The following is a 1,153,433-nucleotide window of genomic DNA, read 5'->3' as shown; positions in this document are numbered from 1 at the left end:
TAGTTTCAGGTTCCATTATTTAAATCTGCCCCATTTCATTCCAATGAACTTTCTTAATGCCTCCATTTTATATATAAGATTAAGTCACAAAATGAATGAACTCAAAAATACCTCACTGAAGTTGTCCTGCTTGAGATCACCGTCGCTCACGAGACCTTGCTTGTGCCTGAGCCTACTGAATGAACTTCGATACCACAATGGAGGGGAAAGGAGAAAAGCGCAGGCAGGGATTCAGACATTGCATTGCTTCCTGGGTCTGCTTCTGACACTCGGCTAGATGTTCCACATGCATTGCTTCATTTAATCCTTACATAAACCATGTGAGATAGTCAATATCCTCATTTTACTGAAGAGGACGCTGAGGTTCAGAAATGTGGAAGAATTTGCTAACAGCCTCACTACTTGGAAGTATTGGTTTTTGCAGTTAGAACTCAGGTATTTCCTCCAAAGGCCGGCCTTGGTCCTGTTCATCTCATTGATAAATAAAGCTTTGCAGGGCAATGGGAGGCTACAGAATTTGGGCTAGTCAGGGACTAGAGTATGGCACCTGGCTGAATGATAGATAAAGAACAGTGAACTGCTGACATTTAAGTGTCTTTCCTCACTAACTATTAACTTTTAATAAAATTATAGAGGACAAACTGATGAGCTGTAGAACAGGTATTAGCGTCTTCTCATTATGCTATAATCATAACCAGCTGCCTGAAATAATTACCAAATTTCTAGTAGTTGGATGCCATTTGATATACTCAGGGCCCTGTTGTTTAAACTTGAATATCTGTAAAGTGTTAGTAGCATCACTCCCTCAGATATGTGAGGTTCATTTATAACACTCTGTTTTCTAAATTTCATCATTGTAAAAAAAGAAGAAAGAACTGAAAATATGAGGCAACATACCCATTGCAAGCCATCTGCCAATGCAGGCTCTTGGAAGTATAGGCACCACCCAAGCTATCCTCTTTAGAGCAGCAATAATCCTGGAGTCCATTTTCCTAAAGTCCTAGAGGCAGAACATGGAGGTATTTCATGTTAAAATACCTCAATTCAGTAGAGAAAAATCATTCACACTATATATGAATGAATGCGAGAATTTCTTGAATAATCCAAATGTCATTGCTTTTCTTTTTTTCTCTCTTGCCGTGCTGCCAGGCACCTTTTAATTTCTAAAATATTTGTAAGACATGTTTAGAAAGTCTTCCTTAACATCTTACTTCTGACAGATGCACTGTGATCATATACAGTGGGATCCAAATTGTTTTTATTATGGAAGAAATATGTGGATTTGAGAAATACCATTTCTTCTTTAGAGTAAACCACGGGAAAGTTTCAAGGATGCTGGATTTTTTCTTGTAAACAATTTCAGCTTTCACTTATCTGACTGCCAATAACCTGGGCTACTTCAGTGAATTGAATGGAAGTTTACTCCTCAAAATTAACTCTTTGGGACTATGGTTTATCACCTTACTGCCAAGACAGAATCAATATTCAACAAATTTAAATTAGTTTTGTAGCTTTACATCACACTTTGCTTGGAATCAAAGATTTTTAGAGGGCTATGCATCTAAAGAATTATCATGTCTGATCATTTCAATCCGTGAATGTGAGAGACAAATCCCAGGAAAAAAGTTGCAATATGTTTTGTTCTAAATCACGAAACAGGGAAGTGGCAGAGCTGGGACTAGACTCACTTGCCAACTTTGGTGCTGAATTCATTCCTCTATAGCATTCCTTCACTGTCATGACGGGGTTACACATAAAATGCTGAGTTTAGTTGAAAAGACAAACGTACAGTATGTTTAGAAATAGGCAATACTATCAAGTGAGGCTTTATTCTTGTCTTCTACTCTTTCTTAAGAAAAAGCCCAAACACCATTGCTTTGTATTCAGTCTACTTAACAATTTTAAGTTTCCTCTAAGAATGTAAGTCTCAGTCTATAAATTCTTTTCAACAGAAGTCTTTTATCTAGGATGGCATTTTCATGGTTTACTTGTAGGTTATTTCTGATTATGCTCCTGAAACAAGAGAAATAAATCATTATTGTATTGATAAATGCATTCAATGATGGAATGCCAGAAAGAGAAAATTGTAGTACATTCCACTCTTATGTCTTACACTTGAGTTTGTCTCTTCTTAATTTCTTGGGATGCAGATAAAACCTAGGGTGCCACCAAATCATGACACCGTGGCCTGACAAACGAGGGTCACATTTCGCACAGAGAAATTACACTGTGGTGAGGACGCAGAGGTTCTCATTCTGCCCTCTCCCCACTCAGCCTTCTTGAGTGTCCATGGTCTGCTTGCTTACTAATCAGGCATTTTTCTCCAGCTTCATGGGAACCTTCTTGATTTTTCCAGTTCATAACATAGACTTGAATTCTTGCATCCTTAAAGGGTCTTAAAATTTAATTTAACTAAGTCAGTTTTATATTGATGTTAAGGAAATATTCCTTGATATTAGAAAAATAAGTATAAAAATAATAAATGTAAGAAAATCTTTAAAATAACAAAAATATACTAAATGTCCTACCTTCAGGGAATGTTTAAGTACATTCTTGTACAATCATTCAATGAAATTTACACAACTACTTAAAAAGTTTGTGAAGACTGCAAGAACATAGAAAAATGTTTGTTTTATAAAAAGTGAAAAGGCAGGACTCACAATTTTAAATCAGTGTGATAATTGTGGAATTGAAAGAATACTTTGTGTAAAAATGCTGGAAGGATTTACACAAAATATTTACAGTATTTTCACATGGTTATTTGTATTTTGGATGATTTAAAAGTACTTCCTACTTTCATATATTTCTCAAATTCTATTTAAGTTATTCACTCGACAAATATTTATAGAACACAAAATATGTCAAGTTCCCTGCTAAATGTTATTGAGACAGGCAAAGGAAGTTAGCTAATTTCTTTCAAGGACTAATGAAAAAACAATTCAAATGCAACCAGAGCATAATGAACTAAGAGCAATGATGGAGGAAGCCAAATTTTGTAAGGAAATATAATGAAGAGTACCCCAAATTTGTAAGGAGGTTAAGGAAGGGAATACTGACCAGGAGACTCTTCAGCTGTAAATAATAGAAACCATGATGCAAAATGTTTTTAAAAATAAGAAATATGTTGGTTCATGTGGGTTGAATTGTGTTGTTGAAAAATATATGTTGAAGTCCTAACCCTTATACCTATAAACCTTTTTTGGAAATGGAGGTTTTGCAGATGTAATCAAGTTAACCAGGTTTAAAATTGAGGTAATTTGTGGTTAGGGTAGGCCCCAAATCCAAAGACTGGTGTCTTTATAAGTAGGGTGAGATTTGGAGATAGAGACCCAGAAGAGATACACACGTACAGAGGGAAGCAGACCATGTGAAAATGAAGGCAGAAGTAGGAAAGTTGCAACTCCATGCTCTGAATGCTGCAGTGATAGACACCCTTGGGTATAAAAACTATACAGGTACCCCAGGATTGGCTTAAGAGGGCTCATCTGGCTCAATTCATAAAATGCCCACATGCTTGGAACAATTAGGCCATGCAACCCACCGCACCTCTCCCCCACCGTATCTCCATATATTATATAGTAACCCTTTCTATTGTTGTTGTTTTTACTTCCTCTCAATATCTTCCTGTTCTACTGTCTTCTACTTAAGCAATGTGCTTGAGCCATACTTCATTGCCTTAGGGGAGGCATAGGGCAAGGATAGAAACCAGAAGAGCACACAGTATTTTAGCTTTGTTGTTAAAGCCTAATTCCTTAGGAAAATTGATGGAGTATTATTCTGATGGGTGGTGTACAAGGAAGAGGGAATGGGATTCTTAGACATACAGAGTCCCTTGATGATACAAGAAAGGAGAGGATTTCCACCAATTGGAAACCTCTTCACTGAGACAGTGAGAGAGAAGGAGGAAGAGAAGTAAGGAGGGAGAGAGGGACGCAGATAGAGATCTGAGAGTTTCAAGTGGTTAAAGAGAACTAGCATCAAACTTCTTTCTTCTTAGAAGCAGTGCCAGGGAGATGTCAAGACTCTAAAAACTGTGTATAATGATGGTATACATCTGGGCAAATAGGACATAGGAACTCTCACCAAAACATAGACCCTCTGCTGGTAAAGAAGCAGCAGAACTGCTGGGGACTTGAAGAGGCCATGCTGGTAAGCACAATGACATCTCCTTTCGATCTGTGTGAACCAGAGACTGAGGACTGACAGTTTCCCTTATTCCTTAATGCCATACACAGCATAAGACTCCATAACTGTGTATTAAACTTGACTGGGAGGAAAATTGGGAAAGGAATAGTTAATTTTTTTATCCTGCCACCTAGTAGAATAATTAAAAAGTCACATCATTTGCACATCTGAACTTGTGGTCTAAAATTCATATACACGTGACATTTTAAAGAACCGTATTATCAACTATTTCAACTTCAATGCTATTATCAGGACTTGAACCATATTTTTCACGTAGCTTGTATTAACCTGCTAACAGAAAAATTATAGCGTAAGCAAGCAGATTTTTTGTTTGTTTGTGTTATTCATTTTTCTCAAAATAATGAGAGAGACATTTACAGGTATTGGATTGAGACATTTAGGGATGTCATCTGGTACCAAAGCATGTCACTTTTGCCATACCTACTTTGTTGGTGCCACTATCATGCTTGTCGTGTCATTACCATAACCTCAGACATCATGTTCATGTTCAAAGTAAGTATAAAAGTGAAGGTAGATGCCAGGTATGCCTGAACCTCTTTACTAGAAAAGAAAAAATCTCACTGGAAGCTCCAGTTCATCTCATTGAACATCTAATGGTATGTCTACCTGTAAGGGATATTGGAGCTGATTATATTGCTGTAATAAATAAAATCAGGATTATATTATAAAGAATCTTAGGGACTGGATATGGGTTATGCAACTGACAGTGTTTTCAATTCACTAATGCAGAAATAAGACAAGGAAAAAGCCTTTCCTAATTGTTTCCTATTACTTATCAACAATCTCTCTTATTCACAAGCCCAAAGTTTACTTGGAGACTTCTAGGACAGGACCATAAAATGAGTAACTTAATACAGTTGTGCATTGATGATGGATTTCATGTTCATTATTTGATTGTTTTCTTACTACCATCTCTGTTTATCAAATACTGATTGGTATCAGACCTCTAAGCCTCTAATAAAAAAGAAAGAAAGAAAATCTTGGCTCTTTTTCTGTTTATTTTCTATTTATACTTTTTGAATTAAAATAAACTTTAGCCATGAGTGTAAGCCATGTTCTGTCAGGGTTGGTGAGTTTTGATAATAGTGGACAAATCCTAAATTGAGAAGGTACACTTGAATGCTGATTATGAAGCCTAAAGGCATAACTGCATAAATCCCTCTATAGTCATTCCCATATGTGAGGAGAGGGGGCAGGGAGGGTGGGACTTGGGGACAGTCCTTTAGATGGCTTATTTAGCACCCTCTCATTGATGATGGTATGTTAGAATGCCTTACAAAGGTGCAAACTACAGGCAAGTAAGAGGAAAGAGAAGAGAGATGGTGTGCTTTTACCAAGTCCGTCTTCCTAAGCTATCTAAGAGCTTAGGTGTCAGCTCTTAGATAGCTTTGATGTCAGCCCTACAATTAAAACTGATTTAGTATAAGTCCATATATTTTACTCCTTTGGGAGGACAGAGTAGTCCAGTAAAATCTTTATCATACTTTGACTTACTTTGGTATTTACTTTTAAGCCTAAGGTCACATTTGTCTGATGAATACCAAGCCCCTCCTTGAAAATGTAGACTATCTAACCATGGCCTAAATATATTAGATCATTTAAATTGATTTTTTATTTGTTGGCCTCTATTCAGATTCAAGCCATAATGAAAAGATATTCAAAGAAGGCTCCGACCTGAACTGATACAGCTCTTTGTGCATCACAGCCTGGCACCAATCAGAACATGTGAACATCACACCTCCTCCCCACACATAGAAATAGTACTTCACCTAACCTAGTTTTCCTCCCATCAGTCTCTATCCTACACTTGTAATTGTGAGTGCAGAAGACATATCTTCATCAGATTCAGAATAAGAGATGAAAGAAGAAAAAATAGGTCAATGACCTTGTAAATATAACTTGATTTTAAGTTCCTAGGGCAGTGATAGCATATCCTCTAGTTTCTGTAGCCCCAGAATCTTCCAAGGGTAAGCTGAGATGAAGTGAGAGAGTGGCATGGACGTATGTATACTACCAAATATAAAACCGATAGCTAGTAGGAAGCAGCCGCATAGCACAGGGAGATCAGCTCCGTGCTTTGTGACCACCTAGAGGGGTGGGATAGGGAGGGTGGGAGGGAGACACAAGAGGGAGGAGGTATGGGGATATATATATATGTATAGCTGATTCACTTTGTTATAAAGCAGAAACCAGCACAACATTGTAAAGCAATTATACTCCAATAAAGATGTTAAAAAATAATGTATATATCAGAAATGAAGCTCATTCCTTAGTACTTGGAATTCGTTGCATTTTTATATGTCTACTTGCTCTTATTCCTCCATTCTTTATTCATTTACTGAACCAATATTTATAGGTTTACAGGAAACTTGAAGAATTATAAATAAGTTGCCGTACAATATTTTGCAGTTTTCAACTACAATTATTAATCTCGAAGATAGAACTTTCATTGGAATGCTAGAGGTGGAAGACAGATTGCAGGGATTTCCAAGGAGAATAAAAGAGGAGTAAAGAAATGAATCATTCGGCAGACCTTAGTCATTCAACCAGTTATCCAAAGACAGGACCTCAGTGTTTTAATGAGTCCTGAGGCTCATACTTCTCATCGCTTCTCTTTGACTGACCTGAATTTGGTCCTGAAGGCTATTTTCACTGAGCTATGTGCCTCACTTCTTCCCTGACCCCTACTTTTAATGATCAAAAGACTCTAAGTTCTGTCTGTCTCTCAAAAGAAAGAAAAACAATCTCCTTTCAGTAGAGCTTCTCTCTTTGTATTTTTGTCCTTATTCAAAACTCCATGATTCTGTACAAGAAAAACACAAACCCGCTTATGGGTCATTTCAATATAATCATTTTCACCCTCTATCTACATTGAAATTTAATTGTCAATAGGAGGAATTAATTCAAGAAAGCAGGCTTCACGGAATCTTTTGTCAATCTGCTTTAGATCTCTTGTGTCATATGGTGCTATCTTGAAGAATTCTAAGTTTGAGTAAAATGTGTATAAAATATTTGGACAAGCCCACAAACTGAGGAATTTTTTTAACACCTTTAATGGACTATAATTGCTTTACAATGGTGTGCTAGTTTCTGCTTTATAAAAAAGTGAATCAGCTATACATATACATATATCCCCATATCTCCAACCTCTTGCGTCTCCCTCCAACCCTCCCTATCTCACCCCTCTAGGTGGTCACAAAGCACCAAGCTGATCACTCGGTGCTATGTGGCTACTTCCCACTAGCTATTTTACATTTGGTAGTGAATATATGTCCATGCCACTCACTCATTTCGTCCCAGCTTACCCTTCCCCCTCCCTGTGTCCTCAACTCCATTCTGCATTTCTGCATCTTTATTCCTGTCTTGCCCCTAGATTCTTCAGAACCATTTTTACTTTTTAGATTCCATATATATATGTATTAGCATACGGTGTTTGTTTTTCTCTTTCTGACTTACTTCACTCTGTATGACAGACTCTACGTCCATCTACCTCACTACAAATAAATCAATTCTGTTTCTTTTTATGGCTGAGTAATATTCCATTCTACATATGTGCCACATCTTCTTTATCCATTCATCTGTCAATGGACATTTAGGTTGCTTCCATGTCCTGGCTATTGTAAATAGAGCTGCAATGAACATTGTGGTACATGACTCTTTTTGAATTATGTTTTTTTCGGGGTAAAAGCGCAGTAGTGGGATTGCTGGGTCATATGGTAGTCCTTTTTTAGTTTTTTAAGGAAACTCCATACTGTTCTCCATAGTGGCTGTATCAATTTACATCCCCACCAACAGTGCAGGACAGTTCCATTTTCTCCACAGCCTCTCCAGCATTTATTCTTTGTAGATATTTTTATTATGGCCATTCTGACCAGTATGTGGGGATACCTCACTGTAGTCTGCAGATCCTTTCATGGGTTTGTTGGCAATCTATATATCTTCTTTGGACAAATGTCTATTTAGGTCTTCTGCCCATTTTTGGATTGTGTTTTTGGTTTTTTTTTTAATATTGGGCTGCATGAGATGCTTGTAAATTTTGGAGATTAATCCTTTGTCAGTTGCTTCATCTGCAAATATTTTCTCCCATTCTGAGGGTTGACTTTTCGTCTTGTTTATGGTTTCCCTTGCTGTGCAAAACTTTTATGTTTCATTAGGTCCCATTTGTTTATTTTTGTTTTTAATTCCATTTCTCTGGGAGGTGGGTCAAAAAGGATCTTGCTATGATTGATGTCAGAGTGTTCTGGTATGTTTTCCTCTAAGAGTTTTATAGTGTCTGGCCTTACATTTAGGGCCTTAATCCATTTTGAGTTTATTTTTATGTATGGTGTTAGGAAGTGCTCTAATTTCATTCTTTTACATGTAGCTATCCAGTTTTCCCAGCACCACTTATTGAAGAGGCTGTCTTTTCTCCATTGTATATTCTTGGCGCCTTTATCAAAGATAAGGTGACTATATGTGCATGGCTTTATCTCTGGGCTTTCTATCCTGTTCCATTGACCTATATTTCTGTTTTTGTGCCAGTACCATACTGTCTTTATTACTGTAGCTTCATAGTATAGTCTGAAGTCTGGGAGCCTTATTCCTCTAGCTCCGTTTTTTATTCTCAAGATTGCTTTGGCTATTCAGACTCTTTTGTGTTTCATACAAGTTGTGAAATTTTTTGTTCTAGTTCTGTGAAAAATTCCATTGATAGTTTGATAGGGATTGCATTGAATCTGTAGATTGCTTTGGGTAGTATAGTCATTTTTCACAATGTTGATTCTTCCAATCCAAGAACATGGTATATCTCTCCATCTGTTTGTATCATCTTTAATTTCTTTCATCAGTGTCTTATAATTTTCTGCATACAGGTCTTTTGTCTCCTTAGGTAGGTTTATTCCTAGATTTTTTGATGCAATGTTAAATGGGAGTGTTTCCTTAATTTCACTTTCAGATTTTTCATCATTAGTGTATAGGACTGCAAGAAATTTCTGTGCATTAATTTTGTACCTTCCTACTTTACCAAATTCATTGATTAGGTCTAGTAGTTTTCTGGTAGCATCTTTAGGATTCTCTATGTATAGTATCATGTCATCTGCAAACAGTGACAGCTTTACTTCTTCTTTTCTGATTTGGATTCCTTTTATTTCTTTTTCTTCTCTGATTGCTGCGGCTATAACTTCCAAAACTATGTTGAATAAGAGTGGTGAGAGTGGGCAACCTTGTCTTGTTTCTGATCTTAGAGGAAATGGTTTCAGTTTTTCACCATTAAAAATTATGTTGCCTGTGACTTTGTCATATATGGTCTTTATTATATTGAGGTAAGTTCCCTCTATATTTATTTTCTGGTGTGTTTTTATCATAAATGGGTATTGAATTTTGTTGACAGCTTTTTCTGCATCTATTGAGATGATCATATGGTTTTTCTTCTTCAATTTGTCAATATGGTGTATCACATTGATTAATTTGTGTATATTGAAGAATCCTTGCATTCCTGGGTTAAACCCCACTTGATCATGGTGTATGATCCTTTTAATGTGCTGTTGGATTCTGTTTGCTAGTATTTTGTTGAGGATTTTTGCATCTATGTTCATCAGGGATATTAGCCTGTAGTGTTCTTTCTTTGTGACATCTTTGTCTGGTTTTGGTATCAGTGTGATGGTGACCTCGTAGAATATGTTTGGGAACATTCCTCCCTGTGCTATATTTTGGAAGGGTTTGAGAAGGATAGGTGTTAGCTCTTCTCTAAATGTTTGATAGAATTCGCCTGTGAAGCCATCTGGTCCTGGACTTTTGTTTGTTGGAAGATTTTAATCACAGTCTCTATTTCAGGGCTTGTGATTGGTCTGTATATTTTATATTTCTTCCTGGTTCAGTCTCAGAAGGTTGTGCTTTTCTAAGAATTTGTCTATTTCTTCCAGGTTGTCCATTTGATTGGCATATAGTTGCTTGTAGTAATCTCTCATGATCCTTTGTATTTCTGAAGTGTCAGTTATTATTTCTCCTTTTTCATGTCTAATTCTATTGATTTGAGTCTTCTCCCTTTTTTTCTTGATGAGTTTGGCTAATGGTTTATCAATTTTGTTTATCTTCTCAAAGAACCAGCTTTTAGTTTTATTGATCTTTGTTATCATTTCCTTCATTCCTTTTTCATTTATTTCTGATCCGATCTCTATGATTTCTTTCCTCTGCTAACCTTGGGGTTTTTTTATTCTTCTTTCTCTAATTGCTTTAGGTTTAAGGTTAGGTTGTTTAGTTGAGATGTTTCTTGTTTCTTAAGGTAAGATTATATTGCTACAAACTTCCCTCTTAGAACTGCTTTTGCTGCATCCCATAGGTTTTGGGTCGCCATGTTTTCATTGTCATTTGTTTCTAGGTATTTTTTTATTTCTTCAGTGATCTCTTGGTTATTAAGTAGAGTATTGTTTAGCCTCCATGTGTTTGTATTTTTTAGAGTTTTTTTCCTGTAATTGATATCTAGTCTCATAGTGTTGTGGTAGGAAAACATACTTGATAGGATTTCAATTTCCTTAAATTTATTGAGGCTTGATTTGTGACCCAAAATGTGATCTATCCTGGAGAATGTTCCATGAGCACTTGAGAAGAAAGTGTATTCTGTTGTTTTGGGATGGAACGTCCTATAAATATCCATTAAGTCCATATTGCTTGATGTATCATTTAAAGCTTGTGTTTCCTTATTTATTTTCATTTTGGGTGATCTGTCCATTGGTGAAAGTGGGTTGTTAAAGTCCCCTACTATGATTTTGTTACTGTCCATTTCCCCTTTTACGACTGTTAGCATTTGCTCCTATGTTGGGTGCAAAAATATTTACAATTGTTATATCTTCTTCTTGGATTGGTCCCTTGATCATTATGTAGTGTCCTTCTATGTCTCTTGTAATAGTCTTTATTTTAAAGTCTATTTTGTCTATTATGAGAATTGCTACTCCAGCTTTCTTTTGATTTCCATTTTCATGGAATTTCTTTTTCCATCCCCTCACTTTCAGTCAGCATGTGTCTCTAGGTCTGAAGTGGGTATCTTGTAGACAGCATATGTACAGGTCTTGTTTTTGTACCCAGTCAGTCACTCTATGTCTTTTGGTTGGAGCATTTAATTCATTTATGTTTAAGGTAATTATTGATATGTATGGTCTTATTACCATTTTCTTAGTTGTTTTAGGTTTGTTTTTATAGTTCCTTTTCCTTCTCTTGTGTTTACTGCCTAGGGCAGTTCCTTTAGCATTTTTTGTAAAGCTGGTTTGGTGGTGATGAATTCTCTTGGCTTTTGCTTGTCTGTAAACGTTTTAATTTCTCTGTCGAATCTGAATGAGATCTTTTGTGGGTACAGTAATCTTGGTTGTAGGTTTTTCCCTTTCATTACTTCAAATATGTCCTGCCACTCCCTTCTGGCTTGCAGAGTTTCTGCTGAAAGATCAGCTGTTAACCTTATGGGGTTTCCCTTGTATGTTAATTGTTGTTTTTCCCTTGCTGCTTTTAATATTTTTTCTTTATATTTAATTTTTGATAGTTTGATTAACATGTGTCTTGGTGTGTTTCTCCTTGGATTTATCCTGTATAGGACTCTCTGTGCTTCCTGGGCTTGATTCCTTATTTCCTTTCCCATATTAGGAAAATTTTCAACTATAATCTCTTCAAATATTTTCTCAGTCCCTTTCTTTTCCTCTTCCTCTTTTAGGACCCCTATAATCCAAATATTGGTACATTTAATATTGTCCCAGAGGTCTCTGAGGTTGTCCTCAATTCTTTTCATTCTTTTTTCTTTATTCTGCTCTGCAGTAGTTATTTCTACTATTTTATCTTCCAGGTCACTTATCCATTCTTCTGCCTCTGTTATTCTGCTATTGATTCCTTCTAGAGAATTTTTAATTTCATTTATTGTGTTGTTCATCATTGATTTTGCTCTTTAGTTCTTTAGGTCCTTGTTAAAATTTCTTGTGTTTTCTCCATTCTATTTCCAAGATTTTGGATAATCTTTACTATCATTACTCTGAATTCTTTCAGGTACACTGCATGTTTCCTCTTCATTTGTTTGGTCTGGTGGGTTTTTACCTTGCTCCTTCATCTGCTGTGTGTTTCTCTGTCTTCTCATTTTTTTTTAACTACTGTGTTTGTGAGCTCCTTTTTGCAGGCTGCAAGTTTGTAGTTCCTGTTGTTTTTGGTGTCTGCCCCCAGGGGGTAAGGTTGGTTCAGTGGGTTGTGTAGGCTTCCTGGTGGAGAGGACTGGTGCCTGTGTTCTGGTGGATGAGGCTGGATCTTGTCTTTTTGGTGGGCAGGACCGCATCCAATGGTGTGTTTTTGGGTGTCTGTGACGTTATTATGATTTTAGGCAGCCTCTCTGCTAATAGGTGAGGTTGTGTTCCTCTCTTGCTAGTTGTTTGACATAGGGTGTCCACCACTGTAGCTTGCTAATCATTGAGTGTATCTGGTCTTTGTGTTGAGGTGGAGATCTCTGGGAGAGCTTTTGCCATTTGATATTACATGGAGCCGGGAGGTCTCTTGTGTACCAATGTCCTCAACTCAGCTCCCCCACCTCCGAGGCACAGGCCTGACACCCGGCCTGAGTACCAAGACCCTTCAGCCACACTGCTGCATCACTGTCACCCAAGACAGACCACTCAGCACCTAGAGAGTCCACCTCAGGCTGTGATTTCTCTAAGAAACATGAAATTAGGTACAAGCTAAGCAGGCAGAAGCCAGACTGACACTGCCAAACTGAGCAATTTTAATGTATGGTTACATTGCAGTATAATTCTCTTACTTGAAAAATGAAAGAAATTTCAGTACTGTCTTAAATAATGACTTCATGCTAATCCAAGAATGATAATGGTTAAGAATTTGTTTTTCTACAAAGTATGTTTCTATCTGTATGAAAATATTGTTCAGTTCTGTGTTCACAGTTTGATTAAAACCTACTTTTGCTTACCAAAAAAGAAAAAAAAAAAGAATTTGTTTCTCTAGAGCTGAAATGACCTCAAGAGATTATCTAATTTAGCCACCACCTTCAGGCAATAAGTGATTATTACATGTTATAGAATGCAACTGAGGCAGTAAAGGTTAAATGTATTGCTGACGGTCACAGCAGGATTTTCTAGCAACTGAGGGTTTCTGGACTCCATTTCTTTTTTTCTTCATCGTTCTAACTTTCCTGGAAAAACTTGCTTTTTGACCTCACATTAATTTATATCTGAAACCTTGATTTACCTCTTACTAGCTATACAGCTTTCTGTAATCTGCTTAATATGTTAACTTGAATATCTTTATTTTGTAAAATGTGAACTACTCCTATTCTGAAGGGATGCTGTAAGGATTGGAAATTATATATGTAAAGCTCTTTAAAAAAGATGCACAAATAATTATTGTCATTTTATATCATTTAATACATAATATTTATTGAGTACTTAGTCTATGAAACAATACCAGACATTAGGGAAATAAGATAAGACACTGCCATGTGTAAGAGGAACTCATGGTCTCATGGAGGAGCAAAAGCAACATACAATTACTATGCAGTAATCCCAGATTCATAAAGCAAGCCCTTCTTAACTTCTGTTTTGGTAGCTGCAGTGACATCTAGACATGAGAGTAGGAACCTGCTTTAAGAACTGTGTGTTTCCCATAAAACTCCTAGAAGAAAACATAGATAGTAAGGTCCTTGATATCAGTCTTGGCAATTATTTTTTGGATTTGGCCCCAAAAACAAGGCAGCAAAAGCAAAATAAACACAGAGGACTACATCAAAGTAACAATCTTCTGCACAGCAAAGGAAACCATCAACAACATGAAAAGGCAAACTACTGAATTGCACTGGCATTTCCATTTCGGACCATTAAACTTTAAAGCATGGTGAGGACCCTGAGCCAACCTGGGAAAAGTGTGCCCTTTCTGGTCCAGCACCTGCCTGTTTGCTCAGTTCCATAAACTGTCGACTTATAAGACCTCCTCACACAATGTGCTAGTCATCCAATTATTGAAGTTTAGCTGAGAGAGCTTATCCCAAACAAGGCAGTGCACATTGGCCTTCAAAAGAAAGGGGCCAGGCAAGGGGGCAAGGCAAGACAAAATCTTTGGAGCTACCAGAGCAGCAGTGCTGAATGACTGATTAAATTCTTTTCGTCTTTTCAAACAGAACTTTCACATAAAGAGTAAAGAGCATCTCTACTTGCTGCAAATCTGAGTGTCTTGACAGCCAGATTTAATTCAGTCTCGCTTTCTGCCTGATGTGGAGTGACATGCCATACAGGCTGGACTAGCCCAGCAGATGGATGGAATTGCACGTGGGGCCCTTCAGCCTCCACCTCCTCTCTCTTTCTCAATCTTAGGCAAGCATGGAGGTGCAAGGTACTGCATCCAGGTCCCAGGAATGAAGGTGACAGTTTCTCTCTGGAGGCAACTCCTAGGAGCAGAGAGTGGAATTGAATTGACAGGTGATATTACTGCTCAGTTTTACTCCGCAGTTCAGAGTCACGGTAAAGAGCACAAGTTCTGAATTGGGTTCTGCTCTTCCCCCTTGGTGCAGCCTGATGAAAATGATTTCACACCTGTTAGCCTGAGTTTACTCATCCCTAAAATTGGGAAAGTATAGTTCATACCTCAAAGGCTTATGATGAGAATTAATTCCTACCATGTTCTTAGCAAAATATCTGACATAGACTATGGACTTAATTAGTGTTTGCAGTCAGCAAAATATGTTGTAATTTAATAATAAAAATAATAATACTGTTAATAGTGTGGACTGTTCTGTGGTTCCTAGATGAAAATAATTTAGGCACTTGGGTGACACTAGCATTATAGATTGTCTGCCTAATGAAAATTGTAACTTTGACTTCTAAAAAGCCATCAGACTGTCATGCTTTATTTAACATAAATGAGATTAGCATTTTGCAGCAGCCTCTGTGGAGTCTGTTATATTAGCCTGTGAGGAATCAGAAGTCCCTAGGAACCAGGCAAGTTGGGCAGTTGCCACGGAAGTCCAGATAGAGATCCAGGTGGGGATCTGGTTGAGTGTAGGGGCAAATGATTATTACTGAATTGACGCTCCAAGAAAATGATGGGAAGGGCAGACGCTAGGGCTAATCTTTCACCTGGATTATTCCATTCACGGTGACACTTGCTCTTTAAATGTCACAACACATAGCTTTAGTGAAGGGTTTATATGGTAGCAAAGGGGAGTAATATAAGTCTAGAAATCGATGTGAAACTCTAGGGATTATGTTTCTTCAAATCCAGAGGGAACGAACAACTTTGGGAAACAAATGCATTTTTCTGACTCTTAATATTTCTGCTTCCTTAAATTGGCATTAAAAAAAGGGATAGGGCTTTCCTGGTGGCGCAGTAGTTGAGAGTCTGCCTGCCGATGCAGGGGACACGGGTTCGTGTCCCGGTCTGGGAAGATCCCACATGCCGCGGAGCGGCTAGGCCCGTGTGCCATGGCCGCTGAACCTGCGCATCCGGAGCCTGTGCTCCGCAACGGGAGAGGCCACAACAGTGAGAGGCCCGCGTATTGCAAAAAAATAAAAAAATTTAAAAAGGATATAAGAATTGGGCAGACTAAATAGAAAACAATAGACATGGATGTGAATTTGTATGAAAATTGTATTAGAATGACATGAAAATATCTTCTTGTGATATACTTGCTTTAATGTGTGTGTACCTAATATGTATGTAATATGATGTCTCCACCTCCACTGGCTTTCTAGAGTTATTATTTCCTATAATGTCTGCATTCTGTGCACCTTGGGCATTCAGAACTTGCTCAGGTGGGCTTGCATGCTTGTGAATCCTGGCCCCAGAGATTCTGTTCTTAACTGTTGAGAAGCCCCCAGTGGCTTCTGCTTTCTTTCCTCCCCAAACCACTGCTCACCCCACTATCCATTTTCCTCCCTGTTTTTGCACAATACATTACTGACACTTGGTTGATTCAAGAAACAGACTTTTACTGAGACTGGCAAACAGTCCAAAAAAAGTAACAGTCTCAAAAATCGCTGTCCTAAAGTACCTCAGTCTTTTCTAACATGGTAAATTTTTACTGACTTTTGTTCTATTTAGCCTCTTACCTGCCAATAAGTTACTGGAAATTCTCTCCAACCATCTAATTGGATCCTTTTCTTATTTTCTTCCTCTCCTACTTTCTCCACCACCACAACCCCTCTCTCCACCCCCATTTTAAGGAAGAACTGAAGTCCTTGTTACTTCAATATGAAGTGCATTCTAGCTCATTTTTTCTACCAAGTTCCAGAACCTACATATGTATATATATTTTAAAAGTTGCTAACATACTATGTAAACCAATAAGCTCATCTATCTTGGGTTTCAAATTATCCCACCCCCATTTAAGTCTTATTGTGGTCCACATTTCTAAGAAAGCATCCCTCCCACAACAAATCCCAGAGACAATGTGTGGATGTGGAAAGATCCCTTTCATTTACAAGAATGCAATATATGTGTCTATGATAATTGCAACCACTAACACTTGTAGAGAGCTTGCAGGATACCAGGCACTGTACCAAATGCTTTCTTTGCCTCAATTAGTAAGTCCTTGCAAAAAGCTTTGGAGGGAAATGGTATATTTTCCATCTGAGGAAATTGAGACTTGGAGAAGGGGAGTAATTGACTAAAGGTTGCAGTGGTTAAGTTGGGGATGAAACCCAGATGGTCTGACTTGGGAGCTTTCATTGCTGTCACTGAGTTGCTTCCTGTGTGTTACTGTTAACCTGACCCATGGGAGTGTCACTGGACCAGACAGAGGAATCTCCGTCCATTCATAATGGACGCAGCCTAGACTTGTGTCTCAAAGTCAACCAAATTTATTTGCCATTTGTGTTCCAAGTTTGGTACAGGAGGGTGTTTGGTGGAAGGAGAAGCAGAGAGAACCACAGACACAGCAGATACATTACATTAGAAAAATTTGTTAATATACCTGGGTCTAATTTTTTTCATCTAGAAATTGGGGGAACAATAATTTTCCAACTCTCTCCTATATCATGAAACACCAAAGTTGAATTTGAAAAAAAAATGCAAAATTTCCTTGAAATTTGAAAACTCTATAGAAATGCCTGGCACAGGCTCATTGTACAATTATTATTATTACTCTTTTATATAGTTGCGTATGTTCACATGTTACTGCAATCAACCAGTCTGTCCATTTCCCTGTCTCTCCAAGGTCTTGTTGTTGCATTTAAAAATTACCATTCAATTTACATTATATTCAGCAGAATGTGAAAGATTTGCAAACTGATTTACAAAGAGAAAGCTACTTAGGCACTGTTTCCCTAAAATTCGATACCATTTTTAATTGTGTCAAGCACTCAGTAAAGGGCATAGTTTATACTGCTCCTTGTGGAACGACTGAGGAGAAACTGTCACCAGAGAAGTTTCTGGCTCTCCATCACTCATATTTTTAGTAATTAGCCTATGGAAAACCTCAGTGTAAGTGCAAGTATGCTATCAGTCTTGGGGCTGATCTGAAGCTATCCCTTACGTGTTAGAATTTTGGAATCCCTCTGTAGACTTTACTTTCTGGGATGAATTTCAAAGCAGATTCATTATCAAACATCTGCCAGGGTCACTTTGAGTGTGATGTGGGTATTAGCATTAAGTCAGCAATGAAAAATCAAAGACAGATGCCCCCTTTTTTTATTTTAAAGGAAAATGGATTTTTTATTTCCCTTAAAAACTAAGTTCATAGCACTTAATTTTATTTCTTTTTAAGCAATCAATTTATCCCTTCCTATTGGTAGGAAGCAGAGAGAAACCCAAAATTCAACCCCAATAGTCAGAGCTATTTCTATCAAATATACTATCTCATGTCTCTAGGGGCCATACGTCCGGACTGTAAATCTTCTTTCTTGATATGTCCATGTATGGACCAGATTATATGCCTAATAGAAGCACTACAGCACCAGGTTTGGGGGTGCCCAACACTGGTGTTAGTTTTGGTAGCTGAAACTACAGAGTGGCTCAGAGGGGAGTTGGGCAGAATGACAAAGCACCTTCACCAGCTAGTGACATAAAAGACCTAAATCATATCTGAGCACCAAACAGAAGAGCAACAAGGGAACAACTAAGCTTATCTACTTAGCAATATTTTCCCATCACTGTGTACTTTATCTGGTACTGAGCAAACCTTCACTAAATGATATATATAATAAAGTAAATTTACGAAAACAATGATTAAATGAATAAATGATTAAATAAAATAAAGGGCAATTAAATCCTTATTTCGACATTCCACTCTCAAACCGCATCCTTCCGTTCTATGGTTTCTTCTTCCCTTGGTTTCTCTTCCAAAAGAATCTTGCAGTTAATTTAAAGCAGACAAAGCAGAATATACACACACACACACACACACACTCAAATCTGAACTAATCAGGTGGGCAAAGAGCATGCTGGGATTTGTCCAATAGCATTCATGACCTTAAGAATGAACTTGGCTTTGCCCCAAAGCACCTAATTCAGCAGCTGCCATCACTGTTCAGTCTTACAAAAACCAACTCAAGTAGAGGAGAAACAGTGTGTATTTTCTCAGCTGCTAGTTTCAAAATCTCTACTCACCCATGGCTAAAGCCAGGAGTACGACCCCAGCAAGAGCCCCTCTTTGCTAAAGATAATAATAAGAATAATGAAGGTAAAGGTTTGAACACAGAGGATGTGGCCCTTGCTCCTCTGGCTTTCACACATACCATCCTAAGTAAGAAATGCATACACAGGTCACACTTTCTATTACAATTTATTCTCAGCCAAAGGGCTATAAGAAGGAAAAAAATGTTCTTTAATGGGATTCTCTAGAAACGCTCAGACATAGAAACCTGAGTTGGTAACTTGTTTCAGAAGACTGAAGAATTCTGCTCAAGGTTTTTTGTACTTCTCCTTGGAAAAGACTTGCAGTCTTTAATCAGAATTATAATGTTTAAGTAGAGAAATACATAATTGTATATTAGAAGATATAGATGCAGATATAATATTATATACATATATAGTAAATAATATGCATATACATGTATATTTATATTTGCACGTATAAAATGGTTTTAGTACTTTAGCAACTTCTAGCCTCTTTTGTGAGTTTTGTAAACAAGGGCCAATGGGCTTCCCTGGTGGCGCAGTGGTTGAGAGTCCGCCTGCCAGTGCGGGGGACCCAGGTTCTGGCCCTGGGCCGGAGGATCCCGCATGCTGCTGAGCGACTGAGTCCATGTGCCACAACTACTGAGCCTGCGCCCTAGAGCCTGAGAGCCATGGCTGCTGAGTCTGCGCACCATGGCTACTGGGGCCCACGCACCTGGAGTCTGTGTTCTGCAGCGGGGGAGGCCGACACGGTGAGGGCGCCCCCCCAAGCCCGATCCGCGGCGTGAGTGGCCCCCGCTCACTGCAGGTGGAGGGGGTCCACGTGCAGCGGCGGAGACCCAATGCAGCCAAAAATAAAAATAAGTAAATAAATAAATTTATTAAAAAAGAAAATCAAGGACCAATTTGCCTCACTGTATTAATGCTGGTAGCTATACTTTTAATCTTCCTTGTTTTTTTTTTCTTTTGAACAATGACACTCTCCTCTTTTCCACTCGATCTTTCTCCATTTCTTGTGTTCCAATGAAGCAGCCAATCATGGTGCCTGACATCCCACAGCCATAAGGATGGGGTACGTGAGCCAGCAGCTGCCAGCCACTGTGATTCACCCCCTGGATTGCTCTCCCCACGATGACATCTGGAATGCACCTGTGCTCCAGACAGGCTCCAGACTCCTCATTTAAACTTTCCCCAGAAAATTCTGGGATGGCTAAGAGACTTCAAAGGCCACTATCTTCTCTACCTGTGGAGAGACTCTAGGAAGCACAAAGCTTCAGAGGAAGAAGAAGACATAAACATAACACTCTTTTTTCACCCCTGAATCTTTGCATAACATTTGATCTGAAAAGAGCTTCATTCCTACCTGCAGGAGCCACAGCAACTGAAGGCATTAAGGATAATATCTTGGCAACAGTTGAGTAACTTAGTGGAAAGTTCTGTGGTCTTGGAGTTGAGTATCAACATTTCTTCTTTATTGGGAAAAGAGCTTGATGAGCCTGCTTGGGGTAAGTCAGCTTGAGCTAAGATTTCTGATTGGGGAACAATTACTCTGCAGAAGAGAGAAGAATGTTCAGCATGTGGGGTGTTCTGGGAAGGAGGGCATTAAGAGGAAATAGAATAGGGAGGAAGGAAATGAGGAGGAGACTCAAGTGAGCACAAGAAGGGGCATGTAACACATGGATTACCCTTCCCTGCCCTCCTTCAAAGACAGTAATGTCCCTAAATCCATTGGAGTTTTGAGGTGTGTGTACTTTTGTATAAAATGTTAAAGGGTGATAACTTTCGCCTTAGGGGCATGAGAAGTAGCAAACGTAGCACAGGTCTTCGCTGGTCCTTCATCATCAAATCCTAAGTCTTAGGAAGGGAACAAAAATAAATATTTGGGAAGAGAGTCGGATTTTCCCACACTGTAGAAGTAAGTCCTTACTAATTATACACAGATTTCCAAGTTCTCAGCGTGCACCAGCTGACTCCTGGGTTACAGTTGTAAAATGAATGGATAATACCTTCAGCAATGGAAAATGAGTAGGGCTGCCTGTTTCTTATTTGAAGAAACATCACTGTCCATAGGCCCATTTCCAAGACTGTGCTACAGGATTTAGGTCCTTTTCAAACCCTTATGAATAATGATGCTGTAAAGCATGATAATTCTTGTAGCTTTTTCAACTTTAAATAAATGCCTTTGAAGATGTTGCTAGCAGATGATACACTGGGTTCTGGACAGGAATTCAAATTGCAGAGTGCTTAACCAAATGTCCACACTGTTCCCTAACAGTGGTGAAGATTTGGAGCTGTCTTCCCCGACCTGCTCATGTACATCTTCCTCTCCTCAAAATGCATGGTTAATCAAAGCTGAGAAGAAAAGGACAGAACTAGGGCTGGTCACACCACTGTCAAAATGTGAGGCCAGTAAAACCTCCTTCCTCCTCTTCCCACTAAATGTATCCCACTGTTATCAATTTCTAGTAACATTTTAACTGGGCTGAAGAATTTCATTATATGGGACGGTCACACTCTACAAGAAGACTAAGCTTGGTAAGAGAATATTTTCTCTAATAAATCTGATCATCACTCAGCTCCCACCAGCTCTTACGGACCCTGTAATCCTCTCCTCATTTTCTGATTTGCTCATACTCTGTTGGACCTTGAACTCCTTTTCTCGGCACAGATGCCACGTGCACATACACAATGAGCACTCATAATTTATAACTTAGTGAAAATACCACCTCTCCCAGGAGCTTTCCCGCTATCTCTTACATCTTCTGTGTTATTGATGCAATTTTCCCTCTACTTTACTATTCCCATCAGCACTCAAACATGCAGTAATATTTCCTTACATAATTTCCATGTCTCACACCTGCTCTCTGCTATTATTCTGCTCCCCTGTATAGTAGAACTTCATGAGCTACTTGTCTATACCAGCTGCTTCTATGGTGTCTTCTATATTCCTTAGTCTACTTTGATCAGTTTTTCATCCCCCCACTTAACTGAAAGCTACAGGTGATCTGTACCCTATACAATCTGTTTAGTTCTCAATTCTTTTCTTACTAAACCTCTCCACACCATTGAAGTTGAACAATCCCTAATCTATAATGGAGAACATTAATAATATACACACTGCTATATATAAAATAGATAATCAACAAGGACCTACTGTGTAGCACAGGGAACTCTACTCAATACTCTGTAATAACCTAAGTGGGAAAAGGATCTGAAAAATAATGGATATATGTATCTGTATAACTGAATTAATTTTCTGTACACTTGAAACTAACACCACATTGTAAATCAACTATACTCCAATATAAAATAAACATTTAAAAAATAAAATAAAGATAAGGAAATTCAAAAAACTAAAAATAAAAAAATAATGATACTTCTCACACATATAATACTAGCTATTGCAGGGCTGAGGATCGAATCAGGCAGCAAAAGTAAAAGTACTTTGTAAAAAAATTAACCGCTATGTGCAAATTAATTTATTGAGAATATTATACAAAACCCAGTTCACTAAATTATCTTTAAAACTAGCAGAGCTGAGGAAACACATATGACCATATGCCATCCCTTAATCTTTATAATCTCGAATCTGTGGCATGAGATTTTATTTTCTCTATTTAAAAAAAAACAAAAACCTTAGTTTTACACCATCTTTAATTGTTTCTTTGTCTCACTCTCATTTTGGAAAGCTGTCCTATAATGAAAATAACAGAAGAGTATGAAAGTAGACGTCATCTAGCTCTCAGGACAGTCTGTGTCAAGTTCGTGGTTACGATTTTATGTTTAGGTCTCCATTCCTATTCCAATGGCCTCAATATTAATCTTCCAATTCTTACACTTTAAAAAATAAGACAGAATGTTCCAGCTGGAAGGACACTCAAGAAAAAACAGTTTAAATTCTTAATTGGTAGATAGAGACTCAAAGTATCATAACAAACTGTGGAGAATGGGAACTACTATGACTCATGGATATCGTTTCTTGAGACTGTCTTTCCTTTACCATCCAGTCTGCCCTCCTAAGTGCCAAGATTTCAGAAGGTTTCGGGTATGCTAAGTAACTGGCAGTATATTAAATAAAAATAATTTTTCATAGCAGATTCTGGACTAAACCCTCAAGCCCTTCCTAATGTAACTGTAGTGCTTTAATCATAAAGATCATCCTTTATACCAAATTCTTTCCAAGAAGATCAATTCTATAAATTTGGATGTTTTGGAGTAAAAGGACAGAAGTAGGGGGAGACATCACCTATGCTTTCTTCTCCCACCTCTGCATTCAAGCAGGACACTCTGAAGATTATCTATTTTCTTCTTTAGAATAGATGCTGCTGGGATTGAGCATGATAACATAGCCTCTTTAGATTGTGACTTGGTTGCCCCAGGCCCCTGTATTTGATTGCTTTCCTTCCGGCCATGTGCAAAATTAATCAGTTAAGTCAGTTTCAAATTACCAACTGGAAAGTTCAGTCCTAACCGGAGTCTCAGACCTATTTGTTCCTATTTGTACCTGACTGATCCCTAAAGAGTGTTACTGAATCAGAGGGTTATTGATCATTGGCTAATCTTAGTCCCTAAGATCTAGTTGAAAAGATAAAGATCTACAAGTCATCGTTGACTCAACTGATTTTTCTTACTTTGCACATAGTGTTTGATATTCAAACACAAAATGCTTTTCCAATCAGATAACGGTAACCAGTAAGTACAGAGATATATTTGATGACAATGAATCTGAAAATAAATGTACACCATATCTATCCTTAGCCTAAGTAATGTGACTTTTCTGTCTCTTTTTTCTAAGAGGAACAGTCATAACAATATTCTGTAAGAAAATTCCCATTCACAGGAAGATACTTCATTGTCCTTTTCATTATTCTGCAGATGAGACTTTTAAGAAATCGCCACATTGTGACAGCTGCTATTATTGTAGCTGTTGTTGCTTGTGAGGGCGGTCTAAGGGAGACAAAGCCAGACATTAGTAAAAGGTGGTAAAGGCAGATTTTATTCAGTGATAACTACAGAAGTAGGGAGCTCAAGTGAGCTCCAGGGTAAACTGAGCTCAACATCACCAAGACAAAAGGCAGGAGACTTTGTAAATGCTGGATGTGCTAAAGGAAAGACAGGAAGGCCATTGAGGAGGAATGGGCCCATGAGAGTCAGTCATCTGTGTTTGCTAATTGCTGCTTATCCAGAGGAAAAACAGACTTCTCAGGTCTTGTGACAAAAGGTAGTTGTGCAAGTTACAGCAGGGCACCCACTGAAATTAGGCCTTTACTTTCCCAAAGGGACTGCAGGTGAGATCTGTCCCCTAGAATGTTTGCATTTCAGAGACTACCCCTAAGTCCTTGAGAAGACAGTTCTGGGTGGTAAATTTATGTTTCAAAGGGGCAGAGAAAGGATATATAATTGCAAACTTTCTAATGTAACAGCTCTAAGCAGGAGTTCAAGGGTCTGTCTACAAAGTTTCAGCTAGAATAAACAGTAACTTCTCCGGGCAGTGCTGAGCCTTCTCAGGCAGCATTTTAAGGGCACCTGGCGTCATCCTAGGACTATGGCCTTAAGCTTCTGGAAGCCATGTTAGAGTTTGGTCAAGTCTCTTAGTGTAGGAGTTTGAATAGAATCATTTTGTGCTGAGAGTTTTTTGCAGTTCTTAGGGCCTACTTTGAATCAGGTATAGAATTTCCTGGAATATTGCATGTAATATTGCAGATCATTCCCCAAACCCTGAAAAAGACTATTTTCAATCCCTTTCAACATCTGAATTAATTTAGGTTCATAGAAAGACCACATGATTATTAATTGGTAGGCCTAGGAGTTAAGCCAGTTATGTCTTCAAAGGCAGAATCTTACTGATTCTCCAAAATGTAAAATCTATAAACTTGGTCAGTTTTTCAGATTCTTGTTTAAAGAAATGTTTCTGATATAGTATTTTTCTAAAATTACTTATAGCTTATTTTTTTGGTGGGTTTTCAGGCTGAACACCTTGCACCATCTCTCTTTTAAATTGAATTAGATCTTTGAGTAAAGCAAATTGAAGAGAAAATGAAATTGATCGTATTTTTTATAATTTTCTTTATGTTCCTTAACTTTATTTTCTCTATGCATTCATGTTTTTCTTTGTTAGGAGAAAAGGTGGTAAATAGCAGAAGAAAGAGAAAAATGAGAACATAATTGAATGAAAGGAACAAACTGCATTTTAAAAATTCCGCGAAAGGAGGCAAAATGCGGAGATTCTCTATCTCGACATTATTAACATTTTGAACCAGGTAGTTCTTCATTGCGGAGGCTATCCTGTACCTTGTAAGATGTTTAGCAGCATCCCTGGCCTCTTCCAACTACATGCCAGTAGCAGCCTCCCTGTGGTGTGATTACCTAAAATATCTCCTGATATTGCCAAATGTCCCCTAGGAGGCAAAATAGTCCCAGGTGAGAATTACTGGATAAAAGGTTCAAAAGAAGATGCAAATCATTCTACTTAATCTGTGTCTCAACTGCTGTCCTGTTTTGGTTAGTAAAGTCTTCTGAATTTCACCATAGTGTTTTTGGAGTATGACCTACTTCAAACACTGGCTAGTCGACCCACAAACAATTTGGTCCCAGGTACCAGTTCATCACTGAATCGTTGCTTTTTTGGTTTTTTGTCTCATACTCCAATGTCATTTGACCCAGTTTTTTTGTTTTGTTTTGTTTTGTTTTGTTTTGCGGTACGCGGGCCTCTCACTGTTGTGGCCTCTCCCTTTGCGGAGCACAGGCTCCGGACGCGCAGGCTCAGTGGCCATGGCTCACGGGCCCAGCCGCTCTGCGGCATGTGGGATCCTCCCAGACCGGGGCACGAACCGGTGTCCCCTGCATCGGCAGGCGGACTCTCAACCACTGCGCCACCAGGGAAGCCCGACCCAGTTTTTTTCTTTTTTTTTTTTTTAACAGCGAAATAGCAACATTTCTAGGGACTAAAGTACTGTTCTGCCTCTCCAGCTTCCTTGAGTGAAATCTTCATTTCACCTATTTAGCCCACAGCAGTGTTGGTCACGCACCTGCTGAGGCATTACCCACCTTGCCTGCTGCCAAACACTTTTGAGGCTATGAACAATTTTTCTGCTTAAACCTCTAATATACACATGCTACTTCATGAATAAAGCCGCTCTCATTCAGATATGCTTCAAAAATGAAAGTATAAGAGCCAAAATCTAAAAAGAAAGAAAAAAAATCCTGGAAAAATTGCAGGGACTGGCAAAAAAGAACAGAATTGATTTACAGAGGAAAATATGACAAATTTAGCCTCAGTGAGACCACACATTTCCACAGAAACAACTCTCAGGCTGTACAGTATAGCAATCAGAGAAGCAGCATTGATTTTTAAAAAAAAAACCTTTGAAAAAGACCCCACCCACCCACTAGTTAATTTCTCTTTCAGTCACTTTACTCTTTTCCCTTTTCATATGTTGGTACAAATCCCTTCACTGTTATTAGTAGTCTTCATAGTTTTGTTAGGTGCCTTACATATGCTCTGTGGTAGTGGGATGTCTTTAGAAGGTCTTTGTTCTCATTTCCCCGATATGATTGGATGCACCATATTATTAAACAGCAGCTAAATAGATCCCTCAGTTTCAGCTCTTGAATGGATTGTGGGTAAACCAAAGACATCTTGATGTTTTTTGCCTGATTTCCTTTTGAATGAGGAGAGGATAAATCTGTTTTAATTCATAATTCAAAGTCAGAAAATCCTAGGAATTAAATCAACAATCCCAGGAATTAAATCAAGAAATAAGCAAATCTTCCATATGCAGCCACTTTATTTCAAAGCTGCTATCAGTTTCTAGCCATACCTACCTGGTCACCATTCCTTTACCTAGCAAGCACTTAAGGAAATTTATGTCATCTAGTGGGAGCCACCATTATCCTAGTCTTTCTTGATTTAAAGCTAGCTATAATAATTCAATTTAACAGAAACTCCATCTTCTAAGGGCAGGCAAATAATATACCATTTCTTTTGTACTTTTATCTGAAAAGTACATGGAGATACTTAGCAATCCACACATGTTTATTTCATGTTTACCAGAAATTCCTTTTCCATAACAAATTTAGAACAGAGTACCTTATAGATACTCAGTGCACTTGAACTAAATATATTCAGAAAACGCAGAGTGGTTTGCAGCAATTGTGTATTTTGCAAAAGATATGTTTTTTTTAACGCTTTAGAAAAAATTCTGTCCCTCTATCAGTGATGGGCTCTAATTGCAAATACTAGGAATCTAAAATTGGTGTTTTATTTATTTTTGACGTTTCATTATTGGTTACATTAGCTTATTAAGTACATTTCTTGTTCAGAAAACTGCATTGCTCTATGTAGTCTGAATTAGGTTTCTAGAGAGCTTATCAGATCTTTTTCTTCCAAAAATAATTAGAAATCATTTTGTGATGTCATAAACTACAATAACACCAAGTATACATACTGCCTGAATTTATTGATTGGATTCTGTAAAACGTTTCCTAATATTTCTTTGGTTAACTTGGAGTTGTCATTATTTTTTGGTAGTGTATTTGATTTTTGCTGTTATATCCACATATATTGCTCATTAGACTATCATAAGAGAAATAAAGTAATTTAAGCAGAAGATTCTTGGATATATTTGGAAGAAGAGCAATATTTCCACTGCTGGTCAAGAAGATAAGAAGTAGCAGTAAAATAGAATTTCTTAAGGGTCAAAAAAGAAAAAAACAAAACATAATAATACGTTTGAAAAAAAATTCAGCGTGTTTTCAAGTATGGCTAGAGTTGTGCTTTTAGAGTAAGTATGGAAGAATTTCCCTGTTCCAGAAACTAAATAAGAGCTAATTAAAACATTCAGTAAAACCAACAAAGGCAAGTCTACAATGTACAAAGGGGAAGATTTAGCTGTGACTTTACAACATGAACATGAAGAGAAGGAAAGATTCATGACCAAGGCACAGGTTAGAATGACTTACTATCACTGTCATCTATAAAATTAATAGATGACATTAATTTATAATGTCATGTTTGTCATTTACAATAGATGACTGTCAGCATTAAAATTAATATTTAATTTTGAACAGATTCTTAAATTCTACATACATACTGCTGAATATCTAAACTTTATAACAATTGTTTGTTGGAATTACAGGAAATGTTAGTTTTTCCTTTTTTCATTTTCTGTATGTGAATTGTTTACAGTAAGCATGCTGATTTATAACACATAATATGTATGATATATAATACAAAACCAGTAAAATTTCAGCATGTATAAAAAATTACAGTAATTACAGTAATTCTTTCTAGTTGGTGGAACCATGAAAATTTTTTAAAAATTACTAAATTTTATTCATGTATATATGCCACACTTTTGTGTGTGTGTGTGTGTGTATGTGTGCTTTTAATTCAACTTATTTAAACTAAAAAGAACAAAACAAAAGAGTCCATTCATTTATCCCACCTCTAGTCCTCCAGCTCTGGCAACCACCAATCTATTCTCTATGTCTTTGAGCTTGTTATTTTACTTTTTAAGTTTTTTTTTTTTCTTAGATTCCACAAATAAGTAAGATTATATGATATTTGTCTTTTTTTGACTTATTTCACTTAGCATAATGCTGTTAAGGCCCATCCATGTTGTTGCAAATGGTAAGATTTCATCGCTATATATATATATATATATATATATATATATATATATATAAAATATATACACACACACACACACACACACACATATATATATATATATATATATATATATACACACATACTGCAATTTATTTATTCATCCATCGATGGGCACTTAGTTTGCTTCCAAATCTTTGCTAGTGTAAATAATGCTGCAATGAGCATGAGGGTGCATATACATTTTTGAGACTGTTTTGTTTTCCTCAGATAAATACCCAGAAGTGGAACTGCTGGATTGTATGGTAGTTACCTTTTTAATTTTTTGAGGAACTGCTGTAATGCTTTTTCCAGCTTCTTTTAAATGATTGCAAAGAGCAAATTCTTTCCGTGCCCTTAGATGAAAACTTGGAAACCACCCCAGCAAAACCAATGGTTGGTTAATTTAAGTCTTAAAACATAATCACAATCAAGTAACAAAAATATCCATTCCCATGAAATAATTAAGGTCAAAATCTGATTTAAAATTAAGTGAGGCTCTTTTCCTTTCCCACCTAAATCTGGAAGAATCTTGAAATTTGGCAAAGAAAGCAATAGTTTCCTTTTTTCCCCCATCCTTCCTCCCAAGCTTACTAACTTGTTTTTCTCTTTCCTGTCTATAGCAGTCCTACTCCTTGCCTTCAGCATCTGGAACAATAACAAGAGCAGAGGTAAAGGATAAAGAAAACTTCTCTATGGACACTGGATTAACCGGTGCTCTCTGAATTGGGTATTTGATATTCAAAGTTGACTCACTTTTACGGCTCTTCAGAAACCCTCCTCATCCATTTTGAAGACTTAGTTACCTGCAGTCCCCCTGACAGGAGTAAATGTGCCTTTATCCCTGCTGGTCCCTTCATCTTTCTTCATCACTAAGGATTGTCTCCTCCATTTTTTCCTGACTGAAGCCTATTTGTCCTTCTAGACTGGGTTTTGGACAAGACCTAAAATGACCCATGGAAGTTCTTGCTCATTATTAGCTCACAGCTGGCTCAGGAGTACTGACAAACTCTTGGAGAATCCAGCTCAACAAGCTCTTCCTTTACTATGCCTTCAAAGCAGCTAGCTAAGAATCTCTTTCCCTTAGATCTTCCAGGTGTCAGTCAGACCTCAGCCTTTGCATTCTATAACCTTCAGTTTTAAGTTTTAAGTGTTCTCCCTGAATCCTCTTAATTTTGTTAAAGGGGAATTACCTCCAGTGTTGCATTCCTTTTTGAATACAGGAGAATCCTAGTCCACAAAAAAATGTCTCTGCACATAGTCTTTGAATAATTTCTTGGAAGTTCTTATAACTGGTTTTGGAGTTTGGAGGTAGCCACCAAACTCCCCTACCCCTTTGGTGGGGCAGGACAGGAAGAGAGATTTACAGCACAACTCATTCCAGATAAATCTTTTAAAATTCTCTCTCACATTCAAAATCTTATCATCTGCTATATCCTTGTTATGAGTGAGAGGGTCAAAGTTTATCTAATGTATTTCAACAACTATTCTAAACCTTTCATTGTTTTTCAGTATCTCCTTTGGAATATACCTCACCTAGCTTAATATTTTCTTCTGTATTCTGCTTCAAATAAACTGTAGGTGTTCTTTATAGTTTTAGAATTGTACTATGAAAAACTCTTATTCATTTATATAAATTATTACAGTAGCACAATTTCTTTCATTCATCTTTTGTTATGATTGTTAGTCCTATTAAATGTTCTGAGAATGTTTTTTTCCTTATATGGGCTCCAGCTCTCTTAATCTTCATCAAGGTAGTATCGTGTCTCATTACCAAAACAAGTCATTTTCTTTTAAACTCTTTTATTATTCTCTTTTCTCCATTAAAACACCATCAATCTAATCCTTAATTCGAAATCATTGTGAGTGAAAGAAAAGTTCATCCAACTTCTATAGGCAAGTTACAAAATTAATTACAATTTTGTCAATGAAAGATTGATATAAATTAGGATGAATATATAAAATGAAATGATATTGAAATGATATATGCAGTCCATTGAGTAATATTTGATCCTGCTAATTTTCTGTGACCACTCATACTCCAATATTTAAATTTCAAGCAATGACACTTGAGATGAAGCACATTTTATCATCATGGATAACTCTTGTTATACGATTATCATTTAAGAAAAGAGTACACCTAGTCATATTTCAAATCTTTCTAATATTGCATGCTATTAAATTTAGCTGTTTTGTTGTTTAAAAATTTTGGACAGCTTTCATGAATGTATACATGAGTAAGGAAGATTCTCTTACTTTGTTCTGAGGTTTTGCTTTAGGGGTGGAAAAGAAGAAATATTTTCTTTCTTGTCCTTTCCCCATCCTTCCCTCTCTTCCTTTCCTCCTTCCTTCCTTTCAAGACATATTTGCTTTAAGTAAAAAGGAAGTTGACATATGAATCTGTTTCTCCTAAATCATTCCCATTAGCAATGTACATGGCATCTACCCTAAAGTTTGTTACAATTACATATCCTCAGGCCATCTACCATTTGAAGTTAATTTTTGCAAGCCAGAGAGAGAAGTAACAACTAATACATGCCATACCCCTTAATTTCTTTCTTCTACATAGAGAAAAGACACAGGAAAGAGTTTGTTCCAAGTGCCTCAAACTGTTTAGTGTTTAGGGGGAAGAAAAAGGTAATTGGGAAGTGCTTTTAAGGGAAATTAGTTTCTCTTGTTAACTGCCATCAAGATGAATTACATTCAGCTTCATAGCAGAAGCAGAAATGAAATCTAACATATTTGCAACTAAGACAATAGTGGGCATATTTTTAAATTTCATCAGGTAGGGCCTATTATTTAAGATTCGTTGCTACTGTCATTGTCATAACATCCTACATTATTCAAACCAAGCATCAATTCCATTAGTCAGTCTCTCCTTTGCTGTCAAAGATGCAAATACAGGTTTGTGTTGCTTAGAGTAAATGCATCCTCTGAATGGAAATGTGTCAGGAAATATTAAATGATGTAATAAATAAAAATTGTGAAATAAAATCAAATAAATAGATGAATTCCTCTCTCTCCCCAAAAATCAAATAAATCAAATAAATAGATGAATTCCTCTCTCTCCCCAAAATGGAAAATTCCTTATAAAAATCTGTAAGATTATGAGTTCTTTGTAGATGAGGAGGGTATGATAACCATCTCTGTATTCCCAGTACATAAGGTAGAGTTGGTGCTCAATGGTCTGTTACTTAACTGGTGCCCAATACATATTTTTTTAAACAAATTACTCAATAAGTAGTTGAATGAATAAAAGAATGAAAATCAAAGAAGCTTTGCTTAATATGTTAACAATACACTAAGGAAAATCATTTGGCCTTAACATTTGAAACCATTTCAAATTTTCAAATATTCTATAATGAGTCATTTATGTCAACTTGTACACTTGGGGGATGGCAATACTTCACTCTGCTGAACAAGACTGAAGTGCTCCCATAATTAACTATATTTGAATAGATTTTCTCACATGCTCGCTACTTGCTTGATTTCATCAGTACGCATATCCAGGGGTCCAAAACACCAGGGGGAATTACATTTTTTGTCAGTGAAAATTATGAGATAAAGATCCATTTCATGAGTTAAGGATGAAACTTACAACACTTTCCCCAGAGGCTAGACATCAAAATTGGATATTGGTCCACTGCTTTAAAGGGTTTTTAGTTCAGGATTTCCCTGGTGGTGCAGTGGTTAAGAATCCACCTGCCACTGAAGGGGACACAGATTTGATCTCTGATCCAGGAAGATCCCACATGCTGCGGAGCAACTAAGCACGTGCACCACAACTACTGAGCCTGAGCCCTAGAGCTCCCGCACCTCAACTACTGAGCCCACGTGCCGCAACTACTGAAGCCCACACACTTAGAGCCCATGCTCCGCAACAACAGAAGCCACTGCAATGAGAAGCCCACGCACCACAACGAAGAGTAGCCCCTGCTGACCGCAACTAGAGAAAGCCCGAGCGCAGCAACAAAGACCCAACACAGCCAAAAGAAAAAAGGTTTTTAGTTCAAAGGTCACAAAAGTGATTCTGTTGAAACATCAAGACTGTCAGTTGAATTTAATCAGATTAATAAAATAGCATATTTACTTTGCTTAAAAAGTTTAAGTAAATGCTATGTGTTTTTATTTATTTGATGGATGATCTAATTTTTTCATACCATATCTATGTAGTTAGAAAACACCATGCTTATTTTACTTTACTACCACTATTTATTACATGAATATTATGCTAACTACTTGAAAATTCACATATAATGCCTCACGGAGTCCATGATAATTTAAGCTATATTTGAAAAACAGAAATTGTTTGCAATACTAAGTACTAAAAACAGCAATTATTTATTACGAATCTGTTATGTGTCATGTACTTTAATTTTACTTCATCTTCATTTCAACTCAGTGATTTTGGTATTATAATCCTTATTTCATAATTAAAGGATACAGTCAAAAAGATTGAGTAATTTGCCCATGTCTAGACAACTAATAAGTTATATTCCCAGCTTACCCAGTCTTTCATTATGCCAAACCTCCACTTATGACTGAATGAATTGAAGGTTCTCTCATTCATCAACATCACTGCCAGGCTAGTCCTCTTTGTATTCAAAGCGATTCCATATTTTCTCATTAAGTTCTCTACTCAAATAAAGGTACAAAAGACAAGCAAATATATAAATAAATATGTAGAGTGTTATGGGACAATGTGGATTCTCCACTCAGTAGTTTCAACCACATGAAAGAAGCTCAACTCATAGTGCAACATTTCTGGCCCTTCTTTTTTTCTTTACTTATCTTGGCCCAGGAGAAGTGTAGTCACTTCTCTGACTAATACATTTGGAAAACTAGATTTGGAGAAACAAAGTTTGGCTCAGTAACTCCCTTATTTCTCTTAGGAGCAAGCTACCTACTAGAATTGGGAGTTCTCCTCTGTTCATTTTTTTTTCTTTTTTTTTTAAGGCAATTATAATTATGTTTTTAATCCACTTTTGTATCATTCTTCTTGTTTTCATCTTTATTAAATTTTATATATATATTTTTTAATATCTTTATTGGATAATTGCTTTACAATGTTGTGTTGGTTTCTGCTGTAGAACAAAGTGAATCAGCTATACGTATACATATATCCCCATATCTTCACCTTCTTGCGTCTCCCTCCCACCCTCCCTATTCCACTCCTCTATGTGGTCACAAAGCACCCAGCTGATCTCCCTGTGCTATGTGGCTGCTTGCCAATAGCTATTTTACATTTGGTAGTGTATATATATCCATGCCACTCTCTCACTTCATCCTAGCTTACCCTTCCCCCTCCCCGTGTCCTCAAGTCCATTCTCTATGGTCTGCGTCTTTATTCCTGTCCTGCACCAGGTTCTTTAGAACCAATTTTTTTTTTTTTTTAGATTCCATATATATATATATGTTAGCATATGGTATTTGTTTTTCTCTTTCTGACTTACTTCACTCTGTATGATAGACTCTACGTCCATCCACCTCACTACAAATAACTCAATTCTGTTTCTGTTTATGGCTGAGTAATATTCCATTGTATATATGTGCCACATCTTCTTTATCCATCCATCTGTTGATGGATACTTAGGTTGCTTCCATGTCCTGGCTATTGTAAATAGAGCTTCAATGAACATTGTGGTACATGACTCTGCTTGAATTATGTTTTTTTCGGGGTAAAAGTGCAGTAGTGGGATTGCTGGGTCATATGGTAGTTCTATTTTTAGTTTTTTAAGGAACCTCCATACTGTTTTCCATACTGGTTGCATCAATTTATATTCTCACCAACAGTGCAGGAGGGTTCCCTTTTCACCACACCCTCTCCAGCATTTATTGTTTGTAGATTTTTTATGATGGCCATTCTGACCAGTGTGAGGTGATACCTCATTGTAGTTTTGATTTGCATTTCTCTAATTGACAAAGGAGGCAAGAATATACAATGGAGAAAAGACAGTCTCTTCAATAAGTGATGTTGGGAAAACTGGACAGCTACATGTAAAAGAGTGAAATTAGAACACTTCCTAACACCATACACAAAAATAAACTCAAAATGGATTAAAGACCTAAATGTAATGCCAGACACTATAAAACTCTTAGGGGAAAACATAGGCAGAACACTCTATGACATAAATCGCAGCAAGATCTTTTTTGACCCACCTCCTAGAGTAATGGAAATAAAATAAAAAATAAACAAATGGGACCTAATGAAACTTAAAGGTTTTGCACAGCAAAGGAAACCATAAATAAGATGAAAAGATAACCCTCAGAATGGGAGAAAATATTTGCAAATGAAGCAACTGACAAAGGATTAATCTCCAAAATATACTAGCAGCTCATGCAGCTCAATGTCAAAAAGCAAACAACCCAATCCAAAAATGGGCAGAAGACATAAATAGAAATTTCTCCAAAGAAGACATACAGATTGCCAACAAACACATGAAAAGATGCTCAACTTCACTAATTATTAGAGAAATGCAAATCCTTTGTTCTTTAATGTCATAAGTACTACCTGGGTAAGCCTCACCTGTGGCAAAGCCAGCCTTATCCAGTGCTCTCACAGATATGCTTGCCCATACCTACCTGGGACATTTTTTTCACATGCTAAGCTACAACTTCCATCCCTGTCTCTATCAGAAATAACAGTGAAGTTTGGCCAACATTTAATATTCCTTTACCTTATTTCCCAATTTGTATACATTTGGATTTAAATAAAAAAGAATGTTAATTTTTAGGCCCCCTCATACCCTTTAGAGACCGTAGCAAATGATAACAACTTTGTAAATTTACATACATATACATATATATACACAAGCACACAAAACATAAAATTAGGAAAAAATTACATTAAAACCATATCAATAGCTGTTTTTAGGTATTACTTTGTTATAGTAAGCCAGTAATGGGCCTACTTTTACTGGTCTAGTCTTGTTCTCAAAATTCAAGCAAGCAAAGAGAAAGTATGAGTGATAGAATGAGTAGTATGAATAGTATTGATACTGTTCCTTCTGTTTTTCAAAATTATAACACATATGTGTGGTGTTTTCTTTATTAAAATCAAACCAAAAATTTTTTTTGAATGACACTGTCATCATGTTTTATCTAAGCAGCAACGTGCTGTATCATAAACCTGTGAAAGGAAAAAGTTGCTACATACTATTTTTTCTTTTTGAACATATGGGAAAACATACATTTAACTACAAATAACATAAATATTGACATAAAAGTGCCTATTCCTATGTCTGGGCATGAAATATTTAATTTTAATGTCCTAAATATTTTACATTAGCATCTGTTTTTGCAAGCATATGCTTATAAATTACGCTGACATTCTGAATAAAGTATCTTCTTAAATAGCAAAGTTAGGTAATCCATAGGGACCCACAATATAAGTGTTGTGTTTATATTAGAGATGTCTCATATTTTTCTCAGCTAGTCTTTTGATTGAGAAACTATATTTTAAATTAACTTTATAGTAATAGTATAGCACCTTTAGGATATACATATCTGTATAGCTAGATTTTCAACACCAGAATAATTCACATCAAAAAATTAATTCTGTCTCATTTCTGGTATCTGCCTCTAAAACAAGAGTGGAGACAAAAAAATCAAAAATATAAATATGACCACTCGTGAAATAAGGCAACTTACTCATCAGGTATAACTATGCACATTCTTTTGTTTCAGCTCATCCAGTTCTCTACTTTTCTAATTCCAGCATTTCAGCTGACTGGGTATATAACATATAGACTAGAAAATCAGCCTTAGTAACTCTAATTTTTAATGCAAGTTTTGGCACTTGAGCATTAAAGCTGTCCAAAAATAACTGTTTGGAGAGTAAGAATAAAATGAAATTTTAGTAAAAATGAATATGAATCTTTCCTAGGTGACTTTATACATCATAGTATACAGTGGAATTCTTAGGTGACCAATAAAATTATGAAAATTGTCTTTACTCATAAAAATACATCACTTTTATTCTTTCTGTGTATTGAGAATAATAAGGCCAGTAAAATAGACCTACCACAAACTTTCTATATAAAATCTACAGGGGAAAAACAAAACTCCCAGGGTTTTGTAAAGATATGGCATGTGGGCATGCATAAAATGAAAAGCACATATAAACTAAAAAAAAGTCTTCTAATATGTAAAATGAACAAGAATGAAAAAAGATATAATCAAGGGATTTTAAAAGACACTTTAAAAATGAACTTTATTTCAGGAGTGGAGGAATTTTCATATCAGCTCTTAAATGTTTAAAAGAGATCATTGGTTTGGCCAAGATTCAGTGATGATTGCCAAAGTTAATTTCTCAATTCAGACTGTTACTGAGGTGGACACATTACAGGCACCAAATATTGATGACATTGGATGACAGACAGCAGGGCTGTGATCCTTAAAAGAAGGGAAACACATAAGATGAGCCACATATTCTCCCTGGGATTCTGTCTGGGATTCCCTTTCTAAACTGAGACAATGGAGCCCAAAAAGAAAGCAGTCATCTTGCATGACAGAGGAAATGGAAGTTGGAATTCAGGGATGCAAAAGAAATGGAATGAGACATACAGGATACCAGAGAGGAGGGAGCTGCACAGAAAAGAGACTCTAGCAATCTGCACAGGGATCCCCTTAAATATTTAACCAAATATAATGAGCTCTTTGTGTACAAGGAAGGACCTAAATCTATCATAAATAGAGATATAAAATTCCTTAATACAATTTAGTAAATTGAATTCAACAGTAAAGGAAAACATAACACATTAGAAGCAAGTGGAATTTTCTCAGAAATTGACTAATTATTAGTGTAGTGTATGCACACACTATCGAAAAAAGGAGACAGATTATATGATCATCTCAGTAGATATAGAAAAAGTACTTGAAAAAATTCAAAATCTATTTATAATAAAAAAAAAATTCAGCATAGTGGAAATATAGAAAACCTGCTCTAATTTGATAAAGGTCATCGATAAACAACCTGTAGCTAATATCATATTTTATGGTGAAAGGATGAACATTTTACTCCTAAGATTTGAAACAAGGCTGGAATGTGTGAAAATGCCTTATTGAGCATTATCTGGTAAGCCCTATCTAGTGCAATAAAGAAGAAAGAGAAATATGAAGAGAAGGAAGAGATAAAGGAGAGGGAATGTTCAAAAAAGAAGTAAAATCATTCTTTGAAAAAAAAGGTTACATGAATGTGTGCATGTAAAACACTAAGGAATCTAATATGAGGGAAACATCATGCTGTTGAATGATTAAGAACACGGATTATCCACCTACTATTTACAAGGACTACAGCAAGTTTTGTTGGTGTCTCACACGATCCTTTTGCCGACAAAAAGGACCTGAGAAGTCTTGAAGCCCTAAATGTTATAGGATGAATAAGATAGACAGGGATAGATGGAGAGATACAGGTATATAGATACAAGAATATATAAATATATATAAAACTTTGAATAATCAAAACTAAACATATTAAATAAGCATGTATATGCACATAACTATCTGTTGGTTTGCAAACTGATTCCCATATACAAAGAGCAAGAAGAGATTGAAGAAAAAGTCAGACCACTTCATATTGTTATTGTGTAGGTTTAATAAGCAAGGGAACTTATATACCAAGCTTGTCTTGGGCAGCCTCAAGAGTAGTAGTAGATCTCCACACCCGTCAGAATCTTAAAAGTTTATATAGAGGACTTACCTGGGTTCAGCCGTGTATGCAGCCCAGATGGTCTCAACAACACATTGCTCTCTCAAAGCTGTGTCCTTGAAAACTGCTCTGGTTCTGGAAACAGTGGGCAGAATGTACATTCCAAGGACAGGGGTGAGGGTGCAGACCTTAAGACTGACCAGGTCCAGCTGGCAGGTCAACTGGCAGTCACATCCTCTACATGACCCCTCCAACACTATCTATCTATGTATCTATCTATCATCTAAATATCTATCTAAATATCTATCTATTATCTGTCTAAATATCTATCGATCTAAATATCTATCTATCCATCCATCTATGTCTATCTTTCTACAACTCTAAGCATAAAAAAGAAATTTTGCTACGATTGAGAATACTAAAATTAATAATCAAATATATCTCATACTTTGAAAGCTTCTGAAAAAATAAAATAAGAAATAACAAAGTTACCCTCATGGAAGTAAACATCTGGCTTCTAAAAGTGACTACTCTGAAGGGGAATTACTGATTTAGATGCGAAATTTCTCATCTGCCTGCAGACAAAGACAATTCATTGTTCTTGTTACATATGCTAAATTGATAATAATCAATTGTCACAAGGAAGATTGCCCACATAAAATAAATATATGGGGCTTCCCTGATGGCACAGTGGTTGAGAGTCTGCCTGCTAATGCAGGGGACACGGGTTCGAGCCCTGGTCTGGGAGGATCCCACATGCTGCGGAGTGACTAGGCCCGTGAGTCACAACTACTGAGCCTGCGCGTCTGGAGCCTGTGCTCCGCAACAAGGGAGGCCACGGTAGTGAGAGGCCTGCGCACTGTGATGAAGAGTAGTCCCCGCTTGCCACAACTTGAGATAGCCCTTGCACAGAAATGAAGACCCAACACAGCAATAATTAATTAATTAATTAATTAACTCCTACCCCCAACATCTAAAAAAAGAAAAGAAAGATACTGGGAAAAGCATTTAAAAAAATAATTTAAAAAATAAATAAATATATGGTATATCTTAAAGATCCACTCAATATGTTTGCAAAGTATATTAGGTTATCAGACAGTCATCACTTATCCCTGTGCTTTGAATCATGCATATTCTGAATAAAAATTATGCCTTAAATCCAAGTATCTTCACTAATTAATTAAATTAACTTTTGATACTTTCCACAAGAGTATCTACAAAGTGATTAATTACAATATGATAGCAATAGTTTTTAATGGTAATATAATGCAGAATAGAGATAATTTTTGAGTGTGAGCAGGGAATTTATTCCAGAGACATTATTGTACAGAGTCTTAAGAGCTCTGCATTGAACCAAATTGCTTTGGCTCAAATACTGACTGTGCTACTTAGTGTTTTTTTGTTTGTTTCTTTCTTTCTTTGACCTTAATAAAGTTAACTTACCTATGCCCTAGTTTCCTCATGTATAAAATTTTAGCCATCATAGTACACCCATTTCATTGATTTATTGTGAGAATTAAATGGAGAATTTAAATTAAATTTAAATTAAATAATTAAATATGGAAAGTTTTAACTAATATAAGGAAAAGTTACTTTCTGATCCATAGGAAACTCTCTATAAATGTTCACCTGTATTTTTTTTTTGCGGTACACGGAGCTCTCTCACTGTCGTGGCCTCTCCCATTGTGGAGCACAGGCTCCGGACATGCAGGCCCAGCAGCCATGGCTCACAGGCCCAGCCGATCCATGGCACGTGGGATCCTCCCGAACCAGGGCACGAACTCGCATCCCCTGCATCGGCAGGCGGACTCTCAACCATTGCTCCACTAGGGAAGCCCTTCACCTGTTTTTTTATATCCTCTTTCACAGATCTGTTGTGAGATGCCCTCTTATAATTGGCCAGTCTTGAACAGTAGTTTTGAATCCCATACCTATTAACATTATTATAATTATATTAGTTATGATTAGTTGATCACCCAACATATACATGCTACTGTGGTAAACACTTTATTTTACCTTATTTATTCCTCACTGAAGTCCTATAATATGGCTATCATTCAAGTTTAGCTAATGGGAGAAATGAGTTTCAGAGAGTTTAATCAATATTACTTTCAAGAGCTGAGATTCAAACTCAGGTTTGTCTAAATTTCAAATTATTCTTTGTTACATTAGCATTACTAATTTATCACATTCTCACTCTCTTGGCCTTCTAACCTCATATATTTCTAGTTATGAAATTAAAAGTTACTGATAATGTTGTGAATGACAAGAAAACTAGAAGTAAAGTGTTTTTTCTTGTTCCTGGGTCTACGCTATATAATACGCTGCCAAAAATATGATATCAATATTCTAATTAGCAGCAGCTGGTGTCTTTATTGTGGGTAGGTAGGTCACTTTTATAGAAAAAACAGGAAGAGCTATACTAAAAACGATATTGATTTCTCAATTAAAAGCATAATTTATCTAAAAATATTGAAAGTATAATTGTATTTGAAAACAAAATAAAACAAAACTAAATTAGCTGTACTTTGCTAAGAGATCCAGAGAAAAGGCCAAGTTCATGTGTGTTACGGCACACAGCTCCCTCTCTGTACCAAGCGACCTTCTACAACCCCTCCGAGTGGCTTGCTCTTTGCCCAGGTCTCTTCTCTGATAATTCAAAGAGGAAGGGTGACCTTTCCATGGAAGTCCCCATTTTCCAGTCATAATTAGTATGATTAAGACATAAAGAGAAAAAAGCATCCTTATTACGGGACTCTACACCAAACTGTGGATGAGTTATAGCTCTGCTTAACCTCAGGTAGTACTGACATTTAAAAAATTGAACTTCTCAAGACACATATATAAATCTCTAATGTTGGAATTTCAGAAGAAATGTTTTTGAGCAAAAGCTTCCTCCTGGAGCCAGTAAAAGTGTTACATCTTGGGTGAGAACAGTCATGATTCTTTTTAAAGATAATGTTGAGTTTCAGTGGACAGTTTTTCATGTTCAGCTGATGCTGTCCTACAATACCATTACTTGCCATTAAACATCATCAACCAGCCTTTTCCAGCCCTCTCTTGCATTCAATCATTCAACAGAAGACAGAAACTCTCTCTATTGTTCTTGCTATTTGTTCAAAACTATTCTCAAACTTATATTGCGTATCTTCACAAAGGCAATTTGTGAGTACTATTATATCTCCCTGAAATGTTTTCTTCCCTTCCTACTTCACACAGCCTGGCTAACTCCTTGCAGTCACAGATGAGAGGCCACTGACTGCAAAGGACTTTTCAAGAATCAATAAAGTAATTTTGCACTTCAACAACGTATTCAAAATGTATTCCCCTCAAAAATATGTACTTCTTAACGACAACAATCATGGCATGCCCACTTTTGTATGCACAACACGGAGAAAATATGTGTAGAGTGAATTACTGAGAGGTACTGTGTGGAAGACAAGGAAGGTGGCAGACTATCAAGGGGCTTTACCCTTTAGTAGGGATTATACTATTGGTCATTTATTACAACATAAGAGTGAAAAAAATGACCTCATAGGTCAGGTGCAGATAAAATTTTCTGGAAATGTTTAACATGTTCTATTTCCAATCACAAATCTGGAAAAGTTAAAGAAAATATAGTCTTCCTCATCACAAATTTTTCACCATTTTACTTGTTTACAGGAGCATCATAACATTAAATAGTCTTTGGGAAAAATAAATATGAATGTTTATAACATTTAGTACTTATTTTCTACCAATTTCTGTAGATTGAGAACCCCTGGGGAAATTCTGTCAGGTGTTTTATCATCCATGGTATATAGCTTGATTGCACAAACACAGGAATTGTCAGTGGTTATTGTGAAGTACATGAATCATAAGCCAGAGACATCCTACTGAAAAAAAGATAAAATGTATAATTGATGAGACATTAATGTAAGTGAGGAATTAAGATAAATTAAGATAATTGCCCATCCTACAATATGGGCCAACACATCTGGATGGCTATGTTCTGGTTCATGTACCTTATTTGAAATACTAGCATACGTCTTGAGATGAACAATCTGTGGATGGGAAATCACAAACATCAATGTAAAGTGGGGTTGATAGAGAATTATGCATCCTCATATACTCAGATGGGAAATATACTGTCATTGTCTGAGAAAACTGTCAAAAGTACATGGATCCATTTATGTAAAGTGGGAAAGATATCATGGTTCTATTTGTTTTCTGATGTAGTAAATATTACTAAATTTCCATGAACAAAATAAAATGTCAAAGAAAAAAAACCGCAAGTACTAAGAATAGTTAAACATAAGTCACCAAATGTCCATATTTTCGAGAAATAATTTTGCCTCTATGACGTTTACCTTTGTTGGTTGAAAAAAAAATAGTTCCCAAAGTGAAGGCACAGGGATACACTACCCATGATTCCAGACTAGAGATCAGCATTCGAATGGCAGAGGAAAAGACTTGGGCATTTTCGTACATCCTGTGGGCTGTGAAGACCTAGATTTGTCTTGTCGGATCTTAAGAAGTAAAACAATTGTATCAGAGAGCTTCAGAAGATGTAACGGCAATAGCATCCGATGGCACGGGTGTCTTATTACCACAGACTGCTTTAGCACAAGAACCCTGGAGACCTCTATTCTATGAAGCTAACTGGATACAAACCTGGCACTTACTAAGTGCAGTTAGGTATTCAATGGCAGCAAGCTGCCTATAGCCAAGCAAATGACAATCATTTCAAATTATACCTCTAAGGTCAATTTTACTCCTTTAACTTAGACACAGCACTGAGCCAAAATTCATACTAATACATTAATGTAAAGTTTCATCATCCACTTTTAATTTAGAGTTTCAGATTTTGATTCATTTAGAGGACAGTCAAGTGACCTCCCAGAAAAATGTTTATTAAGTAGTAGTGTTTGCTGTGGGAGTTCAGAACCGAATCACAAATTATCTTTTGGATCCCTATCAATGTAAAGACCTGAAATCCAGATCAATGATTGTGAATAAGCCACTCTCTCACAAGCATGTCTCTTCCCGCTGCCCACACACACATGCTTCTCAAGTCTCCCTAGATCTAAACTGAAATACACGTCACATGAGAACAGTTCTAATAAAAATATAATAATAATAGCCAATACATATTGAGTTTTCCCTAAGTTCAGGCAGTGTTGTAACAATTGTTCTAACTTTTAATTTTAGAATACTGTTAGATTTACAGAAAAGTTGCAAAGGTAGCACAAAGAATTTCCATATACCCTGCATCTGGTTTCCTCTATTGTTTAGCTCCTATATTAATATGATACATTTGGCACAATTAGTGAACCAATAGTGATACATTATTATTAATTAAATTCATAATTTATTTGCATTTCTTTTGTTTTTTTCCTAATTATCTTGTTTCATCCCAAGATCCCACCCAGGGTACCATATTACATTTATTCATCATGTCTCGTTAGGTTCCTGTGTGACAGTTTTTCAGACTTGCCTTGACTCTGATGATGTTGATAGTTTTGAGGGTACTGGTCAGGTATTTTACAGAATTTCTTTCAACTGGGATTTGTTGGATATTTTTCTCACAATTAGACTGGGGTTATGGGTTTTGGGGAGGAAGACCAGAAAGGTAAAGTGCCATTCTCATTACATCATATCAAGGATACCCACTATCAACATCCCTTATCACTGTTGATGTTAACCTTGATCACATGGCTGCAGTAGTGTTTGTTAGATTTTCTCTACTGCAGGGTTCTTATTTTCCCCTTCTCATACTTCAGTCTTTGGAAGAAATGAACTATGTACAGTCTGTACTTAAAAGGTAGGGAGTTATGTTCCACCTGATTGAGAGGTGTTGGTGCATCTTTCATGAATGGGCATATTGAATTTTCAAGATAAATACTATGAGGTAGGTGATATTATTCCATTTTATAGATGAGAAATCTGAGGTATAGATGGGTTTAAATAAAGTAAAAGTGCCCACAACTGCATATCTAAAGTTGGTTGATCTCCAATATGAACTTGGACACCCCAGTTCCGGATCCTGAGCTCGAAGTCAAATGTGCCTTTGATTAGCTCAGACAAGTGAAGTCGAAGTGATGATGTGAACATTAAAGTGAAGTGGCTGAAAGCCCACCATATAGAAGAAACTGTATATTTGTACTGGGTATTCCAGAAAGGCAAAACTAAAACCAATGGATGGGATACACAAAGAGAAGTACTTCAACCCAAAATGTTGAGTAATAAAATTAGAATTAATAAGCTACCTGAGACTAGCAGCACTTGGATGACAGAATTATTTCAGAAAGAATAACATAATAGGAATGAAAACATATATCACTTAGAATGGTTCTCCCATTCTTATAAGTGTTTTAAATGCATTTATTCATACAATAATCACAACAACCCCACAAGGTAGCTAATGTGATTATCTCCATTGTACAAAGATAAAATTGAGGCACAGAAAGTCTAAATAACTTGCCCAAGCCCACACACCTAGTAAGTGACAGAGTAAGATTCAAACCCAAGTAGTCTTAGTTCCACTGTCCTTGGTTTTACCACTGCAGACTGCCTTCTGCATGGGGCTGGAGGCTGATGTAGCCCTCACTCAAAATCTGCTAGATGCTGTGGTGTCTTCAGTTTTCCTAGAGAAGTACTTTCCCCTTATCATTATAAAATTTATAACTTTTATTAATGCATGTTAATGCTTATAATTTTAAGTTATAATTTCCTTGGATAAGTATAAAGACAGACCAACTCCTTCAGTCTTATTTCAGGAAGTAAATAATGAAATCGGAGACAAAACAGGAAGCCATCAGCTTAGAAAAGTGAATATATATTCCTATAAAGAAAAGAGCAATAAAAGGGTTAAATAATATACGTCTTTACAATACCACAATACCCAATGATTTTTTTTCTAAGTGTAATAAAAATCTTGCTTCTGAAAATTAAGAGTCTTTATTTTCTTACTTGTGTTTTGTAAAACAAATAACAAGATCGGTTCATTCATTTAACAAAATAATTATTTTGAGCCAACACAGAAACCAGGGATGGCAGCTGGAATTTCCTTCCAGTTCCCTGGAGCTAAGGGTTTAAAGAGATGTTCAAAAAAAAGGTTAAAAAAATATCTCAGTTCACCAAACTGAGTCTACTTAACTTGGTAAATTTCCAGTCTTTGTCAAGAGAAAGAGTAAGAGCAGAAGGCTGAGAACTCAGCTAAACTCAGGAAAAAGCACTGCTTTCTCCTAGTCAACATCATGATTACACACAATTAAAAGGGTGAGAAATCTGAGTTTAAGGCGGAAGAGAAAAGGAGAGAGGAGTTATGTTGTGAACCTCTATCAGCACTGAATCGTGGCCTGAGCAATGTAACAAGCGGAGACAATAAATGCAATCCTGTGGTTCACCTTTCAGATTTCCGAACTGGAACATTAGTTCAGGTATACAGAATTGATCTGGGCGATGCCTGGAAACCGGAGGTCTCCAGGAAGTGTGGTAATGAAAGGCTTTGTCTCCACCCACACGCAGTGAGCTAGGCTGCTGACAAAGTAGAATCTGCTGGGTTTTTCCTGACTGACACATGTGGTTAATCGAGTGTCATATTGTGTTCATGCTACCTCTGTTCCGAAGCACACAACAAGAGATCATCCCTGATATGTGATAGCTCAGAGCAAGCATTAATAAAGCATTTCATTGATCTGGCAATGGCAATAGGTAGACCCCATGGCCCATCTGCTTGACAACCATTGCAAATCCTTTTTCCCTCTCCCTGCCTTTCCCAGTATGATTTAAGCACATGGTCATTTAGATTGATTTACGGGCCACTAAGATACCGCTGCTTTATCTACACCCGGATTGTAAGCCTCCAGCCTCCCAAGCCACAGCACTGTACCCCTGCCCATGCCTTTGCTTCATTAAAAGTTTGCATTTCAGGAAGAAATGCTAGAAGTACTTCTGCAAGGCTGCTGGATGGAGTCACACATGAGGAATCAATAGTCTTTTTAAGGGGATCTAAAAGCTCGTGGGTTGAGAAGTGGGGGGGAGAAGATGATAAGGAGAAAGGAAGGTGCAGAGGTTTAATTTTAATGCTGGTTAAATACTATAAGCCAGATGTTGTCCATCAAGCCCTGCCTGACTCTCCCAAGCAGTGCTTGTCACATTAATCATCTGTGTTACCACAGCAACTGAGCCTATCAATTTTACTATATAATTACCTTTTTGCAAGTAGACTTCTAACACCAAAGTGTGTGCTTTCTGAAAGCTATATCCTCATTGTTTATTATAGGAGCTGTACAAAGCAGAGCAAAAAGAAGGCCTTAACTAAGAATTTGGCCAAAGAGTGTAACCAAAAGTTGGGGTCCATCTGCTTGCCACTCAAAAGCCAATAAAGAGGCCAGGTTGGTGGAAAGGAAAGTTTGCTTTATTTTGGATGCCAGCAACTGGGTGGAGGGGGAATGGATGCCTGTCCAAAGGCTGAATCCCCCAACTGAGAATCAGTGGACAAGAGCTTTTATAGGCGGAGGGAGGGGGCTACATGCAGAAACAGCACAGTCAGCTCTGACAGTCATCTTGAAGTTGGTCATGCAGTGGTCTGATCAGTGTCATCTTGATTATTTTAAGTACAATTAATCTTCATTTCCAGGGTCAGTTTGTTCCCATTTCCTTGAGGCCAGTTCTCAGAATTGTGGCAGCCTATGTCATGGCTACAGCCTGGTCATCATGTAGTTAACTTCTTCCCGCTGCTGTGGGTTTCATCATCTATAAGACAGCTCACAGGATACGGCTCAGAATATTATCTATAGCCCTTAAGGAGGAACTAAAAGCTCTTGACTTTGCTTAATGACTAAGCTATCACTATTTGGTCTCCTTTGACCGTTTTCCTTTGTTTCTGCATTTTCTCATTCATCTGATTAAACTTATTCTTTGGCTAAAGTTTCTCCATAGACAAAATGCAGGCAGAGGGCATGGCAGGGTAGGACTTTAGGGTTCTGCTCCCTTTCAAGAGTATGCGAGTGATGAAAAAGTCAGTGTTAAGAAGAATGTGTAGTTTATTCATTCACATAAATCAGAGGCTGTTGAACATTTCAGCCTCAGGACCTCTTTACACTCTTAAAGTGTTAGCCACCCATAGATCTTTTGTTTATGTGGATTATGTCTAATAGTATGTCATATTTAAAAGTCTAAGGTATTTTTGGAATATTTATTTATTAATTCACTTTAAAAAGAAGAAATAAACCCATTATATGGTAACATAAATACTATATTTTATGAAAACTATCTATATCAACAAGAAAATGATTTTATGGGAAGAGTGGACTTTTTTCTGTTTTTTTTAGTTTTGCGCATCTCTAACATTTAACTTAATCAAAGACATTCTCATATTGGTCTCTGCAATCACTCTGTTGCAAAATCACGTGTAATGTGTAGCCCCTCGAATACTCACTGTACATTTTCAAGAGAATGAGAGTGATAAAGGCAAACGACTTTTTAGTGTTATTATGGAAATAATGTTGAGATCATGGAACCCCTGAAAGGATCTCAAAGACCCTGGGGTGTCCTGGGATTACTCTTTGAGAAACTCTAATAAATGTTTTTGAAACTCTATTCACTTTCAGTGACCACTAATTTCCAATAAAATGTTGCATAGAAAAAGATGAGCTAGCTCTGTGACATTGAACATGAGGGACCTATTGGTAAGTTGTAAAATTTTACAAAAGTGGGTCTTCACATTTAACTCTTCCACTCACTTCCTCCACTTCTATAAATCCCATACTTAAAAATGATTTTGGGGCTTCCCTGGTGGCGCAGTGGTTGAGAGTCTGCCTGCCGATGCAGGGCACATGGGTTCGTGCCCCGGTCCAGGAAGATCCCACATGCCGCGGAGCGGCTGGGCCCGTGAGCCATGGCCGCTGAGTCTGCACGTGCGGAGCCTGTGCTCCACAACGGGAGAGGCCACAACAGTGAGAGGCCCACGTACCTAGAAAAAAAAAAAAAAAAATTTTGTCACAAAGCAATGTCTAGCCATTCTCAACCCTCTCATCCAACAACTTCCCGATCAGTACCCCTTTTTGCCCACAGAATAACATGGAGAGACAAGACAGCATCTTGTCTCTCCAGCAAATCCTCAGCTGCTTCTAAAATATCAGAGAAATAAAAAAATTGTTCCTTTCTCCAAAGGGTTGGGAAATAAATAAAAGATACAATGCCTATTTTGAAGACTAAGCATAAACAAGGATTAAAAAAAAATTACCTGGAAGCCTGCAAATTGCAGCTGCCAATCTTGGCTCTTTGATACTGTCTAAATCTAGTTCCAATTAGATAAGAATGTGATTTCCAATACCCTTAACAGCAGAATCATATGGCCTTACAGCCAAGTAATGCTTAAAAAAGAAGGAGCAAATCAGAAACTCCCACCCAAGGACACGGAAGCTAACCCTATTGAATGGACTATCAATAATTAAGGGCTTTGACGCCTGGAATCATTTAGATAATAAGATTGCTTTGAAGTAAATAAATATCAAGTTAGGATTTGTGGCAGTCACAGGTGTTTGGCAGGGCTAGCCTATAATCACAGAGAAAATGAATGCATTTTATTCAGGATAATTAGAAAAAGAAATGAAGTTTATATGCAAATTGTAAACCACTTTAGTCAAAGATAACCGGTCAGACTGCTTTTGGTAATTTAAACTTTCATTTAGATGAGAATTTGCAGAGTATCTATTTTCAATGCAATTTGAGTGCAGCTGGTTGCACTCTCTCAGTCAACTGAGAGAAAAATTTAAATGTCCCTCATAACCCTCCAGTCCTGTTTTGGTGCTGACAGAACAACATATGCATTTTTTAAACTTGACTTCTCTCACTCTTGTCTGTATGGATGTCAGTTCCAGAAGCTTATATGGAATTTTTCAGCACCCAGCACCGACCTAAAAGGATCTTGTGGGAGGGAGGGAGCCAAGATGGTGAAGATGAAGAAAAAGAAATGTGTTTGAATGCATGTAAAATTTAACTATTCTAAGAACAAATTAGGAATGTAAACATCGTTGGTGTTTTTCTTTTTCCTCAGATAGTGCTACATGCTTCTGAACTTTTCTTAATTTCTTTCTTGTATTCTTCTGCCATATTGTAATATTTACTTACTTGTCTTATCTTCTTCCTGTTAGACTATAAACTGCCTAAAGCTAGGAATGTTGAGCTACTCACCTCAGTTTTGCTTTAGTAGCCTGGACCATTATCTGCCCTACATAACTTCTTTTTTCTTTAATTTACAATGTTGTGTTAGTTTTGGGTGTACAGCAAAGTGATTCAGTTATACATATATATCCTTTTTTCAGATTCTTTTCCCTTATAGGTTATTACAAAATACTAAGTAGTTCCCTGTGCTATACAGTAGCTCCTTTTTGATTCTTTATTTTATGTATAGTGGTGTGCATATATTAATCCCAATCTCCCAATTTATCTCTCTCCCCCCTTTCCCTTTTGGTAACCATAAGTTTGTTTTCTATGTCTGTGAATCTATTTATGTTTTATAAATAAGTTCATTTGTACCTTTTTTTTTCAGTTCCACATATATGTGATATCATATGATTTTTGTCTTTCTCTGTATGGCTTACTTAGTATGATAACCTACAGGTCCATCCATGTAGCTGCAAATGGCATTATTTCATTCTTTTTTATGGCTAATACTCCATCATATATATATATATATATATATATATATATATATATATGCCACATCTTCGTTATCCATTCGTCTGATGATGGACATTTAGGTTGCTTCCATATCTTGGCTATTGTAAATAGTGCTGCAATGAACACTGGGGTGCATATATCTTTTCGAATTATAGTTTTCTTCAGATATATGCCCAAGAGTGAGATTGCAGGATCATATGGTAACTCTATTTTCAGTTTTTTAAGGAACTTCCATACTGTTCTCCATAGTGGCTGTACCAATTTACATTCCCACCAACAGTGAAGGAGGGTTCCTTTTTCTCCACACCCTCTCCAGCATTTATTATTTGTAGACTTTTTAATGCTAGTCATTCTGACTGTTGTGAGGTGATACCTCATTGTAGTTTTGATTTGCATTCTCTAATAATTAGCAATATTGAGCATCTTTTCATGTGCCTGTTGGCCATCAATAACTTCTTGATAAATATTTGTAAAGTTAAATGGAATCATTGACCTGTACTAAAGGCAAAGCGTTAATTTAAGGAAAAGTAGACATTCTGGAAGGGAGGTAATGTGATATTTTAAAAATGGCAAATTATTTTTTTAACTTATAATTTTTAGTTTTAGTTGTTTGTTTTCCCCCCTGAGGAGTTGCTAGCATTATTTACAATTGTCAAGATATGGTAGCAACCTAAGTGTCCATCAACAGATGAATGGATAAAGAAGATGTGGTATGTATATATAATGGAACACTACTCAGCCATAAAAAAGAACAAAATTTTGCCATTTGCAGCAACATGGATGGACTTAGAGGGCATTATGCTAAGTGAAATAAGTTAGAGAAAGAAAAATGCTGTATGATATCATTTATATGTGGAATCTAAAAAGTACAACAAACTAGTGAATATAACAAAAAGAAGCAGACTCACAGATACAGAGAACAAACTAGTGGTTACTAGTGAGAGAGGGAAGGGGAGAGCAATATAATATAAGGGTATTGGGAGTGGGAGGTACAGACTATTGGGTATAAGACTACAAGGATGTATTGTACAATGTGGGGAATATAGCCAATATTTTATGAACACTGTAAATGGAATGTAACCTTTAAAATTATATAAAAAATAAATTAGAAAATAGTTGCTAGTTAGATGCAATATGGTAGCTCTGATTTCCTATTGCACCTCTGTTTCTCTTATTTCACTCATCACAGTCAACCACAGCTAATTCGTCACCTGTTTGAACACTCTGATACTAAATCAGTACACTCTTATCTTAGTGCCTTTTACAAATGTTGACTAAGTATTGTTAAACAAACATCCAAAATCATCATATTTACCTTGAAAGAGGCATGTTCCATATCAGTGCTTTAAACTTATGGTGTAGTATAGCAACCCTCCAAATTAAATGGGGTTCAAAATCACCTAGGAGTTTGTTAGAGATATAGGTATCTAGGCTCTGCACAAGATCAACTGAATCAGAACCTCTGAAAATCAACTAGATTACCAAAGGGTAGTAAGCATTAAGAGGAATTAATATATGAAAAGCACCTGACACAGTGCCTATGATAGCAAGTATTTATATATATTATCTATTGTTATTAGATATTCAACAAATGTATAAATGAAAACAATAAACATGTGAATGAAGGCCCAAAGGAATAGATATATATGAGAAGAAAAGTGTCAGAGTAGATGGTCTAAGATGGTAAGATAACCCCTGATAAGTATCTGGATGACAATACCATCTCTGTTTTCTTTCTGCCCGCTTTCCCCTACCTATTTTGCACAGAATCTCACTTATAGCAAGGCACATCTAGAACAAGTTTGTAACATTTATTCATATAATTCACATACAGAGGTTGGTATATTTTAGCAACATGCTCCCAAAAGAAGATGGCCTTTGTGGGTCAGAGCCCAATCAGTCAGATGCCAGCTACCTGAGAGCCATACATATTCATTTCTTCCAATTGTGAAACCTGGGTCTTTCAGGAATAAGCCACAACTGGTTGTCCAGGAAAATCTTAAGGACTGGGGTACTCTTGATTAATCCCCCTTTTCCCCTACTTATGTCTTCATTCCTGAATCTTAGCATGGATAAACAACATGTAACCCAAGAGAATAAATCTGTAATGAATATTGTCAACTGAGACAGGAAGATGCTTGCTATTGTTGTTAGGTGTATTTGTGACCTGTTAGTGCACTACAAATTACTCCAAAATGCAGCAGTGTTAAGCAATAAATAATATTATTTCACTATATGTGTAGGTCAGGAATCAGATGTGGTTTAGCTGGGCTTTTAGGCTCTGAGTCTCTAACAAGACTTCTGCTAAGGAGTCAGCTGGGAATGCCATCATCTTAAGGCTCCATGGGCATAGAACTACTTTTAAGTTTACTCAGGGTTCTTAGACTGAGGCCTGTAGTTCTCTACTGGCTGTTAGCCACAGGGTGTACTCTTCCTGGCCACATAGACCTCTCCATAGGGAAGTTGCAATATTTCTGATATATAAAGTATAATCAGCATAAATTAAATAACGTGACACAGGAATGCCAAAATAACACTTTCTTTCTTTCCTCTTTTTTTGTGTTGTTTTTTATGCAATCTGGAAGCTCATATTCAACATCAGAATGATTCTTTTTACAATATGAATATTTTCCTTTTACCTGTGTTCACTTTTTTTTTTTAACAAAATCAACACCTAGGTAGCATAGCTCATTGAGTCCTTAACTTGATGTGAATGGGTTTCTAAGCTGCCATCCCTTCCAACTGGAAAGTCTGGGTTAGTCAGAGAAATGGGCAGGCTGAACAAAATGTGGGAAATGGCAAGAGCAGAGGTGCAATAGTACTTTCAGAGTTTGGTGAAGAATGGCTCTGGTCAGAAACCACTCTGGAAGCAGATGCCCTGAGGGAAATCGTGTTCAGTAAAATCCTTTCAAAGTGCTGTCCTATAGAATCATTATTTCTCCTTTTAACCTAACTCTGCTGGGGTTTTGTTCTTCTAAGCATCTCCTCATATCTAAAGCTGCTGACCCTAACTTACTGCCCAGAATTCATTTTCCAGACCAATACTGAAACATGTTGCCATTTTAGACTCTTTTTGCTATTTCCCAACTGATTAGGCAAAATCCAAAATCTTCCGTAATTAATCTTTCAGCACATTTTTTCCTACTAAATAATTTTGCTTATTAAATTATACTTTTCTCCTGAGCTGTAGTCTTTGCTTAATTAATACATGCAAATATTAAAAATAGAATAATTAAAAGATTATGTATAATGCAAAGGAAAAACTGATGCAGTAACTATGAAGAATTTCTGTTATTAAACCTTATTTGCAAATTAACTCCTTCTTAAGGTCCCCTTTATAATGTCTACATTTTCAGAGTGTTTATTGTAGAAGTCAAGTCTTATTGGGTGTTTAACACCTTTGCCTTTCATAGTTTTTAAAGTAATTCTTAACTCCTTAGCCCTACCCTCTGGCTGCCAATCTTTTCTCATTATGATGACATGGGAGAAACCTCACAATAGTCAAAAGCTACCAAACACCTATGTTTCATAGATGTAGGAGTGGATAATTTACATACCTTAATGAAAATAATAGCTTATTTTTGTTTGTGTCTGGCTCTATACAAAACGCTTAATTTTTTTTTACCAAGTGTTAGCCTTAAAATAACTCCAAGAGGCAGATAATATTACAGTATAAGTTTACCGCTGAGGAAATAGACAGATGGTGAGGGACCCGACTTAACCAGGGACTGTACATCCTGGACTTCCCTCAGCTTATCAAATGCCATATTCCAAGTTCTCACTTCCTACTCTGCTCTATTTCCCAGACTTAGTCCTAGGATCTCAGGAACAAAGCCTCCATCGAGAAGCAATATGCATTCTGATTTTTTTTAATTTGGGTAGAATATACTATAAGCTCTTAATTACCTTTGGAGACTGTACATGTTTTTAACAGGCTAAGAGCTTCTCACCCAAATTATTTTCTTATTGTCTTAACTGAATTCCAAATTTCTAGTTTATTCTTTGGACTAAGATTTTCTTTGTATCTGTGCTGCTTTAGAAGGTTAACCTCTTACAGACCTTAACTTTTTAGTTTGAATGAATTTATTTATTTTTCTTTCCAAGACCAGAGAATCTGAGAAAACTGAAGTGCCTATGCATAAACAATGAGCTGCAATTCTCTGAGTTTGATGGTAAAGCCTAAGAAAAATGCAAAACTTCAGCAGAAAACTGTATGCACACCATTTTCATGTATTTCTATATTAAGATAATCTTGCAAGGAATAGGAAATAATCTAAATACACTTTGATAATATGGAAAAGGTGGTCCAAATAAATGCAAAGGTTGGCATTGTTAGAAAGGGTACCGTTGTGTATCTTCCTTTCCCACTTTGTTTAACCTAATGCAGACCCATGTGACTTTAAAATTCCCTTCTTTTTTGTTCCTTGTTCTAGGAATAGAACATTAATTTCCAAAATTATCATGGGACTGTGACAACACAAGACATGAATCTCTATTAAATGTATTGGTCTTTTCCATGGACCTGCTATAGTATTATTGTGTTGTGTGTGTGCATGTGTGATGTCTGGCTGACAGGTAAAGCTTTAAAGGAAAACCTTAAAAGCAGAGCATCCTTTTTTGCATGCTCTATTCTAAGAATGTTCAATGTAACTAACTAAAATTGTGTGTTAAATATATTTAGGTTTTTTGTTTTCTATCTTTGTTTTTATTTGTTTTTGGTTTCTGTATATTTGATTAACTGTGCTGTTTTAGTGGTTGAAGGATAAAATGCACTGGTGAAGCAAATGTAGTGCCAACAGAAGGTGATTTTCCAGTTGTGTATGTCATGCAACATTTGAAGGCACTGTGCATTCTTAAAACAATCACAGTTGTTTCTAAACCAGATTTCATTTCTATTATTGTTTTGCCAAACCCCGAAGTGCGTTGGGCTTGAATCTCTGAATGCTGTGGACCCATTAGAAGACTGTTTTGATTGTCACAAATTGTAGTGCCTGAAAATATTCTTAAGGTAATTGTCTTAAAAAAGAAAGAAAGAAAGAAAGAAAGAAAGAAAGAAAGAAAGAAAGAAAGAAAGAAAGCTCTCCAAAGACAAGAGCAATTATTATAACAGAAAATAATTATGGCTGAAATCTCTGTGGTTCCTTAGAAATGCTGTGCTTTTTGTATTTTCCATCATTAGTGCAGTTTGAACGAATGTGTATAGTTCAGAGGTCTTCATGTTTGCATTTTAAATTTAGGTAAATGAACTCATTTTTCAAGCTTGAATTCATTTTTAATTTTTTTTCATTTTTAAAAAAAATATTTATTTTTTATTGAAGTAGAGTTGATTTACAATGTTGTGTTAGTTTCAGGTGTATAGCAAAGTGATTCAGTTATATATATATATATATATATATATTATTTTTCAGATTCTTTTCCTATATAGGTTATTACAAAATATTGAGTATGGTTCCCTATGCTATACAGTAGGTTCTTGTTGTTTATCTATTTTATATATAGTAGTGTGTATATGTTACTCCCAAATTCCTATTTTTAATTTTATTTAATATAATGTGTAGACAGTTCCCTGTTCTCTGCATTTTGAAGTATAAACAATATAAATCTGTTAATTCTGTAATTTTTATAAATATGATGTAACTCTATCCTATTCTTAAAACAACCCTTTATGTGCCAAAAAAAAAAAAATGTTGATGACTTTTTCTTCACTCTTGCAATTTCACAGCAATTGCATTTCAGGTGAAAGTAAAACACCATAGTTTTCCTTTTCTTCTCTTCTGGGTACTTTAGGCTTTGTGTTATTGAAGAGTTGGCTGGATCCTTTTCTCTTGTGAAATGATGTTATTTACTTATGTATATTTTTAAAAATATATTTACTAGCTTACATATATTTTTACCTGCTTATTTTGGTTTATAATCTGGATAGCTAAATAGTCACAATTCCTTCAGTTTCCTTGAAATAGTTCATGTTATACCATAAGTGCCTGTGATTCTAATGCAGCAACATAAATTTGACGAGATCAGGTGCGTTCAGGGTGGTATGGCTGTAGACCAGCAACATAAATTTGGCAATTCTATAGCTTCAATCATACTCAGCGTTAAGAAGAGATTATGTTTTAAGCCTGCTGGGAATATTATTTTTTGACTTTATATTTGGCAGAAAAATGTTAAATTAATATCTGGGGAATGTTCATTGTAAAGATCAACTGATATTGTGAACTTTGAACTCACCAGTTTTCTTTACAGCATAATTTGGTCTCAGAAAATGGTACCAATAAAAGTTTTCTGATAAAATATTTGTATATCAAATCAGGTGAACTCAACTCTTGGAAGGCATTTAGTTTATTTTTGAATTTTTAATGGATTATTAAGGAGATCATCAATTTGATTCCAGCTATTATTTTCCCCTCTAGATCAGGGGAAACATGAAATAGGAGAAGGCAAGAGCAGAGTAGACATACATGAAATAGGAGAAGGCAAGAGCAGAGTAGATCATGTAGTAATGATAAGTCAAAGTATTCTCATAATACCTGATGAAATCAACAGAAACTTTTTAAAACATTAAACAAATCACCTTCAGCAATCAAAACAAGAGTACAGCCTAATACTACATATATAAGATAGAGCTATTATATACATACATATATATATATATAGAGAGAGAGAGAGAGAGAGAGAGAGAGAGAGAGACTGAGAAAGGACAGAGATAGAGACAGATTTTAGGACTTTGGCATGGAATTTAGACACATTACCTTGACCCCCAAGCTTTGATGGCAACTGCTAAGAATTCTAACAAATGCCAACAAGTCTGAGAAAGAAAATTGAGTTACTGTCTACATTTTCATTCTTCTGCCTCCTGAGGGAGCCAAGCAGGGCACAGAAGTCTTGAGAGGGCAGTTCCATAGGTTGACACTAGTTGAAGGTCAGGTCAGGGAAGGCTTCCTGGAGATGACAGCCTTCTTCTTTCCTTTCTTCCTTTTGTCATCTACAGGAATATTTTTCTTTCAAAACTTTTTTTTTTTTGATGATGATGATGATGATAGGGAAGAGAACATATATTTTCTTGGTTACCATGATACTCTTTTTCCATCTTACTTCATCTTGTATGTCTTTGTCCAGACAGTTTGCCTTGTGCCCGGCCAGACCCCTTAAGAGCTCTGAAAAGCCACATGTGCCTGGGTCTGCCTGCAGGACAGAGCCTGATGGAAAGTCCTATGTGAAGTACCAGGTATTTGGCAAGAACCATAGTGCAGTGCCCACCCACTTCAAGGCGCTAATCTGTAGGTAGCAGGTGAGAAAACTCTTCACCTATGTGATGCCCAAAGCACCTGTGGATGAGGCAGTCCTCCTGGTGAGCACTTTCTGGACATAGTGGAAAATGATATGTGAGTTTCTAGTGGAACTTTGAAGTGGGAAACACTATAAAGTTGCTAATGCTATGATGGGAGAGAAGACTCCAGAATCTGAACCAGGAAAAATGATCAGAAGCTTTAGCATGGAATAATCAGAATTCACTCTTCCCCCACAATTGATGAGAACCCTGGTACAGACTTTGGAATACCTCACAAGGGAGAGAAGATGCCAAATAGTCAAATATCGTATACAATTTTGTTTGATACATCCTCCTTCTCCATGTCCTCAGATTACTTAAATAATGTCAAAATACAGTATATTCAGAGAGAAGAAACAACAGGTTTCTATTCTGATATTTAGAAAGAGAGACAAAAATAAATCATCCACATTATATCAAAATGAACAGAAGGTCTGGACAAAGACATGCAAGATGAAGTAAGATGGAAAAAGAATATCATGGTGGCCAAGAAAATATACGTCCACTTCCCTCTCATCATCATCATAAAAAAATTTTTGAAAGAAAAATATTCCTATAGACAACAAAAGAAAGAAAAGAAAGAAGAAAAATAGCATGATAATTTATATGGACAAAATAATCTTAAATAAAATATAATGTAAGAATTAAGGTGAGGGCTTCCCTGGTGGCGCAGTGGTTGAGAGTCCGCCTGCCGATGCAGGGGACACGGGTTCGTGCCCTGGTCCAGGAAGATCTCACATGCCACGGAATGGCTGGGCCTGTGAGCCATGGCCGCTGAGCCTGCACGTCCGGAGCCTGTGCTCCACAGCGGGAGAAGCCACAACAGTGAGAGGCCCACGTACTGAAAAAAAAAAAAAAAAAAAAGAAAGGAAAAGAATTAAGGTGAAAAATTTTAAGAGATGATTTAGGCTGTAGAAAAAACTTATTAAAAACATAAATTCAATAAATACATAACTCAAAAAGATGATAAAATAGCAAAATGAGACTGTAATGGGCTGAACTGTGGCTCCCAAAAATATGTTCACGCAGAAATTTAGACTGTGATGTTATATATGGAATAAGAGTCTTTGCAGATATAATAATAAAGGTAAGGATCTCAGACGCAATCTCTCTCCATTAGGGTGGACCCTAAATCAAATGAAGAGTGTCCTTATAAGTGAGCAAAAAGACACAGAAACACAGGGGAGAAGCAGATGTAGAGAAACAGGAGAGAAGGCCATGTGAAGATGTAGGCAAAGGCTGGAGGTATTGCAACTACAAGCTAAAAAATGCCAAGGATAGCCAGTAGCCAGCAGAAGCTAAGAGAGAGGCATGGAATGAATTCTCTCTCAGAACCTCTAGAAAGAAGCAACCTTTTTCGCAACTTGATTTCAGACTTCTGGCCTCTGAAACTGTGAGAGAATACATTTGTGTTATTTTAAGCCACCACTTTTGTAGTAATTTGTTACAGCAGACCTAGGCAACAAAAACAGAGATGAAAAGTGAGATTGCATAGCTAAAGAAGCAAATCAAAGAAGAAACAAGATTATTACAGAACTAATAATTAAATTAGAAGCAGTGAAGACAGATAAGCTAAACATTAAATTAATAACAGAAAATGAAGCAAAAGCTCTCAGTTTTCCCTAAATGCCCCTACACCCATTTCCTTGAAAAGAGAATTCTCTCAAAAGATATTTCCTGGTCTCCGTTGCAACTGGATGGCAGGGTGTTACTTAAGTTCTGGTCATGGGGTAAAATAGAAGTGTATGTATATTTTCTAAAATGTCATTAAAGAAAGAATGCATGCATTAATCTTTCCACTTGCCTACTGGTTGACTTGTGAGGGTTATGGGTGGAAACAGAGTCACCATCTTGGACCTAGAAATGGTCCATGATCAGGCTAGTAAAGCAACAAAATTAAAGCCAATTGTGTTTCTGACAGCATAGGACTTTCCTTTCCTATCCATGAGTGGTTTATACCAGACTTGTTGCCTGAAAAACAAATGAACTTCTACCTTGTTTAAATCACCTACATATTTGAGTTTTTGTTACTGAAGCCATAACTTCCATGTTAAGTAATGTATCCAATTATAATAGAGATATATTTGAAATTATATAAAAATATATTAATAATTAATATCGGCTTAACTTTGTATAATATCTATTTTTATTTATGGAAAAGAAAGACAGCTGACTTTGAAATTAAACTGAGACTTAAACTATTGAACTATTATTTGCCAAATGATCTTAGATGAATCGTTTCACCTATCTGAACCCTGATTCTTCATCTATGAAATAGAGATAAAACTACCTATTTAACTTTCCTTGGCCTTTGTTTTCTAAACTATACAATGGGAATATTAATATTTCCTCTTTCATAAGGTTGTTTTCAGGATTTATTTAAAGTGCTTAGAATAATGTCTGGCTCACATTAAGCACTATGTGATTTTTACTTTTCACCATCATCATTATTGTCATTATTAATATTATTGCCTGGTAACGTGTGAGATTTAAATGTGATAAAATATATAAAATATTTAGCTTAATGCCAGACAAATAACAAATGCTATGTGATAGTCATATTATTTCCACTATTATTTAGTAAGCAAGTTAAGATGTGTTTTCTCAGGGAGACCTTCAAGATGGTGGAAGACGTGAAGACCACCTTCCTCCACACAGATACAACAGAAATATATCTACATGTGGAACAACTCCTAAGGGACACCTACTGAATGCTGGCAGAACACCTCAGACTTCCCAAAAGGCAAGAAACTCCCCATGTACCTGGGTAGGGCAAAAGAAAAAAGAAAAAAACAGTGCTTGCCTGGTGGCGCAGTGGTTGAGAGTCCTCCTGCCGATGCAGGGGACATGGGTTCGTGTCCTGGTCTGGGATGATCCCACATGCCATGGAGCAGCTGGGCCCGTGAGTCATGGCCGCTGACCATGCGCGTCCAGAGCCTGTGCTCCGCAAAGGGAGAGGCCACAGCAGGGAGAGGCTCATGTACTGAAGAAAAAAAAAAAAAGTAAAAACAGAGACAAAAGAATAAGGAAGTGACCTGCCCCTCTGAGAGGGAGCTGTGAAGGAAGAAAAGGGAGGAAAAGTTTCCACACACTAGGAAGCCCCTTCAATGGTGGAGATGGGGTGGGGGGGGTGTTGGCTGAGGGGAAGCTTCAGAGCCACGGAGGAGAGCACAGCAACGGGGATGCAGAGAGCAAAGCGGGGAGATTCCTGCACAGAGGATCGGTGCCGACTGGCACTCACCAGCCCGAGAGGCTTGTCTGCTCACCCTCTGGGGCAGGTCGGGGCTGGGAGCTGAGGCTGGGGCTTCGGAGGTCAGATCCCAGGGAGGGGACTGGGGTTGGCTGCATGAACACAGCCTGAAGGGGGGTAGTGTGCCACAGCTAGCCGGAAGGGAGTCCGGGAAAAAGTCAGGACCTGCCTAAGAGGCAACAGACCATTGTTTTGCGGTGCGCGAGGAGAGGGGATTCAGAGCACCGCCTGAACGAGCTCCAGAGATGGGCGCAAGCTGTGGATATCAGCGCGGACAGCAGAGATGGGCATGAGATGCTAAGGCTGATGTTGCAGCCACCAAGAAGCCTGTGTGCAAGCACAGATCACTATCCACACCTCCCCTCCTGGGAGCCTGTGCAGCACGCCACTGCCAGGGTTCTGGGATCCCAGCGACAATTTTCCCGGGAGAACACACGGTGTGCCTCAGGCTGGTGCAACTTCATGCCGGCCTCTGTCACCGCAGGATGGCCCTGCATTCTGTTCCCCTCCCTCCACCTGCCCTGAGTGAGCCGGAGCCCCCTAATCAGCTGCTCCTTTAACCCTATGCTGTCTGAGCGAAGAACAGACACCCTCCTGTGACTTACATGCAGAGGCGGGTCCAAATCCAAAGCTGAACCCCAGGAGCTGGGTGAACAAAGAAGAGAAAGGGAAATCTCTCCCAGCAGCCTCAGGAGCAGTGGATTAAATCTGCACAATCAACTTGATATACCCTGCATCTGTGGAATACCTGAATAGACAACGAATCATCCCAAAATTGAGGAGGTGGACTTTGGGAGCAATGATATATATATATTTTTTCCTTTTTCTCTTTTTCTGAGTGTGTATGTGTACACTTTGTGTGATTTTGTCTGTATAGCTTTGCTTTTACCATTTGTTCTAGAGTTCTGTCTGTTGTGGTTTTTTTGGTTTGTTTCTTGTTTTAGTATAGTTTTTTAGTGCTTGTAATCACTGGTGGATTTGTTTTTTGGTTTGACTGCTTTCTTGTTTCTTTCTTTTTTTTCATTTTTTATTACTTTTTAATATTTTTATTTTTAATAATTATTTTTTATTTTAATAACTTTATTTTATTTTATTTTTTTCAATTTCATTTCTTCTTTTGTCCCTTTTCTTCTGACCCGTGTGGCTGACAGTCTTGGTGGTCCGGCCGGGTGTCAGGCCTCTGCCTCTGAGGTGCAAGAGCCAGTTCAGGACATGGGTCCACCAGAGACCTCCTGGCTCCATGTAATATCAAATGGTGAAAATCTCCTGGAGATCTCCATCTCAATGTTAAGACCCAGTTCCACTCAATGACTAGCAAGCTACAGTGTTGGACACCCTATGCCAAACAACTAGCAAGAGGAACACAACCCCACCCATTAGCAGAGAGGCTGCCTAAAATCATAATAAGGCCACAGACACCCCAAAACACACCACTGGATGTGGACCTGCCCATCAGAAAGACAAGATTCAGCCTCATCCACCAGAACACAGGCACCAGTACCCTCCACCAGGAAGCTTACCCAATTCACTGAACCAAACTTAGCCACTGGGGGCAGACACCAAAAAGAACAGCAACTACAAATCTGTAGGCTGCGAAAAGGAGACAACAAACACAGTAAGTTAAGTAAAATGAGAAGACAGAGAAACACACAGCAGATGAAGGAGCAAGGTAAAAACCCACCAGAACAAACAAATGAAGAGGAAATAGGCAGTCTACTTGAAAAAGAATTCAGAGAAATGATAGTAAAGATGATCCAAAATCTTGGAAATACAAGGGAGAAAATACAAGAAATGTTTAACAAGGACCTAGAAGAATTAAAGAGCAAACAAATAATGATGAAAACACAATAAATGAATTAAACATTCTCTAGAAAAAATCAATAGCAGACTAGCTGAGGCAGAAAAAATGGATAAGTGACCTGGAAGATAAAATAGTGGAAATAACTACTGCAGAGCAGAATAAAGAAAAAAGAATGAAGAATTGAGGACAGCCTCAGAGACCTCTGGGACAACATTAAACAAACGAAATTTCGAATTATAGGGGTCCCAGAAGAAGAACAGAAAAAGAAACAGACTGAGAATATACTGGAAGAGATTATAATTGAAAATTTCCCTAATATGGGGAAAGAAATATTTAATCAAGCCCAGGAAGCACAGAGAGTCCCATACAGGATAAAACCAAGGAGAAATATGCCAAGACACATATTAACCAAACTATCAAAAATTAAATACAAAGAAAAAATATTCAAAGCAGCAAGGGAAAAACAACAAATAACATACAAGGGAATCCCCATAAGGTTAACAGGTGACCTTTCAGCAGAAATTCTACAGGCCAGAAGGGAGTGGCAGGACATATTTAAAGTGATGAAAGGGAAAAACCTACAACAAAGATTACTCTATCCAGCAAAGATCTCATTCAGATTTGACAGAGAAATTAAAACCTTTACAGAAAAGACAGGCTAAGAGAAGTCAGCACCACCAAACGAGATTTACAATGCTAAAGGTACTTCTCTAGGCAGGAAACACAAGAGAAGAAAAAGACCTACAATAACAAACCCAGAACAGTTAAGAAAATGGTATTAAGAACATACATATCAATAATTACCTTAAAAGTAAATGGATTAAATGCTCCCACCAAAAGACATAAACTGGCTGTATGGTTATAAAAACAAGATCTGTATATATATGCTATCTACAAGACCCACTTCAGACCTAGGGACACATACACACTGAAAGTGAGGGGGTGGAAAATGATGTTCCATGCAAATAGAAATCAAAAGAAAGCTGGAATAGCAATACTCATCAGGCAAAATGCACTTTAAAATAAAGACTACTACAAGAGACAAAGAAGGACACTACATAATGATCAAGGGATCGATCCAAGAAGAAGACATAACAATTGTAAATATTTATACACCCAACATAGGAGCACCTCAATACATAAGGCAAATGCTAACAGCCATAAAAGGGGAAATCGCCAGTAACACAATCATAGTAGGGGACTTTAACACCCCACTTTCACCAATGGACAGATCATTCAAAATGAAAATAAATAAGGAAACAGAAGCTTTGAATGATATATTAAGCAAGATGCACTTAATTGATATTTATAGGACACTCCATCCCAAAACAACAGTATACACTTTCTTTTCACGTGTTCATGGAACATTCTCCAGTATAATTCATATCTTGAGTCACAAATCAAGCATCGGTAAATTAAAGAAATTGAAATCATATCAAGTATCTTTTCTGAACACAATGTTATGAGACTAGATATCAATTACAGGAAAAAAATCTGTAAAAAATACAAACACATGGAGGCTAAACAATACACTACTTAATAACCAAGAGATCATGGGAGAAATCAAAGAGGAAACCAAAAAATACCTACAAACAAATGACAATGAAAACACGACGACCCAAAACCTATGGAATGCAGCAAAAGCAGTTCTGAGAGGGAAGTTCATAGCAATACAATCCTATCTCAAGAAACAAGAAACAACTCAAATAACCTAACCTTACACTTAAAGCAATTAGAGAAAGAAGAACAAAAAACCCCTAAAGTTAGCTGAAGTAAAGAAATCATGAAGAACAGATCAGAAATAAATGAAAAATAAATGAAGGAAACAATAACAAAGATCAATAAAACTAAAACCTGGTTCTTTGAGAAGATAAACAAAATTGATAAACCATTAGCCAGACTCATCAAGAAAAAAGGTCGAAGACTCAAATCAACAGAATTAGAAATGAAAAAAGGAGAAGTAGCAACTGACACTGCAGAAATACAAAGGATCCTGAGAGATTACTACAAGCAATGATATGCCAATTAAATGGACAACCAGAAAGAAACGGACAATTTCTTAGAAAAGCACAACCTTCTGAGACTGAACCTGGAAGAAATCAAAAATATAAACAGACCAATCACAAGCACTGAAGTTCACACTATGATTAAAAATCTTCCAACAAACAAAAGCCCAGGACCAGATGGCTTCAGAGGTGAATTCCATCAAACATTTAGAGAAGCACTAACACCTATCCTTCTCAAACTCTTCCAAAATATAGCACAGGGAGGAACACTCCCAAACTCATTCTACGAGGCCAACATCACTCTGATACCCAAACTAGACAAAGATGTCACAAAGAAAGAAATCTACAGGCCAATATCACTGATGAACACAGATGCAAAAATCCTCAACAAAATACTATCAAACAGAATCCAACAGCACATTAAAAGGATCATACACCATGATCAAGTGGGGTTTATCCCAGGAATGCAAGGATTCTTCAATATATGCAAACCAATCAATGTGATACACCATATTAACAAACTGAAGTATAAAAGCCATATGACCATCTCAATAGATGCAGAAAAGCTTTTGATGAAATTCAACACAGATTTATGATAAAAACCCTCCAGAAAGTAGGCATAGAGGGAACTTATCTCAACATAATAAAGGCCATATATGACAAACCTACAGCCAACATCATCCTCAACAGTGAAAAACTGAAACCATTTCCACTAAGATCAGGAAGAAGACAAGGTTGCCCACACTCACCAGTATTATTCAACATAGTTTTGGAAGTTTTAGCCACAGCAATCAGAGAAGAAAAAGAAATAAAAGGAAGACAAATCAGGAAAGAAGAAGTAAAGATGTCACTGTTTGCAGATGACATGATACTATACATAGAGAATCTTAAAGATGCTACCAGAAAACTACTAGAGCTAATCAATGAATCTGGTAATGTAGCAGGATACAAAATTACTGCACAGAAATCTCTTGCATTCTTATACCCGAATGATGAAAAATCTAAAAGAGGAATTAAGGAAACACTCGCATTTATCATTGCAACAAAAAGAATAAAATACCTAGGAATAAACCTACCTATGGAGACAAAAGACCTGTATGCAGAAAACTGTAAGACACTGATGAAAGAAATTAAAGATGATACAAATAGATGGAGAGATACATCATGTTCTTGGATTGGAAGAATCAACATTGTGAAAATGGCTATACTCCTCAAAGCAATCTACAGATTCAATTCAATCCCTATCAAACTACCAATGGCAATTTTCACAGAACTAGAACCAAACATTTCACAATTTGTATGGAAACACAAAAGACCACAAATAGCCAAGGCAATCTTGAGGAAGAAAAACGGAGCTGGAGGAATCAGGATCCCTGATTTCAAGACTATACTACAAAGCTACAGTAATCAAGACAGTATGTTCTTGATTATGGCAGAAAAACAGAAATATAGATCAGTGGAACAGGATAGAAAGCCCAGAGATAACCCCATGCATATATGGTCACCTTATCTTTGATAAAGGAGGCAAGAATATACAATGGAGAAAAGACAGCCTCTTCAATAAATGGTGCTGGAAAAACTGGACAGCTACATGTAAAAGAATGAAATTAGACCACTCCCTAACACCATACACAAAAATAAACTCAAAATGGATTAAAGTCCTCAATATAAGGCCAGACACTATAAAACTCTTATAGGAAAACATAGGCAGAACACTCTATGACATAAATCACAGCAAGATCCTCTTTGATCCACCTCCTAGAGAAATGGAAATAAAAACAAAAATAAACATATGGGACCTAATGAAACTTAAAAGCTTTTGCACAGCAAAGGAAACCATAAACAAGACAAAAAGACAACCCTCACAATGGGAGAAAATATTTGCAAACAAAGCAACTGACAAAGGATCTATCTTCAAAATTTACAAGTAACTCATGCAGCTCAATATCAAAAAAACAAGCAACCCAATCCAAAAATGGGCAGAAGACCTAAATAGACATTTCCCCAAAGAAGATATACAGATTTCCAACAAACATATTAAAGGATGTTCAACATCACTAATAATTAGAGAAATGAAAATCTAAACTACAATAAGGTATCACCTCACACAGGTCAGAATGGCCATCACAAAAAATCTACAAACAATAAACAATGGAGAGGATTTGGGAAAAGGGAACCCACTTGCACTGTCAGTGGCAATGTAAATTGATAGAGCCACTATGGAGAACAGTATGGAGGTTCCTTATAAAACTAAAAATAGAACTACCATACAACCCAGCAATCCCACTACTGGACATATACCGTGAGAAAATCATAATTCAAAATGAGTCACGTACCACAATGTTCGTTGCAGCTCTATTTACAATAGCCAGGATGTGGAAGCACCTAAGTGTCCATCTACAGATGAACGGATAAAGATGGGGCACATATATACAATGGAATATTACTCAGTCATAAAAGGAAATGAAATTGAGTTATTTGTAGTGAGGTGGATTGACCTAGAGTCTGTCATACAGAGTGAAGTAAGTCAGAAAGAGAAAAATAAATACTATATGCTAACACATATATATGGAATCAAGTAAAAAAAAAATGGTTCTGAAGAACCTAGGTGCAGGACAAGAATAAAGATGCAGAATTGGAGGATGTACTTGAGGATATGGGGAGGGGGAAGGGTAAGCTGGGATGAAGTGAGGGAGTGCATGGCCTTATATATACTACCAAATGTAAAATAGATAGCTAGTGGGAAGCATCCACCTAGCACAGGGAGATCAGCTTGGTGCTTTGTCACCATCTGGAGGGGTGGGATAGGGAGGTTGGGAGGGAGAAGCAACAGGGTGGAGATATGGGGATATATGTATATGTATAGCTGATTCACTTTGTTATGAAGCAGAAACTAACACACCATTGTAAAGCAACCATACTCCAATAAAGATGTTAAAAAAAATACAAAACTGAACCCAAATTTCAGAGCATAAAAAGTGTTTTCTGCTTTATTTCAACCTTCCAAGTCTCATGGTAATTTCTATCACAGTTGACCATATTTTGAACCTAAAGAGGAATTTTTCAAAATATTATTTCAACTTTGGTAGGCTGGCAGAATACAAAGCCACCACAGTATCTAATGTTTAAAAATTATATTGTATTGGGTTTTTCATGATAAAGTAAATAATATTGAATTTAAAAAAAAGATGTGTTTTCTCATTAGTATCCTCCTGTCATGCTAATTGAGGTCACTTAAGGTAGAACACAATCCTGTTTCCTATTTAATATTTTGATATTCTTATCTCTCACTCCAATTCATTTTAGCCATTTCTGTCAGATTAATTCTTTTAAAGCTTGGCTTGGTAAAATCATTGTCTACTATGCACTGAAGGTTTGTGTCCTTGCAAAATACATGTTGAAGGACAAATCCCCAATTTCATGATATTAGGAGGTGGTGGCTTTGAGATGTAATTAGATCATGGAGCTGGAGCCTTCATAATGGGATTAGTGCCGTATTAGCAGAGATACCAGAGAGATGATCTCTTTCTCCACCATGTGAGAGTAGAGTAAGAAGACCACTAACTGTCTGCAAGTCAGGGAGACGCCTATCACTAGACACAGCATTAGCTGGCACCTTGATCTTGGACTTCCCAGCCTCCAGAACTGTGTGAGATAAATGTTTGTTGTTTAAGCCGGTCTATGGTATTTTGTTATAAGAGCCCAAGCTAAGATACCATCATTCTCCTTGAGGCTTATAGAATCAAATAAAATTGCTCATTCTGTCTTAAAAATCCTTTCATAATATAATTCCAACATTCTTTTCAGTTTTACACTTTTGACTTTTATACCTGTGTTCTACACTCAAGTCAAATAGACAAGTCATAGTCTCCAAATATTTCTCACAACTTTTCCTGCCACAGCTTGCTTATGCTATTGTTTTCACTACTTGGAATGTCTTCTTTTCTTCTTCCTATATACACAAACATTAAAAGCCTTTCTAAGTATTAACTCCTCTACCAAGTCTCTCTCAGCATTTTTGATTGAATGTAATTTTTCTCTCTTCTGATTTTTGAACCTCTTTATATAACACTAGCTGTGTTGGATGTGATGAGGATTGGTACCCAAATCTGACTGTTCACTTTCTTCCCTACTGGCTACTACAAAAAAATTAGCTACAGACACATAGAAGACAATAGTTAAGGGGGAAATGAAGTACTTTCTCCACTAGCTCCCCACTCCTACTACGTTGCATAATGAAACATAGACAAAGAAACCAAGTAACTCCTCCTTTAAGCCCAGGCTTAAATTCTTAAAATTAAAAAGAAAAAAAATGTGAATATTGGGATTATTTAGCCACTGATTTAACATAAACACTCATTACTGACTATTGCAACTGAATTAATTAATGTGCATAATCTGTAATACTTCAAACAGAGAGGGGCAAGGGCCTACTGATTTGAGCTTAAAATAATAAAAACTTCTCCTCTACATATTATTCCATAGGTTATAAGTTTTCATGGTCTTGACAAGTTACCAGAAACTTTTATGATGGATGTCATATATTTCAAAGCACATACATAATGTGAAGACAAACTCTAATGGTGGAAAACATAAGCCTTTATGTTGCAGAATAGGTGACATCAAACCAGGTGATTGATTTGATATGCTGACTGTAGAATCCTGGAAGGCGTTCTCTACACTTCTTTCTCTGTGAGGCAGGGTGCTAGATAAAAGTGATATAAAGTTAAATAAGATAACTCTTTCATGCCAAAGAGGATGGACTCTAGGGTAAAAGACAGAAATATAAGCAGGTACCAGTAATTTGGAGGGTTGGCAGGGGAGAGAAGTCCTGTATCTGTTGGAGTATAAATAACAATCAGGAAAGGCTGCAAGAGAAGAAAGGCATTTGAGCTATGACTTGAAGACTGGCTAGAGTTTTGCCAGGCAGAGAAGGGGAATGTATTCGTCAGAGTTCTCCAGAGAAACTGAACCAGTAAGACATTTTATACATTTATTTAGTTACTTATTTATTTCATTTCTTAATTATAGGAATTGGCTCAGGTGGTTATGGAGACTGAGAAGACCCACAATCTGCTCACGTTGCTAAGGGTAGATCTCTTTACTCAGTCCACAAATCAAATGCTAATCTCTCCCAGAAACATCCCCAGAGACATACCCAGAAATAAGGTTTTCCCAGCTATTCTGGATGTCCCTTAGGCCAGTCACATTGACACATGAAATTAACCATCACAGGGAGGAAAAAATATCCAGGCAGAGGGACAACATTTACAAATCTCTGAATCCTAAGGGATGTAGTCTATATAAAGAGTCATGAGAGGCTCCGCCCAAGTGGGTGGTAGGGAATGGCAAGCATTGCCCATGAGGCAGGAGAGCTCAGGGGTTAAGAATATGGCTCTGGTCTTTGATTCCTTGAGTTCAAATCCTGACCCCATAGTTTATTATCTGCACCTCATTGTACAACTGATTTCACCTCCCTGTACCACGTTCTCCTCAACTATAAAATGAAAATAACTTTCTCATAGGGTTATTGTGAGGAACACATGAGTTAATATTTGTATTGTGCTTAAAATAATGAAATGTCTCTAGTACAGAGTAAAACCAACAAGAAGTGAGCATTAAATGTGTTTCTGCAAGATCTGTATTGTATGAACTGCATATGTGTGTGTGTGTGTGTGTATGTGTGTACACATATATGTAATGGAGAGAGAAGATATATAATATATAATATAAATGTGTATATTTGTAGAGGCAATGAATATGTTTGGACATATATACATATATGTATGTGTGTATGCATGTGTGTGTGTGCATGTGTGTGTGTGTATAGGAGGGGTGCAGGGAGAGAAAGAGAGAGAGACTGAGAGAGAAACAAAGAGAGAAAAGACTGATATCAATACAATTTTGTAGACAAAAGCCTACTTTTTAGATCATGGCTTTAAAACAGCTAAACTACAGAAATGCTTTAATATTTTTTAAAGATGGATTTTTAGTTAACTGCATATAAGAAAGGGTTATTCAAGAGAGAATAAAATGGCATTCCAGTTAACTGGATTAATTCGTAAAGCCACTAGGTAAGATCATGGACTCAGAGGATCATAAAGATAGATTCGAACTCTCTCCAGCTCCTGCCTCCTATCCCTCTTTCTTGACCCCTTCCATGTTTCATCTCAGATCCCTCTAACTCTATGCCCCACCCACCAATATCATATATACCCCATTTTGCTTGTTCATTTCATATTTTGAAAACTGAATGTAGATGAAAGAAATTCTTAGCATCTGTCTTTGGTTACTTACTGGGCCAGCCCAAGATCCTCCTGTTGCCCTAAAACTACTCTCACTCATTCACATCACTTCCTTTGGCCTCTCCATCATTTGCTCCATTCCTTTCATGAGAGATTATACCTATTGTGTGTATCCTCGAGAAAGATGTGGTTACTTAGCTATTCCCTTAGAACAACACATGATGAATGAGATCACTCTGAGACATTAACAGTGGACAGTTGCTTAACATGTAATGACAGCCTGGTATATTTGCATTTTTACTTTCTTTATTCCACCTTAGCAAATTCCTGAGCCTGGATGCACCTTATTCTGATTGGTGGGAGAGTCCCTCTAAAATCACAACTGTCCATGGACTCCTATGAGTAAGACTAGTCATGTTGCAAGATCTTTCCTTAATGCCATGTATCGCTGAATATAATGCTGTTGCTTCTACTCATAGGCGAGCTGAATTGAAACCATGACTTAAACCTTTTTTTTTTTTTTTTTTTGCGATACGTGGGTCTCTCACTGTTGTGGCCTCTCCCATTGCAGAGCACAGGCTCTGGACGCGCAGCCTCAGCAACTATGGCTCACGGGCCCAGCCGCTCCGCGGCATGAGGGATCCTCCCGGACCCGGGCATGAGCCGGCGTCCCCTGCATCAGCAGGCGGACTCTCAACCACTGCGCCACCAGGGAAGCCTCATGACTTAAATCTTAACAGATTTAACCTTCAACTGGGATTGGGCGGGGTTGAGGGTGGGATTGATTTCTTCTGTCCTTTTGGTATCTTAGTTTGAAAATCATATTTCTGTTCAAAAATTCTTTCTTAATAGAATAGAGTTATACAGATCACAAGGGATACAAGTGTTTTTCCTCTTAGTGCTTTTATTTTTTCTTTTTTATCATCACTGCTTTTGCCATCCTTTTTAATCTTATTATAATTAGTTCCCTCTGATGCTACTCTGCATCCTTCAAAAACTTTATTATCTTTTTTTTCCTCAAAACAAGAAGGGCATTGATTGACCTGTAATGCTTGAATGGCTTACAATGTTGCAATTTTCTTATTAAGAGAATCTCATGTCTAGGAACATCCACAGAGAGCCTTGGTGTTTTCAATCAGACTAGGAATGAGGAGCTCATTTGCTGTGCTTTTTGGTTCTCTGTCGTTCAGTTTTGAGGGGAGGAAAAAGGCATACAGGGCTGCGAAGACTGACAGAAATGAAATGAGGCTGCTTAGAGTTTGAGGCATTGCAAACTTCACCCATGCTTGTAATTGTAAGGACATTTTAACTTCCTTTGGTGTGGATTTAGTATACAGCTAGACACTGGGAGAGGCACAATATCTGGCACATGAAACATCTTTCAGGGACAGAAGAAGAAGGTGAGTTATATATGAGAGAACACTCTTAAACAGAATGGGGACTACTATCAGATCTTTGGTCTGTAAGCTCTTGTAAGGTCAGGAACCTCATCTAATTTGGGGATTGCATTTGGCTTTTAATAGATGGTCACACAGTCTCAGGCCTGTCACTAACACTTAAACTCTGTCTCAATTTCTTTGTCTGTAAATGAAACAGTTACACTAAATTGACTGTATAATCCTAGAATCTTCCATGATTCTTGAAGTAAGAATCATACAAGACCATGAGCCACAGAGTGCCCAATCAAATATAATACAGATCCTTTGTGGGTGAAAGACAAGTCTATGTATGAATAGGAAATGGGGAAATAAGCAACTGCAATGATTGAAAAGTCCTGTTAGAGGATGCAGAAACTGACCAGTCTTGAAGTTAGGCAGAGGGTGGATGGCCTAACAGAGAGGAAACAATGGAATCAGCATATTTCATCAAATGTATAATGTCATTGATTATAAGACACATTATTATTTTATGCATCACTAACAGGGAAAATGGTACCAATTGTGTGCTTTGTCATCTCTGATTTTTTAACTTTACATTTATTTAAAAAGCTCGTTTATACTCATTTGGCTATAAAAGAAGACAGATCGTCAACAGGCACATGAAAAAGTGCTCAACATCACTAATCATCAGGTAAATGTAAATCAGACCCACAATGAGCTATCACTTCACACCTGTTAGAATGGCTATGTGTTGGTGAGAGGATGTGGAGAAAAGGAAACACTTGTACGCTCTTGGTGGCAACATAAATTGGTACTGTCACTGTGGAAAGTATAGCGGTTCCTCAAAAAATTAAAAAGAGAACTACAATGTGATCTAGCAGTTCTACTAACTTGAAAAGATATCTGCACCCCCGTGTTCATTTCAGCATTATTTACAATAGCCAAGACATGGAAACAACCTAAGTGTCCATTGATAAATGAATAGAAAAAGAATGTGTGTATGTATACTACATACACACATATATATGTATATATGTATGTATACATTTTTCAGCCATAAAAAAGCCAACATTTGCCATTTGTGACAACAAGGATGGAGCTTGAGGGCATTATGCTAAGTGAAATAAGTCAGAGAAAGATAAAGTGGACAAAATAGGTGAAGGGGGTCAAAGGTACAAACTTCCAGTTGTAAAATAAGTCCCAGGGATGTAATGTTCAGCACCACCATGGTGACTAGTTTACAATACTGTATTGTATATTTGAAAATTACTAAGAGAAGATCTTAAAACTTCTTATTGTAGTGATCATTTTGCAATATACACATATATCAAATCATTATGTTGTACACCTGAAACTAATATAATATTATATGTCAATTATATGTCAATATTTTAAAAAGGCTCCTTTATACTCATTTGCATATAAAAGACCACACGAAGAGCTATGACCCTATGACCAAGTTTACCGAAAAAGAGTTAATGACAATTTCACCCTAACTGCCACCTGGCTAACAGAGATGATAGTATACTATTGAATGAAAGGCAGCCAATTTTCAGAGATGTTAAAATGTGGCAAAATAAATATGCATCTAAAAAATCAGCAAAATGAAGTAACATTCATTTTATGGGTGAGAGTATGGGAAGAAGTTCAGCAACCAGCATGGTAAAGGGTGTGTGTGGATGTGTGGACATTGTTTGGAGGAAAAGTCACAAGGCCCAGAACTGAAAAAGCTGGGGGCAGGACATGTAAAAGAAGATGTAACACTAAGAACCATGGCAGATCCAAAGAAGTTCTTTTAAAAGGTATACATGTATGTATAAAAATTCCTAATGAATTGTTCTAGTCAGAGAACTTGCCAGATGTGAAACTGGGTTCTGAAAGACTCATTATAAACTAAATAACACCTCCAGTTAATAACTGAATATCAAATGACCCAGGTTTATACAAAAGTAGCATTCAATTACATGTTATATGCTTTCATCTTAGTTCTTAGGGAGAGAAATAAAGGACTTTATTAAATGCCCTCAGGTTCACAGAGTAAAGAAAAAAAAAAGGACATTTCCCTCTGTTTTCTCACTGAAATAGCTGTGATTCATTTTGAATTTCATTTAAATCTTCCAAGTGAAGGTACTTATACAAAATCTCCTCCAGAAAACAGCAAACTGCCTGCAAGAAAATTGAAAGAGAATAAGCCAAAACGAGTATGACTCTTCCCGTTAGGAACAATATTTAAGATTCTTATTTCCCACCATCTTTACCAAACAGACCACGCTGCAGCGGTGACTGGGGAGTGGATTTCATTACTAAACCTAAGGTCACAGGTGGTTTTGCACTGAAGCATAATTAAATTATGCAGAAAGAATTAAAGTGGTTTAGCAAATAAGGCCTCCTTATTCAGGCTGAATAGGACAGATAGAATGCAGTGCCATGTCCAGGCTACAACAAGGCAGTAGTTGGGCCCAGAGAAATGAATCTGGAGAGCAATCACTTGATGATTCCTGACTATGAATACTTAGTTGAAATTATTCCTCAGTCACTCTGGGATGAGAAAAGCAATTACTCATAATTAACAGGTCACTTTTTTTGTAGGAATATTTATGCAGGGCACGGAGAGGGTGTCATAAGAGAAAACCCCTCTTGTTTAGGGAAAAATTGATATGTGTGCTTGGGATGAACATGATGATCAAAAGCTATTAAAGAGAAAAGAAACTTATTAAGGATGAAGACATCTACTTAACTGTATATTTCCATGTGTGAATTTTGGCTTTTGGGGTGATAAAGAGTACCACTACCGGGAAATAGGTAGCAGAGTGGTGAGAGGAGCTTTTCTCACTTTGAGAGCAATCAGTTCTCTTCAGCTAGGTTTTGAGGAAAGACACGGATAAACACATTTGATACTGACTTGTTCCCCAAAGAACAAGGAAATCTAAATATACAGAGAATCCTATGCCCTCAGATTGCAAAAAAAAAAAAAAAAAAAAACACACACACACACACAAAAGACAAAAAACCTATAAATATATCCCCAGTTCTGTACTGATGTGTCATTTAAACCACTACTACGTTACCCCAGTTAGATACTTGTTCAGTCAAGGAATTAAGATTTTCAAAGTTACCACCTAAAGCTGAACATTTTTTTTCTGGACAATGCCTTCAGAACATATTATGCAATATTGATTTATAATAAGATTTTATATGCATTGTATGTACATGTGGAGTGTGTGTGTGTGTGTATGTGTGTGTAGTATAACTATCAAATAAATCCATGAGCAAGTGGGAGAGACCAGGTGTTGCCTTACTGGATAGGAAAATATAATAATTTTTTACTAGTGTACCAGAAATACTTGAATAAAAGGATTTGTATGATTATTTACCAAGCAGAGCTTTTGAAAAATTCAGGCCACCAACTGGATTACTTAGATTGTCGAATTCTAAATTTTTCAGTAGAGATAAATTATACTACTGCTTAACTGCTAGTCAGAAACAGAGCTTAACATAGTTATTAATTAGTTAATTTATTTTTTAAAATACATGTTGTTCTGGTACAGTACAAAGAATTCAAAGTATATAAGTACAAACTCAAATTTTTAATACTGTTTAATTGCCTCCCATTTAATTCAAATACCTTATTTCAGGTCCTCATCCAGTAGGTGATGAAAGGTAGGTTTTGGGTAACACAATTAGATTAAACTAATCTACTTACACATTAATGGCTGATACTAATTTACCTATGCAAGAAATATGTAAAATTTAAGGTAGATTCATATTAACCTAAATAGATGTGTTAAGCAAATCAATATCTATAGGTAATAGTTTGAAAATATTCAAGAGGCACAGGTATATTTTGGAATTGAAAACTATTTTTTTAAATAAATCTTTATTAGAGTATAACTGCTTCACAATACTGTGTTAGTTTCTGTTGTAAAACAAAGTCAATCAGCCATATGCATACATATATCCCCATATCCCCTCCACCTTGAGCCTCCCTCCTCAGCCTACCTCCCACCTCTGTAGGTCGTTGCAAAGCGGGAGCTGATCTCCCTGTGCTATGCTGCTGCTTCCCACTAGCTATTTTATGGAATCTAAAAAAAAAAAAAAAAAAGATACTGATGAAGTGGCAGGAATAAAGACGTAGACATGAAAACTATTCTTAACATAGTCCATCCTCTGCCTTCTTGGCCAGCTTTCTTTACCTATTATTACTTTACCCAGCTTCATTCTCTATTTACATATATTTAGAGTATTTTTTGTTTCTTTTTTATAAAAATACTACATGTGTGTTTGTACATCTGTGTGCACATTCTGTCTCTAAGTAGCTGAAGAGAATTAATCATGAGTTGAGAAGGACATCCTTTCCAAGAGTGGATCTCATACTGACATACCCTATATTGTCAGGATTATAAATAAACGCAAGCTACTTCCCAGTTTGCCTGAGACAGACCCTGTTCACGGCTGTTGCCCCAGTTTCCAGTCCAGTTTAGCATTTGCCCCTTTTTTCATTTGAAAACATGATTCAACTCACTTTCCTTCGGAAGACTATCGAGAACTGGGCTGGGTAGTGCCAGGTCTCCAACATGCTGCCCCTTCCTTCCTTGACATCGCGTTTTCTACCCTTTGGTCTTTATCTATCCCATCCCTGAATCGCCCATCAGCTGGGTTCTCCAGGTGGCCATACAGAGGCCCCAGCCGCGGTAACGCCCTGCGCCACGCCGTCACGCTACGTAGCCGCCCTCGCTGCGGGCGTGCCCCTCCCATCGCGGCTCCGGCTTTTTCCGGACTCGCTGAGGCGGAGGTGCGGTTGCCGTCGAGGGAGGCGACAGAAGCTTGGTGTGGGGAAGAAACACACGTATTGGAATTGGTGTCAGAATCCTAGTTGGTGAGCAGATTTGTATTATTATTAATAGTTGCACTTCGATAAGCCGCGATGAGTTTGGTCCACCTCCAGTTTAGATTTTTCATCTAGCACTGTGTGAAGTGCATGCACAGGAAACGAAGTTCCTACTTGAACATATGGTAAAATGTGAAAGACGAACAGAGATGACTCATATCTTTTTCTCCCGACCCTTTCCAGTCACATATGTGTGCACGCATAAGTGTATCCTCCACTTCTTTTTCAGGGAACAAATACAGTGTGTTTGTTAATTAAAGTAAGTGCCCTTGAAACAAGGGGCCAGTGACATGAGTGTTGCCTGCTGCCCTCCTCTAGTCGCCAGGTGCTTGGTTTAGCCACCAAAATTGCCTTAAACGGTGCACCGTAACCTTTAGCTGTGAGCAGGACATCAGTCTCCCCATGAGCACTTTTAATGGGATTCAGGAAATTAGAGGATAGCTTTACATTAAATATGTTTTGGAAACATACTGGGTTGCCAGTAGCTCAGTCTTGCAGACTCAGATAAATAGGTCAATGTTTTGCCAAATATATACACAGGCAATACATTATGTTATCATTTATTGAACATGCACGTACAAATAAGATGCAGGCATTTCTTAAGTATGAATTGCATTTTCTTTCTAACTCTATTAAGTTAAATATTTACATTTCATTCCCAATTCCAGATTTTATTTATGATACCTTTAAAACAAGGTGAATAGACCCTGAATTTGCCCATTAGAAATGCTGAAGTAAGAATTCAGTAGTAAATTGGGAAAAACAAAACAAACATATTCCTGCCCACCTTATTAACCCATTTACCTCTTCATGTGCCAGTTAGACAAAGCTACTTTCTTTGTTGTTATTTTTTGTAAGTAGGCTTTATTTTTTAGAGTAGTTTTTAGCTTCACAGAAAAATTGCACAGAAGGTATGGAGATTTTCTATATACTCCCCATTCCTACACATGCATAGCCTCCCTCGTAATCAACATCCACTACCAGAGTGGAAACAGCTATTTTTAATCTATGATTTAAGATACATTTAGCCTAACTGTGTGTTAAGAGTAGAACTTTTGTACTTTTTTTTTTTCCTTTTCCATTAAAAGCTTCTTAGCTGACTTTCTCCCCACTCTCCCTTAGAGCTTAGCTAGCAAGTTGGTTTAGAGCAAAGGATTGGTGAGCAAGGCTTATTCTAGCTTTCTTTGTTGGCAGTGTTTATACTGCCAAAGGCATCCCACCCTCTGCTAACTATTGATTTTAATGGATTTTGTTGGCCATTCCTAGTCCATCTGTCTGCAATAAAGCAAAGATCCCTTAAACCCCTATAGGAATTTCAGAGCTATGAAAACTCAGAAAATGCCACCTGGGAGATTACTTTACCCCCCTTTTTGTCAAAGATTAAAGTGTTCTTACAGGATTGATTTGTGCTCATCCAAGATTTTGAACAGCTACTTTTCTCACAACTCTTTAAAAAAATTTCCTTTCCAGTGAAATACCCCCTTTCATGAACCCAAAGATGCTGGGATAATGATATTTGAATACATGGACTAATGAACATCTTTCTAAGGAGAATTGTTGTAGTAGAACCCAATTTACCTTCAAAAACTCTGAGACAACAGCCTTGTACCTCTTCTTCACTTGCTCTGAAAGGGCATTTCCCTTTTGAACCCTCTATTCATTTAACAACCTCCAATAAGTGCATACTTATTGTTTTCCTTCTATATGTCATTTCACTAGGAAACCAAAAGAGAATAGAAGGATGTTAATTCTGTGGATTCTTAGGCTAAAGTCAAATCTTGTTCCTCATTTCTTAACCCAGGTTTTAATTCCACAATGTTTCTGCCCTCAAATCTTGGAAGATAGAGGGGGATATTTTCTTCTGAATTACCATGGAAACCTCCCAAAGTCTTTGGGCAGATTATCCCAGGGCAAAAACAGTGGGAGCCTGAAAGTTTAGTAACAGGTGTAAATAAATTTCGGTTCTTCTATAGAGACTGAGACTCTGAAAACAACTCCAGGTTCTCTCACTTGCCTCTTTAATTCTTGCTTCTTACAGCTCAGTGGGAGCAAAGTTGACTCCTGGCTCCAGAGCTGCAAGCTTTCAGTTTCCAGAAAACTTGTGGATTTAAGCTCAAGGAAAACAAATGCCAAGATGCTGTAGCCGCCATGATTTATATCTCTATTCAATCTTGATAATATTTTGCTTCTCTATCATAAATGCCTAGAAACTGTCACATGCAATCTAAGGAATGTTATTGCCCAAACAACAAAGGGAATAGAGAGACTTAATGTATTTTGTTATTTTATAGAGGCAAACTAAAGTAAGTACCATGCATCATAAAAAGAACCATAGTTTTAAAAAGCCAAGTAGAGAGGTGCTAACAAAAATGAAAGCTTTCTTAGTTCACTCAGTCCCCTGCGGAGAAAGAAAAAGGAAGCATTGAAGCTGAGGGGCTTGGCTGAGCCAGGAATCATGCACAATTGCTTAGGTACTGCTTTTCAGCCTTCCCTTCGAAGGTCAAGAGGGAAACATGCCTGTATGGGATAACTGAGACCATCCTAACTGTCTGGAGGATTATGGCAACTGATAGAAGATGAGTAAAAGAGGTGCTTGGGGCCGGATATCTTCAACACGAAAGGTCTGTTGCTTTTCCTGGCAGAGCCTGTCCCCAGCCAGGTAATCTCGCAGCTCACTTTACCAAAGCAGCCACTGTCTGTGACTGTTGCCATTAGAAACACTTCCAAGTTCCAGACAGGGATTGCTCTTCTAGCTGCTGATCAGAGAAGGAGTAATTAGGCGTGCATGGTTAACTGACAGTGGCTGCAGAGAAGACACTGGCTTCCTTCTGGAGGGAATTTCCAGTTGCCCTACCGTTGTGACACACAAGAAATATTCTGTCCTCCATATGGAATGAAGAAGCAAAGACAGTCAAACCAGTCTGATTTAGGACTGTGAACCAGGATTCCTATGGAGATTTCAAAAGAACAGGGTCAAGACTTTAGTTTGAAGTAATTTAGCATTGCTTTTTCTTCAGCTGCAGATTTCCCTCGGGTTCCTCTTTAATGTTAGGGCGTCTATGGGATTGTACTCATAAAAGAAAAAGACACAGATGTTTCTCTTAATGCCCTGAATACAGAGTTGACTGGTCAGCTCATCATATTCTGTATATTTAAAAACATGATGTAGTTTTTTTAAGGAAAAAAACTCCATTAATAGTTCACTGAATATTTTATGTTACTGATTTTCATGGGAGAATTCTCTGATTAGTGAAATAAACTCATGTGTGTTGCTGCTGACTTGCAACCTACCAGGAGTAAAAAGGAGAAGTAGACAGTTGAAAGAAACTAAGGACAGGAAATACATCTGAGGAGGGAAAAAGTGGAATGCCGTATGTGTGATGAAACCACAGGGAGTTAATTTGGATTTCATATTGAAAAGATTTTCTTTTATCTTTTCCTAAGGGAGTGCAATAGAACATATTTTCCACCAAAAATAAAACACAGAATGGATTGAATGGGACTGTGCATATACTTGTGTGTTGGAGGCTGGCATTGAGAAATAAAAGGGTGTATATAGGAATAAAATTTTAGTGTCTTCTTTTTTGGAAAAAGTGATAAATTTTGGAGGAAAAAAATGAGGTATTCTTTGGATTAATGAGCTCCATTTCCAGCTTTAAAAATGCAGTTTCATATTTGGCCAGCAGAAGGTATGCTGCACAAAGGACTGAATTACAAACTAGCCTGGTATATGGGACCATAAATCAGTTTGGGTAGTCGGTTGAGTTATGTTCTTAATCATGGAAGGATACTTTCGCTTGAAACTATTCTTTCTCATATTTCTAGTAGTTTCTCTTATTTATGGGCATGCTGGAATCTGGCCAAAGCTTTCCCCTAGGTAAAATGACAACAGCTTAATTAGGAATGTTTGGTCTGTGGCATGAGTTGCCAAAGAGCGGTCCCATTGTTCTAAACACACAGACATCCATCATCAGCCTGCTCCCAACGCCCATAGCATAGTGGTAGAAGCACAGGGCTGGAAGACATCTGAATCATTTTTTGGATTCCAGCACTGTCTAGTTATATTTTTAAAAAGGCAAATCATACTCTCTCTGGAGCTCAGCCATATCACCTTTCAAGTGGCTATCCCAATTCCTAGTAGAACTGTGAAAATTAAATAAATTTAAATCAAAGAAATAACTTCCCCCCAAAAAAGGCAGGGGATAAACAAATGTAAGGTAATGTAAATAGTAAATAGACAAGGTCTGGAGCAAAGTATTATAATTCTCAGATGAGTAAAATAGATGTTATATTATGATTTTAGCTATTAATTCCTTAGCAATATAATAGAAAATGTGAATCTCTTGTAGGCTTGCAGGCTACTCATCTTAAAAGCCACAGAGAATGCATGTTATGTGCTCAAGAAGTATTTGTGAATGCAAAGGAGAAGACTTCACAGCAAAATAAAAACAAGCAAAAAAGCTAACTAGAAATCTGCACTCTAAGAGTAGTACTGAATACCCATAAGAGGTGCATAAGAGAGGAAAACTTTCCCTTTGAGTATCTGAACATTGCATTATAGCTTATAAGAAAATGAGCAAGGATCTAAGAAAAATCTCAATATGTTATTTCCAACGTCCCAGGTGTAAAGGAACAGAAAACTGTTTCTTGTTTGTTATATATCTTCTAAGAATTTCTTTGGACTTTAAAGGAAACTTAAAATGGTGTTTGGGGGTCTTCCCTGGTGGCGCAGTGGTGGGGGGTCCGCCTGCCGATGCAGGCCGGACTGGGAGGATCCCGCGTGCCACGGAGCGGCTGGGCCCGTGGGCCATGGCCGCTGAGCCTGCGCGTCCGGAGCCTGTGCTCTGCAACAGGAGAGGGCACAACAGTGAGAGACCCGCGTACTGAAAAAAAAAAAAAAAAAAAAAAAGATGTGTGTGTATGTGTGTGTGTGTGTGTCTTCTGTGTAGGATCGTGTGTGTGTTGCCAGAGGCGCGAAGAGTTCACAATTCGGGCAAGCGTGAGAAAGTGCTGGTCTGCGTCAAATTGTAGTGCTTCCAGAAATAAGGAGAATTTGAATTTTCTGAAACCCACACTACGCTACACATCTTATGACAAAATATTTTGTTATTATGAAGATTGGCACTTGTCAAACTTCATTCAAAAGTGTTTTAATCTTCAGGCCTGCCACCCTTGTCAAATCCTTTAGAAGTGCAAAGCAAATCTTTCTTAAGGAAGATGTAGGCAAATAGGAAGACCTGCTCTGCTGCCACTAGGTAAGAATGTTGAATTTTGAAAGAGCTGTCAAATCATGCCCTGAGTCACAATAGAAAATGATTCAAAGATCAGAAACGTTAAGGTATGTTTTAGATTAAGAACACCAACCCCTTATTAGTAGTGTTGTCAAATCTGGTACCACTTACTGGGATGTCAATAGCTAATGAAATGCAAGTGGTATTTTGTTGAATCTAAAACATTTGAAAGATTAAAAAAAAGTAAAAGAAGGATGCCACTTCTGCTGTTCTTCACTGATTTCTGTTGTTCATTGTTTTCAAAGATTAAATGGCTTGTCACTCTTAACCTTTCTCAAGAAATCTTTTTTTTTTAAGTGATAGCCTTAAGTGTTCTTTATCTTTTTCAGGCTTGTTATTTTCAAATAGCTTAAGACTCACAAGAAGTTGCACAAATGGTACAGAGAATTCCCATGTACTGTTCACCCAGCTTTCCTCAGTGATAACATCTTACATAAACATAATACATTGTCAAAACCAGGAAATTGACATTGGTACAATTATATTAACTCAAATACAGACCTTATTCAGATTTCACTAGCTTTTCTATGCACTTTTTTTTTCTCTCCCTTCTGGGAATCTTGGAGTTACCTAAATCTCTAACTGGTTATCAATAATAAATATTATGTGATACAGAAACAAGTCATTGACCAGCAGTGACACTTAAAATGAACAATGCTAAAGCATAAGTCCCATCTGTTTTCACTTACTTCAGAAGGTTCCTGTGTTTAACCTACTTAATCATTCCTACCCGCTTCCCTCTTCAGACCTCCCTCCCAAGACCAGGATTCAGATAGCAACTGCCTAAAACAAGATTTGACAGTTTTGAGTGTTTTATCTTTGATAAGCTCAAGGGGGTCATTTCTGTAAATTCTACAGACGCTTTCAGACATTAATACTGACAAATTAAAGAAATGAAAGCAATTTGTAAATCTAAGAGCTTGTCAGGGATAGAGGACATTTATTTATTTCTGCCTGGTGAACACCTGGGTTCAGCTTGCTAAGGAACAATGAGCACCATTGTTTGGAATAGAAAAGTCAGTCTAAAGGAGACTCTCCTACTGCTAATGGGCACCAAGGCAATACTTTGGCACACTTGAAGATGATATACTTTATGTGTCATATTTAAAAAATAGAAAAAGAGATCATAGCCATTTGTGACCATTAAATACATCATACGTGTTCTTGTGGTTGAATTGTTAAGCATCGTTGCAATTTAGTATATCATCAAGAAGGATTAAAAAAGGTTTACAGAAAGGGATAATAGGCCACACAGACATCAGTGGGTAGGTGAGAAAATCATGACCATTGTGCACAAATGGAGGAAAAATTGACCTACTTACCTAAAATTATATAAGCTAGGTTGATAGTTTATTAAACAAAAGATGGCCAACTTATGGCCATTTCTCTAAAATTCTTCAATGGAAAAACAAAACCAGGGCCACTTTTTATAAGCCATCAGCCTAGTGACTTAGACAAAAACAAGGAAGTCCATATGATGAATACCTAAATGTTTTTTAAACTCCTAGAACACTAAAGCACTTTTTTGGGAGACATATAATCTCCTTTACCTACCACTGATGTACCCAACTAATAGAGGAAAATTAAAAGGGATGTAATAAGTTGCTCTACTTTCTCAACCGTGCTTTCTCTAAGTTCTCAGGTTCAGATCAGACGAGTTAATAGCATCTGTTTTCACTTCATTCTTTCTGCCATAAATGAAGGCGGATGCTATTGGGCTCTGGCCTGAGTGGGTAATGGCTTCTGGGGAAGGGCAACATGAAGTGAGTGGACCCACAAGGTTAGACTTATGAGTATGGGACACTTAAGTTGTTTTAAGACTACACACTGGAAGGAGCTTCCAGGTAACAAAGGATAATGCATAGCTTTGTAGAGAGATTTTTTTGCCTACATTATGGTTTTATTTTCTTCTTTGCCCTAAATGCTATTTCTGATAAGGTTGTATGAAAATATCCCAGGCATTAAGGACATTGAAATAGAAGAATGATTGGGCATCTTAACACTGAAAGGAAATATACAGAGCACTGTTACCTCACTGGGCCTCTGTTCCTTGTGGGAACTTTGGAGTCTGCAAAGATACAGAAGGATAGGCCTTCTATCACTTCACATGTGCTCTCACAGAAGTTTATCCAGCTACTTTTATTGGACTATAAATATGGGTGTGTGTGTAATTGCTGGGATCAAGAGGTCGTATATTTCAAACTATAGAATTCAATTGTGAAATAGAAAATTGTCGAATATTATCTGAAATCTAATGATTAGCAACTGGAAATCATTTTTGGATAGGACAGCTATGGCTGTGATAGCCTTTAGATTTGTGCTTGTGAAAATTAATGTATGTAGGTTCCTTTTATGAAGATATATTTATCAGTTTTTAGTCATTAAGTTAATGATAGTTAACATATTAACTTAAAATAGTTAAAAATCAGATACTGAAAATAAATAATTCTTTATATGCCAGAGTTTGCAGTCTGGGTTTAGATAGGCAAGAAAACATGCAGAGTTCAGTAAAAATGGCAATACAGGATGCCCTGAGAGCACATAGACAGGTTCCTGAACCCCAGAGGGAGAGAAAGGGATGCAGGGCCTTCCCAAGTTTCTGTTACTCTGATGTTCATCACATGCACGTGAAATGAAACCCACCCTCAACGCTTTGTTTATAATTATCTCTCCTGTCTGATCTCAGAGCAGTTGTTGTCTATAGCTTTCATGGAGCATTTGCATTATGTTATATTTTCATGTGTATTATTCTGTCATCCTTGTTACATGGCGAGCTCTTTGAAGGCAGAAACCTGCTACCCAGGCCTCACCGGCTGTGAGTACAAATGGGGTCATGCTAGCAACAAATTTCACAGTGCTCCAACTGTGTAGTAGCAGAGAACCTGGTACATAACTAAAATTCTTAAATGGTGAGTTCTGAATGTTCTTGGAGATTTTTTGATAAAAATTCACTTACAGTTCTCTCATGTTATCCCCTACACACCCACCCTCTGTCAGCATTTTGCCCCCTGCTGCACCACCTCTGCAGTATCCTTCCACTACTGCTGGTACCTGCCTGCCAATGACGCACCAGCGCCAAGGAGGCTGTCTCTTAACATTGCCCACACCACAGGCATCCTGCTCTCAGGTTTCCCTCTGCTCCTTGAGCACTGATGCTGATCCCATTATGGTCCATGTGTCTCTGAGTCTCAAGTGAAACAGCTCTGCACCTTCGCATCCACTGTCTTCACATGCTTAGTGCTTGAGGCAGAGCCTGGAGACTTGTACCATACTTTCTTCTTCCACTCCCTGTCTATTCCTCAAAGTCATAACCACTGCTGAATCTAGCAGCTTTCCTCCCTCCTGTAAATCAGTTCATGCAAAATTAACAGCTGAGGGCCACTCTATGCACTGCTTTCTTAGGCACACTCCTTAGGCTCTGCCTGCATGCCTACTACATTACCATCACTGCTCAGGGTTGTCTATGAATGATCTGCTCCCAATCAAGAGAAATGTTTACTAATGGATTCATAACCACATCCACTATGAGATGGCACCACCTAATATCAGGCAGTTGGAAAAAAGAACACTTTTTCCTATTCTGGAAACCAAAGCAAATATATGTGGCATGAAGAAAGAAATGCAACCCACAGTGGCACAAGACTGACAATATGACAGTAGTATGTGTCTGCCCAACTGCCATCTCCACAAATTAATTTTTCATTTTATCTCTGGATTTACTGTCACACTTCGGCTGGGAGTACAGTTATGACTGAATTGAGATTCATTTATGCTCATTCCTCATGCTACAATATAATAAATATTTTTATCACCAAAGTTTTCTTGCATATATTATTAGAAATCACAGAATTTGTCTCATAGTTGATTATATGGAATCAAAAGAAGTAACATTCTTTAAAGTACAGGGTACCTGAAGGAGGTTCACATAAAATCCATATGAATGTATTAAATGCTGTCAAACATGCACACACACACATACACACACGTGTGTGCGTGCACGCACGCACGTTCAGTCTCTAGTGCTTTACAAGTGAAAATGGTTCCACTGCTTGCTTTAGAGTCTATCTCGAAGTTTCCCTAAAATGACTTAACTATCCTTCATTAAAAAGTTTCCATGAGTTGTTGATATTGATTGAAATGAGAAGCAGAATATTGGCCCCCATTTACTGAGGGATTTGGCATTTGTACATGAGTGTGTTGAATATAATAGTATAAAGATAAGGATAACGCTTAAAGTAATGTATGAGAATTCTTATACAATATCCATGCAAGTAGATTAATATTAACGGAGAGTGTGACAGATTAAATAACTGATTTTTTTTTTCCTCATGGTGATGTCATTTCTGTCGTTTCTGTGTCATCCCTTGGGCCAACACAAGTTTAAGTGGTCAAGCTCAGAATCAAGTGATGGAGAAGTATACTCTGCCTGTGATAATTCCTTGGCAAATGTATGGAACAAGGGAAGAATGAAGAATTTAAACCAATAGATCAGTCAGTCACATCACCATTTCCTGTCATGTTTCTATTTCTAGCCTGCTATTTTGATGAACAAGCGTGATTAGAAAACTCAGTGTTTGATTTAAAGTCATCCTTAAGAATGAGGAAAAATACCTATTGTAATGGTTCTCCAAGGGTAATATAAGGTCCACTGATGGGCTACATGGAGCCTCTTGAAAAACTGCAAACACATCCACCATCTCAAGTCTTTTTTTTTTTTTTCAAGTGTTACTGGAGTGTGACTGCAACTCTATAAACTTAGTTTTGAATAACATTAAGAGAGCACATATTGGCAAGCCATCAAGTGGGTTCTTAAAGGTTACTAAAAGGAAGTCTTCTGAAACACTGTTGTGCATGGTTGATGTTTTAAGTTCAATGCTAAAAGTCTGACTGTCATACCATATTAGCCTTGTGAAGCTCCAAACACATAAAGGGAAAGTAAGAATCCCCACCATTTGGGGCAAGAATGCTTTGATATCAGTACTGTTTTGAACTGAAAATGGTTTTAAATTGCTGCTTTCCTTTTCAGTTATAAATAAGTGTTGATGTATCTCAATCATCTTTAACTTTATTGTATGCTTACCATTGGTAAAACTTATTTGTAGCAATAGTATTTTATATTTTAGACTTTTTAAAAACTCTGTTTTAAGGTACATAGATATCGTGGTTCAAATAATGATCACGTATAACTTTGTTTTTATTGTAATTCTGCTCACACACAGACATGCCACAGACACACACACATACCCCTGGAAGATAAGGTACAAAATGACAATTTTCATGATAGAGTAACTTTTCTGATGGAAAGTAGGAGTGGACTGATTAGAATAGGGTGCTATAGAATTGTCTGTGCAGCCTAATGGGATTAGTTTCAGAGTTATTAATCTAAGTCAAAGTATATCATATGATTAGGACTAAATCAGGGAAGGTTGTATTGAATAAATGAAGCTCAATATCTGAAACTGCCTTTATTTCTCTCTACAAAGTGGCCCTCATTTGACCTCTCTAGTCTCAGGTACTATAGGGAGCATTCCTGATTACGTGTTTAATATTCCAGTAACCTCGTAGTATGTAGCATTAGAGGGTATTACTTATCCAATTCCTAAATTATTAGTGAGAATCCAATCATTTGGTCAGTTGTCCAGATGTTCCTAACCAGACAGATGCTTCTAAACCTGTAGATGTTTGATATAAGTGGTTGAATTTTTCACTTTTGATCCAGTTGTTTTGGTGCTGATTAGTTGTCATTGTTATTATGAATCTGATTTTTCCAAGTGCTGTGGTATGTATATTGGGAAATCATATGTCTTCTCTCTTCTCCTTCTTTTACTTCAAGAGTAGGACACCCACAAAGATTTAAAAGGATAAACTGAGATTTGTAGTTTCTTGACAAAGGCAAAGAATGATGCTAACAGTATATAATAGCTTGGATATTTATTTATCTTTACATTTTATTACTAGATACTACATAGTATATTTTGAACTGACTTGGTAAAGTATTACTTTGAGTTTCTACCTTAATTCAAGTCTTTCAAAACTTGTGTGGACTGGTAAGTTACAAGCATAAGATTTGCTATGTTGAAGTCTCAGAGCATTAAATTATCTATTAGAGTAGGTGGGTATAATGAAAAAAAAAAAGTCCCAGGCTTTGGAGTTAGGGGGTAATTCTTCAAATATCAGTTGTAGAATTGTGTATTGTATAATGTGGGCAAGTCACTTAGCTTTGGTAAAACATAGCTTCCTCACAAATGACATGGGAAAAAAAATGTCTACCTTGTAAGATGGTTGTAAAGATTAATGGTGGATATGAACAATGATTTTTATTAATTTCCCTTAATAAACAATTGTTTAAAATTGATTAATTTTGCTTCCTTAAGTTGGGAAATGACTAGATGCTGCATAGGAAGTTACCACATCAGTTCCATGAATAAAAGAATGATGGAATTATGTGTTAGAATGGCTGCTTCTGCAGTTTGCTCCCTGCATGGCTTCCAGATCTCAATCTTATAACAGTTAGCCCAGAAAATGTCATGATGATGACAGGTGGATTATACTAAAGAGAAATAAAAAGATAATGGGAGATGGAAATGAAATTGGGTATGTAAGCAATTAGAGCCATTATTGGAAGGGAAAAGTTTGAGGTTATCCATAGTAAAATCAGTGGGCTCTAGTGACTACTCTCTTTTCATTCCCAGAAAATCATAGGTTAACTCTCAAACCTTTGAGGATGGGGGCTCACCAGTACAAAAGGGCTAATTTTTTTTTTTTTCACAAATGTGCTGAATTACTAGTTTACAACTGGAGGGAGTTTAAACAAAACGTTAACATTGGACTCTATCTTTTTGTAACAGAAATATCTTAAAAATTCCTTTTATGTGAAAAAAAGATTTGATATTAATTTTCAACTTTTTAATGTTTTGCATAGTGAGGAACTACTGTACAGTGGGTCATGAGGGACAAGTTATGGTGATTGTGTCAGTGTTTTTGAATTTTGCTTTCTGAAGTTTCCCAAACAGTACAACTAAAAGTAAAAATAATCCCACCATTATTTTAAAAGAGTGCTGAGATACTGTAGTGATCGATACCATATCACTGTAATTGATGAAATGATTTTAATCAACTGATAAACTTATAACTGGTTACTAATGAGTTAATGAAGTTAATCAGGTTGACCCAGCCTTTGTGTTTTTAATAATATTTTTCTAATTATATATAAACACTCATACATGCATATACACAAATGCATCTACAAATACATATAAATAGTATTTATGAAATAGAAATACATATATTTATTATATGTCTGTTTTCCTTCAATAATTTATTCATTCAGCTGATGTATCCAGTGAATTGTGACTTTACTCTGTTTTCCTAGAGTATGATTCTTCTTTCAGTTATCTAGTGCCATGTAACAACACACTCCAAAACTTACTGATTTAAGAAACAACTGTTTTATTTGTTCATGATTATTCAAGCTGACCTAGGCTTCTGCTTTATTTTGCTTTATCTTTGATGGTAAGACAGGGGAACATAAATGCATGGACACTCCCACAAGAATGTTTGGTTGAGAGTAGGATATGGGGAGACTGGAGACATAGCACTCAGTAATTCACAGAAATTCTGAAATCTAGCCAAGTATATGGCACCATCTCCCATCCTCTCTTCTGGAATGGGGGATGTAAGTTGGTTGGGACCCATTTCTGTTCCACTTCACCTAAGAGTGATTCACTTCTTGGCTTGATTTTGAAATCTGGACCGTTGACTCTTAATGATTAATTTCCCATAAGAAATGGTTAATGTTTGCATCTGGGTAGTTTTCTCGACTCTGCTTCTTCACATTAGAAGTTTTGGAATCCAGAGGCTCATTTGTGTTTTGTGCTATCTGTCCCTTTTAGACCAAGCTATTCTAATTCCTTTAAAAACTTTGAGGACCTTTTAAGATTTAAATTGCAATTCACTTCATTAGACAAAAGCCATGCCCACAAATCTCTCTTAAGATGGGCCCAACTCCACCTGGACCTAGAGTCAGGAGGCCGTGTAACAATATAATTAGAATTTCCAGAAGTTTTCTAGGTGAGAGTGTCTATGAGGCATGCTTTTAAGACCATTAGAAGTCCCTTTTTCTGTCTAAAGGGTCTGAGAAGCTCTGCTATAAGTCCTTTTGAAGTCTTTACAAAAGTCTTATAGTCACATCTTTGACTTGATTTTACTCCTAAGTCCACATTTGGTTTTTGTCTTGAACTTGATTTTTGCTCTGGAGCCATTTCTATTTTGAGAACCTTTTGCTAGATGCAGACACTATGAATTAAAAGTTTTTATTTTCCAACCCAGCAAGTCCAGATTGGAAATGTTTCCTGTAGATTCTGTTGGAAAAGGAAACAGTTCCTTCTTTAGCTTATTTCTATCTGTAATTTCTCATAAAAAACCAAAGAAGCCAGTAAACACTTGCAGAATTCTCCCTAGAAATCCCCTTAGCAAAATTCTTTAGCTTATTAGGAACATTTTCTAATTACCATAGGTGACAGTTTATCTGATTATTCTGTCAGTAAATAATTCAGATCTCCTTTCTTCAGCCTCAAGTTAGGTTTCTTATTGCTTTCCCAGCCTCCAATAATACTCTCCTTGGAGTCATTTGTAGGGGAGCAGAATTTGCCACCCCAAAAGATGCCTTTGGGATAAGTATTATTTTAGGCTGGTTATATTTAAAGAAAGAACAGACCTAGGAAGAGCTCTGAAAACCAAGCAGAAGTTACCCGTTTTTAAGAGACATTTACATGTCTAAGGAAAATTTTCATTTGTAAGGGTAACTTTCTTGCTGTGTAGGTGTACCTTGGAGATATTGCTGGTTTGGATCCAGACCACCACAATAAGGGAAATATCACAATAAAAAAAGTGACTAACATGAATTTTTTGGCTTCCCAGTGCGTATAAAAGTCATGTTTACACTATATTTTAGTCTATTAAGTATGTAATGTATTATGTCTAAAAAAAAGGGTACATACTGTAATTGAAAAAATGATTGATTGCTAAAAAATGCTAACCATCTTCTGAGCCTTCAGCGAGTTATAATTGTTTTGCTGGTGAGGGTCTTGCCTTGATGCGTACGGCTGCTGACTGATTGAGCATGGTTGCTGAAGGTGGGGGTGGCTGTGGCAATTTCTTAAAATAAGATGACAGTGAAGTTTGCTGCATTGAGTGACTCTTCCTTTCGTGGATGATCTCTCTGTAGCATGCAGTGCTGCTTGATAACATTTTGCCCACAGTAGCACTTCTTACAGGATTGAAGTCAATCTTCTCAAACCCTGCTGCTGTTTAATCAACTAAGTTTATATACTCTTCTAAATCCTTTGTTGTCATTTCTGCAGTGTTCACAACCTCTTCATCAGAAATAGATTCCATCTCAAGAAACTGATTTCTTTGCTCATCCATAAGAAGCAAATCCTCATCTGTTAAAGTTTTATAATGAGATTGAAACAAGGCAGTCACATCTTCAGGCTCCAGTTCTAATCCTAGTTCACTTGCTATTTCCACTACATCTGCAGTTACTTCTCCATGGAAGTCTCGATACCTTCGAAGTCATCCATGAAAGTGAGAATCAGCTTCTTCCAAACACCTGTTAATGTTGATATTTTGACCTACCCATAAATCAGGAATATGCTTAATGGCATCTAGAATGATGGATCCTTTCCAGAAGGTCTCAACTTACTTTGCCCAGATCCATCAGAAGACCCCCTATCTGTGGCAGCTATACCCACATGAAATATATTTCTTAAATAATTAGACTTGAAATTCAAAATTACTCCTTGATCCATAGGATGTAGAATGGATGTTGTGTTAGCAGGCATGAAAACAGCATTGATCTCATATATCTCCATCAGAGCTCTTGAGTGACCAGGTGCATTGTCAGTGAGCAGTAATATTTTGAAAAAAATCATTTTTTTCTGAGCAGTAGGTCTCAACAGTGGGCTTAAAATTTTCAGTAAACCAGATTGTCAATAGATGTGCTGTCATTCAGGCTTTATAGTTCCATTTATAAAGCATAGGCAGAGTAGATTTAGCATAATTATTAAAAGCTCTAGGATTCTTAGAATGGTAAGTGAACATTGCCTTCAACTTAAAGTCACCAGCTTCATTAGCCCCCTAATAAGCAATCAACCTGTCCTTTGAGGCTCTGAAGCCAGGCATTGACTTCTCCTCTCTAGCTATGAAGGTCCTAGATGGCATCATCTTCCAGTAGAAGGCTGTTCTGTCTACATTGAAAATCTGTGGCTTAGTGTAATCACTTTCATTAATTATCTTAGCTAGATCTTCTGGATAACTTGCTATAGCTTCTCCATCAGCACTTGCTGCTTCACCTTGCACTTTATGTTATAGAGATGGCTTCTCTCCTTAAACCTCATGAACAAACCTCTGCTAGCTTCAAACTTTTCTTTTGTAGCTTCCTCACCTCTCTTAGCCTTCTTAGAATTGAAGAATTATGCTTTGGCTTAAGGGAATGTTGTGGCTGCCTTGATCTATCTAGACCACTAAAACTTTCTCCTTATTAACAATAAGGCTGTTTAACTTTCTTATCATACGTGTGTTCACTGGAGTAGTAACTTTTAATTTCCTTCAAGAACTTTTCCTTTGAATTCACAACTAGGCTACTGTTTGGTGCAAGAGGCTTAGCTTTCAGCCTGTCTTGGCTTTTGACATGACTTCTTCCCTTAGCTTAATAATTTCTAGCTTTTGATTTAAAGTGAGAGACATGTGACTCTTCCTATCACTTGAACACTTGAAGATTATAGCTTAATTTCAATATTGTTTTGTCTCAGAGAATAGGGAGACCTGAAGAGATGGGGGAACATCCAGTTGGTGGAGCAGTCACAACACATACATCATTTATTAAATTTGCCATCTTATATGGGTGCAGTTCCGGGTGCCCCAAAGCAATCACAATAGTAACATAAAAGATCAGTGATCATGGATCACCATAACAAATATAATAATATGAAAATGTTTGAAATATTGCAAGAATTACCAAAATGTGACACAAAGTCTCAAAGTGAGCAAATGCTTTTGGAAAATGGCTCTGACAGACTTGCTGGAGGCAGGGTTGCCACAAAACTTCAATTTGTGAAAAAACGAATATCTGTGAAGCATACCTAATGCAAGCACAACAAAACGACATACGCCTATACTGGGATTACAGTGGGGGGTGACCTTATCTCTAGAAACTTATCAATGGAGAAGGCAAGGACCCACATCTGCATCACAACCTTACCCTTGTTTACTGTGCTTTTCCTGACAACCTTCCTTAACTGACTCCTCACCCCCACCATCGTCTTTTGTCTTTAGCTGAAAATGGTATTTAAGGTGGTAACTTTGGCCATTTTGGCAATTTACTGAATTTTCCTGGGTCTCTCCATGTATATATTTTATTAAACTTTTGTTTGGTTTCCTCTTGTTATTCTGTCTCATGTCAATTTAATTCTTAGACCAGCCAGAGGAACTTAGAAGGGTAGAAAATTTCTTCCTCCCTAGCACTTTCGGTCTTCTCCTTGGCTGCTCAAAAAGTCAGTGCCACAAGTTTTAGGTTTTGTTTTGACAACCCCCTATTGCCAAGTACCAACTTTCATTTCAATTATATATTGGTACATATCTAACCACCCCCAAATCAGTGGTTTAAAATAACATCATTTTATTCACTCACAAATCTTCAATCAGGGCTCAGTCCAGCTAGGCATTTCTTTGGATGTTCTTGTCAGTGGGCTTTGTGTAGCTTCATTCGGCTGTCAGGATCCGGGTTCTGGGCTTACCAAGAGGGCTAGGATTGGCTAGGTCTCTGTCTTGCTCTCCCTCTCTCCTGTCCTTCCCCCCCTGCTCCCCTCCCATTCTTCCCACGCCCCCCCCCCCCCGGAGTACATAGTTTCAGGAACTCTCCCTCTCCATGTGACCTCTCCATTTGTTCTGGAGCAGAATAGCCATATTTCACACTGGAGACTCAATGAGTCAGGACCTAAGAACACCACATGGAAGTGTTGGGAGGAAAACTAATTTTTTCTCTACCTTTCTAAGTCCGTGGCTGAGACCCCCCACTCCCACCACATAAGGACAAATTACAGGATAAAAATAAACACAAGTTTAATAATGTGTATACTTCGTGTTTACATGGGAGAGACCCAGAAAAACTGAGTAAATCCCAGAAATGGCCCAAGCCATCCCCTTAAATACCATTTTCAGCTAAATATGAAAGATGTTGGAGTTGGGGGGCACCAGTTATAGGAGGCTATCGTTGGGAAATACCAGGTAAACAAGTAAACAAGGGTGAGGTTGTTATGCAGATTTAGGTAATTTCCTTCTCTGTTAATAAGTTTCTAGAGCTTTAGTGTCATCCTTCTCCGTTCAGAGAGGGAGACACCCTTACAAATGGAGATTGCCCTTATAAATGTAAATGTCTCTTACTGTTGACAAAAAAAAAAAACAGTCAATCTAAGAAAGAAATGGAAAATTTTATTTGAGCCAAATTGAGGACTGTAACCCAGGTTTAGCCTCTCAGAGAGCTCTGAAAACTGTTCCATTAGTTAGAGGTCAAAGCACAATTATATAAGTTTTAGAGACAGAGGGCTGTATATTAAATGAGGTATTATTGACAGGTTATACGGTAAGTCCCCTACATACGAACGACTTCCATTCTAAAAACATGTTCATAAGTCCAGTTTGTTTATAAGTCCAACAAAGTTAGCCTAGGTGCCCACCTAACATAATCAGCTATATGGTACTGTACTGTAATAGGTTTATAATACTTTTCACACAAATAATACATAAAAAACAAACAAATAATAAAACATTTTAAATCTTACAGTACAGTACCTTGAAAAGTACAGTAGTACAGTACAACAGCTGGTGTACAGGGGCTGGCGTTGGGTGAACAGGCAAGAAGAGTTACTGACTGGAGGAGGGAGAAGAGGTGGGAGGTGGTAGAGCTGAAGGATCATCAGCAGTAGGAGATGGAGAGCAAGCTGCAGTTTCACTCACGCCTGACGCTGATGGAATGCATGTTCACATCTTTGAAAGTTTGCAAGTTGAAGGTTCGTATGTAGGGGACTTACTATACAATCTAGCGGGCAGTGGGTCATGGGGAGGTGTGGTCAATGCATAACACAGATACACAATGTACAGTAGAGGCACAAGAGGAAGCCAAAGGATGGAGAAACTTTTTTATGTTTGAATTTTTTTTTCCCATAAAATGTGAATTTTATTTCACACTTACAAAAGGGTAATTTCTACTTTTTTTTAAATAACCAGCTCAAAATAATCCATATTCTGTTCCCTTTCAGATGCTTCCAGGCATTCTTTCAGCTTAGTCCTAGAAATGGCACAACATCACTTCTGCTTCATTCCATGCTTAAAACAAGTCCCAGGATCAGTTCATATTCAGGAAGGAGGTGAATCCAGGAGGCAAGCTTCATTGTGGGCAACCCAGGTAAGAGAATGTCATATGTCTAAAGCAAAACCATTCTTTTTCCTCTGAGTTGGAGCCACTCTTCTAAAGTCTTCTTCCTATATTTGGTGTGTTGTTAGTCGTAGAGAAATCTACGCTTTGATGGTTTCTGTATATCCTCTCAGGGAACTTGAGGTGTTTGGACCACCATAATCCAAACAGAGAAGAGTCTTGTGAGATGCCTCTCAAACTGTCAAAACAGAGCCATTCAAATCTAATTTACATGACAGTGAAAGCTGCTTGGGGGGTGGGTAACAACCAAGGACAAGAAAGATTAATTATCCTTTTAACATTTACATAGCTGAGAACTACAGCTGCTCAGACATCCCTCCCGAGTAAATATTGGTCTTTTCACCTGTAAGTATGTGTGTGGGGGTGGGATGAGGTGGCAGTAGTTAATATTGATTAGAGAGTAGAGGAGCAGAGCAGAAATGGAAAGAGAAAAAAGAGGGGTCCAAGAAGCCCAGAGTCCAAAGAACTCTTGTCTATACAAATGTTCTAATTTTGAGATACTAAAGCACTTGTGCAACTTGTTTTAAGTTACAAAATTTCTTTTAAGTAAACCAAATTAAATTACTAATGTTTTAAGTATACTATTGATATACTTAATTTTAAGAATGATGGCAGAGATTGTAAAATTGTTTAGGACCTATTCAAACTCCTTCCTTCCTCCATATACCTCTCTGGTTCTCCCCGCAGTTCCCCAAAGCTTCAAGATTTTGGAGGAGCAGGGGTGAGGTCAAAAGGAGAACTTGGTAGTTTCTTAGTATCATGGCATACATGTGGTAGGGTAAAGTCTATAAAAGTAATTGTAGTGTAGCAAAAAGTTTTTTCCTGGATAATTTAGATGCTAGTGCAGCAAATACAGATATAGAAAGTCTTGATTGTATAAGTTTGGGAACTATGATATTAGGAAAAGAAATTCCCTTCCAAACTTAGTCAAAAGTCTTTTGGCCTAACTGAAGTATTAAACATATATTTAAATAATTATATATTAAGTTTTAGAGGATATTACCAAGGATTTTATGGCTAATTCAATGTTCCTCTGATGTACAGATGCATATCCTAACTGGATACTTCTGGTTTGGCCATTTACACGAGAATGGTGTGTGTCTGAAGGCCTTACCTCAGCTATACCTTTGAACAGTGTCATTCGTATTAGTTTCACAGAGCTATTGTGGTTTGGGGAACTGAATGTCTTAATTTATAGTTTGCAAAACAGGCTTTATTATTTCCCACCTATGCTCTAATTGTTACATTTTACTGTTTCATTTGGAGGTAGGTTTTACTTTATAAAATGAAAATTTAATGTTTCATATTGTGTCCATATTTGTATAGATTTCAAAATTATGTTAATTTGTGCCACTTATGTTGGTAAAGCTTAAATACACACTTACCAATGGAGTAGGGTTACCTAAGCTACTTTGTTTATAGAATTTTAAGGATGAGCATCCAGAAATTTTTGTAGGAAGGTATAAATGGAAGAAGCGGGAAGATATTGTGAATAGGCCCCCAGACTTAAAAAAAAAGGAAAACCTTTGCCAGATTTAAAGACATTATTTTGAGTCTTTCAGTATTTTAAATATCTTTTCAAATAAAGTTCTTGAAAAGTACCCAGTATTGTTGGATTTAATGTTTTATGCCATTACTGATTCTTGATATTCAAGAATTTTTAAGTTAGCATATTTTTCTTTTTTTCCCATCATTAACATTTCATTTGAAATGCATATCCTTTCTGAAATACCTTATTTTTAGCATAAATGTTGTACATTTTATCTTAGTGCTTGGATTAAACCATTTGTGTTATTTAGCTTTCTTTTATTTGTTTGTATATTAATGTACCTTTTATTTTCCAGTATGCCTACTTTTTTGTATTGTACAATAAATTTATTTTAAGCTGCAAAAAAAGGAATGATGGCAGATGGAAATGATAGAAACAATTTGAAAATATCAGGTATTTCTTTTCCCAAATGATCTGACCTGTACTCTGTTATCAATAAATTTTTATTGGAATAAAGACACACTCATTCACTTTTGTGTTTTCTATGGCTGCTTTCATGCTACAATGGCAGAGTTTTAGTATTTACAACACAACCGTATGGCTCACAAAGTGAAAATATTTACAATCTGGCCTTTTACAGAAAAATGTTGCTGACCCCTAATCTAGTCAAAGTCGTGAAAGAGAAAGAGGTCACTTTTGAAAACCTCACTTATTGAACCATCTTCATACAGCTCAGTTGACTAAAACACAGCTCCATTTTTTTATGATCTTGTTATCCAACTAAAAAGTATATGACAAACCAATCCAGGAAAGTGTACCTCTTTGGTATTTGGAAATTCAGTCTTTAATTCAATAAAACAAATAGAAAAAGACTTTCATAAATACTGTGGGTGATAGAATGTCCCAATTCATAATTTCATCTAGGAATCTTAAAAGAAGGTTACATTTTAGGCACATGGCCTTAAAACAGCTAATACTCAACTCCATTTGTAACAGGGAAGAACAAAGTCTGACTCCATGTTGGGTTTGTTTCTTTTACTTTAATCTTTGCTCTCTGTTGCTTTTTGTTATGACAGTCGCTAAAAGGATGTTGTCTATAGCTATTTGCATACATAGTGGCCTCCCTTGGGGAACCCTGCCCCTCTGCCTAAATGTTAAACCAAAGTGCCTTTGTTCAGCTCACAGGGCAACATTCTGATCCTGCCCATCTGTGAATGGCTGCAAGAAACAAGAAATTAACACATCCCCTCCTTGAGGCTGGCCAAACCAAGAGATGTTTTGCAAGACTTGTGGCCTTTTTACTTTACTTCCTCACCTCCTCCCCCTCTCTGTTTCATAAAAGAAACTAGCATTCAGACCTCAATAATATGGTACTCAGGACATTAGTCCGCCATCTTCTCGGACACCCAGCTTTCCAAATAAAGTCACTATTCCTTGCCTCAACACCTCGTCCCCCAATTTTTTGGCCTGTTGTGCAGTGAGCAGAGCAAGCTTGGACTCTGTAACACATTGGCAAATTAATAGAGTTCATTGAAAATCTGTTCAAAATCGAATTCGTACTTTCTTTTCTTTCTTTTCTTCCTTTCTTGGCTGCATTGGGTCTTCATTGCTGCACTTGGGCTTTCTCAAGTTGCGGTGAGTGGGGGCTACTCTTCGTTGCAGAGCATGGGCTTCTCATTGTGGTGGCTTCTCTTATTGCGGAGCATGGGTCTAGGCGAATGGGCTTCAGTAGTGTGGCTCTCAGGGTCTAGAGTGCAGGCTCAGTGGTTGTGGTGCATGGGCTTAGTTGCTTGGGGGCATGTGGGATCTTCCCAGACCAAGGCTCAAACCCATGTCCCCTGCATTGGCAGGCAGATTCCCAACCACTGCACCACCAGGGAAGTCCCCTAATTTCTTCCTTATTTTCCACCTTTAAATTGATAACTGACTTCCAATCATTAATAATTGAAACACCCAAAACACATATACAAATATCATGGACATAAGAATAAGTACAAGAATAGTTTTTATCATCTTGCCAGTTTAAAAAAATATATACTTGGTAGCGAGACAAACTTGGGTCCACTTGCCCTTGCACAGTAAACCCAATCTACTGACCCCAGGTTTGGTGAAGAAAAGTGCAGCATTTATTGCAGGGTGCCAGGCAAGGAGTCCAGGGCAGCTAGTGCCCAAACACCTGAACTCCCCAGTGGGTTTCAGGAAAGCATTTTTAAAGGCCAGGTGAGGGAGGGGCATCTCAAGGTTTGTGATCAGCTAGTGCACAATTCTCTGATAGGTAGATGTTGAGGTAACAGGGTGGTGTTACAGGGGTTAACATTATCAACCCTTAGGAGCCAGTAGGTCTGGGGGCTATGTGCTCATGGTCATCAAGTAGTTAATTTCCATTTGGTGGTGCTTTTAGCATCTGTAAAACAACTCAGGAAATGTGCATCAGATACTATTATCTAGGTACTTCAGGGAATAGCTAAAGCAGAGGATATGGGGGAGGGGTCTGTCCTGGGAAGGCCCCATAGGGTCCTGCTCCTTTACATACTAATGTTTTCAACAACCCCAATAATAAAAATAACATCTGCCAATTAAGTCATTACATTTTCATCAGAATCATTAGTACAGGCAGAATTTCATAGATAGATCACCATTATTCAGTAGTAGAGAATAGACTTACATCAGCCAAAATGATTATCATTTATCTTGAGAAAACTTGATTTAAAAAAAAAATCTATGATAATGGCAACACTTTTTGAGAAGTTGCAATGTGCTAAGCGCTGTGCATGAAGGATATATTTTATTACTCCACTTTATAGATGAGATTTATGGATCATAAGAAATTAGACAAAAGTCAGAGAATTACTGCTAGATCTGAATTCAATATCTGTGCCCTTAACACCCAGTTTTGCTATCTTTGGAATTATGTGAAGAAAGGAATGAAGATACCTTGCCACAAAAGAGTATATTCATGTTATGAGGAAATTAGAGTATTTGTTTTAGAATGTAGATTCTAAGAGAGAACCTCAGTATGTTTATTTTTGCTTTCTCATAGCTTATTTTATTATACCTCCTACCAACAGGATGGTTGATAAGTGTTTGCAGAAGTGAGGGAGTCCCTTTGGTTTTATATTAAAAAATTGTATTACTCTACAACCTTTCAAGATTCACATAAGCAGTGAGGCTGAAGGGGAGCAAAATTTGTCACCCCCAAATATGCCACTTTGGCATAAGGATTATTTTGAGCTAAAGGTAATCAAAACCCAGCAGATTCAGGAAAAGCTCTTTAACCTCCCCTTTAACTGCCAAAATTTACATTGGAAAAGGAGCCTGTACCAGGAATAGAGCTATTACCAGAGACACCTTTTTCCTAAGAAACATAACTACAAAACAGGGCAACATTTATTTTCTAAACAGTTCTGCCTTCCTGTGAATGGCTTTCCTCTCCCTTGTATCCCTAGAACCCCGCTCCTTTACTTAGCTCCGGATGTTATATAACATTCAATTGCCTGGCTGCCTTTTGTGTCTTCTTATTTTTATGGGGCTCCCTTATGTATGTAATTTTCCGTGTTGTTCTCCTGTTAATCTGTCTTATGTCAGTTTAATTATTTGACCAGCCAAAGAACCTAGAAGGGAAGAAGGGAAAATTTTTCCAACCCTACAAGGCATATTTTGAAAAGGTGTATTTTTTCTTTTTTTCATTCCAGATATTTCACAAAGTTATTCTAAAAACATATTAAGTTATTAAACTGTTGAACTTATTTTACAGGCATTGTGTAAGGATCATAGTTCATATGTCTTCTTCCTCGATCCTCATTAACCTGGGTGATAATTTACACCTGAGGTGACTGTCAGCTCCCTTGTATTTCCGGACATTTTTCTGTGCCAGCCTAAGGTTTATAACACCTCTTTGTAATAATTTTTCCTTTCATATATTGAATCACAAACTATGCGAGGGCTGAATACTGTCTGTATATTAATTGGAATAAAGTTTGACAATTCCGAGGCCAGACCCAAGGAGTTGTCTTTGTCCTTAAGGTTGCAAAACCCACATCTGGAAAGGCTCCTCTTACCACTTGGTCTAAAAGACATTCATGGATGCAAATTTTATGATTGTTTCATAAAGCTGCTCCCAAAGCCCAAGGTTGCATCTAGCTCTGCACTTTTCAATCAACTTCAACACATGTTCCTTTATCAAAATACATAATCCTTCACCTCAATCCTTTAGTTGTATTTTCTTCTAAATAAAATCCATGTCTCCAGATGGAGTGATGAGATCAGATGATTGAGTCTATGGGAGAGACTGCTAAGTACACACCAAAATGATTTACTCTTATGGACATGTAGCTAGATTACATTTTCCAGAATCCCTGTGGGTAAGGGTGGCCATATGTAGAGTTCCAGCTAATGCAAAGTGAGTGGAAGAATGTATGCCGATTCGAGGCCTGGTTTATAAACACCTTCCTGTGTGATCTGTCTTCTGTCCGCAGGCTCTGGCTAGTTGGCAACATCTGGGAAACCTAGGAAGCTGCATGATGAAGATGGCAGAACTTTTGGCAGCTTGGGATACTGAATGATTGCAACTGCATGGAACAGGAGAACACCATGCTTCTGAATGGATTTAACATGAGTAAGGAATAAACTTCTATGTATTAAATATGGTGTTTTGTTATTAGGAAGTTAAAATAAGCATTACTTTATTCAGAGACTTAAAACAGATTTTGCCAAATTAAGATTTTTTTCCTTTGATATCAAAGGAAAAAGTTTAGGGAAATATTAATTGGTAAACATTAATGGCTAAATTAATCAAATGTATGCATGAATAAATAATTAGTCCTATCCTGATTTATGTTGCTTCTCAATCTGGATTCTTATTATTTTTTTAACTTTTTAATTATATTTTTAGTGTAGGAGAACATAAACGTAAGACTTCTTTTTTGTTGTTGTTTTTTAACATCTTTATTGCAGTATAATGGCTTTATAGTGGTGTATTAGTTTCTGCTTTATAACAAAGTGAATCAGCTATACATATACATATATCCCCATATCTCTTCCCTCTTGCATCTCCCTCCCTCCCACACTCCCTATCCCACCCCTCTAGTTGGTCACAAAGCACGGAGCTGATCTCCCTGTGCTGTGGGGCTGCTTCCTACTAGCTATCAGTTTTACATTTGGTAGTGTATATATGTCCATGCCACTCTCTCACTTTGTCCCAGCTTACCCTTCCCCACCCCCATGTCCTCAAGTCCATTTTCCAATAGCTCTGCGTCTTTATGCCCGTCGTGCCCCTAGGTTCTTCATAACCATTTTTTTTTTTAAGATTCCATATATATATATGTTAGCATAAGGTATTTGTTTTTCTCTTTCTGACTTACCTCACTCTGTATGACAGACTCTAGGTCCATCCACCTCACTACAAATGAGTCAATTTCATTTCTTTTTATGGCTGAGTAATATTCCATTGTATATCTGTGCCACATCTTCTTTATCCATTCATTTGTCGATGGACACTTAGGTAGGTTGTTTCCACATCCTGGCTATTATAAACATAGCTGCAATGAACATTGTGGTATATCACTCTTTTTGAATTATGGTTTTCTCAGGGTATATGCCCAGTAATGGGATTGTTGGGTCGTATGGTAGTTCTATTTTTAGTTTTTAAGGAACTTCCATACTGTTCTCCATAGTGGCTGTGTCAATTTACATTCCCACCAACAGTGCAAGAGAGTTCCCTTTTCTCCACACCCTCTCCAGCATTTATTGTTTGTAGATTTTTGATGATGGCCATTCTGACCGGTGTGAGGTGATACCTCATTGTAGTTTTGATTTCCATTTCTCTGATGATTAGTGATGTTGAGCATCCTTTCATCTGTTTGTTGGCAATTTGTATATCTTCTTTGGGGAGATGTCTATTTAGGTCTTCTGCCCATTTTTGGATTGGGTTGTTTGTTTTTTTAATATTGAGCTGTATGAGGTGCTTGTAAAATTTGGAGATGAATGCTTTGTCAGCTGCTTTGTTTGTAAATATTTTCTCCCATAGTGAGTGTTGACTTTTCATCTTATTTATGGTTTCCTTTGCTGTGCAAAAGCTCTTAAGTTTCATTAGGTCACATTTGTTTATATTTGATTTTATTTCCATTTCTCTAGGAGGTGGGTCAAAAAGTATCTTGCTGTGATTTATGCCATAGAATGTTCAGCCTATGTTTTCCTCTAAAAGTTTTATAGTCTCTGGGCTTGTATTTAGGTCTTTAATCCATTTTGAGTTTATTTTTGTGTATGGTGTTAGGGAGTGTTGTAATTTCATTCTGTTACATGTAGCTGTCCAGTTTTCCCAACAGCACTTATTGAAGAGGCTGTCTTTTCTCCATTGTATATTCTTGCTTCCTTTATCAAAGATAAGGTGACCATATGTGCGTGGGTTTATCTCTGGGCTTTCTATCCTGTTGCATTGATCTATATTTCTGTTTTTGTGCCAGTACCATACTGTCTTGATTACTGTAGCTTTGTAGTGTAGTCTGAAGTCAGGGAGCCTGATTCCTCTGGTTCCGTTTTCCTTTCTCAAGATTGTTTTGGCTCTTCGGAGTCTTTTGTGTTTCCATACAAATTATGAAATTTTTGTTCTAGTTCTGTGAAAATGCCATTAGTACTTTGATAGGGATTGAATTGAATCTGTAGATTGCTTTGGGGAGTATAGTCATTTTCACAATGCTGATTCTTCCAATCCACGAACATGGTATATCTCTCCATCTATTTGTATCATCTTTAATTTCTTTCATCAGTGTCTTACAATTTTTTGCATACAGGTCTTTTGTCTCCATAGGTAGGTTTATTCCTAGGTATTTTATTCTTTTTGTTGCAATGATAAATGCGAGTGTTTCCTTAATTTCTCTTTTAGATTTTTCATCATTCGGGTATAAGAATGCAAGAGATTTCTGTGCAGTAATTTTGTATCCTGCTACATTACCAGATTCATTGATTAGCTCTAGTAGTTTTCTGGTAGCATCTTTAGGATTCTCTATGTATAGTATCATGTCATCTGCAAACAGTGACAGCTTTACTTCTTCTTTCCCGATTTGTATTCCTTTATTTCTTTTTCTTCTCTGATTGCTGTGGCTAAAACTTCCAAAACTATGTTGAATAATACTGGTGAGTGTGGGCAACCTTGTCTTGTTCCTGATCTTAGTGGAAATGGTTTCAGTTTTTCACCATTGAGGATGATGTTGGCTGTAGGTTTGTCGTATATGTCCTTTATTATGTTGAGATAAGTTCCCTCTATGCCTACTTTCTGGAGGGTTTTTATCATAAATGGGTGTTGAATTTCATCAAAAGCTTTTTCTGCATCTATTGAGATGGTCATATGGTTTTTATACTTCAGTTTGTTAATATGGTGTATCACATTGATTGGTTTGCATATATTGAAGAATCCTTGCATTCCTGGGATAAACCCCACTTGATCATGGTGTATGATCCTTTTAATGTGCTGTTGGATTCTGTTTGATAGTATATTGTTGAGGATTTTTGCATCTGTGTTCATCAGTGATATTGGCCTGTAGATTTCTTTCTTTGTGACATCTTTGTCTAGTTTGGGTATCAGAGTGATGTTGGCCTCGTAGAATGAGTTTGGGAGTGTTCCTCCCTCTGCTATATTTTGGAAGAGTTTGAGAAGGATAGGTATTAGCGCTTCTCTAAATGTTTGATGGAATTCACCTCTGAAGCCATCTGGTCCTGGGCTTTTGTTTGTTGGAAGATTTTTAATCACAGTGTGAACCTCAGTGCTTGTGATTGGTCTGTTTATATTTTTGATTTCTTCCAGGTTCAGTCTCAGAAGGTTGTGCTTTTCTAAGAAATTGTCTGTTTCTTTCTGGTTGTCCATTTTATTGGCATATCATTGCTTGTAGTAATCTCTCATGATCCTTTGTATTTCTGCAGTGTCAGTTGTTACTTCTCCCTTTTCATTTCTAATTCTGTTGGTTTGAGTCTTCTCCCTTTTTTTCTTGATAAGTTTGGCTAATGGTTTACCAATTTTGTTTATCTTCTCAAAGGACCGGTTTTTATTTTTATTGATCTTTTCTATTGTTTCCTTCATTTCTTCTTCATTTATTTCTGATCCGACCTTTATGATTTCTTTCCTTCTTCTAACTTTGGGGTTTTTTTTGTTCTTCTTTCTCTGATTGCTTTAAGTGTAAGGTTGGGTTGTTTATTTGAGATGTTTCTTGTTTCTTAAGGTAGGATTTTACTGCCATAAACTTCCCTCTTAAAACTGCTTTTCCTGCATCCCATAGGTTTTGGGCCATCATGTTTTCATTGTCATTTGGTTGTACATATGTTTTGATTTCCTCTTTTATTTATTCAGTGATTTCTTGGTTATTTAGTATCGTATTGTTTAGCCTCCATGTGTTTGTATATTTACGAATTTTTTCCTGTAATTGATATCTAGTCTCATAACGTTGTGGTCGGAAAAGATACTTGATACGATTTCAATATTCTTAAATTTACCAAGGCTTGATTGGTGACCCAAGAGATGATCTATCCCAGAGAATGTTCCATGAGCACTTGGGAAGAAAGTGTATTCTGTTGTTTTTGGATGGAATGTCCTATAAATATCAATTAAGTCCATCTTGTTTAATGTATCATTGAAAGCTTCTGTTTCCTTATTTATTTTCATTTTGGATGTTCTGTCCATTGGTGAAAGTGGGGTGTTAAAGTCCCTGACTTTGACTGTGTTACTGTTAATTTCTCCTTTTATTACTGTTAGCATTAGCCTTATGTATTGAGGTGCTCCTATGTTGGGTGCATAAATATTTACAATTGTTATATCTTCTTCTTGAATTGATCCCTTGATCATTATGTAATGTTCTTCTTTATTTCTTGCAATAGTCTTTATTTTACAGTCTATTTTGCAGGTATGAGATTTGCTACTCCAGCTTTCTTTTGATTTCCATTTGCATGGAATATCTTTTTCCATCCCCTCACTTTCAGTGTGTATGTGTCCCTATATCTGATGTGGGTCTCTTGTAGACAGCATATGTATGTGTCTTATTTTTGTATCCATTCAGCCCATCTATATCTTTTGCTGGGATCCTTAATCCATTTACATTTAATGTAATTTTTGATATGTTTCTATTACCATTTTATTAATTGTTTGGAGTTTGTTATTGTAGGTCTTTTACTTCTCTTGTGTTTCCTGCCTAAAGAAGTTACTGTTGTAAAGCGGGTTTGGTGGTGCTGAATTTTCTTATCTTTTACTTTTGTGTAAAAGTTTTAATTTCTCGTCAATCTGAATGAGATCCTTGCTGGGTAGAGTAATCTTTGTTGTAGGTTTTTCCCTTTCATCAGTTTAAATATGTCCTGCCACTCTCTTCTGGGTTGCAGAATTTCTGCTAGAAGATTAGCTGTTAACCTTATGGGGATTCCCTTATATGTTATTTGTTGTTTTTCCCTTGCTACTTTTAATATTTTTTCTTTGTATTTAATTTTGATAGTTTGATTAATGTATGTCTTGGTGTGTTACTCCTTGGATTAATCCCATATGGGGCTCTCTGCGCTTCCTGGACTTGATTAACTGTTTCCTTTCCCATATTAGGGAAGTTTTCAACTGTAATCTCTTCAAATATTTTCTCAGTCCCTTTTTTTCTCTTCTCCTTCTGGGACCCCTATAATTTGAATGTTGGTGCGTTTAATGTTGTCCCAGAGGTCTCTGAGACTGTCCTCAATATTTTTCATTCTTTTCCCTTTATTCTGCTCTGCAGTAGTTATTTCTACTATTTTATCTTCCAGTTACTATTTTATCTTCCTGTTACTTATCCTTTCTTCTTCCTCAGTTATTCTGCTATTGACCCTTCTAGAGAATTTTTAATTTTATTTAATGTGTTGTTCATCATTTTTGTTTGTTCTTTAGGTCTTCTATATCCTCCTTAAATTTTTCTTTTATGTTCTCCATTCTGTTTCCAAGATTTTGGATCATCTTTACTATCATTACTCTGAATTCTTTTTCAGGTAGACTGCCTATTTCCTCTTCATTTGTTTGGTCTAGTGGGTTTTTACCTTGGTCCTTCATCTGCTGTTTGTTTCTCTGTCTTCTCATTTTACTTAACTTACTGTGTTTGGGGTCTCCTTTTCGCAGGCCGCAGGTTTGTAGTTCCTCTTGTTTTTGGTGTCTGCCCCCATTGGCTAAGGTTGGCTCAGTGAGTTGTGTAGAGTTTTTGGTGGAGGAGATTAGTGCCTGTCTTCTGGTGGATGAGGCCGGATCTTGTCTTTCTCTTGGGCAGGTCCACGTCTGGTGGTGTGTTTTGGGGTGAATTTTTTTTTTTTTTTTTTTTTTTTTTTTGGCGGTACGCGGACCTCTCACTGTTGTGGCCTCTCCCGTTGTGGAGCACGGGCTCCAGATGCGCAGGCTCAGCGGCCATGGTCACGGGCCCAGCTGCTCTGTGGCACGTGGGATCTTCCCAGACCTGGGCATGAACCCATGTCCCCTGCATCAGCAGGCAGACTCTCAACCACTGCGCCACCAGGGAAGCCCCCTTATTATTATTTTAATTGGCCTTTCTGCTAGTGGGTGAGGTTCTGTTCCTATCTTGCTAGTTATTTGGCATAGGGTGACCAGCACTGTAGCTTGCTGGTCATTGAATGGAGCTGGATCTTGGCATTGAGATGGAGATCTCTGGGACATTTTTGCTATTTGATATTACATGGAGCTGGGAAGTCTCTGGTGGACGAATGTCCTGAACTTGGCTCTCCCACCTCAGAGGCACAGGTGTTACACTGGCCGGAGCACCAAGATCCTGTCATCCTCATGGCTCAGAATAAAAGGGAGAAATAAATAAATAAATATAATAAAATAAAATAAAGTATTATAATAAAAAATAAAAATATTTTTTAAAAATTTAAAGAAATTAAATAGTAATGAAAAAAACGAACCAAAGAAAGAAAGAAGCAAGCAACCAAACCAAAAAACAAATCTACCAATGATAACAAGTGCTAAAACCTATTCTGAAAAAAAAAAAAGGGACATACAGGACCCTAGGACAAATGTTAAAAGCAAAGCTATACAGACAAGATTACACACAGAAGCATACACATACACACTCACAAAAAGAGAAAAAGGAAAAAAATATATATATATATCATTGCTCCCAAAGTCCACCACCCCAATTTGGGGTGATTCATTGTCTATTCAGGTATTACACAGATGCAGGGTACATCAAGTTGATTGTGGAGATGTAATCTGCTGCTCCTGAGGCTGCTGGGAGAGATTTCCCTTTCTCTTCTTTGTTCTCACAGCTCCTGGGGTTCAGCTTTAGATTTGGACTCACCTCTGCGTGTAGGTCGCCTGAGGGCATCTGTTCTTTGGTCAGACAGGATGGGGTTAAAGGAGCAGCTGATTCAGGGACTCTGGCTCACTCAGGCCGGGGGTGGGGAGGGAGGGGTACGGAAGCGGGGTGAGCCTGCGGCGTCAGAGTCTGGCGTGACGTTGCACCAGCCTGAGGTGCGCTGTGTGTTCTCCCGGGGAAGTTGTCTCTGGATCACGGGAACCTGGCAGTGGCGGGCTGCACAGGCTCCCCGGAAGGGGGGTGTGGATAGTGACCTGTTCTCGCACACAGGCTTCTTGTTGGCTGCAGCAGCAGCCTTAGCATCTTATGCCCGTCTCTGGTGTCCATACTGATAGCCGCGTCTCGTGCCCGTCTCTGGAGCTTGTTTAGGTGGTGCTCTGAATCTCCTCTCCTTGCGCACCATGAATCAAAGAGGCAAGAAAAAGTGTCTTGCCTCTTCAGCAGTTCCAGACTTTTTCCTGGACTCTCTCCTGGCTATCTGTGGTGTACTAGCCCCCTTCAGGCTGTGTTCATGCAGCCAACCCCATTCCTCTCCCTGGGGTCCGACCTCTGAAGCCCAAACCTCAGCTCCCAGCCCCCACCCATCCTGGCAGGTGAGCAGAGAAGTCTCTCCGGGTGGTGAGTGCTGGTCAGCAGTTATCCTCTCTGTGGGAATCTCTTTGCTTTTCCCTCTGCACCCCTGTTGCTGCACTCTCCTCTGTGTCTCCGAAGCTTCTCCCCCCACCGCCACCTGCCGTCTCCACCAGTGAAGGGGCTTCCTAGTGTGTGGAACCTTTTCCTCCTTCGCAGCTCCCTCCCACTGGTGCAGGTTCCGTCCCTGTTCTTTTGTCTCTGTTTTTCTTTTCTTTTCACCTTCCCACATAAGTGGGGAGTTTCTTGCCTTTTGGGAGGTCTGAGGTCTTATGCCAGCGTTCAGTTGGTGTTCCTTAGGAATTGCTCCACATGTAGATGTATTTCTTATGTTTTTTTTTGCTGTACATGGGCCTCCCCCGTTGCAGAGCACAGGCTCCGGACGTGCAGGCTCAGCGGCCATGGCTCACGGGCCTAGCCGCTCCGTGGCATGTGGAATCTTCCCGGACTGGGGCACGAACCCGTGTCCCCTGCATCGGTAGGTGGACTCTCAACCACTGCGCCACCAGGGAAGCCCTCTGATGTATTTTTAGGGAGGAAGGTGATCTCTACGTCTTACTCTTCTGCCATCTTGAAGGTCTCCTGGCATATTGAAGTGTAGAAATATAAAATTTGTAGAGATAAATAGTACATTTAAGATATGTAACTTGATAAAATATTTTTACACTGTATAGACAAATATATATTTAAATAAGTATAGGTTATGTTATAATTATAAATGTGAAAATGTATATAAGTGACAAATATACTATTTTAACTACTGCATTGAACTGCTATGCCATGCACTGTCCAAGGTCCTGCAAATATAACAAGAAACCACTCAGAAAAAGTTATGCCTTTGTGGGTTTTACATTCTAGTGGTGGAAAAAGAAAGTTATTTTAACATGTCAAAGAAATATTTAGTCTTATTATTAACTACTCAAATAATTTGTTTTAATATATTCATATAGTTATATTCTTAGATCACATTTTCAGACTCGATATAAATTTGGCTAGCCCACAACAAATATTCATTAATCATGTATATCTCTAGTCTTAAGAACAACATTCACAGTTCATTAATTTATTTTAAACCAATCACATTTATTTACTTCCTATAACTCTGTACTGAGAATATATGGTAGTTGTTGTACCTTTATGTACTATTGTATTAGCTTTGTTGAAGTAAATAATAATTTTTACAAATAAATTTTAAATATAAAATCCTCTTATATGGAGAAGGAAATATATCTATATAGTTATTCAATTGATAAAGAAGGAATTGAATAATTCTCTGTACCTGCCCATCTTCACATATTACATTGATATTTCTGGTTTTATCAGACATATATTCTAAATAAATATTATTTTGAAATGACTTACACAGTTCCTGTCTCTTGCCTACATATTGAAATCCAATATAGGCAAATATAGAAAAATAGATCAATGGAACAGAGATAAACCCACGCACATATGGTCAACTAATCTATGACAAAGGAGGCAAGAATATACAATGGAAAAAAGACAGTCTCTTCAATATAAGGTGCTGGGAAAACTGGACAGCTACATGTAAAAGAATGAAATTAGAACACTCCCTAACACCATACACAAAAATAAACTCAAAATGGATTAGAGATCTAAATAAACACCATAAAACTCATAGAGGAAAACACAGGAAGAACACTCTTTGACATAAATCACAGCAAGATCTTCTTTGATCCACCTCCTAGAGTAATGGAAATAAAAACAAAAATAAACAAATGGGACCTAATGAAACTTAAAAGCTTTTGCAAAGCAAAGGAAACTACAAACAAGACGAACAGACAACAGTCAGAATGGGAAAAAATATTTGCAAAAATGTCAACAAAGGATTAATTTCCAAAATATATAAACAGCTCATGCAGCTCAACATGAAAAAAACAAACAATGCAACCAAAAAATGGACAGAAGACCTAAATAGACATTTCTCCAAAGAGGACATACAGATGGCCAAGAAGCACATGAAAAGCTGTTCAACATCACTAGTTATTAGAGAAATGCAAATAAAAACTACAATGAGGTATCACCTCACACCAGTTAGAATGGGCATCATCAGATAATCTACAGACAACAAATGCCAGAGGGGGTGTGGAGAAAAGAGAACCCTCTTGCACTGTTGGTGGGAATGTAAATTGATACAGCCACTATGGAGAACAATATGGAGGTTCCTTAAAGAACTAAAAATAGAATTACCATACGACCCAGCAATCCTACTACTTGGCATATACCCAGAGAAAACCATAACTCAAAAAGACACATGCACCCCAATGTTCATTGCAACACTATTTACAATAGCCAGGTCATGGAAGCAACCTAAATGCCCATTGAAAGATGAATGGATAAAGAAGTTGTGGTACATATATACAATGGAATATTAGCCATAAAAAGTAACGAAATTGGGTCATTTGTAGAGACGTGAGCACATATAGAGACTGTCATACAGAGTGAAGTAAGTCAGAAAGAGAAAAACAAATATCGTCTATTAATGCATATATGTGGAACCTAGAAAATGGTACATATGAACCAGTTTGCAGGGCAGAAATTGAGATATAGATGTAGAGAACAAATGTATGGACACCAAGGGGGGAAAGCGGCAGGGGGTGGGGGTCGTGGTGTGATGAATTGGGAGATTGGAATTGACAGTATACACTGATGTGTATAAAATGGATACACATCATACAAATGAAAGACTAATAAAATAAAATAATAGAAAATAAACATTAAAAAAAGATAGGTGTGGTCATATGATTGAATTTTATGTAATGGAATGTGAATAGAAGTGATGGTATATTTCTGGTCAGTTAATTTTAAATAACAAGTGTACTCTCTGACATCTTTCCATTTCTGCTTGCAGGATGAAAATGATGACAAAGTCTTAGAGGATAATGGAAACACAAGATGGAATAAGCCTAATCCCTAGAATACCACTTGGGGAAAATCTGACAGCTGAAGAGAAAACGTGAGTATAGAAATCTCTAAAGTATGTGAGCTGTTATACACACCATATAATGTTCCTCTGACTAATATGATACTTACAGTTGTAGCTCATTCATTTTATTGTTCTAGTTCAAGTATAAATAGACCAAAATTATTTATTTATTCTTCGTTAATACACATTTAAATTTTTTTTTTCATTCTTATGAACAGTGTTGCAATAAATAATGTCAGGTACATCTCCTTGGACACAAGCGCAAGATTTTTATAAGGGTGGATGTATATATATATGTGTGTGTGTGTGTGTGTGTGTGTGTGTGTGTTTGTATGTATATATATGACTGGAATATTGGTTGAAGCAAAATTCTACTACATCTTCAAATTTACTAGATTTTGTCAAAATTGATCTCCATAGTGCTTTGACATCTTAAATCCCACTGGCTTTTTAACATTTTTAGGAATGTTCAGACTCTGAAAAAGCCTAAGTTTCTCTTTTGAGTTCCAGATCTTAATTTTTATATATTTTTATCACTAATGCTTCATTGATTGTGGAGTGGGATAGAGGGGAAACACTGATTAATAACTTATCATTCACCAGTTATTTATCTTTGCATATCATCTAATATTCTCATCAATTCTGGACGGTAATCATGAAATCATAAAAAATTTATCTCAAGAAAAAAATGGAAAATGATCCAAGTTGATAAGTTAGTGATTATACATGGAACAATGAACAGAGCAAATAATACATGTATGGATATGCATATTCATTGTATAAAATAATGATAGTATGCAATTTATATAAATACAAAATACAACATAGAACCATAGTGTCAGTCAACCAAGTCAGTTAGGGGTCTCTTGTAATTCTAATACTCCAAGGTTTTGTGTTTTTGTTAATATTTCAAGAGGAAAAATAATAACATAAGGATTTGTCAGTTTAGTGGATTTATGCTGTTAATAAATATGTAGGGTATTTATTGAAAAGAATAGGAACTTATTTGTAACTTCAAAACTATGAAAAATATCAATTTAGTAGGTCATTCTCAGCATTTTCAAAGAAGTAAATAAGAAGAAAATCAGTATATGTAACACACATACTTGGTAAATACTATTTTATAAAACATTTGTTTCAGAAGTACCATAAAGGGAAAGCTCTACAGATTTGGTTGTATTAAGTTTAAACATTTCTCCGGAGAAACAGATGTCCAAAACTAAGTCAAAAAACATACCAGAAAATTATAAAACAATTTAAACTTTTGTGAGAAACAGTATATTGCTGTTAGTAATATACTAATGATATCCATAAATTGATGAGAAAATGATAAATTACTGAATAAAACTGGGAAAACAGATCATTCACAGAAGAAAGGACAGTCAAATTTCAGTTGAACAAATACAAATATCCTAATCTCACTGATAGATTTAAAACAATGAACAATTAACCTTTTACTACTGTATTTCTTTTACTCAAATAAAATAATCTTTAAAGTATATATGTTCAGGAAAAATTATGGGGAAATAAAATCCTAATGAATTGCTTGAAATTGTTCAGAATATTTTGGGTAGGTTACATAAGAATGCTGTAATAATGGTTACATTTTGGAAGTAGAACTTATTTTCTTATGAGAAAGACATTTTCATCATGCACTCTTTGTTCTCTGTATTATTTTTATTACGTGCATGTATAAATTTTTGAATTTGGTACTTTGGTGCTTGAATTTTCATTTAATTAGTAGCAAAAAATGAGGTGTATTAGCTTAATATTGCTGCATAACAAATTACTACAAACCTAGTGACATAAAGCAACACATATTTATTACATAAACATTTTTGTAAATCAGGAGTCCAGATAAATCTCAACTGGATCCTCTGCTTTCATTCTCACAAGGATATAATCAGGGTAGTGATTGGCCTGTGTTTTTATAGGGAGGCTGAATTAGAGAAAAATCTACTTCCAAGCTCACTCAGGTTGTTGGCAGAATTAATTTCCTTGAGGTGATAGGACTGAAGGCGCCAACCTCCTGCTGGCTGTTGGTTGAAGGCCAGCCACACACAGCTCTGAGAGGACACTCGCATTTCCTTGCCACTTGGGATTCTTCAACATGGTTGCTTACTTCATCAAGCCATAAAGAAGAATCTCTAGGTTGAGTTTGAGATTCTTTAGATAGACATTGCTAGCAAGATGACATTTTATATAATGTAATTACAGGAATGACATCTAAGCATCTTTGCCATGTTTCACTGGTTAGAACCAAGTCACAGGTCTCACCCATATTCAATAGGAGGAGAATAAAACCAGAAGTAATACCAGGAAGTGGGGATCATAGGGGGCTTAGAGTTGATTTACAACATGAACAGAATATTTAATATAATGAATGGCTTCCATAATAACTATTTTTTAAAAAGCCATAGCTAAATAAACAAAGGACCCAAACAATATCTAAGGTTTCTTATATGTAATAATCTTACATATAGTAATCCATATTGAATGTGTTATATACTTTAGAAAAGTTATTTCTTTACTTTCCAAGATTGTCTAAAATGTCTTTATCTACAAGATAGAGTCAGAATTTTAAGTAGGAGCTGATTCTCCAAAGATTTGGAGACCATTCATCAGATATTCATGAAAAATTTGAACAAATTCCTAGTTGCTTCCTTTTTAATCAACCATATCACATAGCTCTTGGATACTACAGAAAGGCAGATTTAGATATTTTTGAATTTAAGTTGTGCTGAGATATATTCCAAGTCAGCTGGAGACATAACTCAGAGAAGTTATGTAAATAATTAACCTTTGGAAATAACACTTGCTAAGTGAACATACATATCAATGAAAATAATTACCAGATTCTATTTACATTTAGCCAAAGATTGCAGTGGGTAATTTAAAAAACAATTGAAATATTTGCATACCATTCAGAGTGTTATCTTTTCTCTGGTTCTCAGTTTTAATAGACCAAGCTAGCAAAACTTCTGTATGTATGTAAAAAGGGGCACAGTGATTGTTTGATTAACAAGCAGTAACAGTCCTCTCATCAGAAAAACAATATTGGGCTTTATTTGGATGGCTTAAGACAATAAGCTGATTTCATAAGGTGTCAATGTTAGTCCTTAAATGATAAAAAGACAAATAGTCTGACAAAGAGGAAAATGTGTTGCTGGAAGAATAGAAGATTTGTCATGAGCTTATTTGTTTGTCATTGTGAGGTCTTCACAAAGAGTAAAACAGGAATATAAACAAAAGCTTTTTTTGGTTGTGAAGCTTTCAAATAGTCCTTTAATTATCCAGTCTGTTTTAGGCACTACTGAATTTCTCTTAGCTTTTTAAATTCTTTCGTTAGTAGATTTAAAATAACCATTATCTTCATGCCCTTGAATGTATGATAAATGAAATTGTGATGCTTCCATTGTTGAAAATAGTCTCCATTCTCCATGACTGAAGAATATCATACTCTTTTATTGCAAGGAGACATCCACCAAAGGTCCCTATGGCTTCCTTTTGAGATTTTTGACAGTCAATTTTATACCCAAAGACTTAATACAACTGATCTATTTTCATTGCATCGAGGTATTGGGGGGAGGGATTATATTTATTATAATGTCACAGATTAGTTAAATGATACATTGAAGGAAGGGAGAAAAGTAGCCCCAACATGCAGGTGTTGGTTTTATTCTCCATTCCCATCTCCAGTCTAACCTCCTCTTCCTCAGTCTCCAGGCTCATACTTTGTTACTCTTCCATCAGGAATGGATGCTGTATTTTGAGTAAATACATAATTCTCTCTGTCAGATATCCTAGGTAAGATGCAAAGTGCTAGCTTCCCATTTCTCTGGAACCCTGCTACTCGCATACCCACCTGTTCTAAATCTGGGCTTCCTGCCTACACAGATGATTCTTACCAGGAGGCTGACATGGTAAAGAAATATATGAAATATTATATATATATATATATATATATACACACACACACACACACACACACACACACATATGTATATATATGGACAATACAGAGAGCTTCCTATCTTATAAATGCCACCCCAATTAATCCATGCTTATATTTTACTGAGATATTCTAACAAGAATGACATGTTGGGGCTTCCCTGGTGGCGCAGTGGTTGAGAATCTGCCTGCCAATGCAGGGGACACGGGTTCAAACCCTGGTCTGGGAAGATCCCACATGCCTTGGAGCAACTGGGCCCGTGAGCCACAGCTACTGAGCCTGCGTGCCTGGAGCCTGTGCTCTGCAACAAGAGAGGCCACGACAGTGAGAGGCCCGCGCACTGTGATGAAGAGTGGCCCCCGCTCGCGGCAACTAGAGAAAGCCCTTGCACAGAAATGAAGACCCAACACAGCCAATAAATAAATAATTCTTCAAACTTATAAAAAAAAAAAAAAAGAATGACGTGTTGTCTGCATGTTACTAAAATGGTAAATAATGATAGCAATGATAAACTTTTTGATTATGCCCTGTATGCTACATCTGGGTGCTGGGTCTGGGTACTTCTCACTATAGAGAGCATCTCTATAAGAACCTGATAAGAACATGGGCTTGTGTGTTAGATTCTCCGCTTTCCCATCCTGGCTCTATCACTTCCTGTAGTGTCAGTATGTGCAAATGACTTAACTTCTCTCTACCTTGAATTTCTTCATTTGTAAAATGGGAATGATAATTTAGCTATTAATGACTTAATTGAGGCATTGAATAAGTTAATGTATGTAAACCACTTTAAAAAATGCCTGGTTCAGGGCTTCCCTGGTGGTGCAGTGGTTGAGAATCTGACTGCTAATGCAGGAGACACGGGTTCGAGCCCTGGTCTGGGAAGATCCCACATGCCGTGGAGCAACTAGGCCCGTGAGCCACAACTACTGAGCCTGCACGTCTGGAGCCTGTGCTCCACAACAAGAGAGGCTGCGATAGTGAGAGTCTCGTGCACCGCAATGAAGAGTGGCCCCCGCTTGCCACAAGTAGAGAAAGCCCTCACACAGAAACGAAGACCCAACACAGCGAAAAATAAATAATTAAAAAAAAAAAAAAAAAGCCTGGTTCACAGTAACCATTCCATAAATGTTAATGAATATTCCTAATTCTAGCCCTCACAGCTACTCCACTTTACAAATGAGCTCTCTGAGAAGCAGAGCCTGTGATGTAATCTTATGTTCCCTCAAATATAAACTGTAGCCAATAATGCAGTTTTCTGTTTTCCATTGTTATATGGAAATATAACACTGAGATAATATATATGGTTAAATAAATATTGAGTTGAACAAATTAAACAAACAAGGAAGATTTTAGTTGAGACTGTTGAAATAGGGAAGAGAGATTGAACTTAATGGAGTTCAGTACAGGCTATCCCAAAATACGGCATCCTGGCATGTTGAATATTTTAAGCTGAAGGAGTTTGAGAAAATGTCAGGAGCAGGATGGTCATTCTGCCCTCTTTCTCTCTTCACCCTTCTTCTTTGAACAGGTCATAATATCCTCCAGAGAGAGGTGCCCTCCCATCCTTCTTTCCAAAAATAAAGGGAAGCCAAGAAGAATCCTAACAGGGCTAAGTTTCTCCCAGCTTATAATACCTTACTTCTTAACCTGTCATATTCCTCTACAACTGTTTACTCTACATCAAATCTGGCATAGAAATACACAGGTCCAACTTTTTCTTTGGGCTTTTATTTCCTTATAAAGCCTTGTCATGTAAAACTTACATTAAATAATTTTTATGCTTTTCTTCTGTTAATCTCTCTTTGTCAGTTTAATTTTCAGATCTAGCCAGGGATCCTAAGAGGATCCATTTCCCTCCCCTGCAAACTCAGCTCTGTTGAAAGAAATGATGGGAGAGTGTTTAAGAGCTGAGGTGAGCTAGTGGAATAGTACTGGAGGACTTGAGGAGGGCTGACAAGGGGGGTGATTAGGCCATCTGTGTTTGCTATTTGATGTTTATCTAAATTAGGCTCCTACCCTCTCATGACTTGCAGATCCTTGAGGAAGAGATTCCTAAAGTGTAAAATAGGCAGGAGGCTGAGAGAAGATTTACATCTCAAAAGACCAAAGACAAAATTTATATTTTCAAGTTTTCTAACCTAAGTGATCTAAGAAAAGGGAAGTTAGGATCCTGTAGTGAAGAAGAAACCTATCTAAAGTTTAGGAGAGCTGAGGGGAATGTTAAGGCCATCTTGCTCAATATGATGTACTTTGTTACAGATGGTTTACATTATGCCAAAATCTAGACTTATTCATAAACATGAAGATGATGACGATGATGATGATGGTGACGACTTTGAGTAGGCTTGCTGTCCTTCTTAGGTTATTTAATTTCAAATCACAGGTCAAACGTTGTGCAATGTAGACAAAGAAACGACAGATATTTAGAGGAGACCTAGTTCAGTTGCCCTATTGTGTAGTTGAGGAATTGATGATCTGTTACAACAATGTTGAGTAAATACATCCTTGAATAGAAATTTTGACACACAAATCATTTCTCATGACAACACCTCCACAGAACATCAAAACAAAAATTGTATTGATGAAGAAAGAAAGCAAGTAGAATAAGTGAACTTGGAGAGCTGTGCTGGTGTAGTCATGTTTAAAAATTAGCCTAGTATGAGTTGCTTGGTTGCATTCCTGTATCCAAATTGAGTGGCCTTTCAGATTAGTGGAAACTTATGTTTCAGAGGGAAAATAAGTTTTTGTACTCTGGTTTCTTCTCAATCCTACTGGTAGCCCCTGTTTAGAAAAGGGGGGAGGCAAAATTATAGGATAAATAGCCAACTGCCTTAAGTCCATTTAACTTCTTTGCAAAATGGAAATAAAACTTCACAATGTCATTTTTTCCACCAGTTACCAGAAAACAGAGGATTTGGGCTGTTGGTTTTACTAAATCACAGTATAACTTCTGAGCTAAGAATATGACAATGTCATAAACCTGTGAAATCCTTTTAATTTGAGACATTAATATTTGAATGCTTTTCCCATGCAGTGTTATTTGGCCCTGAATAAGCCTTTGTCCTTTCCATTTTCTTTGTTTTTAATTATCTTTTATTCTCACCCGGAATGCTTTCTTTCATGACCTGCCATCCAGGTATATGGGAATAGAAAGAAGACCATCATTTGGAGTTTCACTTGGAATTGAGCAAACTGTCAGTTCAGATTAAGCTCACAAAATATCAAAAGCATCCAGTGGATATTACTGTCATTATTTTCATTTTGCATTTGAGGAAACTGAACTTCAGAAATATTAATAATATGTCTGTTATCCTTGACACCTCAATAATGATGACACTCTGGACCAGCAAGCTGTTCAGTCTTCAGTTCATCAGGGTTTAATTCAAAACAACAGGTAGGACCAGTTGGCCCTTCAGCCATTCTACTTTCTCTTCCCAGCAAGGCTTGCCAGAGTGCCCTCCTTGTCTTATGTGGGAGTGTTTTCCCCCTTCCACTCTCATGCATAAGTCAGGTGAACAAAAGAAGGGCGTGAGAGATGCTCCAAGCCCAGTGGTTCTCAGAGCTTTAAGAAAATACCAGAGAGAAAGAGAGGAGCTTCCAGATGGTGGAAGAGTAAGATGCAGAGATCACCTTCCTCTCCACAGATACATCAGAAATACATCTACACATGGAACAATGCCTACAGAACACCTACTGAACGCTGGTAGAAGACCTCAGACCTCCCAAAAGGCAGGAAACTCCCCACGTTCCTGGGTAGGTCAAAAGAAAAAAGAATAAACAGAGACAAAAGAATAGGGACGGGACCTACACCAGTGGCAGGGAGGCATGAAGGAGGAGAGGTTTCCACACACTAGGAAGGCCCTTTGCGGGCGGAAACTGTGGGTGGCGGAGGGGGGAAGCTTTGGAGACATGGAGGAGAGTGCAGCAACAGGGGTGCAGAGGGCAAAGCGGGGAGATTCCCAACAGAGGGTTGGTGCCAACCAGCACTCACCAGCCAGAGAGGCTTGTCTGAATAGAATGGCTGAATGGATACAGAAACAAGACCTGTATATATGCTGTCTACAAGAGACCCACTTCAGACCTAGGGACACATACACACTGAAAGTGAGGGGATGGAAAAAGATATTCCATGAAAATGGAAATAAAAAGAAAGCTGGAGTAGCAATTCTCATATCAGACAAAATAGACATTAAAATAAAGACTATTACGAGAGACAAAGAATGACACTACATAATGATCAAGGGATCGATTCAAGAAGAAGATATAACAATTGTAAATATTCATGCACCCAACATAGGAGCACCTCAATGCATAAGGTAAATACTAACAGCCATAAAAGGGGAAATCAACAGTAACACAATCATAGTAGGGGACTTTAACACCCCACTTTCACCAATGGACAGAACATCCAAAATGAAAATAAATAAGGAAACACAAGCTTTAAATGATACATTAAACAAGATGGATTTAATTGATATTTATAGGACATTCCATCCAAAACCACAGAATACACATTCTTCTCAAGTGCTCATGGAAACTTCTCCAGGATAGATCATATCTTGGGTCACAAAACAAGCCTTGGAAAATTTAAGAAAATTGAAATCGTGTCAAGTATCTTTTCCGACCACAACACTATGAGACTATGTATCAATTACAGGAAAAAAACCTGTAAAAAATACACATACATGGAGTCCAAACAATACCATACTTAACAACCAAGAGGTCACTGAAGAAATCAATGAGGAAATCAAAAAATACCTAGAAACAAATGACAATGAAAACACAACAACCCAAACCTATGGGATGCAGCAAAAGCAGTTCTAAGATGGAAGTTTATAGCAATACAATCCTACCTTAAGAAACAAGAAACATCTCAAATAAACAACCTAACCTTACACCTAAAGCAATTAGAGAAAGAAGAACAAAAATAGCCCAAAGTTAGCAGAAGGAAAGAAATCATAAAGATCAGATCAGAAATAAATGAAAAAGAAAAGAAGGAAATGATAGCAAAGATCAATAAAACTAAACACTGGTTCTCTGAGAAGATAAACAAAATTGATAAACCATTAGCCAGAGTTATCAAGAAAAAAAGGGAGAAGACTCAAATCAATAGAATTAGAAATGAAAAAGGTGAAGTAACAACTGACACTGTGGAAATACAAAGGATCATGAGAGATTACTGCAACCAACTCTATGGCACTCAAATGGACAACCTGGAAGAAATGGACAACTTCTTAGAAATGCACAAACTTCCGAGACTGAATGAGGAAGAAATATGATATATAAACAGACCAATCACAAGCACTGAAATTGAGACTGTGATTAAATTCTTCCAACACACAAAGGCCCTGGACCAGATGGCTTCATAGGTGAATTTTATCAAACATATACAGAAGAGCTAACACCTATCCTTCTCAAACTCTTCCAAAGTATAGCAGAGGGAGGAACACTCCCCAACCCATTCTATGAGGCCACTGTCATGCTGATACAAAAATCAGATAAAGATGTCACAAAGAAAGAAAACTACAGGTGAATATCACTGATGAACGTAGATGCAAAAATCCTCAACAAAATACTAGCAAACGGAATCCAACAGCACTTTAAAAGGATCATACACCATGATCAAGTGGGGTTTATCCCAGGAATGCAAGGATTCTTCAATATATGCAAATCAATCAATGTGATACACCATATTAACAAATTGAAGGAGAAAAATGATATGATCATCTCAATAGATGCAGAGAAAGCTTTTGACAAATTCAACACACTTTTATTATAAAAACCCTCCAGAAAGTAGGCGTAGAGGGACTTTCCTCAACATAGTAAAGGCCATATATGACAAACCTGCAGCCAACATCGTCCTCAATGGTGAAAAACTGAAACCATATGCACTAAGATCAGGAACAAGACAAAGTTGCCCACTCTCACCACTGTTATTCAACATAGTTTTGAAAGTTTTAGCCACAGAAATCAGAGAAGAAAAAAAAATAAAAGGAACCCAAATCGGAAGAGAAGAAGTAAATCTGTCACTGTTTGCAGATGACATGATACTATATAGAGAGAATCCTAAAGATGCAACCAGAAAACTACTAGAGCTAATCAATGAATTTGGTAAAGTACCAGGATACAAAATTAATGAACAGAAATTTCTAGCATTCCTATACACTAATGATGAAAAATCTGAAAGTGAAATTAAGAAAACACTTCCATTTACCAATGCAACAAAAAGAATAAAATATCTAGGAATAAACCTACCTAAGGAGACAAAAGACCCGTATGCAGAAAATTATAAGACACTGATGAAAGAAATTAAAGTTGATACAAATAGATGGAGAGATATACCATGTTATTGAATTGGAAGAATCAACATTGTGAAAATGACTCTACTACCGAAAGCAATCTACAGATTCAATGCAATTCCTATCAAACTACCAATGGCATTTTTCACAGACCTAGAACAAAAAATTTCACAGTTTGTATGGAAACACAAAAGAGCCTGAAGCCAAAGCAATCTTGAGAATGAAAAATGGAGCTGGAGGAATGAGGCTCCATGACTTCAGACTATACTACAAAGCTACAGTAATCAATACAGTATGGTAGTGGCACAAAAACAGAAATATAGATCAGTGCAACAGGATAGAAAGCTCAGAGATAAACACATGCACATATGGTCACTTTATCTTTGATAAAGGAGGCAAGAATATACAGTGGAGAAGAGACAGCCTCTTCAATAAGTGGTGCTGGGAAAACTGGACAGGTACATGTAAAAGTATGAAATTAGAACACTCCCTAATACCATACACAAAAATAAACTCAAAATGGATTAAAGACCTAAATGTAAGGCCAGACACTGGAAAACTTTTAGTGGAAAACATAGGCAGAACACTCTATGACATAAATCACAGCAAGACACTTTTTGACCCACCTCCTAGAGAAATGGAAATAAAAACAAAAATAAACAAATGGGACCTAATGAAGCATAAAAGCCTTTGCACAGCAAAGGAAACCATAAACAAGATGAAAAGACAACCCTCAGAGTGGGAGAAAGTATTTGCAAATGAAGTAACTGACAAAGGATTAATCTCCAAAATTTACAAGTAGCTCATGCAGCTCAATATTAAAAAAAAAAACAACTCAATCCAAAAATGGGCAGAAGACCTGAATAGACATTTCTCCAAAGAAGATATACAGATTGCCAACAAACACATGAAAGAATGCTCCACACCATTAATCATTAGAGAAATGCAAATCAAAACTACAATGAGATATCACCTCACACCAGTCGGAATGGCTATCATCAAAAAATCTACAAACAATAAATACTGGAGAGGGTGTGGAGAAAAGGGAACCCTCTTGTACTGTTGGTGGGAATGTAAATTGATACAGCCACTGTGGAGAACAGTATGGAGGTCCCTTAAAAAAACTAAAAATAGAACTACCATAGGACCCAGTAATCCCACTACTGGGCATATAGCCTGAGAAACCATAATTCAAAACGAGTCATGGGACTTCCCTGATGGCGCAGTGGTTGAGAGTCCGCCTGCCGATGCAGGGGACATGGACTCGTGCCCCGGTCCGGGAAGATCCCACATGCCGCAGAGCGGCTGGTCCCGTGAGCCATGGACACTGAGCTGGTGCGTCTGGAGCCTGTGCTCCGCAACGGGAGAGACCACAACAGTGAGAGGCCTGCCAACCAACCCCAAAAAAAAAAAAAAAAAAAAAAAAAAAAAATCAAACAAACAAACAAAACCGAGTCATGTACCAAAATGTTCTTTGCAGCTGTGTTTACAATAGCCAGGACATGGAAGCAAGCTAAGTGTCAATCATCGGATGAATGAATAAAGATGTGGCACATATATACAATGGAATCTTACTCAGCCATAAAAAGAAATGAAATTGAGTTATTTGTAGTGAGGAGGATGGACCTAGTGTCTGTCATACAGAGTGAAGTAAGTCAGAAAGAGAAAAACAAATACTGTATGCTAACCCGTATATATGGAATGTAAGAAAAAAAAAAATGGTCATGAGGAACCTAGGGGCAAGATGGGATTAAAGACACAGACCTACTAGAGAATGGACTTGAGGATATGGGAAGGGGGAAGGGTAAGCTGTGACAAAGTGAGAGAGTGGCATGGACATATATACACTACCAAACGTAAAACAGATAACTGATGGGAAGCAGCTGCATAGCACAGGGGGATCAGCTCTGTGCTTTGTGACTACCAGAGGTTTGGGATAGGGAGGGTGGGAGGGAGGGAGATGCAAGAGGGAAGAGATATGGGAACATATGTATATGTATAACTGATTCACTTTGTTATAAAGCAGAAACTAACACACCATTGTAAAGCAATTATACTCCAGTAAAGATGTTAAAAAATAAAAATTAAATAAAATAAAAATTAAAAACAACAACAACTACACATACCTACCATGTGCCAGAAATAGTGATTGGAGCTCTGAAATACAGGGATGATTTTGTTTTTGTTACTGTGGTATCCTTGTTCTCTATTTCACTGTCTCAGCTTATGAGGGTTTTTCTAGTTTGTCTTTCTGACTTCCTGATTCTTAGTTATCTTGAATATCAATTATCTGCATGTCCTTTGGTCACCCAGGTTTCTTCCTTTGTCATCATGATCACTGGTATATTGTTCTTTTCATTCCTTTCTGTTTATATAGACTCATATATATTTTTGGCCTACTATGCTGACCAATGTGTATCATCCATGTTACTGGTACCATCTCCTTACTTGGTCTTAATATAGTCCTTGATATACTCGTTCATTAATCAATATTTACCATTTGGAAGGAAGAAGGAAGAATATTCTTATTGCTTTTTTACTGTGAGTCTTTGGACAAGTACACTTCCCTCTGAGAATTTCCTCTACCTTCCTTTTCCTGCTCACAATCTAGGAGACAACCAGAGCAGTTTGCATTCCCCTACTGAAGCACACAACAGATCCTTTTGGCAAGTATTAGTGATAGAATATAGAAGAAAGCATTAGCTTAGAAAAGTCAATAATGGTATGCAAAATGAGCCTCATTTTTAATTTCTTCTTTTAAGGTAATGAGAGTAAATTTAGCCCAGATGGGTTCCTGATGTCTGGTTTATTTTAGGGCAATTTAAGTAATAATTCTCTACTGTAAGGCTCATGTTCAACTTTGAAATCATTAGTTTAGCAATGGTGAGCTGTTATCTGCAAGTTAATTCAGATTCAATTTCAGTGGTTAAAGATACAAAGTAACCCAAATTGCCATATTCCTGGTTCACAGATAATTCTGGGAAAATTGGAGGCTAGATGACAGGAGAACGTTTTTCTCTAAAGTTAATTTATATTAACAGATTCCATTTCATATGTGTTATGAGTGACCTGAATTTCCAGATGGGGACTGTAACATTTTTTTGTTTGTTTTTTAGTGAGGAAAATTTCTGTTGGCATTTTTTTTTAACATCTTTATCAGAGTATAATGCTTTACAGTGGTGTGTTAGTTTCTGCTGTATAACAAAATAAATCAGCTATATGTGTACATATATCCCCATATCTCCTCCCTCTTGCTCCTCCTTCCCACCCTCCCTATCCCAGCCGTCTAGATGGACACAAAGCACCAAGCTGATATCACTGTGCTATGCAGCTGCTTCCCACTAGCTATTGGTTTTACATTTGGTAGTGTATATGTGTCCATGCCATTCTCTCACTTCGTCCCAGCTTACCCTTCCCCCTCCCCATATCCTCAGGTCCATTCTCTAGTAGGTCTGTGTCTTTAATCCTGTCTTGCCCCTAGGTTCCTCATGACCATTTTTTTTTCTTACATTCCATATATACAGGTTAGCATACGGTATTTGTTTTTCTCTTTCTGACTTACTTCACTCTGTATGACAGTCTCTAGGTCCATCCACCTCACTACAAATAACTCAATTTCGTTTCCTTTTATGGCTGAGTAATATTCCATTGTGTATATGTGCCAGATCTTCTTTATCCATTTATCTGTTGATGGACATTTAAGTTACTTCCATATCCTGGCTATTGTGAATAGAGCTGCAATGAACATTGTGGTGCATGACTATTTTTGAATTATGGTTTTCTCAGGGTATATGCCCAGTAGTGGGAGTGCTGGGTCATATGGTAGTTCTATTTTTAGTTTTTCAAGGAACCTCCATACAGTTCTCCATAGTGGCTGTATCAGTTTACATTGTCACCAACAGTGTAAGAGGGATCCCTTTTCTCTACACCCTCTCCAGCATTTATTGTTTGTAGATTTTTTGATGATGGCCAGTCTGACCAGTGTGAGGTGATACCTCATTGTAGTTTTGATTTCCATTTCTCTAATGATTAGTGATGTTGAGCATCCTTTCATGTGTGCATTGACAATCTGTATATCTTCTTTGGAAAAATCTGTATTTAGGTCCTCTGCCCATTTTTGGATTGGGTTGTTTGTTTTTTTGATATTAAGCTGCATGAGCTGCTGGTATATTTTGGAGATTAGTCCTTTGTCAGTTGCTATGTTTGCAAATATTTTCTCCCATTCGGAGGGTTGTCTTTTCATCTTGTTTATGGTTTCCTTTGCTGTGCAAAAGCTTTTATGTTTCATTAGGTCCCATTTGTTTATTTTTGCTTTTATTTCCATTCCTCTAGGAGGTGGGTCAAAAAGTGGCTTGCTGTGATTTATGTCATAGAGTGTTCTGCCTATGTTTTCCACTAAAAGTTTTACAGTGTCAGGCCTTACATTTAGGTCTTTAATCCACTTTGAGTTTATTTTTGTGTATGGTGTTATGGAGTATTATAATTTCTTTCTTTTACATGTAGCTGTCTGGTGTTCCCAGCACCACCTAATGAAGAGGCTGTCTTTTCTCCATTGTATATTCTTGCCTAATTTATCAAAGATAAGGTGACCATATGTGTGTGTGTTTATCTCTGAGCTTTCTATCCTGTTGCATTGATCTATATTTCTGTTTTTGTGCCAGTACCATACTGTCTTGATTACTGTAGCTTTGTAGTATAGTCTGAAGTCACAGAACCTGATTCCTCCAGCTCTGTTTTTCTTTCTCAAGATTGCTTTGGCTATTTTGTGTTCCCATACAAATTGTGAAATTTTTTGTTTTAGTTCTTTGAAATTTTTTGTTTTAGTTCTGTGAAAATTGCCATTGGGAATTTGATAGGGATTGCATTGATTCTGTAGATTGCTCTGGGGATTATAGTCATTTTCACAATGTTGATTCTTCCTATTCAAGAACATGGTATATCTCTCCATCTGTTTGTATCATCTTTAATTTCTTTCATCAGTGCCTTTGCATTTCTGCAGTGTCAGTTGTTACTTCTCTTTTTTCATTTCCAATTCTATTGACTTGAATCTTCTCCCTTTCTTTCTTGATGAGGCTGGCTAATGATTTATCAATTTTGTTTATCTTCTCAAAGAACCAGCTTTTAGTTTTATTGATCTTTGCTCTCATTTCTTTCATTTCTTTTTCATTTATTTCTGATCTGATCTTTATGATTTCTTTCCTTTCTGCTAACTTTGGGGTTTTTTTGGTTCTTCTTTCTAATTGCTTTAGGTGTAAGTTATGTTGTTTATTTGGGATGTTTCTTGTTTCTTGAGGTAGGATTGTATTGCTCTAAACTTTCCTCTTAGAACTGCTTTTGCTGTATCCCATAGGTTTTGGGTCGTCATGTTTTCATTGTCATTTGTTTCTAGGTATTTTTGATTTCCTCTTTGATTTTTTCGGTGGTCTCTTGGTTATTAAGTAGTTTTAGCCTCCATGTGTTCGTATTTTTCCAGATTTTTCCTGTAACTGATAGCTTGTCTCAAGGGAGTTGTGGTTGGAAAACATACGTGATACGATTTCAATTTTTCTAAATTTACCAAGGCTTGATTTGTGACCCAAGATATGATCTATCCTGGAGAGTGTTCCATGAGCACTTGAGAAGAAAGTGTATTCCATTGTTTTTGGATGGAATGTCCTATAAATATCCATTAAGTCCATCTTGTTTAATGTATCATTTAAAGCTTGTGTTTCCTTATTTATTTTCATTTTGTGTGATCTGTCCATTGGTGAAAGTGGGATGTTTAAGTCCTGTACTTTTATTGTTATACTGTTGATTTCCCCTTTTATGGCTGTTAGCACTTGCCTTATGTATTGCAGTGCTCCTATATTGGGTGCCTAAATATTTACAATTGTTATATATTCTTCCTGGATTGATCCCTTAATCATTATGTAGTGGCTTTCTTTGCCTCTTGTAATAGTCTTTATTTTAATGTCTATTTTGTCTGATATGAGAATTGCTACTCCAGCTTTCTTTTGATTTCCATTTTCATGGAATATCTTTTTCCATTCCCTTACTTTCAGTGTGTATGTGTCCCTAGGTCTGAAGTGGGTCTCTTGTAGACAGCATATATACGGGTCTTGTTCTTGTATCCATTCAGCCAGTCTATGTCTTGTTGGGAGCATTTAATTGCTTTACATTTAAGGTGATTATCGATATGTATGTTCCAATTACCATTTTCTTAATGATTTTGGGTTTGTCACTGTAGATCTTTTCCTTCTGTTGTATTTCCTGCCTAGAGAAGCTCCTTTAGCATTTGTTGTAAAGCTGGTTTGGTGGTGCTGTATTCTCTTAGCTTTTGCTTGTCTGTAAAGGTTTTAATTTCTCCTTTACAGGAGAATGAGATCCTTGCTGGCTAGAGTAATCTTGGGTGTAGTTTTTTCCCTTTCATCACTTTCAGTGTGTCCTGCCACTCCCTTCTGGCTTGCTGAGTTTCTGCTGAGAAATCAGCTGTTAACCTTATGGGGATTCCCTTGTATGTTATTTGTTGTTTTCCCTTGCTGCTTTTAATATTTTTTCTTAGTATTTAATTTCTGATAGTTTGATTAATATGTGTCTTGGCATGTCTCTCCTTGGATTTATCCTGTATGGGACTCTCTGTGCTTCCTGGACTTGATTATTTCATTTCCCATATTAGGGAAGTTTTCAACTATAATCTCTTCAAATATTTTCACAGTCCCTTTCTTTTTCTCTTCTTCTTCTGGGACCCCTATAATTCGAATGTTGGTGCATTTAATGTTGTCCTAGAAGTCTCTGAGACTGTCCTCAAGTCTTTTCATTCTTTTTTCTTTATTCTGCTCTGTGGTAGTTATTTCCACTCTTTTATCTTCCAGGTCACTTATCCATTCTTCTGCCTCAGTTATTCTGCTATTGATTCCTTCTAGAGAATTTTTAATTTCATTTATTGTGCTGTTCATCATTGTTTGTTTGCTCTTTAGTTCTTCTAGTTCCTTGTTAAACGTTTCTTGTATTTTCTCCATTCTATTTCTAAGATTTTGGATCATCTTTACTATCATTATTCTGAATTCTTTTTCAGGTAGACTGCCTATTTCCTCTTCTTGTGTTTCGTCTGGTGGGTTTTTACTTTGCACCTTTGTCTGCTGTGTGTTTCTCTGTCTTGTCATTTTGCTTAACTTACTGTGTTTGGGGTCTCCTTTTCACAGGTTGCAGGTTCATAGTTCCTGTAGTTTTTGGCATCAGACCCCAGTGGGAAGGTTGGTTCAGTGGGTTGTGTAGGCTTCCTGGTGGAGGGGACTGGTGGTGCCTGTGTTCTGGTGGATGAGGCTGGATCTTCTCTTTCTGGTGGGCAGGACCGTGTCCGGTGGTGTGTTTTGGGGTGTCTGTGAAGTTATTATGATTTAGGCAGCCTCTCTGCTAATGGGTGGTGTTGTGTTCATGTCTTGCTAGTTGTTTGATATGGGGTGTTCGGCACTGTAGCTTGCTGGTCGTTGAGTGGAGCTGCATGTTAACATTGAGATGGAGATCTCTGGGGGAGCTTTTGCTCTTTGATATTTTGTGGTGCCTGGAGGTCTCTGGTGGTCCAATGTCCTGAAGTCAGCTCTCCCACTCTTAGGTGACACCCTGCTGGAGCACCAAGAACCTGTCCGTCACACGGCCAGGTACATGGGTAGTTTCTTGCCTTTGGGAAGTCTGAGGTTGCCAACGTTGAGTAGGTTTTCTGTAGGAGTTGTTCCACTTGTAGATGTATTTTTCATGTATTTTTGGGGAGGAAGGTGATCTCCACATCTTACTCTTCCGCCATCTTGAAGCTCCTCTGGGGACTGTAACATTTAAACAGAAATCCCACCCAAAAATTATTCTCTGCACTGGCACACAATCTTGGTAAAATCATCTCTGAGTAACAGGTCAACACAGGTGCAATGGAATATAATCAGCATAATTTTCCATGACAGATGTGACTTTGCTAGGAATGTAGGAAGAAAAGAAAGGCATTAGTGAAGATTTCAAAAGTACCAGTATTCAAGCAGATTCATTCCAAATGAGAGCAATATTTGACAATATTGCTCTTGGATGAAATCAAATAAATATATTACTAGACAAGACTAAAGCCGGCAATCCAATGTGAAATAAAGAATGTCAAGAAACCTCTGAAGTGTTTATAAATATTACTTGATATATAGCTTCTGAAGAGGTTCCTTTACCTCACTTTTACAACTATTTTATAACTTAAACATAGCAATTTTTTAAATTTTAGAAATGGGGAATTCTAGATTTGAAAATATTTGATTATCTGGGAATAATTGAGGCAAGATTTAGGTGACAGTAACTAAGAAGGAAAAAAATATTTACATAAAATATACAGTATGATTCAGGATTACATATGTGTTAAGACGTAAACACTCACTCACACATGTGTGAGTCTCTATATCTTGGGTTGTAATATAAACTTTATTTTGTCTTTAAGATAAATTCTATCACACGTTAACCTATAGTCAAACTATAGCATTAGGAAAATTAAAAATAAGATTGCTGTTTAAACATCCATTCTATGCCAATTTCACATACATTTTCAAATCAAATTCCAAATTGATATTTAGTCATTGACATCCTTGAGGCAACAAGTCATAATATGAAAAGTCTGTCCTTAATCTTACTAATAATACAGAATTTATTTTTCAGAGTCATTTCCTTCAGTTTAAACATATTCATGTAGAATATTTTTTTTTATTCTGTCTCTTCTTTGTACATGTCATCACTCTCACTTCATAATAGGTCAGTAGAAAATCAATAGACCAAAAGGGCTGTATATTGCTGAACTTGTTCTGATCTGTACTCTCTAATCTCCCTACCACCAGGAACCTATGTTATCATTTCAAGTGGTGGCATGCTTTGTTACTACCCTCTGACATCTATATGGTAAACAAGTCAACAGACCAACACTCACTACAACTCTCATACGTGGTTTCTGTCTATGGATTTCCCACAGAATCTTCTAGCATCTTTAATACATGGGTAGCAGACCACTTATAGTAGCTGGTTTCTAAAGATGGCCATCAGATCAATTGTTCTTTCCAGTATTCCTGTACTCCTGTGCTTTCTTCTTCTTGAATCTGGGTTGCCCCTTGAATTCTGAATCAAGAAAATAGATTGTTGTGATGTTTGAGGATTTCCAAGGCCAAGTTAGAAGAAGCTTTGAGGTTTCCAGCTGATCCCTTTGCATTGTTCTTCTTGGGGTAATATCTCTTGGAAACCAGTCTCCCTGATGTGAGCAGCCAAGGACACACGGAGAGGCCAAATGCAGGTGATTTAGGCAATATTCCTAGCTGAACACCCAGTTAACAGCCACTGTCTTCCACCAACCATGTGACTGAGCCATCTTGGATATCCAGCTCAGCCAAGAATCTGACTGTAACCGTGTAAGAAATCCCATATGAAAACTGCCCAGCTGAACCCAGTGAAGCCACATATTTGTGAGAAATTAAAAATAAATTGTTGTATTATGACAGTAAAGTATCAAGGTGGTTTCCTACCAAACAAATAGATAAACAGAACACCAAGTAAGGAAAATAACAGTTCTAATATTTATACTAGTTAAATTAGCCAAAAATCTAACAAATATACATACATTTAGCTACTAACACTGAAAGTCAATTATTTTACTCAAAACAGTTATTCAGCTAATTCAGAAAATTGTCTCAGTTCTTCTTGCCAGCTCCTTTGCTGACAAGACAATGAAATCAACAGATCTCTAATAATGGCAGAACAGGCCCAAGGAAGTAAATAACTAAATAAATATTGAGACCAACATACTCCATGACCTATTGAATAAAGTAGATGTATCTGTTTGTAACAATGTCAAAGTTATGCAAAAGTCAGTAAAAGTAAGTTAAATTGATCATTAACCATAATTTATATCAAATAATGTGTCTGGGTATCTTTAACATATTTGAGCTATTCCCATTAAATTTAATTGAAAGGGTGTTGTTAAATGTTATTTAGATGACCTGCCTAACTATATATCCTCACTATAGCTCAGATGTTGTTTCTTCATACCCCTTATGATGATACTATTTAAAGTTTGCATGCACATGCATCCACACTGTGCATGCATGCACACGCATCCACACTGTTTACAGTTTCTGTTCTATGTCTTTCACAACATTTAGCATTTTCCAGAATGATTTTATTTATTTCCTAGCTTCTTGTTGTTCCCATAACTTTGGAATATAAGCTCCATGAGAGGAAGGATTTGGTGTGTCTTGTTACCCCTAAGTTAAATATCCCACTATATTTCCTAATGCTTAAATGTTGTTGAGACAGTCTAGACCCTCAAAAATACTTGTTAATGCATTAATGAATGTTAATACATTAAGAAATGCTTTATGTTTGGGTTTCTATATTGCAAGCAGGAAAAAAACAAAACAGAAACAAAAATCTCTTACACTAAATAAATGCTTTTTTCCGCTTGCTCTGCTCATTTATTGAAACTGTATCTTCAAAATATTCTTCTCTTTAGTATTTTCCAAAAAGTTTAATTATTTGATAGAAAAGAAGTGTAAGAAAACATGGGATCTGGGTCCTGATTGGAGGTTTCTGACATAAGTTGTGCCTATGGTCAAACCAAGTGGTAGAATTTTGCTTCATTTTAGTATTTTCATAATTACAACATGTAAAGTTATACCTGGCTTTGTTGTTCTGAATATATAACAAAAGAGTTTATACAGGTATTTTGAAAAGTTAAAAGTATTATAGAAAAGTAAGGTAAAATTATTGCTTACTTTTAATATTATCCCTGTCAAACTTAAAATATATTTTTATTACCACTCTTTTCACTGTTTGTGGTAATTTCAACTGGTTTTATATAGTAGACATATGTATATGTAACCTAATGAATTTTTCACATGTAGCTACATTTTTCAGAAAGAAATAGCTCCACACACACGTCCATACATTTATACATATTTATGTCATTACGTGTTCATAACAACAACCCTAACCCTGTGAAGGATACTGAGGGACATGGTTTAATAACTCCTTTCCTTTTTCTGGCTGTGTTGCGCGACTTGGAGACCCTCAGCAGTGAAAGCATGGAGTACTAACCACTGGACCACCAGGGGATTCCCCTTCTTGAGGTTTAGACTTGGATTGTTATAAGTAGTTTAACTTAGAATGACAAAAATGGCAAAGGCTTAACATTTCTCAGAGTTATAGGCCAAGAAACAATGAACTAGATACCTGGATTTTACAGATTACTTGTTTTCCTTTGACATTGAAAAGTTGGAGTAAAATATTTGTGGTTCCATCTTTCTAGTTCCCATGAGGGATTCTCTGGATGTCTATAATTAGAAGCATTAAAACTCTATAGAGGGGCTTCCCTGGTGGTGCAGTGGTTGAGAGTCCGCCTGCCGTTGCAGGGACACGGGTTCATGCCCCAGTTCGGGAGGATCCCACATGCCGCGGAGTGGCTAGGCCCGTGAGCCATGGCTGCTGAGCCTGCATGTCCGGAGCCTGTGCTCCACAACAGGAGAGGCCACAACAGAAACAAAACAAAACAAAACAAAACAAAAAAACTACAGAGCATTTAGTGAAATCAGTGTTGACATACATTCTTTGTATACTTTTAAAACTCATCAATCACATAAGATATTTATGTGAAACTTGAATAACTGTTAAGGTCTAAGCAACATTGGTTCTCAGAAACTGTTAAGGTCTAAGTAGCATCGGTTCTTACTTTTCATAGCAAAGAAATGGGGACTAGTGGGGATTCTGTCATTCCCCACTGTCCTGAAAAAATATAACTCAAATTGAGGTAGCCCTAAGAGAAGTACCTTGCTAACACATATGTAACCCTCCCCCCAAATGCTCCCTTTAATATATAGCCATTTTGACATATATACACTACCAAATGCAAAATAGATAGCTAGTGGGAAGCAGCCATATAGCACAGGGAGATCAGCTCCGTGCTTTGTGACCACCTAGAGGGATGGGATAGGGAGGGTGGGAGGGAGACACAAGAGGGAGGGGATATGGGGACATATGTATATGTATAGCTGATTCACTTTGTTACACAGCAGAAACTAACACACCATTGTAAAGCATTATACTCCAATAAAGATGTTAAAAAAAAAAAAGCTCCAGTTAAAAGTGTAAAGTGTTGCTTTCATGATCAACCTTAATATCTTATTATGAGTTTATCAGTCACACAGTAGAATAGATTAAATTCTATATGTGACAATTCTCTGTAAATTTTTGGGCCCTAAAAAGAGTTTGTCAGTAGTTCTTTGCCATTTAAACTTCAGAGAGGATGAGGCACAAAGATTTTGATGTGGTGGCTGTAGTAAAATGATGATTTCATTAAAATCAGCTAATTCTCTGTATACTGAATGGAGCATCAGCTGAAAAACTGGGTAGTGGAAGGATGTGGAGGACAAAGCTCTAAACAGAAAGCTAAGACAATGGAAAAAGATGTGGAAAGTAACTAATAGGTGCTTCATACATGTCTATTTCCCTTTGCCCTACTTTATAATTTTGATTTAAGTCAGCAACTATCAAGATCAACATCTTTTATATACTTGCCTTAGGAAGGGTTCGTGAAAATCAGTGAAGAAACCTTTGAAAAATGAATATTGCTTCATAATACTAGTAATATGGTGTCAGTCAGGAATACAGTGTCCTTGGAGTCAACATTATATACTCAGGTTCACCTTATCTTGCTGCATTCTACATATTCATAGTCCTTTTGGTACATACTCACCACTGACAGCTCAACTCATTATAGCAATCCAAGGCAGACAGAAAACATAGTGCAAACATATATCTCAGGCCCTGCACTGTCAGTGAAGGACAAAGTAATAACAGGGAAATTTCTTCTTGCTCAAGTTGGGTAATATTCAGCCCTATGTGTCCAATTCTGTTTTAAGTTACATATCAGCATATAGCATTCTGAAATTTTGAGTCCAAAATTTAAATAATTTTATATAATACATAAAAGTGAATAGAAAGTAAAGCTCAAATGGAAGGATGTAAAAGGCAAGAAGAATTATTAATTTAAAAAGGAATCTAAAATCGTTATTTTGGTGTGGCAAAATACAAAGAACAGGAGTCTTTCACAGTTAGATATAACTAATAATAATAGCTAATGAAATAATAATAAATGCAATTAATATCTTAAGACTCACAATAGGAATATTAGCAATTAGCTCACAAGGGGCAATAGACTCACACCACACTATTGTCAAGCACTCAAATTGAAAACAGTGTTTCTTGGGGGAAACAAACAAATAAGCAGAGAATCAGCAGAATACACATGGAATCCCAGCTTTCAGTATACCATGGAGAGAAAAGCTTATGCTTGGCAAAGCCAAGCTGCATGTGCCATGGCCAGGATTCCAGCAGAAACTACATCTGTTCTGTATTTTTAAGGATGCAAACAAGAAACTTGGGTGTGAATCTGAAATAATGGAAGTTCCCTGATCAAGGTCATGGAGGATGTGGCCTTGTTAGAAAGGGAGGTGTTTGAGGCTCAGGGGCTTGTTCTTTCACTGAATGTAGACCTCATCATTTCTACTGACTAAAGTGGGGAGATGAGCCTTCAGATTGTGATTTGTCTATCCTCAGTAGGTTTTATAAGCACTTTTATAGATGGGAAAATAGACATTCAGAGGTTAAATAACTTACCAAAGTTAATATAGGTATTTAATGATGGAGTTGAAGTATTAATAGAAGATGGACCTATAATTTTGTTTTATTCATCCTTTCATATAATGAACTGGGAAGCTTTCTTTGGTATCTTCTGAAATCATTTGGGTAAGATAAGAGTTTTCAGTTTCTTGTGGGTTTTGTAAAATTCATATGAGGAAAAAATTGAGAATTTTTTTGTTTTAGTTTTATTTTTTTAGTTTTTGTGTTTTATTTCTGCTAGGAGGTGGTCAAGGATTAGTCGATTAACAATTCAATTTCTTTGTTATTTGTTTGGGTTTTTTATTCTTGAATTAATTTTTATAAGTAGTCTTTCTAGAGAAATTTTCATTTTAATTATTTTTTCATCTGTATTATTATAAAATTATTTTTATAATTAAAAAATCTCTACTGATCTGTATCTATGTTCATTTTTCATTCCTTATAGGGTTTGTTTTTATCTTACTTTTTGTTGATACATCTTCAAATTTGTGTCTATTTTATATATCTTCTAGCCATGTCCTCATTATGATTTCTTTAAGTCTTAAACATATTTTTAATTGTAGTTTATAACTGTTTTAAAGTCTATTCTGTTCAGTCCACCATCTTGCTCTTTCTGGGTATATTTCTTTTTTTTTTAACTTTATTTTATTAAAGTATGGTTGATTTACAATTGTGTGTTAATTTCTGCTGTAAAGCAAAGTTATTCAGTTAAACATATATATACATTATTTTTCATATTCTTTTCCATTATGTTTCATCACTGGATATTGAATAGAGTTCCCTGTGCTGTACAGTAGGACCTTGTTTTTTATCCATTCTCTATTTAATAGTTTGCATCTGCTCATCCCAAACTCCCAGTCCGTCCTTACCCCACCCCAACCACCCCTTGGCAACCACAGGTCTGTTCTCTATGTCTGTGAATCTGTTTCCATTTTGTAGATAAGTTCATTTGTGTCATACTTTAGATTCCACATATAGGTGATATCGTATGGTATTTGTCTTTCTCTTTCTGACTTACTTCACTTAGTATGATAATCTCTAGTTGCATCCATGTTGCTGCAAATGGCATTGTTTCATTCTTTTTTATGGCTGAGTATTATTCCATTGTATATATGTGCCACATCTTCTTTATCCATTCATCTGTTGATGGACATTTAGGTTGTTTCCATGTCTTGGCTATTGTGAATAGTGCTGCTATGATCATAGAGATGTATCTTTTTGAATCACAGTTTTGTCTAGATGTATGCCCAGGAGTGGAATTGCTAGATCTTATGGCAACTCTATTTTTAGTTTTTTGAGGAACCTCCATACTGTTTTCCGTAGTGGCTGTACCAATTTACATTCTCTGGGTTTATTTCTGTTGGCCAATTTTTCTACTCTGTTTGGGTTATATTTGCTTCACATGTCCAGTAATTTTTAGTGGATTTCTGACATAATGAATGATACATGCTTGAGTGTATGGGATTTGTTATTTTCCTTTAAAAAGTGTTGAAGTTTGTTTTGTTCAGGTTTGATCCTTTCAAGACTTGTTTTTAAGCTTCTTTTAGGGCAAGACTAGAGTGCTGGGGCTAGTCTAGTTTTACTCTTTAAATTGACTCTTATGCAGTTTCTGTTGATTGCCCTGAATGTTCAGTGAGATTTCTACAGTCTGGCTGCTTGGAATTTAGAGGTCTCTCAGCCCTTCTTGAGGTCTGGAAATTGTTCACTTACAGCCCTCTGCATTTGCTATTTGCCTGGATTCATAGACTTTCAACTTTACATGCACAAATTAGTAGGAAGTCAAAAATTCAAGGGCACCCAATAAAGATTTCAGGAGTTAAGTCTCTGCCCTGCCAATTCCCTCTGCCTCAGCCTCTTCATAAATATGCCTCTTCAAATCAGTAATCCCATCATTCTCTGCTTGCCCTCCACATTTCTAAGCCTAGGTCCAGAAATTGCCTCCAGGCAGAAAGCCAGAGCAATTGTAAAGCTCACTTGGTTTCTGTTCTCTTGAGGAACACAGTCCTGTTCTGCCCATTGTGCCATGTCTGAAAACAGTTGTTTCTTACATTTTGGCCACTTTTCTAGTTTCCTTAAAGGTAAGGAAAGTTCTCTTTTTGTTATTCCTTCATGATTGGGAGTAGTCCTACATCCCACTAGTTTTGATAAGACTTGTGCATTTTTGTGGTTTAATTTTTAAAGGCCATGTAATTTTCAGTATTTTTTTAATATGTAATTATTTAGAAGTGGAATTTTTAGTTTCCAATGGTATATTTGTGCTTTTGAAAGGTTATCTTTGTTATTGCATAGTAAGTGTATTTCTCTCTTATTGGTATTTGTTCTTGGAGATAGCATACAAAATGTGGGTGAAATAATGCGTTTTACTTAACTATGTTTGAAAGGTTCTGTATATATTAATTATATATATTACTATTGAAATAATTCAACCTGCAAAGATTTGGGTTATTTATTCTATCAGTTTCAGATTGAGGAGTTTAATAACCTTCTAATATGATTATTTGATGTGTTTATTTCTCTTTGTATAATTTTTTCCAAGTAGTAAGTTACATTTAGGTTCAGAATTTTAATATCTTTCTACTGTATTAATTGTCTTTGGGCAATTAATTTTTCCCTCTATTTATTTTTTTTTCTGTTACTCTAAAATCTTTTTATTTTCACCCTAAATGAAAAAAAGTTAGAATTAAAAAGAGGCTAATACATTTTCTCTGCCCTATTTTTTTAGGTGAAGAGTCTTTGTACTGTTAAAATAATGTTAATTTACTTCCTGAAAGAATTTAAAGTAACATTAACATCAATAGATAGATCTTGTAGCCTTCACTATTCACATAAGAGGTGATAGCAGGTGAGCAACAGAATTCCAAGATCTCCTGCTCAGGAATTAGTCAGTTAAATTCTCTACTGAGAGAATGTGTATCATTTGGTTTCACTATTATGTTACTTATATATTTACCTCTTTTTTTCCTGCAGTTTCCAATGCTAATATTAAGCGAGTTCAAAGAAAAAGTAAAGGAATATATAAACTGAAGAAATATTGTGGGGATTTACAAACTAGTTGCTGCCTAATTTTAACTTTCATTTTTATTATCAGAGTACCAGAGACTAAATTCAGTGGGAAAGCTGGAATAACAAAGATTGAAAGTAATAACTTAAAATTCTGCTTAAGACCAGAGAGTAATAATAGCATTTCAGCATTTTTTTTAATATATTCGACCAAAATTTGCAATTTATTGGCATTTAAAGAGATCTTACTAAAAATCACCTTCCCATTTTGGGAAAATGTTTTATATTTTACTCCTGCTCTCAGATTTAGTTTTAAAAACAAAAACCATAGTGGAAAAACAAGAAAGACAGCTGTGCAGTATACTGGGTCAGGAGGAATAAAGTTTTATATGGGAGCATGCTGTTAAAACCAAACATCTCGCCACAGTGTTGGAGTCACAGAGTAAAGGCATAAAGTCACATTTAGTCATGCTGACTAAAAAAAAATTGCACAATGTGAGAGTTGTGAGTTAAGTTTTATTTGGGGCAAAATGAGGACTATAGCGTGGGAGACAGCATCTCAGATAGCTCTGAAAAACTGCTCCAAACAGATAAGGGGGAAAGTCAGTATATATGTGATTTTGGTGAAGGGCAAATACACGCAATCAAGCACATAGTTTTTGCGGAAGGTTTCTGCTAGTCTCGTGAAGGTTACTGCTAGTCACGAGGAGCAGACATCACCATGAAGGATTTTAGTGCTTTTCTAGATATGAGGAGATACAAGAATTGGGCTTGTAAATTATCTGGGATTAGCAGATTCAAACTATTATTAGTTAGTTGAAAATAACTAACTACCTGAAGACGTGTTTTGCCAGTTTTTCCCAGAGCACAGAGTGGCTCCTTTCTGATCTCCACCCTGAACTCCTTTCAGGGGGTGTTGAAAGTCAGCAGCTGCAGCAGCTCATGATTTAATCCTTGTAGAGGTAGATGGCAAGTTCCAGTGGCAAGTGCCAATTTTTAGTTGACAGACATTTCTTCATTCATTCAGTTCACAAAAGGCATGCCCTCGTGGTTACATTCTAGTGGGAGAGGGAGTCAATATACAAGTTAAAAGAAAAAGAGGGAAATAATATGTGTTATATAGGGATACATGCTGTGAAAAAGTATATAGTTGCAAAGAAAAGCTGAAAGGAGTTGAACTTCTATATAAGTTGGAAGTGTCACTGTCACTGAGATGTTACAGAAACCATCTGAAAGAAGTGCTTGAATGAGCCTTGTAAATATTTGGGGATGGTCATTTAGAAGAGCAGGTGAAAATGCTCCGAGGTAGGAATATACCCACTGTATTCACAGAACAGCTTGTAGACCAGTGGGGCATTATGTCAGAAAGCAAATGGGACAAGAAGAAGGACAAATAATACAGGACATTGCAGGTATTAATGAGAAATTTGGGTTTTACTATGGGTGAGATAGGAACCATTGGAGGGATTTGACCAGATAACTGACATAATCTTTTTTTAAAGGGATGTTTGGATGTTGCATGAAGAGTAGACTATATGAGGGCAAAGGTAGGAACTGTAAAACCAATCGGGGGCTGTTGTAAACATCAAGAAGGTGGTTGCTTGGACCCTGGTGATAGCAGTAGAAAGAGTGAGAGGAAATCAGATAAGTGATACATTTTGAAGAGTGTGTTGGCTGCATTTGCTGATAAATTGGAAGTAGTACGTGAGAGTCATAAAAGAATAAAGGGTTTGAACTGAGCAATTAAAAGGATAGAATTATTTCTCTAAAAAGCTTAATCTAGATACATGGTAATTCAAATAATTCAAGCCAAAAAATTAGTGTGTGGAGCTGGAATTAATTACAGTGGTTATTGCCAAACCTGGTTGGACAACTGAGTCACTGAGGGGCTGTATAAAAATACAGATTCTTGGCTGTGTTTCTAGAGGATCAGATTCATTATGTCTGAGGTAGAGTTCATGAATATCTATCTATCTATCTACCTATCTATCTATCATCTATCTATCTATCTAAACAACCAGGTTGACAAGAGAAAGAAAGTAATATTAATGGTGTTTTATTTTGGATACCCAAATATAGAGGTATTCTGTGATAGCCAAACTATTGCTTACAGGCCAACTGCCTAGTTGTATAAATAAAAATTTTTTTGGGAACACATCCATACTTGTCTATGTATTGTCTATAGCTGCTTTCTTGCTACAAAAGGAGTTTTAAGTGGTTGAGACAGAAACCATATGGCTTACAAGCCTAAGATATTTATCTGGTCCTTTAAAAAAAAGCTTGCTGACCTCTGCCCTAGAAAATGGTTTCCATAAAAGAACTGGTGCATTTACATGGTAAAGAAAATGATTTGATGGATTAAATTGAATAGCTCAGAACTAGAGATGAACATCTGAAGCTGGATAGTAGATTTTACTCCCTGATTTAATTGAATCGAATGCAATTCAATAAATAGGCATTGATCGCTTACTTTGAACTTGTTCTCTGTTAGGTGGTCTAGTCTCACGGGCAACATGGTTGCCATCAGGACCTTCACAGATGTACGACCATTTAGATTGTACACTGAACAACTCTGGGGTGCTGTTTGCATATTACATTATGATATGATTGTCCTCTATCCCTCAAGCGTTCCTCACTTAATTCAGTGTAACAACCTCAACGTTTGAAAATAAGCTTGAATTTCTGGGTAACTTCTAAATGAAAACTTCTCTTACCACCACTCAGAAACTTCAATGAAACATCATCCTCTGGGGCTATGATGTATGAGAAACTTCTTTCTTGGCCTTTTCCCAGCACCTCCAGAATGAGCCTGCATTAAAATGACTTTTGTGACCTAGAAAATTCTAGACTGTGGTGTTTTGCTTGGCCTACCTTTACATAATGGGAAAATAAACACTTTGGCAGGAAACAGATCAGTGAATAGTTAGTTATTTCTCAACATAATCTGACCACTTAATGTGGTTCACCAAAGCATTTTTGTCCTGTAGAAGAAAATTGCAAAAACAAATCATAAAAGCTAATGAATAATCTGTGGCTCTCTCAAGGTTATTTACATAATGTTTACAAATAAAATAAATCTTTTAAATCCAAATAATTCATGTTCTGTTGTTAGCCAGTCGGTGTCCATGCTAGATGAATTAAGGAGAGTAGGTGTAAAGAACTAACCTGATTGAGTGAGGGAGCTATGCCAAAGGCTGCTTTATCCTGTGAGCTATGTAAACAAATAATGTGTCAAGCTCTCAAATCATGCTCATTTCATGAAACCAGTAAATATAAAGGAAAACATTTTTTTTTTAGCACAAACTCTTAAGAGTTTATTTACTCTCCTATTGCTTAGGCATGCACACCTGAAATGCACAATCCTTATAAGCACCTTACCCTTTGGATGAATGGATAAAACTGTTTCTTCAAAAGAATGTAAAAAACAATTACATGCTAACAGCTCATCTTGAAATGCCGATTACGTTCCAGTCACACAAGACCTTGAGACCCACAGCATGTGCCTCAGTCAAGGTCCTCTCAGGAAAAGAATTCACACTCAGATGGTACAAAAGACTTTTTCTGAGGGACCCAACAAGAAAGGGTGAGGCAAGGCTCTTAGAGACTAGCAATAGCAGAAAACAATTACCCCTCCTGTGCTGAAGGCTAAGAGGAGGAAATGGAAGTATCAGGGGGGCTGCCTTTAGAAGCTGCAAACTGGAGAACACAGCCACTGCCATCAGCTCAACACCAAGTCAGAAAGGATCCAGGGAAAAGCATACTGGTCCTCTCTCACACTCCATCCTCTGAGAAGTTTCTAGTGCCCCACATTTGACAACACCAACCAGAAATCAGATTAAAGGATCCTGGGGAGGATGAAGTCCCAGGCAGAAAGCAGGGAGGAGAAGGGTGAAGAATGGATTGAGAACGATGAGTGGGTGAAACAAATGGAGAATAAACAGCACATCAAGGTTAAAAACAATGGGGAAAACACTTCTTCAGTTGAGTATTTTCTTTGGTGTATATTTTTTTTTACACTGTCTTTTGTTTTTCCTTTTTTTTTGTTCTAATATGTACATTGTAAAATTTTGAGGGAAAGTTAATTAACTAACACTAGAAATTCATTTAGTTTCTTATAAAACATGCATACTTAGAAGGTCTCAACAAGTGTGACGTAACATTTACAAATCACTATATTCTGCCTGCAGAACATCAGGAAGCCTGCAAAATGAAATATACCTGGTGAAAAGTGCCTTGAGTAGAGCCTAATAAATCTTAGACTAGTAGACAGTTGAAACAGGAAGACCTGCTGAGCACTGATGTGGGAGAGTCTAATCCCCTGGATAAACTGTTCCAAGAAGAACTCATCCTTGTGAAAATATATTATCCTTATCACAAGACCAAGGCCATCGTCCAAGGCAGTTATTGGCTGTGCAAATGCCAGTAACAGAAATGAAATATACCAGAGAAGACTGAAGGTGAAGAAAGAAATAGGTGATCAGATAAAACACAGAGAGAGAGAGAAATGCCTACATCAGTTCTGCCAGTCTTATCTCTAAGACATGACATTCCTGTGATCTGCCTTGGCTGGTACCACTAAACACTGTGTTCAGATGTATTTAAAAGAGAACTTAAGAGAATTTCCTCAATGTACGTTAATAACTGTATCCTGGGATAAATCAACTCAGAGGCCACAAGAGGTCTTGAAAGGAATGACAGTAGCAATAATAATAATAATAACAATAACATAAAGATCAGAGAACAGAGTTTATCATAGTCTTGCAGAGGAAATCTTGCCTTTTGCTTTACAGCTTTAAAAAATTACTAAAGCACTTTATAACATTTTAATTTACTTGAGTTACTCCTGCATATATAAAATAAAATATAAGCCTAGTTAATTTTCTGGGTGACTCAAACAAAAGAAAGTTGAAGAAAACAATTTTGCTTTTGGTAGGTGAGGGCTGCTACTGATGAAATCAGGTGAGAGACCTATAATCACTGACGCATCTAACTATTCAATCTTCCTTTTACCAACCCAGATACAGTTTTAGAACCTGTAGTTTGTCAAAGCAAGGAGATGGATAATCTCATATTAAATTGAAAATTGTAGTAACCCTCTGGATATCTTCAGTGAAAATATCCACAAAGCAAATAGCTGGGGCTATTTGTCTAACTGGATATTGTATTTGTGTTCATAAAAACTTGTAAACCAGTCCCCAATAGCTGATGAACATGTGTCACTTGAAGGCAGGAAAGGATTCCACCTTGAGAGTGTGTGCTCAATAACCCATCTCGGAGGCACTATCAGTGATGCGGTTTGTCTAACTCTAGTAATCTCAATGTTGTATTCATTGGCCTCTTTCCTCTAAATCACCGCTTTTCATCTTTCAGGGCATTTTCATGCAATAGAATAGTAGGGCGGTGGTTAAAAAGGCCCTTTTTAACCCTGGTTCTGATACCAGTTCTGTTACTGTATGGCAGATCTATGTTATATCCATGACAACTTGTTTCATCAATTTATGCCTCATTTTATTTATCTGGAGATGATTTATCTGTATTTCATTACTAGTAGGGTTCTGTGGATATACTCTAGTAAATATATCAAAGGGTATTTTTATAAAGACTAAATAATTGGTACTAAAGAGGAAGAGTCAAAATCTTTAAAAGTCCTTTACTATTTATTTATTTACTTTTTAAGATAACATTATTTTTTCTTTCATTTTTTACTAAAAGCACAACACTTTTTAAAATTTTTGAAGTAATACATGTTCACTAAAGATGATCTGTAAAGTACAAAAATATGAGGAGAAAATGAAACTATGAATACATAGTCTGGTAGATTTAGTACTTTTCTAGACATACACATTCTCTCACACACACAGAAGATACACTATTTTGTATCTTCTATTTTGTTATGACATATTGTGCCATTCTATTGACATACCACAATTTAATAAATAATGCCCCTATTTTTAGAAATTTATGCCTTTAAATGTTGTCTTTTACTTGTTCTTAGAAGCAATACTGTGATGAATATCAGAGGGGGGTCAGAATCTATGTGGGCACCTCTGTTAATTTTAGGGCCAGTTTTTTTAAGTGGACGTATTGAGTCAACACTTAAAGACATTTTCAGGTTTTGATGCATTGAGCCAAATTGCTTTCCTAATGATTTTCACTAGTGTATGCTCCCACCTGCATCAGATATTTGCTAAGATTTCCAACAATTATACACGCTTTCCTTGTTTTGTGTTACTTTGCTAAATAATTCACTAAAAGTAGTTCAGGATGAGTAGATAACATCAAAAATTATTACATCATATTGAATCTCAGGAGAATCCAGTAAGGAATATGTACATACACATACACAAATGCACACAGAATTTACATATATATATGAAATATAAGCATGCAGACACACGTATACATATATGCACAAAACAAATATACATAAATCAAAGTTCCTACTTTAGTAAGTGCCAAGAAAGGTCTGGGATATTATTAAGAACAAACAACTAATACGGTTAAATATCTGATTAGAAAACCTAATATTTTTTTATTGCTTTTCTGCTGTAATGTAGGTGGGTTTTATGGGGAATATAAAAGTGTATGATCTGGCTGTCTGACTTTAGGACTATGAACATCACATTGAACCTGTCAGCTTAGCAGGTATTTTAAAAGGCTAAAAATAGCAAGTATTGACATAGATATGGGACAGTGTGAATTCTCAGGCACGGCTGGAAAAGTAGAAGTACAAAATGGTAAAGGGCAGAATCACCGTGGACAGATTTCTTTGGCATTAGCTCACAAGATGAAGGTGTGCAAATTCCTTGATTAAGTAATCTCTCCTCTAAGTATCTATTTGAAGGAGTTAATCACATGCACAAAGAGACATTATAAGAATTTACACCACAGCACTGATTGCTTTTTTTTTACAGTTTTTTTTCCTTTTTTTTTTTTGTTCTAATATGTACATTGTAAAATTTTGAGGGAAAGTTAATTAACTAACACTAGAAATCCATTTAGTTTCTTATAAAACATGCATACTTAGAAGGTCTCATAACATAACATTTACAAATGTTATGTGTGTGTGACATAACATTTACAAATCACTATATTCTGCCTGCAGAACATCAGGAAGCCTGCAAAATGAAATATACCTGGTGAAAAGTGCCTTGAGTAGATTACATTGGTTAATCATAAAGGCTCTTTGGAAGGAAAATGCACTAATAAATTATTACATATACACAGTTCTCACAATCAGCACTATATAGTAGTTAAATTTTTTTTTAAAGTGTGCATGAGATTGATTTAAAAAGTAAACCCAGAAGAGAAGTTACCTTTAAAATGGGAGGGAAGGGAAAAAGATCAGGGAGAGATATAAATGGGGATAGAACATTACACTTTACTATTTTAATACTTTAAACAAGGTAAAAGTAAAAATAGGGCAAAATGTTAAAATTTGATAAAATTGAGAGGTGAGTACATGAACGTGCCTTATCAGAAACAGTCTTTCTGTGTGTTTGAAACATTTGTTTTTGATAACCTATTGAAAACTGCTGCTGTATCATCAGACAAAACAAAGGGTTTGATTTCTGTAATTTTTCTCTTCTCATCTAAACACACTCCCTCACCTTGCTTTGTTGCTTTCCTTGCTCTATGCCTCAGGAGGAGCCAGTTGCGAAGTTTTTATTTTATCTTCACTTAATATTTCCCAGGACTTCTTTGTTGCCAGAACCTCATAATACGAAGGCCCATCCTCAAGTCTAAGCATCACTTCCTACTTTTCTTCATCATCTCATTTCTGAGTGGTTTTTCTGCCAGATTCATCTTCCCTCCTGAGATCCTTATCAACCTACCATTCCATCAGTCTTTTCTTGATCTTGCAGACTTCCCTAGTGAATAAAACTATTTTGAACTGGTTTTCCTATTTTCATTTTAGCTCTACTCATCTTTTAGAATGCATGTTCTACCCAACACCTGCAATGATCTTTTAAAATATTGAATTAAAATATCCCTTTCCCATTCACACATTGAAGTGACTTCTCATTTTTCCTAGAAAACAATCCAAATTTGTTTCTATGGTCTACAAAATTCTGCATGATCTGGCATCTCTGACCTCATCCGCTATTCCTCTTCTTGTAGTCATTAAGCTCCAACCATACTCACTTTTTTTCTTCTTTGGACATAAAAGGTTTGTTTATTCCCCTGATCTTTGCACCTTTTTACCCCCTCTGTCTATTATAATCTTTATTTAGATCTTCATATGAATGGATTCTGTGTGTCATCAGTATATCCCATCAAATGTCACATCCTCAGGGAACCCTTTCCTCACTATTGTATCTTGTCTCCATTCCATCCTTTTTTCTCATGGTCTTCATCATTATCCCCAAATTTTTACTTTTACACTTGGCAATTGCTTGTCTTCATACTACAATGCAAGCTCCATGAAAAAGAAGACCATGCTTTTTAAAAAATTGTAACCATAGTCACAAGACTGGAAAAGTGTCTGGCATGTAATTGATATTCGATAAATATTGTTGATTGAATGAATGAACGAATGACTGTATGCTCTCCATGCCACTGAGCAATGCCTGATATTTTTTCAAGTTGATTCTTATCTGATTCACTAACACAACTATTTCAAAGCTTTTCTGGTTCCCAAAACTTCCAGGCCTGACTTTGCTTCTCTCATTTTCAGATAATCACTGGGTTGCCTACTGGACTGTAAACATTAGGCCATTTAATATTTTCTCCACTTCCTCTTACATGGAATTCTCCCTGTTTCATCCTTTATATTCCCTAATTTCCTATATTTCTCAGGAGGACAACTTTTTTTCCCCACTTTGCATAGGGTTAATCCTTCCATCTTCTGCATGATATTATAAGTCTCTCCATCTGTCTATTCTTCAGTTTCTTTGTACTGTTTCCTATCCCCCAGCAAAGGTGCTAAATTGGCTATGTCCCACACAAAACAGTACAACAGCAAAACCTCCTCTAATTCTGTTTCCTCCTCAAAATAGTGTTATCTTTGCTTCTAGCCACCAAAAGTTTTCTTAAGTGAATAATTTTCTCAAGCTGTATTCACTTCCTCTTTTCTTATCCATTTTTCTTTCCCTTGCAGTTTGGATCATCTCTACTACCCCTACTTTCTCAAAAATCTTATTCCAAGAATTACCAATTACTTACAGTCACCAAATCCACTGGCTGCTTCTAAGAATTTATACTGCTTGTTGGTTAATACTAAGTTCCATCCCCACCCTTCTAAACCAATCCCTGAAACCCGGGGGCTGAATGTCTGTGAACTATACCTCTACACTTCCTTGGTTCTCATTCATTTCTGCCAGAGAGAGACAATACTGTGAGCTGTGGCGGACTAAGATAAAAAGAGGCCATAACTTTCCCGAGGCAGTATGGAAGTTAAGACATGGAATTCTGCTCTTGTTTTTGGGTGAGTAGCCTTTTGAGAATCACCCATATCCTTGATGCAGGTAGCTAAGATGTTTATCAGTGCTTTTAGGAGCTCTGGACATCCCCTTGAAAATCATCCAGACTTTACCCAGCCTTCCAAGGATTGCAAAAGCCTCCAATTATCAGTTTTAAACTCTTTACTACATGAGGTAATTCATGCAGGTTATTTTTTCAAGGCTGAATTTTATGGATACAGTCACCATATTTTTAGAAATATTATAAAGTGTTGTTGTTTCCTTTCTCTCAAAACTGTCTTCTCTTGATTTCCGAGCCTTGTCACACTCCTTTATATTCCTCTTCCTGGTCTTCATGTTATTCTTTCTCACTAGCTCTTCCTTTTTCATTTACTCCTGAAGTGAGAGCACTTCCTATAATAATCTTCTCAGTTCCTTCTTCTTATTAATATATGGGCATTCCTCTGTTTACTTCATGCAGTCCCATAGCATCACTTCTCAAAAGTGAATCAAAAATTTAGGCCTCACCTTGCTTCTGAATTCTGGACTTTCACTGATACCTGCTATTAGATATCTTTATAAGCATATCTCACAGGACTTTACATTTTAACATATCCATCAAGCCTTCCTAACTCCTCCTAGGCTTGTGTTCATTACTGACACCAACATTATCTCAGTTATTCAGGTTCCATGTTGTTTATACCTAAACTCTACCTAATACTCTTTTTTTTTTTTTCAATGCATCTTGCCTCTATCTCTTTACTTTCTCATGTTACTGTTTAGTTCATTTACTCATTGTCTTTGGTCCTGAATGGTTTTCCTACTTTCAGTCATCCCTTCCTACACATTGCTCTAATAGCCCTTCTCTCAAAGCTTCCTTCTGATCGTGGAACTACCAGGCCCAGTCTTCTAAAGCATTACATGAATGCAAAACAAAATTTCATATCCTCTGCCTGGAGTTTAATGTCTTCTTACATTAAGGACTCAACTTTTTAGCCATACTTTTCTTCATATAATCTTCCCTGCTAGATGTTCACTCATTTGTATCCTATCCTTCAAGAGCAACAGATTATTTACCATTCTCCCAACATTTACCATTTTTACCCTTATAAATGTGTGCAATCCAATCTGAAATACACGTTAGTGGCAAATTCATATTTCTAAGTCAATTTAAAAAGGCTGTTTCTGTATAAAGATACTTTTTAGACCTCCCAGTAACAGTTAATCTCTCCTTTTGGCTAGAGTCCAAATTCAATGCATTTTTGTTCCTTTGGAAAATCTATTTCATTGGTTTCTTTAAATTTATGCATTTTCTTGCCTATCTTTCTTACCAGATTGTGAGGACCAAAAACTTAGAGCTGATTTATCTTAGCTTCCCTCTTTAGCACCTCAAAGAGTGGCAAGCACATTGCAGTCATTCCATAAATGCATGTTGGATTTAATTGAATTCCACTGAAACTTTAATCAGTGAACACTCTATAGGACAGTGATGATGACACAGTGGACCTCTTCCTGTCAGCAGCCAGGCCTTGAAGCACCTTTTCTGGATCACAGCTGGATGATAGCAGCCCAAAGGGAAGTAGATGAAAGGAACCAAAGGGCTTTCCTAAGTGGCAGGAGCAGCACACAGAGGGCAAATATGTGTCCTCTGGGTGTGCTCGCTGCCCTGAGCCACTCCTCCAGTGCCTGAGAGGCGGGTGGCAGGTGTAGAATTACCAGCACTTGAGTATTTGAGTGTGTTGGACAACAGCCTGCTTTGGGACCTGGCTGCTCTGATTTTTTTTTTCCATTCACTTTAGGCTCATTGAAGGAGATACAAACGATAAGGGCAGTCAGCAACATCCAAAATGATGATTGCCCCAACGCTTGGAGACTGCCTTATGTCGGTGTGATTTTTGTATTTTGAAATTTAAATTAGGTAGCCAACAAGTAATGAGAAAAACATCAAACAGAGCATATAGAGAAACTTGTACTTAGCAAACCACTTTCATGTACATGGCTTCATTTAACTTTCACAATTCCCTTAGGGGGCTGAGAGGGCATATGGTTTTATATTTTTATAATGTGCTGCTTAGTTGTGAAGATTGAGGGTTTTAGAATCAAACAATCATAGATTTAAAGTTCATCTTTGCCAGTTACTAGCATGTACCTTTGGACATATTACTATACGTCTGTTTTAGTTAGTTTTATGTCAATTTGACTGGATCAGGGGATGCCCGGATATCTGGTTAAGCATTATTTCACTGTGTGTCTGTGAGGATGTTTCCAGATGAGATTAGAATTTGAATCAGTGGACTCAGTAAGGTAGGTGGCCCTCCCCAGTGTGGGTGGGCAGCAACCCATCCAGTGAGGACCTGACTAGTACAAAAAGGTGGAGGAAGAGGGCATTCTTTTCTTTTTCTGCGTCATTGCTTGATCTGGGACATCTCCTCTCATCTTTTCCTGCCTTTGGACTGGGATCCACGTTGTCTCTCCTAGTTCTCGGGAGTTAGGACTCTACTGAAGTAACACCACTGGCTTTCCTAGGTGTCCAACTTTCAGACAGTAGATCATGGGACTTCTCAGCCTCCACAGTCATATGAGACAATTCCTCATAATACATTTCCTTTTATATCCTATTAATTTGCTTTTTCTGAAGAACCCTGACTAATAAAATATTCTCCATCTCTTTCTCTCTCTAGAAAATAGATACTAACAGCATTAATTGCCCATAAGGATGTCTTGAGGATTAAATGACTAAAGATATTTCATAAGGTTCACTTGGCTACATCCAGATAGTAGAGGAAGTTGGGGATTATGAAAGAAAAGAACTTTGTGGTGAGAGTTATGTTAAATCATGACTCTGATTGTGGAAACTTGAGTATATCACAGACCATTTTGAGCTGCATTTTCATTATTTGCAGAATTGGGGCTGGTCCTTGCTGTCTTGGCTTGTATGAAGATTAAATGATGTAATAAATTTGAAAGTTACTACCTGGTAGGAGGCTGTGCTTGCAGGATTCATTCAACAAATAATAGTTTCCTCCGTATTTCAATAAACCTCCTTTTATTTTTCATTTGTGAAATAAGAGATAAATAATACCTTGCCTGTCAGTCTCAAGGATTTATTTTTGAGGTCAAATTAGATAATGAATATGCTTTAATGAAATTCTAAAGTGCTTAGTTTATATTAGGTTTTGGTACTTCTTTGATCAGGTTTTTACTTACCTATCAATACACCCGTTAGGAAATTTTGACTCTCTCTTCAAAATATGCCAAGACTTTTGTCACTTCTTACTTTCCCCACTGCTCCCACACTGTCCAAATCTCTTCCATCTTTCACCTGGGTGACTGCTTCCATCAGTGCCTCTCATAGGCTCTTCTCATCGCCGCCGTGGGGGTGAGCCTTGTACATTATTGTGCATGTCATGTCATACTTCTGTTCAAACCCTTGAAAGATGCTTTTCACTCAGGGAAAGAAAGAGACTTACAGTGTGATGCTTTAAGTGATCTGTCCCCCCACAATCAATTATTTCATTATCTTTCTGGTCCTTTTAACTATAGTTTTCTGCCTTGCACATTCCATTTAATTTATATCTGCCTCATTGATATTCTTTGATTGTGTCCAGCTAAACTCCTGGTTTGGACTTTTTATAAGGACTACTCCCATTACCTGGGACTCTCTTCCCTCAGATATCAGCATGGTTAAGCCCCTCACCCCTCATTTCAAGTCTTCATGGAAATGTCACTATTTCAATTAAGACCATCTTGACCACACTATTTAAAATTATATCCCTCTTCACTCTTGATCCCCTGAATTCTGCTCCACATTTTTGTCCATCATACTTATCAACTTATTTATTTGAAATGTTTTACTGTCTCTCTTATCCTATGGGAGTATAGTTTCAGCTAGAAATTTAATTTCTGTTCACTGATGAATTCCAAGCTTCTGGAACAAGCCATCAATAAATATTTGTTGAATTGAAATGAATTGATAGAGACAGGGGTACCATTTTTCAAAGAATTCAATTTGCAGATTATTGTCAAAGGACTCAGTTCCTAGCACAGCATTATGCACACATGGAGCCACGATCAGACCATTATCACTTATATTTGCCACATTAATTTCTGGTCCTTACAGAAGCAGCCTCTCTCTCCTGTAATTGGAGTTGCTGTTCACAATTGCATTGGTGTCTCTAGAGAGAAATAGAAACTTGGAGCTGACTTCTCAGAGTTCTGATAAAAAATGCATTGCTCCATGGCTGAGTGCACTTAATTTTCTTATATATTAGAAGCTAATGTTTGCATCCCACATAAAGGTAAAAGCCATATGCCAAGTAGCTATATACCCCTGGAGAATGGTCCCCCAAATTGTAAGCTAGTTTGCATTTTAAGGATGCTAAGTTATCAAATTCTACTGACAGAAATGTATTGAATATTTTTTAAAAGGAAACAAACATACTGAATTCTCAATAGGAAACTAGTCTGCTATATTGCAGTTTTTAATAATTAAAAATCAAGCATACCTTTAGATATATTTTATAAGTTGTGTTAATGCTGATTGTTTGTGAAGCATTTCTGACTTGAAATACATACGGTTTTGCCGTATCTGGATACTGAGCCTACCCTGAGGTGCTTAGAGTGAAGAAATATTAAAAAAAAAAAAGAAAATTAGGGGATTCCCTTTTAGCCATGAAGCTCCTCTGTAAGGATTATAGGTTGAAAATGTCAGAAGAAGCAGATAGTGAGACATTAAACTACCCAGGGTATAAAGAACAAGACAAAGGATGAGCACATTGACACTGGAAGGGATTTAATACAGGAATCAGTGACGGGATTCGGAACAAACACAAGGTCTTCTGACAGCTTTTTTTTTCTTATTCACATCTTAAGGTGATACTTGCATACTATTTGTCCTCTCCTTTCCTCTTTGTTCTGGTCCAGTTTTGTGTGCATGTTTACGGGAGTGTGAGTTTGTGCTTCTGTGTGCGCGTGTGTGTGGGGATAGGAGTGGCGGTAATGATCAAGTTTGAAGACAAGTAGGAAAAGGAAGTATTGACAGTGATTTATGGAATTGTGGCAGTATTTTTAATTAATACATCTTGATTGATCTTTCCTCTGCCTCTCTTTTTCTCATCTCCTCATTTCCATATTCTCAGGACTGATCTGAATTTTCTTAATAGTAGACAAACGTGAACACCATTGATATGACAGCATGTCATTTCTTCCTCTCCCAAAAAGCAATAATCCCAGTGAACAATTTTCAGGAATCTTTGGAAAAACAACTTGTTTTGATTTCTTATATCTTCTTGGACCAGAATTATTTCAGAAGAAATAATTAGTTAGACATAATAGGAAAAATAAACTACCATTTTTTAATCCTTTATATCAGGTTAAAACAGACCCATAGACCATTTTATTTTTTATTTTATTTTATTTTATTTTATTTTATTTTATTTTTTGGCTGTGCCTCACAGCTGTGGGCTCTTAGTTCCCCTACCAGAGATTGGCCCCTGGTCACAGCAGTGAAAGCTCTGAGTCCTAACCACTGGACCGCCAGGGTATTTCCCCAGGCCACTTTTAGAAGTAACCATAAGCATTAGGGAAAGCTGTTATCTTCAAAAGCCATAGGCCATTTAGTTGATGTTTTTAAAATAATAACAGTGGAAGGGAGGTTACAAATGCAGATGGGTGTCACTGCTGACATTCTTTTGGGGGTCAGAAGCTCAGAGAGATCTGGAGCTGCCTCACTGAAGCCAACAGCACGATAGCACTGTCAGTATGACATGCATAGGTCTCTATATAAAGATGAGCAGAGGACAGAGGTCAGCGTTACCATGGGACTTGTCTCACCATAGGCAAGAGACCTCTGATAATATCCATAGATATATTGTTTTAATTATCTGAAATAAGACTTTGTTTCATGTTACTCATTTTCCTGCAGATGTTTAGAGAGAAGGGGAAAAAGATGAAAACAGACAAGACAGGGACAGAGAACAAATACAAACATGCCCTTAGTCAAAAAAGGATTCTTATTAGACATCTTGATTAAAGAAGTAATAAACAGATGGTGGAATCCATATATTGGAGAATTCTCAAATCTATGACCAACAGTGCAAGTGACTGTAGGGCATGTATTTATGAAGTAATATAGCAAATATTGCTAAATGTCATCTTTCTTAAATAGAAGGAGCAACATTCTCATTGCCATGGCAATTTAGAGGGTAGAAGTAGAGAAAAGAAAACTAACTTGTGTATCAGATGTATTGATTGCCAAGATGAGAAAACTGAGATGAATTACCCAAATCTCCATGAGAAAAAAAATTTCTAAGAATGAGATTTGTAGGATTGTGGAAAGACGCTATAAGTCAACCGCAGCTAGGTATTTTCCAACTCTTCTCACTAGAATAATTAAACCATGTGTATTTGCGAATTAAGGTGATAGCTCAAATAAAATGCAGCCTTGAAAAATCCATATTTCAAAACATAATTAAAGGACTGTCAATACACAATGCAAATTGCAAAGCATAGTGCATTACTCTGAATGTTTGATGATTTGCAAAATCTTGACAGAATTGAGGGCAACATTTCAAAATAAATAAGATGGAACTTCACTTAAATAGACATAAAATAAAATATCTGTGAAAATATAATGGGAACTTATTCCCTCTGAGTGCCTCATATATCACTACAAATTCTTCCTCACCCAGAGAATCTAGTTTAATGAGGAGGAGGAATTCAGCTCTGTGGTTTATTTATAAATTCCTAGAAGAAAGCCAATAACAATTAAAAAAAAAAACAGCTTTAATATTTTATTGAACTTTTTTTTTCTGTACTTGTGAGATAACATTAGCACCAGTTCTTTAAGCCAAATAACTTATGAAGTAGTGATGGACTTTAAGAAGATCATGGAGAATTTAACTACTAGATACTAAAACTCAGTTACTCCACCTGCTTCTCATATATACATGTGTGTGTATGTGTGTGTATTTGTGTACATATGTAACACTATTTTTCTTCATGTAGCTATAGTACATTTATAAACCATTTAATCGAAATATTAGCTCATAGAGATGACAATGAGATCAAAATTAAGGTAATGGCTTTGACTGTAGTTTAGACCAGTAAAATTAATTATCTTCCTCAGTCACTTAAACTGCCATCTCTTCTTACAGCATCTATACCTATTTATACCTACTATAGGTACTGAGCATATACTATATCCCAGGTACTTAGTATGATTTACATGCATTATTATAAAGCTTAATGACATTTCTGTATTGAGTGTAATTTAATCTAAGTTTTTCACATAAGGAAATTGAATCTCTGAAACTAAATATTCCATCTCTTTTAGCTAATATTTGGCAGAACAAGATACCTAAGCAAGCCTTCTTTTACTATAAAGCCTACACTTTACCACATTGTCTCTTGAAACTGTTCGTCATAAGTAAGATTGTACCAAATTTAGGATTAACTCAGAAATTATTTTTACATCTCTTCGATAAGTAAAATGAAATTCATAACCAATGTGTTAGATGTAGATTTCAAGAAATTGGCCAGACTTTTTGGAGAAGGCTATGTCTGCAAGCAGGTGAGTTGGTGTTTCAGAGTAAAGTTCTGGGGTCTCTAGTCTAAACAGATTAAAAAAGGTAAAGAGACGTTAAAGAAAATGAGAGAAAATATGAGCAGATGATTAATCAAGGCTATTTGACTATAGGAGTTTTACCAAGAAGGAATAAAGAAATGGGAGTGAGATAATAATAAAAGTAATGATTATAGAACGTATACTAGAGATAATGAGCACACAAATTATTTATTGAAAGCACCCATCAAATGTCATCAGATGAATGGGGAAATACTTCAAGAAACTTCTGGCTAGAAGGAAAGAAGGAAGGAAAGATGCTGAAAGTTTCCAGAGAGAAAAATAATTTTATACAGAGGAATGAAAGAGGCTTCAGGGTTTTTTGGTTTTACTCTGTTTGCTTGTTAGTGTTTTGTTTTTTGTTTTTAGGAGCAAGAGTGGAGGCTGGAAAAAATAAGGAAATCCCCTCAAAGTTCTGAGGACATATAATTTTGAATCTAGAGTCTATATTAAGCTAGAAAAGCAGTCAAGGGTGATGACAAAGCAAATGTTTTAAGACATTTACAAAGACATAGTCTTAGATTTAATGAATATATTTTGAGTTACTGCTGTGTGCCAGGGATTCTTTAAGGCACTGAAGATAAAGTAGTGAATAAAGCAGGCAAGGTTCCAGCTAAATGAATCCTAGGTTTCAGAGGTAGGAATTAGGGGGAAAATCAACAGGAAATGGTGATGGATAAAAGAGAAAACAACACCTCAAGTTCTCTATTGATAAAAATATCAATATCAAAGGTCTTGCCTCATATCATGGCTGTTCTTAACATCCCAATTCTATTTATAACACCAGGTAAATCAAAACTTCTCTGACAGGTTTGTAATATACTTGGAGGTGGTTTGTGTGTCTCTCTCTCCCTTTTTCTTTGTTCCTCTTCTTTGCTTCTTTTCCATGTTCAGTTTATTTGAATGTGTGAAAGTTAAAGTAATGTAAAATCTCTCTTAAATGAGTCTCTCTTTTCGTGTACCATTAAACAGCTGTTCTATACTCTTTGCTACTATTCTCTCTGAACAAGTCCTAGGGTAGCAACTGACTTTGTAAGTAAACCATTTTGTATTACCACGTCTCTTCCTGAATTTTACTTTGTTACTGTTACTATGAGATTTTCTTTACCTCATTATTTCATCCTTAACATAATTTGTGGTCTACTATTTTCTTTTTAAAAATTAGTTTCTTTTTCTAACTCTTCATAATTCTCTCCCATTTTAGTGTCTGTTTGCTATTTTGGGCCATGCATGCCCTTGTCCTTCCTGCTGAGATTCATAATGGTTACTTGGCAGATGAATCTTGGCATGCCTAATCATTACTCCGAACTTTCCACAAGCCCAATTAACAAACAGTAGTAGTGCCGGGGGTGCTTCTCAAGCAAACCTCAGAGCCGTCCTTCATGAGGTTTCAAATTTTCAGTGACTCACTATAGATATAGTTTTTCATAATTATAAATCATTTGTGTCTATAGAAGCTTTAATGATATTATATTATCCTTATTCCTCTGAACATAGATGAGGCCAGTGGAGCATTGACCTAACTTGGTAAATATTTGCGAGAGATTAGTTAGTGGAATTTTTAATATTGCAAGCAAAGACATCTTTGATTCAAGGGAGATGGAAACAACAGAGGATTAAAACTTACCAAAAGCCATTTGCAAATAATATCTTAATAGAGAGTAGTTTACCAAATGAAGAATACAACAATGAAAGGTTATCAGATCTATTTTTCTCTTCCCTACATCACACTGCTATCTATGTGTGAAAAGTTCTATTTTAAAGATAACAATTCTGTATGGTGTATCCTTCTCAGATTACCCTGAGGGTTGATTTTCCAAGTATGGCTGAGTTGTTTTGGGTAGTTTAATTTCTCTGTATCAAAGTATACTCTTCACTTTTGATGCTTTATCTGGCAGGGATACAGTGTGGTATAGTGTAAAGTCATAGGCACAGAGGTGGAGAAACCCATATGGGCATCCTGACTGTGCCATTGATAGTTGGGCATTCAACCATTGGGGAAATTGCTATTATAAATCAGCTATAGGTACCCAGTATAGGAGTAATAGTGTTTGCCTTGCAGGACCTTTATCGGGGTTGAAGATGATGTGGGTAAAGCTCAGTGACACTACTATGTAGTTAACAACTGGCAGTTTATCTGGGGGAGTTTGTTGTTAGAAAACAGCGGTTCAAAGAAAAGGAGAGAGAGATTTATTAAGGTTTTGGTTTATTTCTTATTTGACTCTCAAACAGTTAAAGAATTTAAAGACTGCAGATTACTATGTGTAGGAAAGCAATATAGTGTTTCACTGTGATCCAGGAAAACTTGCTGCTCTAAACTTGTTTAAACTTTCACAAAGATGGAAACAGCTAATAGTAATTGTTGATATTTGGTAATTACCTCTCTTTAAAATTTATTTGTGGCTGTGTTGGGTCTTCGTTGCTGCACGTGGGCTTCCTCTAGTTGCAGCGAGTCGGGGGCTACTCTTTATTGTGGTGCGCAGACTTCTCATTGCGGTGGCTTCTCTTGTTGCGGAGCACAGGCTCTAGGTGTGTGGGCTTCAGTAGCTGTGGCACGTGGGCTCAGTATCTGTGGCTCGCGTGCTGTAGAGCGCAGGCTCTGTAGTTGCGGTGCATGGGCTTAGTTGCTCCGCTGCATGTGGGATCTTCCTGGACCAGGACTCGAACCTGTATCCCCTGCATTGGTAGGCCGATTCTTAACCACTGCGCCACCAGGGAAGCCTGGTAAATATCTATTGAAGAGACATTGATATAGATTCGGTGCAATCCCAGTTAAAATCTCAGCAAGTAGGGCTTCCCTGGTGGCGCAGTTGTTGAGAGTCCACCTGCTGACGCAGGGGACATGGGTTCGTGTCCCGGTCCGGGAGGATCCCACATGCCGCGGAGCGGCTGAGCCCGTGAGCCATGGCTGCTGAGCCTGCGCGTCCAGAGCCTGTGCTCCGCAACGGGAGAGGCCACAACGGTGAGAGTCCCGCGTACCGCAAAAACAACAACAACAACAAACAAAAAAACGCAGTATCTATGAAGTACAATAAAGTGAAGTGTAATAAAATGAGGTATGCATGTACGTGACATTTAATTTGATGTCCAAATATGTGACAGGTGCTAGGCAATGCATACATATTCTTGATATGCTGTGTCAGATTTTGTGAGTTGCATAAACTAGCCATGAATTTCTTTGAGCTAAACTGTGAGTAATTACTTTCTGGGTTAACTAAGGCAATACTGACACAATGTCAGAATGAATGATTATGGAGAAAAGTAAAAATAACAGTTAAATTCTGTATTTGTCTGAAAAGATGCTATATCTAAATAAATATTTTAAATAAGTAAATATTTTATTTTCATTTTTTGAATTTATACTCATTAGTTTGTGTGTGTGGACATGATTGGACTAATGTAATGATAAAACTGACCAGCATTTGTGTATGTGTGTGTGTGTATATATATATATATATATATATATATATATATATATGCGCCAGACACTAGGATAAACACTTTACATGCATTAACTTATTCAATCTTTTTTTATGGTTGAATTTGTTTTTTATTTATTTTTTTATTGGGATAGAGTTGCTTTACAATTTTCTGTTAGTTTCTGCTGTACAACAAAGTGAATCATAGCACGGGGAGCTCAGCTCATTCAATCTTATGATAACCCATGAGTTAGGTAAAATTACTATCTGCATTATACAGATGAGAATATTGGGGTTTTAAATTACTCCTTTCTAATCATTCATTTATAACATCTGATTAATTTTCTCCCTTTCACTATGATGTAAGTACCATGAGAGCAGGTGCCATGTTCATTTTTACTAGTCATTGTATTTCTGGCACATATTACAGAGCCACACACATAGTATATGTTAAATACACATTATGAAAATTATTTATATATTTCATAGTTATTGTTAACAGTTTTAGTTGTGAATTCACTAGAGGTGTTGGCTTAATATTACTGTTTAAAGTATAATCACCTTTTCCCAAAACCTTGAACAAAAGGTGGGTGATTTTGGAATCTATGTTAACTTTTTGTGGTGACAGCCTACCATTTATTGAATTGAACAAGTTATTTAATTAAAGGAACTAACAGTTTATGTTTATTACTTTTGCTGGTTTTCAGTGTGATTTTTTCTTTTTTTGGCGGTAAGCGGGCCTCTCACTGTTGTGGCCTTTCCTGTTGCGGAGCACAGGCTCCGGATGCGCAAGCTCAGTGGCCATGGCTCACGGGCCTAGCCGCTCGGTGGCATGTGGGATCTTCCCGGACCGGGGCACGAGTCCACGTCCCCTGCATCGGCAGGCGGACTCTCAACCACTGCGCCACCAGGGAAGCCCTATGGTTTTTCATATTCTGATATATTTCATGTACTGTGTCTCTGGCATTAAATCTGTGAAAAATATTTGGTGACCTAGAGGACCTGTGTGATTTTAGATTGATCCTTAGAATAAATGTGCATGAAACTTTCTTGAGGAAAACTGGACAATCAGAAAGGCTGAGGAGAACAAAATTTCACCTTTGTTATAGTGACTCTTGCCACCTTTCTCAGAGGTACATAGGATTATAAAATATACTGATGATAATCCAGTGTCCTTGGAAGGCTTCCAGAATGAGACTCAAGCAATGTTGCTCTTTAGGACATATTGCCCCCAAGCTCAAACAATGGTGCCTACCACACCTAATTCTCACTGTGATCCAGTTGGTTCCTGTGATTCAAAGTAAGGCCCATCAGGTTATTTAACTTCAACTGCCATCAGTGAGGTAGTTTAGTACTATGGAAGGACGTAAAGCTAAATTAGAACCTGGGTTTCTGAGTCAACCTTGTGCTGAGAGCTTATTTAATCTTGAAAAAGGTACACATATCCTCATCTATAAATAGAAGTCTTTCCTTGACTGTCTCAGACTTTGTTAGGAGAATTGAAAGAAGTGTTCTATCTCTAAGCCTTTTGTAAGCTATCAGACATTATCCAAAGGTAAGGCAATTTTTCTTTTTTGGCTTTCTAGAAGACATGTAAAGGTTTTTTTTTTTTTTTTTTAAATTCTGTGTAACATAAGCAACATTTTTAAGTCATTGAATTTTTAAGAAGTTTCACGTTTTGATTCCTTCCACTGCCAGTCACCTTAGTTCCTCCAATGTTTGAGTCATAATCTTCAAGATATCCCTTTCAAAAAAAAAAAATGTTGCTCAATCCACAGTTGTCAGTCAGTCCACAATTCTTCTACTTGTGCTTCTTTGGTCTCCAATGGGATATGGATGCCCTTCAAAAATTCCCCACCTGTAATCTTTGGGATCCAATTTCCTCAAGCAGTTTTCCTTGGGACTGCATTTAGGGTCAGAGGAGATGGATCTGCCTGGTTCTGAATTTTAGACACACCCTAAACATACATTAAATCTAAATCATATTCACTCCTAAGCTATCACACCTTAGAACAGTACAAATCATTGGGATATGTCAATACCTAAGATTAAAAAAAAAAAAAATTGACTGTTAGGTTTTTCATAGTTTATTTAGCAGCTCTGCCTTATAGTTCTTTCCCACAGATCTAACATGTATTTCTGTCAGTAAAGGAAACCATAGTTATTCTTTGAGGTGTTTCCAGTGATGTGGGTCTACAGAAAACAAAGGTAAGGCATTTTTTAGTAAGCGTGAGTGCAACAAATGGACCTAAGCACAGAACAAATGTGGACAATTAAAAGGAGAGAGAGAAAATAATGGGCTGGGCAAGAATGGGGTGGTAGTGGGTGTGTGGGGGGTAGAAGAGGTGTAGAATAGAAATGCATAGATAACCACATCAGGGACCTTGAGTTCCCTTTTCTAAGTATTTGTAACTTTATATTAACCCTTTAGTGAAGAAAGGGCCAGTATATAAAAAAAGAATCCAAGTCCTAAGGATGTCTCTTTGACACACTGTCTTATTATCTTCAACTAGCATTTCTTAATTGTTCACCCTAGCAACATGTTGTGTTCAGTATGTCCCTTCCATTATAAATAACCCCAAACTTTTTAAAAAGCAGAGTATTTGGAAGGAAAGTTAAATACTAGAGAACTTTCTAAGGTTAATTGCCAATTACAGAGAATGCTCTTAGAAAAGAAAATTCAAAAAAGCACTCCATTTCTCATTTATGGAGCTGTTTGAACATAGCTCCAGCAGGTCAGGATCTGTTGACCTAAATTCAGGATATTCTCTGAAGATAGAATCTTCAGGGTAGAATCTCTACCCTGCAGAGAAGAAATCAAGAGAAATGTCACATTTCAAAGGAGAGAATGAGTTCTGTTTTTCCACTCAGTTGATTGCTAAAACTTTGGTTGTGGCTGGTTGGAAGAAGCAAACTTGCTATTGCATATATATCTAGTATTGTTTGCCAGTTACATATTCTAAGTGCTTTAAATGACTAGTCACTAATTTTTAAATTTTTACATTTTTAAATAACTTGTGTCAACCACTCTTAACATTCTCTTGTGTTTCTTTCTGGAAATGTTCTCTGAATATATAGATACACATGTCAGGGAACAGATAGTACATGCTCATTTTCACTTTTTTCTTACACTTATCAAAATATAGTCCCTATAAATCTCACTCCACAAATTCAGATTTTCATGAAATGTAGCTTTGTTAACATGTCCACTCATGTTTTATTTAAAACATCCATTCTGCCTGGTTGCAGAAACAAAATCTTGCCAAACTTAGGGACTCTTCATTGTTTCCCCTGAAATGGCATCTCAGGGACATAGGAAGTGTTCAGCCTGAGAGGTGGGAAGGGAGTAGGCACTGGACTTTCTTCTCTGTGTGCACTATGTTGCTACCTATCATCTAAGAGATAACATCTCCACAGGTCACTACTAAGCTATCTCTCATTGCTGTTTGCCAGGCTTCTTTGAGTCAGGCTCTATGTATCTCCCGAGGTCACAGGAAGCATTTTTCTGTTTTACCATGCTACTTTAGTGTGGCCAGTGATCACTGATGCTGTCTAAGGTGATTTTCTCTTCTTTGCTACAACTTGCACGCACCAGAAATTATTCCATTGATCCCTGGGCCATGCTGGGGCTTGCAGAGGTTTGCCTCTGCAACACCTGCCCAGATGTATCATACAGTCATTCTTTCTACCACTCCTTGGTCACTCCATGTGAGCATATGTGGCGATGGAATGGAGAGGCTGAAACTTTGATGTCTTAATGGCTTTACCTGGAAACTGAGACTCAGATCTTGTGTCTTCTTGGTTAACCTCAGTTATCTTGGGGTGCTGTTGTTCCATAGCTGATGGGTAGTGTATTAGAGTAGAGGAGTGAGAGTCTTTCTAATGCAAAATAATTCGCATCTCCTGTTATTCTCATTGCTCTAGGGAAGGAGGGTATATAGGCCTTGGCATTTTAATTGACTTCTTAGTTTCTTGTGTTCTCCCTTCCCTGGAACCAGGAAGACAGAATGCCTTACAACCTAAATCTTGAGAAGGTAGGGGAAGTAGGAAATTTGGGTTGGGGAAGGGGATGCTACATGGGTAAATTTAACCAAAGAATGTATGTCCACAACTGTATGTTGGAGACCTTTTCATAGACATACTATTTTAAAGTAGTTGATAGTATTGTAATAATTAAGTATACTGTATTTTATGTATTTAATACTTTTTCTATTGAAAGACATTTATTTTTTGCCGATATCAATAACACCAAAAGAAAAGCCTCATGCATTCATCTTTTCGCACATATGTAAATATATCATTCTAGTTAAATCCATAAAAATGGTATTCCTGGGTCACTAGATAAATGCATTTTGCATTTTAAAAGTCATTGCCAAAATGCCCTTTGAAGAGGTTGTGTCAATTAAAAATCTCATTAACAAAGTGTCACCTGATATTATTTTAAATGCATATTTCATGCTATTGAATTAATTATTGCTCATAACCTTGATTTTATAGAAGGCATAGAATTCAGGGGATAAATTGGACATATATGTTCAGTTACTTAAAATATAAATGATGGTAAGAGTAATCATCGTATTGTGTTTGTGTTTTGCAATGAATATCCCTACACAGTCTCTTTTTTCTGTTAGAAAATACATAAAATTGTTCTTAAAGATTAGCTAGACTAGAAGATCTATGAGACAGGGAGCTGGTCTGTCACTTCAGCTTATGGAGAGGATCTGAATATATAAATATTTGTTAAATAAATAAGTAAATCACAAAATTGATAAACAGTTGTTCCACTCTGATCTTCAGAAATGTTATACAAAATAAAAGCATTGATGATTTACTTCTCCTTATAGATAACTGTGTAGACATGATTACCTGAACAATGAACTTTTTAGATTTCTCTTCGTAATAGCCTTTACTAATTCAAATTAAGTTGAAAACCTTAGGACACATCTTAGCAGGAGAGATGAGGAGATATGGGGAGTAAGGCATAGTACAGAATTAGAAATCATCTATAATACTAACCTTACCTCCCATTCCTGAATATATTCTATTGATAACTTCTGTTACTCTGTAACTCACAGAGAAGTTACTACAGAGTATTCTATTTTATTTTAGGAGAGCAATGACTGTTAGAAAACTTTTATGTGTATTAAGATGAACTCTGTCCAAATTTGACTTCTCCATTGGTCTGCAGGATTCTTGTAAAGACTATATTTTACCTTTTCTATATTTGAAGAAATATTTGCATTTCCCAGATTCTCCTTTGGTTCTATCATCCAAGTTAAATAACCCCATATCCTTGTCTCTTTCACCATGGTCATTTCCATTTACTCTCATTGTGTCCCTATCTTCACTCTTTTGAGTTGGTAGGAAGGAATCTCCCATAAAAATAATAACAAAGTAAGCTCTGCATTTTAAGTATGTCTGTATTATCTTGAGATCTTTGGGAGAGAAGGAGGATAGATAAGGCCTAAATAAGGACTTGGGTTTTAATACCTATATGGGAAAAACAAGAGAGAGCATACCATCCAATTGAGCTGGAGTAGTGTGTTAAGAATGAGCATGTTTCAAGCCAAGAGACTCAAAATGCCTTCTCCTGCAAAATGCCTTCTCCTTCTTATTCAAGCTGGTGTCTGGGTAGAAAGTGAACTCTCCTGAGAATTTGTAATTACATTTCTCCTAAGATTGAAATTATACACCCCATGTGGTCTGGGAACCCCCACACCAAAATCCTTACAGATTAAAATAAATTAAAATGGTCCTGGCCAAGGATAAACCTGGAATACTTGTCAGAAACAGAAACAAAATTAGCGTTGAAGTTTTATATTCTCAGTTATTGACACACAGATAAAGCACTGCTGAAGATAAACTGAGTCTGAATTAACTTAACAAGTAAGGGAGTGATGCAGCATGCATGGGAGCCAGGAGTTACAGTAAACAGTGGGGAGAACCTCAAATGATAAAACTATAATAGGGAGGCTATAAAATAAGTATGTTACAGGGGACTTCCCTGGCGGTCCAGTGGTTAAGACTTCACCTTCCATGCAGGGGTTGTGGGTTCAAACTCTGGTCGGGGAGCTAAGATCCCACATACCTTGTGGACAAAAAACCAAAACGTAAAACAGAAGCAGTTTTGTAACAAATTCTATAAGGACTTTTAAAAAAATTGGTCCACGTCAAAAAAAAAAAAAATCTTAAAAAAAATAAGCATGTTACAGTGATTGAACTTATAAAAGGAAATAATTAAAAACTTCAACAAAGAACAAAACATTATCAAAATAAAGACAGTGGAATTTTAAAGAATCAAATATAATCCTTATATACAAAACGTTAATGTTTTCTAACGTTTAAAATAAATTATTTTAAATGTGTTTTAAATAATTAAACTGAAGAAGAGATTACTATCTTGGAAGAGCATACTGAGGAGATTCTATGAAATGAAGCATAGGAGACAGAGCTGAAAACTATAAAAAATGATTAAGGTATCTGGATGAGCAGGTCTTTTGATGATTCAGAGTTCATTTATTATGAGTTTATTATGAGTTACAAACGGAAAGGTCAGGAAGAATGCTAGAGTGGTAAAAATGGAGTAATGACTCATGAGAAATTTCTACACCTGATGAAGGTAATTCTTAGTTCCTAAAACCATAATGAAGTTCTAGCAAGGTAAATACGTGCCCAATGCATAGTGTATTGGTTATCTATTGCTATGTAATAAATTACCCCAGATTATCCCAAAACTCAGTGGCTTGAAATAATAGCATTTATTTTCACAATGTTTGTGTGGGTCCGTAATTTGTGGGCTGGTTCTGGCTTAAGATCTTTCAAAAAGTTGCAGCCATTATATCAGTCAATGGTCACAGACATCTGAAGACTTACATGGGAGCTGTATCCACTTCAAAAATGGCTGCTCACATGGCTGGCAATTTCTACTCCACAAGAGTCTCCCAGGAATGCTTGTGAATTCTCATGACATGAGGACTGACTGACACCAGAACAAGAAAGAGCTGTTTACTTTTTATCATCTAAACTCAGAAGTCACCTAGCATCAGTTCTACCACATTCTAGTAGTGAGAATTCAGATACAAAGCCTGTTCCACATTCAAAGGAGTGTCAAAAATTTGCAGACATATTTTAAAACCACCACATCTAGATGTGTTGAAATAACACTGCAAGTCACCAAAGTAGACCAAAGAACCAAATACCAAGATACGTTCATAAAATATTCAAAAGTGTATATAAATAAATAATAGACAGACACCCTTAAAAACAATAATAAAATTTGGGAGGCAATTAAATGTCTTCAAAGAGTTGAGAAAACATAACGGCCAACATATAATTCTAAAACTAGATAAACTATGATTTAAAAATGAGTAAATAAGATAGAAGTTTCAATCAGAAAATGAGCTTGAACTAACTTACCATCATAAGGCCTTTCCTGAAAATACTAAAGAAATACTTTGGGAGGGAGAAAATTGAAGTTAGGAAAGGATGGCGAATAGAAGAAAAAAATAAGTAAATTCATGGTTATGTCTGGATACTTACAGAGTGTTCAAAACTAATTTGGTAATTACTAGTTTGTTATGGGTGAAACCAAAGGAAAGTTAAATACAAAAATAAGACAGAGGAAAGGAGGGACTGCTCAAAGTTAAGGTATTCTAAGATCCTGGAATTGTTTGGAGATGGCTAATGATTTTTATTATTTTTGGTGATAACTTCATGAAATAAAATAATTCAAACAGAGTACAGACATTGAAATTAGTGTAGAAAGAAAAGGGAATAATATTCTTAATATTTGTAAGAGAGGGCAGCCTTAAAAAAACACATATCTAAATACTATAAATGGAAAACACAAAATATGATGGAAAAAAACTCATATTAATATATAATTATCACAATCAATATAAGTTGACTAAATCTGCAAATTAAGATCATCTAATGGACAATCTCCATTTATAATTTTCATAAGTAAAATCAAGGAACAAAAAAGTAAGAAATAAAATGATTAGAGGGATATCAAGATGGTAGAATAGGAGGATGTGGAGCTCACTTTCCCCTACAAACACATAAAAAATATGGAGCAATTCTCACTGACAATTAACTGGAGACTGGCAGAAAGACTCTTGCACAACCAAGGCTGTGAGAAAAATCCATATGGAATAGGGTAGGGAGGGAGAGAAGTAATCTGGTAGAGACCTGTGCACCTGGAGGGGACAAAGAAGAGGAGGGGGATCACACAGGCAATGATACTCTCTGTGGAGTAATTTGAGCCATATATTGGGGTCCCAGTCCTGGGGTCCAATATCAGGAAGATGAGTCCTCTTTGCTGGTTTGAAAACCAATGGGACTAACAATGGGGCTGTAAGAAAAGAAGCCTAGACTCCACTCGTAAAGAGCACACACACACTTGTTTACTTCCAAAACTAGGCAGAGGAAGCAGATTGAAACTTCTTGGGACTCTGGCTGGTCTCCCACAACTGCCCTGGCACGAGCACCAGCCTGAGCCAAGTGCCTGCTCCAGTCCCCACTTGTTCCATGACACAGTTCCACAGTGGGCTGAGTGCAGCCATGGCCAAGGGGAGTGCTCAGTTGTAAGGAATATAGCCTGCCTGGACCCAGAATGGCATCTGAATGGGTGAGGGCAGCCATTACTGGTACATACAGCAGATGCGCACCAGAAGTGGTCCAGGACAGACTGGGGCTAGGACAACCCCAGCCAATTCCCAGACCCACAATGAGTGCTCACTCCAGCCCCTCCTGCTTCAGCACTGCACCCCTCTGGGGCAAGGATGCTGGTGCTGGGAGGGGGAAAGCACACAGATAGAATGGAGCCAGCTCAGACCCTACCCTCAGGGCTTCTGTTCCAGCAACTTGGGACCTGTCACTACCCTTGATTGGGTTATGTTGGCTACTGCAAAGAGGAGAAGCCCAGCCACACCTTACTCTGGCTCTAGCCATTCCATCAACAGCCCCACTTCCTACCGTGGTGATAGTTGCCAGGACACTGTGGGGAAAGATGTGACTCATGTTCATGTCAGATCTGTCTCGCCCACAAAGCCACTGTGCACATGCAGATTTTATAGGGACACTGCCCCACAAAAACCACCCTTTCAAGACCAGAATAGGTAACAGAGTCACCCACTTTAATAAAGACAGAGAACTAAGCAAAATGAGAAGATAATTTGTATCAACTGAAAGAACAAGAGAAAATCCATGGAAAAAACAGCTAATGAAACAAATGAGTAATATACTAGATAAAGAGATCAAAGCATTAGTAATAGGAATGCTAACTGAATTAGGAAAAATAATAGATGAACATAGTGAGAATTTTAACAAGGAACTAGAAAATATAAAAAAGAACCAGTCAGAACTGAAGAATACAATAACTGAAGTTAGAAGCAAAGAAGCAAACAAACAAACAAGAAACACTAGAAGGAATTAACAGACTAGGTGATACAGAAGAACCCATAAGTGATCTGGAAGATAAACTAATGGAAATCACCCAATTAGAACAGCAAAAAGAAAAATTTCTAAAAAATGAGAATAGTTTAAAGGACCTCTGGGACAACATCAAGTGTACTATGCATAAGATAAATAAGCAACAAGGGTATAATGTACAGCACCAGAAAATATAGTCATTATTTTATAATAATTTTAAATGGAGTACAATATATAAAATATTGCATCATTTTGTTGTAGATCAGCTATACTTCAATTAAAAAAATAAAATGATTAAAGAGGTAGACTACATATTAAGCAATAGAACACTGAACAGGTGACAGTGATATGAGAAATAAATAAACTTTAATACAAAATTATTTGTTAAAAGATGATTTTTATGTGATGGTGAAAATTTCAGTATATCCAGCAGATATAAAATTCTAAATTTGTATTACATCTTTAAATAATCTCAAAAAGCCAGTACTTTTTTCAAAATTACCAAGAAAAACTGACAAATTGTCAAGCATAGTGAAGGATTTCATCATCTCTCAGTAAACAATAGAAAAAAAATAGAAAAAAAAGTTAGTAAAGCTACTGAATATTTGAACAAGACAATTAAGAATCTTAACCTTAAACCTATGTGGACTCCGACACCAAGCTATTGCAAAATATGTATTTTATTAAATTACACTTTGGAAACTTTACAAAAATAAACCAAGTATCATATAATGTAGGAATTCTCAACAAATATCTAAGAACTGCTATTGTTTTTTCTATGTACCTAATTCAACTCACAATGAAATCAGTAATAAGTTTAATATAAAAATTAACAAGGAAAACCCCATATATATGGATATTTAAGAATCATTCTACTTTTCAGATAATAAGATATATTCTAAAATTCTATCATTTAATGTATTGCTGTTTTGGAATTAAGTTAGAAAACTGAACAAAGGAAATACAACTGAAAGCCCAGGAACAGACCATGCATATGTGAAAACTTGAAATATGACAAATAGGACATTGTAAGTTAGTAAGGAAAGAAAAACCTATTCAACATGGTGATGAGACAACTATTTATCTATATGACAAATAAGCTGAGAAATAGCCAATAAATATTCATTTGTTATCATAAATAAAAATCATTTCCATATGAATTAAAGGCATAAATCTGAAATGAAAATTTTATGCTTTTAGTGGAAAATAAGAAATTATAATCATGGCCTATTGGTAGGTATGGAATTCTTACACAAGAAAAAGAAAGAAAAAATAAATGCAGGTTAATAAATGTTACTGTGTCAGCATTTAAAACACCAGTATGAAAAATGTTAACATAAAGAAAGGGAAGGAAGACATTGTAGAATAGAAAAAGAAATTGTCAACATATATAAACAAAAATACATTATTTTTACAATGTATTAATGACTCCTACAAATCAAAAAGAAAATAGAAACAACTACAAAAATACACTGTAACAAAATAGACATTATATATGAAAAGAAATTCAAATGGGAAGAAACACACAGGTACATTTCAATATCATTAATACTCTGAACAATGCAAATTAAAACAACAAAGTAATACCATTTTCACCCTGTAAAGCTGTCACAAAATCAACACACATATACCAAGAATAATGTAGAAGAATGTCCTTTTCATTATTGTTTATGATAATAAAATATTGAAGAAAATCAACAGTAGAATGGACATACAAACATTTTCTGTGAAGGATGATTGGCATTAAAGACTGGATTGATCAATTTAGAACAGTAACATACAAAATCTAAAGTTACTGGACAGAACAATTTGTTAAGGTGTGACGTGTACACATGATCAATTCAGTTTTTATAGAATATTAAGATTTACATAATGTCATTTGACAAATCTATGTTTATTTACATTTTGATATATTCACTACTCATGTAGGTGACCTATTATGAAACATTACAACTTGACACCCTCTCTGAAATCATTTAGCTTTTTATTAGAGTTACACTTTTTTTTATTCTTGTGAATTTGTCATTTTAAATTTTTATTACAATTGTTTTCGCATGCCTTCTATTTCTAACAATTATGTCTTACAAATCAATAAAGGATTTGCCCTCAGATTTTCTTTATAGTCCAAAGCACTTTTTACAAACTAGATACTTTAAAAGTGTTTGCTGGAGGACAGGCTCTCACTCCCTCTTTCGAGAACACCAGAATCACAACTAAATTCTGAACAATCATCAGAAGGAAGACACTGGAACTCACCAAAAAAGATACGCCACATCCAAAGACAAAGGAGAAGCCGCAATGAGATGGTAGGAGGGGTGCAATCACAATAACTCAAATCCCATAACTGCTGGGTGAGTGACTCACAAACTGGAGAACAATTATACCACAGAAGTCCACCCAATGGAGTGAAGGTTCTGAGCCCCATGTCATGCTTCCGAACCTGGGGGTCTGGCAACGGGAGGAGGAAATCCTAGAGAATCAGACTTTGAAGGCTAGTGGGGTTTGATTGCAGGACTTTGACAGGACAGGGGGAAACAGAGACTCCACTCTTGGAGAGCATACACAAAGTAGTGTGCACACTGGGACCCAGGGGAAGGAGCAGTGACCCCATAGAAGACTGAACCAGACCTACCTGCTAGTGTTGGAGGATCTCCTGCAGAGGCGGGGGGTGGCTGTGCCTCACTGTGAGGACAAGGACACAGGAAACAGAAGTTCTGGGAAGTACTTCTTGGTGTGAGCCCTCCCAGAGTCTGCCATTAGCCCCACCAAAGAGCCCAGGTAGGCTCCATTGCTGGGTTGCCTCAGGCCAAACAACCAACAGGGAGGGAACACAGCCCCACCCATCAGCAGACAAGCAGATTAAAGTTTTACTGAGCTCAGCCCACCAGAGCAACACCCAGCTCTACCCACTACCAGCCTCCCCCATCAGGAAACTTCCACAAGCCTCTTAAGTAGCCTCATCCAGCAGAGGGCAGAAAGCAGAAGCAAAAAGAACTACAATCTTGCAGGCTGTGGAAAAAAATCACATTCACAAAAAGATAAACAAGACGAAAAGGCAGAGGGCTATGTACCAGATGAAGGAAAAAGATAAAACCCCAGAAAAACAACTAAATGAAATTGAGATAGGCAAGCTTCCAGAAAAATAATTCAGAATAATGATAGTGAAGATGATCCAGGACCTCGGAAAAAGAATGGAGGCAAAAATCGAGAAGATGCAAGAAATATTTAACAAAGATCTAGAAGAATTAAAGAACAAACAAACAGAGATGAACAATACAATAACTGAAATGAAAACTACACTAGAAGGAATCAATAGCAGAATAACTGAGGCAGAAGAACGGATAAGTGACCTGGAAGACAGAATGGTGGAATTCACTGCTGAGGAACAAAATAAAGAAAAAAGAATGAAGAGAAATGAAGACAGCCTAAGAGACCTCTGGGACAACATTAAATGCAACAACATTCGCATTCAAGGGGTCCCAGAAGGAGAAGAGAGAGAGAAAGGACCTGAGAAAATATTTGAAGAGATTATACTCAAAAACTTCCCTAACATGGGAAAAGAAATAGCCACCCAAGTCCAGGAAGTGCAGAGAGTCCCATACAGGATAAATCCAAGGAGAAATACTCTGAGACACATAGTAATCAAACTGACAAAAATTAAAGACAAAAAAAAAATTATTGAAAGCAGTGAGGGAAAAATGACAACATACAAGAGAACTTAACCATAAGGTTAACAGATGGTTTCTCAGGAGAAACTCTACAAACCAGAAGGGTGTGGCATGATATACTTAAAGGGATGAAAGGGGAGAACCTACAACCAAGATTACTCAGCAAGGATCTCATTCAGATTTGAGGGAGAAATCAAAAGCTTTACAGACAAGCAAAAGCTAAGGGAATTCAACACCACCAAACCAGCTCTACAACAAATGCTAAAGGAACTTCTCTAAGTGGGAAACACAAGGGAAGAAAAGGACCTACAAAAAAAACCCAAAACAATTAAGAAAATGGTCATAGGAACATACATATCAATAATTACCTTAAATGTGAATGGATTAAATGCTCCAACCAAAAGACACAGGCTTGCTGAATGGATACAAAAACAAGACCCATATATATGCTGTCTACAAGAGACGTACTTCAGACCTAGGGACACATACAGACTGCAAGTGGGGGGATAGAAAAAGATATTCCATGCAAATTGAAATCAAAAGAAGGCTGGAGTAGCAGTACTCATATCAGATAAAATAGACTTTAAAATAAAGAATGTTACAAGAGACAAGGAAGGACACTATATAAGGATCAAGGGATCAATCCAAGAAGAAGATATAACAATTATAAATATATATGTACCCAACACAGGAGCACCTCAATACATAAGGAAACTCCTAACAGCTATCAAAGAGGAAATTGACAGTAACACAATAATAGTGGGGGACTTTAACACCTCCCTTACACCAATGGACAGACCATCCAAACAGAAAATTAATTAGGAAACACAAGCTTTAAATGACACAATACACCAGATAGATTTAATTGATATTTATAGGGCATTCCATCCAAAAACAGCAGATTACAATTTCTTCTCAAGTGCACATGGAATATTCTCCAGGATAGATCACATCTTGCGTCACAAATCAAACCTCAGTAAATTTAAGAAAATTGAAATCATATCAAGCATCTTTTCTGACCAGAATGCTATGAGATTAGAAATCAATTACAGGGAAAAAAACATAAAAAAACCACAAACACATGGAGGCTAAACAATATGGTACTAAATAACCAAGAGATCACTGAAAAAATCAAAGAGGAAATCAAAAAATACTTAGAGACAAATGACAATGAGAATACGATGATCCAAAACCTATGGGATGCAGCAATAGCAGTTCTAAGAGGGAAGTTTATAGCTATATAAGGCTAGCTCAAGAAAAAAGAAAAATCTCAAATAAACAATCTAACATTACACCTAAAGGAAAAAAGAGAAAGAAGAACAAACAAAACCCAAAGTTAGCAGAAGGAAAGAAATCATAAAGATCAGAGCAAAAATAAATGAAATAGAAACAAAGAAAACAATAGCAAAGATCAATAAAACTAAAAGCTGGTTCTTTGTGAAGATATACAAAATTGATAAACTATTAGCCAGACTCATCAAAAAACAGGGAGAGGGCTCAAATCAATAAAATTAGAAATGAAAAAGGAGAAGTAACAACTGACACTACAGAAATACAAAGGATCCAAGAGACTACTACAAGCAACTCTATGCCAATAAAATGGACAACCTGGAAGAAATGGACAAATTCTTAGAAAGGTATAATCTTCCGAGACTGAACCAGGAAGAAATAGAAAATATGAGCAGACCAATCACAAGTCATGATACTGAAACTGTGATTAAAAATCTTCCAACAAACAAGCCCAGGACCAGATGGCTTCACAGGTGAATTCTATCAAACATTTAGAGAAGAGCTAACTCCCATCCTTCTCAAAGTCTTCTAAAAAGTTGCAGAGGAAGGAACACTCCCAACTCATTCTATGAGGCCACCATCACCTTAATACCAAAACCAGACAAAGATACTACAAAAAAAGAAAATTACAGACCAATATCACTGATAAACATAGATGCAAAAATCCTCAACAAAATACTAGCAAACAGAATCTAACAGCACATTATAAGGATCATACACCATGAGCAAGTGGGGTTTATCCCAGGAATGCAAGAATTCTTCAATATATGCAAATCAATCAAAGTGAAGAATGAAAACCATATGATCATCTCAATAGATGCAGAAAAAGCTTTTGACAAAACTCAACACCGATTTATGATAAATACTCTCCAGAAAGTGGGCATGCAGGGAACCTACTTCAACATAATAAAGGCCATATACGACAAACCCACAGCAAACATCATTCTCAATGGTGAAAAACTGAAAGCATTTCCTCTAAGATCAGGACCAAGACAAGGATGTCCACTCCCACCACTATTATTCAACATAGTTTTGGAAGTCCTAGCCGTGGCAATCAGAGAAGAAAAAGAAATAAAAGGAATACAAATTGAAAAAGAAGAAGTAAAACTGTCACTGTTTGCAAATGACATGATACTATACATAGAGAATCCTAAAGATGTCACCAGAAAACTGCTAGAGCTAATCAATGAATTTGGTAAAGTAACAGGATACAAAATTAATTCACAGAAATCTCTTGCATTCCTACACACTCATGATGAAAAATCTGAAAGAGAAATTAAGGAAACACTCCCATTTACCATTGCAGTATAAAGAATAAAATACCTAGGAATAAACCTACACAGGGAGACAAAAGACCTGTATGCAGAAAACTGTAAGACACTGATGAAAGAAATTAAGGATGATACGAACAGATGGAGAGATATACCATGTTCTTGGATTGGAAGAATCAATATTGTGAAAATGACGATACTACCCAAAGCAATCTACAGATTCAATGCAATCCCTATCAAATTACCAATGGCATTTTTTACAGAACTAGAACCAAAAAATCTTAAAATTTGTGTGGAGACACAAAAGACCCCGAATAGCCAAAGCAGTCTTGAGGGAAAAAAACAGAGCTAGAGGAATCAGACTCCCTGACTTCAGACTATACTACAAAGCTACAGTAATCAAGACAATATGATACTGGCACAAAAACAGAAACATAGATCAGTGGAACAGGATAGAAAGCCCAGAGATAAACCCACACACCTATGGTCAACTAATCTATGACAAAGGAGGCAAGGATATACAATGGAAAACAGACAGTCTCTTCAATAAGTGGTGCTGGGAAAACTGGACCGCTACATGTAAAAGGATGAAACTAGAACACTCCCTAACACCATACACAAAAATAAACTCAAAATGGATTAGAGACCTAAATGTAAGACTGAGCACTATAAAACTCTTAGAGGGAAACATCGGAAGAACAGTCCTTGACATAAATCACAGCAAGATATTTTTTGATTCACCTCCTAGAGTAATGGAAATAAAATAAAAAATAAACAAAGGGGACCTAATGAAACTTAAAAGCTTTTGCCCAACAAAGGAAACCATAAACAAGACCAAAAGGCAACCCTCAGAATGGGAGAAAATATTTGCAAATGAATCAACAGACAAAGGATTAATCTCCAAAATATATAAACAGCTCATGCAGCTCAATAGTAAAAAACAAACAACCCAATCCAAAAATGGGCAGAAGACCTAAATAGACATTTCTCTAGAGAAGACATACAGATGGCCAAGAACCACATGAAAAGCTACTCAATGTCACTAATTATTAGAGAAATGCAAATCAAAACTATATTGAGGTATCACCTCACACCACTTAGAATGGGCATCATCAGAAAATCTACAAACAACAAATGCTGAAGAGGGTGTGGAGAAAAGGGAACCCTCTTGCACTGTTGGTGGGAATGTAAATTGATAGATCTACTATGGAAAAGAGTATGGAGGTTCCTTAAAAAACTAAAAATAGAATTACCTTATCACCCAGCAATCACACTGCTGGGCATATACCCAGAGAAAACCATAATTCAAAATGACACATGCACCCCAATGTTCCTTGCTTCACTATTTACAATAGCCAGGTCATGGAAGCATCCTAAATGCCTATCAACAGATGAATGGATAAGGAAGATATGGTACATACATACAATGGAATATTTCTCAGCAATAAAAGGAATGAAATTGGATCATTTGTAGAGACGTGGATGGATCTAGAGACTGTCATACAGAGTGAAGTAAGTCAGAAAGAGAAAAACAAATATTGTATATTGACGCATATATGTGGAACCTAGAAAATGGTACAGATGAACCAGTTTGCAGAGCAGAAATTGATACACAGTAGAGAAAAAATCGTATGGACACCAAGGGAGGAAAGCGGCCGGGGTGAGGGTGGTGGTGTGATGAATTGGGAGATTGGGACTGACATGTATACACTGATGTGTATAAAATGGATGACTAATAAGAACCTGTTGTAGAAAAACATAAATAAAATTAAATAGATGTTTTGTTTGAAATTATGGCACCAAAATATGTTTCCACTAGGATTTTACAAAATAAATGCTTTGGAGATTTGGAGAAGGGTACAGCTAGGAAAGAAAACTTTCAAATTTTATTTTAACATTCAGTTATCTGTACTAGAAGAATTCCGTCCCAGTACACTATGACAATCACATCTGTCAAGCCCCTTTTGGATTCATCTCAGTCTTGAATGCAACATTATAAAATGCGCACAAGGGTTTTGATCCTCTCAAAACTGTGGAGATGCTCCTTAAAACATTGTTACTTTCTTGAAATGTAACTAGACCAAGATGTATTATCAACTATACCTTGGACTCCCTTGTTCAAAAAATGTAGAACTACAGAATTAATCAACTAAACAAAAATGTATTTCCAAAAAAAAAAAAAGTGCTGAATAAAGTACTTATTATGTCCTTGGATTGTTTGCAAGATGAATGCTTTTTCCTAACACAGGTGATTAAGAAAAACTAATTAAATGTCCCATCCATTATTCAACCACTTTGGAGACAGTAAAAATGGTAGAGGCCCACTTTCCAATCAAAGCAGAGTTATAAAGGGCTTTCTTACTTTTCTCCTATTCATCTTAATTACCAGATAGAATTTCTATAGGATTTGGAACACCTCTCTGCACTTATCTATCATTAAAAACATTTCATAGGTTTTTCCCCTGAAATTTAGCCTTCAAGAGTTATCACTAGGGAGATTGTGATAATCATCTCTGCCTTGATAATATGCCCTAATGTTTTTCTCAACCAACTGTACATTTTATTTTTGGTTCATAAAATTTCCATTCGATAACTTTTAATGACTTAAAATAGCTTTATGTAACAGAATTGTGAGGAAATGTTATAATATTGAAGTATTCTGAAGATTCTGAAGTGATCAAAAGTAGTTTGGTAAATCTATCTGTTATCCATTTCTTTTTATTCTCCTTCCAGTAACACTAAGAAAAACGAACTTTTTTTTTTTTTTTTTTTTTTTTTTTTTTTGCCGTACGCGGGCACTGTTGTGGCCTTTCCTGTTGGGGAGCACAGGCTCCGGACACGCAGGCTCAGTGGCCATGACTCACGGGCCCAGCCATTCCGCGGCATGTGAGATCTTCCCAGACCGGGGCACGAACCCATGTCCCCTGCATCGGCAGGCGGACTCTCAACCACTGCGCCATTAGGGAAGCCCACGAACTATTTTTATATATTTTTTCTTAAATAGGTTTAATAAGCCAATTTTAAAATTATTGTACTTACTAGGCAAAGAAGTTAGGAAATTTCAGAAAAAAGAAAAATAATTCACAGTATACCAGAAGATAAAAGATTGCTGTTTTTAAGTATATAATCCTGGTAGCAAGTAGACACATTTGGGGCTGTTCTCACAACTTAATATACCACTTCATCTTGGAACTAATCTTGCCTTTGTCTCCTTCTGAGAATCATAAACATGTACCACTGGCAACTGTGTTTTCTCTGTGTGACACTGCCCCTTGCCCTGTTGGCCTGGGGTGTGAACAGCTGACTCAGGCAAAGCCAGTCATATCAGTTCTCCAGGAATTTGGAACTAGGTCAGAGATACTATATCAGGTTCTCCATGTGGTTATAGACTAGAAATTAGAGGGTAGCTATATTATGGTCTTGTTTCTTAATGGAGTCTTCCAGTGAGTCTCAGAAAACTAACCTCGAAAAATAAGAGTACAGAATTAATGCAAAGTAAAATTGAGGTTAGTATAAAGCTAGACATTTATTTTGTGGAATTTTCTATAAATATTTAATTTATTTAATTTCTATAAATTTAATTTCTATAAATATTTAATTTATTTAATGATGAAAATTTATAAAGCAGTAAATAAAAACATTTTATAACATTTTAAAGTTGGAACTTCTAGATGAAATAAACTCTTAGAAAACAAAACTTATAAATACAAAAATAAAAATAAATAGAAATTCTGAACATATATAGTAAAAAAAAAAAAGCGTCTGAAATAAAATTCCTTTCCACAGGTAAAAGTCCAACTCTCAGATAATTTCATCAGTGAATTTGATCAATCATTGTTTAATAGAAAAGTATTTTTTTATTTAAAAAACAATTTTATTGAATCAAGGATTCTTTAGATTCTATAGTGCTTTACAGTTTTCAAAATTTTCAGACAGATGACTTCATATAATCCCATAATAACCCTTTTTTCCCCCTACCCCTATATTGCCCCTCCCCCCCCTTCCCTTTCCCTGCTGGTACCACTAGTTTGTTCTCCATATCTGTGAGTCTGCTTCTTTTTTGTTTTATTCACTGGTTTGTTGTATTTTCTAGATTCCACACACAAGCAAATCTTATTTGTCTTTCTCTGACTTATTTCCTTAGCTTAATACCCTCTGCAAATGACAAAATTTGATTTATTTTTATAGCTGAGTAGTATTCTATTGTGTGTGTGTGTATATATATATATATATATATATATATATATATATATATACCACAGCTTCTTTATCCATTCATCTGTTGATGGACACTTAGGTTGCTTCCATATCTTGGCAATTGTAAATAATGCTGCTATGAACATTGGGGTGCATGTATCTTTTCAAATTAACATTTCTGTTTTTATAAGGTATATTCCCAGGAGTGGAATTGCTGGGTCATATGGTACTTCTATTTCTATTTTTTTGAAAAATCTCCATACCATTTTCCACAGTGGCTGCACCAACTTACATTCTCACCAACAGAATAGGAGGGTTCCCTTTTCCCCACATCCTTGCCAACATTTATTATTTGTGTTCTTTTTGACGACAGTTATTCTGACTGGTGTGAGGTGATATCTCATTATGATTTTGATTTGCATTTTCCTGATGATTAGTGATGTTGAGCATATTTTCATGTGCCTGTTGGCCATCTGCATTTCCTCTTTGGAAAAATGTCTATTCAGTTCTTTTGCCCATTTTTAATTGTTTTTTTTTGTTTTTTGATTTTGAGTTGTATTAGCTGTTTATATATGTTGGATATTAACTCCTTATCAGTGATATCATTGGCAAATATCTTCTTCCATTTAGTAGACTGTTTTTTCATTTTGTTGCTGGTTTCCTTTGCTGTACAAAAGCTTTTAAGTTTGATTAGGTCCCATTTGTTTGTTTTTGCTGTTGCTTCCTTTGTTTTAGGAGACTGATCCAGAAAAATTATTTCCATGTTTTATGTCAAAGAGTGTTTTGCCTATGTTTCCCTCTAGGAGTTTTATAGTATGTGGTTTTACATTTAGGTCTTTAATCCATTTTCAGTTTATTTTTGTATATGGTGTTAGAGAATGTTCTAATTTCATTCTTTTACATTTAGCTGCCTGGTTTTCCCAACACCACCTATTGAAGAGACTGTCTTTTCTCCATCATACATTTTTGTCTCCTTTGTCACAGATCTATTGACTATAAGTGTGTGGGTTTATTTCTGGGCTCTCTATTCTGTTCCATTGATATGTACCTGTTCCATACTGTTTGGATTACTTTAGCTTTATAGTGTAATCTGAGCATGGTTCCTCCAGCTCTTTTCTTCTTTCTCAACATGGTTTTGGCTATCAGTCATTTAAGGAAGAAATATACTCTTTTCAAAAATTTCTAAAGTTAAAAGAAAAAGAATAGTATTCAACATTTTATGTGGCCAGCATGACCTTGATAATAAAACAAAAATAGAATTACACACACACACACAAATACAGGCCACCTTTTCTCATGAACATAAATGCAAACAAAACAAGTCTAAACTTAACTTTGACAAACCAAAATTAGTGATACATAAAATAGAGCACGTTTTGTATATTCCATGAAGGAAAGAATGAAAGTTTAGCAGTCAAAAGTCAATATCAATGAAATAATGTATTTTAAAAATTATTAAAATAACAGAATTAAAATGTATAATTAATAGATAGTTCCAACTGATTATTTATTGATAATATTAATAAAATTTATAAAGTGGAATTTCTACATTGAAGAATAGTTGGTTTACATTATTTTATTAGTTTCAGATTTATGAAATCTTATTGTCCATCCCAATTAACTTCAGTGAATTTTATAAATTTTAATGCTCATTTTGATTAAAACAAAAATCTCTTAGCAAAAAAGAAATAGATGGAATCGTCCTCAGTCTAAAAAAAATGGTTTTATGAAAAATTACAAGAAAAATCATAATTAATGTTGAAATATTAAAAGCTTTATCTCTGAAAGCAGAATAGGATCAGAATTCCTAGTTTTTAAATTTTTCTTCAGCATTGCATTGGAAGTCCTAGTCAGTGCAATGAGGCAAGGAAATTAAACACATTTATTCTTAAAGATTGGAAATTAAATAATAGGTCTTCCTCTAAATACATACAACATGGTTATCAATACAAAATTTTTAAATCTACATATTATTAAAAAATTTAAATGAATTTATCAAGAATTCTGGTAAAAAAAGACCATGACATAAAAATTAATTATACTTCTATATAGCAGCAACATACAATTAGAAATGGAAAAATATTAAATGATTCCATTTTAATAGTATAGAATTTGAAATTCTTAGATAAAAATTTTCAAAAAACCACCACTTCTACACAGACAATTATAACCCATTACTGAAAAAAATATGAAAAATCCTATATAAATTGAAGGATACACCATGTTCTCAGTTTGGAAAGCCAATTGAAAAAATATCAGTCTTCCTCAAATCATTCTGTAGATTTTATGTAATCCCAATAAAAAATAATCCCAGCAGCTTTTTCTCCCTTTGTGATGATTAATTTTACGAGTCAACTTGACTAGGCCACAGAGTGCCCAGGTAGCTGGTAAAACTTTTTTTCTGGTTGTATATGTGAGGGTGTTTCTCAAAATGATTTGCCTTTGAATCAGTAGATTAAAGATGATCATCATCACCAATATGGTTAGGTATTCATCTAATCCATTGAGGGATGAATAGAACAAAAATGTACAAGAAGAACAAATTTGTTGTCTGCTTTAATTAGAACATCCATGGTTTCCTGCCCTTGGATATCAACACTCCTGATTCTCTGGCCTTCAAACTTGGAATGGGATTTACACCACTGGCTCCCTTGGTTCACAGTCCTTTGGATTTAGCCTGGAACTACACCACTAGCTTTCATGGGCATTTAGTTTTCAGATGGCAGATCCTGTGACTTCTCAGTCAATCACTCATAATAAATACATCTCTCTCTCTCTCTCTCTCTCTGTATGTCGATAGATAGATAGATAGATGTATATATCCTATTGGTTCTGTTACTCTGGAGAACCTTCACTAAACATTATTTTTTGATGGGAATTGAAAAGCTTATTCTGAAATTTAGGTGGAAGTGCAAAGGGTCCATATATTTTTAGCGATGAAGAGCAAAGTTGGGAATACATCCACGTCCACATAGAAAAACTTCATGTGTTGGAGTACTATTACAACAATGAAAATGAGTAACCTACTGTTACTTGCAGCAGCAGGAGGAGACTCACAAGTATAATGTGGATTGAAAAAAGCAGAGATTTTGTGTGATAATATAATGAAAATTTGATTGAAAATATATACTTTCAGGTTCCTGGTTATGTTAGGAAAGGAGAGAGAGGGAAGTGACTGAGAGAGGGAATGAAGGTAGTTTCTGGAACTAGTAATATTCCATTTCTTCACCTAGATAATAGTTATGTAGATATTTTGTGATCACTTGGTGATTTATAATTTGCCCTTTTTTCTGTATGTGTTATGTTTCAATTAAGAAAATGAAAAACAATAAAAACAATCATATATTTCCCTAAGCCCCTTTGGCTTAAAGTCTCCATTCCTAAGCAAAGAATACCATTTAACACTACAATAAATATAGGTGCATAGACACATTATACCCAAAATACATAGAGACTAATATACCTCAAATTGCTTGGGAGTCAGTAACTAAAGAGTGCCAATGTAGAAACATGGCCACAGAGCCAGTGAAAGTGTATCCTTCATTGGGCTGTTATATGACTGCCTTAGTCTTTGTTGGAACTCTTTTCCCTGCCAGCCTCCATAACTGAGAAGTGGCAAAGCTGGCAGTGAAAATGGACTCTCTCATACCCTAATTCCTGTGAATTTAAACAGCCACACAGGTCATCAAATCATTAGATTTTAGAGATGTACATCAAAAATCATTTTGCTTATTATTTATGCATAATCAGGAATAAGAAAAGAGTTTAACCAATACCAGGAGGATCAGACCCTCTAACGTTAATTCCTATGACAGCAGCTGTAAATATTAGGCATCCAACCTAAAGCATTGACATTTTTGTTAATTTATTTTTGTTGTTTTATTGTGTTTGTCTTGCGAGCATTGCTGATTGCCAGTAGACCCTGGCATCCTCTCAGGGCTTTGAGTCAAGGTTTCAGTTCCAGGAAAAGTGTGCTGATTTTACAGAAATTCGATGGAGAAGCTTATAGAGAGTTAAAATTAAATAATTGGTCAAGTAAATAGTTTCCCTTTACACAAGAAAAAACAAAGTAAAATTGAATAAAATGTACCTCTTCTCAATCACTCGGGAAATGCAGGCATGTCCACATTTGGAACAGGTGTTTCAGAACCATGCCATCTGTCCTTCATGTGAGGCTGCAAGGGAGAAAGGAAAAAAAGTGGACACTGATTTATTCATGAAGAGGTTTTGATTTCCCTCCATATACTTAGCAGTGAAGGAAAATACTGAAAGACAAGGCAGTAATTCAGCAATTATCCAAGAGTATCTCATTTCATCCCTCCCTGCTGTTGTTAAGTGAAGGCAAAGAATCCAAACCCACCATTGGCAGATTCAGGACACACTGATGGAACCTGAACATCCATACACTGGCTTTCTATCTAGTTAAGTGCTATCTTAATATCTGATTGTAGGTAACTAACTTTATTTATGCCATTTCTATCTAATAGAAAACATCAATCACTATGGAAAGTAAAATGTCAGAAATAGTTATTAGTGGTAGTAGTAAGAGTCACATTTGATGCTCTCAATTACTGGGAAGTACTTATGGACTGTATTAATTTTAAATTTAGATTAATATATGTAAAAATAGCAATGACATATATTCTTTAATGCTTTTGTAAGTAAGGAGAAAACAGAAGCATTTCCAAGAAGGTTTTTTGTTTGCTTGTTTATTTTTAATATTTGAGAACTGAATCACAAGGGGAAATTTAAAATGTGTAAGTATCCAAGCCTTACACTTATCCAGTGTTTGGCAAGGATCAGGTACTTATCCTACTAATTTTTAAAACTAAATTAAAACAATCTCTGTAAATATCACAACTTACTTTGTTGGGGTTATAAGAAATAATACTGAAATCAATTTTAACTTAACATCAACCTCACGATGAATAATGAAACATGTTATTTCTCAATAATGCATTTTTCTTACTTTAATTTTTGGAATCATTTTTGATTCTTTCTATACATCACTTCCGAATACTACTTCATTTTCAAATCCTATCTGTTTGAATTTCAAACACATTCTATTTTTAATGAAACCATCATTGTTTGAACCCTCTCATGATTATTACAAGAGCACTCTAATTTCTTTCCTCTCTTTAGGGCTCTTATTTAATCCATTACACCATCCAGAATAATCTTTGTGATTAGGTCACTCCACAAATAATAGGTAGAATTTATTTGGAAATTATTGTATTTCAGACATGGAAATGTTTATTAAAAAGTATTATTTAGTCCACAATCACTTCAAAGTTAGCACTAAAATCGCTACCATTTTATAAGATTATTAAAATTAGGTTTAGAGAGGTTAAGTATGCTTGAACCCAGGCCATTTGGCTTCAAAGAGCATGATCCTAATTCCTGCTTTGCGCTACCTCTGCACCATCTTCTTGCAAAAGGATGATATAACAAACTCCCGTGTATTCATCACCAGCTTCAAATATTATCAACTCATCGCCAATCTGATTTGATCTATAACCCCAACGATTTCTCTCTTTTCACACTATTTTGTAGGAGATACTAGACATCCTTTAATTTCATCTGAAAATATTTCAGTGTGTATTATAACTCCACATATAATGAATCTTCTTAAAACAAAGCTATAAACCATTTTCACAAAAATGTCTTAATATCAGCAAGTAATCAAACTTTTTATTGCATCAGGATCCAAATAAATTTCCGTCAGTTAACATTTGCCTTGCCTCTTTAGTTTGTAGAATCCCCTTGCATATTTCTTCTCTCTCATTCCCTCTCCAATTTTTGATTACTTTAAAAGTATTTTTTCTGTCATCCTCTTTCATCTCCTCTAATTTGGTGACTGCAATTACATATATATCAGACAATTTAAGTTGTTCTGCTGTTCTCTGATGCTCTTTTTTTTTTTTTTTTGCGGTACATGGGCCTCTCACTGTTGTGGCCTCTCCCGTTGTGGAGCACAGGCTCCGGACGCGCAGGCTCAGCGGCCATGGCTCACGGGCCCAGCCGCTCCGCGGCATGTGGGCTCTTCCCAGACCGGGGCACGAACCTGTGTCCCCTGTAGCGGCAGGCGGACTCAACCACTGTGCCACCAGGGAAGCCCATCTGATGCTCTTTTAATGTTATTGAATTTTTATTTTGTACTTCCCATTATTATGTCTTCAAGCTCACTAATATTTACTTTTGCAATACCTAATTGTTCACTAATTCCATCCATTGTATTTTTTATCTCAGACATTGTAGTTTTATCTCTAGATTTTTATTTGTATAGTTATAACATCTTGATGTTATAAGAACTGTATCATACTACCTATATAAGTTCTTTGTCTGCTACTTCTAACATATATGTCAGTTCTGGGTTTCAACTGACTTATTTTTCTCATTAGGGATCAAGTTTTCCTTCTTTTAATTCCTCATAATCTTCAATAGATACCAGACATTGCAAACTTATGTTGTTGGATGCTGGATATTTTGGCATTGCTACAATATTTTTTTGTAAGTCATAGTTAAATTACTTATAAATAGTTTGATCTTTTCAATCTTGCATTAAAACGTGGAACCAGAGCTGTGTTTAATCTAGGGCTAATTATTTTCCACTGCTAGGCAAAACTGTTATAAATACTCTACCCAAAGCTGTGTCATTCATGAGGTTTTCCTATCTGACTGGTGGGAACATTCACTATTGCCCTGCATGTGTCTGGGTACAGTTCCCTCTAATCCTTTCAGAAGGTTTTTCCAGAGCTTGACTCACTTCCCCACCTGCATGTACTGATCAATATTCTATTGAATACTCACATGGAATCCTCTGAAGATTTCTGGAGTTCTTTATGTAACTTTCTCTTCTCCAATAGTCTGTCTTATGAACTCTAAATGCGTTGGTCTCTGTCTTAGTTTCCTTGGGCCACTGTGACGAATTACTAAAATTTGGAGGTTTACAATAACAGATTTTTATTCTTTGGAGATCAGTTCTGGAGGCCAGAAATCCAAAATCAGAGTATCAGTTCCTTCTAGAGCCTCTAAGGGACAATACATGCCATGTCTCTCTCGTAGTTTCTGCTCTCTGCCTGGCAATCTTTTGAATTCCTTGCCTTGAAGATATGTGACTCCAACTCTGCCCCATCTTTATATCATCTTCTCCCCTGTGTCTTTGTGTGTCCTGTCTCTTATGAGACCAGTGAGATCTCACCTCAATCCTTAGCTTACTTATCTATGCAAAGACCATATCTTCAAATAAGGTCACATTCAGAAGTTCTTGGTGGACATAAATTGTGAGTGACACTACTTAACCCTTTTTAATCTCCCAGGACTCTTAACTCTGTCTCCTATACTCATGGGTTCCTCAGGACTTTGCCTGAGTTTTCATGCCATACACTTCGGTCTGGAATCTCTTGAGACAGTAAACTGGAACAATACTTGGGTTCACATTATTTGTTTCCTATTTCTTGGTGACCACTGTTCTTCATTGTCTGTTTTCTAGTATCTTGAATATTTTCTTATATTTTGGGAGGAGAATATTTTAGGTGGGAGAATAAATATATTCCCTATTACTCCATCTCGGCCAAAATTAGAAGGTTTTCTGTTGGTTTGTTTTTTAGATTTATCTTGTGATTAGCAATGTGACCATATATTCTTTTAAAGGCACCTATATATTTTGCATTAACTAAATTCAGGTGACATTTCTTTTTTTTTTTTTAATAGAGTTTATTTATTTTTTTATTTATTGGCTGTGTTGAGTCTGTTGCTGCTCAAGGTCTTTCTCTAGTTGCGGCGAGCTGGGGCTACTCTTCGTTGCGGTTTGCGGGCTTCTCATTGCGGTGGCTTCTCTTGTTGCAGAGCACAGGCTCTAGGCGCACAGCCTTCAGTATTTGTGGCATGAGGGCTTCAGCAGTGTGGCTCACGAGCTTTAGATTGCAGGCTCAGTAGTTGTTGCACACGGGCTTAGTTGCTCCACAGCATGTGGGATCTTCCTGGACCAGGGCTTGAACCTGTGTCCCCTGCATTGGCAGGCGGATTCTTAACCACTGTGCCACCAGGGAAGTCTCAGGTGACATTTCTTGATTACAACTTTGTTAAAGCCACTGGATATTGAAAAGTTTTTTATGATTTTTAATAGACAAAGAGTCAGTATCAGAAGAGGCATTGACAGAGATGAAAAAAAGAAAAAGAAAGAAAGATCCTGTGTCCATAAGGCAACAACAGTGAAATGAAATAATGTTATATATGTGTATATACATATTCAAGTTTTAAAAGTTATACATCTTTTCAAACAAATGTTATTAAAAAGTGTTTGGTGTTTAAAAAGAAAAAAACAAAACAACAAAAAACCAAAACCAAACAAACAAAAAAAACCTTCCAACCAGTAAAGTTATCATTCAGAAGTGAAGGAAAAATAGAGTTTTCCAGACAAGCAAAAGATAAAAGAGGGACTTCACTGGAGGTCCAGTGGTTAAGACTGCACTTCCACTGTGGGGGCATGGGTTCAATCCTTGGTTGGGGGATTAAGAACCCGCATGCCACGTGGTGTGGCTAAAAATAAATAAATAAAATGTTAAAAGAATTCATGATGATTATACTGGCCTTACAAGAAATGTTAATGGAACTTCTATAAACTGAAAAGGCAGGGCACTAATTAGTAACAAGAACACATATGAAATAATAAATCTCACTGGAAAGGTAAATATATAAAAAAGGTAGTGAATTAATAACTTATAAAGCTAGTATGTAGGTTATAAGACAAAGCAATAACAATAACTACAATAATTAGTTAAAGGATATACAGGATACACAAGATAAAAAGATATAAAATGGGACATCAAAAACATGATAGGGGAGACTAATAATGTTGAACTTTATAATGGAATTATAAAATTATAACTTAAATTGTCATCAACTTAAAATGGACTGTTATAGGTATAAGTTGTTATATGTAAGACTCATGGTAACCATGAAGCAAAAACCTATATTAAACACACAAAAGAGAAAGAGAAAGGAATATAGATATAGCACTAAAGAAAGTCATCAAACCACAAAGTAAGAGAAGAAAAGAAGAAACAGAGATGAACTGCAAAACCAGCCAGAAGACAATGAACAAAATAGCATTAAACACATATCTATTAGTACTTACTTTAAATATAAATCGACTAAATGCTCCAATGAAAAGACATAGATTAGCTGAATGGATTTAAAAAAAAAAAATAGACCCATCTATATTTTGCCTACAAGAGATTCACTTTAGATCTAAGAACACACAAGCTAAAAGTGAAGGGATGGAAGAAGATATTCCATGCAAACAGAAAACAAGAGAAAGCTGGAGTAGCTATACTTATATTAAATAAAATGGACCTTGAAACAAAAGCTATAATAAGAGACAAGGTGTGATATACTGATAAAAGAGTCAATCTAACAAGAAGATATAACATCTTTAAATATTTATGCACCCAACTAGGAACACCTAAATATGTAAAGCAACTATTAACAGACTTAAAGGGAGAAATAGACAGCAATACAATAATAGTAGGAGACTTCAATACCCCATTTACATCAATCAATTGATCGTTCAGACAGAAAGTCAATAAGGAAAATTTGGCCTTAAGTGACCCATTAGACCAGATGGACTTAACAGATATTTATAGAACATTTCATTCATTCAAATAAGTCTTAGTAAATTGAAAAGGATAGAAATCATATCAAGCATCTTTTCTGACCACAACCACAACTAGACATTAATTATACAAAGAAAACTGGAAAATTCACAAATATCTGGAAATTAAACAACATGCTACTGAGTTTCTTTGACCTGTGGGTCAAAGAAGAAATCAAAAGAGAAATTTAAAAAGTACCTTGAGATAAATGAAAATGGAAATATAACATACCAAAATGTATGGGATGCAGCAAAATAAGTTCTATGAAAGAAGTTCATAGTGGTAATTGCCTACCTCGAGAAACAAGAAAAGTCTCAAGTAAAAAACCTAACTTTACACCTTGAGGAACTAGAAAAAGAGGAACAAACAAAGCCCAAAATTAGTAGAAGGAAGGAAATAACAAAGATTAGAGCAGAAATAAATGAAATAGAGACTAAAAAGACATAGAAAAATTAATGAAAATAAGACCTGTTTCTTTGAAAAGACAAACAAAATTGACAAACCTTTAGCTAGACTCACAAAGATAAAAGGGGACTCAAATAAAATTTAAAAAAAATATTAAAGAGATCTTATAACTGATACCACAGGAATACAAAGGATCAAGAGAGACTACTATGAACCTAACAAACACACTGACAAATATACACTAAAAAATACACTAACAAATATACACTAACAAATTGGAGAACTAGAAAAAATAAGTTCCTGAAAACATACAACTACAAACACTTAATCTTGATGAAACAGAAAATTTGAACATACTGATTACTAGTAAGGACATTAAATCAATAATCAGAAACCTCCCAACAAACAAAAGTCTAGGACTAGACAGCTTCACTATTCCACCAAACATTCAAAGAAGAATTAATACCAATTCTTCTCAAACTCTTCCAAAAAACAGGAGAGGGAACTCTTCCAAACTTATTTTACAAGGCCAGCATTAACTTGATACCAAAATCAGACAAGATACCACAAGAAAATTATAGACCAATATCCCTGATGAACATAGATGCAGAAATCCTCAACAAAATATTAGCAAACCAAATTCAGTAATACATTAATACAGGATCATACACCATGATCAAGTGGGATTTATTACAAGGATACAGGATTGTTTGACATTTGCAAATCAGTCAATATGATACACCACATGAATGAAAGGAAGGATAAAAATCATATGGTCATCTCACAGATGCAGAAAAAAATTGACAAAATTCAACATCCATTTATGATAAAAAACTCTCATCAAAGCAAGTATAGAGGGAATATACCTCAACATAATGAAGGTCATATATGAGAAGCCTACAGCAAACATCATACTCAATGGTGAAGAGCCGAAAAATTTTCCTCTAAATCAGGAGCAAGACAAGGATACCCAGTTTCACCACTTTTATTCAAAATAGTATTGGAAGTCCTAACCAGAGCAACCAAGCAAGAAAAATAAATAAAAGGCATCCAAATTGGAAAGACAGAAGTAAAGCTGTCACTATTTGCAGATGTCACGATATTATATATACATAACTCTAGAAAGTCCATCAAAAAACTCTTGGAATTAGTAAACAAATTCAGTAGAGTTGTAGGATACAAAATCAATACTCAAAAATCTGTTGAGTTTCTATACACTAATGATTAATTATCAGAAAGGGAAATTAAGAAAATAATACCATTTATGATTACATCAAAAAGAATAAAATGCCTATGAATAAATTTAACCAAGGAGGTGAAAGACCTGTATATTGAAAACTACAAGACATTAATGAATGAAACTGAAGAAGACATAAATAAATAGAAAGATATTCCATGTTCATGAACTGGAAGAATATTGTTAAAATGTCCATACTACTCAAAGCAGTATACAGATTCAATGAAATCCTCATCAGAATTCCAATGACATTTTTCAGAGTAATAGAGCAAAAAATCCTAAAACTTGTATGGAGCCATAATAGACAAACAGATGGACAATATGTGCATGAAAAGATGTTCTATATTATTAATCATCAGGGAAATGCAAATCAAAACCACAATGAGATATCACCTCATACCTGTTAGAACGGCTATTATCAAAAAGATTAGAAATAACAATGTTGTTAAGGATGTGGAGGAAAGGAAACACTTTTTCACTGTTGGTGGGAATGTTAATTGGTGCAGTCACTATAAAAAATAGTATGGAGAGACCTCAAAAACTTAAAAATAGAACTACCGACAGAGGACCTTCAAGATGGCGGAGGAGTAAGATGTGACAATCACCTTCCTCCCCACAAATACATCAAAAATATGTCTACATGTGGAACTACTCCTACAGAACACCTACTGAATGCTGGCAGAAGACCTCAGACTTCCATAAAGGCAAGAAAATCCCCACGTACCTGGGTAGGACAAAAGAAAAAAAAGAGAGACAAAGGAATTGGGATGGGACCTGCACTTCTGGGAGGAAGCTGTGAAGGAGGAAAAGTTTCCACACACTAGGAAGGCCCCGCATTGGTGGGGATGGTGGGGGGAGCTTCAAAGTCTCAGAGGAGAGCACAGCAACAGGGGTGCAGAAGGCAAAGCAGAGAGATTCCTGCACAGAGGATCAGTGCCAACCAGCACTCACCAGCCTAAAACGCTTGTCTGCTCACCCACTAGGGTGGATGGGGGCTGGGAGCTGAGACTCGGACTTTGAAGATCTGATCCCAGGGAGAGGACTGAGGTTGGCTGCATGAACACAGCCTGAAGGGGTCTAGTGTGCCACAGCTAGCCAGGAGGGATTCTGGGAAAAAGTCTGGACCTACTGGAGAGGCAAGAGACCATTGATTCACAGTGCGAGAGGAGAAGGGCTTCCTGCTGCATGTGCCCACAGATGGCAGAGCACTGCCTAAGTGAGCTTCAGAGATGGGTGTGAGCCACAGCTTTCATCTCAGACCCCAGAGGCAGGCACGGACCACTACCAGTGCCGCTGCTGCTACCAAGGGTCCTATGTGCATGCACAGGTCACTACCCACACCACCCCAGGAGCCTGTTCAGCATGCCCCTGCCAGGGTCCCGTGATCCAGGGCCAACGTCCCTGGGAGAACACACAGCATGCCTCAGGCTGTTGCAACTTCACGCCAGCCTCTGCCCCTGTAGGCATTCCCTGCAATCCAACTGTGACTATTGTACCCCTCACTCTCCCCTGCCTGAGTGAGCAAGACAGCCCTAATCAGCTGCTGCTTTAACCCCCTCTTGTCTGGGCAGTGAACTGACACCTGAGGGCACCCTACACGCAGAGGTGGGACCAATACCAAAGCAGAAGCCCAGGAGCTCCATGAACAAAGAAGAGAAAGGTAAATCTCTCCATGCAGCCTCAGGAGCAGCAGATTAAATCCCTGCAATTGGCTTGGTAAACCCTGCCTCTGTGGAATACCTGAATAGACAATGAGCGTTCCCAAAATTTAGGCTGTGGACTTTTGGGGCAACTATGGACTTGTGGGTTGGCTTTCTGTGTTTGATTTGTTTTGGTGTTATGTTATCATATTTTAGCTTTTAATGTTTGTTTTCATTTGTGGGTTTGTTTATTGGTTTGGTTGCTGTCTTCCATTTTTTTCTCTTTTTGTGAGTGTGAGTGTGTATGTTTCTTTGTGTGATTTTGTCTGTTTAGTCTTGCTTTTAACATTTGTTTTGGGGTTCTGTCTTCGTTTTTGTTTTTTTCTTCCTTTTCTTCCATGCTGTGCAGCTGGCAGGGTCTTGTTGCTGCAGTGGTGTGTCAGGCCTAAGCCTCCGAGGTGGGAGAGCTGAGTCCAGGACAGTGGACCACGAGAGACCTCCCAGCCCCATGTAATATTAATTGGTGAGAGCTCTCCCAGAGATCTCCATCTTAACAATAAGACCCAGCTCCACCCAACAGCCAGCAAGATCTAGTGCTGGACGCCACATGCCAAACAATTAGAAAGACACAACCGCATCCATTAGTAGACAGGCTGACTAAAGTCATACTAAGTTCACAGACATCCCAAAACATACCACCAGATGCAGCTCTGCCCACCAGAGGGACAAGATCCAGCCCTACCCACCAGAACACAGGCACCAGTCCCCCCATCAGGAAACCTACACAAGCCACTGAACCAATCTCACCCACTGGGGGCAGACACCAGAAGTAAGAGGAACTACAAACCTGTAGCCTGTGAAAAGGAGACCTGAAACACAGTAAGTTAAACAACATTAGAAGACAGAGAAATATGCAGCAGATGAAGGAGCAAGGTAAAAAACCATCACACCAAGTAAATGAAGAGGAAACAGGCAGTCTACCTGAAAAAGAATTCAGAGAAATCATAATAAAGATGATCCAAAATCTTGGAAATAGAATGGAGAAAATACAAGAAACGTTTCACAAGGACCTAGAAGAACTAAAGAGCATATAAATGATGAACAACACAATAAATTAAATTAAACATACTCTAGAAAGAACCAATACCAGAATAACTGAGGCAGAAGAATGGATAAATGACCTGGAAGACAGAGTAGTGCAAATAACTGCTGCAGAACAAAATAAAGAAAAAAGAATGAAAGGAATTGAGGGCAGTCTCAGAGACCTCTGGGAAAACATTAAATGCACCAACATTCAAATTATAGGGGTTCCAGAAGAAGAAGAGAAAAAGAAATTGTCTGAGAAAATATTTGAAGAGATTACAGTCGAAAACTTCCCTAACATGGGAAAGGAAATAGTCAATCAAGTCCAGGAAGCACAGAGAGTCCCATACAGGGTAAACATAAGGAGAAAGATGCCAAGACACATAATAATCAAGCTCTCAAAAATTAAATACAAAGAAAACATATTAAAAGCAGCAAGGGAAAAGCAACAAATAACATACCAGGGAATCCCCATAAGGTTAACAGCTGATCTCTTAGCAGAAACTCTGCAAGCCAGAAGGGAGTGGCAGGACACATTTAAAGTGATGAAAGGGAAAAACCTACAACCAAGATTACTCTACCCAGCAAGGATCTCATTCAGATTCAATGGAGAAATTAAAACCTTTACACACAAGCAAAAGTTAAGAGAATTCAGCACCAGCAAACCAGCTATATAACAAATGCTAAAGGAACTTCTTTAGGAGGAAACCGCAAGAGAAGGAAAAGACCCACAGGAACAAACCCAAAACAATTAAGAAAATGGTAATAGGAATATATATATTGGTAATAACCTTGAATGTAAATGGATTAAATTCCCCAACCAAAAGATACAGACTGGCTGAATGGATACAAAAACAAGACCCATATTTATGCTGTCTACAAGAGACCCACTTCAGACCTAGGGAAACATACAGACTGAAAGTGAGGGGATGGAAAAATGTATTCCATGCAAATGGAAATCAAAGGAAAGCTGGAGTAGTAATACTCATATCAGACAAAATAGACTTTAAAATAAAGACTATTAAAAGAGACCAAGGGCACTACATAATGATCAGGGCATTAATCAAAGAAGAAGATATAACAATTGTAAATATTTATGCACCAAACATAGGAGCACCTCCATATGTAACGCAAATGCTAAAGGACACAAAAGGGGAAATTGACAGTAACACAATAATAGTAGGGGATTTTAACACCCCACATGAACCAATGGATAGATCATCCAAAATGAGAATAAATCAGGAAACATAAGCTTTAAATGACACATTAGACAAGATGGACTTAATTGATATTTATAGGACATTCCATCCAAAAGTAACAGAATACACTTTCTTATCAAGTGCACATGGAACATTCTCCACAATAGATCATATCTTGGGTCACAAATCAAGGCTCAATAAATTTAAGAAAATTGAAATCGTATCAAGAATATTTTCCGACCACAATGTTATGAGACTAGATATCAATTACAGGAAAAAATCTGTAAAAAATACAAATACATGGAGGCTAAGCAATACACTACTAAATTACCAAGAGATCACTGAAGAAATCAAAGAGGAAATAAAAATACCTAGAAACAAATGACAATGAAAACACGACGACCCAAAACCTATGGGATTCAGCCTAAGCAGTTCTAAGAGGGAAGTTTATAGCAATACAATCCCAACTCAAGTAACAAGAAAAATCTCAAATAAACAATCTAACCTTATACCTAACCAATTAGAGAAAGAACAACAATAACAAAAACAGTTAGCAGAAGGCAAGAAATCATAAAGATCAAATAAGAAATAAATGAAAAAGAAATGAAGGAAGTAATAACAAAGACCAATAAACTAAAAGCTAATGATTTGTGAAGATAAACAAAATTGATAAACCATTAGCCAGAGACATCAGGTAAAAAAGGGAGAAGACTCAAATCAACAGAATTAAAATGAAAAAGGAGAAGTAACAATTGACACTGCAGAAATACAAAGGATCATGAGAGACTATTAAAAGCAACACTGTGCCAATAAAATGGGCAACCTGGAAGAAATGGACAAGTTCTTAGAAAGGTACAACCTTCTAAGACTCAACCAGGAAGAAATAGAAAATATGAACAGACCAATCACAAGCACTGAAATTGAAACTGTGATTAAAAATCTTCAAACAAAGAAAAGCCCAGGACCAGAGACTTCACAGGTGAATTCTATCAAACGTTTAGAAAAGAAATAACACCGATCCTTCTCAAACTCTTCCAAAATGTATCAGGGGGAGGAATACTCCCAAACTCATTCTACAAGGCCAGCGTCACCCTGATACCAAAAATACACAAAGATGTCACAAAAAAAGAAAACTATAGGTCAATATCACTGATGAACATAGATGCAAAAATCCTCAACGAAATACTAGCAAACAGAATCCAACAGCACATAAAGAGAATCATACACCATGATCAAATGGTGTTTATTCCAGGAATGTAAAGATTCTTCAACATATGCAAATCAGTAAATGTGATACACTATATTAAAAGACTGAAAGATAAAAACCCTACGGTAATCTCAATAGGTGCAGAAAAAGCCTTTGACAAAATTCAACACCTACTTATGATAAAAACACTCCAGAAAGTGGGCATAGAGGGGACCTACCTCAACATAATAAAGGCCACATATGACAAACCCACAGCCAACATCATTCTCAATGGTAAAAAACTGAAACAATTTCCCCTAAGATCAGGAACAAGACAAGAGTGTCCACTCTCACCACTGTTATTCAACATAGTTCTGGAAGTTTTAACCATGACAATCAGAGAAGAAAAAGAAATGAATCCAAATTGGAAAAGGAGAAGTAAAACCATCACTGTTTGCAGATGACATGATGCTATACATAGAGAATGCTAAAGATGCCACCAGAAAACTACTAGAACTAATCAATGAATTTGGTAAAAGAGTAGGATACAAAATTAATGCACAGAAATCTCTTCCATTCCTTTATACTAACAACAAGAAATCAAAAGGAGAAATTAAGGAAACACTTCCATTTACCATTGCAACCAAAAGAATAAAATACCAGGAGTAAATCTGTCCATGGATACAAAAGACCTGTATGCAGAAAAGTATAAGACACTGATGAAAGAAATCAATACAAACAAACAGAAATATATACCATGTTCTTGGATTGCAAGAATGAACACTGTGAAAATGACTGTACTACCCAAAGCAATCTATATATTCAATGCAATCCCTATCAAACTACCAATGGCATTTTTCACAGAACTAGAACCAAAAAATTTACAATTTGTATGGAAACACAAAAGACTCCGAATAGCTAAAGGAATCTTGAGAAAGAAAAATGAAGCTGGAGGAATCAGGCTTCCTGACTTGAGACTATATGACAAAGCTACAGTAATCAAGACAGTATGGTACTGGCACAAAAACAGGAATATAGATCAATGGAACAGGATAGAAAGCCCAAAGATAAACCCACACACACGTGGTCACCTTATCTTTGACAAAGGAGGCAAAAATTACAATGAAGAAAAGACAGCCTCTTCAATAAGTGGTGCTGGGAAAACTGGACAGCTACATGTAAAAGAATGAAATTAGAATACTTCCTAAAATCATACACAAAAATAAAATCACAATGGATTAAAGACCTAAATGTAAGGCCAGACACTATAAAACTCTTAGAGGAAAACATAGGCAGAACACTCTACGACATAAACCCCAGCAAGATCCTTTTTAACACACCTCCTAGAGTAATGGAAATAAAAATAAAAGTAAACAAATGGGACCTAATGAAACTTAAAAGCTTTTGCACAGCAAAGGAAATCATAAACAAGATGAAAAGACAACCCTCAGAATGGAAGAAAATATTTGTATACGAAGAAACTGACAAAGAATTAATATCCAAAATATACAAGCAGCTCATGCAGTTCAATGTCAAAAGAACAAACAACCCAATCCAAAAATGGGCAAAAGACCTAAATAGACATTTCTCCAAAGAAGATATACAGATTGCCAACAAACACATGAAAGGATGCTCAACATCATTAATCATTAGAGAAATGCAAATCCAAACTACAGTCAGAATGGCTATCATCAAAAAATCTACAAACAATAAATGCTGGAGAGGTTGTGGAGAAAAGGGAACCCTCTTGCACGGTTGGTGGGAAAGTAAATTGATACAGCCTATGGAGAACAGTATGGAGGTTCCTTAAAAAACTAAATATAGAATTACCCCACGACCCAGCAATCCTACTAATGGGCATGTACCCTGAGAAAACCACAATTCAAATAAAGACATGTACCACAATATTCAATGCAGCACTATTTACAATAGCCAGGACATGGAAGCAACCCAAATGTCCATCAAAAGATGAATGGATAAAGAAGACGTGGCACATATGTACAATGGAATATTACTCAGCCGTGAAAAGAAACAAACTTGAGTTACTTGTAGTGAGGTGGGTGAACCTAGAGATTGTCATACAGAGTGAAGTAAGTCATAAAGAGAAAAACAAATACCATATGCTAACACATATATATGGAATCTAAAAAAAGAAATAGGCTTTTATGAACCTAGTGGCTGGACAGAAATAAAGACACAGGTGTAGAGAATGGACTTGAGGACACAGGGAGGGGGTGAAGGGGAGGCTGGGATATAGTGAGAGAGTAACATTGAGATATATACACTACCAAATGCAAAATAGATAGTGGGAAACACCTGCAAAGCACAGGGAGATCAGCTCGGTGCTTTGTGACCACCTAGAGGGGTGGGTTATGGAGAGTGAGAGGGAGACGCAAGAGGTAGGGATATGGGAACATATGTATACATATAGCTGATTCACTTTGTTATACAGCAGAAGCTAACACAACATTGTAAAACAATTATACTCCATTAGAAATGTAAAAAAAATAATAAAGGTACTTTTTTTCACTAAAAAAAAATAGAACTACCATATGATCCAGCAATTCCACTCCTGGGTATATCTGAAGAAATGAAAATAGTAATCTGAAAAGATATATGCCCCCCCATGTTTATTTTAGCATTATTTATAATGGCTAAGATATGGAAACTACCTAGTGTCCACCAACAGGTGAATGAATAAAAAAATTATGGCATACATATACACACAATGGAATATTACTCAGCCATAAAAAATAGTGAAATCTTGCCATTTGCAATAACATGGATGGACTTCAAGGGCATTATGCTAAGTGAATTAAGTTCAACAGGGAAAGACAAATATATATTTTCTCTTATATGTGGTATCTCTGTATTTATGTGAAGCTCATATATATATGGAGAGAATAGATTTGCAGTTGCAGATATGTGGAGGTGTGGTTGAAAGAAAAAAATGAGTGTATTACTTTTTAATTTAAATAAATAGAATTTAAAAAATAAAGCTGTGAGCTACTGAAAAAAAAAGGTTATATTCATGAATGGTTGGGTCAAAAACAAAGTGCTTCCACCTGAATTGATTCTATATTCCAACTATAGCATATATAATGTAAATAATACAGAGAGAGAGAGAGAGAGAGAATATTCATCCAAAAACATGTTCTTCACACACATAGGTGCTACTAGAAGTTCAGAATTATAATGTATTTTAATCCCTCTCAGCTACTCTTTTCTTTTTCCAAACTACAAAAAGTGAGCTATATTCTTCACTTCTCATAATGTTCATATGTTCTCTAATTAGCATAGATAATTTATTTTTTTTTCCTCGTATGGTTTACAAGCAGGTCCAGTTGTGAAGACGTCTCTTCAGTCTTTTTCCATCTTCTCCTTCCCTTTTAAAAATACATGTTTTGGTTGTGTATTTTTGTGTTGATAAAATGTCCAAGCATTGAATTACAAGCATACCTCATTTTCCTGTGCTTTGCTTTATTGTGCTTCACAAAAGGCACTGCATTTTTTAAGAACTGAAGCTTTGTGGCAACCCTGTATCAAGCAAGTGTAGCAGCGCCATTTTTTCCAATCGCATTTGGTCACTTTGTGTCTCTGTCACATTTTGGTTAATTCTCATGATAATTCAGACTTTTTCATCATTAACATATTTGTTATGGTGATCTGCTATCAGTGATCTTTGATAATACTATGACTTGCTGAGGCTCAGATGATGGTTAGCATTTTTTACCAATAAAGTATTTTTTAATTAAGGTATGTACATTGTACACTCCAACATAATGCTATTGCACCCTTAATAGACTACAGTATAGAGCATACATAACTTTCATATTCACTGGGAAACGAAAAAATTCGTGTTTATTCATTTTATTTTGATATTTGCTTTATTGCTGTGGTTTGGAACCCAACGCACAATATCTCTGAGGCGTATGCCTCTACTGTATCAATATCTTCCAGAAGTCTGGATTTGTTTTTACATTTTGAAAAATATTTGAATAAAGCTCCATAATCACTGGTTTTCAAGACAAAAATTATCCTCAAAAACATCTCGAGAATTAACCTATATGTTATAGTATACTTGTGCCATAACCTGTGTTGGTAGACACAGCTTTGTTGTTTAACAAACATAAATGTAAACTCATGAGCTCACCTCAGCAATTTTTTTAAGACTTTTTTTTTAAAAATGTGGACCACATTTTAAGTCTTTATTGAATTTGTTACAATATTGCTTCTGTTTTATGTCTTGTTTTTTTGGCCATAAGGCATATGGGATCTTAGCTCCCTGACCAGGGATCAAACCCACACCCCTTGCATTAAAAGGCAAAGTCTTAACCACTGGACCGCTAGGGAAGTCCCTCACCTCAGCAATTTTGAGAGGCTTTAGCATAAGCATCATTTCACAATTCGCTGATAAGAAGAATAGTACTTTTCTTACCACTTTAAAGCCTCATTATGTGTCATTTAGCCAATGGCCTCTCACTTTACCATATGTCTAAATCATCATGGAATTTATTACTCTATTTTGAAATCATCTCTTCATCATATCCCCTGTATTTTTGAGCCTCATTCCTTAGACTAAGCTCTTTGAAAGCAGGACCCATATGTTTTTATTTGTGTCCTTAGCACCTGGAACATTGAAGATGTATGTGTAACGTGCTGAGAAGTCATACTACTTCTCTAGAAATTTGTCTTGTATTTCACCAGTAATGAAACTATATTTAACATAGCAGGGTTTGTCTCTTTAAGGTAGAATCAAGAACACACCTTCAGTATTTCTCAATCTTGTTGTTCGCTTCTTTATAATATTGGAAATCATTAAAAAGTGGTTTCTAAGAGAACTTAATTACATGTGGGGAATTAGAAATAGAGAAAATCATCTGTCAATGACACCAGAAAAGGGCAATTATTTTCTCTATTCCAGTTCTCATATAGAAGCAAAATGTTCTCTTCTCTCCTTCAGTAAAAGAGAACAAAACAAAAATGACAAACACGGGAACTCCAATTTCTAACTGTATGGAACAGAAACACTAAAATTATAAAATATTTCTTAAAAGCCAGGTGTGGGATGCTTCAGTTTGATCTCATGAATCAGAGAGAATTTTTGTATTAACTTAATATGGGAATAGACTCTGTGACAGAACTGAAAAAAAATCTAGCTCACATAGTGTTATTTTCTTCTGCATTAATAGGAGGCATTTTGACTGCAAGAGTATTAATGAATGGATTTCTGTAAAAATATGTATGCACACATCAGCAGTGATACAATTGGTCTTTGAAAATTAAGAAGTTCACCCTATTCCCCATTAGAATGGAAATCTGCATGTAATCATAATACACATCATAAAACTGAATGTATAAAATCGGGTCACAGAGTCTAGTAAACCTTTTTTTTTTTTTACGGTACGCGGGTCTCTCACTGTTGTGGCCTCTCCCTTTGCAGAGCACAGGCTCTGGATGCGCAGGCCCAGCGGCCATGGCTCACGGGCCCAGCCACTCTGCGGCATGTGGGATCTTCCCGGACCGGGGCACGAACCCATGTCCCCTGCATTGGCAGGCGGTCTCTTAACCACTGAGCCACCAGGGAAGTCCCAGTAAACCTTTTTTGTATAATACTTAATTCAGATAAAATTAAGCTTTTTCACTCAGAGTGAGATTAGAGTACAATTACACGTTAACCCTTCACTGCTCTGTTCCATTGCGGAAAACCTTTGAAAGTCCAACTGACTTTTATAATGACAGATTTGGAACTCTGGATTTCATCACTTAGAGATTTATTTTATTTCATGCAAAAGTTACTGAGACATTAAATTAAGTGTCTTTATTACGTATTTAGGTAAAACATCTAAAATAATTTCAAGATATTTGTCCCAGATTTTATTTTTTGTTATCCTTTTCTTAACCACTCCAACTCCACCCCAAACTTTTCTCATTCAGTAACTCTTTTATTAATATTGTGTCCACCATAGTCCCAGAATATAATCACATTTTTTATCACACATATTTTTATCATCATTTTGTAGTTTAAGGCAGATAGACCAATGAAACATTAACCAAGAAGGAGTAGGAGTGGCTAATATTCTTCATCCAGTTGACAACAGAAAATCCAAAGCAAAAAATACTTCTCAGAATATGTTAACCTGTTTTATGCCACTGTATACTCTTATAGCATATGGTTATGAGCAGGTACTCGGCAGTCAGACCACCTAGGGATGAATCTGAACTATACCAGTTAATGGCTGCATGACACTGTGTAATTTACCTACTCTATCTAACCCTCAGTTTTTTCACCACTGAACTGGGGATAATAATAACAGCTATGCCATTATGTTGTTTTGAATATTAAATAAGTTAATACATGTTGACGATTTAAACTAGTGGTTGTTGCATAATAAGCTCCCAATAACTCTTAGCTGTTACTAGCCTGCCTTTGCTCTGAGTATCCCCTGATGCATGCACTGTCCTACCTCGTACATTGTCAGTATTTTAGCAACTCAAGATCTGGGAAAATCGTTTTTCTACGATTACGTATCCAACACCTCGTGTTAGTCCTGTAACAGTCGCTTAGGAAACACATGTTTCAGACGCAATCAAATTTCATGAACCAATCTACAGTGACCTCTTCATTCATCCTAACAAGAAGATTTTATAACCTCTTTCTTTGTGCCCACCTTACTTGCCACACTGTTCTCTCATAGTACTTTTAGCACTTTATTTGTCGGTGTATTAGCTCTCTATTGCTGTGTAGCAAATTATCCCACAATTAGGAACTAAAATCAACACAAATTGTTAGTTCTCAGTTTCTGCATGTTAGGAGTCCAGGTACAGGTTAGTTGAACCTTCTAGTCAGGGCCTCACCACACTGAAATCAAGGTATTAACTGTGGCTGCAACCTCATCTGAGGCTCAGCATTCTTTTCCAAGCCCACTGTTTTTTGGCATAATTCATTTCCATGCCATTGCGTGATTGATGCTATGAACCATTTTCATGCTAGCTCTTGGTGAGGGGCTGCTCTCAGTTTTTAGAGGTCACCCTCAGGTCCTTGTCATATGGTCCCCTTCTCTCACAATATGGCATCTTACTCCTTTAAGGTCATCAGAGTAGTGCCACTGCTGCTGCTTGTCTCCCTTAACTAATTAGACGAGGCCCACCCAGGATTATCTCCATGTTGATTAACCTGAAGGCAACTGATTAAGGGCCTTAATTACATCAGCAAATTTCTGCTAATTAAAATATCATGGGAGTGATATTCCATTATATTAAAAAAATCCAGTCTACGTTCAAAGGGAGGGGATTATACAGTGTGTGTATAATCTTGAAGGTCTTAAAATTCTGCTTATCACACTTAGTTAGTACCCTGGGAAATAATGAAATGGAGACATCACATGCCATTTTTCTCTGTATTTCCATCACCTAGTATAGTATACAATGAATATATGTTGGACAACAGCAACAACAAAGAACAGTTGAATGAATGAATGGATGAGTGAATATTATTCTTATGGTAATTTGCGTATGCTAAAGATAATTTAGATGTTGCCAACATACATTGAAACCACTAATTTTGTTGAGATTTTGGACATTGAAGTATGGTAAAAGTAGCCATTTTGAATTTTTTCCTGGCTTGATTTTAAGGAGCTTGTTATGGTCCTATTTTTCCCCATAAATCAAAACTAATCAGAATTTTTATGGTTTCTCTACATAAAAATTTACTAGAACCAGGTTATTTTTTCAAGCACATCCTCAAACTATTATCATTGTCTGAAAACTCATGTCAATCTGCCCTCACAACCCCTTTGACTGAAAGTAGGGTTCCGGCATGTTCTAGGAGGTGGCTGGTGTCTAATTGGTTTCCCCTCAGAGCATAAGAACTAGACATCTATGAATTTTGATAGATGGGTTTGCAAAAATAAATACATAATTATTATTTATTTGAATATTTCCTAAGAAACATCAAAATGGAACACAACTGAATGCAACTATGTTGATAATTTAAAGTAGGAAAGGACTAGTTGCACCATATAAATGATACAAATTTCTACTATGTCCTATACTACGTACATGTGGCTGGAATCAAGCCTATAAGTTTTAATGTTTCCTAAATTCAAAAGAGCTGTTCTAAGTTTTTCTTTTCTAAGTAGTCAGAATAGCTTTTACACATAAGGAGAATGGAATATTTTAATTTCCCAGCTGTTCTGATCACCTACAGGAGAGTTCAGGAAAGTGCTAACTCCCTTTTCAGTTTGACCCTCTTCTCCCTGAGATATTTCATTTGCTCTGGTTCATAGGTCAGGGTCACTATTATTGTTTTATATTTTGAGGGACATTCTGAACCTAAATACCAATGACATAGACCAAACCAATTTGGAACAATGTTAAAAAAAAAACAATAGCACTGTAACACAAATAAAAGAAAGGGCAATAGTGCATGAAAGTGCTTTTTATTCATGCTTTTGCATATTTTTTCTGCATAATTGGCAATTAACCTTTGTTATCCCTCCAGTCCTTTACCTTCAAACTTATTTCCTTTCCGAATGGGGGGGAGGCACTGGTTTTTTTTTTTACAGTGCGTCCATTTTGGCCCTCTTAAACTTTTCCCAGTGAGAATAACTAGTATTTCCTAGTATTTCCACTGAAGAATATGCATTAGGAGTTCATTCCTACTAATTTGCATGTAGAAGAAGCCACTTGGGTAAAAATCAATTTACTAGAAGGGTATAGGTTGCACCATGACTTTTGCTTTAGGATCTTTATCTAAAAGAGTTTTCAAAGAGGGACAGCTATGAGGTTGCCTGCAATACTTTTAAGAACTGTTGATATTTAGAGAGATCTAGACTCTGCATCTTCTTATCCACATTTACTTATTTGAAAATTTTGCTTCCAGTAAACTCAACACTACATGACAAATAAGTATATCAAAGTTTCTTGAAAATCCTGCAAAATTATTTCTTAGGTCTTCCCTTGAAACCTTAGCAAATCTGGTTTAGAATAGATCTTTAAATAAGCTTGGAAGCTTGAAGGAGTAATCTTTAGTTATCCCAATAATGCATATATGGGGCTAATCCCATTTCCAAGTGATTCTTGAAATGATTACTTAATCTGTATTTTTTTTTTTTTTTTTTTTTGCGGTACGCGGGCCTCTCACTGCTGTGGCTTCTCCCGTTGCGGAGCACAGGCTCGGGACGCGCAGGCTCAGCGGCCATGGCTCACGGGCCTAGCCGCTCCGCGGCATGTGGCATCCTCCCGCACCGGGGCACGAACCAGTGTCCCCTGCATCAGCAGGCGGACTCTCAACCACTGCGCCACCAGGGAAGCCTGACTTAATCTGTATTTTTGAACTGCTTTGGCAAACAGAAATACAAGTTTGAGGCATATGGTAACTCAGAAACATCTTACTAATAATACAGCTTGTTGCATTAGGTCTTTTTTTTTAAATTCTTTTTTAGGATTTCTCATGACTAAAGCAGTACTTCTAAACACTAGATGCACATCAAATAACTTTATTATTATTATTTTTAAATAATACCTATGCCTAGTCTTTATACCATACCAATTAAATACGAAATTCTGCAGATAAGACTAGCTACTAGTATTTTTTTTACAGTTTCCCAGAAGATTCTAATATGAAGACAGGATTTATAATCATTGGAATAAAAATAATGATTTCTTTTTCACGTCTTTATTGAAGTATAATTGCTTTACAATTTTGTGTTAGTTTCTGCTGTACAACAATGTGAATTGGCTATATGTATACATATATCCCCTCCCTCTTGAGCCTCCCTCCCACCCTCCCTAGCCCACTCCTCTAGGTCATCACAAAGCATCTAGTTGATCTCCCTGTGCTATGCAGCAGCTTCCCACTAGCCATCCATTTCACATTTGGTAGTATATATATATGTCACTGCTACTCTCTCACTTTGTCCCAGCTTCCCCTTCCCCACCCCCATGTCCTCAAGTCTGTCCTCTACGTCTGCATCTTTATTCCTGCCCCACCACTAGGTTCATCAGTACTGTTTGACCAACAACACATGAAAAGATGCTCAACCTCACTAATCATTAGAGAAATGCAAATCAAAACCACAATGACGTATCACCTCACACCTGTCAGAATGGCCATCATCACAAAATCCACAAACAATAAATGCTGAAGAGGGTGTGAAGAAAAGGGAAACCTCCAGACTGTTGGTGGGAATGTAAACTGATACAGCCTCTATGGAGAACAGTATGGAAGTTCCTTAAAAAACTAAAAATAGAGCTATCATATGACCCAGCAATCCCACTACTGGGCATATACTCTGAGAAAAACATAATTCAAAAAGAGACATATACCACAGTGTTCACTGCAGCTCTATTTACAATAGCTAGGACATGGAAGCAACTTAAATGTCCATCAACAGATGAATGGATAATGGATAAAGAAGATGTGGCACATACAATGGAATATTACTCAGCCATAAAAAGAAATGAAATTGAGTTATTTGTAGTAAGGTGGATTGACCTAGAGTCTGTTGTACAGAGAGAGTGAAGTAAGTCAGAAAGAGAAAAACAAATGCCGTATGCTAATGAATATATATGAAATCTAAAAACAAGAATGATTTTGACGTGAGTGCACACACAATTGAAAATCACATTATAATCTATATGTCCACTTTCGGGTAATGCTTTTATCAAAAATATATGTAACATTTTCTAAAATATATTAACTCAGTGAATCCAGGAAGACATTGGGAGAAGGTAAGATGTTTTATATGCAGCCATAAGGGCAAGGCAAGTCAAGAACAGAGTCTGGGGCTCATATGACTGAGTTATGAGAATCCTTTCTCAATATTATCCAAATACAATAATTTATCGTAAATAAAACTACAGGGATCCACAAAAACTAGATGCAATTCAATACGTCTAGCTCAGTGGTCTTCCAACTGGGACGCACACACTTCTGAAAGTACACAAAGATTTTCCATGTAGACAGTCTTTAGAAAATAATTTCCCAGACAGTCAGCTTCCATGTATACCCTTCCCTAAAATGTATCTTCAAGAGAATAACATCTGCTGCTTCTGCTTTCACACCTCTTCTCTTATTGTACTAAAGACACTCAACCTCCCACACAACCTGAATCTTGCTTTCACAGTGCATTGACCCAGTGTGTAAAATACCAAGTGTCAAAAAAAAAAAAAAAATTGCTATTCAAGAATGCAGATCTCCTGAGTGAGAGTTCCTGGAAGTAAAGCAAAGCAAGGAGAGGTTCTGCAAAAATAGTAACTGGTTTTATACAAGAAACACTCATGGCAAGACTGTGTCTAATTCTGTTTATTTTTCTATCTATCTATCTATCTATCTATCTATCTACCTATCTATCCATCCATTAGATTTATATTTTAGAAGTGAGATGACTGTCATATAGAGTTGTATTAACTTATTTATTGTAATTGAAAAAAAAAAAACTCATTAGGGTGTATTTTCTACAGAAAGTCTGATCTAATGGCTTAACAATGAGGTCTAACTTACTGTTGGAATTATGTGGCAGCAGATGTTCTCCATAAACTGAATTACCTAAATCAGCCCCTTCTAATTTTGATGAAGATATATTTAAATTAATATACAAACAATTCATCAGACATCATATTTTATTATAATTTTATGAAAATTGTTAAAATGCCAACCGAAAGCTGTTTGAAGACCACTGGTCTAGTTCATGCTACCTTGGGAGACTGAGATGGAAATTCAGGGTGTTAATAAAATGTATAAATAAATCCAAATGAGATGGACTTTTGCTAAAAATAAGAGATTTTTTTAAGCTTTGAGCTTGTTAAAGACTATCTAGGGTGTTGCTGACATACAAGGAACTGGGAAGTGCAAAGTATTGAAATGCTAATCAATCAACATAGCCTATCTGTTCTAGTTATTTGCATCTGCAAGGAAGGAAACATCGAAGCTCATTTTCCTGAGTTAATGTCTTTAAGAATAGGTTTGTGGATAGCAACTGAGGCAGACTACTGGGCGGCAGTGTTGCCCTGTTGGAGCAGGCAACACGTTGGTTTCCACTGGGTACTTTGCTCCCACTAGAATCTGCTACCTCTTGCTTAACGGTTTTGCACAAAAGTTCTTAAGTGCCAGTGCTGGGAGTTTGTTCGGGAGCTGGGGCAACTTTCTCTCTCCCCTTTATGTTAATGCTATTAAAACTGTTCAGCTTTTTGCACAATTTTAGAGAAATAGTACTTTGCTTTTATTTATTCTCTTCCCATTTCAACAGGCTGTGGAGCTGGGTCAAGGATACACATTTGAGCAATAAATATTAAACTTTATTCGGAATCATCCCTGCTCCCCAGTAGTCCCTAAGGATGAGTTCTCCTGTTGTAGCTTCCTTAGTCCTTCTTGCAAATTGGCTAACTGGTAAGGCTTGGCTGCTGGAAGACTGTTAGACACATACCTCTGAGTCTCAGTGATAGACACAAAATGGGTATGAATTGAGAGCCCCATGACAAACATAAAGAATCTAGAATAGTGGATGGCATATAGTAAAGGCTCAACAAAATTAGGTTTCTTTCCTTCATCATTTCATTTTTCTACTGCGAATTCAAAAATATTTTAGGAAAAAACTTTCAAAATTAAGCACATATATAACAGCATTATTTCTAACAGCAAACATCAAACACATAGTAAATGTTCAACAACAACTGAACGGTTAATTTTGGCAAGACATAATTTTATCCTTTAAAATGATGTACACTGACCTTTTTTTTTTTTTTTTTACACTGACCTTTTTAATGATAGGAAAATACATAGACTATAATTCTGAGTAATAAAGCAGGATTCTGAATTACAAATATGTTATGATATCAAATACATGTATAAAAAAATACATGGATGGAAACATGTTTCAGTTGATAATGTTTCACTGGGTAGTGAGATTTTGCATGGCTACTGTTATCTTTATTTATTTATTTATTTATTTTTGGCTGCCTTGAGTCTTCGTTGCTGTGCATGGGCTTTCTCTAGTTGCGGTGGGGGGGGCTACTCTTCATTGTGGTGTGCGGGCCTCTCATTATGGTGGCTTCTCTTGTTGCGGAGCAGGGGCTCTAGGTGCGTGGGCTTCAGTAGTTGTGACACGTGAGCTCAGTAGTTGTGGCTCCCAGGCTCTAGAGCACAGCCTCAGTAGTTGTGGCGCACGGGCTTAGTTGCTCTGTAGCATGTGGGATCTTCCCAGACCAGAGCTCAAACCTGTGCCCCCTGCATTGGCAGGTGGATTCTTAACCACTGCACCTCCAGGGAAGTCCCTGTTATCTTCTTGTAGTACTTGAGAATATCTTCCAAAAAATTCAGGAAGGAAGGCATGTTATCTTTGTGTTGGAGAATGAATAGTTTGATTAAACAGACATCCTAAAAGCAGCCTATTTGCTGGTGCTCTCCAGAAGGAGGAATTTTCCTGATGATAAGTTCTTAGGAAGTCTTTCACTGAAATATTCACCTTTCTGCTAACTCCTCAGCTATCTTTAGGACAAGCATAGTGAATATATTATTTTAAAAGTCCTCATTCCCTTAGCCCATGCCTAATTTGGGAGAGGAAGGAACTTCTCTCCAGTCTCCTCAAAATCTTGCTTCATCAAATAAGCTGTTTTTCTATGGGACTTTCTATTTCTTTTTTCATGATTAGAAGTCTTATCTTGATTCCTAGGTATCTCATTATTATTTCTAAACAAATCAACTTCACTGTGGTACGCAATATTTTACAATCAGGGCTTGCTTAATTTAAACCTTGTTTTTTTCTTTGTTTGTTGTTTTACAATAAGCCTTATTCAAGGACATTTGAACTATTCACTAATTATACCCTCTTGTGGAAGGAGGCTTCTTCTTATTTTGAAATCCAGCTCCTGAATCTAATAAATTCTGTCTCTTCCTCAATAAGTAATTGACAACTATAGTTGGAGAGATACATATTTCACTCATCTTGGTCAAAAGCAAAATTAAACTTGGCTGCCAAATGTGATCAATGCAAGCCTGCCTGCCAAGGCACAAAGGCTCATGACAGGCTACATGGTTCTCTAGGCCCATCCTCACTTCCCTAGTGTATATAGGCAACTCTCTGCCTCTTTCTTCTCTTTTATCCTCCCTTTTAGAAATCCATCTATTTATAATAAATCTTAAATCATTATGAATTTATTTCTGAAGCTCTCAGTGTCTGAGACTTAGAAACAAATTAATTTCCTGCTAAGAAAACCATACTGCATAATAATGGCTTTAGGTTAATAACACAGTTTTTGTAGTCAGTGTTCCAAAATGTTTAAACACATTCACTAACTAAAATTACAAATGTCATCAATTTATGAATAATGTTGCATAACCAAGAATTATCATTTTTTATTGAGTGATTCAAAAATATGTTAGCCTGTAGGTCAGCTGGGTCTAAATAATATAATGTCTCAATTGAATGAAAACATATATTTTTGTTTCATTTTACAGGTTATCAGTAGAGAAAGGAAGGTAGAAAGAGCTTAAGTGGATTTTTCTGGGTTTTTGAAACTCAAAGTACTTATCAACATGAGGGGTTTATGTATGGTCTATGGAGTGGTAATTTTATGTGGCTGCCTGGGGAGAAAAGGCAGAGGAGACATATTGAAGGGGAGTAGAGTACAGATATTGTTCTCTAGCCCAACTACAAGAGATAGAACTGATGCCTCACAGAAAGAAAGGTGCTTCTGGGATAAATGTAAGGGCTCTCCATTCTCTAGAATCCACTTAAGACTCAGAGGAAAAGGCGATATTGCTTTGAGACAGAGGTAAATGATACAACACATTGCTTGCTGGAGAGATGTTCATTGATGCATGAGATTCAGCATCACAGTGAAAATGGAAAATAACCCTGTAACATTTAACAGCTATGGTATGGCAGCTTTGGTGGCAATGGGAAGCAGCTCCTCAGATGGGAAGACAAATAGTGTTCCCTTGGAGAACACTCTTCCCTTGGAGAGCAGCAGCAGCAATGAACTGTGCCAGCAAGCGAAAGAACATGGACCAATGTAGCTGGCCACAAGGATGTGTGAGATAAGCCTGGGCTGCTCAGAAATCCCTGATGAGGCTTCATCTTCATGGATATTTGAACGCTTGTGGTATCTTACATAAAAACCTTATTCTTATTCGTAGATTCCTGAGGCTGATGGGCATTGATTTTCCACAAATATCTGCTAAAAACCTGATTTTTTTCAATCGTCGCAGTCCTATAGTGAATGCAATAGTGTTCTCATGTTAATACAAATGAATTTTATCTCAGAGAGACCAATAAATTGCCCATTCTCACCCAGCCAGCAGTTGGTAAGACTGGGTTTGAAACTCAGCCCTTTAATCGTAGATCCCAAATGTTTTCACTGCACATACTAGATCTTAAAGTTTTTCTGACTGAAAGACAAAGATGCTATATCTTCATATTCTAGGATTATTTCTAGGATTAATTCAGGCCTATTCCCTTCTTTTGCATGAATAAGCCCTTTACTCTCCCTGAAAGGAATAGCAGTGGTGGTTATAATGCAGGTAAGTAAGACAATCATACATTTTCAAGGTCAAAACAAGTAACCAATGTAAATGGAGGGAGGTGAGGAGTTACACGTGCAGTTTAGCTCAAACATAGATGCTTGCCAGTCACTTCTGTTTGCCACTGTGCTTCATGACCCATGCAATAGGACTGTTCTCTGGTCCATCAAGGCACCTCTGATTTTCAGAACCTCGTTCACTGACAACTCCTCTGAGACTGAATCTGGGGAACCATTGAAGCCAAATCTTTCACTTTCCACAAATACAGGAATTTCATATATTTTAAAAAGTACAATTATATTTTGCTGAGCCAGGGCCAGAAATTTTTTTTTTTAATTAATATACAACTGAAGAAGCTGAGTCTGAAATATGATGAGTTTGGTGCAAGTTCATACAGCCAGCAAGAGACAGAGTTGGCAATATCTCTTAAGGTCTAGTCACAGCCTTCTGTATCTTCCTGGACAGCAACTTTCAATTGAGTCAAACTACCCATCTAGCCAGAGAAAAGTAATACATTCAGGGAAGTTCTTTCTGTATCCCATTAAGTCATTTCATTAAGGAGTTTTTATTAGCAACATCAGTACAAATCACACACCCAAGAGCTTCCTGACTTAGAGCACCACCGTTTCTCTAAAATTCGAAGTCCAAGAATTGTGGCATGGTCTTCTGATTCTTTCAATACTTAGAAAAGTTAGCATTCTTATTCATATTTTGCTTGTTTACTTTTTTGTGTTAGTAAAGTCATAAGTACAAGGTTGATATTTTCTCAAAGAATGTTGCAAGGTTCATTTAATTGAGAAACAAGGCATTAACTGTGATGATCTTTTAGTGGCTCGATAGGGTCAATAAGAGTCCTTGATGAGGTAAAAGGAAGGTTTATAGTCATCTATATTATTTATTTTGCTTTAAATACTCATCAACTTGTAGGGAGAGGGGCTATTAAAGAAGTATAATAAATGTTTGTAGTTAGCATTCCCAACATCCATTGCCACTTCTTTTAACAAGAATCTCAATTTTCACTTGAGAAATCTACCCTCTTCAACTCTTAACTCAAGCTGTCTAAGTGGAGTTTCATCCCCACATGACCTAGGTCAAGTCAGGAAGTGCATTGCATTTTCCTGACCAGTGATTGGCTTAGGCGTGGTAGCAACATATCCCAATTCTATCAAAATGGCTAGGAATTTTGTGGGCTCATCTTGAAAACAGAAATATTGTTTGTTGATGATATTAAACATGAGAGGATATGAGACTGGGGCTATTATAATAGACATATTATCATTGGGATGCAATAGTCTATGGTACTGGGGAACTGCCAAATGAAGCCTGAGAATGAAACCAACAGAGAAGGCAGACTCATGCGAGAACCTAAGTCCTAGTGGCTTTGTTTGAGCCCTGAACCAAGACCCTTCAATTTTCGCGTATTTGAATTAGGATATTTTTTTCCTAAATCATCAAGCGTGTGTAGTGTGTGTGTGTGTGTGTGTGTGTGTGTGTTCTTGTTAAAAATAAGTAGTCTTAACTCATAAAATAAGGAAACTAAAGTTATTTACAGGTTGGATAAATGTGTGCTTATCCATCAAGGCAAATACATCATACCTGATGGTTCTTCCTCCTCTGAAAAAAGTATTGTAGTTGTTGAATATTTTGGATAAGTGGTTGTCATTCTGAGATACTCTAATCTTGTTATTCCATTTCAGGTTGTCTGGTTTGGAATAGACAAATTATAATTTTTAAAAGATTGTATTTCTCAGTTTTATTAACACTGGAACAATTTATTAAAGGTATCACCAGTAATTTTCAGAACATTTGAAGAAATAATTTAACTTTTTATTAAAAATTCTACATCAAGAGAGCAGGAGTAACTTATATTTGCCAAACACTTATAACGAACTCTCATGATAAACATTTCTCCCCATTCAAAGAATAAAACAATAAGTAGGCAATTTTAGAATCTGCCAAACTAGATATGTAGTAGATGTTGCTTATATTTATAAATTCATGGAATATATTTGGTTGAAGAGACTGTTTATATGTTCTTAGTAGAAAATCACTACTAGAGTTTTGGGAATTCTAGGTGAATGTGAAGGAAGACAAGAGAATTTGATATAATTCAGGTTATTTTCTGTAAGTAGCAGCTGTGCAATCTATGCCTAGATGGAAAGGAATTGAATCATGCACTCATTGCCAGCTTTAATTCTAGTAACCACAGCATCATTAGAGCTCAACATTCTTCACAAAAGGTAGCACTAAAATTAAATTGCTTACCTAAATGTCCATAGACAGATGAATGGATAAAGAAGATATGGCAATATATATAATGGAATATTACTCAGCCATAAAATGAAATGTAATTGAGTTATTTGTAGTGAGGTGGATGGACCTAGAGTCTATCATACAGAGTGAAGTAAGTCAGAAAGAGAAAAACAAATACCGTATGCTAACATATATATATGGAATCTAAAGGGAGGGATGGTTCTGATGAACCTAAGTGCAGGACAGGAATAAAGATGCAGATGTAGAGAATGGACTTGAGGACACGGGGAGGGGGAAGGGTAAGCTAGGACGAAATGAGAGAGTAACATCGACATATATATACTACTAAATGTAAAATAGATAGCTAGTGGGAAAGCAGCTTCATAGCACAGGAAGATCAGCTCGGTGCTTTGTGACCTCCTAGAGGATGGGCTAGGGAGGGTGAGAGGGATACACAAGAGGGAGGGGATATGGGGATATATGTAGACATAGCTGATGCACTTTGTCATACAACAGAAACTAACACAACATTATAAAGCATTTATACTCCAATAAAGATGTTAAAAAATTAACTTGCTTGTTTCTTCTGTGCTTGAAATTGGAATATGATGTGATTCTAAAGAAAAAACAAGTTCTATACAACACAAACACACTTCAGGTGAAATGTACCCATGGATAATCAGTATAGATCTAAAAGAAACAGGAATCTTAAGGTAATTCTAAAAAGAAAAGAAAAATCTCTACTCGCCCCTTGGAAAATTGTCTCTTTTCTGTGACTCAGGTTAAACATTTGATGCTTCAGCAGTTTCAGTAATTCCCAAAGCTCTTTGTAACACAAAGTACAAGAACCACAGAGAAGGTAGTACTTTGCACACTTCTTTAGGATGAAGCAACAAAGTGCCATGATCTACTTGAGGTGTTACAGCTCTGTCACCATGTTAGCTCTGTGATAGAAATTTTCTGAATTTGAGGGCATGTGGGAAAATCCTTTAAAAGCCTTCAAGTGTAGTTACTAAAGTGTTCACAGATCCAAGATAAATTAATGCCCTTGGAAATGAGAACAATACTTATGACTTGAAATATATTTTTGCCATTACTATAAAAATATTTCTTACGTGCACTTCCTTAATTTCTAAAACAATAAATAATCTCCGAAAACACTGAAAAACTCCAAATGAAAAAAAAAAGGTTTATAATCTCATCACCTAGAGGGAAATATTTATAATATTTTCTAGTTTGGCCTCAGTCTTTTTCCTGTTGTACCTCCACATAAATGAGCTTCTCTGTGTGATGGCTTGTATGTAAAAAAAAACTAAAGTGATATACGTTGTGCATATTATTTTGTATTCTGTTTTTCTTATTTACATGAGAAGGCCCAAGTTAATGAATATCAGTTGATCACATGATTTTTAATGGATACTTAGTACATATACACATGTATTCAAACAATCATATATTGTTGTACGCTTAGACATTTCCAAAGGTCTCCATAATATGGTAAACCATATTAAGCATCCTTCCTTTTTCTGATACTGAAATTCTTTTTATAAATTTTAAATCTGAATCTTACAACAAGTCAGTTAGAGATCAGTGATGTCGAATTTCAGTAGGAATACCCCAAGAATATTTTCACTCTTGATTTGTTGATCAGTTTGCTTCTCCTATTACTATATAGTAACTGATTATTTGCTTATCTCCTTCACTAGGCTATAAAGTCCTTGAAGGTAAGGACTATGTTTTCTTCAGCTCACCATCATATCAGAAGCATCCCTCGCAGTATATGGCACATTGCAAGGGCTCAATACTTATTATTAAGTGAGAGAAACATAGACTAAATTTTCTGAGACAATAAGAAATATGGTAATAAGAATGTTTCAATGGTAAAATAATGTGTTGAAACCTATTTTTCAGATACTACAATGTTTTAAGTACATTATTGTATTTAACACAAGTCAATGATGTATTACAATTCATATTATAGATGAAGAAATATAATCAAGCATGTTAAGCAACTTGTTTAAGTTTACAGAGACACTAAGCGGAAAATTCATGATGCAGCATACAGTCATCTAGTTCAGAGTCCATGTTCTAAATGACCATGTTGTAGTAATGGTTTCCAACTGTATTAGCATACCTATTCCCAAGCTGCCTCAAAAGATCTAAATTGATATTTTTTACTAAATGTTTCTATATGCAAATAATTTTTATAAACAACTAATTAAATGAAAATTTGTCTAAATTTTTCTCTTGAGGAACACTGAAAGCATTTCCTACAATATTGTGCATAGTAAACCATTATCCCTCCTCTTTCTGCACCTACCCTTCTGGTCCCCCAGCTCCCACCTTTTGAATATGTGCTATAATGGTGCCATTACATATCTTATTGAATCTACATTTTTTGGCAGATATAGTCTTGTTTCTGCAAGGCTGGAATGTAACAGAAATGAAATGCTAACCTTCTTTGTTGCAATTTTTTTCTCTCTCCTTATCTTCTTAAAACTTCTTTCATTAGAGCATAGGGTATATAATTTAAGACTCTGTCTCTGGCTCTGACCGCACATGAGGTCTGCCTCCAACCCCATTGAGAATCTCTACATTTTTTCATTTGTCATTAACATATTAGTGTTGTCAAATTCACATAACTATAAGATCTACAGCCAAATGGGTGGAATTAGCAGAAACAGCAAGTGCATGATTCATATCAAATCAACATATTGGGGAACGCTTATTATCTGCATATAGAGGGTGAATATCAACACCTCTAGAAAAACTGGTCACAGATAGGAATTTCCCACAGTGCAATATGCGAGCCATGAGCTTTCCGTGTCTTGTGTTACTGCTCCCACTGCAGGGTTTTAGGTTGCCTCTGTACTCTCTTAAAATTTCAAGATTTACTCTAATGAATCCTCCTCATTTTTCTCAGACAAGGGCCTCTGGCAACAAGATCCAATCAACAGTATTGGCCTAGGAGGTTTCTTGGTAAAGAAAAATCATCCACAAATGCAAGGTGCCCAGTGGACCTAGCCAAGTCAACTGATGGTCCATTGCAAGCACATACCTTGAGATTAAATTCTGTGGCTTTTATCCTTACCCTTATCCCAAAATAATGTGTGTGTCGGGGGTATTAATAGACGGTTTAATCAAGATTTATTAAATAATTTTATATTGAATAAAGTTCATGTTGAAGAGTCCTGTAAAAAATGTTATTTGAACAAGTTGCCTGTGATTAGTTTCCATTTATTACTTCAAAGCTAGCAGAGTGAATGCAGCGCAGTTCACTGTTGGTTCCTGGATCCCTATGGTTTGACTTTAATATGTCTAGTAGTCTGGAAGGCCCAGTAAAGGCAGTTCTGGGACTGAAGCAACCCCTCTCTGGAGGGCCTCATTATTTTGTAAATGTGCTAAGCATTTTGGGAGACCACCTCCACCTCTCCTCAGGGGAAAGCTTCAGGTGGGTGACTCTCACTAGCCCCTCTAAGCAAGTAGGTAGAAGTTCTGCTGCTGGGAATTATACTTGTCTCTTCCCACAGACTTGCAAGATCTAGACCGGACTTAACTCATATAGGAAAGTTAAGAACAATTTTGTTGGTGGTTTCAGGGTTGTGTGAAACATTGTGTTGCAACACTCAGAATCTCACTTTTGGACTGAAGCACTAATTTCCATAGCTGCTGAGAGGATTGGTTGCCACAAGCTTGTGTCTGGGTCCAGAGGTTCTCATTCTGGAGATTATTGTCTGAGTTTGAGAGAGCCATTTTGCCCAAGGTCATGCCCCCTTCCTGGAGTCAGGTCTCATTCAATGACTGGTTGATATGGGGATGGAGGCCTAGCATCCTCACACCAATTACGCCACTCTGCAATGCCATCCAGATTCAGTACTCTGTCCAATCTCTTTCTCAGAGTCTGCTTCCTGGGGAACCAAACATGCTCCAAAAGAAGGCAATAGGTTTCCTTTGGTTCTACAAAACAAGCCATCTCTCAATTAGTCAAAAGACTTCTCTAAATTGGCCAACCTACATGAGCAGTGATTTATATTGGGATTTGGGTCCAAAGACTAAGAGTCGTAGATAGAATTCATTTACTAGCCAATGTTCACTGCACAAATATTTTCCCAGTAGATATCATGAGAAAAAAGTAGCTGAGAAAAAGAGAGAGAATAGAAAACTTTTGGCAGTTATAGCAATGATGGGAATTTTTTTTTTTTTTTTGCGATACCCAGGCCTCTCACTGTTGTGGCCTCTCCCGTTGCGGAGCACAGGCTCTGGACGCGCAGGCTCAGCAGCCATGGCTCACGGGCCCAGCCGCTCTGCGGCATGTGGGATCTTCCTGGACCGGGGCACGAACCCGTGTCCCTCTGCATCGGCAGGCGGACTCTCAACCACTGTGCCACCAGGGAAGGGATGGGAAATTTTAATGTTACTTTTAGCACATACACTCACCCCCCACACACACACCCCGTTCTAGTAAGAGGTACTATTTGCAGCAATCCATTTTTTCTCTTCAACTTTGTACTTTTCTGTTCTCTCTTTATGGAACATTCTCTACGTCTCAGCACCATCTTTCCTTTAAAATCTGTCCCATTGTGACCCCTTCTAAGATGGCTTTCATGCCCTGTCCCTGTATTTCCAGAGCATAATATACTCCAAAACCTCAGTGTAAATGCGTTGTTACATCTGTTTACTATATCTCCTCCACTAGACTATGATCTTTTGACACATAAATTTCTAGCCCCCTATACCATGCCTGAGAGTAAGCATGCACTCTTTTGAGATAGACTCTTTGTGAAAGTCCCATTTGCAGTTCCTTATATATTCCCTGTAGATACTGTGAATTCTGCAGATGATGCTTACTGACTAGTATTAGCAAGCTCTAAATATCTAAAAATATGATACCATGTGGTATATTCTCCAGCCAAATATTTTGAACATCAGTTGCTTACTATTAAAATAGTCATGCTGGGGCTTCCCTGGTGGTGCAGTGGTTGAGAGTCCGCCTGCCGATGCAGGGGACCAGGGTTTGTGCCCCGGTCCGAGAAGATCCCACATGCCGCGGAGTGGCTGGGCCAGTGAGCCATGGCCACTGAGCCTGCGTGTCCGGAGCCTGTGCTCCGCAACGGGAGAGGCCACAACAGTGAGAGGCCACAACAATGAGATGCCCGTATACCACAAAAAAAAAAAAAAAAAAAAAAAATCATGCTTTTCTATCCTTGTGTTCTCAACTATATATCATTGAACAGAATTATAAACTGTTGTTTTCTTCGTGTACTTTATTCTTCAAAATAGATTATAAGCTTTTTATGGGCAAGGTCAGAAATTTATACTCCACTTTCTTACCCCACTTGACTAGTACCACGTTAAATCCATAGCAAAATTTTCATTTCGTAATTTGTTTTCTGACCAGATGTAATGGGGTATCTTTTATTTTCTTTTGTAAATATACATATCATCCAAATTACCTGTACTTTTAGGATAACTAAGAATCTTATTTTTGTTGTTAACAAAGGGAAAGTGGCTTTGGTATTAACATTTTTCTTAAGTTTCTACAAACTCCATTTATTTCACCGAGACAAAATAGTCATAGATAAAAGCTATTTTATTTTTACTAACATTTGCCAAATTATTTCTTGCAGCAAAAATATTGCTAATTGTCTTAGTTTTTATGAAAAATCTCATTAGTCATGATTTTATTTTGTAATTTACCTAGAAGTCTGTCCATGAATACTGAAATGTGAAGGCTTTAATATTCTTCTAATTTGCTTCCCTAATTACAGTAAATATCATTAGCTGTGATTTCACATACTCAGACCTTTAAGATAATTATATGTGAGCTAGCCTGATCTTTATTTTGGCACTACTTATAAGGAACCATTGTGATGAGAAAGTATAAACAGGTTGTAGATGCAACTATGCATACTATCTGTTATGAAAGAACAAGTGTTTTAAGGGTCTTACAGCTTTCAGTTACTCTTATATGAAGGACAGATATTACCCACATACAAAAGAACCAAGAACCTGGATAAAAGCAAAAACAGACTCTGAGCAGCCAAGTTAGAAGTCACATATTTTCACATTTGTAAGTCACCTTTTAAGACAATCACAGCAAGTCTATTCACACAATTTAAAAGGCTCCATTGCTTATGGTCCCAGTTACACAACATAGAGGACACCACGACATAATGAACAGAAGTACCACTAGAAGCAGGTGAATCAGCAGGAGACTAAAAATTCCAGCTGGCAGGTAGACACCAAGTTGGGGGATCTTAAGTAAGAAAAGGGTAGGTATAGGTACATGAATCCAGGAAGAGTCATTGTGTGCTATTAATGTAGAGGAAAACAAATATATGAACATAACTGTTTCTTTATTTGATAAAATACCATATATTTGCCTAATGGTAACAAACAATTACTAATGATAGAATTTTACATTTAAAAAAGTGATTTTAGTAGATGTTCAGAGCTGATGGTCAGTGTCCATTCTGATTGGATATTCCCATTTCCCTACCAGTTTTGGAAAAGTCTAGTATTATCACTGCTTATATTAACTCTTTTGACCTTTAAGTAAAATCCCTACTGCAGTTGTAACAGGTTGCTTTCTGTTGCAAATAGAATTATATACAAAGCAGATTATCTGGGTCCTCATGCTTATCATTCCAGCTACCACATAGGGTGACAGGATAAGTTCTAACCCAACAAGAGGTAGTATGTCTCACATGTATAATGTGAGAGATAGGTAGGTGTTCTCCAAAGACTTGTGCTCCCAGTACATTAGTAGAATATTTGCTAGGGAATGGCTGCTCAGCCAAGGATTCTTCCCCCTCTCCCTGCTTTCAGTACTTTCCTCTTCCCTGACCTGACCCCCTTCATATCATTTTTTTTTAAATGATTTAATTTTATTTATTTTTGGCTGTGCTGGGTCTTCGTTGCTGCGTGTGGGCTTTCTCTAGTTGCGGCGAGTGGGGGCTACTCTTCATTGCGGTGCGCGGGCTTCTCATTGCGGTGGCTTCTCTTGTTGCGGAGCACGGGCTTTAGGCGCTTGGGCTTCAGTAGTTGCAGCAAGCGGGCTCAGTAGTTATGGCACGTGGGCCCTAGAGTGCACAGGCTTCAGTAGTTGTATCTTGTGGGCTCAGTAGTTGCGGCCCAGGGGCTCTAGGGCGCAGGCTTAGTAGTTGTGGCACCCCCTTCATATCTTGCTCCCTCATTTGTGTTACTTCCAGGCTGAAGTGTACCCAGGTGTGCTTGCTTCATATCACCATACTCCCATTTCCTATTCACATTCCTAGATACATAGAATACAGTAGAAGTACCAGTGAATACTTGAGACACATATAGAAAGGGTCTGGATATCTCAAGTGCCATGCAGAAATAGAGGCAAGGAATATATTCTAACATGTGAGTAAAGAATATATTCTATTGTGTCAACACCATAAGTTTGGAATTTACCCCATAATGTTTTGGACTTATTGCTTAAAGTAGCTGGTGTTTAACCAATACTCATTCTATTTAATTAGATTGCAAACCTTTTTTCAGAAGCTGCTAGCGGACTTCTTGTAAGTAATTTTCAAAGACAGGAGTACATGCCCACACCCGTAGGAAGAAAAATAGAATTATAGATTTAAAACTCATTTATTTAGCGCCAGGAAATAGGCTAGAGATAAGTCATTTCTAACATTCACTACAATATTAAGTTAGGTCTACTAAACCCTCCAATATTAAGTTAGGTCTACTCTTGTCTTTATAGATAGAACAACTAACCCAGTAGAGCCCAAACCCCCGTAGAGTCCAAAATCTAGTTAAAGCCTGTTCTAGATTTTAATTATCCTGCACAGCATCTCCCTGTTGCAGTCACCAGAAACATGAATATAAGCTATAGAACTTCCTCTTCATATTAACTTTTATTTTCCTGCAGGCCTTATAAAAGCAACTCTGAGTTTTCTGACTTTCACAAGTTCAATGATATTTTTTTCTTTCATTTGACACTTTCAGATAGTCTTCCAACTCTGTCATTCTCTAGCTGTGACTTTATATGGACATGTTACTAAAGTCCTCAGGCTTTTGTTCTTACCTATAAAATAAAAGAATTTGATCCAACTGTCTGTAAATTGTCTTCCAGCTACAAGTAATAGAGAATATGTTTTTAATGTGTGTGTATTTGTATATAGCAAATTTACAGAATATCAGTCCCCTTTCCATTTGTGTCATGTTGATAAATGTCATCTAGCTTTTTAGTAGGGATACTTTCTGCTCTAAGTATTCCTGGATAATGTGTAGATGGTTTTTATTTTCTGTTCCTTTTCTCTTTCACTGTACTCCAACCTTAATCGGAGGCAACTGTTAAAACTTTCATGGCATTCACATGTGCATTTCCAGCAATGTAAAGTGTTGAGCAAGGTTAAGAACAGTATTGTAGCCTACACACATACTTATATGCCTCCACCCTCCATATACACACACAGATCCATTTGGAGTGTGTGCTCTTTCTATTTTGCTTTAGAGTAGAACATTTTAAGAAGGACTAAATAAAGTTATTCAACTTCCTCTGTCATAAAAAGATTAAATTATGTTAAACCTCACCTAGAAAATTAAAAAGAACACCTTGTTGCCCAAGCAACAAAATGCCTTTTTAAAAATTTGTAATTGGTTTGAATAGGGCTCTCCAGAAACATGTTGCATTGTTTAAGTGGCTTAATCCAATGAAATTCCACCATTGAGTTCTTGAGAAAATAACATGCTTAAAATACTCAGACCATAGAAATGGGTGTACAATTGCTTTCTAAGAATGAAAAACTTTGATCTACTGAGACAAGCACAATTAAGCATTGTATCTAATGCTTAACTCAGGCAAAACTGAAGTGAAGTAGCCACCCAAGATAAACCATTGTTAGCAGTGTTGATCATAAACATTAGTAATGAAGGATTATGAAAGCCGTGAGGGAACGTTTGGGGGTTATGGAAATGTTAACCATTTTTCTTTTTGTGAAGATGATCATGAGTGCAGATATATCATAATTTTTTAAATTGTACACTTAAAATATGTGTCATTTATTGTATTTCAATATTCCTGAACAAAGATGTTAAAAATAACGGTAGAGAATATTGTAGAACAAAAGATAAAATGAATTAATTTAATTTACTTTAGAAAATTATCAGCAAATGTTTCTTATTTTATGTTTCTCTCATTTACCAAGCAAACTATTCTAACAGACTGACATTTGGGATCCAGAGGATAAATAACAGAGGCCCTATAATAGGGATTCCAACCCAGGGACTTTTGCTTCAGTGTCAGTGAGCAAAGGGCATTGCTCACTACTTAATGGCAAAATATCTCACCTTACATGACTCAATTTCATTTTATATAAAATGGGTTACATTCAAGAACATGAAGTACATTGAAATTGCTCTAAATATTAGCTCCTGTCCATGCTCTGAATTGTTAGGAATTCATACACATTATAACACTATTGCTTTAATACATACATCTTAAAACAAATAACAGCACTTTGTAATAACAGTGTAAACAAGATCTTATATATGAATTTGCACTTATTATTCCCTGCTGTGTTTGAACATCAAGTTTACAACTCATCTTTGTAATTATTATTCATTATTGTAATCACAGTAGTGCATGGGATAGATACTCCCAAACAGAATAATGTAAAAACCACTCGTATTTGATTTTAGACTACTGAGGAAGCAAGGGTAATATGTTTAGATTAAAAATGGAAATCCACATGTAGACAATCACAATTAGCTGTGTCTAATCTACCATAGAGTTCCTAACCTAATGTTGGGCTTATTGAGTTAACTAATGAAGCTGCAATGAGGGAGTTTTAGTATATCAAAAGCATATTTAAGACTTTATTAAATAGGCCGAGGAATGGAGAAAGTGCACAATTTTCCATATTTCTAAATTCTTTAAGTACAACTTTGATATGGCTAATGAAAACCACTTTGACGAGTCAAATTGTGCAGTAAGTTTCAAATAAGGAGTAAATGATAGTTTTACTTTATTTTAAATGTTTAATTATTTCATACACAATGTTAGGCCTTGGGAATACAAAATTGAGTAACATGTACTTCCTGCCATGATCTCCTGGTTGAGCACTGGTGATGCTATTATTCAAGAGAAGATAATAATTTAGTGCAATTTAAATTATCTTTCTATCATGAAAGGTAAATTTTTATATAACTAAGGATGTTTGTCTTTATTAGGAAGGGCACTTAACAGCTGAATATCATTTGAATTTCCTAGTCTTTTAGGGTAAAATTCATGACCCTTATTATGTACTTACAACTGTTAGGGCAGCAAACTTTATTGTTATAAGACTCCTATTAAAGGTGAAACCCATATTTAATTTCATTGGCATGGCACAATAGAAGAGGGACATATATACAATTATTGGCTATGCTAATAGATTTTCTTACCCTTTAAGATCATTGATTAGGTAAATACCTTGTTCAAAAGTGGAAATGAAAGAAAGGCATAGAAACGATAGATCTTGCAACCATGCTCCATATGCTACCCCTAACCTAACCCAACACACATTCTCTCATTCTCTCTCTCTCTCTCCCTCTCTCCCCCTCTCTCCCTTTCTGTTTTTCTCTTGCCATGTAACCATTCATTAGTTTTTGTGCACTGATCCAAAGATTGCTTATAACAATATAAGCAAATAGCACACATGTACTTATTTTATACAAAAGAAATAGTGAACTTTGTTGTCTATCTTGTTTTCACCTGATAATACACTTTTTTTTTTCTCTCTCTCTCTTTTTTTTTTTTTTTTTTTTTTTCAGTACGCAGGCCTCTCAACTGTTGTGGCCTCTCCTGTTGTGGAGCACAGGCTCCGGACGCGCAGGCTCAGCGGCCATGGGTCACAGGCCCAGCCGCTCCACGGCATGTGGGATCCTCCCGGACCGGGGCACGAACCCGTGACCCCTGCATCGGCAGGCAGACTCCCAACCACTGCGCCACCAGGGAAGCCCCACCTGGTAATACACTTTTAAGATCTTTTTATACCACTGCATAGAGGAATCCTTCACCTTTAAATCTGAAAGTTATTCAGTTATATATATACATATGCACTATGTATATATAACATAAAGCATTCAAATAACTCCTATTGGTGGTCATGTTGGTCATTTTTAATCAATATTGTGAAAATGACTATACTACCCACAACAGTCTACAGATTCAATGCAATCCCTATCAAATTACCGATGGTATTTTCACAGAACTAGAACAAAAAAATCTTAAAATTTGTGAGGAAACAGAAAAGACCCCAAATAGTGAAAGCAATCTTGAGAAAGAAAAACAGAGCTGGAGGAATCAGGTTCCCTGAGTTCAGACTATACTACAAAGCTACAGTAATCAAGACAGTATGGTACTGGCACAAAAACAGAAATAAAGATCAGTGGAACAGGATAGAAAGCCCAGAGATAAACCCATGCACCTCTGGTCACCAAATCTATGACAAAGGAGGCAAAAAAATACAATGGAGAAAAGACAGTCTGTTCAATAAATGGTGCTGGGAAAACTGGACAGCTACATGTAAAAGAATGAAATTAGAACACTCCCTAACACCATACACAAAAATAAACCCAGAATGGATTAAAGACCTAAATGTAAGACCGGACACTCTAAAACTCTTAGAGGAAAACATAGGAAGAACACTCCGACATAAATCACAGCAAGATCTTTTTTGACCCACGTCCTATAGTAATGAAAATAAAAACAAAAATAAGCAAATGGGACCTAATGAAACTTAAAAGCTCTTGCACAGCAAAGGAAATCATAAGCAAGACAAAAAGACAACCCTCAGAATGGGGGAAAATATTTGCAAACGAAGAAATGGACAAGGGATTAATCGCCAAAATATAGAAACAGCTCATGCAGCTCAATATCAAAAAAACAAACAACCCAGTAAAAAAATGGGTGGAAGACCTAAACAGACATTTCTCCAAGAAGACATACAGATGGCCGAGTGGCACTTGAAAAAATGCTCAACATCACTAATAGAGAAATGCAAATCAAAACTACAATGAGGTATCACCTCACACCAGTCTGTATGGCCATCATCAAAAAATCTACACACAATAAATGATGGAGAGGGTGTGGAGAAAAGGGAACCCTCTTGCACTGTTAGTGAGAATGTAAATTGATACAGCCACTATGGAAAACAGTATGGAGGTTCCTTAAAAAACTAAAAATAGAATTACCATATGACCCAGCAATCCCACTCCTAGGCATATACCCTGAGAAAACCATAATTCAAAAATACACATGCACCCCAATGTTAATTGCAGCACTTTTTACAATAGCCAGGTCATGGAAGCAAACTAAATGCCTGTTGACAGATTAATGGATAAAGATGTGGTACATATATGCAATGGAATATTACTCAGACATAAAAAGGAATGTAATTGGGTCATTTGTAGAGATGTGGATGGACATGGAGACTGTCATATAGAGTGAAGTAAGATAGAAAGAGAAAAACAAATATCGTATATTAACGCATGTGTGGAATCTAGAAAAATGGTACAGATGAACCTGTTTGCAAGGCAGAAATAGAGACACAGACATAAAGAACAAATGTATGGACACCAAGGGGGGAAAAGAGGGTAGGATGAATTGGGGGATTGGGATTGACATATATACACTAATATGTATAAAATAGATAACTAATGAGAACCTGCTGTATAGCACAGAGAACTCTACTCAATGCTCTTTGGTGAACTAAAAGCGAAGGAAATCCACAAAAGAGGGGATATATGTATACATGTAGCTGATTCACTTCGCTGTACAGCAGATACTAACACAACGTTGTAAAACAACTATACCTCAATTAAAACAAAATTTTAAAAAGTAACTTTTCTGTTACAAACTGATGTATATTTGCTAAGTATAAAATAATATATAATTTTGTATATGGGCAATGTCTTGAAAATGAAGAAACATTTGTAGGGTAAACATGCAGCGGTAATACCTTGCTAAATTGCCATCTATCCATGTTGCATGGATTTAAATTACCATCTGAAATATGTAGAATTCTGGTTCTTCCTAGCATGTATTGTTGAACAGAGTGTGTTTTCAAAGCTGAATCTTTGCCAGTATCCTAGTTTAAACAGACATCTTAATGTAGTTTTAATTTGCATTTTTTTTTCTCACAGTGAGAGAGGTTGAGCATCATTTCATAAGGAGCCATTTGTATTTGCCTTTCTGTGAACTATTTGTTCAATAGGTCATCATTATTTTTCTTTTGAGTTGTTTCTCTTTTTCTTATATGTTTTTAGTATCACTTTATATGTCAGGGATATTTTCCTACTGTGAAATGTGGTGCAAATACTTTTCACAATTTAACTTTTTCTTTTGATTTTGCTTATAACATTATTATGCCATGTAGATTTTTCATGTTATCATTTATATAATTACATGTATTAGCATTTTCTTTAGTTTTCTCAACATGAAGGTGTAACAACAAAGGTGTTCTTATATAAAACATATAAAGGAATATTACTATGGTGTTTTGTTGTTTATTAATATTATATCGATTTTTACATATAAATATTAATAGTTTTAATATTTGAAGTATTATAGAATTCATCCTGCTGTACAATATAGAGCCTTAACTTTTTTTGTCAGATGGTAACTTAATTTTCCAACATCATTTAGTAAAAAGTTCTTCCTATCAGCTGGTTTAACATGCAGCATTTATCATAAAGCAAATTTCCATATGTATTTGGATCCACTTTGAACATTTTTATACTTTTTAATTTTTTTGTGAAGCATTTTTTTCTCTCATGGGCCAGTACTACATTTTCTAATTTTTTTTTTTTTTTTTTTTTTTTTTTTTTTTGCGGTATGCGGGCCTCTCACCACTGCGGCCCCTCCCACTGCGGAGCACAGGGTCCGGACACGTGGGCCCAGGGGCCATGGCTCACGGGCCCAGCCGCTCTGCGGCACGCGGGATCCTCCCAGACCGGGGCACGAACCCGCGTCGCCTGCATCGGCAGGCGGACCCTCAACCACTGCGCCACCAGGGAAGCCCTACATTTTCTAATTTTTAAGGTTTGTGATATATTTAAGTATCTGATCGTGTTGGTACCCCTGTGCTGTTTTCTTTTATTCTATTTTAGCTTTCATGCTATTTTTCTTATTAATTTACATCTAAACAAAATTGTTTAATTTGTTATTGATTTTTACACTATTGTTTTTACTTAGTGTGTCTACATTTATAATGATATATACATGTACAAAACTCACAAACGTGAGCAAGATTTTTCTATAAACTCCTTCTGAACAACAAATTTTCCTAAGTTTTGTGGGCATTAATGATACCTTTTAATCAATATACATGTCCAGAGTACTCCACGTGGTAGGTTTTTCTTATTGGCCTTACAGATGTGGAAGTAGGCAGTAGTTCTCAGCATTTAGAATCATAGGATCAGGAACCAGATTACACGAGTTCAATTCCAGTGTTGTTGTTTTCTACCTTTGTGATTGGGAAGAGCAACTTGATCTTCCAGAGTCTCTGTTTCCTTTTATGTAATTTTCCCTCTTTACAGAGTTGGAAGAAAAAGTAAATGCGACTTAGCAGAGTGGCTGAGATAAATATTAGCTCTTGTAATGAACACCAGGTACTGGAGGGTCTAGGGGGTTAGCAAAGATGGCACCCACACACTTCCCTCTTTTTAGCAGTATCCAGTTTCCTTTTGGGGAATTCTTTTGATGGTCGCCTTACCACCAATAATCTGAGGGGTCTCTGGTAACTTTTGTTCGGCTGATTTTATTCTGACTGGCACACCAAGGAGGAGGCATGTCACATAAGCAGGTGAAATAGATTCTTCCAGCTTGCCAAAACTGCCAAGTAGAACCAGGGGCAGAGGAAGTGGGTCAGAGGGAAATAACAGTTGGAATAATCATTTCTAGTGGCCCCTGGACAGGAACTGTGACTCTACTTTTAGTACCAAGGACATATATCACTTCCTCTAGCCTACCTCTTCCAAACCCATTTGTCTTCCTACCTTTTTATCCTATGAATTTCCTGTATCCTTCAAATAAAATCCTTTTTAGATTAATTTAGCCAGAATTGGTTTCTTTACGATGCAAAGATTAAATAATATTCCCCAGTTCACACAGCTAAGAAGTGTACTACGCTCTACCATTAAACAACAAAACCTAAGTTGATGTTTAAAAGAGATGATTTGTAAGTCACTTTTTTAGAGGTCTCTTCCAGGAAACTGCTCTGAACTCAAGGTCTTGAATTCTGCTACAGGTCTGGCTACAATTCTGTTTTATTGAATACCCTTGAAGGATATCACCATAACTATTTTTGTTAAGAAATACATATGTGGGGCTTCCCTGGTGGCACAGTGGTTGAGAGTCTGCCTGCCAATGCAGGGGACACGGGTTCATGCCCCGGTCCGGGAAGATCCCACATACCGCGGAGTGGCTGGGCCCGTGAGCCACAACTACTGAGCCTGCGCGTCTGGAGCCTGTGCTCCAAGAGAGGCCACGACAGTGAGAGGCCCGCGCACCGCGAGGAAGAGTGGCCCCCACTTGCCACAACTGGAGAAAGCCCTTACACAGAGATGGGGACCCAACACAGCCAAAAATAAATAAATACATAAATTAATTAATAAAACACATTAAAAAATAATAAAAAAAGAAATACATATGTATTTCTTGTCAAGACAGCTATTTGCTCAGAAATACTGTATGGAAAACCTTCACAAGCAAATTTTATCTATTTCTGTTGTTGTTATATTCTGGTAAAATCTTAAACATTTGACTGGAGTTGATCTTCATTAGTGGATTTAACTTTTTTTTTTGCCGTATCTTCACCTGCCATTTCCAGTACGACCATTCAGTATGCCCAGTTACAGGCACTCTATTTAAAATGAAGTCAGAGTCCCATTAATTTGCTAACGAACTGATATTGACTTATTTTCTGCAAGCTGGTGATGCTTCAGAAAGCAGTTATCTCGTTTTCAAAATGAGCCCTGATGAATTTTCTCTGCTGCAGAAATGTCAAAAAAAATCAATTAAAAAATCTAATTGGTTCAATAATACCTGGTTTTAATTACTATTCTGGCTTGGAGCCAATGCTCCTGACCCTCAGGAGGTTTGACTGTATGCTTCCCTCCAGAGAGGATCTCTCCTGGTGCAGGTGAATAGGAGACCCACAAAGAAACAGGACTCCCTGTTTAAGGAGTAGTCAGCAGTGGGTCCCCCCACTCTGCGTTTCCAAGCACTGCCTCAGGTCATTGGGTTTTGATGCTATAGTACAATTCAATTATGTAAATATTTTGGAAAGCCTGCTAAATAAAATTGTGAGGAAATAGCTGGGTAATTTTTCCCCCTGAACATTGGCTGATTTCTCTTGTGGGTAGTCAGACAAATTATCTAGATAATTATGGTCCTGTTGACATCTCCCAAAGGTGCCTTTTTCTCAGCTGCCTAACATTTAATTACTGTCAGGTGTGTTAACTGGTGAGGCGAGAAAGTTAAGACAACAATAGAAAGAAGGCCAAACATCAGCCTATAGAAATGCTTTAATCTTTACTTCTGTTACATGCACATTTGCAGATGCTACATGGCAGTTCTTGAAGTCAATGGTTTTCCTTACGTGCCACCTGGGACTATGGTAGGTGATGTTTATAGTATAGATCAGAATCATCAGGGGCCAAGTTTAATTCTAAACAGAAATATACTATTTATGTTAGAATCAGCCTCATCCACTCTTGAAAGCTTTCCAGGTGAATTCTCTGCCTAGCTCTGATTGAAGAACTACCCATTAGCAAAGAGAACAATTTAAAACTCCCTATAATGATAACTTGAGGGGAGATGAAATAAAACCCCAGGCATAAAGCCCCATAGAAGCCAAGTCAGTCACAGCTCTACAAATTAATAATTGTTATCTAATTTCTATGAGCCTCCATTTTCTCTTCTGTAAAGTGGAGAATAAGATCTGCTTTGAAGGACATTTTTGAGGATTAAGTGAAACATTTGTAAAGCACCTAAAATTGTATCTAGCTCTTAGATGTGCTTGTAGATATTTTTCCCACACAGTCTCATAATTTATTTTAAAAAGGAAATAGAAAATCTACCGTAAATATTTCAGACATAATAAAATAGGTGCTGTTGTTAATTTCCTAAAAATTTAAATCTTTTACTGAGGATGGCCCTTCCAAGTTCAAATCTTAAATCAGCCACTTGCAGAATTATAATGCAGTTTAGTCTCAGAAGATATACAGATGGATGAAAGTCCAGGATAGGAGAATGTTAATGGAAACTGACAAGTAGATTATTGACTTGTTAGTCTTCTTTAAAAAGAATAATGCTTATATATTTTGTTGATCAGCCAGATACAACTTTTTCTGAGCAAATAATTCCAAATTTGGTTGTAAGGTAGAAAAGGGTCTGCAAACTCCTGTTTTGCTTTTATACTAATGTTGGATTTAGAAAACATAATGATTTGAATTATTCAACACTGCAGGTGTCCTCAGATATTCACAATTGTTATAACCCAAAGACCCAAACAGACTGAAAATGAGACTTCAGGCTCCAAAGTAATTACAAAGATAAGTCACAAATATGTAATGGACAGATAGCAGGAAAAGAGTAGGATGAGCATGTGATAGCTGGCATGTGGCAAGACAGGATCTGAGAAATGAGTTCCATCAAAATGAAAGATGAAAAAGGTGATATATTTTATAGCTACCTATTTTTGCTTTGAAAGATTGGATGGGGAAAACTACCATTTCTTGGTTATATTAGGATGCAGGAAGTAGATATTCATCTATGAGTTGATTCAACCATTCGTTTAGCAATGATAATAAGAGGTGCTACTGACCAGTCGTTAAGAATGTAAGATCTTGAATGAGAAAAAAAAGGGCTGTATTTAAAGGTGTTTCTTCCCTTTCTGGTGTTTCTTCATGACTATTCCTTTGTTTCAGTTTTCTTATCTGTAAATTGAGAATGCCTATCTCATAGGGAACCACCCTCCTATAATTAAAAGAAAATGATAACTAAAGCATTTAAAGTGCTTTTAGTCTAGTAACACAGTATGAGCTCAATAAGTAATCAGATAATTGTTACTGTTTACTGAGTTTCTACTATGTACTAGGTACCATATCTAACATTTTATATGACTTATGTCATTTAGCTTTTACATCTTTGGTTTGGTAGAAAACAATTAGTTTTCTTTTGAAGAGAAGATACGCTGAGACTCAGAGAACTTATGTAATTTGTCCAAATTCACCCAAAAGTGATAGATCCTTGAATTGAACCCAAAGCTTTCTGAGCTTCAAGTTTTAGTACTACCATTTTTTTTTTCTTTTCCCTATGCCCTTGCTACTATTCTATCCTGAATTTCTCATTTTAAAGTCTTAATTGCTTTTTCTGCAACGATTATTACAAATTATTTAAAACTACTTTATAGTATTGTTCTCTGGAGTTTTCTACATGTTTGTCTTCTCCTACAGACACTTCACTGATTTTCCTAAAGAAAGGAAGTGGGTTATAAAATATTTACATTGCCATTTCACTAAGGACAGAACCAACAGGTGCATTATTAGAGCTGCTGAATAAATAGCAAAGTAATACAGCATAGTCTATATTTTGCTAAATTATAATGCAGGTTAGGATTTACATTTAGCACATCTTTCAATCTTCAGTATTCTAGACTACCTAAATGAAGAGGAAATAATTCCAATTTAACTAAGTGAGCAACTAGCCCCAATTAATTATAAAGATTCCTTTATTCCAAGACTTTCTAATGAAAGAATTGTTTATAAAATGTCTTCCCCCATTTAAAATTCCCTCATTTTTCAAATAATCGACATTCTTTTCTTTATATAACTGAAACTTCTGGAAATGGGAAAATAATCTTTACATCAAACAATACTTGTTCAAGTATAGTAATTCTGACTTACAGTGAGATTGATTCATTTCTTACATTGTAGTTTTCTCCCAACATTGAAGTTGACTTATATGAAGTTCTTGCAATGAAAATAGAACAAGCAGGGTCTTTGATCTACCCAACTCAATTTCAGATTTGGGTTCCACCACTTACGTGATGCTTTCTTATAGAGAACAGTCAGAATGACTGGACTCTATTTTGGAGAGAGCTAGATGCCTAGATCATCTATACTTGCAAAGAACTACAGTAGAAATACAGGCATCCATACTTTGTGTGTATTTGTATGTATGTGTTTGTGTGTGTGTATATGAAAAGTTCTCTTTAGTTACTTTCCAATCAACTAATCAATAAGCATTTATTTAGTACATGCTTTATAGCAAACATTGCTAAATTCTATTGGAAATACAGACAAATATATAACATAGTTCTTGCAATATAAACTTATGCTAACGATACTAAGGCTTGAGTAAAAATATATAAAAACTTTAAAAGTATTATGATTTTTAACTTAAGGATATAACATTTAGCATGATTAATTTCCTGATAAATGGTGTCAACACTAACTTCAGTAAGTGTTCATAAAAGTAGAGACCACTTTTGGCAAAGGATTTTATGGAGAAAATCAGAGTATTTTTCTCCCTTGCTTGGCTAAATCCACTTCTTTCCAATGGTTCCTCGTAATCAACTCAGGTGCTGTTTCCCTAACAAACCTGCTTCACATGAACTCTTCTAATTTCCTATTGTCTCACTTTTTGGTCCTCCCATTCTTCACTGCATCTTCCCATGAATTTGTTACCTTGGATCTTCTCTAGCTCTCCAGCATACGGGTCCCCACTGATAGTTAGGCTGGTTGTGTTTTGCACAGTGTTAATCATAATGGCTATTGTGGATTTATCCCAGGTGGATGCTTTCTCTGCCTCTTTCTCAAAATTACATGCTTCCCTTTGAGAATGAAATAATTCACTGTCTCTGGATTAAACAGTTCTAGGATCAGGCATACTTCCCTGGTCACGTCTTAAACCATACTTTGACCAAGAAAAATTAACTTAGCTGCTTGACCCAGGAAATACCTGCTTCTGAAAGACTAGACTGAGTCCACTAACCAGCTTATCATTTAAGACTAAATGACTAACAAGTTTTTTTTAATCAAACGTTGCTTCTCAAGACTCTCACCCTACTTTGCCCACCAATAAATCTTACTCAATCCCAACCATTTCCCTAATTTCCAAGACACACATTAAAATCTTTCAGCTCAGATTTGAAAACCCTATAAACACCTTTCCCTAATTTTTTTCACTTTTGAGATACTAGCAAGACTGTCAAGTTGTTCTCCATTACTACAGTAGACCTAATAAACTTAGCTTTTTTGAAGTCAGCAGTCAATACCTTCTAAATGCGAATTCCTTTCTACTGCTCTACCCTCTTCCATTTGATTTGATCTCAGATGATATTATACCCAAACAATTTAAGCAGTAGAAATTCTAAAGATTATAGAATGATGACGTCCTAAATCTCCATATGGAAGAAAGAAAAATAACTCATTGAAATTCTAAAATCCATAAGTTAAGTGGCTGTAGATTCTGGTTTTAAGAATGAATTCTTTGCTTTTGAGTCTGCAATTGCAAGATTCCATAGGTACTTGAGCAGTATTTCCTCATTAATTTGATACTTAACTCTAATCATTACTAAACTATGTACCAGGCATGAATCTAAGGATCTTACATATATTATTTTATTTTATCTTTACAACAAATGTTTAAGTTTAAAAGAAAAGTTTATGACTAAGAAAACTGTCACAAAAAGACAGAGTAACTTGTCTTTAGGCACAAAGTTAGTAATTGGCATATACAGAAATGAAATCCTTGTGGTATCACAGCAAAACTGAGCCTTTATGCCTCTATGGTGTACTACCTTCTTGAAATATATGAAGTTCTGATTTGTCTTAAAGTGGCATATGGACACATTGATTGTGACCACATTTGAAACATTCACCAGACAGGTGATAGGTGATTTATTCTTCTCATATTATGAATTTAAACATAGTTTTATAGCTCTCATTGTTATAAATTGTTCATGCTAATTTCTTATATAGTAATTTTATGTAAAATGCATGAGTACCTTTTGTTTGAAAATCTTGAATGTCTCCATATATTAACACCGTTTAACATTTTGTTTTTATTTCTATGTCAAATTTGAGTGGTTTAAGATAAAATAATATGTATTTTAAAACCCTTGATTGTAGTGGTGACTATAAAATGCTTAGTTATTTTTAAAAACAAGGAGAGATTATCTAATAAAAATTACTAGAATAGATATAGTAAAATTATTTTTGTTACCCTGGCCTCATTTCCAAGGTTACCTTCCCTGGTGTTATGATTTTAATTGTCTTTATGTTTATATTACTAGACATGATGGATTAACAAAATAAACCACGGCTGAGATTAAGGTTTGAGAGGATGGCTTATATTTAGTATTAGTAAAGTGTGAAAATATATACACAGTACGGTCATCATTTAATATATAGAATTGCATCTCTGTAGTATGAATATTTTATGATATTTTTAAAATGTTTGAATTGTAATTTATCTTTCAACTTACATTTAATGTTTGGTAAGAGAAACATAATTCATTTTTGGAGCAATAATGTAGCCTGTGCTCATAAGACAATGCTCATGTTTTCTTTTCTGTGTATTTAATACTTCCTAACTAATCTCCTTATCTCTAGTTCTGAATTTCTCTGTACACTGCTGACAAACTGATTTTCTTAAAATGTAAGAATAATCTTAAACCTGTTATTAAAATCATAAATTTAAATTTCCTTTCATGACCTTCAATGTCCTCCACAATTGGACAACAACTACCTGATATTAAAATCACTCAGGATTATTTTTTTTTCCAATGGGCAAAATTCTTTTTCATTGATTTTATTTATTTCCATGTTTATTGAGGTATGATTGGCAAAAATTTTATAAATTTAGGTTGTACAATATGATTTTTTAAAGTTGTACAACATGATAATTTATTATTTGTATATAGTGTAAAATGCTTACTAGATCAAGTTAATTAACACATTCATCACTTCACAGTTACTATTCTTTTGTTCATTTTTGTTTTTCATGGTAAGAACACTTAAGATGTATGCTCTTAGCAAATTTCAAATGTACAATACAGTATTATTAACTGTAATCACCAAGCTGTATGTGATATCCTCAGAACTTATTCATCTTATAACTGAAATTTTGTACCTTTTGACCAATATTTCCCCATTTCTCTCACTGCCCAACATTCTACTCTCTGGTTCTATCAATTTGACTTTTTTAGATTCCACATATAAGTGAGATCATATAGTATTTATCTTTCTATGTGTGAATTATTTCACGTAACACGATGTCCTCTGGATTTATCCATGGTGTTTCAATGGGCAAAAACTCTTCAAAAAATGTGACAACTGTATATTTACATGCAAAAGGATAAATTTGGGCTCCTACCTCACACCATATACAAAAATTAACTCAAATTGATATTGATTAAAAATGAATAACATAGAAGTTCTGATGAAAAAACTCTCCCAGAAGACTCTAGCAAGTGATAGAAATATATAACAACAGAAAAAAGAGAAAGATGAAGAATAGAGTAAAAGTGGTGATGAATATTAATATTCCTAGAAGGAAGGAGGGGAATAAGTAAAAAAAAAATCGTGATTTTTTTGGGTCTTTTTTACTTTTGTTTTCTGTGATTTCATACTTCTTTCACTGACAAATTGCTTCCGCTGAAATATGTATCTGTACCTCTAGATTTGTCTTGAAACCTTAGAAGAGCACCACAAGGCATAAGGGAAAGGAATCTGAATTTGAGAAAGTTGTCAAGACTTGAGAAGGTGCTTTGCACCCCTGGGCTCTCAGTGATTAACTGAGCTGTTCCTATGCCCTATATGTGGATGCTGGTCACACCCACATTTTAAATGTCTTTGTCATATATTTAAGAGCCTCTGTGTATGAAGTTGTATCCTTTATGCAAATCTGTGGAACTGCTATCATAATTCTCAATCTAGATTTTTTTAGCTTTATTCAAGTGTAATGGCCAATTAAATATTGTGTATATTTAAGGTACACAACTTGATGATTTGATATACATATACATTGTGAACTGATCACCACAATCAAGGTATTGACATATCCATCACCTCACACAGTTACCTTTGTATGTGTGTATGTAATGAGAACATAAGATTTAGTCTCAGCAAATTTCTTGTTTTTTTAATATTTTATTTTATATTGGATTATAGTTGATTAACAATATTGTGTTAGTTTCAGTTGTACAACAAAGTGATTCTGTTATACATATACATGCATCTATTCTTTTCAAATTCTTTTCCCAATTACCTTGTTACATAATATTGAGTAGAGTTCCCTGTGCTATATAGTAGGTCCTTGTTGTCTATCCATTCTAAATATAGCAGTGTGTACATGTCAATCCCAAACTCCCTAATTATCCCTCCCTGACCTAGCCTTCCCCCCTGCTAACCATAAGTTCCTTCTCTAAGTCTGTGAGTCTGTTTCTGATTTGTAAATAAGTTCATTTGTATCATTTTTTTTTAGATTCCACATATAAGTGATAGCATACGCTATTTCTCTTTCTCTGCCTGACTTACTTCATTTAGTATGACAATGTCTACATCCATCCATGTTGCTGCAAATTCCATTATTTCATTCTTTTTAATGGCTGAGTAACATTCCATTGTATATATGTACCACATCTTCTTTATCCATTCTTCTGTCGATGAACATTTAGGTTGCTTCCCTGTTTTGGCTATTGTAAACGGCGCTGCAATGAATATTGGGGTGCATGTATCCTTTTGGACCATGTTTTTCTCCAGGTATATGCCCAGGAGTGGGATTGCAGGATCATATGGTAGCTCTATTTTTAGTTTCTTAAGGAAACTCCATATTGTTTTCCATAGTGGCTGCACTATGGAATTTACAGTCCCACCAACAGTGTAGGAGGTTTCCCTTCTCTCCACACTCTCTCCAGCATTTGTTGTTTGTGGAGTTTTTGATGATAGCCATTCTGACTGGTGTGAGGTGATATCTCATTGTAGTTTTGATTTGCATTTCTCTAATAATTAGCAATGCTGAACATCTTTTCATGTGCCTCTTGGCCATCTGCATGTCTTCCTTGGAGAAATGTCTATGTAGGTCTTTTGCCCATTTTAGGATTATTTTCTTTGTCTAAATTAATATATTTATTTGATGCCCTTGTGCTTTGTTCCTCTTTTTCCTTTAGCCTGGCATTTATTCTACTGTCTTGTCTGCTAATACCTTTTATTTTCTAGGTCTACTACCATTGAAAGCTGGAAGATATCTACCTAGTTAAAATTAGGTGTTTGGGCTTCCTTGGACCTTTTCATATCTCTTCACTGAGGCTGTGATTTTTTTTTTCTGTAGTATTGACCTAGGGTATTACTTACATCATTTTTTTTTACTTTTGAAAGTAGGAAAAGATTTAATCATCTTACATCCAAGACAGGTAACCACAGTGCCTTCAAAAGTTAGGTGTTTTATTGTACTGAATGATGTTAATTGTACTGAATGATATTAATTATTTCATTGTACTGAATGATATTAATTATTTCTCAGGATTCTATGTAAATAGTATAGCATATACTATTTTCTAAATAATGTCTAATCCTAAAGGATTTTTAAATATTTGTACTATGAAAAATGATATTAAAACTAAAGTGGATTATTTAACTTAAATAAAACATAAAAGAAATTAAAACTTTCCAGTTTCTAAAGTAAATATAGAGGGCAAAATCATGAGATATTTTAAAATAAATACATTGATATGAGAATAAGAATGTGAAGAGTTTCATTATGTATTATAATTCTAGGAAAGAAAGCCAAATGTCAAAGTTAGAATACATACTTTCAGAACAAATTAAAAAAAGAGTTTGCTATGCTAAATAAATAAGCATGTAGCATAGGTGACATAGCAGCTAAAATATGTGTAAGTTCTAGCAAAATTTAGACAAATTTTATGGATCATGAATTCATGTGTAATTTAAAAATCAATTAAGAAAATGTATTTAAAATCATTTTTGATAATATTAAGGATATCTACAAAAGTAATGTAACATTGAAAGAAGCCTTAATAATAGTACTAATATTAGTATTTAGAAATTAAACCCAAATTACTAGTAATCAATATCATAAATGGGATAACTCCCAGGGAGCCCAAAACAATGGCGGCCTAAATCCATGCCTCCCAATATCCTTCAAAAACAAAACAGAACATCAAGAAAAACACATAAAACTACCAAAAAAAAAAAAAAAAATCAAAAAAACCCATAACTGGAATGTAACTGGAAAATAAAAGATGCCTAGGGGCTTCCCTGGTGGCGCAGTGGTTGAGAGTCCGCCTGCCGATGCAGGGAACACGGGTTCGTGCCCCGGTCCGGGAAGATCCCACATGCCGCGGAGCAGCTGGGCCCGTGAGCCATGGCCGCTGAGCCTGCGCGTCCGGAGCCTGTGTTCCGCAACGGGAGAGGCCAAAACAGTGAGAGGCCCCCGTACCGCAAAAAAAAAAAAAAAAAAAAAAAAAAAAAAAAAAAAAGATGCCTAAACTTTAAATTACCTGCATATTAAAAGAGCAAAACAGCAAATCCCAACAAGCAATCTTTCACACTTTTGTCACAGCCTTTGTCATGAACAAGGATAGTCCAAGAAAAACTGCACATAAAAGAAAAGAAAGGACCTAGCAGCATATCTCAAATTGCGCTATAACTTCTCCATAAAGAGACCTCCATCCTATGTGTGAAAATACCAAAAGAGACAAAAAAATGTTCTGGTAGGTCAGATCACTGCTTACAGGGCTTAAAACATGCAATTTGAGGTAGTCGTCTTTGAAAAGTATAATTTTGGGGAGGTGGGAGGAATGTATAAATAGGTTCCATTGGAAATTGAATGGTTAAAAGTAAAAGAAGAAAATGTGGAAATTCTAGGGCTCTGAAAAATTCTTTCAAAAGAACACAAAGAAATGAAGTAAATGCAACTCCTGTCCCCAGTACCAATTAAAATAATATAAATTAAACAAATTGGGCCATCCTATTCTGACAGAAGAGAAAGTGTCAAAGAGACATCGGAAATGCTTTTGCTTCTGGCCAGACTGAAGTAACAAGCAACTGGATTTAACTTCCTACCTTAAACAATAACAACAACAAAACAGACAATCTATGAAATAATGGTTTGAAGATACTGGATATGGAGAAACGAATGACAGTGACCCCTGATAGATGGGAAGTAAATGAGGTGAGTACTACAATTGCCCCAGCTTACTACCTTGAGATAGTTTCCAGGCCATAGCTGAGGGAGGGGAAACTTAGAGCTCACAAGCCTCCTAAAGTGAAGGATATGTAGCTGAGAATCTAGGGCAATTAAAATGGCTAGAGATTACAGAGACTATTGCTGATGGATCTGTTTGAGGGTTAGGGTATGCATTCAAGGTCCTGGCAGTATACAAGCACTCCCCAGCTTTGACTTTCTGCTGAGCTGTCCTCTTGTCTTCTCTGCTCTCGCACATGGTCTCACATTCAGCCAGGGATGTATGGATAACACTCCCAAGTCTCCCCCAAGAGTGTGTGCAATCTTGCTCATGACCATAGTCTTCCAGACCACTGCAGTTACATGTGAGCTCTTCAAAGCACAGTATGCCTGTCTCATTCCCCAGAATGCCCTGATCAATTTCAGACTATTCTGCCAGCTTCTCGCTTTTCCCAGTCAGGATTGCAACCTGCGGATAGCTGCAGCACTGACCTTCTCCATTCATTTTCCATTGGTATTGCTATGGTTTCTAATATCCAGGGGCATGGAGTATTTCTGCTCCACTCCAATTTCAAACAGCTCCTTCCTGCAGCAAACTCTGGTTTTCAACACTACTTAACCAAAGTAGAAGTTGGTGGGGAGGGTAGAGGGAGAGTATGGAGCAGCCGCAGGCTAAAACTCAACAGACACTCACCATTCTTAACTGAATTTCAGTCATCTGTCTTGAATAAATGCCTCTCAACTTGTTGTTTGCCTCCAGACCTGTTTTATATCATTTCATTTAGTCTATCATTGATTTGTGAAGAAAGTTTTTTTGTGTGTTTCTCTGCCATTCTATAATCCTTTTTATCAGAGTCACTGTTTTCTGTTTCCAGATTGTTTGGCTGAGATGGTCGCAGAGAACTCCCTGGCTGCCCTTTTCAGTCATCATTGATAATAAAGCAATAATGGAAAAACCTGAGATGCCCTTAATTAGGAGAAATCCAACCATCAAATTATTTATAATAAAGGCTTTATGTATACAGCTTGAGAGGCATCATATTCATCTGTAGATGGCTGGTTTTTTTAGTCCCAGCTCAGCTCCAAACGATATATGTGGCATAGGCCATTCATGTTTTATCTCCAAATCTCAATTTCCTCATATAGAATAGAGGTATTTGCCTAGATTTTTTAAAAGCTTCTTTCATCTCAGAAATTCTATGGTCCTGTGAGAAAATAGCTAGGATGTCAGTTTTACAAGAAATACCTGGCAAGATTAAAGTAAATGTGGTTGATGAGGGAATTGTCCCTAATCTAGGGAGGCAGAAAATGGAGTTGAACACCTATTGCTATATGTGAATATTACTATTGTAATCAGTGTTTAATTTGAGATATATGTTGTTGTACATAATTAGCCTTAGATGTCAATCATGAAAAAGGTTGTACTTGCCAGAAATATTTTTATTCAAGACATTTTAAAAGATGTGGGAGAATGTGTGGAAAGGTACTGGGATTATATGTTAGACGTAATGACATTGAACTGGCAGGAGACAGGCTTTTGGATGTTGAAACTCAGTGCTCCCCAGGCTGGATACTGTGAGGCTCGAATATCATTAAGTTGAACAATTTTCCTTCAAAAATTTCCTGAAATGAATTTAATTTTCTTAATTAAAGTGACTAAATGTAAAATCATATGATGTCTCAAAGGTCAAATTCTTGCTCCATTTTAAGACACGTAAAACCTGCCAAATTGAATGATTTATTATAAAGGAAATTAAATTCAATTATTCATTTGCGGAAACTGCAGAAGATTATCTTTGGTATTTGTAGGCACTCTTAAATACTGGCACTTAATACAGAATTTGCCCTAGCATTGGTCTCTTGACAGTGACACAGTGTGATACACGAACATAATTTTTATTGTAAATGCCCAAGACTGAAAGAAGTCAAAGTTTCCTAAATCAGATTCCAGAAGTGGCTATAATGAGAAATAAATAATATTTACATATATTTATATTCTGCATTAAATCTCTAATGACTACTTTCCACAATAAAGAGGAAAAATATTACTGTGTAAAAATGTAACGTAAGCATAAAATACACAAAGGATCAATACAAGTCAATGGATAAAGTGAACAGATAAGCTTAACAAGCTTTTTCAGTAAACAGTCAGCAATTATTATTTGGGTTCCTAATGAATATTTATTAGTGGGCAGTTTTTTACATACCATTGATAAGGTGTAAATGATACAAGAGTTAAATTATTTGTAGTTTAGTTAAAATCAAGTTAGGATTTGTAGTTTGTGTTTTCTATCCATTGACTTTAATGTGCATATTAATTATCTGAGGATTTGTTAAAATGCAATTCTAATTTAGTAGATCTGGAGTAAGGTCTGAGATTCAGCATTTCCAACAAGCTTCCAGGTGATGCCAATGCTGTTGGTTCAAGAACCAGACTGTAACAAGAGCTAAAATGTCTTCAGTGTTCTTACAAAAGATGTCTCAAGTAGTCATTTTTAGAATATATGAATTGATGATCATACTTGTGTGGAAACTTTACTCTCTTATACCATATTCTTAATGAATGAATGTTTTAGTGAGACAAGAAAGGAAAAAAATAGCAATAAATTATTCTTCAGTATACTTTAATTTTGTATTGTTTAATATTTGTATGTTTAGTTTGGTCTTTCCATTTTTTTTTCTTTTTTCTTTTTTTTTTTTTCTTTTGCTGTACACGGGCCTCTCACTGTTGTGTCCTCTCCCGTTGCAGAGCACAGGCTCCGGACATGCAGGCTCAGCGTCCATGGCTTACAGGCCCAGCTGCTCCGCGGCATGTGGGATCTTCCCGGACCGGGGCACGAACCTGTGTCCCCTGCATTGGCAGGCGGACTCTCAACCACTGCGCCACCAGGGAAGCCCTGGTCTTTCCAATTTTGAAAATGCATTTTACTCAGTTATCATATCACGTTGTATTTTTTTATTTCCCAAATAACTAACTCATTGTTTTATTGTTTATTGTTTTATAAATAAGCATTCTTTGAGGGGTTGAATGCCCACCAAATGCAGAGGAGTTCCTTTGCCAAAATAGGCATGAGGAATGTTGGAAGGGACATTAAATAAACCAAGTTCAAAGAAATTATTTTTGTGCCAAAAATAAATCAATGTAGACATTAAGAATAAGTCATTAGAAAATGTAAAAACTAGAGTGTTTTCCTAATCTGAAATGAACAACTTTAAAAAGCTTTAAAAATGTTGGATGTGTATCCCCTTTAATGTTTGTCTCGTTAGTTTCTTATGTTAAGAATGGTATTTCTGTTGAGCACTACTTTGTCATTGCTTAGACTATATTTTTTACTTCTACTCTTTCAGGAACATTTAAAATTTTTTCTGAATCCAATCAGTATTGGCTTTCACCTTTAACTCCCATCTCTTTTCTTCCCTTCTTGCTGGCTTGGGCACTTTCCTATGGTATTCCAAATCCTAAATATCACCAGGCCATTCATGAAAGGATTTTCCTCTTGGATTTCATCTTGATATGAAGTATTAGGAGAGCAGACACTGAAGAAAAAGAAAGTAATATGAAAATCAAAACTTCATTAGAGTTAGTTTTTCTCTGGGGATGGGTAATCACTTCAAAATTTGTAATCATTGCAAATCACTAAAAATGTTACTCTTAAACAAGTTGATTATAGACAACAGGAAGTCATGGGGCAACTTCCCTAATGAATGAGTTCACTTTACGTCCTAGCCAACCACAAGTCAGAGGAGTTGTAGGGAAGTAACCCTTTCCTGGCTGATTAAAAGGCTGACTTTATACTTAAGACCCCCTGAAAGATCTCATTAAAAGAAGCAGGTGGGGGACCCCAAAAATGCAAAATATCACAATATGGAGTGGAGCAAAGACTACTGAGAGAAACAAATCTTCTTCTTTGGGAAAAAGAGGACAATTGTTTGAAAATGAATAGATTTTTACAGCATTCATTACTCAAATTAATTGTTTTCAGTTTTTAATTCAGATGCATGCAATAAAATTTTTTGTGCTTCACTATGCAAGATGCAGGATACCTGAGGAAAATGTTAAGCCAGAAGGTAGGACACTCAGGTCAGAAGGGAAGAAAACCCTATATTGGGGTAGAAATTTTTTTTTTTTTTTTTTTTTTTTTTTTGCGGTACGCGGGCCTCTCACTGTTGTGGCCTCTCCTGTTGCGGAGCACAGGCTCCGGACACGCAGACCCAGCGACCATGGCTCACAGGCCCAGCCGTTCCGTGGCATGTGGGATCTTCCTGGACCGGGGCATGAATCCGTGTTCCCTTCATCAGCAGGCGGACTCTCAACCACTACGCCACCAGGGAAGCCCTGGAGTGGAAATTTGTTCCTTCAGGCAAAGAGGCATTTTTTATTGTTTGCATAGATCTAACAAGGCATTGAAATTCGCTATTATGTGAAAAATCTGCTTGGTTTAATGAAATCTTTAACACATACTAATAAAGAGACATATACAGAGAGAAATTATTCTGTCAATCATCAAAAAAACATAATGCTATTATAGTCTTTAAATGGAAAGAGAAGAGCAAGAGGTGAGATCTGAGTGAGCAATTTGCATTACTGTTTATGCAGTAAATGACAAGGGGTTATAAGAAAAAAAAAAAAAATGCAACTGGTATTTCAGGTGAAAGCAATGTGTTTTCTTCCTCTAAGCGAAAAGTACCCATGGAGGTTAGGCCAATCTGACAGAATTAGGTCAACAACTGGCTTGATTCAAATGTCTGCAGGGTCATTCAGGTGACATTAACCAGTAAAGCAAGCCAAATACATTAAGGCTTTGTTCACATATGAAAATATCTGTATGAATGTTATTCAATTCCATATTACTCATTGTTTATTGGGGGATGGCAGAATTCTGAAATGTTCCACAAAATTCCCACCTTTTTGCAGGCTCTGTATAATCTCCTCTACTTGAGTGTGGGCAGGGCTGTGAGCATCATGGATTTCATACACATAATTAGACTATGTTTTATGTCAACGTGAAGAGATTTTGCAAATATAATTATGGTCCTAATTCAATTGATTTTAAATTATTCAAAACTGAGATTATCTAGATGGACCAGATCTAATCAAATGAGCCCTTCAAAAGGACTGGCCTCTTTTCGAAATCAGAGACGTTTGAAGCATGAGAGAAATTTTCCTGCTGGCTTTGGAAATAAAAACAAACAAACAAACAAAAAAAAACAGCTAAGTTGTGAGAGGGTCTATAGAGGAAATCCTGTGTCAAGGAGCTGTGGGCAGTTTCTTGGAGCTGAGAGTGACCCTCAACCAACAACAAACAATCAAAATGGAACTTCTGTCCTACAACTGCAAGGGTATAAATTCTGCCAACAATCTGAATGAGTTTCATGAGAATATTGAGCTTTAGTTGAGATCCTAGCCAGGCCAACATATAGATTTTTCAGCCCTGTGAGCCCCTAAGTAAGAACCCAGCTAATATATGCCAGACTCCTGATCTATAGAATCTATGAGATAACAAATAAGTATTTTTTTAAGCTTCAAAATGGCATTACCATTTTGGATGACAGTTTAGCAGTGTCTTAAAAAGCTGGATGTAGTTTTACCATACAATCCGGAAATTGTGCTCCTTGGTATTTACCTAATTATTTGAAAATGTATATGTACACGAAACCTTGTATCCAAATGTTTATAGCATAGTTATCCATAATTGTTAAAATGTGAAGCAATCAAGATGTTCTTCCATAGGTGAATGGCTGAACAAACTGTTATGCCTTCATATGATGCACTATTATTCAACAATAAGGAGAAACGAGCTATCAAGTCGTGAAAAGATATGAAGGAATATTAAATGCATATTCCTCAATGAAAGAAGCCAATCTGAAAAAGCTAAATAATGTATGATTCCAAATATATGAGATTTTGGGAAAAGTAATAGTCTCGAGATAATAAAAAGTCCAGGGGTTGCCAGGGGAGGAGAGGAGAGGTGAAGAGGTGAAGCATAAAGGATTCTTAAGGGGAGTGAAACTACTCTGTATGTGGATACATGACATTATGCATTTGCTAAAATCCAAAAACATAGAACTGAAGAACACAATGAATGAACCTTAACTTAACCTATAGATGTTAGTTAATAATATTGTCCTAATATTGATCCATCATCTGTAACAAATGTACCACACCAATGCAAGACGTTGATAATAAGGGAAATTGTGTACATAGGGAGAGGTATATGAGAACAGTATTGTCTGTACTATCTGCTCATCTTTTCTGTAAATCTAAAACTGTTCTAAAAACAAAGTCTATTCATTTCAAATGAAAAGTAGCATTTCAAATGGAAGAATTTTGGCCTCAGTGAGAGGGCGTGGTGAGTATGTGACAAACTTTTTCTAAAGAATGCTCCTGCTACTCAGCTCTGGGATTTTTGACACAGGAAAATGAGGCCAGTATCTCAAGATATTCTGATTTCTCAGGAAAAGCAAGAAAAAAGTGTATTTCTCAGTAAATATTCTGATTTTGAAATGTTAGAAATATATTCAATTAAAATTTTTTAAACATTATTTTGGAGTTAGATCTAAACCAAATAATTTCTACCTTTGATATAGAAAATTCACTGGTTGGTAAAATGGCAAAAAATTAACAAACGACTGTGGCAGATTTCATTTTGTTTGATACTTTCCACAGATGAAAATTCAGTGCTGAAAAAAATCAATGTATCATGTGTCAGTGTCCTGTCTTACACAGGCTAATTCTCTATAGGTTGATCACCTTTGAAATAATGATCCAAGAATGCTGTCTGAGTATTTTTTGTGGGGGGGAGGGGGCGGGGAAGGGAGATTGTTCAAAAAAAATCTAATTTAGTGGCAAGGAGCCTTTTCCCTAAGTACAAGAAATGCCCTTCCTCTGTCACACAAGTAACGAGTTCAGCAATTAAAAAGGATATGTTGTAGCTGCATTAGTCAAATGGTAGGTATAGTGCAGACTAAAGAGACATTTCCAGAATGTATGGTGGCCTTTAAATCACTTAATGTCCATCTTTATATCAGTTAAGCAATAGTGCTATAGTGCAGCCTACCCTATTACTGTATTTTTCTGGCTACAGAACTAATAAAAGAGAAGTCCAATCTCAAATGATGAAAATCCAAATTGCAGACTATTTTTAAATAAATGAAATTTTACTTCCAAGCACATAAAAGAATTGTAGGTAGTAAAGCAAGGATTCTTAGCCTATAAGCTGTGGTGGACAGGTAAACATGAATTACAGAAAGTCATGGACTAAAATGTGTGTAATTATAATAGATGATCCTTAAAATTTTGAAAATATATGGTACTTGGTTGCACCTTAAATATGTACTTATGTAAATACAAGTAATTCTAAATTAATAAATTCTTAACAGCAATCTTTAAAATGCTTATAATTTGATCCCTAAAAAATGTTTACTGAATATTTATTGTGAAAAATAACTGGGTGAGTTTTTAGATAATGTCACAATAAGATTTGATACCTTTTCTCAAAGAACTTGTATTTTACAGAAGAGACAGGTATGTGCACAGTTATGTTAGGACAGAAGTTGAGGAAGAAACATGTTTTGGGGACCCCAAAGGTGGAGGCACAAATTCCAAAGAGAGATGAGAGAAGGCTTTCTTAGGAAGAGTTAACATTTGAGCTTCAGTAAAAATGAATGGGGATATGGGAAGTATTTAATACATATTTAATACACTTAATAGATGAGATGAGGAGTGAACACAAATAATTACATAGAGTTTGGAAAATACAAAGTTTTGTGTCCTAGACAGATAATGTGTTTGGTGAAGGCAAGAAGGTGCATTCAGAGAGGAAACTGGAATTTTATGTTGTTTCAAGGTAACATTTTGTTATAAAATAAAGTCCAATTCTTTAGTGTAAAATTTTACTGTGTCTTTCCTGATATCTATGAGATCTTGGGCATTTATTTTATGTATTTCCAAAGATGGTGCCATAATTAAACATACATGACAAATTTTAACAGAGAAGTTTCATCATCAATACGAAACTAAGATGATGCTTTCTGGGAAGTCCTGGGTACAAGACTGTCAAGGTTTTGAATGGTATATATCTCAACAAAATCTAACCCAGAAAGGACATGCTATTTTCAGATGTACAAGAAACCTAAGAAATGATCTCTTCAGAATCATTGGCAAGGTCCTATCTACTCCAGAAGCTTGGGGACCATAAAACTGGACCCCTTGGCTAGTATGAAATGTTCTTGATCAGTCTAGGAATGAATCAAGTGTGGACACATTTGTGTACTGTAAAGATTATAATAGCATACTCTCCTTCCTCACCATTGTGGCACTTAGCTGCTAAAGTCAGTGTTATGCCAAACACAAAAGTGTTTCCAGATGCACATCTGAAAGCAGTTAGTAGGCCAAAAAATCGGATTTATAGTAATGAGTAGATTCTGAGAAATAAAAAGGATGCAGATAAAGTTCCTAATATTCAAAATTTTCTATTTAAATTCTTGTGTTTTTCATACTACCTGCATATAGTTAAATGACATCTGTTAAAATGTTACTAAAGTTAGTGGTAGTGGCAGGATAAATGGATTCCTTGATTTATATATTTATTTTAGAATAATGTATATAATCAATATGTGTTTACTACTCTGCTCTGAAGAATACAAAAAGGTACAAGAAAGGAAGCAAGAGATTATTGAAAATTCTGTTACTGTTAAACAACCAGTATTAAAATTTAGTGGTCATAATTTTAGACAATAACTGTTGCCAAAATACAAAAAGAAGGATGAATGGCAGGATAGATGCGAAAATAGAAAAATACTTTTAAGAATAGGATCAGGGGCTTCCCTGGTGGCGCAGCGGTTGAGAGTCCGCCTGCCGATGCAGGGGACACGGGTTCGTGCCCCGGTCCGGGAGGATCCCGCGTGCCGCGGAGCAGCTGGGCCCGTGAGCCATGGCCGCTGGGCCTGCGCGTCCGGAGCCTGTGCTCCGCAGCGGGAGAGGCCACAACAGTGAGAGGCCCGCGTACTGCAAAAAAAAAAAAAAAAAAAAAAAAAAAAGAATAGGATCAAATTATACCTGTTATTGTTAAAATACCATATATTTTACTAAGTTAACTTGAATTTAACCAAAAAAAAAAAAAAAAAGAAGCTAGATTAAAATGGAGGGAGTTATCATACTACAGATTAAGGTTTCATGACATAATAAATATAGTTGCTAAAAAATCCTTCTAATACTTAAAGACTATTAAAAACTTAGAAATGTTTTCCTTTTAGCTAAATAATTCAAGTTATACAATATTAATAAACACCCTGTCATAAAAGATAATTTAATTTGCTCTTTTATGCTTCTTCTCACCACATTCCTTCTACTTTTCCAATTGTTAATGAAGATATTATTTTTTAATTTGTCAAGGACTTTAATATTTATATTTCTTCTCTAATCACATTTTCACGGCTATTTAATCTTAATTTTATATTTAAGTTGATTTGTTGTTTACACCTCTTTTATGCATCGTCCTTCAATTACCTACTTCTTTTTTTTTTTTTTTTTTTTTTTTTTTTTTTTGCGTTACGTGGGCCTCTCACTGTTGTGGCCTCTCCCATTGCGGGGCACAGGCTCCAGACGCGCAGGCTCAGCGGCCATGGCTCACGGGCCCAGCCGCTCCGCGGCATGTGGGATCTCCCCAGACGGGGGAACGAACCTGCGTCCCCTGCATCGGCAGGCGGACTCTCAACCACTGCGCCACCAGGGAAGCCCTACCTACTTCTTTATTTAAATTCATCTCTTGTTTGACTTGATTTCATCTTCAAATGGCTTTCTTTTTCTTTTTTTTTAAAGATCATATGACTCCAGTGGTGTAAATCCTCATTCTTATTTTTATGATTTGAAATGGCTGGCTATTGACTTTCTTTTATAAAGGATGCCTGGCTGAGTATATTTGTAGGTAATCCATTTTCTCTCACCAATCTTTATAGCTAGACATTGACCTACTGTGTCCTGAGTGTTGATATTACAGAAGAGAAGTCTCAGGTTAGTCTGTTTTTTTCCTTTGCAGGTGACCTGCTTTTCCTGAGGCTTCAGCAAATACATTCATCCTTTGTGAATTTCAGTAAGTTAACCGGGGTTTACCTCAATGCTGAAGTAAAGCCCTAGAGTATATCATACTCCTTTTTAAATACACTATCTCTTTTCTTCTTCCTTGATTCCCAAATACTGTTTTTCTTATGTTTATCTGTGAAGTTCAAAAACTACAGGATGTTTTGATGTCTAGTATTTTGAATTGTTTTTTTGTTGTTATATATACAATATGTGTTTTTACCATATAGACTCAGTTACTGATTTCATAATTTTTCTGTATTTTATTTCTGAATAACTTATCTGTTAGATATTGTATTAGTCTGCTAGGTCTGTAGTAATAAAATACCATAGACTTAAACCATAGAAACTTATTTTCTCACAGGTCCAAGGTCAAGGTCCAGCAGGGTTCCAATTCTACTGAGGGTTTCCTTCCCGGCTTGCAGACTGATGCCTTCTCACCGTGCCTCACATGGTGGAGAGAATGCCTCTTCTTCTCAGGGCACTGATCCCATCATGGGTGCCCCACTCTCAAGACTTCATGTAAACTTAATAACCTCCCAAAGACTTCATTCCAAATGCTATCACATTGGGGGTTAGGGCTTGAACATATGAATTTTGAGGGGACATAAACATTCAGTCCGTAACAAATATATTGAGCTCTCAGTTTCAGGAATACAAGTGAACTACAGGTTACATGTTCTTGTATAGCTTTTATATGTATTATCTTCTCCATACTTTATTACTTTATTATTTTTTCCTCTATGTTTTCACAGGGGTTGTCTCAAACTTTTCTTCCATGCCATTAATTTGGTTTTTCATCATGTCTATTTTATTCTTTGTTTTGTCTATTTAATAGATTATTGTATGCTCAGTACATTTCTTTAGTCTGCCTTTTAAAATCTTATTATGCTTTTTCATAAATAACATTTTTGTACCTGTATTTTGTTGAATTCAAATTATCACCAAATTCTAATCAAATTCTATTATCTCAGGGAGCTCTTTTGCAGAATTTGTTTCTACTCCTTTGGTTATGTCTATGTCAGACAAGTTTTGCCGAGTTGCCAGCTCATTTATTTTTCATCTTGTTCTTAATGTGGGCTGTTGAGTTTACATTAACCATATGTTCTGAAATAATTTGGGCAATTGTTTTTGACTCCTCATCTAGTTAATCTGGCTGGAACAATAGATATGGTTCCAGCTTTCCAAGTTTGTGAGATAATATCACTCTCCTTTATTAGATAGTTGCTGATGAAATTATGACTTTTTAAATATTTAGAATTTTTTCCTACTTAATGATGAATTGAAGAAGGAACTATTTGTGAGTGAGTCAGCTTTTTTTTTTTCTTTACCCAGCATCCACAAGGCCATAGAATTAAAGGACAGTTGTCAGGATAATATTTTCCAAGATAAGACCCCAAGAGAAGAGAGAATAAGAAGATATGTCCTATATGTGAAGGTAAGTTAACTAAGCTTAAAAGAAAACGATAAAACCAAGGTCTTTTTAAAGAATTTGGTATGAAGAATTTATGCAATTTATTTGGATGTATACTTCAGACTTTAAAAAACAATAGTAAATGGCCAACTAAGTGGATTTCAGTTGTGATGATGAATGCTGATGGATTATATTTCTGCCTATGAACTGAAAAGCATGAGTGAATAAGAAAGACATGTTTGTTTGATTAACTACATGTGAAAGATTCAAACACATTTTATACATAAAAGTGTATATGTGTTAATAATCCATAATAAACTATACGAGTATTATCTTGAGGATATGGGCTTAATTATTAAAAGAAATGACATTCATGAACTATGTAAATTGAGATCCAATTAACTTGCTGCAGCTATCTTATTAAATGCCAATTAAGTATATTAACATTCTTTACAATTCATATTTCAATATGAATTTAACTGTACCTTCATTGCCATTGTACTGTTGAGTTAATTACATAGCTAGATGATTTATCTTTTGCATAATTATTAAGCCTTACCCTCTGTTCTTCAAAAAACTAAAATTGATAGCTTTATAAACTCTGAAGATAAGTCCCCAAAGCATCACTAATTTCCTGGCTTTGTACAAATCTTTGTTTTAAAACAAAATGAAGATTTCATATGGTTTGTATTAGCTGGATAGCGATTCAAATTCTTTATTTGAAATAAAATATGAAGCCATATAATGTGCCTGAAAGACATTATTAGGTCTTTCAAATTATTTTCTTTTCTGTTATGATTTTGGTTAATGTCTGTCTAATTATAGAAAGGTTTTCTGACAATTGAGAGGGTTTTTTTTTAATAAAATAGAATAAGAAGTAGCCTATTAGAACACAAATATTGATATTTTAGATCCTTTTGGTGAGACAGGTTTTATTTTGCTTCAACAATCCCCTGAATATCTAGCATAGTAACAGGCACTTACCAAGTTTGAAGTAGTTGAAGGGATCATGGGCTTTGTAGTCAGATAATTTGGGGTTCAGTGTCTCTCCCAGTTTCTGTTTCTTTGGTGATAGAAATTGATGACATTTATGGCATTTAGCCTATTTACTCATTAGTAAAGTGTAGATGGTAACAACTCCTGTATATGTTTATGTGAATATTAAATATAATTAAATGCATATATACATGAAAACATAATACCATGAATGGAAGTCCATACTCAGTAAAAACTAGCTTTTGTTCCTGTCATTTATATATTTTTGATTTTTGAAACAACTTCATTGATTTGTATATAACCTACTGCTAAGTAACTTTCTATATGATTTATGAATGGGTTGGATCTCAGGGCATCTATTAGTCTTGAAAGAAAGGAGTATAAAAGAATGCATTCACATGAAAGACAATTTGGTTATTCAAATCTGAGTATACACAAGATTATTGCCTTGTTTCATTTACCTCATTAAGATAAAATTTTAATGGTTAACTCTATATTTATACAAAGAGAACCTATTTCCCATATATTTACTTATGGTTCAAGAGTCAGTACACTGATGAATCTAAATATGAATTATTGAGAGCAGGAATGCCAGAAAATCCATCCTGATTCCATGCTGACTGGTGACCATTCAGTGGAGGCATGCAAATAGTTTGGCTGGGTATATTTTGCTTTTTTCCTTTAGTTCCACACAGCTCAGTGCTCAGCAGATGTGGCCTGTTCGTCATTGCATTGTTGTGTGATATTCAGATGTAAGTTTCAAGTGGAAAGGAATAACCTTTTCTATGTATTATTCCCGTGAACTCCGCCCAGCACCCCTTCCCTAGTCTTCTCAGCCCTCACTTTTCCTCTGTGTGGAAAGACTGATAAGTGGAAGCCAGACTACCTCCATTTCTTCTCTTCTTGCCTAAGCAGTGACGATCACTTCCCTTCTTGACATTGTCACTTGTTTCTTTGTTAATCTGTGCCTGTTTAAGTCTTCCATAAAGCCACCAATAAAATCACCTATAAAGCCATCAGGTGTCAGGTACAATAACAAATGTCTTGGAAACAAAATCACCCTAATGAAATGGAAGGAAACCTAAAATCTTTGTCCATGTGCTTCCAATTAGAAATGTTTCCCCTAGCTTGCCATTATTTATAGCACTGTTAATGACGGAATTCACACGGAAATAAATGTCTTTCTTGTTGGTGATCATTCATGAGGCCCATGTGCTTATGAGTACCTCAGACAGAACATTCTAATATGGTAGTTTGAGACTGAGGGTCACTGGGAATTAATGTAGAAGTCTGAGAATGGATTTTACCTGTAGCTTCACAACAATTTCATTGAGCTCTGGGTCTGACTGATAAGGATGAACAATTATGACCGCTAGAGGAAGTTTATGGAAGGTAGTTGAACAATTCCAATGTGGCTCTGGAATATCAAAATTGCAATCTGTACAGGTGGTGAACTTTTAGTCAACTAAGCAATGAAAATAAAGCTGCCGCCACTTGTCAGAAAGCTAGCATTTGGATAAAAATTCTTGTAGCAGCCCTAGCCCACAAGGCAGGTAGGTTGCAGGCACTAGCTTCAGTTGAAAGTTGCTAGGTTTTCTTTTCTAGGATTTGATAGCCTACTGTCACATTTTATTTCTCTCTAGAGTTCTTCATTTAGATAGGAATTTCAAGGATCTTCCCCCATTTCATAACTGCAAAAGACACCCAAGGAAAGAGTAGTCCTAATGATAGATTTCATCCATTGACTACTCTTCAGACATTTTACATACTCAGTTCACAAAACAGTGCTGCAATGTAGGCAGTTTTTACAGTGATTTTACATGTGAGAAAACTATACCTGAAAGACTAATCACTGAGTAAGCTATTATCCAAACAGACTGATTTATCCCTTGAGCTTGTATTCCTTAACTACACCATTCTGCTTGTGAGTTAATTGACTTAATTGAATGAACCCATGAGTTCATCATCACAGATCTCATTCCTGCTAACATATATCCCCAAATCCCCACATTTTTTTGCATAATTACTTTAGTACCTTCTTCTGAAGGAGTCTGTATAGGTTTAGTCACTAAAAGTATTTCCTCCTGTGTTCTCAAGAGTATTTTGTTGTTTGTATTTATAGTCTGTGTGTCCTCTAATTATCTGGTCTTGAAGGATTCTGCCTTGTAACTTAATTCTACTAGAATTAATGTGAAATGCTGTGGTGATTTAACTTAATCCTCTGTGTCTGACAGTGCATGCATGATATGAAGTGGTGAGGTAAATATTCAGTGTCTCAGACACTTTGTTTCCTGTATTTTAAAATGTTTCATGAGTTGAAACTTCCATGCAGTCTGCACACTTTTTTACATATTTTATTTTTCATTTTTCCCCATGGATATTATAGACATGTATGAGTAACTGGCATTCTACACTCTTGATATATTGAGAAATAATTATAACGATGGTGATTGTGCCAGCAAGAAGTTGGAATTTAGGTAAATATTCTATTTAAATCTGTTTTATTAATTCAAACATCCCTGAAAGCACTGTAGGTATACCTTTTCAAAAAAATGAATGATGTTCCCTTGGAATTTCTAGAACTTGCTCAATTTATGCCTCAGGATCCACTCAAATTTTCAACATTGTCTCTGTCTTACTTTTCACTATTTTTGAAATTTTTGTATAGCATTTCAATTTATAAACCCCTTAAATATTTTTCTTAAACAAAATTTTTATTCAGTAGTATTTAGTGGCATGTTCAGGATTTCCTAACAATACTAGGTGTATCTATACTAATAGAGGCCAGTATCTAGGGTTTCTTGTACTGCAGGATTCTACGTAAAGTTCTTGAGTATCTTGCAAAAGTCATGAACAAATTATTTTTTTCTCTTTTATCAAAACTTTTATCTATTGCAAGAAACCATTGCTGATCTTGTGGGATGGCTTAAAAGAATTTCCTTTATTTGGTCTAAAGCCACCATCTTTCTTTTCTAAAAGTTATTTCCTATCCCCATTGAATGATACAATCACTCCTGTCCTTCTTAGTTTGCTATTATAGCACATTCCTGGAATCCAGTCTTCCTACATTTATAGACATACGATATAGATGCAGGAGATTAAGTCTAGATGAATTTGTCATGAGAGTGAAAGTGACTGGTAAAATCTCCTCACTCACTTTTCCTATAGATTAGGGAGAAGGTTTACAGTTTTCACCATAAAACTATAAAACTTCTTTAACATTTAATAGTGAAAATAATAAATCTCTCAGAGGAGGGTATAGGAGAATATATTCATGAATTGGCATGATCAAATGTTTCTTAAATAGACCACTGTTCAAAAAAGAAATGTTTGTTAATTTTGGTGTCATTAGAATTCAAAATTCCATTTCATCAAAAGACAGCATGAAGAGAAAGAAAATGTAAAACAGGGAAAGATGTTTGCAGTACATACATCAGACAAAAGACTTGTATTTAAAATACATAAAGAATCCCAGCAAAGCAAGAAGAAAAGGACAGATACTTTAGAGGAAAACACAACAACAAATAAATAGGCAGTTCACAAAAGAATATACCTAAATGATCAATAAGTGTATGTAAAGTTTGACAAAGTCATTCTTCATTAGGGAAGTGCAAATTATAATCTCAATGTATCAATAATAATATACCACTTAGACTCATCATAATGGCTAAAATAAAAATCTGACAATACCAAGTGCTGACTAGCATGTTGAACAAACGCAAATTATACAACTAATGGGAATATTAATTGTTATAAACACCTCACAAAATTTATTTGCCATATCTATTACAATAACTCATGTATACTCACATTCTATACACACACACAGGTGCTAGATTACAGTGTATGTGTATGTGTATATGTGAATCAGAAGACATGTGCATGTCTGTGCATCAAAAGAAATGGACAAGAATGCATATAATAGCGTTGTTCACAACAGAGCCTAAATTGGGTTAAAAGCTTCCAATATTCATCTCTGACAGATTGAATAAACTACAGTCCTACAGTGGAATACTGTACATTAGTGAAAACAACAAACTACTGTTACTTGCAAAAACAGAGATGCATCACACAAATATGATTCTGAGTGAAAGAAGTCACTTACAAAAGAGTACATACTGATGATGTCAATATATATTGGTATAAAACAGGGAAATTAATTTACAGTGGTGAAAGTCAAAAGTGGTTATTTTCCTGTGCATGGGTAATAACCATGAGGGGGCATAAGGCAGGTTACTGAGCTATAGTAATATTCTACATCTTAATCTGAGTGGAAGTTATCTGATTTTATCTGCACGTGTACATTTTGTAAAAATTAATCAAGCTATACAAGAGATATTTGTGTACTTTATATTAAATTATAAATTTAATAAATTTTATATTAAATTATAAATTTAATAAAATAAAGACCAGACACATGAAAATACTATATCTAACAATGAGGACAGGAAATTACCCCAGGGAAGAACTTTTTTTTTAGTTTTATAATTGCTTGATAGAACCAGATTAAATATGACTGAAACTATTCTATTTATAGCTTGCAGATACCATTTTGTAAAAAAACAAATATATTCATCTGGGCTCCTTCTGCTATATACTTACTTATTGATTATTATCTTTTCCTGATCAGTAAAGTTGTCTAATATCTGTTATAGGATTATTTAGGAGATTCAATGAAATAACGCAATAAAAATTCTTATCGCAGTGCATGGCACATAGCACTCACATACGATAGGTAGTCTTATTATTAGTATCATTATCATTTATTTTACTTATTATAAGCACTTGCCTCGTTTTGCCATATATATATATATATATTTGTTGTTGTTGTTGTTGTTGTTGTTGCGGTACGCGGGCCTCTCACTGTTGTGGCCTTGACCTTTCCCGTTGCGGAGCACAGGCTCCGGATGTGCAGGCTCAGCGGCCATGGCTCACGGGCCCAGCCGCTCCGCAGCATGTGGGATCTTCCCGGACCGGGGCACGAACCCATGTCCCCTGCATCGGCAGGCGGACTCTCAACCACTGCGCCACCAGGGAAGCCCCCTAATATATATTTTAAAAGTCTATTTTTATTTTTAAAACATCATAAATCGTTAAAATTAAAAACTTTTGCTGTGCCAAAGACACTGCCAAAAGAATGAAGAGACAAACTGCAGAGTGGGAAAAAATATCTGCAAACCGCACATCCGGCAAAGAACTTCTATTCAGATTCTATAAAGAACTCTCAAAACTCAGTAGCAAGAAGATAAGCCACCCATTTAAAAAATGGACAAAGGACTTGTGCAGACATTTTACTATAAGGATATAAGGATGACAAAAGAAGGCATGAGAAGATACTTAACATCATTAGCCATGAGGGAAACACAAGTGGAGATCATGATGAGATACACTGCACACCTATTAGGGTAGCTATAATAAAAACTGTTGACAGAACCAAGTGCCGATGAGAATGCAGAGGAACTGAGACCCTCATATACTGCCGGTGGGAATATAAAATGGTACACGCACTTTGAAAAACGGGATGCTAGTTTTTTTGTAAAGTTAAACATATGCTTCCCATAGGACCCATCAAACCTGCACCCACGTATTTACCCCAGAGAAATGAAAACTTTTCTTCACATGAAAGCCTGTTCATGAATGTTCATAGCAGCTTTATATATAATAGCCAAAAGCTGGAAACAATCTAAATGTCCTTCAGTGAGTGAATCGTTAAATAAAGTGTGGTACATCCAAACAATGGAATACTACTCAACAGTTAAAATGCACAATATTGAGACATGCAACAACTTGGATGGATCTCAGACATTTATACTCAGTGAGAGAAGCTAGCCTATAGGTTACATACTGAATGACTCATTTATTTGACAGTCTCGAAAAGACAAAATTATAGTGATGGAAAACAGAAAAAAAATCATAAATCATATTATTTTCTTGGACAGTCCCATACTTATTAGAAATGACCATTTAAATGTATTAAGAGAAACAATTAGCAAATTATTTTGTGCTCTGTAAAACGTAATTAAAATTAATTAAAATATCATATAGACTTTTTTGAAAAACACACACATATACATATTTCTCATCAGCAAAACCACTATATTCTTTTTATTAATTCCTCTAAAAATGTAAGCATCCTTGGACCAACCAACTGTTTAGAATAACCAAACAGTTGTAGTACTTTTACCTATTTGGAGCATTTTTTTAATGTCATGAAAGCCAATTCAAATGTATACTCTCTAAGCCTATTTTGGTGCCTACATTTAAGAGCAAAGTGAAACAATAACTCCCATGTAGTAACATAATTCATCTGTAGCACCTGTGTGTTTTAAGAATCATTTGTATTTTGTAAAGTGGTATGGTCTTTGGACTTCAAATTTGCATCCTTTGTTCTTAGAAGATGGATTTTTAGGATTGCAAGGATAGTAAAGATGATAATATAATGGCTATCCCTCATGTCACAGAGGAAAAAACTTGGGGTCTAGACATGCTAAGAACTTGCTTTGGGTCACTCAGTATAAGACAGAGATGACTATAACCCAGGTCTCCTGACTCATGCTGCCCTTGTATAACCTCTCTGAGATGGCAATAACAGGACAAATGTTTAAAGAGTAAAATGGAAGGGATCCATCAATAGGTTGCTTTCTTTGAAATAGACTATCTAACTCACAGAGTTCTTTTTTTAGCACACCGTGATCATAACACAAATTTTCAGGCTAAAATTAATGTATCCCACTCTTGCTTTAGATCATGAATTAGCCTACAGCCACATAAACATTAGTGTTGTTAATCACATACGCAGCCCCATCTTCTCCTCTTATGAGGCCCTGTCATTATCAGAAGGTTTTGCTAGTGACAATTTGGATGATGATTTTATTTCTGGGTAAAAGTCAAAGGTGTTGAAAGGAAATATTTCATATAATTTCCTAAGCTCTGTGTGGTATTTCTGTGCTAGAGGAGGTAGAAAGGATTTTCAAAATAAATACATTATGCAGTAGGCAATGAAGGGGTAAAGCCACTTTTTCTGTAATCACAGTTTTTTCTAAAGTCATATAGTCCCTATAAATGAGATAATAAAGTAGCTCCACATTGGTTCCTTCAGTTCCCTGGAGTTTAAAGTGTATTAATGGCTATTGGATTCAGAATAAATAAACTGGATGGAAAAATCATTATGTGAGTTCTATTTTCCAAATGTCAATTTGGTTTCTAAGCACTCCAATAACTTACCCTTAATTTTCAGCTTGATGCTTCTGAGAAAAAATAGTTGAAGTTTGGGGCATCATTTATTTTTCCCCTCTTATAATAATGGGATGTGAATTCAGCGGCTGAGTTTATTGAATTTGGCATTAGAAGTTGATTCATCTCTTAAAAAAAACACTTATTTTACATATTGAATTTCATCCTTTGGGGAATAGCAAACAATAAAAAATGCATTGGAAAAATTAGTTGGAATGGCTGGATGAATAGACCCTTTCTTCTCTTTATTGAATTCAGTAGTATCATGTGAACCCCAGTTCTCTCTACTACGATTTAACATTGAGAATTAGTGAACAGAGCTGTTAAACGGAATTATATCTTTCCTGGGAAAAATGTTTAAATTTCCCTGTTTGCAATTTGCATACATTGGGACCTTTGTATTTTACAATGCCACAAACAAGAAAGGTCAGAAATGGCAGATCACAGTAGTGGGATATCTAGCGCAGTGTGTGATCATGCAAGCATGTGGATCTTTGGGATGACCTGCTGACAAAAATTCATATTTTTACCACTGAATCTCTGTTTCATAGAAATGGAAGCAATTAGTTGGCAAGAATGACAAAAAGATAAACTGCAGCACGCAACAATAACAGGCCAATAATTTATAATCACAGTCCAAGGTCTTGTAAAGTAGTCAAAATATTCACATATGTATGTTTCTGCATTCAACAAACTGTTGAACACTTACCACTTGGGTAGTTTTCTCTTGTAGTTAATTTTCTTCCCCAGATCTCCTCCTTTTTCACTTGGCAAATCATCAAATAATTCAGTCTTAATCCCCTTCTGCTCCTTTTTTTTCACTTCAGTTTATTTCAATGTGAAAAATTATTATAGAAGAGAAACTACAGGTTATACACACACTTAAAATATTTTTACCTTCTAATTCACAAACTCACTGGCTGTTTCCTTCCTCCCTTCCTCTCTGCCTGCCTCCCTCCCCTATTTCCTCCCTTTCCTTACTTCTGTGAATTTTGTAATTGTCTCACTATTGCAAAGCTAGAAGAATTGAATTAGTTCTCTTAACTTCACCTCCTTTAGACAATAACAGAAAATATTTTGATATAATTACTTTCCAAATTTTATATATATTTTAAATGCTTGCTGAGTATAGAAGTATAAAGGTATATAATAGTTAAGATCATAATATATACAAAGTTAATGATTTATTTTCTTACAGTAAATATGGTTTTGGATTATAAAATTATAAATTATTTCTAGAAGTTAATTTGTCAGTTCCAGAAATTGGAATATTGATTTACTGATGTTCCACGTGATTCCTCAAGTATCTTGCCTTGTTTGGAATCTAAGGTGAGGACTGTAAACAACATGTTACTTACATAAATATATACATTAATGCTGCACATCGTTCTATAAATGTTGATTTAACTCACTTGTAATATTGGTAACCTTGAGCTACTAAATTAAAAATAAATTTTACAGTGATTCGGGTGGAGTATATATTTCCTCCACTGCTTCTGTATTTACTGAGGCCAGTTTCTAAGTGCTTTCTCTCTCCATCTTATTTTTATGTAGCTTCAACTTAGATGCAAAAGGCCTTTCTCAGTGTATCTAGGAGGCCACAATAATGAAATAATGATGAAGCAAACTGCCTCATCCCTTGCCCTTGGAAATTTCCCTGACAAAACCACCATTTCTGGGAGAAAAAGTACAATGATGATAGAAGTACAATGATGATAGAGTTGTTTTCACAATTTAAGTTTTCTCTGTTGCTCTTTCTTGCCTCTTGGATACTTCTTAAAGAAAAAGGAAAATAACCTTTAACTTCCAGTTGTATGAAACTGCTCAAGATTTCCTAAACATGCCAAGTATTTGCACATCACCATATTTTTCTCAAATTCAAGCCATTTCAACATAAAAAAAACCCTGATCTTGTACCCTCCCCTAACTTTCTACCCCCTTCCCACATACACACTCTGACATACAAACTTATTTTTCTATTTAGTGGGATGTACTCAACCATTCATCAGAGCCCAAACTCTGTATGACTTTATCAGAGATGGCTATCTTGCCCAAATGCCCCAGACAATAGGAATAGCTCTCATCTTTGGGAACATGATATTATATGACATTAATCACAACAAGTTTTGCCACCTCTTAATTTATATGCTTTTGGAGGGCAAGAACTCTACCTTACTTACCATGTATCAGGCATTGCATATAGGACTTAGAGCTTTTATTGAATGAATGAGTAAATTATTGTGATCAATGTTCATATTTAAGACACAGAACAAAAGCCTTTACTTCCGTGTGAGTCAGGAGAATTGCTTTGGATGGATAAAATGATGAAAAGCATCAAACTAGACTAAGCTGAAAGAAAATAAAGGACAACTATTTGAATAATTTGAAAACAATTTAGTTTATTCATTGAAATCTGTAAGAGAGCAATAAACAGTGACTTTCTTGTATAAGGGGAAGGATCAGGGCAATGGTGAATGTGCTGGTTATTAAGAGGTTAATGAAAAATCCTGACCTGCAGTTAAGTGGCCATAGTCCAGCTGCTGTCAGAATGTATCTAAACACCCCCAATTCTGCAGGCTTTACTACTAATTCTTTTAGTAAGTTTCATTTTTTTATCAACAAATAACATTCATTAGAGCCCAGAGATTTTACGGTGATACGAGGTGTTTTTTAAAAATAAGTATTCACGTTAAAAAGTAAGACATTGAATTAGGATATCTGTCTCCCCAGAACTGGTATTTTTCAGTTTTCAGAATGCTAGTGATTACTTTCTCAAGGAAAAAAAAAGGTACATTTAAGCAGAAATGATTAAAACTGAAGAGAAGAAAAATAGCCGCAAGGTTAAAAAGTTAGGAAAAAGCTGAAGGGAAACCAACACAGCTGCCCAGAACCATGCAGAAAAGCCTTTTGGGGATCCATAACAAATGAACACAGGTGATTAAATTTAATTCAGTAGTTGATGGTTCCCAGGGGCCAAGCCTCCCTCTCAGTATATAAAATATATAACTCTATGTTGGCTTAAACATCCGCTGCCAGGCTATAGGAAACACACTTAATTCTACCTCTAACCATCTTTCACATGAAAGGTAATTTATTGAAGACCTTGCCCTTCCCTTTGGTGTACAGTTCAGATTACCTGTGGCAGTTTGCTTCATCATTATTTCATTATTGTGGCCTCCTAGATACACTGAGAAAGGCCTTTTGCATCTAAGTTGAAGCTACATAAAAATAAGAAGTGCTGTTCTTTCATTCAGCCAACACTTTTTGAGCTCCTGCTATGTGCCAGGCCATAGGGCTGTAGGACTGAATAAGGTAGCAACTGAACCCTAGTCAAGCTTACATTTCAGAGAGAAGAGTGACACTGAAAAAAAAAAAAAGGAAAAAAACCCCAAAACTGTAAGGTAAAAGGATAAATTCTTTCTTCTGGTGCTAGATTCTGACTGACCATCCACAGGATGGGTTGGTTGGCTTCATTTTGTGTCTATTGTGTTCATTATTTGTTTTTATACAGATACATGGTGAGAAATGGTTAAAGAGTTTACACTGCCCAGGTAGTTTGGGAACCTAAATCCAAAAGACATAGCCAGTTACTGTCATCAAAAGACATAGCCAGTTACTCTCATCAAAAGATAAGGATGCTTAACATGCCATTGATTTTTGTGTTTTGAAGACAGGGCAGTGCTTCACCATGACATGGTCTATGGAAGCACACCTAATTTCTTGGGATTTAAATAGTTTACATAGATGGCAGGGAATGATTAACCACTCCATTACAGAATAATTGACTGATTGATAATTGCCCAAATCCTTGCCCATATACCTCAACATTGAATCATCTGTTTTTTTTAAGACTTAGGGTAAGAATTTCCAAACTGAGTTGTTGATCTATAATTAATATGTTACAATCAGTCATGAAAACTGCAACATATGATTGCAAATATCTGAATATAAAATGAGTTTATTTCATCTGATCATATCAAAATGGCTGTGCATATTTGAAATTGCATAAATTAAATTACCTTTCTCCTTGCCTTGTGGCCATTTGTTGTAGATTTAGCTCAGATTTTTCCTGAGTCTTATACATTTGGGTAACATTATATGTGCATATCAGAAAAATGAATTTTGGCTCTGAGAATCCACAATATCAGCCCTTATCTACAGTGCCTCCATTTATATATCAAATATGAGGCATTAGTTTTAAGATGTACTTTAACAGTGTAAATGTCCAAAGATTTAGTATTCTAAAAAGTGATTATACCAAACCCTCAAAAATCATCTCAGTATGTTAATTTTAAACATTGCTATCAAGTCTTATTTAATATCTCACCCAAGGGTCTCTACAGAGCGATAAATCACATTTTCACATTTATTCATATAATTGTTATATCAGTCTAATTTTTAGGCTCAATACTATCTCATATTTGCTCGGCTTAGTTCTGTGTTTCACAGATTCTCCTCTCTTGTTCTACCTTTATAAAGAGAATAAAGGGTAGAACACAAATGTCCTTCAATACTGATTCAATAATTTTTCTTAAAATCTTTCCTGTCAAGTCTTTCTCTCTCCTTGACACCTCTATTAATTCCATCACCCATTTTTGGATTTACAAAAAATACTGATACGCTTGCTTTTGTCATAGAAAAAAATAAGGCTCACCATTGAGTGATGAATGGAAAATTTTACTGCCATGCAGCATGCCCAGTGCAGGAGAGAGTTAGGTTCTGGGGAATGAGGTTGAGAGGAAGAAAGACTTTGAACTGTCCCTGTCCCATATTAGGAAAGCAAAGTCTCTGATTGTTGCTAATTGGCTGGCAACATATGGGCTTTTCCAAGGGTAAGCACTGAGCTGTCTGGAGGTGGTCTGCTGCATATATGATGGGTATATGCTTCATACATGGGTTGTGGCATCCAGCTGCCTAAATTGAGATTATGATGCCCAGTCAGTTATGCACTGTTGACAGGTTAGATGGCCAGGTTAAGGCTGGTCTGTTTCTTTCATATGAGGTGAATAAAATCAAACATTTAATTGACCATATAATTTTCCTTGTTGCTCTTAACACTTTCATTTCATGTATTCATTCTGTGAACAAATAAAGAGATTCATTACCACAATTATATACATTTGGGAAAAATGATTGATTTTTAATTCATAACTCTTAGCTTAAATGTATAACAATCAAATGTGAATGTTTGTAAGCTACTCTAAATCTATCTTTTTATATCTACAATCTTGAGTGAGGAGAAAATGAGATATTTTTTTCTTCCCCCCTCCTTTGAAATTAAGCTAATCTTAGAACACTTTGCTTCTGGGGTGCCAGGATTTCTCAAGATCAACACTATTGAAATTTTGGGCCAATAATTTTCTTTTGTTATGGTGGCTGTTCTGTGCATTGTAGGATATTTCACAGCATCCTTAGTCTCTACCCATAAGATGCTAGTAGCAACACCTTGCCCCTAGTTGACATAATAAAAAAAAATGTCTCCAGACATTGCTAAATGTACCCTGGGAAGCAAAATCACTTTCAGTTGGGATCTACTGGGCTAGACTGGTAGAAATACCAATTTTCCATGACTATTTGATTTCCCTTCTATTTCCTATAGGGTTATGGAAAGGTCTAAAAAACTTATGAGAGTATACCGTTTGGAAGGGTATCCATAGTCTTGGGTGGTTATCATTAAGACGTTTGCATGAACTCTGTTAAAGTTCAGTGACTCTGTTGTTGGATTATGCTGGGGACAGAATAAACCCTGCTGAGCTGAGAGCCCCATGCCTACAATCACTCCCTCTGGTGCTGCTCCACAGCTATTCCCTCTGAGTTCTGCACCCTCCCAGGTTTCTGCCCTGAAACAGTAAATCGATCTAATACTTAAGGAAACTGCCAACTCCCTCATCTGTGAAAATCTGTCTTCTCTCTTCTAGCTCTTCCAGCTCTGACCTTCCCTCTCTCTTTCTTCCTGAACAGTTTCAATGTCTAATCTTGGCAATAGTTGTACATTTAGGAATGAGGGATGAAGGCAGTTAAAAGAAAACATTTTCCTCTTGCAAAGTACTAAAGTTCCAAAGCAAAAGATTATAAAGGGGGTATTTTCAATACTTCAGAATGGGAAGGAGGGAAAAATATAGATATTAACTGTATTATTTCCTTGGTAAAAAGGATTATGCCTTCTTATAATGAATCAGGCCATAAGAAAGGGCTAGAGAAAAAGCAACCCAGGAAAGATCATCCAGAGAGACATGGAAGAATGTCCTCAGAGACTATTTGGAATCTATCCATGCCTCTGCCCAAACCTCTCCCTTGTTCATTTAGTCAAAGCCTGGGTTATATCTGTGTCTAATCCACTGCTCTGACTGTCCATGGCCTGATATGTCAGAAGTAAAATGCACCTAATATGCAACACCTAGCTTAACTTTACTATGGGCTGACCTCAGATAATCCCTGTATCTATTTCTTCCTGACTTCAGCCCAACGAAATGTCAACACCAGCTGTTCCTTGGGCCTTCAGGATGGTAGCCAAGAAGTTAGGAACAATAAATGCTTAGGACCTAGTTAGAGATACTTTGGAATAAAGAATCCTTTTAAACTTTATTTCACTTGAATTTTTCAAACCTTATTTCACCAAAGAGTTCTTATCTTGAATTTTTCATTGAGGAACTATCAACACCTTGTGGAATTGTGGTTCTAAGGAATACAGTTTACGTTCATGCAGGTTTAATGTACCCATTCACATCGATTAATACATGCTCGGTTCTCTGTTCATTTTTGTGAATCTGTCCGTTACTCTTTTATTAGCTTTTGGCCAACCTGTGCTTATTATGGTTTTATCTCACCTCACATTAATTTAATTGTCTCCATTGGCTCCATATTTTATAATAATGTCCAGTCTTATTCACTGCTTTCGCAGATAAGCATCCTAACTCAGAACAGGTGCCACCTTACCTGCCACACACACACTTTCTTTAGCTAACTGCATGCAGCTCCTTCTCTCACATGTATCTACTCCTGAGACAGAGGACATTTGGAGACAATTAGTGCTTCACTATTTAATCACTTTGGCTTTAATAATGGTTGAACAGGAAAGGTTCATATTAAATTACAACAAAATACTAATGTGGTTTTCTGAAGTTAATGAGTCACTTGTATCTCAAGAGAAGAAAGCAAAAATACTGCTGGTTCTGTGAAAGAATGTTCAGCAATCTCAGCAGTTAGTACTTATTTATGGATCAGATACAAATAGCTCAAATGTACTCATTCTTGAGATATTTCAGGATGCACATTTTTTAGTAGCTCTCTTCTAGACTAAGTTCATTTGGTTTGGATGGGGTCAGCCACTTGGGTATATAACCTGAACTGAAAAATTAGAGCAGCAGATCCTGCCAATCACACCAGAGTGTTTGGGGATGTTACATATGATGAAAGCCAAACCAATGAAAGGCAGCTCTGGGATTTTGCTGGGAACTATTTCAAAATAAACGGTCTATTTTGCTGGAGTTGCTCAGTTGATAGGTATAAGTAACAGATTTACAGCAAGAATCCATTCCTTGAGAGAGCTTGCATCAATGTGAAGCCAATCTTGGGTGGAGAGCATAGCTAAAATATGTAAAGAGACTGGGTTTAAAGATACTGTTTGAACCTCTGAAGCCATACCTCGCAAGAACTATTGCCTGGACTGATCCAGTACGTTTCCATTTGGCTTCATCTAGTTTAAGTCAAATATTTGGTCACTTGCTCATAAAAGTGCCTGGCTATACAGATTCTAATGTACACAATTTATGATAAAGCCACCTCTTGAAATGCAAAGCAACAGAACAATGAGACAAAACTTATAAGAACAAATCTAGCAACATTACATGTAAAAGCACCTTCTAAAAGATTTGTTTTTGTCACTTACATCTCGTCCTGTATCACCCATCAGCCGATCCATGCCATTAGATAATGGTTAAGTTTTGATACACAAGGGTTGTTGTATGTCTTTGAGCCCTTCTTTTTAGCATGAAAATTATTGTACTGGACATAGTAGGAAGAAAATGAACTTTTTTGAATGCATAATATAATGACATGATTAAGTGATGGGAGTTTTTCAATTAAAATTATTATTTTGAATGAGTTTTAGAAAGGACAATATTCATATAATGGACAGTTGTTTTCCAAAAGTGAAAACATTAAAATTGGATATTTCTGAGCATTTTGCTCAAATTTACGTTGATATATTTAATTTACATTTGTTCCTCTGCATTATTTTGCTACCATCTACATATTTTGTTAAATTATTTCATTTTTCTAATAAAATATTATTGTCAATCTTTCTGTAAAACTCCTCTTGCTGCCAACCACATGACTCTATAGCCATTAAATAAATTCTGTTCCTGAAAAAGTTTACATTGTTACAACTTTACATTGTTGTCTTTTGGAGAAAAAACATCTATTGTCACCCAAGTGTGCAACATTATCTGCTTCATTATTTTAGAGCCAAATTCTCCAATCCTTCTTGTACCCATGGGCCACCAATGCCATAAGTATATATTGTTTCTTCTCTATGGGAATTTCTGGTTATAAAGAACATATAGACCAAATAGAAGATTTAGTTAGAGTAAGTCACAAAATGCCAGAGAAGTGCTTTGGTGGGGGAAAGGAAGTAATGTAGTAACAGTGGGAGATTATTATAAGAGATGTATTACTTAAATTATACCGAGAAATTGAGTACAAATAAAATCTATATGATAGATGGAACTATAGAAAACGAGGCAGAGCTAAAAAAAAAGGACATATATACCCCACCTCCCCACACACACACGCCACAAGTGAGCAAAAGTCACATCTCCTCTTGTTTTCTTACTTTAAACTCCACATTTATTCCTACTCATTATTCACTCTTATCAGAAACATATACTGAAATATAAATGATAATCCAATTCCTAATTGTAACTACATACAAAAAAATTTTCTTGAAAACTAATAAGAGAAAAACACCTAACTATAAAGAGAGCTCATCCAGACATGAGTGCTTTTTTCACTGTTGTCTTCACCATCATCATCATCATCATCATCATCATTAATCATCTTTCTCAATGAATAGATTTTTGGCTACATGACAAATGTCAGATGCTTAAAGTTTCTGTATGGCAATAACAATGCTGCAGGGTAGATGGAGTATAGAAGCAGTTTTTTCTTGAGTTAATTTTAGTTAATACTACTCAAGAATAAAATGTGATAATGGACATCATGGACTTAGGCTTCATCAGACATTAAGAAGACATCACTTACGGAGTTTCTCTTATGTTGGTCTTTTATCAGATTCACACTCATGAAGATAATAATTATCTAATAGTTATATGCATAGGGTTTCTCCCTCTTTAATAATCAAATGCATATGAAAAGCATTAAAATAATATTTTTTTTAGTCTGACAAACATCAAACGGATAGAATTGTTGAAAAGTTTTGATGAAATACATATTCTTATATACTATTAATAGGAGTCATTTTATACTCTTTTATATAGAGAGCAACCTGGAAATTTTTATTAATTTTAAAATGGGTATGCTCACTGATACAGCTATTTCACTTCTAGAAAAAGACAATAGTATGATGTGTACCTGCAAGAAATTAAGAATTGCAGCATTGCTTATAATTGCAAAAAGAAGGAAGCAAAATAATCTCCATGTTACTAAATCCAAATACCATCATGTGCTCATAATATTTGACTCAGTAGAATGACTGACACTGTTGCCACTTGCATCCTTGAAAGTCTTACAATAACTGTGTGCTATTGCACCTTCCCTTTTGGCTACTGCTTCTCTCTCCTTTTCAGGGTTATCTTTATCCAGTTAAGAGGCTTTGGAGCCAGATTGTCTGCTCTCCACTCTCTAGACATATGACATTAGGGAAAACATTCTTGCCCCTCTGTAGACTCAGTTTGTTTATAGCAAAAATACATACAGTATCTGTCTCAATAAATATAAGCTACATTATTTTTAATGTCAAAAATTGTTGAAATTCTCCGAGGCTGGGTCTTTTTATCTTTACATTCTTTACTTCATGTACAATTTTACAATGTCCATGGATACAGTTTTTGTAATGGAACTATTTAAAATGAAGAGGTCGTAGACAGGGAGAGTACAATTCCCCAGACCTAGTGTCCCATCCTTAGGTCCGAAGGGGAAAATAGGAAGAACCATGTACCAGACCCAGAAAGAGGGAAGAGGAGTGGGCAAAAACAAAGGAGTTACAACTTTTTGTTAAGTGATCCAGCCAGTTCACAATGATCCATAGGCAGGAAACAGAAAATGAATACTCTGACCTCACTTTCCTCCCTCCCTCCCATCTCTTACTGGCACTCCCCTTTGGTTAAATCAAGTCAAAACCAGAGGCCAGCAAAATCCCTTTCTGTTATGTATACAGATCAGCCTTTAGGAGCACAAGGCAAGGGAAGAGAAGGGAGAGATTGGATCTGAAAAGAAGGATGGAAGATTTTTAGCCCAATCCTTTATATCCCTACTTGCTAGTATCCTTCCTGAAATAGCCTCATTTGAATGAGTAAATAAAGTAGCACATTCCTCATGGGCTCGGTTTTTTAACCTCCATTGCAACTCCTTTACCCTTTGTTTAATATACTTTCTTCTTTATCTTAGATTACTGCAAAAGCTCCTCAATTAGTCTTTCTGCTTTTTCTGCATATACTCAGGATTCCTTCCTTCCTCCTTCTCTCTCTTCCTTCTCCTCTCCCTCAAAGAGGGAAATTTTCAAAATGCACATCAAATTCTGACACTTCTTTGCCTAATAACTTCCCATTTGTTTTAGTCTTCTATTTCTGTGTAAGTAATTACCAGAAATGTAATGATAAAACAATGCCCATTTATTTTCTCACAGTTCTACAGTTCGATAATCCAAGTGGACTCAACTGGGTTCTCTGCTCGGTGTCTCACAAGGCCAAAATCAAGGTGACGTTAAGCTGGAATCTTATCTGGAGATTCTGAGAAACGATTCACTTCCAAGCTCATTCCTGTTATTGGCAGAATTCAGTTTCTTGAATTCTCCAATCTCCCCTCACATCATGTTCTGTATTTTCTGTGTGTGCTGGCCACACATGTCAGCTCTCTCAGGGTCTCTACTGGATCTTAGCCTCTCAAATATCAATTCTATAGGACAGACTTTTCTAATACCTCCCTATTCTCCAGTCCCCAGGCCAATAACCACCCATCCACATATACAGTACACAGTCAGTCATGCTTTGGAATATGTATTTGTGTTTGTACATAGAAAATGGTTTGGAAGAATATACTCTAAAATATTAGAGATTATCTGTGTGGTGGATTAGTTGACAATTTTCAGTTGTTGGTACAAGCTTTCTACATGTCTAATCTGTTTTGTAAGCATACATTACTTTTATAATCAGTTAAATGCTTATTTTATTTTAAAGTATGTAACAAAACCCCAACATATACCAAATACCTCAAAGATTGTCAACATTTGTGAATTAGCAATAATTAGGTACATGATATGATTTTAATATAATTTATATTATTCAGCTACCAGCAAGTTCAATGATATGTATATAATAAAAATTTATAGGTTAATATTGATAAGCCATCAAAATGCCAGTCATTCTAATATTAGAGGTTTATCCCATACAGTCTTAGCTACAAGAAATTGCCTTTCATTTTAAACTTCTGTTTTCATTTTTATTATCATAATTACAAGGTGACCATCAATAAGCTCAATTCATTGTATCTTAGAACTTTTTTTAAACATAAACAAGTCGATGTACTTGGAATTTCAGTGAGCTTTATACCATGGTTTTATGTAACCATGTGGGGCTTATTATAGATAATATGAGTATTAGTTGACACAGAAAGTTTAAAAATTAAACAAAACATGTAGAGATACAGTCATATCACATTAGATTTAACAAAGTTATCTGGCCATTAAAAAATCTCCTTTTATGTTACAGAATATTATAAAGACAGATAACTTTTCTCTTTGTTGAATTGTATAATAGACACAAAGTTCTTATAAATCTTCCTTAAAGGATGAGAGATAGGAATGGGGGTGGAGAAGAAAGCTATAATTTTAGTTTTGCATTTCTTTGTCAGTTTGATTACATATCCATAATAGAAAACTTCAGCGCAAACAAAATATATTTCAATTGCTGGATCTAATGAGAAAGAGCTAATGGTGAATAGAAATCTTAAACACACAGTGAGATTTGATGTACTCCTGACATATCTGACATATGCTTATTTATAGAATCAGAATGAAGTTTAAAAAATGTTTGAATTTGAAAGGACAATAAATTTTTACTACTTTATATTATTCCCCTGTATTATTCTCCTCTCTCCCCAACCCTCCTCAATCCTCCCTTTCTCTCCCTTTCTCTCTCTCTCTCTCACACACACACACACACACACACACACACACACACACACACACACTACAGGATAACTTTCCTTGATGTCCTGTACTCAGAACACATTTATCAAGTGTCTCCAATGTGCTAAGTATTGGGCTGGTTCCCAGATCCCAATGCACATAAAGTTTATAAACTTGTGCTCAGCACTTGCATATGTATAGTCTTGTTAGTCATCAGAGAAGTCTTGTCAGGTAGGTATTCTTCCTATGCCATGACTGAATAACTGGTTCAAGGTCACTTCAAGAATTGACAGTGGTCTTCCAACTCAAATGTTTCTAGAGATACAACAAGTTTTGAAGTCCACATTTTTCTTTACCATATCACATATATAATTAACTTAAAGGAAACCATTTTTGAAACCTAAAGTTTGTTCTGTTGGTCCAGTTCTTTCAATACTTTGTATAGAAAATATTTTGATCTATATATCACAACATGGCATTTGCTTTTTTTCATTCACTTGTTCATTCATTTATCTATCCTACTTTTATTAAGCACTTACCTGGGGCAGATTTTATAGCAAGATAAAAGGAATTATAAGTTGCTAAAGTTCAGATGCTTACTATAAATAAACTGGAGAAGTAAATGAAATATTCATAAGCCAGATGTCAATCACTGCCACTCTGCTCTTAAAATCTAAGTCAAGATAGACTCTGTTTAAACCTTATAAAGAACAATTGCTGTTATTTTATTTTATTATTTATTTTATTTGCCATGAAGCATTGACAACCCTTCTTTAGGAAATAATATCCCAATGTCTTCTCAGTCTTCATCTTTTGTCAGTTGTTTCAATGTGAGATGACTGTATCTCTGGCTCCAACTATGAGTATACTGCTCAGGTCTGGACAATCAGAACAATTTATTTCTCTCTATATTGTCTCTCTATATTGTCTGGTTTGAGTATATTAAAAATGTAATTCAACTAAAACCAAAACAATTTAATGAAACTTCTCTACAGCTGTGTGAGAGAATGGCTAAGTTTTCCTGCTCAATTTAAACATGAGAAATGAAACAAAGGAAATGCCCCAGCCATTTTGCCCTCTGGAGAATGGACCAAGTTCTGAAGAAATAGAAAGAGAAATAAGGACCTAGTGACATTGTTTGTACCCCTGATTTTAGCCATGCTGAGTTCAGGACTGCACATGAGTTTTTAATTATCACCTTAATCCAGTCTTTGCTTTTCTTCTTTCTCCCTATAATTTCCTTTATATTAAGGCTTCACACCATCAAACCACTTAAATAAGCTGTACGTAGTGGATGTTCAGTGAAGTATGAAGCTCTAATTGAAAAGGGGTATATTATGGCACCATATGGCATTTAGTTTAAAACTGTACAGATTTCAGTTTTTAAAAAGTTTCTGTGGTCAATATGGCCTACTACCATGCCACATGTCTTCTCTTTCCTCTTCTCCATCAACACTCGTTTTTGCTTTTTCCTACCCAAATTTTAATCGAGGTAGGGTTGTCAGGTGAATATAGGTTGCCAAGCCAAGTTTAAATTTTAAATAAACAACAAACAATTTTTTTGGTTAAGGTATATCCAAATTATTGCATGAGACATAATTATGTTAATAACATTTATTTATTTGAAATTCAAATTTAATTCAGAACCCTGTAATTTTTATTTACAATAAAACTCTCATTCTAGAGCCATTTTCTGTTTCCATCTAGCCCTTCATCTGAGGGCATTCCTTATCAAAGCATTTTTCCAAATTGTGGTTTTTCTATTTTAAAGATTAAAATAAATATTAAAATCTCTCACTTAATTACAGAAGTAAAGTTTTTGCATTACATACATGTTAAATTAATTTTGTATTTCCCTTTGTTTTCACGCACAGGAAAAACTTCTTATAAAGTGGGGAAGTAGGTAAAACCTACACCTATAATTTCCCTTTTCCCTTTTCCTACCTCAGTGGGACTCCTTACCCTCTTCTGTACTCCCCTCTGTTCCCCAGCTCACCCAGCCCCCCAACATACAACATACACATTAACTCTTCCATTCAACCACTGTGTCCAGTGCTTTTCCAACTTCTCCCATTTTGACTATATCAAAAACTGTTCTCAGAAAAAGATGTTTATAAACTGTTCAGTCAAAATGGAACCCTACCGTTTCCATTCTTATACCTGAACTTTCTCCAAAAAGATATTCATATCTTATAAAATTAGTGACTTTTCCCCAAACCTGAGTATCACATATACTATTTTTAATGGGTCCAGAAGTCTGAACATTTTCTTTCAGGCTAGTTTGGATTGATGTTGAAGCAATCAACAACTTTTAATATCTTTGCCTTTTCTAGAGGTGGAATCTGCTGTCCTTCTCTTTCTGCTATCTCATATATAGAAAATTTACATACTTATGTACCTTTCATGCTCACCCTAAATCTAATCCTCTGCAATCAGCTAAAACAAACAAACAAACAAATAAACAATCAAAAACAAACTCTCAAAAATTTTCAGATCCACCATCTCTCAATTATTTCGATATATATTTTTTTAGTTTGGGTTCTTATTCTGCAACTGTTTGCGTGTTAAGTTTTTAGCTGAGAGTTAGATCCAGCACATTCCACCTGTATACTGAGTAGTTCTCTGTGAGATATTATTGAAAGTTCTCAGAAAATGATGTTTTCAGTCTCTCACACAGTGCAATTCAGGGTACAGCATTTCATTTAAAGAGAGTGGTTTTCATGCCTCACACTTGTCTAACGCCTTTCTTTTGATGTGCTTGGAGTGATTTACAGGTTTCTTTCTTAACAGCTAAATATCCCTAGGAGCCACGCAGGATACAGGTACTAAGATTGATATTTGCCTTAAAGAAAGACTTTCAAATTTTCAAAAGAGACACTCATTCAGTTAAGTCTTTACGTGATTATACAGTTGTAGGTGAATAGATATGTCTGGAGAATGTGTGACAATTGCAGAGGCTTAGCTAATTCATTTCCTGTGGACATTTTTCCCAGACTTTTTTTTTTTTTCCCCTTAAATCTCAAATCTGTTATGCTGTTTGTTTTAAGGCTTTTACATTCGTTGCTTCCTGGTGACTTAAGAGTGGAAGTGGATTTGGCAGGGTAACAATAACTCATCCGTTGGCATGGGTTCTCCAATAATAAATGACCACTAAATGTGCACAAGGTTATAATCCTCTCCCAGAGACTTTGTGGAGGATGATTCTCCATGTCAGGAATAAAGGCAGTTTGTTCTGAAAATGAAGTACTATCATGTCTGTGGACTTTGGGTGGTCTGTTATTACTAAGGACTAGATTATCTGGATTCCTTTTGAATGTTCTGAGAGCTCAAAAGTGGATGTCTCTGGGATGTGTAAATGCAAAGACGAGTTTGTGGAGTCAAGGTGATTAAAGCCCTGATTCTAGGAAGTAGCTTTGATTGACAGCATTTTCATGATTCTTAACAATAAATAAATAAATAGAGCCTAGTTTCAACGTGGCTTCCAGTGTTACAGTTGTTTCTTTTAAAGCATTTTCACACCTAGTAAAATTGATATGTTAAATACCAATACCAGTCATTTGAGATTTAATTTTGTAAAAGCATTCTGTATCATTCCAAAGTAGGCAAGGCTGGTTATCAAAGAATCTAACATATAGAACCTTCTTTCTTCCCCCTTTCCAACCAGTTCACATTTCTTTGCCAGTTTTAGAAGTGTAAAGATTTTATATGCTACCTCGTACCAAAAACTCCTCTTTGAACACCATTCTAGGAACTTATACTTACTTAATGCCATAGATATTTACTGAGCGCCTATTATATGAGATATGTGGGGAAAAGTATGTCTTGTACTTGAAAGGATAGGACATAAAAGGTTTTATTTTCTGTAACAACTTGCACTTAAATAGGTTCAAAGACCTAATTTTGTTTATGTCAAAATGATGATGTTCAAATTGCTGCACTTTAGGCATTGGCACACCATGTAGAAGATCGTTTTGTGTGACAAGGACTCTTTTTGCTGATAACACAGAAATCATGCCAACAGTGGGAGCATAGAAGGTTGCAAACAGTCTATAAATGCACTGGGATAGCATTAGGATCCACTTGTGTGCGGTCAGCCCAGGGAAACTCAACACTTGTACCCATATCTCTGTTCTTGTCCAAACCCAAATGAAGAGGTACACGTTTTTTCCCACATTCTTTTTTTGCCCACCCATCCTCAGAAAAATGACTGTATTTTGACAGTATTAATCACTACCCATTCTCTCCACATGATTTAAGCTCTCCAGTTGTCATTGAAAGAAATTGAATAAAAAATTAAAATTTTAGGGCCTCCCTGGTGGTTCAGTGGTTGAGAGTCCACCTGCCGATGCAGGGGACACGGGTTCGTGCCCCAGTCCGGGAAGATCCCACATGCCGCAGAGCAGCTGGGCCCGTGAGCCATGGCCGCTGAGCCTGCACGTCCGGAGGCTGTGCTCCGCAACGGGAAAGGCCACAACAGTGAGAGGCCCGTGTACCGCAAAAAAAAAAAATTAATTTAAAATCTTATTTGAAACTTCATTAGAACAAAAATTCTATAGAAATTATTTTATTACTTTTTGACTTTTTCATATATTCAACCAAAATTTTTTAACTTTGTAACATGTGTCAGATGTCCAGCACTCCTCTATGCCTTCAGCATATAAAGAAGACAAAGTTCGTGCCCTTTGGTACAACTTTTTCACAGGAGGAGTCATACAGTAAGGAAGTATATAACATGTTTTACTTTTGCAATATAATAAGTACAATGAGAAAAATAAATGAAGTTTATTATTTTATTTATTAAGCACATATCTATTAAGGATACATTACTTTAGGCTCTGTTCCATACTAAAACTAAGAATAGCCTCTTTAAATCTTTCATATCTACCCTATGTACTAGAACTTATAGGCATCAAACTAATATCATATGATAAATCTTTTGATAAGTTCGCAAGAAGGAAAAAAGTTATTTTGCTGTGTTAGTTTAGGGATTGCTTCTTTAATCAAATACTTAGCACTGTGTATTCTTTTATTAAGTCATTCATTAAAAAAAATCAAAACAGTATTTACGAAATAAGTTGTTAACTGTTTCAAATACTACTGAGAGAGCTAAAGAGTGAAAAGGATATTTTACAATGCAAAATGTTCTCACACCAGTCAGAATGGCCATCATCAAAAAATCTACAAACAATAAAGGCTGGAGAGGGTGTGGAGAAAAGGGAACCCTCCTACATCGTTTTTTTTTTTTTAATTTTATTTATTTATTACACAGCAGATTCTTATTAGTTATCTATTTTATACATATTAGTGAATGTATGTCAATCACAATCTCCCAGTTCATCCCACCATCCCCCCCACCCACACTTTCCCCCCTTGGTGTCCATACATTTGTTCTCTACATCTGTGTCTCTATTTCTGCCTTGCAAACCAGTTCATCTGTATCATTTTTCTAGATTCAACATATAAGCGTTAATATATGATATTTGTTCTCTTTCTGACATATGTCACTCTGTATGACAGTCTCTAGTTTCATCCATGTCTCTAGTTTCATCCATGTCTCCTTATTATGGCTGAGTAATATTCCATTGTATATATGTACCACATTTTCTTTATCCATTCGTCTGTCGATGGGCATTTAGGTTGCTTCCATGACCTGGCTATTGTGAATAGTGCTGCAGTGAACATTGGGGTGCATGTGTCTTTTTGAATTATGGTTTTCTCTGGGTATATGCCCAGTAGTGGGATGACTGGGTCATATGGTAATTCTATTTGTAGTTTTTTAAGGAACCTCCATACTGTTCCCCATAGTGGCTGTATCAATTTACATTCCCACCAACGGTGCAAGAGGGTTCCCTTTTCTCCACACCCTCTCCAACATTTGTTTGTAGATTTTCTGATGATGCTGATTCTAACTGGTGTGAGCTGAAACCTCATTGTGGTTTTGAAATGCATTTCTCTAATAATTAGTGATGTTGAGCATTTTTCCATGTGCCTCTTGGTCATCTGTATGTCTTCTTTGGAGAGATGTCTATTTAGGTCTTCTGCCCATTTTTTGATTGGGTTGTTTGTTTTTTTAATATTGAGCTGCATGAGCTGTTTATATATTTTGGACATTAATCCTTTGTCCATTGACTCATTTGCAAATATTTTCTCCCATTCTGAAGGTTGTCTTTTCATCTTGTTTATAGTTTCTTTACTGTGCAAAACCTTTTAAGTTTCATTAGGTCCCATTTGTTTATTTTTGTTTTTATTTCCATTAGTGTAGGAGGTGGGTCAAAAAAGATCTTGATGTGATTTATGTCAAAGAGTGTTCTTCCAGTGTTTTCCTCTCAGAGTTTTATGGTGTCTGGTCTTACATTTAGGTCTTTAATCCATTTTGAGTTTATTTTTGTGTATGGTGTTAGGCAATATTCTAATTTCATTCTTTTACACGTAGCTGTCTGGTTTTCCTAGCACCACTTATTGAAGAGACTGTCTTTTCTCCATTGTATATCCTTGCCTCCTTGGTCATAGATTAATTGAACATAGGTGCATGGGTTTATCTCTCGGCTTTCTATCCTGTTCCATTGATCTATATGTCTGGTTTTGTGTCAGTACCATATTGTCTTGATTATCGTAGCTTTGTAGTATAGTATGAAGTCAGGGAGTCTGATTCCCCATCTCCTTTTTTTTCTCTCAACATTGCTTTCACTATTCAGGGTCTTTTGTGTCTCCATACAAATTTTAAGATTTTTTTGTTCTAGTTCTGTAAAAAAATGCTGAATATTTTTGAATCTATATATTGCTTTGAGTAGTATAGTCATTTCACAATATTGATTCTTCCAATACAAGAACATGGTAAATCTTTCCATCTGTTTGTGTCATCTTTGATTTCTTTATCAGTGTCTTATAATTTTCTGAGTATGGTTTTTACCTCCTTAGGTAGGCTTATTCCTGGGTAATTTATTCTCTTTATTGCAATGGTGAATGGGATTGTTTCCTCAATTTCTCTTTTTGATCTTTCATTGTTAGTGTATAGGAATGCAAGAGATTTTTCTGCATTTAATTTTGTATCCTATAACTTTACCAAATTCATTGATTAGCTCTAATAGTTTTCTGGTAGCATCTTTAGGATTATCAATTTATATATCATGTAATCTGCAAACAGTAACAGTTTTAATTCTTCTATTCCAATTTATATTCCATTTATTTCTTTTTCTTCTCTGATTGGCATGGCTAGGACTTCCAAAACTATGTTGAATAATAGTGGCAAGAGTGGACATCCTTGTCTTGTTCCTGATCTTGGTGGAAATGCTTTCATTTTTGCACCATTGAGAATGATGCTTGCGGTGGGTTTGTTGTGTATGGTCTTTATTATGTTGAGATAGCTTCACTCTATGCCCACTTTCTGGAGAGTTTTTAATCATAAATAGGTGTTGAATTTTGTCAGAAAGCTTTTCTGCATATATTAAGATGATCATATGGTTTTTCTCCTTCAGTTTGTTAATATGTTGTATCACATTGATTGATTTGCGTACATTGAAGAATACTGCATTCCTGCGATAAACCCCACTTGATCATGGTGTAAGATCCTTTTAATGTACTGTTGGATTCTGTTTGCTAGTATTTTGTTGAGGATTTTTGCATCTATGTTCATCAGTGATATTGGCCTGTAGTTTTCTTTCTTTGTGACACCTTTGTCTGGTTTTGGTATCAGGGTGATGGTGGCCTCGTAGAATGAGTTTGGGAGTGTTCCTCCCTCTGCTATATTTTGGAAGAGTTTGAGAAGGATAGGTGTTAGCGCTTCTCTAAATGTTTGATAGAATTCACCTGTGAAGACATCTGGCTCTGGGCTTTTATTTGTTGGAAGATTTTTAATCACAGCTTCAATTTCAGTGCTTATGATTGGTCTGTTTATATTTTCTCTTTCTTCCTGGTTCAGTGTCAGAAGGTTGTGCTTTTCTAAGAAATTGTCCATTTCTTCCAGATTGTCCATTTTATTGGCATAGAGTTGCTTATAGTAATCTCTCATGATGCTTTGTATTTCTGCAGTGTCAATTTTTACTTCTCCTTTTTCATTTCTAATTCTATTGATTTGTCTTCTCCGTTTTTTTCTTGATGAATCTGGCTAATGGTTTATCAATTTTGTTTATCTTCTCAAAGAACCAGCTTTGGGTTTTATTGATCTTTGCTATAGTTTCCTTCATTTCTTTCTTTCTTTCTTTTTTTTTTTAATAAATTTATTTATTTATTTATTTTTGGCTGTATTGGGTCTTCGTTGTTGGGTCTTAGTTGCTGTGCGTGGGCTTTCTCTAGATGTGGCGAGTGGGGTCTACTCTTCATTGCCGTGCTCAGGCTTCTTATTGCGGTGGCTTCTCTTGTTGCAGAGCTTGGGCTCTAGGCATGCAGGCTTCAGTAGTTGTGGTGCACAGGCTCAGTAGTTGTAGCTCATGGGCTCTAGAGCACAGACTCAATAGTTGTGGCACACGGGCTTAGTTGCTCTGCAGCATGTGGGATCTTCCCAGACCAGGGCTCGAACCTGTGTTCCCTGTATTGGCAGGCAGATTCTCAACCACTGCACCACCAGGGAAGTCCCATCTTTTTCATTTATTTCTGATCTGATCTTTATGATTTCTTTCCTTCTTCCCTCTTTGGGGTTTTTTTGTTCTTCTTTCTCGAATTGCTTTTTGTGTAAGGTTACTTTGTTTATTTGATCATGGTGTAAGATCAAATTTATGTTTCTTGTTTCATTTTTTTTTTTTGGGGGGGTGGGTGTTATGTGGGCCTCTCACTGTTGTGGCCTCTCCCGTTGCAGAGCACGGGCTCCGGACATGCAGGCTCAGCACCCATGGCTCATGGGCCTAGCCGCTCCACGGCATGTGGGATCTTCCTGGACCAGGGCATGAACCTGTGTCCCTTGCGTCAGCAGGCAGACTCTCAACCACTGCACCATCAGGGAAGCCCTGTTTGTTGAGGTAGGATTGTATTGCTGTAAAATTCCCTCTTAGAACTGCTTTTGCTGCATCCCATAGATTTTAGGTTGTCGTGTTTTCATTGTCATTTGTTTCTAGGTATTTTTTGATTTCCTCTTTGATTTCTTCAGTGATCTCTTGGTTATTAAATAGTGTATTATTTAGCTTCCATGCATTTGTATTTTTTCCAGATTTTTTCCTGTAATTGATATCTAGTCTCATAGCATTGTGGTCAGAAAAGATACTTGATAGGATTTCAATTTTCTAAAATTTACCAAGGCTTGATTTTTGACCTAAGAGATGATCTATCCTGGAAAATGTTCCATGAGCACTTGAGAAGAAAATGTATTCTGCTGTTTTTGGATGAAATTTCCTATAAATATCAATTAAGTCTATTTTGTTTAATGTATCATTTAAAGCTTGTGTTTCCTTATTTATTTCATTTTGGATGATCTGTCCATTGGTGAAAGTGGGGTGTTAAAGTCCCCTACTATTATTGTGTTACTGTCGATTTCCCCTTTTATGGCTGTTAGCATTTGCCTTATATATTGAGGTGCTCGTATGTCGGGTGCATAAATATTTACAATTTTTATATCATCTTCGTGGATTGATCCCTTGATCATTATGTAGTGTCCTTCTCTGTCTCTTGTAATAGTCTTTATTTTAAAGTCTATTTTGTCTGTTATGAGAATTGCTATTCCAGCTTTCTTTTGATTTCCATTTGCATGTGATATCTTTTTCCATCCTCTCACTTTCAGCCTGTAGGTGTCACTACTTCTAAAGTGGGTCTCTTGTAGACAGCATATATATGGTTCTTGCTTTTGTATCCATTCAGCCAGTCTATGTATTTTAGTGGAAGCATATAATCCATTTACATTTAAGGTAATTATCGATATGTAAGTTCCTATTACCATTTTCTTAATTGTTTTGGGTTTGTTATTGTAGGTCTTTTCCTTCTCTTCTGTTTCCTGCCTAGAGAAGTTCCTTTAGCATTTGTTGTAAAGCTGGTTTGGTGGTAGTGAATTCCCTTAGCTTTTGCTTGTCTGTAAAAGTTTTAATTTCTCCATCGAATCTGAATGAGATCCTTGCTGTGTAGAGTAAATTTGGTTGTAGGTTTTTCCCTTTCATCACTTTAAATATGTCCTGCCCCTCCCTTCTGGCCTGCAGAGTTTCTGCTGAAATATCAGCTGTTAACTTTTTTGGGATTCCCTTGTATGTTATTTGTTGTTTTTCCCTTGTTGATTTTAATAATTTTTCTTTGTACTTAATTTTTGATAGTTTGATTAATATGTGTCTTGGTGTGTTTCTCCTTGGATTTATCATGTATGGGACTCTCTGCACTTCCTGGACTTGACGACTATTTCCTTTCCCTTATTAGGGAAGTTTTCAACTTATAATCTCTTCAAATATTTTCCCAGTCCATTTCTTTTTCTCTTCTTCTTTTGGGACCCATATAATTCTAATGTTAGTGCATTTCTTGTTGACCCACAGGTCTCTGAGACTGTCCTCAATTCTCTTCATTGTTTTTTCTTTATTCTTATCTGCAGTAGTTATTTCCACTATTTTGTCTTCCAGGTCACTTATCCGTTCTCCTGCCTCAGTTATTCTGCTATTGATTCCTTCTAGAGAATTTTTAATTTCATTTATTATGTTGTTCATCATTGTTTGTTTGCTCATTAGTTCTTCTAGGTCCTTGTTAAATGTTTCTTGTATTTTCTCCATTCTATTTCCAAGATTTTGGATCATCTTTACTATCATTACTGTGAATTATTTTTCAGATAGACTGCCTATTTTTTCTTCATTTGTTTGTTCTGGTGGGTTTTTACCTTGCTCCTTCATCTGCTGTGTGATTCTCTGTCTTCTCATTTTGCTTAACTTACTGTGTTTGGCGTCTCCTTTTTGCAGGCTGAAGGTTCATAGTTCCTGTTGTTTTTGGTGTCTGCCCCCAGTAGTTAAGGTTGGTTCAGAGGGTTGTGTAGGCTTCCTGGTAGAGGGGACTAGCGGCTGTGTTGTGGTGGATGAGGCTGGATCTTGTTTTTCTGATGGGTAGGACCATGTCCTATGGTGTGTTTTGGGGTGTCTGTGAAATTACTATGATTTTAGGCAGCCTCTCTGCTAATGGGTGGGGTTGTGTTCCTGTCTTGCTAGTTGTTTGGCATAGGGTGTCCAGCACTGTAGCTTGCTGGTCGTTGAGTGGAGCTGGGTCTTAGCGTTGAGATGAAGATCTCTAGGAGAGCTTTCCCCACTTGATATTACATAGAGCCGGGAGGTCTCTGGTGGACCAATGTCCTGAACTCAGCTCTCCCACCTCAGAGGCACAGGTCTGACACCCAGCCAGAGCACCAAGACCCTGTCAGCCTCAAGTCTACAAACTCTGAACACCATACTCCGGAGGCCTCCCTTTGGACGTGCTGCCCCTCCCCTTCCACACAGGTCGTAAGCCTCAATTTTCTTATATTTACTGAGGCTTGATTTTGTGACCCAAGATGTGATCTTTCCCAGAGGAAGGTTTGTGTGCACTTGAGAAGAAAGTATAATCCGCTGTTTTTGGACAGACTGTCCTATAAATATTTGTTAAACCTATTTAGTCAATTGTGTCATATAAAGCTTGTGCTTCCTTATTAATTTTCTGTCTGGATAATCTTTCCTTTGGGGTAAGTGAGGTGTTAAAGTCCCCCACTATTATTGTGTTACTGTCAATTTCCTCTTTGATAGCTGTTAGCAGTTGCCTTATGCTCCTATGTTGGGTGCATATGTATTTATAATTGTTATATCTTCTTCTTGGATTGATCCCTTGATCATTATGTAGTGTCCTTCCTTGTGTCTTGTAACACTCTTTATTTTAAAGTCTATTTTAACTGATATGAGTACTGCTACTCCAGCTTTCTTTTGATTTCCATTTGCATGGAATATCATTCTCATCCCCTCACTTTCATTCTGTATGTGTCTCTAGGTCTGAAGTGGGTCTCTTGTAGAAAACATATATATGTGTCTTATTTTTGTATCTATTCAGCGAGCCTGTGTCTTTTGGTTGGAGAATTTAATCCATTCACATTTAAGGTGATTATCAATATTTATGTTCCTATTATCATTTTCTTAACTTTTTTGTTGTTGTTGTTGTACGCGGGCCTCTCACTGTTGTGACCTCTCCTGTTGCAGAGCACAGGGTCCGGATGCACAGGCCCAGTGGCCATGGCTCACGGGCCCAGCCACTGTGCAGCATGTAGAATCTTCCCGGACAAGGGCACAAACCTGTGTCCCCTGCATCAACAGGCGGACTCTTAACCACTGTGCCACCAGGGAAGCCCATTTCTTAACTTTTTTTGTGTTTGTTTTTGTAGGTCCTTTTCTTCTCATGTATTTCCCACTTAGAGAAGTTCCTTTAGCATTTGTTATACAGCTGGTTTAGTGATGCTGAATTGTCTTAGCTTTTGCTTGTGTGTAAAGATTTTATTTTCTCTGTTGAATCTTAATGAGATCCTTGCTGAGTACAGTAATCTTGGTTGTAGGTTCTTCCCTTTCATCACTTTAAATATATGGTGCCACTCCCTTCTGGCTTATAGAGTTTCTGCTGAGCAATCATCTGTTAACCTTATAGGAGTTCCCTTGTATGTTTTATGTTGTTTTTCCCTGTTGCTTTTAATAATTTTTCTTTGTCTTTAATTTTTGTCAATTTGATTACTGTGTCTTGCCATGTTTCTTCTTGGTGTATCCTGCCTGGGACTCTCTGAAGTTCCTGGACTTGGATGGTTATTTTCTTTCCCATGTTAGGGAAGTTTTCGGCTATAATCTCTTGTAATACTTTCTCGGGTCCTTTCTCTCTCTCTTCTCCTTCTGTGACCCCTATAATGTGAATGTTGTTTTGTTTAATCTTGTCCCAGTGGTCTCTTAGGCTGTCTTCATTTTTTTTTTCATTGTTTTTTCTTTATTCTGTTCCATGGTGGTGAATTCCACCATTCTGTCTTCCAGCTCACTTATCTGTTCTTCTGCCTCAGTTATTCTGTTATTCATTCCTTCTAGTGTATTTTTCATTTCAGTTATTGTATTGTTCGTCTCTGTTTGTTTGTTCTTTAATTCTTCTAGGTCTTTGTTAAACATTTCTTGCATCTTCCCGTTCTTTACCTCCATTCTTTTTCTGAGGTCCTGGATCATCTTCACTGTCATTATTCTGAATTCTTTTTCTGGAAGCTTGCCTATCTCCACTTCATTTAGTTGTTTTTCTGGTGTTTTATCTTGTTCCTTCATCTGTTACATAGTCCTCTGCCTTTTCATTTTGTCTTTCTGTGAATGTTTTTTTTGTTCCACAGGCTGTAGAATTGTAGTTCTTCTTGATTCTGCTTTCTGCCGTCTGGTGGATGAGGCTATCTAAGAGGCTTGTGCAAAGTTCCTGATGGGAAGGACTGGTGGTGGGTAGAGCTGTGTGTTGCTCTGGTGGGCAGAGCTCAGAAAACTTTAATCCACTTGTCTGCTGATGGGTGGGGCTGGGCTCCCTCGAGTTGTTTGTTTGGCCTGAGGCAACCCAGCAGTGGAGCCTAACCGGCTCTTTGGTGGGGCAAATGGCAGACTCCAGGAGAGCTCATGCCAAGGAGTGTTTCCCAGCACTTCTTCTGCTGCCAGTGTCCTTGTCACCACGGTAAGCCATAGCCACCACCTGCCTCTGCAGGAGACCCTCCAACAGTAGCAGGTAGGTGTATTTCAGTCTCCTATGGGGTCACTGCTCCTTCCCCTGGGTTCTGATGTGCACATTACTTTGTGTGTGCCCTCCAAGAACAGAGTCTCTGTTTTTCCCAGTCATGTTGAAGTCCTGCTATCAAATCCCACTAGCTTTCAAAGTCTGATTCTCTGGCAATTCCGCCTCCTGTTGCCTGACCACCAGGTTGGGAAACCTGACGTGGGGCTCAGAACCTTCACTCCATTGGGTGGACTTCTGTTGTATAATTGTTCTCCAGTTTGTGAGTCACTCACCCAGCAGTTATGGGATTTGATTTTTTTGTCATTGCACCCCTCCTACCATCTCATTGCAGCTTCTCCTTTGTCTTTGGATGTGGTGTATCTTTTTTGGTGTGTTCCAGTGTCTTTTTGTTGATGATTGTTCAGCAGTTAGTTGTGATTCCACTACTCTCACAAGAGGGAGTGAGCACATGTCCTTCCACTCCACCATCTTGAACCAATCTCCCTCCTACATTGTTGGTGGGAATGTAAATTAGTACAGCCACTGTGGAGAACAGTATGAAGGTCCCTTAAAAAACAAAAAAAATAGAGTTGCAATATGATCCTGCAATCCCACCCCTGGACATATATCTGGAGTAAAACATGTTCCCAAAGGATACATGCACCCCAGTGTTCATTGCAGCACTGTTTACAATATCCAAGACATGGAAGCATGTGAAATGTCCATCTACAGATGAATGGGTAAGAGGATGTGGTACATATATACAATGGAATATTACTTAGCCATTAAAAATAATGAAACAATGCCATTTGCAACAACATGGATGCACCTGGGGATTATCATGCTAAGTGAAATAAGTCAGACAAAGACAAATATCATATGATATTACTTATATGTGGAATATTAAAAAAAATGATACCAGTGAATTTATTTATAAAACAAACCGACTCACAGACTTAGAGCACGAACTTAACAGTTACCTAGGGGAAGGGTTGTGGGGAGGGATATATTGGGAGGTTGAGATTGACATGTACACATTGCTATATTTAAGAGATAGCCAACAAGGATGTACTGCATAGCACAGGGAACTCGGCTCAATATTCTATAATAACCTAAAAGGGAAAAGAATTTGCAAAAGAATAGATACATGTATATGTATAACTGAATCATTTTGCTGTAAACCTGAAACTAACACAACATTGTTAATAAAAAAAAAAGTACCCATTAGATATGACAATTTAGGGGCTTATGGTGATTTTTACAGAACAAATTCAGTGGTGTTTTGGAGAGAGGAACCATGTTGGAATACAACATGTTTCAGGTAACAATAAGATATCATTACACCTTCATCAGATTAATAAAAGTACAGAGATTGAGACAAAACCAAATACTGATGAGGATGTAGAGACACTAGAATTTCCCTACACTGATATTAGGCATATAAATTGGTACAATTTGACTATCTAATATAGTTCAAGCTATATTCACATTTCAAATCCAGGTATTACACTTCAGAATATAAACTCTAGAAATCTTTTAAACATGTACATAGGGAAAATATATATATATAAATATTTATTGAAGAATCATTAGTATAAAACAACAAAAATACATCTCAAAATATACTATTTAACACAAAAGGTAAGTTGCAGGATTATATTATTTACATAGAGCTTCAAAAATATACAAAATAGATGCATACATAGTAACAGGTTACAAACAGGCATAAATATGATAATATAAATCTTAGGATAGTTCTTACAGGACAGAAGAAAGAGAGCGGAATTTAGGAGAACAAGAGATTTCACTGTATGTGAAATGTTTTACTTGTAAAAAAAAGAAGGAAAGAAGGAGGGAGGGAGGGAAGGACGGGGGAAGACAGAAAAGAAAACAAAAGAAAGAAGAAAAACAGAAATTATGTTGATAAAATGTTAAGATCTGTTGAAACTGGTTAGTTGCGTACATGAGTTAGAGATATACATACATAGACACATGTCATTCTATTATATATCTTCATATATATATGTCATTCTAATACATATGTAATATCTTTTATACATATATGGCATTCTATTATTCTCTAAGTTTACTGTATTTTTGAAATAATTTATCACAAAAAGGAGATGAAAAACCAGATGCAACAAGTGAAGACATTCTCTTTTAGACCCCTTTGACCTGGGACCCAGTGAATGATAGACCAGAGAGAATGATGAGGGAGATACAGCATTAAAGGAGCAAGAATTAACAGGTCAAAAAGGAGGAGATTAATGCTCTGGAGTGGGTAATCGGTTTCTGGGAAAATATCTACCCTCTTTCCTGGTCATGAGGCATGTAAAACATAAGAAGAAAATATGGTCTGCTCCATGAGGAAATGTCATTTTCAGGGGATGGCTGTTTTAGGTAAGAATATGTAGATCAAGCATTTAGAGAAGATACTGAGGATATGGGATAAGTGACATGCAAGTGATTAAAATATTTTCTGAAGATTTAGCCATTTTAATCACTCAAGACAGATTAGTTCACAAAACACAACATTTGTCAGGAAAAAACTGCCTAAGAAAATGGGTGAGAGGTAAAGCAAAGCAAAACAGTGCACAAAACACACACAAGATCAGGACTGTTATTTTTTTCTAACATAATTTTGAATATTAGAGTTAAAATAAAAGTTAGGGAATGTTCTTAGACAATTAATAGACACAGTCAACAGACAGTAAGATCAGCTATCTTCAGCACGTTTTTGGTCACTGTTATAAGACCATTAGGTGTGATTCTCACTATCTTTGTTGTTGTTTCTCCTATTGGAAAAGGAAAACACACCAGGTAAAGTTCAATTTTAATAAAAGATGAAACAACTTACATGAAAGTAAATATGTAACACTTTTCCATGACTAAAATTTGAACATAAAACAATACATGTGCAGATATTAAGCAAAATAATATGGCTGACCGTCTGTAGGTATTATGATCATTAAAAGAAGTCTGTTTGATTGAACTATTTTGATAGGATTAGATGTCTTGGGAGCCTTTTCATCAAGCTATTTGATCATAATTCTTTACCTCCTAAGCTCGGTTGGACCTCTAGGAAAGTATACTCTCAAAATAGTCATAAGCAGATAATAATGGAAACCTATGTGTCCTGGAGAGCCAGTGGCCTAGAAGATGTTCCAAAGTATCTCATAACCTAGAATTGTTGTAATTATTCCACAAATTAAGTGGAGATAATGGTAACATATCACTAGCTATAAAGTATTGAATGCTATGCTAAATGTATTGCACATATCTTATTGAATCCTGTAAACCTACCTGGTATATGCAATTCTTCCAATTCCCAAAAGACGCAAAAAATAGGTATAAGCACATTTCCAAGATGGCATAGCTAGTAAGATTCTGAGTTGAGAATAAACGCATGTTTTTTTTATTGAAGTATAGTTGGTTTACAATGTTGTGTTAGTTTCTGGTGTACAGCAAAGTGACTCAGATATATATATATATATTATTTTCCATTATGCTTTATTACAGGATATTGAATATAGTCCCTGTGCTGTACAGTAGGATCTTGTTTATCTATTTTTTATTTTTTAATTATTATTTTTTGCAGTATGTGGGCCTCTCACTGTTGTGGCCTCTCCTGTTGCGGGGCACAGGCTCCGGACACGCAGGCTCAACAGCCATGGCTCATGGGCCCAGCCGCTCCGCGGCATGTGGATCTTCCTGGACCGGGGCATGAACCCGTGTCCCCTGCATCGGCAGGCGGACTCTCAACCACTGCGCCACCAGGGAAGCCCCTGTTTATCTATTTTATGTATAGTAGTTTGTATCTGCTAATACCAAACTCCTAATTTATCCCTCCTCCACCCCCTTTCTCCTTTGGTAACCATAAATTTGTTTTCAATGTCTGCAAGTCTCTCTGTTTTGTAAATTAGTATATTTGTATCATATTTTAGATTCCACATATAAGTGTTATCATATGATATTTGTCTTTCTTGTTCTGATTTATTTCACTTAGGATGATAATCTCTGGGTCCATCCACTTTGCTGCAAATGCCATTATTTTATCCTTTTTCATGGCTGAATTCTGTTGTACATATACCACACCTTCTTTATCCATTTATCTGTCGATGGACATTTAGGTCACTTCCGTGTCTTGGCTATTGAGAATAGTGCTGCAATGAACACTGGGGTGCATGTATCTTTTTGAATTAGAGTTTTCTCTGGATATATGCCCTGGAGTGGGATTGCTGGATCATATGGTAGCTCTATTTTTAGTTTTTTAAGGAACCTCCATACTGTTTTCCATAGTGGCTACACCAATTTACATTCCCCCCAACAGCATAGGAGGGCTCCTTTTTCTCCACATCCACCCCAGCATTTATTATTTGTAGACTCTTTTGATAGCTATTCTGACTAGTGTGAGATGATACCTAATTGATTTGCATTTCTCTAAAGGAGGCAATAATATACAATGGAGAAAAGACAGTCTCTTTAGCAAGTGGTGTTGGGAAAGATGGACAGCTGCATATAAATCAATGAAGTTAGAACATACCCTCAGACCAAACATAAAAATAAACTCAAAATGGCTTAAAGACTTAAATATAAGACATGACACTATAAAACTGCTAGAAGAGAACATAGGCAAACCATTCTCTGGCATAAATTGTAGCAATGTTTTCTTAGGTCAGTCTCCTAAGGCAATAGAAATAAAAGCAAAAATAAGCAAATGGGGCCTAATCAACTTAAAAACATTTGCACAGCAAAGGAAACCATAAACAAAACCAAAAAAAAAAAAACCCTAAAGACTGGAAGAAAATATTTGCAAACAATGTGACTGAAAAGGACTTAATTTCCAAAATACACAGATAGCTCATATAACTCAATAACAACAACAAAAAACAACCCAATCAAAAAATGGGCGAAAGACCTGAATAAACATTGCTCCAAAGAAGACATACAGATGACTAAACCCATGTCTTTCTAATGCTAAACCCAACTTGATGATATTCTATACTCTGTTTTTAGTCTCTGAAGCAAGATAAGTGAAGGAAAAGTACTTAACATTTTATATAGATTATTAAGTAATTTCTGGAAACTGTTTTCACTGACCATTTCAACAGTCAGAGGTAAAGTTACAGACATTGTTAGATATGTTGATGAGATTGTCTGGTAGCTCTGTAAGGAAAATGAGAATACATAATCCTAAATTGAAATGCTCTCCCTGGCTCTACTTTCTTCTTTGCAATTGATTTTGACATAGTTTTATAAGTATCCCTTGTTCTGTAATTACTGCAGCAATTATTGGCCAAAAGTAATACAATTTTGACTGGACCTCTGATAAGAAAATAGTAATATTCTCAATATTAGGGAACTTTTCCAGGGATACCAACCAGCTATGGAGACAATCTCCCAATGGACATAGTTAAGGGCCAATTCTCTCAATTAAAAACAGTAAGCAAATTTAAAGACAATAAATTTTCTCTCCCTCTCTCTCTATGAATATGAATTGGAAGTTAAGTGATTATTTCTTTCTAATTTTTATAATTTGATAATGCAGGCATAGTCATGGTATCACTAAAAGGAATCTGATGACACACATACTTAGCTCCCTTACAAAACTATTGCAAGATATTTTCAGGGCTTAATTTTTACATAACACTTCTTAGCATGTAATGTAAACTATGCTCTTTATTTAGATCCTGGCAGGTAGAGTCTGTGTTGAGAAGGCAGAAGAGTTAAAAGCAGGACAGAAGGTGTGAATAGCTACATTTAGATTCACATCTTATACACAAACTCCCCAGAATGCTCAAATAAAAAACTCGTCTAGCAAGAAAGAACATTACAACTATGCCCAGATATTTCAGTTATAAGAACCTGGAGAAAGAAGACAATTTTGTTCAAAGTAACAATGACTGCAAAACTAAGATCAAGAGCTTGAGCTACTGATAAACCTCTCCTAAGTAGATTCCAGATGTCAGTTGCTGTAACTTAGCCATTACCAAAGGCAATTAAAAAGAGTGAGTAGTGAACAGTTCTTTACACCTGAAAACAGACACATGATATATCCTTTATAGCAGCAGTAGCAGTTAGAATGGTCATAGTATTGGTAATAATAATGATATTCACATATGATGCTTTTAAGTGGAAAGTGAATATGTCAGGTCCAAAAATATTATCTTTAATAACTGTAATCTTCTGGGATTAGACAGCAATACTCAAAAATGCATGACCCTACATCCTGGGGATTTACTATTGATTATGCTTTTTAATCTTCTGTGGCCCATTTTCTTGATCTATCAGTGCCTAAACTTTAGGCCCCAGAGTGTTGTAATGTTGTGAAGGGAGTACTTTATTTGATTTGGGAAAAATAGAAACCATTGCTCTTCTTATGTTTTGTAAGCATTAATTTTTACTGCTTAGTTGGGAGAGTGATTCAGTTTTTGGTTTGATTTACATATTTTATGGGCTGCTACAATGGGGAACATGTTTTCTAGTTAGAGATATCTGTATGGTGAGTTAACCTTCTTCTAAAATGTATTCTGAGATACCATTCTGATCTTGAACTAATAACTGAGTCCATAAATTGGCTCAAGGAGATAACAATAAAGGGAGGGCAATGAAATGGCAAACATATGGCAAAAAATGTGCCTAAATAAAAGTAATATTTTGGCATACACTTTAAAACTGTTTAGCAATTATATAGTTCTATTTTTGCCTGATGATTACTTCCCAAGGACACAAATGTTCTTTTAAGGACAATGTTGGTATCCCCCCTAAAATTCATGTGTTGAAGCCCTAACTCTCAATGTGATGGCATTTGGAGATGGGGCTTTTGAGAGGTAATATGTGTTACATGAGGTCATGAGGATGGAGACCTTAGGGTAGGATTAGGGCCCTTGTATTGTATACTAGTGCCATATATAAATCAGGAAGAAAGCTGTCAACAGAACCTGATCATGCTGACACCCTGATCTCAGATTTCCAGCCTCCAGAATTTTGAGAAAATAAGTTTATTTATTAAGCCACCCAGTCTATGGTCTTTGCTATGATAGCCTAGGCAGATTAAGGTATGTCCTTAAGTGGATAAAAAGAGTTAACTAATAAACTATATATTTGAATTTGTGGCTAGCAGATATTCTCAATTGAGTTCACTTGATGGTGGATCCTCAGAGTATACCTGTTGCCACCAAAACCTTCATCCTCCCCTCAACCTATTTCCTCATACTGTAACTGAAGTTTCTGGTTTCTGAAAATCTATTTTCCAGGTCTCAGAGGATTTAGCATATAATATGCTCATAAATTTAAATAACCTTTGTATTTAGGTAATTAAGATGTGCTCCCTTAGATTCAATATTTAACAGTTATATAATCAGAGGAAATATTCACATTGTAGCCACCATAAAACTATCTGCCTTGCTGAGTAAATATTATATAGTATCTCTGAGTATACACTTACCCTAAAAATTTGAACTATAAATGTGTGCCTCCTACTTTGAAATATACCTCTGAGCCTCTGCTAATGGACTCTGAAAAATACATCTCAATGAAATAAAGGATAACATCACAGCACAAATTCAGTAAGAAATCTCAGTTACTGGATGAATTCAATGATTTGTCCTTAAGAAGAAAAAATAAGATCCTATTGCCAAAGTTGAAAGATGGCCCTTTAAGTAACAGGTTGTGGGCAGAAAAATCTATAGGTATAAGGATGGATGTTGGGAACAGTTTCCTTTAACATGTTGAGAAAGAAGAACTGTTTCTGAATGTATGTGTCTGATGTAAATGTATCCTTATTAAGAACATTTCAAAGAACAATCATATTGAGGTGCTTTGCATGAGCCCTAGTCACTTCCTGATAGTAGAATTTGTAGGCATTTGAGTAATTCATGATTAAAGTAATAATATATTTGGATTGGATTCAAAGTGAAGAGTCAAAAATTAATTATCCACTAGTAAATATAATCCATTGTTTTTACCAAGAACTACAAAACAACTTAATGTTAATAATATCAATGAGTATTGATAAGCATGTTTAGTATAACGAGAAGGTCAAATAGTACATTTACTAGAATAAAATTGATTTTAAACATTAATTTTACCCTAGCCTAATCAATGGTCAGAGAGTAGGAAACATAATTTTATTTAAACAGAGAGAAACTGATCTAAGGTACAATCAATAATGCTGAAATTGTGAACGATAATAGAACATGTTGAAAAGTAACACTAGGATCACTGTTACAAAGCAATAATATTAATAAAATATATTAAGCCAATGATGTTAGCAGTGGTATTATCAGCAGCAATTGTGTAGCTGTTGTATTATCTTATTTTTTAAAATTCCATCTTATAAAGAACAGAAGAAGGTATTTTTATTGGAGTTTTTATTTATAATAAATAGAATCAATTTCATGTGACATTACAGGGAACTGAATTACTTTTTGAAATGATAGTATTAACAAATGAATGAATCATTTAATAATCATCTATTGTTTATAAAACATTAAACACTCAATGGAATTTTAGATGCCCTCTTTACAAATAAAAGTGACATTAAAATTGATGAATGGTTGCAGTAGAGGGTGTTTACCTTATTTGTGAAATCTTATAAAGGACAAGAAGAGTATGATGTATATTTGGAATTATTATGTTAGTTATGTAGTGAAAGTTGACAGTATATCAAAAGACTAGTCCAGTGTATTAGGAAAGTAGTATGACAGTCAATTCCTTGCTGTTTCCCCTAGAAGTAGGAGATCTGTTCATGACAAGTGTAAATGGATAATAACTGTTATCAGCTGTGTGAACATTTATCAAGGGGATGATCAATTCTTGTAGTTATGGTTTTGCCGTCATTTGCATACTAGACTCATAGAGGTTAGATATGAAAGAAACATGTTAAGTTGAATTTAGTGTATTTTCTTTAACTTGCTTGTCTTGGGATATTCTTTAAGATTTTGTCCAAGCATATTTTATGTAATTCACACAATAAATGTGTCGCTTCTTAAGATAGTTTACTTGATGTCATAGATTTCAAGAATATTAATTCCTTTCTCTAGTAGTATATTCTAATGTGTTTTAATTAATATCATCTGCAGTTACATGTTAGGATTAACACAAAATTGGCCCTTTAATTTTTATATTTTGTGATCATATCTGTTTTCTGTATATATTTTATTAGCAATAAATTGTTTATTTTGGTTGTTCTGGTACAAGATACAACATTTAATCCACAACCCTTTCACTGTATGTTTCATTTACCACATATAAATTTTCTTTCTCTATAATTCCAAAATAAAAGTTCTCAAGGATGACATAGATACCAGAATAAAATAACTAGAAATTGTTATAAAGGTAAAAATGATGACATGCTAACTTTTATCTAATAGTTTATTTTAATCTAGTTAATATTTCAATTTATAAATATTATATATTGTTATATAATATCTATACATTTTAATTTTAAAATTGTCTAATATGAAGAAGAAAAGTGTGTATTTTTGAGCATAAAAGTTAAAACTTTATTTGGTCAAAGTAATTTGTGTTGCAAACCACTTTAGAGAGGAGATAGTATAGTTTCTTAGTTCCACAAATTGAAATACTTAACTTCTTAACCACTGTTCACCTTTTTAATATTGTAATCTTTGCACATTCTAGAAAATATAAACCCATTAATCAATAGGAAAATCACTTTTTGTGATGTAAAAAACACTAGAAGTTCAGTCCACACTAAAAATGGCACAAAATGTTTAAGCCTGAAAAGTTAAGATGCTACAGCCAGAGGGGATATTTAAGTCATACAGAAAGACATTCATGTTGACCCAATAGGAAATAATTTTTAGTTCACATCTATCATAGGTATTTAATCAAGCAGAAAGAAAAACTCAAATATACAGAGTAAAACATACATGCTATGAAATAGAAGCTATTATGGCATAATAGTAAATTGGTGGCAGGCATTAACAGAGAACACTGGGAGAACAATCCCCTTTATGAATGATATATTTTTAAAAATCTATTTAAAAATTGGAATTTTGGGCATCATGTTCAGGATGGTAGACTGAACACAGACAATTAACCTTCCTTGCTCTCAACTGAAATCACAGCAAATATGTATTAAAGAGAATGTATCCAGTATAATGCACAGAATGAATGGTGGAAACTAGCAGAATGGGGATAGAATTTCAGTACATGAAAACCTGAACAGACAAAATCACAGCCCAGAAGATTCTTGGAAATTTTCTTCACTGTCCAAAAAAGTCCTGCTAGGCTCCAAACCTATGTTCCTGTTTTGACAGCTGTAGAGAACAGCTATATATATAATATATATATTATATTATATATAATTTTACATTATTATATATAATATACAATGTGTTATAAAGAAAGTACTCATTAACTGTTGGGTTGACTATGATATCCAAGGAAGAGCTGGGTTAGTTGACTCTACCCCCATCCTCGCCCACTATACTTACAAATCAGCCCACAGATTACAGTCTTATTTGGGCCTAAGCTAAACACATAGTCATATTCTAAAGATACTGAATTCGTTAAGGCTGGGAATTCCTTTTGTTTTTTAACTGAGAAAGTACAAAAACTTTCATGCCTGCATTACTTTCCACAAATTTGAAAGTGAGGACAGATGGCATTGAAACAAAATCTCCACCATAATCAACAAAATTCTTCAAAATTATGATGGACAAATATTTGAGAACACCAATAGAACAAGGGTAAAGGACCACAATAAACAGATAGAATAACCAGCCACAGAGACCAAAGGTTATCAAACAGCTAGAATATACTTTAAAAAAAATCCTAATGAATATCCTCAGAGAGATCCAAGGTGATGTTTTATTCTGCTAAATCAGTAGTGCTCTGCTATGGAAGAAGATAAAATAAGAACGTGGGGGGGGGGAATGAAAATTACATTTGTAAATTAAAAAAATTTATTTAAAGGTTAAAGAAGATATGGTTCAGAAATAGCCCAAATTATATTTTATAAGTTAAGGAATTTCCTCTCCCAACCATGATATGGAATAATAAGAAAAATTTGATGTTGAGTTGAATTATTGGAAGCTGAATGACTCCCAGTTCACACAGGGTAATGAGGCATTAAGTTCTAACCAGTCCAAGTGAAAAGTCTTGATCACTCAGGACATTTAGTAGAGATCCTAGAAGGGCCACACCTTAGTGGTGGGGCTCAACTATGCTATGCTACATGTGCTATAAGGTATGCTAGATCTGGCTAACAAAGCTTAAAAATAAACCTTGAAAGGAAAAATTGAACAAATGTTATGGACTGAATGTGTGTGTTCCCATATGTTGAAATCTAATCCCCAGTGTTATGGTATGTGGATATGGAACCTTTGGGAGGTAATTAGATCATGAGGATGGAACCCTCATGAATGAATTAGTGCCCTTAGAAAAGATGAGAGAGCTAGCTGGTTTTCTTTACACCATCTACCAAAAAAGTAGCTCAATTTCTTTAAAAAGATACAAGAAAATTCAGCATCGAACACCATAAAATTCACAATGTCCAACATCCAGTAAAACCAGGGAAAAAGTCAATTGATAAAACTAGCTCCAGAAATGATTGGGTGTTAGAATAAGTAGACAAGTTGTTGAAACAGCTATTATTACCATGTTCACATATTTAAAGAAAAAGATGAACAAATAATAAAATAAAAGATTAAAAAATCCAAAGGAACTTCTAGACACAAAAAGTGAATTATTTTTTAAAATTAACTGGATGGGGTTAACAACAGATTAGGCAGTGCACAAGATTGTGAAACTTGAAGACATAGCAATAGAAATTAGCCATAGAGAAGCATAGAGAAAATTAAAAAATAAATGAAAAGTACTTCTGAGCCAATGTAAAGCATTTTAGTGTACATGAAATAGGAGTCACAGAAGGTGAAGAGTTAGGAAATATATATGTGTATAGGTATGTGTGTGTGTGTATATATATATATATATATATATGTAAAATTTCAGACCATGTTTTCTGAACTTTGATTAAAACAATAGCCCCACAGATCTAAGAAGCTCAAAGAAGCCAAGTAGACAAAAACAAACAAGCAAACAAAAACCCCATGAGACAGTTTCTAACTAATTTTCTAATAACCAATGAGGAAAATATCATAAAGATAAAATAAAATCTAAAAAATACTCAACCCATGTCATAGAGTGTTCTGCCTATGTTTTCCTCTAAGAGTTATATAGTGTCTGGACTTACATTTAGGTCTTTATCCATTTTGAGTTTTTTTGTGTATGGTGTTAGGGAGTGTTCTAATTTCATTCTTTTACATGTAGCTGTCCAGTTTTCCCAGCACCACTTATTGAAGAGGCTTTCTTTTCTCCACTGTATATTCCTGCCTCTTTTATCAAAGATAAGGTGACCGTATGTGTGTGGGTTTATCTCTGGGCTTTCTATCCTGTTCCATGATCTATACTTATATCTTTGTACCAGTACCATACTGTCTTGATTACTGTAACTTTGTAGTATAGTCTGAAGTCAGGGAGCATGATTCCTCCAGGTACGTTTTTCTTTTTCAAGATTGCTTTGGCTATTCGGGGTCTTTTGTGTTTCCATACAAATTGTGAATTTTTTTTATCCCCACCTCCTAGAGAAATGGAAATAAAAACACAAATAAACAAATGGGACCTAATGAAGCTTAAAAGCTTTTGCACAGCAAAGGAAACTATAAACAAAACAAAAAGACAGCCCTCAGAATGGGAGAAAATATTTGCAAATGAAGCAACTGACAAAAGATTAATCTCCAAAATATACAAGCAACTCATGCAGCTCCATATCAAAAACACAAACAATGCAATCCAAAAATGAGTGGAAGACCCAAAAAGACATTCCTCCAAAGAAGATATACAGAATGCCAACAAACACATGAAAGGATGTTTAACATCACTAATCATTAGAGAAATGCAAATCAAAACTACAGTGAGGGCTTCCCTGGTGGCACAGTGGTTGAGAGTCTGCCTGCTGATGCAGAGGACGCGGGTTTGTGCGCTGGTCCAGGAGGATCCCACATGCCGCAGAGCGGCTGGGCCTGTGAGCCATGGCCGCTGAGCCTGCGCGTCTGGAGCCTGTGCTCCACAACGGGAGAGGCCACGACAGTGAGAGGCCCGCGTACCGCAAAAATAAACAAAAAAACAAAACAAAAAAAGAACTACAGTGAAGTATCACCTCACACCAGTCAGTATGGCCATCATCAAAAAATCTACAAACAATAAATGCTGGAGAGGGTGTGGAGAAAAGGGAACCCTCTTGCACTGTTGGTGGGAATGTAAATTGATACAGCCACTATGGAGAATAGTATGGAGGTTTCTTAAAAAACTAAAAATAGAACTACCATACAACGCAGCAATCCCACTACTGAGCATAAACCCTGAGAAAACTGTAATTCAAAAAGAGTCATGTATCACAATGTTCATTGCAGCTCTATTTACAATAGGCAGGTCATGGAAGCAACCTAAGTGTCCATCGACAGATGAATGGATAAAGAAGATGTGGCACATATATACAATGGAATATTACTCAGCCATAAAAAGAAACGAAATTGAGTTATTTGTAGTGATGTGGATGGACCTAGAGTCTGTCATACAGAGTGAAGTAAGACAGAAAGAGAAAAGCAAATACCATATGCTAACACATATATATGGAATCTAAAAAAAAAAAGAGGCTCTGAAGAACATAGGGTCAGAAACGCAGATGTAGAGAATGGACTTGAGGACATGGGGAGGGGGAAGGGTAAGCTGGGACGAAGTGAGAGAGTGGCACGGACATATATACACTAACAAAGGTAAAATAGCTAGTGGGAAGCAGCCACGTAGCACAGGGAGATCAGCTTGGTACTTTGTGTCCAACTAGAGGGGTGAGACAGGGAGGATGGGAGGGAGATGCAAGAGGGAGGAGATATGGGTATATATGTATGTATAGCTGATTCACTTTGTTATACGGCAGAATCTAACACACCATTGTAAAGTAATTATACTCCAATAAAGATGTAAAAAAAAATTGATATCCTAAAAAAATAAAATAAAATAAATTAAAGCTTGAAAAAAAAATACTCAATCCAAAAGAAGGCAGGAAAAAAGAACACAAAATAATAAACTGAATGGAAAGTTACTGATTGGTGTGAACAGAAATTCTGGCATTTTCTTTTAACTTGTACCTTTCCCAGGAGTTGGTTGGGGCTTGGGTAGCAGAACCTCTGTTCTTGAGGGACATGAAATACACTAATGATTGATTTGAGGCTTTGGTATTCAAAATAGAGTGTGAGACTCAATGCTAGGGAGGTTCTCAGCATGAGCAAAATTTAGTAATAATACCTTAGAATGGGTGAACCACAAAGGGTTCCAAAGCTTAGTGTAAATAAGCACACATGATCTTCGATACTTATTCTAACTTCTTTATTTTGGAAATTTCCCAAGAACAGGCTCTTCTGGGAGATTACTAGCATTTACTAACTCAGTAGTGGTGAGAAAAATCATGAGAATCTGATTGCCATGTGACCTTCTTAGCTGTTAGCCCAAATTGTCATCACCACAAAGTTTTCCAGAGCATTCACAGTAACTCAGGTTTCAAGTTTTTCTATGATTCTGAAAATAATTCAAGAGTCTTCTTTGTAAACTTATTTTCCACTAATATGATGTGTCTTAAACTACTTTTCTTCTTACTGTGCCTGTTTTCTCAGTAGGAACTGTTCTGTCAGACATCCAACAAAATCATTTTTTAATCATATTTATAATGCCTTTCTGTAGTTGGGGGAATAGCAGACATTGAACTGATTGACTTCAAGGTAAAGGGGAAGCCAAGGCTCTGCTTTCCTTATAGCAACCATAGGGTACATTCCTGACATAATGATATTTTCAGATTTTCTGCTCATGTAAATAATACTGGTTCACACCAGGCATATGCACTAGGTATTCTTTCTCCAACCGAGGAAATTCTTCTCCACATGGCATTCAGTAATCCAGCATCTTAATTATTTATTTCTACCGATATACTATAACTCAGACTTAGCAATGTCTGTGAGGAAAAAAACTAGGGCTTCAATTAGTCCCTTTGCAAAGGATCTCTTTGGTAGTATAAACAACGTGGAACATATTTAACATATTTGTGTTAGATGCATGACATAGAAAACAGTTTAAGGACAGAACTCATTTTGTATGTTAGCTTGAGTTAAAAAATATGAGAGTGAAGTAAAGATAGATAGCTGGATGGTTGGATGGATAGATAGATAGATGATGGATAGATAGATAGGTAGATGGAGAGAATATAGAGAATAAAATTTAACTGACAAACTTTGACTCTGAAATTTAACATATGATGAAAGACTTGAACTAAGTAAAAGCAAGCTCAAAAAATTTAACTTTTGGGGGGCTTCCCTGTTGGTGCAGTGGTTGAGAGTCCGCCTGCCGATGCAGGGGACACGGGTTCGTGTCCGGGTCTGGGAAGATCCCACATGCCGCGGAGCGGCTGGGCCTGTGAGCCATGGCTGCTGAGCCTGCACATCTGGAGACTGTGCTCCGCAACGAGAGAGGCCACAACAGTGAGACGTCCACGTACCGCAAAAAAATAAATAACTTTTTTGTTAAAAAAATTTATTATTATCCTTGACACTGAGACTTTACTGACATTGCTAAATTTTGATATTCTGCAAAAGAGAACTAGAAATTATGGAAGGCTGACTCTTCCCTGGACATGATGAGAGAGGAAGGGGTTGAGAAGACAGATTGAAGGAGGAGGACTAGAGGTTCAGGAAACACTTAGGAAATTGGGAACCTCAGAAAGGAGACAAACTCTAAAGTCCATGGCATGGAGAGCAAATTATATTCATAGTTTTTATTATTTTTTCACAAGTTCCTGATACTGAAAATTCTGATAAATATTGAGGTTCATAAGTGAGCAATTACTTGAAGTTTGCAAGAAAGGAAAAAGGGGAGTGCTATGTAACTCATATATCCACTGTTGTATACCAGAGTAGTTATATCTAATTTCAGAAAAAAAAACCCAGTAGGATTAAATATTAAGATCCAGACTTCAGTTTTACAGACTATTTATTTATTTATTTGTTTGTTTGTTTGATGGACTGTTCTTATGATAAGCTATTAGTCTCCATTTGAAAGTCAATAACAGACCTTACAATTATTATCATCAAGGCTTTTAATATTTATTATTCCTGTAATTTCAGCATTAAGCTTTTCATAGATACAGAATTTTAGAAGCAGAAAATAATACCAAGTTGTACTATTGACCCATACATACATTAGGATTTATAAATTAAATACTCACTTGTGAAGACTTTATAGTAACTAATAATTTCTTATGTATCTTTACCAATACTGCAAGTTGGTGGGAAGTAGTAATCACACTTTACAATTGTTCATTGTTTCCATGACACACTACATAGTGCTAGATGGAAAGTGAAGATTTACAAAATTTATATTGTATTTATTATTGGAATGAATTGGAGTGAGTATTTATTCTTTACCAATTTGTATTACAACAAATTGGTAAAGAATAAATGTTGATATGTATTTCTTGTTGAATTATTCATCAAAAATACATTTCTGATCTTAAAAACGAAATTATACTTACACATCCAACCAAGATGGAATAACAGGGTATGGATTTGCCTCCCCACATAATACAATTAAGAAAAAGACAAAATTATGAAACAATAGTTTTCAGAAACATAACAATTCTTCAAAATGCAAATTAATTTAGAGAGATGGAAAGTAGGTCATTGATTTCCTAGGTTTTAGGGGTGTAAGGAGTGTGCGAAGGAGATATTTCAAGAAATAACGGTGACTTTTGGTGATTGTGGTGATGGTTTCCAGGACACATACATATGTCAATACTTACCAAATTCTATGTTTTAAATATGTACAGTTTATTGTATGCCAGTAATATATCAATAAACCTATAAAAAATACAGTTCTGTTAACCTAAATTTATGAATGAGGAAATTCCAGAGAGTTATAATTCTGGGCATACACTGAAGTAATAAGAATTTTTTTAATTAAGAAATTTTAACAGGACTAATAAAAAGGAATACAGACAGTATATAGACAGAACTGATACTTCTGGTATTAATACTTTTTTAAAAATGGATTTTAGAATAAATGGTATAATAGCCCCATCTCCTTTTGCACTTAAAGTCAATAATACATGGGAGAAAACTAAATGCTTTCCCTTATCTCCTTCAATGTTTTATGAACTCTTTATAATCAGAGATCATTCAACATTAATTTAATTATTTTCACTGTGGGCCAGACAGGTACTATCCTCTGTCTTATGGGATATAGGTTGTTGTACAGGCATATAAGAAATGATAAACCAAATGGTAAGTGATAGTTCCTAAGCTCTCCATAGGACTTATATAGTAGTGGCAAAAAAGACATATGAACTAACCATACCACAGTGCAGAATGAAATACCTACTAATAGATGTACCTTTTCATCTTTAAAATGTTCTAAGGCAGTACAGCTATAGGACCCATTAATTCTGAAATGAAGCAGCAAATGGGGACTGGGGAGGTTTTACAGTCAGATGTGAGGGAACTTATTTACATACATACAAGGATGCACTCTGATGTATTCGCACAGTAAGGACTAAAGTAAATTCTTGCCCCCTTGTGATAACTCTTAGAGCTGCTGCCTCTCCTAGGCAGCTCTCAGTCTCTATTTGTTCTTACTTTATGCATTTCTAAGGAGTCACTGAATAGAAAAGTCTTATGCTTAAATTCAAGCTGGGTGTTCTTTATTAGCTGAACTTTGGAACAAGAGACAGCAGAGGAGCTGAAGTCATGTACTTCAAGCCAACTTCTTAAATCATGTGGGCACAAAATATTCCAGAGATCTTAGTAGTTCAAACTACACATAGTAGTAACTCACCAAGTCAGGTTTTTAATTACCTCAAAAACTTGAATCAACATTGGATTCTATCAAAAGCAAAATGACTGTACATTAATCACAGAACATTTTAGTCACATGACATCTTTCATCCCAGAAAAGTTCACAACCTCTGGGTCTGTTTCTCATCACATTTAACCTGAGGAAACAGGATAGCAAGTAGCTTTGAAGAGACTGAATGGGAGAAGGTTGAGTGTTTAATTTAGACAGAGCTATACAATAGTTGCAGAAAGCAAACACTTTTTTTTTTTTAACATCTTTATTGGAGTATAATTGCTTTACAATGTTGTGTTAGTTTCTGCTGTATAACAAAGTGAATTAGCTATATGTATACATATATTCCCATATCCCCTTCCTCTTTAGCCTCCCTCCTACCCTCCCTATCCCACCCCTCTAGGTGGTCACAAAGCACTGAGCTGATGTCCCTGAAGCACTTTTTTTTTACTGGTTTTCATTTCTAGAGGTGCTGTATTATTTTATCCCCAATGATGAAAAGGTGGACAGTAGCTCATTTATATATTTATTAATATTCTGGGCTAAAAATAAGTCTTGAAAGGAACTTCTAATACCCGTCTAATAGAGGTCTCACTTTTGGAAAAATGTGATAGTTTTTATAATGAAAAATTTATGAATATGTTTATAATTACTGAATAATTGGTTTATTAATATCCCTGGCAAATAAAATTATGGGAAAGCAAGCACACAGAACTATGTTTCACCTTTGGTATTGATGCTTTAGACTAAACAGACCAGAAATTTTTCCTGCTCTTCAAACCAAGATATTGGTAAAATATCCTTTTTCTCTTTGTTCCCCATGGAAAAATGGGACAAAGGTAGAACTGAAGTCATAACAGAAAAATTATAATTTCCTGAAGCATCAATTTTCTATCAGTAACTATTATAAAATAAACTTCTTTTATGAAAATAACAATTTTCAAACTATACTCCCTTGTACTCTTGAAGATTTATTCCAAGACTTCTGCAAATAATGAATTATTTTTCTTCAAAGAATCAGATTCTCTGAGGAATTTCTGAAATACTTTTATCACTTTTCTATATTGGGTTTTTTTTTAAGATTTCATTGTAAAAAAAAGTCATCTACTAAATTTTAAGGCTATTCTATTAAACGAAAGATGTGTGTGACTGGAAAAAAGAAAGAAGAAGTTCAGTTGACATTTATAGATAAAATGAGATTTGAAATAAATTGTGTGCTTACTAAATTATTTCTGAGATAATTAGTCTACTCTTCTTCACCTTTTATTATTCTGAGTGAAACTTGGTTTGAACAAATTGTTTCTTTTATAAAAGCAGAGTTGAAACTCTGATTCTATAGTAAATTCAGGAATAAAACAAGATTTATTCATTCATTCTGAAATATTTAATGGACTTTTAACTCTGATCTAGGCCCAATACTATAGCAGGATTGGCTCCGTATCTGTTTTCTAGTGGATCTCAGGCTGTGGAGAGAGAGATATTCATGTAAGTGCAGCTGTGACATTCTCTGCCAATCACTCAGACATGATGAAATGTACCTTTCTGATTTTAAGTCAAACTTAACTTAATTTTTATTTCAAATCCTTGCTCCTCTACAGAAGCGGTAACTTCATAGTGCTTATTTGTCCTACCCCACCAAACAGCAGCTTTACTTGGGTTTCTATCTTGCTTTGGTAACTTACACACTGCCAAAATATTAGGGAGGGTGTAGGTCCACCAGTTACCCCATATTTTATCCATCCCCATAGGCAGTTAAGGGAATATTTATTCTTTCTCTTATGAGAATTTTTCCGCATAGGTTTTGTTATATTGCCCCTTTTTGCTGTTCTCAAGGGCTCATTTGACACAGCAGCTTTCTCTACTCATTATGTGTCCATCTCAGGTACATTCAGGGTTCAGTTTATGGTACTCAAAAACCAGAAAGTGACCTGCTCTCAATTTCAGATAAAGGTTAAGGGTCAATTGCAGATAAAGGTTAAGGGTCAGGGCCAGGAAATAAAAGTAAGTGACACGTGAAATAAGTAGCAATTGGCTAGTTATTTGAGTCATATTATCCCAATACAAGGAATTGCAATCGAGTGAGGTAAGAGCTAAAAAACAAAAACTGTGCAAGAGTGACATGGACACACACACAAAAACACACACAAATCAGCATTCATGGGGTCAGAGGAGGAAAGTAGTACTTAGAGAAGTCTTCCTAGAGACAAGAATAAATGATGTCTACTTATTCTGTGACTTCTGTTCTAGCTTATTCCTCTTGGTTTGATGTCCCTGCATCATGCATGCTTGCCCAAACTTTTCAACAGAGAAGATCATTCTTAAGAGAAAATTTTACTTAGGCTTATTAGTCTGTCCATTATAGAAAGTCTGAAATATTATCATATATTCCTGAAAAATGTTCTCATGGATTATTCTATTGATGTGGCAATGTGTAGCTGGGAAAACATGGGCTTTGGAGTCAGGTATGTTCTGTGGGTTGAAATCTTAATTGTTGTTTAGTAACTGGAGAATTTAATGTAAACTAATTAATTTCTCTGAGATCTAAATTTCTCATCTATAAAGTCCGGATAAGAATAAAAAAAAAATGGTAGGGTTGTTGTTAGTACTCTATATAAAAAACCATACAGGGCTTCCCTGGTGGCGCAGTGGTTGAGAGTCCACCTGTTGATGCAGGGGACACGGGTTCGTGCCCCGGTCTGGGAAGATCCCACGTGCTGTGGAGTGGCTGGGCCCCTGAGCCATGGCCGCTGAGCCTGCGTGTCCGGAGCCTGTGCTCCGCAACGGGAGAGGCCACAACAGTGAGAGGCCCGCATACTGCAAAAAAAAAAATAATAACAACAAAAAACAAAATATACATTGTCTAATATAGTAGTAAAATGGTAGTTTAGCATTATGGATAATAATAATGAAATGAAAAATAATCCCCTCCAATCGGAAGATACTCCATGAATGTGAACCACTTTGGGTATTATGAATTTTTAAATAAACCACAATCAATCAAATGATTTTATGGTCTCATAAAATCATAAAACTGGAGAGGATCCAAATATCTCACCTTTACTAGTAATTCTAATAATTAATAGGCTTTTTTCCCATATCTTAGAGCAATCCAAAATTTTAAGTGCAGAATGAACTAACTATTTTTCACTTTTGGAAAGTTGACATTTAGTCTTTTAGCTGAATGATCAGTAGAAATGTAATTATGTTGAATTTAGAGGAAAAAAATAAATTTCCCTTTTCTGCATGATATATAGTTCAGCAGCTCTACTCAGAATTTTTTAATCATACATAAAATAGGTATTTAATGACAAAGTACAAAATTAATTTGTCAATATTCTTATCAAATTTCTGTTGCTTCTACTAAGTAGGCTAATTTATGAAACAGGCAAAATGCCAATATTTTTTACTTTATGTATATTAAACTCAATAATTCTCTTGATCAGTTCCTAGTGTAAAACTTAAATACCATGACCTTATCACAGATGGCTGTAATCAATCTCTAATTAAATACTTTATAATGGATGGGGCCATAGAACAACATCTTGGAAGAAGATGAGAATAATCTAAAGAGCTCTAAATTATTCATATTATAGCCTCAGACCCATAGGTAGAAAAAGGCTTAGAAATCTTCTAGTTTGACTCTATTTTTTTTCCAAAAACTATCCCAGGCATTGATGATTTTAAAAATTGGGTCCAGACACCAGAAGTAGTAGATGTAAATAAATAAATGAGATAAAATAATAACTAAAAAAATAAAGGATTATATAGAAATTCAACCCAAAGCCCTATACTCAAGATAATGGATAGTCATACTCATATACTTCAATTCATTCTCTAATCATACCCTTGTTATAGGAAAACTATTTTTTTTTGTGTTTTATTTTATATGTGAACTCATGTTTCTCCTAGCATCCTTACCAATGTTAATCCAGCAGGGGGGAAAGCAAAATGAAGACCTACTAGGAAGATGTGAGTGACTACAAGGTATGGAAAATTTTATCCAGATAGAAGAAATTATGTAACTCTTGCCCTTCAGTCCCAATAGACTATGGGAAGAAAAAGTGGTATAGGTTAAGGAAGCAACCATGAAGCACATTTGTCTAGATTTCACTTCTTTGGGCTCAAACTTAAGTGTCTGTGTAGGTACATTATTCATCAGCAAAATGCAAATCTAAATCATAATAAGATATCATCACACACCTGTTAGAATGGCTATTATCAAAAAGATAAGAAATAACAAGTGTTGGTGAGAATTTGGAGAAAAGGGAACTGTTGTGCACTGTTGGTAGGAATGTAAATTGGTACAGTCACTGTGGAAAACAATATGGAGGTTCTTCAAAAAATTAAAAATAGAACTATCATATGATCCAGCAATTCTACTTCTGGGTATTTATCTAAAGACAATGAAAACACTAACTTGAAAAGATATCTATCTTTTCAAGTTAGATAAATACCTCATGTTTATTGTAGCATTATTTACAATACTTAAAATATGGAAACAACCTAGGTGTCCATCTGTGGATGTACTGATAAAGAAAATGTGAGATGGCATTATTCTAAGTGGAATAAGTCAGACAGAAGAAGACAAATACCGTATGATCTCACTCACATGTGGAATCTAAAAAACAAAAACAAAAGCAAAAAAACAAGCTCATAGATACAGAGAACTGACTGGTGGTTGCTAGAGGTGGAGAGTGGGCATGAGCAAAATGGGTTAAAGGGGTCAAAATGTAGAAATGTCCAGTTATAAAATAAATAAATCATGGGGATGTAATGTGCAGCATGGTGACTATAGTTATAGTACTGTATTGCATATTTGAAAGTTGCTAGGAGAGTAAGTCCTTGAAATTCTCATCACAAGAAAAAAAGATTTTGTAACTATGTATGGCAATGGATGTTAACTAGACTCATTGTGGTGATCATTTAACAATATATGCAAATATTAAATCATTATGTTGTGGCCCTAATATATTGATAATATTATATGTCAATTATACCTCAATTAAAAAAAAATAGGAGTGTATGTGTTAGATATGTTGGGTAGAAACCATGAGAGAGTTTGATCTGATTTCCATTTCTAAATTTGAAGAGAATTCACTTTACAGAAGACTCTGTGGCAACCTGGGGGCACAGAGAGTGCGGGGCATGGTTGAGTAAAGAGACAGCTTGAAGTAGCGCTTCTTGCCCAATCTTGATTCCTATGTGGCATGAAAGGAGATCACAAGATCCACATGTCCTGAGAGGAAAGTATAAAGTAACTAATTTATTGGAGGGGTTGCCAGGAAGAGAGTTCACATATATACAAAGTGAGTATTTGTCCTAGAGCTATAGAATGAGCCATCAAGTCTTGAAGCTTAATGGGAATAACAATCAGATCTTGCAATAGTACAATGCCAAACACAGCTGAGATAAATCAGTCAGCCAGGAGAGAGGGTCAACTTCCTGGGTTGCTCGCCATGCTGAGAGAACAGACTATGAGTTGAATCCTACCAGGAGCAAATATCAGTGTAGATACCATGAAAGAACCAAGACAGAGACCCTGGACATTACATATGGGGATCAGAAGAGTCCAGAATCCCACTGAAGAGTTGGCTGGCTCAGGGAAGGACCAATAGCAGATCAAGACCCCTCTTCCACCCTATTCACTCTGCCCTCCAAAACCCTGACAGCCGTATGCTTTCTCTTGTACTGGGAATTCATCTTGGGGAGGAAAATAGCCCCACTAGAGACCTTGTATTTGAAGTGATTAAATATTTATTCAAATGATACTGTGTGAATCAGAAAAGACTCATACACCATTAATTGACCCTTTTAAACAGCATTTCATCCTATCTCCTCCTGCAACTCAAAAGATTAAATTACTGGAGATGGAAATGCCATGTTTTATTTATCTGAGTTTTTTGAGTAAATATGCTATTCAGCTAAATTATAAATGTTTATTTTCCAATTTAAAAGTAGACTTTGTAAGGACAGAACTTACATTTTTTTTGAATTGTATTTGTACAAACCTTTATCACAATATTATTTTAGCTATTTCCCTATATGCTTCTTGATTTATTCAATAAATATTGAATTGGAAATAAACTTTTTAATGGTTAAGATTGCTATTGAGTGCAAAAAGGGCTTAAACCTTCTAATATCTAACTGAGAAAATAAGATAATACCTGTGAAAATATAGAGTAAAAAATAACAGTAACAACAACAAAAAAACCCTGAAGAAAATTAGCAAAAGCAAAAACCATAGGCTCCACAATTTTTCCCTTAATAAACTTTGTCAATTTTTTTTCCGGAATATTATAGAAACATTCTGAAAATTTCATTAAATATAATTCAATATTATTGTTTTGAAAATAGGTTACTCAATTTATCATCACAATTAGAACAAGTAAATTAAAATTATGAATATACTCATTCATTTCCTTTATTTTTTTCCTGCACATTGAGCAATTCACAGAACAATTAATTAATTAATTAATTACTTTAGCCAATACTTTTAAGATAATTATTATGAGCCAAGAAAGGTCAGTCAGTAATACAAAATCACAAGGTTGAACAGAATTCAGAACTAAAATATGAAGGACTGGCACTCTGGAGAGGAAACAGAGAATGTTAGCAAATAACTAAAGCAATGTAGAAAGATAATATGAAAACCCATACAGAAAAGCTCAATGGAACAGACAGGAAAAAGCCCTTGACTACCAATATTAGGGAAAATTTTTGGAAGAAGAAATATGAGTTTGAACTTCAAAGGCAAATCAAATTCCTCATGCACCAACATCAGAGCACCTAAATATACAAAGCAAATATTACCAGATCTGAAGGGAGAAATAGACAGCAATGCAATCATAGTAGGGGATGTCAACACCTCATTTTTAACAATGGGTAGATCATCCAGACCGAAAATCAATAGGGAAACCTTAGGCTGAAACTAGTTATTTAGAACTGATGGACCTAACAGACATATACAAAACTTTCCAACCAGCAGCAACATAATACAAAGTCTTCTCTCATGCACAAGGAATATTCTCCAGGATAGACAGCATGTTAAGCCATAAAACAAATCTTAATAAATTTAAGAAGATTGAAATCATATTGAGCATCTTTTCTGACAATGATGATATGGAACTAGAAATCAATTACAAGAGGAAAACTGGCAAATTTACAAATATGTGCAGATTAAACAATATGCTCCTTGACAACCAATGGTTCAAGGAAGAAATCAAAACAGAAGTCAAGTAATATCTTGAGACAAATGAAAATGGAAACAGAACATAATAAAAATTATGAGATGCAATAAAAGCAGTTCTATGAGGGAAGTATAGCAATAGACACCTACATTTTTAAAAAAGGGCTCAAATAAATAATATTACACCTAAAGTAACCAGGAAAAGAAGAACAAACTAAGCCCAAAGTAAGCTGAAGGAAGGAAATATCAAAGATCAGAGCAGAAATAAATGAAATAGAGACTAGCAAGACAGTAGAAAAGATCAATGAAACTAAGAGTTGGCTTTTTGAAAAGATAAACAAAATTCACAAACTTTTGGCTAGACTAAGAAAAAAAAGAGACAGATGAAATTAGAAATTAAAGAAGAGACATTATGACTGATAACACAGAAGTATTAAGATCATAAGAGACTATTACAAACAATTATATGTGAATAAATTAGATAACCCAGGTGAAATGGGTAAATTCCAAGAAAAATACAACCAACCTTCATGAATCATGAGCAGAATCTAAACAGACTAATTGATAGTAAGGAGACTGAATCACTAATCAAAAACCTCCCAAAAAACAAAAGTCCAGGACTAGATGGCTTCACAGGTGAATTCTCCCCAACATTTAAAAAAGAATTAAACCAATCTTTCTTGTGTACGGCCCCGGGCGTCCCCGGGAGTCCCGACCAGCAGGACAAATCCTTGTGAGTCCGAGGAGGAACCTGTGGGGGTTGAAAAAAGGGGGAAGGGCAGGAGACGCGAAAGAATGGAGGCAAGACAAAATCCTGATCAAGCCTCAAACTTTTATTGCTGCGGTAGCTGTATTTATACACTGCAGAGAAAGGGGGGCGGGATTCAGAATGAGGGAAGTACTTGGCTAATCATCATTGGTGCTGCGTGCGCGGGCTTTCATTTTAGGCGCGAACTTCTATCTCATAAATCAGGAAGAGAAGCAGGGTGTCGGCCATCTTCTAATGGCGAAAACTTCTTGGCTCCCAACATCTCCTCCCTTTTTATTTCTTTTAAGGAGGTGGGCATTAACCGAGTGAGGGAGTAGTGACCTGAATCCTCCCGTGGACAAGGTATGTGTGTCCACACTCATCGGCTCTTGGTATCTTTTGGGGAGGAGAGGCAGAGCCAAAGATAATCTTAGCTACTAAAAGCCAAAAACAATGTTTAGATACCAACCTCTATCATAATTCAGGTATACTCACAGGGAATAACAGAGATTACCTTGTATATACATATATACACGTTTTCCCTTGTGCATGCTTTGCTGCCACACTCAACTCGGTACCCATACCCTCCATCAAAGAGGGGGGTAGGCATGTCTCTGTTTCATGCCGCTCCAGTGGAGGGGCAGCCAGAATCATCCTTTGGTTCTGCTTCTGTAATGGCGAGGCGATGGTAATGTATCAGGTTAAATTTTGAGGCAAGTGGGGAGTGCTTTCAGCCTGTCCAACAACCAGCAAAGATGACAGGATCAGGGTCACAACGGATAGCTCATGTCGTCTCTGCCGCTCTTTCAATATTAGGAGGGTCTCCATCTTTTTCTGAAAAAGAAAAAGAAATACAATCTCAGGGAAAAGGGCCCTGGATAAAATTTATTACTTTATAGAACTTATAGGTTTAATAAGGCGCTCAGGCAACCAGCGTGCTCCACCTTCTTTGGTATTATATACACATGCGGATCCCCTCCCCCAGATGAGGAGTGGATCGGGTCCATGCCATTTAAAGGTCAAAGGGTCTTTCCACATAACTTGTGCATATTGATTTTTAGTTTCTTGATGCCAAAGGCGATCGGTGGCAGATCTACCATTATTATCTAATTGTAAAAAATTAATTACAAACAGGGCATGACTAAGAATATTTTTTGGGGAATTTTTTGTAGCAGTTAAATCATTATTTTTAAGCTTGGAAATGGTATTTTTAAGGGTTTGATGGGCTCTTTCTACTATGCCTTGACCCTGGGGGTTATATGGAATTCCCGTAAGATGTTTTATTTGAAGCCGGGTGCAAAAATCTTGGAAAGCCTGGGAGGTATACCCAGGCCCATTATCTGTTTTAATTATTTGAGGCTTGCCTAAAACTGTAAAACATTGGAGCACATGTGAAATAATGTTTTTTGTGGCTTCTCCTCCCTGAAGGGAGGCATATATAAAGCCGCTAAAGGTATCAATGGACACATGAATAAATTTTAATTTTCCAAATTTAGCAAGATGGGTAACATCCATCTGCCAGATTTCATTAGGTAATAGACCTCTTGGGTTTACCCCAAGATGTGGAAGAGGTAAAAATGTAACGCACCCTGGACAATTTTTTACAATTTGTCTTGATTGTTCTCGAGTAAGCTTAAACATTAAGCGAAGAGTATGTGCATTAACATGATGTAGCTGATGAAATTGAGTAGCTTGAGAAACAGAATCAGAGGTTACGGTGCACATCAGGCGGGCATTTTTATCAGCTAAATCATTGCCCTGAGAGAGGGGTCCAGGAAGATCTGTATGAGCCCTAAGATGATCAATAAAAAAAGGCGCTTGTCTTCGAAGTATAAGACTTTGAAGTTGTTGAAAAAGGGGAACAGCATTGGAAGAGGGTTTAATATATGGAACAGTTTCTAAAAGGGGGACGGACAAAGCTATATATGAGCTGTCCGTATATAAATTAAAGGGGATATTCTGTAACATCTCAAAAACCTGAAGAATGGCAAAAAGCTCAACAAGTTGTGCTGATAAAAAGGGGGACTGTACCCTATAGGGCTGATTATTTATAACAAATACAGCAACACCGGATGATGATCCATCAGTGAATACTAGGGCAGCATCTCCCAGAGGAACAGCAGAAGTGATTTTGGGAAATATAAACAGATGTTTTCTAGCAAACTGAAGGAGCTTATCAGGTGGATAATGATTATCAATATTACCCTGAAAGGAGGATAAGGAAACAAGCCATTTATCATCAGTTTGTAATAACCAACCAAGCTCTTCTTTGGTATAGGGGAGAATCAAATGATCAGGATCTCTGCCAAAAAATTGACGGCTTTTTTCTCTGCCCAAAGTAAGAACCTGTGCTACTAAGGAAGGGTAGGTCTTAAGCACTTTATTAGGAGATACGGACAAATGTATCCACAAGAGGGGATGATCTTGCCATAGGACTCCAGTGGGTGTATGTGCAGTGGCACAAATAATCAAACTAAAGGGACGACCATAATCTAAAAAGGTAATCTGTTGACATCTAATGGCCTTTTCTACTAATTGAAGAGAATTTTTAGCCTCCTTAGTCAGCCTACGGGGTGACAAGGGATCTGATGGCCCTTGTAAAATTTCGAATAAGGGTTTTAACTCTCCCGTAGTAAGTTTAAGATACGGTCGTAGCCAATTAATATCTCCCAAAAATTTTTGAAAATCATTGAGGGTTTGCAAATGTGATACTTGTATGTGTATCTTTTGAGTGGTAATTGTTTTTTTTGTTTAATTCGAAACCAAGATAATAGTATGGATCTTTTAATTGTACCTTATTTGAAGCAATTTGAAGGCCAGAGGAAGCAAGATTATCTTTTAAATCTTGATAACACTTAAGGAGTTCATCAGTTGATTTTCCAGCCAAAAGAATATCATCCATATAATGAATGATATAGATACCAGGCCAACGAGCCCTAAGAGGGTCTACAGCTTGTGCAACAAATTTTTGACATAAGGTGGGGCTATTGGCCATAAACTTCTGTGGGAATTGGTTGTACTCCTTGTTCTGGGACTAATATTGAGTCGGTGGAGGCACAGAGGTCCAATCCTGCGCTTCCGGGTGTGGCTCGACAGAGGGAGCCAACATCTGGGTGCAGGGAACTTGTCCAGATTTTTGAGGAACAAACCGAATTGCCCCTTGGTTTGGTTCCAAGGAAGGGGCCAGGGGCTGGCCCCGTGAAAAGTTTCCCTGTTTTTTGGGGAGCAATTGGCCATTTATATCCGTTTTTGAAAAACATTCTGAAGACCAATGTTTGCCTCTTTTACAACGAGGGCAAACGGTGGTGGGAGGAGCCCGGGATTGATATTGGGGTTGTTGTGGGTTAGCCTTTAATGACTGTCCTTGTCTATGTAATGAACAATCCCGGGCAAAATGTCCAGGTTGTTTGCAATTATAGCAAGTTTTTTGTTGTTTATCTAGGACGGATGTATCTTTAATAAAATCTTTTAGAGCAGCTCCAATCGCAAGACCAACAGAATGGGAGGGACCAATTCCGGAGCACAACTTAATGTAATCAGCCAGGCTACCACCACGATGAGCCCGAAGGGCAGCTTGGCAGGCCGGATTGGCATTTTCATAAGCTAAATGTTTAACAAAGGCATTATCAGTTTCACTATCACCCACTACACGCTCGGCGGCGTCCGTGAGGCGGCTAATAAACTCACAATAAGGCTCTTCTGGTCCCTGGCGAATTTTTGCCAAGGAAGTTGTGGGCGAACCCTTAGGCGGAAGACGGCGCCAGGCCTTAAGGCCAGCATGTTGTATTTGAGCCAACAAACCAGGGGGAAAAGCAGCCTGAGACTCATTGGATTCATAGGGGGGGACGGCCAAGTAATTTATCTCGGGTCCATGATCGGGAAGTTCTGTTTTCAGCATTTCTTTGGGCAGTTTCTCTACAATTTTCTGCAAATTCAGTGCGCCATAAAACAAAATCTCCCCCAGAAAGGGTGGCCCGAGCCAGGGTAAGCCAATCATTTGGGGTCAGCCAGCGATCGCTTAATCCCTCCAAGATTGCCAATGTATAAGGGGCTGTGGGCCCATAATTATTGACAGCAGATTTTAAATCTTTTATATGTTTTAAATTGAGGCGGCGATATTTATGTTCAAAAGGGCCGCCCCCAGAAGAATTATGAATATCTGGTCCCTCATCAGGTTCAGGAGATTCTTCTCCCTCTTCCTCTTCCCCTTCCTCACTATCTTCAGCTTGAATTTCACCTTGAGTGGGTAAATTTTGACTGCGAGTAACAGGGAAGGCTAACTTAATGGATCCTGGTTTTTGTCGAAGCGGGGGTTTATTGGGACCGTTCGAGACATTAAAAGAAGTAAGCTCCACCTCAAGGGCCTTAAGCTCCTTTAGGAGATCCAAGCGTTCCCGTTTTTGTTGTAAAACATCTCTCAAAGAGGAAATTTCCTGGGTTAAGGCCATCTTAGCCTGTCGAAGGGGATCAATCAGGGGGGCAATGGGAGCAGGGGCGCTAAAGGCAGGCATCTGATGAGGAGTATTATAAGATGGTGGAGGCTTCAAAAGGGGGAATCCCCAGGGATCATCATTGCGATGATAACGAGCAGCCTGCTCATCGAGAGTTTCCTGATCTTGGGGGGAAAGCTGGTCATCATTGGGATCACCCTTAATAGCAGTAAGGGAAGGATAAATCTTTGGGATAACTTTATCATCTGTGGGATAATGATGACCGGTTTCTGGAATTTTTGGGAACTCTTCATTTGAACCCATATCAATGGTAACGGATGGACAAGCTGAATGGAGACGAGAGGCTGCTTTAAGAATTGTTTCCCCGGTCTCTACAACCTTTCGGACATCGGGGTCAAAAAAATGACCCATGAGAATCTCCCTAATTAAATTCCAATACGAAAATGCAGTCACAGGCACTTTAGAAGGCCCAAAGGTTTAATAATAATCATTTAAACAATTTCCTACACGATTCCAGCATTTTTTATCTATTGTCCCTTCCTGTGGGAACCATGGGCAAACATCAGACAAGAACATAAAAAATTCACGCAAATCTTTTTTTCTAGCCTTAATCTTCCGCATCTTGAGGGAATCCTCGATCCCCTGAAGAAAGAGTTCATGGGAACTCAATTCCTGTCCCATATTTATAGCTCCGCTTACCTTATCCTCAGGTCACGACTGCCGAAGGGCGGCCAGTCCTCCGGGGACCTAATCAAGCTGCACTTTCGAGTAAGTCTCGCGGCGGCTCAGTGGGTGCCTGGCCAGGCGTTCGTAAGCGTGCTACCTCCGTCAGGATCCGTTCCTCGAGCCCCACGTTGGGCGCCAATTGTGTACGGCCCCGGGCGTCCCCGGGAGTCCCGACCAGCAGGACAAATCCTTGTGAGTCCGAGGAGGAACCTGTGGGGGTTGAAAAAAGGGGGAAGGGCAGGAGACGCGAAAGAATGGAGGCAAGACAAAATCCTGATCAAGCCTCAAACTTTTATTGCTGCGGTAGCTGTATTTATACACTGCAGAGAAAGGGGGGCGGGATTCAGAATGAGGGAAGTACTTGGCTAATCATCATTGGTGCTGCGTGCGCGGGCTTTCATTTTAGGCGCGAACTTCTATCTCATAAATCAGGAAGAGAAGCAGGGTGTCGGCCATCTTCTAATGGCGAAAACTTCTTGGCTCCCAACACTTTCTTAAACTGTTCAAAAAAATAGAAGAGGAGTTAACACTTTTAAACTCATTTTATGAAGCCAGCGTTACCCTGATACCAAAGCCAAACAAGGACACTATGAGAAAAGAAAATTCAGGCCAGTATCCCTGATGAGCATAGATGCAAAAATCCTCAACAAAATATTAGCAAACTAAACTCACCAGTTCATTAAAACTGTCATAAACCATGATTAAGTGGGATTTATTCCTGGGATGCAAGGACAGTGTAACATATATAAATAAATCAACGTGATACACCACATTAACAAAATGAAGAATAAAAATCATATGATCATCTCAATAGGTGCAGAGAAACATTTGACAAAAGTCAACATCTTTTCACAACAAAAACTTTCAACAAATTGGCTGTAGAAGGAAGACATACCTCAACATAATAAAGGCCACATATGAATAAAGCCCACAGCTAAAATCCAACTCAATGATAAAAATCTGAAAGCTTTTCCTCTAAGATTAGAAATAAGACAAAGATACTTATTCTGCTACTTTTATTCAACAAAATATTGGAAATCCTAGCCAGAGCAACTAGACAAGAAAAGGAAATAAAACACTTCCAAATCAGAAAGGGAGACATAAAACTGTCTTTATTTGCAGATAACATGAATTATATACATATAAAACCCTAAAGACTACACCAAAAAACTGTTAGAACTAAGAAATGAATTCAGTAAAGTTGTAGCATACAAAATCAATATGTTGCATTTTTTATACATTTTTATTAGAGTATAATTGTTTTACAATGTTGTGTTAGTTTCTGCTGTACAACAAAGTGAATCAGCTATATGTATACATATATCCCCATATCCCCTCCTTCTTGAGTCTCCCTCCCACCCTCTCTATCCCACCCCTCTAGGTCATCACAAAGCACTGAGCCTATCTCCCTGTGCCATGCAGCAGCTTCCCACTAGCTATCTATTTTACATTTGGTGGTGTATATATGTCAATGCTACTCTCCCACTACGTCCCAGCCTCCCCTTCTCCCCCTGTGTCCTCAAGTCCGTTCTCTATGTCTGCATCTTTATTCCTGCCCTGCCACTAGGTTCATCAGTACCATTTTTCTAGATTCCATATATATGCGTTAGCATATGGTATTTGTTCTTCTCTTTCTGACTTACTTCACTCTGTATGACAGACTCTAGGTCCATCCACCTCACTACAAATAACTCAATTTCATTCTTTTCATGGCTGAGTAATATTCCATTGTATATATGTGCCATATCTTCTTTATCCATTCATCTGTCGATGGACATTTATATTGCTTCCATGTCCTGGCTATTGTATATTTTGCATTTCTATACTCTAAAATGAACCATCTGAAAAAGAAATTAAGAAAACAATTCCATTTATTAATACAATAGCATCAAAAATATTAAAACACTTAGGAATAAATTTAACCAAGTAGGTGAAGATCTGTACACTGAAAACTATAAAACATGGATAAAAGAAATTAAAGAGGACACAAATAAATGGAAAGATACTCTGTGGCCATAGATTGGAAAATCCATGGAACGGAAGAGAGAGCTCAGAAATAAACCTGTGTATATACTGTCAATAAAGTTTTGACAAAAGCACCAAAATATGCAATGGGGAAGGATAATCTCTTCAATAAAAGAGGTTGGAAAAACTGGACAGGTACGTGCAAAAGAATGGATACAGATCCCTGTGTTACACCATACACAAAAATCAACTCAGAATGGATTAAAGACTTGAACGTAAAACCTTACACTGTAAACTCCTAGAAGAAAACGTAGTGGGTAACCTCCTTGACATTGGTTTTGACAATGACATTTTGGATTTGACACCAAAAGCAAAGGCAACAAAAGCAAAAGTAAACAAATGAGACTACATCAAACTAAAAAGCTTCTGCACACAAAAGGAAACTATGAACACAATGAAAAGTCAATCTATGAAATGGGAGAAAATATTTGCAAACCACATATCCAATAAGGGGTTAACTCAAAATCTACAAGGAACTCATACAACTTAGTAGAAAACAAAACCAAAACCAAAAACAAAAGAAATAACCCAATTTTAAAAATAGGAAAAAGATCTAATAGACATTTTTCAAAGAAGACATACAAATGGCCAACAAGTACGTGAAAAAGTGCTCAACATCTCTCATTATCAGAAAATGCAAATCAAAACCATAATGAGATGTTAGGATGTCTATTATCAAATAGACAAGAGATGAATGCTGATGAGTATGTGGAGAAAAGGGAACCCTTGTACACTATTGGTGGGAATGTAAACTGGTACAGCCACTATCAAAAATAGTATGGAGGTCCCTCAAGACATTAAAAATAGAACTACTATAAGATACAGCAATTCCATTTGTGAGTATATCCAAAGGAAATGAAATCAGAATCTTGAAGAGATATTGGTACTCGCATGTTCACGGCAGCATTGTTCCATATAGCCAATGTTATGGAAACAACCTAAGTGTTTGTCAGAGGATTGATGGTAAAAGAAAATGTGGTATATATACATCTTTTTCTATATTCACTAGAATATATTTCATATCCATTATATAATTACTTTCACAACCCAGTTAGAAAAGAACATTAGAATATTGTACTTTATATTGCATAGATTCCTCTGTCCCTCTCCTTTACTGCAGTCTTAATGCTACACATAATTACATTAATTATCATTATAAACTGAAACTAGGTAAGGAAAAATCGAGGGAAAAAGCATTCAAATTTTTAAGGCTAAGAGACTTAACCATATATATGTATAAAATTCAGCCTTAAAACAGAGGAAAATCTGCCATTTCAGACAACATGGATGAACGTGCTGGGGTTATGCAAAGTGAAATAAGCCAGGCAGAGAAAGACAGTTATAGAATCACATGTGGTACAATATTACTTATATATGGAATCTAAAAAGAAAAAAAAAAACATTAACTTGTAGAAGCAGTAGAGTGGTGGATTCCAGGGGCTGGGGTTTGGGGTACAGAGGGAGAGGCTTGTTGAAGATAAAAAACTTTCAATTATAAGATGAATAAGGTTTGATGATCTAATTTTATAACATGGTGACTATAGTTGACAACACTGTATTTTATAATTGAAATTTGCCAAGAGAGTAGGAAGTAAGTATTCTCTCACATACACAAAAACAGTAAAATGTGAAGTGATGAACTTGTTAATTAACTCGATTGTGGCAATCCTTTCACAATGTATAGATATATCTAATCATCACATTGTACACGTTAAATATATTGCAATTTTATTTGTCAATTATACCTCAATAAAACTGAGAAAAAAGTTCCACATGAAAATTACGGTAGGAAAGACACCCCGGGAAGGTCTATTTGAACAAAAAGTAGATAAATTTTAAGAACATTTTAAAACTTCTGTTGGATTTGGCTATGAGAAAAACCAGTTACAATTCTAAGTAATTTTATAATTTTTAAAATTTTTATTGGTGTTAGTTTCAGTTGTACAGCAAAATGAATCTGTTATACATATACATATATATATATATATATATATATATATATATACTTATATGTATACATACCAACTCTTTTTTAGATTCTTTTCCCATATAGGCCATTACAGAGTATTGACTAAGTAATTTTAAATGCAAAAGTTATCTTTATATTCTAACCATAAGAAACATCCTATTGAACTCTTACTGCACTTCTGAAGATAGTAAAGATGTTATTGAAATCAGAAAGTTACTGTCCTTATAATTCACCTTCTAAATGTTCCAGCTATTCATGATGTATAATTGCTTTCCAAAACATTCTTAAATTATACTTTCATTTTTGTTTTCTTTCTTCATGACTGATAAATTGAATTTGACATTCCTCAAATCAGTTACAATTTTGTATGAGTTTAGTTTTCTTGGTCAAATTACATTATAATCTATTTACTATTATGACCAATTTTCTGGTTGAATGATGAAAACTTGAAAAATGCAAACTAGTTTTTTCAGTATATTCAATGAGACCATGCTATTTGCAATTGTTTTCCTGTTATATTTTCGACAGTCTACTAATGTTTCACCCTTCAGTTTTTTTGATGTCTGCTCCAGTCTGAATTTCTTCCCACCAAACTCCCCAAAGTCACCTTTATTAATATTTGTGGTGTCTACATGTTGCAAGTACAGGGACCTAGTGACCAAATGATACTTGATATTTCGCCATGCTATCTTTCTTTAAATATATAATTTTTAAATTTGGGTTTTAGGTTACCACACTTAGCTCTCTTTCTGTCTCACTGACCACTCTATGTAAGTCTTCTTTGCAGGAATCCTTCTTTTTGCAATCTCTAAATGCTGTAGTGCTTCAGGGCTTAGAATCTAAACATCTTTTTGTCCCTTTATATTCATTTTCCCTGGGATGTATAGCTTTAAAAACATCAAAAGCTTCTAAATTTTAATCTTCTGCTTGGACATCCATAGTCACCTATCTAAATCCCTGCTTGAGATGACTACTTAGATCTAACAGGTAAGGCATCTTAATCTTAATATAGCTTTAGCCTAACATTTGATATTTGCACTCACACCTGCTCTTTTCCAGGTATTTTCAATTTTAGACACTGCACTGAAATATATCCCAAATCTATTTTTATGACTTACACTGCTACTAGTCCAACCAAAACACCATCTCCTGCCTTGATTATGCAAGTCTCCTAATTAGTCTCATTTCTGCCACTTTCATTACTATCTATAGTATATTCTTTCATGCAATAATCACTGTGACTATTCTAATACTAAAATAATTATTTCTGGGCTTCCCTGGTGGCGCAGTGGTTGAGAGTCCGCCTGCCGATGCAGGTGACACGGGTTTGTGCCCCGGTCCGGGAAGATCCCACATGCCGCGGAGCGGCTAGGCCCATGAGCCATGGCCGCTGAGCCTGCGCGCCTGGAGCCTGTGCTCCACAATGGGAGAGGCCACAACAGTGCGAGGCCCACGTACCGCAAAAAAAATAATAATAATAAATAAATAAATAAAATAATTGTTTCTAAATCTCTTAAATTATTCCAATTCCTTTCAATAATTACTCTCCTCTATATGATCTGATTCCTGCTCCACTCAAATACCAACTCTTGTTTTTTTAAAATTTTGCTTATTATAGTTTAACCACTTGGCCTTTTTTTGTTGTTGTTTCTCAAACATGCTAAGCATGTGTCCAACTTTTTGAAAAATCTCTTTACCTAGAAAAAAAGAAGCTTTACCCTCTTCCCTCCTGCATGCCTCTGCTCAGATAGTAGCTTCTTCCCTCATCCACCTGATCCAAAATAGTCACTCCTATTTATTCTCTGTTCACATAAGCATGCCACTTATCTATCAGTACTTGACATTATCTTATTTAATAAGATATATATGTCCAAGGTCCAAGAAGGAAAAAGACTGCACCACATACTCTTAGAAGAATAACGGCTGAGCGACAGACTGACTGAATAAGTAAATGTGTAATATTTGTCTCTCTTGAATCGTTTCTACATTTAACTAGTTTCCTTTACGTAACTGCATCTCTTGGAGCCTAGTTTTGAGTCTAATCTTATACCTTGAGAGTCGGGCAACTTAAAAGAAAGATGGGCACACCATTTATGTTATCTTTAGTTTTTAAGTGACTTGTAATAAACAGTACTGCCACTGCTATAGAAACAACGATCTGTCTACTATGATTTTAGGCTGACCATTTAAATATTGTCCACTTTAGCAAGAGAGATTACTAGAAAATTTATTGCCCCAAGATAGGATGGTCACTCTGTAAAGAAATAATAAGGTGGACTAAAAGAACTTTGAAATTTTTAAGATTAAAAAAAATTTTACTATTTTCTCAGAACACTGAGGATTAGTTTTATGTGTTAACTTTTGCGCTAAATACAAGTATCTGAAGAAAACAGTTTCCATATTCAGGTAGCTTTCAAAAACTGTTATGCCCTTGGCATTAATGAACATGTTTATCATATTACTAGTTTATGTTTATCATATTACTAGTTTATCATATGTTTATCATGTTATCATATTACTAGTATGTTTATCATATTACTAGTACAGGAATCTTCAATGTTACCTTGGAAAATTTACTCAAAATTAAATATATAATGGGTGTTAAGTCTCATGTAAATAGAATTTACCTGGAGAAATATAATAATATCTGGTTAGCACTATCTGTGAAACGGACATTAGAGAGATTAACAAGATTGTTTCTAGACATCATTATCAATAAGAATTAGGTAGATTAAATGAAATCCCTTATGTTTTAAAGTTCCAGGAATCAGAAACAAACAAAAAGATTTCTTGTACAATCTTACTTAAATATCCAATGATAATCAGATTTTATTTTCCTTGTAATTTCTTAAGAAGAATATCTGTAAATTTTATCCATTCTGCAAGTTAGCACTATTGATTCTTTATAGATGACAGTATTTAAAACTCTGGACTTCACATGTCTTTCATTTGCTGCCATACCTAGGGTCACAGCTCTTACCATGTAAAGCTCCTGAAAAAGTTATTATGCAACTTGATCCCTTGAGTTCATATATTAAAATGCAAAAAGACTAGCATACTCCGAAGTTTATATGTGCACTTGAGGCCATCTTTATCATCACTCATCTTTTTTTTCTGTCTAATAAGCTTTTTACATTCACAAATACACAAACCTTTAAGTAAACTAGCTCATCAAGGTGGTTTTGACATGCCAGAAACCATATTATAGCCACAGCGATTTACCTGAATAAATCTCCTGAAAAAAATCTTTCCTCTTTCTTTTACACGTGTTTCATCTTTCCTAGATGATTCAAGACTAAATAAAGTCTGTCCTTTATTTAATCTAATTAAATAGTATGGGGTAAACTAGGCCTAATTCTTGGATGCTCAATTAAAGAGGAGATTGCATTTCTAAAATATACAACTGTCTTGTAGAAATGCAGTTTACACAGGACTAATAATGGAGTCCTCTAACCTAGCATCCAGATGTTAGTGAAGAACTTAGGGGTACTCTAGGCTGAAACCATGGAGTGCTATACAGGAGTCTATGCCTTTTATAACATCTGCCTTTTATCAGTAGTGGCTGATAAACTACATACCTACTTATAATTTTAAACGTTTCCAGGTTTTAAAAAATAAAATATTTATTTTAAATGTAATAGGCAATTATAAATGTATTCAGATATAAGACATTTTTGTTTTCATTTAATGAAGAGTTCATTTCTCAGTGAGCTGATGTGACTTTTATTTGTGGAAGCTCATCAAAGGACTGTTCCTTTCCTTGTATAATGCAGTTTACTTTGCACAGCCAGGCAGCTTTCACCGGCTGATTACACTAATTTCTTTTTCCAAGCTACCCTTGGAAGTCTTTGATATTGTAGAACCACACTGACTGGTGCCATAAGGGAAACTTTTGTGAACCCCTGGTATAAAATGTTCTGCTTTCAATGAAAGGGATTCCCCAGAAGTGGATTTTAAATCCCTTTTAGACATTTTCTGCTGGCTGTTAACTCTACATTCGCCATTTTGTCCATGACTGTTATATGTGATATACTTCAATAAAAGTTTTATGGGTGATATATATATATATATATATATATATATATATATATATATATATATATATATACACACACACTTTTTTTTTTTTTTTTTTTTTTTTTTTTTTTTTTTGCGGTACGCGGGCCTCTCACAGCTGTGGCCTCTCCCGTTGCGGAGGACAGGCTCCGGACGCGCAGGCTTAGCGGCCATGGCTCACGGGCCCAGCTGCTCCGCGGCATGTGGGATCTTCCCGGACTGGGGCACGAACCCGTGTCCCCTGCATTGGCAGGTGGACCCTCAACCACTGTGCCACCAGGGAAGCCCCAGATGCACTTTTGACCTACTGAGAAAGGAAAAGAAATAAAGGTCATAAGGGTGTAAGAAACAAAGACAGAAAAACTGTCCGTAGGACGCAGATAAGGCTTTCTTGGATTATCTACCAATTTCTGGTAGAATATATCTTGTTTTTAATGAGTTAGCAATGGAAATAAGAGGCAAAGGCTGGGATATGAGCAAGATGAAAGTTGAGATTGAAACTTTTTTTTCATAAAGCTGGAAACTTTAAAAACTTCTTACTACAGTGGGTACTCTAGGAAAAACATGCCTTGACAATTATATCCATGAGAATTACTACTATCATGGGACTACTATCAAACCTACTATCATGGGACTTTAGAACCTATTTTCATATCACTTTTAGGGCTCAAAAACATCCAAGCAAAATGTCTTGTTTAAGGAGCTCCTACATGTTAGTGCTAAGGCACGCTTAGCAGAAAATTCAGAGATACTCTTTGTAGGCATGGTTTAAACACAGACATTAAAAAGTCCTCATACATAAAGTTATAAAAATTATGAGCTTACAAAGAGAAATCAGAAAATATACAAAGAAACAAGCCACAGGCAGCCAGAGTAAGCAGAAACAAACAACAGAATCAGACCTTCACAGACTACAGATATTTGAATGACCAAATACAGTATATTAAATGAGTTCGTTTAATATTCTTAAAGAAAATTTTTAAAATCATATTAAATGTACAATGAATACACTATTGCTATGAACTAAATCGTGCCTCCCTAAAATTCATATTTTGAAGCCCTCACCCCCAGTACTTCAGAATGTGACTCTATTTGGAAATAGGGCCTTTAAAGAGGTAATTAAGTTAAAATGTGGCCATTAGGGTGGGTCCTGATCCAATCTGAATGTGTCTTAATAAGAAGAGGAAATTGAAACGTCAGGGTTGCATGCACACAGAAAAAATACCATGTGAGAACACAGCAAGTAGGTGGCCATCTGCAAGCCAAGAACAGAGGCCTCAGAAGAAGCCATATTGGCCAACATCTTGATCTTGAACTTCCAGCCTTCAGAATTATGAGAAAATAAATTTTTGTATAAACCATCCAGTTTGTGGTATTTTGTTATGGCAGTCCTAGCAAAATAATACACTATAAAAATGAACAGACATATTTTAAAAATAAATAGATTTTCAGCATGAAAGCAAATTACTTGAAATCAGATAATTAATTGACATTAGCACTTGAATTAGCCAAAACACTCTTTTTTTTTTTTTTTTTTTTTTACCCTCAGTCAAGGAAACCTCCTTCCTAGCATGGGTGGTTTTTTGTTTTTTGTCTTTTTATGTTTTCTTTTCCTTTTTTTTTTTGGCCACGTTGCATGTCCTGCGGGATCTTAGATCCCTGACCAAGGATTGTACCCGGGCCCCCTGCAGTGGAAGCATGGAGTCCCAACCACTGGAGGGCCAGGGAATCCCCCCAAAACACTCTTAAAGAGGAAGAATGAGGAGCACAAATTTGCCTTACATCAAGATTTATCTGACAACCTTACTAATTCAGAAAAAGTGGAATGGCTGCAAGCATAGACAAATTGACTAAAGTAGTGATATACATAGTAAATATATGACCTGAAGTAGGGTAACCATTTATCCTAGTTTTCTTAGGACAGTTTATTTAACACTAGCTTTCTTGATGTCTCAGATTAGTAATTAGCACTCTCTAAACTGTCAGTTTGAATCAAAATTTTATCTCCTGGCCTCACACTGGATCTTTGAGGAAAGGGTGAACTAGTTAACAAGTATAATTCACCCTAAAGAAAAAAGTAATAATTCACCCTAAAGAAAAAAGTAAATTAGATGTTCACACCAAATTCCAAATTCAGTTGGTACAAGAATTGTGAAAACAATTTAGCATTACAGACAGATGGTTGAAATGGAGCAAATGATCATGTACCCAAGTCTTGTATCCTGCCTCTCAAGCCAGAGGAAGGATATCTTTTTTCTAGTTGGTCTGCTGGAAGGGGCACCATATTCTAATTGGTCTGTCAAGTGGGGGACATCTTCTGCAATTCGACCTTCCTAGAGAAGCACTTTTTTTTTTTTCAATTCTCAGAAAAGGCCCAATGTGTTAGCAATGGCCCAATTGGACTTCAATTCCAGGTAGTTACTCTCTGAGATCATTTCAATATTTGATCATGCAATTCTCATTATTGACTCAAGTTTTATTCACTATTCTCTAGAGTCCTAAATCATTTTCATGTGTGCTATTGGCTAACCATTATCTCCGTCTTATCTGAATATTCTGCCTAGTCACTTAGGCCAAAGTGCATGCTCTTAGGAGGGCGCTGTTGTACAAAAAGTAAGATGGGAAGTTCTGAAGTCAAAACTGCATTCAAAGCCTGGATTTGTGACTTCGAGAGAGGTGCTTAATCTTTTGAAATTTTGACTTCCAAATCTATAAAACTTGGATAATTATAATACTCCATAGGATTGCAGTGAGAATTAAATAACTCATGTAAAAGCATTCAGTACAGTGTCTCACACATAATAGCGATTAATGAATGCAGGCTCTTAGATTTCTATCATTTATTTTTATTAAATTAATTTACTCTAATCATTTCTGAACTTCTACCAGCAAATATAGTGTTTTTTGGTTTTGCCATCTATGATAGTCATGATTATATTACCCGTATATTCATGAATTTAAAGGAGTTTCAATGCAATCATCCTAATCATTTCATGAAATTATGGAATACTAAGATGTCAAAAACCAGAGGTCGTGGCATCCCACAGCACACCTCATCCTCAGCAAATATCTATCAATTCACATTGGAGATGGTTATTCAACAAGTAATTATGATAGTGTATATTTTAATCACTATATCCAACGATTATTGTATTGCTATTACCCCATCCCCCCCACAAAAAGTTCTGATTAACTGAAAAAAGGCTTAAAAATTTTTTATATTGCGTTTATATTGAGTTTTTTTAATGTAAATCAAACACAGACATTAAGAAGAAAACCTAAGCTCCTTAGTAGAAGAACAATATGAAATATAATATAAAATGTCATGTGGAATTCACACTAAAAGGTATGCTTATATCATGAATATAGTGTTAAGTCACCATTACGTCTTGTTACCTAGTACTTGAAGACATTATTTCTCATAGTACTACATTTCCTTATTAGGTTCATTTGAAGTTCTGAGAAAACCTGAATTTTCTCTCCTTTACATTGGCAATTAGAAAATATAAAAGGTATTGGGTTAATAAAACATTCTTTATTTTTAACATATTCAATTATAAATCTGAGTACATGTATAAGAACAATGTTTCTGAAGGGATATGCAGCTGGGACTAATTTACTTCTTCAAAGATCTGCTCAGATCTGAGCAATGGACTAAACCCTTGTGAACTACCTATGAAGGCTATAATTATATTGAACTTTGTCTGAAAGTAACAAATACAAAGAAAAAAAAAAAAAAAAGCCCAGAAGTTCTAGAACACACAGAGTGTGAGAATTTGTTAACTCTACAGAGTGGAATTGAATTTTGCCAATCCTTCCAAAATTAGAGAAATATAGAAACTCTGATGTCAAACTAGGATAACTTATAGGAACGTATTAAAATTCTGTAAACAAGTACTTCAAAACAAAGCTCCAAAGTGGCTAATGCAGATTGGCCAACAAGTTCCCTAAGTGAATAATTTAGCAAAAATATAGGCCTTTATAGGATGTGGCTCCTTTATAAGTAAGCAAGGTTAAGGGGAAACCAAGCAATTTGCCAGTTTCAAAACTGATACTTTCTGCTGAGTCTTAATGTGGCAAAGATCTTAACTATGGAGGCAAGGGCATGGGACCAAGCCAAAAAACACTTGCTATGGAAAGCTGGCTTGTTTTAAGTTGATCTTCTAAATGTAACCATCTCATCACAGTTACCCCTCCTCCCATTATTTTCGCCTTATATATTAGACATCTTTCTAGAAAAACAGTATACCAATTATATTACAAATAATTTTAGAAATAGAATATAAAATCATCTATAATATTATCATCCAATAAAATTATTTTTATTTGTTCCTATTCTTCTTATGTTCTATCAATGTGAAAATATATTTTATACCTTCAAAATATTACTGAAAATATGATTTGGTGTGTTAAAAATTGCAATCTAATAGACTTCCATGTAGTTCATAATAATGTTTGTTGCTACATCTTATTTTATCACATATTATTATATTATGACATATTTTGGTATGTATATATAAGATACAATAATCTGTAGCAATGATAAAGAAAGGCATTTCCTCATTTTTAGACTTTTAACATAGAATTACTTGTTTTCCTAGTTTAGGCGCTTTCATAGTAAATATATTTTTGGAAAAAAAATTTTTCTTCTATCAATCACATTTTTCCCTTTGGGATTATTAGTATAAATATCACCTTTGGGGCTCTTCATGTATTTTTTTCCAAAAGGAATAAGCCAGAATTTAAAACTTATGGAAAAATCAACAATATTTGTCATTAAATGAGCACATAATAATGTGCCAACCACTGTGCAAGGGGCTGGGGATATAACACTCACCAATTCAGATGAGGTTCTTGCTCTTATAGCATTTACATTTCAGTGTTGGAGACAGACCATAAACTATAAATTTTTAAAATGTTGGGGCTTCCCTGGTGGCTCAGTGGTTGAGAGTCCGCCTGCCAATGCAGGGGACACGGGTTCGTGCTCCAGTCCGGGAAGATCCCACATGCCGCAGAGCGGCTAGGCCCGTGAGCCATGGCCGCTGAGCCTGCGCGTCCGGAGCCTGTGCTCCGCAACGAGAGAGGCCACAGCAGTGAGAAGAAAAAAAAATGCTTGCCATTGTTCCAGATAATAAAAAGACCTATGAAGGCAGTTAGACTAATGGGATAAAGTGTGCTTGAAAGGGGGTAAGAATAGCAAATTTAATTGGGGAAGTCCATGGAGGGCCTTTCTGAGTGAAATGTGAATAATTGGAAGTAGAATAATTGGAAGCAGGTCCCAGGAAGAACATTCCAAGGAGAGAGAAGAGCAAGAACAATATCTCACCACAGAGACAGATTTCTCTTACTCAAAGAATAGAAAGGCCAGTGAGTGTGAAATAGGGTAAGAGGTTAGAGATATCATAAAGGTCTAAAACAGGAAAGGCATTGTTAGTCATGGAAAAGTCATTAACAGGATTTAACAGGGAAAGGACATGATCATAAATTGTATTCTGTAAAGTTCATTCTGGCTATTGTGTGGGCAATAGGTATTTGCAGGTAAGTAATAAACAGGGAGCCCAGATTGGAGCAGAGAGAATACAGACTTGAACTAGGATGTGGAGTGTAGTGATAGAAGTGGATGAATTGGGGTTATACTTTGCAGATAAAAGTCAGCTGTGCTCAGTGATAAACTAGAATTGATGTGTGAAAGAAAGAAAAATTGCTAAAGTAATAAGAATCAGCTTGGTCACTCTCGAGAACTCAAGGGTATTTCACCAATCAGTAAGAAATTTACCTTGTTAATTAATAGCAAAAGAAAAAATCAAAACAAAACATCAAAGCAAAAAAAGATGAAAACTTCAACATTTTGCTAGTCAGTTTCTAATATTTTCCATATTCTACACTTATTTTAAAAATTAAAAGAAAACAAGAAATAAAACATGTATTTTTATGAATCATCTACTGCCTTGAGGCAGCAGTAAGGAACCCCTTTAATTATTCTACTGAATGGTGCAAAGTAACATTGAAAATCCTCTTATACCACCTATTGAAGACCTATTGATTATAATTCAAACTCACCCAAGGTGATGGAGCAGTGCCTTTCAATACCTCTTCTATCCTTTGTCAACAATTTGAAATGTTGTCAGCCATTTAGAAAGGTAAGAATTTAGAACTTTTATTAGGCTCCCCCAGGAAAAAGATATACTTAATACTGTGTGTGTGTGTGTGTGTACAGGCACATGTATGTGTGTGTTTGCATAACATATATATATAAGTATGTGCATATACATAATATGAACCTTTTCAACTGTAATTCTTATTTGAAGTTCACTGCATCACTTGGAGATGAAGAGTTATGGAGAATGGAGCTATGACTGTAAGAGATAAGAATTTACTGTTAAGCATTTTCAGAGGAAATTCATTAAAATGGGCTTGTTTAGTTACATTGAATTTATTATCTAGGGGCCTTAGTGCCCACTAACTACTGTCCATCATGTCAGGCCATGTCCCAAGGAAGAAATGCAAGAGGCAAGGTCAGGGAAATACAGATATTCTTTATTAGCTTAGTGGACTTTGTCTACAAAATCCAGCTTAATCTTTTATTGTACTAAATTAGATTATTCAATAATATAAAGGATCTTCTTCTTTGGTTTTGGGTAGATCGATGTACTACATGAAAAACAGTTATGGTATTTTTCCCTTAAACCTGTACCCTAATCTTGGACCTTTAGCTCTAGCTTGCCTATCTACATTGAAGAAATCACTCATACTTTTCCTATACTGTTGTAGCTGATATTATTAAAACATGAACCATTAGAGACATTCGGTGTCTCTTTCTCTCTTTCAGAAGAAAAGAAATAATAGGAATTATTCTAGTTATATTATTCGATTAACATCAGCGTTAGAAAGAGCAATGAGTAGGCTAATGGGAACTTAGATATAAAAAATAAAAATCTTTCTTGATTATCAAGAGGAGAGTCCAGTTCTTTATAATCCATCAGAAATCAATAATTGAAATTACCCATTTTAAAATATGTTATCCCCCAAATACTGGTCTTTTATTTAGAAAAGTCATCTCCTATTTCAAAAAGTGTGATGCTGTTTTGTCTCCCCCACCCTTCCTTCAGAAGGAACAATAATTTGATGCTTATTCAGTTTTTATGGAATGCTGTGATGTTCCAAATAAAGCTCGTTATACTGTAGATCAAAGAGGATGATGCCTTTCACCAAAGAAGTACAATACACCAATTAGCATTTCCTCTATGGGAAGATTATATATATAATTTTTTTTTTCCTTAAGTAAGTCTTATTAGTGCCTAGGTGTGCCCAGAATGCATGATAGGACTAAGTAGGTATGTTTTTAGTGACAGGTGAACAGACAAGAGAAAGATTAAATGTGCTGAGAACCAAAGGTGCTAAAATTTTATCGTTATCATAAAAATGTTTGTATCATTAATAATACTAATACTAACAGCTATTATTAAACAGCTATTTTATTCCCTAGTTTCTTCCTCTTAAAAATATATCATAGACTAAGTTAAGATGTTAAAATGGTTAAGTGAATTATAGAGGGAACTATTCTGTTTCTTCCATAAGTGGGACTGGAAACCCAAGTTTAAAAGATTACATTCCAGCTTAGGAAAGGAGCACAACTGTTATGCATGAGTTGAGTTGTCTAAACAGAGTGTCATCTGGATGCTCTCTGAAGTGCATCAGCAACATTCCCTCTGTAGGAAGGTTCTGACTGTGTTTGCTTGTAGGAACTGTATGTACAATCTACAAAGCTGAATTTCACTCCCCAAGCACTTGGAGTCGGTTTAAGACTCCCACTATTTTTGCCTGAGTTCTGATGGAAGTTTCCTACCTGTGAGTTTATGACCTGCTTCTTTGTTTAAGTCACAATGGTGAGTCTTGCTTCAGTTCTACTGTCCTCTGGGGGACATAATTCCTTTGGGATCCTAGAAGAATGTTTAAAATTTGCTGTTGCCCTTGTTCTCCCGTGTTGTCTCTAAAAAGTGCTACACCAATTCCCCCCAGACTACCATCTGATCCCCAAATGATTATCACATGGCACACCCCCAATTCCTTTCTTGGATAAATTATACCCCTTCTTGCTACTTGAAAACTCCCGTTGGATTCATGAAAACTGATTTGTTGTGTGATACAGATTTCAAAAGGATTTTAGTATGATTCCTTCTTACACTTTAAAAAGAGGCAGAGGATTTAGGTGACATCTTTCTGTGAGCATCTCTTAGAGTAGCAGTGTATTAATTATCTATTGCTACAAAACAAATTACCATGACACTTAGTTGCTTAAAATAATAAATATTTATTGTGTCACATTTTCTGTGGGTCAGAAATTCCAGGGTAGATTTGTTGGATGATTCTGGCTCACGTTCTCTCACAATGCTGCAATTGACTTGTTGACCTGGGCTGCCATCATCTGAAGGCTTGACTGAAACTGGTGATTTGCTTTCAAAATGGTCCTCTGACATGGCTGTTGGCAGGAAGCCTCAGTTCCTTGCTGGCTGTTGGCAGGAGGGCTCAGTTCTTTGCCACACAGACCTCTCCTTAGGGCTGCTTGAGGGCCCTCATGGCCTGCAGCTGACTGTCCCCAAAACGAGTGATCTGAGAGACGGAACAGGAAAAGGCAAAGACTTTTATGATCTAGCCTCAGAAGTCTCACACCCTGTCACCTCCACCATGTTCTATTCATTAGAAACAAATCATTAAGTATAGTTCCTTTTCAAGGTAAAGGGAATCGGGCTCCACCTTTAGAAGAGAGAAGTATCGAATAATTTGTGGACCTATTTCAAAAACACTTCATGATGGAAGGGGCTGACTCTCCTTTGGAACTGGCATGTGTATTATTCTTGTAACCTAGAACAGCTCCTTTCCTTTCTATTTTAGTATTCAAACTAGAACATTTATACACCAGGACAGAAAATTTAAATGCATGAGATTTATAAATGTTTCAATTTAATAGAGTCAGTGCACAAGATTCTGTACAGAAATAAAGTCGAGTACATAACAGTTTATTGTGTACTGTTTCCAGCACCAATGATATGTAGTTCAAAAGGCTCATCTTAATGTCAAAGGCAGAAATTTAAATATATGCAGCATCTTCCCTAGTTAGGAGGCCTTAGGCAAGTTACATATCACTTTGCACGTCAGTTGCTCCATTTACTTAAATGAATTCTCACAATAATTCTGTGAGGTGTGTATTATTAGGCCCACTTTATAGAAAACAAAATTGAAGCTCAGCAGTATTGCAACTAGAGATTGGCAGAGTCGATATTCCAACACAAGGTTTGTTGATAGATGCCAAAACTGCTTTGCTCTCTCCTATACCTTCTGGGAAAGAGAGAAAATTTATAAATTACTCAATGATGCAGCATATATGAAGGTGTTTAGTATTTTATTTTTAATAAAGTTAGCGTCCATACCAAAAAATAGAGTCTCCTAAATACAAATTATTCCTATTGGGAAACAATAATTACATGCTTATATTAATCAACAGAATTTTAAATAGTAGCAGCTTCTAAAGATGTTCTTTAACTTAAAGCTTTGCGTTAGGATAAGCAATCAAACAATAGACTGCACTATAATTTTCCAACCCTGTGTATCACCTTGCTCTTATTTCTTATCAAAGGCTGGAGCAGTATCAAGGGTAGTGATTCATAGCTTAGCTTTAGTGATGCTCCCCAAGCAAATGTCAGATCAATGGTGCTTTTGGATGGTTTATATCTGCCTTCTTTCTTCAAAACACAGATTCATCAAGTATCTTGATTATGCTATAGATAGAAAAAAGGATGTAGGAAAGGTCACCTTTATATACGGATGCCCTGTATTTGTTCACTGTATACTGCTTTGGACTAAATATTGAATACTATAGTTGAATAGCCTTAAATGAAGCTATTCAAATCAAGACATATTCTAAAAGCTTAGATGGATGCTTGATAATTTAAAAATCATTGATTTGGCTTTATTTGAATAAAACAGGAATTTATATTTGTAAAAAAAAATTATTGATTCTGCTTTGAACACTACAGTCTTACCAAAAAAAGTTGTATTTATTGAATATTTAAGCCGTTAATTTTTCTTATAACCTTATGCATACAGATAGGAAGTATCAATCATAGAATCAAATGCTATTATTGAAAGGGGCACTGGCCAAATAAAGCATAAAGATGGATGCCATCACCATGAATGCTGGCCTGTTTTCTTCAGGCTGCAGCTAGCTTATATTAGAGTCTAACAAGTTACAGAACTATTGAGTGTTTAATCTGACTGTAATTTATCACGACAACATATTGAGGCTGAAAAAGCAATCAATTTTAAAGTTCTGCTTTAATATGTAAGAAGGAGGTTGTACACTGGGCAAGTATGAATCAAAGAGTAATAAATGTCCCAGAAGATTTTAACAAATGTAAATTGCTATATAAATATTAAATAAATTACACAATATTTTTAGGCTCTGAAACATTGACTTACTTTGCAAGGGACTAAATGTCAAATAAATAATGCATGTTTATACATATTTCTTCTATGGACCATTATTACAACTTTAGCAACACTGTTTGCTTTAAAATTTTTATATCCAGAGCATATTCACTTACCGCATATGGCCTGATTTTGTTTCAAGCACCAACCTTCATTTCTCCAGGGAACAATTTGAAGTTTGACGCTTCTGTAGCAACTTGTCACTTTCCCTGCTTAGAGACTGCTAAAGGAAGTTAAGGAATGGGGAGGACCTTACTAGAGGGTGATGGTCCTGGGAAAATAGTGCCCCTCAGTATTTGTGTGTAGAAGGAATTGGTTGAACTGAAGTTCAAAGGCAGCCTTGGAGATTAAAAATTCATTTATTGACAGTCTGTGTCCTGAGGAGGATATGTGGAAGGCAATGTGGAAGGAGGAAGGCTATCTTGGTGAGAAAGAGATTTTAGGCTGATAATAACATAAGAATTATACCAGTAGTAGTTTTTATTATTATTATTTTATCATTATCACTGATGTTTTCTGTACTTACATTATGGCAGGCCCTTTGCATAAATTATTTCATTTTTAAACCTCACCCCCAGTGAGGTAGGTTTCTACCCTCATGTTTATAGATGAGGAATTTGTCACTCAGATCAGTGACACTCTGAGATCACTGACTGCTGTCACTCAGCAGGTGAATAGCAGTGGCTTTACATAAACCCAGAATAGTCCTATACTAAAATCAACACTGCAGATGTACCACCCTCTCTCCTGACTGCATCTCTGCCATGCCCTTTGAGACAGCCTGAACCCTTTTCAGTGCAATGTCTTGAATGTCTTCCTCTAGTGCAACCCCTGGGGTACACCAGGAGGTTACCTCACTTGCAGAGTCGCTGATGGGCCCGGTGTGGCTATCGGTCAGATACGCTGGGATTTTTCTCTTGCACCGCTCTGGCTGAGCAAACGGTATGCTGCTATACTACAGGCTGGGATGCAGTGGAGTGTTTATTTGTTTCAGCTATATCTGAGTAAACAATCAGGATAGGACTAGGTCTCTCCTGGTGTTGAGAATGAACAGACCTCAAAGAGCAGGGACTTCAGAACGAGAAAGGTCTTGAGAGAATGACATGCTATGAGGAATATGATTTTCAGTAGACAAGAGGAAAGAATTCAGATTGGAAGGTAAAATGAACATCATGGTGGGGGGAGTGTCTGCACATTTTCAAAATTAGGCAAAGGGAAATCATCAAGGACATTCAAAGGGATGCACTGAAGGAATGGCTGGGAATTGTGCTAGAATTCCAGAACATTATCTCAGCACCTAAGAGGACTAGCAAAACAAGACAGATCAGAGCAGGAAACTAAATTAAGGACTGCTTTATTATTATTATTTATTTATTTATTTATTTTTGCGGTACGCGGGCCTCTCACTGCTGTGGCCTCTCCCGTTGCGGAGCACAGGCTCCAGACGTGCAGGCTCAGCGGCCATGGCTCATGGGCCCAGCCGCTCCGCGGCATGTGGGATCTTCCCGGACCGGGGCACGAACCCACGTCCCCTGCATCGGCAGGCGGACCCTCAACCACTGCGCCACCAGTGAAGCTCAGGACTGCTTTATTATTAAAACTTCAGTCCACAGAGGAAATTTATGAGCAGAAATTGGGGGATGAGGTCATAAGGAATCATTGAAGAGGTCAGTTTCTAGAATCAGAGCATAAAGCCAGAGAAATTGACTTGATGTCCAGCTGTCCATATACTGCATTTGGCTGACTTGTTATACAATTGAGCAAGGGGAAGGTCTTCATCCACAGCGGGAGACTAGAAGGGGACTAAGTGATTTAGCTTAGTGTAACAAGCATCAGAAAAAAGCCGTTATGCCATTAAACATCATGATGATAAATAAACTCAATTTCTTATTTTGGCATTCAAAGATCTGCAGATGTAAGCTCTTTGTCAATAATATATCTGAAATTTGTGAACATCGTTTACAATTTTTATTCCTAAGTTGTAAATGTTTGGATGCTTGAACTTAAAAACCTATTTGTAAGTTTCACATGTAAAATCTAATTAAAATCATTATTTCTATTATAAATTCCTTATTGTCAGGTTTTTGCCTTGACTATAAGCCCTAATGTTTTGGTTTTTATTTTAGTTATATCTTTGCCTACTGTATCTCCATCACTAAATAATTAATGTGAATTAGTAAAGGTTGATATATGGTAATGTTAGTAAAATGACAATAGCTATCATTTGAGGATTTGATGAGACTGAATATGATCCAAAATTCCTCACATGAATTACCATACTTGAGCCCCACAACAGCCTATCTAGACAGTTGGCTTTATTGGTCCCTAGAGAGATTCAGTTAACTTGTCCATAATTATAGGTAAGAAGAAAGCATACTGAAAGGCAAACTGAGGCTGTCTCACTAAAAAGGCTTATTCTTAACTGCTTGCAACATTATACAATGTAGATACATACCCTACCAGTATAAAGTTCCTCATTGCCTTCTATTCCATTATGATTTCAAAAGTCAAGTTTACCCTGGAGTGAGAGGGAGGACAGTTTTGATTGCCAAGCTGTCTTGTCCTTCTACCTACTCACTAAAACAGTCTAAAATTTAGTTAAAATATTCCCATTGTCTCAAGTAAAAAAAGAGATAATCCATGAGTTTCTAATTCACTGGGGTTTTTTAAATTTAATTTTTATTTTTTTAAATATAAATTAATTATTTTTGCCTGCATTGGGTCTTCCTTGCTGCGCACGGGCTTTCTCTAGTTGCAGTGAGCAGGGGCTACTCTTCATTGCAGTGCGCGGGCTTCTCATCGTGGTGGCTTCTCTTGTTGTGGAGCACAGGCTCTAGGCACGTGGGCTTCAGGAGTTGCAGCGCATGGGCTTCAGGAGTTGCAGCACGTGGGCTCAGTAGGTGTGCCTCGTGGGCTCTAGAGCGCAGGCTCAGTAGTTGTAGTGCACGGGCTTAGTTGCTCCGTGACACGTGGGATCTTCCCAGACCTGGGCTTGAACCTGTGTCCCCTGCGTTGGCAGGCAGATTCTTAACCACTGCACCACCAGGGAAGCCCATCTAATTCACTGTTTTTTATTTTGATTTTGAATAAAAATGTCTTGTAGTTTAAAATTTTCAACGTGTTTGTTCTTTTTAACTTTCTAAAAACATATCAGAAATTTTTGAAGTTTTGAAAAATTTACTGCAAGGTAGCTACAAGAAACAACAAGATAGGTAAAAAAATGGCTTTATCTAGAAAGTAAAATCTTAGAACTTCAGCCTAAAATGACTACTGCAACTAAACAGGAAAATAAGCCTACTTAAGCAATATTTCACTTAATAACTAATTTTGCTCTTTTGAAAATATCTATAAATGTTATACTGGTGAGCTGGGCTTGATCTACACTTGCTCAATTAAATGCTTAAGTTAATAATAGTAAAGATTATCCTGTGCCTCCTTCCCACTGTCAACCACCCCAACTCTCATAACTTTATGGTGACAATTTTTTTCACACAACAGATATTGTACAACTGTGGGAAACAGCAACTGTACAAGGAGCCCTAATGAATTCAGGACCATCCTGGGGTTCAGTTTTGTGGTACAGATTCTTCTGGAACTCTCAGAGAGCCTACTTGTTTTATTTATCCTTTAAGCCCCATTTTAGGCCTGTTCCTGGAATTAAAAACAAAAACTGACTGTCACTTCATGCCATAGTGTACTTTATAGATGACAGATACCTTAGTCACAATCTAGTCTCATCATTTTATTTAAAAAATTAGAGTACTGGGAAATAATAAGCACTCACCCACTATCTGTAGCTAGAACCCACATTTCCTCACTTTCAGGCAACAATAAAATTCTATCTATCTCCTAAGTCTTTCTTCCTGAACTTGATAATCAAATCTCAACTTTATCTTATGAATTTTCACTTTTGTATCCTAAATATTAAATGACACTGGTTTTATAATGAATGACCTGTTATCTCAAACAGAAGACATAATTATGACAACATTTTTAGGATTTCTGGTCTACAAATGGATTAGATTGATCCTTTAGAACTAAATAGAAATGGGGAGGAGATATTGGAAGAATGTCAAATGGCATTAAAAACATTTATTTTTTCCCAGCACAGTGTGAATGTCAGACTCAGTGGAAATATGTAATATATATCATCTTATTTTTTTCAAGTTTCCTAGAGAACATCACCAAGGGCATCTGAGGTTCTTTGGGGTTCTCTCTAACACCCCCAAAAAGATTTATATCTATGTATTAGTTTACTATTAATACCATTGCTGCTATAATAACTTACCACAAATAAAGTGACGTTAAACAACATGTATTTATTCTCTCATAGTTCTGGAGGCCAGAAGTCCATCAATCTCAGGGGCACTGGCAGATCTACTTCCCTCTGGAGACTCTAGGAGAGTGTGTCTCCTTCCCCACATCACTTCAGACTCTTGCTTCCATTCCTTTCGAATAAAATTTAGCTGAATTCTGCTTCTGACTACGATTCAATAGCTTACTCTTATCCCTCTGCTTCTCTTTTACAGGAGACCTTGAAATTATGTTGAGTCTACCCACAGGGTCCACAGAGATAATCTTCCATTTCAAGATCCTTAAGTTAATTTCTGCAAAGTTTCTTTGCAATAACATATTAATAGGTTCTAGGGATTAGGATGTGTTCATCTTGCAGTGGGGTGGGGAGGTGAGCGTTATTCAGCCCACCCTGATCTACTGTGAACTTGATACGTAATCTTATTTTAGCTGTGCTTCATGGATTTCACAAGTATTGATGTTTAAAGTTTGTTCATTTTCCTTCTGTAGCCTCTGTTAGCCCTTCCAGCTACAACACTACTGTGAATGAGTGATAGGACTTGTTGTGACAGGAATCCTTTGATAAAAGGTCAACACTAATCCTATAAACCAATATTTTATCTCAGTTCATTGTTAACAATCAAAATATGCCCATGAAATGAAACATATGAGCCTGCATGCATTCTCTCATTTGATCATTTCAGTAGCTTGCTAACTCCTCCACATTTTTCCAAATTCATACAAAAATTTATGCCAACTAAAGCAGGTAGCAAATAAGTAGACGAAAGTGAGAATTAATGTTAATTAAAACCTTCGGATAGGCATTAAATTCCATAACCAAATATATTTGAATGCACATATTTCATGTCGTGATTTTATTTCTAGAGAGGCATTAGTACCATTTGTTTTTCACTGTTTTCTATGTTCTTCATTTACTGTATTCATATATATACAAGTCTAGCATGTGAGAAATATAAATGTTTGTACTATTTTTTGTGTGTTTTTGGTTGTTTAAAAAGATATTTTAACACAGAGGACATTTGTTGATTACATTTAGAGCTATGTTTTCTTAAAACAATATGAAATAATATATTTATGAGTATGTTCTGTGGGAATTTGTTACAGACTGCCTATATGCATAAAACTGTATGAAAGACATTGGGAGAAGAGGGTCTTCAAAAATAAGTGGAAGCTTGTCACATACATCCTTCTCCCCCTAAAAGTAAGTGCCTCAAGGGACAGGTGTATAAAAATTATACCAGGTCATGAATCATGAGTGTGAAAATAGGAGATGGAGAGGGGGGAAATAAGAGGATGCAGCAAAACTGGGATTAGACAGACTCTATTCTGAACTGGATCATTGCAATAACATTAAAAGTTTTAAGGTTCACCCTTAAGCATGTGTAAACAATAGAGGTGGCTCCTTACCTGAAAACACCATTGTAGGACAGCAGGAAACTCAAGTGTCCTTAAACCCCATCCAACCGGCATATTTGATGGTAGACTATTTTTTTGCCTAGAAATGAGTCATTCAGTTTGAACTATTTTCAAGGCACTAAAAGCAAAAGGAGGAACAAAATGCATAGTGGTAAAACTTGTTTTTATCAAAATGAGTCATAGTTTTAAGTCAGAGTAAGAAATATCAAAATACAGATCATTAAAGTCATTACTGAAGTTATATTGGGGGATAATTTTCCCTATTAAAGAGATTCACACAATTCTGAAGACTGAGTCACTAATGTATTCAGTCAGAAGAGCAGAGAGAGGTATGGGGATGGTGAGCAGTCCTGTAACCCTGATAGACCGGTAGAACTAAATTCCATGACTTCCCTCCTCTGTTTTAAAATAATATGGATTGGGCTTCCCTGGTGGTGCAGTGGTTGAGAGTCCGCCTGCCGATGCAGGACACACGGGTTCGTGCCCCGGTCCGGGAAGATCCCACATGCCGCGGAGCGGCTGGGCCCGTGAGCCATGGCCGCTGAGCCTGCGCTCCGCAATGGGAGAGGCCACAACAGTGAGAGGCCCGCGTACTGGAAAAAAAAAAAAAAAAAAAAAATGGATTGCCATCACTGTGTAAACTGAGCAATACCACATGCCAGACTGCAACGACCACTGCAACATTGTGCGTGTGTGGTCTAATTTAGCTGTGTTTTCATCCATTATCTTGCTGCATTTAGACATGAGCTCTGTGATGTGGATAATTGCTGCAATTCTTCACACAATTCAGAAGGAAAGCTCCTCTCAAGAAATCCTGTGGCAACAAAGAAGGGATTATTTTATGCCTGAATTGACTGCCTAAATGTAAACTGACTAAAGAATTTGGGTTCTCCAGGAAATTTCTAATTTCCTGGAAGATTTTATTATACAATTCAAAAGATTAATGGTGTGAATCTGCATGCTAGGCCCTGTGATCTGGTGATACCAAGTTGAATACAACATTGTCCTTACATGTTAAGCCTATATTCTGGTTGGGAGAATAATTTTTTTTAATTTTTATTTTTATTGGAGTATAGTTGATTTACAATGTTGTGTTAATTTCAGGTGTACAGCAAAGTGAATCAGTTATACATATACATATATCCACTCTTTCCTTAGATTCTTTTCCACATAGGCCATTACAGAGTATTGAGTAAGGTTCCCTGTGCTATACAGTTAGTTCTTATTAGTTATCTATTTTATATATAGTAGTGTGTGTATGTCAGTCCCAATGGGAGAATATATTTTTTTAATAAATGTGATGTTCTAATTGTGTAATTAACTGGTTTAATTTTATAATATTACAAACTTCTTATAAATATTTCACATGGAATAAATTGTTTGTCCAACTATATGCCCCAATTTTTGTTCAAAAAAGTAACTTTATCATACCAACATTAAAATGAGTATTTACTTTTTGGGAAATAAAATCAATACACCTTAGTGTTGGCTTCTTCAATCCTCAACATAATTTTTTTTTTTTCCCACACCAATGTGATTGACTTTTGAATACTCCTGTGGTCCCTCTAGTATCATTAACACCTCCCTTAGTTCCAGATACTACTCATATAGAAGGAATAAAAAAAATTAAGCCCAAATTATACAGTGGACTTTGGAAAAGGATATGTAATAATCCAAGTTACAGATAATTGTCCAAAAAAATCTACATTTCATTCTGTCTGTGTTGATTCAGCTTCAAAGCCTGGAAAGGAGCCAAATTTTGGTCCAATCCAAATAAAGTTTTGGCAAACTCTCACCAGTTTGGAAAGCCAAGCTTCCAGGTTTGTTTTTCTTGGGTCATGTATAAATGTTTTCAAATTATGTTATTACTCATTGCTAATGAGCTAATTTTTCATTAGAACAGCTCCCCTTTCTTAATCTAACACTTGTTCAGATATTATCCTGCTCAATTTTGTTTTTCAATGGCAGTTACTAACACACCATGTAATTAAATAGATCCTAGTTTATTATTTTTAATAGGTTTACATGTACAGCCTTTTAACTGCTGGGTTCTTAACTACTTCCAGGGAATTTAGCAGAAAGTTAAGAGTTTGACCATTATAGCCATTTTTATGTCTGGGGCACAGAGAGACTATTTTGGAAATGGCTTGAGATTTTGTTGAGATTTTGGCAGAAGGTGATTAATGGAATCATATATGACTTCAGTAGTTCCTTCCCAAATATTAAGAACATTTCTCAATCCATCAAGCTCTCTCACCTTATATTTAACTTGATTACAGATTTTTCATGTTATTTGTTTTGCGCTTTTCTCTCTTTCTTTATCTCTCTCAGGAACACAATGAATATATTTAGATAAGTGTTTTTCACATTTTGGGACTTAGTTACAGAGTTTGTAACCAATTGCTTTTAAAACAATTTCTTACTAAAGGATATTGAAAACATGTATTTCTTGATGTGAGATTTTTCCATTACACCCAACTTTCACTTGAATTGTTGTGATACCTGAGTGTTACAGAAATAATTCAGTTCACCAGCCAACATTATGAAAGTGATGTAAGCTCCTAAAGAAATCATAACATTCTGAGGTTAAATATGATTTAAATTTTAAATATCCAAAATTATTTCAAAAATATATTCCCTATTTTCAGGGTCTGGTGTATAATAATATCTGATAAATACTTGTTTTATGAGTGAGTAAGAATGGAAGAACCACTGAATACAAAAGCTAAATATGTTAGTATTAACTACCACTCACATTCAGAATGTGAATGCAGAAAGCAACTTCTCTTTTGCATGCATAGACCCACTTCTCTGCTTAAAATGAACCTGAACTCCATGCCTGCAAAGTGGGAGGATATGAGGTTTTCGAGACAGATTACTAGCATTACTTGCTCTGCCATATGGAAAATATAGACTTCTGTGTATCAGTCACCATCACTCCATCAAATTCCTAGCTTTGATCCCTTTGAACACTTGATGGAGTGGGGATATAGGAGATCCATGCCTGGGAAAGGGTAGAGCAGTGAGTGGTTACTCACAGTAGGTAACAGACAGAGCCTCTCTCTCATTCCTCCAGGATATCCGTCCAATGGTAAAAAGTTTTTAGGCACAGGAGACAGAGATAACAGGAATAAATAAATAAATAATGTAAAGAAAGAAAAGGTGCTGCTCAAGGAAGCAGTTGGAAGGAGGTAGGCAGGAAAAGAGGATTCTAGGAGACTGGCCCTGACTCAAAACTGTTATCAGTCAAAGAAGAAGGACATTGGAAGTTAAATATACAGTATAATCAGGAAAACAAGGGAAAGATAAGGTATTTATGGTGCTAAAAATGCTGCTCCATGAAGGCCAGGTAGGGTCCCAGGATTCATTTCTGTCATATGGGATACTATGTTTTGTTGTCAGAAAGTTTCTTCTTCTTTTATGTCTGTATCATTATCATCATCATCATTGTCCTAGGAGCTATAATTTATTAAAATTCTATATGACAGGCACTGTGCTTGATTAGTTTAATATATTCTTGCATGTCATCCTCAAAATAACTCTCCACAGTATACTGTTATCCAAATATTATACACACACACACACATACACAGATACTACAGATATATACATATGTATTTTTTAAATTACTCAGTTATGTAGCATACCCATAATAACAGCAGCCCAAATTTGACCCTAGGTCTATCCAAATCTATCCAAATCTTGCCTCTACTAACACAAAAATTGGGAGTAAACTGAATCTTCCATCACAACCTTTTATTTTATCAATAATTCCAAATTATATTTCCTTGAAACAATTGTTCAAGATGCTGTCTGTAATAAAAACAAAAAAGACACAAAACTGATTATTTAATCAGATAAGCTTAGAAAAACCTGCATAAATATACGTTTTTGGAGATTTGTAATGCATATTTATATATTAATGGTCAGGAGAAATTTTACAGTAAACAAGCTAGTTTCACATTCTTTGCTGTGGTTATATGGTCTGCCAACCTCTTGTGCCAAGTTCTGTAGTAAACAAACTTTATTAATCTTCTTCATTTTCTTTGCTAAGGTTATGTAACATGTGAACCTCTTGTGCCAAGTAACATCACAGAGAAATTTCTTGGGAAACCCTTTAGGAAATTTATAGTAGTACCTAACACAATTCCCAGACATAGTAGTGTTCAAAACATATTTATTGACTCAGTGAAGGAATAAATGAATGAGTGAGTTCAGTTTTAGGAAATTATGGGGAAAAATAGCTTTCCATGAGAGAGCAAAATGTCTTTTTTTTTTTTTTTTTGCGGTACGCGGGCCTCTCACTGTTGTGGCCTCTCCCGCCGCGGACCACAGGCTCCGGACGCGCAGGCTCAGCAGCCATGGCTCACGGGCCCAGCCGCTCCGCGGCATGTGGGATTTTCCCAGACCGGGGCACGAACCCGTGTGTCCTGCATCGGCAGGCGGACTCTCAACCACTGCGCCACCAGGGAAGCCCAAGATTTGGTCCTTTTTTACAAATCTGTGTTGACTGATTAACAGTCCAAGCCTCACTTTATTGACCCTCATTGGTACTCCTATAAAAATGGACTCCACATGGGGATTTTAATTTGACACACAGCAAAACAGGAGGAAGAGGTAAAGCCTAGTAATAAACTTGAAATTATTCTAACGAATTAAACCAAGTGAGAAGAGTAGCCTCCTTTCCTTGATGTGCCATATGGAGGGGAGAAGCTCATCATCACCTAAGTGTATTGTCAGAACACAGGAGCCTGGCTCTGGGCCATCCCACCATAAACTACTTAAGAATATGGTGTAATTAAAATTCATGAACAAAATGTTGCACTGCCTCCATATCCTGAAGCAATCAAAACTAAAATTTACTTTCTTATCACACCTTCTAGTAAAGCTGATTTTAAGGAAACAGTCCATTGAGGATTATAAAGAGTGACTCTTAAAGAGATGGACTTGAGTGAATTTATGTTAGATTCACTTTTTTCTGATGGGATTTTTTAATTGAAATGTTTATTTTGATAACAAGCTAAATGTCTTCTAAAGGAATTTGTAAATTAAGGTCATGTCTTTAAGATACTCAGCCCAAAGGATGTTTGTCCATTCTGATGCATCAAGAGGGCAGCAAAAGAAAACTTTTTACCTCTCCACTTTCAGTTAGGTGCTATTCATAAAGAAAACAAAACAAAACAAAACAAAATTCTGTGATGGAGCAGAGAAAGGATGGTTCTGTGATCTATGCTAAAGAACAAAAGGATTCTTGCTCAGTTGATAAGCTATTAAAATATTGCACTCAGAATTACTCCTTTCTAGTAAACATCAAGCAATTTTAATACAATTCTTGTATTTAGATAAGATCTCATATGCACTTAATATTTAATAATATAGCTTTACTGATTATAAAGACAAGGGAAGGAAAGAGGTTAATTGGAATTCTTGAGTCCCTAAAAATAATTTCTAAATATATTGTCTCCTCACCACCCAACTGAGAGATCTATACCAAATTTTTTTTCTTTTAACTTTTTCATATAATTATACATGAAATAGATTATATAATTCATTTCTCTTTAAAAATAATAATAAATCAAAATCCACATAGCTACAACAGAATATATGGTTTTTAATGATAAGCTTCTTTCACTTAGGATAATGTATTCTAGGTTGATCCATGTTTTAGCCTGTAGCAGTATGTCACTCATTTTATTGCTGGATAATAATCATTTGGATATATTGCCTTTTATTTATCCATTCATCAATTGGTCAACATTTGGGTTGTTCCACTTTTTGGCTATTTGGAATTATGCGGCAATGAACATTCGTTTATGTCTTTGTGTGAACATTTCTCTTGGATATATGACTAGAAACTGAATTCCTAAGTCATATGGTAATTCTATGTTTAACTTTTTAAAGAACTACCAAACTGTGTTTCCAAAATGACTATTCTATTTTACATACCCACTAGTAATGCATGATGGTACTGTTTGCTCTAATTACTATAGTTTTATAATATGATTTGTTTTCTGGAGGGAAAATCCTCCCAGATTGTCCTTCTCTAGAATTATCTTGGCTATTCTTGAAATTTTGCTGTTAAACCTAAGTTTTAGAATTAACTTTACAGATTCCACTGGAATTCCCATAGGAATTTTGACTAGAATTGGATTATAGATTATTTTGGTAGGAGGAACATCATTATCATATTATATTTAAAAATTCTTGAAGATAATATACTGCTTAATGTGTTTAGTTGTTCTGTATTACTACAAAGTTTTACAACCATTTAAATGGTTAATTTACATTTATTGTGGGATTCATTCCTAATGCATTATATTATATTTTTATTTATTTTAATTGGTATATGTTTAATTTTTTTTATATATTTGACAAATTTATGAATAGTACTTACTCTGTGCCAGGCACTGTTCTAAGTGGTAAACCAGTATATGAATACTGTGTGTGGGGCTGGTGTAATGTCACATCTATGGACTTTAGTTGGGCTCAACTTCAGTCTATTCACTGGTGCTATTTTCCATGTTTAATCTTCATGATGACTTTAAAATAGGTACTGAGAAAACTGTGGCTCAGAAAAGGGAAAATTCTTGATCAAAGTGAGAAAGTGGTAGAGGTGAGACTCTGACACAAATGGCTCTGACTGGAAACTCATTATTTCAATTTAAAGTAATCCTACTTGTACTTCTTAGTGTTAGACACTCTGTTAATTCTGTGCTAAAATAAACTTCCTCCTATGCTTTGGTTTACATAAGCTTTTGAAGATTAAGATCATTTTCTTGGGGATGTGTATATTCACTCATTTTTACCCAAAGTCACTTTGATGCCTACTTAACTACAATAAACAGTCCTTGTTAATATGTCAATGGTTAATGTCATGGGGCAGAAACTTATAAAGATTGGAGCAATAAGTACCCCTGGGTATTTTACATCACATACTTAAAAGATTTAAATGGTTGATTTTTTAAATATACCTGATTTAGGAAAAAGAAAAAGAAATCACAAAAAGTAGAATAAAGAAAAAACAAACCAAGGGAAAATACAAAATACATCTGCATTTGTTTCCTGAGACTATCATAACAAATAATAAAAAAATTGGTGGTTTAAAACAAAAGAAATTTGTTCTTTCACAGTTCTAGAGGCCAGAAATAAAAAATCCAGCAGTGCCATACTCCTTCCAGGGGCTGTAGAAGAGAATCGGTTCCTTGCTTCTTTTAGCTTCTGGTGGCTGCCACCAGTCTTGAGTGCAATGGTTAATTTTATATCAACTTGACTGGGTCATGATGCCCAGATGTGGGAAAACATTATTCTGGATATTTCAGTGAAAGTGTTTTTGGATGAGATTTATACTTAAATGAATGGACTTTGAGTAAAGCAATCTTGCTCTCCATAATATGAGTGGGCCTCATCCAATCAAGTTGAAAGCTTGAATAGAACCTCCTCAAACAATAGGAAATTCTGCCCATCAACTTTATCTTCAGTATAGGTTCTTCCCGCTTATCTAGCCTGTCTTCCAGCTTATCTAGTCTCCCCCATAAGATTTTGGATGTGCCAAGTGCCAATTCCTTAAAATAAATCTCTTTCTATATATACACCTCCTATTGGTTCTTTTTCTCTGGAGAACTCTGACTAATACACTGGACTAAGTGGCCTCCTCCCTACAATCTCTACTTCTCTCTTCATAATACTTTCTCTTCTGAGTATGGTCTCCCTCTGCCTCTCTCTTATAATGAGATTTGTAATGGCCTTTAGGGTCCACCCAGATATTCCAGGGTAATATCTTCAATCTCAATATTCTTAATTACATCTGCAAAAAATCTCATTCTAAATAAGGCAATATTTACAAATCCCTGAGATTTGGACTTGATATCTTTGGACCAGCCACTATTCAACATACTACAACTTTCAAGCATCAAAAGCCTATACTGTAGGGACTTCCCTGGTAGTCCAGTGGTTAAGAATCCGCCTTCCAATGCAGCGGATGCAGGTTCAATCCCTGGTCGGCGAACTAAGATCCCACATGCCATGGGGCAACTAAGCCTGCGGGCCCGCCCGGGAACCACAACAAGAGAGAAGCCCGCGCACCGCAACGAAAGTCCTGCATGCCACAACGAAGATCCTGTGTGCCGCAACTAAGACCTAATGCAGCCCCCAAAAAAGAAAGCCTATACTGTAAAAAAGTTTAAAGGTCAGGGTTTTGGAAGGCCAGACTACTGCCTATTGCTAGGACTAACTTAAGTTTTGGATTTAACTTTGTCAGATTCTTTTAAAATTTTTTTTCCAGAAGTTACTATCTCCAAAAACGGTATATTTGTTTTGTTGTTGTTTTTCCTCAGAGCAAGTAATACTAGTTTTACTAGTTTTTTAGTTTTTTACCACAGTGTATTTCATTCAGATAGCAGGGCATAACAGAGGGTGCCTTGGATTGGAAAACAGAGACTTGGATTCTAGGGTGACTATACACTAACTAGCCGTGTGACTTTGGGTAAGTCACTTTCTTGACCTCATTTTCCTCATCTCAGTTTGGTTATGTAGTCTTTGTGGTACTTGGTCATTCTAAAATTTTATGAACTTGTATCTATAAACCTCTGTCTTTTATGATGATATCTCTTGATGGCAGAATAGCTGATCCAGCTGTTTCTTATTATCTGTCTCACCTACAACCCAGGTTGTCTGAATGAATTACTGGAATATTATAAAAAGACTCAATAATTTGGCATTTTAAAGGGGGACAAATCATTTTGAAATACAACCAACATATGTTAAACAATGTTAACCCATTTAATATAATAATTTGTGTCTAACTGAAACTGAATGTATCTTAAATAAGTATTAAGGTATCAAATCACAGACAATAAATTCTTCACACTGGATGTATTATAAATTGCAAATAAAACAGATTTTGTATTAACAATATGGCAAAAGTTTATTTTTTTTCTTATCAGCCCATGTACACAACAGTAAATTTTCAAAAAGATGTTCATAAATATCATGAATCTTTTCAAGATTTCTACAGATAACCATGTCTATTGTCTAATTTGTGTGGTAAGAATTTAGAAGTCAAGCACTATTCCTCTTTATTTTATACAAGTGTCAGGTGCAAAAAGCCAATCATTAAATGATATCAATGATGATAATAATTATGATGACTACAGTGCTGAAAAACTAGAGAGTTAACATTATTTTTCAATGATGTGAAAATTATACAGATTTTAATAGTCTTAATGTGTCTAAAATTGTAGTGGTGCTTTGTAAGTTGTGCTTAGAGATATTTTTTAAGTGTTTGTATTTGAGGCCACCCAATATTAATTCAGAAAACTTGACCAGATATTTGTAGTTTTCATGAGAAATAGTATTTCAAGGAGAGATTCTGAGGCCATATAAACTAATTACAAGATATAGCCTCATCTCATCCAAATATCCCCTGAATGCTTCTTTAGTATATACTGTTACTTTCATATAGATGCTGGTCAGGTTATGAAGAATTGAGTTTAAAAATCAGTTATGATAAAAAAAAAAAGAAACTTCTGTTTTTAGGAAAACATTTCAAATGTATCTTGTACTCTTTTTCCACATCTTACACTTTTAATTATTTGTTCTTATTTTGAATATTGATGACCTGCAAGTGTGTTTGCTGTTCATGCTTCTTAAGGAATGGTAGTCTCTACCAAAATATATGAAATTCAGTTGCTTAATGGGGTTTCTCTTTGTAGATGTTTTAAATGGGCACATTGTCAGCATGACCAAACTAGCTTATGAAGATCTAGAACGTGTGAATGACAAGAATGTATATGTGAGGAAAGAAGATCAAACTGCCAAAAGAGTCTATAAAGTAAGAAAATTCTATTTTTTTCCTTGACTCCTCTTAGAAAGTCAGTAAAGTGTGGTATTTACGAATGGAAGTGGATTGCCTGGGCTTGACCACCAGCTCCATCACTGATTAGCAGTGTAACACTGGGCAAGTTACCGCACCTCTCTGTGCCTCCATTTCTGCAACTGTAAAATGGAGATAATAACTCGATCTATCCCCACGGGTTTGGGGTGAGGATTAAGTAAGTACTAACACTGAGTAATTGATTAATAAACATAAGCTATTGATATTATCAGTACTTATAAAGAATTATTCTTTTCCATAAATATAAAGACTCCATATTCCATTTTCTAAAGGAATTTTCCAATTATGCCATGGTTGGTGGGGCAAATTGTAGTTTTCAAAAATATCTACAGCAATATTTCTGATCCCACGTGCTCTTCTAAACTCTGCAACTTTTTAATCAAAAGATGGAGTCTAATCCCCCCCATTATGACTCATTCTAATGAATAGAATATGTAATGTAGGAGAAGAGATGCTGTATGATTTCTGAGGCTAGGTCATATAAGGAGATATAGGATATAGTCTCTCTCTCTGTCCTCTCTCTTTCCCTCTCTACTCTCACTGTGTCTCCAGATGTTAACTCTTGGAACCCAGCCCCAATGCTGTGAGGAAGCCTAGGCCACCCAGAGAAACCATATGTAGTTGTTCCAGCTCACTGTCCCAGCAAAGGACTCACTGCCAGCCAGACATGGTGGTGAACAAGGCTTTAGATAATCTCAGCATTACAGCTGATGCCAAATGGAGCTAAGAGGAGCTCTCCTTGCCAAAGCCTGCCCAAATTGCTGATTAATAAATAAAATAGATGTTGCTGTTGTTTTAAGCCACATATCTTGTGATAATTTCTTACACAGCCTTAGCAACTGGAATAGTAGGCAATGCAAATAAATTGTAAATTAAAAAGTGCCTACAAAAATATAGGGGAATGTGATGGTTAATTTCATGTGACAACTTGACTGGGTTCTAAGATGGCCAGATAGTTGGCAAAACACTATTTCTGGGTATGTCTGTAAAAGTGTTTCTGGAAGAGACTGGCATTTGAATTAGTAGTCTGAGTGAAGAAGGTCTACCTCTCCAATGTTTGTGGGCATCATCCAACCCACTGAGGGCCTGAATAGAACAGAAATGTAGAGGAGGGGCATATTTGCTGTCTTTGTTTGAGCTGGGACATTCAATTTCTCCTGCCCTTGGACATCAGTGTTCCTGGTTCTTGGGTCTTCAGATTCAGATTGGACTTGCATCATTGACTCCCTTGGTTCTCAGGCTTTTGACTTTGGACTGAGGGTTACACCATCAGCTCTCTTGTTTCTCTGGCTCTCAGACTTGGACTGGAACTACACCACTGACATTTTTGGGTCTCCAGTTTACAGATGGCAGATCATGGGACTTCTTGGCCTCCATAATTGTGTGAGACAATTCTTATAATAGTTATCTTCTTAAAAATCTCTCTGTATATCCCATTGGTTCTGTTTCTCTGGAGAACCCTGACTAATACAGTGATGGCTTATAAACAACAGAAATTTATTTCTCACAGTTCTGTAAGCTGGAAGTCCAAGATCAGTGAGTCAACATGGTTGGGTGATCACCCTCTTCCTGGTTCATAGTCAGCACCTGTTCATGTGTTCTTACACGTTTGAAGGGGCTACTGGTCTCTCTGGAACCTCTTTTATAAAGCACCAATTTCATTCATGAGTGTTCCATCCTCATACTTAAGCATCTCCCAAAGTCCCCATCTACTAATATCATCATCTTTCGGGGTTAGGATTCCAACATATAAATTTTGGAGGGACACAAACATTCAGACCATAGCATAACCATCTTATAAATTACTCTCCAGTAAAACCAAAGATCTTGCAGCATTAAGCTAACTCAAGCCTCTGAGTTACTTCATGGATCACTCTTCTCCTTATAATTCACCCTATCTCTATTTTATTCTGACCAATGTCTACCCTTTGTATTCCACGTTCACCTCTGGCAGCTAAATTCAGACGTCTTCTACCTGGCCTTGCACACATCACATTAATAAGCACATTACACATTATTGCACATGCTGGGATGAGTTACATTTGTCTCTCCATTATTCTGTTGTGTGTTCCTGAAGGATAGGATCTTTATTTTATATATCTTTTTGTTTTTGTTGCTGTCTCTGGAACAGAGTAAGTTCTCATTACAAGTTTTTTTAAATGAATAAATGCTTAATTCTCCAAAATTAAATTTAATGCTGAATAGCAAATTGAGTTTGTCTTTCTCATAAATAATTCACTTACTCAAGTTCCCTATAGAATGGAACAATTATAAAAGAAACACTTGATGACATCCTTTATAACACAGAACTACATTAACTCATATACTTAGAGGTAGTAATTTATAATCTGTTTTCTTTTCATAGCAATGGTGCTTAGAGAATGAAAGATGGTGAAAGTAACCTTCTAAAGCAAAATAATGTAAAACATTTGGTTTGGGAATGAAACAAGTATAAGGGAAATTGACTAGCTAGAAAAACTGGTGTTTCATTGATTGTGCTATCAAAGTAAGTGGCTTTTCTGAGGGTACTAGGAGGGAAGGGAAATCACTTTTCCTTAATGTGGTCTTGTCAGGATTCTCTATAAGTGTTATGCATGTTTTACCAGTTTAAGATGGTAGGGGAGTAGAGACAGAACGATCAAAATCACAAAATCTGCTACAATTTGATTTGCAGCTTTTTTTTTTTTAATTTGCCAGCTGTTCACATTTTCCTGTGAACTTTTTATAAAAGAAAAATACAATTTTTCACAGCTGTCTTTGGATAAATTGATTTATTAGTGCCACTGAATAATAAGCAACTAGATTCACACTGAGCATTCTACTGCAATTAGTATTTTAGTGAAAATGGCCTGTGTCTGGGTCCTGGCCACCCCAGTGCCTGCTGACATGTCCATTTCAAGGTATTCAGTGTTGGCTGTAATTTGCTCTTTTTCAAGGGTATTTTTTAAAGACTTTACTTCTTTAGAGTAGTTTTAGATTCATAGCAAAATTGATATGATGGTACAGAATTTCTCATGTACTTCCTGCCCTAACATATGCACAGCCTCCCCCATTATCAAGATCCCCCACCAGAGTGGTGCATTTATTACAACTGATGAGCCTACATTGACACATCATTACCGTCCAAAGTTCATAGCTTGCATTACAGTTTGCTCTTGGTATTGTACATTCTATAGGTTTGCACAAATGTATAATTACATGTGTCCATTATTATGATATTATGCAGAGCAGTTTCACTGCCTTAAAAATCCTCTGTGCTCCACCTGTTCATCCCTCCCCTATAACCCTGGTAACCGCTGATCTTTTTACCATCTTATAATTTTACTTTTCTGAGAATGTCTCAGAGTTGGAATCATACATACAGTAGGTAGCCTTTTCAGATTGGTTTCTTTCATTTTGTAATATGCACTTAAGTTTCCTCCATGTCTTTTCATAGCTTGATAGCTCATTTATTCTTAGCACTGAGTAATATTTCATTAGACATAACATAGTTTATTTATCCATTCACCTATTGAAGGACATATTGGTTGCTTCCAGGTTTAGGGAGTTATGAATAAACCTGTTATAAAAATATCCAAGTGAAGGCTTTTGTGTGGACATGTTTCCAGCTCCTTTGATATCAAAGAGCATGGTTGCTAGATCATATGGTAAGAGTGTATCTGGAAAACACCAAACTTTCTTCCAAAGTGGCTGTACAATTTTGCATTCTCCCCAGCAGTGAATGAGAGTTCTTACTGCTTCACATCCTTACCGTGATTTGGTGTTGTCAGCGTTCTGGATTTGGGGCATTATTATAGGTGGTAGTGGTATTTCATTGCCATTTTAATTCACACTTCCCTAATAAAATGAAAACAAAATTGTACACTGTCTCTAAAATTCATGATGAAAATAATATAATTACAAAAAAATTATATAAATACAGTAGGGATTGGAGATTCGAATTAATGTTTGTCAACTTAAATGATCAAGTTGACAGTAGTTATGTTCATGAATCACCCTCATCCCCTTTTTAACCTGAGGAAACTGACACTTGAAGAAGTTATGTAACGTCACCCGTGATCACAGTTATTAAGGTGACAAAACAGATTTGAAACTGACTCTAAATCTTAATCACTGAAACATTTAACCTCTGTACCATATGGAATCTTCAAGGACAATGGTTGTTTGCATTTTTTTACTTTATACAATCAGCATCTACTTTAGAGTGTGGCATACTTATGTAGAGAAAAGCTCAGTAAACTCTCATTGAGCTAAACCACATTAAAAGAACCTAAACTTTTCATACCTGTGAAAACTTCCTACCCTAATATACAAAAAGGAAAGGAAAGGAAAGGAAAGGAAAATGCTTTTCTTTCTTTCCAATTCTTATGTTTATTTCTCTTATTGGTCTTTCTTTCCCTATCACATATTTGAGCATCAGTAAAATTTTGAATAATCCTAAAGTATTAAGTGTGAATCCTGTTTTGTGGATTACTCTTAAGGCAATGCATCTAATTTTCCACCTCTAAGTAGATATTTGCTATATGCTTTTGTTGGATGTCTTTTATTAGTGTAAGGCAGTGACTTTAATAAATGCTTTATAGGAATTTTGTTTGTTTCAGTCATAAATGAGTGTTAAATTTTAAAACAGGTCTCTGTAGCTACTGAAATGACTCTGTAGCTATTAATTTTCTCTTTTATGGTGTTAATACCATTAAGTCCATTGATAAATAACCTAACAGTTAACAAACTTTGCATCATTTGTATAAATTCTAAGTGGAATGGGAACAGATTTTGCTCTGGAGTTGGCAAGCTCAGCTAGGTAATTGCAGAGAATTAACCTACACTCATCCCCCCTTTCAAATTTTCTTTCCCTCTCTAGTCCCCTTGGAAAAACTTCAGGGGGTATGGCAGACGTGCTGTCTAATACCTGGGGTCTTTATGTTCATTGGCATCATTGCTCTCCTTCAGAATGCAGATCCCATCACATAAATCTTTAGTGAAATTTCAGAGCCATTTCAGCCCCTGTGGACTGTCAGGGCTACGTGGGCTTTCTACTGCCCCTGCTGCCTACCCACTCAGGGGTTCCTCTCCCTCTATTCTTTGGTCCCAGACACCTGATGACATTTTGCAACATTATGTTTGCCACTGTCACGTAACTGCACCATCAGAGCTTTTCCTTCTTTGATGCTCCTTTGAACCAGTCAAAATACCAACAGCCACCAAAGGATGTTTCCTGATCCTCTCAAGCAGGGTCTTGACTGTTTTCTGTTGGTAGAGAAATAGCTTCCCTTTCTCTGTGTTTTGGTCTTTGGATAGAATTCTAACCAAGAAACATCTTGGATTCCCAAGAATTAAAGGTCTTTTACTGCTTATACATGTCCTTCTTTACAATACGTAAAGCTCTCCAGGGTCTCTAGCTCATGGGTGGGTTCAAGTATTTTCCTCAAAACATCAGGTACTATTGTTTAGTCTTATTTATGGATTGCTACTTCTGCCCTACCTATTTGTGATTTGTTTCTGTTACCCAACTTCACCTATGTAAGTTTATCAACAGACTTGTATTAATACCAAGTGTGTATAAATTAAAAATTCTTTCCAAGGGGGTTTGCTTCTCTGTATGAATTTTTGTATATCAATACTTGCTTCCTGGATGAGGAAAAGGGAAGAGTTATCTAAGTTAACTTGCCAGGTGTATGTGAATTCCTATTCTACTCAGCTAGGATGAATTTCAGTGACTGAGAATGTGTGTGTGTGTGTGTGTGTGTGTGTGTGTGTGTGTGTGTGTGTATGTGTATGTGTGAGAGAGAAACAGAGAGAGAGACGAAATGCATATCAGCATACAACCCAACCTAGTGTGTGTGTGTGTATATATATATATATATATATATATATATATATAAAATATTAAATCTTTAAGTGATATTTTCTCAACTGGGGATGCTGTTACCTACCCTTCCCCTACCAGGGGACATTTAGCAATTACCTGGAGACATTTTAAAATTTGTGACTGGAAGATGGTGATACACTAGTGAGTAGAGTCATTTGGTAGATAGTGGCACCTTTTAGGAAGAGGTAAAGGATACTGTTGAACATCCTATGAAACACAGAATAGCCCCCCAGGTCAAAGGATTGTCAAGTCCAAAATGCCAATAGCACCAAGTTTGAACAACCTTCCTCTAAGTGAATTGCGAACATTCTTACACATGTGTAGAGTTTTGTCATCTTTAAATTTATATTGAACATTAATGACATGCTAAAATGTATACATTGTTCCTACTCTAACAGAGTTTATTGTCTGTAATGAGACAGACCCCACAGTAATTCAGTGTGATCTGGAATAATGGGAGCTATAAGGTAGTAGGATCCAGTATTCTTTGGAACAATAAAGGAGAAATTTTCCTAAACAAGTCCTAATCAAGAGTTAAATGTACATTTTCATTCATTCTTTAAATCATTATTTTACAGCAAAACCTCGTTAAGGCAATGTTGTTTTATTCTAAATAACATAATTCAAAGAAAATTTATACTCCTTAGTCAACTAAATGTAACATTGTTAGCTAATAAATAGATGCAGTAATCCAAACCACCTCCCCTCCCATTCGTCCTTCTTCTCCCTTTACGCCATCCCATACCTTTGTCCTTAAAGTTTGGAATGAGGCTTTAGTCTTAACACAGATAAAATAAACACATTTTGGTTTCACATTGGAAAATATGCTTTTTGTAACTCTGAGTTATAAGGTTTTCTATTATTCATTTTTTCTCCCTTATCTTCAGGGAAATTCTCATTTCTCCCTCCCTCTCTCTCTCTATTTCTCTCTCTCTCTCTCTCCCCCTCTCTTTCTCTCTCCCCCTCTCTTTCTCTCTCTCTCTCAAGCTCTTACAATGTCATTAACATCCGTTTACCCTGACAATAAATAAAAGGCATCTTCAGGGATGAGGATACACTGATATGTCTTCAAACTTTACGACTTTTCTCCTAGTATTTGATCTTCATAATGTGCACTTTCTGCTATGATCCAATTAATCTTAAACACGATACCAGGCATGTAGACTGTTTGGTTTTAATTTACTAGGTTATAACTAGTGGTATTTTCTCCTTTAGTATTGCTCTGCACCCATAAATTATTTGGTAGCAATTATCTCTTAAAACACATCCAAATGCTTTTCACTAGCTTCTTGAATTCCAAGTATGCCTTCAGTTAAGATATTCCTAAGAACTTATTCTAATGTTCTTTTTGTCCCTTTCTCTAACAGAGAGACATGTGGATGATTTTGGGGTTTTGGCTTTCAGTGTATATAATTTGAGGAGTGCTAGAAGTTACCCACACCAAAAAGAGCTCCATCTGTGTACAATTCCATACCTCATTTCTTTGCAAATTAAAAAAAAAAATATTGGGTTTAAACTTCAAAACTCCTCAATAACATTTATCAGGTAAACTGTTAAAATCAGAATTTAAATTTTGGGGTTGTTGGAAACCTGGTAGGTGCTTCAGATCTTTGATGTGTAGGCCACAGACATTATTCCTTACATAAGTGGATGAATCTATTAAAAAAAAAGTCAATGGCAAGCAATAGGAAGAACAAAAGGGAATCTTATCATTAGACGATTTTGTCTTTGAATCTTTAATGTGTCTCATAAGCTGTATTACTGTAGCTCCCTCACTTCTCTAATTATGAGGTTCCTTCCTTGCAAAAAGGATGATGTTCTTACCTTGAAGGGTTGTTGTGCAGTTGAAAAGTAAAGCAATAATAATGATTATGCTACAATTTTTCTGAGCTTGTTACCTGTACTACCTCATTTAATTCTTAAAAAACTATTAATGTGTACAAAAAATGAAATTACAGAGAGATTAAGTAATTGGCTTCTAGTTTGCACAACCATTAATAGGTAGGGTTAGGAGTAAATCCAAGCAATGTGGGTCAGAGCCCATGTTTACAACGACTACATGTATAATAGACACTAAATAAGTAGCAGTTACAATTATTGAGAGAAAGAGGCGTATATATATTTAAGTCATGTGTTTAAAATTATAATAGGAAGATTATTAGATATACAGCCTGAAATACTGTAGACAACTTAATCTCTTTTTTCTTTGCATATTATAGATAAATATACTAGAAAATTCTAGCCTGAGTTCCCCATCCCTGCAACTACCATTAACTATAGAAACAAGTTGACAGTTAAACCTGTGTTAGAATGAAAAACTAAAGTGTGTCTTGTTCCAGTGTTTGTTTAAGCATGGGGCCTCAGCGTCAGTTCCTGAACTAAATTTGCTTTCTCTATCTAAATCAGTTGGGTGAATGGCGCCATGTCTTCACAATAATAGCACAACTTTGCACTTAATTTTAATTACCTAAACATAAAGTAGCTGGGATGGCAATCAAACAGAAGGAAAATTGATACCACACTGGCCCAAATGTTGAAGGCTATCACACAAAGAAGATTATTTCATTTTTCCCCTTTACTCTTGAAAATAAAGATATTTTTCCATGATATGCTTAGCAGACCTCTTTGATCTACTCTTATTTTAAATAGTGCATGAATAATGGTACTTAGGCAAGCTTGCAGTAGTATGTATAACACCTGTTCACAAGCTTGGTACTATAACACTCTGATCATCCAAAGTAATTTCAGAGCTGTGAGTTTTCAAATAGCTAATGAGCCTTGGAATATTTCTATAAATAATTGAAAAATTGCAAATTTAAAAAAGTACCATTGGATGATGCAGTATAGGTCTACCACACAATATTCCAAGAAGCCTTACTGGATGGAACTCATTAAGTTGGTAAATCTACCAAGAACCAGGTTCTGGCCCTCATATTTGAAATCTCAGTAAATTTAAAATTAAGGACCAAAGTTTATGTTACAGGGAAGAATTAACCAATATCACATGGATAAATGGTGATTTATTAATGTATAGTGAAAGATCATTCTTACAGGAAGCCATATAATCTAATGCAGGGGCTGGCAAATTTTTCTATAAAGGCTCAGATAGTTAATAAATGTTTTAGGCTTTGCAGGCCCAATCATCTCTGTTGCAGTTTACTCAACTCTGCTTTTGTAGTAGGAAAGTAACCATAAGCAACACATAAATCCATGATCAAGGCTGTGTTCCTATAAAACTTATTTATGGACACTGAAATTTGAATTCTATATAATTTTCACATGTTATGAAATATAATTCTTCTTTTGTTTCTGTTTTCCAACCATTTAAAAAAATAAAAGTGATTCTTAGCTCATGGACTGTGGGTCTTAGTCTGCTGACCCCTGCTCTAATGTAAAGGTCAACCAATTCATCAATAAATGGAGTGACCATAGAATTTACTGTTTAAATCTGGACACTTTAGAGTGAAAAGATGCTCTAAAATTATTAAAATTATATATATTTTGAAATATGTTATTAGTTACTATTTTACAATAATGCTGTTTTTATTACAGTAATACAGCTTTTGTTACTGTTTGTATAATATTACAAACTGTTTAATTGTAACAGTAGTACTATAGAATAAAACTGATAAAAACAAAACACCTATTTTTCCAGTACAGAATTATTTCCAGGACAAATGGAAAGATAATAAAATAAATAACAAATAAACATCATCTTTATTCTGATTGGCTGACAAGTAAAATATAACATATGCAGAGTAAATATTCTTGGTGTGTAGTCATGATGCCATAACTCTGAAATGGGAGCTATTTATTATCTTCAGTTTACCAATTAAGAAACCAAGGTACAGAGAGGTTAAATAAACTTGTCACATAGTTAATAAGTGGCATAACATGATTTGGCCTAGCAATTTGACAGCATGGTTTGTGTTCTCAAACTTTATGAAATATTTTCAATTAAATAAAAATTAGTTGTTTTTTTTTTTTAAATTAATGGAAGGGTTTAAAGGAAACGTCACGAAAAAAAGTTCCAGAAAGTAGAACAAAATTAAGGGGCATAAAATATGAACAAAAATGAAAATAGATAAATCTAGGATCCAGTAACTAACTGTAATATTTCCTGAAAGAATATAAAAAAATAAGAAGGAAGGGGATAAGGAAAAATATTATGGAATAAATTTCCAATAGCAGAAAGACTTTTCAGTTGGAAGCACATCTTTGAATTTCCAACAAAATGAATGAAAAGATTTCATACTTTGACGTATCACTGAACTATTTCAGAATCCAAAGAATCAAATGAAAAGATGTGACAAGTTTTTGAGAAGAGAAATGTGTCCAAAGACACAGTAATTAGACTAGCATCAGACTTAGCAAGTGAGAGTTGCTCCATTGCTTCAAGCATCCAGTGTGAGGAAAACATATTTTCCACTTGGAATTCTCCATCAAGCAAAATTGTAAACCCCTGTGTGAAGACAAAATAAGAACATATTCAGAATCATAAGGACTCAGTACACTTACTTTTCATATAAATTTTTAAAAGAACCTCCTTGATGATACACTCTAGGCAAAAGAACATTTAGTTGAGACAGAGAAAGATCGGAGGTTAGGAGAAGAGTAAATTCAACCTGGGATAGAAAGAGAGAAGGCCTCAAGTATCTGCTCTGGGCAGGGCTGAAAGACACTATGTACATGTTATAAAGGGAAGATAACGGCTAAAGCAGGGAGGTAGAAGGGTTAGGTCTCTGGACTCAATGCAGTTGAAGAAAATGGAAGGAATAAAAAAATAAGGTACAGATTTGCCATTTAAGAATAATAGGCTAGCATCTGAGAAGTAGAGTGTGGAAGGAATCCATAGATCAAAAAGAATCATCAGTGATGAACATTTACATAGTAAGTTATGTTCATTGATTTCAAAATTAGTTGTAGTCACAGAAAAGCTTGTAAATGTTATCACCCTTGGAAATATAAAATTGAAAATCCAGATGACATTGATTCTGAAAGTTGAAGGTGCTGGGGGTGGGAAAAGCTTGGAGAGAGGGATAACAGCTGCTTGGAGCTGAAATTTTCAAATTGGAGAATCTGGAAATTATGTCTTATTTATTAAGCAATAAAGATGTACTTTTTCAACTTTTATTTAAAAATATAATTAGAAAAGGTGTAAAAGAAAGTGATCTAACCATATTGGGGGAGGGGAGGAAGTGGGAGCAGAAAAAGTACACTAAACTCCATTTAATATAGCAATAAGTCAAGGGTTAATATCTAAAAATCCTACATTATGCAGTAATGGTTTAAGAATATCATTTAGTAATATAGTGGTAACCATGTGGAGAAAGAGTTAAGAATAGAGTCTCCTGCGAATAGGGATTAGTGGCAATGACACTAGGGAAGGGAACTCCCTCTTTTTTCCTATTCCTTGGTTTTCAAAATAGTAGAAAAGTATTCAGTATTTTTAATTGCAAGGAAAGGATGTTAGATAATGGAACCAAAACAAAGGAAGTTAGCTGAGTCATATGCTTAGTGACATCAACATTGTGTTTTTTTCTGTGTCATCACTGGGACAATTACCTTTACCTGGGACAAATTACCTTTAGGCTCTCATATATTTATGTCATATGTCATATGTTTATGTCCTATGTTTAAGGACATCAGCATGGTGTTTGTTTCTATGTCACCACTGGAACTATTACCTTTAGGATTCCATGGCCTATTACTCATCCCTTCCTTCACCCATCCCTGCTCAGTTGCCTCCTTGAGTTTCTTGAGCTCACTGGGGCTGCTCTTGCCCCAGGTCCTTTCAGCACATTGTACACTCAGCCTGGAGGCTCTTCACCCAGATATCCACAAGGCTCACTCTCACCTTCTTGAGATCTTGCACAAGTCACCCATTCTCCATGACCACCTCCCTGGTTAGGTTAAAATTCTATTCTCAAACTACCCATCCCTTTCCCCTACTTTATTTTTCTCCATAGTACTCATCACCATCTAGCATATTATATACATTTTACATGTGTTTTGTTTATTGTTTGACTACCACCATTAGAAGGAAAACTTCATGAAAGCAGAAAATGCTGTCCATTTTGTTCAATGATGTATCTCTAACATCCTGAATGGTGGGTGACAAATAGTAAATCTGCAATAAATATTCACTGAATGCATAACTTCCAGATGCCTTTCATAAGGGACAGGATTACTGGTAGTCAGTTTTCAAAGACTCCTCTCAGTTGACCAGTATTTGAAAAAGCGCTGTCAGTGTTTGCCATTATTTTACTTTCATGGACAACCAAGCCTAATTTTTTTTTTTATCACTGCTGTCACTTACCAAGTATTTTATACAGTTTCTATTCATTTACATATTTTGTCAAATAATTCCAACAACCCTTGTAAAATAGTTATTATAATAACCATTGCATAAGAAAAACCTCCAGTGATGAGACTGTAAGTAACTTGCTTAAATCCACCTGGCTGGTAAGTGCCAGAATTGATATATTCAGTCAAGCCATAGTGAAGCTTTATAGGAGGCATTTTTAAAATTTTAAATGACTTTCCTTTGAGACTGCATCAGATAAATGTTTTTGTTTGCAAGTAATGGCAAACTCAACTCCAACTGCCTTAAATAATAAATGCTATTTATTGTTCCATGTAATTAAAAAGTATAGGCAAGCTCCAGAAAAGGGTTTTTTCCTGAGGTTTATGATGTCTTCAGGACTATAGTTATATTTCTCTGCAGTTCTTTTAACTCTGTCTTATTCTATGTGTCTACTGTATCCCCAGCTGGCTTTTCTTATGGTCAAAAGATAGGCACCATCATATCCCTAGCTTTGTCTCTTTCTCCTTTAGAGAATTTTTTTCCCTTTACTACTCCACTAAATTTCAGGTCTTTCCTCTGATTCAAATGCTTGAGAACCAATACTCGAATTGACTGGAAAAAATCAAGATTTACCTATCAAACTGGAGATGGAGTTGTTTATCCAAACAACCCGCTGGTGGCATGTGGATACATATAATGCAGACAACCACAATGTCCAATACTGAATATGGTTTTTTCCCCAAATTTTCTATGCTTCATTTTAAAATCTTCCCTGGGAGCCGTATGTATAATTACATGATAAATAGAAAATGGAATAGACCACTTTCATAAACATTACTATGTTAATAAATATATTTAAACTCTAATAATAGTCAATGGAAGTGGAAGCAAGGAGACATACAAGGACATAATAAAGGAAACAATTGGAGAAAGAGGCTAGGAAAGAGGAGTACTTAGCTTTTTAGAAGAGAGGCAACAGGAAAGGAGAAGCAAGCCTTAGCAGATGTAAAAATATTCAAGACAAATCTCAATTTGGTTACAGTTTTGTTGAGATGCTTATCTTTGTGTGATTTTAGCCTTCATTTGGTGATGAAACTCTACATAAAATATGTAACACAAAAGAAACAGAGCATTCTAGTTTTTGTCAAAGGTAATCAAACTAAAAATCTGTAGCTACATAATAGTATCAGCAGCACTAAAACTGAGGTGGCACCCACAATTGGCATGGTGTCTGTTGAGCCTAACATTTCAGTTTATTCAGATAAATAATCTGTGCCTCAGAAACAGATAGTTTTTCAAATGAATTTAGCAGAACTGAAAGGTAATTGACAGCCCCAGAGATAGAATCCCTCCATTAGTTTATAGAAAAGATATCTCATATTTGCTATTCTAACTACAATATTGTCTCAAGCAGTTGATGCAACAGTGAGCTTAGTGATTTACATTCTATGGCGGAAAATACTTTCCTTAGTCTGGCTGTTTATAATTCAGGAAGACTTTGAAATATACACATACATATTCTCATTCACAACCTGCCAGAATAAGTGAGGAAACTTGGGGGGTGTGTGTGTGTGTGTGTGTGTGTGTGTGTGTGTGTGCAGTGTTTATTTAATTTGGTAATAACAGTGTTTGGGAATTTGAGTTATTTTTAAAGTATGGCAAATTTACTTTAAAAAAATCTGATCTCTAATTTTGCTTGAAAAAATTAAAAGATCTGAGAACAGTGGGCCAACATGCACACACAATTATAGGCAGAAGCCAAGCCTTGGTTGTCTCTTTAAATAACTGTCTTTTCTCTCATTTGCCATTTACACTATGTATGGAATACCAGTTTTATTAACTCACTGCCCCCTACATAGTAATCATGGCCTACTGCAAAGCAAAGATAAATAGCACCCAATAATTGTTAAAGTCAGCAAGACAGATTTTATTCAGACTACTGCAATAGAGGAGAGAGACTCCTGCATAAACTGAATCCAACTCCAACTAAGACAAAGATGACTGAAGTTTTTAAAGGGAGAACAGAGAGGGAACAAAAAGGGGCTATGGGTAAGTGAAAAAGCTGAAACAAAAAGAGGCTAGGGAAGCTACAGCTTTTGTTACAAAAAGCTGTAACAAAAAGTGGCTATTGTGAAATGGAAAATTGTAGAAGGGAAATGACTGGAAAATTACTGAAAATGGTTAGGCAATGTGAGTTGGGACAAGGTTATGTTTTATGGCTTGTCAGTATTGTGTTTTCTTTAGCAAAGACTCAGCACAGGGACTTTAGACTGTTTTAGTGGCATAGCCTAGTAAAGGTAGAAGTCAGGTTACAATTTGGACAAGTCCCTTAGAACAGTGTTCCGGTGTGATAGTTAGTTTTACATGTCAACTTGACTGCACTAAAGGATGCCCAGATAGCTGGTGAAACATGATTTCTGGGTGTGTCTGTAAGGGTGTTTTGGGAAGAGATTAGCATGTGAATTGGTGAACTGAGTAAAGCAGATGGCCCTCCCTAATGTGGGTGGATATCATCCAATCTGTTGAGGGCCCAACTATAACAAAAAAGCAGAAGAAGGGCAAATTCACTCTCTCTCTGCTTGAGCTGACACATTCATCTTCTCCTGCCTTCAGACATTGGCATTCCTGATTCTCAGGCTTTCCAACTCAGACTGGAACTATAGACTCAACTGAGACTCAGACTGGAACTATACACCACTGGCTTTCCTCGTTGAAAAACCCTGACTAATACATCTGGCAAGGCATTTTTGCCACATGGTTGTTCACACTTACAACTTCTGTTTTAAAATTAAGACACAAAGCAGTTGAGCAATGTGGAGGCAAGGAGAGGAGAGGGGAAGAGGAAAAGGGGGGCAAGGGTTGTGGTCCAGTCTGCAAATCTTCTATATGTAATTGCTTTTCAACTGTCTGCCTATATCCACTGGAGGGAAAGGGGAGTTGCCAGGAGGTGCTTGAAAACACAGGATAAACAAGACCCAATGCCCTTGAATAGTAATTTTACTGAATAAGCAAATCATTTTGAACACATTTTAAATACTTCCTAGTCTATACGCCCCATGGCGGCACAGGATTTCTCTGTCTTGCTCACTGTCATTACTATTGAGTCTACCATCAGGTCAGGCTCACATTATTTCCCCTTTTCCTCCTCCTTCTTCTCCTCTCTTCCTGTTCCTCTGCCTCCTCATTCTTCTTCATATATTTCTTCTTTTAAAGTAGTTTATATAAAACAATGTACAGGAAATTGAGATTAAATATTTCAGTCTGCATTTCTGCACTATTAAGAATATAACTCCTTTCAAGTCCTTATTTTCAGCAATAGGTTTTATGTATATAAATTGTGTGTGTGAGTGTGTGTGTGTGTGAGAGAGAGAGAGAGAGAGGGGAAGAGAGAGATTGAAAGAGAGAGATCCTGGAGTCAAAATAGTTTAAAAGATTATAATTCCTATGTGTAAATTATCCATTTTGAGATTTTCTGTAAATTATCCATTTTGAGATTAATCTTTTGTTCTACTTCTTTTCTTTTTGAAAAAAGGTATTTATGATCTAATTTTAATGTAGAGAAATTCAGTAATTAAAAAGAACAGTGGTGAATGTTGTTAACACATAAAAGTCAGGGTGTCAAATAGTCATCTGGGAACATTAAAAAAAATTGCGTTCAGTTTAAATCACTTTCTAAGGTGTTTGGTGTAGGCTTTATAATTTATTCAGATTTTTCTCCCAAATTTAGCTTGAAAACATGGATATAATTTTTCCCCATAACTTTCTGCTCTCATTTGGAATGCAAATTATTTCACAGCAACATCTTACAGGGTATTATAACTCTTTCACTTCTGCCTGCTGAACTACAGAGAATAGGAATCTATGTCACTAATATTTGTTTTTTCTAATGTGTGAAATGAAGTGGATTTTAAGAGGACCAGTACAAAATAGCAGTATCATGGGAATGGCTGTCTGGATTTCCATTTCTTGAGTTTGCTTGCTGATCCCAGAATTTCATTACTTATCTCCCTTCTTCATGGAGGGGTTGGTTGACTGACAGGCCTGCATCAGATGTATGTCTCATAACTTACAAGCTGTCATTTCTTTCTTCTAAGCAGAACCTTTTATTAGGGATGATAAAACAAATCCCTCTGAGATTTGATTATTTTTTAAAATTCAAAACTGGGGAAGTGAAGCATTCCCATAGTTACAGCTATTGTTATCATTTTTTTTTCTTTAATGCCTGTCTTTTTATGGTAAAGTGTTTATTTCTTGAGATGATACTTGAGAGGTCAATATTACAATCTGTCACTGTGCAGTAACCTCAGCCTGTTCTCTGTTAAAAATCAGAAGGAGGTTTTTCTTTCCTGCCTGATTGCTTTAAAAAAGTGCTTTTAAGAAGCACTTTTTTCAGCTCTTCCTGGTTGCATAACCTCTTTACTCTCCAGCTACCCTGTGCTTAGAGATCCTAGAAAAAGAGATACTGGTATAAGAGCAGCATTTATTAACACTATTGCTTTTAATAAGATAGATTTTAAAAATCATGATTACTTGAAGAGTTAAATTTACTCTTACTTCCAACTTATGAAAAAGAAAGCTAAGACAAATAGTTATTAATGATAAATCCTTACTGAGCACCAGATATGTGTCAATTACTATGCTAAGGTTGGCAGACTTGGAAATAAATATACCTCATCTTTTATCCTCAAGGAGTTAAGAAGTAGAAAAAACAAACATTTAAACACTGACTCAAAAAAAAAATATATATCCATGCAATAAAAGTATCTAGATAAAGATTAGTGGGAATGCAGATGAGAGGGAATCTAATTCTTTTCAGGGCTGTGTTGAGAAAAATCTGGGGCAAAAAAGTAAATAGGTTGGGCCTTGAAGTGTATGTAGGAGTTCAGTAGCCCCACAAGAGACAAAGAGGGTAATGGGAAAGGGAAGGAGATGATGACATGTCAGGTCATTGTCCTATTAGCATGGCCTAAGGCACAGGCAAGCATAGCATAGCAAACTTGTGAAGCAGCCTGTGTTTGGCACACCAGGGTATAGAAGATGAAGAGGTGAGAAATAAGATTGGAAGGAACACTTTCCCAAGGGGCCACAATCTTAAGGCCAGGTAGAGAATAAGGAGATTCTTGATATAGGTATAACACAGAGGAAGGGCAAGAAGGCTTTCCATACTGTATAAGGAAAAGACATTTCTCTCTTTTCAGAAAAAAAGACCCAGAAAGCTAGATTGCAACAGAGGCCTTACTTAAGATTGCCGAGAAAGAGAAGATCAGAATGTGTCAAATGCTATGATTAAGGAGTATCAGATTTATGTGCAGGGAGTGTAAGGGGTCAACTGCAGGCATGAAAGCCGAGGGAGGACATATGCAAAGCCCACGTGTAGCAAGATTCATCTGGCGGAGTGTGACGGATTGGAGGGGTAAGCAGGAGCAGGCCAGTGGCTGGGAACAAGTTATTAGTTCAAAGCTAAAGTAATAAAGTTTGCTACGAGGATGGTGTCAGGGAAAATGAGATCACACAGTGGCCATAAGCAATGCCCTTACGCATACAGTGTAACTTACTCTCCAGCCTCTCCACTAAACCAAGTTGTCCCCTCCAGCTCTGGGAGTGCTAGGCCAGGATGGACCTAAGACATGGCCTGCAATTCTTTTACAGATGAGCCCCACCCTATTTGCAATTACTTTTTCCAGCACAGATTTCCACCAGATCTTCTGTTTTTGGAGCATGAAATAGAAGAGACCAGGAGGAACAGCTGGTTCAACCCACAACAGTCATAAAGGAGAGGTTAAACGTTTTCATGTTCATTTACTTCGGCAGTGGGAACTCTTCCTCCCTTTCATCTGCCCCCTGCTTACAGCACCAAGTCAGGAGAGAGCAGACAAGTATAACTACAAAGCCTTTGTTTTTCTACCAGAGGTATATTAAACACAGGCCCTTGTTTCATGACATTCTGCCCCAGAAAAATGGAATCCTTCTTCTGCATGGCCTCAGCTTTCTCTACTCTACTCAGATGCAGTCCTAAGGAGGAGCAAAACACCAGGGGGTGAAGGGGAAAAGCAGGCCTGATACTCTGTGCACCATGGGGGAGAATACTGCTGAATAATTCACTAATAATGCAAACAGGCTCCAACTGGCAAACAATTCCCTTTCATCCAAATGATTTATCTGAAAATTAAAAAGTCTAACTGAAATCAAAATAACAGTATTAATTTACAGAACTCAGAGTGTGAATTAGAGGAAAACATTTAATATGTATACCAGGAGAGCATTATGGGAATGGAACTAAAATAGTACAATTTTAAACTTTTTTAAAAAATCTATGAGCAACTGCCATTTACATTCAGTTCAACCTGGAAATTAGATTGCAATGATATATAGATGCTATTAAGGTGTAGATAGTAGGACTGTATTCTGGTCCCCAAGAGCCGCTAATTGAATTGTTTCTATGATAATGGATAAATGTCGAATTGCTCTGTGCAGAAAGAAAAAAAAAATATCTCCTGTAATCCATTTTAAAATCAAGCCACTGGCGAAGCCCACTAAAGACATTCAGTATTTATTCAATCTCTTTAACTCCCCATTCTAAAGGTAACATTTCAACCACTTTTCTAAATGATGATAAATACATGAAGCCAAGATATCCAAAGGATGGAATTATTTTATCAAAGTTAATTCCTCCACAGAATCATCACCTTAAAGTTTCCTGTCAAAGGTGAGTAACCAAGGCAGAATTGAATTATGTTACCTAGGAAAGAGAAGGAAAAGAGGATAATTTGTGGAAGATTTGATGCTATCTCTAATAGGCTTCTTTCTTTCCGACAGAGTTGGTTTATCTGTTTTCTAAAAATCAGCTAGACGTGTGTGTGTGAGAGAGAGAGAGAGCTCACACACATATGCTGCATGTATAACATACCCGAAAATCATTTAAGATTTCTTCTTTAATTTGGATAATTAGAGTTTCTATAAACTCTAGTTGCCTTCCTGGTTTATCATAGAGCCAAGAAAAATAAGTAAATGGTAATGCAAATTTATATGATACCTGTGTAACAATGAAATAAATTCAAATGGGTTCAAGGTTTCATTTGAGTGCCTGTATGAAAATTCAGTAGGTTTCCTGAAACCTTGCCCATCCTTTCTGAATGCAAAATTGGCTCTAGAATTCTCATGTGACACAAGCTCCCAAGTGATATTCTTGGCACTTATGCATTTAACACCTAATGGAATCCAAAAGTGAGATGGCACGTGAAAATGAAAAAGTATGGTAAAATAGGTTCAAATACTGGCCGCATAAATGAAAATTTCAAAAGCTGAGCATTACGCTGAGGTTAAGGGCTGGGGGAAGTGCTTGTCTATTTTATAGACAAGATTATGATTTTTATAACTAAAATCATTCTCCTCCTTTTCTCTTCTCTTTATATGTCTTATCATCAGACTATACTAACAAATTATATTGCTCTGTTGGACTTACCTATAGACCCCCTGTACGACTGGTCTTTGTTTATGTGCACAGTAAGGTTTGAGTAGCGTTGAAATAGCCTGTTCTGTCTGCTTTCCCCAATTAGTTACTTAACCCTTAGCCCTTTCTCCTTTACTTCTTTACTCAGATGTCACTTTTGCAGTTTGACCAATAGGTTGTCACTCCCATCCATTAACCAGAACACATGACCTTCTTTATTTTTCCACAATCATTATCTAATATATATTTCTTCACTCATAATTTTGTATTTATTCTTTGATTCCTCCCACCCCAAATACAATCCTCTCAAGGGATGGTACTTAGAATTGTTTCTTGCACAGAGTTGATGTTAAATAAATATCTTGTTACATGAACTATTTTTCTTAGGAAGAACTGACCCCTGGAAGTTTTCATAATCTTTGTTAATGATTGGCAAAAATGTCAGCTCTAACTGCTAACGAATCTGGGGATTCAGTACAACAATATAAGTCAGGAGGGAGGGATGAAAAGTTGAATTTTCTAACTTTCTGAACTCTAATTTTAAAGGAAAAAAACAAGGCAAAGTGTATAGTTCATTATAATTTAAATTTTGAGGGCACATACAGAATTCTATAGCATCAATTAGAAGTTATCATCATTTTAATGGGAACTATCTTTTTGATAAATTTCAAGGCCTGCATAAGAAAGTGATAGAAATGAAGGAACAGATATTGTTTTTAATATTGAACCTATGACTTTGAAAGAAACAGGAAATTTGGAAAATAACAGTGTGGATGATGTCCTCTTTATGAGTTATATCTATAGACCATGATTTTTACCTGACCAGGTAAAAGTGATTACACCATTTTAAAGTTGTTAATGACCAAGTAATATTAGCACTAATATGATAAGGCACAGGACATATTTTCTCTCTCTTTCTTAAAACACACACACACACACACACACACACACACACACACACACACTTAAATAGGCCCCTGGATGAGCAATCAGAATGGTAAAAATCTATGAGTAAAAATTCAAAGATGAGATGTGAATTAAAGGATTTTTACCTGTTCTTAAACATTTTCATGATTATCTTGATATAAGAGGGAGGTTTAATTGCTGTTGTTTCACTCTTTCAATAAACATAAGTATTTTTGCCCACTGTCAGGACATATACTAAATAATATAGTTAGAAAAATGCACTTGACAAACACAGCTTCGCCCTCATGAAACCTACACTCCTGTGAGAAGCAGTAGGAACAAATGGATTGAATTAGGACTAGTGTAAAATTATAGGGAAAAATAATTTAGGTTAATTAGGAAATGTGATCTTCAGAAATAAAGTATATTTCTTGTGAAGTACTGACTTTTTTAAAAGTATTTGAGTAGAATCTCATCAGCAACTTTAAAGGGGCTCTCTAGAAAAGCTTACCATATCAGAGGGAGGATACATTAGACAACTCCTAAAGTACTTTACAACTCGTGAATTCTGTGATTCAGTAGCCAAGGGTCTCAGTATCCGTGATAGGACTATTTAGTTTATTAGTATGTTATATAGCTGTGGGAGAAATTTACAATCAAATTAATTGCCTAAGTAACACCTAGAAACACTGCACCATAGTCTCTCTCCTATGAACAAGAGAAAATATAATACAATCTACACATTGGCAAGTCTGGGTTTTGATTGGCTTTGAAGCAGTTTAATCAGTAGTCTTCAATTTTTTAATGACTGTGAATGTTCCCACCCCCCAAATCAGCAAGAAAGATTTTCATTGATTTTTTTTTTTTTTTTTAAATATCAGGGTTGAGCGATTTGTGGAAATCCTCCAGGACTATGGCTTTGGAAGAGTTATCCTTAACTATTAGTCATAGTACAGATTTTTATTGGATCCTATTTGATATGATCTCTGATTTACATTGTACTTGTGAATCCACTTAATTGAGGTTCCTGACAAATGACACCCAGCTTTATTTGTGACAATTGCCGGAGGAATAGTCTGCACGATGCATTTTGATAACTCTTAATAAATGATAAATGTGGCATTGAGTTCAGTTTCATAGCACACCTGGCACAGCAAACCCACACAGCTGTTAACAAGTGTGAACACTTGTTTACTTGTGTTTTTACTGGCGTTTGCTCATTTGAGTCAGCTCCCCAGTTTTACTACCTCTGCTAAATGAGGCAAACTTATCTTCATAGCAGTGTTTCCAGTGCTTGTGCTTTCCTGAACTGCTTAATTTAGAAGAAATCAGTATAACTGAAAAGTGACTTTCTTGCAGTTCATTTCAGTTTGACCTTCCCAGGATCAGGAACTTGGTTTCCAGGGTACATATCTGTTTACTCTGGGGTTTCTGCCAAAGAAGAGAGTCTGCCATCCCAGCAATGCATTTACAATGATCAAACCTTGCTAGAGGGAAATATTCATGAATTGGAAAACTGCCTGAATTTATCCAGGAAGAAAGTTCAGAGAATGGAGACAAAAGGAACTCTTTTTCCCTGGAGCATTTTAGAGCATGTTACAATTTAGATTCATCTGGCGAAGTTCAAAATCAATAGTCTCTCCCTGGGTAAGTATTTTCTTTGCAACAACTCTACCTCCACACCCTGGAGGATCAGGGTTTCATGTTGGTTATAAGAGTTAAACTTTACCTAAGCTTTTAGGGAAAAAAATATATTCAAAGTGCTTTTGATACTAATTCCTATAGCTGTACTATAAATGCTGTAGGCATGGAGACAATTTGACAGTGTTTGGGTTCTCTTTGACAGCCGACACAACCACTACACGATTCTCTTCTATTGCTGAGGAGTTTTCCCAGGCTTGAATGTGAATTGCAGTTGGTAAAGATCTCAATGTACAAAGATGGAATGCTGAAGCGAAACCAATTTGTCCTCATTTGGGAGGAGAGTGCACAACAGGTTCAAATGGAATTGGGTTTGTTAGGTTGTGAGGGATGAATGGATGAGAGGAGCAGAGTGCAACGTCCCCAGTAAAGCATAATTAAGAAGCAAAGAGCAGGGCAGAGAACTCGTGGCTAAGATCAAGCTCCCTGCATGTGACAGTCTTCTCTACATTACATTTAATCATGTAGGTTTCACTAAAACCAAAAGAACCTTTCCCTCATGAAGAAAATAATTTAAAAAATAATTTTCTCCATATTATTAAGGATAATTGTTATGAATAATTAAGTCAGGTGATGATTTGACAAAGCAGAGATATCTTCTATTGCACAAAGCACAAAAGGGTTGGCTGTGTAAAGAGGGAGACCCTGAGAGGCAACAAGGTTTCTTAACCAAATGTAATCTTATTATCTCTGGGCCAATTCTTTCTTAGCAATGTTTACTAATCCTTTATGCAGTGTTATTTTTCCAATGTTATTAAATCACCATAGATGATTAAGAAGATCAAATGTTAGAACTGATTTTTAAAAGAACAGTCATTTGCTTTTGTTCTGAAGCCAAATTTAGGATCCTTTCCTGTTCTTTATAATTAGTATCTTGGCTCAGATTATATAGCCTTGCCTCCCCTGAATGTGTCAGATGCTAGTGTCACTGTGAAAGAGACAGGCAAGCCTCATCTTGAACAAACTATGCTTGATGATGGCAGAGTTCTAGGAAAGCAGCCACACTGTAGGTTGACTCTTTTAATTGCAAAATTCCTTACAGTCATTTCTCCTTAGTCTCTCAGTTGATGTTGGACTTGCAGTATAAACAAAGCTCACCTATTACATTGTCAGCAGAGCACCCTGAATTGACTACATTCTTGGTGAGTAAGTTGGGAATTTCTGACACCCCAGAGTGACTTTTCCAGTTACTAATTAATCTCTGTTGGAAGGTAATGCAGAAAGATCCCAGGGGTGTTCGTGGAGATTCTGCTGGGCTGAGCACCTGAAAATTAGATTGGCTTGTAGAAATATAGAACTTTTAAGCCATAGAGCACCTATATATTGCACAATATGTGCATTTGTTGTGTTAATTTGCCAATACACATCTTTCTGAGTCTTCCACAGAAATGTTTTTCCCCCCTTGATATTAAAGGAAGGAAGAATAATGGTAGAATTTAAGCACATTTCTTTAGCTTAATCGAAGAATTTTGGGGCCAAAAATATTGGGTACACCTGAATACATAAGAGAAAAGCCTTTGATGTTTAAATATATATATATATATATATATATATATATATATATATATATATATGTTTACTCTGTTTTCATAAGAGAAAGATCATTTGTATTAAAGTAAAATGCAGTTAGATAAGATTTTATCTACTAAGAGAATGAGAAGGGTCAGTCCCTATGACATTTACCTTTCCAGAAGAGTTCATTCAGTTTAATTTCCATCCCTGCCACTGTGCTTGCCTTTTACTTCTGTTTAAACACCAACCCAATTATCCTTACTGAGTTCTTTTTAAATCATCTGAGAAAGCCAAAATTTCAGCAAAACCCTCATCTCCTTGTCACTTAATGCAGTTTCCCATTCTTCAATCTTTGTATTTATCACACTTCTTGCTTCCTGGGAACAGACCATTGATCATTCTAATCCCAGCCACAAAGAATGCAAGGAAACCTGTTGAGTTTTGGTGTGCATCTGTTCCCTCCAGTTCTCGATCAGTTTCCAGCTGAGGAAAAGGTCTCATCCACATTACATTGGGAACAGGGAAATTGAATAAATCTTCTCTTGAGCTGAGATGGCTAGCCTCTAAAAAAAAGGAAAGTAACTTTATTAAAGAACTTTTTCATTAGAACACTACTTCAATCATGAAATAATCATAAAGGAATTATGCAAATGTGCCAAAATAATATCATGCATGCTAACATTCAATCAATTCCAAGTCACTCTGAAGAGAACATGGGATCAGACTCTGTGGAGAGAAAACATGAAGACAGACGTTTAGAATTAACGTATAAGAACTTGACCGATTACACAATTTGTGACTGCATTTAGTAGGCACAATCCTAGCCAACCTCAGATTAGATCATTCTTCAGGGAGGAATTAACTAACTGCCTGATCGCACATGCACAAACAATTTTGAAAAGTATATTCTTTTATCTATAAAAATTACTCCTTTATTAAGTGGTTACTACATGTCAGAATTCTAATCACTTATGTGTATTATTCTAATTTTGTTTGCACAATAACTTTGTGAGATCCTATTATTTTTCCCATTTTACAGATCAAGAAACTTAACTATGAAAGAGGTTAGGTAATGTGTCCCAGGTTACAAAGCTGTTAAGAGCACATTTTTAACCACTATGCTATAAGATTTAGAGATTTCTGAATATCAAGCCTAGGAGATATTTCAGACATTATTTTTCCATATTACTCAAACTTCTACAGATGACACAAGACCCAGCCTCACATGTTAATGACTGGCTTGAGGTCATAGTAAAGGCTCTGCCTCCTGGCTCCTAGCTCAAAGTAACAGCTTTAGCAACTTGACTTCACTCACTTATATGGGTCAGTGTTGCGATATTCCATCGTTTGGATTATCCCTTATTGAGGAAAATATGTTCTCTTTGCTCCCAAAGTAACGTTTCTAATGGTATTTTATATGCATATATTTAGAAAAGACAATTTTATGACTAGCAGTCCTTTTTCAATTTAAACCAATGAACCTCATTACGTGAGTGATTCACAGTTTGCAAAGACTAATACTACTTGAAACTCTGACTCCTGTTTGTCTTGAAATCTTTATAGGGAAGAATTAAGACCTTATATGATAGCTATATATTAGTCTGGCTCTTATCCCCACTATACCCATGAAATCCCCAGCATTTGAACCTTTCTCTTTCAAATTTCTGTGGGTGTCAGATAGGCCTGACTTAGAAGTGGCTTCTAATCAGGTAGAGTAAAGTAAATATTATTAACTGAAGAATAAAAAGGTCCAGCATATCACATTAGCTTTTCCCCACCTAAAGTTAAAATTTCAATAACATTTGCTCTCTTAGATGAAAAGGAAAAAAAGGCCTGAGCAAATATTCTCAAGAAGTTAATATTGGTAGTATTTTAATGCATTCTTGTTTTTTTTCTTTTATTTTGTTCTTCCACTCAGAAATCGCAGAGCTTTCAAATAAATTTTTGTGTATGATGTCATCTACTGATGATTATGAGAAATATGTATCCTTCCTAACATAATATGTACTTATTCAGAACCAATGAAATCAGTCATTTACTAATTTAGTAACTAAATAATACATCTTTTTTCTTTCTCACAGGACACTATATTAGGAAAGTTTGGATTTTGCCAGAGTGACAAATTAACCCCCAAATCTCATAACATTCTTACCTCAAATCTAAAGCACATTCCAGGAGTGGAGGGTGGCTCTGTTCCACAGAGATACTCAGGAACCTGGACTGATGGAGTGTTTACATCTTAGGATACAACCAACGTGTGGCTTCTAGAGTTGCTACAGCAGGAGAAGAGAAAATGAGAAAAATACACACCCACTGTAAATTATCTCAGACTGAAAGTAACATAGCAGGATTTCTATTCACAGTCCATTGGCTAGAATGACTCACATGGTCTCAAACTAACTCCAAGGAAGACTGAAGATTAGAGAAGGTGGTGATGGTGGGATGAATTGGGAGATTGGGATTGACATATATACACTCATATGTATAAAATAGATTAATAAGAACCTGCTGTGTTAAAAAAATAAAATTAAATCATAAAAAAAAGACTGAAGATTAGAGGGAAGCGCATGACATATTTGCCACACGGCAGAGTCATTTCCACTGGTGGTTAAGGTAAGGGCCAAAGTGTGGGCTTTGCAGCCTGATACATTTAGTGAGATTGATGTCAGAGCTCCACTTTTACTTACTTGGGTAAATTGCATAATCCCTATATCTCATATTCTAAAAATGAAGATAACTGTTTTATGTACTTTGTAGGGTTTTGTGATCTTTAATGGAATGATGAACATAGAGTGTTTAGCACAAACCTGTTACAGAGTAAGAGCTCAGTAATATTAATTAATTAAAATAACTCATCTGACAAATATTTATGACCACCCACTAGAGAGCTAAGGACTGAGGGAGGTAAACAAAGGAAATACAGCACCTGCCTTCATGGGAATCCCGGTATATTACAGAAGAAAGAGTTAAGACTTGTATTTGAGGGCTCATTTTGCTCCAGTAACATCTAAAGGTTTCCTATCAGGAGAACGAGAAGAAAATGTGAGCCTGCTTCAAAGGGAGAAAATAACATACCAAAGCAAAAAATCTCCTTAAGCATATTTAAGAGGGCAATGGTCTCTGAAACAAGGATTCTCATTCTCAGAAAAAATCATAAGTAAAGTTCATAAAATTGAAGATATGAAAGGGTCCCTCCCCCTTTCTATAACTGAAATAGGTTTAGGGGGAACATGAGAGTTAGGTGGCATTCATGTGTACACTTGAAAATAAAAAGATCTATATCATTTGTAAAAGTACCAGATATGTTTGTCTCACATGTTAACAAATTGCATAGTTAGTTATTAACAATAAAATTTAGTGCCTTTAGAGATCTGCTTATAATGATCGGGACTTTTTTTTGTTCTCATCATAGTTCAAGGCCAGCCTGTTGACCCTGAGCTAAATGCCCCCATACTAAAAAAGTTAACCAAAACAAAACAAGGACAGAATAATCATGAGTGAAAAGAAAGTGAAAGAAAGAACAAGAGCTCTGAAACTGTGATGTTTTCTAAGGCTACAGACTGAGTTATATAAACTTTATAAGTAGCCTTTAGAAGAAAGTCCAGGTCAAAATTTAGTTCAATTAACCTCTTGAGTGTCTCGTTAATCAAAACCTGCTTAAAGTGATTTTCTTATTCTCAGCACAATGTGATGTGAAATACACTGTGTTTATAAATCCCCACTGTTTGCTAGAGCAATTTTATAGCAGATATTTGTTTCTGTCTTTGTTTATGTGGTTGATTTTGGTTGTGTTTACCTCTTTGCTTTATTTTTCAAGGTGTTTATGAGGAAAGAATTACCTGCCCATTTCATGGTGTATACCTTACCGTTTACTAGTCCACTGCTTTAGGAAATATGAGATACATACAAAAAGGAAAGTTAGTTTAAAGTTAAAATGTGTAAGTCATGGTAGGCAAGCAGCTCAGAGATTGTATCAATGCTATTACAGTCACTGACAGATTTGGAGAAAGAAAAAAAAAAAGAATCAGATCAGGACAGTTGGAATCTGCCCACCATTCTCCCCTAACATATATTCAGTTAGATATGACTGAAACAGTAATTGCAGAACTTTCTCAATCTGTCCATCACTTTACTCAACAGTAGCCACAAGGATAAAAATGACACATCTATAGGTCATGATAATTTTAAAGGAAAATATGTTACGGTGCATTCTGGGTAAAATATGCAAATTATCAAGACAGCAGAGATAATTAAATTTTCTCAAATCAGAATAAAATGACCTTCTTTGATTGAACCCCCTTTTGGGGGGAGACACAAATTCACTGCACTCATTGTTATAAGAGCATGCCTTGTAATAAAGTCAAGTTTGACAGATAAGGAAATTAGAAAGCCTGAGGATTTATAATAGGAAAAAAATGAAGAAATAAATTGAGGCAAAGAAGATGCTAGATTCATGATATATGCCTTCTTTTCCTCTATATTATTTCAGTTGTTTTGATAATTCCTAGGTGCTGTTGATTAAATCTAGCAGAGAACAGTATAAAAGTAAGCAAAGTTAGGTCAGAAGAAGTGATAATGCTTATTAACCAGAGGTGGATCTGTGATAATATTTACACTTTTAATGAAAATATAATATGCAGGGGTTTTTTGTTATTTACATTTTCACTGTGACCTGACACTTAGTAAAATGTTTAGAAATTCAGAAGCACTCAATTAATATTTGTAGGGTCAATGACTAAATAAAAGAATAAGTTATTATAGTATATTGATTCTATTTCTCATTCCAGACTCAGTGTAAATGTCTGTGCAATATTAGTACGACTAGTGGTACCCAAATTGTTATTTTCCTTTATGCTAGATTTGTCAGTGAATTGTTGGTCTTGGATGGATTAAAATAAAGATCTAAAATCTTATTTGGTTACATGTGCATACTCAATATTTTAGTCAGTTATGTGCCTACCTTGTCCACTGCACTGATCCCCTTTGTTTTAATTTATAACTAGATGTGCTGTGTGTGCATACATGTGAGTGTGCAGGTGTGTGTGTGTGTGCACTCACATGCGTGCATGAATGCATGGTTTTCCTGACTGGACATCTTCTGATTTGGCAAACCTTGTTTGCCTGCCGGCAATTCTACCTGCACTGTAATCAGGAGATTAATTTGGTTTTTAATGTCAGCAATATGACTATGAATTGAGCTTTGGGTGATAAATCAGTGTTCATATTCAGAATCACCAGTTAGAAGATCTGTGACTTGGAGACAGTAATTTCATTTCTCTGGGCCTTGTTTTTCTTATCAAAAATAAGGACATAGTCTATATTTACTCTCAGTACTGTCCACAGTCATTCTGAGATGCAAAGAAATTTTAGGCTCTAAAGAGCTATAAGATATGTGAGAAAATTTTAAATTACCATTAATATTTCAATGAGCTTATTTCAGAAAATTCTACTGGATCTAAGAAAACATCTAGTTCTATATCCAGCACTTTGACAATGAAGATGTAGGGGGCAAGGCAGTGTAGTGGCTGCTGTACAAAAGGGGGGATCATCTTCTGTCACCCCACTTGGTGATAGCCATGACCTGCCAAACCTTTCTTTTCCTTTATTCACCTCTTCCAAAAAGTACATATTCTAGGAAACCCTTCCTAAATTAAAAAAAAAAAAAAAATCCTAGGGAAAAAACCCTCAGAATTTCATAATGCATATTAAATGTCAAGACAAATCAAGAAAGTGTCAGGAGAAGGTTTTAATTAATAAGGACATTTCACTGTCTTTTTTTGGTACTACACACTTTCACTTCCTTTTCTACAGATATCATGACTTTGAAGCCATGCTTATGGATAGTTCATCTCTGCACTGTGCTCTCCCACTTTACTTTTTCAAATAGCTCACTCTTCTCTAGACCCCAGTATTCAGCCCCTTAGCCAGGAGTAAACAGTAAACTTCACAGTCAGTAGAATTCCAGTTTAGCTGGGAATCCCTTGACATGGTGCACAGACATCCTTAGAACTAGTCTTTTCCAGTTTTCTGAACCTAATTGCCTGCTAAGTACCTCCTACCTATCATTCCTTCTGTCTATTTACCACTAGATCTTTAGCATATTCCTAGTCTGTATTTTCTAATGGGGATGCCCTTCTCTTAGGCTATTTTCCTTTTCCCTCTCCAGTCTCAATCATATCATGCTTAGTTAACATTTCTTATTGAAACTGCATTTCACCTCTATCCTACTCTCTTTTTAATTCACTCTATTATGCCCACTTTGTCCCAGTCACATTTTACCCTAATTTCCCATCCCTTTCTACTGATCTGTGTTGCAAATTCCCAGCTATTTCCTGCTTGAGTCTTGCCTTAGTTAATTCAGTTCTGTCTGATTTGATATTGAGCTTAAGAATATTCTTGTTGATGAAGTTTATGACATTGTATTATAAAGAAAAGGAACTACCTAATGTGTGAATTAGTAAAAAGAAACTAATTCCATTTCTTTCTTTCTAAGGCGTTAACATACAACTAATCCTGGATAGTGTTTTTATAAAGATGTTTTAATGAGTATAAACTGGATATTTATTTTTACTGTTGATATTGGTAATTTTAAAATGTATATAATTTCTTGAAGGCAAGGGCCACATATTATCTTTATAGCCTCAATAATGAAAATTAACTAGATTATCAGACAATTCTTATATTCTATCTTTACCATATCTTGGATAATTGAATCTATCTTTTCTTAGTTGGGTCATGATGATTTTATAAATTTATCAATCTTGATAAACAATGGATCCTACCTAATCGATTCCATTATTGAGCTCTTACTCATGCCAAGGGTTTTTCTAAGCACTTGTAGAAAAATGACTAGTTGCTTACCATTTTCCTGTTCCTTTTTACTTCTGCACTTTCCACCTAAACTTACCAAGTGACTAAATTATAGAAATTAGAATGTTGTTGAAAATGATATATGCATTTCCAAACCCTGCCCTTAAAAAGTCTCCAGTGCAATTCTCTGTGTACTTTCTCCTCTTTTTTATCAGTGATATTCAGTGAGTAGAGGGTGGACCTTAAGACCTGAGTGATGGCAGAACCACTAGATGGAAGGAACCTGGGTCCCCAAATGACTGTATAGAGCAGATTTACCCCATTCCTCTACCTACATTGGACTATAACATGAATGAGAAAAAAACCCATCCTGTGTTAAGCCACTGAGAATGTCTGGGAGATTTGTAAGAGCGATTGATCTACTCTAAACGCTGCACTTTATTATATGAATTCATTAAATTGGAATTCCTGAAGGGACTTGAGTATGCTAATGTTAAATAGAACCAACTGAGGCATTCTTATTATAGAGAGACTAATATCTACTACCAAATTTCTGGATTATGGCATTTGTGGAATAGCATCTGAATCACAGAAGGCACAACAAAAACAAGTTGCAAGTGCATAAAGCGAGTAAATCAATGATACTCTACTAAAATAATTCTATGGATAAGGACTCTCCTCCAATGCCATAGGTTTATTTGATAGGATAATCTTATTAAAGTGTTATAAGGAAAGAAAACTGGAGTCACCTGTGCTCATTCTTTTCTGGAAACTTTACTCAGGTAAAGGTAGACAGACAGACCACAAGCCACCTGCTTAATCTATTTCTTTAATACTGCAAGGAGGTATTTATGCACATCTATTTATCAAGGCCATCAATTAAATCTATATATTTTTTAAAGTTCAATGATCGGTTCTCGGTCCTTCTCCTACTTGATCTATCAGCAGCAGTTGACATAGCTGCTCATCTCATGTACTTTCCTCACTTGGCTTCCAGGGCAGCATTTATCTTTCTCTGTCTCCTCTTCTTTTCCCTACCTCACTGGTCACTCCTTTTTTTCTTCTTTACAGTTCCTTCTTATCTTTCGCATTCCTTAAGATGGGAGTGCACCATAGGGCATGGTCCTTGGAAATCGTCTCTCCTGTTCCCTTTTAATCTCACACAGTCTCATGATTTTAAATCCCATCTATAAGCTGAAGACTCCCAAATTTACATCTTCCTTCTGGTCCTTCGCCACCCCTTCTTTTTCCCCTAGGATTATTGAGGTATAATTTACAAATAATGTTGTATATTGATTAATTAATTAATATTGAATATTTAAAGTGTACAACATGATGATTTGATATAAATACACATTGTAAAATTATGTGTTTTTCCCCCGATCTTCAGACTCATACATCCAGCTGTCTTTCTGACATCTCTATTTGTACATCCATGACCAATGGAAATTTGATATGTCCAAAACTGAATGTCTATTCTTATTCTCAGATGTTCTCCTTCCACTATCTTCTCCATCTGAAAAGATGACAACCCTCGTCTTCTAGCAACGCAGGCTAAAACCATGGTGCTTTCCTTGCCTTCCTCCCTCATCTTACAGCCATATTCAATCAATCATCAAATCCTCTTTATTCTGTCATCAGCATTTATAAAGAATCAGACTGCTTTTCCCATCTCCACTTCCAAAATTAGGCTTCACTTAAAAGTAATAAAACTTAGATTCACGGGGGCTTCCCTGGTGGCGCAGTGGTTGAGTGTCCGCCTGCCGATGCAGGGGACACGGGTTCGTGCCCCGGTCCGGGAAGATCCCACATGCCGCGGAGCGGCTGGGCCCGTGAGCCATGGCCGCTGAGCCTGCGCGTCCGGAGCCTGTGCTCTGCAACGGGAGAGGGCACGACAGTGAGAGGCCTGCGTACCGCAAAAAAAAAAAAAAAAAAAAAAAAGTAATAAAACTTAGATTCACTTCATGGACTTTTTTGGTACAGGCCCTTTCTATCCCTCTGGGGATTCAGGAGAAAGTAATCTAGCCATGTGCTAAAGGCATAGAGTGCAGTCTGCACAATAATTCTTTCCAGAGGTGGACCTGAGGCTGGGAATAGGGGGCAACATGCTGGCAGCACTACCTCTATAACCACCAAGTCCAGAGCAACACTTGCTCCTGGTTGAGCGTACCAGCATCTGGATTCCATTACTCACACCAAGGGGAAGGATCTGACAGCATCATGGTTCTTCTACCTGCTGGATGACCATTATGACCCAGGCTTATCCAGCCCTAAGGGACTGGCCCCGTGGTAGCAATGGTCAGTGGAAGTAAGGAACCCCAGGAGATAAAGATTAAGCCAAGATGAGCCACTGTTTGGGGCAGTGGATTTCTCCAGGGGTCAAGGAAGGGAGATTAAAGGGCTGGAGCTCTGGAGGGATTCCATCAATCAGCAGGCACAGTCTCAGCAAGAACCACAGAGGAAGTTGTGAAACTGAAGGTTATTTTTCCACCCTGCCCAAAATAAACAACAAATTTTTGTTCAAGCAAACTTGTACAAAAGAACAAGTTCTGATTTTTCAATGAGAGAATTATCTTTCTATTCTCTCTACTATAAAATTGTTACATGAAAAGGTGATCAAGGAAAATGCTTTTAGACATGTAGGGAAAAAGCAGCATAGAAGTATATCAGGAAGCTAATAATAACAACAATAATAATTTATAAATTCTAAGTATTGTCTTATTTTTCGAGAGGGTACCACAACACCCACATCTACTCCTCTGCATTGCTATCACCCTATTCCAGATGTCCATCAGTCTTTAACCTGGATTAACTCAGGAGCCTCTGAGCCTCCCTGATTTGCCCTGGCCCCCCTCTCCAGTTAATTCATAAAAGAGCAAAGCGCTCATTTTAAACTGTAAGCCAGGCCATACCCCTCTTCTGCTTGAAACCTGCCAATCACTTCCTGTCTTGCTTAGAGTCAAAGCCAAAGCCCTTACACTTATCTGCCCTCTCTCTCCTCCTGCTCATTCAGCTTCAGTCAGGTTGGTCTCTTTACTGCTCTGGGAACATGACACTTTCCTGCCTTGAGAGCTTCCTACATGAATCCCTCTTCCTGGAAGATTCTCCCCAAGATAACCATACAGCCTTTTTCCTGGCCTCTTTAGGCTGCTTGTAAATAGCAGTGTCTCAGTGAGAACTCCCCCATCATCCCATTTAGAATCAATCCTTCATACCACACAAGGGCATCTTCTCCTTCTCTGCTTTGTTCTTCTGCATACCATTATCATATTCTAAAACACTCTAGGGACTTCCCTGGTAGTCCAGTGGTTAAGACTCCGAGCTCCCAATGCAGGAGGCCTGGGCTCAATCCCTGGTCTGGGAATTAGATCCCGCATATTGCAGGTAAGAATCCACATGCTGCATCTAAAAGGATCTTGCATGCCACAACTCAAGATCCCACAAGTGGCAACAAAGATCCCATGTGCTGCAACTAAGACTTGGCACAGCCAAATAAATAAATCTTTAAAAATAAATAAATAAAAATCTTTATAGTTAAAAAAACACACTCAAGTCAGCTTACTTATTTCGTCATTGCCTTTCTCCCCTCATTTCTCCATAAAGGCAGGGATTTTATCTGGTATGTTTACTACAATTCTCTCTTCCAATATCCAAACAATGCCTGGCACATAGCTGGCCCTTGATAAATGTTTTATGCATTCATGAATGAATAAATGATTGGATGAATAATTTATGTTCCCTGCATTCTTGCAGACCAGAGTTTAGAGACAGAAATATCTCTTCAATTATTGCCTTGGTTCTAAGTGTAACAGTAGTCATTAAAGATTTGTGGCTGGTTGAGTAACATCATGATATGTTTGTTTATGGAAGATAGCTATGGAAATGTTGCTGAATATGATATGTTTGGAGTCAGACTAGAGACAAGCAGACCAACTATTTAGGAGTAATGCAATAATGGTCTGCACTAAGGTAACAGAAGTAGATGCTGAAGTGCTTGGCACATTGATGCTGAAATTTTCATGAATGATTTTCTGGTCGTTTTGGGGGGGTCTTGTCTGTTTTTAACCCAAGTATTTGACCTTGTGTAGGCAAATCATAAAATTAAAATTGAATAACCAAAGGGTATCCAATGATACCCAAAGAATTCAAATCTAACATTGGTGGGGTGACATGCCTTCAGGATTTTTCTTCCAGAAGGGAAAAGTTTACTAAATAAATATATATTTGTTACCAAAATGTCAACCTTTGAGGAATACCTGTGGAGAATACCACCTTAGCATTCATCATGAAAACACATCCATCAATTTCATCTACCTGTAAAAGAGCAGAACATCTTATTACATGAGAGAGAAAAGAGTGACAGTGGGAACAGTAGGTGTTTCTTCATCCTTTGTTCCCAATGTTTGTGGGCATCCCCTCCCCAAAACTGAGGATAGCAAATTGCTCTTCACAGACAAAAACACACAAGAAGCTGGAGAAAAAGGAAACCAGATGGAGAGGGAGAAGGAGGGGGTGGAAAGAAATGGAAGCGAAGCAGGCTGACACCTGTTTTCCAGCAAAATGATCATTAAAGTTACTGCATGTTATGCCAGAAGCTTTATTTTAAATACCCTGTCTGCTACCTTCTGGGTTAAATAAATAGTTTTGAATATGCATCTCTTTCAAATTACTTTCCATCACAGTCAGTGACTGCAGTTAAAGTTACAGTACTGAGTAGCTTTGAGTCCTTCCAGAAAAACAACAAAGAAGTAAAAGAAATGCTATCCCTATCTTGTTAATTTTGTAACACTCCTTGGTCCTGGATATAAAATCATTATGTTTGGTACCTCAGTAAATGCTCCATGATAGGGCCAACTATTAGTATTCCAAAATCAACATCATCATCATCGTCACCATCATTACATAAGGAAGTGAGTAATAGGTTGGAGTAGGCAATAATTTAATAGATTAGAACCGGTCCCAAGAGAATTTCTCACCATGAGGTTAGAGATTAATCTTCAAATGGAAATTTCTGGATATAAAAGCCATACTTACATCAGCTAATTTTTTTAAAACAAAAAAGTAGTGTGTTGTGCTGACTCAACTATCTCTAGAAATAAATATATATTAGTGCTGGTAATTACAAGGTCTATAGCAAGGATTTTTTTTTGAAATTTGTTTTTATTGATTAGTAAATATTCATATGCTTCACTGTTATCACAATAACTATTATATGAAAGTAATAATTGTTGCTGAGCACAACAGTTGGATTCTGTTTTCTCTTGATATTTACATGTTTATTGCAATGAACATATTGATGATCTGGAAATGTTAAGTTCCTACTGTGCTAACACCTGTGTTTCTAAACTAGTTTGTTGATATAATCAGTAGCTATAGAATTTATTACAGGCTCTTAGTGTAACTGCTCATTTTCAGGCTATTGATAAATATACATATAATTTAAAAAGTACATTCTCAGATGAAAATGAGCAATGCTGTAAGAATATATTACTATGATATAAAGAGCTGTAGTCTGCCCCACTGCTATTTCTTGTTAACTGTCCAAATTTACTTAATGGACCTAACACCAGTGTCCTCACATACACAATGAGAATAATATTTTGGTAATTACATAATTAGCTGCTATACCCCCCCCCCTCCCCAGAGAAAACAATTATAAAATCTGGACATAATACCAAAAAACGGCACACTGGACAATGGTCAGCAACAGACAGACCCTGGTGGGGAGGACCTGCCCTGGGGGAAGGGGAATTGTATAAACAGAATTCCCAGTCCTGTGATCTTAGCCTGGGGCCAAGGATAATTAGCATGGTACAGGCAGAATGTGTGCTGCTGGTGGTAGATCAACTGCACAGAAAAGTGAAGCCAGGGAGGCTATGGCTACTGAAGAGAGCAGGGTGTTCCTGAAAGGTGATCATATATATTCTATCCTGGACCCCTGAACTACACACACATGGTACACACTCAAAGCAGCTGAGCTAAAGACAAAAGACTGGGTCTGAGATGGGTTTCTACCCAAGAAACAGAGTTTACATTCCAAGTCTATCTAGAATAATGGCCTTCTAAACAGGAGAAGCAATTTTAATCAGAGAAAATAACAAGTTCTTCACAGAGTACAATTAAAAATTACTTAATATATAGGAGGAATCAGGAAAACAGAACAATTTTCAAGAGAAAAGAAAACTGACTCTGAAATGTCCTATATATTGAAACTAGTGACCAGAGTCTTCAAGTGGCTATTACAGTTCACCTCAAAGAAGTAAAGCAGGTATGCTCACATGAATAAAACTATAGGAAATCTCAGCAGAGTAATATTGGCAATATAACATAGAAGACATAAGTGGAAATTCTAAAACTGTAAAAGACATACATGAAATTAAATTTTACTGAATGGATTTAACAACTGAATGGAAATTGTAGATGAAAGATTTCAGTGAACTTGAAGATAAAATGAAAACAAATATCTAAAGTGAAGACAAGAAAAATAAAGATTGTAAAAAAAACTTATAGAGCTTCAGGGATTTTTTAGATAATAAATAGTCTAAGTGCATATCTTTAGAGTCCTAGAAGGAAAGGACAGGTAAAATGAACCAAAAGAAAAATGAAGAAATAATGGTTGAGGATTTCCTAAATTTGACTAAAGACAGAAATTTCCACATATAATATTTAAAAAGCCAGAAAAATACAAAAAGTTGTGCCTCAACACATCACAGTAAAATTGTTTACAGTTCCAGACTGGCCCCCCCACCAAAAAAAAGACCAGATCTTGAAGTCAGCAAGGGAGAAATGGCACATTACATAAAGTACGTAAATGGGATCAATGGTTTGATAAATAATTGACTTCTCATCAGAAACACACATAACCACTGCAGCATAAATAATGAGGAAGATGAACCTACATGGTTGCAAGTTCTGCACAGTTTACATGAAATGGTACAATGAATACTTTAATCCCTAGTGCAAACAATAAAACTCCGATAAGAGAAGCAGAGCTAAAAAATTGGCAGGAAAATTAAAATGGTATTCTAAAGAAAATGTCAAATAATTTTTAAAAGGCAGAGAAGAGTAACAGAGGAACAAAAACAGGAGATATGGAAAACAAATAATAAGAGAGTAGAGCTGATCCCAAACATTTATATTAAATGTTCATGAATAAAAACTACAATTTAAATGTAGGAATTGTCAGAATGGAGTAGAAAACAAAAAACAACAACTGAAAATATGGTTTCTATAAGAAAACCACTTTACAGGTGATCCAGGATAGCAGAGTAAGAAGACCCTGTGCTCACAACATCCCACAAACACATAAAGATTACAACTATTCGCAGAGCAACTATCTATGAGAATGACCTGAAGACTAGCAGAAAAGGTTTTCTACAGCTAAACACATAAAAAGGAACCACAATGAGATTAGTAGGAGCGGTGGAGATGTAGTATAGTCAAGACCCACACCCCCAGACAAACAACTCACAAACAGGAATATAATTGCAGAGGTTTTCCTCAAGGAACCAGTGGTCCAAGCCCCACTTCAGGTTCCCCAGGCTGGTAATCCTGCACCAGGAAGACAAGCTCTGGAACCATCTGGCTTTGAAGGCCAATGGGGCTTGAATATAGGAGAGCTAGACGGCTATAGGAAACAGAGACTCTGCTCTTAAAGTGTGCACACAAAATCTCACACTCCAAGTCCCAGCACAGGGACAGTAATTTGAACAGATCCTGGGTCTGCTGATCTTGGAGAGCCTCCCATAGAGGCAGGAGGCAACTAGGACCTCCCCAGGGACATAGACAGTGGCAGCAACCATTTTGGGGGGCTTGTTCTACCACCAGGGCACCAGTGCTGGCAAGAACCATTTTAGAGTCCTCTCTTTACTATTAGCACCAGGGCCTTACCTGCCCACCAGTAGGCTGGCACCAGTCCTGAGATCTCCTTGATCCCAGATACCTTGATTCAGTGGTACCAGGACATAGACCTACTCACCAGAAGGCCAGCAACCACCACATGAGTCAGGGCTCTACAGCCAACTTGGTGGGGGACCAGCACAACCTACCAGTGCACCCACAGTAGTCAGCACCACCACAACAGAAGGGCCCACAGAGCCCACACAGGGGGCACACCTAGAGCACAAAGCTCTGGTGACCAGAATGGAATGTGCTGCTGGGCCCCATAGGATGACTCCTACATAAGTCCCCTTTTCCAAGATCAAGAAACATAACCAACCTATGTAATAGATAGGAAATAAGAACAAAAAAATAGGCAAAATCAAGAAACAAAGGAATATGCAATAAGATAAAACCCTAGAAGGAGAATTAAGCAAAGTGGAGATAAGTAATCTACTTGATAAAGAGTTCAAAGTAATGATTATAAAGATGCTCAACAAACACGGGATAAGAATGTATGAACACAGTGAGAAATTTAGCAAAAAGAAAATATAAACAAGGACCAAAGCTGAAAATATAATAACTGAAATAACAAATATACTAAAAGGAATCAATAGTAGGTTGGATGATAGAGAGGCATGGATCAGTGAACTGGAAGACAGAGTGGTGGAAATCACCCAAGCTGAACAGAAAAGAGAAAAAAAAATTTTTTTTGAAGAGGATAGTTTAAGAGACCTCTAGGACAGCATCACACATATTAACATTTGCATTTATAGGGATCCCAGAAGAAGGGAGAAGGAGGCAGATAACTTATTTGAAGAAATAATAGCTGAAAACTTCCTTAACCTGGAAAAGGAAGCAGACATACAGGTCAAGGAAGCACAGAGAGTCCCAAACAAGATAAACTCAAAGGGGTCAACACCAAGACACATCATAATTAAAATGACAAAAATTAAAAATAAAGACAGAATCTTAAAAGTAGCAAGAGAAAAGCGACTGGTTACATATAAAGGGACTCCCATAAGACCACGAGCTGACTTTTAAGCAGAAACTTTGCAGGTCAGAAGGGAGAGGCACAATATGTTCAAAGTGATGAAAGGAAAAAAATATTGCAACCATGAATACTTTGCTCAGCAAGGCTATCATTCAGATTTGAAGGAGAGATAAAGAATTTTACAGACAAGCAGAAGCTAAAGGAGTTCAGCACCAACTGGCTTCACAAGAAATGCTACAGAGACTTCTCTAAGGAGAAAATGAAAGGCCACAGCTAAAAATATGAAAGTTATGAAAGGAAACATCTATTAGTTAAGGCATCCATACATTAAAGATCATAGATCAACCACTTATAAAGCTAGTAGTAGGAAGGTTAAAAGACAAAAGTATTTAGTAAAATCATTTATGTTCACTATATGTAGTTAAGGGATACATAAAACAAAAAATGTAAAATATGATGTAAAAACATTAAACATGACAGGTGAAGGGAGTAAAAATGCAGGCTTGTAAATATATATATATATTTATTTATATTTACAACCACTGTTGATGCATGTATATTGGTATAGCCACTATGGAAAACAGTATGAAGATTCCTCAAATAATTAAAAATAGAATTGCCATATGATCCAATAATCCCACTTCTAGGTATTCACCCGAAGAAAACAAGAACTCTAATTCGAAAAGATATATGCAACACCCCTGTGTTCATTGCAGCATTATTTACAATAGCCAAGATTTGGAAGCAAACTAAATGTTCATTGATAGATGAATACATAAAGAAGGTGTTATGTATACACAATGGAATATTACTCAGCTATAAAAAAGAATGAAATCTTGCCATTTGGGAAAACTTGGGTGGATCTAGGGGGTATTATGTTAAATGAAATACATCAGACAAAGAAAGACAGATACCCTATGAGTTCACTTATATACAGAATCTGAAAAACAAAACAAACATAACAACACATAAACAGACTCATTGTTACAGAGAACAAGCTGGTGGTTACCAGAGGGAAGAGGGGATGTAGGAGTGAGTGAAATAGATAAGGGAGATTAAGAGGTATAAAATTCCAGTTGGAAAATAAATAAGTCACAGGGATGTAATGTACAGCATAGGGAATATAGTCAATAATATTGTAATAACTTTATGTGGTGACAGATGACAATTAAACTTATCACGGTAATAATTTTGTAATGTATAAAAATATTGAATCTCTATGTTTTACATCTGAAACTAATATAATATTGTAAGTCAAATATATTTAAATAAAATATTTTAAATATTAAAATAGGTTAAATTCAATGGATGAAAAAGTATACTAAGTAAGCATTAATCATAAAAATGCTGGAGTCACTCTATTGATAAATAGATAAATACAGGTAAAATAGATTTTGAGGCAAAATGTATTGTTCAAGATAGAGGGCAATTTCATAGTGATAAAAAGTATAAATTGACCAGGAAGTTATAGTAGTCATAAACGTGTAAGTGCCTATGAACAGAGCTTCATACAAGAAGTAAAAACTGAAAGAATCAAAGGGAGAAACAGTTAATTCCACAGTCATAAATAGATATTTTAACACCCTTCTCTCAGCAATTGTTAGAAGAACTAGACAAAAAATCAGCAGACTTAGAATATCTGGAGAGTACTACAAACTAACTTGATTTAAATGTCCCTACTCCTTGACTTAAATGATATCCATATCCCAAAAAAGGCAACCTACATTTTTTTTTATATAAATTTATTTACTTATTTATTTATTTATGGCTGCGTTGGGTCTTTGTTGCTGCACGTGGTGAGCTGGGGCTACTCTTCGTTGTGGTGTGCAGGCTTCTTATTGTGGTGGCTTCTCTTGTTGCAGAGCACAGGCTCTAGGTGCACAGGTTTCAGTAGGTGTGGTACGTGGGCTCAGTAGTTGTGGCTCGTGGGCTCTAGAGCTCAGGCTCAGTAGTTGTGGCGCACGGGCTTAGTTGCTCCATGGCATGTCCTGGACCAGGGCTTGAACCCGTGTTCCCTGCATTGGCAGGCGGATTCTTAACCACTGCACCACCAGGGAAGCCCAACCTACATGTTTTTTAAGTGCATGTGATTTTAAACAACTAACCATATGTTCTATAAAAAAAATCCTCAATAAATTAAAACATCTTGAAATCATAGAGAAAATATTTCCTGACCGAAATTAATGTAATTAAAAGTCAATAACAGAAAGATACCAGGAAAACCCTAAATATTTGGAAAATAAATAACACACTTCTAAATATTCCGTAAGTCAAAGAGGAAATCACATAAGAAACCTTGAGTTACATGATAATGAACAATTTAACAGATAAAAATTAGTAGGGTATCAGAAAATATGAGAAGGAACACCTCTCAACTTATTTTTTAATACTAGTATTACCCTGATTAAACAGGATTTTAAAGACATTAGAAAGACATAAAACTACATACCAATAACCTTTAGGAACTTAGATATCAAGTTTACAAAATCTTAAATGAGATTCAATAATCTATAGAAGGGATAGATATATCATAAATACATCATGCTGACAAAGTGGATTTTATCCAGAGAATCCAAGTGTGGTTTAATATCTAAAAAATCAATCAATGTAATTAAGAAAATAAAGAAAACATTCATTTTAATAAATACAGTAGGAGAATTTACCAAGATTCAACACCGACTTGATAAAAATGCTCAGCACACTGTAAATAAAAAGAAGCTTCATATATCTGACAGAAGAGAGCTATAATCAAACAAACAAAAACTAAAAACACTACAACTAACATCCAACTTAATGCTTTCGACTTTATATTAAGGAAAAAAGCGTAAGTGTATATTCTAACAATTTATATTAAACGTTATATTGAAATAAGGCAGGGAAAAACATTGAAAAGATGAAGTACAACTGCAACATATTTGCAGATAATATGATCATATATATTTTAAAATGTAGATTTTATTTTTAATCAGGTATTGCGAGTCCAACAGGGAAGGAGACAACTGCCATTAAAAAAATAGTTTATTACTCACAGTTCTCAAGAGGAGGGATGCATGCCTTGGCACTCAGGGCCATACCAGTGTCAACTACAAACTGGCACTTGCCATGGGCACTTGCAATCTGCCTCTACAAGGATTAAATCAGGTGCCACTGCAGCCGCTGACCTTCAACACCCCCTGAGAGGAATTCAGGGTGGAGATCAGGAATGAGGCCCTCTGAGCTCTGAGAAAAACTGGTAGAACAAATATTCAGGTAGTTAGATATTTTCTGGAGCTTATTTTATGAGCCCAGTTCTTGCACCTCCTCGTATCTAGAAAAGCCCTAAATTCCTCCATGGTGACGTCTGCTCCTCGTGACTAGCAGTGACCCTTAAAAGACCTTCTGCAAAAAATATGTGCTTGATTACATATACTCCCCTTTCACCAAAATCACACATATATATACATATATATATATATACTGACCTTCCCTCCCACCTCTTTGGAGCAGTTTCTCAGAGCTATCTGAAATGCTGTCTCCCGGGCTATACTCCTCATTTTGCCCCAAATAAAACTTAACTTGCAACTCTCACATTGTGCTTTTTTTTTTTTTTTATCAACACCAGAGAGCACAGGTTGGTTACAGGCAGAAAGAGAGGGGAACTGAGTGTGAAGCCTTTATTGTGGTTGTCTGGGAAGAAATAGGCAAGGCAGGTTGAGCAGATTAAGCAGGTTTAGAATTGGCTATTTGGAATAATTTCAGAGGGCTCAGGGAAATTGTGGTATTTTCTAGTTGTTTGATATCAGGTCCTGCAGCGATAAGGGCAGAGGTATGGTGGCCTGTAGTTTAAGTCTAATAAAGGAGGCTGTTGGGTAATGGACTCTGGACTGGTTAGTTTGCATATGAAAGGCATACTCAGAGGTAAGTCCTTTGCTATCTCTAGAATGAACTTACCCTGGCAGAGGCAGTCCCTCCCAGGTCAGTAAGGTCCCTGATGTCAAAGCATCAAATTCAGACAATAGATAACACAAGTACTATATTATGTTTATATAAAATCCCAAAGAACCTTAACAAAAATTCTACTAAAATTAATACGTGAATTTAACAAGACCATAGGACACAAGTGCAAGGTACAAAAATCAATTGTGTGTATGAACAATAAAGTAGAACATTAAATAAAACTGCAGTTCCACTTAAATAGCAAAATATATACAAGAAATATTTTAATAAATGATGTACAAGATACTGAAAATTTAATACTTTTCAAAGGGAAATTATAGAAGACCTAAACAAATGGAGACATATACAGTGTTTATAAATCAATACAACCATATTATTAATATTGTGATTCCCTTCAAAATGATCAATAGAGTTAATGTAATCTAAATCAAAATCATAACAGACTTTTATTTTCAAGAAATTCTCATGTTGATTCTAAAGTAACTATCTAGTGACCTAGGTCTGAAAAGCCAAAACAACTTTAAAAACAGAAAATATTAAAAAAACACACTACCTGATTTTTAAGGTTTACTACGGAAGCATAGTAGTCAAGATAGTGTGGTATTAGCACACAAATACATATATAGCTCATTGGTGCAGAATAGAGAGTAGACCTACTCATATAAAGACAATTGATTTTCAATTAAATGCCTAAGTAATTCAATGAGAAACCATAGCCTTTTCAACAAATGATGCTAGAAAAATTGAAATTCACTAAGAATAATTAAAAAAAAAAGAATAAGACAAAGAAGCTCTCTACCTTTACCTAACGCCATACATAATTAGAAACTGCAAAAGTACACTTACTAAGGTATATCAGTGGTTGCCTGATACTAGGTGTCTTAGGAGAAGACTGACTACAGAGGGACTCAAGGGAAGTTTTTAGTGTGATGGAAATATTCTGTATTTTGATAATGATGGTACTATTCAACTGTGTCAATTTACCAAATTTCATCAATTTTACACTTAAAATGAATGAATATTATTGTATATGAGTTATATCTCAATAAAGATGAATAAAAATGGAAATAATCATGTCTTAGGAAACTTCTAAAATTTATGAATTAAATAATGCACATAAAAGTGCTTAAATTATAAATTACAAGTTCAAGATGCCATTATTACCAAATGAGAATACTGACACTTTAATTAGGAAGAAAATATCATTCATATAAATTGAATGCATCCTGTGTAATATAATTTACATACATCATCATATTTTCTTGAAATGTCCATTTATTATTTTATCATTTCTAACAAACACAATTACAGAGTGTAAATGACAGTGAAAAATCAAATGTGCAGTAAACTGCAGAACTAGAATTGAAAGATAAGTCTTCTCACTATGAAGCTAAAGCCCTTTCTGCTTAGTCATTGTACCTTTTGTATTGCAAGTGTAACAGTTAGACTTGAATGTTAGACGTAAGTACAAATATTTCATGGAAGTTTAGCCATGAAAGGTTTTGTTTATGCTTAAATTTATGTCATAATAATTTAAAGATAATCTGATGAAGAGTGGTTTCCATATCTTCTGCAAATATTTGTGGTTTTTAATACAGTTTATTCAATAATACTTACATGAAATGATATAAAACAATTTCCTCCTTGAATTTAGTACAGAAATAGACTTGATGATCAAAAAAATATGTGTTTAATTTTAATCTGGGAATTAAATAATGTTTATGGGGAGGATTTTGCCATTTAAAAGCATGTATGTTGATATGTGTCTTTAATATATTTTAAATGTTATTGTTATCATTTTACCCCATGTGTTTTCTATTTTTAACTTGTCTGACAGGAAGTTTAAAACAAATATTAGCATTCAGTCTTAATAACTCTTTTGTCCTAATTGAATGGTGTACAATTCTTCCACTTTACCTGATTATGTAGATATTTAATATTTGTCTTATATGTGATTTACTATTTTATGACAATGCTAATACTTTTGAGGCAGGTAAACTACAAAAAACAGTAAAAAAAAAAAAGTCTTCTGTGATTTTAATTATTAAGTTTTGCTCTTAAAAATCAGCATTCATTTTTTTTGGTCAATATTCCAAATCAGACATCTAGCAGCAACTGCTTTTAATAAGATCTCATAAATTATAATGGTTATTAGGAATAACAGTACATATTGGGAGGCTGTTCTGATGTTGTATACCAAAAAATGTATTTGTCTACATACACACAACCTTCCCCATGTACACATATGAATCTTTGAAAGTGGAAAACATACTTTTAAATTTGGACAACACATATTCATTTTATGTACTTATTTCAATTACTTAACATATGTGTATTATATAAGAAACACATAAATAAAATCTTATGAAATGTAAAAGGAAGGGAAAAACAACTACTAATTATAGTCATGCAGTGACTTTGTGACATTAGTTTTTGAGTAAAATATTCAAAGAAATGCATGGAATTCTTCCCTATTTGATACAGTTTGGAAATAAAGGTATAAGAATCAAGTATTGTGATACAGAATAATTTCCTGAGCAGAAAATTAGTATACATATCATATACATATGATGATATAAATAGAGATTATTTCAAATTTAATTGACATTATGGCTCATTTTCCCAAAGAATTAACCAGTACATATTCACTTATATGGCATTGGTAAATTCATAGAGGGGATACTCTGACTGAAAGAGAGTACATATACACACGTAGCTGGTTTAGATTATGCATTTACTATCAAGTAGGGTAGACTGAACTAATTCTTGACAATCTATTATATGTGTTGTTTATTTTATATGTGTTATATTTAATTTAAATAGTCTCATATCATACTCATGGGCCTAGCTAAAATTTCAAACATTATTTTTCAAATTTGAAAGCAAACACTTTAGTTACAAATAAAATACTTACACTTTCTCTAAAATTGCACTGAGCAGAATTTAATATTTTACTGGTTATACAGAACTGCAATCATGAGTTACGGGATCATCATTAACACTTGTCTTTTCATTGATGAGAACCAAAGTGAGGAAAAATAGAGTGTTCCCAATGAAAAAGGGCCACACAAATCAGTTTTTACCTCCACTCTGATAGAAGCATTTTTATTGGTATGAGCCATTATTTAAGTGTTCTTCAGTTCAAGCTCATGGATTTTTTGGGTGACCAATACCATGAAGTTGTAGCAATGCACTCTGCATGTAGGTAGTCATGATGTTCATGAACCTCTCTGGAGAAATTACCAGTTGATGATGTATTTGTTCTCCTCTGTGTGGCTTGTCATAGTATGTTCCTGACCTGCTCAAGGAAGTCTATTACCACTGTAGAAGCTAATAATGCATTCCATCACATATCTCCTGTTGTTTAGAAAATATGGTTTGATGTGAAGTTTGCTTGTCAGTTTCCAGCTTGGTCATTTTGTTGGTGACTCTTTACTTTTTGAGTTCCCATATCAGATACACGACTTTGAATTTGGAATGTTGTTGTCATGGTCTTGAATGTGTCCCTGCAAAATTTGTATGTTGAATCCTAACCCCCAAAGGTGATGCTATTAGGATGTGGGACCCTTGGGAAGTGCTTAAGTCATGAGGGTGGAACCCTCGTGAATGGGATTATTGTTTTTATAAGAGAGAACCCAGAGAACTCCCTTCCTCTTCTACCATGTGTGGATAGGACTAGAAGTCTATGACCTAGAAGACAGCCTCCACCCGACCACACTGGCACCCTGATCTCAGACCTCAAGCCTGCAGAACTGTGAGAAATAAATTTATGTTGTATTTAAGCTATCCAATGTGTGGAATTTCGTTACAGCAGCCTGAATGAACAAAGACAGTTGTTATCTTGACCAATGCAACCATGAAGATTTGAGTATTTAGAAAGTTACCTTGCTATCCCCAGGGTCTGTGCCTAAGGGTCAACAGGAGAATAAAGAGGGTCTTATCTTCTCTAAAACTCTTGAACAAATTTGCCTCTTTTCAAAATCAGAGGGTGTGAGACTGAGAAAGACCAGGTCTCTTGGACGAATATCCTAATCCTACCCCAGAGCTGGAGTCGTGACAAGAGGTCTGTGGTTAAGAGTTCACGTGAAGCTGGGAAAGAGAGCTGTTGCCAAGCAGTGCTCTCTAGGAAGCCCGACTAAGACCATGGGAAAACAAAACCATTTCCAAGGATCACAGGCTTTGAATTAAAGGAACCCAAAGAAAAACACAGAATGGTGTGAAAGTTATGAACTAAGATGGCTCCGCTGGCTTCCTATGGGTAGCGTGAGCTGGTCTGACTAGCACATTCCACACACGCAGGCCAAGCACCTTATTCCCCATTAACAAGCACCGCCATTTGCGTTTCCAACACAGCTTGGCTTTTTTCAGTTACGTGTTTAACCGCTCTCTAACTAGCAAAGTAGGAGGGTAGAGAAAAACCTTGAGGGTGAGCAATTCTCAGATGACGTTAACTTTTAAAACACGATGAATGACGCTAATTTTAAGTCGAACTGGTTTTTAATTATTGATGTTGCTGTGGTCCTGACCCTACAGATTTCAGTCGCTCTGTAAACACCTTCCTCTAGATTCGGCCTCAGAATCCCTGTGGGCTAGAAACTACTAGATGGAATTTCTAATTAAAAAAATAGAAAAGGCTCACAGCAATTTAACCCCCGGTTCCCTCGTCAAACATTTACCCTCACACTCCCTCTTATAAGCGTCCCCATAGTCTCTTATTCATATTGACAACTTGTACTTGACAGCACCCATGAAAGAACTGACAGCTTTCCTCCAAAAGCAACACCCTTCATACTGAAGTTGCTTCAACACCTTGAAATTTACCTTTCAGACTGAAAGCTTTCCTACATGGTGATTAATACAATTCACAAAGGATCTATTTATAAGAGGATTCCTTGTGCACTTGGGTGATAGTTGCTAAAGTAATTTTCTTTTGCTTTGGGTCAAGGCTGAAGAGAATTTTGACTTCATAGAACTCTCGCCTATTTACACAGGTGTGGAGCCCACATATATTTTACACACATTTCTTTGCCTCTCTGTGGTTTCTTTTTGTCCCTTCTCTCCTCTACTCTGTCTCCGTCTGTATCCCTCTCTTATATTCTAGCTTTCTCTTCATTAAGAAAGTAAATTATTTTAATGCTGGTGAAAGTCCTGGGAAGCACACACTGGAAACTACTTTACAATTACAATCTTCAGTAAATTTTCTGATTCCAGACTCCTCTTGCCAAGGTGACTGACATTAAAATGGCTTTCTTACATCTATTGACAAGTTGGCCCATAAAGGTTTTTCCTGACTTGTCTGGAATGTCTCACAGGTAGCTAATAAAAGGAAGGTAAAAAATGATATCTTTCAATGTCACCTTTACAATTTCATTTTGATTCTTGAACAGAGCCAGAGGAATTTTGATATCCAAATCACAATTCTGCATTGTGCAATTCTCTCTCTCTCTCTCTTTTTTTTTTCTTTTCTGTCTCTGATTTCCAGTAATAAATATACTCATTACATACTTAAGAGAATAACTCTAAGGTACTTGGAGAACTGCTTAATAAGGGAAATTTTACTGTTTACATATACTTTGAATTCACTCTAGGAAACTGTGTCACTGATTATTTTGTCATAGACAATCTAATGTACTTTTATATCCATTTTTGTTAACTTAGAAAATAAAACTTACTTCAAGTAATCAAAACTCAAAATAGAACATCTCCCCTTTGTTCCCTACCAAGACATTTCTTTCAAATCCAAGGCCAAAGAAAGTATCCTTCCTGTGGCATGATTATTAGCTGATGCGGTAGAGATAGGGAGTTAAGAAAATATGTGGTGCCCTTGTATGTGTAGCCTTTAAAAGTTAACAGCGCTCTAAAGGTTCCTGAGGGGTAGTGAAACTTTAAGAAGAAATATTACAGTAATAAAACTAAGAAAGGCCTAATTTTGTACTAATAGTTCACACTTTAGACAGGTCTGATTTTTCCTTCGTTTCTTTCTACTGCTGTTAAAATAATTCCTGTTACCACCTGTTCTTTCTGCTGTAAGCCTTTTAGATATTGAATACATAAAAGAGTCTGTGTCAGTTAGGGACTGCAGTGCACAGGCCATTTTATTAATGGGGAATTCCAATTAAAACATGTGTCTTTTATTCTGTTTAACTATTATTGCAAATTACATTAATGTGGATCTACCCTTTGTAAATTTCAGGTAGGTACTAAGACTTAATTTTCCTCCATAAGCTCATAAGTTTGTTTCCTTGACTTGGACTAAGAGGAAACTCTAAATCTTAGTCATCACAATTGTAGGGGAGCAAATTTGCTGCCCCAAAATGTCTCTTAGGCATGAGGATTATTTCAAACTGAAAACAATCAAGGCCCAAAAGTCTCAGGAAGAAACTTTGATTGTCCCCTTAACTGCCTAAAGAATGTATGTAGAAAACTTGTTCCAGGAAGGAAGCAATCACCATTGGTAACTATAGTATGAACAAGGTATATAGACATGAGGGAACCTACCAAGTCTATTTGTTAAAATTCCTCGCTGTCCCAGCAAACACTTGTTTACCAAACATTTGCTTTTCCATCTCCAGGTCAATTGCCTTCCTCCCCTTTTAGGTCCCAAATCCCTACCCTTAACATCCTCTTTTGTCTTTAGCTGAAAATAATATTTAAGGTGAGAGTTTCAGCCATTTTGTGGAGTTACTCAGTTTTCCTGGATCTCTCCCATGTATGCATGTTATTAAATTTTGTTTGGTTTTCTCCTGTTAATGTCTGATGTCAATTTAATTCTTAGATGAGCCAGAAAACCTATACGGGTAGAGGAAAATATTTTCATCCCCAACACAACCCAAGAAGTGACTGATGCCTGAATAATATCTCAGTCATAGGTAAAGAATTATCAAATAGTCATTTGAGAATTATTCTCAAAATAATTTTTTTTATTATCTTTGGATAGAGGTCTATATATTTGGGATTATTGATTAGCAATGATAAAATGACCTTGATAAGATTTAAAAAATGCAACTGAATGGGCCCTCATTGTTAAATACACAAAGCAAGTAGAAATGTTTAACATCCTCAGCAGAGGCTTTAAGGGATACCTCATTTATGAATTAACCAGCCATATTTATCCTGGAAATAGAAATTTCTTGACCTTTTATGTTTGGCATTTTGTATATTTCTGGATTAATTTGAACAGGTTGGCTTTATGCTTCTCTCACACTAATCTTCTTTCCCAGAATAACCAAAACAGGAAAAAAAATTCCATGGTAGCTTATATGACCCTGGCTTTCTTTCAGCAGAAATTTATCTGTAGCAGCTGAGAGACAGAAAATGATGGGTCACTGGTGAATTTTAATTATTCTTTGAATATTTTGAAATGCAACTAATAAATATAATAAATTGTTTAAGGAAAGAAAGAGAGAGAGAGAATCCCTTAGTTTTTTTTTTTTAATTGGTATGTAGCAATGTATCTCATTATAATCTATTTCTATATATTGTTTCAATTATTAGGCAATATAAGGAATTTTCACTTGATTATATTTTATGTATACATTTAGTTGGAATAATCCTTTGTTCTTGGGGACTGTTACAAATGTGGAATGGTAGAAGCAGATTTCAAAATGCTATCTTTTTGAGAGATTGTCATCGTGTTTGATACTGAACATTATGACATAAATTGGGAAACATTGTATTTACAGTCTTACCTAGATCCAGGGTAAACAAGGAGTTTGAGAACCAATAACCTATTTGTCCCCCGGACTATTTTTATTTAAGGGCAATCAGCCCAACCTGATAGAATCAGTATGCTCTATACCTAGAGAATTCCCAGATCCAAGAAAGAGTTCTGGACCCATGAAGTTAAACATCCACTAAATTAATATGCATCCAAAAACGTTCCAAATATTAAATAGAAAGATACAGACTGTTTTGAATCAACAGATATATGTTTGGATTCTGGTCCTTCCTGTTAATCTTTTTAAGCCACATTTTTCTTCATGCATAAAATGAGGATAATTGTAGCCACCCCATAAAACTGAAGTAAGAAATAAATGAGGTAATGATTTGAAAGTATTTTGGAAAGTGCCAGGCAATTGGTAATGCTCACATAAAAATGATATACTTTTCCTTTCCTTCTCCTTCTTAAACATGTGTTGAGAACATACTATGTAAAGAACTCTCTCTGAAAGATATAAAAATTATATAAATGACTCATGAATGAAAGAGTGAAAAACAAGAATATGAAAAATACAAATTGTGATTTGTGTTCAGAGAATGAGGAATTCTCTAACTAGGATAGTACAGAGTATGAATACCTGGAAATAATAGAACATAGCTTAGGACTAGTATCCCAAGGAAAGTGTTAAATGCCAGATTAAGGAGTTAGGATCATGTTATTTTTTAGGTGATGGGGAGGCACTAAATGCTCTGAGCAAAGGAAGGAAGGGCACAGTTAAAACATTCCAACTGACAGCATTGTATACTATTACTATAGCAGAGTAGCTACGATATTATATTTACATACTACATTATAGAAGACTAGATAGGAGGCCTGAAATAAAGAAATGGGGGAAAATAAATATGAGGGTGCAAATGTGAGAAAAATGTCAATGCCCTAATCAATAGAGCTTACATAATCAATAGGGTGATTACATGAGAAATGATGAAGTTGTTTAAGATCATTCTGAAATTATTGAATACATGGAAGTTGAAACCAGCTGGCTTTGCAAGGAGATTTCAAATTCTGATTCTGACATAATGAATGGTGGAGGTACAAATATAACTTTGAAATGGAAGTATTTATTTGCCAATGGAAAAAACAACAGTAGAGCTGGAAAGTAAGATTGAAAATAGAAATAGAAGACTGAGTGCCATCAAAATATTCAGTAAATTGTATTATCAATTATTGTTAGGGAGGATCCCCATTGAGAACAGGCTTGGCTGCAAAACTTGCTTTACCAATGAAATGTGAGAGGGAGTAAGGAATGTGTCGTTTCTGGGATGTGCTCTGAGAGCCATGTTCTGCTTGGTCAGTCTCTTTTACTCCTCCACGTCAGCTGGCAGTATTCCCTCTCACTCCTAGAGTGCGGACAATTACACTGAAGAGCACCCACCACCGCTCTCCCTACCCCACCTCTATCCTCCCAAACACCACAGTAACTAATACTGCAGACTCTTATTGGGTACATTTGTGATGGAAATAAACTTTTGTTCTTATAGACCACTATAATTTGGGGTTGTTAATTTCCATAGCATAACTTAGTATATTTTGACTGATACAAATTGAAATGACCAAGGAACTTGGAATGGATCCTTCTTTCTGGAGTTAGGTAGGGTAGACATTTTTTAAGAATATGACTGTAGAATATTAACACTATATGAGATACTAGAGATAACTTAATATAACCAACCCCCTTGGTTAATTGATGAGGAAATTAAGAAACAAGATTTAAGGGTTTTTCCTACAGAAACATTGGCAACAACGCCAGAAGGGTCTCTAAAAAGTGAGGGCACTTCAGGTGTCACTTTAGTTACTTTTCCATTAAACGGCACTCATTTTGTCTATTACAAGTCAGCACTGATTGCAAATCACACCAAATCCAGAGTGATGATACAATGAGTAAGACAGGTATTATCTTTTCTTTTTTTTAATTGGAGTATAATTGGTTTACAATGTTGTGTTTGTTTCTGCTGTACAATGAAGTGAATCAGCTATATGTATACCTATATACCCTCCCTCTTGGACCTCCCTCCCACCCATCTAGGTCATCACAGAGCACCTAGCTGAGCTTCCTGCGCTTTATAATATGTTCCCACTAGCTATCTATTTTACGTATGGTAGTGTATATATGTCAATCTTTACCTGCCAATTCATTAGTTTCAACAAATATCTGTCAACCACCTGTATTGTCCCAGGCATTTTACATATATTATCTCTGTTGAGTTATCTAAGAGCCCTGCACGTGAAGTCTGATACTCTATTTTTTGCTGAGGAAATTGAAGGCAGAGATCTCAAGTAGGATTCATAAGCGTCAGAGAGGAGATGAGATTGAAGTCTGGATGATCTGTTTCAGATCCAGGCTCTGTCAATGTTTAACTAAAGCAGACACACTAAATAAAGAGAAGTTGCTCCTATTTCCTTATCCATAAAAAGCATTTAATCTATGTTGGGGAGCAAGTGGGAGACCTGGAAAGAACATGATAGTAAGAAAATGAAAAATTAAAATACCAGGGTATGAATCTTACATGTAATGGTCATTGGTAGAAAAACTAGACAGTCAATTATTATGTTCCTGGTGCTCTTCTCCAACTGCTCTGCAATGTAGATTCCCATTTCAGATATTGGAACATGGAAACTTTAAACTCAGTTCAGTATCTTACTCCACTATGAAATCTTGGGCTTTTTGCTAGTTGAACACAATTGAAGAGTGAGTCGAACTTCAAAAGGCAAGTGTGGGGATAGGCTGTCTGGATTTCAAGTGGAAGGTATGTTGAGAAACAACAAAAACGGGTAGGGTAAGCTGAATCCTTGTGATGAAAAGCTTCCAGTGGTAGACTGGGGTTTATCCTTAATTCATCAGGCATGAACAAGGCATGGTACACTTCAGAACGCTATCGAAACTAGGCATAAGGAAGATTAATCTGGCAGTGGTAGACATGAGATGTATTGGATCAAGGAGGAACTGGACATGGGGAAATGAACCAGATGGCTATTTCAACATTTTAAGTAATAACATTTCCCAAATTGAAGTATTGGTCATGAAGATAGAAGGAAGTGAACAAATATTTGCCAAAATAGGCATTAAGGCACCTGACACATAATTTGAACCACAATGTAGCTAAATCTGTGCTATTGCTACGTGCATTTTAATGTTGTTCTGTATCCAATGGCTCAATGTAATCTTTCTGAAAATAGTAAGGGAAGTACTCATTTGTTTCCTGTAATCACATAACTGTGAGGTGTAAAGGTATGCCAAACACATGGGTAATTAAGTTTTCCTTTACCAGCACCTGCCTAGCACATTGAAAAAATTGCAAAACACATTTGAAAGTGCCATGTGGATGCTTTTGGAACTCTATGTACATTTATTACAGAGGCAAGAGCTGCTGTGACACATAAGTCAAACCAATGTGTGTTTAAAAGTTTGATCACTCTACCATGGATTCCCTTTCACATAACACATTTTTTTTTAATGAAAAAAAAAAAAAAACTTTGCCTAAACGTCCCTTTTCTGTTCATCTAGCTGACAAGTAGCATCCATTAGTGTCCTGCTTCTTGTACACTGATGTGGCTGCATGATTTGTGATCTAGGAAATTTGGGGGCATAAAACAGGGATCAAATATTTATGAGCTTCTGAATGTGTCCAGAAACTAATTGTCTACAGTTATACTCAAAACTTCCTTTTCTCTCTTAGCATGTTGCTGCTTCTTCATTAGAGATTAAATAAATAAATTTCCCTTATCTCCTTTTATTCAACTCACTTAACATTTGTTTCTTCAGCCTGCTTCAGAGCCATGCTTTGCTAGAACTCTCTGTGCCACATCTGAACTGAGTGCTCCACACACATACCTTGGATGCCCCCCTCCCTGTACTATAATTTTATTCCCCTTTTAATCATGGAGTTGAAAGTGAAGAGACAACAGTTGGGGTTTTATTATGCCAGTTCCAAGATGTTTTAATAAGGGACCACGTGGAAGACAGGGGGTGTAGAAAGGAGGCATGTGGAGAGGGGAACACAAATATTTCTTGACTTCAAAGTGAAGGGAAAAGGATAAATAAGTCATTCTGTAGCCATCAACTACATATATTTATTACCTTTTAAAAACAGTCGGAGGTACTGAAATATGAGTGGAAGGGACTATTTGGAAGTCTGACCCTTTTCCTCCCTTTCTGAACTATGCAAAAATGCATTTACTCTGAGAACAGTGTACATTTTTCTTTTAATCTTTTTATTTTAGTTAAACAAGAAAAACATGCTAGCTTTTACAAATTCAAACAATACATAAGTGTACATAGTAAAAGTTATAAGCCTTTCTCTGCCTTCTTTTCCCTTAATTGTTCTGTTTATTATTCTTTGAGAATTTTTCTGTGCATAGAAATATGTATCTTACATGTTTATCTATGATTTTGTGTTGGTCTTTTAAATAGACTGGAATCAGATTCTTCATTTCCTTCCATAGCTTGCTATTTTATTTAACAATATGCAGTAGATGTTTTTCTAAGTCAGAATCTAATTCAATTGTTTTAATGGCTGCACAGTTTTCCATTTATAGAGATTGTGTAATTCTTCTCTTTCTCTCAATTACTTTCTTTTTTCCTAACACTAGTGATGTTGCCATGAGCTTACTTATACATATATTTGTATATATGTGTTCAAGTGTTTTGTACAAAGGATTCCTATATGTTATTCAACATTTTAAACATCTTTTTCCCCCAAATAATGAATGATCATCATTTATGCACATATACACATACATTACATATATATTTTGCCTTTGTTTTCATGATCCCTATACACCAGAGAGGATCTGCTAGGCAAATATTTGGAAATTTAAGAAACAGAGTGCTAAACATCATTAAGTATAATTCTCACTAATGAAATTTTTCTGTAAGTTATCCTACCTCCATACTCTTAACTCTGAATATTCACTAAGATATTCAAATATTCTGTTCCCATTTTGTGTCTGCACCCATTGTCATGTTTGCTTTGTGGTCCAGAATCTTCCTCTACTTGACATTCATCAACATGCTAGTGATGTTATTTTATTTTTCTCTTTTCTTCCAGCAATTTTTTGTATCAGCCTCTCTCTGCAGTAAAGAACAAAGCTACAGTGGAAATGACAGCTTCCTTAGAAGCCATCTAAGTACCTTCCCGTGCTCCAGGTATTTTTGTTCTTTTTAGAAGATCAGAGAACACAAAACATGGGTTACATCTGACAAGATGCTGGGTTGAACTCATTTTTAGCAGTTATCATGCTGTGCATGACAGATTTGCAGCCAGAAGAGTGATTTGGGACAATGGAAGGGAGAATGGAACAGTATGCAGCATTTAATATTTTCTTTGTAACTTCATTGTTTTTTAAATACTTTGTGATATAAGAGATTATTGTCATTTTTGGTGAAAAAAAAAGCCACAGAGTTGAAGTGGCATTAACTTTATGGGAAGATAACCAATTAATTTAGTAGTTAAGGGTACAAAATTTATTTCTGCCTATAATTATGGAAAGACTTAGAGATGGTTATAAAAATTGGAAAAAATAAAGTAAAATGCATCTTTACTGAGCTATTGTAAAAGAAATTCTGAAGCCAGTGTAGCTAAATAAAAAGGAATTATGTTTCTAGAATGGTTGTGAGAATTAGAGAATTCAAAGTCGATAAAACCACAAGAAACATTTATTTGTAAAAATAAGAATACTGGAACATTTATCTTGGGGACTTACTTAAATAGACATAGTCCCCTGCTTCTGTACACCTGACAGCCCAGAAAGTATAACTGGTAATATGTAGGTTACATGCACAGTCCAAGGCCGTTTGTTCATCAACAAATAGAAGTGATAAGTATATATATTCTGGGTGGCAGTCATGGGACAGAAAAAAAACAACAATTGAATCAAATAAATTGTCTTAATATGCAAGAAATTATTCCAAACTAAAAACCACATTCATTTCAGTTGATCAGCACCAGTTGAAAATCAATTTAATGGGGTCGTTTGGTACTCTGTGCTCTTCTGCATTATCTATTTTATTTGATTTATCCCCTGTAGCACCCACTGAGGCAGGCCAGGCAAAGGCAGGAAGGCATGATTTATACAGCCTACATAAATGCCTTTGAGGCTATAATCATTTTAAACTATTTAAGTTTTATTAGTCTGGGAATGCTAAAATTCGGGAGTGAAATAATACATAGTTCGATATTTAATAGTAAAAAAGAGAGACATAAGAAAGGCAAGATGTTCTTTTTCATCCCTCATTTTTGCATAATCTCTCTATATCCCTAATGAACTGGGGTAAGATTCATTGTGTTCCTTTCTGACACAGAGATATTATAAGCTAGATGGCTAAAAGAGTTGCCCTCAATATTGAAATTATGCCAGTCTAAATACAATACTGCCTTTAACTTTTCAAGAAAAAGTTAATTTTTTCCTGAATTTCTCCATGAAAGCGTCAATTAACCTAAAATACCTGACCATCTGGAAGAATGTCTTTTATTTAGAATTTGCCTACTCGACAAGTCATTAAGAATTTCAAGAAAGCACTAGCTATGTATTCAAGATAGGAAGTCCAAACTAAACTGATTCAGAAAAACCATTTGGCTACAGTGAAATTTCATCCAATTAAATCCACACTGTAAATATATTGGCAAATTATTTAGACTGCTCAATAGCTTTGGGAATGTTGCCAACATAACTAAGATGGAAGGAAATCCTGCTTTTTAAAAGTGACTACTTCTTCCACTACAGAATTTAGATATCATGCCTCTGGAATGCGTTATTGTGCTCTAGATTAATGGAACTTAAGTGATACCCTCTTTAAATTTTGGCTCACTTTTTGTTTGTTTGTTTGTTTGTTTGTTTTTTGCGGTACGCGGGCCTCTCACTGTTGTGGCCTCTCCCGTTGTGGAGCACAGGCTCCGGACGCACAGGCTCAGCGGCCATGGCTCACGGGCCCAGCTGCTCCGCGGCATGTGGGATCTTCCCGGACCGAGGCACGAACCCGCGTCCCCTGCATCAGCAGGCGGACTCTCAACCACTGCACCACCCGGGAAGCCCTTGGCTCACTTTTTAACACAAAGGCACTTATTTCTCTTAAGTCAACTACTGTAGGTTCACTTAAGAGTATAGGTCTTTAGTAAAACCCAAACATCAATTTTGTTTCAGATTTTTTGCAGAGCCAGTACTCACCTGTGTGGCCCTTCGGTGTGAATTAGAGAAAGGTGCTCCTTGGAGCGGACACAGCCTGAATCAGCACTCCTCAGCCTCCACTTTGTACCCTCATCTGAGCATCATTTGGCGGCCACCATCTACTCAACTCTACATGATAGCCCTGTATCTTCAAATCATCTCTAACTGAATAGCTGTCAAATTATTTCCTCTACGTTCTTTGAAACTTTTCTCATCTCAAGACGTAAACTATATCCAGATCACTCTGATCCTTTGCCAAATATTTCACTTCATATTTTAATGAAATAAATTATTTAAATGTATCTGATTTATATTTCTTCAACCTCTGTTTACTCCAAATGAATATTTATCCATCCTCTTATCTCTGAGAAAGATGTATCTCCCTTCCCATCTGGGATTAGCCTGTTCATCAACTCCCCCACCAGCACAGGTGATTGGATATTCCCATCTTCCCCTCTCGGTTTTGTATGTTCAAGCTTTCTCCCTGTATGGAATACTTAATTTCAGTTTGCATATGTTCTCTAACCTCCATTACATGGACTTGAAAAATTGTTGTATGTGTGTATGTTTCATCTTGCCAAAGAGAATGAGAGCATCTTGCCAACAAAAGTCACATGTGCTTCAACTTTATTCCCTAACACAGAAAGCAGAATGTTGCACAAGTATTTGGCACTCAGTGTTTTATAAGTATTTTGTGGAAGGAATTTTCTATTTAATTATATAATGCTTTTCTCTCTTTTTAGTATTTTAATTTCTTTAATGATTTTTAATAGACTTTACTTTTAACAGCAGTTTTAGTTTCACAACAAAACTGAGAAGAAGGTGTAAAGGTGTAAAACCCCTGCCCCCAAACATGCACAGCCTCCCCCATTATCAACATTTAGTACAATTTATGAACCCACATTGACACATCATAATCTTCCAAGGTTCGTATTTTAACTCAGGGCCCTCTCTTGGTGGTATACATTCTATGGGTTTGGACAAATGAATAATAACATGTATCCATTTTTGTAATATTCAGAATAGTTTCACTGCCCTAAAGGTAATCTGTTCTCTGTCAATTCATCCCTCCCTCTGTCCTAACCCCTGGCAACAACTGATCGTTTTACTGTCTCCATTGTTTTGCCTTATCCACAATGTCATACAGTATTTAGCCTTTTTGGATTAGCTTCTTTCACATAGCAATATTCATTTAAGTTTCTTCCATGTCTTTTTGTGGCTTGATAGCTTACTTCTTTTGGGCTTTGAATAATATTCCATTGTCTAGATGTACCACAGTTTATTTATCCACTCACCTACTGAGGGATATCTTAGTTACTTCCAGGTTTTGGCAATTATGAATAAAAGTGCTATAAAATTTCATGTGCAGGTTTTTGTGTGGTCATGTTTTCAGTTCATTTGTGTAAATATCAAGGAGCACAAATGCTGAATTGTATGGCAAGAGCATGTTAGGGTTTGTAAGAACTGCCGACTGTCTTCCAAAGTGGCCATACCAAAAAAGCTGAGTCCCTATTGCTTCACATCCTCACAAGACTTTGGTATTGCCATTGCTTTGGGTTTCACACATTCTGATAGGTGTGCAGTAATATTTCATTGTTTTAATGTGCAATTCCCTAAAGAGATATAATCTTGAACATTTTTATATGCTTCTATGGTGTCTTCTTTGGTGAGATGCCTGTTCAGGACTTTGGCTCATTTTTTAATCAGGTTGTTAGTTCTCCTACTGTTGAGTTTTAAGCATTCTTTGTATATTTTGGATAACGGTCCTTTATGAGATATATCATTTGCAAATATTTCCTCCCAGTCTGTCACAGTCTGCTTCTGTCGCAGAGCAGAAGTCTTTGATTCTAAAAAGTACAGCTTACCGATTTTTTTTTCTTCCGGGATCGTGCCTTTCTTTGGTGTTGTATCTAAAAATTTATTGCCAGACTCAAGGAAGGCCATCTATAAATTCTCATGTGTTATCTTTAAGGAGTTTTATAGTTTTGCATTTTTACATTTAGGTCTATGATCGATTTAACATATATTTTGAAAAAAAATTAGTGGTTGATGTAGGCTTTATCATGTATATCTTAACCTTGCCTTCCTTTTTGAAAGACAACTCTGCTAGATACAGGATTCTTGGTAGATTTTTTTTTTCATTATTTTGAATGTGTTATCCCATTTGACTCTTGCTTTTGCTACCAAATTTTAATAATTCTCAGGAGTAGATTTTTATTTATGTGTTCTTTCCTTTAGGATCATTTCCAGAGGATTTAATTGTTGTTTTTTTTTTTTTGCGGTACGCGGGCCTCTCACTGTTGTGGCCTCTCCCGTTGTGGAGCACAGGCTCCGGACGCACAGGCTTAGCGGCCACGGCTCACGGGCCCAGCCGCTCCGCGGCATGTGGGATCTTCCCGGACCGGGGCACGAACCCGTGTCCCCTGCATTGGCAGGTGGACTCTCAACCACTGCGCCACCAGGGAAGCCCGCTGTTGTTGTTTTTAAAAATAATTTTTACCAGTTTTACTCAGGAGAGGTAAGCAAAACTCCTCATGCTATCATGCTAATCAATGACTTCTTTACAAATGGGAGACTTAGTTGTCAGGTCTTTTCAACTTTATATCAAGTGGCTGATCTTAGTGTTTTGAGCATGAGTTACAGTAATCACTTGGAAAGGCCAGTGGAATTTTCTCCAATCACTGGAATTTTCTCCAATCACTGTATAAGAATACACCCCTTTGAGAGTATATAATCATTGCTTCATCTTTTCCTAAGTGCTTTACATACCTTCAAAGGAAAGATAGTCATAAAAAAAATAAAGTGTTACTGAACTTACCCAAATGAATGTTTATATGGTGTTTATATATGTGAAATAACATTATATATATATATATATATATATATAAATATATATATATATTTAGAGAGAGAGAGAGATCAGAAAGGAGAGATAATAGAAGAATTTTCTTAAGATGGCTCTCAAGTTTATGCTCTCTTTACCAAACTATGCATTTGGACGTTAGAAATGAGCAAATAATATCTTCACAAATTTAGGTGAATTTGCAATTAGTTATCTTGGTAAGATAGAGATAACCCTGAATTGAGAACAAGAGCACATTAGCTTTATTGACAACCCTGCTACTATCTGGCCCTGTTAATTTGGACGGATCTCTTAATATTTACCTGCTTCCTTATGTGCAAAATTATATTAATGAAATCTGAATTACATACTGCACAGAGCCATTACAGGACTAAAAGCAATAATGAAAACATACTATATAAATGCAGACTGTCACACACATCTTGTATCTAAGTAGAATTTATAAAAAGAGAAAATGAATCTGCATGGTTTCTGCATGTATTTACTGAGCAGCCACTATTCTAGGCAGACAGGTTTCAGCAGTGAAAAATTCCAAGTCTCCTGGAGTTTATCTTCTATTGGTGGAGACAGAAAAGAAACAAATAAATATATCAATGGAATTTAATTATGCATTTACATAATAAAATATTCTTTTAAATTCCATCTCAGGTTTTATTTTAAGCTGAAGTTAGAATGAAAATTCAAATTAATATAGTACTGTAATAATAATTTATTCATCTTGGAGAAATGCAGACAGGAAGGTGTGTTTTCTTAGAAATATGTAACTGAATATCACACTATTTGAAGGGTTCATAGTTAAATTAGACCACTTTTATTTATGTTGTTCTGATGCAATAATGTGTTGTCTTATACATAATTCCAGCCTATCTATAATTCACAAAATGTATTAGGTTCCAGCAATGCTAAGACTCTGCTTGGCGCCAGTGGAATGACTTCAGAGCCCAACTAGAGGAAGTCCTGCCCAATTATGACTGATCAGATGTTAAACACTTTTCATAGCAGAGGCTTTGACAGAATTATGCCAGTGTAAACTGATGGATGGCAGCCTTTGCCTGTAAGAAGCTTTTAATAAAAGAAAGGATGGAGGGAAGCTTGAAAATGATGCACATTTACATAGGCAGAGCTGTAGGATGAATCTAACTAAGAAGGCAGAAGGCAGTCATGGTAATCTCTGTGGATGTTTATACATAATATCATGGAGGTAAATATTTATTCAATAAAAATATTGAGCTCCTACTACTCTATTTGGGCTGATGATTCAAGAAGATTTGGGCATGGGTTGGGCCTGCAAGTTGCCTACAGTCAATTAGGGAGAGGTCCTGAAAATACACAAGTATTTCATACTGTTCTAGTATCTTGAGAGCAAGGAGTCCCAAAGAAGAAGAAGCTAATTCCTTACAGGTGGCCAAGAAAGGCTACAAAAAGTAAGTTTAGTTGGTTTTTGAAAGAAGAGATGTTCACCTAAAAGATATGATGAGATATAGAGTGGTGATGGTGGTAGGGAGTTGTGCAGAAAGTTTTCCAGACAGATTGCAGGATTAAGCATTTCGAACATATATACACAAATACTTGCATGAAGGTAGAATTTAAGAAGCACTTTTAGTTTTACAGGATTCCAGGAGAACATGTATTTATTATGCTGCTGTATGAAATATTGCAGTTATTACTCTAATATCTGATTGTTTTATTTTTCTCAATCTATGGATACAGAAGAGAGGACTCTAATTTTATATACAGGTATGTCAAATAAGCTTTAATGAAGATCTTTAAAAAATGTTTTAAAAACTCGGAGTGAAAATTTACACACCTTTTTATCTCTATTAATATTATCCAAAGAAGTATGGAAAAATAACTATATATTATCTAGCCAAGAGATGGAAATTATTTGAAATTGCTGTTCTCCCCAATTTTAGGATGTTTTGTATTATGCAACGTTAAAATATTATTGAAAGCTGTCATAGGTTAGCTTTGGAGAACAGATGCACAGAATATAAATTCTAACACTGGGGATCTGTTTGGTGTTCTACAAGATGAAAAAACACAAAAGAAGATGTAAAATGTTATACAGCATCTGGAGAATATTTTATTACTATTCTTTGGACCACTATCACACAAACTCCAACATATGCTCCAGAAAATTTTGTCTGTAGGTTTCTGAAATATTTATAAACCTTGATAGGACTTGATTCTCCCTACTAACAATAGAGAAACTACCCTTGCCCACTTCACATCAAATTGCTATGTTTATAGTCAGCTGGTTCAACAAAGATTGAAGAGTCCTGCATGCACCATGGATCTTTCTATCAGCAAATAGGTGGGTGTTTAGTCCTGAATTAGCTGAGTAAAACCTGCCAAGCTTGCAAGATATCCTGCTATGAAAGTATGAGTGAATATTTGTAAGACTTTAGGCTGTTTCTTTTCCTAGATATACTTTTTAAAAAAGCAATCTTCCATATGTAAGAAATTGGATCTGAAATACAGTTTATTCTCCATTCACAATTTACTCACCTACTAGAAAGGCATGCCGTTCTCCATTAAGAAAAAAATTCAGCTACACAAATTAAGTGCATCCCACTTTCCAGTTCCAAAGGTATAAGTGTGGGATATGAGCAGGTCAGGAAGGAGCTGTGGAAAATAAAAGGGACTCTGGAGGCTCATGCCCAAAGAAGCTTTCAATTACACTTTAAAATTAAGTGTCTCAGATCAAGCTTTAATTTACAGTTTAAGATTTAATAACACAGTCATTGCATGTTAATTAAACAGCAATGGATCATTTACCAACCTGTTTAATGAGGTGAAACAACTATTGCATATAAAACATACCGACATTATTATTACATTGCCATTAAACTTCAATAAATCTGTTTGAATAATTATTGGTATTTAAGTACTATAAAGTCGCTAACACAATTAGGCATACCTATTTATATTCAATAAAACAGGAATTTTATTGTAGGAATAATTAAATTCCCAGGACCACATTCCTACCTTTGGATGACAAAAAATTCCTATTGGCAACAGTGGGAGTCGACAGGCTCCAGTAAAAAGAAGAATTCAAGAGAGAAATATTCAGCCCACACAGAAGGAACTATCTTCATCATTAGTTTTAGAATCTCACCTTTCTTTAGGGGCAAAGCTCACCTTTAATTCAATTAATAAGTATAATTAGAAGAGCCATCTCTCCATTATTCTTTTGACTGGAGGATCATAAATCCATACACTACCTCCCTTGTGTTCACACAGGATAAACTGGAGAGGCCCTGCCTAAGAAAGTGACCTGACTGAAGGTGCAGAAAAGCAGTAATTTTTATGTTAGGAGGATTTGGTGAGCTAGCAAGGAGCAGAGGGTTCTGCTGACTGAAATAAACATAAATAACGGCCCCTGTTTGACATATGTGTTGCTAGGCTGCCCGCAAGATGAGGAAGGTGTGATGCCATCAAGATGTACTCTGAATAATAATGTGCAACGTCCTGCTGCCAGATGCAATCTCCAAAGGCCTGTGGGTGGAGAGAACAAAGGAGAGCATTAGCCAGATGGTGGGAATATGGAACTCCATGTGGGATAATCTACAGTACAAGTGACTTGAAAATTTTGTATTACTAGTATCTAATTTTTGGATGATAGATTATGAATGTAATATCTTCCTCATTTATCCAGAGTTTTTATTAAAATTTGGCTAGAGAGTAAATAGATTAGTGTGAGATCCAGTTTGAGCGTGACATTTTATGGAAAGCAGACGATACGTACTGGAGGTAGAGACAGGATTAGAAATTCAGTTGAAGCTAGATATTGGAGCTAAATGCCATAGGGTACATGTGGACACCCAAAGAACACCATCAATTGTGGATTGGGAGTTCAAACACTTTTATGTAAATTTTAGGGGCGAGATGATCTTGTGAAGCCTGAATACTTGTGGAAACCTGGCAGCTAACATTTGCTATGTAAACAGGTAACATACATATTTGTTAATTTTAGTAGAGGTCAACAAGGGTAAGACATAAACTGTCATCAAGTTAGAGAGGTATGTATTATACAAATGAAGTAATAAAGAAGAAAAAAATGTTAGAGTTAATAAAAAGGCCAGTGGTTGCCAGGGGTTAGAGGGAGAGGTTGGGATGAATAAGTAGAGCACAGAAGATTTTTAGGGTAGTGAAACTACTCTATATAATACTAACATGGTAGATGCATGTCATTATACATTTGTCCAAACCCACAGAATGTACAACACCAAGAATGACCCCTAATGTAAACTCTGGACTTTGGGTGATAATGATGCATCAATGTAGGTTCATCACTTTAAATAAATGTACCACTCTGGTGGGGCATGTTGAAAATGGAGGAGGCTGTGCATGTATGTGGCTGGGTAGTATATGGGATATGTCTGTATCTACCACTCAATTTTGCTGTGAACCTAAAATTGCTCTAAAAAATAAGGTCTGTTAGAAAAAAAAAAAATCAGTGTCTATTGAAGTGCTAATTTTGTGTAGTAAAAATTTCATGGGTAGGAAATTTGAAAGGTGGGAAAATCAGTGAAGACTTGGAAGGCCTTGTAGAGTAGAAATATGAATTATACCATAAAGAGCAGAAATCAAGTAATGAGAGATGAGTAGACTGGGTACTTCAAGACAGAGAAAGAGCTTGAGAAAATGTAAGATGATATGTGGAAGCATGTCTTAGCATAGATAAATCACACCAATTAGAAAATGGAGTCTCTTTGTAAACAGATAAAAATTATGTGTTCTTATTAGGGTAGATACAATGGGGTCATTATTAAATATCTTGCTATTGAGCAAAAAGCATTTAAACTTGCTACCAAAAGAAATATTGGGTCACTGATAGATTTTGAGACAAGGAATGCCATGTCAACAAATGACCTCCCATCTATCATTGTTCTTTATCAAAGGGTGGATAATGATTCATGGAGACTCCAACAGTAATTTGAGTCAATTATTATATCATCTTCACTTCCTTGTATGACTCATTAGTTTCTGCAAACGGGTCAATATATGTCTTACTTCCAATTTGCTTATACAGATTCCTTGTCATAGAATGTCCTTGCTACTTTGCAAACTTCATATTAACCTACTCATCATTCAAGAATATGTGGCCTTTTTGGGAAACTCTTGATGATTTACCAGGTCCTTGATAGACTTGGTAGAATGGAGCTGCCTCTCCTTTAATTTCCCCCTACAATCCTGCATTAACTATTCTCATGGCACCTGCAAATGTGGTTTCATGCCACTCTTTACATTCTCTTTTTCTGTTTAGGCTAAAGATCTTTGATAACAGATCCATGTTTTGCTCATCTACTGTTATATTTTTTAATTTAAATTTTTGCCAGCTTTATTGAGACATAATTGACATACAACATTGTGGAAGTTTAAGGTGTAGAAGGTGTTGATTTGATACACTTATATTTTGCAAAATGACTACTACCATAGTGTTAATAATTCATCATGTCACATAATTACCTTTTTTTTTGTGGCAAGAACATTTAAGGTCTATTCTCTTAGCAACTTTTAAGTATATGAAGCATATTATTAACTATGGCCAGCATGCTCTGCATTAGGTCCCCAGAATTCACTTATGTTATAGTTAGAAGTTTGCACACTTTAACCAACATTTCCCTATTTACTCTACTCCCAGCCTTTGGTAAGCATCATTCTATGAGTTTGCCTTTTTTAGATTTCACATGTGATATCATATAATATATGTCTTTCTCTATCTGGCTTACTTCACTTAGCATAATGCCCTCAAGTTCCACCCATATTGTTGTAAATGGCAGGACGTTCTTCTTTCTCATGGCTGCATAATATTATATATATATATATATATATATATATATATATATATATATACACACACACACATACACACATATATTTATTTTAAATATCCATATATATCTAATAGTTTTCCATTATATATATATATATGTATATATATCAGATATTATTTCTCCGTTCATCAATTGATGGACACTTAGGCTGTTTTCATATCTTAGCTATTGTGAATAATGCTGCAGTGAACATGGAGTGCAGACACCTCACATCTCACACCTATTAGGATGAATGTAATCAAAAGACAAGAGATATAACAAATGTTGGCAAGGTTGTGGGGAAAAGGGAACTCTTTTTCACTGTTGGAGGGAATATAAATTGGTATAGTCACTATGGAAAACAGTATGGAGGGTCCTCAAAATATTAACAATAGAACTACCATGGGATCCAGCAATCCTATTTTTGAGTTTATATCCAAACGAAATGAAAACGGAATCTACTAATATATTTTGAAACTTTTTTACTAGACCTTTAGATACACAGTTGTTGGTTAAGCATAATTCTTGATTTGTGACACCCTTTCATCACCTTGCTCATCTTTCTATGCTAAATCTTTAGCAGAAAACCAGAATATATTCCATAGAGTATTCAATGAATTTAAGGTCTCTGGATGAATGCATAATGAAGTAGAATTTTAAGATGACCTCCATGACCTTTTCACTCTGGTGTTACTCCCATGATCATTTTAATTTTTATGCCAAAGGGAATTATTCTAGTAGACCTAATCTAATTACACGAGTATATTAAAAGCAGAGTTTCTCCTACCAGTGGCCAAAGAGGAAGTCAGAGAGATTTCAAGAACGAGACGGTCTCAGACACTCTGTTTCTGGTTTGAAGATGAAGGAAGTCACATAAAAGGGAATATGGGTGGTCTCTAAGAGAAGAGAGAAGTCCACAGCCAGCAACCCACAGAGCAATCGGGACCTTGACTTACAGCTCTATCGAAACCCTGAATGAGCTTAGAAGTGAATTCTTCTCCAGAGACTTCCAATCAGAGCCCAACCTACAGGGCATCTCAATTTGGCTGGGTAAGAACCTCAGCAGAGAACCCAGCCAATCTCACACAGCATTCTGACCTACCAAACTGTGAGAGAATAAATGAGTATTGTTTTAAAGCTGCTATTTTTGTGGTAATTTGTTACACAGCAAGAGAAAACTAATCCATGCAATCACATTTTCCCTTTATTTTTACAACAATGCATCAGTAATGTATTATGGGCATACTACTAATAAATTTGATATAAATAAACAAGACAGCTATTATTCTGGGCTATGAAGAACTGGGTTTTCCATGACTGCAGGAATTAATTTCTGATTTATGGGAAGTGTCAAATTTTTAAAAGTAGTTATGTTCTTGCTTCAAGAGTGGTATTAGCAGAGAGTAATTTTATCCTGGTTCAGGCTGGACTACTTCTATCCTTCTGAGATAGCAGATACTTCCTTCCTAACAGGATATAGAATTTTCAGCACTAACATGCACCTGGCTAGAGCAACAAGTGAAGACAGAGGGTCTTTTGTAGCAAACATCAGAAGTCAGATCAGATGTAGGTCACCAGAAGTAAGCGCACTGAATTATGAAGATAACAGGCACAGGTCGGCAGAAAATAGGTGATCAAAGCTAAAGAGTTTATAGGAACTAAAATGAAGGTGGTGTTGAAAGAGAACATTTTCTATCCTCCAGAAATTTTAAGAAAAATCAGTGATTGATCTTTCCCAGATAATTCCAAAAGGCAAGCCTTGAGCTTGCACTAAACTCAATGTTTACATTAAGCCTCGTTAGAGCAAGCAATTGAAATAAGAGCTGCTAGGAGTTTGGGAGGGCAGGAATCACAGCAGTGTCTAACATAAACGAATAGAGTAAAAGAAAACATCAGAGGAATAGTAAAGATGTGACTTATTACAGGAGAAAAGTATGGCAAAGATGGATGTTCAAATTGCATTGAGTAGTTTCCTTATCTGTTTTGAAGAGATATGAATCACCACCCACAGAGGGCAGGAAATATCCAGCCATCAAATATCCCAAGTGCTAGAAAGGTTGTTAGGGGAAGCTGTGCCATCTGCCTCAGACAGGTCAGCTGAAGATATTCTCAGATAATATAGAGGCTTGGAATGGAAGCAAACCCTGGGGGAGAGAAATACTCCTTCAACCAAAATAGCACTGCTTTTTTTTTACACATACATGGTGGAGGAGGGAGAGAGGAGGACAGTGGGGAGGAGAAGGAAGGGGAGAGGGAGAGGGAAAGAACAACAAACCATGCTAATTAGAGTGCTAATAAACTTTCATCTGTAAGTTTTTTTTCTTTGCAGTAAAATGAATACTTACTGCATAGAGGTGTTTGCCTAGTTAACAGTAGGAAAGGCGCCTTGGTTATGGTTGTTGGATAAAATTAGCTGGATTTTGAGGTGTCATTCCCTATTTCACAGGACCAGAATCCAACTCAATTTGTAGTCCCCTTGGCTTGGGTAAAGCCCTGTTAACATCTGGCTAAAGCAAAGACAGCTAAATTGTATAAACTATAAAAAGTGCAAAAATGTAAAGACTCCTTTCTCATGTGGGGTGAACTGCTGTTTCACAAAGGAGGAGGATGGGGACACCAAGTCAAAAGGAGGGTGGGAGCATTGCTTTAAAGAGGAATTATGAGATAATCAAATGTCATTATGATTGTAGCTAGTAAATGCTTTGAAGAGCTACTCTGTCTGCTCTAAACACGTTTGATGGCAGGTAGCATTTACAAAGAGAAAGCTGAACAATGAAAGCCAGGCTCAGGAAGGCATATTTCCAAGAACAAAAAAACCCAAAGAGCTGGATGGAGCTCCAGGGAGTGTCAGCTGAGGGTCTAGATCTTGAGGAATAGCAGGAATGAAAATTGCTAACAGGAGGTGGAGACTAGGTTCCATTAAGCTATAGAGGAATTTTGGGGAAACTAGAAAAAGTTTCTTTCGTTAAGTGTCAGTTTGGTTGGAAGATGGGGGGTTGGTAGTCTTTTACAAGAGGGAAAAAATTCTTTTCTCTGTGTAGTTACAAGGCTTGCAGCTTTTGCTCCATGCATAAAATGTATGACCATTCAATGTGATCACAGTGACCCTGGCTGGAGGAAAAATGCACTCTAACACCAGACTTGGGCTTCAGGTTTATGAGGGAACACAGGATTAATGTGTAGGAGAACAAAGATACAACGTGTTGATCAGGACCTGAGCAAAGCTGCCTGATGCCTCTGGGCTGGCACTTCAATGTTTCCCATGTCAGCATGAGGGCAGGAACCACAACCTGTTCTTAAAACACTTAGTTCTACACAGAAAACCCAGGGGCACACTGGGTTCAAACGACCACAGAATCACCAGACAAGGAGCAGTAAACCAGAGGGAGAAAGGTAATCGGAAGTGAAAATAATAAGCTTTCTATAAAACACGTTGGTAAATGTAATAAACTACTGGCTTAAAAAAAGAAAATAAAGACTATTATGTGTGGTTTAAAATAAAGGTTAATTTAAAACTCAGGCCAGGAATACCACAATTGTGGAGGAGGAGTGATCAATAGGTGGTTATTGCTTGCTAAGTTCCTTGTGTTGAAAATTTAAGGTCGGCCACTGGAAAGGTTGTAAATATAATTTGAAGCTTCTCTGCAGGCAGAGTTAAAGAAAGGGAAAAAGAGAAAACCTTGTCTCTTCAAGCATTGACCAAGTGAAGTGTGGAAATTATGGGAAAATGAATGAATGATGATGAAATGATGATGAATCATAAGGATCATTATTTCAGTCAGATTTCAGGAGTGTTTTGCTGTGCCAAAATGTGACCCCAGTAGCTTACAGTATTAAAGGCATGTATTTTGCTCCCCCTAAATGTCTGCTGTGGGCTTAGCTTGGTTGGGATCCACATAACCTTCACTGTGGGATTCAGGCTGATGGAGGAGCTTCTATCTGGGAATCTCTAGTCTTGCGACAGGGAAGGAAGAGATTATGGCAAATCATACTCTGGTCCGTAATGCTTCTGCTCAGAGATGATGAATGTTACTTCCACTCAGATTTCACTGGGGAAATCAAGTCACTTGGCAAGAGTGACATTAGTGGAACTAGAAAATATCTTGCAGGAAGGCACCATGGTGAGGGGCAGTGGAAGAAGAGGCAGCAACGATTTAAAAATTATTACACTGGTCAAGAGAAAGCACACTATATGACAATGTAAATGAGTCAAAATATATCAATAAACACAATAAATGTAACCAGACAAAAATCTATTCAAAAGCAGGGTTTTAAATTTTTGTTAAAATTAGTTAATGAAAAACTGCTTGAAAAAATCCTAAGACAAAAGCAGACAGAAAGTCTAAAAATAGGTTAATCGAACAACATATGCCAAGACATTATCAAATGAAGGCTGCAATAGTAGAAGCAATAACAGGTAAAATAGAATGTAAGTTAATAAATTATAATAGAAATAGTCACTAAAGAAAATATTCATTAAAAAATATAAAAATTATCAACTTTTTGCATCTAAAAGCATAGCTTCAAAAATATAAGTAAAAAAGTCAAAGTAATAAGTGGAAACCAACAGAATCTGCAAACATAGGAGATTTCAGTATCTCTCTCCAAAGCTGATGATTACAAAATTTGGTAAGAGTATAGTAAATTTGATAAGTAAAACTAAAAACATTTGTTTACATACATATAGATACATGGTAGAGAGATTAGGTAGATAGATAAATATCTAACAGATTTATATAATCTTCCACCTAACCAGTTAGATTACACATTCAATTAAAAGACACATTGAAACTTACAAACATTGGCCTCAAATTAATCAGAGTAAATTCAAACAAATTTTAAAGAACACTGTAACAATATAATATGATATCTGACCTCAATGCAGTTAAACTGAGAAATAAATGTTGAAAGTTTATGTCTATAAATAACTATATAAATTAAATATATTAGAATTAAATGCAAAAAAAAATGGTTGCATAGCAAACAGAGAAGGATGAGTAAAGTGATCTTTGGGGCAAAATGTCTGAAGAGAAAATTTACAGAATAAAACAAAATTTTAAAAAATGGGATCTCAGGGCTTCCCTGGTGGCGCAGTGGTTGAGAGTCTGACTGCCGATGCAGGGGACACGGGTTCGTGCCCCGGTCCGGGAGGATCCCACATGCCGTGGAGCGGCTGGGCCCGTGAGCCATGGCCGCTGAGCCTGCGCGTCCGGAGCCTGTGCTCCGCAATGGGAGAGGCCACAGCAGTGAGAGGCCCGCGTACCACAAAAAAAAAAAAAGGATCTCTTTTCACATTTGTTAATTTGTCAGAGTCCTATAGTTCCAAGTATTAGATAGTACTGGGGCAAAGGGGCCCTCTTACATAGATAATGGGACTGTAACATAGCATCAGCACTCACGCCCCACAATCTGGACATATAGCCCTCCTAACCTCTTACACAAGCACCCAGCGAGACATCTGAAATAATGTTCATTTTAGTATTATTTGAAATAATGAAAAATTCACAAAGAAAACAGAATGTCCACTAACTAAGGAATTCATAAATATTATGAAATGTTCATGAAGTATAACTCTAATCAGCAGTTGAAATTAATGAACTAGAGCTGCATGAATCAAATGTATAAAATTATGGAACAATGTGCAGTGAAAATAACCAAGTTGTGGAATAATAACCCCTACAATATTTATAAAAATGTCTAAAACATGCAAGTGATATTGTTGATTGTACATATGCATTCGTGAATTAAAACAGAACAAATTAAGAATCACAGTTACATTTTTCAGGGGTAAGCTGGGGAATGTGTTATACTGAGAGGGTTGTAACTGTATTTATAAGATTTTCGTTTTTCATTAAAATAAAATAAAAATATTTGAAGCAAATATAGCAACATTATTAAGATTTATAAAGCTGGTTGGAGGGTACATGGTGGTTTGTCATCTTAGTCTCTTTGATTTTCTGTAGGAGTGAAATATTTCATGATTAAGGTAAAGAAAAATGACTAAACACATATTGGAAGACGGACAGAAGGCTAAACTGAGAAGCTGTGGTATGAGGCCCCTTATATGTTTTGACCAGGTGATCACAATTGCCTGTTCCCTATCTTCTGTCATGGTTGAACCAATCTTTCATCATGCTTCTCTCCTCCACACAGGCCCCTGACCTACTGCTTTTTCCCAGTCTGAGCAAACACTAAAATGCAGAACATTCCCCCATTATGAGAACAGGCTGACCACAGCGAGAAACATTTCCTATCAGAACACCTGTCCACTCACCAACTCACTTGTTCAGTTTCTCCTTTAAATTCCCTCCTAACCCTGTTTTCCTCTCCTTATAAAAGCCTTTCTTTCTTCGAGATACTTGCAGATCCTGAGACTGCAGAGTTCACACTATTGCACTAGTCTTCGAATAAAGTCTCTACTCATCTAAATCTGGATCTGTTTTTATTTGAAAGTTTTAAGGGAATGGGGAAATTGGATATGGTCACAAGCCCTGGTACACGTACTTGGCCCTGCTTTTAGTACACTTACTACTTAAATTATCATTAGGTTACTTTTGTGGAAGCGAAGTTCAATCATTTTTTTTTAAACCATCTGACTGAATAGATTACAAATATAAAAGGCTTTTTTTTTTTTCCTTTTTGCCTACAAGGTAAGATGACCATACATTCTGGTGTGCATGGCAGTTATAAGAGTTTACACCTATTGCAGATTGATTGATAGGTGTTAATTATTTGCAGTAACCCCTTACTCTTACTTTCAAAGGAGTCCCCAGTTTAGATGACAAATTATAGAGTCAACTTAAAGACATTTAGATGTTTAGATCTGAGCAGAACCTATAACCTACAGAATAATTTTCAGTGTAAAAAAGTAAAACCAAAATATAAGCTTATAGATACAGAGAACAAATTGGTGGTTGCCAGAGAGAGACAGGTGGTGGTGGTATTGGGGGCAGGGCAGCAGAGAAATGAGTGAAGGGAATCAAAACGTACACACTTCCAGTTATAAAATAAAGAAGTCCTGGGGATGTAATATACAGCATGGCTCTGTAGTTAATAATACCATATTGCATGTTTGAAAGTTGCTAAAAGAGTAGATCTTAAAATTCTCATCACGAGAAAAAAATGATTTCTAACTACATATGGTGATGGATGCTGACTAGACTTATTGTGACAACCAATTTGCAATACATACAGATATCAAATCATTATGTTGTACACCTGAAATTAATACAATATTATATGTCAATTACATCTCAATAAAAAAATAAAAATAAGTAAATGTAAAAAAGTCCAGAAGACAAATGTATGTGCCTATCTCTTTTCCTTGTCCTCAGCTCCAGCTTGGCTGAAATTCTCCTTTTCTTTTGTTTCTGCTATGTTGGAGTGGAAAAGAAGTGAGAAAACTGGCTAAGGTCAAGTACTAATCTGAAAGCTTTTGTAGTCTGCTCTTGGCTATAGCTGTTTCTTGGACTCAAGACACACTTCCTTGAGGTGGGAAATCTCTTTTGGCTAGACATCTTTAAATGGTGGTTGAGGGGAAGAAATAATAGAGCAGTTTATTCACGTCTGAATAAGCCTTGAAGAGGTTTTTCAAGCCACCAAATGCTTACCACTCTCTGTATTTTGGAGGATACTTTAAACTTGTCTGCCTTCACATTTCACTTCAAGGAAACAGGAACTGTCCACCTGAACAGCCTGTGAACAGTCATGACCGGATGTCAGAAACAGACAAAGAAGCTGCTTTAGGATGACCTGCTAGATCCTGCAGCCGTAATGGAGTTGAAGATTGCCTGGCACAGCCTCTGTGGCCTACCAGGTGGTAGAACTAACATATCAACACTGCTAATCTAGCAAACAGGAGAGCTCTGACTCGACTCCTGCCATTAGATGGAGGAATAGCCCCTCTTTCAGAGGAGGAAGAAGAGTCCTTGCAGAGCTTAAATATGTAAACTCAAAAAACTTTTTGGAGGTTCATTAAAGTAAATTTTACTTTGCTTGTTTTTTTGCGGTTTTTTTAAATGACTTTATGACTCTTCATTAGCATAAATAGAAGAGAATTGACTATTTCTTCAATTTCTCAGATGAGGACACATCTGAGTGTAAAGAACAATTATCGCTTAGATATTTGGACAGGCAATGCCCATTTTTTAAACATCTTTATTGTAGTATAATTGCTTTACAGTGGTGTGTTAGTTTCTGCTTTATAACAGAGTGAATCAGCTATACATATACATATGTTCCCATATCTCTTCTGTGTTGTGTCTCCCTCCCACCCTCCCTATCCCACCCCTCTAGGTGGTCACAAAGCACCGAGCTTTATTAAAACCATTTGTTTTATTGGGTAAATGACCTGGGAGAATATGTGGGTAATCTTCACCATCCTACCAGCTAGCAGGAAAAACACATCCTAAACAACTGGTGATCTCTGCTGCGTCTGGAGCTGGCTGCGGGGAAAATATGTTGAACAAAGGTAATGTGTTCTTACTACCTCCATTCAATGACTCTTCGTGGTGGGTTCTGATTATTAAGGCCTGACTAGAGGAAACTGGCATCTTACTTGATTAACTTTGTTTCTAAAATTACATAAAGAACAAAATAGTGCAATAGAAAACATAGATTTAATATCCATGGGTGTATAGAGAGAAAGTATATGATTACCTGAGCTAATAAATAAGTATAGATTGTGCTTCTGTTGATAATTTACTGTTTTTAAACTAGAGTCTATTGCCTGGTCATGGTTTTAATAGCCATCTTAAATAAAAGTATATCAATGAATGATAATCATTCATTTTAATAAAACATATGTATATACACATATATACTTTACATACACATGTGTATATATATACATGTAGTTTTGGGAAAATTGTTCATAAACATACCTTTTGAGAATTTAAACCCTGTACAAGGGTACAATGTATTGTACTTGTTTGTTAAAAGATTAAATCATCATCTTAAATTTTGTTGTTCCTTTATACATTCATTATAAAGAATAATAATGCCAATGAGATTTTCTGACCCTGTTAAAATGTATATTTGAATAAATGAAAATATTTATTATTATCAAGAGTTTTTTAAAGTATATGTTTTTGTATTACCCTATATTCTCCAAGAGGAAACTGAGTTCACTTTATATATCTCCACAATAAAAGTAATATTGAAGTGAGTCAAAACCAATAGTAAACATATATATTCTCTTTCATGCTTATATATATTCATGTCTACTATATATGCAAATAAACAGAAATAAACTCGAGTGGATTTTAAAAATGTATTTTTATAGAAAATCTTAACGCTGCTCCTTGAGTTTCAATAAAGAATGTTTCACTTTGTGGACTTTCAGGAAAAAAAAATGATCCCCAACAATATACAACAGGATACTGAGGACAATAAAGATAATGGAGAACAAATGTAGAAATTCTGTGTGAAAAAGCAAGGGAGGGTGAGCGTTTTCAATCTTCCCATTTGTGTGATAAATAGCCATTTGATATGTCTTTCTGGGCAGTGCTTTAGACTGTTGTAAACTAAGGGCAGATGGACGTAAATGGCTGGAATTCTTCAATTTCCCCCACTATAGCACAGACCCTCGGAATTCCCGCATTTCCTTCTGACCCTGCAATTACCCAGGTGGAAGGTTAGTATTCAACACCTGTTCTGCTACTGTAATGCCTACACTTAGAAATGCCTGGGTTTATCATCATTCATTAATTACTTAATCAATAAGCTCTGTAAATGGTGACCATAATTATCCCAGAAGGTCACTGAAGTAAAGGAGAGTAAGGTCCCAGGGCGATGAGACCCAGGCACATATCCATTTATCTGAAGCTACATGACAAGATGCTATTTTTTATTTGTCTTGAATTTCAAATTAACAGTCAGCTGAAAAGATTCTGTTGAAGAATGAATCCATAATAAAGGGATTTACTTCTTTTCTCTTGCTGTTGTTTCTTTGCTGCCATTGATATTGATTAATGGGAGATGTATACCTTAAGGGAACACTGCTACTCTTTAACTATCTCCTCTCTAGGGTATGTGAGGATCATGTTAATGTCTTGAATTTCTCAACACTCAAGAGTCAGTCAAGTGTTTTAGAAACTGTTTTATATAGAGAAAGTCAAGAAAGCAGAGTGAAAAACAATGTATCAGTGTGTTCTCACCTGTGGAAAAAGAATTCCAGGTACATTGTTTTTTACTCTGCTGTCTGATTTTTGTATATAGAACATCTAGTTTCTGAAACACTTGATTCCTTTTTGAATGTTGAAAAGTGCTAGATAGATAAATAGATGACAGAGATGGGTATGGATGTATTGCTTATATTCTGAAGTATACACAGGACACTACCAAACATAAAATAGATAGCTAGTGGGAAGCAGCCGCATAGCACAGGGAGATCAGCTTGGTGCTTTGTGACCACCTAGATGGGTGGGATAGGGAGGGTGGGAGGGAGGGAGATGCAAGAGGGAAGAGATATGGGGACATGTGTATATGTATAACTGATTCACTTTGTTATAAAGCAGAAACTAACACACCATTGTAAAGTAATTATACTCCAATAAAGATGTTTTAAAAAAAAAGTATACACAGGAGTCATTCATTCTTATCATTACTTGTTTATGCTGTTTCATTTTGTTCGTTTTTACATAGCTTTTTTGATATAATATATATGTAATAAAATATATGAGTTCTGTCAGTCTATCACAATGTGAACACTGGCCCAAACCACCAAAATCATGATATAGAGCTAAACTGTTTACTGCAGTAGTGACCAGACACATGTGGTGTTTGAAACACTCGTGCAACATGGATAATAACATTTTAGATGTATCCAGTTACATCAAATATATGCTGTAATTAAATTTAGTTATACTTTTTTCCTATTACCTTTTAAAATATGGCTACTAGAATTTTTAAAATCGCTATGTGACTTGGGTTTTATTCCCATAATACAGCATAGCATAGAACATTTTCAGCAACACAAAAGTTTCCTCATACCTCTTTTTATTGAATCCTCCCACCCCAACCCCACTCCCTGACAACCACAAATTTACTTTCTGTCTCTAGTTTTGACTTATCTAAAATTTTTTATAAGCAAAATCTGTGTGTATGTCATCTCATAAGTGTGTCTAATGTACAAGTAGTCCATATAGGTATGGTATGTAGTCTGTGTATGGCTTCTTTTACTTTGCATAATGCTTGAATAATATGTTTATATTACTATATCAGTAGTTCATTTTTTTAAAATACTGAGTAGTACTCCTTAGTAGTATGCATTTTAACTGCTTTGTAGTATTTGGTAGTATGGATAAACCTCTATTTGTTTATCCATTCGCAAGGTAATGATCTTTTGGGTTTTGGGCTTATGTGAATAAAGCTGCTGTGAACATTTGAGTCAAGGGCTTTAAACGGGCATATATCTTCATTAAGCTTGTATAGATATCTAGGAATGAAGGAGCTAAATTATATAGAAAGGTTAAGAAACAGTAAAACTGTTTTCCAAAGGTCTTGTACAATTTTTTATCCCACCAACAATGTATGAGAGTTCTAGTTGCTCCCCACCATTGCCTACATTTGCTGTCGTCAGTCTTTTTATTTTTTATTTTTGGCCCTGCCCCATGGCATGTGGGATCTTAGTCTCTGAACCAGGGATCAAACCCACGCCCCCTGCAGTAGATGCCTGGAATCTTAACCACTGGATCGCCAGGGAAGTCCCATCAGTCTTTTTGATCTTGTAAGTTCTAGTGAATATATAGTGGTATCTCAGTATGAAATTAATTTTCATTTCTCAATTGAGAAATGAGCCTCTTCTCATATGGATATTTACAATTTATATATTTTGTTTTCTAAAATGTATATTTTAATCCATTTTTTAGAATTGAAAAATTCTTTATCATTCTTTGTTTTGCAAATATTTTCTACCACTCTATGACATGTCTGTTTATTTTCTAAACATTATCTTTCAAAGAGACAGAGTTTTCATGAATTACAATTTCTCTTTTTGTTAAATTTATAGCTTATAATTTTATTATTCTAAGAAAACAAATGTTTTCATCTATGATTTCCTTAAGAACTTTTATACTCTGGGCTTTACAATTAGGACTTCAAATATTTTTAAAAAATCAATTGGTCATATATATGTGAGTCAATTTCTATATTCTCTCGATTACTGTAGTTTACAGTATGCCTTCAAGTCAGGTATTATAAGTCTTCCAACTTTATCCTTATTTTCAAAATTGTGTTTGGTTAGTCTAGTCATCTACATTTCCACATAATTTTAGAATAAAGTTTTCATCAAAATAAGTTTTGATGAAAATGACTACTAAAATATTGAATGGGATTGCATTGAATTTCTAGATCAATTGGAGAGAATTGACATTTTAACAATGTGCAGTGCAACCATCATTGCTATCTAAACTCAGAACATTCCCTCGCTCATGCCCCATCCCCCTAAAAAGTCCTGTACTCATGAGTAAGTCACTCATCCAGTCTCTCCCATGCTAACGCTTAACAGCCATTCATTTACTTTGTTTCTCTGTGGATTTGCATATTCTACACGTTTTATAAACATGGAGTCTGGCTTCTTTCACTTAGCATACTATTTGAAAGATTCATCCATGTGGTTGCATATATGAATATCTTATTATTATTATAGCTGAATAATGTTCCATTGCATAGATGAACCACATTGTTTATACATTAATCAACTGATGGACATTTGGGTGGATTCATATTTTTGGCTATTAAGTATGATGCTAATATGAACATTCACATACAACTTTTTGTGTACACATGTACGTTTAACTCTCTTGAGTATATTCTTATCAGTAGAATTGCTGGGTCACATGGTAACTCAATCTTTAACTTTCTGAGGAGCTGCCAAGCTGTTTTCCAAAGCAGCTGCACCATTTTATATCCCCTCCCCCTTGCTACATATGATAGTTCTAACTTCTCTAAATCCTTTCAACGTTTGCTGTTGTTTGTCTTTTACTGTAATCATTCTAGTGAGGGTGGAATAGTAGTTCATTGCAACTTTGATCTTAGTTTTCCTAATGACTAATGATATTGAGCATCTTTTCATGGACCTGTTGATCTTTTTTTTTTTTTCTGTGTTGTTATTGCTTTTATGAAGGATCAGCTTTTAGAAGGACCTTACTCCACCAACATTTCTAATCTCACCTTAGCAATATTTTCTAGTTTTTATTGTATAGGTCTTCTTCATGTTTTGTTTTCTTTTTAAATTTATTCCTAAGCATTTTTGATGCTATGTTTTAATGCTGTTATATTCGATGCTATAATACATTGTTTTTTAATTTCAATTTCAAATTGTGCATTGCTACTACATAAAAAATACAATGTTTTTGTGTATTAATCTTATACCCTGTGACCTTTCTGAATTTATTTACTAATTCTAGAGGGATTTTTATAGACAAGTTTTTAAAACTTACTATCGTGTCATCTGCAAATAGTACCAGTTTTACTTCCTCCTTTCAAATATGTATAATTTTTATTTCTTTTTCTTGCCTTATTTTATTGGCCAGGCAGGACCTCCAGTTATAATATTGAATTAAGTGGACATATTTTCCTTGTTCCAAATCTTAGGGGAAAAGAATTTAATCTTACCACTAAGTTTGATGTTAGCTCTATATTTTTTAAAGATAACTTTAATAGGTTGAGGAAGTTACTTTCTCTTCCAAGCTTTCAGAGAGTTTTATTACAAATGTGTGTTCAATTTTGTTAAATGCACTTCTGATCTTTGCATCTTTTGAGATGATTATGAAGTTTTGCTTTATAGTATATTGATTGATTTTGTTTTCCTGGATATGGGTTGTATATTCTAGGTTCTTTGTATGTCTGAGTACTCTTGAATGGATCCAGATGTTGTGAATTTGATAGAGATGGATGTTGAATGTTGTCATATAACTTTACATTTCGTTGATCTTTAATCTGGACACACTGAAGTTACTTAGAGTCAATTTGGTATTTTTGAATTTTTTTTTTTTTTAAGAAACTTTTTCAGGATGGGTCCAGAGAAACTTGTATGTACTGAAGTGGTATCATTCTGAGGACTCAGTGATGCCCTGTGTATTATGTGGTCTTTCTACTCTGACTGATTGGAACACAAACTATTCCCAACCCAGTGTGAACTCTAGAAATTGTTCTGACTGCTGCTTTCCGATGATTCTTTCCCCAGTCGCAGGTAGTTTAGTTTCACGTATGCACAGATCAATATTCAGCCATAGCTTCAAAGATCTACCTCTCTCTCTCCATTCAACTTTCTCCTCTGTGTTATTCTACTCTGCAAATTCTAGCTGTTCTTGGCCCCTCTGATCTTTTCTCTTCCACTCAGCAAGTTTGTGGTGTCCTGTTTAGGTTCCCATTCTGCTCTTTGGTCTAGAAAATGGAGGCTAAGCCATAAATTTGGGGAAATTTTTATGTTCACTTTGATATTTTTCACTTTCTCAGAGGTTCATATCTGAAAACTATCATGTATATGTTTTGCTGTCTTATACTACTTGAGGATAAATCTGGTCCCTGTCTTCTGTGGCCAAATGGGAGAAACATCTTTAATTGTGTTTTTAACCATCTTTTCTAAATGATGTGACTCAGATTTACCTTAGAGTTATGAAACTCTCATGCCCTGGAAAGATTAGCAGTAATATTGGACCCCAAAGTCCCAAGTTGATTTTAAATGATGTTTTACTTTCAAGAACTATGTGTCATGTCATCTATAGTGAAGGCAATGGAGCAAAAAGTGGGTTGAAAATTAAGGTTAGGTTAGCCAAGGAAAAGTGAAATTTTTGGTGGCACTGCTGAAGAAGTCATGCACTAAAAATAGAAGTTTGGCTCATCTTTTAGGAGAACAAAGGGAGAAGGCTCAATGAGAGTACTTAAACAGAAGTTCCGGAAAAATTAACAAAAAGATTAACAGGGATAAATAACCTAGTCCAAGAAATATGTTTAAAATTGTTGCTTTTAAATATTACTGGAACTTCAATAGTTAAAACTTTTAAAGTATATCCATTTAGAAATATAAAGGTGACATGTAACACTGCAAAAATACAAATGAATAAATGAAGTAGCTTTTATATGCCGTCTCGGTGCAGTTGTGTTTATCTGGACTGAACCATTAATATACACCTGTCAATGCATATTGGAGACTAGTGTTACTATAAATATTTAAATGGTATCTGCTCTCCAAGACAGAATGAACAATTTATATTACAGCATTATGGACATTTCTTATTTAGGAAGTGCATGGTGAAAATGAAAGGGCATGTTTTAGAAGGGAGAGAGATTCACATCCTAGTAGAGTGTCTATGCTGTCCTGTGATGTGTTTTACATGGACATTTTCTGCAGTTACCTGTACTCCTGATTGCTAAACTATGAATACATCTTTTTTCTTTCCTCTTCTCATCATTCATTTCATCCCCAGATTTTCACCATACTTTAATTACTTATTGGAAAAGATTCAATACCATAGGAAGCTGATTTCATAGTTTTAGGAAAATAAAGTACCATAGAAAGATATTCTGCACACCAGGATAATTTGAGGTTCTTAAATTTCTGTTTCTTCCAAAATTGCACCATTTCATGCAGAAAAGTAGCTTAAGTACAAGGCTTAATACTGTTAATTCAGGAGGTCCTTAACAAATACTGGTTGAGTTGAATATTCTACTAGAGGCAATGGTATACAGTGAAATAGACTCAGTGTTAGAAGAGGGTTAGATGCCAACTGCAGTTCTAAGTGTATTAGGGACTTAAAAAAGTTAACCTGTTGGTACCATAGTTGTTTTTTATTTTTGTCTCCAATATGAAGAAACTGATCTGAATCACCTTTAATTTTTTTGACACCATTGTAGGAATCCAAGAATCTGTACCTTTTACAAGTTTAAACATTTTTATGTGTCTAGAGGTGTCCCTTTAAACAGCTTGCCCCAAACACACCTGCAAAAATATTTCTTCTAGACATTTTTAGAAGTCTTTGAAAGTTATTTCTTTGCTATCCACAATTTTCCCCCTTGCCTGTTCTGACCTTCCAATTTACTGATGTCCATGTCAAGGTGCCAATGTCACTGCATGTTTGACCTAAAATTTACTGGTGACATTTCTGTTCGTTGACAGAGCTCCCGCTTGCAGGTATCCTGAGTCTGTTGCTCCAGGCAGTCCAGGAAGATTTTAGTAAAGCATCTATTTTAGTATTTCTCTGTTGTAGGAGGTCATCAAGAGGACACGATCACCAGTTGACCCTCAAGCTGGACCTGGGCAATCAGAAACGCCTCACCCCCGCCCCTGTCCTTGGAATGTACCTTTCACTTTCCTTCCCTGAGCTAGAAGCTGCCTTAAAAATGCAGCCTTGAGAGACCAATGTGCTGTTGAGACCATCTGGACAGAAGACCTCGATATAAACATTTACGATTCTGGTAGGAGGGTGTGGAGAGCTACTCATCTTGCAGCAGCCCAAGACAAGCCTCCTTTGTACACTCCCTTTCTTATTAAATCTGCCACCTCCCAATCTGGAGCGATCTGCCTCTCTCTTTCGTCTCTCCTTGCCCTGGGTGTACAGGAGCCAGTTTGCAAACTACCATTCTCAATTTCACTCATTTTATTTTAGGATTTCCGAGATAAAGTTTTCTTCCCCATAGGACGCATAAATCTTTGCTAAACAATCAGAAGGCAACCAGAATGACAATATCATTCCCAGCGTCATCTTCTGCTGTATGAGAGGAATCCTTAGACTCTTATACTTAAACAATCATGAAGGATCTGCATTACTTGTTTCCCAGACATGCCCATCTGTCTGTATCCCAGGGTGAGCAGAGCTTAGACTCAGGTTGGACATTGTGCTAAAGATATGCTCAGAGCAGACTGGGCCTTTTCCTTTGGTGGAATGTAACTCCCAAATAAGTTTCAAAGTACATGTTAGATTTGACAAGATGGGTGATCACTTAATTAGCAACAACTGAACCATTTTCATTCCCTGAGTCACATCAGGTATGACCTTTCAGTTTACAGCTTTGCACTGGCCTTTTCAACTGCAGAAGCGTATATATAATGTGATCTTTAGCAGCTTCAAAGAGAGGAGCTCTCATAGGAATGAGAATAGGTAGCAGTCACAGGTACTTTGTCATTCATGATGGCAGTCTTGCAACAAATCACAAAGGCAGTGGCATGGCATGAAAATCTAAATGACCAAAACCTGCCCCATTCTTGATACTATAGGCAAATCCACATTATCAGCTTTAAAGCCCTATAAAATGGTTGTTTTAAAAATGATAATAATTGCTTTTTATTGCTGAAATAAAAGCCCCTAATCAAAAGTGTCAGGTGTTCAATGAACCCTTCAAAAATGAGCTACCTTATTTTGATTAATGTATACAAGTTTATTTGTGTGTCTTAAACAAGGGTATATGATGAAAATGTCTGAGAGTATGCTGAGCTGAGATATTTACAAAATTTTTAGCATATCATTTTTTTATTTAAGTTTATTAATTTTTTCACCTGATCTTTATTTCTTATTAATTATATTCTTTTAAGTATTTGGCCGGATGAAATTTTTGCATTAATATTTTAGTCCCAGCAGAAAGGACTTGTATATTCTTATCTTCACCTTCTGGAAAACTAATTAATATTCAATAATATAATTATTGTACTTTATATTGCAAGAACATATGCTGAAAAACAAGGAAAACAAAAACAGCAATGGAGTTTTTAGTTTATAATTTGACTCTATAAGACTGTAAAAGACATTGTATTATTTGTAAGGTAAACTTAAAAGATCCTGTATTCTAGCCTCTTAATAAATGTCTAGGAAAGTAAATTAAAAAAAAAAAAGACATTTTGGTAATTAATATATGTCTAATTACTTGTGGAGAAACAGTGCAGAAGCCTCTTTCCTTTTTACCGAGCTTATTTTTCTCTTCAAAATGAGTAATTCACCTTTTGTTGGAATTAAAACCCTGTGGTTATTGAACACCATAGTACCAATAGCACTTCCGAATCTTCTGTGGAAATGGAGCACAGCAACAATACTTCTTTGTGATGCTCTGCAAACAACAGAGGCATTTTGAATGCTATACAGGGAAAACATATGTTAGGATGACTTTGCTTTAAGATTTTGGGAAATAAGTTTTCAGATAAACTTTCTGTAATGGAAACACTAATGGGACAAATGTATTTTTGTTAAATAAATCATTGCAGAAAAAGAAGAAAAATTCAGAGTTCCTGCATTTAAAAAAGTTATATATAGCTGTATATTATATATACTTACTTGTATATATATATACAAGTATATATACACACATTGTATATATATATATATGTACACACATTGGCTAAATAAATCAGAATAAGCGATAAAAATAACAAATGCTTTGGTATAGGATAAGTGGTCCTAAATTATCCATTTTGCCTCTCTACATTGATTGTAACCTTGAAATTAAAAATGAAAAAGGAGGTTGTGTGTTTAGTTTTCCATGTTTCCATCTGTACTTAGTTTAAAGTTCAAATAAGGTAGAATGGAGATGTTTTCAAATCCAGTTCTAAGTAGATTAAAAATGGACAAATTTTCTGAATTACGGTTCTGAATTGCCAGAATTATTTAGAAAAAACACCCAATTTGGATCTTTTAAAATCCAAACCAAATTTATCCCCAGAATACTCTTGCTTTAAATTTGCAAGAGCATATTTTTAAAGGAAATTTAATCTCCTAATTTCTCACTTATTTACACTGAGATGGTTAAGATGTTTGTAAAGTCTATTTGAATTTCAAGAAACGTTTTGAGCTTATCATTTAGGTTCTAATGCAGAACCTTTCAATTTTTTCAAGCTACTTTTCTAAGAGCAGTATATTGTGTTTTTGCCAAGCAAAAGTAACCTTGAACATAAAAAAAAACTCACGGGGCTTCCCTGGTGGCGCAGTGGTTGAGAGTCCGCCTGCTGATGCAGGGGACACGGGTTCGTGCCCTGGTCTGGGAAGATCCCACATGCCACAGAGCGGCTGGGCCCGTGAGCCATGGCCACTGGGCCTGCGCGTCCGGAGCCTGTGCTCCGCAACGGGAGAGGTCACAGCAGTGAGAGCCCTGCGTACCGCAAAAAAAAACAAAAACAAAAAACAAACCTCACATTTAGTTGGAAGAATTCAACTACAAATACTTTTTAAGTCACTACAAATACTTTGTAAGTCATTTTCAAAGTTGGTAAAATATTTTCTCCAGCCTGAAAACACAACTGTTGATTGCAAGAAAACATACAAAGATTTTCAGCCAGGTAGAATAATCCAGTACTGTAGAGTTACCAATCAACAGTGTTCATAATTGTTAAAAAGAATCAAGGGAACACTCTATATTTGATTATATGCAGCATTCTGCATTTATCATCTCACATTTTAAGGTGCTACTTTTTAAGCTCAAAATAATGTATGTGATTTTTGTTTGTTTGTTTAGCCCCACACTATCTTCAAGGCCTAACTCAAGTATAACATTTAACATCTTTCCTTCTTTGTCTTATTCAGTATTCTCTTCAATGAAATGCTACCATAATGGCATTCAGTAAAACTCAATTTAACATTGTTCTTCTCTGTCTCTCATGTGGTACTGTTTTGTCTTCCCATAAATAGTATAAGTTCTTTGGGAAAAGGGATTCTCATCTTCTACTGTACCTACGAGCCAGGCTATTTTCATTTTTCTTATGTTGGCATTATACCATGATTGGAAATTGCTAGTAAATCATAATACAAGTGATAGGGACCGAGTAAAGGGACAAAGTAGGTGATTAAATAGTTAATCCCACTAGGGGATTGTAAGTAAAGAAAAAAAGTATGGGGGACCCCTGTAAGTTAATGATCACTCCAGAAAGCACGTTTGCTTAACCACAAAACCAAGCAGGCTTGCTTAGCAACAAAACTATACGATAGAAGCATGAGACATGCCCCAAAGCAATAAAACAATGGTGGCATGAGACCCACATCCTGCCAAGTGAGCTCAGTAAGTTAATGACCCCTAGAACATGCTCTCTGCACACATAAAAAAAACACAATAATTTATGGAAAGGTGACATTTCAAAGTGAAAGAACCTCATTGTACTGAGACCTGAGATACTTTTTCCATAGGGCCATGACAGTCCTGGCTTGACCATGAAGGGACAAGAAAACTCCCCCACGCGATGTGGAAGAGGAACTGATGATGGAAACTTGACGTCTACTCAAGAATGAGGAAGAAGTAGGTCTTCTCCCCCTTCCCACTTTTCCTTTGATTATAAAACTGTAGCCCACTAAGTTCTCGGTGCATGGCACCCTCTTGCCTGCCCACTTGTAAGCCTCACAAGCATACTATTCTAATAAATCACTTCTTATCTATCATTTTGCCTCTTGCTGAATTCTTTCTGCCCTGAGACATAAAGATCCAGAGCTCCTAGGAGCCCCCGAAGCGCCACCTAGCGGTTTCACAAGGATAAAACAGCTAAATGACTTGAGGAAGTCTTGGTGATATAAAAAAGTTTCAGAGTTTCCACATGGCCCTTAAGCTATGAACTAATTATACTAAATAGTTTGCACAAAATTACAAAGGGGTGTGATTGTTTATATGCCTCTGGTTATTTCCTTAGAAGACAATCGTTCTACCCCTAGCTCAGCCTCTATACATGTGACCTTGACCAAGTCACTTCATCTTTACTGGGCTGCAATTTCTTCAACTGTAAAATAAGGAAATTGGTCTAGATTTGTGGTTTTCAAGTGGTTTTCTAACTGCCCCAGGAAAGAGTCTAGGGTCACCTTGGAGATGGAAGGGGAAGCTGAACTGTAAAATTCTGGCCCTCTTCTTTATTTCAACAGTTCCATCTTCCACTTGAAACATTGCATTTTCCTGAATGAATTCCTTTAGAGGGGAAATGCATTTCAAAGCTAAAAGCAAGTTTGCAAATAATTGAAACATTATTTGTAAAAGTTCTTCCTACTTCAAGATCAGTGAATCTAGGCTTTTGTCTTTAACCCCAGGGAACTTGCTTCTAAAAATGTCCCAGTGCTTTTAGTCTCTGCTTTCCTTCCAAGCCTCCATGATTCTTTATAAATAATCCTCTGATTTTGTGCACCAGAAACAGGAGGAAGAAAGCTCACATAAGCCCTGCAATGAAATGTGCCTCTTTATTCCATTAAAAAAAATAGGTAAATCAAATGCTTATTCCTTAACATTTTTTTCAAATCTATTTTTAAACTTTTTATTGCTTTACTGACAAACTCCTTTAATTAGGCTTATTTCTTTCTGCCCAATAGTGAATTTACCTGTCTCTCTTTACTCCCTTGAACCATTTTGCTTCCCATTAAGGTACTTAGGGATTAAGCAGTAAATTTGCAGTTGAAAAGGGATCAGTTTTCCATAGCTATTTCTCTGTTATAAACAGAGAATGTCCATTGCTTTTAATGGTGTGGGTCTGAATTTGAGACACAAAAGGTCATTTGTACTTCTCACTCTTAACGTGAACTTTAAAATTTTTAACCAAAACCTAAAAAAGTACTAAATTAGTCCATGCTTCATAAACTTATATTCCACAACCAAAATAAATAAGAGTGAATCTTTTGAGCCTTTGTGTAGTAAAATATCCATTTCACAACTCACAGACTTCTCCCTGTACTGAAAAATGCATATGACATTTTCCAGGGCTGTCATTGTACACTTTCAAGAATGTTTTCACTGATGAAGACAAATGTTACAGGTAATGTAGAAATCCTTCTATATCTCTTATTTTCTTTTCATCAGGACCTGCCACATACGGTGATATATTGATATAGAAGGCAATGTATTACACACACACTCTCACACACACGTACACACTCACACATGCAAATGCACACACACAAATATCTGTCAGTGTTATTCTTTTCATTACAAATGAAGTTTGTAGCAATAAAATCAGTGACACTAGGCACGGAAAATATTAATGGCACTGACAATTATATCACAATAAATTAAGTTTATAGCCTTGAAAATAGCTTTTTATTAAACTGGACGAACATCAATATAACTGCATGTTTGAAAGGATACATAAATCCAGTCAAGGGTGTTAGGATGGAAAGGGGACAGAGAAAGAGGAGCTGACTGAAATTACTTTGACCTAAAAAAAAAATGCAAGATAACACGTTAGGTGTATTTGATGGTCTATAATGAGTAAAGGGAAGCTGGTAATGAATTATCCACCAATTTTTAACAATCCATGAATAATGTAAAATATTACCATTACTGAAACTACTAAAGGTAGAAAAGATACAGTGCTGGTGACTCCCTGGAGAAGACTGCTTTGCAGCAACATCGTCTAAGCGACGTCACCTAACAGGGCACACTCTAGACTGATTTTTGAGAACTGTTCTCAGAATAATCTCTCTTACTAATTACTTCTCTAAATGTAGATAACCCTAGAGGAGTTTGTGAATAAAAAGGAATTAAATTTGGTTCTAGAATGCAATAAACGTGAGCAAGAGAACATTTAAAGAACGTTAAGAGACATTCAATATAATATAAGGGAGCTTCTTTTAATGGAATTACATAAAAATAAAATGTGTTGCATTTGTCTGTAGTGAGGTTCCCCGGAAAGCAATCCCAAACAAGCAAAATGGCCTTTTACTGGCGATTTTGCAGTGTCTGGGAAATTTGTGCAGAAATTGGTTTTTCTTTTTTTTTTTTTTTTTTTTTTTACATCTTTATTGGAGTATAATTGCTTTACAATGGTGTGTCAGTTTCTGTTTTACTGCTAGGGTTCTTTCGGAAACAGAGCCAATCCAAGTCCTTAATATTGTCTCTGAGCTTCAGTTTCCTGATCTCTAAAAACTGAATCTGATTCTTACTGGATCTCTTGATCCTTTTCAGCTCCAGAGGTATGTAATTGTAATGCAATTTTCTGCTGGGCATGAAATAAATGAAGAGTTGTTGTCTAGTCAATGTAATACCGATAGTACTATGGATTCCAGTTGATTTTGAGGGTAGTGTGATATAGCATAGAGTATGGATATTTTTTCAGATATGGTATTTGCAGTCAGTTTTGTGAGGTCAAAGATAGGGTGAGATATAATAACTGCCACAAAGAAATAACCTGGGCCAATGAAATATACTTTCCACACACACACATATCTAGTTGGATGTAAATAACAAAGCTCTGTAATATATTTTGTCATCTAGGTACAAACTATGAGTTGAGGCTGAGGGAAAAGGCCCACAAATAATAGCAATAATAGCAATAATAATTATTATAAACAGCAGTAAAGTAGTACCACAAATACATTAATAATTTATATTATTTTTAGAAGAAAAGAACCCTCATATAACATTTACTGTGGGCTGGGAACTGATCTATACACCTTGCGTTTGTTAACTCATTTTGATCCTCATGATAACTCTATGCTATTGGCACTATTGCTATTTATATCCTTTGTAGAAAGAATAACACATAAATGTATAGAGAATATAATTTACTGCAATTTGTAATATAACCAATATGATAGACCTTATTAAGACATTTTACATACTCCATATGCTATTCCATTTCCACAACAACCCTGATTGGTAAATAATGCATTTTCTACTTTATGGATGAGGAAACTGAGGCTCAGATAATTTGAATAACTCGCCCAAGTACAATGGCTAAATAATGCAAAAATAAGTTATTTGCACAAGGTGTATGTGACTCCATAATCAGAGTTTCTAACCCTTCTACTTGGGACTTTCCAAGGTTATTACTTTTTAATAGGTATAGTAATTCAATATCTGGCCATGGGAGAAGATAAAATTAAGCGGTTAGGAAAAATATTTTATAATATTAATAACAACTCAAGCTTCTTCAGGTGCCAGTGAAACCACTTCAGTTTCTAAGGTGAGGTTTACATTTGACCCACGCTTGATGGTCCATAGTTAAACTGCGGTATTAGTTGACCCCATGACAAATTGCTGATATATAATCATTTCTGACCCATAAAAACAGCTATTTTATAATTTAAGACATGGCCTCTCTAGCAAACTTTGAGCAATAACTTACAAACTCAAACATTCACTGCTGATTGATTGACAAAAAAGAAGCCCGCTGGGAGCTCATTTGTAATAGACACTTTGATTATCTTAGAATTTCGATCTCCTTGGCATTATTACATTTAATGATTCATGATTTTAAAGGCAGACTTTGCCTATCTGTTTACCATTCTGAACATGAATGGTTCCAAATTACCGAATGCCAGGGGGCTTCCAAATTTAATAATTTTGCCTCCTTGTATTACCAGTCTCTGCATATTTAATACCCCTGTTTTCATTCAAACAAGGAAGAAAACCCCACATATCAACAAACGGAAGAAATGGGACAACCACCTGGTGCAGTACCAATCAGTTTTTTCTACAAGTTCTGATGAAGAAAGCCCTTATAATGCATTGCCTCACTCCCCTCTGTGCTGTTTATTAAGCTGCTGCCTCTCAGCTACAAACCCTCCCTTCTACACTCAGCTCTGTGTACTGGGGCTGAGATTCTGCCAATTATATTTCTTTCTTGTAGAATGGTTCCTTTTTAGTTTCTGCCAATAGAGCTCTAGATAGGACCAGAGAGCAATAGGATGTAGAGATGTGGGCCGTCCTATTTTATTTGCTGATGCTGTAAGAATGATCACAGTGAGAACTTGTATCCAGCAGCAACAACTGGTACTAGTAGAAATTGGTTCTAGTTTCCAGTTTCTTCCACTTATCCCAGAGCCAACCTTGTGGAGCTCAGAGGAACTGGCACCAGTTTTATTATTCCCCCTTTGTCAGAGGTCTGAATCCAGCTTCATGGAGTCCCTCCTCTGACCTTCCAAGTTCTAAAAACTCCAAACTCTTCCCTTTTAACCTCAGGGCTAGAGGATTTGCTCTCATTACTATCTCTCTGCTCCCTCCAAGTTCTATTTGCTTTTCAATATCTTTTAAATTAATTTGCTATGTGATGTTCTGTCTGTTGAAATAACTAGTATGATTTCTTTTCTCCTGCCTGATACGTCCCTGGGTTTTTTTTGTTTTGTTTTGTTTTTTTGCGATACGCGGGCCTCTCACTGCTGTGGCCCCTCCCGTTGCAGAGCACAGGCTCCGGACGCGCAGGCCCAGCGGCCATGGCCCATGGGCCCAGCCGCTGCGCGGCACGTGGGATCCTGCCGGACAGGGGCACGAACCCGCGGCCCCTGCATCGGCAGGCGGACTCTCAACCACTGTGCCACCAGGGAGGCCCCATCCCTGGTGTTTTGACTGATGCTGTTAATAGGTTGCTTTTTAGCATGGAGTAGTTTTCTGAATCTTAGTATGAAATGTGAGAGTGGTACTTAAGAGTTGAACATATGCTTACTACACAGAAATATGGTTGGTAAATATTTAACAATTCCTATATTTAATATCAGTTTTGAATCACAAATTAGAAAAGATAAGAAACAAAAATACTTTTGATAAAAATACTAATTGAAGGCATACTCCACAATCAGTTATGAGAGCTTAGCTTCTTTCATTTAGGAAGAACTTCAAGGCTGACTTAACAGCTCATTTTATGAATAGAGGATACTTTCTCGTTTGTGTGAAATCATATGTTCTATATACCCACATTTGCATTTGGCTTGTTTAGTTGCATGTGACTTTTAAGGCATAACCATCGCAAAATATTCTTGCTGGTGAACCTGGTTTCCATTTCCATTGTTCATGGAAGTCCAGATCCTAATATGTACCCTAAAACTGTCAGAAGTCGAAGATTTATTTGAGTCAATGCCTTGCTGCCCCTTTTCCCATTTATCTTTCATGTACCAGGCCACATGGGGAGACCCTTTTTTCCAAAATGCTGAGCTTACTTTTAGAGACAGTAACAGCCTAACCAGTCCCTTGGTTGCTGTGCTTAAATAATTGGGTCACCACCCACTGACCTAAAGTCTATTTTCTCACTAGATCCTTCATACCGCCAACTAAAAAAATATATTCACAACCTAAACGTATAGAGTTAGGTTTTATTCAGCGGGAATTTTTAGGACTTCAAGCCCTAGAGGCAGCATCTCAAGTAACCCTGAGAGAACTGCTCCAAGGAGGCGAGAGGGGGAGCAGGATATATAGGAGTTTTGCAACAAAGAGCAAGTAGTAGGAGCAAAAGATTACTGTTAATTAAAGAAAACTAGAAATCTCAAGTTAAGAAATTTAGTGCTTTTCTATGTATGGGAAGATGCAAGAGTCTGGGCTCACTGAAATCATTCCTTTGATGTGCATCTCAGCTATCTGGGACCAGTATCCTGTGTTTTCACATCCTGAGTTTCCTCAGGGCTCAACGTAGGGAGTGGCTGCCTTCTGATGGCTGCTAGATGGTAGGTATTCTTTCCCTTCCTGAGTTTCCTCAGGGCTCACCAGCTCACCTTGACTGTGGCCGCAGTCGCTGGTGACTGTGACAGCCTTTGTTTACTAATATGGCAGGCAGTATTACATTTATCAGTACTAAACTGGGTTCAGTAGCAAATTGTTCAGCTCAGGTACAGGGATTCTACAGTATCAGAAAGCTAGCATTTCACATGCACTCACCGTTTTCAGTCTTGTCATGTCAATTTTTGGACATTTGGTCTGCTTCTCTCTGACGCTGATGTTAAAAGAACTTTATTTAGGGATTATTTATTTCAGGCTTGAAGTTTTTCTGGATCCATGTGTGAATTTATTATTGCCGTTCCCTTGCTTACATTTATTAAATCCGTATAGATAAGAAGTTAAACCATGATAAAGGAATCCCTTTTTGATGTGGCCACTGCTACCTCTCCACCCTGTTTTCTCAACTCCCATCTCTTACCCTCCTGATACATGTGAACTATTAGCAATTCCTGGAACAGTCCTTGTTTTCCTTTAGCTCCATTTCTTTGCAAAGGTTGCTGTCTCTTCCTGGAATATCACCACAACTCATCTCTTCTTTCCATCAAAACACCACTCTCCCATTGGTGACGAATCAGCTCAAGTATCTGCTTTTCCAGTAAACATCTTATGATTCCTTTGGGTCCCTCCTTGGAGTTGTTACCACAGCACTTTGCGTTTTCCTCTTTCTTAAATCTTAGTTCACTCTGAGGCAAATGATTTTTATGGCATTCTTCAATTTAATAATTGAAACTTACAAATGAGTAGATGTTTATATATATATATATATATACTTTATAAACATAATTTTAAAAAGAACCCACCAACCACAACAAGAAAGGATATTATCAAACCTTGCATGTAATTATGTGCTTTCACCCATCACATCTCCCTAGCTCACTTTACTTCTCATAGATACTCACTAACTTAAATTTTGTTCGGAATGTATGGCTTCATTTTAAAATAACTTAATCACACATGCATATATTCTAAACATATTTTTAGTCTTCCTTGCAAATGGTATTATAAATATATATCTACATACATATGTAGCATATACATACCTATGTAGCATATAGACTGTATGTATGTGTGTGTGTGTGTGTATATATATATATATATATTCTTCTGAAACTTGCTTCTTTATTCAACATTACTGAGATTGATATATCTTTACATGTAGCTTTGAAATATTAACTTCTATGACTAAATATGATTCTATTATGTAAATATACTAATTTTTATTTATCCATTCTTCTGATTTCCTCCTAGAAAATATCATTACCATATATTTCCCAGAATTCCAGTTATCATATTTATGAGGAGATTAGACTGGGTTACATTATTCTGTTTTTTTCCTGGAGGCATTCCCTTAGTAAGAGAGGAGTGAATTACAGGCCTTTTGCTTTTAATCTTCACATGCTCAATAGGTATTATTATTACTATTATAGATTATAGAGTCTTTTGATAAATGAAAGGACCTCCCTTCTCTCAGACAGAGACCCAGATATAGAGGGAGCAGAAGTAGTATTTGAACTTTACCTATTAAAAAAAAAACAAAGCTTTTGTGGAATCCTTTGACTGTGGTAGGTATGAATAACTCCAGAAGCTCAGGTAGTAGGGCAAATACCATATTATTTCTTGAGTCAAAATTAAATTTTATTCTCAGTCTCTACTCTGGCTGGATGGCAATACTTTTGAATCTTAGGTATTATCAGGTGTTCCTTTCCTTCATGGTTTCTACAAATGTCCTAGGCAACTGATCCAGAGGAACCATTCGGGGGATCCTCAGATCTTCAGTCCGTGTAGCTACTGTTGAAATACTCATTGGCTAATCTTGCATAAGCCCTAGAAATTTGTGTGGACCCTAGAAAGCTATTGATCCTGTCACTAAGTAACGGATACCTGTATTAGAGGCAGTAATGATCAGAAAATATTCCATTTTCACCCAGGAGTTGATTTTCTGCCTTGAAGTGAGGTCATATGACAAGTTCTAACCAAAGGGCTGTGAGCTTTTGCCACTTTGAGGATAAAGCATAGGAAAGAAGGTGTTAACCCTCAATGTGCTCCTTTACTCTGCCTCAGTAAACATGAAGCAACATGTTGAGACAGAGGACCCTCCAATGGTTTGAGTTTCTGAGTAACTGTTAAATAAGAATGCACAGTGTGTAGAAGGAATTAGTCATAAATATTTGTTGTGACAGGCAATTGAGACTGAGGGATTGTTTTTTTATCACAGCTTATCCCAGCCTAATACACCTACTGTATTATGTCTTTTTATAGATTTGAGCCTATTTCTCTAGAGTCCAATGATTCTGTGATATAATTTAGACATTGCCTTTTAATGTTTTATCACTTTCCAGGACCGCTAGAGGAAAGCCATCGATAAACTCTACTCCTTATGGAGTCCACAGTCTAAAACACTACTCAGACTTGGATATATTCAATTCTTAGTCTCTCTCCAAGCCAATCATGTCTCACCCTTCCCCTAAAAGACTCCAAACATGACCTTCATTTGATTTGCCTTTGCCTTTCAAAAAATACAAAAATTATCTTCTCCCAACTTCTCCTATGTTTAAGGAACACACAGGCCCTAACTCTTCATTGAATCATGAAAAAGGAGGTAAAAATGGTTAGGGTGCTTTGAGTCTAAAGAGGGAAAACTTTTTCTCCCAAAACCTATGGATAACATTAAGGTGTCATTCTTTCTGATTACTTTATAGCAGTGAAAGTAAAACATGAATTTATATCTCAATAAATCACACTGCCATATACACTTAGAGTTCTTAATGACCTGACCCTGAATCTTGACATCTCACAGACGGTATTTGACTTATAAGCATTAAGCTTGATTGCATAAAAAGACAGTGAACAGACTTCAAAGGGTTTCTCTTACTCTATTAAACATCTTGTATGACTCCCACATCAAATTTTTGAAGACCAGACATTCTTGAGAAGGGTGTACAATATATCTGTGACCCTAGCTCCTAACCAGCAGAGTTTTCACTCTGTTCTCATGCTTTCTCTTCCTTTCTTATTGTTCAACTTCTTTCCTTCACAGGACTCTTCTCTTTTAAAAAAATTTTTTTTCCACATGTATTTTTCCTTTTGTCTCTGTTTCTGAAAATGATGAATTCCTTCATTGTATAAAGCTGGTTTCTAAAACATACAGTTTCTCCCCCAACACCCAGGAAAATTTGCCTAGACTGCTTCTTTAAGAGTTTGTTTTTTTTTTTTAATGACCGGAAACCTCCAAAATAATTTTTTTGACAACTTTATAATTTAAGAACTGTAAGATTTTTATTTTGTGATAATTTTCAATCTGCCTGGACAAGACTGAGTGATGATCTCTGCTATCAGGAGTCTGATGTACATAATATGGACAAATAGATTGTCATTCCTGGAGCATCTCCAAAGAACCCTATCCCATAAAAATTGCTTCCCACATTATGTTCGACTCTCTGTGACTGTGGTGTTATTGCCTGAATGCATTCAATATACTTAGGATCAGGCCAGGGCAATAGCAAAACTGTACATTAAAGAGTCTTTTTATTCAGATTCCCATTTTTGAAGTTTCTTTCCCCCCATATTTAAGAATTCTATTTGGTATTCACTGCTCTATCTTTTTAGTAAACAAATTAATTCTAAAAAGTCACACAAAGGAATTAGGATTCATTTGTTACTTTTTACTACTTTTTTTCATAAATTTTTACAATTCACAAGATAATTACTGTGTGGAAATAGCAATGATTAACAACAACAACAAAGTTGCAATTGTTCATGTAGAGAATTTCTTTAGCTGGGATTTATTTTGGTATCTATCAAATGGGATCACATATGAGACCACTCTATTGCTGGACTAAAATTGATTTCTGGGAGTAAAAGAGTTGTTAATCATATTGATTTTATCATTGGAAATGGCAATCTAGAACATCCTGTGGTAATTAGATGCTAGATATTAGAAATAAGGTATAATTCACACATGTATCCAAAAATTTATTCACTTCCACATAATCATGTTTCATTTTTGAACAGTTAGTTTTATTGGGAGAGTGCATGCAATTTGCACAAAATAAGCTTCTGTTCAGCAGTGATGTACTGTATTGAATTTTGCTGACTCAGTAGGTATGGCTTTTTCTACCGAGATACAGTAAATTACTTAAACATATTTAAATGAGTGTCACTGTCTTGTGCTAATGTTTAGAAGAAAAAATACTCAATGGATTATTTTTTCTTCAGTTTCTCTCTTCTATTCCTAGATTCAGTTTGCTTCATTCTTCTGCTGTTGCCAAAATCTGCCATATTCCATCTACCCTCTTTTCCACATTTGAGGTTTCTTCATACACACATAATATTTAGATTATGTAGATTCTGTCTTTATAACATATTTCTCTGTGACTGAGAAGCAATATCTTACCATTACTAGACTAAATCCCATGAGACAGTGATTATGTCTATTCTGTTCACCATTGTATCCCTAGATCCAGCGATCCAAAGCTCACAGCCCTTTGGTTAGAACCTATCATATGGCCTCACTTCAAGGCAGAAAACGAACTCATGGGTGAAAATGGAATATTTTCTGATCATTACTGCCTCTATTACAGGTATCCGTTATTTAGTGACAGGATCAATAGCTTTCTAGTGTTCACACAAATTTTTAGGGCTCATGCAGGATTAGCCAATGGGCATAGAACAGTTCCTGTAAGAAAACATGAGTGTAATGTGTATTTTTGACAGACAAGATCCAGTTTTGCCAGTTTTAAATCACTTTAATATTCTTTCCTACACATCTCCCTAAACATGTAGCTGTGCTCATAAAGCAAATGCAGCTGACTCTTGATTCACCTTGGTTTCTTGTAACTCCATCCATTGTAGATTTCACTTTTTGAGCTATTCAGCATCTGTGACAAATCCAAAAAGTGAGGATAATAATGGACACTGTGGTTTTCTTAATACTGTTAGCCAAATATTTTCCACTCTCCAAATTCTAGGACCATGGTGGAATTATACTCCTGTCTTGTCCCTTTGTGTCTTCATGAAGCCTTGATCTTAGTCTGGCCCATAAATTTTGAAATTTTACAACAAAGCAAAATTCTCTTTCTCCTTCTTGCATGGCCATTGGTTCCAATCAAGATGGTAGCTGCTTTATTCATCTGGGACGCTGAATGACTCTGATAAGAGAACCTAACAAACTCACAATACGCATGAGTGAGAAATAATCCTTTGCTATATTAAGTCACTGAGTTTGGAGATTATTACTTCAGCATGACTTCACATAGCCTAACCGATGCAGATAATTTACCAAAGTGTTAAGTTTTTTAAGTGGAGTGATTTGAAACTTCCATGCACTATGAAAAAATTCTAGTTTTTATTATCTGTGCTTTCGTAAGGACCATTTAAAATGCTTCCCTAAAACCTACTTTTTCCTTTTACTCATTTACAATCACCTGTTTACAAAATTTTCAGGAAACAAGTGTGTATTTGTTAAAGCCAAATATTTTAAAGGATTTTAAATCCTTTAAAATTGTTTCAAATTTTCTCCACCCTGAAATATGTTTGTCCCTCATTGGGTGGCAGCCTCTATTGTTCGAATGAGAGCTACATTTCTGCTTTGAAAATGACGCAAAATCTTTTCTGGCTAACTGCAAATCTATCACGCAATGCTCGTATGAACCTGTATAAACAAACAGTATAAATTTCAACACATGCGTGCAGGTAAACACTTGTACCATCCACAGATTTTGGAAGAGGAACAAGGGAGTTTTTTATGAGACATGATAGTAAAAGCATTTTATTTTGTACTATAGAATTAATTTAGAGCTCTGATTAACACTATTCTTTTCTAAGCAACTTTTAAATTGTTTTAAACATATATGCATTGGACCTTAAATTCCTCAGTGCAGAGCACATGCTGTCACTGAATTTGGCTTCAGAGACCATTCCTCTCTGTCTTTCTGAATTTTATAACCTTTTTTTTTTTTTCAGAATAATCTTTGTTCTTTTTAAACCACAGGGGAATTCTGACAGGTCCACTTTTAGACTCTTCATACTTTTTCAATCAACAAACTAGACAATGGAATATAGGCATTGTCCTACTTTTCATTAAGAAAGCATATGTACCAGATTTGTAAAATGCATCTGTAATGAAAAGAAGATGGGAAGAGAGGGAGAAAGACTTTGAGTCACATCAACCAACTTCAATGGTCAATATTTCCTTAAAATGTTTCATGTGTTTTTATTTCTTGTCTCTTTTAAACTATGATGATAAATTCTTGAAAGAAACAGAAAATATGTCTTCTGATGCTTTGTGTCCCCTTATTCTGTGTAATAGTAGGATTGCTAGATAAAATACAGGACTCCAAGTTAAATTTAAATTTCAGAAATATATTTTCAGAAATATATAAAATATATACTAAAATATATTCATTATATATTTTGAATATATAAATATATTTGAATATATGTTGTATAAGTATGTTACAGGAAAGGTTTGGGACATACTTATACTAAAAACTACTCCATTGTTTATTTGAAATTCAAATTGAATTAGATTTTCTATATTTTTACTTGATAAATCCAGCAACCATATATAGCAAGTACTCAAAAAAACACTTGACAGACGCAAACCCCAACTCTTCCCACCATGAGTAGATCTAGAGCTGCAATTAGACACAGAGTTTTCTAATTCCCTGCCCAGAGATCTTTCCCCCACATTAAACCTGTCTGTCATGACAGATACAGATCGCTGCATCAACCCTGGAAAACTACTGCCTGGTTCAAGTATTGGATACACCATTTAGTAGCTGTGGATTCTGGACAATTTACTTATCTTTTCTGTTCTTTAGTTTTCTCATCAATGTCATTGGGATTAAAGTAACATTATTAAGATATGCAAGACAAAGTACTTAAGTTGGCAATAATTATTATTTCACAGAAATAGAAATTATAAGCAGTACTTATTTTCTTTTTTGTGTTCCAAATCCCTTCTGTGTCTGATGCAATCTAAAGAGCTCTCAACAGAAAATAATATATCCACAAATCATTTTCTTAACAATTTCAGAAAGTTATAAACTCTCTGGAGCCCAGGTTCCATGAAGATGGAATGAATCTAGTATCAGTTTTAAATACATTTTAGAACCCTTTATATTCAAAAGATACTTTGTTAAATAAGATAGCCTTATAAACCCCTAACATATGCTCTTTCACCAAAGTAGAGCTATCATTTCTTAACCTTGGGATCCCCAATAATTCTTTCTTATAAAGGGCTGAGGTGGTAAACTTAAGCTGAGTTGATGACATATTGCTGACTGATGTGTTCTCTAGGGGGCTTCAAATTGACTTACAGCATTTTGCTAGTTGGGCACACATTTAATTTTCTTGGCACTGCATCCAGTGATCTGTAGCCTTGAACTTAAATAGTGAATTTTTCAGGGACACTTCATCATATGCTTTACACAGCAGAACACAAACTATAAAAGGGAAACTCTTCAGAAAGTGCTCTTGGAGTTTAATTACATAACCCAGTATGACTTCTTATTATGTATAATCCAAGTATACGTTGTCTTATCAAATAATAGTAATTTATTTTCTAAGTTAAAAACAATCTATATTGTTTTATCACTCTTTCCATCCTACTGCTACCACTGAGGGTAAAAAGAAATGAAGGATATCGGAGCAAACATAAATTGTACATTTATTTGCAACCAATGCTACGTACTTGAATGCCACACTAAATTGCACAAATTAAAGTATAAATCTTTGTCCTTAAGATGGTTAGAGTCATTAACTAAAGGCCAGATCCATTCTATAAGGATTGTCAAGTCTAGCAATATTCTAGATGATAGAAGGCATACCAGATGGATGTCCTACATAAGAGGAACTTTCTCCAGTTAGCAATAAAACAGCAAAGGAGCACAACTGCTTCACCCAGGCACAGGATTTACTTAAATCATGGGAGAGGGCTTTCATCCTCAGATATTATTATGAGATAACATTATTGAACACAGCAAGTTAAGCAATTTGTCCAAGGTCTCAAGCTGGTAAATTGTTGAGCAGAATTGAAACATAAGCAGACAAACTCTAGTATAGCAGTTGTTGCTGCTGCTAAAAGCTGGCATTTACTGAACACATATGCAAATTGAGCTAGGAGTTTTGCCATCTATTTTTTATAAGTCAGCTTTATTGAGATATCATTGATAAAACTATAATATATTTAAAGTGCAGAGCATGATGATTTGATCCATGTATACATTGGGAGAGGAGTCCCACCTTCAAGTCAACACGTTTATCACCTCACATATCTACCCCTTTATTTGTGGTGAGAATTCTTAAGTTCTACTCTTTTGGTAAGTTTCAAATATACAATACAGTGCTATCAACTATATTCACCATATTACACATTAGATTCTCAGAACTTATTCATCTTAGAAGTGAAATTTAGGACCCTTTTACCAGCTTCTCCCCATTTCCCCCACACCACAGCACATGAGGACACAACACTCAACTCTCTGTTTCTATGAATTCCACTCTTTAAAAATTCCATATATTATTGATATCATGCAGTGTTTGTCTTTTCCTGTTTGGCTTATTTTGCTTAGAATAATGTCCTCCATGTTGTCACAAATATCAGGACTTGCTTCTTTATTAAATCTATTACACACACACACACACACACACACACACACATATATATCTCACTTTTTTTTTTATATATATCATATTTTCTTATTTCATTCATCCATCAATGGATACTTAGGTTGTTTCCACACTTTGGCTATTGTGCATAATGCTGCAATAAACATAGGAGAACAGATACCTCTTTGAGATACTGATTTAATTTCCTTTAACTATGTACCCAGAAGTGGGTTTTCTAGATCATTTGTAGTTCTATTTTTAATTTCTTGAGACATCCATACTGTTTTCCATTATGGCTATGCCAGTTTACATTCCCAACAAAGTATAAGTGTTCCCTTTGCTCCACATCCTGGCCACCATTTGTTATCTTTTGTCTTTCTGATAATAGACATCCTAACTTGTGTGATGTATCTCACTGTGGTTTTGATTTGCATTTCCCTGATAATTAGTGATGTTGAACACCTTTTCATGTACTCATTGACCATTTGTATGTCTTCTTTGGAAAATGTCTATTGAGGTTCCTTGCCCATTTTTTAAATTAATTTTTATTGGAGTATTGTTGCTTTACAATGTTGTGTTAGTTTCTGCTGTACAACAAAGTGAATCAGCTGTATGTATATGTATATCCCTTCTTATTTGGATTTCCTTCCCATTTAGGTCACCACAGAGCCTTAAGTATTGAGTTCCCTGTGCTATATACTGTAAGTTCTCATTAGTTATCTATATTATACATAGTATCAATAGTGTATATATGTCAATCCCAATCTCCCAATTCATTCCACCACCACCCCTTTCTCCCTTGGTATCCATACATTTGTTCTCTACGTCGTGTCTCTATTTCTGCTTTGCAAATAAGATCATCTATACCATTTTTCTAGATTTCACATATATGCATTAATATACGATATTTGTTTTTCTCTTTCTGACTTCACGCTGTATGACAGTCTCTAGGTCAATTCTTTGCCCATTTTTAATTGGTTTATTTGTTTTTTTGATATTGAAGTTGTATGATTTTCTTTTATATTTTGCTTATTAACTCCTTATTAGATATTGTGGTTTGCAAATATTCTCTCCCATTCCATAGGTTGCCTTTTCATTTTAATGATGGTTTCTTTTGCTGTGCATAAACTTTTTAGTTTAAAATACAGTTGACCCTTGAACAATGCTGGGGTTGGGGCACTGACCCTGCATGCAGTCAAAAATCCACATATAACTTATGGTCCAGCCCTCTGTATCCTCAGTTCAGGATCTTTGGGTTCAACCAACCACAGATTGTGTACTACCATAGTATTTACCATTGAAAAAAATCTACATATAAGTGAACTCAGGCAGTTAGAGCCTGTGTTGTTCAAGGTTCAATTGTAGTTCCAATTATTTGTTGTTGCTTTTGTTGTTTTTTATTTTGGTGTCAAATCCAAAATATCATTGCCAAGACCAAAATCAAGAAGATCCACAGTTTCAGAACCTACATTCAAGTGTTTAATCTGTTGAGCAAATTTTTGTGTATGTATTGTGTAAGATAGAGATCCAGTTTCATTCTTTTGCATGTGGCTATCTAGTTTTCCTAGCACAATTTTTTGAGGAGAGTATCCTTTCCCCATTGTATATTATTGACACCTTTGTCAAAAATTAATTCACTACCCATGCATGGTTTATTTCTGGGCTCTTTATTCTGTTCCACGAATCTTTGTATTTTTTTAATACTAGTACCATACTATTTTGATTACTATAGCTTTGAAATGTACTTTGAAATTAGGAAATGTGGTACATCCAGCTTTGTTATTCTTCTTCAGTATTGCTTTGGCTATTCAGAGTTATTTGTGGTTCCATATGAAATTAGGATTGTATTTTCTCTTTCTGTGAAACATGTAATTGGACTTTTTATAGGAATTGCATGGAATCTGTAAATTGCTTTGGGTAGTGTGAACATTTTAACAATATTAATCCTTCCAATTGATGAGCATGAAATATCTTTCCATTTATTTGTGTCTTCTTCAAGTTCTTTAATCAATTTCATGTAGTTTTCAGTGTAGTTATCAAATCTTTCATCTCCTTCGTTAAATTTATTTCTGGGTATTTTGTTTTTGATGCTGTTGTAAATGGGATTGTTCTCTTAATTTCTCTTTCCAATTGTTAACAGTATATAGAAACACAACTAATTTTTGTATTCTGCAACTTTACTGAATTCATTAATTAGTTCTAAGAGTTTTTGATGCAGTCTTTAGGGTTTTCTATATATAATATCATGACATCTACAAACAGAGAAAATTTTACTTCTTCCTTTCCAATTTAGATGCCTTTTATTTCTTTTTCTTGATTAATTGATCTTGTAGGACTTCTAGTATTATGTTGAAGAAAAGTGGTGAGAGTGGACATCCTTGGCTTGTTTCCTGATCTTAGAAGAAAAGATTTTAGCTTCATCATTGAGTATGATGTTTCCTGTGGCTTGTAATATATATTCTTTATTATGTTGAAGTATGTCCCTTCCATATCCAGTTTGTTGAGAGTTTTTATTATGAAAGGATGTTGATTTTTGTTGAATGCTTTTTCTGCATCTATTGAGATGATTATGATTTTTATTCTTCAATATTTTAATGTGGTGTATCACATTGATTGATTTATGGATGTTGAACCATCTTTGCATCCCTGTGATAAATCTCTTTGATCATGGTGTTTGATTCTTTTAATATACTGTTGAATGTGCGTTCAACCCCTCCCAAGAGATTTATAGGAGGTTTCCCCCTCACAAGCTCCTGGCTGTCTCTCAAACCTTTGTGACTGTCCAAGCTGCTGTCTTTGCTCTTAGTAGCTCACAGTAGTTAAGCATTTGTCAAGACTCACCCAAAGGGGAGAAGTGCTGTCAGTATCTAGATGCAGGTTGATTAGAAATAGGATCTCAGACAGCAGCTGGGAAATTATGCAGTCAAACACCTTCCAGGGAGAAACTGAGAGATAGGCATTTTCACTTGCTTCCTGGACAATGAATCTTGGTGTATAGCCATGGGAGTGCTTTTGCACCTGTTTGAAAACTACTTCTTTCTTCATTATAGTTCTTGGGACTCATAAATGTAATCCCCATTGACTATCAGAGATAAGTGATTTGGGGACCATCCCTCAGATGGCAGCTGTAAAATTGGAGCACTAAATGAGGTCAACAAGCTCCTTCCAGGGAGACTCTGGCAACTTCGTTTTATTGTTGAAGTGAACCAGAAGGAGAAGATGGGGGAAGTGCCCACTGGTTCCCCAGGGGTCCAGAGAGAAAAACAGTCAGCATCTAGATGCATGCTAATTAAAGTTGGACCCTCAGATGGCAGCTCATAAATTATGCAGTCAAACTCCTTCCAAGGAATGATTGGGAGATGGGGGCTTTTTCTGCCTCCTCTGTTCTGAACCCTGGGTGAATAACCACAGCACATCACGCACCTGTGAAAAACTGTCTCTTTATTTTCTATAGCCCTGTGAGACTCAAGAATGTAAGCACCAGTGGTTTTCAGATCTAAGTGTTTTGGGGACCTATCCCTTGGATGGGAGGCTTAAAATATGTAGTGCTAGATGTGCTGTCCAAACCCTTTGCTCCTTGGTGAGATGCTGGGATTTGGAGGTTTCCTCCTGATTGTGATGCTGTGTTGAGGGTGGATTTATGGCTAGAGTGTGTGTCAATCTTTCTTACACATTTCGATGTGGGTGTTTTCTCTGTCGCCTGATATGTTGCAGTTAGCCAGCTAGTTTCTGGGTCTTCCTCAGAGGGAATTGTTCCATGTGTGGCTGTATGGTCCATCCATGGGAGGGGAAAATTCAGGATCCTTATATATCACAACTTGATCAACAAAAATAAAAGTTCAGGACTTCCCTGGTGGGGCAGTGGTTGAGAACCTGCATGCCAATACAGGGGACATGGGTTCGAGCCCTGGTCTGGGCAGGTCCCACATGCCGCAGAGCAACTAGGCCCATGAGCCACACTACTGAGCCTGCGCGTCTGGAGCCTGTGCTCCGCAGCAAGAGAGGCCTCAACGGTGAGAGGCCCGCGCACCGTGATGAAGAGTGACCCCGACTCGCCACAACTAGAGAAAGTCCTCGTACAGAAACGAAGACCCAACACAGCCAATAAATAAGTAAATAATTAAACAAATAAAATAAAATAAAAGTTCAAACTTGCCATCTGCCTTTGAATGAGGCTTTAATTCATCTGAATATGATGTAGTGGATACCCTTGTCATGTCCATTTCAAGAATGAGAAATCTGAGTTTTAGAAACACTGAAGTAGCTTGCTCAAACAAAGGTTAGCAAGGGATGATTCTAGGACTTGAAATGCCACATTCCACCACTTACAAGGTGCACTTTGTTTTCATTTTGCATCTCTGAAATCAGGATTCATTTTATGATCACTTTTAGGCAGACAACAAGGAGGACAGATTTGTCATTGCCTGTCAGTGATTAAACTGAGTCATAGCCATTCTCGATATCATCCCTTCAACTGATTTATGTACATTGGTAAAACTACAGATGTTGAGTGTAATTGTCATCTAAAATGTCTTCAGAGACATTGCATTATTCTACAGTTCAACACTGAAACTAAAAGTTATGGTTTAGGCATTTTTCTCCTTGCAATGTGGTACATAAAATAATGTCATATTTTACAATTGAGGCATTTAGATTTGACAGAATCAGATAGGTAGGTTTGTATTCAAACCTCCAAACTGGGCATAATAATGTTGTTTTTAGATTTTTTTCCAACAGGCTGATATTATATCCTATTGTGTAAATGCCATTGAAGTGTATGTGTAATTATATCATTTAAAAAAAGATCCATAATTATAAACAAAAATACTGCATAAATTATTTGGTGTTACTAAGCATGCAAACCCTTAATAAATAAATAAAATATTTTATCATTCAAGATAGTTTTCTCCTTGACCATCTTGGTTACTTTTTAAATATTCTGAAACTGGGTCAACCAGTGAGTGGATTTTGGTAATGTGAAAAGACCGTGTTATAATATACTTCAACTCTTTCTTTGTGTGAGCATAATAAAATTGAAAAAAAGATGTGTACTGAGAAGTGTGTTCTTTCTTATTCTAATAGTCCAGGGTACCCAGACACATGTTCAGCTTTTTAAGGAGAATAATGTGACCTTAGGAATTAAACTAAGTAGTAATCCAATTCTGGTATTACTTCAGGCAGATTCTCAACAACAAAAAGATATACAAATTACAAAAAAGAGACTTTAGATATAGTAAATAATTGCAAATCAAATGTTTTCCTCTGGCTTCTCTGCCTAGCAAATTTCTTCTACAACCTCTCTCATTTTCACATTGCTCTAATGATATCTGTCCGCTATTGATAATTAATCTAGATAATGACATTCCTGAATATGATGCCACATCTCTGGACACTGAAGTGTGTCCAACATGCCATTAAAATCTCATTAAAGCTTTATTTACCAGTCTCAAATTAAAAATAAACATTGGCTGTACATAGTCGAGAATAATGATCACATTGACCTTGGAATGTTACTTCCCCAAAACCTAAGGACTGAAGTAAAGGAGAGCTAAGACTGGAACATTTGGTAAAGGAAATCCAACTAGTAATCTTGGCAAAAGAGCTGGAATATATGTAATTCCTTATTTTTCTTTAGCAAATACAATTTAGGATGTTCCCCAAATAAGATGCACTATCAGAAGAAAAGTTTTCTGGATTGCATTTTGTTTGTTTGTTTTTTAAAGAAGCCATGATATAAATGACTTAATACAAACTTTATTATGTACAAAAGGGACCTTTATGTACTTTTAACCTCCTACCTTAGCTTTGGATGTTATAATTTTGGTGGGAAGTCTTAGCTTAAGTATAGGTTGAATTTAGAGTAAACAGTTGCCACCTGGTAAACTAGCGAAATAAGATCCCAGATGTTTTCATTTTTTTGAAAGCTAAAGAAATATTGTAACAGAATTCCAGTTCTGTCTAATACCTGAGGTTAATCTTCATCTTAGTGTGTTTAAAAAACCACTATAGTAAGCTATATGAGTGTCTGTTTGCAGTAGGCCCAAACTATCTCTATGAGAGAATTAATCCTAAGGTAAGAAATAGCTGGCTGTCATAAATTTAATGTAGATACCAAGTCTCTTTTTTTTAAATTAATTAACTAATTTTATTTTTTACTATGTTGTGTCTTAGTTGCAGTACACAGGATCTTTGTTGTGGCATGGGGGATCCTCTGCTGAGGAGCGTGGGCTCCTCATTGTGTCACGCAGGTTTCTCTCTAGTTGTGGCATGTGGGCTCCAGAGCACATGGGCTCCATAGTTGCAGCACACAGGCTCTCTAGTTGTGGCCCATGTGCTCAGTAGTTGTAGCGCATGGGCTTAGTTGCCCCACAGCATGTGGGATTTCAATTCCCCGACCAGGGTTCGAACCCATGTCCCCTGCATTGGAAGGCGGATTCTTAACGACTGGACCACCAGGGAAGTCCCTAGATACCAAGTCTTGATGCTCAGAAGATACAGACAGTGTTTCTGAGCATAGCTCATTGGCTATTATTGAAATATGTTCTTTTCCTATCCTTGAGGCTGCATAACCAAGTCCTTGAGAAAAAAGATGATTGTCAGTAAGCACACTAGTGCTATTTGATTAAGCTGGGGACTACATTCCAACATGAGCTTCCATCCTTTGTGACTCAAAAGATCAGATTACAGCATAGAAGGATAGATGGACTCATCCTAGATCTGCCATGAAATATCATACAGCTTTGATGACTTGAGTACGCAATGGATCCAGTGGAAAAGCCAGAGAAGATATTATACAGAGTAGCCAATAAACAGAGAAATAGATGCACCTGCTATGACAATCAAAGATGGCACCCCCAGGGAAATGCTGACCACATGGATCACCCAGGGGAACCATGGTGTATAAGAAAAGAGCACCAAAGAATGATGTTAATGCCTGACTGGCAAAGAGACACAAAATCCCTCAGAAACACAGTCTGGGACTTCAAATAAATGCTTGAAAGAAGGTATAACTTTGCTGGGGCTAGAGTCGATGGTCAGCAGATGATCATTGTAAGCCAATGAAATTATGACTGTCATATTAAGAGCCCTTATTTTATGCATGGACTAGTGACATGTGGGTTATCAAATAACTGCAGGTCTTTCATTCTCTAATAACAATATCATGTTACCCCCAAATGTTATGATGTAGTTCAACAAAGATCCTCTTAGAACACTGTGAAGATGCAGGATGCACTGCCTCAACTGGATGTAGGTTCGTGCTCAGGACTTAGAGTCCTGTCTTCTGGTAGATTCTCAATATGAACATCAGGATGAAAGTAGCATTTAATCTGTGATGTTCTTGACAAAATGCCCCATGTGCCAGGTTGTAGATTACCAATATATTATAGTTCCCATGAAGTCTATATGTCCTCAAAGATGCAAAATGCTCATAATGTACACATTTTTCTGCAAGCCCCAGGGGCCACCCATGCTTTTGATAGACCAGCTATATATTCAGCAGTTCCCACAACCTCTCCTCAATTCTGACAATCTGCTAGGGTGACTCATAAAAAATCACTTTACTCAGGAAATCACTTTATGTAAGTGAATCAGTTTATTTTAAAGGATACAACTCAGAAACAGACAAACAGAAGAGATGTAGGACAAGGTGTGGGGTGAGGGGTTGACACAGAGCTTCCATGTCCTGTTCTAGACGTACTACTTTCCCAGCACACCAGTGAGTTCACCAACCTAGAAGCTCCTTGAGCCCCAACATTTAGCAGGTTTTATGGAGGTTGCATTATATAGCCATGTTTGATTAAATTATTTGGCCATTGTTAACTGAATGCAATCTAGAGCTCCTTTTTGCTCCCTGAAAATTGGGAGGTGGGGTTGAAAGTCCCAGCTCTCTAGCCAAGGCTTGGTTTTTCTGGAGACCATCCCCCATCCTGAAGCCATCTAACTCCCACCTCTCACCCTCTCAACAGTTATCTCATTAGCATGAAAACAACAGTAAATTCCATGGATTTTAGGAGCTCTGTGCCAGGGACAGGGCACAAAGACTAAATATTAATTTTTTATTATACTATGGAGGGGAAGGATAATTTCTCACTATAAAATATTACATAGAGGGCAGGAATACATTACAACTTCCAAATATTCTCTCTGAAGGCAGTGAGGAGCTATCCACTAGTGGCTGGTATATGATAGTCATAGACTTTGAAATTTTGCCAAGTTCATTTTTAACTTTTATTACTCTTATGTGATTATGAGTAAAACCCAAAGAGTATATTCTGAACATTGAAAATGTATTTTTCTGGATAAAGAGAAAGAGGAAAGATGGGAAGATAACTTCCTTCTCCATCAAGATTGGATTAGTAGTAAAAAAAAAAAAAGGTAGAATACAGAGAGCATAACCTATGGTTACCATTTCAAAATAAGAACCAACAGGCAGAGTTCTGAGGTTGTAACAAGAAAGCCAAGGAGGTTACATAAGGCCACATAGAAAAACCTGTGTGGAATTCTTTGAAAACTTACTGCTCCATTCTGGTCTTGAGAGGTCAAACAAGTAGGATTCAAACATTATAAAAGCTGACTTTTGTATAAGGGGTCCAATTTTCAATTTAACCAGACTAAACTTAGATCCAAATGTTTTAGCAAAAAGGTCAGAGCAACTTCTGACAGTTTTGATCATGAAAAACATCAGACAAGCCAAGCATACAAAATAACCCAGGATTAAATATGTGATACAAACAAAATCCACAGCAAAGTAGTGGTGATCCCAACAAAACAGAAATCTATAACCTTGCACCATATTTCTTCTGTGTAACCCCTAAAACACAAAGTTTGAATAGAAAAATATGCATTTTGTTTCCTTTTAAAATTATTTTTTATAAAGTCATATTTACACTATGGAATAAAACTAAAAACTTTCTAAAAACTATTAAATGGAAATAGTTGGAAATTTTTACCAATTGAATCATTAGATTAACACTGGAAATAGCAAGTCATAATTTAAAAGGAATTTTTGAAAACCAGGTTACAAATACCTATAAAATGGTCTGAAATATAATTTATTATTAAACAATAAAAATCTAAATTTACTAGATTAATATTAGACTTTAGGCTTATTTAAGAAATGGGAATAGTAAAATATGAGACATTTTTACTAATTAGACATTAAAGATGTTTAAAAAATGTAGTTACTTTTGACTTAAATACGTGTTTAGATCCCTTACAGTCTAGATATCCCAATGATTTCTTTTTGTTATCAGCCAGCTCCCCAAAACTTTCATTTTTCTGAAAGAAGGCAGTAGATGACTGTAAATGTTTTAATACATGCCTATAAAATACTCCCTGCATAATTCATTTTTATTCTCAGAATGTTTTGGGCCAATTTAAAATGCCAGAAGAAATTTCTTAATGCCTCAGTGATTCCTGATTGTACAATTAAATTACACAAAAATAGAGTAAAATAAGAAAAAACTGAAACGCCTGTAATTAAAAAAGTTAACTTTTAAAGTATCTGAAATATTGGTCCCAGAAAGAATTTCGAGTAGTGTGAAAGGATTTTGTTTGACGATCTCCGTATAAGATACCTCAAAATAAGGCTACCTGCTCGTAAAGTACTGGCAATAGAATACCTATCTCTGCCATTAAGAATTTCAGAGAAATGGCCTATTAATTAATTAATTATGTATGTATGTTTGTATGTATGTATGTTTGTATCATGAACACAGAAGTGAAAATAATAAAGGATTCCAACATTTGATTTCACTCTAGCTTTGATTTCCTTGTTCAGATTGTTACTTTTCTTCTTTTTTGGTTGCAATTGAAATAAAAATAGGACCTTTTCTGGCACAGAATCTTTTCTCTCTGAATGCCATTGTAATACTATTCTCTTGTTCCTCTCAAAATCCCTTAGCTCAGTGAGGCTCAAGGAATTCGTAGTCCAAGGAAATAAGTATAATTCACAGGTCTCCCCAATCTAACCAGACAGAAGTAGGCTGAGGCCCCTGCATGAGTGGTCAAGAGAGGGCTTCTGCCTTAGGATCCTCTCTCTTTATCATAGGTTTTGGGAAATGCATATAACGTGAAAATACGGGAATCCAGGTCAAGATGATTCTATCTGTAATGATCAAGTCAGTTGATGGAATTTAGGAAATGTGAGATGCAAGAAAAATACTTTGATATAGCTTTGCTGCAAAATTCTCAGCTTTGCAGGGCTTTAGGAGATAAAGAGAATATTGAATGCTAAAAAAGAAATGAAAAGTCGCCATTTAACGACAGGAAGTAAAGAAAATTATTTGGAATATATTTTGATACACTTTATGATAACAGAGAATGTAAATTGAATTCAGAGTTCAAGGCTGAGCTGAATCATATAGCCAAAAAAGCTACTGCATTTTTATTTACCTTTGTTTCCCATAATCTAAACTAAAAATACTATACATGTGTATAGAACACATAATGTTCAAAGATGTTTCAGAATAATTATCTATTTTTGTATTCACAAATGTCATTTGGAATTTTGGAGATTTCAGTGATTACCATCCAGCAGATGAGAAAACAATTCAAATAAATTGGCCAGGATCTTTTGAAATCACATGATGAGTTGTGATAGATCTGGAACTCACATGCAGTTTTTCTGAACCTCAAGCCCAGACTGTTCTTGCTGTAATGCACAAGGTATAAAATACTGCACATTGCTATTCTTCAAAAAGAAATTAGAGGAGAGTAAAAATCTTTCCAATATCCTTAGAGAATATTGTGTTCAACATGTTTCATGATACAAATTAGTTGGTATACAACCTTGGTCAAGGTTCCTTTACCATTGTTTTGGAATCCCAGGTCCAAGTGCACCTTTGGAAATGTTTTTGCATGGAAGTCAAAAGTTCTTTTTTCCTTTCACCTATTAGGAAAATATATGTGTATATATATATATATATATGAATATATATATTCATGAAACTGAAATGAGATAGTGTATATAAATTTCCTGATAAATACACAACACATATTAGGCAGTTGTTATTTGAAAGCAATTATAATTGTAATTATTTTCCATTACGTGAAAGAATAGATGCACTATGTTTTCTGATAACCTCTTCATTAGGGTTAAATGTAATCTTTTGGAATAGCTGAAGTGCTGTCTCCAAATCTGTGACATAGCGACACCTAACTTTCCTACTAGAATTCTATGGTAAAATCAATGTTTGCTTTATTGTATATTATTTTCCAAGGAATGAAGATGTGCAGAGGAACACAGATGCAATAAAGTAATGGCACCATGAGGCGTGCTATTTGGGCAAATATGACGAGTGGAGAAGTCCCAGAGCACGCATGGCTACAGAGCAATCCTCAGCCCACAGAGAACATGTTTAGGCTGGACATAGCTGGACAAAAGGCAGCATGGAAGCATTTTTGTAGAGAGATTTCCCATGTGTCTATAACTCTCTTACTATTTATAATGAAAGGAAGGCAAGGGGTAGCTGGTGCCTGTGTAGCAATGACACTTCCTTACCCAGGAAAGGGTAAGGTTAGAAAGGAAGCCCCCCAGAGCCCAGCTGATCTGCCTTTTTTTTCCCCCTGAGTGAATTCAGATCTGCTAAGCCTGCTCTTTGCTCAGTTCCAGAAAAAAAAACAAAAGAAATGGGCCTCTGGGGATATATTTATTTGTCTCTCCACTAATGGTTAGTTTCCAGGGCAATTTTGTTTCACATTTTTCATGTTGTTAAAAGGAAAGTGTGTTTGTTTGATGGCAGAGAACAGCCCGTAATCTGAACCAATCCAACATACCTTGGTGTGCTGCTATACCATCTCTTGGGGGCCAGGGTTTTGGGGTGCTGGAAGAACTGATTTGGAGTGTTTGCCGATCCCCATGGTATAAACTACCTGCTATTGCTGATTTAAAACTACTGACGTGATGTCACTGAACGTGGCATTAGAAAGAGCTGCACATGAAGAACTGGTGCCATCTGGGAGGAGCCAACTTCACCACACCGTTGAGGGGAAACATAACATGTCACCAAAACTGGTACAATTTTGGGAAAGGGACATTGTTAATATTTCAAGTGGGACAACAGATGTAAATCAGAACAGGTCCAAGCAAGTGGGGACATATAAATGCTGAAGCCCTAATAGGATACAAGCATCTAGAAGACACTCTTGACATAACTTACACCTTCGAGATTCCTTTGTTTGGTTGGAGTGAGAACTCTATAAGAATCTGATGAAGGTTTGTAAATTACTTTTCTTCCTGGATTTTGAATCTGGAGCAGAGTTTCATAGGATGAAAAAGACTTGGCTTCCCCACCCCTAACCCCCAAACTTCCCTTGAAGAAGGCTTTCCTTTAATATTGATACTTAGTTTCATTGGAACTATCTAGACCCAGTAATTCTTGCAGTCTCTGGTTGTTCAATTTTGCTTTGTTTCAAACTGAGGTCCCCTATAAATTTCCATACTACTAAGCAATTTTGTTGCTTATTACCCACAACATAGTGGTGGTGTTGGGATGAAATAAAGTGGAAGAAAATATGTCTCTAGATCTTCAGACACAATCTGGAACACTTATAGTACTGCTGGAAATGCAATCCCCAAAATCCTACCCAAATTCCAGACACTTCTGGGAGGGAAGGTGTGGGTAGAAACTTCTTTAAAGAAAACTCAGGAGTTTATTTGTGTAAACTGTCTTAAGCCGGCAAAAACAACAAAAGTTCTTTCTGGGAATGATTTTACAGATCAGGATTCAATCAGATATTTAAAGAAATTTATTAGAAGTTACAAAACTAGATGATGAAAGAGACAGTTTCTGTTTTGTGCATTTTCTTCCAGGCTCACTTGTATACGTTTGATCACACTTCTTAAAGGTGTCTGAATCAGGTTTCTAGGTGATAATGTCAAGCTAATTTGTTCAGCACGTATAGGACCAAAAATCAAACCTACTTATTTTCAGTTTCATTTATCTATTTGTTTAGACATTCACTCTTCTAAGAACACATGAAAGAAAATTCTGTAACTTTTTTCTCATTGGTATGCCACAAAAAATCAGTATAAATGATTCAGGAAAAGAGATAAGTTTTCTTAGACACTCATTCATTTATCCAACAAGTATTTATTAATCTTTAATTTTTTTTTTATCTAGACAATATCCTAAGAATTTAGCCAAATTTACGAATGAATCTTGAGAACAGATTATGGCAGGAAATGTTGACCCTTCCTCAGTAGTACGGGAAAGTGGTCGATCTTTCATTTTCACTTTGAAATTTCTTCTAGAATTCTTCTGGGAAGTCTCCTTGAATCAGACAAATGAACACAAACAAGTTGTCATCGGTGAATTAGCCCCCTTCTCAGATGTTCTTTCCTTGTTCAGATGATGTGCAAGAGTGGAGGAAAAAGCACACTCCTTACTCCTCTGTTCTTCATGAGAAAGGGTTTTCCCTCGTAAACACCCCAGGTGTCTGGTGCCCCTCCAGTGCCACAGAGGAGAGGTTACCTGGTTGGGGAGGCAGCTGTTGTTGCACCTTCCTGAAACCGGTCAAAAAGGCTAATGAAGGTCCTGAGCACAAGAAATTGAGTATGTCTCTCTCTTTCCTCTATCAGGTGAGAGGCAGCAACCTCAGTAACTGTAGCTGTGTTCACTCTACAACATCAAACTTTCTCACCAGTGGGCTTCTCCAAGGCCTCAAAAGTGGAGTCAGTTGTGGAAAAGTTGGAAACCCGCTTTTGTTCTCAAACAAGCTACATCTCCCACTAGCTTTCCAATGATAGAGGTGTTACTTTCTCTACCCTTTGATTCCTTTGTCTTATTTCTGAAGTTCAGAATTCCGGTAGGGAACTTGATTATTTTTCTGCCTGCTAAGAATGATCATTTTCAATTGCAGAGTTGTTGGACAAAGTTCAAAGTGTGCGATGCAACATATAGCTGATTCACTTTGTTGTACAGCAGAAACTAACACAACATTGTAAAGCAATTATACTCCAATAAAGTTTTTAAAAAAAAATGTGTGCCATACATACTGTTGGGTTCCAGAAACAGCCAAAGTTTCTATATTTGACACCGTTAGTTGCTGTGCACAACTGTATCCTTGAAGTTTTTACCTTCCAGTGCTTATGTTGCTGTGTTTGGAAGACTCAGTATGAAAGGCCAACTTCTAAGTCTTTTCTAATTCTGCTGATCTTTTCAGACATACAAATCAAAGTGAAAAATAGACTGGCAGCATGTATTGCACAAAAGGGGTAAGAATAAAGCGGAGTATCAGCAATATTATCTGATAAAGAGAATGCATTGAAAGTAAATTAGTTGGATTCTTTATATTATTTTTAATATATTTCTTCTGTATTAAAGTTGAAATTGTCAATGAAGCCTTAGCATAGCTGATAAAAATGAGGGAGACAGTAATTGAGGAAACAAAAGAATCTGATGACCTCTGTTACTTAAGTCCATACAAATCAAAAATAATCCATAGCAATTTGCTGTTTACTTGTTTCCTCTGTGATCATTAGTTTTCAGAGATTACAAGTGCAAAACACACTTTCAGATGTAAGAAGCATTTAAAATACAGGGCTAGAGTCCACATTCAAAATACAATCGAAAAATGAGCAGGTCCTTATCTCACATTTATGAACTTTCTTTTTTAGGAACATATGGAAACCGGTTTCTCCACAGGGCCCCAGCTAATAAGACTGAAACTGAAAAGCTTCTTAATGCCAAGAATTAATTTTATACTTTTATGCTTTTTTACTATATTAAAAGGCAAATATTTTCTTTGCTTCTTAATAATATTACTTATTATTATTATACATATAGTTAACCTATTTTTAAGTTCTTTATAAGAATTTTAAATTCACAGGAATCCACAAATATTATCATTATAATTTTACTGAGCTTGAGCTTTTACTAAGGTCTATACATATATGATCTCAGGTTTTACTCATAAGTTAAGAATTCCAGTGTTAGTATAATTATCCTGTGTTTGCTAGCAAAATCCTGAGCCTCGGAGAAGTTAAGTAACTTTCACGATTTCACACATCTTGAAGGGGTCACAGCCAGGAACAAATCAATCATACTCTTAACATCCAAATAAAATTGTTGTTTACTACTTTTTTTTTTTTTTTTTAAATAGAGTTGGTTATTTATTTACTCCAGGGCCCAATCAAGGTCTACACATTACACTGATTTTTTTTTCAACATCTTTATTGGAGTATAATTGCTTTACAATAGTGTGTTAGTTTCTGCTGTATAACAAAGTGAATCAGCTATACGTATACATATATCCCCATATAACCTCCCTCTTGTGTCTCCCTCCCACCCTTCTATCCCACCCCTCTAGGTGGTAACAAGCACAGAGCTGATCTCCCTGTGCTATGTGGCTGCTTCCCACTAGCTCTCTATTTTACATTTGGTAGTATATATATGTAAATACCACTTTCTCACTTTGTCTCAGCTTACCATTCCCCCTCCCTGTGTCCTCAAGTCCATTCTCTATGTCTGCGTCTTTATTCCTGTCCTGCCCCTAGGTTCTTCAGAACTATTTTTTTTTTTTTTAGATTCCATATATATGTGTTAGCATACGGTATTTGTTTATCTCTTTCTGACTTATTTCACCATATATGATAGACTCAAGGCCCATCCACCTCACTACAAATAACTCAATTTCATTTCTTTTTATGGCTGAGTAATATTCCATTGTATACATGTGCCACATCTTCTTTATCCATTCATCCGATGATGGACACTTAGGTTGTTTCCATCTCCGGGCTATTGTAAATAGAGCTGCAATGAACATGGTGGTACATGACTCTTTTTGTATTATGGTTTTCTCAGGGTATATGCCCAGTAGTGGGATTGCTGGGTCATATGGTAGTTCTGTTTTTAGTTTTTTAAGGAACCTCCATACTGTTGTCCATAGTGGCTGTATCAATTTACACTCCCACCAACAGTGCAAGAGAGTTCCCTTTTCTCCACATCCTCTCTAGCATTTATTGTTTGTAGGTTTTTTGATGATAGCCATTCCGACCAGTGTGAGATGATATCTCACTGTAGGTTTGATTTGCATTTCTCTAATGATTAGTGATGTTGAGCATCCGTTCATGTGTTTGTTGGCAATCTTCTTTGTATATCTTCTTTGGAGAAATGTCTATTTAGGTCTTCTGCCCATTTTTGGATTGGGTTGTTTGTTTTTTTGATATTGCACTGCACGAGTTGCTTGTATGTTTTGGAGATTAATCCATTGTCAGTTGCTTCATTTGCAAATATTTTCTCCCATTCTGAGGGCTGTCTTTTAGTCTTGTTTATGGTTTCCTTTGCTGTGCAAAAGTTTTGAAGTTTCATTAGGTCCCATGTGTTTATTTTTGTTTCTATTTCCATTTCTCTAGGAGGTGGGTCAAAAAGAATCTTGCTGTGATTTATGTCATAGAGTGTTCTGCCTATGTTTTCCTCTAAGAGGTTGATGGGGTCTGGCCTTACACTTAGGTATTTAATCCATTTTGAGTTTATTTTTGTGTCTGGTTTTAAGGAGTGTTCTAATTTCATTCTTTTACATGTTGCTGTCCAATTTTCCCAGCACCACTTATTGAAGAGGTTGTCTTTTCTCCACTGTATATTCTTGCCACCCTTATCAAAGATAAGGTGACCATAAGTGTGTGGTTTACCTCTGGGCTTTCTATCCTGTTCCATTGATCTATATTCCTATTTTTGTGCCAATACCATACTGTCTTGATTACTGTGGCTTTGTAGTATAGTCTGAAGACAGGGAGCCTGATTCCTCCAGCTCTGTTTTTCTTTCTCAAGATTGCTCTTGCTATTCAGTGTCTTTCATTTTGATACAAATTGTGAAATTTTTGGTTCTAGTTCTGTGAAAAATGCCATTGGTAGTTTGATAGGGATTGCATTGAATCTATAGATTTCTTTGTGTAGTATAGTAATTTTAACAAAGTTGATTCTTCCAATTCAAGAACATGATATATCTCTCCATCTGTTTGTATCAACTTTAATTTCTTTCATCAGTTTCTTATAGTTTTCTGCATACAGGCCTTTTGTCTCCTTAGGTAGGTTTATTCCTCGGTATTTTATTCCATTTGTTGCAATGGTAAGTGGAAGTGTTTCCTTACTTTCTCTTTCAGATTTTTCACCATTAGTGTATAGGAATGCAAGAGATTTCTGTGCATTAATGTTTCCCACTACTTTACCAGATTCATTGATTGGCTCTAGTAGTTTTCTGGTATCATCTTTAAGATTCTGTATGTATAGTATCATGTCATCTGCAAACAGTGACAGTTTTACTTCTTCATTTCCGATTTGCATTCCTTTTATTTCTCTTCTTCTCTGACTGCTGTGGCTAAGACTGCCAAAGCTTTGCTGAATAATAGTGGTGAGAGTGGTCAACCTTGTCTTGTTACTGATCTTACTGGAAATGGTATCAATTTTTCACCATTGAAAATGATGTTGGCTGTGGGTTTGTCATATATGGCCTTTATTATGCTGAGGTAAGTTCCCTCTATGCCTACTTTCTGGAGGGTTTTTTATCATAAATCACTGTTGAATTTCATCAAAAGTTTTTTCTGCATCTATTGAGATGATCATATGGTTTTTCTTCTTCAATTTGTTAATATCGTGTATCACATTGACAGATTTGCATATATTGAAGAATCCTTGCATTCCTGTGATAAACCTCACTTAATCATGGTGTATGATCCTTTTAATATGAAGTTAGATTCTATTTGCTAATATTTTGTTGAGGATTTTTGTATCTATATTCATCAGAGCTATTGGCTTATGCCTTTCTTTTTTTTTGTGACATCTTTGTCTGGTTTTGGTATCAGGGTGATGATGGACTTGTAGAATGAGTTTGGAAGTGTCCCTCCATCTGCTATTTTTTGGAAGAGTTTGAGAAGGATAGGTGTTAGTTCTTCTCTAAATGTTTGATAGAATTTGCCTTGAAGCCATCTGGTCCTGAACTTTGGTTTGTTGGAAGATTTTTAATCACAGTTTCAATTTCAGTGTTTGTATTTGGTCTGTTTATATTTTCTCTTTCTTCCTGGTTCAGTCTCAAAAGTTTGTGCCTTTCTAAGAATTTGTTCATTTCTTCCAGGTTGTCCATTTTATTGGCCTATCGTTGCTTGTAGTAATCTTTCATGATCCTTGGATTTCTACTGTGTCAGTTGCTATTTCTCATTTTTCATTTCTAATTCTGTTGATTTGAGTCTTTTCCCTTTTTTTGGTGATGAATCTGGCTAATGGTTTGTCAATTTTGTTCATCTTCTCAAAGAACCAGCTTTTAGTTTGATTGATCTTTCCTTTTGTTTCCTTCATTTTTTTCCCTTTATTTCTGACCTGATTTTTATGATTTCTTTCCTTCTGCTAACTTTGGGTTTTTTGTTGTTGTTGTTCTTCTTCTTTCTCTAATTGCTTTAGGTGTAAGTTTACGTTTTTTATTTGAGATGTTTCTTGTTTCTTGAGGTAGGATTATATTGCTATAAACTTCCCTCTTAGAGTTGCTTTTGCTGCCTCCCATAGGTTTTGGGTGGTCATGTTTTCATTGTCATTTGTCTCTAGGTATTTTTTGATTTCCTCTTTGATTTCTTCAGTGATCTCTTGGTTATTTAGGAGTGTATTGTCTAGCCTCCACGTGCTTGTACTTTTTACAGTTTTTGTCCTGTAACTGATATCTAGTCTCATAGCATTGTAGGAAAAGATACTTGATACAATTTCAATTTTCTTAAATTTATCAAGGCTTGATTTGTGACCCAAGATATGATCTAATCTGGAGAATGTTCCATGAGCACTTGAGAAGAAAGTGTATTCTGTTGTTTTTGGGTGGAATGTCCTATAATTACCAATTAAGTCCATCTTGTTTAATGTGTCATTTAAAGCTTGTGTTCCCTTATTTATTTTCATTTTTGATGATCTGTCCATTGGTGAAAGTGGGGTGTTAAAGTCCCTTAATATTATTGTGTTACTGTCGATTTCTCCTTTTATGGTTGTTAGCATTGCCTTATGTATTGAGGAACTCCTCTGTTGGGTTCATGAATATTTACAATAGTTATATCTTCTTCTTGGATTGATCCCTTGATCATTATGTAGTGTCCTACTTTCTCTCTTACAATAGTCTTTATTTTAAAGTTTATTTTGTCTGATATGAGAATTTCTATTCCAGCTTTCTTTTGATTTCCATTTGCATGGAATATCTTTTTCCATCCCCTCACTTTCAGTCCGTAAGTGTCCCTAGCTCTGAAGTGGGTCTCTTGTAGACAGCATATGTATGGGTCTTGTTTTTGTATCCATTCAGAGAGTCTATGTCTTTTGGTTGGAGCATTTAATCCACTTACATTTAAGGTAATTATCAATATGTATGTTCCTATTACCATTTTCTTAATTGTTTTGGGTTTGTTATTGTAAGTTTTTTTCCTTCTCTTGTGTTTCCTGCCTAGAGAAGTTCTTTTAGCATTTGCTGTAAAGCTGGTTTGGTGGTGCTGAATTCTCTTAGCTTTTGCTTCTCTATAAAATTGTTAATTTCTCCATCAAATGTGACTGAGATCCTTGCTAGGTAGAGTAATCTTGGTTGTAGTTTTTTCCCTTTTATCACTTTAAATATGTCCTGCCACTCCCTTCTGGCTTGTAGAGTTTCTGCTGAAAGATTAGCTGTTAACCTTATGTGGATTCCATTGTATGTTATTTGTTGTTTTTCCCTTGCTGCTTTTAATAGTTTTTCTTTGTATTTAATTTTTGATAGTTTGATTAATATGTGTCTTGGTGTGTTTCTCCTTGGATTTTCCTGTATGGTACTCTCTGTGCTTCCTGGACTTGATTGACTATTTCCTTTTGCATGTTAGGGAAGTTTTCACCTATAATCTCTTCAAATATTTTCTTAGTCCCTTTCTTTTTCTCTTCTTCTTCTGGGACCCCTATAATTCCAGTGTTGGTGCATTTAATGTCCCAGATGTCTCTGAGGCTGTCTTCAATTCTTTTCATTCTTTTTTCTTTATTCTGCTCTGAGGTAGTTTTTTCCACTATTTTATCTTCCAGGTCACTTATCCGTTCTTCTGACTCAGTTATTCTGCTATAGATTCTTTCTAGAGAATTTTTGATTTAACTTATTGTGTTGTTCATCATTGTTTGTTTGCCCTTTAGTTCTTCTAGGTCATTGTTAAACGTTTCTTGTATGTTCTCCATTCTTTTTCCAAGATTTTGGATCATCTTTACTATCATTACTCTGATTTTTTTTTTTTCAGATAGACTGCCTATTTCCTCTTCATTTGTTTGACCTGGTGGGTTTTTATTTTGCTCCTTCATCTGCTGTGTATTTCTCTTTCTTCTCATTTTGCTTAACTTACTGTGTTTTGAGTCTGGTTTTCACAGGCTGCCAGTTTGTAGTTCCTGTTGTTTTTGGTGTCTGCCCCCAGTGGGGGCAGTTGGTTGGTTGGTTCAGTTGGTTGTGTAGGATTCCTAGTATAGGGGACTAGTGCCTGTGTTCTTGTGGATGAGACTGGATCTTGTCTTTCTGGTGAGCAGAAGCACGTCCTGTGGTGTGTTTTTGGTGTCTGTGAACTTATTATGATTTTAGGCAGCCTCTCTGCTAATGGGTGGGGTGGTGTTCCTTTGTTGCTAGTTGTTTAGCATAGGTTGTCCATCGCTGAAGCTTGCTGGTCCTTGAGTAGAGCTGGGTCTTAGCGTTGAGACAGAGATCTCTGTGAGTGCTCTCGCCGATTTATATTACCTGGGGCTGGGAGGTCTCTGGTGGTCCAGGGTCCTGAACTTGGCTCTCCCACCTCAGAGGCTTAGCCCTGACACCCAGCTGGAGCACCAGGACCCTTTCAGCCACACGGCTTACATGTAAATGGGTTAAATTCTCCAACCAAAGGCACAGGGTTTCTGGCCTTCTGCACTCCACTTGGTCCTCCAGCCAGGCATTCTCCTCCTGCCATGGTCAATATGGAGAACCTGCTTTGGATCCAGGTCCAGCTGCATTCCCTAGCATCTAGAAGAAGCAGCTGACACTCCCATCCTCCCTTATCCCCACCCCAATTCATCATGATCCTGGAGTGCTGGAGGCTCTGCCCCCACACTGCTCGTGGTGCTCTGTTGTTTACTTCTTAATGTGCTTCTTTCTGCATGTGTATGTGTGTGTGTTGGTATAAGTATTGGTATAGATCGGTATAAGTATATACATATATTTATATCCTAGTTTTTTCCTTATTATAATATACTGCTTATTTTTTTATCTTATAAATAGTATTGAGGTGAATATCTTTGCACTTTAACTGCTGTTCAGTTCTCTGAATTGAAGTAGAGGAGTAGATCAAGAGGTTATAAAAACAGCAGCAAAATACTTTTAATGTTTATTATAAAATGGATGATTGTAGGAGATATTAAACTGCCCTCCTACACCTGATACAAGGCACATACAGTGATAAGCATAACTGAGCTGGGAAGAAAGTATGAGGAAGCTCAGAAGCTAAACTGACTACTGATCATGAACCTGGGGAGATCAATGAGATATTTTGTTAGTGGCTGTCCATGGAACACTGCCAGTCCCTAGTGGACAATAGGGTAGGTTACATGGACCCTGCACACAGAATGGGGACAAAGTGGAGACCCCTTATAAAGCAGGAAGTTGGGACAAACATCTCTGTTTAAAGATCAGGGCACAGAGTGAGAACTTCATGCCCCACCCTGCCAGAGACTGTGTACCAAATGTTCGTGCCTCTGTGTTATGTCAGGGAGGAGAGTGTCTTTGTTGAGAATTCCTAACTATAAGCTAATCCTTGCAAGGATTTTGAAGGCAGGATTTGTGGCCCAAACATCCAAACCGATATTTAAAATTGGTTTAGGATTGCCAGTGCCACCAAGGAGCACAGCAGAGCCAAGTTCACAGTCTTTTTGCAGGAAGTATCTTACAGCAGGGCTCAAAGGAATTCTTAAAGAAAAAAACTATCATAGACCATGAGCTCAAAATTAATTAATCTCATATCAGAGAAAACAAGCCACTGTAGAGAATCATCAGTGATGAACAAATATATCCCTGCCAAGACTGATACGTTGGAATGATCAGATATAGACTATAAAATAAGCATATTTCATATGTTTTAAAAGGGGAGTCAAAATATGATTAAGCAATAAAATACTGTATGGAATGTTTAGGCAGATTAGAAAAAAATCCACTTTTAAGAAGAGGTTCTAAAAGTAAAACTTTTAGAACTGAATATTTTGGTAATTAAAATTAAGGATTCAGTGAAGAGATTAAACAACTAATTTGAAAGAAGCTGAAGAGAGAATGAGTAAATTTCATATGGACACCATAAAAAAAAAACAACTCTCAAATGAAGTATAAGGAGACAAAGAGAAGAGAAGTTTGACTGAGACCTCAAATCATCTAAGTTAGGGTAAAAGTTAAGAACACTTATATTTGGACTACCATAAAGAGATAATACAGACATCAAGTAGTAAGACACTGGTGATTGGACCTAGAGAAATAGTTCTTGACCAAAGTGGAATATATCAAGCACCTCCTCCAGAGATTTGAAATTGGAAATAGCAGGTGTTAGTGCTGATCTCTTTTGTTTCCTAGAGCATGAAAATATACATTTGGAAAGGAGCGATAGACATTTTCTACCTTGTAAACTAAAAGACTATTATCGTCAATGCATTACTGACTAATCTAAACTCCGGTTTCCTCAAATATAAAATCAGGGTAACAATCAACCTCATAACACTATAAAGCAAACTAACAAGATAGCGTATGTCAGTCATTTGATCTGTTAAATGACACATTATAAGTGACCTGGGGGTGGGACTTCCCTGGTGGCACAGTGGTGAAAATCCGCTTGCCAACGCAAGGGACATGGGTTCGAGCCCTGGTCTGGGAAAATCCCACATGTGGCACAGCAACTAAGCCCGCGCACCACAGCTACTGAGTGTGCACTCTAGAACCCATGAGCCACAACTACTGAGCCCACGTGCCACAACTACTGAAGCCCAGCCTCCTAGAGCCCATGCTCGGCAACAAGAGAAGCCACCACAATGAGAAGCCTGTGCACCACAATGAACGGTAGCCCCTGCTCATGGCAACTAGAGAAAGCTTACGGGCAACAACGAAGACCCAACGCAGCCAAAATTAATAAATACGTAAATATAAATATATATTAAAAAAAAAGAAGATGTTGGGGGTGTAATAAAGATCACCACTGTTTTGGAGATTACTGCTTTGGGGTAAATCGTCCAGCCTGTACAGATTGCTAACTGTGTATTCTTCTTGCCCCTATGACTGCTGGTGTAAAAAAATGTCATCTTCCTACTGATAAGTAATAATGATGAACAACATTTTTTAAAATGAAAGAAAAACAAAATCTCCCTGAGGCACATATTTTATTAGGAAGGGAATTTACAACATCTAAATAAAAACACTGCGTGCTCCAAAAAAGAAGTTTCATTTCTGTGATTCACTCATATCAGGAATTGTTTTATAATATAACAAGTCCAGAAAACTGACTCACAGTGGCAGCACCCTGGGCACCACAACAAACTTTCACCTCGAATCATGAAACGGCCCCTTCACTGTCTTGGACCTGGTTTACCATCAGGCAGAAATCTAGTCCAGCTAGAGGAAGCACTAACTCAGAGTCTTCCTGTTCCTTCACTTCCTCTTCATTCCCTATTCAGTGTCTAACTTGTCAACGAGAGCTTTAAATTTAACGTAGAGCTCAATCGCTTCCTAAAAAAGGATGATTAAACAAAAGATAAATAGGATAGCGACATCTTGATTGATATAACATATGTTCATCAGTATTGCCCATTATAAGAGGACAAATAAGTCATAAAGAAAGTCAGAAGTCAAGTCTGTAAAAACAAGATAGTGTCTCATTGGAGGTTATAAGCACTACAATACATGAGAAAAACCAAACACACTTCATACTGAAGATATTTTTCATGCATTCACAGTGGCAAGCATTGAAGTTTACCTTTACTGACATATAAAAGTTATTGTAGACTGTTCTGACATATTATTTCTTGCTACCTTTTTTTTCTTAATGACTTTCCTACGACAATGTGATATAAATTGCTACTAGCATAAAACACATTTCCAGCAATAGATAAAAGTAGATTTTGGGCTGCAAGAAGCAGATATTTCAACACCTGCTTTGGGCAGAATACATTGAATTTTTTTTTTTTCTATTGTTATTTGAGTAATGCTATCCCTGTTGTTTCTCTCTGGGGAGCTAAAATACTATTATCTTAATTTTCAGACATCAATATTATTTTAATGAGTGAGACATAATTGTAAAACTTGCTAACAAGGCCCAACTGAAAATGTCTTTGATAAAATAGCGAAATCAGCAACTCAAAGCTTAAAGGAGTTTCAAACTTTACCAGAACATAAATCATCAACTCTTCAAAGTCAATAAAGAGAAAGAGATCCTTTTTTTCCTACACCAGTTGGTTTGCAAAGGCTTAAGACTCAAGACTTCTATATGAAAGATATTGCCATACAATAAAACATTTTAAGAAACTATGTTTTATTAATCAAAAAACTATCAATAAATAATACTAAGTGCTAGCTATTATGCTAATTTCTAGAACAATGAGGAGAAATCATTCAACATTGTAGATCTCAAAGGCAGTCGTGAAAAGAGTCAGGCCCATGTAAGAAGCATTACAGGTAAAGTGGGATGGCTTAAGCGGGTATTGAGAATGGGATGAAGTAAAGTCAGGGAAAAGTTCCCAAGGCAGTTAATGTCTAAATGGTCAAATAAAAGTCACACTCATAGTATTACAGAGAGACGTTGCTACAGAGGCTCAGGGCTGAAAGCGAAGCAGGTGGGCTCTGGGAGTTTCAAATGCTTCTGCTAGGTTTGAATGCGGACATGAGGGAGAGATGTTAGCTGAGGGTCAGTCATGTAGCACAAGCGTGGACCTTATTAAAGAGATCAGTTTTTTCCTAAAAGCTACAGGGAGCTAACGAAGAAAGGCTTTCATGTAGGAAACTGATATATTCTGATTTGTGATCCACTCTGGCAACAATATCCATAGTAGATTGGGGGTGGGAGATGGAGGTGTGACAGATGTTACATTTATCATGAAACAAATGATGATATCCTTAATTTAAGCAAATATAAAATGTCAGTAGTGGTAGATTTTTTTTTTCTATTTAGTATAATTCAGCTTCTCAAACGTGCTTAATAAATTTAATATATTGAATAATTGACAGGCAATAAAATGAATGTCAAGTAGATATCATGTAGAAGATACAGATCAATTTTACACGTATTTACAAAAGTATAGTCTTTTAGTCCAAGGATAGAGTATCACTTTTGCCAAAACCTATTACTATGAAAAAAACAAAGGTAGCATTCATTGGTCCACAGATACCAAACAACTATGGGATTAATTATGTAGACTTTGCCTTCTTTAATTCTGACCCCAAAACCTATTAGTGGGAGCTCTTATTCCTCTTATAATGATGAAAAAACTGAGATAGACAGATGTTATGACTTTCCAAGGCTTCACAGCAGATCCTGGAATGGAAACCACCTCTGTCTAACTTCAGGCACTATGGTCTTAATCTCTATGATATACACCCCTTCTCCTAATTCATGTCTTTAGAATTCTCAGCTCACTGCTACAGTAAATTCCATACTGAAACTGAAATCAAGTATAGCAGGTAAGACTTCTATCAACCAGGTGATTTGATTCTGGCTTGTGTAAGTGTCTTAGGTAATAGATACAGACTTTGCTGCAGGTGTCAGACCTGCACGTTTGGAGCTTAATGACCAAAGAGAGCTGATGAGCAGCCATGGTGACAATTATTTGCTACAAAGGAAGGGGATGGGAATGAGGACAGACTGCTGTGAGGGGAGAGCAGAGGTTGGAAGCACTAATAGCATCAATATTAATGCAGGTCACAATGTGATCTTACAGCCAGAGAGGCTGGTGAAGTTGGCACCCAGGAGAGGCTAATAGCCACATCCGATCATTAAAGGGCAGATGTTAAATGTGATTCTGATGAAAAGTGAGAGGAAGTGCTGACAAGGGCACAGCTGAAGAGATAGGCAGACACACATGGTGGCAATTGTCAGACACAAGTGTCATCTTGGAGAAAAGCAGAGTACTGGGGAGAGGGGATTCATTCCTCAAAATCCACCATTTTAGCTTTTAGCCCAAGCTAAAAGCAGGGTCAAACAGAACAAAATGACAAATATTTAAACATATTCATCAGTCCCAATAATTAAATAAAAGACCAGAACACGTGGTTTCCTCCAAAGGAAATCTTACTCCATGATGATAGGTATAAGTTTCTCTGAAAAGATCTTTGCTGAGTGAAGAATAGAGTGAACAAAAAATACTCAGTGCTGCCATTCTTTGTTTCTTTTATTTTTTTTTCATTCTTTGTTTCTTTCATTTGTATCCATACATCCACAGGTGGCCTGTTCTCATCTCCTTTGAGCGTTTGTGTCTTGTTGCTAAGGAATATTGATGAGGTTAGCCGGAATTTCTCATTGGTGGCTGCTGAAGTGGTAATTGTTAATCTGCAAATTGTAGATTCATAGTACTTCAACCAGTTTACCTATTAACACAAAAGATTCCTATTTCAAAGAAGGCAAAACAGGATGTAATAGTGTGCCTGAAAGCATAAAACTGTATTTAACTTTGACCTTCTCCATCACCTCCAACAGAGTGAAGTATCTTCCACTGCAGCTAACATCACTACTCAGTAACATTGCTGTAACTAGTACAAATCATACTTCAGGGCAAAGAACTGTCATCCGATGCCTGATGTGTAGTTGCAGCCATAGTGAATGTCTGCCCAAGGCAAGTCATTTTAGAAGCAAAAGTGAAATGACCATCTCAGTTATTCACAATCTAAGAGCCAGAAGCTAAATTACTCTCCATATTGGAGGGAACTATATTGAGACTACGAATAAAAAGTTACGAAGGCATGGCTTATGGTAACATTTAGCATTAAAAATAACCGTGCTTACTTTGTACAGCTGGGTATATAACACATTTACCTGAATTCAGAAAAGAGGAGATGTGTGAGGCAGAGAAGTAAAAACAACTGAACAAATATAAGATGATGAAATACAGAAGGCAAAAAAAGCAGTAAATTAAGAGTAATGCAGGTACAGACATCAGTCTTTGATACACATTATGTTTGCAGATAAAACAAGAAAAGAAACTGAAGTGTGGGGAAGGAAGTATAAGACTTGAGCAGCTTTAGAGCCTAGTATTGTTCTCAGTCAGCCTTGTCAATTTCTGTTCCCTATGAATCTCATAAAACCCTCTAATTCAGTCAGATCAATTACCTCACATTAAGATGATCTGTATCTCCACCTAGAACACTAACTGGCATTTTATAAGTTGTCCACAAATATTTGTTGAGTTAAAGAATGAATGGAACCTGGAAACTGGTCTTTCCATCCCCATATTTACTGTGGTTGTCCTAGGACAAAGGACGACCCTGCCTGAAAAAGTTTCAGCGTTACTACACCCCCTACCGGACTGTCCCCACTCCCACCCTATAGAAGGAAGGTACATGTGCCTCCACCAATCAGTAAACAAAATTTTCACCTCGGACCATTCCTTTGTTTTCTGGCTATAAAAACTGATCAATAACACATGTTTGGGCTCGACTCTCCCAGACTACTAGGAAGTCGGCCTGCTATTCTGGCAGCGACCCTTCCCTCTAATAAATTCTATCTTTTTTACATTCTGCCTTATGTCTGGAAATTCTTTTCCAACCCGCGTTTAGACCGTGACATTTACATCTTTGTTTCCACTTTCACCTTTTAAACTGCCCTTCTTGAATCTTATACAAATGATTCAAGGTACCTCTTAAACTTCTCATTTCTATTTAGACAATTTTTTGATAATTTTAGCCCCAAATAATTTATCTTATGAAATCAAAATGTTTATTTTTGGTTCTATTAATGTAACTGATTATACACTGTGGTATGATATTTTATATAGTTATTTTGTGGTGTATATATTTAGTTTTCTGTATGTGTTTATCTGTGTATTTCTAAACAATACTGTGGTAAGTTTCTTGAGGGTCAGGGGCCTACTGTATACATTTTTACATCTCTTTAGTTCCCAGAATAATATTATACCATGATATGGATTCAGTAATCATTGAAGGGGTCATTCAACAATCAGTGAAGGAATGGAAGAATTACAGGAAAACAGCTGAATGAAGCCAAGTCCTAGACTCTTTTTCACCTACTACTTCAGAAAATGAGAAAAAGTGATCGTTGAGTAAGTTTCCCTTCAAATTAGGTCAGAACAGGAAAGGTTAATGATAATTTAACTACAGGTTTGCCTAGCAAAGCATTTGCCGTGGTGCTTCTCTATAGTAAGAGTGAACATTTTGCAAAATTGGTATTATAAGCAATTAGGTAAATTAAACAATAACACAAAACTTCCAAGTATTATTTTCACTCAAAACATCACAATCTGCAAAGGAATAAAAAAACTATCTTGCAAATTGTTCTTTATTTTTTGATATGTTCATTTCACCAGGCAAAATACATACATTAAATCTCTACCCACAAAAATGAATTCAAAAGACTGCTTGTTTATAAATGAACAAGGACAAAGAAAAGGGGAAAAAAGAACAACAGCAAAGAGTATCTCTTAACACCATCTTGAAAGTCAAAGAACAGTGGATTCAGTAGAACAGCAAGAAATGGAACATAAATGCCTACTAAAAGGGATAATTATAAGAAACAAGCTGAGCCACCTAGTGGAGCAGAGGAAACTCTCAGGAGTTGGATAACCCACTGAAGAAGAAGATGGGGATAATCTTAGATGACACAGCTTAGTTTAAACTTGTGGGACAGTTTGACTTCTGGTCTCCTTGCTGACCCACTGGCAGTTTAGGCCAGGCTATTCTTCAATACCATAGGACAGTTGACCTGTTTTTCCAGAGAAATTTGATCTGGATTTGGCAATACCAGGCTGGTTCAGGGAGACACAGAGAAACACAATGTTATCACCATGGTATTACCACAAAATGAAAAGTATCAGCCATAATGTTCATCATAAAAGACCAAGGAACTCCCCAGTACCCATTGTTAGATGACCAAAACCTGGTTCGTTGCCTTTTTACATTGCAGGAAATTCTTCAGACCCCAAGCCAAGCCAACAATAATCTGAGCTTGCAAAAGAAGCCTTTACATGCTTTGCCTTGAAATGTGATCACTAGACATCTGGGGAGAGAACTAACGTTAAAGACAGTGATGAAAAAAATCAAAGAATGAAAAAAAGGGAAAATGGTAAAAAAAAAAAAATAAAACAAGAAAAGAGAGGAATTAAGAGAGAATTAAAAGGTATTTTTTACAGTGTCAGAAATTAGCATAGACATTGAATCTATTGAACAGGAAAAGCAAGCTATTATATGTAAAAGAAACATTCAGAAAACAAGAAAAAATTATATGTATAACAAGATTGATGTATACCTAATAAGACCTATCTATCTATCTATCATCTATCTATCTACCTAGCTGCCTATCTAGAGAGAAATGTCAAAGACATTTCTCATAAAGTATAATAAGACAACTCAAAATATAAATAATAGGAGCGATAAAACATTTTTTAAAATAAAGAATAAAAATGAATGACATTCAATCATAAAGATATCTAAGAAGAACAGACCAAAATAAAGAATTCATTGAAGAAACAATATGAGAAAATTTCTCCAAACTAAAGTACAGGAGTCTCCAAACTAAAAAAGCTTGTGGAAGATCCCCCCAAAATGGAATAACTTATAATAACCCACATAATATATATATCACAGTGAAATAAATCTGAGAATATATCAGTAATAAAATATCCGAGGAAGAATAGAAATAAAATAATATAAAATAAAAATTAAAATAAATAAACAGGAATGTAGGAAACAAACATAACACAGAGACGAAGAGTATCCCAAGATAACAGCTGCTTAACAAACTTAGAGAGTGACAGGTCTAATTCAGAAGAAGTTGGGATATAAGGTTTCAGCAAAAATGTCTCCTTTATCTTTCTTTTAATTAGTAAAACATTTTTTAATGAACTGTTACTTTAAACTGTATCTGTGTATTTAGGAAAATTTTAGACATTGATATCTATAATAAAGAAGAAAAATGATCTGAGAGATATGCAGAAAGCAAAGAATGTGAAAAATCAAGAAAATTATAAAAAATATATGAGAAAAGAAATAAAATGAAAGGCAACATACTCAGGTCAATAGCGAATAGCATCATAATGAAAACTGTATATATTGACTCAAACAAAGTATTTAATTATATAATGAAGGTGGGAAAGGAAAAGTAGGAATATGAAGAATATAAGAAATCTAAAATCATAAAATATAAAAGGAAATATAAAAAAGATCCTATTTAAAGTGGTAAATGGTAAATGATATGACAAAATAATATGCTCATATTAATTAGACATGATGGAGTTAGTGGAAGCAAAATATGTTAATATGGTATAAAGTTATTTCTCCTGGGGAATAATACACACATGAGGAAGTGTTAGAACACAAACTGTTTCTTTTCCTTAAGGCATATAGGTTATTTAAAAAAAAAATTGGGGGCTTCCCTGGTGGCGCAGTGGTTGAGAGTCCACCTGCCAATGCAGGGGACACGGGTTCGTGCCCCGGTCCGGGAAGATCCCACATGCCGCGGAGTGGCTGGGCCCGTGAGCCATGGCTGCTGAGCCTGCACATCCGGAGCCTGTGCTCCGCAACAGGAGAGGCCACAGCAGTGAAAATCTATCTAATAATTTGATAAAATAAACAAATGTAACCATAAGTAAATTTCATGGTAAAATCATTAAAAAGCTTTTCTTTAAATTATACATTGATATTATTTTGGTATTATTATTGATTCTGTGATTATATTGAATAATAAAGCATAAGAACAATTTTGTTGATGTCATTTGTTACCCAGATTTTCAGAATAGGAGAAAGACATTTAAGATGTAAGACTGATGAAACTGAGTAACAATCCTGTAGTCCTGAATATGAATAAAGAATGTCAATAGTCATTTCTTAGCTCTGTACACTGTAACGACCTAGAAATAATGACCAACACAGTGGCATTGGTCCCAGATTATGGGACCTTAGAATACCTTAAGTCCCAGATTATGGCCGTTATATACCAGTGGTTCTCAACTGACCTGATGGGTTAACCCTTTCCTGCACAGTTATAATAATGGTATTTTGCTTATGTTAACAAAGAATCTTTATCTTTTAGACTTCATATCAAAATATTTTTAAAAGAAATATTATGATGTCTGAGATTTGCTTCTACATTTTGTGATGGAAGAAAGGAAATGCATTGGACTATTGATGCAACAAGACTGATCATGAGTCAATAATTCCTGAAGTCACATATTTGGGGGTTATTATGTTAGTCTATCTAGTATAGATTAGCAATTTTTAATAATTATTTAAAAATAAACATACAAAGCAGTTAACTCTACAGAATTCCTTTTGGTGTGGCTGAGTGCCTCTTCCCTTCTCAAATTAAATACAAGATTGGAGGTTTAATATCTGACAGAATAGACTAGCAGGACCCAGAAGCAGGAAGCAGTACACAAGGATGAAGATACCACACTGAAACAGGAAATTTTCCGAAAGCAAAATACTTAACATTAAAACCCAACACCTACTTAATGAGCATTCCCCTAAAGTTGAATAAATAAACAAGGAAGCAAATTATCAAGAATAATGATTTAGGGCTTCCCTGGTGGCGCAGTGGTTGAGAGTCCGCCTGCCGATGCAGGGGACACAGGTTTGTGCCCCAGTCTGGGAAGATCCCACATGCTGCGGAGCGGCTGGGCCCGTGAGCCATGGCCACTGAGCCTGCGGGTCCAGAGCCTGTGCTCCGCAATGGGTGAGGCCCCAACAGTGAGAGGCCCGCGTAACGCAAAAATAATAATAATAATAATAATGATGTAAAAATTTTTCCAGACCTTAAAAATGAGTGGCATAAGTTACCTCCAAAATCTCCCCAACATTTATAGACTTAAAACTTTTTAGTGGTTTTCTGTGCAAGATTCAGCAACTTGTTTTTCACCTTGGAGGAAATATGTGAACTTGGCAATATGTCCTAGACAATCAGACTCCAAGAAACTTCATCAAGGCGGTGGGCCTCTGAGTTTTTGTGAACACATATTTTGAGACTGAGACTATGTAAATAACCCATTCCCATTTGATATTTCTTCCACTGGATTTAGTATTCATTGATGATTCTTACTTGAATAGATTGTTACTCTAACAGTTGAGAAATAATAATATTCTGGTGTCTTCATGAGTTTTATATTTGTTAGCATTCTATTTAAGGCAGAATTCCTTTCTTCTCCGTATTTTATTAAATTATTTATGTAAGTATGGACTATATCGGTAATCTATTATCAGTATTTGTTTTGATGTTCAAATAGCCCCAGATTGGACAGTGGAAGTTCCTTCAAGATGCCTCCTTTATTGTTTTGAGATTTCATCATTCTTTGAGCACCGTCTTAACATAAAATGTTTTAAGTTCATCTTGAACTTTTCCTGCCCCAGCCCTGAAATCAGCCATTCAGAGCTCGGATTCCTTTTAGTGGAAAATAGTATTTAAAAACCAAGATTTAGGTTATTTCTTCTATATTCTCAAAATGGCTAGAGCTAAGATATATATATGTAGGCATAGCACACACACAGACAGACTCAAGTATTTCCACATATACATACATACATATCTACCTATTTTTCTATTTATCTATCATCTATGAAAAACCGAGCTTATCAATACCTCCTAATCCAATCTAGCACTATGAGGTGTCTGTCTTCCTATATTTCCACATCCCTTCTCCAGCAATGAGAAATCTGCCACTTATTGTTTTCAATATGTTCACTAATTTTCTCAAATCCTCTTATAAATATCTCCTGACAAGGTGGACTGCTTTGCAGGACCTATACTCACATGTCCTGTCCATGCACATTGTTTTCCTGACTCTGAGGCCATTGAACAAGCTGGCTGAGTTTTCCGAATTCACCCTAGATGTCTGATGCTACCAATAAGAATAGCTGCACTGATAGAGTACCAGCAAGGCACCCAACTGGAGGAAAGGTATATGAATTCATTTATTGAATCCTATGTTTAATATCAACCAAATGCCATAGTATAAGTATCAAAACTGAAATGATTTGATCCACAAATTAGATTATATCCTGGTGTTTTGTATTTTTTTCAAAACATAAAAGTTTGAGAGAAAAAGATTTTGAATGACAGATTAGATTTTAAAGATGTTCTATAATATCTTAGTTTATGAAGAAGAAGAAGTAGAATGAGAAGGAGAACGAGAAGGAGAAGAGGGAGAGGGAGGGGGAGAAGATGGGGGAGGAGAAAATCAATAATTTCCCATGTAACTTTGCTACAAATACTTAATGAATATGTAGTTTGAATTTCAAAAGTTCAGCTAGATATTTACAACAAGGTAGAAGTTAAGAACAGAAATGTAACCTGACTTATTTTGAGGGAGTAAAGATGCATGTCTTCTTTTTTGTTGCTTAAAACTATTCATCTTTAGACTTTGTTTTCCCTTAGCATTTGTTTCTGTGAGGTAGCACTATCATCCCCTCAAAATGACAGTTACTTCAAAGTAATAGCTCTTACTGCCACTGTCAGGTTTTGTTTTGGTGCACCTAGAATAAGGCTTTTTATCTGACCATTTGGAAGCTTTTTATGGAACAAATCACCCTTGCTCATTTCCACTGTCACCTTCATTCAAGCTTCATTTTATTCATCCCCTCACTGAACTCATAAAATGCCATTTTGTCAATAGACATTCACTTCAATTTCCAAAGAGGTAAATGCAAGGTTTACCTAGTTACCAATTCAGAGCTGACCTTTGAAATTTAAACATAACAAGAAGAACATTCTAATTCTATAGAAAAGAGCAGTTTGAAATATCTTCAACAAATATTCTCAGATATAGACTTTTCACACTGCCAAAATCATCATTCGCCTTCCCTACTTCCTCAATGAAATATATGCTTAGATTGAAAAGCACATATAAAATAAATATCTCTTGGCTTCTAAAAGAAATTAAAAGCAGCAGAGCATGTTATCATAGTCTTAAGGCTTTGTTTAGGCTTAAAAATAGGTATTGTGAAGCAGATTATTTTTATGTCTAAGATTTGAACCAAGTTCATAATACTGGATTTTCTCAGGTTTTATACATTTTCTAAGATCTGAGTTGTCATCTCTTCGTTAGCACAAAATATGAAATTATTCAAGATTAAGCTATCTGATATTTGGTAATGATGACACAGTAAAGTGATTGTTCAAACCCTCCCACAAATTAAAAGAACAGGATTAAATTTGAAAATGAATTGTTTAAAATAACTGGAATGTATCTAAAAGATGACAGAAGCCAGAGGAGAGTTTACTCTTGAAAAGTTACAAATAGGAGGAAAACTATGAAGGTCAGACTATTACAACAATACATTCAAGAAAGGAACTGTTAACTGAGAATTCTATATCTGTCAAATTTCAGATAAGCAAAAACTGAGAATATCTGGAGGCAGCAGATAGGCTCTATAAGAAATGCTAAAAGTGGAGTGTGACACCAGAAAGCAACTTGGATTTCAGAAAGCAGTGATGAGCACTGGAAATGGTAAATATGTGGGTAAACACAATATTTTGTTAGTCAAATGTTTACCAGTTCTTTTCTTAGTTTCCTTTAAAGAGCATTATCCATTGAAAGCAAAATTATAAAGCACTACTGAGAAATTAACATATATAAGACCATAGTGATACAAAGAGTACAGAGTAGGGTAGAAAATGGAAATATGCAGCTCTAGAGTTCCTATATTTTCCTAGAAGTAAGTCAAGTCAGAATTACCTCTAAGTAGATTGGGATAAGTTAAAGATATATACTTTCATTCCTAGATCCTTAAAATATATACTTTAATTCTAATTCTTAAAAATAATGCAAAGAAATATAGCTAGAATGCAAATAGTGGAAATAAGATAGAATACTAAAGAAATATCTGATTAACAGAAAGGCAGGAAAAAGGAACAGAGAAATAACAAAAAAGAGAAAGAAAATGGAAAATAGCAAAATGGCATATCAAACAGTATTTCTACTAAATATAAATAGGCTACACACGTGTTTCGACTTTATTAAATTAATATTGGGTTGGCCAAAAAGTTCATTCAGAGTTTTCCATAACATCTTACAGAAAAACCTCAGCAAACCTTTTGGTCAACCCAATATTTGTTAAGGGGAGAACAGGGTGCCAGATGATGAGCTGAAATTCAACAACAGACCACAAGAGAAATTGAAATAGGGAAGTTATCACTCACAGGTCCTGGAGGAAGTATAGTACATGATGACATGCCCCATGGGACCACACAGGGAGGTGAAGGCAAAGTGCAGAAGAGAAAGAGGCAAGACCCGGGCACAGGCCTTTATTAGGGTTCGTGGGTGGAATGCTTTTGGGTTCCCAGGCCAGAACTGGATTGGTCAACTTAATCCAAAAGAGTAAGAGTTTTGGTCAGACCCCCAAAGATCTTGTCTAAGGGGTGCATAAGCATACAGGAGCTGGGAGGCAGGAGAGACTGTTAATCACAAGGGCTGTTGGGGAAGTCCTGTCAGGAACTCACATTTGCTTGTGATTGCATGGCTACCATCTAGGGTGTGCGCTTGCACGGAGGGCTAGTCAGTTTAGGATGCAATACCATGGAGTAGCTTAGCTAAACTCCTGACAACACCCAATCAAAATGCAGTGATTTTTAGATTATTTACAAAAGCAAGAGCCATCTGCATGTAGTCTAAAAGAGACATGCTTTAAATGTGACCCAAACAGATAGAAACAGCATAAAAAAAAAATGCTATATAGGAAGTAAGCCAAAAAGAATTAGAGGGGTCATTCTCAGTGTTTCCTAAAGAAAACTAGCCAAAATAATAGTAGTAGTAAAGGTGTAGAAGATCTAAATGACATTATTAATCATCTTTTAATCCACTGACATTTACAAAAGATTATACATCCAAAATACAGAATACACATACATTAGAAAATGTTTGAAAAGAAAGAGCTGAATTCAATTATTTAAGCTACCTTTATAGGAAGCTAGAAATATAAAGAGAAAACTAAGCATTAAGTGAAAGGGTAAATATAAAGATTATAAAAATAAAATAAAAGAGAAATAAAAACTAAAATGCTGTTCTTTAGAAAGGTCAGAAAAGGCCATCACACACACACAAAATGCTCAACATCATTAGTTATAGGAAAAAGACCCTTTCAACTGTAACGAGACTCCACTATACACCCATTAGAATGGCTAAAATGAAAAATACTTATAATGTCAAGTGTTACAGAGAAAATGGAACAGCTGAAACTCTTGTACACTGAAGGATATTAAAAATATTACACTGTATGAGAGAAGTCAAACACAAGAGTACATGCCATACAATTCCCTTTATATGACATTTTTAAAAATGGAAACTTTTTATAGTGACGGAAAGCCAACCAGTGATTACCTGGAGACTGAAGGTAGAGAGAGGAATTAACTACAATGTGCTCGAGGAAACTTCTGGGAGTGATAAAAATGTTCTGTATTGTGACTGTGGCTGGCGTTTGTGGTTGTGTATGTCTAACAAACTCATTGAATTCTACACGTTACATGATGCAGTGTATTATATGTCACTGATACCTCAATACAGTTTGTTTCAAAAATAAACGGAAAACAAGGTAAATAAAAAGATTAAACCATTTGTCATGAGGAGGCTGGTTAATTTATTCTAGAGTCAAGTCACTGCAAGTGAAATATGTGCTGTTGGGAGGAAGGTATGTAAGGAAAAGAGAAGACAGGAACTGTCAATTAGGGAGTGCCTGCTTTGGGATAGGAAATTTACCAATTTCCACAATGGCAAGCTAACATAGGTGCTCTCCCACCTAAAAGATGAGAAAACTGTCCAATAACACTTAATATAAGATCACACAGAACCGTAAAGGTCTAGGTCATTCAGATCTTAAAGATTGCGTTCTTTGTTACCTCCCACCTCTCTTTGCTGCTTGCTGCTCACCATAATAGTTTGTGAAAGTATGAATGAAAATGGCTTTAAAAGACCTTATTTATTTTTATTAGTAAATAGCCTGGAGTAACACAGATCCATGATAGATAACGTAAATTTTAGAAAGCAAAGAGCAAGCACAGCCCTTGATTTATTTATTTTAATTCAATATTAAAATCTGTTGTTGCTAGCACTGTTGTGCTGGTTAATGCTTAAACAACCATTTTGGTAGAAAGAAAAAAAATAAAATCCTGAGGTTGGAGCATTTGATAATTTTCATGGTGTGAATATTCCCAGCATGCCACTTTCAAGCGATAATGCAAACACCAAATTGGGAAGACATGTGAACAATGGCTTCTACCCTGGCTGGTGCAAACCAGCTCCAATACATCACTGCCTTTAGCCTATGTAATAAACAGGATGGATCAGATTTGTTAAGTTTATTTTCCTTCACAGCTTTTACATTAATAGCGAATTTCTTTGGCAGGTGTTAAAGTAAGTGTAGTTTCATGCACTCATTAATAGAATTGAAGCTTATTAACAGGTTTGTGTTACTTACAAGAGGGAAATTTCCTGGTAACAAGGTGATCTATTGCATCAACAATACAGGTGACTGCAGTCTTCAAACACAGCTCTTTCCATGATGGTACATTTATAAAAAGAAGTTAAGGCCTTCCTTGATTCATTTTTTTTACAGCTCATTTTCTGTCCTTCAGAAATCCTAACTGGCTTTACTATGAACACACACCTCACCCCTTCTCATCACTTTCACTTGACACAAGCCATCCCCTGGAATATTGTAATAGCCTCCTAACCTGTCTCTCTTCTCCTCTCGCCCCTTCCATGGTCTAGTCCAAACCAACATGACACTTCTAACGTTCCAGAATGATCTTTTTATTGAAGTACAGTTGATTTACAATATTATATTAGTTTCAGGTGTACAACGTCGTGACTCAACATTTTTATAGATTATACTCCATTTAAAGTGGTTATGGGGCTTCCCTGGTGGCGCAGTGGTTGAGAGTCCGCCTGCCGATGCAGGGGACGTGGGTTCGTGCCCCGGTCCAGGAGGATCCCATGTGCCGCGGAGCGGCTGGGCCCGTGAGCCATGGCCGCGGAGCCTGCGCGTCCGGAGCCTGTGCTCCGCAACGGGAGAGGCCACAGTCGTGGGAGGCCCACGTACCGCAAATAAATAAATAATTAAAAAAATAAAGTGGTTATGAAATAAAGGCTATAATTCCCTGTGCTGTACAATATACCCTTGCTATTTATCTGTTTTATACATAGTAGTGTGTATCTTTTAATCTCAGTGTCATCTGGATACTGCTTGACTCAATTCTCTTTGATGGCTCTGCATCACATTCACAGTTGAAAGCATTGTCCTCAAGGTTACCTACAATGGACTACATGACAGGCACACCTGTCTCCCCTCTAACATCATCTCCTGTTGCTTATCCCCCTCACTCACTGCTCCCCTAATGCCCTTGGCACTGTTGGCCTTAGGCTGCTTCCTCCATCTGCAACTCTCTTCTCCTAGATTCCCATATAGTTCCCACCTTCATATCTTCCATGTCTTTGCTCAAATCACCTTCTCAGTGAGGTTTCCTTCTGCTCTCTTTAAAATCACACACCATCACTCTTTTCCTAGCCAGCCCTGCCCCACTGCACTAACTACCCTCCCCTTCTGTTTTATGTTTCTCCACAATACTTATGGCCTTCTAATAACTATTAAATGCACTAATTTATTGTATTAACTGTGTCTTATTTCTTCACTTCAATGTTAGCTCAATGAGGTCAGGGACTTTTAGAAGTCTGCATAGAATACAATATCTTGTAAATTGTTTTTATTTTTATTTTTTGGTAGGCGGGCCGCTCACTGTTGTGGCCTCTCCCGTTGCAGAGCACAGGCTCCGGACGCACAGACTCAGCGGTCACAGCTCACGGGCCCAGCCACTCCATGGCATGTGGGATCTTCCCGGACCGGGGCACGAACCCATGTCCCCTGCATCGGCAGGCGGACTCTCAACCACTGCGCCACCAGGGAAGCCCTTGTAAATTGTATTGATAGATGCTCAATACAATTTTTAAATAAAAGGGTGAATTGAAATGTTAGGATTAAATTCACCATGCATTTAGGGAAACATCTGATTAGAGTTCCTGTCTCATTTCATATTAGAAGATTGCTTTTGTGTCTGAGAAAAATTTTCCTGAAGGAAAACATTTAATAAAAACAATTTGGCCAGGAAGAAAAAGATTTGCCCAAATCTCTACTCTTGGAAATGAAACAGAAAAGGAATTATAAAAGTCTGAGTTACTACCATGGGATTTTGCCCATGCTGCAAATGATTAATAAGATCCTCTTAATATGCTTAGATATTCTGTGATAAATTTAAAGAGATTATTTCACATATTCTGTATGATCCATTTGTTGATGTTATTGTCTTCTAGTGTAAATACGATTTCATTAACAAATATTTCTTTAAAACCAGTAAGTCAGATGTGAGCTAGAAAGCTGGGATATGACAGAATATAGCACATGATTCATAAGCATGAGAAACATTAGGAAAAGCACATGAAAATTGCAAGAAAATCAATAATGCACAATATCATCTGCTAAGTGCCAAAGTTGGAATACAGAATGGAATATCAAAAGGAAGTTTGGAATATGGAAAGCCTCAGGAGCAGAGTAAAAAGAATTTTTGTGATGACCTGTGACATATGGGGAAAGCTCCACAGAGCAGGTGGTGGTTACACTGAGCATTTAGCAACTTCCAATAACTTGTGGCAAAACCAGAGGAAAGTTAACCTTGATAAAATACTGCACTCTCAGATTTAGTCTTCTCTGAGGATTAATCCCTGATTGATTTAGTAATAAATGATATCTTATATCCATTTATTATGTTACTTGAATCTTTTATTTGTAACATCATTGACATGAGGTGATCAGTTGAGAATGACTATATTGCCCCTTCCAGGTGAGGAATATTTCATTCTATTGTCCATAGGCAATTACATAAAAGAAACTTTAAGGAGGACTGTGCAATACCACAGATTTGCACAACTTTGGTGCCTTCAGTCATCATATGGTTTTCCATGAGAAATGTCACCCCTTGGAGAATGACCTCATACACAGTGTGAATGGTGCCCTCAGGGGCCCTGCTATTCGGTGGGGTCCTGATGGAAATGGATTTCTTTAGAAAGAACCCTTTGTACGTAGGACTAAGAGAATAGTCTTACAGTAGTGCATCAGTCAAGGTTCATCCAGAGAACCAATAGGAGATTATATACTAAGAGATTTCTCGCAAGGTATTTATACAATTGTGGAGTCTGGTTAGGCAAGCTCAAAATCTGTAGGGCAGGCTAAATGGAAAGGCTGATTGAAGCTGCAGTTTACAGGCAGAATTTCTTCTGGGAAATCTCATTCCTGCTCTTAAAGACTTTCATCTGATTGAATCATGTCCACCCAGATTATTAGGATAAATCTCCTTCACTTAAAGTCAACGGGTTATGAACATTAATCACATCTACAGAATAACCTTCACAGCAACACCTACATTAGGGTTTGATTGACTGGGAACAATAACCAAGTGGAAGCATAAAACTATCACAGGTATAGACTGATCTTTATCTCCCTCTGTCTCTTTCTCTCGCTCTCTTCCGACTTGTGTTATCCTTTTTGATGCCCTAGCATTCAATGCCACGTTATTGGATTTATATCTTTATTTTACTGGGAAATTTATTGTCACTTTCTTCTGCACTTGTTAAAAACTCATATCATTTATATCAAAACTCATTACAATTATACAACATCCTGCAATAAATTCTGTAAAGTCACACAATTGTGCTTATTGATACAGGGTTTCAGTTCTCTGTCCATCACTTTCTAATCTGTGAGTTACTCATGGATGTACTTCAGAGTCACTCAGAAAACTGTAAAAAAAAAAAAAAAAATAGTGTTTCAGGCCCTCGCCTTAGACCTGTAAGACAGAAACTTCAGAGTTGGTGTCTAGGAATGCACATTTTTAATAAAATTGTTCCCCCCGATGATTTATATATACTGGGTTGGCCAAAAAATTCATTTGGGTTTTCCGTAAGATATGGAAAACCCGAACAAACTTTTTGGTCAACCCAATATATAGTCAGTGCTGAGAAGTGTTATAGTTTCATGGGTGATCGCCTGTGTTCTCTCCTGAATACAGTTGTATAAAAGTTTCTAACACTTTCCCCCATTTTCCTTGCTTTTTTTTCTTTTGTTCGTTTTTGGTAAAGGTGAAGATGGAGTGCTTTTCAGAGCAATCTTTTGCTTGGAATTCAACCTGAAAACAGACATTTTTTTTTAAGAGAGTCAACATGAAACTGTATGTGAAACATCAATAAACACACAGCCTGGCCTTCCATAAAAGCCCAGGGAAGTTCAATCCTCAATATTATGTGTACTGTGTTAAAATTACACTCTGTCCAAAGCTGCCAATCAATATTACATTTTCCAAGGAGGGACAATACCCAAAGGAAGAAGGTTTCAACTTAAGTAGTGAAGATTTTCTACCCTCTTTGAACTGCACCACATGGAGGTGAATCTGTTTTTCTTAGATTGTCCTATTAGTCAGGATTCTCCAGAGAAACAGAACCAATAGGATATACATATATATGTGTGTGTGTGTGTTTGTGTGCATTCATGTGTGTGTATGTGTGTGTGTGAGTGTGTGTGTGTGTGTGTGTGTATGTGTGTGTATACAAGGAGATTTACTATAAGAATTGGCTCACATGGCTATGGAGACAATAAGTCTTATGATCTGCCTTCTGCAAGCTGGAGAACCAGAAGAAAGCCCCTGGTAAAGTTCCAATCCAAGACTGAAGACCGGAGAGCCAGGGCAGCCTATGGCATCGGTCTCAGTCCAAGACCAAAGCCTTGAGAACAAAGAGGCTGCTGGGGAAAGTCCCGGAGTCCAAAGGCATGAGAACCAGGAGCTCTGATGTCCAAAGGCAAAAAACGCTGACGGTCTCAGCTCAAGAAGAGAGAGGAAATTCATCCTTTAAGGCCCCAACGGACTGGGTGATGCCCACTTGAATTGGTGATGGTGGCTGTCTTTACTCAGCCTGTGGAATCAAATGCTTACCTCTTCCAGAAATACCCTCCCAGACACACACAGAAATAATGTTTTACCAGCTAACTGGGTACCCCTTAACCCAGTCAAGTTGACATAAAGTTAAACCATCACAACTGTCAATCCTTATCTTACCTTTTCAGCAGTGTATAATTGGTCTATATCAGGGGCAAGATTTGACCTTTTCATAAAACAGCTATAGATCAGAGTAGGAAAGGTCAGTGTGGTGGTAGCATCATGAGGTACATTAGCAAAACAACTGGATTACTTCAGGGATGTTTCTTTTATCTTGATTTTGGAAATCTGTTTACTTCTCTTTATAACTGTGGTTTAAATGTATAAGGTCTTACCTTAGATTTTCTTAATTCTTATGTAAGGAAATAAAACCTACACACAATGATGTTTTCAAGTAGTGTTTGTTAAGGCAAGTGATATTTATATGCAAAACAATTCAGGAAAAGAAGTATGAAATTCTTTGCTGGGGAAATGCGGCGCAGGTAATGACTAGCTATTAATTAGCACTCCCAGGGACCCACCAGATTACAAGACCTAAAGGTTAGTCTTTCTAGGAATAGTTAGTTTCAAGCATTAATTACTTGTCATAAACTATTTTCTCCAATTCAAAAGGGACCATTGATTACTACAGTAGTAGGTGATAATAGCAATTAAGTCAATTGGGTAAGTTCTTTAATAATTTCAGAGAGTTAGACTTTACATGTTAATTCATTAAGGATTTAGTGACTAGTTTTACAAGAATAAACATCAGTGACTAAAGACACGCTATCCCTACATTTGTTGAGAAACAAATTATTCAATTTACTACTCAGAAGTGCTACAAAATGCAAACTTCTGTCCATATCTAAAGGAATATGATGATGATAATGATGATGATTATGAAGATGATGGAAGTCTTTTTGCAGGGAAGCAAGGAAACATATCAAATTGAACCCATCATTTGGTGTTAGTTTCACATATTAGCATGTAAATTGATTTTGCTGAAGACCAATATAATATTAGCCTTTTAATAATTTAAATATTTAGGATGAAAAGATCAGTTACTCCTGTTGATCAATTTCATCATAAAATAGAACTACAGAAGTGTATTCCAAGTGGTCTAAGGTGCAGGCTTTGCCAAAAGGGAATTGAGAAGGAATGAAAAAAAAAAAGTAATCAAAGTAACAGGATGTATTTGTTTTACTCCTCAAAAAGACCAGTTCCGAGTTGAAAATTGTTCTTAATCTGCCCAAATTTGCTTTTTAAATTTACTTATTATAGCAGTGATAATGTCAAGTCATTTGTATATATATATAATCCTGTCACTGATAAGTCCAAGAAATTCATGGTGAGGAACTTTCTTATTTACCTGAAGCCTTTTTATGTGTGTGTGTGTGTGTGTGTGTGTGTGTGTGTGTGTGTGTGTGAGAGAGAGAGAGATGAGAAAAGTTGAGAGTAAGACAGCGAGAGAGAGAATGCAAGAAGGTGCAGACACCATGAGGAAGGTGTACATAAACTTAGATAAGGAATAATTGCTAAAAATCTGTGAGGCAAGTGTTCAAAGAAGAGTTTTGCCCAGGAAACTCAGAAGGAAAGCATTCTTGAGAGTATTCTTTGTAAAATATCTTCATTGCCAAGTCGCATTTGAGATTGATGAGCCATGGGATATGAATAGCAAGCCTATTCAATTTACCAAGTTGGATGGTTTCAATGGAACACCTTAGGTATAGTTGGGGGTGTCCACCATGGATAATATATTACCATATGTAACAAGGTTATCTCTCCTGAAAAACTAGAAACCATCTCACTGATGTCCAAGTGAAAATATTTAAAACACACCTCTATGTTTGCATAGATTCTGTCATCATCCCCTTGTCTCTAAAGTCCCAATGAGATATTCCTTATCTTAAAACTAATAGCAAGTATTTTTTATTTAAGTGAAGATGCACTGCCTTTAAATTTAGTTGTCATTTTATGTTCTTACTCCTTCAGATAAAATTAATCTAATTTCATTCAGGCAATCACTTTAGAGTTAAACAAAGCTGGTCGCCCTATAGGAATAAAGCACTTCTTTATGAATAAAAGTGGAATTTATAATTTTTCCCAATTATCTTTAGTGAATCCCCCAAATTTTATTTACTTATTTTTTATCAATTGAACTTTCTACAAATATACGCTTGCAAAATTACCTCAAAATATAGATTAAGAATAATATACCAAGAAAAAATGACTGGAAATATAGAAATAACTGAAATTTTACAAGGAGTTCAAAATTAGCTTTTAGTTTAAGTAGTAGAAATTGTATTTTATACAAATTAATTCTTTCAATGCAATTTCAGTAGAAATCATTTGCCGTTTAAAATTGATGGTTGAGATAGGTGAGGCTGTTGTTGCTAAAATAAAACAGAAAATGGACTTGGATTTACACAGTGTTTTTTGTTTTACATTGGGTATTAAAGTAACTACTTCAAGTGCTACCCTAATTCATGCACTGTGCCTTACAGCAATTTTCCTGATAAGATAAAAATCTGGAGGATAATTCATTATACTCGAGAAATAATGAGATATGACAAAATATCAGTGATGACTGGACATTATAGGGAAAAGCTATGATCCTTGCTGTGATCCTAGATTCAATATGAATCTCAGTGATATATTTTAATGTCTTGAATTAAACAGTACATGAAAACTGAGTATTGTACTGAGAAGAGGAAGTAAAACCACAAACCTGTCCTCCCATTAAAATAGAGATTAATACAAACAAGTGAAGAGCATTCAGACGCTTGGAACTTTTAATTTTCATGGGATATTAATTTTCATAACACAATTCAGGACCTTTTAAGAAGTAAATTAGATTTTGTTCAACCTAGGCTTATGCATTTAAATCCATTTCTATTGTCAAGGTGGTTCTTCCTCTTGGAAGGATTTGCATTATATTCTAAAGAAGCAAAGTTTCAGCTTTAGATCTCAGATGATAATATTTCATTCATTTGAATAGATAGACTTTGAATTAGACCTCTATTTGAGTCAACAAATTAAGAAGTATACATGGAATGTTACTTCAAGGAGTATAATGTACCTTTGGAAGATACATTTATATATATATATATATGTATAAATGTGTATACATATATACGTATATTTTATATTACATACACACATACAGAGAGAGAGAGAGAGAGAGAGAGAGAGAGAGAGAAAGCTCTGAAGTACCCAGAGAAGGCAGAAAAGAGAACTGTTCAACTTGTTGACTTAGAGCATCAGAGTTGATTTATCTTGGTGAAGGCAGTGTAGGAAATTGGGTTGTGGAAATGCAGTATAGAGGAACAATGAATTGAAGGTCTTCCGTTAAGAGACACTGTCATATATGTCATACTTGTGGTTATGGTTCCAATTCTAATGCTACCATCAGACAGAAGATACAAGCAACATTGGTGATAGCTCAGTGCTGTTCTTTGGATAAGGTTGTAATCTCGGTCCTTCTCGATCCTTTCTTGTAAAGTGAACTCACCATTGGTCCTTAGTGGAGCCATTTCTTTTTCACTTCAGGAGTCTTTTGACTAATATGGGATGTTGTTAGAATGGCATCACAGGTACCATGCTACTTAGTCATAACAAAGTGTTTCTAAATTTTAGCAGATGCATTGTTCTGGGACTCTACTAATAATGTATTCATTTACTCATTCAATGAGAACTTAGTGCCTATTTTATGTCAGCAGTTACCTAGACACTGGTGTAGTTTCTCCTTTACCTTGACAAATAAGAATCTTAATGGGAATTAAAACAGGACAGGGCATGATCATAATACAATGTCACAAATACTAAAGCAATGAAGTAATAATGTATTATATATAGTTACATAGGTAAATATACTTACATAAATATAATAGGATAAATGTGAAATGTCCTATAATAGTGAGATTACATTTGGTCTACAGTTTCTTGAAAATATAACAAATAAAAGTATACAGAGAAAAAAAATTTCTTGACCACTGCCACCCTCTAGATGTGCTCCTTCACAGCAAAAGTCAACCAAAATACTGTCAGTATACCTTGTAACTGTTCTCCTTTGTCCCATTCTTGAATTATTCCAATTTGGGTTTTTTAAAATATGAACTCCACTGATTCAAATGAAGATTTATCTTGCCAAATTCAATGGTTGACTTTCTTTCCCTATCTTATTTCTCAGAAAATTTGGAAGAGGCAAGCATCATCTCTTTGAAATACTTCATTCTCAAGATTCATCGATATCATGTTCTTGCTGTGTCCCTCCTTCCTCATGCACTGCTCTTTTCCAGCCTCCTTTTTATTAACTCTTTGTCTTTTGCCCAAATCCGTAAAGCAGAGAACTCTATATCTTGAAACTTCTCTCAAGTGGTAATCTTTCCTGTTATAATCCAGCCAAAAGGCTTTAAAGGTCCACTCCATACACAGTATTCCTATACATTCATCTCTGTCCCAAACTCTCCTTGCCTCCACACTGACTTCTTTATCCAACTGCCTGTTCAACATCACTCTTTAATGGGTAATATGTATGTCAAAATTAACATATCTAAAGCAAAACTTTTTTTTTCTTTTAATTTTTTCTTCATTTGCTTTCCCTGTTTCAGTAAATAACAACTCTTATCTATTTTCTCAAGTCAGGACATGAGGGAGGATGGATTATTTTTCCTTTTCCATTATAGCTCACAGAAAGCCAGGTCATTTCTACCTCTAATATAAATCCCAAATCAGATAGCTTCTAGTTTCTCACCATATTCAGTAATAAAACACGAGGCCACACCACCACCATCTCTTGGCTAAACTATTTCACAACCTTCCAAATTGTATCTTTGCTTCATTCCTGCCCACCTCTTCCATCATTCGTATTCCACTCATTCTCCAAATAACATGAAAGTGATATTTTTTAATCAAAGCCCAATCAAATAATATCCACTCCCTTGCTTAAAACTTTCTAATGACTTCTAATTACACTTTGAACAAAACCCCAAATCCTTGTAATGGCCTTTTGTGATCTGACCCCTCCTTATCTTTCTGACCTGATCCCACACAATCCATCCACACCTTCCTGGCTCATGACACTCTGGACCTTTCTTTTTTTTTCTGTACCTTGAAGATGACAGATGTATACAATCTAGACGCTTCCAAACTTGCTGGTTCTTCTACATCCAAGAAGCCCTTTCCCTTGGTTCTTGGACTGGATGCCTTCTTTTCATCAATTAGATCTCAGTTCAGATTTTGCCCCTATAGGAAATTTTTTTCTAATCACACTAAAGTAGTCCTCCACACGTGTACCAACTAGTCACTCTTTCATTGTTGTGTTTTATTTCTCGGTAGTTGGAACTGGAACTAAATATTTATTTATCTATGCATATTTTCTAACTTTCCCACTAGCATATAAAATCCATGAAGGCAAACACTTTGTCTTTTTTTATTGCTGTATCTGTTGTGCCTTTAGGAATGCTTACACACAGTAGATGTTCAGTGATTTTTTTGTTGAATAAAAGACTGGATGAATGTGCTGAATCCACTTATTCAGAGTACCAGGAGATATAAAAAGTGCCCTGCTGGGTCATGGTTGCAGACCCAGTCTTCAAGAGTGTTCATTGATATGAAAAGTTTGTCTGCTTTTTAATCATATTTATTGACTGACATATATAGGTTCATATTCTAATTTACTCTAATTTCTCTTAAACAATATATTATGTATTTATAATGCATTTTGGAGGAATGTCTGACATTTTTTTCTTTTTTTACTTAGAGAATGAACAGTTTATTAACAGAAAAGAGAGAGGGGGCAGTTTCCCACACATGTCCCAATATAGTTTTGGAGATTCAAAATACAATATTCTGTATTTCAAATTTTAATCTCTTCTGAACTTGCATTAGCTTTGTCAGGGACGATATACAATGTGTACTTTGCTACATGATTTCAGCTGAATGTTTCAAAAATCTTCAATAAATTCCAAAATTGTTATTTATTCCGCAGGACAAAGAGGGAATACTTGCTTGGGGTCAATCTCTTACCAAACAGTTTGGATTTTGGTTAGGAAAGCTAGACTTAATCATTGCAGTAAAACCTTCGGGATAGGTCTCCTCTTCTCATTGCATTTTCAGTCATTACTGAATGGCTGAATGTGCAGCAGGGTAGCAGCTAACCTAAGGGAGTCTATGGACCTTAAACTCACAATTTTATTTTGCTTCTCTAAATTTTCTATATGTTGAAATGGTCCACAATTTTTCTTCTTTTCACAGTCAACTTAACAAACCACTCACCTCAAAAGAATTGTACTGAAGAAAGTGTTTTTTTTAAAAGAAGATGTTTAGATTCCTACAACAGATTGCTTATGTTTTCTTCTGCTTTCCTCTTACTGTTCTTCATACATATATAGTACATAGACTGATTAAATAAACATATTAAATAATTATATTAAATAAACATATTTTATTTGTGATTAAATAAACATATTTCTAAATAAAGACATAGAGAGTGGTGTTGATACATACAATTAATTAAGATATTATTTATTTTTTCCTTTTTAATTAATTGATTATAACCATTTAAATTAAATTATTTAATTAAGATTTTTAATTAAAAATAATTATTCAGTTTTTCCATAATGCTATAAAAATCACATACTTTGTTGAAATAGTTTTGGCTGTAGCAAATACCATGAAATCTTGTTTTACTAGTTCTTTTTAAATAACAATGTAGTTATTCAATATTTCTGTTTTGAAAAAATCTCCCTCCATCTCTTTCTTGATTTCCTTATAAATAAGATGTGGCCCATGGTCCTTTAAAACAATTTTTAAGTCATCCAAAAGAAATAAGAAATTATTATTTTTATTAGGAGTGTAAAAACATAACCGTATTCGAGAATAGAAGTTTTCATAATATGTCTATATATCCACACAACTTCCCAGTTTTTCATGTTCACAATCATTTATTGAAAGTCTATCTATATTTTAAAGAAAATAAAAACTAGAAGAAATAAATATAAAACACTGCTGGATCGTCACTGTTTGTGTTTTGTTTATAAATGGCATTTAAACAATTGTTCGCCATATATTCTTTTACTGGATATATATTTCCTTACTGGACAGATTTAATTTGATTTCATAGTTTCATTTTCTAGAACCAAGATCTCTTACCTGAAGCCTTACTGGTCTCATCCTAAGTTTGGATGAATCTGTTCAGGCTGTGAAAACTTGGCATACTTTAGGCAACATTTTGCTTCTGTTACATGATGATATCATTGTACTGAAAAAGATATCTTTGCTTAATAAATTAAAAGTAAGTAGAAGAAACAAGTTATGCTGAATAGAGTTGCAGGAATTATAACAACAGGTGGGAAAAATCTTTTGTATATTTTCATTCTAGCCTCAAGAAGAAAAAAAAAAGGTAATTTATGTTAAATGGAGGAGGGAACCTTGTCATTTAACAGTAAAGAGCTATAAAAATGGCTCTTTTATTTTTCAACCCAATGCAAAAAATTTATACTAGAAACAGGTTTGTAGAAAGTCACAATTCTGCCTTAAGGGCTAAAGAAAGTGCAAAATACCTGAGACTCTTTAAGAAAGGCTACATTTTCTTTGATCCTTTGTTAAAGTATCTTTTAATGGGATGGAAGATAGAAAACCACTCACAACAAGAATAAGGAAACACCTTGCTTTATTGCTTTTTACTTTATTGCACTTCACAGATATCCTGTTTTATTTACAAATTAAAGATTTGTTCCAACCCTTTTTTGAGCAAGTCTATTGCTGACATTTTTCCAACATTACTTGTCTTTGTGTCAAATATTGGTAATTCTCACAATGTTTCAATTTGTTTATTATTAGTATATTTGTTATGGTGAACTGTGATCAGAGATCTTTGATGTTATTATTGGAACTGTTTTGGGATGCCACCAATCACACCCATGTAAGATTGCAAACTTAATCAATAAATGTGTGGGTTCTGACTACTCTGCTGGCTGGCTGTTCCCCATTCCTCTCCCTCTCCTCTGGCCTCTCTATTCCCTGAGACACAACAATACTGAAATTTGGTCAATTGACAATCCTACAATGGTCTCTAAGTGAGAAAGAAGGAATCTCATGTCTCTCATTTTAAATCAAAATCTAGAAATGATTAAACTTAGTGAGGAAGGCATGTCAAAAATCAAAATGGGCTGAAAGCTAGGTCTCTTGTGTTCACTAAGTTATGAATGGAAAGGAAAATTCTTGAAGGAAATTAAAAGTGCTACTCTAGTGAACACAGGAATGATAAGAAATCAAGTCTTGTTGCTGATGTGGAGAAAGTTTTATTGGTCTGGATAGAAGATCAAACCAGCTACAACATTCCCTTAAGCCAACGCCTAATCTGGAGCGCCTAATCTCAATGCCTAATCTCTTCACTTCTGTGAAGAGAGAGGGGAGGAAGCCTCAGAAGAAAAACCTGAAGCTAGCAGAGGTTGATTTATGAGGTTTAAGGAAAGAAGTCACCTCCATAACATAAAAGTGCAAGATGAAGCAGCCAGTGATGACATAGATGTTGCAGCAAGTTATCCAGAAGATCTAACTAAGGTAATTAATGAAAGTGGCTACACTAAACAACACATTTTCAATGTAGATGAAACAGCCTAATATTAGAAGATAACATCCAGGACTTTTATAGCTAGAGAGGAGAAGTCAATGCCTGGTTTCAAAGATTCAAAGGATAGGCTGACTATTGTTAGGGGTTAATGCAGCTGGGGACTTTAAGTTGAAGCAGATGTTTATTTACTATTTTGAAAATCCTAAGGCCCTTAAGAATTCTGCTAAATCTACTTTGCCTGTGCTCTATAAACGGAACAGCAAAGTCTGTATGATAGTGTACATGTTTATAACATGGTTGGCTGAATATTTTAAGCCCACTCTTGAGACCTACTGTTCTGTAAAAAAGATTCCTTTCAAAATATTGCTGCTCATTGACAATGCACTTGGTCACACAAGAGCTCTGATAGAGATGTACGAGATTAATGTTGTGTTCATGCCTGCTAACACAACATCCATTCTGCAGCCCATCAATCAATGAGTAATTTTGAATTTCAAGTCTTATTATTTAAGAAATTTATTTAAGGCTATAACTGCCATAGATAGTGGCTCCTTTGATGGATCTGGGCAAAGTAAATTGAAAACCTTCTGGAAAGGATTCAACATTCTAGATGCCATTAAGACATTTCTGATTCATGGGTAGGTCAAAATGGCAACATTAACAAGAGTTTGGAAGAAACTGATTCCAACTCTCATGGGTGACTCTGAAGGGGTCAAGACTTCAGTGGAGGAAGTAAATGCAGATGTGGTAGAAATAACAAGAAACTAGAATTAGATGTGTAGCCTGAAGATGTGGCTGAATTGCTGCAATCTCATGATAAAATTTTAAAATATAAAGTTTTTACACAGCTTCTTATGGATGTGCAAAGAGAGTGGTCTCTTGAGATGGAATCTACTCCTGGTGAAGAGGCTGTGAAGGTTGTTGAAATGACAACAAAGGATTTAGAATATTTCATAAACTTAGTTGATAAAACAGCAGCAGAATTTAAGAGGATTGACTCCAATTTTGAAAAAAGTTCTTCTGTGGGCAAAATGTTATCAAACACCATTGCATACTACAGGGAAATTGTTCATGAAAAGAAAAGACAATCAATGTGACAAGTTTCACTGTTGTCTTCTTTTAAGAAATGGCCACAGCTCGCTACTCCAGTCTTAAGCAACCACTGCCCTGATCAGTCAGCCGCCATCAACCTCAAGGCAAGAGCCTCCACCTGCAAAATGATTACAACTTGCTGAAGGCTCAGATGATGGTTAGCATTTTTTAGCAATCAAGAATTTTTAAATTAAGATACATACATTGCTTTTTAAGATATAATGCTATTGCACACTTAATAGAATACAGTGTAGTGAAACATAACTTTTGTATGCACAGGGAAAGCCAAAAATTTGAGTGACTTGCTTTATTGTGATATTTGTTTTGTTGTGGTGGTCTGGAACTGAACCCTTACTATCTTTGAGGTCTACCTGTTTCATAAAGATGGTAAAAATACCTGCCAGATATGAGTCAAATAGAGTAAAAATAGAACAAAATATTTGGCAAGATTTAATACAATGCACTGTATCTTTTAGCCTAAAAGTCAAGCCTTGACAATCGTTCAGCTGTGTGTTCATGTGTATGTGTGCCTACATGTTCCCGTATGAAATACATGGAGAAATTTGAATTAGAATTAGAAAAAAATTATCCAATTGTAGAGGTACTCAATAGGTACCTGATATTAAATACTTAAATTGATGATATTCTGCTTAATTTTTATATTTTGAGAGCTAAGAAGCTTGCCTAGCTATGAATTTTGGTGAGGGAAAATAGTTTTGTTTTTTGGTAGAATCATTCATATACAACTTTATTTCCAGGTAGTAATTTGGTTGTCAAAACTAATTATCTCTCACAATTTTATGATTTTAACATTTTATTAAATTTATAATGCCTTGAATATTTTTGCATCATATTTTCAATATATTTTTGAACTAAGTTCCTTTATTTTCCCCCTGAAGTTTGTGACATATATACATATATATATATATATATATACACACATATATTAAATAGAAGATGATTATATATATATAATAGCTTATATATGTGTGTATTTGTATGTATAAATATATATACATGTATACCTATATAGAGAGATGCATTCTATATATATATATATGGATTAGTAGATGGAATCAGGTTTCTGACACAACCAATAATAGAATCATATGTGAAATCTCTAATGGAAAGAAATTGAAATCCTTTTTTCTCAGATCAGGACCACAGTAGCCCGAGAACTGAGTTTTTTTTCATAAGATTTAGTAGGTAACTAGTTAAGCAAGAGCCAATAATGTGAGCCATAGCATCTCTTTTTTTTTTCCAGGCTATAAAATGGCCTTTTAACATTAACACACTAATAAGTTGGGGTGTTTGCTTCCCTTTGGATATATTAGAAAAAATGGAGAAGTTCCTTTCCTCTCCATATGCCTGTTCTAAGACTCCAAGGAGAGAACCGTTGTGAGAAATCAGACAGTCAGTTGCCTGATGTGTGGATTTCTTTCCATATTCATTAATATATTACAGAAGGTTTTCCCAGAGGACACCCAGCCACTCGAGCACTTTAAATGAGGCATTCAGCAGCCCTCCTGTATTTCTGTCTTCGTTAACTAAGATGGAGAGCATTTCAGGGGACGTTAGTGCTCTCTTAATCACACAGGTAACTTCGATTTCTACAATTCTTCCTGCACTCTCACTCCCTCCCTTGCTGTAGCTTTGGGGACTTTGTCCCAATTGGCAGTATTACGTGGTCATCTTGCTTCACACTTTGATGTTTAAATAGTATTTATATGGCTAATAGCTGCTTTGAGGGGATATATTCACTGATGATAGATACTATGACCCAGCTCCTTTAGTCTTCAGGCAACTCTATGAGGTAAGTGCTTTTATTATCTGCATTTCAGAGATGGGAAACTGAAGCTCAGATCGTTATATAACTTACCAGAAGTAGCAGCGCTTGGGCTGGATACAGGGTTTGAACACATTATGTCTGATTCTGGAACTGACTACTCCTCCTTCCCAGTTAGTTAGAAAAAAAAAAAAAATTGAGTGTTATAGTTACCTGCGTCAGAGTCTAGGAAATGGAAACAGATGAGAATGAAGTATCACATACCCAGCTGAGGAGCGTGGCATATGTAAGAAGTAACAAAGTTAGGATGATTCACATAAATTAAAGGCATGTCTGGGGTGTGATTCTGTGCTGTTTATGGATTTATATTATGATTCAAGTCCCGCAGAACCTGGAAAATAAATTCCAGTTACCCAACAAGTTTATTTATCTCTTTTTATCTTTTTGTGTATTTAGTATATCAAAATTCCGAAGTATACCTGGTCGTAGTCTGGAAGAGTTTTCAAAGAGGGCTTGACTTGACAGACTTAGAATAAAATCCCTAAGTGAATCTAACATTGCTGGTAGTAAAATATCTTTTTGTAAATAATAAGTAACTGTGTATTACCTATAGCCAGATCTTTCTAAATATGATTTCCTTTCTGTTTGACTTATTTTATAAACACACATATATGAATGACACTGTTGACGTATATATTTTTCTTTAAAAAAGAATACCAGGAGTGGATAAAAATTGTGGTTGGAATGTTCACATTCTACTATTTACAGCAATGAAGTCTATAGTACAGATCATCACATTTTCCTCTTGCTCATGTTGCCAAAGAACGATAGCTGAAAAATACCTTAGTGATATATACTTTCTGCATTAGAAAACCAACCAACAGTCTTTGAAAACGTTGTATTTCATGAGAAACCCCCTTCAGTAGCCTAGAACATTGCACTTTCTTTCGAATATGAAAATCTACACACGTGCGCTCACAAAACAAAATCCTCTGCATTTCACTTGCTATACCTATCATGCTACACCTACAGTACTCCACTAGAGGGCAGTGCAGCTATTATCATTCTGACCTGCCAGGTTTTGATCACATTTCCTGATGCTATTATAGAATATAGAAAGTATACATTAATTTAAAATAAACTGCACGCATTTGTTTTAAAAGCACTTAGCTTGTACCTGATAGTTAATAGATGTGAACTTCTTGGAGCCCTGATGAACACAGAGTAGTGAATGTAATGAATTTAGCAGATTTTTAAAAGAAGAGTGGGGAAGATAGACAAATATGAACTAAACTTTTTCATTTGACTTAAAACCTTAAGGGAAAAAAAAATCAGAAATAATGAAGAACTATTATGAACAAGCTGGTAGATATAAGTATTAATTTACATTTAAATAAAAATAGCACACAAGAAGAGAAAGGATGTGTTTCAAATAGTTTTCAGTGTCTCATTTGAAATTCAAAAGAGCAATTTGTGTTTATATTAACTTCGGCAGATGCCTCTGGTTTGCTTGGTCCTTCTTAAAGATTTGTTTCTATTTACCTTGGCAATGGGCATTTGGAACTTGAGATGGAGGCTATGCAAAGACTTCTTCAATGTGAGGCCTAGAAAGTTTGATACCAACTGGGGGATAAAGGAGCCTGGTGACTTGAACACCCTTCATGAAGGAGAAGGGGGCAGACTGGAACCAAGCAATATGTCAGGACGTTATTCCCTTTCACTGGCAAAACTCAGAAGAATAAATTTATAAACACAAGTCACCAGAAATAAAAACATCCTTTCGTTCTATTTCCTGCAGTGACAAGAGATATATATTCCAGATTGTAGACAGAGCTGCCTTGGAGATAAATAGTTTGATTTCAGCATCTCAGCAGTGGATAATAGATTCCCCTCAGAACCACATAATTAAAAAATGACATTTCTGCTACTTTGTGCCAACTCAGTACTGCTGCTGCCCCTGGCTTCAGGGCCTAAGAGCCCTGCAGGGTACAGCCAAACAAATTTTGCATTATTCAGTGGGACAATGTAAGGTCGTGTTAACAAAAAAGTTGCTTCTGGGGGGACCAGAGGACTTTATTATATTGTTCTCTACAACTTGCTCTTTCTGCTTTTATTATCTCTCTCTCTCTCTTTTTTTTTTTAATCCTGCCAACAAGAAAAGGATACGAATGATGAGATTAGGACATCCACTTATTACAAGTTAGCAAGATGAAAGAGAGCATATGTGACTAGCAGAATAAATTAAGAGACTAATTTTAGCACTTTTTTTTTTCTCCCAACAGAAATTCAGACTCAGCCAAAGATGAAGCCAAATGTTATGAGAAAATATGTAAATCAAAGTGCTTATTAGGTCCATATCCTCAGATGGCTTTTGGATGACAGGGTTAATCCTTATATGGATTCCCTGCCTGCCCCCTCCCCACTTGCCCCCCCCCCGCCACCCGGAGTCTCCTGAAAGGCAATTGACTGCAGTCTGCACAACTGCTTTTTATGGGCCTCTCAGTTCACTATATATCTCTAAAAAAGTGTGTGTGCCAGACAAGCCTCCAATTAACAGGTACTAAAGTGTAAATGGATTTCCAAATGTCACATAGCTGGTAATTAGTGAAACCAGGACTAGCAATGGATCTCTCGGTTCCTGTTTGATGTGTTTAAATAACAGCCAATATTCGCAGGTGTCTTTATTTCAATTAATAAAAGCCTACATAAGAATATTTTCTTAAGACAATGTAAGATTCTTTAAATACATATAATGCAATGACTCTAAATGTTGGTATTTGAACCCCCAATTTTAGAATTTTTGGAAGCCTCAACTGAGAGTTTCAACCCTAAGATCACAATTTATTGTCCTGTGACCCTGAGGATTTCATTACACCTTTCATAGATTCATTGTACTCATGAGCAAAAGCAAGTATGGTTGACTGGACTGGACAGCCTTTCTCTCAGACTAATAAAGAACGTGTAAATTGTTGTGTCTACTATCAATTGCTTAAAAAAGTAAAGAGATATGATTATATATATATATATATTTGTTGGTTTGTTTGTTGGTTTATTTGTTTTTGGTTTTCTTACGGTACGTGGGTCTCTCACTGTTGTGGCCTCTCCCGTTGCGGAGCACAGGCTCCGGACGTGCAGGCTCAGCGGCCATGGCTCACGGGCCCAGCCGCTCCGCGGCATGTGGGATCTTCCCGGACCGGGGCACGAATCCGTGTCCCCTGCATCGGCAGGCGGACTCTCAACCACTGCGCCACCAGGGAAGCCCTGATTATAGATTTTGATCAATGTATAATGCCTAGAAATCATCATGGCAGGCTAGGGGTTGAGAACAGAGTTTGTGGAATATGCTGTTCCTAGGACTCTATCTTACTTGCATTTATGAGTTGGGTAATTTGGGGCAGTGGTGGTAATTACGTGCTGTTCTCATAGAGATGTGAGAATTATGGGGGTGGATCAGTATGATTTTGGCACAGTAGGTGGTATGTAGTAAGCTCGCAGGAAATACACAGGAATGAAAAATGCTTCTCCCTATCATTTAAAATCCATCAGAGTTCATGACCTTCACTCAATATATTATGATATATTGTGGTTTCAGAAAACAGACTGTTGGGATTCAAATTCAACTCCACTTATTTACTATGTGACTTTGGCATTGGATTAAACTCTTAGCATCACTGTTTACTTTTTAAAAAAGAAAAAAAAAAGAAAAGCAAAATGAGGATGATAATAGTACCTCCTTTGTTCTGTTGTTAAATAAATTAATATATATAGTAGAATGCATGACATGTTTAAATAGCCAATAGAAATTACCATGAATAGTAGAAGTGAAAGTAATAGTAGTGGTAGTATATTTATTTTATATTTATCTTTGGGAATGCAAACTGCTTATCAAAAGCATACAAATCTATTTACTTCTATCGATATAAGAACTAAGAAATATGTTATTCTATTGAAGCCTAGGGAATGGAGAAGAAAATGGTGGTATAAAGAAATTTGTATTATATGGAAATTCCATGTGCCCACAGGGAGATAATCTTGCTCTCTTCCTGAATTAATGATAGGCAAAATGCTAGTGTGATAGAAAATTAGTTCCATGGTCTGAATGTTTGTGTCCTACTGCCAAATTCATATGCTGAAATCCTAATGCCCAATGTGATGGTATTAAATCAAATATGTTGGTTTTGAATCATATTCTTAAATTTCTAAAATATTTTGCATTATTATAATATGAAAATACATCACAAGGTTATTCATTTCAACAGTGTTAATAATTATAAAATATTGGAGATATACAATGGGGAAAAAGAGAGCCTTTTCCTTTTTTTTTTTTTTTTTTTTTCGCGGTGCGCGGGCCTCTCACTGTTGTGGCCTCTCCCATTGCGGAGCACAGGCTCCAGACGCGCAGGCTCAGCGTCCATGGCTCACGGGCCCAGCCGCTCCGCGGCATGTGGGATCCTCCCGGACCGGGACACGAACCCGCGTCCCCTGCATTGGCAGGCGGACTCTCAACCACTGCGGCACCAGGGAAGCCCAAGAGAGCCTTTTCAATAAATGGTGTTGGGCAAATGGGACAGCAACACGTAAAAGAATCAGACTGGGCTACTTCCTCATACCATATACAAAAATAAACTCAAAATAAATTAATGACTTAAATGTAGGACCTAAAACCATAAACTTCCTAGAAGAAAACACAGGCAGTACACTCTTTGACACTGATCTCAGCAATTTTTTTTTGGATCTGTCTCATCAGGCAAGGGAAAAAAAAAGCAAAAATGAACAAATAGGACTATACCAAACTAAAATGGGCAAAGGAAACCATTAACAAAATGAAAAGGCAACCTACTGAATGGGAGAAGATATTTGCAAATATTTTCAATAAGGAGTTAATATCCAAAATATAGAAAGAAATCATAGAACTCAATATCAAAAAAAAAAAAAAACCCCAAAAAACATTTCAATTAAAAAATGGGCAGAGGACATGAATGACATTTCTCCAAAGAAGACATGCAAATGGCCAACAGACATATGAAAAGTTGTTCAACATCATTAATCATTAGGGAAATGCAAATCAAAACCACAACAAGATACCATGTCATGCCTGTTAGAATCTGCTATGATTAAAAAAAACAAGAAATAACAAATGCTGGAGAGGATGTGGAGAAAAAGGAACCCTCATACCCTGTTGGTGGGAATGTAAGTTGGTGAAGTCACTATGGAAAATAATATGAAGGTTCCTAAAAAATTAAAAATAGAACTACCATACAATCCAGCAATTCCACTTCTCGGTGTTTACTCAAAGAAAATAAAAACACTAATTTGAAAAGTTATATGCACCCCTATGTTCATTGCAGCATTATTTACAATAGCCAAGATATGGAAGGAACCTAAATGTCTATCAATAGGTGAGTGGATAAAGAAGAGGTGGTAGATATATACAATGGAATATTCATCAGCCATTAAAAAGAATGAAATCTTGCCAGTTGCCAAAACTTGGATGGATCTAGAGTATTATGCTAGTGAAATAAGTCAGACAGAGAAAGACAAATACTATATGGTCTCACTTATATGTGGAATCTAAAAAGCAAAACAAATGAACAAACAAAACAAAATAGAAACAGACTTATAGATACAGAGAGCATACTGGTGGTTGCCAGAGAAGCAGGGGATAGACGGACAGGACAAATAAATGAAGGGGATCAAGAGGTACAAGCTTCCAGGTATAAAATAAATAAGTTGTGTCATGGGGATGTAATATACAGCATAAGGACCATAATCAGTAATGCTCTAATAATTTTGTATGATGATAGATGGTTACTAGACTTATATTGGTAATCAATTCAGAATGTATTTTATTGTCAAATCACTATGTTGTACACTATAAACTAACATAATGATTTTATAATTTAATTACTTATTATAAGACCAGTGAAGTGGAATATATGTCTTACCTCAAATTTATAAGACAGGTAGTATTGTTTAGCCCATTTTAAAGAGGTGTCGACTAAAAATTAGAGGGTTAAGTTATTTGCCTAAACAAAATTCCAAATTTTGTTCTCTATGTACTAAAAGAAGCTTTTATTTATTGAGTACATAATAAGATTGTCACTTTACATACATTATGTATAAGCCCCATAATACCTCTGTAAATATTACTAATATCCTTATTTAGGCATTTGAAAACTAAATTTGGAGAGACTAGGTAATAATAATAATGGGTAATTTCAATGAGCATATTTATGGTTCTACTTCTATTCCTATAATCATCACTATTAACTTCACCTAAGGACACATGGCTGATTCAAAAATCTGTATTCTTTTCTATACATCACCTTGAATTTATATCTAAAGAGGTTAGTAGAAATTTTAGTTTACCATGTGTTCTCTATTAAAATGAAAGCACAAACAATAGATGTCTGTATAGTCATGGTTAAATGAATAACATGTTTTTAATTCTGTAAAGTAGATAGAAGTAGATAGTATTATTTTCAGTAAGGCTAAACACCACACACACACACACACACTCATATACATACACATACAGATAACTTATCCATGACAACAAAACAAAAGTAGATACCCAAAACTTTTGTTTTTCATTTCTTTACCCCAAAATTCCTTTCCATGTGTTATTTGGTGTGTGTTCTAGTGACAAGCAACATGCTGGCCATAACCCAATTGCTATTTTATGTAACAGAACTAAGTCTGAGCCTTGACCTTTTTTCAGGTTGGAGAGTCAAACATTTTAGGTCTTTTCTGGTTCACTTGTGTGCCTGTTGGTCAATAATTTATTTGTGTGAAGTCCTGAGGAAAGAATTCTCTGAAGAACAAAACGGAGAAGACAGAGAAGCTTAGATGAGAGTCAATTATTAGTGCAAAAGGGCATTTTGCAGTAATAAAGCATTGGGTTTAGTTTTCCCTAGATGTTCCCTTGAAGGAAGGGAAATCACACATGGGACCAGGTCTGTGAAGATTAAGGGGAGGAAACAGTGTTAGGAAAATCTTAATAAATTGGTTTCATTCTGAAGTGGGAGATAACAGAAAAGGGAGGGAGTCATCTGTTTACACCTGCCAACCACACAATGTTCTTCTTCTGAGGCTCAGAGCACATGATGAATGTTGATATATTTGTCTCCAGAGTTCCAGGGGCACCTGTGCCTGGGGGAAGGTCTTCAGTGTGAGTGCCAGAGACTGCTGGGTAGGATCCTTCATAAGACTGGGCACTGTGGAGGCCTTTCCAAGAAATATTACCTAAGGCTATCAGAGGAAGAGAGGAAGGAAGTGGGTGTCAACATGCGAGAGAGGCAATACAACTTCCCACATGTAGGAGATACAGTGTCTAGAGACTTTCTAGAAAAAATTGAGTGAAATTGCATAGAAGAGTTTCTGTGAGAATCTTTTAAGTTACTTGTAGGGGGAAATCCAATAGAATAAGTTTTATTATACTTAATGCATTCATCCTTAGTGGCCTTGGAAAGCAAGAGATACCAAATATTGAGTTGCCACTTTTTTTATTTAGAAAGAAAAAAAATAATCCTAAACATATTTTTAAGGAAATAAACATAAACCTAGTCCTTCAATGAGTTCAGGTACACAAAATGACCCCTGACATATCTAGTGGCTTGAATCAAAAATAAGTTCAAAAAGCAGTTCTAAGAGGGGCATAGTTTGGTGAAGCAGCTCGTCTCCATGTAATCATTCAGGGTCCAAATCTGAATGAACCTCTGTAGTCTTCTATGTGCAGCTTCCAAGATTGCCCAGGAGGTTGCCTTCTTCTTAATAGTCAAAGAGAGAAGAGAGAATGTGATTGCACATGGAGGACTTCATAGGTCGAGCCTATAAGTAGCATGTATCTCTTCTGCCTGCCTTCCACACTTCCGGCGCAACACTTAACTGCTGGCGAGCTATCCAATGGCATGTGTGAGCCTAAGAAGAAAAGGATATAGGTTTTGGCAAATAGCCAACAGTCTCTGTCACACTCGACAGGCATTCTTTAAATTAGTTTTATAACATACTCTACTGTTAATATTTCTTAACATGTTCTATTCTGAGGGATGACCCTTTAATATACAGCCTGCAAATAATAAGTATTCAATAAATCCTTGCTGAATCAATAAATGAGTGTCATTTTCCAAAATAAACTTAATTTTTAAGTGACTAGTAAGATGCTTAAATGAAAGTTAACCATAACATTTCATTATGTAGAGAAATGATTTAGTTAGAACTTACTTCATTTGACAATTCAATAAATTTATTCAGCGTACATTTATGGGAAATCTATTATTTGCCATTCACTGTCTTAAGTATAGGGAATATAGCAGTGAAAAAGATCATTCAATTTCTTAGTCTAACAGAGAGTACATTCTAGTGATGAAGGCAGACAATGAATAAATGAACAGTGACACATCCATTCATTCAATGTATTATAATTTACATTGAAATTAATGTAATTAATTTCACACATTAATAAATTTAATTCATTTTTTGAAATGTTTGAGGCACTTTCCTATGTGCTAGAAATATGGGTGAATATAAAATACAAAATGATTTTCCTTCAGAGAGCTTATATTCTAATGGGAGAGATGGACTATTATTAAAAAATAAATAAGTAAATACCAACACATTAGAGGGCCATCTATAGTATGGTGGGGAGACTGGAGCAGGAGGAAATTAGCAGGCCTATTTCCCAACCTGGGTTCAAAGACAATAATGGTAGTGCAGTCTCTGAGTGGAGGAGAGCTATGGAAAACAGGAATTGGACAAGGCTATGGCTGGGGGACTCACGTGCAGCAGCCGCGTTATGGATCTCCACAGCTCAGCCCATAGGCAGATGGGATGAGCTCATGCTGGTACTCATATCTTGGGCATTGTTACATGATTTGACAGTGGAAATGAGTCCAGAGTCCTCAACTGGAGTAACAGCACAAAGGATGCATGTTTACTATGTGATCTTAAGAGAGACAAAAGATGAGGGGCTTGTACAGTTTTATTTTTCAGAAGAGAGGGTGCAGAGGCTGATATAACTAACTGGATTGGGGCAGAAATGAAGAGCTGCCACTCTGTCCCTAGATGAGTGTCCACCTATGACAAGAGGCTACCTGAAGACCAAACAAGATATGAGTGGGGAAGTCAGTATTCTTAGCATGGTGACCCAGGTAATGGTGTACATTCCCCTTCTCTCTTAAGTGAGGTGAGATGGACTTCATAGAAACAGCTGCATTATAGAGAACCCAGCTAATAAGTGATATTAATGGGGGAGAAAGCCAGGAGCCACACAGACTTTGGCCCAAGTACCTGAACCTTTCCAACCCAGGTAGCCATCAGCCTACTAGGGCTGACGATGAGGAGACAGGTCCAGCCTAATTTACAGCTGACATTTTTGACCTGAGAACAAGTGCCACAAAACTACCCTTATTGTCAAAGACTATAGTTGCAGCCAGTAGATCTATGCCCCTTTCCACATGCCTTCATGATGCCAACCACCTCATACCTACTTTATGGAAGTATTGGGTGAGACAGTCCTCTATGGGTTCCTTGAATTCCTGTTTGTCTCTCCAGGTATGTCAAGTATGCCAGGCCTTCAACGCTCTTCAGCTGGGCCACGTCCTAGGGTTGTGTTTATAGAGTGAAATCTTGAAAGATGAGGCAATGTTTGCTTCAGGGACAGAGAGCTGGTTTGCCTACGGCTTACTCCAGTGGATTATGCAAAGTCAGAGTTCCTTGGTAGCAGTGAAAACTCACTGGATTTGTAGCATCTATCTGGCCACCTCCAATTACGGGACTTGGAGGTGAGGGAAACAGCACGAGTATGTTTATACTCATACTCTTTGTGGGGTCATAAATAATAAAGTCCTTTGTCTCTGACCAAGAGTTTTGTGTCTTCTGACCTCATCCATGAAATAGTACAGGCTAATTTATTACCTTGGGGTAAAATCCAATCACAAACCTCATAAGAAGTCTTCAGATGCAGTTCACATTTGGGCAAGTTGTTTTTGAGATGTTTGATTAAATATCTATGTTGGGTATCTAGTACATACGGGGATATACAGTTCTGAAGCTCAGAGAAGGGGGTCAGGCTATAGGGAACATTAGGAAGTCATCAGGATATATATGGTATTTAAAGCCTTGGGACTGAATAAGCTCAGCAAGAGAGTGAGTATAGTCAGATAAGAGTAACCAGGACTGGAATCTGAGACACTTCAATGTTGATATAATAACAGGTGTCAATAAGTGTCTTGGAGTGTGAAGCAGTATTTTATTACTGTGCCGAGAGAATGACACTGACTTCTGAGTGAGAGAGAGGTGTAAGAATATGCACTTGGAGCATGACAGACCTACCTTTCCATCTCATCTCATGCTGTTTACACTCTAGCAAGAGTGGATATATTTTGTTTCCTTAACACACAATTTTTCCTACCATATATTCTTGCCTTATTCACATTCCTCGGCTTGGAATGCTCATATCACCTCTAACAACTAACGCCTTCTGTTCTTTTCGATCTCTGCTAAAATGTCATCTCTTCAGTGAGGGTTATTGCAACTACCTCACACCCAGTTATGTTTTATCACAATATGTATTCATTTTCTTCATTGAATGTATCATGTCATATATTTATTTATATATTTTAAAATTTATATTATTTGACATATGCTTACACATTTACTTATATACTGGTCATTCCCACCTAATGCTTCTTGAGGGCATGGATATCAATAGTTATATTTTCTGCTATATTCTCAACATCTGGTCCAGAGCCTGGATTTGGAAATAGCTCAGTAAATATTTAGAGAATGAATCCAAGACCTGTTATATAAACTTTGGCCTCTTAATCTATCTGAGCTTGTACTCACTCATCTGTAGAATTATATCAGTTTTACAGTTGTTGTGAGAATTGATTAACCTTGTTGATGTATACTGTCTGACACATAAGTAGGCCCTCAGTAAATGAGAAATTAATCACCCAGTATTGGAGAACTATATGGGGAAAATGCAATGAAAATATCATTTATTCAAAGGTAGAATCCTCTCTGCTCAGGAAGAGAAATAAATAGGTTAGATTTGTCTATGAGTGAATAAAGAGCACATATAGACATAAGAATAATAGACAGCCTGAAACTTCAAAGGTTGGGAGATTGGAAAACATCCAAAATGAAGCTAAAGAAACCATAACTAAAATGAGTAAAGATCTAAGCAAGAAAATGAAAAGAACAGTGTACAAGAAGTGTCCATTAATCTAAGGAATGTTTCTGGTTCAGAGGGAACAGGACATCAGCAAGGAAGAAGAGAGGCAGTGATGAATGACAAAGATTGTTCTTTGATAGAAGTGGCTGAGCTCTCATAAAATCAAAAATAATACTTTCTCTTCAGGATAATAAAAGAGAATAATGGAGAAGAGTTGCAGAAAACACAGGTATAGCTTCCAGACGAAGTGTTAGGCACTGATTTTGAAATCTATCAATCTTGGGTCTAAATAATTGATTAAAAATTAAACATTATGTGACTTTGAACTCTCAGGAAACTCCAGAATTTATAAGAAAGAAGTCTCCTACTTTAGGGGAAGCTTCTTAAAAAAAATACAGTAATATGGTAAGCTTTTTTCTTAAATAAAGAGTGCTTAAGGACATACTATATAAATATGTGTTTGTATACATGTGTATATGCATAAATATATAAAGTAAGGAATAAAATAAGGAAACCAAACCAGAAGACTATTTCTAAAAGAATGACAAGTTTCATGTACACATATTAAACACAAACTATTTAATTATACTTGGTATAATTTTATTGTAATCCTTTACTTATAATTGCTATAAACTATCCTTTAGGTGAATGTTATACATATATGTAAGTATCTGAACCCCCTTGAGGACAAGTGTGTCTGACCCAAGGTAAAATGTTGGGACCTTGAGCAAGAAAAGGTCCTCAAATGACAGAGTACAAAGGAGAAGTTTATTGGAAAAATTGTATCATAGATTGACAGTTAAATGTCCTAGGAGGTTTCAGAATCAAGGGTCTTGGTAGAGTGGTGGAAACCGGGTGAAAGGAGCACAGGGGAATTGGTATGAGAAGAAATAGAATGGAGTCAAGGAGGTAGAGCCTAAAAACCTTTCTTCAGTCATCAAAGAATTAAAGGGTCAGTATCCTACTTAGGTTCTGGATGGGGAGGGAGCTGTTAGAGGGATATGGTGGCTGAGGAAGTAATATGAAGACTTGGCAATGACTTCAGTTGCCAAGTTTGCTTTGACCTATGCTCTGGGTTTGTGTCCTCAGAAAATTTATATATTAAAACCTTAATACCCAATGCGATGGCATATGGAGATGGTGTTTTGAGGAAGTAATTCAATCATGAGAGTGGGGCCACCATGGCAAGATCAGTTCCCTTATGAGAAAAGACAAGAGAAAGCATGTTTCCTCTCTCTTTCTCCTTATCATGTAAAGATACAAGGTAATGACCATCTGCAAATGAGGAGGAGAGCTCTCATCAGGAACCAAATCAACCAGCACCTTGACCTTGGACTTCCCAGTCTCCCAAACTGAGAAATAAATTTCTGTCATTTAAAACATCCTGTCTATGGTATCTTTTCATGGCAACCTGAGCTGATAAAGACAGCTTGCTACTCTAATAAAAGAAAAAGATCTTTTAAGCAGATATTTCAGATTAGTATAATATAAGGTCTCTAAGATTCCTATAACATTAGCTCCCTAAGACCAGTGACCTTGTAAACATGAAATAATAATTTTCAATATGTGCCTCCTTTGAAAAGAAAACTGTTGTACCACACTGACATTCTTTTCCTCATTTCCAGATAATAATCTTTCAGTAACAACGTTGCATGATATGCAATAGAATTCTGAGACAGCTTTGGTGGAGATTTAATAAAATCTTCCTGGTATTGACCTACATTGCTCACATGCTGTGTCTTACAATAATAAGCTACCAGATCAGGGGTTGGCAAACTCTGACCAGTAAACCAAATTTGGCCAACCTGCTATTTTTGAAAATAAAGTTTTATTAGAATGCAGCCTCACCCATTATTTTCTATATAGTCTTTGGCTATTTTCATGTTGTGGATTTATTGTCATCAGATACATTTTCCACTATGGGAACCCAGTATTCTGTAGAACCGCCTCTGATGGAGTAGTCTGCTCATGGGTCTCTCAGAAAAACTTCTATAAGATTTCCTTTCAAAACTTCATGATGCTTTTCCTTGCATCTCATACATACATACATACATACATACATACATACTTTCTAAATTTACCTGGAAAGTTTTACAGGTATTCAAAGAGAAACCAACATACTACTCACAGGCATAAGATTAGTAATTCTGCCTTCTGGAGTTCAAGATTTAGTAGATTTTGATTGTTTAAAGAATCTTCTAGAAACTGCAACTTTGCTTTCACACAGAGACACAGAGCATGCTTTGTTTCATCATCACTATTCTACATCTAAATTGTGGAATAGATTTTTGTTCCCCCATCACTAGTTGTCCTCCATGCTTGCATTCTATCTTTTCCTTCGACTATTCACATCTTTGAAACATGATGATGACTACTCATTTCCCCCAGGGTAAAGTCTAAATTGCTTAATTAGGTGCTAAGGGCTTTGCAGTGTGTGACCCGAGTTCATCTGTCCTGGTTTGTCTCTAGCCATGTTTGTATACTCACACTTTGCTCTTGCCACACATCATGGAGGCTTTCTTATGCCTCCAAGATTTTGCATCTTCTGTTTTTTATGCTCCAAGAAACCTGTGCATCTCCACATATGAAGTATTATTCATCATTCATTTGTTCATTCCCTCCCATTTATCAAATATTTATTGACCACCTGCTCTGTTTCTTGTTCCATGAAAAGTCTGGGGGGAAAAGGATGAATAAATATGCATTGTCTCAAGAAACTAATGATCCAGAGGGAACTTCACCATATAAACATTTAATTGCAATGCAGCCTCATATCTATATTAAGAGAAACATACATTAAGAAAGCAAAAGACACATATGTATTGATATTATAATTTTTGTAAGAAATATCCTTGTTCAGAATGTGAGTCCTGGATCCCATCAAAAGTGGCACCAAAATAGTTGACATTACTCACAGTAGTGTGCATCTATCAGTCTGATTCTATTTGAATTCCTACATTATTTCCTGTCCTCATTTATAGCTAACTAATAGAGCTGCACCTGGATATATTAGTTAGCACCCCACAAATTGGTAACTCCATATCTGAACTCATCATCATACCCACCAGACATGGTCTTTTCTGAGTAAACCCTTTTCACTTTTTCCTCTGAATTCCCTATCTGTAAAGTCATAAGCATCTTCCCAGTCATGTAAACATACACACATATACACATGAATGCACTGACAACTTAAATTTCACTTAACTCTGAGAGACCTAGGCTAGTCTGTTATACTCATTCATAAATTTCTGTTCTTTTCACAATATCATTCACTGTAGAATTAGATACAGCATTAAAAAAATAATTTAAATTTAATCTCTATCTCTCCCAACCCCATTAGATTATGGTTCTTTGTAGCTACATGAAGAGTAAACCATTGTATTCCTAGTATATAGCTCAGTCTCTGGCACAGAGTAAATATCCAATAAACAATTATTTGATGAATAAAAAGACATTGTTTTTCATGTTTGATGATTTTCCTAGATTTACTGAAATTACTTCAATACAAACCTTGAATTGATACATTTTGCCCTGATTTTTATAAATTTAAATCTAGTCTACTACTTTTAATCTATTTGATACAGAGAAGTCAAATTAAACTTAAATCACTTAAATAACTTAAAAAAAAACTTAAATAACTTAAAATCACTTAAACCACTGTTCAAATTTACCTTACTAACTCAAAAATGTTCAATATTTCACATTAACAAAAGAATAATGTCTAATTTTTTTAGGCTGGTAATCAAAGCCTTAAATATTTTTTTTTTCCTGGAATCTATACGGCATATAGATCATATAGATCATTTACCAGTACTCAGTTATATGTACACCCCTAACCTTAAATTTAGGTGTGTACATACAATTGAGTACTAGTAAATGAAACTTAAACCATGATGATGTGCCTTACTTCCAGGACTGGTCCATGAGAATCTTCAATGAGTCATTCTCCATGACCTTCCCCTGTCTATTGGTTGGATGTCAAAAGGCAGGACAATCTTGGAAACTTTATATTAAAGAAGGTGGAGCTCCATCCATCTATATAGTTGAATGGGTAGAACAGAAAAACTCCCTGCACATCCAACACATCAATTAAATTTTACATGAGTCAGAAGTACATTTCTATTTGGTAAAGTCATTGAGGTTCTAAAGTTTACTGATTATGTCATCTAGTATTAACTAACTAGCTTAACTCATGTACCTTTACTTAGATCAATATTCTTCTTTAGAAATATTTTCCTCTAGTCAAACTGAATTTTTACCTTTTCATCTTTATACAAGTAAAAGGCATACCCTGTACTGTGCACACTGCATATCTAATAGAAAGAAGGCCTTGTAGAACTATATGCCATATTATCTCTCACTGAAATCAGATGTTAGAGCAAATCATGGCCGAAACTGAGTCAATTCTATTCTCTCTCTCAAATTGGGAGAGAGAATAACTGAATTCAAACTGAATGGAGACTGAAGGCACCATTTTGAGATAGTCAGAATGGACCAAGTTGTGCTCTGAAAAAAAAGAAAAAAGAATGGACCAAGTATAGTAAGATGAGAGAACACTGGTACACATGTGCAGAGGGAAACAATTAAAACATGACACATGAAGAATCAGAGATGAGTACTTGTTTTCCCCTTAGATAAACGATTTATTGGGGTTTCAGCCTAGTTCAGTGCAAAGCCCTATTTCTCAGCCTCTACTCTTTCAGTGAAGAAGATAGAGGAAAATATCGACATTGAGGAGCAGTGGGGAGGGGGTGAGGTAAGATGTCTCAGAGGCTGACAAGAGTTCTGGTTTGGGAACATGGTGATAGGGATGTACGGGAGGAAAAATAATTTTCCTTCTACTCTTTTGAGTTCTCATATGAGACCCCTGTGAAAGGCATATTAACAAGAGATAAACAAACAGAAGTTTATTAACAAGTATATGTCATGTACACATGGGAGAGAGCCAGGGGAAAATGAGTAATGCCCTGAGGTGGTTCAAAATTCAGGATTAAATACCATCTGAATTGGGAAAGGAAGGATGGGATGTAGACCTCTTAGGGCAGAGAAAATGATTTTAGAAAAACGAAGAACTGCTGGCCTTAGATGCCCTTAGAAGAATAGATGGGAGATATGGTAGTTTGTGATAAAGTTTGGGTGTGGTGTCAAATTCTAGTCTCCTCTCCTGTGATGAGTCAATCTTTCCTGGTTGATGCGACTCCCAGGGAGGGATTTATAACAACTGAGTTCATTGGAGGATCTGTCTTTAAGGAGATAAGAGGAGTTCAGAGAAAACCCCTTCTTAAATTTGCTGTTTTTCAAGTGCCTACAACTCAAAATAATATGTCAGAGTGACATATTTTGGGGTGTCACATTCTGCTCCCCTAGGGAACATGCTCAGATGATAGCAAGGTGCGGCCAGCCACACAGAATAACAGTGATTTAGGATAGTGTTTAGTGTGATTTACTTCGGTTGCTACCTCCTGGAAGGAATTAAAATGAGAGAAGAATCCGAGCAGAGAAACCCAGGTGATACACACCACAGGCAGGAGTGTGAGGTAGATTTGGAGGAACACAGTCTGAACTTTGCTATCTCATCACCACACTCTGTCCATGAACTGAAAGCACTTCATGTTATAAACTTGATTAACACGTGATAAGTAGGAAAATGTGTTTCTATCTACTATGTTAATTCTTAATGCCACGTGCTGCTTGCTTCTCAAGAAATCATGTAATAATTTGAAAGATGCTCATATTAGTAAGAGGAATCAAGCAAGCTCAGAAATGGTGGACTTCTCTATTCAGAGCTATTTCAACATTACCATCTGGAATCCCACTCTTGGCTTTTGTTTTATTTCTGCTACATTATGTCCAGGCTTTGAGAAGATTAAATTCCCTCAGCAGATTGGAGCCAAACCCAGCATCAATTTAGGACTGGAGCACATTCACACTGGCTCCATGCTCTTTTATTTTTTAAACAATTTCTCCATACCTTTCTGAGGGTACTATTGCTTTTTCCTTCCTTTTTTTTTAAAGAGGGAAGTAAATTCCTGAAACCATGAGTCTAATTGCTGGTTGTAAAGTAATTATGGCTTGCTTCTCCATCCACAGCAAGTGAGAATGGCCAAAAGTATCATGTAGAGAGCCAGGAGAGGGCTTGGGTAGCAGGAGGATGGGTTGTACCTGACCCCAAAGATACAGGAACCCAGCCATGGTCATACAGCTTCTGGACCAAGCAAATATCAGTACGGAGAGGTTTTTCTGCTGAGATGGCATTCCTGCAAACCAAATGGGCTCGGGTTCCCTGGAAAGGAATGGGGTCATTGAGAAGCCAGAAAAATAAAGGCTTTTAATGGAGTAAGAGTTACAAATGCTGTATGGCATATGGAATAAATTGTGAAGAAGTAATCATGAGACTCAAAGCCATAGATTTAATAAGACTCCATTTGCACCACACATATAAACAGAATTAAGAATAAACCCTATATGAAAGCTTGGGCAAAGTGGCACAAGAGCATTGACCATATATATATATATATATATATATATATATATATATATATGAAAGCATTATATATATACAAATATATATATTTGTTTATTTTTAAAAAATGAAGAATAAATGTTGTTCTATGCATTAATGTTAACACTTGCAAACAAATACGTGTCATAAAATAAGTGTAATACCTGAGAGGTGATTTTTAAGATTTTCTTCTCTTCCCCTTTTAAAGAGTTCACCTATCATATGATAGTATACTTAGAAATTTTGCTTTGTCATCAAGAAAATTCATAACCCAATATAATTTTTTGTATCTCTATTTCTAGCATTGGAGCTGAGGAGAGCTAGCAACATTTGAGAGCTGAAATTTTTCTCTGTGAATTTGATTTAATTTAATGTTTCACTCAGCATGGTGCATATATAGAGTGATTCATTTAACTTTCACCTCCTCAAACATTTTCTCCATATTCTTGTGTTTGGATTTCTTGAACTATAGGTAAAGGCTTAAGTATAATTCTACTTGAGCTTCTTTTCTATGCAGAAAAGTAGTGGTGGTGAAGTGTCCCATATTAACCCCAAATTACGAACAAAGTATCAGCTTTAAATCTGAATTTACTGATATGTTCAATTTTCCATTTATAGAAAATAAAATGGAATTTAATATAAAACATTACTTTAAAGAATACCTTTTAAAACTCCATAGTTTGTGCTCCAAGCAGTAAAATCTAATGCAGTTTGAAATTAAATTATTTTACTCTCCATTGGTGGCAATTATATTAATGATTGAAACACACTTTTGGGTATTGTTAGTGTGCATAGTTTACACATTCTTCTTTTCCAAATCTGAATTACATTATTTCAGGATTTGGGTCATATTTAAAAAATTATCAAATAATATTTTGCACATGAAATTCATATATATTTTATATTTTTACATTATGGAGCCATTAATGAACTCCTATATATACACTCTCCTTTTAAGCTGCCCATGTGCTTACTCTAATCATGCTACCCTGGGCTCTTTTCCAGAACTAACCACTATCCTGAATATTACATTTATAATTTCTTTCTGTTTTATAAATTATAATTTTACAACAATTGTATGTAGTCTTAACCAATATATTGATTAATTACTTTTACTTTAAAAGTTCATAAAAGTGTAGCCATATTGTAGGCGGTGGTCTATAATTGGCTTGATTTTGCTCAACACTGTTTTTATGATCCGTCCATTTTGCTTCATGTTGTTATAAATTGTTTATTTTCACTGCTCTATATATTGCTTGGGGTGGATATACTATGATTTATTTATCTCTTGGCCTGATGATTAACATTTGTGTTGTTTTCAGGTTTTGCTTTATCTTGTTACTATATGTTGTACTAATATATGTTGTATTTTACATATCTCTTGGTTCATGAAATAGCTTTCAAACTTTTCCAATAGTGACCCACAACTAGAATAATTTTACAATGTGGCCAGGAAAATATTGTGAAGAATTGTGCAGAGGGAGGGATGTTATCCTATTTGCAAGCTAATAAACCTGCCTGTTATTATTGCATGGATGCTGGCAGAAGACATGAAATTCTCAAGTCAGAGACAAGAGCCCTCATTACTCATGGTAAAAGCAATAGCCAGAGCTTCACATTTGCTGGCATTAGTTTCCCATGCCCTCAAGTCCCACAGGTGTGACACAAAGTGTTTGTGATGGACGCCTGAACATTCAGTGAGCTGTGTTCCAGGAGAGAAACACTGAGCTTGGGCAGTCTTGTGTTTATATAGTAAGTCTGCAGTTTTCCTGGGAGGGGGACATTACCTCATCCCTGAAGGCTCTTCATTGCAAACACAACAGTGAGTACTGACCAGAGCAAAGAGCTGTCAGAGCTTTAAATTCTTGGCACACACAGCAGGAATGTTCAGCTCCCCCAGGGCCCAAGGTGGATTGCCTCTCACAACAAATATATGTATGACTGAAGCCCTTATACTTTACATGATGGAGGAATACTGATTTATTTTTTCTTTTATATTTCATTTTCAGAAATCTGTGTATTACCCACCAAAACAATTGTACAACTTAATATGTAGCAACTCCCAATTGAAAAACAAAGAAATAATAAAGATAAAAATGAATATATTAAGTCATATACCTGAGAGTGTAATTGCTGGATTACATTTAGACTTAAAATATATTGTGAACTGTTTTATAAAGTAATTGGTCACTTATTTATCATTCCCTTTTTCAGAAGCAGTATCTGAATACTCCCCTGGTATGTATCTTCACTACCACTTGGTTTTGTTAGACATTTTATATTTTGATAAACAAGTGATGCATAATTATATCTGATTTGACTGTAATCTACATTAGAATTACTACTGAGCAACAATAATTATTAATTATTAATAAGCTTTGTCATATATATCATATATATATAAGTCACTTGTATTTCCTTTTCTCCTAAACACCTGCTCATGATTTTAGCACATTTTTAAGTTGAGATAGTAGTACCTTTCAAATTGATATATAAAATATTTTCAGTTGTCAATTATGCATTCTGCATAATATTTTCTCACTGTTGTTCAATTCTTCATTCAGTTTCTGGTGGCTTTTATAAATGGAATTTCTTTTAATTTTTTTATGTTTTCTATTTTTAATTTACAGTTTGTGATTTTTGTCATGTATAAGAAATAACTTTAGGGATAGAACCTTCGAGGTGACAGAGGAGTAAGATGTGGAGATCACCCTCCACCCCACAAATACATCAAAAATACATCTACATGTGGAACAACTCCTGCAGAAGACATACTGAACACTGGCAGAAGACCTCAGAGTTCCCAAAAGGCAAGAAACTCCCCACGTATCTGTGTAGGGCAAAAGGAAAAAGGAAAAACAGAATAGTGATGGGACCTGCACCTCTGGGAGGGAGCTGTGAAGGAGGAAATGTTTCCACACACTAGAGAGCCCCTTCACTGCTGGAAATGAGGGGTGGACAGCAGGGAAGCTTCGGAGCCATGGAGGAGAGCACAGCAACAGGGGTGCAGAGGGCAAAGCTGAGAGGTTCCCACAGAGATGAAGACTGCCAACCAGCACTCACCAGCCCGACAGGCTTGTTTGCTCACCTGCCCAGGTGAAGGCTGGGAGCTGAGGCTCGTGTTTCAGAGTTGAGACCCCAGGGAGAGGACTGGGGTTGGCTGCGTGAACACTGCCTGAAGGGTGCTAGTGTGCCACAGCTAACCAGGAGGGAGGCTGGGAAAAAGTCTGGAACTGTCTAAGAGTCAAGAGACCATTGTTTCGGGGTGTGCAAGGAGAGGAGATTCAGAACACTGCCTAAATGAGCTACAGAGAAAGGTGTGAGCTGCAGCTATCAGTGCAGACAACAGAGACAGGCATGAAACGCTAACACTGCTGCTATAGCCACCAAGAACCCTGTGTGCAAGCACAGGTCACTATCCACACCTCCCCTCCTGGGAGCCTGTGCATCCTGCCACTATCAGGGTCCTGTGATCCAGGGACAACTTCCCCAGGAGAACAAACAGGGCACCTGGGGCTGTTGCAATGTCACGCTGGGCCTCTGCGTCTGCAGACTCACCCCACATTCCATGCCCCTCCCTCCCCTTGGCCTGAGTGAGCTAGACCCCCCTAATCAGCCACTCCTTTAACTCCCACCTGTCTGGTCAAAGAACAGATGCAAGAGTGTGACCTACATGCAGAGGCGAGGCCAAAACCATAGCTGAACCCCAGGAGCTGTGCGAACAAAGAAGAGAAAGGGAAATTTCTCCTTACAACCTCAGGAGCAGCAGATTAAATCTCCATGATCAGCTTGCTGTACCCTGCATTTGTGGGGTACCTGAATAGACAGACAACAAATCATCCCAAAATAGAGGTGGTGGATTTGGGGAGCAACTGTAGACTTGGGGTTTGCTGTATGCGACTAACTTGTTTCTGACTTTTATATTTATCATAGTATAGTTTTTGTGTTTGTTATCATTGGTGGATTTGTTTATTGGTTTATTTGCTCTCTTCTTTCTTTTTTATTCCTGTTTCTATTTTAATAATTTTTTATTTTAATTACTTTAATTATTGTATTTTATTTTGTTTGTTTCATTCTATTTTTTCCCCCTTTTCTTCTGAGCCATGTGGTTGACAGAGTCTTGGTGATCCCACCAGGTGTTAGGCCTGAGCCTCTGAGGTGGGAGAGCTGAGTTCAGGACACTGGACCACCAGCAACCTCCTGGCCCCACATAATATCAATTGGTGAGACATCTCCCAGAGATCTCTATCTCAATACAAAGACCTAGCTCCACTCAACGACCAGCAAGCTTCAGTGTTGGACACCACATGCCAAACAACTAGCAAGACAGGAACACAATCAAACTCATTAGAAGAGAGGCTGCCTAAAAGCATAGTAAGTTCATGGACACACCATTAAACACCACCGTACGTGGTCCTGTTCACCAGAAAAACAAGATCCAGTTGCATCCACCAGAACACAGGCACCGGTCCCCTCCACCAGGAAGCCTACACAAGCCACCAACATTTGAATTATAGGGGTTCCAGAAAGAATAGAAAAAGAAAGGGACTGAGAAAATATTTGAAGAGATTATAGCTGAAAACTTCCCTAATATGGGAAAGGAAATAGTCAATCAAGTCCAGTAAGCACAGAGAGGCCCATACAGGATAAATCAAAGGAGAAGCAGGGCAAGACACATACTAATCAAACTATCAAAAATTAAATACAAAGAAAAATTATTAAAAGCAGCAAAGTAAAAGCAACAAATAACATACAAGGGAATCCCCACAAGGTTAACAGCTGATCTTTCAGCAGAAACTTTGCAAGCCAGAAGGGAGTGGCAGGACATATTTAAAGTGTTGAAAGGGAAAAACCTACAACCAAGATTACTCTACCCAGCAAGGACCTCATTCAGATTTGACAGAGAAATTATAAACTTTACAGACAAGCAAAAGCTAAGAGAATTCAGCACCACCAAACCAGCTTTACAACAAATACTAAAGGAATTTCTCTAGGCAGGAAACACAAGATAAGGAAAAGACCTACAATAACAAACCCAAAACAATTAAGAAAATGTTAATAGGAACATACATATTGATAATTACCTTAAATGTAAATGGATTAAATGCTCCAATCAAAAGACATAGACTGGCTGAATGGATACAAAAACAAAACCTGTATATATACAGTCTACAATACCCACTTCAGACTTAGGGACACATACAGATTGAAAGTGGGGGGAAGGAAAAAAATATTCCATGCAAATGGAAATCAAAAGAAAGCTGGAATAGCAATTCTCACATCAGACAAAATAGACTTTAAAATAAAGACTACTGCAAGAGACAAAGAATGACACTACATAAAGATCAAGGGATCAATCCAAGAAGAAGATATAACAATTGTAAATAGGAGCTCCAACATAGGAGCACCTCAACACATAAGGCAAATGCTAACAGCCATAAAAGGGGAAATTGACAGTAACACAAGAATAGCAGGGGACTATAACACCCCACTTTCACCAATGGACAGATCATCCTAAATGAAAATAAATAAGGGAACACAAGCTTTAAATGACACCTTAAACAAGATGAACTTAATTGATATTTATAGGACATTCTATCCAAAATCCACAGAATACATATTCTTCTCAAGTGCTCATGGAACATTCTACAGAATAGACAATATCTTGGGTCACAAGTCAAGCCTTGGTAAATTTAAGAAAACTGAAATCATATTAAGTATCTTTTCCAACCACAATGCTATGAGACTAGATATCAATTACAGGAAAAAAAACTGTAAAAAATACAAACACAAAGAAGCTAAGCAGTACGCTACTAAAAACCAAGATATCACTGAAGAAATCAAAGAGGAAATCAAAAAATACCTAGAAAAAAATGACACTGAAAACCTGACAACCCAAAACCTATGGGATACAGCAAAAGGAGTTCTAAGAGGGAAGTTTATAGGAATACAATCCTACCTCAAGAAAAAAGAAAAATCTCACATAAACAACTTAAACTTACATCTAAATAAATTAGAGAAAGAAGAACAAAAAACCTCCAAAAATTAGTAGACAGAAAGAAATCATAAATTCAGATCAGAAATAAATGAAAAAGAAATAAAAGAAACAATAGCAAAGATCAATAAAACTAAAAGCTGGTTCTTTGAGAAGATAAACAAAACTGATAAACCATTAGCCAGACTCATCAAGAAAAACAGGGAGAAGACACAAATCAACAGAATTAGAAATGAAGAAGGAGAAGTAACAACTGACTCTGCAGAAATACAAAGGATCAAGAGAGATTACTACACGCAACTATATGCCAATAAAATGGACAATCTGGAAGAAATGGACAAATTCTTAGAAAAGCAAAACCTTCTGATATTGAACCAGGAAGAAATAGAAAATATAAACAGACCAATCACAAGCACTGAAATTGAAACTGTGATTAAAAATCTTCCAAAAAACAAAAGCCCATGACCAGTTGGATTCACAGGCAAATTCTATCAAACATTTAGAGAAGAGCTAACACCTATCCTTCTCAAACTCTTCCAAAATATATGAGGAAGGAACACTCCCAAACTCATTCTACGAGGCCACCATCACCCTGAAACCAAAACCAGACCATGGATGTCACAAAAAAGAACACTATAGGCCAATATGACTGATGAACATAGATGCAAATATCCTCAACAAAATACTAGCAAACAGAATCCAACAACATATTAAAAGGATCATACACCAGGATCAAGTGGGGTTTATCTAAGGAATGCAAGGATTCTTCAATAAACACAAGACAATCAATGTGATAAACCGTATAATAAATTGAAGGAGAAAAACCATATGCTCATCTCAATAGATGCAGAAAAAGCTTTCGACAAAATTCAACACCCATTTATGATAAAAACTCTTCAGAAGTTAGGCATAGAGGGAACCTACCTCAACATAATAAAGGCCATATATGACAAACCCACAGCCAACATTGTTTTCAATGGTGAAAACTGAAACCATTTCCTTTAACATCAGGAACAAGACAAGGTTATCCACTCTCACCATTATTATTCAGCATAGTTTTGGAAGTTTTAGCCACAGCAATCAGAGAAGAAAAAGAAATAATAGGAATCCAAATTGGAAAAGAAGAAGTAAATCTGTCACTGTTTGCAGATGACATGATACTACACATAGAGAATCCTAAAGATGCTACCAGAAAACTACTAGAGCTAAACAATGAATTGGCAAAGTAGCAGGCTACAAAATTAATGCATAGAAATCGCTTGCATTCCTATACACTAATGATGAAAAATCTGAAAGAGAAATTAAAGAAACACTCCCATTTACCATTGCAACAAATGGAATAAAATACCTAGGAATAAACCTACCTAAGGAGACAAAAGGCTTGTATGCAGAAAACTATAAGACACTGATGAAAGAAATTAAAGATGACACAAACAGATTTAGAGTTTAACATGTTCTTGGATTGGAAGAATCAACATTGTGAAACTGACTATACTACCCAAGGCAATCTACAGATTCAGTGCAATCCCTATCAAACTACCAACAGCATTTTTCACAGAACTAGAACAAAAAATTTCACAATTTGTATGGAAACACAGAAGACCCTGAGTAGCCAAAGCAATCTGGAGAAAGAAAAACGGAGCTGGAGGAATCAGGCTCCCTGACTTCAGACTACTACAAAGCTACAGTAATCAAGACAGTATGGTACTGGCCCAAAAACAGAAATATAGATCAATGGAACAGGATAGAAAGCCCAGAGATAAACTCACGCACATATGGTCAACTTATCTTTGATAAAGGAGGCAAGAATATACAATGGAGAAGAGACAGCCTCTTCAGTAAGTGGTGCTGGGAAAACTGGGCAGCTACATGTAAAAGAATGAAATTAGAACACTCCCTAACACCATACACAAAAGTAAACTCCAAATAGATTAAAAACCTAAATATAAGGCTAGACACTTTAAAACTCTTAGAGGAAAACATAGGCAGAACATTCTATGACATAAATTGCAGCAAGATCTTTTTTGACCCACCTCGTAGAGAAATGGAAATAAAAACAAAAATAAACAAATGGGACCTAATGAAACTTAAGAGCTTTTGCACTGGAAGGGATACCATAAACAAGATGAAAAGACAACACTCAGAATGGGAGAAAATATTTGCAAATGAAGCAACTGACAAAGGATTAATCTCCAAAATATACAACAGTTCAAGCAGCTCAATATTAATAGAACAAACAACCCAATCCAAAAGTGGGTGGAAGACCTAAATAGACATTTTCCAATGAAGATATACATATTTCCAACAAACACATGAAAAGATGCTCAGCATCATTCATCATTAGAGAAATGCAAATCAAAACTACAATGAGGTTTCACCTCACACCGGTCAGAATGGCCATCATCAAAAAATCTACATACAATAAATGCTAGAGAGGATGTGGAGAAAAGGGAACCCTTTGCACTGTTGGTGGGAATGTAAATTGATACAGCCACTATGGAGAACAGTATGGAGGTTCCTTAAAAAACTAAAAATAGAACTACCATACAACCCAGCAATCCCACTCCTGGGCATATACCCTGAGAAAACCATAATTCAAAAAGTGTCATGTACCACAATGTTCATTGCAGCACTATTTACAATAGCCAGGACATGGAAACAACCTAATTATCCATCGACAGATGAATGGATAAAAATGATGTGGCACATATATACAATGGGATATTACTCGGCCATAAAATGAAACGAAATTGAGTTATTTGTAGTGAGATGGATGGACCTAGAGTCTGTCATACAGAAAGAAGTAAGTTAGAAAGAGAAAATCAAATGCCATATGCTAACACACATATATGGAATCTAAAAAAAAAAAAAAAAAAAATGGATCTGATGAACCTAGGGCCAAGACAGGAATAAAGACACAGACATAGAGAATGCACTTGAGGACACAGGGAGGGGGAAGGGTAAATTGGGATGAAGTGAGAAAGTAACATTGACATATATACACTACTAAATGTAACATAGATAGCTAATGGGAAGCAGCTGCATTGCATGGGGAGATCAGCTTGGTGCTTTGTGACCACCTAGAGTGGTGGGATAGGGAGGGTGGGAGGGAGACACAAGAGGCAGGGGAAATGGGGATATATGTATACATATAGCTGATTCACTTTGTTATATAGCCGAAACTAACACAACATTGTAAAGCAATTATACTCCAGTAAAGATGTTTAAAAAAAAAAAAACTTAAATGCTTTTAATATTTAAATCCTCAATACATACGAACTGATCAAATTACTCAAATGAACCAAATACCTAAGGATAAATGTAACAAAACAAGGGATAAACCTATACAGAGTAATTATAAGACATTTTTGAGGGAGAATCAATATAATCTAAATAAAATTAAATATTCATGAAATGGAAGACAGTACGGAAAGAAGACAATTATCTCCAAATCACCTGTAAATTTACTCAAATCTCAAGAAAAATCCCAACAGAAATTTTTTCTCAAAAATTACAAGCTTTATGAATATGAAGTTTAATATGAATTAAAATTTATATAAGCCTTCAAAGGGCCAAACATAGCCAATGCAATCTTGTCGAAAGACTAAAATAGGAGTAAGACTTCCAGATATGAACACTTATTTGAAAGCCACTGAAATTAAAATAGTGTGTAATTGGTATACAAAATCACCCAAGAAAACAGAATAGAGTTTAAAACAGGCCCAAACATATATAGGTACTTTATTAATGGCAAAGGTGGCACAATAGAAAAGTGAGAAAATCACAGTCATTTCAGCAAATTGCTTTTCATCAATTGGACAGAAGAAAGGAGATTTTGATCCACTCACTGTATAAACAGTAGTTAACTTCAGATGGGCTTTAGATTTTAATGTAAAATGTAAAATAAATAAATATTTCAGAGGATAATACAGAGAATATCTTCATTGCAGTAGCGTATACAAAGATTACATATGTTAAACAAGATGCAGAAAAAATCCCCTAATTATAAAGAAAAATTTGACAAACATTATATGGAAATTAAGAGACTGTTTATCAAAATACACTATACCTTGAAGGGGAGTGAAAAGGCCAGCCATAGAGTAGGGAGTTTGTAGTACATACAACTGACAAAGGAGTAAAGATTTGTTTCCAGAATATATAAAAAAATCTTATAAAGTAATAAAGAAAAGAAAGTAACCCCAATAAAAAACTTACCTAAAGACTTGAACAGGAACTTCACAAATGAGTATATTCAAATGGACATAAATACTTGAAAATGTACAACCTCATTAATCATCCAGGAAGTCACATTTAAACTACAGTGACATACAAGTAGAGAGGCAATAAATAAGAAGATTGAAAATACTCTATGTTGGTTAGAATGTAAAGCATGTTCTTAAGCATTGTTGATCCATGTTAGAGTAGGTAGCTTTCCTTGGCTATCATCCTCTATAGAGTCTTCATATAATATACAGATCATAACTGGAATGGTCTATGATAAATGTGTAATCTATGAAAGAATTTAACAAGTACACTTTACAACTCTACCATGTTTAATTATGAAAGCAGTTCTTTGATCTTCAAGACTAATCTCCAGAAGCACTATTCTCTAATAGGCAATTTTTATGTTTTGTTCTATATTTATCAATTATCTCTTTATACATCCACAATTTAAATATATTTTTATTAAACTTTAGGTGCTAGTTTATCCATTTGTCCATCCTACACTTATTAGGACATGGCAGATTTATTTAAGTACACTCAACAAATTTGGCAATTTGAGTAGTCACAATAAAATCCACAAGTACGGGTATTTTTAGTTCTTGTATTTAAATATTTCTCATATTAGTCTGTACCTAAGCATCTATAAAGGTTGGGAAGACAAAAAATAGAACATGAAGTCTATGGTTGTCTGGAAAAGGGAGAGTATATTTCTTTGTGGGATTTTGTTGTGAGAACAAATAATTTAAGAAAACATTATGAAACCAATGGTTATATGATCCATGACAGTTTTTCAGAAAAAGATGTGGATGATACATTTTTGAGCTGAAAAAAAGAACTAAAAGTTCAACAGAGTTTGAATGGGAAAAAGTAAATGATACTGCTTCAAAATTCAAGTCTTTTTTTCCCCCTTATACTGGGTCCAAGTTGTTAATTTGCATAAGCCGCCTTGTGAAGATATGTAAACATAACACCTCTGTCCTAAACTCTTTTTTCCTAAGGAGTTTTCTTTCCATTAATGATGGGCTGAATTAATTCCTGGAATAGTTCAAACTTATTCTCCTGATGCAATCATCAAATCTGTCTCCCTTGTCCACATGTTTTGGGGATGATTTTTCATCTCTATGTCTCATACAATTTCAGATGCAGACTTGCATCTCGGTATCTTTATGAATCCTCCTCAAACTTACATTAGTTCATAAAATCCTGCCATTTTTATGTACCTTTCCAGCCCCTACAATATATATGTACTGGTGTGACCTGTCACACTCTAATAGGTATTTTCTATTATTATATTTGTGTAAATGTTGTCAAATCAAGGTAACTATGATTTTCTTTTTATTCCTCTTACATCACCTACGGACCTTGCAAAAGACTGAAGCTAATAAATATATATTGAACAAAATCTCAAAATGATGTCATGGAAGCTAATTTTTCTCCTATGATGGTTCAATAATCCAGAATGATTAGGTTCCTCAGTAGATTCTGAGCAGTTTGTCTGAAGCCAAGTGATACCTACCCCCTTCAAGTGTTCTTGTGGTTGGTTTAAAAGCATTCCTTGCTTTTGGAGATGTTATTTATCAAAATTTCCTCTTAACACCTTCCATGCTGAGGATTTGATACTAGTGGAGTTGTGGAAGTGAAATTATTAGGGTGTCCTTAAAGTCTTTTTCCATAAATGAATGATTTATTGGGGCAATGAAAGAAAGGAATAAGTTTATCTGCTCAATATCGCCTGTCATTTTTGATGAATGTGATTCACCTTTCTGCAAGAAGTCCAATTTAGCACTGGTACCATTTCTTGAATTTATAGAAAAGGAAATTATAAAATATCTTAGAAATGTGGCCATGGAAGGAACAAAGTGAAGTTGAAAGGTTCAAAATCTGAACTACATTGGATGTGACATAAAGTCAATACTGTCCAGGGACTTCCCTGTTAGTACAGTGGTTAGGATTCCATGCTTTCACTGCAGGGGGCATGGGTTCGATCCATCGTAGGGGAGCTAAGATTCCGCATGCCGTGCAGAGGGGCAAAATACAAAAAAATTAAAAGTCAATACTGTGCAATATCCAAGATATCCATGGAATAAAATTTGGCTTTTTCTTTTTGCAGCAATATTTGCTTGGTGTTGACTCTCAGGTAGCAACATTTCAGTTCATTACGTCGTTTATGCTCAGATTAAAGGGTGGTTTTTGTGGCAGCGCCTTCAATAGTGTGCTGGCCTGGCTTGCAACAGTTTCTGAGTGCACTGTGTACTTTTCTTTTTGACTCCTTCTTGAGTGCCATTATGTTGACAGCTTGAAATTGGTCATGGTGAGAGCATTTATACCATGAAAATTGGTACACTCCTTATATCAGAGCTTCCCCCTTTCCAGAGACCCAGTGGGCTAAGCATTTATCATCACACCACTATACTATTACCTTCACAAGGGTGAACTGCAGAAGCCTTTCACATTTCCACCAAAGTGTCCATGGTAACTTTGTCAAGAGCTTTCACATTCACAGCTTTGCTTGGCTATTATACCTAATGACTAAATGGAATGAAATACACCAAAAATAGTAATTGATATACATTTTCTCAGGTAATATAAAATATATTTAAATATAAGTCATCTTTTACCAAGTAAATTTACCATCAACCATAGAAGAAATGAAGTATGGTGAAACCCCAGGAGACTTGGATTTAATTTGAATTTCATTTTTTATACTTATAATGGAAGTGATCTTAAAGAAATTATGTAATCTCTCTAAGCCTCAGATAGTTTATCAGTAAATTGGAATTGATGATATCTACATTTTAGGATTACTGTGACAGCATGTTGCCCAAAATATAGGAAATACATGCACACAACAACACATATCAAAGAAAATACCTGAATCCACTGAGAACATAGTCCCAATCCTTTTGCATCGTTGCAGTGTTTAGGGTGTTAGTTTCTAAAATCCGGTTTCTGTCCAACCTCTTGGGACCATATTGAACAAATTGGCCCTTTTCTGGAGTCTCAGCTATGCCATTAAGTAGTTTAAGTAGTTGTGTGGATCTGGGCATAACACTTAATTGATATAAGCCTTGGTCATCTCATCTGTAAAATAAGTATACCAAAACTTACATACTTTTAATAAAAATTTAATAAAAATTATATAAATTTTTTATAAAATAATGCTTTTAACATAATCATCCCAGAGATGTTTCCTAGTAATTACTTAACAATGATTATTTACTTTGCTATTATTAAAATTATTATTTTCCTTGTTACTACCACCACTTTTACTACCATCAATTTGTGATGTTGTGTCTTATGTGCATACTTCTCTCAAAAATATGAATAGAAGGTAATGGAATGATGTATCTCCCTTTCACAAAATGTATATTTAGCCAAGGGTTGCAGGCCACCTATCAGAAGAGGCCACCTGCAACTGATACTGACCCAAATCTATATCACCATGTGCTTGAGTCATATTGGGACATCTAGTCCTCCTAACTTCACCTTTCATTTCCAAAAGAACCTCAGGAAACAGATGCTAAGGTGTCTTCTTTCACTGGGTACAAAGCCATGAGTTCTAGAAAAGTGAACTATGATGTGCCTTGCTTGAGGCTGTGGAAGAAAAGAGTCCTACTTCATGTTTATCCTTCATCTCAGGATTTTTCTGAGGGGTTGAAGTAACAAGAGAGGTAGTAAAGGCTGATTTATTGTTCGAGGTACTTGATAACAGGGGTATTTTTGTGGGAGGGGAGAGGGCCTACAAATTCTTCCCCCAGTTGTCAACATACTCTGAATCCTGAGCTAATCTCACTGTCACCACAGCTTGCCATATTTTCTTCTTGTGAAGACCAGTACCTCTCCCTTACTCCTCACCTCTCTTCTTTTCCACAACACCTAAACACCTGTATAATCCCCGAAGTTTCAAAGTTTCTTTCCAAAAATTCCAAAATATTCTCCCAATATGTGCCAAGATCATACTGGATGCATCCCGTATGTTATCTCCTAATACCCCTATATCACAGGAATTATGATATCCATTTTTTTAATGAGGGTAGGTGATATGCTTCACCTATGACCACCAGCTTTTTAATGGTACAGGAGAGATTTTTATAACGATTGATTTGTTTAAAAGCACCTGCTTTTTCCTCTACAGTTCACTAGCCCCAAAGACAAGGTTGGGTAAAATCAGAGGATTCAGGCAACAATTCTAAATAACTCAGTTGACTCTCTAAAGGGTTGTAATTAAAGTTTCTCTATTCTGAAAACTCTTTGTGAAGTAAAGAAAAAAGCTTACTTTGTTCAGCTGGAGCTGATAAAGGGTGTCCTAAGAGAGAAAAATCCAGACAAATGAAACTCCTGGGAAAGACAGGGTCTGGCAGAAGTAGGATGAAGTATGGGTGAAAAGACTATTGTTCCTAAAGGGAAAGAAAGAAAGCAATGTCATTGTGCGGTTTGGAGCATTATTCTCTCTTTGCTGGTTGAAGGAACTTTATTCTCATGTGGCAAGCGAGAATTATTTATTCTAATGGAGAAGAAGGGTCTTCTAATCTTCCATTCCCTACTTAAAGTTAGTGTGTTGACTGACTCCCAAATCCAGATGTTAGGGCAGAGGAGTAGAGAAGAAGCCATTATATAATAAATCTGTAAGACTGGCTAAAGACATTTTTTTGAAAGTAGAAATTTCCTTTTTCTAAATTATATTTTATGAACCATAGTAGTCTTCAGAGGTAATGCTAGCTCCCCTCCCTTGTTGGGGCTGTTTGTGAAGAAAGGAAGGAGCATGCTTCATTGATTTTGAGGTTTCTTTTTGTTTAAAACTGATGATTGTGCCTTATATATTCAGTTCTCTTTATTCCTCCTTTTTATTGCAGCATTCAATTTAGCTTTACTTGTTAAAGTGACTGCAATACATTTGGAACAAATTGATTAGTTTAAATGTGTATGCAGTTAATCTGCTTCCTGATTTGCCCTGGTTTGCTCTGCAGACCAGAGATACAGGAAGAGAGCCTAAGGAGGCTTCTGCAGGGGGAAATAAGGAGCTCATTTTCTGAATACATTTATGCTCAGCTCTCCCTGTAAGTTGTCCATCCTGATTTCTGACCTGAAGGGATTAGAATTGAATTTATTATTCTATCTAGTACAAAATGAATTTTATAAAAGAAGCATAGATTTTCATTGGAACCCAAATTAGATCAGCTTCTTGGTTTAGCATTTCTAAAAGGAGAGGAAGTCCATAATAGTGGTTACTCCTATACACTCTGCAGCCAGATCTCGTTTTGAATCCTCTTATAAATACAACAGTGGACAAGTCACATATCCTGTCTAAACCACAGGCTTCTCATCTGGAAAATGGTGATAATGTTAGTCCTCACAATAATCCAAAATAATCCTTACAATAGCTCTAAGGGTACATGAATGAAGCTATGAATTTTGAAGTTGATTATGGATAGCTTAGTACATAGAATTTAGTGCAAAACCTTGCATAAAGTGTTATATAAATATGATTTTCTTGTCATTATTCTTCCTCATGTACCTCTTTCTGTGCACCATTCTCTTCTTCCTCTTCGTACTTGTTTTTTCCTTTAACAAATTCCATGTTCATCACCTCAAGATACTGAATTTTTTTTTTAAATGGAGGGCAAAAGAACATGAAGAGTCTAAGTTAATTTACATTTTTCATTGTTGCCAATACTATTGAAATATGAGTCTAGGATTCAGACTTCCCTACTTCAGCCTTTGTCTACAGGTACTGAATTACTCTTCCTATCAGTAGCCATTGACAATTATACTTTTCTAAGTAAATGAAGGAAACTCAGATAAAGTTCTTTGGCTGTAAAAAAAAAAAAAAAATCCCTCAGCTCTTAAAATCCACTCTTTGAACAAAATGTGGAACAACCTGGGGACACAACTGCTTCTTTAATAGTATTAAATATTCTGAGAGATACCAGGATATCAGCAGGGATTGACAGAGTATGGTTGTAATGCCTAAAAGGAAAGGGGTATATTATACACAAAACAGTACATGTAGAATATTTATTTTGGTGAGAGGAGAGTGTTGCTTATCCTATATATTATTACTGGGATAGAGACACTAGATATCATTCCATGAGCATAGAATGTAACAGAAGGGACAAAATTCTAACTGTATAATATCATGCTTTCTTTGCTCCCTTCAGGAGAAAGTTGGCAAGTAGAATCTTAAATTCTGAAACCTGTGGGTTATGCTTAGAAGAACAGAGGTTGGCATATAAAATTTGCTTCTTTCTTGTTTCATTTTTTCTCCCCAATGCATGTTGATGTGTTCTCTAGATAATCTTTTTGCCTGCAATGTGCTATATATTAACAGTCAGTATATTTTGCCAAATGAAATGAGCCTACGATTTTCAGCGGTATACATTTATTATATTAAATGTTTCAATTAGTTATAAGCCTTGTTACTTAGCAAGGATTATTCTTTCTGATTATCTTTTGCTGTTGTGCCAGCATATTTCAGCCCATGCTTTTCATAGACAGAAAGGAGAAACGTACTTCCTATGACTCTTATTCTGTAAGGATTTCCCTTTTCATCTTATTCATGCATGAACACTTACCTAACATATCTGGGTGCACAGAAATCAAAATGCAAATGTCACCTAACATAAATGACTAAACGTTGACTATTAAAATGACTACCTTGCTCAACCACCAGCAGTGGACTTAAGTCTGGCAGGTGTTTTTATTTTTTAATTTTTATTGTTTTACATCATTATTGGAGTATAATTGCTTTATAATGTTGTTAGTTTCTGCTGTATAACAAAGTGAATCAGCTATATGTATACATATATCCCCATATCCCCTCCCTCTTGTGTCTCCCTCCCACCCTCCCTATCCCACCCCTCTAGGTGATCACAAAGCCGAGCTGATCTCCCTGTGCTATGCAGCTGGTAGATGTTTTTAATAAAGAAAAAAACACTTCTTAGCCAGGCCTAATCCTTTAGCAAAGCCAAAGGAAGATCAATTTACCTGAACATAGCTATTTTACTTTAAAAAAAAAAGGAAAAAAAGGAAACAGAAATCTTGGCACTGTAAGGTGCAGTGTCATGGCTGAAAGAGAGGAGTTCCTTCTTAAGCTCTGTAAACTTCATGCCTCCATTGTCAAGACACTTGCAAATCAGAAATCACTGTGCCCATTACATCTCATGAGAGTATATTTGGCAGTAAAAACCAAAAATATCATTCTTATCTATTTCTGATCAAGCCAGTTTTACATGAAGAGTCTAAGCATTTAAGATAAAGATTGTTAAGCCTTCCTTTTATACTCAGTTGATCCAATCTCTTTAATAATCAGGAATGAGACAAGGATGTCCAATCTCACCACTATTATTCAACATAGTTTTGGAAGTCCTACCCATGGCAATCAGAGAGGAAGAAGAAAAAGAAATAAAAGGAATACAAATTGGAAAAGAAGAAGTAAAACTGTCACTGTTTGTGGATGACATGATACTATACATAGAGAATCCTAAAAATACCACCAGAAAACTACTAGAGCTAATCAATGAATTTGGCAAAGTTGCAGGATACAAAATTAATGCATAGAAATCTCTTGCATTCCTATACACTAATGATGAAAAATCTGAAAGAGAAATTAAGGAAACACTCCCAGTTACCACTGCAACAAAAATAATAAAATACCTAGGAATAAACCTACCTATGCAGATAAAAGACCTGTATGCAGAAACCTATAAGATACTGATGAAAGGAATTAAAGATGATACCAACAGATGGAGAGATATACCATGTTCTTGGATTGGAAGAATCAGTATTGTGAAAATGACTATACTACCCAAAGCAATCTACATATGCAATGCAATCCCTATCAAATGAGCAAAGGAAATTTTTATGGAACTAGAACAAAAAATCTTAAAATTTGTATAGAGACACAAAAGACCCCAAATAGCCAAAGCAGTCTTGATGGTAAAAAACAGAGCTGGAGGAATCAGACTCCCTGACTTCAGACTATACTACAAAGCTACAATAATCAAGACAATATGGTACTGGCACAAAAACAGAAACATAGATCAATGGAAGAAGATAGAAAGCCCAGAGATAAACCCGCGCACATATGGTCATCTTATCTTTGATAACGGAGGCAAGAATATACAATGGAGAAGAGACAGCCTCTTCAATAAGTGGTGCTGGGAAAACTGGACAGCTACATGTAAAAGAATGAAATGAGAACACTCCTTAACACCATACACAAATATAAACTCAAAATGTATTAGAGACCTAAATGTAAGACCAGACACTATAAAACTCTTAGAGGAAAACATAGGAAGAACACTCTTTGACATAAATCACGGCAAAATCTTTTTTGATCCACCTCCTAGAGTAATGGAAATAACAAAAATAAACAAATGAGATCTAATGAAACTTCAAAGTTTTTGCACAACAAAGGTAACCATAAACAAGATGAAAAGACAGCCCTCAGAATGGGAGAAAGTATTTGCAAATGAATCAACGGACAAAGGATTAATCTCTAAAATATATAAACAGCTCATGCAGCTCAATATTAAAGAAATAAACAACCCAGTCTAAAATTGGGCAGAAGACCTAAATAGACATTTCTCCAAAGAAGACATACAGATGGCCAAGAAACACATGAAAAGCTGCTTAACATCACTAATTATTAGAGAAATGAAAATCAAAACTACAATGAGGTATCACCTCACACCAGTTAGAATGAGCAACATCAGAAAATCTACAAACAACAAATGCTGGAGAAGGTGTGGAGAAAAGGGAACCCCCTTGTACTGTTGGTGGGAATGTAAATTGATACAGCCACTATGGAGAACAGTATTGAGGTTCCTTCATAAACTAACAATAGAATTACCATATGACTCAGCAATCCCACTACTGGGCATATACCCAGAGAAAGCCATAATTCAAAAAGACGCATGCACCCCAATGTTCATTGCAGCACTATTTACAATAGCCAGGTTATGGAAGCAACCTAAATGCCCATCGACAGATGAATGGATAAAGAAGATGTGGTACATATATACAATGGAATATTACTCAGCCATAAAAAGGAATGAAATTGGGTCATTTTTTGAGACGTGGATGGATGTAGAGACTGTCATACAGAATGAAGTAAGTCAGAGAGAGAAAAACAAATATCGTATATTATTTGTTCCAGGCATGTATGTGGAACCTAGAAAAATGGTACAGATGAAACGGTTTGCAGGACAAAAGTTGAGACACAGATGTAGAGAACAAATATATGGACACCAAGGAGGGAAAGCCGCGGGGGGGGGGGGTGACGATGGTGGCACGATGAATTGGGTGATTGGGATTGACATGTATACATTGATGTGTATAAAATTGATGACTAATAAGAACCTGGTGTATAAAAAAATAAATAAAATTTAAAAAGTTAAAAAGAAACAACTAATACTAAACTTTCTTTGGGTTATTTGTATGGAAATATGCTAATATAAATGTTTCAGACATTATATGAAATTCCTAAAAATCTTATATGTTCTGGTATAATGTTATAAGTCATAATTATAGTTATTATTTTAAAATGTATATCTCAGAAATAACTAAATTTCCTTGTCAATTGCATTATTATGAACTTTCATCAAATCTTTAACCGTGGTCATTTTTAAGTCTTTTGTCATTTACAGACAGTTCTGTGTGTACTCTGATGCTTTTGCAAAAATGTTCCTATAAAAGGATTTTGTCTTCAAGCAATTCATGGAAAAGACTGACAAGTACAGGTTTCTGGTAACTGATTATACTGCTGAACTGAATGAATAAGCGTTTTCAGAACTCTAATGGAAAACTGATGAATTCATAAAAGTGCTAACAAAAGATGAAGATAAAAAAAATTAATTACATGGGACTGAGTGAACTGATGAGGATTATAATTTTTGTGACTTTCTGTTTGAATAAAAAAAATAATGCCATAATGAATATATATGTACATTAAAAGAAATAGAATATTTGTTGTACTTTATTGTTGCTAATTTAAACCAACCAAACCCTTCATTTATCCATTTTTCTCACATGTAAAATGGAAATAACCTAAGCCCTGTAACTGATATCCATAAGCAAATGTAGAATATAATCACATACAGTTCTCATTCCATGTAATATAATATTTCTATGTAATGGATTTTTACTATTTAAATATGAATTTCAACAATTTTCTTTTAACAACCAAATTAAGTTAGATTTGCCATCTAGCTGGCAATTTCAAAATCTATACTAATAAATCAAAATTCTGTAAAGTTTCAAAGCCTGATATACCCACCCAAAAGATATGTACACACCAATCACATTTATAAATATTTTGTAAACATTTTAAATTATATAGTAGGTAATAGTCACAACAGCATACTAAAATAGAATGTCAAGGAAAAAGTCTTTACCAAAGAGTTTTTATTTTAGAAATAAAATGGTATTTCATTACTAAGATATTTATGAATGCAGTCTAGCCTATTAATAGAACTTAGGAAAAAATATGATTACTCATAGATTCAGTATAGAAGCAGAAAAGTCGTTATACAAAAAGCAAAGTGAACTTAATTTATGTTAAAAACTTTCAGTAAAATAGCAGTTGTTAGATATATCATTGACACACTCATACACACACACGGGCACACACATAAACAAAAACATCCACACAAACTCAAGAGCAGAAGTTTGCTTATTCAATGGAAATACTAGAAGCTTCTCTACTAAAATCATCAGCAAGGTAGGGATAGCCATGCTCTCCAGGAACATATAACAGTTTGTAGGATCTATTAGCTAATACAATAAGACAGTAGGAAATGATTAAAACTGTATGAAGTGGAAAAGCTAAAGTTATCTCTACTTGCAGAGGATATAATTATACATGTAGAAATTCCAAAAGAATCAATTGAAAAACCGCTACAAACAAACAAATAATTTATTAAAGTAGCAGGCAGCATAATGCTGGAGCCAGCTTAGACTGGCTTTTAATGCAGATTGTTAAAAATTCAGGGATTTTGCAAGCCAGTGTATTAACCATTGAAAGTTTAAAATTGGTCAAGTAGGAGAAATTGTTCTACAGAAATTAGCAAAATCTACATATCAGCATACAATTTATAGCAGGCAATAAAATCAATATCCAAAATCAATAACATTTATATCTATAAATAAGGGGTTAATATCCAGAATATGTAAGGAACTCCTACAACACCACACCCACAAAAAATGAACAACCCAATTAAAAAATGGGCAGACAACTTGAATAAACATTATTCCAAAGAAGATATACAAATGGCCAAATAAGCGTATGAAAAGATGCAGACATTTAGGTTGCTTCCATGTCCTGGTTATTGTAAACAGAGCTGCAATGAACATTGGGGCGCATGTATCCTTTCAAACAATGTTTTTCTCTAGATATATGCCCAGGAGTGGGATTGCTGGATCTGGTTAATATCTTGGATTATGGAACAAAGCACCATGTGGTCAAGCTAAGCTATGCCTCTGGTGCCTTTTCTATAAAGTAGAGATAATTGTAATATCTTCCCATGGGGATATGGAAAGAATATTTAGAACATTTCCTAGAACATGACAAGAACTCAAAAGTAGTTTATTAGTATTATTTTCCACACTGTAAATTTCATCAGGACAGGGTTCCTATCAGTCTTTGATTGCCATTATGTGCACAGGTTCAGTAGGAAACATGGCATAGAATCCACTTCAATTATATATGTTAAATGAATTAATGTATGAGTGATTAATATCTGTATTAAGACTAATGGTTACCATTTATGGTAATACAGGTCAGATACTATAAACGTAATTTATATGCTTGATTAGAAGAAAATTACTGGTATTTTTAGATTAGGAAATTGATATTCACAGATTAAAATTTGCTTTAAGGTCTTTCAAATATAAAGAAACATAGGTGGAACTCAAAGCAGACATATTTGACTTCCAAGTATTTTCTAGTTCCATAATATTATGCTATTCTTCAAACTATCACAGAAAAGTCTCATTAAAAAAAAATAACATTTACCTAATTAAATATTATCTTTGAGACTGAAAGTGTTTTGCCACATTCATCATTGAATCTAAGGTTTCCCTAAGCTTCCTAAACGATTTTTTTAAATTTGCATAAAGTATAGTTTACTGTTTATGCTGTAAAAGGTCAACGGGCTTTGATACATGCATCATTCATGTATTTGCAATTACAATAGCACAAATAATGGTTTTATCATCCTAAAATAATTCCCTGTGCTTCCTTTCTTCAACCCTCCCCACTCTGCCCAAACTTCTGGCAACTACTGAACATTTTATTGTCTCTATAGCTTTACCTTTTCCAGAATGTCATACAATTGGAATCATACAATATGTAGAACATTCAAACTTACTTCTTTCACTTGGTAACATGCATTTAAAGTTACTCCATGTCTTTTCATGGATTGATAACTTATTTATTTTAGTTGCAAAATGGCATATCATTGTATAGATGTACCACAGTTTGTTAATCCATTGACTTATTTGAAGGATATTTTGATTGCTTCTTGCTCTTGATGATTATAAAACTACTATAAATACTTGAGTGTGGGTTTTTGTGTGGCCGTATGATTTAAAGTCAGTTGGACAAGTAGAGAGGAGTGTTGTTGGATTACATGGCAAAATTATATTTACTTTTTAAAGAAACTGCCAAAGTATCTGCCAAAATGTCTATAGCATTTTGCATGTTCATCAGCAGTGAATGAGAATTCCTGTTGCTCCACATCTTTGTCAGCACTTGGTATTGCCAATTATTTAAGAGGCCAACCACCCTCACTGTTCTAATCGTAGTACAATAATTAATTACCTGAGACATACTGGCCTATTCCAATTTAAAAAAAAAAAAATTCACATTAAGATTTTGTCTTCTCCTAAACCAGCTTGTAAAGAATTGTTCTTTTTCCTGGAGATTTTTGCAGTGGATTTATTGGTTCTTTTACTAGCTGTCTATTTTTCTGGGTTGTTCTCAATTTTTATGACCCACTACTTTCTTATCTGCTAATGCTGTTATTCTTTCACCATTTTAACATTTTCTGTCATCTAAATGAAAACTCTGGAAGAAGGAAAAGATGATGCTTCTGCTCTGTATACATCCAAGAACCAAATACTCATCTTCTTAAATGTTTATTTAATAGGGATATTTTTGTGTAAACATATGCATATTTTTCAGAAATTTACTAAGGTTTTCCTTGTAGCTTAACAATTCTACAACATTTTCCTATGCTTTTTTATAAGGAAGTTATACCAACTGTACAAATACAGATTTGTAAGTCTTATTAAGGATCATCTAGGTAAGGCATATAGACAATATAGGTAGTACATAGAAGAAAGTTAAGAGCAATCAATTAATTAGGGACTGCAAAACTCAACTTTATTCTTCAAAGGAGGCTGAGAAAGAGAGAGTGTTAATATAAGAAGAATACCAGGAGTATGTTGTATACTTTCATTATATAAGCTATATGTAGAGAATATTTCAAGAATTATGTGGTCAACTCTGATAAATTCTGCTATGAAGTTGACTGAATCAAGAGCAGAGAACTGGCAAGATGTTCATCTTAATTAACCTTGAGGAGAGCCAGTTCTGCTTGGCAGTGTGTTGAATACTTCTGTAAATCACCTATATGGCAGTATCTTATTTTCTATATTTGGCTACATTGGAGGCTAAAGGTGACCCAGTATTTTTGACAGCAGAGGTAGAAAGTGTGTGGTCAGGAAGATCTTGACCATCTTGTCAGCCCATATATGATTTTCTTCCTCTGATACATAAAATAAAATTATTCCAACATTATATTTTTTGGATTAAACACCATGATTCATCAAATATGAGATGCTATTAATCACAGGATACATCATTATTCTATGTATCACTAAGAATAAAGGAAAGAAAGAAAAAAAATACAAGCAAAATCCTAAATCATAGCCAATGAAATTATAGCAATGCCATCAATTGTAAGACATATACCAATTACAGAGATGTTAAGATGTAGGGAAAATTTTGTCTTTGAATTGATGAGGTACTGTAAATCTCCTCTTAAATAAGTTGAGATATTACTTTTGCATTAAGCAAACTCAAATAGAAATCAATCAGTAAACAAAGAAATAGTTTCAGGCCAATGATGAATTCCTTAACATCTAGGCAATAAATAAAAGAATGTTCCCTAAAAGTGAATAGAGATCCATTAAAGAGAGTACAGAAAAGAAAAACTGTTCTGTGTGTAAGTATGTTTGAATCCTGCACTATATCTAGCTTGCTTGTTTTAGGGTCTGCTTTGGTTGAGGCACAGGATATATTTTAAAAATGGATCAATATTGTATTATGTAGATTAATGCAAACATTGGTGAATTATTTTTATTTTTTTGGTGAATTATTTTTAAATGGTAAGGTTATTTGAAATTTTGATTTCCAGGTCACTGGAGGATAAGTAATTTGAGAAAAATAAAAAGATAAATATTAAAAAATTGGTGGTGCTAAGAATGAGCTTTACTTTTATCTTGGTAGCAAAAATTGACACAATTAACATGGAGCTTGTATATGATAAAAGTATTTTTCTCTTTTCTTTAGGCAAAGTCAGTAGGAGCTTTAAAGTGGTGGTCAACTCCCTATCTCTCTCTCTCTCTCTCCCTCTTTCTCTGTCTCTCTGTCACGTTTCCTCCTAATTGTGCATGTCACCATGATGAGAACTATCTGAAGGGCATAACAAATTCAATTTAAAAAGTATGTTAAATTGGTGAGCCTCAGATAAACATGGGTCTGTGATGTTGATGGGAATACTTCTTAGAAGTAATGGATTCAGAGATTATAGGCAGAAACAACACTTTATTACTTCTTTGAAGGATATTTTAAATGCTAACATTATCTTTATTTATTCCTTTGATAGTGTAATTGTCCCTCAGGTTTTAAGCAATTTTGTGACTGGGGCCTCTAGATTTCTAGTTATTACCTTATTAGTCTTTAACTGAATGAACTTTGCCAATGGCAAGTTATTCTAATATAAAATTTTGAGAAAATAGTATGTGAAAACTCTGCATATTAAAGCACGAAAAGCCTTTCAAATTCAGCATTGTGTCTTCCACTTACAGAACCTCTTAAAGCAAGAAAACAATATATTTAAGTGGATTTATACATAGTGGTATTAGGTGATATACCTCATACAAATACATAAAGAATTTATTGAAAGCATAACCTATTTACCTGAAAGAATTGCCTTGTTAAATTATATATTCAGAATGTTATAAAGCTTTTGCTAATAGCTATACAATGGCAGGCTTATTTCACTTTTTTCTAAAACAACTAGATAGTACTGAAGAAATCTGAAATATATATGGAAATATTTTAATAACTTTGAAAGAATACATACTCATCATATCCTTCTATCCAGCTAGATTTTGGAGTAGAAAGAAATTAAACAAAAGATAATTAGGTAGTAATAAGGAACAGGAAATATATTTATGATTTATAGCTTATCTGAAGGACAAGTAAGTAAGCTAATAAGAATGTATTTGGAAAAAGAATCAATAACCTGGAAGAAACATTTTTAAGAAAAAATTGGCTTGGTAAGAAAAATATACATAAAATCTGTCCAGTAAAGAAAAAGAGGAGTTATTACCAAGAAAAAATCAACAGTAGGTGGTATTTCAAAAGAAGGAAATATAATAGGATTACAAACAGTACAGATGACCTCAAAGAGTCCTACTTTAAAGAATGTAGATAAAATGAACCAAATAAATTTGAAATGTTTAAAAATGGTAAATTCTAATGGTAAAAATTTATCATTAAAATTTGACAGAAGAGCAAAATGATAATGAAGGTTATACTTTTTGAATAGTGTCTATATGTGTACATGTTTTTGTGAGTGTGTATGTATAGAATATCTTAATTGTTATTATATGATTATATTATAGCAATTGTAGTAAAATGGAGATTGATTTCTATACAGATTGAAAACTATTACCAAGAAAGAGTGTGATTAGGAGTTTTCAACGTTTAGCTCTCCTGCATGTGTGACTCTGATGAAAGGGTATTCTATAAACTTCAGAAATGACAGTAAAATAAATCATAATAAACATGGTAAAATTGGTTGGTGACATGGAAATATATACAAATTTGAATGTGAAAATTTATTTATCTATAAATTCACATAAAACAAAAATTGAGAAGCAGGTGAATATGAAAGAGATAAGATCAGAAAATATGTATATCCCAGGAGAGGGATTTAAAATTTTGTCCTGGAGAAAAATAAAATTTATGAGTGACTTTAAATATTGATATAAACAAGTTCATATTTTCAGGAGATCATTATGAGGCCCAGTAGCATGTTCCCCTCTGGTCACCAGCGCTATATGCCTTAGAGCTATTCACCATGTGGTCTGCACATGTCCTTCTATTGTGGTGGGCCAACTACTGAGGTGGATTGGTAGGCAGGGTAGCCACTGAACCATTGGCTTCAAGGCCTTGTCTCCCTATGATGGCTGTGGGCCCACTGGAAAGTGGGACTGGGTCCTCAAACAGTTTTCTCCAGGGCTGGGGAGGCTGGGGGGTGGTGCAGTCTGCTGTTGAGCAGGGTCAGATCCCTGTCACTAACAGGCTAGAGCTAGGATTCCAAAACAGTGCTTGCCAGTGCCAATGTTATCGTGGTAGAACAAGCTCCCCAAAAAGGCTGTTGCCAGCCTCTCCATCCCCAGGAGGCTTTCCAAGACCAGCAAGCGAGTCTGACCCAGGCTCCTTTCAAACTACTGCCTTTGTGCTTAGACTTGGAGAGTATGAGACTTTGCACCTTAAGAGCAGAGTCCTTGTTTCCTTTAGCCCTCTGGCTCTCCCCAACATAAGACCCACTGTTTTTCAAACAGTGGCTTGTCTTTCTAGTGCAGGACTCCCAGGTTGGAGACTCTACTATGGGTCTCTGACTCCTTGCTCCTTGGGTAGAGCTTCTATGGTGGTGATATTCTACCTGTTTGTGGGTCACCAACCTGGAGGTGTGGGTCCTGAATTTATCACACCTCTGGCCCTCTACCTATCTTGTTGTGATTCCTTCTTTATGTCTTTAGTTGTGGAAAATCTTTTCTGCTTATCCTCAGGTCATTATCATAGGTAGCTGCTCTGTAACAGTTGTAATTTTCATGTGCTCGTGGCAGGAGGTGAGTTCAGTGCCGTCCTATTCTGCTGTCTAGGTCCACCTCCTCAGGAAATATTTTATATGGTCATAAGAAATGCATTTCTTATTCAATGATTTTTGCATATGTATGCTAAATATTTTAGGGGAAAATGCTGTCTACACAGGCTTTTAAGATGAATTTATAAAAATGCTTCATGTATAATGCAACATTTTTGATACATTATTTTTGTAAAATAAATCATGGGAAAGTGAAACAATCATAATGTTTTAACCTATTCTATAATTCAAAAAAATCTGCTTTTCTCCTTATAGATGTCATAGAGAAATTATAGGCCATTTTGGATGTGTTACATTTTTGGTTTTGAAGTTCATCACCATTTTTTGAAGCTTAAGAGAGGATGTTTTCAATTGGCAAAGAGTCTAAGTGGTTTGAAAAGCTTTACAGAGAAAGTTAATATATCTAAAATGTCACTTTGTCTAGTTGACAGAATTTAATGAGAAATTTTCTATCTTAAGACTCAGACATGAGTTTTCAATCAGACCATTATCTTTTCTGCAATAATCTGTCTTCTAGACTTAAATTAGGGCAAACATGAAAGGCTGACCACCTGGTGAAACTGAAAATAAACTTCACTCCCTTTTTTCAATATTACCATATGTATTCTGAAATATGTGTGTTCAAAAACTTGCACCCGCTTTGTTACAAAATAATAAGTGATATCTATGTAGATTCTCTCTCTCTCTCTCTCTCTCTCTCTCTCTGTATGTGGGTGTGAGAAATGCAAGAACAATTTTAGTATATCCATTTAATATAGTGTTTATAGCATAGATTTGATTAAACTCACATGCCTTATTTATATTCTAATAAAATGTTATTTATGTATTGTCTAAAAGTACATACAAGCTTTCATTTTTGGTATAGGACAAACTTGGGCTTGATTCTTAGCTCTGCTATTCAAGCTGATGAATTTGAGAACTTTCCTTAACTTCTCTGATTTTCAGTCTTACAATCTGTAAATTAATGTAATAGTACTACCATATAGTCCTGTTTTTAGTATTAATGTGATGTTATTGGTGACTTATCCTAAGGATTGGTTTCATATAAGCCATTACTTAAGCTCTCTTTTCTTCTATAGAGCCTGAAAAGTCAAGTCTCTCACCTTTCCAGATTCTTTAGCATCTAGATTGTGGACATGTTATGAATTCTGCCTAGTAAAATGTAAGCCAAAGCCTCTTGGGAAGGCTTCTGGGAATATTTCATTTATGAAAAAGGTTCAGTTGGCATATCACTTGGGATTTTTGCCCTTATTTCTGCCCAGAATGTGGAAACAATGCCTGGAGGTGAAAATCATCTTGCAAAGAGGAGGATGAAAGCCATGTGCTAGAGATAATGGAGCTCAAAGATAAAAAAATGTAAAAAAATCTCTTTCCTAATTAACATCTTTGAACCTTTGAACTAACCCTGGGTTACTGTCACTAGAATTCTTAAATGGTTGAATAAAGTATTTACTTGTTTAAGACACTGTTAGTTTTTAGCTTTTGTTTGTTCGTTTTTGTTTGTGGGAAACACTCCTTGTTTTTATAATGTGTACAGGGTCTAAGAATTCTGTTAACATAATTTTTTCTTAATATATTTTAATCTTCTCCCAACCACTTTACTGACTCCGATAGTACAGGATAAAAAAAACAAAAAACAAACTACGGAAAATTAGAAAATCTTCACACTGTACAGTTAGGTATTAGCTTGTTGCTTTGTTATTTTTCTTTCTTTCTTTCTTTTTTTTTTTAACCTTTTATTGGAGTATAGTTGCTTTACAATGTTGTGTTAGTTTCTATTGTGCAGCAAAGTGCATCTAGCTTGTTACTTTGAATAGCAGAATTTGAGAGTAGCAGAACTTCTCAGGAACACTGTTGTTGTAATATTCACTCATTTTAAAGCAGAATACCACTGTTCTACACATCACAACAATCAATCAGATCAAGTACCTATCTCATCAATAAGTCATGGCTATTTTAATAAGGAGATGAGACACGTATTTTACAATTTATAATTTTTACTTAAATTTCATCACAGCGTTCATAAACAACTCAAAGTTTTCTCCCCTTTCAGCTCATTCATCCCTCAGTTGCTTTGGAGACATGGTCCCTCAAAATCACCTTGAATGCCTAAGCCATTCAGCTCTTACTCCCATCCTGCCAAATCTTTTGCTTCACAATTATGTCCATGGTGAGAATGGGAAGATGTACAGGGTGAACCTCAGTTAATTTTTAAAAACTGCAATGAAATGAAAATGAAGTAAACAGGAACTATTTTACATGTTCATTATTTTATAAAATTAGGCATTTAAAATAACATAACAAGAAAAAATTACTTATAGTAACTGATTGTGAAACCTAGTAGAACTATTCCTCAAGGGACTGCATTTTGTTACCAAAAAAGTGGTTTAATGTTACTACATCAGATATACTTATTAGTGTGTAATTTAGCAACAAAAGATAGAGTGAAATAAAACTGCCTAAGCTTGTGCTTCCTTTTAATTATGAGCACTTGGGTATGGGGAAATATACAGGTTTAAAACCCAGATGTTTTAAAATTCAAAGATGATGCTACACTATGTTATGTAAATAAGCAAGGTTATTGACAGCTCTATCACCACTGCCTACTTGGAGGCCAAATTTTAAGGAGATATCTTTATCCTCTATAATTTGAAATTAAAAAAAATATTTGGATACAGTCAGTTCATTCAAACAAAATGTACATTTCTTTTTTTCACTTTCTTTGTATCTTGGGCCTAAATATTTATTATTTATTTATTTATTTTTATTCTACTTTTTCAATCTTTGAGCATAAAATATATTATATGTCTGCTCATTGACAAGAGGGTCCTGAATCAAAGTGGGCTGACTCATTCAATTAGAGAAGGAGTTTGTTCTTTATTCCTCTTCCCAAAACAGAACTCCCTGTCTTGTGGCACCAACAGCAATTGATACCCATGCTTTTTTCTTTTGGAGATTGGCAGAAGAAGCAGGCTGCAAACAAAGACAGGCTTCTCTGTGCTTTAGTGGCAGTTTAACTTCTTGTTCATCTTAACGTATAAGCAAATCCTATTGAAAAACAACTCAGAGGCTATTCATTGTGGAGAGTTTCTAGCTTCTAAAATGTGCTGTATTGACCTATACATTTTAATATAAAAGTAATATACATGTACTTTTGGTTTGGTGCTCATATTTATAAAATATTTTCATCAGGAATCCTCATCTTTAGTTTTCTTCCTATGAAACATGGGGTACCAAAATAATATTTGTTTGTTCTTTATCACTCCAAAAATTGCTAAATGATAGAAATGGCCAAAAAACAGAAAAGAACTATTTTTCAGAAGAATTTGGTGAGGAAAAAGATATTTTTACATGTCAGGCACAGGCTTGGTGCACTACTTACATTATCTCATTTAACCCTAAAAATAATTCTGTAAAGTTAGATGAATTACATCATTTTAGATGATAAAATTGAAGCTGAGTGGAATTAGGTAATGTTCTCCAGGGTCAATGGCTGGCTATCAAACTACAAAGCTGGAATTCAAGCAGGTGCTTGTTTATCCTGAAATCTCTTTTATCCAGTATGTATGTTGGGGGAGGGAATGAAGTTTGATGGTTAATTTGCTACTCTGAGCCCCAGAAATTCTAGGGAGAAACAGCAAAATGGTTTCATTCCTATCTGTTTCATACCTTTGGCTCTCACGTAAAATATGATCTTAAGAAAATATCCTTCTGCTAAGATAAATGTGAAAGCCGTCACTATTAACACACAAACAACTATTTTAGAAAGACTGCATAGCTGTGGAGAAACCGTCTTTTTCTAAAATCTTTGTCACAATTTTCTCATTTTCACTAGTTTCAATTGTTTGTTAACTTATTATGCCTCTATGTGTGTTTCCCAAATGGGTGTGGATATAACACTGAAAGTTTGCAGATACAAAGAATCTTGGCCCACAAAACTGAGGAGCCGGAACAGGGTGAATAAATTTCAGTATTCAGCATAAAGAGATGATGAAATTTCAGAAACAAGCAGGGTAATGTGGAAAGATACAAACTTGTGATGTTAGGTAGTTCCCAGGGATTAAATCCTCTGTAGAGTGAATTAAAGAGAATAATATGGAATAGATTGAGTTCATTTAACTCATAATTGATTGTTTATTATACTTAACATTACTTAGAATAAAGCTGAAATATATAGATTAAATTTCATTAGTGTAAAAACTGAGTTATATATTATTTGTACCCATAATTTTCAGGAAATGCTATATACATTAGAAAATTATTATCTTACTATGTAGTTGTCTTGAGATTCTAGTGTTGTTTTGTCATTGACACATCAATTTTCCTATATTTTCTTGCATGTAGTGAAGATTCAGGAAAGAGTGTTAAAACAGTCAATGAAATGAATTTTGCTAATTTCTGCAAAACACAAAATGATCACTTCTTTTAAAATAGTCTCATTGTGTTAGGTAGAATAATGTACCACCTCCTCCAAAGAGGTCTGTTAGGTTCTAATCCCTGTGACATGTGAATCTGTTCTTTCACATGGTGAAATGGATTTTGCAGAGGTGATTAAGTTAAAGATCTTGAGATTGGAAGATTATATTATATTATCCTGGTGGGCCTAATGTAATCACTAATATTTTTATAAGAGAAAGACAGGAAGAGCTAGAGTCAGGGAAGGTGATGTAAGGAGAAAAGCAGTTTGGAATGCTATAACCACAAGCCAACTGATGCAGGCAGCCTCTAGAAGCTGGAAAAGACAAGTAATAGATTCTCTTTTATAGTTTCCAGTAGGAAAGAAGTTATGCTGACACCTTGACTTTAGCCTTGTAAGATTCATTTCAAACTTATGACTTCTAGAGCAAATGAATCTGTGTTGTTTTAAGACACTGGGTTTGTGGTAATTAGTTATATCAGAAATAGAAAGGTATACACTCATCTATAAAAATGACTTCTATAAAAGTCTATAAAAATGACTTCCAGAAGATTGATAATCAAAATTTAGAAAAATCCAAGTCCATGTCTCTGTTAAGATGTTGTTGTCATGGGATCATTTGCTGGTGATATAGAAGCATATAAGGGAAGCCATCTAGTATAATCTGAGGAAGTATGACTAGGAGTTAACTGCTATGCAGTAGACATAAGAGTTATCCAAACTAAAGGGAAGTTGTGTGGGAATACGCAAGAAGAGGGAAGTACTTCTGTCAAAGGGAAAATGTATTTGTGAATAATTTATGTTGGTTCAGAGCTTGGAGAAATTCAGAACTGAAAGAACTCATATAGCTGAAATCTTCAAAGTAATGTGGAAAGTAGTATAAGATGAGACAGGTGAGCTGGAAAGAGTGTAGAGCTATTGGTCATTTTAAGTTGGGCAATCAAGGATTTCGCCTTTATTTTAGGAGCGCTTGGAAGTCATCAACGGATCTTACTGCACAGGACTAGGGTAGTTTGGACTTGTGCTTTAATTAAACTATCCCATTTTATGGCATTCCACCCACATTATTCATTCACATATTTAAAAGCTGTTCTTCACCCCAACATTAAAGGCATCTGCAACAAATATATGACAAGGGTCATTACAGTTTTAGGATACCATCCTAATATGCATCTGTAATAATGTAGACACCATAGATGATTGAGGTATTTTGTACAATGAAACACCATAATTAAATCCCCATATCTCTGGGTACTGGGTAGGCAGTTTAGATAATTAATGAAAGTCAGTTAGTTGTTCACATCATCTTAATCAATAAAGTTAGATGGCCTCAATATTTCTCCCAGCCCTAATGTAAATGGAGATTAAAAAGAAAAATCACTGTGATTAAAAACAAATCTTCTATAAGTGAACTTTAAAATGAATGTGCCACTTGTGATAGTCATGGTCTGAGTTTTATTCCCAATTAAGTGCAATCTAAAAATGAATTTAAAATGACATTTGTAAATGGATGGAAAAGAAATCATATATAACAGTGATTTGATTTTAAAGACCCAATGATATTAGCTCTTTAAAAAAGTCTGAGGGTAAGAATGAATTGGCCTATGAAACTTCAGGTGTCAGTATTTTCCACAGACAAATGAGGTCTCACTAATTTTTATTTATTTGAATGGAATCTAAGTTTGATTAAGCTCTTTTGTAAGAGGGGTACAGGATGATATATATATATATATATTATTTTATATAATCTTTATCAGTCATAATAAAAATTTAATGTGGGAAGAGTCCCACTGAAAACTGATTTTAGAAAGGGTAAAGAAAACTTCATGTGATGGCTCTAATTACAATCAAGGTAAAGCGTCTACTCCCCTATCACATATTTCCAAATAGATTTAGATGTAATTTTTAAAAATTAAAATGGGTCCAGATCATTTTGTATATTATCTAAATCTCCTACTAGTGGATGAGTAACTCAGGATGAAGTAGTAGGACTCAGTTAAAGTCTGTCTTAGGGTCAGGATACCTGCTCTGTGCTGGCAAAAGTTAAGTTTTTCTCTACTCAAAGTACATGTTCTCATTTTTTAACCAGAATCATTACATTCACATAAAAATACTTTAAGTACTATGAAATCATACAAACTCAAGGCACCATGTTCAGTCTTGGAGATAGAATATCAGATTCTTAGACAAAAATGTCAAGGTTCTTCCAGACTGTCCTCCACGCACTGACTTCAATTTATCCCCCTTTCTCCCATTCAAATAATTATTTTTTCCTTCTTCATGATCCATTTCTAATATAAAACCTTGTTGCTTATGACATTATGTTATTCTTAAAACAATTTTAAGTGAGAGAATGAGTATAATGGCTGTGGTCCATGAAGACATTATGATTTCTGGATTCATTTTCTTACGAATTTCAGATTTAATTCATGGTCTTCTGTGTTAGGAGACATTCATGTATGTTTTTTTTGTTTGTTTTATTTGTTTGTTTGTTTGTTTGTTTTTAACTCCAACTCCTTTATATTTAAGGTCTTGAGGTGGTTTGTGATACTTGAAACCAAAAATTTCCCTAGAGAAACACCTATTATTCACATAAGACAAAATTAGGATATAAATTATTTGTGCTTATAATGTTAAGCATCAAAACTGGTTAAAATACTTCTGAATAAAATAATGTAATTATTAAATTTCTATGAAGACGTTTAGTACTTTAGATGATTATTTCTATTCCAACTGAAAAAGATCTATCATGATGACTTTCTTAATTATCTGCAGAAATATTCTTTTGCATCATTAGGAGGTTAAATGACATATATATGTTCCACTTCCTTTTCAACTTTTCCAGTATCTTCCATTAGTAAGTGATAGTAAGGCTAACAGACTCCTTTTGGTTGTCTAAAATCTTTTCATGAAAAAATCAGGGACAGTCTGGTTTAATCTAATCCTAAACTTAATGAAAAATGACATATGTAACGAACAATTTGTTTCTCAGTAGGATATTACCTATGCACTAAAACAATTCTGGTAGTGGATATATGTATATGTATAACTGATTCACTTTGCTGCACAGCAGAAATTAACAAAACGTTGTCAATCAACTATACTCTAATAAAAATTAATTTAAAAAAATAATAAAATAAAACAATTCTGGTAAATTTTTTAGACCATATACAGAGATTTCAAAATCAAAAAAATATTTTAAAATCCAAATGAGTTCTATGTGTATTTATATTTTATATATTATATATTAATAGAATTATGTTCATATGTGATATATTACATAATATCACATATGAATATAATATTACATATTAATATATGTTATAAATACAATTTTTCAACTTTCATAAGCAGGAAAAATATAATCAGACATCGTTGGTGTTGACAATTGGAAACTAAACAAATAAAGGTTAAAATAATTTAATGATGAGGCTAGTCTGTCCCTTGGGAGGTTCTGTTTTGATCTGGATAACATAGAAATTCATTTTTGGTTTCAGAAATAAGTATATAGTCATGGAGCGTAGAGATTAGTGCTGACCTCTCACATGCCATTCTTCTTTTAGGGACAAATTAGGATTGGAGAAACCAGCTTCATCACCTGTAAGTAGAATGCATGTATTCTTTTATGCATTTAATATCATGGCGCTAGCAATTTGGAAATATGAATTAGGTTATTTATTTATTTCTTGGAAGCAAAATTTGAGGAAAATAGGGCTTTATTATCTCCATCTGTAGCTGAGGGAGACTAATACTCATTTATGTTTGTGCCCAATGTCACACAACTATGTAAAGACCTGGTTTTGCTACAGATCATCAGAATTAACAGTTGACAAGGAAGGCTGGAATTAAAGCTAATAGGATGGGCGAGGACACACTGGAACCCACCAAATTCTCAGTGGAGATATTTCTCAACACCTCTGAACAAAGATGACCTTTCAGGGTGTTATGGCAACTGCTTCATCTTGACTCCCAAATCTTGTACAACTTCATTTTGACCAACTCTAACCTCGAATCACACAGGAAAGGGTATTTTGTAAAATTTAATGCCTAGTGTAACCAAGTTGACAAAAACACAATTCAGCCTATTGCTCAAAACTGAAGCAAATATTTTGTCAAATCTTTTTTTTTTTTCGGTTTGAAGCTATTTTTAACTGAGGTATAATTGACATGTAACATTATATTCGTTTCAGTTGTATATCATAATGATTTGATATTTATATGTATTGTGAAATGATCACCATAATAAGTCTAGTTTAAAAAAAAAACATGGAGCTTCCCTGGTGGCGCAGTGGTTGAGAGTCCGTCTGCCGATGCAGGAGACACGGGTTCGTGCCCCGGTCCGGGAAGATCCCACATGCCGCGAAGCTGCTGGGCCCGTGAGCCATGGCCGCTGAGCCTGTGCGTCCGGAGCCTGTGCTCCGCAGCGGGAGAGGCCACAACAGTTAGAGGCCCGCGTACTGCAAAAAAAAAAAAAAAAAAAAAGAAAGCATGTTCTCTGTATACAGAGAGAGAGAGATTGAGTAGCACTAAGTAGAATCTATGGTACCCTTAGTATTCTTCTATACATTCATTTAACTACTAGCAAATACTTTTCTAAAGGGCATACAGATACACTGTTTTGAGAATATTAATAAAGATGTTAAGGATCAAAGAGGATAGGGATTCTACACTCAGTTGTTTGGGAAATGCAGTGTTAAGCTAGGTTTAAGCAAATAATTAATAATGCTGAGAGAATTTAATATTCCGGTATTTATTTTGAGTCAATAAGAAAGGAAAACAGGAACTAGTATGAGGAATTTTGTTAAATTATTTGTCTATATAACTCAGTTTTCTCCCCACCTTGGTAACATCTCTAAGAAGAAAGAAGGAAATGTCTCTATAGACTGAAAAATCTGATACAAATTTTCACCTACAGGTCTTATTCTCTGAATTTAAAAGGTAAATTATCTCTTTAATATGAAGGATGAGGAAGTTTGATGACTTTCCACAATATACAGTCATCTTCTGACAATTTTGGATTGACCAGAAACTAAAGAATGGATAGTTTAATGCAAACAAACCAACCATTAAGTGTCATTTTTAGTTAATCAGCAATTTTAAAAGTTTCATAAAGTATCTGCAGAGTGGAATTCTTTCTTTGTCCTTGATTCATGATACTCCTATGACTTTGCTCAGGGGAAGAGTTGGCAGAATCATGCTGCAGTCAATCATAAAGCTATCATTAAATGTCCATGTTAATGACCAGCTTCTAATCACATTGTGGATCATTTTAATCAAAGATAGAGACATGCTTTGAGAAAAAAATTACTCGTGAAATTGGTTTTGAGTGAAAAGTTACTCTTCTGTGTATAAAGTTAAATTTTAATTTAATTTCATATTTTTATTTTAACCCTAGAGAACTCACATTTCACAGTCTGAAAAGACATTTAACACTGACAAGTTTTCCTAATATATTATTTAAATAGCAAGTCAGTATGAAGACTGTAATATCTTAAAAATGCTTTAGTATATAATAACCCAAATTCAATGTGAATGAGAGCTCAAAAGTGGCACCCTGAAGAGACATATAAGAAAGGTCAACATTTTGAAGCAATATAGGTACTTTCTATCCATAGATCAAAATTAGTGTTTATAAAACTGATGCTATGAAAATATTGCAAGAATGCTAGGAATAGAAAAATTAAAACAAACATATGAATAAAAGTTGTATTGGTAAAATGTTTTCAGTGCTTTTATATTTGCAATAGGATCCATTATTCACTCCAGATCTTCAATGGCTTGGTTTAAATTCTATCGACTTCTCTAATCTGCATAGTTTTATCTCTCCCTTCTTTTGATTAAAGAGTACAATTAAAAATAAGATTATCTTGTTGAATATTAAAATAAATATATACACTATATATGTAACAACATATTCTTATAATATTCACATATAATATTATGTAATACAATATTATATAAACACTTGTATATGCTATAAATAGCATATTTGAATTAATTTTGATATGATAAAGGGATTTGAAATTAAAATGAAGTGATATTTCCTATACTTGTAGAGGCATGATATAAATTTATTTTCTGATCTATCTGAATATATTCTATATATTTTTAGTTAAGCTATATCTTGTAGCAGAGAAAATTAACTTTTTGAAAGTAAGTCAAAAATGCTGGTAGAGAAAGTTCACTGAGTTTCCCTGAAGAATTCTTCCCTGAAGAATTAATACCAATATGATTTGAAAATATATTTAAATTTGCCAAATTTAATGAGAGAAAACCCATTGGAAAGAAATGCTAATCCGAATTTCCAAAAGAAAACTAACAAAACTTGAAAATACAACATAGTTATCAAGGTACATTTGCAGAAAATAGATTGAGTAGATACGATTTCATAGCAAAGTTAGATGCTTAATTTTTAAAAGATTTTAAAAGAATTAAAAAGGAGATTGCTTGGGAAATAAAACAAGAGATTCCTTGATGAGTAAAACAAGTTTAATTTTTTATTGAGTTAATTTTGAACAAACTATTCATTAGAGTATGGATAAACCCCAAGACAAAAAATTTTACTAGTTTGGGGTATAGTTAATAAAGAAGACCAAAAAATTGAGTGGATCAATTCAATTAGATCATTTTTTCTCTGACTTAGGAATACAGAAGTAGGTGGGTAGAATGTAGGTTGATCAGCTGATGCAATTACAAAAAGGTCCAGGTTCCTTCTACCTTGAACTTGCCTTCTCTGAGGTGTTCTACTGAACAAGAGATCAATGCCATCTCGCCTACACATTGCCTGTTCTACAGTTACTTAGAAGGGCAACAGAGTTATTTCCTTCAAAGTACTTAAAGTCAGAAACCACTTCCTTTACAAAGATTTGACATGGAAGCCACACCCTTTGCTTCTGCTCACCTCTCACTGCTTGAAGCTTACTCTCCTGCTGCCCCACACATATTCAATGGATGCCCAGGTTTGTATGCTCTAAATTAGGTCACCATATATCCAGCTAAACCAAAGTGGCAGGGGTGTGGAGAGACCATGAGAGGCTCTGTGGCTGGAGCCTCTGTACAGTTTTCCTTTATTTTTTTTGTCTTTGTATTTCTCAGACTAGAAAATCTCAATTGACATATCTTCAAGTTCACTGATTCTTTCTTCTGCCAGTTAAAATTTGTTTCAAATCCTTTAATCAGTTATTCACTTAATTTATTGTAGCTTTCATTTCCAGAATTTCTAGTTGTTTCTTTTTTTTTATAATTGCTATCGGTTCATGGTTATTCTCTATTTTGTGAGACTTTATTCTCATACTGACTTTTGGTTTTTTAGACATAGTTTTCTTTAGTTCTTTTAACATATTTATAATAGCTGATTTAAAGTCTGTCTTAAGCTCAATATCTGAACTTCTGCAGGGACAGTTTCTATTAACAGTATCTTTTCCCATGTATGGGCCATACTTTTCTGCTTCTTTGTGTGTCTCATAATTTTTTAATGAAAACAGACATTTTGAATAATATACTGTGGCATCTCTAAAGATCAGATTTACCCACCTCTTCATAGATTGTTTTTATTGATATGCCATTGTTTTTTGTCTGTTTGTTTGGACTATATTTATATAGTCTGCATTATTTTTCAGATGCAGCCACTGAAATTTTTGCTGAGTTATCTTAGCGGTTAGCTTTTGTTAGACAGAAATATCCTTAAATACATTGAATCTTGCTGAGGACAGACCAGGCAGTTTGCAACTCTTCCTTAGCCTTCACGTTTTGTTCAAAAACAGCTAAAGGTGAGACATTAGGGCCTTCTTATGTATTTTCTGGGCAGGTACACAGTCCTGCATATGTGTGTGACCTTTACATTTTAAGAAATATATTAGAGTTTTTCAAAGTCCACCATGGACACATTTTTCCCCAATTTGCCCTTTTAAGATTTTTGGTGAGTCCCTTATTATCTCAAACTGATGTTGCTACTTCGGATTTCTGTGATATTAAGAACTGCCAATAATTATTTTTGAAAAATGCCTTGAATATTAGTCTTTATGCTGAGAACTTACACTGAGTCATGTCAGTACAGACAACCTCGAGAGGAGAGCTTTTCAGAGACCTTCCTGCCTTGTCAAATAATGATTCTCCCTTGCACATGGGACTTCTGAGGTGCTCCAACCCTAGTCTGTTTCCTGTAGTGACTGCTGAGCTGCTAGGCTGCTGGGTTTTATAGATACTGTAATTGCAAGCCTGTTAATTTTCAAGGATACCAAAAATACATTGAGGGGAAGTATGGAAAGATTTGTGGCAAGTTAAAATGTCCCAAAACTTGCTCTTTTCATTGAGATTTAGCCAATTTTCTCAAATATACTCTTCTTGGATTGTTACAAGATTTTGGTTGATTTCCAGAGTTTTTAAAAGGTTGATTTTGAACAATTTTGCCAGTGTTCTCAATATTTTTGTTGAGAAGCAGATTTTTGAATTTCCTTAATTTTTTTGTTTGACATCTGGTTTTATAATTTGACACCTCTATTGTTTAAATTGTATATAATAACTAGTTACCTCAGTAATCTTTACCATCTCTTTAAATATATCAACTTACTCTGGAAAATAGCTATGGCAGGTTGTCTTTCTCTTTACCTTACATATGTATTTTTATCTTTCCCTGCAGGTTGAATACATAACACAGCTCTGTGGAACTCAAGCATAGTTATATGACTTGTTTAGGTTAATAAGATGTGAGCAGAAGAGTGCTTATCACTTCTTGGCAGAAATTTAAGGGCCGATGTATACTTTTCCATACCCTCATTATTCTCTCATGATTCTAGGTATAATCTATATTGAAGCTACACCAACATCATGGGTCTCTGAGTAAAGATGTTGGAGAACAATGTGTAGCCTCCACTGATGGACTCATGCAAAAACCACTGAGATTTTGATGTTTATTACTGCAGCATAACATACCTCATTCAAATGTATATATTGACCTAACATAACACATATATATGTTAAACAAATACCTGGCATTTTTTTATGACAAAATCCCACATCCTTTATGATTCACAGGGTTTTTTTTTTGTGCATTAAAACAAAAAATAACTATTTTGCTTCTATATGGTGAGGCAGTGAACTGCACTTTATAGTGTATCCAAGATGCGAAAATATCCTGTATATTTCAAAAATGATACATGATGATCCTAGAGGCTATTTGTGCTTATTTTTAGGGAAAATGGGTTGTTGCTTACATATTTGAAACAGAGTGTATGCATGGAACACTTGATGGGAGATTGAAAATTCTTAACTTTGCATTTTGTTTTTCTCACTAAAAAATAAACAAAACCCATAATCGTAATGATTCTCCTATGTTCCATTCAGAGTTGTTATAAGAAAGCATTAGTGAAAAAAAAGTTTAATACTCTCTAGGTGTAATACAATGATGTGGTGACTATCACTATCATTTAGTACTATCTAGGCATAAAGCAATGATGTGGTGACTCAGATCTGTATAAATCTTCAAATACTCATCTTCAAATAACTACCCTGTTCTCTTAGGGAACTTTAGACTAAGCATGATCACAGAATAACAAGATATTCTGTTAAGAATCAATGTGAGATCTCACCTTTCCCATTCCCTTTATTTTACAGACAAAATCTCTGATGTTTTGGAAATTTAAATGACTTTTCAAAAGCAACCCACCTGGCAAATCCCTTGTCTAGATGGAAACAAGGCCTTCTGCATCCGTGGCAAGCTCTGATCAACATTTAAGGAAAAAATTGGTAATGTATAATACTAGGTATTATATCATATGTATAGAAGCATAATATTATTTTATATACAATTATAAACACACAGAGTCGAGTCCAAAGCCAGATAATGGCAGGGTAAGCTTGGAAGAAAGACAAGAATAAATCTCAGGTCAGGGAAGAAATGACCATGCACGTAACGATGGTGTCTAATTCTTCAAAATAAGCCGTTATCGTAGTAAAACAGAAATTTGATTTTGAATGAGAATTCATGTTTGGAAGTTGTTTCAAGGATGATGTGTCTTCCTTTAAGATGATTAGAAAATTGCTTTTTTCTTCAGTAATCCTTTCGTCTTTGCAGTTAACAGCTGCTTGTCAAAGGAATATATGTGTCACTGTTGTCAGTTAACAGTAACTTCATTTTACTTAATTAAAAGTTTAAGAAAATAACATCTTGCAGTTACACCAAGACTTCCTCTATAAGTTTATCATCATGGGCATTAGGTAATTGCCATTCAAGACCCAGATATTCTTTGGACACGACACACTGAATTTAGCTAGCCACTCCGGAATTTAGCTAGTGTAGTTACTGGGGTGTCTTCTGGAGCTCCCCAATCATGTGGTCAAATAGCCTTCATGAAGATGTGGAAAAAAATATCTGAAGAATGTTTATCATCCACCATCCACCCCCAATCCTTATTTTTCCACTATCAGTAAAACACAGTAACTGAGTCTGTCCTGCCCTGTTTTGGAGCACGTCGTGTGTGGATCAGACAATTCTGTCACTTTTCTTCCCCTACTTAATGTTGTTTTAATTTAGTATCTTCTGGAAAATTGTTAGTGTTGTGAGAGAGGGGAAAGCCTGTGTGAGTGTTTGCCTCTGGCTCAGCTTTCATCAGGGGATTTCCTGTGGCTAAGAACCCTGGTTGAGTTTTATGATACAGGTTCTACTCACAAACCTGTCATTGTCCCTGGAAGAATACTGACAAGGCAGACACTCACACTAAAGAGAAAACCCCAGGGATTCTGGTCACTTGTCTCTCCCTTAAGCACAGAACCAGGCTATGAGAGGATCCTTTGAAACAACACACATGGATTTCACTTCTCTGGTTATGTCCCTGTTTCACCAGAACATTAGGCTGAAATTTGCCTTTGACATTTCCTGAGGTTGCATCTCAACTGCTGGCAGATTCTTTGATTCTTTATGCAACATCTTTTAGAAAGCTTGTAAAGTTAGATCAGAAATACCTATGTGGCAACACATTTAAGCTGTCTTATTAGAAACAACTTTGCAGGCAGCTTTGCCATAGTTTGTTGCAGAAGCTTGAACAAGAAACCTATTTGCACACACAGCATGCTATAAAGGCCAATGTGATCTTTCCAAACTTGAAGTGCTGCCTCATAAACAATCTCAAAACACCTAAGTTTGCCGGCAGGTCCTCAACTGTGAATATCTGTTTGGAACTTGGACCACAAATTTGTAAATTTTTTGGAGATATTAATGTGTTAAATGCTTGAAAGCAGACAGTGCACTTCATTTTGGGCAGAATGGCTCTCCCTCTTCAGTGAAGCCTATGCAAATGAATTTTCTGATGAATTCTTACAAGTAAGTTGCTTTTGTTTCAGTTGTAGGAATTTAATTGGTTGATTTGTTTATAATTGCGGTTACATGCAATGCTCTACCTTCTGAAAAGATAGATGCCATGTGTATTTTTAAAACCTTCTTAAATAAATTATGTTACTTAACTAAACAGACCTTTTTAAAATGCAAAGTGCTGCTTCAAAGACCAAGCAATAGGTGCACTGGTAATTGAATGGAAAGTGGTCTCCTCGTAATTCCATTTGTATTGTATGTTGTGATGGTGTTAAAAAGGCAGTAACCTGCCTTTGGCATCGTTAAGTGTCTGAAGAAGTTATTCTCCTATGTTTTAAGTTAAATTATTACTTTGATTTGTAAATGAACAGGTAAATACCAAGAAATTAACAGCTATGCTAGTTGGAGCTCTAAAACAGGATTCAAAGATTTGTGAAATGCTGGAACTGCAGTATTTATGCAAGGAATGCAGAAATCAATTTTCAAAATGTTTTCCATGTGTTGCCAGGGGAAAAAGAAACTGACATTTCAGGTAATGCAATAAGCATTGACAGATCAAATGTCTAGGAATTCTTTCCCTGTTATAATCTAACACGGCATCCTATTATTCCCCTACATAATTCTTTCTTCAACATTCAATTAAGTAATATTTGTTGAGTTCTGCTATCTTCTAGACACTGTTTTATACACCTGGGTTATATCAGCAGTAAAAAAGCAAAGTAACTTAGAACCATGGAGCTTAAGTTTTAATTTGACAATAAAAATTAACTGTAATAAAGAAATAAATTTTATGGTATAGAAGATGATAATTGGTGTAATCAAAACAACAACAAAACAACAAAACTCTAGCAATATGAGGAAAAGGGAAGGGGTGAGGGGTGGAGGTATGGGAGGAAAGTTTTTATTATTAAGTAAAGAGATCAGGCTTACTTGAAAAGACTTAAAGGAAGTAGTGGGACTGAACAATGTTTCAATCTAAGACAGAGCTTTCCAGGTACAGGAAAATGAGTACAGGGTCCTAATGCTCCTAGGAACATGCCTAATGTGTTGGAGCAGGGGCAAGAGAGAGAAGTGTGGCTGAATAGCTGGCTGGGGCATCAGGGGAGACAGAGGGTGGATTGTAGGAAATGAGATTTATCAGAGTTTCATATAAGAGGAGTAGGGAGATCAAGTAGAACCATGTAGGTTATTGTAAAATCTCTGGCTTTCACTTTAATTGAAGATTGAGAGCTGTTGTAGAGTTTTGAGCAGAGAATTGCACTTTCTTGTTTAAAAGATATTTCTGGCTTGCAGGTAGAAAGAGACAAATTCGGAGGCTGTTTCAGTAGTCAATTTGAGAAAAGATGGTGACTTAGACCAAAGGTTGGCTTTGGTAGATGTGGTAAGAAGTGCTCAGCTTCTAGATAAATCTTGGACATTAATCCAACAAAATTACTGACAGATTGGATTAGGGTGTGAGCAATTCAGCATGACCAAAAGGTATCTACAAGGATGGATTTGCCGTTGAATAAGGTGTATAAAACTGGAGATCAAGCAAATTTGGCAGAGTGGGAAGTTTAAGAGTTTTTCTTTGAAAATGTTAGGTTGAGATATTTGTTAGACCTTTATTTGGAGATAACCAGTGGCAGTTACAAGGACCTGCAATTCAAGAGCAAGTTGTGAGTTGGAGATATACAGTTAGAAATGTAGATGAAATTTAAAGTCATGAAATTATATGAATATGAATGTAGATAAAATAGAGAATACAAAGGAATAGAAGAAAAAGAAAGGTGAGGGGATCACAGAGGAGGGAAAGGAGAGAACAAAGGATTAAGACCTCACAGTCAATATTAAGTGGTCAAGGAGAAGATTAGGAATTTAAAAAAGAAATTGAGTGCCCAATGAGACAAGAAAACAAAACAAGATGAAACAAATATCCTGGGAACTGAGTGAAAAGACTGATAAAATTTGTCAAATACAAAGACGGTTCAAGCAATATATTGACTAACATTGATCACTGGATTTAGCTACATGGCCTTTATTGGTAATTTGACAGAAGCAGTTTCAGTGGTGTGATGATGGCAAAAGTTTGGAGTGGGCTTAAGTGAGAATTGCCAGATATTTCTTATCTGTACCTACACTTAACACAACAGAAGAACATGAAAACTCAACAATGTAGGAAAAAGAGGAGACAAGTTCTGAGGAAAAAATGTCCTTTAACAGACAAGAGGAAGTGGTATCTCTGCTCCACAGAAGATATTGGCCTGCATTAGGATCACACATAGTTGACTGATGTCAAATCAAACTGTAAAGATAGGGAGGCTGTTACGTAGGAAAGTATGGTGGTGAGACTGTCAACTTTATCTTTTGATTGCTTCAGTGAAGGGAGAAGCAGGATCATTAACTGAAAGTAAGGATGGGAAGGACACTTGGGGTTTAGGAGAGAGAAGAACATAGGAAATAGTCTTCTAGAACCTCTTTCTAACGTTATGGTCTAAGAAAATGCAGAATCAGCATTACTGGGAGTTAGAAATGCAGAATTTCATGTTCCTCCTCAAGTTTACTGAATCAAAATCTGGACTTTACTAAGATTTCCAGGTGATTTGTTTGCATTTTATTCTATTTATCCTTTTTTATTGAAGTATAGTTGATTTACAATTTTGTGTTAGCTTCAGGTGAACAACAAAGTGATTCAGTTATATATATTTCAGATTCTTTTCCATTATATTTCTTACAAGGTATTGAATACAGTTCCTGTGCTATGCAGTAGGTCCTTGTTGTTATATGCACTTTATAGTTTAAAGAAAGAAAAAAACTTTTCTAGGAGAGTTAGGAGAGCAAAATAACTATAGGAATATATTTTGAGTGACTGGTAGCATTAAGGAAGCACTGGAGGTTGAAGTCTGTGGTTATGAATACAGGGGCCACAAATTGTGCTTGTGTGTTTTTCTCAACCACATTCAGTTACATGGATATATACAAGGATTGGGCAAAGAGTTAGTTTTAACTAGTTGTGTTTTTGTCAATGGAAAATAACAAAACATGAGGGGACAAAAGAGACAAGAATGTGTACAAGAAAGAGATTTTAACGTCTGGCAATGGAATTTAAGTTAGATAATGCAAAAGAGGATATTTAAGGAGGTGAGGTACAGTGAAAAGAAAATTAGATCAATGGATTGTAAATTATGGTGAGTTAAAGGACTTCTAGACACAGGATATGAGAGGACTTGAGATGGAAAAATAAGAAATAGTTTGTTGGGACTTCTTTGGTGGTGCAGTGGTTAAGAATCTGCCTGCCATTGCAAGGGACATGGGTTCGAACTCTGGTCCGGGAAGATCCCACATGCCGCGGAGCAACTAAGCCCGTGCGCCTTGTTACTTAGCAAGGAATATTCTTTCTGATTATCTTTTGCTGTTGTGCCAGCATATTTCAGCCCATGCTTTTCATAGACAGAAAGGAGAAAAATACTTTCTATGACTCTTATTCTGTAAGGATTTCCCTTTTCATCTTATTCATGCATGAACACTTACTTAACATATCTGGGTACACAGAAATCAAAATGCAAATGTCATCTAACACAAATGATTAAACATTGACTATTATAATGACTACCTTGCTCAACCACTAGCAGTGGACTTAAGTCTGGCAGGTGTTTTTATTTTTTAATTTTTATTGTTTTACATCTTTATTGGAGTATAATTGCTTTATAATGTTGTTAGTTTCTGCTGTATAACAAAGTGAATCAGCTATATGTATACATATATCCCCATATCCCCTCCCTCTTGCGTCTCCCTACCACCCTCCCTATCCCACCCCTCTAGGTGATCACAAAGCCGAGCTGATCTCCCTGTGCTATGCAGCTGGTAGATGTTTTTATTAAAGAAAAAAACACTTCTTAGCCAGGCCTAGTCCTTTAGCAAAGCCAAAGGAAGATCAATTTACCTGAACATAGCTATTTTATTGAAAAAAAAAAGGAAACAGAAAAAGAAATCTTGGCACTGTAAGGTGCAGTGTCATGGCTGAAAGAGGGGAGTTCCTTCTTAAGCTCTGTAAACTTCATGCCTCCATTGTCAAGACACTTGCAAATCAGAAATCACTGTGCCTGTTATATCTCATGAGAATATATTTGGCAGTAAAAATAGGTTAAAATCTTCCAATATCATTGTGAATTTGAATAGTTTCCCTTTTGGTTTCTGCCCATTTGGTTTATATATTTTGACATTATGTTATTAGGTACATACAGATTTAAAATTTTACATATGTTGGTCAATAACCCTTATATCATTTTCAGATATATCTCTTCATCTTACTAGTGTTACCTTAAATTCTATTTGTCTGATAATAGTATAGCCACATGAGTTTTCTTTTGGTTAACATTGTTCAGTTCCTTTGCTTTTTTATTTTTCTTCTGTGTCTTCATATTTAAAGCAAGTTGTAAGCAGAATTGTTTTTTTGTTTTATTCCCTTTCAAACTCGGTTTGACAATATTTGCTTTTAATTAATTATTTAAAACAAATTTTTGTAATTATTGACATATTTGGGCTTAAGTGTAGCATCTAACTTTCTCTCATGTTGCAAAGCTTAGCTTATTACATATTTATATATCTTTTCATTTATCATTCTAGTCATCAATTTATTTCATTTTGTAGGCATATCAAAGATTGTTGTATACTACCGTGCACTTCAACCCTAAATACTTAAATGCCTGTATATCACTTTTTATTACCTTTATATCTTAATTCTTGTCTACTTATTTGTAAAACAATTTTTTCTTATGACTTGCTAGTTTCATACCTTTTATTATTATTTTTATGGTTCTTATAGAGATTACAATCTAAAATTTTGATGTATAAAACTTACATAAGTTAGGACTTCTGCAATTTTCTCATGAATCAGTGACCTTAGAGAACCTTAACTCAGCATATCTATTCCTTCTCTGTTTGCTACCTTAATCATTTAATTTTATTTGATACACATTTTAAACACAATAAAACAATTATCTCAACATATCCAAAACAGTCATCTGCTTCCCCAATAAACCATCAACATTTCCGAATTTCCCTACTTTAATTAAAGAATATCAGTTTCCCAATTCTTTAGCTCAAAACTTTGCTGTCACTCCTAGGCAGCCCCATTATCTCTTCTCTCTTGCCTTATCAAATCCAGTCCCTTGTTTATTCTATTTATTCAGTTACTCTCAACTGTACCTCTCTCAGCTTCCATTAGTTTTATTTTCTCATCATTATAACATTCTAGGTCAGATGATCTCTTGACTAGATAAGTTCTAGTTTGACTTTCTTCTACTAGATCTCCTTCCATTGTTCACCTGCCCTCCCACCAAAGTCCCAGGTTAATCTTTCAAAAGCATACTACTGATTATGCCACTTCTCTGTTCAATGATCTTCAATACTTCCCTATTCTTTAACAACTTGTCAGCTGCACACTGAAAGTTCAGGATTCCGTGAAGTTAACCAGATTTTACAGCCTTTACTCTCAAGCTTTCATGCATCTGATATTCCTGCTACATGGACTACAACTTTTCCCTCAACATCCATATTGTTTTTCTTTTTCTTTGCTCTTTATCCACTAGCAAGTCAAACTTGAAGTTTTTTAAAAAAAAAAATTCCTACATTCTGAGCTTCTTACTGGTTAAACTCCAACTCACTGAACACTTCCTTCAAAAAATTTGTCTTAAGCACCACAATCCCCAACAAAGAAAATTCTGCTTTTGCTATTGAAACTTCATAACACTTTTTATCTCTTTTATGTTTTGTTTTAAAATTGTCTCTTCACTCTTCTATCTGTCCCTTGAGGGTCTAACCTACTTCATTGCTGAGACTGTATGTTATTAGTGTATCCATAACATAAAAAAAATATAATGTCTTATGCATAGCTTGTACACCATAAATACTTGACAAACTAATGTCAAAAGAGGAATTGAGGGCTTCCCTGGTGGCGCAGTGGTTGAGAGTCCGCCTGCCGATGCAGGGGACACGGGTTCGTGCCCCGGTCCGGGAAGATCCCACATGCTGCGGAGCGGCTGGGCCCGTGAGCCATGGCCGCTGAGCCTGTGTTCCGCAACGGGAGAGGCCACAACAGTGAGAGGGCCGCGTACCACAAAAAAAAAAAAAAAAAAAAGGATTTGAAAACCTCATATTGTCTTCACCTTACTAAATAGTAGGAGGCAATGTAGATTAATGAAATGGACTGAAATTACCATGTCATGCCACTTGAACTTGCCTTCCAACTTCCTCCCTGCTACATCTATTTCCAAAGGCTAAAAAGTAAATCAGACATCCAACAAATGCAAATTAAATCAATGTTAAGGAAAGTTTTGTTAATGTAAAAGGATACAGTATAACTACATTTCACTGTTAGAATTTATATATTTTATGGCCAGAATGAGGATGAGGGAATCTTAATGATATATATATATATATATATATATATATATATATATCACTGAGAACTCAGAACTAAGAACCTTAAATGGTATGTTTAGCATCAATTAAATAGGGTGACATTTGCTCTTATGTAGTTATGTAAAAGAAAAAATACCTTCTAAATAATACTAAATTAAGTAGCATAATCATTTTTGCTTATAGGTCATATTTTCAGTGAAACTATTCCATTCCTTCATGATACTACATTTGCTCACCTCAGCTGAAATAGCTTGGAGAAAGTGTTTTACTTTAAATGTACAATATTAATTTTCAGAGTTTTCTTGTACTACCAATAGGCTGATGTTTTGTCATTCAGCAGCACTCAAAGTTGCTCTAAGGAATTCTTTCCCAAAACATGTATGCTCTTGGGTCTTTCATTGGAATTAAGAAAGAAATCTGGAAACAAAAGTTTCCTTACTCAAATAGGTTAGGAAAAACTGTGTTCAAGTTATTTTAATATAAATTTTACAATGCTCTAGTTTGTTGGTTTATTTAATAAATATCAAAGAAAAGGATATACTTATAGTAGTTCAGAATTCTATGATGATGAAACAATTATATTTTTCTTATTTATGTGCAGTCATGGATATCCTAACATACTGAGGAACATGTCTTGGAAAATAAGTATCAATACTACTGACTATGTTATATGTTTCCATGTGCTGTGTTTGCCAGTGTGATTTCTTTTTACTAATTATATTGGACATTTGTTATTCCATGGCTTCTTGCATTCGTTCCTCTGGCTCCTCTGGTAGCAGACCCTCAATATACTTTCGAGGAGTTCTCTCATTTAGCACAGAACTGATGGGAATGATGACTCCATGCTATACCCAAATACTGGATGTAATGACCCAATCTGGGCTATTGGTACTTTCTCTTCTAAAATTTTGAATCTTTAGTGGAGAGACAGAAAAATAAAGAGCTAACTCATTCCAGTAAATAGCTGACAATACTGTTAAGTGTGGCAGGTAGAATAAACACCCCTCCTGCTCCCCCAAAACAAAAGATATCCATGTCCTAATCTTCAGAACCTGTGAAAAGTTAACCAGGTGGGCCCGATGTAATCACAAGTGTCTTTAAAGGTGGCAGAGGAAGGGGCTTCCCTGGTGGCACAGTGGTTGGGAGTCCACCTGCTGATGCAGGGGGGACGCCGGTCTGGGAAGATCCCACGTGCGCGGAGCGGCTGGGTCCGTGAGCCTTGGCCGCTGAGCCTACGCGTCTGGAGCCTGTGCTCTGCAAAGGGAGTAGGCCACAACAGTGAGAGACCCGCGTACCGAAAAAAAAAAAAAAAGGTGGCAGAGGAAGGATGAAGAGGGAAGATCTGGAGAGTGAGAGTGTGGAAAGGAATCTGAGGTTGCTGGCTTTGAAGATGGAGGAAGAGGCCTAAGTTAAGGAGCATATGTAGCCTCTTAAAGTTGAAAATGTAAGGGAAAGAATTCTCCCCCAGAGCCTTGGAAGGGAATGGAGCCCTGCTGACCTACGGATTTTAGCTCAGTGAGTCCCATTTCAGACTCCCAAAATCACAGAACTGTACGATAATACATTAGTGTTTTTTTAAGCCAATGTGTTTGTAGTAATTTGTTACAGCAGCCAGCCATAGAAAACCAATACAATAAACCTACCTTGATTCCTGAAATCAACATGGGTCTTATCCATTAAACGGTTCTTCAACTTTCTCTTACATTGTATAATTTCTCCTTAAACATTCTGATAAATTCTATTTTTGTTAAATTTATGCAGTCAATTTCTGAGGCTTTATAAACAAAGCATACAACTTAAGATGTTTATCAATATATTTTGGTCATCTTTTGTCCTTATTGGATTATAAAATCTTCATAGAAAATATCTTCATTTATTCCATATATAAATGGAATCTAATGCAGTCTTATGAATACTTTGTCACTAAATAGATGTATGCTGATCCTGATTAACTGGATTTACTGAAAAAGATTACAAAAAATAATTCACAGGAAACATGTATTATGGATATTTTATTAGAATAAAAGGAATGATGTAAAATTAGTTGTAAAGCAGAAAATTTCCTCTGAAGTCTTGTTTAAATTTGTAGGTCAACTGTGTGTGTTGTGTGTGTGTTTTCTAGATGCTTCACAGACAATTTATTTGTAATTAGTGTTCTGTGGTTTAACTATATTGTGCCTAGGTATGGATTTATTATATTTACCCTTATTGGAATTATAATTAGGAATTCTTTTTTATTGATTTGCTTAGTTGGCTAGGTCTAAGAATTAGTGTTGCTCAACAATTCTGGAAATTTCTTGGTTAATAGTTCTTTCAATATTGTTTCTTCATTGCTTTTATTTTTCAGAACTCTGATTTAATTTACATTTTTTCTATTCTTTTGAACATGCATGTGTCTTCAGCTCCTATCATGTTTTGTATCTTTCCATCGTGAAATCTGTTACATTCTTTAAATCTAAAAACCATTTCATTAATCCTTTTACTCTAATTAATACTTTTTCTGTTTCTAATCTGCTGCTTACTTATCTTTTGATAATTTCAACAATTACATATACATATATATGTAAATGCATGTGTGGATATATATTTATATTTCCACTTTAAGACTTTATAATCAAATTTCTTTTCTTTTTTATTTTTAAATATGCATATTTATTTCTTATTTAGATATTCACACATCTCTTATTTTTATAAATATATTTAACTTATTGCTTTATAGCCATGCTTGATAATTAAAATATAAGCATTTTAATATCAAATTTTGATATCAAGTTTATTTTATTAGCTGTAAATCATTTGCTTCATTTCCTTAGCTGATTTGTGATTTTTGACTATGAGGTCATATTCTTTAGAGAATCTGTAGAAATATGGTGAGCATATGTTAAAGTAGAGTTACTCTGGAAAGGATTTTTTGCTATCATTTGACTATCTGGAGGCACTACAAATCTAGGATCATTTTAAATTAAATTATTTGGTTAAGATTTTTCAAAAGAAACAGGTTGTTTGAATTTAGATTACAGACCTGCATGAGAGCCAGATGGTAAAAAAAGAGAGAAAAGGGATTTAAAAAAAACTATCCTTTAATTTTAGACAAATTTACATATACTTCTAAATATATATGTTTTTATATTCCCTAATAATATTCAAAAGGGAGAATGTCACTTTTTGAAAATTGTGATTTTTGTCCTAGAAAAGTGAGTTCATTATAATATTACTTATTACAATATAACATCACTTAATGTATTCCAGCAATAATTTATGGTGATTGTTCAGAACCGACAGGGACCAGCTGAATAACAAAAGGAGGGCTGGAGAGATACAGTTAACAAAGAATAAATGTAATAAAATAAAAGGCACAGCTCAGTTATCACCATACTGTCCTTAACCTTCTGATATTATAGGCACAGTACTGTTAGATTTCCAAATTTTATGGAGAAGCTAGAATTCTAGATCTTTAAATATTAGGAACACATTAAAAAATAAATAACAGAATTTCATAAGCAAAAATGGTGATATAAGGACCTCTGAAAATTTGACCCTCCTTAAACTATGGTCAATTAATCTATGACAAAGGAGGCAAGATTATACAATGGAGAAAAGACAGTCTCTTCAATAAATGGTGCTGGGAAAACTGGGCAGCTACATGTAAAAAAATGAAACAAGAGGGCTTCCCTGGTGGCACAGTGGTTGAGAGTTCTCCTGCCGATGCAGGGGACACGGGTTCATGCCCTGGTCTGGGAGGATCCCACTTGCCGCAAAGCAGCTAGGCCTGTGAGCCATGGCTGTTGAGCCTGCGCATTCAGAGCCTGTGTTCTGCAACAGGAGAGGCCACAACAATGAGAGACCCGCATACTGAAAAAAAAAAAAAGAAACAAGAACATTCTTTAATACCATACACAAAAATAAACTCAGAATGGATTAAAGACCTAAATGTAAGATGGGATACTATAAAACTCTTAGAGGAAAACATAGACAGAACACTCTTTAACATAAATCACAGCAATATCTTTTTCAATTCTCCCAGAGTAATGGAAATAAAAACAAAAATAAAGAAATGGGACCTAATTAAACTCAAAAGCTTTTGTACAACAAAGGAAACCACAAACAAAACAATAAAACAACCCACAGAACCATAGAAAATATTTGCAAAAGATGTGACTGACAAGGGATTAGTCCCCAAAATTTACAAAGAACTCATGTGGCTCAATAACCAAAAAACAAACAATCCAATCAAAAAAATGGGTGGAGGATTTAAATAAACATTTTTCCAAAGAAGACATATAAATGACCAAGAGGCACATGAAAAGATGCTCAAACATCGCTAATTATTAGAGAAATGCAAATCAAAACTACGATGAGATATCACCTCACACAAGTCAGAATGGCCATCATCAAAAATGTACAAACAATAAATGCTGGAAAGGGTGTGGAGAAAAGAACCCTCCACACTGATGCTGGGAATGTAAATTGGAACAACCACTATGGAGAACAGTATGGAAGTTCTTTTAAAAAAAACTAAGAATAGAGCTACCATATGATCGAGCAATACTACTCCTGGGCATATATCCAGAGAAAAACATGGTTCAAAAGGATACATGCACCCCAATGTTCATTGCAGCACTATTTACAATAGCCAAGACATGGAAGCAATCTAAATGTCCATTGACAGATGAATGGATAAAGAAGATGTGGTACATATATACAATGGAATACAAAGCCATTAAAAAGAATAAAATAATGCCATTTGCAGCAACATGGATGGACTTGGAGATTTTCATACTAAGTGAAGTAAGTCAGACAGAAAAAGACAAATATCATATGATATTGCTTATATGCAGAACCAAAAAAAAAATGATACAAATGAACTTATTTACAAAACAGAAAGAGACTCACAGACTTAGAGAATGAATTTATGGTAACAGGAGGGAAAGGTGGTGGGGAGGGATAGATTGGGAGTTTGGGATTGATATGTACACACTGCTGCATTTAAAATAGATAACAAGGACCTGCTGTAAAAAAAAAAAAAGAAAAAAAGAAAAAAACAATGAAAAAATCTGTCAAAAACTGTCAGAATTAACTTTTTCAAAACTATGAAAATTAACCAAATGCTTGCAGCAACACTTATTTTAAAAACTGCTGAATGTTGATATTAACAGTGAGCTTTATAGTATTTTAACTTGCTCTAGCTCTGTTCCCTTCTATCCAGCCCAGGAATAGACTTGTAAAATAACAAGTCAACTAAAAAGAAGTACCAAAAGGAAAAGCACAAAGCTCCAGCTTTTTCAAAACCTCATTCTGAAACAAAAATAAAATTATTATTTGTCCATTCCCTGGAAATACTCCACTTGAAAAGTCTGTCTTTTTAAACATGACTCAAACTCATGCAGTACTAAAGTTTCTTCTGAGTTCATTTTTTAAAATAATAATTATAGGTAAGTATTTTAATGTTTCAGTTTCTGCAGGTAAAGGATAAAATTTGGGCCAAATAATAGACTGCTCAAAAAAGCTTAAAAGGAAAAGTTGCAGAATAAGTTGTTACCCTAATAAAATAACATAGACTAGGTATCTTAAACAAAAGAAATTTTTGTTTTTTTCCTCACAGTTCTAGAGGCTTGAAGTTTAAGATTCAGGTGCCAGCATGGTTGGTTTCCATTGAGAGTGCTCTTCCTGGCTTGCAGAAAGCCACTTTCTCACTATGTCCTCATATGGCAAAGAGAGAGAGCGAGAGAGATCTTTATTTCTCTCTCTTATTTTTCTTAGAAGCCCACATTCTTACCAAATTAGGACCCCACCCTTATGACCTGATTTAACTTTACTTTCCAAAGAGCCTATCTCTGGATATAATCATATAGGGGGGTAGGGCTTCAACATGTGAATTGTGGAGGAACACAGTTTAGTCTATATAAGATATCATAAAGCCTTTGATAAGCTCTGATGTATTGCTGGGGGTCTAGAATGCCATGCATATTTATGGACCTGTGTAGATGCCTAGGAAAGACTTGAGAAGGCCCTAATATCTCACTTACAAATGATCTTGAAACTCTGCATAAGCAGAAATTAAAGGCCAAGACAGAGTGATAAAAGCATGCCATGGCATGCACACAGACATCTCAATAAAATGGAGAGATTTATTAATTTCAGAAATTTAAGGAAATCTCTAACCACTAAGATAACCAAGGAGAAACCTCAGTGGCCACAAATGACAAGGAATACATAGTTTACAGAATCAGTCCTGAAAAGTTAGGAAAGACAGCAACTACAATAAGCAGTGATGAAAACAAACATTGGAGATAGGAGAGAATAAATAGAAACTCTCCCTGAGGTAGTCATGTTGAAATTGTTAGACAAAAACTTTAATCAACTATTTAAAATGTGGTTAAGGAGCTAAAGGAAACCATGTCTGAAGAACTAAAAGAAAGTATTAAAAATACAACTATAATGAAAAATGCAGTATGGTGATCAACAAGCAATAGACAAGAAGACAGGTCAATAGACAGCAGAGAATATCAATAAAGTCAAAAGTTGTTTCTTTGTAAAGATCAACAAAACTGGCCAACTATATCTAGACTGATCAAATAAAAAATTTTTAAATTACTAAAATAAAAAAAAATATAAGAGGGGATGTTACTACCCAATGTACAAATTAAAAAAAAAAAAGAATTTAGGTGAACAATGAACAGTAATATGCCAACAAATTAGATAACCTTATTAAAATGGACAAATTCCTAGAAAGACACAAACTACCAAAACTGACACAAGAAGAAATAGAAAATCTGAATAGGCTCCTAACAAGTAAAGAGCTTGCATTTACAAAAAATAAAAACTAAAAAAATAGAATTCCCCCAAAAATGTTCAAGTAGAAATGACTTTGTTTGTGAATTCTATTAAATATTTAAAGAAGAATTTGCATCAATTCTTCACAAACTCTTAAAAAATAGAAGACGAGAGAATTCCTTACTCATCCTATGAGGTCAGTGTTACCATGATATCAAAACCTGGCAAAGACATTAGAAGAAAAGAAGCTACAGCACAATATCACTTATGCATATAGATGCAAAACTTTTTGACAAAATACTAGCAGATTGAATCCAGCTGCATATTAAAAGGATTATATAGCATATCCAAATGGGATTTATTCCAGAAATATAAGGTTGGTATAACATACAAAAATTAATGTAATAAACTGTATTAATAAAATAAAAAACAAAAACAATTGAAGAAACTTAACCGTCTCAATAGATGCAGAAAACTCATTTGACAAGACTCACATCCTTTCATCATAAAAACACTCAGCAAACTAGGAATAGAGGTTTAGTTCTGCTACACAGTCAAATTCACCAATGATAAATCTACAGCTGACATTACACTTAATGATGAAAGAGTGAAAACTTTCTCCCTAAGATCAAGAACAACACAAGGATGCCTGCTCTTGTTATTTCTATTCAACAATGTATTGGTGTTTCTAGCCAAGGCAATTAGGGAAGAAAATGAAATAAAAGGCATCCAGATGGAAAAGGAAGAAATAAATTATCTCTTTTCACAGATGTCATAATCTTATAGAGAAAATGCTAAGAAACACACACACACATACAAACACACACACACACCATACAGTTAGAGACAATAAATGAAGACAGCCAGATTCCAGGCTATAAGATCAGTATACAAAGATGCACAGTATTTTATACACTCACAATGAACAACTGAAAGTGGAATCAAGAAAACAGCTTGAATAAAATTATTATCAAAGATAAAATGCTTAGGAATGAATTTATCCAAAGTTCAAGATGTATGCAATGATACATACAGAAATTTGTTGAAATAAATTAAAGAAAACCTAAATAAATAGAATGACATCTGTGTTCATGGATTGGAAGACTTAATGCAGTTAAGATGGAAATACTCTCCAAACTGATGTATAGATTCAACATAATCCCTATCAAAATACCAATGAGGGACTTCCCTGGTGGCACAGATGTTAAGAATCTGCCTGCCAAGGCAGGGGACATGGGTTCGAGCCCTGGTCCAGGAAGATTCCAAATGCTGTGGAGCAACTAAGCCCGTGTACCACAAAACTACTGAGCCTTCTATCTAGAGCCTGTGAGCCACAACTCCTGAGCCCGCATGCCACAACTACTGAAGCCCAGATGCCTAGAGCCCATGCTCCACAACAGGAGAAGCCACCGCACTACAACAAAGAGTAGCCCCCACTCACCGCAACTAGAGAAAAGCGCGTGCATAGCAACAAAGACACAATGCAACCAATAAGTAAACAAATTTATTTTAAAAAATGCCAATGACTTCTTTTTAAATAGACATGCTTATTCTAAAATTCATATGGATTAGTAAGTTTGCCAGAATAGCCAAAACAATCTTCGAAAAAAAGAATAGAGAGAACTCAGAGTACTTAAAAATTTACCACATAGCCTTGATAATTAAGACATGTGGTATTAGCATAAGTATGGGCACACAGAACAATAGAATTGAATTGGGGATGTAGAAATAAATACATATTTATTGACATTTTATTTAAGAAAAGAGTGCCAAGAACATTCAAGGCAGGGAAGGAAAACCTTTTCAACAAATGGTGCTAGAATCATCAGAAATCCACATATAAAAGAATGAATTTGGATCCTTATTTCATGCAGAATGTACAAATTAACTTAAAGTAAAATAGTTTAAAAAAAACTATAAAACTCATAGGAGAAAATATAGGTGTAAATCTTCGTGACTTTGAAATAGCCAATGGTTTCTTAGATGTGACAGCAAAAGTACAAGCAAAAATAGAAAAAATAGACAAATTGAACTTATCAAAGTCAAAAACTTTTATATATCAAAGGGCAGTATCAGGAAAGTGAAATGACAAACTATAGAATACAAAAAAACGTATATATAAATCATATATTTGATAAGAAATTAATGTCTGGGATGCATAAGAATCTTTAGAATTCAACCATAAAAAGATAAAATAATCTAATTTAAAAATTGACAAAGTATTTGAAAAGACATTTCATCTATATCTATATCTATATATGGATGGTCAATAGGCACATGAAACAATGCTTGAAGTCATTAACCATTAGGGAAATGCAATTCACATCTACTAAAATAGCTATAATCAATAAACAGAAGATAACAAGTGTTGGTGAAGATGTGGAGAAATTGAAACACTTATATATTGCTGGTAGGAATGTAAAAAGATGCTACCTTTGTTGAAAACCATTTGGTAGTTCTTCAAATAGTTAAAAATAGAGTTACCACACAGACGTCATTCTCTAAATCACCATAAGTAGAACATCATGGTAGATCTTACTGGGAGTAAAGCAATCAAAAGGCATGAATATTGTCCTTCAGCTAAGTGCAATACAGTTTGTAGGATAAATTTTCTAGATATCAAAGTGATATGATCTGGTTTTAATAATGCTATAATCCAAGCACAACATTCTAGAAGTGTACCTTTCCATGTTACAGTGGATTACAATTAATGGGAGTTCTGTTTATTAACTCACTTGTGTTGAAATTGTTTTTGAGCAACTATTTTTTGTTTTCAAATTGGAACAACCATATGAATTGTATAAATACTCTATCTTAATAAGTACATCTATATTGTATTATATATATATTCTATTTTTCATTTGGCAGAAGATGCATTTAAGACACAGAAATGCCAAGAAACAATCCTAATTTGCCAGATCTGATAAACAGTGAAACCATAATTTTAACTCAATTTTTAGGATTCCAAAATGTCTAGAATTCCAAAATTATGGTGCCACATGTCTTAACACAATATTGAGATGTGATTCTTGAAATCTGTTGGGTGATAACCATTTTAATTTTTATGTTCTCTTAAAAAATATCATGTCTGGATTCATGGAAACTGGGTTATATCTTCAAATTCTGGGTGCCCCGAATTTATTTTTTTAAATAGACAGTAAATAAATGCCTTTCTAGACTCATTTTGAAGATCTAATAAGTAAACTCTTTGTGAAACACAAAGATATTGATGTGATTTTTCTTTGTCTTTATCATTAAGGATACCACTGAGACCACAGGCTGAAGTCCCCAGACTAAAGAACAAGCAGTAAATTTTAGGCCCTAAGCATCCTGTAAAAAAAAAAAAAAAAAATCCATCTCTGTATGAATCATTATCAAGCAGTCTCTGTCACACACTTGAAGTAGTATCACATTTTTTAAAATGTTATGCCATGTAAAATAGATAGCTAGTGGGAAGCAGCCGCATAGCACAGGGAGATCAGCTCAGTGCTTTGTGACTACCTAGAGGGGTGGGATAGGGAGGGTGAGAGGGAGGGAGATGCAAGAGGGAAGAGATATGGTAACATATGTGTATGTATAACTGATTCACTTTGTTATAAAGCAGAAACTAACACACCATTGTAAAGCAATTATACTCCAATAAAGATGTTAAAAATAAGTAAATAAATAAATAAAATGTTATGCCAACTGATGATTGAACATGTAATTGCACAAAGCCAGCTTAGTCACTGGATATTTTTGCTCCCTGAAATGGCCTTTCTAATCTTTAAAGCAGAACTTTTGCCTCAGGCTGTGTTTAATAATATATTAAGCATTAAATGTATGATTATAGCATAAACACATTAGTATTTTTTTCAATACATGGCTTTTCTTGCATCTTTAAAATATTACAAATAAGTCTGAGGAATTATCTGGCATCTTGTTGTTTCTGTAGCTGGAAAACTTAGATTTTATTTATAACTCTGCTGAATTGTTCCGTTTTCAGCAATGTAGATACCATCCAAAATTTATCTGATATCTTTTCTTTTAACTGTTGGGGTTTGCTGAATCAAAGCAGTTAAATTTAATAGAAGTTCAGTGTTGTTTCCTTCAAGAATTAACTCATCCTAAAAAAAAAAAAAATCAACTCATCTTTTTGGGCATGAGATACCGAACAAGCAGCTCCTGCTTCATCCAAGTCCAGCAGATGTATTCTTTGCCAAAGAAATTTTGGATTTCAGCAAGATACCCATTCTCCTGAAGAACGACATTGATGGTGAAATTGGCATGCACAGACCTCATCTTAGAATAGACCGACACCCTTGGTCATGTTCTGTACATGACTACAGATAGTACAGACGGAAACGAGTTGCTTTCTATTTCCCCACCCTTTGTAGCCTGGAGCCTCTTCTTTTTCTTTCCAAGGAGACTGAGTTCTACATTGATGTGATTGAAGTCCTTCCACAAGATGCCTCTGGAATTGTGCATCCCTTCAGAGTGATGTAGACATCATCTGGAATGTGGACAGTCTTAATCCTGAGAACAGTCTTCATCCTTGCAAAAGATGCAACAAAGAATCATATTCATATTTTTTAACTGCCCTGAATTCCATATTCTTATGTACCTGTACTCATTTCCTTGTCAAAGAAATATAATTTATTTAATATATATAGTTTCTTGTTATTTTGCCATGTGTGTCTTTCCACACAGAAAATTTTTTTTACCTAATTTTTAATTGTAGTATCTCAATAGCTACTTTCAAACTCTCTTAATCCTAGACTTGTAAGAGTTTCTTAAGCTGTTATAAATAGAAAAAATATATACAGCTGGAATTTAAATCTGAAGCTATCATAGCCCTATGGGTAGAGGCATAGTTAAAAGTGAGTGGCATGAAAAGTAACTTAAGTAGCATCATGAACCGTTCAAATTTAATAGGGGACAGGTTCAAGAAGGATCCTTTTTTTTCCCCTTAAATCATGCTCAATACATTAGGTTTTATTCACTAAAATCTCAATTAAATGCATAGACTGAGTACTGTGGGGTTGCCCAGATCAATTGCGTGTAGGTCGATCACTGAGCAACCATCAATAAAGCAATCAAAGTTGAAATATATTCTGCTTACAGTTTCTTGTTTCCAGTATGCTATGAAGTAACTGTAATTGCTATTCCCTTTAGCTCTGTCACTTGGAAGACTGACAGAAGAACAGCGCTTCAGGAGGAATGTTCTCCTCATTGGATAAATTGATGAGTGGGTACTTGAAAATTAGGGCTGTAAGACTGAGGAAATCTGATCAATCCTGTACCAATGATATACACTAATATACAAAAGTTATGATGTTGACCTCTCCAAAGAATGTTAAAAAGTTTGCAGCTGGTCACTCAGATTGAAAAGGTATCATGAAAGGGGGTTACTATCCCCCAAATTCTTCATCTTAATTCAAACCAAAGTATAGAATTATTTGGTATCAGTATTTAAAATGGTCATAATGATTGTAGCAGGCAGTGGAATGCCACAATGTTTTCCCACCTTCTGGTACCCAGGAATTTGTGAAATCTTTTCTTGACTACAAGGTGGGACCAGTGAGTTGATTCTAACCAATAGAATATGGCAAAGGCAAAAGAATGTCACACTTTTGATTAGGTTATTTTATACAGCAAAGGTGATGGGAAATCACCCCCATGATTATTTTATGAAGCAAACATACATGTTGTAAACTTCCTATTGAAAGGGTCACATGGCAAGGAATGGAGGGTAGCATAGAGGACCTGGCAGTTAGCAAAAATGTGGAGACCTCAGTTCAATAATTGCAAGAGGTTGGATTTTGCCAGCAGCCTGAGAGAACTACAAAGCAGTTCTCAATTTTAGCATCTAGATGAGCACATAGCCCAGCTAACACATTGATTGCAGCTTTGTGAGACCCTGAGCAGAGGAACCAGATAAATTGTGCCTGCACTCCATCATCAGATGAATGGATAAAGAAGATGTGGGACATACATACAATGGAATATTACTCAGCCATAAAAAGAAATAAAATTGAGCTATTTGTAATAAGGTGGATAGACCTAGAGTCTGTCATACAGAGTGAAGTAAGTCAGAAAGAAAAAGACAAATACCGTATGCTAACACATATATATGGAATTTAAGAAGAAAAAAAAAATGTCACGAAGAACCTAGGGGTAAGACAGGAATAAAGACACAGACCTACTGGAGAACGGACTTGAGGATATGGGGAGGGGGAAGGGTGAGCTGTGACAGGGCGAGAGAGAGTCATGGACATATACACACTAACAAACGTAAGGTAGATAGCTAGTGGGAAGCAGCCGCATGGCACAGGGATATCGGCTCGGTGCTTTGTGACTGCAGGGAGGGTGGGAGGGAGGGAGATGCAAGAGGGAAGAGATTTGGGAACATATGTATATGTATAACTGATTCAATTTGTTATCAGGCAGAATCTAACGCACCATTGTAAAGCAATTATACCCCAATAAAGATGTTAAAAAAAAAATGTGCCTGCACTTTGACCCATGGAGAACATGAAAAAATAAATGTGTGTTGTTTTAGCCTCTAAGTTTGTTATATATTATTATTATTATATTTTTATTATTTATGTCATTGAACACACAATAACAAAGGAATAATTTCCACTTATATTGTTGATGGCAAATATTTCTGATAAAATAGTGCTGTAACATCATTAACAAGTATTTATGAATGGTAAATTTGCTCTATGACGTTTCTCCTTAAGATGAGTTATTTATTTAACTGAGAGGGCATGCATTGCATAGTGCTTAAGAGCATGAATTTTACATTCCTGGGATCAAATCTCAGTTCTTCTACTTTCTAGCTGTGTTATCTTGAGCAATTCATGCAAGCTCTCTGAGCTTCAGTTATCTCATCTGAAAAAAGAAAAGGATAATAATTGCATATATCTCACAGGCTTGCTATGAAGACTGAATGAGTAAAAATCATGCCATTTATATTTGTTAAATTATTGAAATAAATATTTTGGTTTTATCCAGTCTAACTATATTGTAAAGTGTGTTATTTCTGTCAAAATAATTAATCTTCAAAAATGAAATAAATAACTCTACCCATTGTACCTAGAATTAATGTCAGGAATAGTACAGGCTATGAAACAAGTGAACAAAAAAATTGCAGATGCCCAAAATTGAAAGAAAATGAATTCAATGACAGAGCAAAAAGAACATTGAGAAATAGTCACAGATTCATAGAAGGTAATCTCAACAGATTACAGAAGTCAGAGAAAGAGAGAGCATGTAGAACTGCTTTCAGAGAAAATTTGTTACCTCTAGGTGAAACAAAATTCTAATGATAAAAGTTTTGGTTAAAAACAGCTGTAAAAAAAAGGAAACTTTATTTAATAAGGATATGTAAACAGTAGCGAGAAGAACTAGTAAAGAAATCATTATGCTAATTGTAAATTTTAAGAGAGGCTAAAGTCATTAAAACACACTAAGGAAAGAATGACAAAGAGTGGCTCACCCAGGAACATATTTCACAAAGGTAGAACAGAGACCATACTCACTTGTTCCTTGCTGGAAAATTACTATTAACTTCTATATGATGTCACATCAGCAGTGTAAACTAAGTTTACCAATATTTTTTGTTTCTAGTTTTTATATAAATAGTGAATCTGTATATGAGTCCATCCAATATATAATCTGATTCCAGCAAATATGATTTATTGGATTCTCAGTTAACTGATGAAATTTATCCTTGAAATCATGTTGTTCAATGGATTAGCCCATGGTTAATTTTCCTCAGACTTCTCTCTCAGGCATAAAGATTTTTATTCAAGGTCCTTGTAGCCGAAGTGGGCAATGTATTCGAAACAGGCCATGTGACTTTGTTTTAAATGGACATTGAGTTTAGTTACCTTTTCAATGATTACTTTTGATTTAATGACCTTTTCAATGATTACATTCAATAGGTAAAATTATTGAAAATTAGGATCCTTTGAATCAAATTCTCTTTCTTTTTCTTTTGAGTACAGAGATAAATTTAATTTTCTATTATAAAGATAAAACAGTTACAAAATAATCAACTTTTGATGAATAAAATCTTCTGGTGAAAAATAAAAGTGAACTTCAATCCATTTGATATTAATGAGGGGCAAAGTTAGATGATGATCAGGAAAGGGGGTACTTACCGTGATCCTAAAGAAGCTTCAGATTTTGAATTTTTTCAGGTCTATATTGCTGTAATAAATCACAAAAATATAACTAACAAATCTCAGTAAACATGACCTTTTTTAAAGGATTTGTAAATATCACTGTATTTTTCTCTGTCACTCTTCTCTAATTTAGAAAGGTAAATAGAATATTAAATATTGTTCTGGTGTTGAAACAAGTAGTCATTAGTATTTAAAGTCCTAATAGTTTTTCCCCTTAAATACCCAAAACTCTCCAATAATTTTAGATATCTATCAATTAAATACTTCCTGATGTAGTGACATTATTTTTTTAATTTATATAATGAAATATTTATTTTGAATGTTTAATGTGTCTATATATAAAACATGATATATTCTATTGGCTTAATTATCTATGTGAGACATCAGAAACAATTTTGTGAAGTACAGAATGATAAGCAACATTGTGTATATATATATATCTTTTCTGTTATTTATATTTACCCTGCCATACAAATGTATCTCAACTGATGCTATTATTCCAATCTGAAATGGGGGCAATTCATGTAATATATACCATTATGACACAATACTAAATAATAGACACAAAAAATAAATTTCCGGATAAGCATTTCTCATAACATTATAGACATAGATGCATAGATAGATGATAGATTTATAGATAGCTAGATTTATAGATAGATTTATAGCTAGCTAGCTAGATAGATAGTGGTAGATGGATAGATATCCATTGGTAGTAGATGATAGATTTATAGATAGCTAGATAGGTTTATATATAGCTAACTAGCTAGATAGTGGTAGACAGATGGATAGCTATCCATTGGTAGTAAACTATACTAGTGTTCTGTAAGTAGTCACATAATTAAATAAATAATATAACTCTAAAAATAATTCCAAAGAGAAGTGATAAAATATTTTGGAAAAAATGTTATCAGTGAGATAAATGTGTAAACAGAGGAGGAAATAGTTAGATTCAACAAACTATTTCTCATTTGTTAAGCATTTATTATATGTCAATATTTCTTTTAGGGAATTATATTAGGTATTGGGGATTTTACTACTGTATATTTAGAAGCATAATTTTCTACTTGTTTTTTAAATGTAGTCTCATTAATTTATAGACATACTGAATAGTAGGTAGATTAAAAATGCTAAACCTAGTTAATTCCTTACTTTATTTATACCAGAAATCCTATCAAGTGATGTCATTGTGCTATTCAATGCATGAGAGAAATGTTTCTTATCCCATGGAGCTTGAAATCTAACAGGTAATATTCTTCTGAATTTTAAATCATGTATTCATTTATTTATTCATTTAAAAAATACTTATAAATAATTGAGGGAGAGAAACTTTTAATTCTGATATATCTTAAAGGACATGAAAATATTTTCAACATAGTCACTTATGACCAATCCTCATACTTGAAATAGGAAATGTGGGCAATTGTGGTGATATACACATATAGATGGATGGATAGATACAAGGATGTTAAGATTTTTTTTTTTTTTTTACTATTCTTGAAGGTCTGTATTTTCTAAGATATATTTATGGCATTGTATGCACAATTAAATGATGCTTCAATAACAGGAAAAGGGGATGTTAATTGAGGAAGACAGTATTAGGTTGTTGCTCATCTATTTATATGAAGACAATGTAGAAGGTAATGTTTAATCTACGTGTGTTGCTCTATTTACTATGAAAATTTGATTATGACTTCACTGGGAAAAATGAGATAGAAAATACATGTTAAATTGTGCGTATTAAATTTGAGAGGACAAAAGGTGATTTTCTTAAGTCCCAGGCCATGGGTTGATGGTCCCTGTACCAGATCAAGAATAATGACAACGAGCAGCAGCATGGCTAGCAGAGCCAGCACCTTGGAGCTCCTCACACTTAAGTAGTGTTGCTCTCCCCCTTGCCCAGAAGGTCATGGAGATAAAGAAGACAGGAAAAAGGACAGAAAAGGACCAGCCAGCAAAATAGCAGGAGCACAATTTTCAGCTGACAGAGTGTTGGTTCTCCAGCCGGGTGTCAGGCCTGAGCCTCTGAGTGGGAGAGCTGAGTTCAAGACATTGGACCACCATAGACCTCCTGGCCCCAGATAATATCAATTGATGAGAACTCTCACAGAGATCTCCATTTCAACGTTAAGACACAGCTCCACTCAATGAACAGCAAGGTCCAGTGCTGAACAACCCATGACAAAAAAATTGTAAAACATGAACACAAACCCACCCATTAGCAGAGAAGCTACCTAAAATCATAATAAGTTCACAGACACCACTAAACAAACTACGAGATATGGTCCTGCACACCAGAAAGACAAGATCCAGCCTCATCCACAAGAACACAGGCACCAATACCTTCCACCAGGAAGCTTACACAACCCACTGAACTAACCTTACCAACTGGGGGCAGACAATAAAAACAATGGGAACTACGAACCAGAAGCCTGCGAAAAGGAGACCGCAAACACAGTAAGTTAAGCAAAATGAGAAGACAGAGAAATACACAAAAGATGAAGGAGCAAAGTAAAAACTCACCAGAACAAACGAAGAGGAAATAGGCAGTCTACCTGAAAAAGAATTCAGAGTAATGATAGTAAAGATGATCCAAAAACTTGGAAATAAAATGGAGAAAATACAACAAACAATTAACAAGGACCTAGAAGGACTAAAGAGCAAACAAACAATGATGAACAATGCAATAAATGAAACTAAAGATTCTCTAGAAGGAATTAGTAGCAGACTAACTGAGATAGAAGAATGAATAAGTGACCTGGAAGATAAATAGTGGTAATAACTACCACAGAGCAGAATAAAGAATGAAAAGAATTGAGGGCAGTCTCAGAGACCTCTCGAACAATATTAAATGTATGAACATTCAAATTATAGGGGTCTCAGAAGAAGAAGAGAGGGAAAAAAAGGGACTGAGAATATATTTGAAGAGATTATAGTTGAAAATTTCCCTAATATGGGAAAGGAAATAGTCAATCAGGTCCAAGAAGTACAGAGAGTCCCCATACAGGATAAAACCAAGGAGAAACACACCAAGACACATCTTAATCAAACTATCAAAAATTAAATACAGGGCTTCCCTGGTGGCGCAGTGGTTGAGAGTCCGCCTGCCGACGCAGGGGATACGGGTTCGTGCCCCGGTGGGAAGATCCCACATGCTGCAGAGTGGCTAGGCCCGTGAGCCATGGCCACTGAGCCTGCGTGTCCGGAGCCTGTGCCCCACGATGGGAGAGGCCACAACAGTGAGAGGCCCGTGTACTGCAAAAAAAAAAAAAAAAAAAAAAAAAAAAAAAAAAAAAAATTAAATGCAAAGAACAAAGATTAAAAGCAGTGAGGGAAAAGCAACAAATAACATACAAGGGGATCCCCATAAGGTTAGCAGCTGATCTTTCAGCAGAAACTCTGCAAGCCAGAAGGGAATGGCAGGACATATTTAAAGTGATGAAAGGGAAAAACCTACAACAAAGATTACTCTACCCAGCTAGGATCTCATTCAGTTCGATGGAGAAATTAAAACTTTACAGACAAGCAAAAGCTCAGAGAATTCAGCACCACCAAACCAGCTTCAAAACAAATATTGAAGGAACTTCTCTAGGCAGGAAACACAAGAAAAAGAAAAGACCTACAATAACAAACCCAAAACAATTAAGAAAATGGTAATAGGAACATACATATCAATAATTACCTTAAATGTAAATGACTTAAGTGCTCCAACCAAAAGACATAGACTGGCTGAATGGATACAAAAACAAGACCTGTATATATGCTGTCTACAAGTGACCCACTTCAGACTTAGCGACACATACAGACTGAAAGTGAGGAGATGGAAAAAGGTATTCCTTGCAAATGGAAATCAAAAGAAAGCTGGAGTAGCAATACTCATACCAGACAAAATAGACTTTAAATAAAGACTATTATAAGAGACAAAGAGGACACTATATAATGATCAAGGGATCATTCTAAGAAGATATAAAAATTGTAAATATTTATGCACCCAACATAGGAGCACCTCAATACCAACATAGGAGCACCTCAATACAATTAAGGCAAATGCTAAGAACCATAAAAGGGGAAGTCAACAGTAATACAATAATAGTAGGGGGGCTTCCCTGGTGGTGCAGTGATTAAGAATCCACCTGTGAATGAAGGGGGCATGGGTTCGACCCCTGGTCCCACATGCCATGGACCAAGTAAGCCCATGAGCCACAACTACTGAGCCTGCACTCTAGAGCCCTCAGCCACAACTACTGAACCTGTGTGCCACAACTAATAAAGCCCATGTGCCTAGAGCTCCCACTCCACAACAAGAGAAGTCACAGCAATGAGAAGCCTGTGCAACTCAATGACCAGTAGCCCCACTCACCATAACTAGAGAGAAAACCTGTGTGCAGAAATGAAGACCCAACACAGCCTAAAATAAATAAATTAAATAAATAAATTAAACAATAATAATAATAGTAGAGGACTTTAACACCCTACTTTCACCAATGCACAGATCATCCAAAATGAAAAAAAACAAGGAAACACAGCTTTAAATGACACATTAAACAAGATGGACTTAACTGATATTTATAGAACATTCCATCCAAAAACAACAGAATGTACTTTCTTCTCAAGTGCTCATGCTTCTCAATGTACTCTCCAGGATAGATCATATCTTGGGTCAGAAATCAAGCCTTGGTAAATTTAAGAAAATTGAAATCATACCAAGTATCTTTTCTGCATACAACCCTATGATACTAGATATCAATTACAGGGAAAAAAACCTGTAAAATATACAAACACATGGAGGCTAAACAATACACTACTAAATAACCAAGAGATCACTGAAGAAATCAAAAAATACCTAGAAACAAATGACAATGAGAACACGATGACCCAAAACCTATGGGATGCAGCAAAAGCAGTTCTAAGAGGGAAGTTAATAGCAATAAAATCCTACCCCAAGAAACAAGAAAAACCTCAATTAAACAACCTAACCTTACACCTAAAGCAATTAGAGAAAGAAGAACAAAAAAAACACCAAAGTTAACAGAAGGAAATAAATCATAAAGCTCACATCAGAAATAAATGATAAAGAAATGAAGGAAACAATAGGAAAGATCAATAAAACTAAAAGGTGGTTGTTTGAGAAGATAAACAAAATTGATAAACCATTAGCAAGACTCATCAAGAAAAAAAGGGGAAAGACTCAAATCAACAGAATAAGACATAAAAAATGAGAAGTAGCAACTGACCCTGAAGAAATACAAAGAATCATGAGAGATTACTACAAGCAACTATATGCCAATATAATGGACAACCTGGAAGAAAAGGACAAATTCTTAGAAAAGCACAACCTTATGAGACTGAACCAGGAAGAAATAGAAAATACAAACAGACCAATCACAAGCACTGAAATAGAAATTGTGATTAAAACTCTTCCAACACACAAAAGCCCAGGACCAGATGGCTTCACAGGTGAATTTTATCAAACATATAGAGAAGAACTAACACCTATCCTTCTCAAACTCTTCCAAAATATAGCAGAGGGAGGAACACTCCCAAACACATTCTACAAGGCCACCATCACCCTGATACCAAAACCAGACAAAGATGTCATAAAGAAAGAAAACTACAGACCAATATCACTGATGAACATAGATGCAAAAATCCTCAACAAAATACTAGCAAACAGAATCCAACAGCACATTAAAAGGATCATACACCATGATCAAGTGGGGTTTATCCCAGGAATGCAAGGATTTTTCAATATATACAAAGAAATCAATGTGATACACCATATTAACAAATTGAAGGAGAAAAAGCATATGAAAATCTCTTTAGCTTCAGAAAAAGATTTCAATAAAATTCAACACCCATTTATGATAAAAAACCCACTAGAAAGTAGGCATAAGGAAAATTACTTTAACATAATAAAGACCATATATGACAAACCCACAGCCAACATCATTCTCAATCATGAAAAAATGAAACCATTTCCACTAAGATCAGGAACAAGAGCAAGTTGCCCACTCTCACCATTATTATTCCACATAGTTTTGGAAGTTTTAGCCAAAGCAATCAGAGAAGAAAAAGAAATTAAAGGAATCCAATTTGGAAAATAAGAAGCAAAACTGTCACTGTTTGCAGATGACATGATACTATACATACAGAATCCTAAAGATGCTACCAGAAAACTACTAGAGCTAATAAATGAATTTGGTAAAGTAGCAGGATGCAAAATTAATGTACAGAATCCTCTTGCATTCCTATACACTAATGATGAAAAATCTGAAAGAGAAATTAAGGAAATATTCCCATTTACCATTGCAACAAAAATAATAAAGTGGGGCTTTCCTGGTGGTGCAGTGATTGAGAATCTGCCTGCTAATGCAGGGGACACGGGTTCGAGCCATGGTCTGGGAGGATCCCACATGCCATGGAGCAACAGGGCCTGTGAGCCACAACTACTAAGCCTGTGCGTCTGGATCCTATGCTCCGCAACAAGAGAGGCCACGATAGTGAGAGGCCCACGCACCATGGTGAAGAGTGGCCCCCACTTGCCACAACTAGAGAAAACCCTCTCACAGAAATGAAGACCCAACACAGCAAAAAATGAATAAATTAATTAATAAACTCCTACCCCCAACATATTCTTAAAAAGAACATAAATAAAGTACCTAGGAATAAACCTACCTAAGGAGACAAAAGACCTGTATGCAGAAAACTATAAGACACTGGTGAAAGAAACTAAAGATGATACAAACAGACGGAGAGATATACCATGTTCTTGTATTGGAAGAATCAACATTGTCAAAGTGACTATACAACCCAAAGCAAGCTACAGATGCAATCCCTATCAAACTACCAATGTCATTTTTCACAGAACTAGAACAAAAAATTTCACAATTTGTATGGAAGTACAAAAGACACCGAATAGCCAAAGCAATCTTGAGAAAGAAAAACGGAGCTGGAGGAATCAGGCTCCCTGACTTCAGACTATACTACGAAGCTACAGTAATCAAGACAATATGATACTGGCATAAAAACAGAAACATAGAGTCAATGGAACAGGATAGAAAGCCCAGAGATAAACCCACTCACCTATAGTCAACTAATGTATGACAAAAGAAGCAAGGATACACAATGGAGAAAAGACAGTCTCTTCAATAAGTGGTGCTGGGAAAAATGGACAACTGCATGTAAAATAATGAAATTAAAACACTCCATAACACCATACACAATAAACTCCAAATGGATTAAAGACCTAATGTAAGGCCAGGCACTATAAAACTCTTAAAGGAAAACATAGGCAGAACACTCTATGACATAAATCACAGTAAGATCCTATTTGACCCACCTCCTAGAGAAATGCATATAAAAAGAAAAATAAACAAATGGGACCTAATGAAACATAAAAGTTTTTGCACAGCATAGAAACCATAAACAAGATGAAAACACAACACTTATAATGGGATAAAATATTTGCAAATGAAGCAACTGACAAAGGATTAATCTCCAAAATATACAAGCAGCTCAAGCAGCTCAATATGAAATAAACAAACAACTCAATCCAAAAATGGGCAGAAGATAAATAAACATTTCTCCAAAGAAGATATACAGAATGCTAACAACACATGAAAGGATGTTCAACATTACTAATCATTATAGAAATGCAAATCAAAACTACAATGAGGTATCACCTCACACTGGTCAGAATGGCCATCATCAAAAAATCTACAAACATAAATGCTGGAGAGGGTGTGGAGAAAAGGGAGCCCTCTTGCCCTGTTGGTGAGAATATAAATTGATACAGTCACTATGGAGAACAATATGGAGATTCCTTAAAAAACTAAAAATAGAACTACCATACAACCCAGCAATCCCACTCCTGGGCATATACACTGAGAAAACCATAATTCAAAAGAGTCATGCACCACAATGTTCACTGCAGCACTATTTACAATAGCCAGGACATAGAAGCAAACTAAGTGTCCATCAACAGATGAATGGATAAAGTTGCTGCACATATATACAATGGACTATTACTCAGCCATAAAAAGAAATGAAATTGAGTTATTTGTAGTGAGGTGGTTGGACCTAGAGTCTGTCATATGGAGTGAAGTAAGACAGAAAGTGAAAAACAAATACTATATGCTAATACATATATACAGAAGCTAAAAAAAAAAGAAAAGTGAAGAAGTTAGGGGTAGGACAGGAATAAAGATGCAATCATAGAGAATGGACTTGAGGACATGGGCAGGGGGAAGGGTAAGCTGGCATGAAATGAGAGATTGTCATTGATATATATGCACTACCAAATGTAAAATAGATAGCTAGTGGGAAGCAGCCGCATAGCACAGGGAGATCAGCTCGGTGCTTTGTGACCACCTAGATGGGTGGGACAGGGAGGATGGGAGGGAGATGCAAGAGGGAGGGGATATGAGGATATATGCATATGTATAGTTGACTCACTTTTTTATACAGCAGAAACTAACACAACAATGTAAAGCAATTATACTCCAATAAAGATGTTAAAAAAAATAGAAAAAAGAAAAATAGGAAAAGAATAATGACAAATCAATTACCTATGTGTAGATGTTAGTAAATAATGCTGAAAATAAAAAATAACATAATTAATTTAGTTTCCTGAAGTTTTAAAGAAAATTAATTTTTCTATAAGTAAACCATTTGTATCTAAGGCAAATCTTTTGTCTACTAATCTGTTCATTTATTAAACAAATTTTTTTTTTTTTTTTTTTTTTTTTTTTTGGGGTACACAGGCCTCTCACTGTTGTGGCCTCTCCCATTGCGGAGCACAGGCTCTGGACACGCAGGCCCAGCGGCCATGGCTCATGGGCCTAGCCGCTCCGTGGTATGTGGGATCTTCCTGGACGGGGGCATGAATCCATGTCCCCCGCATCGGCAGTTGGACCCTCAACCACTGCGCCATCAGGGAAACCCCTAAACAAATGTTTTTAAGTAAGGAGAAATTTTGAGTGTATTAATTCTGTATCAGTATGACCAGTCAATTATTTAATTTTTCAGTTTAATGGATACATTTTTAACATTTAAATGATTGATTCTTAGAAAACTGATTAAATTCATGTCTAACCATATAAAGAGTTCATTAAAAATGCTTTATAGGGCTTCCCTGGTGGCGCAGTGGTTGAGGTTCCACCTGCCGATGCAGGGGACACGGGTTCATGCCCTGGTCCAGTAGGATCCCACATGCTGCAGAGCGGCTGGGCCCATGAGCCATGGCCATTGAGCCTGCACATCCGGAGCCTGTGCTCTGCAGTGGGAGAGGCCTCAACAGTGAGAGACCCACATACCGCAAAAAAAAAAAAAAAAAAAAAAAAAAACATTATATATTGAGTTGATACTATTTATTCATTGATTATTTTTTTGATAAAATAATAGTAGTAGGAATAGCATTATTGTTGTGTATATCAGTAGGTGTCACTCTTTTTCTTGCCACCTCATCTGATTGGTTTAAAAATTTTTACTTTTGTATATAAGTTCATATGTAAATGTTTATACCATCATTTATTTTTTAATTACATGTGTTTATATAGTCAGTTATTAATACCTCGGAAAAAACCTACCTAAGGAGGCAAAAGACCTGTACTCAGAAAACTATAAAACACTGATGAAAGAAATCATAGTTGACATAAACAGGTGGAGAAATATACCATGTTCTTGGATTGGAAGAATCAACATTGTGAAAATGACTATACTACCCAAAGCAATTTACAGATTCAATGCAATCACTATCAAACTATCAACGGCATTCTTCACAGATTTAGAACAAAAAATTTTACAACTTGTATGGAAACACAAAAGACCCTGAATTGCTAAAGCAATATTGAGAAAGAAAAATGGAGCTGGTGGAATCAGGCTTCCCAACTTCAAACTATACTACAAATCTGTAGTAATCAATATTGGCACAAAAACAGAAATATAGATCAAAGGTACAGGATAGAAAGCCCAGAGGTAAACCCACACACATGTGGTGACCTAATTTATGACAAAAGCAGTAAGAGCATACAATGGAGAAAAGACAGCCTCTTCAAAAACTGGTGCTGGGAAAACTGGGCAGCTACATATAAAAGAAGGAAATTAGAACACTCCATAACACTATACAGAAAAATAAACTCCAAATTGGTTAAAGACCTAAGTGTAAGGCCAGACACTATAAAACTCTTAAGGGAAAACAAAGGAAAAACAAAGGAAAAACAGTCTTTCACATAAACCACAGCAAGATCTTTTTTGACCTACCTCTTAGAGTAATGAAAATAAAACCAAAAATAAATGAATTGGACCTAATGAAACTTAAAATCTTTTGCACAGCATAGAAACCATAAACAAGATGAAAAGATAACCCTCAGAATGGGAGAAAATATTTGCAAACAAATCAAAGGACAAAGGATTAATCTCCAAAATATACAAACAGCTCATGCAGCTCAATATCAAAAAAAACAAACAACCCAATTAAAAAATGGGCAGAAGACTAAATAGACATTTTACCAAAGAAGACATACAGATAGCCAAGAGGCACATGAAAAGATGCTCAACATCACTAATTATTAGAGAAATGTAAATCAAAACTACTATAAGGTATCACCTCACACTGGTCAGAATGGCCATCATCAAAATCTACAAACATAAATGCTGGAGAGGGTGTGGAGAAAAGGGAACCCTCTTGCCCTGTTGGTGGGAATGTAAATTGATACAGCCACTATGGAGGACAGTATGGAGGTTCCTTAAAAACTAAAACTAGAGCTACCATAAGACCCAGCAATCTCACTACTGGGCATATATGCTGAGGAAAACATAATTCAAAAAGACAAATGTACCCCAATGTTCATTGCAGCTCTATTTACAATAGCCAGAACATGGAAACCTAAATTTCCAACAATAGATGAATGGATAAAGAAGATGTGGTACACATATACAATGGAATATTACTCAGCCATAAAATGAAACAAAATTAGGTCATTTGTAGAGATGTGGATCGACCTAGGGTCTGTTATACAGAGTGAAGTAAGCCAGAAAGAGAGAAACAAAAATCATGTATTAATGCATATATGTGGAATCTACAAAAATAGAACTGATGAACCTATTTGTAGAGAAGGAATAGAGATGTAGACATAGAGAACGGACATATGGACATGGGGGAAGGGGAGAGTTGTTTGCAAGAAACTGAAATTATAGCACTAGAAATTATGTTTAACATCAATACACTACCATATGTAAAATAGATAGCTAGTGGGAACCTGCAGTATAGCACAGGGAGCTCAGCTTCATTCTCTGTGATGACCTAGATGGATGGGATGGGATTTGGGAGGGAGGTCCTAGAGGAAGGGGATATAGGTATACATATAGCTGACTCATTTCATTGTACAGCAGAAACTAACACAACATTGTAAAGCAATTTACTCCAATAAAAAAAATACACATGTAAATGTATAAATTAATATATCTGTATGCATATACAATTGTTTCTTTATTCATATTCTTATACAAGTAGCATATTTGTGTATGTGTATCATTGCAGAAATGACACAAATTAGCAATTATAAGACCAATTTTATTTGAAATCATGATGGTTTTATTTGTATTGATTACAAGGTGTCTGCAGCAATTGCTAACAAGAGCAAATCCATAGAAGTTGTGAGAATATCAATATGCTTCTAAGTCACAAATAATGAAGATGTATAGCCAAGGTACTTTGAGTTTCTGAAAATTATTCCTTAGCTCTCAGAGTGGATAGTACTACAGTAAAATCATTTTTGGTTGATTAGATAGAAATGACAATATCAAGTGAAAAGAGAATATAGTAAATTGTCAGATTCATTTTAATGCACATGGTATTTTACAGTGATATAAATACACAGTATCTTGCAATTATATATGTTGCAAGTCATGGTAATTTTTCCTGCACTGTTTTTTCTTTCCTAAATTGCCATGTAGTCGAGTTGTCAATATGATATTCTCAGAGTAAGTAAAATGGAAACTTAAGAAAATACTTAGATAACTCAAGCAATGACAGTACGAAAAGTTCTTATTTCAAGAAGGAGAGGTAGGAAGGTTGATGTGTTCAGAATCACAGACTCCTCAGTTTGATATCTTTATTTCATGACTTAGGAATTAGCAACTACAGACAATGAAGTTTATGAATAGAAAAAGGTTGAGAGAGCCGACATTATATTATTCCTCCAATTATGGTGGTATCTCCGATTTTAAAATATCTTGTTAAAAGGTGTATAACAGGGCTTCCCTGGTGGCGCAGTGGTTGAGAGTCCGCCTGCCGATGCAGGGGACACGGGTTCGTGCCCCGGTCCGGGAAGATCCCACATGCCGCGGAGCAGCTGGGACCGTGAGCCATGGCCGCTGAGCCTGTGCGTCCGGAGCCTGTGCTCCGCAACGGGAGAGACCACAACAGTGAGAGGCCCGCGTAACACAAAAGAAAAAAAAAAAAAAAAAAGTGTATAACAGTAACCATTTTAGTAATTAACCCCCTGTTATTTCATACCTCTGATTTTATTATAATGAATATGTTTAACGTTGATATTTATGCAATTATGAGTTAATACTTTTAAGAAGATTAAACAAACTCTTCTGAGACATACTATTAATTTGAGAACATGTTAAAATATAATATTCAGGCATATAAACCATGTATTTTCACTCTTCCACCCAGTTCTACAAAACTGACATTTATAATTCAGGACATTCTCAAGGAGTAATTAGGTAATGTTTTAATTTTACCAGAACTTGGATTCATCTTCCAGAAACATAATTCTGAAATGTCTTGTTGTAGAAATTTATATTAAATTGCCATCAGGAAACCACTTTGGACTATTAGAAACTACGTTCTCATTTAAATTACCCCTGCCTCTCTTATTTTTTTGTTGAAGGATCCCATTAGTATAAAATCCTTTATAGGAAACTAGACATGAATAAAGAATTTTTGTCTTTATTCTGTATTCGCTCCCTTTTACAGGTGATATAATTTCTTACAAACTGAGTTTTAAATCAGATTATCTTAAGGCAAAGTCCTGAATGTACATAGGTTGTTGTCCCTGTTTAGACATTTACTGAATCCATTACCTAAGGGGATGCAGGAAATGGGCAGTGAAGATTAGGCCTCATTTAACAGTGCAGATTCAGAAGAGGCCTATTTGAGATGCTATATATAGAGAATATATAAAGAAATTTTATATTTTCAATATTTTGGGGGAAAAATGTTCTGTGCTCAAACTTTTTGCGCTGAATTGAAAGTAAATGGGGAATGAGAAGGAGCTAACATTTGTTAGACCCTGCTATGAGCCAGGTAATGGAAAGAAAAAGAAAAAGAAAAAAGGAGGTAATGTATAAGCCATATTGAATACCTTTTACTTTGGTGAGCTTTCATTGATATTTCAGGGTTTTTTGCAAATATTGATTTATTTAAAATTATTTATCCCTAATTGTGTTACTAAAGAATTGTAGTAAGTGCCTTTTCCCCCACAGAAGTTCTGTCATGCCAGGATCTAAAAATTTAGCTTGATTAGCTAAATTATCTTTCTTTTTTCAACTGGTGATAATTGTGTCTGAAATTTAGAGAGAACTTAATATATTTTATTCATAATATTCTTTGCTGTGCAAACTGTCCAATTTTTGAGACTTACAAACACTTTGTTCCTTATTTTATTTTATTTTTTTTTGCGGTAGGCGGGCCTCTTACTGCTGTGGCCTCTCCCATTGCGGAGCGCAGGCTCCGGACGCACAGGCTCAGCGGCCATGGCTCACGGGCCCAGCTGCTCCGCGGCATGTGGGATCTTCCCGGACCGGGGCACGAACCCGTGTCCCCTGCATCGGCAGGCGGACTCTCAACCACTTCACCACCAGGGAAGCCCTGTGTTCCTTATTTTTATGTACATAATATAAAACCTGTGACTAGGAGTAATCTTAAGAAATAGATGAATCCTTTGATTGCTTTTCTCAGGATCAGCAGTTCATGACATTATGACTATGTACAACTCTATCATGAAGAAAGATTACTTAGTAAATACTTTACCATGCTCAAATGCCCCCTCCTATGTCAGAACATTCAATTCTTTGGGAGTGATTATGGCAGCTTAAACGTCCTGGCAGGTCCTTCAAGATGTTCTTAGATTAACAACAAGAGGACCTATATCAAGATCCAAAAGACAATGAGGATTTCAGTTCCTTGTATGTTTCATGAATGTTTTCAAATTAAGTTTCTTGTTCCATGGCAAATGTCCAAGAATTTAGGTATCTTCCATGTGACTGAAAACCATCTAACATATTTTATAAGAAGACTATTAACTCTATATGTAAAACTGTGTTGCCCACACATGAGCTGATTTTCTTTAGGACAAAGAGTAATATCTGATTGAAGGCCCTTGATAACTGAGTAAGAACATCATCCTCCTTTTCTCTGGGATCTCAAGCATGAAACTGGCAATTCATCCAACAATAACAAATATCAGCACAGTAAACTCTTGTGCCATGAACAAGGCTGTCTTACATACATGAAGAGACAAATTTTGGGGTTTTGTTAGCTAGTTATGTTACCCTGTATGTTTCCCAATCCTGCTTTAATTTCCAGGAGACATTTAGTAAACTAAGAGCCACCCTGCTGATAATACTTATATCTTATGTACCTTGTTGATTGTCTAAGATCTGTTTTTATTTTTAATTATTCTGTTTTGCTTTATATTTGTTTGTTAGGCCACCTCAAATCCTCTTGGGTGTAGACTTTTCTGAAGTAAATTATTAATGTACTATCTCTGAAGCACTCAAGGTAATAATACACTCAAGGTTGAAAGAAAATAAGCCTACTGAGAAGAGCGCTTTTCTCCATATCTTTAAAAATGGACTTATTAATCACGTGTAAGAATGAAAATCATAAGGGAGGAAAGAGTGGTTTAGAAACTGAGATGGAAGATGACAGGAAATCATTAGAAAAATCAATATGTTTAAATGATGAAAGATCAAAGCATCATACTTCTAAGAAATGTACAAATATCAAATAGGGTAGTTTACTTTTCAAAAGGTAGTATTATTCTACTCTAGGGGAAAACAGGGGATCAGGGTATAAAGCATGATAATAGGGGACCTAAAATAAAATTTAAAGTTTTTCAGAGTGTGAAAATGATGCTGAGTTCCAGGAAAGAAGGAATATTGTGATGGATTATAGCATTCCATTTGAGAGTTTTGCTGATAGCAGTGCATTATAAAATCTGTATCTGTTTAGGCATATGTGGTGTGTGTTTATACATGTGCTCATGCAGGAGAGAGAGTTGAAAAGGTTTAGTTATTAGGTTGTGGGTCTACACAACCTTGCTGTTTTTTAAAGTAAATTTTAACATACATATATTCTAAACCAGCAATTCCAATTCCAGGCACTTCTCCAAGAGGAAATAACAGAGCTTTCCACAGAGAGATTTGTACAGTAATCTTCATAATAATATTACATACAATAATCTTAAACTAGAAACAACTATCCACCAATACAAAAATAGATAAGCAAATTGTGGTATTCATTAGCAATTAAAATTCATTAATTTAGTATACTTTAAATTTGTGTATTTTACCATATGTAAGATTTACCTGAAAAAAGAACTTTAAACAAATATTAAATTCTGATTAATAATATGACTCCTGAGAATTTTGAAGTGGGATATGCAGATTTCTGAAACTTAATAAGGCATATTTATAGGTGGCTAGAGAGAAGGATATGTATACAATACAACAAATTCTACAAAATGTTAATAATTATATAGTTTTAGCTATTGGAATATGTCTATTCACTGTACAATTTTATATATGTTTAAAATATTAATGATAAAATGTTGGGGATAGATTAAAAGAAACTAATACCACAAAAGGAATGATTGTTCGCTCTTATGTTTACCTCTATATTTATATCTATATCCATATGTATCCAATACATATAGCTGCAGGAAGGAATTATAAAAACATTAAGTGAAAGAAATTGGACCAAAAAACTATATACTCTATGATACCATTATTATGAAGATCAAGAATGGGCAAAAGTAATACATGATAATATAAATGAGAAAATTGTTGCCTATGGATGTGGTGATGGCCTGAAAGAAGCAAGAGGGACCTTCGGAGGTGCTGGAAATGCTCTATATCTTGATCGAGGTGGTGGTTAAATGAATGTATACACGAGCCAAATCCATCACTGGTAAAATTAAGATTTTACCCAAAAGAAAAATATTGAAATAAAAACATTTTAAGATTTTTTAAAATGCTAAGATGAGTCGTGCAATATAATTTTAATAAAGGAAATACTAAACAATGTTCTTTATCAGAAGAATAACTGCAGGTAGAAGCATGAAGAAACAGGAAGGAATAAGGAGCAACATAAAAGGTAAGTGTATAGGCAAATCTAGATATAAAATCATTTTAATTGTTTTATTGTGTTTAAAATGTGTATCAAATAAAATTAAATGATTAAGGTAGCAAACAGAGAAGGAATAGATATGCTGAGTTAAGGTTCTCTAAGGTCACTGAGTCATGAGAAAATTGCAGAAGTCCTAACTTATGTAAGTTTTATACATCAAAATTTTAGATTGTAATCTCTATAAGAACCATAAAAATAATAATAAAAGATATGAAACTAGCAACAGTTTGTAGGAACCCTAGCTGTAAATAGAGTGCAACCTACATTTCTGTCTGGCCATATTTTGGGGTCCCCAACTTGGTGGTTGCCAATCCAAGTTCTCAGGACAAAAGTACACAAACAAGAAGGTAATAGGTGTCCTTGGGGGAGAAAGGAAATTCCCAAGTCACAATTTAAAGATTTAATTCTTACAAATTTTTTCTGACTGTTAATCTGAATTTGGAAAAGAAGGGATAATGTGAACTTTTACTTCTCCCTTGACCAAGCACTGCAGATAAAGATCTGGGAGCACTGACTCTGGTAAGAATTCACACCTTTTCCCAGTTTCTGTCAGTTCTCCCAGGAACCTGTCTACAGGTGCTGGAGAGAGTGTGGTGTCCTGATGGGTCTCATCTTGGTCACCAGAAATGGTGGAGAAGGAAAAAGAATTTGCCTTCTATCATTACAGTGAGTGCTTGGCTGATACTCCCTTTTCTCTAGGGCATCTCATAAATGGATAAGCTTATCTAGATTAAAAATTCTCTATTGTGGCCACTGTAATACAAGAATTGTCTTTGTTAAGGTTATCCTGCTTGTTCAGCCTTAAAAGAAAATTTTATTCACCCAAAGCCTCACACTGGACCACTCCAGTTTAAGATGGATCTAGTCCAGTTTCCAAGCCAGACTCCATTAGATCTGGACCCAGCCCAGTTTTTAAATTAGGCTGAATCTGGCTGGTCTCTGGATTCTGTCTCGAAAAGAAATGCTCAAATAAAGTCTGAAAGCTCACAATGCAAAAACTTCAGAGCTAGGATCTGAGGAGGGACTTACCCACGACCTCCAGAGGCAGAGAGAAAGCATCAAGATCAAGGGCTTAATGGGTACCTATGTCTGGTTGCTCATTGGTCATGGGGACCATCAGTGGTATCCTTCAGCTCTTTTTTCTGATGCCAAAACTGTTAAAAGATAAACTGAGGGGTATTAGAAATTTTAAGAATTTATTTGAGCAAAACCCAATTTAAATAGGGCAGTATCCAATCTACCAGATAGAAAGGAACTCTGAAGAGCTATACAAAATGAAAGCCTTTTTCATTTATAGGCATAAGGGCGTGGCAACAAGTTATTCTAGGCAAAAAAGCAGGTTGGTTATTGCAAACTTACTTTCCTTTAGGGGATGTCAGGGGTCTACCAGGCAGATTACCTAACTAGTGCTGATCAGGAAAATTTTGATTGGTTTAAGATTCCATTTCTAGGAGAGCCAAAAGTATGATTAAGTTAAACCTTTGTTTGGTGACTCCATTTTGGGTTTAGCATAAGGGACTCTGTTTTAGTCCTGTTGTCTGTTTTTCTTTTTCTTTTTAAACAGAATAAACAATCAAAAATAAGTAAATGAGAAGAATTTTATTATTACACTGTTGGACACTGTGCTAATTCCTGTGAAAGATACAGAAGGAAGTATGTCCTGACCTCCAATAAACTTCCATTCTAGTTGAGCCATGAGGCCTAAGTGATTCGAAATAACAAGTATACAAACCACAATTTATAATTAAGTTAATTAGACATAGGTAAAAAGTCCTTAGATTTGAATATGGCTTGTAAGGCTCTTTATAATTTGACCTCTATCTACCCCAGCATCTTCAGTCCATAGACTTTAAGGCCACAGTTCTTTCATCTAGCAATCCTTTACTTGTCCTCATTTGGTCTTCTTGGAAAATTCCTCACTGTCCTTTGTTCTAACTTAAGTGTCACCTTTTCTATTAACCTTTTTTACACTCGTGTACAATTTTGGTCTACACTACACTACATTAATAGACGTTTGTTTTATTTACTATCACACTAAATTGGCAGATGACACTTTATAGCTGAAATTCTCCTTTTTGAATAATTTCTCTAAAAATTACTAGACAAATGACCATGGTCAAGTTAGCTAAACTCTTTATGCCTTGGTTAACACATCTATAAAATGAAATCTAAAGTTCTACCAAAATCTTAATGTCAGCATGAGATTATATTGACTAGGACTAGGGTAGTAAACAATAACAGTAAACTTTGTTGAGTGTTTATTATATCTCAGACATTATTTTAAACTCTTACATATATTAACAAAAATCAAATATCATTTGTGTTATTATTTTCCACATATCACAATCAAGAAATCTTATGGACAGAGGATTTTTAAAGTTATGTAGCAGGATATGATTTTAAGCAAGATATGGTTGCTACAGAGTCTACGCCATACAAAAATTCTGATTTTGTAAATATGATATAAAAAACACTGGGAGATATATAAAATAAAGTACAAATGGTAGCAAATATTGAACTTTTTGTAATCCATGTTCAGAGAGTTAACTTAAAGGTAACATATTGTTGTTTCCTTCTTTTGGTTTTCATGAATGAGAAAATGCTGCCTTCCATTTAAAGAAGCAACATTTATTTCTAATTCTATTCTGAGCTCATGAAATTGCATGATGTTTCACCAGTTAGAAGGTAAACACACTTTTATGCTTGAACATGATCAGGCTTGAAAAGCCAAATCTTCTGATTTCTTAATAGGCATCACTGGATGGTTTATAAATTCAATCTATTGTAATGAGTTCACTGAGGAAAATTATGTTGTTTAATATTATCTAATCTGAACTAAGAGGTTCATCAATAGAGCTGTTTTGCAAATCAATTATGCTATGTTTTACGTAATCATGTAAATTGCTGTTGTATCTATCCATTTTATTCAGTGAATGATATTTAAAGTAATTCTGCACTTGTTGTCAAGATTTAAATTACAAGGGCATTTAGCAGTTGTTTTATGGTAGATGTCAAATAAACAAAAGTTATCAGGCACATTTAGAAACCACTTATATACCAAACTATTTAGTCTCATCTTAAGGTAAAGTTAATTTTATAAGGCATGATAAAGAATAAATACTTACCCTTGAGCACAGGAATTGATGTGGGAACACATTGATTACTTTCTCAGAAAATTTGATTAGATAATTTTACAATGCTTAGGATGTCAAACAAATAAGTACTATTGAACTCTCTGCCACTTTATGGAAACATATAAACCAGACGGGAGCTTAACACCACTCCAGTGAGGTCAAATATATATGTGTACATAATACTGGGAGGTTATATATTTATATATTGAATATTTATATTACATGGTTCTCTATGCTCCTGAGAAGCTTATGATATAGACCATCACCTGACTTTAATATCATTCTAATTTTTAAACTCCTTATCACAGAGACATATTTCTATTTGTATAGTTGACTACCCAATGTTTAATTATGGAAACAATTGTACAAATGCCTAAAACACAGATTTTGGCTACCAAATCAAGCACAGTTTTCTTTCCATCCATATAATTTCCCAAATAAGCCCACCTACTATAATATAACAAAGCCATATATAATTGAGCTAACTTTTGAAGAGCTGGGGTAAAAGAATTGCACATAGAGAAAAAAAAATGTGTGAAGTCTATGAATGGGAAAGGACTTGGTGCAATAAAATAAAAAGAAAATAATCTCATGCATGTAGGTTTTGGGGGGTATTAGTGAACCAGAATGTGTGGGATAGAGATGAGGTCAGAAAATCATTGTGTAGAGTTGAGATTGATCCTGTTGGCCATGGTAAGGAATTGGACTTTATTTTAAAAAGAGAAGTTATTTGAAGGTTTTTTAAAGTGAGAGTAGTGTGCAATGATTTAGGATTCAAAAATCTAACTCTGGCTTCTGTGGGATTACATTTTTGAATTTGGATAGAGCATTGAATAGCTATTGCAGCAGAAAAAGCAAAAGATTATAGTTACTTGGATTAGGCTAGCTGCAGAGAATAGCTAGGAAAGAAGAAATATTTCAAAAATATTTTGGAATAATAAACAATAGAACTTCTTATGGATTAGATGTTATAGATGAGAAAAAAAGGAGAATTTAATAAAGATGGGTCTTAGTCTGTGTCAGCTGGATGGGTAGTTGGCCCAATTACTATAATGAGAAAGTCTTCAGAAAAAATGGATTTTGGTCAGAACTAGGGATTAAGATGTAGGTTTCAGATAAATGTGTGAGATGCTTCTTAAACACAGATATGGAAGGAACTCTCCCTCTTGACAGATTTTATGAGAAAAGACCATCTTCACTACCATGATCTTTAGATGGAGCTGTAACTAGTTTTCCCTCCCACCTTGGCATTTTTCAAACTGCTTTAGAAATTCACATTCATCAACCTTAACTTCCTGGTCTGCAACAATTTCTAATCCAAGGTACTTGCCAAGTATTCAAGAAGAGATGAACATTTTTTCATTTTTGCAAAACTTCTTGTATATTTTTAGTACAGCATTTCTAATATTAATATAACATTTAAAAATACTTTATGGGTGCCTTCAAGATGGCAGAGGAGTAAGACGTGGAGATCACCTTCCTCCCCACAAATACATCAGAAATACATCTACATGTGGAACAACTCCTGCAGAACACCTACTGAATGCTGGCAGAAGACCTCAGACTTCCCAAAAGGCAGGATACTCGCCACGTACATGGATAGGGGGGAAAAAAAGGAAAAGCAGAGACAAAAGAATAGGGACAGGACCTGCACCTTGAGGAGGGAGCTGTGAAGGAGAAGTTAACATACACTAGGAAGCCCCTTCACTGGCGGAGACGGGGGGTGGGCGGGGGAAGAAGCTTCAGAGCCATGGAGGAGAGCGCAGCAACAGGTGTGCGGAGAGGAAAGTGGAGAAATTCCTACACAGAGGATCACTGCCAACCAGCACTCACCAGCCTGAGAGGCTTGTCTGCTCACCCGCTGGGGTGGGTGGAGGCTGGGAGCTGAGACTCCGGCTTCGGAAGTCAGACCCCAGGGAGAGGACTGGGGTTGGCTGCGTGAACATAGCCTGAAGGGGGCTAGTGCACCACAGCTAGTCAGGAGCGAGTGTGGGAAAAACTCTGGACCTGCCTAAGAGGCAAGAGACCATTGTTTCAGGGTGCACAAGGAGATGGGATTCAGAGCACCATCTAAACAAGCTCCAGAGACAGGCGCAAGCCACAGCTATCAGTGCAGGCCCCAGAGACGGGCATGAAACACTAAGGCTGCTGCTGCAGCCACCAAGAAGCCTGTGTGCAAGCACAGGCCACTATCAAAACCTCCCCTCTCGGGAGCCTGTGCAGCCGGCCACTGCCAGGGTCCCGTGATCCAGGGACAGCTTCCCCAGGAGAACACACGGCGCACCTCAGTCTGTTGCAACGTCACGCCAGCCGCTGCTGCCAGAGGCCAGCCCCACATTCCATACCCCTCCCTCCCCCCTGAGTGAGCCAGACCCCCTTAATCGGCCACTTTTTAACCCCGTCTTGTCTGGGTGGGGAACAGACGCCCTCTGGCGACCTACAGGCAGAGGCAGGGCCAAATCAAGAGCTAAATCCCGAGAGCTGTGCAAACAAAGAAGAGAAAAGGAAATTTCTCCCAGCAGCCTCAGAAGCAGCAGATTAAATCTCCACAATCAACTTGATGTACCCTGCGTCTGTGGAATACCTGAAAAGACAGCAAATCATCCCAAAATTGAGGCAGTGGACATTGGGAGCAACTGTAGACTTGAGGTTTGCTTTCTGGATCTAATTTTTTTCTGGTTTTATGTTTATCTTGTTTAGTATTTAGAGCTTATTATCATTGGTAGATTTGCTTATTGATTTGGTTGCTCTCTTGCTTTTTTATTTATTTATTTTATATATATATATATATATATTTTTTTTTTCCTTTTTCTCTTTTTGTGAATGTGTATGTGTATACTTCCTTGTGTGATTTTTGTCTACATAGCTTGGCTTCTGCAATTTGTCCCAGGGTTCTGACTGTCCATTTTTTGTTTTTTTTTTAGTATACTTTTTAGCATTTGTTATCATTGATGGATTTCTTTTTTGGTTCGGTTGCTCTCTTCTTTCTTTCTCTCCTTTTTTTTTCATTACTTTTTAATTTTTTTTCTATTTTAATAACATTATTTTATTTTATTACTATTTTTTCTTTCTTTCTTTCTTCCTTTGTTTTTCTCCCTTTTCTTCAGAGCCATGTGGCTTACAAGGTCTTGGTGCTGTGGTCCAGTGTCAGGCCTGAGTCTCTGAAGTGGGAGAGCTAAGTTTAGGACATTGGTCCACCAGAGACCTCCCGACCCCATGTAATATCAAATGACAAAAGCTCTCCCAGAGATCTCTATCTCAACACTAAGACCCACCTCCACTCAACGACCACCAAGCTACAGTGCTGGACACCCCATGCCAAACAACTAGCAAGACAGGAAAAACACCTCATCTATTAGCAGAGAGGCTGCATAAAATCATAATAAGTTCACAGGCACCCCAATCAACACCACTGGATGTGGTCCTGCACACCAGAAAGACAAGATCCAGCCACATCCAGCAGAACACAGACACCAGTCCCTCCCTACCAGGAAGCCTACACAACCCATGGAACCAAACTTACCCACTGGGAACAGACACTAAAAACAATGGGAACTACAAACATGTAGCCTGTGAAATGGAGACCCCAAACACAGTAAGTTAAGCAAAATGAGAGAGAGCTATACACAGCAGATGAAGGAGCAAGGTAAAAATGCACCAAATGAAGAAAAAATAGGCAGTCTACCTCAAAAAGAATTCAGAGTAATGATAGTAAAGATGATCCAAAATCTTGGAAATAGAATGGAGAAAATGCAAGAAACTTTGAACAAGGACCTAGAAGAACAAAAGAGCAAACAAACAATGATGAACAACACAATATATGAAATAAAAGTTCTCTAGAAGGAATCAGTAGCAGAATAACTGAGGCAGAAGAATGGATAAGTGACCTGGAAGATAAAATAGTGGAAATAACAACTTCAGAACAGAATAAAGAAAAAAGAATGAAAAGAATTAAAGACAGTCTCACAGATATCTGAGACAACATTAAACACACCAAAATTCGAATTATAGGGGTCCCAGAAGACGAAGAGATAAAAAAAAGAGACAGAAAATATTTGAAGAGATTATAGTTGAAAACTTCCCTAATATGGGGAGGGAAATAGTCAATCAAGTCCAGGAAGCACAGAGAGTCCCATACAGGATAAATCTAAGGAGAAACATGCCAAGGCACATATTAATCAAACAATCAAAAAATAATACAAAGAAAAAAGATTAAAAGCAGCAAGGGAAAGCAACAAATAAGTACAAGGGAATCCCCATGATGTTAACAGCTGATATCTCAGCAGAAACTCTGCAAGCTTAAAGTGATGAAAGGGAAAAACCTACAATCAAGATTACTCTACAAGTAAGGATCTCATTCAGACTTGACAGAGAAATTAAAACCTTTAAAGAGAAGCAAAAGTTAAGAGAATTCAGCACCACAAAACCAGCTCTACAACAAATGCTAAAGGAATTTCTCTAAGCAGGAAACACAAGACAAAGAAAATACTTAGAATAACAAACCCAAAACAATTAAGAAAATGGTAATAGGAACATACATATCAATAAATATCTTAAATGTAAATGGATTAAATGCTCCAAGCAAAGGACAGAGACTGGCTGAATGGATACAAAAGCAAGACCCATACATATGCTGTCTACAAGAGACCCACTTCAGACCTAGGGACACAGACAGACTGAAAGTGAGGGGGTGGAAAAGGATAGTCCATGCAAATAGAAATCAAAAGTAAGCTGGAGTAGAAATTCTCATATCAGACAAAATAGACTTTAAAATAAAGACTATTACAAGAGACAAAGAAAGACATTACATAATGATCAAGGGATCAATCCAAGAAGAAGATATAACTATTGTAACTATTTATGAACCCAATATAGGAGCACCTCAATACATAAGGCAAATGCTAACAGCCATAAAAGGAGAAATCGACAGTAAAACAATCATGGTAGGGGACTTTAACACCCCAATTTCACCAATGGACAGATCATCCAAAATGAAAATAAATAAGGAAATGCAAGCTTTAAATGATATGTTAAACAAAATGGACTTAAGTTGTATTTATAGGATATTCCATCCAAAAACAGCAGATTACACTTTCTTCTCAGGTGCTCATGAAACATTCTCCAGGATAGATCATATCTTGGGTCACAAATCAAGCCTTTGTAAATTTAAGAAAATTAAAATTGTATCAAGTATCTTTTCTGACCACAGCACTATGAGACTAGATATCAATTGCAGGAAAAAAATCTGTAAAAAATACAAGCACATGGAGGTTAAACAATACACTACTAAGTAACCAAGATATCACTGAAGAGATCAAAGAGGAAAAAAAATACCTACAAAAAAATGACAATGACAACATGAGCACCCAAAACCTATGGAATGAAGCAAAAGCTGTTCTAAGAGGGAAGTTTATAGCATCACAATACTACCTCAAGAAACAAGAAACATCTCAAATAAACAACCTAAACTTACACCTTAAGCTATTAGAGAAAGATGAAGAAATAAACCCTAAAGTTAGCAGAAGGAAAGAAATCATAAAGATCAGAGCAGAAATAAATGAAAATGAAATGAAGGAAACAATAGCAAAGATCAACAAAACTAAAAACTGTTTCTTTGAGAAGGTAAACAAAATTGATAAACCATTAGTCAGACTCACCAAGAGAAAAGAATGAAGACTCAAATCAGTAGGATTAGAAATGAAAAAAGGAGAAGTAACAAATGACCCTGAAGAAATACAAAGGATAATGAGAGATTACTACAAGCAACTGTATGCCAATATAATGGAACCCTGGAAGAAATACTCAAATTCTTACAAAAGTGCAACTTTCTGAGACTGAATCAGGAAGAAATAGAAAATATAAAGAGACCAATCACAAGCACTGAAACTGAAACTGTGATTAAAAATCCTCCAACAAACAAAAACCCAGGACCAGATGGCTTTACAGGCAAATACTGTCAAACATTTAGAGAAGAGCTAACACCTATCTTCTCAAGCTCTTCTAAAATACAGCAGAGGGAGGAACACTCCCAAAATCATTCTATGAGGCCACCATCACCCTGATACCAAAATCAGACAAAGATGCCGCCAAAAAGACTACTACAGGACAATATCACTGATGAACATAGATGCAAAAATCCTCAACAAAATCCTAGAAAACAGAATCCAACAGCACATTACAAGAGACATACACCATGATCAAGTTGGGTTTATGCCAGGAATTCAAGGATTCTTCAATATACACAAATCAATCAATGTGATAAACCTTATTAACAAATTGAAGGAGAAAAACCATATGATAATCTCAATAGATGCAGAAAAAGCTTTCAAAAAAAGTCAACACCCATTTTTTAAATTTATTTATTTATTTTTTTGCAGTACACGGGCCTCTCACTGTTGTGGCCTCTCCCGTTGTGGAGCACAGGCCTTGGACGCGCAGGCCCAGTGGCCATGGCTCACGGGCCTAGCCACTCCGCGGCATGTGGGATCTTCCCGGACTGGGGCATGAACCCATGTCCCCTGCATCGGCAGGCAGACTCTCAAACACTGAGCCACCAGGGAAGCCCAACACCCATTTTTGATAAAAACCCTCTAGAAAGTAGGCATAGAGGGAACTTACCTTAACATAATAAAGACCATAAATGAAAAACCCACAGCAAACTTTGTTCTCAATGGTGAAAAACTGAAACCATTTCCTTTACGATCAGGAAGAAGACAAGGTTGTCCACTCTTTCCACTATTATTCAACATAGTTCTGGAAGTTTTAGCCAGGTCAATCAGAGAAGAAAAATAAATAAAAGTAATTCAAATCAGAAAAGAAGAAGTAAAGCTGTCACTATTTGCAAATGACATGAAACTATACATAAAGAATCCTAAAGATGCTACCTGAAAACTACTAGAGCTAATCAATGAATTTGGTCAAGTAGCAGGATACAAAATTAATGCACAGCAATCTCTTGCATTCCTACACACTAATGATGAAAAATATGAAAAAGAAATTAAGGAAACACTCCCAGTTACCACTGCAACAAAAAGAATAAAATACTTAGGAATAAACCTACCTAAGGAGACAAAAGACCTGTATGCACAAAACTATAAGACACTGATGAAAGAAATTAAAGGTGATACAAACAGATGGAGAGAATTACCATGTTCTTGGATTGGGAGAATCAACATTGTGAAAATAACTATACTACCCAAAGAAATCTAAAGATTCAATGCAATCCCTATAAAACTACCAATGTCATTTTTCACAGAATTAGAACAAAAATTTTCAGAATTTCTTTGTAAACACAAAAGATGCCAAACAGACAAAGCAATCTTGAGGAAAAAAAACGGAGCTGGAGGATTCAGGCTCCCTGACTTCAGACTATACTACAAAGATACAGTAATCAAGACAGTATGGTACTGGCACAAAGAGATATATATATATATATATAGATCATGGAACAGGATAGAAAGCCCAGAGATAAACCCACGCACATATAGTCACTTTATCTTTGATAAAAGAGGCAGGAATATACAATGGAGAAAAGACAGCCTGTTCAGTAAGTGGTGCTGGGAAAACTGGACAGCTACATGTAAAAGAATGAAATTAGAACACTCCCTAACACCGTACACAAAAATAAACTCAAAATGGATTCAAGACCTAAATGTAAGGCCAGACACTATAAAACTCTTAGAGGAAAACCTAGTAGAACACTCTATGACATAAATCACAGCAAGATCCTTTTTGACCTACTTCCTTGAGAAATGGAAATAAAAGCAAAAAAAAATGAATGGGACCTAATGAAACTTCAAAGCTTTTGCACAGCAAAGGAAACCATAAACAAGATGAAAAGACAACCTTCAAAATGGTAGAAAATAATTGCAAAGTAATCAACAAAGGATTAATCTCCAAAATATACAAACAGCTCATGCAGTTCAATATCAAAAAACAAACAACCCAATCCCAAAATGGATAGAAGACCTAAATAGACATTTCTCCAAAGAAGATATACAGATTGCCAACAAATACAAGAAAGGATGCTCGACATCACTAATTATTAGAGAAATGCAAATCAAACTGCAATGAGGTATCACCTCACACTGATCAGAATGGCCATCATCAAAAAGTCTGCAAACAGTAAATGCTGGAGAGGGTGTGGAGAAAAGGGAACCCTCTTGCACTGTTGGTGGGAATGTAAATTGATACAGCCACTATGGAGAACAGTATGGAGGTTCCTCAAAAAGCTAAAAATAGAACTACCATACGACCCAGCAATCCCACTCCTGGGCATATACTCTGAGAAGACCATAATTCAAAAACAGTGATGTACCATAATGTTTATTGCCACTCTATTTACAATAGCCAGGACATGGAAGCAACCTAAGTGTCCGTCGACAGATAAATGGATAAAGAAGATGTGGAACATATATACAATGGAATATTACTCAGCCATAAAAAGAAATGAAATTGAGTTATTTGTAGTGAGGTGGATGGACCTAGAGACTGTCATACAGAGTGAAGTAAGTCAGAAAAAGAAGAAACAATACTGTATGTTAACACATATATATAGAATCTTAAAAAAAAAAAAGGTTCTGAAGAACCTAGGGGCAGGACAGGAATAAAGACGCAGACATAGAGAATGGACTTGAGGATATGGGGAGGGGGAAGTGTAAGCTGGGACGAACTGGAGAGTGGCATGGACATATATACACTACCAAATGTAAAATAGATAGCTAGTGGGAAGCAGCCACATAGCACAGGGAGATCAGCTCCATGCTTTGTGACCACCTAGAGGGGTGGGATAGAAGGGTGGGAGGGAGATGCAAGAGGGAGGAGATATGGGATGTATGTATATGTATAGCTGAATCACTTTGTTATACAGCAGAAACTAACACACCATTGTAAGCAATTATATACCAATAAAGATGTTAAAAATAAATAAATAAATAAAATAGTTATTACACTGTTTTAAAACTCAATTTCTTTCCAACCTTTCCATACAACTTCTTAACCTGCCAACAAACTCTGATTTATTTTATTCTGATAACACACAATATTGATCTTACCTGTATAAACATTAGTTATTTTTAATAAATTAAAAAAAAAGACTTAATTATATACTTGTCTAATTGTTGCATGTGAGCCAGTGTTGTATCCATATATATTTTCAATTCAGTAATTACAGGAATAGAGTTGTATACTCTTTATAGCCTCCATAAAATTGAGCCTCTGTTTGGTAAATAATAGGTACTCAATATTTGCTGAATTAAGTTGAACCTCCACTCTACAAAGACAGACAAATATTTAATGGAGAGAGACATCATTTGAAGTAAATATTTGGACAAACTTTTGCACAGTATGTATACATTTACCTAATGAGTTTCTTGTTTATTTTAATTCTATATTCTATTGTTCTAGTCAACTTGTTTTGTTGTTAAAGTTGTCAGGAGAGTTTTATCTTTAGAATATTTTTATGAATAACTTTAGAAATTTTAGCCAAATAAATAAAATACGCTACTGTTTCTTTTCTGTTTCTTAAATGAAAATAATGGGGAAATAGGAAAAACATAGCACAGAGCCACTTTTATTAGATGCTTCTTGCATATTTGTGAATGGTTATATATTTTGGTTAATGGATCTTATTTCCTTAGAAAGCAGTTTTCTAGAAAGCAGGATTTGAGTAGTAAGTCACTGAATGCTAAGAGAACTAAAAAGTCAACATGAAAATAGAATTTTCAAACTATTAATTTAAAATGAGTCCTGCACTGGCAAGTGGGAAAATTACATACCATGAAATCTCAGTACTTTTTACTTAAAGCCTAAAATTTTATGTTAACATAGTAAAAAATAAATAAAATGACCCATAATATATGTAATTAGTTTAGTTTTTGAGATAGACATCAATTTATAGGTATTGAGTTTTCACATGTCTATTTTGTGCTGTTGATTAATAGGTGAAAGAATAGCACAACACATGTTTTAACTTTTCCTGCAGAACAGCTATTTTTAATCTGGGAAATCCTGCCCTATTTTGTCCATACCTATAAATTGACCAAAGCATGATGATGACTTTTCAAATGACTTACAATTTAATAGATGTTATTAAAGTTTGTATTTATCATAATTGATACATAATACTAATGACAGTATAATTTGATACAATACAGTTGACTTCAAACTTGAACTTACTTGCTTTTATCTTTCTTCAGCATTTCCCCCAGTTTCTGGTAGAAAAGGTGAAATTTGTGCTTACTCTCCACTTCTCCATGGAAATTTAACATCTTTGAGTTTTTTCAGAAAAATGTGCTATGACTACTAATAGTAGTAATTTCTTGAAATGTAAAGTTAACATTAATTTAATATGATACTCAGAGAAACTTCTCATTTTCCTCTAAATTTTTATTTTTTCAAAAATACATAGTAACTACTTGCTTTGTAGTGCCTATTTGCTTTGTAATATGATAATTAAGTCCTTCTTTCTGTCTTTCTCTCTCTGTGTCTCTCTGTGTCTCTCTGTGTCTCTCTCTCTCTCTCTCTCACACACACACACACACACACACACACACACACACACATCCTCTATCCAAAAGAAAGTATTTATATTTTTCCCTGAAATTACAGTAGGTTCTCTTTCCTAAAATTGTTGTCTGTGGACATGATATCCTCCTTTTTAAATTTTATAACACTTTGTTTACATGCTACATTTGGAATGAGTGAAAAAACTTTACTTCTTAAATTGTATTATAACTTAATTTTACATTCTTCTTTATTTTTACTCACTTACAGAAGGATTGCTATTTACCAGATTTATCTAACTAACTTTATTTTTCTAAAGCTGTACTGAAACATATTATAATGGGTTCATATGAAAGGATCAGTGAAAAAACGTCTAAGTATGGTGTGCTGTCTGCTTTAACGTGAACAATTTGATTGAAGAGAAAGTTCAGAATTCAGTAAAATAGCTATAGTGGGATAAAATCTTACTGAACTTGGAAATAATGTACTGTATGAGAAGTGTTGGTCTATGAGTAAAAGAACAACTACTTGGCATACATGAGAATTCTTGATAGTAGAAGAAACAAACTAGAGATAGGTCAAGGCCTTTTCTTGGTTGTACCTTATATAAGGATCTAATAGACAATGCTCAAGAGGATCCTCTTTACATCTATTTCCAAGAGAAATCACATGAAGACCATAGAGAACTTGAAAGGCAAGAAGCAGAGTTCTTGTACAACATGAGAGATTTAAGAAGTCCCAGTTGTAAAGACCATTCAGTAGTTGAGTGTGACGTTTGGGAGAAGGCACAGAAATAGAATCATGGTGATCTTAAAGATCCTGTTATTAACTTTCAGTGTGACAAAATCAATTAGCATTATTGTATTTTAATTTCTTCATTCTTTAAATCAGTTCCGTCTAACCATGTTACTTACGCATTGGGTTATTCTGAGGAGCAACTTACTTTAATTTATCTAATGGTGTTTTTTAAAGTATAGTGCCATTGCATATATGTTTTTCACAGATATTTTTATTAGCTATGTATTAAAAAGTAAAGACTATGAGCTGTGATAGGGAAGGAAAGTGACAAAACAAGAGGGTCAAATAAAGAATAAAGCCAAAACAAGTATGACATGTTCACGGATGGTCATGAAGGAGACATAATAGGAAGAATGGGAGAGAAGACTTTGAAATATAGAGTTTCAGTTCAGAGTGGACTTTGAATGCTAGGCACAGTCGCTCACATTTCAAACATGTGTAATAAGAAGCTCCATATCTATTTATGGAATCATACTAGAAAGTAAATCTTTTACGAGCACCCTAGTTTAAAAAAATAAAACTTTAAAGTTATTTCTATGTTTTTAAAAACTGTAAGTTTTGTGTATTATTTTAATGGTATTATTGGCTTGCCATTCAGAAGACTTTACCTAGTTGTGATGATGAACTTTGTTCAAATGCTTCAGTGTCTTGCAATTTCTTATGATTATTTTCATTCATTTGTGATGAGGGTAGCTAGAGTTTGGAGTGAAATCTGTTTCCATGGAGCAAAGCAAAGCTGATTGACCTTTAATGCAATTAAACCTGTGAGTTTGTCTCATTAGTTACATATTTAAACTAAATGAGCTGTTATATTTACCTAACATAATTACCTTGTAGTCCACATTTTAGAGTAAATAAGGTATAGCCAACTTTATAAGATTATTTCATGCAATAAATTTCTATCTCAAAATAATTAATTGTAAAGATTATTACACATTTTGGTTTTATATGATTTTCTCATCCAAAACATTTAGAAAATCTGTACTACATGGAATGTAGTTTGAAAGATCTAAATATCTTTTGGAAAAGGACCATCTTATTTTAGTAAACATAAGAATTATAATAGTAAATATCAGTAATGTAAACATCCAAGCAGCTTACATTTTCTCTTTCAAAGTCAAAATAGTCAACTGCAGATGAGCTGAGAATTTGGTAAATACTTCTATAAGTGCACTAATACTTCTGACATGTGCGTTGGGTAAATGATGGGTCATGTAATTAAATGCATAACCTCATGAATAAGAGCTATTATGTAGTAAAATTTTGAAATAAGTAAAATATAGTAAAGGTAACATAAATGTCATGCTGAAACCAAACGTTAATATGTATTAATATTTATTAACTGACTGAAAGGGTAATAAAATAATGGCCATTTATTGATTAGCAACTACGTCTCTGACAATGTACTAGGGTCTTCACCTGTAAATAACACAAATAATTTAGGAGGGGGTCAATTGCCACATTTTATAGATAAGCAGTCTCAGGAAGGTGACATAGTCTCATAGCCTCAGCTAGCCAGTGAATGACAGAGTCAAAATTCATATGCAGACATGGTGAATCCAAGTTCAAAATTCTTACCATTTTGATATGTTTTTTCAGAGTCAAAGGTGTAGCATTCACATTATTAAAATGAGTAAATGCAAAAGTGCTTGTATTTATTATATATACTTAGTAATATATAAATAAACTGTAACATGTGGCTATTGGTATATATATACATATATATATATATATATGCAATAATAATACATTTTATCAGGAAAAATGACACTCAAATTGCAGATGATTTTGGCTTGGGGAAGCAAACCAGAAGCCACATGTACCTGGGGCCAACTCTTCTCACCTGATTATGAGCAGATTATTTCTGCTTTTTATGTTTCATATATTTTGTCACATAATATTTTAGTTGTAAAGAGAGTATATGTACTGACTCTATCTCTAACTACCTATATTGTCTTAGGTGAGTTTCATTAATATTTCTTCATCTGAAAATTGGGCATATTCGAAGTATTAATCTGAAGGCTGTTGTGAGGATTAAACAATATAACCCAGCAGAGTGCTTAGAAAGTACCAGCCACAAAGTAAGTGCTCCAAAAAGCAACTAATTTTTATTATTATAATACATTATAATTCTATATCATTTACTATTACATTATACCCTGATAAAATAACCACTATATTTATATAAATATACTTATATAATATATTTATACTTTTATTCTAAAAATGAGTGAATATTAATCTCCATGTTTCAACTAATTTTCAATCTGATTAATTGATATACAAAATTCCTATTTTCACCCATTTCTTGAATGCTTAGTTTTGTAAAAATATTCTAAGAAAGTACCTAGTGTACAGATTATTAAGTATAGTGTAAAATGTTTCTAAAATGTGCAAACTAAAAAGTCATTATTATAATCTAGGTGAAAAAATATATATAAAATCTTGATTGTTTTTAGAGTTACTGTATAAAAGCATCATCTGACAAGAATTGTTTCTTTTATTATATGTAGTTACTTTCAACAATAGAAGAATAAGAAAAAACAGTATAGTATTTTGACTCAGCCATTATTATGGAAAAGTTTAACTTTGTTTAAGTTCAAGGGGAACAAAATTCACTCATAATTCCATGAACTACACAACAGAGGATAATCATTTCTCTTATCAAAATCCAATAAGTGTATTTTTATGTTTAAGGCACATCAAGAATACATATTTTATATATATATATATATATATATATATATATATATATATATATATATATATATTTTAATTCCTAGGAATTCAGAACCCAAACCTTCATTCATTCAGTAAGTTTCCTGAGACTACTGCTTAGGGCAGGTTGAACACTGCAGTGGGTGCTCACAGCCCAGGGCAGCTGGAGTATTCATGCTGTCAAGTAAGTCGACACAAACAGAGAATTACAAACTTTTATAACCCTAAATGTTACAAGCAACAGGTGTTAAATAGAAATAGTACAGCTATGGAAAAGTGTAATAGAAAGGACTGATCGGATCATGGTTTAGTAAGTACAGGCCAACATGAAAACATACCGGCCATTCTTTGTGAGTAAAATGAAGAATTGCTCTGATTATCAATTGGGGATGTTTGGCTAACTGGCCATCTGAGTCGATTCAGGCTGCTGTAACAAAATACCACAGACTGGGTGGCTCATAAACAACGAAACTTATTTCTCACACATTCTGGAGGCTGGGATGTTCGAAATCAAGGTGCTAGCAGATGCAGTGTGGTGGTTGATAAAGTCTCCCTTGTTCATAGATAGGGCCTGCTTGCTCTGTCCTCACATAGTGGAAGACAAAGGGATCTCTGTGGGGTTTCTATAGACACCAGTCCCCACCTCCTAATACCATCATGTGTGGGGTTAGGATTTTAACACATGAACTTTTTTTTGCAAGGGGCAGGGTGGGCACAGACATTCAGACCACAGTATTGGTTTCAGATAACTTTTTAAATCAAAGTTTCTCCACCTTGGAACTACTGAACTTTGGGGTCTGATGGTCCTTGGCTGTGAGGGCTGTGTGGGATGTTTACCAGCATTGTTGGACTCTACCCACCAGATGCCAGTACTTCTTAGTTATAACAACCACAAATGTCTCCAGATATTGCCAAATGTCCTTTGGGGGCAAAATCCTCTCCCTCTCCCAACACACACTCACCAAATGAGATTTATTCCTCTGAAATACAGAATATAACTTATAATAATTGAAATCAATTTGCTCACCTACGAACAGTCTGCTGCTCCCATTGGTTCAGAAGCTTGTCTCTGCCAGGCTTGGGGGATCTAATATTCTCTTGCATTTTCTCTCATTCTTATAGGGTGACTACTTTAGCATCAAGCATTGTGTTCACATCTGAGGGGAAAAAAAAAGAAAGTAAGGCAAGATGCAGTTGTACCTGTCTCTTTTTATCAGGAAAAGCAATGTTTTCTCTTCTCTTTCATACCAGCAGACTTGAGTTCATCTCTCATGGGTGAGAATTGGGTCCCACAGTCATTCCTAGTTGCCAGAGAAACTGAATAAGTGTCTTTCCCACATCTCTATGGTGGATGGAGGATGAGAAGAAAGGCTTTAGCAGTGCTGCCCATGGTCTCTGAACACTTAGAGATAAAAGAAACTAAAAATCTTTTATAAGCTATAAAGTATGGGACAGGGCTTCCCTGGTGGCACAGTAGTTAAGAATCTGCCTGCCAATGCAGGGGACAGGGGCTCAAGCCCTCGTCTGGGAAGATCCCACATGCTACGGAGCAACTAAGCCCATGCACCACAGCTGCTGAGCCTGCACTCGAGCCCGTGAGCCACAACTACTGAGCCCGAGTGCCACAACTGCAGAAGTCCAAGTGCCTAGAGCCCATGCTCTGCCACAGGAGAGGTCACCGCAGCGAGAGGCCTGCGCACTGCAGCAAAGAGTGGCCCCCTCTCGCTGCAACTAGAGAAAGCTCGAACGCAGCAACAAAGACCCAAAGCAGCCAAAAATAAATAAATACTGAAAAAAATAAAATAAAGTATGCTAGGGACATAATGTATTATTTAGAGTGTTCTTAAATATTATTGCTAATATTTTGCTATAAATGATTTAATTTTGAACTTGTTTCCAGATTTCTACCAATTTTTATCAACTTGATTTTTATCAATTTCTCCTACAAAAATTCATTATATCCTCAAGCAGTTGGTATCCTTTAACCACATCCACCCAGATGAAATGTCATCTTCTGAAATCTGAATCTTCACCATTATCCCTTCTCATTTTTATCACCTATTTCACACTTATCATTTTGACTTTACAGGGATATACATTTTTATTTCCCTCATTGCCAAGGTATTAAGCACTTAAATAGCAAAAATGTCTTCTCACATATTGCAGTTTATGGCCTATCATATAGTAACTGATCAATATTATCTATGGGATAAATATATAAATGGAAAAGTCTAGGAAAAAAGTATGCTTCATTGATAGTCAGTAGGAATCTTCTTTTTTAAAAGGTATATATTCTATTTTTTAAGAAGAACATGGCACCGCTATGTTGATTCCTAATGGTAGTACTTTATGAAATCAAAAGCTCTTCATACAACATCAGATCATAAAACAAGACCAAGTGCAGAAAAAAGAAACAAGCAAACAAAGTTACAAGTAGACAGAGAATGTTCTGTGATCCATTAGTGCTTTCCTCATTAAAGACAAAAAAGAAGGCTTCCCTGGTGGCGCAGTGGTTGAGAGTCCGCCTGATGATGCAGGGGACACGGGTTCATGCCCCGGTCCGGGAGGATCCCATATGCCGCGGAGCGGCTGGGCCCGTGAGCCATGGCCGCTGAGCCTGCACGTCATGAGCCTGTGCTTCACAATGGGAGAGGCCACAACAGTGAGAGGCCGGCGTACCGCAAAAAAAAAAAAAAAAAAAAATGGAGATCTGGAAATATGCAAACACTCTCCTCCCCAGAAGGAAACATTTTGTCAGATAAAGCAACAACTTAGAATGTATATAAAAGATTAATGCTTCCCCCAGCCTTCACCACTCAGCATTCTCTCTCACCCTTTATGGAGCAATGGAAAAAAAGTGAGCAATAAACCAGTCAAAGGAACTCTGTGAGATGTAATAAAAATATTCCTGAATTCCTGATTCCTTTTTTTTTTTGAGAAAAGACAAAGGTTTCCTTTCAGGTGTGTAGCCCTTGTGTCCCACTATTAGGTTTGTCTTACAAACTCTGGTACTAATTTGAGGAGCAGGAACAGTCTCTGCTGGAATTAAGGTGTTGACAGGGAAATATTTTGTAGAAATGAGTCTTTGCCTGGTAGGTTTTCTACTGTTGCCTCTCTTCTCCCAAGGGGCAATGCCATGAGGCCATGAACATGGAAATAAAAGAAGAAGAGGAAAAAATTCTTTCTTCAGTAATTTTTATTTTTGGTCCTGTTGGATGTTCTTGCAATATACTAGAAACACACATCCTCCGCTTCCCTGCTGAACCTCTGGCCAGCAGATGTCTGAACAAAAAGCATCTGAGCACAAGGGAAGCTTCCCAGGGTTCTCAGAAGTTCTCTCCTCCAAGGTAGGTTCTTAGAGAAAAAAAAAAGATTACAGTCCACTTATATATTTTCGTATATTCTGGTGTAGAACATTGTCAAAATGCAGGTCTGTAACAACACATCTGACATTAATAAGTTTAACATAAAAGGAGAACTAACCCTGGGCATTGATTTTCAATCCATTTGTTCTGCTCTGAACACACAAGACTGACAAAACTTACACGAAGTGTACCGGCTGAAGCCAGGTCAATATCCAGTGAGAGAGAAATATAACTAGAAATAATCTCGATTCATCTTTATTTAAGAAAAGATACGGAATTTGGAATTTTTTATGTTTTAGTAACAAATCACTGTAATTTACCACACCGTTACATGGCACATCAGTGGGTTGTGAGACCTGGGTAAGAATTGCTAATATAGAGCATGGTATCTTGGAACAACCTTGTAAAATATGCTGTAGAAAATGTTTCTTGAAACCACAGTTGACCTGGGAAATTCCTAATGCCAGCTCCTGCATCATGCATTCATTGTAAAGAAGGTCAAAGACAGGAGTTTTGTTTTTGACCATCAGGCTATACCCCTTTTTCTGGACCTATAGAAAAGTATACTTTGCCAACCCTGAATTCTGTAATGGGTGTGTTCTCTACTCTCTTCCTTCCATGACCCTGCCCAGTAGCCCCTTTCTACATACCGATAGGTACTTTCTATATTTTTGTATTTTCTAATTTTCTCAAAGATGCAATATGTGTGTGTGTGTGTGTGTGTGTGTGTGTGTGTGTGTGTATGTTTCTTTTCTTTTTCTCCTTGGTGCGGAGTGCTTTTCTAGAAGAGAGAAGAAAATAACTACTTTGTATTGGAATTTTCCACCTGGAAAAGTCCTACTCTAGAACTTATTTTGTTTGTTATGAAAGGGGGACACCAATATATTAAATAATTCATTAATTCCACAGGTATTTGCAATAGTACCTTTGTCATATCAAGGTGCACGTCTGTATGAATCTATTTCCAACTCTAATATGGACCCCATTACTCCGTTGGTCTCAAGTGCCAGAACTGCACTGCCTTAATTACAATGTTCATTAGTTTGAGTCTTGATACATATGAACCCCAAAACTGTTGCTTATTCTTTCTCAACATTATCTTGACTACTTTTGGCACTTTGCATTTTTATATGAATTTGAGGAATGTCTTGCTGAGTCCCAAGAAAAATAATGTGTTCTTTTTATTGCAATTCTTTTGAATTTATAGATTAATTCCGGTAGAAAAGGCACTTTTACAGCTCATTATCATGTTATATCTCTTCATTTATTCACATCTCTTTTTTATCCTTTAATAATATTTTATAATTTTTTGCCAAGAATTTACAGTATGGTTATTTGTATTTCTAGTAACATTATGCTCTTGTGCTATTGGGAGTAGGATTTTTAAAAATTTTACATTTTCTAGTTGGTAATTACTAGTATATGGGAATCCAATATTTTTATGTGAATCATGAGCTAAGACTGCTTATAAAAATTTTATTTAAATTAATATGATTTTACATGAGACTAGGATTTTATATAGATGGTCATAATTAACAAAGCTGTTATTAGATAACTAATACAGTTATCTATATAAAGTTGTTATCCTCTTCTATCCACATGTTGTTTTTTCTTCCTTTTAATACCTTTCTTCAATTTTAAGTCTTCAATAAAAGAAAGGCATTAGCCATTAATTAATCATATTAAGTTGGATGTACAGAAGTCACAGAAAAATGCAAAAGATTTTCCACACCACGAGTATGCTGCAAGCAAAATTTAACTTCAGTTAGTATTTATTTTTAAAATCATCATCTCTTTCTCTGTCCCCAAGTCAACTCTGTTAATTCTATTTCAGGCAATCAAGTTGCTAGTGGAATACTTTATTATTGCTAATCTTTTTTCTCTCTGAACATTTAGCCTTTGTTCAAATCTGACCTACTCTTTGTCACCCAACTTAAATATACCTACTCTCAGAAATTTCTCTAATGTTCTCAGACCAAGGTTCTTGCTCTCTTTTGAATTTCCACAGCAATCATTTTCTGGACAATTTTTTAATATTAATTATGCACACCATTAGAACAATTATTTCATTGTTATATTGATGTTACATTTAACTTATAATTAAAAATTTTTCACTTTGCTATCTCTTCTCTCAAACCATATTTTAAATGCCTTGAAGTGAGGAACTGTTCTTAGTATGTTCCCCACTAGGCAAAGACTATGATTTGCTGAAATAAATACCTATCACGAGTGTGGATGTTTCTTCTACACCTCCATCTAGATTTCAAATGTGGAGCTGCCCAGAACCATGGGGTGATGAACTCAGGTGGGGTGACAGCAGAGAGTGTCCACTAGGATAATACTCAGTGGAACCATTAGGGTGAGTGTGCCCCCAAGACCTCATATCAGCAGAGCCACTGGTATGAGATTCCAACCCAAGAGAGTCACAGGCATTGAACTCCAACACATGAAAGCCATGGAGTGTGCTGTGCCCAACAAAGCCATGGGGGCTATGAGCCAACCCAGTATATTTTGAAAGGGGGATCCCTACCTCTGTGTGTCCAGAATGCAGGATTGCCTGACCTGTGGGCCTTAGGATTTTGGACTTTCTTGGGACCTATTATTTATTTTTCATTTATATTTCTCCCTTTTGGAGAAATATAATGAAAAATATGCCTGTCCCAGCATTGTATTTCAGAAGCACACGACATATTAGATTTCACAGGTTCACAGCTGGAGTCTCATCTGTATCTGATTTAGATGATATTTAGATGAAACTTTGGACATAAACTTTTGAGTTGGTGATATGTGAGAAGGATATGAATTTTGTATGACTGGGGTGGAATGTTATGGTCTGAATGTTTGTGTTTCTCCCAAAATTCATATACTGAAATCCTAATGCTCAATGCAATGGTATTAGGAGGTAAGGGCTTTGGCAGGTGCTTAAGTTATGAGAGTGAAGCCCTCATGAATGGGATTAGTGTCTTTATAAAAGAATCCTACAGACCCACCCACCCCCCTGGCCTCTTCTACCATATGAAGACACAGTGAGAAGTCAACAGTCTGTACCTGGAAGAAGACCTTTACCACAACTTAACCATGCTGGCACCTTGATCTTGGACCTCCAACCTCCAGAATTGTGAGCAATAAATTCTTGCTGTTTATAAGTCACACATTCTGTAGTATTTTTGTTGTAGCAGCTTGAATGCACTAATACAATTTCCCACTAGGCAAAGACTATGATTTGCTGAAATAGACACCCATCACATATGTAGTAGATCTTCCTTCTGTATCCCTCACAAAGCTTTTCCAGAAGTTTTTTTTTTTTTTTTTGGCAAATGTTGGAATGTTGAATAAATACTTCTCTAGATAAAGAGATAGAATTTTTCATTATTTTCATAGGCTAAAGCCAGTGATAGTTTTTAAATATATGAAACTGACTTTTTTAAAAAAATATTTTGAGCATGAGATTTATTTATCTAACCCAGAAGGAGGAGATAATTTTGTAAATTAAAGTGGGAGCCTTTTCAAAGAAAAAGATTTACTTCATGTACTCATACTTTCTCAAATCCTCTCCTCTGTCAAAGGAATTTTGTTGATATATATATATATATATCCACAAAATATGATTATAGATATATGATTGCCCAACAAATATCTCTTGGGCAAATATCCTATGTATTTTAAATTCTATGACCCAGTAAAATAAGAAGAAAAACATGTTAAAATAAAATAGAAAGATAAGAGAATAAAAATATCCCTTTATAAATAGAATTTTTTTAGAGTGTGTTTGCCACTACATTTTGATACTTTTCGCTGGAATGTGTAGCCTAGGCAAAGTAAACAAGAAACCAATCTTCAGAACAAAAATGTTAGGAATGTAGGGGAAAAAGATAATGGTACCTGGCAAGCGAAGAAAAAAGGAAGATGAGTGTAGAAATTGTGAAGGAAAGTAAGTTATGAATACAGAAATGGAGAAACTTGTGGCCAAGGGGTCAAAACTACCACAGTGAAACATTTCAAAACTGACTTCTTGTTATTAAATGTGAGATAGTTTGGGTGTGTTTTTTTGTGTGTATTGAATTCTGTTCCCTCTGTGGCAGAGCATTGGAATTCCTTCCATTTTAAGTGAATTGTAGTGTGTTTCACTGTGATCATAAACTATATTCACTATTTTGAGTTTCTGGCAAGGTTTCGTGACTACCCTAAGTTCTAAAAATTTCAAATCCCCCTTAAACCCTATAGCTTGTTGGTCTTGAATTTTATATACATATACATGCATATATATATATATATATATATATATATAATATACACACATAATATGTGGAGGTAAATGCCTTTCTGATATGATAAAGGCAAAGTGATTTGGAAGATATCTCTAAAAGTATGTCAATTTCATTAAATTTTGATTTTGGAACTTTTAACGGGAGATTGTGCTTAACCGCATTAAGTGGATTCTGGAGAAATATATTTTTTTCATCATGATTGAAACAGGATTTCTTAGTTATATTTTAAAGAATATAGTTTAAAAATGTCCAGAGGGTTAAACATGACCCCTCAGATAAAGAGAAATCATAACTAAGTGATGAATCTAATGAAAGGTAGACCAGAACTTTTCTCATTCATTCAAACTCTAGCTGTTAAACTGAACTCTTTGTTTTTTGATTTGTGCTCCAGCTTCACTTCTTTCCTTAAGTGAAACCTTCTGACACAAATGCATCTGCAAACCAAAGCCCCAAGGAGAGAGTAAAGTGTTCTGTCACATTCCCGACAGCACTGATTTAAGGGTTTACATGCTGGTGCTACTTTTTTTCTTCTTTTATTTTAATTTCCTGGCTAGAAACTGGCGTTTTCCATTTACTTCACTCTCCAGTTCTGATACTGGCACATTTAATACGTAAAACAGTAGCCACAGTTTTCAGACATGAATCTTCTTTTAATACTAAATCTTTAAGAGTAGAAATAATAAGTTCCAAATTTGCTGATAAAGAAATGACACATGTGACACAAATTATATTTTAATTCCAAAAGCGAGAAAAGCTTTAGAGTAATTTCACAAATTTCATAAATATATCCTTTACTTTGAAAAATATGAAAAATCTCAAGGTCAAATTCAATTTCCCTTTTTCCTTCTTCCATTTCTTCCTTAGTAGAGTTCTAACAGCACTATGAAAGAAACTCCCTCTCACATCTTAGCCTTTTAAGTTTAAAATGCAAAATGTGAGGACTAATGCAAATAATGTAGTTTAGAAACATGTATTTTCCTAATTTCTTAAGGAAATGTAATTTAAATTTATATTTATTTGAGTGCTAGTGTTCAAGAGTGTGGATGCCTTTATATAGGAGACAGTATTACTTGTCCCATATTCTAAAAGTTAAAGTGTCAATTGACAAATTGATTCTTACTGTTTTCATATCATGAAAAATCAGCCTGAGTTCTTTATAAATTCTATATGTTTTCATTGGATAGATATTGTGAACTTTTTAAAATATATGTGAGTAGTAATATTTCCAAATTGCCTCTTTGTTTTTTTTTTTACCAAACTACACTTTTATTTATGTACTTTTCAATAAGTTTAAATCCTTGAAGGGTACAGCATCACGCAGATTCTGTGTCCAATGGACTTATCAGGAAGGTTGCTTCAGAAGTTTGCACAAACCATGCCACCGTTTCCATGAGCGTGAGTTACCTTTCCCCAGATTATTCTGGTTTTGTTAGGTTTTCCACCAGGAGTTACTGTGCTATTCTTTGTACACATAAGCGTATCTCTTGCCTAGATAGAAGTCAGTTTCATCTCTAGTATAAATACCTTCAGTTTTAAGAAGAGCTGTGTGCTTCCTCTGGTTCCAGAGACCCTGCTTATAGCCGGCAAAAATGGCCTTGGACCACACCCTTTCAGACATATTTGTCATTTTAGAAGTCTTGTTCCCAGCAGAACCCCACAGGCTCCAAATAGCTCCATATTGTCTTTTAAAATTTCTCAAAAATTTAGCTTTGCTACAGTTTCCAACTTCTCCCCTAAGTGTCCAGAGGTCTGCTCTGCCAGTTGGGTTATCCTGAGGTCTCTCCACTTCATTGATCACAAGACCATTCATGGAAGGGATCATAGATAATACCCATGCATTACAAAAAATATCTAATTTTGAGATATAAATAGACTGGTTGATGTTCCCTAACCCCTGGGTGACAGTTTCACCCATCTTAATTCCTGCAGTATACTTTTTACAAAGGACAATATCTGTCACTTTTTTAAAGATTTTTTAGAGTAGTTTTAGGTTCATAGCAAAATTAAGACAAAGGTACAGAGATTTCCCATATTGTCCCTGTCTATCAACACCCACTACCAGAGAGGTATTTTTGTTACAATAGATGAACCTACACTGACACACCTTAATCGCCCAAAGTCCATAGTTTACATAAGAGTTCACTCTCAGTTTCATACATTCTATGGGTTTGGACAAATGTGTAATGACATCCGTCCATAATTCTAGTTTTATACAGAGAGTATTTTTATTGTCTTAACACTCTTCTATGCTCTGCCGTATTCACCCTTCCCCCTACTCCAACCCTGGCAACCACTGATTGTGTTTTTACTGCCTCCTTAATTTTGTTTTTTCCAGAAGTTCTTATAGTCAGACTCACACAGTATGTGCCTTTTCAGATTGGCTTTTTTCACTTAGTAATACTTATTCATTTAAAGTCCGTCCACATCTTTACATGAATAGATAGCACACTTCTATTTAGTGCTGAGTATTCCATTGTCGGATGTGCCACGGTTTATTTATCCATTCACCTACTGAAGGACATCTTGATTGCTTGCAAATGTTGGCAATTATGAATAAAGCTGCCATAAATATCACTGTGTAGGTTTTTGTATAGACATAAGTTTTTGACTCCTTTGGGTAAATACCAAGGTGCACAAATGCTGGATCATGTGGTAAGAGTATGTTTAGTTTTTTAAGAAGCCACCAAACTGTTATCAAAATATGTCTATCATTTTTAAATAAGAATTTTGGTTTTTTGTTTGTATTTATGTTTTTATTAGCCTGCAACATTGGCGACACATACGTTTCCTTATGTTGAATGACCATTTGAATTTTCCTTTTCTGTGTGAGAAAGCTTTTATTTTTGAATAGATTCTTCAAGTTAATAATATACATACCTTTTCATACTGTGGCAAATATCTTCTGTTCATTTAAGGCTTACTCTGATGGCTGATCTTATATGTCAACTGGGCCATGGTTAAGCAACTGTTTGGTCAAACACCAGTCTCGATGTTGCTATAAAAGTAATTTTGAGATGTTCTTCAAAGAAGACCTAATTAAAATACATACTCTATGTAATTCACAGTATTTTTTGTTTGTTTTTTCAGCCATGCGCTATCTTAAGGTTTACAATGCACATTTGTACATTCATTAATTCTACTGAACTTCAAGTGTATTCCATAAAGTAGACTTGGTGGTTAGCTTCTCTCTTTTTACAGCTATGGAAACACATCTCAGAAAGGAGAAATGGAGGTAGGATCATGCAGCTAATAGATACTAGAGCTGGCATTTTCCATAATTTACTTAGTGTGAAAAATGTTATTAAACATTGCTTAACTCAAGTAATCCTTATTTCCTATAGATTACTTATATTTTATAATGTAATCACATCATAGTTCATTTTCCTCCCCCACCAAAAATAGAAATAACATTATTGGGGGAAGAGCGGAGTAGGAGAAAAAAGTGTCAGTTCGGAATAGTTTTTGAAATAGCAGAATAAAGCCTAACTTGAATTGAAGATAACATTCATGCTTCTGCTAAAATTTATTCAACACCTTGAGAGTGAATAATGAGAGCAGCATTAACAAGTGACATATAAATAATTTTCTGTAATAATTTAGCTTGAAAATATTAATTTTCATGAGTTTTTATTGCATTGAATGGTTTCTTACATATGTAATAAATCTTAGAATTCAAGTCTCATTATTTATTTTCCCTTTCCCATGGTTAAACAACATCGCTACTTAACTGACATAATTCCTAGTGACTCCTATTAAATTTCTTCATTGTAGTGTTGAATAAAACAAGTGATACTATGCATCTTTCTGCACACATGCAGCACCTAAACACTGCTATTTTTCAAGGCTTAGTTTTGAGATGCAATGTATAAAATTTCACATTTTTGACCATAAATTACTTACTTAATGTTTCCTGATGCTTATTTAGAAATGTCTTTATTTTGTTATCAAGAAAAAAGAAAGTTCAATATGGTCCAGTTTATTTGCAGAGATACTGAATCATGTTTTCTTTGAACACATTTATCTATGCTCCAATTAAACAGGCAATGGTTGGTACATTTAGCACTTGATCAATTTTAAAGTATCAACTGGGGATGTGGATATTCTATTCCTATGTCTTCCTTTTGTTTCTTTTATAAATTCACAAAATAATTGCTTTGAATTCTAAACATCATAAGGATCCATAAGTTTAGTGAAATAACTTCACAGCTTATGGCTGAACTTAATTCTATCAGTGAAAATCTTAATATTTGAGAGATATAATTTCCCAGTCACTTACTAAATGATCTCTTTCAGTGAAATAACCATCCACATATTCATCAAATATTTATGTGTTGACCATTAAGTGTTTGTCACTATGCATAAGTCACAATGAATATTATAGATAAAGAACCCAAGGAACAATTAGATCTGGCACAATTGTGAGATTTGCAGAAGTGAAGGTAGAAAGAACCGATGGATCAGAGAAGGAGACACTAAGAAGTCAGTCAGAGAAGCCAGACTCTCTCAGGTTCCAAAGTGGAAAAGGGAAACCCATGGGAAGGTCTATAGGAAGCCACTGACCTTCTGTAGCTACCACTTCTACAGTTTACAGTCCAGCTCCTGGAGGTGGTCCTAGGTTTGCTGTGGTCAACTGGGCTGGTAGTTAGAAATAAGAGCTAGAAGAGGAGCAGAGGAGATTGCTATCAGGCAGCAACTTACCAGACATCTTTAAATTTGTTCATCATCACATTTGACTATTGTGATGTTGAGAGTAATGGTGGCTGCTTCACTCTGTCTGCCTTAGGTTCCACTAAAATCTGCCCTAGTTTCCACTGTTGACAAATTCTGATCCAGAAACCTTTTGTGAACCACCTCCACTAAAAGTTGTTTTACATAGTTTTTTTTGTTGTTGTTATTTTAGATTTTAGATTAGTTTCCTCAGAAGCAATTTCTAAAAGCAAGATTTGGGAGTGATTTGTTAAGAAGAGTTCACAGGAAAACCTGGGAAGAAAGTAGGAAAATAAAACCAAGAAGGTCAGCAAAGTATGTGATATCCCAAAAAGACACATGGTGGGTAACTTTGGCTCAACCCTGGAGGGGAACTCTGGAGAAAAGTGTAGATCATATGTCCAGGTGATCCTGATTAAGGGCAATAGAGCTGGGTATTTATATCCCCACCTTAATCAGATACTTGTTAAGGAATGCTTGTGGAAGGGATGTAATATAAAAGCTTTTCCATATTTACATACATTCAGGAAATATGTACTCTGAAAGTTTGAGGCCAGTCTTCTAACAAAGAGATACACAGTTGTTACCATTGGTACTAAAAGTAGATAGGGACCCAGTGTGCATGAAAATGGTAACAGGATCCATGGGGAAATGGACAGACATCTTCTACACAAATAACTGTAATTCTAAATAATACATCCACTGATATCTTAAGTAATATAAAGTATACCTACATAGAGACAAAGATGATATAGAAACAAAAAGGAGGGAAAGTATTTTTTATTATTATTTTTTCTAATTTCCATAATATTCTTAAATATGTCTATAGAAAATAAAAAGAAAAGAATGGTGATATGGATGAGATAGTAAAAAGTTTTCTGCAGATGTATTGAACAGACTTCAGGAGTCCAAGTGAGGAAATATATACCCTACTTTACCAGTTATACAATGCCCCAGTCAGTCTCCATAGACTCTTAGAGCTTCAGTTATGATTACAGAGCAGTGACTATTTATGGGTCTCTGAGCACCTGAATATACACACATCTTCACATAGTTCATTCTGGTACACCAATTATTTGATCAGTTTTATAGGGAAAAGGAAAAAGAAGTTTTATTGGGATCCTTGACAGTCCCATTTGCCATTCATTAACAGCATAGCAATTTTGTCGCTTGACCATGATTATTACAAAAGAGAACATTCTGCTAATATAGGACACTGCATTCAAAATCAGACAAAAAAATCTAAACGTACTAATTAGATTAAATGTGAAGGTGGAATTGGATATTCTTATGAAGCATATTTTAGCTTTTTAAGGACTGATTTTATAATTGCTCTTTTCATATAAATAACTTGCTATGAAAAATCTCTAAAAAAATTGTAAAATTTCTTTATTCAATCTAAAATGATCTTTATAGTGTGATGGACCAAAGTTTTAATAACAATATACATAATCTACTTTATAGAGAGAAATCGCAACATTCTAAGTACATTTTGTCTTAAGCAGGGCTGCCCTAGAAGAGGAAATATATAAATAGATATTAATTTTGATATCTACCTTTCTATAAGTATATCTATACTTATATATGTATATATAAACTATAAGAAGAATTACCTCATATTTTAAAATATTTTATTGATAAATATTTTTTAAAGATATATATGAGAAAGTATTTATAAAAGATGTTTTTACTCATCAGCAAATGATATCTATGATCAATATCTAAGTACAGTTCTTACGGATATAAGTTTTGTTTACAGAAAATGTAGTTGTAGGACCTGTGTAGAAGCAGACATATATGTGCATGTGAAGGTAAATAGTTAAAATTCATTTATGTATCTTGGAGAAATATATATCTCAGTCTCTTTGGGTTGATATAACAGAATACCAAAGACTGATTAGCTTATTAACAACAGAAACTTATTTTTCACAGTTCTAGAGGATAAGAAGTCCAAAATCAAGGTACTGGCACATTCAGTGTCTGCTGAGGGCTGGCTCACTGATTCATAGACTGCCATCTTCTTTCTGTGTGCTCCTATGGTGAAGCGGGAGTCTTTGAGATCTCTTTTGCAAGGGTGCTAATCCCATTTTTGAGGGCTCCACCCTCATGACCTAATCACCTTCCAAAGGTTCCACCTTCAAATGTCATCACATTGGGTATTAAGTTCCAACATGAATTTTGAGGGGACACAAACATTTAGTCTATAACAATATATAAATATGTTGTAATTATTAAATGTTATATTGTTTTTCCTTTAATGACACATATTTTAAGAAACTTCAAGTATGTTACATTAATGTAATCCACCTTGAAACAGTTCATTTCCTTATTGGGATTTTAAAAATGAGATTTACATTGGTAGATCAAATCATATTTCCAAATTTTTAAGATTTACAACATGTTAGGAAATCTGATGGCAAAACTATGAATATATATCAGAAGTATTTGTATGAATATACCATATTTTTTATCCATTCGTCAGTTGATGGACATTTGGGATGTTTCTAATTTTTTTCTATTATAAGTATGCTGCTGTGAACATTCATGTTCAAGTTTTTGTGTGGATACATGTTTTTATTTCTCTTGGGTATATACCTAGGAGTGGAATTGCTGAGTCAAATAGTTACTCTATGTTTAAACTTTTGAGGAAGTACTAGACTGTTTTCCAAAGCAGCTGCATCATTTTACATTCTCATACAATAAAATATTATTTGGCAATAAAAAGAAATGAAATATTGACACTTGCTACAACATGGATAAACTTTAAAAAACATTATGCTAAGTGGAAAAAGCTAGTCACAAAAGACCATATGTGGTATGGTTGCATTTGTTTGAAATGTCCAAGTAGGCAGATCTATAGTGATAGAGAGTAGATTAGTGGCTTGCAAAAGGTGGGTAGAGAGGAGACAGGGAGTGACTGCTAATGAGTATTTTTTTTGTGGGGAGGGCGGGTAATGAGAATGTTCTAAAACTGATTGTGGTGATGGTTGAACAACTCTGAATACACTAAAAACCATGGAGTTGTACACTTTAAATAGGAAAATTGTGAGGTTATGTGAATTTTATCTGAATAAAACAGTTCTTTAATAAAAAGTATTTGTGTTACAGATGGCAAACATTTGGACATTGTGAAACATTCAGAAAACTAACACAAATTTAGTTATTTTATTGTTATTTAAGGGGAGAGGAATTTTACTTTTTTTCAGAATGTCTAACTAGAATATGGCTTGCCATCCATTCTTTACATATACTATTTCATTTAATGTTCATTGGAACATTGCACTTTACTCATTATAGATAAAAAAAAATATGACACAACATTTCAAGTTACAGTTTCTTCATATTGGAGGCTGAGTTTGAAATTATTTTAATCCGATTCCAAATTTGGGATGTTTTCCAGTAATAAAAAAGTTCATTGGTAATTCATTAATCCATTCTTCCCTCCCTCCCTCTCTCCCTCCCTTCTTCCCTCCCTTTGTTCCTTCCTTCAACAAATGTCCATTGAGTGTCTATGATGTGTCAGGCATTGTTCTAGACAATGGTAAAAAAAATAATAACAATAACAGCAAAACAAAAATAGTGTACCTACTTTCACAAAAAAGTTCAGCTTAATAGAGGAAACAGATGAAGGTTTAAAAATCAAAAAGCTATTTTTACAAAGTGCAATGTGTACCTGGCTATATCAAATTAGCACTTAACAAAGAGACAGGCCCTATCCTTTGGAGACAGAAAAGCATCTCTATGGAAACATGATGAACTAGGGAAATGGTGTGTGTGTGGGCATGGTGACAATCCAGACAGATGAACTAGAAAGTGCAGAGCCTTTGAGTCAGCCATAATAAGGTACACTTGAAAAACTGTCAGTGTGGATAACACAAAAGAATGGGTGATGGGTGATGAGGCGGGGGAAGATCATCAAGAATCAGCTGACAGAGGCATTATATGACATACTATGAATTTCTGCCTTTATCCTGTGAAAAATGGAGTATTTTAAGTAGATCAAGCTAAAGGAGAGAGTATGATTTTGAAATTGCTGCATTTTACATGCCTTTGAGATATCGAAATACAGGTATATTTTTGTCAGTTATATACATTGTTTTGGAGACTAGAAAAAATGTATGGAATGAAAAACAGAGAGTTAATATAGGTATATGTGACCAGAAACATATTTAATATACAAATATCAAACTATTTTGGTAAATATACTTGCTGTATGCTAAGAGACAAAATTAGGAGAGTTTCAGAGAAAAAAAAAAAAAACACTTTCCTCAAAGTGATATACGATATCCTATCATATCACAGATGAATCAACAGTTTTACATAGTTCTTAATGTTTGATGTTTTTGAGTCAAGATCACAGAATTTAATGAGTTTTTATATATGATAATATATTTCTACTGTCAGTTTTATACCTTATAAAATGTGTTGTTTGTTGTTGAAAAGTAATGTTTGAAATCTGGTTCACAGCACAGTAGTCTATACAGGAATAGTTTAAAATCCATATCTTATTTTACTATAATAACATTGTTAGTTAATATATAAATGTATATCAGAGATCTATCTATTGATCTAGTATCTATATCTAGAATCTTATACATGGACATATCTATTCTACCAAATATCTGTTTTGAAAAATATGGTTTTTAAAAGAAAACCTAGTTCCATATATGGAAAGCTAGGTCGGAGTATTCAAAATTGCCTAAAAGTGTGATTTCACTTGATAAGTACTACAACAATGTTAAAGTAATTATAACTGACTTAGCCTAAGCATATTAAGTAACATTGTCAATTTAATAAAATATATTTCAGAGACTTCCATTTCTAGAATGTAATAGATCATAGTAGGCTAATGCCTCTGCTACAGCCACTAGAAAAAATCTGGATAAATTTAATATATATTTATATCTAAAGATGTTAGAGATCTCTGGATAAGCTACCTTTTAGAAAGGGTAGAACCATTACAAAGTGAGCTAAAGATTGTTGACAATTTTCCATTTATGAAGCATTTGGAATTTTAGGTCCAATTAGGGAACTTCTTACTGCAATTGCTACTTCCCTGATACCTTCATGCTTTTGATTTGCCCTTTGAGTTACCTAGTTAACAGCTTTATATCTAGTCTGCAAATTATTTATATTAATTTCTTCTGTTAAAATAACTAGTGTGATTTATATCTCATAACTGGACTCTCACTAGGACAAGTGGGAATTTAATACATTGTATTTAAAATTAGGAATAGCATTTAGTGAGGAGAGACTGAAGACAGACTCCTGGTAGATTTCTGCATATTTGCATATCCCCTACTGAGAACATTAAGCTTCTGTAAAATTAACCATACCAAATAACTACTGTATATTTGCTCAGGAATTTTCTTCTGTAAATATTAAGCCGAATGTTAAGGTTAGGGTTATTACTCATTTCAAAGGCTGTCTTATAAATGATACATTTTCAGGTGTGTCTGAAAGAACTGTGCAGTGATCGTGTAAGTAGTGGACCCATTTTGTTGTATCTTGGGTCTGAGGGAAAGAGACAAGGAAGGAAAACTATGAAAAAGAAAAGTAGGAAAAAGCAATTCTAAAATTTAGATGAATGTATTAAATTAATAGAAGCACCTTTTGAAACAAATTCAAAGGAATATTAATCATTTTAATGATTATAAAGTTCAACAATACTTATTTGTCAATAACATGATTCACAATGAATACATTAAAATAATATTCTGATATAGCAATTGTCAGGAATGTGAGTTTAAGAATTTTATTAAGATTGTAGACTATGGATACAGAAAAGAGGAAAATGTGAAGAATCTTCATTGTATTCTATTTGCCTTTCCTTAGAAGTACTTTATATAGATTTTCCAAAAACATATTTTTAATAATATATTATTGACAATTTTTTCTGCATGCCTAATCTTTTCAACTAAGAACAATTGCTAAATTTCTCCTCTATGCTTAAAGTAGTCAAAGTTATCTGTCAGCTCTCCATTTTCTCCAAAAAATAATAAAAATTGTATTAAAGCAGCAGAAATCTCTGAACTAGAAATAAAATATGTTTAGCTGTGAAGACAAAGCAGAGTAGCCAATTTCAGCATTCAAGTCACTGAGCTTTTCAACATATGTTCCAACATCTCATGACTTGTTAGTTACAGAACAATTCACTTCACTCTCCCCATCATAAAAATGAAAATATATAAATCATTCACCTTTCCAGATTTTCAGACATAAACCTGGAAACATCTGTGGCTTTTTGGTTCACTTTGCAATATTCAGACTAGTCATTCAGTGTTTGACTTTTTTTTTTTTCGATCCTGGAATCTGTTTTCATAAGAACTACTACCTGTTACAAACCTGAATATTTTGACAGAGTTTTTGGTTACTTTTTTAGTTTTCCCCTGATATGTTTTACTTTTTCCCCAGGATTTCTTTGCTAATGACAGCTATGACCTAACTGCAGTGAAAAGCACCAGCATGATATTTGAGGTTGATACATCTGGCAGAGAAAAGGCCAAAGGAAAATATGAGCTATTTCATCACTAAAGAAAATGCAAGATTGGGTATTATAAACTATGCTAATGGTATAAGGTGATCTTAGTTTCAGTTTAGTTTTGTTTTTAATTTGTTAGTGATGACACTATTTACTGTCTCCAAATCAATGAGTAAATATAGTCACAGAAATTTTTGGCAACATAGGAATAAAGTAGAGAAACTTATGATGGAATTATTGGATGCAGGCAGAAAACACTATTAATAAAGGGTAAACATCCTATTGGCAGCATTTTCCTTTTAAAAAGATAGCCTTAAAGTTGGGATCTTAATGTGATGAAGATAATATGTTACCGTATCGTCTCCATTGTTTTTTGTTGTTGTTGTTTTGCGGTACACGGGCCTTGCACTGCTGTGGCCTCTCCTGTTGCGGAGCACAGGCTCCTGATGCACAGGCTCAGTGGCCATGGCTCACGGGCCCAGCTGCTCCGCGGCATGTGGGATCTTCCCGGACCTGGGCACGAACCCGCGTCCCCTGCATTGGCAGGCGGACTCTCAACCACTGCGCCACCAGGGAAGCCCTCCATCGGTTTTAAGGGTCCTTTTTTTAATCAGCTCTTTATTTTGAAATAGCAAGTCTGTATTAAAAAGAAAATGCTTTCAGATTATCTTCATTATTTCTTCTCTCAAAATCTTGGTGATAAATTGGTTGTCTGTCTTAATGAGGCACCCTGCAGCTTCAAAATTTAGTAAAGATTATCTAGCAAAAAAAAGAGGTAATCACAGGTAAGTATTTTTGTTTTTGTCTTTTGTTGCCTGAGTCTCAAGTGAAAACAACTTTTCCTCCAAAAATGCAAAGCAGGAAGAACACGCTTCCGGAAAGGCATGATGCATATTTTATTCATTCATGTATACATTCAATCCTTCCACAAACAAAACAGTTTCCAAAAGCCCATGGTAAAAGCTGAATTTAAGTTCCCTAAAGGAACTTACATCCCTGAAAAGGGAAGTGATATGCATATAGCCAATAAATTATTATATGCATTAAAAGAGGTAATTACAAGGTAAAACTGGAGAATAAAAAACATACTGATGAAGACCCCTCCCATAAAATGTATGGTAACAAGCATTCATTTCAGAGGTAATTCTTTAAATGGGTCTTTGATGATTTTCTAAAAGATGTTTGGTTCACCAGCCAAACAAACGGAAAAAAAAGAATATTTTATTTATTATAATTATTTATTTTAGAGGATTAGGTCTGTGAATAAAACCAGAAGTATGAAGTAGAATAGCATGTTAAAGGAATTGAATATTCTTTTACACTTTTGTTAGAGCAGGGGTCAGATGACTACACTGCGCTGGCCAAATCCAGCCCGTCACCAGTTTTTATTGGAATGTGCCTCACCCATTCTTTTAGTAGTGTCTACGGCTGCTTTCTTATTATAAAAGCAGAGGTAAGTAGTTGAGATGGACTACTCACATGGTCATCAAAGCATCAAATATTTACAATGTGGCCCTTCACAGAAAATAAAAATTGCTGAGTCCAAGTTAGAGTTATATGCTAAAAGAAGGCAAAGAAACATTGACATGGCCTTGATGTTCCACAGAAGGCATTAAAGACATTGAGTAATATGGATAGAAATGCATTTCCAAGAGATCAGTGGCAGCCTCTGGAGACTTGTTGGGAAAGGAGAGAGACCAGTGGCTTGAAAGGCATTGAAGCAACTATTGCCACCCTCTCAGGTAAAGATACTTTAGGTTGATGAGTTAGGGTATAAGTTAAGGTTCAGTCAGAAAAATAGGAATTGTACTATGTATTTCAACAGAGAGAATCTAAGATAAGACATTCATTAAAACATCTTGGTGACATGAAAAAAACAAAACAAAACACACAAAAAAAGGAAAATTGGGATAATGCAGATAGTACTTGCAGGAAGCAACACATCTCTCCACTCCTGCCTCCCTCACTAGAGTAGTGATGGGATGAAAGAGAATAAGGTGAAGATATGAAAATCTAGAAGCATCAAGGAGGGATTTCTCAGAACTGAGACAAACCTCTAAAGAGGGGAGCTGCCTAACTGGTACCTCGGGAGCTCAGAGAAGGGACCCTGCAGAGTTAGGACTCTGGAGACAGGCACTTCACAGATGGTGAAGTATCTCTGAGGGGACACAATGAGTTTAGTTCTAAGACTGTTTAAGCAAGACATGGTTTCTCTCTTTCTAGTGCTTAATATATGTAGTTTGCACCTATTACATGTCAGGCACTATTAGTTGCTAGCTCACTGACAGTGTGCTATTTCATTCATTAATTTCCTTTCTTCCTTTCATTCTTTCTCTTTCTCTCATTCTCTGTCTCTCTCCCTTCTCCCTCCTTCCCTTTCTTTCCTTTCTTTTCTTTCTTTTTCCCTTTTCAGTCTTTACCTTATTTTACCACATCTTCGGTTGCAAAAAATCTATGTTAAACAATTGAAAGAGAGAAACATATTCAGGAACTAATAATTAATTTTACAAGAAGAATTCCAGAAACTTTTCTATACTTTACAACATTTGATCCTCACGATAATCTGTGATCCAAGTATTGTTGCCTATGTTTCATTAGCTGATAAGTTGAAATATGGGGAGTTTAAGTATTTTTTTTTCTAAGTTCAGATAACGGATAAATAGTTAAATATAGATCTTTATAGTCTCTGGGCATTGGTATTTTTATATTAATAAAGCTTTCTTTCATATCAAGTAGTATTTTAGAGCAAGCCATTTCTCTTGAATACTAAGCTAGCATCACTGTTCCTGTTATAACATTGACCCTTAATTTAGGCTAAATATAGGAGTTGCCTTTGCTGTTTTATCAAAAAGCAAAGCCTGAAAAAGTGATTCCGTGGAGTTACAAAAAAGAGGGAGAAGGAAAGACAACTGAAAGTTGTGTTTTCTGAGTTGACCACTGGCAATGTTGAACTTTGAATCCAGTACTCCTGGTAAATAGCAATGGTCGAGAAGTCTCCTCCAAATTTTTGTGTTTTTGGAAAGGGCTTACTACGAAGAACAATTCTTCCCCATATGACCTACATGAGACTTCTCTATGAAAAGGCCATGTATAGACCATTCAAATTCACATTCTTTGTGTCAAAAATAATCAGCTGGACTGTTTGTCCCTACTCACAAATTTGGATAAAGTGCCCACTAACTTGATTAAACTATAACTGGGTTTCTCTTCTCCCCTCAGGCCCCTGAACTTTGATTCACTCTTGAGCATTGGAAACAACCTCTTCTTTATTTTTATTTTATTTTTATTTTTTTTTGTGGTACACGGGCCTCTCACTGTTGTGGCCTCTCCCATTGCGGAGCACAGGCTCCGGATGCGCAGGCTCAGTGGCCATGGCTCATGGGCCTAGCGCTCTGCGGCATGTGGGATACCCCCGGACCAGGGCACGAACCCATGTGCCCTGCATCAGCAGGCGGACTCTCAACCACTGTGCCACCAGGGAAGCCCAAAACAACCTCTTCTTAATGGTTCCTCCTGAGAACCAACTGACATCAAGCAAAAACACTCTCTGATAAACTCTGATCATACCATTGGCTCAGCCTACTCCCCTATATCCGGTTCTTTCCAGCCAGTTCTCAGGAGGGATTTTATTTGACACCACATGCATGAGATACTAATGTACCATCCAGTGAGATAAAGAAAGGGGAGCATTTACTGAGCAGCTTCATCTCCCCTTGGTTAAGTGTGGCCTCACTGGTGTTAATTCTCCCAAATTTCCCAGTTGCACATTGAAGAAATGTTGTAAATTCACCTCACCACACACAGTTTTGGGCTTTGAATGGGAGTCTGATAGGAGTCTATACCTCTATATCTTATAAAACTTAGATGGTGGTGTTAATCTTATAAGTCCTCTGGGAGATAGTTTGGTTTCTGGTTTATTATCTTGCCAAGGGGCTGGAGGAACCTGTTTCAGGGTCCTCCACGTGATGCTTTCTGCCAAAAATGTCTTACTCCACAGTTCGGGGACTCAATGAAATACTTCTTCAAACTACTAGGCATAACTATACCAATTGTATACTTAGGTACTAGAAAATAGCCACAGAGTTAGTCCATGAATATATTAGACCCACTGTATAATGGACTTGAGTCAGACTCCATTTACCACTTATACTCCTTAAACCCTCATTCCATCTAGAAAATCATGATGGTACTTTCAGTCCCTTGGTATCAATGTCAACTCAGATACCATGTCCAACAGTGTTCAAAGAGTTTGGATATCTCACTTTCATTCAACACACTGCAAAGGCTTTCCTCCAGCAGCTCGGCTTCCCCATAGGTCAATGGGCTATGAGGCAGAGGAAATTACTTTTAAACACTGGTCTAGGGGTTGCTCTTTTTCACCATGATCATTGGTGTCCACTTTCTGCTCACTAGCTCTCATTTCTTTTTCCTTAGTTATTCAAGTTAAGTAATACCCATTTAGCTTTCTATCTTTCTCATTCTTCAAAACACTGGGATCTATTAATCATCCTTACAAATCGCTGCAGGTTATAGCAAGCTAATTACCATTTGGCCTCTGTGATCCATTATGGTCATTAATCCACCTTGTCCCTGCCCAAGGAGTCCTGCCACCTGACCTCTGCCATTCCAGAGTCTATCATCTCCCATTGAAAATAGGGAGTCCAGTCAATAGGTATATCTCCTGCATTTAACCTTGGCATGAAGAAGATTGCCTCCACCAAGAATCTTAAAGGTGCCAGTACTCCCTTTACCCATACATTTCTAACTGCTTTAACAAAGAGACTATTCTCTGTTTCCTCCCAAGGGAGTCATTTTTATTTCCTTGAGCTTTCTAGCTCCTCCCTCCGTACTCTTTTAAGCTATCTCGGCTTTAGTTACTGTAGATTAGTGTTTCTTAAACTGAAATATGATACAACTTATTTGGGGTCTTGATAAATACAGATTCTGATTCAGTACATCTAACGGGACTTAAAAGTTTTATTTCTAATATCCTCCTGGGTGAAACATATTACCAGTCTGTAGATGACCCTTTGAGCAACATTACTACAGACAGTTGTTACATGCAAAGTGCAGAAAGCCATCCCATCAAAGACAGTTTCCAAGTGCTTCTAGGTCAATAAATCGCTCTTATACTTGGGCCCATTGGGCCAATACATACAAGACCCATCCACATTTTTCCTTGTTTCTTTTTGGTACCTATTTTTTGTCCTATAATTTCTTCAGTATGTGAACAATTTCCTGCCAGAGCAGAGACCACATTTTCCTGCTGGACTGTGCTATGCCCTAGTCCCTTGAAACAGGAGTGAAGGACAAAAAGAGTCAAACAGAGAGGCTTCCCTGGTGGCACAGTTGTTGAGAGTCTGCCTGCCGATGCAGGGGACACGGGTTCGTGCCCCGGTCCGGGAGGATCCCATATGCTGCGGAGCGGCTGGGCCCGTGAGCCATGGCCACTGAGCCTGCGCGTCCAGAGCCTGTGCTCTGCAACGGGAGAGGCCACAACAGTGAGAGGCCCACGTACCACAAAAAAACGAACAAAAAAAAAACAGTCAAACAGAGAAAGAAGAAAAGCCAACCAGTTCTCCATCCATTGTGATCTTTGGAATAGCTTTATGAAATGCTTCTCAGATCTTTGCCCTCAAAGAAATAGACAATTTCTTCTGAAATGTGTGAATGATAGACCCATTAGTTTGAACTTCCCTGAACTTTTGAGGTACACATGTATAAAGGCTGAGGGGGTTTCAGTGGGAGTCCCATGATATGGCTGCAGAGAAGCCCCAGGGTAGGAAATAAGGAGCTGTCACACTGCACAAATCTTGCACAAAACTGGTAACTGCAGTATTGGATAATGCAAGAGGTGGGACCAAAATATTTGAAATGGCACAAAAGAGTTGTCCATTATATCTTCCATCTATCATTTTGAACCCACCTCCCTGTTTATGTTCTTCCCTCCCCTGTTTTTCTTCTATTTGTTGCCCAGTGCCATCCGCCAGCAATAGTTATGTGGTTACCAGATATAGCTTTTTAAGGCTTTTTTTTTTCTAACAACAAGCCAGTCTCTTCCAGTCTTTGCACTCTGAAAACAAGTTCTTAAGCTGATACTGAGCAGGGCCCTGTGGGGCTCCGGGGCACAAAGACTTTCTGTGTACCCCATTTCTTTGATTACAGGAAACAGCCTTCATTCAGCCTCCATGACCTTCCCTGAGTTCCAATGGGCAGATTCAAGCAGTTGTTAATTTGGAAAGGGAGGGGATGCAAGACCAGGGAGAAACAGTCAAGAGCAGCCTTGGGGAAAGGTCCTGTTTCCCCATCAATGGATACACAGAGGAATATCTTTGAGCTATTGCTATCCTGAGATACTGAAAACCCCTCCAGGTGGGAGAAGTTAATGATTAATGATGGCATGCTGCCCACAAGCATGTAAACCCCAGACCAGCTGGACCTGAAAGTTGATGATGATGACTCCTACTTACATCACCACCAACCCATCCGAGGAAGGTCCACAAGCTGTTCCAGCTCTCTTTGAACAATTACTATAAAACTTCCCACTATCTTCTCCAAGCTGGGACACACGGTTTTGAGGGCTTTAGCCTGCTGTGTCCCCCTTTTGCCTGGCAAAGTAATAAAGCTATCCTTTTCTACTTCACCCAAAACTCTGTCTCTGAGATATAATTGGGCACCAGTGTACAGAGAAGCTGAGCTTTCAACATCAATTTTGGCGCCCAAAGTGACTGGTGCCAAATCATATCTCAGAGACAGAGTTTTGGGTGAAGTAGCAAAGGACAGTTTCATTACTTTGCCAGGCAAAGGGGGACACAGCAGGCCCCTGCCTCCAAAAACTATGTGTTCCCAACCAGGAGGATTTGATGAGGAGTTTTATGACAATACTTCCCAAGGGTATGGTTGCTGGCAAGATGAGGGTGTGTGCAGGGTCTCAGATGGTCTGAGTCTCCTAATCTTGATGAGCTTCTCTGGTCCCTTTAATCTTGCCTCAGATGGTTTCTTGGCTACTCCTCCCTTGATTAGCAACTGTTTGAATCTGCCCTTTGGAACTCAGGGAAAGTCATGGAGGCTGGAGTCTTGCCTATAAGAAATGGGAGACAAAAAGGCCTCCATGCCTTGGAGCTCCATAGGGCTCCCCTCAGTTTCAAAGTTAGTCCTGCTGATATTGGAAATGCAAACTTGCATTTAAGTCTAGTACTACCTTTCACTCTCTAGGCTTGAATATTTTATTTTGTTTCCTCATCTGGAAAGTAAAGGTAATGCTAGTAATTTTTAATGTGCAAACATTCATCTGTGATAATATATGCAAAAATATTCTGGAAATGAGAGCTCTAAACAAAATATTATCTGTTGTTTTACGTAATAATTAATTTTTAATACATGAGAACAAAGACCTATGAAGTGCTTAAAAAGTGTTTTCCTTCCAGAATTACACACGTTTAAAAGGAGGAAGGTGTAGCTGAAATGAGTAAATGCTTAAAGTTAGAATTTCTAACATTTCAATGGGATAGGTATTTTCATGATGCTGGGAGGTATTTCTCAAAATCTTTTCTAGGTTACTTGTCTCATCTCTTGACACTTGTTCTATTTTTTAACAACTTCTGAGTATCGGAACATACAAATAACTGCCCTTTTCTGAGCACTCAGTTGGTGCCAGTAGCCCTGCTAACTTCTTTAAACACCTTACTATATTTACTCCTCACAATAAACCTGAGAGATAGCTATTATTATGGTTCCATTTTACATATGACACTAGTATTTAAAGTCTTAAAATATGTCCTAGTTAAAACAGAGTTAGTATGTGGCACAGCCAGCTCTTGAATCCAGGTTTGTATGAAAAGGCTTCTAAGCTCTGTATTCCACAGTTGTTATATTCTTGATCAGTAGCATGACCACACCTCTTGAACTGCCTTGGACAATCCCAGTTTATGTCTGTTATCCTGATCTAATTAGTAGTTTATTTCAAATTATCCCAGTTTTAATGATAAATTATTTGGTTACTTTATTGTTCAGACTTTTTTGTCTTGTTTTTAAATAGCGTTTACTGCATATTTTTGAATTGTGTCTGGGTATTTTAAAATAATAATACAGTTTCATTCTCTATATCTTACACTATACTTGATGTGAGCAGCTACTTGGCTGACACATGTATCATGCCACAAAAATTCTTGGCACAAAGAATTGGTATAGGACTTCCCTGGTGGTACAGTGATTAAGAATCCGCCTGCCAATGCAGGGGACACGGGTTCAAGCCCTGGGAAGATCCCACATGCCGCAGAGCAACTAAGCCTGTGTGCCACAACTACTGAGTCTGCGCTCTAGAACCCAGGAGCCACAACTACTGAGCCTGTGTACCACAACTAGTGAAGCCTGCATACCTAGAGCCCGTGCTCCACAACAAGAGAAGCCAACACAGTGAGAAGCCCGCACGCCACAATGAAGAGTAGCCCCTGCTCACCGCAACTAGAAAAAGCCTGTGTGCAGCAACGAAGACCCAATGCAGCCAAACAAATAAATAAATACATTAAAGAAAAAAAAGAAAGAAAGAATTGGTATAACCAATATCCTAAAATAGCCAACCTTGGTTTAGTGATAAAAAAACAAAAAAACCAAACAAAAACAAAACACAGTAATAAGTATCTCTTATATTTCTAGCGCTAATACATATTTCTTATATTTCTCCAACATTTCATCATAAACTTGTTTGTGCAAGCATTCAGAGATTATAGTTCAAAGGTTTTTTTCAAGGCTAAAAATTTCTGATATAGTCCTGTTAAGAAAAGTCTTTTAGCTCTCTATCAAAGAGTTCAGTAAGATACTATGGATAATCCCATATTTGAACTCATATTTTGCTATTATCTTGAAAAGAATTCAAGGTTTTGTACAATGTGTTCAAAAACAGACTATTTACTAATGGCTAATTTGTGTAGTCAAGATGGTTACGGCAGGATCATTTTGAGATTTCTGAATCATTTTGATGATTTTCCTGTTAGGAGAAAAAATATAAAGAGACCATTCTTTCCCCCCCTGTCATTTATAACTGGATTATATGTCTAGTAAATACTAGCTTACTGCTATTGATTCCAAAGACATGTCATATCACAAGTTACAGCTGGATAACTCAGGACCTCAATCAAGAGCTCTCGGTTTCTGTATTAATTGGTCATTGTGACCTGAATTAAAGTGAAGAAGAGATCTTACTAGGAAATTACTATAATATATTTAATGGATATTTCAATTCCTATAGTACAAAAGTTGCAAACATTTTTCCTTTGATGATGAAATTAAGAGTATAGATTTCTTACATGTTCAGTGATAAGTATATTTCCAACATTTAGTTATAAAAGCCCTATGAAGTAGGCTAATTATATACATATTCAACTCTACTGCTTACTTAATATATACGTGCCATTTTAACTTGGTATAATATATATTGTATATTTTTATTGGAAGACTTGTCTTCTATATTTACTCACTGATAGTGTGACTGTTTATAACCATACAGAGAGTGTAAAATGGAAGCTAGCAGAGAGTAATTTTAGTTTATGAAAATATATAGAAATATATAGAATTATCTCCATTCAAAGTATTGTTATTAATTTTAGCTTTCCTTTTTTTTTACACAATTTCTTATTTTAAAAAATGTTCCTATTGATGTGATGGTATTTTTTTTTTGTCATGTGTCTTTAATGATAAATAAATTTAATTGAAATAAATAATCAAAACCACATTTTTTCAATAGATGTTATGATGAAGAGGAGTGGCCATGGATTAGAGTTCAGAAAAGCTGATTATTGGCTTTTCTCTCCCATTGCTACTTATTGAATGTGTGACTATAAGCAATCTGACTCTTTCACATCACTTTTGTAAACATAGATTATGTTATTCTATATTCTTGGTACTGATCTTTCTAGTGCTAAAATTTAAACTCTTTCCTCCATAGCTTTACCTTAGAAAATGGGGCAAATCTGACTGTAACTGATGCTCCAGTCCTGACAAATTTCTTTTAGGAATGTACTAAAAGATCCAAGATTCTGAAATGAATATTCCCACTCTCTTCAAGATTTAAGGATGATTTAACATCTAATCTATACTCTAAAAGCCACATTTACTTAGAATCAATCTTAATTTTATAACCTTTGCTCATAATTGGTGTTGAAAGGATAAATTATATGTAGTAGACTTATAAACCTCAAGTTACTTCTTGTGAATAGTGAATATCATGATTCAGTTAATTAAAATTCAAACCCAAATTGAATTGTCATGGGTGTAGACAGAATAATGGTCTTCCAAAGATGTCCACAACTAATCCCAGTATCTGTTAGTGTGTTAGGTTCCATGGCAAAGGAGAAATAAGGTTGCAGATGGAATTAAATTTGCTAATCAGATGACATCAAGGTAGGGAGATTATCATGGAGTATCTGGGTGGTCACAATGTGATCACAAGGATTTTAATATGGAAGAGGGAGGCAGAAGAGTCAGTGTAAGAATGACAGAATGTCAGAAAGATTTGAAAGCAATTGCTGGCTTTGAAGATGGAAGGGAACCATGAGCCAAAGAAGAGGGGCAGCCTCACGAACCTGGAAAAGTCAAGTAGAGGGATGATCTCCTTGAGCCTCCAGGTTGGAACATAGTCTGGACAAAAAGTTGATTTTAGCCTAGTGAGATCCATACAGATTGCTGACCTACAAAACTATAAGATTAAAATTTGCACTATTTTAAGCCAATAAATGTGTCTTAAATTGTTATGGCAGCCATAAGAAACTAATACATTTATTAGCAGAAAACTAGTACAGTCATTAATGAACAGCTACTTTGGTACAAAACTGATTGTACATTTAATTATTAAATTGATTTCTAAGCAATTTTCCAATCTTTCAAAAAACTCATGTCTCATTATACAATACTGTGTGTGCAGTAGAATGAAAATCATGAAGACTTTAGAAACCTGGAAAATATAAATATAAGCAGAAAAAGCATGAAAATAGCATGTGTTATTATTGCAACTCTATAAAATACAAACGTATGTAGGGAAGATCTGGAAAATAACAAGAAACACAAAAGTTATAGTGAGGTTGAAATATCAGTTTTTAAATTTTATGTATTTTTATTATTCAGTTACACTGTTATTAATTGTGAAACTGGTGTAAGAATAAACAGGTGGTTTCAGCAGGGAACTGAGCCCCCACAGCCACCCAACATCAACGAGCAGGATTAGGAGGTGCCATCTGGGCTAGTTGACACTCTCTGCTGTCCCTTTGCCTAGTGTTAGCTTGGTCCAGTAGAGAGCTGATCTGTCACCCAACCCAGTATCAACGAGGTGGAAAGGTGGAATGAGGTGGTCCCAGGTGAACATAGTGGTGACTCCACATCTCCCTTTCATTCTATTCTGTCTTACTCCACCTCTGGTGTCAATGGGACCCAGTAAAATGTTGAACTTCCACTTCAATCCAGCAACAACGAAACAATGAGAATTTGCTCTTCACTTACTCTGTCCGTGGTGTTAGAGGTCCAGTGTAAATCTGAGCTTACACCTCAACCTGAATGTAAGGAGGAGTTGCAAATTGTTGCCCCACTTTCTCTGGGAGGTGTTAGCAGAGCTGAGGGGGAAGGGAATTTTCACATAATCTGCATCTGTATGCAATGAGGCAGTGTGAGTCTTTTGTTGGGATTGGTGGGATTGGTGAGGGGGGCACAGTGGGAAGCTAAACATGCACTCCTGGCCTTTACACTAGCTGTCCACAGGGAAACATCCTGCTTCACTAAAAAAAAAAAAAAAAAAAATAGTTGGTGGGTGCAGAGAGATAAATTAGGAGGTTGAGATTAACATATACACACTACTATATATAAAATAGATAACCACCAAGGACCTACTGTATAGCACAGGGAACTGTACTCAATATTTTCAATATTTTGTAATAACCTATAAGGGAAAGAATGTGAAGAAAATATATATGTATAACTGAATCACTGTGCTGTACACCTGAAATTAACATTGTAAATCAATTATACTTCAATAAAAAAATACATAGACTCTGGAGTCTCATACTATCATATTTAAAATGTTCAGACTATAATTGAGAAAACATTTATTATATCCAGAACTAGGAAAATCATAACATGAACAAGAGAAGATATTAACAGGTAGCAATAGCAAGACAAATTAGATGTTAGAATTATCTGACAAGTATTTTAAAACAGCCATCATAAAATGTTTCAACAAGCAACTTAAATTCTCTTAAACAAAAAATAGAAAATCTCAGCAAATAAGTAAAAACTTATAAAACATATATAACTGAAAAACAAATCACAAAAACAAATAAATAAATAAAATTCACTGATGGGCTTCAGTGATGATAAGAGGATGAAATTAATTAACTTGAGGACAAATCAACAGAATTTGTGCAATCTGAACATTTGACAGAAGTAGCCTGAAAAAAGTCAACAGATGCTCATGATCAAGTAGAACAATAACAAAAGAGATCACATTTGTATTTTTGGCCAAAAGGAGAGGGTGGAGAGAGTAGAACTGAAAAAGTATTCAATGAAATAATGGCTAAAACCTTCCCAAATTTGCCAAAACACAAACCTGCAGATTCAAGAAGCTCAATGAATGCTAAATAGGGTAAAGCCAGAGTAACCCAAGCCAAGATGCATTGTAATTAAACTTCTGGAACTAAAGACAAAGGAAAAGTCTTGAAAGCAGCCAGAGATAACCAGCACAATAGGCAAAGAAACACCAGCTCAAAGGACAGCAGATTTAATATCTGAAACCTTGAGGCCAGAAGGAAATGCCTCCACGTGTTTGAAGTACAGAAGGAAAAGAGTTGTCAGCTGTAATTTCTATATCCAGAAATAATGTCCTTTAAGAACGACAGGGAAATAAAAGACATCTTCAGATAAAATATCATGTTGGTATTATTGCCTACCACACACACACAAAAAAAGAATATACAACCCTTTACCACTTAGTTTTAACTTTTTAAGGAGAAATTAAGGCAAAATGAAGACAATGGTCTTGAATTATTGCTGTTAGTGTTTGTTAAAACATTTTTGATAAACATACTTATTACATATAAAATATAACCTTTTATTTTGGGGGCCATTAAACCAGCTCCTCCCAACTTCTCCGCACCTCAGTAAATGGTAATTCCATTCTTCGGTTTGCTCATACCCCAAATCCTTGGGATTATCATTATTTCTCACTTTTTCTCATTTCCAACATACAACAAAATCCAATAGCTTGACCTTTAAAATGACCTCTTCTCACCACTTCTCCTGCCACTTGAGTCTGAGCCATCATCGTTTCATACCAGCTTTCCCAACATTGTTACCTTATATGTTTCTAGGGTTCCAAGATAACAACTTCTCTGAAGTGCAATGAGGTCTGAAGGAATTAGAGAAACTGGGAACAGTTTCTGGCATTGAACAGCCTCTTGTTTTTCTAGTGTACCACACAGACATTCTTAATTTCTATGTGGGCTTCCTGGAGTGGAAAAGATTGGGGAGAATTGGGTCTAGACAATTGCAGTAACCTGTACTAGTTTTCCTGTTGTATCCTCTGCCTTCCTTAGTGTATTTTACACAGACAAAATAAATGATTTTTTAAAAATGTAAGTCTGATAATGTTTACACCTACTCAAACAGTCCAAAGCCTTACCATCTGTTATGGCTACTCAATATTTGGTTCAGATGTAAATGCTCGTGGTACCACACACACCAAGAGGGTCTGAAAAAGTTTACTACTCACTTAAGGTGGTTTTCTGGGAAGAGCAGTACTACTCCCAGGGGAGTCTGAAATGTCTTGAAAGAGCAGAAAAAAGACTGGCTTGGGGATTTTATTATGGTTAGGCAGCAGAGCCTGGGTGAGAATGTCTGTGTGCAGATACGGGCTTCTGTAGTTTGAGTCTCCTGCTGGAACCAAAGGAAGGAGCAAGGGTTTTCTTTTTATCAGCTTTCCCAGATGTCAGGCAGAAGAGGAAGAGCAGGGTAAGCCTTAAAAGCTCTCAGCAGTCAAACAACAAAAACATGGAGTTAGACTCTTCATTATAGCAAAGAACTGAAAGCATGTCCCAATCTCTTTACCATACAGAACTCCCTACAGATATGGCTCCCTGCTACATCCCATAACTACCTTCACCACTCACTGCTATCACCCATTCTGCTTCACTCAGAGTGGCCTCCTATTTCTCCAGAATCCAAACAAACCCCTAGAACTTAGAATAGTCCTTGGTAAATATTTGTCGAGTAAAGGGACACATTTTTTCCAACAAAGTTTAAAGTTATTCCGTCTACCTGTCCTTCCCTACAACAGAATAAGATTCATATGTAACTTATTTATGAAAATTTTGTGTATCATTTTTCTTTTTAATGGCCTCTAGAAACTTTATTTCAACCTTTTTATTAAGTAAAAATTAGTTGATTCTAGTTTCTAGCTTATATTGATATTTAATTAAAAGAAGATAACATATTTTACCAGTTTCTAAACACTCATTTATTTTTTGCTCTTCATTTCTTTTTCTTAAGATTCAGTCGGTCCTTGCTTAAGTAGTCTTTTATTAGATTTTCAGCACTGTTTGTCCAAATAGAAAAAAAAATCTCTTAATATGTATGTACAATTTAAAAATTACCTACACTTTTGTAGTATACACTCTGTGACAGTAATTTTTTATAAACACTTTGAAAAGATGCTCTTTAACTTCTGCCAGCATTGTTTCTGGTGAGAAGAGGGCTTGTTCAATTTTTTTTTTTTTTTTTTTTTTTTTTGGCCACACTGCATAGCGTGTGGGATCTTAATTCCCCGACCAGGGATCGAACCTGTGGCCCCTGCAGTGGAAGCACGCAGTCCTAACCACTGGGCTGCCAGAGAATTCTGGGCTTGTTTAATTATTGCTCATTTGTAAGCAATACATCTCTTCCCTTTGTCTAATGTTTCATTAAGAGGAGAATGTTGTAAATTTATTTGTTTATTTGTTTTTAATCCATATCTGCTTTGAGTTAGTTGTTGGTTGTTTGCTTGGTGTAAAGGTTAATTTTGTTTACCTCAGTATATTACCATACTACTCTATCTCAGATTTTCAGTTATTCCCAGCTGAAGTTCTGAATTCAGATCCAGGTCTTATATTGGTAGGTTATGGCTCCTGTACATTGGTGTTATTTAAAATATGTCATATTCAATCTATGAGATAGTAAATAATGCAGGACCTGGTTGTCTTTCTCTTCTTGCCTCTCTGGGTATGAAATTTTAAGTGGGTTGTGGATCCAGAAGCAAGCAATCACTTTTTTAACATTTCCTATTCCTAAGTTTTATGCAATGAGCATGGCTCTAGGCAGTGTCTTTATTTTTACAGAGTACTTTTCATTTCTTACTCCATCACTGTCTAATTCATGTCCTATTCTCTGGGATTCCACATTTAGACTCTAACAGGCCTGCAGACTCAACACTGCCCACTGTTTTTTGTTACTTTTCCAAGTAGTTATCTTTCAGAACACAGTGCAATAATACCTTTTTAAGTAAACTTTTTTTTTTTAAAGCATGACAGACATATTAGGGTACATTTAACCAATTTACACATTGATAAATCATCTCAAAGAGGATACACCCATATGACTACTAACCTAATGAAGAAAGAGTATTACTAGCATTCTCGAAGCTCCCTTAATTTTCCTGCCTCATTACTAAACATAGTTTCTTCCCCAAAACTATCCTGACTTCTACCGATTTAGGTGGTAAAGAGGACTATGACTTTTCAATTCCATCTTTTTACATCTTATCTATCAATGCTATGAGTTTGCAGTAGAGTCAGGAGGGGACTTAAAGTGAGAACAATGATGATACCTCTCCAGGAAGGAAATCCAGAACTTTTCTGGAACAATGCTTGCTTTTAGGGTCCTCTACTGTAGGTTCCTGCCCAAGTCCCAACACTTATTATGCCTGCGTGCTTTCACTTATCTAAAAGGCATGGTACCCTGTCTTTGATAGCAGCCAGCAAACATGACATTAACTGTTTTTGTGCTTATATGGACTGAAAATATCGGTTTTTAGAGCATTTACATCAGTGAATAATAATGACATAACTTCTGGGTGCTCACACATACTATCAACTTCTACTGTTAAACTTCTTTTGGCCTTATTTTCAGAGATAACCTAGGGTTAGGGAGATTGATTTGAATCTTCTGTGTGTTTCTCAGGTTTGTACTGTCAGTCTAAACTGATGTCATTTCTGTCTTCCAGATTACTATTAAAATAAGTGACTTGGGACATTGCACATGTGCCTGTGTTTTTTAAATGAAATCTAAAACTGATAAAAATTATTTGATTTGACTTTTTTTCCCTCTATGTAAACGCTAAATGGGGCTCCCGAGAAGTGTCAGGTGAACTTGGTCCAAGTTTTCAGGAGAACTCACTCCTTCCCAAAGGATATAAAGAAAAGATTTATGACTTTAGGTGAAAATCATAAGAAAGCTGGTGACTGTAGATGACTTTAGCTTTGGGTTTCTGGTTCATTGGGAGTCTAAAATGAAACTTGGCGATTGCAGGGGGCATACCTCTATAAATGAGAAGGAAGACTTTGCACAATCTGTGCAAAATGGGCCTCAGTCTATGGCAGTCTATTCACATACATTATGTCTCCAAAGACCATAGAGTTAACTTGAAGAAAGTAGACTATATTTTCACCTTGAGCTTTAGCGTTGTCAGTGATGTTTTATGAGTAGTTTGGAATTCCCAGTTTCCTCAGGTAAAGCAAATCTTGATAACATTTTGCTTTACTCACAAGTGCAACTGAAACACTACCCTGAAATGAACTTGGTCCACATTGCAATATGCTCTCCAGTATTTGGAACAGGAAATCAATTTATGTCCGTCTGTATATCTCACACCATGTACATAATTCATTAAGGAATTAGAGCTCTGAGTTTTTGGAGTGTTTTTTTCCCCTGCTATGGAATTTTTAATATGAAAGCCTGAATCAGAGTGTCTGTTTGTGATTTAAAAGCCCCCGAATTGAAGACTTTTGCAGGTGCATGTTGGCTTATGGGTGGGATCTAGACGATGGATGAACTCACATTTCAGCACCAAAGTAGAAAATGGGCATGGAATGAATCCTCTCTTGCCTCATTAGCAACTGGCTTCATAAGGAACATCTGGAGTTTGCATAGGTATTTTATGACTAAAATAGCAGAAGTCACACCACCGTTGGCTGTAGTACTACTAGGCTAAGAACCACAACATAGTCATTGAAAGAACAGTCTTCTCATTGATTAAAAAGGCTCAAGTATGTTTCTCTTCTAATTTATGAGGAATTATGCAAAATTACCTTTTATAGACTTTGGTTCCACCTTCTACTTGGCTCTTATAGCCAAAGTCTCCACCTTCTACTTCTAATTTAGTGCATCGTAGAAATTGATTGCCTCTTATTAACACAAGGAAAGAGAAATGAGCAATATTTACAGAGAACATCTTCTTTTAGTTGCTCCCTGATTCTGCTGGTCCTGCTGTAGAGATATCATAGCACATGGGCAAATCAGCAAAATTGAATTATGGACAAGATATGGGTTTCCTGCTCTGTCACAGTGAAGGCAGTGAATGTATTATGAAATTAAGTTTAAGATAGTATTTAGCCCTGTGTAGTTTCCTACATCAGTTTTCTTGAAAGAACAAGAGTCCCTTTTTCTCTATTATTCAGATCCATTGAGTTGGGTGAGATAAAGCACCTGAGGAATATGGAGAAATACCTGACATCTTCAGAACAAAATTAAACAGAAAGAGGCTCCTGCATGCTTGGATAATTCAATCTTGCTGAAGGGAGAGGTTCTTTTATTTTAAGGGAGAAATTAGAAAGTGTTTTCTCAGCCTCCTGATATCAAGCATAAATATTACTCAGGAAACCATCATTACCACGATGTTAGGGTTAATATACATGGAATGCTTCAAGGAGCAGATTCCTTCTTCCACAGAGATCCAGTGACTCTGAACATGGGAAAAGAGCTCTGGGGATTCTGACTCTAGGGCAATCACGTTCCAATTAATAAATAAGTGTAATTGTTTTCTTACTTAGAAAGGCAAAACCTTCATTTCTTTGAAGATTCTTAATATTTCAGTTAAAATGTTAAGTTCCAGATACATAAAAATGAGCGTGATCTTTGGTGTCATTAGCCTCTTTTTCAGATTCTTTTCCATTACACGTTATTACCACTATTATCTGTTCAATGAGTTAAAATCCATGGTGCGCTGAGAGGGTAAAAAACAGAGGTGAGAATGGTCAGGAGAGGCTTCTCTGAAGAGGTAATAAGTAAAATGATATTTGATTGGTGATATTTGGTGATAATGGAAGAATGAGATGTCAGTTTCTCAGAAAGCAGAGATAAGAAATCTCAAGCCAGGTTAGTGTGTGTTAAGGTCCTGGGGCAGGAAAGGATGGAGTTAGTTCAAGGCACTGAAAACTATTGGAGTTAGAGCCTAGTGAGGAAAAGAGAAAGGAGCAGGAGGTGAGACTGTACAGGTAGGCGGGAGTTAGGTGTTCTTTTCTTTCTCTCTAGTAGTTGGAATTTGTAACATAAAGGATACAAGACATAAAGGGTCCAATGAATTTAGCATGCAACAAGGGACTCTAAAGACTTTGAAGTCTGAATAATCTTCACCTGCATAGACAGTGAGAGGGTAACTGTTTCCTTATGATGTACATAGGGAAGAAGATTATTCTAGTATTACTATATAATACATTATGATTGTATAGAGGTTTTGAATTAGCTAATGTTTTTCACAAAGTTCTTTCTCCTTTACTACAAAATATTTCTAAGTGGATAGAATTCACATTTATGGTCAGTTTATCAAAGGAGAGATTATTAATTCTTGAATATACAGAAAGATAATGACAATTAATAGAGACTGCATATCAGACAACTTTTATTTTAAAAGTTCCCATGATAGGTATATACCTGATTTTGAAACACTACAAAATTTAGATGAGGGTTAAAGAATTATTTTCCCTTGGTATTGTCTAAATCAATGTATAAAATGGAATTCAATTTTTTATGAAGTTCAGGAACTGGCAAAACTGATAGAGGATGCCTCTGGCAGAGAGGGAAGGGGGAATAAAGGAAAGTTCTGTGGTAATAGAAATTTTCTGTATCCAGAAAAAATAAATAAAAATATTGTGGTTGAGTCCCCAGACGATTTTAATGTGCAATGAGATTTGAAAATTACCGTTATGAATAGAATACCTTGGTCAAGCAGGTGACTTGGAATTATAGAAACAAAGAAAACAAAACAAACAACACAATCACTAACTGTGGGGCTATTTAACCAAGTTCACTTATTTAGGCAGAAAGTGCCAAAACCTGAAATACACCCATTTTAGAGTTTATAACATTATCTGGGAAAATGTTTAAAAGGAATATTCCTAGTCTTCATTCCCTGTGATCTTAACTTAGCATGAGAATTGCTAAAGATGCCACCTTACTCCCAGCCTGCCAGTGATTGTAATGTTGAAAAGATATTGATTTAAACCTTTACTAAAGTTGAAATTATGCCCAAATGAAACTGTAAGCCTTAAAAAATATTTAATGCTCTGTTGATATTGAATACATGAAAACTACCAGGAATTTAGAAATTAAGATTCATATTTTACTGATTAAAATGTGTTTGATGTGTCTGTGTATTGATTTATTTACATTTATCACCTATTATTTTGAGAGTTGTGAGAAGTACAAGATGTTCTGGAGAAAGAGAGCTCACAGAGTATTTGAAGAATTTAGCTGTGTCTTAACATGACACTTGGAATAGTTGCCAGAAATAAAGAATAATACATCTCAATTATCCACTAGAAAACTGTTAATATTGGGAATACTTTTTAAGTTATTTAAAACTTTCATAATAGAATGGGAAATTGCTACTTATCTTTATATACTTGATCAATACATTTACAATTTATCCCTAAATCTTTTTTAAAACTGTCTCATTAAAAAAATCATTTCTACTACTTAGCAGTGATATGTCCCATAGATATTCCACTATTTAACAATGATAGAGTGTTTACTCTTTAGACTAAAACCATAAATCAGGAGAAAACAGTAATCTCAAGTCCATTTTTGGATCAGAAATTTTTCAGACTGTATTTCTTTGTGCACGTGTGCCTCTAGGTTCATTTGTCTGTGTTTTACCTCACTGACTTTCATTCAGAAAGTTTCCAAACACTGATTCTTCATTAATTACTCATTTCAGAGCTGCAAGAAGTACGGATGTTCAATCCTGAACAACTCATAGAAACAGGAAAGAAAGGAGTCATACAAGACATGTTTAAAATGCTTTTAAATGTAGGTCACAAAACAAATTTTTTCCTTCAGTGTAAACCTGGTAGTGCTTCATCTGTAGGCTTTTGTGGTCTCTGCTCTTCTGAAATAGCAGGAAATGTTTTAACAATTAGAGTGAGCAAATTGTAAAGGGAAATATGGTAGTGAGTTACCAGCCTAGTCCTTAAAACATTCCTTTCCTAATGTAGTCCTGATGCTGCTCCATCTTCTATTAGTTGGGGCCACTGCATTGCCATAGGCAAGAATCAAATGCACAGTAGTTTGATAATGGTAATACATGCAACAATAGAACAAAAACACAGTTATGATAGAAGCAAAGAAGACATCAACTGCATTTACCTTAAACCATGTTTTAGGTTCCCCTTGAACATTAAAACCCAGACTAATTTCAGTGATGTGTGTTTGTCTCATCTTCATTCTTTAAAAGTTCTAACTTTTCCAAAATCAGATACTATTTTTATTTATTGTACCCAGCCTGGAAAAAGAAATGTTGATGCATGAGTTATATCCACTTATTTTTCATTGTAAAGGAAGACAAGGATATATATTTGAAAATAAAAATGCTTGAGTAGAAAGAAAGGAGGTTCATGGGAATATATCTATTAAAATTTCTAGTAAGATAATAGACATCTTAAAATTAGTTTTCTTATATTGATTTCAAGATATATGAACTTTTCAATGTTTCACCCCATCCCAGACCTTAAGAATTTGTTTTCAAGAGTTATATCCCTAAATCTACCATATATATATATATATATATATATATTACATATAAATAATTTTTTAAATCTCTAGTTATATATGGTGTTGGATGAACAAGCAAATGAACTTAGTCTAAAAGTTCAGTTGAGGTAACTTCACCAAAGTATTAGAAACATTTACTGAAAGAAAATATATGATCTTCTTTAGAAAATTATTCTAAATATGTGATTCTCTTGGATATTAGAGTACTATTAATCCAGGCTAAATTCAATGTGTGATTTTGGCTAATAATTAAGATCACAAGCAACACAGAATTAGGTTCCTGTGGAATCAAGGGCAGTAACCAATAAGAGGAGACAAAAAGCAACTCCTTAAAAATATATATGTATAAATTTAAGATGTAATATTTAATACATGTGTGTGTGTGTGTGTGTGTGTGTGTGTGTGTGTGTGTGTGTGTGTATACAGGAAGATTCAAAGTTAGTAGTAAACTTGAATTCAAATATGCCTTACACTTATATCTGATTATGGAGTATTTGTTAAAACCTGGGTCCTGGGGTCAAATTTCATTGGTTCAAAGATGTTCTCCATTGCTTTATTAGCTCGACTTTCTGCAAGTGTTTATATTACTAAGGTTAAATTTTATAACTGAAGAAACTGGGAGAATAATATGACCTCTATTACTGGTTTGTATGAAGTTGATATGAGATAATTCATCTAAGGCATTCCACAAAGTACGTTCATGTCACAGTCAATTAATGTTCAATTACTTAAGAGCAAATAGATGTACTTTTGTGTTATCTAGTTTACCTCACTCTACCCCTGCCTTCATTTTTAATTATTGTTCTAATTTGGGCATGAAGAATTTTGAAAGAAAAGAAAGGAAATACATTTACAACCAAGTAGTTTCCCTATTTAGTACGAGATTTAGTAAGGCATTAAGTAACGTGTAGTCAGTTAAACCTCTTTGAATAATGGAAAGTTTGGTGATTTCTTATTCCTTTAAGTTTCTCTTACTATATCCATATTGTCCATTGTTTCATATATTCTGGCAAAGGGTATAAATCTATGGATTGTTCTTCAACATTTCTTTCAGCCTTATTTGCTAAACCTGCAGACCCAAAGGTATTCTTCCTCGATATAGCACCTTGAACCCATTTTTAATTATTTAAATTCAATTTTGATAAAATTTACACTTCAATTCTTCCTTTCTCAAGGATGTTTTCCTTACTAGGCTGCTTTTCTCCATCACACTGTTACCTTTATTAATCAGTGGCATAAATTGTCTTAGATTTACCCTTTATTGTTGACTATAAATACGTCTTCTATATTTTAATTTCCACCTTTTACCACCTTGAATCCATGCTAGTTAGCACCATTCTAGGCATATATTTGGCACTAAATAAATGTTTGTTACTAATAATGGATATGTGATTATAGTAATATTTGTGTGATGATAACTAAATTTTTAGACTGAACATTAAGTTTATACAATGTCTCAATTACAACACTCAAGGCACTAATAATTTTTAAAGATTTTAGTTATGGGAACTTGCTAGACATATATTATGTGGATGATTTGATTTGGAGGAGGACATATGTACCTGTTTGTTGTATCTCAAAAGACAGATACATTGTCTTTGGACCATTTACTTGAAACAAATAGCTGTATTCATTAGCAAATAGTCAATTTATCCAGAATTAAGGGTATGCTTAAAATAACATTAGAAAAGGGAAACAGATAAAGAGTGCATTAGAAGTTTAACAAATCTGACTTAGAGATCTGAACTCACTCTACATGTGGAATCCATCAAGCCAACTCTAGTGGCACTTGCAAACTTCCCTTTTCTGTAACTGTTCCTCATTAAACTCAGAGGGATCGAGGATAACTTTTTTCAGTAATTTATGACATTTGTGTCTATTTGCAACAGTTGTAAAAATACAGTATAACCAGGAAACATCATAAAACACTCATAAACTCTTCTAAAGGCAGCCAAAGAGCTAGACTTTCCACAGCAGTTAATGATACAAATGTGAGTGAATTATCCCTCGGCAGAGGCTGTGTGAAATCTGTGAACTATGTGATGGATTTTAGCAAATATTTAAGGCATAAAAATAAAAACAAAATCAGTTTTATAGAAAACTTATATAAGAGAAAATTCTTCAATAATTCTGTCAGCCTCAAGTATGAATTATTGTGGGAGAAAAATGCATGTCACTGAAAAATATCTAATCTTATCATAATATTTTAAAATATAATGTTCTCTGAGAGGTTATAATTTACTTACTGCTTAAAAGCAATGAGCTCAGTTTATTATAGGTGGAAAGTGAATTGTTATCCATATGGAAAATGCAGATAAATATTCTACAAGTGGACAATTTCATAAGAAATTACAAATGCCAGGATACATACATTTATATATTACTGATACATGTGTTTATGAATACATTACCTTAGTTTAATTTTATTGGGAATGGTATGCATTTTACAACTTTTAAAATAATACCTGAAGGATATTGGTGCTTTGAGAGTTCACATTTTATGGTTCCTTGCACTACTCCATGTGAAAATAATTCCAAATTAATGTTGGCAAAGAATTTTTGCTACCCAATTGATAGTACTTGTTGAGTTCAATTTATTTCCTATTTTCTAAGTTCCTGATATGTCTTTGTATTTTTTGGCATATGTGAGAACTTTCCTCCCCAAACCATACAAGGAATGCCTTAGAGTTGGATTGCCATAAACAGACTGATCTTTTCCCCAGAAACTAAGCTATTGAGAAGATTAAGAAGAGTTGAAGTTCTCATAGTTATGCTACTAGTTTAATTCACTCCTAGACTGAAAATAATAAAAATTAGGTCACATTCTAGGTTAACTTGGCTTTAACAACACAATTCCCACTGCGATTATTAACTGGATCTCTTGGGGATGCCGTTTTCTGGAATTCAAAGATTGCTGAAACGCAGAGATGAAACTCTTTTGGCACAAAGAGGCTGTCTTGTTCCAATTTGAAATAAAAAAAAATTTTGGTAATAACTTGGAAGAGTCACTAGCCAGACTACACGTATTCTGGAAGATTTCTTTCCCAAGAGAATCTGAAAAGTGAAATATTAGAGGGAAACATAAGCACATTGTCATCACTATCTGGTCTGGCAGTCTGCTAAACAGCTAAACATAGTAAAAGTAGTATGATCAATCTCTTAGTAATGGGACACAGCAAGATAAAGTAGGCACACTAAGGACAATGGCCCTTATGTACAGTTATGGACAATAGATATATTTAGTTCACCCATATCCTCTCCACAACTTCCCATATTCAACAAACCCTTATTCTCTGTGCACACACCTCACCTATCATTGAAGATTTTAAGATCCAAGTTGTAGAGTCAAAAGGAACAAATAAATTTTTTAATTAATGAAAAAAAGAAAAAAAGAGAAAACAGAGTAGTGGAGATTGAAATTTCTAAGAAATGATTAAGTTAAAAAAAAAGAAAAAGAAATGAGACAAAGAAGATAATGTCAGTTAGCCTCATTCCCTCATTACCCTAAATTGGAAATACTGAATGTAGAGGTCACATCCTTTTTCATGATTACTTCGTCACAAATATCCATATTAACAGATAAATTAAAAATATAAAACACACACCTATATACACGTATGTGTGCTTAAAGTAAAACTACTTAAGTGGATTGAATTTTAAAATATGATTTTATTGAAAAAAATGAAAAATAGCAAAAACTAATTGAAAACTACTATGGACACAGTCCAAATGTACTCTGTAAATTTTGTTTCTTTGTCCAGGCACCAGCTATATAGAATATTGACATTACAGAATGTAAACACATGCACAACACTTACATCATTACATCACATGCTGTTAATTACCTAGCATACTGTGAAATCTCCTAACCTGCTATAAAATACACACTTTAAAAAAAATTGGAAATGTTTCAACTTATTGCCTTTCTTTCTAAAAATGACCTGAAATTGATGTTTTCAAGACATAGCTAAACATGCATGACACTAGTCACAGAGGAACACCATAATAGTGTATATGCTCACTAACATTCATTTAATAACCTTTGCTTGGGTATATGGTGTACCTATAAATTGGTTGTAAACTGAGACCTCTACTGTAAAGGATTGAGAGAGTTCTCTACCCTGATTAATCAAAAATGTGTTAAACAACATTTCAAAGACAAATAAACCATGAAAAGTTCATCACTAGTGAGATTTGTGTCCTAGATTTTGCTAGTAATAGCTTGCATGTCACTCTCCACCCCTTCACTGAGATTGTAAATACCAGGTGAAAATGTGAGAGTAATGGCCAAGGTATTTTATTAACTATTTTTCAAGTCAGTCCTCTAGCTGTAGTTTTGATTCTCTATTCTTTGAGATATGAGTGTTCAAGGAAATAGTTTTGATGTATTTTGTGTTTGCAATAGCCCAATATTCAAAGCAGGCTTGATGGGACCACGATACTATATTCATTCATGTTATCTTTCTAGCTCTCCAGAGCTACCACAGAAATTGTACAGGGGTGATTTCTTATGGGATCCTGCTCAATGAACAAGTTCTCACCCAAGTCCTCAATCTCATCCTCATCTCCACTCCCTCTGTCTCTTCACTTCATGAAAAACCTCTATGCTTACTTTTATGCCAGTTCAAACAACATATCTTCTTTGAAGTCTTCCTTTTCTTAGGCAGAGTAATCTCTCTCTTTGATTTTCCCATAGCACTTTGTACATAATTATTACAGCACTTATCACATTGTATTGTGATGTTGGGTCTTTTTCTATAACTAATGTATGGGTGCCCAGTGAAATGGATAGTCTTATTCATCTTTTTTTTCTTTTAAATCTGTGGGATCTTGCATAAGGAAGCAATAAATAAATGCTTGTTAGTCTTCTATTTCGGACATCACAGTCATTTCTTTTCATAACCACTATTTGCTTAAGTAGTCTGTAATAAAAATGTGACAATATAAGACAATTGATTTTAAGTACCATTTTGTGTGTAGTAGAGAAGTGCAAATGAAACATTCAAAGTTAGGGGCACAACCTTCATATTTTTCAAAAGGCTAGTACATGTGATTTCAGGTAATGTTGTAAATGATAGGTGAGTCAGTGTCCTCTTTACTATTTTTCTGAATTTTTCTTCTATAATTACAGCTAGCTGGGGAGGGGGAGTGATAATGTAAAGGACTAGGAGATCACATAACTATATTTTGGCAGAAAAAGAAGAATTTCCCTTTTGGAAGTACAGATTTGTGTTGTTTTTTTTGCTGGAAGCCTAACTTCCATACACTGACCCAGGCTGAATGAGGTACTCCCTTACTTGGATATAAGGCATTCATCCTATGACAATGTGTAGGTAAAACAAACAAACAAGCAAAAAAAAAACACAAAAAAACAATTTCAACTTATATTTGAAACTTCAACTCAGTTGAAAGGGAAACTTTGTGATATGTAATTGAAAGATAATTTACGTAGCACGTAGAGGCCTCCAAACTATTTTAAGTAAATTAAAGATATGTTTATTTGTCAAAAATTACTAGTCTCAATAAACTGGTCCTTATAAAAGAAAATGGGTAAATTTATCAAGCAGAATGAGCAGTTTTAAAAAATTTAATATAAAAAGTAATATCATATGACTTCTATAAAATAACCTATATTTTGCTTAAATCATATCTCTCAGGCATGACTGCAAAACAGTGAGACAAATATTCTTATGTCCCTCTTGTAACTTGGACATGAGATGTAAGTAGTATAAATTTGCAGAAATATAAGATATTAAGGATTATTGTAACTGTTAGCTCTTTTAATAATTTTAATGTTATTTTAAGCAAAATCTAGGGTCAATAGTGAATTGATTATAAAAATGTTCTTTATTTTTAAAGTCTAACCTACTCTGAGTATATAAATTGGAATGCTTTTTTAGGACCTGATGTTAGTCTTTTCAATACATTAAATGGGATTCATGTTTTTTCCAGAATTTAATTAAATATATCAATGAAGAAGCCAAGCAACAGTAATGGTGATGAGTAGAAAATTAAATCAGTGAGAAAATCAGTATTTAGAGAATTTCATTTTATAGAATAAAAAGATGATTGAAGAAGTAATAAGGATATTAAAATGGGGTATATTTTATACTGTTGCTTCATTAACAAATGAGAGAAAGAACAACAAATTTTAAACTAAAATAAATCATATTTAGACAGGATTAATATAACAAAGGTCCCTGGGCTACAAATACATACTGAATGCCCTTTTGCTCTCTGTGAGAATAAAAATCTTTCTAAGGTCACTCTCTACTGCATGGATAGATGGAACAATTTGCTGGAATCCGTGCTGCCTAAGGTAGATAAATTTAAAATCATGAGGTAGTGGATGGAAGGCAGGGCCGAGTCAGAAAAATATGGTTGCCATATGACACTTGCTACTCACTACCTGAATAAATTCTTAAAAGAAAAATATGAATGTGTGTCACTAGTTTTAAATGTAAAATGGGAACAGTCATTCTTAAAAGGGGCTTCATTAAAGATAATAAATTAAATGAACTTAAATGAGATATGCAGAATGACCCATTTTAGATATCATAAACCATTAATCCTCTTCCTATCCTCCTCAGGTGTCTCCTGAGACATAAAAATATAACAGGTTAAATTACTTTAGGAACTTTTGTTTCTATCTATGATAAAATTGTAAGATGGAAACTCCCATTAGGAAAAACTAGAGAAGCTAGGTAATATGTCAGAAAAACCTTTTGAAAGCATCTGAGGACTACTGAAGCAGCCAGGGCTTTGGAGGCCAAAACAACAGAGACAAGAAAACCATGAAGAAATGAATCCATCTTCTTTTAACATTTTTCTCATTGGGGTATTTTTGATTCTTGGTGTTGGTCCAACATTTGAGAATCTAGGAAGAGTGTAAGAATCAAGCAGAATTTTCCTCTATGTTGTTGGCTTGGCTTACACAACATGGAAATATTGAAATGCCCGGGTGAACATTACATGAATGGCCATGATTCTGGAGAGAAGAGAACTACAATGAATTATGTAAAGTATTGAACTCTTTTCCTTCTTGGCACTTAGTAAATTCTTAAGCTTCACAAGGCAAGAAGCTAAGAAGTCAAACAAAAAGCCACTGAAAGTCCAGTCAAGTTTTCTAATGTCTCATGGTGTAGACTAGACCAATTTAGAATTCAGGACCTCCCAAGAAGTAAGGGGTCTTAGTATACTTCCCAATCCCTCAACTGAGAAATCTTGTGGGCTACACCTCAGCAGTGACACATATGACACATAAGTAAAGCAAGCATTACAAAGAATGTACCCAGACTCAAATAAATTCAGCACTTGTTTGAATTAAGGCAATTTTTTCTCTTCCTATTTTGGAAAAACAAACTTCCAAAGGAAGATAGAGTTAGCATCATTCAAAGATTCTTGACTCTTCTGTACATAGAATATGGCATTCCATCAAGAATAACCAGGCATATTAAAAAAGAGAGAAAGAGAGAGCAAGAGGAGAACAAATAAACAAAATGCAATCCATTTATTACACAAATTTACCATTATAAAGCACATATTTTTAAAAATTAAAATGATTAATGCAATCAACATACAGATGGCAAGATGAAGAATTCCACGCAAATCAGTCTGAAAAGAGCTTTCATGTAATCCATTTATCTTTGTTCCTAAATTTGACTATGCAGGCTGAACTAAATTCCAACAAATGCATTTATTTAAAATATACAGAGGTTAGGAAATTATAAAGAAACTAGAAAATAAAAATTTGAGAATGGTGAAATTTTATTTATTAATAAAATTAAGAACTAAGTATATAGATTTAACAACATATTCATGTATTAAGTAAATGAACTAACACAGCAGAAGAGTGGAGTAGTGCATTGTAGTGTAGGAAAGTAGACTATATCTTGGCTGAATCAAAAAGACTAATTTTTTTTAAAAAAAGCTACTCATACACAACCACACACACATACAAACATACACGCATAAGACACATACGAAACAGTGAAAATGTGTGAGATGTGTATATTTAGAGTTCTAGAAAAGCTGAAGAGAAAAAATTAAATAAAAGTAATATTTGAATGATGATAGCCCTTTATTTATTTAAAACTGAGAAAATACCTTAATCTAAAGATTTAAGGTATATTACATACCCTAAGCAAGACAAATACAAAGTAAACCACCTCTTGGTATACCATATTCAAGCTACTGTAAAACCAAAAACAGATCATCTTTAAAGTGATCATAGATAAAAAGGTATATCATTTTTAAAGATGCAACAAGAAAATTCATAGTTCAGCTCTTAACAGAAACAATAACAGCTAGAAGTTACTGGAAAATAAAGGTTTAAAATGTATTATTTAAATGGTGGATGCTAGTTTTAGCTATTTATTAGTACACTCAAATTCTATCTTGAGATCAAACTTGCAATAAATTAAAATGTTAAAAAAAAACCTTCAAAATTGTTTTATATACTAGCAGATGATAAACCTCTGTATCTATAACTTTGAAAACAAACATATCCCTTATTGTTCTTAGGAAAACAAAATTACAGTTAGACAGCTATCTTTAAATGGCGTAATGCTTTTCTCTTGGTTAGCTGTCATAGCTTATTCCCATAACTGCTTGGTCTTTCAAAACTTCTGAGTTCAAAACAATATGCAGAATTATTCTTAATATTAACATTGTTTTTTTCTTCTTTATATATTTTATGTTTAACTTTGTGTCTTTCAATCTTAGAAAAGAAAGGTAAGCTATCAATTACTGTGTAGAAGTAAGTTTAAAACTGACAGAATGATTTTGAAAGTAGTGGAGGATGGTATATATTAAGACTTGAATGTAATTAGAAATTGGGTGTTTTAAAATATGGAATGAAGCCAATATTTCCCTATTCATTTGTAGTTCTTTTCTTAGAATTAGTTTAATTTGACACTTAGCATTAATGTTTCAGGTTGTAAAATATAAATATATGAGCGTAAACAAAAACATAGTACAAGAGTTAGTATAAAATAACATATTGCAAAAATACATCACTGTAAAAAATGACAATGCTGAAGGGAGACATAATGCATGAGATATACATTTCATTTTGTGGAATTTCTCCCAGGTGGATCTTGGTAAGATATTTACTTCATCTTTGCTTCCCAAATACTTCCTTTGCCCCAAGAAATGTAAAACCTTCAATGTATTTGGTCCTTGTAAAGGCTACTCCCTCTTGTATTCTCTCTCTTGCCTCCTTTCAGTAGTCATTAATTTAGCTTACAAATTAGTAGGCAACATAAATGTGAATTTAGAGACTAATTCTGAGAATGCAGCCACATTAATGCTAAAGCACAGCAAAGCAGTTAGGCTATGTGATTTCTTTTCCCCCATGTTAGTTTTGTTTATGGACTGATACATCAATGAAACTTCAACCACTTCTTTAGATTCTGCTGACTCTGATCTAATGCTTGAAAGACTAAACATTCCACAGTCTTTTCTAGACTTAGGGCAGCATTATTTAAGAGAACTTTGTCTTAGAATTAACTGAATATTTGCTGAAATCCCACTCATTCCATAGGAAACCTTACTTGTATGAAAAGATAGAATGTATTAAGGACTTAAGGGTTTAATACTACTGCATTTGAAAACTGAACTTTTATTGAACCTTTAATATGAAAGAACTAAGAACATTTAATTTGGTAAATAGAAAACTAATCAATATCTTACGTCTGGAAAACAAACCTCGTGAGATGTTGATTAAAAAATGAAAATGAAGTTCACAAAAGATGATATACTAGTCAGTGTTTTCCAGAGAAACAGAACCAGAAGGACAGAAATATAGATATAGATATAGATATGCTAAGAGAGATTTATTAAGAAGGATTGGCTCATGTGAATATGGAGGCTGAAAAGATCTATGATCTGCTGTTTGTATCTGGAGGCCCTGGAAAGCCAGTGGTGTAGTTCTGGTATAAACTTGAAGGCCTGAGAAGCAGGGGAGCCAGTGGTGTAGATCCTAGTCTGAATCTGAAAGCCTGAGAACAAGGAGCACTGATGCCTGAGGGCAGGGGTAGATGGATGACCCAGATCAAGCAAAGAGCAAATCCTTCCTTCCCCTGTCTTTTTGTTCTATTCAGACTCCCAATGAATTGGATGGTGCCCAGCAGCATTGGTGAAGGTGATCTTTACTTAGTCTACTAATTCAAGTGCTAATCTCTTACAGAAACACCTTCACAGACACTCTCAGAAATAATATTTTATCATCTATCTGGGAATCCCTTAGCCCACTCGAGTTGAGACATAAAATTAATCACCACTGTCGAGAAGTTTGAAATTTGCTTCACAATAAATTTTGTAGATACAAACAAAACAAAACAATATTTAATATGCAAGATACAGACATCCTGCATGATAATGATAGCTTTTGAGACAGGAAAACATAACATCTGTGGAACAGTGAATAAAAATACTGCTGAAGTTTTAGTTGGGAGAAGTAGTTTTGGAAAACAACACATCCAATTGGAAAAATAATTACTTAATACTTGACCTTGTTCGTATAATGAAGACATTTGAATAGAAGGCAAGGGCATGTGACTGTATTTTACTGCAGCAGGAAAGCAGAGTCTTCTTACCTTTTCTAAACTGAGTACAAGCAAATATCTCTAACCTCTTTTTCAGTTATTGACAGTATGTTCTTCAAGTTTTTCTGGTTGGATACAGGGATGAGTTCTTGGCACTGTGTGAGGTAAAAATAAATTAAGAAATAAGAAATGATAAATAGGGCTTCCCTGGTGGCACAGTGGTTAAGAATCTGCCTGCCAATGCATGGGACACAGGTTCAAGCCCTGGTCGGGGAAGATCCTACATGCTGAAGAGCAGCTAAGCCTGTGAGCCACAACTACTGAGCCCATGTGTCGCAACTACTGAACCTGTGCTCTAGAGCCCATGAACCACAACTACTGAGCCCGTGTGCCACAACTACTGAAGCCCGTGTGCCTAGAGCCCTTGCTCCGCAACAAGAGAAGCCACTGCAGTGAGAGGCCTGTGCACCGCAAGAAAGAGTAGCACCCACTCGCTGCAACTAGAGAAAGCCCATGCACAACGATGAAGACCTAATGTGGCTAAAAATAAATAATAAAATAAAATAAATAAATTTATTTAAAAAAAAGATAAACAGTTAAGGAGTCATATTAAACAAAATGTACCGAGTGTAAGAGGATAAATTCTTGTTTGAAGGAAAAAACAAAACAAAACCACCCGCTGATCCTCACTTTTTTAATTTGTCCTCAAAGATTTTATCTTTAAAAAAAGTGTGCCTTTAGACAGTCTTCTTAAGATTGACCTGTTATAATGTCATACATAGATACTGAAATAATAGGCATTGCAAAAGATATGTCCACTGTTATTATGACCAAGAGTTATTTATTTTGTCCAGTTTAATAATGATATTTTGTAAAGTTTACAAAAGTAGTAGTACTTACAGTTATATAGAATATAACTGATCAAGTCCTACTAAATTAAATCTAAGAGAGTTATCATTGTATATTCCAAGAAATAATTGCTTAATGAAATTTAGAATGTTCCTGTTAGCTTTTATTGTTTTACTCTTTTAAATATTGGTAAATATATTATATCCAAATGACCATAATTTTTTTGAGCCTTTACCTACCTCTTAGGGGAGAGCCCTTGTTAAATATACACTTGGCTTTATAAACTTACATGTTAGATATTTTACCAATACTTCTATGGTGAATAAATGTTCTACTTATCAAATGTAAAAATTCACAGCTGCTCCTCTACAGACCCCAACTTTCTCATATTTTTCCTGTCATTGCTAAGTCTAACTGTTTGCACATTAGCTTTTAGTATAAAACTAGCCAGGTACAGCAAAGTAAGACTTAAGAGTAATGATTAGATTTATAAGCCCTTCAAGAACAAGGGAGCTCTATGGCACTCACATTCCCCAAATTATCTAGATGTGAATCCTGGGAATTATTGAAGGACTTATGGCAAGTTGACGGCAAGACTGGACAACAATGGCATTTTATATATCTACAGCATTTTACAATTCTCAAAGCATTTTCTCCAAATTATCTCATTATATTCTTATGATAACTCTAGGAAATAAGTAGTACATGCATTATCTCTTTACCTTCTCTCTTTTTTTACGGAAGAGTAATTTTGGGGATAGAGAATCTGTGAGACTTAACCAAAGTCACAAGGTTGGCAAGAGGACTAACCAGTAGAAAACTGTAATTTCCTTGGGAATAGCCAGTATTTCCTTCAAATATTTTCTGAGTACCACTATGGGCCAAACATTATTTTAAGGACACTGCAGCGACCCAAACAGACTGTCCGCTCTTTCACAGCTTTATATTTTATTGAGGAAGGTATATAGCAAACACATTCAGAATAGAATATATATTAAATTTTCATATAATAATAAATGTTATAAAAATAAAATACAGTAATGGGGTGGATGGTGACAATAGCAAAGATGATAGTATGATTCGGAACAAACTCTCTGATAAGGTAATAAGGACATAAAAATTTAAATGATGAGAATGAACAAGTGATGGGAAAATCTGTGGGAAGAGCTTTCTAGGCAGAGTGAACAGGATTCATATAGGGGGAAAGATATTTGACATATTTTGGACAATGTGGCCTCAGACTACTGAGATAGTGAGCGACTAGAAAAGATGAGGGCAGATAGTCAACTGACAGATGATTCAGGTGATGTGCTTGGATTTTACTATCATATGTGTTTGGAAATCACTGAAGAATTTTAGCAGGTAGGGGTACATTTTAAAGAGATTGTATTGACTACTGTGCCACTTTTTTCTATAAAACATAATCTTTATATCATTTTATTTTAGCTAGTGGGAAGCAGCCACATAGCACAGGGAGATCAGCTTGGTGCTTTGTGACCACCTAGAGGGGTGGAATAGGGAGCGTGGGAGGGAGACGCAAGAGGCAGGAGATATGGGGATATATGTATACATATAGCTGATTCACTTTGTTATAAAGCAGAAACTAACACACCATTGTAAAGCAATTATACTCCAATAAAGATGTTAAAAAATTATTTTTAAAATTTATTTATTTAATTTTGGGCTGTATTGGGTCTTCGTTCCTGCTCACGGGCTTTCTCTAGTTGTGGTAAGTGGGGGCTACTCTTCGTTGCAGTGCACAGACTTCTCATTACAGTGACTTCTCTTGTTGTGGATCATGGGCTCTAGGCACGTGGGCTTCAGTAGTTGTGGCACACAGATTTAGTTGCTCCGTGGCATGTGGAATCTTCCTGGACCAGGGCTCGAACCTGTGTCCCCTGTATTGGCAGGCGGACTCTCAACCACTGCACCACTAGGGAAGTCCCCTATATCTTATTAAAAATAAAACCTAATTTAAAATATATTTTATTAAGGAACAGCATGGTCTTTAGAATAAGCTCTATTCAATACATTCAAATCTTGGCTGAAATTTGTATGCTGTGCAATGTTCTGGATTCCACTTTCTTTATCAGGAACATGGACAAATAATGACACATGAATTTATAACACATGTAACAGTTATCAGTATTTTTTTTTTAGTGAAGTACCATTATCAGTTTAGAGAAGTCTGTTAAAATTAGGTTTTATTGGTTAAATATAGGCTTTACCAAATATATATTAATATATATAATTTTTAACTATCCTGAATGTTTATTTTTAAGTAATTATTTTCAAATGTAGATGGACAAAGTATAAGCTACATAAGTTTATCCTTTATATTTTGTTTTTTTAAATTTTAAATGAAATGGGAAGTCTTGTGCTGCAGAAAATACAAAATTGTACCAGATCACAATAGCATACAGGTACATCTCAGAAAAGTAGAAAGATATAGCAGATATTAATAATGCAAATTCTCCAAGAGACAATACTGTATGGGTTCATTTAGATTGTCAGTAGATTTGGTTATGAGCTTATATACATCTGGATGTTTTTAAAAAGATTTTTAATAAAGAGGTAGTGAGAAATGACATCAGTGGGAGCTGACATTTGTAAAAGGTTTTAGAAGATAATGGTAAAAGTTCTAAACATAAAATTAAGTTTTTCACCATTTTTAAATGTCAATGAGTATTCCGACGTGTACTCACAATGCTCCATAAAGATTTTGTTTCATTTTCTAAAGTTTTCCTCTCTTATGAAAAATAACCTTCTTAAAAAAGAAAAGATTATTCTACAAAACCAATAGCAGCAAAGACAAATACCTTAAAAGACACATACGATTCTCATTGTGCAAAATGTTTTACAGACAAATGCAGATTTATACTGGCAGGTAAAGAGAAACAATTTTTATGAGTGTAAGTATTTATGAGCCCAGATGAGCTAAAGTCCATAGTGAGAATCATTATTCAGAGAAAAAAAAAATTCTGTGCTGTATACAAAATAAGATAACTTTGTTGTATATAGCATATTTCAAGTAAACTGCATTGCAAAAATGTTTCACACAATTAAATTATATAAGACCTTGGATAATACATGTGTATTATGTGATTTAAATTATAATAGTGTGTAAATATATTGCTTTGTGACTGAATTAAACATTTAATCACAAAGAGGTGAGGAAGAAGGAAAAAAATATAGGCAAAAGGAGATAATATAAGGTGGGTACTTTATATCATATCTATAGTTAGTTAAAAAATGCCCTGGTGTAAAGATAGAATAAAAGTAATGTCCAAAGATAGCAAACTAGAGAACTGAAAAAGAATCATAATTAAAAAGCAAATAATAATAAGAGGCTTTGATAGTCAACTGTACTTGGCAATTCTTGGAAGTCGGCTCAAACTTCTGCACGGCCATTCAGCTTCAAACTCATTGCAATGACAAAGACAGGAAAAGAAAATATCAGCAATTAGATCCACAGCTTTGTGGATTAGAAATTCAAACTAGGATGCTGGAATAAGGCTGAGGGTCTATTAGACAATGAAGAAGGTGGCTGGGAGTTCAGTGTTTGTGGGGTAAAGAAAGTGTAGGTAGTAGAGAATTAATGAATCTACAAAAAGATGATAAAGTGACTTGAGACACAAAACTTGAAAGTCAGGGATTTGGGTGGGCATCCCAAGCATGTGATCTGAGGCTGAAAAAAAAAAAGGCTGCTCTTTGGGTTTTAGTTTTCAGTCAACTGGGAACATAGAAAAAGAGGGAACAAATACACAGCCTGACAAAAACTTGATCCAAATATTCCGCTAGTTATATAACTGGACTTGTGATACTCTCAATATCAATTTTTGAATAGGAAACATTGGTCATATGAGTCATTTACACTTAATAAAGGGGAAAGAGTAGTAGATTAACTACTAGCAGTGAAAAAATTTAAGGTAGAAAATTCAGAATACATCCTCTGGTCAACAATATCTCATGACAAAAAAGAGAAAACAAAAACAAACAGAAAGGAAAACAACCAAACACTAACAAATGGGACAAGCAGAATTATTAAATTGTTTACATTCTTTTAACCTAAGGATTAAAGAAAGTCAAAAATGTAATGAGAATGTGAAGACAAATTTTAAGTTTTAATCAAAACTTCACAGGTCAATTTTAGTTAATACTATATCTTATTCTGATTCTATGACCCAACTTTTTATTAATAAAACTATAATAAGAAAAAAAAGCCAGTAAGTCAAATAAGCAATAATATGCATTTAATCTGGCCGGTTCTACCCTCAGGGAAACTCTAAGGGGAATAAAAAAGGGATTTGTGTTTCAGAGCAAGAAGAAAAAAAAATATATGTCACAAAATGCTAATTTTAACTTATGTATTAGACATACAGAATTATTTCATATTGTTGCTCTATTTGTTCTCCTACTAACAGATTGGAATCAGTGGTAGATGTTAAGTCATGTGATCTCTAGTCTACTCTAGTGTCACTGCTTGGAAGAAAACCACAGCAATCCAATGACATGGATTGCTCTCCTGCATTTACCATTTCCCCCAGAGGGTTGGAATTATTTAGAGTGAAGAGGATTTGAACAGGGATCCAAGGTTGCTGTAGAGCAGCGGTGACCAAGCTTTTTGGTACCAGGGACCAGTTTTGTGGAAGACAATTTTTCCACGGATGGGGGAGGAGGATGTTTTAATAGGTAACGCCTGAGCGATGGGGGGTCATGGTTCAGGTGGTAATGTGAGTGATAGGGAGTGATGGGAAGCAGCAAATGAAGCTTTGCTCACTTGTCCACTGCTCACCTCCTGCCGTGTGGCCCAGTTCCTAACATGTCGTGGATAGGTCCACAGCCCAGGGGTTGGGGACCATTGCTGTAAAGGATAAACTTCAAATGCCACTATATGACCAATTTCTGGACTGGGAGAACAGTTATCCAGTCTGAGACAACTGCAAAATTTAGACAAAGAAGTGAAAGAAAAACAAATAAACAAAACACAAACAAGCCAAAAATATCCCACTCAAACCACGTTTGAAACTAAAATTCCAAAGTTTATAAGCATACATAATAACAAAAGCAGTGTACAGAACGAATGATTAGAACATACATTTACTCTAAATAAAAAACAAACTACATAGAACTTAAAAATAAAATCACTGCAATAAATTCATAATACAGAGACACATAGCTGGCGGAATAAACTCTAGCTTGAACACTGGCGAGAGAAGTGGTAAATTTCAAGATGGTACTTGATATACCCTTTCCCCCCCAAAAAAATCCAAAGTGATAAAGATATTTTTAAACAATGAAGAATAAACTTTGATATTCCAATTACAATTAAAAAGAAAGTCACAAGCAATATTTGTACAGAAAATATAATTTGTATAGCAAATAAAATGGAGCAATATTTATATAGAAAGAATATATGGAGAATTTAAGAAAGGCAGCAATTCATACATGAAACAGTCTGAGAAACAAGAGGGGTAAAGATAAATTTACAACCACATATTTCATAGTAAATTTGCATATCATCACTACTAAGGAGACATTATTAAAATGATCAGAAGAAGAGATAGTATGCAAAAGAATTAAGTAAGGTTAACCACAGATTTCCCACTAGACAGATGGTAAAAGATGAACATTCTGGAGAAGGTAAGAGAACATAACTTAACAATTCTATACCATCCAAATTACACTCAACACTGACAGCAAATATTAAGAGACATAAAGATAAGAGTGTTATTTAAGGTTTTATGAAGAGCTAATATGATCAGATTTGTTTTCACAGATTAGAGGGGGTTTGGAATGGCTATGTGACAGCCTGTTAGGAAGGTGTTGCAATAGTTCCTATTATAATGTCTTGGACTTGGATGAAGGTGGTGAAGATAGAAAGCTGTCAATATATTCAGATACATAGAGTGAAGTAGAGGGAGATATCAAGAATAAGAGTTGAGGTACCTTGTGGTCATATAAGATAATGCATGGATCTGGACATGAGAAAAGAGGTCTGTGCTGGGGTAATGTATCTGTGAGTCATCTGGGTGTAAGCACTAACTGAGGGACATGGCATAGAAGATGTAAAGGGAATTATTGGGTTATTAACAAGACTGGGTTATTTTTTAGGTAAGGGAATGAAGAGACAAAGACTAGAGTGTTACTAAAATTAGAGATTGTGATATCTTAGCCTATTATGGGATACTAAGCTCATATTTTATAGTCATTTATTGAAATTTAACAAACATTCTGAAAATTTCTAGTGGCTTGTAGAAGAGTTAGGGTTACAACAAGAGAGACTATGCATAGAATGTTAGTGTAATTGAATCTAATGCCCTTTCTGAATCCAAAAAATAGTGACTTAGTCTCTCTCTGTCCCTCTTTTGCATGTGCACATTCTTCAACAACTTTTAAAAATATTATTAAATGAACAAGAGTCAAATATTTCTAAAGTCTGTAGGACTGTATGTTGTGTGTACTTCACTCATGTTTCCATCTCATAATTCTTATTTTCGCTTTTTCCTATATTCTGGGTTAATTTTATAAACTTTCAAATTTATTATTTTTCTGTTGTTATTTTGTGTCCGTATTTGTTAGTGAATTGTAAAGATAAGTTTTTAAAACATAATTGAATATAAATAAATTAAAATATAAAATCTGTTAAAAAAAATATGATAAGAGTGTCAACAACACTCTCTGACCCAAACCAAAAGAATCAATGAATATACTGAAAACAGAAGGAGAGAAGAAAAACAAAAAACATGGTAGAGCACAGATCGTGTACAATAGCTAACTTCATTAAGATTGACTGCAAATAATAATAATAATTTTATATTTAAAATTATATAAAATAAAGTACATAAAAAGATCAATGAGAAAGAAGACTAAGTAGGTGGTAAGTACTCAAGAAAAGTTCATGAGGTTCCCTTAGTTTTGTTAAGTAATATTTACAGTTAACTATGTTTGTGAAAATGTAAGTCACACCACTAAATTTATAGAAACACACTCTGCGTCCTTCAGACCAGAAGAGGAAAGAGAAAGGATATCAAGAAATTTATCAATCCAATCCAAATTAAAACAAAACAATAACAAGAGGGAGGTGGACAGAGAATACAAATAAAATGGAAAGCATATACAAAATAAGATGGGGTACAACATATATAACATTTTATATTTATAACACATGTTTTTGTGACTGTATATGCACAGTCACAACAAATATAAAAAGTACATTTTCTTATTGAAAATGTTATCAGATTGGATTAAAAACAACTTCAGCAATACAAAATCAGCTATATTCTACATATAAGGAACACATAAACAAACATAATATATAAAGGTGATAATAGAGGTCTGAAAGCAGATATGCCATGCAAACATTGGCAACTAAAAAAACAAATAAAGCAATGTTAATATCAGATAAAATGTACTTTATGGTAAAATTATTAATATTACACTTGGCACTACATAATATTAAAAGAAAAAACTCACAAATCTCTTCAAGGAGATATACAAATCATGAATTTATAATCATGTAACATAACAGCCTTCAAATATACAAAGCATGAGTAAAAAATTTTCAAGAAGCAATTAAATCAGCAATCATGGGAAGTTCATTTTAGCACATCTCCATTAGAGATTGATAAGTCAGCCAAGAAAAGTAGTCAGTAGGTACACAGAAAATGTTAACAAAAAACTATAGTATGTTTGAAACTAATAACTATTTACATAAGATCTAACCCTCCAAAATAGAGAATATTTTACTAAAAAACTTTGTATTAGTTTATTTTCACTTACAAAATGTGTCAAAATAATTCATACAATTATATCTCAATGCAGTGACATTAAAAATAAGTAACAACAGCAAAAATTTGCTTAAGAACATAACTGCATACTAAATATTATACAGTATTATATAGATGATAAAGGAAACTATATTGACAATTTCAAAATACATATAAAGTAGAACCAAAATAAACTTAATACACCAAAATTTGCAAAAAAAAAAAAAGAGCTAATATAGTAATTAGTGGTAAATTTATAAATTTAAATGCATTTAATTTTTAAAAAATTCTAAAAAAGAGCTAAGGGAACCTACGAAACAAAAGACTATAGTAAAAATCTGGGAATAATAATAGCAAGAGTAGAGATTAATGAAATAGAAACACATTAGGAGAGAAAAGATCAATATATTTGTTACTTTAGCAATACTGATTAGGGGGGAAACCCCACAAAAAGATTTAGAACAAAAGAGGGATACAAATTTAGATACAGTAGAATTTCTAAAAATAATAAGATATTATTTTGAATAACTTTCTGTCAATTTCCTTAACAATGTGAATAAAATTAATTAATAGAATCTTGAGAAAATATAGAAATTATAAAAATGTACTGAAAATAACAGAAAACTGAATATCTGAAAAAGAATGTGAACAAAAATTGAATCTTCGATCTTAAGACTTTTTACTTAAAAAAGACACAGTCAACCCAGATGACTTAACCTTCAAGGAACAGATGTTCCTGATTTTATGTAATTTCAGACAATAAACCTAGAAAAAGGAAAGCTATTCAGTTTAAGTATATTAGGCTAGTATAAGCTCAATAACAAAACCAGACAAGAACAACAAAAAGAAAAAAGAAAATTGATACCAGTTTCCATGAAGAATTCATATGAAACAACAATCCAAAATAAAATATTAACAAATCAAGTTTAATATATTTTTAATAAATTTATTTATTTTATTTTTGGCTGTGTTGGGTCTTCATTGCTGTGTGGGGGCTGCGGCGAGTGGGAGCTATTCTTCATTGAGGTGTGCGGGCTTCTCACTGTGGTGGCTTCTTTTGTTTCAGAGCACGGGCTCTAGGTGTGCAGGCTCCAGTAGTTGTGGCACACAGGCTTAGTTGCTCTGCGGCATGTGGGATCTTCCCAGACCAGGGCTTGAACCCGTGTGTCCCCTGAATTGGCAGGTGGATTCTTAACCACTGCACCACCAGGGAAGTCCCTCAAGTTTAATATTATAAACATATATGTGCACAGGTACAGGCATACACATATGCACCTATGCAAACTATATTCTAACAAATTAATGCTTATTCCCAGGAATGCAAATAAATGTCAATTTCAGATAAAACTATCATTAAGTCATGTTGCATAGAGTTTAAAGGAGAAAAAAACTATGAGCTTAAAAGAAGCAGATGAAGAATTTATTACATTTCAGTACTTAGCTCAAGATATTGATAGAAACTCAAGTGATTTCTACTGCAGAGGAAGTTCCTTAACTGTCTGAAGGGTATCTGTCAAAAACCTACACTGAACAACATAGATTTTATTCATTCTTGTAATGCGAAGTCCTAGACATTGCATTCTTAAAAGATAGAAATGGTGCAAAAAATAGAAATTATCTCTATTCATACTGTTATATCTTAGTTAATACACAGGAGAATCAACAAATTCAGCTATCAAAATTATTTTTAAAAATTATCAACTTTTCTAGAATCAAGATCCACAAAAACATTAATGGTATTCCTAGTACTAACAAATAGAAAGTATAATAGAAATGAAAAGACTGTATTTATAAAAACAAAATTGTAAAGGTACCCAGGGATAAAGCTTAAAGACAAAATATATAAAACAATGAAAATTACCAATAATTATTGAAAAACATAAAAGAAGTTTTGCACAAAGAAATAGCTGGCTATACTATATCCATGGATGGAAAAAGCCAACATTCAGATATCAAATTTCCCAATAATCTATAAATCTAGAAATGCTTTAAATAGTAATTTAATAAATTTGGTATGTTGATACTAATGTGCAAATGGAAAAAGTAGCTGAAGTAAATAATAAATTTTGAGGGAGATATCAGAAGATTTTTTTTTTATCATTCTAAAGACAATATGAAAATTCATAGTTTTATCATAGTATTGGCAGAATTAGGGACAAGTAAACCAATAATATTGATTAGGACTCCATATAAGAGGTAGCATTACCAGCTAGTGAGGAAAAGTTGCTGTGTTCAAATAAAAATGCTGGCACATTCACTATGGAAAATCTAAATCTCTACTTCATACCATAAACAAAAATAATTACAGATATCACATTGAGATACAAATTTTTTAAAAAGTAAAAACTTTAAATGAAAATGTCAAAAAGTATTTTATAACTTTGAGGTTGGAAAAAAATTTCAAACAATACTCAAGAAGTATAGACCATAAGGTAAATACATTCAGTTATATTAAATTAGAAACAACTGTACCCTTCTAGATAGCTTAAACACTGTTTAAACATACAGTAAAACATTAGAATACATTTGCCATCTTTTAACCAATAAAGGATTTGTAGTATTCAGATTTCATATTTAACTTTTTAAAAGCAAAGAGATGGACACATTTGAAAATGAACAAAATTATACAATTTTGCTATTAATTACATAGAAAATTCATAACAATTAGACAAAAGCACATTAAATAATATTTTATATACATTGGACTAAAACCTAGGTACCTCCAAATGTTTTTGAAGATGTGAACAAAAGGTAGATTTCTACTCTGTTCACAACCTGGAGCACATTCTGGAAATATCTAACACATTTAAAAATGAAAATATTTTTCACAACAAAATTATACTCTCAGAAATGTCATATAAAAGTGCAGAAGGAGAAAAAAATATGTTCCTACAACTTTTTGTAATGGTTAAAAGTTGGAAAATCTTCAAAATACCCACGAACTAGAGAATAAATATAAGAATAAGTATAGTATATTCATACAAATAATCAATATAAAGCAATTAAATTAATGAAACAGTTATATGTGACATTATAAATAACTCAAATTAAACATATTTTACTTAAAAAGCAAGCCATATTATGGTTTGTACAATATAATAACATTCATACAAAGATTCAAAATATTCATATACTATAGTCACATTCATAAAAAACATGTTTTTGATACATATATATATATATATATGATGTGATGTGCTGATATATGGACGTGCATAGGTTTGATAAACTTCAAACTTATACAGTTGTAACCTAGAGGTAGTAGAAAGTAGTATTCACCTAGCACCTATAATATTCTATGTCATTAAAAATATGAACAAATTTTAGCAAAATATGAAAATCTACTAGAGTTGTATATAGGTATATGGATGGTCTCTCTGTATATATTGTTTTGGCTGCATTGGGTCTTTATTGCTGCGTGTGAACTTTCTCTAGTTGCAGCACGCGGGCTCAGTAGTTGCTGTGCACAGGCTCTAGGGCATGTGGGCTTCGGTAGTTGTGATGCGCGGGCTCTAGAGCGCAGGTTCAGTAGTTGTGGTGCACGAGCTTAGTTGCTCAGTGGCATGTGGGATCTTCCCAGACCGGGGATCAAACCTGTGTCCTCTGAACTGGCAGGTTGATTCGTTTTTTTTTTTTTGAATTTTTTTTTTTTTTTTTTTTTTTTTTTGCGGTACGCGGGCCCCTCACTGATGCGGCCCCTCCCATTGCGGAGCACAGGCTCCGGATGCGCAGGCCCAGCGGCCATGGCTCACGGACCATCCGCTCTGCGGCACGTGGGATCCTCCGGGACCGGGGCACGAACCCGTGTCCCCTGCATCAGCAGGCGGACTCTTAACCACTGCGCCACCAGGGAAGCCCCTGGCAGGTTGATTCTTAAACACTCTGCCACCAGGAAAGTCCGTGATCTCTATATTTTTAGATTGTTTATTTTAGAATAGATTTAAGATTTACAGAAAAATTACAAAGATAATACATAGAATTCATAAATATCTCATATTACTAACTTACAATAAATAGTATGGTAAATTTGTCAGAATTAATTAGCTAATATTGATACATTATAATTAACTAAAATCAATTTTATTCAAATTTCCTAAGTATTTGTGTAATGTACTTTTCCAGAATTCCATCTAGTATACAACATTACATTTAATTGTCATGTCTCCTGAGGCTCTTCTTGGTTGTAACAATTTCTCAGACTTTCCTTGTATGTGTAGACCTTCACAGTTTTGAGGGGGTACTGATAAGGGAATTATAGTACAGTGAACCTTTATGGGAATTTCCCTGATGTTTTCTCATGATTAGAATAGGTTATAGGTTTGGGGGAGAAAGATGATGGAGATAAAGCACCATTCTCATCATATCATAGCAAGGCTACACGTTGTTAAAGTGACTTATTCCTATTGATGTTAACTTCATTACTTAGCTGAGCTAGTGTTTGTCAGGTTTTAACACTATACATTTATTCTTCTTCATCCTTTCACATACTGTACTCTTTGGAAGTATGGAGATACGCTTAAGAAGTATGGAGATACGCTACATCCCCTTAAGGGTATCTACATGAAGTATTTGGAATTCTTCTGTATAACAGATTTGTTTATTTATTCAATCCTTTATATTAGTATGTACTCATGAACATTTACTTTGTACTTTGGGTTAGAGTCTGACATTATTTTACTTATATTTATCAAATGGGTCCAGCTGTGGTCATTGGGTGCATTTTCACTTTACTTTTATGTCCTTTTGATATATCCCCATCATCATCCTGTGGGTGTGACATTACACTTCCTTACTAGAGTACTACATAGTAGTCCAGATTCATCATGTCTTCTTCAAATTAAGACAGATTTATTGTGCTCTCTCACTACTCTCATTCAACATCATTGAATTAATGGAAATCCTTGTTAGTGCAATAAAACAAGAAAAATAAATAAAAATATATTCAGATTGGAAGAAAGAAAGAAAAACATCCATTTTATTTGCAGATGACTTACCTATGTAAAGCAAACAAACAAACAAAAAGTCCCCCCTCCCCCAAAAATCTACAGAATGATTCCTGGAAGTAATGAGCAATTACATCAATATATATGATTAATATACAAAATTCCTATAAATAAACAATAGACATTTTTATTCAAAATACAATTTTTTATTGAGGCAACATTGATTTATAACATTATATAAATTTCATGTGTACAACATTATATCTCAACTTCTGTATACACTACAGCATTTTCACCACCAAAATTTAGTTTCCATCTGTTATTATACTGTTGACCCCCTTATCCATTTAGCCCTCCCACTCTTCCAAATACCACTCTCAATAGCAACAAAGAAACAAAGAAAGAACCATGTAGATATATCTAACAAAATATATCCTAGACCTGTCTGCAGAAAACTATAAAACCCTGAAAAAAGAAATAAAAAAAATATTTAAATAAAGGGAAAGATATTCTATGTTTATGGATTGGAAAACTTAGTATAGACTCACATGCAAAAGAGTGACATATTTGTGGAACTGGAAGAAAACCTATCCTTCAAAATTACCCACTGAGCTCACTTAGCATTCAGTTTCCAATTAGCTAGACTACTTAAGATGCCTCTAAATAAATATGGTCTTCAGCTCTCATACCTGGCTAGCTGGAAAAACCTTTTTCAATTATTATTTTGAGTTACCTTTTTGGTAAATTATTAGGATTCTTCAAGTGGGCAGTACTTGTACAAGATATTCTAAGGTATAAGTTCTAGAAAGCAAAGATTTAAGACTAATGATAATGGATATACTTCCAAAAGAATTTACTTAGGCATGTATAAAATATTCCTGGAAAAAAATATTCACACTTTATCCATCTGCCAAACAACTTGTGTTTCAAAGTATGTTTAAAAATTCATGTACTTCAATAATAAAATGAAAAACAAAATTAAAAAGGAGCAGAGCAATTGAATAGTCACTTCAGAAAACATGTGATTGGACAATAAACTCATCAAAATATCTCAGCATCATTATTTGTCAAGGAAAAACATGCTAATATGTTCCTACTGCACACTGACTAGAAAGAGTAAAATTAAAAGATTGGGTATGCCAAATGTTGGTGAGGATGTAAAGCAATTCCGATTCTCATATTTTCATGGTAGGATTGTAAAATTGCAGGATCACTTTGAAAAAATGTTTGGCAGTATCTTACACAGTTAAACATCAACTACTCTATAATCCATAGCACTTAAACTGCTTTTTATTGTATGTAAATTATTCCTCAGTAAACAAAAATATGTAGTGGGAAAAAAAGGAAAATATCTTCCAAAATATCTAGTCAAATATTTCCTAATTTCATCCCCTAAATTGCATTCTTTTAGAACATAAATAGAATAATGTGTATTTAAAAATGCATGTTTAGTAATGACTAAGCAGGTAATAAATGTTAATCTTGATTATTTTGAAAATTTAGATCAAAAATAAAAATTTTTCATGAACCTTTTAACTTCATGAAACATAAACCTGGTGTAATAGGAATGTTAATAAACATATAAAGTGTCAATAACTTTGAGTATCCATTTACTTAAAATTCATTTAAAAATTACAATAATGAATTCCTTCTACATGTGATTTCTAAGCAAATTGTATACACAAGTTCTCTAAGACGTGAAAAAAAAATTAGAAGCCATAATTATTTAAACAATCCATAGTCTTCAGAGTTAATACCATAAGCGCTACTATCAAGTTTGACAAGTGGTAGAAACTTTTACTTTATCATTGTGATAAAATTATTTCCATCCATTCATATGTGATTAAACCAGATACTAGTTCTAGCTTTTTCTGCACAATGTTAATATGGAAACAAAAAAGGAGAAAATAATTCTAAATTTGTAAATGATTTCCATATACAAATGTCTCTTTGTCTTTAAATAGCTTATGAACTTATAAACCATAAGAAAATGATCTCCTACGTATTGTTATATATTTTTCCAGTAGCCTGTATTATAAAATTGAAGATTAACATCCTATAGGGGAAAAATGTCCTGAGTTGTGGCTCATGGCTCAGGTATTCATTCAATAGACAATAATTGACCACCTAGTGCTATTAAAACAAAACAAAACAAAACAAAAAACCCCAAACAAAACAAAACCTAAACTGTGTACAGACAATATAAAGCAGGCCTCTAAAATGTGGAACGTTTAAAAGATAAGTTACATTAATTTAAAAAATCATGCAAAAAGAATAGAGTACAGTGATATATAATCAATAACAAGTATGGACAGGATAGTAAGTTTGGATTGGTAAATTTTGAGGGAAGAGAGTTGGTGAAAACCTTCTGTATAGAAAGGAAGAACAGAGAATTTATGTCAGACAAGGAAATGTCATTCATTAACCCCTCTACTTGCTGGGAGATATAAACAGTACCTGAAATCAATGTACTTGCAAGCTTATAGGATAGATGATTGCTACAGGGGTTCTTTTCTTCATCTGTGTCTCAACAAGTAGCACAGAGCTGGAAACATGGCAACACTTTGGTGCTGTTTGTTGAATGAATAGAGCTAATCCTTTGTTTTGGGTTTTTGGGTATTTTCATAGGGTAATGAGGTTTAAACTGATATATCAGCAAAGCTGTCTCTAACAACAAAACTGAATGAAAAGTTTCTCTGCATTATTGTAGTGGAGATTAGTGCCTGAATTTACTCCTGGATCTCCACCCATTTTAAGATGAGTCCAAACTGATTTGAGAGCAGTGATCTCTTGATAGAGCTGGGACTGGCACCACTATGAGGGACAGTTTATGTGCTAGGACTATAGCCATGATGAATTTCAGAGACTCAGGTGGTTTGTAATAGAAAGATTTAATGATGAAAGCATTCCCTACTTCATAAATGTTACAGCAAAATTCAAATACTGCATTATTCATGTAGTTTTTCTTTCATTTTTCCAGATTTTCCAAAATAATACCTACAGGCAGATTTTGGTCTATCAAAGATTTTTGACTACTACTTTTCTACCCCTTTATGCCTTCCCTCTCTGGCAGCAGCTTAGAAATTCAAGGAGAGTGTGGCAATAAACTTCTGAAATGAAAATACAGTGGTTGTTCTACTTACACAAGTGTAATATCACATAGCTCTTTTGATTTTAGAATATTTCAATTCTTTTCACATTTAGAAATTAAGTTTTTAATCAATGTTCCATCATGACAAGTGACAGTTTTCTAGAGAAATCTCAAGGTGTCTGGCTCTAGGTCTGAAAGTTACTTGTAGCCCACTGACTTGATATTGAAATCTAGATCTCAGAGGAATCAGTTAAATTTTACATGTTTATGTCATACGTGAAGCATGGCATATTATCCAGTGTTTAAGGATGAATGTTATGTGTTTATAAATAAGCATTTTTTTCCAAAGAGTGTTTTTGAGTTTTCTCTTAACTAGGAGATAAATACTGTATTCAATTTCAAATCTCACTTTACACACGTAGAATAAGCTTTCCTGTTTGGCCAGTCAACACAGTGGTAGTATTTAATATAAACTTCTACCCAGGTTTGTGAAGTCAGGGTCATTTCACATGGGATTTGTACAGCTGCAAATCTGTGTCAACTGAACAAATGCAGATGAAGATAATGGTGAAATTTAGAGAAAAAAGGAGAAAATCATTCTGTCCCTGGAATAATTCAAAGTTGACATCAACAGTTTTCCTCTTTCTTGGTCCCACAACTTGTGGCATGAGCTTATTTCTGGAATATAAGAATACTCAAAGGTCCTAGATAGATGATAAACTGAAATTTTAATACGCACCATAAATGCTTTAATCCAAGGATCCTAAAAAATCAATTTTTAAGATATTAGGAGTGTCTTCTTTTTGAGTTTTAATTAATGATTGTGCTCTCTCAGAGGATTTATTTCTGCCATGTTAACTATTTTCTAACCATCCCAAGGACTTTAAAACATTTTTATTCATAAATTTTTTCAGAGCAGTAGATCTAGAGGAGAGTATGTTTTTAAACCAACTTTTCAATTGCTGAAAAAAATTTCTTTGTGTCATCCATTCCAGATTTGTCATTCCTAAATTGCCTTTGTAATATATGTATATATTATATATATAAATATATAATATATATTAATTTAAAGTGCTTTCTCAGAATTTTGGAATGATTTGGTAAATTTATCTAGCTTTGATTCCTTTCTGAATGTGTATATATGGGTCCAAAGAGGGCATATAATTTCAATGTTAGAATCAATTTTTAAAAAAAATTGTGGTTAGATTCCCTTGACTTTTTATACGAAAAAAACGATATATTTTTTTTCCTGCAGAAAAAACAATTATAATAAGGACTCAAATAATTTGGTTTTTTTTCAATGAAATACCATGTGCCACATATCTAAATGAAATTGACAATTCATTAAGTGTCTACTACATGCAGTGTTCTGTGTTAATCAGTCTCCTTTAATCCCACAAGAACTTTTTGAGTTGGGTATTATTATATTTATTTTATACTTGTGGAAATTGAAACTCAGACAATTCCAGGGATTTGCTACACATCACAGGATAAATGACAGCACAGAAATTCAAATCTGAAACCATTTATTCCAATACTGATTCCTCTATTCCAAATCTTCTTTCTTATAATGACTCAAAAAACTATGTTGGCAGATATGGCAAAGAAAACTAACATTTCATAAAACTCTCCTTTGGGTCTCATTTACTACCATGTTTACATGAACCCTCCCCAGAATTACTTCTTTAAGTATTCAGCTACCAAATGGTCTAAACTTATTTATATTAATTCTTCAACCTACTTCAAATTACCTTCAACATCTATCACTCTATTGAAACTACTTTTGAATGTCTTTTTTGTGTTCAGATAGGATGTATAATTCTCAGTTCTCATTTACGTCTTCTTACATCTTGAAATATTTGCTGGTGTCCATTACATGACATTGCATTTTACCTTACTTACCTTTCTTAGCAGCTCCTTTTTATTCTCATAAAAATTAATGATTCTGCTTTCTCCACCAAATTTTTAGATATTGGATGACACAGGCCTTGGACTTTTTACCTTATCTCTCTGGGTGAACATATCCAGTGCCAGAGTTTTAAATACTCTTTATAACGTGATCACTAAAAATTTACATGTCTAGCCACAAGTCATTGTTGGGATTCAGACTAGAGTACCCAATTGATTGCTTGATATTACTACTTAAATATAATAGTATTTTATATATTTATAATATATAAAATATTATCTTAAAATATACAGGCCCCCAAAGCAATGCAAAATCCATCATTGCTCAGTGGTTTCTATAAAAATAAAATACATTGCCTTTTATCCAGTTGTTCCAACCCCAAACTTGAGAGGCTTACTTGATTCCTCTCTTTTCCTCATTCCACTTATTCAATTCATCAACAAATCCTTTTAATTATTATTTCCAGAATATATCCCAACCATTTTCACATCATCTTCAGTGTTACTGCTGTGTTTCTTGTTCAAACTAAATATTTGGCCATGATTACTATAATTGACAGTAATTGGTATTCCTGCTTGTTTTTTGCTTTGTTTTCTATTGCTGCTGTGACAAATAACCATAAACTTATGATCTAAAACAACACCCATTTGTTAGCTCACAGTTCTATAGGTCAGATGTACAGGTAGGGCTAACTGTTTTTTCTACTTAGAGTCACAAAAGTTGAAACTTAGGTATTGATCAAACTCGGTTCTTACCTGAAGGTTTTAGGGAAGAATACACTTCCAAGCTCAGTTAGGTGGTTAGAAAATTCAGTTCCTTGTGGTTGTAGGAATGAAGTCCAGGTTTTCTTGCTGGATGTTAGCCATAAGCTGCTCTCAACATCTGGAAACCCAACTGTGTTACTTTTCACATGACCCCCCTTTATCTTTAATCCAACAAAGAGAAGTCAAATCCTTCTCATAGTTTGCATACTTATGACTTGCCCTTTTGTGGTAAACCAGAGAAAACTCTCTGTTTTTAAAGGGCTCATGTGAACAGATTAGTCTCGCCCAGATAATGTCCCTATTTGAAGAAACATTTACTAGTAACTCCAATTACAAATGGAAAATCTCTTTTGCCATACACGAAGATAATCATAGTAATAATGGCCAGGGGCAATGTTTACAGGGCCATCTAGAATTCTGCTTACTTACTGTTTCTCCTACTTTTGCCTCTCTCCTACACAATTTACTATTTACATAGCAGCCAAAATTATAATTTTAAAGGGTACAAATGAACTTATTTACAAAACAGAAATAGAGTCACAGATGTAGAAAACACACTTATGGTTACCAGTGGGTAACGGGGAGGAGGGATAAACTGGGAGACTGGGAGTGACATATACACACTACTATATATAAAGTAGATAACTAATAAGGACCTACTATATAGCACAGGGAACTCTACTCAATACGGTACTGTGTAATGGCCTATATGGGAAAAGAATCTAAAGAGGAGTGTATATATGTATATGAATAACAGATTCACTTTGTTGTACACTTGAAACTAACACAACAGTGTAAATCAACTATACTCCAAGAAATTTTTTTTTTTAAGTATAAAACATATGCACCATTTTCTTACTTTAATCCCTTTGTGTCCTTTTTCACTTTATTGTTTCTGAGCCACAAAATCATCCTTTTTTTAAAAAAAATTTTTCTCTAATTACTAAAATCCTAATCAGATAAACTTGTTTACTGGTATACTTTGTGTACTTTGGCAGATGACAATCTCTCTGAGTTTAGGTTTGATCATCTATAAAATTTTTTGCCATATGGTTATTTGGGGACATTAACAGATGACTTACTATACTTATTATAGTCATTAAATAAATCACCCCAATCATCCTATTCCATTTCCATCTTTGCTTATATACCTGGGACCAGTCTGACAATGATGACTATTTGCTCTCTATCTTTTGTCTGAATGGCTATCTAGAACGAGTTGTCTAAATGGTATATATGATATTGGGAAAAGGCAGGTATTCATTTCTGTAAACACAGAGTGATTACTGTCTGAAGCACTGTTCCAAGCCCTGTGAAAAGCACAAAGATAACACAAATGTTAAACTGTGTCCTTCAAGAGTTTAGACTCTGGTGGTAGTGAATGGAATTAGAAACATCATGAAATAGAATTGGCATCTCTGTTATAAACAGAACCATGGTCTAGTTACAGGCAATGGGTATGTCTGTCTCCAAAAGGCATCTTCTCAGATCTGGCCATTTATTTAATTTTGATTTGTGGTGGGATAGATTATCTGAAGTGAGATTTATTAGAGATGTAATAGAATAAGCTAGGTAGTATGACTATGCCTTACTGTTTTCCCAAAAGAAAAACGTTACATGAGCTTAAACCACCATTGTAGATAGTCATTGGAAAAACGATGATTCTAATTCACTAAATATGTTTCTCATAATTGTTATTTAGTTAACGACTGCAGTTAAGTAAGACCATCATAAGGCACGCTATATTAGATACTCGTTATTTAAAACATATGTTTTAAGACTAAGCAATTATAAAACAAGCTATTCACCTCCTAAACTTAAATAAATAGATCCATAATAACTCACTTGTACATAATTAACAAACAATAATTACTTTAGTAAGCCTATAAGGTCAAGCTAATAAAAATAAAGAACAAAAATTGCTGTGTTAAATTTCCAAGCTCTTATTTATATTTTCAGATTTTTTGCATTGAATTCAACATAAAATAGGACAAACTCACTTGTGATTGCCACATTTGAATTGAATACAAGAACTAAACTTATTCACACAGTAGCTCTTAAAAAAGATGCTAAATAGAAACATGTGGTACAGAGATTTAGTCTTTGGATATTTACTTCTCTTAGTTCTTTCTCTTCATCCTTAAACTTTTGTAAAAATGTTAGCAAAGTTTGTTCTTAAGCATAATTATTTGGAAGGCAAAATTTGATCACGATTTCACTTTGGTTTGTATGGTTTGTATTCATTCAATAAGTGACAAGCAGACTTGTTACTTTCCAGTCCCTCTTTTGACCTTGATCTTTACCATGAAATTATGTGCTACTTTTTAAAGGACATGGTTTTACTACAGTGGTTAAATTCTTTGGAGCTTCCAGAAGACGATTACAATGCATAGCAAATTCCTTTTGTAATAATGTGCACATAATTGAAAGAGAATCATCATTCTCTATCTACTCAAGATATTATGAATCCCTCTTTGTGCTTCCCTAGTATCTTGGTGTAGCCCTGTATCAGAAACGATCATTATATTATGAACGTGTCATTACTTGTTTATAATATCTACTAAAGTGTAAGTATGAGAACCGTGTCTATTTACATATATAATTTTAGTGCCTTAAAATGCATTGTTAGAGTTTTAGCAGGTACAAAGAATGTTTATTGAATGAATCTTTGAATGAAGCATGTGGTCTTCTCATTTGGAAAAAAAGTTGCAAATAATTTAAGCTATTGTAGTTTGCCTCATTTTAGCATCTATTGAATGAGGTAGTTAAATCAGTAAATTTTAGCTTAATGTATCTAGAGTAATATTGCTTAGTCAAGTCACATAATTTTGTGAATTTTCCAGCTTTAAATTTGACATTAATTTACTCACATTTCTAAAGCCCTTGCATTCTGGGTTTTCTTATATTATTTCACATATTCAAAAGATGGCTTTTGGATATTCATGATTGGAAGAGCTTGACCTTGGGTAGGATCTATGGATTAGAAAAATTAAAATTATCCAGGGTATTTTCATGAGGAAAGTATTACACAGATTAAGAATTTCTATTGTTTTAATAGAAAGTTTTATAAGAATTTTTAGGTTTTTTTCTATGTTGTTCATCAGGGTAGAAAGTTTAAAAAAGATACAATAAATTAGGAAATAAATCTTCTTAGAAATAAAGATCACATATAGCTGAAGTAATCGTTGTCTTGCTTTCTTAGGAACCTGAACATAATATGGGGAGGAAATTAATCTCATATTTAAATTACTATTATTATAATTGTTGATAGGAAGATACAGAATAGCCACATAATACCTTATACTATATCACTATACTCAGACCTAAATAACTTCCTCACTTGTCTGCCTCCAAAATACTCTCCAATCAAACTGGTACTCAGTACTCCAATTTTAGAAGTTACTTTCTTGAGAAATCTCAATTGCTGCCACTACCTAAATGATTCAAAAGTCCTCCAATTTTTGACAACTTTTGTACCTAATGCTTTTCAATAAAACCAAGTTAATTTCCCACTACATGCTATTACACACCACTTACTTACGTTTGAGTGAGTCTTATTACAGCTACCTTGCTTGATTCTGCACTCAAGACTTCGCTTATAATATTTATTTCCTTATTCTAAATATTCTCTATTCTCCCTTCTACATACTGAACTCTCACCTTGCCAATGATAGCCTTTTCGACTTCCACTCTTCATTTAAATAATTTCTCCATTAATATCAGTTGAATTCTTTCTTCTGAGCACATATATTCAGATCCAGATGATTGACACAGAATACTTCTCAATGTGTTAGAAAACTTCCTGAAGACATGGACCTTGCCTTACTATTTCTGTGTCTCTCCCATTTCTTCTAGATATTTATGAAATACCTTCTAATAATTGACAATTAGCAGAATTCATAATAACCCCATTAAAATCTATTAGTATTGGTAATTGGCTGGAAATGGAAAAAAGATTCTTCTGTAGGACTAGTGTTTATTAAAAACATTAAAATTAAAAACATTTATTAAAAACATTATATATAAAGATATATATATATATTTATTTATTTATTTATGAGGAAAGGAAGAAATATGTTTAGTTGTCCCATCACTACTTCAGTCATATTAATAATGAATGCTTAAAGGAGATTTTTGTTGAAAAATAAATTTTTATCATTCCAAATTCTCCAGAGCCTTGTGATTTTTATCAAATAATTTTAAAATGTTTTTCTTCATGTAGGCTTGCTTTTAATAGACTCAACTAATGATGTCTTTATGAACACACACATAGGCACACAAACACACACATGCACATTAAAAGAAAAGAAACCTAAAAGATATTTTAGGCTTTTTGTTTTTCCTTTGACGTAAATGGAAAAATAACAAAATTTAAGGGATGATATTATTGTATCATCAGTATCTTCATTACCATATCATAATATTATCAGAGCAAATAACATTTATTGTGAGCTCACTATATGCCAGAGTCCTCATTACCATACACATATACCATCTTATTTAATTTTCCTCTCTGTCTATGAGGGAGACAATATTACTATATTTATTTCATAGAAAAAAATAAAAGAGTGAGAGAAGTTCGGCTTTGTGTTCAGGATCACACAGCCAGTAACTGATATATATGTATCCAAACTAAAAAGTAGCTATAAATGATAGCTATTTTGATTTTTGTTGTTATCAGAATAATTTCTAAAGTTCCCAGAGGCAACACTTTGAGACGAGACTTATGCTTTTTACATGTTTCATGAACACATCTGCCACATGTGTTGATATGATGCAAAGAATGAGACCAAATACCTTGAAAATTTATACTATTAAGAATTATTGTCTGGGGACTTCCCTGGTGTCCAGTAGTAAAAAATCCGCCTTCCAATGCAGGGGACACAGTCTCCATCCATGGTCGGGGAACCAAGATCCCATATGCCGTGGGGCAAGTATGCCTGTGTGCCTCAATGAGAAAGCCTGTGTGCAACAAACTACAGAGTCCACATGCCCTGGAGGCCGTGCACCACAACTAGAGAGAGAAAACCTGCATGCCACAACTAGACAGAAGCTCAAGCACCACAACTAAGAGACTGCATGCTGCAAGGAAAGATCCCACGTGCCTCAAAGAAGATCCTGTGTGCTGCAACTGAGACCCAATGCAGTCAAAAAATAAAGAAAATAATTAAAAAAATTGTCATCTGGGCTGTGAAGTATATTGTTATAGTAAAATTGGTCTCTTTAGGAGTAAACTATCTGTAATTATTGATTTGATTGATTTTACAATTCTTTTTTTTTTTCAGTTGCCCTTAAGTTTAACTCATACTTCAAATGTGTTTTTCAATGGACTGCTAATCTTTTAACATCTCATGAATACCTATCACTCTTTGCTCTCTAGCTATCATCAGTAACCAATAATATTTCCTTCAGAGAGTAACCGCCCCTTTACTGTCAATCATAACTTCCCCATAGGAGTTGTGTTGTCTTTGCTTGACTCCCCTTCCTCTGATTTAAATTTTATGGGCCCCTGATGATAGATAAGCCAATCAATCACTTCCCTGGAACATTGAAACTAAACAGGTAAATCCAGACAGGTGTCAAAGCAATGTTTTCTTCCCTTCAAAAGAGGTTGGTTTGCAGAAAGAGAAAATAAACGAATAAATAAAACATCTAGCATAGGGAAACAAAGAAGAGAAAGAAAATTCTGAAGTCATTCAAACCCCTCAGCACTCTATTCTTTTAGGTTGAAGTGACCTATTGGCCTTCATGGGTCTTCATTATTGAACTCTACCTCATATTCTGTGATACCTCTCAGTATCCTAATTCTATAAAGTTCTTTTTTTCCTCATCTTTAGCTTTATTTTTGTCTTAGTCTAACTAAAATGATTTTTTGCCTGAAATAGTCCTGATTTTTTTAAATGTTCAAATGAAGGACTATATTTTATGCTAGTCAAGCCTAGGTATCAAATGCTTAATAAAAGTATATTAAATTGAATTTTATCAAATTGTTTGAATTTAAGGTTATGAGACTAACTAGGGTTGAAGAGGCTGAGGGAGAAGAAGACCTAATAGTTTTCCTTGATTTATAACTTTATTCTATTTCCAAAATAACCCTTACAGAAAAGGAAATTACAAGTTTGTACAGAAAACACTTGACTATTTTTACTGGGTTGCATTGCTATAGCTCAGCGTTAAAAAGGAGGCTTTCAATCTATTAGGAAAAAAAAAATAGGAAAAGGACTGTTTTAACCTGAGCAGTTACAGAAATCAGAAATTGGCTTGGCCAATCCACTCGAATCTTGTTGCTTTTATTGGAAATGGTTTCTTTTTCAGTAAGTGCTTTTTACAGTTGCTGAGCTTGGACATGCAACTACAGACCCTTGGTTGAGAAAATGGTCATGAAGAGACACTGACAGGGAATTTTTCATAGGAGTGAATCTGGGGAGGAAAGCATGGGTAACAAGCAGTGGGATTGTTTATATAAAAATCTACATGCACTGCTTTATGGTGTTACTGTCTGAAAGCTTTTCTTCATAAGAAAGTCCATCCATTCTGAGCCCACTATCTTTCTTTTTCACAATCTTACTGTTAGAAAAAAGAAAGAAACAAACAAACCCAGAATCTTGGCTCATTTTCAAACATGTTCTGGTGAGCTACTCAGTGAACTAGTTTGAATGGTAACCCACCCCTGGACCACAAATGGCAATTCAGGAACTGACTGCTTTGAATTATTCATGAAACAGTCAACTTTGACATTCTGAGCATTGTGTTTGAGAACAGGAGAACTGAACAAGAGCTCCGCAATGGTCATTATTAAGGAGCAATAGCTGCTATTCAGATGATTACTAGCACCCAGAAGGAGTAATCAGGTCTAAAATAGAACTGCTTTACATTTGAAAGTGTTCCATACAAATGTCTTTGCGAAATATAACTATTTCAGGTAATATTTATTTTCCATCTTTTTCCATTTATTGGGTATTTTACAGTAGATTTTCTTATCATATTACATTCCAGGCAGACCTTTGGGGTGTAGTCACACATGTATTTTAGGAGCTATATATTGAATGAGGGACATGTAAATCAATTAATTCCTAATTGTTCTACATGGAGATTTGTGAATTGTCTTTTTCCATATACTTTATTTATAAGGTTTTATATAAAAGAGAGAAATGAGAGAGGAGGTGTTATATGAAGGAGAACAGTATTGTTAGCAAGAAATCTATAAACTGCTGAGTTAGAGACATATCAGCAAATTACTAAAGACATCTGGTCTCAGCAGCATACGTGTCTCTGTAACATTGGATTCTGTGATATGTAATCTCAATGATTGTGGCTTGAATTAAGCACACACACAGTTTCTTACTCACAAATCTCCAAGTCCCCCAGTAATTTACTCAAATAACTCAGTGTAAGGTGACTTTTGTTTAGATGCCAGGTTGTATCAAGTAAGATACTCCAAGGGACAAAGGGTTAAGTTTGCTACGGAAAAAGATTCAGAGATTACGGTCAAATTTAGGTACTCAACAATATCTCCTACATTTCCACTGGTTTCTGAAATGCTAAAAGCTTAATTCCTTGAGACAGTTCTGGCGTCTGTTTAATGCAGCCTTAGAATGTGTTAAAAAAAACACATAAAAATCTATACTTTGGGATTTAATGGTTTTATACTAGAATGCGAAGGAGGCTTTATCCAAAATGGTATACATGAACATTGTCAGAGATACACTGTTACCTTAATGCTCATATTTGTCATGACCCATGATAACAAAGATTAACTTAATGCTCATATCAGCCTTGACTTCTATTAGTGCCCACATCCAGCTCAGGTCTCCAACTCCAAACGGGGACTTAGAAAAAGTTCAAGAGGCTGCCATCACTTAGGAGACATGTATGAGTTTCTACCTATAAGACTAATTTATCTTTAGTTTATATTTGGGGGTTTTATTAAGATACATATACTAAGATTGGAAGTACCCTAAGCTGCTGTTGATCACTTAGTTACACTTTAAAGTGAATCCCAGATCTTTCGCTAAAAATAAATGTGGAAAACCATGGAGAGGTCTTAATGAGAGAAGAACAGGAAAATTTAATGAGAGACAAAAAGGTCAAGGAAAAGATATAAGAGGACTAGGAAAATGTACTAACTCATAATTTTCTCTTCTTGGAAACAACACAAAAGTGCTTATAAATCTATCAGGTTTGCTTTTTTTTTTTCTATTTAATTTGAAACAGTAGGTATATAATGGTAAAAACAAATAAGAAAGAATACCTTATTTAAAAAGAGAAGCATAATAATATGTTACTCTCCTAGATATGGGAGCTGAAAACATAATCTTTTATTATTGGACTTACCTGATGTGAAAGACCCCTAGAAGTCTCCTTTCTTCACAGAGTTTATCTCCCACCACTTTTCCTCATCTATTTTCCAGTTATGCTTTCTCTTTCTGTTCTTCAAATGCTCTATAATGATTCTCATTTATGAGCCTTGGATGTCTGCTTAAAAAAGTATAACTTATTAATCCCATCATTTTCAGTGTTTATATATCAAGTCTAATGTCATCTCTTGGGACACCTCTTTTTTTGACTACTCTAGTTAAAAACCAACCCTGATTTCCTATCTCCAGTTGATTTGTTTTATATTTTTAGAAATTGTGTCATTGCTTTGAAGTTAATTACTTATTTGTTTATATAAGAATGTAAGCATAATGAGAGCATTGTTAAAAGATAAACTGAGGCATATTAAATTTGTAAGTGTTTATTTGCACCAATTTCCATTTGAATAGGGCAGTGCCAAGCTCAAACTGGAATTGGTTAGTAGTACTCTACCCACAGGAACTAGGGGAAGATGTTTGTAAAGAGGAGGTGGAAGTAAAGCAATGACATTATTTGACTAGCTATAGCTTAAGTGGTTGTCTTATTTTGGAAAACCTAGTTGGCTGTTTGTGATTGGTTGTCCTTACGTTTTGATGTCTTATCCTGGAAACTTTTCAGATATGGTTTTGGTTTGCTTATAAAGTCTAAGGGTCTCCCTGTCTAATTAATTTAAAACATGAACTTTACCTTGCCCATTAGTGCATTTCTAGTATCTGGAAGCAGGCCAGACTCATATCAGGGACTCAATAAATGTTTGATAATGGATAAATGATTATATTCAGATCCATGACTCTATGATTGGATATTGGTAACACTTTCTGTTTATGGTTAGCATTAATTGTCTTGTCTATTTATTGAATAATCATTCATTCTAAAACTGTTTACCTGGAACTAACTTAGTGCCATAAGCAGGACTACATTCTCTATGCCATGGAGAACGACAGAAAGATTTAAATTAAAAAATGAAAGCTATGAATTTGTATATATGTATACATATGTGTATGTGTTTGTATGTATACACATAGGTGTGTGTTTCTTAGTACATAATCTTAATATCTGAAAGAGGATGGATTTGAAAGAGTAAAGTTCAACTCTTCTGGTAGTTTCAGTGTTAGATGATGACCAGTTGAATGCAAAGAAGTGACATGTCCCAGATATACTTTAGTGGTAAAGCTAACAGGATGTGTTAATTGAATGTGGGAGTGAAGGAGGCTTTATAGATAGCCCTCAGTTTTTGAATGACTGTATGGTTGGTGGTGCTTAAATTGATTAAATGGATTCAAGTGGTTGATAGGGAAAAGGTATGTAAGAGTTTAGTGTTTGAGAAGTTGAGTTGAGGTCCTATGGAGCACCCATGTAGAGATGTTTAATACAGTGGTTTGAAGTTCAAGAAGATTGTCTTATCAGAGGATGTATATTTGAAAGTAATTAGTTGAAATCATGAGAGTATAAGGAACAAAGACGAATTCTCAAAGGAAACAGAGAAGGAAAGCCAAGAGATATAATAGGAAAACTATGTGTGTATAGTTTCAAGAAAGATAACTTGATCAACAGTATCAAATATAGTAAAAGTCAAGTGTGATGAAGAATGAAAAATTATGAGAAGATGTAATGCTATTTTTGGCTGCTACAGAATCAATAATTTATTATGGAATGTACTAATGTGAGACATTTTACAAGCATACAGTTTTCCCAGGTTCCTGGAAAAATGTTTCTATGCTTTTTTATTTCCCATAACAGGAAAGCTAACATAAGATACTAATTTATTCTGAGGCAGAATCTATCTCAGATATGAAAATTTTTGTCTGCAAAATTATGAAGACTACATTAGGTCTGTGAATATCAAAATCTTCCAAATAGGTCAACCCAGTAACTACCCCACATGATGCTGATTCCTTCTACTGAGATGTGCACTATTGCATTACACACATAGATTTAATTTGGCCATCTCTATAAGAGAAAGGTCTTCAGTATTCCCAAAGGTGAAATGATTCTATATACCACCATTTACTACTAGCTTCCAACTTCAATAGGTCTACTGTCTTTCCCATTGCACTGTCTACTCCAAGCATACAATATACAAATCTTATCTCCTATAAATCTTATCTCAGCATTAAAAAGTTGATTCACGCTCTTAGATAGCCTCATCCACCAGAGGGCAGGGAGCAGAAGCAAGAAGAACTACAATCCTGCAGCCTGTGGAACAAAAACCACATTCACAGAAAGATAGAAAAGATGAAAAGGCAGAGGGCTATGTACCAGATGAAGGAACAATATAAAACCCCAGAAAAACAACTAAATGAAGTGGAGATAGGCAACCTTCCAGAAAAAGAATTCAGAATAATGATAGTGAAGATGATCCAAGACCTTGGAAAAAGAATAGAGGCAAAGATGGAGAAGATGCAAGAAATGTTTAGCAAAGACCTAGAAGAATTAAAGAACAAACAAGCAGAGATGAACAATACAATAACTGAAAAGAAAACTACACTAGAAAAATCAATAGCAGAATAACTGAGGCAGAAGAACGGAGAAGTGACCTGGAAGAGAGAATGGTGGAATTCACGGCTGTGGAAGAAAATAAAGAAAAAAGAATGAAAAGAAATGAAGACAGCCTAAGAGACCTCTGGGACAACATTAAACACAACAACATTTGCATTATACGGGTCCCAGAAGGAGAAGAGAGAGAGAGGAAAATGCTCCAACCAAAAGACACAGGCTTGCTGGATGGATACAAAAACAAGACCCATATATATGCTGTCTACAAGAGACCCACTTCAGACCTAGGGACACATACAGACTGAAAGTGAGGGGATGGAAAAAGATATTCCATGCAAATGGAAATCAAAAGAAAGCTGGAGTAGCTATACAAATACCAGATAAAATAGACGTTAAAATAAAGAATGTTACAAGAGACAAGGAAGGACACTACATAATGATCAATGGATCAATCCAAGAAGAAGATATAACAATTATAAATATATATACACCCAACATAGGAGCACCTCAATACATAAGGCAACTGCTAAGAGCTCTAAAAGAGGAAATCGACAGTAACACAATAATAGTGGGCGACTTTAACACCTCACTTACACCAATGGACAGATCATCCAAAATGAAAATAAATAAGGAAACAGAAGCTTTAAATGACACAATAAACCAGAAAGATTTAATCGATATTTATAGGACATTCCATCCAAAAACAGAAGATTACACTTTCTTCTCAAGTGCCCATGGAAAATTCTCCAGGATAGATCACATCTTGGGTCACAAATCAAGCCTCAGTAAATTTAAGAATATTGAAATCATATCAAGCATCTTCTCTGACCACAATGCTATGAGATTAGAAATGAAGTACAGGTAAAAAAAAAAGGTAAAAAACAGAAACACACGGAGGTTAAACAATATGTTGCTAAATAACCAAGAGATCACTGAAGGAATCAAAGAGGAAATCAAAAAATACCTAGAGACAAATGATAATGAAAACACAATGATCCAAAACCTATGGGATGCAGCAAAAGCAGTTCTAAGAGAGAAGTTTATAGCTATACAAGCCTACCTCAAGAAACAAGAAAAATATCAAGTAAACAATCTAACCTTACACCTAAAGGAACTAGAGAAAGAAAAACAAACAAAACCCAAAGTTAGCAGAAGGAAAGAAATCATAAAGATCAGAGAAGAAATAAATGAAATAGAAACAAAGAAAACAAGAGCAAAGATGAATAAAACTAAAACCTGGTTCTTTGAGAAGATAAACAAAATTGATAAACCATTAGCCAGACTCATCAAGAAAAACTCATCAAGAAATCAATAAAATTAGAAATGAAAAAGGAGAAGTTACAACAGACACTGCAGAAATACAAAGCATCCTAAGAGTCTACTACAAGCAACTCTATGCCAATAAAATGGACAACCTGGAAGAAACAGACAAATTCTTAGAAAGGTATAACCTTCCAAGACAGAACCAGGAAGAAACAGAAAATATGAACAGACCAATCACAAGTAATGAAATTGAAACTGTGATTAAAAATCTTCCAACAAACAAAAGTCCAGGACCAGATGGCTTCACTGGTGAATTCTATCAAATATTTAGAGAAGAGCTAACACCCATCCTTCTCAAACTCTTCCAAAAAATTGCAGAGGAAGGATCACTCCCAAACTCATTCTATGATACATCACCCTGATACCAAAACCATACAAAGATACTACAAAAAAAGAAAATTACAGACCAATATCACTGATGAATATAGATGAAAAAATACTCAACAAAATACTAGCAAACAGAATCCAACAATACATTAAAAGGATCATACATCATGATCAAGTGGGATGTATCCCAGGGATGGAAGGATTCTTCAATATACACAAATCAGCCAATGTGAAACACCATATGAACAAACTGAAGAAGAAAAAACATATGATCATCTCAATAGATGCAGAAAAAGCTTTTGACAAAATTCAACACCCACTTATGATAAAAAACTCTTTAGAAAATGGGCATAGAGGGAAACTACCTCAACATAATAAAGGCCATATACGAAAAACCCACAGCAAACATCATTCTCAATGGTGAAAAACTGAAAGCATTTCCTCTAAGATCAGGGGCAAGACAAGGATGTCCACTCTCACCACTATTATTCAACCTAGTTTTAAAAGTCCCATCCATGGCAAACAGAGAAGAAAAAATAAATAAATAAAAGAAATAAAAATTGGAAAAGAAGAAGTAAAACTGTCACTGTTTGCAGATGACATGATACTATACATAGAGAATCCTAAAAATGCCACCAGAAAACTACTAAAGCTAATCAATGAATTTGGTAAAGTTGCAGGATACAAAATTAATGCACAGAAATCTCTTTCATTCCTCTACACTAATGATGAAAAATCGGAAAGAGAAATTATGGAAACACTCCCATTTACCATTGCAACAAAATTAATAAAATACCTAGGAATAAACCTACCTAGGGAGAAAAAAGACCTGTATGCAGAAAACTATAAGACATTGTTGAAAGAAATTAAAGATGATAGCCACAGATGGAGAGATATACCATGTTCTTGGATTGGAAGAATCAATATTGTGAAATTGACTATACTACCCAAAGCAATCTACAGATTCAATGCAATCCCTATCAAATTACCAATGGCATATTTTATGGAACTACAACAAATCATCTTAAAATTTGTATGGAGACAAAAAGGACCCCAAATAGCCAAAAAATGAGCTGGAGAAATCAGACTCCCTGACTTAAGATTATACTACAAAGCTACAGTAATCAAGACAATATGGTACTGGCACAAAAACAGAAACATAGATCAATGGAACAAAATAGAAAGCCCAGAGATAAACCCAAGCACCTGTGGTAAACTAATCTATGACAAAGGAGACAAGTATATACAATGCAGAAAAGACAGTCTCTTCAATAAGTGGTGCTGGGAAAACTGGACAGCTACATGTAAAAGAATGAAAGTGGAACACTCCCTAACACCATACACAAAAATAAACTCAAAATGGATTCGAGACCTAAATGGAAGACCAGACACAATAAAACTCTTAGAGAAAAATACAGGAAGAACACTCTTTGACATAAATCACAGCAAGATCTTTTTTGATCCACCTCCTAGAATAATAGAAATAAAAACAAAAATAAACTAATGGGACCAAGTGAAAGTTAAAAGCTTTTGCACAGCAAAGGAAACCATAAACAAGACGAAAAGACAACCCTTAGAATGGGAGAAAATATTTGCAAATGAATCAACAGACAAAGGATTAATCTCCAAAATATATAAACAGCTCATGCAGCTCAGTATTAAAGAAACAAAAAACCCAATCCAAAAATAGTCAGAATACCTAAATAAGCATTTCTCCAAAGAAAACATAGAGATGGCCAAGAAGCACATGAAAAGCTGCTCAACATCACTAATTATTAGAGAAATGCAAATCAAAACTACCCTGAGGTATCACCTCACACCAGTTAGAATGGACATCATCAGAAAATCTACCAACAACAAATGCTGGAGAGGCTGTGGAGAAAAGGGAACCCTCTTGCACTGTTGGTGGGAATGTAAATTGATACAGCCACTATGGAGAACAGTATGGCGGTTCCTTCAAAAACTAAAAATAGAATTACCATATGATCCAGCAATTCCACTACTGGGCATATACCCAGAGAAAACCATAATTCAAAAAGGCACATGCACCACAATGTTCATTGCAGCACTATTTACAATAGCCAGGTCACGGAAGCAACCTGAATGCCCATCGACAGACGAATGGATAAATAAGTTGTGGTATGTTTATAAAATGGAATATTACTCAGCCATAAAACGGAACGAAACTGAGTCATTTGTTGAGACATGGATGGATCTAGAGACTGTCATACAGAGTGAAGTAAGTCAGAAAGAGTAAAACAAATATTGTATATTAACACATGTATGTGGAACCTAGAAAAATGGTACAGATGAACCGGTTTGCAGGGCAGAACTTGAGACACAGATGTAGAGAAGAAACGTATGGACACCGAGGGGGGAAAACCACAGTGGGGTGGGGATGGTGGTGTGCTGAATTGGGCCTTTGGGATTGACATGTATACACTGATGTGCATAAAATTGATGACTAATAAGAACCTGCAGGATAAACAAACAAACAAAAAACTAATTTTAAACTTTCTTTGGGTTATTTGTATGGAAATATGTTACTATAAATGTTTCAGACATTACATGAAATTTCTAAAAATCTTATATGTTCTGGTATAATGTTATAAGTCATAATTCTAGTTATTACTTTAAAATGTATATCTCAGAAATAACTAAATTTCCTTGTCAATTGCATTATTATGAACTTTCATCAAATCTTTAACCATTGTCATTTTTAAGTCTTTTGTCATTTACGGATACTTCTGGGTGTACTCTGATGCTTTTGCAAAAATGTTCCTATAAAATGGTTTCATCTTCAAGGAATTCATGGAAAAGACTCTGACAAGTACAGGTTTCTGGTAACTGACTATACTGCTGAACGGAATGAATAAACATTTTCAGAATTCTAATGGAAAACTGATGAATTCATAAAAGTCCTAACAAACGATCAAGTTGAAAAAAATAATTAATTACATGGGACTGAGTGAACTGATGAGGGTGATTATAATTTTTGTGACTTTCTGTTTGAATTAAAAAAAAAGTCCTCCCTTACACCAATGTTTATCTCAGATAATCTGTAATTGTGGTTGTGAAATTTTGATCTTATTTAAACTAATGTGGACAACAACAACAAAAAATAGAGTCAGAATTGCATTGAAATAGGACAAAGTAAGTCCAACACAAAAAGACAGGAATAAAATAATAAGATTAGAGATCAGTGGAATAGAAAATAAAAATTGAGAAATGTAACAAACTCAATATCTAAAGCTGTATATAAAAAGATCTCTGAAACTTAATGTACTTTTCCTTTGAACCTCCTGTTTCACCTTTGTTTTGTATATCCATGACTGCTATTGCTATTCCCACATTCCCTGTTTCACCAAAGCCAAAAAAAGTCCATCATTTTGTTCACCATCAACATGTAACCAGTCACCAAATCCTATTGCTACTACTTCCTTAATAATTCTGACACCAGTGACTTTTCTCAGTTTCCTTAGACTGCATTTTAACAGAATGTGGTCCCTTCTGTACATAGATTATTACAGTGACTTCCTGCTATCTATTCCCCTTGCTTCAAGTGGTTTTAAAATGAATCCATAATTCACACTGCTTTCAGAATAATCTCTTTAAAATGAAAAATCTGATCCTACTTCTTCCCTACTTAGAAATCTGCAATGACTCCCCAGGGCATTCAATGTAAAATTCAAACTTCTTACCTGCACAGTGGTACCCTTCTAGTCTGGAACGTGCATGTTTTCTGACCTCATATCCTTCTAGTGTTTACATAAAGCTTCCCTCTGGAAAACTTGGGTGATTGGTTTTAAATCTCTCTTCTTTTCTAATATAAGCATTTAAAGTTATACATTCCCTTCTAAGCCATAACTTTGCTTCATCCTACAAAACTAGATATGCTGAATTTTATTATCTAGTTAAAATAGTTTCTAATTCCTTTGTGATTTATACAGATTATCTAAAACTATTTTGCATAATTTCTAAATACTTGCGTTTTCCTGTTTTATCATTTTTGATTTCTAATTTAAATCTATTGATATTAGAGAACATAATAAATATTATTTGAATTCTTTGAAATTTATTGAAATATTTTTATGTTTATCTTGCTGATGTGTTATGTGCACTTGCAAAGAATGTGTAAACTACTATTGTTGTACATATTCTATAGATATCAAATTGTTTACAGTAATGGGATAATGTTCAGATCACCTTTGTCTTTACTAATGTTTTTTTGTCTACTTCTACTAATTTCTGAATGAAATATGTTAAAATTTTTACAGTTTGTGAAATTGTCTCTTCTTTTACTTCTGTCTATATTTGCTTCATGATTTTAAAACTCTGTTATCAACTGAATATATGTTTCTGATTTCTTTATGTTCCTGACACTTTTAACAGTGTTAAATGCCCATCTTATATCTGAACATTCTTTTGCCTTGTCTATTTTATCTGATACTGATATAAACATTTTAGCTTTCTAATATATACTGTTTGCAGAATATCTATATTTTTATCCATTTATCTTTAACCTGTATATATATATATATAATGCATCTCATATATAGTAGATTTTAATAAATCCTGACAGTTTTTAATCTTTTTTTTTAACATCTTTATTGGAGTATAATTGCTTTACAGTGTTGTGTGGGTTTCTCCTATATAACAAAGTGAATCAGCTATATGCATATGTATATCCCCATATCCCCTCCCTCTTTCGCCTCCTTCCCACCCTACTTATCCCAACTCTCTAGGTGGTTGCAAAGCACCTAGCTGATCTCCCTGTGCCATGCAGCTGCCTCCCACTAGCTATCTATTTTACATTTGGTAGTGTATATATGTCAATGCTACTCTCTCCCTTCATCCCAGCTTACCCTTCCCACTCCCCATGTCCTCAAGTCCATTCCCTACATCTGTGGCTTTATTCCTGTCCTGCCCCTAGGTTAATCAGAACCTTTTTTTTTTTTTTTTAGATTCCATATATATGTGTTAGCATACAGTATTTGTTTTTCTCTTTCTGACTTACTTCCCTCTCTATGACAGACTCTAGGTCCATCCACCTCACTACAAATAACACAATTTCATATCTTTTAATGGCTGAGTAATATTCCATTGTACATATGTGCCACATCTTCTTCATCCATTCATCTGTCGATGGATAGTTAGGTTGCTTCCATGTCCTGGCTATTGTAAATAGTGCTGCAATGAACATTGTAGTACATGACTCTTTTTGAATTATGGTTTTCTCAGGTATATATCCAGGAGTGGGATTGTTGGGTCATATGGTAATCCTATTTTTAGTTTTTTAAGGAAACTCCATACTGTTTTCCATAGTGGTTGTATCAATTTATATTCTGTCCAAAAGTGCGAGAGTGTTCCCTTTTCTTCATACCCTCTCCAGCATTTATTGTTTGTAGGTTTTTTGATGATGGCCATTCTGACTAGTGTGAGGTGATACTTAATTGTGGTTTTGATTTGCATTTCTCTAATGATTAGTGACTTTGGGCATCTTTTTATGTGTTTGTTGGCAATCTGTGTATCTTCTTGGGAGAAATGTCTATTTAGGCTTTCTGCCCATTTTGGGATTGGGTTGCTTGTTTTTTTGATATTGAGCTGTATGGGCTGCTTGTATATTTTTGATATTAATTCTTTGTCAGTTGCTTCATTTACAAATATTTTCTCCATTCTGAGGTTTGTCTTTTCACCTTGTTTGTAGTTTCCTTTGCTCTGCAAAAGCTTTTAAGTTTCATTAGGTCCCATTTTTTTATTTTTGTTTTTATTTCCATTTCTCTAGGAGGTGGGTCAAAAAGGATCTTGCTGTGATTTATGTCATAGAGTGTTCTCCCTATGTTTCCCTCTAAGCGTTTGATCATGTCTGGCCTTATATTTAGGCCTTTAATCCATTTTGAGCTTATTTTTGTGTATAGTGTTAGGGAGTGTTCTAATTTCATTCTTTTACATGTACCTGTCCAGTTTTCCCAGCACCACTTATTGAAGAGGCTGTCTTTTCTCCATTGTATATTCTTGCCTCCTTTATCAAAGATAAGGTGACCATATGCATGTGGGTTTATCTCTGACTTTCTATCCTGTTCTATTGATCTATATTTCTGTTTTTGTGCTAGTACCTTACTGTCTTGATTACTCTAGCTTTGTTGTATCATCTGATCTCAGGGCGCCTGATTTCTCCAGCTCCATTTTTCTTTCTCAAGATTGTTCTGGCTATTCGGGATCTTTTGTGTTTCCATACAAATTGTGAAATTTTTTGTTCTAGTTCTATGAAAAATGCCATTGGTAGTTTAATAGGGATTGCATTGAATCTGTAGATTTCTTTGGGTAATAGAGTCATTTTCACAATGTTGATTCTTCCAATCCAAGAACATGGTATATCTCTCCATCTGTTTTTATCATTTTTAATTTCTTTCATCAGTGTCTTATAGTTTTCTGCCTACAGGATTTTGTCTCCATAGGTAGGTTTATTCCTAGGTATTTTATCCTTTTTATTGCATTGGTAAGTAGGAGTGTTTCCTTAATTTCTCTTTCATATTTTTCATCATTAGTGTATAAGAATGCAAGAGATTAGTGTGAGTTAATTTTGTATCCTGCTACTCTACCAAATTCCCTGACTAGCTCTAGTAGTTTTCTGGTAACATGTTTAGGATTCTCTATGTATAGTATCATGTCATCTGCTAACAGTGACAGGTTTACTTCTTCTTTTCTGAGTTGGATTCTTTTTATTTCTTTTTCTTCTCTGGTTGCTGTGGCTAAAACTTCCAAATCTATGTTGAATAATAGTGGTGAGAGTGAACAACCTTGTTTTTTCCTGATCTTAGAGGAGATGGTTTCAGTTTTTCAGCATTGAGAACGACGTTGGCTGTAGGTTTGTCATATATGGCTTTTATTATGTTGAGGTAAGTTCCTTCTATTCATAGATTTTTTTGTTCTTCTTTCTCTAATTGTTTTAAGTGTACTGTTAGGTTGTTTATTTGAGATGTTTCTTCTTTCTTCAGGTAGGATTATATTGCTTTAAACTTCCCTTTTAGAACTGCTTTTGCTGCATCCCATAGGTTTTGGGTCATCAAGTTTTCATTGTCATATGTTTCTAGGTATTTTTTTGATTTCCTCAGTGATCTCTTGGTTATTTACTAGTGTATTTTCTAGGCTCCATGTGCTTGTATTTTTTTTTTTTTTTTTTTTTTTTTTTGCGGTGCGTGGGCCTCTCACTGTTGTGGCCTCTCCCGATGCGGAGCACAGGCTCCAGACGTGCAGGCTCAGTGGTCGTCGTTCACGGTCCCAGCCGCTCCGCGGCATGTGGAATCTTCCCAGACCGGGGCACGAACCCGTGTCCCCTGCATCGGCAGGCGGACTCTCAACCACTGCACCACCAGAGAAGCCCCATGTGCTTGTATTTTTAATTTTTTTTCCTGTAATTGATATCTAGTCTCATAGCGTTGTGCTTGGAAAAGATACCTGATACGATTTCAATTTTCTTAAATTTACAAAGGCTTGATTTGTGACCCAAGATATGATCTATCCTGGAGAATTTTCCATGTGCACTTGAGAAGAAAGTGTATTCTGTTGTTTTTGGATGGAATATCCCATAAATATCAGTTAAGTCCATCTTGTTTAATGTCATTTAAAGCTTGTGTTTCCTTATTTATTTCATTTTGGATGATATGTCCATTGATGAAAGTGGGTTGTTAAAGTCCCCTACTATGATTGTGTTACTGTCGATTTCCCCTTTTATGGCTGTTAACATTTGCCTTATGCATTGAAGTGCTCCTACGTTGGGTACATACATATTTACAATTGTTATATCTTCTTCTTGGATTGATCCCTTGATCATTATGTATTGTCCTTCTTTGTCTCTTGTAATAGTCTATTTTAAAGTCCATTTTGTCTGATACAAGAATTACTATTCCAGCTTTCTTTTATTTTCCATTTGCATGGAATATCTCTTTCCATCACCTCACTTTCAGTCTGTATGTTTCCCTATGTCTGAAGTGGGTCTCTTGTAGACAGCTTATGTATGGGTCTTGTTTTTGTATCCATTCAGCCAGTGTATGTCTTTTGGTTGGAGCATTTAATCCATTTACATTTAAGGTAATTATCGATATATATGTTCATATTTCCATTTTGTATTTGTTTTGGGTTTGCTTTTGTAGGTCATTTCCTTCTCTTGTGTTTCCTGCCTAGAGAAGTTCCTTTAGCATTTGTTGAAATTTGGTTTGGTGGTGCTGAATTCTCTTAACTTTTGCTTATCTAAAGTTTTTAATTTCTCCATCAAATCTGAATGAGATCCTAGCTGGGTAGAGTAATCTTGATTGTAGGTTTTTCCCTTTCATCACTTTAAATATGTCCTGTCACTCTCTTCTGGCTTTCAGAGTTTCTGCTGAAAGATCAGCTGTTAACTTTATGGGGTTTCCCTTGTATGTTATTTGTTGCTTTTCCCTTGCTGCTTTTAATAGTTTTTCTTTGTTTTTAAGTTTTGAAAGTTTGATTAATGTGTGTCTCGGTGTGTTTCTCTTTGCGTTTATCCTGTATGGGACTCTCTGTGCTTCCTAGACTTAATTGACTATTTCCTTTCCCATGTTGGAGAAGTTTTCAACTATAACCTCTTCAAATATTTTCTCAGTCCCTTTCTTTTTCTCTTCTTCTTCTGGGACCCCTGTAATTTGAATGTTGGTGCATTTAATGTTGTCCCAGTGGTATCTGATACTGTCCTCAATTCTTTTCATTCTTTTTTCTTTATTCTGCTCCCTGGCAGTTATTTCCAACATTTTATCTTCCAGCTCACTTATCCATTCTTGTGCCTCAGTTTTTCTGTTACTGATTCCTTCTAGAGTATTTTTAATTTCAGTAATTATGCTGTTCATCACTGTTTATTTGCTCTTTAGTTCTTCTAGATCCTTGTTAAATGTTTCTTGTATTTTCTCCATTCTGTTTCTGAGATTTTGGAACATCTTTACTATCATTACTCTGAATTCTTTTCCAGGTAGGTTGCCTATTTCATCTTCATTTATTTGGTCTTGTAGGTTTTTATCTTGCTCCTTCGTCTGCAACATATGTTTTGGTCATTTCATTTTCTTTTCTTTTTTTTTTTTTTTGATGGGTGGTGCTGTATTCCTGTCTTACTGGTTGTTTGGCCTAAAATGTTCAGTACTGGAGTTTGTAGGCAGCTGGATAGAATTGGGTCTTGGTGCTGAAATGAGGACTTCTGGGAGGCCTCATTCCAGTTGATATTCCCTGGGATCTGAAGTTCTCTGTTAGCCCAGATTTTTGGACTTGGAGCTACCACCATAGGAGCTTGGGCCTAACCTCTGGCCTGGGAACCAACATCCCTGAAGCTTCGTGGCATAGTAGAAAAAAAAAAAAAGAGAAAAAGGAGCAGTACATTATCAAAGAATAGAAAGGTAGAAAATATATTAGGAAAAATAATACTCTGAAACAATTGCAAGAAGGTAAAATAAAACCACACAGAAAACAGGTTGGGGAACAAGCCAAATAAGAATGAAATAAAATTAGAAAAATAAAAGATTTATTAGGAAAAGTAAAAATATAAAAGAATCAACAACAATGAATCAACAAGGTATACAGAACCCCAATCTAAAAGAGGAGAAAAGGACTTCCCTTGTGGTGCAGTGATTAAGAATCCACCTGCCAATGCAGGGGACATGGATTCAAGCCCTGGTCTGGGAAGATCCCAATACCATGGAGCAACTAAGCCCGTGAGTCACAACTACTGAGCTTGTTTGCTGCATCTACTGAAGCCCACGTGTCTAGAGCCTGTGCTCCACAATAAGAGAAGCCACCGCAATGAGAAGCCCACACACTGCAATGAAGAGCAGCCCCTGCTTGCTGCAACTAGAGAAAGCCCACATGCAGCAACGAAGAACCAACACAGCCAAAAATAAATACATTTATAAAAAAATAAATAAATAAAGAGTAAAAAGAAAAGGAAAAAAAAGCCTTGGCTATGGGGGTGGAGTTTAAATGGGGTTGGGACTTATGTATGGGCAGGGTTTAGGGTGGGGAGGGACCTAGGTCGGTGGGTGTTTGATGTCAGAGCATGGGGTGGGGCCTAGGCAGGACTACATTCAAGCATGGAGCAGGGCCTCTGCTTAGGACCTGTGTGGAAGGGGAGAGGCAGCAGGTAGAAAGGAGAGCCTCTGGAGTGTGGAGTTCTGGAGTTTGTAGGTAGGGCCCTGAGTGAGGGTGCATAGGTGGGGTTTAGGCCCACTTCATTGGAGGGGGTGTCTGAGTGTAGAGGTAGGGCTCTGGGTAGGGGTGTAGGGGTGGGGCTTGGGCTCTGCATGGCAGAAGGAAGGCTCCAAAAGCAGAGGATTAGTCCCGGGAGCCCAACAGGGAAAACACTGGCCCTGTTCCCTCTTATCCCTCCCCAACGTCTCTCCCATGGTCTCCCCCATCTGTGCTGGACCCCTAACTGTGGGTGGGTCCTGCTGGGTGTAGGAACACCTTCCCACTCCAGCCACTCCTGTCCCTGTGGCCTGGCCTTTACTTTAGCTCCCACTTCCCTCCCTCTCACTCCCTCAGGACTGTACAGCTGTAGGGGTCCTAGGTGGGCAGTGGATCAGGACTGGGATCTCAACATGTTCCCTGGGTTCCAAGTGGGCACAGGAAAGCTGGCCACGCTCCCTTTTGATCCTCTGCCCTCCCAATGGTTCCCCAATTTCTCTCTTTGGTGTGGGATCCTTCCCCCTCCCCCAGCTGCCCCTCAGGGGTGCTAGTCCCGTCCCACCTCCACTTTTCTTCCCCCTTCGCTTCCCCTATGCCCCACAACCTACCAGGTCACTGGGCATTCCTCCCATCCCCTTATGTATCCATGGTCCCCCACTGGTGCCTGGTAGGTGCCCTAGTTGTGAGGAGATGAAAATTCTGTGTCCTCCTAGTATGCCATCTTCTTTTTTTAGTCTTTTAATTGGAATGTTTAGTTTATTCAGTTAAATTGAATTATTAATATATTTGGATTTATGGTTAATATTTTTGTTTTCTGTTTGTCCCTTTTTTTGTTGTTTTTTTGAAGAAGATGTTGGTGGTAGGAGTTTTTATTAATTATTTTTTTTATTTTTGCTGTGTTGGGTCTTCATTTCTGTGCGAGGGCTTTCTCTAGTTGTGGCAAGTGGGGGCCACTCTTCACCGTGGTGTGTGGGCCTCTCACTATCACGGCTTCTCTTGTTGCAGAGCACAGGCTCCAGACGCGCAGGCTCAGTAGTTGTGGCTCATGAGCCTGGTTGCTCCATGGGATGTGGGATCCTCCCAGACCAGGGCTTGAACCCGTGTCCCCTGCATTAGCAGGCAGATTCTCAACCACTGCACCACCAGGGAAACCCTGTTCTGTTTTTTTATTTCCTGCTTTCTTTTGTGTTATTTAGATTTTTTTATTATTTCATTTTAATTCATGTATTTGATTGTTAATCTTTGCATTGTCTTGGAGATTACTCTAGAGATAACACATCCTAAACGTTTTAGTATACTTAGAATTAATATTTTATCAGTTAATAAAATGCATTTTTATGCAGAAAATTTCTAATTGTTTATATCCCTTTATATTTATGGTATTGTGTCATATGTATTATATATACATACATTATAGCAACCAGAATTTGTTGTATTTTTTTGTAAAATAGTCACATATATTTTAAAAGTGAGAAAAAATATTGTATTTTGCATTTATTTCAATTTTTACCATTTGTGGTGTTCTTCATCCATTCATTTTTGAGGATACTGTTCTATATCATGCCATATCCCTTCAGCCTGAAAAATATCTTTCAACATTCCTTATAGTGGGGGGTCTGCAGATGATTTACTTATTTTTCTTTTCTCTGAAAATGTCACATTATTATTCTTGAAAGATATTTGTATAGATATGAAATTCCAGGTGGTCAATTCTTTCCTTTCAACACTTCAAATATGTCATTTTGCTGTCTTCTGATTTCTATAATTTCTGATTAGAAGTTTCAGGGTATTCTAATTATTTTCCCCCTGAATATAAGTTGTCATTCTTCTCTGACTGCATTCAGAATTCTATTTTTAGCTGTAGTTTTCAGCAATTGACTATGAATTATTTAGTCATGGTTTCCTCATACTTACCCTGTTTGATTTTGACTGATTCTATTGAATCTGTAAATGTATGTCTTTCACCACAATTGGGAAATTTTGGGGCCAATATTTGTTTAAGTATTTTTCCTGGTCAAATATCTATAAACTCTGTGGGATTCTAATCATACATACGTTAGAGATTTCTTTTTTGTTATCCCACTTGTACCTGAAGTTCTGTTCACTTTTTTTCATTATTTTCCTCTTTTTTCTTCAGATTAGATATCTTCTTTTAATCTATTTTTCTGTTTAGTGATTCTTTTTTTAAAAATTATCTCCATTCTATTATAACCACCCTGGACATTTTTGATGTCAGATGTATTTTTCACTTCTAAAATTTCCTCTTGAATATTTTCATTATTTCTATTTCTCTTTTGACATCTATCTTTTTATTTATTATAAGATTATGCTTCTCTTTTCTCATTAAGCATAGTTATAATATCTGCTTTAAAGTCCTAGACTAAGTGTTCTAACATCTGGGTCATCTCAGTGTTGGTTTCTGTTGACTGTTTTTTTCTTTGAGAACAAGATCATATTTTCCAAGTTCTTCATATACTTCATAATTTTGGATTGCATTCCAGAATTGTAAATATTATATTGTAGAGACTCTGGATTCTGCATTATTCCTCCAGAGTTTTGGCATCTTTCTTATAGCAGGCAATTAATACTGTTTGAATCAATTTACAAACCATTTCTCTTGAGCAATAGCTATGTTCCATTTTGTTCTTTTCTCTTTAGAGAGGCTGTTGGCAGTCTGCCCCATGCTTATGTGTTTCTGGCTTCAAGTCAGAGATTTGAGAATAGGGTAAACATAGAATTTGGGGTTTTCCTTCTCTGGCCCTGTACCCTCCAGGATTAACTCCTCATTTTCCAAAGACTGTGGTTGCCCTGAACTCTGATGTCTGTTATTACAGGCCAGAGGACTTTATGTTTTCTTTCTGAATTTCAGCCACCCCCTGGAGAACTGTGTTCTGTCTTCCAGCTGAAGACCCTAAGAATGAGTAACTCATTCTAAGCTCTTCTTTCTTTCCAGGGTTCAACTCTACATCAGAAAACTTCCTTGCTTTTGGGTTTACCTCAGAGTCCTAGGTAGTTTTTTTTTTTTTTTTTTTTTTTTTTTTTTTTTTTTTTTTTTTTGTGATATGTGGGCCTCTCACTGTTGTGGCCTCTCCTGTTGCAGAGCACAGGCTCCGGACGCACAAGCTCAGCGGCCATGGCTCACGTGCCTAGCCGCTCCACGGCATGTGGGATCTTCCCGGACCAGGGCACAAACCTGTGTCCCCTGCATCAGCAGGTGGACTCTCAATCACTGTGCCACCACGGAAGCCCCCTAGGTAGTTTTTTTATTTGTTTTGAGTTGTGTTTGATTGATGTTTTTTTCTTGGTTTAGAGTTAATAAGAATACATTTGAATATATCTGAAGCAGAACACAGATATTCAGTTTGTATTTTGTCATATAGTTCAGCAACAAGGAAAACAAGTCTCAGGCTGGAGATACAGGCATAAAACCCATTAGGATATCAACCCAGTTGATATCAAATGAGGTGTGAGAATTTTCAGATGCTACCTGGCATCAAATAAGTCTTTACTTTCAATTTTGAGCTTAACTTTTTATTTCTGAATTTCTGATCAGATACAACTATTAGAATACATAGAAATCTATGTGTTCTTTTCTCTGAGAAAATTACAATTACATAATTGTCTTTCACATATTTGATATACTTATGTAAAAAATAACTCTGAAACCTCATAGGGTATCCCATCAAGGCATTTGCTTTTGTTTACCTTCTATAAAGATCAGTCCTTTATTTTATGTGTCATTTTTATTCATGAAATAAGATCTTTTTGGTGAGAAAATAGTGCCATGTTATATGGCCTCAATATGAAAACCTGGTGACTGTTGAGGGGATGGCAGAGGAATAATTGATTGAAAATGTGGGTCCTGTGAACCCCTGATATCACCATTATTAGACTCTAAGTTTATTTTGTGGAAAAACTGCATCTTCACTATTTTTGTATCTCTAGCATCTAGTTCCATGACTTATATACATTATGCATTTGGTAGATTTTAAGAAAATGACATCAAATAAAAACCAATTTTTTTCATTCAATAATCATCTCTTGATGGATGCTGTTTGAGGAAGAATATGACATTTGTAGTCTGAGACTTTATTGGATACTAGGTTTTGGAATTTAATAACTACAATCAGGTAAGTCAATCTTTTTGATTCTAAGCGACTTACTCTATGAAATGGCAATCATATTGGCTAACTTACCAAGTAGTGCAAGTCATATAAGATAATGTAGATGAAATTGTTTTTGAAATAGTAAATTGCTATAAAATGCTAGTCATGATATCTCTGTATAACACAGTATGCTAGGTAGTGTAGTAAACATTAAAGTCAGGACAAAGTTCTTTGCAAGGAAGAAGTTGCAGTCTAGATAAATGAATCTGAGTCTATAAATATCTTTAAAAGTTTTACCATGTATAAGATTCATGTGTCCACAATAAATGGTCTTTGATTGAGGATACAGACAATTCAGCTGTGAAATGATATCTACAAATTTTGGAATATAACTTAGTAATGTCTTTTTTGCCTTCCAGAGCCCTATGCTTTCCTTTCCTGCTTATTTCAAGGAAGTTGAATAAACAAAATATCATAATGTGTATTTATATATTATGTTTATTTATCATTGATGAATTAATTCATTTATTTGTATATTAATAAATATTATTTTTAATATGATGGGTGACATGTAATTTATACAAAAGAGATAAAAGTGTGGAGACAAACCTTCTGTTCTCTTTATCAGGCAATCACTCTCTCCTCTTGCATTCCCCTTTAGCATTCTTTCTCCCTTTGTATTTCCATTAATCAGAGCTAAACTCATTGTGGGATCCTTGAGAAAAGAGACCCTGGATTCCTGTTATAAAAGAATAAATGCTATTGTTCTGATCCTAAGTTAAAATAAACAATTTAGAGATTGGAGGTTAGACTTTATTTCTGGAAGTACGTTCTCTGTGACTCACATTTCTTTCCTTTCCCATTTAAAGCCTTAGCTGAAGACCTTTGTTTCTACAAATCAAACACTATGGAGTGCTAACTACATTATTAAATACAGCAGTGGACTTGGTGATATGTTGAATTATACCCAATATTTTGCAATAACTGTAAATGGAAATAACCCTTAAAAATTATATAAAAAATTAAAGAAAAATAAAGTGGATTCTGTTCTGGTGACTTTTGTGTAGCTGATGTGTTATCACCAGAACATTGGCCTGCTTCCTTTTTCTAACTAACTAGGGCTTGAGGGAGAAAATTTATATTTTTGTTGGCTCCCCAGTAGTACCAAGACATGAAACCCAGTCATAGACCGCTGTCTAAGGTGCTCTGGCTTCCTAGGCCTTTCTGTCTGTCCTTTGGAAATGGTTTGGACCTCTGTGCTAAAGATTATTTCCATTTTTCATGTTTAAGAAAAGGTCCTGCAATTGCATCGTGACATTTATATCATCTAAGAGACCTCTCATTGCTAAAGTAAATTTATACATAATGTATCTCACCTTTAGCATTATTGGATTTTAATTAGAGGATGAAACAAATCAGAATTTTAAGCCACAGTAGTTAATAGAGCTGCCCATTTGCTTTCTATTAGACTAACAGTGCCAATCACAATATTCACACATAAGTATGCCAAATTCTAGTTTGTGCTTAGAAAATACTTTGCAAAGGTGTTCTTTATTTTGTATTGATAAACGGAGGGATTTTTAACTTTAGGTGTTCTGCAGCAAAATGTGCATTGCAGTGACAGTGTGCCACTAAAAATTCTGACTCCCTTGCTTATCTTGTTTCCCCCTTGATTCCTTTCTTATTTAATATGTGGTATGATGAGCAAAGCAAAATACATGACTTGTGGTATGTATGTTTTTATCTACTGTACTTTTAAGGATTTAAAAAACTTGTTTGGATTTTGCAATACATTTAACTACTCACAAATGTATGAAAACCTGCTTACATGTAGTAGTTTTTAAATTTAATAGTGTATTTTTGGAAAATTAAGGAAAATTTGGAACACCAGCTTCTATAACAGCCTGTTAATGTTTTGTTTTGTTTTTTTGTGATACATGGACCTCTCACTGTTGTGACCTCTCCCATTGCGGAGCACAGGCTCCGGACATGCAGGCCCAGCAGCCATGGCTTATGGGCCCAGCTGCTCCGCGGCACGTGGGATCTTCCTGGACCGGGGCACGAACCCGTGTCCCCTGCATCAGCAGGCGGACTGTCAACCACTGCACCACCAGGGAAGCCCTGTTAATGTTTTTAGTTATATTCTTATGCAGCTACAGAGCCACCAAATGCAGTAGCATACTAAGAACCACAATATATTTAGAATTAGCGACAAAACAAATAGAACACCCACCCAGGTAGCAAAAGTTTAATGTGAATCATTTATCTAATGGATATTTTTGGTATATTGTGGTAAAAGAAACCATGCCCTATGGCAATGTTAAACTCCAAAGCACAATTAGTGTTAATATGCCCGTGACTTTCTGCCAGACAAGTAAAAATACCAAATATATCTTCTTTCAAGTAGTTCATTCTATTTTGTTTGGCATAAAATTTCCTGAAAGGCGTAAGTCTCACTCTATTGTTAATGTAAGTTAATTTTGAGGAGAGAAAAATGAAGGGAATTTTCATGTATGACTTTGTACATTTTTGAATTTTTAAATCCAGTGAGAACTTACCCACATATAAACATTGTATAAAGAAAGAATACATATATTGATTTTAACATCTCAGAAAAGGGAATTGTAATTAACTGTCTAAATCAGCATCTTTTTTCTAGATTTCCTCCTACATACTATGTGATTGGCACCAAAGATATAGTTTTTATTTTTATTTTTATAATAGATCTTTACTGGAGTTTAATTGCTTCACAATAATCTGTTAGTTTCTGTTGCACAACAAAGCAAATCAGCCATATGTATACACATGTCCCCATATCCCCTCCCTCTTGAGCCTCCCTCCCATCCTCCCTATCCCATCCCTCTAGGTCATCACAAAGCACTGAGCTGATCTCCCTGTGCTATGCTGCTGCTTCCCACCTGCCAACTATTTTACATTCAGTAGTGTATGTATGTCAATGCTACTCTCACTTCGCCCCAGCTTCGCTCTCCCATCCCATGTCCTCAAGTCCATTTTTTTATGTCTAACACTTTATTCCTGCCCTGCAGCTAGGTTCATCAGTACCTTTTTTCTTTTTTTTTAGATTCCATATATATGCATTAGCATACGGTATTTGTTTTCTCTCTTTCTGACTTACTTCACTCTGTATGACAGACTCTAGGTACATCCACCTCACTACAAATAACTCAATTCTTTTTATGGCTGAGTAATATTCCATTGTATATACGTGCCACATCTTCTTTATCCATTCATCTGTGGATGGACATTTAGGTTGGTTCTGTGTCCCGACTATTGTAAATAGTGCTGCAATGAACATTGTGTTACATTTCTTTTTTTGAATTATGGTTTTCTCAGGGTATATGCCCAGTGGTGGGACTGCTGGGTATATGGTAGTTTTATTTTTAGTTTTATAAGGAACCTCCATACTGTTTTCATTGGTGGTTGTATCAATTTACATTCTGTCCAACAGTGCAGAGGGTTCCCTTTTCACCACATCCTTTCCAACATTTATCGTTTCTAGAGTTTTTGATAATGGCCATTCTGACCTGTGTGAGGTGATACCTCACTGTAGTTTTGATTTACATTTCTCTAATAATTAGTGATGTTGAGCATCTTTTCATGTGCCTCTTGGCTATCTGTATGTGTTCTTTGGAGAAATGTCTATTTAAGTCTTGTGCCCATTTTTTAACTGGATGGGTTTTGTTTTTGATATTAAGCTCCATTAGCTGTTTGTATATTTTGGAGATTAATCCTTTGTTTGTTGTTTCATTTGCAAATATTTTCTCCCATTCTGAGAGTTGTCTTTTTGTCTTGTTTATGGTTTCCTTTGCTCTGCAAAGGCTTCGAAGTTTAATTAAGTCCCATTTGTTTATTTTTGTTTTTATTTCCGTTACTCTAGGAGGTGGGTCAAAAAAGACCTTGCTGTGATTTATGTCAAAGTGTGTTTTTCCTGTTTTCCTCTAAGAGTTTTATAGTGTATGGTCTTACTTTTAAGTCTTTAATCCATTTGGAGTTTATTTTTGTGTATGGTGTTAGGTAGTGTTCTAAAATCATTCTTTTACATGTAGCTGTCCAATTTTCCCAGCACTACTTATTGAAGAGACTGTCTTTTCTCTATTGTATGTTCTTGCCTCCTTTGTCATAAATTAGGTGCCTGTAAGTGCATGGGTTTATCTCTGGACATTTTATCTTGCACCATTGATCTATATTTGTTTTTGTGCCACTACCATACAGTCTTTTTTTTTTTTAATAAATTTATTTGTTTGTTTGTTTGTTTAGTTATTTATTTATTGGTTGTATTGGGTGTTCATTGCTGTGTGCGGGCTTTCTCTAGTTGCAGTGAGTGGGGGCTACTCTTTGTTGTGGTGTGTGGGCTTCTCATTCCAGTGGCTTCTCTTTGTTGCAGAGCACAGGCTCTAGGCATGTGGGCTGCAGTAGTTGTGGCATGTGGGCTCAGTAATTGTGGCTTGCAGGCTTAATTGCTCTACAGCATGTGGGATCTTCCAGGACCAGGGCTTGAACCTGTGTCCCCTGTATTTGCAGGTGGATTCTTAACCACTGCACCACCAGGGAACTCCCTCATACTGTCTTGATTACTGTAGCTTTGTTGTAGAATTTGAAGTTGGGGAGCCTGATTCCTCTAACTCCATTTTTCTTTCTCAAGATTGCTTTGGCTATTCGGGATCTTTTGTGTTTCCATAAAAATTGTAAAATTTTTTGTTCTAATTCTGTGAAGAATGCCATTGGTAGTTTGATAGGGATTGCATTGAATCTGTAGAATGCTTTATGTAGTATAGTCATTTTCACAATACTGATTCTTCCAATCCAAGAACATGTTATATTTCTCCATCTATTTATGTCAGCTTTGATTTCTTTCATCAGTGTTTTATAGTTTTCTGAGTATAAGTCTTTTGCCTCCTTAGGCAGGTTTAAAATATATTGTTTTTTTTTTAAAAATGCACATGGTAATCTTAACTATTCATCTAATAGTAGAGTGTCAGAACAGTGTTACTGGAGGTATTCTGAAGTGCTTAGGGAGCAGAGGAGAAAGATACACAACAGGTTGGGGGATGTCAGGAAGAGGCAGTGACATCAGTTAGGATGCTCAGCATTGTGGAATAAACACAAATTGCTCAGTTTAATACAAAAAGACAGGACAATATAACAGAGAGAAGAGCATGGGTGAAGCATGGACTGGAACACAACATGACTACATTTTCAATTTGCCCATCCCAGAGCAAACTAAGAAAGTGTATTTTCTGAGAAGTGACATGGAATGAGGCTGCACACATAGACCAGTCATTGTACATTAATTGAGGGTCTTGTTTTTAAATCTGGTCCAGGATATGAGGGATTGGAGAAAACAGAAAGTTTAAGCAGAAGAATAAATACTCAGATTGACATTCCATGGTGCCTGAGGATCACAGCCAAATGATCTCTCAACAGCTGCCTGCACTTCATTGAATGTATTTAATGCATGTAAAATTAGTGATAATTTCAATAATTGTGATGCCACTACCTGGAAGAGGTTACCAGTGTTCTCTTTCTCACATGTAAAGGATGATCTATGGACTCCTTAAATATGTGAGGAACTTAATCCCATAATCTCATTTTGAGTGTGTATTTTCTAGGGCTACTCATGGGTCCAACAAGAAAGAGATGGTACAATTGAAGGCAACAATTTAAAAAACAAGAGCAGTTTTAATGGAAATGGGGTGAAGTATCCTATGTCTAACAACAGTGGACAGAAAAGTTACTACTCATAGGTCTAAAGGGGAAAGAGGAGGTGTGATTATGATAAGCTAGGGAGAGTACCTGTAAGCAAATGTCACCTGATAGCAGTTTTGGTCTTTTGTAGAGGGACACAGCCAACTTGTAGTAATATTGAGGGGAGACACTCAGGGTACCAAGTACTGGACCTCTCACCCATTCTCTGAATTCCTGTTGGTGCCAACCTTCGGCTAACTTGAAATCAGAAGCAGAATTAAGAGCTGGTCAGCTATTTGTCTAAGAACAGTGGAGCCAATCTGATGGGAAGAATGGAGAATATCAAACTTTTTTTTTTTTTTTTTTTTTTTTTTTTTTTTTTTTTATCAGTGGGATGGCTGTGTTTGGAGCACCATATCTCAGAATTCCTAGAATGATGGTTTTATAGTATGTTAATCATTTAACTTGAAGAATTTTCAAGTATTCAAGTATGATTACATCAAATGCACTGAAAATATGTCCATACAGCTAAGTCACTCAAGTCTTTAATACACTAATGGCAGTGCAATCCTCCAAGGGGGTGTATAACATGCAGTGTTCTTAAATGCATTTGAATATTAAACTCTTTTTTAGAGTTTAAGTTGGAGGGCTACTTGGGAGCTGTGAGGCTATTACTTTGGTATATTAAAGATTGGCCAATTCAAGGAAAAATTATACTCAAATAAATCTTTATGCTATTTTTTTCTGAGTTAATGTGTTGACTAACTTGAGAGATTCATCTGTCACAGCTATCACATTCAAGAAACTCAACTTTTTTTCTCTCTTTTCATCATGGAGGATATCACCTTCCTGAGCAGAGTTCATTGATTCATTGGAATTATAGTTTTATCAAAAACTATGTATGTATACATCATTTTCCAATTTGATTTGAAATAATCTTTGTAAAAACTTCAAAGTTATGAAGTTATCTTTTTCAAAAACTAAATCCTTTCAGTTCTGGGCTAGGGTTAGATATTTTCCCTCTTTATTTCTCTACTGTTAACACTCTTTTAGTAGCTAAATCTCCTTTACATTTTAACTGCTAAAGAGCTTCCTAAGAACAAATATTATGGCTTAACTTCCTGGATATGGCTATGGAATCCCTTAGATATTTCCTAGTGATTAGTTCTTCAAAATCTCATATGTATATTGCCTTGCTTATCTTCTTTTCCAATATTTACTTTGAGGTCATTCTTGCATTCTTAATGTTCTTAAATGTGGAACACATATTCCCACTGTACTTTTCATTGTAGTTGGAACCTTTCAATATCAGAGGAAAAACTGGCAAGAAAATTACAGGAAAGAAAATAAGAATCTTGGAAGCTGCAAAATTAAGTGAAATAATTTCATATAATTGACAAGTCAATATACAATATCATTTCAAAATATTTTGGAAATGTGTTTAAAATATCTACCTTGATGGTATGATTTATGGAAAACTAGTTTGTCATTGGGTCTATGATATGTAGGCTTACATTTTGCAGCTGCAGTTTCATTGGGGATCTTCAGATCACTTTCAGGTGTGCAAAAGAATTTGAGCATTCTGTCCTCAATCCTCTTACTCTTTTATACTTTGTCTCATTTCACTGGACAGTATGATTAACATAACTGGAAGTAATACACATTCATCGATTTAAAATTTGTGTAAATTTTTATTCTACAAACAAATGTATGTTTTGAATTTTCTAAGTTTTCTGTTTTTCTTTTAGATGTTATAACTGATTTAAGTAGAAAAGTTAGAGATTGTTTATTTTGAAATTTTCAACATATAGTGCTTGGAAAATATAGAAGTATTTGTTGAATTAAAAATAACATATTCCATATTATAACTTTGTCTTTCTGCCACATATTAAAAAACAAAAATTGCTGATAAATAGGGAAATATAGTCCAATATCACTTATTGTTATGAGGCTTTCAATATTCAATATTTACTCAAGAATGTATAGAATTTAGCAACAGTTAGAAGAAAAATCTTTGAATTATTCAAGAGGTAAGATGTTATTGAAAAAGATGGTACATCTGTGACTGAAACATATTAATTATTTTACAAAACAGTGTTATCATTTATGATGTACAGATTCTCCAAAGCTAAACTATTGAGTCATAAATCCTTATTTGAGTATTTTTGAATTCAAGTCACTGATGGGAAGAATCGTGGAGATGTGCCACTATAAATAAAATGGTATTGGTATGTTACAGGCTGAGTGATTTTAGCATGAGTAAAAGTAGACTGCAGTGTTCCAGATGATGATGGAATGATTTCTTTGAAACATCATTTCTGACTTAAATCCACTAAAAGAATATTTTTGTAACCCGTTAATTAATAGAAAAAAATAAAACATTTTATAATTACATTCCCTATTAGTTTTTACTTTCTAAGAATAAATTTCATTGAAAATATGTGTTAGAAGGTAATTATGTTAAAACTTTGAAAGTTTATAAGGGAGTGTATGCATGTGTGTAAAAATGTAAATTGCTTTTACCCAGTACAAATCAATCATTTCTTTATAATAAATATTGCTAGTATGCTTTTGGTATGAAAATGAATATATCATACCTGATTTGGTGTTATAATGTATTAATCTCCTGTGGGTAATAGTCTACCCACTGTATAAAAGAGTGCTTCATAGTACGTCAAAAATTTCAATCAAAGCTCTTTCTCCTGCCGTTTCTATTCTAGAAAGAAAACTACAAAATTAAGGTGGTCTGTGGACACCTGCTCTTCATGTGAGAACAGGGTCAAGGCCATCAATCTGGTTCATATTTAAGCTCATATCTTGCAATGGTAAACATTTGAGGAGTAAGAGTATTTGTTTCATAGTTTACTCAGTTTAGCCTGATATACCAGTGTATAGACATATACATGACTTTCATATCTAGAGAATTAAATATTAAGAAATAGTTGATCAAAATGTTTAATTTCAATATCTGTCTTTAAGAGTACATAAACATGGTTTTAAGTGATGGTGATCTTTAAAGTTAGATAAATGTATGCTTTAATATAGATTCCCATAATACTGGTGCATTAGCTTAAGCATGTATGAATACTTACCATGTATCTAGTAATAAATTTAAAATTTTTATGGACATTATCACACATAATCCTCATAGTAATACGATGAGACATTTCACAGATTATAAGAATGAGACAGAAAAGTTATGTAGTAGATAGTTGAGTAAAAATTAAAACAGAATTTAAAACCAGGTATGTCCGACTATAAAGTTTATACTCGCAACACCTGTGTGCTACCTCCTTCCAAGTAACATAAAATTTCTGAGTTTGTTTCCTCTTCTCAAAATGGGAACACCCATTTTCCCATGCAAGGCTCATGAGAGGATTAGAAAGCGTACATGTAAAATCCTTTGCATAGTATCTGGTGCATAATGGTCTGTTAAAAATGTAACGGCTATTACTTCAACGTATTTTGAAAAGATATTTCTTCTAAATAATTAACAAATGTTATGATGATGATGATACTGTTATAATAGTTATTTGCCAATTTATCCTCATTCAAATTGGATGTTCCATTCTTCACAGGGATAGTAATGGCCTGCCTTGTTCTCTCTCTCTGCAAGCAAAGGCAAGCAGTTGAGATGTTTTCCTGAATGTTTGCTGCAGGGAAATGACATTATATGTAGCTTAGATATTGAATCATGAGAAAAGGATAAATAGAAAAAGAGAATAACTATTGAATTTGAAATAGGATATGAATTATAAAAAAAATATGGTATGTCAATTGTAAATTTTTTTCATCAAAAACTTACCTTCTCTTGATTTTGGAATGGGAATATCTAGAAAGAAAGTGATCTGTAGAGTAGCAGAAAATAATGGGTCAATAATAATAGCTAACATTCACCAAGTGCATATTCAGTGCCAGGTGCTGTTCGAGCACTTTTTATATGTAAATCCTTTTAATAGTCACAGAAATTCTATGAGATAGGTTCAATGATTATCACATTTTAACAGATGAGGAAACTGAGGTGCATATAAGTTAAATATAATTGGCTCAAGATAACACAAAGGATTGAACTCAGGCTGTGTGGCCATAGAGCCCATAATTTAAAGCAAGAAATAATTGAGTGTATTTAATTGCATCCCTTCCTTATGTCCATTCATTCTTTCCTTTGGTATTTAAATAGGGAAAGTGACTTAAAATCAAAATATAGTATAAAGGATAAAAGCACTAGCTTTGGAATAAAAAAATGGGTAATGTGTTAATCATGTGACTTTAGGCTATACAAGGCTTCTCTGAACCTCAGTCTCTTTATCTATAAGCTTTTGACACTAGTATTTCTATGGTTTATAATAGTGCATTAAACAGGTACTTAAAGGTTGGCATAACTTGACATATAGAATATCTTCAACAACTGTTCACTGAACATGAAATTAGAAGCATCTTGAATTTTAAATTCTAGAATATTACTGTTTAAGCATTTTTATTGTGATTGAATCTACCTTGTTTGTTAATTGAAAATCAGCAATTAATTTCAAGATTTTAAGGCTTTAGTAAAATGAAAGTGAAATAATTTTATAATATAAAGTAACAGAACTTCCCTGAATAAAATATTACAGAAGATTTCAGTGAAGTGAAGAAATAACTTTTCTTTAATCAGCTTTTTTCCTTCTCATTAAATATCCCAATAGATTTATTTTAAATTACTTTTATATTATTATATGCTAAACAAATGTTTAAAATCTAATTTTGTTTAAAGAATGGTCACAAAATCATAAAAAAAATCTAAGTCTGCCACATACAAATTATTTTTAATACACCATCATAATTTGTTCTTTGTGAGAGGTAATCTGTGAGAAGTAATATTACTCCTTTTCATAGGGAAAGCACCTGAATTTCAAAAAAGTAAAGCTACATTCTCCTCATTAGAAAATGCTACTAAGCCCGATTATAAATCCAAGTCTGTACACTGAAACAAACTACTGCTCATTACCAGTACAGTTGTAATAGGCCCTGATGATTCATACCAATCATTTGCAGTGTAGCATCTGATTCATTAACATAATATAGATCTGGTCTTACATTTCAGGTAGCAAAGTAATTTATAACCTATCATTAGCTAAATGTCTGAGAGAGGTATTAAAAATTCATGTAGAGTCATTAGCATGACTTCACAACCGGCAACCGGGCAATTGCATTAGTGTTCAGGAACCAGAAACCGAAAGGCTGCTTTCTGCTTAGTGCATCTGTTTTCAATTACGATGTTATCTGGATTCCCAGTTCAAGTCAATTTTCTGACCTTTCTAGAAATTTTTAAACAATACTGTAGTTACATCCTTCTTCTTGAGCTACTTCTTCCTGAAGTAATTTTGCTCTTATTGTTGCATAAATTTGCAAATCTTGAAAAGTCTTAAACCATGTCTATGCAGTCAGACTGGATTAATGAGAAACAAGTGACCTTTTACTATTCCCAGATAGAATAACTAGTGATTGCAGCAATTAGAAAAAGAAGAGCATTCTTGTACTAATTGCTATATCTGACCAAAATAAACAGACATTTTATTAAGGATATGTTGATTTTCTGGTATGACTAGAAGTTCAACTACAATATTATGATAATGCCCATTGATCAGTTCAGTACGGTACGGAGCACACTGTAAAAATGCAAGTTATTTAACCTGTTTGAGATTTCAGTGAGCTACATAGAAGGCTCATGTTTCATTTGGTGATAGAAATTTATTGTGAGAATAGGCAAGGTAATGTAGAAGCCCAGGAAACTCAACTTTCCTGGTCAAACATTCTGGTCTTGAAGAGTTGGAACTATATTTAGGATATCAAAATGTCCAATGGAAGCTTATCATAAGCCAGCCACTACGCAAGGTATTTTATGTACATCACACATTAATCCCCTTGATGACTCAGAGCAGACATTATCACACCCATTTTATGTATGACAGCATTTATATATGACAGCACTCAGGTTTAAGAGATAGAATAATTCTCTCTCCATCACATAGCTTGTAGGTGTCAGGGTTAGAATCTGAACTTGAGCTTTCATAGAAATCAATTGTGGGGTAGGGTTTGATAAAGTCAAACCAAATAATACTCTTATGCTGATGCTCTTTCTGTGTACCCTGTTCTCCATCCAACCCTATGCTCTTTTCTTGACTTTTACTTTCACACAAGGAAAGACTTGTGATATTTATATATAAATTAAAGGTTCCAAGAATATCAGAAATATATTAAAAGGAGGAATTTCCTGCTGTCTCAACAAAGCCAAAAGAAGTATTGGCATGGGTATGTAGTTTTGATTCTGAATTCTGCCCCTGCCCAAATACTTAATATTAACCCAAAGGGAGTAAGCCCTCCCTTTACTCATTGTTTAATGTCCATATTCCCCTCACACTCAATGTAGTGTGACCTCATATATCATGGGGCTATTCTATTGAATCTCACATATTTAAGTTTTAGCATTATTGACACTCTATAAATATCCACTAAATAAACATATAAAGAGGGGATTGAATGTAAGATAGTAGATTATGGTAAATAATTAAAACTCTAAGATTCTAGCATTCATTGAGGTGATACTGGCACTATGATTATTTATAGTATTTTGTTATGGATCTCTGTGATCCTCACCACAGAACAAAATGACCAAATACTGATGCAAATGTTATTACACTTGATATTTATGTATTAAAAAAATACTTAATAGCTACTAATTGTATTGTAGAAAGATACTCTGGGTAATTCACAAAGTCAATTACCAATTGGCAGGATTTTACCCTCTCAAGACTATTACCTCTCTATCTTTTAGAGACATGCATTTCATGGTTAACAACTTTCAAAATTATATCCTTTACCAGAGTAATTCAGAAGTGGTTAAATCCTGTTACCCTTGCTATAAAATGCTACTTACAATTTTTAAAATATAATTTAAGCTATGGAAGAAGTATTTTAACTTCTATTTACAATTTAAGCACTTTAGAGAAGTTTGTTTAGATAAAAATATGTCCAACTTAGGGAGTATTTATATCAAACACTGGAGAAGAATACTTTTGTTTGCTGTTATTTTACTTTAAATAAAATTTCTTTGTAGAACTAAAACAATCATATCTCTGAATTAAAAAAAAGAAAAAAAAAACCTTTTCTTTTGGATGATACATTATCAGGGATGCATTTTACCAGCCAGGATTGAAAATTTCTTGTTAGTCTGTATGCTATGAGGATTTGAGGTCAAAGGCTATTGTCTTGATCATCAGAAGTTTATGTAGAATAATTTTATATGGCTATTCATATCCTTTAATATAAATAATTCTTCATTTATTGTTAAAGTTTACATCTTCTCTATTTTTATAATAAAATATTGGGGCCAAATGAATTATTTCAGTGTTACCATGGAAAATTTAACCTCTTTCTTAAGAAAAGTATACCCATACAGATACACCTACATACCCATATATTTTCAAGTTTATAAGTATTCTGAAACTTATCCATAAACCTCAGGTTAATTATTTTCAAAAACATAATGAAAGGAAGTTGCTAATTAATGAGTATTTGTCATTGTACCATGTGTGAAATGGGTCCAGGATAAATATGAAACTTGATTCCTACCTTGGGGGGACTCATTACTAGAATTCCATATAAAGAGCTCATCAAAATAAAAATAGCCAGTTAGAGAGAAATATTAAAGATCAATAGCACATGTGCAGTACATATTGGTTGAGTGAATAATGAAAATATCAGTCAGCAAGAAAGAGCAAAGTAGAAAAATGATTTAAAAAACTTTTTATAGAATAAAAGAACACATGCCCAGTATTAAAAAAAAAATTCAACCTCTGTCATTGTTAAATAAATAAAAATATTTCAAAAAGAATTGTTATTTCCTATCATTTAACAAGGGTTAAAAAATATTTAAATAACACATTCATAGGAAAATAGAAGAGCAATTTTGTGTTGTATTAAAATTGAAAGAGTTCATTCACCCTACCTCTTCCACTTCTCTTGTTCCTTCCCCCAACCCCAACACTTTATGAACTATTTAGTTCTGAAGTTTTGAGGTGAGACAACAAGTCAGATGTCAAAACAGGGGATGGGAGGTTGCTTTGGCCGAGGGAGAAGTGACAACCCAAGTAGGGTGATGAGGGCATCTCTACTGAAGAGTCAACAATAGCATACCTTTACTAAGCAGAGATAAGGAAGACATCTTCTTGGAGGAAGAGGCAGTAAATATATTAGGAATGATGGAGCCAGCTAAATAAGTTACAAATAATAATATGGAGAAAAATAGAAGAAAATTTGTTGATTAGTTTGGAATTGCTTGTACTGGCATGAATTCATAGTTTTCAATATATACAGATGTAGAAATAAATATAGGTGGATAAATATAGAAATAAGCAGTGTAAAAGAGTTGGATAGAAATAGATAAAAACGTAAAAACATTGATAACCTAGTCTGCCCTTTGAGAGGGCTGGGAAGCAGTAATACCTCAACAGTAATGATGTCACCAAACCCCAAATTGTGGCTTCTATGTACAAATCTCCACTAAAAGGAATTCTAATTCTTGGAGAAATGGCTAATTCCAGGGTAGCAAAGGGAACTAAGAGAAAAGCTTAGAACCTGTTGGGTCAGGAAGCAGGGAAGGGCTGGAAAAATGATGGGGCCAGTCACAAAGGCAGAGAAGGAAGCTTGAAGGGCTCCCATTTGCCAAATATGGGACAATTTGAACAATAAAATTAATTGTTACAGATTATAATCTACTGAATAAAATAAGAAACCTTGAATCCAAGCTAAAATAGTAAACAAACAAGTATGATGAGAAATGAGATATTTAAATAATTTCAAAGAACCTCCTTACAGAATGCAAATTACAAAGGGGGAAAAGGGGCAGCTATAGGAGAAAAGCTTGGAAGAACACTTATGAAATAATCAAAGTTAACATCATCAATAATTGGATAAATTAAAAATATTCACCAATGGTTAGGATGTAGTGAGAAAAATCAGCATGACCTCTGTAACATTCCTACCAAAGGCACATAACCTAAATCTAATCATGAGAAAACCTTAGGCAAATCAAACTGAAGGTCCTTCGACATCACACCAATGGACTATTTTCAAAAGTATTGAGGTCATAAACATCAAGGGAAGACAAGGAAACTATTTTAGGCTGGAGGAGACTAAAGAGAAATAAGAAACAAATGTGAAACATAATTCTGATCTGGGTGCTTTGTTGTATAAAGGACATTAAAAGGACATTAGGAAAAATTTATAGAGGGTCTGAGAATTAGATATTAGTAATGTATCAATGCTACTATTTCTGTTTTTAGGGTTGTACTATGTTTGTGTTAGAGAATTTCCTTATTTCTAGAAAATATATACTAAAATATTTGGAAGTTACGGACATCAGGTAAGTAATCTACTCTCAGGTGGTTTAGGAAAACAAAATTCTTTGTCATGTTCTTGTGGCTTTTCTATAACTTTGAGATTGTTTCAAGATTTTTAAAAAAATGTTTATTCACTTCAACTTCATAATTTCACAGCAAGTAGTTTATACCAAAGAAATACTTTCACTAGTGTTTAAAAATTATACACACATACACACCACAGGCATTCCCCTATAACCCCAGATGCCTATTGCCACTGAGGAAAGGGGAAAAGACAAAAACTGTCTATGTCAAACAGTCTTGGGTGCAGACCATTACATTAGAGAATTTAAGGGTTGATGGACTGATTTTGATTGTGATGGTTGTTACAAGACCCTATGCATTTGTCAAAATTCATAGAACTATACACTAAAAGCAGTGAATCACATTACCTTAGGTGAGGGGGACAGTGACAAGGACAGGTGGAGAAATACTGCTTTTGGGGTCTCATTAATACTCTATTTCTTGTTGTGGGTGGTGTTTATGTAGTTGGGCCATACATTTAAATACTTTCCTCTATTATTTTATACCTAAATAAAAATTACATTAGGTGTTTAATATTAATAATTGAAATGTCAATAATGCCATGATAATAGTAATTTTACTATGTTTAATAGTCACCCAAATGATGTTAACCAATAACAAATATTTAAATTTCCAGGAAGATTTGAAATAATTCATTGAAGAGACTGTATTATGAAAATGCTTTATCAGTACCACAACTGGGAGAGGCTGCAAATTATATTCCTATCTCTGTCATCACTTGCATGCAATCAACATCATTGTAATGAAAGGAAAATAGTGGTTCAAGAGGATTAGAATCCATTAGGTTAAGGTTACTGGAAATGCCTAAATGTGATGGAGAGTATATTGAATTCTATATTCAATACTTTAACCCCAACTGTAGCTAGTCCTTGTTAACCATTAACTAGATTCTATTCTAGTAGAACCATATCCATTGGGGTGGGGGGCAGGGTGGTTGTGGAATGAGAACATGGTAACAGGAAAAAAAGAGACAAGAGAAAAGGCTCTATCAGTAGAGTATCAATAGCATATGTTGAATAAAATACACATGCTACAAGTATTTTATTATTTTAAAACTATTAATAACTATTGTTACAAGAAATGAAAGGAGACTAGTGAAGCTAGTGAGTGCATCAGACATATATTACTAGTACAGAACAGTATTCGTGTCTACTCTTTGAAGAACTCAGTATAATTTCTGTAGTGCCTATGAAATTCTGACATCCAGCCTCATTCCCCACTAATAGCTTTTTCTCTATATCATATATGAATCGCCAAAATGAAATATGAAACCTCTTAATATTTATGCCATCAAAACAACTCCTTTTCAAATCCACAGTGTAACATTTCACCATTTCCCCTCCCATATAAGAATAAAAAATTCTTTCAATGTTCAATGTTCAAAGCAAAAAAGAGGGTATTTCCTACATGTTGTTTGTTTCAATTTACACTTCTCCCATCACCTCAGCATATCCATGGATCTGTTACTTTTCAGCCATCTGGGAGAGAGTGTGAGTTCCTCTTGTAAAGTTGTTGCTCTCAAGAAAAGCTCTTCCTGTAAAGAATATAACTTTAGAGATGGCAATAAAAGAGAATGTTAGACAACTAAATTTCCTCAAGTTGTAGCAGAAAAATTCCTTATATGAACCTGTTGACTTGGGCACATACTAAGGGCTATATTGAAATGGATTTGTCCAGTCACTTTATTTTTTTTTAATTAATTTATTTTTTTAAATTTTTGGCTGTACTGGGTATCTGTTGCTGCACCCGGGCTTTTCTCTACTTGAGACAGGCGGGGGCTACTCTTCGCTGCGGTGCACTGGCTTCTCATTGCGGTGGCCTCCCTTGTTGCGGAGCACCGGCTCTAGAGCGCAGGATCAGTAGTTGTGGCGCACGGACTTAGTTGCTCCGCGGCATGTGGGATCTTCTCCGACCAGGGCTCGCAACCGCATCCCCCGCATTGGCAGGCTGACTCCCAACCACTGCGCCACCAGGAAAGCCCTGTCCATTCACTTTTAAATGGTTCTCTACCTTCTTAAGACATCATATTGCTCTGTAGTATGGAGGTTAGCTAACTATTAAAAGATCTCTTTCACAGTAACACGTTTTAGGCTAACTTGTCCCTCTGTTCTGCACATTAAGTCACTATTCTACTTTCAATGTATTTAATAAAGAAATTAAGTTAATAAATTAACATTAGTAGATAATCAGGGAGATGAAATTTCCTTTGTTTTCATAAAACTTTCTATTTAAAACCAACACTGTATTACATTATATTTAGTTCTACATTTGTCTACTTGCTCTGAGAACTATTAATAATATTCCTGGGAGAAGAATTCCTTATTGCATCTTTTCTGTAAGTTTGAGATTGTTTCAAACAATGTTATCATCTGTTAATAGCATTACATATTAACTTATGTTGATTTTTATATTAGTCTTGTCACATGTACTTTTGTTTTTATTGTACTTTATCATTCAAAAAATTGTTACTTCAGCCTCTGATACTTCCTTGTAAATGCTGACAACTTGGTGATAATCTCTTATCAGTAATAAATAAAGCCACACAATCCCTTACTCTTTCCACTCTCAATATAAGATGATATATATGTATTTGTAATGGCTAATGCTATGTAAAATTGTTCATATTTCCAGTTCTGTGCAGATAGTTTTTATCAGGGTGATATCTCGAGATAGTCCAGGGTCCATAATACTGAGTACATATGCTTCTGTCTCAACAACGAAAAAATACACAAGAAACTAACAAAGCCCAGATTTTTGAAGACATCCAAGAACGACCAACATAGCCTGAATTTGAGGAGCTAAGATCTTTGAAAGAATGGTGGGTGAGACAATGAGGTGAGCCTGAGCTTTTTTATAGCTTTTTCCTGAAGACATTTGATGATTCACAGAAACTGACATTCACACTCAGTGGAAAGTAGCAACTAGAACATTTGTTAGTTTCATTGGCCTGGAGAGACCAAAATTGGAATTCAGATGCCAAGACCCAGGAGAAAAGAAAACAACAGGAATATGGACATAAAATTCCAGAAGATTTTGCTCTTTAAATGTTTGCTAAATCCTAAGATTCCCAGTGGTAAGAAGCTGAGAAATCAAGCAGAAAGAAGTTACTAATTGCTAAAGTGCTAAGCAGAAATGTTTAGCAGTCTCTTGGTGCTAGGCATTAAAAAAATAAAATTTGGGGACCCTGGTTCCGAACCAGGCTTCCAGCAGAGACTCCTGAAAGATTATACTATTTTAGTAAGTGTCAACTGGTAATATGCTGAGGCTCAGAGTGATTTGTCCCAACACTAACTTAGAAGAAATTCTGTAGAAAACAGTATCATTCATTCAGAACCACAACAATTTTTCTTGCACTATGTCTATCAAATTCATGCATAATGTGCTAAGAAATAAATCTAATCAACAAAGCCAAGAGAAGAAATAGCCAATAACAATAGACATACAGCTAATCCAGATACTTTATTTTTCAGACACAGACTTTAAAATAGGTATGATTAATGTGAATAATGTAGTTTATTTGTCTGATGGGAAATTGTATTTGGAATGAGCAGGGATGTGCAAATTCACATATATTGATTGCCTACAAGGTATGAAACTCTTCGGTGATTTTTCTTGTGCTATAAAATTGTACCTTCACATTAACCTTCTAAGTCATTATTATCATTTTTTTCTCATTTCTTTTTAAAGGGAAATCAGGGTCAGGATACATACACACACACACACACACACACACACACACAAGGACAATAATTATTTTAAGGAGATTTTTGAAGTAAGAAATTGAGAGGGTAACCAAGACATCTATAATATGAAAGAGTAGATGAAGCTAAGAAATGACAAGGAAATGAATCAAGCATAGCAGAATCAATGGAATAAAATATAGTTTTTGAGCATTTACATATGGGATAATGGACCAATCAAAATTGATTAGTATAATTCTACCTGTGGGAGAATTGAAGTCTATGTAAAAGAGATTCCATTCATTTTTTTATCATGTTTATCCCTGCCCTCTTTCCTGCCATCAGGCTAAAGGGAATGAGGAGTTACTGAGATCTGTCTTTATTAGCTCAGTACACACTGTTTAGGGAGTAACCCCCACAGCTGACTACCATGCATGAGGACATTGACTACATCCCCCCTCTGATCCCTGGGTCTGACCACATATTGGTTTTTCTGCCCAGTTTCTCTTATATTTGGAGGAATATTAATATTTCACACATTGTAAAGCTGCTTTAAAAGCCACCTAGTTAATACACTGGGAACCCACTTCCTTGGTTGATTTCTTCAGAAATGGAGACCTGGTCTTAGATAGACCATCTATGATTTTATAAATAGAAGAAGAAGAGAAATCCATTTATTTGTCAACAAAACATAGGTTATGTTAACTTTGGAGATGTTGGCAACCATTTTCTGTTATATGACTTAAGGGGGAGAAAATGAAGGCTTCTAGGTTCTTTTCTTGACCAGACTCTAGCCAGGCTAGACAAAGGTTCTTTGTAAATGACAAAGATTCTTTCCTTGACCAAACTCTAGCCAGGCTCCTCTGAGCTCTCTTCCTGACTAGACATTGGCCTATAAAGACATAAACTCTAATGTAGTTTCTAACAGCTCAAGGCCACATCCCTAGGATGATCCTAACTCCTCTAAAATGGCTGCTTGAGAAAACTCAAGACTGCCAGAAGAATGTAGTGTTTGTTCCAGCCAACACCTGAAGATAGGATGCCTGTCTCCCAGCCCCAGGGGAGCAAGCAGGTAGGAGCCTAACTTTGATAAGCGTTAGGCAACAAACTCAGATGAATTTCACATGGAGCAACTTCCTTCCCTTTTTTCTTTTAGCAAATTTTCACTTTACTATGCAACTGCTCCTGTTCACTACCTTCCCCACTTCACTTTCCCTTTAAAGAGCTCAGTCACTTCTGTACAAATTGAAGTTAAATTCAGTTCACACTGGGCTCTTTCCCTATTTCAATAGTATATTAACAATTAAAATTTTTATTTACCATTTTAGTCTCTGCTTTTGATTATTTTTAACAGTAATCAAAAAACAGACTTTTCTCTCAGCACTTCTGGCAATCATACTATTCCAAATGGATAGAGAAAAAAAAATTGTCTTTTAGGTAATAAAAATTTCTCTCTTGAAATCAAAAGGAACATAACTGGAAACAGGATAAAAATAAAGAGACAGCACTCTTGGGGTCTCCCACATGTTTTTGATCCTGCCTCCAAAATTAATTCATGAACTTGTTTCCCCTGGTAGTCCAGGATTTCGCCAAAAAATTTCCTTTTTTCTCTTTTTTTCTAAACAAACCAGAGCCTGATGAAATTATTTGAATCAATAAGCTTTAAATATTATATTAAAAATCATTGTAAAATGTTAAAAGTCAGAATTTTAACCAAAAATTAGAACTATTTCTATATATATTTAAAATTAAAACATGTTAAAAATTAGAAATTCCTATAATAGTACTTTACAAATGCAATGAAATATTTAGTCTACAGTAATATATATATATATATATATATATATATATACGTGGTATTAAAATTACATGTAGAATAGAAATCATAAAAATATTTTTCATATGGTATTTCTTAAAATTAATATTTTGAAATATTTAAACCACTCTTTTTATTATTCCCTTCTTTTAACATCCTTTTATGAATACTATGCTCCAAAAGGAACTCTTCACCTAGATTTGCTTTACTTCCATACAATATTTGAAAGACAGGCATCTGAGCCCATTAGAGTGCTGTGAAAGTGAACTATGATTGTGGTGTTAAAAAAAAAAAATTGAGAACTATTGCTATATGCTACTTAAGAAGTGCAAGAACCAGTGGTCTCATTAGCAGTAATTAGATTCACTGACAGTATCAATACATGTGAATAATTCTTAAATACATTTATTTACTGTTCATAAGGGGAAAGATGTAATTGGAACGTTTAGTCCAGCTAATATGATGAATTCCCAGCATAAGTTGATTTAAGCTAGTGTCTGTAAAAGCTGAAAACTAAAGTCATCTTTCTCTATTCTTTTACCATCTGCTACGAAATTGCATCAGTCTTTTTCAGGAAAAAAGCCAGCACATACAAATTTAAGTTCACTGGGAAAAGAGTTTGTGTTTATGACAGTGCCCAGTGAGCTTCTATTGCTTAATAAATGTCAAATCTGATGGATAATATTCATTTAGATGTTACATGGCTGCTTTTATATTTCCCATTGCAAAGCTTTGACTTACAAATAGAGCTGTTAAATGTTCTTATTCTAATCTAATTTCACAATACCTAATTATGGTAGCTCACCCTTTTCAGCTAAAGTGTCTTAGGACTAAGAAACAATTGCTCATTTTTTTCATATGTATTCATGTGTACTTGCATTCAACAAGCATTTATTGGGACCCCTTAGGAGTCAGACATGAAGATGCATGGGATACAACTCCTCTCCTCAATAATATTCAAATCTAATAGAAGAAACAGACACAAAAGTAATTAACTATGAACCAGTGTATTAAATATAACTTTGAGGTACACACTTTGTAAGTTCCATCTGCCTTTAATAATGATTTTCTCCGTATTATCTTAGGAATTTTTTCATGCTGTATTTTTATCTTATAATTTGCAGCTCTCTGTGAGTAGTATCAAAATCTTTTTTGGAACAAGTTTGGGTATGTTAAATAAAAATTGGATGAATAAATGAATGAATAAATAAATATAATCATTTATCATATGCAATAATAGCTAGTAATGTGCTGTGAGTGAAAAAAGGAGGAATTCATCCTGCACATTATAACTGAGGAAGGCTGCCTAAAAAAATGATTTTTAAATTATATTCAGGGATGAGTACAATTCTAAGTTAAGGAAAATGGATAACCAAAATAGATATTAACTAATTCCTTACTTATGAACCTTAATTTTTTTCAACAACCTTGATATCTTTTCTCATTTTAGCATTTAGCATGATATCTTGGAAATAAATTAACTATTTTAAAAAATGTTGGTTTTTTGGTCTATTTTTTAATGTTCATATTTTTGGCACAAATACTATTAAAAGTAGAATGCCTTCAAAGAAGGAGAAAGAGGAGAATAATGTTTATAAACTTGACTATGGAAGTTTTACTAAGTGTTCAGTTTTCCTTCATCATGAATAATATGGAGAAATAGTTGTACTTAATTCCCAAGAAAATAAGTTTTAAACTTTTCATACAAAATTTTTTTGTCATCTATATCAACAATGCCAAAGTGAGTTTTATGGTATTTGCTTTCTCTCATTCAATTCGTTCTCCACCTGAAGCACAAGTGAAGAATTGTGTTTAGAAAACACTATATTATCAGCTCGCACTTACTTAGAAGCCTCCATAGACATTTTTTTTGCAGGCAGGGAAAAAAAAGAGAGAGAGAGAAAATGAAAAGGGCATTAATATTGGCTATGAGGTCCTATACGGTCTTGTTTCTGCAATGTGTCCATTGCAGTCTGTATTCTCCATGTTTTTGGTTCCTTGAAAAGTTCATGCTCTTTGGACTTCCCTGGTGGCACAGTGGTTAAGAATCCTCCTGCCAATACAGGGGACACGGGTGTAAGCCCTAGTCCGGAAAGATCCCCCATGCCTCAGAGCAACTAAGCCTGTGAGCCACAACCACAGAGCCTGTGCTCTAGAGCCCACAAGCCACTACTGAGCCCACACGCCTAGAGCCCATGCTCCACAACAGGAGAAGCCCGCGCACCACAACGAAGAGTAGCCTTTTCCGTTTAAATAGGACTAGAATATGCATATAACTATGGTGATAGGAATACAGTGTGAACATTTTAAGAGAAGAGATTTGCTTGTGTAATAGCAAATGTAAAGTGGCCAAAAAAAAAAAAAAAGAATTCAATTTAAGATGTCCTAAGGTGTGAAATTAGCATTACGGCATATATGAAGAGTTTGGAAATATCCTGGGGCCTTTAAACTTTCATATATTTTTAAAATGGTAGAATACGAGAGGGTAGATTTAAACTATAGTCTGGTTTAGCAAATAGCTTAATGGTAAGAATGTACCAAATGATGGAACGGGTGTCTTTTGTCTCAAGTATAGACCATTAATAGCAACTGGCAAATGGTTGTTGTGCTCACTTGATACACATTAAATGTTCTAGCACCTCGTGAACCAATAAGAAAACTCAATACCCGTGAAGTTTCAGACTTCTGGCTATCTGATTGAATGTATGACATCAGCATATGCTTACTTCACGATCATTGAGCAGTTTTCTTTGGAATGGTGGTATCACTTTAATCTTTTTTTTCCCCCAAGAAAATATTGGCTATATTGACTTTACCTCTTTTTCAAGCTATTTTGGAATGAATTCAAAACAGAGTCTAAGTAGTTTTTATTTATTTGTCATAATTGTGTGCTTTAAAACAAACAGATGCTAATAGGCAAACATGAAATGTTTGAGTGAAAATTGTAAAGTTAGAAGAAAAACAGGCAAACAGATGATCAAATATAGTTCCTAATCTTGATGATCAAGGAAAAACAAAAGTACAGATATAATATATGCAGGTTGTTTTTATTCTTATGATTATATGTTTAGAAAACGTTGAAGCCAGATGGTATTTTTCAAAATGATTAGAGAGCTAGGGTAATTTTCGAATAAGATGAATACTTTTCTTAAATTAAAAAATAAAATAAAAAACCTGATCTCAAGCCTTTTCAAACTAAAACAGGAAAATATGGCATGTGAATCCATATTAGAAAAGCTACATTTACATTTAGCCCATATTGTGCCTAGATATTAAAATGAGTAGGAAGGAGAGGTAGAGTAAAATAAGAAATATAAAGTTACTTATATATATAGAAGATAATCTTAATGTTACATAATTGTGTATGTGTTATCTTATTCAGTGCAAAGAATGACTAGGTTAAATATATTTACAGTAGGTAAATTCCACAAATACTCCTTAATCCTTCTCGAGCATCTGTTGATAAACTTATTTGATATATCCTTGTGCTCTTAAGCTGTCACCAATCTTTCCTATGTTGTGATATTTGAATTCTTTCCCTAGATTCATTTTCTTAGCATCCTGTGTCTCTATATAATAACATTAAGCTAATCAGATCAAATAATACCCAGGAAAGAATTTGAAGAGTATTATATTACCCTTCTAATAGAACAAAATATCTTTTTTTTAAATGGACTGCAACTTTACGAAAGCTTCCAAAGCATGGATAATGCAAAACTTATATAAATTAAAAAAAAAATATCTGTTGAAGTCTTGGAAAATCAAAGATGAAGAAATATGCTTTTAGAATTCATGGAGAATAAATTTTCTTCAGACCTTTAATGATGGATAAAATATCCACAGGAAGATCATTAAGACAAGAAATATGGTAAATGGAAATCTGAGACAAGAATATATGGGATGTCTAGGAGAAACATAATCAATTTGATATTAACAGAATATAGTTCACCTTGGGGGGGGTGTGTTAAATGATGAAGAAAAAGATTCTTTACAGGATGGTTAAAGCTAGAACTGATATCAATTTAATGATTATTTACTGAACTCTGGGGAATTAAAAGATGAAGAGAATCTGTTATAGTGTTCATGGAGGAAATGCTAGATGGCAGTGACTGCTGGATAATCATCAAACCTACTTTCTTTTTGGACACAGATGTAGACTGCATTAGGCAAATGCAGTGCAAGCCATTGGTTGGGTTCCAATCAATGGCACGTAGCTAGAAGATAATTTCAGTGTTACCAAGATATAGCCATAAAGCAACTCTCCGTACAGGATCCTTACTGGTCTTTCCCTTTCTTTCCCTTTCTGTGGTGACTTGGAAGCCATGGAATAAAGCTGGGAGAACAAAGAGATGAAAATAACCTGGGTCCTGGATCACTTCTTGAAATAAATTTTATTTATGAGTGAAAAAAGTTAATATTGTTTTAAGCCACCGAAATTTTGAGGGTTTGTCTGTTGCATCTGTTAGCATTGCCTTAAAGAACATAATGCAGCAATGCAAGAAATCCATTGCCATTTGAAAGACTAGGTGTATCATCCAAGGTGAGAATGCAAACAGACAGTATAGCCTTAGACTAATGTTAGTTTTAAGACAGGTAGAGAGTACAAAAGAAGAGTCAAAGGGGAAGAAAAACATCTGATCAAATAAATTTTCCTAGAATCCTAGTATCAAGGAAAACTGAAATATAAACTTCTAGCTGTGTCTTACTATATTTTGTATTAAATAGATCTGTAATCAACAACCATTTGCCATTTGGCCTTTACAGAGTGATCAAGGATGGGTTGGGACATATATTGAACACATCAATTGCTCTCGAGCTGAAAATGTTATGTAATTTACAGATTTAATTTAGAAATAAAGCCTATATTTCATTATCTTATGAGATACTGTGGTCAATAAACTTTGGCAGAGGCAGAGTATTTAAAGTGAAGAGTTTTAGGAATGATAATACTCATGCTTTTCATCTGTAAAGACTTCAGAGCTCTAAAAGCCTTTTCATATAATATTTCATTTGAATATTCCTAAAATACAGTGAGAATTTCAATTATCTATTAGGTAACTACCCTCCCCCAAAGTTAGTGGCTTAAGGCAAAAACAATCATTTATTGAATTCACAAATCTAGAATTGGGGTCAGGCTTAATGGGAATGATTCAACTCAGCTTTCTAGCTGGAGTGCCTAGAAAAGATCAATGGCTGCAATCATGGGAAGGATCACTCTTTCAATATATGACAGTTGATGCTGGATGACAGATGACATCTTACCTGAATGAGGCTGTTATCTGAAACATCTACATAAGTTTTTTCCATGTGGATGTTTGACCTCCTTGCAGAATTGGGCCAAGGATCCAAGAGCAAGACTCCCAACAGAGACATCCAGGTGGAAGCTCTATTGACTTTGATGACCTGGCCTCGGAAGTCACATGTCATCTCCCCCACTTTTACTGTCCAGATAGTTTCAAAATCCTGCCCAGGCTCAAGAAGAGAGGATAGAGAGTCCACCTCTTAAGAGAATGACAAGGCTCTGGAAGAGCATGTGGGATGAAAAATGTTATTATGGTCATTTTTGGAAAATAACATGTGCCAATTCAAGATAGGCATTATCATTCTCACTTTTAAATAAGAAAATTGAGGCTGAGATTATGTGACTGACCCAATGCCAAACAGAAATAGGAAAGCTGAAGCTTAAATAAATTCTCTACTCCAAGGAAACCCTATTTTCTTTCTATTATTGATTCCTTACTGCAATGGTGATCACATCTGTATAAACATCTAGAATCAAATACATTCCTTGTGTATCAATAGTATACAGCATTAGCTCAAATGTGGTACTAAATGAAAACACAAAAAAAGTAAATATAACTTAGTAAGAAATTAAGCAATAATTAGTAGTAATAATCAGCGTAGTTATTCCACAGTCATATTTCAGGCATTGTCTTATGGAAATCATATGGTATAATCAACTATACAACTGAGTTTGCATTAAAGTAAAATATTATATTATCATTGCAATTCCTATGAATATTTAAATTTTAGATGGCCAAATTTGAAATTTTTCCAGATCAATGGAGCGTGGATACTCACATTTAAGACAATTCCCAATTAAACATTTTCACTTGACTCCCAACATTGTTACTCCTCTGGAATTTTCTTCATAAGTGAATGATTCTACCATCCATTTAGTGCTCCAGTGCAGACTGTTCAAATTCATTTATCTTCTGACCAGTCCTATCCCTCCACATACATTTATTTAATTAAGCTGAAATGTGGCTAACTTAAGGTCCTAAATATTGCTTACATTTTCTAATACTTGTCTATTCTTCCTGCAATTATCAAAAATAAATATACCTTCATTGTGTACCTGGAATATCTCAACTGTTTCCTTGTTCTGTCCTATCGTAGTTTCTCTTTATCCCATTCTCCAAACTACTGCCAATGTAATAATGATCTTTTTGAAACACAAATACTCACACTTCCATTTGTGCAAGTATCACAAAGAACATGAAGGTCAAAGTACATGGAATTATAAAGTAATAACAGTCATACCACCAGCACCACAACAATGATAATCCCATGAGTCTTCACCTTCTCCCAAGCATTGAAAGGATGAACTACCTATCACATAATCCTCACTCCAATTTAGGCTATTATTATTCCAGCTTTACACAAACTGATATTTATTGAGGATCACTAACTTACCAAAGGTAATACAGCCTCAAGGCAAACCTGAATGTCCAAATTCACATTTTGTCATTTCCACTAAAGCACTATATATTTAAGCCACAATAAATCTTTTTATATCCTTAAGAATCATGCCTTTTACATGTTATTTCTCTATCTGGAATGTCAAATAGAGCATTCAGTGGAAAATTCTTATTCTTTTTCAATACATAGGTAGAATATCACCCTTTTATGAGAGGTGTGCCCAAGATAAAAAAATAATTCTTAAAACTATTTCTAATAAGAGTTATACTTTTTGATGATTTATTGTATGTCAAGAGCTCATAAATTTTAAAGGTATTTATTTATTTACCCTGACGTAAAGGTGATTAGTATCTTTATGTGTATACATGTGAACACTGAGAGGCAGAGATTGACCTTCCCTAAGTCACAGAGCTAGATCACTTAGCATTGTCTATTATTCCAACATGTTTTTGTAACTTGAATGATTTTTGTGAGAGTTTGTGAGCAATTCTGTGTGAAAGAATATATCAGTGACAAATTACAGACATTCCATATTCATTTTTTCTATTATGCTATATTGTATGGATAGATGACAGGTGATATAGATAAATGATGATAAGTGACAGATAGATAGATATATTCCCACTAATTTATCAGTCTTATACCATCTACAGATATTTTCTATTTTTATCTCTATATCAATATCTATATATAACATTAAGTACAGAATGGGAACATAGAATTTTTCCTTCCAAAAATGTTTGTTGAAATCATGTTTCTTTTCCCCATAAAGCAGTTTCAGCTTTCTCCAAAAATTTGAAAAGGAATACAATATTTTCTTAATTTTTATATATTTTATTCGAAGCTACGAGTATATGTTGGAGGTTTTATCAAGGTATTTTCATGAATCAGGCCCTGACTATTAAACATATTTTAATAAGCAACATCAAAATAAGTGAATATAGTAAATTTATAATAGCTATCAAGATGCTATGTATAGTATTTCTACAAAAAACTAATTTCATTGAGTAAAGAATATTATCAGTGAAACAAAAAAACCTGTCATAATAGATCCTGAGTGCCAAATAAGTCAGTGGTTGTGTGATTGCAATTCTCAGGGTCAGCAAGCAAATATTTTTCAGATTTAGGACAAGGGCATTGGAAGGGATTGTGTACTCATACAGCATATAATGGATAGGAGCAGCTATCAAGACATCCTTATGAGAGAGATTTATATTACAAAATCCTCGGATAATGTTGAGAGCTGCTCTGAGACTGCTCTTCTTTTCTTCCCACTCTCATTACCAAGTGAGAAAAAAAAGGACTGTTCTACCTCTGGCTTCCAAAATAACTAACTTTAGAAGTACTTTTCTATTTTAAATTATTCAAGACATCTTTTACCTTTTTTTTCCATTTTGCACACTGAAGAGCACAGTAACCATTTTTCACAATGTTCCTTTTACACAATTTCAAAGCTTTAGGTCTTGCAGAAAGGAGAGCTGAATCTGCCAGCATAAATTCAAGCGCCCACCTCCACCTCCACCTATTCCAGTGCAATTCTTATTGCTGGCAATACATACAACCTTTAAGATGTGGAGACTTAATTTGTGCACCAGGTGTTCCTGCATCCAAATTATACCCAGACAACGGTATTCCTTGACTGTCGTGATGAGTCTGCTTACCAAAGAAAGATCAGGGCAGAGAGTCTTCCCATAGGATCCCATAGAGCCCTCTTTTTGACTTATAATTATGCATATCACATTTTGGAAACACATTTTAAAAATGTGTTTTTACTTTTGTTTTTCTTCTCCGACTATAACATCCATGAGGAAAGGGACATTTTGAGTCAATTTTTGGTAGACTGCTCAGCATTCTGCTTTGAAAATACTTGGTAATTAAAATTTTCTTGAAAGAATATTTTAATGAGTGGATGGATGAATTGTTGATGTAGTGTTTTTTTCTAGTTATATCCATGTGGATATCATTTGCTTCCAAGTAAGTAATATTTTCAGCAAGTGTTTATTTCTAAAAGTAGCATATTGTAGTGTGTGAGATCATGGATTCTGGATCCACATTACTGAGATTCATAGCCCATGCCTACCTTGGACAGCTTATTTATTTGTGCCTCAGTCTTCTCATCTATATTATAGGAGTTTTGTAAGTATAAAATGAATAAAAAATACCTGTTAATACGTAGAACAGTGTCTTGTAAGCAGAATTCAATGGACAAATGTTTTCTGTTGTTATAGGAGTGTTTCATGGCATCTTTAAAGGAGATAAGTTAACTAGTCTCCTTGATTCTCTCAGGAAGAAAGAAAAATATCAACTTTATTCCAGAGGCAATGATAGTGTGGAAAATGGCAAAATTCACTAGATTGTGTAGCAAATGGATACTTCTTGTATACAGAAGAAATCGGTACATTTCATATCATAATTTGAATTTTACATCTAAAAACAAAAGAAAGACAAAAGTGTAATTTTTTCTTTTAAAAAGTTAATATGGCTGGGTTAAGTCACCTCTCCTAAGGCTAAGAAAAATGATTTAGAAGAAACAAATTTGAAACACTGACACAAATGTTAATAACAGGAAGGATGAAAATTTTACATTCTTGAATTTGTGAAATAACTGTACGTTGAGTCATAGTTTGTTAAAAGTTAACAAGTACTGACATGTGATAAACTCTCAATGGTTTTCAATCAAAAGAACAAATTACACTTGTCCTTGAAGTTCAAGAGTGCAAAACACTTTTTAAAATTTTTATTTTATATTGGAGTATGGATTAACAATGTTGTGTTAGTTTCAGGTGTACAGTAAAGTGATTCAGCTATACATATACATGTATCTATTCTTTTCCAAATTCTTTTCCCATTTAGGTTATTACAGAATATTGAGCAGAGTTACCTGTGCTATACAGTAAGTCCTTGTCAGTTATCTATTTTAGCACTGGTACTTCATTCGGGGAAGAAATTTAGGAAGTATGGTGGGAGGCCTGAAATTAAGATGCAACGTTAAGTGCTCCTCTGACAACTTTGAACATCCTAGGGCCCAAAAGGCCAAACCACAAGTTTCTCAGCTCTCACCAGGTATGGTCCTAATCACAGGGAAAGACTCTCCACTCGGCCAGTTCCCCTATCAACTGGACCAGCTACTGCAGCCTGCTCTGAATCCAGCTTCCTTGCCAGCCTGCAGAATTATTCAAACAAGCTAATCACATCCTCTCTGGGGAACCCAGAGTCACCCTTCTTGTTACTGCTGTGGCCTCTCCCGTTGCAGAGCACAGGCTCCGGACGTGCAGGCTCAGCGGCCATGGCTCACGGGCCCAGCTGCTCCGCGGCAAGTGGGATCTTCCCGCACCGGGGCACGAACCCGTGTCCCCTGCATCGGCAGGTGGACTCTCAACCACTGCACCACCAGAGAAGCCCCCCCCCGCTTATTCCATAATTTTCTCCATTCATTAATCAGTGAGTTTTTTTTTAATTTTATTTTTGCTATTACCAAATAATGAAGAAACAAACATGCTTATACACTGTGTTAGTTTTCTATTGCTGCCTATCAGAATGTCACACACTTAGTGGCTTCAAACAGCTTGTGTTAATGAGTACCCAGTCCTGCAGGTCAGAATCCTTTGCATGATTGGGTTCTCTGCTCAGGTCAGAATCCTTTGCATGATTGGGTTCTCTGCTCAGGGTCTCACCAGGTTAAAATCAACATGTTGGCTAGGCTGTGTTCTCACTGAAGTCTGGGTCCTCTTTCAAGGTTGCTTGTTGTTGACAGAGTTCATTCTCTTGAGGTTACAGTACCAAGGTCCTCATTTATGTGCTAGCTGTTGCTGCGGAGCCCTTTATCCCGGAGACCTCCCACAGTTCCTTGCCATGGGATCCTCATAGGCAATTCATAACTTGAGTATTTGCTATCTTCCAGGCCAGCCAGAGCAGCATCTCTCAGACTTCACTTGTTGCCATCATACAGAAAAAATCTTTCTGCTTTTAAAAGGATCATGTGATTAAGTCAGGCCCACCCAGAATAATCTCCCTACCTTAAGGTCAACTGTATTAGTTGGGGTTCTCCATATATATGATTTATTGTACTGTATTAGCTCACATAATGATGCAACTTCTTCGCAGTCTTCATTTTCTTCATGAGCAAAATGAGGAAATTGATACTGTTCTATTTTCAGAGTTGTTCTGAAGTTCAAGTGTGCTAAAGTTTTACAGAATACTTTGTATTGTGGTAAGCACTCTGTAAAGATGACACTACTTATGATAAATATTGCTTATTTAATTGTAACTCTAAGTTATATTCTGTTGTAAGCACTTCAAAGGAATTATTGCATTTTACTTCACCCTACCCCTATTATAGCCATTTTATATATGAGAAAAATGGAGCACAAATAGATCTAAACTTTAAAGCCTGCCATGCTGACTCCAGAGACCACATGACTAACAACTTTTTATTTTGCTATAAGTAAAGTATTTTTTTTTTGCGCGGGCCTCTCACAGTCGTGTCCTCTCCCGTTGTGGAGCACAGGCTCTGGACGCGCAGGCTCAGCAGCCATGGCTCACAGGTCTAGCCATTCCGGGGCATATGGGATCTTCCCGGACCGGGGCACGAACCCGTGTCCCCTGCATCGGCAGGCGAACTCTCAACCACTGCACCACCAGGGAAGCCCCTATGGGTAAAGTTTTTATTTGATTTCATTTTTGTCTCATTTTTCTAATGTCTTCCTCACTTCTCATTCACAATCCAGTCTCTAATAAATGCCACACTGAAATTCTGATTTTTGACTCTCATCCCTTAAAAATTTACCATTTATTTCTTCCTATTCGGAATCTTGCTTTAGTTTGCATCAAACTCTGTTTTCGCCTTGATGATATTTTGTTTTTACATGATGTTTTTTCTTTCTGCTCTCCTATGTTTATCTGCAGAAAAAAGTATATAATGAAAACTATACTTTTCTGTTTATGCATGTGTTTGTTTGTTTGTTTTTTGGTAACATTCCTTTGTGTGGAAATTGCCACAAATGCCATGCTATTATAAGGAAAAACACATTTAATGTTTTAAACTACTGGCTCCCAATTTCTAATAGAGCAAAGCATTTGATAGACTTTGTGAGACACATTCTTAGATGTTGAGCAAAAACAATACTCTGAAAAACGCTCTTTGTCCTCAGTGAATAAAAACTGTATTTAACGTTGGATTTTAGTTGTGTTTGGACTCCATTTAATTTGCTTTCTATAGATTTATTGGAAGAAAGGGGAATATTTGAGTGTTTTAGTGACCCAATTATAGCATTCTCTTGGAATTGTTTACTTTATCCTTAATGGGAATCTTAATATAATCAACAGCCCTCTGGCCTGGACCAAGTATTGTTATAATTGGTGTTGAAAGTCTTATTTAAAATTGCCCACTGGTTTCCATTCTCAGGTACACACCTTATTTAAAAAGGATCTGCAACATTTGCTTGAACCAGTTGTGTAAATCATAGTATTAAAGTCAAAATGGCTGAAGACAGTATCTAGTTATCTAAGTAGTTTCAGTAAAGCAGTGCAAGATTAAACAAGGAAATGGAATTCCAATTAGGTCTTAACTATTTTGGTCATATTATGGGGGAATTTAGGATATAGAAGAACATTAAATAGATGTGCTTTTTAAAAAATTCTCTTTAAATGGTAGCAAAATTGACCAAATAGAATGCAGTATTTATATATGATCAAATGTGAAATAGTTCCATACAATCTAACATTCACAGCAAGAGACACTCAAGATATATATACATATATATATATATATATATATATATATATATTTTAAACTATTATGGGTGTGAGAAATGAAATTATAATTTGTTTTACAGTGATTATGAGACTGGGACAGAAACATATACTCAGAATTATTTATTATGCTTTGATACTTCTATTAAGTAATTTTGATCATTGGGAAGATGTTGGTCAAAAGGTACAAACTTTCAGCTATGTGTTCTGGAGATCTAATATACAACATGGTGACTATAGTATTTACTATGTTTTATACTCAAAATATTTAATTTTAAATGAAGACTGTATACCTATGTGATCCAGGAATAACTATATTTAAAAGATATTTTCAAACAATGATATTTTATGAGACAATTTATTTGTTCATTAATTCATTGATTCATAATCTCAACAAACAGTAGCACCAGCTGTGAACCAGTTGTCATGTGATATGAGATAAAAGAATCTCATTTCTCCTCAAGAAGTTCATAGTTTATTGGGTTTGATGGGTAAGTTGTTACTTATATTACTGTTTTGATATATGTGACTTATACAGCCTGAACCTTCCTTTACCATTTACAAATTGATATCATTTCCATGATTTAAAAAAAAGTGAATTTTAAGTAAAATGCTTAAGTTACTTCTAGGTAGGTAATAGAAAAATTTACCTACTTTCTCTCTCTTAGCAACATGGTGCAAGCTACATTTTTCAATTTTAATATAATTGGTTAATTTTTTTGTATATAATATTTTACATATTCAAACTCATTATTTTGTGGAGGGATCCATACTCTTCTCCATATTTTGAAAAAGGTCCATGGTACAAGCAATGCTAAGAATTCCTGAGTGTGGACCAGGAGAAAAGCAAAAAACCTTCAGAAGGTCATAATACAGTAGTCCCCACTTATTTGGGGTTTTGCTTTACCCAATTTCAATTACATATGGCAACAACTGTTCAAAAATATTAAATGGAAAATTCCAGAAGTAAACAGTTCATAAGTTTTAAACTGTCCATTGTTCTTTCTAAAACTATTAAGATCATAATATATTTTTCTTTCTCTTTTATTCTTTTAATCCAGTGAGTTAACTTAAAATTTTTATGTTAAACTTTCCTTTTATTTCTGAGGGAAATTCTTTCTAATTAAGATTTGTTTTTAATATGTGCCAAAGAGATAGTGTTACAACACTGGTAGAAAGTGACAGTACTGCACTTTGAGAATTTTATAAGAACAAAGCGTTCAGAAACTGTTTTTAAAAAGCTGAAATTAAAGGTACCACAGATGTTGAATAAAAGCAATTAAACGTGTACATCTAATCTTTTCTGTCCCTGCTACTTTCTTCATTGCAGTTAAACTTGAGGACATGGAGGAGACCCTGAGTTAGCTAGTAAGCTAGATTTCCTTCATTGTCTTTCTACCATGTGAGCTCTATGATGAGAGTTTACAAGAATGGACTTTTGGTCAGTGTTTCTCGCCTTAGGTTAATTTCCTACTTTTCACTGATAGAGTGATGTACCAGCTTCAGCTTCTTATGAAGTTAATTTCAAGCATTTTGGGGAAGTTGGTATGGTGAAATTAAAAATGAATATGCTTAAAATGCTAATGTGTGTGTGCACTTCTTATATATGGCAGTTCTCAGTATGTTATAATAATTTTTTTTGCAGTAGAGGTGAATGTGACTTTTCTAAAAGAGGAACTAGGGATTTCCTTCCTCCTCGGCACTATGGTTTTTAATTATCCTTGAACATATTTTATTTTATTCATTCACATGACATTTCTCTGATTACCATGCCCAAGCTTAGCATAATACAGTGTTTTTTAATTTTTCCTAGGTGACTTTCTAAAAAGTTCCTTTCTATCAAATTTTTCAAGGAAGAACATGTTTTTTTAGTTCCCTTACCAGATGAGCATCTACTGATTCTCTTGAATTTTTGTGGAGATCTCAATTCCATATTGTTTATATCACAAGGGACCCACGGTCATGTTTTTTTGTTGTTGTTTGTTTCTTTGTTTTTATCATAATGCTGGTATTTAAATCTAGTCCCCATCCTCAGGGTTTTTAACCAGGAAGCAAATTTCTACAAATACCATTAGCTTGTATTTACTATCCTGACTTTAATATTTCTTTGTTTCTAGCACTGGGATAATTATTTTCAATTTTAATACTCTTTTTATTTGTTGCTGTTTTATCCAGTATTTCTGTGTGTTTGTAACAGCTTAATTCACCATCTTACTGGAAGTTTTGCAAATTTATTACTCATTCTCCACATCCAACCCATCAATAAACCATTGTTGATTCAAATTCCATATGCATCTTAAATCCATTCCCATTTCTCCACATGAATACAAACCATTAAAATTTAAGTGATCTGTATTTCTTTCCTGGCCAAACATAATAGTAATCTATCTAAAATATAAGAACTGGATTTTGTTTCTTCATACCCAGAGTTAGCCAATCTGCAAAGTTTAGAGCCAACTATCAAGTTTAGAGAGCACATAGTTCAGAACACTACTTTCACTTCCAATATCAACTGCCAGTTTTAGGAATCCCCCCAAATTATCCTCAGATTCTATAATCTGCTGGAAGAATTCACAAAAGTCAGTGAAGGTTATTATACTCATAGTTATTAAATCATGGTTATGGTTTATTACAAGGAATAGTTAAAAATTAAAGTCATCCAAATGAAGAAATTTATAAGACAAACACTCAGAGAGTTTCAAATGTAAAGCTTCTGTTTTCCTTAGAACATATGACCCACCTGAAGTCACTATGTGACATACGCATTGCTGACAAGGCGAAGTTTGCCAGAGATTTGGTGTCCAGGTTTTCTAGTGGAATTCCATTATGTATGCATGATTAACTGGTTGATCTTAGACTCCAGGTTTACTGATATCTTTTGACCCAAAGGCCCAACCTAAAGTCACATGGTTGGTCTTTCTAGCATGGCCAATCTCATCCTTAGACTATTGGATGTAACTGGCCCCACCCTAATATCCAATGTGGCCAGCCCCTGACCTAAACAAAGATAATCCTACCATGTATGACATAGATTACTTCCAAGCAGCCAGGGACAATGACTCGACATCTCTTTGGAAAGGCCAAATTTCTCCATTTATATATTTGGGATATTTTTTGTTAGTTCTGAGAGTTTTTAAATATATTTTGGATAGAATTCATCTGTAAGATACATGATCTGGAAATATTTTCTCATCTGTAGCTTGTCTTTTAATTCCTTTATAAGTGCTTTTTGAGGAGAAATTTATAGTTTTGATGCATTTAATTAGGTGGTGGTCATGACTTTAATCTTTTTGAATTTAATGAGATTTGTTTTATGACTAGAATATGGTTTCATGTGTACTTAAAAAATACATATTCTATTGCCCTTGATTATAATATTTTATAATGTGAATTAAGTCAAGTTGATGGTGTTTTTTAGGTCTTTGACATTCTTACTGAATTTTTTCACATATCAATTATTGAGAGGGGACATTTAACTTTTTGACTATAACTGGATTTTTCTAAGTTTCTTTTTGGTTTTATTAGCTTTTTTTTACAGCTATCTTATTAGGTGTATAAATGTTTAGGCTTGTTAGTGCTCTTGATTAATTGACCCTTTATTATTATCATATTCTCCTCTGAAATCTATCTTGTTTTATGTTAATATCAGCATTCTGGCTTTCTTTTCCCTAGTGGTATATCATTTTTATATTTTTGCTTTTAACCTGTTTATGTCTTTATATTTAAATACATTTATTGTAGGCTGTTGTTAAGAATTGAATAGTGTTCTCAAAAATATATGGTACCTATGAGTTTGACCTATTTGGAAATAGGGTCTTTGCAGATTTAATCAAATCAAGATGAAATAATACTAGGTTAGGATAGAATGGACCTTAATACAATGACCAGAGTCTTCATAAGAAGAGGAAATTTGAGCACAGAGATAAATATATAGACGGGAGAACACTATGTGACGACAGAGACAGAGACTGGAGTGATGCATTTACAGGCTAAGGAAGAAGAAGGATTGCCTGCAGCCACCAGAAACTAGGAAGAGATATGGAAGTGTCCATGGCCCTGCTGAAACCTTGGTTTAGGACTTCTAGCCTCCATCTGTGAAAGAATACATTTTTGTTGTTTTCTAGTTTGTGGTACTATGTTACAGCAGCCTTAGGAAACTAATACAGCAGTATGTGGTTATATCTTGTTTTTTATCCATTCAAATATTGATTCATTTGTGATAAAAGATTTTCTTTAATGTTTCTCATCCTGAAGATCTGCTAGTGATGAAGTCTTTCAGACCTATTTATATCTATTTATCATCTATCTATCTATCTGTCTAACTATCATCTATCTATTATATATCATTCTTGGTGTATTTTATATTATTTTGTTGATTTTCTTTTTTATGTTTCCTATTAATTTTGCCTTTATTTTTAGAAAGATATGTTCTCCATGTATAGAATTTTAGGTTGATAGGGTTTTTTCTTTCAGTGCTTGAAAAATGTTGCTCCACTTCTCTCTTGAAATATTTCTGTTGAAAAATCTCTTGCCATTTTTAACTTTGTTCTTCTGTATATAATGTGTCCTTTGTCTCTGGCTGCTTTTTAGATTTTCTTTTTATCATTTGTTTTGAACAATGGCTTATAATGTGCCTTGTTTTTTTTTTTTCATATTTCTCTATTTTGGTTTTGTTGGACTTGTTAAGTAAATTAGTAGATTTGGTGAGAAGGCAAGGAGTTTTCCTGCCATTGCATATCTACTAATATTTTCTTATGAAGTATGAAGCCTTGTCATCTGTTGAGACATCAAGAGGAAGGTAAAGTAAAGGTAGATTTATGTTCAGTGTGACTATGAAAAAGAAGAGGTAAATGGTATTCTCTAAAAGTCAGAAAACAAGTATACTCATAAGTTTGATAGGACTGTTTACCTCAAAAACTCTGCCATTTACTATACTTCAATAATGCCAGTCTTCCTCTTCCTCCAACTTATTTCAGATATTTCTTCATTTCAGCTTATAAGTTAGTTTCTCAGAAAATGTTTGGCTCTACTTCCAATCTAAATCTGAACTATTATTATGCCTCATATTCTATTTAATATTATTTTATAATATTTTATTAATATCCAATAACTTCCTTTTCAACCAAAGAATAAATTCCATAACCTAAGAACTCTGTCAATTTTGTTCACAATGCCTATTGTACCTAGCTTATAAAGAAATCATACAAAGGTTTATAGAGTTTTGAACAATGAACATAAGTCTTCCAACCCCCTCTTCTTCCAGAAGAGAATGGTTGCATTAAGGTTCTCAAGAAAAAAGAGAGAAAAACATGTACAAATATATTAAATAATAAAATAACACAGATATTTAAAAAGTTACAAGATATTTTTATAGACTATTGTTCGAGTGAATATGAGAATAACATTTTTTGAAAATGGGAATTAGTATTCTAGTTTTGTATATTAAGGAAACTGATCTTGATTAGTGTTTCCCAAAATCCTGTGTTCTGCAAAATGTCAATAGATTTTCTGATGCAACAAATCATTTTGTTATCAAACACTTTTGGAAAACTCTACTTAAACTCATTTCTTCATTGAAGGATGTACTCAAACAATTAATGAATTTAATACCACACTATCAAATAGGATAGTGTGGTATAAAACAGGCTTCATTTTTGTTTAATTAAACTCATTCTCACTGAACACATATTAACTCATCAGTAAAAATTATTAGTTCTAATATTCTGCAATGGTTAAAAAATTGCATGATAACTATTGAGGTTATCATTCATTTAAAACAAAGGCCTAATTTTTAGTTGTTAAATTCCTTTTTTCTCTTTTCCACTAACTTTTGATTCCTTTTAAAAAATCATAAATCATGGAGACTTCCCTGGTGGCACAGTAGTTAAGAATCTGCCTGCCCATGCAGGGACACAGGTTTGATCCCTTGTCCGGGAAGATCCCACATACCACGGGGCAGCTAAGCCCGTGCACCACAACTAATGAGCTTGAGCTCTAGAGCCTGTGAGCCACAATTATTGAGCCCACATACCACAACTACTGAAGCCCACGTGCCTAGAGCCCATGCTCCGCAACAAGAGAAGCCACCACAATGAGAAGCCCATGCACCACAATGAAGAGTAGCCCCCACTCGCAGCAACTAGAGAAAGCCTATTCACAGCCAAAAATAAAATTTAGAAAAATAAAATAAAAAAGTAAAAAACAAAAAAAAGCAAAAAAAAATTTATAAATCGCTATAATTACAAACCAATCATCATCCCTAAAAACATGTCAAGGCTAAATTAGACTTTTAAGTAAGTACTTATGTTAGAAATGTAATTTCTACTCTCAAGCCTATTTAAGAAGTTGTATTTTTAAGTTAACTAAGTACTTAAACTAAAATGTGGATCAAATTAATGCAAGTCAATAATTTGATTGAAATCATCCAAAAAATCAAGAATATTTTAAAATCAGTTATCTGTATCTAGTTTTATCTGACATTCCAAATTTCAGACCTTGAATTCTTATTTTTACAAATAAAAGTAATAAAAATACAACTCAAAAATAGCATAGATAGTTGTTCCATTTCAACTAAACAACTCAAAAACAAGTTTAATGCAGAAAAAACTTTCTAATGCTTCTGTTAAAAACATGTAGAGGATGTCTAAGCTCCTGCCAGTGATGTGTACAAAAAATATAATTGTGCTTCTTTTTCTTGTTTTGTTTTACTTTAAACTCACATCCTCTTTGGTTATTGAAGCTAAAATTAACATGTTTCTTATTCAGTTGGCAGTGTTACCTATCATCTTGAATTATATCACATGGCTCATTCTTCTAACAAAACTTTAAATAGCCTTAGGGCTATTTTTTAGATAGATAAATTCTTTGAACCAGGTATAAGCAAGACTTGTTCTAGGACCTTAAACAGGAATTAATAAGTGGTGTACTCAGATCCAGTTACGTACACTACAGTCTTGCATATTTGATCACTTAGGTAGTTAATATTTCTAATCCCTTTATCTCTCATTTTTAACCACACTAGGATCCTTTGTTGTTGTATGTGTGGGTATCTTAGATTGAATGTTGGATTTATTTTGTTGAAATCTGGCATACTAGTCATATTAAAATATTCAAGGCCACTAAATAGGCCTTCATTCAAATGTTAATCTTTAGTAAGCAGAAATGGAGTTCTCTCTGGACATTCTTCCATGTGATGGTTTCATATAATATATCTGTTACTGAGTCCAACCTTGTACTGCTCACCACACAACAGGCCAATAAATCGAGAGACAAGTCGTTGAGGCAAGTTAGAGTGACTTTATTCAGAAAGCCAGCAAGCCAAGACCATGGTACACCTAGTGTCCCAAAGAACCACCTTGCCTGAGTTAGAATTCAGGCTCCAATTTTTTTTTTTTTTTCTTTTTTTGTGGTACGCGGGCTTCTCACTGTTATGGCATCTCCCATTGCAGAGCACAGGCTCCGGATGCGCAGGCTCAGCGGCCATGGCTCATGGACCCAGCTGTTCTGCGGCATGTGGGATCCTCCCGGACCGGGGCATAAACCCATGTCCCCTGTATCGGCAGGCGGACTCTCAACCACTGCACCACCAGGGAAGCCTCAGGCTCCTTTCATACACAAAGGGGAGGGTTAAACATTTCCTGGTTCTGGTCAGCCTCTGAAGGGGATGTGTTAATTTCTTCCTCCCTGTAGTCGTTCACAGGGACCCCTGATCAGGATGTTTCCTGTGAGCTAAACAAAGGTATCTTAGCTTAATGCTTATTACCTGGAGGCAGGGTTTCCAGACATGGGCCATTATGTATAATTTAAGCTCACAGGCAATATTCCTTTAGTGTTTAACTTGTAATAGAATACTAAATGTTCTTCCCTGTTACATATCTACCACATATTGACATACTGGGAGCTAGCTTATTTGCTTATGCAAATAAGCACCTGTTTCTTGTTTGTAGGGAATAGACTCCAGCCTCCATGACCTTCCCTGAGTTCCAAAGGGCAGATTGGAGCAGTTGCTAATCAGGGAAGGGAGGAGATGCAGAGACAAGGGAGGAGTAGTCAAAAAACAATAGTGCAGCCTTGGATCAGGGTCTAAGTTCTGCCTCAAGGGATACACATAACAATATCTTTAAGCTCTTCTGAAGAACTAAAACCCCCACCAATTGAAGATGTTCCAGAGAGAATGTTTGATAATCTCGAAGCTCATCAAGAGACCACCTGAAGCCAGATTAAAGGAGTGCAGGCCCTACACACTCTCTGATCCTTAACAGCCACCCCATCCCTGAACCACTGCTATAAAACTCCTTACCAAATCCCCCCTGGTTGGGACACAGTTTTTGAGGCACAAGCTTGCTGTGTCTCCTTTTGCCTGGCAAAGCAATAAAGCTACTCATTTCTACTTCACCCAAAACTCAGTCTCCGAGATTCGGTTTAGCACCAGTGCACAGAGGTCCAGTTTTGTCATCAAGACAAATTTTGTCAGTTTTTATGTGTTTCAAATACTACTCCATCTAATATTGCCTCTGCTTCACTTTCTCCTTCCACTCCTTCTGGGACTCCAATTGTACTTATATTTGACCTTCCCATTGTATCTTCTATGTCTCTTATATGCTTTTCATTATCTTCCATAATTTTGCATTTTTGTGTCACACTCTATAATTATTTTGACCATATTTCTACTTCTCTACTTATTTATGTATCAAATACACAGTTAAATCCATCTATTGATTTAGTATTATTATATTTGCTTGTTATAAATTTTATTTTATTATATTTGCTATGTTACTTTTGTAGCTTCTAATTACCAACAATTTCTTTGTTCAGCTTTAACTTCTTTGAATTAATAGTCATAATTGTTTTACATTCTGTGTCTAATAATCCCAAAATATCCAAGCATGTGGGTTGTTTTTACTTACATTTTATCTATTGACTCTCATTTTTTGTGTCTTATATTCTACTTTATTTTCTATTTTGCAATAGAAAATAATTATAAATATAATAATACAAGGCCTAGGATAATTATATGATCCTCTGAGAAGATTTTTGTTTACTTCTGAGCAATTCAAGTACGGTCAGTGGAAGACCCTCAGTCTAAATGCAACCAAGATTGTAAGAAGCCAAGGCTCTAGTTTACTCAAGAGCTGTTTTATCTCCCTTTGACTCTTATCATTTGGATTTTGACCTTGGAATCCCAGCTTTCTTGGAAGTTGTTTAATGTGTACTTAACTTTGCTTTGTCTCCTTGTTTTGTGATGCCTTCAAAGTCAGTTTGGCTTTGAAGCTTTCTTTTTCTCTTATCATAAAATGACTTCAGGGCAAAGGAGTTCTGAGTATTAGTGTTATTTTTCTGAGTTCTGAGATACTAGATTTGTCCCAGCTGTGCCTCAGTATCTTGTTGATATTTTTGTGGTTTAAGATGATTGTAAATATGTTTTGTTTAGATGTTTCAGTTATCTTCAGCAGGACAATTGTTCTAAATTATCTGTTTTACAATTACGATTTGCCAATATCTTTCTGACTTTTTATTCATGGTTTTATCAAGCTTATCTCAGATGTCCTATATAGTTTGAAGAAGATAGTAATGAAGGGGGTATTTATGATATCATACTGAATTGTTTATCATATGGAGATATTTATGATGTAGGGACAATGGAAATTGTTGACAAGATTTCCAGAGCATATCAACAGAAAAAAGTCAAACTTTAGAATTCTGCTGATTTTTCTTTTGTTGAGATGAGCCTTCCATTGGGTGCCATGGAGAACCATGGTTTGGGGCAATTTTAAGTCATTAGAAACTCCATAAAATTAGTTTTCTACTGTAATTCAGAAATCACTATTAATTTCCTGCTCTCTTCCCTGTCCCAACCTATAATCTTAAGACTTTTAGGGAAAGACCTGAAAAGTTATTTCTCTTCATGTAAACATTTGACAAATATATAGTAAACCAAATAAGTGTCAAAGTTAAAAAACTGAATCACAATATTATGTATTTTTGAAACATTTTTACCAGTTGAAATGTGTTGACTCTGAGTTTTGAGTACAATGTAGACAAAGAATATAGAGAAAGAAATTAATGTAAATATAAAGTAATTAGAAACAGGAGAACTTATATTCCCATAAACATAAGTTCATTGTACAAAGGCATGCTTACATACATTTAGATTTGTATGTCTACAATTCTCACAATAATTTTGATGCCATTAAGAAAAAGTTCTGGTGGCAATATAAAATTTATTTAGTTTAATATTATCAATGTGATATAATTTCATAATTAAGATTAGAAAAGTTGAAGGGAGCAGAGGAGGATCACTAAAGACAGAATTTTGTATTTTAGAAATGGATAACACATTTTGAATCCATGATTATGAAATTTTCAAAAGCTAAGCTTGATTTGGAGCTTTTGTATAGATGTAATCTGTCAATCATTTAATCCTTCAATCCTTCAATCCTCCCTCATACCCCCAAGCTTTTCTGCAGAATTGACAAGACCTTTTCTGATTAACACTCAGAGCAGAGAACTAAAATTCAAGCAGTCTGCATTTTGAGACTATGTTTGTTCTTGAAGACACTGTTAGCAAACGGTTCTTGTGATGATTTCTCCATCTTGACAAAATTGGGGGAGTGGGGGCAAGCCTGGTATACTGCTTTTGAAAATCCAAGTTGTTGAATCTTATGTACCAAAGTGGAAATTCAGTACTTATCAAGTCTTAAAAATATGTAGGCCTGAAGACCCACAGAGATGATTGAAAGGTAGGAAAAGAAAAGTCTGTAGGATATATGAACCTCCAAACTATTTTTCTATAATTGTCAAATCCCCAGCTGCAAGTTGGAGAAGAGGAAAAATTCTGAATCATTTCTGCTTAACTTTCATAAGTTTTACTCTGTGCAATATTAAGATTTTACAAATACAATACATTTTAGCATGCTCTCTTTTTTAGTAATGTAATTCAGTTTTGGAGGAAATTTAAACATCTAAGGAGAAGATAAAATGAGCAAAGTTATAAAATATATATTGCTTTATCTTTCATTTACTCTCACTTCATGTAACCTCTGATATTCATATTCATATTCAACATACACACAAAGAAAACATAAAGGGTTTCCCCTTAAACTTTTTCCAAAAGTAGAATAACATACAGACTCAATGGTTTACACTATTTGCAGAGAAAAGAAGATCAGGGAGGGTATCCTCCTGAGGTTATTGGGAGTTCTCATAACTCACCAAAGTGGCTTCAGTGTTCTAAACTTTTTCTTTGTCTCTCCCTGTCTCCTACTCCCTTTTCTATTTTCTTTATGTTTGTAGCCCAAAGAAAAAAGCATGTAGCTCTCTTCTTTCTGTGTCCTGACACTCCTCATCTTTTACAATATCTGTGTTTTTAATGGTCTACCTTCCCTTCCTGACTATAATTTCCATGAGGGTGAAGAATGTGCAGTCTTATTTAGTTTGTAGTATATGGTAAAGAGTAGGTACATTCAATGAACAATTGGAGTAAGTAGCTTTCAACAAGTTGTTGTTACAAATGATGCCTGGGTAACAGTTCTGTTTCTTCATGTTACACATCTGAAATCCAATAAATGTTTTCATTCATTTGGATTGGAATGCTCTATAGTCTTTAAGATGTTATCATTAAGATAAACATACCATAGAGTTGATAAAGCTTTTATGTATAAAATATGACATTGACTGTATTGCATAGACACTTGAGAACAAACAGTGTGGAAACTGGAGAACAAATGGTGTGGAATCTAACACAGGTTCTCAATATGGAAAGAGGAAAGTAAAGAATGGTAGGGGTAGGCACCAAAAGAGAGGAAAGATGATTTGACAAAAAAAGTAAAGCAAGAAGGAGGAAACAAAACTTACCTGCATCTTACCTCTTTCCTGAATGGTCATAGGTCTTTAAAATCTATTGATAAATGATTTGACTTTCCTGTGATTCACTCAAACGTAGAATCAATCAATCTATCTATCACTGTTCTAGGGTCACTTATGGATCCTAGAAGGTTGGGTGATGCTTCTACCTCTAAGTATTCTTTATTCCTCCTTCAAAATAGAATGCCTTCCAGCAGTATAATTTTTTGAGAAAATTGTTTAACACCCTTAAACTTTAGCTATAAAATGAGTTTAAAAATATATGTCACAAAGAGTTATTATGAAGATTAAATTAGATAATTTAAAGTACCTGAACATGGTTGTACTAGAAGCTCAATAAATGTTAGCTATTATTATCACTACTATTGTTACTTTCATCAATGTTGTGTTTGCCAAATGGTTAAATATATTAAGACCATATATTTAAAAGTTTGAGTAAAAAAAAAAATTTAAAAATATATATGGTCTCAATGCTAAGTTGATACAGTAGAAATGATTTTTCAAGTGGGATGAATGAGTAATTGGGAAGAAGAATATAGTTAAGGGTCATGAGGGATGCTCAGGACAGAGTATAAATGAAGGCATTAAGGACATCTTTTTCCTATTTTATAACTGAGCCCTGCCTGGCCTTACCACCCTCAGAAAGACTCTGGAATGTTCCACTAGCTGTCACTCTAGGAAAGTGTTAAAATTCAATATTCTTATCCAAACTTTTCAAAAGCCATAGTTATAAAGTCTGCATTGGCTGTCACATTCCAGCTTCTTTCGTAAGTGTGTTTGAAAAACCAATAGAGACACTGTGAAAATCACAATACTTTCAAAAGGAAATGGAGTAAGTGAATAGAAAATAAAACATATTTGGGAGGCAGAGTATTGGTAATACAGAACAATAACGATGAAATACATTATTAATTTCAAAATAGTTTTTTAAGGGGAAAAATGCTCTCTTAGAGATATGGGAAGCTACTCTGAAAAGCATGGGTCTAAAGAGAAAGAAAAATAAGTGGCTATCAGGGCAAAAAATCTTTAACACCATGTCACATAATGAGAGAAATTGACTGAGCAATATACAACCAATTAAGGAGACACAAGAAATGAAAAATTCGGTGACATATACTAGACAATGATCAAAAAGTTATCTCTTCTCAAATTTAGAGTAGTTATATGCAAGAATAATTGATAATCTCTAAGGCTGCTGTTGGGATTTATCATCTGTCAGTCAGAGTATTGACACGACTTTCCTAAGAAAACAATAAAAACTTGAGGGGGAAAGGAGTATTGAATTTTCTGACAAACAAGTGATGATTTACACTGTTTCAAGACTCTCTAGTTCAGTATGAAATGATTGTGCTCAGGGAATAAAAGAAGGAAGATTTGAAAAATTCAAGTATTATCTGTTCTAAAGTAAATAGAATATTCTGTCCCCATGTTGTCTTTTTTTAAATGAGAGACTCTTCCTCTTTCTATCTACTCCTTGTAAAAGCAAATTCTCTCTACCTTTGAACACTCATATATATCGTGGCTTAGCTCTTTCCACTATGTAACCTTTAATAGTGTATTAACTATCACTTCTAAATTCAGTATTAATGCCTAACCTAAAGGATTGTAATGGGAATTAAATCCATAATGTGTGTTTTGTTTTTGTTTTTTGTTTTTCTTGCGGTACGAGGCCCTCTCACTGTTGTGGCCTCTCTTGTTGCGGAGCACAGGCTCCAGACGCGCAGGCTCAGCGGCCATGGCTCACGGGCCTAGCTGCTCCGCGGCATGTGGGATCTTCCCGGACTGGGGCACGAACCCATGTCCCCTGCATTGGCAGGCGGACTCTCAACCACTGCGCCAACAGGGAAGCTCCATAATGTGTTTTTAAAGACTTCTTAAATAGCACAGTCCTCCAGAACTTATTTTCCAATCTTTCCTCTAAAAACTCTTACAGGATTATGCGTGATATAATTTTAGTCTCATATTATTCTATTTGTGAAAATTGCTTGATAACTCTTGTCTACAGCTCGATTTTTGTCTTTTATCAGCTATGATACCCAGGAAGTCTTGTTAGTTGTTGTTATATTGACTTTGTGAAGGAATTCTGGTATTTTTTTTTACTGATACTATCCATTCATCAAATTATTAAAAATTTTATACAATGCCATAGGGAGAAAAAGTATAAAGAACTTAGAAATAAGACTAAAAGTTAGACCATGCATCTTTTGGTCTTAAGGGGCCAAATTGCTCTAATTACTCTTTACTATTGATTTAAGGTATGAGACTTGGTAAAATTACATTTTAACTTGTAGATTTTTATCTGTAATGAAGCTAGTACTTTTTGTCCGGTAGAAAAGGTAACTACAAAGTTTGAATTTTATTGCCTTGTTAGGACAGCCAGTTTTGCAGGACAACCAGTAATCTGGTTTTGTATCTCACTCAATTTTATTCTAATATTAATTCATGGATTGCCTACAAATGTACAGATCTTCAAGTGCTCTTTGAATCAGACTTAACATTTTATTTCTTTACTCATTAAGTAAAGAGTTGAATAAATTGACATATATTCTCTTCATTTGTAAGAAAGTCATCAGTGTTTAACTTTTAGAAGATTATATTTTAACTACGGGCTCTAGGCCCAGAGTTGGACTAGGTGCAGATTTTCAGATTTCTTATGCTTTTTTTGCCCAGAGCTACAGATAGCAATAGGAAATATTCTAAATTCCAAGGAAGAAAAGTATATTTCTTTGCTCAAAGAGGATAGCGATAATAAAACTTGAATAAGGAAAACACAATTTTGTTTAAATGAATTGTAAGGATTGTTAAAAGCTATTTGTAAGGCTGTTGAAATTTCAGTAGGAACACTGAGACAGGACCTAATAGATTATGGAATAGAAAGCTGGTAAAATATTTGTATGTGCACCAGTGTATCTCATTTAGTTTAGTTTAATATCAGAGAGTGACAAATTATTTTTGCCCAAATGAATTCCACATGCTGCTTTAAGAATGAAAAAAATGCATAAACACTTAAAGGTCTTGTTTTAATTTTACTTTTCCTAAATAAAAAACAAATTCAAAAGAGGTTGCAAGATGACCTCAGAACCAACACGCACTTCCTTACTCACTTTTATTGGCAGTTCTTGATAAGGACAGTCTGGGTTCCACAAATTGGAAGACTGTCTTAGTCACGCTGCTTTCCCAGGATGGGACTGTGAGGAACTTGTAGAAGAGGAACTGTAGCAATCATTTTGATCTTGATTTGTTTGAGATTAAAAAGAGAGATAACATGTGCATAATTACAAACTATCAATCTATGCCTCACTCCCACCCTTCCTCCCTGCCCTGTAACCATAAGTTCTTTCTCTAAGTCTGTGAGTCTGTTTTTGTCTTGTAAATAAGTTTGTTTGCATCATTTCTTTAGATTCCACATATAAGTGATATCATATAATGTTTGTCTTTCTCTGTCTGACTTACTTCACTTAGTATGATAATCTCCAGGTCCATCCATGTTGCTGAAAATGGCATTATTTCATTCTTTTTTATGGCTGAGTAATATTCCATCTCTCTCTCTCTCTCTCTCTCTCTCTCTCTCTCTCTCTCTCTCTCTCGCTATGTGTATATATATATATATATATATATATACACACACACACAAGATATTCTTTATCGATTCATTGGTTGATGGACATTTAGGTTGCTTCCATGTCTTGGCTATTGTAAATAGTTCTGCTAGGAACATTGGGGTGCATGTATCTTTTCTAATTAGAGTTCTTATCTTTTCTGGATATATTTCCAGGAGTGGGATTGCTGGATCATATGGTAGCTCTATTTTTAGTTTCTTAAGGAAACTCCATACTGTTCTTCATAGTGGCTGTACTCATTTACATTCCCACTAGTAGTGTAGGAGACTTCTTTTTCTCCACACCCTCTCCAGCTTTTATTGTTGTTATAAAAAAAATGGAACTTCTGCAATATACAATAACATTGATGAACCTAGAGGACATTATGCTAAGTGAAATAATCTAGTCACAGAATGACAAATATGATTCCCCTTATATGAGGTTTCTAAAACAGTCAAGTTCATAGAATCAAAGTGTGGAATGATGATTGCCAGGGGCTTGGGGGAGGGGGATGTGAGAAGTTACTAATCAGTCGGCATAAAGTTTCAGTTAAACAAGATGAATAAGTTCTAGAGATCTATGGTATAACATTACGCCTGTAGTTAACAGTAGTGTGTTGCACACAAGAATTTTTTAGGAAGGTAAATCTCATATTAAGTGTACTTACCACAATAAAATAAAACTTCTAAAAAACTAAAAATAATGTGTATAATCATACAGGAAGAACCAGTTCCAACATCCCCTGTTAATTTAGTCCTCTTTTTAATAGATTGCATTCATTAATTATAAATGGTCCTATAACCTAAAGCAACCTGAGCATATGGAGAAAAGTCTTGGCAATAGAAGCACATTCTGCTCCCACTCAGGAAACAGTAAGCAGAGCTATCTGAAAAAAGAACTCTTTACTTCAAGACAGTGAATTATTCTTTGGTAGTCAATATTACTCTAGGTGAAAAATTATAGACTGTAATCACACTAGAAGTAAAACCATCAAGATTTTTCAGCATTTCTGCAAACATTCTTTTTAAAATATTATTTACAAAATTAGCAAGGAAAGGTCAACTAATTAAACTGTACTCCATTTCTTCTGTTCCAGGTTCTCTATCTGGTTTCTCATGTTCTTTGAAAAGTGTCTACACACAGATTAAATATCAAGTTATTCCTGTGACTTTTAAGAGGACAAAATAATCTTTTAATAACACATTTGCCTTGAGAAAACATAACAGTTTATTTTCTTTATAAAATAGAATGTCACCTTGAATTATTTTTTACAAGAATTACTTTTTACATTTATTTCCATCTTTAAAAAATAAAACATTTATGATTTACCCATTTTTTTTTAAAACAGAGAAGTCTAGTACTCAGATGGAAACCGTTATCTCTGGTTCTCCATATTTTGCATTCTATAATTAAATGTATGGCTTACAATCACATTAAAAGTTTATTGAGCATTATCTTTATTTGTGAAAGTTATATAAAAACAAAAGTTAACCACTTTTCTGATGTGATTTAGCTAGTAAACTCCCTGAAGGCAAAATGACTACACAGGTTATTTCTCAATGTCTCTTTTAAAGAGTTGGTAATGCCATCTCTTAAGTCAGGAAATGCAATACAGCACAGATGCTCATTTTTATCTTTATCCGGTTAAAACTAGTTGGATATCTTAAGGAGGTCTCAATGTCCTCCCAAGAGAGTATCCAACAACACACTACAATAATCTGCTACCCTCTGTTCACACTTCGCTCAGCTGTTTTCTTCTCTCATCTAGGTTTAAATATCTCTCAGTTCCAACTGCAAATATATAATTAGCTCTCCTAAATTGTGTTTATTATAAAAAGACAACCAATCACACCTGTAAAATTATAGCCATAGAAAATAAATCCTTTGAAATCTCCAGTGCTTAGAAAATTTATTCAAAACAGTTTTATTGGGTCTCTATTTTAGATCTAGGTTAAATATTATGATCTAAAGCTAAACCTGTCATTTAATTAGGAGGAATGAGGAAAAAGTCTATTGACAAAGGTCTCAAATAATAGTTGACTGATAAACAATAAAAAAATTGTTTTTTGGTTCCAGAGGGGGAAAATAAAGTTATGTAATTACTTAATAATTATAAATCTACTGGGACCAATACAACAAATACCTTAGACAAGTGATTTGATGGTACAATAGGTAATAACTGAACATTCATTTATTCTTTCTCCCATTCAATACAAGAATTAAGTACATACAATATATTAGACATTATTCATTTGTAAATTCATTAAATAAATATATTCTGGATAAGTACAATGTAGTAGACAGTGCTTGCTGCTGGAAAATCTTACAGAGTTGTTTACAAAGCTGACAGATAAGCAGAAAGCACAGATGACTACACAGGTAACTACAATGAAATGTAAATATTATCATGATAAAATTGTGTCACTGGAGCATGGGACTGGAATGGGGGCTCTTAAGGCAGTGATGAGGTCAGGAAACTCCTCCACTGTGAGAAAACTCTTACTCTCAAAGTTAAAGCACATGTAGGATGAATCCAGGAAAAGAGAGGAAGGACATGTATCCTAGAAATAGAAAATAGTAAGTGAAATTGTGCAGAAATTAAGAATTTTTACATTTTCCTCACTGGTACAGTGAACATTTGAATAAACTAGCAAGAAGGAGGTAGAGATAAATTCAAGACTAGATTGTTAGCAAATCTTCAAGGTCTGTCTTATTTATGTATTAGTGTTTTATCTTATTTTAATAGGGTGTTAACCAGGCAGTAAGATGCCTGTATTCATGGCAGAAAGTTCTCTCTGCTAAAATTGTGAAGAATAAATTCAAGTAGAACCAGAATAAAGGTGAAAAGACAAATTAGAAGGTTATTGCAACAGTGCATGAAAGAAGTAAGAGAAAGAAAGCAAAATGGATAGAGTGGGAGGGGGAGGTTTGAGATACAATTAAACGCAGACATGACAAGACTTGGTTATTCACTGTGGATAATAAAGAAGAAAGGGTTGAAGATTAGAGTCAGATTTCTGAGTTTGGTAACTCAGAGGATGGTTGTATTACGTATTGAAAATGCAAACAGGTTCACTGGGATTAATTGAAAATAAGTTCAGTATTATAGGTGTCAAGTTTGAGATATATATAGAATATCCATTTGAAATAAACAAAAAGCAAATGGGTATATTGCTGTCCATTTTACAGAAAATGTTGAGCAAGACAGTGATTTTGAAGACACCAGTCTGTAGTATTGGTTATTTAAGCTATGGTTGTGAATTAAATTGACTAAATGATGTGTACAGTGTAAGAAAAGAGGATTTAGGACAGAAGCCTGAAGAATATTACAATCTAATTACAAATAAGAAAGAATGAGAGAATATAAAGTGAGAAAGAGTACATATGTAGTGTAGTGGCATGAAAGTGAAAGAGTGTTTAAAGGGAGGTTTTCAAAAGTGTCAGATGTGGCCACAGTAAAACAATGTAAGGATGAGAACTGTCCATGGTGAAGGTGAATAGTGGCAGTGCTAAGAGGAGTTTAGTGGATGGATGATGTCAGATCAAAATTGTAGTCAATTTAGTAATGAATAGGAAGCTGAGAAAGCAAAAACCGTATACCTTAAAATGATTTGGCTATAAAAAGTAGGAAATAACACTATGGTATCTAGAAGCACTTCACAGCATCACAGCAATGCTATGTATGTATATATGTGTGTATTTACATATATATGTACATATGTATTTCTTTTTACTGAAAATGAGAAAAAATATGCATGAATGTGATTGTGAAAATGAAGGAGAAAGTTTTAAACACACAAGTCAGCTGGGATAGTTGATATTAGAACTTGTTTTGCAAGAAAAATAGAAAACAACATAATACAGATAGGAGGTAATTAGAAGTAATACTATCCTAAACCTGGTGTGGGTATATACTGGAGGGATTCCAGAAAGATAAAGACATAAGTAAATGTGTGTTTTAGATATACTATTCTGGCTTCACTGTGAATGTGAATTTCAGAGGGGCCAGCCTTGATGAAAGGAAGACAGGTAAGGGTGTAATGCAAAATTTCAATCAACAAGTGATCAAGACATAAACGGAACTGGTCATTATAGAAGCAGGGATAAGGGAAATAGCACAAGTTTTGAGTAAGTAAGCAGAATCTATGGGACTTTGTTTCTGACTAGATATTATGAGTGATCTGATGATAGAGGTGAAGTACCGGAACAAGTATAGAAAATTGCGCATTTTTCCAAATTTGATGATTAAACAATTAGAAAACAATTATTTGTTGAGTGCCAACTGTGTACTATATATTATATAGAGCTGGGGGTCAGAGCTAAACAGAAAGATAATGCACAAATACTTAGGGTAGTGTTTAGTAAGTGTCTTAGAAGTATGAACAATGAGTAGGGGAAACTCTAGAAACAATGTGCTATAACCTGGAGCTAGTAAGCACAAGAAGGACAAGTTTAAGAGAAATAGAAGAAAGTGAAAACTATGTGTATAGGGTCACCTGCCAAAAGCAATGACCTCTGGTCGAGGAATAAGCCTGTCTATGACAAACACACAAGAAGGAAACAAGTGTTTCATGAGGTGGAGAGAAGGACTCTCTCAACTTTACTTTCCCACTTCCTTTGAGTTTTATTTTGCTAATGGTCTCCTCATAGACTGTACTCCACCACCAGAAGCCAGAGAGCTTGTTGAAACTTACTGACAGTCTATATATATCAACTTTCTTGGACATGATCAAGGTCATGAACAGTGGAGAATGGATCTGGCATGTGGCTAATAGAAGATATCTATCAGGAAATATTCAGATTTGAAGATACTAAGCTTGAGATAATTCACCCAAAAAGAACTGTCTAGTATGCATTTGTATGTTGGAATCTGGAAGTCAGCCAAGGCATTAGAGCTAGAAACCACACCTTATATATTGATGGTTTTCAGGAGATGACTTTACAGATAACAATTGCCACAATTTATTGAATACTTACTGCATTACAGTATTTTCTATAACTTCAAATATTTATATATTTATATAACTTATCTTTAATATACAAACTCTGCATTTTTCACATGAAAAAACTGAATTTTTAAAAAATTCTTATAATTCATGTAAATAAGTTGCATAACTAGGTCTATTTAACACTAAAGTCTTTCTATAATCTCACTCAATCCCTTCAATACTCATGTCATAGTTGATATTTTAATTTTACCAATTTAAAAATACAATTATGCAAAGAGATCCCAACAGGATGATATTTTTTTTCTTTTTTTTTAACTGAAATATCTTGAGAGTTAAGTATTTCTTGAGGGAGTTAAATGAATTGGCCAAGATCTTACGCTAAATTATCAGTGGGGTCAGATTGCAACCTCACATCCCTACATTTTATGTTACTCCTATCAATCCCATGAAACCAATTCTTTAAAAATAATGATTTTAACAGATATTAATTACAGTAGAAAAATATAATGTGAAAAGAATTATATCATCTGAACAATCAGAGAAAATGATCCATCACATATATTGAGGGTAGAAGAAACTAAGCACTTATATTGTGGAATGAGCAATGCCTTTATTCATCTGGCAATTAGTCATTGTGCTAGAGAGAGGGTTCCTGGCTGAATTCTCTGGAGAGAGGTGGAGTTGACTTTATAATGAATTTTGTCCAGCAAGAATAAAAACACAAAGTTATACTGGCATTTTGTCTCTAAAAGTATTAATGACAAGTTTGTCTTATCTCTGACAGCTCATAATTTTAATAATGTAGAAAAACATGAGTCAACTGTCATAGCTAAATTTTCCCTTGTCGACTTTCAAGTGTCAACAATTATGCTCTAAATTTTGTCAGGGTCTAGTAAATAGTATCTTCTCTCTAAATGTGTGTTTTTTCTTTAATTGTGTAATGCAGTCAGTAGTCTAACATTATTATATAATAACATATACTCATCTGTAAGACTTTACCTGAAACATAGTCTGATGTCCTTTAGATGACATATATGTACACAGTCTAAAAGGTGTTCTCAAATGTTTCCTTGAACAAATTACCTAAAGTAGTACTTCTTGGCCAGGTCTATCTCCACATCTTCTGTCTCTGCCTTACTTTATTCTTTAGAGAAATTTTTCTTATTTGAAATTATACATTATGTATTTATTTATTTGCTTACTCTTGGTCTTCCAATAGAATGCCCAAAATTACATTCTTAAATATATACTAAACAATGATGAACAATTGCATATATATAAAATACACATATATGTGAATATTCATAACACCACTGTTAGCAATAGCCCCCAAATGGAAACAAACCAAATGTTCATTATTGGTAGAATAGAAAAATATCTTGTGATTTATTTCCACAAAGGAATAGTTACATATCAATGAGAATAAATTAATTGCAACTATACACAACATAGGTGACCCTTATGAGAGTTGATATTGAGCAAAAGAAACCAGACACAAATGCGCATGTTATGAGTCCATTCATATGAAGTTCAACACAGAAAAACTTAGTCTATGCTTTTAGAAGTTAACATAGTGGTTACCTATGGGAGGTTCCATGACTGGATGGGGTTGTGGGTAGAGTGGGGAGCTTCTGAAATACTCATTTGCTGGATTGTACTATGTTAACTTGATTAAACTGTATAATTATATTTCTATTCCTTTTCAATATAATTCCAAGTTAATATTAAACAAAAGAGGAACTTCAACATCAGCAGTCACCATTATTCTCAGTCACCACAGTAGATATGGGGAAGAACAAACACAATGGTGCCCCACAGGTCCTAGACTGTCTTTTCCATTACCTACTCTACATTCAGCTCATCTTTCTACCTGCTAACCTTAATGACCAACAGAGACTCTAGGCCCACTACACAGATACTTGACTATAAGCCATATGGGGGTAGCTGCATTAAAGCAACAGCATCACATAAACCTCTTTACAAGATCCCCATTCACGATCTCACTTTGGCAGCAGAAGGTTGTTGGAATATTTTATTTCTGGGTAAACTCCAAGCTATCTTTCTCAACAGTGCCTTAGCCAAGTTGACTAGCGACTCTTTCTATGATTCCCTGACTCTTCATTCCAGACCTTCATTTTGCCAGTTCCTCCCACATGTCTGTAAAGTATAAACTCACAATAAGTTCTTTATTCATATGGTTCTCATATTGATTCAATTTCCTTCAGTGAAACTTGACTGACTTATTGGTAACTTTCCATTTCTTGATCTGGGTGTTTGTTACATGGGTGTGATCCCCTTTGGAAAAATTAATTAATCCTTATATTTAAGATTTTTGTACTTTTCCTATTATATTTTATGATTTAGTTAAATGTTTACTTATAAACTCTTTGCAGGAATGAGAAAAAGTTTTCACAAGATATTGGATCAAATTCAATTTTACTCTCACAACAGATATGTACAAGCTATATATTCTTCCATGGGAATAACACTGTTACCTTTTTATCTAAGACATCCATGTATCATTTATGAAAAATTCTAAAGTAAGAAATTATTATATAGTATTGTCTAATATGGTTACTTCAAAACTAAATGCTTTCTGCAAAGCCACCTGTAGGTTTCCTTCAATTTGAAAAGGTATATTACCTTAAAGAACTAGGTGGTTTAAAAAAATCAAGTAATGTCATGGGTTATCACCTGGTGATAAAATTGAGCTGATTAGACATCTGATGCAATTAAAAATCCCAGACTCTTTACCCAGCTGCCCTTACTAACCAGCAAGGAAATATAAAGATGAAATAAGGTGTGTTTTTTGAATAATAGTTATTGACCAAGGGGAGGATCAGAGTGAATATCTATTCTATAGATGCATGATAAGCTGAATAATGGCCTGAAGAAGAATCCAGTTTCTAACCCTTCTAACACATGAAAGATGAATCCAGTTTCTAACCCTTTTAACACATGAATGTTTACTATATATATATAATATATATATATATAATATATAATATATATTATATATAATATATATATTATATATAATATGTATATAATATAATATATATATATATATATATATATATATATTTTTTTTTTTTTTGCAGTACATGGGCCTCTCACTGTTGTGGCCTCTCCCATTGAGGAGCACAGGCTCCGGACGTGCAGGCTCAGCGGCCATGGCTCACGGGCCTAGCCGCTCTGACGCATGTGGGATCTTCCCGGACCGGGTCACGAACCCGTGTCCCCTGCATCGGCAGGCGGACTCTCAACCACTGCGCCACCAGGGAAGCCTGAATGTTTACTTTATATAGCAGAATGAACTATGCAGATGAGATTCTTGAAGGATCTTGAAATGGGGAGGTTATCCTACATTATCAGGGTGGACCCTAAATGCAATTACAAGTATTCTTGTAAGAGAGAAGCAGGGGGAGATTTGACAGAGAGAAGAGGAAGAAGGCAATGTGGAAATGGAAGCAGGGGTAGAAAAGGCAATGTCATGTGGGTCCATGAGCCAATGAAATAGATCAGTCTACAGAAGCTGGAAAAAGTAAGGAAATGGATACTTACCTAGAGTTTTCCAAGAGACCACAACCCTTCTGACACCTTGATTTGGGCCCAGTGAAACCCATTTCTGACCTCCAGTATAATAAAATAATACATTTATATCATTTTAAGCCACACAGTTTGCAAGAGTTTGTTAAAGCAGCCATAGGAAACTAATGCAAGAAGGAAGAAAAAAAAAAAAAAAGGAAGGGAGGAAGGGGCTTCAAGAAGTTAAATCAGTACATGCATGAGAAATAAGCATGCCTTATAAACAAAGAGAAGAAAGCAAAAAGAAGCCCAAACAAAAATAATGGTTGAATAGTTTGCAATCTTAAAGAGAGATGGGCTCCAAAACACGGTGAGAATTTAACCACATAGAACTAGAGTTCTCAGTCTTGATCATATTCCCCACATAAGACTCTGGTAGCCTTGGTCATAGGATACCTCTGTCACCCATGACAATGATATGACAGTAAAAAGCCCAAATGCAATTTAATTAAGCTATAGAGACAAGGCCACACTTGGCATGGTAACTTCTCTATGAGGAAAGTCCGAGGTGAAGTTTGCTAATTATTTGAATCACTCTACAAGAATGAGGTTCATGTGAGAAATATTCTGAGATGGCATCTACAGTTCCTCTTCAACTTACATCCCTATAAATTCATCATAAATTGAAAATACCATAAGTTAAAAATGCATTTAACACATCTAACCTACTGAACATCATAGCTTAGTGTAACCAACCTTAAACAAGTTCAGAACACTTACACTAGCCTACGATTGGGCAAACTCATCTAATACAAAGCCAATTTGAAAATAAAGTGTTGAATGTCTCATGCAGTTTATTGAATACTGTACTAAAAGTGAAAAAACAGAATGGTTGTATGGGTGCAGAATGGTTGTGAGTGTATCAATTGTTTACCTTTATGCTGGTGGGGCTGAGTGGGAGCTGTGGCTTGCTGCAGCTGTTCAGCATCGTGAGAGAGGATTGTACCACATATCACTAGCCTGAGAAAAGATCAAAATACAAACTTTGAAGTATGTTTTCTACTGAATATGTATTGCTTTTGAACCATTGTAAAGATGAAAAGTCATAAGTCTAGCCATTATAAGCCAGGGACCCTCTGTACTTATACATTATAAATATGAGACATGTAAATATCTATCTATGCACACACAGAGAAATAGGTTTGAGCTTGTGTTCTCTAGCTTAGAGATATTGCTGTAAGCCCCAGAGGTTTGTTCTTAAAATTATCTGCACTGTTAGGTGATTCCTATAAGCCATTTCAAACATTCTTGATGTCACACAACTGGAATCAGTTAACAAGGGTCTCTAGAACATTCTCATTTTTCTAGCCCATCATTAAGGTTGTTTCCTTGGATTTTTGCTCTGCTTCCAGCTTTTCTATTTTCTGACTTTTACTTATTTTTATTTATAGACTTGATTCAATCTTCAGAATGATTCACCTCCCTCATTTTCCCTGATTCACACTGGATTACAGCTAGGACTACCACTTGGACTCATTCTCTGGAATATGGGCTTAGGCAATTCTAGTGCAGGAAAGAGTTAACTCAACAGGACTGTGTTGCCCTACCCCTGCACATTCCCTGAAAGGGCTTGTTTTAATGTAACTGTCCTTCTAGAATATTCTGTCTCATAAGGTTGTTTGTGTAAGCCTGAGGCCTTGTGACATGTTGTGCCGGTTTTTCCAGTTTATGCTAATAATGTTATTTATGGTAAACACTTCCTTTCAATCTGGGGGCTAGAGCTGCAGTAACTGAAGTCAGTCACACAGGCACAGATAAGACTACATGATTGTGGTTGACCCCCAATAAATCCAGGACAGCCAGGCCCAGTTAAACTTCCCTAGTTGGTAACACTTCACACTTGTTACCACACGATGCTACTGGAGAAATTGAGCTCATTCTGTGCTACTCGAGTGCAAGGGATGCTTAGAAGCTTACACCCGGTTTCCTCTGGGCTTTGCCTCATGAGCCTTTTCCCTTTGCTGATTTTCTCTGCATTTCACTGCAATAAACTGTAACAGTGAATATAAAAATCTTTAAGTCCTGTGAGTCTTTTGTGACTCATCCAGCTTGAGGTAATCTCAGGGACCCCTACCACAGCCTATTTCTCAGAGTTAAGTCAGCAAAGGTTTTTCTCACTCACTCCCGTGGATGTTGCTACAACTTCACTCTTGCTCATTTCTCCAACAAAGTGCTGAACAGAATATAGTTATAGCAAATTAAAAAATTTAGTAGTAGCAGAAAGCAATTTAGTAATAGGATAAAGAAAACCTGTGAGTTATTCTTACACCTCTGTTAATATTTTTCATTGTTTTTTTACTTCATTATGTGACTGAGAAAAACTTGTACCAGGAGGGGACTGGTCATCTCTGATATTTTCTTGTGTCTTCTTAAGCTTGCATTACATTCTTATTTTTAGTCCATGGTTTTTTTTTGCAATAATTGTTTTAACCTACTTCCCTTTTTGTGGTGATAAGTTAAAATAAGCTAATATAGTCTATAAATGCACTTTACAAATCACAGATGAAGAAGTCTTAATGGATAGAAAGCACATAATTGAATGAGGGCTCCACCCTCGAATCCCCAAATTTTGAGTGAATTGTAGTTAAATTGTGTCCCTCCCCAAATTCATATGTTGAAGTCATAACTCCTAGTAGCTCAGAATAGGACTGTATTTGGAGATAAGATCTTTAAAGCAGCAATTAAGGTTAAATGAGTTCATTAAAGCAGGCTAATCCAATCTGACTTGTGTCCTTATAAGAAGAGATTAGGACACATAGAGAAAAGACCATGTAAGCACACAGTGAGAAGGCAGCTGTCTTCAAGCCTAAAAGAGATGATTCAGAAGAATCCAACTCTGCTGATGCTTTGATCTTGAGCTTCTAGCCTCTAGAATTGTGAGAAAGTAAATTCCTGTTAGTCGTCCAGTCTATAATACTTAGTTATGGCAGAGCAGCTCTAGAAAACTAACACACTCTCCAAACTGTAAAACTACTAATGGACCTTTAGTATAAATAGCAAAACTGTATGTGATTATCTGATATATGCACTTCAGGAAACAATTATGAATCTGATATTAAATATTGGAAAAAAATTTTTTCCCAGTATTTTAGAAAAAAAATGTATGTCTCTTTAGAGTTTCTTATAACCTGAATTTCTATGTGAGTGATTCTCGGCGTATAGGCCATGCACCAAGTGACTGAAAGTTGAATACAGTAAATTTATGAATTTATTTGTACAACAAATAATAACTCTAAACTGAATAAATAATCCCTGTACACAGCTATATTTCAGACTTTCAAATGTATGTAAATGATATTTTGATTTCAAGATACAAATCATTTATAAGTATTTCTACTTAAATGATTGTACTATTGTGCCATTAATTAATGAATTCTAAGAAAAAGTTATGTAATAGTCCACATGTTTTTCATGTTATAAAGAAATAATCATACTGAATGTATGGAATCTGCATATGGATATCACCTTCAATTTTAAATAAAGCTGGGAAATGTGTGTCTTTTTCTTTGGAAAAATAATACAATATATGACCTAGAATCATAGAGAGAAAAGATATCTTCTGTATTATTGATTTTAAAATCTTTATTTTCATATGAAGAAAAAAAAACCCTGAGACATTTATTATTACTTAACTGAGCTAATACCTGGGTCATTTAATCTAGTAAAGACAATACAGAATAATTGTTTGTGACCTCTGAAGTTGGCTTAAATGTGTTCAATTTCCAGCTTCACAATTCACTAGCTGTGTGATATTGAGAAAACTAAACTAATGTCTCCATCTCATTTTTCAAACCTACAAAATGGGGATGATGGGTTTCTTTCATAGGAATTTTGTGAGAATTAAAGGAGAAAAAGCAGTCAAGGCACTTGGCACAGGGTCTACTAAAAGAACCGTGAGCAAAAGTTTGTCTACCCCATTTCTTCTAGCATTAAGCTAATTTTCCTCTACAAATCCTTTACTGAATTCACTCACCCAGTCAACTTCTACCCTGGATACTGAAGAAACAAAGTAATTCTAAGAATCACTTAGGAAGAAAAGTATCATAGCTCCCTAGCAGGAACCAAATCAACTTAAACTGTGCTAATTTCCCTGAAACTAAGTACTTGGACTTAAAGCTGCAAGACAGCTTCCTTCTCTGATGCACTTCAGTGACTCCTGTGAAATTCTTAATTTTTTACTGAACCTAAAGCCTTTCAAAGAGTCAAAACATGACAATTGGAAAGCAGTTTGTCATTGACTTCAAAATATCTGTTTGTGTCTTTATTCCAACAATGCCTTGTGATCGTTTTCTTTTTGAAAACACAACTGGTAAATATCAAAGAGAAAGAATTAATGTGTATAAACGTCTTATAAAAAAAACACTGATCTTTTCCATCTTCAAATAAGACATAACACTGTTGGGAGTGAGGATAATGTCACCAGGTTAACAATTTAATTTATGAGAGTACATACACAATTGCACATTGCAAAGGAGACTGGGCTTGCTCTAATCATCAGCGAAATCAATGTAGGATGATAATGGAAATCTGCCCTTTAAAAACTACCAGGCAAATTATTACCCAATCCATCAGACAAAGAATATTTCTTTATTAATTCTCACTCAATGTTCAACAGGATACTTTACATAACTTAAAAATCAGTTACTTATTAACATATTTGTAATTATTTTCTTTCATTTTACACCAGCATATTGTATCTTATTTGATTGTTTCTGCTTTTCCCCACCTCCACCAAAATATTTTGGAATGAAAAAATTTACTTTTTTATGGTCTTCTGACATTTCCAATTACCAAGTATTCTCATTTGTGAGAACAATGGTTGGTAAATTCATAAAATAAGACAAAAAACCATAAATTGAATAAGATATTTATAGAACATTATTTCAGCTGTGTATTGCAGAACATTTGAGTGTATAACTAAAAATCAACTGAGACAAGTGATACATCTTTAGAAGAAAACAATGCAAACTGACAATGTAGTAAGCACTCTTTTCTTGTTTTTGCTTTCTTCTTCTTTGGTTTCCTTTTTTATAAGGAGGAAATTATAACTAACGAAGGTGTTAAGAAAAATTATTCAAAACTTGAAAATAAGGCCAAAGGGAGCTTTCATGTTTTTCTGCCTCATCCTGGAGCATTGTCCAATAGACCCATGAAAAGATAGTGTAATTTTCTAGGAGGGATATTTTTTTGTTTGACTTACTAGTTCCATTTTATTAGGGACCGCAAATTCTGTGAAGTGACATGTTAAATGCAGATGCAAATTATTTTTTGTCGGTAGGAAATACACCCAATAGATTATGGTTTTCTTGCCCTTTAAGATGTTAATCCATTTTATATCTAATTTAGTAATCTTATTTCACCATTTTTCACTCTTTAGTTCTGTCTCTTTATTATTTTGCTGTTTCCTTCATTGAAGAGTTAAATCTTTGACATATGTTCACTTTATATTGGGAAGTATGTTATTAATGTTTGGAAAATTATACTTTTACTACTTTTATTATGAATACTTTGAATTTAAATTATAATTATACTTTTAAAATTATATTTTATTAAGGAAAGCAATAGTCATTTGTAACGCAAGGTAGTTACTATCAACAATGAAAAAAACAATTAAAGGAGGGCAAGAGTCACTTATATCCAAGGAATCCATTGGATTTAAGATGTACTATGCTTCTTTGCAACTGTATATTTGCAAAGCACCAAGCATCCTGACATCGTCTTAACATACCTCCATTAACTCTGCAAACTTTATCTATATCCCTTCCTGAGAATTTTCAGATTTTTCTAATTTTTCTATTTTCTCCCTCTTAAAAGAAAGACACTTGTTGTAACTACTAGGTATGAAATCATTTTCCTGATTCTTCCTCAAGTGATAAGTAAATGGTGTAGCTTAGGAAGGGGCATAAAGAGGGGAAAAGAGGGGAGGAGGGTCGGGGAGGGATGGATTGGGAGGTTGGGGTTAGCAGATGCAAACTATTATGTTAGAATGGATAAAAAACAAAGTCTTATTGTGCAGCACAGGGAACTATATTCAATATCCTGTGATAAACCATAAGGGAAAAGAAAACAAATGGTGGGATTTGTCAGTTCTTCAGGAACTCTGACCCTTCTGAGGAATGTCTCGCAAGAGTGGGGTAAGAGGGTATATCATTGAAGAACAACTGAGAAGGTGGTTGGGAAGGTGATCAAGATCATTGCCAATGGTTCACAGTTCTACTTAGACACCTCTCTGTCTTCAATTTCATTTATCATATAGAGGTTGGCTGGGTTAGGTGGGAGCTTAACCACAAAAGAATATTTTTATCTGAGAGTTTTTTCTCCTTTAGTTGGTGTTGTTCCTTCAGCCTTTGTTAGAGCATAGGGTCCAGTTTCAGTCACTACTGTTGGGGAAAAGAGACAACAGACACACTTAAGGGAGAGAAACTAGGTCTAGGAAAAAATGTTTTAGGAGATCTTTCAGTTTTGATTTTGTTTTAGTTTGTTTTCTGTTTGTTCTTGGTTTGTTTTTAGTTTTTAGCTTATTAGAGAGAAGTCTGAGAAATAATTTAATTACTCTCAGCAAGTAAATAGTACAGTTATTTTGAACAATCAGGTAGTTTTCCCTGGATCAACAAAGAAGCATTCAAAAGCTTACACTGAAAGAGAAATTCTTATAGATTCATGTCATTCAGATCTGGAATGGCATTTAACATTTGAAAACAATTAGTCTCACCACACATTTCTTCAAAGGAAGAAACATAGATTCAAAATGTACTGACTTATACAAGGCCACTCAGTTGGTAAAGAGATGGAGAAGGGGCAGCACATAACAGATAAAGGAGTGCTTTACTGAAATGGAAGAAACCTGAACCCAGAGCACATTTTGCCCTCAAAATTCCTTTTCTCAAATGTTGGGAATGACATCAAGACAACTACTTTAACTCTATTTATTTTGTAAAGCTAGGTCTGGCCTAAGGCTATTTCTCAATCTTAGTACCAAATATTTTCAAATTTAGCAATTCTGACTTTTACTGAAAGAACGAAGCACTTCCAAGGATCATAACTATGATTGGTTTTATTTGATGCCTTTGGAATAGACTGTGAATATATTTATCATATTTATATGTCCCACAGCTCTCGGTCTGAGGTTCAGTTGAGGTTTGCATTAGTAACTAAAATTAATTTCTCTGTTCTACTCTGAGAGCAATTTTGAATTACTGTAAATTTCAAGACATGTTCATCAACTAAAGTAATTACTAATAAGTGACAAACACTTTATTTTGTGTCTTTAATTAGTTGCAAAGTAATATATTTCCTGGAGTGTTGGATGATAGAAACAAATAGTATAAATCATTTTAAGATTGATTTTTTAATTTTTGTTTCCAATGAAAATTATGAATAAGAATTGAAAATTATAGTGTGCAATACAACTAAATAATTGTTTCCAGGAACGATGCCTTTTTAATTGAAAATAAGAAAACAACCTGCATTCAATTTCACCGAGCCACATGATACTACCACATCTCTCAATAGATGTCAGCATTTTTATGCTTTAATATTGCATTTCACTTTTTTAATATAAATAATCAGAATCTTGTTTTGAAAGCAAACCATTTATTACTTGGTATGTGGCTATTTATTACCTCTCAGTTATGTTTTGCAGTCATGCAATAGAAATGGCAGTTAACAGATCATTTCTCTAGCAATCTGGGAATGAATTACAATGCCATAGAAAGTAGAATAGCAGAATGAACAATTAATGGTTTCCAAAAGTATGTTAGTAAATCCGTGCTAGAAATACAGACATATCTAAAACTATATTTGATATATTTCTATTTTTTTCATGTTTTCCCAAAAGACTTATGTCAAGCAAACATAAAGACACTGGAGATATGGGAAGAAGTTTAAATGGAACAATTTTCTCATTTTTCACATGTATGTGTCAATAGTTGAATTTAATTTGAAAAATCAAGCATGAAATTTTAGTTATGGAAGTAATGTTGATGAGCAGTAACAGAACTCAGGAAATAGCAACTTTGAGATACAGTGTTTGGGATTACCAGGCTCTTACCACATTTCCATTGCTTTTGAGGATTTTTGTCAAACTTTGCTACATATGTTTTGTGATCTATGCATATTTTGATTCCCACAGGGCATTTCTTATTTTGCAGAAAAGATGTTTATTTATATTTATATATTTAAAGCGTGTGACAAGTTTAAAACATTTATATTGAAAATTTTAACAATGTTAACATTATTTTAATTTTTCAGTCCTTTCCAAAATATTGGATAAAACCTGGTGCCTCTATATGAAAGATTAATGGTCATTTGTTTAGTATTAATTTAAAAATGCCATCATTCTTAGAACCTGAGAAATAAAATGGTGCCAAATCCTTGGTGATAAATACATTTTTCAAGTGAGGTGGTTTACAATCCTTGCTTTCATCAATTTGAGAGAAGATCTGAGTTATAGCTAATGAATCAATGAAGATGATTTTTAATAATATGTCACAATTTATTTTTAGCACATACTTCAGAAAGATTTCAAAGACTGAACTTGATAGAAGAAAACTAATGTCACTTTCATATATTTATTTATATGAATACTATGGCTCAGCTGATAGCAGTTAGTGATTAATAGGAGTAGAATTTATGCAGAAACATGACACTGTTTAGAAAAGTTATTTCAATCTATGGATACAAAGAATAATAGAAAAAAGTATCATTTTTCTCATTAAACATATAGTCCAATTAATTTTTATGCTTAATAAATGCTAACACTTTTTCATTTTTTTATGTTTTTGATGAAGTATATACTAATAATCATCATAATGAACTCTAGAAGAAATTTTGTTTTTTACACTTGAGACATGTTCACAAGAAAACAAATAAAACATTTTTTTCATATTTCATGTAATAAAATTATCAAGTGATGGATAGAGTATTTTACAGCTAAAAATATAAGAAAATAAAATAAATATTCTGTGAAAAATTTAGAGTGAAACTACATGTCCATACAAGAATAGGAAAATATTAAATTTATGAATATTAATGAAGTTAATGTTCATATGTTTCAAATAAAATGATGCTGCATTTTTAGATCCATTAGGTATATTTAGAAGTATTATGTAACACTTTAAAATATACAAATAATTTTATATATTTAAATATGCTAAACAGTATTTTTAAGCGATTTAATTTTATTATGACAATTTTTAAATATCAACTTACATATGTTCACGAAGTGTAGGGTTTTTCTGTAATTCCTTTTGGTCTGCATAAGAACATGTTAGAAAGCCAACGATATGTTTGACTCTTCAATAGTAAACTATTTGCATAATTTTATCTCATTGTTTTGTTATTTTTGATTGAGATGATATGTACACAGCATAAAAATCCAGAGGTAATGTTTCTAATGAAATGGAGTTCATTAACAAGAGCATTGGCATTTAAAAGAATTAATAGATTTTATTTTTTAGAGCTGTTTTAGATTTAGAAAACTTTAGTGAAAATACAGAGTTCCCATTTGCCAACCCTTCCTGGTAATTCCCCCTATTATGACATATTGCATTAATGTGGTACATTTGTTAGAGTTCATGAGCCAATATTGATAAGTCATTAGTAACAAAATCCATAGTTTACATTAGGGTTCACTCTTAGTATTGTACATTCTATAGGTTTTAAAAATGTATGACATGTATCCATCATTATAGTATCATACAGAATAGTTTGGCCACACTAACAATCCTCTGTGTTCTACCTACTCATTCCTTTTCCCACCCTCCAACCCCTGACAACCACAGATCATTTTACTATCTCCATAGTTTTGCCTTTTCCAGAATGTCATATAGCTGGAATAACACAGTATGTAACTTTTTCAGATTGGTTTCCTTAACTTAGCAATATGCATTTAAGGTTCTTCCTTGTCTTTTCATAGCTTGATAATTCCTTTTTATCACTGAATAATATTCCATTGTACGGATGTACCAGTTTGTTTATCCATGACCTATTGAAGGATATTTTGGTTGCTAATGAGTTTTGGCAGTTATGAATGAAGCTGTTATAACATTTGTGTGCAGGTTTTTGTATAGGCTAAGTTTTCAATTCATTTGGGTAAGTCTAAGCACAGTAACTGGCAAATTTTTAAAGTGAGGAATTAAATGACATTGAGTATATTCTCAATGTTGTACAGCCACCCCATCTATACAGCTCCAAAATATTTTCATCACCACAAAATAAAACCCTGTACCTATTGAAATTAAGCAGTCATTTGCTATTCTCTCCTTCCACCAACTCCCAGAAACCACCAATCCACTTTCTGTCCCTATGAATTTACCTATTCTGTATATTTCATATAAATGGAATTCTATAATATGTAGCTTTTTGTGTCTGGCTCCTTTCATTATGCATAATGTTTTTAAGGTTCATCCACATTATAGAATATACTAGTATGATATTCATTTTTGTAGCTGAATAATATTCCACTTCATGTATGTATGTATGTGTATACTACAATTTGTTTACCCTTTTGTCCAGTTTTGGACATCGGATTTTTTTCCACCTTTTGGCTACTATGAATAGTGCTATTATAAACACACATATGCGGGTATTTATTTGAGTACCTTATCTCACTTCTTTTGAGTGTACACATAGGAGTGTAATTATTAGGTCATATGATGATTTTATGTTCAACTTTTTGAGAAATCACTGAACTGTTTTCCACAGAGATGCACGATTTTACATTCCTACTAGCAGTATATGAAGGTTCCAATTTCTCCATATCCTTTTCAACACTTGCTAATTTCTATTTTTTAAAAATATTATTATAGCCATCCTAGTATGTGTGAAGTGGTATCTCAAGATTTTGACTTGCATTTTCCTAATAACTAATGACATCCTGCATCTTTTCATGTGCTTTTTGGACATTTGTATATTTTCTTTGGAGGAATATCTATTAAAGTCCATTGTCCATTTTTAATTTTTTTTTTTTTTTTTTAGTTTTAGAAGTTTTTAAAAATATATTCTGCATGCTAAACATTTGAAGGTTAGTTTTATGTGTCAACTTGACAGGCTATGGGATCCTCATATAGCTGGTAAAACATTGTTTCTGGGTGTGTCTGTGATTTCTATAAGAAGCTACATTTGATTCAGTAGACTGAGTAAAGTGATCTCTTACCAAAGTGGGTGGGCCACATCTAAACCTTTGGAAGCCTTCATGGAACAAAAAGTCAAAGGAAGGGCAAATTCACTTTTCTTGAGCTGGGATGTCCATCTTTTACTGCCCTCAGACATCAAATCTCCTGGTTTGTGGGCCCTTGGACTCCAGGACTTAACACCATCAGCTCCCATGGTTCTCAGAACTTCTGATTCAGATCAAGTTATACAATGATCTTCCTTGGTTCTCCAGCTTGCAGACAGCAGACTGTGGAACTTTTCCACAGCCATAAGAGTGTGAGCCAATTCTTATAATCTCTCTTCTCTGTCTCTGTCTTTCTTCTATCTATATCTATATAGCTACAGCTATCCCCTATTGGTTCTGTTTCTCTGGAGAACCATGGATAATACAGTATCTTTTTCAGATATATGATGTGCAATATTCCCTCCCATTCTGTAGGTTATTTCTCTTTCTTGATAATGCCCTTTTTGCAGGAGTAAAATAAATGTCCAAATTCATTCTTTGGTATGTGGATATTCAGTTGTCCTACCACCACTTGTTGAAGAGACTATTTTCTTTTTTTTTCTTTTCAAAATATGTATCTAATACTTCTCAAATGATAAGGATATAATTCTTCATATGTATCTTACATATTTTAGTCTTCAATATTTTTAATAAATGTTTACATTTTTAATTCTTAGACACTAATTTTGTCGGAAAATTTTTAAACTAGTATCTTACATTTTCTCACTGTAAAGAGCAGCTAAACTGAGATGAAATTTAGCAGAGTTTTAGTGTCAGATAGTATGTCTGTTTATGTGTGTGTGTGTGTGTGTGTGTGTGTGCGTTGGGAGTGGGTGTGTGTGCTCAAACTCTTCAGAATTATTCTATGTAGATATCAAGCTTAACTCATGTCGAGACTAAGTATGGTAGAGGTTTGTTCTGTTTTGATTACATCACTAGGTGCATATGAATTAGTGAGGAAAATGTAAGGTTGAGTGATGAGATTATATCTGGTGCAGTTCCACACACAGGAACTGCCTCCACGTTTGCCTAGCTCAGCATTCTTCCATACCCAAGTATCAGCAAATTACCATTTGTTTGTGTGATTTCAACAAATGGTAACAAAATCTACTCAGAGTGAAATCCTAATAATTGTCCCCAGAAACCTAAAGACGAGTGGTGCCAGTCCCAACTTTCTTTTACTCCATGGCCTCTCAGTACTGCCGACTGTGCTGCTGACATTTCTTCATTTTCAGGTTAGACAATTATCATGATGAACCAGAATATATAAGGAGGAAATTACTTTTTTATAGGGTACTGAGTGTTTTGTCTCTTAAATTCAAGAATGATATTTTCTTTTATTATCATATTGACCATTTAAAGAACTATCCTCACTATTCATGTGGCAAGAGGCATTTCCTACTCAACAAACACATCTATAAATTTGATCTATGATTACCACTTCTAGAAACATATCCTGAAAAAGTAACTGGACAAATGCACAGAGATACATATGATTTTCTTCAATACATTGTTTATTTTAGTGAAAAATTGAAAATGATATAAATGTATAACAATAATAGGTTAAGTAAGTTAAAGAATAAAATAACATGTAAAGTTTAAAAATGAGAGCAAACATTTTTGTTTAGCATGCATTACTGACCATAATATATTGTTATGTAAATAGAGAAGTTTACAGACAATATGTAGATGTGAACAATTTTTGTAATACATTACACAGGTATATAATACACATATTATGATAAAGTTATAGAGACATACATTTATTTTTTCTTGTTTCCAGGTTATGGCAATTTGAATTATTATATTTTGGGGACTATATTAATTTTCAGTTTATATGTAATAAACATACAGTGTACATTAAAAAGGATGTAGCTCACAATACTTTTTTTTCCTCTAGAATGCTATGAATAGGCCACTGTTCTTTCATTACGTAATATAATGGAGTTGTCTCAACTGGACACATTGAAGAGGTTAAAAGGGCAAGTTAATAGCATGTCAAAGCTAATGATAAAAAGTAAAATATGAAAATGTAAAGAATTTTAGGCAGAAATGACTTAGTGACACAATTTTAGCTTAGAGTCCCAGGGGCACGACTTCCACTCTGAGTAATGTCTTATGATATAAATAGTCACAGGTCACCAGAAAACTGTACAGAGTAATAAGTCATAGAACAAATGCTGTAGTTGCTGAATATGTCTCTTCCAACTATACATTCCAGAACTGGATATATAACCTCACGGTGGGTTTGTGGACCCAGTTAGCCCACTGAGAAAACCTGAGCTACAATTCTGTTGATCATGTGATCTTAATAAGCCCCTACTTTGGCTGGTGAGCCACAATGTCATTTTGGGTCTCCTGGAATTAATGTCAGTTCAGAGTCAGTGTCCAGTAATCCCCCCAAATTCTGATTATGTCCTTTTCCCTAATGCATAGTTGCACTAGCAAAAAAGCTGAATGTCCCTTTGGGAAATGATAGGACAACAAATAACAGTATAAATTTTGGGCAGTGTACAAGGTTTCATCTTCAAGGGAACCAGGCCTGTACATCATTCAAGTGATTCTGGGTCCGTACACTGGCTGAGTCTGGAAATAGATGGAAGGGCCATGATTCTGTTTTCATGATTTAGACTTGATTTTTGTTTACTTGACCTAGAATTTCTGCTTACATAGATCAAGTAAGAATTTAGTAGGCTTCTTATTTATTTCACTTCTAGAAACACCAAGATAAACTAGCCAATGCTATGGGTTTTCAGGTGTCAGAATATTCTGATTGCTGCATTGACTCTGTTGCCCATTATGGTAAACCAAGCTCACCTTGCCTATGGTGGTTGAGTCCCTCCAGGTGGCTCCTGCTACCCTAAGATCCAATTATGCCTATTGCATTTAGGTTTCTCAATACAGTAACTACTATTCCTGCTGTAAGTTCTGGTGTATAAAGAGGAGGGATCACAGAGCTCTTGAAGAATGCCAGGGCTCCTTCACAAATTTATTTCTCACAATGGTGAGAAGTATGTCTTCTGGAAACTCCCAGTTAGGTTGGTTAGGTCTTAAACGACAAATCCTCTCCAGCATTTCAATCTCCCTATTCCTTTGAACCCCTTACACTACATTAAACCAAAACAGGCCTGGCATTTCCAACTATGGGCCACTTTTTGGTCCATGTTTCAGCTAAACAACCAAACTGTTAGAGCCTTTGCCAACTCCTGGAGCTACAACATTAAATTCAGAATCTCTGCTTAGTAAGCCCATATTAATAAACTTGGCTTGATCCAAATTTATGACTCTTCCTCCATTATGGTCTTGTTTTATTTATTTAGAAGTAAATTTTGTTCTATCAATGTTCTTGCTCCTCATTTTACTGCAAATTTGTGTATCAAAGGCACTAAGTAGATACTCACTGATAGAGAAACTATTGAATGAATGTTTTATGAATGTATTTAGAATTTTAAGCACAGGTACTAATAGTAATTAAGACTTGAGCTATTGCTTCTATTACTAGAATCAGAATGTGAAGGTGAAGTTAAAAAACATAAGGGTGTTGGCTTCCCTGGTGGTGCAGTGGTTAAGAGTCCGCCTGCCGATGCAGGGGACACGGGTTCGTGCCCCGGTCTGGGACGATCCCACATGCCGCGGAGTGGCTGGGCCTGTGAGCCATGGCCGCTGAGCCTGCACGTCCGGAGCCTGTGCTCTGCAATGGGAGAGGTCACAACAGTGAGAGGCCCACGTACCGTAAACAACAACAACAACAACAACAAAAACATAAGGATGTGACTAAGAGTTATTATATCAACCCAAGGTGTTTGAGAAGCAGTTAACTCAGCCAACTTAGACTGGTGACTGGTTCTTACATTGCCTTTTTTTTTTTTTTTTCTTTTTACATCTTTATTGGAGTATAATTGTTTTACAATGGTGTGTTAGTTTCTGCTTTATAATAAAGTGAATCAGTTATACATATGCATATGTTCCCATATCTCTTCCCTCTTGCGTCTCCCTCCCTCCCACCCTCCCTATCCCACCCCTCTAGGTGGTCACAAAGCACTGAGCTGATCTCCCTGTGCTACACGGTGCTTCCCACTAGCTATCTATTTTACTTTTGGTAGTGTATATATGTCCACGCCACTCTCTCACTTTGTCACAGCTTACATTGCCTTTTATAGTTGGAAGTGCTGATGTAAGACTTGGATTAAATGACAGCAAACTAGAGAAATGTAAAAATTTAACAACTGGCTTCATCGTCTCAAGAGTAAGGTCAGGGACAAGGGTGACCTTATGATTAGCCTCTAGCCTACAGAAATCAAAGACAGAAACAGCAAGGAAAAGAATGTAGAAACAGAGAAAAGAATCTAGTGCAGCTCATCTCTGTAGCCTTGGAACACAAAATATTCTAGCTTACAGTGTGTTGTTCAAGGGGAAGAATCAAAGAAACATAAAGTCACCTATTTCTGCTTTATTATGATTATATTTTTAAATTTTCTTAAGGTTTTATAATTAATAGTACATTGTATAGAACAGAAAGTTATTAATCTATACTCCTGATTCCAAAAGTCAATTCATTTTCTCTACCGTATGTCACTTATAGACATACTACTAGGCAGAGGAAAATAGCTAATGTTTTCACTTTATTCACATTATGTTTCTAATTTATCACTGAACTGGCAGTCCAAAAAAAGGCTGGAAGGAAAAGCTCAAATGTGTCTTGCATTCTAGAATTTGGTTTTAGATTTTCCAGACCAAGAGCAAAAAAATCTAGATGTGTGTAGGTTTTATATGGGTGGGTGTATGTACACACAGGTGTATTTATAGGTGGAGATCCAGGACTCTCTTGAGGTATCTTTGCATTTTATTTTATTTTTTTTAACATCTTTATTGGAGCATAATGGCTTTATAGTGTTGTGTTAGTTTCTGCTGTATAACAAAGTGAATCAGTTATATGTATACATATATCTCCTATCCCCTCCCACTTGTGCCTCCCTCCCACTTTCCCTATCCCACCCATCTAGGTGGTCACAAAGCAACAAGCTGATCTCCCTGTGCTATGCGGCTGATTCCAACCAGCCGTCTATTTTACATTTGGTAGTGTACATATGTCAATGCTAGTCTTTCACCTCATCCCAGGTTACCCTTCCCCCTCCCCGTGTCCTCAAGTCAATTCTCTACCTCTGTGTCTTTATTCCTGTCCTACCCCTATGTTTATCAGAACCTTTTTTTTTTTCTTTTTAGATTCCATACATATGTGTTAGCATATGGTATTTGTTTTCCTCTTTCTGACTTACTTCACTCTGTATGACACACTCTAGGTCCATCCAACTCACTACAAATAACTCAATTCTGTTTATTTTTATGGCTGAATAATATTCTATTGTATATATGTGCCTCATCTTCTTTATCCATTTATCTGTCGATGGAAACTTAGGTTGCTTCCATGTCCTGCCTATTGTAAATAGAACTGCAATGAACATTGAGGTACATGTCTCTTTTTGAATTATGGTTTTCTCAGGGTATATGCCCAGTAGTGGGATTGCTGGGTCATATGGTAGTTCTATTTTTAGATTTCAAGGAACCTCCATACTGTTCTCCATAGTGGCTGTATCAATTTACATTGCCACCAACAGTGCAAGAGGGTTTCCTTTTCTCCACAGCCTCTCCAGAATTTATTGTTTGTAGATTTTTTGATGATGGCCATTCTTACTGTTGTGAGGTGATACCTCATTATGGTTTTGATTCCCATTTCTGTAATGGTTAGTGATGCTGAACATCTTTCATGTGTTTGTTGGCAATCTATATCTTCTTTGGAGAAATGTCTGTTTAGGTCTTCTGCCCATTTTTGGATTGGATTGTTTGTTTTTTTTGATGTTGAGCTGCCTGAGCTCCTTGTATATTTTAGAGATTAATCCTTTGTCAGTTGCTTCATTTGCAAATATTTTCTCCCAATCTGATGGTTGTCTTTTCATCTTGTTTATGGTCTCCTTTGCTGTGCAAAAGCTTTTAAGTTTCACTTGGTCCCATTTGTTAATTTTTGTTTTTATTTCCATTACTCTAGGAGGTGGGTCAAAAAGGATCTTGCTGTGATTTATGTCATAGAGTGTTCTGCCTATGTGTTCCTCTAAGAGTTTGATAGTGTCTGGCCTTACATTTAGGTCTTTAATCCATTTGGAGTTTATTTTTGTGTATGGTGTTAGGAAGTGTTCTAATTTCATTCTTTTATATGTAGCTGCCCAGTTTTCCTAGCACCACTTACTGAAGAGGCTGTCTCTTCTCCATTGTATATTCTTGCCTCCTTTATCAAAGATAAGGTGACCATATGTGCATGGGTTTATCTCTGGGCTTTCTATCCTGTTCCATTGATCTATATTTCTGTTTTTGTGCCAATACCATGCTGTCTTGATTACTGTGGCTTTGTAGTATAGTCTGAAGTCAGGGGGCCTGATTCCTCCAGCTCCGTTTTTCTTTCTCAAGATTGCTTTGGCTATTCAGAGTCTTTTGTGTTTACATACAAATTGTGAATTTTTTTTTCTAGTTCTGTGAAAAATGCCATTGATAGCTAGGCAGGGATTGCATTGAATCTGTAGATTGCTTTGAGTAGTATAGTCATTTTCACAATGTTGATTCTTCCATTCCAAGAACATGGTATATCTCTCCATCTGTCTGTATCATCTTTCGTTTCTTTCATCTGTGTCTTATAATTTTCTGCATACAGGTCTTTTGTCTCCTTCGGATGGTTTATTCCTAGGTATTTTATTCTTTTTGTTGCAATGGTAAATGGGATTGTTTCCTGAATTTCTCCTTCAGATTTTCCATCATTAGTTTATTGGAATGCAAGTGATTTCTGTGCATTAATTTCATATCCTGCTGCTTTACCAAATTCATAGATTAGCTCTGCTAGTTTTCTGGTAGCATCTTTAGGTTTCTCTATGTATAGTATGATGTCATCTGCAAACAGTGACAGTTTTACTTCTTTTCCAATTTGGATTCCTTTTGTATCTTTTTCTTCTCTGCTGTGGTTAAAACTTCCAAAACTATGTTGAATACTAGCAGTGCGAGTGGGTAACCTTGTTTTGCTCGTGATCTTAGAGGAAATGTTTTCAGTTTTTCACCATTGAGAATGATGTTGGCTGTGGCTTTGTCATATATGGTCTTTATTATGTTGAGGTAGGTTCGCTCTATGCCCACTTTCTGCAGATTTTTTTTTATTATAAATGGGTGCTGAATTTTGTTGAAAGCTTTTTATGCATCTATTGAGATGATCATATGGCTTTTATCCTTCAGTTTGTTAATATGGTGTATCACATTGATTGATTTGTATATATTGAAGAATCCTTGCATTCCTGTGATAAACACACCTTGATCATGGTGTATGATCCTTTTAATGTGCTGTTGGATTCTGCTTGCTAGTATTTTGTTGAGGATTTTTACATCTATGATCATCAGTGATATTGGCCTGTAGTTTTCTTTTTTTGTGACATCTTTGTCTGGTCTTGTATCAGAGGGATGGTGGCTTCATAGAATAAGTTTGGGAGGGGTCCTCCCTTTGCTATATTTTGGAAGTGTTTGAGAAGGATAGGTGTTAGCTCTCCTCTATATGTTTGGTAGAATTCACCCATGCAGCCATCTGGTCCTCAACTTTTGTTTGTTGGAAGATTTTTAATCACAGTTTCAATTTCAGTTCTTGTGATTGGTCTGTTCATATTTTCTACTTCTTCTTGGTTTAGTCTTGGAAGTTTGTACTTTTCTAAGAAATTGTCCATTTCTTCCAGGATGTCCATTTTATTGGCGTAGAGGTGCTTTTAGTAGTCTCTCATGATCTTTGTATTTCTGCAGTGTCAGTTGTTACTTCTTTTTCATTTCTATTTCTGTTGATTTGAGTCTTCTCCCTCTTTTTCTTGATGAGTCTGGCTAATAGTTTATCATTTTGTTTATCTTCTGAAAGAACTAGCTTTTAGTATTCTTGATCTTTGCTACTGTTTCCTTCATTAGCTTTTTTTTTTTTTAAAGTTTTTGGCTGCATTGGGTCTTTGTTTCTGATCACGGGCTTCCTCTAGTTGTGCCGAGCATGATTACTCTTCCTTGCAGTGTGTGGGCTTCTCATTGTGCTGGCTTCTCTTGTTATGGAGCTGAGGCACTAGGCACGCAGGCTTCAGTAGTTGTGGCTGGCAGGCTCTAGAGTGCAGGCTCAGTAATTATTGCTCATGGGTTTAGCTGCTCTGCAACATGTGGGATCTTCCCAGACCAGGGCTCAAACCCATATCCCCTGCATTGGCAGACAGATTCTTAACGACTGTGCCACCAGGGAAGCCCCCTTTCATTTCTTTTTCATTGATTTCTGATCTGACCTTTATGGTTTCTTTCCTTCTGCTAACTTTGTTTTTTTTTTTTTTTTTTTTTTTTTCTCTTACTCTAATTGCTTTAGGTGTAAGGTTAGGTTGTTTATTTGAGATTTTTCTTGTTTCTTGCAGTAGGGTTGTATTGCTATAAATTTCCCTGTTAGAACTGCTTTTGCTGCATTCCATAGGTTTTGGGTCATCGAGTTTTCATTGTCATTTTTTTCTAGGTAGTTTTTGACCTTCTCTTTGATTTCTTCAGTGACCTCTTGGTTATTTAGTAGCATATTGTCTAGCCTCCTTGTGTTTGTATTTTTTACAGTTTTTTTCCTGTAATTGATATCTAGTCTCATAGCATTGTGGTTAGAAAATATTCTTGATATGATTTCAATTTTCTTAAATTTACCAAGACTTGATTTGTGACCCAAGGTATGATCTATCCTTGAGAATGTTCCATGAGCACTTGAGAAGAAAGTGTATTCTGTTGTCTTTGGATGGACTGTCCTATAAATATCAATTAAGTCTATCTGGTCTAAGGTTTCTTTTAAGCTTGTGTTTTCTTATTTATTTTCATTTTGGGTGATCTGTCCATTGGAGAAAGTGGGGTATTAAAATCCCCTGCTATTATTGTTACTGCCAGTTTCCTCTTTCATGGCTGTTAGCATTTGCCTTATGTATTGAGGTGCTCCTATGTTGGGTACATATATATATTCAATTGTTATATCTTCTTCTTAGGTTGATCCCTTGTCATTATGTAGTGTGCTTCTTTGTCTCCTGTAATAGTCTTTATTTTAAAGTCTATTTTGTCTGATATGAGAATTGCTATTCCAGCTTTCTTTTGCTTTCCATTTGCAGGGACTATAGTTTTCCATGCCCTCACTTTCAGTCTGGATGTGTCCTTAGGTCTGAAGTGGGTCTCTTGTAGACAACATATATACCAGTCTTGTTTTTGTATTCATTCAGCCAGTCTGTGTCTTTTGGTTGGAGCATTTAATCCACTTAAATTTAAGGTAACTATCGATATGTATATTCCTATTACCATTTTCTTAATTGCTTTGGGTTTGTTATTGTAGGTCTCTTCCTTCTCTTTTGTTTTCTGCCTAGAGAAGTTCCTTTAGCATTTGTTATAACTCTGGTTTGGTGGTCCTGACTTCTCTTAACTTTTACTTGTCTTTAAAGGTTTTAATTTCTCCACCGAATCTGAATGAGATTCTTGCTGAGTAGAGTAATCTTGGTTGTAGGTTTTTCCTTTTCATCAATTTAAATATGTCCTGCCACTCTGTTCTGGCTTGCAGAGTTTCTGCTGAAAGGTCAGCTGTTAACCTTATGGAGTTCCCTTGTGTTATTTGTTGCTTTTCCTTTGCTGCTTTTAATATTTTTTTTCTTTGAATTTAATTTTTGATAGCTTGATTAATATATGTCTTGGAGTGTTTCTCCTTGGGTTTATCCTATATGGGATTCTCTGCACTTCCTGGACTTGATTGACTATTTCCTTTCCCATGTTAGGGAAGTTTTCAAATATAATCTCTTCAAACATTTTTTTAGATGCTTTCTTTTTCGCTTCTTCTTCTGGAACCCCCATAATTTGAATGTTGGTACATTTAATGTGTCCCATAGGTCTCTGAGACTGTCTTCAATTCTTTCCATTCTTTTTTCTTTATTCTGCTCTGTGGCAGTTATTTCCACTATTTTATCTTCCAGGACACTTCTCTGTTCTTCTGCCTCTGTTATTCTGCTGTTGATTCATTCTACAGTATTTTAAATTTAATTTATTGTGTTCATCTTTGTTTGTTTGTTTTTTCATTCTCTAGGTCCTTGTTAAATGTTTCTTGTATTTTCTCCATTCTATTTCTGAGATTTTGCATCATCTTTACTATCATTACTCTGAATTCTTTTTCAGGTAGACTCCCTATTTCTTATTCATTTGTTTGGTCTGGTGGGTTTTTACCTTGCTCCTTCATCTGCTGCTTATTTCCCTGTTTTCTCATTTTGTTTAACTTACCGTGTTTTGGGTCTCCTTTTTGCAGACTGCAAGTTTGTAGTTCCTGTTATTTTTGGTTTCTGCCCCCAGTGGATGAGGTTGCTTCAGTGACTTGTGTAGGTTTCCTGGTGGAGGGGACTGATGCCTGTGTTCTGGTGGGCGGGGCTGTATCTTGTCCTTCTGGTGTGCAGAGCATGTACGGTGGTGTGTTTTGGAGTGTCTGTGAACTTAGTATGACTTTAGGCAGCCTCTCTGCTAATGGGTGTTGTTGTGTTCCTGTGTTGCTAGTTGTTTGGCATGGGGCGTCCATCACAGGAGCTTGATGGCCGTTTGGTGGAGCTGGGTCTTAGTGTTGAAATGCAGATCTCTGGGAATGCTCTCACCAATTGATATTACATGGGTCTGAGAGGTTTCTAGTGGTCCAATGTCCTGGACTCAGTCCTCTCACCTTTAAGCCTCAGGCCCGACTCCCAGACAGAGCACCAAGAGCCTGACAATCACATGGCTCAGAAGAAGAGAAAGAGAGAGAAAAAAAAACCAAAAACAAGAAAATGAACAGAGAGGACCCTAGGACAAATGGTAAAAGCCAACCTATACAGACAAAATCACACAAAGAAGCATACACATACACACTCACAAAAAGAGAAAAAGGAGAAGAAAAAAATATATATATATATTTTAAAAAGGAAGAGAGCAACCAAACCAATAAACAAATCCACCAATGATAATAAGCACTAAATATTATACTAAGGTAAACATAAAACCAGAAACAAATTAGAAGAAGAAGGCAAACCCCAAGTCTACAGTTGCTTCCAAAGTCCACCACCTCAATTTTGGGATCATTCATTGTCTATTCAGGTATTCTTCAGATGCAGGATTTATCAAGTTGATTGTCGTGATTTAATCTGCTGCTCCTGAGGCTGCACAGAGAAATTTCCCTTTCTCTTCTTTGTTCGCACAGCTTCTGGGGTTCAGCTTTGGATTTGGCCCTGCCTCTGCACATTGGTTGCCCTCAGGCATCTGTTCCCCACTCAGACATGAGGGGGTTAAAGCAGCAGCTGATTAGGGCTTTCTTGATCTCTCAGGCTGGGGAGAGGGGAGGTATGATAGTCATAATTGGAATATGGGCAAACCTGAAGTGGCAGAGGCTGGCATGACATTGCAAGAGCCTGAGGCATGCCATGTGTTCTCCTGGGGAACTTGTTCCTGGATCTCAGGACCCTGCCAGTGGCCGGCTGGGCAGGCTCCTGTGGGGGCAGTGTGGATAGTGACCTGTGCTTGTACACAGGATTCTTGGTGGCAGTGGCCGTAGCCTTAGCATTTCATGCCTGTCTCTGGGATCCGAGCTGATATCTGTGGCTTGTGCCTGTCTCTGGCACTCGCTTAGGCAGTGTTCTGCCTTCTGTGGGCACACTGGGAAGGAATCCCCTCTCCTCTCACACCCCAAAACAAAGGTCTCTTGCCTCTCTGGCAGGTCCAAACATTTTCCTGGACTCCCTCCCAGCTAGCTGTGGTGCACTAGCCCCTTTCAGGCTGTGTTCCTGCAGCCAACCCCAGTCCTCTCCCTGGGGTCTGACTTCCAAAGCCTGAGCTTCAGATCTTAGCCCCCACCCACCTCAGTGAGTGAGTAGACAAGCCTCTCAGGCTGGTGAATGTTGGTTGTCACAGATTCTTTCTGTGGGAATCTCTCCGCTTTTCCCTCTGCATCCCTGTTGTTGTGCTCTCCTCCTTGGCTCTGAAGCTTCCTCCCTGCCCACCCCCCGTCTCCCCCAGTGAAGGGGCTCCCTAGTGTGTGGAAACTTTTCCACCTTCACAACTCTCTCCCAGAGGTATGGGTCCTGTCCCTATTCTTTTGTCTCTGTTTTTCCTTTGTCCCTCCCCAGGTATGTGGAGATTTTCTTGCCTTTAGAGAAGTCTAAGGTCTTCTGCCAGCCTTCAGTAGGTGTTCTTCCTCATGTAGATGTATGTTTGATGTATTTGTGGAGAGGTAGGTTATCTCCATGTCTTACTCTTCTGTCATCTTGAAGGTTCCCCTCCCTTTGTATTCTAATAGCTTATTTTTAGAATAATAAAAGGAAAATTTTCCCCAGAGTAAGAGAAAAAGTGGTGGGGACTCAGCAGTCTTTTACTCAAGACACATTTCTCCTTAGGATGAAGTCTAGAAAATGAATGGGGACAACCTTGGCCTATGTACTTATTTGCTCCAGGTTGCAACTTTATTGATCTTTGGCTGCAGGTAATTACCTGAAAATGTGTTAGCAGGCCCCAAGGGTGACAGGAAAGTGAAGGAACAATGTTCATCATGTGGCCCAGAGTCTAGACATCACAGCTTCAACTGAGAGGAAAAAAAAAAAAAAAAAAGAAACCAAGACAGCCCAAAACTCTTTAATGGAGAAGAACAGATTTTTTAAGACATGTTTTTTTCAACCTCAACACTATTGACATTTTAAGCCAGATAATTCTTTGTTGTGGAGACTTTCTTGTTCATGGTAAGATACTTAGTGTATCCCTGGTCTCTACCCATTAAATGCCATAACTGTTCCCCCCCACTCCCAAGTTTTGGTAAGCATAAATTTCCATAGATTGCCAAACGTACTCAGAGGTTCAAAATCATTCTCCCTCCCCTAACAACTGCTATTAGTGTTTTAAGAGAAGAAGAAACACAAAGTACAGTCGACCCTCCTTATCTGTGAATGTAGAACCCACAGATATGGAGAGCCCGCTGTACTATCATATTTTATGTGGAGGACTCGAGCATCTTCAGATTTTAGTATCCAGGGGGCTCCTGGAACCAATCTCTAGGACACCAAGGGAATTTAAGAAATTCATAAGAATAGTCTATAAACCCAAATAAACAAAATGAATTTTCAGTGTAAAATATGAAGGATTAGAAGCAAGATATCGCTAAACTGCTATAGTCAATCATAAAGTTAACATTAGTAATTCATTCATTTTTTTTTTTTTCTACTGACATTTATTCCATGGTAACTAGATGCCAAGCTCATACAAGAATCTGAAGAGCTTAGTCTGATGAAACAGGTAATAAATAATGGGAAAATTGTAAAGCAATTTATGTACAGCGTATTATATTACAGAACTTCTATGTTAAGGGCACTAACCAGTCTGAATAGAAGCATCTTTCTAATTATTCCTTTCTGTAAACTCTCTTGAAATATTTTCTCCTCAACATGGCAAATTTTTTTCTAGTAACCCATTAATACTCTATTCTCTTCATACCCTTTTCATTAATTTTTGGTGTAATATTGGAGTTTAAAAACAAAATAAGATTTGTTCCTTGGCATTAGCTGCATAAGGCCTCATTTAGTAGCAGCTTGAGCCTCTGGGAACACTCTCTCCCAGAGAGTAGCAGCAGGGGATCAACTGGCTTTTAAAGTCATATTTGCAAGTGCCCAGCAGGTTGAGATGTGATAACAGCCAGCAGACACTTCACAAGGATTTTCTCAGCCAAGTCTGGAAAGCTTCTGTCATATGCCATTATGAAGTGAATAATCAAAGTTGGTCTTGGGGGAGGGTCCTTTCCCCTGCCACCAGGCCTGCTTACTAAACTAGTTTAAAGAGGAGAAGAGAGCCATATGAATTAAATGAGAAAGAAGAGTTTGATTTTTAGGACAGATTGCAAATTTTCCAGATGTTTCTCATAAAAAATATCTATTTTGACTGTCCTGCCTCAATTTATATTTTTACCTAGTTCATTTTTTTCAGTATGCCTAAGAAAAAAGTTAAAGAGAAAGTTTGGGCAAAATTCTGATTCAGTTTTTTTGTAGATTGCATTTTATCTCTTCTTTACAGACTGGCTGGGGTCGGCGAATTTTGTTTGTGTTAAATTCTCCTAATAATTTTTGTTATCTATGGGATGAATTCTAGTATTTAAAAATATAAAAATGATGATATTAAAACAATTTTTACTTGTTTTTAGTGTTATTTGTATTCCAAATGAAGAGTTCCAAATGTTAGTGAGTTCCTCTAAGTTAGAGTATCTCAGAGCATTAAGTTGAATAAGATTAATAAAAGTTAAGCATATTAAACTGAAGATATATAAGATAAAAAAATAACTTACTTAGATTAAAATAAGTCATGCATTGTATGAAGCCATATTATCTCATCAAAATGGTTTGGCAAGGACTGTGCATGATTTTATGGACAGCAGGGTAGCCTGGGGAAAAGAAGGTCCACTCGGGCTATCAGAGTCAACAGGCACTTCTATTCCAAAAAGGCCATGTTAAGCAGTAGTTTACAGTTGTCACTTTCAAAGAAAAGCTTCTTTTATAGGACTGCTTCAGAATATGGAATCTTCAAAAAGAAATGTAGACAAATGTGAAAAAAACCAGTTTATCTCTGAAGTAGAAAGTAGAACTTAGAAAGTTTTCAAGTCATTTTTTAAAATGATGTTTCTACCTCTGTTTCTAGTAAAATAAATTTTATTTTAGTGGAAATAAAATGACATAAATATAATTTACTTTTCTGACATTTATGTGTTTGTTTTCTTTCCCCATTTAACTTTACGGGAACCATAAAACTGAATTAGTTAAAAAAATTACTCCTGTGTTTAAAAACATTTTCTGTGTAATTGGTGTATAATTTAATGATATGAGATCACCACTAGTAATAATATTAGTAGGTGTGGACCAGCATTTGTGTTAAAATGGTATCCCATTAACAATATATAATCAGGCAATTACGATATTGGTAATGAAATAAATTTTATAAAACTATGATTATGCTTCTCGGAAGTACGCTTGAGAGGTAGGAATAGAACTTCCTCACAAAATCATGTCTAAAAGATATAGGGATTGACTAGAGCATCTCAAACTAGAGCATTGCATTTGTTTTTATTTAAAGTGTCCCCAAAGTTAGCAGAAGGAAAGAAATCATAAAGATCAGAGCAGAAATAAATGAAAGAGAATCAAAGGAAACAATACCAAAGATCAATAAAAGTAAAGGGTGGTTCTTTGAGAAGATAAACAGAATTGATAAACCATTAGCCAGACTCATCAAGGAAAAGAGGGAGAGGACTCAAATCAATAAAATTAGAAATGAAAAAAGAGAAGTTACAACAGACACCGCAGAAATACAAAGCATCCTAAGAGACTACGACAAGCAACTCTATGCCAATAAAATGGATAACCTGGAAGAAACAGACAAATTCTTAGAAAGGCATAACCTTCCAAGACTGAACCAGGAAGAAATATAAAATATGAACAGACCAATCACAAGTAATGAAATTGAAACTGTGATTAAAAATCTTCCAACAAACAAAAGTCAAGGACCAGATGGCTTCACAGGTGAATTCTATCAAACATTTAGAGAAGAGATAACACCCATCCTTCGCAAACTTTTTCAAAAAATTGCAGAGGAAAGAACACTCTCAAACTCATTCTATGAGGCCAACATCACCCTGTTACCAGACAAAGATACTAAAAAGAAAGAAAATTACAGACCAATATCACTGAGGAATATAGATGCAAAAATCCTCAACAAAATACTAGCAAACAGAAACCAATAATACATTAAAAGGATCATACATCATGATCAAGTGGGATTTATCCCAGAGATGCAAGGATTCTTCAATATATGCAAATCAATCAATGTGAAACACCATATGAACAAACTGAAGAAGAAAAAACATATGATCATTTCAATAGATGCAGAAAAAGCTTTCAACAAAATTCAATACTCGTTTATGATAAAAACTCTCCAGAAAGTGGGCACAGAGGGAACCTACCTCAACATAATAAAGGCCATATACGAAAAACTCACAGCAAACATCATTCTCAATGGTGAAAAACTGAAAGCATTTCCTCTAAGATCAGGAACAAGACAAGGATGTCCACTATCACCACTATTATTCAACATAGTTTTGGAAGTCCTAGCCATGACAATCAGAGAAGAAACAGAAATAAAAGGAATACAAATTGGAAAAGAAGAAGTAAAACAGTCACTGTTTGCAGATGACATGATACTATACATAGAGTATCCTAAAGATGCCACCAGAAAACTACTAGAACGAATCAATGAATTTGGTAAACTTGCAGGATAAAAAAAATAATGCACAGAAATCTCTTGCATTCCTATACACTAATGATGAAAAATCTGAAAGAGAAATTAAGGAAACACCTCCATTTTCCATTGCAACAAAAAGAATAAAATACCTAGGAATAAACTTACCTACAGAGACAAAAGACCTGTATGCTGAAAACTATAAGACACCAATGAAATAAATTAAAGGTGATATCAACAGATGGAGAGATATACCATGTTCTTGGATTGGAAGAATCAACATTGTGAAAATGACTATACTATCCAAAGCAATCTACAGATTCAATGCAATCCCTATCAAATTACCAATGGCATTTTTTACAGAACTAGAACAAAAAAATCTTAAAATTTGTATGGAGACACAAAAGACCCCAAATAGCCAAAGCAGTCTTGAGGGAAAAAAAACGGAGCTGGAGGAATCAGGCTCCCTGACTTCAGACTATACTACAAAGCTACAGTAATCAAGACAATATGGTACTGGCACAAAAACAGAAACATAGATCAATGGAAGAAGATAGAAAGCCCAGAGATGAACCGATGCACATATGGTCAACTATTCTATGACAAAGGAGGCAAAGATATACAATGGAGAAAAGGCAGTCTCTTCAATAAGTGGTGCTGGGAAAATTGGAGAGCTACATGTAAAAGAATGAAATTAGAACACTCCCTAACACCATACACAAAAATAAATTCAAAATGGATTCGAGACCTAAATATAAGACCGCACACTATAAAACTCTTAGAGGAAAACAGGCAGAACACTCTATGACATAAATCACAGCAAGATCTGTTTTGATCCACCTCCTAGAGTAATGGAAATAAAAACAAAAATAAACAAATGGGACCTAATGGAACTAAAAGCTTTTGCACAGCAAAGGAAACCATAAACAAGATGAAAAGGCAACCCTCAGAATGAGAGAAAATATTTCCAAATGAATCAATGGACAACAGATTAATCTCCAAAATATATAAACAGCTCATGCAGCTCAATATTAAAAAAACAAACAACCCAATCCAAAAATGGGCAGAAGACTTAATGAGACATTTCCTGGAAGAAGACATACAGATGGCCAAGAGGCACATGGAAAGCTGCTCAACATCACTAATAATTAGAGAAATGCAAATCAAAACTACAATGAGGTATCACTTCATACCACTTAGAATGGACATCATCAGAAAATGTACAAACAACAAATACTGGAGAGAGTGTGGCGAAAAGGGAACCCTCTTGCACTGTTGGTGGGAATGTAAATTGATACAGCCACTATGGAGAACAGTATGGAGGTTCCTTAAAAAACTAAAAATAGAACTACCATATGACCCCGTAATCCCACTCCTGGACATATACCCTGAGAAAACCATAATTCAAAAAGAGTCATATACCACAATGTTCATTGCAGCTCTATTTATAATAGCCAGGACATGGTAGCAACCTAAGTGTGCATCAGCAGATGAATGGGTAAAGAAGATGTGGCACATATATACAGTGTAGTATTACTCAGCCATAAAAATAAATGAAATTGAGTTATCTGTAGTGAGGTGGATGGCCCTAGAGTCTGTCATACAGAGTGAAGTAAGTCAGAAAGAGAAAAACAAATACCGTATGCTAACACATATGTATGGAATCTAAAAGAAAAACAATGGTCATGAAGAACCTAGGGGCAAGATGGGATTAAAGACAGAGACCTACTAGAGAATGGACTTGAGGATACGGGGAGGGGCAAGGGTAAGCTGGGAGAAAGTGAGAGAGTGGCATGGACATATATACATTACCAAACGTAAAATAGATAGCTGGTGGGAAGCAGCCACATAGCACAGGGAGATCAGCTCGGTGCTTTGTGACCACCTAGAGTGGTGGGATAGGGAGGGTGGGAAGGAGGGAGACGCAAGAGGGAAGAGATATGGGAACATATGTATATGTATAACTGATTCACTTTTTTATAAAGTAGAAACTAATCCACCATTGTAAAGCAATTATACTCCAATAAAGATGTTAAAAGATTTTTTAAAAAAGGAAATAAGAATGAGGACTGTTTAAATTCTTATATTGTTTGATGCAAAAATAAAATAAATTCAGGTCTAAGTTTTGGCCATGAAGAATTGAGTATCCTCTAAAACTTCATAAGGTTAGTTTTATATTTTTACAAATATACTTATTAAAGATTGTGTTTGCATGTCCCCAAGACTATCCATAGGATCAAATATTTGCTAAAAGGACTCAAAGAACACAGAAATTTGTATATCTACAGGTATTATAAAAAAGTAAGCAAACAAAAAAGTTTGTCAAACTAAAAAGCTTCTACACACAAAGGAAACCATCAAAGGAATAATAAAGCAGCCTACTGAATGGGAGAAAATATTTGCAAATTATATATTTGAAAAGGGACTAACATCCAAAATATATAAAGACCTCATACGACTCAATAGCAAAAAAAAAAACAATTTGATTTAAAAATGGGCAGAAGAGATAAATAGACATTTTTCCAAGCAAAACATACAGACGGGCAATAGGTACATAAAAAGATGTGCTATATCATTAATCATCAGGGAAATACAAGCCAAATCCACAATGACATATCACCTCACAGTTGTCAGAATTGCTATTTTCAAAAAAACTACAGATAGTAAGTATGTGGAGTAAAGAGAATCCTTATTCACTGTTGTTGAGAGTGTAAATTGGTGCAGCCACTATGGGAAACAGTATAGAGGGCCGTTAAAAAATTTAAAAAAATGAACCAGCATATTATCCAGCAAGTCTGTCTCTGGGTATTTATCAAAAAAAAATAATTCAAAAAGATATATGCACCTCTGTCTTCATTGCAGCATTATTTATAGTAGCCAAGATATGGAAACAACCTAAATGTCAATCAATGGATGAATGGATAAGAAAATTTGGTGTATATATGTACAATGGAATGCCATTCAGTCACTAAAAAAGAATGAAATCCTGCCATTTGCCATGACATAGATGGACCTCAAGGGCATAATTCTAAGTGAAATAAGTCAGACAGAGAAAGACAAATAAGTATGATCTCTCTTATATGTGGAATCTAAAATATAATGTATATATTATATATGCATATATATATTTACAAACAAAAACAAGAAAAACAAGTTCATAGATACAGAGAATAGATTGGTGGTTACCAGAGATGGGGGTGGCAGAAATGGGTGTTTTGTTTGTGTTTTTCTTATTTCAATAAATTAAATAATAATTGTAAAAAATTACAGAGGAATAGACCTTCTATGGATAGTTCATTTTTGTTAATAGATCATAGCTGCTCATTTTTATTACTGAGTCCATTTTATCAATGTTTTCCTTAATAGGTATTATTTTTCTGTTACATGTATAAAATAATTTTTAAAAGACTAGAAAGATGAATATTTTTAGGAATCCTAGATTTCCTAGGTCCTTTCTTTAGAACTATTTCTTGGATTTTTAATTGTATGATACATATAGCAAATTTTTTTAAAAATCATCAAAAATACATATATATGTATGTAAATTACCATTTTCCTTAAAAAATGATATAAAGTTTAATAAACTCTTTTACATCACTCAACAATCTATTCTGAGTTTTCTGTTTGTTAAAAACTGTAGTTCTATAACACAATTTTTACCCTGAATGGGGTTCCTTTTTATTTACTTAACCCTTTATTGAACATTTAGATTTTTTCCAACTTCTTTTGTTAACAAAAAAATGCTGTGATGGCCACCCTTATCACTAAATTTTTGAACACACATACAATTATTTTCTTGTAAAAATTCTTAGAGGTTGAAATAATCGGCCAAAGGGAAACATATTTTAAAAATTTACCATATGAATTATTCAACAGCTTTTCATGATGGTTGCATCAATTCATATCCCTGTGAATAGCCAGATTAATAGCCAGTTTATTACAGCAGAAAAAGGAGACATTAAAATCAGCAAAGTTAAAAGTTGCATAGAGCAGAGTTCAGGAGAGACCAGACATTAGCTTCCAGTTTTTCTTTCCTGGTGGGGTCATACAGACACTTCCCAATTCCCCCAGCAATGTGGTTTGATGACACTCATAAAGTATTGCCAACCAGGGAAGCTACCTTAGCCTTTGTGTTCAGGGTTTTTATTGGGGTCAGTAACATAGGTATGGCATCTACTATACATGTGACTGATCTTAGTTACTAAGTTTCCAGCTCTTCCAAGGTTAAAACAGACACCACTCCAGCCCAAGGCCCCCATCATAAACTGAATTGTTAGTATAAACAATGTGTCAAGACCCAAGTCCTCAGGTAAACAAAAACACTCTTATCAGGCAAGATATTCTAAGGACTTTTCAGTGGAGTGTGCAAGATTTGGAAATCAGTCCTACCAAATTACTTCTTTACACCATAGGAACAGAGTAATGGGTAAAGTTAATCTTTTTTTTTTTTTTTTTTTTTTTTTTTTGCGATACGCGGGCCTCTCACTGCTGTGGCCTCTCCTGCTGCAGAGCACAGGCTCCGGACGCGCAGGCTCAGCGGCCATGGCTCACAGGCCCAGCTGCTCCGCGGCATGTGGGATCTTCACTGACTGGGGCACGAACCCGTGTCCCTTGCATCAGCAATCAGACTCTCAACCACTGTGCCACCAGGGAAACCTCAGAGTTAATCTTACATATAATATTTACAGTTATAACCAAATTAAATATATGTTGACATCAAAGTGCACATTATCCAAGTCATAACTTCCCTACCTGTCAGCTCCTCTTCCATTGCTATGTATTTCCCCATGCAGTCTGAAATTCCTTCCATGAATTATTAGGAGAACTGTGATACGCCTCTCAGGCAAAGGGAACAGAGTTAGGCAAAAAAGGATTCAGGGGAAAGATAAAAACTTGGAGGTATCAGCAAAAAGCAAAGTTTGAAATGTAGAGTAGGAAAATTGAAATACAATTTTAGAATTCATGACTAAAAACAGATTTTTGAACAATCTGCAAAGAAGACAACTGAAGTTTAAAGACACAGATAAGAGTGGATTGTCTAAAAGAGAAAAGTGGTTAGAAATTATTGCTGTTATTTTGCTTTTGCATATTCTTTATTTAATTTATTCGAGTTAGACTTCAAGATTAAAATCTCTCCATCTGCTATTCCAGTAAATTCTGGCCTTCTGGAGAGTTATGTGGAAATTTCGCTGTCTGTAACACCTACACAGTTGAATCTGTCCTCATTTGAGCAGTTGCTTCTGTCTTTCTAGTTGGGGGCTGCTCCTATCATCCAAAAATATTTATCTTGATAACATGCCCAAATCTATAGTGCTGAGATAGTATATACACTACATCTGCATATGTGCATCACACATGTGCAAATATACACACTTAACCATTTATCTTCAATCATGATGTGCATTTAAATTTCTCTGCTATATTCATGGTACAGTATCCTTAGTTTTCTAAATGTTGGCTTCCTAGAGCAGCTTTTTAAAACACAACTGTGTCAATGAATTAATAACTGCAATCATGGAAAAGCCAGTTTGTACTAGGCACTAGTTTAAGAAGATAACCTATTTTTTTCAAATAGTGCTAAGAAGAGTGTTAGAGTTAGATAATATTGATCACCTTTTTTTGTATGTTAGGAAACTGGGATTTAGATACATTAAGCTAATATCTGAAGTCCCAATCTAGTCAGAGACTGAAATAGGACTCAAACCCAGTTTTTTTGATTTCAGAGTCCTCCATGTCAACACCAGTGCTGTATTCAGGGTTGTTTTTCAGGCTACCCAGCCTACAGCAAAGACTTTCACCACCCTTCTGCAGGCTGATGTAGTTACCGATGCTTCTACTGTCAAGAAGAATGTGTCCCAAAACAGGTCCTTGTGAATATATATGCTTGGCTTGCCTAATAGATATCAAAAATCTCCAAGATAACACAATTATGATTAAGTTTTACCTATTTGATTACTCTAATAATGTTAACAAATAATATTTTGCATGCTAATTGATGCATGCCAGTGTTTATCCTAATATTATATGTTTATACATATTTTCCCTTTCATAGAGCAGTTTATTACGATTCCATTTCACAAAGCAGATGGGTGGGCAGCAGTGGCACGTGAACTCCAGACCCTGATAGACGTCCCTCTCAGAAGGCCTGGGAAGTGGTGTCATTCTTAATGCACTTGACAGCGACTTTCTTCCTTCGGTAATCTTCCACCATCAAGTCTGCCAACTCCCCGCTTCACAAGGGTCTGCAGCAGCTTCAGTTCCTTTGTGTTCAGTGCCCAGTGGAAGAATTCACCCTGAGCAGGCACCTTGTCACTCCATGACCTTTGGCTTGATGAGGCAAATAGAGTCCACCTTCGCCTGAGGTTCTCGGAGTACACCTCCTTGTCTCTGCTGCTAAGGTGGCTGGCGTGGCACAGGATGCGGTTTGCTCCACCTTGCCCTCACAGCTCACACCCTGAGTGTCGTTCCGGGGTAGATGGTGCTCTCCCGTACCAGAAGCAGGTCTGTCTCCAGCGAGCTCAGAAGTACCCTCCACCAGGACCCCTCGCTGGTGCTGTCCGCGGTGCTGATTTTGGTGTTGCTGCTCATCTGGGGGCTCCACTTCCTGCAGGTCAGGGTGGGGGCGCTGCTGGCCTCCCCCACATCGACCCCATCCCTGGAAGTGTCCCTGTTGGTTTTGTTGTCTTTTAAATTGTTTTCTGATGATTCCTTTTTTCTATATTTAAACTCTGAGTGCTAAGGCATTATTGAGGTTTCATACTAGTTTTTGTTTTGTTTTTGTTTCTCTTGGTTTGTTTGGTAAGAGAATTGAATGCATTATTCCTCTGAGGTCCTGGCATGTTAACTACCAAGGTCTGGCTTGGGCTGCTTTCATCGTGGCTTCAGTCCCACCCTGGGAACCCTGTCCCTTAAAAGAAACATTCCTCCCTTGTGTCTGTCATATGGCTGTCAGCTGGGGGATCAGGGGGCAAGTGCTGGTCACACACCTGTGTCTGTGATGCCCACAGCAAAGAAAAAAAATCTGAGGGAGTAGATTTCTGAGAGGTAGGGAGAGCTTAATAAAATGTTGGTTCCTCCCCCAAATATTTTACATATTACATGCCATTTACATATTTTTCTATTAGTTAAGCTTCCACCATGGAAATATATATTTGAAGATATATTTTATATATAACTATATATATATAACTATATATATATATAGTTATATATATATGATACATAACAAAAGAAAAACTCTGGGTATGTAATTTAGTTGATTTTCTTCAAGAATTTTTTAAGTAAAAGATGAGGAAAGGTTAGTTACAAAAATATTTTAAAAGGTTACCAAGTGAAGTCTGTACTTGGTTTTTAGATATCTTAAAAACATAATTTATACCTCATAGTTATGTTCTAATACAGGTCTAGTTCACTTATAGACAGGTAATTTGAGATTTAAACAAATTCTTATAGAATTATTAAAACCTCTTTTCTTAAATAAGGTCATTAAGGAAAAGTTAAACTTTTAATTCAAAAAATGCTGCAATTTTAAATGTGATGGTTTAAAATTCATTAATTAATTATATAGGGCTTCATTAATTTATTTGGTAAAATTTTACTGACCATTTACTACAGGCCAAGCCTAATGCTTGGTTAGGAGAATGAAATACGTACAAGAGATAATCCTTGATTTCAGCAAGCTAATAGCAATTCAAGAAGCCATATAGGTTCCCAGAAAATCTTGGTTGAACATAATGAGTAACGGGTATATAAATGAGTCATTTCAAATGTAGTTCAAAGAAGAGACATTAACATCAGCAAGTTATTTTTTCCAGCTTTACTGAGGCATCATTGACAAATAACAATTGTATATATTTAATGTGTGCAATGTGACAATTTTATATATGTACATATTGTGAAATAATTACATTAATCAAGCTAATTAACACGTTCATCACTTTATAGTTACCTTGTGAATATGTGTGTATGTATGTGTGTGTGTGTTGAGAACACTTAAGATGTACTCTCTTAGCACATTTCACATATACAATTACAGTATTATTAATTATAGTCACTGTGCTGTACTTTAGATCCCCAGAACTTACTCATCTTATAACTGAGAGCTTGAACCCTTTAACCAGGTTATTTTAAGTGTCCAATTTAATCTTTGTTATATATTCCATTTTGTATGTAGATTTCTAAAAAATACTTTATATCTACTTTGTATCTGTTCACATTCAGAGTTATCTCATAACATTTCCCCCCTAGAACTGTATCAGAAAGAAAAGAGGTAAGTTAAAATTTTGCATGAAGCAAGCCTGATGTGATAAAATAGGCTTCCTCCTCTTATAACTCCCCCAAAGCCAAAGAAGTGAAGGGTGATGAGCTGGGATGAAAATTTCAGATAGGTGTATTGTCAGAAGAATTTCTCACTCATTTCTGTAGCTGCACACAATCATTTTTCTCCAAAATCCTTTTTATCTGCCATTTAGCAAGAATCCAGCTACTGAGCATGAGCTTACTGCCTCATAAATAACATCCTCTTAGCTTTTCAATCACACCATTCCAATTCTGTATTTTGTCAGCAAAGTCCTATTTTTAAAAATAATACTTCAGCCATCTGCTTACCCATATGTGCTACACATCACTGAATGTTAGATTCTCTGTAAGTTTTATAGATGGTATCACAAACCTTGAGTGTGCTTTCTCTCATAATTAGCATTTTACAACCACATTAAATTGATCACAGGTAAACTGTTTCATTTTGGTGTGTTATTTTGATTGTAATCAGACTACTTGCTGGAAAGTGATTTTGTAGCCAATGTATTTTAGTTATAAAGAGTTTTCTTTCCTCCTTTATAGCAAATACATTATTCTAAAGGTCACACTTATCAGACCTATAAACCAAATCCCAGACTTACAATGTAAGGCATCCCTGGGAGGATCCATCAGTGTTTACACTGGGGTGAAAAATGTTATCTTAGCAGGTTTCATCAAATTCAATGACTGATGATGTCATTTGCAATCTCTACAATTTGTTCCTCCCAAATGAAACACTGCTTGGTCAGGAATTCTGTTTTCTCTTTTCATGTTTTCCTAAGTCATATATACATATTGACCATTTCCTTTTCCTAAAAATGATAAACCTCAAATAAACGTATAGTTGAATCTGAAGTTACCCTAGCTTTTCAACTGAGAAACTGTCCTATTTATGGATGGATTAGGGAAATTTTAGACCCCCTGGGAACCTGCTAAACTTAGACTTCAGTGCTTTAGTAACACATTCATGAGGAATAAAACCTTTCAACTTCTATTTTTTAATACCTTGTGTTTTCATGGTTAAAATGTAAATTGAGTAAGTACACATGAAATACATTGCAGTTCACAATTTTTTTTTTTTGCGGTACGCGGGCCTCTCACTGTCGTGGCCTCTCCCATTGCGGAGCACAGGCTCCGGACGCGCAGGCTCAGCGGCCATGGCTCACAGGCCCAGCTGCTCCGCGGCATGTGGGGTCTTCCTGGACCGGGGCACAAACCCGTGTCCCCTGCATTGCCAGGTGGACTCTCAACCACTGCGCCACCAGGGAAGCCCAGTTCACAATTTTTGATGCACAGTTTTTTTGCTATCATTCAATTATAATAAGCAAATTCCTCTTTGTTTTATGTTTTGACCCATAAGTGTATAAATGTCAGCTTCTGGCTACCAATTTGCAAGACTAATTTTATCTTGTCTTTCCAAAGCTTTGTTTCTTTGTTGTTTCCTTTTTCCTGAGGATTTATTTAGGTGTTTTTTTTAATGTATTTAATTAATTAATTTATTTTTGGCTGCGTTGGGTCTTCGTTTGCTGCATGCGGGCTTTCTCTAGTTGTGGTGAGCGGGGGTTACTCTTCATTGCGGTGCGCGGGCTTCTCATTGCAGTGGCTTCTCTTGCTGTGGAGCACGGGCTCTAGGTCCATGGGCTTCAGTAGTTGTGGCACGTGGGCTCAGTCGTTGTGGCACGTGGGCTCAGTCGTTGTGGCTCGTGGGTTCTAGAGCGCAGGCTCAGTAGCTGCGGCACACAGGCTTAGTTGCTCCAGAGCATGTGGAATCTTCCCGGACCAGGGCTCGAGCCCATGTCCCCTGCATTGGCAGGCGATTCTTAACCACTTCACCACCAGGGAAGCCCTATTTAAGGTTTACTTTCACAAAATTTGGAACTGTGCAATATGTGTATTGCTCATTGAACTTATTACCTGAAGCTACCCTAGACTTAATATCCTGTCCCCTTACCTAGTGCAAACAGGTAAGAAAATGTTCAAGTTTTCCAGTGTTCATTAAAAACTTTTGTGGCAGTTTTGCTTTGGTGTTAAGAGCCCAGGGTTCATGTCTTCACATTAGAGTTGTCCTCTATGAATCCCTTATTGTCTTCCTTGGTCATTGATACAGTTCAAATGGTGTCTTCTACCTCCCTTCCATTTTTTCATGATTTAGATTGTTTTATTAGGATGATTATTTATGGTTCTAATTAGTCATATTGCCTGAAAACAAGGACTGAGTAAGTCTACTCTTGAGAGTAATATATTATAATTTACTTATTCTTTTGTTTTTTTTTTTTGTGGTACGCGGACCTCTCACTGCTGTAGCCTCTCCCGTTGTGGAGCACAGGCTCCGGACTCGCAGGCTCAGCCGCCACGGCTCATGGGCCCAGCCGCTCCGCGGCATGTGGGATCTTCCCGGACTGGGGCACGAAACCGCGTCCCCCGCATTGGCAGGCGGACTCTCAACCACTTCGCCACCAGGGAAGCCCTAATTTACTTACTCTCGACATCTTTTCCCAAGTAAATTAATAAAATGTTCTTACTATGTACAAGCTCTCTGAAATGTGAATTTAAAAGGACAGCCTAATGGGAAGGCTTATATAACTTAACTTTAGTTATATTAGCTCCTGAGAATTCTTAATAGATCTAATTATAGCTAAATTGTAATAAAATTAAGGACTCTTAGATCCTGAATGTATTCTGGTGCTATAGGGAAACTGAGGACAACCATTATAATGATTTTTCTAAGATCAAACATCTAGCTAATGACAGTGAAAGAGCTCTAATTCAGGACTTTTGACTTCCACTTATCATTCTTTTCACTACTACTAGCTTAAATATTGTTTGCTTAAATTAATCACACTAAGCACTGTACTATGAACGTTGTAAGCACCTTATTTAATCTTGAAAACAAAACAGTAGCTGTGAAACATAAACTAGTTTATTCTTATTTTGTAGATAGAAAATTAAGTATTGTAGAAGTTAATATTTGTCTTTCCTAAATTTATATCAGGAGAAAGTAACCTGAATAGCATTAGTATCCATTGCTAGATTCTCCAAAAGCATGTGTTTGTTAGTGTGTGTGTGTGTGTGTGTGTGTGTGTGTGTGTGTGTGTGTGTTAATGGCTATATTTACAGTCTGTCCTATTACATGCCCAAAGGCTCTTAAGAACCACTTAATTAAAAAGTCAGTTTCTGGTGATGAGGTTTAGGCTTATAGAAGACTCCTAAGGAAGTCAGGGTTTATTCTAATTAAGTGAACTACCAGGGTGCTAAATGAAATTCTGTGCTTGGCAGACTCTCTTTCCTTTTGCATGGAGTTATATTTGTGGATGAAATATTCTGAAGATGAATGCTAAAAGCCCCTGTGACACCTAGACCCTCTCCAGAATTATGTTTTGAAAACGCTCAGCAGTTTGGCAGCTTCTTTGCCACCTGGGAGTGCATTTTAATTGGGATCATATAACTTTATGACTGAGGGATTTATTTCTCTCTCAACAAATTTCTTCCCTCTTTTAGCCTATTAGTTTAAATGTTTGAGTTAATGTCATAGGCATTTCCCATTACATACTCTTCAGGACCATAGTGCAATGACATGTCCAGTTTTCCTCCATAATTTAAACAAAAAAAATAAAGAGTGAAAACCAGACTCTGACAAAAAAAACTTTAAGTTTTAAATGTCATTTTCTCTTTCATCTTTTTTTTTTTAAACATCTTTATTGGAGTATAATGGTTTTACAATGATGTGTTAGTTTCTGCTGTATAACAAAGTGAAACAGCTATACATATACATATATCCCCATATCTCCTCTCTCTTGCATCTCCCTCCCACACTCCCTATCCCACTCCTCTAGGTGGTCACAAAGCACGGAGCTGATCTCCCTGTGCTATGTGGCTGCTTCCCACTAGCTATCTATTTTACGTTTGGTAGTGTATATATGTGCATGTCACTCTCTCACTTCGTCCCAGCTTACCTTCACTCTCCTTGTGTCCTCAAGTCCATTCTCTATGTCTGCATCTTTATTCCTGTCCTGCCCATAGGTTCTTCAGAACCCTTTTTTTTTTTCAGATTCTATATATAAGTGTTAGCATACAGTATTTGTTTTGCTCTTTCTGACTTACTTCACTCTGTATGACAGTCTCTAAGTCCATCCACCTCACCACAAATAACTCAATTTCATTTCTTTTTATGGCTGAGTAATATTCCATTGTATATATGTGCCACATCTTCTTTATCTATTCATCTGTAAATGGACACTTAAGTTGCTTCCATGTCCTGGCTGTTGTAAATAGTGCTGCAATGAAAATTGTGGTACATGACTGTTTTTGAATTATGGTTTTCTCAGGGTATATGCCCAGGAGTGGGATTGCTGGGTCGTATGGTAGATCTATTTTTAGTTTTTTAAGGAACCTCCATACTGTTCTCCATAGTGGCTGTATCAATTTATATTCCCACCAACAGTGTAAGAGGGTTCCCTTTTCTCCACACCCTCTCCAGCATTTGTTGTTTGTAGATTTTTTGATGATGACCATTCTGACCAGCATGAGGTGATACCTCATTCTAGTTTTGATTTGCATTTCTCTAATGATTAGTGATATTGAGCATCCTTTCATGTGTTTGTTGGTAATCTGTATTATCTTCTTTGGAGAAATGAATATTTAGGTCTTCTGCCCATTTTTGGATTGGGTTGTTTGTTTTATTGATATTGAGCTGCAAGAGCTGTTTGTATATTTTGGAGATTCATCCTTTGTCTGTTGATTCATTTGCAATTATTTTCTCCCATTCTGAGGGTTGTCTTTTCATCTTGTTTATGGTTTCCTTTGCTGTGAAGAAGCTTTTAAGTTTCCTTAGGTCCCATTTGTTTATTTTTGTTTTTATTTCCATTACTCTAGAAGGTGGGTCAAAAAAGATCTTGCTGTGATTTCTGTCAAAGAGCTTTATAGTGTCTGGTCTTACATTTAGGTCTTTAATCCATTTTGAGTTTATTTTTATGTATGGTGTTAGGGAGTGTTCTAATTTCTTACTTTTACATGTAGCTGTCCAGGTTTCCCAGCACCATTTATTTATTTATTTAATTATTTATTTTGCGGTACGCTAGCCTCTCACTGTTGTGGCCTCTCCCGTTGTGGAGCACAGGCTCCGGACGCGCAGGCCCAGCAGCCATGGTTCATGGGCCCAGCCACTCCGCGGCATGTGGGATCCTCCCAGACCAGAGCACGAACCTGTGTCCCCTGCATCGGCAGGTGGACTCTCAACCACTTTGCCACCAGGGAAGACCCCCAGCACCATTTATTGAAGAGACTGTCTCTTCTCCATTGTATATTCTTGCCTCCTTTGTCATAGATTAGTTGACCATAGTTATGTGGGTTTATCTCTGGGATTTCTATCCTGTTCCATTGATCTGTATGTCCCACTTATATTTTCACTGTCTGGATGGAACGGTTTACATATATGGTATCATAAGCTTACTATGTAACTAGTATATAGTAAATGATGAAAGTCAAATTGTGTTGTACAAATCGAGTATGTGCGTTAGGGAGGAGCTATGTAAAGCAATGTTACCAAAGACAACAATCAATAAAATATGGCTACAGAAAAATAAAACAACTGAGTTGCAAAAGAAACAACAATATTTGAATGGAAGAAAAGAGTAAGAAAGGGTGGTTTAGGCAGCGAGAATGGAAATGGAATTAAAAAAAAAATCATGTTAGAAGAAGAAATAACTATGGCCCAGCTGTGAAATAGAAACTCTTTTCAGTTGCTTAAGTAGAGGCATTATGTGAGTGAGGAGTAAAGAAAATCAAAGACTAAAAATTAAGAAGGGAACTACAAGGTGATATTTATTTGCCTATCCATTTGGAATAAGATAAATAAATCTTAAATTATATCGATAGACATATGAGTTCACATCAAACGAAACTGGATAGCACTATATTTTGTGCTAATAACCAATATGTCAGTAATTACGGGTTTTTCCTTAACAGCTTATGGAAAAACCCACGCGAACTTTTTGGCTAACCCAATACATTGATTTTTTTGCGCAATTATCTATTAGATAAATATTGAGAACCTAACATGGACCCCAAAGAGTGTGACTATAATGTTAAAAATCTCTTGCCTTTTATAACTAATTTTCCAGGAACTCCTGAATCTACTACTGATGTTATTACATAGTTACAAAAAATAAGATCCTTATTGTAAAATAAGATCTATTGTATTAACAAATGAAACAAATTTTGTGGGTATTTTACCAAGCTTATAATACAGAAATCCATAAGTAAAAATATACATCTGCTCCTCCATTAGAAATTACTAATAGCATATTTAGAGACATAAATGGATTAACTGACTTATAAAAAGTTCATCTAAGAGCATATTTTATACACCAAAGATAACCCTTTGAAGTCCTAAATTACCTCTCCCTGGACTCATCATATTATCCTCCAATCTTATACCCCACATAATAATCAAAGCATCAATTTTGTATTGATATACATATTAGTATATAAGATAGTCAGTATCCACAAGGGCAATTATATATTTGTCAGATGGAATCTGTCATTTCCAGAAGAGATAACTGAGAGGCTGGGAAACTACACATTGCTTTTGACAGCATTGTGGGGTTTGTTGTACAAAGATAGAATCCAGGGTGCTGGATCTGGAGGCCCTGACAAACTTCCCCTGAATTGGACTAGGATTTTCCAAAGAATTACACCCTAAGAGTTAGGATCTCAGAAGATTATATTTTTAGAGTAAGAGTAAACCAGATGTAGGTAGAATTACAATGACGGAAGGTCATGATGAATTTTTTAAAAAAATGAAATTACTAATATTTCTCAGACTTTAAAATGTTTTTATCAGATAAAAACATAATAACCAAGGGGAGAAGAAGAAAAGATCAAGTATCAAAAAAGGGTAAGGGGTTAAATTACACACAATAGAAAAAAACATGAAATAAATAAATTTATAAGGTATAAGGAAATAAAAGAAAATAAATTCAGCCAAGAACTGGACTCTATAAAAAGTAATAATTATTAGAACTGAAATGTAGGCAAATAAAATAAATAAATGGATGGCTTATTGTAAAATTATTTATGGCACAGCCAAACATAAACCTAATGATCTAGAAGAAAGGTCATAAAAATATCCACAATGAATCATGAAGAGATAAACATGGAAAACATGGAAGAGTGGTTAAAAGACATAAATGATTCAGAGACAAAAAGTCTAATATATATAATAGCCCTTGTGTGTATTATCTAATATCCTAATATGTATTCTCCTATCTCCTTACACTTAATAACGGTATGTTATTATGTTTTTTTCTATTGTGTATAACTTACTCCCTTCCCCCATTTTGTTACTTGATCTTTTTTTTCTTCTCCTCTTGGTTATTATGTTTTTCATCTGATGAAGAAAATCATTTTAGTGTCTGAGAAATATTAGTAGTTTCATTTTTAGAGAAAAAAATCAAAGCTAATCTTCAGTCCTTGCAATTTTATACATTTTTGGTTTACTCTTACTCTCAGAGTATAATCTTTTAGAGTCTTAACTCCTAGAGTGTAATTCTTTGGAATCCTAATCCAGTTCACGGAAAGTTTACCAGAGCCTCCAAATCCAGTTTCCTTGATTCTAATCTTTGTACACCTAACACCACAAGTTTGTCAAAAGCGATCTTGTGTAGTTTCTCAGCCTCTCAGTCCTCTCTTCAGGAAATGTCAGATGCCCCTAGGATAAAATCAGTCTCCAATACTGGCCTCAACTTTTCAGATTTTCTTTCTTTAGATATAGCAATTATTCATAAACCATAATTTATCTTTGGATTGTTAGCTCTGTGATATCTTTATATCATGTTAAAATATTTTTTTTTCCCCTCTGGATACAGAAATGGGTTTTCTGTTTTTCTCACTTTTAAATCTCCCATGTCTAGCACAATCAAAACAACCAACACATTACATGCTTAATATGTCATAAGCAGTGTCCTAATTTATTTCTAGGAAAACCACTGTGAGATAATTACTATAATCTCTATTTTATCTACATGGAAACTGAGGCTTGGAAAGTTTAAATGATTTGCTCACAACTGCGTAACCAGCAAGTGGGGATTGCAAGATATGAACCTGGTACTATGACACTAGACACCAAAATCTTAACCACTGCAATATGAATTAAGAACATAGTGGTTTGCAACAATATCTCTTGAATAAACTAATTGAAAATTTAATTTCATGCTTTTATTCTTCTCATGTGGAAAATTTTTACAAACTCTGTGTTTCACAGAGTTGTGAGATTACTATATAAAGTAAGGTATATCTAGGTTCTTGCAAATATTTGGCCTTTGTCTTGACTATGGGTCAAAATTATGTGGATTTTTGGTTGTGGGAGTAAGAGTTTAGGAATTCCCACTAATCCATAAGCACAGTCTCCAGGTTCTTTCTGGATTGAAACATTGATCACACTTGTTTCCTTATCATCTTGTACATTGCATTAAATTTGAATTACAGCCCCGCCCAAATCTCACTTAATTAAGGCTTTCTGTTAGTTGGGTTCTGGTTTTATGGAACTGCTGTGATTATCTGTTTCTTATTTTCAAAGGACTTTGTTTTTGCACAAAGTAAGATACCAAGGCTTAGGGCAATATTTTGTTTCTTAGAAAACTTAGATGTGTAATAATTTATAATCTCTATTATTGTTGCCAACTAACATTTATTGAGGATCTCCGGGTTATATTTGATTATACTAAATATGTCCTTGACTTGAAGGTGTGTTCTTTTGCATTTAATAATGTATATGTACACAACACAAAGAAAAATAATGTATGTAGATACAACGAATGTTGGGCATGAAAATATTTACTTCATCACATTAGGATTCATACAAACATATCAAAAAAAATATTATTCCATGATCACTAATGTATTTTTTTGGTCTTTATGTGTAATTCTATGCTTATATAGTGTTATCGATATGTTTATTTTGTTTCTGTTCTATATTTTTTTCTTTATATCATTTTCCATGTAAGTTTGATCAAAATAATTATTATGGAAATGTTACAATGTTCCATTACAGAATATTATGTTTCTATAGAGCATATAGTTCATTGTTTTTACAGTGGCAATATAATTCATCATATAGATGTACAAATGATTTGCCTATTTCCTTTATTATAAGATATATCAAGTATTTCTAAACTTTATAATTATAAATAGTATATAATGTGTAATTTCATGTATTTAAGATTATTTACTTAGGATAAATTCTGAAATATATGATTACTGAAACAAAGGTTAAAAAAATTGTTTTGATGGTTATTGACAAACAATAAATTTACTTTCTAAAATTAGTTTTGTCAATTGCAAATCAAAAGACAATGGTTTTACTGTCTTCTTGCTATCCACTTGTATTCACACTTCAGCATTTTTTTATTGCTTATTTATTGGCATCTAAAAATGTTTTTTGATATTTGGAAACTAATAATAGACATTTTTAAGAGAAACTTTTTCTTTAAAAATACATGGGATGGTTATGTTTTGCTATGGAATAGGTTCAGAACATCAAATTGGAGACTGCAGAAATGAATAGTCTATAGTAGTCTAATGAGTTCATCCAACACTAAAGTAAAAATATGCCATTCCATTTCACAATCTTTCATTCACAGAGATGTGAAAAACTCTCAGCATTAGAAGTTAAATAAGCAAAATTAATTTGATCCCAACTTGTGAATGACATGGTGGTGAAAGCTGATGATCAATTTAATGTTGACCTTTGAGCCCCATAAAGTTTTATCCTCAAGTCTCCCAGATGACTAATAATTATAGGGGATGCCCTCAGTTTTCATGGTTTTTGCTTGGCAATGAATTGTTTGTGTTTAGGCCTGATTCATGTTGATTCCCTTGTCAGTTATACTTCATTCCAGAGAGACCTTAAATCACCCAGGGTTCCTTTTTGAAGTTAGCTATTAGCAAGGATATCTTGAATCCATTGTACTAAGGACAGAGGTTTAAAACAAGAGGTGAAGTTCAGCAAGTTCATGTCAGATTTTAACATGTTCCAGAATTTCTCACAAGTCTAACAAAATGAGAGTTTGATGCATTAACTCCTTGTGGTCCTGCTTCTGCTTTAGAATATCTTTTCCCTGACATATACCGGTTTCAGTTGTGAATAAAATTAATAATAATAAGCACTTAATCAAGTATTCTTTTTCTTCAGGTCACAATATTAACAGAAGTGCTTTAGCCAAAATCATATAGAGCTTCCAGAGGAAGAAACTCTTTTGAATGCTGCTTAGATTGACTAAATGCTAACAGCTATTTCTCTAAGAGTGGAGGAAGAAACCCGGGTGATTGGAGGCTGGGATCAAAAGGTACATTAAAGATTATTCTGATATTAGTTTACTTTGAGCTAATCAAGTCCAGATGGCCTCATTTTATTGCTCAAGGTTCATATGTCATTAAAATATGGCCCTAGAACTCACTTTGTTGCTAAAGGATAGAACTGATCCATTCCATGCTTTCCCTTTGTGCCCTTAGCCTCCAGAATAAATAATCTATACTCACCTTAGAAAATAAGTGTTAAAAATTCTGACTCTTTATATGTCACTGACATTAAAATATCTGTAAATCAATATCTGGTGAAATCATGACAAAATAATTTTTAGCTCAGTGTCCCATTTGTCAAGAGGCCAGATGTCTAAGTTAAAGTATTTTTTCTTTCACACAAGTTTTTCTCTCAAATACTAAAGATTGGCCTTTTTGATAATACTTAGAAACTTAAAAAAATATAGGGCCAGCTAAAATTTGCATTTCTATATGGAAATTTTATGTATGTACTTTTGTCAAGAAGACATTCCATCATTTCATTAAAAAAATAGTTATTAAGAGAAATCAGGGCTGTCTTCTGAGAACACTGCTTGATAATTGCATGAAGCTAAGAATATTAGAATGAAACTTGTAAAAGCTAGTTAATGACTATTGATGTGAAAGATCTCGACATGCCAGGTGTGACATTTATCTCACCTAAATAACAAAGGAAACATGATTAAAATATTGTTTATCTGAGCAGTTAGTCCCCAGTGAGAATGATTTATGTCTGAAAGTGCTTCAGAGCTGTAAAGTAGTACGTAATAAGAAGGGAGTGCTAATAGCAGAGAGGAGGGAAATACATGCTAGACAATGTTGTCCATATAAGTCTTTGATAAGTGTGTCATTGAAATACTCACATTGGTTCCTACACAGGATAAAGTCCCAATGCCTCTTCAAAATAAGGTAGATATATTGATATTTTAAGGTACTGCCTATTTAAGGAACTGAGCTATCTAATTAGATTAAAAAAACCTTCTCTAGAATCAAAGTTGAGATATTCTTTCTTCCTCTAAGTTACCTTCTAAAGTTAGAAAGCATGAAGTAAAGGTCAGAAAGTGAAGAGGGAGAGCTCTTGAGTCCAATTGCTGGAATTTGTATTTTGCCTCCACTAGTTTCTAGCCATGTTGCTGTGGTTCTGTTATTTTGCCTCTGAAGGCTCTGTTTTCTCATCTAGAAAAAATAATAATAATTTTTCCTTTCTCATAGTAAGTTCACGAATAGATAACCCTTAGAGTCCAAGAGAATATGAATTAACTGAATATATTGAGACAAAGGGGACCCTCAAATTACAAATAATAAGGCTTTGGTTGAAAGGGAAATATACTCCTCTTTTTGCTCCAAGAGTAAAGGGCCTCATTCACTTATCCAATGGTTCTAATATATATCAGAAATAATCTGAAGGCATACCAAAGATTTAACATTTTTGCAGTGGAATGTGTACATTTTCACATTAAGTAGGTAAATCACAAATAGGCTCACAGCAGCTCAAATCATGTTTAACCTTAAAATGAATTTGTTCCAAATTATGTAAATTGTGGCTTTTAAAAGTCTGTGGATTACCAAATTTCAGATAAGGGATTACAGATATATGTCCTGTTGTGGAGAGCATGGGGTGAGAAGAGCCAAGCCTTGCTACGAGAAACACTTTGATTATCGCCAAAAAAAAAACTTATCCATGTGCAATTAATTTATAGCTAAAGTGTGTGTATTACATTGTTTAAAGCTTCATGACGGGCAAATGAAGTTATCTGAGAAAAGTTAAAAGTCACAGCGACAATCCACATTGCTTGGGAAATTATCTTGTTAAGGCAACAAATATTGTCCTAAATGAGCAGAGTTAGTATGCTGAGGTTTTGTTGGAGCTTGATATGAATAACTCTCCCATCTTCTCCCCTTTCATATCAGTCAGAGAGAATTGTCACAAGAATTGTTACTGATCGCTTTCAGGATATACGATTCTTTTTTGGGAAGAAATAACCATTCTTCCCTAGTGATGAGCAGAGAATAGAGACTAGTGACTGAGCACTAACTAATTCCTGGTCATTGTCAAATCTTAAAGTTAAGTGATGATAAAATCAAAATTAATCTTTTGAGAGTGGAAATATATGGCAGTAGAAAATTAAGTATGGTGTATATTGACAAATGTATCATTTGCTCTGTATCAGAAAAGATAAAGTAATCTATAAGACTGACAGAATCTACTTTGTAAAGGCTTATTTAGTGAGATAATAAAACTTTGGAAGTCAAACTTAATCCTCCAAAATTCTGCAAGAGAAGTTTTTCTCCCCAAAACTCTCTTGGTATTGATTTTAAAATAAAATCACACATTGGAGAAAGCAAGTATAAGGCATTAATAACCTATAAATATCCTTTAGTTACAGCCAAAAATCAATAAAAGATAAAATGAATGATTATTATATTTGAAATATTTATTTATAATTTTACATTCTCTACTGATTTAGCCTGAATTAATTTTGGTTAACGTCAAAGGGGTTAAATTAGTTTGATGAGCTGTTTATTCTTGCATAGGTCTCACAAATTCCTACCTTTGCCCTCCACCATTCCCTTATTCACTCTGTTTTCTCTCCTACAACACTCTCCTTGCCTGTCACATGTTAGGAAAGTTCTTTCTATTAGGTTTCCTTCAAAGGTTATCTCTATTCCCTAAAATGTCCTTTGACACACTCCTATTTCTTTTGCAAACTCTTGGAATTAATTTTACCTCATTAGTTCTTCACTTCAGATTGGTTTTTTTTTAACAATTTTTTTAAAAAATACTTTTTAAAGTATTTTAAAAATCCTTTATGTGATACTTTTCAATGTCTGTTGTGTGTGTCTACATTTCTCAGTAGACTGTGTTCAATTTTTATCATTGTATCATAATAGCACATAACCTAGCAGACAACTCAGAGGCAAAAATAACTGTTGGTTAAATTTATTGTTAAGTTGGTATATTAGACCAATTTCTAGAAAACTGTTAAGGTCTCTGTAGCTCATATGAAGGAAACCAGAACTCCACTGAGAAAAATTAGATGAATGGCGGTCAGAATATACATTATAGAAAACAAAAAGCCTTCTGATATTGGAAGAGATGGATAATTCACCTGCTGGCAATGTGGTATTCATACTATGCACTGTGTTGAGTTCCTATTGTAGAAGTTAGCAAAGAGATGTCATGTAAGAAGCAGTCAATCCAAGCAAAAGAGGGTAAGAGTCAAAAGCCTCTAAGCTGACACCAAATGAGATGGAGGTATTTGGAGGAAAGAGCAGTTAGGGCTGTGGTGTCTGTCTATAGGGGATGTTTCTGTCCTCTTACTGCTTAGCCATTGTCTTGTGGAACCCACCCAGTTTCCAGCTTAAGCAGTGATATTTTATGAAGTAGATAGCTATACAAACATTTAGTTATAAATGTTTTAATATATTAATTGATTTGTTTCCCTCACTCCTCTGATATAGCAATCCTAACCCTAAATCCATTATAAATACATACATACATACATACATATATAAAGAGACAGAGATAGATGTCTATACAGGCATACCTCTTTTTATTGTATTTCACTTTATTGTGTTTTTTAAAAATTGAAGGTCTGTGGCAACTGTGAGTCAAGCAAGTCTATCGTGCCCTTTTTCCAACAGTATTTGCTCACTTCAGGTCTCTCTTTCATATTTTGGTAATTCTTGAAATAGTTCCAGTCCTACACCAGCCAAAAGATTATGATTCACTGAAGCCTTGAAAGATGATTAGCATTTTTTAGCAATATTTTTAAATTAATGTAGGTACATTATTTTTTAGAGATAATATTATTGCACACTTACTGGACTACAGTACAGTGTACACATAACCTTTATATGTGCTGAGAAACCAAAATTTTTGTGTGACTCACTTTATTGTGATATTAGCTTTATTGAGGTGGTCTGGAACCAAACCTGCAATATCTCTGAGGTATGCCTGTATACATAATATATGTATGTATATATATATATGTATATATATATTTAGAGAGAAGGCCTGCAACATGAGTGAAGATATGTAGCTAGACCTAATATAGTACATGTTACTATATCATGTTTTAAGAGGTTTAAACATTCCGGAGAATTTGGTTTTGCTTTGGTTTTGCTTAATGGCATGATGAGTCAAATAGTCTTCTTAAAACTCTAAAAGGTGAGTGATTTATTGTCCCCTCTCCCTACCCTCAGAGGTTTATATATGCTGCTGGAGTTTTATGGAATTGGGAAAGAAATGAATGAAAACTGAAGGGATATTTACTATTAGAGTCTATGATGATAATCTTTGTAAATATCGTTATCTTGGTATCTAAGCAACTTATTTTTATGGTGATGGAGAGGAATCATTTTCAGGTAGGAAATTTCTTCCACGGTGAAATTCCTTCCCTGGTGCTTCCACTGCCCCAGGGGTAACACTGATTAAGTAACTTGAACATTGTCACAGTATCCCAGGGGAGGAGAAGCAGAGCAGAGAGAAAACTTGAATTCATCTTACTGCAAGGTTATTGGATCCCTTTTCATACTTTTTTTACTCTGAAGAATTTCAAGAATGGGATAATGATAGTGTTTACCTCAAGGGGTGGTTTAGTGGATTAAATGCAATAATATCGCAAAGTCTGGCGTATACTAATTGTCCCTAAGGCTATGCATTGCTTTTATGGATGTGCTAACTATACAATCCTGTTGCTGTTGTTTTTAATTCAGTGAGAATATCTTGCTTCAGGAAAAAATAAAAATCAGAATGGAAGAAGAAGCATCCCGTTGCTTTTGAGAATTGCTAACCATCATTATGTCCATGATGGGGTGGGTGAAGCAGGCTATGTCACATTTGAACTCATTCTAGCAGTGGTGACCCTTTCTCACACCAAGATGTTTAAATGACTGTTCAATGGGGATGTTCAGGATTATAAATATGTTGCCTCTGCTGCTACTGTCTGCCTGCTCTTGAAATGTGTAAAAATCACCCAGTGCACCTGGTATCAGCAGCGGTCGCCATTCAAACCCACAGGAAAATTAAAAGGTGACTAGAAACCTTTCTTGTAGCAAAGGCTTTCAAAGTGAATAAATGAAGGTCAAGGCAATCTGTTTGCTAATTATGATTGGATATAAGTCTATGGGAAATAGTTTATGATTTAATTGAGAGACACATCAATCTAGATAATCATAAACACAAATGAGAGCACATTTATATTTTCAACTTTAGAAACCTGAAGGCAAGTTTGCAACACGGTATGGATCACATAATCTTTTTCTTCATCTAGGCTCTTAGCTGCAAGTTTAATATCTTCAGAAAAATAGAATCTTACAGCTTGAATATGTAATACTAAGTGTAGTATTATTAATACTGAGAGTAGTATTAATAGCAACGATGTATTCAGGTTAGGCAGCTCCTCTGCTTTCTACTATTCTGTAGTATAGCATCCCCATTTTGGAGGAAATTTTCTTTGTATGCTTTTACACTTTGTTATCAGCTTTCCACTTCATTAGACAGCATTCTCCAGGATAGCAGGGATTTTACTTTTCTCATTTCTTTTTACAAGGTACTCAGCAAAACAACTGACAAACCATAGACACAATAAATAGTGTAGGATATATTAAAAATTAATAAAGATCAGTTATATTGTCTAAAATGTTACCAAATATCAGATACTAAACTGAATATCAACAGGAAAATGATTCCAGATTTTCAGATATTCTAGTTGCCCCTTTAGTTCGTCTCTGAGCACAAGACCTTATCATGCATGTTTACACATAGACTCACAGACTCGACTAGAAAAGAAAGCAATGGGGACGTAGCCTTCGTGGAGAGTGTACTGAAGATCTGAATTTGTTTGAAGTGTTCTCTTAATTTAAGGAGACTACACATTGAGGTGATTCTCTCAGCATCCAGTAGAAATCACCAGAGATTGATAGAGAGATGATGATAGATAGATCCTTCCAATGGTAGTGTCTGAACTCCATTTAACAGAGAACAAGATGTAGACTCAGACAACCTGAATCTTAATCTTATTTTATCAGTTCCAAGCTTGATCTTGTGCAAGCCACTTGGCCTCAATAAATACACACATTATCATGTGGTAATTAAAATAAAATCTGGCATGTGACTTTCACTGGCATCAAAAGACATGTGACCTGTGAAAGCAATTTGTAAACTGTGAAGGAGTAGCCCAATACTGACAGGGTTAGTACTCTCAATTGTTAGGCTTGGTAAAAGACTTTTGATGACATGATTTTTAGAAAGATTAGAGCAGTTTGATAGAAAAAATAGAAAAGTCAAAGTATTAGGTTTTGACTAAAGGAAAGGGCTGGAATAATCTAATGTATGAACCACAATCGGAATGGGAATCTAACTACTTATGTTACTCTGTAACTTCATATTTCACCTGTAAACAATTAATATATGTCCTTAATATTGATGCTTCTCCTGTTGGTATAAGTAATTTAATTAAAAGATAATTTCTTATTTTTTGAATATAATTATGCAATAGTATTGCCCATTCTTTCTCCATTAATATTCAATATTTGCAATGCTTGTCAAACTTCAACACATGTAAAAGTCACCTGGAGAGATGTTTACAACACGGATTCCTGGGTCCCCATTCTAGAGATTTTGATTCAATAGAACTGGGATGGGGCCAGAGTTTTCTATTTTCTAACAGGCTCCTAGATGATGCTGATGATGCTGGCCCACTAAGCTCTTTTCTACAGCGTGATAGTGAACAAGAACCACTGTAGGTGATTTCCTCCCTAATTAACAGCAAAGAAAGATATTTCAAATGGGTAATGCAATGTTTTTAATAAGATTTTGAAAATTTCGAAGAGAACATTTTTTTTTTTTAGCACGGATATAGGCAAAAATATATTTTAGAATGCATGGTGTGTAGGATTTCTTAGGAATCAAACCCTGAGGAAGAGATTTGCATAAAGGAATATTAACGGAGTGTATGCTTATGAATGACACCTTTAAGGGAATGAGAAAAACAGCCATAGCAAGAATATTGAACTGTGATGGAGTTGCTACAAAAGACAGAGACAATTCTACAGAGACCTCAACAGCTGCTCTAGCTTCTCAGAGTTGTTCCCATTCAAGGTAAGAGTGTCAGGCCTTTTCACCCTCACATCAACCAGTAATTTGATCTACTCTGGGAAGGGACTAATATTGGGTGAAGTGATATCCTTCAGGAAGGACATAGAGGAATTCGTGGAGAAGGACTCAGCCCTGAGCCCTGAGAAATACTTCTGGCAACTTAGGACATGAAGTGCCTTACACTGAGCGAAGGAATTTAGAGTGTATGACCCAATTCACCAAAAATTGTCTATTTGATATTTTGAATTAGTTCCATTTCTCTAGGATTCAGGTACTGAAGTTTATACTTCTGTTGTAGATTACACGGATAAAATCGTATATTACTTCCAATCTGAAACATCTAAAATTTGGAGTCAGCAAAAGTAAACCAGGACCTCATAAAAGGGTATACCCCTCACCCTCATCTTGCAACATTTTTTATTGTTTCCTGCTTTTAAATGACCTGGAAACAGTGTATCAGCACTTTAGTTTCAAAACTGTCAGTGTAAAGTTTGTGAAATGAAAAATGGCGAGAACACAGTGCTCCTTGAACTAGTTCTCCTTTTGGTAAAAGCAATATAGTAATTGATTTGGTCTGGAATTATAACCTTTGCCCTAACCCACCCCACTAACCCAACAAATATATTAGTTAAATATGATTCAGATAGGATAATTTTGACAATGAATTTGGGTAAAATAATTAGACATCAAATTATTTTATTCAAGTGTACAATATTACTTTTATTGATGTGAGAAGAAACAATATGGATTATCCAGCCCTTTGCCTTTATTTTATAGATTAATAAACTGAGGTCTAGGGATTCATTGTCATTCAGTCTTTTAACTTATATTTATTGAGCCTCTGCAATGTGCAGGCATGTAGCTAAATGCAAAAGATGAAAGAGAGAATAAGAGACCTCTTCCCTTGTTCATGCAGCTTAAAGTTTTGAGAGGTGTCTGTTAAAAAAGAAAACAAAAAAACTAAAGAAAGAAAGAAAACAATTAGAAATCATGATACAAATGGAATTAATAATCACATTATAATAAAAGGACAAAAAGAGGGCTCCATTTGAGTGGGAGTTGGGAAGATGACTTTAAGACCCATAAAAGAACAGGTAAATCCACCAATGAACAGAAAGGAGAGCATTTCAGGCAGTGAAGAGCTTGGCATTTTCAACAAACAGCACAATCCACTGAGATGCAGCATGTGGGATATTTTAATGCAATGAAGTGGCATTAAAGTTTGGAGTTTGCACTTAGATTTTATTTCAATTGTGATGAGAAGTCATTCAAGATGCTGTAACTTGGAGATGGGCTAGGAAAGAATGACTTGGTCAAATGGAAGCTGGGTAACCTGTAGATTGTTATCAATGTAGGGTGGGTGTTGAGTGTTTGTAGCAAGGGTTACTTTGGGGAAGACCAGATGAGCAATTGTAGTTGCCAAGGCAAAAAGAGATGGCTCAGTAAAAACACTGCAATAGAAATATCCAGAATGTTTTGAGGCAGGACTTAGGGAAGAGCTAAAAAAATAAGAGTGAAATATAGTTAAAAAGGAGGAGTGTAGAAAGAATAGGTTTGTGAGAGTGATGTTTAGACATCAAGAGTTTGGTTTGAACACTGTAAATTTGAAATGTAGTTCACCCAAGTGAAGTCCAGAAAGAGGCAATGGGGTATACGAGACTAATTCATTAAGTGGAGATACAGTATCTTATATTCGTCATAGTGAAAACTTGACCTTAGCAAATAAATCTCAGCTAACCAAGGTTAATTAAGAAGAACTTTATTGAAGTATCATTGACAAATAAAAATTGTACATATTTAAGTTGTACAACGTGATGCTTTGATATATGTATACATCATGAAATAATTACCACCATTAAGCTAATTAGCATGTGCTTTTTTATTTTCATTCTATTTATCTGGCTATTCTTAGACTGTATTCTTTGCTCAGGACCACTATTAGGACCTAAAATATTTTAGCTTCACAGATGCTATTTTCTTCTCATCCTATATCTTTTCTCTACAGTCTCATGGCTTCATTTATTCTCTGTGGCTTCATTTATTTCTCCACCTCAGTTTCCCTGAGTTTACCATGCATACATCCAATTGCCTACATGCCAAATTTTCTTAGATCTTTCAGATGAATATCAAGCTTATGTATAAAGCCAAAGAAGTTAATGATTTTCACTGCAAACCTGTGAATGATACCCTGTGAAATTGTGCAATGTAATGATCATTTAAGATTCCTATATCTGTGAATGTCTCCAGCTATGTATGCAGTCAAGAACCAAAATTTAATCCTTGACCTTTTTTCTCCCACATCCAATTAGTCATTGAGTTCTGCCACTGTATCATATATTTCCATAGCTCTCTATACCTATCATGCATAAAATTTTAAATATAATATAACTAATTGTATATTTGCATGATTATGTAATCATTATGAAACCCCCCTAGTAGGCTGAATTTTCTGTGAAGTCATAGACTGTATTTGTTTTGCTCACTGTTATAACCCCTATATATAATGCAGTTCTGGCATATAATAGGTGCTAAATACATGCTTTTCAGTGAATTAACAAAACATATGAGTAAAATTAAATATTTTTATAAAATATTGTCTCAAATCTTTTTTAGAATTATGTGACTCTTTTGAGGATCATACTTTTCGACTCATAATCACAGCCAAATATTCTCAGTATGTTTTGCGGCTATTTTTTCTTTCTTTTGGAAATACAACTACGTTTACTTTGATCACTAATAAACATATTTAGTTTAATGAGTTCATTTCTTCTCTAGTTATGTAGAGAAATAAACCAATTAGACAAATAAAACTGATATTTCAAATATTTTGATGTAGAACAGACAGTAGTGTTTAGACACAGTGCATATTGACTTTCAAATTATAGACATTTAATAGATACATTATGGATAAATTCATAAATGAAAGAATGAATGAGTAGTATTTTTAAGCAATATAGGTCATAAAAATATATGCCCAATTTCTGACCTGATTATTTCATACAGCACATTCTCTATGATTATTTTTAATATAGCACTATCTTAATTAGTAAAGTTAAGGAGGTTGGCTACATTTCTATCAAGTTTTTCCCTTCTCCATATTACTCAAAGTTCATAAAACCCTAAATAGCATTGCAGGTAAATTGTAATTCAAACTGAAACATCAACCAGTACAATTTTAACCATTTGCTTAACAGCTTGGATTTTAGCAGAATGAACTTTCATTCTTGGAAATCTTCATTGCATCTTTTGATGTCAAAGGGCAGGTAGTGAAGAATCATAGTATTTTGAGCAAATAAAACCTTGTAACAAAGAATATATACAGTGTTTATTATCACTTGTGTTTAACTGCTAGATTATTGCCCCCCAGGATTATGGAAATTTCATGAAAAATTTAGGAAGTGTCAGGATTAAACTAGGTGTCAAGAATTCACACTGTTTCTCTCTGCCTAAATGTTTTAATAATATTCATTGTATTTAATAAGTATTAATTGGTGGCATATGATCTAGTTATCCATTTGCTTTAATGAACAAAACATTCAGGGAATTTCAACAAAGTTTAGATGCCTATTATTTACAAGGCAGCATATTTGATTCTGGGTAACTAGAAAGAATAACCCATTTTTATATGGAATATACAAATGTATAGGAGAAGACATATGCATCCACAATCATCATGCACATCAAACTGAAGTGAGTATAAGAATGAGGCTGGTATACAAAAAGAGAGATCAATTCTAACTATGAGAAGGCGTCCTTAATACAAATTTGAAAAAATATATATGTATAAATCTGTGCCCAATCACGGTAGTAATTTTCCAAACTAAATTAATAGCATGAGTCAAAACAATAGAAGCAAGAAGATATTTTCACATCACTCAGTTCAAACATAAAACTAGAAAAGTTGCTATATTTTTACAAATTTTGAACAAGTACCATTTACTTATCAGGTAGTTTAATGTTAGTATATTCTAATACATTTATTTATGTCTTATCAAATCAGTGCCCCAATGTGTGGAACAGTAATAAAAATATTTAATCTCTTTAATATAAGTAATGCTTTCATGAAAAAAAAAAAAACCTGTGGAAGTAATTTACTTTAACACTTGATCTTTCATTTCCCAAAGAAATAAAGTTACAAAGACTCTGTAAATCTATCCTTAATTTCTGTTGATGATTGAAGTGTCATTTTGTTTTGTTTTCAAACATCAATCTGAACATCATAACTTTCTACTTTCCCTAAATATTTGAAGAAAAATACCCACCAATTTCAAGTTGACACCTTGTTTACCAAGTGATAAAGTCAGGAAATACATTACATGGGACAACTAGCAGCTTCTTTATTATCATCCTGTAACTAGACTCCTAAATAATTGTAAATCAGTGTGGACCAAGAATTACATTCTAGTGTTGTACATAATCTGCCACCGCAAGTTCTCAGCTTATTGAAGTTTTACTTGGGCAACTCTGGTGAAATAGGTCTGAATCCATCTAAGTAGTGTCAGCTATTAGAGAACATTTCTTCTCAATAGGATTGAAACCTTTCACTTCTATTCAGCTCAATGACACACAAACAGATGCAAAATGTATAGATTTTTATATTTGTAACAAAAGCTTAGTTGCATGCAAAGGGAATCTTATTTATTAAAAGATAAGTGCACATGTCTGCTCAGCTCTTTGTATGAATATTAGAAATCCCGTTGTACATCTTCAGTCTTGGTTGACAGGGAAAATGTTTCTGTATAAATCACTATTTAGCTAGAAATAAGTTTTCACTTGCACTACGAAGAGAAGTTGTGGTATACCAAGAAGACTATATATACAACTTTTTTTTTTTTTTTCGGTACGCAGGCCTCTCACCGTTGTGGCTTCTGCCTTTGCAGAGCACAGGCTCCGGACGCGCAGGCCCAGGAGCCATGGCTCACGGGCCTAGCCGCTCCGCGGCACGTGGGATCTTCCCGGACCAGGGCATGAACCCGTGTCCCCTGCATCGGCAGGCGGACTCTCAACCACTGCGCCACCAGGGAAGCCCTATGCAACCATTTTTATTTAAAATTTCCTAATGGTGCCTGGCACATTGTAGGCATAATCTATATCTAATATCTCTCTCTCTCTCTATGTATATACCTATATTGCTGTGAATATCTATATTCATATTTATTTAATGAAAGAATGAATGAGTAATGCATCTCTTACCAAAATTATATTTAAAGTGTAATTATAAGTTCCTGTGAAGGACAAAAGTTGATTGTAATTCAGCCCTTTACAACAGTATATATAACTAAATTTAAAGCAAACAATAACAAAAATACAATATCAGAATGAAAAAAATATGCATTTGCCGAGATAGCAAATCCTTTAAAATATTTCATTTAAAGGGACTAAGGTCATAGCCTTGGACAAAAGTGATATAATCAAGCCTGTATAATAAGTGGCTTTTTATGTAAGTATATATAAGGAACCAGCATGAGAAATAGCTGTAGCTAAGCAACAAATATCAAGAGCTGGCTTTCAATCAACAGCCAGGTCTCTTTTTTGCTCTCTGCAGTTAACAGAATACATTTCTGAGCTTGGAGTCACGGGACCTCTGTCCAGAATTGGAAGTGCAGTTGTGATCATGAATGTTACTCATTTCATAAAGGAATCAAGTTTCTTAATTCAGTGTTATTAACAACCAACCACAGGCACCTAGACTAGCTGCCACAAGATTGTTAGTAACAAATTAAAAACGAAGTGTTCCATTTTGTTTACCTTAAATGTCTTCAAAAGTTGTAGCTATGAGTATAATCAAATGAATATTTTGACAACTATGCCAACAATTTGGTTTTGGTTTCATGTTAAAAATAAATATGAGGGCTTCCCTGGTGGCGCAGTGGTTGAGAGTCCACCTGCCGTTGCAGGGGACACGAGTTCGTGCCCCGGTCCGGGAAGATCCCACATGCCTCAAGCGTCTGGGCTTGTGAGCCATGGCCACTGAGCCTGCGTATCTGGAGCCTGTGCTCCGCAATGGGAGAGACCACAGCAGTGAGAGGCCCGTGTACCGCAAAAAATAAATAAATAAATAAATAAATAAATATGTAACATGATGGTAGACAGCATGGTGTGAAATGATTTGCCAATCAGAAATAAAGCCCATAAAAATTATGAGGATGAGGCTCATTTTATTTCCTACAAAATTGGCATATGCTACAATAAAGCCAGCAGAAATTACCAAATCTGTGAACTTATATTCAGTCCCATTTGGGTCACCCACTTTGTGTGACTTTGGATACATCACTAAAGTCTTTGGGCTGCTGTTTTCATCATTGATACCTGAAAATAAGGCCTTAAGTCCTTGGTATCTCACAGGATATTCGAGAGGATCCAACTATTTGATAAAAGACTTTCAGATTAATGTGGTCAGCTACTGCTTCTGATTTATTTTCTGCCACTTTACAATTGAAATGTACTTTACTACTCTCACAACTAATTTCTAAGATGGCATGAGCATTTCAGATCCCTATTCACCTCACTGCCCTGTGGTGTATTTCATACGTCAATATGCATTTAAAGGCCACACCTCTGGTAGTGCAACATATCCAGGGGCAGAAATAGACCAGTTACAGTGTATTGCAACTTGAGAGGTGAATCAGTAATTAGAAGTCCTTTGAACAGAAAACAATTGGGAGTGAGGTGTGAAGGAGAGGATTCCCAAGGAAAAAGCCAAAGAGTTTAAATAAATGAGAGCAAAAATGTCATCTATGAAGAATTTATCCATATGCTGTATGTATGTGTCCATATGTATATATGTATATGTGTATATATATGTTGTATATAACATTTATATATATATATATATATATATATATATATATATACACACACATAATATTTATGGACATTAGAACAGAATAAAAGAAAATATGTGCAATGCATAATAAAATAGGAGAAAATTATCCAGAGCTTGAGACTTATATCTGCAAATCGATAGGTTCATCAAACCTAGGAAAATTTGAAAATCTGAACTCTTAAATAACAGTGCTGTGAAATTTTTGAGTTTCAAGGAAAAGAAAAATTATTTGTCCTGATTATTTTAGTTCTCAAAGTTAACCCGAAGAAATATTAGAGGATCTGTCCAGAACTTTACATATATTGAATAAGTATGGCTCATCTCAGAATTTGTATAATAATTAAAATAAGAAGTAACTAAAAGGACCACAGTAGAAAACATAAATACAACATGATTATCACATACTATTAAAAAATGCATGTACACACACATATGCATGTACACATAACACTCACCACTTTCTACAGAATTTATTTTCCATATGTCTGAAAAGAACATAATAATCAGAGTGGTAATAATTGGAATCATAGACTATTTTTCTTTCTTTATGCATATAGTTTATATTCTAAAATGTTCTGATGATTTCACAACACCATTTCAGGTTTTTTGGAATATTTGATAAAGTACTTGAGTTAAAATAAAATTAGATTTTCACTTTAAATAAGAGGGAATTCCAAATATTTCAAATAATTAAAAGTAAGCTAGATAGCAGGATAAAGATTGAAAAATAAAATAAAGTAAAATGCAGATAAATATACTTTGGGTCTTGAGAGGAAAAGACTACCTAAGAAACTAGAATAAAAAAGTTCATATAGGATGAGCTCTGTCTTGTACTCTAGGTGCAAATATTAGCATTTCTGGAAAGCAATTTGTACATAACTATTAAAGTCATTACATTTAACCTAGTAATCTACCTCTAGAGATTCAAGGTAAGGACATAATCAGAAATCCTATAAATATTTATGAATAAGATTGTTCATTATGGAAACAGTATACTATTCAATATATAGATATAGTTAAATTAATTACCATTCATTTACATGACAGAAAATGTTGCAGAAAATAAATTATTAGTAATTTATTTTTTTCAAAGAATGGTATTCAAAATATCTATTCTACAATATTAAAGTACAAGATGCCAATATGTGTAAACTATGCAGTCAGATCCCAAATCTTTTTTTTAAAGTCTATAACATATATCTTATCGAGGGAGTTTGATCAGAAAAACAGAACCACAGGGAATCTGCCCTAGGGATCAATTCTTACACAATTATGGGAGCCTGAAGTCATTATAGGTCAGCAGGACTAGGGGTAGAAAGGAAAGCTGGACATAGAGTGAGGAAAAATAAGGACAAATGAAGTCCAAAGGGATAAATTGGAACTTAAGAGAACAAACTGGAACCCGTGAAAACAAACTGGAGCCTGCATCAATCTCTCATAGCCTCTAACCTAAAAGACACTGATGAAATGCAGTATGACTGTACACAATGATAGTGACACAAGCAGTAGCCAGAAATAAATGAATTGCCTTTTCTTCTGGTGAAATGATGGATAATATTTATTTTCTTCTTTATATTTTCTTACTTTTAGATCATGTATGTTTTTTCTAATCAGAAGAAAATAATGTTTTCTAATTAGAAGAAAATGTTTAAAAAAGTTAAATATATGAGTCCATGAAAAACTAGAAAATAAGTAATTCACAAACATATTAAAATAAACCACCATGAACTAAGGCAATATCTATAAAGTAAAAAAAAAAAAAAAAAAATCAACCCATATTAGGGCTTCCCTGGTGGCGCAGTGGTTGAGAGTCTGCCTGCCGATTCAGGGGACGTGGGTTCGTGCCCCGGTCTGGGAGGATCCCACATGCCGCGGAGCGGCTAGGCCCGTGAGCCATGGCCGCTGAGCCTGCGCGTCCGGAGCCTGTGCTCCGCAACGGGAGAGGCCACAACAGAAAAAAAAAAAAAAAAAAAAAAAAAAATCAACACATATTAAAGATGAAAAATCTAGATGAGTAGAGAATTAAATGGTGGTTGTCAGGGACTGAGGGTAGGGGTATATGGGGAGGTATTAGCCAAGGGTACAAAGTTTTGGTTATTCAAGATTAATAAAGTTTTAGAGAGCTACTGTACAGCAGAGTGTCTATGGTTTACAGTACTGTATTGTATACTTTAAAAATTGCTAACAGAGTAGATCTTATGCTGTTGTTGTTTTTTGATCGTGCCATGCAGCTTGCGGGATCTTAGTTCCCTGACCAGGGATTGAACCTGCATCCTTGTCAGTGAAAGCAAGGAGTCCTGACCACTGGACCACCAAGGAATTCCCAATTTTATGTTGTTTTTATCACAAAAATAACAATAACAATAAATAAAGAAGATGGTAGGAAATTTTTAGAAGTGATGGATATGTTTATGGCATAGATTGTGGTGATGGCTGTCTCCAAATTCATCAAGTTGCATACATTAATTATGTATAATCACACCTCAAGGTTCTTTGAAAAATCTGGATAAATAGCAACAATTGTTTGAGCTGATATTCTAATAGATAAACTCATAAATAAATGATATATGAATACCAGAGTAATAATAGACCAAAAATAGGGGAAAAAATGAAGAAATACAAATAAGCAAGTATTAAATTAGGCTCAGTACTAATCAAATGTGGTAAAATGAGATTTTTTGGAATCCCTGGCGGGCGCCCAGCGATTGGGTGTTGCTACTGCTTGCTGCGCGGAATGGAGAGGACGGCCGTGGCCGTGGCCGTCTGCGAGGTGATGCCAGGAAGGGAGTGAAAGCGGAGGAGGACACTCTGAGGAGATGGGCTTTGTGAGGAGGCCGCGAAGTTTGGACAGAGGGGTCTGGCTTTGCCTGAGGGGGTGAAGAAAGGTTCGGGAATGATAGGATCCGGTGAAAGTCAGTGTGTCCCTCATGGGGTTGTGAGGAGCAGAGGAGAAGTGGGGCGTGGGAGCATCTGGGCAGTAAAGCCCGCGGGGTGCTCAGTGAGGAGAATTTAGTCAGTGGGTGGCATGGCCGTCCTCTGAGCGCTGGTGTCGCCCCCACCTAACAGCTGAGAAAACCGAGGCTCAGGCAGCTCAAGTGTTTGCCAAACCTCAGCGGACGCCCAGGTTTGAACCCGGATGCCAGCCCAGGAGGACCCGCCCGTGCCGGGGAGGGCGAGCAGAAAGCAGGGGTGGGTGACCTGGGGGGAAGTCGGGGCCATCCGGTGCAAAGTGGGAGCGAGGGAAAGCCGTATCCGGCCCGCGGGTCAACCGGGGTGTGGAGGGGATTCCTGGGTCAGGTACCAGAGCAGCTGCCCAATGAGAGGCTGAGGTTCAGAGGCCTCACTCACTCAGCTCGGACCACACCACACGCCAGAGATGCTCTGGGGGGTGGGACTGGACACCTGGCCCCGACTTGCCACCTTTGTTCATTCATGGTAGCGTTTTTACAGCCTTACATGATTGAATTCTTAACTACTGGCCTCGTATTAGACAGATCAACTACTAGTATGTAACTACTAGACAGGTGAAATAGGACCAGAGGCCACAAGGGCACCTCGAGGCCTGAAGGCACCTCGAGTTCTCCCAGGCTTCTTGCCTTCTTTGTTATCAGAGATAGTTGGAGGTTTAGATTTTACAGATGACAGAACCTAGCATAGAACCCAGAGCTTCTGACTCACAGGCTGATGTTCTCTTCCCAACTGCTCTCTCATTATGGATAAAGAAACTGCGGGAAAATCTGAACAGAGGGAGCACAGTAAGTCAGAGGATGTGTGAAGGAAAGTATTAGACTGTAGAAATGCCTGGAAACCTTTCCTACAAACTGGTACAAATTGGAATCTTAGTTCCGAAGTTCTCATGCTGGGATCTCCCTGCCTTTAAAAAGAAATGGCGGGGGGGGGGGTAAAATTTTTCACTATGGTACCTCAGTGTGGAAGTGAGAGTGTACTTTCATAAATAGTAATGGAAATTAAATACAATATATTTTATTTTAAAATTGTCTCATTAAGATTGAATGTTTTACCAAGATATCGTGGAGACCTGTTAAAATATTGTGTGCAGATGAATTTGTTAAAATAATAGCTAATATTTATTAAGCATTTACTATATACCAGGCACTGTGTTAAACATTTTGCACATATTGTTTTGTTTACGTTCAGCAGCTGCTGTATGTGGTAAATTTGTCCTCATTTTTATAAATGAGGAAGCTGAGGTACAGAGAAGTTAAATAATTTGCGCAAGGTCACATGCTAGTGATTGGCTCATCAGGGATTCAAACTCAGGCATCTGCTTCTGGAGCCAATGCTCTTAACTAGTATTCTGACCCTCAGAAGTGTTGATTTAATGAAAGGTAAAGGTGATTCACAAGCAGATGCCATTCTTATTCATAATCTTTTTTTTTTTGGCGGTACTCGGGCCTCTCACTGTTGTGGCCTCTCCCGTTGCGGAACACAGACTCCAGACGCGCAGGCTCAGTGGCCATGGCTCATGGGCCTAGCCGCTCCACGGCATGTGGGATCTTCCCGGACCGGGGCACGAACCCGTGTCTGCTGCATCGGCAGGCAGACTCTCAACCACTGCGCCATCAGGGAAGCCCTTATTCATAATCTTCATGTTGGCTTTTATTTAGCGAGAAGAAAAATATAAAACAGGAAAAACAAACTCCCACTTAATAAAAAAAAAAAAAAAAAGAGATTTCTTTTTAACCAAACAGGTTATAAACTTTGTAAACGAGGAAGGTTAATGTTGATGAGGATTTGGTGAAATGGAACAGTCACTGCTAATAACAGCCAATTGCTATAATTGTTTAAAGGACTCCGAGAAGGTATATATTGCAGGACTTAAGACAGTATTTTATTATTGACAAAATCTCTTGTAAACATCTTTATTAAATAAACTTTCATATATATCCTTAGTTTGTCAAGAAAAAAATTCTTATTTGACTTTCATGTGTAAATTATTTTTAACTTTAAGAGACTGAAAACTCTTTATTAATGTATATGAAAATCAAATAAAAATTATGTTTCCCTGACAAACTTCAGCTGATGTAACCCATTATATGTTTTTAACTAAGGTACTGGGGAAATTGATATTACCAATGAGCTGGAAAGGACCTTACACACTACTTAGTCCATTAAACTCATTTTACATGTGGTAATTTGGACCATAAAGACGTAAAGTAACAGCAGTACAACAGACACCACACAAACTCATACACACACACACAACTTGTTCAGAAGAAAATTTCAGTTCAGAAAATTGTTTAAAACAGTAGCAAAACCCACATATGTTACTCTCCAATATTTAAAATGGGAGGTGGAGTTAGATTAGAATAGTTTGTTGTATTTTTTTATTTGTATTTTTTAATGGTGAGGGCCCTTGTTCTAACAGTGAAAAATCAGGTGTTTTTATAAAAAAGAATAATTTTTGTTGCCAAAAATGAATGTGGCTTTCTGGACTTAGAGCTCTTCAGTAGATCCTTCCATGACACGGCAGTTCAGTATGACACTTCATTCTATCCCGTTACCTGAGGGCCAATCTTTTCTCAACCCCTTACAAATAGTTGCTGGCTAGTTATGAAGCAAATTCACTGCTGGCAATCAGATTCTCTTCCTATTAAGTCCCTGTTGTGCTACAGCCCAGATAAATGGCTTCACTTCTTGTAGCCACACTCCAGCAGGATGGATTCCAGGATCTGCTTTGCTTGACCTAGGAAGATAACCACAGACTCCAATGGACCACCATACGTTGCTGTATCAGCAGTAGGGGAAAGAATTTCTTAAGCGGGGTGCTGTAGATAATGGGTGATGGCATATTCTACTTTGCTGTAACCAAACTGGAAATATTCCTATTTCAGGGTCTGTGATCTTTTAATACAATTTCCTGTGACAAATACATCTGCTCTTCTTGTCATTGGTTATTACCTTAATCAGCCACCTCTGCAGAATCATTAATGATTCAGTACCTCCTGTTATTAGCTGTCCACTATTGTCCAAAAAAAAGAAAAAGAAAGGACAAATCAGATGACATTATTTTTATTTTATTTTATTAGCTTGTGTGTTCTCTCCTACTGCTAATTCCCTGAGCTGCATCTGCTTACCAGTTACAGCTTAATCATGTCCTTTGGAGCTCAGACTGCTCGTTAGCATTCTACACTCTCCCCTTGAACTTTGATGTCAAAACAAAGCTGCATCCCTTATACCTGGAGGTCTAGCAAATGTCTAAGAGGGCTCAGGAAGCAATCTGAATATCAAAGGCAAAACAAGAGATCGGCACGCTATTCCAAATCCCTGCTTTATGTTACTTGAGGTCAAAAGATTTCGTTTAATTTTGAGCCTTTCATGGATTAACCACTGCTAGGGAAATGCTATTTTCAGAAGAAGATTAATCTTGTACATTGCACATAACCCTGTTCAAAAATCACGCTGACTGAATGAAAACAACAAGGAGTGAAACAAGGGTGCCTCCAGCCCTTTGGAGGAAGTCTGTAGCAATCAGGTCAGAGAGAAATCCAATTAGGGTTATGGTATCTTAAGAAAAATACAGAGTGTGAACCAGGAATTTCGCTAAGTTTTTGTGCCTTCTCTAGCCTTCCATTTTGCTCTGAGTTTTAGAGGTTGAACATCTGTACATTTTTTGCTCTTTAGAGTTTGGAGAATACCTATGACTATGTGTATTACAGACACAGGGTGTCATCTTAGAAGAAAAATTACAAGTGAAATAAGACACCTACCCGAAAAAATATGTTTTATGTGTTCAATTACCCAAACGACCAATAGGCACCTTGTGTGTGAAACTGATCCATGAAGTCCTATGAGAAAAGATGCTGACCCTGAGGATAGTATTAGTTAATACAACTGCATAACAGAAAGCACTAACTGCCTTCATGACAAGCTTATAGGTTTTCTCTATCAGCGAATGAATCAGTACACACAATATTGCACATAAGCACTACTTGTCTGTTTTTTAATGGGAAATATTTTTCTGCTTCCAGTATATTTTCATTAAGTCAGGAAATTTAGGAAAAGAATAAAGCAAAAATCAGCTCAACACTTAGGAAAAAACAATGGAACCATTTTAGAATATGTGTTCAATTCTTTTTTTCTTTCCTTGTATTTCATTTATTACATGTACATACCCAGTACATAAAGTACATACTCAGTGTACTTAAAATCATATGCCCTTACTACTTTAAACTTTTTTAAAAAATAAATTTATTATTCATTTATTTTTGGCTGCATTGGGTGTTCGTTGCTGCACACCAGCTTTCTCTAGTTGCAGCGAGCGGGGGCTACTCTTCGTTGCGGTGCGTGGCTTCTCACTGCGGTGGCTTCTCTTTACGGAGCACGGTCTCTAGGCACCCGGGCTTCAGTAGTTGTGGCGCATGGGCTTAGTTGCTCTGCGGCATGTGGGATCTTTCCGGACCAGGGCTCGAACCCGTATCCCCTGAATTGGCAGGCGGATTCTTAACCACTGTTCCACCAGGGAAGCCCCTAAACATTTTTCACTTAATTATTTTACCAATATTTAAATATCCTCCTAGAAGAAAATTTTAGTGCTAGATTGTATTATATCAAATAGCTGAAGAGCCATTTACATTGTGTAGACTTATCCAATTCTTTAACAGAGGATATTATTTCCCTAATTTTCATTATAATGAAAGTTAATTTTAATATAAAAATATGGCTAGTAAGGGAATTACCAGATATAAGGACATATTTTTTTAAATTTATGTTGTTCATTTGCTCTCCAGGATTTTATAATTTACAACTATATCAGAACCATAGAAGGGCTATTATTTTTTACTTGCAGGAATATTGGATAGTCTTTCTGTTTGACATGAGGTATGTAAATTAGCCTCCCTGTAACCTGTTCTTCATCTGTAAAATGGGGAAAATAATAGTACCTGTTTGTTTCAGATCTTTGATGTTCTTGAGGGTAAATTTATGTTAGGGAAGTGTCATTTAGGCATTATTTTGATCTTAGAAATAGTAAACAAATTTTCTAACTGCCTAGATCCTCCTTAAGCTTTTATAGTCAACTTATGATTTTTGTCATTGTATTTACAAGGCTAAGAAATTTGAAAAACATTTTAAATGGCCTTTGAATAATGCTTGGCATCATTAACATACATAATTAAAGGTAGAATATTTCAAGTTAAATTTATACCATATGATTTCATTTAAAATCATTCAATAGTTTGACTTATAGGCACTTAAGATTAATAAAAGTACAATAAATTTATAAATATGATAAAATAAATTATTAGGAACATTCTACTACTGTGTATAAACATAATAAGATTTCAAATTAGAATAAAAATTCTTAATAGATTACTAAACAACATATTTGAAATTATAGTTATGAAGATATTACATTAAATATAGGCCAGATTTTCTTAAAGTAACTACTTGTACTTAATTTATCTCAGATGAATAGATTCCTATTCTCCAGAAAAGTAATAAAGTATTTGTTTTTCTCAAATATTTCTTCATTCAATTCTAAATTTTCCTGGTTGAAAATTTGCTCATTCATAAGTAAATACTTGTGTTTGAGGGCATATCTTATCAGTACAATGCTTTTAGTTCTTTAAAAAAACACACTTTATTTAAAGTTAATGTAAAATAAAATTGACTCTTTTGCAATCTATAGTTCTAAGAATTTTAACACATGTATAGATTTGTGTAACCCTACCACAATTAGGATACAGAAGATTTCCATTATCACACTCTCCAAAATTCTCTTGTGTTGCCCTTTTTAGTCACACATTCCCTCCAGTCTTTACCCCTAGAAACCACCAAACTGTTCTCTCTCACCATAGTTTTGCTTTTCTAGAAAGTCATGTAAAAGAAATCATAAAGTATGTAACTTTTTGAGACAGGTTTACTTGCTTAGCGTAACGCCTTTGAGATTCATCTATGTTGTTTTGTTTATCAATCATTCTTTCCTTTTCACTGTTACTATTCCATCACATGGATGAACACAGTGTGTTTATCCCTTCACCCACTGAAGGACATTGGGTTGTTTTCAGTTTGGGATGATTATGAATAAAGCCATTCTAAAAATCTATGTATGGAATTCATGTGAACATAAGTATTTACTTATCTAAGGTAGATATCCAGCAGTGGAATTGCTCCAACATAGGAGAAATGCAGGTTTCACATTATAAGAAACTTTCAGTTTTTCATAAAACTACCCTGTTTAAAGAGATGTTTTTCTTATAAATGTATCAAATGAAGCTTTTGTATACAGTTACTATGTTCTTAAATTCTAAAAGTTAAGGTAGAAACCCACATGCTTGAGAATAAAAGCCATCTTATTACCTAATTTTCAGGTCAGATTTAAATGAGTATCACCAACTTAGGTAGCTCTACTATTCGATGGATTCAACTAGTCTATTTACTGCTTCATGTGATCCTAAATTATGCTCTTAAATTTTCTGTATATTAGGGTTACTATAGATATTTAAAGGATAACTGGTTGGAATTTATCCACCACAAACCTACAAACCTACAGTAGTCACATAGTTTAAGAAGGTCATTTCCATATAAGGATATGAGAAGAGTGAATTATAGTCACAGTGCATAGAACAATGTCTAGCAAAATAATAAAACCTCAAACCATATTAGCCATTATGATTACCCATTATTTCATTTTTATTTCTTTGATTTCAAATTAACCTTGATATCTAACACCTAATAGCCTGTTTCTACAAAATAAAATAATATTTGACTTCATAGAAAAAACTGTGGTGGCTCTAGCCCCGACTAGCCAATATGCTAAAAGAGAAGGTTGGCTTCTGAGAAAGTGAACCCACTTATTTGCTCAAGTTCTCAAGGGTTGGCCTCATATGTGTCTACCAAGTAACCTTTTATTCTCACTTTCCTATTCCTATTCCTACTAAGGCGCTTGATATAAAATCTCTGCTTCCACTGGGCAGAGTGAGAAATGAGGGTCTACCAAGGGTGGTCTTTGGCTTTGCCTAAATCTCCCAATCCTCTGGAGGCTGCTAGATTCCTAAAAGGCAGTCAGAGTGGGTCCCTTACCCCACTCTGTCATCTGCACCTCAAAGCTGCTTTGCTATGTCAATAGGCTCCAAAGTCCATCATGAATAGTTCTGTCCATTTGAAGTCCTTTCTCTTATATCCATAGGAGACCAAAGAAATATCTAGGATCAGAAAATGAGACAGCATTACTTAAATTCCATCTTCCTCAGCTTGTCTACTTCTTGTCTTCTTCTAAAGACAAGTGACCCCTTCTTTCTCCAATTAAAAACAAACACCCCTCCTCCCACAAAAAAGGGCACAAAGATTGAAAGCATTTCAATGGCTATAAATACATTCTGGGAGATTAAATAGACTCTCCATTAGCATAATGAAGTTGAATATTTTTAAAAGATTGATAGCCTTTCACATTTTTTTCTTGTAAGGTCTTGCCTATATGCTCAACATATTCATTTGAATGGCCTTTTTAATTTATCAGTTAATAACATTATTTGGTAGTGTTTTTATAATTAGCTATTATATAACAAAAATGCACCTGAATTCAACGACGGACGTATAGAATATTGGATAAATGTTGTTGAAGCTAAAGCTAACCAGTTTGAAAATATAGTGCTGGATTCCTATCTTGCAACATATTGCAAAATAGTTTGTCACTTAGAAAGGGTAAATACATAAATCTACAATAAAATGACTAGAAAAACTATCTGTGAATAATTATTTTCACCTCAGGTTGATGATTGCTCTTCTGTTTATAAAAGCAAAAGAAGAAATGTAGATGGCTCAGTGTACATAAAACTTTACAAACAACAGAAAAACAGTTAATTACCCATGAAATGTTTGCATGTCAAAAAATAAGTGAAGTTAAATATCAAACATGAGATATATAGATATATACCTGAGCGGTCATCTTATTGTAGTCCATCATTATATGTATTCCTATTCCATTACTAAGATTTTCATTAAGATATGGAATGGATTTACATATTTGGGGTTTTAAGCCATGTACCCTCTTTCTTTTCAAGTTAATTTTGCTATTCTTAACTGTAAATCTTCTGGGTAGATTTTAGAAAGAAAATTCTTTACCAGATTCACAGTGTCTGTGATTTTGATTGGCCATGTTACATTGGGATTTGGTTATTTCAAATGGATCTTCAGAACTTCATCTGATTATTATATAAACTTTTGAGATAGTTTGAGATTATTTTATGATAGCATTTAGCCTTGGCATCTTTTCTATGTTCATGTTGTCTCTCTGGAGTTTACTAGCATAATGCAGAAGAAGCCAAGCCACACCTCGTTCTATTCTTCAGTGTTTCTGTGACTTTATCGTTTTTAAGTTTTATAGTACCCATTCAGAACTCTTACATCCATTATTCTTTTCTGTTGCCCTAGTTAGGGCAATAATTTCCTGCTGAAATATTATCCTGAGGATCTGTGCTTCTATTTTCTGATCTCTCTGATTCATCCTGCAGATAAATTGACACATATTCCTAACTCTCCATTGCTAGTTTAATCAAATTCAACATATCAGTGTCACTAAAGATCCACTCTTTTGTCTACTTTTTCAGTCTTCCCGTTACACAATATCACAGTTATCCCACACCGTAACTTTGGAATCATCCTCCATTTGCCAATATTTTCTTTGCACAGTTGTACATTTGAGTCTAATGTTCTTTAGGCTGAAATATCTATGCCATGTCTCTGTTTTTAAAAATTTACTCTTTGTAAAGAAACTATCATCTTTCTTTAGAAAAAAAAAAAGTAAAACCCATGCCTTACAAAGTTTTCACTGCAGGGAATATATCCACTGAGGCATGGGAAGTTAAAAATTTTAGGCAAGACTCTATTTCTCATGATTTGTCTTTCCATAGGGTACTTCTTATTTTTCACTCCTGAGACAAGAATAATGTTGTCAGGTAATAAATAACTGAATGTTGAACCTCAGATGATAAACATGTGAGCTGCAAATGTATGTACAACTATCTCTTATCATGTATAAATTGTTTCAGTGCTAACCTTAGAGAGCGTAGATTTATTTGTTATTATAATTTTCTTTTATAAAGAAAGCAGATTTTCAAAATTTCAGCTCAAATGCTATCTCATCCACAAAGCTTTTTTCAATCATCCCAAACAGAATAGAATCCTGTGCTTCCATAGTGCTTTCTTAGATCGGTCATAACTAATATCTCTCCACCTTATAACTGGATCCATAATTGTCTGAATTACATGGTAGAACATGATTAACTCAAGAGAATATATTCTACTTCGTTCACTTTAGTATGCTTTATTATTATTTATAATTATTTTGAAGATGACAAATTATTAATGTACAAGTGTTTAGTTGAAATAAATTATGAAGAATATCATTAGTTGTTATGTCTATTTTTGAATGTCGGTTTTGGAAAGTTACTTTATGAATAGCTGAGACCTGAGTTTGAATTTCAGTTCTAATATTGTCCAACTGAAATCACCTTTGACATTATTCTTGGCTCTGGTGGGACATGAGAAAACAAAAGAGAGCTAGATCCTTACTTTGACTATCTTGTATTGTAGCAGGGTTAAAAAAAATACATACAACAAATATATAAATTATATACAATATTAGCAGCTGTTAAATATTCTGGAATATAACGAAGTAGAATAAGGTAAGGAACTTCCAACCATACTAAGTTCTAGGGTCACAAAATAATTCTTGGTATATTCTTCATTGCATTATGTAGGTGCAATTACAGCTTTCAGGAATGACATTTCCCCCAATGCTCTATCTGGGAAAATATTGTGTTGGCCAAAAAGTTCATTCGGGGTTTTCCATAAAATGTTATGGAAAACCCCGAATGAACTTTTTGGCCAACCCAATAATATATTAATTAATTCATCCATTCTTTTTAACATCAGCGCAGACGTTGTTTCATATGCTGTTGCTGCATAAATTTACTGTGGTCATCATGAAGGTCAGTGTGATGAGGCAGGTTGACATTATAACTCAAATATACTGTCATATGTGCAGATGTGCTGTAAAAGTGTCAAGTATGATCTGTGGTCATTCTGGAGGATCTGAGAAGCCACATTTAGGGAAGCAACCAAAACATAGGCTGTAGGCAGGAAGGAGTAGACTAAGAGAGTTTTAGAGAAAGAAGTGGGTTAAATAAGCATCATTTCTTCCAAGCCTATTTCAAGAAGTGCCTCCTTAGCAAAGCTTCTAGTGAACTGAATACTCCTCATTCACTGCCTTCTTTGTGCTTGGAAAGCTTTTGTGTGTGTATATTTATATAGCACGTATTACAATCTATTATAATTATCAATTTATGTGACTGTCTCATCTGTTAGATGGCATGCTATGAGAACCAATAACCATAGCTTATTGACCTTAATAATCATCTCATTTGTTCTTCACTGAAATAGAAACCTAGTAATCACTTAAATGTTCAATGGATGTAACACCAATCATTCCAACCTGTTTGTTAAAAACATTGATGCCAAAAATTAACAACCATACATAGATAATAAGCTAAATCTATTACGTTTCTAGAATTATTGGGAAGCCAATTTGTTTATTATTTTTAATCATAAAGTTTTACCAAAAACTGTTGAATGCATATAAAACTTACCATTCTGAATCATAGAACTTTTTAGCAATTTGACATATTTGATTTTCTATATTGTGAATATGATAGCTGACGTATCGTAAATATAATTCTGTATGTGTCAGAACCATTTTGTTTCCTCAACTAGAAACATGCATGAAAAACTAGAAGGTGAGATAAATTTGTACCTCCTCCTCTTTCTCCCTCCTCCTACAAATATACATGAGGATGCAACACCATCAGCATATACACACCCACTAAGAATAAGAATAGCAGATTTTTCTGCTTTATATTTCTAAATCATTTCAATTTTTAAAAATAAAATGCTTTTCAATTGTATAATTCTCACTTTCATCCAACTCATGTACATACCTAATGTGAATTACTATAGCTATAGCTGTTATTTTAGTAATTAAAAATATGTTCTGGTTTGTTTAACACCCATTACATTTAATGAAAATTTTTTTTCCTGTCTTAGTGAGATTGTTATGAATTAGACAAAGTCAAGTGTTTTGTTTGTTTGTTATTTATTTTTTGTCTTCTCAGAGAATCTCAAAACCCATTCAAAATTCTCCAGGTAACAGCAGCAATGAACTGTGCTGGAGGTGCCAATATTCTCCCTTCTTTTGGAAATGGAAGGACATCTAGCAGCTTCCTTTTAGAAAATTGTGTTCCAAACAAGGAGCCAAATCTCCAAATTTGACTCTGCTATTTACCATCCCACAGTTGTTCCTTTGAAAGTTCATTACTTGGAACATTTCTGTCATGTTCCTTTTTCTTTTTCTAGGCTCAAATAGTGAGAAGGAGGAGAAGAATGGGTCAAACAATAAGCTGGATGCAAAATGTCACTTTCAAAAAAATAATAAAATGTCTTCACAAGAAGAAGTACATTTTTTCCAGCTCTTGTTTTTTGAAAATCCATTGTTTGAGTTTGTTTATTCTTCTAAATTTTTATTAGATATAGATATTTCATAGGGGAAAACCAGAATGTTTGTTAACACTTTTATCACAATGTAAGCTGTGCTATGGACAGTCTGATGGGGAATAATGTAAACTTTTTATGCAAAAATATTATTAGGAGGTCAGCAACACCCTAATAAAGATATAGACAGATTTAAATGTAAGTAGAGAGTTACATTCATACATACATATGTACATAGACAGATATTCTTAAAAGATATAAGATTAAGGTAATATAAATATAACATATTCTTAAAAGATAAAATCTGTAGATTTCTATACCTGATTATCAGTTTTATTAAAATTTGTGAAATATTTTATTCTGATGAGATTATTTAATATAAATGGCAGACCTAAGAAACACAGCAGCATCAGTTTTCTAAGTAATATAACTGAAAACTTTTGGTTAAAAAACAAAATCAAATGAAAGTAACTACCTCACTGCCCTCATTTTTTTGCATACCCCAGAAAATCTTGAGAGAAGAACCCAGAATGTTTAATCTTTATGAGGAATTGGTTTACAATTATTGATGCTAATTAAGTTTTCATCTTAGTACAGGTGTTCAAGTCACTTGGTGACATTTTCCTTTGGTTTTAAAATATTTTTCCAATTAGATCTCATATAAGACAAAAGAGTTATTTTTAAATACTTTTTTCTTCAGTGAAAATAGTGTATGGGGCAAAATCATAAGATAGTTTTTCTCTTAAATTCTTCTAAAGGAGTAAAATGATAAATTTAGTTTGTTGTTCTATCAATACTTAGAAATTTATATCAGTTCAAATTGTTAAATGTTTATACAGTGACGTTTGTATTTCTCTGAACCTTAGGTTCCTGTGCTTCATTGTTTTAAAATTAAGTAGTAAATATGCAATGTTTTCAGAAAGTTTGCTAACATACAAAGACTTTGGACAAATAGCAGTTCCTTTCTTACTTTTTCTTATATTGTTTTATATCCCCAGAATTGAATTGTGCACAAAATTTGTGACCACAAAAGTTTTGTTGATGATGAAATTGCTAAAGTTTTATTTTTATTTATTTTTTCCCTTTGACAATCCTGTGGTACCTTAGATTTACACATGATCTTAATAACTCTAGTTGTCCTCACCAGAAGGCTGGAAAAAGTGTCAAGCTGTGGATTTGCTGTCAAGCAGGCAAAATAACTTCCATTCTCTATGTGGTAACTCTTGGAAGGATACTGAAATCTATCATAAATCATATGGGAGGAAGGATTAATCATCTTCAGTTTTTGAAGTAGAAATATTTGTGGGTTCATTTCATTTTGCATATTTAGATTGTAATGACAGATTGTTTATGACTATTTCAGTTGCCAAATAAAGAAAAAACAAAGTGGCTTAGGTCAAGGAAAGAAATGTATTTGTTTATGTCACTGAAAGATCCAGAGGAACAATAGCATTCAGGTGAGTCTTGATCAAGTGACTAAAAAATGTCACTGGTACTCCTATCTTCTCATTTTTGTACTCTGGCTCCTGCCCTGTTGGCTTCATACTCAGCTTCCACTTGGTAGCCCTGATGGCTCTAGGTTTATTTCATTCTTTGGGCCAGCATTCCCAGAAGAAAGATCAGCTTTTCCCCTAGGGTAGTGATACTTGCCTGGGATAATTTTGTTCCTCAGGAGACAGTTGGCAATGACTGTATATATTGTGTTTGTCACAACTGGGTCGGGAGGCTACTGGCATCTAGCGGGTAGAGGCCAGAGGTGCTACTAACCATCTTACAACATACAGTATAGCCCTCCAAGAAAAAGAATTATCCATCCCCAAATATCAATAATGCTAAGGTTGAGAAATCCAGCAATAACATCTAGATCTACACTGTCCAATACTAGCCACTAGTCACAAGAGGCTATTGAACAACTGGAATGTGAGTGATACAAATTGAGGTATGCTTTAGGTGTAAAATACACACCATATTTTGAAAATACTATGAAAAATGAATACAAAAATCTCTCATTAACAATTTTACATTGATAATCTGTTTAAAATGATACTATTTTGGATTGACTGTGTCAAATAAAATATTTTATTAAAACATATTTTATATTTTTTTCTTCTCCTTTTAAAAATGTGGTTACTAGACAAAAACTACCATTATACTAACACTGGATACTGCTGGTCTAGATAAACTATAGTAGCACTATCCTATAGAAATACCATACTATATATCCAATAGAAATACTATATAGTAGTACTGTCCAATAGAAATTACTGATATGATGGAAATGTTCTTTTATCTGCATTATCCAACAACTGTGGCTATTAAGCACCTGACTAGTGTAGCTAGTGTGACTAAGAAACTAAACTGCTAATTTTATTTAAATGTAATTAATTTCAATTATTACATAAGGCTAGTATCTATAGTATTAGAAAGCACAGGTAGGGTCACATTCTAAGCAAAATGTTAACTGCAATTAGTTCCTCTAATTGAGACACCCATGACTTAATCACAGGGACCAGCATATTGTATGGCTCTGATTTCCCAGACCATAATTACCTGCCCAACCCCAGGGCTGGGTGAATTCAGTTCTGGCAGAAGCCTATGGACTGAAAAATTGATGTTGGTGTGAGAAGGAGAATCAAATAAGAAGCAGTGACAGCAGATGTTTTCGGGAGAGATAATCTGTAAAAGTGTGTATGGGAAGGAAAGAGAGAATATCTGCTTATTTTCCTGCGTTGCTGTATACTATCATTTCAGAAGATCTATCCTTATTCAGTTACTTATTTTGAAGTGAATTAGCAATGGGAATTAGATCTTTCTCAGCCCAATAAATGGAATATGTGAAAACATTATTCAAGTGTAAAAGTGCTCAACTTCATAAAAGTGATAGACTGTAGATAGTAAATCAACATATACAAAGCACTGTCTATAATTATTTAATATATTTATTTTCTGTATAAAGGGTAATATTGAACCTTAAACATACTTTGTTCATTCTGTTCCATGGTTTAAATTTTAAGAAATTAATAAAATAATGAAATATATATCCATTTACACATATTTATATTTTAAATTTAACTATGTTTCCTATAAAATAATACAATTTTTAATCGATGCAAAATCTATATAACATAAAATTCACAGTTTAAATCATTTAAGGTGTAAATTCAGTGTTTTTTTAATATTCACAATGTTGTACAGCCATCATTACTGTCTAATTCCAGAGTGTTTGCATCACTGAATATCTTTATAAATATTTGTAAATAGAAACCTGGTACCTCCCAATTCACCCCTCCTTAATCTACTTTCTATTTCTATGGTATTGTCTATTCTGGATATTTCATATAAAGAGAATCATACATTATGTGACCTTTTATACATGATTTCTTTCACTTAGCATAATGTTTTCAAGATACATCATAGCATGTATCAGCACTTCATTTTTTGCTAAATACTTTTTGGTTAAATCAACACTTTTTATGGCTAAATATTAAATAAAATATTGTATGGATTTATTACATTTTATTTGTCTATTCATAAGTTGATGGCCATTTTGGGTTGTCTCTGTTTGTAGGCTGCCATGAATAATGTTCCTATGAGCATTCCTGTACAAATTTTGCTTGAATGTATGTTTTTGATTCTCCTTGATATTTATGGATATCTAGAAATAGAATTGCTGGGTTATTTGATACTATTTCTTTATTTTCTGAAGTGGCTGTATCATTTTACATCTCCCACAATGTATGAGGGTTCCAGTTTCTCTGCATCCTCAACAACAATTGTTATTTGTCATTTACATATTACAGCCATCCTAGTGGGTATGAAGTGGTATCTCGTGATTTGATTTGTACTTCCTAAAGACTAATGCTTTTTTAATTTAATTTTTACTCTATTTTGGAGTATAGTTGAATTACAATATTGTGTTAGTTTCAGGTGTACAGCAAAGTGATTCAATTACACATGTACATATAGCTATTCTTTTTCAGATTCTTTTCCCATATAGCTTATTACAGAATATTGAGTAGAGTTTCCTGTGCTATACAGTAGGTCTTTGTTGATTATCTATTTTGTATATAGTAGTGTGTATATATTAATCCCAGAGTCCTAATTTACCCCTCCCACTCACCTTTCCCCTTTGGTAACCATAAGTTTGTTTTCCAAGTCTGTGAGTCTGTTTCTGTTTTGTAAATAAGTTCGTTTGTATCACTTTTGTTTAGATTCCACATATAAGTGATATCATGTGATATTTGTCCTTCTCTGTCTGACTTACTTCACTCTGTATGACAAACTCTAGGTCCATCCACCTCACTACAAATAACTCAATTTCATTTCTTTTTATGGCTGAGTAATATTCCATTGTATATATGTGCCTCATCTTCTTTATCCATTCATCTGTCGATGGATACTTAGGTTGCTTCCGTGTCCTGGTTATTGTAAATAGTGCTGCAATGAACATTTTGAATTATGGTTTTCTCAAGGTATATGCCCAGTAGTGGGATTGCTGGGTCGTATGGTAGTTCTATTTTTACTTTTTTAAGGAACCTCCATGCTGTTCTCCATAGTGGTTGTACCAATTTACATTCCCACTAACAGTGCAAGAGGGTTCCCTTTTTTCCACACCCTCTCCAGCATTTATTGTTTGTAGAATTTTTGATGATGCCCATTCTGACTAGTGTGAGGTGGTACCTCATTGCAGTTTTGATTTGCATGTCTTTAATAATTAGAGATGTTGAGCATCTTTTCATGTGCTTTTTGGCCATCTGTATGTCTTTTTTGGTAAAATGCCTATTTATATCTGCCCATTTTTTTGATTGGGTTGTTTGTGCTTTTGATACTGAGCTGCATGAGCTGTTTGTATATTTTAGAGATCAATCCCTTGTCAGTCACTTCATCTGCAAATATTTTTTCCCATTCTGTGAGTTGTCTTTTCATTTTGTTTATGCTTTTCTTTGCTGTGCAAAAACTTTTAAGTTTAATTAGGTCCCATTTATTTATTTTTGTTTTTATTTTCATTACTCTAGGAGGTGGATCCAAAAATATATTGCTGCAATTTATGTCAGGGAGTGTTCTGCTTATTGTTTTCTCTAAGAGTTTTATAGTATTAGATCTTACATTTACGTCTTTAACCCATTTTGAGTTTATTTTTGTATATGGTGTTAAAGAATGTTCTAACTTCATTCTTTTACATGTACCTGTCCAGTTTTCCCAGCACCACTTATTGAAGAGACTGTCTTTTCTGCATTGTATATTCTTGCCTCCTTTGTCATAGATTAATTGACCACACGTGTGTGCGTTTGTTTCTGGACTTTCTATCCTATTGCATTGGTCTATATTTCAAAAGTCAAAAGACTTTTGATCTATATTTTTGTACCAGTACCATACCTTTTTTTTTTTATAGTGAAAAATCACAATTTCAGCATTGAGTGCCAGATGTTGTGCTTTTGACCCATAACTTCTCCTTTGGAGCTGAAGAACAAAGGGTGTCCAGACGGTGAGGAAGGGCACAAAATATGGAATGCTTTACGAATTTGCGTGTCATCCTTGTGCAAGGGCCATGCTAATCTTCTCTGTATCATTCCAATTTTAGTATGTGTGCTGCCAAAGTGAGCACTACCATACGGTTTTGATGACTGTATCTTCGTAGTATAGTGTGAAGTCACGGAGCCTGATTCCTTCAGCACTGTTTTCTTTCTCAGGTTTGCTTTAGCTATTTGGGGTCTTTTGTGTTTCCATACAAATTTTAAAATTTTTGTTTTAGTTCTGTGAAAAATGCCATTGGTAATTTGATAGGGATTGCATTGAGTCTGTAGATTGTCTTTATCCAGGAATGGATTTTGGAGTTCTTTACTTAATGATTTTATTGATATCACTCTATAATATTTTATTAACTCTAGACTTTATCCTCTTTCAGTGACCTTTAAAACAAGCAAAAACTACTTTTTATCAACTAGAATTGTTTTTTATTTCTTCCCATAGTTTTTAAATATTTGCAATATAACCTTATTTTTGGCTTTATTTTAATTATATCTATGACATAAACTAAATAATTATGGTGTTTTTAATCTCACACTGATTTACATAAATACAAAATTTAAAAAGCCTTGATAGAGATAGTGGAGAGTTTTTGGAAATATTCTAAATTTCTGGACATTGGTGGAACTGATTCAGTTAATAGGAAGAGCCACCAATCACTATTTTAGAAATTTGCTTGCAATTTTTCTACATGTATGTGTCAATAGTTATTGTAATTTTATTTTCTCTTAAGATTTATTGTATATAATTGGTTTTTCAACATCACCTGTAAATATCTAGGGAGTAGCTTTTTCTGTCATTTCACCCATTTTTTTCTCCTGGATGTTGTCAAATATAAAGGGAATACATCAAGAAATAAAAGAAAGGTATAGATTTAGAGAATTGTAAGATTTACTTCTTTTTACTTGTATAACAATTCAAAAATACATTTTGTTGGATAGTGAGAAAAAAATGGTTAAGCACAAATTTAAAAAAAAATTATAGACGCTCTTCATTTGTTCTTTATAAATGATTTGTTAGTATATAATTTTGTAAATATACTGGAGTACACTCAATTAACCTCTTATGGAAGGATGTTTGTGTTGATTTTAATATATTCTTTTACAAATAACTTTGTATATAAGTTTTCTTTTGGCATAAATGTTCATGACAAAATTTTAGAAATGGGGTTCCTGGATAAGATAATAAAATGTTATGGATGTTTATTAAATATTTCCAGATAATTTCCATAAGATTCACTTCATTTTGCATTCCCTTGAGCAATTTTGAAAATGTCAGATTTTTTATCATCTCTCTAAAGAGAGGGTGTTGACAAGCTTTTGGAGCTTGCCAGTCTGAAATATAAACAATTATATCTCTGTAAAGATTAAATTTGGATCTGAGTATCTTCTCAGATGCTCACAGGTGCTTTTAACATTTTTAAATCTTTGTAATCTTTGTATTATTGTGAAAAATTATTTCTAAGTGGCTTTTAGTTTTTTTCTTCTTGATTTTATGAGTTCCTTGTTTGAGATAAAAATAAAAAGTTACAGACATTTTTCTTCCAGTTTGTTATGGTCTTTTAATTTTGACTCTGGTGTTCCTGTCATGCAATTTTTCTTTTTTCTTTAATGGAACAAGTTATCAATCTTTTACTTTTTTCTGGATTTTTCAGACAAATTTAGAAAAGCTGACTCCAATCCCAGGTAACAAATAAATTTTTCTCATGCTTATTTCTCCTTCTTGTATGATTTTATTTTTACATTTAGATCTCCGAAATTGTTGGGGGTTATTCTGCTGTATAATGTGTGTTATGGATCCAATTTTTTCTTTGCCCAAATGACTATACAGTTTTTCCAATAACATTTATTGAAAAGTTACTCTATTTTGCAGTATTTGAAATGCTAATCTTATCATATATAAAATTTTCAAAAGTTCTTGGACCTCTTTCTGAGTTTTATGTTCCATACAGTTGGTCTGTCTATTCATATGGTTCTATACTATTTTAATTTTAGAGGCTTTACAGAATGTTCACGTATCTGGTAGAGTTAATCCACCTACATTACTTTATTTTTCAGGAAATGCTTGACAGACACTGTCCTTTGAATAAGTACAGGTGAAAAAGAAGGAAAAATTGTTGTGATTTGGAATCTATTCCAACAAGCATTTGCTAGAGAATTAACAGATTTTAATTAAAAAATAACAGGCTTTAGTATTCTGACACAAATAACAGGCTTTATTATTCTGACACAAGAACACACTATGCATATAATAAGGTGCTAACTTATTTATAACGGAACCATCTTTAAGACCACAAAATCCATAGTCACAATCCTTGGGGTATCAAGCTGTAACTATTACCGACTCTGAGATCTTGGGCAGGTTACACTCTCTAAGCCTCAATTTCACTATGTTAAAAGGGGAAAATAACAATACTATGACTTAATGTTGCAGTGAATGTTAGAAATAGAAAATTTATATTAATAGCTTAACATAGTGATTGGCAAATTAAAAATTCTCAATAAAATTCATAATTTATTGAGCTGGCACAAAATGTTTTTCTATCTTAAATGTTGTAAGGATAGAATTTATTTATTTTTAAAATAACTTGTTTATATACACTAAATCTCCATGGATTATCAATAAAATTTTCCAAAATTAAGGCTTTCAACTCATCTTACTTAATGATCTAAATTTACATAAAAGGAAACTGCAGTCTAGAGAGATGCATGATTTGCCCAAGATCTCATAGAAAAGTGATGACGAAGTCAGAAAACAAATCAGTTTTTCCAATTGATCTACTCCCTTCTATAGATTGAGCATAGGACAAGATGATATAGGAAATATATTTCAAACTCCATGATTGAATTTAAAATACAGAAATATTTACCTTCTCCTAGAGAAGCTGACCTTTGTAATACCTTGATTTTGTAAAGTTGCTTTTATTTTCACATTCCCCTATTGCTATATTTTTTCCATTTCATTGTATCTCATACATAATATAAAGTTGGAAAGTTTAAATGAAATGGTTAGAATTTATCCACCTAAGCTCTATCACCAATAATAAAACCTGGCTCTTATCCTGGCATTATTGTTTCAGCTTCACACTAACAATTTAAACACTCTTCAGCTGGAAAGCTGCTGGTTCAATACAATTTATCTTCATCTTTGGCTGATGAAGTATATAAAAAAAAATCATCACATCATATATTCGCACATATCTTGGTGTTGTCAGCTTAATGAAACCAGCTGCATCCTTGTTTCTGCAATAGGCACTAGTCCACATAGGGGGTGGATCTACAACATGTCATATTTCAGAGTACATTGAGTGCAGTTTTGTACACCAGAAGTGTTTATCTCTAATACAAATTGTTGTCCCCTGCAGTTAGGAATCATTGGTGGAGAACTCCTTCCTTACTGACATGGTAGGTAGATTCTCTAGGAGCGATTTGCATACTATAATATGAAAATAGAAGGGAAACCTAAAATCAGCAACCAACTTCAAATTTCTCTCATTTTGAGTGTGAAAATCCAGCATTGGAAGGGCGAGTCACTGTAGGGTAACATTAAAAGATGACTAATATTTTGGAAGTTTTTCCTATTAGGCATTCATCCTTTAGTTTAACTGTAATGCACAAATTTTATCTGATAAAATGCATAGCTCAGACGGTAGCTATTGCCCATGATTTCACTGAAGAAAAAGAAAATGGCAAACAGCTGTGTTGGTTTAAAATACAGATCTCTAGGCTCTTTCTAATCATTTGGATTTAGTAGGTCGTGGAAGTGGCTTGAGAATTTAAATTTTACAATCACTCCAGATGAATCTGACACATTTGGTCCAGGGAGCACACTGAGATACTCCAGAGGAGGAAGGAGGCATCACATGAAAATATCAGGGTGAAAGCCTAGAAGCAGCATGTGGCTGCCAAGGCATAAAGGGGAGATTTCATGGTTTTACTCAGGATTCATCAGGAATGATTTTTGCAGTGAAGGGATGTCCTTTATAAAGGCAATGGATTACAACCCTGACAGCATATCAGAATACTTTGTAGAAATTATTCTGCTGTAGTAGGCTCTAATGAGCTTCCAGATTTGAGAAGGACAGGTGGCATGTGTCCAACAATCAAAACAAATCTAAAATTTTTTGTTTACAATTTAAATTATAAATCAATGGAAGTCTCTATTCATTATGAATACACTGAAAAATACTATGGAATGAAACCACTTTTAGTCAAACTGTTCATGTTGACTAATGTAATAGCACAAGTCACTAATTACTGTGACAGATCGGTAGGGGCAAAATTTTATTTTTTTAAAATTTTTATTGGAGTACAGTTGCTTTACAATGTTGTGTTAGTTTCTACTTTACAGCAAAGTGAGACCACTATACATATACATATATCTCCTCTTTTTTGGATTTCCTTCCTATTTAGGTCACCACAGAACATTGAGTAGAGTTTCCTGTGTTATACAGTAGGTTCTCATTAGTTATCTATTTTATACGTAGTATCGATAGTGTGTATATGTCAATCCCAATCTCCCAACAGAACGAAGTAAGTCAGAAAGAGAAAAACAAATATTGTATATTAATGCATATAAGTGGAAACTGAAAAAATTGGTATAGACGATCTTACTTACAAAGCAGAAATAGAGACACAGATGTAGAGAACAAACGTATGGTTACCAAGGGGGAAGGGGGGGTGGGATGAATTGAGCAGGGACAAAATTTTACTGTAAAATTTACTTAATTTTGATATTTTATAGGGGTAACACTTCAATGTTGTACTAACTCTCAGTGAGGTTTTAATAATATGGCAATTCTCCTCTAATAAAAATTTCTCAAATAGAAATATGTTTCCAGGAGTACCTTCATGATCAGGAGGCATTCAATCCGATGTTTAGCCCTAAGGTCAGTGCTAAACAGGGTTTTGTTCAAGAAACACAGGGAAGAAAATTTTCTATAGGCTTTATTAATGTACTTTAATTTTTGTATCATACGTTGCTGTACATTTTCAAAGTCCTTTGATATACATTGATCTTTCGGTTTAGTTTCAGAGCTAGCTTTAATTTGCCAAAAAAAAATAAGTTTAAACTTAATCATGGAAAGGATGTAAATAGAAAAACAAGTGACAAAAAAAAAAAAAGATCTTCTAAAATCTGTGATGCTTCTTATCAAGTAAAATGAGTGAATTTTAGATTATACATTGTGTTTCCCCTTCATCTTTATATTGGTTATGTGTTGTCTCAAACAAGTTATCACAAATTAAAGTGGCTTAAAGTAAAATCAATTTATGATTTTTCATGAGGCTAATGGTTACTGGTCTCAGCAGGGCAATTCTTTTATTGGTCTCTCTTTTGCTCACTTGCAGATGGGAACAGCTGGTCCTAACAATCTCAAAATAGCTTTATTTACATGCCTGGCATTGACACTGGCTATTGGCTGAGGTATCTCAATTTTCTTCCATGTGGCTTTTCTTCCTGCAGAGATGTAGACAAGTTTACTTACAGGATGCTCTTTGGGTTCCAGAGAGCAAAAGGGAAGCTACCAGCTCTCTTAAGATCTAGTCTCTAGAACTCACACTTCATCACTTCTGCCATATTCTGATGGTCAAAATAAATAAAGGCAACCCTGGTTCAATTGACACAGAAATAGTTTCCAACTGCTGATTAAAGACAAGGTATAAAAACACAAAGATGGAGAGAATTTTGGTGGGCATTTTTGTAGACAGTCTACCCAAACTTGAGTGAATTTACATAAAGCATTTTTATGTATTAGAAAATTGATCATTATAAGTAAATCTACTAATCTCTCACTGGGCAAAAACTACTGGACAGAATTTAACATATGCCTGTTGAGTAACACTTGAATTTTAGTAGAATTCATAGTTAATTTTGGAAGTCTGTGTTTTGGAGACTATAGGAGGTCAGAAATGGGTGCTAAAATTTTCAGAAGAATATCTTTTCCTATTTTGAAAAAGGATGTATAAATTGAATATCTAATTAATGCTCTACTTCATTTATTCACTAATTTTAAAGGACTTTGCAGCAGTGTATTTAACAACAAATGTCAATGTATAGTATTAGATATAAGCTTTGTTAGATATTTTTAAATATATAGAGAGGAAAAACATTATGGGGAATAAATAATCCTGATCATGGATAAAGTAAGACCCCCAAGAAGAAAATATCTAAGTCCATTTCTCATCAAAATTTTGCAATCCCTTCTCAATACTTTAAAAATTCCATTCCCATGACTCTTCCCAAGGAAGGAGAATTTTGATTGTGTATTGAAAAGAAACCATGAAAATAAAACTTGACTTAAAGTTATCTATTGATGGTCACAGTTACTGAGATTGTTCTTTTTATTAATCTGACATGTATATTTAAGAGCCCTTCAAGAGCTATAAAAAAATTACTTTAGCATTAATACATTTAATGAAGAAGGCAATGATAGTACAGAATTTCAACACTGTAAGTTAATATCTATCTATCTATCTATCATCTATAGTTTATTGTTTTCACTCCTTATGATGGTTAGGAGATTCTCTGAACACATTTATTGTTAAACAGGTAGGGACTGTGTATCACCCATAGCTTCCTTTTTTCTTATAAAATATTATGTTATTTTAATTTATAGTGATATGTGTGGAAAAATAGTAAATGCCAGCATTCTAGGAACTGCATGTTTTGATACATTATTTGCATTGATGGAATGTAACGAGCTCCTATACTCAGAATCTATGATGGCTGGGTTGGAGCTTCCATGCTGCTTTTCACTCTTGTGCACAAAATGGAAGACTGCTTGAATAACTTTAAATTACTTACCATGAGCTAATCTCAGTCCTTGCAGGCAATATTAATGGCATAACATAGAATAAAGTGACACAAAGGGAAGTATACTCTTGGAATAGAGAATGACATAGGAGAAAAAAAACACAATTATCCCTGTTATATTGCTTAGAAAGTTACCTTTTTTTTTCCATTAAAAGAGTCATTTTTATGATTGTTATAAATGATCACAAGAGAGACAACATTTTATTGCAGTACAAATATGTTCATTTGTGAACAAAGGTAAACATTCTTACCTCAGATGTGTATTTCTAATTGGCATTCAGTGAATATCATTTTAATCAGCCTTGATTGTGCTCAAAGGTTTTAAAGATTTGGCAGTTAGAAATAAACATCTCTCTAACCAATAGTTGTTGAGAAAGAGCTATGTGCTAAATACCATGCAAGACTCCAGGTATATAATTTCTGCCTTTAAGGAGTTTAAACTCAAGTTTGGAAATATCATATATTAACGCATATATGTGGAATCTAGAAAAATGGTACAGATGAACCAGTTTGCAAGGCAGAAATAGAGGCATAGATGTAGAGAAAAATGTATGGACACCAAGGGGGGAAAGCGGTGGGGGGGGCGTTAATTGAGAGATTGGGATTAACATTATACACTAATATGTATAAAATAGATAATAAGAAAAAAGCATATATATATATATATATATATATATATTTGGTCATTCAAAAAAAATAAAGTCAAATTTCTTAGGAGGAAAGTTAATTGATCATTAAAATCCAGTCATTTAAATGGTGTTATAGAAGAAAGCATGGGGTGTCATGACACCCACATTACATCTTGTCGTGAAGGATAGGACAACTCCATCAGATCTTATATCATGAAGACTTCTAGAAGAGGTGGCTCTTGAGATGAGTTATGGCGGATAAGTTGAAATTTAATAATTAAATAAGAAATAAGCAGAATATTCTTGTTGGAAAGAATAGTATGGACTTTCATGCACAGCATAAAACACTATATGAGATGCTGTTAGTGCCCCACCCATATCCAGTCCAAGCTCAACTCCAGTCTGTGCAGATTGTATCTTAGGGCAAGCCTCTGTGATTTTGTTTTGTTTTTGAGGGCTCTCTCTTCACATGTGCACCATGTGGTAGGCAGAAGTGTCAGGGAATTAGTGCAACAGAGAACAGTCCCCCGGCAATGATGAATTGGAATTGAGTGACCAAAAGCATAACATCCTTTCATTTTTTAATTGAAATATAATTGATGTACAATATTATGTTAGTTTCAGGTGTACTGCATAGTGAAATGATCACCACATACATTACAAAATTATCACCACAGTAAGTCCAGTAACCATTCGTCCCCATACAAAGTTACTAAAATGTTATTGATAAAATTCCTTATACTGTATATTACATCCCTGTGACTCATTTACTTTATAACTGAAGTTTTGTACAAACTAGTCCCCTTCACCTGTTTCAGTCCCACTCCACACCTCTTTTTCACAACTGCCCATTTGTTCACTGTATCTATGAGTCTGGCTTTGTTTTTTTCTTTTGTTTTGTTTTTTAGACTCTCCATATAAGTGAGATGATACAATATCTGCCTTTCTCTGTTCGACATACTTCACTTAACATAATACCCTCTAGATCCATCCATGTTTTCACAAATAGCAAAATTTCATTTTTTATGGCTGAATAATATTCCATTTATATATATATATATATATATATATATATATATATATATATATCACATTTTTTATCCATTCATCTACTGATAGACACATTTGGGTTGCTTCCAAATTGACTATTTTAAAGAATGCTTCTAGAAACATGGGGTTGCATATATCTTTTCAAATTAGTGTTTTTGTTTTCTTCTGGTAAATACCCAGAAGTGGAATTCCTGAGTCATATGGTAGTTATATTTTTAACTTTTTGAGGAACATCCTTATTATTTTCCCTAGTTGCTGTACCAATTTACATTCCCACCTACAGTTCACAAGGGTTCTCTTTTTTTCACATCCTCCCCAACACTTTTTATTTCTTATCATTTTGATAATCGCCATTCTGACAGGTGTAAAGTGATATTTCATTATGGTTTTAACTTGCATCTCCCTGATGATTAGTGATGTTAAGCATCTTTTCACATGCTTGTTGGCCATCTGTATGTATTCCTTAAGAAAATGTCTATTCATGTTCTCCGAACATTTTTTAATCAGGTAGTGTTTTCCTGATACTGAGTTGTGTGAGTTCATTATATATTTTGGTTATTAACCACTTATGAGATATATCATTTGCACATACCTTCTCCCATTCAATAGGTTGCCTTTTCATTTTATTGGTGATTTCTTTCACTGTGCCAAATGTTTTTAGTTTGATGAAGTTCCATTTGTTTATTTATTTATTTATTTATTTTGCCCTTGACTAAGGAGACAGAACAAAAAGTATATTGCTAGGAACATTGTCAAAGAGCACACCAATACTGCCTATATTTTCTTCTAAGAGTTTTATGGTTTCAGATTATACAGTTAAGTCTTTAATCCATTTTGAGTTTATTTTTATATGGTGTGAAAAAATAGTCCAGTTTGATTCTTTTGCTTGTTGTTGTCCAGTTTTCCTAGTGCCTTTTATTGAAGAGGCTATCTTTTTCCCATTGCATATACTTGCCTTTTTGTAGATTAATTGATCATGTATGTGTGGATTTATTTCTGGGCTCTCTACTATGTTCCATTGATGTATATGATTGTTTTTGTGCTAGTACCATAATGTTTTGTTACTGCAGCTTTGTAGTATAGTTTGAGATCAGGGAGCATGAACCTCCAGCTTTGTTCTTGTTTCTCAAAATTGCTTTGGCTCTTGAGGTCTTTTGTGTTTCTATACAAATTTTAGAATTATTTGCTCCAGTTCTGTGAAAAATGCCATTGGCATTTTGATAGAGACTGCATTGAATCTGTCAATTGCTTTGGGTAGTATGGTCATGTTAACAATATTAATTCTTCCAATTCATGAGCAGGATATATCTTTCTGTTTCCTTGAGTTGTCTTCAATTTTTTTCATCAATATGTTACAATCTTCTTAGTCCAGGTCCCTTACTTCCTTGGTTAGATTTATTTTAGATTCTTAATTCTTTTTAATGCAATTGTAAATGAGATCATTTTCTTAATTTCTCTTTTTGATAGTTTGTTGATAGTGTATATAAATGCTACAGACTTCTGTCTATTAATATTAATTGAAAATTAATATTGTATATTAATTTGTATCCTGAACTTTCCTAAATTCATTGATGAGTTCTAATAAATTTTGGTGACATCTTCAGGATTTTCTTTATATAGAATCATGTCATCTACAAACAATGATGGTTTTACTTCTTTCTTTCCAATTTGAATTCCTTTTATTTATTTTTCTTGTCTACTGTGTCTAGGACTTCCAATACTATGTTGAATAAAAGTGATGAGAGTGGGCATCCTTGTCTTGCTCTTGATGTTAGAGAGAATGTTTTTAGCTTTTCACCATGGAGCATGATGGTGCTGTAGGTTTTTCATATATGGTTTTTATTATCTTGAAGTATGTTCCCTCTATACCACTAAGAGTTTTTAATCATATATGGATGTCGAATTTTGTCAAAAGCTTTTTCTGCCTCTATTGAGATGATCTTATTTTTTTTCTTCAATTTGTTAATGTGGAATATCAAGTTGATTTTTTCACAGATATTGAACTATATTTCCATCCCTGAAATAAATCCCACTTGAAAATCGTGTATAATCTCTTCAATGTATTGTTAAATTTGATTTGCTAATATTTTGCTGATTATTTATATATATATATTTATCAGTGATATTGGCCTATATTCATTTTTTCTATTTTTTTGGCAGTGTCTTTATTTTTGTTATCAGAGTGATGCTGGCCTTGTAGAATGAGTTTGGAAGCATTACTTCCTCTTTTATTTTTTGGAATAATTTGAGAAGGATAGGTGTTAACTCTTCTTTAAATGTTTGGTAGAATTCACCTGTGAAGCTGTCTGGTTCTGGACTTCTTTTGTTCAGAGTTTTTCTCTTTTATTTTTCTTACTGATACAATTTAATTACAGGCAATTGTAGGGACTCAACTTTCTGGTGCAGGACTGCCATGTTGGGGTGTCCAACATGGGTCTCAGACAATTCACTTCTTGGGGAGGACCTCTATGATTATGATATTCCTCCTGTTTTGGGATCACTGACCTGGAGAGGTGGGTCCCTCCTATCTGTCTCATTGTGGGTTCTTTCTTTATGTATTTAGTTGTGGAAAATCTTTTCTGCTAATCTTCAAGTCATTCTCATATACTTTCTCAGTAAGTAGTTTTAATTCTGATGTGTTTCTGGGGGGAGATGAGTTCAGGGTCTTCCTACTCTCCCATCCTGACCACATCTCCCACCTTCCTTGCAGTTTTGGTGGGACAACTCTGAGGTGTGATTTTTTGTATGTCTCTCATACTTCCCCAAGAGTATAGCCTGTCATGGTAACCTGCTCTTTTATACAATCTATACTGCCTTCATTTCCTTCCTTATTTCACTTATGTACTTCCCTTCATATGCTTCCTGGGATACATTTTCAAATAAGTCACTTGTTCTTAAATCTTTATCTAAAGGTTTTCTTTTGGGAAGAGTCAACTGAACACAATGTCACCTTGTAACAGCCCAGTACGACAGGAATGAAGAGTATGGGTAAAATATTGCTAAAAATCTCACACAAGGTAAAAACTTAAAGGAAATGGGGACACAAATGCACAAATACACATATATACAAACAACACACAGGGAAATTAAAATGCCAAATCACACTATATATAATAATAGTTAACATTTATTAAGAACTTACTATATGCCAAACACTGTACTAAGTGTATCATATACAGACTTTCCGTTTAACCCTTACAAAAATTTTCTGAGAAAACTTCTATAATCTTCCCCATTTTCCTGATGTGGAAGCTAGTCATGGAATAGTTAAGTGCCATACAACAAATGGTAAACAAGTAGTCCAGAATATAAATACCTCAGTTAGATAGTTTGAAGAATGTTGAGTCTTCAAAAATAGAAGGAGGAGAAAAGGTGAGGAAGCAGAAAGAGTTTGAGCATGTTGAAGAACAATAAGGAAAGTCTAACCCTCAGGCATAACTTTGAAGGAAGGAACTATATGAGGGGGGAAATGTCCTCATTGATAGAGTTATGATAAATTGTAGTAAAATAGTTATAATCATCATGTATTTATTTTTTTGCCAGGCACTATACCATGAGGTACTATACCATCAGGCACTATATCGTAAGAATATCTTATTCTTACAAAAATATTCGGTGCTCTTATTACTCACACTTTATTGAATATAAAACTGAAGACTAGTGATTTTAAGAGAGGACATGTAGCACCTGAGGGGCAGAATGGTACTTTAGACCTCTTGGGTTTACACTATCTTCTATCATCTGTTGCCTTTCTGGCTGCCTATTTACATTGCTCCTCTGAAGATTTTATATATCAATGTATAAAGTTGATTAAAGAAAAGAAACATTTTATACCTTATACTTTAGTAGTAGAGCCATCTACTTAAGTTTGTTACAATTTTAGCATAAGGATAAGCAAAATGAATCACAATCATCTCATAACAGGAGAGAGAAATTAGGAATACTCTAAGGCTTTGTACTACACATAAAGTGGTATAGTGTTATTTCAAAGTGGACTTAGATTAGTTTAAAATGTATATTGCATGTTCTAGGGATAGAATTATTTGGTTTAAAAAGTATAGTGATGTGGCCTTCCCTGGTGGCGCAGTGGCTGAGAGTCCGCCTGCCGATGCAGAGGACACGGGTTCGTGCCCCGGTCAGGGAAGATCCCACACGCCGGTGGAGTGTCTGGGCCCGTGAGTCATGGCTGCTGAGCCTGCGCGTCTGGAGCCTGTGCTCCTCAACGGGAGAGGCCACAACAGTGAGAGGCCCGCGTACCACAAAAAAAAAAAAAAAAAAAAAAAAAAAAAAAATATATATATATATATATATACTCAAAATTAATTATTGACTCAAATGTAAAATGCAAAACTATAACACTTCTAGAAGTTAAAGGTAAAATGTTAATAACACTAAGTCTTGCAAAGAGTTTTTAGATACAATATCAATAACACATTCCATGAAGTAAGTATTGCCAAGTTGGATTTTATTAAAATTAAAAATTTTGACTATGTGAAAGACATTGTTTAAAAATTGGAAAAAAAGTCATAGACTAGGGAAGAATTTTCAAAACAAATATCTGATAAGGTTCCAATACCCAAAATATACAAATAACTCCTATAAATCATCACAAGAAAATAACTCATTTTAAAAATGAGAAAATTATATGAACAGACACTTCACCAAAGAAGACATTCAGATGGCAAATAAGTATAGGAAAAGATGCTTAACATGCCTTTTCATTATAGAATAGCAAATTAAAACAGCTATGAGATATGACTACACATTTATTAGAATGCTTAAAATAGAAAAAACCTGAGAGTACCAATTCCTGGCAAAGATGAAGAACAGCTGGAACTCTCATCTATTACTCTTGAAAATTCAGAACTGGGACTTCCCTGGTGGTGCAATGGTTAAGAATCTGCCTGCCAATGCAGGGAACACGGGTTGAACCACTGGTCTGGGAAGATCCCACATGCTGCGGAGCAACTAAGCCTATGCGCCACAACTACTGAGTCTGTGCTCTAGAGCCCATAAGCCACAACCACTGAGCCCACGTGCCACAACTACTGAAGCCCATGCACCTATAGCCCATGCTCTGCAACAAGAGAAGACATGGCAATGAGAAGCCTGCGCACCACAACGAAGAGTAGCCCCCGCTCACCGCAACTAAAGAAAGCCCACGTGCAGCAGCGAAGACCCAATGCAGCCAAAAGTAAATAAATTAATTTTTAAAAAAATTTAATTCAGAATTATAAACTCACTTTGCAAGACTATCATAGTTTCTTACAAAGTCTTACCTTATGATCAAGTAATTATGCTCCTAGGTATTTACCAAATTGATTTGGAAATGTGTGTTCCTGCATGTGAATGTTTAAAGCAGCTTAATTCATAATTGCCAAAAAAATGGAAGCAACCAAGTTGCCCTTCAATAAATGGATAATCAACTGGTATATACCTGTGGATAATACCATTCAGCTATTTTAATATGTGAGCTATCAAGCCATATAAATACATAGATGCATTTAAAGGCATACTGCTACATGTTAGAAGTCCATCTGAAATGTTACATAATATATGGTTCCAATTACATAACATTCGGGAAAGGCAGAGCCTATAGCTACAATAAAGATATTAGCAGTTACTAGGAGTTTGAGGGGGACAGAGGGGTGTTGAATGGGTGAACACACACAGAGGATTCGTTAGGGTGGTGAAACTAAGTGTGATACTGTAATTATTCAGAAAAATTCCAAATAATTCATGTAGTTACTTTGCCCTTAAGGAGGTGGAGATTTTCACTCCTTAAGTGTGAGAAGCACATAGTAACCTCCTTCCAATGAGTACAGCACAGAAAGGGGGATTAAAAAAAGAGACCTTACGATGGAAAAACCTGTCAAACCTCATCCAGGAGATCAAGGTTAACATAGTCATAAATTGCATTGATGATACATATCCTTGACGTAAGTTGATGAAGGGCACTTCACCTTCCTGGCCTCTGTGGTTTTCCTCCCAGAAACACATATCTCCAGTCTTATCATGGGAGAACATCAGATATATCGCATTTGAGGGATGTTTTACAAAACACTTGACCAATACTTTTCAAAAGCATAAAAGTTGTAAAACACAAGGACAGTCTAAGAAACTGTCAAAGCCAAGAGATTTAAGGAGACATGGGGAATAAATGTAATGTGGTGTTCTGGAAGGGATCTTGGAACACAGCAACAGCAAAAAACATATTAAAGAAGAACTAAGGAAGTGAAAAAGTACCAACTTTATTGATGATAATGTATCAATACTGGTTCATATATGGGGCAAACGCACCATTCTAATGTTAAGATATTAATTATAAGGGAAACTGCGTTTGGCATATCTGGGAACTCTCCCTACTTTCTTCACAATTTCTGTTACTCTAAAACTCAACTATACTCCAAAAACAATTAAAAAGTAAATAAAAGCAGACTATTTTAAAAACTGTTCTAAAAAAGAAAGTTTATCAAAAAAATACATGGGGCTTAAGTAAAATATGGAATTATGGGTGCAGCATTCAAAAACTTTTACAGTAACACATTAAAATTAAAAGAGTTAGGCAACTTCTAGGAACAGCAGTACAATTTGCCATATCTCAAATGGCTAAGAAATGCCTAAATACCACAATAAATTGCTCTTGACCTCAAAAAGGACCTAAAGTTCCCTGGGGGAAAGGAGCACACATTCTCTCATGGCCTACCTGCTGGACTCCCATATCTGCCACCTTGTGTGCTAAATAAAAGAGAAATAGAAATAGAGAGAAAAGAGAGAAAAATACAGATGAAAAGAGAGAAAAAATGTAAGCTGATTAAAAAGTGAGATAAACTAAAAAGAGAGGAGGGCTCAGGCTCCATACAAAGGGTTGTATCTTGTGAGCTATTGTGATTTCCTGGAAGGTGGGTTAAGTGAAATTGGATTGAATGTTTTAACGCCAGATGCAGATGCATGTGTCACATAACTGAAGGGGTGAACTGGTGTGGCCATAGCTGGTAGATGTTGGAGGCGTGTGTGCGCACATACGTGTTTCTATGCCTGCCTGCACCTGTACATCCACATCTTATACATGCCTACTTAGTTCAGCTGGATGCCGTTTTCTGCATTTTTCTAGTGTTTCTTGCAGACAAATCATGCCTAAGCAAATGTGAAATTCAAGCTATGCTCAAATTGCTTTCTAATATATTAAAAGCATTGGAACAAATTCACATTTTCAAAACAAGCTGGCTGTACAAGGAAATATGAATACAAATATACATTCTTACGTCCTTTGTTACATAAAAGTAACTTACTTACTGATTATACTCTTCTGCTTCTTGCTTTTTGTTTGGGAGCATTCAAGATGTCTAAGGATGACCAGGGTTAAAAAGTGATATTTCAATGATAAATACCTGTATTAGGTTTGACACTGTACAATCTAAGCAGTATTGCTAAACATTAACATATAAGTTAGATACTGATGAGCCTTTCTTAACACCTGAACTACCTGTGTGGCTTTTTAAATAGAAAGGCCTCCAAGCCCTTCTCGAAACCAGTGTTCTTCAAACTTCATTGGCATAAAGCTATTTTGGAATATTTATTAAAAATGTACATTATCTTTTTCCCAGAACTGTTGAAGTAGAATCTTAGAAGATATATGTGAGGTCCAGAACCTATGTATTTAACAAACACATAAGGTGATTTTTATGCAAAGTAAATTTTAGAAACATTGGTTTAGACCCACTGAATCAGAATAGCTGGGCTGGTGTTCCTATGTCTGCATGTCTAATAACCACAACTGATGATTATCATGAACATCCAAATTTGAGAAGTGTTTTTTTACATCACAAACTTAGCTCAGGAAAAATCTTATGTCCCTGAAGCCTATAACTATGATTTCTCTGGTCCATTGTTTTGCCCAGATGATCATTTAGCAGAATGCTCAATTTTAACACTTTTCCAGTGAGAGCTAGAGTCAATTAGAACAATATAGTAGAAGTGTATTTTAACAACCCAAAGTATAAACGATTTTCCTAAAACTTACTTGTAAAAATCAGGGTAGAAGAAAGCATAACATCTCTGGAGGGTAAATTGAATTGTGTGTATCTCCTTTGCTACATCTGGAAGCTTGCTCTTTACTGTTCTGGACTGCTTGGCTGTCTCGAAGTGTGATTCTGTTCCATTCATTGTTGGCTGGGGTCTGGCTAAATGGTTTGCTGATACTGAAATCATACCAACTGTTCAGATTTCCTTGTCACCATTTTAAAGGATTCTTTGTCTTTCTCTTTTATTTCTATCCTCTTGCACTCCTTTTTTACCTTATTTTTTTAAACCAGCCACCTATAAAGAATGTGAACTCCCATCTGCTCAAACCAAGCAGAGGCTAGACCAGATGTGACCTGCAGTTTGCTGAATGGGAAACAAACACAAGGAATGGAGCCGTCTGCCATCTGTTGATGCAGAAAGCAGCAGGGTATGCCTGGCATTTCAACAGGGCTTCCCCCGCTGGGAAATTGAAAGAGAAAAAGCATTTGTTTCATTTTTCCCCTTTCCTGACCTGACAGCTCCTTTGAGCAAAGTGGAGAGATAGAAAGGACATCTTGCCATGAAGCAGTGACAGCTTATATCTAAACGGTGGAGCTCAATAAATAAACTCTATTTTGCATGCTAAGGTCTACACTTGCCTCGCCTCAGTGGAATTGAGCGTCTAATTTCTGTAGTTGTCAGAAATGCTGCAGAATGGCAGGTTCCCTTCTTACCAATTCCTAATCAGTTTTTCTGCTTTTTATCCCTGAATGCCACGCAAAAGGCTCTTGGGGGAGTTAAAGGTAATGAGGCAGGTGTTAGCAGCAGATACAAACAAAAGGAAGAATTTCTCCTGTATGCGGAGTCCTGGTCTTACAAGGTCAGAGACCATCTGGTTCACATTTTCAGAAAGGGATGGATGTAATCGAACAAGTTGCCCCGGTGACATAGGCATGTTAACTTGGACCCCTCTCTCTCCTAGCCTGATTGTATGAACTGTGCCATTCCATTCAGATACATGACACTGAGAAAGCAATTTCCTTCCTTGATGCATACTCTTAGTAAAGGTCTCTCTTGGTCACCAGGGTGAACCATGATGAATAAAACACAGTCCCTGGTCTCATGAGGCCTGTTGTCTAACAAAATGTATATTTTTAAAAATATACTTAAAAGAAAAGAAACAGTTATGAAGATGTCTTTTTTTGTTTACTAATGGAGGTAAGCCTGGATTTAAAAGTGTTTTCTCCTAAGGAGGGTAGCTGGATCTTCTTTACGCTCTTAAGTCATTTATTTACTAAATACGATCTTTGACTATTTCAGAAATTACCCCTGCCACAGAATTATCATTTTAATCAACACCAAGTAAATGTAAAATTGCTGTTAAGATGAAATTTACAAACTGAAATAGTAACAATCCTATTTTCAATGGGGATGCTCTTTCAAATGAACAAAATTCATAATCAGAACTCTAGAAACTATGTTTTCCTCATATTACCATACTGTGCAATAAGAATTTTCAGTAAGGGGCAAGTAAAATGCTTTTTTCAAACAGTCTATAACTTTCAAACGAAAATCTCCTAAGTGTCGATGTATTTGGTGTTCAAAAATGGGAGTGGTTCTCTTCCCTAAAGTCCTTGTTTTCCCCCTTATAGAGAGAGCTATATATAAACACAGCCACGTACACATAATAATATTTTTGATGCCTGTTAAGTCCAGTAAGAGAACAAATGCTATACAAGGGATCAGAACCTACCTCAAAGAGTAAAAAATATCATACCTGGAGGTAACCTCATGAGTCATGATTTAGTATTTGTTCTAATACTTTTGTTAAGGAAGAAATTATTCACAGATTTTTTTTTTAAAGCCTGTAAAGTAAATGTCCTGTAGTTATGGGTTATAATTTTTTTTTTTTTTTTTTTTTTGCAATATTTGGGCCTCTCACTGTTGTGGCCTCTCCCGTTGTGGAGCACAGGCTCCGGACGCGCAGGCCCAACTGCTCCGCGGCATGTGGGATCTTCCCGGACCGGGGCACGAACCCGTATCCCCTGCATCGGCAGGCGGACTCTCAACCACTGCGCCACCAGGGAAGCCCCTGGGTTATAATTTTAAAACAAACTCTTATAAAATTCTATATTATTTAAATCATGAACTAAATATGTGTTGTTGAGGAAGAGGGTGATTTTCCAACTAAATCAGGCATTTGGAAAATTCACTAGACTCTGATGGGACCAACACCCATGAAAGCACAGTGTCAGCTCATCTGCAGCGTTCCTGCCTCTGGGAAGTAGCTTCTGTAAGTAGTCTAGGTGACAATATCACTTGTGTTCTCAATTAAGATCTTTTTTTTTTTTTTAACATCTTTATTGGAGTAAAATTGCTTTACAATGTTGTGTTAGCTTCTGCTGTATAACAAAGTGAATCAGCAGTATGTATATATATATCCCCATATCCCCTCCCTCTTGTGTCTCCCTCCCACCCTCCCTTTCCCAACTAAGATCTTTAACTTTGCTTATAGATTACTGAAATTTCAGTGAGTTATTATAATGTGTTAAACAGTTATCACTGGCCCTATTTTCCCGCGTCTATAAGAGCACATTTACTGCTATTCCCAAATGGCTATCCCTCAGAAAGTTGCCAGTTGTTTCTGAGACTTCAAAATTCTGGTTTCGTGTGTGCTAACATAGAGCTTATCATTCTCAGGCTCCACATACTGTTTCTTCATATTTTTTTCTTTTCCTTAGAGTCATATTGTCTGCTCTTAAATGTAAAATAGAAAAGCTCGTTATAATCAGCCTTTATCAAAAATGTCATTTTCAAAGTAATGCTGGTCTTTAGGATTGCCAGATAAACTGGGGGATCTGGAGGGAAGTGGGGAGAAGGGCTTTCTCTTCATGTGTGTGTCATATATTGGCTCTTGGGTTGTGTAACACCTTGAGTCTTCTGTAGTCAAGGTTTCACAAAGTCTCTGCTAAGTTGGAAAGTTCTGTTTCTTTTACTTCTTTCCATGAAACTCAAAATTGGACATGGACTGAAATAGTATTTTTATTCATTCATTCATTTATTCATTCAGATCCCATTTATTGAGAATATACTGTGAACTGGGCACTGTTCTAGGTGGGCTGTGTGTGGGGAGCAAGGTACAGAAGCAAATACAAGAGACTAAAATCCCTACCCTCATGAAATTCACATTAGTGGAGGAGACAGATGAAAATTCTATAATAAATTAATAAAATGTAAAGTACATTATATTAATATGAGTTATTAGGGAGACAAACCAGGTGCTATGCTAGGTCCCGTTTTATGTAGGGAATAAAGGAAGCCTTTATGAGCAAATACTATTGGTGTAGACTTGGAGATGGTGAGGAAGTGAGTGAAGTGGATGTCTAGGAGAAGATCATTCCATGCGGAGAGGACAGCAGGTGCTATGACCTTGAGGCTGAAACTTGCCTTGTATGTTCAAACAAGAGTGGAATGCGGTCGGTAGTGAATATGAGTCCAACTGGGACAGGGCTCAAACCCTGGACGGCTTTATGTGCCATGGTAAGGACTTTCACTTTGCCTCTGGGTAAGGTGAAGAACCATTGGAAGGCACTGAGCAGAGAGGCAATAGGATCTGATCTAGTCTTAATAGGATTATGCAATATTGAGACTAGAGTAAATGTGCTCAAGGGTAGAAGCACAAATTCAATTTGGAGGTTGGAGCAAATAATGGAGCAAAAGACCATGGTTCATGCGAACAGGACAATAGTCCTAAAGATGGTAAAAAGTGGTAGAAGTTTGGGTGTATTTTGAATAAAAACTCCCACATGATATGCTAATTGATTGGATGTGGTATATAAAGGAAAAAGAAGGAGGAGTTACTTCACAGTTTTTGACTTGAGCCACTAGAAGAAAGAAGTTAGCTGCAAACTGAGACATAAAAAGCATGGAAGGAATAGTTTTGGAGGAGAGGAACAGATTTGAAATTTGAATTTATGAAGGTCAAGATGACCATTAGACAATTAAGTGGAGACTACCATCAAGTAGAAGTTGGATTTAAAAGTCTATATTTCAAGGGGAAACTCTTCTTGGCTATATATTTTTTTTTATCAGCATATAGATGGTATCTAAAACAAAAAAGTTAGATGAGCTTGCCAGGGGAGTGTATGAAGACAGAAAGCACAGAAGCACAAGGACTGAGCCCTGGGGCATAGCAATGGTGAAAGTTTAGGAACCTGAGGAGGGACTAAGTAAAGGATTTCTTCTCTCAAAATGTTTTCACAAAGGGAAGAAGAAAATTGATCAAAAGCTGAAAAGGAAGGTAAGTTTAAGAATTTTTATTTTTAAATAAGATAAATATAAGTGATTTTATAATAATAGAAAGATCCAGTTTAAAGGGAACAAATTGATAAAAACAGATGAGAAAAATAATTGCTGGTGTGATGTCTGAGTGTGGAAAAAGAGATGGAATCTAATACACAAGTATTAAGTTTTAGTTTTACCAGGAGCACAGATATTTCTCGATAAGAACAGGAGAAAAGGCACAGCACGAGGATGTGGACACATATAGATGGCTAGATGTGTGGTGGATGTTTATAAAGATTGTTTGCCATTTGTTCAGTGAAATGGGAAACAAGGTAGTCAACTAAGAGTATGAATAGGGGAAAGGTCTTAAATAAAATAGTTTAAGGAGTCTGATGTAAGATGGAATAATCATTTAGATGACTTAGAAATTGAATAGATAAGTATAGTAGTTAGAGGCATCAATATGACTTATTTGCAATGAGTGATTATGAATTTAAAGTGAGAGCAGTCAGCATAGTTGTGTTTTTCACCACTCTCAATTGCTTGCCACTAATACAGGAACAGTGCAAGAGAAAAACTGATTAAAATTGGGGTTGTGGTTTTGGTAAAGTAAAAAATTAGAACAAAGCAAGGAATTTGAAAATGTCAGAGAAAAAATGCTTAGTGTAATTGAATATTGAATTTATGCTGATTAAGGAGAAAAGAGAGGATAATTATTGGAACCAGGGAGAGTTAAATATTGGAAGGGTAAATGAATTTAAGTGTTATATGTGTTGATTGCTGCAAAGATTGTTAGATGCAAGGAAATAGACCGAGTAAACTAGCTAGACAGAAATTTTTTGTCAGAGAGTGGAGTTTCTGAAATTCAGTTTAAGGAGGGACTGAAGTTATGGGTAGGGACAATTTCTACCAGAGTATCATCATGAGATCGAGTAGTTTTGGTGGGATGCAAGACAAGAAAATCATTAATTTGAGGGTCCAGTTTGCTGGAAGTTTCATCAATGTGGATGCTGAAATCACCAAGTATTCTGGAAGAAACAGTGTGGAAAAAAGGGACAGTGATCTTGGAGCTAAAATATTCCAACAGCAAGAGAGAAGTGTCCTGGGAATTGGTGGATGAATTCTATAAGCAGTGGTGGTGTATGTTGTAGCCTGATGCCATGAAATTCAAAGGTTGGTATTTTTATGGAGGAGGTAAGAAAGGTTGCTCTTTTTCCTTCAGGTGAAGTAGTGGGGGTAAAGCAAGAAGAAAAGTCAACTTTATATAGAGAACTCCAAGGGAAGATGAACCTCGGAGAATCAATTTTCCATTAGAGACAGATGATAAAGAAAACATTCAGATAAATTTTCTAGGATGTAAAGGATTTTGCTGATGACTGAAAATGACTATCAGAGAGCACAGAGGGAGGAATTCCAGAGTTAGGAAGAGATGAAATTATAGAGTCCAGTGGTTGACATCATTATCTGAATGACCTGTTTTTTTTATGGTGAGTGTTGTGAACATTGATAAAGGAAAGAAATAACTGTCCTGCTGATTCTAAGGCAGAGAGTACTGGTGACTCTGATGTCGGTTTATGGAAGTTGCCCTGTCAGGGTATATAATTCTGTGGTCCCACGTGACTCAGCTGATAGAAGTATAGCAGCTCCAGAGGGGAGTTTTCCCCAGAGAGCACAGACACAGTCTTATTTCTGTTACTGGGTTGGCATGTGTTGTGTCAAATGACTTCAACTGAGCTGGTCAATGGAAGACCTGGACCAGCAATCTCGTTCCTTGTGATAGCAAGCAAAGAATTGCAGACTACCACTTCAGGCTTAAGCGCAAAGCAAAGTTTATTAAAGCATATCTATACTCTCAGAGGGAGAGTGGGCTGTTTCTGCGAACTGAAACCAGCCTGTAAGCATAGTTGCACTCTCAGAGAGAGTGTGAGCTATTTCTGCAAAGTGAAACCAGCGCTCCTGTACAGGCTTAAGGGTGTTTATAAGGAGCGTTTTGCAAGGAGGCGGGGGTGGGGGTGGAGTGAGTGACAGGGGATCATTATTTGATTGACAGTCCCGAGTTATGTAACAGGCTCATTATTGCGCATGCTCCTTGATTCTCTAAGACATGCCCACACAGGGCGGGGCAAAACCACATGCAGATTTTATTATAATGATGGTATAATGAGTTTGGGTTTACTATAGGTTATACGCCTGTCTGGTCTGGGCATGTGCATTTCGGGGGCATTGTCTCCTGTTACTGTGCTCCCTCTTTATCAGGAAAAGTTGCCCATCACCTGACCATAGTTTTGCCAGTTCTGGGTTCAGTCGGTGAGTGTCCCCAGATGGTTGGAGTGTGACTTGATTATTCCCCTCTTGTCTTTTCTCCACTGTCACCTCCTTGCTGCCAGTGTTTGACTAACGGCCTAACTATTTTCTGCCCGTGTAGGCTCACAGGTCAACAGAATCCTTTTAATTTCCCATATCATACCTGCCAGTATGATTCTCATTCAGACAATAAACCAAGCTTCATGGAAACAGGTGGGTGTATGTGGTGTTTATACTAGCAGAATAGATTTTGGCACTATAGACTTCTTTCTGGAACCACTGGCTTGATATCATTTTCAGGAAAACAAATACTGCAATTTTGAGAAATGTGTACATATCTATTCTCCAAGTATTTAAAATTAGCCCCAAAACTTTTTTCAAAGTTTCCTTGTGTGATTCATGATTTGGATAGAAGAGTCCAGATTTTTTTTCACCATGGACAGGCCAACAATCAATTAGAAATTCTATCAAAAACCTAAGCTTGTACATCTTCTTGTTAGAGATCTGTTTTCCTTATACATAAAATTTCTTAAAACAGTGTTTTAAAAGAGGTTGAATTATCAGAGAATATCATCAAATGAAAATGAACTGCATGATTCCATATGGTGAATACAAGCACGATAATTAGTATCACTCACAATCACCCTGGAAACAGGTCAAGTCAGTATCTTATAAACTAGCATATGATGCTACTCATGCTGTCCTCTGTTATATACTTAGTTTCTGAATTTCTGGCTTGGAACCATCTCTTGGCTCATTTACACATACTCCCATTATTATGATATATTGCTTATAAAAATTACTATTATTATTTTCAGTATGTGTAGAGTTTTGTTTTCTCAACAGAAACTCTTCCTGAAGACACCAACATATGTTACCAGGAAATCCTCTCTGTTTTATTTAGTTTCTTCTAATGCTATAGCATTTTCTGAAATACTTTTTCTTAAGTCCCATCTTTACTTCACTCATCCCATTTGTCTACCAGTTTCTCTCTCTCTCTTTTTTTTTTTTTTCCTGGAACACTGCTTCACTAGAAAGCACGGATTATAGTAGAGGTCCACGGACAGAAAACACTCTTTTCTCATTTTTGTTTTTCTTCTTGGTGTTCTTTATCCAAATTGTGGAGAAACAGGGACAGTTAACAGGGTACATTTAATGAGAAGGACGTCCTGAGTTACCTCAGATCAGATACACGCTGATCCTGGTGTGAAAGCCCAGGTTTGGTGGCAGAGATGACAGGATGATGGATCTGCATGACACACATGAAGATGCAAACTGTCAGGATGTGGAAACAGAAGTTAACCTAATTCCTTTATCATGACAGGGTGCTAGTTCCAAAGCTGAGGCGAGTACCCCTTTAAATGAGAGTCTGTAGAATCTCAAACTATTGGTGAAGTCAGTCATTTTTGACTTGCTATTTTCGGGGGTTGGTACAGTACTGGAGTTACCCTAAACACTTTGTTATTTCATTAGAAATTTACTGAAAGATAAATCTTCCTGCTTCTGCCCTATTTCTACACTGAAAAGGAGTGATCAGTCATCAGTGAGTGTGCTGCCGAAAAGTTTTGTAAAGTCAGGAGCCATTCCAAATGGGAATTAATGGGGAGCAAAAATGATCTTTTCATATTCTCAGGCTTCATGATGTATGACAATCTGTCTTTTGGTGGGGCTGCAAATCAATTAAGCATGAATGATGTATATGGTATAGAATGTGACCTTAACAAGTTGTCTTATCTCTGCCTTGATGTTTCCATCTGGTGTGTGCAAGGAATGTTCAGGTAATGCAGCAAAGGGGACAATTATGATTTCAAAGGGAACAGCCATTATGGGTCACTATCTTCCTGGGCCTGATAAGTTTAATCCAAGTTGCCTGGGAGGGAAGAACTCATAAAATACTTTATCTGAAGCAAGTGTAAAAATACTCATAAACTCAAAGGTTAATCACTGCACCAGAAGAATAGATGAAGGAGACAGGGCAATTTTATGTTTCTTTGCTGTGCTGCCCTTATTAATCACATTGTGAGCTGCTTTAAAATATGTACCTGCACTTTATTTTAAAAGCTAAATGGATAGACAGACAGACACTAAAAATGAAGTTGGAATGATGGTGCTATGATTTATCCATCTCTCTTTCTACTTGCCAGTATCTGCAGGAGATATTACTAAGGTCAGGATGTACATTTAGTTATATTTTTTAAATCTATTTTATTTTCAAGCCATATTTTTTACTATTATTTTTTAAATTAATTTAAAATTCAGCGTTCTTATTTATACTGAGCTTAAGGTATTTACCTCATTTATCTTTTGTGCAAGTGGTGTTATTTTAAGATGACAGGTGGAGAGTTTGATCATCTGTGTAATGATTCCTTCAGATTTCACTAAACAGCACATAAGTGGATTGGAGAATTATGCTAATAGAGTTGTTGTTGTTAACTCAGCAAATGAGTTCCATTTCTGTCTCTAGATTTATGCAAGACATCTTTGGATAAATTAGAGCATAAAGGATCTATACAGGTGTAAATCAGACAAAATACATAGGAAGTTCCCTGCATATTGTGTATACTGACGTGAAAGGATCAATATTAACACATAATTAAATAAATTTACTCTAGATCATTCTCATTTAAACCAGTGATTGGCAAACTTAGTCTTCAAAAAGATGAAATAATAAATATTTTCAGCTTTACAGGCAATGTGGTCTTTGCCATTGTAGTGTGAAAACAAACATTGATATTATGCAATTGAATGTACATGGCTGCGTCTCAATAAAGCTATCTTTAAAAACTACATAGAAGATGCAAAAAGGCTCTTGGGCTAGAGTTTGCTGAACACTGATTTAGATTATTTCTAAGAGTACAATAAATAAGATGTTTAGTAACTCCACCTTTTAGTTTACTACTTAGAGTGCATTTGAAAACTTTCCTTTTTTTCCTTTTGGTTCCTCTTCCAGGGTTATAAACTCAGGTGCTTACAATGGCCAGGAAATAACTTAAATACATAAAACTGAAATGTTATAATGTCATAAAGTGTGGTGAGCCTTGTGATTAACTTGAGGCTATGTGCTCTAATTCTTAAAAAAAAAAAAAAATGAACGGAGTAAGATTGGGCCCAATTTGCAATTTCTGCTCTATATAGCAGTTTGAATTTCCCTCTGCTTGTTATGCCCATATGATGGTTCTGAAGATCTCCTTGAAGAAGTTCTCATCCCTTCAATCTCCCATCTACTCATTGCCTCTCCACTAGTATTGGTGTGTAAAATGTACTGTTCTTCTCTCTTAAAATGTAAAGACATTTTTGAATTTCCTTGGGATGCAGTTGTTTCTCCCCACTAGACTGTCATCCTGAATTATGAAATATATTCATTCACATGGTATCTGATTCAATGAAAATCCAACTTTTTTCAAAGGGTATATCTTCTTCCTGCATGAAATGTCTTATGTGTATTCAGATAATCGTTGTCATCCCAAATGTTGTTATTTAAACTCTCACTATCAGAAATCAGGAATCAACAAATTTTGATATTGCTTTTTAATAAATTTATTTTTGGCTGTGTTGGGTCTGTTGCTGCACGCGGGCTTTCTAGTTGCGGCGAGCGGAGGCTACTCTTCCTTGCAGCTTGCAAGCTTTTTATTGTGGTGGCTTATTTGTTGCGGAGCATGGGCTGTAGGCATGCAGGCTTCAGTAGCTGTGGCTCATGGGCTCTAGAGCGCAGGCTCAGTAGTTGTGGAGCATGGGTTTAGTTGCTCTGCGGCACATGGGATCTTCCCAGACCAGGGCTCAAACCTGTGTCCCCTACATTGGCAGGCAGATTCTTAACCATTGTGCCACTAGGGAAGTCCCTCGATATATTTTTAAATGAAATCTTTACTATCTGACATCTCACTACCTGCTCTTTCAAACTCAAGAAAAAAATTAGAAAAATTAAATAATGTCATATTTCTTTATCCAAACTCACATGCTAAACTTGTGCTGCTCAAATAAGAAAGTCAATAGATGTGGGTAGCAGGGAATACTTAAAGTGTATGGTAGCTCAAGGCAGGCAGTGGAACTCTCTTTTATAACCCATTAGGGCCATCTCATAAGTTAATAATTGTCAGAAGCCCTTTAATAGCAACTTACGCCCATTTGATGACTTTGAAAATACATCTAAATTTGCCATGACCTACAGGAGGCTCTGAAAACAACTCCAGCTTAACTTCTGCCATATCCCCCCACTGATAATTCTACTCAAGCCACACTAGCCTTTCAGATGTGCAGACAGTCTTTCCTAGTTTTGACCATTTTACCTACTCTCTCTTTTTTCTGAAAAATTTCTCCCATTCTTCTCATGGTAGACTTCCCCTCCCACTTCAAGTCTACACTTAGGTGACGTCCTTAGAAAGGATATTCATTACCATTCTAGAAAAATACACCATTCATTCATTCAGTTCACAAATATCAACTAAGTGTTACTATGGGCCAGATACTCTGTGAGATACTAAAGATATGATGATACACGAGACATACTGAATTCCTACCTTCAGGACCTTACATTCCAATAAATCATAGAGCTCCCTGGGACTGCATTCTCCCAGTCTCCACTGCCTGGCTCTACTGAATAAAAACTTATTTTTAATTTAGCATGTAGTGCAATCTGTAGTTTTTCCATTTGCTGATGTTTTTGCAACCATATACTACTATGAACTCTAGAAACTATGTCTCATTCACCATCAAATCCCTGGCATCTAGCACTGTGCCCGGCACACGGCAAGCATTTTATACTTGCCAACATAATGGCTGAATGGAACAAAAAGTCTAACTCTACTTTCCCGTGCTTCGATTTGACTCAAATTTTCAGTGGAACACTTCTCAAATATAATGTGCGCAGGTTGGTAAATGTAAATAGAGGTAAATTGTTTTAAACATACATATTGTGGTATATAGCAAATATTTATAAAATTAAAGTGGTTTAACGTACCATTTTACAACTATGTACAAATGAATCTGCAAACACTGAACAAAACAAAAAGTGTCAGCATGTATGATTTTATTTTTTTGTCCTGGTTTTCATCAAAGTCAATAGGCAATTCTTATATGAAAGTAGTTCCAATTCAGCTTGAATATAAATACGTTGAGATGCATTGTCTTCTGATGGGCAACACAGATTTTGACTGAGCATTGTATGTAGCCATTTTGATGTTTCATTTCTAAACTCATATCATTTGCTCCATGACCTTGATAAAAACCTTATTTGGATTCTTTACATGGATCTCATTTTTCACAAAAATGAAAAAGAATAAGTTGTGGGGTAGAGACAAAAAACTGCTTTCAAAGATCAGTTCAAAACCTAATTTTATCATAAGCATCTTTGGGTAGTATATTTTCCATTAAATGAAAATTTTTTTATTTTTTAACATTTATACCGTTTCTTCCATAGCATACAGATAATTATATATTTAGAATGTATTTTTTCTATGAGCAAATGATAATCTTTAAGGTTTGATAAAAGGAATTTAACATAGTTTACAGATAAAGGATGGTCCAGTTATTTTCATTTTGCTGATATATGAAGGTCTGCAAAGCATAGATCTCATTTATATTAGTGACCTGAGGTAAAGTTTGACTTACAGTACCTAATAAATAACGTCATTTATATTTTATGCCACCATATTGAATAGTTCCAGTATGTTCTGTTTGGAAAAATGAGAACAATCCTAGGTATACTGCCAAACTTTAAACATAGCAATGATATGGCACAATCCTCTATCAAATGTAAGTCTATAATCAAAGCAGTCAGCAATAGTTTTGAGGAACTGCTCATCACCTTCTAGTTTCTCAAAAAGTTCAGATGTGCATGTTGGTAATAATTTTCTCAGGAACTGAAGTTTAAAATGAGTTCCATGAAATTGAAACAGAGAAAACACCCACATCACTTGCTCCCACTAATCTCTCAAGTGGAGCACAACTTTGGTTTTATGATTGAAGGAAGATATGAAAAATATTCAAAGGATCCAGAATATCAAACAAATTTGGGTATTAATGAGAGCAACAGAACAATAGTCATTCTGATATAAGGCTAAATTAGGAACATTACTGAGGCTAAATAGAAACTTAGATATGGGAAAATCCTTGTATCTTGAATCATTTGCCTAGTTCTCTATGTACATGTCAGATAGAGATCAAGGGATAGTTAAAAATGGGAAAGATTGTCTCACTGGAAACTCTAGTCGGTACTGGTGGACAAAGAACTCAGACTTAGGACCTCTGTTATGTAGGGCAAATATAAGGGAAATATTTACAACCTCTCCAAAGATCATGAAATTCTAGGAAATCGGTGTCAATCCAATGCCTATCAAGGACGATGATGATTACTATAAGTAGTATGTCTCCTGGTAGGAAACTTTATCAAAGCATCCAATGTGTGTTCCAGGTTGGATTAAGTTCTCCAGAGAAGCAGAACCACTGTAAAAGGAAATTTATTATGAGGAATTTGCTCTCATTATTATGGAAGCTGAGAAGTCCCACAGACTGCTGTCTGTAAGCTAGAGACTAGGGGAAATCTGAGTCCAAATGTCTCTGAACCAGGAGAGCTGATGGTGTAAATTCTGGTGGAGGGTAGAAGATAATATGAGATGTCTCAGCTCATCCAGTCAGGCAGAAAAAAGGGCAAAGTCTTCCTTCTTCTGCCTGTGGTGCTATTCAGATTCTCAACAGATTGAATAATGCCAACCCACACTGGGAAGAGAGGCCACCTACTTTTCTGAGTCTACCAATTCAAATACCAATCTCATCTAGAAACACGCATACACCCTCACACCCAGAAATAATGTTTAATCTGGGCACTCCGTGGCCACTCAAGTTGACACATAAAATTAATGATCACAGAAAGTGACCTGAGTATTGGAGCAATGACATTTCTTTTTTGCTCATTTACATGTTTTGTTTGGTGCCCAGAATAGGTCAGCACTCTATTAAGGCAACAGTGCTAACATTTATTAGTGGCTGCCCCAAAAACAGGGCATATAGCATCCAGGTTACAAAATTCCCTTTCTTCAAACTTTAAATATTTTTTCCACTCATTCATCTGCTGTCTCTATGTCTCTTCAATGCACATGAACTTGTGATTCCCAAATTTTATCTTTATGATTTGTTGTGAGACAGGTATTCGATTTCCCACTAAACTTGCATACTTTCTTTTTTTTTAATGTATATCTAAGAGTTTTGTGTTTTCTATTTTCATGCTTGTGACTCAGCATAATAATAATTTCTGACTTTTGTTGGATGACAAGTGTATGTTTTCCTTATTATAACATGCAACATCATATTTCAGCATTTGAAATGAAAGACATTTTAACATCATTGTGCTTATTTAATATTATGTTCTGCTTTATTTTTTTTTTCTAAAAACCTGCCGTTAAATCATTAGTGCATCTCAAAATTGTTGGTATCATAGAATTTAGAAAATTTGATAACAAAATTTGGCTCACTTTAAGGCTGCATTTTTTTCTGGGTTCTGATCCATTTAGGGATACTGAATCTTTCTGGAATATCTTATTTTATACTTGGTATTTATTTCCTTTTTTTGTCTGCTGTTTTAAACTCAAAACAACCATTGGAAGCACATGGTACAACCAGAACCACACAACTGACCTTCTGTTCAGAGTTGAATTTCAAATTTTTTTCTTGTTTCTGCCCATGGGAAATAAATATAAAGCTTTCTATTTGTACATTTTATGAGCAGACACATGCCTAAATGCACACCCATGAAGGTCTTATAAATATATTTTCTTAGTAATATCAAACAAATTATTGAAGTCCAAGAATGCATGGCTTTTATCTGCATTTGTTTTTACTTGACATCACTTCTGAATTTTCAAAGAAAACTGGTGGACACTGACAGTTGACAGAATGGGCAGACAGTACCACCCATTCTGCTAAATACATCTAGGATTATGTTTGCACATATATTTAATTAATGAGTGAGCCTAAACAAATGGTTTTAATTTGAAATTATGGGAGGGTTTTTGTTGGTATATTGTGAATCTTTTACCAGTTGCTTTGCAGTTGCAAAATCACAGCCTGTAACTTGTAAATATTACCATGTATTAAGAGGAATGAATCATAGAGAGCAACAAGGGCCAATCTTCCTGCTTCAAAACTCCACCAATTCATCATCTCCCGGTGCACGTTAGAAGCTAAAACTTAAACCCAGCGCAGGTCCCTTGGTCTTAGGTCAATACTCTTCAGCTGCCACCACAGAGTCATTTTTTTTAAGTTGCCCCAAAATTACTCTTCTCAAACTCAAAAGAAACACACCCTCTCTTAATATTACATGTAGACTACATAACCATATCTTACTGAAATTTCTTTTTTAACATTTTTATTGGAGTATAATTGCTTTACAATGGTGTGTTAGTTTCTGCTTTATAACAAAGTGAATCAGTTATACATATACATATATTCCCACATCTCTTCCCTCTTGCATCTCTCTCCCTCCCACCCGCCCTATCCCACCCCTCTAGGTGGACACAAAGCACCGAGCTGATCTCCCTGTGCTATGCGGCTGCTTCCCACTAGCTACTGATTTTATTTTAGTATTATTATTTTTTAATCTTTTCCTCCTTTGAATTTGTCCTGCGTCTGGCATGTAGTACAAGTTATATTTATTTATTTATTTTTATTTATTTTTTTGGCTGTGTTGGGTCTTTGTTTCTGTGCGAGGGCTTTCTCTAGTTGCGGCGAGCAGGGGCCACTCTTCATCGTGGTGCACGGGCCTCTCACTGTCGTGGCCTCTCTTGTTGCTGAGCACAGTCTCCAGATGCACAGGCTCAGTAGTTGTGGTTCACGAGCCTAGTTGCTCTGCGGCATGTGGGATCTTCCCAGACCAGAGCTTGAACCTGTGCCCCCTGTATTGACAGGCAGATTCTCAACCACTGCGCCACCAGGGAAGCCCTAGCTACTGATTTTAAAAACAGTTCACTTCATTTTCTCCTTTTAGAAAAGTTAATCTTCATCTAATCACTTAAAGTAGAGCCATTCTCAGGGCCTTATAATGTACTTAAGCATCTCTTCCATATCACCAGAACCTTGAACCTGCCTCAATCTCTGGTCATTTCTGCCAATAAGATAAATGATCAGAATTTACCTTTAGCCTCTTTTAACAATTATTTTTAATTCATACTGATTGATTATAAATGCTTACAAATTGTGTGTAAGTTACATGGATAATGATTCAAGAAACACCTACCAGGTATAGATATAAGAAAAAAAAATACAATTCCTGTGTATAAATTCCCATGTGTGAACTTCCCAAATCCCATCTCTTCTTCCTCTCTCATTAGGTGACTACTATCCTGAATGTGGTTTTATTTAAATCTTGGATTTCCTCTATAGTTTTACCACATGTTTGTATCTATAAGTAGTATATTATTTAGTTTTGCACAGACTTTTTGTTACATATAAAAGTAATAATAGAGTATATTTTCTTATGTCCAGAGCTTTTTTGCTCAATATTGTAATACCAAAATTCACCCATGTGGTTGTATCTAGCTGTAATTCTTTTAAGCCATTGCTGTATGTAATTTCATTATATGAGTACATCATATTTTTAAATCCATTGAATTGTTGATTGATATATTGTTTCTGCCAGATGTTTTCTATTTCCAACAATATTTGTAATTGATATTCTTAAGTATTCATATCTTATACTTGTTTACTGCATCACATGTTCAAGTTTTTCTCTAAGAGAAATTTCTGGTAGTAGAATTGCTGAATCATACATAGGCACATCTACAAAAATTAGGCCTGCTTTTTTTTTTTTTTCTAACATGACTGTGCCACTCTGAGTGTTTGAAAGATTTAGTTGCTCAATATGCTTATTAAGTCTTAACAATGCTAGACGTTTTAAGTTTCCCAACCTATTGCTTTTAAATAATATTTCAGTGTTATTTCTGTTTATTATAATGATGCTTATCATCTTTACAGATGTTTATTAGCTTTTCAAGTTTCCCTTTCTATGAAGTGCTTATTCAAATTATCAATATGAGAAATAATGGAAAGGACATAATTACCAATCCTACACATACCAAAAAGATAATATAAAGATAATAAGAACAACTTTATTTGATAACTTAGATAAATGGGTGAATTACTTGAAAAATATAATTTGTCAAAACTTTTGAACTGAAAGATGATAAAATTACCACCTAACAATATGTATAACATACAGTTAAAATGGGACCTAAAGAAAAATTTAAACATTCAAAGTATATATTGAAAGAGATGAATTTCAACAACTTAGACTAAATATTTTTTAAGCTAATAGGAATATAACGCTAAAATAAACTTTAAGTTAAAATATAAGAAATAATAACTACTAGAGCAGAAATTACCAGGATGGACTATAAATATGCAAAGTAGAGAGGGTCACAAACAAAAAGTTTGTTCTTCAAAGAGAGAATCTTTGGTAAGACTAATCAAGAAAACAGAGAAAAAAAAAACAGCACAGAAAGCACATGAGGAATTAAAAAAGGGATATCACTTAACACAAATGCTGAAGTGATTATAAAAATGACTAAATTATCAACAACTGAATTACAGATTTTTTGAACTTTGTTGAAATGGATGTGATCTTAGAAATAAACAATTTATAAAAATAGATAAATGTAGAAACACAGAATAAGAATTTGAATCAGTAACTTAAAATTTTCCACAGAGCTTTCTATGTCCCAATGCCTTCAACATAGAGTTTTACCAAACATACAAGGAGTAAATCTTGTATCAACTCTTCCAGTCTTATATCAGCTCTTCCCGGAGAATAGACAAAACAGGTTTGTTCACCGTCTCATTTCACGACTTGTATAAATTTGATAACAAAATTTAACGACAACAATAAAATAAATGAAACGTATAGAGCAAATTCCATTATAAAAGTAGATGAAAATGGATTAACAACACATAGTGAAACTAAATCTAGTGTCATATTAAAAAAAAAAATAGCACTTTATGGCCAAGTTTGAACCTTAGGAAGTAAATCAACACATTAATGTATTAAAGAAGAAAAGTCATCTGATCACTTTACCAGCGGCAGAAGAATCATTTGATAAATTCAACAACCTCTCAAAAAAAAGTTTTTCACAAAATAGAGTAAATATTATGCTTGATGATGAAATATCATCATCTCTACTTTTTAAATCAAGAATAAAGCAGAGGGCTTCCCTGATGGCGCAGTTGTTGAGGGTCCGCCTGCCGACACAGGGGACATGGGTTTGTGCCCCGGTCCGGGAGGATCCCACATGCCACAGAGCAGCTGGGCCCAGAGCCATGGCTGCTGAGCCTGTGCGTCTGGAGCCTGTGCTCCACAATGGGTCAGGCCACAACAGTGAGAGGCCCGCGTACCACAAAAAGAAAAAAAAAGGATAAAGCAGTTATGCAGTGATCATCACTTATATTAAATATTGACCTAACCTGTTGAGTAAAGTAAGAAATGAAGTAAAATTATTAGTAAAAGACTAATTACTCTTTTTAATAGTAAAAGCTTTATTACCCTTTTATTAAAAGACTATTTTTTCCTTTGTTCCTGTTATTATATAGTAAGATAATTTTAAAAACCTAAAGGGAACTAATTATAATATAATAGTCCTTACCTATATTTCTGAATATAAAATCAATTATATTTTAGTGTAGTAAACAAAAAAGGAATTAATAGTAAAAACTGCCCATCCTTTAATAATATAGTCTCTCTTTTTCCCTACACAGAAGATGAGCACAAACCACAACACTCCATTACTTACTTAATTGTTAGTGATTCTAATGTTAGAAGATGTTTCTCATACAAATTTTTAAACTCCATGATTACTTTCTATGCTATATACAAGGCTATGTAAAGTCAGTTAATTTTGGGGCAAAGTATAATTAATCCTCACAGTGTTTATAACTATAACAAAAAAAAACTTTACAATTGTAATTAAAGGAATACCTTTATTTATGAAGTTTCTATTTGACTTTTATGGTATCATGAGGAGGTAATAGTAAAGTGTTTCAAACCTTAATTTTATATTATCTGCTAAAAGGATAAAATATATATTCCTTATGTCTTCTACATATTTTATGTTGATATGTTTAAGTTTTTATAGACTTTTAAAATTATTTTTTCCCAGTCAGGAATATTCTACTAACCTGTCTTCTAGTTCATTAACCCTACCTTTTGCTGTGTTTAAAATGATTCTAAATCCATCTATTTAACACTTATTTTTTTCAGTTCTAGAACACCATTTTATTCTCTTTTATTCATGCAATTCCACTCGTAAATTTAAAAAAAAATGTCTCTTTACTTTTGGAATTTATTAATCATGTTTAAAGTCCTGGTTATGTAACTCAGATATCTGAATCACCTAGGGATATTCCCGTTGTCTATTATTTTCTTGCTTTTCCTTTTGTCCTACTGTCAGGCTGTAGGCTTGTCTAGGTTCATATTAAATCATCTTATTTTATTCCATTCAATATAAAAAGAAAAGTCTTTTGAAAAAAAGCAACTACTATTATAATCATACTTTATAAATATTTTTGATCAGAGATTTGTTTTGATTTATATTAATTTGTAATGATTTTTGGATTGTCTCATTGATAATCTGAAAAATTATAATGACTTATCATTATGATAGTATAAACAGTTCTTTGTTGTTTCATTAAATCACAACATTCTTCCTAGCTAAGAAGGGAATCCAGACTCTAGTCTGTATTTCCTGTTTTTCTGGATTTGGAAGATAGATCTGGTATTAAAAATAGGATTTTTTTTTCCCTAAACAGTGACACCTTGAGGTATATATCAAACCATTTTTCTTTTTAAAGTTTTGTGGGTTGGGAGGACTGGTTTATTACTTACTCATTAATAAGCCTAGGGTGGAGAGTGGTGATAGAATGTATGTATATCATGAAGTGAAAAAAAAAAACCCTGAGCTATATATATATAATTATCAAATTATTATGTAGTATACCTGAAATTAATATAATATGTCAGTTATATCTAAATTAAGACAAATATTGAACTAGTTTTGTGCAGTGTTTCCACTGTTCTGGTATATGTGTGCATGAGCTATGAAATATGAATTGTGTAATTTCAGTAATACTGCCTACAACTTAGAAGTTTTTATATTTGTATTTATACCAGGTATTATGCAATATTAAAATAATTTGTGCTATTAATTTTTCTTAAATTGAGAATGACATTAAAGAGCAAGTACAAAACACCATGCCAAGTTGAGAGAAAAAGAGATATATTATATTCCAGCACTTTTAATGACACAATGTTGACTGTTTTTTGAACAAAGGACATTTTCTCTTTGCACCGGACCTCACAAACGATGTCTTCAACCCTGGTTAAGAGTGCTCATACAATCAATCCTACTGTGTATAATCTCTCCATGTAAATTACCTGGCTATGCCTTGCCTGATGTGTCTCTCTACTTTTGCAGACAAAATATGTTATGCAGAAATGAGTTGCAACACTATGGACTCTTTCTCTGGACTTCTATGATACTATGTAAAGCTAAGTGGACTTATAAGTCAATTTTTCCATGGAATAATCATAACTGGACAATAATTGTTTGAGTTTTGTTGATCAAACAATAACCTGACTTGAAGAAATCAATAATATTTTAATAGATAGAGGGACTTATCTGTTCTTCAGTGAAGTAGGCATTTCATCTCTTCCTACTATTCCTTTCAGGGAGGAAGTCAAGAGCTTAAGTTTAAGAGTGCGAGATGCATCACAGGACTGTTGAGACATTGGTTGCTTCCTTTTCTTATTAAGTGTGGCTTTACCTAATGGCCTCAATCCTCAGTTTATTCATTTTTAAAATGATGATAATAACACTGCCTTTTAGGGTTGTTCCACGTGAATGAGAATGTTTATATTAAGTGCTTGGCTCAACATAAATATTATTTTTATCTATTTACTTATCAATCATCTATCTAGTTATTATTAGAATATTACAGCTGGTGTAGACACACGTAGCATTCACCCAGACACAGACACACACTTGCCTTCACTGTAACACTCTCTAGCCTGTTCTTCCCATTCAAGCCTAAGTTCTGATTTCTCTCTCCTAGCTATTTTTTTTCTCTGATATGAAGTATAACCAGATATCCCAGTGAAAATACACATGAATAATTTTACAAGACTGGAGAATTTAATGGCAGAAAAAGCAAATTGGGTTGATTTGTAACATTTGAGGAAGAATTCATTGGACATCTTTCAAATTACCTTGAAGACAGCTTAAGTTTTTATTAGTAAGTCAACCTTTTGAGAGAAGAAACTAAACATATGAAAATACCTTAAATGTTTTATTAAAATAACACTTCTCTTCTCTAGAATTGTACTGCAACAGCTATCTCAACTATTCAGAAAGTTGATCATCGAAGATTAAGCAGCCAAATAATTAAATTTTAAATATAGAAATGACAAATGAGAAAATTATTTTTCCACACAATACACTTAAGTAGATTTTCAGAAAAACTCCTAGTAAATGCAACACACCTAAAATGTTGGTTTAAAAAATAATTTACAAGTGTAGAAAAAAAGAAGTTTGAATGCTCCCCAATTTATCTTATGAGGTTAGTTATAACTTGACAATAAAACTCGATGTATATATTTCATCAGTAAAATGTTAATAGAAGGGATTATAATGAGAAACCAAATCCAGCAATGTATAAGCAAAATAAAATACCATGACCAAGTTGGTTTATTCCAACAATGTTAAGTTGTTTCAATATTAGAAAAATAAATAATGAATTTTACTACTTAAATAGAATAAAGAAGAAAAATAGGATCTCAAAAAATTCAGATTAGGGCATTCGGCACAATTTTAAATAATTATATAAGGTAAAATCTGATAATGTAATGGGAATAAAAGTGGTTTCCTTAACTTGGAAGAACCTACATAAAACATCATGTTCAATACTGGAATTTTATGATGATTATGTTTAAATCAAAAACAATATACAGATGATATAAACAGTTAGAACAATAAATGCACTTTTAAATAAATATAACCAGGTAAATAGATTTCCTCTACTGAATAGCAACATACATCCCCTGCAGTGGACTTTCTCTTTCCCTGTGTGGTATGTTTTCTTTTCCCCACATCATATATTTAAATATTATAATCGCCCCCAAAATCTGAGCAGACACAGGTATGGCTATACGATGCTTCATTTGCATTGGAACTTCCTATTTGGTAGATCAGTCTCGCAACATTGTATCAGAGTAATATTTTATTCATTAATGATGTAAGGTAGTGTTAAGAGAAAAACAAAATGTTTTGAAAGAGAAGTTTGAAATACTGAAACAATTGAAATACAGTTTCCCAAAATCCAAGGAGTTTTTGAACTCTGTCTAAAAAAAATTATATTTGAATTACTCCCTAACCTGACAGGCTCCCATTTGAGGAATGGGTGTCTGTGATAATTAAATGCAGAATGATACAACCCAGCTATATCTGTGTGATTCACTGATTCCCACAGTCATTGGAGAACTCAGAGAAGAGCAGAAGGGAATCTTCAATACATAACTGATCCTTGGAGCTTTGTTTATTCTCCCCTTTCCATTCAATTTTTGAAGGCTTACACTACATTTAAGATATAGTCACTGGGGGTCACAACACAAACATCTAATTATACCTAAGCAAAATTAATAAAAATCATAGATTGTAGTACAGAACTAACCATTTGATAATGCTGAAAGAAAAACACTAAAATGACAATTGCATTATTAGAAGTAATATATTTTAGATTTATGACAAATTTGGTAGTTGGGCTGGACAAGGGAATAGTTTGAACTCAAATTTTGTATCTGGGTGGAATTTTCCTCATTTAAAATCATTATTAGCTTATGGTCCAAATAAAAGGAGTAGAGACCTATCACAGATCCCCTCTCAGAGTTGGTGTATGGTAAACATTTTTTGAATTGACAGTTTATTGTTCCTTAAGTAACTCTTCTATGTTATCAATAAGTATGAGTTGTTTTAAAAATATCTGAATAGATCAAAGACATAGCTGGAAAAGAACACCTGCAACTTCCCATTCTTTCTATTCTTCTAAATCCTTTGTGGGAAATTTCCAGTTTGGGTGGGATGTCTGCAGGAGTGGGATGAGATTCCTTTTCCTGATAGCTATGTAATTCTGCTAATTGTAAATGTGAGCTAATTTTAAGAACAGGCAAATACTGTTCACTAGCAGATAAAAACAATGATCATATCTCACGTGTTACTAATTGCTGGGTTTTATCAACAAAAGGAATTTGAAATGTAAACCCATGAGAACTTTTCTTCTTCTAATAATACAGAAAAGAAATTGAGAGCAATGTCATTAGCCATGATGGATGTTAATTCATCCTAAGAACTGTCTTAGTGCATAAATATAAGAACCATGAAGGCAAAAATGGCGGTTGTCAAGTCAGAAAACTTTTACCAGGGGATGCATACATATCTCTATGATAATAATGTTTCTTCCCAATGATTAATGCTAAAAAGTTTGTTTATTGGCATGTATCCCAAGAAATAAGACTGATAAACTAGAAAGGTCATCAGATTGTAACAAAAGACTTCTTTTACTCTTATGAAATACTTTTGTGTTTTTTTTTATTCAAACAGAAAGTTACAAAAATTATAATCATCAATAATCGTCCTCATCAGTTCACTCAGTCCCATGTAATTAATTTTTTTTTCATCTTCATCTTTTGTTAGCACTTTTATGAGTTCATCAGTTTTCCATTAGAGTTCTGAAAATGCTTATTCATTCAGTTCAGCAGTATAGTCATTTACCAGAAACCTGTAGACCTGTCAAAAGACCTGTCAGAGTCTTTTCCATGAATTCCTTGAAGATGAAACCCTTTTATAGGAACACATTTGTAAAAGCATCAGAGTACACCCAGAACTGTCTGTAAATGACAAAAGACTTAAAAATGACCATGGTTAAAGATTTGATGAAAGTTCATAATAATGCAATGGACAAGGAAATTTAGTTATTTCTGAGATATACATTTTAAAGTAATAACTAGAATTCTGACTTATAACATTATACCAGAACATATAAGATTTTTAGAAATTTCATGTAATGTCTGCAACATTTATATTAACATATTTCCATACAAATAACCCAAAGAAAGTTTAGTATTAGTTGTTTTGTTTGTTTGTTTGTTTATATGAAATACTTCTTTTATTTTCTATAAAACAAAATTTATGTTTCTTAATTAAATTAATTTCTCTGAAATCTCATCTGAGCCCCGTTCACCTCCTTTATTGTGTCATTGATTACTTAAATGTATTTTTATTATTTTACCTTAGATTATTTATATTTTTTAATCCCTGTTTCCTAAAATTTTAAAGTTAGAAAAGCCATCCAGATCAGCTTATTGGTCCAAAACCAGGATGTTGGTAAGTAAGTGACTTGTCTAAAATCAAACTATTGTATCTGATTCCTAAATTGGAATTTTATAATGCTGTGGCTTGGCTCTTTTTTTTTACTTTATGACATTTTATTTCACCCATTTAGGTCATAAACAGAAATGGAAATAGCTAAAGATATGAGCTCCTCATGTCTCATTGTGGGCCTAGTACCTGGCACATAATGAGATTTTATTTATATATACATTTATTCAGCAAATATTATGAAGCACCTCTTATGGTTTAGGAACTGAATAAATTCGAAGAGGAAAAAATTTATTTCCATCTACACTAACTCTAAAAGTTTTCATCTAGTTCCATAGTTTTAAATACAGTTTATATATCAATTGCTCCCAGATGTCTACCTCCAGCTCTGACTTTTTCACTGACATCAGACTCATATCCAATTGTCATATGGTTTTCCAATAAAGATGTCAAATTTTACACTTAATTTCTCTTGATGCCCCCAAACTTACTCTCACAGTTGTCTCCATCTCAGTAAGTCTATCCAGTTATTCAAGCAAAAATCAAAAGGATACCTTTGAGTCCCGTCTGAACCATAGCCTCCACTTATAACCCATCAGCCAGTCCTGAAAGTTTTGTATTGAGTAAGAAAATACATGCAGTCTTCAGTCAGGTTGACTCAGTTCAAAACTAGACTTCACCAGTGTTAGTTACATGACATTTGGTCAGGTAATTGACTTTTCTATATATCACTTTCTCCATCTAAAATGAAATTAACAGTAATGTCTACCTCATATAATTGTTATAAGACTTGAATGGAATAATACTTGTGTTTAGCAGAACTTCTGATCATTAAGCCACAATTTTTTAAAGTAAGGCAGAGTCAATAGGAATTGATTAGAGAATGACAATGGGGATGAGGGAAAATGTGTTCACAGACACTTCTGCCTTTGGCAAGTCTCTGCCTTAGGCAAGTGGATGATTGGTGGTAACTATTTAGCAAGGTAAGCATCATGAGAAGAAGGATAAATTTGAGGATAATATGGAGCATGCTGAGCTGAGTTGCATCTGATATATGTAGGTGTAGACGTCCCATAAACTGTTGCATGTATGCAAGGCTATCCTGTTGCATAAACTCAAGAAGGATCATTCCCACTGCAGAAAGCCTGGACGACTGTAAGTGCTTAAAAAATGCAGTTACTTTAATTTTACTTAAATTCCACCTAAGGCAGATATTAAGAAAGATATAATTATTTCTACAAAATAAAAAAGAAGTAACTCTAATATTTTAGTCTCAGTCCAGCCTTCTGATATGTGTTTCATTTTTTTTTTTCCCACCGTCTCTTCAGTCCCAGGTAAAAAATGACTCATGCCCTTGGGAAAATATGCATATTATTTCTTTAGTATTCATACAGAGTATTTAATCTAACATCATTGATCTTATTCTGTCTATATGCATCCATATTTTAAAATACACTTGAATAAAAAAAAGCCATTATTTACATGCTTGGATAATCCTATATTTGCAACTGATTTTCAGGACAATAATGAGAGTCTAAGATGTGTTGAAGATAGAAACTGTCTTCTCTACTAAAGCTCTGCACACAAAAGGTACTGGATGATAGTAAATGCCAATAATTATACATTAGTTCACTTGTGAATTCATAACTTTAACATTGTCCTGTTAACTTCTCTACCACCTTTGAACTTCTTAGATGTACTACATAGTTTTTGCAATTGGAAACAATTGGTATGAGGGGAGGGGAGGGTAGATAAATGTACATATATAAGTAGAGTGAGAAATGGTCATGAGCTGTATAGAAATAACACTTATCACTAATGGAACATAAAAATGTCATTCCGTGGGTGGCAACTTAGCTGCTAAAATTACTCTGGGGAAGTAGAAGCAACTGCAATTTCCTCTGACCTCCAGGGTGGTCCAAATTTCTTTGGTTGAAATAATCCATTGAAAATGACTGATTGTGGAATCAAAAAGAAATAACACATATAGCAGTTAATATTCTTCTTCAGTGGGATAAATTGATCAATCATAAATGTATATTTTTAGGGAACTTATATGAAAGTGACACATGAGTGACACATGAGTTTCAATGTTAATTACATTTATTCTTATTACTCTTAACTTCTTTCTTATTTAGAAAGATAAAATACATGAAGATATTAAGAAAGATATAATTATTTCTACAAAATAAAAAAGAAGTAAATCTTATATTTTAGTCTCAGTCCAGCCTTCTGATAGGTGTTTCATTTTTTTTTTTTCCCACCCTCTCTTCAGTCCCAGGTAAAAAATGACTCATGCCCTTGGGAAAATATGCATATTATTTCCTTAGTATTTATACAGAGTAATTAATCTAACATCATCTAACATCCCATTAATTTCTAACTGATTTCTTGTCCAGATGTTTGTTAAATTTTGCTTGTTTCTTCCCAGACAAATAAGCTTTTCACAATGACTTTGAACTCTCAGGTGGACCCATAGGCAGGAATATTAATATGAATCAACAATAAGGAAATATGCTTATCTAAAAGAGATGTATTCCATTCACATTTATGATAAACTATTCACTTTGTGGGAAATAGGATTGGATCGGTAACCAAATATGACCATGATTTTGGCTTTTTTTTTTTTTTTTTCTGGAGGGAGTTAGAGATTTAAGTACTAAAAGGCCAAGACAAAGTGAAACAGCTGCTGTTCAGGCTGTCCTTCCCTGTTACTGTTCTCTGTACACAGTGCTCTTTCAGCAAATCACTGATGACCTTGGACAATAAGCATGGCAGATTAAGGTGGCATACTTTAAATAATAAGAAACTATTTGGCTACTCTAATAAAATTACATTTATTGACTCTAATAAAGATTCCATTTATTGCTCTTTATAAAACTGTTGTAATTTTCTATAGTATTATAGTATTGAAATTTTCTATAGTATTTCTATAGTATTATAGTATAGTATTATTTCTATAGTATTATGCTTTTTAAAAAAAACAAATTTGGAAGAACTGAAACTAATATTTCATATGGATAGATTATGAAAACAAATTTTGTTTTTTGCTTAAAGTTAAAAGAGTAATTACTTTTGGAGGAAAAACAACTGTACTTTTACTCACTTACTTATTTCTAGTTGGCTCTGTCTAGTTCATCCCTGTCCAGCTCACCTTTTAATGCAACTTAAAGTAATAAGAGTTTAGTTATGACTAAAGTAAATATAAAGTGACAAGATTCCACCCAGTTGAAAATAAATTTAACCAATACTTAGTCTTACCAGACAAAGTTATCAAATTCTAATCTTCAATAGGCACATCCTAATGTGTACTTGCCTAAGAGCAGTTTGGCTTGAACTAGAGTAAATGACACCTGCATTATAGCTAATCTTCTTTCAAAGAAGTTTGCTAATTGATTTGAATGACCTTGCTACCAAATAGGCATATTTAACCTTAGTAACTACCCAGTATAGACAAAGGAATTTACTTTTGATCTTCTATTAGGTAGAAAAATTATTTTAAAAGAGGTTTTGAAAAACTATAGTCTACAAAATAAGCAGATGATCTTTGCACAGGATGTGAAACTGTCAAGAAAAACATCTTTTATTATTCTCTATTTTTAATGTTTCTTTGTTGTTGTTGTTTTTACTAGGAAGGTATCTCAGTTTAGGATCTAAAAATCCATATACTATATGAGTGAAAATTGTACAAAAGTAAGCCACATATTTTTCTGCTCATCTCAGTTGAGTAAGAGTCTACATGATACATCATCAAGGAATAGCAGTGTTTTTATTTCCAACCCAAAGATCTGCATTGAGATCTAACTATGATACTGAAGCTGACATCGACAGCTCCAACACTGGATTCAATCTTGGAGACAGAGTTGAGGGTGAAGTAGTAAAGAATAGCTTTCTTGTTTTGTCAGGCAAAGGGGGCCACAGTGGGCTAACGCCCTCAAAACTGTGTGTCCCCATTGGGGGTGGGGTTGCTGATAAAGATCAGGGTGCCATGCAGGGTCCATATTCCTTTAATTCAGTGATCATCTGGCATCAGGTGATGATGGGTGAACTGTGACTTTCTCTGGAATGAAAAGTGCTTCAAGTAGTTAGCATCTTCTATTTGGTGGGGTTTTAGTTCTGCAGAGGAGCTCAAAGATACTGTAATGTGCATCCCTTGAAGTGGAACCAGGACCCTGCCTCCAAGGCTGCACCACTGTTTCTTGACTGCTCCTCCCTTATCTCTGCATCCCCTTCCCTGATTAGCAAGAGTTTGAACCTGCCTTTTGGAACTCAGGAAAGGGGACACAGAAAGGTTTTTGTGCCCAGGAACCCCACAGGGTCCTGCTCTCGGTTTCAATACAAAGGTCCTACCCTTTGGATTGTGTGACTAAGGAGTTTTGTTTGGCTGAACGCTTTTTACTATTTGTCACTAGCTATAGAACTTATGAGAAAGAGACCTTAGAGTTTTCCTGCAATTGCCTTTTACAATCAAGTATACGAACCTGGGTTCTATGGTTACTTTTTGTTATACCATCTCTTTTAAAAGTAAACTGAATATTGCTGCTATGTTTCCAAAGTTAGCTGTAGTTCATTTACTAATGGATGGCAAGAGAGAAGGCTAGACCTACTTTTTTTCCCTGCCCATTTTTGAGTTTTATGGAAGTATCTCTCATATTGTCCATATTAACCTGTCAATGTCATGTACACTAACATCACATTGAATTATTTAGATCTGAATTATATCTGTGCTACTTTATTTCCTGATAAACAGACAAACAATTGGAGGAATTAATATTCTCAATTGGATGTATTTGTCTTTTTTAGATGTGGCCTTTGCACATGATTCACAAAGAGTTTTCCACTTAGATTTTTTCCCCTTGTAATATAAAATTAAGAAACTCAAAATTTGAGATAAGCAGCTGGTTCCTGCAATGTCTTTGGCAGAAATGTAATTGCTTTTTATTATAGACAAACACAAATAAAACACTTGTTTGGTATTCAATTTGACTTGTACCACACTGATTTGCAGTTAAGGCCAAATACAAGGAAAATAATAAGGCACTCTGTGCTACATTTATTCAATTTTTCAAAATTAAAGACATTTTCATCTGTGTCTCTTAGAGAATTTGCTTTTAAAATGTAATGTGATTATTCCTCAAGGGAATTGGAGATAGATTTAAAATAATGCAATATTATTGAATGGCTTTTCCTCAAAGAGTATTCCATAGAACTGAGTAACAATGTTGTACAAACTATAAACCTGAAGTAGGTATACATTCATCATTACCATCTATACTGAATTTATATTTCATATTTAAAGTGAGGAAGGTGTGTCAGTAGACAATATTAAACTCTATAGGTCATCCTTTCATATCCCCACACTTTAAGCACAATTGTTAAAAAGCCGCTTCCTCATTAGAATATCATATTGTTGCAGGAAGGGGGACACCTTCCAGGGTGCAGGAGTGGGCTCTTGTCTAACACTCAGAAATGAATTGTCTGAGGAGACACACCTGCTGACAAAGCAAGAGATTTTATTGGAAAGGGCAACCGGGTGGAGAGCAGCAGGGTAAGGGAACCTAGGAGAACTGCTCTGCCACGTGGCTTGCAGTCTCATGTTTTATGGTAATGGGGTTAGTTTCCAGATTGTCTCTGGCCAATCATTCTGACTCAGGGTCTTTCCTGGTGGCACGCACATAGCTCAGCCAAGACGGACTCCAGCAGGAAGGATTCTGGGAGGTTGGTAGGACATATGGATTGGCATCTCCTCTCTCCTTTTGACCTTTCCCAAATTCTTGAAGTTGGTGGTAGCTTGTTAATTCCGTGTTCCTTACCAGGACCTCCTGTTGTAAGATAACTTCTTCAAGTGGTTACTATCATGGCTGGTCAAGGCAGGCTGTTTTGGTCAGTGTTTCCCTAACAATATCATGCCAATATTAACTTTTCATCCTATCCTGATGGAAATTCAGCTACAACTGTGCTTCAGTGGAAGTGTAGTAAGAAAAGGGAGCCTTCATGAGAAGGGTGTTCAAATTGACCATCAGAGGACATGCAGGTGAGCAGATCACAGCAGCAAAAACATAATAAAGACTCCAGAACATTTGCCCAAGAGGAATGGTTTTTAAATAAATGACCATAACAATACATTATTTGTGTTAATGTGTTTGTATTTACCAGTTACTAAGACATAGAAGAGACTTTCAAGGATGTTCCTGAAACTTGTGTGAACTTCCCAATGGGACCACAGAGGCATCTCCAATGGAAGCTCCCAGAAATACCAGGATACCGGTTTTCTTTACCATTTTTTTTCTGTCAAATAAATCACATTTCAAGAGACCTTTAAATTTTGTTTTTATCGTATGAAACTGGGATTGTCTAGTACAAAACAAGGGAATTCAAAAACAACACAAACACATTTCTAAGATTTGAGGTATTTAAAAATACAAGCATGTGACTTTGGCAGTCTCCAGCAATTCCCTTTCTCCTTTGTACTTTATTATCAGAAATAAAAGAGCTGTAGCTGTGATTACAGGAGCTGCAAGAAATGCCTTCCCAGAATTATGACCCAATATCTAATTTTCTATTAGTATAGTTAATATAAAAATGATCCAATTAAAGGGATGTTTTGGTTCACTACATTTTTTACTATGTGACATATTTCAAAAGCAAAAGTAATGAATATAGGTTGAATTATTTTCAGTAAATTGTAAAATATTTATAATTTTAATTAAATATTAATTATTGTATTACTTATATTACTTATGCTTATACTGCTTATAATGTATTACTTATTAAAATATTTGCACATGAATATTTGATACTTGCCATCATCAAAATACAATTAAATCTAACCTGTTTCTTTCTCACTCCATTTGAGAATAAAATGTATTTCCTGACTTGTGTGTGGCTTAACCAAAGTGATCAAAATGCTTCTTTTTCTGCTTCTTTCACATGGTCTGGTTTTGCTCTACGTATCTTATATGATTTTTACTTTTATCCCAATTCTTGGTTTTTTTGGAAACAAGATCCTGCAGATGTACATAATACTTGAATATTTAGTGATGCAATACATTGGAAATAATTCACATCAATTTTAGTGGCTCTCCTGAGGAACAGAGAAATGCATGGAGGAAGTGGAATTCAGTTCAGCTGAACAAACACGCAGATGATGCCCCCTTTGCATTTTTCCCTCTGCTGGGGCTATGGAAATCAGGATTGTTACTTGGAGAAGCCAAGAGTGCAGTGAAGAGGCACACATAGCCTTTAAGAATTTTGCTAGAAATATGCAGAGAATATTATTAGAGCACAGAAGAGGATTACCTAAAATAAAAGCTTGGGTGAAGGAGTCAGAGATAAATGGATAGGCACTTGAAGAGAAAATGTATACTAGCTAAAGGAAGAATAGGGATGGATGAGAATTACTAACAGAAGAAACACCAGAGCTAAGAAAAAATCCCCAAGAGTTTATGATATATGAAATCAAAGCAGTTTGGTGTTCATATACCATAAAGAGAGGAAAAGGAAGTAGAAGACTATGAGTATGGAGTGATAAGTATTTTTTACCATTTATGTAATATGAAATATAAATAACTTCAGGGAGAAGAAATGAAAAACAAAATGGTTGACGCAGGCAGAAACTGAGTACGGAATAAAGACACAGACCTACTAGAGAATGGACTTGAGGATATGGGGAGGGGGAAGGGTAAGCTGTGACAAAGTGAGAGAGAGGCATGGACATATATACAATACCAAACGTAAGGTAGATACCTAATGGAAAGCAGCCACATCATAGCACAGGGAGATCAGCTCAGTGCTTTGTGACCGCCTGGAGGGGTGGGATAGGGAGGGTGGGAGGGAGACGCAAGAGGGAAGAGATATGGGAACATATGTATATGTATAACTGATTCACTTTGTTATAAAGCAGAAAATAACACACCATTGTAAAGCAATTATACTCCAATAAAGATGTAGAAAAAAAAATTTAAGAAGACTGAAGTCATGTCAAGTATCCTTTCCAACTAAAATGGTATGAAAATAGAAATCAATTACAAAAAAAAAACACTTTTGAGACACAATTGAATATAATAAATTTTGCATGTTTAAATTCTGCAGTTTGATAAGTTTTGACATATGTATCATTCATGAAACCATCACCAAAATCAAGATAATGAATATAACTATCACCAAAGTTTTCATGTGTCCCTGTTTAATTCCTCCCTTCCTACTGCTGGCACCACACATTCCTCATATCCAGGCAACCGCTGATCTCTTTTTGACACCACAGATTAGTTTGCATGGCATTATACAGTATGTACCCTTCTCTTGTACAACTTCTTTCACTCAGCATAATTATCATAATGTAGTTCTAACATTTGTTTATCCATTCATCTTTTGATGGTTATTTCCAGTTTGAGGCTATTACAAATTAAGCTGCTATAAACATTTATTCACAAGTTTTCGTATGAATATAAGCTGTCATTTTCTTGGGTAAACACCTAGGAGTGGAATGAATGAGATGGTAAGTATGTGTTTACCTTTGAAAGAAAATGTCTCTTCATTTTTTAATTTGTCACCTATTGTACCCTTACTGGACACCGCTTCCCCACCTCAGGAATTTATTCAGCTGTTGGGGTAAATGACACATAGGTGCCAACTGATATGAAAAACAATTTATTACTTAAACAGTGAACAAAATGTTCCCCCAAGAAGAAGGGCTCCAGTTCAATCTGTAGTGAAACCAGGTAGGTGACCTTGGCTTTTATTGCATCTAGCAGGTGGGGCTGGAGTGAGGGTTTCCAGTGGCATAGTTTGAACTCTTTTAGTGCTCCAAAAAAGGGAGCAAGTAGGCTTTCTCACTGATTTGCCCAAAAGGTGGGACAAAAGGTGAAGAGGAGTACTTGAAAGCTGTCAAGGATCAAACATCAAAAATGGAGTCTGCCTCTTTTACACTGCCAAACTCTTTTCCAAAGTGGCTTTACTCTTTTATGCTCCCAGTAGCAGCATGGATGCTGTGTTCTTCCATCTCCTTGCCAACACTTGTTATGTTTAGTCTTTTCAAATGTAGACATTTTTTTTTTTTTTTTTTTTTTTGCAGTATGCGGGCCTCTCACCGCTGTGGCCTCTCCCGTTGCGGAGCACAGGCTCCAGACGTGCAGGCTCAGCGGCCATGGCTCATGGGCCCAGCCGCTCCGCGGCATGTGGGATCTTCCCGGACCGGGGCACGAACCTGTGTCCCCTGCATCGGCAGGCGGACTCTCAACCACTGCACCACCAGGGAAGCCCTCAAATGTAGACATTTTAATAAGTATATAGTAATATTTCTTTGTAATTTTCTTTGGCATTTCTCTACTGCCTAATGATGTCAATTTCTAGAGTGCTTATCTGCCTTTCCTATATCTTCCTTAGTTAATTGTTCAGATCTACTGGAAATTTATTATTGTTTTGTTTTCTTATTTTTGAATTTTGACTTTATGTATTCTGAATCACATATCCTTTATCAAATATGTGATTTACACATATTTTTCCCAAGTATGAGGATGGTCATTTTATATGGTTACCAGTATCTTGTAGAAGTTTTATAATTATATATTTTATGTAAAGATCTATGATCTATTTGAATTCTTTTTTTTTTTTTTTTTTTTTTTTTTTGTATGCGGGCCTCTCACTGCTATGGCCTCTCCCGTTGCAGAGCACAGCCTCCGGATACGCAGGCTCGGTGGCCATGGCTCATGGGCCCAGCCGCTCCTCGGCACATGGGATCCTCCTGGACCGGGACACGAACCCGCGTCCCCTGCATCGGCAGGTGGACTCTCAACCACTGCGTCACTAGGGAAGCCCTGAATTCATTTTTTAAAATGGTGTGAAGCATGGATTAATGTCTATATTTTTACATATTGATAGTCAGTTGTTCCAGCTGAGTTGATCAATTAACCATATGTGTGTGGGTCTATTTCTGGATTTTATTTTGGTGTTGCATTTCATTTATCTATGTATCTAAATTGACACTGATACACACCCTCTTGAATACTGTAGGCTTGCAAAAAGACTTGCATTCAGGTAGTATAAGTTCTAAAAAGTTGTCTCTTTTTCAGTGTGAATTTCTATCTGAAATTTAGAACCAGCTTGTCATCTTTAGCAAAATATCCTGCTAGGATTTTTACTGAAATTCTATTGAATCTGCTGATCAATTTGAGAATTTTCATCTTAACAACATTGATTCTTTTGACCCAAGAACACAGTACTTCTTTCCACTTATTTAAGTCTTCTTAAACTCTCAGAGCAAATTTTGTAGTTTTCAATGCACAGCCCTTGCACATCCATTGTCAGATTAATGTCTTAGAATTTCAGAGTCTGGTTCTGTTTTACATGGAATTTTTAAAATTCAATTTATTTTTTTTTAATTTGGTCTGTTGCAAATCTATAGCTATATAATTGGTTTTTTGTACATTGATCTTATATTGTGACAAACTCTATTATTAGCTCTAGTTGCTTTTCTACTGATTTCATGAAATTTTCTAAATAAACAATTAAGGAAAGTGCTCTTTCTTCGTTTACAAACAGGACACTCTTTATTTCTTTTTCATGCCTTTTTGTGATGCCTAGAACCACCATAAGTAGCTATAGTGAGAATAGACACCCTAACCCTGTTCCCGACCTTAAGGGGAAAGCTTTCAGCCTTTTACTGTTAAATATCATATTAGCTACAAAGTTTGTGTAGATGTTGATTTTTTTGTAGGTAAACTTCACATTTGCAAAGTTCCCTTTTATTCTTTATTTACTGAGAATTTATTTTTCTCTTCTTTTTCTTTGTGTGTGTGGTGGGGAGAGGGAGGGCTCTTAATAAATGCTTTTTTATTCTTTTTTTTTCTGTTGATATGCTAAACTGAATTGCTTGATTTTCAAATATCAAGCCAACTTTTCACGTTTTGGAGAACTCCTTATATAAAGCATAGAGGAAAGAAGATAGATATTTCTTATTAGAATAAAGCAGAATAGTTTAACCAACTTTTTTCTTTTGTATTCAAGATAAAGCAAAATTAACTGGATTATATATTTAAGAACAGACATAATTATGAGAAAATAATGTCTAGTTGTTACTATATTAACTGAGTTTTAGTTTGCCATTCCAAGAAAATTAAATCCTGAGTAATAAAGGGCACTTAAGTTGCAATAATAGAAAATCAGAGGTTGATCTTGGAAGCAGACACTGAAACTGAGTTGCAATCATAGAAAATCAGAGGTTGATCTTGGAAGCAGACACTGAAACATGCAGGGATATAATAAGGGGTGCTCTTAAGGTTACTATCTGTTGAGGAAGAGGAGGAAGCATAATTGGGCAGAAGGAGTATCTGATCCCAAGACCAGACAAAGATGTCACCAAAAAAGAAAACTACAGGCCAATATCACTGATGAACATAGATGCAACAATCCTCAATAAAATACTAGCAAACAGAATCCAACAGCACATTAAAAGGATCATACACCATGATCAAGTTGGGTGTATCCCAAGAATGCAGGATTCTTCAATATACACAAATCAGTGTGATACACCATATTAACAAATTGAAAGAGAAAAAACATACGATCATCTCAATAGATGCAGAAAAAGCTTTTGACAAAATTCAACACATATTTAAGATAAAAACCCTGCAGAAAGTGGGCATAGAAGGGAATTTACCTCAACATAATAAAGACCATATATGACAAACCCACAGCCAACATCATTCTCAATGGTAAAAAAACTGAAACCATTCCCACTAAGATCAAGAACAAGACAAGTTTGCCCACTCTCACCACTCCTATTCAACATAGTTTTGGAAGTTTTAGCCACAGCAATCAGAGAAGAAAAAGAAATAAAAAGAATCCAACTCGGGAAAGAAGAAGTAAAACTGTTACTGTTTGCAGATGACATGATACTATACATAGAGAATCCTAAAGATGCTACCAGAAAACTGCTAGAGCTAATCAATGAATTTGGTAAAGTAGCAGGATACAAAATTAATGCACAGAAATCACTTTCATTCCTATACTCTAATGATGAAAAGTCTGAAAGAGAAATTAAGGAAACACTCCCATTTACCATTGCAACAAAAAGAATAAAATACCTAAGCATAAACCTACCTAAGGACACAAAAGACCTGTATGCAAAAAACTATAAGACACTGATGAAAGAAATTAAAGATGCTACAAACAGATGGAGAGATATACTATGTTCTTGGAATGGAAGAATCAACATTGTGAAAATTACTATACTACCCAAAGCAATCTACAGGTTCAATGCAATTCCTTTCAAAATACCAATGACATTTTCACAGAACTAGAACAAAATATTGTAAAATTTATATGGAAATACAAAAGACCCCAAATAGCCAAAACAATATTGAGAAACTACAAGAGAGCTGGAGGAATCAGGCTCCCTGACTTCAGACTATATCACAAAGCTACCCTAATCGAGAGAATATGGTACTGGCACAAAAACAGAAAGATAGATCAATGGAACAGGATAGAAAGCCCAGAGATAAACCCACACACATATGGTCACCTTATCTTTGATAAAGAAGACAAGGATATACAATGGAGAAAAGACAACCTCTTCAATAAGTGGTGCTGGGAAAACTGGACAGCTACATGTAAAAGAATGAAATTAGAACACTCCCTAACACCATACACAAAAATAAACTCAAAATGGATTAAAGACCTAAAGGTAAGGCCAGACACTATAAAAGTCTTAGAGTAAAATATAGGGAGAACACTCTATGACATAAATCACAGCAAGATCCTTTTTGACCCACCTCCTAGAGAAATAGAAATAAAAACAAAAATAAACGAATGAGACCTAATGAAACTTAAAAGCTTTTGCACAGTAAAGGAAACCGTAAACAAGACGAAAAGACAACCCTCAGAATGGGATAAAATATTTGCTAGTGAAGCAACTGACAAAGGATTCATCTCCAAAATTTACAAGCAGCTCATGTAGCTCAATATCAAAATAACAAACAACCCAATCCAAGAATGGGCAGAAGACCTACATAGACATTTCTCCAAAGAAGATATACAGATTGCTAACAAACACATGAAAGAATGCTCAACATCACTAATCATTAGAGAAATGCAAATCAAAACTACAATGAGACATAATCTCACATCTGTCAGAATGGCCATCATCAAAATATCTACAAACAATAAATGCTGTAGTGGGTGTGGAGAAAAGGGAACCCTCTTGCACTGTTGGTGGGAATGTAAATTGATACAGCTACTATGAAGAACAGTATGGAGGTTCCTTAAAAAAGTAAAAGTATACCTACCATACGACCCAGCAATCCCACTCCTGGGCATATACCCTGAGAAAACCATAATTTAAAAAGAGTCATGTGCCACAATGTTCATTGCAGCTCTATTTACAATAGCCAGGACATGGAAGCAACCTAAGGGTCCATCAACAGATGAATGGATAAAGAAGAGGTGGCACATATATACAATGGAATATTACTCAGCCATAAAACGAAATGAAATTGATTTGTAGTGAGGTGGATGGCCCTAGAGTCTGTCATACAGAGTGAAGTACGTCAGAAAGAGAAAAACAAATACCATATGCTAACACATATATATGGGAGCTAAAAAAAATAATGGTTCCGAAGAACCTAGGGGAAGTACAGGAATAAATATGCAGACATAGAGAATGTACTTGAGGACATGGGGAAGGGGAAGGGTAAGCTGGGATGAAGTGAGAGAGTGTCACTGACATATATACACTACCAAATGTAAAATAGATTGCTAGTGGGAAGCAGCTGCATAGCATAGGCACATCGGCTCAGTGCCTTGTGACTACCTAGAGAGGAAGGATAAGGAGGGTGGGAGGGAGAGTCAAGAGGGAGGGTGTATGGGTATATAAGTATTCATATAGCTGATTCACTTTGTTATACAGCAGAAGCTAACACAACATTGAAAAGCAATTTTACTCCAATAAGGATTAAAAAAAAATGCAAACCATTGTAATTCAGTGGACATAAATCGCGACAAGATTATGAAATGGACCCTGAACTGATATTTTATGAGGGTTTGAATTTAATGTTCAATTTCTAGGAGTTGTGATTGATTCATTAAGAATAATTCAAATTAACCTTGTTTATTTTAGAAAAATGTAATATATTTCTAAAAAAATGGAATCTACAGCTCATCTTCATTTCAGCAAGGCATTTTATAAACCAAATCATGATAAGCTTTTGAATAAGAGGAGTGATCTAGCATGAATGATAGTACAGCTGCAAAGAGTCAGAGCTAGTTGACTGATTATACTCAACACATGTTAACAAATGAATCCCAGAAACCTGGATTCTCTACCTTTCTCATGACAAGAGATACTTAGTATATTTGACAACAGAATGAAAATCTTTGCTTGCCAAACTAACAATTAATTTTGTGGGAAATCAAGATTCTGTGCTGTGTTTTAAAATTAATATATTAAAAATTATGTTTATTTTACTTGAAAAATGTATATCTATATATTATGCATACATATGCATTGTAAATATACATATATAAAAGTAATTCTGCAAAAATTTTCTGGTACTATATAACAGTTGCCACTTATAACAGGATTAATGTGTTTGTAGTCAGCTTGTTAATTATCACAAAATGGGCAAGTAAAATAAACATCCTATTACAAATATAGTCCTAACTTTAAATGAATATACAGTTTTCTATGGGTGTATTCTAATAAATTTAATACCCTAAAATATTATAGTAGCAAGTTAACAAATTAATAATCCTTGGAATTATTTATATACTTTTATATTTTTACAGAAAATTAATTGCACATTAAAGAAAACATCCAGAAAATCAAAGTCATGATAAAGAATACAAAATCAGTATAGACTTAAATTTTATGGTAAGTGAAGTGTAAATATTTTCTAGACTATTTTTCTATCTAAGCAAAACTGGTAAAAAAACTCAGGGCTTTGCTTTCTCAAAAACTCCTTAGAGTTCCTCTACTTAAAATTTCTCAGTTAAGTGCCACTGAAAATTCAATTATACATTTTCACTACAACTTTTAAATAACTGCATCAAAAAAATTGCGGGCACATAAGCACACACATTCATATTTTCTCAGTACAGAGACCACTCATTGCTATCACATCTACTCTCCTTTTCTTCCTTAGCAACAGAACACAAATTTATAACCAGTACATTGCTCTCCACCTAAAAGGTGACATTCTCCAGGCTCCCTTGTAGCTAAAAGAGCTGGTAGATATGATCTATGGAGCTTCTCTGAATTCTCTGTCAAAAAGGACCATGTTATTCTCCTGGCGCTTCCATTCTGCTGGCAAAAATAGCTGGGGACCCAGCAGCCTTCTTGGAGTAGAAGCCTATGGTTCTAATGAATGTGGATTGATCACACCATCCCCATATCAGAGACTTCTGAATTTCTTTTACTAGGGAAATAAATAAATTTTTCTCATTTCAGTCATTTTTAATTTAGTTTGATTTTTTTTCCTATAAAGACAGCTAAATTGTGATAATGGATGAATGCAAATTCCTACTTCTAGGTTAAATAATCACATAGGTTAAAATCCATAACAATGTAAGTGAAGAAGACTAGGTTTTCAGTCATCCACATGGAGAAGCAGAGGTCAGAGAAAGAACCCTGGTGGTACCCAATTCTTATTCCCATAGTTCCCTAACAGTGTGGCATTCCTGCCTTGCCTGTGTTTGGCTGTGTAAGCCAGTCTATCCTCATTTTCTTTCTCTCTCTCTATTTTTTTCTTTTGTCTTCCTTTTTTTTTTTTTTTTTGCCCAAATTTGTTACACAGTTAACTTTGATACACAGAGATATACCAATTTATCAAATATGTGAGAGACCATTGCCTGTGATAGAATTATAATTTACACTCAGTTGAGAGGACTGAAGTCAATGGTCAAAGGTTACCAATAGGCATATATCACCACAACATTCAAAAATAAAATATCAACATTATAATTGCAATAAAAGGAGAACATACTGCTTTGAGGGGTAGCCAGTATCTTGGAACTATATATTTTTAAAAGAAACTATCCATCAGGGATAGTGTAGAAAGAACTTCCAGTGACAGAAGCCCATCTAGCTAGATATGTTCTAAGGTCCCTTTAACTAAGACATTATGGCTTTCACCTTTTAGTGCTAAGCACAGAGTCAGGGACTCAATAAATCTTTATCAGAAGGAAATATATAAATCCATGTTCATTTTAAACTTTAAATTATGCCTGAATAGTTCAGTTGATTAGAATATATTGGAAATGGGGCAACTTAACATCCAGAAAGTCCAGGGAAATTTTCCATGAATTTAGTCTTCACTCAAGACTCAAGGATCAAATATTGATCCTTCCAGCAATGTTACAAAAACTGGAAAAAATAATACCTATCCTACTGGTAGGAGGTCATGAGCATAAAGTTCAGTTTTATCATACATGGTGATATCAAAACACATTATATTTGGCATTAGAGCTAGTCATGATTTGTTTTCAAAAGAGCAGTTTAAATAATTGTCTACTGCTTTGTGTATTCAACTTTATTATAAAAACTTAAGAGAAAAATCAGTAACTTTTATAAAAGTAGACCAGGTCAGTGCAATCTGTCTCTGTTTTTACTACTGACACTGCCACAATTTTTAAAAATATTTCCTTAAAAGAGTCACTGGGAGGATGTCAACTCAGTGTGTGTAAAGCAGAGAGCTAAGAACTTTCTTTCGCAGAGGAATAAAAAGATATATACTAAGTTCGAGTCAACTGAGAGAAAGGCCATTTTCTTGAAAGTGAAATGCCATCATCAAAGGTCAATTCACAGTAGCCACAATGCCCAGCCTGCAACAGAAATTTATATTCATGCATTATTCTCATCCTATACTCAACACTAAATGTATTATCTTGAATCTTGAGAAAAATGTGATTTTCAGCTAGAAACACACTTGATAAAATCTATATTTTACTAATATCCTGTCTTTCCCTTCCTGCTGCTCTCCAGTGCATAAGCCAAATCCTCAGAAATGATACTTTCTGCACAAGGCAGCTCCTTTGCAAAACTTCTCATGAAAACCATTTGCTATTGGCAAAAATAAATCACTCTTTATTATTATTGTTTTATTTTTTTTGGTATTTGATACCACCATATAAAAATATAGAAACTAATTTGGAGATGGTATTATTTCTGTTTAACTACTCTAAGTTTTTCAAGCTGTAGTTTCCATTAAGGTCATCTCAGGAAAGTGATAATGTGAAATTCAGCATGCAATAAACTCTTAACAGCTTGTTGACTGCCAAATTTCCTTTATCCTGTTCTGTAAATTCAATACATTTGAAAGAAGTTCATTTTAATAGGCCTTATTTTGTTTTCACTCTTTAGCCCCAAAATATTCAGATAAATGTTTTTCTTTCTTTCTTCCTTTCTCTCTTCCTTTCTCTCTTCCTTTCTCTCTCTTTCTCGCTTTCTCTTTCTTCCTTCCTTCCTTCCTTCCTTCCTTCCTTTCTTCCTTTCTTCCTTTCCTTTTCTTCAAACAGGAGATCAGCTCATCAGAATAAGAAAAAGCAGGTGCTTGGAATATAGAACATAATTTAAAGTCATAATTGTTAAGTACTTTTTAAATTGGAAACTATATCATTTATTTAAAGTTTTCAGGGTGATAAGATGTTTGAAAAGCTACTGATTTGTCTTAGAAGACTTAATAGTCATGCAATAGGTGTGAGATGTTTAAAAGACTTAAGTTCCAAAGGTCATCTTAGTGCTTGGAATAAGGTCATCGTTTGAAGTTGACAGCTAGGCATTTGGCATCTAGTTGCTTGTTTAGTGCTTATTTCAAAAGGTGTTTGCTAGTTTAAATCACTACTAAAACATTATTGCAATATAATTTGTAATTTATTTCCTAACCTCAAATAAAAACAAAACAAAACAAAACCACAGCCCAGATATTTCCTCAGGGAAACCCCTCCATATTTTTTTTTTTTTTTTTTGTGGTATGCGGGCCTCTCACTGTTGTGGCCTCTCCCGTTGTGGAGCACAGGCTCTGGACGCGCAGGCTCAGCAGCCATGGCTCATGGGCCCAGCCGCTCCGCGGCATGTGGGATCTTCCCGGGGCACGAACCCGTGTCCTCTGCATCGGCAGGCGGACTCTCAACCACTGTGCCACCAGGGAAGCCCCCCTCCATGTTTTTTAAAAGATCACAGTGAAATTTGCAGATGAGTAAAGGAATGCAAAAATGATGTGAGAGAATAAATCTGGCAACAAATGAAAATAACAGATAATCTCTAGAAATACATTAAGATTATATACATTGAGTACAGCTCAACAGGGTTTGAAGATTGCATGAAATAATCAATGAGTTCATTTACTTGAAACAAGGTGACCCTTACACCAGAGTAGACTTGTTCACCTGCCTCTGCTAGTCTCTAATCTCAGGTTACAACTTCACTCCTGTGGTATGAATCCAGTATATATTATGAAACAAAAATGAGATGGTGTCCGTGAGCTCTGTGGACACCCAGTTGTATCATTCTCCTCAATATGTCTGTAGTTTATCTTTTTCATTTTATTTTTTTCTTCGGCTGTGGTTCATTCTCCTATTCTTGTCCTCTCCTCAATTCATTGACAAAAGATGTTACAGTAAATTTGTTTTATTATTTTTTTTTGAGGGGAGATGGTTAGCAGTATGCCAAACATAAGTAGTTATGCCATTTTGCATTTAGTGGCATCTTGCATGCAGCTGTGAATAATTGTCCCTATACCAAATAGTCTGTCGAGTTATCATTCCAGAATGGATTTATTAGTCAGCATATATTTAGTAACATAAATCTTGAAATTAGCAGCAAAATCATGCAGGCCTTTGGAAGCATTTAACTCAGAATGATTAAGACTCCATTTTACAGACTCTCATTTTGGAAATAAAGAAATACACTTTCATAAATGTCCTCCCAAATGACAAAAGTACATAGTAAATACAGGTTCAGATGAATATAAATGCCTAAACTAAAAAAATTACAGAGAAATTCAGAGAATTTATGTGTTAGCACTTTCAGATATTTAATAAAATCATGACATTCAGCAACACTCTTTTGAATGACTAAGTTAACCCTAAAGAACCTAAAAATAATATTGAGGACTTTGATTTGGGATTCATCAGAAGGTTTATTGGTAAAGATCAATGACAAAAGGGTAGATTTGTTACTAAATAATAGTAATAATAGTAATAATAATGTCTTGGGAGAGCAGAATATTTATAATTCTAACAATTTCTTGTTTATTTGTTTGAGATACCACAATATATTAAATTTATTTTTAGAAAACAGGAGGCATGGGCCTACAGTGAAGATCATTGTATTTATGAAAGGATGCTCAATGAAAATCGCCTTGTTTAAATAGTCTAGATAAGGTAAATATAGAAAATTAGAAATTTGTTATTGGTGTATTTCATTACATTAACATTCTCTTTGCTTTTAAATAAATTTCAAAAGCAATTCTAACAAACTGTAGCACTTTAGACCATTTGAAACTGGTTATTCATTGAGTGTACTTGACTTAGGATTTGCTCAGAAAAACAGAAGTCACTCTATGTAATTTGGTTTTATGTATTTCAATTAGATTTATAGGGACGCTATTGCAAGGGTCTCAACCTGCAGCCCCAGAGGGATGGGGGGAGTTGTTCTCCAGAGCTCACACAGAAACTCCTCAGAATGCCTAGAACCTCTAGGAAGAGCCTTATCCTGTCTTGGCATGCAGTACCTGGATGCATGATTCTCAGGTGCTCATCAACAAACCACTCTGAACATTACCTCTGCCATTCATTCACCCACTCAGTTACCTGCAGTTGTAAAAAGAATACCTCTCTATTCCAACTTTTAAATGTTGTATGACTGCTTCTCAGTGGCAGAAGAAAGAGGTTCTGGGAAATGTAGTCCCAAGTTCTCCTCTGGAAGAAGCTAGTAAACCTGAGCTTTACAAGGTAGAAGTGAAAATGATGCTGACTGTCACCAAGGAGAATCCAGCTCACTGACCAAATGCATGAATCGATCACTACTGTCTATGAAGGCAACAAGAATACACATGCATTTACTTGTGTAAATAATAGCAATTACAAATTAATTAATACACATCTACAGTTTTTATGTACCACTCTAAAATCCAAAAATCTCAGAAAATTCAGGTTTTTTTGACTTTCATTTGTTGGCAATCCTGACCAGACCTGAACTCATGGTAAAAACAACTGTCCCACACAGATATGGAAATGTGTATTTTTTATTTGTATTGAATGACATTTGTCATTCCAATGTCATGACATTTGTATTGAATCTTCTTATTTTTGCTGGAGAAATTTCAGTGTTTGGTTGTGGAATTCTATATCATCTTTCTCAAATTAAGAAACTCTGAATTCTGAAACACATCAGGTCTGATTTCTAGAGTGGGAATGTGGACTGGTATTTTATTGATTCTCTCTTCTGTTAGACTTTACTGAAGTGATACTTTATCAAAATAATGTCTCAAATCACTACCTCATATGGTGGCACATTCTACTTTTATGTCTTCCTTAAATCTAATAAGTTGTGTCTTATGGAATAAAAATAAAGTGTACCTAAATTGCATTTATATTTTATTACCTAAGTAGTACTATGTGAGAATATTTGAGAAAAAAAATACTGAATGACAGTTTAACTGAACTTTGCCAGATGAAACAATTAAATTCGTTGTGTAACCAGCATACAGAGATTTAGTCTAACAATTCTGACCTTAATGGATGTCATTATTATTTAGGATAAATACATTTCCATGACCATAACCCTAAACAGTATGGTTGTCAAGAATTTATGAATATATTCCATGCATGGTGCTTATAGGTACTAATTTGATCATTTTCTTCTTAATGCACAGAACTTAATTCTTAAAGAATTAAGCATTCTTAATTCTTAATGAATTAAGAATGCTTAATTCTTAATTCTATTTTCCTTTAATATTCAAGCACAATAAACAAAATACAGATGAAATTTTATTGTCTTATTTAAAGCAATCAAAGTCCTTGATTTTGACCATATTTTTAGCAATTTAATATAGAATAGATGCATCTTCCTTTATAAACTTTTTTTATCATAGTGATCTGGAATTAATTATTGAATTGCTTATATAATTGTAATTGATGGAAATCTATCATTTTACCTGCTATGGCTATGTGTTCATATAATGGAACCAAAAATGTGATGCTGAATCAATTGTCTAGTTCCTGAAAAGAGGAGAGCTGTCCCATAGAGAAGTCCCAATCTACAGTAGGCACTTTGTGATACATTTTTATAAAGATACTTAGATTCAAGAGGTTTTTTTTTATAACAGTATAGTTTATCCTAATCCTATCATGTCCTTCTGTACAGTTTCAACAGCTAATGGATTAACCAATATGGGATAAATGTATAGATAGTAATTATTTTAATGTGATACAGTATTGTCAATTTTCAGAAATATTTATTAGTGTCACATTGGTCATCTTTATGGACTTAGGGATTAAAGAAAACCTGTTTGTTTGGGGCTGTCTTTGTTGCTACTGTTGTACTCTTTTTGAATTCAAATTCTATTTTATGTAATATTTCCAGATGATCAGTGCCTTAATTGAAATAAACTTTCCAGCTTTATAAGCATGGTATGCTATGGGGTTTTGGTTTATATTTTAAACAAAGTAAACTTTTTGTAAGCTGAACAAATGGAAGAAACGAGACTCCATTATCTCTCATTCACATAAAGAGATACAGTTTTAAAAGTTATTTTTGATAAGTCAAGTGTAGCAGGTATTTTTTAAAATTACCTCAGTTTAACTAATTCTATTTTATGTAATATTTCCAGATGATCAGTGCCTTAATTGAAAAAAACTTTCCAGCTTTATAAGCATGGTATGGCATGGGGTTTTGGTTTATATTTTAAACAAAGTAAACTTTTTGTAAGCTGCACAAAAGGAAGAAATGAGATTCCACTATCTCTCATTCACATAAAGAGATACAGTTTTAAAAGCTATCTTTGATAAGTCAAGTGTAGCAGGTATTTTTTTTTAATTATCTCAGTTTAAATCTATCACCTACTGATTATATTTGTGAATTCTTTATCATAAACCAACAGAAGGTAGAATCTTCTATCTTTCTCTTTCACAATCTTCATCCCATGCACAAAAATCAACCAAGTAAAGTATTATACATATATAGTATTTAATAATATAAAATTGCAACATCTTTTATCTAAAGGAGCATTTAGAAATCTTCTAGTAAGACATCCCATCCAATGCAGAAATCTCTTCTATCTAGCTTTTTTTTTTTTTTAATCTTCTAGCTTTTTAACTAAAATGCCACTGGTACTTAGAAAACCCCCCGAGTCCTAAGGGAGCTGTTTGATTTTTCAGAAGAATGATGATTCAATTATGTGTGATTTTTTTTTTTCTAACGTAGAGACAAAATCTAGCACTTAACTCTTAATAGTTGGTCCTCAACTCTTGGAGCACCACAATATTTCTAAGAGGTGAAACATCAAATATTTCAAAATACTTAATGAGGCTTCCTCTAGTCTTTTTTCTATCAGCCCAGATACATTGTAACTAACTGTTCAAGAGTGCAAGCTCTGGATTAAGGTGGAAAGAATTCAAATCTGGACTTTATACTACTGGCTGAGAAACTTGTGGCACAAAAGTTTCCTACCAGATAGTAGGGCTAATAACATGACCTAATTTACTGGGCTGCTTTGAGGATTACAAAAAAATGAGACATAGTCGGTGCCTATTAAATCTTAAAATTTCCAAAAATCTTCTTAACTTTGTTAATATCTGACATGATATGAACCCTCTCAAATAAGCCCTTTTGTGACATGTAAGTAAGTTGACCTCTAATAATTTGGTCCAACCTCTGGGGATGAAATTTCCATACAGTTTCCAATTATTAGGAATTTAACTTCTGTCCAACGCTGTTGAAATTAAACAGAACACTTAGCTCAGAGACTAAGCATGTAAAAGAAGGAGGGACAATCTCTTGTTAATTTATCAAATTTTTCCACCTAACTGTTTTGCAAGTTAAAGAGGTTAAAGAGAGGTTTCACACTCTAAGGGATTATAATTTTATGAATGTTTTTAAAATAGGACACAGAGTAATTTCAGTTATTTCAATTTGATTTATGACAAAGTTAGCACAACAGAAAAATATGTTGGGATGATCTTTCATTAAATAATATTGGTCAATTTGACATCCATAAAGAAAAATTAAAACTTGACCATAACCTCATACTATGTGGTTAGTATAAACCATAAATCACAGTTCAGAATGAAAAATGTTGATGAACTAAACTACAGTAAAATTAAACTTCTACTTCATCAGCAACACAATTAAAATAATAAAAAGCAAAGCCTCAAAGTGAGAGGAGATACCTGTTATGATAATAACTGACAAAGGGAAGGTTTAAAGAACTTTAACAAATCAACAAGAAAAAACTATTTAAAAGAAAAAGTGGCTAAAAGATTCAGACAGAAACTTCACCAACTTAAGGATCTGTGTAACCAATTGGCATTTGAAAAACTGTCAAGCTCATTAATTTTCAAGAAAATGAAAATCAAAACTATGAAGGATAGAAGACACATCTCCAGAATTGCAAAGATTGAAAAACTGATAATATAAAGTTTTATGGACTGTATAGTGTCTCTCCTTAAAATTCCTGTGTTTAAGCCCTGACCCCCAATGTGTCTGTATTTGGAGACAGGGTCTTTAAAGAGGTAATGAAGATTATATGAGGTCTTAAGTGTGGGGCTCTAATCCAATAAGACTGGTGTTCTTTTGGACATCAGAGGAAGAGACACCAGGGGTTCTCATGCATAGATAAAAGCACATGTGAGAACACAGTGAGGCAGTGAACATCTGAATGCCAAAGACAGAGGCCTCAGGAGAACCAATCCTCTCAACACCTTGGTCTTAGACTTTCAGTCCCCAGAACCTGAGAAAATAAATTTCTGTCATGTAAGCCACACAGTTTATAGCTGTGTTATGCCAGCCTTAGAAACAAACACACCAAATATTGGTGAGAATGGTGAGTAATGGGAAATCTCAGGTTGAAGTGAAAATTGGAAATTCCTCTTAGAAAAAAATATTTGCTATTATTTACAGAAATTGGATTTTCTCCTAGGTCAGTGTTTCTCAACTGAGGCAATTGTCCCTCCCTACTCCACCCCCCAAGACAACTGCCAATATCTGGAGACATTTTTGATAGTTCACATCTGGAGGTGATGGTGGCTGTGGTGACACTGGGATCCAATGGGTAGGGGCCAGGGAATGTAGCTAAACATTCTATAATTCATAGGATAGCTCATTAGAAAAAAGAATGATCGGGCCCCAAATATCCAAATATGCCTCTGTTGAGAAAACTTGTCCTAAGTAGAAAACCTACAACACTGGACATATCCATGCTCCAGGAGACATGTAGAAGAATGTTGAATGCTTATGATAGTCTAAATTTGGAAACAGTGTAATGTCTAATGACTGTAGAAGAGGTAAATAAATTGTGGTACATTCATACTTATGGTACTCTATACAACCACAAAAACGAACAAACTTTAGCTACATACAACTCATGCTTTTATTTCACAAGCATAAGGTTGATCAAAAGAAAAGAGGCAGAGAACAATGCATGCTGGTAGTGTTCAGTCATGCATATTTATGTGGCAAAAATAATGAGAAAAATAAGGATGGGAAGAAGTAGACTTTAAAAGTCATTAGCGAGAGAGGGATTGTGATGTGAAGGGACACGTAAGGCTTCGGTGATGCTAATAGTATTCTGTTTCTTTTCAAGGGAGGCTGTTATTCAAGTGTTCAGCTTTAAATGATTCATTAAAATCTATATTTATATTTTATGCACATTTCTACATGTGCATTATATTTCCCAATTTTGAAAAATACTTTAAATATTTGCATGCATAAATATAATTTTAAGCTTTTTTAGTTAAGAGAGCCTCATGCATTTTTGTGACACTTATTGGATTTATTCATTTCTCTCAGGTCACAAAGATCTTAACAAATATCACAAAATAATGATTATCTTTTTATAAATAAACCCCTTATCTTTCTCTGGATTCAATTAGTCATCCACCATTTATTCATTATATATTAAGTTCTAAATATTGTGCAAATCTAAGAGCTGTCAGGTTGGAAAGAAATACTTTCAGTTTCTAGAAAATGGAGTAGATTATGATCATGTTTTGGAACGGAGATTTTGTCACATGAGGTCAGTAAAGAACAATTAAATGTCAAGCTGTGCGGTACTGAATTTTCAAGTGTAGTAAAGTTTAGATATGGGGGAGAAAAGAGAATTTGGGAATTGTCAGTTTAAATAAATTTTTTTTAAATGCTTCATGGGGAAGTAGAATTTCAGCTGGACCCAAGAGAAAGACCGGAGGAAATCACAAAATCAAACAAATTATGATAAATTATCTCTAGGCAACTCCATAAAGGTTGGGGATCACTGCTCAAGAGAATCATTTATTAACTAACTGTTCTTTTGTGCTTTGAAACAGTACATGTCTTTCCCAAAGTGATGTACTTATACTCAGTTACCAAAGAAAGAAATGTAATGGAAAAATATTTTCATCCTTACACTAGTTAATCCTCCAGTAAAGAATTATGTGCTTTTATAATGGATCTCTTACTAACAGAAGTTAATTCCTAAGTACAGAGCAATGTATTTTCATAATGATTGCTTGTATTTCTTTAAAAAGTGCATATCGTTTCATTATTTTAAATGGGGTGCTCTTAACTTGGAAAGCTATACTTAGAGCTATTTCCAAACTAGGAAACCATTATGCATGAGGCTCATCCTTTGAAATTCCAGTTCCCAGTGACAAAGGGAAGATATAGGTGTTTTTATTCTCATCAGTTACAGCAGGAGAAATTTTCTGTCTTGGATTCATTCCTTCCACATAATTCTCAAGAGACACTTAATAGTTAATATAAGGAATATCAGACTGGGAATGAACTTACCTAGGTTCCAATCTGCCACCATCTAGATATTTGGGCTTTAGACAATTCATTTTATCTCTCTGGACTCCTGATTCCTTTTCTCATCCATAATAAGACATGTTTAGAAGATCTCTGAGGTCTTATCTATCCCTGTAACCTGGACTACATTGTACTATAGAACACACAAAGAATTTGTGAATTGAGTGTCATTTTCATGAATGAAAGGTGCTTTTGTTTCTACAGGTGAGCATGCCCATATAGCATGTCTTGTGAAATAGTGCCTCCTGTAGACATATTTTGCATTCACGCTCCCCTTGCCCTTCCTAACAACTCCGATTTCCATTTCAGGCCTCATGAGGTTCTAGAGAAGACAATTCTCACCCGCGCATCCCAGTAGGAATTTAGGACAAAATAAATCAACACACTCCATTGCACTAGTTAATGGTTACTTTGCTAATACACAGAACAAGCCTACTCTGGACCATGCCTGTGCTCCGCAACGGGAGAGGCCACAGCAGTGAGAGGCCCGCGTACCACAAAAAAAAAAAAAAAAAAAGTCTGTAAATTTTGTCCACTAAACCTGTACGTACAAAAAAATATTAGAATATTTCATTACTCATTACACGTAGTCCAGAAAATAATATGATGCATTAACATTTAATACCACTACAAAAATGTTAAAGGCATCATGCTATGATTTTGTGTACTCTGTAAGACAACAAATGTATTCTAGTGGATTATTAGTGAAGAGAAGCGAAGGGAGGAGAACATGGAGGTGGTGAACTAAGTGTGTAAATTAAAAGGTCGTCAGCAGAACACAAACATAGTCGAAAACTCAACTTCTTTCCTTCCTAGAAAATCAGGAAACTATATGCTTCATCTTATTAACTAAATTAAAAGCAAAATGTAATTATGGTTTTCATGGTGTGTCTTCTTTTACATTTTTTATACTGCTTAATTATATTAGATGGTTGATGACAGTCTCACCAACCTCTCTATGAATTTTACACTCAGGCAGCAGCAGCTTTTACACTCAGTGTTTAACCAGCATCACTCATATTTACATAAAGACTGATTGGAAGAATATTGCTTTTTAGAACTTTGCATTATGGTAATTTTCACCTAAATCCAATACATTAGTTTGCAATCAGAATGACTAATGATTTCTGCCTCCTCAAAAATAAATGTGTTGTACAGGGACGATAATTAGAACTGCAAACATTTGTGGATGCCTTTGATAGTGGCCACTTTGTATAAGCTGAATCCATCCACTCTGTTCATCGCTGCGTACAACGCAGATGCTTTCAAGTCAAATTCCATCCAGGCATATTCATGCTCAGTTTTCATGCAAGTATTCAAGGCTGGCACTACTAGAGTCAACAAGGATCACCTTATTTTATGAATGTTGTCAGATTTTTGTTTTGTTTTGTCTTTACAATTTATCGGCACATATCAAGTTTATGTCTTGTCTCTCCAATTAATGAATTATGGACTACACACTTAAAACAAACAGGCACCCTTAACAATGCAATGCCTCTGCCAAAGAATATATTCTCAAGCATTTGGTGAAAGAGGTGAAGAGAAGGTCCTTCTTGATCATGAGCCAGGACTTTGCTACAAAATAAAAAGTGTTAAGAGCTCAAAATCCTGGTATCCAGTGGCAAGAATAGCTCATGGTACATCTAAGTACTCAGTAAATATTTATAGATGAGTGAATGAAAGTGACTTAATTAAGCTAGGTTTAACTAACACAGTCTGTTTTATACTGTCTAAACTATGCTCAAATCCCACCAAGCTATTCAAGTCCAAATTCAAAGGGATTTGAGCGATGCAAAAATAGTCTGCTCCTTACCAAAAATTTCCCCTAGATGAAGCACCCGGTTTTGATTTTCTTTTTCTTTTTTGCTATCTAATCTTTACTATGATGATTGTAATAGTTCAATTGAAAAAAAACTGGAATACAAATGTTAAATTTGATAAACATACAAACTGATGAGGCACCAACTCCAGTACTCAGCATTCTACTGTAGTAAGAGCTTTTCCTTCTTTTCTGTTTATTAACTTATTATTTGTATAGATTCATAACTTCATAATTTTTCTATAGACATAATTTACTATGGTCCTAAATTATTTTGATGCTCAAACTTTTCCAAATTTGAACATAGAGATCCCTTCAAACTGGCTCCTGCAAGACAACATGTTTAATGAGACAGTTCAGCTGTTGAATCTAAGTTGATACATCTATGTGATTATGACAATGGCTTAGATAATTCATGGTTGTTTGAATTAAGTATGTCTATTTTGACTTATACTATATGAAACTGTTTTTCTACCACGTATATTTTTTTGAAGCTCCTGAGAAAAGTACCTTTATTCAAATCAAACTTTGTGAAATCACTTAGCTAACCCTCAGCATGAATTTACTCTTCTGTTCTATTATTAACCTCTGCCAATAAAATTCGTACTACTTATATCTAACACAAGCAAAATAAAAAATATACATTTAACCAGCATAAGTATATGAGCATGTGTGCAGCTTATTCAGATGATCCAGAATCCACTTCTATTATTATTAAATTTTAGTCTAAACTGTATAGAAATGAAGGTATAAAACATTGCCAGATCCTTGGGGTCGAGAAAACTGTTTAAGAAGTAGTAATTTATAAACTTCTGTTGTACAGAAACACTTCCCATTCAAAAGCATTATGTGGCATAATGTGATGTGTTGCAATTTTGTTCTTTCTTGTTGTTTGTTATTAACAATTTTAGTTCACATTGGATTAATAGTTTGAATAGAGCACTCATCAACATGGCACTGAAGAGATTCATCGAAAAACTTTGTGAAGTGAGCATCATCCTCATTTTCAGAAAAGCAGTAATAGTTGAGATATTGAATTATTTGTCATAGGTAACTCGGATGGTAAGTCATTGACTTTCCTGTGCAATCTCTTTCTCCTCTTTCTCTATGCCTTGTTTCTCGGGAAATTCTTCTTACTAGGAAAAACCTCCCACAAAACTCCCCCAAAAAACAAACAAAAAAAATGAGTGCTGATTTTCAACCAATGCTGACTGGCATATTTTTATATCTTCTGCATAAACATGGGATGTTACAGATCCTAAAATCATCACAATACATTACCTAAAATAAGACAGCATATACACACACAGCCCCCAAATTAACTGCACTGTCAGTAGCAACATGCTAGGATAACAGTAGAACAATATGATCCAAATAGTCATTGAATCATTAAAAACAAAAACAAAACCTTGAGAGTATAACACAGAGTAGATAAATGTTGACATTCATAAGGGTAGCAGCAAATCTTATATAACAATAAACACAATCATCACCATTATTATCCTAGTTTCAAGCTAATCCACGATCTGTATGCAGAAATTTGCTGCTTTTGCACCATCACTTTTTCATTTAGAGTTTAATCATATTGTTTAACATTGATGTTTCTGTCATAAAATATTAATCTGAAGCCCACAATAAAAACATATATCACTTTTTACAGTAGGATAGATTGACTTTTGTCTAATGGATTAAAGTGGATATTTGAAAAATAAACATTTCCATTAAATACATCCCAGAGTTCACAGGCCACTACCTTACTATTATTTTTTCTTAATAAAAAATGAATCTAAATTTCTATTATATGAATCATAGAGTAACAGCCTGAATAAATTCTACATTCAGCAGTCTCTGGACTTTTCCTTTCACAAAAAATAAAAAGGAATGTGAAAGGTGTTTTGCTGGATTCATTGATGAATTGGTAAATCTCCATCAGATTTTAGTGGATATGTTCATTCCAATGGGAACTGTTCATTTTTATGGGAGCTGAGTAAAATTAAAGTTTTTATAAGATCAACAATGAAAAGGCATACTCTCTCTTTTACACATAAGTTGATGAGCACATAAAAGTGTGATGACACCAATTCTGACAAAAATACAGAACATCATAAATTTATACATTACCCAAAGAGGAGTAAATTTGCATAACTATTTTAGAAAGCAGTTTGGTCATACCTAGTAAATTGCAAAATAGGCATGCCCTATGGTTTAGAAATATTACCCACTGGCATATAAATTTAAAGCATTCTGGAATATTGCACCAATTAACATGTACATGATTGTTCATAGCAAAACTATTTGTAAAAGTGGAAACTTGTAAATAACTTGAATGCCTAAAAACAGGAGAATAATAAATATATATTATATATTTATGAAATGGAAAATAATATACAGAAGTTCAAATGAATGTCAGAGCTACATTTAACAACATGCATATATATCATAAATGTATAATGATAAATAAAAAAACGTTATTTTCTGTGGATTCATACATATGCTCTGAAAGTATAATGGCATGCATGGGAATGAAAATCACTACAGTGTTCACGCCAGTTAGGAAGGGTTACACATATCAGCAACTGATATGTGGGATGTTACATGTATTTGTACAAATTTGCTTTCTAAGCTTAAAGGTGTCCAATAATTAGTTATTATATCATTTATATGTTCAAAATAATTCATAATTTATTCTCTTTCCACATACTTGTAGACAAAATTGAAAAATTTCCTGCTTTGCTGTAGTTCATGATTAACCAAAGACATTCCACATCAGAGGTACCCTGACTGGTCACATAGATGAACCACAATAATCTGCAGACATTTTCTGTTTCCAGCCAAAGTTTTTGGCCACCTTATGTTTTACTACATTTTAAATAGACTATTTTTAAAAGCTAGTTTAAAAGGCTCCCAACATTTTACTATCTCCAGGTATTCATCATTAAACCCTCCCACCAGAATTATATTTCTAAAATTCAAACTGATCAATTTATCCCTACCTCACATTCTTCATTCACTTCCCATAACCAAAAGGAACAAACAAGAAAATCATTTGTGTGCTATCATGGCTATGCATCACTTTTCTTTGCCTATGTCTATAGTCCATCTCTCTACCATAGGTATGTCTTGTTTTACTTTCTTCCCCATAATGTCAATGATCCTTTAGCTATGCTAAATTACTTACATTTCATTGTGTCTCACAGTCTTGAGTGTACTACTCTCCTTGCTGTTTCTCTCACCTTATATTAAGAAACTCTTTATTTAACAAGATTGACCTCAAATGTCATTCTCCTTTAATCATTATATTGACAGATTTTTTTTCTGTGCTTCCATAACATAGAGTTCAGGTCTTATCATTGCCTTATCACAATTCATGTTAATTATAAGACCCATGAGTCAGATTGTTATAATTCACATTCTGGCCAAGCACAGTTTAAAACACAAAGAATATGCTTAGAAAATGTTTATTACAATAATAAAGTCAATGATGTGATATCAACATCCAAGGTAGAGATACATCTGCTTACGGTTTCACTTTTCACTGTACTCTCCTGCTCAGTGAACAAAGCAAGTGTGGGTTGTCTAGAAGGATGGCAAGTTTATCCTCTACCCCATAATATCAAAAGAATTGCCTTGGCCTTCTCTGCTTCTCCTACAAGAGTTCCCAGATGCAAGAACATAACAAATGGACAACCTAGTTAAGGTCAACTATCAGCTGTATTCAGGACTTACGTGAATGAATTTATTACAAATACCCAGAGTGGGTTAGAGCATTTGGAAAAGGATACCAGTTCTATTTCTACCATTAATTTAGTAGAGGGCAGTTGTCAATTTATCTAAATATTCTAAGTGTTTATCCTTGACAAAATGGGGATAGAAATATAAAGACATGTTTTATGTGAATTAATGAATGAATATTTATATAGCACTAAAAAAAGTGCCCAGTAAATTGTGAGCTTTCAACTAACATTGAGTTTGTTGTTTTCATTGCTGTTATCATTAATAGACAGTGGTTGGCAGTTGTGCCAGAGAGAGAACAGTCTCTGGGGTGTCCTTTCTCTACTGAGTTTTGTAGGAGCAAAAATGTATTCCAGGAATAATTCCAAATATTATAAATGTATGTTTTAAGTTCATAATGGATAATCTATGAAATGAGGTCTATTATTATCTTTCTCATTTTACCCATGAAGAAACTGAATTATTTGCCCAAAATCATACAGCTAGTTTGGGCTTTCAAACTAATCTAGTGGGTTTTATGCCCATGCTCTTGACCACTGTGTTATGCCTCCACTCCTATTAGTTGGCAACATTTTGTTTTCTTTTTTTTGTTTTTTTTAACACTATTTGAGGAATCATATGTGAGCAGTAGATATACAAGTAAAACAAACATTCCCTCCCCTACTTCCTCAGCTGATAAAAAATTAATTTTATAAAATTACATATGTTATAATATAAATAAAAAAATAATTGAGAGCAATATACTGATTGAATGTAACATATCAACCATCTTCCTGAAAATGTATATATTCCTTTTTATCATCTACTCGTTGGTAATATCTATGGAAGTAGATCTAAGCTGAGTAAGAAGCTATTGCATTTTCAACAAAATAAAGGCAGGTGTCTGAGCTACAGAGGTACCCTTATTTATTTGACAGAAATGCCTCTATCGTTAATGTATGGTAAGCCACCTTGGCAGCATTAAAACAATTTTAATGTAACAAAGCTGCTTCCCATCATAGTTTAGATAACATGTTAATTTAAATTTTGCAACATGTGTAACTTTGAGTCTCATAATGGTACAACTGTTACAATTTCCACCTCATTTGTTTGTTGCCTGTTTGTTTTGTTTTAATGTCATAAAAGAAGAATCGGGGTGGGGGGGACCTTCAAGATGGCAGAGGAGTAAGATGTTGAGATTAACTTCCTCCCCACAAATACATCAAAAATACATCTATGTGTGGAACGACTCCTACAGAACACCTACTGAACACTGGCAGAAGACCTCAGATTTCCCAAAAGGCAAGACACTTCCCATGTACCTGGGTAGGGCAAAAGAAAAAAGAAAAACCAGAGACAAAAGAATAGGGATGGAACCTGCACCTCTGGCAGGGAGCTGTGAAAGAGGAAAGGTTTCCACAAACTAGGGAGCCCCTTCACTGGCAGGCATAGGGGGTGGGTGCGGGTGAAGCTTCAGAGCCATGGAGGAGAGCACAGCAACAGGGATGCAGAGGGCAAGGTGGAGAGATTCCTGCACAGAGGATCAGTGCTGACCAGCACTCATCAGCCTGAGAGGCTTGTCTGCTCACCTGCCAGGGCAGGTGGGGATTAAGAGCTGAGGCTTGGGCTTCGGAGGTCAGATCCCACAGAGAGGACTGGGGTTGGCTACATGAAGACAACCTGAGGGCGCTAGAGCGCCACAGCTAGCCAGGAGGGAGTCCGAGAAAAAGTCTGGATCTGCAGAAAAGGCAAGAGACCATTGTTTCAGGGTGCACAAGGAGAGGGGATTCCTTGTCTGTGTGCCCACAGAAGGCAGAGCACCGCTTAAGCAAGATCCAGAGATGAGCATGAAACGTTAAAACTGCTGCTGCTGCCACCAAGAATCCTGTGTCCAATTGCAGGTCATTATCCACACTCCCCTCTGGAGCCTGTGCAGCCTGCCACTGCCAGGGTCCCGTGATCTAGGAAAACTTTCCCAGAAGAACACACAACAAGCCTCAGGTGGTTGCAACATCATGCCAACCTCTGCCACCGTAGGATGACCTCACATTCCAATTATGACTACCATACCCCTCTTCCCTGGCCTCAGTGAGCAAGACAGCCCTAAGCAGCTGCTGCTTTAAACCCCTCCTGTCTGGGTGGGGAACAGACACCTGAGGGCGACCTACAAGCAGAGGCAGGACCAAAACCAAAGCTAAACCCCAGGAGCTGTGTGAACAAAGATGAGAAAGGGAAATTTTTCTTTGCAGCATCAGAGGGAGCAGATTAAATCCCCACAATCAACTTGATGTACCCTGCATCTGTGGAATACATGAATAGACAACAATACGTCACAAAATTGAGGTGGTGGATTTAGGAGCAACTGCAGATTTGGAGTTTGCTCTCTGTGACTGATTAGATTCTGATTTTTATGTTTATCTGAGTTTAGTCTTTTTTTTTTTTTGTGGTATGCAGGCCTCTCACTGTCGTGGCCTCTCCCGTTGTGGAGCACAGGCTCTGGATGCGCAGGCTCAGCGGCCATGGCTCACGGGCCCAGCCGCTCCACGGCATGTGGGATCTTCCCAGACCAGGGCATGAACTCGTGTCCCCTGCATTGGCAGGCGGACTCTCAATGGCTGCGCCACCAGGGAAGCCCCTGAATTTAGGGGATTTGGTGGATCATTTGGTGTTATCATTGGTGGATTTATTTATTGGTTTGGTTCCTTTCTTCTTTTTTTAAATTATTTTTTTAATTTTAATAATTTGTTTTATTTTATTCATTTATTTTTATTTTTCTTTCTTTTTCCTACCTTTTTTTCTGAGCTGTGTGGCTGACAGGGTCTTGGTATTCCGGCCTGATGTCAGGCCTGAGCCTATGCAGTGGGAAACCTGAGTTCAGGAGATTGGACCACCAGAGACCTCCCAGCCAACGTAATATCTATTGGTGAGAGCTCTCCCAGAGCTCTCCATCTCAACTCTAAGACTCATCACCACCCAACAGCCAACAAGCTGCAGTGCTGGACACCTCATGCCAAACAGCTACCAAGACAGGAACACAACCCCAGCCATTAGCAGAGAGGCTGGTTAAAATCATACTAAATTCACAGACATCCCAAATCACACTGTGGGATGCAGCCCTGCCCACCAGAAAGACAATATCCAGCCCCATCCACCAGAACAGAGACACCAGTCCCCTCCACCAGGAAGCCTACACAACCCACTGAACAAATGTCACCACTGGGGGTAGACACCAAAAACAATGGGAACTACGAACCTGTAACCAGCGAAAAGGAGGCCCCAAACAAAGTAAGTTAAACAAAATAAGAAGACAAAGAAATATGCAGCAGATGAAGGAGCAAGGTAAAAACCCACTAGAGCAAACAAATAAGGAGAAAATAGGCAGTCTACCTGAAAAATAATTCAGAGTAATGATAGTAAAGGTGATCCAAAATCTTGGAAATAGAATGGAGAAAATGTGAGTAACGTTTAACACAGACCTAGAAGAACGAAAAAGCAAACAAACAATGATGAACAACACAATAAATGAAATTTTAAATTCTCTGGAAGGAATCAAGAGCAGCATACTGAGGCAGAAGAATGGAGAATTGACATGGAAGATAGAATAGTGGAAATAATTACAACAGAGCAGAATAAAGAGAAAAGAAAGAAAAGAATTGAGGACAGTCTCAGAGACCTCTGGGACAACATTAAATGCACCAACATTCAAACTATAGGGGTTCCAGAAGAGGAAGCAAAAAAGAAAGGGTCTGAGAAAATATTGAAGAGATTACAGTTGAAAACTTCCCTCACATGGGAAAGGAAATAGTCAATCAAGTCCAGGAAGTGCAGAGAGTCCCATAAAGGATAAATCCAAGGAGAAGCACGCCAAGACACATATTATCAAACTATCAAAAATTAAATACAATGAAAAAATATTAAAAGTAGTAAGGGGAAAGCAACAAATAACATACAAGGGAATCCCCACAAGGTTAACAGGTGAACTTTCAGCAGAAACTCTGCAAGCCAGAAGGGAGTGGGAAGACATATTTAAAGTGATGAAAGGGAGAAACCTACAACCAACATTACTCTAGCCAGCAAGAATATCATTCAGATTTGACAGAGAAATAAAAATTTTTACAGACAAGCAAAAGTTAAGAGAAATCAACAACACAAAACTAGCTTTACAACAAATGCTAAAGGAAATTCTCTAAAGAAAATTCTCAAGAGAAGGAAAAGACCTACAAAAACAAACCCAAAACAATTAAGAAAATGGTAATAGGAACATACATATTGATAATTACCTTAAAGGTAAATGGATTAAATACTCCAACCAAAAGACACAGACTGCTTGAATGGTTACAAAAACAAGACCTGTATATATGCTGTCTATAAGAGACCCAGTTCAGACCTAGGGACACACAGACTGAAAGTAGGAGGATGGAAAAAGATATTCCATGCAAATGGAAATCAAAAGAAAGCTGGAGTAACAATTCTCATATCAGCAAAATAGACTTTAAAATAAAGACTATTACAAGAGACAAAGAAGGACACTACATAATGATCAAGTGATAAATTCAAGAAGAAGATATAACAATCATAAATATTTATGCACCCAACATAGGAGCACCTCAATACATAAGGCAAAAGCTAACAGTCACAAAAGGGGAAATTGATGGTAACACAATCATAGTAGGGGACTTTAACACCCCACTTTCACCAATGGACAGATCATCAAAAATAAAATAAGAAAGGAAACAAAAGCTTTAAATGACACATTAGACAAGATTGACTTAATTGATATTTAGGACATTCCATCCAAAAACAACAGAATACACTTTCTTCACAAGTACTCATGGAACACCCTCCATGATATATCATATCTTGGGTCACAAATCAAGCCTTGGTAAATTTAAGAAAATTGAAATAGTATCAAGTATATTTTCTGACCACAACACTATGAGTCTAGGTATCAATTACAGGAAAAAAAAATAACTGTAAAAATACAAACATACGGAGTCTAAACAATATGCTACTAAATAACCAAGAGATCACTGAAGAAATCAAAAAATACCTACAAAAAAGTGACAATGAAAACACGAAGACCCAAAACCTATGGGTTGCAGCAAAAGCAGTACTATGAGGGAAGTTTATAGCAATATAATCCTACCTCAAGAAACAAGAAACATCTCAAATAAACAACCTAACCTTACAGCTAAAGCAGTTAGAGAAAGAAGAACAGAAAAAAACAAACAAACAAACAAAAAAAAACAAAGTTAGCAGAAGGAAAGAAATCATAAAGATCAGAACAGAAATAAATGAAAAAGAAATGAAGGAAACAATAGCAAAAATCAACAAAACTAAAGGCTGGTTCTTTTAGAAGATAAACAAAATTGATAAACCATTAGCCAGACTCATCAAGATAAAAAAGGGAGAAGACTCAAATCAACAGAATTAGAAATGAAAAAGGAGTAGTAACAACTGACATTGCAGAAATACAAAGGATCATGAGAGATTACTACAAACAACTATATGCCAATCAAATAGACAACCTGGAAGAATGGGGCAAATTCTTAGAAAAGCACAACCTTCCAAGACTGAACCAGAAAAAAACGGAAAATATAAGCAGACCAATCACCAGCACTGTAATTGAAACTGTGATTAAAACTCTTCCAAGAAAGAAAACCCCAGGACCAGATGGCTTCACAGGCGAATTCTATTAAACATTTAGAGAAAAGCTAACACCTATCCTTCTCAAACTCTTCCAAAATATACCAGAGGGAGGAACACTCCCAAACACATCCTACGAGGCCACCATCACCCTGATACCAAAACCAGACAAAGATGTCACAACAAAAGAAAACTGCAGGCCAATATCACTGATGAATATAGATGCAAAAATCCTCAACAAAATACTTGCAAAGAGAATACCACAACACATTAAAAGGATCGTACACCATGATCAAGTGGGGTTTATCCCAGGAATGGAAGAATTTTTCAATATATGCAAATCAATCAATGTGTACACCATATTAACAAATTGAAGAATAAAAACCATATGATAATTTCAATAGATGCAGAAAAAGCTTTCGACAAATTCAAAACCCATTTATGATAAAAAAAAACTCTCCAGAAAGTAGACATAGTGGGAAACTAGCTCAACATAATAACCTGAAACCATTTTCTCTAAGATCAGGAGCAAGACAAGGTTATCCACTCTCACCACTATTATTCAACATAATTTTGGAAGTTTTAGCCATGCCAATCAGAATAGAAAAGAAATAAAATGTATCCAAATCAGAAAAGAAGAAGTAAGACCATCACTGTTTGCAGATGACATGATACTATATATACATAGAGCCTCCTAAAGATGCTACCAGAAAACTACTAGAGTTAATCAATGAATTTGGTAAAGTAACAGGATAAAAAATTAATGCACAGAAATCTCTTGCATTCCTACACACTAATGACAAAAATTCTCAAAGAGAAATTAAGGAAACCCCCCAATTTACCATTTCAACAAAATGAATAAAATACCTAGGAATAAACCTACGTAAGGAGACAAAAGACCTGTATGTAGAACACTATAAGACACTGATGAAATAAATTAAACATGATACAAATATTGAGGGATATGGGGCTTCCCTGGTGGCACAGTGGTTGAGAGTCCGCCTGCTGATGCAGGGGACACGAGTTTGTGCCCCGGTCTGGGAAGATCCCATATGTCACAGAGCAGCTAGGCCCGTGAGCCATGGCCACTTGGCTGCATGTCTCCAGCCTGCGTGTCTGGAGCCTGTGCTCCACAATGGGAGAGGCCACAACAGTGAGAGGCCCGTGTACAGAAAAAAAAAACAAAAAAGATTGAGGGATATACTATGTTCTTGGATTTGAAGAATCAACATTGTGAAAGGACTATACTACACAGAGAAATCTACAGGTTCAGTGCAGTCCCTGTCAAAATACCAAGGGCATTTTTTACAGAATTAGATCAAAAATTTTTCACAATTTGTATGGAAACACAAAAGACACCGAACAGCAAAGCAATCTTGTGAAAGACTAATGGAGCTGGAGGAATAAGGCTCCCTGACTTCAGACTATACTACGAAGCTACAGTAATCAAGACAGTATGGTACTGGCACAAAAACAGAAACATATATCAATGGAACAGGATAGAAAGCCCAGAGATAAACCCATACACATATGGTCACCTTATCTTTGATAAAGGAGGCAAGAATATACAATGGAGAAAAGACAGCTGCTTCAATAATTTGTGCTGGGAAAACTGGGCAGCTACATGTACAAGAATGAAATTAGAACACTTCTTAGCACCATACACAGAAATAAAGTCAAAATGGATTAAAGACCTAAATGTAAGGCCAGACACTATAAAAGTCTTAGAGGAAAGCATAGGCAGAACACTCTATGACATAAATCACAGCAAGATCCTTTTCGAACCACCTCTGAGAGAATGGAAATAAAAACAAAAATAAACAAATGGGACCTAATGAAACTTAAAAGCTTTTGCACAGCAAAGAAAACCATAAACAAGATCCCGTTAGAATGGGAGAAAATATATGCAAACAAAGCAACTGACAAAGGATTAACCTCCAAACTATGCAAGCATCTCCTGCAGCCAAATGTCAAAAAAACAAACAAACCAATCCTAAAATGGGCAGAAGACCTAAATAGGCATTTCTCCCAAGAACATATACAGATTACCAACAAACCCATGAAAGAATGCTCCACATCATTAATCATTAGAGAAATGCAAATCAAAATTACAATGAAGTATCACCTCACACCACTTAGAATGGACATCATCAGAAAATGTACAAACAAAAAATACTGGAGAGAGTGTGGAGAAAAGGGAACCCTCTTGCACTGTTGGTGGGAATATAAATTGATACAGCCACTATGGAAAACAGTATGGGGGTTCTTTAAAAAACTAAAAGTAGAACTACCATACAACCAGCAATCCCATTACTGTAAATATACCCTGAGAACATCATAATTCATAAAGAGATATGTACCACAATGTTCATCACAGCACTATTTACAATAGCCAGGATGTGGAAGCAAAGTGTCCATCGACAGATGAATGGATAAAGAAAATGTGGCACATACATACAATGGAATGTTACTCAGCCATAAAAAGAAATGAAATTGAGTTATTTGTAGTGAGGTGGATGGACCTAGAATCTGTAGTACAGAGTAAGGTAAGTCAGAAGGAGAAAAACAAATACTGTATGCTAACACATATATATGGAATCTAAAAAAAAAAGAAAAAAAATGCTTCTGACGCACCTAGGGGCAGGACAGGAATAAAGACACAGATGTAGAGAATGACTTGAGGACTGGGAGAAGGAAGGGTAAGCTAGGACGAATTTAGAGAGTAGCACTGGCATATATACACTAACAAATATAAGATAGATAGGTAGTGGGAAGAAGCTGCATAGCACAGGGAGATCAGCTTGTTGCTTTGTGACACCTAGAGGAGTGGGATATGAAGGGTGGGAGGGAGGTGTGGAGGGAGGTGCAGAGGGAGGGGATATGGGGATATATGTATATGTATAACTGATTCACTTTGTTATACAGCAGAAACTAACACAACACTGTAAAGAAATTATACTCCAATAAAGATGCTAAAAGATATATACTTCACTGTACACCTGAAACTAGCACAACATTGTAAATCAACTATATTCTAATAAAATAATTTAAAACAAAGAAGAATCTGCTTATTAAGGACAATGGTACTCCAAATTAATTGTTTCCTCCAGCATAAAAGCCAAGGCTATTTCTTCACTTTTGGGTTTTGTCTGCATTGAAGAAATTCTTATGATACATTGAAAGATTGTATCTTTTCACAAAAGCTACAGCTGGATGATTTAAAGCAAAAGCAGGCCAACGTGTAGCATGAAATTAACAAGAAGCATGGTCACTCTTAAATTCAGTGAGTTACTCTCATTTGAGATAAGATATTGCTAAACCAAAGGCACTTTGTGGAATGTATCAGCAAGGATGCTTTGGAAAGAAATCTTGTCCCTAAGGGGGCTTCACTTGTCTCCCTTTCCCTCAGGGTAAACTATGTTTTTCTATTTTAATTAATTTTTCCATTTTTTTAATTTATAATTTCTATAACATTAATTTTTCAACTTAAACAGATTTTGGACACCCAATAGAATTACAGGTTACTCTATAAAGTTCACATTTAAGTAGCACTTGTAAATTACTGTAATCTGAAAATTAAATGAGATCTCCAAACCAAAAGCCTTTTTTAATTGCATAGAATTAATTACAGTTTGTTTAATTGTTCACAAAAAATGGGAATGCAGATAACACTAGCTGATTTTTTTTTTCTTTGCTGTTGTTGGTTTCTACACTGTTTAATTATATGAGGGGTAAGTACTCTAAAATATCTCCCATTTTACAGGTGAAGAAACTAGGGAGGAGATGGGATCATCAATTTCAGAAAATCACATAGCTAGACACTTGTTGGGTTGGCATTTAAATCCATGCAATTTCATTCCAGATTTTATGCTTAATCAGTAACCTATACTTTTCCCATTAAGGAATTCATATCTCATGACTACAAAATATTTCCATTTCTTCTTGTTTCTTGTCTTCATGTTTCATAAAAGAGGAAGGTTAAGACTATCATATAAAATGTTAGTAAATCAGCTCCCAAGAATTCCCAAAATGGGTAACAAATGCCATGAACACTGTAAAATATGGCAGGGAAGGGAAAGGGCAGGTGGCAGGAAATAGTGATAAGAAAGGATTGTGGGAATATCCATGTAACCATAGACTCCAATGATTATCCTCATATCACCTTTTTAATTCATAGATCTGTTTGCTCATATTGTACTAATCTAAGCAAATTATACAACTGCTTTTATCCAGAGTTTAGTGAAATATTTATTTTCTTATTTATATAGTAAATATTTATTAAGCACCCATATACAATAAGCAATGTCCCCAAGTTCTAATATTAAACATGAGAAAATAGACACATGAAAACTCAAAATAAGACTTGATAAATTTGACTATTTTCATGGTAACATGGTCTGTGTGGCTAACCACAAGTAGTTACAAAACAATTTTTTAGAGGGTAGTCAGTTTCAGGGAGAGATAAGCCTAAAATGATTGGGACATACAAGGTCTTATTTGACAGTAAAGAATCTGTTTTTTTTGTTTTTTGGAGTTTTTTTTGTTTTTTTGTTTGTTTTTCTATCTTAGGGGACAGAGAGATGTTCTCTGCTGAGAATGGAATGAACTAGTGTTGAGAGACTGAAGGGTGTAAATCCCCTGTATATAAAAGGAACTATACAGTTTCCTTTTATAACTGTAAGAAAATTTCAGAACTATATGAAAGAAGAGCAAATTTAGTAGTGTCAATTTACTGTATTGCTTTAATTGGCTGAATAGCTCCAAAGAGTTTTTAATCATAGGGTATTTTTGAACAATTGATGCTATATGAATATTTTCCAATTTAGTTGCTTATGCAACATATTTGATTCAGCTAATCAGACTAGTTGGTCAGACATTTCAGTGAAGTGATAGGGATACCAGTTAGATTGCAGTGGTTTGAAGAGTGAGTGGTTGGTGATGGAAAAGGAAACAACATGGATAGATTGATCTGAGAGGTTTGGCTATGAAGGGTATAGAGAGTAGAGAGGAAGCAGCAGTAGAATTGATGGGGAGTTTATAATAAGGTTTTGTGTGTGTGTGTGTGTGTGTGTGTGTGTTTTTAATGTGAGAAACTTGAGCATTTTAAACAGCCATTGGAAAGATGCTACCAAGTTAAAGTTGAATGCATAAGGGATAACCATAATTACTACTGGATGCTACTGAAGCTAGGAGGGATACACTTACCAATAGCACCTTTGCCATAACAAAAGGTAAGAATGATAAGAGCACCCATGTATATTTGGAACAAAGGTAGTGAAAGATTCCTATCTGAGGTAAGGTGATCCTCAGAAAACAGGAAAGTGAGAGAAAATATGGGAGGACCTAACATTTGAAAAAAATGGAAAAAAATTGAAATAATCATTATAAAGAGTAAGAGATCAAGGTGATCTCAGAAACATGCTAGCATTCCCTGCCAACTAAAAATAGTATTTGAAAATTATGGGATAAAATTTAAATATTTAGTAAAAAATCAAGTTGCTAAATTATATTTATTGTATTACTTTAACTGTCCAAATGGCCCTCCATCCCCTCCCCAACACACAATTCAGAAAGGAAATAGAATGTTGACACTGATAGCCCCTGGGGTATAGTAATATAGACAATTCTTTTTCCTCAGATTTCTGAATTTTCCAAATTTTGTTCAATGAGTATGGATTCAATTTTTATGTTTTTTATTATTTATATTTCTTTCACATACTATAATTTATTTACTTATTCACTGTTGGATTTTTTTTTCCTTTAATAAGCATTACAAATGATGGACATTCCTTGTACAGATTTTTGTATCCATGAGCCAGAGTTTCTTACAGTCTACACACTAAAAACGAATGTTTAAGTAACAAGATACACACACTTTTGTTTTTAATATAATTCAGAAGTTTAAAAACTCAAAAAAACTTTATAACATAATATGACAAGTACACATGTATTTATTAACCCTGAATTAGCTATTGTTCATAGTGAGCCACTTCATTGTACATTTCATCATGTATAGTTAGACCACTACAGACACTTCTGAAGTCTATCTTGTTCCCTTGTACAATTTTATTCCCCTTCCCTCTCCCCAGAAACAACAAACACTATAATAAATTTTATGTGCTTCTTTCCTGTCTATTGTTTTATTTCTACTAAATATTTAATTATCCATAAACAATGTAAAATATTGTATTTTATGTTATGTTTTAAAATTCACCTAAAATCATTTATATTGCATGTATAATTCTGCACTAGGAAATTATATGAGGAGCTTTATGGCATCACTATCTGTAATCAAAAAAACAATTTAGAAACTACCTTAACATACATTGACATAGAAAGAAGAAAACACTGAATGGACTACTCTATAGTGTTACTGAATGACTAGATCTATATGAATCAACATGAAGAATCCCTGAAAACATAAGGTTGATAGTATTTTTTTGTGATGAGAAAAACAAAAACTCAATACATATGTAAAATGTGGCACTGTGTATGGCTCCCTTGGTTGTTTTAGATTAGGGGACAACGTTCCTCTCTTGGTGAGAGGTCTTAACAAATTACTTCTCTTGGTCATATTAGGCCTTGACCTTAGAGGCTGAAAAACGCTTGTGTTTGCTTTTTTCTTTCTGTAAATAATTATTTCATGCTTACTTACCTTTAAGCCTTTGCTCAAATCAGACTAAAGTATAAAATATTCTTGCTATGCTTTCTTCTTATAGTATTCTCACTTCCCCTGTTAAAATAAAATTCAGGGTCCTCCTCCAGAAATAAGATTTGTCTTACACTCCAAAAAAAAGGGCACCACATAATCCCAATTTCCAGCTTCTAGGCCCTTATGTTTACTACTGATATACAAAATATTTATGCCTAGAAACTTGTGGACTGTGGACAAATCTCTTCCTCACTCTCTGAGTCAACATGCACTAAACCCAAACTTGACCCTGATTGTTCGTAAGTGTTTCAATGGTGGAAATGTTGTATAATATCAATATGCCCTAAAGTCAGTGGTCACATAATTATTTCATATTTACCTTTTCCTTGCTCATCTAAAGATACTGGCTTAAAGTTTTAAAATATGTAGAAACAGATTTCTTTTTATTACTCAATTTCTTTTGTATAAATTCCATTTGTGGGGGCTTCCTTGGTGGTACAGTGGTTGAGAGTCCGCCTGCCAATGCAGGGGACATGGGTTCATGCCCCAGTCTGGGAAGATCCCACATGCCACAGAGCGGCTGGGCCTGTGAGCCATGGCTGCTAAGCCTGTGTGTCCGGAGCCTGTGCTCCACAATAGGAGAGGCCACAACAGTGAGAGGAGGCCCACGTACCGCAAAAAAAAAAAAAAAATCCATTTGTGCCTTGAGGAAGAAACTTGTATTAGTTAGCTATTGCCATAATCATCGTGCACATATCCATTGTGCATTGGCTGCATCTGCTTTGCTCCAAGTTGCAGGGTTGCCGGTTGGTATGTGGCTCTGCTTTATGGGTCTTTGGACCCAGACTTGTGCTGTAGTTTCTATGTGGGTTATGTTCTTCTCATAATAGTCACAGAAGCACAAGAGGGCAATCCAACTACTTCCCCTCATGTCCTAACATCCCATTGAACAAAGCATGTTATGAGGCTACAGCCAAAATCGAGTATATAGAACATACACAGAATGAAGGATAAAGAGAAGAATAATTTGTCTACCATGACACCATGGAAATTGTATAGATGTATCATTCGATAATAGGGAATGAAAAATTGAGACCAATAATTTAATCTACTGCAGAGCTCATTTCCTTCTTACATTGTGCTGCTAAAAGAAAATATTGGTTCTGCTGAGCATGTGGATTTTTAGACTATCTCTTCTAGAAAAGAGAAACATTGTGAGCCAACATATTTCCTTGGTTAAGACAAAAAGCTTTTCTTCATTGCCAGAAAACTGAATGTACATTCAGAATCCAAGTACAGTAGTATAATCTCATCTCAGAAAACTGGGAGTTCCTAAATCTACTTTTTTTTTTTTTTAATAGAGGAGCTCTATTTTATTCCTAATTGTCTCGTTCTGAATAGTACTTTAAATTACAAGCTCTTTAAAGTCCTCTTGGAGGTAGGCAAGCCTTTTGAAACAAATTCTCCTGTGTGAGTGAAATAAATTATTGAGTACTTTAAGATATAGGAAACTGGGAAACCAAATATATATATCAGCTTCCAACAGTTTTTACAGGCAAATATTAGAGTGAGACAGTGACATACATGTGAATCTTCATGGAGAACTAGACAAATATGTATTTTTATCTTAATGTAATGCAATATATTCGTTCACATACTCCTGAATGTGTCATCCAGAGTTCCCTTAGATTTTGTGGAGATGGGAGGAGAAAGAGATCGGTTGCTTGATTCTCTATTCAACCCTCCCAGAGATGGTTTGGCTTTCCAGGGCTGAGGAGCCAGTTTGAACCTACTATATTATTAAGAAGAGACTACTGTTATACTGTCCCTAGTAAGTATTGGATTGACCAAAAAGTTTGTTCAGGTTTTCCCATAAGATCGCATGGGAAAACCCGAACAAACTTTTTGGCCAACCCAAATAGAAATAATAAGAGTGACCCTGAATCATAGCTATACCCCAACAAAGCAGTCTGGTGTCAATTCTAGTGGCTTTCCAAAATTAAATAATAATGATGAATTGTTTTCCTTCTCTCTCAATGTAAAATTCATCAGGGAGAAGTAAAAAGATAGATAATATACTCAGATTTACAGATTAACTTTTTAGCAAATTCTCCTCTTGATGGGATATCTGAAGTTGAGTACTAGAATTTTTAATAGATTTATTCATTTGTCAGACATGTATTGAAAGCCTGTTACATGCCAGACACTGTTTTGGGAGCTGACATAAGGAATTAAACAAAGCATATAAAGCCCCTACTCTCATTGGTTGAGGCATACAAAATATATAATTTCCTAAGTGATAAGAAAACTCTGCAGGAATCAGTGTCTGGTAAGTAAAATCTGAAATATAACTGAGGAATTGCTAGAGACTCACTGTGGACAGTTTGAGAGTTAAAAACTCTAAGGGAATTCTATCATAGGGGGACTGCCATGCTTCCATAATTTTTACTTCTAGGAGGTTAACCAAGTTCTCACAGTAAATAAAGAAGAAAAATCCCTAGGGATTCTGGTAGTGGGAGTTAAAGGAATCATTTTGAAACACAGTCATCCCTCAGTATCCACTAGGGATTGGTGCTGGGACCCCCATGGATGCCCAAAAGTCTTAGGATGCTCAAGTCCCTTATGGTGTAGTATTTGCATATAACTTACACACATCCTCCCATGTACTTTAAATCATCTCTAGTTTACTTATAAAATCTAATACATTGTAAATGCTATATAAATAGTTTCCAATCCACCGCAAATTAAAGTTTTGCATTTTGGAAGTTTCTGGAATTAAAAAAAAAAACTATTTTTGATCTGCAGTTGGTTGAATATGCCCATGTGGAAACCTCAGATATGGAAGGCTGACTGTACACAGAAGAACTTTGTCCTGAACAAGTCTGACCTCGGGAGAAACTATGTAAATAGAGCCTAAACTGTAGGGATTTTATCAGAGCTAACAGAACTGGGGGGGAGGGAATTACCCAACTTCAGCCCACTCTAGCCATCCTGTCCCACCTAAGTGGGGAGAAAAAAAACTAAAAACACTTGTGAAGTTCACAGTCCAGAGGTACAGATTCACTAAAAAGACTGACTCCTTACTATAGGACTATATGATGACTCCCTTCCCTCAACATCTCACCACCACATTATTAAAATCCTATTTACAGCACTTTCTTGAATCTGGTACATCATGTCTAGATATCAAGTAAAAATTAAAAGACATACCCATATGCAAAAAACACACTTTGAAGAGACAGAGCAAGAATCAGAACCAGACTTGGCAGTGCTGTTGGAATGATCAGACTGGGGGTTTAAAGCAATTATGATTAATATGCTAAGGGCTTTAATGGCTAAAGTAGATAGTATGCAAGAACAGATGGATAATGTAAGCAGAAAGATAGAAGAACTAGAGATAAATACTGTAACGGAAATAAAGTATGCCTTTGATGGGCTTATTAGTAGACTGGACATAGCTAAGGAAAGAATCTCTGAGCTTGAGAGTATGTCAATAGAAACTTTCAAAACTGAAAAGCAAAGAGAACAAAGACTGAAAGAAAAAAAAAAAAAGAAAGAAAGACTATCCAAGAACTGTGGGACAATTACAAAAGGTGTAGCTTACACATAATAGGAATATGAGCAGGAGAAGAAAAAGAAACAGAGGAAATATTTGAAATAATAATGACTAAGAATGTCCCCAAACTACCAACAGACTTAACCATAACCCAGGAAACTCAGAGAACACCAAGCAGAATGAATGTCAAAAACACTATGGTTAAGCATATTATTTTCAAACTACAGAAAATTAAAGAGAAAGAAAAAATCTTGAAAGAAGCCAAAGGAAAAGAAAAACCTTACCTATAGCTGGGAAAAGATAAGAATTACATCTGACTTCTCCTCAGAAACCATACAAGGAAGAAGAGAGTAGAGTGAAATATTTAGAGTGCTGAGACAAAAAAATCCACCAACTGTATTATGTACCCTATGAGACTAGCTTGCAAAGGGTAAGAAGAAATAAAGATTTCCACAAACAAAGAAAAATTGAGGAAATGTGTCAGTAGACAACATACTGGTTGTCAGCCAACCAGTAGACTTTGCTTTCCAGAAATGTTAAAAGAAGTTCATAGAGAGAAGGAAATGATATGGTCAGAAATTCAGGTCTATATAAAGAAAAGAAAAGCATAGAGGAAGGAATTAATAAGGGTATTTTGTTTTTACTTATTCTTAATAGATCTAACAGATAATGGTTTGTTCAAAATAATAATAACAATAATGTATGTGATTATTTATATATACGTAAGTGAAATGGACTATAGCAATGATATAAGGGGTAAGAGGGAAAAAATAGGATTATTTTGTTATTATAAATTATTCACACTACCTGTGAAACAGAATAATGTTATTTGAAAATGAATTTGGATCAGCTAGAAATGTTTATTTCCCTAGAGTTCAGTGCAACAACTAAAAAACTTTTAAAAAAAAAGTATCGCTATGATAAGAAAGGAAAGGAAATGTAATCATACACAATGCTCAATTAAAACCACAGAACATAGTCTCCACCAAAATAACTATTAGAACTGATAAATGAATTCAGTAAAGTTGCAGATATGCGATTAACATACAGAAATCTGTTGCTTTTCTATACACTAATAATGAACTATCAGAAAGAGACAGTAAAAGTAAGCAATCCTGTTTAAAATTTCATCAAAAAGAATAAAATACCTACATCACCCCACCTAGGCCCCACCCCAAACTCAAACGTCATCCCCCCACCGGCATAGGTCCCACCCCACCCTAAAACTCACCCCTGCTTAAGTTCCACCCAAGACCTAAACCCTGCCTCCATAACCAAGGTTTTGTTTTGTTTTCTTTTCTTTTTTCCTCTTTCAGATTGGGGTTCTGTTTTAACTTGGTGATTCATTGTTATTTCTTTTATATTTTTCCTAATAAATCTTTTATTTTTCTAATTTTATTTTATTCTTTATACTTTGTTAGTGATCGCTCCTTTTAGCTTGTTGCCTCCCCTCCCCGTTTCTTTGGTTTCTTTTTTTTTCTTTTTTCAGCTGTGGTTTTATTTTACCTCTTGCAGTTGTTTCAATTATAGTTTTATTTTTCCTAATATATATTTTATCTTTCTAATTTTATTTTGTTTTTTATTTTTTGATATTGTACTGCTGGTTTTTTTACTTTCTACCATGCCATGAAGCTTGAAGGATCTTGGTTCCCAGGCTGGAGGTTGGGCCCAAATTCCGGTGGTGGGAGCTCCAAATCCAAACCACTGGACTAAAAGAGAACCTCAGAACCCAGGGTCTATCAATCGGCCTGAGACCTCCCAGAGGTCTTCTTCTCAGCACCAAGACCCAGCTCTATATAACTGCCTGCAAACTCCTGTGCTGGACGTCTCAGACAAAACAACCAGTAAGACAGGAATACAGCACCACCCATAAGAAAAAAAACAAAAGTAAACGACAAAATATATGTTACAGAAGAAGGAGCAAGGTTAAAACCTACAAGACCAAATAAATGAAGATGAAATAGGCAACGTACCTGAAAAAGAATTCAGAGTAATGATAGTAAAGATGATCCAAAATCTGGGAAACAGAATGGAGAAAATATAAGAAACATTTAACAAGGATCTAGAAGAACTAAAGAGCAAAAAAAAAAAAACAGTGATGAACAACACAATTACTGAAATTAAAAATACTCTAGAAGGAATCAATAACAGAATAACTGAGGCAGAAGAACGGATAAGTGAGCTGGAAGATAAAATGTTGGAAATAACTGCCAGGAGCAGAATAAAGAAAAAAGAATGGAAATAATTGAGGATAGTCTTAGAGACCTCTGGGACAACATTAAACATACCAACATTTGAATTATAGGGGTCCCAGAGAGGACAAAAAGAAAGAGTCTGAGAAAATATTTGAAGAGATTATAGTCATAAACTTCCCTAATATGGGAAAGGAATTAGTCAATCAAGTCCAGGAAGAACAGAGAGTTCCATACAGGAAAAATCCAAAGAGAAACACACCGAGACACATATTACTCAAACTATCAAAAATTAAATACAAAGAAAAAATATTAAAAGCAGTAAGGGAAAAGCAACAAATAACATACAATGGAATCCCCACATGGTTAACAGCTGATTTTTCAGCAGAAACTCTGCAAGCCAGAAGGGAGTGGCAGGACATTTTAAAGTGATGAAAGGGAAAAATCTACAACCAAGATTACTCTACCCAGCAAGGAACTCATTCAGATTCTATGGAGAAATAAAACCTTTACAGAGAGTGAAAGTTAAGAGAATCCAGCACCACAAAACCAGCTTTACAACAAATGCTAAAGGAACTTCTCTAGGCAGGAAACACAAGAGAAGGAAAAGACCTACAATAACAAACCTAAAACAACTGACAAAATGTTAATAGGAACATACATATCCATAATTACCTTACATGTAAATGGATTAAATGCTCCAACCAAAAGACATAGACTGGCTGAATTGATACAAAAACAAGACCCATATATATGCTGTCTACAAGAGATCCAATCCAGACCTAGGGACACATACAGGCTGAAACTGAGGGGATGGAAAATGTTAGTCCATGCAAATGGAAATCAAAAGAAAGCTGGAGTAGCAATTCTCATGTCAGACAAAATAGATTTTAAAATAAAGACTTTTACAAGAGACAAAGAAGAACACTACATAATGATCAAGGGATCGTACCAAGAAGATATAACAACTGCAAATATTTATGCACTCAACATAGTAGGACCTCAATACATAAGGCAAATGTTAATAGCCATAAAAGGGGAAATCAACAGTAACACAATAATAGTAGAGAACTTTAACACCCCACTTTCACCAATAGACAGATCATCCAAAATAAAATAAATAAGGAAATACAAGCTTTAAATGACACATTAGACAAGATGGAGTTAATTTATATTTATAGGACATTCCATCCAAAAACAGCAGAATACACTTTCTTCTCAAGTACTCATGGGGCATTCTCCAGAATAGATCATATCTTGAGTCACAAATCAAGCCTTGGTAAATTTAAGAAAATTGAAATTGTATCAAGTATCTTTTCTGACCACAATGCTATGAGACTAGATATAAGTTGCAGGAAAAAAATGTATAAAAAATACAAACACATGGAGGCTAGACAATACAATACTAAATAACCAAGAAATCACTGAAGAAATCAAAGAGGAAATCAAATAATACCTAGAAAAGAATGGCAGTGAAAACATCAAGACCCCAAAACCTATGGGATGCTGCAAAAGCAGTTCTCAGAGAGAAGTTTATAGCAATATAATCTTACCACAAGAAACAAGAAAAATCTCAAATATACAAGCTAACCTTACACCTAAAGCAATTAGAGAAAGAAGAACAAAAAACCCCTCAAAGTTAGCAGAAGGAAAGAAATCATAAAGATCAGATCAGAAATAAATGAAAAAGAAATGAAAGAGACAATAGCAAAGATCAATAAAACTAAAAGCTGGCTGTTTGAGAAGATAAACAAAATTGATAAACCATTAGCCAGACTCACTAAGAAAAAAATGGAGAAGACTCAAGTCAACAGAATTAGAAATGAAAAAGAAGTAACAAACAACTGGCACTGCAGAAATACAAAGGATCATGAGAGACTACTAAAAGCAACTCTATGCCAATAAAATGGACAACCTAGAAAAAATGGGCAAATTCTCAGGAAAGCACAGCCTTCTGTGACTGAAAAAAGAAGAAATAGAAAATACAAACAGACCAGTCACAAGACCAGAAATTGAAACTGTGATTTAAAATCTTCCAACAAACAAAAGCCCAGGACCAGATGGCTTCACAGGAAAATTCTATCAAACATTTAGAGAAGAGCTAACACCTATCCTTCTTAAACTCCTCCAAAATATAGCAGGGGGAGGAACACTCCCAAACTCATTCTACCAGGCTACCATCACCTTGATACCAAAACCAGACAAGGACGTCACAAAGAAAGAAAACTACAGGCCAATATCTCTGATGAACATAGATGCAAAAACCCCCAAAATACTAGCAAACAGAATCTAGCAGCACATTAAAAGGATCAAACACCATGATCAAGTGGGGTTTATCCCAGGAATTCAAGGATTCTTCAATATATGCAAATCAATCTATGTGATACACCATATTAACAGGCTGAAGGACAAAAATCATACGATAATCTCAATAGATGCAGAAAAAGCTTTCAACAATATTCAATACCTATTTATGATAAAAACTCTCCAGAAAGTAAGCATAGAGGGAACCTACCTCAACATAATAAAGGCCATATATGACATACAAATAGCCAACATCATTCTCAATGGTGAAAAAGTGAAACCATTTCCTCTTGGATCAGGAAAAAGACAAGGCTGCTCATTCTCACCATTATTATTCAACATAGTTTTGGAAGTTCTAGCCACAGCAATCAGAGAAGAAAAAGAAATAAAAGGAATCCAAATCAAAAAAGAAGGAGTAAAACTGTCACTGTTTGCAGATGACATGATACTACACATAAAGAATCCTAAAGATGCTACCAGAAAACTACTAGAGCTAATCAATGAATTTGGTAGAGTAGAAGGATGCAAAATTAATGCACAGAAGTCTCTTGCATTCTTATACACTAATGATGAAATATCTGAAAGAGAAATTAAGGAAACACTCCCATTTACCATTGCAACAAAAAGAATAAAATACCTAGGAATAAACCTACCTAAGGAGACAAAAGACCTGTATGCAGAAAGCTATAAGACACTGATGAAAGAAATTAAAGATGATACAAACAGATGGAGAGATATACTATGCTCTTGGACTGGAAGAATCAACATTGTGAAAATGACTATACTACCCAAAGAAATCTAGAGATTCAATACAATCCTTAAACTACCAATGGGATTTTTCACAGAACTAGAACTAAAAATTACACAATTTTTATGGAAACACAAAAGACCCCTGAATAGCCAAAACAATCTTGAGAAAGAAAAATTGAGCTGGAGGAATCAGGCTTCCTGACTTCAGACTATACTACAAATCTACAGTAATCAAGATAGTGTGGTACTGGCTCAAAAACAGAAATATAGATCAATGGAACAGGATAGAAAGCCCAGAGATAAACCCACACACATATGGTCACCTTATCTTTGATAAAGGAGGAAAGAATATACAATGGAGAAAAGACAGCCTCTTCAATAAGTGGTGCTGAGAAAACTGAACAGCTACATGTAAAAGAATGAAATTAGAACACTCCCTAACACCATACACAAAAATAAACTCGAAATGGATCAATGAACTAAATGTAAGGCCAAACACTATGAAACTCTTAGAGGAAAACATAGGCAGAACACTCTATGACATAAATCACAGCAAGATCCTTTTTGACCCACCTCCTAGAGAAATGGGAATTAAAACAAAAATAAGCAAATGGCACCTAATGAAACTTAAAAGCTTTTACACAGCAAAGGAAACCATAAACAAGACACAAAGACAGCCCTCAGAATGGGAGAAAATATTTACAAAGGAGGCAACTGACAAAGGATTAATCTCCAAAATATACAAGCAGCTCATGTACCTAAATATAAAAAAAAAAAAAAAAAACAAAGAACCCAATCCCAAAATGGGCAGAAGAGCTAAATAGACATTTCTCCAAAGAAGACTATACAGATTGCCAACAAACACATGAAAGGATACTCAACATCACCAATCATTAGAGAAATGCAAATCAAAAATACAATGAGGTATTAACTCTCACCAGTCAGAATGGCCATCATCAAAAAATCTACAAACAATAAATGCTGGAGAGGGTGTGGAGAAAAGGGAACCCTCTTGCGCTGTTGGTGGGAATGTAAATTGATACAGCCACTGTGGAGAACAGTATGGAGGCTCCTTAAAAAACTAAAATAGAACTACCATACGACCCAGCAATCCCACTACTGGGCATATGCCCTGAGAAAACCATAATTCAAAAAGAGTCATGTACCACAATGTTCATTGCAGCACTCTCTACAATAGCCAGGACATGGAAGCAACCTAAGTTTCCATCGACAGATGAATGGATATAGAAGATGTGGCACATATATACAGTGGAATATTACTCAGCCATAAAAAGAAACAAAATTGCATTATTTGTAGTGAGGTGGATGGACCTAGAGTCTGTCATACAGAGTGAAGTAAGTCAGAAAGAGAAAAACAAATACGGTATGCTAATACATATATATGGAATCTAAAAAAAAAAAATGGTTCTGATGAACCTAGGGGCAGGACAGGAATAAAGACACCTACACAGAGAATGGACTTGAGGATACGAGGAGGGGGAAGGGTAAGCTGAGACGAAGTGAGAGAGTAGCACTGACATATATATGCTAGCAATTATAAAATAGATAGCTAGTGCGAAGCAGTTGCATGGCACAAGGAGATCAGCTCGGTGCTTTGTGACCATCTAGAGAGGTGGGATAAGGAGTGTGGGAAAGAGATGCAAAAGGGAAGGGATATGGGGATATATGTATACATATAGCTGATTCACTTTGTTATACAGCAGAAACTTACACAACATTGTAAAGCAATTATACTCCAATAAAGATGTTTAAAATAAAAGGATAACAAAGAAGAACTGTGAACAACTCTATGCCTACAAATTTGATAACCTTGATGAAACTGACCAATTCTTTGAAAGACATAATCTGCCAAACTCACACATAGGAAATAGACAATCTGAAGAGGCTTATATATATTAAAGAAAGTTAATCAATAATTAATTAATAACCTTCCAAAAAAGAAAAAGAAAGCACCACTTTCTTTTTGGTGAACTCTTTCAAACATATAAGGAAAAATTATACAAACTCTGTACAACCTCCTTCCAAAGATAGCATCAGAAGTAATCCTTCCCAGCTCATTCTGTGAAGCCAACATCACCCTTATACCAAAAGTGGAGAAAGACATTACAAGAAAAGAAAATTCTGGACCAATCTCTCTCATGAAGATAGGTGTAAAAATTCTCAACAAAACATTAGCAAACCAAATCCTCCAACAATGTATAAAAAGAATTATCCATCACAACCAAGTAGTATTTATCCTAAGTAGGCAAAGCTGGTTCAACATTTGAAAAGCAATTGATGTAATCCATTGCATCAACAGTCTAAATATCATATTAATAGATGCAGAAAAATTACTTGACAAAAACCAACACCCATTCATGATAAAATCTCTCAGAAAACTAGGACTAGAGAGGAACTTCCTCAAGTTGATAAAGTATAGCTACAAAACATCTACAGCCAACATCATTCTTAATGGTGAGAAACTAGAAGCTTTCCCACTAAGATCAGGAACAAGGCAAGATGTCTCCTCTCACCACTGCTTTTTAACACCATTCTGGGAGTTCTAGTTAATGCAATAAGACCAGAAAAGGAAATAAAATGTATGCAGATTGAGAAGGAAGACGTACAACTGTCTTTGTTCATAGATGACATGATTGACTATGTAGAAAGTCTGACAGAATCAACAAAAAACTCCTGGAACTAATAATTGATTATAGCAAGTTTGTGAGGTACAAGGTTAATACATGAAAGTCAATAGATTTTGTATATTACAGCAATGACTATGTGGTATTGGAAATTGAAAACAATGTCATTTACATTATTACCCACAAAATGAAATATCTAGGTAGAAATCGAACAAGATCTGTATGAGAAAAACTAAAAACTCTAATGAACAAAATCAAAGAAGAACCAAATCAATGGAGAGATATTCCTGTTCATTTATAGGAACATTGTGTAATGTCAAGATATCAGTTCTTCCCAACCTGACTAATAGATTAAAGAGAAGAACATAGTTGGAGACTTATAATACCTGACCTCAAGATTTACTCTAAAGCTACAGTAATGAAGACAGTGTTGAATTGGTGAAAAAAAATAGATGAAAAGTTTAATGTAAAAGAATGGAGAGCCAAAAAAATAGACTAAAAATAGAGTGAACAATTATTTGACAAAGGAGCAAAGGCAGCACAATGGTGTAAATAGTCTTTTCAACAAATGGTGCTAGAACAACAGACAACAATATGCAAATAAATAAATCTGTACACAGATCTTATATTCTTCACAATTATTAAGTCAAAATGGATCACAGATCTAAGTGTAAAATGTAAAACTATAAAAACTCCTAGAAGATAATGTAGGAGAAAATCTAGATGACCTTGAGTTTGATGATAACTTTTTAGATACAACACCAAAGGCACAATCCATGAAAAACAGAACTGATAGGCTGGACTTGATTAAATTTTTAAATTTCTATTCTGCAAAAGACAATTTCAAGAGAATGAGAAGAAAAGCCAACGACTAGTAAAACATATTTACAAAAGTCACATCTGATGAAGAACTGTTATACAACTATACAAAGAACTCTTAAAGCTCAACAGTAAGGAAACAAACAACCTGATTATAAATTGTGCCCAAGACCTTAACAGACACTTCATCAAGGAGACACACAAATGGCAAATAAACATATGAAAAGATGCTCCGCATAATATGTCGGGGAAATGCAAATTAAAATGACGTCAAGAGGGCTTCCCTGGTGGCGCAGTGGTTGAGAGTCCACCTGCCAATGCAGGGAACACGGGTTCGTGCCCCGGTCCGGGAAGTTCCCACATGCTGCGGAGCGGCTAGGCCCGTGAGCCTGCGCGCCCGGAGCCTGTGCTCCGCAACGGGAGAGGCCACAACAGTGAGAGGCCCACGTACCGCAAAAAAAAAAAAAAAATGACGACAAGATACTACTACACACTTATTAGAATGACCAAAATCCAGAACACTGTTGACAACACCAAATACTAGCAAGGATGCAGAGCAACAGGAACTCTCATTCGTTGCTGGTAAGAATGCAAAATTGTAGAGCCCACTTTGGAAGATAGTTCAGTGGCTTCTTAAAAAATGTAACACACTCTTACCATATGACACAGCAGTTGTGCTTTTTGATATTTAACCAAAGGAGTTGAAAACTTATATTCATACAAAAACCTGCACATGGATGTTTATAGCAGCTCATAATTGTCAAAACCTAGAGGCAATTAACAAGTCCTTCAGTAGGTGAGTGAATAAACAGTGGTACATCTAGGCAATGGAATATTATTCAGCACTAAAAGGAAATGAGTTATCAAGCAATGAAAAGACATGAAAGAACGTTAAATGTATATTACTCAATAAAAAACCCAATCGGAAAAGGCTACATAATATATGACTCCAACTATGTGACATTTTTGAAAAGACAAAAATACAGAGATAGTAAAAAGATCAGTGGTTTCCAGGCATAATGGGTGATTAATTGATGAATAGGCAGAGTACAGAGAATTTTTAGGGCAGTGAAAATATTCTATGATACCATAATGATAGATTCATGTCATTATACATTTGTCCAAAGCCATACAACTTACAACACGAAGAGTGAATCATAATGTAAACTATGGATTTTGGGTGGTTATGATATTTTAATGCAGTTTCATCAATTGTGACAAATGTGCTACTCTGGTAGGGGATGTTGATAATGGGGGAGGCTATGTATGATGGGGGCAGGGGATAAATTGGGAATCTCTGTGACTTCCTCTCAATTTTGCTCTGAACCTAAAACTGCTCTAAATAAATAAAGTCTTTTCTAAAAAGTAAATATTCTGAAGTAAAAATTTATACATTTCATACTAAATAATGCAGATAAGCATTAAGAGAGGGAAACTGATCTAGAGTAGTATTATCTTAGATTGAATATAGGGATTATATTCTCACTTTATTGTCCTCTTTAGTTTATTCCTAATGCTACAGAACCTTCTCTTACTCAGCTAAGGATATACACTAAATATATTGTAAATATCAAAATTAATTTTTTATTCATAAAATCCATTCTAGATATTCGTAATAGTGTCTAATCTAGTACAATAATTATCAGTTTTCCTGACAGTTATTACTACCTATTTCTTTTCATGAGAATTCAAAGTGTATTTTGATGAATCAGGTTGCTGTTGATCAAATCTTGGCTGAATACTAGCAATATGTTATCGTTAAGAGTTGCTAGATTATAGTTTACCCTTCCCAAGGAGATAAAGAAAAAAACTAATTTTCAAGTTAATCCTATCTCTGTTGCATTTAAACTATAAAGCAAATGGATTTTCTTGTATGTGGACATATAAAACGAGAGGCAGGATCTTGCTGTAAGAGGTCCTTGGTTAGCTGCTTTTCAGCCCATTTGTGCTGGATCCATTTCTCTGCCTCTCCTTATGCTGCTTTGTCTTATAGAAAAACTAAATTCTGCTCCCACTGTGCTCCTGTGTCAGCTTGTTTAAGTCTGGGTTTGACAGGTCCTGGTGAAGGTTGGAATATAGGAGAAAGGGGGAAATCTGGTATTTCCTTCCTTTCCTTCAAGGTTTTCCAGGAGCATTGGCAACACTTCCATGGCTCCAGCTCCTTCCAGGTGACCCAAAGCCCTGGACTCCATCAACATGGGCTCCTTTCTTTGTTTCTCCAACACGCTCTTGCTGATTTGTAGGTTGTCTGCTGTGGGGAGTTGGTTCTATTTATTTTTCCTGCTATAAATACACAGAATCATTGCTGTTTGTCTGTTTGGACCCTGACAGATATATCAATACTTTAGTTTGTTTGGCTCGCTTCTCTGTCTCTGTCTCTTTCTCTCCACTGTCTCTCCACTCCCATCACCCCCTGTAATGTCAGTGATGCAATATGTTCACAATGTAACATACAGTTACATTTTGCATGATCCCATTAGGGAATATGTGAAGGATATAAATATTAATCTGGTACCATGTAAAATAAGGTTGTACTTCCTCTGATTGTGTTGCCATCTTACTAGGAAGAATAGAAATGTCTGATATAGTTTAAATTTATGCCTGGATTTTTTCAAATATATAACTGAAAAGATGCAAAGCTTATCAGATCATAGAAAATAGAATTTTCATCTTTCCCTAAAATGATGATTACTCATGGTAGGAAATCAACTTAAATTGATGTTGGATGAATCTAGTTTTGCAAATTTCATACATAGTACCTTAACTCTTTAGCCCATTCATTCATTTACCTCAGATTTCTTCAGCCCATACTAGAGGCTGAGGACATAATGGTGATTAAAAGCAGATGATTTTCATTTCCTGAGGCCTGCAATCTAGTTAAGAGATCAATCAATAATATAACTGCCTGATAAATGTACACTGACAGCTCATCAAATTGCTAGAAAGAAGAGTGTATGACAACATGCCAGTATAAGAGGGAAATTCCACTTTTTGAGGGTTCAATTTAACAAAATCTCTTTCCTGAGGTTCTAACCCTGAGCTGTGATTTGAAGAATGGACAAAGGCTAAGCATACGAAGAAGTCAAGAGGATACTCCAATCAGAACAAACAAACATATTTGTGGCTAAGAGAAGAATGTCAGAAAGAAAACGAGTGACTCTGGTAGACAGAGTGAGGCTAAGTGAGGCTGTAGGGGCTGACTGTTCTAATTGTAGGTCACTGTGTTAGTTTTCTCTTGCAACTAACAAACCAACAAAAATGTGGGAACTTTCAACAACAACCATTTATGAACTCACAGTTTCGTAGGTCAGGAGCCTGGTGGGCTCAGCTGGATACTCTGCTCAGAGTTTCACTAAGCAGAAACCATTGTGGGATAGCCTGCCTTCCTTATGGGGCCCTGGAAGAGAATCTGCTTCTAAGACCATTCACATCATTAGCAGAATTCAGTTGCTTTCAGCTGTAGGATGGAGGTCCTGTTTCCTTGTTGGCTGTCAGGTGGATGCTGGTCTTTGCTCCTAGAGACCACCTGCATCTCTTCTCAATTTTCTCAAATACCGTTTTCCAGGAACCATGGGTCAAGGCTCTGTCATGCTTTGCAACTTTCTCACTTACCCTGCAGCTGCATCTCTCTGACTGACCCTTCTGCTTTCCTCTTCAACTTTTAAGGGCGCCTGTGGTTGCATTGGGCCCACCTGGATAATCCATGATAATATCCCTATTTTCAAGTCAGCTGATGCATAACATTAATTACATCGGCAAAGTCCTTTTACAGCAGTACCTAGTTAGTGTTTAATTGAAGAACCAGAACAGTCATTACGGAATGTTTACTTATTTCTAAGATGTTTGTTATGCCACTGAAGGATTTGAAAAATAATGGTGGAGGTAGTGGTGATGATGTAAGCCTTAGTAGTATGTCACTGAAATATTTTCAGCTACTAGTAAAACAATAAAGTAAAATAGCATTTCCATCAGGAACTGTGGAAGAGAAGCAATGTGTGTGAACAATCAAGAAATGTTTGAGAAATTCAAGCAGTGAATCCAGCCTGGGCCTTAAATCCAAATAGAAAACATTTAAAAGGAAACAAGTATTCTCACCCCAGGGAAATTAGTTACTAGCAGAGAAGCCTGAATAAGCAAGCAAAATAAAATAGAGAGGGTGTTGAACCAATATATATTGCCAAAACTATTTACTAAGGAGTTGAAAGATATTCTGGGAATGAAAGTGATCAAAGAATTAGAAAGTTAAGGTGTGGGGACCGTGAAATTCACATCTCTTTCTAAATATATATTACAGTCAATTTGTTTTAAATTAAGATTGTTTTTAATGTAGGGGGTTGTGGTTTAGCATCCTACTAGGCGCTGAACCTATCTGTAACTCCTGAAAGCAGGTCAAAAATCAAGTACAGGGAAATGTATTATGTAACAGCTCTGCAGGAAACACATTGTAGATGGCTATCCCAAAGAGACATGGTATCTGGAAATCTACCTGGCAAACTCACATCAAGGCAGTACGTGATGCAGAGGAGGGGTTGACATCCTTCTACTTTCTGTGCATGGGTTGATAGCAAAGGCAATCAATGAGAATTTCCTCTGACTTTTTGTGTGTGTGTGTGTATGAGGAAATAAATAGAACTCCAGTAAGAGCTGAGATTAGAAATCAGTACTCATAATAGATACTCACATAATACATTTTACTTTTCTATAAATGCTAGATACTTGGAATAACTGTCCCTGGTCTTGTCCAGTTTTCTTGTAGAATAAGACAAACACAAGTTCAAGGAAGATTCACAAGAAAATGTGGGAGTATGTGTAAGCTGGGACATTTTACTTCTGGAAAGCCCTATTTGGCAGTTTTTAGATTAATAATGATACATTTTATTTCTAATTGTGGTCAAACTATTTTTAAGTCTTTCCAAACCAAAGACAGTTTTATCAGGAACATCCCGATTAATCTCTAATACAAGATCACAGCATAATTCAAACGTACTCTCCCACCCACACCAAGGTACAGAAATTTCCAGCTCCCAAAACGTTTCCTTCTTGCTCCTTCCTAGTCAACATCCCTGCCTAAGAATTGATCACTATTTTTAGTCCTACACTAGAATAATTGGCCTGCTCTTAAACTTCATATGAAAAGTAATCACACAATATATACATTTTGTATCTGACTCATTTCACTGAATCACTATGACAGTATCTCAAATAGCTACTGATTCTTTGTCAGTAGACTACTTTTATAATAGCTTTATTAACATGATAGTATAGAGTTTCTGTATAATCCCATACCTGTTTCCCTTCTTATTAATATGTTACATTATCATGTTATTACTAATTTGTTACAACTTATAAACCAACACTGATAGAGTATTTTAAACTAACGTCAATAGTGTATTCAGATTCCCTCAGTCTATACCTAATGTCCTTTTCTGTTCCAGTTCCATGATACTACATTACATTAGTTGTCAGGTCTCCTTAGGATCGTCTTGGTTATAGAAGTTTCTCACACTTGCCTTACTTGTGATGATCCTGATAGTTTTGAGGAGTGTTGATCAGTTGTATTGCAGTTATATCAGGTGTATTCCCTGTTGGAAATTTTATGTTTTTCCCATGATTAGACTGGTGCTTTGGGTTTGGGGGTGGAAGATCACAGAAGTAACATGTAGTTTTCATTAAATCTTATCAAAGGTACATAATAACAACATGATTTATGACTTGGTGTTGCCCTTGCTCCCCTGGCTAATGTAATTTTTGTCATATTTCTCAATAATAAAGTACTTCCCCACCCCTTTCATACTGTGTAGTCTTTGGAAGGAAGTCACTATGCATAGGCCAGACTTAAAAGGTGAAAAATTATTTTCTCCCTCTTTTAATTTGTTTGTAATTCTTTTGCATGGGAGATATATCTCTTCTCCCTCACGTATTAATCTATTCAATCCTTTATTTACATGATATGGAATCATGATATATATTTTATACTTGGGGTTTTAATCTGATACTAATTTATGTTTTTTTGTTTTTGTTTTTTTGCTCAAATTGCTCCAGTTTTGGCAATAGAAATCTCTTTTTATAATTTTTTTTTGAAAGTTCATAGTAAGGCAATGGACAAGGAAATTTAGTTATTTTTGAGATATACATTTTAAAGTAATAACTAGAATTATGACATATAACATTATACCAGAACATATAAGATTTTTAGAAATTTCATGTAATATCTGAAACATTTATATTAACATATTTCCATACAAATAACTCAAAGTAGAAAGCTCTTTTAATTGGCTCCTATGCTCATGTGACATAGCCTCACTTATGTGTATGTTTGTGTATGTTTATTTGTGTATGTGTATATGTATGTTTTGAGCACTGCCTTGCTTTCTGGCACTGGGTCATTTTGCGTATTTCATACATAGTCCTATGACCAACCATTTCTTGAATGGATTAAAAACAATAGGTAAATATTTTAATTGTTTAATAGCTCCTCTAAAAACTATAAATATATGGTTCCTTTTATTGGAAAATGGATTGAAGAACTGGGTGCTGGCCTTAATTGTTATTACTGGGATGTCATTTCTATTAGGTCCCCTTAGCTGACAGAATAAAGAAATACATGTGTGCATACTCACCTATGTATATACATATATCTATAAATATTTCTATATGTAACCATTTATGTTTATATTAAGTTAAACATGAATTGTTACTGATGTCTCCAGTGCTAATCCATTAGCATATGGCTCATTCAGCCCCCTCGCCTTGCTAATCTCTAAATTTCATCCCCAACAGTTAGAAACCTGGCTTTCACTTCCTACCATCCATTTACTTAATTGCTCCATTCCAATATACATATGTATCTATGTCAGAATTGTTAACCTGTATCCCCGTAGGAAACAAGTTTATTGACCTTACTATAGTACTTACGTGCAGTTCCTTTTGCCTTTAGACTTACACGATCAATTCATTTCCAAAGTTACTTATGTCAGCAGCTTTCCTGTCACCCCCTTCAGTGAGGCTCTTTGGCACACTTTTAATACATATAGTTTCTCTTATCACAATCTCTCTTGTCACATTCTTTCTGTGAAGCCACTGGCTTCCTAAATAATTTAAAAGTTTTTATACATTAAGGTTCACTGTGTTATAAAGTTTCATAAGTTTTGACAAATATGTAATGTCATGTGTCCACATCACAGTAACATAGAGTTGTTTCACCATCTTAAAAATCTCTGCGATTCACTTATTCATTGCTTCCACTCAGCTATTAATCCCTGCTAACTACTCCATTTTACTTGCTGTAGAGTCTGCCTTTTCTAGAAATGTTATAAAACTAGAATCATACTATATCACCTTTTCAGACTGACTTCTTTCACTTAGCAATATGCATTGAAGACTCCTCCATGTTTAGCTTGATAACTCATTTCTTTTTATGGATGAATAATATAGCATTACATCATATTAATTATCAAAGTTTATTCATCCATTAACTTATTGAAGGCCAACATGTTTGCTACTGCTTCTTCTCCTTCTCCTTCTTCTTTTGCCATAAATATTCATGTGCAGATCTCTATATGGTCATAAGTTTGCAGCTCAAATGGTTAAATATCTGACAGCATGATTACTGGATCGAATGACAAGACTTTAAAAAAACAAAATCTTTGTAAGAAAATACCAAAGTTTCTACCATACCATTTGCATGCTCATCAGAAATGAATGAGAGTCCCTGCTATTCCACATCCTTGCCAGCATTTGGTATTGTCAGTATTTTTATTTTAGGCAATTGTATAGATATGTAGTAGTATACATTTGATTTTTTTAAAAAAAATATTTGAAATTTCCTAATGATGTGAATCTTTTCATATCTCTATATCACATATATATATATAAAGCGAGAGAAAGAGATGATATAGATGTATTTATCTATCATCTTTGGTCAGGTGTCTGTTTAGATCTTTTGTCCATTTTCTAATTGAGTTTTTTTTATCTTCTTATATTTGAGTTTTAAAAGTTATTTGTATACAGAGAACAAACTGGTTGTTACCAGACAGGAGGGGTTAGGGAGAGGGACAAGATAGGTAAAGGAGATTAAGATTACAAACTACTAAGTATAAAATAAATAAATTGAAAGGATGTAATGTGCAACACAGGGAATATATAGTCAGTATTTTATAATAACTTTGTATGGAGGGTAATCTATAAAAATATCAATTTACTATGTAGTACACCTGAAACTATTATAATAATGTAAGTCAACTACACTTCAATTTTAGAAAAATTCCAAGAAAAAACTTATTTGTATATTTTGGATACAAGTCCTTTATCAGACATAAGTTTAGCACATATTTTCTCCCATTCTTTAGCTTGTCTTTTCATTATCTTAACAGTATCTTTTACAGAGTAAAAGTTTTCAACTTTAGTACAGCCAAATATGCATTTTTCTATCATTGATCATGTGTTTTGTGCTGTATCCAAATACTCATAATAACCATAGATTTTCTTCTATGTTATCTTTAAGGAGTTTTATGGTTTTGCATTTTACCTTTAGATACAGGATTTGTTTTGAGTTAGTTTTTGTGAAAGTTAAAAAAATCTGTGCCTAGATTCTTTTCTTTCTTTCTTTCTTTTTTTTTTAATATATGGACATCTAATTGCTCAGCATCATTTGTTGGAAAAACCTATCCTTTCCTTATTGACTTTCCTCTGCTCTTTTGAAGAAGATATTTTTGCTTTATTTGTATTGACATATTTCTGTGCTCTATATTCTGTTCAACTAATGAATTTGTATGTTCTTTTATCAAGATCACATTGTCTTTCTTGATCACTGTAGCTTTATAATAAGTCTTGAAGACAGGTTAATGTCAATCCTCCAACTTTGTTCTTCTCATTCAGTATCTTTTGGCTATCCTGGGTTTTTGCCTTTCCATGTAAATTTTACAATCAGTTTGTCAATATCTTTAAAATGGCTTGCTGGTTTTAATTGGAATTGTAATGAATCAATAGATCATTTGGGAAAAATTCACATTTTAACAGTTTTGAGTCTTCCAATTCATGAACATGGCATATCTTTCCATTTGTGTTGATCTTCTCTCAACAGGGTTTTGTTTTTCATATAGATTCTATGTGTATTTTGTTAAACTTAGACCTAAGTATTTCATTTTTATACTAATGTAAATGGAATTGTATTTACATTTCAAATTTCAGCTGTTCATTGCTAGTATACTAAAAACAGCAGTTCACTTTTGTATATTAATCTTGTATCCTCTGACCTTGCTATAATCACTATTGAGCTTAAGTAATTTTCTGTCAATTTTTCGAGATTGAAAATTTTGTCAACTCTTTGTCTCTATATACAATCATTTCTTCTATCAGCAAAGATAGTTTTATCACCCCAACATTCATATGGTTTATTTCTTTTTAAAAAAATCTTATTGTAGCTATATTTCTCTCTGCAGTGTGTCTATTTCTCCTTGCAGTTCTACCAGTTTTTGTCCCATGTATATGATAACTTGGTTGTTAGGTAGATACACATTAAGAATTATTATGTCTTCTTAAATAATTGACCCTTTTATTTATATAAACTAGGTTTTCAGAGACAACATATAATTTCACCTTGTTTTGTAACCACACTGAGAGTCTGTCTTTTAATTGGTTTATTGAGACCACAGACATATAAAGTGACTATAGGGAAAAATGTAATGATTGACAGCACTGTTTTAAAGGACAAAAGGGAGAAACTGGAAATACTTCATTATAAGGTTTTTGCTGTGAAGTTGTCTGGTATTATTTGAAGGTGGACTTCAATTAGTTGTAAATGTATGTTGCAAATTCTACAGCAACCATTAATATTTTCTTAAAAGGAAGTGCAATTCATATGCTAATTAAGGAGAGAAAATGGAATCCTAAATGCTCAGTTAAATACAGAGATGGCAAAAAGGAGGGATTAAATTAAAAAGACACAAAAAATTAAAAAGACACAAAAGACAAATGAAATAAATAGGAAACCATCACAAACATGGTGGATATTAATCCAACTATATCAATAATCATTTCCAATTCCATTGGGTCCTCTTCTGTAAATCCTATGCTGCTTTGACCAAGCTGTATGTGCCAAGGGTGTTTTCTTCTTTGTGAAAGCCTTTGCCTTTACTTACACATTTGCTTTAAGTAGCTTTGTTTGTTTGTTTTATTTCCTTTCTTCTAATATGCTTTGCAAGAAGCTGGCTGTAGCTGTGTGATGCTGAGTGTCTCAATCTTTTTAACATGAATACTCAGCCTGTGTTTTCTCTTTAACACTTCATTTTCCTTTGGAACTGAGATTTTCTGCTATGGAGAATTTCACCCTTGAGCTATCATTTTTTTACTGAAGGGAGTTACATATTATGTCCTGACTCTTTCTCTTAACCACAAAAGATCTGTTTCTTTTTTTTCTCCCTTAGTTTTCTGCACTGTTCCAGGTCATATTAAAAGCAAGAAAATATTTAGAACCCTATAGTAGACACGATTGTGTAAGACCAGACAATGGGGTAATGTTTATTATTTACTCCCAGTGAGCAGTCACAAAAGAGGGAAAAAGCCAGAGTTATGCTCTCTTGTTCCAGCCTGTGTAATTATGCAAAGTCTGACTTTCTTGAAGATGGAGTCTGGATTAAAGTCAAGATTATACTTCCCTCTCCCCAAAATGACAGGATGAATAATGTCTGCTTATCCACTCCCATGGTACACTCGAGATTTCCCTGTGAGGATTAGGCTTTTTTGAAAAGGGACAAAGGCTTGGATCAAACTAATGGATGCACCTAGGTCAGTACTGACAGAGTATTCACTCTCTCTTTCATTTTCTAAGACAAGAAATGAGATTATCAGTAACATTTTTTCAGCGATTGCCCAAATGTCACAGTGTCCTCATATTTCTAGCCAACTTTTTAGCATCTAGAAGCAGAGATAGGTCATATGAAATGAGAAAAGTTTATTCTCTCTAAATTCAGCCTTATCTGTGAGCTGAAATCATGGAAGTGCCAACTTTATGTCGGTGTGAGGTATCTTCTCTACAGCATTGCTTAAAACGGTTGACCCACATTTTCAGAAGATCAAAGTAAGAAAACTGTTGTCTGTATTAACAACTGTCTTGTCTTAACTCATCCCTGCAAAATGAAGCTACATTTATTTAAGTTCTTTTTTCCTAACTGTAAATGTATCTGTTCTTCATATTATAATAGGCTGAATTTCTAGCGTTACTGGTTGAATGAAAATATATTGTTTTGATTAGTGATGTTTTGTATTTGGGCTATAAACCCAAAGGCTTTTCTTCCCCATCCCTAGCTCTCTGATCATCTACATGTATTTGCCTTCCTTTTATACACTGTAAACTTATGCTGGTCCAGGGTAGGCAGCAAACCACACCTCTTGCAATATTACTCTTTCTTTAAGTGACATTGTTCCTGAAATTCTACCAATGAAGATGAAAGCCTTTTGTTTGAAGTACCAAAGTCTAATCAATCTCATATAAATTACACCTCTGTCTAGAAGTAGAAATTGATGAAACTCATACCAATCATTTATATTTTGTTATGAAACATTATGAAATACATGAAAACATTCATCTAATATGAAAAGTATATTATTGTGAAATAATACATATTATTTATTCTTTATGAAATGTTATAAAATTAACTATAAGCATGGGACTAAAGAGAAGAGAACTCATGAAAGCTAATAAAACTATAGAAACCCCCTGTGAGAGGGAAGAGGTCAGCTATCTAAATCATGATATTACCAGGGTTAAAGCCACATGAGTCTGAGCTGGTGGGTGGGCTTAATGTGATAGCTCCTAGCCAAACATGAGCCTCAGGATCAGGTATGTGGTTTCTATTGTTCTTCATATGAGAACATATTTCAACATAATTCATATTCATATTTCACCAAATCTAAACAACTAACTAAAACTCCTACAGTTAAATGGGGTGGGAAAGAGCAGAAACCCTTTCTCAAGTAAACGGTGCATTTTGGTAGAGTTATTATGACCGCAGACAACTAAACTGGAATTGAAAATAAAGTTTCATTCTTAAGGGAAAAAAGAAGATTATAATTCATAGGAACAAAGGAGAAAACCAGGAACATGGGTATAGAAGAAGGAGTAGGGAAAGGAAGGAATGAAAAGTGTGTGAGGTCTCACACAATTTAGAAAATTGTGTGAGGTCCCAATTTAGACAACACACATGCAGGCTTAGGTTATTCAGATTCATTTCAGATATACCCCCGACCCATCATAACCCCCAAATCAAGACTAGAGTACCTAGTACAACACTGGTTTATGCAGAATAGGTTGGGAGCTGGCTGGCACCCAGTCTGCCACTGAGTACCGGGACTGATGGCTGAGCAAGACTGGGAAAGGCAGAGACTGTGACTCCTGAGACCCAGGTCTCAGGGCACAAAGTAAATGGGGACAAGAAGGGAAGGTCATGGTTTGGGGAAAACCAAGCCAGGGGAACTAAACCTGAGGAAAACCAGAGAGAGGGAGAAGAGAAGAAAACAAAAAAATAGTAAGGCTCCTGTACCTCTCCCTTTCCCTAGCTCCCTGGCCCAAATAAAGCAGAAGATATATTTCTCAGTTTTGCTAGAAGTTGGTACTGCTCATAATACAGAATATAAAATTTTGTAGTTTTTCTTGACCACCGAAAATTAGACATCATTTGATCTAACACGTGCATCAGTGAATGAGAAAATGCAGACTCAGAGAGATCAAGTGACTCGCAGCATTTCATAAAGTGTGGATGAGCTGCCTTCACTTGTCCCCTGGTTTCCTGTCTTCTGCCACAGTTTGGGTCCTGAGCCAGGCAGACTCAGACAGAGTGCACAGGGAGTCTATTAGGGAGGCTCCTCTGAAAAAACAGCTAGGAAGTGAAGGGAAGAAAGCAAGGGTAAACAAAGGTAGAAGATGACTGCAATGCTATCTTGGTGGAAGACTCAGCAAACTCTAGAGGGGATTCAGAAGATGAAATGATCCTTGATAGCTGTCCCAAGTGAGAGAGCTAGGCCTTTATACTCCTGCATTGATCAATGCTTGAATGCCATGGCTCCATAAAGGTGGAGTGACCGTGGGCAAGGGGTACTATTCAGCTGGGGCATCCTTAAACAGGTCTAACTGATGGGGTCAGTCTGCCCATAGAGATTTACATTTCTGGAGTAATAAGTTCTTCATTCCTGATGGGGTACGTATCTGGGTAGCACATCACAGCTTGCACCACATAGGCCTTCTTTTATTTTATGACTCAGGAAGAATGAGATTGTCACAGAGGCAGAGAAAGACATTTGGCTGGACCCACAGAATCAATAGAGACAATAGCTGGAGAACCATTTCAAGATGGTTCTGATTCCAAGGGAAAAGAATGTGTTGCTGTGCAGTGGACATCTCTATACTTGGAAGGCGGCAGCTTTCCTGTTGTGTGAACATCACTGCTGCAGGTTCCTGGGTCACCATTGACTGAGACACACTTTTCTCTAACTGGACTCTTAGAAAGAGCACTGACCTTGGAGTCTGGAGACCAGAGTTCTCCCCTGTCTCTGGTAGGACCTCATTGAATCGGTATCTCAGCCTGCAGTCCATTTCCACATCTACAATAGAGCATTCAAATCTCTGTCTCAGCCCCCCATCAAAACTATGAGAATGACATAAATACTTATGGAAAAATGCTTCATAACCTGAAGGTTACATTGACGTTTCCATGAGAATCTGGGGATAATGTAGGTTGGATTTGTCTCGCACTGAGACCTTATTTAGGAGTTTTCTACTTTACTGCTTTGTATGCTTTCACTTGATATATTTTCAGTCATCAATAATCGAAGGATTAATTGTTGGTAAAGTTTGCTGACTTTTTAAAACATATGCAGTTATTTGTAGCAATACAAATATCTTTCTTATCCATGGCATCTGGAAAAACTAAAAGTAACTAAAGGCAATGTTTTGTTTTGCCTATCTCTCTTCTACAGAACAGTTTCTCTTTGCTCTTACAAAAGGAGAATAGAGTTTCTACTTTATTAGATCATTAATTCTAAGCCTGAGAGAAGTTATTGTGCCCTGATAAAACCTTCTCTTGTCATAAATACCAGAAAAATAGAACTTGGCTTCATGTCTCTAACTTGTAATTTTATAACCTCCAAAGAACTTTAGGCCTCTTTTGTACCTCAATTTGACTCTTTCTAAAATAGGAATTAAAAAAAATATATTGTCATGTTAAGATTCATAGGCGAAATATAATTAGTGATAAAAATGATGAATAATAGAAATGTCTTTTCATTAATTTTGACCATAATGATAATAGTACAGTACTTGTAGAAATGCCTTTCACAGAAATCAAAAGACAAATTTCCTTGCTATAGTCAAGGGACAAATGAGGCTTCATTTCTGGATATGATTTTTCAAACTTTTCAAATATTGCCTAACCTGATGTTTTCAAATTCTGCTAAACGACATCTTTTAATGGTGGCTTAAGTTCCCACTATTATTTCCTTCATTTAGGGTCTTCCAGGTCACTTACAAAGCAAAATACCTATCTGAAGAAATTATTTCTATGAAAATTTCAAGATTTATTCAATGATGAAGTTGGCTAGTGATTTACTTCCCAAAAGAATAAAGAATAAGACAATGGGTTTTATTGCAAGAAACTGGGAAGGTCAGACTTGGGGCCATCACCTTGAGCAGATTTGAGACCATTATTTTGAGACAGAAAGGGGATTAAGAAACTTCAAAAGAATACTGAAGACTTATCTCAAGTAATTCAACATTTTGTTTAGAATCGTTACTCTATTTTGAATATATGGACATTTAAAATGATTGTTTTTCCAAAAATTTGGCTGGATTAGACCAGCAAGCCAGTGATCAAATTATGAAATCTGCTTATCTCTGACATCTTCATATGCTCTTGTCATACTTTTAAAATCAGCAATAAGCCAGGAAGGCTATAAAAAGAGACTGTATAATTGTTGTGAGTTAGACTGACCTTTTATCTGAGCTATGAGTTGCTTTGCATAATCAACAAGGCCCCCTATCTACCCAGCTTCAAACTGTCTATTGCTCTGCAGCCATGCTGACAAATATATTAGAACTGAGAACTTGGTTCCATAAAGGGCAAAATGACAAGTTGCTGAAGTGACCAGAGATTCCGATTGGACTCATCTATTGATAATATTAATAAATTTCTCACTCATTAACCTGAGAGTTCCTGTAGGGCAAGAGATGTGTCTTTAAATTCTAGCAGTGTTAATTGGCCTCTGTCAGGGGCAAGTCTTAAAATCATCCAGTTTCCTTTAGTTAGTGGAGGGTATATTATCAGAATAGATGGAGAAGTGAAAAGATTAGGAAGAAATGTGTCCTGAACTCAAGGAAAACTTCCCTGGACTTCATCTCAGTATACAAAGGAGTTCTGGGAGACAAACATGCATCTCACCTCCCCACTCCTTCCCTGCTTCTTTTTCTACCTGTGTTTCCTTTCTACTACTCACAATTAACTATCATTTGTATCATTTCCTTTTTCTTCTTTCTTTTTTCACCCTCATGGTTTCTGTTTTTTTCTTGGCTTCATTACTTTTTTACTTATCTCCTCTCATCCCATGTTGGCTTACCACCTTCTCTTTTTATAGCTCTACATGTAGGGTCCCTCTTTTTTCTGTATCTATGTTCAACCTTTTCAAAAGTGAGGATCTGATTGATCATCAGCCTCATTCAAAAACAGAGCATCCCTTTTTGGAAGAGCACTCACTTAAGGCTAACCACAGGCTCCCTAGCAGGCACATAGGTTATTGTTGTGGGACCAAGTGTCTTACCTTTGGTTCTATCACCCATTGGCAGCATGGTCAGGTCACATGTCTCAAAGCATGTTTGCCTCCTTCAGAAAGTCATCGGGGGTGTCAAAGGAAAACAAAGTCAGACATTTGTTAATGGGGTGAAAACAGATTTTATTCGGGAACTACTGACAGAAGGGGAAAGAGATGAGCTCCATTCCGCTTTGCAAAACTGTGACCTGGCATTTTAAAGGAAGAAGGATGGAGTAGAGAGAGGGAGGGAGTGAGGGCTGAATCAGAGTCAGGGAAGTAAATAATTACAAAGGGTTGGTCAGTGCAAATACTGATGTGGCCAGTTGTGTCTGCTCGCTGGCCACTGCCTAACTTAGGATTCTTTCCTCCCACAGAGACTGGGAGGCAGAAGCTCTATCACTCTTGATGATCACATTTCAAAGGGATGGTTTTCAGGTCCTTGAGATAGATACTCCTGAGTTGTAGAAGATATAGAACATCTCAAAGGGACAGAGGAAGAATCCACAATTGTAAGCCCTTTTTAGTCAATGCTGAGAAAGGGCGGTTAAGGGTTTATCATCAGGTGTTGACTAGAACAAACACTAAGTTCTTTTGACACTTTGTGATTTTTCAGATAGGAACTCAAAAAGGTGATAGGTTGTCCAAGGGACTCGGCCTTGGGCTGCTAGAAGCCATGCTAAAGTTTCGTCAAATCTCTTAGTGCAGGGTTTGGACAGAGTTGTTATGTGCTGAGAGTTCTGTTTTAGTTCTCAGGTGCACAGCCTTTCAGAAGAGTGAGAGTCACATACATTTAATCCAGCATGTACAACAGTACTTGGACCACCAGTACTTACTGAAGGACTGTGTGCAGATATGAATGCACATGTTAATTAGTATGATCTGGAACAGTTACGTTCTTGTTTTCAAAAAATTGAAAAAAAAATTTAGAATTAAAAAAATTAATTAGAAAAAATTTAGTTACCATATCAATGACCACTGTGAATATGAAAAATGTTTTTCCTAAGTGAAGTTACAGAAACTGTTTTACCACATTGGATGAGAATCAGGAAACTTGGGTTCTCATTTTTCTTCTGCCTAGGAACACACACGTAGCTTGTAGGCTGTGTCCCAGATGAGGAGACAAAGTGAAGCCCTACACTGGGAGTTGTGGCTTAGTGAGTGGAGAGTACACTGAATTTCAGCTCCACACATCCTTTTGTCTGTCACTCCCTAGATAAAGATGTTTTATTCCTAGTTTGTCCAAAGGTGACATATTGGCTGGCACTGGGCCTGGTTCTGCTGATACATACGTTTTTAAACTTGTGAAACTCATGTAACTCATAGAAGCTTAAAATTCTCATTTAGAAATCATGGAATTTGGTTCCAAGAAACATGAAAACAAGTCCATTACAATTCTGAGACTTTGTAACTATACTGGGAAATATGTAAACATAAGTCATTTCATCATGGCAACTTTTGTTTGTATATCTCTATATAAACAAATCTAAAGCAAATCTAATCTAAAAATAAAGTAATAAAAATAACTTTTATGATGTAAGTGATTCTAGAAGCTAAATCTAAAATGTACATGAAGTTTACTTACCCCATTGTATGTTTCTACTTTATTTGTTGTCCCAGATAAACTCAGTTTCTCCTTTACTCTCACCCTCAGAACATTTCTGGCACCAGATGGGTGGGTTCTCCACACCGAGCCATTCTGACATTAACTGCCTGGACTTAGCCTCAGATCCCATAAGTTAAGGGCTCAGCCCACAGGATAGCTCCTCCTTCAGGCACTGATCACAAACCCCCAGCTTGTCCACAATACTTTTCACTGACTGGCTATAATCAGGTCTCACAAACCCTCCTTGGGTTTAATAATGTGCTAGAAGCGCTCAGAGAACTCAGGAAAACACATTTACCAGTTTATTAGAAGGGATATTAAAGAATACAGATGAACAACCAGATAAAGAGATATGTAGGACATGGTGCAGGGGAAGGATGTGGAGGTTCTTGCATGCTCCCTCTGGGTGTGCCACCCTCCCAGGATTTCCCTGTGTTCAGCTACCTGGAAACTCTCCCAACCCCATACTTTGGGGATTTTTATGGAAGTTTCACTATATAGGCATGATCAATCATTATCTCAATATTTGGACCCTCGTCCCTTCCTAGATGATGGGGTGGGGCTGAATGTTCCAATCTTCTAATTGTGGCTTGTTCTTTCTGGTGGCCTGTCCCCATCCTGAAGCTATCCAGGAGCCCACCAATGGTCATTTCACTAGAGCAAAAGACACTCCTATCACCTTGGAAATTCCAAGGGATTTAGGAGTTCTGTGTCAGGAAACATGTTCAAATACCAAATTTTAGAACAAAAGAAGATCCTAGTGCTCTTATCACCTAGGAATTTACAAGGGTTTTAGGAGCTCTGTGACAGGAACAGAGAGCAGAGACCAATAAATGTATTTTCTATTATTTCACATTTGTGTTTAACATAGGACACTGCTAGAAACACTCCTAGATTAGCATAATTGAAATTTATTTGTAATATGTACTTTCATTATTGTAAACAAAAGTGTCACTCTTAAAGAAGCCTACATGGCTTCATAATAATTCATATACTATCATTTTCATAAGATTTAATTATATGTTTCTCTTTAGCTTCCAGATTATGACTTGCATGGCCAAGACCTCAGCCTTCTTAGGTCCCAAATGTTCTCTGTTATCCTGCCTCTCTAACCTTCCAAGGCTGACCCCAGCTTCCTCTGTGTCTCAAAGCTTTCTCTGAGATCCCTTGGTATCCTACGCATCTTCTCATCTTGGGGATTTTACACATGCCATTTCCCCTGTCTGTACTGCTCTTCCCCCAGTTAATTACAACTTGTAATTTTACATGTCTTTTCAGTTAAAAATTTATTAGCATTTCTCTCAATTAGATGGTAAGTATGAGAGGAATTCTCTGTCTGTTGCTTTAGGTGTGTTCAAAAATAATTGTTGAATAAATGAATGGACAGGTGAATAAGTTAATACATTCTACCTTCTTTGTACAAAAGCTTGCAGTTTTGAAGTTTTGTGAGTTTTCTCTCCATACAACAATTTGTTTCTCCACAGAAATGTAAAGTCTTTGTTTTGATTTTAGAAAAAATATAGAATAAGATGGCACAGTTATTTGACTATACAACTGTACAACACAACTAAAAGCAAACATGTTTGGGAAACATGCAAGAATTGAGATGACTTAATAGTGAATTAAATGTAATTATGAAGTATAAATGTGAATAGCACATTGTCTTGGGTTTAATTGTGTCCCCTACTCCTAGTCCAGATGTATTGAAATCCTAACCTCTGTACCTGTGACTGTGACCTTATTTGGAAATATGGTCTCTGCAGATACAATCAAGTTAAGATACTACCATTATGAAGATACCAAACTAGGGTGGGTCTTAATCCAATGACTGGTGTCTCTGTAAGAAGAGGAAAATTTAGACACACAGACACATGGGGAAAGTGCCATGTGATAATAGAGGCAGACATTGGAGTGATGCAGCTACAAGCCTAGGAGTGCCAAGGATTGCTGGTAACCACCAGAAAAAAAGAAAGAGGCAGGGAAGCATTTTCCCCTAGAGCTTTCAGAGAGAGCATGGTCCTGCTGAAAACTTGATCTTGTATTAGTAGCCTCCAATACCATGAAACAATGAATTTCTGTTATTTTAAGCCACATAGTTTGTGGTAGTTTGTTATGGAAGCCCTAAAATACAAATACACCCACCAGTGTTTGGTAGTCGCGAACGATACTTCTGGAATCTGTACTGATATTTGAAAGATCCAACTGCCTTTTTAAATCAGAGAATCCTATTACCATTTATTTCTTCCAACATTCTGAATGACCATCGGTCAACAATAGAGAGACATTTCCAGAAATGCCCACATGTACAGTTCAAAGGCTGAAGATGATTCATCAAACTTTCAAAAGTGACCTGGAGTTTGGAAAAAAAAAATGTTATTTGTTTTCAGTAACAAAATCCTGAGAAAACAGAAGGTTTAAATAGAGATCATTTTTAACTCGATGGTATTTTTTTTCCTCTCTTTAATTACTTCTCAATGAAAGGAAACTGACGGAGGGTGACTATAACTGTGAAAAGCCTCAATAATTAAAATGTCACCTAGAAACTTTAAGAAGCCCTGGCACGAAGCTTAGTATTTTGTTTGAAAATAAGGATTTCACTATCTACTTTTCACAGTTTGGATTTTCCAGCGAGATGACACAGCTGTGTCTACATCGAGCCAAAACACCATGATGGAGAGTTACATTCAGCCCAACATTGATAGAGTCCTAGGTAACCAGATGTGGAGTTTTGGATAAGCTTTCAGATGACTCACTAAATGCACCATTTTAATCTTTGTGTTGTTATTGCACTGACAATGGTTAAGTTAATTTGGAAAGTTTTGTGAGACTTTAAATAAACAGTTCAGAAATAAGTACTGGTGGAGATGGCTTCTCATCTTTTTTATTTTATTATTTTATTTGATTATTATTTTATTAATGTATTTTATTTACTAAAAATTCTTACCTATCATTTTATCACTCATTCACTCATTTGTTAAATATTAATTATACAGCTATTATGTGCCAGACGCTTCAGTTGTTGGATCATTCAGGATTTTCTTATCTGCAGAGAGCTGCTTCATCCAAGGTCACACCCTTCCCTGAGACAGTCCACATTTAATAACTGGTGGAATTGAAGTCAAACCCTTGCCCTTAATTCTAATGAAGGACAACTTTGATAGAACATATTTGTTTTAAAGCTCACCATGGGGCTGGCTAAGTCTGATGTAAGTCAGAGAGGTCCTGGCATCTTTGGTGGTGGCCCGGTGGCTGGGCAGATTATAGGAAGGGTGCACATTACGGCAATTGGGATGATAGGATTGGAAACAGTAAAGAGCAGGTAGTGGTGTTTCACCCCCAGAAGGCAGGAGGCTGCAATTTTTATAATGAGTGACAAGGTTAGAGTAGCAGTCAAGAGGCCTGATGAACGTAGAGTTATGGACCAGGTTAATAGAACACAGAATCCCTAGGGATGCATAATCAACAAAGGCACTGCCACGCTCTGACAACTCTGGAAGTCAGAAAGACCTATGATTTTTGTCCTAGCTCAATCACTTACCATCCATGTGGCATCAAATAACTGACTTAACTTCTCTGAATTTTTATTTTTCTAAATATAAGATAATAAAACCTGCTTTCCTGGATTTTTGCTAGATTTAAATTGATTATATACCAAAATATATAAGACAGATTTTGGCTCATGGTAGGACCTCAATAAGGCATAAGGGGTAGCAATTATTACGATTTTATCCATGGTACTGATTAGCAGAAAATTAATAAACCCTTCTTTAGAATTTTAACAAAGAGAGCACTGTAAGCAATAGATTAGGAAAGGTTTGGGAAGAAAAACCACTAGATATCCACAGTGACTAGTCATAGAATACTAATAGATGTTATGGATATATCTAAATTGTCTCTAAGATAAATTAATGGGAATGAGAAGGGCCATTTTGGAAAAAAGAATACTCAACAATAAAGTAAAAAGAGAAATTTAAGACCCAGTTCCTACTTTATATTATAAAATTAGACTTTTAAATAAATACATTGGAAAAAAATTATAACTTTGAGGAAAAACTCAAGAGGAGAGCAAAAATACCTTTTTAAAGACTGGGAGATGTAGAAAGATAATTTAAATAATGTGATTTATATTTTTATAGTTAAAAGACAATTTTATAGTATGCATCTTGAGGTTTGCCTAGTAAAAAGATGACATTTCTTTAAATCTAAATATAAATGCATGGCAAAAAAGAGAAGACACAAACAGCTTGTCAACATGTGACAGTCAACTGCAAAACTGTAAGTGAACAATGATAGTAAATGAAGACATATGACTTGAAATCTGTCCTTACACTTGAGAAGGATTAAGTTTGGCAATATTACACATTTTTCATGGAAATAAAAAATTAAAAGTGAAGTTACGTGTATCTGAGAAGGTAAGGTCTGTTTTCTGAAATTAAAACTCTCCCTCCTCAACGCCTAGGCACCCTTAACTTTATCTCTAAATTTTAAATTTTATCTCTAGAATGTAGCTGTTTTAATTGTCAGAAATGTGACAACTTTTTAAAGTCCTTTTGACCAATTTCATTTTCCCTAAACCTTTCTAGCTTGTTCTTCTTCCCTCTCAGATCATTTCCTTCTAGAGGAAACGTGAATTTTGCAAATGTGACTTTGGGGTGATAAGTCATTTAATAAGCAAATAGTTCATATAAAATGGACCAGTTGAAAGCTGTAGAATTAAATCTTAAAAATATTTGAATTCAGTTCCAGTTCTACTACATACTAGCTGTGCAATTTGGGGTGGGTTAAGTTTCACTATCTATAAGTTGGTAATTAATAATATCATCCCTTTTTGGATAAGTAGCTTACTTTTGTCTATTCATTTGATTGGATGTTTAATAATAAAATGATATTACATACCCTAAATTATTTTTAAGTGTTAAAAGATTGGTGCGCCATGTATTTTTATTTCTTCATGAACTGATTGCTGACTGAACAGTTAAATTCAATGTAAAACTATATATATATATTTGTTTGTTTGTTTTGTTTTGTTTTGTGGTACGCGGGCCTCTCACTGTTGTGGCCTCTCCCGTTGAGGAGCACAGGCTCCGGACGCCCAGGCTCAGCGGCCATGGCTCACGGGCCCAACAGCTCCGTGGCATGTGGGATCCTCCCGGACCGGGGCACGAACCTGTGTCCCCTGCATCGGCAGGTGGACTCTCAACCACTGCACCACCAGGGAAGCCCTATTGTGGTTTTAATTTCTCTAGTGATCAATGATGTGGGGCATTTTCCATGTTCCTAATAGAATTTACATCTTTTCTAAAGAATTTTTTCAAGTAGTTTGACCATTTATATTGGACTATTTTCTTTTTTTTATTATATATATGTTTAATTATTAATAATCCTGTATACAAACCCTTTTCCAAATATGTCTATTGTACATGTTTCTTCAAGTCATTGGATTGTGATTCACTTTCTTCATGGTGACTTTCAAGAACCAAATTTATTACTTTTTATGAAGTCCAACTTATCCTTTTTTTTTTTTTTTTTTTTTTACTGTTATGGGCTGAATTATGTTCCCCCAATATTCATATGATAAAGTTATAACCCCAAGTAATTCAGAATGTACCTGGATTTGGAGATAGGGCGTTTGAATATGTTATTAAGGTAAAATGAGGTAATATGCATGGGCCCAAATCCAAAATGGCTGCTCTACATATAGAAATAATGCACACAGAGGAAAGACCATGTGAGGACACAGAAAGAATGCAGCCACCTCCAAGGCAAGGAAGGAGGATTCAGAAGAATCCAAAATGACAAATATCTTGGCCTCGGACTTCTGACCTTCAGAACAGTGAGAAAATAAATTTCTGTTGTTTAAGCTACCCAGTCTATGGCTGCCATAGCCTCCCAGTTAATATAATGACTATTTTAAAAAATATATATATTTCTAAGACATCTTTGCTTACTCCAAGCCTGTAAAGCTATTCTCTTTATCCATTCATCTGCCAATGGATACTTAGGTTGCTTCCATGTCTTGGCTATTGTAAATAATGTCACAATAAACATGGGAGTGCAGATATCGCTTCAAGATAGTGCTTTGTTTCCATTGGATGTATGCCTAGAAGTGGGGCTGTTGGATCATATGGTAATTTGATTTTTTAATTTTTATATTTTGAGGAACCTTCATACTGTTTTCCATAGTGGTTGTACCATTTACACTCCCGCCAATAAAGTACAAGGATTCCCTTTCTCAACATTGTAGATAGCATTTGTCATCTCTTTTTCTTTTTCAATAGCCATTCTAACAGGTGGGGTTTTGATTTGCATTTCCCTAATGATTAGTGATGTTGAGCACTGTTTCATATACTTGCTGGCCATTTATATGTCTTCTTTGGGAATATGTCTATTCAAGTCCTCTGTTTGTCCTCTGGATGCTTCTACAGATCTGCAAGTGTATAATCAGCTTTGCTAAAATAAGGCTGTACAATAAAATATCTCCAAACTCAGTGGCTTATAACAGCAATAAAATGTGTCTTACTAATAATTTTTCAGATCAGCTGGGGCACTATTGACCTTAGCATGTATCCACATTTCAGGTTGGATTGAATCTAGCTTTAAATTTCTCCTCAGTCCGGAATCAACAGCTAACTAGGCATGTTCTTCTGAGTAGAAGGCAGAATCACAAGAGAGTAAGTGGTAACATGTATTGCAAGATAGTTTAGAAACGGTAAAGTGTTATTTTGCATATATTCTTTTGGTCAGAACAAGTCACGTGGTCAAATCAAAAATCACTAAAGTACGTGCTCTGCCTATTATACTGGGAAATACAACAAAGTTACATAATAAAGGGTAAGGCTGTTACTCCTAGAAGGGTCTAGTGAATAATTGAGAATGAACTTCCTACCTTTATTTGAATGCTTAGTGTTACTTCTTTTGAATATGCTCCAGCCACTTTTTCTTTAATAAATCCTCTCCCCTCTGTCCAATACCCAATAGTAGATAGAGGTTCATTCTAAGTGTGTTCCTCTTATCCTATGCTTTAACCTATAATAACACACTTCACAATACATATTATCACTGATTTTATTTCCACTTATTCAATGAGTGTAGTGGAAATCTTAGGTCATACTGTGTTTTTTTACCTTGTATCTTCAGCATTTTGCGTCTCACCAAGAACAGTATTAGCATTTGGAAATGTTAAATAAATGACTGGATGAATGAATGCCTTATCTGCACTTATTCCTATCTACCCTTAGTTAGTTTTACTTCAAATTTAACTTTGAGAGAAGATGAACTAGTTGTTAAGAAAGTCAAATGTACCCAAATTGCTTTCCAGACTGAGTACAAATATTCACAGGGGGAAGAAAGAAAGAAAGGAAGAAAGAAATAAAGAAAAAGAAAAAGGAAGGAGGGAGGAAGGAAAGGAGGGAGGGAAGGAGGAGGAAGGGAGGGAAGAAAGGAAATAAGAAAGAAGGAAGGAGGGAAGAAGAAAAAGAAAGAGAGGGAAGAGGGAGGAAGGGAGGGAAGAAAAGAGAGAGTGAGAGCAAGAGAGAGAAAAAGGCTTTAAAAGAAGGAAATAGTCATAGTTTTAAGATCTGAAAAGGGAATAAGATATCAAATATATATTGAGGCAGTGTATTAAATGAAAAATATGGCTACATATAGTGAATTTAAAACACATTCATGTACTGTATTTAAATAAAATCAATTTGCTATAACTAATTCTTCCTTTGATTTGCATAGAACCTACTTTTGTTTAAGCATTTCTTAAAGATTTTTTTTCCTACTTGTGGCGGGATGGGTAGGATACAAGATTAGAATGATGCTGTACAAAATTTGGGGTAAGCACATTATGATTTTGTACACATAATTAAGAATTACATTTTTGGGGTGATTGTTTTGTTTATCCAACAAATGTTAAATTTAAAACAACCTTGGAAGGGACGTGTGTTTCTATTGTTAATTTATAGGTGGTGATATAAATTTTAGGTGGTTAACTATATTTCCCAGTGACATTCAACTATTAATGACAGATGTGGAATTAAAACACAGGTCATTATTAAAAATAATATTAATATACTTAATTTCACAAGTAGTGTGTGTACATAAAATAATCAAGGAATTCTAAATCAAAACAAATTATCAGTTGAAGCCCTAAGGAAAAGTGTATAAAAATCTTATAGTGTCTAGAACGATTATCTTCCTCTTAACTTTTTCTAAAACTCATGAATATTTTCCTAACTCCATTGCTAATAGGCAAAGTAAAGAGATAAAGTGAGACTTTTTCTTATTTAATTCTTAAGAAGATAACAACTTCCGTCCTTTCTCTCATCTTTAGCCTTTGAAACTGGGACTCAGCATGAGCATATTTTTGGCAATTACTATCATCTGGAATAACTTTTTATCTTTCTTTTCCAATGACTTTTTACCTGGTCCTCACTACTCACCACCAAACAAGATGTCTTCCTCTTGTTAACACTTCTTACCTCCATTCCCTTTCAACTGTGAATTACTATCAGCATAAGCTATGTATCTTGGAAAAGCAATTCCTTTGATTTGTCCAATCAAATCAAGTCATGCTTCATGATGGGAAGATTTCCAAAGAGGCAGCCCTGAATTTCTGAGGATAGCTTCTGAAACCTAAAACACCCACAATATCCATTAATTAACACATATTTAATGAGAGTCCTCTTTGTCAAAAGTGTGGCAGTGCTCTTTGCAGTGGAACTCTATGAAGATTAGACCCAATTACTGACCTTAAAAAGTATCCAGTCTATTTGAGGAGACTGGAATATACATGTAAAAAGATTATGTATTATTATTTTAACAAAATGTGGAGTATGTCCTACATTACAGGTTCGGTACTGGATACTGAGGTTATGGTAATATACAAAAGAGACATAACAATCCTCACTCTAGTGTACCTTATATTTAAATAGAGAACACAAACAATAAAGAATAAATATGATAAATAATTAATAACATACTTAGGAAGTTATAAGTGGTATGGAAATATACACAGGTTAATGTAAATGGAAAGTGCTGGGGGTTGTATGGGGTTTCAATTTTAGATGCATGGCCAAGATAGGGTGTAATGAGAAAGCAGCGTGTGGTTACCTTGCTGATTAGTGTCCCTGGAAGATGGAGCAAATAAGGCATAGACTTTGAGATGGGAGCGCCTGGCATATTTGTAATCAAGAAATGGGGAGTAGAACAGTATGTTGTAGCAAACTGTGCAATGTGGTACTGATAGGAAGTAAGGTCAATCATTTCATTTGTTGACAATTTTTGTAGGGTCTTTTAGGTCATTGTAGGTTCTCTGGCTTTTGTTTTGGAAGAAATGAAAAGGTATTTTCAGAAAATATTATCTAACTTTTTGTGGACAAAGGCATTTGCCAAAAAATCAATTGAAGAACACAGCAAAAACCCATGATAGTGAAGATGGAGGCTTGAACCAGAGTAGCAGGGGTGGGTGTGGTGAGAAGTTGGTCTCCCTAGATGTAGTGAGAAATTCAGGATACATTTTGAAGGAACAGCCAATGGCATTTTATAATAGATTGGATGTGGTGTTTGAGAAAATGAGAGATGACTTCAAGATTTTTAAACCAAAACTAAGATAGAAACTCCTAAAATAAAACTATGGATTTCTGGAATTGAGGTAATTTGATACAACCATAATAATACTTTCTCCATTGGTGAAGTCACTCAGAAAATAACTACAATCTTATAAATGCAGCAGGTTTAAAACTGAGTCTTCAGGGATGTGTAGGATTTAGCGAGAAAAGAGCAGAGGTATGTATGAGGTAAATGTCACAAGCAGAAGAAATAAGATACACACACACACACATATGTGTGTGTGTGTGTGTGTGTGTGTGTGTGTGTGTGTGTGTGTGTGTGTGTGTGTATATATATATATATATAGTTAAGTTGTATAAAGCTAGCAAGCTTGGTCTGAACCAAGAGTCAAGGGAGCTAGGTAAAACAATCAGAAATCAGTTAGGAATTAAATTGAGGAGACATTTAGGGGTTAGATCAAACTGAGTAAGATTAGTGAATAGAAAATATACATAATAGTTTCAAAAATTATCTAGAGATAATAAGGGAATACAATGATTCTCTTTAATCAAATTAAAAGCTATTTTCATTCTAAGTGACAATACAAAATTTCATACCTGTGCTAATATATTCAATCCATTATAGTGTGTTTTATCCATTTAGAAGCCAACCTTTAGTTACTAGCAGTTTCAAGTGCAATGCAAAATAGGCACAACAATAACTAGGCCAATTTGGACAGCATTTCAAAAATGCAACCATGATCAAATACTTAATCCATTAAGTATGTTTGGTTACCTCTAGTTGAGAGCGGTACTGTTGTTTTTGATTTTTATAATAGGCAAATAATCAGGTGTCACCCAGAGAGATATTGGTGACCATAAAGTGACTGAACAATGCACCAAAAGGACTATTTACTGTTTGCTTTTTACTACTCAGTAATTTAAAGGAAGTTTCCCTAAAGACAGTCTTTAACATACTATCTTCTCAGTAAATGTAGCATTACACATGGACTTTGTTGCGTCAGATGCCTGTCTTTTTGTTTTTTTGTTTATTTCCTAAAAGAAAACCTCTAATTCTGCATATGTGTATTCTCTAAGGGAGCCACGCTGTAGAGTCTATTTATGGCTCATTGATAGGAAAACTGAGGGGTGACAGGGAAGCACTGTGCTGTATACAATATTGTATTACTTCTAGAAGAAAAATACTGAAAGAAGTATAATGTAATTTGCATGTATATGAAAGAGGTAATGTCAGTTTATATAAGTAATTATGTACAGTATACAATGCAAGTGCATTGATGTACATGCACTTTAAATGGGCGTCTTTCTGCAATATGAAATATTTTCAAGGACAGCAGCTAGAGTCCCACAGCTGGAATAATTTGTAGGAGAAGTTTTCTAAAAAGGGACTTTCTAAAATTCACTTTCACACTAGCACCTTTAAAATAAACTAAATGACCAAAAACGGTTTAATCTAATCACTGATTCAGATTTACTACAGATCTCTTACAAGTAGACAGAGGTACTTATCCTTGACATGAATCTCATTACTGTCTGCTGACTTCTGTGTACCATGTAATGAACGTTGGAGAGCTCTGTCAGCCTATCACCAAACTCCTATGGCCCCAGAGTGTGAGAAATAGTGCATTTATTCACTCACAGTAGCTGCCTCCAGACCACAAGCAATTTACCTAGAGAATGAGTCAGCTTATCAGTTCTCTCCCTCCTATCACTCTTCTCTAACCACATTATCCTGAAACTGCATTTCCCAAGCTTCTTTTAACCAGGTATCATTCACGTGTTTCACCACTTGCAGTACTATTTAATTTTTTTCATTAAATTGACAAATTTTAAACAAACAGGCTGATAATACTAGTTTCACAGTAATATAACCTCTTAAATATTAAAAAAGAGAATGTTTCTGGGCTTCCCTGGTGGCGCAGTGGTTGAGAGTCCGCCTTCCAATTCAGCGGACACGGGTTCGTGCTCCGGTCCGGGAAGATCCCACATGCCGCCGAGCGGCTGGGCCCGTGAGCCATGGCCGCTGAGCTTGCGCGTCCGGAGCCTGTGCTCCGCAATGGGAGAGGCCACAACAGTGAGAGGCCCGCGTACCACAAAAAGAAAAGAAAAGAAAACCCTTTTTAATATTGTTTATCACGTCTTGAAATATACTGACTTCCAAATTTTGACTGAGGGTAAGGTCGGATTCTTCCTAAATCCATGTTGAGGTTGGGCTCAACTGTTTTCCTCTATTGTAAAATTGTGAAAAGTACTTAAGAGATTCATTCAAGAGAAATGATATGCAACTCATGATCATAAGGGAGTATTTTCCTACATCGGAGAATCACATGAGAACATGGCTTGGTATCCATTTTCAAAGAGCTTATGAGATATCAGGGACACAAATTACCATGTTGCAAGAAACTAAGAGAGTTTAGATAAAGCTATAAAGGAATTTAGAAGAAGGAAACATACTTCTCATTGGGGGATAAGAATTCAGGAATAGGCAGAGTTTGCACTGGCCTTTAAATGGCACATTAAACATTTAGTCTATGAATATTAATGAGGGGTTGCGGGAAGATGTTGCTAAAGATTTCTGGTGGCTGGAATAACATTAACAAAGATACTGAAAAGGGTTGGGCAGGGTCAGGAGACTACACGTGGCTCTTAGAGTACAGGGTACAGGAATTTCACTTAGTAGAGAAGAAGGCTGGAAGTGGATTCAGGTAGTGGATTGTGCAATACTTTATATGCCAGCATATAGGATTTGGAATTCTGCAGTAAGATTTCTGTAATTATTTTTCTTTCTATTACATGTATACGTATTTACTTGCTACATTGTATAATGTATCACCATTATGAAATATTTATCATCATCATTATTACTACTGTTATGATAGTATATATATTACCTTGGTATTATTATTAATGTGATATATTACATGACTAATATATATAGTATTTCATATGTATGTCTATATGCATATTTATGTGTATACACACACACACATGCATAAGGCATTGCTGCTCTGAACATTATGCATTACTTAAACCGAAAAGAAAAAGCACACTCTTAGGTAGACTTTGTTATCCATGTTTTACAAATCTGAAAACTGGCAATCAGAAGCACTGTCATAGTTTAAAGTCACAGAATTATGGTTCATACTCCAGTCTGCAGTGACTCAGTCTATGCTTCTATGAAGTAAAACCTCCATGATAGACACTGACTAGGGTAAATGAGTTTCTCTTATTCAGATTCTTCTGGTGGCTGATAACTCTTTTCATGAGTTATAAATCGAGTCTCTCTGTTTCAGAACAAACACATAGTCTCTCTAACAACAGATTTGTAGAAGCGCCACAATAACCAGAATTTAATAACCATTATACTGAGGATCACTAGCAGAATCAGATGTGGATCCACGACATCTAGCTGGTGGATACGTTACTGAAGTCACAACTTTTCTGAACGTCAGTGTCTTCAGTTGGAATACAAGGATCTCTGAATTCAGTTATCCTGGAAATCCTTGCAAAAAATATGAAGATATGAGAACATACTTATCACCAGCAAGGAAAGTAGGTCTCAGTCATTTTTATCAAGTTCTTGATTTCAGTAATCAGTATGGTCAATTTTAGGAAAAGTAAAATAATTGAGGTTGTTTTGAACTGTTATTAATTTTGAAGACTGTACAAATAGAGAGATGATCTTTATTGTGTTTCAACTGTGGTATCATCAAAAGAAAAAAAAATCTATGGGTTCAACCCATGGATCAGTCATTTCCTGCCTATGTGATCATGAATAATGTATCTATAGACTCAATTTCAGCTTCTGAATCTATAAATGCAGGGTGTTAAGGATTAGAGAGGCTAGCCATACATCTGGCCCTCAATAGAGATAATATAGTATGTTTTTTACAGCACAGGTTTTGGCATCAACTGGCCCTGGGTGATGAGTTGTATAACCTTGAAGGTACATGGCTCAACCTCTCGAGGACTTTAAAACAGAGACTGTAATAATACCTACTTCATAGTGTGGTTGTGAAAAATAGAGGAAATATTACGTAAAAACTGCTTGTCACAGTGCAGTCAATCAATCAATATATACATATGTTTTTTTCACTAGTTTTAATAACTAGTAACAGTCACAAATACTAATAAGCGATAACAAAGGATAATTGCTATGGCTATTATTGTTCCCATAAGAAGGACTTATGATCATGTCATTTTGACTATTTGAAATGCACAATTTAAAATACCAATTTACAATTTTGAAAACAATAGGCATATTTGAAGTGACATAACATATAGAGTATTTATTCCGGTAAGGCTTTAACACTGGCCACTGAAAATTAGGTGCCAAGAACAGAATTTCCCTAAGTGGTGAGAGTCGTTTTGAAAATTCTTTCATTTTCTTTTTAAGACATGAATGACAGATTAAAGTTGCCAAACCAGATTATTACCAAGAAACTTTTCTAGTATGATATAATTAAACAGTATGAGAGAGGGCAATGGAATTTCTTAGTTTTATTTCTAAAAGTTCTAGGAAAAAAAATATCCCAAATCCACATTTTGGTCATTGCTTATGAAAGTTAAGAAAACAGATCTATTTTCTCTTCTAATTTTAAATGCAAGAACACATATTCTGTTACATAAAGTTTCAATGTCTAAACACAAAACTATTAAAATATGTATTGGAATCAATTTATAATGATTAGGAGTTTGAATAGGAAGCAATGTCTTTCTGGTGTCATTTTTCATAAAATACCAGTCTATTTTATTATTTAATTATAACCACAAGTTGTTTCCTTTTCAGGGTAAAATAGCCAGTATTACTTTACTCCTTATGTGAGTGTTCTCCAAGTTTATTTATTCTTGTCCTAACTTTTGCCCTAATGAATGCATTATCTGTTCTTTCCTAATCCTGCTACACAGGAATTGTAAGGGAAATCCGGCATGAGTGCCTTTTGACCTTAATCTTAAGTGCATTGCAACATTCCTGAAAGTCAAACCAGCGTGCCTTTTCACTTCTCCATTCCTGAAATCTCATACTTGGAGTGTGTTGTGTTTGTCTGCCTTATTTGCCTCAGGACAGAAATCCTGACCTTCTGGGCCATTAACTCTACTATGCACCTTTGTGGTTCTTGAGAGCTAGGTTCTTGAAGGAAAGGCAGTTGGTAAGATCAATCATTTAGAATATCTTTGAATTCTTTCATGTAAATATCTATATGTATATGTTTTAAAACCATTAATATATATTTTTATTTATACATTATATATATATATTGCATATGTATTTTTTTCTTATGTAAGTTTCTATTAACTTCTATGTTAAGACAGGGGGTTGGTGCTATGACCAGGTCATGTGCTTAAAAAGTGAAATCTCTGTCTATCATAATAGATGAATATCATAAGCAAAAAACAGCCAAAGGAGTCAAACCCAAAAGAGGACATTAGTTATGATTCCATTTTGTACCAATCTATGTTCTTGGAGATCATGCTAGTAACTAGTCCTAACAAGGCAGTAACAACTAGACAAGAGTATGAAGGGTGTTTCTAGATGTGGTTCCTTGGATATGTGTGTGATCACTATGAAAATTCATCGTTATACTATTATGACATAGTCCTTTATATATATTTCAATTTGATAGTGTTATAAAAGGTATTTTATGTAGAGAATCAAACTTACAATTCTTATTTATAGAGGTGCAGGCTTCTTATATTTTATCAATCTTGAGAGGCACAGAAAATTGCATTTTATGAAAACACTGTTCCAAAAAGAAATAAGGAAAGGAACTATGATGTAGCATAAAATTACCAAAAATGTCTAATTATTCTTCAAATATTTTTTAGCACGTTCTCTTTAAATGATAATACCCTGACAGGATTTGGTCACACAGAAGTGATTAAAAGGGAGTTCTGCATATAAACACTACCAAATGTAAAATAGATAGCTAGTGGGAAACTGCTGCATAGCACAGGCAGCTCCATGCTTTGTGACCACCTAGAGGGGTGGGATAGGGAGGGTGGGGGGGAGGGAGATGCAAGAGGGAAGAGATAATGGAATATATGTATATGTATAACTGATTCACCTTGTTATAAAGCAGAAACTAACACACACACACACACAAAGGGAGTCCTGACTGCAAGGAGCTTACATTCTAGTGGGAAAGAGAACAAAAGCCAAGGGAAATTAATATAATACTTTTAATAGGTTAATTACTCTAATAAAGGTGTATTGCCTATGGTAATATTGCAGCTCTGAGGGAGAACATATGGAAATATGCATTTGTACATCACCTACACACATCCTCCCCTATACTTTTTTTTTTAAGTCTTTATTGAATTTGTTACAATATTGCTTCTATTTTATGTTTTGTTTTTTTGGCCACGAGCCATGTGGGATCTTAACTCCCTGACCAGGGATTGAACCTGCACCACCTGCACTGGAAGGCGAAGTCTTAACCACTGGACTGCCAGGGAAGTCCCTTTCCCTATACTTTAAATCATTTCTAGATTACTTATAATACCTAATACAATGTAAATGCTACAGAAGTAGTTTCCAGTGCATGGCAAATTCAAATTTTGCTTTTTGGAAATTTCTGGATTTTTTTTTCCTGAATATTTTTGGTCCAAGGTTAGTTAACTTTGTGGATGTGGAAACTGCAGATTTGGGAAGCCAAGTTTGCTCTCAACATTTTCTCAGTTGAACTCCAGATGAGACACTAATGAGCCTTCCTGAAGATAAGGCCAAAAAAAGAAAATGTATGTGGCTTCTGAGTGTCTCAAATGATGATGCCCCAGAAGAAGGACATATGTGTGAAAGGAGGATAAATTGAACAGCCCACAAGAACTATTTTAAAGGTAATTAATTTCTACTTGAAGCTCAGAATCTTAGCTTCTAAACTTTCGCTGTTGGCTAATTTAGGATTCGTGTGGTTTATCAGCAGGGTTTTAGAAGTAACAAATTTATTTACAGAACAGAAACAAACTCACAGACTTAGAGAACTAACTTATGGTTACCAGGGGGTAAGGGGTCAGGGGAAGAAATGGATTGGGAGTTTGGGATTGACACGTACACATAACTATATTTAAAATAGATAATCAACAAGGACCTACTGTATAACACAGGGAACACTGCTCAAAATTTCCCATTTAATAACCTAAATGGGAAAATAATTTGAAAAAGAATAGATACATGTATATGTGTAACTGAATCACTTTGCTGTACACCTGAAACTAACACAACATTGTTAATCAACTATACTCCAATATAAAATAAAATTAAAAAAAATAAATATGTTTCTTCTTGTCTAGGCATAACACAAAGAAAACAGACGTGAATACTTGTGGTGAAAGGGAAAAATTTAAAGCAAACAAACAACAACAAAACTTTTCTAGAAGAAAAGCATTTCAAAAATATTTACTATCCTGGAAGGGCTTGAACCGGTGAATACACATGCTTAAATCAACTCCCTAAAAAGTTATCATTGGAAGTATAAGTTTCCTTCAGAGTCCAATGGGCTAAACCTTTATTTGAATGAATAGAAAAGCAGCTCTAATGAAAGTGTTTAGTTGAACTTAAATGTTACCATACTGCAAATATACCAGCTCCCTCATAAAGCGTTCCATTAGTCTACCTAACAAAGTCAAAACTCCTTATTACAGCACACAAAGCTCTTCATCATCTGGATCCTGACCATCTTTCCAGCCTCTATTTTCTTTATCCCCTCACACTCACACAATGTATTTCTACTGGGGTGACTTCCTTAAAATTCCCAAATCAGTTGTGTTTTGTCATACTTCCACATCTTTAAATATGCCCTTTGCTTTACCAAGAATGACCATTGCATCAGAGATAATACATCCCAATACCTTCACAGTGCTTAACATAATGAAGGATTTCCATAAAGATTTGTGGAATGTAAAACATGAAAGAGCATTAGTTTGTATTTGTGAACTTAAAGACATTATTCAAGGTTATTGAAAGATGCTAAATTTAAATAATCCCTGAACTTGCAATGATGATTACCTCCTTCACTGTCCTGAATCTTCATCAGACACAGCTCATTTACTCTCACTGGGTACCTAATAAGAGAATGGTTCAGGAGACAGGGCCTGAGGTGAAATGCAGTTGTTCTTGATAAGTTTTGAGACCGAGAGTTTACATCTGGAGTGAAGTGAAAGTATGTTGTTTTTCCTACCTTGGAGCTTGAAAACGCCAATTCACATTCTCTCTTCCAGTTATCTATGCTCAATTGTCTATTCCAATATCACTGCTGATTTGTAAAATTCTCTTGAATGTCACAATACTAAGAGGTTGCAATTATTAGAGGTTTACTGTATGCTAGGCACTGGCATATACTGACTACCTCATTTAATACTTTAAAAAAATGCCATCAATTAGATTCCAATAGATGCACACATTATAAATGAGGAATTTAAGGCAAGGGATTATAGATAGATTGCCAAAGGGTACACAGCTGATAAGAGATGGAGCCAGGATTTTAAAACATGAAGAGCCCAGAGTCCTTGTCTTTAATTTCTATACTATCATGTTTCCATGTTTCCCCTGTATTAACATATATTTCCCACTATGTTCTAGGCTCAGAACTCAGTAATCTGTATTAACATTATCTCATTTGAAATTTACTAGAATTTTGTTTTCTTTATAGATGTCAAAAACATAACTCGGATAGGTGAAGACCCTTGCCGTAAGCTGTGAAATTAATTAGTTAATTGTCAAAACTAAGTTCCAAATCCATGTACTCTAATTTAGAGAAAATAAATAATGAAATGATTATGCTTTAGAAGAAAAAGCAGGTAATTTCATAAATGCCTTCCAATGACAGTAGTATGGGAACACAAAAATAATAACAAGAAAAATGTAAAGAAGCATGGGATGAAAGGGGTAACTCTAAGAAGTTGTGATGACAGGCAGAGACCCAGATGATTTCTATGTATTTCTCTCTAGTTAGGTTAAAAGGATTAGGGCTTTACCAAAATGTTGTGCACAAAGACAACTGTGGACCTAGAATGCTTTCAGCCACCTGTAATGCAATTTTAGAAGAAAGCTCACACATTGCCCTCTCCTTCAATGAGTCCTTGAACTTTACACATAAAACCTGTCTGCTGTCTTCTTCCTCACCCCTGTTTATCCTCTCTCTTATCATAGACCACATTTAGTTAAGTATTTGCTATTACAGAATTATGGCTCAAAACAACACTCAGTTAGTGCCATTGCCAGTTTAAAGACCCGGTTTGTCTAATTCATTCCTTTGATTGAATGCCAATGTATGCAGTTTCATTTTTCTCATTTTATTCTCAGTACCCAGGGCAAAACCACAAAAGCGTTCACAGTCAAACAGAAGAAAAGAAACTGGAAATAGTTACAATATACAAAATAAGCTTAATAATGTGGATATGAAGGACTTTATGAGCCCATAAGAATAAATTCATAATTTAGCCCAAGGAAGTCCAGAAAGACTTAGTAGGGCAGGAATTGTCACCCGTGTCCTCCCGGAGGTTTGGGGTAGGACAATGGATACTTAGCTCTGAAGAGACAATTTTCGTTGCAATTGCTTCTTTTATTTTAAACCTAATGCAGCTTTACTATCATTCATAATTTATGTGTTTAATTTTGGATAGTAAAATATCTAAATCCTTGAGTAAAATGAAAAGACCAGGGAGAAGCCCCTTGCCATAAATGAAGTCCAGTTTAAGAATCAGAGCCTAAGTAGAAGACTGCACCTGGGTGAGTGGAGGTCTGGGTGTGGAAGGAGGCCCAGTGGATGTGGCTCAGGGTGTGCAAAGGCAACCAGTTCTAGAAAGCTAAGAGGTCTGCATGTTCCATGAAAGTCAGGAGATCAGAAAGGCTGGAGTACAGGGCAAGCAGACAGTGAATTTTACTACCAGTGTAGGTGCTATTGGCTTTGGGGAGATTGGATAAAATAATAAGAGTTTAAAATTGCTATCTGAAGATGTTATCACACATTTTTAACTCAGTTGTTTCCCCAGATAGCTGTCACAGCAGGCTGTCCTCTTGTGTTTGGGGTACTTTTTTTAAATTGGGAAAAGAAAGGGAGAGCTATGCTTTAAGTTCTTGCTCTAATGTCATCTTCAATTTCCACTCTCTTCATTCATCAGGCCATAGAAAAGCAGAAAGTAATGCCTGAAATTCTGTTTGTGAAATACTGCTCTCTAAACACTGTGGGAATATGAAACATGAAGTTTTCTGTATGAGAAACTTTATTATTAATATTACTCTTGTTTTAAAATTTTAATTATACTTTTTCATTTATTATTAGAGCATTTTTTTAAAAGAAAGCTCATTCTACATTCCCCACTTGAAACCAATTTTTATTTTCTCTTGGTTCTTTATAGTGTTCTTTGTCATTGAAAAGTCAAAGTGTTCCACATAGAAAAATGCTACCCTTTTGTTTTATGTGTTAAGTTAAACTCCTGCTTTCACTCTTCCCTGAGAAGCAAATGCCACCTTCTCACACAGACATACACTTCAAGTCTTCAGCTTATTCTGATCATTTAAAGTCATTGCTCTTATGTACTGCAAGCTGTAACTGCTTATAGCAATATAATGCCATACCTCACTAACATAATCGTAATGCAGTTACTAAATATTTTTTACATGGCAGTATCTGTCTTTAGATAACTATTATGTTGGGTATTATTATAACTCTCTTTGTACTATTGTGGCTTGAAGATGTATAGAATAGAGCTGGCTTCTATCTGCTGAGCAATTAAATGAAATATTATAAACAGGACAGTCTATCTGTAAAGCTTGAATGTTTACTTGCTGAATTAGTGTTTAGCAGAGAAGCAGTTGCAGCATGTAGTCCTCTAGGAAGGAACACATTTTATCGAAAATAATGGCAGCTTGCTTCCTTTATGAGGTCTGTATTCAGTCCCTCTGTTATTAGAAGATGATAACAGGGCAGGCAATCCAGCAAGTTTTGACTGCATAAGAAGACAAGGAAGGAGATGGAAGCATCCCCTCTTCAGCTTACATTCAGAAATTCTGCTGACCGAATAGGATAATAAAAACTGGCATTTAGATTATGACTTTCATCCCAAGATCTCAGCCTATGCAGAAATAATTTCCCCCTTTCTATATAATATGATCATCATCACTGGGGTACCTTTAAAAAAATTACCTTTAAAGAGCCCAGTCACCTATCCAAATACCCTCATATCCTCATCCATACAACAATACATAGGAGTTATAGTCAACAAATTGGGATTTTTATAAGATCTGAGGTTGCTTTCCAGTCTTCTTTTTATAATACTTGTGCTGATGAAATGATTATGAGACCTATTTTCATATCCTAAAGAATTATGATACAGTATTGGTCATTAGGGTCATAGACACAAAAAAATTTATATGAAGGGATGTTAGCAAGTTTCTATACTACATTTCCTTGAGATGAGCTGATGTTATCTGTCTTTGATAGCCCGATCCAAATAAATTTCTCTCCTTTTGAGTTGTTATAGCATTTAGATCAAATAATTTCTTGCTTCTTTAGGCATTGTCATGAGCTTTATTTATTTTAATCTCCCATTAAAAATAAAACTCTCTAGAATAAAATTGAGATATAAGATTGCATCCCCCTCACTTTGCAATTACCAGAGTTTAGAGTTTAGTAGGTTTTCAATTGACAATCAACAATTAATAAATTACATGCTCTGAGGAAGTGTTCTATACCAGATGGCTTTCCTATTTCTTTGAAATATATTCTTCTATTTATGCATCTCAAGGCACAGCAAACCTGGATTATTTTTTTTTTAAATGTGGGTTTGTGGAAGTGACAGACTTCTGATTAAATCATGTCTGTGGGCTCCTTGAATGTAGGACGTCTGGATAATCAAGGTTTATTCCATACTGTAGTGGTTTATGACTGGGTAGGCAAGCTTTAATTCAAAGGACCTCTAGACCAAATTCATTCATTTTAGGAATGGAGCCAACTGTACTTGTAAAATCAAGAGTATTAAAACTAGATACATTTGTTAAATAGAGAGTTATCTACAGCAAGAGAATACAATTTTTCTGTCAGTCACTTTGCTGTCATGGAATTGAACCTAATCTTTGTCACACAGGTAGGACCCCAACTTTCACATCCAGACTGTTGATGGCAGAAGGCGGAAATGGAGAGAGGGTGACTTATTAGTAGCATTTGTTAAATTTGAAGTAAACTAATCCTGCCACATTGGGTCGAAAAATAAACAAGGTTTTGAAAGAAGAGTACGTGCTTCCTAAATTATTTAAATCTGTACTATAATTAATATATAGCGTCATTGATTTAATTAAACTAAGTTGCTTTCTACTAGAGAAGGCCCAAAGTTAATTAGCACCATAGCCTTAAGCAGTTCAAACACACTGAGAAAGTAATTTGGTGGTAAAATGCATGTTTTTCTATTGTAATTTCAAAGACCTTAGCAATTTCTTATTAGTAGTAGATTTATCCCCCCAGTGCATTCTTCTCTTATACAGCTATATGAAGTTAGGTATTATAGAGACATTATCTGTAGTGAGAATGGTGACAATTCTACAAATATGTCTGTTTAATACAAACTTAGAGCTCCATGGAGAATTGACAGAACCTTCTGGGTTCAACATCCCTGGGGATTAAAAAAAAAAAAAAAGATTCTTCTGTCCACTCTCTTCCTTTTTATCTTGAAAAGTTAGTGAGCACTTACTAAGTAAAAGGTAGCCCTGAGAATACAAAAGGCAACCTAAGTGTGAGATCTGGGAGTTATCTGCCATTTTTCTTCATTCTCCTACATCCAAGAAATAGCCACTAATTGCTAATTCTGCCTTTTCAAGGCCAAGATTACAGGCACAAGCAAAGAAAATGTTTTCAGAAGAGACTTTTAAAAAGCCATAGTCTTTCCCTACCTCTGATGCTCCTTTCATTTGAGCTGCTTTTCTTGTGTTCTAACCAACCTCTCTTTAGACTCTGAGGTTAATTCTCCACACAGTTTTCAGGGGGAATTTTTTAAACACCAATCTGTCCATGTGAGCCCCTCCACCCCTTACCCCCAGCTTAATCCCTCCAATGACTTCCTGCTATATATCAAATACAGTCCAAACTTCTTAAAATGAAACCCAAAACTCCTGCTTAGAAAATGGATCTGCAGCACAAACAGGCTTGCAGATTAGATAATTCCAACAGCTAATGATTTGCATCTTTTGTGCTTTTCTCACTGTGTTCTCTCAGCCTAGGTGGCCCTCTTTGATCCTCACCCACTTCACCACCCCAATCGTTTTATTTAGCATTCACCAACCCCACCTCCCAGCCTACTCTGAATCTCTTGGGCTGAATCACACGTACTGTTTGAAACTCCATAATATGGTATTGATACCCCGCACCTTACTCGTGACACAACAGTAGATACTTGCATATGGTGTGCCTGCCTCACTAGATGATGAGCCCTTTTAGAAGAAGGGATGTTCTTAATTTATCTTTATATCTGTAGTGTCTACTACATAGCCTGGCTCATCGTATAGTTTCAGAAATGCATTGTTTACATCTTTAAGAGGAAATAATTTATTTGAGTTGTGTAATAATAATAACCTGTTATGGTATACTGTCTAAATGCTAGGCAATTTGCATGTATTATCTCATATAATTTTCCAAGTCATCATGGAATATTTATATCACATGAAACCTAGAAAATTAAAACTCAGAAGGTTTGGGGACTTAATCATGTGCTTTTTTATTTTATTTTGGCCATGTGGGATCTTAGTTCCCCAACCAGGAATCAAACCAATGTCTCCTGCATTGGAAGTCTTAACCACTGGACCACAAGGGAAGTCCATTAAACATGTGCTTTAGAATAGAAGTTTGATGACTTAAGGGAGTCAGTGGTTCAAGAGTCAATGCTCTTAATGACTATCCTGTAGAAATCAATTGTCTAGACCATATAACTTAAAAGTCTGAACTGTTATTAGCATACTCCACATAAATACAGTTAATATTCCAAGGATCAAAGTGACACTACAACCTGGAGGCCCAGGTGAAATTTCATGAGAGAATTTAGGCTTGAGTCTGATTTTCCCTTCTGGGTTTAGATTTTCTCTTACTTCTCCCAACTGACTCCTTCTATCCCTCCCCCTGCAGTGTTAACTTACACATTTATAGCTCCATTATGGGTATTCTCATAAGCAGCAAACTTTTGACTGTTTTCTTTTTAATCTCTGAGGGCTGGAATGACTTGATCTTCAAAGATGCTGAAAATTTTGGTGACCTTGACCTCACTCTGAGAGTATGCATTATCTTTTGGAGAAACTTAACCAGATAAACATATGTTCGCATAAAATCAATTGTTGACATATCACATCTTATAGTGACCTGTCAAGAGGAAGAGCTACTATAAATCCAAGCATCTGTAAAATGTAAATTTAGAGGGCATAAAAAGCCTATACCATAATACAAAGCAGTATCTAGTCAGAAGAATATAGGGAAGATAGAAAAAACTTATGCACTAACTATAAACTTGAATACACTATAAGTAAAGCACCTGATTAAAGTACCTTTTCGTCTCTCCTTTGTCTATTGTCTGGTACACTTTCTAAAGAAAAGCAAAAGACAATGAACTATGATTGCTTAGAGATTGAAGAGGTCCTCCAAATCTTGTCTACAATTGGAGAATGAAAGGAAAAAAAGGTACTTTTTCGTCCCTTAGAATCCAAGATCCAGAAAAGTATCAACTCCTCTCTTCACCCTGCCAAGACTCAATGTCCTTCCTCCCCATTAGAATCTACTGAAGAGGGCTTCCCTGGTGGTGCACTGGTTGAGAGTCTGCCTGCCAATACAGGGGACATGGCTTCGCGCCCCAGACTGGGAGGATCCCACATGCTGCGGAGTGGCTGGGCCCGTGAGCCATGGCCACTGAGCCTGCATGTCCAGAGCCTGTGCTCTGCAACGGGAGAGGCCACAGCAGTGAGAGGCCCACGTAACACAAGAAAAAAAAAAAAATCTACTGAAGAAAAAAATTGCAATTATCTATATTTTGTTGTTAATAGTTAAGTATTTTATCAATAGATGGGCATTTGCACTTCTAGGCTACTTGCTCAGCTAGGTATGAAATGTGTCCCCAGAGTCCAGCTTCTCCATATATATCATTCTAAAAAACCTGCTTTCAGAAATCAAAAATGACAAAAAGAGATAGAGAGATATACCATGTTGTTGGATTAGAAGAATCAATATTGTGAAAATGACTATACTACCCAAAGTGGTCTACAGATTCAATGCAATCCCTATCAAATTACCAAGGTCATTTTTCACAGAATTAGAACAAAAAAATTTACACTTTGTATGGAAACACGAGAGACCCTGAATAGTGAAAGCAATCTTGAGGAAGAAGAATGGAGCTGGAGAAATCAGGCTTTCTGACTTCAGACTACACTACAAAGCTACAGTAATCAAAACAGTATGGTACTGGCACAAAAACATAAATATAGATCAATGGAACAGGATAGAAAGCCCAGAGATAATCCAGACACATAATATACAACAAAGAAGGCAAGAATATACAATAGAGAAAAGACAGCCTCTTCAATAAGTGGTGCTGGGAAAACTGGAGAGCTACATATAAAATAATGAAATTAGAACATTTCCTCACACGATATACAAAAATAAACTCAAAATGGATTAAATACCTAAATGTAAAGCTGGATAATATAAAACTCTTAGCAGAAAATATAGGCAGAACACTCTTTGACATAAATCACAGCAAGATCATTTTTGATCCACCCCCTGGAGTAATGAAAATAAAAACAAAAATAAAAAAATGGGACCTAATTAAACTTAAAAACTTTTGCACAGCAAATGAAACTATAAACAAAATGAAAAGACAACACTTGGAATGGGAGAAAATATTTGCAAATGAAACAACTGACAAGGGATTAATATCCAAAATATATAAACAGCTCATGCAGCTCAATATCAAAAAAGCAAGGAACCCAATCAAAAAATGGATGGAAGACCTAGACATTTCACCAAAGAAGACATTCAGATGGCCAACAAACACATGAAAAGATATTCAACATAACTAATTATTAGAGAAATGTAAATCAATGAAGTATCACCTCACACTGGTAGAATGGCCATCATCAAAAAATCTATAAACAATAAATACTGGTGAGGGTATAAGGAAAGGGAACCCTCCTACTTTGTTGGTGGGAATGTAAATTGGTACAGCCACTATGGAGAACAGTAGGAAGTTCCTAAGAAAACTAAAAATAGAGCTACCATATGCCCAGAAATCCCACTCCTAGGCATATATCCAGAGAAAACCACATTTTGAAAGGATGCATGCACCCGGATGTTCATAGCAGCACTATTTACTATAGCCAGGACATGGAAGCAACCTAAATGTTCATCAACAGAGGAATGGATAAAGAAGATGTGGTACATGTATACAATGGAATATTACTCAGCCATAAAAAGGAACGAAATAGTGCCATTTGCAGAGATTTGGGTGGACATAGAGATTGTCATACAGAGTGAAGTAAGTCAGAAAGAAAAAAAAACAAATATCATATAATGTCGCTTATATGTGGAATCTAGAAAAAAATGGTACAGATGAACTTATTTGCAAAGCAGAAATAGAGTCACAGATGTCGAGAAAAAACTTATGGCTACCAACAGGGGAAGTGAGTGTGGGATGAATTGGGAGATAGGGATTGACATATATACACTAATATGTATAAAATAGATAACTAATGGGAACCTACTGTATAACACAGGAAACTCTACTCAGTGCTCTCTGGTGACCTATATGGGAAGGAAATCTAAAAAAGAGTGGATATATGTATATGTATAACTGATTCACTCTTCTGTACAGCAGAAACTAACACAACACTGTAATGCAACTATACTCCAATAAAAATTAAGAAAAAAAATAAGAAAACTGTTTTCAAATTCAGTGATGCCTTATTGTCAAATCCAATAGCCAGTTATTTATTTTCTTAACTGAAATTCTACAGTCACATATTGTTGACCAATTTATTTTTCCCTAGTATTCCTGTATTTCTTTTTTATAATTTCCTTTCTGATTTCTTCCTATGATTCTCTTCCTCAGCTTGCTCCTAAATGTCAGGATTCCTCTCCTCTTTTCTGTTTAATCATTCTATACATTTCCTTTGGATTATGTCACCCAAGTGTATGCTTTCTATCACCATCTGTGTCATCATCTGTGCTAGTGCTTATGACCCTAAAGTCTAAGTTCCCATCCCTAACTCTTCTCTTGAACTGCAGATACACATGCCTCCTGGTCATCATTAGTCAAATGCTCTGTAGGTGTTTCCAACTCAGTATCATCAGAGTCTAACACTTTCTTCCCCTCCCCGAATTCCCTCTCACCCTCCTGTATTCTCTGACCCAGTAGGTGACTCATCCCTCTCCAGCCTTTCAAAGAAAGCTATTTTGGAACTTATATGTTACAAATGTTATGTTAAAGTTCCCCAACATTTGGCACTGTCTCAGAAAAGCAGAGCCAAGCTGTGTTCTGGGTCAACATTGTAGACAGACGGAGAGCACAAAGTTCTCTAATAAAACTCATAACTGCCCAAAACTTGCAGCACTTTGGCCTTTATGTGGAGGCTGCCAAAATCAACTTGGCAGGTCCCTCTGCCAAAATGACCTCAAGTGATGTACAAAGAAGTCACCTAACAATCAAAATGCTTGTAGAGCCAAGAAATGTTTATTTTTCAAGGCAAATGAGAGGATATCTTTAGGGTTCAAAGTTGCATTTCATTATAGCATGTAGCTGCATTTAACTGGAAGTCTTCAGCAAACTGAACACCATAGAGACAGAAAGATTAGCAAGTAAAGGAAGGAAGAATTGAGCTAGCACCATGGGGATTTCTGGTGTACATTTTTGAATCTCTTCCAAGGCTTCAAAATGGGATTTCTTCAATCTAAAATGCCTAAAACCCATTTTGTCAGAGTTTAGCAGCCTCCTCTGTGAGAAGGTAAGGTAAAGGGAGCTAGCTCCTCTGAACTTGATAGCTCATTTCAAATTAGCTTCCTTTATCATGGCCTTGCCCTTTCTGAAACCTTGGCCCTGACCGCTCCGTGGTCCCTAACACTCAGCAGAAATGCTGGGAGTTTACAGTGTGCCTTCTTTCTGTATAGCTCTGGGGATTGGAAGGAAAGCAGCAGGTAAATAGGATCAATAGAATTTTCTAGGATCCCAGGCTCACTTGCTTGTTTTCAAATTTAGAAAGAGGTTATAGAAAATGGCTCTTTCCCTGCATTACAGAAGTTCCCCAACTCCTGCCTGGTCATCTGTGGATCATTTAATGTTCTGTACTGAGCCCACAGTTATATTAAATACCATATCTAAACAGAACTAACAGTTTTTATTCCTGTTAATTAAAACCCAGATTTGTAAATTATTTAGTGATCAAAGCTGATATTTACAGAGTTTAATGAGAGATTTTGATCTTTAAACAGTAATCTCCCATGAAGTCGATTCATTATCTAACATTTAAAGGATTCCACTGTCATTTGGCTTATCACCAGACTGTAGCACCCTTCATCACTTCCAAAATAAGAGCTAAGATTGAGACCATTTAAAAAGCATTTTAATCATGGTTTAATATAGAAACTAGCAGAGTGATTCAGCTATGTTACTAACTATTTAAAGCCTTGGCCACGGTGGGAACTTCCAGGGAATTTTTAAGTACGGAAGTCTAGTCTATCTAGTTAGGAGGACACATTTTGTCTGGTCCAGTTATTTCATGCATTCCAGGATTCACTTAATTTTCCATTTTGATGAAAGTATCATTCTTTTATCATTTGTTTTCTACCACTGTGGTCAAACTGTTTGAGTTTGGGGGTTACATTCCACTGTTTTCTCTTTTCAGAAGTTGTTTTATTAGAGACTTTTCTCCTATTACCACTTCTAAACACTTGTCCGTACTTATTTTATCCATGCATTCAGCTATACTCCTCTTACTGGGTTGGGGAAGAAAAAAACCCAAAATGTGATACTTAATTAGTTCTGCATTCTCTCCAGTGTTATTCCTAACTTAAAATACCATAAAAAGTAATTTCTCGTCAGAATGAATTTTTATTGAATTTCCTCCTGTGTTTGACTTCAGTGGCAATGTCTAGTTTCAGAGTCCTGCATCAATGTCTATTCACCGGCACACATTATTTGTATCGTATTTCAGGAAACCATCAGTGGAGCTCCCTTGCTTCCTTCGATTAGAGAATCAAATCTGTGAACCAGATCTTAAGTTCTAGGGCTGTACAAATAGATGTGTGCATTCCTGGTAAGTGAAACATACACTTCTTGTATCAGATGCTGTCCTCCATTTCATTCCTTCACTTAGTTTTAAAGAAGTTCAGGAAATTGTGTTTTTGGAGGATAACGTTTGTGGGGCTTTGATGATATGTTACTTTGAAATAAAGACCTCTATAGACTGTTCCTAAACATCTGAATCTCTGTAATTACTACCAGAGAAGGGAAAACAAGATCCTGTTTATATAGTAGATAAAATAAATATTAAGTGCTTCTGAGACTGATATCAAGTTGTTTACAATTCATCAACCAGAACATTCACATCTTATGTCAATAGATCAATACTGCTATTAAATAACACATCAAATCACACTTAAATCCCTGCACTTTGTAAATATTTCAAAATAATCTTCTAAAACTAGATTAGGAATAATACCACTCACTAATTGAAACCCAATAGGTCTCTATAGTCTGTTTTTAGCCTACAGGGGAGTCTGTTTTTCTGAGGCTGACTTATGTCTGAATTGTATCAATCAACCTGTCTCTGCTTTTAAGACATAGTTAGCTGTGAATATAAAAAACAAAGCAACTATATAGGCTGTCAAAGATTATATATAATCCCTTTGGTTTTGATTTCTTGAGAATATAATATGTAGTATATAGAAGCAAGTGTTTTAGTTATTTAATATTATCAATGTTTAATTTAATTAATGGAATATTTCAATAAACTTTTGCTTTTGTGATTCAGGATTCTGAGAAAGTTCAGAGACGCTAAGATAGTGTCAGTGTAAAACACAATTATGAAAGCAAGAAAAACAGGAATATGTACCTGATTTGGCTAGGCAAAGTATATGTATGAACAAGTATATGCAAAGTATGACAAGTATGTGCTATGAACCATGAGGAATCTGAAGGAACTGAAGAACAGTGTCTTTTCTGCTCTACAGAAATCAAAATGATTGTAAAAATAAAAACCTCACAAAAAGGAAAGTATGAAGGAGCCATCTAGCATAATGTAAAATCACATGGGGAGATATTGTAGGTATCACACTTCAGGAAAGAAAGAGAGCTGTATGTAGTCACTCAGGGAAGTCTTCTCTGACAGTGGCTGTCAAGGATGGTAGGATTTAGGCAGGCAGAGAGGAAAGAGAAAATCATTCCTTATTGGAGGTATTTATAAACAAGGACCACACCTTGTACTTGGATGGCAAGAAGGTGACTGGGGTGGAGAATTGGGAGGCAAGACTGTGGGTTCTACACTCTATGACAAGATTATGGAAGAGCTTTAACATTACATCACTATCATACATTAAAAAACAATATCAAATTTAGTAAACATTTATTTTATACTCAGAACCATTACATTATATAATTTAAAAAAAAACAGAAGACAAAACAAAACAATAAAACACTTTACCACAATACACTAGCTACAGACTCTTGACTTGAAAACTGAAGAAACATGTACTTTAAATATTCACCTCCCTCTCTACTCCACTGACGAACCCCCCTTTTACTCTCAATTCTTTCTTGGTCTGCCTGTCCTGTGTAGGAAATTGCATCACTCATGCAGCATTTTAAAGGAATTCAATGGTTTTCTTAGGCACCTAGGGCCACTGTTGCCCTAAATTAGTTTGTGGACTTCAAACAGCAAAGTGCAAGGCTCTCAGAGTTTTTTTTGATCACTTGCTTCAGCTTCACTTGGTAGAATGTAGATTTGGAGTTATGTCTCCAGAGATTCTGATTCAGTGAATCCAGTATGAAAACCCCGAAGCTGCTTAAAATCAAGATGAGACAGAGTCCACTTTCTTAACCGCAGCCTCCTCTGTTTTGTCATCGTTGTGCCCTAGAGCTGATTTACTAAAATGCCAGTGTGTTATCATGGCTGAGTTGGAAATGACTTGAAACATCTCTTAGAAAAAGGAGAAAAGTCAAAAAGATCATGATAATAAGTTTTCAGTTTATTTAACATGTGGTAGCAATATCTTGCTTGTCCATACAATGACTGGCACAAGAGCAACTGGTAGATATATAATAAAAAACATCAAATTAACGATTGCATCAATTAATTTATATTTTTCCACATTAATGTTCAAGGCACTAAAAAATAAGGAAAGATATTTGGTATCTCCATGCACCAAAACTCTTTTCTAGATGAAACAGCAGTCCAACTGGTACCTTTCCAGAATAAAGTTTAATTTTTAGATAATCAGAATGTTTTACAGATCAATAATCCTTATCATCCTATCAGGCATAATGAGATTATTGCTCTAGATTCACTTTTAAAAGAAGATAGAATACTACTATGAAAAGAAGCTAATATGTCGTGGCTCTCATGATGTTCAATGAGAAAGTCATTTCACAATGAAGACTTTTCTACATCCACTGCATTCATGGGGGTTGTCTGTAGTATGAATTCTCTCATTTTGGAAACACTGCTTCTTTTGATTGAGGGCTTAGCAATTTTCACTGCATGTGTAGCATTTATCTCCAAATGAATCTTCTGCTGTTGCAAGGGATAGATTCTTGATGAGGGATTTCCCACATTTATTATTTCCATGGAACTTTGCCTGCATAAGTGCTCTGATGTTTCGTTTGACATGAAGTGTGTTTAATATGCTTTTCCATATGTCTCACATATGTGGGACTTTTTTCTTTTAGCAACTGTCTGCTTTGTAATAGGAATTGATCTGACTCTCAGACTGGTCTCATGTTCCCAAGATTTCTTTCTTCTGGGGAATTGCAGTTTGCTTTACTTGTATGAGCAAGAAGCACATGCCCAGAATTCTCCTAATCTGGAGAACTCACCTAAATTTCTTCTAAAGGTCATTTCCCAGAAATGCCCTGCTTTGATAATGATGTCTCAGTTTCAGAAAATTTCTCATTATGAAATGGAATGATTGCATTTAAATTTCAACAGAAATCTGAGAATGTAATAGGTGTGAATACCAAATTTATGTACCAGGACAAAATATATTCAAAGCAAATGACACACTGATGCCCCTCAACCACCTGAAAAATATATTAAAATGTCTCAGAGATAATTTTGGTAATAGAAAACTCTTCCAGAACCTCTTTCCCTCCCAAAGAAGGAGAGTGTGGAGTATCTACTATCCTAACTTAAGCCTGGTAAGGAGAACCTTCAATGTAAGTATTAGAAAAATCAATATATGACTCCTTCACTTGAAAAGATATAGGGTGTTTTAATTATTGCGTGGAATTAGGCATTCTAATTAGAGACTTTAATTGCAATTGAAAGTCCACTTAAGACTTTATCAGAGAAGGAGCAGTACAAGTGTGAGCCTTTGTAGTTTTCACCTAGGAAATAGAAAGAACACCCCTAACAGAGAAAATTCCAAAGAAATAGTAGGAGAGAAAATAAAGTTGTATATTGATCACCTGTCTTACATTTTTCATGATAAATATAGGTTCTGTGAATTTTGGATACATCTCTTTTCATCATCTGTAACAATCCCTTGTCCTGATTTGAGGATCACACCTATCATCAGGGAAATGTACAAAGTCTATTGAGCTGACTTCACTTGGCTCTTTTCCTTGGGTGAATTCCACAGACAGATTTTAATGATACAGAGTTTCAGAACTTGCCAACATGTTTCTCTTTTCTGTTTTAAGTCTTAAGGCTTTGCTTTTAGAGAAGGAAATACAAAGACATCCAAGAGAAAAAAAAAAAACCAAAGTGTGTTGCTGCCCTTTTATCTTTGAGAATACAATGGTATGCTTATGAATTCTAGCTTCTGCCTGAAAATTGGTCTTAATTTGTTCTGTGAAGACTGTGGCCCTTGATCTCAGTGCTGACTCATTCTTTCAATTTTTGAGGACAGTGTGCAAAATGGGTGCCCATATCTGCCTATATGTAGCCAGTCTCCACCAGGTCAAGTGGTAACATCACCCTACCTGTTATTTCATTCTGGACTTGGGGAACAATTTTTTTCTATTATACCATTGAAACATAGGACATAAGCCATACAATTTTCTAAACAAAGAGAAACTTCAACAGGACATGTTTTCCTCAGTTTCTACAAATATACAAATTCTTTTCTCAGAAAAGACACACAGAACCTTGTAGTGCATTATTGAGCAAGAATAAGAAACAGTCACAGTCAGTTAATTCCTTCTATTTACAATGAGCAAGGAAGAAATGAGTACATGTTGCTACCAGAGGATTTTCAGATTTAGGGACCATTTTCTTTTTCTCTGTTAATCATAAGGAAACTTGGGTCTTGAAAGGATCTCCATCTTCAGATATTGTGGTGAAAAGTCATGCTTATGATACCCATGCCCTCATTGCTCTCTAGATTTTTTGACTTTATCTAAGCCTGGTCATCCCTGGTCTGATGGCCAAAATCTATGGTATAATATGAATTTGAGAAATAGCCTAAAGTTATAGGAATAGACATATGATGTAGTGTTCCAAATTGTACCATGTCTATTTGTTGAAATTAAGTTTGTGAAAACTAATCTCAGTGTCTGCTCTACTGAATGAATATCAGTGGAATTATTGAGAGCAAAACCACTGAAGTCAGTTCACATTTTCAAAGGCTAGACAATTCCAAAGATTGAAAAGTTGCCTAATTATATTATAATAGTATTATTCACCAAAACTCTATTTGAGGAGGATTTCCGGCTCTGTGGGTCACAGCCCTACAAATCATTTGATCAAACCATCTTCTTACTTAAACTTGGATCTGAGGAGATAGAGCCATGTCCAAGGCCAGGTCCTAAAAATGAGAAATTTCTGCTGGACATGGAAATATGATCTCCATCAGGAAGCCAATTATCTTTAAATTAAGTTAGAAGATGACTTTGTGTACACCTATCAATAGTGTAATGAAATTCTGTTTCATAAATTCACTCTATTAGTCAGGGTTCTCCAGAGAAACAAAACCAATAAGATGCTATGAAAACTAATTTTATGTGTCAACTTGACTGGATAACAGGATGCCTAGATGTCTCATTAACATTATTTCTAGGTGTGTCTGAAATCAGTTTACCTGAATCAGCAAACTGAGTAAAATGAATTGTCCTCCCCAATGTGAACGGGAATCATTTAATCTGTTGAGGGCCTGAATAAGACAGAAAGGAGGAGAAAGGGAGGGTTCTCTTTTGTCTCTGCCTCTCTACTTGAGCTGGAATATCAGTCTTCTCTCACCCCCAGTGATACTGATTCTCAAGCCTTCAGACCCAAACTGGAATCTATACCATCATCTCTTGAGCTCTCAGACCTTCAAATTACACCACTGGCTTTCCTGGGTCTCAGGCTTGCAAAGGGCAGATTGTAGGACTTCTAAACCTCCATAGTCACATGAGCCAAAACCTTATAATAAATCTCTCCAAAGGCTGGAAGACTGGAAAATTCCCTCTTGCTCTAGAAAGTCTGTCTTTTTTTTCTATTCAGGCCTTCAACTGATTGGATGTGCTCCACCCTCATTACAGAGGGCAATCTGCTTTCCTCAAAGTTCACTGATTTAAAGGTTTGTCTCGGGCTTCCCTGGTGGCGCAGTGGTTGAAAGTCCGCCTGCCGATGCAGGGGACACGGGTTCATGTCCTGGTCCGGGAAGATCCCACATGCCGTGGAGCGGCTAGGCCGTGAGCCATGGCCGCTGAGCCTGCGCGTCCCGAGCCTGTGCTCCGCAACGGGAAAGGCCAAAACAGTGAGAGACCCGCGTACTGCAAAAAAATAAAATAAAATAAATAAAGGTTTGTCTCATCCAAAAAAACCCTTTAAGTTGACACATAAAATTAGCCATTACACTTACAGAGACAGAGGATTATCATTAGAAAGAACATAAGAGAGCAGAATGCATGGAAAAATTCAAGAGGGAAAACCAAAAGTGCATGCATAGGATCTGTGGCTGTTGTTATTAATTTTGTTTGTAATTTAAAGAGAAGTTTGAATTGAATGCGTAGTAAAATTTCTTTCAGCTCTAAAATTCTGAATGGCAGTGAGCTAGGTGGCTATAAATAATATAAAAATAGGAAGAAATACAGAAGATAATTTTTCTTTGGTCAACACTGTATTAGTTAGGAACTAATGATTCAATTTGCAAATTAGCCAAAATTCTTTCTTTTTCTTTTCATCCACATTATACCTTTCAGATAAGGTAGACCTTCCCAAAATTGACCTTGACCTTGCTGTCAGTCTCTTCTTATAAATAAGAAATTGTCTGAGAGACAAAATTATGATCAATCAATTCTGCTATTAATTATTTTTTTATGTTATCTAAGGATTTCAATTACACACTCATGAGTTCCTTTTTATCATAGTTAATTGGTGGTTTATACCTACAGGGAGTACAGAAAATATTGAATTTCAGAAATAATTTGAAAATCAAAAAAACATGGTATCTAGTAACTCAAATATGTTACATAACAAATATGATTTTTATAAGACTAGGATGATTGGCAAAGAAAAGAAAAAAAAACTCTTGCACTTTTTATTTCCAGCAATATTCATTTATTTTCAGTATAAAATGTTTTTATGAACCATGTTAGTATTGCAATAAGATATTAGCTAGCCTAAAGGAGACAATTTTGATTTACACCTGACTACTCACTAAGACCAATGTGTCCTTTCGGAACATTTGAGTAAATTTTGAAAATAATAGATACTAATGCAGAAAGAGCCCATAAACCAACTATTTTTCTTATTTTCTTGGAAGTTTCTCTGTGCTGAATAAATCTCAAAAGTGATGGAATTTTTAACTTTCTGTCTCTTAACTGACAGCATTTCCAGCTTGTGCCCATTAACTATTATTTTAAAATTTAATTAGTATTCTTCAAATTACATGAAATGTATTTTCATAGTACAGGGATAGTTATTGATTTCATTAATATGTCAAGATAAAGCTACAACAATAACAACAACTGATGTGTCATTTCCTGATCAATAAAACAGCTAAAACCTAAAAGTAAATTATACATGATTCCTTTTAAAATATATTTGGTTAGGGCTTCCCTGGTGGCGCAGTGGTTGAGAATCCGCCTACCGATGCAGGGGACGTGGGTTCATGCCCCGGACTGGGAAGATCCCACATGCCACGGAGCGGCTGGGCCCGTGAGCCATGGCCGCTGAGCCTGCGTGTCTGGAGCCTGTGCTCCGCAACGGGAGAGGCCACAACAGTGAGAGGCCCGCGTATCGCAAAAAAAAAAAAAAAAAATATATATATATATATATATATATATATATATATATATATAGTTATTTTTGCTCATTTGTAGGTAATACACAACAAATTAGATACGAATTTTGGGAGCTGGAGTATGATTTATTAATATCACAAAATAAAAAAGATACTCGGTAAACATTTAGAAATTCATGCACAAAAGAACACATTTCAAAGTCTTCTAAAAATATTTTCAAATGTTAACCAACTAAATAGACAAATTCCAATTATAATTGAAGATTTTAACAAACCCTCTCTCAGTAACTTATATAACAAGTAGACCCCCCCCCCCCAAAAATCGGTAAGTTTGTAAGTTATGTGAACAACAAGCACATTGACCTATTTAAACTTTTAGAACATTACATCCAACCACTGAAGAATACACATCTTTCCAAGTGTACATGGAACATTCTCTAAGATAGACCATATGCTGGGCCACAAAATAAATCTAAAAATTAATTTAGATATCAATGACATTGAGATGTTGAAAGGAGACAAGGGTATTTGGAAATTTAAAAACATATTACTAGGTAACTGATAACACAGTGATATCATAAGGAAAGTTTTGAATTGAAGGATAATGTAGATATGACATACACAATTTTGAGGTGCAGGTAACGGAGTGCTTAAAGGGAAAATTATAACTCAAAGTGTCCATATTGGAAAATAATAAGCATTAAAATAAATTATTTAAACTAAAAAAAAAGCTAAAGTAAGTATTAGAAATCAAATAAAAGCAGAAATCAATGAAATTGATAATAAATAATACAGAATATTAACAAAATTCACAATTCATTCTTTCAAAAAATTTAACAAATTAGTACACCTTAGCTGACTAAACAAAGGAAAAGAAGGAAGGAGGAAAGAAGGAAGAAATGAAGGGAAGGAGGAAGGGTAAAAGGAAGGACAGAAGAAAGGAAGGGGAAGAAAGCAAAAAAATGTTACCAATATCAACAGTGAAAAAGGAAATATCATAGCATCTACAGAAGTGAAAGTAGAATATGTGAATATTATGAGCAACTTTATTCAAATTAATTCAACAATTCTGATGAAATGGACATATTCTAAAAGCATGAGTTGCCAAAACTAACTCAAGACAAAATAAATAATCTGAATACCTCCTATATATTGAAGAGATGATTTGTAATAAATAACCTTCAGATAAAAAAAAAAATCCAGGTCCACATGGTTTTATTTGTAAATTCTGCCAAACATTTAAGGGTAAAATAATACCTATGAAAATAAAGAGGAAAGAGAACCGTTCACAATTTGTTTCTGTAGCTAGCATAGCTACAACACCAAAACCTGACAGACGTATAAGCACAGAGTGGTAAACCTGAATGCACAAAGCTTTAAAACAATTAAAGTACAATAAACTTCTGTTCTTTTGAAATAATATTGCAAAGTGAGCTGTCTTTCTTTGATGAAGGTCCATCAAGGTCTTGCTCTTTTTCTGAGTAACAGTGAATCTCAATAAGTAATTAGGAGCCGTCCAAATCATAATGGATTAACATGCAGTTAATCTGTACTGATTCAATCATTTCATCTGATGGTACCTCTCTGAATGCATTGCTTTTATTTCCTTGCTTGCTCAACATTTCAACTTTCTATACTAAATGACAAAAATCTGTTGGACCTTCCCAGCTTTCAAGATCCCAGAGAGATAGGAAATGCTATTAATTTTAACCAGACATGATTCTGATACATCACACAGCTCTTATTTTCCAGTTGAAGTCATAATTATCCTTTTTGTTTCTCTGTCTAGAATTTAGGTTTATCTCCATGGGTTTAAATCAATGTTCAGGCTGACTAAGGAATGAAGGTGATTCATATCTAAAAAATGATCTTCTATAAGTGATGGTTATTAAGAAAGCCAAGTTGACATACCTTGAAACTCACATTTCTTCTAGGAATGTAACAAATTAATGAGAATGAGATATTTTATTTTGTTATGTATTATTTCTCTTTGGGTCAAGTAAGCAGAGATTTTTGCTTAGGAAATAAATATTTATAAAATTATTTTCAATTTTGACAAGAGTTAACAATTGCTGTCTCATTTGTGGAGTTAGAAACTCTCAGAGGATTTGAAGAACACTCTGATACTCCCTTCACACAATGCACATATGTACACAGATGAAACAAAATGCAAATAATTTCAGAAATCCTGAAGTCCATCCACAGATGAGCTAAGAACTTCAAAATGAGATTTATTAATCTAGGGCTTCCTTTCCACATTTTGAAACAATAATTAATATTGGGTTTTTAAGAGGAATAAGCTGTAAGATTAAGGATTGCATTTTTAATGTAATTGAATGGCTCAGTAACTTAAAGCCAATTTCTCAGTTTAATTAGGAAATATTTAGAACAAAAAACCTAAAGATAACATTTTGACAGTAGATCTAGTTCAACCACAAGTTTGCTGTGTGACCTTGGACAAGGTGTTCAAGCAGAGCAAGACTGTTGCTGCATTGTTAGTTCAGAAAAGAAAACGACCACTTTAATGCAAGGTTATTATAATAAATGAATGATGAAATTTTCCTGAAGCATCCCTAGCTGTGACTGGCGTATTGACTGTTTCCATAAATATTCATCAAACTCACATAGAGCAGATTACAGGGCCCAAGTCGTAATCGTCAACAATTCTCCAGAAGAGCTGCCTTGAAGTTCACAACTTGATTTTCAGAGAAGTCCCACAAGGAACTTCTCTCAGAGGTGCTGACATATTGTATCACTGAAACTACAAGTGCAACAGTGTAAACAAACAAAGCCAGGGCCCTTGGAACTTAAGAAGACCAATAGACTTATTTAACTGGTTTCAAATCCTACCCACACCCAAAGTACCAAATTCATTGGTTACTTAATGAAAACATGAACAGAGCCTAAAGGTTACAATTGTAGAATAGAGCTGGGGAAAATGTGCACCCGTGAAGGTGATGCCCACCCCCGTGCCGGCAGACAGTCAATGATTTGGAGCCAAGACATGACTGAGTTTTCCACCATAACATCTTGAAGGCCCTACAGTTGCCAGATGCTTCTTTTTCAAATACCAGGAGCTGAAATTCAGGAGGTGTGACTGCTTACGTCCACCTCCACCAACATGGGTTCAGTCAGAGGTTGCTTTCTAGTTCCTTGCCTTCATTTTCCTGCAGCTTCCCACATCTCTGTGCTCATTTTACCTATTCTAGTTCAGCAAGCAAAAGTGAGATGATCTAGAAATAACAGGGCTTTTCTTTTATTTCTATAACGTGATGTATGCCATCTCAATTCTTTGCTACTGCCTGTTACAATTTTTTCCATTTTCCTGGTGATTCTGGCATGGGCATGCTGTCAATGCTGACCTATTGTAAGCCCCTCACCCTTACTCCCACCTCTACGCACACAAAGTGCCCACTTCACTATTACTCTCCTGTCCGATTCCCTTTAGAGGGCACTAGGCATTATGCTAAGCATTTTACAAACATTACCCCATTTATTTTTTTTCAGGCATCATTGATGTTTTACTAATGAAGGAATCAAGTCTTAGTTTCCTCTTCAGTATCATAACCTATAAAGTGGTAGAGTCACAATACTTTTCTGACATCAAAGCCCAGGTCTTTTAATCACTAAGTTATACACTTCTCCATATGCCTAGAGGATCTATGTGTGGGTATACACAGGTGTTTTTCAAACCTGAAACCTTGTACAATTCAGGAGTACCGTGAGCTTGTATAAATAGCTTGAATGAAACCAGCATTAAATTATTAACCAAAAGGAACAATGTTCTCTGTTTTCTCAAAAGTTTGATGCAACCCTCAGTGGGGTCATAGCGATGTAAGAGAGAAGGCCTGCTAGAGGATAAAGCTACATTGTCAGCCCTTCATATCCTTGGGTTCTGCATCCACAGATTCCACCAACCATGGATCAAAATACTGAAAAAAATTCAGAAATTTCCAAAAAACAAAACTTGAATTTGTCTCATGCTGGCAACTATTTACACAGCATTTACACTGTATTAAGGGTTATAAGTAATCTAGAGAGGATTTAAAGTATGTGGGAGGAAGTGCATAGGTTATAAGCAAATACTTCGCCATTTTATGTAAGGGACTTGAGCATCCATGGATTTTGGTATCTGCTGTGGGTCCTGGAACCAATCCCTTGTGGATACTGAGGGACAACTTTTTTAATGATGTTATGGTCAAGGGTCAAGAATTGTCCAACTTCTTTCCTGGCCAGCCAACCATCCCCTCACCTCTCCTAAAGTTCTAAGAAATCTAAATGCAAAGATCAATGACAAAATGGAAAATCCAAAAGCTACTTAATTACTAGCTGTAGAGCTCTGACATCAAGGTTTCTTAACAGTAAGACTGACGCTTGGCCTAAGTGGGGTCTCATACTTAGCTTTTGCCCCAGTCCCAGTACTTAGCTTTCTCCTCGGCCACAGTCAAAATACTTGTCAAACCTTAGAACAAGTGCAGTTCACAAGATCAGTGCTGAAGTCCACTCACCTTCATAATCACATGAAATCAACAGAGCAAAAGAAGAGGATCCAAAGAGCCTCTAATTTATCTAACCTACTGGTGCAAGAAATGTAAGAGGAAGTGAGAAGTTGTGGAGACCACCTTCCTAACAATAATTGTTCTTCTTTAAACTGTCAAGGTCTGGCCAATCACAGCACCAAGAATACCTCTCTGGTATGGACCCTGGGTGTGTGAGGAAGTATCTAGCAGAGGTGGTACAACCTCCTTAGCAAAGGGAGAAAAGGCTGAAAATGCCTCCTCAGCCCCCCCTACACAGATATACTCTAAAGTTTAATATACTCTAAAGTATATTAAAAGTTTAATCAATCATTCATTCATTCTAAAACTATTTATGCAGCAGACACTGTTTATGGTCCCAGAGAGATTTCAACAAACAGGACAAGTACGTGTCATGCCATCATCAGGATTATATCACAATGATATCTTAGTGGGGATGTGGGAACAACAGACATTATTATGTAAAAAAGTAATTTTAGAGAGTGATAATTGCTATTAAAATGAAAATGAAACAGTGCATATGACAAAAATGCCACCCCATAGGGGAACAACACAGGTTTGGAAGTCAAAAAGCCTGACTTCTTCAGATATATATTATGGCTCAATGTGCTGTTGCATACTTAATGTAATCTCCCTTGTATTCTCATCTGTAAAATGGAGAGATCAAAATTTTGTGAAGGCAAAATACTCATGAGAAGCAAATATAAGTTACAGCTAATATCAGTTGAGCTCTTGTTTTGTCCAGTCACTGCTCTAAGAATATATCTCATACTAATTTTAATCATTATAACAATCTTAGGAGGTAAATGTTACTGCTATGCCTGTCTTACAAATGATACACTAATGTAGAGAGATGTTAGATAAGGTTCCAAGAGGATGCAGCTAGAAGTGGAAGTATCACAAATTGAGCCAAGGTTATCTTCTGTTAAATTTGCGCATACTGGTATATTACAGTTTCTTTTATTAAAAAAAATATTATATATACATATATATATGTATATATATATGTGTATATATATATATATATATATATATATATATAAATTGCTGTAGTTGACTGATTTTTTGTGGCAATTAATATTTTTCCCTGGACAGGAGACATCCAAGTGGAGATCCACGAGGTCTTGGGGTTGAGTTATGACTCCTTGTTTCTCTTAGCCAGTATTCTCTTATCTAGTAGAGGTGACTGTTGGTCCTTAAATATGTAGATGTATTTTTCTTAAGACATAAATCCTACTGAGATGGTAATATAATAAGTAACATCAATACATTTCAAAGTTTTGTTGCTGTTGTTATTGTAGTTTTTTATTTTTAAGTTTTCCCCCAGTTAAAATATGCTTTTAATAATATGGAATTCCAAGTCATTGCATCTTCTGGAGAAGTGAGACATAGACATGGAGGGATATTAGGAGACAGAAAAAAAAAAAATCAACACTTGGTACAAATAGCCTAAGTTTTGCTCAGTTCCCAGAAGTAGAAACAGTAGTGAGGAACGTGGAAGTCGGATAAGGTGTTCACTTCTTTTCGAGGAGATTCAATCTTGTTGCGAAACCAAGCAGGGATATAAAACCAGTAATTCTTATACAAGTAGAAAATGTTATGGGATTAAGTTCACGAAGAGTGAAAAAAATTCTAGAATTTAGAGGAGAGAGATAACCGTGTTGAAGTTACCAGCTCTCCATGGTTTCATATATGTCTTTTTCTTTAGACCTCCCTGGAGCACCACCCAGTTTAACATCCTGAAAGGGAGTGCGGAGGATATACATCACTGGCAGGAACACCAGGGTACACCATGAACGTCATACTAGAAATAATCTTTGGGGCCATTTAACCAAACTCACACTAGCGGCAAGAATATTAAATAGGAGCAGCATGAGATGTAGAGGCAAGAATGACAAAGAATGAAGGGAAAGAAACAATGATAAAGTCACATGGAATGGAGGATGCTTGGTGTGAATAGCGCAATGTAAAGTAGAACAGATTGTGAAGGGCTTTAAATTCCAAAGTAGTTTGAACCCTAGTCTCATTATCTAGGGACATTTCCTTGGCCAGAAATGATTATCTTCCAAAAGAAGTGAGCTGAGCATCTGAGCTTAGTAGCACTGCATTGCTTTGCCTTGCCTTAGATGCTGTCCCTGCCTTGGACGGAGCCAAGTCAAGAGACTTAACAGCCTTTTTATACAGTGCCATCGTTAAGAGACAAAGTGCCACAGAGATTTGAAATGAAGAGATTACACATGCCTGTCACTCAGCCCGGCTGGGTATGGTGGCTAATGAGGTTGTCTCCGCTCTATTTGAGCCTCGTCTCTTGGGAACAATTTTAAAAGTGTGACTTAAATGGAATCACTTTAAATGAGTCTGTACAGGGCAGACTCTGAATATATCATGTGGGAATCAGGCTGTTTGTGTCAGAGAAGAGATGACAGCCTGAGAGGTGGAGGGAGTGTTGCATTTTAAAAGGAGGGCGTTCGGTCTTGAAAATGTTTAACACTATTCTTCTCATTACTACAGAAGCGAAACTAGTCTCTAGTTCCAAGATTGAAGATATTTGTATATTAAATATATGTTCTAATGTCCAACATTTAGCATGTATCTCAGTTTAGAAATAACAAAGAAAACTTACAAAAGCATGTGGGTGAGGTCAATCTTCTAGACCTGTGTTCTCAAGTTATCTTTACATATGATGTCTGCGCAAAGTAAGGAACTTTTAAAAAGTGTACTCCCCAGGATATCTATATATGTAAATGTGCTCTCATATCTTAAACAGCAATTATGTTCAAAAATAGTTCATAATTTAGAATCAGTCTGGAATTCTAATATTAAGGTTTTCAGGGGCTAACTATATAACCTCCAACAAAACATTTCACTGAAACCTACCTCAGTGTATTATCAAATAGTCATAATAATATAGACATAATGTTATTGGGAGGAATAAATAAAATAACAAGTAAAGCTAAAGTTGATGCATAATAGGTACACATCAAATAACTCTTAGTACACCTACATATTCCAATGTGCTGTTATTGCTTTAACCTCCTTTTAAAATTTTCTTAATCTAAGTCTTTCTCAAAGGGAGGACCACAGTAGGATGAATGCTTAAATGAATGATTTACAGACTTGTTTGCTAAACAGTAATCTTCTTTTAATCTGTAATCAGATTATGTGTTTGAAAAAAATAAATTTACCATTAGTTTACTCAACAAGTCAATTAAAAATGTCAACACATCTTTCCTGGGCCCTTCTTCTAGAAAGGTGAATGTTCTTGGAACAGATTGCTTACTTTATTACACAGCCCTTACTCCTAATGATTTTTCACCACTTCCCAAATTCAGATATCAGACACAAGTCACAGGCAGGCAGGTTGTGAAATCTGCCACCCTTTTTACTGCCAGCCTTGACTCAGCTGATCTGCCCACTGAGTGGATGTTACCTCTCTACATCACAGCTCAACAGGCATCCCTCCCAAAGCTGCTGGATCAAAAATGATGATCTTTATGATCTGTTCAGAAAGAGGAGGTGATATCTTCCCCTCAGTAGTTTGCAGCAAGTAGCTGACCTCTGCCTGAGTCTCCAAATACTTATGAAGGGCTATTTATAGGAGAAATGAAGCTTAACTTTAAAGCAGAGATCAGACACAATGACAGGTATCCATATAAGTACTCCCCAAGAATCTAAGAGAAATAAACGTAATCCCAGAAATATTTCAGGCAGTGACAACAGCTATTCCTGGGGAAACACTTAGCCTCACATATGATTTTGGGAGATAATTTTTATCTGAATTGCTCATTTTTGAATCCCGAACTTCTAGTACTTGCCTGGTCCATAGTAGGGGCCACTGTAGTGAATCAATAAATATTTAAGTGAAATAAGTTAGATATGTAACTTTAAAATAAAATAGTGTCATTTCTTTGAAACCGTAGATCTCCTAGGATTCTTTGGAAACATGACATGTTTTACAAAGGTTACTGCATAGAGTCTGTTTCCAAAGTCTCTGACAGGAACACATTATAACCAAAAGTTGTTTACAGTTTAACTTCAACCATCTGATTGTTAGATGCAGCAATAATACTGCTATACATTTTAAAAAACATTCACTAGTTTCATATCTGAGATAGAATGCCAGACTTAACTTCTTGGTTGATTAATCCAATATGTAGTCCAGAACTTCAGATTTTTTTTTTACATTTTAGGAAAACCAAATATATTTCATTCCTAAAATGTTTTACATTATGAGACTCCCTTCAACATTGTTTCTAAACATCTAGTTCAAAATAAAGTAAATTTTACTCTCACTATTATAAGGACAGCTGTGAAAACATTCAGTCTCATCACCAATGAGCATGGATGTTGCATAAGTGGGACTGAAGCCAAATGGAAAGAAAACAGGCTCAGTGTCAGGAATTGTGATCCCACCTGTACCCTTGATTAACTGAGGACTTTGTCAAGAAGTCCCTTTTTTTATATAAAAATAGAGACAAAGATTTATACCTCTTGGGATTATTGCAATAATTACATGATACAAAGGAAATAACTACATATTAAAGGTCTTGGTACATAGAAGGTGCTCAAATCAATGTGTAATCATAGGGGGGTTGATAAGAGTGGCTCTCAGGTTATAAAGCATGGTTATTTCGAGGGATGGGCTACTTAAGGAATTTTAAAGGGTCTTAGAAATGAACTAAAGCCAAATTCCATGTGCATTATCAAAGTCTATATATAGAATATTAACATCAGATGAAATAGCTGGACATCTATATAAACAGGAATTTTAAGGCAAGGTAGTTATTTCAAGATGATGTACTTTGATTTGGTAAGTGGTAGTTAACCTGTGTGCAGATGTCTTGATTCACAATGTTCTTATTTAAAAGAAATGTTCACTGAATATGACCGTGTAGTATTTTGACTCCAGTTAGCAACTTCTTAATTTGAGTGCTCCCCAGAATCAATATTATCATTGTATTTTAAGGGAATTCTTGGGGAAGGAAAAAGAGCCACAAAAATCTTAGCTAAAGTTAAGAATTTTCAATGTTAAAGTTTCCTCCCTGACATGACAATACAAGAAATCTGTTAAATATATATTTTTTTGAAGATCACAAAATGTCAGGAACCCTGAAAATGAAGTGTTGCTTCTCAGCGAGGGTCTTGAAGATAGATGCGAGGCTTTTCCTATCTCACAAGGGGTTCTCATTATCAAGCACACAACAGAAGACGAGGTTGATGCCAAGGCCTGCTTGACTTGGCTAGTAAAGATACACCAAGCCACTTTTAGATTCAGACAGTTTATTATGTATATCAAAAGGAAGAATAGGGCTTCCCTGGTGGCGCAGTGGTTGAGAATCTGCCTGCCGATGCAGGGGACGGGGGTTCGTGCCCTGGTCTGGGAAGATCCCACAGGCCGCAGAGCGGCTGGGCCCGTGAGAAGCCACAACAGTGAGAGGCCCACGTACCGCTAAAAAAAAAAAAAAAAAAAAAAAGGAAGAATAGACGAAGGTGCCATCCATCCTCCCTGTCCTCGCCATATGTATGATACAGGACAACGATGGATGACTGCAATGTGAGATGTGGGATATATCTCACTTCTGAGGTGCCAAAGCTAGGCTGCAGCTATGTGGTTATATATCCTGCGGCTCTGTGCTGAGGGAGGCGGGGCAAAGACCCCCATACTCATCAGAACCTGGGAGGTAATGAGAAAGTATTTCATGGCAGCCTTCCAGGGGAGGTAGGGAGGTGTGTGGGAGATGAACCCCTAGAAGCCCCTCAAGGTCTACAGTGCTCTCAAGTTCTGGAAGGACCACAGGAGTTCCTCCGAGTCTCAGATAAGCTGTCATGCTAGCCTTTGCCTTGGTGGCCTATGTGAATGTGTGCGAGGTCACCAGGGCACAATGACGGAGACATTCTTTACAGTCACACTCATAGTACTCTTTCATGGTAAGGGAAATACATTATTTTTTACATTATTTGAGAGGAAATACATTATTTCCACCCAAAATATGGAAAGCAAATAGTATCACCATAAAGGCGAAAGTCATAGAATTTTCACAAATAGTTTTTAATCCATAATTTGACTATCATGGTCTAAGAATGAAAGTTCAAAATTGCTTAGATAGGGCTTCCCTGGTGGCGCAGTAGTTGAGAGTCCGCCTGCCGATGCAGGGGACACGGGTTCGTGCCCCGGTCCGGGAAGACCCCACATGCCGTGGAGCGGCTGGGCCCGTGAGCCTTGGCCGCTGAGCCTGAGCGTCCGGAGCCTGTGCTCCACAACGGGAGAGGGCACAACAGTAAGAGGTCCGCGTACTGCAAAAAAAAAAAAAAAATACCAAAAACACAAAATTGCTTAGATAACCAAAATATACTTTGTGTAGAATTAAAATATATATATATATGTATATATATATATATATATGCTCTGGACGCGGAGGATATTCACGATGCAGGAAATGGCAAAGAGATTTTCTTTATTTCAGGAGGCACTGTTAGTTTTTGAGGCACAGGACCTGACCATGGAACAAACAGTACACAAAAGTTGAAGCAGCCATTCAGAATACAAGCCAGTGCTACCCTGTCATCTATGATGAGAAAAAAAGAGCTACTACCCAGACATCACTGGATCATATTTTTAAGAGGGTAGATGATATTGAATCCAGCAGGGAGCTAGAACGTGTGCCATCAGCGTCAGGTGTGACTGAAGTTGCAGCCTGCCCTCTGTCTCCTGTTGCTGACGATCCTTCAGCTCTACCATCTCCAACCTCCTCTCCCTCCTCCAGTCAGTAACTCTTTTTGCCTGTTCACTCGATGCCAGCCCCTGTATGCCAGCTGTTGCATTGTACTACTGTACTTTTCAATGTACTGTAAGATTAAAAATGTTTTATTTTTTGTGTTTGCTTTTTTTATGTATTATTTGTGTGAAAAGTATTATAAACCTATTACTGTACAGTATTATATAGCTGATTATGTTAGTTGGGTACCTAGGCTAACTTTGTTCGACTTAACGAAGAAACTGGACTTATGAATGTGCTCTAGGAACTCGTTCATATGTAGGGGACTTACTCTAATGGCTTCTTAGCAAGTTAAAACTATGTCTATGAGAGGAGTATCTGTCATCTGACTTATGTTAGTATAATAAGCCTTACCACATTAGATGGTTGTGAGGTCTAAAATAAAAAGGATAATACATATTTAAGTGTATTGTAAACTGTTAAGGTCACGAGAAATGTATATCATTTCTCAACCTTGTGATTTTGATATATCGGTGACATTAATGTGATCAGGTATATTTTATAGCTTTGACCTACTTTGTTAAGTTCACTTAGCTTTACCACAGGTCTGTAAGAGAATACTCATGGTTACCCCTACTCTACCTTGTTCCAAGTCTCCAGTCTGTCCTTTCTCTTATTATCACATGAGATCTGCAGCTACAGCAGTTTTTGTGTGAAATCCCTGTGCTAAATTAGTCAGCTTGGGGGTAGGTCACATAGGTGATTCTTTGCACAATGGAAGTGAAATGTTATCAGAATTTAACAGAAGATTGATCCCTTGCCTCAGTAGTTATGAAAAAGCAAAACTTGACATTGTCATGCATATTTTGTGTGTTAGGATTTTGCTCTCTGAACCAATCATGGCACAGTCAGTAAACAAGTCTTAATACTGTTCTTGTTTACTTTTGTTATCTGATCTATGTTTCTTAATTGATAACTGCTACCCTTTGGAGTTCAAGCCTTATAGCACTGATATACTAAGTGCTGAATAGTAATCTTCCTTTTTGACATTGGGATTCTTGAAACAGTATCATATTGAGAACAGGGGTTTGTCACACAAACAAACTGCAAAGGTGTTCACAGAGTGTGAATGACAGCTTTGAGACATATATATTGTGGCATTTTTTTTGGTTGTTGGAAGTAGTATGGGCCTCTCACTGTAGATGTCTGAAGTAATTTCAGGTCAGGATGTAATAGAAGGAATTTTTTTCTCCCAGGATTCACTTTTCTCACTCCCTAACTCACCACAACTTTATTATTTGGTGATTAGCAGCATTGTCCAAAGCATTTTTATGGACCTTAAAAGGAAATCATAGCTAAAAAGAATATCCAGTGGGTAAAGCCTGAGTTACCAGACTGAAGCCAGGCCACCATGGAGACTGTGACCCAGTGCGTTCACACAGAGGTCAGCAAAAGATTTGTCCCTTGACTCATTTCAATTCCCAAAAAGGAAAGATGAGAATTGGGATCTTGGCCTTTCCATATTTTGTTGTGTAAAATCATTACCACACATGGACTTCTATAAGGAAGCACATGTGTAGGTCAGCCTTGGAAGAACATGTGCTGGGATATCCTCCCGGGAGCCCAGGGGGAGTGGAAGGCTGGCACCAGGCTGAACTCTCCCACTCCGTTTCTCGTGTGGTTTAACAGCTGCCAAAGCTGAAGGTCCAAGTGTTGCTAACTGACCATAAAATTAAAACCATGACCCCCTACACACTATGCTAACCCATAGACCCACATGGGTTACATGTGTACAGAAATTTTTAAAAAAGAGGAAAAGAAAGAAAGAGAGAGGAAGAAAGAAAATGAAAGAACCATTTAGAAAAATTAGATTGCTACTGCAAAGTTCCTGACACTAGAATAACGCTACTACTTGTGTGAAGTGGTCAGAGAGAGAGAATATGCATCTAGGATTAGGAGAGGGTTTGAGTCCCCACTGAGTGAAACCTTGAATTTCCTCATCTGTAAAGCAGGAATGTCTATCTATCTACCTACAATTCATCTACTTATTTATTTTTTTTGCATAAAACACCGAAGGAGGAAAGTTGTAATAATTAAAGTCTATGTTTGCAAAATGTTCAGCACAATATCCATGAAAAAGGAGATCCTGGATCAATGCTGAATATCAATATGATTGTTCAATGTTTTTCAATGAAAGGAATCTGAATGGATCTATAAATTAAAACAATTTGTTTACATATTCATAAAGTCCCCCTTAAATTCTACCACTGTTGCTGTAGAATTAAAAGTGTAAATAATCTAAAATGGCAGATAAACCAGAAGTCATATATATTTGGAAAAAGCTGTGTATGGTGCTGATTTTGATGTTAGTCTGCACTTATAAACCTGAATCCAAAGAATATGGCAGAAAATGAAGAAATGTAAAGGAATTGGGGTTGTATCCCTAATCTTTTGGTCTAGATGAAAATAATGTCATCAACATCTCAGTTGCACTACAGCTCTCCTTATAATATACTGAATAACTTTGAGTTTTCCAATATATGACCTTGCACAAAGACATTCACGTAGCAGATGTTGACCTTAATTTCTTCATATACTAAATGAAGAGGTTGGATATGATATTTTGTATAAGCCAAATCTAAACTTGCCTGGTTATAGAAAATTCAATAATTTTGTGAACTAAAAAATGAATTTAAATGATTTCCCTGAGTCATAAACCAACACTTTTTTTCCAAAGAATTGCATAGAGTTAGATATTTTTCTCAAAGTTAAATTTTAGAACACTTTTTATATTGAGGAATTTAATATCACTACTGTGAGGTTCTAGTATAGATCGTCACTACCGTGACACTCTCTCTGTATTTGTTTCTAAATCTCTTCCCTGAGATCAGGGCATGATATTGGATTTAGGGGTGTGGGGAAGGAGAGAAGTGGAAGTGCCTATCTTGCTGAACATTGGAAATTTAAATTTGCCACAGATTACCCACAAAATAGATATTCCATAGGTCAATTATTGTAAAGAAAGATATAGAAAATATGTAGATATACATCATACCCTAAGGATACTCTACCAGAATTTCTTTCCCCTGACTATTCTGAAGAGTGAAATAAAAATTATAGAATACAGTTAAATTCTGCATTCCATGAGACTTTATGATACTTACAGAAATTGAAATGGAAATCAGGCCAGCCAATAGAAGTATCAACACACAAGATGTTTTAATGGAGTGCACGCGCAGGCAGCTTGGAGCCCAGTTAATTTTATGTATTCGATGGAAATAATATTCTTTAGCCCTAACACCTTTACCCAGGCTACAATAAAACAAGCTGCATCCCATGAGTCTTCTCTCCTGTACTCCTTGTAGCCTCTCAATTTGTCTAAGGATTGAAATCCATATGTATAAAAGTCTGTTCCTTTTACTGTATAAGCAGGCTATGTGGTGTGTGCGTAGTAGTTTAGGGTTTTTGGAAAAAGTGAGTGGTTTCAAATGCTCATATTGCAAAACAACCATCACTGTTCCTCAGAGAACGAAGCTCACAAAATATTTGTTGCTGGCAAATGGATATGCTCTGAAGCCATCCCAAGAGTTTGCTTTGACAGATGTCAGCTGATGGAGATTTGCACAAAAGTCTATGAACTACCATATTTTATACCCTGTGTCAGTTGGCACATTACTTTCTTGTACCTTCTGTGTTTCCATTAAATTAGGTTGGAAACAAAGCCTCCTATTTACTGAGCAAATCTTTGCTATGTGAAACGGTGAACAATTACAACCATTACCCTGTCAACCATTTCTATCAGTTCCGTTAAAAACGCCTAAAGGAAAGCGGGGGCGGGTGTGGCGGTGGTGGGATGAATTGGGAGATTGGGATTGACATATATACATTAATATGTATAAAATAGATAACTAATAAGAAAAAAAAAAGACCTAAAAAAAGATGCCTACGCATTGCATTCTGAATCATAGTCACTGTGAGTGGAGCCTGACTCTGGTGTTCAAGACTGGTGAAAAGTCTCTAATCACATTGGGGTGATGGTAGAAGGTCCTTTCATTTGTAGCCTTCTTAAGGATTCTGAGAGTATTAACCATGTGCTGTGAACTGTCAGCACAGTGTTATGTCCCCATTCAAGGGAACAACTTTCCATGACTTACCAAAAAGCCATTATGACTGTCAAAGAGATGCAATGAAAGCATATTTTAAGGAATTAAGTAGAAATAAAGGCAAATTATACACAGTGGGAGATTGTACTTTTTAACAAAGAGTTCAATACCCATGTATTCAAGATATTGTCAAATTCAAAAACATGGGACAAATAGAAGAAACAATTGAGTAATTTTAAAACTCCAAAATATTGTCATATTCTCTGTGTTCCTGTTGGTACTCTTATAATTACCACAGGTCAAATATTATATCAATTTGATCATATTTTATATAATTGCAGGAAATATATCTGAATTCATACCTCACCATTATAGAAAAGTTTTAGTCATAAAAAATTTAAGTATAATAACTCATTTATTATCTATTTATCCTATAAGTCATTCATTATATAATATTTTGCTGGGTGACTATAAAGTCCATAACACTTTGCTGGATCATGAAAGAAATTTAGTTGATAACAACTCTAGCCATCTGGATATTATGCATGTTGGTGGTGAGCAAAGTATTCAAGAAACAGTATATATCAATTCAAATTAACACATCATTACAAGCTCAAGTGAGCATGTCAGAGGATGCCTTAACTGGTTTCAGGAGGCATAAAGAGAGGGAGAGACAGACTTTTGGAAATGCATAATTAATAGACACATTCTAAGATTTAACATTAACTTATCATGACTGTTTCAATCCATAGTTGACCAAAGGGGGTTGAGAAAAACACTTGATATTTTAGAAGAAAATGTTTTTAGATTCAATTACAATTTTTTATTTTTTTTGGTACGCAGGCCTCTCACTGTTGTGGCCTCTCCCATTGGGGAGCACAGGCTCCGGACGCGCAGGCTCAGCAGCCATGGCTCACGGGCTTAGTTGCTCTGCCGCATGTGGGATCTTCCCGGACCAGGACACGAACTCGTGTCCGCTTCATCGGCAGGCAGACTCTCAACCACTGTGCCACCAGGGAAGCCCTCAATTGCAATTTAATCAATGTCCATTTTGCTGACATTTAAGTTTTTACTAATAACTAAAAACGTTTCTGGTGGAAAACATATTGAGGGTCAAAATAAAGTGTTATTGTTTCCTGCACTGGAAAACAAAAAAAAATATTATTACAGACTGATTCCATGCTACATCTAATATCATAAATTCTATTTTCCTGTAACATTGTCTGATATGTTGGATGTAGAACTAGATCTCAATAAATTCCAGGCTTGCAATTCAGAGCATATTTTTAGGAGGAAATTAACAAAAGAGTTTGAACTGTTCTCTGAATAACTGAGTTCCATAATTCATTGATATTGACTCTTTATTTGTTTGAAATTCTTTTCCTTACCTGCCTTTACATTATAATGAACATTTGCAAGTTTTCTGTTAGAAGTGCTCCTGAATTTGTTTTCATATAACATTTTGAATTAAAAATATAAACTAAATTTGACCAAATGGTTTCTTGTTTTCTCATCAGGATTCTTCTGCTTAACCAGGGCTGCCCCACTACCCAAAAGAGAAACAGTATCAGGATATATTTCTTATAGGTTTACAAATCTGATTTTTTTTTTTTTTTTTTTTTTTTTTATGGCTGCATTGGGTCTTCATTGCTGTCACGGGCTTTCTCTAGTTGTGGCGAGGGGGACTACTCTTCGTTGTGGTGTGTGGGCTTCTCATTGCCGTGGCTTCTCTTGTGGAGCACCGGCTCTAGGTGTGTGGGCTCTAGAGCACAGGCTCAGAAGTTGTGGCGCACAGGCTTAGCCACTCCACGGCATGTGGGGTCTTCCCAGACCAAGGATCGAATCCATGTCCCCTGCACTGGCAGGCAGACTCTTAACTACTGCGCCACCAGGGAAGTCCCTGATTTTTTTAAGTTTTTCCGATTTCATATATTCGGTTATCTTCAGGTAACAAATATCCAACCTAGTTATAGGTGGAATACACATATAGGAAGTAACAAAAGTGACAGAACAATATATAAATAAGAATGTGATAATGCCATATGGAGGTAAGGTTATGGGAACTTAAAGTGAGCAATGGTCAGAAAAGAATAGAGATAATCGGGAAATTTTTACGAAAGAGAAAAATTGGAAAAATTGAAATTCTCATTTATCAAGAAAAGGAAATAGATGGAGTCTTATGGATTCTGAGTCAGAGATTATGGTTTCTGATGCAGATTCTGCCACATACTAGATATGAATTTGGAAAAATCATCTAGCCTCATTTGTATACCAGGAAAGAGAGACTTACATACTTCAAGAAAGAGTGAAGCTCAATTTTAATAATGTGCTGAAAACACCTGTAAACTATAATAGGATATGAAGAATAATTATAATTATTGCCAAGGTCCCAGGATGAGAATTTCTTTTTTGCCTGCCTGTCATAAGAAATTGAGTATGCTATAAGAGCTCAAGGAGAAAGAGAAATAGGGCACATTAGAATTTCCAGCTATCTTTAAGAAAGACTCTAGCATTGAACTGTCCAACAGCAGTCATGAGTCATATGTAGCCATTTAAACTAACATTTAAGTTAGCAAAATTAAATATAATTAATAATTATAATTAAATGTAATTAATAATTATACATTTCAAAGGCTTACTAGCCACATATGGCTAATGGCTACTATATTGGACCACAAATATACAGATCACTTCCATCATCACAGAAAGGTTTTTTTGTTGTTTTGTGTGTTTTTTTGATAGGTTCTGCTCTAGAGCTGTGGTTCTCAACTGAGGGCAATTTCGTTCTCCAGGGGATATTGGCAGTGTCTAGAGACAATTCTGGTTGTCACAAATGGAGCTGTGTAGAGCCCAAGGATGCTGCTAACTACCATACGATGCACAGAAGGGCCTTTCACAACTAAGAATTATCAGGTTCAAAATTTCAGGACTATCAGGTGAGAACCCCTGCTCTAGGGCAAGCAGAGCCAAGTTTCAACTGTGAATTCCCCAGACACGTGCAGATTGGAGAAAACATTCAGTGAGACAAAAAGTCACCTCTGCTTGTAAAATTGATCAACTCTTTGAAAGATGCTCCAGTATGATATCGATCTGTCACTGGACATGCCCCATGAAGGAACTTACTGCATGTTCCTCAGAGCAGAAAGTCCTGGAAAATAGCTGTAGACAACATATTAAGGAAATCAAACAAAAGTCAACACTACCAGGAGCTAGGACCATGCTTAGGGACCATGTCATTAAGATCAAAAAATAAGTATCAGGATTCCCTGGTGGTACAGTGGTTGAGGGTCTGCCTGCCGATGCAGAGGATGTGGGTTCGTGCCCCGGTCCGGGAGGATCCCACGTGCTGAGGAGCAGCTGGGCCTGTGAACCATGGCCTCTGAGCCTGCACGTCTGGAGCCTGTGCTCCACAACGGGAGAGGCCACAACAGTGAGAGGCCCGCGTACCACAAAATATAATAATAAGTATCAATGTTGCTGTCTTTAGATTATGACAGGTGCAGGAAATACAAGAAATGAAAGAGGAACATGATGCCAAAGCAACCACCTGGAAAGCCCAGGAGGCAATGTGAAGAAGGAGTTAATACATCCAACATTTACAAACCTGTAATTTTTGTCTGTAATGAGGAATAATAAAACCTGTGTCCACCGGTGTATTAGAGATTATATTCTTCAAATACTAAGCTATTTTTTTTCACCTTGAAAAGGAAAATAAACCATAGTAAGTGTTGCAGACACTGCTCTTATTGCTTTGGGTTTATCTTATCAATTCTGCCCCCCATTCTTATGTAGTCAATGGCTGACTCTAAGAAAACCCAACTCCCTTGTCTCAGATGCAGAGCAAACTCTGAGTGGAGTTTATGCTCCAGAACTCACTGCAGGGTCAGGTTGAGGTTAGAATTTTGCCTGAAATTACATCTTTGTTTGGCTTCTTGCCCTTCTGTCCTGCTCCCAACTCCATGGGGTTCTCTTTGTTAAGCTTGTATATTCCCTTAATTCGTCACTTTCATGATGCTTCAGGATTGGCTTCTGGAAAATCTGTTCTAGGATAATAATATTCAGAGGTCATTCATTCTCTCTATTGTTTTTGTTTTCAAATTCTTTTATTTCTGCTCTGTGATTATTTTCTTCCTCCTCACTGATCTGAATTTATACTTTTTTTTTTTAATTTCTTCAGTAGGAAGTTTAGATCATTGATTTGAGATCTTTCTCCTTTTGCTAATATATGCATTTATTACTGTATATTCTAAGCAGTGCTTTAGCTCTATTCCACAAATTATATGTTATGTTTTGATTTGTATTCAATTCCATATATTTTCTAATTTAGCTTGTGACTATCTTTCAGACTACCCTCTTGTCCAGCTTAACGTACACATTTAGGGATTTTCCAGATATCTTCATGTTACTATTTTCTAGTTTAATTCTGTTGTAGGGTAAAAAAAAACATTGTATGATTTAAATTTGTTTAAATGCATGCACATTTATTTTATAATGTATTTTGATAAAAGTTCCAAATATACTTGAAAATATTTGTATTCTAATTGTTTGTGGAGTGTTCCATTAATGTCAAACAGTTCAAGTTGGTTGATAGTGTTAGTCAGATCTTAGATATCTTTTACTAATTTTTCTGGTTACTTTTTTTTTTCATCATTCACTGAAAGAAAAACTTTGAACTATAATTGTGGATTTGTCTATTTTTCCTTTATTTGCTAATAGTTTTTGTTCCATGTATTTTAAAGCTTAGTTTTAGGTTCATTTATATTTAGGATTTTTATACCTTCTGGGAAAATTTACTCCTTTTTCATCATGTACTCTCCCTCTTTATTGTAGGTAATATTTCTCGTATTGAAATGTATTTTTCTGGCATTAACATAACAATTTTAAGTTTCTTTTGAGTGAGTTTGCATGGCAGATCCTTTCCCGTTCTTTTATTTTATCTTAGGTATGTCTGTATATATAAATTGAGTATCTTGTATTCAGCAGATATAAATGGTAGATTTCCTCTACCAGAAATTTCCTCTTCATATTATTTATTATCAAGTAATAGAAGTAAGGCAGGGTGGGATTATCATGAGCATAAGCTAATAGGTCAATGGCACAAAAAGAATTTTTTAAAAAATAAAAATTTTACTTGAGATATATATGACATATTTTACATATATATAGTTTACATACATATAGTTTTAATATGTATAATATATATTCTACATATTTCCCAATACATTATTGGCCCAACATGTATACGGTAGAACTCTAAACCCTTAGGAAAAAGAATGGGAAAACATCTTTACATCTTCGTGTTGATAGCAATGGGAAAAGATGTTTTAAACCAAAAAGCAAAAATAAGATGAAAGATAAATGCTACTCTTTTAAAATTAGCAATGTCTGTTTCTCACTTCACACCACAAATAAAGTAAAAAGACCAAACACAAACTGGAAAGAAATATTTATAGCATATATAGTGAATGAAAGATTGCTATACAACATGCATAAAGGAACCATTATAAAACATAAGGAAACAAATAGAAAAAATTTAAAAAAATTTGACAAAGGAGGGAAGATTAATGACCAAAAAACATGAAAAGTCTTTCACTTTATTAGCAAACAATGAAATGCAAATTAAAATAATGGTCTCATTTTTACTCAACTATTAAGGCATCCAAGGGAATGAGAAACAAAATTTGGAATAGTGATTTCCCATTAGAGTGAGGGAGAGAAATGTGATGCATTTAGCACATAGGTTATTCTATGTCCTAATCAGGATGTCAGGCAGAGGTATATTTCTTTATTATTATTGTATAACAACCAATTGTATATATTTATATGTATTTGCACATTGCATATACTTATATATTTATATGCATTAATTATTTCATAATTTTAATAAAAGAGAAATATTTTTTCAACAAACTCATTGGCAAGAAAGGAAAAATGTTATTAAGGTTGTTATGGAAGAGATTAAGGAAAGTTTTCTATTTTATACACATTACCACCATACATTTCTATTTTGTATGTCATCCCCATGCATCAGTCAACCAGAAAATCTCACATTTTTCTTTCTCCCATATCTTCTCCCTGTAGTAGTCAGGGTCCAGTCAAGACAAAAGGAAACTGAACATCTCAAATAGAAGTGATGTGGTACAGTGATTGGTTACCAGATATCTCAAATAGAAATAATATAGTACAAAGATTGATTACATAGTTGGGCAAAACTTCAAGAGAAAATAAGAGAAAAGGAGGTAAACCAACAATTATCAACCCCAAGAAGAATGGGGAGTGAAAAGAAGGAAGGGGGCTTCTGAACCAGGACTTGGGAGCAGAATAAGCTCCCAGCTTCAAGGACTGCCACCGCTTCCAGTCCTGAGATCTGGGAGGAAGAGCCACCGCCTCCAATGCTGGGATTAAAGAAGCAGTGGACCATTTCTGAGATTCTATGAAAGAAAGGAAAAGAGAAAGAGTAAGTGGAAGAAATGCCACCTTCTAATCTGCCCCCAGTCCCTCTTGCTAATAGAACTTAACAATAAACAAACTATCAAAAGGAAATGGGAAATGTAGTTTGCAGACTCCTAATTCTCCATCTTAGTCCCTCAACCTTTGCATAGTCGTATCAAGTTTTCATACAACCCCCCCCCCCGTATGAAACTCTGCATGAAATATACACAAATGAAACAAGATCTTGTTCTAAGGACAAGTTGCTGAAAGTGGAAGGGTGTGGCATGTTATAAGTGAAGGAGGCTAGTGAGTCTGCATACAGGAGATGAAGCTGCTCTGATGCTTTGTGATCAATAGCACTCAAAGAGTGCTCCCATAAGACAAATCCAAACAACAAAAGATGGGACCCAACAAAAGCCAGCTCCTGCAGCTGGATGTGCCATGAAACCCAGATCCACGGCCAGCACCCTCCATCCTGATCTCATCCTCAGAGGGTGAGGAATATGCAGCTTAGGGCGAAGTACCGTTTGCTTTTCCTACCCTTTTCATTTTCCCTTTAATTTAATAATTTAAAAAAATAAGTGTTTTCCTTAACCTAGTAACTGGTGTTCATGAGTGGACTTTTAGAAGTCCCTACACTATTTTATTTTATTATTACTATTTTTAAATTTGATTTAAATTATGAATTTATTTTTATACAGCAGGTTCTTATTAGTTATCTATTTTATACATATTAGTGTATATATGTCAATCCCAATCTCCCAATTCATCCCACCACCACCACCTTCCCAGTTTCCCCCCTTGGCGTCCTTGCATTTGTTCTCTACATCTGTGTCTCTATTTCTGCCTTGCAAACTTGTTCATCTGTACCATTTTTCTAGATTCCACACATATGCATTAATATATGATATTTTTCTCTTTCTGACTTACTTCACTCTGTATGACAGTCTCTAGGTCCTACACTATTTATTTTAATCCATCATATTGCTATATCCCATGCTATGATATTAACTGATTCTCATTATGAGAATCAATTCAAAAGCCACCTTTCTCATTTACTCTTTTTTTTTTTTTGACATCTTTATTGGAGTATAACTGCTTTACAATGGTGTGTTAGTTTTTTCTGTATGACAAAGTGAATCAGCTATATATACATATATCCCCAAATCTCCTCCCTCTTTATTCTCCCTCCCATTCTCCCTACCCCACCCCTCTAGGTGGTCACAAAGCACTGAGTTGATCTCCCTGTGCTATGTGGCTGATTCCCACTAGCTATCTATTTTACATTTGGTAGTGTATATATGTCCATGCCACTCTCTCACTTTGTCCCATCTTACCTTCCCCCTCCCCCTGTCTTCAAGTCCATTCTCTATGTCTGCATCTTTATTCCTGTCCTTCCTGCCCCTAGGTTGTTCAGAACCATATATATATATATATATATATATTTTAGATTCCATATATATATGTTAGCATACAGTATTTGCTTTTCTCTTTCTGACTTACTTCACTCTGTATGACAGACTCTTGGTCCATCTACCTCACTACAAATAACTCCATTTCTTTTTATGGCTGAGTAATATTCCATTGTATATATGTGCCACCTCTTCTTTATCCATTCATCTGTTGATGGACCCTTAGGTTGCTTCCATGTCCTGGCTATTGTAAATAGAGCTGCAATGAACATTGTGGCACACGACTCTTTTTGAATTATGGTTTTCTCAAGGTATATGCCCAGTAGTGGGATTGCTGGGTCGTATGGTAGTTCTATTTTTAGTTTTCTAAGGAACCTCCATCCTGTTCTCCATAGTGGCTATATCAATTTACATTCCCACCAACAGTGCAAGAGGGTTCCCTTTTCTCCACACCCTCTCCAGCATTTATTGTTTGTAGATTTTTCGATGATGGCCATTCTGACTGGTGTGAGGTGATACCTCATTGTAGTTTTGATTTGCATTTCTCTAATGATTAGTGATGTTGAGCATTCTTTCCTGTGTTTGTTGGCAATCTGTATATCTTCTTTGGAGAAATGTTTATGTAGGTCTTCTGGCCATTTTTTGATTGAGTTTTTGTTTTTTTGATATTGAGCTGTATGAGCTGCTTGTATATTTTGGAGATTAATCCTTTGTCAGTTGCTTATTTGCAAATATTTTCTCTGATTCTGAAGGTTGTCTTTTCATCTTGCTTATGGTTTCCTTAGTTGTACAAAAGCTTTTAACTTTCATTAGATCCCATGTGTTTATTTTTGTTTTTAATTTCCATTTCTATAGGAGGTGGGTCAAAAAGGATCTTGCTGTGATTTATGTCATAGAGTGTTCTGCCTATGTTTTCCTCTAAGACTTTGATAGTGTCTGGCCTTACATTTAGGTCTTTAATCCATTTTGAGTTTATTTTTGTGTATGGTGTTAGGGAATGTTCTAATTTCATTATTTTACATGTAGCTGTCCAGTTTTCCCAGCACCACTTATTGAAGAGGTTGTTTTTTCTCCATTGTATATTCTTGCCTCCTTTATCAAAGATAAGATGACCATATATGCATGGGTTTATCTCTGGGCTTTCTATCCTGTTCCATTGATCTATATTTCTGTTATTGTGCCAGTACCATATTCTCTTGATTACTGTAGCTTTGTAGTATAGTCTGAAGTCCCTTTAAAGGACATATGCTGGCAAATATTACAGCCAGTACACCACCACTAAGAGCAAAATAAAGTCAGAACCCTTCCCCTCTACACTTTGGCAAGTGGATGTGCTCAAAGTTGACTCAATTTGTTGCATATAATTGATTTCTCTAGTCTCTCTTGACTGCTGCCTTCATTTTGTTTCTTTGATGGAAGTTTGAGAATTCCTTAGATCTTGATACCAAGCCTGCAATGCTAACCATGAAAAAAGGAGATAAGGGTTGGAATGAGTTGAAGGAGATTTGAAAAATAAGGCTAAGGTGCAATTCAAATAACCTGTGAAAGAACTTTTAGAAATTTGCACATTTTTATTTTCTGGAGACAAGACTGGAACATTGGGAATATAAGAAAATATCTCTTTGGGATGTAAGAATACAGACACAAGCCTCTGGGTTTAGCAGAATCATTAGTGTGAAATAACGTACCTGACTCCAAAAATATGTCAAAAAGCAATACGGAATATAAGCCAATTCCCAGCACCTTAAATTTATTATTTATGATGCCAGTTAAACAAGGCTAATGTGCTTTGCAAAAGTGGTTATAGCTGCTGTGCAGTATTAGTAGAAATTAGTCAGACGTTACCAGCTCAATACAAAGTAAATTTGCAAAGGTTTCTACAAATGACAGTTTGGCTGAGTTAACATGACAGTTGAGAGCATCTCCGGTGTTTCAGTCTTGGCAAGTGGGTTTAGAACCTAGGAAGTCAGCATTTATCAGTGTAGGAAACAAATTAAACCAAAGTGGGGGAGGAGCAATAATGAGCTCCAGCATTCTACCCATCGTGCAGAAAAAGTCCATCACATCCTCCTCCTCTCGAATTTGTCTCTTATGAGTTTTGGGAAAAAAAAGCTATTAAGGATCACCTTCGTCATGTTGTTGGGATACTTCTCTATCCAGCTTCTTCTCATAAAATTCCATCCTTTAGGAATAACCTCTAGCAGTAAGTTCTGCCCTACAGGACTGCAATTATGTCAGCTTGAGGTTTCTCAAGGAAATGGTACAGGGGGATGTTGTTTTACAATGTTGGGTTGACTAGTAATGTGCTAATCAAAATACATGTAACCATAAGATTTTAGTTTATTAACACTTTATCACAAATATATTGATGACATCTTTTGATAAAACGCTTGAGGCAATAAAATATTGGCTCCTTTTGAAAGCTTATACAACACATCAAGAAACAGAGAATATACATATATTCAAAATTTTCATCTGCATTTCTCAATCTGAGCAAGGAAATATCAGTCTGTCCATTAGAGACTTTTTTTTTTTAACATCTTTATTGGAGTATAACTGCTTTGCAATGGTGTGTTGGTTTCTGCTTTATAACAAACTGAATCAGTTATACATATACATATATCCACATATAACTTCCCTCTTGCATCTCCCTCCCTCCCACCCTCCCTATCACACCCCTCTAAGTGGTCACAAAGCACTGAGCTGATCTCCCTGTGCTATGCGGCTGCTTCCCACTAGCTATCTATTTTACATTTGGTTGTGTGTATATATCCATGTCACTCTCTCACTTTGTCCCATCTTACCCTTCCCCCTCCCTGTATCCTCAAGTCCATTCTCTAGTAGGTCTGTGTCTTTATTCCCCTCTTGCCCCTAGGTTCTTGATGACCATTTTTGTTTGTTTGTTTGTTAGATTCCATATATATGTGTTAGCATATGGTATTTGTTTTACTCTTTCTGACTTACTTCACTCTGTATGAAAGACTCTAAGTCCATCCACCTCACTACAAATAACTCAATTTCATTTCTTATTATGACTGAGTGATATTTCATTGTATATATGTGCCATATCTTCTTTATCCATTCATCTGTTGATGGACACTTAGGTTGATCCATGTCCTGGCTATTGTAAATAGAGCTGCAATGAACATTTTGGTACAGGACTCTTTATGAATTATGGTTTTCTCAGGGTATATGCCCAGGAGTGGGATTGCTGGGTCGTATGGTAGTACTTTTTTTACTTTTGTAAGAAACATGCATACTGTTCTCCATAGTGGCTGTATCAATATACATTCCCAACAACAGTGCAAGAGGGTTCCCTTTTCTCCACACCCTCTCCACCATTTATTGTTTGTGGATATTTTGATGAAGGTCATTCTGACAGGTGTGGGATATCGTATTGTGATTTTGATTTGCATTTCTCTAATGATTAATGATGTTGAGCATTCTTTCCTGTGTTTGTTGGAAATCTATATTTTTTTTTGGAGAAATGTCTATTTAGGTCTTCTGCTCATTTTTGGATTGGGTTTTTGTTTTTTTGATATTGAGCTGCAAGAGCTGCTTCCATATTTCAGAGATCAATCCTTTGTCAGTTGTTTCATTTGCAAATATTTTCTCTCATTCTGAGGGTTGTCTTTTTGTCTGGCTTATGGTTCTTTTGCTGTGCAAAAGCTTTTAAGTTTCATTAGATCCCATTTGTTTATTTTTGTATTTATTTCCATTTCTCTAGGAGATGGGTCAAAAAGGATCTTGCTGTGATTTATGTCATAGAGTGTTCTGCCTAGGTTTTCCTCTAAGAGTTTGATAGTGTCTGGCCTTACATTTAGGTCTTTAATCCATTTTGAGTTTATTTTTGTGTATGGGGTTAGGGAATGTTATAATTTCATTCTTTTACATGTAGCTGTCCAGTTTTCCCAGCACCACTTATTGAAGAGACTGTCTTTTCTCCATTGTATATTCTTGCCTGCTTTGTTCAAAGATAAAGTGACCATATGTGCGTGGGTTTATCTCTGGGATTTCTATCCTGTTCCATTTATCTATATTTCTGTTTTTGTGCCAGTACCATACTGTCTTGATTATTGTAGCATTATAGTGTAGTCTGAAGTCCAGGAGCCTGATTCCTCCACCTCAGTTTTTATTTCTCAAGATTGCTTTGGCTAGTCGGGGTCTTTTGTGTTTCCATACAGATTCCAAAATTTTTTGTTCTAGCTCTGTGAAAATGCCAGTGGTAGTTTGATAGGGATTGCATTGAATCTGTAGATTCCTTTGGGTAGTAGAGTCATTTTCACAATGTTGATTCTTCCAATTCAAGAACATGGTGTATCTTTCCATCTATTTGTATAATCTTTAATTTCTTTCATCAGTGTCTTATAATTTTCTGCATACAGGTCTTTTGTCTCCTTAGGTAGGTAGATTTATTCCTAGATATATTATACGTTGTGTTGCAATGGTAAATGGGAGTGTTTTCTTAATTTCACTTTCAGATTTTTCATCATTTGTTTATAGGAATGCAAGAGATTTCTGTGCATTAATTCTGTATCTTGCTACATTACCAAATTCATTGATTAGCTCCAGTAGTTTTCTGGTAGCATCTTTTGGATTCTCTATGTATAGTATCATGTCATCTGTAAACAATGACAGCTTTAATTCTTCTTTTCCGATTTGGATTTCTTTTATTTCTTTTTCTTCTCTGACTGCTTCCAAAACTATGTTGAATAACAGTGGTGAGAGTGGGCAACCTTGTCCTATTCCTGATCTTAGAGGAAATGGTTTCAGATTTTCATCATTGAGAACGATATTGGCTGTTTGTCATATATGGCCTTTATTATGTTGAGGTAAGTCCCCTCTATGCTTACTTTCTGCAGGGTTTTTATCCTAAATGGGTGTTGAATTTTGTTAAACGCTTTCTCTACATCTATTGAGATGATCATATGCTTTTTTCTCCTTCAGTTTGTTAATATAGTTTATCACATTGATTGATTTGCGTATATTGAAGAATCTTTGCATTCCTGGGATAAACCCCACTTGATTATGGTCTATGATCCTTTTAATGTGCTGTTGGATTCTGTTTGCTAGTATTTTTTTTTTTTCTGGTACATGGGCCTCTCACTGTTGTGGACTCTCCCGTTGCAGAGCACAGGCTCCGGACACGCAGGCTCAGCGGCCATGGCTCATGGGCCCAGCCACTCCACGGCATGTGGGATCCTCCTGGACCGGGGCACGAACCCGTGTCCCCTGCATTGGCAGGCAGACTCTCAACCACTGCGGCCACCAGGGAAGCCCAGTCTGCTAGTATTTTGTTGAGGATATTTGCAACTATGTTCATTAGTGATATTGGCCTGTAGTGTTCTTTCTTTGTGACATCTTTGTCTGGCTTTGGTATCGGTCATGGTGGTCTCGTAGAATGTGTTTGGGAGTGTTCCTCCCTCTGGTATATTATGGAAGAGTTTGAGAAGGATAGGTGTTAGCTCTTCTCTAAATGTTTGATAGAATTCACTTGTGAAGCCATTTGGTCCTGCATTTTTGTTTGCTGGAAGATTTTTAATCACAGTTTCAATTTCAGTGATTGTGATTGGTTTGTTCATATTTTCTATTTCTTCCTGGTTCAGTCTCAGAATGTTGTGCATTTCTAAGAATTTGTCCATTTCTTCCAGGTTGTCCATTTTATTGGCATATAGCTGCTTGTAGTAATCTCTCATGATCTTTTGTATTTCTGCAGTGCCAGTTCTTTTTTTTTTTTTTCTTTTTTTTTTTTTTGCAGTACACGGGCCTCTCACCGTTGTGGCCTCTCCCGTTGCAGAGCACAGGCTCCGGACACGCAGGCTCAGCGACCATGGCTCACGGGCCCAGCCGCTCCGCGTCATGTGGGATCTTCCCAGACCAGGACACGAACCCGCGTCCCCTGCATCGGCAGGCGGACTCTCAACCACTGCGCCACCAGGGAAGCCCTGCAGTGCCAGTTCTTACTTCTCCTTTTTCATTTCTCATTCTATTGATTTGAGTCTTCTCCCTTTTTTTCTTTATAAGTCTGGCTAATGGCTTATCAATTTTGTTTAATTTCTCAAAGAGCCAGCTTTTAGTTTTATTGATCTTTGCTATCATTTCCTTCATTTCTTTTTCATTCATTTCTGTTCTGATCTTTACCAATTCTTCTCTTCTGCTAAATTTGGAGGTTTTTTTGTTCTTCTTTCTCTAATTGGTTTAGGTGTAAGTTTAAGTTGTTTATTTCAGATGTTTGTTGTTTCTTAAGGTAGAATTATATTGCTATAAACTTCCCTCTTAGAACTGCTTTTGCTGCATCCCATAAGTTTTGGGTTGTCGTGTTTTCATTGTCATTTATTTCTAAGTATTTTTTGATTACCTCTTTGATTTCTTCAGTGATCTTGTGGTTATTAAGTAGTGTATTGTTTAGCCTCCATGTGTTTATAGTTTTTACAGTTTTTTTCCTGTAATTGATATCTAGTCTCATAGCACTGTGGTTGGAAAAGATACTTGATACAATTTCAATTTTCTTAAATTTACCAAGGCTTGATTTGTGACCCAATATATGATGTATCCTGGAAAATTTTCCATGAGAAGTTGAAAAGAAAGTGTATTCTGCTGTTTTTGGATGGAATGTCCTATAAATATCAATTAAGTCCATCTTGCTTAATGTATCATTTAAAGCTTGTGTTTCCTTATTTATTTTCATTTTGGATGATCTGTCCATTGATGAAAGTGGGGTGTTAAAGTCCCCTACTATGAATGTGTTACTGTCGATTTCCCCTTCTATGCCTGTTAGTATTTGCTTTATATATTGAGGTGCTCCTATGTTGGGTGCATAAATATTTACAATTGTTATATCTTCTTCTTGGATTGATCCCTTGATCATTATGTAGTGTCCTTCTTTGACTCTTGTAATAGTCTTTGTTTTAAAGTCTATTTTGTCTGATACGAGAATTGCTACTACAGCTTTCTTTTGATTTCCATTTGCATGGAATATCTTTTTCCATCCCCTCACTTTCAGTCTGTATGTGTCCCTAGGTCTGAATTGGGTCTCTTGTAGACAGCATATATACACGTCTTCTTTTGTATCCATTCAGCCAGTCTATGTCTTTGGTTGGAGCATTTAATTCATTTACATTTAAGGAAACTATCTATACGTATGTTCCTATTACAATTTTCTCAATTGTTTTGGGTTTGTTACTGTAGGTCTTTTCCTTCTCTTGTGTTTCCTGTCTGGATAATTTCCTTTAGCATTTTTTGTAAAGCTGGTTTGGTGGTCCTGAATTCTCTTAGCTTCTGCTTTTCTGTAAAGGTTTTAATTTTTCCGTCAAATCTGAATGAGATCCTTGTTGGGTAGAATAATCTTGGTTGTAGTTTCTCCCCTTCACCACTTTAAATATGTCCTACCGCTGCCCTCTGGCTTGCAGAATTTCTGCTGAAAGATCAGCTGTTAACCTTATGAGGATTCCCTTGTATGTTATTTTTCCCTTGCTGCTTTTAATATTTTTTCTTTGTATTTAATTTTAGATAGTTTGAGTAATATGTGTCTTGGCATGTTTCTCCTTGGATTTATCCAGTATGGGACTCTCTTGTGCTTCCTGGACTTGGTTAACTATTTCCTTTCTCATATTTCATAAGTTTTCAACTATAATCTCTTCAAATATTTTCTGAAACCCTTTCTTTTTCTCTTCTTCTTCTGGGACCCCTATAATTCTAATGTTGGTGTGTTTAATGTTGTCCCAGAGGTCTCTGAGACTGTCCTCAATTCTTTTCATTCTTTTTTCTTTATTCTGCTCTACAGTAGTTATTTCCACTATTTTATCTTCCAGGTCACTTATCCGTTCTTCTGCCTCAGTTATTCTGCTATTGATTCCTACTAGAGAATTTTTAATTTCATTTATTGTGTTGTTCATCACTGTTTGTTTGCTCTTTAGTTCTTCTAGGTCCTTGCTAAACATTTCTTGTATTTTGTCCATTCTATTTCCAAGATTTTGGATCATCTTTACTATCATTATTCTGAAATCTTTTTCAGGTAGACTGCCTATTTCCTCTTCATTTGTTAGATCTGGTGGGGTTTTACCTTGCTCCTTCATCTGCTCTGTGTTTCTCTGTCTTCTCATATTGCTTAACTGACTGTGTTTGGTGTCTCCTTTTCGCAGGCTGTAGGTTCATTGTTCCCATTGTTTTTGGCGTCTGCCCTCAGTGGCTAAGGTTGGTCCAGTGGGTTGTATAGGCTTCCTGATCGAGGGGAGTGGTACCTGTGTTCTGGCGGATGAGGCTGGATCTTTTCTTTCTGGTGGGCAGCTCCACGTCTGGTGGTGTGTTTTGGGGGGTCTGTGGTCTTATTATGATTTTAGGCATTCTCTGTGCTAATAGATAGGGTTGTGTTCCTGTCTTGCTAGTTGTTTGGCATAGGGTGTCCTGCACTGTAGCTTGCTGGTCATTGAGTGGAGTTGGGTCTTTGCATTGAGATGGAGATCTCTGGGAGATTTTCACCATTTGATATTACATGGAGCTGGGAGGTCTCTTGTGGACCTGTGTCCTGATCTTGGCTCTTCCACATCAGAGACACAACCCTGTCACCTGGCTGGAGCACCAAGAGCCTGTCATCCACACAACTCAGAATAAAAGGGAGAAGAAAAGAAAGAAAGAAAGAAGAAGATAAAATAAAATAAAAAAGTTGTTAAAATAAAAAAATAATTATTAAAAAATATTTTTTAAAAAGTAATTTAAAAAAGAAAGAAACAAAGAAAGAAGAGAGCAACCAAACAAAAAAAGAAATCCACCAATGATAATGAGAGCTAAAAACTATACTAAAAAAACAAAACAAAACAAAACAAAATGACAGACAGACCAAACCCTAGGACAAATGGTAAAAGCAAAGCTATACAGACAAAATCACCCACAGAAGCATACACATACACACTCACAAAAAGAGAAAAAGGGAAATATATATGCATATATATATGTCGTTGTTCCCAAAGTCCACCTCCTCAATTTTGGATGATTCCTTGTCTATTCAGGTTTTCCACAGATGTAGGGTACATCAAGTGGATTGTGGAGATTTAATCCGCTGCTCCTGAGGCTGCTGGGAGAGATTTCCCTTTCTCTTCTTTGTTCGCCCAGCTCCCGGGGTTCAGCTTTGGATTTGGCCCTGCCTCTGCATGTAGGTTGCCTGAGGGCGTCTGTTCTTCTCTCAGCCAGGACGGGGTTAAAGGAGCAGCTGATTCGGGGACTCTGGCTTGCTCAGGCCTGGGGGAGGGAGGGGTACGGATGTGGGGCGAGCCTGCGTGGCAGAGGCCGGTGAGATGTTGCACCAACATGTTGCACCAACATGTTGCAACGCATGTTGCACCATGCGTTCTCCCGGGGAAGTTGTCCCTGGATCCCGGGACCCTGCACAGGCTTCTGGGAGGGTAGGTGTGGATAGTGACCTGTGCTCGCACACAGGCTTCTTGGTGGCGGCAGCAGTTGCCTTAGCGTCTCATGCCTGTCTCTGGTGTCCGCACTGATGGCTGCGGCTCGCGCCCGTCTCTGGAGCTCCTTTAAGCAGAGCACTTAATCTCCTCTCCTCGCGCACCAGGAAACAAAGAGGCAAGATAAAGTCTCTTGGCTCTTTGGCAGGTCCAGACCTTTTCCCGGACTCTCTCCTGGCCAGCCGTGGCGCAGTAGCCCCCTTCAGGCTGTGTTCACGCTGCCAACCCCAGTCTTCTCCCTGGGATCCAACCTCCAAAGCCCAAGCCTCAGCTCCCAGCCCCGCCCGCCCTGGTGGGTGAGCAGACAAGCCTCTCAGTCTGGTGAGTGCTGGTCAGGATCCTCTGTGTGGGAATCTCTCTGCTTTGCCCCCCGCACTCCTGTTGCTGCACTCTCCTCCGCAGCTCCAAAGCTTCCCCTCCTCTGCCACCCACAGTCTCCGCCCATGAAGGGGCTCCTAGTGTGTGGAAACCTTTCCTCCTTCACAGCTCCCTCCCACTGCAGGTCCCGTCCCTATTCTTTTGTCTCTATTTTTTTCTTTTTTCTTTTGCCCTACCCAGGTACCTGGGGGAGTTTCTTGCGTTTGGGGAGGTCTGAGGTCTTCTGCCAGCATTCAGTAGGTGTTGTGTAGGAGTTGTTCCACATGTAGATGTATTTCTGGTGTATTTGTGGGGAGGAAGGTGATCTCCACGTCTTACTCTTCTGCCATCTTGAAGCTCCTCCTGAAACTTCTTGTTGGAGAGAATGCAGAGCTGATTTTTAGGGGACTTTGAACAATTCTTGAGGATTGAGGAAGAAAGCAATGCCCACTTAGTGTAAATGTGAGCCTGAGGAAATTCATCTTCAAATTGGGTTTAAATAATTCCTTCCCTGCCTTCCCTTCTCTTCTTTCTTTTAATGGGCATATATATACTGCACTCTTATTAAATATGAATTCTCCCTCCTTGGGGTAGAAAAGAGACATGCTCCATTCCCCATGGAGCTTGCCTCTGATCATTAGACAGGTGAACTGTAAAAACTTCAACAATACTTTGTGCATTTTGGTGAGTATAAAGATAACTGGAGTATTTCTCATGATTAATTTTATCATTGGAATATGGGAGTCTAAACACTGTGTTGCAAATATATGCAAATTAATTGAAGGTACAGATTCAAATCAAGAACCAGGCTCTTAAAGCAAACATAAGGTTATCCAAGTTACGTTCGTGATAGTTAACTTTATTCTCTCCATTAATATTTCAAAGTTTGTCACTAATATTCTTAAATAACAGTATTCATTATTCTATTCTACTTACCATTTCTCTATCTGGACTATTGCTCCGGCCTCTGAACTATTCCTAGTGACATTTTGGACATTATTTGTAGTTTAATAAGGTCTCTAGACTACAGAAACAAATAATTCAGAATTTCAGATACTTAGGTAGTAAGATGATAATCTTGAACACCATTAAATTTTACTCATAAAAACACCTACTTGTGACACTTGCCTCAAGCAGTGTATATACAGTAGCATACACATGCAGCTATTACTATGGTCATTTTCTTATCTGAGCTTTGATAGTATCTTCACAGATAGATGAAGTATGTATAATTACTCTATATTATATTTAAGTAAACAAAGGTCCAGAGGCAAGAAATGGCATGTTTCAGGTTGTCTATGAAATAACTGACAGTTATGTATATTAGTTTGCCTGGGCAGCTGTAACAAAGTACAACAAACTGGACAGAAATTTATCGTCTTACAGTTCTTGAGTTCAAAAGTCTGGAATCAGGGTATTGACGGGTTGGTTCCTTCCAAGGACTGTAAAGGAAGGATTTGTTCCATGCCTCTCTTCTTGGTTTGTGTTTGGCTGTCTTCATGTTCAAATGGCATTCTGTTTGTATGCCAAATTTCCCCTTTTATGAGAACATCAGTCCTATTGGATTAGGGGTCACACTAATAAACTCACTTTAAGTTGATCACCTCTGTAGGGACCCTGTTTCCAAATAAAGTCACATTCTGTGGTAGTGGAAGTTAGGACTTCAACATATGAATTCGGGAGGGGACACAATTCAACCCAAAACATTATAAAGCACACATCTCTAGATTTTACTACTCAATGTCTTTACTGTCATACCTGGCTGCTGAGGAAAGATAAGAAAGTGTTAGCAGAGATGAATCAAAATAGAGCTGAATGGTTGGGAAAATAGGAACAAGGTAGGCAGTCACGGGGAAAGTTAAAAAAAAAAAAAGTCAAGTACCACAGCTTGAAAACAGATCACAAAATTACCCCTAGATGGTTTTAAATTTGATAATACATGCATTTCCTTTTATACTTTGATAGGATTAACTACATCAAAAGAAAAGTTTAGTAGCAAGTAAGTAAGCACTTGCTTATTCTATTTAGTTTATGGTAATAAATTCCAATTATTTTGAATTGACATTGTTCTGCACAGCCTAGAGTTAACTTCAAGAACTTCCTTCTCCTCTCTAAGTACCAAAGACAAATGTCTATGCCAAGTTCTTTGGCATGGCTCCACTTAGTTAAAGCTCAGCTATGCTTTTCTTTCTCTCTCTGCAGGGGGTGGGGGGGGGGGCGGGGAGGGGAGAAAATACACATGGACCAAATGCTGAGCCTGTTGTCGATGCTGTGATTTCAGAAGAGAAGTGATCTAAGCCTGAGGTTCAGCTCCTCTGTTTAGCAGCATCTATAGAGAAATTATCTTAATAGGAATGGATAACAGTTTATTATGTAAATCTAGGGGGGTCACTGTCTCACCTTCCCACCCGCCAATCTTCCTGCTCCTCTAACCCCATAAAATACTGAAGCTATTAATTCAAAGGACACATTCAGAGGTCCTGTTTGGTTCTGTCCCTAATCTTGGTCTCATAAACATTTGAAAATTACAGCTAAAGCCAAACTGTTCTTCTCATATAATGGAACTGCAGGCTAGTCTAGCCAGTACAATACCTTAAAGTTCCTGGAGGAAGGAAGTGAGAGATGATGAGATTTGGGGACAGTTTATGTGAACAATTTGTTATGCATGCAGGAGAGATGGCGACTTGATGACAGATTCACTTCTTGGTCCTGAACCTTAATTAACAAGGCCCTCTGAGAAACGCACAGAGAAACAATAGGAAAATTCTTCTGAGCATTTCACAGATAATTCACTCATAATCTTTGGGGATTTATTTTATTATTTTTCTCTCTTTGTGAGTTGCAGCTTTGTTGCCTTGACATCCACACTCAAGAGTTATTGGTATCAAACCAAGCTATATAAAAAGCTATCAAGCACTTCTCAGATTTTCCACAGTTCAAAGCAGTGTTGGCAGATGGCCAGCCGTGAAAGATGAGCTGAGCCCCAAAGTGGTGAGTGTGGCTGCATGTGCAAAAAGGAGCCTGGGGTGAGGGAGGAGGGGCTGGAATCTTCCTCCTGGACCTGAGGGTCACATTCTCCCCCTGCAGGAAGCAAATGGAACTTGTAACGTCCTTCACTAAATACAACCACAGTAGAGATAGCACACCCTTGGAGAAGGAAGTTATCTTTTAAGGAAAGAGGAGATCTAGTTATATCAACCAGAAAAACAATATTAAGGAGAGTTTCATTTATGTTGGCCTCAGATAGAACGAAGACCTTAAGGGTCAGGAATCTGCTGAGACCAAAACACCAATAGTTATGGTGATAATAGTCTCTCAACACAGTCAGAGAATATGAATTTCCAAAATTTTAAGAAAATTTGTGACATTCTATTAATCTTGATTCTGTTCCAGGCACAAGTTTCAAATTTATTTTAACTTCTTGGTCTGTATTTTCCAACCACAGAGGTGGAAACATGAGGCACATCTTAGTTCCTTATCATCTTTCCAAAACATGATTATCTTTGGTGTCATTTGAAGGAAAGATTGTAGGCAGGCAGTACTGTTGATATTTCATAGATGAGGACATTAAGACTCAGAGATGTTCAATGTTTGTCAAAGCCTATATAGCTCCAAGCAGCAGAATTGGAAATCCAGGTTAGATTTCTACCCTCCCATCTAATCCTCTTAATCCAGGTATAGCTTTCCCTACTTAAGAACATATTCAGTTATAAATGCAGGTATCCTACAAGGCTAATGGGAGGTTCTGTTGGTGTCCCAGGCCTCTTCCCTGCCAGTCATCTGTGGACACTTTGTGGACACATTGGAAGTGGACATTAACACTCTGGGAGTGACCCTCAACCAGTGAGGGATAGAAATTAGTGTACAGTGCACAGCTTCCTCATCTCTCAGCGGTGTAATTCCAATTAGTATTCAACACAGATGGGCTGAATATGTTAAAGGGTCCACTTTGGATTGAGCCTCAGCTGTCCACAGCAATAGCCTCTGCTCAATGATGCAGCCTTTTGTGGACTTTCCCTGTCTCATGTCCCATCTCCTTTGCTTCCAAATAAACTACTTGCACCAACATCAAGCTAAATTTACACTGTTAACTTGAGTATTTCTTGTGTAGTACACCAATCAACTGACCTTGAATCCAAAGATCCCACAGCAATCAGAAAAACCTAGCTAGACCTAAGGCTTCTGCTCCAAATATATCTCCAAGTAGTGACTTGCATTGCTACTTTCTTTTTAAAGCATTTAGTATCATGCTATTTTAAGAATAAAGCAAGTTCATTGAAGGATCTATTTAAATAAAGGCAAGAAGAAAAAAAAATCCCCAAATTCTACTAACTAGAAATAGCCATACATGTTGGTAAATATATATACAAAATTAAACAATTTTATTTACTGTTTTATAATCATTTTACTTAATATATCATGAACATGCTTTAGTCTTCAAATATTATTTTATAAAATTGCTTTTATAACTGTAGATACTTTAACCTGCTCTATATACAGAATTTGTCAGTAATATAGAACACTTTTTTCTATTTTTTACTAATATAAGCATTCTTAAACTTTCTAAATGTTCTTTTTTATATCCCAGCTAGCAGTTAATAAAAGCACCAGTGGCTTCTTCACAATTCAGCATTATATCCTTAAAATATTTGCTAATTTACTAGTGACAATTGGATTTTACCACTTTCAAACACGACTTTTTCTTTACCCAGTGATCTCCCCTTTTTATGGTTATCAAAAGTGTAGCAGTCTCCTTCTTTGAGAATGGGAAAAAGTTTGCTGTGAACTTTTCAACTTACGTATCTTTGTGGTTGAAAACTATCCCCAACAGCTGTCTGAGAGTTGTAGTCATTTCCACCCTAAGCAGCTGTTGGTTTTTGGTGGCTATTGGGGTAGTAAAAATGTGCCAAGGGCTTGAAGCAGGAAAGAGACAGGACTTTCTGAGGTATAGGGAATTAAGCTTCAACAAGATATTTTATTGTGGGTTTTTTAATGTGTGGGAGAAAGACTTAACATGTGACCTTCCCATAATATTTAAATCAACAGTATCCTGTCTGTCTCCAGGTTTAAAAGCAAAGCTCCTTAAAAGAACGCAATAGAGCTGTACGTGAATCGACTTTATTTAATCTCTGATTTCCCCTATCAGGAACATTGCACTATGATTCTCAAAGTACTTAGAGGGTTATCAGCTTAGTATCTGCCAGGAAAACTTTAGTGATTTCAGGGGTTTTCATCTTTCTTACTGCATCAGTTCCACTCAGAAATTTAGGGGAAGCAATCTGTCTTCTGAGCATCTGTGCCATTTGGAATCAGATTCCCAAAAATTTAGGCAGCTAACCACAATGTCAGAAGAAAATTGTTTTAGTGAAAAGGAAAGAAAATAAGGAGGAACAGAGAGAGCACATAGAGAGGGAGGGAAGAAGGGGAGAGAGAGACAGAGAGAGACAGAGAGAGAGAGAGGAGAAAGAGAGGGAGGGAGGGCAGAGGAGGAAGGAAGCCAACAGCACTCATATTGTCCATGAACACGTTTGCCTTAGGAAAGCATTCCCACCTGACATACCTATTCAAGGTTTACCAAATAGCTTCAGTTAGCACCTGTATGAAACCGAGGCTAAGTCGATGTATCATGCAGCCTTTCAGTAATGAATTTTTATCACCAACTTTTTATTCCCCAAGTGAAGTTGAATTGTCAGCCAACTGAAGGATATGAGATGGGGGGAAGTGTTAAGTGATATGGATCTTTCCTCTAACCTTAAAATGACCCCCAAGCCAGTGTTTATTTTATAAACAAGTACAGTAAAGCCTATAATGAAGTATGAGCAGCCCCAGGACTCATCAATTGGTAAAAACACAGAATCAAAGCAATGCTAAAAATACCTATAATTTAGGGAATGTCTATGTTGCGCCAGTATTTGAAATACATGACATTATATTATTATTATTTATTTATTTATTTTTGGCCATGTGGGGTCTTCGCTGCTGCATGCGGGCTTTCTCTAGCTGTGGTGAGTGGGGGCTACTCTTCATTGCGGTGTGCGGCCTTCTCATTGTGGTGGCTTCTCTTGTGGAGCACGGGCTCTAGGTGCACAGGCTTCAGTAGTTGCAGCACGTGGGCTCAGTAGTGGTGGCTCGTGGGATCAGTAATTGTGGCTCACGGGCTCTAGACCACAGGATCAGTAGATGTGGCAGCCAGGCTTAGTTGATCCGTGGCACGTGGGATCTTCCTGGACCAGGGCTCGAACCTCTGTCCCCTACATTGGCAGGCAGATTCTTAACCACTGCACCACCAGGGAAGTCTGACATTATTTTGTTTATTTCACAGATATTTATTACAAAACTACCATGTGTCATGCAGTCTCAGCATGCTGGAAATATAACTATAAAACCACCCCTAAATTAGAAAAAAATGCTATTATTTTACCCATTTTACAGATTACTAAATTGAGGACCAGAAACTTAGGTTATTTGACTCATGTCAATTAGTTGATAAATATCTGTAGAAGAACGGAAGTACTCTAACTGATTCTTTAGTATGGGCCTTTATATGTCTACACTCAGAGTCAAACAATAAGTTTCTATACATATTTTAAAGTCTGCTCATATCAAATTTGAGACATGGAAGGAATTTATGCCACACCTCGCTTCCTTTCCCTTTTCTTCTCTTCCTCTTCTTTCCCATCCTTTCCTACCATGATATCCTTTTTTTCAACCTTCCATATATTTTCCTTACAGTGATAGAGGCAATATTATCTATTTTCCTTATGGAAAATGAAAAAGGGAGAATTAAGGTACAGGGAATCCTTGTATTTTCTCCTAGTCTCTATGTCAAGTCTTCTTTTTTAAAGTGCCTTTATTTTCAGTAAAACTATAAAGTGACATGAGTTGAAAAGTGTAGGAAAATGATAAGTGTCTAGAAGAGTGTTAGATTTGGACTACAAAACCAGGAATGCTCTTTGTTTTGGTTAGAGAGTCACCATCTTTGAAATAGAAGGTGACGTCTATTCTAGGAATTGTTTTTAAATGATTTCTTAGAAAATGTAATAAATGGTTCCACTCAAGATGTAGAAATGTGCCTCAGAAAGACCAGGCTGGAGGAGAAAATATGCAGAAAATAAAAAGCGGAGCTTCAGTTTCATGACTTCAAAATGTGAAGATGAGGATGTCACAGGTAAGGAGGTTATTGTTTGCTTTTTTAAAAAAATTCAGATGTGGGGTTTGTAAACTTAGTTTGTTTTATAAATTCTGTCCTCGTGCTTTTGGTGTAGTTGTTGTTTTTAAGATCAATGAACAACAACAATTAACACACCTTTGCTTCACATGACTATTTAATAAAAGTAGATAACATAAGTGCACACACAACCATACACACAAAAATTTATCACCTGGGTTAGACAAGAAACTAAGCTGTAAGTCTTCATTATGTCAACATTGGCTCTGCTGTAGATATGATGTAGAACAGTGATGCACTCAGCATGTCTGGTCACTTATTAGATATGCATAAGGCATGTGATGGACCACAGGGTACCTTTCACTTGAAATTACAGGAAAGTGGCATGAATGCAAAGAGTTTTTGTTTTTGTTTTCACCTAATATAATCATGCTGGACTATACCCTGAAGTGTTGTTGCTGTGTAATGTGCTTGCTTTCAACTTCTTTTAAAAATTATTTTTAGTTATCTGAAGATACGAGGTACAGTAGGTAAAGTGACACGTTTTGAAATCAGTTATACATGTTCACACATTTTGAAATTTTCTCGTATAATTGGTATCTGTATGTCCTGGTCAGCTTCCTCAATGACTAATTTAAGCCTTCTCATTTCTAAAAAGGAAATACTACTTAAATTACAAAGTTACTAATGAATTCAAAGTTACTAATGAATTCAAAATTACTAGTGAATTCAACAAATATCAAGCATCGATAACACAATATCATCTGGAAACTCTCTTTACTTTTGAGATTTCAGTTAACTTGGTTCAAGCTCACAAGTTCATTAATTGTGAGAAGGCAGAAATCATTGCGTAATTCCAGATCACCTCTAATAGCTTACTTCTTCATGGTTCTGACTTTCTCAGCTGCTTTATCCCTACATGCTCTCTAAGATTTATTCTTTGTCAAAAGGGTACCAAGCTCATTTACTTCTACACACACACTTCTACTCACAAAATTCCCAGTGAATTTAATAACAAATTGCATATCTTACAGCATTTTGCCAACTCCTGTTTCTGCAACCATACTCTTTTACATTTTGGCAACAGCTGACTGAACATCATTTTTCTTGACGCAGGCAATATGATTTTACTCACAGGCAGGCTCCTCAGGCTTTCAGTTTCAGCTCCAAGTTCTTTTAATCAGGAATTTTCTTAGAATTTTTTATAGGAAAATATCTATCCAAGAAGAGTTCATTTTACTACACAAAATGTGCTGTATGCTTACTATACATAGTTTAATATTTGTTGAGCTGGGAGAAATGGTTCCTGCTCATTATTTTTTGTTTGTTTGTTTTTTCGGTACGCGGGCCTCTCACTGCTGTGGCCTCTCCCGTTGCGGAGCACAGGCTCCGGACGCGCAGGCTCAGCGACCATGGCTCATGGTCCCAGCCTCTTCCCGGACCGGGGCACAAACCCGTGTCCCCTGCATCGGCAGGCGGACTCTGAACCACTGCGCCACCAGGGAAGCCCCCCTGCTCATTATTGATAATAATTAAATGTGGGAATAATAAACTTGATGTGCTTGGTTATGTGGTCCTTGCTCTTGAGTTCTGGTGGCCCATAGAGAATTTTTATCCTGCTCTCCTTACTCAGTACTCCATGAGTACCTACTGTGTGCCTGGTACTATTTCATACACTACAGAGAGAGCTTGTCAAGGGATATCCAGTTTTGGGAAGATAAGCTGCCTACTTCTGGGGTCCAAGTTTAGGAAATCCATTTTTATCAAACAAAAAGTTGATATTTTGACATCTGTCTGTCTTACTCCTTGTCTATTTTTATTTAGTTCAGAAATTGAGCGGGATATACTGATTTAATTTAGAGGGCAAACCCCAGCATTATTATTGTTGTTAATATTTGACAACATGTTGTCATTCATTTCTCAAGCTTAGTGACTTTTGACTCCAAGATACTTTTGTTTTTCATTTGGGATACGTTATAAACAGTCATTAGCTCAGAAAGAGCCAGTATATATTTCCATCTCTGCTTAATGAGTTTTTGCACAAATCCAAAGAGTGATGCTGCCTTCTTTCAATATAAAATGAAGGCCAGCTACACATCACTCTCAGCTGGCCTCAGCTGTAATATTTCCAGGTCACCTATGTCAAATTTTTATAAGTGGTTATTTTTAATAGAATTTTGAAATGTGAATTTATGCTAGCAGAAAACACTTTTTATTACACTCACACACCTTCACATGGGGCACAGGCACCTACACCACTGCCCTGCCAAATGTTGCTGATACTTAATTAAGGTGCCCCTTTGGATTTTCACCCATGATCTTCTATGTCAATTGGTATGATTCATTGTTTAGCATATTTTGGAGGGTTGATACAAGTTTACTTATGATGGAAACATTAATGTAACAGCCTAAGATGAAATAGAGAAAATAACTTTGTATAGAATGGCAATTATGGCAACAAAAAGGAAAGTGAGGCTGAATGCGAAAGCCATGTGTCAGCTGCTCCGGATCTGGGTTTTACTCTGATTATAGGAGGGCTGCAGCCCCTCAGAGTGAGCAGAGGGAACTAGCCAGAGTCAGGCAGCAGGTCAGGGTCCCAGCTAAATAAGCTGAGCTACAAGGCATTGTACCCATCCTTGTGGAGTAATGTTATGCTGACCATAATTCACAGAATCAGAAGTTGAGTCACACGATGAGTTAATCTGGTCCAGAGATTAGTTTAGGCATATACGATACAGGGCTCAGAGCTATATTTTAGGCACAAATAGTAGTGGGTTCATTGCCATAATTTCCAACTCTACTGGCTGGTAGCTGTAAGCCTGCTGATACAGTCACCTGCCTCGACAGAGTTGTCCTCAGTGTCCTCAAACTGAAAATTTTGCATTAGGGCTTATACCTAAGAAGGGAAACAGACTTTAGTATTTTATAAGGACTGGATGACAGTGTCCTTACAAAAATCATGAATTACTGAGAAACTATTTGTAATTTAATTAAATAACACTTTTATACTATCAGCTACATTTAATTCAATGGACAAAGTAATTATGTGTAATAAAACTGCAACAATGTAGGAAAGGGTGGAAATGAAAGAACTTCTAAACTTAAAAGCAATGGAAGCAAATCACAATTATAAAAATGGCTTTATAAAGATTTAAGAGTAATCATTCCTCAAAGCATCATAAAATTAAAAGGTAAGTGATGTCTGCATAAAACAACATTCTGACAAATAATACACACAGGATTAGTATTAATAACCTGTACTAAAATCTTAGCGGGGACTTCTCTGGTGGTACAGTGGTTAAGAATCCGCCTTCCAGTGAAGGGGAGACAGGTTCAAGACCCGGTTCGGGAAGATCCCACATGCTGCGGAGCAACTAAGCCCGTGCACCACAACTACTGAGCACACATGCCACAACTATTGAAGCCAGCGTGCCTAGAGCCCGCGCTCCACAACAAGAGAAGCCACCACAATGAGAAGGCCACGCACCATAACAAAGAGTAGCCCCCACTCACCGCAACTAGAGAAAGCCCACGCGCAGCAACGGAGACCCAGCGCAGCCAGGAAGGAAGGAAGGAAGGAAGGAAGGAAGGAAGGAAGGAAGGAAGGAAGGAAGGAAGGAAGGAAGGAAGGAAGGATTCAAAGCAAAAAAAAAATCAACAAACATTCTAAAAAAACGTAAATAAATAAAATCTTAGGGATGATAGTTAAGGGAATGATTAGACGATTCACAGAACAAAATTATATGGTTCAAAAAGTGAAAATTTCAGGGCTTCCCTGGTGGCGCAGTGGTTGAGAGTCTGCCTGCCGATGCAGGGGACACGGGTTCGTTCCCTGATCCAGGAAGATCCCTCATGACGCGTGAACGGCTGGCCCGTGAGCCATGGCCGCTGACCCTGCGCGTCCGGAGCCTGTGCTAAGTGAAAATTTCACGTTTATCAGTGATTAATGACAAGGCATTAAAATGAAAAAAATACAAGTATTTTTCTACTAAAGTGGCAACATTTTATGAAGTTTGCACTTCCATATGGGTGGGTGAGGGAATGGTTTTGACTCGCTGAACTGCAATTAACCAGTCACTAACCAGAGTGTTAATAAATTCATTAACTTGTTCTCACTCTTTTCTGAATGTCTCATAGGAATTTCAAGCATACAAAACCTAAGATTGACCTCATTTTCCCCTACTATACATACACATTTAAAAATATTCTTGGGACTTCCTTGGTGGTCCAGCGGTTCAGACTCCACACTTCCAATGCAGGGTGTGCTTCGGTCCCTGATTGGGGAACTGAGATCCTACATGCCGTGCAGCATGGCCCCCAAATAAAAAATATTACAAGAAAAAAATATTCTTTATAGCAATAAATGTCAGTGTAAATCTTCTAGTTATCAGGCTGCCTAATCCAGAGGCAAATCCTGTATCTCATATCTGTTATGACAACATTTTTCTTCCCATGTGTCACCACCCTAGTCCAGGCAATATCATTGAGCACCATCACCTGGGCACCTATGCTAACCATTTCACTGGTTCCCTTTTTCCACTGAACTCTTCTTACTATTTCCCACCAGCAACAGAGCAATCCTTTCAAAATTCAAGCCCAATCATATGATTTCTGTATTCAAACTCTGTAGGTGGCTTTATATCATAATTAGCATGAAATGTCAAGTCTTACCCTAACCTATAAGGCTTTACATGATCCAGTCCTGATTTTCTTGTGGACTCTATTTATCTATGTATTTCTTATTCCATTGTTCATTACAATCTGGCCCCAGTGGTCTTATCACAAACCTTTAAGCATGACTTTAGGGCAATTTGTATTTTTCTTCTCTCAGTCTGGAGCATTTTTCACCTATACATACTTGTCCTTGTTCACACAATATATTCAGATCCCAGATTGAAAATAACCTCCTCAGAGAGGCATGTCTGTCCCGCTATATCCACTTACTCTACTTTAATATTTTTCTTAGAACTCACAACAATCTTACATTATAATATATATGCCAGTTTATTTCTTTACCGTCTCTTTCACTAGACTCTAAGATCAATGAAGGCAGGTATTTTCTATCCTTTTCTAGATAATAAATATTGTGAATAAATGGATTAGTTAATAGGAAAATATTACAATTAACCTAAATAAGCAACAATAAAAATTATTAAATTTAATGGACTATTACAAATTATATTTTCAAAAATAATTACTAATATCAATGAACAATTATTTAATATTAACTGAAGGATCAGGGTGTAATATGTTTATAATGGTTGATTCAATTTAGCAAGCATTCTTATACCAACACACAAAACTTTAAATTACAGTGACTGTTTCTGAGGTATAATATTATGAGTGACCTTCATTTCTTTTGCATAAACTTCCTTATCTTACAAAATGTCTGTTATTCTTTAACTTTAAGTAAAAAATAATTCTCAGTCAAAGGTCCAAAACCAAGTTTAGTCCTTGCCATCTGTAAAATTAGTCAAGGTTAGGCAAGATTGATGCAAAAATGACCATTCAGTCAAATACCTCATTGGATCATTGTGCCAGACATCTTCCTTTGCTCTCCCACGTCTACTCTTCTTTCTTCACCTTGCTCTCTGCCTCGGAAGGCTGATGTGTAGAGACCACATCAACTAGTCTCCATGCCATCTTGGTTCTTAGTTTCAGTTAACCAGGAATCCCACCAAGACACTGAGGGTCACGGGAGAGTTCTGTATCCCCTAAGTTCCTTCCCTGTCTACTCCTTGCTGCCTCTGTCAGAAGCTTCTCTAGAGGAAGCTGAACCTACTCATCTTTGCCTGGGTTCCAATAGCTGCTCATCTCCTAGTCATTTTCAGGTACTAAGAGCTCAGCTATTACTAAGTTCTCCTACTGCTCCATCCCTGTGGTCCTCTTACATCAAATCTTGGTAAATGGAACATTTTCAAATTATTGAGTTCCATTTATTCTATTTGTTTCCCACGGGGACCCTGAGTGACACTGCTCTGGTGCCCAGCCTCACATTCCCTCAGCCCATACTTTCACTCCAGGCATTGCTGAGGCAAACTAAGGTAACCTCACATCACTTCACCTCAATTGCACCATGTTTTCTTGTTTCAGCACCTGGGCTCTGGGCTTCCCGGCATGGCGTGTCTTTAGGAATCTGCTCAACTATTCTGATGCATGAACAATTTGGAATTAAAAAGGAGTTAATAAGCCATGACATAACCTTTGACCTATAAGGGACAAGAACTGATGAAAAATTCTTCCTTATCCTTTCTTTTTTTTAAATTAATTTTTATTGGAGTAGAGTTGTTTTACAATGTTGTGCTAGTTTCTACTGTACAGCAAAGTGAATCAGCTATACGTATACATATATCCCCTCTTTTTATGGATTTCCTTCCCATTTAGGTCACCACAGAGCTTTGAGTAGAGTTCCCTGAGCTATAGAGTAGGTTCTCATTAGTTATCTATTTTATACATAGTATCAATAGTTTATATATGTCAATCCCAATCTCCCAATTCATCCCACATCCCCTCCCTTTCCCCCTTGGTATCAATATGTTTGTTCTCTATGTGTGTCTCTATTTCTGCTTTGCAAATAGGATTATCTATACCATTTTCCTAGATGTGTTAATATATAATATATGTGTTAATATACAATATATGTTTTTCTCTTTCTGACTTACTTCATTCTGTATGGGTCTCTAGGTCCATCCGCATCTCTACAAATGACCCAGTTTTGTTCCTTTTTATGGCTGAGTAATATTCCATTGTATATATGTACCACATGTTCTTTATCCATTCCTCTGTTGATGGACATTTAGGTTGCTTCCATGACCTGGCTATTGTAAATAGTACTGCAATGAACACTAGGGTACATGTGTCTTTTTGAATTATGGTTTTCTCAGAGTATATGCTCAGTAGTGGGATTGCTGGGTCATATTGCATTGGCTATTCTGAGGCACATAATTCAGTGTCCCAGCAGCATTAAACCTTGGTTGTCCATGGCAGTGAACCAGCTCAGTAATGCATTTTTAGATTGGTGTCTCTCTGTGCTTGTTTCATTCTTCCAGATCCCTAAACCCTGTATCTTGAAAGGATCCCAAAATAAACTACCTCTTGCAAACACCCGCTTTCTTAAGGAGATTCTGAGCTGAGAGATATTGTGACAGATACAGTAATCTATACTATATATATAATGTATACATACACACACATGCACATACATATATAATTTTCACTTAATACCAAAATGTTTGCTGCATACAATCATTAAAGAAATTATAATTGAGAATTTTCCAATGTGCTGCTGTTCATTTACTGGAGTAATTTCTAACGTGTCCCCCATCCTCGACCCTGCCCCCCCACTCCAACCTCCATCCCTACCATCTTCACATGAATGGGAACAAATCTACCTTGGTGCACATTGGGTAATCCATCAGTACAATTTTCCAGTATGCTTCCTGACAAGTCTCAAAAAGGTTCATAATAGCATTTCCCTGAGGGCAGCCACAATATTAGTCCGAGGTAATGAAACCTTTTAGTAAAAGGGAAATAGGAAAAAAAACCTTCATGTTCTCTGTACATTTTCAAAATTGAGTAAATTTAAACTTCAGAGTCTAGACTTATAGAATAAATTCCTAGCTTAATTTCCATAGCAAAGCCATAGGCAAACAGGTGCTGGAAAGAATTCTAATCCCTCCGTTTCATAACCTGGTCTCCAGGAGCCCTGGCCTGTTAGTGAGTATCGTCTGCAGTGAGGCTGTGCAGGCGGCTTCGTCCGCAGAGCAGCTGGGGGTTTCCTCTGACTTCCTGAAGTCAGCCTGACTTCAGAACACAGGAGTTTGAAGCTTTTCTTCCTGGAGAAACGACTGAGCAAGCGCACCAGCCTAAACCTCACAGTCCCGATTAGAGGAGCACAAGCTCCGTGAACATATTAAAGTGTAAATTCTCAGAAAGATGAAACAGTGGGTAACATATCAGCATGAAAAACATTTTTGCATTGAACAACATTTGTAATTTTTATTTTTCTCTCTTTATAAGTTAGTTTCCATGGATTTGGTTTTACAGATAGGAAGTGGAGAAGTAGAAGTATTGGAACAGCAAGGGGAATCTATTCTCAGGCCATTTCCGAGCAAGCGGTGAAATGGGAGCTCCCAGAGAGGAGACAAGAAAGCCTGCTCTCTTGAGAGATTTTCAAAGAAGCTTTGCATCTGAAAGAGGTCTGAATTTGCAGAAGATGCCCATTAATAGTGCTGCTTTGGTACACTAATGTAAACCTCAGATCCCTTGAGGTTTGCCCTTCTCTCTTCAAAATGGTATCTTGTACTAAACATGAGTATAAACACTGAAGGTCATATTCTCCCTCCCTTTTCAATTCTGATTTACATTTACAGGAAACTTAAGTAGAAAATCATGATCTGGGAAAGGCTGCTCATTTGCAAAAAGGCATTATTTTCCAGGCCTGTGGGCTGAATCATGCAGTTCAAAGTTGCAGGTGCCAACCTCCCTGACACACCATCCCTGCTCACACCACACACAGAACTTCAACCTAGAGCCATTTTATGGATCTATCTAACTTTCTAAAAGAAGTTGATTGAGCGGTGCACTCATGGACCAGATGTGAGACCTGTGTATGAGACCCTGAAGGTCACCAGGACAATAGTCACATCTGTCCACAAGGTAGCTCAAAAACTATCTACGTGGTATCCTCCTTGGTCACAGATTTTATGTGCTGGCTTGGGAAGTCTGTTTCAACTGGCAAAGCACTTAATCTAACTCATCCTTCTTCACATTTGTTTACTTTTTAAAAATCTCTCTGACCACAAATTCCCTAAGATATAAAATATAGCCTGAATTCCGGGTTCTACTTGATAGTCCATTTTATCCATTTATTTTCCTCAGTGTGCACTGGTTATATTATCCCCCTGTCCAAGTAGGGGATTTTTATGCACTAAGAACATGGACATTTAAAATACAACATAAGAGACACATTTATCGTCATAAATTCTCCTTTGAAATTCCTGTTACTTCTTGTTAAAATATCACTGTACAATTGATATGTTGTTTTTTCCGTTTCCAGATTGTCTTGTAGTAAACAACTTAGCACTACCAGTTATAAATGTTATTGAAAAGTTGCAGAAGAATAGTTATTAGAGTCTCCAGTTTTTCATCAGTTGTAACTTTATGAATAAAGTATGTTGTTGTTTTCTCCTGGCAAAAATGTTTTTCTGATCCAAAGTCATTTGGAGTAGGGAAATGGGAACATGTCAACAGAGATAAATGAATGTGTTCAATTGTTTAGTTCCCAAATTAAGGAAACAGAGACATTTTCCCCACTTTTAAAACACAAACCTCATTGCTCATTATGTCTATGATGTTGAGTAGAATTATTTTCCTCAATTAGAGAATAATATAGAACAACAGTTTTGATGCCGCAATATTTTATGGAGGAAAGTTTAATATTTGGAAGTAGCATAAGATGGAGATTTTATAGTTTTGGTTTTTATTGTTTTTCCTTTTTAAACCTATAGCTGTAATTTATAGGTTGAGGTGTCTAAACCGTAATCTGTTCCATTATTAGCATGCTTCATTACTTCACAGCTCTGTTATTTAGGCCATAACAATAAACAAACTAAGATCACACATGTTTTAGTATATGCCTTAATCAAGCTGACTAGCTATATTGGAAATTAGTTAATTTTCTTTCCAATATACATCCTTTTGTTTCCTAAGCAGTGCACCAGTTTCTGTCCAACATCTACCCACAACTCCCCACCCCATTCTCAAACTCACTTTGGTGATACTATGGCTATTTCCTTATCCAAGGCTGGAGAATGTAATTTAAGTTAGAGTGGTCCAGCCCCCTGGCCACAGGGGCTGGTTCAAGGACCTGAGACAAGCAGAGAAGGTCAATAAGACCCATTCAGGGACCTTTCTTTGAGTCACATAGTGGCAGTCAAGTCCTTTTCACTACACATGGTTTTGTATTCATATGAGCCTGAAGGTTCCAGGAACATGAGGTTGAATCTGAAAACAAAGCCCACATTTTTTAGAAAATGTAGGTAAAATACAAACCCCTTATTACAAGTGGAAGAACAACTCAAATGGATGAGATGGAGGAGGGGTGGGAGGGAGGGAGGTCCAAGAGGGAGAGGATATATGTATATATATGGCTGGATCATTTCGTAGTACAGTGGAAACTAACACAACATTGTAAAGCAACTATACCCCCATTTAAAAAAAAAAAAAGACTCCACAGCATCTCTTTCACATTTTAACTTTAAATTATAGGTATATATTATCTTTTGGGAAAACACAGAAGCAATTCCATGGAATTAGAACAATTTCTAACTTATCTACACCACTCTAGTGATGCCTGTAGGAGTCCTAAGACAAATCTGCAGATTTCCTATTGAGAGAAAATTTTAGCTAAATAGTTTTACCTAATCTTTCAGTACTATTTTGTTTTATGTTATATAAATATTATATATATTATATTTATATATAACATAATATATGTATATATAATGTAATATGTACATATATATATATATAATACACACACAGTGTACACAATTAGATCTCCTCTTCTTAGGTTTCTATTAGTAACAGATCTGCTGTGCTCCAGCTGTAAGAAAATCCTCTAAATTCTCCAATTAAAATGAAAACTAAAATAAAGCTAAGTGTTCTGGAACAGGATCAAGGGATGCACCAAAGCTTTCAAAGACCATTAAGTTGAATTGAATTATATAAATAATATTTTCCCCAAAAATCAATATGCTTTTTTCTAATATGCATTTTAATACTCATTCAAATGTCTACCATATCATAAAAGTTGGCCAATAAGAATAAGCAAGCCCTGCATGAAGTAGATTAGTAAATTTTTCTCCACAGTGTGATTTTCTGAGTGACAAATGATCACTCCATTCCAAACCAAATTTCCTTTGGACTTTTTAGCATTCTGCAATTTAAGGTATGGGAGGCTACAGATTAAATGCAGCTACCGTTGAAAGGATACTGTACTGACTATCACAAAATCACTAATGAGTAGCATGTATTTAGAATCATTTCGTTTGCTTGTATTTTTGTTAGAACAGTTAAAAAGGCAATGATGTTATGCACATTAGGAGAGATATACTTTTATTAGAGAAGAGAAGATCAAGGTGTAGAAGCTGAAGAATTGTGAAGCACTTTCCCAACTGGCCTGCTTGGCTAATAAATTTCACAAGGATATTGAACAAGCAGTGAACAGCATGAGCATTGGGGGCAGAGGTAGGATGCAAGCATGTTTAGGAGAGAAAAAAGCACTGAAAAGAAACTTAGTGTGCTTTTATATATCTCTCATGGTTGAAGTCCTTGAAAACTTATTTATAAGAATGTGACACTAGCTTAAAGAAACCAGCTTTTTCACCTTATAAAGCACTTTCTAAAGTATAATGTGATCTACCACATCCTATGACCCGAATCCCCAGAGGCTAAAGCTTAGGCTTTTGCAGTAAGAGAATTCATTTCACAATTGAAAGAATTAGAACACAGAGACTGAAGATTAAAGGCTCAATCATGACTATACGGAACACCAAAACCTGAGTCAGGATTCTGACTTAAGGGCCTATACTTTTCCTTGTCATACAAGGCCCTGGAAGATGATGGAGCCACAAGATGAAAGGAATCTGGGTCCTGAATCACCACTTAGAGAATAAATGATTGACCTGAATCATTCTAGTGGATTGTCATTTGAGTAAGGGAAAAAAAAACAACAAACTTCTGTTGCTTTTGAGCCACAACAGTATAGCTTACTATAACTAATCTATAGGAAAATAAGTATTTATTGCTAAAATTTTCCTTGAGTTTCCAAGAAACTTACAGCGATCTTTCAAGATTTAGCTCAGAAGACAACATCCCATAATCCTCCAGAGTTAATTACATCTTTCTTTACACTCAGTGTTTTCTATATGCCTCTATCATGCATAACTGGTAAACAAATAATTACCATATAGTTTCACAACTACTGACTAGATCCTGAGCTCCTCAAGAGGTAAGACATTTCCTCATTCAAATACATCTTTTCCTGTATCTCTACTGATGTGCAAAAAATGATTTTTAAAAGAATGGATGGTTATATAACTCATAAAATATGATTCATTGCACAAAGTTTGGGTAACTTATTTTTTTATTTAGAACACTTTCTCTTTTTTTATTCTTTTTTTTTTTTTTGCGGTATGCGGGCCTCTCACTGTTGTGGCCTCTCCCGTTGCGGAGCACAGGCTCCGGACGCGCAGGCTCAGCGGCCATGGCTCACGGGCCCAGCCGCTCCGCGGCATGTGGGATCTTCCCGGAGCGGGGCACGAACCCATGTCCCCTGCATCAGCAGGCGGACTCTCAACCACTGCGCCACCAGGGAAGCCCTAGAACACTTTCTCTTTAATAGTCAGTATTAAATTCCAAAGCTTTGATTCAATTTTCTTTCATGTAAATCTATAAGTTGACTGCAACCCAGACTGATACAAACAGAAGATGTAAGTACTTTTAATTCTTTATTTCCTTAAGAATGTTTTAGCTTTTGAAGTCACCCGGTATGTAAAAGTTTTAGTTTGTGTATGTATGTATTATTTTTGTAGTTGAGAATTAGAAGGAGGCATTTAATTCTCAATAAAATATTTGAGACATTGGCTGATGGATTTAAATTACAATCTACTTTCTAGTCATGCTCATATCCTTTTTGGGGAGGATGGAGGGAATAGAGTCTGTTTACTTCTGTTTACTACATTAGCATCTTAAAACCTCATTCCATCCAACTCTATGTTCAAGCTGACACCAAGGCTCAGAATTAATCTCAGAGCTCTAAGAAAGAGCCCCTCAGAAGGTTATTCTTAACATTGTCATGAGAAGAGTACACATTTCAAGTAGAATCATTAGAGAGTGAATGAGAAGCTTCTTTGCCTATAGATGAAGTTCTTACAGAGACATCTGCAATAAAAAAGACCAATCACAGACAGCCATTAAGACTCAGAGAGGTGGAGAATTCTCTTCCTGGGTAAAGGCCAATAAAGTTAAACTTTCTATTTATCCAGTTTATTAGATGATGATGATGGTGATGGTGATGGTGGTGGTGATGATCATTGGTGGTGGAGAAGAGAATGGTCAGTTTTAAGACCCCAGAATGATGTAACATTCTCTCATCCTTCATCTGACTTCCTTGTTTCAGAGCGCTTCTCCACCACCTCCATCATTAGCAGGTGGGACCTCTTCTAAATCATGACCAAAGGAAAGAAGCTGTAGTTTGAATTAATTTCTAAGGTGATATTTGTAAATGTAATATAGACTATTTGACCTGAAACTTCTGCAGTTGTGAGTGACCGCAGAACTACTCGTGGTGTCACATGGAGAATCAGATAGGTTAGGATTGCAGTGGATTCTCTTCCCTTGTTGAGACCCTAGCCTTCTGAATTTTAGCTGTGAGGTATTATGTAAAAATTGTTCCAAATCAGTTATAATTAACTAATGTGGCTGTGATTCACAGTCATACCTCTTGCCTTATTTTGTTCATGAAAAATTTCACTCTGCTTCCAATAATATTTCCAGAGCACATTTAACAAACTAGGCTTTATGTGGTCTATAGAAATATATTTTATTTCCATGTTTTGTTTTAGTTTAGTTTAGTTTGCTTTCTGTACATGTGGGTATGTGTGTGCGTGCATGTATGTGTGCCCTTCCCCCTCACGTGTGGCACTTTTCTTCCCCTATTTAAGAGCATTTGTTCTGTCTGGCCACTGGATGGCGATTAAGTGTTTTCTCCCTGAGCAGGTAGATCATTAAGGAGCTGGTAGCCAGTGCAGATTGCTTTTGATTCATGGATGGGATTTCAAGAGACTTTATTAACAAGAAAATAGAGGAACATTTTACCTTGTCTTCATCAATTAAATGATTTATTAACAAAGCTTGCAACTATGCGTGATTACTAAAAAAGGCAATAAGACAATAATTTACACAATATTTTGAGTTCAGACAGAAATGCTTACACTTTTGTTATGAAGTGTCCGGTTGCATCTATGAAGTAACATTGTAACTTTTCTCCTGAAAACCCCTACATTCAGTATTCCTCTTAGGATCTGCTCCCTTTCTGCCGAATCTCAACCTAAAGGAAACGTTTTGGGAAATACACTGAGAAATGTTCATAATCTCTCAGGACACTGTATTGTAATTGCTTAGTTAGGTGTAAAATCTATTAGTTTTGTTCCTCACTGAATCTTGAGTACTACACAGTCTGGTAGTTAGCAAACAGTAGTTGAGTGAACGGAAACAACAGATGTCTTCTCCTGTATCCTGGTTATCCTTACCCATCTGGGAGATAAGATAGAGCACAATTCCACAAAATGGGACTGCTCTGCCAATAAAGTGATCTAGGCATTTGAAGAGAGGAGAGGAGAAATGTATCCCATATTTTCTTTTCATAGCTAATTAACTGTTTTATATATTCTTCCCCTACTTGAAGAGTGAGTTTTCTATTAAGTGAAGAGTTGAACTGAGTTGCCCTAAGCTGAGTTTACAGAAAAGCTTGCTTCCTCCCTGTTCTAAACATCCTTAGCTGTACTACTAGTCTTTAGCACATAAGACCAATACTCTGAAAACTTCAAACTTGCGTACCAAGACATGTATATGGATTTGAAAATCCTAATTTTAAAAAATTGTCCACACATTTGACTGAGATGATTTTTTCCATTTCTTAAAAACTCTGGACATTTACTTGAGACTATTATAGCTTATTTATCAATTGAAAAAAGTATCAATACACTCATTTTCCAGATACCACATGCTCATCTTTTTCTCTATAAACAAGCTATAAATTTTACCTGGATGACTGACCTTAACTGCAATGTAGGACAGCAAGGGGAGAAAAGCAACAGCAACAGGTAAGGTGTTGCTGGAAGCAGAACAAAGTGAGAGTATAAGAATACTTACAGCTCCTAGGAGGATTCTTTCAGTGAGCCATGGGAGCCACTAGACGGAACTAGGAAACATCCAATGTCATTTTGCCCAACAATATAAAGAGCATCCATGGAACACATTCAATTAAAATATGTCTCTTAAAAGCAAATACTTTTTTGTCCTGCTCCCAACATCAGCTTCCTCTGCTATGAATTCCTGGCCCCAAAGCCTATGCTGGTCTCCTGAGTGCAGACCATTTTTTTTATGAATTGAATTGTTCCTTTTTTTTTTTTTTCTTTTTTCTTCTGGCTGGGAGAATGAAAATGGTATCATTGCATGGTCATCTCTATTAATTTTTAGGGCTGTCTAAGACAAACTGCGAGGCTTACACAGCAGGAATTTATTTTCTTACAGTTATGGAGGCTAGAAGTCTGAGGTCAAGGCAAGGGCTGGGTTCATACTTTCTGAGAGCTGTGAGGGAAGGATGATCTGTCCTAGGCCCCTCTTGTTGGCTTGTAGATGGCCATCTTCTCCCTGTGTTTTCACATTATCTTTCCTTTATGTGTGCCTCTTTCTTTTCACATGGCCTCATTCTCTTTATAAGTTCACTGGTAATTGGATTAGGACCCATTTCTATAATTTCATATATCTGAATTCAAGTTTTATTTTCTTCATTGTGATAAACAAATTTTCTTGTGTGAATGTGAAAAATGTTTATTTTTAATTAAAAAATTATTTTATATTGGAGTATAGTTGATTTACAAAGTTGTATTATTTTCAGGTGTATAGCAAAGTAATTCAGTTATACATATACATAGATCTATTTTTTTCAGATTCTTTTCCCATTTAGGTTATCACAGAATATTGAGTAAAGTTCCCTGTGCTATACCTCCTGGGCATATATCTGGAGAAAACCATAAATTGAAAAGATACAAGCACCCCAATATTCATTGCAGTACTATTTACAATACCCAAGACATGGAAGCAACCTAAATGTCCATCAACAGATGAATGAATAAAGAAGATGTGGTACATATATTCAATGGAATATTCTTCTTTTTTTATTACCATTAAAAAAAGAATGAAATCATGTTATTTGTAGCAACAGGGATGGACCTAGAGATTATCATACTAAGTGAAGTAAGTCAGAGAAAGGCAAATATCATGATATCACTTATATGTGGAATCCAAAAAAATGATACAAATGAACTTATTTACAAAACAGAAACAGACGCACAGACTTAGAAAACAAACTTCTGGTTACCAAAGGGGAAAGGTAGGGGGGAAGGATAAATCAGGAGTTTGAGATTAACATATACACACTACTATACATAAAATAATCAACAAAGACCTACTGAATTCAAGTTTTCTTAAAGTAGGACTTAAATTTAAAATGCAGTAAGAAAGATCAATTGGATTCAAATAAACAAATATATGTTGAGGAACTACTATGTGCCAGGTGTTGAAGATGTAGATAGATGGATAGATATAAACATAGATATAGATAGATTGATTTTTCTGTCCATCCATCTATATTCATACATTTGGCATTGAACATTGGGAAAATGTGATGATCTTCCAATTATATAACAGGAGATTAGCACTGTGAGAAGAACAGTCTTTAAATATTGTCTTTATGCCTCTGATAACATGGGGCATAGAACCAAAAACTCCTGAGCAAGTTGAAAGCAGAGTGAAAAGATTTTAATAGAAAATAGAAGGTAATTCTAGCATCACTTTCCCCAAAACTTTGTATTATGTTGCTGTTTACTTTTTTTCCTAGTAAGATTGTACCTCAAGCTAAAATTATAATCATTAGTTCTTAAATAATAGCAAATAGTAGATTGAAAACACACATAGACTGTGATTTCCCTATCATTTTGTCTTTTGTTTTATTTATAGTTTTCATTTCCTAAGCTATGAAGACATATTTATAATTAAGAATCTCAATCTTCAGAGTTTAATCAACACATTTGACATATTTTATGTCTGAATTGGTTTCTCTGTCTGACTTAGATTGTATGCCTTTAGGGTAGGCACTGTGTCTACGATGATTTATATAGTGTTGCCTACTTGGTGTTCAATAAATAATAAACAATAAAGAAAGATTGCCTAGCAAAGTTACAGCTCTCATGCTAACGACAAATTGGCTAAATGACTTAGAATTACTTTTCTTTTGTATTGGAAAGCAATGACTTAACATATCTTCTTTGAATGGAGTAATGTTCTCCATTTTAATATCTCAAATTAATCTATTTGTGTGTACTCTCTCTTGCTCTCATTTGAAGCTTTAAATATAGCTTTACACTCATTTTTCAAATGTTATTATTTTATTGAACATGCACTTTTGAGTAAGATTTAATAAGAACATCAGTGAATTGGCAAATGACATACTCTAGTTCATCTGCTGAGTGCAGTATATGCAACAACATTTGGAGTGATTCCAAATTAAACTTACGTAATGAAGGTGAAAATAATTCATTTATATTTAACCTTTATTTCTGGCTTTCATACACCACTGCCTTTCAGATCATGAACGGTTCATCTTTTGCATTGTTCTCAGTGTTCAATTCTTTGGCATTTTATACATCAAGGGTCCCTCCCAGATGTCAAATTGGAGAAGAACATCCTTATGTTTCTTGCTTCATTGTGACATCTGTTTATAGGCTCAAGTTTGGTGGGAGAAGAAAATCATGAAGCCGTCAAATGTCTTGTTCAATCCCACCTCAGGGGCTCTGACAATTGTTTTCTGCATGGAGCCCTCTTTCCATTTCTTCCCCTTATATCACTTTCTTATCTTCTCTGGGAAGTTATTACTCATCATTAACTTTTCAGAAGAAATGATTCTTCTTCAGAAGAGTCCTCTTCCCTATCTCTACCTTGCATTTGATTAAGTTGGTACTTATATCAATACCCTTAGTTCCTGGACTTCCCCAACATTATATTCATTAGATTTGTCATTACTTATTTGACATACATATTTTTGACCAGATAATAAATTCCAGAAACGGATGAACTTCCTGAATTAATCACTGATGTATCCAGAACACCAATCTTAGTGCCTGGCACATAGGGACCATTCAACAGAAATGTGCCTAATGATTGAAAAAAACATAGTTTGGCCTTTCAAGACCACTTCACAAGAAAATTGCATACTTTTGTGGCAAAGTAGTTAAGGCTTCCTTTTGAATTTGGCTTGTAAATCATGGAAAGCATGTTACTCTCACAAATAGCTTTGAGACAATCAGTATTTGATACAAATCATGTGCCTCCCTTGAACAAAGCTAATATCCTAATGCAAAGTGTCATATACATTTTCCTACAGGCTGAATATTTTTACATTTATAACCTGCTATTAGTTGATCTGGTAAAGATAACTGATTTTTCCATAAAAATGATATGAGGTTATAATATATTCACATCCTCTGCAGGAAATATAAGTTCATTAACTATCTCCATTTAAACTTAGCACAGTCTGAGAGCAATCCATCACAACAGTTTATTTTTGTTCTTTTAGGAGACCCCTAGAATAGACTGTGCAGGATGAGAGCAAAGAATGTGAGGATAAGAGGAAATGGCTACAGAAGTTTAGGGAGAGAGAGTAGAACCTAAAGTCAGGAGCTGGTGAAACTCAAGAGGAAAGAGCTATTTTATCTGAAGAAAGAATCCGAGCTACAGTATTGAAACACACAGGCTCATGTTCACTAATCCATCAGAAAACAGACTCACTACCAAGAGGGACCCAGAATGCCAATGCAATGAAAACACATATGTGTAACTGGCAGAATTATGTGTAAATTGCGATATGCTTTTGTTTGTTTGCTTGTTTGTTTTTTTGTGGTGAATCAATAAATTTCTATATTACCAGGCCACAGGAAGTTCCTAAATGGTTCTAAATATGTATATATTTTATGAGGGAAAGAAGAAAGTTGCAATACTAATTAATATTCCAGGACAAAACTCGATCAAGATTCTTTCACTTCCCATCTAATTCTAAACATTTTCAGGAATTTAATCTCATTTGTTTATTTAAAATTATTTTCTGGGACCCAAAATTTAATATGACAGATCAAGTAAGCACATTATCCCAGACGATATGAGGAATTGTCTTTCTATACATATTGAAAAATCCTATATCTACCTGTAAGAAATCTAATTTACTTACCTTAAAAGAAAATTAAATTATTGCAGGGCTTTCTGTAATTTGAAGCACCTGTTTAAAAAAATGTTAAACACAGCTTTAACAGGAAAAAGTTTTCACTAATGTGAGCATATGAATATCTAAAAATTTAAGCTACTTGAAAATAATGCATGTCTTACACTTAGCCTGATTTTAGCCCACCAAACAATTATTTTAGAAGAAGAATTTATGTTTGATTTATGGACCATCATGATTCAGTAATTAAATCAAATTTGAAAGTATTAAAAAATGGAAAACAACTGGCTGGTCCAAGTATTAGCATGATTTCTCTTTTATTTCCCCATCCTAAAGTGTTAATCTTGATTGAAATCAGTGAAGGACTTTCTCCCATTCCTCTCTTCATTTTATTCACCTACTCACAAATTTCATCTGACAATATTTCTACTAAACTGGTGTAGGGTTAACCCTTTTAGATATATATTTGAATGGGAATACTAACTTAGTCATTCATTTTGCTTTCATAATCATTGATTATTCTGAGAAAAACTCAAGGAGTAAGATCTTTAATTATCTTTAGACAGTCCCTGCTTTGTTGATTTTATATCATTAAGTGTGAAACATTTATGATAACAGTTCTAATGTATGTGTTTTGAGGACTTTATGAATATAGAGTATTTGAGGTTCTAACAGGTGTGCATACACATTTTCAAAATATGAAATGTAGCCTTGAATTTAACTTTATTGTGCATTCTTAGTCTTTGTACCATTTCATATCACTTTACAATATTTAATATTGTATGTTTGCAAAATAAAGTTACTTCTGAATAACCCTATAATTCCAGTTTCAAAATAAGATGCAGTTGGAAGAAAATCTAAACCTTATACTAATTACTTTGAGCTATAGTAGTAGTTTAGATTTTCCCAGGAAAATAGTTATACTTCTGAGGAGTAACAGCTTCCAGAAACCTGAATTGCAAGGCTAACCAAGCATAAAACCTTTTATTTTTGATTTTCTGTACACTTCAGAAATGGAACCAGTTGCTTTATAGCAAAGTCCTTTTTTTCAACAAATCAATTCTGAAGGATATTGAGACACTCAAATGTTATAGAGGGAATCTATGAAGGATGTTTGAACTCAGGAACACCAAAATTCTTAGTGTGAAACCCATTATTCTGCCATGATTAAAACAGTTCCTCACCAATTAGAGGAGCGTGTTCTTAGGTGATCAATGGAGGTTAAAGAGTTTTGTTTCTCCCTTCTAGAATTGGCTTCCTAATTAGTAAAAGTGAATTTTAAAATGGCCTTCTGAGGAACAGCTCTGTTATCTATTGTTTATGGAATAGCCTTGCAGACATCCTTGTTTTTTGGCATTGAAATAGAAATGAGAGTGATTTGCATAAATGGAATATTAGTTGCTCTGTTTGATTATTTTTCTCTATTTCCCCTTTTCTGCATATTGTTTATTTCTATTATTTTAATGATAAGTAACTTTTAGGAGGAAAACAGCTGTCTGCTATTTTTAGACCTCACAGAACAGGCTAAAAATATGTTCATATTAAGATAGTATTAGACTTGACTTTGCTTTAAATTAACCACAATATGTTCTTTGAAGAAGAATCATATTCAGCCCCCGCCAAAGTTTAAGATATACAAATAATATACAGCATTAACATATAAAGAGTTACATCTTCATTTGTAAATTGACTTCACTGAGTAGTTTTTAATAGCAAAATATGATTTTTGAGGGACTTAGTGCCATAAACTATCTTAAAATCTAGAAGTTTTAACTAGTATTAGTTTAAAATTTCAAATGGATATTTCATTCAGACAATGCTTCTTAAATATAATGAATATATTTTCTTTAAAATAAAAAAAAAATCCCTATCTAAATTTCACTACTATACTGTACATTTTTTTCTCATAGCAATTGTTATGAGTTGAATTGTTTACCTCAAAATTCATATGTTGAAGTTTTAAACCCCTTTACCTGAAAATGTGACCTTATTTGGAGACAGGGTCTCTCTGGAGATAATTAACTTGAAGTAAGATCATTAGGTTGGATCCCAATCCTATATGACTGGTGTCTTTATAAAAAGGTGAATTAAGACACAGAGAGATACACATAGAGGAGAGACAATGTGAAAACACACGAGAAGATAGCCATTTAATAGCCAAAGAGAGATGCCTGGAACAGACCCTTCCCTCAAGGCCTTAAGAAGAAACCAACCCTGCTAACACCTTGATGTCAGATTTCCAGCCTCTAGGACTGTGTGTAAATAATGTTCTGTTGTTTAAGCCTCCCAGCTTGTGGTACTTCATTACAGCAGCCTTAGCAAACTAATAAAGAAACATATTTACTGCCATGTTTTCTATTTTCAATCAAAATGTTTTAGAACTGTCTCTTTTTTATTTCTTTCTTTCTTTTTTTTTTTTTTGTGGTACACGGGCCTCTCACTGTTGTGGCCTTTCCCGTTGCGGAGCACAGGCTCCAGATGCACAGACTTAGCGGGGCCATGGCTCACAGGCCCATCTGCTCTGCGGCATGTTGGATCTTCCCGGACCGGGGCACGAAACCGTGTCCCCTGCATCGGCAGGTGGATTCTCAACCACTGCACCACCAGGGAAGCCCCAGAGTGCTTTTTAGATGTGGAGTACTAGTACTAAGAGTAACGGGCTTAAATATGCAACACACCTATCCTCTAACTGTGAGATGCTAGGCAATTTGTTCAACTTCCCTGTGCCTCAATTTCATCATGAATAAAATGGAAATAATAGCAGTTCCTAACTCACGAGTGTGATTGTGAGGATTAAAATAGATAAAATATATAAAGTGCTGATATAAGTGTGTGGCCTCTAGTTAGCAATCTATAAATTTTAATGGTCATAAAGGTGACAATTTATCTATACAAATTATTACTGAAGTTATAGCCATTGTGAAACACAACCAGGGATCTACAGTATTTCTGAAAATTAAGACTTACAAGTCTACTATTGTTACATCCCATGGCATAGACCTTACCAATACTTGGCACCATGTTATGACTTCAACTAAAACTCCCTTAAGACTTTCTTCATTGAGCAATGTGTGTGAACCACGCATCATCCTGCAAGCTCTCAAGGAGAAAACATGCCTCAGTTAGCCATCCTGATGATGAGATACTGAGGTCTTGTTAGAGAGATAACACATGGACACACATGGCTCTAATACAAAGGAATAATTCCTACTGCAAGAGAACTGTAGCTGAAGGTGAATCCCACACCCAGATTGCACAATTACTTCTTATCAGTGCCAGCATCCTCACTTCCCCACTCTTTTTTTTTTGCGGTACACGGGCCTCTCACTTTTGTTGCCTCTCCCGTTGCGGAGCACAGGCTCTGGACACACAGGCTCTGCGGCCATGGCTCACAGGCCCAGCCGCTCTGTGGCATGTGGGATCTTCCCGGACCAGGGCATGAACCCGTGTCCCCTGCATTGGCAGGCAGACTCTCAACCACTGAGTCACCCGGGAAGCCCCCTTACTTCCCCACTCTTATCTGTGCTTCTCAGAGAAATCTTCTCTAAATCATTTTACCCCATGCTTAGATCCTTTAGCAAGTGATCCTTTTCTGAATTAATATATGCATTCACCACATCTTTATTTACATCTTCATGTATGTCAGGTTTTGTCCTAGGCTCATCATTTAGGCATGTGGGATGAAAGGGCAAGGGAGGGGGCTGTACTTAGTATACTCCCCTTACGTACTTTTTGTATACTTTCTCTGTTTAATAACTCTGGAAATATTGGGACATAGAAAAGTGCTTCTGAGATGCCCCAAACAAATTCAGTCTCACTTGTTTACGTTTACAGAGAAGCTGTGCTGACTTTAGTCATTGCACTTAATCATCTTATATTATAGCTAATTCACAAAGAATCTGTCTACTCTGCCACATTCTCTAACATGCATATTCTTACAGGCATCATGTTTTCTTCTTTATATGCTCAGAATCTAGCACAGTGGCCAGCATCAATCGGGTGCAATGCAAATAAAAGATGAATTAATTATTCTAAAAGAGGGAAGGTGGGGAGTAGGTAAACAATCATGAAGAATTCAGTATTCCTGCAGAGTGTTGCATAAGGGGAGTGTATAGACAAGAAAATATAGTGGGAGAAGAAAATTCCAGGCAGATGGAAAATCAGGAGCTAAAGCACACACGTGGGGAAAGGAATGTGTGCTGAAATTGCAAACAAGTCAATTTGGCTAGGGCCTTGTGTATATGAACATGAATAAGGTAGAATATAAAAAGGCAAATCCCATTTACATCATGGAGGCTCATAAATGCAAGGCCAGGAAATTTCAACCTTAATTGCTACAGCTCTGAAAACAATACTCCATGATTCTCCATTTCCTCTGGCATAATCTTTTAACAGTTTGTAATTTGGAAAAGGCACAGGAGAGAATTTTGTTGTCCAGATATACTAACTCATATTACTCTATGTTTAATTCAACCTAGATATACTTTAATCCACTAATAGAATTATTTTCTTTGTTACTTTGATATATTTTGAACATAGCATTTAGTTGAATATATTAAATATCATATCTTAGGTTCTTTACTCTTGAATGGACAGTAAATTTACCTGCCGTGTCCTATAAAATGCTGATTAACTTTGATTCACTTATGCATATTAGGATCTCCTGGAAGATGTGAGACTTATGAAATATAAATACATAACAAGTAACAATGTAAGATCATGTCATTCATAAAATCAAGGATATTAATTATTTACCTAAATAGTCATCTACTTCTATATACAGCTTGAAATAAAATGGAATCAGAAAGCAAAGCTTGAGCTAAATCTACCTAGTGCCCAGACAATTTCGAAAAATGTAATACAGAAACCCAGTTTACAGTTTAATTAATGGTGGACAGTTGATTGAAAGATAAACCCCCAATGTGCTAGAAAGGAAAAAAAAATATCTGAAACAACAAAAATCTACATGATTCAGACAACTGAAAATACATATAATATGTATGCTTGTATAGAATAAATTTTTGAGTGCTATTGTAGGAAAATACTCATAATACCCTATCAATTTGTATCAATATGGATGCATTTCAAAATCATAATATTTCATGAAGAAAAATTTGAAAATTATTCTTAAACTTGGATGTCATCTAAAGTGTCATCTAAATTTTAAGATGTCCAAAGCAAAATGTATATTATTTATTGATACAGATATATGTGCTAAAATTATACAGTTCTCCTTGGAAATGATCTACTCCAACCTCAAGATCATAAACTTCTATGAGAATGATGGGAGAAGTATTACACAGCTTTCTGGGGTTCTAGTTGTAGTGGTATATACTGTTCTTAAGACAAATATCTTTATTTGTTATTTAAAAACAATAAAATATTTGAAGCAAATGCAAGTCACTTGGAGAAGCACCTTTGCCAAGCCAAAACACTCACTCTTAGCACTATTGCCCCCTGGAATAGTAGGTTCCCAGTTGCCTTAAATGAAGAAATATCCCAAGAAGCTTTTTCCAGAGACAAACATTTCTAGATTACATGATGTTTTTGCCTCCAGAAGAAGCTAGGCACTTTTATATCAACAAGACAGGAAGGTAGAAAGGAAAGAATAAAGACAAGAAAGTTAGTTCTGCTTCTGCAGACAATTCATAGTTTTTAATATGTTAGAAATTACCTCTGAGGGTTAGTCTTATAACATATTTTAACATGATTGCCATCCTTTTCTATAATATCTAATATCTCTAAAATGAGTGCATATAACTTTTATACTCAAAAAAATTTAAAAATCATTTAAAAGTTTATAAGAAGATTAAATGTTAAAATAAGCAAAACAGATTTTTTAAAAATTTATCATTTTTAAAAATCATGGAACCTACAAATACTCTTAAAACAATAAGAAAACAAACAACCCCATTGAAAAATAGTGAAAAACCTTGAACAGATACCTCACCAAAGAGACACAGATGGCAAATAAGCAAAGCAAATGAGAAAAGATGCTTAACAGTATTTGTCATTAGGAAATTGCAAATTAAAACAACAGTGACATACTACTACATACCTATTATAATGGCCAAAATCCAAAACATTGACAACACCAAATGCCGGTGAGGTTATAGAAATCTCATTCACTGCTAATAGGAATGCAAAATAGTACAGGCACTCTGGAGGACACTTTGACAGATTCTTACAAAACTAAACCAGAAATCCAGAAATTACATACAATCCATACAATTGTATGAAATTCTTTATCATATAATCCAGAAATTACACTCATTGGTATTTACCCAAAGGAGTTGAAAACTACGTCCACACAAAAACCTCACATGAATATTTATAGCCACTTTATTCATAATTGACAAAACCTGGAGGCAACCAACATATCCTTCAGTAGGTGAATGGTTAAATAAACTGTGGTATTTCCAAACAATAGAATATTATTAAGCACTGAAAAGAATTAAGCTGTCAAGCCATGAAAAGAAATGGAAGAAACTTGCATATTACTAAGTGAAAAAAGCTAATCTGAAGGGGCTGAATGTGATATGATTCCAAATATTTGACATTATGGAAAAGGCAAAACAATGGAGTCAGTAAAAATATCAGTGGTTTCCAGAGTAAAAAGAAAGGAAGGTATAAATAGGCAGAACACAGAGGATTTTTAGGACAGTGAAACTATTCTGTAGGATACTATAATAATGGACACATGTCATTATACATTTGTTAAAGTTCATAGAATAGACAACAAGAGTGAACCTTAGTGGATTTTGAGTGATAATGATGTGTCAATGTAGGTTCATTGTTTATAATACATGTACCACTCTGGTGATGGATGTTGATATTGGGGGAGGTTGTCCATATGTGGGGGCAGATAGTACATGGAAAATCTTTGTATTTTATGCTCAATTTTTCTGTAACCCTAAAAATGTGCTAAAAATAAAGTTTATAAATAAAGTCTATAAATAAGTAAATAAATAAATAATTAAAAAATCATGGAGTCTATAAATATTACTACATTGTGAGATATTTTAAATTAGCTCAAATCAAAAATTAAAATGCTTATTCAATATTATATACGTTTTATTGGACTTGATTTCTATCATTTTGAAGCAGAAGCATATTCTCTAATCATTTGATTCAATTTCACAAATTTTAAAGAACTGTAATGCATAAACTGTGATATAATAGTAAACAGGACAGAGTCATTTCCCTGAACAAGCTCACAATATAGTAAGGAAAGCTAAAATGTATACAAATATATCACAATGTAATAGCGGTTATACAGTAAAAAATGCTTTACCCTGAATGAAGGCCACCTAAACGGGTCAGTGGGGGTGAATAAAGGCTTCAGATCAATTTAAAATATGAATGAGGCAATGTCAGAGAGTTCCCTCCTAACAGAACCTCTTACACATTGAAGATCTCTCACATTCCACAAGGTAGGCTGGGGAGTACTGAAGGCTCATATTTCCTTCTGTTTATTTTAATTTTTATTTATTTGTTTGTTTATGTATTGGTGGAAGGACATCTTAAACAAGAAAATATTTCTTTTTCTCATGTAAAATTCTAGGTAGCCAAGTTTGGTTTAGAGGATCCACAGTTTCTCCAGTGCCACAGTTTTCTTCTCTTTCCATTTCATCACCCTTTACATGTGGCTCCCATGTTCAGGATCAGCTCATGATTGCTAGAAGGTTTCTATAATTCCAGCCATCATATCCTCTTTCTGGGCAGAAAGAAAAAATATAGGACAACAGACTTGCATTCTTTTTATTTTTTTGTTTATTTCTGTCTTTTGTTTTATTGTTTGTTCATTTTGTTATGGAAGTATAGCTGAGTTACAATATTATTTTAGTTTCAGGTGTTCAGCACAGTGATTCTATATTTTAATAGGCTATGCTCTATTTAAAGTTATTATAAAATAATAGCTATATTTCCCTGTGCTGTACAATATATCCTTGTTGTTTATTTATTCTATACATAGTGGTTTGTGTTTCTTAATCCCTTACCCCTATCTCACCCCTATTTCCTTTCTTCTCCCCTCTGGTTACCTCTAGTTTGTTCTCTGTATCTGTGAGTCTATTTCTGCTTTGTTAAATACATTTGTTTTATTTTTTGGATTGCATGTATTCATGATAATATGAAGTATTTGTCTCCTCTGTCAGACTTATTTCACTTAGCATAATATTCTCTATGTCCATCCATGTTGCTGCAAATGCAGAATTTCATTCTTTTTATGGCTGAGTAATATTCTATTGTATGTACCACATCTTCTTTATCTGTTCATCTGGTTTTGGTCACTTAGCTTGTTTCCATAGCTTGGCTATTATAAATAATGCTGCTATGAACATTGGGGTGCATGTATCTTTTTGAATTATTATTTTAATTTTCTTCAGATATATAACCAGCAGTGAGATTGCTGGGTCATATGGCAGTTCTATTTTTAGTTTTTTGAGGAACCTCTATACAGTCTTCCATAGTGGCTACCTGAATTTATATTCCCACCAATGGTGTAGTAGGGTTCACTTTCTCCACATCTTCACCAGCATTTGTTATCTGTAGACTTTTTGATGATAGACATTTTGACAGGTTTAAGGTGATATCTCATTGTCATTTTGATTTGCACTTCTGTGATGATTAGCGATGTTGAGCATTTTTTCATTTACCTGTTGTCCATCTCTATGTCTTCTTTGGAAAAATGTCTATTCAGGTCTTCTGCCCATTTTTTGAATGGATTGTCTGTTTTTCTGATATTGAGTTGTATGAGCTGTTTATATAATTTAGATATTAACCCTTTATTGACCACATCACTTACAAATATTTTCTTCCATTCCCTGGGTTGTCTTTTCATTTTGTTGATGGTTTCTCTTGTTGTGCAAAACTTTTAACTTTAATTAGTCCCTATTTGTTTATTTTTTGCCTTTTTTTTCTTTTGCCACAGGAGACATATCCAAAAAAATATTGCAACAATTTATGTCAAAGACTGTTCTGCCTATGTTCTCTTCTAGTTTTATGGTTTCCAGTCTTATATTTATATATTTAAACAATTTTAAGTTTATTTTTGTATGGTGTGAGGAAATGTTCTAATCTCATTCTTTTACATGAAGCTGTCCAGTTTTCTCAGCACCACTTATTGAAGAGATTGTCTTTTTTCCATTATATATTCTTGCCTCCTTTGTTGTAGATTAATTGATCCTAAGTGTGTGGGTTTATTTTTGGCTATCTATTCTGTTTCATTGATCAATGTGTCTGTTTTTGTGCCAGTACCATCCTGTTTTGATTACTGTAACTTTGTAGTATATACTGAAGTCAGGGAGTGTGTTTCTTCCAGATTTTTTCTTTATTCTCAATGTTGTTTTGGCAATTAGGGGTCATTTTGGTTTCATATAAATTTTAAGCTTAGTTGTTCTAGTTCTGTAAGAAATGTCATGGGTATATTGATAGGAATTGGATTAAATCTGTAGATTGCTTTGGGGAGTATGGATATTTTCACAATATTAATTCTTCCAATCCAAGAACATGGGGAAACTTTCCATTTCTTTGTATTATTTTCAAATTCCTTTATCAATATTTTATAGCTTTCAGAGTATAGGTCTTTAACCTCCTTGGTTAAGTTTATTCCTAGGTACTTTATTCTTTTTGATGCAATTATAAGTGAAATTGTTTCCTTGATAGTTCTTTCTTATAGTTCATTATTACTGTGTAGAAAAGCAACAGATTTCTGTATATTAACCTTGTATCCTGCAACTTTACTGAATTCATTTATTAATTCTAATAGTTTTTTGGTGGAGATTTCAAAAATCTTTCTTTTAAAATACATTATTTATTGTAGCATATCATACATGTACAAAGAGTACACAAATCAAAGTATACAACATCAATTAATATTCCAAAGTGACAGTATCTATATAATCCGCCCTTAGATCAAGAAATAGAACATCATCAGCACCCAGAAGACCCTCATTCCCTTTTGAATAACTACCTCTGAAAGGAAATCACTAAACTGATTTTTTAATTATAAATTTATTTTACCTGGCTTTAAAATTTAAACAAGTATTACAGTATATGCTCATTTGTGTCTCTTTTCTGCAACATTATGATAATGTGATTCAGTCATTCAGTCATGTTACTGAGGAGGGCATTTATTTTTGTAATGTTTTGTAATATTCCATTGCATGCAACAAAATTTTTATCATTTTACTGTACGTAATGTATTTGGGTAGTTTTCAATTTTAGTCTATGAACATTTTTGTCCATGTCTTGTAGTGAACCTGTACACTTATTTCTGCTTGATACATGCCCACAAGTGGAATTCCTGAGCCATAGGAATATGTCAGTTTTCTCAAGAAATTGTATCAATTTATTCTCCCATCTGCAATAGAGTTCCAGTTGTTTCACATCCTCAGCAGCACCTTGTATTACCTATTTTTCATTTTAGCTTTATGGTGGAGGTGTGATAGTACCACAGTATTATTTTAAATGATTTTTTAAATAATTTAAAAATTTAAATGATTATTTTCCTAATGATTAATAAAAAAAATTCTTAATGATTAATAAAAATTGAGCCCTTATTTTATGTTTAATGGTTATTTTTACACTCTTTTGTAAAGTGATACTGTATGTTGCCTATTTTCTGTTAGACTTTTTGATTTTTCTTGTTGATTTTCTAGGTGCTTTAAAAAATATTTTGCATATGAATCTTCATCAGATATATGTGTTACAAATGTTTCTCCCACACTGTGGGTTACTTTTTCACCCTCTTAATAATATTACACCCTCAGAAAAATTACCAGTTTTCTAGAATAAACAATACACACTAAATAAAAATAAATATACTGAAAACAAGTTAATTATCATTGGACAATCTAATACTATTAATAAACAATTATATATTTTCTACAATTTAAGACAGAGCAAACATCTAAAGCATTTAAATGGGATAACTTAGGAGTCACAGGCTGGCTGAAAGTGGAAACAAAGTAATCAACACTTTTAGAGTCATGTGAGTTTCCATCCATTTTTCTTTATGTAATTGTTATACAAATCTAGAGAAGGTAACAATTAGGAGATGTGAGAATCTGATTAAAGTAATACACTCTCTTTTTATAAAAATTATATGTATATGTACACACACACATTTTGGTATATGATTTTAGAGACTTTACCTCCTGAAACTTGAAGATGCCATGGGCACCAGAGTTAAGCCTGTGAATCTAGTACGTCTGAGTTCAAGCCATTTTCCTACCTCTAGAAAAAAATGTACCTTTGCAATCCTACACAGATGGTTTCTCCTTGATTATGATTTCTGTCCATCTGTGTTGTTTACTAGATAGTATGAAGCAAATTATCTCAAGCCTATGGCAAAACACACACTTATAAAACCATTTCACAGTGAATCAGTGAAAACGAACGTAATTCCAAGAAATCTGAAAAAAATGTTTTCCATTTTTTTATTCTTGTCATTTATTTTCTCTCGTTCACTGCTCATTCACATTCTAGCTCTCCCTACACAATTAGTGAAAGAAGGGAGAAAATGTTTTTCCTAGATACTGTATTTTTGAATAACTATCCTCTTCAATTCCCTCCCTGTCTGTAAACTGTACATCCAAAGCTATGAAATATTCAACAAATACAATTTTGATACCCACCATCTAGAGACTTCTATTTTACAAAACAGATTGTTTACAACTGTGCTCCCCTTCTGCCTAATGGGTACCCTGGGGGGAATGTTGTTGGTCTTGTGATTGAACCACATATTTTCAACAAATAACAGTGTTGAAGCCAATGCAATCTGATAGTAGCAAGCATTATTCAGTGATCTCTGAATAGAAGAGGTTCATATTTCTCTTCACTTTGTGGTATGAAGGAAAAGGACACAGTGGATGTGTGAGCTGCAGCCACATATAAGCCAATGATTTCAAAAAGTAGTGGAGTGTTTCATGTTTTTGGAGTCAAATGGGAGTCCTAAACTGTCATGCTTAGCTGCAGTAGAAATGGATTTCTCTTTGGGGACCAAGAGGCACATTCATTTCCTTCCCACTTTGTTTGCTGATACAGCAACAATACCCTGGCAGGTGCTGCTTTGGACTGCCAGAGGGATGAAAGCAAACATAAACCACATTGCTCTATTGGGTTCTTAGACCAATAGCAAGAATTTATATTGTTCCATGAAGACCAAAATACTTCCTAGGAACCTGGGCAAACCAATACTGTACTGATAGTGCTAGCTAGTGTTCTGTATGAAAACAAAACTTAGTGAGTAGCAAGATGAGAAGAGGTGAGGAAGAAAACTTCTAATAAGGAACCAGAAGTGTCCTGAATACTTAGGTTAACAATTTTAACAATGACAATTTAACTATAGTAGGATAGATGTACATTCATCTCAATGCCATTTGTTAAACTTAGCATCTATTTATTGTACACCTACCATGGGTCACACATTAGGAATACTGCACAAAACACAGTTTCTGACATCTAAAGCTTGGAGTTTATATTTGAAAAGGAAGAGTAAATAGTTTCCAAATGGTGTATTTGATGGTAGGTTAGGCAAATGATGTTGTGAGACCAAAAGAGGGGCACCTCTCTCAAGCTCAAGAAAGTTCATAGAAGTGACCCTGGAGAGGTGACTGCTAAGTCAAGTTCTAATGGATGATCAGGGAAAGGCCAGGTAAAGTGGTGGGGAGAAATGGGGTGGTGATGATGATGATTTAAGAGCTATTATGATGGTAGAGTTGAAAGCTATTATGACATGATTGGATGTAAGTGGGAAAAAGAAAAAAAAATGGTGAATCCAGTAATGACCTAGTTGTGAGATAAGGTCTAAAATTAAGGCCCCAAGAGGGGTCTTCAATGTCCTAACCACAAGCTCAACTCACATTGTGCTCTCATTGATAAGGAGCTATAGCCAAACAACCTTCTTTATCCTGGGGATCAAGCACAGTGCCTGCTTGTCTCTGAGTAAAAGGCCTCAATTCCCTACCAGCACACAGAATTATTCAAACAAGCCAATCATATATTCCCACAGGAATTAGGGTTCAACCTACCCTCTTTTTATGACAAAGCCTAGGTCCCACAGCCTCTGCTGATTCACTCATTTCCAAGGTGCACCCCCCTTGTGGCCCTGTGTGGCATGGTGTCCTCATCCCCCACACTGAATTTATGTGATTAGTAAACTGCTGTTGATCTTATCTGTCCAGTGTTGGTTATTGTGTCTTCAGTCATCCTAATAATCCTGAAACAGGCATTCCTCCTTCACTAATAGGGTGGAGAGGAGATGAATAAAACACTAGCTTAGACAATGTTTTGGTCCTTTTAGATGATAACAGAATATCATAGACTAGGTGTCTTAAACAACATATATTTATTTTTTACAATTCTGGAGGCTGGGAAGTCCAAGATCAAGGCACGGGCAGATTCAGTGTCTAATGAGGACCAGCTTTCTGATTTATAGATGGCTATCTTCATACTGTGTTCTCATATGGAGGAAGGGAAAGGGCTAGAGGAATTCCTGGGATCTTTTTTATGAGGACACTAATCCCACTTATGAGGGCTCCACTCTCATGACCTAATCACTTCCCACAGGCCCACCTCCTAATACTATCACCTTGGAGTTTAAGAGTTTAACATATGAATTTGGGGGGGGGTCATAAACATTCAGTCCGTAATATTCTGCCCCTGTTTCCCCAAAACTCTTGTTCTTCTCTCAAGCAAAATTCATTTATTCCATCCCGACAAAAGTCATAACTCATTGTCATTATCAACTCTAAAGTATAAGTCTAAAGCTTCATCTAAATATCATCTGAATCAGATATGGGTGAGAATCGAGGTACCAGGTAATAGTTTTTCCAATCATTGAGTAATGAAATACTTTTTGTTTGTTTGTTTGTTTGCTTAGTGAGGGTGAAATTAGAGGTAGATGAGGAATGTAGTAAATTCAGTTTTGAAGAAAATGGAAAGAAAAAAGCAAGCCATCTGTTATGTGAGAGGAGGAGGGGAAAGAGAAGGGAACATGCACATATATATAAAAACATTTGCAGGTTGCTTGGCAGGAAATTGAGCAAGTTTCTACTTAACTACTTCCCTTTCCTACTTGAGGTGGGAAAAACAAAGTCCCTGGAATGATGGAGGATGTGGTTAGGTAAGAGATTTGGGGAGAATGAAGCAAGTTGGAAATAGCTGAATAACTCTGGTGAAGAATCAAAAGGTGCATCCCTCAGGGTAGTGGAATTATCACTGCCAAAATCTTTTATTCTTCTTGTTTTAAAATTAACATTGATTATGTACTTTATGTATAAAATAACAATCCCAGGTTCAGAATCTTTTGTAGGATAACTCAGCAGGATGCAATGGCAGATGAAAATTGCCAATGCCAAGAATTTTGAAATTGTATAGTTTATGCATATGTGTCTATACATCTATGTTTATATTTCTCTGTTGCATAGTAGTTTATTTGTTCATTCATAAGAGATTCTCTATTGGCTTGGCAGAAATGCTAAATTGCATTTCAATGAAGGCAAACCTTGGAAAACTGCTTGGAGGTAGGAATTGAGTAATGGAGGAAAGAGGGAAATGTGTGATCTCTCAAATTGTAGGAAACATCTGTAAAGATAAACAAGATGAGGAATTTAAAGCCTATGTTGGTAGAAAAGCTTCAAGATGAAGAAAGAAACAGTGAAATGTGATATAAAGCAAAGAGATATGCTTCATGATTTTAGATGTTTTCTCTTAATTTATCACTTTTAAAAGTTCCTTGTTCAATGACTATTATCCTTATAAGATGAAGGAAATTTGGACAAAGAACACACAGAGAGAAAGCCATGTGACTACAAAGGCAGAGACTGAAGTGATGTTTCTACACACCAAAGAACACCAAGGATTTCTGCAACCCACCAAAACTATGGAGAGGCTCCTAGAGCCTTCAGATAGCATGGCCCTGAGACACTTTTGATTTCAGACTTCTAGCTTTGAGAACAGTAAGAGAATAAATTTCTGTTGTGTTAAGCCACAGTCTTAGGAAATTAATGCATCAGGTGAAATGTTCAAAAATGTTTTCAGAAAGCCAATAGTGGCAGAAAAGTCCCTTTTCTGAGAGGCTTATTTGTTAAGCCAGATGCCCTGGTTTTTCTGACTCAATTCATTTTTTACTGAAGTTTTCATCACCAAGCGCCTCACCATTCTTTTTTATTTAGAAATACATCACTACCAAATTCTATAACCAGAGCATTCCAGGATTAGGCCAACACACAAATCATCTCTACAGACTCAGAAATTTATGTGTCTAGACTCCAATGGGCTCTTACAAAGAACGGATCTGAGCTCCATGGAAAACCTTTCCAACCAAAAAATCTACTGAGCTACAATTCAACACATTTGACTTCATATTTTGTGCACTTTTTTCCATTGTGCTGCATACCTACACAGGTCTACACAGGAAAAGGTAAAAAATGGGTAGAAAGAAAGAGGGGTAGAAAGAAAGAGGGGGAGAAAGAAGAGCAAGAAGGTGGGAGAGAGGGAGAGAAGGAGAGAAGTTTCCTTTAAAATAATGAACAACTTTGGCTGAAATCAAATACATCCTTTTCCTAAACTTTAACCATTAAGACCACAATATCTGCTATTTTTTAGAACTGAAAGATTCTGGAGAATAAAAGTAGATCAGGAGCAGAGAACAGAGTAACTCCTGATGGACCAAAATACATCTTAAAAAAAAAACAAACTTTTTGTTGTTGTCAATAAGATTCTAAAAACTAAAATGAGAGAGGTGCTTTCAATGTGAAGTGTTCCTTCAAATTCCCAACAGCAATTTAACCAGAATATCACAAACCTGAAGTAGCTCCCTGGACTCCATAATAACCAGTTCAAATATTCTAAAATACCTCATTCTTTTTTTTCCCCATAAATTACCAATTATATATTTCTCATAAGTTCAATTACTTCAGCCAAAATCTGGAAATGGCTTAATAAATGAACAATATAGTAATAAAAAAATTTCTAGGACTTTCAACAGAAGAATGCTACAAAATGCAATATTCATTGAATATCTATTACATCCTGAGTGGTTAGGAATGTGGGTCCTATGCGAGAATGCAAGATGGATGTGAAAGAGATTTTGAAAACTTTTCATTTTATTTGGCGATATCCTCTTACTATGTGTATTCTTATTCATTTTTCCTCTTTTCATTCCCTCAGTCAAGCTATTCTAGTCATCATCTTTAGGTAAAATCAACCTATTTCAAAAACATGAGAATTTTTTTAAATGACTTATATTGAACACCTAAGGATGCAACATTTCTCCAAGAATGCAGATGCAGTGTTCTGCTTTTACTTGAATTTTGAAGTGTTTCTAGATGTTCCATACAACATTGACCATAACTGTAGGCTAAATTGTTGATACAAAGTTAAAATTTCTTAGAAAGATTAGATGGAATTTAATTCAGTTTTTCCTACTCAGCTCCTTGACCCCTACTGGAAGATGTGTTTGCCTTTTAAAATGAGCCTAAATTTATGAATCACCCACTTGACACTAATCATGTAAATTAATGATACTTGATAAGTATGCCTTTTGCAATTACAATGATGACTAAACTGTGTGTTTTGTAAACTGTACCATTTATAACTCACTGATTTTGGAATGGGAAGAAGACAAGTTCATTTTTTCTATAAGTGTTTACAATGCCATTGCTCTTTGAGTTTAAAATAACGTTGACTATTTATTCAAAGGCCTCCTTATTGAACATTTAAAAATTCCTCATCAAGTATCAACTCTTATCTACTTTTAATATAATTCATATGTATTGCTTACAGCAGACACAGTCAGACACAGTTCAGGAAGACCGTCAGCTACATTTAATCTCTGATTCTTGGCCACTACTCCAATTTCTCTCCCTTTGTAATAAACAACAACAACAAAAAGCAATAGCTGAAACACCACTCTAATATCTGGTGGACGCTTTGTCTACTCTCTTAGAGAAAAGCTCCCAGTTACCCAAGGACTTTGGCTCTAGGATGGCACTCTTTCATTCCATCCCACTTCTGTCATTATCTTACTTGAATTTCTCAACCGAAACATCAACACATACAGCTGTCCAGCTCTGCCTATTTCTAAGGAGTCAAAACCCCAGTAGCCTTCCCCTCTAATCTTTTGCAACATCTTTTCTTATAGCCACTACTGGCTGCTCCAATCGTCACATTAAATTTTCTTTGATATTGATATTTCTGGTACTTTTATTTTACACCATTTTATTTGTAACCATTTTTTTCTCAGTGGGTCAGTACCATCCTGCCAGTATTTTAACCTTAGATAGGCTTGGTCCAATGTTTAGTTATGTGAATCTTTTACAAATGTCACCAAATTTAGAGTTCCATTGATTCTTTGTCTTAAAATCTCTGAACTTCAATAGATCTTAAAATGTAACTGCTCTCTCTCTCTCTTTTGTATACTGGGAACTAGTAGGGGGAAAAGTACAATTTTTGTATAGACTGGCATCATAGAAAACATGTCATTTATAATTCCAGCTGGGTCTTCATTGTCATCTGGCAACATTCTTACATATTCCTGGTTAATTCTCCCATTCTTCTCAGAAGATAGATTTTTGTCATGTTCTTCAAATCTCCCATCCTAAAACTTGGTACATTATAGATATTTATTTGAGAGAGATGATGAAGACACCAGGATATGATAAACTTATCTTCCTGTCCTTACCTACAAACTCATTTTCATCTATACTTATCTTAACATCTTTCTTCCCCAAGAACTTGACAGAATCATCACCCTCTCTCCTCCCTCTATGACACTCTTCTATATGACTCTTCACTCCTTCTTTGTGAACACAAAAGAGGGTTCATAGTCTTTGAATAAAAGAATGACAAGCCTCCTTTTAAACCATGCATCCTTATGTATACTGTTACTTTTCTCACCTCTGAAATCAAGATTCTTAATAGTTTAAGCCAATCTTGGTTTCATTATTTTTTTGACTTAACCTCTCCCAAGCCCTGTTAGGATCTGATTTTTTAATTCCTATTGCTCCCAAGAAAACAATGATCTATGTCACTAGATATTTTAATATTCCCTGCACTGACAGATGTCTACATGTCACTTTTCACATCCTTTGACATAACTGACATTTCATTTCTCCTCAAAGTTCTCTTTCGATCTTCAACAGCAGGCCTTTTTGGGTTTACATCTATATTAATGACTATTACTTTTTAATATGTTTATGAGATTTTTTTGTCTTCATTCATTGAAGTCATGAGATTGGTTTTTAAGGTTCTGAGAAAAGTTCTTTTATCTGTTCATTTGCATAATAATTCCCTTACACACCTTATCCACCTTTTGCCAAACATCTTATCTTTGTTCCAGATTTCTATACCTACTGCACATCTTTACTTAAATATGTACATCTCAGTCAAACCTTATCATCTCTCTATGCTCACACCTTCTTGCCAACCCTGTTGTCAAAACAAAATTCCCACTCTCTTTATTTCATATAGAAGTGTTTAACTCGATCATATAACTGCCATGTTATCTTTGTGGTGATACATTGAGAAATATCTACCAATATTTGGTGGGAGAGGGGATGACGGGAAAAAAATCATTGGAAAGCAACCACTTCCTAGACATCGGTAATAGGGAGATATCAAGATTCAAGTTGTTTCAAGAATGACTGCTCAATAATTTCTTGGCTGGGCCCTAGAAACCATAGAAGGGGAGGGGAAAGTAGAATAAAAGAGCTTCCATTGGTCATAAGCTGTCTAACCAAGGAGTTAACCATGCTGTATTTCAGTGATTTCCACCATGGGAATGGCCCATGAGGGAGGATGGACCAGCATGTGTGTCAGTGCAAAGCTTTTGTGTTCCCTTGCAGGCAGGAAGCAAGTTTCTTCCAGTTTAGTTTTGACTGAAATCGATCAGACACCACACAAAGCTGGACTAAGAGGATGAGGTCAAGAATATCTAAAGTTGTCTGCATCAGCTATCTTTACCCAACTTGATAATCATAATTGTAGCCTACTTCCCATGTTACAGCACATGAGGAAGAAGAGGGGAGAGACGCAGGTATATCCTTCTTTACCAAAAGGACTGTGATGACAAAAGTGGTATTTTTTGGAGCTGGCAGTTATTTAAAGAGATGTATAGATTCTACTATGAATACTAAAGACATTAAAGGATAAAAAAGTCATACCATCAATGATTTTATGCCAATAATTTTCATGCATAGCTAAAATAGAAAAGGTTTGAAAGATACATAATACCAGAAATGACACAAAAATAAATAAGATATTTGAAAAATCTCTTTATCTGTCAGAAATTCAATTCTACATTATAAACCTTTCCACAATTTAAAACTTCCACTCTTAGATTCATTCCAGAATTCTACCAAATATTTTAAGGAGAAAATAACAAACAATATTAAACAAACTCATTTTTTCCCTGATACAAGCATGTAAGTATCTAAATTTCCTCCTAAGGATTACATTATAGTTACTCTAAAATTTTTGATATGCTGTGTTTAAAGTATTATTTAATTCAAAAGCTGGATAGCTGGGACAGCTGGGCCCCTCAACCTCAGTATGTGGCTCATTCACTTGGGTGTTCCTTCCCTTCATGCAGTTTACCTGTGTAATCTCTTCAGCAGAGGGGCCAAAATTCCTATGTGGTGCCTCCAGGCCTTCTTAAGACTTAGATTCTAGAACTATCATTGCATAATTTCCACCAATTTTACTGGTTAAATAGAGGCAGAAAACCATCAGAAAATCAATGTAGGAGTGAGTGTGAAAAAAAAAAAAAACACAGAATATTGGGGACCATCTGCCAATGTTATCTACAACAGAGATATTCTGCCAATATATACAATGATTGATTACAATTATGATAGATATGATAAATAATAAGTATCCATAATCAAACATTTAGGGACTTTTTAAAATTTCCAATGTCTTAGTGTTGGTGCCAATGAGGTAAAATATTTATTTACTTCCACCTCAGCATCATTATTAAACATTGTTTGATTCTCAGTCCTTTTTAATTCTGAAATGTCCATTCCACTATACTAAGTTTTCTTCTATATGAACAGTTTCTTCTATATGTCAGTGTAGTTTGTCTGACTTGGTCAGCTGCTTTGGACTCCTGGAGTTAGATTTCTACCCAGAACCCCAGATTGCATGACTGGAGCCTTGAAACTTTGTCTAACCCTTTCCAATGTTTGTTTCTTTGACAATGGATCTTATTCTTTAGTTATCAGCTGAATACCTTTGAATCAATGGTACATATTGGCCATAAATTCTAGGCTTCATCTGCTAATGGCAAGAAACTTTTAAAATATCTTCAGGTTTGTTCTTCTGTTTTGGTACTAGTTTAGAAACCTGTTGAAAACCTTCAGTAAGTAGCGATTGGATATACAGGAAAATGTTAGCCCTTGTGTGTGACTTATCTCCTTGGTCAAACATCAAGCAATGCTTTATAAAATTATTGACTGGGGGAGTAATAAGGGGTACAGTCCTCAAGGAGCTTGGTGATACACAGCAATTGTAATAAACGTGTCTTCTGGATGACACGTCAATACTGTTGATGCTTAATAGGGAAGTGTTCATACTTAAGAAAATAAAAGCTAAGTCCATGGAAATTTAGTTCTGAGAAAATATTTTGTGGAAAAAAGTTTGAAATTCCAATATAAAATACGATTTTGATTGCCAAATCATTTCATCCATGGCATATTTATCTTTCAGATCCCTCAAGGATAAGCAACACAAAATGGGGATATGTAATTCATACTATGTACATTTTCATGACTATAACAATTAAAATAAATCTTGGATCAGCAGCCATTAAAATTAATCTGATTCATCTTTTCAATTAATTTCAATTTTCAATTGATATTCAGTATGCATTCTATATAACACACACCCACAAAAGCACACATACTCATACAGTACAATTTAAAGACATTGCTTTTAGAAAGTGCTAATGTGTATATAACCACATTTGTGCTTTGGATTAGAAAAACAACATGAATAAAAAAAAATTCCTCCTTCCTTATGAACTTGTCACATGTTACACTTTAATGCCACATCTGGTAATACCCTATAAGCAGACCACAGTATGACACTGACATTAACTGCTGTCTGGAAATAAAGAAACCACCAAGAGAGATCTAAATTAAATGCCTCTGTGTGCTAAAGTGGAATTCTACAGACTTGTGGAAGAAATATTATTTCATGATCAACAGTCTGGAATCAAGGTTTCTATTCTCTTCCAAGTTAGTCACCAGAATATTTGTGATACCTTGGGCATCTCTTAAAAACTATATTTCCTTTAATTTTATTTAACACCCTTCCATATAATCAAGTAGTATAACCATACCTGGAACTTAAGAAGCTTAATGAATATATATGTATATTATCTAATCAGAAGACCATAACCATGCTTTCAAACAATTATAGTCTGCCATATGAGTCTCTTTTGGATGCCATTCAGTTTCAAGGCTCTCTGAGCCATCTGAAGTAACTTATGAGCTCAAGATACAGTTCTTAAAGAATGAGTTACCTGTACCCACTGATCTAGAAAAATCCCAACTAAAATAATTGCACTAAATGATTTCTTGCTTTTTCTATTAGGGAAGACATTTCCCTTTTGCCTCCATAAAACTGACTAAACCATGGACCATAGTAATAGTTTGTCTATAATGGCCTTAAATTTCTTATAATGCAATAACTATTGGAATTACTTGACCAAGAGCAGGCAAAATCTAATCAATCAATAGACAACAAAAATTTTCCATGGTCTCCTGCAATTAAGTACCAAGAAGTAATGATGTTTTTAAACATTTTAATGGTCCTTTAAAAATGCATTATTTATCTAATTGACTGTAATCCTATTTTTGGAGTTACTGGATCTATTTTTTTAAATAGACCTAAAAGGAATTCACACGTTGATCTGAAATAATTACTATGATCCATGAAAGGAATAACCATTCATGTTAAAACCCTCAGGTCATTTCAATTAAAAAAAAAAGAGTGAAATTTACACATATATTGGAAGCTGAATTTTAAGTAAATAACTTGGTTGATTATTTTTTCTTTAAAATACCCCAAAGGCACAAATGAACATTATGCCATCTAGAAATTGTCAGTTTGAACAATGAAGTAATTTGTGAGTTCATGGAGTGCCACAAAAAAAACAAAAAGAAAAATAATGATGACAGTAAAAATAGCTAACTTTTTTTTAAAACATATTTATTGGAGTATAATTGCTTTACAATGGTGTGTTAGTTTCTGCTGTATGACAAAGTGAATCAGCTATACATGTACACATATATCCATATCTCCTTCCTCTTGCGTCTCCCTCCCACCCTCCCTATCCCTCCCCTCTAGGTAGACAAAAAGCATAGAACTGATCTTCCTGTGCTATGTGACTGATTCCCACTAGCTATCTATTTTACATTTGGTAGTGTATATATGTCCATGCCACTCTCTCACTTCTTCCCAGCTTGCCCTTCCCCTTTCCTGTGTCCTCAAGTCCATTCTCTATGTCTGCGTCTTTATTCCTGTTCTGACCCTAGGTTCTTCAGAAACTTTTTTTTTTTTTTTTAGATTCCATATACATGTGTTAGCATACAGTATTTGTTTTGCTCTTTATGACTTACCTCACTCTGTATGACAGACTCTAGGTCCATCCAACTCACTACAAATAACTCAATTTTGTTTCTTTTTATGGCGGAATAATATTCCATTGTATATATGTGACACATCTTCTTTATCCATTCATCTGTCGATGGACATTTAAGTTGCTTCCATGTCCTGGCTATTGTAAATAGTGCTGCAATGAACATTGTGGTACATGACTCTTTTTGAATTATGGTTTTCTCAGGGTATGTGCCCAGGAGTGGGATTGCTGGGTTGTATAGTAGATCTATTTTTAGTTTTTTAAGGAACCTCCATACTGTTCTCAAAGTGGCTGTATCAATTTACATTCCCACCAATAGTGCAAGAGGGTTCCCTTTGCTCCACACCCTCTCCAGCATTTATTGTTTGTAGATTTTTTGATGATGGCCATTCTGACTGGTGTGAGGTAATACCTCATTGTAGTTTTGATTTACATTTCTCTAATGATTAGTGATGGTGAGCACCCTTTCATGTGTTTGTTGGCAATCTGTATGCCTTCTATGGAGAAATGTCTATTTAGGTCTTCTGTCCATTTTTGGATTGGGTTGTTTGTTTTTTTGATATTGAGTTGCATGAGCTGCTTGAATATAGCTAACTTCTAAAAGCTCAACTTAACACACACTTACCTGGCCAACTTTTTAAAGTATGGATGGACTCTTACCAATGTCATTATGTAATAAATAGCAAAAATTCATAAAGAAATCTAAACACTGAAAATTCAACAGACTCATGAGAAATTTTGAGGAAATAGTTGCCAAAAGTTTTATCTTTGCTGAATTCTTTCACCCTTTGATGTCCTAACAATAGATCAACCCAATAATTTTCTTAACTCCCTATCCAGCTCTTACTATTATGATCTTAACCATTAACTCATCACTCATAGTTATGTCTGCTAGTTTTTATAGGTATTACTATCTTTTATGGTAGCATTTTTTCATTTGCAGAGCATATCATCATTATCAAATATTTTAATTTCATACACTAGATTATATAACTCCTTGTTCCAATTACTATTTCTGCCTAGATTACCAATAGTTTCCAGTTTTTCAATGAAAACCAGGGATTGATTTTCTTTTAGGTCTACCTGTATAGAATTTTAAAACAAAGCTTGCTACTCTTTACTTAAAATGTCCTTTGTAATTTGCCTTGTTTCTCCATCATCATAAACTCCATCACTACTATCCTCATCATAACAGCAGCTTAGAGTTGCTAATAACTTTTTAGCACTTTGGAAGTAATAGAGTCAAGAAGCTTGGAGCTTACATCTGGTAAATTGCTTAAACTTTCTGCACTTCAATTTTCTCATCTTTAAAATAAAGGTAGCTGCAACCCTATCTTAAGGTTGCTTTGAGAATTAAAAATTAATTCATATAAAAGGTTAGAACATTGGCACACAGCAAGAGTTCAGTTTATTTTTATTTTATGGTTTTTTTTTTTTTTTTGCCAGAAATTTTGCTAAGAATTTAAAAGTTATCATCGGATCTAAGGATCCAAACAATTTGATGAGGTAGGTATCATTTCTGTTTTACAAATGACAAAATTTAGAATTAGAAAACTACTCTGCTCAATGACATAAATCAGAGATAGGATTCATATCTGGATATATGAATTTTCAAAGCCTAAATTCTTCACATCTTTACCTATTCACCTTCATTTCAGTTGGGTTACTTAGCTTTGACAGCTGGGATCCTGAAAAGGTCAAAGTAACAAATGGTTTTCATATTTCCAATATCTGGTTTTCTAATCATTATTCACACCGTTATTAAATAACCTTGCATTAATGCTGCTCCTATATGATTTCCATACTCAAGAGTCTCAAATGTGTTAGTCACTATCTAATTTTAATACTCACTGTAATCTCATTTTACAAATCTTGGAGGAGTCAGGTGTAAGCCAGCAAATAAGCAACCTGTTATCTTGAGAAACTGCTCAACAGCCTCAGTTTTTCTTGTGTATAAAATATGAGAAGTCCTGTAGTTATTGAGATAACTAATTACTTAGGAAAAGTATTAGCACAGTATCTGACACATAGTAGAAGGGAATTAAATGCCATTAGCTTTTCCTTTACTTTCAGCACACAAATTTCATCCACTTGTATAAGTCAGATCTAATAATATTAATATAGTATCATATCTTAGACTTGATCATTTATTTGCTCAAAAAACACTTATTGATCTGTTAATTTCCTCATAACTCTATGAATAAGCAGATATTTTCCCATGTCCCATTCCCTTGAACTTATCACTGTTAATATTTTGGAGAATATTTTTAAAGATACTTTTTTGATTCATATATTGTTATATGATGGCTACATTGGATATATAATTTTTTATAGAAATGTGAATATACTATAATCATGTGAAATATGCCTAATTAAATAAAAACTGAGCAAGATATTTTGGGTATCTATTCAGAGGTATTACTTTTCAAGATAGGTGTACAATATTTGTTTATACTAAAATTTTATAGTATATTAACAAACCCATGTTCTTATTTATTACAGCAGACAAGTATACCAAATGTATACATCTTTGTGTGTGTGCACATGTGTATATACTTATATATCATAGAAATATATATAATTTTATAACAACTTTATTGATATATAATTCATATATTATAAAAGTTCACCCTTTCAAAGTTATAATTCGGTGTGTTTAGGATATTCACAGTTGTTCAACCATCACTGCAATTGATTTTAGGACATTTTCATCACTTCAAAAATAAATTCTGTATCTGTTAGGAGTCACCCCCATTCCTTCCCATCCAAACTCCTTAGCTGTAGGCCAATACTAATATATTTTCTATTACTATAGAGTTGCTTATACTAGGCATTTCATATAAATGGATTCATGTATTACGTGGTGTTTTATGATTGGTTTATATTATTTATCATTATAGTTTAAAGATTCATCCATGTGGTAACATGTATCAGTACTTACTTTTCTTATTGTTAGATAACACTCCATTGAATGGATATACCACATATTGTTTATCCATTCATCAGTCGATGGGCATTTGAGTTTTGCTTACTTTGTGACTATTTTGAATACTGTTGTCATAAGCAATCATTTACTCATTTTTGTGTCAGCAGATATATATATATATACACACACAGGTGTTTTTTTTTCATTTCTCGTGAGTGTATACCTAGGGAGGAAATGCTAGGTAAAATGGTAACTCCTTGTTTAAGCTTTTGAGAAACTTTCAGACTGTTTTCCAAAGTAGCTGCATCATTTCACACTCCTACCAGCAGTTTACAAGATTCCCAACTTCTCTACATCCTCACCAATTCTTGTTATTACCTTCTTTTTGATTATAGCCATACTAATGGGGCTGAAGTGATATCTCAATGTGGTTTTAGTGTACATTTTCCCCATGGCTAATAATGTTAACCATCTTTGCACATTCGTATTGGCCATTTGTACATCTTCTGTGGAGAAATGTCTGTTGAGATCCTTTATCCATTTTTTTTTTTTTTTTTTTTTTTTTTTGCGGTACGCGGGCCTCTCACTCTTGTTGCCTCTCCTGTTGCAGAGCACAGGCTCCGGACGTGCAGGCTCAGCGGCCATGGCTCACGGGCCCAGCTGCTCTGCGGCATGTGGGATCTTCCCAGACTGGGGCACGAACCCGTGTCCCCTGCATCAGCAGGCAGACTCTCAACCACTGCACCACCAGGGAAGCCCCTATTTGTCTTTTTATTATTGAGTTGTAGTAATTCTTTCTTGGAGAGAGATTTACGCTCTCTGTTGTTATGAACGACCTGTCTCTTGGCAGAATCTCTGAGCTGCTGCTCAGGGCATTTGAGAAGGATTGGTTGCCTCTGGTCTTTGCATCTTACCTCTCCCTGCATGGAACACCCACCCTTTGAGCAAGCTGGAGTGAGGTCACATGAGTTCCAGTATCTCAACCTATTATACCTGAGGTATAGCCTTCAGCCTGTGAGTGAGGGGTGGGTGGAGGAAGGGAACCCCAGACCTTTCAGCTGTCTTCATCAGGATATATATTCTTCAATTCAGAGTTTTTAGGTAATTAGAAATACTGAGTACCTGCCACTCCCAGTGAGAATCCATATCCCTGGATGGGAGCTGAAGGGAGGAGGCCAGTCTTCTTCGGCACATCCATCCAGATTGAAGCTTCTGTCAGTCTGAGTGGGGTAGTGGAGAAGCAGTTGCTCAAGTGGCTCAAGTGCTACAGACTTTCTATTCTTACTGGGATTTAGTAAATTTCCTTAAATAAATGTTCCTTCATTTGCTATATGCCCTTAGGGACAATTTTCAGAGACTTTTATCATTGTTTTTGTTTTATTTATTTATTTTTAATTTTCACTTGTTATGGGTGTTTCATTGGGGAAACGGATCTGTCAATCTCCTCACACTGCCACTCCAGGTATACACATAATTATAAGTTATATAAATGCAACACAGAAGTAGAACTTCTGCACAAAAAAATGTGATGGTAAGTTTAAATTTTAATAGATATATTCAGATTACCCTCCAAAAAGTTGGAATGATTTATAGCATATTGAGTAGAGAACAAGTTTTTGGGGGCGAGGGGAGATTTGTGTGTGTGTGTTGTAGATGCAACCATTTCTAAATTCTGGGAAAGGAGCAAATGGACAGAAGCTGCTTGAAAATATATATTAAAAAAAAAATCATGGATGAAGCATCTTGGGCAGAGGATTGAGAATGAATCTTCAGAATTAAATAAATAATTAGTTTTGGATTGGAAGGATAAAGAAATAGAGGAAAAATTGGCCAATAAATAAATGTTTTATTGAAGTTCTAAACATGTTCATGGTTTAGAACTTGCATGGTTCCCATATTGATTCTGTGCTCTTGCAAACAATGCCTGAACCTTGTCATTAATAAACACGTGACTTAGTGGTTTTCTAACCTTAACACATTGACATATCTCTGATCATATAACCATATATGATCATAAGGTATTTTTTTTCTTAGAAATAAAGAAAGCAAACTATAAGTCTTGGCTATATGGCAGATTGTACTGTAGGAAAAGTTTTACCACATTCTTAGAGATTTGAAAGCTTCCTTAGAGATATTTAGCTACTGTTATAAAGTTTGTTTGGCTTTTATTAGAAAATTCCTCAATAGATTCCATTATCATTCATGAACATGCCATTTTATAGAGCTGAAAATAGCAAATAAGGCCAAACTTAGATGACAAAGTCTGCTGCAGATTGGGCATTATTTCCCAGCAAAGCAACTTATCTGGGGTTTTAAATTTTGCTTTAGTGTATTTCTTTCAATCTTTAGTAGTAGAATATTAAAGTGAATATATGAAATAGTGATTTGAAGCACTAATTTCAGCAGTTTGAATAGGAAATATGCATAGAAGTATGCATTTTACACACCTGGAATTATATCTCCTACTGACATGTGCTGTACTAGCCCACTCGATATTTTTAAAAGTTGTATGTTGAGCTCTTAGTGTTCTGCTTTGAAACATATTATGTATTTTACTTCCCCATATTTTGGAATTGGGTAATCACCAACTGGAGAACATCTTTAAAAAGGCAATCAGAAGAATGAATGATGTGGAAATGATGTTTTAAGAGTAAAATTTGAGAAATAGAAATTATTTATCCTGGAGAAGAAAAGGCTAGTGGTGAACATTAAAGCTGTCTTTAGATGCTATGGGGTAAAAAGCCATTGGATTTAGTCTTTATAGAACCAGAAAGATTAACAAAATTATTGAAAAAATACTTTATTATTGTTATCGATCAGGGTTCTTGGTCTCCTTAGTCAATAGAAGTTGATCAGAGGCTGGACAAGAAATTCAGACAAGGCTTTATTGGGGTCCCTGCCACAGCAGGGGGAAGGGAGAACAAGTAACATGTTCCCTTGCTTGCTCACTCCCCGAGGGGGGCAAACTGATTCCTTACATGGGGGTGAGGGTAGGAGTGTGTCCAGAGGTTGGGCCGGAAGAATGGCTTAGGTGGTATGCCCACCCCTTTGCGGTGTTGTATGCAGGGTGGCATGTGCAGTATCCTGCCTTTGCTCCAGACCCCCTACTTTTGCTCTTGACTCTTCAGAAGTGGCAGTTGGGCATTTTGGGTCTTTTTATATCTTTTGTCCAGAATTTGCCCCAACTTCACATGAATGCAGTTATTTTTAGTCCCTTATAGTTTCTTTGTACTTTGTAGTTTGAGGAGAGGTGTGTCCAGGTGTAAGCATTGCAGCACTGCAGCAAAAGGTCCCAGGTCCCAGGCCTGTCTCATTCTCTACGAGAGACTCTATACCCTTATTCTTAAGGGGTAAGGGGCCAAAGGTCTCTTCTTCTGAAACTTCTTCATCTGGGCAGGGGCCGCAGATGGTAACCTACCCTAGAGGTATGGAAGTCCCTTGCTGACTGTTCCAAGGACCTATAGGGGCCTGAGCCTCTCTCCACTGGCATGGATTGAATTCCTTGAGCCATGATGAGCCTTACTTCAAACTGTTGGAGCCTAGAGGGCACAAACTTAACCAGAAGGTGAAACAAACAAGACCTAAGACAGGGGAAGAACAACAAGAGCCATTAAAGGGCCTAGAAAGGGAAGGAACGAGGTTAACTTTGGGAGGGCTTCCTTAAGTGTTGACCAGACAGTGGAGGCGATATCACCCCTGCCATAGTTGTGAAGCTGCTCTGCCCAGGCATATATTTCCTTAATATTGACTTCTACCTGTCCTGTCGCATTGACCCAGGCGAAGCAGGAAGTATTAGTTATCACACAAAGTATCTGTTGATACTGCCTATCTTTTGAGTAGACGTCTCAGATTTTCCACTGGCTCACAGATGTATTGTTCTTCTGTTGTAACGTGCGGGGTTTCTGGAGGTCAAAGCTTTAGTCTGGACAAACGTACCCAACTAGTTATCCCTTGCAGTTTGACAGCAGTGGGGTTGGCTAAAATTACTCTACAGGGGCCCTTCCATTTTGGCAATAGTTAGTCTTCAGGGGACCCCTCTTTCCAGGTTTTAAGAAGAACTTGGTCCCCGGGATTTATTTGTGAAGGAACAGCTCCTTTCGCTGTATTTTTAGTGGGAGCCAGCAGTGTCTTGTGGGCATAGTCCTGGATTGCCTTCTGAATTTGTCCCAGGTTAATAATATATCTCAGGGCGTGGTTCACTTCCTCATCCAGGAGAATGTCAGTAGTAAGAAAAGGCCTCCCATAGGTCATTTCAAATGGGTTGAGTCTCAGACCACCCCTGAGGCTACACAGACCCCGAGGAGTGCAAAAGGGAGCAGGTTGGTCCAGGGTTCATGAGTTTCTTGGCAGAGCTTTGCTAAGGTTTTCTTTAAAGTATGGTTCATTTTCTCTACCTTCCCTGAAGACTGGGGTTACCAAGAGATGTGTAGCTTGTAGCCTATCCCTAGGGCAGTTGTGAGCCCCTGTGTGGTTTTGGCTATAAAAGAGGGCCCCTTATCCCTCTGGAGGCATTTTGGAAGTCCAAACTGAGGAATTATTTCTTTTAAAAGGGACTTACAGACTTCCATAGCCTTTTCAGATCAGGTGGGGAAGGCTTCAACTCATCCTGTGAAGGTATCAACAAACACCAGAAGATATTTATATCCTGATCATGGGAGCATTTGGGTGAAATCTGCCAGTCTTCCTCCGGATATGTCCTTCGGCATTGAATTGGCCTGAGTAATGAAGGGGGGATTGGATGGGCCTGTGGGTTACTATGGGCACATAAATCACAGGCAAGTGTTACTTGTTTTACAGTTCTTTTAAGCCCCTTCCCTAAAAAAGCCTTTTGCATCAAGTCCCATAATGTGTCCCCCACATAGTGGGTGACATCACGTAAGCTCTTAGTGAGTTTTCATTGTTGGACCTCAGGGATTAGAAACTTATCCTCCTTTTTCTACCAACCTGTGCTTCCCTTCTCATAGCCTCATTTCTCAGCATTTTCTTGTTCCTGTGAGGAATACTGGGGGAAGGCCAGGGAGTTCAGAGGGGCCAATCACTAGAGCCATAATTTGTTCAGGTTCTTGCAATCGAGCTGCCTGGTTTGCAATGATAAGCTTTGCTCTTCCCTTGGCTCGCAGAAGATCCATCTCTCTGATGGTCCCTACCATGGACTACTGCTACCTGGGTCAGGAGCTGCACTGCTTCTAACAGAGCCATAGTCAAATCTTTATGTTTTATGGGGGAATTTCTAGCAGTTAACCTTCCTCTTTCTTTCCAAATGGCAGCATGAGCATGTAGCATGTGGAAGCCATATTTAGAGTCAGTAAAAATATTTAATTTCTTATGCTTCCTTAATTGCAAATCTCTCATTAATGCAATTAGTTCAGCTTTCTGGGATGATGTCTGGAGTGGCAGGGCCTTGGATTCTGTGATTTCGTCTAGACTAACTGTAGCATACCCCGCCTTTTGGGTTCCCATTTCTATAAAACTGCTCCCATCAGTAAACCATTAGATGGTTTTCAGGGCTTTCATGAGGCTCACCTAGAAGATCAGACCTACTGGAGTAAGTTTGTTCTGTGGTCTATATACACTGATGTAGTAAGTCTCCACTCTACAGGGTTCCTGGGTTCAGGGTTTGGCACACCTTTAAGGTAATGTCGGGGGTATCCATTAGGAGGGCATGTTACCTTGTCAGCCTTCCCCCAGTCAACCAATGATGTCCTTTGACCTCTAGAACAGATTGTACCTGAGAAGGATTAATACATCTAAGTGTTGTCCCAGGGTAAGCTCGGAAGCCTCATTAACCAACAAAGCTGTGGCTGCTACTGCCCACAGGCAGCTTGGCTATCCCAGGACAAGTGAGTCCAGTTGTTTTGAAAAGTAAGCCATGGGTCTCTGATCTGGTTCCAGCTTTTGGGTCAGGATTCCTAGTGCTATCCCTGAAAGTGTTTGTCCAAACTTGGAAGCCCCAGTACTGATGCTCTACTCAACTCAGTCTTTAGGGTCTCAAAGACCTGCTGGTGGTCCTTATTCCACTGAAGGGCTTTCCTTTCTTCTCCCTTTAGAGCCTCATATAGGGGTTTTTCTATAAGGCCATACATTGGAATCCATATATGACAGAACCCAGCCATCTCGAGAAAGCCTCGGAGTTGCCTCTTTGTGGTAGGATATGGTAATGCACTAATTGCTGTTTTTCCATCCATGTCCAGGGTTCATGGCCCTGGGGTCAAAACAAATCCTAAGTATTGAACCCATTGTGAGATCTGAGCCTTGGTTGGGGAGACTTTATATCCCCTTTTGGCTAAAAACATTTAGGACCCTAATAGTACTTTGATCTGAATCTTGTTTGGTCTCACTGATCGTCAATAAAGCATCAACATATTGTAGTAGAGTTCCCTTCTCAAGGATAAGTTCCCTGAGTTCCCTTGCTAATGCCTTTCCAAAAACGTGGAGGCTGTCCCGAAAGCCCTGTGGAAGCACTGTCCGGGTATATTGGGGAATACAAAAAATTCATCTTTGCAGTCCAAGATAGAGAAATACTGAGCACTCCCCGACACTTGGGTGAGGAGGGTGTATGGGTTTGGCATCAGTGGGTGAACAGGGATGACGGCCCCATTCACTGCTCTTAAGTCTTGCACAAACTGATACTCCCTGTTAGGCTTCTGAACAGAGAGGATCGGGGTGATGCAAGGGGATTAGCAGGGCCTAGTAAGTCCGTGTTTTAGGAACTTGGTAAGCAGAGGTTGGATTCCCCCAGGGCCTCAGGGATTAAAGGATATTGTCTCTTCCAAGGGTATTATTCCCCAGACGTTAACCTTATTTATTTTTTTATTTTTTTCGGTACGCGGACCCTCACTGTTGTGGCCTCTCCCATTGCGGAGCACAGGCTCCAGACGCACAGGCTCAGTGGCCATGGCTCACGGGCCCAGCCGCTCCGCGGCATGTGGGATCTTCCCGGACCGGGGCACGAACCCGTGTGTCCTGCATCGGCAGGCGGACTCTCAACCACTGCGCCACCAGGGAAGCCCCTAACCTTATTTTTATTCGGGGAACATGTTTTGCCCTTCCTGGCACCAAGTTATCCCAAACTGCAGGATCTACTCATTCTCTAACTTCTTGGGGGATGTCTTGGAGAATATTTTGATGACCAGCAGGTGGGGTTACTAACAGATGCATTCTCTGTTCAGATTCTTTACCTCCTTGGACTTCACCCCGTCCTAAGAATATACTAGCTCCTAATTTATTTAGCAAATCTCTTCCAAGGAGGAGGACAGGGCATTCTGGCATATGCAGAAAGGAGTGAGCAATAATAATCGACCCAATTCCACAGGCAAGGGGAGACGTAAATCATCTTACCTTTGGCTGTCCATCAATTCCCATCATAGTACAGTCACAGTTGGAGAGGGTGCTGGCCAGCCAAGTCAGAAGAGAACAGGTGGCTCCAGTGTCTACAGAAATTCAGTTCTCCCACCTGCCAAACAGAGGGTGACCCGAGCCTCCACTGGAGTAATGAAGGTGGATCGAGTGGGATCTGTAGCCGGGCAGGCACTCGGGCCCTGTGAGTCAGTGTGTGGGAATCTCTCACAAGAAACTGGGACCCGCTGGGAGTGTGCCTCAGGCGTCCCACAGGAGGACACTCAGGACATTTCCCCTTCCAGTGCCCCTCCTTCTGACAAATGACACACTGGCTTGGGCCCAGGCAGCTTTTTGGTGACCTGTCCAGCTTTCTTGGCCCGCTAGGGTCCCCTCGAGGCAGTGGGTAAATCAGAGCAGCTGCATTTCCTTTATTAACCTCTTCCCCTTATTGGCTTCCTCTGTTGAGTCTTGGTTGTTATAGACTTTGAAGGCCTCCTCTACCAAGGTTGACAATGGAGTTTGGGATCCAGCCTCAAGCTTTTGTAATTTTCTCCTGATGTCAGGAGTAGCCTGGGTGACAAAATTCACGGCCAGTAGTGTCCTCCCCTCTGGACTCAGGGTCTGTATTGGTGAACTTCATGAATGCCTCTGTCAGACGGCTCAGGAAGACTGCCGAGTTTTCATCTTTTTCCTGTGTAACCTCTTGGACCTTATCATAATTCACAGGCTTCACCATGCACCTTTTTATTCCTTCTAATAGACAAGTAATACAATGTCTCATCCTAGCCTGGCCCAGTGTGGGTCATGTTCTGGGACTGCATCTCCACCCACCTGATAAATTTGGTGATGTGGATTGGTGGCCAGTAGGCCATCTATGTGTTCCCTTTCCTTTCGAAATATGTGCTCCTTTTTCTCCCAGGTACAACAGTGGGCTAGAATACCCATGATTTCCTGCCAGGTGAGAGAATGGCAACCCCAGCCTGATAACTTCACCTCTAAACTTGTCTGGGTTCTCTGAGAACCTGCCAAGCCTCTCTTTATATTCTTAAGGGCATGGAAGATTCCTAAGTCTCCCATGCACTTAGGAATGCACTCTAGCCTGTTATCAAAAGCAGCATTCCAGGAAAACTTTGTTCTCTTATGAGAGAGAGAGGCCAAATCCAGTCTTGCATCAGCCTACTCTTAATAAAATCCATTTTCCTAATTAAATTTAATCCAACCTTAGAAAGTTCTGACCACATTCAAAATTCCCCAAACCTTCTGCAACTTTGTGTAGCCATATTATCCTGCCCTTTATTCTTTTCCCATTCAGAAATAACCAGTTCTAGGACAAAATCACCCTTTTCCTTTAACAAAATGTATTTCCATTCCTCATAGCTTCTTTTCTGAAGACACACATCCTACTTTCCTTAAGCCACCATGAACTGTCTTTTATATTAGCAGTTCCTGATTGGAATATCCCATAACTTCTAGAAACATGTATCCTCCTAAAGCACAATTTATTTCCTTAATGTGGTGCAAGACATGTGTCTAATAAACCCAAACATCTTTAGTTTCCCTCTCACAAGAGGGCAAAATAGACCTGTTTAGCAATTAATGTTCCAATATTTCATCTCATTTGAAATGGCCTAGATGCTCAATGGATTTCCATCATTTAAGTAATTTAGTTTCAAGTTACCAAAATTTGGAGGGACATTTCCAAAACATAAATATTCCTATAGAGTTTACCAAAAAGCTCTTATCCCAGTTACACTGACTTAAAAGTTTAGTCATATCAGGCTATTCTCCTTGTTGACAGATTTGTAACAGAAACAGTATGCACTTATTGACTTTCAGTAAACTTCGGTCAATAAACATATTATACTTAATGTTGATGACTCTAAAGACAGGTCTGTATTCATTAAACCCACAAGCTTAAGCTAGCTTTAATACCAGGTATTAATTCAGTATTGAATATTTCCCTGATCATGTGAAACTGTAATGTATTCTGGCGAATTTTCTTTTGTATTTCTGAGAAATGTATATAAGTGCTCATTTTCCTCAAAGCCAATTAAATACAACTCATTTACAAGTTAGTTTTTATGAAAAGACAGACAGACCCAGATCTCGTAGTTTTTCCACTTGAATTTAAAATGTCGTTTTTTGGGGACTTAGTCTGGGGGACTTAGTCTGGGGGACTATAATGGATCAAGTAGTTCCTGAGAGCCCAGGCAGAATAGTTACATTACAAAAGCAGAGGAGAGAAATGCAAACTCCTAGTTTTTCCATTGTTTTGCTCTTTAAAATCCCACTAAGTAGAGGGGAGAGAGAACAAGTAACAAGTAAGGTTCATTTGCTTGCTTGCTGCCCCCAGCGGCAGCAGGGGCCTCAATAAAGCCTTGCCTGAATTTCTTGCCTGGCCTCTGATCAATTTCCATTGATTGAGAAGGCCTAGAACCCTGGTTGGTAATGTTATGTTAATACATTTCTTAGATGTGTGCCTTTTACTAAATAGCTCTTTGTCCTGTGGTACAATTGTTACTAAATCCGAATTCCACCCCCCCCCATCCACTCTGCCCACTTTTTTGTATCAAAGGCATGTGCTGCGCTAAAACGTTCTAATTTGTAAAGGCTCTCACTATGTAATAAAGAAAAGGATAACATTATGTTTTGGGTTTTTTGCGCGGTACGCGGGCCTCTCACTGTTGTGGCTTCTCCCGTTGCGGAGTACAGGCTCCGGACGCGCAGGCTCAGCGGCCATGGCTCCCGGGCCCAGCTGCTCCGCGGCATGTGGGATCTTCCCAGACCGGAGCACAAACCCGTGTCCCCTGCATCGGCAGGCGGACTCTCAACCACTGCACCACCAGGGAAGCCCTAACATTATGTATTCTTATTTGGTCTATGCAGTGCTTTAGTGAAATAAAATGTCCTATAAATCATCTATTCCACTTGCTCCTGCTTCCCACTAAAAGCAAAACTAAAAACTGGCAAACACAGCAGGAGCAACAAGAAGTCCATCTTTTCTTTAATTTCACGTTCAATCCCTGTCTCCTTCTCTCAAGTTCTTTCCAACTAGCCACCTTTCCAAATAAATGGTTATGCACTTAATGAGGTACTGATGATGAAAATATTATTACCAAATTTGAATTTAGCCAATACTAAGGAACTGTGCATACATGGATTAATGTCTAACAGAATGAACATTATTAGTGCTAAATATAAAATCCTGAATGTTATTTTTTTTTAATGTTTATGGGTATGGGATGAGGAAGACTTTATTTATTAACAGCCTAGGAGGAGAAGACCTAAGGGCATTAGCTGATGATGAAACCAATGGGAATCCACAGTGGAGTGTGGCAACCAGGGTAATTAATCTTAGATTTTACCCATATTCAAAGAGTAGAGCGTTTAGCTAGTCACATTTTACCCTTAATTTGTTAGACCAACTTGGATTATTAGGAGCAATTTAGGGCACTTCTATTTAAGAGAAATATAAGCAAGCACATTTGGAAAAAGGCAATGGAGAGTTATCACAAAACCATGTCTTATAAGAAACCATTAAGGGAAATAAGATTGTTTGTCTCCAAAAGAGAAGACTTTGGTAGGAAAGAAAGGAAAAAGGTCATAATAGCTGTTTTTTGTAAAATTATGTGGAAAAGTAAATTGTTCTATTAGGCCTTAAAAAATAGAACTAAGCTCATGTCATATTTCTAGAATGGTTTAAATTTAATTCCATTAAATTCAGGTGTGTAGGAAAAATATTTATTTTCCTTAATTTAAGTTTCATATTAAGCCCTTAATGATAAAGGTTAGGGCAATTTTACTTGCATTCAATTTAGAAAACCATAATATATCCTACATTTGTCAAGAGCTTTGCTTATGTTCTAGGAGTTTTCATGGTTTTAGGGTACTGTAAGAGGTGGAATATTTTGCAATGAGATTCTTGAGTGACCTGCCTATTCAAGTCTCCATGGAATTTATCTTGTCTCACTTGATCTTTGATCTGAAGGCACGATGGACCACCACTGAGCTGTGGTTCTTTTCCAGACACCTGTCCACCTCAGCTCTGATAGCTCTTTCTACTGCATCCTTAACATTCTTGAAGCAGCAGCTGAATCTCTCTAATGGATCTGTGCTAGGCTGGGACACAAAGGTTTATGCAAGGCTGTGGATGGTCCCATCTTTCTGGTCACACCAGGTGTTTATTCCCTTTCTGTAAACCTGTTACCTCCCTGTACTCTAATCCTAGAAGTAAGTAAGACATTGATTCCCTTCTCTTTTCTGCTCTGGGATGCCTTAAACTTCCCAGGGAGAATGTAGTCTGATAGAGTCTTAACCATAGTGATCTCTTTTATAAACTCTCCTCTCTTCTTTCCCTGAAATTTGGAGACACTTTTTCTCTTTTCACCAGGGAAATTTCTTTTCTTAGTCCGGAGGATTATCCATTAGAGACACTCCCTCTGGCATAATGTTTTATACCTCAGAGATACTGAGATACTTAAAATCATGCCTGATTTCTGAATGAACTGAGAAATGAAAGGCAGATGGAGAACCGAAATATGCCCACTATTACTGATAAAGGCTAAACTGAAAGACATAGATTAATGCAAGAGAGAAATGGATTTGCTAATTTAATCCCAAATTAGATTGTGTTACAACCTAATCAATGTCACATTGGATAAGAGTTGGACTCTACTTGAGGATTTGCCAAGGAAAGACATAAAACCTGGAGAAGCAGATGGGAATGCTAGCTCACTGTGGACATGCTCAGTTGCAAAAGAATCATAGATGACAATCTTGGTTTTAGTTAGCAGGATGTACATCAGTGTGTACTGTTTATCTGGAATCCAATGACTGAATTTAAGTTTAACTGGAGAAACCTCCCCTCAAAATGTTAATTTTGGCCCAGTGATTTTTCTTTGTCTGAGAGTGAGACTCATTTATATATAAAAGCTTAAGTTCCATTTTCCTTTTTAATCTCTGTCTCTAGTTCACTAATATTTGTTGAAATGTATATTCTATCTAGAGCATCACTACTCTCTGGTGAGCAGGCATTTTCAGTTTTGTCGCAAAACTGCTCCTATTTCTTCTTCTCTCTTTGAATTTACTTAGACCTAAGGAGTCTGCCTCCTAAGTAAGGTCATTTCTTAATGTGAAATTAATACAACCAGAAAACAAATTTGGTCTTTGTTATAGAATGACTCTTAATGCTGGAGACAGGAATCTAGTATAATATCCTCCATAGTTTCTTCTTTGACCCTGAATGCAGAAAGGTGTTTGGGGAACACATCTAGGGTAGTCTACCTAGGATCTGAAATAAGAATAAAGGCTAAATCCTCTTTGATTTGAATGTGAGCATGAAGTTGTCCTCATATTCATGCAAATGGAGATTACATGACTGGCCAACTACCTGCCTTTTGATATTAAGTTATAGAGATATGAAATGGGGAATTCTACAATGCCTGGTCTAAGCAAAGAAACCTCTCTGTTGATTTGAGAAGTGAAATACTAAATTAAGAGCAGAAGTTTGGTTGTAATTGTGCAAGATGAGCAACAATAAAAGACTCTAAAATATGCATTAGTTTTTAAATTAAGTGGAAGGCCCAAATTATGTAGACTTTTTTTTTTTAATAGACTTTAATTTTTAGAGCAGTTTTAGGTTGACAGCAAAACTGAGTGGAGGGTATGGAGATTTCCCACATCTCCACAGCTCCCTCACTATCAACATCCCTCACCACAGTGGTACATTTGTTATAATCAATGAACCTACATTGACACATTATCATCACCCAAAGTCCCATAGTTTACATTAGGATTCATTCTTGGTATTGTCCACTCTATGAGTTTTGTCAAAAGTACGATGACATGTATCCACATTATTTTTGCCCTAAAACTGCTCTGTGTTCTGCCTATTTTTTCCTCCCTCCCTCTTAACTCCTGCTAACCAGTGATCCTTTTATCATCTCCATATTATTTGCTTTTCCAGAATGTCACATAGTTTGAATCATATGTACGATGCAGTAATGTAGTAGGTATCCTTTTCAGATTGGCTTTTTTCAGTTTCACTTTTGCATTTAAGGTTCCTCCATGTCATTTTATGATGCTCTTTTCTTCTTAAGTGTTGAATAATATTCCACTGTTGATGTACCACAGTTTATTTATCCATTCAACTACTGAAGGACATCTTAGTTTCTTCCAGGTTTTGGCAATTATAGATAAAGCTGCTATGAACATCCATAAGCAAATTTTTGTGTGGACATGTTTTCAACTCCTTTGGAAAAATACAAGGGGCATGACTGCTGAATTGTATAGTAAGAGTGTGTTTAGTTTTGTAAGAAACTTCCAAACTGTCTTCCAAAGTGGCTGTACCATAGTGCATTCCCACCAGTGATAAACGACAGTTCCTGTTGCTCCACATTCTCGCCAACATTTGATGTTGTCAGTGCTTTGGATTTTGGCCATTCTAATAGATGTGTGGTATCTTATTATTGTTTTAATATACAAAGACTTTTATTTTCCAAATACACACTGAAGACGTCAATAAAAGTTAACTTCAGATCATTAATTAAGATTTTTTATATAGGCAGTGAAAAAACAAAATGAGAAAATAATTTATAACATGTTTTTAAAAGAATGTCAGTTTGAAAGGTGAATGATACAAGTAGCTGACGGATTTTATGCACCCCTGCTTTTAGAAGCTATAACATTATACGGTTGTTGGCTTTAGAAATAAATATGACTTGTACAATTGCAACATTTGTGTATTTTGCTGGTTATGGCATTGAAGATTTAATGGACCACATAAATTAAAGGAATAGACTACTAATTTAAGATTTTGTATTTTGTTGTGTGTTACAGATTATCAATACAAGAGAAAGGAATTAGCCTGTTTAAAACAAACAAACAACAAACAGCAAAATAATTATTACAACACGAACAAGGGCTACTGCTTTTTCTAAGATATCGTGCGGCACTCACCACAATCCTGTTATGTAGACAGAAAATGTAATTTTTCCCTGTTTAATGATCAAGGAGAGGTAAATGACTTGTTCATAATAAAATATCTAATAATGATATTTTAAAAGTAGTCATTGTCTCTGGGCTTCTAAAACACAACTATTTCTTTGTCTGCTTAATCTCATTTTGATATTTAAAGTAATGGTTCTTTCCAACTTTCTTACTTAGACAACATAATTTAAGCAATTTTACTCATTTTTTTAAAATAAATTTATTTATTTATTTATTTTTGGCTGCATTGGGTCTTCGCTGCTGCGTGCGGGCCCTCTCTAGCTGTGGCAAGTGGAGGCTACTCATCGTTGTGGTGAGTGGGCCTCTCATTGTGGTGGCTTCTCTTGTTGCGTAGCACAAGCTCTAGGCTTCAGCAGTTGTGGCATGCGGGCCCAGTAGTTGTGGTGCATGGGCTCAGCTGCTCCGCGGCATGTGGGATCTTCCCGGACCAGGGCTCGAACCCGTGTCGCCTGCATTGGCAGGTGGATTCTTAACCACTGCGCCACCAGGGAAGCCCTACTTATTAACTTTTACTGAGATTTACTTGATTTACATAAAATTATTAATCTTATGTAATTGAAGTGTCCTGTATAAACAAATTTTTGTTTTTAGTTTACAAAACTAAGTTCTATTCAAAGGAAAGCTGGTGACACACTTGGTTTCCTAAACTTTATTACTCATTTATTTATGACAGTTTTATATATTTTTTTTAACATCTTTATTGGAAGAAAGTAGTTCAAGTAAATATTCTAATGGCAATGCTAGATTAAAGTGTTCGCTTCAGCCTATGTTGTGATTTGATTGGTGCACTTGAAACACTGTATTCTTGCTGACCTTGACACTGACCCCAAATGCCACACTTGGAGAAAAGAATTATAATGAAAATGGAGAAACTATTTTGCTGCAGAGCTTAAAAATTAAATTGGCCACTTTCTTTCAAAAGACTGTTTCATGAATATGAGTAACGTTGTTTATTATGGCCTATAATCAATTTGTTATAAACTTTATTACTCAATAAATATATGGTAATTTAGTTGTACTTACACTCTTCAAAGGGGATTGATCAATTGAACCAATAAGGTTAGAAATACCCTGAACAAAGTTGGGTAAGGGTGATAAGTTACAAATTCCAAGAACACCCATACTAATCGTGAACAAGATAAAGTCAGAGCCAGGATTGATAAGGCATGTAACTGCAAGTAACCAAAGATTGGCGATATTGTTTTGGTCTTAACATTTACTCCCTTGAAAATGGCAGGTAGTAAACCCTTACCTCAGTGGTACAGTTTGCACTGAGATTTGAGAAAGGGGTCCACACAAAAGGACCAACATTAACAATAGCACTGTTATTGCAGAAGAGGCAATGCTGGTCAGGAGTGATCAGTGTAGCATGAGGATTAGCCTCTTCCTCCCTTTGCTATAGGATACCCATGGGGACAGTTGAGTGGATATGAATAGATTATGTGGGAGACTGTCCCAGTAATGCCTGAAATCCTCTTTCTCTCCATATCAGTAGCTGGAGGCTTGGGAAGATCATATTTGATTTAGATAAAAAGAATAATTAAACAGGTTTTGGCTTTCAGGACTGTGACTTCCCTTGAGAGTGAAGATTTGTTGTTACAGATGATGGTAGAAGAAAACAATATATGTTTATTTCTTGCAGTCAACCAAAATTAATTATTTCCTACTGATAAAGTTAACATCATGCTTGCTTTGAACCTTGTGGTTTGTACCTTTTAAACATTTTTCTTGCATTTTCATTAACCCATCATACAAATATGGCCTGAAAATTTACCATTGCATATTAAAAATATTTCATGTTGTAATGATAAGTATGATCTAGGTATTTTCAGAAGAAGGTTACTGTTGAAGATAAAGCCAGATGCACTTGAGGGACAAAAGTAAAAGGCAAACAGTGTGACAAACATTTGAGTGAAAGTGCCAAAATATGATACATATACTGTATGATTTCATTTATATGAAACTCTAAAAAGGCAAATCTAAGGCTTCCCTGGTGGCGCAGTGGTTGAGAGTCCGCCTGCCGATGCAGGGGACACGGGTTCGTGCCCGGGGCCGGGAAGCTCCCACATGCCGCGGAGCAGCTGGGCCCGTGAGCCATGGCCACTGAGCCTGCGCGTTCGGATCCTGTGCTCTGCAACGGGAGAGGCCACAATGGTGAGAGGGCCGCGTAACGCAAAAAAAAAAAAAAAAAAAAAAAAAAAAAAAGGCAAATCTACTCTTTAGTGGCAGAGATTATCAGTGACTATGGGGGGGTGTTTGTGGAGGGGCAGGTATGGAGCATTGCCTCACAGTGGGGCACAAGGGATCTTTAGTGCATAATGGAAATGTTTTATAACTTGACTGTGGTTGTGTTTACATGAATACATAAATTTCAAATATAAATGGTTTATTTTATTGTATGCAAACAATACTTCAATGAGGTTAGGAAAAAGAAATTACTACACTTTTTTGCTATCTTATAAATTATTCTTCATTTCTTATCTAATATTTGCACTGAAAAGCTAATCCCATGTGTAAAACATTTCCTGTTTAGATATTTTATTTCAAAGTGTTACATTGCCCAATACTCTCAAGTTGCATTTAAAATTTATATCCACACAACTATTGCTAATTATACATTTGTATCTATCTACAAAAATTGGCATCAAACCCAAGCTGTTAGATGTGTAATTATCTAATTTTCATGGGCAAATCCTCATTTGCATAGGCAAACATGGACATGTAATCTTGTTGCTGTCAGCTACAGATTTCTCTCAATGTTCAGTATCTGTGGTTACTTTTCTAAGCCACTATTAAAGGGCCTACTCCTCTGAGAAATACACAATGCCCATTTCTGATATTAATATTAATGATAAATATATTTTATACACTATATATTAAACATGTAACTAACATTAATATAAAACTAATTCAGTACTGTATGTCATGTTATTCTTTGTGTTAGTAGAAGATGTAATTTGTAGTAATTCTTATGGAATAAGGATAAACAATAACTGTTTTTGGATACATGAATTTATTAAATCCACATCTCATTGAGCTTTGCATCTAAATTAATAAGTATAGGCTAAGCCCTTATTAACATATTATACAATAATTACTTTTAGAACTGTGACACAGTGCATGGATTAACTTAATAATAACTTAATAAGAATATGCCTTCTGTAATTATCTTCCTTTTGGTAGCCTAAGTTTTGTTTTTTTTTTTCTTTCCATGCTGGCTTATTTCACTTAGCACAGTGTCCTCATCAAAAGAGTAGTTTCCAACCACACTTGCCCTTCTGTGGAACTATTGTCAATGACATTATCCATTGTGCTGTACTGACCTATATAAGTTGTGTTCCACTTCAGAAACTCCTATTATTTTTAAAAATTTCTTTGATTTTATATTCCTAACACCTTTTTATCTTCCAATTTTACTGTGATATAATTGACACACATCATTAAGTTTAAAGTATACAGTATAATGATTTGACTTACGTATATCATAAAATGAGTATCACAATAACTTTGATGAACATCCATGATCTCATGTAGATAAAATATTAAAGAAACAGAAAAAAATTTTTCCTTGTGATGAGAACGCTTAGGTATTACTCTTAACAACTTTCATATGTAACATACAGCAGGATTAATTATATTTATCATGTCATACATTATATCCCCAGTACTTATTTTATAACTGGAAGTTTGTACATTTTAGACTGCCTTCATCCAATTCCTCATCCCCCAACACCCTGCATCTGGTAACCACGAATCTGATCTCTTTTACTATGAGTTTTTTTGTTTGTTTTCGAAGTATAATTGACCTACAACACAATGTTAGTTCCTGTTACACAAAATAACAGTTTGACATTTCTGTGCAGCTCAAAATGATCACCACCATAAGTCTAGTTATGATATGTCACCATGCAAAGATATGGCATAGTTACTGAATATATTCCCCACACTGTACATTTCATACACATGACTCATTTCTCTTGCAACTGGAAGTTTGTACCTCTTAATCTCCTTAACCTATTTCTTTCCTCCTCCCCCCTCCCCCCTGGCAACCACCTGTTTGCTCTTGGTACCTATAATTCTTTTTCTGTTTTGTAATGTTTGTTCATTCATTTTGGTTTTAGATTCCACATTATAAGTGCAATCATATAGTATTTGTCTTTCTCTGTCTGACCTATTTCACTTAACATAATACCTTCTAGGTCCATCCATGTTATCACAAATGGCAAGATTTCATTTTTTTTTGGCTGAGTAATATTCCATTATATCTATACATCTATACATATATGTGTGTGTGTGTGTGTGTATATATATATATATATATATATATATATGTCTCACACCTTTTTTATCCATTCATCTATTGATGGACATTTATGTTGCTTCCATATCTAGGCTATTGTAAATAATGTCGCAAAGAACATAGGGGTGCATATATCTTTCATAATTAGTATTTTTGTTTTCTTCAGATAAACACCCAGGAGTGGAATTGCTGAATCATATGGTAGTTCTACTTTTAATTTTTTGAGAAATCTCCATACAGTTTTTCACCAATTTACATTGCAATCCACAGTGCACAAGCTTTCCCTTCTCATCACATCTTCGCCAGAACTTGTTATTTGTTGTATCTTTGATAAGAGCTGGTGGGCGGGGCTGTGTCCTTCTCAGTTGCTTGGCTTGAGGCAGTTCAGTACTGGTGCCTATGGGCTGGTGGGCAGGGGCAAGTCTGGGCCCTGAGGTAATAATCTAGAGGGAGGATCCCCAAATGGCACCGGACAGCACCAGTGTCCATGTGGTAGAAGGAGCTCCCCGAAATGGCTGCTGCCACTGTCTGTGTCCCTAGGGTGATTTCCAGTTGCCTCCTGCCTCTTCAGGAGGTTCTCCAAGATGAGTAGGTAGGTCTGACATAGGCTCCTTTCGAGTTACTGCTTCTGCCCTGGATCCCGGAGCATGTGAGATTGTGTGTGTGTCCTTCAAGAGTGTAGTCTCTATTTACCTTACCCCTCTGGGTCTCCCAAAATAAGCCCCAGTTGTCTTCAAAACCAAATATTTTCAAGACTGTCTTCCCCGAGCCAGACCCCTGGGCTGGGGAGCCTGGTGTGTGGTCAGACCCCTTACTTCTGAGGGAGAACCTCTGCAATTGTAATTTTTCTCCCTTTTGTGGTCCACCCACCCAGGCATATGGATTTTGACTGTACCATGACTCCACCCTTCCTACCCTTCTCACTGTGGTTCTTTCATTATATCTTTAGTTGTCAAAGATCTTTTCTGGTAGGTCTTTTTCATCGATAGCTGGTCTGTAAATAACTGTAATTATGGTTTGCCTGTGAGAGGAGGTGAGCTCAGGGTTATTCTACTCAGGCATCATGGAAGCAATCCTCTCATATTGTGATTTTTTAGTGGCACCACAGTTTTCCACTTTCTGCAATGCTATAAATTGAACATCCTTCTATCTTAAGATTTATTCTAATATATTTGCTAGTATGAATATAGTAGCAATGAATGCACCTCTTTTACCTAATAACAGTTTCTAAATAATTACAAAAGCATTGAGTAATAATACATAATAACACATAAGAATATTGTAGGAAATATTATAATAAAATAACATTTTTTCAAATAAGTAATTAGATAATTTTCAAAGTATATGGCTTTTAAATGATTTTTAATATAAATAATAAGTTAATCTCAAAAGTTTGGTTTAATTTACATTTCCCAAAACTGAATGTTAGTTTTTTATTAAGTACCAATTTTTTGTGACATCTCTTCCACAACACTTACTCATGACTATATTCTCTTCCCCTCCCTCTTCTTCTCCCCTGTCATTCGTATATACATACAAACACACACTCCCCATTTAATCTCCACTATTCACAGATTCTGTATTTGCAAATGTGCCTATTTGCCCAAATGTATTTGTAATTCCCAAATCAATAACTGCAGGACATTTGCAGTCATTCATGGTTGAAAAATTGTCATCACATGCACATTCCATCTGAAGTCAAACAAGGCTGCATTATTTCCTTCTTATTTCAGTTCTCAAACTGTGAACAGGTGTCCTATTCACAGATTATTTAGTGCAAAGTTTTTGGCATTTTTATACTTTCTGCTGTTTAAAATGGCCCCCTATCATAGTGCTGAAGTACTGTCTACCGTTTCTTAGCTAAAGAAGGCTGTGATGCTTTATGGAGAAAGTACTAGAAAGTAAGTGTGTTTAATAAACTTCATACAGTCATGAGTTGTGTTGTTGGCTGTGAGTTAAATGTTAATGACTCAACAATAAGATGTCGTTAAACAGAAACACACGTAAAAAATGGCTATGTATTGATTGGTTGCTGAAAATGTGACCAGAGTTTTGCAGGAACTTAATCCTATGTTTCTCCTAGAAGCAATGTGGTATATGTGTGGGCATAGTAATTATCTGTATTCCATCATTTTTTTCCCACATTTTCTCACTTTTATGGCTTTTTAATTTTTTATAGTTTATTCTTTTATGAATAGAAAAAATCTTTTCTGAATGTTTCCATTTGCTTTATATATAGAAAACTTCTTTCTGTCCCATGAACCACTACATATGTGCCTGTATTTTCTTATAGTTGAACGATTTATTACATTCAAATCTTTAATACATCTGGATTTTATTTTTTCATGTAAGGTGCATAACACTGTTGTTCAAGAAATCTGCTCTGTAATTAGAATGTTTCCTTTTGTTACACATGCCAAAGGCAAATGGAACTAATACCCGTGGGTCCTGTCGCATATATTACTCCTTTTGAAGGTATGTCTCTGTTAATTAAATAAATACACCATGATTGGTAAAATGTGGCTTCCCAGCTCTCTCTTTCATGAAGAGTGTAGGTCGGAAGTTAACATCATCTTTAAAGCAACCAGGTAAAATATTTTAGTTTTAGTTTATCATTTGTATGGAGATGTTTATTTTATTTGGGACATTTTATTTGTTACTTTATGGTATGGCAAATTCGGAGGGCATCCTTTACATTTTAATGAGACTAAGTCCTCAAGAGCTGACTGTGGGCTTTTGCCTGGGTGGTCCTTGGAATGTGACACCAGTGTACTGCCCCAGACATCAAAGTATCCCTGGCAAGCAAGGCAGGAATTGACATTGGCCACATTTCTTGAGTCTGACTACAAAACATGGTCAAGAATCATTCTAACTCATCTGCTTAGTGCATGGATCACCCCATCAAAATTCTGAGTTTAAAATAAACAACCTAATCCACTTAAGTCTTCTATCTCCCTTCCCCATAGAGTTCTTCCTTTTGAACGACAAAGACAAGACAAAAAAGTACTTGAAAGAAGTCTTTGAGACATGCTGCCTAAGCTCAAAAAACCAAAGGAACACCATAGTCTTCTTTTGAATGTGTATGTCAACTTTGCACTTGGCACTCATTATAAACTGCTCTGTGTGCCAAGAAACAGGTCTTAGGAGAACTGCATGAGTGTCAGTATAGATGCTTTGCAGGACATGAAAGTCCTCCTGTGTGCACAATATTGTCAGACGTTATTCCACACATTAAAGCAGTGCTTTAGTACATTTTAGGGATGTGTCTATAATGAAAGGATTCCCCTTATAGTGTCCTTAATCCTTTTGATCTTTACATGGACAAGGGACCAAAAAAAAACCAAAACAAATAACAACAACAACAACACTTTATCTCTAAATTTTAAACTACACAGGATGACAAATTCTAAATAGAAACTAAAGACTCTATTGATACACGCAATACAATTCTATTATTTGTCAGAGAGAAATGTCACCAGGTGATTAAAATAGAGTATCAATAACAGATAATTAACTAGATAACATAAAGTGTCAGTAAGAAACTATCTGCTATCTTTGGAGACTCTCAAGCTGATTACCATAACTTGGGTATAGATATCTTTGAATCTTGTTTTGTTTCTGCATTTCTTCAGACTGGGCTTACCTCCAATAACTTTCTTTCTGGCCTGCATCATGATTTAAACTCTTTTTCACTCAGACTATCAGACTATTATTACTAAACACCACGTTCCTCATGTTGTTCCACTACACTCAAAAAGTCTATGACAGACACCCATTACTTGGAGCATTAATTCTAAAATCTTCTGACTGTATATCACTAGGCTTCATAATACAGACCCACTTTGCCTGGTCATTCTAATTTTCCATACCTTCAAAACTATATCCCCTTGTTTACTCCCCTATTCCATCTACCTGCTATACTCACGTATTTGCTCTCATCCTTGGTAATCTGATTCACCATCTTTAGTCAGTGTACCATCTTAATTTCTTTACACCTATTAACTGTCTAAATACTAATAAATTTACAATTTAATAGTTGCATGATCTGTTATTGTTATGGAAATTAGGCATGTTTCTCTAAATAAATTGCAAGTGCCCCAGATGTATAAATCACATACTATAATTTCTCATTTCTAAAACACATTGTATAAGACAACTTGCATTTAGGAAAGTGGAGAAGAGCGTACATGATAATTAATTATGATGGCAAAAATTGACAAAGAAATTTTACTTTTTTTTTTTTTCTTTTGCGGTACGCGGGCCTCTCACTGTTGTGGCCTCTCCCGTTGGGGAGCACAGGCTCCAGACGCACAGGCTCAGCAGCCATGGCTCCCGGGTCCAGCCGCTCCACGGCATGTGGGATCTTCCCGGACTGGGGCACGAACCCGTGTCCCCTGCATCGGCAGGCGGACTCTCAACCATTGCACCACCAGGGGAGCCCGAAATTTTACTTTTATCATAAGGAAATCATCAGTAACAAAAATTTATTTGTGGAAATCAAATAAATATTTTAAAATTTAAGTTTACTGCATACTCATCAAAGGAACTTTGTCCAGGATTAGGACAAGGTATAAAGAGTTTATTTAGAAAGATTATGTGAGTGGAATGAACTAGAGGAGGTTTTATTTTTTTTCCCCAACTCATTGTGCTGCTGTTTTTCACTAATAAAAATTCATGGATATTTAGTAAATAAATGAAATTAATGAGATGACTTCAGTACAAAAGGATATAATGTAAAATGTATGCCTTTGTCTGGTTGTAGCAACAATTGCAGGAGTAAGATGTGGGCTGAGAGGATTGATCAGGGAAGAAGACATGTCCAGAGGAGGCTATTCTTTATATCACTTGACTTCTTTTTTGCCCCCTGCCCACATTAAGTCCAATTCCTCAAGATGATGACTGGCCACATTCACCACAAAGTGATTAATTCAGGACGATTAATGGAAGTAGTTCCTACCCCAGCTATACCTGGCTTGAAGCCATGGTTGATATTCATCCTCTCACTCTTCCATCAGCCAGCACTTACCCACTGGGATCACCCCATACTTTCATTGTCAAGTATTACAAGTTCTTAGTTGTTTGCTCTTGTCAGGCTGTGGTTATTGCAATTGCTTGTTTAGTTATGACTGGGTGTTGAAGCAGCAATAGATAGAGTGAATTTCATGAATTCCCGATGAACTCCTTTAAGCACCCAGTGTGTAGCAGCAACTCTAGATTCTTGTGGTAACAGAATCATTAATCTTTTCTGTTTTCATGTCACTGTACTGACATGAGGAAACCAAAATGACCAGACAGTGATCTTTCCTACAAGTTCAGTGGAACACTTCCTGTGTTACTCCTTGGAGATCTTTCCTCTATGGGAACCAGGATCTCAAATTCAGTTGATTCTTGGGTCATGGGATTCAACAGTACAAATTCTGAAACTGAAACAATCAGAGTGTTGTTACTAACGCCCAATCTTACTTCAAACTCTTGGGTTTTGGACCTGTGTATTGTAGGTACTTTGAACATAGCATGATCATATATTAGACATTGGTTCAATGCATATTCTGTATCCCAAAAGGTAGTGCCCAGTGTTTTTGCTGGAGCCAGATTATACTGAATTATGGAGGGCAGTCTACGCATCTCTTCTCAATTCCCAAAATCTTATCCCAACCGATTATTTTCAGTGACATAACATTGGCGGCTTGAAATCAGCCATGGTGGAGTATTGGTACCATGAAAACTGACAAATGTGTAAATTAAGACATTTATTTATTTATTTTTCTGAATACCAGTTGTTAAACTTTTACCAGCATACTATAGGCACTGCCCTTATTATGCAGGGAGTTGTTCTAAAGTTGGCTTCTTATCTGATCTTCATTCCATCATTCTACTAGGCTTCCAGCTTCTGGATGATATGGTATGTAATAGGAGAAGTGGATCCTATGGTAAAGTACATCTTGCCATGTTTCTTTTGCTATAAAAGAATCACATCGTCTTGGAAAATGATGTGTGGAATCCAAGTCTAGAAAATCAGGAATTTTATAAACGGTCAGACAGTGGTACTGGCACATATCCAGATAGATATCAATTCTGGTAAGGACCTATTACTGTCTCCTTTTGGATAGAAAATATCCAATGTAACCAACCTTCCATTAAGGGGCTAGTTGAACTCTGTGTAATGCTACCTTATCAAGTGCACACACAGCTCTGACTTCTGCTGCTGGCAGTCTGGGAATTCAGCATTGGTAGTAAGTTGGCAGCCTTCATGAGGCAGAATCCATACTTTGGGCTGATGCATATCTTTCCTACCCATGATAGCTGTTTCATTTCTGGTCCCAATAGCTAGACTTTGTGACACCAAGGACAGAGGCTAAGTAGCCTCCTGGAATCATCCTATCTAGCTGGATTTTGAATATACTTCTACAGTGGACATGCTTTGAAGGTTATTATCATGAGACCCAGAGATCTGCACACACTGTATTGACTCCCACATCCCAATTCACATGCCTGTTCCAAACACTTCCTTGCCTTTGATCTGTCAATCTTATTCCTTCCAGAGCCCTAAAAAGCCAAGCATTTATTCCACTGTCTAGGATTCTGTATGTAGCCATACCTCAAGCTACTTCTACCTTTCTCTAAAGTACATACCAATAAATACATTACTTGGAGCTCAGCCAAATGAAAAAAAAAAAAAAAAAAGATTCCCCTCTTGTTCCCTAAGGACAAAAGATTGCCCTCAGGACAAAGTCTTAGAAATGAAGAGTGATGGAATTTTCAAACCTTAGCAAGGAAGCGAGCTACTGTGGTGGGAGCTAAGCAAGGAGAAAGAGGAAAAGGAGTGGAAAACACAGAGAGGCAGCATGTTCCCAGATTACAAACAGCCTAAAATATTACAGGCATATTTTTCAAATTTTAATGTTATATATGATAGTTCAGTGACTTTTTAAAAAATGATACCATTTTTATCCCGTCTGTTATTCCACGTGTGTTTAGATTTCTCTCCTTTGTTTCTTCCCTCCCTCCTTCTCTCCATCTCTCTCTTTATCCCTTTTCTTTCTTTTTCTTTTTCTTTCCTTCCTTCCTTCCTTCCTTCCTTCCTTCCTTCTTTCTTTCTTTCTTTCTTTCTTTCTTTCTTTCTTTCTTTCTTTCTTTCTTTCTTTCTTTCTTTTTCTCCATCTCTCTCTCTCTTTCTTTCTTTCTTCTCTTCCATTTTCTCTTTTTAAAAAATGTCTTTGTTAAACTTGATATTGAAACATAGTATAAATACCAAATACTTCCTGAGCAGGCCACTGTATTGGCTGCCGTGACTTATAAGAAATATTGAATCACATTGCTGGAATGAACTAGATTAATCTAAGTATCACAAGCATCTTGAAGCCAGGAGGGCCTGTAGAGATACCTTAGCCATCACCCTCACCATCTTCTCATCCAATGCAAAAATCTCAAATGTCTGCATGAAATCTAACAGTGGAAATTCTATGACTTTATTGAAACATGTTTTTCGTTGTTTTATTGAAATACTATTGCAACTGCATTTGGGGATAACTTTGGTTGTTCTAAACTTCTTGTTCTGATTTGAAATCTATAACCTTGAAATTTTGATTTACTGGAACTATACAGGTTCTCTGCTTGTGGTGGGGGAGTTGGGGGAGGCTTGCTCCCAAATCAAGTAGTTGTTCAGATATTTCCTTATCTTTCTCATTCAATATGAATTAAGAAACACATTACCACTTATATCATCCTGTGTGAACTTCTTTTGCAGTCCCCACGGAGGTTGGTGAAAAACATGTAAACAAATTTGAAAAATCTCTAACAGTACCACACTCCCTACCCCATCCACCCAACCCCTGTTTCTAGAAGAAGCCACGACTCTGAATCTTAATGTCCCGTGAATTACATTCTGATATGTTTAGATGAATAGTTCCCTGCCAAAGGACGGAGTCCAAATGACATGTAGCAAAGCTTTTCCAATCATTCTAGATAACTTGATTCCTCAATAGAAGTAACTATCATGGTATCTTAGAGCAGGGGAGAACTTTAGTGATCACTTAAGGTACATTTAGGAATTATTGTCATGAGCATAGTATTGAAGCGTATCTGTGGTCCAATGGACCCAAACAATTAGCTCCATCTGATCACATATTTACAGTAAGTCTATTAGCATGTTAAGCTCGTATTTCTCTCTTTATAAAATAGTAAATTTATATGTTCCTTAATTTTCTTCTAATTATTCACTTGTATCTACTAAGTTCTGGGTTTTCAGACTTAGCTCTTAAAGAAGAAGATGAAAGAGACCAACACTTATTTTCATGTCTCCAGAGATTTAATAAGTCATTCAAAATATATCTATAATCTGTGTACCAGGCACAGTGTTATGCAGTGGAGGTAGGTGCTGAACAAGACCCAAGGGTCCCTTGTTAAGAGATGTTTAGTGGGCAGTAGGTTATATACATCTGCAGTTTTGCTCAGAGGACAAAGCTGGAGTTAAAAATGTGAATCTTTGAAGCAAGTACTTCTTACTTTCCAAAATGGTTTCCAAACTGGATACTAGAGAACTCTAGCTCCTTGAGACCTTAAAGCACTGAGAAATCTTCCAGAAAAGAAGTCAGTTATCCATGTTAGCACAACATTTGACAAATTATTTACTATGAATCCTCTTCTCAAAGAAGGCCTGACAAGATCTCACAGAATTGATTTTCTAGAAAACAGAATTTGAAGACCCTGATTTATATCATACACAATCATTCAAATACTTTCCCAGGAATATTTACAATACCTATATATTCATGAATGGTCGTATATTTTACCATTAAAACATGAGATACAGAGCAAACAGGACCATCATAAAAGTTTGACATGCTAACATTTTACAAAGATGATTCTCACCATCTACCAAATTCTAAGTTTTCTGAAGGGGTTGACATTTTATCTACAGAGATGCATTCTAAGCATATTCTTCCTTAAGACTTTTCTAGCAAGAACTAGAAGAATAATACATGTAGGCAGTACATTTTCTGCCTCTGAATTCTCCAAATATTTCCCTAGAAATAGTCAAAGGAAAAATAAAATAGAAAATCGATGAGGCCTATGCAGATGCAAAAGGCACATGGATGTGTGGGTTCCTTTGCAGGATGCCTCTTTCCTTTATTTTTCCTGCTTTCCTTGACCCCTTCAAACACAACATGCACTGATCTTTGAGCTGTCAAGACAAATCCCTGTGGCCATCACTTTGTTTGTAAAACTTGGAGGTTTTAAGAAAACACTGTCAAGCGATTATGAAAAAAATGCGTCAAGCTGTGCTGACCCTGCCAGGCTTGTGAGCACAATGGTTGGGCAAGAAAAGAAGTGGAGGTAAGAGCTGCCAAGCGAGGCCTGCTGTGAGCACGAGGGCTTTTCTGGATCACTAACAACCAGAACCATGCTAGGACGTGTGGGCTTTTTATGGCCACAGTTGTTTCTCTGGCTTTTGTAAAAATGTGTTTTACAGGTGAATCAAAGATTATAACATGGGAAAGAAGGTATGAGCAGGAGCTGCCTTGGAATACTTCAGCAGTATTCAAATAAAAGTAAAAGAAACAAGTGGGAAAAGAATGCCTTTTACTTTCTGGCCAAAGGTGGGAAAAAAGAAAAATCAATGTTATTGGCCAAATGTACCTGCTGGCAGTAATTAGGTCAGGCTGCTGAGAAAATGAAACACTGCATTTTTAAAATTTATATTTCTTTATTTTTCAAGGAATTGGGCACAAAGCATGTACCTCCCTCCAGCATGCGGCTGCCACGTGCCTGGATTTTGCCCAGGAATGTTGCACCTCTGGGCACAGGGGGATGCTGGGTTTTATGGGGACTTCTGGGCACTGGTTCCTCCCTCCCACTGGTTCTAGGTAAGTGCTTATTGGCATCAAACTGATTTGGCCACCTGCAACAAAGGAGGCTGGACCAAGAGAATGAGGGAGCTTAGAAACAGGTGAGTTGTTCGGTTACCCCAAATGCCAACCTGAAATGAAAAGTAGAGAGCAAAGAATTAAATCATATCTGTGTCAAGGTAGTAATCAGCACCAAGCCCAGTGGAGAAACGGGCAAATGTGGAGATTTCTCATTTCTCTAAAGGAACATCTACCTGAAGATAGTAGGGGAAATAGAGAGATCTTAAAGAAAAAAACACAGGTCCACTCCAAAGCCCATTCCTTGCCTATGTCACCAGTCATCTCTTTCTTTGCCTCTGATCTGTCAATCTTATTCTTTCTTTCCAGGCACATCAAATAATTATAATTTCTTGTATACATTTGCAAAATCCCTTTAAGCAACAATTAGACTAGTCTTTTATTGAACAACTGCGGATTGCAGCCTAGCCAAGTTGACACACCAAGAAAGCCATCACAACTTCTTAAATAAACTATGTTTCACTCATTTCCAGTCTTTAGTTCAGCTTTGGGAGAACCCAAACTAACACAAAACCCTTGGTGATCCCGTGATAATGCTATTGTTCTACTCTTCTCCACTGCACTTATCCTCATAACCTAAATTTTGGTCGTGCACTTACCACTTATCAAACAAAATTTCTATGAACTATTTCCCAGTTGTCTTTTCCATTATTTTGAATTGCAATTCAAACCCTGCTGCAATAGCCACTTTCCAAAATTCTACCCCTCATCTTGCAGATGATAACAGTGTATGCAAATACCCCTGCATTCTCCAGCATCTGGGCATGCTGTAAGATTGTACCTCTTACTCTCCCACCTCCTTCCTCTCACACACTTCATATTTTTCATGGTCTCATGAGTTGATTTAACCAGAGAAACTTGAGCAGAAGTGATACAGGCCCTTCTGGATGGAAGTTGGAAGAGCCCCTGGGTGATTTTTCATGTTTCTTAGCTTCTTTGTTTGTGTTTTGGTGGTGATGGAAGCACTGAAGCAAGAGTCCTTCTGTGTTACCAAGTGTACAGCCTTCCCCACCACCGACAGCTGAACTGCACTGAATATGTGTTGTGAATGAGAAACAAACATCTGTGAGTGTGTGTGTGTGTTCACCACTGAGATTTTGGAATAACTTGGTATCAGCCTACCCTATCGTAACGTGTTTACCTTCTGATTCTGTGATTCATTCAGTGCAAACTAAGCTCTTCTTGTCTTTGTTCGGTATCACTGCATTTGTATTATGAGTAAATCATTTATTGTAGGATACTTTAAAAAATTGGTTCTATACACGTATCTATAAAATTATTATTTATAGAAATTAAGGAAATGTTCAATTCCATTTTTCATTGTAACTCCAATATCAAATAATGACTTGAAAATAATGGTTAATAAATTATGGTTAACTTAATGAACTAGGACAGTCCAAAATTTCTAGAACTTCTTTGGAATTTCTATCTGGCCCTTGATAGAAGCAAAATTTTTCTCTTATATTGATTTTTTTACTGGCATAAAATGCTTAATGTATCAATAGAGTTGGCTCAACACTTGGCCATTTTAATTAAATTCTTTCATGATTAAACTAATAGGAAATTATGACATCTAATCATAACCTATTGTTAGCTCAGTGGATTACCTGCAAAGAAATGAGAAGAAAAAAAGAATTCCAGAAATTTAAAAAATCTAACATTTCATAGTATAAACTATACTTTGCCCTTTGCCGTCCTGAGTAACATAAATGCATAATGATCTCTCTTGGTCCAGAGAAGCAGCCTGACATCTTTATTATATTTGCCTTTATTTGGCATTCAATTTGTTCAGGCCAAAAATGTCTCTATTTAATATTTTACTTAAGCATATCCAATTAAACTTCATACTGACCCTTCTTAAACAATGGCATCTCAACTGATTCCAAACCTGAGAGCATTATATGAGGTGACTTTTCTCCTGTCTCTTTATGGTTCGCACAGAGAAAGAAATCTCAAGGATAAATCTTTAAGATGTGTTCAATGACTGTCCCCATGGGGTTACAATAAGAAAGTATTGTTGCTTGAAATTAATAAAAAGATAATCTACCAATGTACAGTTATTAAATTTATCAATATATAGTTATTGACCAACTATTTATAAAGGACATTTATGCAATTACATATATTGCCTGTTCACTACATGTTATGTGCTGAATCATGTCCCTCCCAAAAAAGATATGTTGAAATCTTAACACCACATACCTCCAAATGTGACCTTATTTCAAAATAGAGCCTTTACAGGTATAGTTAATTAAGATGAGGTCATACTTGAGGAAGGTGGGCTGCTAATCCAATGTGACTGGAGTCCTTCTAAGAAAACAACCATCTGAAGACAGAGACACAACCGTATGAAAGGCAGAGGCACGCAGGAAGAATACCACGTGATGATGAAGGCAGAGATTGGAGTTATGCAGCTGCAAGCCAAGGGATACCAAAAACTGCCAGCAAACCACCAGAAGTCAAGAAGAGGCAAAGAGGGCTTCCCTGGTGGCGCAGTGGTTGAGCGTCCGCCTGCCGATGCAGGGGACGCGGGTTCGTGCCCCTGTCCGGGAAGATCCCACATGCCGCGGAGCAGCATGGCCATGTGAGCCATGGCCGCTGGGCCGCTGGGCCTGTGCGTCCGGAGCCTGTGCTCCGCAACGGGAGAGGCCACAACAGTGAGAGGCCCGCGTACCGCAAAAGAAAAAAGAGGCAAAGAAAAATCCCTACAGGTTTTAGGTGGAGCATGACCCTTCCAACACTGTGATTTCAGACTTATAGCCTCCAGAACTGAGACAATAACTTTCTATTGTGTTAAGCCATCCAGTTTGTGGTACTTTGTTATGGCAGTTCTAAGAATCTAAGATACTCCCTAACCATTTAAAGTACCTGTGCCAGGATAGCATGAATAAGTACCCAGGCAAGAGAGGAAAGCAAGATGAAGATGTGACGGCTGCCTAATGCATGGCAGCTTGAAATGCATTAGGCAGGGATGGAGGTGGTGTTGCTTCTGCCAGGCAAGGTATTAGAAAGGTTGGAACTCAGAGTCACTCTGTGAGAAAAGGAAACCATGGATAAAGGGCCATGTGAAAACGAGGCTGGAGCCCTTAATCCTGAGGGATTCGCCTGCCTCTAAATAGCTCTGTGCAACCCGTCTATGTGTTTTTCTCCTCCAAGTGCAGGATTACCACACAATACTCACAGCTATTCCTCAAAGAGAAGGCAGCATTCATTAAGCAAAGTAAATATTCAAGTGAGGGCTTGGAAGTACAGGTCTTTAGTATTTTTACAAGAGATGAATTCCTTTTCTATTTTTTTTGGTATTTCAAGGAAATTGCAAACACATACGTTCTAAATATTGTCTAAATTAAAAACCTGATCTCTAATTTCACATTTGGTTTCAGCCAGTCCTAATCAGCTCAATACATTAATTTCCAGAAAACATTTCTGAAAATGATCTTAATTGGAACAAGAAGAACCTTAAGAATAATAAAAAACTGGGAATAAAAAGGTCAGATTTGGATAAAATACAAATTAAAAAATAAGACCATATGAGCTATGTATAGTTTCCTTTAAACAAATGTATTATTAAAGGAAATTGCTTAATATGCAAACTCAGTAAATCAAGTTCCATAATCATTTTTTTCCTCTTCAAATAACTCTTTTCTGAATCAATGCGAACCAACACTTGAACTGTTTCCTCAGAGTATGTTTGATTTGTAAATACAGGGCAACGGAATAAAAACAACAAAAACATCCTATTAAAAAGCAGACTAATTGGCAAGATGCCCTTTTAGCTTTTTCAACAGATTTAAAAATCTCAGCCAAGCATCTGAATCTATGGTAGTTTGATCTTTCATCACTGCCATCGGGTGACCTTCATCTGTATGACCAACATTCAGCTCTCTGCAGGCTTCCAAAGTGTAAATCAGCCCTTGAACTTGGTCATGAAAGGACATTTGACACCAAGTGTTACAGAGAGACTAAAATATGTCTCTCTTATCGAATTGTTTACTCTGAATTGATATTTAATTCTTCTTCTCCCAATCACTCACAGGTTAATTTCAACTTTGTTTTTCTAGCTTCTTTCTCCCCACCCTTGAATGACAGGTATATTAGCTAAGTTTGTCAGGCTAGTTGCCTGTCCCCCAGAGCAAACCCAGGAAGGGCTGACCTCATGTTCACAGCATGCACGGCCAGCCTAGCCTTCCCTATCAGTCAGCGCCTGTGAAGACAAGGCGGGGTCTTAGCTGACTTCCTGAGTGAGCTTGACGATAAAGTTTATCCCATCAGGAAGGAAAGCACTGGTCAGAGTCCAGTGGTGCGGCTCAGGTTGAGAGTGAACTTTTCGACATTTCAAATCTGCCATATCAAATTAAGCAGAATAAAGCCTGCTGTTTGCCGGATTATTTATAACATCACAGGAAACTTGGAATGACTTATTAAAGAATGGAAATATTTCTCTTTCTTTAGAAAGAAGCTTGCTTCTGCCAAGATATACAGCAACTGGCTGGGTATGGGAACTGTGCAAGAGAGTTCTCACTTCCAAGGTTGTTAAAACATACCTGGGCTTATTTGAAAACCCAAACTAGCATGAGGATGAACAATCTGAGGCCCACTGTGCTGTGTGAGCAGCCCCTGTTACATGCACATAAAAAAAAAAGGAAAAGGAGCATTTGATTTTGCTGAGAATGTTGCTGACCATAAGCTTTGGCCAAAGGTGTTTATCACCCTAGTAAGCCCCAAAGAATGCTGCCGGAGGGGTGACTCTGAAAGTGGTTTTAATAGCCTTGCTCATTTACTGAACTGCACTGTGACCAGAAATCACTGATGAAAGCCAGCCATGGAGTTTGGTGATATAAATCCTACATATATGAGACTTTTTTTTTTAGTGTGATTCTACTAGTTCATTACAAGACAATATTGGTTCTAGTAAATAATTTGAGAATGTAGACATATATGAAGTTTTAATCATCCGGAAATTTATCACCCAGAGAATCAATTAATAGCATTTTGGTGTACTTTATCAGTCTTTTTTTCTATGAAAAATAATGTTTACACTCACAAATTGTCTATGAAAAAATTACTTTATTAAGTAATGTGTATTTTAACTAAACCAATACATATGTACTAATACACACACAAACACACGAATATACATAAATATAAATATACACAAATACACACATCTATATATCTATTTTATATTTTTAACTATCTTTGAAAACCTGGTGTTTAATGGCAGCATAATATTCAATCACTTGGATATTCCATGATTCATCTAAAATATTCTCTTTTTTTGACTAAGTTGTTTATAATTATTCCTTTTTACTATTACAAAAAATGCTAAAATGAATATCCTCATATAAAAACCTTCCTACTTAGAATATTGCTTTAGGGTAAACTTTTAAAAGTGAATTTAATTGGGTCAGAGAAAATCAACACCTTCAGGACTCTTAATACATATTTCCCAACTGCCTTCCAGAAAGTTTGTACAAATTAACAGTCTCCTAGAGGTATATGTGGTTGCCCTGAACAGCAAATTTCAAGGTTATAAATCAAGATTCCCATACCATCTCCTCAAACTGCTTCAACACATTTTTTTTCTAGCATCTTCTTTCTATGCAAACCTCAGTCAAATCTGTAAGACAAGTTGCCATTCTCTGTTCCATGCTGATATAAGGAATATGATCAGAGTACACAAAATACGCATATTCATGTACAGACCTATCCATTCATATTTTTGATCCCCAGAATGTGTTTTTACAGTTATAAAATTTTCTACTTTCTCTGATTTTGTTATAGTGGTGATTGTTTAAAATTAAATATGCATTTTTAAAATAGTTATATTAAAACAATTTCTGTTTATTATTTTGAGTACTCACATATTTGCTGATATAGATAGTACACAAAGTTGTACAAAAAGCAGGTCAGTGTGCTGATGGCTGTGAGTCTCATGCCTTCCATCTGTAATCCTTCCTGACCATGTGTGCCTTGTTAAGGTAAAAGGGAGATAAAACCCCATTACAGTTGAATGCCACATGTAGAATAAGGAGAGCCGAAGGAAAATAAATACATGATAGATGATAGATAGATAGATAGACAGACAGATAGATAGAATGAGACAGGAGGATGTGAAGAAGATAAAAGAGGACTGAAGTAAGGTACAAAGCATAGCAGGCAGATGGAGAGAAGGCATACATGAAGGAGGGGGCATTGTGCTCTACAGAGTGCTTTTGGCTATTTCTTTGTGATAAATTTGCCCTAACCTGTCTTTCCTCACCTCCTGGGAAGAGCTATATGGATTAGGAGACAAAGTCAAAGGCATAATTATCTACCAGAACTAATTCTGTGTGGTTTTATGAATTCTTCTCCCTCCTCCTCTTCCTTTTCTTCTCTCTCAGCTTAGTCTTATTTCTTCCAGGTCAGAGGGGAGCATGTGTATCAGTTCATCTGTATTTCATAGCACTGTTTTTGGAACAATAGATCTGAAAAATCAACTATTGAACAGTATTCTTTTTTGCACACCTTCAACATCTGGATTCTTTCTTTTTTCCTTAAAAAATGATATATATTATATCATATAGAGAGCATATTTGAGGCACTTTAAGTATTATGGTATAACATAAATGATTTTTAAGAATTACTTATTTGTTAAAAATTTACCAAGTTTGTTATCTTGTATTTAGAAAGAACCTAGTATGAGGAATGAGAATGAGAATCTACTTTGATTGCTGGAATAAAACAGAAAAACAACCTGTTTCATTTTATATATATGTATATATATATATATATATACATACATACATACATACATACACACACATACATCCATGCTATGAATATATATATAATATACACACACACATATGCAATAGGAAAATAACTTGTATATGTATGTATATATATATACATACACATATAGATTCATATTTAATTGATTGATAAGTTATATTTGTCTAATAAAATCTAATGATCCTTTGTTGTTAAAATGTCTCCATTGAAGATTTACATATTTGATTCTGTTCTGGGCAAAGGCTTATAAAACAATATTGCATTGTTTAATATTTTTCCACATTTTACATTAAAAGCTTGCTTGTCTAGGACTTCCCAGGTGACACAGTGGTTAAGAATCCACCTGCCAATGCAGGGGACACGGGTTTGAGCCCTGGTCCCGGAAGATCCCACATGCCGTGGAGCAACTAAGCCTGCGAGCCACAGCTACTGAAGCCCACGAGCCTAGAACTCATGCTCTGCAACAAGAGAAGCCACCGCAATGAGAAGCCCGTGCACCGCCACAAAGAGTAGTCCCCGCTCGCCACAACTAGAGAAAGCTCGCGCACAGTAACAAAGACCCAATGCAGCCAAAGATAAATAAATAAATAAATTTATTTTTTTTAAAACAGCTTGATTGTCTGGAAAACATTATAAAAGAGAGTCACTGTGGAGTTAATATGAAAGTTGCTGCCCATTTAGCTTTCTTAAAAAGAATATCCACTATTACCTGAAAAGGTCTTTAAAATATGTATCCCTTTTTTGACTAACTGTATAATGCCAAATTTTCTTCATATAACCTCAACCAAAACAATGTTAAGCCATTAAATACAAAAGAATATATAACAATCCAGTTGTCTTTATTAAAACATACATTAAAAAGTTTGCAAAACTGTAAAGAAAATCTATAAAGCAATTCTCTCTAAATTATTTTTTATTTTGGAAAATATAGTTATTTTTAGAAAAAAAAATTTTCATTTTTACATCAGTGCTCTTACTTTTGTTTCAAATGAATTATTAAATAAAATTGTTTTCTGTTTTGATTTATAATATATATCGGGCTTCCCTGGTGGCGCAGTGGTTGAGAGTCTGCCTGCCGATGCAGGGGACACGGGTTTGTGCCCCAGTCCGGGAAGATCCCACATGCCGTGGAGCGGCTGGGCCCGTGAGCCATGGCCGCTGAGCCTGCGCGTCCAGAGCCTGTGCTCTGCAATGGGAGCGTACCACAAAAACATAAAATAAAATAAAATATAATATATATTGATAGATTAGAGCATCATTTTATTTCCTTGGGTATATTTCTTATTTTTTTTTAAAAAGAAGGTTGGATTAGAGTTTTTTCTCAAAGTGTAGCTTGAAATGATCTGTAATGGATCTTCTTCGAGTGCTTGTTAAAATATAGATATCAAGTCCTGCCCTAGACTCACCAACTCAGACTATTAAAGAGAGAGGACTTTCCCAGGAAAGACCTTGGGGATTTTTCAGGTTCCATTAAAATTTGAATGTCATCTATAAGTTGACCTCCGTTGCTTTTTTTTTTTTTTTTTCTTCTGTGGTACGCGGGTCTCTCACTGCTGTGACCTCTCCCGTTGCGGAGCACAGGCTCTGGATGCCAGGCCCAGTGGCCATGGCTCACGGGCCCAGCCGCTCCACGGCATGCAGGATCCTTCTGGACCGGGGCACGAACCCGCGTCCCTTGCATCGGCAGGTGGACTCTCAAGCACTGAGCCACCAAGGAAGCCCTGACCTCTGTTGATTTTGCTTCACTCACAGTTCCTGGTGAGTAAACACCAGGATCTCTTAATCCCCAGCTATTTCAAGGGCAAGCTGGATCCCTGTGATTACCCAGGCCCTAAGCCTACCTATGCATGTCTCCTTTTCAGGGTTGGCAGATAAAATAAAGGACGCCCAGTTAAATTTGAATTTCAGTAAACACGATTTTCTTTCAGTATAAATATGTTCCACAATATATTTAGGACATATGTTGTTTATCCAAATATTGTGTGAAATATATTTGTCCTATTTTCTGTTTGTGTGTTTTGTTTTAAGTCAAGTCTGTCAGACCCATCACTTTTCCTACAGTCCACCATTGCTGCCAGGTGGTGATATCTATAAATAAACTAAGTGAGACAATATGGGTAGGTCTTACCTACCGGATTTATTAATTGCATAGACTTAGAGTCAAGGGGGAAATGGCTGAACCCAGAAACTATCTCATGATCACAGATAAGCCTTCGTCCATGATCTCTTATACACCCTTATAAGGCAAACCCCTCTAAACCTTCCCCAGAACTTCGTTCAGAAAGAATCTCCGTAAAACTCACATGGCTGTGCTTCCAATGACTGTTTACGTCATTTTAATGTAGTTTTTCTCATTTTTAAAGTCATTAGCACACTAGAAGCAACCTCATTACCAGAGAAACTGGGAGTAGGAAATGTGCAGTTTAATCTCTTAAAGCCTTTATTCCATTAAGTCAAAATTCAACTCTGCCTTTAGCTGCCCTTTCATGTGTGGTTGTAAGAAAGTAAACATTCTTTGGTTCCTTCCTCCTTATTTTGTCTGCCTCTCCAGAAAGTCGGTGTGACCTCTGCTCAGACTGCTACATTTACTGGGCTCTTATTCTATTTCTACTAACCCCATTACCCTCTTCTCTTCTGTGATACAGATTTCCCTCTGAGCAATACTGGCCACACAACAATCTTTTCAACCTCTTCTGATTCCAGTGCCTTCTGATTCTACTTAAAGAATGTTCCCAAATTTCTTTATCAAGAGGAAGGATTCTGTTTTTAAGAGAATTGTCAAGAATAAGATGAAAAATGGATTAATATCAATTTCCCAGCTAGTATTTGATTTTTCTACTGACCTCAACTTACTACTGAGCAACCTGCAAAAATAGTCTTTCATTTTTATTTATTCCTTGGCGATTATAGTGTGGTTTTGTTTTTCTAATATCTGGCATTCTCTTCAAATCACTTTCATTGTTGATTTCCACTTTGGCAATTGCCATGGACAAGTTTTCCAATATAACGTGATATTTGGCCCAGTTTAGGATCCAAATGAGAAACAAGATTCTGACTTCAAAAGCTGAAGTTCCACTAGATGCCAGGTAGGGACATTCTCTTGAATTCCAAAGAGTAAGTGTTCCTTTCTCCATTCAATCCAGCAGCTTAGGTTAGAATTTGAATTCAGGAAATACCTTACTGGAAAACCTAGTAAATAATTTGAGTAGAAGATATGTTTATGATTGGTGAATTTTTTCAGATTTTTTTTTAGGCAGTTGATTGACTACCTCCACCCAAAAAAAAAATCCCCTGTGATATTTTCAGGTCTCCGGTTTTTTGTTGTTGTTTTTGTTTGTTTGTTTTTAAGTGATAGTTTTAACTAATGGGAAAACAAAATCAAGCTTTCACACTCAACCAGGTTGCAGAAAGAAAAATTAAATGGGCCATTTATATTTGTCTATATTGTATAAGATGATTCTCTGACTTAGCTATGTTATTTTCTCTAATTTTTGTTTTTTTTTGTTTTTTGTTACTTATTGTCTAGGCATCTGTGACTGCTGTCACTACCCACACTTATTTGATTACCATTTTAGACCTTATAAGAACAGTATTTTTACCAGGCTTATACTTCTCTAGCCCTATTTTTTCCCATATTGTAAAAATAAGATGACAAGTAAATTAAAGGTAATTTTGAAATAAAAAAATAATAATACATTCCCAGCATCACAGCACAAAGCATTTATATTTATTTAGATTTGTTTTTGCCCTTTTTTCAAACAAATATGCATGTAATATTTGCCATAGTTTTCAATAAAATTTAGTGTATGTTTTAGTTTTTGAAAATTTTTACTTTATTTTAAGTATTACATGAGAATAAAAATGTGAATATGTCTAGCATAATGCCAATCAAATAGGTACTTAAATAGATCTTTGAACCCGTGACCAAGTAAACTTTTTTTTTGTAAAGTGCATGATATCTAATCAAGTTGATACTCAAAACTCATGCAAATATTGTCATTGTAGATTTTTTACTTTCCTTTTTCTTTTTCTTTTATTACAGATAATGATGTAATGAATATTAGCATTTTTTTCTTCCTATAAATTTTTGGGACTGGGATTCCTATATCAGAAGATCTGAACACTGAGCTATCCAAAGAGTATACCAATTCCCACTACCATCAAAATAATCACAGCCTATATATTCATCATCAAATTATCAGGTTTGCTTCTTCTTCAACTAAAAACTTATTAAAATAACTTAAAATATTGTTTATTTTTATTAAGTATGTTTTTCTTTTAGTTCTTGCATTATTATGGAGGCCAAACTTTTTCCAAAATTCTAGGAGCTATTTATTTGTTATTACTTATTGTCTATGTCTGTCATCGATTTCCATCCTTTTTTTAAAGTTTAAGTTATACACTACAAGAGTTTATGATGGGGGTAAAAAAGTAATACAATTTAGTAGATCCTAGAGAGTGTTGCAGGGCTGAGAGCTCCATTAGAAAGGGTTCAGGGAACTTACAGGGCACCTAGAATGCTGATGGATCCTTGAGTGAATGCAGTGCCGCCAGGGATTTTGCCAGAAGAGCAGATGATTAAAAAAAAGAAAAAAAAAAACAGAAAGTGGATCACAGTAAAGCAAAAATTCCCATACTAAAAGCTTTTCTCTTAGATACATTAGTCCATTCATTTCTTGCTGTCAAAGACTTTTTTTTTTTTTTTTGGAACTTGGATCACTTAAGAAAGCTATCATACTGTCAAACAATTTTTTTTCAGACCCTGCCTTATTAAAAGATTCTTGGTCAAAAGCAACGAAAGCTAAACATCTAAAATTTGATGCAGTTGGACAGTAATTTTAGCCTAAGAATGTGATCCATCACCTTGGCTTCAAAAAGGAAAACAAACAAACAAATGAATAGATAAGTATATAATTACATAAATAAATATGCATCTTATGATTTCTTTGTTAGGATGGTGTGGCTGAGGCTTTCTCAGTAAGTAAAAACACAGATGATTTTAGATGTTAACTTCCTTCTAGTGTCTCTTCCCTTTTCCTCCCTCTTTTTTTTTTATTACCATCAATTAAAAGACTAAGAAGATAAGGAACCAATATATACGTATAAACTCTATTTCAGGTGATTATCAGAAAATGGTTGATCACTGTACATGCCAAGATAGAGAGAAAGAGGCTGAAACCTGAATACTTTACAAGGAAATTAAGAAAATGATAGCAGTTTATTATTTTGAACAGAGGAATCTGATGAGCTAAGATATTTCAGGAAATACTATGTTACCACCCCACACATTACTTAATGATTAACATGTGCCTGATTCATGCTCAGATCAATCTGTTTGTGTATTAATCAGCTCATTCTGTATCCCTACACGTGATGCAAAGCAGATTTCTTTTCTTTTGACTTTTAACGAGGCATAACAAGTAAAGTCCAATATGGGCTTTCCAATATCTCCTGGTCCATTGAGAAAAAAGTAGCATTAGAAGAAATAAATTTATTTAAGTTGGAATTGGTTACAAAATAGGGTGTAAAACTTTACTTAAAAGCTATTTCTACTTGTAACATTTTCTCTGCATACTGTAACAGAGCTCTAGTGCAATAATGGTTTGCTTACGGGCAAGCAATTAAGCACCTGCAGTCACTCCACAGGATGTAGATTTCACATGAATAGCTATTTTATAAATAAACAAATCGAAGCTCATATATGTAATGGCAAAGGCAAACACTGCTTGGATTTTAAGTTTTAAATAGACAATTCCACACTGTTTTGAAAATCATTTGTTTTCATATATAATTGGAGTTAATTTAGCATTTTCATTTCCCAAGTGAAGAATTAACAATGTCATTATTATGCTTACAGTCTTCTACAGCAGCTTAACCATAATAGGGCTATCACGAGTAACTGCATTAAATATAAGAAATATGTGAGCAATGCATAGAGTAAACATGAGTGTGTGATTTCTCAGATGTAAGTGGGAGTTTATTTTCTATCATCCACTCCCTCTTCACAGGTTCTGTGGTCTATCCTGGGAGACCAGAATTATTGCCTCAGGGCCTCTCATATGTTCTCTGGATCTTGAGTTGCTCCTTGTTTTAATACATCTTGTGTGGCATATGGAACTCTTTGCAGTTTATTCAAATTCAAAAACAACTGATATAGAAGCACAGCTTTGCCACGTACCATCTCAGTGACCCTACATAAGCTGCATTACCTTTCTAAGCCTGAATTTCTTATGTGAATAACGAGGATAGAAATAATAATCCCCTCCTGGGTGAGTGAAGATATTTATCAAAACCTACCCAAGAAAACTCTTCTGAATTTCTTAACCCTGATAAAAGAATTCCTCTGAATTACTGTGTTATAATTAAGCCCAGATTTATGAAGGAATAAGATAAATTTTTGTACCATAAACTATAATGCAGTCTCACATTAGAATAAGGTTTGTGGTTGGTTACTGTTGTGCCTTGTTTAATAGAGTAATTTCACATGATATATTTACTATATAGTACAAAAATTTGTATTCATTTCTATACTGAATTCTAGGCCTTTATTCTTGTTTCTGTTAACATGTAAAATTATTTCTAAAGGAAATCTCAGGTATAGGTTCATATGATTCTGACCTATTGTGAATTTCAGGCATACAACCAAAAGCAGACAAGGGATCTTGCTTCTTCAAGAAGCCCTAGTTTTAGCTTTAAAAATCCAAACTCTATGCTGAAAAATTTTCATGAAACATAGTTCTATCACTTATCTTTTCTCTGATTGCATATATAAGATAATAGTAGATAAAATGAACTGTATTATTCAGAAAACATATAGGCCAATGACTTTAAGAACCGATTTGAGGTTTACCTCCTAAACACAGATTTTTCTGTGCTGTTCCTCACCTAAGGGCTCGCTAGAGCTCACTTTCAGAAAGAATCTGAGCACATCTCCTTCCAATAAATAACAATTACAGTTGATGTTGATAGACCTCTTGTTGTCTTTGCTGCTTCCCCAAGGAATTCAACAAAAGTGGGAAAGATTAATGAGGGAACTTGGAAGCTCATATTATATCACATGCACTCAAAACCTTGCCAAGTTTAAAGTCAAATTAGGAATTGACATTAAATCTTGAAAAGTTGGTTGTAAAGGATAGGATAGCAAATAAAATTTACAGCAGAATAAAATGTTAAAATCCTAATAAATGTCCAAGGAGAACATATACTCTAAAAGAGTAGACTTATTCCAAGGTTATCTTAGATTTCATAAAAACATTTCTATAAAGTTCCTATATAAAAAATGGGGAAAGAGAAGGATATTTCAACAATTAACAAAAGCAATTTTATTCTGCTCAAATAACTGCAAAATTACCCATAATTTTTTGTCAAGTATAAATTCTGAGATTCTGAGAGTCATTGTAGCAGAAAAGGAATTGTAAAATGTATACAAACAACACATAACGTAGTGTATCTAACACAGAAGCACCATATCCAAGAAAAGACAGCATTTTTCTGCTAGTTCATTTCCTGCCAACTCCCATGATATTTAATGAATCCCAGAATACTCGATCCACGCCTACCTTGCCTACCAGATATTAGCAATGAAATGGTTAAATGGTAACAACATTAGTTAAATGCAGAAAAAGCATATGTTTGATAACATTGCATAGAGAGTTGATATTTCAATAATTTCAATAAAGTAACATAAGAAAAGTTTATTCATATTGTTAAACCAATTCAGAAAGTTGTTCCAACATCCCTACCCCCCAAATTCTAGAGCAATATATCTCTCTTGTGATAGGTGGAAGCTAGGGTGGGTCATAGATACAGTAACACAAATGTAAAAGTGTGTCCAATTGCCATACTAAAGTAGCTGCCTCTGGCATTTTTCAGAGCACCCTGAAAGGAAGATTGCTATACCCCTGCACTGTGCAGATCTGTTTAAACAGAAATCGCAGTGGCAAGAGTTACAGAAATTGATTTGATGAGAACTGAAAAGTATTTGATCACAGTTGGAACTGTGATCAATTGTTGTATAAATAATTTAAAACCTGCAGGTAGTGATAAATGCCCTGACTCAAGGATGCAGCCTTTCAGCACAGAGGGGCAGAGACAGATTTTAGCATTGTGGTGAAGAGCAGCAAGCTGTAGATGTTTCAGTTGTGCCTGGCTATCAATGAAGAGACGGAAGTTAAAAACAGAATAGCGCTTACCTATGAATATGCGTTATAGAATTTGTTATGGGGGAGGCACCAACCCAAGCTCATTAAAAATATTAACCCTAATGATCCTCATAACATGAGATAGGAACTATGAGATAGGAACTTATGAGATAAGAACTATAATTACCCATGTTTTGCAGATGGTGAAACTGAGGCACAAAGTGTTCAGGCAACTTACTTAAGGACACAGAGCCAGTAAACAATGTGCTCAGGATTGGGAGCTAGGCACTGTCTCCAGAGGTGGTACTGTGCTGTCAACCCCAATGATACATGCTTGGTGAATATTAAATGGGGTTCTTTGCCTCTGTTTCAGCAGTGGCTTCAATAGTAAAAGGAAAAAAAAAAAAGATATCAGTGCGAGTGCACCACATTCCAATTCAAAATCAATTCCAATTGCCCCAATTCTAAATCAAACAGGGTTTATTGGATTAGGCTCCAGTAAAATGTGACCCATATCCCAGTGACTCAACCACAAAGGATGGTTTCTTGCTCAAGCTATAGGGTTAAATGTTGGCCGGGACTGCCCCTTCAGCTTCTGTACTCTGAGACCAAGGTCAGGGCAAAACCTTTATCTAGGACACTGCCATTTGTCACCTCAGAGAGAAAGAAGGCCCTGGGAAGTTTTGAATCTGTGTTATATGTTCCTGCCTACAAGTGATAGTTGTCACTTCTACTTACAACTTATTGGCCAGAGCTGGTTACACAGCCGTGCCAACCAACAGAGGAGCTAGAGGAACAACCCTGCCTTGTGTGGAAAGTATGGAGGAGACAAAACCATGTGGGAAAGTTGCAGAAGCAGAATATCGTGCAAACAGCAGTAAGTGCCACTACTGACAGTGTAGCTTGAAAGTCCATTTTAAATACTTGACCCCTCACCTACTCAGTGATATGAAAATATCCAAGGACAATGGCCAGGGAAATTCAGTTTGGTGAGTGAAGACCCTTAGACAAAGTCATTGGAGTATCTGGGTATTTTCCTTACCATCTTCCATGGAGAGAGAAAGGAGATTCCCACCCTCCTCACCTCAAATCTAAGGAACCAATTGCAGAGCTTGGTTTGCATCCTCCAGAATTTGAGAAAGCACTGAATTCATGCCTGAGTCACAGCAAAGCAATCTCATAAGTGAGAAGCTAACCACAGCTTTATTCTGCAGGATAGTGGCACTTGTTTCAATTATGGGTCAAGATGAAAGTTCCCTGTGAAACAAAGAGAGAAGAGAGAGAGAGAGATTGAAACAGAGAGAGAAAGATGAGTGGGAGGAGCAAGTGAATCATTCTAGAACCTTCTTCAAGTGCCTTTGCAGAAGAGAGCTGCCTGGAGGGGCAAAAAGAACCCCGTGAGAGCAAGGCTGTGTGAAAATGGTCCGGGAACCAAGACCACCAGGGGGAGCCACATGCAGCCAGGGAGAGTATGAGTTCCACCTGCAGGCTGCCAGCTCCCCAGAAGTGGGAGGAGTTCTGCAGAAACAAGCGAGCACCCCACGCAAAAGGGTTGGCTATAAACTCCACCCAGCCCAGGGAATACCATGCTTACAAAAGTGTCAAGTAAATCCACTGTCCTATGAGAACACAACTAGTGATTTGGGGAGAGGTGTGTGTATGTGGAGGGGGTGAGCCAGCAAGGTGAAAAGCAAGGAAGGTAAGCTGAGCATGCCTGCTTGCCCAACTGCATAGCTTTCTACCTACGCCAGGCCTGAACTGGCGAGAGACGCCATGAGAGGGGAGAAGGTACAGGAAGAAGCGTTAATTCTGAGTGAGGTTCGGGATTGTTTTTGTAACCCTGAGCTAGACATACTAACTACAGAACCGAGGCTGTTTGGTGACTAAAGTAACTGGAAAATGTTTATACTCTGAGAATGAATGGAAAACCTATGGGCCTGCCTGTGATCTCATTCACTACCAGAGGAAGAACTGGCACCACAGGACAAGTTAGCATTGCTTCTTGATGGACTCAGGAACATTCCTCTTTCAACATACCAGCTTCAGAGAATGTCTGTGCTCTAGTCTAAGTTTGATTCTTCTCATGTAATCCTTGGTTGTCTTATACTAAGTAATAGAGCTAAATATCCTGACTCTATGGGCCCCAATTCCAATCTAACACCACAAGATCAATTTTTTCTTTTATCTTTTCCCACTATAGACCATCCTTCTATGGGGACATTTTTCTCACCAGGTTGGGGAGGGGTCTCTCAGAACACTCCTCTGTGAGAACCCAACTCAGAGTCTAGCCACATGGGCAGGACAAATACTACTGCTACCCTCCTATTTACACATGGGCAATATTCTTACTCTACTTGGGTTCTTATGACACATATCATGTTGTCCTCGCATGGGGATGCTTTCCTCACCATACATGGGGTTGAACATCCTGGGCTAGGCTGCCACCATCCCCAAGAAGAGACCATTCTCCCCCTCACTGAGCTGTCTGCTCCACTCTGGGCCACGATGGTGCCACTGTACTCTTATGAGTCTTCCTTGCTGACCAGAACTAATAGCTTTTCAATGAGAATTGTTCAAGAAAAGAAGATAAAGGAAAAGGAGAGAAGATGAAGAGGAATAAGAAGATAGAAAGAGTCCAGTTGAATATTTTTCATTATTTTAATTGGTTCTTTGAAAATTAAAGTCTTATTGAGCTCAAGAAAATAACTTTTGGTACACATTTTTAAAAAGCCTATTTGTAATTTCCATAGGTAGGTAGATCAATCATATATAGTCACAACATCTAGGTTTGCTTAGAAATTCAGAGAAAAGTGAACAAACAGTAGGAAAAGTAAATTAATGACAATCAGCCTAATTTTCATAAACTCTTTCATTGTTCGCAGGATATTATAATTCATGGACATGATCGTGTATTTAGTAGTCATTAGATGCCTTAAGGAAAAGTGATATCACTACTTAAATGGACCCAACTAATTCTGTGGCCTTATAAAGAGACACCTCCCCTCTGTGGGGTTTAATTTTAATATTTTTAGACTTGGTGATCTCAAAGACCTTTTCCATCATTAACATTCTTTGATCTAGAAACACCTAAAAAACAATTTATTTTCCTCCTCTAGAATATTATTTTGCAAATACGCATATTATCCAGTATCAATGCATTCCTTGTCTTACTAACTAAAAGATCCATTAAAGAAAGCATTGTGACCTAAAGCACAGGCCACCTTAAAATTCCATGAAAAAGCTTTTAAGCCCTAAATTTTCTATAAATAGTATTTACTTTAACTTTCCATCTTTCATGGAGCCAGACATGCCCTCTGTCTCCTAACTTCTCCATCACCCATGAGAACACTTTTATGTGGTTAGATTTAATGCTTTAATGTAAGGAAATAAGGAAAAAATTCAATTTTTTTTAATCCTGTGATTGTTTTAACGTTTGGGTTTCATTGCGACCCGATACCAGGTTCATCCAAATTGCAGATCGAGTTACATTATTTGTAGTGAGGAGATCATGAATTATTTTAAAGATTTAGCCTCAAAGAGGCATAATTATCAGTGTAGTGGAAATTAGAAGCAAAGGCAAGTCAAATTGCTTTTGAGAGGAAAAATATTTATGGCACAGCTTTTTTTTTTAGACTCTTTACTTATTCATTATTTATTTATTTATTTTTGGCTGTGTTGGGTCTTCGTTGCTGCGCACGGCCGGTCTTTCTCTAGTTGCATCGAGCGGAGGCCACTCTTCTTTGCGGTGCACGTGATTTTCATCGCGGTGGCTTCTCCTGTTGCAGAGCACGGGCTGTAGGTGCTCTGGCTTCAGTAGTTGTGGCTCACAGTCTCAGTAGTTGTGGCTCACAGACTCTAGAGTGCAGGCTCAGTAGTTGTGATGCACAGACTTAGTTGCTCTGTGGCATGTGGAATCTTCCTGGACCAGGGATCGAACCCGCGTCCCCTGAATTGGCAGGCAGATTCTTAACCACTGTGCACCAGAGAAGTCCCTGGCACAGATTTTTGTAGCAGAAAATATAGGCCTCTTCAGGGTGGAGGACTTTGCTTTAGATTGGGATTTTCCAAGGAATAAACTGTTGTATCTGTGGATAAGCATGAGGGGATATGAAGGAAGGAACAGAGGGTTTACCATTCATAATTGAGCAGCCTCACTCATGGAGTCAATCACAGTGCAACTGGGATACAGATAATCCAACTGGGAAATAATCCAATGGTCCATACAACATCAGCCGGAGGTCAGAAGCTGTTGTTGAATGTCCGTATATACTTAAATAAAGAGCTTCAGGCATCAGACCTGCAGTTCTTTCACTTAGAATGACATAATATTTTGTTTTGTTCTTAAAGTATTTGTTTCAGTCTATTTATTCACTAGATTTAAATTTGAATAAATATTTCAGGGACAAAAATATGTCAGCACCTTCCCCATGTGAGCTCTGCAGAATTTGATATGATTTCAGCCTTCACAATCTAACAATCAGCACTGTTTTGTTTCCTGCACTGTAGCTTGGAATTTGGGAAATGTGTGAAAGTAAACAAAATGTAATGGGGGTCAGGCTCTCAAAATAATATCTATATTTATTGGAACAAAATGATGTTTCATATTATAAGGAGGAAAAAAATGTTTTTCCTTCTTCTTTCCTGCTCCAACTCCTCTACTGCTGATGTGAATGCAAAATCTTTGATATATTTAATGGAACAAAAGGCAGCAGGAGCCTGATCTCTGGAGAATTCCAAGGCCAGACTAGATAATTAACTACCCTGAACACTTTAAAAGCATTGTAGTATATTTTATCCAATGATGGTTTTGATGACCCAGAATATCCTTTCTGACCTCTAAGTGGATGCATCGGATTTCTGTAATTCTGTGTGTGTGTATGTGTGTGTGTTTTAAAACCAATGGAGATCTTGTAAATTATAGTATAAAATAAATTATTTTTTAATATTTAAAATGAATAAAATACTGTGACTGCACTCATTGTCAAATATGAATTTACTAAGTTTGGATATCTTTGAATATTTCTCTACTTCAGAAAAAACAAGAAGCTTTTGAAAGAACAGATACTAAGCCCCAGTCTCAACTTGAAATGATTGTATTATAATCTCTATTTACACTTCCTAGAATTAATACTTCTCTTTCTCTCTCTCTGGATTCTGATGTTGAGCTATAGTTGATTCTACTGTGAATAGAATCACACTTAAACAATTTCCCTGAAAGGAACTCTAAATTATGTTTAAAAACACAAACTTACTTAAGCAGAAAGGAAAACTTACTGCCTCATGCAATGACTCCATGGGAAGTCTGAGGTAAAGCTGGTGCTAAACAATCAGAACAAGAGACATAAACACACTCAGGATTTCACTCTTTCTCTCATTCCTCCTTTTCCTTGTGGTTTGACTTAATTTTCTCCCTTTCCAGGCTTTTTTTTTTTTTTTCTTTCATTTTCTCAGATTCTCTGTGGAAGCCCCAAAGCTGAAAGTAACCATACACACCCTTATGGAACTTGATAATCAGCAGGAGAATGATCATAGTTGTGGGACTGGCATCTCTCTGGGGCTGCACACTTGCTGAATTGAGAAACTGGAGAGTTACTTAGGGGTACCACTATGTACCCAGAAGGAGGGTTTTTAGGAGAAGTTGACATGCATCCCTAGGAGTTTGGCATATGAACCAGAGTAGTGACTTCTTGATACTAGAAGACTACAGAAGGCCAGGGGCTGGCTGGTACAGTGTGGGGTAGAATGGAAGAAAGTAAGAATGGTGGTCCTATATTCTTTACTCCCACAGTACAGCATGGGAGAAAAACATGATCTTCCTGTCTTCGAGGAAACAGGCTGGAGCAAAATTTCTGGCACCTCCCCTTTGAGGGCTGCTTGACCTGTGGAGAGAGGCTGTGGGCACAGAAAGAGGAGCAGAAAACTCTCACACATCAAAGACTTATACTGTGCAGAGGCATGAGCACAGCTCACACATGTGCCCCAGGAGAATGCTCCTTAGACAGAAGGTGTTACCAACAAAGAGAAGAAGACAGTGACATCAATTAAAGAAAAAGGCATTTGTCTCTTTCTCCAATCGTTTATCACCTGTCCTACAATTGAAAGGAGTGGGAGAGAAAAGGTTGTGAGTTAAACATGACCTAAGAGCAAAAGGAAGAACATCACACAGAATACTAACAGTGACTTCCAAACTGGACTTGGGCAGATTTGTTAAACTAAGCAGAAAGTCATGGAGTTATGGAGTCTGCCTAAACTGTTGTAAAAGGGAGAGGAATGAATATTAGACAGACAATAGTTGAAGGCAGTGATTGAAAAATAGATAAGACCCCTTGTTATGTGTATGCCAAGGTGCTGACAGTCCCAGACACTGGCATTATAAACACATAAATGACCTCCACTCCCACCTCTCAGAAGCCTTGATGCTTAAATCTTTGATGGTCACCAGCAGACATCTCTGCCTATTCTTGTAATTTCAATTAAGAAAGTCCTTGAAATGGATTTTGATTGGCCCACCTTCACTCAACATTCCAATTTACTGCATGACATATCATGTGTGGATTAACAGCTTTCTCTACTGTTACACATTGAGAATTGGGAGAACTCCCTTAAAATGAAGAGATAGCTAATCCTCAAGAAAGAAAGAGCTCTGAGCAGATGAAGCAATAAATAAATGCTCTCACCACGCACTCTGGAAGAGAAGACTATAACTTCTCTAAAGAAGTCATTTCAATACATAGCACTCCTCTGATCAAAAAAGAGAAATCGTTCTTCTGTTTCAGTTCAACCACACTTTTCTCTAGTTTACTTGCAAATCCTTTTTTCCAAGTCCTTTTTCTTGCATTCATGAGGGTATATTTATTGAAACAAGTTGAATTATTTTATTAGAATAAAAGATATGTCAAGGAAACCATTTATTTTCTTTTCCCTTAGGACTTTTTTGAATCCATGAAATTGTTCTTATGATTGATATGAATCTCTCTAATTTCTCTGGGGACATCATTTTTCCTAGAATATTTAGTTTCCCATTAAATCTGTAGGACCATGACATAGATTATGCATAATGACAGTGTATATGCATATGCATTTATATGCATATAATTTACATGTGTATGCATATATATTTACACACATACACAAACATACATAGCATCACATCTTTTGCATGAAAAACAAGTAGAGAACAGGAGTGCACATGCACAGAGGAAAGGCCATGTGAGGATTCAGCGAGAAGGCGGCCATCTGCAAGCCAAGGAGAGAGGCCTCAGGCAGAAGCAAACCACTCTCTGTGATCTAGGACTGTGAGAAATTGTGGTTTGAAGAGTAACTTTCTTCAGAAAATTCTGGAGACTTTGCAGCAATGGCTGAAGGTATACTCTCCAAATTACCTAATGGAATAGGAACCAAGATGGTGGAGAAGAAGGACATGCTCTCACTCCCTCTTGCGAGAACACCAGAATCACATCTAGCTGCTGGACAATCATCGACAGGAAGACACTGGAACTCACCAAAATAGACACCCCACATCCAAAGACAAAGGAGAAGCCACAATGAGATGGTAGGAGGGACACAATCACAGTAAAATCCAGTCCCATAACTGCTGGGTGGGTGACACAGATTGGAGAACACTTATACCACAGAAGTCCACCCACTGGAGTGAAGGTTCAGAGCCCCATGTCAGGCTTCCCAACCTGGGTGTCTGGCAATGGGACAAGGAATTCCTAGACAATCAGACTTTGAAGCCTAGTGAGATTTAATTGCAGGACTTTGACAGGACTGGGGGAAACAGAGATTCCACTCTTGGAGGACACACACAAAGTAGTGTGTGCATCGAGACCCAGGGGAAGGAGCAGTGACGCCAGGGGAGACTGAACCAGACCTATCTGCTAGTTTTGGAGGGTCTCCTGCAGAGGCAGGCAGTGGCTGTGGCTCACCGTGGGGACAAGGACGCTGGCAGCAGAAGTTCTGGGAAGTACTCCTTGGCATGAGCCCTCCCAGGCACTGTCATTAGCCCCACCAAAGAGCCCAGGTAGGCTCCAGTGTTGGGTTGCCTCAGGCCAAACAACCAACAGGGAGGGAACCCAGCCCCATCCATCAGCAGTCAAGCAGATTAATGTTTTACTGAGCTCTGCCCACCAGAGCAGCAGTCAGCTCTACCCACCACCAGCCCCTCCCATCAGGAAACGTACACAAGCGTCTTAGATAGCCTCATCCACCAGACAGCAGAAGCAAGAAGAACTACAATCCTGCAACCTGTGGGAAAAAAAAAAAAAAAAAAAAAAAAACATTCACAGAAAGATAGACAAGATGAAAAGGCAAAGGTCTATGTACCAGATGAAGGAACAAGATAAAACTCCAGAAAAACAACTAAATGAAGTGGACATAGCAACTTTCCTGAAAAATAATTCAGAATAATGATAGTGAAGATGATCCAGGACCTCGGAAAAAGAATGGAGGCAAAGATTGAGAAAATGCAAGAAATGTTTAAGAAGACCTAGAAGAATTAAAGAAGAAATAAACAGAGGTGAACAATACAATAACTGAAATGAAAACTATGCTAGAAGGAATCAATAGCAGAATAACTGAGGCAGAAGAACAGATAAGTGACCTGGAAGATAGAATGGTGGAATTAACTGCTGCGGAACACACTAAAGAAAAAGGAATGAAAGTAAATGAAGACAGCCTAAGAGATCTCTGGGACAATATTAACTGCAACAACATTCGCATCATAGGGGTCCCAGAAGGAGAAGAGAGAGAGAAAGGACATGAGAAAATATTTGAAGAGATTATAGTCGAAAACTTCCCTAACATGGGAAAGGAAATAGCCAAACAAGTCCAGGAAGTGCAGAGAGTACCATACAGGATAAACCCAAGGAGAAACATGTCGAGACACGTAGTAATCAAATTGGCAAAAATTAAAGACAAAGAAAAATGATTGAAAGCAGCTAGGGAAAAACGACAAATAACATACAAGGGAACTCCCATAAGGTTAACAGCTGATTTCTAAGCAGAAACTCTACAAGCCAGAATGGAGTGGCATGATATACTTAAAACTATGAAAGGGAAGAACCTACAATGAAGATTACTCTACCCGGCAAGGATCTCATTCAGATTCGATGGAGACATCAAAAGCTTTACACACAAGCAAAAGCTCAGAGAATTCAGAACCACCAAACCAGCTCTAAAACAAATGCTAAAGGAACTTCTCTAAGTGGGAAACACAAGAGAAGGAAAGGACCTACAAAAGCAAACCCAAAACAATTAAGAAAATGGTCATAGGAACATATATATCAATAATTACCTTAAACGTGAATGCATTAAATGCTCCAACCAAAAGACACAGCCTTGCTGAATGGATACAAAAACAAGACCCATCTATATGCTGTCTACAAGAGACCCACTTCAGACCTAGGGACACATACAGAAGGAAAGTTAGGGGATGGAAAAAGATATTCCATGCAAATGGAAATCAAAAAAAGAAAGCTGGAGTAACAATACTCATATCAGATAAAATAGACTTTAAAATAAATAATTTTACAAGAGACAAGGAAGGACACTACATAATGATCAAGGGATCAATCCAAGAAGAAAATATAACAAGTATAAATACACCCAACATAGAAGCATCCAACATAGGAGCACCTCAATACATAAGGCAACTGCTAACAGCTCTAAAAGAGGAAATCAACAGTAACACAATAGCTGGTTCTTTGAGAAGATAAACAAAATTAATAAACAACTAGCCAGACTCATCAAAAAAAGAGGGAGAGGACTCAAATCAATAAAGCTAGAGAAAAAGAAGAAGTTACAACAGACACCACAGAAATACAAAGCATCCTAAGAGACTACTACAGGCAACTCTATGCCAATAAAGTGAACAACCTGGAAGAAATGGACAAATTCTTAGAAAGGTATAACCTTCCAAGACTGAACCAGGAAGAAATAGAAAATATGAACAGACCAATCAAAAGTAATGAAATTGAAACTGTGATTAAAAATCTTCCAACAAACAAAAGTCTAGGACCAGATGGCTTCACAGGTGAATTCTATCAAACATTTAGAGAAGAGCTATCACCCAACCTTCTCAAATTCTTCCAAAAAATTTACAGAGGAAGGAACACTCCCAAACTCATTCTATGAGGCCACCATCACCCGGATACCAAAACCAGACAAAGACACTACAAAAAAATAAAATGACAGACCAATATCACTGATGAATATAGGTGCAAAAATCCTCAACAAAATACTAGCAAACAGAATCCAACGACACATTAAAAGGATCATACGCCATGATTAAGTGGGAGTTATCCCAGGGATGCAAAGATTCTTCAATATACATAAATCAATCAATGTGATAAACCATATTAACAAATTGAAGAATAAAAACCATATGATCATCTCAATAGATGCAGAAAAAGCTTTTGACAAAATTCAACACCAATTTATGAAAAAAAAACTCTCCAGAAAGTGAGCATAGAGGGAACCTACTTCAAAATAATAAAGGCCATATACAACAAACCCACGGCAAACATCACGCTCAAAGGTGAAAAATTGAAAGCATTTCATCTAAGATCAGGAAAAAGACAAGGATGTTCTCTCTCACCACTATTATTCAACATAGTTTTGGAAGTCCTAGCCACAGCAATCAGAGAAGAAAAATAAATAAAAGGAATACAAATTGGAAAAGAAGAAGTAAAACTGTCACTGTTTGCAGATGACATGATACTATACATAGAGAATCCTAAAGATGCACCAGTAAACGACTAGAGCTAATCAATGAACTTGGTAAAGTTGCAGGATACAAAATTAATGCACAGAAATCTCTTGCATTCCTATACACTAATGATGAAATATCTGAAAGAGAAATTAAGGAAACACTCCCATTTACCAGTGCAACAAAAAGAATCAAATACCTAGGAATAAACCTACCTAGGTAGACAAAAGACCTGTATGCAGAGAACTATAAGACACTAATGAAAGAGATTAAAGATGATACCAACAGATGGAGAAATATCTAATGTTCTTGGATTGGAAGAATCGATACTGTGAAAATGATTATACTACCCAAAGCAATCAACAGATCCAATGCAATCCCTATCAAATTACCAATGGCATTTTTTACGGAACTAGAACAAAAAATCTTAAAATTTGTATGGAAACACCAAAGACCCTGAATAGCCAATGCAGTCTTGAGGTAAAAAAAAACGGAGCTGTAGGAATCAGACTGTCTGACTTCAGACTATACCACAAAGCTACAGTAATCAAGACAATATGGTACTGGCACAAAAACAGAAACATAGATCAATGGAAAAAGATAGAAAGTCCAGAGGTAAACCCACGCACCTATGGTCAACTAATCTATGAAAAAGGAGGCAAGGATATACAATGGAGAAAAGACAGTCTCTTCAATAAGTGGTGCTGGGAAAACTGGACAGCTACATGTAAAAGAATGAAATTAGAATACTCCCTAACACCATACACAAAAATAAACTCAAAATGGATTAGAGACCTAAATGTAAGACTGGACACTATAAAACTCTTAGAGGAAAACCTAGGCAGAACACTCTATGACATAAATCACAGCAAGATATTTTTTGATCCACCTCCTAGAGTAATGGAAATAAAAACAAAAATAAACAAATGGGGCCTAATGAAACTTTAAAACTTTTGCACAGCAAAGGAAACCATAAACAAGATGAAAAGACAACTTGCAGAATGGGAGAAAATATTTGCAAATGAATCAATGGACAAAGGATTAATCTCCAAAATATATGAACAGCTCATGCAGCTCAATATTAGAAAAACAAACAACCCAGTCCAAAAATGGGCAGAAGACGTAAATAGACTTTTCTCCAAAGAAGACATACAGATGGTCAAGAAGCACAGGAAAAACTGCTCAACATCACTAATTATTAGAGAAATGCAAATCAAAACTACAGTGAGGTATCACATCACACCAGTTAGAATGGACATCATCAGAAAATCTACAAACAACAAATGCTGGAGAGGGTGTGGAGAAAAGGGAACCCTCTTGCACTGTTGGTGGGAATGTAAATTGATATAGCCACTATGGAGAACAGTATGGAGGTTCCTTAAAAAATTAAAAATAGAATTACCATATGACCCAGCAATCCCACTACTGAGCATATACCCAGAGAAAACCATAATTCAAAAAGACATATGCACCCCAGTGTTCATTGCAGCACTATCTACAATAGCCAGATCATGGAAGTAACTTAAATGCCCATCAACAGCTGAATGGATAAAGAAGATGTGGTACATATATACAATGGAATATTACTCAGCCATAAAAAGGAATGAAATTGGGTCATTTGTAGAGACGTGGATGGATCTAGAGACTGTGATACAGAATGAAGTAGGTCCGAAAGAGAAAAACAAATATCGTATATTAACGCATACATATGCAACCTAGAAAAATGGTACAGATGAACCAGTTTGCAGGACAGAAATTGAGACACAGACGTAGAGAACAAACTTATGGACACCAAGGGGGGAAAGCGCTGGGGGTTGGTGGTGGTGGTGTGATGAATTGGGAGATTGGGATTGATATGTATACACTGATGTGTATAAAATTGATGACTAATAAGGACCTGCTGTATAAAAAAAATAAATTAAATTTAAAAAAAAAGAAAAAGGAAGACAAGTAGAAAAATTTGACTTCAGAGTTACTATAGGTTATAAACACAGTGTTAAGTCTTCAGGTTTTCTGTTTGTTGTTTGCTGTTCAGATAAAGGAGTTTAGTCTTTGGTGATTTCAGAAAGAGAATCACTTAGAAATTTTCTTTAAATTTATTTTATTGAAGTACAGTTGATTTACAATATTGTGTTCACTTCTACTATACAGAAAAGTGATATATATATATATATATACATTCTTTTTCATATTATTTTCCATTATGGTTTATCACAGGATATTGAATATAGTTCCCTGTGCTATACAGTAGGACCTTGTTGTTTATCTTTCCTATATATAATAATTTGCATCTGCCAACCCCAAACTCCCAATCCATCCCTCCCTTCCCCCCTTTCCCCTTGGCAACCACAAGTCTGTTCTCTATGTCTGTGAATCTGTTTCTGTTTCACAGATAAGTTCATTTGTGTCATGTTTTAGATTCCACATACAAGTGATATCATATGGTATTTCTCTTTCTCTTTCTTTGCTTAGAAATTTTTGCTTTCTTCTTTGTATTATTAGTCATCATTTTACTTTAATTTATTCATTAATTTATTATATTATTTCTCAAGTATTGTGTTGAAAAAATTCTTTGATAAGTGGATTCCCTTGTAATTTATTCAAGTCACTCTGAAGTCTGACATTAAGGTCCATGTGAGGATCACCTGAGAACAGTAACTACTTCCTCAATTCCAGTTCCTGTTGCAGTGCTGAACTTGGGAGTGACAGTTGCTATCTATTCTTATTTTAATTCATGCTGGGAGCATCCATTCCTGTTGGGAAGAGTAAAAGCTCCTCTCTCACTGGCAAGCCCTACCTTCATGAAAGCAGCTCTTGAACATTTATCTCTTCATACCACTTCTCTCAGAGTGGCTGGATAGAGAGAATGATTTTCTTAACTGCCACCTTCTCCCAACATATCATTTTCAGGGAACATTTCCACTTTCCTCACTCGCACATCTTTGAACTTATATCATGTACATTGTAATGATTTATGGTCCGCTGAATTTAATCAATGTGAACTCTGCACAGTATATATAGTTTATACTATATATAGTTTGATAGACACTGCCAACATGGATTAAACTCCTAGAATGCAGGAAAGCAGGGATTTCTAAAAATTTCTATCTGTTTTGATACGATTCCTAGCATACTTCCCCACGCAGAGAGGTCCTTGATACATGCTTGGGAATATTCTTGAGCTAAATAATCTAAGTTCAGGTAACCAGAGTCATAGAATGGTGGAGCTGGATGTATCTTAGAAATCACACCTCAGCTCTTTCACTTTTCAGGAAAGAAACTAAGGACCATAAATATAAACTTGCTTTTTTTTTTTTTTTTTTTACGGTACGCGGGCCTCTCACTGCTGTGGCCTCTCCCGTTGCGGAGCGCAGGCTCCAGACGCGCAGGCTCAGCGGCCATGGCTCACATGCCCAGCCACCGCGCGGCATGTGGGATCCTTCCGGACATGGGGCATGAACTCGTCTCCCCTGCATCGGCAGGCAGACTCTCAACCACTGTGCCACCAGGGAAACTCCTTAACTGGCTTTTAAAAAAAAAACTTTGGAAACAACCTGCTGCTAAAGGCGGGATTAAGGCAGAAATATTTTCACTTCCCTCCAAAACTCGCTTTCTACCTCACTAAACTATTCTGCCTCTTCATTTTCTAGAGTCTTAGTTAATTTTGAATGTATCCAGTGGAGGAGAAAATGAGGCAATTTGTCTCTTGCCTTTGCTAGATTTATAACATAAACATCTAGATGTTGTGGTTGAATCTGTAAGGTGGATAAAACTTCCAGGGGACACAACTCAATAAATGTGCATTGAATGAATTATAATGAAAGAATATTTATTTCATTAAACACCCAAATTTATTTTCTTAAATGAACCACTGTCTCTGCAGTGTGTGCTCCAAACAGCCAGTGGACTCCCGGGGGTGTTTTCTCTGTGCTGCTTCTCAGACAATAATCACAACCTAGCACAGGAGAGTGAGGTAATATTTCAATGTCTTCAGAAGTAAGATCATGTGACAGTGATCACGGCAAATTGTGCAGAGGTAAAGATGTCTTCTGGACCTACTGGACCTACACATTTTTGCTTCCAGCCCATGTCTTCTGTTGCCTCCACCTTCTACTCTTTTATCTCCTTATTCATGGCCTGCTTCCCTTTCCTTTCACTCCACTCCCTTTCCTAATCTAGTCCCCCACCTCAACTATTCCTCATTAGAAATTCGAATCCTTTCTCTTCCCTGTTTTTCTTTCTCAAAACATTGTTATTTGGCTGATCTATAAATATCTTTAGATTGTAAACTCACTGAAGGCAGGAATTAACACACTCCTGTTTCTGGTGTCAGTGCAGAGCCTAGTCTCCAATAGGTGCTTAATAACTGCTTTTTAGATTGGTGAATAGTTAATACATCATGAAAATTAAGACATGTTGGTATTTAAGAATAATCCAGGAAGGCCATGCTAATGACTTTGCTTTAAAGCATTAGTTTCTGATAAAAGGGATTTTGAGTTCTCTGTACCACACTAAAGGATAAAACATTTTTTGAGTGTGGAGTAGTTTGGCCATCATTTCTCCAATTGTACCATGTAGGTGGCCTCTCATTTCCCTAATATAGACCTGGTTCCAGTAATAAGGAGCCAGAAATAATATCATTAGTCAGGGTTCCCTGGGTTGGTGCTATACATGATCCACTTCTCAAGGCAATAATTGACATTTTTTTTCTCTCATTTCCTTAACTAGGTGCATGCAAATAACTCCAGAGTCTTTGGGCAGGAGGGGAAGGACCATATAGATCATTACTCCCAAAGATTCCTACTTGGCTTTTGTAAACCATGAGGCCTATACAACTTCATAGTATTTCAAACCCTGATGATGATGTAAGCTAACAAAATGCCTTTTCTTTTGCCTTGAAAATTTGGAAACTTCATGTAGTAATTCTTCTTATACTAGTACTCTTGTGCTAAACAGACAGTTTTGGCTGGTAGTCATATGTTTTTTTTATTAAAATAAAACTGAAATCTACAACTTATAACTCAATAAATGAATATTTATAGCAATAAAAAATTCCAATTTTGATGCCTATTGGGCAGAAGGTGGGAATAATATATGTGGTTGTTGGTTGTGGGAACTTTTGGAAAACAGATCTAGTTCAGATGCTCAGTTCATTGCTGAGAACAGTGGTATCTGGAGTTATTAAATGACTGGCCTCAGGTGTCAGGGCAGCACTAGGATTTCCACCTCCAGGCCAATAGTCTCTCTCTTTCATGTATCTACTTCTATATGTTCAAGAAATTCAGTGTGAGCTATTTCTCAGACAAACTCAACACTGATGTTCTCTCTATTTGTAAAATATTCCATAGACCTGCAGTTATCTCATATAAGTAGGCCACACTTGTCTGCACCTTGAGGGTTTTAAAACACATCTAAAAATTCCTACGAAGTGTGTTCTTTGTTGCTCTGTGACCCAGTGATGGTATATTACTTTGATACTCTAAGGAGCCTACAGAGACAAATGGCTTAGAGCTTCTTGGGCTCTCCAGTGTGCACTAGACCAGATAAAACATGTTTGTGATACAGGTTAAACCTTAACAAACAGTCTCCCTGCAGGATTATACTCTGCTTTTTCCACTAGAAGGAAAGAGGGAATTTTAGATATAAATGCACATTAAGAGTTGAAAACACTTTGAGTGAACAGGAGCAAAACAGATTTAGTAACATAACAAAACCCAGCCAACAGCAGCTTCAGAGAGGTGCACACTAGATGTTCCAGACTCAGGAAACTACACACATGTCATGCATGATTTTCAAATACAAGGTCATTACAAAAGTTACTCTACAATGGGCTGAAACCCTAAAGGTCACTCCACTTCATACTTGGTACATGATACTTTTGGTGATAACTGGAAATGTATTTCTCAATCGATCAAAAAAGATCTCAAAAGGAGCATTACAGTTTGTTGTATAACTCAAATATTCAGCTCATGCATTTCTTCCTCTCTGAACTCCTTCTAACAACCACTGCCACTTTGAAATTGTTCATATTATTATCATAGTCCCAAGAAATACTGGTTGAATATAGAGAGTCAGAGGCAAGGAGTTGAGCAAAACCCTGCCTCCAACTAAATTAGAAATTATTTTTGTTCGTTGATTGGATTTCTAGTGCCTGAGCACAGTGTCTGGCCAGGGACAGGGGCTCAATGAAGTTATCTGACTGAATTGTTTTCTGTAATTTAAAGGCAATTTTGTGTAGTAGAAAAGTTGCTGGAATTAAAATCATTGATTTGTTAAGGGGAGTCTCTGAACCTACCACCCCTACTCCCAACTAAATGCAACTTTGTAGTGAGATTGTCTTTTTAAGGTCGTCAGTCCCTAGAGTGGATGAAAGTAAACCTAATTTCTCATCCAGGTTCATATGCTGAAGTCCAGCACCTCAGAATGTGACTTTATTTGGAAATAGGATTAATCAAGATATAATTAGTTAAGATGAGATCATTAAGATGGGCCCTAATCCCATATGACTTGGGGAGTCATGAAAAGAGGAAATTTAGAGACAAGCATGTACACAGGAAGAATGCCATTCGAAGCTGAAGGCAGAGATCAGGGTGATGTTTCTATAAGCCCTAAAACAAAATGAAACAAAAAACAAACAGAAAACACCCAAAACTCCAGAGACTAGAGAACAGACATGAAACAGAATTTCCTTCACAGATCTCACAAGGAACCAGTCCTACCTGATGCTGTAATCTTGGGCTTCTGGTCTCCAGACTGCAAGATAATACATTTCTGTTGTTCTGAGCCACCTAGTTTTTGGTACTTCGAAAATTAATACATATACTGATGCAGGTTCTATGTTTAAAATACAATCATGCAATTGGCATCCCTCTTAAGAACAGCTTACGAACAAGTGAGGTACTTGCACCTGAGTTATCTCAATGTGTATGGGAAGCCCAACCATTGGATGCTTCCTTGATATAAGTCAGTATTTCACTTGTTTTATAAACAGAGTTTCCATTGATTATATCCATGGTTTAGTCTACTAAGATGACATAACTTTCAGGGCAAGATACTCCTTTTTCGTATGCCTAGATAAGCTGATGTAAAGTGTCGTCCCTCATGACTGTACAAGGAAAAACCTGTTCTCCTGGGGACCCACTGAATTTAGAATCAAGCTATCAATCATTTTCTGCCCTCTGCATTCCCCAAATCCTGTGTTGAATAACAGAGCTGTAATTCTCAATTTTTTATTTAGCTAGAAAACCTCCCTTTCTTTTCATATTCTGTCTAGAGAGAGCATAAAAATGGCATAATAGCTTCTATCCTTACACTGCAGCATGCCTCTCTGTGCAGAAATGCTTATCCAGCCTCACTTTTCAAACTAGAAATTCAGTACTTAACCTTAACCAGATGAATATACTAAAGTGTTGTGGTTCTACCTATCTTCGCCACAAATAAACTGTATGACTTTGCATAAGTCAATTGAATCTTAAGGTTCTCAGTTTCCTCAGATGTAAAATATGTAGAAGGATTGGACCAAAATACCTCCAAGTCACTTCCAACTCCAGCTCTTTAAAATGTCTACATGAACAATTTATTTATTCATCCATTCAATGAATGAATATTGACCACCTACTATATGAGCATCATGTTTCTAGGACCTTGCTCTCATGGAGTTTGCATTCCAGTGGAAAAAACATACAGCTGAGACTGAATAACTGGCAAGATGAAGCCAGTGTGAATGAGCCCAGGCTGAGGGGGCAGTGAGTGCAAATGTCCTAAGCCAGGAAGGAGCTTACTTGTTCTAGGAACCAAAAAACAGTCCGCATCTCTATCAACCAAGAAGGACACATGTTAAACTGTGGTTGGAGAATTAGGAGTAGCTGAACTGCATAAGGACCTGCAGATTTTGCAACAGTTTGAGTTCTACTTCTGAGTCCAATGGCAGGCTCCTAGGGGATTTTAAATTGGAGAACAATATGATCTTATTTATTCCAGTGATCATAGGTAATGCCTCCTTCACCAAGGTAAATAAATTCCCAGACAGATAGTACAGATTTTCTTTTCTTTCTTTCTTTTCTTTTTCTTTTGTTGTCTTGAGTTCTTTCTTTCTCTTTTATTTCCTCTTTCAATTTTTTCCTCCTTTTATTACTCTCTTACTTTATTGAATTCTAAATCTATTTCTCTTCCTCTCTCCCAACCTTTTCTTTTCTTTTCTTTTCTTTTATTTTCTTTGCCTTCACCAAACAACACTTGAGATATATTATGGCAAAGATTATTTTAGCTAAGCAGAAGAAAGCTACAGACCCCACTAGGGGTCACTTCTGACCCATGGATGAGTCCTTGATTCTGCAATTTTGTCTTGGGTTTATAGCCAACTCAGGAGACACTTTTCCTCTTGTCTCCAGCCCAGGAGACACTTTTTCCACCTTTATGATTCCCCTACCCTCCCAAGGATCCAAGTCAAAGGCATTGTGGTCCACATCCTCCCTGGACCCAAGACACACCAGGAGCCAAGCAGGCTATCAAAACAGGCCTACCCCAGGTGCTCCCATATGTTCAGAGTAGATTGGCGCTCTTGAGTTGGGAACTTGGCTCACTGACAAAGGTGGCATCATTTCTTAAAGAGGAATGTCACCGGAAAGGCTGTGTATTGTGTGAGGAATGCCTAAGCTGTCTGTCTGCCTCTTGCTGGCAGGCTGCCTGAGGGTCCAGCAGCCAGGCTTCCTGGAGCTTCCTTCAATTGTCTTCCCACACAGAGTTCATTACCCACTTAAAGACACACAGCCCTACCCTCAGCTTTCTGATGAAAGTGAATCTTCCTGCGATTAGTTTCCAACTTGGTTGCTTTTGTACTGACAAGTGTTACTAATTGGAGGACTTTTATTATTTTACAAGGTCAGCTGAGTCATCAAGGACAAGTGGGTCCCTTTGGTACTTCTCTTTTACAGCTGTGTATATTAAAATGTCCACACACACTGCCTATATGCACGCATCCATCTGTCAAACCTGAAGTGAAAAGGTGAAGCTAAGCTTTATATGCATTTCACTCACAAGTTGACTGCAGATTCCTTGGAAAGAACAAGAAAGTAGCAAGTTTGCTTCTGCTAGATAAATTAATGAATTTAGTAATCTGTAGGATTACTAAATCTGTAGGATTTTCTCTTCTATTTCTTTTCCCAAGTTAAATTCATATCTTTAGGAAAGCCTTGGCCAAATTATCATTGTCCTAATTGCCTGGCACAAATGG

The 1,153,433-nt window shown here is 35.7% G+C and overlaps 1 non-coding gene and 2 pseudogenes across 1 annotated transcript; all 3 read right to left on the bottom strand.

Annotated features, from left to right (window-relative positions):
* Positions 1 to 583,621: 583,621 nt before the first annotated feature.
* Positions 583,622 to 584,302, bottom strand: LOC101321252 (large ribosomal subunit protein uL6 pseudogene; annotated as a pseudogene).
* Positions 584,303 to 630,443: 46,141 nt separating this feature from the next.
* Positions 630,444 to 630,771, bottom strand: LOC101316725 (large ribosomal subunit protein eL33 pseudogene; annotated as a pseudogene).
* A 224,453-nt stretch (positions 630,772 to 855,224) lies between these two features.
* On the bottom strand, positions 855,225 to 855,331 carry LOC117311523 (U6 spliceosomal RNA). Its single transcript, XR_004525718.1, has one exon. It is a non-coding gene; the product is annotated as a U6 spliceosomal RNA (small nuclear RNA).
* Positions 855,332 to 1,153,433: the final 298,102 nt, after the last annotated feature.

This window comes from Tursiops truncatus, chromosome 2 (genome assembly GCF_011762595.2).
Source record: "Tursiops truncatus isolate mTurTru1 chromosome 2, mTurTru1.mat.Y, whole genome shotgun sequence".
NCBI lineage: Eukaryota > Metazoa > Chordata > Mammalia > Artiodactyla > Delphinidae > Tursiops > Tursiops truncatus.
Note: the sequence above shows the minus strand (reverse complement) of the source record. Positions and strands in the feature narration are given on the sequence as shown.